Below are 1,003,741 nucleotides of genomic sequence, written 5' to 3' on the forward strand. Positions count from 1 at the left end.
AAACACATTATGTCAATAAACCAAGTGCTGCCAGCTTCCTACTCTTGGCCTAAACTATTGTTCAAAAGAATGAGTGAAAGTTAACCAGGTGAAAGTCTGCGCATGCGGGTGGGTGTGGGGGTGTGTGTGTGTGTTGGGAGTGGGTGGTAGGTGCTTCAGTGGAAAGAGTGTTCCAGGTAAAAAGAACAGCATGAGTGGATACCCAAAACAAAGTCCGGGTCTGACGGGTTGAGATATTTAGTGTAGCTGAAGAATAGAATATGAGAGAGACATGGCAGTAGATGAGGCTACTCTGGCAAGAACGGAGAGATGATAAAGGGTCTCATAGGCCGGGTGTGGTGGGCACTGCTGATTGCCTTACCAGCCACCCTTCTTTGCTACTGGAATCTCTACATTGTTTAGCTAGCAGGCAGCATGTGACTGAGAGTAGGGAAAGCCCCTCCCCAGACCAGGGTCTCAGCCAATGATGGTAATTCCATTACCTTTCCGGGAATTGGTGTAGCTTTGGCAAGAATACAATACTTGCCGTGGGGGAGTAGTGCTCATTAAAGGAGTCACATAGAAGCAAACACATCACCTCCTTTTTTTCCCTTGTGGATATATCCTAACTGCCATCTGGGGATCAAAAGAAAAACCAACCCCAGAAGACAATCAATATGCTGGTCGGGCAGAGCAGCCAGATGGAGAGACCCTGCCTTCATGATGAGGTCGTGGGCTGATGAATTAACCAGGTCTAAAGCCTCTCTTCCTGGGACTTCTTGTTATGTGAGGTAGTACGTTTTCTCATCGTTGGCCCATGATGAGTTATATTGTTTAATAATTACTGCAGGAAGTGTATGAAGTGAATCACCAAGTCAGGGAGTTTGAACACTATTCTGAGGGTGCTGGGAAGTCACAGAAAAGTTTTCAGGAGAGAAGGGTCGTATTCAGATCTAAGTTTTAGAAGGATCGCTTTGGCTGCAGTGAAGATAAATGATTGGAGTTGGGGAGAAACATGTATGTTTCATTTTGTCCAGGAAACCCTAGATTCTTTGAGGGTAGGAATTGTGTTTCATTAGTCTGTTACAATGCTTTTCATATGGTGGGCACTCAGTGTTTGTTCAGGGAATGAGGTCAGTTGCTGAGTGGTCAAATCCTTTCCTTTACTGGAGAACAGCTGGAGGTCAGCCTCCAGCTGTGTCACATATAAAATACCTGTAGGTTTCTTGCCAAGAATTTAGCTTCTTTGTGTTTGCTTTCTTTCTTTCTTTTTTTTTTTCTTTTAAGGCATGCAATATTCTTGTAGCCAGAACTAGCTACATAATTTACAGAGCCCAGTGCAAAAAGAATATTGTAGTGCCCTTTGTCCAAAACAAAGGGAAAAATATCATTAAAGGTACAAACATATACAGGTTTTTTTCCTTTCTTACATGTATCTCCTCTGCTTCTGTGTATGTGCCATTAGACTTCACTTATAAAATACAGATTCAAAGAATTATTAAGAATTTAAAGATGGTGAGAGCAAAGCATTAAATCCCAAGCCTGGGACTTATTTGAGAGCGGGGCTCTGTGAGACTGCACAGGTCTCGTGCCCAGGAGGCTTTCGGGTATACAGTGAGATAAAGCTAATGGGGAGGGGCCCACAGGGGTGGTCTCAAGGGTGCTAACTACCTTCTAGTCAGTGACTTACGTGGCTTTATAACAGTTTACTGGAAGTTGATGTTTTTATGCACTTCTATTTATCTATATGTATTATATTTTCCAATTGTAAAAATTTAAGTGAATGATAAAGAAGAATTCATTGTGAGTCTAACAAATTTTCTAAATTTCCCTCTCCTGGGATCTTTCTCATTGTTTCCATGATCATTTTGGGTGTTTCTACCTTCTTGTTCATTCCCTTCTAACTTTCCAGGAGTAATTCAGACTCATGGGTCCCAGGTTGCACACTTCTTTATGATCCTGCCCCACAGTAAGTAAACCCAGAATAGAGGTTAGGGATGATTTAAAGGGTTAACCTTTCCCCAAAGTGTTGACAGACCAAGGAAGAACTGCATCCCACGTGAGAGAGCACAACCAAACCTCTTCAGTGCATAAGCAATGTCCGTTCTGCCGCCTCACGGCCAAGAGAGATCCTCAGTGTTTGTTCCATACAGGCCTTGTTTTTCCATGAAGGCCCAGAAAGACCTCCCTTTCCCAGAGTGATAGGATCAGGATCTGCAATCTTCTTAACAGAAGGTTGTGCATCTCCACCCATATCCCACTGTTGTGAACCCAGGGCACCTCCTCCAACTGTAGGGACCCTACAATTATTCCTGCCCTTGTGGGTCCAGGATGAAAAGGGCTCTAGTCTCATTTGATGCGGTGGACTGTGTACTGCTTGTCCACCTAACTGAGTTATTAAATGGTAATTTCAAAATGAGGGGGCTGGACTACAGCAGAGTGTTCATATCGAGTTATCTATGTACAAAACATCACCCTTACCTATCACACTTCATCAATACATGTCCTCATTTCAGTTACGTATTATTTTCTAAATTTTATTTTAACCTTTCTGGAATTAAGATATGCCTTGCAATCAATGACATCTTACATTCTTTGTCAACGGTCATGACATAGTTGCCATTGCCTGGGCAGGCATTGAGATTGAAAACACCAGAGTCAAAACTTGCAGAATGGGGATCAATGGCCTGAAGGAAAATCCCGAGATCACAGGGCTGCATTGCACTCCTGGGAACCAAGCAGTTGCTTGGACATGGTGGCGGAGGTAGCGAACCAAGCTATTTAGCAACATTCTCAAAGCAAAAGTCGCAAGTAGGCTGACTCTACAGAAAAGCAACATTAGTTGAGGATCCCAGCACCAGTTGTTTTTAGGGCATCTTTAAAAAATGCTGCATCACCAATGAGATTGACGGTCCTATAGCACAGTGCGTGGCAGTGGGCGGGAGAACATCATCTTCTCTGAGTCGCATAGTGACTCAGGAAAGTCAGGCTGAATGTGAAGATGTTTTAGGAACATCTGAAACTATTGACCACTTACATTTTCCTTTTTATGGATGCACAAGGGTGATATGTGATAAAAATCTATGTCTAATTAGGATGGCTATTATTAAAAAAAAGAAAATAACAAGTGTTGATGAAGATGTAGAGAAATTGCAACATTGTGCATTGCTGGTGGGAATGTAAAATGGTGCAGCCACTGTGAACAATACGGCAGTTTCTCAAAAAATTTAACATAGAATCACCATATTATCCAGTAATTCCACTTCTGGGTATACACCCAAAAGGGTTGAAAGCAGGGACTTGAACAGATAATTGTATACCCATGTTCAGAGCATCATTAATCACAATAGCCAAAAGATTGAAGCAACCAAAATGTCCTTCGACAGATGAATGGATAAACAAAAGGTGGTGTATACAGTCAGCCCTCCATATCCGTAGGTTCCACATCCAGAGATTCAATCAACCGCACACCAAAAGGCCTATGCTGGTTGCATCTGTATTGAATACGTACAAACTTTTTTTCTTGTCATTATTCCCTAAATAATACAGCATAACTATTTACATTGTATTAGGTATTATAAGTAATCTAGAGATTATTTAAAGTATATGGGAGGATATGCATGAGTTATATGCAAATACTACACAGTTTTATATAAGGGACTTGATCATCCTTGGATTTTGGGATCTGAGGGGGGTTCTTGAACCAATCCCCCGCAGGTACTGAGGGACCACTGTACATACAATGGACTATTATTCAGCCCTAAAAAGTACTGAAATTTGACACATGCTACAATATGGATGGACTTTGAAGACATTATGCTAAGTGAAATAAGTCAGTCACAAAAGAACAAATACTGTATGATTCCATTTATATGGGGTACTGGAGAAGTCAAAATCATACAGACAAAAAGATGAATAGTAGTTACCAGGGGCTGTGGTAAGGGGGAATGGAGAGTTAGTTTAATAGGTACAGAGTTTCAGATTGGGAAGATGAAAAAGTTCTAGAGGTGGGTAGTGGTGGTGGTTACACAACAGTGTAAATGTACATTATGCTCTTGAACTGGACACTTCAAAATAGTTAAAATGGTAACTTTTATGTTTTGTGTATTTACCATAATAAAAATATCTGTCTTATTAAGGCTATACAAACTCTATTAATAAGTATAAAATAATTTCAAATGATAAAAAAGCATTTTGCCAAAGTTAATTGACAGCACTTTTCCTTTTCCTTTTTAGTGGTATATAAAATAGTGGTACATCTTTCAGTCATTGATGTCCTAGATTTGTGAAACATGACCCTATGCCTTCTTTCACCTCCTCCCTCCGTATAAAAAGGCCCATTTAGAAGGTTCAGCTTTGAAGAGAAAAAGTTGTGCCCAGCACCTCCACCTCAGATCAATTGTTAGGATTTACTCCATACCCAGCACTTTTCTAGGAGCTGGGATTAGTGACCTAATTCTTGAACTCAGTGTGTAGCGTCTTGGTCAGGTGAAAACAATGCAAGATACTCAGAGTGGTAAGCTCTGGAGCAGGAATTTGAAGAGCAGGGTTCTTGTCTACACTCTGCACCAGGCAAGTCACTTTGCTTGTTGGGGCCTCATCTGTAAAATGAGATGTTTGAATTAAACCCCTAACATCCCTTATTATTTTCCTTTGTCCATGGAAATCATTAACAAAATATAATCAAGGTGAGGCATCAATGTAGCAGAGCCAGTGCTTGTGTGCCCACCAAATGGATCCCTTTTCCTCCTGGGCAGGTAGCTCAACCACGTCTCCCAGTGTCCCTGGCAGATAAGTAGGGCCAGGGGACTGATTTCTAGCCAAGGGAACATGGTCAGAAATGATGCATGGTCAGAAATTAGGTGTGCCTCTCCCGGGCCCGGCCCCAGAAGCATCCCAGTGAGATGCTCCACTGTCCTTGCCCTTCTGTGGTGCCCTTGGAGGCCCGAGGTAGAAGACGGAAGGTGCTTCGTTCCTGGGCCATCATCTGGAAAGGCACTGCCCAACCTACGTGGACTGTGACATGAGCAAGAATCACATCGCCATCGTTTTAAGCTACTCAGATTTTGTTTTGTTTAGTTTATTTGAATAATTAGCCTACCCTGAATAAATCAAAAGGCAAAATATGGGTTCAATAACAATTCCTCAGATGTAGGAAAGATCAGAGGGGGCCCTGAAGACACAAAGAGGAAAGGGAAGACAGTCCAGCCCTGGCAGGAGCACAAGGATTCAGAATTTGGAGATTTGGATGTGGTCTGTTCTGAGAGCTGGAGATGAATATTTAATGTAATAATCCACCTCCACGTCCCTCCCTCCCACACACACTCCTCAAGATCTCCATCATCGAATAGCATCACCAGGAAATATGCAGATGACTCTGAATGGATCGGGTAATGTGGAAACAAAACATGCATTACCCATTACCGTAAAGAAGCCCAGGCAAATTGCAGTCTGAGTGTATTACCTGTGCTGGTGCTCACAGCGCTCACCTGAGATCAGTCTTCAGTAATACAAATCAACAATCCCAGACGGAGAAGAAGAGGCAAAGCAGGGACTAGACAGGGTGGATGAAATCCCAAGGATGCATCTTGCCAGGGTTCTCCCAGGAAGGAGGCAGGGACGAACTCTGCGACCTCCACTGTGCAGTGAACTGGCCACATTAGCACAGGGGAGGAGAAGCCACATCCACCAAGCCCTGCCAGGGGGACCCACCACTCGAAAGCTGGGTTCATCCCAGGGCACTAGGTAGGGTGTGGACGGGAGATAGAGAGCAGAGGAGGAAGGGAGGGAGGAAAGTTAGTCCAGAAGAATTGACTTGACTTGGTAGAAGGAAGCTTGTTAAGAATCCTAAAGAAGGGGCAAAACCTCCCTAAATGGTTCAGGAAAAAATGTCCAAAAGATCAGTTGGCCCCTTCTCCAGGACCAGTTGATCTCCTTTCATTGGTAAAAGAGTCAACATTTAGCCAGAAAGCAAAACAAAGAGTTGTTTCTCTTAATCTACATACGAGCTCTGAATTCCTGCAGCTTCTGGGAGGAATTTCAGCCATCTAAACAAGACTTTTCAAGCACTTTATTGTAACCTCAGACCCAGAGATGATGGTGAGAATTAACAGCACTTGTACAGGTGAGCAATGATTGCACAGTGATTGGCCTTGGCCAAGAGTGGAGAGGGCTGGGACAGTAGATTGGGACCAGGCTGGGGGGCAGGGATGGCACATAGATCCCTGGCAGCCTCCCACCTCAGGGCCTTTGCACTTGCCTTTCCCTCTGCCTAGAAGAATTTTCCCCATGGTTGTGTGCAGGGCTGGCTCCCTCAGTTCTTTCAGTCCTCTACTCTCTGACCGCCCTTAGCAAAATAGTACCCCAGGAGACTCCATCTGCTTACCTTGCTTTAATTTTCCTCTATTACATTATTTTCCCTATCTGACATTAAATTATATATGTATTTGTCTGTCTTCTATGAGGCATGGCCTTTGTCGTGTTTTTTGCTGTGTCCTCAGGGCCTAGAAGAGGTCTGTGGAACATAACAGTGTTCAACAAATGCTTGCTGAGCAATCCTGCTTGCTAACTCACATCAGTAGCTAGTGGCCGTTTGGAGGGCTGTGCTGAGAAAGATCTGGAGCATCAGCATGTGGTAATCTACAACTGATATCTTGCCCAGCCATGGGGAGGCAGAGCCAGAGGGCAGTTGGCAACACTGCTGCCTAGTACTGGCGTTGAAAATGGTGCTGAGTTTGGATTTTCCTTATGTACTCACCAGTAAGTGAACATTCTGGTTTCTGGGTGGGAGAAGTGTGATAATGAAATGTGGCAGGGGAAGAGATTCCAGTTGGCAAGGCACACAGGTCAGGGCAGGAGGGGGCTGTCGTGGGAATTGGCGTGTGCTAGGAGGCTGCTGTGGGAAGGTAGGCCAGGTGGGGAGTGGTGAGACCCCCTGCGGAGAGAACGTTGGAGGCTGCACAGGGAGGAGTGGCTTGGCTGAGGTCTTGCCCAGGTTTAGGGAGGGAGGATTGAGACGAGGAGGGACCACTCTATCCACTGCCATATCCTGGCCTCCACTGCATCCTCAGTCTCCCAGAGCCATTCCACTATCTTGCCGGTTCAGGGCCGCTCTGTGAAGAGTTCATGAAAGAGGAAAAAGCAGGGAATAAATAAGCCCACAAGTGAATATGTCACTGGCCAATATCCTTTAAACATTCCTTACTTTTGGACGTGTGGCATGATTTCTCTTGGTCCATTAAGCAAAACTTGACAGAAAGGAAACTTCCCTCTCCTTTTCAGTTGGCGAGTCTGCCAGGCCAGGCAGTGCCAGGATTCTTTTTCATCATATTTTTAACGATCAATTAATTGTGAACTCTTAAGTGATTGTCCTCAGTGTCCTGCCAGGGTACACCACAATAGTGCTGGCTTCTCAGGGCTGAGCTGCCTTCTCTCTCTCTTTTCAAAGCAAATAAATGAACATCACTCAGCATCTTGGAACCGCATCACCCAGTTCCTGGGATAGGACACAGAATCGATGGGCACATCTTTATTTCTCCCTACAATATATATTCTTGTGTAATAATCTTATTCCCATTTCCTAGAGTCTTCCAGCCAAACGATCACAAACATATTACAAACACCACTTGCAGAAGAGATGGCCTTTTATTAGTTCTTAGAAAAGCCTGTGTTTCCTTCCAGACTCATCTTTATAACTGGGAACAAGCTGATGGTTGGGAGTGAAGCAAATAGATCGGAACAGTCAACACCGGGTTTGGAAATATGGTTCTGCTTCTAATGGTAAAATAATTATAAGCAGGGACCTTAAAACAAGCTTTAGTTTACCCCTAGGAAGAATTGTACTTTTATGGTTTTATGCTAGATTAAGATTGGAGTTTTAAATGATTTAATTGTGTCTCTCTTGAAGTGGTGCCACTTTATCTCTAGAGATAGGGAGAAAATAATATTTGGTTTCATATTTATAATATTTTTTTCCTGAGGAGCTGTTCGGATTTCAGAGCTGATTTCTCATGCAGAGGAGATGTGGAAACATCAGGAACTTATGCCCAGTTCCGTCTAGTGATCACGTCTCGGGATGGTTTAGTCAGCTACAATGACCAGAGTTTCTGGTAAAGAACGTCAAGTTCTTTTTATGCAAAAAGAATTGTACACAAATGATCTAAAATCCCAGGTTATTCATTTCTCAATTGTTTATCATTCACTTTTAAGCAAGAATTGAGTTCAAAAGCATCCTAGTGATAGACTGTACATAAAATTCGTGCCACCTGCATACCCCTTCTCTGCCCCAGTGACTTTGTTGATGCCACTTGAAATTAGCAGCCATTAGGGTTTATTTCTGCAAATCTACGTGCCTCAGCCCAGATAGTGCAGATCATTAGCAGGCACAAATTGAGGCTTAGGAAATGAACACCCTCCAGCACTTGTCACTTCGCTCTGACTGTTGACTGGTCTGATAAAATGGAACAAGCCAGCAAGTGGGGCTTTTCCCTTGGCTGGGACATTGAACTTGCATAAAATGAGACAGTGCACTGGGCTGAGGCAGTAAGACGTCACCAGAGAGACTGGCATAAATGTGCATCTCCCCAGTCACTCAAGAAAAAGATTCCTGTGGATGGCGGGAGGCCAAGTGACAAAGAAAGCTAAAGTCACAATGGGAAAGATCCTCGGAGGCCGCGCCGTGAAGAGGTGAGAGACACTGACGATGGACCAATTACTACAAAGAAATCAAAGGTGTTGGCTGTGCACCTGGCACTGAGTTTTCGACTGACTTGCAGAATGGAAGGGCTAGTCCAGAGTGCATTGCCTAATGGATGCAGGTGGTGCACGTGGGCATCTGCTTGGCCTTTACTGATCTGTCCTCTCCCAGGCCTGCACTGCGAGAGCCACAGGGAGAGTTCCTGCAAGACCAGAGAGGTTGGACCTCCTGGAAGATGTCCGCGATCCCTGGAGGCCTTTCCCATCCCATCCCTGGAGGCCTTTCTGCATCCACCCAGCTGTGCCTGCATTCTCCCACCTGTGGTGGGTTAGAGAGCCTAGGCATCCCCTCGCCCACTCTCCTCCACTCAGCAACAGAGCAAAACCATCCCAGAATGCCTGGGAAGAAAGCCACTGCTTAATGAAAAACGAATGAAGGCCATTATACCTAAATAATAGTTATTAACTGATGCCAGAGTCAATATGTAGAAATTACCCTGGTGACGTTTTTGTTGCCAAAACAAAGTAAACTGGTACAAATCCATAGAGGTAAATTTATTCCTTTTAAATAGCATAACTTTTAGGATGACCAGCCATCCTGGTTTTCCCAGGATGTTCCCAGTGCTAGCTCCTGGGCAAACCGGGACGGTTGCTCACCTTACTTTTAGTTAACATCAGAGTAGCTGGTTTAGGATGGTGTAAGGCAAACGATTAAGTTTTTTCAGAGCCGGATAACAAAAATCTAACAGGTGATTCACTCCCTTAGCTTTATCTACGGAAATAAATTTATTGAGAAAAGCCTCAGTGAATCAACTTAGCCAGCAGCCCCTAATGACTCTGAAGTCAGGCTTGAATCCTGGCTCCACCACCCACTGGCTGTGTGAACTTTGGCAACTTATCATTCAGTGCCTCTGGGCCTCAGTTTCTTTCTCCTTAAAGTGGAGATGATAGTAGGGCATATCTCAGAGGGTTGTTATCTGAGTTAAATGAGCTCATACATGTAAGATGCTTAGAACAGCACCTGGCACACAGAGTAAGTGCTTTAGACAACTTTTCATCATCAATCATTATTATCCTTTTTTTCATAAGCCCTGAATTACCACCAAGCACAGCAAGGGTTAAAATAAACAACTCCTAAGTATATATTAAGCCTTCATGTCATTACTTAACTGTTGTAATCCCTATGTCATTAAACATTGTCTTCTTTGAGACCTAAAAATGTGATTTTTTTTTTTCTGGACTGTACTGGTCTGAAACCTTCCCATATCCTCTGGCCGCGACTGCTTCATCCTGCTCAGAGAAAGGCATCAATGAGTTTCTACAGCTCCTCTGCCAAAGCTGTCTCCTGATCCTGTAGTTCAAACATCTTTAGCCTGCTCTCTTCCATCTCTACTCTAGGGACCTAGCTGCCTCTCCCACACACATACACACCCCACATACACACTCATAAATATACATGTACACACACACACCACATACACACACATGTGCATCACACACCACATACATATACATGCACACATACATACAAACACACATGCACACATATACATATAAACACACATGCACAGACATATATACAAGCACAAATGCATGCATGCACACATATATAAACATACATGCATGCACATATACACACATAACATATCACATGCACACATATGCATGCGTACACACACACACTATGTTGTACACCACATTCCTAGTGAGCTGTGAACTCCAGTTCATTCCCAGAGAGCATGGCAGAATATTTCCATCATTTCCACATGGATTTAAAGATGGGCCTTTTCCTAATGAACCTTTAGGAAAGAAAAATTGACACTTATAAAAGGAAATTATATGTGGTTTTCTTCACTGTCACTTTACAAATATCAACTATGTAAAAGACTATTTCAAATATTAAAACTTTTGTGTACATGCTGGCCATTTAATTAATTCAACAAATAATCACAATTGCGTTGTCTGTCTCTAGGACTCGATAGTTTATGAGATGCTTCCTGGCATGTCATTTCAATTAATGAGGAACTTCTATGTGTAAGGCACTGCATTTGATGCTGTGAAACTGGCCTTAGAGCAAGTGTGTGTCTGCTTGGGGGGCAGCTCAAATGTGAAATATTTGGGGCTAGGCAGAGGCCAAGAAATATCGACTGGAAGTAGAGGGAATAGAGGCTGAACTGGCTCAAAAGGTACAGTTGTGGTCAGGCATTGTGGTGGACTGGGTACAGTGGTTCTAATTTTAGAAATGATTAGCTCTAAGTGACCAATCAGGCAGCTGAGGGAAAACAGAGGGAGATGAGTCCTGGCTCCGGGAGATATGCCTATGGCGGAAGTGCTTCGGGTAAGGAAGGTAAATCTCTCCCTAGGGCTACAAATCACCGCCCCCCCTTCATGATGTAAGTGGTTTAATGTAATCAAGTTGCCACCAAGTGGATGGCTGATCCACCAAGAGAATGGTGCCATATCAGGGCCTTAGCTCTGGCTCTGCAATTGACAGGTTGGGCACTCAGCAGTGACAACAGCCAGATCAACCTTGGTAACGGGAGGCACGTTTTGCTGCTACAGCTAGGCACAGCCTCCATCCCTGATGCCATGGCTGCTTTGTAAATGGGCCCACTAAGAGAGGACCAAGAGGCTGAATGGCATCTCCAGATGGGTCTTGTCTACTCAATTATTGAGAGCCTCCTCTCAATGGGTGCCCATTGGGGCATGGATATATTCCAAGAGGTTCATTGCCTTTCCCTCAGACCTCCTTGTTACTGATCTTCCCACCCTGTGTTTTTCAAACTCCCTAACCAAGCAGCCAAACCAATAGCCACTGCGCTGAAATAAATGTAGATGCAGTTTTCAGGTTCTGTCTCTTTCCACATGAGTGGACGACCAGATGTACTGCCAAAGTTTTGCCCAGTGGGAGGATTCACTTCACCATTGTCTTTCAGGTCCACTCTATGTGCGATTGTACTGCAGCAGCCATCTACTTCATGCTTTCCTAGCCACCCCCATTTTGTTGATCATAAGGAACTCCCCATGAGGCCACAGGTTGAGGGAGAAGGGAGAAGCAGGAGGAGCTGGAGGAGGTACCATGGGGATCTGATCCATTGGCTTGGGCAGTGTATTCATGCCTTTCAAACCCGTCTGGATCAACTTTATATTTAACATTTTGCGTTTTACAATGAGGCGCTATTATGTATGTGCTCTTTCATGATTTGATAGATCAAATAACACCTTGTCCGCGATAGCCAGTTCAGATTGCACAGTCACTTGGTGTCTGTAGTGGATTACAAATGGCTGCAAGTCTTTGTCACTGTCGCCCATCAACAGGTGAAGTTTATTTCCCCTCCCCTTGAAACTAGACTGATTGGCCACGATAATGTGGTAGAAGTGCCTCTGTGCTGCTGTATGTTCTAGGCCTGAACGTTAAAAGGACTGGGAGCATTCATTTCCTCCTTCCCTTCCTCCCTGAAAGTCAACTACCATACTGTCAAAAGCCCAAACCTCACAGAGAGGCCACACATAGGTGCTCTGGTCAACCTCCCCAGCCAAACTCCTAGTCAACAGCCAACATCTTGGACCTGGTGAGCAATTGGACTTCCTAGGTCAATTGAGTCCCCAGATGATGCAACCCAAGCTGACATCATGTGGAGCATAAAAACTGCCCAACTAAGCCCAGTCAACCCACAGAATCATGAAAGATAATAAATGGTTGTTGTTTTAAACCACTAACTTAACTTATGCAGCAATAGATAACCACAACCATGTCCCAAGGGCAGGTGTTCGGTCTCCATCAGGACTCAGTAGCATGCCAGGAGCTGCTTCTCAAGTGGAGATTTGTCAACAGATGAAGACATTTTCTCCAAACCCTAGGGGTCTGCACCGTGCTCTTCTATTGGAGCTTGCCATACAATATCTCTGTCTGCTAGAGATATTTCCAGTACCTCAGATTTGCTAGATCAAAGGCTCAAGAAGCAAAGGCAGCCTGCTGTGGAGACCTTTCTTATTCCAGGCTCCACTCAAATTGGCAGCCTCATGATATGAAACCTAGTATGTCAGTCAGAACAGCATACCTAAATGTGGCATACGTTGCCTCCAAAATCCAAGGATGCCCCATAGCGTTGTGCCTATTTCTTCATAATGGATAAAGCGAGGTATGGAATTTAGCTTTACTTTAGAAGGGAGAGCCTGATATGCTCCCGTAATGGGACCCCTAGAAACTTCACCAATATGGCAGGGCCATGAACTTTCATAAGGTTTATCTCCCACTCTCCAGCATGCATGTGACTTACTAAGGCATTGAAGAAGGCTTGCTACTTCCTTCTCACCTAGTCAAATTATCATAACATCATCAATGTTGTGGATCAGCATGATTTTATGTGAGATAACAAGAAAATCAAGTTCCCTCTGGACTGTATTTAGATGGGATGTGGGAGACATGACATAGCCCTAAGGCAGGACAGTGATGTGCCTATTCTGTACATGCAAGCTGATTCTGATTATTTTTGTTGATATGGATGGGAAAAGAAGGATATGCTAGGGCTATAGCTACATACCAGATACAGGGATCATGTTGATTTGCTTTGGTAGTTATACCACAACCAGAACCGCAACTGTGATCATCATCACCATCTGGTTAAGTTTGTGATCATCTCAGTTATTCTCCAGGAGCTATCTAGTTGTTTCAACAGGTGATTTAAATAGAGATATGGCTGAGTCTCCACCCCTGCATATATCAAATCTTTGATAGCAGCATTAATTTCTGCAATTCCCAGGGACATGGCATTCCTTTAGTTTACTTTATTAATGATAGAGTTGGGGACAATTTCAGGGACTTCTATTTGGCTCTTCCTATCATAAGAAGGACTCCATAGGTCAGGGAACCAATGTCAAGTTTTGGCCAGTTACTGAGTATATCTCGTCCCACTCTGATTCTGATAGTGGAGAAATTAACCACAACATGGATTCATAGTCTCACTAGACCCACTGTGATACAGACTAGAGTAAAGACTTCATCTATCATTTACCTCAAAAAATGTCCCCGCTGTGGGTTTTTGGTTCTCCAGGGATTAGTACCAGTTCAATATCTAGTACCAGAGTCAATACCTAATAACTCCTGGAAAGTCTGGTTATCTCAGGGCACAGTCATGGAAAATGGCCTTTAGGGAAGTCTTGCAAGAAAATTCACAATTTGCTGTATCTCTGTGTACATATTGCTAGATCCTTCTCCAAAGGAATCCAGTCAACCTCTTAATTGAGAAGTTCTTGATCTATGGACTGGCTTTTATCAAAGAACTGCATAAGAGACCTTGAATTCCCACTATGGCAACTCAAGTTAGGTTTCTATCCATCAGACCTAGATTTTTTTCACCTATATATGTCAAGTAGCACCCTAGAAGGCTGCCTATCTATTTCATTCCCAGGGATCCTAGGGACCCACCTCTTGTCATATGAAGGTCCAAATATTCTGATAACCACTCTGTCTCTGTTGCTTATTGTGATCATTGTACCTACCTTGTCTCTGAAGGTTGAGTACCACCACTCCTAAACAATACCACTTCTAAAACTTCAAGTTCTCCTTGAGATCAGAAAACCCAATAAATTGCCACACCTACCAATATCTCCCACCTTCAGAAGACAGCCACCTCAGTGCTTTTCAAGGATTCCAGCGCCCTTCTCACCAATGCACCTCTTATGGGCTTGGGGAAGGGAGGGTCCTCCCATAGTTTAGAGTTATGGAGGTCTGCACACATTGCACTTTAGTAGATCCATCTCATCACTCCTATCACCCTTAATCTTCAGCTACCTTTTGAATGCTACTCAAAGTCCATCTTTATCATAGGCATCACCTGGAAGCTTGTTAGAAATGCAGATTTTCAGGTCCTAACCCAGACCTAATTAATGTAAATCTCTGGGGGTGAGGCCCAGGAAACTGTGTTTTAATAAGCTCACCAAAGTTTGCAAAGCATTACCAGGAGAGTTCAGTCTCATTGACTATAGGCCACCATTTGAGTCAAGCCTTCAATTAATCCTACAAACAATTATGTCACTCTCAGGTGCAAAAGTCAACACTTTAAATCTCAAATCCTGAGTGAGTACGCCTATATTAATTAATTTGGCCCAATTATGTTTTATGTTTCTTCTTCCTTAGCTTTACATCATCAGAATTCACTTCCACATGTGCTTCTGCCACTCTCTTGGGAGTACAGGATATTGCCTTCCAGAGCAGATCTCGTACATCCTTCTTTATCAGGGCTACATTGCCATGGAACTCTCTTTAGAGTCTAGAGGCAATGAGGGGTGGTGGCAGCAGCTCTTGTGATACAACTGTCCCACTGAATTATTGAAAGTCTGCAGGAAAGCTGTTTGGGAAGGAGTGAGGGTCTTATTTGCACTATCAAAAGATTAAGAGGAATTTGATAGTTCAAAACTCGCAACCTCTTCATGTCTGCCCAAATGTCTCCAGCCCTTTTCTTATGGTTCATATTATTCTTTACAGTGTTCTGCCACAGTGACATAAAAAATCTTAGCATAAGAGACTGGATGGGGTTGGGCACTTAATGGAAGCAGCAACGCTAGTTGTTACAATCAGACCCTAGCCTTGGTGTTCAGTTCTGCTTGCCCTACAGCTGAATAGGATAAGGGATCCTTCAGTGCTGCCGTAGAGACATTCTGACTTTTGAGTGTTCTGGGTTTTCTTTCAATTTTGTCTTTTCCCTACATATACTCCTTAGAGCTATCAAAAGCAGTCATCTGAGCCCATATCATTTGTAATCGCTATTGTTGCCTGCACTGGGTTGAGTAGTGTCCACCCCAGAAATTCATGTTCAACTGGAACCTGTGAATGTAAACTCATTCGAGAATAGAGTCTTTGTAGATATGATCAAGTTAAGAAGGCAGACATACCAGATTAGTGTGGGATTCAAACCAATATGACTGGTGTCCTTATAAGAAGAGGGAGATTTGGACACAGACACACAGGGGAGACGCCGTATGAAGATGAATGCAGAGACTGGAGTGATGCATATATAAGCCAAGGAATGCCAAGAATTTCTGGCAACCACCAGAAGCTAGAAGAGGCAAAGAAGCATTTTTCCTCAGAGCCTTTGGAAGGAGCATGGCCTGCCAACATCTTGATTTTGGACTCCTAGCTTCCAGAACACTGAGAGAATAAATTTTTATTGTTTTAGGCTGTCCAGTTTATGATACTTTGTTATGGCAGCCCTAAGAAACTAATACATTGCCGTGCCACCCATATCATAATACTCAGCCCCCAGCCACACTTCAACCCACGCGGCCACAGGAAATCACCGAGTGGTGCTGCCCCTTGCCTCCTGCCCCGGACCTAATTCTACTCAGGGACTAGAATCTGCTTTGTCATTGGCCCCACCCACCCATTTGACTTTTATGCACACTGAAGTTTGAGAATTATTATCTTAAACCTTAAGGTGCTTAGGTAGGAATTCTTTGTCTCCAAGCTTAATGGAATGAGTGTTCAGTGAGAGATTTAGACAGAAGGGCAGTCAGAAAGGAGTATGTTTTGGAAAAGACGTCCTAAGAACCCCATCAATTTGGTGATTTATAGAAGATAATTTTTTTGGAATCTGAAGACCTAAAATCCCAACTATACCACTGCTGGTTGAGTAGCCTCAGGCCAATCATACAATATCCCTACGTCTCAGTTTCCTTGGAACTCCCACATGTTATTATTCTTATTTCTTCCTTTTCTGCGTCCAGAGTTCTTCCATGTATAGGCATAGTGTAAGAAAGTGTAGGGACAGGCTCAGATCATTTGGTCAAGGAGGGGTAATTCTTTCCTTGGGAGGTGAGTGTGAAGTATCACCAACAGCTGAGTTATCCTCACCTCTTGCTGATTGGTAGGCAAGGAGGCTAATGTAGGTCAAGGTGGACCAGCCCTGTACCTTTCCTGGACGCTCTTTCATGCTTTTACCTTCTTTCTGTCCTTTCACTTCTCTGTTTTACTCTCTATTTCTGTCTCCCCATATCCAACTTGCATTTTCTCTTCTTCCTATTCTTACCTACCCACACACTTCTGATACCCTGACACTTCTCTCTATTCTCAGAGCTTTAAATATTTTCCTACCCTTCTTGGAGGCAGAAGCGCCTCGGTGCTATGCTCTCACTTAATACCCCACAGTTATTCCCTTTCTTCTCTTCAAGCCTCATTTTTTCCCTAAGAAACCTAACCTTATTGCATATCCAGCTCAACTACAAATAGAAAGGAAATACATATTACTTTTTCAACCCAGAGTTGAGACACAGCAGCATTTCCCAGCAGCGGATAACTTTTACCACTATTGTATTTCTGCTCATGTCCAGACCCTGGGACTTGCCCTCCATCCATCCCCACCCCGGTGGAATGCACTAGGCACGAGAATACCACACTCAGAGGAATCACCTTCTTGTCTTGGTCATGATCTCAGAGTTTCCCCAAGCCACTGAGAGAATGAAGTAACTTGGCTCTGTTGAAGCCTGGAAATAAAAACGTCCTTGAGAAGCATTTACGAAATCTCTATTACTGGAATGTGGATTAAAAAGGCTTGCTGGAGTGAGCTGCTAAATCTTTACAAATGTTTAGGATAAAGCACAAATGAGAAAAACATGTTCAACTAGGCTTTTTGATTTTGGCTCAACTGTGTTCTTAATTCTCTTCTACTGAAGTGTAAGTGTTATGATCAGGAAGAACGACCACAGGCCAGATGGCGAAACCATTGTCCTGCTGTACTTGGGGTGACTTCTCCTCAAGGTGCTAAGCTCTCTGTTTCTCTCGATTCTGTCTCGCTTTCTCTTTTTCCTCCTCCCCCACTCATGACAAAGAAAGTCAATATTTTGGGTACTCTTATTTAATAACATTACAGTGACTATGTCTCAGAAACAAAATCTGGGCCACTGGCAAACTGTTTAGATGGAGGTAGAAACTTAGGTGGGCTAAGGTTTTTACTAATTAGAACAGCTGAAAAGAAACTGGTACGCAATAGTAATGAGAAGAAAGTAATTAAATTTGGGGGGAAAAAACTGGACTTCTATAATTTTTCAGTATTTAGAAATTTTTTTTGAATTATTTTTGAAGCATAATATGCATAGAGAAAACTATACCAATCGTAAGTGTATAACTCAATGAATTTTCACCAGATGAATAGTGTAACCACCACCCAGATCAAGAAACAATGACGCCGGACCCTCAGAAGCCTGTTTGTGCCCCCTTTCATTACTACTATTAACCTCAAAGGTAACCACTATCAAGACTTCTATCATCAATTAGTTTGCCTACAATTATGAGGATGCACTCCTTCGTGAATGGGTTCTCTCATGCAAAATTATGTTTGTGGAATTCATTCATGTTATTGCATGTAGCAGTAACACATTCATTGCTATTGGTCTGGAGCAGGGACTGGCAGACTACAGCCCACCACAGTCTGTTTTTGTACGGCCCACCAGCTAAGAATGGCTTTTACATTCGTGAAGGGCTGTAAAAGATAACAAAGTAAAGGGGCCGGCCTGGTGGCATAGGGTAAAATGCATGCGCTCCGCTGCAGCTTCGGGCATTCGGACCCAGGGCACAAACTGACGCAACGCTTATCAAGCCATGCTGTGGCGGTGTCCCATGTAAAGTAGAGGAGGATGGGCACAGATGTTAGCTCAGAGCCAATCTTCCTCAACAAAAAGAGGAGGAATGGCAACAGATGTTAGCTCAGGGCTAATCTTCCTTACAAAAAAAATAAATAAATAAAATAACAAAGAAGATGCAATAGAGACAATATGTGGCCTGTGAAACCTAAAATATTTACTCTCTGACCCTTGACAGGAGAAGTTTGCTGATCCTGCTATAGAGTATTGTGTTGTGTGAATATACCGCAATTTATTGATTCGTTCTACTGCCAAGGTATATTTGGGTTTTCAGTTTTTAGCTTTCATGAGGAGTGCTGCTATAAACCTTCTTGCACACGCATTTTGATGTTCACGTGTACATATTTCTGGCGGGGATATACCCGGAGGTGGAACTATTGGAGCATAAGGTATGAAGATAGTCAGTGTTAGTAAGTACTTACTGCCATACACTTGTACAAATTTACACCTCACCAGCACTGATTGAGAATTCTAGTTGCCCCACATCCTTGCCAGTGCTTGGTATTGTCTGTCTTTTTAATTTTAATCATTTTGCTATATGTGTAGTGGTATCTCCTTGTGGTTTTGGTTTGTATTTACCCGATGCCTGTGATGTAGGCACTTTTTCATATGTTTATTGAAATCTTGCATACTCCTTTTGTCATGTAGCATGTTTTGTCCAAGGTCTGTCTATATTTTCATTATTGATTGGTAAGAGTATCAAAGTCTTGGTGAGATATGAATTGCAAATACCTCGTTCTACTCAGTGATTTGTATCTTTACTCCCTAATGGTATCCTTTGATGAACAGAAATTCTTAATTTTAACGTAAGTCTAATTTACCAGTTTTCCTTTGTGGTCAGTGCTTTTTGTATCCTTTAAGAAGTCTTCGCCTATCCTGTGTTACAAAGATATTCTCCAGTGTTTTCTTCTAGAAGTATCATGGTTTACTTTTCACATTTAGATCTACAATTCATCTAGAATAGATTTCTTGGTATGGTGTAAGAGAGATATCAAGATTAATTTTTGTCTTCTATGGTTTCCAATTGGTCCAGCATTGCTTTTGGAAAAACTGATGATTTCTCCACTCGACCACAGTGTCCACTTTGTCATCAGTCGGTTATGGTGTATGTGCAGGTCCAGGCCTGGACTCACTAATGTGTTCCATAGCAATTCGTCTATGGTTGAGTAAGAACTTCAGCTTTTTTATTCAAAATTGTCTTGACTCTTCTAGGCCCTTTATGTTCTCATATAAATTCATTGAATTGAAGAGGAAAAATTAGATTTTTATAGTACAAAAAGTGGATATGATATATCCTTTCATTTATTTAGATCTTTAATTTCTCTATATGCTATTGTAATTTTTGATGCAGAGGAATTATATAAATTTCACTAAATTTATTTTTAGTTATATGGTGTTTGTTGATGCTATTTTAAATGGTATTTTCTTGAAATTTTATTTTGTGACTGTTCCTGATATATATAAGTATAATTGATTATTTTATGTTGATCCTATATTCAGTGGTCTTGGTAAATTCATTATTAATTCTAAGAGTTTGTAGAGTTTTGTGGCTTTTCTACATACACAACTATATTGCTGTGAATAATAACAGCTGTATTATTTCCTTTCCAATTCTTGTAACTTTTTTTCTTACCTTGTTGTACTGACCATACTATACAGTTTAATACTGAATAGAAGCAGTGATATTGAGCGACTTCTTAAAAATTTCTGCTCACAAGGGGAAAGCTTGCACTATTTCACTATTAAGTATGTTTGTTACAGAATTTTTGTAAATACTCTGTCATATTAAGAAAGTTCCTTTTTATTTCTAGCTCGCTGAGTTTTTTTGTTTTTGTTTTTTTGTGAGGAAGATTGGCTCTGAGCTAACATCTGTTGCCAATCCTCCTCTTTTTGCTGAGGAAGATTGGCCTTGGGCTAACATCCGTGCCCATCTTCCTCTAGTTTATATGGGACGCCACCACAGCATGGCTTCATAAGCGGTGCATTGGTCCGCGCCTGGGATCCGAACCTGCGAACCCCAGGCCGCCAAAGCAGAGTATGCAAACTTAACTGCTACACCACTGGGCCAGCCCCTAGCTCACTCTTTTTTAAAGAAAATAAATAGATGTTGAATTTGGTTAAATGCTTTTTATAAATCTATTCAAATAATAATACAATTTTTCAAATCCATTCTGATAATTAGTGAATTACATCGAATGAGTTGTCAAAATCATTACTGGAATAAACCCAACTTCTTTGTGAGATGTTACACTTTTTATAAATTGCAGGATGCAATTTGCTAAAAATTTTTTAGGGTTTTGCATCATAAGAGAGGTTGGCTGGAAATTTTTCTTTTTTTGTATTGTCTTGTCTGATTTGGGTATCAGGGGTATGCTGGCCTCATGGAACAAGTTGGGAAGTATTTCCTTTTTCTCTAGAAGAGTTTGTATAAGATAGGTTTGTATTCACCAGCGAATACATCTAGGCCTGAAGATTTCTTTATAGGAAAACTTTTTATTTAAATTTTGAAACAGTTTTTTTGAGGTGTAATTGACAGACAAGAAACTACACGTACTTAAAGTCAATAATACAATGTTTGACTATATGTGCACACCCATGAAACTGTCACCAGTCACCACAATCAAGATAATGGAAATATCCATTATTTCTAAAATATTTCTCAAACTCCTTTGTATTACCTCCCTTCCACTCCTTTCTATCTCCCAGCAACTACGAATCAGCTTTATATCACTTAAGATTATTTGCATTTTCTCAAATTTTATAGAAGTAAATCATACGGTCTCTTCTCTTTTTTGGCAGTCTTCTTCCACTCGGCATACTTATTTTGAGATTCATCCATGTTGTGCCATGCATTAATTCTGTTTTTTGTTTTTAAGCTGAGCAATATTCCATCGTGTGGACATACCACAATTCATTTAACCAGTCACCTATTGATGTACATTTAGGTTGTTTCCAATTTGGGGCTATTACAAATAAAGCTGGTGTTAATATTTGTGTAGAAGTCTTGGTGTGGATATATGCTTTCTTTCCTTTTCTGTCTAGCAGTGGAACGGCTAGGCCATATGGTAGGTATACGTTAACTTTTTAAAAATCTGCCAAACTGTTTTCCAAAGTAGTTGTGCCATTTCACATCCCCACCAGCAATGTATGAGAATCACAGTTGCTCCCCATCCTCTCCAACACTTGGTATGGTCAGACATTTTAATTTTAGACATCCTAACCTGTTTATAGTGGTATCTCATTGTGGTTTTAAGTGCATTTCCCTAATGATTAATAATGTTGCGCATCTTTCATGTGCTTATTTGCCATCTTCGGTGGAGTGTCTGTTTAAATCTTTTGCCCATTTTATATTGGGTTGTTTGTTTTCTTATTATTGAGTTCTAAGAGTTCTTTACATATTCTGGATCCAAGTCCTTAATCAGATATGGGATTTGCAAATATTTTTCTCCCAGTCTGTGATTTATATTTTCATTCTCTTAAAAGTGTATTTTGAAAAGTAAAATTTCTCAATTTTGATGAGGTACAATTTCTCGATATCTTCTTTTAATGCATCTTGCTTTTGAAGTTGTATCTAAAAACATTGCCTAACCGAAGGTCACAAACATCTTCTCTATGTTTTCCTCTAGAAATGTATAGTCTTAGGTTTTGCATTTAGGTATATGATCCATTTTGTGTTAATTTTTTTGGTATATGACAGTATGGCTGTTTCTTGTAGAACTAAACACGCACCTAATATTATGGCCCAGCAATTGCACCAGAGAAATAAAAACTTACGTCCACACAAAAACCTATACATGAATATTTGTTGCAACTTTATTCACAATAGCTGAAAACTGTAAAGAGCCCATGTATCCTTCAATGGGTAAGTATTTTAACAAACAGAGGTACGTCCATTCCATAGAATACTACTCAGTAACAAGTAAGAATGAACTATTAATATGTGCAACAACTTGGATGGGTCTCCAGGGAATTATGCCAAGTGAAAAAAGCTAATCACTGTCTCATTCCCTTTATATAACTTTGTTGAAATGACAAAATTATAGAGTAGAAGAGAATAGTTGTTGCCAAGGTTTAGAGATGGAGCAAAGGATGATAGCAAGGGGGAGGTGGCTATGGCTATTATATACTGTTCTGTATCTTGATTGTGGTGGCAGTCACAGAAATCCACCCACGTGGTGAAAATGCATAGAACTAAATACCACACACACACACACACAGATGAGTGCATGTAAAACTTAAGAAATCTGAAAAGGTCAGCAGATTGTATCAGTGTCAATCGCTCAGCTGTGATTTTTAAAAATGTTAGCTAAGCTGTTTTAATAAAGGTATTGAGAGCTTGGACAAGAATGAGGAAAGTGGGGTGAGAAAAGAAGCAATGCATTTAACACACATACAATAAAGGATAATGACCTGGAAAAATGTTTGGTAAAAGTCACAGTGATTTGTTTATTTCTACTTTTAGTTCTGTCAAGTTTTGTTTTATATATTTTGTAACTATGTGATTAAGTGCATACAAATTTATAATCTTTGTATATTTCTTGAAACCTGACCCTTTTATTATTATGAAAGTCTCTCCTCATTTCCAGTGATGTTACTTGCCTTGAAATCTACCTTGTCAGTTGACTAGTAGTTGATAGATTAGTACAGCTATACCAGCTTTCTTCTGCTTTGTGCATGTATGGTACATTTTTATTTATCCTTTAATTTTCAACCTTTTTGTTCTGTCCGTATATTAAAATGTGTCTGTTGCATATAGTTGGGTTTTGTGTTGTTTTGAAATCCAGTCTAACATTCTTTGTATTTTAATTGGAACAATTTTTTCCATTAACACTTAATGTGATTTCTAATTTGCTTGGGTAGCTGCCGTCCTACCTGTTTTGTAGACCTTTTACTTCCTCCTGCCTTTTTTTTTTTTTTACTTTTTTTAGATAATTAAAAATATTTTATTATTCCTCAATTTTTATCCTGCTGTTAGTTACGTATACCTGTATATTCTTTAATTGGCTAGTCTAGGGACTACAGTCTGTGCTGTTTACTTCAATACAAATTAGTACTTTCAGTACTTCTCACACTAGGACTTTTAACTCTATTTACTCACTCTCTGCTTTTGTGACATGGTTGTCATGAACTTTAATTGTATGTACATTTTAAATCATGTGAGTTGTTGTTAACGTATTATTCATTTGTGCATATGCCCTCTGTTCTTCATTCCTTTCTGTATTTCAGTCTGGAATCATGTTCCTTCTGCCTGAAAAGCCCAGGTTAGTTTTTCTTCTGTGGGGACTCCTGGCGATAAAGTCTCTGTTTTTGTCCAAAAATATCTTTATTTTTCCTTAATTTTTAAAGAATATATTTTTGAGTATAAAATTCTAGTTTAGAAATTGCTTCTTTTTAATACCTAAAGATATCTTTCCGTTGTTTTCAGGCTTCTGAAGTTTCGGTTGAGAAGTCAGACATTAGCCTTATTGCTCATTGCCCATTTGAAAGCACTGTCTCTTTCTCCTTGGGCTGCTTTTCATATTTTCCTTTTGTCTTTAAGTTTCTTTGTTTTTCCATGATGTATAGAGGTATTTGGGGTTTTATTTCCTTTAGTTTACTTATACTGTTTGAAGGTCAGAGTAATCCCTGAATCTGTAGCATGATGTCTTTTGTAAGTTTTGGAAAACTGTCAGACATTATCTCTTTAAATTTTGCTTCTGCCTCAATCTCTCTATCTTCTCCTTCTGAAATTCCTGGTACACGTGTTTGTGACCTTTTCATTCTAATTGTTATGGTCTCAACACTTAGTTTTTGGTATTTTCTCTCCATTTTTCCTCTTTGTGTCAATGTGTATGTTTTTCTATTGATCTATCTTCAAATATAACCTCTCCTTGGTTGTTTTCAATCTGCTGTTAAACCTATTTATGGAGTTCGTCCTTAATTTCAGTTATATTTTTAATTTATAGAACTTCTAATATATTAATAATAGAGTTTCTCATTGAAATTCTTCATCTTATCATCTTCTTTCACAAACATATTAAGCAGGTATGTGAATGTGTATAATAACTGAAATATCTTGATCCCCCTTGTGTCTGTTTTTATTGCCTATTTTTTTCTTGACCCTATTTCATATATACTTGATATTTTTTATTAAATGTCAAACATTATGTATGAAAAATTGAACAGGCTGAGTATAATTTTTTCTCCCTTCAGAGAGTATTAATGCTATCCTCTGCCAGACAGATCAAATATGGGCAGTTAACCTTAATCTTTGGTTCAAAGCTGGGTTACAGCCTTTATACGACTGAGTCTATCTCTGATTAAATCTACACTTAGTATATATTCCAGACTCTCAACTGAGAGCTTGGGTGTTTACTAGAGCTTGGAGTGTACTGAACTCCAATTTTTATCTCCCAGATATACAAGACCACCAAAACCTCTGCGATATTTTCCAGCTGTTTTTTCAGAGGTTTCTGAGCCTTTTGTATTATGCAAATTAACAATCAGTCAATGCCTCGAGGGAAAAACTGCTATGGAGTGTCAGGGTCGCTTTGCTGAACTTCTCTTCACTTTTTGTACTTGGCTCCTCAAGTCTTGGCTGCCTTGGCAACCCCAAACTCCTGTTCTGTCCCTCCATCCCTGTGAGATTCTCCAGAGCTGTTCTGGCTTATCTGATTCCTGGTAGCCTTCTTCTGCCCGGTTCAACCTTACTCTCTCTGTTTCAGGAATCAGCAAATGTCCTAAGAGGAAGAGTGGAATGAAAATGGTTGAGTTCCCCTCAGTGACCTTCCCTTTTCTCTAGGACTTTGGCCCCTCAAGTCCTGGCACCTGCTCCAGCATCTCTCCAATGTCCTCAAACAAATTTACTTTGTATTTACTTTCCTTCTTGTTTTCAGCTGAAGCATTAGTTTACTACAAGTCATTCCGTCATAGCCTGAAGGGAAATACTCTATAGGATTTTAATAAAAATAAGTTTGAATTGTGAGCATGCAGAGGCCAATCATTGTATATTACTTTTTATTTGACTATAATTGATCATACTTAGTAGTACTAGTGTTCATGAGTGTTATCATGGTATTTTCTGTTGTGCTCACAGTAAAGAAATAACTAATGGTGGTGATGGTGATAACAGTGGTAGATTCTAGAGAAGGATAAAGTTTTGGGATATTAAACCTGCCAATATTTCCACGTTTTGGTTTATGCATTTATATGGGTGGTTTGCTCTGTGTCCATTGTCCCATGGGAGAATATGATAGAGAACCAAAGAGGCCTATGAATTTCTGGCTTTGGGGTTCCCAAAGCCTAGGCCTCTAGGACAACTTAGAGAATGTGAGGCATCAGCAAAATTCTTGAGAGATGTAGGTGGAGAGGGTAGAGGTCTCCCCACTCCAAGACAAGAAAATAATTCCCCTGGGTTGGTGGTGATAGAAAGAGAGAGAGAGATGGAAAAGAGTGTCATGGATAGCAGATGCTGTTGGTGCCCTCCCCATCCCCTGGCCCTAACCAACTACCTTAGAATATGTCAATCTGACTTCCAACAGCCAATACCTGCTCTTCTATGCCTGAGAGTTTTCTCTGGCCTCCAAAACCCACTTTGCCCTCATCTGTGGCGGACTAGAAGTGCCGGCGAACTAGCGCCTCACGTAAGTAGCCTTCAACCAATGACAGAAAGGAGTCAGTATATAAATACTCCAGCCCTCAACCCCTGAGTCGTTCCCCTACACTGGTTCCCAGGTCATTTCCCCAGAAGTTGAGTTCCAGTTGGCCACAGTGGCTTGATAATACCCTCTTTGGGCTGCTTTCCTTTCTCTGTCTCTCTCCCCAACTCCCCTACTGGCATTTTCTTTACCTCCCAAAGAAACGATTTGCACTAGAATCCTTGTCTCAGAGTCTGCTTCTGGGGGAACTGAAATTAAGACATGGCTTAGTCTAATGCAGATGCGCCAGGACCTGGCTCCCAGGGAACAACCAAAGAGATAACAAGACTCCAGAGATGAAAGGCTGAGGATGCATGAGGGCTTTGGGCTGTGGGCCACAGTCAGCCTCCCAGGATGTTTGTTGAAAGAGTATTAAATTTAAAGGAATCTTTTACACTAGTGAGTGGTCTGTTTCCTAGTTGAGTGGGTAGTGATAAGTTACATCTTGAAAATAAGTGAATGACTCACCAGCTAAAAACAAGTGCTTTTCTTTGCAAGTGTGGCCTGGACGAAGCTTTTATCAGGATGACGTGGGCTGTTCCTTTTGCCCCTATTTATTCCGTTTTAACCCTCAGAATGTTCAAAAACAGGGAAATTATCCTGAATGTATAGAAGCAAATAGATTTTAAGGATTATTCTAGATGACATTCATGGCAGATCTTCTGAAAGACTTCAAAAAGGAGCCAGAAGTAACTTCGTTTTTTAAAAATTTTTCGTAAGCCATCGAAAGTATGATGCAAAATGGTGTGATTTCCAACTTAATTCCTTTCTGAAACTTTCATTTTGCTCATTAAACCTTGTAAATCAGGTGAGGTTATGAAACTGGTGGTTAAGTTAAGGCTCTTGGCTTCAAAATGCCAGAAAGCATTTTCTAGCAATTGAAATGTCCATTATTGCTAGCTGACTCAATAAATTCACTCATGCTACGCAGGTGACATTTTTCTGTGTGTGTATATGTATACACAAATATGTCCCCAACACAAACACATGTTCAATTTACTCCTTATTCCTTTTCTTCTCTCTTCAAAGTAGAAGGGAAACTTCTGCATTCCTTTAGAAGGAAAACTGCAGATCTCATTAAGCCAGTATTCATCATCCAAATTGCTCCAGTTGTGATATAATGTAGCAAAGACAAGTTATAAAACTAGAAGATCCATAGGTGCTAGAATTGAGCACCTATAAAGTGTGTTCTCATTCAAACATCTCTCTCTACTTAACATCAGAATCGAAGTAAACAAATGAACATGTTTTTGGTCAGTATAATAGATATTTTTATTTGTCCCTCTAGATCCAATTTCTCCCCTTCCTCTCTGTGTCCTGAGAGGCTGAACTCTATAAATATAATCAACGGGCTTTTTGGATTCCTTTTGGCTTGGGCCAATGGGTGTCACTGGCAGGAGACCAGAAGACAGTGGAAGAGTGATGTCAGGATAATTACTCTCCCAGCTCCCTCTCAGCTGGGTTACTGCAAATGGCCTGTGTCCCTCTACCTAAATCACAGTTCCTTTGTGGCAGCCTTCCCCTCCAGCTATGGCTATGCTCTTTGGGTCATAAGTGGGGGTTTGAGGAATTAGAGTGGCTGGTAATGGCTTCCTGCTGTTGCTAACCCAGATATCCTTCAGCATCCTCTACTGGTTTCCCCTAACCCTGCCCAACAACATTTTTAAAGATGTCTTTATTAAACTCTCCTCAATTACACAGTCTGAGTGAGTATGCCATCTATATCCCGCAGGGACCAAGACTGGTACAGTTTGCCCCTCCCCATTTGTCAGGCATAAGCAGGACAAGATGATGCAATACAATAGATATGCAATGTAAGTCAATTGCAGAGTGAAATTACACATTCTGTTAAAGAAGGTGCGATGTCATGAAGCAGATGCAAGTGGTGTTGGAGAACCGTTTGAATCACATGTAAAACTATTATCTAATGTGGTTTAGCAGAGTTTCTCCAGTTAAAAATTGAATAGAAAATCAATACTTAGGCACTTCAAAAGAGAGTGATTTTAATGTCAGAGGATTAAGAGTGGCATTAAGCAAATCTATGAATCCTTTGCTTTTTTTTTTTAATAAAAGAGACACATTTTTTATGTGTGTGCAATAAAACTATGTGAAGTGAAGGATGTCCTCATATGCTACCCTACTCTGTCAGGAATACTGCACCCAAATGCCACCCAAATACTACTCAGTTTATTTCTTGTTTGTCTTAAGAATTAGCACATAATTTCAATTATAACCTACATTTTAATAATTGTAAGATATACTTACTTTAATAATTTTTCACTTTATTTTTGAAGATTAAGTCACAAGCAAACTTCTTATTTCTCTATTGAGTATCAAATTTTGGTCCCTACTTTAAGTGGATTCACTCTAAGTGGCTTTTTCCGAGGACCAATTATCTTTGGCTAGGAGAAGCCTCTGAACATCTTTGGAGGAGCTGCAGAAGGCCGTAGGGGAGAAGAGGACGTCCATTCCTTACAAGATTTCTGAGAGCGTCCCTTTGGGTTTGGGGTTGGCCTCTGGAATCACACAGCCTGGGGTTCAGATCCAGCTCCATCCTATGCTACCCTTTGGCCTTGCCAGGCCCTCAGCCTTGGGGACCCCATTGCTGAGTCACATCTTTGAGGCATTTAGCCCAGCTTTCTGGCACATGGTAAACACTCAAACACTCAGTTAATGTCACTCCTACCAGAATTACTAAAATTATTGTGCCATTGGTAGTTCTATTTAATATGCTGTTCTGTTAAACATTGTATCAGGCTTACTAAAATTAAAACAGTAAATAGTGCTTATGTTTTTGCCAGTTTCAAAATGACTAGACAAACAATAAAAGACTATGTGGAATTAAAACAGGATCTCTACCTTTCAAAGAAAGTAATGTATAATTCATAAAGAAAAATTAAAACAAGAGAAGTGGCAATAAATATAAAAAAGGAGAAGCCTGAAAAATAACGAAAGAAGAGGCAAGTAAATTCATTAAGACTATAAGAGTAAATGAGGGAAAAATCTTTTTCTAAAGGGCAAATACCAGGTGAAGCATAAACTTGAATTAAGCTCCTAGGCTCCTAATATATACGTCAAAATGACAAAGAAATATTAGAAGAATAAATAAAGACTCAGAAAAATGCTAAACAGAAAGGAGGCAGGGATATAATATTTCTATTCATACCAAGTCAAATTCAATGTAAAATGCATTGTAATTATAATAACAAATGGAATCATCTTGTAAATTGATATAAGGTATAATCAATAACAAAATTAAAGCAGGCAGGAACATTTATGTGCCAAAAACATAGCATCACAATACAGAAAACACAAATTTTAAGTCAATCAAAGAATAATTAACAAACCCCAAATGCAGGGATACAGTAACACACGGGTATCAGCCAATGGTACATTGAGTATGAAAATAATAACCAACTCTTGGCTTCCAAACTTTACAACAGAGTTTCCCAACCAATAAGCACTCTTGTGCCATAGGACCTCTTGAGCCCTTAAGTCATCTCTGGATCTTAGGGATGCTGACAACTTCAGGTTGGCTGCCTCCAGCCTGGAGAGCTTTTTCTGGTACTCCTCAGAGAACCGCTTGAGTGTGGCCCGCAGTCTCTGAGACCAGAGAGAGAACACAGTGAGCTACATCTGGCTCTCTCCACTTCACCGCAATACACTGGGCATGGGCAAGGAAGTGTCTGCCCCCTGGGCATCTGACTCCACAGCCACCAGCAGAAAGCTCTGCAGCTGCGTGTCCTGGAGTAGGTAAGTTCAGGGAGGGAGCCCAAGGAGCAAGTTGCACAGCAAGGACGTGGCTGGGAGTTAGGGAGGAAAAGTAGGGGTGTGACCTGGCCTCAGCCCTAAATCTCTGTCATGTGTGTGGGATATTTCTGTCCCTTTGTGGTGGATGTGTTTTCAATGCTAGCAGCAGAGTACTCTTCCAACAATGTATGCACAAACCTAAAATGAGAGTTTCATCACTATTTTAAAATATTGATATGGAATTTAATTTGATACAAAATCCATTCACATTCCACAATTTACTTCAACAGTGCATCTTTCAAGAAAAACAAAGGAAGATTGTTAGATTCCCTAAATATCATTTTAACTGTTGTAGAAGTTTGAATGGTTATTTGTAATGTTTAAATTTTTCTTACCTATTCCCATAAACAAAGTTTGTGTCAATGGTAACGATGAAGTATTTGAAGAAATTATTCTTAAAAAGTCTTGTCTAGGAATTGTATGCAGTACACAACAAGAGAACAAAAAATAATGTTCAAGAAAGTTAAAAAAAAGAATGATTACATTTAATCTGTGGGAGAACTAATAATTTAGTACTTATGTAAAAATATCAGTTCCTAAAATAATACTTCAAATACATAAGTCCAAGCCAGAAAAATAATGAAACAGATACAAACAAAATATCAGTTACCATTCTGAATTGAAAGCTGCGTACCTGTCTTAAAGCTCAGGACACCATTTAAAACGTATTTTGGTAATGTAATATAGTTAGACCTACATGGTACCAACTTAATGATTTCTTTCCCCACTGACATGCTTTAATAACACGTATGAGGTCTTATCACTGTCCTGTTCCCATGCTTTCAGCATCTCATTTGTATGCAAATTCTCTTGTATGCAACTTATTCTCTGGTAAATGCTGCCAGCGGATTGAATGTCTCTGTAATTACGTTCCATCCCTGTCTACCCGATTTGTTTCTTATTATATCAGCTGCAGCAGTGCCTGCTTCGTGTTCCAGTCGTGAATTACAGAGTGGCTCCGGCAGCAATTTTTCTTGGGAGTGATGGGCTGCCCTACCCCCCTCCCCCTAACATCACCCACCTACGAGCACTCTCTAAACCGAGCACGTGAGACTTGTTCCTTCCTCCTTCTGATTGTTTCCTTCTGTTATTTATTGATTTTTTAACTACAAGTCTTTTGGTTCTAACACAGATAAGTTGTTCAGCTAACTAACTTGGCCCCTTCCCACTCCCTCCTTCAGTTTGATTTATGCGATATGGAAATATGAGGTAAAATTGTTAGATACATGTGTATATTTGGGGTTGCTCAGTAAGCCTGAGAAAGCTAATGAAAATTTCACGTGGGACGGTCATGCCAGGAATAAATATTATGCATACAGATTTACATATAAATGTAAACACAATGGTATACCTGTCTTCACACATACATACAAGTATATGTGAACAAAGTGTGTGTGGGTGTGTGTCGAGAGAGACTATATGGGCTCTGGAACAGCAACACCTGTGTTTGAACTCCAGCTCTATCATTACTCATCTGGGTGACCTTGGGCAATTTCTTCAACTTCTGTACTTTTTCCTCCTCAGTAAAATGAGGATAAAAATAGGTTTTTGAGAGGATTAAATAAATTAATACATACAAAGTATTTCTCAGTGTACCGTAAACATTCAATAAATGTTGGCTATATTTATTATCACATAAGATAAACAATAGATATAGATATACACATAACAGACATTGGTTAGTTTAGATCCCCCTAGTCACTCAACCAAGATTCATAGCACCTGCTGAGTGCCAGGTGTCTTGCTAGCACGCTCAGAGGGATGTGAAGATGGAGTGTCTCTGTCTTCAGATGTGCATCCGTGATCCTGCACAGTCCTGCCCAGTGAGGACCCAGTGGGCCTCCTCCCTCAGTACCCATCCTCCGGACCTAACCTGGCACCTGGGCAGAACAGGCTGCCCACACCCACTCTGGTTGGGAATTATGAGAAAGGCCCCAGTCAGCACTAATCAGTCCTTCCTCGCCCACTACCACCTGAGCAGTTCCATTTGCCCGACGGGGAAATGCAGGATTCTCAAACACACTTCTCCATCCCAGCTTCATGGAGAGACCCACTCACGCGGCCCCTCAGTGTCCAGCAAGTGCAGCCGGTGTGGACTTGTTTCCAGATCCTGGCAGACAGGACAGGCGTGTTTCCTGCGCTCTCATTCCCTATCACAGGGCATGAAACGGGTGTGAGACGCACCACTTCCCTCCAGAGAGCCCTCGAGAACTTTGCATAGTAAACAGGAATGGGCTCAGAGGAACAGCAGCCCCGCAAACACAGCCCTTCCTGGGCTCAGAGATGAAGCCCCGACTCTGTCACGCTGGAGAACCAGGGCGTGTTTGGAGTAGAGCCTTCTGCCGCTAACCTGCTTAGGCACAGAGCATTTGCCCACGTCGCTTCTGCCATCCTCTATCACTTCTTCTCGCTCCCAGCTCCAAATCCACCCAGCGGCATCACTCTTGTAAACGGCTTTGCGGTTTACGACCTGCTTTGGTAACCGCCCTGGTCCTCTGGGAAGATGTGTATTGTGCTTCCCATCTTATAGACGAGGAAACTGAAGCTCTGAGACGTAACTTGCTAAAACTCACACAACACAACAAGGGTAATATACGACAGAACTTGGACTCAAAATTGGTTTGACCCAGCTGCAGTGTGTTAATGTTTTGTTCATGTACTCACTCAACAAATATTTATCATGGGCCTACTATGTGCAACAGGTCATGCAGAGACAGGCATGGACGGGGCTGGCACTAACTCTACCTTGCAGAGCCTCCAGTCTCCTGGAGATGATGCACGACTAGGTAATTGATTGTAATTAAATGTGGTGTGTGTTGTGGCAGAGGAAGTACATTTATTAAACGTTGTGCCAGATATTTTGCCAGAGGCTGGAAATAAATTTAAATGAATGCATCTGCAACCAGCCCAGCCTCCAGGGACCTGTTGCTGCTCACATTTCACGTCTGCCTTCTCGTCTGTCCAGCCATTCACCCAGGGCAGGGCCATCTGTATGGGGCACACAGGGATGCTCACTGAGAGGAGCATGGCTCCTCTGAGTGCTCCCTGCCAGCTCTAGGACAGCAAACAGCTCATCCAAAAGCACAGGGGCAAGACGCAGCCCAGAGTGGTCAGCAACCTGCCAGTGGCAGGTTATTGCTGGGTGAGCAGTGGGAGGTGAATGGAGGGGGAAAGGGGGAGGCGTGGCTGGGGACGTTTGCAGAGCTCCGCACATAAACGGCTGATGGAAAATACATTCTTTGATCTTTTGTTACAAATATACACTAAAGAATTAACCTTGTTTTTTTTTTTTTTTAAATGAAGCCAGAAGCGTTATTGGGAGTAGCTCTCCTTGGTATGAAATGTATGAATTTTACAAGGAGTTTTCAGAATGGTAAGGCAAACAAACAAAAGAGCTATAATGATATTCCCCACTACTTACTGAATGCTTATTATATCCTGTACATACGTGGTATTGTTTAGTTTACACAATCACTCTGTGAGGTGGGTATTGTGTAGACAAGGAAGCTGAAGTTAAGTAGTGTACCCAAGGTACCACAGCTAGTATATGGTAGAGGGAGGCTTCAAACCTGAGTCTTTCTGACATCACAGCCCATCCTCTTAACCTCCAAATCGCCCATCATGCCATCCAATGTGGAGGCAAATGGCTTCAGTGGCGGCTCACACATAATGAATTCTGCCTGAGAGAGGAGTAATAAGGAAGGGTTTTTAGCATCCATGGGGATTTGCCAGATAGCCAACGGAAGTCAAGGCATCCCCCAAAAAGGAAATAGCATGGGATAAGACAGAGTGACCTAAAGTAGCCTGGATGTTCAGAAAGTCACCAGTGGTGTGGTATTGTTGGGTGGTGAGGAGGAACATAGGTAGTGAGCACGACAAGAGACGATGTTGGAGGGAGCAGAGGCTACTGCAGCAAGCACCAAGTATACTCAGTGACAGAACTTTGTGATTTTCCTGTAGGTGATGGGGAGGGTAAGGACTGGGATTGGGGTGAGGGGAGGGTAATGTTATCATTTTTGCAGTCTATTACAAAGAAAATTTGGAGGCGGTTTGAAAAATACTCTGGAGGCTGTCACCTGGGAGATAAGTTTGGAGACCATCTGTCCACATTTCTAATCGTGCACCCTCCTCAGTTAAGAAGTCTTCACAACCTACTCCCAGTAGATGTATGATTATTCACAAGTGATAACAATACAACTGTATTCCTACATTACATGCATTAAAATGTACACAAAAAGTAAACACTAAAAATATGACATAAAAATAAATGTGAGTCTTGGGACTAGGTGGAGGAGGTCATTGTATGATGTTGTGAATATATTCAATGCCACTGGAATGTACATTCTAAAGTGGTTAATGGTTAATTTTATGTTGTGTGAACATTGCTTCAATAAAAATAAACACACAGGTAAGCATGAGTAGATAATCAAGTCTTTTCTTCCCACACCTCAGTGAATTTTCTTGTGGGCCTTGGGTGCACATGCCCCTTTAGGGACTAGGGCAATGATGACAAGGCCTGGAGTAAGGAAGGGCCTGGCTGTGGGAAAGGAGAAGACAGAAGGGGTTTGAGGCGTGGTTTAAGAGGTAGAATTGACAAGATTTGGTGATTAAAGGTTGAGGAGTATGCAAGAAAGAGAAGAAGGCAGAAAGACTCTCCATTTCTGGTTTGGATATAAGAGAAAGAAAGATTTTCCCCTTGCCAGGGGCCTGATGTGGCCAATAGCTGGATAATTTCCCCGTGGTTGGCATAGGATTGGGTGGGACAGTTTCTAGATACGTCCAGAAGTGAATCCAGCCTGAGGATACGGAAGGATGGCCTTGTTTGGATGAGGACAACTGAGGGTCAACCCTGAAGAAGCCATATTAGCCAAGGGCAAAGCACAAGGCTACATGGAGGCAAACTCAGGAGTGGGAAAGAAAGAGCAAGTTGGGAACAAGGCAGGAAGGATTTCATAGGCCACATGGAAGTGACGCGATAGGGGAGTCATAGACCAGGGTTTCATTTTGACCAGTAGACCTGAGTGCCTGGGGGATGTCCTGGGAGAGCAGCAGAGACTTGTGAATATGTGGATACAGGCTTGGGAAGTGGAATCTAGAGAGCGGGAGAGGCCACCCATGTAGAACAGAAACCACTAGACTGAGAATGGAGCCCTGGGGAAGGATAAAAATTAAGACCTTGGCAGAGGAACGGAAGCCTGACAATGAGAGAGATCACCTGACCAAAACCAGGAGAATGTGGAGTCAGGGGGGCCCAGGCAGACATTCCAGAAGGAAAGAAGTGCTCACTGGTGTCAAACACTGGAGGGAGACAAATAAGACAGGAACTGAAAAAGTGTCCATTGGTAAGCTCCCTGGTGACATTAGTGAAAGTAATTCCAGAGATGAGTGGGGTGGAAGGGAAGGGTGTGGGGAAAGAAGCCCTACTGCTGTTGGTTGATTAGTGAATGGAGAGGAGGAGGTAAAAACCCTTTAGGTGGAGCAGCCTTGGGTCCCCTAATTCCTTGACCTAGTGCTCTTTCTCCTCTCCCGGTGCATCTCTGTCCTAGAAACTTCTAGAAGACTTACAGTCTGGAGGCAGGATAAGGCTTTTGATTCTGGTCTCTTGGATATCTAGGCAGTTTGGAGAAATAGCAGAGTTTCAGACAAATTAAGTAGCCCATTGAAGTCAGCATACCCAATGATAAGAATATATTTAAGGAATTTCAAAATGTTCCTGGGATTCTTTTAAGGAGTTTGCAGAGAGGTAGGGAGAGGCAGAGCAATAGAGAACTTCTCCCTTGGCCTCCACAACCACGTTCTTCTGGTTTGTGTCAGGTGGTCCCCCAGAGTGGGACCCAGGCTCCTGCCTCCGGCCTTCTGGTAGACCTTGCCCTGCAGTGGGTGAGAGGAGGCCGGTTGGGCGTCTGGTGGGGAAGTGCCATTGGCTGGTTTAGTCGCTCGCCTCCACGCTTTCACATCCTCTATCGACACCTGCACACTTCAGTCGTGACCACACACACTCTTCCTGTTTATACAGAAAGTGCCATTCAGAAAGCTTGCCAGCGAGAAGGGAGCCGCACACTCAGCCTCAGAAGAAAGAAGTTGAACGCCTTGTTTGAGAGAGAAGGAAGAGGAGGGAGCCTGTGAGCTGAGGTAAGATCAAGCCAGAGAGGGCCTGGGTCCTCTGGGCTGCCTTAGGTAGAAAAGAAGTGGCCCTTAGTTGGTACCCTTCGGGGGAGACTTGGAGTAGCCTGACTCACACTCCTCAGGGCTGGGCAGCAGGGAACCCTCTCCATCTGCCTGATAATTCAGCCTCGGATGAGCAGCTGGACAGATTGAGGAGGCAGACTTGGAATGTGATCAAAATAAGTCAAAGAATTCATATGGGTGTAGCATGTAAAGAACACACAACCTAGGTGTGAACATGTTCACACACATTTATGATGGTAGCTGGGCCTATAGGCCTTATGAAAGGTGTTTCTGAACCTCATTTAGGCCATTAGCTACACCTCAAACAAAGAAGCCGTGATATGGTAGCAGATTGGACCCCAGTGCATGGCCCCAGGGAGTGAGCTCACAGAGGCCTGGGCACAGGATGCCACTGCTCTTGCAGAAATAACTCAGGACCTCCTCACCATCAGGGGCTGACAGCGCTATTCGTGTTCCTTGAACGGCGCATTATGTATGCATGTGTGTGTATGTATGTATGCACATATGCACACACACGGCACATTATATGTATACACAAACATGCACACATACATATATGCGTGTAAACACACATATCATATGGTACAAAATAGCAACAGTGACCACAGTTTTGAAACCAGAGAATTAATGGTGTGACAAAGGATTTTTTTCCTAATATGTGAATTCTTGGCAATTCAAGTCTTACAAATATAAAAGGGAAATCATGTTTAGATATGCATTTCATGATTCCTTTTATTCAAAGGGGTGAAAATCCCATGAGATGGGGACTGTCCAGGTAGTCTGGGACCGGATATTGCAACAAGCATCGCTAGAGGCCAAATGTTAACTGATATCCACACCAGTAAAGAAACGGCGGTAAACTCATCCTTTGAGTCTTGAATGTACACGCTAAATAATCAGTTTTTAAAAAAATTATGGTCTCTGCTTTTGTCAAAAGCATTTGGCCCTTGGTGCAAAATTGAGGCAGAGCACCTTCCTTTCCTGAGGGCTGTCGAGGTTTCCCCTGCTGAAGTTGATGATTACAGTGAAAGTAACACAAACGCTGAGAATTCTAAGCTTTGGGTTTTGTTTCTGTCAGCTGCTGTTCCCTTACTCTGGGCATCGCCTGCATTTGGTGTTGAGTTGTGTCATGCAGATTTTTATTTGTTTTGCATTTAGAAAATGGGAAAAAATATACATTTCATTGGCTAGACTTCCCGATTCAAATCCCAACTCTAACACTCTCTGTGACTTTGGGCAAATCACTACACTTCTCATCATCAGGGTTCTGGCATCTCTAAAATGGGTACAATAATAGTCTCTGCCTCTTTACTGAGGGTTAGATGGGCTAATACATGTAAAGGGCTTAGAAGAGTGCCTGGCACATTGAAAGGGCTCAATAAATGTTAGTGGCCATTATTATTATTGTTATTATTATCACCAGCTTTTATGCAATTAAGCTGTCAGACTTAAAAAATCAGTTTTAAAAAAAATTATGGTCTCTGCTTTTGTCATTTCCTTGACATTTCCTTGAAGGAAAATGGTAGGAGGGTGGGAAAGATTGAAGGTGGGAAGGGGGGTATGTGAGTGAGTGCAGAAGGAGACTCATAAGAGGTCAGAGCCACGACACCAACACAAGCAGTCCTCACCCTGCAGAGGTGTAGTGAGCAGGAGGCTGGGAAAGGAACACAGGAGCATCTCCCCACGATTCCCGCTCATGAGAGGAGCAGGCACAGGAGCTCAGTGGACTTCATTGCATGAGCTTGTACACATTTTGTATGTCCATGTGCACAGCAACCTATAAAGTAGATACACGTAACCGTGGCATCCAAATCATAGTGAACAGAGTGTGTGCAGTGCCTCTCACGTGTGAAGCATGTGCTCACATGTTATACATCTTCTATCATGTTATTGCATCAGATCCCTTGTGATTGTGCCTGTTTTAGAAGATAGCTGATAGTTGGCCTAAGAGTACAGAGCTAGGAGATGGCAGAAGTGGGATCCAGCCCCTTCTCACTGCCTCTACAATATAAATTAAGTGGTAATGAAATGTGACTGATGGAGAAAGCCGAGTCCGAGAGAATTAAGAAACAACTTCAAGGTCACGCTGAGAGTTAAAGTTATGGCGAGGAGCTGGTTACTGGTCTCCGATTTCTAGACCCTTTATTTTACATAACAGTTCAGAGGAAGAACCCTGGGGCTTACCTCCTGCCTCCTGAGGTTGACAGCTATGGGACTCCTTCAATAAATCACTTTATCTTTCATGTCTCAGTTTCTTTATCTGTAATGTGGGCATACTAACCTGTCCCACATAGTTCACAGGGTTTTAGGAGATTCCAGTGAGGGTACATATGTAAAATACTATTGTATTTATTTCTTATTCATATAAGAAAAAAATGTTCAAAGTGACTTTCAGTAAAGGCAAGTTAAAAGAAAAGGAAAAGTACAAATGATGTTAGTTCTTAATGACAGGTCATTAAGTATGATTTAACTTATTCTTTCAAATGGCTATTTTGCACTCTCTGGTACTGATATTCCATAATTTGTTTAATTATTCTCCTATATGGAAAATTAATTTATTTCCAATTTTTTAAAATATTGTAATCAAACTGCAGTGACTGTTCCACAAATTTTGGAGTGCAATCATTCTATCAGTTCTTTTAATTTTTGCAAATCTGACAAGCAAATGGCGTTTTCATTTTTCTTTTTGTTTGCTTTTCTTGGATTGTAAGTGTGTTGATTCCCAATGTTTTAAAACACAACCTTGTAAAAACACTAAAAATGTTATCCCTCATCCAGAAAACAGCCAAAATACATGTTCATTTTAAAGTTAAGTAGCACCATTTCTTTCATGATTAAAATACAAGCAGGTATTTGTGTACAAATGTAAACCTATTAAAGAGCACCTTGCACAAATATTCCTCTCTATAGCTTTTATCGCTGCTAAAAATGGGAGGTTATAATGAATACAAGACAACTAGACTCCTGCAATAACGAATAAACATGACAATTTGATTTATTGCTGTTCCTCTGCTGTAGCCTGTTGACAGATTTTTCTTTATGGAAAAATTACCATGGTTTAAATCTCTATCATATGGCACTTAATTCAATCGACAATATGTTACCAATTAGATCCTGCTTAAACTACCATCAGCCAGCAGACCACGGAACATGTTAAGGAGGATGACAATCAGATAACTAGTAAAACGCTTTGTGGCGGTTTTCTCATGGCCAAGGAGCAATGCTGAGACAACGGATAATGAAGTGAGAAAGGGCAAATAGAGCTTTTACTTTTCCCCATCCTGAAAAAAGAAATTGTTTCAAGTTCTCCTAAAAGCACGCAGAGTTTGTGTTTGAGTCGGTAATTGTACAAGTTGATATTCGCTACCTCTCTTGGATTCCTCCATCCTCTTGCCCCTTTTGATGATAAATTTGCAAACCGAAAGGCATTCTATTCCAAAGTCCTCTCTACTGTGATGATGCATAACTTCAACTCAGCCATCATGTCCCATTTAGTGATGTGTTTAAGATTTCACCTTTCTCCCAAGCCGTGGACGTTGACCACGGTAAGAGAGAATTCTTGTTAAGTGGGACAAGCCTCCTTTTCTTATTTTCTTCTCGGAATCTGGCTATATCAGACAGTACTCGTGTTGCAAGAGAGAGAAGCGAACTTGGGCTGTGTTGGATTAAAAGGCAATGTTTTGGAACAATATTGGGGACTGACCAGGCTTAAAGTTGAGCAGCAAGGTTCTGAAGGCCAGGCAGCCACAAGCAGTAAGAACATTATTCAGAACATCAGTGATAGAAATGTGGGCAGTCTAGGCCACATAATATGGCCACCACTGTCACAGATATGACATCATTGTCCCCACATTGGGGCATCACTTATGTAAAATACAGAATCCTGGAAAGAAGGGAGAGAGGGATGAGCTGCGTCTAGGTCACGTGCCTGCCCCCAGGGAAAGGTCAGATCCATCCATTTGACCTCAGCTGCTACTTCCCAAAGCTATGCACAGTGCGGCATCCCCAAAAGGCAGACTGGAGTGAAAATAGGAAGTGGATGGTTGGAAGGTGACAGCAAAAATGACAAAGATCTGTTCATTGCACAGCCATTTCTGAGCGAAGGCTGGTTTGTGATAAATGGGAGAGATAGCCATTGGTGGTTTGTTCGTATAGATAAGTGTACAAAAGAGAGAATTAGGACACTGAGAGCCCGCTGCTTCCTGCATTCTCACTGTGGTTGCTTTGCTTCTACAGCTGGGAGTGGAGTATATGACCAAGGAATTTTCTTAAGGACCTGAGCAATAATATGGAACCTCCTTCTAAATCATGCTAATAGGTACTGTCTCCCCCGCTCCTACCTATGTGAGCATTTTACAGTCATTTTCTGACTAACAGCCCTGCAATGCAGATATTATACACTCCTTTTACACACAGAGAACAGAGGCCCTAATAGGCTAAGTGAACTGCGTGAGTGCACACAGTTAGATGTGGGGTTCAAACCCAGGCTGCCCGGCTCTAAAACTTTCCACACCAGCCAGCCTTAGGGTGATCCTGAGACCAGGCTGCACAGCAGCAGCACATGTGGCATTATTTGAAAGAAGTCCCTTTCCTCCGGGACACCTCTGTGTGTGTGTGTGTGTGCGTGCGTGTGTGTGCTCCAGGCACACATTACCAAGAAGAATGCTGAGAGCAAAGTTAGGGGCTCCGAGGAAAACATCCCATATGTTATAACTTTGTCTGGGCTGTCCCTGTTTCTAAATACCATGACAATATTTTTTGAAGCAAAGATCAAAGGACGTATGGTTTGACTCATGGGTTAACAAAGGGAAAAATATTTGAAATTGGGACTATCTGGGACAATTTGAGATGTGTGGCTGCAATCATTCCCAGAGCACCTGCAAATTATGGAGTTCTTTGGGAAACATTAGGAAATACTGGCATATTAAATCCCATTCTCCAAACTAGGAATGATTTTATCAGCAGAAGTTAGGACAGCCTTATACATTGGCTAACGATTCTATAGCTGTCAGGCCTCAAGCCCATGAAAATAACAAAGGAGTTGAAATCTATTTGCATCACTTGTAAAAGAATTTGAAATAATAAGCAAATTCATTATACAAAAATAAACAGATTTTGAAAAGCAAAAATAGCCATAATTCACAGAAGCCCTTGAAATTTAAATACCTAGAAAAGAACTTTAGAGAAAACACTCGAAACTTATATGAAAAAAAATCTACTTAGGGATGTAAAACTTATAAGTGGAAATACATACCATGTGGTGACTAGATAAGCAGACTCAATGTTAACGCTCACCAAAATAATTTGTAAGCAAAAAATATATAAAATAAAATTTCCAAAGCACTTGGGGAGGAAGAGGACTTGATAAAATTCCAATCTAAAATTCCGATGAATTTTAGATCAGAATGATTTTAGACGAAAGTAAAAATATTTGAAAAAAAGAAGAAAAGGTGGAGGTGTTCAAGTATGAAAATTTCAGTGGTCATGTAGTTCCAGATGGATAAACAGATCAGTGGGAGAGAAGAGAAAGGACGCACCCACACACATTCGCACATATGCAAATGACGTATACGATAAAAACACGCTTTCGAAACAGTAATATCAAGAATGGTCAGTCTTCATCTGACTTGATTGTTCGGCATTTTTGACACAGTTATTCACTCCTTCCTTATTGAAACACCTTCTTCCCCTGCCTCCTCTTTCTCTTCCTCTCTCACTCTCCACTCCTTCTCAGTCTCCTTTTCAGGTTCCTTCTCCAATGTTCCCCATCTCCAGATGGTGGAGTGCCCAGGGCTCAGTCCTCCAACCTCTCCGCTCTGTCTACATTCACTCCCCGGATGACCTGATCCAACATGACCAGCCAAACACCAATGATGCCCAAACTTACATCTCCCAGCCCTGAGCTCTTTTCTGACTAGACACCCAGCTGTCCCACAACACTCAGTGTCCCCACGTGAATGTGAGTTCAGCCTCACAATCTTAACATTTCCAAAACAGAATTCCTGATCTCCCTAACTCCAGCCCTGCTCCTCCTGTGGTTTACTCACATGTCAGTAAAAGCCCCCTTCATTCTTCCAGTGTCAGCCCAGCACCTTGAAGCCATCCTTCGCTCCTTTCTTTCACATTCCACCTCTAATCCATCAGCAAATCCCATCCATGTGACCTTTGAAATATATCCAGAATTGAATCACTTCTCACCCCTTCTGCCTCTACCTCCCTGGTCTCTTACCTGCTCTCCAAACTGGTCTCCTTTCCACACCCTGTCTTCTTCGCCCCGTTCTCAACACAGACCCTGAGAAATTCTTGTCAAACTTAAGTCAACTCATGATTGCTCAAAACCCTCCAATGGCCTCCTACCTCACTGTTCCAGTTATCTAGTGCTGCATAACCGACTACCCCAAAACACGGCGGCTTAAAACAACCATTCCATTTTGCTCAAGATACCATGAGTCAGGAATTTGGGCAGTTTGGTGTCGGCTGGGCCGAGGATCCCCTTCCAAGATGGCTTCTCCACTCACAGGCCTGGCCCCTGGGGGCTTCTTGGCTTCTCTCTCTCACCACGTGGCATCTCATCCTCCAGGGCTCTCCACGTGGCTTGGGCTTCTCACAGAATGGCAGTCTTGGCGTATTTGCACTTTTTCCATTGTGATTATCTTTAAGAGGCAGCAAGAAGAAACTGCCAGGCTAATTAACGGCTACTCCCCAAACTAGCACAGCATCCTTTCTGCCATATTTTATTGGCCAAAACAGTCACCAGCCCCGTCCAGATTCAAAGAGGTAGAGAGAGGGACTCCACCTTCTGGTGAGGGTGTGGCAATGTCACATTGCAAAAGAGCACCTGGGATATTGCTATGGGCATCTCTGGGAAATGCAATCCACTGCACTCACCCAGTGCCAAAATCCTAAGTCCTTACCACGACCTATCAGGTCCTCCCCAATCTGACTCCTGCCGCCCCCTGATTTCTAGTAGCCTCTCCCCTAATCTGTGGTACAGCTTCAGCTAGAATGGCCTCTTCACCATTCTTTGAACACACTCAGCATAACCCCATCTCACGCCTCAGCGCCTGCTGTTCCCTCCGCCTGAAAGGCCCTTCCCTGGGTGCAGGGTCACCTTTCACTTCCTTCAGGTCTCTATCCACATGTCACCATTTCAGAGAGACCTTCCCTGACCTCCTTGTGTCAAATAGCCATTCCAGCCCTCCTTGTCCATTGCATTTAGCAGCACCTCATATGATATATGGTATATGGTAACTTGCCCTTGTCTGCCTCTTCCCATTAGAATGTAATATATCCCCAGGACCTAGGAAAATGCCTCCTCATTGTAGGTTCTGGATAAATATTTGTTGAACAAATGAATGACTGGATGAATAACTTTTCAGTAAATGATATTGGGATACTTTCTAACTGTTGGGGGTACCTCATACGTTAAGCCAAATTAAGTTCTAGAAAGATTTTAATGTATTATAATAAAACTTGAAAATTACTAGAGAAAATTTAGGTAAAGATAAAATAGTCTTGGGATGAGAAAGGTTTTTGTAAGCCTGATACTAAATAAATGAAGTATGAATGAAAATAAGGATAGATTTGACTTTATCAAAAACATCACAAAAAAACAATGAAAACATAAACAGCAAACTTGGAAAAATATTTCAATATATAATGAGCACATACTATCCTTAATATATAAAGAGCTCTGTCAAATAAATTCAGAAAAGAAAAAAATACAGATGCCTAATAAGCATTCGGGAAGAAAAATTCCACCAGCTGTGTCATGGCAGGAAAGCTACTCAGTTTTGTAAAAGGGGATGCCAGGTGGATTGAATGAGTAAATATATGTAGCTTTCTTAGAACAGTGTCTGGCATATAACAGGTGTTTAAGAATCATTGGCTTTTAATTGTATTATTATCTCCTAAGGCCGTGCATGACATACAACTGGAACTTGTAAATGTTCATTCATTACTTCATTCCTTCCTTCCTTCATTCCCTGGGGTGCGAGCGTTGCTCCACTTCAGAAGCAGCATTCTGCTTTCTTCTCCCATTGACTCATAAATATGAAGACGAGGGGCTACAGGAGCTCTAATTCTTGAGAAATCTATTTTAAAAGGCAGCCTCTCCCAGGAAAACTGCATTTATGTCATATTAATAATACTAGCCTGAAAATCATACTCATTTGAGTAGTTTAAGAGCTGAGAAAGCATCCTGTGACACACTGAACCAACACTTCCTCAGTTTGGTGAGAAAAATAATAAAGTATGTCCGCGGGGTCTGAGTTTCACAGGAGCACTAGGCTGCCCTGTTCTTAAAGGCACAGGGATGTTGGGAACTGAGATGTCGAGTCCATCATTTTGTTTTTCAAACAGCATGTTTACAATCTGCGGTCAGAGAAACTCTGGGCTGAAAATGTGGCTGTGGAATTTCTGGCCATTAATTTTATGAGTCTATTATTCAATCTTTATTGGTGCCTGGCCTGCAATTATGTTTTTGTACTTTAGGAGATGCTCAACCATCTTTGTTTTGTTTAGAAATAAAGAGTGAGTGGTTAACCTTCTCAACTGGCAAACACCCTTCTGCCATCTCACCTGAGATGTTTGTGGCATGATGGTGCCTCCATTGGATTGTCCCGTGAGGAAGCACATGCTCAAGGAAGCTGCAAGGCAGGCCAGTGACCTCATCACCCTGCACTGCATCAGATGGTTTTGCTCACAAACCTCCTAAAAGAACTCCAGAAAACTTTGTGCTCCGAGGCTTTCTGGAAGCCAGTATTTGAAACCGTCCCTTTGGTACATGGGCTTTATTTCTGGGGCAGTGCACATCCTAAGCAGTGTAGTAAGATTTGTGCAGACAGTGACCTGTACAGGGGCACACTGCTGAGTGTGTGAGTCGGGACTAACACCCAGCCCACACTCCATTTGCCTGGAGGAAGGAACGCCTTTCCTCTAATTCTCAGGCACCAGAATCTCACCAAGCCCTGTGCCCCAAAGTCTGCACCCTTCAGAGCAAGTGTCTCTTATGCATGTGCACAGGACAGGCCTGGGTGAGAAGAGTGTATGGTGCAGCAGAAATCTGTGGTGCAGGGGAGGTGGGAATGGACAGCCAGTATAGAGCCTTGCCCAGAGAGCAGGCTTGGGCACACCGATTTTAGGAAGGATGACATCTGCACACTGAGAATCTAGCCATAGATTTCATTAACCCTGAACGTATCAGTGAGCTTCTAGAAACTTCTTTGTGCACCCTACCCAAGTTTGGAGACTACTATCTTAATCATTCTGTTTTACCTGCTACATGCTCTTAACTAATAGGGAGCAATTGGAAGTGTGACATACACAATATGCCTCCCTTAAGATAAGGATTCCTGCCAGTGACACTTGGCCATGACACACCTCCTTCTCATGCACAGTGCAAGTTGTATGAGGCAGAACCACATGGAAGCCAAGTAGAAAGGCTTTGATGAGTGCTAGACCTTGACTCAAATCTCAGCTGTGCCTCCTCGTATGAAAGAATATTAACGATCACTCATCCAGCACATTCTATGCACCAGGCACTAGAAGCTATATTACCGTGGGCAAATTACTTTTCTCTCTGAATCTCAGTTTACTCTTCAGTTAAAATAGGGGTAATAATACATCTGGGTTGTCATGAGGATTTAATGATTGCGTGTAGTGTGTTCAGAGTGCCTGAAACCTACTCAACACTTAGTAAAAAGTAGCTATTTTTTATTATTTAGACACTGGAACCGCATCAACTTTAACATGCCTATTACTTGAAGAACAAGTAAGTTAGACATGTTAGGAAGAGGGTTAATTTCTCAGGTTGGTGGAGCATTTTGTGAATAACTATAGTAATTTTCTAAATGGCTCTGAGTAACCTGGAAAAGAGCAGGCGTGGAGCACAGGCCCTGTTGGTTTCCTGGAGAGTAAATCGCCCATTGGAATGGCCTGACCATTACTTGCTCATAATGTGGACTGTTTTATACATGTATATACACTTAGTTATAGCACATTTGCCAGGAAAACTGCTAGGCTGATTTTGCCTAAAGAACCCATCTTTTTTGTCTTTAATAAAGTGTCAAATACATGATTTAGATTTTATGTTTAGCAGATTGTTGACATCAGAAAGCATCAATCCAGATAATTGGCAAGTGGGTACACATTGAAATGATATGATGATATCCCTGCCACATTTTCCTGTGATTCTAAGAGGAAAAAATCATTAGGGATTCTTGTTTCAGATTCTCAGCAAAATAGATTCTTTGGTTTAGTCAAGTGGTTGCTGCTGCTAAGTTTGTCAATGGTAATAATGTAGCTGAAGTCAGGGGGTCTCAGACCCATTAGCTATGGATTCTGTCTCCCGGGCCACAGCTGCACACTCCTGGCTGGACTTAGTGAACCAGCAGCTTGGGTTAGCAAAGGCGACAGATGGACTGAAGGTGCCTACCATTGACCCTGAACTCTGACCTCTGATCCAATTCCTTCTCTCTGTACTCCAGAAACATGTCCATAGAAAGGATAAACAAATTAAATGTCTCAGCGTTGAGACCTTAGAGGTCATCTATTTTAACCATACTCTCCTTTTCCAATACACTTTGATTAAGTGGTCATCGATTCTGTTTAACTACTTTTGGCAACGAAACCTCACGGCCCTTGATATGGCCATTCCTTTTCCAAAGAGTTTCAATTACTTGAAAGTCCTTCATTGCAAGGCAAATCAACCTCTTTGTAATTTTGACCCTTGATTCCAATTTTGCCTTCAGGTGTCGCAGTGAATAAATATAAGAATATGAGACTGACTTGGGCAAACAGATCACAATACTCTGTATTCAAAGCATCCTCTGGGCCAAATAACAATAACAACACTTATTAATCTCCAGTGGCATGGGTTGGAAGAGGCAGGCTCTGAAAACTCATTGCTTGAACTCTGAAATTAACCTTCCTTGAGTGGGTCATTCTGGTCATTCTTAACCAACCACTAAAAGCATCAGAAGCCTCTTGAGAGTTTTCCCATGAGAATGGGTTTGGGGAGGAGGGAGAGAGAGAGAACTAGGGAAGGTATTGGTCATCCCTGTTATAAAGGAGCCTCCAGCTGAGAAAAGGAGCTAGCAAGAGAGGGTCAGCGATCTACCTGCTCCATGATTAATTGTTTTCTAACTAACGCCAACTCCTGTGTGAGTTGTAAGCCATCCTGAGTTTTCCATGCCTCTGGGTAACTCATCGGCATCTAGTTGGGAGCAGGAACCTCCTTGGGGCTGCTCTTCTCAGGCCTTCTTTATTCAGACCTTCAGAGCGTTTGTGCAGCAGGGGTGTGGAAGAATGGCTCAAGCTCAGAGGTCAGGCAAAGTAGGCCTGGGATCAGGGAGTCAGCAAGAACTGCCCCCTAGGAATCAAAAGACCCCCAGTCTGGCTCTGGCTGCACCACCAGGCAGCTGTGTGACCCTGGGCAAGTGTCTTCAACCTTTCTGAACCTGGTGTTCCTTACCTATGAAAGGGAAATAACCACTCCCACCACCCTACACATGTCACAGCAACCATGTTAGAGTCAGATGAGACAATGAAAGTAAATGACAAGAGCCTAGCTGAAGGGACAGAGGGAGGGAGCAGGACTGAACATTCTGATTAAAATGTGACAAATGCGGGTCACTGATCCTGGATTTTCTAAACAGCTGAGTCAGGGGCACTAAACACCTGGATGCATCATTTACTTTTTCTCTGACTGGATGAACTGTGATTGCAGACTTACCTCCTAGAGATGCTGGGATGACACACTGCTGTGCCACCACCCAGGATCGCCAACAATATTCCTGTAACCTCGCAGAGCAACCTGACAGCTCATCGAAGCAAATTTATATGCATCAACACTGTTTTCATCTTACACTTTAAACAACTTTAATTAATAATACCCTCCTTTCTCAGTGTGTCAACACAACTCCACCGTTTCATTTTGAAAGAACTTAAATAAATATAGAAATAAAATATTCAATTATTAGAACCAGAAATGAGAAAATATAATTGATTTGAAAGGCTTTTGCTACAAAAATTCCCTGGGGCCACTGACTACATTTTATTAAAAAATATCACACGCTTATATTTCTACATTTCTTATGTGACAATTTTGAGTTTCTCAGGGGGAAAATAGTATTATTGAAGGAAAAATAATTATGACAAGTGCTAAAGATTAGTGAGCCGGATTCCCCTGGTGTGCAGCCAACATCCTGGGAGTGAGTTAAGTGCCTTGGAAAGCGACATGAACTCTCGTCATTGAGTAAATTACCACTTCGATGCACTAACAAGGACTCTAGTGGGTTGGAAGAGTTCATTCAGCTTCCCAGAGCACCAAGCCTAATCCCTGGGCAGCATTTGTGCTCTGTGAGAATCTGGATCTGTGTTCATCCACAACTATTTCTGTCTTCTAAGAATAGGCACTTCTTCAGGGTAGAGCCCATATCTTTACAATTACCATTGGCATCTGGCCCGGCCCCTGCTCCTGAGAGCCCAGTAAACACTCCTCTGGCTTCTTGAATAGAACATGCTTTGCCACTGATCGATGCCTCAATTGCCCTGATGATGTTTCTCTGCCTCCCTGTGAAAACACTATCACAACTTCCTGACAAGCACCAAGACCTGGGTGATGAGGAAATCCAGCCATTTCCCCCACGTTCTCAGCACATCTCATTCAACTCACGCAATAAGCACACACTGTCTGCAATAAGTTGACCACATTCTACTCGATTATCTATGAGGTAGCATTTTCTTCATCTTTGGTAGCTCAAAGTTATTAGATACTAAAAATCATGACCAAAAGTCCAGTCCATTACTTATAGGCCAAGAACAGAGCAATTTGGAAGTTCCGGTCCCAAGTGCATGCACTGAGCTGGGAGTACCCAGCCTCACTGGTGATAATGAAATACAGACAAGTCATAGGCTTCACGTCGCATTTCTTGAGTAATTCGCCAGCATCCTTAAGGTGGCCTGAGAAGCCCTATTAGACTTTCCCTACCTACTTCCCCAGGTTCTCACGGAGCTTTCCTCCCACAGCCTACTCTGCCCCAGTCACCCGGATCTTCTTTCTACCTGAAGTCTTCACATGCGTTTCCTCAGCCTGGAACACTCTCTTCCCTCTCCTGGCTTATTCCTGCTCTAGGTCTCATTTTACCTGTCACTTCCCAAGGAAACCACCACTATTCATAGCATGCTCCATTCTTCTGTGTACTTTCACAACTATATTTTTTTTCACCAAAATAATACCTTCGTCTGGTAACCATTCAATGTTGGGAAGACACAGCCCTAGCCCTTCCCCTCCCTACTCCCAGCACCATTTCCCAGAGTCAACTTCTTTTCATTCGCCATTTACCAAGCAGGTGTGCCAGGCACCATTCCAGGCACTAGAGATACAATGCCGAAAAAATGAGACAGACGAGGTCCCCATTCTAAGAGATTGTTTCCATTTTCAATTCTTCTGCTCTTGCCTCCACATAGACAAAATGCTTATAACTTTTTTTTTAATTATCTATAAAAGACATTATTTACAGACTCCTCAAGATGAAAACTGAGGATTTAGCCCAGAACTCCCATCCTCTCCTCCCAGAATCCTGGACATTCCTAGTGTCTGACTTTTATATTGTTATTTTTGTTCTTCTTGTGTTTATATTTGTAGTTTAAAGTATTATATTAAATCTATATTTCTCATTTCATTAACTTTTTTGTGTGTGCGTGTGAGGAAGATCGGCACTGAGCTAACATCTGCCAATCCTCCTCTTTTTGCTGAGGAAGACTGGCCCTGGGCTAACATCCATGCCCATCTTCCTCCACTTTATATGGGACGCCGCCACAGCACGGCTTGCCAAGCAGTTCATTGGTGCAAACCGGCAAACTCCAGGCCGCCGCAGCAGAGTGCACACACTTAACCGTTTGCGCCACTAGGCCGGCCCCTCATTAACTTTTGATAATATTGTATCTCATGATTCCTCACTTGAAAAGGTAAAGTTATTGGTGCCTCTGCCCTTTTCTCCACCTTCCATGTCTCACTTTGTCAGATAAACATTTACTTTACATTTTGTCCTGAAGTTGCAACCAAGTCTCCGTGATTCATCCACGGATTCATCAAGACGTGTTAGGAGTATGTTCTCTTTAGTAAGTCTAACATCAGGATCCCTGGGCCAATCAAGATAGAATGTTCTCAGTATCAAGGTTCAATAGGCTTTCTCTCTCTTTGTGTTTATCCTCCAATATTTCCACATTTTAGTTTGCTTCATATATGAATTATACTTTCATTATACGTTCCTCCACCCTACCCCTGATCCCTGGCATTTCCAACTGATGCTATTGTTTTTCTTGCATTATTTTCCCTTGTAATTAATTTTCCCCAAGCCTGTCTTTTCTATTAAGTCCTCCTTTTCTCCTGGAGACCTCCATCCTGATCTCCTCTGCATCTTTCGGCTCCAGAAGGATTGGAGCCTGGTTGCCCTCTAAGCCTGCTGTGCGATTGCCATGTTGCAATTTTTTTTCCACTGCTCTCAGCAGTCTGGATGGGAATCACAGATTCCTAGACTGCACAATCTCCTTCTTATTCTACTCTGTTGCTTTTCTGGATATATCTTCAAATACCTTTAAAAGAAGGGATGTATGGGAGATAAACCTTCTGAGATCTTTCTCTCTGAAAACATCATTCTTCTGCCCTCATATTTCATATCTGCCTGGGTATAGAAGCCTATAGAAGTTTCTCTTTATCCTTGGTACTCTGACACAATACATCAAAGATGTGTTCAGGTATGGCTCTCTTTTCATTAATTGTTCTGGGCACTCAGGAACTCTTTTAATTCTGAAGAATTTTGTCCTTCAGCTTTGGAAATTTTTCTTCGAGTATTTTTTTGATAATGTTTTCATCTCCAACTCTGTGTGTGGACCCTCCTAGACTGATCTTCTATTCTCCAGACTCATCTTCTCTCTCATAGTTTTCAATTTCTTTGTCTTTTTCTCCCTATAATCTAAGAGAATAGAGAGAGTTTTGGAGTTTATTTTCTAGTCCTTCTGTAATTAAAAAATTTTTTCCAGTCAGTACTATTTTTTTAATCTACAAGCATTCTCTTTTATTCTCTAATTTTTTATTTTTATTAGCATTTTGTTCTAATTTTAAGGATATAATATTTTCTCCAAAATACCCCTGGCATATTAATTAGAGTGCTTTTAATGTTATCTTCTGTTCCCTAATTGTCTTTTGTTTTTTCTGGGTCAGTTTTTATTTCTTTCAGTCTTTCTTTTACATGCTGCAGATCTCCTTGTATGCCTATTGATCCTTAGTCGTGCATTTCCATTTAAAGGAGAAGGATTAAGTGACTGTATTTCATGTGTTTATTGTTAGTAGGTCTATTTTCTGGCTGGATCTCTCTCCTTTAGAACTGTGAGTGGGATAGAGTAGGGTGTGTCTGCTAGGAAGCTTTGCTTTAGGGTAGCATGCTGGTGAAGGGCAATCATCTTGAAGATTTCTAAATGCTAAAATGAGGAGGGCTTTATTCTAGTACTCCAAGCTATTAATTCCATTTTACAAAGAGGAAACTGCAGCTCAAAGAAACTAGCCTATTGTTAAATGGCTAGTAGTGATGAAGCCAAAATTTGAACTGCAGTTTGCCTGATGAACACATTTATTCTCATTTCACAAAACCAAATAAATTTCAATGTAAATTGAAAAATATTGTTATATGAATAATTATCTCTAGGGGCCAGCCCGGTGGCGTAGTGGTTAAGTTTGCAGGCTCGGCTTTGGCGGCCCGGGGTTCGCTGGTTCGGATCCTGGGCATAGACCTACACACCACTCATCAAGCCATGCTGAGGCGGCGTCCCACATAGAGCAACTAGAAGGATGTACAGCTATAACATACAACTATCTACTGTGGTTTTGGGGAGAGAAAAGGAATAAAAAAGGAGGAAGATTGGCAACAGATGTTAGCTCAGGGCCAATCTTCCTCAAAAAAAAAAAGTTTAACAATTATCTCTATCTTTTTTTATAAATAAACACTTTCATGTGATATATAGTTCAAGCTTCCACCTCAATGGTCACATCTTCTGCAGCACACCAGGAACTCTACACCTTTCCACCCGTGTAAATAGCCATCTTTTTCTCTTAAGCAATTAAGCTACTCTCTTCTCTTAAAGAAAATGAGATAATTAAATTTCACTCACACTCAGAAGGCATCTAAGCAGAATTAACAGTTTCAGAGGAAGTATGTGCTGTAGAACTAGAGGGAATAATTTATCCCTGGATTGGGCAGGCTATGAGATGGTAGAAATTTCTTTCATTATTTTTAGTAGATGTTAAGAAAGCCACATTCTTCCTAATTCTAAAGTTTTGCCTGATTCTGAAGGTCATGGCTACTTCACTTTTTTTAAATCCATTTTTTTGAAAAAACTGTTGACAACAAATAATGATTTTATTATTAGAAAATCACTTCTAAAAATTCAAAAATAAGCATTTATTGATCACCTAGGATATAGTAGACACTATGAAATTAAACACTGGTTTCTAATTCAATATTTCCCATACCATTTTGGGAGGTAGCAAAAGATGTTCCTTGAAAAATGCATTCCAAGGTCAAATAAGTTTGATCAAATCTGGGTTAAATAAAGTCAGTTATCCTTTGCTGCTGGTCTTCTCAGAGCCTTTCCCTCACTGCTAATATGCATTGTGAATCTCTAAGAGATTCACAATTTGGGAAATGCACATTTTGGGAAATGCTCCATTTAGAAAACATACATTTTGAGAGACATTGACTTAGTTTATTTAAGAGCCATTTTGCTTTCTTCTCTTCAGAGACATGTCCTCAGTTACTCATGCTTGGGTCATGCCTCCCAGCCATGTAGCTTTTCATTCCAGAGTCATATTCAGTTTTTACTACTTTGGGTTGGGTAACCCCACTACCATATTCATCTTCATTCTCCACTTTCCTGCTATGACCATCTCTCAATTTTGCAACCACCCCCTACATCCTTGAACAATGCTGTATTTTAATGTCTTAGTTTCCTCATCCACAAAATGTTGACACACACACACATTAGGCTTTAGAGAGAAATGAAAACGAAAAATGACAGCTTACCTATTACCTGAAGTTGATAAGAAAACACTTGAAATCAAGTTTCTGCTTTTGGAGTGTTCTCTCATGATCATCTTAGGCTTTAGTAAACAATACCCCATTGTGGTAAACAACAAAATTGAAAATATACAAAGACTCAAGCTCTAGGATAGTCACAGAATGTACTAATAAAAAAAAGTTATAGGAAGATTCCAGTTGTGCAAATATGGAGAAGGGTTACTTGAGACAGTAGCACTCATCAAGATGCACCACTGTCTTGAACATGAATTTCCCCAATTTGTGGCAAAATACCATGTGCTTGTTATTAACTTGACTGACACCTCTTCCTTCATCCACGATCTTGTTTAGTTTATGGCACCACTGCCCATCCAGCAGCCTGAGGGAGAACTTCAAAGTCGTTCTCACCCCTCTGCATGTGCTGTCCTCTCTGATTTGAAATAATCCCTTCTCCACTGGCTAAACTCATCCTTTAAGGTCTAGTTCACAGCCTTGACCAGCTCAGGCACCTTCTAAATAAATTAATTCACCTAACATGCGTTCATTGAACACTTAATGTGAGACATTATCCAGGATTACTGACTAGCAGTGTACAGAGCAAATATATGAGAACTTTACTTATATATCTTCACCGTGGGAAGCCACACTATAGAGTGTATGATCACTCCTCCTTCATCAACACCATCTTTGGAAATGGTATTTTACACCATTTCACCTTCATACCTAAACCTTGACATTAGCAATCCCTGAATCTATTTCTATCCATACTTAGACTGGTCAGATTAGTTTAAAAGGCTAAGGTGAACTGAAGGACTCTTCAATCTCATGATGATCTTCTGAAACTACATTTTAATTGTCTCAAGAAGTTAAGGAGAAATTTATCTCCTCCCCTCAGATAAGTGAGGGTAACCAGAACTATTTGTGTAAATGTGGGCCTCACCTTTCAGGCTTCAGGCTTCTGGTTGGATACGTATTCACAGGGAAAAAAATAAAACCAAGAACAAAACGTTGTCTAAATAGGCAAGGCAGTAGAACCACTAAGTAACTGACCAAATTTTGTTCTTATTATAATTTCATTTCACCTCCATAAAAGATCCTCCAGTGCAATGATTTCTGTGGAAGGCCTTGGGTTGGTTTGTTAGAATTCTTAATGGGGGTGAATTCTGTAACATGGTTACCCATTAAATGTGTCTAGTCAGAGATCTCGTGGAAACACATATTCCAGTTGCACCTAGAAGGTTAATTTTTCACAGGCTTACACTTAACGCTTAAAGGAGAGTTACCTTTCATTTTGTGAATTGTAAGCTTCTCTAAAAAGCTTCTTCTCAAGACCTACTAATGTCTCCTCTTATGGATCATTTATTAACCATCATCACTTACATGACCAGATGATATTACTATGCTTCCAGGCTCTTATCATCCTGTTCTGATGAGTTGGTTTTGATGTTTGCTAACCTATTTGTTTTAATTAGGTCCTCAAGCTCTATTCTCATCAGGGTAGTCGTTAAAAGCTTAATCTACCTCATTCTAACAGAGCAGTTCTGTAGAATATCTACAGACCTATTAATTTTCTGGACATCCCTTCAAAACTTCACAACAGCTTCCTCCATGACAAACTGAGAGTCTGAGTGTCTCAATCTAATATTCTACGGGGTGAGCACACAGACTCCAGAAATGGCCGACATGAGCCCTGTTGCTGGTTTGTGGCCTCAGGTTAAATACTTTGTTCCTGTAAACCACGGTTCCTCCCGTGTAAAACAGGGGTAATGACAGTGCCTCCCTCACGTGGTTGTTATGTGACTCAAATGAGAGCATATGTGCCCATTGCCTACTACATTGTAAACACTCAATACTTGTTAGCAACTGTTAAGCCATAATTAACTATTGTTAAACACTTTCATTGTTTTGCAAAGTCTGCCAAAAATAACATAGTATTGTTTGCTACTTTTATTGACTTTTCACAAGGTTTTGACTCTGGGGTCAAGACTAGGTTAGGAATTAAGCAGCATGAGGTCAATGAAGACTCCTAGTTATTGATGTTTAATTGAACCTGCCTTCAAGTGCCCAACAGGCAGAATTGGCAGAAATAGTCTCCGGAAGAGTGGATAATGTCAAGACGTGTAAAACAGGGCTAAGTGGTTTAAAGTAGGGCTATAACAATGGGGCCCTTGAGGGTAATCATAGGGGCTTTTTGCTAGTACACCTTTGGCCTTACCTGTGGGTGAAGAGGGAGCTAGTAAAGACATTAAAACAATTGGGGCAATTGTAGAAACTTAGACACATGACCAGGAGTCTCACATATCTCTGCATGGAGGTATGCTTTAAGGCTACATGTAGGCAAAGCCAGAATTTTCCTTAATTGGAGGTTGTAATTGACCCCAGAAAGCAAGGAAGTATTCCACTGGGTCCCTGAGTTCTACAGCATAAACATTGCTAAGATTTAGCTATGCAAAAATTACAAAGCAAGTATTGCCAGGACCTCAAAGGCATGACTTGAGTTCTTTTCTGAAATACAACACCAGAAAAAAATCTCATAATTATAACCATTTTAAATCTACAATAGTTATCTTTGGCAGATGTTATTAAATATTTAAATAGTTCATATTGAATAGAATAGTTGCCATTTGATGAGTGCTTACACTAGATGCCAACCCTGTATTATATCTTTGCAAAATTATTTTATTTGTCAACAAAGAAGCTATAATCATCATTCACATTTTACCAGTGAGAGAAGTGGGAATCAGAAAGTTTAAGTAAGTTGCCAAAAATCACACTGCTAATAGAAACAAAACAAAGATTTGAACCAGATTTGCTGGCTCCAAATCCTGTGCTCTTAACCAATACACTGGATAGTTTACAGCCATCCTGTGAAGGTCATTGTCAGAGCAAATTACACAAATCAAAATAAAACTTTGTTTTTCATAGCACATATGCATCTATTCAGTTCATCTACAGAAAGTTTTGAATAATTAGGATATAAAGGCATTAGAGATCTAAAAATTAAGTGAAGAATTGCAGAGCCAAGCTCCAGAAGAAGACAGAGATTAAATGAAATGAGTTTGGTGTTTAGGGCCACTTTTCCCTGGAGGCTGATCCCAATTTTGGAGGCAGTGGTCGAGAGGCTAATGCAAGCTGTTGACAGCCTGCTGGGGCTCAGATGATGACAATGAAGTCAGAGTCCACAAAAGAAAAATAGGGCATAGTGAATCCTCATCATTTGGATTGGAATCCTGAAGAGTGTACCCTAAAAGAAATGAGGACTTGAAAATAGATATGCCCCTAAAGGGACTTTAATAAAATTTAAAATCCCCCCAACTTGTGAAATTATATAAAGATAATCCTGAATTGCTAATGCTCCTAAGAACCTGGCAGGAAAGGATATACTTCTCTAGAGAAAGATAACATCACCCTAGCCCTCAAATTATTTCTGCAAATTATTTTGCAAATACAATGTCCACCATATAATAATAAAAAAAACTGGATGTAAGGATGTAAGACAATATGAATGACACGTTGTCAGCAGAAAAAGCATAAAGGAGAAATATACTCATGGGGCTCCAGATAAAGGGGTCATTAGACACAAACTTTAAGATAACTATGCTTACAATGTCTAAATTGAAGAAAGATAAGATTGAGAATTTTAGCAGAAGATGAGAAACTACAAAAAGGAATCAAATGGAAATTCTAGAATCAAAAAACATTTTACTCCAAATTAAGAACACAGTGAGTGAGTTTAACAGCAGATTACATACAGCTCAAGAAAGAATTAGTTAATTGGAAGATATACTAGGAGAAAATATTCAGAAAGAAGCTTTAAAAGGACAAAATAATTAAAATTTCAAAAGACAGTAAAAGATAAAGAAGACAGTGAGAAATTCTAACGTGCATAAAATTGGAGTCTCAGGAAAGGAAGGAGAGAATGAGTCAAAATCCACAACTAAGGAGATAATGGCGGGGCCCAGCCTGGTGGCATAGTGGTTAAGTGCACAGTCTCCGCTTCGGCAGCCCAGGGTTCACAGGTTTGGATTCTGGGCTCACATTGACGCACTGCTTGTCAAGCCATGCTGTGGTGGCATCTCATATAAAGTAGAGGAAGATGGACACAGAAGTTAGCCCAGGGCCAATCTTCCTCAGCAAAAAGAGGAGGATTGGCGACAGATATTAGCTCAGGGCTAATCTTCCTCACCAAAAAAAAAAAAAAGAGAGAGAGCGATAATGGCTAGGAACTTAAAACTGCTGAAAGATATCAAACTCAGATAAGGAGCTCTCTGAACCTCAAGTAGGATAAAGAAAAAGAAATCCACATGCAGGCACATCATAGTAAAACTGTTGAAAGCCAAAAACAAAAAAGCAAATCTTAAAAGCAGCCAGAGGAAAAAGAGGCTTTTCCTTCACAGGAACAAAATGTAATTGACAGCTGACTTCTTAACAGACATGATGGAAGCCAGAAAACAATGATATAATATCTTTAAACTACTGGAAAAAAAACCTGTCAACCTAGAATTTTAAACCTAGCAAAAATATCCATCAATAATAAAGGTAAAATAGAGAAGTTGATCAAGATGGCGACATAGGAGGCTACTCTCCTCCTCCCATGGAAACACCAACTGTACAGCTATACACAGAGAAATGACGTCTGAAAGAAATAGAGAAACTATGTGAGAGGCTCCTACAAATTGGGCAAATGAGAAAACACCTCATCACAAAATGAAGGATACAAATCATATGATCATCTCAATAGATACAAAAGCATTTGACAAAACTCAACATCCTTTCATGATAAAAACTTTCAACTGTTTATAGTGGGAACATACATCAATATAATAAAGGCCATATATGAGATGTCCTGAAAATTTTTCCTCTAAGATCAGAAACAAGACAAAGATGCCCACTCATGACTTTTATTCAACATAGTATTGGAAGTCCTAGCCAGAGCAATTAGTCAAGAAGAAGAAATAAAAGGCATACAAATTGGAAAGTGAGAAATAAAATTGTTTCTTTTTGCAGGTGAAACGATCTTATATAGAGAAAACCCTAAAGATTTCATGAAAAAAATTTTAGAATTAATATCAAATTCAGTAAAGTTGAAGGATACAAAATCCTTCAACAATCAATATACAAAAATCAGTTGTGTTTCTATACACTAAAAACAATTTATCAGAAAGAGAAATTAAGAAAACAATTCCATTTACAATAACATCAAAAGGATAAAATAGCACAGAGTAGGCATTTAATAAATATTTGTTGAATGACTGAAGTATGAAAAATAAATGATGCTAATGTGGAGAAATTACAAGTTAGTCAAGAATTGGTAATTAGCTATCTGTGTATGCTTAAGTGAACTACTAGGAACACCAATATATAGTTTATCATAGAGTTGTTTGGGTTTTCTTCAACTAGTTATTTTATTGTGTTCTATAATCCTTCATTAAATAACCTACTCAGGCATTGTTAGAAATAAAATAAAATACTTAGGAATAAATTTAATCAAGGAGGTGAAAAATCTGTACACTGAAAACTATATAACATTGATGAAAGAAATTGAAGACGACAAAAATAAATGGAAAGATATTCTGTATTCATGGACTAGAAGAATTAATATTGTTAAAATGTCCATACTACTCAAAGCATTCTATACAGTCAATGCAATATCTATAAAAATTCCAATAGCATCTTTCACAGAAATAGAAAAAACAATCCTAAAATTTGTATGTAACCACAAAAGACCCCAAATAGCCAAAGCAATCTTGAGAAAGAAGAACAAAGCTGGAGGCATCACACTTATGATTTCAAACTATATTACAAAGTTATAGTAATCAAAATACAATGCTATTGGCATAAAAACAGACACATAGATCAATAGAATAGAATAGAGCACACCCAGATAAACCCAAGCATATATGGTCAATTAATTTTTGGCAAAAGAGCCAAAAGTAAATAATGGGGAAAAGATAGTCTTTTCAATAAATGGTGTTGGGAAAACTGGATAGCCATTTCAAAAGAATGAAACTGGACCCCTATCTTACATCATACATAGAAATCAACTCAAAATGGATTAAAGACTTGAACATAAGACCTGAAACCATAAAACTAGAAGAAAACATAGAAGGTAAGCTCCTTGATATTGGTCTTGGCAATGATTTTTTGAATTTGACACCAAAAGCAGAGGCAACAAAAACAAAAATAAACAAGTGGGACTAGATGAAACTAAAAAGCTTCTGTTCAGCAAGGAAAACATCAACAAAATGGAAAGGCAACCTTTTAAATGGGAGAGAATATTTGCACTCCTCAAATAGGAAAGGGCTAAATGAACTTAAAATGTTCTAGGATATTTGCATTTTCATGGATGAGGATAAAAGGAACAATAAATATTAGGCTTTTATAAGTCAAGGATGCATGTTTTGCAATCTAGTTCAAGCACTAAGGAATACTAAAAACAATAACAAAAACATATAACTTCCAAGTTAATGGAGAATAAAAATAGAATAATAAAAATATACTCAAATAATCCAAATGCAGATAATAAAAAAAGAGAAAAAGAAACAGAACAATCAGAACAATAGAAAGCCCCTTGCAAGATGGTAGATTTAAACTTAAATATGAATGTAATTATATTAAATGTAAGTGGATTAAATACTCAAATTAAAAAGCAAATTTAAGACTGTGCTAAAAAAAAAACAAAAAACCATAGAGCTACAAGCTGTTTACAGGAAACTCATCTACAACATAAAGATATAGAAAGACTAAAAATACAAGAATGGAAACATATTTTTTCTACAAACACTAACCCAAGGAAAGCAGATGCAGTTATATTTACATCAAAGTAGATTTTAAGGCAAAAATCATCATTAGAGATTAAGAGAGACGTGTCATCCTTTTAACAAGGTCAATTCACCAGGATGATATATCTATTCTAAATTTTTATGCAACTAATAACATGACCTCAAAATGTATAAAGCAAAATTTGAATTATGAGAAAAAATAAATAAATTCTTAATTACAGTGGGAACTGTTAGCATATATCTTCAAAATGATAGAACAATAGACAAAATATCAGAAAAGATAAAGAGCTTTGAAGAAGATTACTAGAAAATATGAACAATAAATATATAAGGAACACCATACCAACAATAGCATAATACACATAGTTTTCTGGCACACATGGAATATTTACAAAATTGACCATATGTGGGAACAGAGAGTAAGTCTCAACAAATTTCAAAAGATCAAAACGATACAGGGTATGTTCTGTGATCACAATACAATTGAGCTACAAGCAAACTTCAAAAAGATAATTAGATAACCCCACATGTTTGGAAATTAAGGAATATGCTTCTAAATGACTAATATATCAAAGAAAGAATCATAATGGAAATTAGAAAATACTTTGAACTAAATTATTATGAAAATTCTATATATCAAACTTATAGAGTGCATCTGAAGTCGTGTTTAGACAAAAATGTATAGCACTAAAAGCATATATTAGAAAAGGGGGAAGGGCAAATATCAAGAAGCCAAGCATCCAGGTCAAGAAATTAGAAAAAGAACAGCAAATCAAAATGAAATAAATTACAATGAAGGAAATGATAAAGATGAGAGCAGAAAAGAATGAAGCAGAAAACAAACACAACAGTAGGGATCAAAAAGGACAAAAGATAGTTCTTTGAAAATAATAATAACATTGATAAAGTGCTGGTGAGATTGATTTGAAAAGAGAGAGGGAGAGAAGCCATAAATATGCAATGTGAGGAGTAAAACGGGGGATAACTACAGATCCTACAGATATTAAGGAGATATTAAGTAAATATCATAACTTATAGCAATAACTTGAAAATTTTCATGACTTGGATACCTTTCTAGAAGAACACAACTTACTAAAATTGACAGAAAATAGACTTAAAACTATTAAAAATTGAATCTGTAATTTAAAATTTTCCTTCAAAGAAAACCCTAAGCTCAGATGACTTTACTAGTGAATGCCACTAAATTCTTAAAGACGAAATCATGCAAATATCACACAAACTCTCCCAGAAAATAAAAAGAGGTAAATTTCCCCCCACCAATTTATTTTCAAGGGCTCTCTTAGCAAAAGCTAACAAGGTCATCTCAAAACAGGAAAATCTGACTCATTTATTCATGATCATTGGTGCAGAAATCCACCTCCCCCCTAAATAGCACATTGAATCTAGCAATAAATATATAACAAGTAATGCATCACCACCGAGTTCTGCTTATTCCATGAATATAAGGCTGGTTTGAATTTTGAAAATTAATCAATGTAATTCACTACATTAATCATTTATACAAAAAAGGAGTCAGGGGCCGGCCGGGTGGCGCAGGCGGTTAAGTGCGCGCGCTCCGCTGCGGCGGCCCGGGGTTCGCTGGTTCGGATCCCGGGCGCGCACCGACGCACTGCTTGGCAAGCCATGCTGTGGCGGCGTCCCATATAAAGTGGAGGAAGATGGGCACAGATGTTAGCCCAGGGCCGTCTTCCTCAGCAAAAAAAGAGGAGGATTGGCGGATGTTAGCACAGGGCTGATCTCCTCACAAAAAAAAAAAAAAAAAAAAAAAAAAAAGGAGTCAAATAGTAGAAGCATCTCAACAGGCCATAGAAAAAATTTTATAAAATTTCGCATCAATTCATGATGTGAATAAAGAAAATAATAAACAGCTATAAGGTTAACAAACTAGGAGTAGGTGAGAAATTGCTTAATGTGATAAGCAGTCTACAAAAAATCCCTACTTTTGAAATCAGGAATAAGACAAAGATGCCCACCATTACTGCTTCTACTCAACATTGCACTTAAAGTTCTAGCTGGTAAGTTAAGACGAGAAAATAAATAAAGGTGTAAGGATTGCAGAGGGGGGAAAACCCAGCCATCATTTACATGATGATATTATTGAATTATTGTATACATAGGAAGTAAAAATAAAACTACAGACAAATTATTAAAAAGAATAGATTGAGAATACCTAGAGAAAAAAACACCTAGAAGAAATACCTAGAGGAAAAAAATCTAACATATGCAAGATCTGTATGCAGAAGAATATGAAATATTATCAATATAAGTAAAGGAAATCTAAATAGAGGGACACAGTATGTTCAGGTATCAGAAAACTCAATATTGTTGGCATCTTAGTTCTCCCCAAACTGATCTATATATTCAAAGCAATTCCTGTCAAACTGCTAACAGGTTTTTGTGTGTGTGTGCACGTGTGAGTGTGTGTGTGTGTGTATGTGTGTAACTTGACAAGCTGATTCTAAAATGATAATGAGAAACAAAGGGCTAGGAATAGAAAATCAGCCTAAAGAAGAACCAGGTGCTGGCTCTACCAGCCATCACAGCTTATTATAAAGCTACAGTAACTCAAAGTGTGGAACTGACCCAAGGCTAGACAAATAGACCAATGGAAATGACAGGGTCACCAAAGCAAAGGACTTAGACCAGGGCCAGAGGCTACACCTTACCCTGGCCACTTGTGTGATGGCTTCCTCAAACTCACTTCACACCAATTAAATCAGTATGTTGGGGTTGGGGAGACCATTGGAATTTTTTTCCCCAGGTAATTCTAATCTGCAGCTAGGTTTGAAAATCACCCCCTCCAACACACACACACACACACACACACACACACACACACACACACACACACACACACACACCTGTCTCCCAAAACTGGCATGAGCAATGCGGTTTTTTATTTAAAGACCATTAGGAGGATGGAGAATGGGATTACATCATATTGCAAAACTTTCTGAAATCCCATTTAGATATTTCTGTCTTCCCCCAAAATTCTACTCCCTTAAGCTGCTGCCCCTTTCCTTCCCTTCCCCCTCTCACCAAGCTCTTCATTTCTTCCCGTACTCTTGTTATTTTTTTTATTTTGTAGAACAGGTTCCCCCTTCCCTCAGTTTCCCTAACCTACATCTCTATCATCACCTTGCTTAGCAAACAAAAGTCTTTTTGAGGACTCACTCTTACAAAAAGGGGAAAGGAAAATGGAAAGTACTAATTTAATGTTTTCCCTTGTCACATAATACTGTGCATGGCTTGAATTGTCTTCCTCTGTGTATATTTTCACTATGATCAGGGAAAAAAGAACCTTTTCATTTTGGAATGAACTCAGGGGCGGGGGACTCGCATGGTGCAGACTGCATGAGCAGAGCGCTGTGCTCTAGAAGTGCTGCTCAACCTGTCCCTGCAACACCAGGCTCTAGGGAGCCAGCAGCCTCTCACCCGTCGGTGAAAAGGTGCTCCATAGCACCAAAATACCTCAGCAGCCCCCGCTTCATGGGCTTGTGACCTATGCGGTCACACAGGGCCCCACACTTAGAAGGCTCCTGTGCTTGGTTTAACGCTCTGCTGTCATCATTTTGAAATTCTTAATAATTTATGCACAAGGAGCTCCACATTTTCGTTTTGCTCTGGGTTCTGCAAATGATGTGGCCAGCCATGTGCTGAGAGAAGGGCTTGCTTGATCATACATCAAAAAAAAAAAGAAAAACCTCTGGGCTGAGTGCTCTGTGAAATACTTTCTCTGGTTTCTCAGAAACCATTTCCTCTTTTCAACTCTAAGTTGTCCCCTTGGGTTTGGCAGCTGGGTATTCACTTGCTGCCTTACTGAATCTCTGATGTTCATTTCCCGCTCATTTAAAATGTTTTCCCAACAGCAAAACAGGGTTCTTCACCATCTGGCCCCAATCTCTTGCCCTGGCCCTGGCTCCTTTTCCCTCTCCCTTCATTCTGCCTCTGTTCTCACCCTCTGAATAGGACCCCCTGACTTCTACAACCTCCCACCTTAAGGCCACATAGAACCTTCTCTGTCACCAGAATGTGACATACTTCTCACCTCTGGGCTCTGTCACGTGCTCTCCCTCTGCCTGGAATAGTTTTCCATCACTACTACCTACCCTTACGTTGGGTTTCATTCTTTTAGACCCAACCCAAATGTCAGCTTCTGTATTAAGAGTGCCTGAGACAGAAGTCATCACCCCCTCTCTCTTGCTCCTGTGGTTTTGAAGACACACTTTTGTCCTAGCAGGTAACACAATATAGCACACAGAGTTTGTTCTTCTCTTCAATCCTCTCCCATCCACCTTATTCTGGATAAGTTAGTTCTTGACTTAGAATACAGGTCAGTCATTCTTTCTAGAAAGATCTCCCCGAGTATGTGCATTCCCCTCATCATAGCACTAATCACATTATAACATAATTGGTACCCTTTCTCAAGACCATGTCTGTTTCACCTAGGGTGGTAACCTGAGTGCCTAGCATAGTTCTGAGCACATAACAGGGTCAATAAATATTTGTTCAATTCAAGAATGAATATGTCAATGAAGATGTATGTGCATTATCCTCTAGACTGTGGGCTTTTTAACTTTTTTTGACCTTTCTCCTTATTTCTTAACCCATTGACTGGCATATACTAGTGCTCAATAATGTTTGTTCAGTAAATAAATATCTGAAATGACTTATGTGATCATTGAGATTATCCTCCTGGGGCCTGAGCCCAAGATCTAGGCTTGGGTAAGTCTCCCCAGAGACTTCATCCTTGACTTAAGGTTTGGATTCTTCAAAAGAGGATGACAAGGATGGCAGCGTGGGAATCTGGGCTGACACTTGAGTCCAAGAGGATGAATTTCCCTTTATGTTGTAATAAACCTCATATTGTTGTCTAGAGAGTGACAGAAAGTAATGCTAAATTCATAAAAATGTAACTGTCTGTGCCAAGTATATAAAATTATAATAAGCATCACAGGAGAGCAGGAGCTGTGGAAAAACACAGGGAACCATCCCTCCAAAGAGCTGCTGTCTCTAAGTGTGGGCCTGACTCTTAGGCTGTAGCTTTAATCAGGACTCCTTTCTGTCCTCACTCTCATCCTCCTCCCATGATCTTGGGCTCCCATTTTCTACCTCCCACTATGCACCTTCTTCCTTGAGAACCAGGAGGGGAGTATCTTTCTTTCGAGGAGCTTCCTGCCTCCCTGTCTTGTGGTGGGCATTTTCCTTCTTGTGGCCAGCTCCAACTTCCTTTTGAAGCTCTTTTCTTTGAAGAAACCAGCTACCAGTTGGAAGAAGTTGGGGTTTCTCTCATTCCCTTGCCCATGCGCTCCTTTTGAGAGACTGGCTCCCCTTCTCTGTACAGTATTCACAGCTAAATAAGGAATTCTCCTTGCCAAGGGTGCCGAGGAATTTACTTGAGCTCACAAATCTTAATATATGAAGGACCAAGAGAAGGAATTCAGTGAAACGGAGCTCTGAGTGCTTACTGTAAGCTAGTGATATGCTAGGAAGTTACAGGGAAATCAATTTGGGATTCATAAATATAATGAAGAATGTTGTTCCAGTCAGAGCTGAGCTCTTTAAAAATGGAATAGGAAGCCTTTTGAGATAGTGAGCTACCTATCATTAGAAACGTTCAGGTGGGGCTGGCCCCGTGGCTTAGCGGTTAAGTGCGTGCGCTCCGCTGCTGGTGGCCCAGGTTCGGATCCCGGGCGCGCACCGACGCACCGCTTCTCTGGCCACGCTGAGGCCGCGTCCCACATACAGCAACTGGAAGGATGTGCAACTATGACATACAACTATCTACTGGGGCTTTGCGGGGAAAAAAAAAAAAAAAAAAAAAAATAGAAACGTTCAGGTGCACGTTGCATATACCAGGCCTGATAGAGAGGGAATTCCTTCATGGGGTAGGAGTCTAGCTAGAAAGAGCTTCTATGGTTTCTCCTGACTTTAAAGCTTCTGTGATTTTATTATAGGGTTCTAACCCTGTAATGCAGTTTATATTTCAAAATACTGTACTTAATTAGTTGTTTTTCTAAACTCCTTCTGAAGTAAATCAGCTTCATACAGTGGTAATTAGTTTATTGGTGGAAACAATGACAGTCTGAAACATGCATATTTTTGTGTATGTGGCAAGGACACAAGAAAGGCTGACTATTATTATTCCTGCAATATTTTTCAGAAATGAGATCTTCTATTATCTCTGTGAGGATATAACAGTAACTTGATCAGGTTAATAAATAACACAAAAATAAAGAAACAATTATTAATATGGAACATGAAAAAAATGCTGGAGCCAGATTAATCAGTCTTCAGACAATAGAACATGGGTTTCTTATTAATTGACTTTCTTACAATTGGAGTGAACCTAGAAGGCAAGAGTTTATTTAAGAAAGCAAACATAGGCTTTTCCAAATCACAGCTGGTCTTCTTGCAGTACTGCCCCTGCTGGGGCACATAGGCTGGGACATCTGGTAGACCTGACTATATGTGGCAGTGTGTGGGGCACCCTGGAGGGACCACGACTTCTCTGTCAGTTAGTTGTAATAATCAAAACATGATTACAATGGCTCAGCCAAAAAGGGTCTTATTTTGTCCCCAAAAGTCCCTAGCTAGGTAGGTTGTTCAAAGATGGTACAACTGTGTGAAGAAACCATCAAGGACATAACCTCCTTTTAACTTTAGATCTGCCAACTTTAGTGTGTGGTTTTTGCCCTCAAGGCCCAAGATGGCGGCTCCACCTCAGGCCTTTGCATTCTGGACAGGAAGAAGAAGGAAGCCACTTAGAGGAAAGGATAGAACCTATTTTACAAAAGCAAAACTTTCCAAGAAATTCCAGCTGACTTAAGCTTAAGTCTCAATGGCCTGAACTGTGTTACATGCTCATTTCTTGCTACAATTGAGACTGGAAAATGTAGTTATTTCAGCTGGGCTCATTACTTCCCTAAACCAAACTTAGGTTTTGTTAGTAAAGAAGAGGGCAGATGGATATTGGGTAGGCAACCAGCAGTGACCGACATAACTTGTTGTCTCAAGCTGCTGATGCGGTAGACTCTGCTTTCTGTTTCTTCTACTTCTAGACTAGAGGACCTCCACTATGGACTTTGAGCTACAGGAGATGCCTCTACCTGAAAGGCCTTGTGAAGATCTTATACTGCTGCCCTTTGCCCATCAATGTTTAATCCATCAAGATATAATTTTGAAATTTCTCTGTCTTCAGGCTGTGAGCCACAGTTGGTCCACTTGTACTTCAGTATCCTCCAGGGGCTTGATGGGGATCATCAGCTCCATGCTTGAATACTCTTTGGTGCCATAGAGAAAAAGAGTTTGACACCCACAGTCACGTTGTGACTTCCTTCCCATATTTCCCCCCAGACCTAAGCTAAGTCTCCTCCTCCTAAACACGTTGGTCTTGTGGCTATCTGTTAACACTTTAACAGAACAGCAAGCACTCCTGTTTGGAACAGATCAACACCTTGAGATTTGTTTAAGCCAAGGAGGAGGTCCTACCTTTAAACAAGAGAAGATTTATGGCTCTCCTGATGTACTCCAGGGATTCCTATCTGGCAGGGCTCAGGAGGAACAACTGAAAACAGAACTCTCACATTTTAGAACTGTCAGAGACAAAAGCTGTCAGAGACAAAAAGTGTCCAACCTAGCCTTCTCACATTGCAAAGGAGGATACTGAGACTTGAGAGAATGAGGGCCTTACTCCAGGTGTGGTGTGGCAGAACTCCAGAGGCAGAGCTCGGGGAAGGAAGATGGCACAGAGAGAGGTAGGCGGCCCTCTCTCACCTTCTGACTAGGTCTGTATTACATTCACTGTTTAAGCACCTGCAGGCATGGAAATGCTCCAATGCTATAGACGATTAAGGCAAAAGTTATGAGAGGTGGTGTGGTATTGTGGCTGCTAGGTCAATTCCTGATCTGCCATGCTTTGGTTTGTGACACTTCTCTGTTCCTTAGTTTACTCACCTGTAAAATAAAAACAATAGTAACATACCTCATGTGGTTTTAGGAGGAATAAATGGAGTTGACAGAACAGTACACAGTACATAGTAATATAGAAATGTTTGCTATCATTATGGTCAGTTATTGCCTATTCTCAACAGGTTCAGAGCCCTTGAATCTTGCAGGATGGCCAATGCACATCTTGACGAAGCAGGACAAAGAGCCACTGGGAATATTAAGTTTTAAGTCAGGGCGATTGGTTCTTGTACCAGCACCAAGGGATCTTCTCATATCACAGACAATGATTATCCCTCAAGTAGGTCAGCGTGGCACAAAATACATGATCTGTGATAGGAAATACTTTTCTGAATAGCCTATGCCTTTTCTGCCTGCATTTTCATTTTCAGTACATGTGTCTGATTTGTTTCTTTTCTTTTCTAAAATGTGGTGAGCTTCACACACTAGGCTTCTGCACCAGCTGTATAAGGAGCCACCACCACCAGAGACCCAGATGCATGAAACTCATACCATATCAACTTTTCTTTAAAAAGAACTCTTTAATTGGACAATACTTTCATTCTCTAAACAGTGTTATGGTAGTTGACCACATTTTGAAATTATCTTTGTCTTGTTTGGAACTCGAATGGCATGAAAAATTTCCCTCTGCTTCCTTACCCTCTCCCAAGGGTCATTTTCCCCGCTCTTTTCTCTGCTCTGCCTGGCCTCTGACCCTGCCCAGCTCTGCTGTTTCCATGGACTTCTGAATCTAATTAATGTCTTAGTGGCTATATAAGTGAATTATGTAGGCAGGAGGATGTTGGAAACTTTGAGGAAGGTACCTTCCTTGGGGAAAACCTGGTTTTGTGCAAAAGCAAAATAAGGAATGCAAATGGAGGGGGTAGAATGTCAGTAAAGCGTAAAACGTCGGTAACACACTTACACGCATTAAATATCTGTTTCCTGATGAGCAGATGCAACCTTAGGAGCATCTCTTTTGAAATCTGGGCAATATCAGCCATTATGGAATCTGGCTGAGGGGACAGAGTCCAAATATGCCGCCATTGCATATCAGCCTCAGCCACACAACTGGGGTATTGGCACACCTCCCTCTCCCCTTTCCAGCCAGTTCACAACCATGTGTGGGCAGTATGCCCTTAGATGATCTCTGAAATGACCCTGGCTTCCAGGGCCACAGAACATTCTCACACTCTCCAGGACGCGGGCAGGCAAGGGGGAGGGGGCCAGAGTGCTGAAGTTCTCCGCCAGAGTATACTGTCAGAGAGCCCAAGGCAGAGATGGTCCCTATGCCCCATGTTTCCATGGAAACATAGAAGGAGTGATGACAGCCAGCACAGCCACACCATCTGCTCGGGACCTGGTGAATGATGAAAAAAATAGAAAAAGAAAGGCATCTTGGATCCTAGGCTAGAACCACTCTGAGATACCAGTGAAGAGGGAAAGGCCTGGAGACACCAGAACTCCTAAGTGGATTAAAATCCAAGCTGTCCTGAGGCTCGACATAGTAGTATGTAATTTGCAAGCAGAAACCCTAGAGGGCTTGTCCTGCAATCCCTAGATACAGTTACAAACACCCATGACGCCTCTGGAAGGAGAAGCAGACTGCATGATGCATCTGCAGCCTTGCTGGAACAGGAGAGACGGCGTAGTGACACACAACGCTGGAGGAGGTGGAGTAGGGGCTCCCATCACCTTCCAGCAAGACCACCTGACCAGTTGGCCTCTGGCCAGGCATACTTTTCTGGGCGAATGGTGGGATTACAAAAGAAAAATTTTCACCTGGTCACAAAAGAGACTTCTGAGTTGCAGCCACGTCTTCAGAACAAGGCATGAATTAATAAAGCCATGCACAGTCTCTCTTCTCTCAATTCGTATCCAAAGGGAGATCTTAGTTGGACGCCTCAGATTTGCTTCTGGGTCTATTCCAGGTTGGCGGAATGTGAGTGGGGCCCTCGCTGAGTGCACTTGTAGGCCTGCCCCAGACTCAGAGGATTCATTTCTTAGTCCCTTTGTGCATAGATTTACCCTAAACAAACAAACCTGACCTAGGAAGCCAAGCAGCTCCTCTCCTTTAGCTGCCCCACTCTCTGTAATATTACCTACATCCATCTGGGGGAAAAGTCCCTCAAGTCTCAAGATCTTTAATATGCACAGAAGCTACATCAGCTTCCTAGGAAACACCGGTTTTTATTTTTATTTTTAATTTAGGTAGTCTCCTACTCCTTTACAAAAAAATCTTCCCTTTTAGTTCTGGCATTCTAATCCCAGGAAGTCCAAGCCCTTTTTTGCTTTGTATTTAGGATTTAAAAATTTGACAACTAGCTTAAGCACTGGTTTTGGTACGTGTACTTCGGGGCTGGAGGATAATGGGAACATCTTAATAGATCAGATAAATAATAATAATAATAAAGATCTCTCTATACAGGTTCCCATTAACTGTTCTACATTTTACTTGTAAATACCATGAATTTAGATTTATTTCCATAACAACTTTGTAAAAATGGTATCTATAATTATTATTTGGGTTTCTTCAAAAGCCCCTATTCTCCAGCTGGACACTATACACAAAAATATACACTAGAAATAAAAGTATTAATGCAACTTCCCCTACGTTAGAGGCCCCAAACAGAAAATAAGAGCTATTCCTGAAGAAAAAAATTTAAGTACCCACAAGTGAAATTGCTTTAGGCTCAAGTACCCTTATTTATTAAGACGAGGCACCGTGTTTAAATTCAAGTATAAATCTACTCATTACTATGTGGTTTTGGGGGAGAAGGCTTCTAGGAGTAAACCACTCCACCAGCTCTATACCCCCAGTGCTTTCTCTCTTTCCTTTTCTGGAACCATCTATTTATCTGCAGCCTCCATGGTGAGGGCAAATCTGTATCTTGAGCTTCAAGCCCGGGATGGGACTCCCAGTAAACACGGTTCTGTTTGTTCTTCAGCCCTCCTTTGTATAAACAGATGTGGTGGGAAGGGAAGGAAAGCCAGACCTCTGTGATAGACGGGAGGCAGCCTTTCTGGAGAAGCTTCCCGGCTGCAGCCACGAGCACAGGGACAGGATGCATTTCTCGCTCAGGCAGTGGAACTGGCAGTTCTTCCAGAGAGGGGCTGTTCCTCTAGCCCTCCTCCACCCTCCACCCCCATCCTTCGTTCCTGGGAATGCTGTCTGGGTGGCTCAGCCATCTCACTTTTGCCAGAGCAAACATTTCCAACGAGGCTCTGCTAGGGAGATATTAGGAAGAGAGATTTTTTTCCTTCTCTCCAAATACACTATAGACTGGGATTGGAGAAGACAGCCCTTCACACCTGTACTTTCTCCTGTATTCACAGTCTCTTTGTTCTTTTGTCACTTTGTTACTACCTTCAATTAATGAGGGAGGTTTTTAGGGGCTGGGAGTTGTAAGCTTGTAAAATAATAATTCTGCTTTCTCAAACTGTGTTGATGCTCACTCTGCCTTAGTTTATTGTTTTACATTTTGCACATTAGTTATGGATGCTAACAAAGGAAGAACTACTTCAGAGCTGAGGAAGAAAGGAAAGCTAAGCTCAACCTTTGTTTTGTAATCCAACTCCGAATAGGAAATAATTCTCATTGGTCTTTTCTTCTACATGTTCTCCAGATTTCGATTGTTAATCCTGGTTCAGAGATCAGGGAGGTGAGGAGGGTGACTCCTAGGCTTGACTCTGGAGGCATCCTGTGACTTCTACCCAAGGGTCTAGATTTCTGGAAGCTTCAGTCAGTGGTTCTTCTTGTCCAGAGTGAACAAAAGAGAGAGTACCAGAAGGGCCTCTCTTATGGCAGGGAACTGCGAGTTGGTGCAAGCTATGGGACATAATGACACTGCTCTGTTCTGCTCTCTCCAGGAATTCTTTGGAACCCTGAGTGAGGCTATGGCCAAGAGGACAGGAGAGTCAGGGGACTGAGGAGGGGTTCCCGGTTTGGGCCAGCTGTGGAGAAACAGCTATGGCCCAAATCTAGACGTGGGCTTCTCAGCACATCTACAAAAGTAAGGGAGGGGAAAACGTTCTTTAAAATCAAGGAAGCAATAACAATACGGACTTGATTTTTAGGAGTCATAATGATACTCTATCATCCTTCCAGCTGACAATATGCCACTCTCCAGACAGGAGATGGGGCGGGAAGTTTGCCGTCTACACCCAGAGGCCTGTCCCCGCTCCCTGTGAGAAATAAAAAAGAAAGGAGGTTGGTTTTCAGGGCCTGGCCAGCTGGAGGATGGTGGGACCCCCACTGTAGGCCAAACTGCAGGTCCTGTCAGAAGAGGTTTCCTCCCTGCCTCCGCTTTATTTTACTTAACTTAGACTCTAGATATTGTAAACGACTCGTTCATGGTGCTGCCGTAAGCTGCACAGTGAACTCTCCCCGCTCCTGGGGCGGCCAGGGAATTTCCCAGCACCCGCTCCAGGTCTGCAGCCTGGACACGGCCTGCGGGAGCGCCGAGAGGGTCCAGGGAATCCTGGGCTCAAAAAGCAGTGCGTGCCGACCGCGGAGGGCCGGGCGAGGGCGAGGCAGAAGATGCGGCGGGCCGGGCCGGCTCAGCCTCCCCCTCCGCTCGGCGCCGCCGCCTCTCCCGTGGCCCTCGCTCCCAGGACAGCCCCGAGCAGCCCGGGCTGCCGAGGGTCAGCGGGCCGCAGAGTCGCGGGGAGTGGCGGCGCGGCCTGCGAGCGCCGCGGGACGCGGGGAGCGGCGCGGGGAGCGCAGGGGCGCGCGGGGCGGGCGCGGCGCGGGGCTCTCGGTGCGCGCGCCTCGGCCTCGCCCGCGCACACGCGCCTCCCCGAGGAGAAAGAGGCGGGCGGGCGGGCGCAGAGCTCCGCGGCGGCGGCTGCAGCGGGCCGGGCCGCCGCGAGGGAGGGGCGGAGGGGCGGGCGCGGGGCGGGGGGGAGCGAGGCGGCGGCGGCGGCGCGGCGAGCTCGCCGCTCTCTCCGGAGTGTGCCTGCGCGCGAGCCGGCGAGCGGGTGAGTGCGCCGGCCGCTGCCGCCCGGCCGGCCCGGAGTCGGGGGCGGGGGGCGCCGGGAGCCCCGACCGGGGGGGGGCGCGGCGGGCGGGCGGGCGGCGGCCGGGATGCACCTTGAGCGGCGCCTTTCGTTGCAGCGCGCGGGCGGCCCGAGCCTCGGCGGCGGCGGCGGCGGCGGCGCTGACACCTCCCACCATGGACAGCTTCGACTTAGCCCTGCTCCAGGAATGGGACCTCGAGTCGCTGTGGTGAGTCCCGGTGCCGGCGTCTGGGCAGGCGGGAGCGGCGAGGGGCGGCCGCGGCGGCCCGCGCGCCCTTACCTGGGCCGGGGGCTCCGGGCGGCCGGCCGCCGTGGGGGTGGGGTGGGTCGGGGGGCCCGCCGCGTTGGCTCCTTCCTGCCTCCCCCGGGTGGATGCAAGGCCGCCTTCCCATCTTCTTGCCCCCCTTTCCTGTCCCCTCCCCCGGTGCTGCCCGCCTCAGCCCAGGGGCCGGTGATCTGGGGAGCCAGGGCCGGAGCGCAACCGTGGAGAGAAAAGAGCCAATTTCTAGAACGTGTCACTAGTGCCCAGGGATCCACCCCTCGACCCCCTAGCCCCTCTCACCTCCCTTCCCTCTATTTGCGCCCCCTCCCTCTTCTCCGAGAGCCTCTGGTTCGCGCCAGCGACCCCCTGGAGTTGGTGCTGCTGCGAAGTGCCCTTAGAGGATGCTCCAGACTCCTGCCTGTCTGCGCCGGGTCTCGGCGGCAGCATCCTTTCTGTCTCCCACTCACTCCCACCCGAGATGGAAAGTGAACGCCCGGGGCAGGGGGCGCGTGTTTCTCCGTGCCGGAATTCCAGAGGCCTTGGCCCGGGGAGACTCATTTCTTCGAGGTTCCCAATTCCTGTGGGCCCTTTCTTCACACCTCACCACAGTTGTACTCCTCCTCCCCACTCCAGCCCACTCCGGCGCCCAGTGTCTCTCTTTATTCCACGCTCACAGCTCGCAGCCTGGCGAGCGGGCGGCCGCGGGAGCACTCCGGGGTCTGAGGCTCCGGGTTCTCACACTGAGGAGCTGCTGTGGGTAAATCGCCGCTAGAAGCAGTTTAATTCTAGTTGCGGGTGTCTTAAAAATCCCATTGGCTGCTTCAACATCCCTCTTATCTCCCCCCCCCCCCGCCCCCAGTGTTTCCAACCAGCCCTATTCAGGTGGTGAAATTATTGCCTGCATATTCCTGGAGCAACTTGTGTTATGTTTAATATTTAGGGGAATGAACATCTGCGGGAACAAGCATATTAACTGCACTCTGTTCTGCCTCTGGTAATCGCTTATGGTAGAGCTGAGGTGGTGTTCTTTTTCTTTTTTTTTTTTTGCTTTAATTCAGTAAAGAGTTCACATGTGTCTAAAACTGCAAGTGGTGTGCGCATGAATATGCAATGTACCATTGTAAAGCTAGCCTGCTTTATGATTTATAGGTCATAGGGACGATATATGTATATTTTCAGTGATTTAGGCTTCTGGTGACTTTTATCTTTCTAAAGCCAGGTGTCACAAACTCTACTGGACACAAAGCTAGCGCATTATTGATCACTTTCTTATAAAAGATCCGATGATGAGTAAGTGCAGCTTGCTCTGCACAATGCTGGCGCCTATAAAATACACAAGGATGGGCCCTAATGTAATAAAACTTTTATATATTACACTGGAAACTTCAAAGAGCCAGTGTAAAAAGAATATGAAACATGTTATTACTCTATAAAAGTTGCTAATTACTGTGTTGTTGCTCCTGGGGTTATTTCAGCCTTTCATTTACAGATACCTATTATTTTACAGGTTTGCATTGAGAAGTGTTGGTTTCTGGCACAAATTCAATAGGTTTCCGGATAGAAACTGCTTTGAAAATGACTGGTGCTTTTAAAAGGCAGTTTTTCGGTCAAAGGGAAGAACTTATTGTTTTGTCATGTTTTTATGCTGCCTGTCTGCTTGCTGATTCAAATTGAAGCCCCCTCATGACTTCGGCAAGTAATTTTTGACATTCTCAGCCGTAATTTGGGGGCTTTTCCAGCCCAGGGCTTTTATTACCCTTTGCATCCTTAGTTCCCAGGTGAGTTACCTGGAGCACAGTTACACAATAAATGTCTGGTGAATCGACTTGAAATTTACATTAGCGACAGAACATTTATTATTTTAAAAATGAAAAAAATTAAGGATTTTTAAAAAGTTGCTGTACATGCAATCAGATTTTAATCAATGCCTCAGTTTCTCTTTGGCTTATGAAACTGTGCAGGCTTTCTTGCTTACAACAGAGAAGGACAGTTTGGCTTGACTGAGGGAGAGTTTTTAGTTTACAGATGCAGAATTTACATTTTCCCAAAGCTGATAAATATCAACCAAACTCTTTGAGTATGCATTTCAAACACAGTCATTTTCTCAGTCATGGATGAATTTTTGGATGGTATTTTCTAACTCAATTTTGTGGTTTACTTTTAAGTTTATACGTTGTTTATGGTTTGCTTTTAAGCTTATAGGTGATCAAAATAACTAACCTTTGAGTACTTTCTGTGTCAAATGTTTTCATATCCATTGTTTTCTTGTTTGGATTTCATAACAATCCTGGAGCTGGTAAGTGGTAGTAGTCCCATTTCGTAGACAGGGAAATAGAGGCTTTGAACTGCAAAATGACTTGACTGAGACTGTAAAACAAATGACAGCAGAATTTTTAAACTAAGATTTACTGAACACTTATCATTTACCAGACACTGTTCTAAGTATACTGCATCTTTTAACTCTGTTCTAAATACATTGCATTTTTTAGGTCATTTAATCCTCACAACCACCTTAGGAAGCAAGTACTGTTATTATTCCCATTTGACAGATTGGGAAATTGAGGGTGGGGAAGATCAGGTACCCTGCCCAAGGCCGCGCCTCTAGAACTGGAGGAGCCATATTCAAACCAAATGTTAATTTCAAAGATCAGTTTTCTGACTTGAAATACCTTACATTTTCTGCAGTACTGCAGATATCTCCCAGTTTATGAGGGCGGCTCAGAAGTTAGTTACAAAATAAAACCTTGATGGACTGCAAGTTAAGGTTCTGTTATAATATCAAAGAAAGAGAAGGTCAGAGCCTTAAATGATATTGATATCAAATTAAAAATGTGAAAACAAAATACCGTGATTTTGGAAATTATGCCTGCCCTATATGAATTAATTTATAAAATATGTATAAATTTAAAATAAAGACCACTAGAAACTTCTTTCTTTAATTCATCTTAGAAAAACACTTTTCCTTGGAGAGGGTGGGGGAAGGTACAGGTTAATGGCAAAAGAGGATGGTATTTTAATCCCTAACAATTTTTTCTAATTGGTGGGCATCCTCTTCCAATAAAACAAATTGCAGTTTGTTAGTTGTGACTGTGGCTTTGAACCTGAGCTAGCTTAGTCTAGTGGTCACAGCAATTGTCCCCAAATGACTGTATAGACAATATGAAGAGTACTGTTGAACATGATCAGTTGATAGATAATCAGTTCATAATTCAGGAACTATCTCCGCCTCCTTGCACACCCTTCCCCCCAACTCAGAAACACTCATACTTATTTTTCAAGGGAGGTCTTTTGAGCCTGAATTGTCCAGGTAGCTGTTTCAGCTTTACTTTTCAGCCACACCTGAAGCTGAGAAGGGTAGCTCTAATTTCCACCTCTAATTCCACTTTCCATTTCTGGTTTGAAGCAAGAGTGGAGGACGTGGAAGGAGGTGAAGGCTCTCGTCCTGCACCCAGCTCCATAGCTTCAGTCAGTAGAGTGGAATCCCTGAAGGGCTGGGGACTCAGTAAGTTTACAGGGGCGGATATCAGAGGAGCAGCACCTCTTCTCACCCTCCCACCTCATTCCCCTCTGCCCTTCTTCCTGTTCTCCACCAGCTTTTGAGCTGCTGGAAATACAAGCCATTTCTCAGGGCCTTTCAAATGATGACCATCCCTTTCAACAGGCTAACCATTGCTTTCATATATTCACTTAACAAAAATTTATTGATCATCTCTTAAGTACAAGACCTTGTGCTGGTTGCTGTAGGGGATACAAAGATGAGTAAACCATGGGTAGTGCACATTATGTCTAGTAGAGGAGTGAGACACACATACAAATAAAAAAGGAAGTTTTCAGCGCTGGTGATTCAGAAGAGAGAAAGACCATACTTGGGACTGGGGTGGGTGGTGGAGGAGGGAAAGAGGAAAAATTGAGTTAAAAAAAAAAAAAAGGCTTCCATGGAAAAGGTGGCCTTTGAACTAAGCCTTGGAAGATGAATGGGATTTTTACAGACGGTGGGGGTGGGGGTATTGAGAGGACATAGAGGCATCTTGGGCAAAGAAAGAACTCGAACAAAGGCTTTCATGGTGTCTCTGAAAGATCCTTTTATGAATCATGGTGGAATTACCTATACCAAGTATTTTGAAGATGCAGAACTTTGTAATCATGAAGTGGTTTCAGTGAATGAGGAAAGTTTTCCAAATGAACTTAGTCAAAACTGTAGTTAATTGTCCTTAAATATAAACACCTTTTAGTTATTGGGGAGAAAGCCTATTGAAATACAATAGAAATATTCAGATCACTCTCTACTAATCCCCCCATCCCCTAATAGCTTCACATAGGCCAGAATCCATTTACTTTTGTTCAGATAGGCATTATACTTTATATTCTTCCAAATTGGAACCTTTGAAGTTGTAATAAATGGATTGTTTCATACTCATCAATTTGTTCAGTTCAATAAGCATTCATAGACTTTGAGGCATTGCTATATGATAGGTACTGTAGAGCAGTGGCTTACAAGTGGTTTTAAGACTATGACTCACAGTAACGAATACGTTTAACATTGCAACCCACTTCATCATTTGTGCACACACATACGCATAACTGAAACAAGTGTCATGAAATAACACCCTTACTATGTGTGATGCACTTTGATATTTTCTATTCTATTTCCATTCTTTTTCTTTTTTTTTTTTAAATTTCCCATTTATTCATAGGTGGAAACTCGCAGTTTAAAAAACGCCCTACTGTAGGGGATGCAGAGAGAAAAGAGAGTGTTTGCTGGGAACTTGTGGGAGAATAAGCCAGACAGTAAATATCTGCAGTACAAAGCTAACACTGCCCGTTTGAGGGGGCCGAGAACACATCCTGTAGAGAGTAGGAGACCTTCACGGTAGAGTTGCATTTGAAATGGATCCTGGAGAGGTAGAATTTCAAAAGGAGAAAATAAAAGGGAGGAGAGTCCACGTGGAGGGAGGACTGTGACTAGGAATAAGGAGGAAATAAAGTGTGGAACTTGTTTGGTGAAGATCAAGTTATTAACTAATGTAGACCGGGGATGGACCGCACTCCTGTAGGGGGAGGAGGGAAGCAGTAGGCCGCTAACAACTTAGTCTCTACAGGGATGCTTCCAAGTAGTGCTTGCTGACTCGCTTTGCTCTCTTCAAATCAACCCCCAGCGGACAGGCGCAGGCCTCCTTAGCCAGGCTTCCCAAGCTCTTCCTAGTGTCAGAAACCTGCCCCAGACCCCTGTCTTGACCCTCAGGTGCCTCGACTCTTTCTTCCAGCCCCAGCAAAGCAAACATTTTAAGGCCTACCCCTGTCCCTTTTGTCACCCTTAGGGGTCAAGGCAGGTCACCAGAACACAAAGACGGGAAGACGTGCGCCCGGGGACCCACCGCATGCGCTCAGCGTGGGCGGAACTCGGGCGTTCTGCAGCTGATTGGTTGAGAGAGCGCAGCCTAGTTGGTCGTGCTCACTCTCATTGGCCAAAAGTGGCTGTGTGGTTGGCTGCGGCGGCTCTCGTTGGCTGAGAGCCCCAGAGCGCGCCAAGGGCATGGCCAAGGCCACAGCAGGTGCGGGGATGAAGATATTTGCAAGAGTGCCTTCCAGGGCTAGGGCCTGGGAGCTGCAGCCATAAAGGGGCTGGTCGCCAGCGTGGACGAGGCAGGGAGGTGTCCATGGGAAGCAGTGAAGTGCTGGGGGCAGGGAGCTGAGTGCTGCATCCACTTGTGAGGAGTGTCAACCTGGCACCATGGGTGGTGTGTTTTGGAGAAGGCGAGGTGGGGAGACTGGTTAATTCAGAGCGCTCAAGTTGAGGATTCAGGCTTGGCTGGGGGCTGCGAGGATGCCAGAGTGGATGTGCACTGGATGTGCAGATGGGTTTCAACCAAATGTCTTTTGATGACGACGAAGGTGTGTATCGTGTGTGGGGAAATGATTCCTTCCTGTGTTCCAGATTCTCTTTTGTGACAATGTAGGAGGGTTATAAAATGCTGAGAATCTATTTTGGGAGAATGTCCCTGTGAACCAGCATGGGTCTAATAATGACACTTTAGATTTAGCAACTTGAACGAGGCCCTTTGGCATAATATTGGTTAAAATAACAGTTAAATTAAGAAAAAATTAATCTCAAAATAGAATGCAAGATTTTTTTGTGTGTAAATGGAATTTTTAACCTGGAATAAGTTTGCCTGTTTAAATTTTCTTTATTTTTGGAATAAAGCCTTGGTGGCAAAATTAAGGCCATTAAAGACAATTCTAATATCGTTTAATAGTAACGTAATGTTTCCTTGTTTTATTTCAAAGTGAAATCCATAAAACTTATTTTCAATGTTGCCTGTTCTCGTTTGTCTAGGAATTTAATTGAGGTTTCTGAATTCAGCTGGCTCCAACCTTGCTTTCTCTTTGGCCCTGGGCAGCTCACAATTTTTCTCATTTCCTATTCTCAGTCTTGGTTTAATCACTTATAAAATGACAGCACTTATGCTGGCCTACCTCATAAGGTTGTGATGTTAAGTAATAAAAGTGTCAATTGCTTTGTGAATGCCAAATGTAGTTCCTTTAATACCCTTCGCTTCCTTATAAACGTCTCTTTATCATAAACAAGGAAGGATACAGAAAGGCCACATTGGGTCAGGTCATCCATCTGGTGTAGAGTTCTGTCCCTGGCAGTGGAACCCAGGGACATTTTTGAGTAGAGGTTGGTAGTTTTTCTTAGTTGTACATCGCAGTCTAGCAGACAAATATGCCCTTACTAGTTGTACTACTAACATATGTAGATATATTAACCATTACATAATCTTTGATGTTTCACTGAGAATGTATTGAATTACCACCGATTACGTCAAATGACTTCATTTGGCACTGTGGGTCTCGTTAAATTATGTCAGGCTAATCATAATTTAGTTTCAATAGAAACAAAATAGACTATTTTGGATCCCACACCATCCAAGAAACTAAATGGGTTTAGTCTATGGAGACTAACACCTGGGGACCTGATAGGAGCCCTGGAGGGTTTGAAGGAGTTTCCTTGGGAAGGGGGAATGGAGTTGTTCTGGGTGCTTATGGGCACAGGTAAGATCAGCAGTAGTGAGAGTAACAGTGATGTGACACAGCTGTCTTAGAGGGTGACAGTTACCCATCTCTGGGAGGCTGTAGACTCCCTGCCAGGTATTTTGTAGAAAGAGGTTCCTGGGTCAGTGGACCAGCAGCAATAAGTTGTCTCTGAGACTCCTTCCAACTTAAAAATTCTGGGATCATTCCCATCAGAGGAGAGCAGGAATCAGAGTGCAGAAGTCAGTGATTGTATCCACTTGTGTGTTTGTCCTGCTTGCAATTTCTCCACTCATATGTGGAGGAAGGCGTAGAGGGTACTTAAACTTCTTCATGTAATTTCTTCCCAGGAGGTTCATTGTTGGCGGATGTAAACACAAATGACTGTAATTGGGAGACCACTCTCACATAGCAACTCAGTGTAGAGTTATGTGCTTAACTTGATGCTGAAAATAGTTTCATTTTTCCTTTTTTATGGACAGGAAATTAGTTTTCAGAAATCCTCTGGAGTGCTGTAATGTGAGTCTGTTAGTCTTAGTTAAATTTTTCTTGTCGTACCTCTACTGTGTACCTGAGTCATGAAGGGACAGAACAAATTTTCTGTCAGTGTTCATTGAAATGTTAATTAGTTACCTGGCAGTTTAGATAGAAAAGGGCTTTCTTATAGTGGATCATCACCAGTTCTGGGAAGTAATCTGTCAGTTTTTGTTTTAAAATTTCAAAATATATTTGTTTTTCTATAAAATGTATCTCGAGGAAGAAAAGACCCAGAGCTTAGAAAACTGTTTTGAGAACATAGGTCAGTGTACTTAACAGTCTCCCAGGACAGTGCTTTTCAAACGTTAATGTGATCCAGATGACTTAAGGATCTTGATAAAATATGGATTCTGATTAACTAGGTCCAGGGTGAGGCTACGAGTCTGTTTCTTTTCTTTTTTTTTTTTAATTTTATTTATTTATTTTTTTCCCCCAAAGCCCCAGTAGATAGTTGTATGTCATAGCTGCACATCCTTTTAGTTGCCGTATGTGGGACGCGGCCTCAGCATGGCTGAAGAAGCAGTGTGTCGGTGCGCGCCCGGGATCCGAACCCGGGCCGCCAGCAGTGGAGCGCACGCACTTAACCGCTAAGTCGCGGGGCCGGCCCCAAGTCTGTGTTTCTAGCCAGTTCCCAGGTAATACTGCTGGTCCGTAGATCAAACTTTGAGTAGCAAGAACTAAAAGGATAAAACTTCTTTTGAAAAGAAGGTCTTTAAAAATACTGCGTTTTCTTTTTATTTTGGGGAGGCTTTTGTATAATAGCATTACAACTCCATAATGCCAGGAGGTTACATTTAGATGCAGCATTTATTTTATTTTTGTGAGTCTTTCTAATACAATTTTGATGAGTGAGGGGATGGTTAATTGTATCCTAGGGGGATATAGTGGGAAATAAACAAAAACCTAAGTAAACAAAGTTTGGAATAAATAGGCTAATCACTTTTTACAGCTTTACGGTTCCTGTCAGTCCTTCAAAGGCTGGGTCCTTCTGGGTCAGGAGCTAATGCTGAGAGGAACTGGATACAAAGTCTCACAAACTCTTCTAGATTTGTCAGGAATCACACAACAGCTCCTGTAGGTGCCCAGGACTCAGACCAAATGTCACCATTCTCTCCCAGCCATTCCCTCTTTGGTAGGGAACTGGGGGGTGGGGGTGGGGAGGGGAAGGGAGGTGGCAGGAGTGGGGGTGGGGGGCAGCTATTTGCAGAATGACTGCACTACCCTATGGCCATGGCTGCAAATTGCAACTTTTCTAGTGTCCTAGGAGAAATCATAACTCAGCTGTAACTGGAACCAGTGGCAAGTCTCAGACACCTCAGATGGGATCCTTCTATCCCGGCACCGCCAGCGACCCTCTCCCTCAGCCCTGAGTCTGTCAGGTGGTCAGACTTAGCTATAGTTTCCATGTCTAGTTTCCAGTCCTATTTTGTTAGAAAAATAAGTGCAAATAGGACTGATTATGTGAGTAAATATAGCACAATTGACTTTGAATGTGCTGTGAGATTGGTGGGAAGTTTATTTATTTTGTCTTCTTAATGAGGGTTTCTGTGTGCACGCAGACACACACACATTTCCATTCTCTGAGATAGGCATAGAAGACTGTTGCTAATAAGAGCAAGCCAGATTGGGTTTAAACCACTGGGACTATTTCAGGTTTGGACAAGAAAGCTGACTTTTCAGGAATAGTAGTTCCAGTTTACATCTTGCAGCCTTGGGACCCATGTGAACCCACAGAGGAGGTGCTCGCGATAGCTTTTAGCGCATTGTTTGGGGCAGTACTTCTCATTTATGCATCCAGTGGTCATGATATTGCTTTATACATCATAATATGTTATGTTATCTGGCTAATTGTGTTCAACCATTTCTATATTCCACTAATTTAACTCTTCCTTCAGATTGGGAGGAGGAGAGAGGGAAACTCTTGCCCTGAAGCGTGGAGATAGGTCAGGCCCCTAATAAGGAAAGCAAGTGTTTGGTTATTGCTTTGGTTTGTACTAGTATCATCAAATTAATGTATTTTCTTTTACATTGGAGAAAACAGTATTTATTGGGTATCAATATATGGTACAAATAACAGAATAGTCAAGTGATTTAGACAACTCTTGGGAAAGAAAAGACTCTCCGAGTCAGCACTTTGCTCTGTTGAGTCCTAAGAAGAAACACCCAAGAGTTCTGTAAGAACAAAAAAGCAACTGATGACGGTCAGCTAAATTCTGAGCTTTGGTTCCATTATTCAGGCTTTGGCCTTGACTGAGAAAATAGGCCGTCAGCGTGGCCCTGCTTGCTCCCTTTCGTGCCAGCTATATTCCCTGCTGTTGTCGTTTCTCAGAACTGGAGGTGGAAAGTGCTGTTGGAGGTTGGGGACTTGACCTCAGGCTGAGAGGCAGGTGTCCTCACTGTCCATGGACTCTGTGGTTCACTGAAATAGAGGCTCAGGATCCGGAATGTTTTGGTCCCTCCACTTTCTGAAATGGCCTGACTGGCCCCTCTCCTGGTCTGTAGTGGTGGTGGAGATGAGGATTCAGCTGATGGGAGTGTATAGCTTTAGAGACCCTCAGAGCAAAGTAGATGAGCTGTCTGTCATCCTGAGGCAGTAGGCTGCAGTGTCAGCTGTCATGGGCAATCATACTGCTCCAACTAATATCCATATGTAATAGCCTTCTCTTTTTGATGTAAAATCAAATGGTTTAATATTTTACTGTGGTATACCAGTTGTACCTCTAGCTGTGTAACTCTCTAGGATGAGGCCTTTGGCCTGGCCTGCATTGTCTGGGTTCAGGCTAGGGGGATGCAGATAAAGTCCGAGCTGTAGACACAGCATGGTCAGCACCACTGATCATCTGCTGCTGAGGGATGTTTGGAGCTCAGGACAGATGTCTCCTGCAGAGCCTGCTGAGTCCTTCTCAGAAGCATGTCCATGTGTAGGAGAGGGCCACTCAGCTGGTGCCACATGGACTCTCCTGTCTGTGTTCCTTTCATTGAAGATAGGTCCTTCCCCAGAACACGGCACGGTGTCTTCTGAGAACTAAATCTTTTAGGTGACTTTCCTTTAGAGTGTTTTTTTTGTTTTGTTTTGTTTTTAATAAATAGAGTTTAATCTTTTAATATGAGTGGAATACCTGAGAAAAGTCTTTTATGGGAAAGCTGGTGAGTTTTATCTACTCCCTAGCCACCCTACCCCCCAACTTGAATTAAAACTCCAAGGCTGAGTTAACAAGTTCTGAGTATGGCAATTAAGTGTTTATAGTCTAAAAAGGAAGTATGGTATTTTAGTTTCCAATGTTTTGGTAGGTAGTTAGTTATGTAAATTAATTTCTACTCTTTTCCTTACTCTTATCCCTCAGCAGGACAAAAGTAATATTTTAAAGTCCTAAAATACTATATGCAATAATGTAACACAGTATGGATGCTTTAAGCTGCTCTTTGTAACTTTCTTCCTCTAGATTTATAGGTTTCTGGGTTGAGATGAACAACCATTTATTGAGCCAGACACAGAGGTGAATTAGATCACTTTTCTAGCCCTTGATATGTTTATACTTTAGCCTGGAACGGATTATTTCAAATAATCTCAGTGGAGTTTTTGTAAGCTCTAATAGAGGATCCTATGGAGTACATAAAAGGATACCATACCCAGTGTGGAGTTTTAGGGAAGATTACCTGGAGAAAGTGACACCTAAGTTGAGTTTTAGAGAATGAATAGGAGTTAGGCTGGGAGCAGGCGGGATGTGGCAGGTGCAATAATTTAAGCACAGGCAAAGAGGTGCAAAATAGCACATTGTGAACAATAGCAATGATAAATGCTGGTAAGTTGCAGGTCTGAAGCATTCAAGGTAGGGTATAGTAGGAGAGGAGTTTGGGGAGTGGAGCCCCAGAGGCCAGACCTTGGAGAGCCTTGCATAGCATTCCAAGGAGCTTGAACATTTTCCAGTAGGTGATGGCCTGCTGTTGAGGGCTTTGAGCAGGGGAGCAGAATGGTCACATTTGCATTTTATTATTATTTCCAGAACGCATTTTACATGGATGAGTCTAGTGGCTGTGAGGGGCCACATCTGGACAATCAGGAGGTCAGGCAGGGAGTGATGGCTGCCTAGCTCAGGCCAGAGGTGATGGAGAGGAGGGGATGGATTAGAGAGGTGTTTAGGGGATTACATTGGCAGAACTTGCTGATTGACTGGCTAGAGGAATGAGGGAGGATGAGGAGCCAAAGATGCTTTTAGAATGTCTAGCTTGTGTGATAAGTTAGGGAATATAGGAGGAGGAACAAGCTGAATGGGGAAAGATGAAGTGTTTGGATTTAAATACGTTGCATTTGAAATGCCTGTGGGCCGTCCAGGTGGAATTGCCTTCAGAAAGTTTGCTGTATGATAATGATGTTTAGGAAGAAGGTTAGGACAGAAATAAAGCTTTGGGAGTTATCAGCATATAGGTGCTGGTGAAAGCCATGAGATTGGACAGGATTATCCAGGCGGAGTGAGGAGAGAATGAGAATTAGGCAGAGGACACAGGGGCAGTGGGAGGGAAAGCAGCCCGTGGAGGTTGAAAAGAAATGATTGGAGAAGTAGGAGACCATGAGAGAGTAGGGTCCATGGTCAACTGCTTGAGAGTAGTCACCTAACAGGAGAAGATTGAGGTGGTTTATGGAGTTGGCAGTGGTGGTGAAAGAATGAGTGGGAGGCGGGAAAGTGGAGACTATGAATTCTCTCCCTCTTGAGGGGAAAGATGGGCAAACTGATGGAGGAAGGTTTCAGAGAAGGAGGTGGGCAGGCCAGGCCCAGAATAAGAGGAGGAGCACGTGGGTGGTTATTGATGTAGATACATTGCAGGTAGAGGAGACCTTTTTTTTTTTTTAAATGTCTGTGAGAAATGGAAGTTTCAGAGGATGGAACTGCAGAGAAGAGGATAGTATCAAATATTAGACTCTAAAATGTAAGCAATAAGTGTTTCGTAGTTTTGAATAAGTGACTAATGAATGGAAAGTCTGCATAAGCCACTTTAGCATAGATCTCTGTCATACCATCTGTGATTTAATTAGAGTGTTTTTAAAAGTAATTTTGATTCAGGAATAATTGGATGAGGCTCCCTAGCCAGGAATAGTTAGTGGACTTTTCTAATTGTGGACTATTTAAAATGGATTTTTTCTTTTTTGGTGAGAAATATTGGCCCCGAGCTAATACCTTTTGCCAATCCTTCTCTTTTTGTTTGAGGAAGATTAGCCCTGAGCTAACATCTGTGCCCATCTCCATTTTGTGTATGGGATGCCACCACAGCATGGCTTGATGAGCGGTGCATAGGTCTGCGCCCGGGATCTGAACCCGCGGACCCCGGGCCGCCAAAGCAGAGCGCATGAACTTAACCAGTACGGCACCAGGCCAGCCCCTAAAATGGATTTTTAAAAATTGTTTTCAAACACACAGGACTGACAGAGTCAGGTGCCCCAGGATGTTGTTCTGACATTTAATGGCAGAATCTCCTTAGGAAGGCACTTAGCCCGTCTGGCTTCAGGGTTTCTTAGTGTTTCTTACATGTAAGGAAGTGTAGTGAGCCCTTTACATCTACCATATCTCGTTTAATCTTTATAACCTGTGAGGTAGGTTCTGTTATTCTCCGTTTTATAGAGAAGAAAACAAAAGCGCAAAGTAACTTGCCCAAAGTCCCATAGCTGCTATGTGCAGAGCTGGGGTTTTGGCTCAGGCAGTCTGGCTCCAGGGTCCTTACGTGTAGCCACCATCCTGTAAGAAGTCTCTCTCAATGACAAAATCATAGGGCATAGGGCATGAGTTCAGAGGTCCCTTCCATCCTTAAAATATTTGTGATTATATATATATATATAGTTTCCAACAGGTACAATGAGGTATATATGGAAAAACATTGAGATTTACTTTGAGCTTTTTAACTCAGAATAAATAATATACTGTGTCCACGTTATGGTGTGTTTTGGACTACTGGAATTCTAATTAAACAGGTTTACTGTGTAAAGATTGTCTAATTCATTGTCAATTTAGGTACTGCTTTTTTGTCAGTATTTAAAATATGTAAAAATACACTGTCTACATATTTTCTCTTAATTATTTGTATACTCATAAAACCACTAATTTGACAAGTTTTATGGATGAAGAAAATGGTAACAACTGTTCACCACAGCTGGTCAAATCTACCAAAACACCTAAGTGTAACTTTATTAATAACAATAAAGATGATGCGGCAATAAAATTAGTAAAACTACCATATGAAAGTAATCTGAAATTGTGTGTAAGGTGATTCTTTTTCATGTAGATTATTTTATAATTTCTTCTTAGTTCCTACATAAAGACAGACTTTCTTCTAGCTCTATGATGGATTCTATAAAAAGTGTTGCTTTGACGACATGGAAAGAGTAAATGGGCTTAATTTATGTCACGAGATATTTGGGTAAAGTAAAATTAATAGATTCTTGGCTTAAGGAATTGTGACATTGAAACAGATGATAAAAATAACTTTAAAAGTCTTCTTTAAAAATCCTTGAGAATAAGGCAAATTAAATTTTAAGTTAGGTTGAAAAACCCACTTGTCTGACAAAATTCCAGAAAGACACCATTTAATAATGAGAAGGTCAAGGAGTTTGGAACCAGCATGCAGTGGGTTCAAGTTCTGACTGTGCCATTTACCGGTTGTGCTGCCCTGAACAAGTGACTTCACCTCTCTGAGCCTCAGATATAAAGCGGAGGTAATAACGCCTGTGCCACTATTTGTTCTGAAGATTAAATGAGATAAGATACATAAATAGCCCGGCACATATTGGGTCCTCAGAAATGGTAACTTAGTTATTAATTTTTCTTTCCCTTCTCATGGTTACTTCATGTTTTGATTAGCAATTATATTCAATGGCTGTATCCATTCTGTTATTTAAAACTTATTTAGAAACATTTACGTGAGTCACTGTCTCAGTTTGTATTTTTTTTTTTTAATTGATATCTTTTTTCCAAGGTCTGGTCTTTCCAAGGTCTGTTTATTTAATGACTACAGCAGACAGGTATAGAAGATAGTCTAATTCTTCTGTTGAGAGCAAAAATTCTTTCTTGTGACTTCACGATCCTCCTCAATGCTAATATAATGAGCTCTATGCATTGTAGGTGCTAAGAAATATCTGTTTTTTAAAAATTATTATATATATTTTAATTAAAATAAAAAAGAATTAAAACACAGAACTTGAAAATTGGTGAAGCAATTATATTAATAAACTGTTTAGTTTAGGTGAACTTAGGAGCAAAGACTTTTGATAGCCCAAATGACAAAATTTCTAGTAATTCTTTTCTGGTAGAAGTCTTTTCTACTATTTCAGATGAATGACCATACCTTGACCTCATATTTCTGCTTTGATCCATACCCATATGCTTGCTCCCTAGTTTTGAACTTAGAATAACCCCAGATTCTCCAGTTGGGTGACAGCCTGTTGTTGTCTGTACAGTGAACCTAAGCCATGTATTCATTGCTTCTATAGACTTCAGATTTGGGTGCTTTCTCTTGTCTTGACTCCCTTCTTCTCTTATCTCTGCATGCTGATGTAGAATATAGGATAGCTTTACGTCGAATTGCTTGATTCTGGCAAATCCACAGATGAGTCATTACATATTTCTTTCATACTGAATTGTGAAATCAACATCTCCTAAAGGTTGTTTATGACTTTAGATCTGTCTTTTTACAGATAAATTAAAATGACAAAGTGGGTTAAACATTAGGATTGTAGTTTATATTAGTCAGCTTTTGTCAGGCGATGCTGTGGTAATAAACAACCCCCAGATTTCAGTGGCTTACAATGTCCTAGTGTAGTTCGTGATTATATTATGTGGCAGTTGAAGGTCAGCTATGCTCTAGTGTCTTTTTCATTCTAGGACCCAGATGACAGAGTGTGCCTTTTTGGAACATGCCATCCTCTTGGTGGAGGGAAAAAAGGAGCTTTTGCTGGATGTGGCATATGTCACATGGCTCCCATTTCATTGGCTTAATCAGTCATAAGGCCAAGCCTGACATCAGTGGGGGAGGCAAATATCCTCCTTTTACAGAGCAGTACTGCCAATCACATGGTGACCAGAGGGATGCATATCCTCTTAAAGGGAGGGCAATGAAAAATTGGAAACAGTGATACATTCTACTACGCAATCAGTACCTTTTTTCCTTTTGTTAATCAGTATTTTTAAATTAAAGGAAAATAGCAAGATTCAAAAAACAGCTTACAGAACTGTCTGGTAGCATATTCTTTTATAGAAGATTTGTGTCTTTTGGCCCATGGTTTTCTTTTTACTGGAATTTATCACCTCTTTTGAATTTTCATTGCAAAAAAGCGGGCTGATGAAAAAAGTCAGTGAAATGTTTTCATCCAAAGAGCCAAAGTTTCCAGGTTTGTAGGCTTATAATATTAGGGAAATTGTTTTTGAAAGCATGTGCTTATTTAATATTTCATCTCTAAAAAGTTGCCTTTGCCATGTAGAGAAGAATACTGTTATTTAGTTATTATGTCCTGATTCTTAAATTAATAACTTGACTTTGCTTGCCACTGACTAATTAGAATCAAATTGTGAATGAACAGTAAAACCCATATACAAATTGGAAGGGAATCAGGCAGTAAACTATCTGATTTACAGAAAAAAAAGTCTCATTAATGTTTTCTCTAACCAAAGCTTTACTTATAACTTGACCCTGGTTTTGATTTTTGAAAACATTTAAACAACAAAAGAAGATATGGGAACCTACAGATACATAGGGAATGATAATTGACCATTGCTCTGAATGAACGAATGTGTGTTTATTGAGGTCCTGAGGTAGAGGGTGTGAAAGGAGTTTCCTGGAACCTGGTAGGACTTCTTGGAGCTTAGATTTCCCGTTGGCCCACTTTATGCCTCATGGATTTTAGAAGAGGCAGGGTGTGTATTCAAATCTTCAGAAAAGAAAGAAATGTAATACTTTTCTGAAACAGAGCAATTTTCCTTTCTATGTCTGTTTGGTTTATGTTACCTAAGAAGCATGTCAATATTATTGGAATAAGATACCACTTCTATGTTAATTCTAATGGAATTGAAGAAGGCAAGGGTCCACACTAATATTGTGAAGTGCCATTAAGGTGTTAAAAATCTCTGGGATACTGGGCCAATGTAAAAATATAAACTAAATAAGGGAAAATGTAGTCATTACTTTCTAGTTTGTATGAGCATCAAGATGCAATGTTTTGAACTGATTGCAACTGCTATAAAGTACTTTGAAGAAAACTCATTAGAAGAGAATGAAAACTTGAACAAACTAGTGTTTTTTAATGGGCCTAGCAAAATTTCTTTTGTTGCTTCAAAATCTTTTCTAATTCTCATCACTTAACCTTCTTGGCTATAGTATCTTTTCTTCCACATTTTCCAGAACTGTGTGTATACTAGGAAACATTTCTCTTAACCAAATATCGTAGATAGTTTAAAAAGCCAAAGTAAATTTTGAATTTTATATTTCTGTATCTCAGCTTGAGATTAATGAAATTAAAAGAGCAAGATTTTTAGTTGCTGATAATTATCTAGTGATGGAAACATGGATCACTGATATTTTTACTTTATTTTTTGTGTATTGATCTTATATCCTGCAACCTTGCTGAATGTATTCATTAGTCCTAATAGGTTTGTGGGTGTGTATTCCTTAGGATTTTATATATAGAAGATGATGTCATAGAGGTATGACATCGTATCTCTATCAAATAGAGATAGTTTTGCTTCTTCCTTTGCAATCTGGATGGCTTATTTCTTTTGCTTGCCTAATTGGCTTGTTATAACCTCCAGTACAGTGTTGAATAGCAGTGATGAGAGTGGACATCCTTGGCTTGTTCCTGATCTTAGGGGGAAAGCATTCAGTCATTCACCATTAAGCATGATATTATCTGTGGGTTTTCATAGATGCCTTTTATCAAGTTGAGGAAGTGCCTTTTTATTCCTAGTTTGTTGAATGTTTTTATCTGAAAGAGTGTTTGATTTTGTCAGAGGTTTTTCCTGCACCTATGGAGATGATCATGTGTCCTTTATTCTATTAATGTGATTTATTATGTTGACTGATTTTTGTATGTTCAGCCAACCTCTCACTCCTGGAATATCTCACTTGGTCATGTTGTATAATCCTTTTGTATGTTGCTGGATTTATTTTGCCAGTATTTTGATGAATGACTTCACTTTTTGAAAACAGACTTCTTCTCAATTTCTTCTTTGATGTTGGAAGCTCATGAACACTGGAGAGAAAAATAAAGCAACATGACTTTCCCAGGACTTCCCTGTGGAGATATGGAAGCTTCATTTCTGCACATGCTCTGAATGACTGTCCTTTAAGTGATAATCAAATTTCAAAATATGACTACCTGAGTACTCAAGTTCAGCGACTTTTACATGATGATTATCTAAAGAACTTTACCTTGGTATATGCTTAAGAAATTCCCACATAATGTTATTTCTTCTATGATATATTCAGATTTTAGGTCCTGATCTTGTGCAAGTCACTCAATTTTTTTTTAGCTTAGTTTCCTAATCAGGATTATGAAGAGAAAATGAAATATGGTATGTGAATGTGCTCATAAGATATTACGTGATGGTAAGATACAATTATTTACATTTGTATGAGTATGTAAATATAATTATTTAGCACCGGGGTCGCAAATTCAAATACTTTCAAGGGCCAAGAAGACCAATCAAATGTTTGAAGCAGTAACATAAATGGATGTGATGGGGCCTGTGACCAATTGGAAGCTCTGCAGTCTTGCTTCAGTATATTCAAATTCAAAGGAAAACAAACAAAATCAAATGAACAAAACACACCCAGATCTCCACTGTCCTGGCCAGGCATCATACATCTGCCTCCTCTGTGGGACCACTGATTTCAGAGTCAGGCACAGAGTGTAAAGCTCAGGGGTCTAGTTCCAGCTCCCCCATTAAGAAAGGTCTTATCCTCTCCAAGGCTTCATTTTCTCGTTTGTGAAATGCAGATAATGTACACTTTGCCTATCTCCAAGGGCTGTTGTGAGAGGCTTAAGTGGCCTAACATGTAAAAATGACTTGAAAACTATCAAGCCTATATAAATGTAAGGAAAATTATTGTTTCTCTGATTCTATAACTCTTAACTTTCCCACAAAGATACTTGTTTTGTTAAGAAGATTCCATAGCCAGACTTTGGAAAACTCCAGAAGGCCAGCTAGAAAAATCCCCTTTCAATAGAATGAGCTTGGTAATAGATGCAAGCCCATTTAATATATTTCCTGGACTTGAATTGTTATCTGGATCATCCCATTGTCATTACAGTAAAAAGTACCATTGTCTTGTTTTTCTCACCAGTACCTTCAATTAGATACTTATGACAGCACAACAATATGCTTCATAATTCTCACAAACCAGATATGTTATTTATAAGGGCTTTTTGTGGTTTCCTTAACAAATAAACCGAAAGTCAGAACTTGTACTTTCTTAGTACACTAGTGTTTGAAAGAGTGGTTTCTACAGTTTTCTGAGTGCAGTGAATCAAGTGCTGACATCCTGAAGCCTCTGTCAGAGGTTCTTGTGGAGTAAGATGTAACCCAGCCTCTGCATAAAATTTGCTAAATAGCCGACCACAGCAGTGTGTGTGGCCCAGCTTACCAGTTCTCCTCTGTTAGCAGGACATAGTCATAGAAACTCAAGATCATAAGTTTATTGGGCTTCTACTGTGCACGAAGCACTATGCTGGCTTGGGAACACAGAAAAATTAATGTGGCCCCTGCTCTGAAGAAGCATGACCTCTAGTTGGAGAGAAACCAGTATCTATGAAATAGCTCTAGAATCTGGGCTCAGAGACTATTAGCTCTGTCTGGAAGGGACCTTGGAGATCATCTATCTAGCCCAGTTACCTCATTTTACAGCAGAGAAAACTGATGCCTATAACTGTTAATATCTGTGGTGTAGTCCAGGGGTTCTCAAATCTAGCTGCTTCCCAGAATCACCTGCGGATCTAGAATTTCTGGAGTGGGGGACCAGGAATTTATATTTGAGTACAAAAGACCCACAGCCCTGGGGGATTCTGGCATAGCCAGTTTGCTTAATGGATTTGGGAATGGTAACAGTCAGGTTGTGAGTGGTTTTGGAGTTTAGGGTATAGGGAGATCATTGAAAGGCCAAGAAAGAGCCTGGTGGAGGACTTGCATGTTGCAATAAAGGGTAGGTAAGATTGAGGTGGACTAGGACCTTCGGGGATAGGGGAGCAATTAGGTGAGGGCATGGAGTTGGTAACTGGCATGGCCAAGGTGATGAGAAAGATGTCTTATATCATGTGACTCTCTTGGATAGCAAGGGGCTCTAGGGGATTTCATACATTTGCTTTGAAAAAGAGCTATGACACGTTCAAGGCATCCTGATAGGCACTTGGACTTTTTGTGTGTGAAGGTTTTAAGAAAGTATTTGATTGCGTTACAGGTAATTCTGCAATCTCCAGTTAATTATATTTGTCTAAGTATTTTTTTTCTCTTTTATCATCAGTATCATTGTTAGTATCTTCATTGCCTTCCCAAAATTGTTTTGAGGCAGACATTGAGAATTTTGTATGCTCAGTTACTGTATTTCTTGGTAATCAAGTAGTTGATATGAAGTATACTAATGAATATGTCTGGATAAAGAAGTGTACTATAGACAACCAGTGAAAACATTAACATTTATAAACTATTCTTTGTTGAAAATAATTTTATTCTTTCAATAAAGTGAGTTATCTTTATGATATTTTAAATATTAAGGTACATGAAATTGGAGACTATCTTCATAATAAATAAGTGTATTTACCCAGTGTGTATGACACCAATTTCCTTTTTGTAAAAAAATCTGTCCATTTTATATTTACATATATTTTATAGTTATGTTCATTTCACTGTCAAAATGTTAATTTTTTTGTCCTATAACAATTCTCCCTAGTGTGTGAGTTGGTTGAAGGCAGTAACCACATAGTAATGATGAAGAGCATGGATTCTGAACCAGATGGTCTGAGTTCTAATCCCCTGCTCTGTTGCTTGCAGCTGTGGATAACTGTCAACGGGGAGCTCTGGAAGAGAATAATACCTATCACAAAGGACTGGTGTCAGGATTAAGTGAGTTAATATGTGTAATGTGCTTTGAGGTTATCTAGGTAATGCCCCTCATTGTACACACTGAGGAATCTGGGGCTTATTCTAAGAACTTGGTCAAGGTCACTAGGAAGTTAGGACCCGGACCACCTGATTCCTGACTAGAAGAGAAGGGAAGAAAGTCACTCTCGCTGAAGCATTTTCTTCAGTGTTCTGTCAGTTGGTCTGACTCTCTCTGTGTCTCTCTTTCTCTCGCACTCTCCTCCTTCGCCTTCTCTCTGTCTATCCCTTGCCCCCCCTCGCCCCCATCTCTCTCATCAATCCCCATTCTTCCTCTCTTAGCAGTGTAAAGAGGGATTCTTAACCTGGAGGTCAGGGAACCCTCTCACATCATAGACACATTTTTTCTTCCTTTTTTTTTTTTTTTGTCTTTTCTTAGAAGAGATCCTGCAGCTTTCATCAGACTCCCAAAGGCATCCATGACCCCACTTCCGTGAGGGTGGAAACGGCTCTGGCAGCAGCCGTTTTCCATTATGAGCAGAAGCTGAAGTGGTGCTTGCAGAAGTGTAAGAACTGTGTTCCTTTGTTAGTGTTTCCAGCTGCAGAGGAGAGAGTGGGCACTAATAGGGATGCTTGGCAAAGCCGTTCTGCCAGGCAAAAGTGATTTTATTGTGAAGACACTGCTGAATCTCTTCTTGACTGTCTGTACAGGTGGAAGGCTTGGAGTTATACCGCCAGAGCATATAGATAATGCAGGCCAAGGTTAGGAAAGGAAGCCAGTAAGAACTCAGCCTATAGGGCTCGCTCTCTCTGTCCTTATGGCACGGAGGGAGTCAGGTGGTTTAGATTTGCCTTAATTGCAACTGAGCTGATAGACATCGACTTTCTCATAGTGAGGCTTAACTGCTAAAAGAAAAATGCCGTTGTTCTGTGTTTAAAATAAAATTAAGGGGACCAATGTTGTGTAGAAGGACTTAGGAATTCAAATGCATTATTATAAGAGTCATTTTATAAGAATGCATATCACACTACATCCCAAAGGCTTATCAGATATTAATTGTAGTTTGAATTATCCTGAAAGTCACTAGTCAATGATAAGATCATGACCAAATAGCTTCACATGTCCCTTTTATAGCTGTAACGAAGGCCTCGATTTTTTCCGCCATTATGCAATATTCAAATTTATTACACAACAGCTTTAACGTAACGGATGGCAATGCACTTTTGTTGCAGTGACAGGATCAAGGACTTTTTAATATAGTCTGGCTAGACAGCAGGAGTACAGAGGTGATCCATTTCTCCCCTGGCAGTTAGGTGGAAGACAGTACCTGTTCGGGGCATTTAGTTAAGGGTGGCCAGACAGGAGGGCTTTATCAGGATAACATTCTTTTGCCAAGTATGTGTGATAAAGCCGAGGTTAGGTTTTGGGAATTTGGACCTGGTCTATATTTAGCATCCAGAAACCGCTATCAGTGGTTAGGAGTTTCCAGTCACATTTCTTGCTAACGTTAGATAGTTTAGGCATGTAGGACAGTGGTGCACTGTCTGTTCTAAAGGTTGTTAGTTGGTTCATTCATTCATTAGTTCATACTTCAACACATCTCAATTTTTCCTGGTTTACTTATAGGACATTTTTAGAAGGATCTGAGTAATTTTTGATGAGAAAAACTATAATGAAAAATTAAAGTTAAGAAAACATTAGAAGGGCTTATGTACTTTGGTTAACTCGCTTAAAAAGCTTTTCAAGGAACCAGGTAATAAAAATTACTAAATTAAGGAAAGAAATGTCAATAGGATTTTCTTTCTTTAAAAGAATTTTTTTAAAAAAGCACATAGAGGGGCTGGCCCGGTGGCGCAAGCGAAGTGTGCACGCTCTGCTGCGGAGGCCCCGGTTCGCCGGTTCGGATCCCAGGTGCACACCAATGCACCGCTTGTCAGGCCATGCTGTGGCGGTGTCCCATATAAAGTGGAGGAAGATGGGCAAGGATGTTAGCCCAGGGCCAGTCTTCCTCAGCAGAAAGAGGAGGATTGGCAGATGTTAGCTCAAGGCCGATCTTTCTCACACACACACACACACACACACACACACACACACACAAAAGCACATATACATGATAGCTTTCTGTTAGATTATATCTCATTTTTCCCCCAATAGACATAATTTCTTTACAGGGGCTGCCTATTGACTGTTATGGGAGAGCTGTAGATCCATGAGATGGCCAAATGTAGGCTTAATTTCTGACCATGCCACTCATTAGAATCTGATTTTTTTAGTTCTGTGTCTGTAAAGTGGGGACGATGATACTGTCCTATCTCCCTCATGGGGTTGTGTGAGAATTAAGTGAGTGGATTCTCACAGTTAACCGAGGACAGTGCCTTACATTCAGTTCTCAGTAAATCATAGCTATTTTTCCCCAATGATTCTGTGCATCAGAAGGAGCTACGGGTGAATCAGAGTCAACTGTACAGGTCCTGTTGTCCTAATCGAAGTTCTCCCCCCTTTGCTTTCTGTGAATCTAGAACGAGGTGGGATATGAGTCAGATGAGAGAGCAGAGTGCAGACCGGTGGAAGTGTGGGAAGGCAGGACAAAGAGTGGAGATTCGACAGCACCCAGCTGTAGGAGGAACTAGGGAAGGAGGTGGTCACGGAAGTGTGGGGATTGTCTTGCTTTTCCGGCTCTGTTTGACCTTCTTTCCTGTGTGCAGATCTGAAGGAAGGGGAGAGAATTACTTTTAGGAAGAATCCACTTGCTGAAGTTTGGAAACCACTTCATGGTTAGAGAGAAAACAGGTCTCTGTATGTATAAGAAAACAGATCTTATGTTTAACCCTAATCGTCCTACTTCCTGGGGATAGTTTGCCTGATTGAAACCAACACATAGTTGGGTTTAAGCCCACTAATGACATTGGACATAGTGCCGTTGTGATACGCCTCTCTGATTTTAAGGCAAAGCAGGCGCTCTCTCTTTCTTTCTCTTTTAAAGAATATGGCAGCTCTCTTAAACTTTTTTTGTGAATTGTGGTTCTTATTCTTGGTCTGTTTGCTGTGTCTTGAGTGCTAGAGGACTGTGGAGGCGGGGCGCAGTATGTTCTACTAGCGTGATACTTAAGTGATAGTGACAAGAGTAACAGTGAAGTGCGCCGTTAGCCAAGAGCAAGGACAAATAAGGCCAGGGTGTTCTGTCTTCATGGCCAGGAGCTGAAGGAACACCAAACTTCAGGGAGGCTGGCTTCTCTTCTTTTCTTACAGTGAGTCTGGTAGCACTCCAGTCGCCCACTTAGACTTACCTTGGACTCAGGTGAAAATAAGCTTTAAACCCATGAGCAAACACTGGTACAGAACCTGGACCACCAGCAAAAGTGTAGATTATATCTGTAGATTATAACAAAAGTGTAGATATATGAAGCTGAGAAACTTAGCCTTCTGCTGAAGGGCTAGAAGAGAGTACAGTTCATAATGTCAGCGTGCTCTGGAGGATCTGCCCATTTCTGAGGGCTAAGCAGGGATGTGCATTCCAGTTGAATTCAATACCTACTGATTGTGCACCCATTGTAAATAAGGGGTGACAGGCAAGAAAGAGAAGTATGTTCAGGCAGTGTCTGCCCTGAGGAGTTTACAACTTAGCAGAGAAACTTGAAATCTGCTAGTTTGCTAGTTTCTAGTTGGCTTTTTTTTTTCTAGGTTAAGTATATACTCTCCTGTACATAATTCCATTTGACATAATACTATTCTTAATTTTATTTTCTTATTCTTTCATTGGGAGGCGTTTGCAAGTCCATTTAACTCAGTTCAGTCTGCAGCTGAATGAGCCCGTTCTCTGCGTCATCATTTCCGCCGCTGATTAAAAGCAAGACTTGATGCCACAGCCAGGAGCAGAGCCCTCTGAGACAAGACCAAGTCATATGTACGTGCTCCTGTAGAGAGAATTCTTTGACTAAATGAAGGTTTGAACTAATGATCTCTAAGTCTCTTCCAGCTCTAAATATATGATTTTGGTTCAAAATAATTAAAAAGCCGTGTAAAGCTGTGAGTTTGAGGCGGTAAAAACTGTCCTCGGTATTTTAGACGGCAATCATGTAACCTACAACTTGATAAACCCGTATATTGATTTATAACAAGTTCTGCCTTGCAGGAGAAGCTGAATTCACCTGGCTTCCAGATGTCAGTCTTGGGCAGCCTACTGCTCCGTCTTAGCCCGTGAACTGACGTCGTGATATGAACTGAAGTTTTTGAACCCGTCTGTGCTACTTCCTAGTTCGAATATGTAAAATATGTACATTTTGCTAATTGAAATATTTATTTCCAAGGAAAATTTGCCAAGAGAAGCAACTTAGAGAGGGAAGGAAGAATGTGTTGCTGAGGGACAGAGTTGTTCACAATACAAATAAGAGACAGGACATTTAGAGAACTGGATTAGAATGTCAGTGAAAGCCACCAGTTGACTCCTTGAACCCCTCTGAGTTCTTATTTTCCTCTTGGATAAAATTAGAGGTTTGGCTTAAATGGCCTCTAGTCTATTAAGAATTCTGCAATGTGGGTAGTCTTCAAATAAAGGAAACTTCACCTGGTTAGTTTCTGTTAATGGAACAGGAAATCGGAAGTTGAAGTAGTAGAGAAATAGAGTTTGGGGATCAGCTAGGTGATTTTTCCTCCTGCTTCCCCAAACTCCTAGATTGGATTAGATCAGGAGGGAGGAAGTAAAATACTGTGTTAGTTTCCTATTGCTGCTGAAGCAAATTACCACAAATTTATTGGCTTAAAACAACGTGCATTCATTATCTTCCAGTTCTGGAGGTCAGAAGTCTGAAATGGGTCTCACTGGGCTAAAATCAAGGTGTTGGCAGGATTGCATTCTTTCTGGAGGATCTAGAGGAGAATCTGTTTCCTTGCTTTTTCCAGCTTCTGGAGGCTTTTCTCATTCTTTGACTCATGGTCTCTTCCTCCATCTTCAAAGCCAGCCAGCAATTGCCTCTCTCTGACCTCTGCTTCTCTGACTCTCCTGCCTTCCTCTTATAAGGACCTTTGTGATTAGATTGGGCCCACTGGGATAATCCAAGATAATCTCCCCAGCTCAAGATCCTTAACTTAATCACGTCTGCAAAGCCCCTTGTGCTATGTAAGGTACCATATTCACAGGTTCCGGGGATTAAGAGGTGGACATCTTTGGGGGGCCATTATTCTACCTACCACACATCCATAATGTTGATAGCATTGCCCTGGCCCAGGAGACCATGCCTCCCTCTCTTGAAAGAAATACTGCTAGCAGATTAAATCATTTTTAGCATTCATGGGGGACCTTCAGTTGCACTGCTCCCGCCTCTTGTGCCTCAGCAGGGAGTTTATTAAAAGAAAAAAGTGGAGAAAATGGAAAAAGAACTACACAGTTGGGAAGCAGTTTTATCAACTCAAATGGAGTCAACAGCAAGGCCTTCAGCAGAGTGTATGACTTACTCTGATTCAGTTGTGCTGAGGAGAAGGCAGACGGATTCCAAAGGCCAGAACCACAGGTATTTTGAGACTTGTCTTTAAGGAAACTTAGTGAGATATTATTAGGTTGTAAGTTCTCTGAGGGTTCAACTGCGATGACCACCTTGCATTCAATGTTGAGGTAACATGTACTTTCTTTCCAGTGGTGAGGCTTTTTCTGAAAGCACTGGGGCGTTATCAAATCCTCTAGAGGAAAGAAATTTCTGCATACAGTCTGAACGTGACACTGACACTGTTTATAGTTCTCTACAGCAGAAGCCATGATGAATCCTTATTCTTAGTGTCTCGGGGTGACATTTTAATTATCACTCCATTAGATAAGAAGTTATCTCAGTTTGTAGTTAGAGTCATAATTGACTAAAGGCAAGGCAGAGCTCGGGACAACAAATCAGTGACACCGAAGTCACGTCTTTTTTGCCATAAACTCCAGCAACTTTGCGTTCATACTCTGATTTGACAGAGATATTCACGTCATCAGAAGAAACTCCTCTAGTTCCCGAAGAAATGTACATTTCTACAGTCCATCTTAACTTTCTTATTTGCTTTGATTAGAAACATGCTCCCTTGCCTCCAAACCAGATTTCATGCTACCTGACAAGTGGCGGAGAAGTGCTGACTGGTGTTGTAAGGAAGAATCTGGACTGCATTTGGGTGTTGGTGTGTCTAGTAGCCAGGTGGTGTGGGGCTCCAGAAGCCGCCCCAAGGCATTCTGACAGCACAGTGCCTTCAAGGCACAGACATCTAACGGAGAAGGGAAACACAGAGAAACAAGCGGTGGAGACAATTGGAATATGTGGAATAAGATATTCTGTTTGCCGTCCTTTGAAACATCATCAGATAAATGCATGCTGGGAATTTGGCTAGAACCTATAACAAAAAGTGAAAGCTGCAAAAATTAAAAAAATACCAGAATTTAAGATTTTCGCTGAGTATAGTGAAATTTCCTTGGTTGTTTTCCTAATTAACAGTCTTTTGCCGCTGTCGTTGCCATGTCTAGAGATAGGATTATTTTGGTCTGACAATTTCTAGGAAATGGAAGTGCTTATTCTGCAAGCTCTCTCTTGTTTGTGCTCCATGGAAGGACGTTTTTAGCCAAGGATCTTCATAGGATGTTCTGAGACAGAGAAGCAAACAGCCTTGACCATCAGTTGTTGCTCTTACTGTGTATTGTTTTCTTCAGTTCTTGGGGCTCTCATATGCAGAAGTACCCCTTCACTAGAGGGGCACAACTGTTGCCCCAGCATGGTTGTTGTGCTTCTTAAGGACTTGTTTATGGAATGAAGGCATTGATCTTGGTGTTTCTTCAGAGGGTTTTAGAAGAGGTAGGTTGGGGAGACAGAGGCATTGGCCATGTTTAACCTGGGAGCCTTGAGAGTTAACCCAGTCCATGGCCAGCTTCTGTGTACCTGCTATTGCCTTGAATGGGTCTTCTCTAAACTCATCACGCCTAAAGAAATGTGAGGAGTTGGCGCAGGTTACTGTGAAAGCGAACGACACTCCCTGGAGCAGAGAGCTCTGTCCTGTTTCCTTTATCCAGGGGTTATGTTTATAGCTCATTGTCATGTAATTAGATGCTCTATTTACTGGCAGGAATTAAGATCCCTATAATGGTCCTTTTGAACATTTAAATTAGGATTTTTTACCTATCCAGGCTTCCTGCTGCCTCTCCTTACCTTCCTCTCTGTCAGCACTCAAGGTGGACTTTAATTTGCCTTTAAGTGGCAGTGACTGATTGCAAAATACTCCTTAATTCTCCAAGGTCAGAGTTTGTGTTATCAGGACTAGCGAGGTCAGTGGGCACTCTGTCTGGCCTTTGTCCTGTTCTTCTTCCCAGTTGTTCAGTCTTAGGAAGGACCTGCATATCTTCATGTTGGCTACTGTTAAAAGCACATTGCCTGTTTTGTACCCCTCTGATTCAGAATTCAGAGACAAATTGGGCTTTACCTTTTCACCAGGTAAAATGAGATAAAACGTCTGCCAAACCAAAGAATACTGTAAACAAGTTGCTAGGGTGTGTTAACCTTCTTGAGGAGACTAATCTGTTAACAAGCCATCTTTCAAGCCATCTTATGTCTTCATGTTGTGTTGATCCTGTTGTGGATCAACTGTAAAAATACTGTTTAGCAAAAGTATAAATATAAGGATATGTAAGTACAAGGTATATTATCATGATTATTAACATAGCTGTTTTCCTAGAGATTGCTGCTTGGGAGGCGAGAAGTTAGGATTGGAGGGACAGGCTTGGAAATGGTGGGCTAGCTCCCTTGGGGAGAGCATGGAGCGTGACGAGAATGAAAGTTGAACCGAGAAGTGCCTTTGACAGGTGGAGAGGCAGGAGGAGAGCCAGGAGGCAGAAAAGTCCGGAAGCCCAGGAAGTGGGAAATTTCAAGGGTGAGGGGTCAACAGAGTAAAATGCAGCAGAGTGTTCCGGTTCAACTAGATCTGGAAAGTTTACATTGGATTGGGTGGCCATGCCTGAGACATTTGACAGAATCACGAGGAAACCAATGCTCAGGATGATTAACGGTCTGATCCAGAGCCGAGCCGTGACAGGGGCCTGGTAGTGGTCTTCCTTCTGGGATAACTACTCATTCTTCTTCTTATTTATGAGAGACTGGATCCTCTGATGTGACTTGTGTACAGTACCCCATTATATAGGCCACATGTTCTCTCATTTTTCATAATTTAAAAATGAATTTCGTTAGTCTCTTTATTAGCTGTACATCATGGATAGAGGCAAATGCTGCTTGTTGTACGCTGAGCTACTTATTTACAATTTTAAACTTTGGGGTAGCACTTAAATTTTAAATGTAAAAAGGAAAACTGATTTCCGTGAAGTAGCCCTCTGAAAGCTCTTGACAGCAACCTTTGAATTGTAGACAGCGATTATTCTTTTAATTTTTAACTTCTGACTATGATACATGAACTTACCTTTATCTGAGAAACATTAGTGTCTCATTTGGCTCGATGTTGCATTTTATTTGACCAAATGACACATTTTGTTGAGCTTGTGGGTAAACAGAGAAAATGCATGGTGTGTGTATTCGTTTGCTACGGCTCTTGTGACAAAGCACCACAGAAGTTTATTTTCTTATATTTCTGGAGATTAGGGCTCTGAGATCAAGGTGTTGGCAGGGTTGGTTCCTTCTGAGGGCTGTGAGGGAGAAATCTGTTCATGCCTCTCTCCTAGCTTCCAGTGGTTTGCTGGCAGTATTTGGTGTTCCTTGGCTTGTAGATGCATCACCCTGATCTCTACCTTTATGTTCACACGAGCCTTCTCCCTATGTGCCAAGTCTCCGCTTTTTATAAGGACATCAGTCATAATGGATTAGGGGCCCACCCTACTGCAGTATGACCTCATCTTAATTGATTACATCTGATTATATCTACAATGCACTATTTCCAAATAAGGTCACATTCTGAGGTCCTGGGGGTTAGGTCTTCAACAAATGAATTTTAGAGGACGTAGTTCAACCCATAACAGACTATAGTATAGTAAGATTCTCCAAGACTGAGGTTAGGGAATCTGTCCTCAACAGTCAGACTTAAAGTGTTGGACTTTATCTTGTACTTCATTGAAAAATAGCGTTTCAGTCATTTAAATTTAAATCTGTAATTTAATTAGCCAAGTCAGCTAATATGGGAACAGAAATAGGGAACAGCAGGACTTAGTTAAGGTAATAGAGATGGCAGAAAAGAGGAAAATGAGGATAAAATTGCAAAGATAAAGAAAACACAAATAAGAGCAAACAGCAGTGATAGTTATTTTGGGAGCATGTTTCAGATGGAATTTTCAGGGTGCATAAAATCTGTGAAGTGTCCCAAACACTTCCAAATAAGATCCAACAGGTCAATATTTGTGATATGGTAAATTCTTAGCATTCGTGGCATTAATCCCACACTTAATAAATAAGAAAAACAAAAGTGCAGCCATCAGTATTACTTTGGAGATGTTTCAGTTTGTTGTTAATAACCCCCCTCTAATCTGAGACTGGCACTTTCCTGGGGGGCAGCCATAACAGGACAAGCCCCTCGCAGTGTGGCCCGGCCAGCAAGCCTGCCCCAGCCCAGCTCAGGACTTGTCTCTCCACGGGTCTTGCCCTCCGCGCCTCCTGCTCTCCACGCCTCCACAGCACGCTCCCTTAAAGGCCAAGGGGTCACTAGGAGGACAGCCTGAGCGCACGGACACAGGGAGGCCAAAATGTCTCATTCTGTAGCTAAAATGGAGGTGAGTTTTATAGCCCTCCCACCTCATAGACTAGAAATCTCCAGTTGTCAGTGACTCTTCTCTTGTTTATATTTAGTAACAGACGTCAGAAGGAGTAAAAATACATGATAAATGCTGTTTAGTTGAGCAAGCTGGATTCACAGACTGTACTACCTGCGGATAACCACATCTGCTGTGCAGTATATGCCTTGAATGTACACTCACTGAGACTCTGAAACAGGGAGAGTGTCTTCACAGCAGAAAGACAGCTGATTCGCGGACAGGAAAAGGAAAAGCAAGCCACAATTATGGTTTCTTAAAGAAAGTGCCAGGCCATTTACTTCATCATTTGGCATTTATCGATGATTCTGCTCAAAGCATTTTTCGGGGTGCTCCTTCCAGTTCCTCCTAATAGCCACGCCAACACCAACTCCTTTAAAGGAAGACCCTAATATTGAGCCACCTCGTTTGTCCGTCTTTAGGCTGGAGCCAAAGCTTGGAGGTTTCTTTCTTGAGACTGGGGGCCTCACAGAATCACACTTCCTCCCTCCAGATAGTTTCGGGGGGAAATAAAGTGTGTGTGTGCTTTATTGCACTGTAGCTGTTTCTTCAAAACTAAGTCCATATTTGCAGAATGTAGTGTTATGGAGTCAAGTCGTTTATAGATGGTGTATGTCTCACAATTCATGTTTTGTACACTATTCACATAAAAACTCAGAATTTGGAGCTTTGAACCCCTCCTCTATCTTTTATACTTTCATTAAAAAACACCTCAGGCTTTTCTCCTGTCAGCCATTTTTGTTTTTGAAAAGGTCGTCTATTTTATATGATGACAGTTCCAGAATTAAAACAAGCTTTTGCACACATTGTTTCTTTTTAGAAACAGGTCATATGGTATTCGACCATTGTTCATAAGAAGAAGTTTATATTATTAAGTTGCAATATGTTTCAAGTCAGATGTTTTAATGTTATAACTTCTAAAATGCAGAGTCCTTTTAAACAAATATTTGAGCACCTCCACTGTGCTGGATAAGAACATAACTATAATTTTATTCTATTATGTAGTACTTTCATATGTTATAAAATGTTCATTCCTATCAGTAACTTTAAAACTGAAAACTAGAAACGATATATTCCATTTTAAGGAAAACTTCACTTATTAAAATTAAAAACACTTATTAAGTTCACCAGAGATGGCGATTTACAATAAAAAAAGGCTATTGAAAACTGTCTTTAGGGATAGATCTTTTAGGTGTTAAAGATAATTACTTCATTCAACAAATCTTGATTGAGCATCTACCATGAGCCAGATACTTGTAATTATGTGACAGAAGTGGGCGTGGAGAAGTGGAAGGGAACAGAGAATCTTAGGAGCTGTGGCCAATTAGAATCACTCAGAAATGAAGATAATGCCTTTCTAAAATTATCATGTATGGAACAACGTGAAAATATAACTGATGAATAAATTCAGCTTACAACTTTTCAAGAACACATCTGTAGGATAATGATGAGCACTGTCTAGTAATTCAGGGAACCAGAGTATGAGCATAGTGAAAGGCAGTGATTCTCTCTCAGTCGTGAACACGAAGGTTGACCCGAAGCATAAAATGGCTGCTCCAAAAAGTGATGGATCTTGTAAAAATGCTCAGATTTCTGCTTATAACAATTACAGCAACAGTGACTTCACATCTGTTAGACGGTTTTAATCTGCACAGGTGAAGTATTTGACAGTTCCTTGTTCTCACATACAGATTAGCTGCGCGGAGTTTCACCTTTCGATGTGCTTAAGCAGCCACGCTTTACAATTTTTTGTATAAAATTACCCAAACAGAAACAGCCTAATAGCTTGTACCTCGGAATGCAGAAATCCGGGAGGCGTCTTTTCACTTGATATAAATTGCTGCTATCACCTCCTTTCTTTCTTTCCGTCTGGGGGTGTTTTAACACTCACCCTAGTGTCTAGAAGCAACTTTGCAATTAAAGAATTGAACCATTTGTGGCGATATAAATGTCAGAACAGGATAATTCTTCCACTTCAATGCCTTGCAGGACGTTAAATGACTGAGTGTGACTGCTTGATAGAGGGACGAAGAGAAATGGGGTCTTTTATCTTTACCTGAGTATGTGGGGATAAATATGAGTTTTCAAGTCATATTTGTAGAGAATTTATATCTTAAGCTTCTAATTGTTATAAAAGAGCAAAAATTCACAGGCTTTCTATAGTACTGCATTCAATTTTGTTTTCTTTTTTTTGGTGAGGAAGACTAGCCCTGAGCTAACATCTGTTGCCAATCCTCCTCTTTTTGCTGAGGAAGATTGGCCCTGGGCCAAAATCCATGCCCATCTTCCTCTACTTTATATGGGACGCCACCACAGCATGGCTTAACAAGCGGTGCGTCGGTGTGCACCCGGGATCCGAACCGGCGAACCCCGGGCCGCCGCAGCGGAACGTGCGCACCTAACCGCTTGCGCCACCGGGCTGGCCCCTGCATTCAATTTTTAAATGCAGCCCTATGATAAATTAATTTTAAGGTAACATTCACATAGATAAGGCATTTTATTCAACTGATTCAAATGATACTGCATCAGATTTTGTCTCTGTTGCCTAAAGAACATAGATGAGAAGACAGACAATAAAATAGGAGATGGCCAAACATTAGCTCTACAGAAGCCATATTGGCCTCCTTTTCAATCAGTGATAGCTCATAAGCTTGACCATGTACTACAGAGAACATGTTTTTTAATGGGCTGTGTTTACTAGATGTAAGCACTATGCTAAGTATTTTAAATAATGTTATATAAATATTTCTATGACTTATTTAGGCAAAAACTATCATTAACTCTTTTACCAACGAAGACGTAGGCTAAAAAAGTTATCAGTGGTCCCCAGACTGGTCTGCCAGCAAGTCATATAAAAACTTTTTAAACATAGAGATTCTTGGACCAACTTCTGGTGAGTAGGATTTAGAAGTTCTAGAGAACAGATCTGAGTGTCTTTATGGTAAGTAGTTTCCCCAGTTGATTCTAGTGAACACCTAGATTTGGAAGCCACGCTTGGTTGGAAGAGCCACCTCATGTCACACAGTTATGAAATGATGGTGCTGAGATTGGGGCTCAGTTCTCTGTCACTCCAGAGCTCATAATCTGGAAGTGACCATCCGGGGAATCTCAGCAGAGACATTTAAAAACCACCATTGAATCCTAGCAGTTGAAAGAATGCTAGCTTTTATTTAGTCTGACGTCTTTCCCAGTGTGGGATTCCCCTCGACATCCCTGACTGTGGGCCTTGGAGCCTCTGCTGGAGGCAGTTCAGAGATGAGTCTCTGATTTTTCCAGGTAACTCTTGCTGTTGCTGAGCAGTTCTGATCATTAGCACGTTCTGCTCTACTTTGGGCACCTGTTTTCCTGCCTGTTACTGGTTTTGCCCTCCAGAGCTATCCAGAATAAATCCAGTCCTTTTCATGGCAGCCTTTGTGCTATTCAAAGAAACCTAGCTTCTTCCTACTGTGGCTTTCCTACTCCAGGCTAATTATGTCAGGTGCTAAGTTCAAATTCCCTCCAAACGGAAACCCCACCACCGCCTCCACACACAGGCATGCTGTCACCCCCAGAATCTTCCCAGTTCATCAGGAAGCCTGCCTGTGCTGTGGCTGTTTCTCCTGAGTATCGTATCATTTCGTTGCCTCCCTAGATCCCCAGTTAGTTCTCCTTTTCTTCTTTATCACTTAGCTCTGTACCAGAATTAGGACACTTGGCCATTGTTTATAACACAAATCTAAATTTTGCCGTCAAAAAAGATCACACGCGTTGCAGGTCAAAGGCACGAAGGATTTAAAAGAACAGGAACTCGGGGCGTTAAGAGAGACGTTAGTTGTGCTGAAGCAGCAGGCGTCTCAGTTCCACGGAGCCTGTGATCTCGGGGCCCTTGGCAGCGCCAGGCGGACCTTTCCAGGAGAACACACTGTTCTGAACAGCTCCTCCACTGTAGTAAAAGCAAACATATTTTTCTCCTATATTGAACCCTTCAGCCCTTTGTGTTTAAACTATTTCCCATCTTGTTTGAACTATTTTTTCTGGAACAAACATTTATTGTAGGCAGTGTAAATAACAGCTGACACTCTGTTTGTGTTGACTTTCTATGACTCTGCTGGGCCGTTATTTAGTTAGCAGAGAGTTTGGAGACCTGAATTCATGTCTCTACCTTGTCACCAATTTATAGCTTAGACAAGTCTTTTAATTTTCTAGGCCAAAGTTCTTTGGTTAAATAGGGTTAATAAGTATTTTTGCCCTAACTTGTGGAGGTTATCTATCTATCTATCTATCTATCTATCGATCTATCGATCTATCATCTATAGTTGTATAAACATATTGGCTACCCAGAGTTTTTTTTTTTTTTGTGAGGAAGATCAGCCTTGTGCTAATATCTGCCAGTCCTCCTCTTTTTTTGCTGAGGAAGACTGGCCCTGGGCTAACATCCATGCCCATCTTCCTCCACTTTTTATGGGACCCCGCCGCAGCATGGCTTGCCAAGCGGTGCATCCGTGCGCTCCCAGGGTCTGAACCGGCGAACCCCAGGCCGCTGCAGCGGAGTGTGCGCACTTAACTGCTTGCGCCACTGGGGGCCGGCCCCCTACCCAGAGACTTGAGATGTTCAGAGAAATGGGTTACATAAAATAATGTAATGCCATTTTGAAAAAATAGGCTAAAATATTTAATTCCCATTATTATTAATGCACTGTTGGCTTATCAATGATATTTAGACTCTTTTTATAGCATGCTATTTAGTTTTTTATTTTGCTGTTGCTGTTAGTTTAGACAGGGTGGAGTCAAAAGTATTTACAAGAAAATTCAGACCAGAAAACTGATCACTCAGAAACAGCTCTCTTAATTGATCTCAGATGAGCTTGGAGAGGGGCGTGTGTATGTGCACACAGGCACACTCGGAGTTGTGTGCTGGCTCCATTTGTTCTCAGGAAGGAAGCAGATAAGAGGCGCTTCCCCCTGCAGATTATCCAGCTCTGTCCTTGGGTGGAGATTGGGCTGAAAGAAGTAAACTTTTTACATCTCTCTGGGGGCAGGGCGGTTAGGGTTATCTGTCTGGCCTTTTGAACAACACGTTTTTTTAGCTAGTGAAGGTACGAACAGATCTTCAAGTTTGCTAGTTGAGGGGGAAATAATTATGAGTCGGATGGTGTAGAGGAAGATACAAGTCAATGAATTGCAATTGCCCACGGTCATGGGTACTGTTTCCTTCAGGGCATAACACTGGAGTTGCAGGTGTGAATAAAAGCGATATCTTCTCCAGGTTCCATTTGTAGAAGCTCTCAGACCGTTGTCAAGTTTTCTGAATATCTGTCCCCTGTTTGCCCCTCTGTACAATGACAGTATTGGACAATATTTCCTCTAGCTTTCCTTGCAGAGATGCTGTGGGGGTTAGTTAAATCACTAGCAACTGCTTTGAGAATCAAAAGTTACTTCAGAAATGATAAACATTGTTTGGTTCTCATTTGGCGCGAGTAGAAAAGAGGTCTCGTTTCTTCAAAGTCATTTAAAGAAGGTGGCAGAGAGAATGTTCCTCCTCTTGGAGTGATACAAACTGCTTTGTTCTGATGCACTACTTAGGTTGTATTATCATGTGCAGTCTTTGTAAGTGAAGAAATCGGTGCGACCTCTCTGGGGCTGCCAGAACCTTCGTACTTAATATTACAAACACATGAAAGTATAATTGGCATCTAGTAGCTGTGTGTCCACAATGTGTCACTCAGAATATTTAACTGTGCAATAAAAGAAGAGTTAATAAAACACATCTAAGAAATGGAAAATAAGATTAGAAGTGGCATTTTGGCCCTTATTCAGGTGGCACAGAGCAGAAGAGGGTGTGGAACCCATGCTCAGTTCACTTCCTGTGTTTACTCACCACTGGCTTATTCATCACTAAATGTCTGTAGGTGTTCGAACATCACCACTGCCCCCCAAATGTTCTGCTCTCAGTTTGATTCAGAACTATTTTATTGTTCAATGACATACGGAAGTTATAGAATTCAACTTCAAAATAAGCAATAAAATGAGTTAAAATTATAATTCATTGATTTCTTGCTGGCTTTTTTTGCTTGTAAGACAAATTGCATAGATTTTCTGCTTTCTTCCCCTCAAAAGTCACTACTCCCCAAAATATCTGGAGGTGGGTTTTTTTTTTTATTTAACCACAAGTGAACTGCTGTTTAGCAACATTGACTACAAATGTGCTGCTTGGGAATTTCATCACTATATAATTGCCTTCTTCATTTCTTTTCTTACTTAACTGGTGTATATAATCACTGATTTATAAGTGTGAGCTGTAATAATGTCAGCTGTCTGCTGGCATGATTGGAGAACGTATTATGAAATGAAGTTAATTTTCTATCCTCTTTTCTTGGAAACTCTTTTATGCTTAATTTTAAGCAGATAAGTGACATAAAAGACCAAGCCACTTGAAGATAATGCATTTAGAAATTGCTGATTGACGAGCTTATGCTTATCTAATTTTGTTTTATAAAGATCCTAATATATCTTTTGAGAGCAGATTTTTGAGTGGAAGAACAAAATTACTCTAGGATAGGTGGATAAGATACCAGGAAGAGTGAAGGGTTCTGACCATAAGATTTTCTCTCTCCAAAAATTATTTTAATATTAATTCTGGAGTTTGTGTTTTAGTCATGGTTATCCGTTGTGGAAAATATTATTTAGCTTAATAGTTTTAATGAAAATAAATGTTTGTGTTTTAAGCAAAACAGTTTATGTTGTAATAGGATAACAGCGACATTTTATGCATCTCTTTGCTGGATTTTCTTTTGGAGATAATGATCTTTTGGGCTGTTTTACATAAATATGCATATCATGCTTGTGTTTCTGTTTAAATGCATCCGTGAGTAAAAAGCACTGAATTTGATTAACTTTATTAACCATAAATAATGAAGTGTACTCTTTTATGTTAACCCCTATTTTATTATGTATCAGCCTTTAGACATTTGCCTATCTGGACAAGCAATCATTTATATCCTTTTAAAAATATTTATTGCTTCTTTGACTAATTGCTTCTTATATGACTTAAAGCCTTTTGCAGCGGTACCATTTGTTAAAACACAGCCAGAAGCAGGCAGAGCAGTGTCATTTTTCAAAAATTTAGTGTCATTTTTATAGACAAATAACACTTGTAAATGATGGATAATAGCTAACAGGATGCTGCATGGTATAAAATGTGCATGAATTATATTTTCTGGGAGTTAGAAGGTTAACTTGTCTATGAACTAATTGAAGAGCTTTATGGTAAATGCAAAATGCTGTGTGCACATTATCAGCAAGACTTAAACCAGCTGAAAAAGGGATTTTCCTTCCCTTGGGTATTATTCATTATCTCATCTTTTCTGGCTAGCTGATGTGTAAGGAGAACATCTCGTCTTACTGCATCTATAGGATTTATAAAAGAGAGCACAGCATAGATGCGTTTCACAACAAGTTGGCAGATTAATATTTTGCACATTAGAAATGGCAGTTGGAGGTGAGTGTGGGCATTGAAATTATCACTGCATAATGATATATTTTTGTATTTGCACAGGTCATGTTTATCAAGCCAACTCTGGTTTCTGGCCCTGAGAAAACAAATGGTGGGCGATAGTCTTGGTTTCTTGTGCAGCTTGCAATATAGAAGTAACAGGAATTTATCATACATTTTTTGTTGAGGAAGGCTAACTCACAGGTCTCTTTTTACACTCTTTTATGCTGGACAGATGTGTTAATTGAAAACCCACTGTCTAAATTTAGTAACAATTGGAATGTTCAGTCAAGTCTACTAATATGTTATTGAAAATTTCATTCATTCAAAGGTAGAACTTTTCCTGCCCATCAGAGGCATGGTTGTAAGCATCTGTCCTGATTACCTGGGAGGAGGTGTGTTTGGTGTCTTTTTTATTTTCCGCCTGCATTCTAACTGCTGTTTCACACTGGGTTTGTGTTGGGGAAGAAAAGAAGTTGACGGGCCCTGCCCCGTGGCTTAGCAGTTAAGTGTGTGCACTCCACTGCTGGTGGCACGGGTTCGGATCCCGGGCGCGCACCGACGCACTGCTTCTCCAGCCATGCTGAGGCCGCGTCCCACATACAGCAACGAGGAGGATGTGCAACTATGACACACAACTATCTACTGGGGCTTTGGGGGAAAATAAATAAATAAATAAATAAAATTATAAAAAAAAAAAAAGAAAAGAAGTTGAGGAAAGGAAGGTAATTGTAAGAAATGAAGCAGATTTCTCACTTGACCAGTCTGGTCATAAGCTGGCTTTGCATTTCCTGGGCTTAGCTGCTGTTTAACGTCTCTTCTTTATATCTTGGGTGCTTTTCAGTTTTACCACAATATGTCTAGGTTGGATTTCTTTTTATTTACCTTGATTAGTATATCCATGGATTCATGTCTTGTCACCCCCGGAAAGTCTCAGTTATTACCTCCTTAAGTATTCCCGTTCCTCCATCCTTCCTATTCATTTCCTCTAGGACTGTGATTAGACATATTTTAGACCTTCTCATTGTATTCTCCATGTAGGTTCACGTCTCTCCTATATTTTTCATCTCTTTGTCTTTTAGACAGTTTCTTCAGCTCTTCTTTGAGCTCATTAATTCTCTTTTCAGCTTTAACTAATATTCTGTATAATCTTTCTAGGGAGTTGTTTTTTTTTTTTTTTTTTTTTTTTTTTTTTTTTTGTGAGGAGATCAGCCCTGAGCTAACATCCGCCAATTCTCCTCTTTTTTTGCTGAGGAAGACTGGCCCTGGGCTAACATCTGTGCCCATCTTCCTCCACTTTATATGGGACGCCGCCACAGCATGGCTTACCAAGCAGTGCGTCGGTGCACGCCCGGGATCCGAACCAGCGAACCCCGGGCCGCCGCAGCGGAGCGCGCGCACTTAACCGCTTGCGCCACCGGGCCGGCCCCGAGTTGTTTTTTTTTTATAATTTTTTTATTTATTTATTTTTTCCCCCAAAGCCCCAGTAGATAGTTGTATGTCATAGCTGCACATCCTTCTAGTTGCTGTACATGGGACATGGCCTCAGCATGGCTGGAGAAGCAATGCGTCGGTGCACACCCGGAATCCGAACCCGGGCCGCCAGTAGCGGAGCGCACGCACTTAACCACTAAGCCACGGGGCCGGCCCTCTAGGGAGTTTTGTATTTCAATAATTATAATTTTTATTTTTAAATGTTTTATTTCTTTTTTCTTAAATCTCCTGGTCATTTTTTTAAAATTGTGGTAAAATATACATAACATAAAATTTACCATCTTAACCATTAAGTGTACGTTTCAGTTAGTGTTAAGTACATTCACATTGTTGTGCAATCAATCTCCACAATTCTTTTCGTTTTGCAAAACTGAAACTGCCTGGTCATTTTTGATAGTCACTTACTGCTTGCTGATTTTTGTGATTCTATCTTTTGCCTCTTTAATATTTCATATGTAGTTATTTTATAGTCTGTATCTGGTAATTGAAACATCTGAAGTCCGTGGTAATCTACATCTGTTGCTTGTTATTTCTTCTGACTCGCATGCATAGTGTTTTGTTTCCACATGTGTTTAGTAAGCCTTGATTGCTAGCTCATATTTGATTGATCTCAATCTATAGAAGAAACCTTGGGACCTAAATCAAGGATGCTTTTCTAGGAGAGTATTTGCTTTTGCTTCTGCGGGTGGCCATGGGGTGCTGCTCTCCTGAGACCGTTTCACCATCTTCCAGGTGCCCCAGTGTAACACAAGAGTTTTACTTTAGTTCTCCCACCCGGCCACAGACTTGAGGCCCTCCCAAAGGCCAACTTGAAAGCAGCAGTGTCCCTCATAGGACCCTCTCCTTATTTGTGCTCATTGCCCAGGGCTTTGTTTGTTGGTTTGCTTTTCCCTTTGTGCCCCTTGGCAATTTTTCTTGCTTCCTCTGAGCCCAAAAAAACAGTAATAATTGTTTTTTATTCGGGATCTGATTGTTTTACTGGTAGACTCCCAGAGTATTTAGTCTACCATACTTCTGAAAGCCTTAGTGGGTTTTCAGGCAACTTTAACATGAGCCCTCTCTATGGCTACTCTGCTGGCCCCTCCAGCTGCAGCTGCCTTCTTAGGGCAGCCTTCTCCTTCAGCTGCGCCCACGCTTCTGATTTTACAGCGATCTCCTCCGTCCAGACCCTGTTGGGGTCACCTCATCCCCTGGGAGAGTCTCTTGGGCAGGATGATGTCTGGCCAGTGTTATCACCATAAATTCTACATCTGAGTCCCCAGATTGAGTCTCCTTTGTTCCACTTTGGAGTGGGTAGTGGGGTGCAGGTGCTTCCTGCTGCAGTTTATCTTGTGGCCCTCTCGGTGTGTGTCAGCTGCTCGTCCAGTGTGCCCCCCCAGTTCTAGGGAAACCACATCCGGTGCTGTGCGTTTCTGCTTTGGAGCCTCTCTCACTAGACTTGGAGTGAGAGTAGGCACCCAAGCCCTCTATGCTATCCCAACCCCATGGTGGTGGTGGTGGTAATCATAATGCAGTTTTCTCCCTCAGAGAAATACAAAATTCTCTCCTGACCTCTTTTTTTTTTTTTTTAACTCAGAGTGGGCAAAAGTCATGAAATCAGTTATGACACAATTAACTTGGAAAAGTTGCTTTGAAAAGCCTGACACACTTTGGAAATTTCTGTTGTTGCTTGGTAGCTCATTTGAAACATCCAATTTAATAACTGATACAAACATATATAGCATGTGTCACCTCCTCTATCACAGGACAAGTTTTCTCCTCCCATGACCTCCTGTTGTTTGTTAAACATCTTCTAGAATGGAATGGATTTCCTACTTTCTCTGTAAGTTGGTTGGTTCACTTTTTTAATACCTTGCAGAAGGTACATCTTACCCCCTGTGATTCTGAGACATAAGAATGATGGAGCAGTGAGCCTTCAGAACCAGTATAGGGTCACTAAAAACAGGGCAGGTCAGTACACTGTCTTTTGGCTTGTTGTTTTATTTTTTTAAATGTCATGCCAAATTAACTCCATTAAAAATAAGGCTATGCGTGGGGCTGGCCCTGTGGCATAGGGTTAAGGTTGGCATGCTCTGCTTCAGCAGCCTGGGGTTCGCGGGTTCAGATCCCGAGTGCGAACCTACACCACTCATAGGCCACGCTGTGGCTGTGACCCATAGACAAAATAGAGGAAGATTGGCACAGATGTTAGCTCAAGGCCACTCTTCCTCAATGAAAAAAGAGGATGATTGGCAACAAATGTTAGCTCAAGTCGAATCTTCCTCACCAAAAAAATTAAAAAAAAAGATTATGTTTATATAGCTCCACACCCCCCAAGAAAGTGGAGCTTAACTCCCCACCCCTAGAGTTTGGGCTGCATTTTGTGACTTACTTCCTAAGAGCAGAGCATGGTGATGAGGAGAAGTTAACTTGGTGGTGGAGAAGCCTGGCAGACACTTCCTCAGCCAGGTGAGCAGGGTCAACACCAACAGTGGTGAGTCATGCTGATAGTATGTGCCCTTGATAAGATGTGAGGAGAAAGGCACTTCACCTCTCTGGTCTTCTCCTAAAAACCCATAATCTCAGTTTAATGATGAGAAAAAAACATAAGTAAAACCCAAATTGAGGGACATTCTACAAAATGCCTGATCAGTACTCCTCGAAACTGTCAAGGTCATCAAAAACAAGGAAAGTTTCACCAACTGTCACAGACCACAAGAGGTGAAGGAGCCATGACTATAAACTGTAATGTGATGGGATCCTGGAACAGATCAAGGACATTAGGAAAAAAAGTTGTGAAATCCAAAGAAAGTGTGGCATTTAGCTAACAGCAGTGTGCCAACCTTGGCTCCTTAGTTGTGACAGATGTACGCAGTAATGTGGGATGTTGACAGTAGGGTAAACTGGGTGATGGAGTATACACGGATTCTCTGTACTATCTTTGCAACTTCCTTGTACATCTAAAACTGCTGTAAAATAAAAAGGTATTTAAATAAGAAATTTTAAATAAATATGATTAAATAAAAATAGATGATTAAATAATTTTCCTAATAGCTCTGGGAAATATTATATCTGTGGTGTTATCTGTACTTCAACAAAACCTTTGACAGTCTTCTAGAAGAGACAAGAAATTGTGCTGGAAAGGTAGACAGTACAGTTAAGTAGATGGTGGGTAGCATGGTGGTAAGGGCATGGCCTTTGGACCCAAACTGACTGGGTTTGAAGCCCAGTTTCATTCCTCCTAGTTGTATGACCTTGGGCAAGTGATCATTCCTATGCCTCAGTATCCTCATCAGTAAAATTACTATCCCACGTTGGGCGGTTGTGAGGACGGGTGAGGTGGCACATAAGGCTCACCTGGTATATCCCATATCCATATTGTAGCACCAGGACTTTCACTCCATTTTTTCCAGTATTTTTACTACCTATTCAAATGACTATAGAGAAGGTCAAATACCATATGATCTCACTCATTAAGTACTAGATAATAACAACAACAAACGAACACATAGAGACAGAGATTGGATTGGTGGTTACCAGAGGGGAAGGGGGGAGGGAGGAGGGTGAAAGGGATAGTTAGGCACATGTGTGTGATGACAGATTGTAATTAGTATTTGGGTGGTGAACATGAGAACATGATGTAATCCATGCAGAAATAGAAGTATAACGAGGTACACCTGAAATTTGTACAATGTTGTAAACCAATGTTACCGCAATAAACAAACAAACGGCTGTTAAGGTGACAAGTTGGTGTATTACATGATGCCAAGCAAGTTAATATGAAATTATCTATTCTCAGAGGCCAGTGTTGAACTGAACAAGGGTGGAGAGTGTGTTTCCCACATTGTTCGGTAATAACGTCATCACTTGTGTATCCTGGATGCTTTGAGTGCTCTCTAATTGTTAATGAATGGATCAGATTAATACATTTAGTCATATGTGTCTGGTGTTTGCGGTTCTGCAGGACTTTATTTATTTATGATCTTAAAGGAATGCATTATATGGCTGGCATCATAAAGCTTGTTCTGTGGATTCTGCCATGTTTCGTGCCAGATAAGCTTTCATTGTCCTCTTTCAAAGGCACTTGCAAGGCCTCAATGCCTGATCCTGTGTCATCTTCATCCAGTCCCAGCATCTGGCTTCTTGGCTGACTCTTTAGCCAGATGGGAGCATTGATGTGGCCTCTGGATCAAACTTAGCCCTTTTTCTTATTGCCCTTTTGTTAACTTGTCTTGGATCACAAGAAACGAGGAAATACAATTTTTTTTTGAATAGCTTTATTGTGATATAATTCACATACCATACAACTCATCCATATAAAGTGTACTGTGTATTCACAGACTTGTGCAACCCTCACCACAATCAATTTTGAAACATCTTCATGACCCTCAAAAGAAACCCTGTACCCTTTAGTTATCACCCCCCTACTCCCCACCACCCCCAGCCCTAGAAAACCACTAATCTACTTCCTATCTCTATAGATTTGCCTATTCTGGACCTTTCGTATAAATGGAATCATATAGTATATGGCCTTTGGTATCTGACTTGTTTTGCTTAGCATAACATTTTTAGAGTTAATTCATGTTGTAGCACATGTCGGTACTTCATTCCTTTTTATTGCTGAATAGTATTCCATCAAATGTATAGACCATACTTTGTGTATCCTTTATCAGTTGATGAACTTTTGAGTTTATGCTTTTTGGCTATTAGAGTAATGCTGCTTTGAACATGTGTATACAGGTTTTCGTGTTTATATGTATTTTCAATTTTCTTGGGTATATACCTAAGAGAGGAATTGCTGGTTCATTTGTTGTAACTCTATGGTTAACTGGTTGATGAACTGCCAGATTGTTTTCCAAAGTCGCTGCGTCATTTTATATTCCTATGAGTAGTATATGAGGGTTCTAATTTCTCCCACGTCCTTGTCAACACTTGTTATTATCTGTCTTTTTGATTATAGGCATTCTAGTGCCTGTGAAGTAGCATGTCATTGTGGTTTTGCTTGGCATTTCCCTAGTGACTAATGATGTGGAGCATCTTTTCCGTGTGCCGATTGGCCTTTGTATATCTTCTTTGTAGAAATGTCTATTCAGATTCTTTTCCCATTTTTAAATAAGTTGATTTTCTTTTCATTATTCAATTGTAAGAATTCTTTGTATATCTAGATGTAAGAATTCTTTGTAATTATAGATATAAGTCCCTTATCAGATATATGATTTGCAAATATTTTCTTCCATTTTTACTTTTTTGGTGATATTTTCTGAAACACAAAAGGTTTTAATGTTGATAAAATCCACTTTATTTTTTGCTTTGTACTTGTGCTTGAGGCTTGTGGACTTCCCCTTGCAGAAACATTGTACACATATTGTTGCATTTTTGTTGCTGGGAGAATTGAGTGCTCTGTGTGATCCCTCAGAGGAGGGAGAGAGCATAGGAAGTCTGCACATGGATTCCTCCAGACTCCCCTGTGTCTTTTCCCCTTATGATCAAGCTTTGTATCCTACTAGGTGGCTGTCATAAATCTTAGTTATGAGTATAACTATATGCCCAGTCTGTGTCCTCCCAGCATATATCTGAACATGGTGGTGGTCCCTGACACAGGGTCCAGTTTCATTTTTTTTCACGTGCATATCCAGTTGTCCTAGCATCATTTGTTGAAAGAGGACATATAGTTTTAAAGAGGAATTGAACTCCTGAAAGCTCAGGGACACCAAATGTCTTATACAAGGTTGTGCATGTAGCAAGTATATGGACTAGGATAGGAACCTGTCGTAGTCAGTTCAGACTGCTATGACAAAAACACCGTAGTCTGGGTGGCTTAAAGAGACATTTAGTCCTCACAGTTCTGAAGTCGGGGAAGTCTAAGATCAGGTGCCAGCTGATTCCTCTTCCTGATTTGCAGACTAATGCCTTCTTGCTATGTCCTCACATGGTAGAGAGAGAAGGCTCTGGTCTCTTCCTCTTCTTATAAGGGCACTAATCCCATCGTTAGGAGCCCCACCCTCATGACCTCATCTAAACCTTATCACCTCCAAATGGCCTACCTTTAAATACCATCACATTGGGGATTAGGGTTTTCAGATATGAATTTTGGGGGACACAAACATTCAGTCCATAACAGAACCCCAACTTCTAGATTCAGGACCAACTCTGGGCCACTTCATTATATTTACTCACTTTCTCTCTGGGACACAGGATGTATCAAAATGGTACCTTTCTTGAGTTTGCTGGGTGTACACTTCATTGTAATTACCTGCTTCAAGCTACTGGCCTTGTGCATATTATGTATGTCTTGTGTAAAAAGCAACCTTGGAAATCTGACTTGCATCATCAAAATTGCTGATTAAAGATCAGCTATCCGCTTAACAAGGTTTATACATTTCTCTAAAAGATATGTAAATCCTCTTTTGCTTTTTTTCTTGGAGGCTTTTTATTTTTTAACTGTGTCTAAAAACAGGCTTGGATTGTCTTCATAAAGAAATAGCATAGGGGCTGGCCCGGTGGTGCAGCAGTGCCCATGCTCTGCCTTGGCAGCCCGGGGTTTGCAGCTTCGGATCCCGCACGTGCACCGACGCACCGTTTGTCAAGCCATGCCGTGGCGGCATCCCATATAAAGTAGAGGAAGATGGGCACGGATGTTAGCCCAGGGCCAATCTTCCTCAGCAAAAAAAAGAGGAGGATTGACATCGGATGTTAGCTCAGGGCTAATCTTGCTCACACGAAAAAAAAAAATAGCATGTTATGTCTGAAAGAGCATGAATTTTGGGTGCAGAAGTCCTGGGGTGAATGCCATTCCTGCCACTTACCAGTTATGCACCTTGGGTGATTGAGTCCAAGTCAGTCTTTCTCAGAAAGTTAATGTAGTCATTTTATTTTCTAGCTAGTGTGATTTACTCTGGCTATTTGAGAGTTGAAATCACCCAAGTTTTGGGGGCACATGACCAAGGGAACCGTGAAGGACAGTGGTTTGTCTTGATTCCAGGACATATAGATGCTGAGGGATTCATGGAATCTGTGTTTGCATTCCTGCCAGAGCAGCTCATGAGTTATGTAGGTTATAAATGCAGGTTGCTTCTTTGGGAGAGGAGAAGCTTCTTTTGAGTATTCCAGCTTTCCATTGAAGATAACGATTTCTGCAACAAGATGGGGGAGATTTTACAAGGTTGTGGGGAGCTAGAATTAAGTTTCAACTAGTAGCAAGAGATTGGTGAGAAAAAGAATGTGACCCACGGAAAAGGAAGGACAAACCGACAGAGAGTTACAAATCCTGTGATGCTGTGGAGGAGTTGAGAGAATTGATAACTTTGAGAATAGTACTAGTAGTATAATAAAAGGTAACATTTATTGAGCATTTACTCTGTGATGTAAGTGCTTTAATCAAGTACTATACACTAAGTGTACTTGTAGTGCACTAAGTGCTTTAATCAAGTATTTAATAGGCACAAAGATTCCATGGGGTCAAATCCAGAGTTCAAGAGATTAAATAACTTATTCTAAGGTCACACAGCTAGTAAATGGCAGATCCAGGAAATGAATCCAGTGCGGCTAGAGACTTCCACAGAGATGTTTTTCTCTTTTTCTTGAGTGTGTGAGAGACCTGAGAACCCATCGAGTCTATGAAATGCTGTCTACCTCCATTTCCTCAGCTTTTCCTTTGGAACCAGCTGTTCAAACTGGATACTTTTCAGAGAGAAAAGGGCTCTGTTAATATTTACCTCAGGGCAAAAGATATATACCAGACTGTCCCAGGCAAACCAGAACGTGTGGTCTCTGTATAAAACCCCTGTGTGGGGGTTTTAAAACAATTATATTTGAAGCCAAAAAAAAAAAAAAAAAAGACGTAGCCTTATTTAGAACAGATGGTGTAGTGTAAACAGATGACATAGAGAAAGCAGAACTGCTTGACTCTTATTTTGATTTTATCGTATTTATCAGGAGAAATGATCTTGACGTTGGAAAGGGTAGATAAACATGGTTAGGGGAAATTAAAGCCCTAGACAGAAGAGATAATGAGAGCTGCTAAAATGCATTTCGGTCTCCTGGGCACTGAAGGAACTTGCAGATGTGACTGTGGAACCACTTTAGATAATATTTTGTGAATCAAGGAGAATAGGATGCCAGAAGATTGTAAATGATTTCAATGAACATGTCCCAGTTTTCAAGGGGGGAAAGCATAGTTTAAAAACTCCAGATGGGTGAACTTAAGTTGGTTTCTGATGAAATTCTAGAAGTAATATTAAACAGATGTTTGTGATTGTATAAAAAGGCAGCAGTGATTACTGGGAGACAGGATTCTCTAAGAAGAAGTTTGTTCCTGTTTGGATGGGATCAGTAGTGTGACACAGGAAGGGAATGCCAGATAGAGAGAGAATATTGTGTCCACAAGCCATTTGTGAGTTTCTCGTGACATGGCAAGATGGAGAAATTTGAGCTGGGTGTTAATATAGTTCCATGAGTTTATATTTGGTGCAACAACCATTTTAAAAGTGGGTGACAAATGGATGAATTGACAAACCATGGTCCATGGGCCAAATACAGCCCACTGCTTGTTTTTGTAAAGTTTTATTGGAACACAGTCAAGCCATTCATTTACATATTATCCCTGGCTGCTTTTATGCTAAATAGAAGAATTGAGCAGTTGTGACACAGACAATATAGCTTGCATAGCCTAAAATATTTGCTATCTGGCTCTTGACGGAAAAAGTTTGCTGACCCCTGGCCTAAATAGAATACTGGTTTTCAGAGCAGCTGCATGTTAGAATCACCTAAGAAGTTCTTATTAATGCCCTAGCTTGTCCTCCTCCACTCCCCAGCTGAATAAGAACCTCCGAGGCTGGGCCTAGCATTTATTTTAAGGATTCCGGGTGATTGTAATGTACAGTCAGGGCTGGAGACTTCTGGCGGGGAGGAAGGGTGCTAATAGAGAGTGCTGCAGGGGGCCAGGAGCCATCTCAGGTTGTCTGCTAGAGCTAATGATATGTCATCCAATCTCTGGATGACAGAGCTGAGAGGAAGAGAGAGTCTTCTAGACGACAGGATAAGAATTGCAAAATTTCTGCCCTAAGCTAACAAAATGATGTTGGTTATGGTAATGAATGCAAAGTCCTGCGCTTGTATAGTAAATGTCCCTTGCAGAAGTATTGAGTGGTGATTTACCTCATTGTAATTCATGTGAAAGTGAGCCAAGGGTTAACTGTAGACTCAATATTAGCCAACATTATGATATAACCAGGAAAACCAAAATGAAGCAACCAACAATAACAGCCAAGGCAGTCTCAGCCTGTGTTAATGTAATTATAATGAAAAGCAAAGACAGAAGTTTCACTGTACTCTGTTCAGGTCAGATCACACCTGTTAGATAGATATCAGCTCCTTATGGCTGAGAATATGGCTGATTCAGCTTTGGATTCTTGCCCAGGGGTGGTACCACTCTCCTTAAAGCAGGATGAGCTGTGGTGGGAGGCAGGGAGGTCTCATCTCTGGGAGGTGTTCAAGCAGAGATTGGATGACCATCTGGCGTGGGTTAGAATTGAAAATTTCCTTGGCGATTGTGTTAGTGGGGTGCTCCAGAGAAACATAACCAATAGGATGTATGTATATAAATATATATAAAGAGATTTATTGTAAAGAATTGGCTCACGTGATTATGGAAGCAGCAAGTCGCAAGATCTGCAGGGTCAGTCAGCAAACTGGAGACCCAGAAGAGCCAATGATGTAAGTTCTAGTCTGAGTCCTAAGGCCTGTGAGCAAGGAGAACCGATGGTATAAATTCTAGTCCAAAGGCCTGCAGGTTCAAGACCCAGGAAGAGTCATTTCGGTTCAAGTCTGAAGGCAGGAAAAAGCTCATGTCCCAGTTTGAAGGTAGTTGAGCAGAAAGAATTCTCTCTTCCTCAGGGGAGGTCAGCCTTTTTGTTCTATTCATTCCTTCATTGGATTGAATGAGGCCTACCCACATTGGGGAGAGCATTCTGCTTTCCTCAGACTACTGATTCAAATGTTAATCCAATCCAGAAACACCCTCACAGACACACCCAGAATAATGTTTGACCAAATGTCTGGCACGCTGTAACCTTGTCAGGTTAACTCATAAAATTAACCATCACAGTGACCATCTAGTGCACTGTCCTCATTTCGTGGATGAGAATACAGTCTCAGAGGATGTGACTTGCCCAAGGTGCCCCAGTGGCCAATATGACTTTAGGATTTGGGTCTCCTCAATCCACAGCCCTGTGCCCTTCCTGCCAGACTTTTCAGTAGATGGAGAGGGCATGCTAATGACCTCTAGGTCCTCTCCAATCCTCAGGATTAGACTGACTCTGCTGAAAGAAATGGAAGAAGTAAGGCCTAGGAATGAGAAACCTTAACCAGGACAAAGACAGCTGCCACTGGAAAGTGTAGGAGCCAGTCCATCAACTAGATACAGAAGTGGTCAATGTAAACCCAAGTGACAGCCATAGGCTTATGTGTTTGGATTTTATATACAAACACCCTTCACACCTCTCCACGGAGCCCCAAATGCTAGTTAATCCTTTAATGCTATCAAGAGGATGAGGAAGAGGGATCTTCAGGCAGGATTTCCTGCTGACATGCATAATTAGGTGAGTGGAAGGCCATCGTTAGAAGCTCCACAGAGGGAGTTCCCTTTGTGTTCTCAGCATATGGCCTCCTCTTGTAGAATCAGCAGATGATTTGGCCAGAAAGATGCCAGACACTCAAAGGGAACCTCTTCCTCTAGGATAGTGCTCCTCACAGCCATCATAATAGGCTAAGCACCTACCCAGTGTCAAAGACTATTCTAAGTGCTTCACATACATTATTTTTCCTATTCTGAAAACAGCTATTGAAGTTACACATTATTATCCCCACTCCACAGATAAGAAAACCGAGCTCCAGTGGCATTTTCTTCATTTTGGATTCGAGTTTCTAATGTAGTGCCCCTGCAAGTTCCCACACTGTTGGCACCGAGTACATCTGTTTTTGGGAACGATAGTACAGTTATTCAGAAGATGGTTCTCCGAGTCAACTCTCAGTTACTGTCAAACAGCAAAACTTGCAATTCCACAGTGGCTAACATGCTGACACCCAGCACAGTTCAGTGTTGTATAAATAGTCAACGGGTTGACTTTTGAGTAAAACGTAATTTTTCCTCTTGCTGCCAAGAGGAAGATAATTGATGATAAAAGGTCAATATAAATGACTTTTTGATTACCTGTTGTTTTAGATTACCTCAGCTTCTCTTCATCAGTACTACAGAGACTTAAAAGCTATGCAAAATGCCTCTTCATAGAAATTTTCCCCTTTCCACTTCCCGTCTTGTCACATTTCCCCTCACCTTTTAACAGAAGCCCTACTCTTGCAGTCAGGAATTAGTTGCTTAACTTTCTAATTGTCACAAGTGTGTTAAACAAATCTCTGATGACAGGCTTGCGTGTTGCAGGTGCCCATGTCTAGGCAAATCCACAAGAAGGCTGCTGGAGGACATGTTAGCAGGCGCCACCTGTCATGCCCCTCCAGGAGACTTAATTTAGGATCATAGTGAATGGGCTTAGAAGAACGCTTTGGGGAGTGTTCTGTCTAGATGTACAAGTGCATTATTTTAAGGCTGTAAACCATATGACTTGGTAAACAGACCCACCAAGTTGAATGACAGTCTCTAAACACAGCTCCTGCACTTGGAGTGAAGTGGGGACAGGGTGTTAACAGGGGGCTCTTATGGATCCATTCTAAGCAAGAAGAGTCCTAGAAGGCAGCTCTGGGTATTCCCCAAACAAACTGGGCGTGACATTCCCATTGCCCTTCCCTGAATTCATTCGGCGAGGAGAGATGGCGGGAAAAGATAGAAGATCTGGAGCTACTTCTGCCATTTTTTGTTATAACTTCACAATTTGTTTGTTTTGTTGATTTCTTAAAACATAAATAGAAATCTTAATCCTATTCTTTCTCCTATCAAATTAGTTTTAATACTGAAATTTAAAAAAGAAACTGAGTGGCATGGCTGCTCATCCCTGGGTTAGGGCTCTTTGGTAAAGTAAATGTAAATCATGGTGAACTATCAAACCAAACAAACATGGAAATAGCACACCAGTGAGGGAAGGAAAGGAAGACTCCATATAGCAACCTTAAAAGTCTGTTTCCTTCTCCCCCACACTCTCCAATCCCTTCCCCATCTGTGATGGAACGTCTTAAGGCCTTTTGAAAATCCATTTGTGTTTTTTGTTGAATGCATCTCAGGCCTTGAAGACTCACAGCCTGGAGAAGTATTGATTGTATTTAAGGGTCCATTACTTAGGTAAACCAAATAATGTAACTGATCTTGGCTCTAATTGATCAAACCTCTCCCACAGTGTTGGAAAGATGGTAATCTGATTACTCAGCTTTCTGGTTCCTAAGGCGAAGGTAGCATTTTGCTGAAATTGACTGGGCTTCAGCAACCTCTCCCTATCCAGGTTTTCCCCCCTTAAAAAACACGTTCACTGTATGTTGTACATATATAAACTCAGAGGTGCAGACACACACAATCTATGCCTGTAGAGCTCTCTGGGTTTTAATGTCTCCTCTTTATGTAAATGGTAGATAAGAAATGTGAGTCACGTTGGTTTTTTCCTTTTAACTTTTTACAGCTTGGTAAAGGGGAGTAGGAAGATGCTACTGCCTCATTAGGTTCACTACTAGCCTCTCTTGTTTCTCCTAACAAGCTCTGCCTCATCCCAATTCTTTCCTTTTCTGGAGAGAGAGACTATTTTCAGTTTCAGAACATTGCAAGTGCAATATGTTTGAGGACTTGTCGTTGAAAGCGGCTGAGCTGCTGATCTATCTGTGTGGATCGGCTACCCCGGTCTTAGCTGGCTCTTTGCTAGTAGTCGTCTGCACCTCCCTGACAGGGGTTACATTGGCTCAGCTTGGGTTTTTCCAGCTCTTTTTCAAAACATCTTTTTAATTCCTTTCTTAGGCCTGGTCTACCCCCAAGTTAAAATCCAGGCCTGGGGTGGGAGTGGGCAGATGCTCAACAAAGAGGCTTGTTCTCTTCTTAACCAGCAGGGTAACCATATTGCAAGAAGACTGCCAGAATGACTGAGTTGGAAGAAAAAGGCCCTGCCGTGGGGAGAAATCAGAAATTTAATTAAAAGATAACTTCCCCAGCATCCCTCAAATTGTCATGGGTTACTGGAAAGCTTGGTGGCAGTCTCAAGGAGTAGCAGAGAGCATGTTGTGCAGTTCTTCTCTCTGGAGGGGGGTCACTGGAGGCGGAGACCCTGGAATGTAGCGGTCTTCTTGTGGGTCCTCCTTTGGTAGGACTGTCCCTCTCTGACTGTTTGTCCTCATTAATCAAAGTGCAGCAGGCACACCCCGGAAGAGATTGTCAGCATCAGCTGTGTATGGGAATTAGTGAGTGTGGTCCAGCCCAACTGCGTTTGCAGGAGCAGCGTGGAAATACTAACCGGGGACGAGTGAGGAAGGCTCTGCCCTTTAGGATTCTTGGGGATTTCTCTTGGGTGAAATCCTACAGGTACTGATGTTTACTTTCCTTTATTAAGAAAGTGTGTTTTTACAAGTGTGGAATACTGTGTCATGGAACTTATAGTATGTATCTTAAACAAAACATACTCTATAAATACATCTTTTCTAACAAAACCAAGTGTTGGACCTCTCCCTGGGCTGCTGGGATGCATGCATGAGCCTTCAGGAGAAATGTCTTGGCTGCTCTGTAGCATGGATTTTTTTCTGGGGTCCAAAAACGTAAGGTGATTAGAATGTGCCTCACGAGCATGTTGTGAGTCAGTATGTTGAGATAACTGTGAAGCTATTTCCAAATGTAATTGCCATTTTAATGGGTTTAATATTCATGCTAAAAAGCTTCAGTTCAGAGTAGTGCAGTAATATTTCTTGAAAGTCTGTATGTAAGAAGTTGTATGAAGGGTATTCCTGATTTGGCCTCCCACTCTACCCATGGGATTACTTATGTTTTCCCAGCCTTTGATTTCAAACTGATAGAAAAGTTGAGAAAATGGTGTGATGAGTATGAAGAATACTCCTTACCCCCATTCACCAGCCATTTTGCTACACTTGCTAAATAGCTCTCACTTTGTTTTCTGAATATTCGAAAGGATGTGGCAGATCATGACAGTTCATCCCTAACCACTTCAGGTGTATCTCCTAAGAATTAGTTTATTCTCTTACACAATCTATTACCATTAAAATGCCAGGAAAATTTAACCTTGATATAATAATGTTATCTAGCATCTAGTCTGCATTCAAATTTCCCCAATTGTCTTAGGAATTTTCCTTATAGCTGTTTTTTTTTTTTTTTGAGGAAGATTAGCCCTGAGCTAACATCTGTTGCCAATCCTCCTCTTTTTTGCTGAGGAAGATTGGCCTTGGGCTAACATCTGTGCCCATCTTCCTCTACTTTATATGGGACGCTGACACAGCATGGCTTGACAAGCGGTGCGTAGGTCTGTGCCCGGGATCCAAACCTGTGAACCCCATGCAGCCGAAGCCGAGTGCGAGAACTTAACCCCTACACTACCAGGCCGGGCCCTGTTTTTTTTTTTTTTTCTAATCCAGGATCCAATTAAGGATCACATATTGTATTTAGTTGTCACATCTCTTTAGCTTCTTGTAAATCTAGAATAGTCGCTCAGCTTTTTCAAAGTCTGTGAGATGGACCGTTTTGAAAAGTCCAGGCTAGTTCTTGTGGAATATCCTGCAGTCTGTATGTGTTCAGTTGTTCCCTCTTATGAGATTCAAGAATGCCACCTAGGAGGGCTGCCTTCCACTGGCAGTGCCTCAGGAAACACCCGAAGTCAGTCTGCCCTGTGAGTGGTGGTGTTGGACTTGGTCACATGGTTAATGTGGTGCCCACCAGATTTCACCACTCTAAAGGCACTTTCTTCCTTCTGTGATGAAGTAGCCTGTGGGGTGATCTTTTGAGACCAGCTGAATATCCTGTTCTCCAACAATCTTTCCCAGGAGTTTTAACATCTGCTAAATGATCATTGCCTGTATTAGTGATTGTGTTGGTGGTTACTGTGCCCCAGTGTTTGGGGAAAAAAGTCAATTGTACTTTGGGTGCCAGAGAAATGACTCTAGGGAGAAAAAAGCCATGTCCTTTTTATTAAAAAGAAGAGGGATTTTTTTATATATTTAAAATAGAGTTTTAAATGAAATTTGTGAGTGTGAATATCAATAAATAAAAGCCTATGTTAATTTTGAATGCAGATTTTTAAATTTCGAGCTGATAAATTGCTCAGTTTTGTACACTATATCTTAAAACTTGCATTAAAAATTTTAGAGTTGAATTCCTGTTATTGGTAATTATTGCAATATTTTCAACAGAAGTGGGAAAATGCTCTGAGTTCATGAGTGAAAGATCTCCGTATAGCTGTGTCACTCTGTAGAAATATCATCTAAGGAATTTGTGAAACTCGAAATGAATCTGTTGTGTTTTTTAAGCAGTACTCATTTGAGAAATTGCTTGTGATAAATAGGTTTCACTAATTAAATCATACACTTCCATAGTACATTACATATAAAACTAGACTAGGAAATAAATATAATTAAAGTAAACATGCCCTTCTCATTAGTAATTGTTTCTGCCATTTTAAGCAAATTTCAGAGTCACAGAGAGCTGCTCCACTAATAAACCTAATAATGAAGCTTGTGATAACAGGTGTAAATTAACACAATGGAAAACATTTACACTGTAACATGCTAAATTAAAAATGACATTAACAAGTCTCATTTTCAAATTCTCTATAATTAACATTTGTTCAACCTGGAGATGAATAAGTTCAGTACAATGGTAGATGTCTGTATTTATAGCTTATGATATTTGTCATGGCTTTATCTTTGTTAAATTGTAAACAACAGAGATGCATTCCTTCTTAAAATATGTCATGTTTATGTAATCTTAGACAGGTCTGACAAAGGGTAAAATGTGATATTTACTGGTGTCATTACAGTGGGTAATATGCAGGTGTGTCACCAGAACAGCTCTGGTTGGGCCTAGAGATAGACATGAAATATGGAGAGTGGGTTGAGTGTGGAGATACGCAAGTACGACGGTAATAATATCCACGACATGATAAAATATTAGAATTCCCTCAAGTGTTTCCCCTCAGTGCACATGTGTGCTTCTAAGTGCTTTGAATCGATGTTTGTTTCTGCAAATAAATATTATCTTAAAGCCTTTCTTTTATGGCACTCGTTAATATAAGCTAGAAACCAGAGAACATAGGAAACAGCTTCGCAGCTTAATTTGTCACAAAGGACATGATGTTTTACTCCTTACAGAGAATTTCATCAGTACACTGATGACTGAATGAAGAACTTAAGCATTATTGCACTGATAAGCGTTGGCTTAGATCTTATAGTTGACTTTTTTTGTAACTCAAGATTTTAATCACTCTATCTGAATTTAAAAAATTGTCAGGAATGGGTACAAGGGATTATTTTTTGAGTTTTTAAAAATTTTCAGTTTATTTTATTTAGGTCGCTTTGGGGTTTATCCTAGAGGTAGAGAGGTTGGAAAGCTTTATAAGGACAGGGTCTGTGTTGTGTCCTTGTTAAGCTTGGCACAAACAGGTGCTCGGTAACACTTGGAGATTCCAAGACTCAGTATCTGGGAAGTTCTGAGCCTTAGAGTCTTCTTGGGGAGATAGAAAAGTCAAGTGTTGATTGCTGTACACCATCCCTCTCCTGGGTCACCAGCTTGCAGAGTCACCCTGCAGATCTTGGGACTTGTCAGCTCCATAACTGCATGAGCCAATTCCTTGTAATAAATCTCTTTACACACACACACACACACACACACACACACACCCTGTTGGTTCTGTTTCTCTGGAGAAACCCTAATACACCAACATAGCAGGCTTGTAGAGTAGGTTAGAAATCATATATATAAGGTGCCCAGGATAATAAATATTTATTTGTACCCTTAAAGGGAAGATTTAAGGCAGTTCTTAGCAGAATACCTGACATAGAACGAGAACTCAATAATGATAGCTGTTCTTATTAAGAAGTAAATTTGTCCACAGTTGCTCGGCTATTTTCTATGCTTCTTAGAGGCAGAACAAGAACACTGGTAAAAAGATGACTGCTGCTGGTGGATAGTAAATGCTGGTGTTTAGCTGCTGCAGAGCTCATCGATTGCTTGCTTTTCTGAGATGATTTCTCCGTCTTCTCTGGCTACCGCTGGCCACTTGATTAGAGCAAATAGCTAATTCCTGCACCTCCTCCCAGTCTCGCTCCCCACCCATTGCCGTGGCTTATTCCTTCCCCTTCTTCTTCCTCTCCTTTTAGACCAGCGCCATTACAGCCCTAAAGTTTGTGAGGATGGCTGGTTAGGCTGGGGAGGTGCTTAGGAGCCTCTGGGCTGAGGCTCTTTCTCCCAAAGCAGATTGCCATCTTGTACTTGTCAGCCCCCACCCTGGCTTGTTCCATCCATCTCTTCAGGTCTGCTTTGCTGCTTAATGCCGTTGACCTGCCAGACAGTGAGACAGCAGTGGAATAGAAGGGGTCAACAGGGCCTCTGAATGGACTGTTTTCTTTTTCCTCTTTGGTCCATCTACAGATTATATTTGAAGGAATATAAACGTATCAACTTCCCCCAAACTAAATCTCAGAGATCAACCAAAACTGAATGCCTTGTCCAACATTGATTGGTCAGTGAACCAGCAAACAGCAGGCTAACCCACAGGAAGAAAAATGAGATAGTATGCATTTCTATTTATTTCTTAGGGAATTTTACTTTTTTAGCTGTTGGCTACGGCATTGGGTCAGGAAAGCAAACTTATGTTGGGCATTAAAAATGAAAAAAATCTTGAAAAGACATTGAGGTTCACTGCACTCTGTAACTCATATAGACAGATGTAAAGGAGGAGAGAGGGTTGTAATTCTGATTAAATTAAACATTTTCATCTAGAAATTTTCTCTTTGCACTGTCCCCAGTGTTTGTCTTAGAGGACAGTGGCAAACGAAAACAAAAAAAGCTATTTCACTCAAAACATGTAAATGTCTTTGAATATATAGATATTGTTACTGCCAAGAAATGAATGTTTATGAGCTGTCTTCCATAGAGAGGATTCTGCTAGGTGCTGAGAGAGGGCAGAAATGGAGGATGCGTTCCTGCCCTCCAGGCACTGACTGTGTAATTGAGAACCAGCCAACTTGAGGCAGAGGAAGGTGGTAAGAAAGGGCAAGACGGGGTTGCTGCCCACAGTCATAGCTCCTAAATATGTTTAATCCTGACCTCGTGGTTGGATGGGAAGGAAACCGCCGCCGTGAGATCTAATTACCAGAGACGAGATGCTCAGGTGTGAGCTGCCTAATTAGGAAAGCCCAGGGCACACACGCTCTCGGGAGGCTGACCCGTGTTAAAGACACTGAAAAAATAATTTGGGCAGCAAATTTAAACTCAGACGAATTCCATGAGGAGCTGCAAATGTAGAAATGGAGTCTAGGCTTTCTTAAAAAATAAAAACACAAAAAACGTCCACAACAACTATGAAAACTCTTTGGATTCGTTATTTCAAGCCAAATCATCCTTCTAGTTGCACAAGTGTGTGTAAAAATGAATGCACATGAATAGGGCCTTTTAAAAGCTCATAATTAAGGCACAAAATCACTCAGTTGATAGTTTGGTAGATGGCAATAGTAAAAACAATTGCTCTTTGTTATATATATTGGTCAGAAAAAGTTTTATTTTCTAGTTTTCTGCATCATGAAATTTTTTGTTTTTTTTTTGTGAGGAGATCAGCCCTGTGCTAACATCTGCCAATCCTCCTCTTTTTTTTGCTGAGGAAGACTGGCCCTGGGCTAACATCCGTGCCCATCTTCCTCTACTTTATATGGGACGCCGCCACCACATGGTTTGCCAAGCAGTGCCTCGGTGCGCGCCCGGGGTCCGAACTGGGGAACCCCGGGCCGCCGCAGCGGAGCGCGCGCACTTAACCGCTTGCGCCACCGGGCCGGCCCATGAAATTTTTTTTAATGCAGATTTTTTTCTTTGTCTATGTTCGATTTTTCTGAAAGTAAAAATCTCAAGTGCAGTGAAGCTATTTTGCATCTTTCCCAATATCACATTCTCCCCATGTAATTGTGTGGAATTCATTTTGCATGGCCCCAGACCAAATCCTTCCGATTCCTGTCCTCATACACAGCAGAGCCATGTGTTTTGCACATGCCTCCAAGGCTGATAGTACGCAGTGTTGTTGTCAGAAGATGCTTGCCGAGGGGACTGGGAACATGCATCACACACCGTGTCATCCCACTTGCCCTTCCCATTTGGGGCTGAGGCCACAGATTTTTTGAAAGCCAAATTGATATTCTTTTGAAAGAAGCATCTGTCTCTTTGGCAGCTCCACAGAAGTTATCTTGGTCGTTTGAGAATTTCTCCTGCATTTATCACATGGTTTAGATATTGAAAGGGTTCCTGGCATTTTAGCGTCCCAGTTTCTAGGCGTGGGGAACATGAAAAAGCTGAAGTCTGTTTGCACTTGCAAAGCCTCTTTGAAATTTGTAGGGCGAAAAAAATAAACCCTCCCTAGTTAAAAAAAAAAAAAATTCTTCCAAGTTATGTCTTACCTGCGTTCGTGGGTGATTTTTCTACTGCCTAATTTTAATATCCACATATCTGATTTTTGTGCTGGAGAGAAACATCAGTAGGGGATTATAGAAAAGTGGTCTTTCAAAATATTCACTGAGAAAACTAAAATAACATTTTAAGTTTTTCTTAGTTTAAATATTTCAAAATGCAGTGATATTTATTGCGCAACTATGATATTCCAGGCATTAGGTGCCATACCGGACACCGTGTGTGTGAGTCAGCTCGGGCTATCACATATATACCATAGATTGGGTGGTTTAAACAGCAGACATTTATTTCTCATGGTTCTGAAGGCTGGAAGTCCAAGATCAAGGTGTCAGCAGATTCAGTGTCTGGTGAGATCCCTCTTTCTGGCTTGCAGAAGGCTGCCTCTGGATGTGTCCTTACATGGCAGAGAGAGAGGGAGCTCTGATCTCTCTTCCTCTTCTTATAGGGACACTAATCCTATCATGGGGGCCCCAGACTTATGACATCGTCTAGATCTAATTATTTTCCAAAGGTCCCACCTCACAGTAGTATCACATTGGAGGTCAGGGCTTCAACATATGAATTTGAGGGAGATACAGATATTCAGTCCATCACTTCATGTTAGAAAGTTCATCAAGTTCCTCATTATCAAACCTCAGAGAGCCTTCTCAGCCCAGGCCACTCACATTTCCATTTGACTTTTGTTTATTTTATTAAGTAATTTATTCATGCTGGATACAGTCAGCTCACTTTGATTGCTTAATCATAATTTAGTGTGCAACTGCTAAATATTTTTTCTTTGTTTCTTGGCTGCTATTTGTCCATTCGTTTCTCAATCATTAGATAGCATCAGGGGTGTGGATTGCCACATCTATCACTTGGTTTATCCATCTACGAGCACAGCGTTCATTTATGTAACAAACACCTCTTGTGGACCTACTGTGTGACAGGCACAGTTCTAGACACTGCAGTGAAAGGCAACAGCTTTCCTCTTGGAGCTTATGTTTTAGTGGGCAGATAATCAACAAACAATAAATTTCAGGTTGAAATATATCTGTACCATAGAGAAAATCAAATGGGAGACAGGGGACATGATAGAGAGTGATTGCAGGTGGAGGGCAGCTCTAATTAGGGTGGCCGGGCAAGCCCCACTGATGAGATGACATTTGACCTGAGATCTGAGAAGTTAACCACGCAAAGGTCTTGGGGAAAAGCTTTTCAAACAAAGGAAACAGCAGGGACAGGGGCATTTCTCCTAGCTCATTCATGGGACAAAGAACAAAGAAAGTAGGCCAGTGTGCCAGGGGTAGAATGAGCAGTGGTGGGGCAGGGCCAAGGGTTGGAAGGTTGTGGGATGGGGTTGGGGTGGTATGAAATTGGCTCAGAGAGGGCGTGGGCTGGAGCTTTGGAGGTGATGGTGAGGAGTGTGGCATTTATTCTAAATGCAGAGGAAAGTCACGGGAGAGTTTAAAGCAGGAGAAAAATAGGATTTTAACAACACTTTGGGTTAATTCAATAAACATCGTGATGATGGTAGTACTGAAAGTCTGTATGTAAGTACATGTAATAATAGCCTGTGTCCTTGCTATGATGTGGACATGCCTTCTGTAAGTTTGGTTGAAAGCTAAAAGATATATTTTATGCAAAATGAATGAGTTACATATCTCTGTGTTTCTAACAGTTTAATATTCATCATTTAGAGAAGATGTATACATTTTTATCCATGTGTGGGCATAAATTGTTCATTCGAGTGGGGCATGCCAATTTTAGCTAAGTTCTTCTCTTAATTTTGATTGTATATCCCTTGTGGCTACATGTCAAAATATGACATATCAGCATAGGCCAACCTGGATTTAATGAATAGGAAACCATGGAATTTATATGATTTTGGGGCACATGGGGGCTTTTCTAATGCCAATTGCGAAGATAAGTGGCATGGAGGTTATTTGATTAATTGGACAAGCATAAACTCTAGCTTCGGCTGCCTGCCTGTCATCTGAACACAAAACATTGGAGATTAGTTGACTTGGCACTCCTGAATAAAATCATGATACTTCTTTTACTGTTAACAGAATATTTTGCTCAGCATTTCACTTTTGGATAAGCATCGACAGTGCCCTACATATATAGTCCTTACTTAGGAGTGAGATATTTTCCAAGGTATATTTGAAACGCTCTACTCCCTGAAGCTCAAGTGTGGTCAAAGCCATCCCTTTGCAGTGAGGCCCATTTCGTAGTTTCTCTATGAACCTATGTGCTACTTTCATGAACTGGAGAATACCATATGCTTAGGAGGCTCTTACTGAACTTCTTTGCTGACGTGTTATTGGTAGAGCCATCAATCACGCATGACTTCTGTCCTCATGAGAGTATGCATTTGCACATAGTTTTAGCTCTGCATTGGCCTTGTGTTGGAAGACCCAGAGACCTTGATTGGCTTAACTTTCGAAGTGATGAAGAGGGAGGCTATAACCCTGATGAGGACTTGACTGGGCTGACTGTGAGCCCAAGTGCCACCCTGACGCACCAGGACAAGGTCCCTTGGCCTGAAGAGCTGGCGTTGATTCTGTCCACTCCTCACCTCCAGGGAGCAAAAGAAATAAAGAGTTTGAGATGTTCCCAACTGGTAATCTAGACCCTTTCACTTCGAATGTGTTTTTAAATTCTGAAAGTTGATGACTTTTTTAGAAGCTCAATAATAAAATTTAGTAGTAGTTGAGACAAATACTCACAGCCCCTGACAGTTTTTGTCCTACAGATTTTCATATTTTGTTAATAGTACCAGTTTTTCTTTCATTGCATAACCTGTATTCTGGTTTTTTACGTGAATAATGTTTTACAGTGCGGGAGCAATTTCTTATTTTGTCTTTTCAAAAATACAGAAAGTATGTGGAGTATCAGCATTATTATGATATGAAGATACCTATAAAGATAAAAGATAATGATAGTTTTCCTGAGGTAGGTATCTGGAACTTACATGAACTGGAACCAGATCCCAGCCCAGACGTGCAGACGTCAAGTGTTGGGCTTCTACCAACGTTCCACACTGCCTTTCAGTTTGCAGGAAGAAATTGCTAAATGTCAAAGTCGATAAAGTTTAATGCTTTCCAGTTTAGAAGGAGGCATAGGATAGTAAATATTAATTTAGAGTGTTTCAGGATTTTTTTGCACTGGTTTATTAGGAAGTTCAAGGTGGTTAAGAAGGTTACAGCTCTCTTCAGGATTAGGAGCTGTTTGTGTTGGGACTGAAGTTTATCTTTTTTAGAATTCATAGACCAGAATTTGATAAGATTTAGTTCTTGCCGTATTCTGTTGAATTGAGAACGCATAGAAAGATGGTTGGATGGGACGGGGTGGTGATAGAGAGAAAGGGTGAAGAGAGATTGAAAATTTTTTTTCTTGTAATCTGTATTTATTATTGTTTACTGAAAACTCTCTCACTTATCTTTTTACTTTGAAAATCCTAATAAAAGGGAAAAAATAATGAGGTTAAGAAACTTGCCACGGTATGTGCCAGGCTACAATTAGAACACAGGTCTGTCTGACGGCAGTCGTAAAGCGTATTCCCCAGCTGGCCGAGGTTCTCACTCTTTAGTCCTGTCACCTTGTTCTCCTTCGAGGGTTCAGCCAAGTGGGGCTCTCTTCTCTCAGGAGGATCTGTCCCATCATTGCTCTGGCTGACTTCCCAGCCAGTCTGACAAAACAACACTTCCCCAAGCCCTGAGACTGTGTTTTCTAACACTGCTTTCACTTGTGATGGTCCATGAGAAAATCCTGCAGAGTAAAAGCCATCCTGTAAGTATCAGAGGAATGAAGCAGGTGCTTCGAAGCCTCAGCTCTGCGTTGCTCTCGCCAGGCAGGTATCTCAGACCTGGCGATGCTGACACCAGTGTTAGCCACTGCCTCAGCATCCTGCTCTCATCAGGGGTTCGTTGTGGTCCTCTGATGTCATTGATAAGGGTATAAAACTAGGACATTTTCTCCTACTGCTAATGACTGGGAAAGGGGTCTGTTCTGTTGTTTTCCCTCTGCCTCTTATTGATAAGAGGGGGGCCTCTAGGAGGAGTTGGAGCTTTTAAAACTCGGCGATATATATTGGCTGAATTAGTAAGATGATTGCATCTCAGCTGGATTGGACTCTTTCTTGGAGCAAAGGAATGCCATAGTCATCCAAGTGGAGCTCTTTCTTTGTGTGGAGTTATGTGTCAGGGAGTCAGGAGAAATGGAATTCCAAAAAATTTGTCACATTTTCCTTCTTTAAAGAGATTACAGTCTAAGAGGGAGGCTGTAAGCAATTACATAGTACTTAGTGATGTTGGACAAATGGTCCAACATCTCTGTATTGGAGATTTATAAGAAATAGAATGGTTAAGAGGAAAACTCAGTGTAACAGACTTTTATTCAGTGCCCCTTTGAGCTAGGCATTGAGCTAGGTTCTGGGGAGAACAAAGATGAGTGCTTGCCCCAGAACTCACGGTCTTGTGGGGGAGAGGAAAATGAAAACTAATCTGTACTAGGTGTGAGGTGGCACATGAAGGAGATGGCAGTCAGTTATGTTAAGGACTGCTTCCTAGAGGAGAGGAGGGACCTTCCAGTAGAGCCAACAGCGAGTGGGGTGTGGGGAGAAGAGACAGAAGAGGAATTTCAAGCTAAGTAAGAAGTTTAACAAAAGCATGTGTGGGAAAAGGAACACGATACATTGGGGAGTAGTCCTGTATATCTAGAATCCGCATGCAGGAGAGTAGCTTGGGTAGAGCTAATGAAGGAGGCAGATAGGTCATGGGGCACAGTGAGTGGGGGGGATAACTTTTATGTCACGCTAATGGTTCTGGGCATCATCCAGTCTGGTAGAAAATACTTGAAGGAGTGTGAATTTTGACAGGATAGCTACTACTACGAGGAAGCCATTGTAGGTTTTTGGGCAGGAAAGTGACATAATGAAGGTGGTATTTCATTTAACTAATAAAAAATTTAAACACTGTTATAATAGTTTTTTTCTCGTTATAAAAGATAGATTAATTTCAGAAAAACCATAAGGAAGAAGATAAACATGTTGCATAATCCCATGACCCATGGATAGAAATTAAATCATTTGAATGCTTTGTTACATCGGGATCTTTTCTGTGCATATATGTGTCCTGGGTAAAATCATGGGAAGATTTTGGATTGGTGCCCGGCCTCTTTCCCCTCAATTGCAAGCCGCGTGATGTCTTTCACTTGCTCTCTCCGATGTTCATAAAATATATGAGAAATAAAGTCAAAGCTGTCTTTGTATTATTAGTCTACAAAATGGTTGAGATTGTTTACTCTTTTCTGTGTCTTTCTGTAAAACGCTTTTTGCTCTGTGCAGCCCTTCTCTTTTTGATATGTACACACTTGTACATTGTTTTGGGGGTTGTCGACATCTCTCAAATTTTTTCAATTTGAGGAAAATTCAAGTCAACTTCCCTGATGCTGGAAGGCGAGAATCCTGGAGAGAATGAGATAAGGGGCCAGGTGGTCTGTTTGGCTGAAATCCATGGGAATAAGACCATATGATGCCCTTAGTTTGGTGGGAAAGCAGGCAGATGTAGATACAGTCACTTAATTGAGGTGTCCATGGGTGCGTCTGCTGTGTCCTGTGTCCTCTGGAGGACCACACGGGGGGCTAGTGATATTTCTATCCTTCTGTCTTGGACTTCTTTGCAGAAGAATGAGTCCTGTATTGTCTTTGCCTTTTCCTTCTTTTTTTCTCTCTTCCTTTAATGGCTTGATGGGGATTCTAGGGGTGAGAAGAAATAAAGCGAAGAGCTTTATAATTTGAAATATTCACTTTGAAAGTCTCTCTCTTACCCATGCCACGTTAGAGTCTACAAAGACCCAAAGTCAAACAATTACAAAACGAAGCAAAAAACACAAAACCACTCAAGTTTGGAGTTGAGAGTACTGTCCTTGACTTTGTCACCGAGTTATATATGTAAAATGTGTATTCCTATTTGCTCTTCACTCCCATATTTAGATCATACCCTTTATAGTTTTAATCTTGCATTTCCACTGATATTGTGAGCATCTATCATTAAATATCATTACGTTTTCCTTGAAAACAGGTTCATAATACTTAATTACCTGAAGGTTTAACCATCCTTCTGTTGGACATTAGATTTTTTTTTTCTTAATATCTTGGCTGTTACATGACCATGTCCTATAGTGAACATTCTTGTGCAGAAGTCATTGCACATATTGCTGATAATCCTTTAGTAAAAATTCTTAAAAATGGAATTTCTGATTGGAGGATGTGAGCTTTCATACAGTTTTTAACATAACTGCCAAATTTCGCTTCAGAAAGATCTGACCTGTTTTGCTACCCGCAGGAGCATGTAAGACCTCCTGCTGCTCTGTACAGTTGTCTGTATTGAGGATTATACTTTTTAGTTCTTTGTCTATTTGGTAGGAAAAGATAGTATTTTTTGTTTTGTTTTGTTTTTTTCTTTTTTCCCTTAAAAAAAAAATTACTGGTGATCTGCTTTGTTTCCCCCACTCCCACCCTGTTTGATTATTTTTATTTCTCTCTCTCTCTCTCACTTTTATTTTTTGTGACTTACTGTTCATGTCCTAACTCACTTTTATCTGATTTTCTTAAAACCATTTTCTTTATTTCTAAGAACTCTTTATATATGTATAAAATAAGACTATTACCCCTTTTCTTATGTGTTTTATATCTTTTCCCTAGTTTATCTTTAATCTTTTAACTTTGTGGTAATTTTGTGATGTATAGAAGTGTATAATTTTTTTTTTTTAATTTTATTTATTTATTTTTTCCCCAAAGCCCCAGTAGATAGTTGTATGTCACAGCTGCACATCCCTCCAGCCGCTGCATGTGGGACATGGCCCCAGCACGGCCAGACAAGCGGTGCGTCGGTGCGCGCCCGGGATCCGAACCCGGGCCGCCAGCAGCGGAGCACGTGCACTCAACCGCTAAGCCACGGGGCCGGCCCAAGAAGTGTATAATTTTTACGTGGTCAAATATGTCAAATTTTTTTTTTTTTGCATTCTCTTTCATTGCTTTAAAGATTAGGAATGCCAGCCTCTTCCAAGATCACATATTTACCTATATTTTTTTCTTCTTGTTTTAGGGATTCATTTTAAAACAATTATTCATCTGTTGGAATTTATTTTTGAATATGTTATGAAGGAGGATAAAAAATTTTTTTTCCCTAAATACTATACCTATTATCCCAGAAGTGGATTTGTAAGGATATAGGGAGTTAGGTTTTTAAAAAGTTAAGACAATAATAGCCTAGGGCAATATGTGGGACGATCCTAGAGTTATTAAATAGAAGGAATTGAATGTGACAGGTAAACTGCAGGCAGTTCAAACTTAGAACATTGTTGAGGATGATGGTGCCATCCATGTTAATGGGGAATTCATGAGGGGAGACCATTGTTGGGAAAGAACTTGAAAAATTTTCTTCAGCAGTTTATTTTTTCAGAGCCTGGCACACACTTTCAATTTTGATTAGAACCATATTAATGGTCTCTCACAGTGGATTGAACATCTTTGCAAGCCAAGAGGTGGATTAAGTGGTTCAAGAGACAGAGGAGAATTCTGGGTTTTAAAGGTCATTTTATTTTTATTCATAATTGTTTCTTGAAGTACGCTCACTGCTGCCACCTCACTGTTGCCCATTCCAAGAATACTTCTTTACTTACAACTTACCTTTCTTACCTTTGTACAACTTACCTTTATGATTAACAGATAACTTTTATATCTGTTAGTTCACTTGGTTCTTACAACATTCCAATGTAGAAGGCATGCATGCATTATTATGTCCTTGTTTTTAAAGATCTAGAAACTTATACCCACAGACATTAGGTGCCTAAGGTCACACAAAGGATGTATGTTCTCTTGTTCTTTCATTGAACAAATACTCATTGAGGGCCCATAGTATGCCACGCACTATTAGGAACTAAGGATACATAGATAGAAGGAATGTTCTTGCTCTTCAAGTGCTTAAGTAAAGGAAAGGGCAGAGCTGGAAAGAAAACCCAAGATCTTATAATTCCAAGTAGTGCTCTTTGCACTACACCGTACTTGCTGGTGTATGTACCCATAAGCTTCTCAGCTGAGACTGGTCAAAAAATGATTAGGTTGCTTCATTTATAAGAACTTGATGGTCATCCTTAGTTGACTGAATAGTCATCATAGTCTGCAGCAGACATTTTTATTCATAATTGTTATGTCTGGTTACTCCTGTTTAGTAAATGTGATTCGTTCATGCTCGGAGGCTCCTTCCGCACCAACAGTATTCCTGGATGGGGAAAGGTTGACTAATTCAGTGAGGATTATGTTAGCATAGCTTGATGTAGGGTGCTGATACTTGAGTGAAATATGCCTCATAAGCATCCTTGTTTTGACAGAGTTGGTATAAAGTAAGGTTGGCTCTTGGCCTGAGCATCCTCAAAGCGTGTTCCACTTTGTGCATGCTTGTGATTCCACAGGTGCCTGAAGACTGGAATTTGAATGGAGGAAGTTGACCATAGCCATAGTGAAGAGAGCCATGGTTGGCACATAGGCGTGTATTGCTCATGACATGGTAGTATGGAGCAGTGCTCTGCCATTTTGGTGGTCTTGAGGATACTCAGATTGGAAGACAATGATCCCCAAGGGAATGGACTTTGGGACAAGGAAGGACCTGACTGCTTTCCTTGATCAGAATTCACTTTTCAGAGCCAGGACCTGGTGCTTGACAATACCCCTCCATTAAAATAAAAGAAAACTCACGTGAGGCAATTAACGTGGGTGACATTTAATACTTCATGCATGGCGAATTTGAGTGACCTTGATGGAATGAGGGAACTGGGTGATAATTAGACCAATGTATTATGTTGCTTTCTACCTTGGTAGTCAATGTATATCTTTTGGGGACTCTCTTTATAGGCACTAGATCAAAAGCCAGACATCTGTATTACTTGGTTCTTTGTTATGGAAAGTGTACTGTAGAGTCACTCAGAATCTTCATTTTAAAGAGAAATGTTTACTTCATTGATACTCCGGTATAAATGTGCCAGCATGATCATCCCTCTAGAAAGTTTAGTGTTTGCAGATAAAACAACTAAAAGGAAAATTAGGTTTCTGTGAACTTTCATCATATTGAGAAAAGCTGATTGTTCTAATGATTTCTCTTTTTTTTTGAATTCTGAACTGAAAAGAGATTGGTGTATTTGAAAACTGAAGATGGGAGTAAGTCTCTTCAACTGATTTTTCCCAGTTTAGTTTTAATTCCTATACTTAATTCTTTTTTTGCATTTGTCTATATTCATATGTATGTTAATTCTATTGTTATATGTGTATATTTTACATGTAATACCATTTTATATTTCCATTTTATCTCACATGATTCTTCAGTATATTTTTATGTGTTCCAATAAAATCATTGTTTTTATATGCGTTTTCTGATTGACAAGTTGAATAAAGAAATCGATTTTCTTTGGTGTAAAACTAAGTATAGAGTCATGCAGGAAAGCCTTTGGAAAACAAATAGAGCTTTGTCAAGGCTAATATTTCAGTTTTTCAAGCTGCTTGCATGACTAGAGTGATAACCAATCTTAGAACAAGAATTTGATATTGATTTGCCAGTCTAAAGCAACATGTGTCTGCTTCACTTCTTATCGAGAATTAAATCAAAATAATCTGCCCTATATAATATGTATCGTGAGAATTCCCTTGCATGATTTATGTGCTGCAGAGTAGCAAGGATAAGTGTTGAAGAATCATATGGCTTTAGATAAAGGTTGTATATTATTACTACATAATTTTATTATATAGTAAATCTTAATTTGATATGCACAAAAAGCTGTTGCAGAGGTTCTTAAGTTTAGGGGCACATTGCATTGTAAGAATTTGCATCTTTTTTTTATTAATCCTGATGAATTCTTAGCCCATATGGCTTTTATTGTCCAATAAAAATCACAAATGGGAAATGCTGATTTGCTTGCAAAACATAGACCTTTTTTGCAAATCAGAATTGATTATCATTCAAAGGTAATATTAGAAATAAAAATTCTATATTGTTTCCTCTCCTCAAAATTAAAACATGAAGTTATAATTAGGTACTCTGTGTTTCATATAAAAGTCAGAGGGTATTTTTTTTTTGCATATTTTAAATTTATTTCCAGAATTTACCATCTGGTAAATGGTTTGAGTTAATTTCAAAGAGATGCAAGTAACTCAGATGTTTCATACAGAATTAATGATTCATGTATCCCACATTTGTGTGTGTATGTATGCAGTAGGATTGTTGTAGCTCAGATATTTAAAATAAATTCACAGTTAATCTTAAATTTTTTCTTCTAACTGCCCCGCCTACCCCAAGGCCATGGAGTTTTTAGGGACGTAGAATATTTTTTTAATAAGGAAGGTTTATTTCTCGCTACATGTTCATACTGTGTCAATGGGAGTAGGGGCTCTTTGTGACATTGACTTCACTCAGGGACCCAGGTGAAGGGAAACTCCGTCGTTAAGCTTTCATATTTGGCAAGGGAGGAAATACAGATATAACATATGCAAGGATATATATACTTGTTCCCAAACTAGCTCCCAACAGTTGTGTTGGAATTATGTGGAAATTGGCAAGCTGATTCTAAAATATGTATGAAAAATACAAAGGGTCAAGAATACCAAGACAATCATGAAAAAGAATGAGGTTGTAGGACTTACTATACTGGATATCAGGACTTTATTATAAAGCTATAGTAAATTAAGACATGTAGTGTTGGCACAGGGACAGGCAAATAGACAAATGGAATTGAAAAGAGAGTCCAGGAATAGAACCCCACACATATGAAGATTTGATTTATGGGAAAACTCTTTTCAACTAATAGTGCTGGGTCATTTGGATCGCCATATGGAAAAAAGTTAAACCTGATCCCTATATTACATCAAAATCAATTTCATGGTTTTTTTTTCCTGAACTGAAATTGGTTTCATGCATAGTGTGAGGTAGGGGTCAAGTTTAATTCATTGAGTTGATCATCAACAGAACATAGATCATTGATCAAATTTAATAGAATATTGCCAGAGTCTCAGAAATCTCTCTTGGGCATCCTTCCAATCGTTGTCTTTCCTTTCTCTCCAGAGGTAGCCATTATCCTGAATTCCAACACTATGTAGTTTATGTTTACTTGTTTTTTCACATCATACAAATAGAATTATATAGTAGATATTCTTCTCCGCATTGCTACTGTCACTCAATATTGTGTTTGTGAGATTTGTCTTGTGTATAGCTGTAGTTCTTTTTTTTTTTCGCTGAGGAAGATTTGCCCTGAGCTAACATCCACTACCAATCCTCCTCTTTTTTTTTTAAATGTGGGCCGCTGCCACAGCATGGCCACTGACAGATGAGTGGTGTAGGTCTGCTCCCAGAAGCTGAACCAGGGCCACCAAAGAGGAGTGTGCTGAACTTAACCAGTAGGCCACTGGGCCTGGCCCTAGCTGTAGCTCTTAAGGAGTGTGGAGTTACACTTCACCTCTCTAAAGGTGGAGGATCTATGTAAATTATTTGGAGTTGTTCTGCATGGGAGATTTATTTATTCTCTCTCATTTATTTATCCAGTCATTTATTTATATCAGTATGGACTTACGGATATTTACTTTATACTTTGGGTTATTAGCCAATACTACTTTATTTTGTTACTCAAATTGCTCCAGCTTTGGCCTTTGGAATCTCTTTCAGTTGGCTCCTGTATCCCTTTGACGTATACCCCTCATTGTGTTGTTGTTGTTATTGTTTTGAGTACTTTCTTGCTTTCTGGCATTACAGGTTGCTTCAGACCTATCATGTATTTTCTGCCCCAGTCCTAGAATCAGCCCTGGTTCCTTTTATTGGAGAATGGTATAAGAAACCAAGATCTGAACTATAGCTGTGCTTGTTGCTGCTGAGTTGTTGATCCTTCTAGGCCCACTCAGCTGACAAAGCAAGGACAGATGTGTATATACTAACCTGTGTATACGTACGTATCTATGAATAGTTCTGTATGTGTCCATCTGTATCTACATTAAGCTAAATATGAGTTCATGCTGATGTCTCCAACTCTAATCCATTATCATATGGATCACATAGATAATTCTAGCTTCCTCCCCTTTATTATGTGAGGATGATTCCAAAGTTTCTTGGCCATTTGGAAGAAAGGAGTTGCATTTGCTGAGATGGAAAAGATGGTGCGGGGGCAAAATTGGGGTGAACTTCTAGAGTACTGTTATTTTACTGTTGATAACTGGTGAGGAAAATTAAATATATAGCATTTTTTAATCTTAAATATTAATAAAATATGCATAACACTTATAATTATGAAATGTTTTTTAACTGAAATCTGCTACTTTATTTCTTTAATGTATTTTATTTTATTTATTTTTTCTTTAATGTATTTTAAATTATAGTAAAAATACACGCAATGTAAAATTTACCATCTTAACCATTTTCAAGTGTGCAATTCAGTAGTGTTAAGTATGTTTACATTGTTGTGCAATCTTCAAAACTATCTTCATCTTGCAAAACTGAAACTATATCCATTAAACAACTCCCTATTTCCCCCTCCCCCAGCCTTTGGCAACCACCCTTTGACTTTCTATCTCTATGAATTTTACTACTCTAGGTACCTCATATAAGTGGAATCAAAGAATTTGTCTTTTTGTGACTGGCTTAGTTCATTTAGCATAATGTCTTCAGGGTCCATCCGTGTTGTATGTATTAGTTTGCTAGGATTACATAGCAAACTACCACAGACTGGGTGGCTTAAACAACAGACATTTATTTTCTCACTGTCTTGGAGGCTGGAATTCCAAGTTCGAGGTGTCTACAGGTTTCGTTTCTTCCGAGGCCTCTCTCCTCAGCTTGCAGATGGTTACCCTCTTACTGCCTTTTTACATGCTCTTTTCTCCTGCACAGGCATCCCTGATGTCTCCTTTGCGTGTCCAAGTTTCCTCTTCTTGTAAGGTCACCAGTCAGATGAGATTGGGACCCAACCTAATACTTCATTTTAAATTAGTCACCTCTTTAAAGGCTCTGTCTCCAAATACAGTCACATTCTGAGGTACTGGGGGTTAGGGATTCAATATATGAGTTTTGGAGGGACGACATAATTCAGCCCATAGCATTGTAGCATGTGTTAGAACTTCCCTCCTTTTAAGACTGAACAATATTCCATTGTATTTATGTCTCACGCTTTGTTTATCCATTCAGTAGTCATTTAGGTTACTTCCAACTTTTGGGTGTTGTGAATAATGCTGCTGTGAACATGAATTTACAAATCTCTCTCTGAGAACTTGCCTTCAGTTCTTTTGGGTATATAACCACAAGTAGGATTGTTGGGTCATATGGTAATTCTATTTTTAATTTTTTGAGGATCCACCATAGTGTTTTTCGTGGCAGGTGCACCCATTTTACATTCTCACCAACAGTGTGCACAGAGTTCCACTTTCTCCACATCCTCTCCAACACTTCTTATTTTCTGTTTTTTTGAGAGGAACCATCCTAATGTGTATGAAGAATATTAAATGTTTAATATGAAGAATCAAACATACCAAGTAAAAACAAAGGAAAAAGAAAACTTTATTTCTTCTATTTCTCAGGAATAACTAGTGTTAAAATCTTGGTATTCTTTTAGATTTTTTTCTATGTATGGATAAACACACACACAAATATACCTTTGTATAATTTTAACAAAATTTTGATAATATTGCTTATATAATTTTTATCCTGCTTTTTACATTTAATGTTACATTATGGGCATTTCCTTTGTCATTAAATATAATTGAAATACGTGAGTTTTAATGGCTACAACATCGATAATGATTTAATTTTTTTTTATTATTACATATTAGGTTGTAATTCCCCACTTATATACAATTCTCTAATGAAAATTCATCTACATAAATCTCTGCATTTCTGACAATTTCCTTTGGATAGATTCCTAGGAGGAGATTATCAAGGTAAAAGATACTTTTTAACAGTTCTGAATATGTATTGCAAAATGCAAAATTATCTCTAGGAAATTTGTTCTGATCTACACTCCCTTCAGCTGTGTGGCCGACACCATTGTCACCTAGCACTTCCCAGGATTGAATATTTTTTCCAATTCGTTTTAAAAAATCTTTTCCAATTGGGTAGGTAAAAATGGTTGATTTGGTTTGCATTTCTTTAATTATTAGTGAGGATGTGCAGTTTTCATATATTTATTATTTCTTTTGTGAATTTAATGTGCCTGATAAAATAATTGACATAGATAGGAAATGGCACATTGAATTTGCAAGATTACCAATATTTTCATAGTATAAGGAGATGCTGTTAGTCACAGCCTTTAAGACTTAAGAAAGTGTAATATTCCTAATATTAATATTAAGAGATGGTATTGTATTTATTAATGATAATTTCCTTGCTCTGTAAGACTTGTAAATACTAGTCAGAGAAAACTACTTAAAATATAAATATTTGAAACAAAGGAAATACAATACACATTATAATCTGAAGAACAATTCATTTTTATCTAAAATTTTAATTTTGTTATTAACTCAAAAAGAAATAATAAATATAATAAATAGTATTTCTCAAACAGCAAATTTTGACTAGATGAGAGATAAGGAGACAGTTTCACACAAAAACTGAAGGGTCCTGGTGAAATTGTACAAGTAGGAGAGATTTAGAGGGAAAGAGGGACAAACGGGGGCTGAGGGGAGTGGGCAGTCAGGAAATCTGTAGCCAGGAGAGTAGAATTCAGAGTTCCCGGAGGGCCCTGGCAGTTCAGTAAACCCATTCTGATGTAAATTGTTATCCCACTGTAAATTGAAGTTCCAGACGTTTCTGTACCCAGGTTCATAGCCTTGAGGTTCTTTATCTCTTGGAAGAAATAGACAAGTTGCGTTCATAAAGAGAGGTTCCCAGACCTGGTATCAGATGACCTGGTGTCTTCTGAGTTGTCTTTTGGAATCCTGTAGATTATTTGTTGAGACCCAGATTATACTGGAGTTGATGCAATTAGATGCTATCCGAATGAATATGGTGATTTTTTTTTTTTGGCGTGTCTATATACAGGAGAATTACTGAGAGATTCAGAAAGTCCTTGATCAATGTGGAGTTTGGTTGGATTGAAGTCTATAGGTTAGGTTTGTGGAGAGATTGGTTTAGTTCATCCTTGGGGAGGGGCATAGGAGAGAAGGGGAGTGGAGAAAATAGGCCTGGCCTGGTGGGGAGAGCCAGGATCCTGGTAGAGTGTAGCACACAATCCTGGGCCATATTTACTAATCGTTGCCTTAATTTTACATTTTGCATGTTTATGGATAGTTTAAAAGGGTAAGAACAAATTAAAACATATGCTGTCAATATTTTAAAAATATAATGCTTTGTATTAAAAAGGTAATATGTGCTTATAAAACATCCAAGTAAGACAGAAAAAAATTAATTTCTTCCCACCCCCCGCCACTCTATCATTCGCCTCAGAGATAACTATTTAAAATTTTCATGTATCTATAAACACACACGTGTTATTTTATGAAAAAGGAATTATATCATCCATGCTCTTCTACAGCTTATTTTTTTTCTCTTAATATATATGTCTTGGATATTTTTCTATATCTATACATTTAGAGCCACTCCATCCAATGGCTACATAGTCTTCCATTTTATGAAGTACCGTAATTTGTTAACCAATCTCCTAAGAATGATGTTTAATTGGTTTTAAATTTGTTTTTGTTTTGCAATTTAAATAATAATGCAGTGAAATCCTAAATATGAATGGCATATTCCTAAATATGAAATCCCTGGGTCAAAGTCAGTATTTAATGACAGCTTGTTTAGGCCACCTCTCTGAGATGGGTAAGGAATGGTATTTCTTTCTGCATTGTAGATATTTTAGTCACCTTCCTCCAGATATTAATAATATTGCACCTTGGCAGAGCACTGTTAACATTTTCAAAGACTTCTGTGTTCATGATCTCGTTTGCTTCTTATAACCACTGATCAACGTATGGATTGATTTTATAACCCTGCTTGTGATGAGCGCCCAAGGCACAGAGTGGCTCCTTGTCTATGGCTAGAATTTACCTGGGTCTGCTCATTCCTGGCCCATTGTTAATATCTTTGAAGGTAGAGAAGGGTCTTTAGAAGTTACGGGCCCAGTGATAGGAAATATTCTTCTTGTTCAATGGAAGGATTTGCTATGTCTTCCCTTTTCTATAATTCCATGCTGACTCAGAATCATCTGCTTCTTATTCAAGAAAGCTTCAAGTTCAGTAATTTTCTAGTATGTCTCCCACTGAGTTATTATAGTCTCTTCTATTAATGCGTGTAGACTTTTAATTGCAAAAGGACAACATGACTCTTCTGTGTCTCTTTGTGCAAATCATTAAAAAAATTGTTTGTTAAAACCTAGCTTTGTCAACGACTTGAGGCTGCTGCTTTCGGAATGTACCTGAAAGGCCTTTATGTATCTTAGAATGTGCTTTGCTGTCCTGAGAAGACCAGACAAATCTACTCACAGTATTGCTTATCCTTACTGCTCTTCGGTGAAAGGACAGGTTGAGTGAAAAAGAACGTTGGTAATTCAACCATCCATCCATTCATCTATTCATTCGACAAATGGTAATCGACTGCCTGCTGTGAGCCAGGCATTGTTTTCAGCTAATTCTGAGAGGTGTGGACTCTGAAGTCCAGTGGAGGGAGAACCCTAATGGCTTGGAAACTGGGAAACCACGATGAAAGCCCACTAACTCAGCTAACTCAGCAGAAGGCTAATTGATTTTGAATTGGCAGAGATCAAAGACGAGGAAAGAAGTGGGATGTCTCTTCTCCTGTCTCTCCCTATGTTATGTGCCGCTAACTGCCCAAAGCTGCTTACTCTAGATTACCTAAGTCTTTTTTCTGTGCACAGCATTTTGATGAATAGCCTTCTTCATAGGCTTTCCTCCCATTAATAATCTTAATATCACAGAGCTGCCTATATTGCCGGTGACGTTGGACTTACTCTGTTGTGTATGGGTGTATATGGGAAACATAAAAAGAGGTAGAAAGAGTAAGGAGTGGAGGAAGAGAGGAAAGGAGGATGGGAGGAGGGGGTGAAGACATTTTAAGATAACATAAAGCAAACATGTTGTCAGAGTAGACTGAGTGAGTGTCCTCTTTGCAATGTTTCTTAAAGAATTGTGATAATTATCATCATGTGTAGGCAGCCCCATAGTATATAAATATAATGTTCCTAATATTCTAGGGATAAAATAAAATATTTTTATGATAGACTAGATGTCTCATTGAAGTTGGGAACTTGCAAGTGATACATCAGCCATAGAAAGACCCCTTGGTTTTCTGACACTGTGTTATATGGATATTTAGAATTAATCATCTTTAATGTCACTAGCACAGAATGAATTATAGAACTGTAGAGTTCAAATAATTCATAATCCTGAACATCTTCCTCTAAGGCAAGCTTAATTGACTATAGAGTTTTCACCATCGGAAGTTGGAGAAACGTCCTCAAGAGTCTCTGTGTTGAGGTGGGGGCATGGATATTTTTTCGTGTCTCACTGGCACTTTGCATATAGTAAATGTCAATTGAATATTTTTTCATAAAATATATATTATTTTAAAAACTTAAATTGTTTTTAACATCCATAACTTCCATGGACCTTAGAATTCTAACAGTTATTGTTTAGGCAAATCATTTAAATTTTCTAAGCCCCACTTTTTCACTGATGAAAGACCTTTATCTGTAAAACAAGCATAAGAATGTTTATAGCACACAGATTTTGTTTTTATATTTACATGTTCATTTGTTAAAATTTTGTGTTTTGCATAAATAAGGGCTATATAACAGGATTATTCAGCGGGATACATAAGATAACAAATAAAACTTTCTTTACAAACTTTCCAGCACCAGACATTGGTCAATATTACTATTATTATGATTCTCATTTTTCATTATATTCTATAACCATAAAGAACATTTTAGGATCCAGGATCTGAATAGATTTTCATTCTACTTGTTTAAATTGTGGTATGTGTATAGACTAGCTTTTGAAAAGGAAGGAGAAAAAAGTTAAACAATTATTTAGGGTGTATTTTTAAAGTATTTTCTTCTGTGCTAGGCAATATTCTGGGTGCTGGGAGTGTAGTTTTGCAGAAAGTAGACATAGGCCCTCTTCTTCTGGAACTAATCGTTTAATGGAGGATTCAGATAATTAACGTAAGAAATGTGATTATGGAGGAGAATGTAGGTTTCTCTGTAGTACATATGGAGGGCACCCCGGTGGAGGACTTGGGTCTGTTGAGGGTGTCGGGGAATGTTTCTGAGAGGGAGGCATCACTAAGCTGACACCTTCAGGATCTGGAGGAGGTGAGCAGGTTGGAGAGCATATGCCTGGGCTCAGAGAGAGACCATGGCATAGAGATTGGGTGGATTGAGGGCTGACACTGGAGAGATAAGCAGAGGGCAGGTCCTGTAGGGCCATGGACGCTGGATTTGGATTGGATTCTGCCCAAGGGCAGTGTGGAGCCAGAGCAGTGATGTGATTGAACTACTATTTTAGAAATACCACTTTACTGTGGAGGCACAATTTGACCAGGGCAGGAAGAACAGCCAGGAGAACCTTTAGGAGGCACTGCAAGGGACTGGGAGGGAGCCAGTGGTGGCCTGGACTGAGAAGGTGGCGGTGGAGAAAGAGAGAATTGGACAAGTTTGAGTGATATTGACAGGACTGGGGGATTGATTGGATATGAGGGGCAGTGGTTTGGGAAATGGTCGAGTCAAGACGATGCCCGTATTTCTTTCTTTTTTTTTTTTTTATAATTTTATTTATTTATTTATTTATTTTTTTCCCCCCAAAGCCCCAGTAGATAGTTGTATGTCATAGCTGCACGTCCTTCTAGTTGCTGTATGTGGGACGCGGCCTCAGCATGGCCGGAGAAGCAGTGAGTCGGTATGCGCCCGGGATCTGAACCCGGGCCGCCAGCAGCGGAGCACGCGGACTTAACTGCTAAGCCACGGGGCCGGCCCGATGCCCGTATTTCTGACCTGAGCAACTAGGTGGTAGTGGTGCCATCCACCAACATAGGCAACAGAAGTGGAGGCAGAGGTTGGGGTCAGGATGTAGTGAGGGGCTAAGTGTAGACTTGCTGGGCTGCATGTCTCTGGGAAACCTGACTTGAGAAGACCAAGTGGAGAGTTGGATAATTGGGTCTGGAGCTGAGAAGAGAGATTTGGGTGAGTCTTGGAGCCTTGCCTGTCATCAACATAAAGATGGCACCTGAAGGCAAGGAATGAATGACATCACCCAGGAAGACTGTCATGGGAGAAGAGGCCAGGCCTAGACACGAAGACTTGCACAGAACCCTGAGTGACAATAGCTTCTAAAGGAGTGGCCTATGAGGAGAAACATGCACAGCAAACTGAAGAGTAGCCCAAGGGGCAGGAGGTAAACCACGAGCATACGGTACCATAGAGCCTAGGGAAGACAGCTTCTCAAAAGGCCATGTTAGCCACGTGGGAGATTGGGGAGTGAAAAGTATCCATCGATCGCCTAGTGAGGAAGTGGTGATCCTGCTGTGAACAGCAGAACCAGATCGCATGGATTTTTTAGGAAAACCAGGAATTGGAGAGAAACAGCAAGTGTAGATGGCTCTGCAGAAAACTGTGGCTGATAAAGAACAACAGTAAGAAGAGGACAGAGGGTCAGAGAGGGCTTATCATTTTCTATGTTTTTTTTAAAGATAGGAGGGCCTCGAATGGGTTTATTTGCTGATGAGAAAAAGCCAGTCAAGACCAAGACAGTGACCAAATAGGAGAAAGTGGCATCTATGGGAAGGTGTACGGTGGGGGGAATAGGCTTCAGACCCCAAGTGGGAGAGTTAGACTTGGGGGAAGGAAGGACTCGCCCTCAGAGAGGAGTAAGGAGGGATGGGGTGTAAAGGCCTGAGGTGGCAGGTGAGGTGGGGAAAGGTTGGAGGACAGGAAGTTGAGGGAGCACCTGCCCGTTGGCTTCTGTTTCTCTGTGACGGAGGAACTAAGCCCGGGGTCTCATACCCCAATCCTGCTTTCCTGGTGACCCTAGAGGCTCCATCCTTTCAGGAGGGTTCTCTGTTCTCTTTCAGATGCTGAAGATTTTTATTTTCTTATTTCCCTCTTCACTGTCTCCTTTACCCACCGAGACTTCTAGCTAAGTTGATAAACTGCCCTGTACCAACACAGGCCATTCTCATCTTCAAAATAGGTGTCTTCCCTCTCAGATAAGTTAGTGTCTGTTATAGTAGTTTCCGTCTGTGTTGTCTACATGGAAGACCGTAATGATTGGTCTGTCGGATAGCTTAGACATCAGAAAGTGTTTGAGGACATGTATATCCCTTTAATTCTACCTTTCTGTAAAGTTAGCTCTATTTGTTTTCATTATTAGCCTCGGGCTAGTTCTGTCCCTCACAGGTAAATTAATTCAGTTCAATAAATAGCTATAGCCCTAGCTGACTCTTACTTCTTTTCAGAAATCCCATTTCAAACAGACAGTGCATATCTCATTAGTGGTTCTGGGAGGAAAAGAAGTTGAGAAGTTGGCTTCAGGAAGAGCATGAGCATTCTTTAATGGCTAACATTTGGGGTCTCAGGGCTTTCTGTGTCCAGGAGCCTGACCCAACTGATGTCAGGAAGTTATATGAGAGGGCTCGGCCACCCTTCTGCCCCCTGACTTAAGGCACCGTGCCATGACCCTGAGTGGCCACGTGGGGGTTGTATGGAAGGACGTCACGGTTAAAACGTAAGCATGCTATGAAATATGACCCTTCTTGCATATGGCTTTAAAATTCCTGGGAGCTGAAGTTTAGAAACTGATGCTGTAAAGTGAAAAGGAAATTTAACTGAGCATTTGGTGGAGGCAAAGTAATTTATTGGCTCTAACATGAAAAGCCCTGGGAGTAAGCATCCTTCTCATCATGGACACATAAGACTGATGCCAGCTCTGTGCTGCTGGCTGGAAGTGAGCTCTTTGAAACAGCGTAGTAGGGACTTTGCAGGTGGGTCTCATTTGGTTAAGTTACTGCTTTTGTGAGGCTCTGCTACGTCTTTATATTCTACCAAGAAGAAGATGGTAAATCAGAGTAATTGCTTCATCCCAGGGCACTTGAATATTGTCAAGGAAAAAGGTCTTGTTAAGAAACTCAAATTAACTTCTGCTGTTTATACTCTATGGAAAGCCTCTTTGAAAGCTGCTTGCCATACAGCCTAGTGGTTTATTTATCACGGAACAATTCCATTAGAACCTGACACTTGTTCTCATGGCACCAAGACTTAGGATCCCTCAGGAAGAGCATTTAACCCTTGGAAATGCAAAGCTGTCATTTATCTGTCATCTCTCTAGAAACTCACTAGAGTGTGTTTACAAGAGAGATTTGGAAGAGTCATCATTTTCACTGAGTTAGGAAAGCAGTTGGGACTCAGTAAATGATCAGTAAAGAACTGGTAAGCGTCCAGTACCATATTGCAGCAGTGGCTTGTCCACGCTAGTTCTGTTATAAAATGCACTTAACTGTGGTATTCCATAGTTCTTAAGGCGTTCACTGTACAGAATTCAGAGACTGGAGTATTAGTTCATTGCTAGTGCTGACTCATTTGAATTGCTTATCCCAGTTATATTTTATAGGTTTTAGAAGAATTCTTAAAGTTAATGTATATCAACCAAGGAGGCTTAGCAGATCTTAGAAGAATGAACTAAAATTGTCATGATCTGAAAATTAACACCCTTCTTCCTGGCATTTACTAATAAAGGTTGGGGGTACCATTTGTCAAAGCTTGTCAGTGAGCAAGTTCCCTGGGGAGCCAGCAGAGCGGAGTGTAAGAATTTGGTCTCTGGTGCCAGACTGCCTGGCTTCAGACCCAAGCATTGTTGCTCGCTGGCTGTGGGACTTGAACAAGTTAGTTAACCTCAGAGCTTCTTGTTTCTTCACTGGTAAATGGGGATAATGTCTCTTGGGATTTTGAAGACTATCTAATGAAATAATGCATGTGAAGTGCTTTGTACAGTGGCTGCATGTAGTAAGAAAGGGTAGTTGTTTTTATTAGCAAAATTTAATATGGGCCTGATGGGTCTGGGAAGATGGCAGAGATCATCCAAAAAGGCTGTTTTTCTTTGGAATATTTGTGTGCTAAAGTTGTCCACGGGTGTTCGTTACTTTGTGACTCCCTTCCACATATTTCCATTTGTACAAAAGCCATGGTAGAGGAGAAGTGATTGTGGCACAAACCACACTCAATTCTGTTCCCATTCTTGTAGAACAGATGGGCAGCTGTAAGGCAGAGGTCTGTAAATGCTCTCAAAGAGAGTTTCAAGGTTGAATTAAGATTGAGATAACCTTTGTGGTCAGGAACAAACAAATACAAGGTTGGACTGACCGTTTTTTGAGGTGTCCATGGTAAAAATCATCCTGGGGGTCACACCTGTAAAGCTGGTGGTGAGCAAACGGCGTAATGCTATTGGGGGAAAGTAGAGTGAACAGGCATGGGAACTGGACTGACTTGACTCAGAAAGAAGGCCTAGTGTAAGTGAGCAGGGGAATAGAAATGTTCAGTCTTTAAGGGGTTGTTATATGCACCGTTGACCAGTTCTCACTCCTCAGCAGATCTTTAACCACCACCAACCTCACTACCACACTTACCACCCACCCTAACACCACCCATCACCACCCCGCCCCCGTCACCACCACCACCCTCACCACCACAGCTACGACTCAGGGCCTTGAAGGACTCCAGTGGGGAGGATTCTTGCCTCTTTACTGAGCTCGGACTCCAGCCCCATCTTCTCTCTCCCTGAATTGCTTTTATGACCTCTTCATTCCTTGGCCACTCGCTGGCACCTTTCTGCCTTTCAGTCCCCCAGCTCTGTCTGTAGACTAAGGAGGGAATTCGCCAGTACACTTCAACACCTTTGCTTTTCTCTGAATTAAGAAAGGATTATTGATCTTTTATTATTTGCTTTATAAATAACAAGATATGTTAATTAGTTTGACTCATTAAATTTAAAGCAATTGTTATCATTTTAGAGTGTTTGATTAAGTTTCTTTAATTACACACAGTTGCTGATGTTGCAGCTCCAGAGAGCAGCAGAGTTTCTGCAAAACTTTCTTCTCCTCTCCACGTAGTGCCTTTTCTTCTCCCTGTTTGCCCCTGTGGCCGCCAGTCCACACCCCAGGGGCAGGTTAGTATGTTGTCCCAGGACTGTAAATGTCCCATGACCGAAAAGATTGTCTCCTCTGTGATGAAGCTGTTCAAGGCCAGCTCTGATGTAAACTGTAAAGAAAGGGAGAGTGTGTCTGGGAGCCCTTTTTTCTTCCCTGCACCTGCCCTTCGTTTTGTCACTCCAAACCAAGCCTGCTTCAGGGGGGGATCAGATAAACCTATTTAGAGTGAGGTAGCAATGACAGGTTCACAGTGGAGCAAACCAAAGAAATGAGACTTTAAATGTGGAATGCCAGCTGGTTAAAGAAGTAAGACAGTTTAGGCCCGTCACGGCCCTAATTGTCGCCCGTGCGTTTAACACAGTGGCGTTTGGGAGGTCTTCAGGAAATGCTTTTGGACTAACGTGAATTGTATTTCTGCTCGTTGAAGAGGATCATATTTTTTAAACATGGAGAATATGATGACTTTCCTCAAAAGATAGGTGAGAGGTTCATTCTCTTCTTCTTGAATTCATTTATTTCTAGACCCCAACCCTGGAGACAGACCAGTAGGTAGGATAATGTTTGGTTTTTGTTGTTGTTGTTGTTTTGTGAGGAAGATTAGCCCTGAGCTAATATTTGTTGCCAATTTTCCTCTTTTTGCTGAGGAAGACTGGCCCTGGGCTAACATTCGTGCCCATCTTCCTCTACTTTATATGTGGGACGCCTGCCACAGCATGGCTTGATAAGTAGTGCATAGGTCCGCGCCTGGGATCTGAACCTGTGAACCCTGGGCCGCTGAAGCGGAGCACGTGAACTTAACCGCTATGCCACCAGGCCAGCCCCTAGGATAATGTTTTTTTAAGAATAAAACACTTTGATGATTCTAGTCAAGGGGTGCAGTAGCTATATATACCCTTGGCTGAAAGCCTCCTCCTTGGGAGGTGCAGTTTGTTGGAGCAAGTGTTCAGATTTGAATGGGCTGCATATGGATCAGTGCAGGAGGGAGGAGAGCAGTCTCCCAGCCAGCTGGGTCTGCTGGATCAAACCAGGGGCCCAATGGGAGGGGCGGCGGCACTAGCTCTGGCACCTTTCCCTCCAGTAGCGCAGCTTGGGGAGATTGGAGCAGGCTGATGAATGGGTAGGATTTGATGAAAAAGGTGATAGCATCAGCTCTAGCTGGCTTACTTTAGAATCTGTCATTTCTTTATTCACTCATCTACTCTACTATTCTATGTTACCTAGATATCCTCTTTGTGTGTTTGCTGTGGAAAGAGACTGATTTTTCTCTTTTGTTCTTTTGGGAATATAAAAAATTATAGCAGCTCAGCCTTTATTGCAGAATTCTGCTTTTAGTTCTCTCTGAATGAGAAAGAGCTTCCCTTTGTTTCACTCGTCCTGTTTTGCTTCAGTGGGGCTTATGTTCGTTACTTATTCACACTGGGCTTGTAGATGTTAGGGTTTAGGAGGTGTGGTCACCTCCTGACACATGGGCAGCTTCTCTCCCCTGGATAGACATGAAGAAAGTACTTTGGACATTGCTGTTCCTTCTATGTGATGTCTTCTTTATGACATCGTTTGAAGATCAAACTCTGGTTCTAAGTTCCTTGATCTTGAAAAAAGTTAATCTAGTAATAATATCTACCATCCCTGTCTTTCTCTAAGGGGCATTGTAAGGATAATTAAGGGACATATGTGTGAAGTGTTTTGAGCTCAGTAGAAGGGAGAGACCATCAGGCTCAAAGGTGTTACTATTATTTACTTTCATGCTGTTACCATATGATCACGAATACATTAATTTTGGAAATGATGATAATTTCACGTTTTGACATCTGTTCCTACTTAACCAGCATAATTGTTTTTGGCCTGAGCCCTACAAGATACCTCAATTTATGGACCAAAAACAAATAAGTGGGAAATTATCAGAAATGTTTTTACTACGTTTTTCATTGGCTTTTTTTTTTAAATTCTAGAAATAAATAAGTCTTTTAAACGGAGCTGATTAAAAAGCTTCATTTTCTGGGAATGTTGTGCATCTGCAATAAATAATAAATAATATTGTAGCAGTTGGCTGCCTCCACTTTCATGCAAAATAAATAAATACATTTGATGACATACATTTGAGGAGTGTGATTCTTATAATTTTTGCAGAAATAAGGAACAACTTTACAGATGATAGAGATTTTACCATCTGCTGTTAACGAAGAAACATAGCTCGTAACACAAGGCTCTTACTAAGTTTAACGTATATATTGGTATGCCAGGAATCGGAATTCTCTGCAACTTTAGTCAACCATCCCCAGGGAAGCTGACCTGACTTGCAGCATGTCGGGTGAAAGGTTCCTTTGCTTGAAAAGCAGATGACATGGTCCACACATTGCTTGAATGGCAGTGGAGGGAAGAGGGCTGAGGTTTAATGGTGAGAGATCAAGAGAAAGGCGCTCTCCAGGATTGTGAGTACCTACACAGATTTTGCCTGTAATTAGTGGAATGGTGGACTCACTGTCGAGAAGAACTGTCTTTTTGAGTGAAAACATTTAGTGTTGGTAGAAGAGATAAAAGTTCAGGTGCTTAGGGAGAGAGGGGGGATAGCAAGTCCAGACTTTCTCTTACAATGACATTTGCTTTAAGCAGGTGACATTTTAGCTTCCTAGGCCTGACATGACACATGGGGGTTGTGGTTCTAGTTAAGGATAAGGAGTGAGTGGGTTACCGTTAAGAAGGGCTGAATGCTCAGTGGAGGCTACAGAGCTGCCTACCGAGGAAAGAGAAGAGAAACCAAAGCAAAGTCATCGAAGAAGTATTGCCTCTCTTTTTGTGTTTCTTTTGCTCTCCTCTGGAGACGGGGGGTTGATTGTCATTTTTGGTCATTCTGGTTTAATCTGATGGGGTGGAGGTTACTGTATGGCACAAGCATCATGGTGGTCCCATAAAAGATGGCCAGTGCATTTCTATTAGTAGATTATGTGTAAGTGGTCTTGAGGGTGTTCAGTCCTTCTTAGTACTAGAAGCCATAGGCAGAGTGTGTGGGCAGAACCTCATTGGAGAACTTTAGCTAGCAATGGTCTGCATCTTGGAGTTTTTTGGGTTATCTTCAAGCTTAAAAGGGTTGGGGAATAAGGCAGGTTTAGTTAAAGGGGAGCAGCATCACCCTCACCTCCAACTTCTCCGTATTCGGAAGTGATCTTTGCTCCCTGACCCTGGAAATGCAGTGAATCTGATATCTGCCTAATTGATTTTGGCTTGTATCCTAACGCCTTTGTTTTAAACATCGAAGCCACATTGCGAAATAGGTAGGGTTTATAAATTTGTTTTCATTGCTATACTCTACATTGCCCTTCCCTTTTTCTTCATGCCTCCTGTTTGGACCCCCTTTGGACCCAGGTGTCCTTGTGCCCTTTCCCCCTGGCCTTTGGGAAGAAAGCTGGCAAACTCATGCACAGTAAGATACTGAAGGCTGATCAGGTTTAAAGTGTTTTCCCTTCTTGTGGTGTCTACATTTCTTACAGGGGTGAAGACATCTTAACCCAGAGGAATGACTCTCTAGTTGTGGAATTTCAGTCATCAGCCAGCAGATGCAGGAGGTATTATTTTGGGCATGGGGGCCTTCTCAGAAGCCCAGAAATCATTCTAAATGCCTGCTCCATGTTACATAAGACCATTTTGTGCGTCACACTCGTCTTGTGTGTTTGGTTGGCTTGACCTGGCTGAGGACAGCAAGCATGTTTGTGGAAGTCTCTGTGCATGGAGTTCCCCACAGTGGGTGCTTCACAGATGGCTGTACGTGCTGCAGAGGGGAAGACGTGCGGTGCATGCAATGCAAGCTTATTTGTCTGACTACAAATGCTGATTTTGGTCCAAAAGTTGCAAATTCCTAGCAAAACTAGAATTCTCCTCTTAGTTAAAGCCCACTTCATGCCCATCCACAGCATGTGTGTCCTCAGAGAAGTCTCCATTTGAAATTCGTGGAATGTTCACAAAAGCTGGGGTTTCACGTTGCAAATGTCCACAAGCAGACAGAACAATCTTACCCTTTCCTTTGAACTTGAAGCCTGGTTCTGTGAATAAGAGTGTCATTTCCATCTCCTACCTTCCTCTGCCGGTCACTGTCACCACGGCCACCCCAGAGGGTTCTCAGTGATTGTGAGTTGTGGAGCTGTGAGTCTCTCAGTTGGTAAGGCTGTGACTGCAGCCTCCCTTTATAGGAAGGTCACTAGTTGGACTCCCAAATCTAGTAACTTTGGGTAATGTACTAAGGATGAATTAAAATGCCAATAGGCTACATGTTCTGGGTGTTTTAACATTCCCTAATCTTAAATTTAAGTGAAATACCTTAGGTGCTCTCGCAGCCTTGCCAGAAGTGTATTTACCATTACCCCTTAGACAGTGAATTTAAAGTATATTCTGGCCACACGGGCGGAGCTAGGAGGATAAGCAATATTTGTTTTATGATCATTTTATTTTGTCCTCTGCAGCTACATGACACGAATATTCTCTTTTACTCAAGAAAGCAATTTAGCTAAAAAAAAAAAAAACTCACTATTTTCATAAGTTTCTTTGAACCCACAGATCCTTTTTATTATTAACAACATTTAATAGCAATACATTGGATTTTTTGGCAGCTAAAAGTATGCCAAAGCCTTTTTATAGATTACTTTCACGTTTAAACCTTATAACAACACCACGAAACATCCCCGTTTTATATGAAGACACTGGGGTGCAGACAGATTGTGTGGATTTTCTGCCATTGTGTTGCTGGTTGTAGGAGAACCACAGTAGGTAGTTGTCCTGGCTCCCAGCTCAGGCGTCTGTCTGCTAGACTGAGTGGGAGCTCTAAGCAAAATGAAGACAAGGTCACTTAAAGTAAATGCTTCTGCTGGAAAATAAAGATCGTGCTCATTTTGAGGGACATGTCAGTTCTTTACAACTGGCAGTCTTAGTTCTGTTGTCTACACTGAGGCAAGATTTCTTTATCTAGGGGGTTGAAAAAACAAGCATATTTCCTTCCATCAGTAAATGGACTTCTTCTTAGTTGAATTAGCCCCTTTATTTTCTCCTTATTAGGAGGAAGGAACACTATTTCTTTCTTAGTCCTTCTAGTTATCTGGTGTCTGGTCACTTCATAATTGTATTTTAGGAGAATGGATATTAATTTTCTTCAACAAAAAGGCTGAGTTCTGTGAAGACACACCATAATTCAATTTCCGTTCTCTCTCTTTGTTGCCTGTGCCCCTTCCTCCTGGCACATTTTTCATAGTTGGGAGGAGTGATAGTGTCAAGTATATCAGAGGGAAGTATTGATGCAGTAGTAGTTTGACGACCTGACTGATTAGCAGAGATCAGAAGGCGGCTCATAACTGTGAACACCAGTGCAGCATAGAATCTGAACAGCTCTTTAGGGAGCTAGTTAATGAAAGAATCACTACAGAAACACAGCCATGCAAAAAAATAAGAAAGAAAAGAATGGAGGCATTCCCATCTAACACTCAGGGACTATGTCATAAGAGGAAATACACTCATGATTTCTATTTACACATCGCTGTAATTACCATCTGCCTTAACATTACTTTCAGTCTTCTCCTGTCCAAGTTGCTTAGATACTTCCTCTTTCACTTTCAGGCAGAGAGGTCTAGTACTGGTTGGAACTTGTCCTAAGGATTCTTTCCCTCCTGAAGAATGTAATTATCAGACACCTGAGCTGGAACTGCTTGATTAGACTGGCTTTGATCTGATTCATCTTCTTGTTATCGTCACCATCTGTCCATGAACCAGACTTCTGTACTCCGGTGAATGTTAGATGGGGCTTTAGCCTTCATTTTTTCGCATGTGGTTGTTCTCTTCTCTTTCTCCTGATGCAGTGTCTATGAACCAGATAGAAATGTGTTACGGAGGAAAGAACGAGAAAGAAGAAATCAGGAAACGCAACAGGATGATGGCACATTTAATTCGAGTTACTCTCTCTTCAGTGAACCTTACAAGGTAGATGGTTTTCAGTTGTTCATTTCCACCCCTCACTTGTACCCTTACCCCCATGATGACAGACTTGACTAGAAGAGTTGACCAACCAAACTTCAGTTAGTTTTCTGCCTGTTCAGCCCAGGAAAGACAACTTGACCACTAAGAATGGGGTCATTCTCCCACAAATCTTGGTGTATTTTAGGAGATTGTCTTTATTGGCTACTTCCTCAGTAAAATGTAACTTTTGCTTAATATTGAGATCTACTTGCTGTGATTTTTATCAATAATATAGACTTCGTCTCTGCACTGATTTTCACAGTCAATGCCATTTGTTACCTTTTCTAAGCTATTAGGAAACAAGAAGAGGTTGGGTTACATATTTGTCACACATGAATCATGTTAGGATCAGGGTACCTTATAGGGCCAATAAGAGAGAAACTGTTGGATTGTTTTTCATTTATACCAAAGGCCAGAAATATAACCTCTCTTCCAAAATGAAATATGTTCCCAGATTTCACTAATATCTTAGGTTGTGTGGAGCTATGGATAGTTCAGGCTGGTAGCTTCTTGCACATTTAGTCCCATGTTCACTTTAAGCTTCTCTCTGACTTCTTCTGCCTGTCACTCTGGGTTTCTGACAAGAATAATTATATATTTAGAAATTGGGAGCAGAACTATTTGAGCCAAATCTGAACTTTGAAGCAAAGCTTCCAATGGAACTACAAAAAAGAAAAGAAAATCCAGTCCCGGCAAACCTTAATCCAGACCATTTTGTGAAGCTGCAGTAGTAAATTTTCTGATTTTCTTAGCGCAGCACAGCACCAAGGATAGAGTCCCTTTTTGTGCACTCTGAGGCCGTTAACAGCTTTCTGGTTCTGGTGCGATGCAGAGTGCTGACAGACGTCTTCAGAGATGACGATTTTGATTTCATCTCTCAGCTCTCGTTCTGAACCCTGGCTCTGCAATCGATAAAGATACCTCTCCATTATTTCTCATATTTCTGTTTTCTCTAACAATTGGGTGGATGTTGTGTTTTTCTTTCTCCAGACTAACAAGGGTGATGAGCTCTCCAACCGGCTCCAGAATACTTTAGGCAATTATGATGAAATGAAAGACTTTTTAACTGATAGATCTAATCAGAGTCATCTCGTTGGTGTTCCCAAACCTGGGGTTCCTCAGGCTCCTGTGAACAAGATTGATGAACATTTTGTTGCAGATTCAAGAGCCCAGACCCAGCCCTCGTCTGTCTGTAGCACTGCATCTTCCACACCAGTAGCTGTCCCCGTGCAGCAGAGTAAGAGGGGCACCATGGGCTGGCAGAAGACTGGGCATCCACCATCTGATGGCCAAGAGAGAGCAAGTAAGCACGGACACAGGTTGCTTGATTTTCACAAATCTGCTAATCCAAAGAACCATAATAAAAACCCTAATTATTGTGTGTCAAGCCCCTCATCCTCATCTTCCTCTTCTTCTTCTTCTTCCAACTCAGCACAACAGGGCTCTCTCAGGACCTTGCTTGGCGATGGTGTCGGCAGACCGCAGTCACGGGCCAAACAAGTGTGCAATGTAGAGGTTGGTCTTCAGACTCAGGAAAGGCCACCTGCTATGGCAGCCAAGCACAGTGGCAGCGGACACTGTGTTCAGAACTTTCCTCCATCCCTGGCTTCAAAACCCAGCGTGGTCCAGCAGAAACCAACTGCATATGTGCGGCCGATGGATGGCCAAGATCAGGCTCCTGATGAATCTCCGAAGCTTAAGTCATCCACAGAAGCCAGCGTGCACTGCACATCATACAGGGGAGTCCCAACCACCAAGCCAGAGTCTGCCAGAGCCAAGGCCAAGCTTTCCAAGTTCAGCATTCCCAAACAAGGAGAGGTGAGTCTGTTCTCAATATTACTTACATGCATCTGAGTAGTTCTCAGTGACCACCTGACAGTTGAAAGTTCAATTCCCATGTTTCTTTATTTCGATGTGTGACTGACTTCATGTGGTAGGATTTGTAGCAATCAATAAAGGAGGATGTACACGTAAATAATGATTTCTTAAAATCTCAAGTTGATTATAATCAAAATTTTTTAAGTATCAAAAAATACAATTGTGTGTCTGTGTTAGTTCGGGAAGGAATGACTCCTTCAATATTGTCCAAGGGATTTTTTTTTTTGTGAAGAAGCCAGTGTTGATGGAGATATAGACTACAAATAAAAGTACTTCAAAGTCTATAATTTTTATTATGTAAAGAGGTTAATTATTATGTAAAAGAGTTCAGAAATTCAACATTTTTGTCAGTTTTGAAATGTTCCAAGACACACTTCACGAAGTACACCTCATAATGATTTTTAAAGTAATTGTTAAATGATTCAATATTGAATATAGTGAATATTCAAATGTATGAGATGTCCCATCCATAGTATAATATTTAAGATCCAGGTTTATTGATGTTCATCAAGTAAGAACTCTCCTTATCCTGTAAAAATGATCTTAGGTTAAATGAAGAGAGTCAAATCTTTTAGTTCAGATTCTTTTGGTTTGCATTTTGATTTTATTCTAAAGTATTTTTTCATTACATTAAAAAATATGTAGATTGGTTGTATGGAATATTGGAATTCAAAACAAGCAAATCACATAGGTAGCAAAGAGGCCATGACTAGTCACTTGAAGAGTAAATCTGGGTAGAAAATGAAGTTTTGTTTTAGAGAAACACATCTCATCCTATAATCCAAATTGAAGACAGTTGTCAAGAACACATGAAGAAGAAATATGACTGCACTTGTTTTTGTTTTGCTGTGATATACTAACTAAAATAAAATTTGCATCCTAGAACATTGTCCTTAGGAACTACTCAGTTTTCTTTTTCTTTTTGATGTATTCTTTTTTAAAGATGGAGTCACAATGTGGCCAGAGTATTTTGTCTTAATTTGATTTAATAACCAAATGAAACAAATGATTTGACATTTCTCATTTCATGTCTGACAAGGCTGAGCATAACCATTTCTGTGTTATCATCTCGGAAAGCACCACGTGTCAGTTGGGAGATCAACATATCATATTACCCTTAGAGAAGACATAATTTTTTACTCTGAGATATTTACAAAGGTTCTAATGAGGAAATTAATTGACATGTATACTGGTAACTTCTTTAGATTATTCATTTATGATGGGTCTCATAAAGTGTTCTTTAGGAATTAATAGATGGAAAATGTAACTTCCTCAAGCATTTGTGTTTTGTTTTGTTTTTTGGCTGAGGAAGATTTGCCCTGAGCTAACATCTGTTGCCGATCTTCCTCTTTTTTTTTTTTTTTTTTTGGCTTGAGAAAGATTAGCCCTGAGCTAACATCTGTGCCAGTCTTCCTCCATTTTGTATGTGGGTCGCCGCCACAGCATGGCTGACGAGTGGTATAGGTCTGCACCCGGAATCCAAACCTGTGAACCCAGGCCACTGAAATAGAGCATGCCAAACTTAACCACTATGCCATGGGGCCAGCCCCAAGCACTTGTGTTTAAAAGTTTGTAGGAAACACACATAGATACCATCTTACAAAACTAAATTCGTCAAGCTTTCTGATATTTTTGTTTTTGTTTTTTATTTTTGGTGAGGAAGATTGGCTCTGAGCTAACATCTGTTGCCAATCCTCCTCTTTTTTGTTGAGGAAGATTAGCCCTGAACTAACGTCTGTGCCCGTCTTCCTCTATTTTTCCTATGTGGGACACCACTACCCATGGCTTGATGATCTGTGTGTATGTCCGTGCCCGGGATTCGAACCTGTGAACCCCATGCCGCTGAAGCCGAACGTGAGAACTTAACCACTATGTCACTGGGCTGAAGCCGAGCACGAGAACGGAACCACTATGTCACTGGGCCGACCCCTCTGATTTTTGTTATCGTTATCAAGTGATCTGTACTGGCAAAGAAAGCATGGCTTATCCTTGAACAGAGGTGACTACAACCACCAGGAATCCCTTTATAATTTTAATCTCAATTGGTTCCTTGTTAAATTGATTTTTATGTACCAAAGAAACTTCAAATTTATTGGGTAAAAATTTATTTATTTACTTTGGAACCCAATGAGTCGATAAAGCTCTGGTTAAAAGCCAGTTTTTGATAGCCAGTACAGCCTTATGTAGATAACTATACAGTTTTCATTTGGGATATGTCATTAATAATGTCGACACTTGCAGGATGTCCTTCCAGGACCCCAGATTGGGAATGCCATGCTGTACTAGTGTTCAGTAATCACAGAAAGAGGGAAATGCCTGAGATAGAGAGTCATACTGAGAGAAAGTAGAGCTTTTATATAGGAAGTATTTCATTTCCCCTACATATCATGACATTGAACCAGTCAGCCTGATCCCTTCCTAACATTCTATACAGAGTACTTCAAAGAAGCCAGTCGTGCATTGATAGAAAAAGGTAAGAAGAAGTGTTGTTTATCGAACAAAGTTATAACAAGGGGTGCGGGATATACAGTCCTTATTTTAGCAAAAGGGTTTGTGTATTCTGGAAAATATGATCATTTGAATCTTGTAACACTTGTATTTTTTACCAGTCCTCTATCATAATAAGAAAATAATTCTTTCCTAGTTGGCAGCAGGGTGGTATTTGTAAGTTGTATTTATTTCCTGTCCTTCAAACTCAAAGGTTTTTTTTTTTGTTTATAGTACTCCAAGAGATTAAGAAATACCCTTTTGCAAGTACATCATTCAATATTTATAGAGCGTTCCTATAAAATCCACAATCATAACATGGAAACTGAAGAATTTTATAACTAATGTTATTTTACTTCTGAGGGAATATTTGCTTTTATTTTTTGGAGGGAATAAGACAATTTAATGTGGCAAACAATTTAAAAAATATTAATGCCTATTTTTTTTTTTTTTACACAAATACCACAGGATTTTGATATTTCCGCAAATAGAAAAAAGTGTCGGGTAAAATGACATAAAACGAGGGAAGTGCAACTAGGGCTGTGTGGCATTGTGTAGGTACAGTCCTCATAAGAAAATCAAATCAATGACTAGGTGTAATATGACGTGAGAAATTAAAAAAATAAATCTAAGATGTGATGTCTGCCTCTAAGAAATTTACATGAATTGAGTAAATGAGACTCCAGCGCTTAGCTTTTTTTTTTTTGATTTTATTTATTTTTTTCCCCCAAAGCCCCAGTAGATAGTTGTATGTCATAGCTGCACATCCTTCTAGTTGCTGTATGTGGGATGCGGCCTCAGCATGGCCGGAGAAGCGGTGCGTCGGTGCGCGCCTGGGATCCCAACCCCGGGCCGCCAGTAGTGGAGTGCGCGCACTTAACCGCTAAGCCACGGGGCCGGCCCTGGCACTTAGCTTTTAATTTGCAATTTCTCTCACTTACAGTCCAAACTAAATTTAAAATTGGCCCTAGGAAAATTCCCTCACCTTCACAATCCATGTCGTAGAAAAATATTCTCTGTTATCTTTAAAAATTGAGAGTCTCTTTTGCCTTATTTTATACTTCATAAATTCTTTATTCTTTCCCTTACAACATCTGCACTCTATTTGCTGCCATGGTGAATGATTTGTTATAATTTTTTAGTCTTCAATAATAGGTAATTAGTGTAAAAAAAAATTCAGTGCAATTTGATGTAAAAGTTAAAGACCTCAAGGGAATTCCTTAACTGATACACCTGCCACTTGGCTGGGTTTTCCCAACTCAGTTTTGTGTTTAATGAAAAACATATTTTTGTTGTTATAGCTGAGTCTTTTATTCTTGATGCCACCCCTCATTAAGTGACCCTTCCCTGGAGTATCACTTGGAAGCGTTACTATGTTAGGTGAGAGACAAGGGACTTAAAGAATGACTGAAGCATGTATTCTAGTACGTTCTAGGGTAGAGCACACTAAATCTTATTTCCAGTTGAAGTGGATTATTTTTTGTTTCACACACATGTACGAAATTAATGTTTTGCCCTTAACATGTAATTGAAGATCCAGACATTGGGGACTGTTAACCTAGACGGGTGGGTAGAGGTTTTGTGGGACCTAAAATTTATACTGTCCTCGGGATCCTCTTTAGGAAAAAAGGAATAGAAAAATACTGTACACTTGAAATTTTTGCAAAAACATGTATTAACACATTGCTAGGGTGCCTCCTGGGGCCTTGGAGGAATCTCTAAGAGGCTCAGAAGCTTATGCGTCATTAGCTTCATGGTGTATCTGTCTTTGGATCATGGAATAATAAGAAATTATTGTTAAAATGATAATTTTAGATTAGAAAATAGGGCTTTATATTAGCATCGAACTTGGTAGAATTTAAAATACATATTTATATGCTAGGTAATATAGGCAAGGCAAAAATGGGACAATGCTATGAAAAAGCCTAATATGCAGTGCCATTGAGACAAAATATGGGTATCACAGGCTGTGAAATCAGTTTGTTTGATAAGTTACAGCCTCAGTAGTGGTATTCTAAAACATGCATATTTTAGTTTCTGTTTGCTGCTAATTTAATAAATAGCAATGATTTGAAACTGCTCTTGCAGAGGGCTCTGATGGCTGGGAATAGAACGCATTTGAAAAGCCAGGGAAGGATGGAAGCCAGTAGCTGCCACCCTTAGCTTAGTCAGTGATAAGGAAAGAGACACCTAAATTTGACTATGAATTAATAGACTGTATATTAGGAGTTTTATTAGTGATTGATAATACATCCACAAGAACAGAGTAACCATTTTTGGTTCATTAGAATTTTATTTGTTAAAATAAGTAATTAAATAGTTTAAGATGTATTGATTAATTATAGCATTTTCATAATGGACATGCTAAAATCACCATTTATACCACGAATAAGAGCAGAAAGATAAAGCACCGTGATTGCACAAAATAGCTTCCTAGAAAGGCAATTAACTGATTTTTTTTTTTAAGTTCACAGAAGATAAATGATGTAGGCTTCCTATTTCCTGTCACTCTTGGTTACCTTTGTATGAAAATGGATTTCTTCCAAATTAAAGTTGGCACCAGCCTGTCAGACGAAAAAGGCATCTGCAAAGCAATGTGTACATTCCATATTCATGCCAGTCTACATTTCTTAATTACGTTTGAGATGTATAATGTTTTCAAATCCAGATGTGCTATCTGATTGCTCATTGATGAAATGAGGGTGTGGCCAGCCTGGAGACTTGGTTTCCCTGTCTGTGCTGGTCTCCTCCTCCCCATCACGATCACCTCCATCTTCCTTCACCCGTTGCAGACAGAGCCCACGTCCTGTGGGACAGTGTGGCTTAGGAACAGCACAGATGCTTACTCTGCCCTTCCTTTTCTTCACATAGTGCATGTCCCTCATTCTCTTAGCGAGGACCTGGGGACCGTGTCCCATGTAGACTTAGAAGAGTGAAGACTCACAACTGTGGTCTCAGATGCTGGGTGAAAGCACTTCCTTTCCATCGTATAGATGGGTTGTTCTGAAGGTCGTAATGAAGGCTGGCAAGTGGAAATGTTTCCATATTTTTTGGTCCTTTATGTTCAGCCAGCTGGGCCCTCAAAGGTAAAGCACTTAATCACTTAAAAATAACTTCAGTTTCTATAACTCTTTATTGAAAAATTTGAAGAAAGCATATTAAAATGTGTCCTGCTGTGCGAAGGTGCTGGTGTCCTTTTCTGTTCCCTTTCCTCTCTGGCCTCCTCTAGATTCATATTATAAAGCCAAGCTTTCTAGCCATAAGGTGGGAAACTATTCCCAAGATGGAGGCCTTGGGGGCAGGACCTGGAGGGAGGCTATTAGCAAACTCCACTTTATTTTTCCCGTGTATTTTCTCAGTTCTCATAAAGCTACCTCCCCTAAAAAGCATCTGGACAGATTAGAGGGCTGTTTTCCCTTAAATTGCAACCTTATGTGTGTTGACTCCAAATCTGGTCTAATCAGAGATGGAGGCCTCTGTGTTTGGAGTCACTTGGAAAGCTGATATGTGAGCTGGTATCTCTTCCACCCTGGAAAAAGTGTCAGTAAATAGTGCAATGAGAAAAGCCTCTTCTTTTTATTTTATCCTTTTTTGGTTGGAAATCGTGTGTAAGCTTTCAGATACACAGGGCAGGTGTAGAACACAGTGGAATGATCGTGGCTCTGCAGACTAGCAAGGACGAGGTTCAAATCCTGGCTCTGCCCCTCGTTAGCCATGTGGCCGGGAGCAAGCAGTTTAACTTTGCCAGGCCTCGGTTTCCTTGTATGTGAAGTGGAGAAAATGATAATATCTATTTGGCAGAGTCATCGGAAGGAGGAATAGATGAGATGAAGTATGTAATGTGCTTAGCACAGTGATAATATAGTAAGCATTTGGTAAACATTGGCTACATTATTCTTATTAGAAGTACCTGTGAAACAACAAAAGCAAACAAGATTTAAAAATGAGGATATTATTGGAAGTGGTTTTGTGTGTGTGTGTGAGAGAGCTGGAGAGAGAGAGGCAGAGAGATGAGGTGGGAGAAAGGAAAATGAAATTCTGAAAGTTCTTTTGTATTTATTTGTTAGAAATAAATGAAATCTTGAAGACTGAGATTTTCCTGGATTAATATTGCAAAGCCCGAGCGGCATGATTCTCCCTTATTTAAGGCTGAGCCCCCTCCTGAGATTTTATTGCCAAGACTGGGATCAAATTTTCTTATTCTGTGTGTTTGGCTTTTCTGAGCGACTGTTATCTGTAGTGAAACATATCACACTTGAGCGTTATTTCCAGTTAAATGATATATAAAATCAGCAAGATTTGGGCTGAGGAAAAATGTTAAAATTTTCTGGTAGTAAGTATTTAGAATGACTCATTGAAATAGATCTCTTTGAAGCCACAAAGTATTAGATAGCATGTTTAATTGGGCTGAGCAGTGGACTCACTTATCCACACGATGAAGAAGCATTGGCGATACTTTTGTAGTAGGTGAAAGTGAGGTCTCCCAGTGCTGTTTATAAATTCCATTCTGTAGCTGCACATGGGGCGAGCAGCCTGGTGACCACCCCTGGACATTGCGTTTTCATATTTTGACCAAAGGTCAGGCCTCAGTACCAACAGACACTTTCAGAAGTGATATTGACTGGGACCCACCTCTGCAGTAATTGGTCCGATTTTAGAGCATCATGGAGTGTAGTCTCTGGAGCTAGGTTGTCTGAGTTTGACTCGCACTCCATTTGCTAGCCAGATGACGTTGTGTCTCAATGGCTTTATCTGTGACAGGGAATCATGATTGTACCTTTGTTGGTTTGCTAGGGCTCCTGTCATAAAGTACCACAAATTGGTTGGCTTAGAACAGCAGAAATTAATTGTCTCATGGTTCTGGAGGCTAGAACCCCAAAATTAAGGTGTCAGCAGGGTTGGTTTCTTCTAAGGGCTATGAGAGAGAATCTATTCCTGGCCTCTTTCCTTGGCTTGTACATGGCTGTCTTCTCCCTGTGTCTTTACATTGTCTTCCCTCTATGTGTGTGTCTGTCCAAATTTCCCCTTTTTGTAAGGACTTCAGTTATATTGGATTAGGACTCACCCTAATGACCTCATTTTAACTTAATTACCTTTGTGAAGACCCTGTCTCCATCTAAAATTTAAAATTCTGAGGGACACAATTCAGTGTAACAGTACCTATTAATAGGATTTTTATGGCTATTTAGTAAGTTAGTACTTGTACAGTGTTTAGAATAGTGGCTGGTACATAGTAAGCACTCAAAAAAATCCATAATAGGAATAACAACTCATAATTATTATTAAAATCATTTATAGTAGTTCTGGTTGCTTCGCATTTACCTTCTAATATGCTCAACCCTAGATGGTTTGAGAGCTCAGAATTGGGAAATTGAGGTAAGCTGGGTGAAATTCACTAGAACATGAATGCCATAAAGGCAAAGATTTTTGTTTTGTTGTTACTACTTTGTTTACTGAAGCATCCCTAACTGTGCCTGGTGCATAGTTTGTGTTTAATAGATATTTGTTGAATTAGTTAATTAATTTAAGGATGTGGGTGAAGGAAGTCACTCAGCTCCAACCACTGACCTCCTCTCGTTGGGGCCTCAGTAATTCCTGCCAAATCTTTTATGGGAAGAGAGGAGCCAAACACTTCCAACATATAGTTTATAGCTCCTGTTACAAAGAGAAATGGGAACCATATTTACTGATGTATGTAAACACAGCCCATGTAAAATAAACCATAGAGCTCTATGCTGGCCTCAGAAACAAAAGCTAAAGCAGGCAGTGGCTCTGCCAGGGATGTTGTGTGCTCTGCCTCTTTTTCCTTGTTCTCTTTTGTTTGGCTTTCATGAACAGAAGCCCTGGCTTGGGGGCAGTGTGTGTGGTGTGCTGTGTGTGTGGTGTGCTGTGTGTGTGGTGCAGGCAGATGCTCCTCTGGCCACATGACGTGAATGTAGCAACAGGACGTGGACTGAGGAGGTGAGGTGAGGAGAGGGACGGGGACAGTAGGGAAGAGCTCGCATTTCCAGCCTTTCTGCCGCATGAATTAAGTTCTAATGGCCTTAAAATAGCCTAGAATAGGGGGCTGTCCTGGTGGCATAGTGGTTAAGTTCCTACGCTCCACTTCGGCAGCCTGGGGTTCGCAGGTTTGGATCTCGGGCGTGGACCTACGCACCGCTTATCAAGCCATGTGGGGCAGGCGTTCCACATGTTAACAACAACAACAAAAAAAGTAGAGGAAGATGGGCACGGATGTTAGCCCAGGGCCAATCTTCCTCAGCAAAAAGAGGAGGATTGGCAACAGATATTAGCTCAGGGCTAATTTTTCTCACACACACACAAAAATAGCCTTGAATACCTGGAGTTCTTAGAGACACCCCTTGATTCCAATGGGTACTGATTCCCAGAATGTCCACTGGTTCTTTTTCTCTGCATGTCATTTTGTGCTTCATTGCTCCTGATTCTGTCACGATTCCTTTTTCGGATACTCAGGGTAATGCATTGTTTCATAATTTATGCAAACATAATCCACATATTTATCCAGAGATCTGTTTATTTGTGGTCTTACAGACATATCCTTTAGAAATAGTCTGGTTACATAGTATTTGGGTCCACATAGCCCTTGGTATGCCTTTAATATTGCAGTGAAAGGTTGACCACCTTATCTGTGTGACAGAAAGATACGGAGTAGAAAATAGAAAAATCTACACATTCAGCTATTTATCAGCTACTCTCCTCCCCCAATTCTTGGATGTGTTGAAAATTTCACAGACAGAGCATCGGTGATGGAAAGTCTCCTTCAAACCCCCTGTGGGATGTTTGACTCCTCTCTGTGACATCCCTCTCAAGTCTCATCTTCTCTGTGCTCAAACTGCACAGCTTCAAGAGGGAACTTATAACCTCACGGGGTAGCCTTCCTGTCTTTGGACTGCTCTCACCCTTCCTTACGTAAGGTCGACCTACAAATCAGCCATTCTACAGCTTATGCTTCTTAGCTTTAGTTGTGCCCACTTGGATGTAGAATTGCTGGCTGTGTCAATTTTGTTTATTCTTCTTCTTAATTCTTGTAGGTTAGGTCCTCACTGTGTCCCTCTGGACAGTAGCTCACGCAGGGTCATGCCACCCTTTTCCAGATAGGCATTAAAGTATGTTTAAGCATGAGTTTTCAGAGTAACCTTCCTTGCTTCATCGTAGCCTGTCTAAATTACTCCTTTCCATTTTGATTTTTAATCTTTTATACTTTATGATAAGTATTATAGGAAAAGGAAAAAGCAGAGCAGAATTAAGGGGACTGGGGATGAACATAGGGTTGGAGGGTAAGGATCAGGTTGCAATATTAAAAGGGGTGGTTAGGGCAGTGCTCATTAAGAAAGTGAGACTTGAGCAAGAAGAAAGTGAGTCAAGGACACAAGGGAGTTTGCCAGGAAGACTCGTGGAGAAAGAAGTGTCGGGTAGATAGAGTGGTTAGCTAGAGCAAAGGCCCAAGTGGGAAGATGCCTCCTCGCCCTGGAATAGCAGGAAGGCGGTATGCTGGTGTGGAGTGTATGAGAAGGGAGGAAATGGGGGAGGAACCCAGATCATGTAAGGCCTTGTAGGCCATAGTAAGGACTTTGGCTTCCCTGTAAGTGAGAAAGGAGAGCCATTGATGGGTTTTGAGCAGAAAGATTCATGATCTGACTTGGGTATTAAAAAGATCAGTCTGGTAGTCGTGTTGAGAATAAACTGTAAGGGGGCCGGGATAGAAGCAAGAGATCAGCTGGCGGATTATTGCACTAATCTAGGGGAGAGATGGTAATGCTTAGGACCACGGTGGTAGCAAAAGTGATGAGAAGGTTGGATTCGGGATATATTTTGAAGGAGAGCCAGTAAGGTTTGCTGACTGCTTGGATGACAGACGGAGAGGAATTGAGGACAGATTTTCGACCTGAGCAACTGAAAGGAAGAAGCTGCTGTCACCTGAGGTGGGGAATGCTATATGTGAGGCGGGTTTCGGAGGGGAAGAGCAAGAGTTCATTGGGGCTTATTGAGTTTGAGGTGTCTGTTGGACATCCGAGTGGAGATGAGTAGGCACACGGATTGAAGCCACATGTCTGGAGTTTGGTAGAGAAAGAAATCTGTATCTGGGCTGGAGATGTCGATTTGGGAGTTGTTGGCATACGGGTGGTATCTAATGCCTTGAGGCTGGATGACGCTGCCCAGGGAGTGAGTGTAGCTAAAGAAGAGGGGTCAGCCTCTTGGATTCCTACATCAAGGGGTTAGTGAAAAGAGAAGGAACTAGCAAGGGAGACAGAGAAGAAGGGGTCAATAGGGAGGAATAAAACAGTGTAGTATCTAGAAGCCACAAGGAAAGAGGATATGGAGAAGGGAAGGGAATTATCACCAGTGTGAATTCTGCTGATCTTGGATTTAGTAACAGGAAAGTCACCAGTTACCTCAAGGAAACTTTTTGGGGCCAAAGACTGTTTGGGTTTAAGAGAGAATCAAGAAGAGGAATTAGAGACATTAAGTATAGACAACTCTTTCCAGAAGTTTTGCTGCAAAGGGCAGCACAGATTTTGAAAGTAATATGTCTTCACTGTAAAAATTTGGATAAAATTAAGAGCATAAAGGATAAAAACAGTCGCCTGTAATCCTGCAATCTGGAAATAATCACAATTAACATTTTGGTATAGATCCCTCAGTTCTTTTTCTATACTTATACCTTCTTTATTGAGTTGGAATGAAGTGATTACATATGGTTGTTTCCCAGTTTATTTTCCTTACACACCATAATCACTTTACCAAGTCACTGAATAGTCTTTGGCAACATTCAGTGTATGACCTTTGTATCTCATTTAGTTGTGAAATTTCAATGGCTTTATCCTATAGAGGTACCATAATTTATTTACATAATACTTTTCTTGAGCATTTAAGCTGTTTTCAGTTTTCTCACTATCGTAAATTATTCTGCAATGAATAGCCTTATAAATAAATTTTGTGTGGATATGATATTTTTCAAGGAAAAATTCTTAGACATCTAATTTATAATTCCAAAATGAACAAAAGCTTATCATGTATAATCTTTTGTGAATTTTCTGTTCATGTTCTTTGCCCATTTTTCTGTTGAGGTGTTTGTATTTTTTCTTACTGAGTTCTTTAAATATTAAGAAAATGGACCTTGCCTAATTATATTGTAAGCAGTTCTCCCGGTTTGTTGATTAATCTTTGTTTATAATGGAGAAATTAAATATTCTATCTCTCTATCTTCCTTTTGATCTCTTCCTTGGTAATTATGGTTAAAAAGGCTATTTCCGTAGATACATTATAGAGTTAAATCTAATGTGTGAAACTATAAAGGGACTAGATGAAAATTTTTCAATCTGGAATTTATTTTGATATAAGGTAAGTCTTTACTTATTTATCTTTTCAAATAGTCAAATTCCAGCATATGGATGGACTGATTAATTAGTCCATCTTTTCTTCATAATTTCAGTAGTAAAAAAGATAAATACTCCATCTTTATGGAATTGTGACATAGCTATAGGTAGGGATCCTATAATACAATTTCTATTGAAACTGGAAATCTTAAATCAGAACGTTCTATCCTTTCTTCAAGACCTAGTGTAAGTCCTGCTGCTTTCACAGTCTACTCCAGCCATCGAAGAGCTTCCTTTCTTCTAAATTCTTGTTGTGTCAGTGTGTTATACTACCATTTATTATTATTTATTTTTTAATTATAATTTTAATTTAATAATAAAAAATTATTATTATTTTCTTTGTGTCTGTTGATCTCACATATATTGTAAGCACCTTGAGGACAGGGTCCCCTTCCTGTCCATCTTTGCACTATCATCTAGAAGGGGGTCCTATTAGATCTAGTACTGAATTATTTGTCCCTGAGGTCTGGACATTGAGTTTCTGCACTTGAAAAATAGAGAGACAAACCTGCTTTGACTGGTTTGAATGATATTAGGTAAATCAATGACAAAAATAAAGAATAAAGACAAAAAATGAAGTTCAAGCATAGCATATAATCTGACGCAGGCTTTATCTCCATCTACTCACCAGACCTCTTGCTATTTCCTAAGCATGTCATTTTCTTGCATACTTTTCTCTCTTGGTTTATGCTTGGAGTATTATCCTTTCCTATTTTGCTGGCCAAATTCTTCCTTCAAGGCCAATTTCTCTTATAAAAAATAATTCTTGGAAGTTAAAAGTCACCACCTAGAATTGATCATTGTTAATATATTGGTATCTTTCCTTTCTATCTTATTCTTGATATTTTTCTGTTTAATTACTCTTTTTTTTTTTTTTGTGAGGAAGATCAGCCCTGAGCTAATATCCGTGCCAATCCTCCTCTTTTTGCTGAGGAAGACCGACTCTGAGCTAACATCTATTGCCAATCCTCCTCCTTTTTTCCCCCCAAAGCCCCAGTAGATAGTTGTATGTCATAGTTGCACATCTTTCTAGTTGCTGTGTGTGGGACGCGGCCTCAGCATGGCCGGAGAAGCGGTGCGTCGGTGCGCACCCGGGATCTGAACCCGGGCTGCCAGTAGCGGAGGGCACGCACTTAACCGCTAAGCCACGGGGCCGGCCCCTACTCATTGTTTTTATTAACAGTTTACACGCTCATTTAAATAATTTAAATAATGAAGAAAAATGAAATGTAAAAATCAGCTCAAATCCCACCATCCAGAAAAAAAAATGACAAACATAAGATGAACTTCATTCCAGATAATATTCTCTCTTTCTTCACCTCTCTTTCTCTTTATAGTTCTTTGGTTTCATCAAATTTGGAGCCTGTTGTGAGCTTTGATATATATATCAAAGAATATATATATTCTTCTAATATGTACATCTTGTTACTACTTGTAGATGGTTTGCTCTTCTGCTTGAATACCCAAAGAACTATTTTTTTAAATTTCTGCAGCTTGACCAAAATATGTCTCAGTACTGAACATTTCCTAAAACATGGAATGCTCTTTTTTTTTTTTTTTTTGGGAGGAAGACCAGCCCTGAGCTAACATCTATAGCCAATCCTCCATTTTTTTTTTTTCCGTTTTTCTCCCCAAAGCCCCAGTAGATAGTTGTACGTCATAGTTGCACATCCTTCTAGTTGCTGTATGTGGGACGCGGCCTCAGCATGGCCAGAGAAGCGGTGCGTTGGTGCGTACCTGGGATCCGAACCTGGACCGCCAGTAGCAGAGCGCATGCACTTAACTGCTAAGCCACGGGGCCGGCCCCGGAGTGCTCTTTCAATCTTAGTTCATTCTTCTAGTTCAGGGAATGTTTTCATCTTAAGTATTTGCCCATGTTTGCACATACTGGTTTTTTTTGTGTGTGTGTGTGAGGAAGATCAGCCCTGAGCTAACATCCATGCCAATCCTCCTCTTTTTGCTGAGGAAGACTGGCTCTGAGCTAACATCTATTGCCAATCCTCCTCCTTTTTTTTTCCCCCAAAGCCCCAGTAGATAGTTGTATGTCATAGTTGCACATCCTTCTAGTTCCTGTATGTGGGACGCGGCCTCAGCATGGCCGGAGAAGTGGTGCGTCGGAGAAGTGGTGCGTCGTGTTTGCCCGGGATCCGAACCCGGGCCGCCAGTAGTGGAGCGTGCGCACTTAACCGCTAAGCCACGAGGCCGGCCCCTGCACATACTGTTTTTGATTTGCCTCTTAAAGGACTTACCCTTATGTTAAATCGTCTTTGTCTTTCTTTCATATCTGTTAGTTCCTTTCTAATGGCTTTGATCTGTATTTTTCCACCTGCCCTCACTATTATTTTCCTAAGCCTTTCCTATAGGTCATTGATTCAGTCTTTGGTGTCTACTTTGTTTCTTACTGTCTCTAATTTTTTTTCATTAGTTCTATTACAGGTCGTAAATTTTGTTAAAAAAATTTTGCCTCTCAATGATGACTTAAGTTATTCTTTACTAAGAATTTACAAAATTTTAATTCTCATTTCTATTTTATTAATTATGAGATTAATTTATTGTCATAACACAGAGTTTTATTTTTCATGAAAAAGTTAGAAATCAAACTTTATTCTACTTATACTATTAAATTTTGGTTCTTCCTTTTGATGAGTGTTTTCCAATACCAAAATCCTCAGAAAAAGAAGCATCTCTATTAGATATTAATTAGAGCATGATGCTGCTTCATGTGATGGATTCCAAAAACAGTGGCTTAAAAACAAGATGAAAGTTTATTTTTCTTTCATTATAAATATGAGATGGTGTGCTGCTTCTGTTCTGTGAGATCCTACCATGGACCTAGGCTCCTTTTTTTCTTTTGTTCTACTACCTATAGGAGTGTTAGGCTTATCCACATGATCCAAGATGGTCCATGTTCCTTTCCAACCCTCAGGAAGAGGGATGGGAAAGGGGAGGGAATACCCTGCCCTTTAAAGCTTCCGCCTGGAAGGAGCACAAACTGCTTTCTCTCATATCCCATTGGCCAAAATTAGTCACCTGGCTATTTTAGCTAAAAAGAAGGCTGGGAAATGTGTCCAGTGTTTATGCTGGGTCACTGTGTGTCCACATAAAATTTTTATCGTTATGGAAGAAGACATGAATAGATATTGGGGAAAAACAAGTAACCTCTGCCCTATAGTAGTTGTTACTTTATATCAGTAGTTGTATGTTTAAGGGTTATTTCTCATGATTTTTGTGAGCCCTTCAAAGGAAGGAATCATTTTCCCCATCCTCATTTCCCCAGTGGCTGAGTCCAACATATAACAGGCGTTGAATGGTTTTTTGTTGAATTGTTGTTTTTGAATTAAAATGACACAGTCTGTGTAATTTTTTGAATTTCAGAAAGAATGGGATGTATAAATTTATAAAGTGTTTTACAACATTCTAGAAATTTTTGACAAAAAGGAAAAGGCTCCCTATTATATTATTCTAGTTTGATAATTGTCCCCTAAATCAATGATAGCTACAAAGTATATAAATTTGGTTGAAGTAAGTATAAATATAGCCAGTAATATAGGCTCTTCTTACTCAATATGAAAATGTCTTTGGATAATAAGTGGATTCCTATCTAAATTCATGAGTTCTCTTATGACATTTGGGTTAAGCCTGAAACGGATTAATCTTTTTCTGATAAAGTTTCATAAGCTGTGATTTCTCTGGTGACCACATTTAATTAGATATTAAACAAACTGCTTATCTTTATACCAACAGGTTTTATGACTGTATTTTTTTCTCAGCTGTATTGCACAGATTAAGTAGCTAGCAGAAGTAAAAAAATAAATTATTTAGTAAACCATAATATCTACAAGTAAAAAAATAAATTGTTTAGTAAACCATAATATCCTTAGATTAGAAATTAAAACATGGCTACTTTTTAAATTAAAAATAAATATTTAAGCTTAAATTTAAAGGATAGAGATAGGTAAGAGAGTCTAAATATATACATTCCAGTGAAAATAAATTCATTTTGCTTTTCCAAGTACTGTTTTTTCCCCTAGAAATTGATTATGCTTCTTGTAAGGAGAAAAATTCCATTTAATCTGCAAAGGCTGAAACATTTTGTGATAAGGTTCTGAAAGTTTTAATTAAACGAGAGTGTTTTTTTTTTTTTTTAATACTATATATCACAGTAAGATTCTCCAACTCCAATATAATGTCATTCTGACTCAGCTTTTTTTTCATCCCCAAGTGTTGGAATGGAGAGGAGCGTCTTGTAGGCCTTGTGAACGTTGAACGCAGAGGTTAATTTAATCTGCTGTTTTAGTGAATGAACACCACAGAGATTGATCTGGAAGCACCAGATGAACTTTTGTACAGATCAGAGCAAGGGAGTTTCTGAGTTGCGTGCAGTACTAAGATCCAAAAGGGAAGGAAGATCAACGTTTGTCAGATTGCCTAAAGGCATAAAGTTTGTAACAGGTTTAATTTTTCTCAATTCTATTTTGTTTCCCTGGAGCACAGCGAATTTTTAGAAGAGGTTCTTTCACCCTCCAGAAGTTTCTTTAGTTCTATCAAATTGGAAGTGAAATGATTTTTACATTTCTCTGTTAATCCCTTCTCCTCCCCAGGTAAACTTCAAGTGAAGAATATGTGGGGATAGATGAGTAGGGTAACCTCTTTGGGAGAAAAAGTGATGGCTCAACTGGTTATCTAAAGGCTGGAGTCAGTTGGGGTTCATCTGAGTTCCTGTTCAAGTTTCTGGCATGTGTCTCAGATTGGGGCATCTTGGGGGGCCTTGGTGGTTAAGCTGCAGTCTCCTTTTTCCAACTGCTTTCTGGGTATCTTCATTTTAATGGTTTAAACTCAGGTTGACCATAGCAACATGTACCATGTTCTCACTGGAACGTGATGTCCTGGGATTATCTTTGATTCTGCTTCTATATCCATACCATATGTTGTTGATTGCTCTTTTCAAAGTCTCCCATATTTTTCCGAATCTTAGTGCTTCCTTCCTGTTTAACCTTTCACTTTCATACTAGCTTTTCCAGCTTTCGAGTGTTCATCTAGTCAACTTCTGTTTAACCCTGAGCAGCGTTATCCAGTTAATCATCCTAAGGGTCCAGTTTCACCAGTTTCTTCCCCAGCTCAAAATATTGCCAAGTTCCCTATCCCTGCAGGATATAAAACAAACATTCTATGGACAATATAAGTTGTTTAAAGATAATTTAATTTCATAACTCCTTTTTAAAAATTTTTAATTGTGGTAAAAAAACACATGGCGTAAAATTTACCATCTTCACCATTTTTAAATGTACAGTCAGTGATGTTAAGTATATTTGTGTTGTTGTGCAACAATATTTCATAATTCTTGATAATTCATAATTCTTCATAATTCATAATCCCCCCTCACAGAAGAGAATTGTAAATCTTGTTACATCTAACACAGGTTTTTAAGTATTTTATACTAAAGTGTTTAAGAACTTCATACTGGTCAACTGAAAGCATTATATGCAATTAAGTGGTGGCTGCTGGAATCTTCCTTGAGCTCAGTTACGCTTGTCTACTCCCTCTTCTTCTACCTGGTGTGTCCTACATGAGAAAGAACTGTGCCTCACGCATGGTAGGCACTTGTAGCTATTTGCTGAGTGGCTATGAGGGATGATAAGACCATTGTTGATGTAGGATATTGCTTTCCTTGACCACCCTTCCAAGAATACAGGCTGATTCCGTGATGTCCCAATGAAACACAATTCGACTACATCAAGGAAAAAATAGCTAATATTGTTAACACTCTGATACCGTAGCAATTAAAATTAAAAAGAGAACCCGTGAAAGCAGCAAAATGCTTTTCTAATATCTGTTAATGATCTTATTCAAGTGAATTATTTGATTTTATTTGCATTCTCAAGTGCCTTGGGAAAAAATTAAAGGAAGGAGAACATCATATTTTGAAATAATTTTCAACCTTCTAATTTCATAGGATTAAAAAATATATAATTTTGATTAAAATCACAGGCTCCTTTCCAGACCTGAGCCCCTAATTCTTTCTTTCTTTTTTATTTTTTAAATCATTATTGGGCTAGTTGCAAACAAGACTAACTGGCTGCAATTGGTTAATTCTCTTAGTTGCTCTGGCCCTCAGGTGTATTAAATTAGACCCTATTCTTTTCCAAACATATTTTGATTCCTTTTTGTGATGTGCCAATGACCAAAGTAAAAATATAAAACATTGTCAGGCTCAGCACTATACTCTGTTCTGTATAATGTAAAAGAGAACCATTTATGTTACAATAAAACCTTAGGGTTACAATAAAATTATAATAAAAAACCTAAAGATTAGAATATAAAAAAATGTTGCACGTCATAAAGCTGATTAATTAATTTTGTGTTTTATACTTTGAAATGTTGGTATTCTGGAATCTCTGCTTTTTTGCCCTACTTCCCTGGGAGACTTTATCCATCCTGATGACTTCATAGACCATCTATGATTACAATATATACCTTTAGTCCTGACCTTCCTTCTAAGCTGAAAAACCATATTTCTAACTGCTTTCTTTGTGTGCCCATATAGATGTTTTTGTAGACACCCCATACTTAAAATGACTAACACTGATCATGCTGCCTTTCTGCAGAGCAGGCTTCTCCTCTGAAATTCTGTGTATTGGTTAAAGGAGGGCCTTCCACTGGGCCTCTAAGCTGGAACCTTAGAAGTCATTCTCATTTGCTGTGCTTCTATCATTCCATCTCTACTCCATCATTAATTCCTTTAAATTGTATCTAAGAAAGTCTCTTGAGTGGGATTCCTCCTCCCTGTGTTTCATCACCTCTTGGCTTCTTGTCAGTCAACTCTTCCAAACTTAGTTCAACACCCACATCTCTACCAGACATGTACTACTAAAAAAATATTTTGCTAATGAAGAGGAAATGAAAACAAAAAAAATAAATCTGATCATGTTACATTCTTGCTCCAACAGCCCCCTTTGTTCCCCACTTTCCTGGAGCAGCTTTCAGTGTCGCCATATGTAGTCTGCAGAACATTACTTTTGAGGGATGTCAATAGTTCTGTGAAAATGATGTTCAAGTTAAACTGGTTTTTATTACCATATTTCTCAGTCCTGTTGATACCAGATGTATATTAGGAATCTCTGAAAGGAGACTCTAGGATGCAGCATTTTCCAAACTTACTTGATCCCAAAACTTTTTTTGCAAAGCAACTCATGGAATTAGTATTCTGAGAAACGTACTTAGAAAATGCTAACCTAGAAGATAAAACATCTAGATACTTGGACCCAGCATACAGAACAATTCACAATCTTACATCAACTCGCCCCTCTAGCTTTAACCTCACGACAGTGAGCCAGGTACGCTACAGTCACTGAGAACTTGACTGCTGTCCCCCCCCAGCATACCACGCACTTTCATGCCTCCATGCTTTTATGGTCAATTTCGCCATACCAGAAATCTTCTGCATCCACTCACCCCCACTCCATCAAGGCAACTGTCATTAAACCTTTATCATTTCCTCTGTGAAACCTCTGCTCCTCATGGAATGAGTTGCTTTCTATGTTCTTCACAGCACTTCTTGCCCCCTTATCTATCAGCCAGCCAGCCAGCCAGCCAGCCAGCCATCCATCCATCCATCCGTCCATCCATCCATCCTCTTGTTTCCATTAGGTTCATATAGCTATCGCTTTTACTAGTCTGTGAGCTCCTAGTCAGCTGGCACCGTGTCTTTTTCATCTTATATCCTTGGCACTGAATACAGTGCTTAACATGCAAGTGCTTCACAAATTAATGTCAAATTAAATTTAAAAAACTTTAAAAAATCACATAACAGTTCTTTTCACAAAGGATTCATAGTGTTTTATAAGCAAGCATTATCCCGGGCTGGAGACTGAGAAAATACTATACTTTATATCTTATATCCTGTGAGGATTCTGGCTGGACATTAAGTTCTTAAATACCAGAGAATTCATTGTTAAAAGGTATGGGTGGTGAAGAGTAAGCTCATGGATAAAACCGTCGTTTGGGGTAGCAGATGATCAGTAGAAAAGTATCCACACTCCAAGAGTGAATAGGAATTTGAAATCATATAATTTCACTAAGGATGCAGTTCTAGTTTCCTTAATTCTGGCTACAAAAGAGTTCTTTAAAATAAATAAACACCCATAGGCTGGTATAAGGACAAGTCCAAGTAACATTGCTTATTCCAGCTAAAGTTGAGAATAAATTAAAATTAAATGAGCCCTGCATTGTCCTGGGTCATCAGCTGGATCTCGGAATGACATTAATGGGAGGGTCTGTGATGTGTCCAAACTAATATTAGCTTAACACGCCAGCTCTGAGTATGCCTCTCTACTTGTGGAATCACTGCACATGAAAGCAAAATCTAATGTTGAGCTATTTCAGTTGACTTCAACAAACACCAATGTGTGGAGAATTTGTTGTGCTAGGTGCAAGTTCTCTAGGGCTTTCACTTATAAATGTGGACCTCAAGTAGATTAATGCAAATACTATGGATGAAGTTTTCCATATCCCTTTTAGGTTTAATGGTTTAACATTAATGACTGTGTAGGATCAAGCTATCAGAAGGGAATTCAGCCGTTGAAATAGATGAACAAACATAAAGAGAAAGGTCAGAGAGACCCTCCTCTTTGGGTAAAGAAAGTCTCTTTATGCCTTTGACCTCTGGTTCATGCAATGATGGTCACCATTTAAGAAGTGCAGCTGGGAAGCCACTTAGAGCGTGTGTGATTATGTTTGTTAGGATCAGCTGTTTAGTTCACCAAAGACCTAACTGGGATGAAGGAGTGTGGAGAGCACCACTCTCCTCATCCCCAACCACAGCTGGTTTGGTAAGTTCACTTCAGGTACTCTAATGCCTTAACGCTTATTTACAGTGTATTTTCAGCTTCGGAAAGTGCGATTCAGAGTGAAAACTCCGCCACTGTTTTAACCTACCCATCAAACATTACTGAACTACACACTGGATATTTTGGTAGTGGTAGTGTTTTAAATCTAATTTTAAATATTCAGAAAATACTGGGTCAACTTGACTAGGCATTCTCTTGCATTTTATACCTTTGTATTAGCTGGTTTACATCTGCAGATTTCTCTAAGGATTATTGTTCCTTAGGTAAAACAGTGTATTAACTCGTTGTTTAAAGACTGCACTTAGGGGCTGGCCCAGTGGCGCAAGCGGTTAAGTGCGCACGCTCCGCTGCGGCGGCCCTGGGTTCGCCGGCTCAGATCCCAGGCGCGCACTGATGCACCGCTTGGCAAGCTATGCTGTGGCGGCGTCCCATATAAAGTGGAGGAAGATGGGCAAGGATGTTAGCCCAGGGCCAGTCTTCCTCAGCAAAAAAAAAAAAAAAGAGGAGGATTGGCAGATGTTAGCACAGGGCTGATCTTCCTCACACACACAAAATAAAGAATGCAGTTAGAACTGCATTTTACTGAAAATTACATGTTTAGAACTGCTTTTTTGCTTTAAATTATAGTAGTGATAGTGAAATGCACAGTAAAAACATATTTAACGTTCACATCTTTTGGGAGGATAATCAGTTTAATGTATTAGACAATAGATTATCCTAGAACATTGTGCTATTAATTTAAGCTTAAACATTTGGCCTATTTAGTCACTCAAAAGTAAAACTTATGATAAAGATTGGTAATAAGGACACTATTGTAACAGTGTCAGGAAGTTTGTGAATTCTGGATGGATTGGGTCGTGTGAAGAGTTGGTGGCTAAAATTGGAGCAGATCCTCATGGTTGACATTGAAAATCATGAAGTTCAGTGCATGCCTAGCCTATCTTTTTTATTTTATTTCACTTTATTTTTTTTACTTCTTGTGAAAGTACAATTGATATATAGAAAAATGATCCTAGTATACAACTTGAAGAATTTTTACAAGTTGAACACATCTGGGTAACCATCACCCAGATTAAGAAATGGAGCATTACCAGACTCCTAGAAGCCCCTGGTGTCCCCTCCCAGTAACTGCCCCACCCACCCAAGGATGACCACTATCCTAACTTCTAACAGCAAAATTACTTTTGTCCACTTTTGTACTTTATATTATTGGCTTCTTTTGTTCAGCCGATATTCTGTTTGTGAGATTCATCTATGTTGTGTGAATCGTAGATTGCTCTTTGTCATTGCGGTGGAGTGGCATTCCGTTAATTTGTCCTTACCTATCCGTTTTTATTATAATTTTATCATTTCATTAATTTTATTTCTCTAATTTAACTGCATGCCGCTTTACCTTTTAAAAGGTCAGTGCTGTTCCTTTTACTGCATGTGCCATGCAATCTTTTAAAACATGGATAAATGAGGCAGCAATAAATTGAGCGAATTTTATGAGTAAAAGAAACTGGTGGCAAATTTTCATTGTTTGAAAGAGGTCGTGTTCATGGCAGTCCATTGCAATTCTGAATATGTAAAAAGAAAGTGAATTTGGTAGAATGCCAAAATGAATTCAGTTGCAAGATGGTAACAGAAACATAGTTATACTTAAGGTTTGAACATTGTTTCATACTTTATCATTGACTGGATGGTATTTTTAAGAGACTATTTTAAAGCAAAAAAGGTAAATTTGGTTTGGTTACCCAGTACAAAATTTCCAGTTTGTGAATGCCTCACATCTGTGTATTTGTTTTGCTGCCGACATAACCAGCAAGAGTTTAGTGCTGAAATCTGTTCTTAATTATGAGAGCAGCTGTTGGAGTGGTAGCCATTTTTTTTTTTCCTCCTGATGTGAAGTTGCCTGATTTACTCATTTTTGCCTGCATTTTTCAGGGTTGCTAGTGCAGAAAAGGGCCCCTTTGTGAGAGGTTGCAATTTGTTTTCTGTGTGAGAGCCAGTGCAAATGGACTAAATCTGCACAGCAGGGTGGTTGTATCTGTCCTCCTCGTGCACTGCAAGCTGTCCTACCTTTGCTCAGCACCAGAGACCTATAAAACCACCCAGCAAATGAGGGGGCTGTTAAGTGTTCTGGCAAGAATCTCAGGCAGCAAGCAGTTCACGTGAATTAACTAGGTCCTTCTGATGGGTGGGGGGTCGCAGAGTTGGATGATACAGAACTAGAACAGATGGTATTAACCCAACTATTTTGTTTTTAGGTTTGTAGATTTATAAACATAGCTCTTTCCATTTCTCTTCAGTTATTTTTACATCCATAGGGCTATAACATATTTATGATCATGTAGGTTACCAAAACAAAGCAAGAACACATTTAGATAATCTTTCAGGTTATTTCTTAAGCAATCTTAGTGCTCGGCCCAGGCCTTCACAGAAGGGGCCTATATTTATTTTCTCTAGATATTTCACAGCATAGTAAAATAAGACTTTGGATGAAACCGGATATGGAAGCTAAGTGAGTGGCTCTTTCATTATTAAAATTTTCTACTCAGGACTGAATTTAAAACCTTCGTAGATTCCTTTCAGATACAGAAATCAATGAATTGCTAGTTGGAAGTGATTGATACCCATATATCAATCTTAGATGCATTGTGCATTTGTTCACTCTCTGTCTTGTTTCAGCCCTAGCCACAGTCGCCTTAACACTTGAAGCTTGACGTTTTAAATATTAAAGGCAACTTATACGACATTGTAAAATTTAAAAATAAAAAACAAAAACAAAAGTGCTGAAACAAAGCTTACTCTAACAAACAGGAAGGAAAGCACTGTGATATTTTGTTTTATTTTATGCAAAAGAGCAAAGAGTTTTTCTTTCTCATGCTTGAAGACCAGGGTTTTATAAGCTTTGTGAAGTGGATCTCTTCTGAAATTAGTGAAATCAAAACCAATGTTGTTTAGATTAATTTTTCTGCTCTGCTAGCACTTTCTAGAGCCATGTAGGACTTTTGCAAAACCTTTGGAGTACTCGATACTCTAAACCTTCTGAAAACTGCTTGCCTGGCACCATTATTCTCTTTCTTGTTTTAATTAAATGCAGACCAATGCAGGACAATTATCTGAGTAATTCAATCTATTAAAGCCTCTTTACACAAAGAATTTAGGGAAAAGTGAGTTTTTGTCATCTGAATTGTCCAGATAATTATGTTTTTGCCTTCTGGCCCTTCTGAAGTCAATACATAGATAAGATGATGCTGGTCCTATTGCTCTCAGCCTCTCCCCTCAGATGGCAAACCCAGATCCTTGAAGGTCAAGTCTCTGCCTGGTTAACAAAGATTTTGTCAAGTATTTGATATTGTTTCAGGATATATTAATAACATTAATATAATAGGGAAAACCAAGACATTTAAAAATAATTCACAAGTGATCCACAAAAAAATGAATTGTATCATCTTGAATTAAGGAAAAAACAGAGAGATGATCAGGATATCTGGGGATCCTCTTTTATATGAATTATTGAAAAGCTGTAAACCATTCAGAGCAGAAGTGAGGAAATGGGCCAGATGAACAGTAGGCTCCATTCCATTCTGCTTTGTCTGCTGTTGGGATAGATGGTGACTGATGGCTTGATGGGGCATCCTGTTCAAAGAAAACTGAACTAATTTCACACTTGTACCACGCTCTTCTGATTAAGCAGAACTTAGATTTCATCTAATATAGTTTAAATCTCTTATGGTTGAATTCTAATTAGCCATAGACATGTGAGTAATTCTTTAAGGGGCTGAGACTTTTGTCTTATTAATGATTTGGGGATTATCCCTTGTATGCCTGGTTATGTACTAGAAGTATGAATTAGTATTTACACATTGTGACAAAGATTATGTCCTATCCCTCAGGGAGATTACCTGTATGTGGCAATTACCTGACTAATTCTAGGCACATGAACCTAACTCATCAAGCCCGGAATGTTCTCGGTTTCTTCCTCTGTTAAACCCTCCCCTGTCTTTAATTAGGAAATATTTTTTTCTGTCCTTTCTGATTTTCTGTATTATTTTTAATCTTAGCTCTCTTCTTGATTGCTTGGTTTTCAGTTTCATTTTGAGTTAAGTGTTCCATGTTTATAGTTTTCTGCAAATTTCCAGTAAATTTAATATCTGGGGTCCACAGTGTGAGGGAAGTTGGAACATCAGACCCGGAGAGTCATAAGGAATATTTCTCGTAGTTAATGTGCCAGAATGAGATTCAGAAATTCAAGTAATCCAGTAAGTGTGGTTGCTCAAACTGGATAGCATTTTTCTGTTATGTTTGTGTTCCTCTGGTTGGGTCACCTTAGAATGCCAAGCTGAATTCCAGAAGATGATAGTTTGGTCCTAGACTGCCTTTGCTTGCTTGTGTAGCTCCTCTGGCTTGAAGACGAGCATTGTGCAAGGATAGTATTTTTGGGGCATTGCCAGGTCCTGACATTTTGAACAGCAAAAAAGCAGTGGAAATTACTGGCATTTTTTGTCTTCTGATATTTGTCAGCAAAAGCTCTCTTTTTCAAAAGGTTCTAGTGGTTTTCTATTTCAGGTAGTTAACAGTCAATGGACAAGTTCAGCACATAAGATGCATCTGATTATTGTGAATAGAGTAGTTTCCAATGACACCTTGAACTTCATATGAAAAATGACACAGATCCAAGTTCCTGTTCATTTGAATTTTTAAAACATGATCCCAGATTTAAAGGCAAATGACAAACTGGGGAAAATTTGTAGTCTGTTGATATCCTTAAGACAGTAAGGACTCTTAGATATCAATTGAAAAAAACCCAATGCTCTGAAAGAAAAATAGGCAAAGATCTTGAGCAGACAGTTCACAAAAATAGATATCCAGCAATCTGGAAAAAAAAAAAGAAAAGGGAAAGTGAACATAAAGATGTGCAAATGAAAATATCAGTATCATGACATGTTACCTATCAAATTGGCAAATTTAAAAACTGAAGGATAAGGAGCAGTTATTCTTGTAGCATCCTTATAGAAGTTTAAATTATGAACTTTCTGAAGAAAAATTTGGAGTATGGGTGAAGAAATTTAAAGTATTATGTACAGGAAAGTGTGTCAGTTTCATTTAACACATCGAGGAATTGGGAAAAAATCTGTATGCCCTATATGACATTAAAATATTATTTTGAAGAGGACTTGATGTCATGAGAAAATTTTCATGATATGTTAGCTGAAAAATAAGTATATAAAAGAGTATATAGAGGATGATCTGAATTTTATAAATACATAGTCTATTACCAGAGATTATTTTGATTGGTGGTATTATGGATGATTAAAATTGTTTTTACTTTTCCAGTTTGAACTTACAATGAACTTGAATTACTTTTACAATCAGAAACAACTTGTGTAACTTAAAAATAACTCTGTGACTTAAAGTTCCCTTAGATTGACTATAAAAGCATGTTATGCCACCAAATATTTTGGTGAAATAAAATACAGTGACTGAAAGACACATTTTTTAATAGACTTGATCTGGATAAAAGAAAATTGATATGGGTAATAGCTGACCAGGGAATACTAAATAGGAAGAAAATACGTGGCCCTGTGCTTAAGGTCAACAAACCTGGCGTTCATGGATTCAGGAGAGAAAAGCAGTTGCCACAAATCAAAGCCTTTCGTCGAGTGTGTCTGTCTGTTGTTCCTTTGAAATCTAAAAATTGCCACATAATGGGAAAGAGAAATCACTGCCTTTCTTCGTGTGCTTTGGTACAGTTGTTTCTGAGAGGAGCCCTGACTCTAATTGCCGCCTCACGTACATTCGTGCCAGAGTGTCGTTACATCTGCAGTTAGAGGAAAGAAAACATTGAACTTGTGTCTGTTAGGCCTTACCTTGTGCCTTCTGTCCTGGCACAAGGGCCACGTGTGCCAGATAGCCCTTGAGGCCGAAATGAGATTGCAGAACAGCAGGGAAAGGCAAACAGCGCCATATTTATTTCCACTACTATGAATATGAAACTCAGAATCCTCTATTAAGTTAAGCAATAGCTGAGGTTGAATAGCATGCTATAACAATAATGGGGCTATAAACCCAAGGACATTGCCGTCAGATTTTACATTATAAAAAAATTGGCTAGAAATTTATATTTAATTAAGGGCACATGATTATGGTAAAAAGTGCAGTTGAAAACCACAGAGAGTGAGCCATATAGACAGTAAGATACTCAGAGCAGTGTTTGCTTAACTACGTTGCTTGTACTTTATGAAATTCAAGTTCTTAGTGATACTTGGAGTTCAAATAGTGGATTTGCAGCAGGAAAGAAAATGTTTTAATATAGAGATAGTAGAACTAGGGAGTGATTTTTTTTTTTATAATTTTATTTATTTTTTCCCCCAAAGCCCCAGTAGATAGTTGTATGTCATAGTTGCACATCCTTCTAGTTGCTGTATGTGGGATGTGGCCTCAGCGTGGCCGGAGAAGCGGTGCGTTGGTGTGGGCCCGGGACCCCAACCCGGGCCGCCAGCAGCGGAGCGTGTGCACTTAACCGCTAAGCCATTTGGCCGGCCCCTGATTTTTTTTTTTTTTTAAGGCAAAGAATAGAATAAAGAAAAAGAAACTTGAAAAAAGAACTTTGTTTTCTTTCTATGGAGTCTGAATGGTCGTTTTTCATGGCTTATTAGACTTCTCCCTGAATCTAAATATCCTCACTCAGCCTTAGATCCGTAGCTGTTATGAGCTTGTGATAGATAGTGATCTTGGTCCTTTTCTACAAAGACTCCTCTCACAGAATGCCTCTTACTCAAGTGAGTTGGTTCTCAGACACTGACGTTCCCCTTGAGAAAAAGCAGTCCAGTGCAGTATAAATGTGTGTGGAACACTTAGTGTATACAAGGTCCTGCAGGGTCTCTGAGTGATATGAAGATAACTTAGTTCCAGTCCTTGTCTCTGAGGAGACCAGTGGGGAAGACAAATGTGTTTATTAATAAAATCTTCCCTGTTTATATCCCTCTAGAGTTTGGACAGACTTAAATCACATTCATTCCCTCTCTGCATTCATCTCTTCCAGTTGAAGAGTCCTTATTTATTGGTCCTTTTACCGCCCATCCTTGATCGTACTAGTTGTTCATGTCTTCTCTGCCGTGTCGTGCATACACACAGCACTGTGGCTTCATCCGGGAGGAGGAGGATGTCCTCATTCTCTTGATGATGTCCAGCATTTCTGTTCGTCATGTTGGCTGCTGGGCCTGTGTTCTCAGAGAGAAGTCAATAATGACTTCCACTTTCATGGAAGTGCTTTAAGTTTTTTTTAAGATGTTTTAAGTTTTTAATTAACCAATAAGTAATTTTGACATTGGCAATATTAATAAAACCATAATGTAAGCATTTTCTAAGTATTTTTTTTCCATATGGAGCTTATTAGCCTCTTTTGGTTTCTGCTGGGTTTTTAGTTTTATGACAGGCACCAACACAAATATACACGTTTACTCGAATTACATTTTCCTGTGAGCAGTCTTCACTTGTAAAGTATATTCAGACATACTTTTCAGATTTTGCTTCTAAAAAGGAGAAATGGTACTAACCTTATAGGACTTCTGCTCCTGAACCTCAGAGGGAATGGGCAGTGCTGTTGTCTTTGACGTTTACTGCCCAGGTGAAGGTCCTCTGCATGTAGGTCTTTGAATGAAGTTTCTTGGACTAGCGTGAAGTGGACATGTACGAACAAGAGGAAGAGACAGATTTCAGTTGAGCCTTCTCTTGTTTAGAGCAGGTCAGCTTTGGGATGGGTTCATTGGAAGTAATGTGTTCTTCCTCCTGGAGAAAGGAATTGGGTGATCACTTGGGAGCTATGACCGAGGGGCACGCGTTGCAGATAAGGGTTGACCAGATGTTTTCCAGGATCCCTGAGCAACTCAGCGTCTCTGAGCTGTGAGGTCTAGACCAATGGGAAGTAGGGGGAGCTGAGCTTCTGGCTCCTTAAGTGTCCCCTGGGGATCTTCCTTAGGATCCACACAGACTTTTGACGCCAATCTGAAGGTGTAAGGCTGTAGACATCTCCTCCATTCTAAGTTGGGGCAGAGCTGCCCAGCGAAAAGGAAAGCAAAGACTGGCCCAATCTTATAGACGGTTGTTTTGGAAACTGAGCTGAGCTATTACCTTTTGTCAAGAGAAGAAAAAAGTGTGCTGCAAAGTTAAATACTAATTAAAAATACTGGCATTCACATCATTTCTACTACCAGACCTGAGATCTACTTTTGTTTTTCTTGAAACCTTAGGATCTTTGAAGGATTGGTGGGGGCTGGGGGTGGAATTAGGGAGCAGAGCTCTCCTCCCTGTTGGTAACCCTTTCCCAGCCTCAGACAGAAGTAGGCCTCAAGTTACATTTGGCAGTGGTGGCCAGGGGAGAGAGGTGAGGCTGTGAGATGTATTGATTGGCTGCTGCCTGCCCTCCTGTTGGAGAGATGACTCTGGATGTCCTGCGCTGGTGTTCAGACTTCTGATATGCCAGTCATGCCCTTAGTGTTTATAGGCCAGGAAGGGACCACTGGTGGTACAATTCATCCTCCTGACTTCAGGCAGGTCCACATCCAAGCCATCTCAGACATTTAAGAATCTGTTCTATTTTTAAAGTCTCCAAAAATGATCCCTTAGTCTCTCAGTTAATGGTATGAACTCTTTATATCAGGAAATTTAGCTTTAGAGCGGACGCAGATTCTTCATACTTTAGTTCAAAGACCATTTCCTTTGGCTGTCATGCTCTCTCTGAGTACCCTTCATGTATTTGAAAACCAATATTAAATTGGCTTTCAGCTTTCTCTTCTCCCCAGGTGGGATAATTTCACTTCCAGTCACTTGCATTCAGAAGAAAAAGCTTGCTAGGAAAATTCAAATCAAGTAAATATAAGCCTGTGTTTAGGGAAAGAAAAATAGGAGAAAGAGAGAGAGAAAAAAAAATGGTTTCTCTGCTGACAACGTCCCGTCTGAAATTGTCTACCTTAAATGAAGTAAAAAGTTTTATATTAAATTTTCATCACTGCAGAATTAACCAGTTGCTGCCCATTCCCCTTCCAGTGAGAGCTGGAGTTGAGTTTTCTTTGTAGGTCTTATGGATTTCCTTTGTGAGTTTAAAAGCAATTATGTGAATTGAAGAGATTTAGGAGCTATTGAGAGAAACAAGATTCTGGAGTAAGGAATCCTCACTTTTGCCAAAACCTCAGCTCTCTCTGGAACAGAAATTATTCGTCTTTGGGGAGAGTCATCTGAAAATCTAATAAAAGCTAAGAACCTTTTCCTAGAAAAATATGTATATGTACATACAAGAACTATTCCATACAATTTCATTGAGTCCCTGGACCTCAGATTCTAATCCAAACCTAAAATAAGCTGCATTTTAATCAGAGGTAAAAATGAATCATTTTGCATAAAACTCTTAATTTATGTTCAGAAAGAAGAAAGTGAATTATTCTTTTTCTAAAAGAATAAAGTAAAACAGATTCCTGTTGAAGCATAGTTCTCTGTGACATAATTGGATATATAATTTCATTTATATTGAAAATGCTTTTTCATTTCTGAAGTATTCCCACCAGAAATCCGTAATATCTAATAGAATTTAATTTTGAATAAGAGTTGGTGTTAACCTCCTCTTTACAATGAGCCATGTGGAGAAACCCTGGGCAGGCACCGGGATAATGGGTTCTTCTCTTGCCTCTGCCATTGGCTGGTTTTGTGGACCGGGGAACATCTGTCACCTTCTTGGCCCTTGTCAGTAAAATGCTGCTTTCAGAATCTGTTTCTTAATTTTGATTGTCTGTATCTTAGTTTTCATCTCCATGGCTATGCTTTCCCAGAATTTAGTGAGATGTTCCTTGCGGCAGCACTGTTATAATCTAGTGGGGCAGCTTGGCAAAAAATGAGTGGAGGGAAGAGTATAATGAGATGTTGACACAAAGGGCTGTGGCCACAATTGCTCATCAAAGCACACATGTCAGTCATCCCATCTCAGCCAACTGAGTTCTAAACATTGTGCAGTAGAATGGAAACTCAAATACCTCCTCACTCCCAGCCCACATACACACTTAAGGATACAGGATATATGAGAATCCAGATTTCCTAAATAAGTTTCTTCATTTCAGTCCCACTAAATTAGCAAAATGCTGTAGTAAATGACTTGATTTACAGATAATTCATTTATGCCTATATTTCCATGATTCACATGTAGAATGTTGGCACCCGTAGATTTGGAATCGGAAGACTTTTCTCCTGTCATTATTAGTATTTCATAAGCAGTATACACTTGCCAGGTAAACTTGTTCAGTTCAGTTGAACTGAACTAGTTGGATAACTTAGATAGATTGTTGAGTTTTTTCTGCTTTGTGTGATACTTAAGAATATCCAATTCTACTCCAATTCAGTGGGGTTAAAATGAGAGATCAATGATTCAGTGGGTCTGGGTAGATTCCAGCTTCAAGTCACACATGTATTGCTCACTAGCCTAATGCCTGTCAAGAGAAAAGACCCAAAGAGCTTGGTGAAACTTGAAGTCAGGTTTACCTTGGAATAAGAATAAGTGCCCATCAAGGGACGAATGGATAAAGAAGCTGTGGTATATATACACAATGGAATACTACTCAGCCATAAGAAACGATGAAATCCAGCCATTTGTGACAACATGGATGGACATTGAGGGTATAATGCAAAGTGAAATAAGTCAGAGGGAGAAAGTCAAATACCGTGTGATTTCCTTCATTAAGTAGTAGATAATAACAACAATAAACAAACACATAGGGACAGAGATTGGATTGGTGGTTACCAGAGGGGAAGGGGGAAGGGAGGAGGGTGAAAGGGATAATTCGGTACATGTGATGGGTTGTAATTAGTATTTTGGTGGTGAACATGATGTAATCTATGCAGATATAGAAGTACAATGATGTACACCTGAAATTTTTACAATGTTATAAACCAATGTTACTGCAATAAACAAAAAATTAAAAAAAAAAAAAAAAAAAAGAATAAGTGAATGTGCTTCCCAGGTTAAGGATGCCTTCCAGTTCATCAGGCTTCTTAGTTGGCTCACATTCTGGTTATTTCAAGTTCCAAATCAAGTGGAAAATTTTCCGTTAGTGGTTGAAGCTATGTATTTCAGGAAGTACATTATTAATTATCACTACCTTGAATTGATGGTATCATCACTAATTGATGATCTGTTTCCTCCTTGTCACCACACTACTGCAGGGCTACATCGTGATACGTTTCCCACACCATCATTGGCCCTGGTAGTTTGTTGTGTGTGTCTCCACTGGTACCAAAGGGTGGATTGGGGAGAAGGCATCCAAACAGATCTCCTTAATTAGCCTTCCATTTCTGCAGCGTGATGACAAATGTCAGCTTTTGCATTTATTTTATACTTAACTGCTGAACTAAATCTCCACGCTTGGAAGAGACCCTTCACTGTTGCAGGAGTGGCAATGAAAAATCATTTCCCTCTTTCATTGGTCTGAGAGACAAAAGGTTGTCAGACTGGGTAGAGACAGGTTTTAGATAAACGCCGAAGTGCCCTGGTAGTAGAGGAGAGCAGGTTAACTTTGGATACCGGTGGTGATTACTCATGCTTTTAGCGGTGTGCCTTTCATCCCTGCAATTAGCTTCTCGTCTGCGAGTGTTTGGATACAAAATCTGTGGTTGTCATGCAGTCAGTGTCAAAATCACTCAACACTGTGTTCACTTTTGTGCTTGAGAACACTTATTGATGAGCACACAGGTGTTAAATGAGATTGGTTTCAATCCATTGTATGAAGTCACCAGGCACCGACTAATCCTCCTCTTGCTAAGGCTTCTGAAGTCTAGGTTACAGGAAAATGAGAAATAATCAATTAGTTTTAATCAAAGAGGAATTATAAAGATTCACTTAATTTGAAAAATTTCTATCGCATTTCACCTAAGGAAAAAATAAAACAAGCTTTGGTAGAAAATAGACATTTAGATAAGAGGTATACATTTTACATGACAGTGCATTTGACTTTCATTTACCTGCATTGTATTAACATAATTTGTACATATTCAACGTCTAAACTCCCTTACTCCCCAGCTCAGAAAATCACAGGTGAGATTGTTATTCAAGAGTTATGTTTAAATGCAAATTAGAAAGGCAGCTTCAGAAACTCATGAGCATTTCTGCTCCTTGGGGCATCTCGGGTGCTCTGGCCCCTGGCTCAGTGCAGGGCTCTTCTTACTGAAATGGCTCATTAATGCCTGCGTTCCAGAACAGGAGCCCTCTGCCCTAGAGCATGCCACAACAAAGGGCCAGCTTACAAGCAGGCAAACTAATTAAAACAATAGCTGCAGAGACAGAATGGAAATAGAGGACCTGTATCTATGGCAGTAATTTTCAGAAGACTCTACCTAGAATAGGCAAAACACTGAGAATTAGAATCAGGCAATTAGGGCTTATGCAGTGCAATTTTGTATACTCAAGTTGAAATGGTGAGAATTATTTCAAGGGACCTGAATTTGTAATTTCAATTCTATGCCGCACAGATTTGGGGGTATCAAACTTAGGAGAAATTTGGGTCCACTTTAAGTGACTTTTGCATCTGTGCATAGAATAGAATAAAATACAACCATCTGTCTTAGGTGTCAGTCTGAGTCTATGGGTAAAAAATATGCGGCAAGTACTCTGAATTGATGTGGGTGGTGGGAAAGCAGAGCCAGCAGAACAACTCACTTATCTGCTTCCATTTTCCACCTTGCTTAAAATGGTTTCAACAGACTAGAAGTGCTGCGGATCCATGTTTTCCCTTCTCATATCAAATCTTAACAAAGAAGCATTTTTTTCTAGTGAGTGAGTGGGCTGCTTTTCAGCTGCATCTGTGCCATGATAACAAAACACGAGACCCAGGTTAGTGAGAGGTAAGTGCTACTGACGAATGCTAAGAAGAACAGCTTTATCTACAGTGACCACTCAGTATAGAGCAGCTAAGGGCCCTGTGAACCTAAGTGTTTGGAAATTATGCAAGATATATCAGGAACAAAAAATAAAGGTATCATGTATTGTTTTAGGGTCCATTTCTGATCAGATCAGGTATGTCAAAAAGTGTACTATTCCACTAAATAAAATCAGCAGAGGAGAAAAGCTCGCACGTCCAAATATACTTAACCACGTATAGGTGTTGAGGCATTGCTTTGTTATGAGGGTGCCAGGCTTAAGAAAGGAGTAAAAAAGCAACACAGTAGTATTTTCATTGAGCAGAAGTGGCGACAGAGCTGTAGCTAAAAGGTGGCTTCCACCTCCAGGAGTTGGGTGAGGAGTGGTGAGAAGGACTTTGGAACATATCCTCGCCTTCTCCTGGTTTTTTCATTGACTGTGCTTGAAGTCCCTGACTACCCTATCCTTTCTAGCCTGTTATAAATTCTCCAGATCACTTATCACCGTCTGCAGTTACCTTATTCATTTTCTGGTTTATTGGCTGCCTCCTCAATATATTAAGGACTGTGTCTGTCTTGTTTACTGCTGTGTCCCAGGCACCTACGGCAGTGCCTAACATACCATAAAGGGCCAATAACTATTTTTTGATAGAATGAAAATACTATCCATTATGATGAGCAAGGTAATATGGATATTCCATGAAACTCTGTGCACTGCTTGTCTTTATCTGACCCGCTCCGCCGCTCCCCCCATGCACCATGATTCTTATAAAATTACAGGAAAGGACATTGCCTGAGGCTTACCTGAATCAAGAGTTAACCAACTATAGCAGCTCTGGACGTAAATAGTTCTCTCGGACATGCTCCTGTCCAGATCTTCTTGCTAAAAGATCTTTTGGGCTCCCTGTGGTGCATAGGATCTGAAGATAGACACGTGGTTGACTGTGAAGCCAGCCTGTGTCTCCTGAGCCTGGCACACACCTTGTGGTTTCTACACTACTCGTTGACTCCAGCTCCAGGGTTTGGGATATATTCTGGGTGACACCCAATAATATAGTCCCATGCTCTCAGTGCCCAGTGGATTTCTTAGAACCACTAGCCTCTGGCAGATCATCAGCTGGCCCTAAGCTGGGAGATTTCTGTGCCACTGGGAAGGATACTGGCTTGATGTGGATGTAATTCAAGTTGTTTCACCTGTTAATAGATTTAGGCTTCTTCTGTCTTTAAAATGCACAGACGTGTCAAATTCTTTTGGTTTCCTGCTCATGATTTAAACAGTGGAAATCAATCCAAATTTTTTTTTTTTTCTTCTATTGTGAAGTTTCGTTAACTGGGCCTCAAGATATGTTTCCAGATCAATCATACTGAGCTGAAACCTCTAACTAATACATTGACTTTTGTTGCTCATTTTTTGGTTTGGCCCTAAGCCTGACTCTCCAATGTAGGGCTAGATGATGAGTTATTATTTAAACCGAAATGGCCCTCAAATTATATTTTATGATCATATTACCCTGCTTAGAGTTTTCAGTACAAGATGGATCAAACACTACATGTTCAGTCAACAGTGGACTACACAGTGTGGATTACACAAAGTAAATTTAAGACTTTTTTTAATATATCGATTTTTTCAAGGAGCTTTCAGCCTTGAGGGGAGACATGACATTTACATTTAGGAGTAGTGGGTTGTGGTTTTGGATTAGTTGGGGATAATTTTGACTGGAGAGTAAAGATTAGATTGTGGAGGGATTGAAAGTCAACCAGAAGAGTTTGGATATTTTCCTGGGTATAGTGGGAATCATAATCAGTTTAGGAAGTGGGAAGAGATGTTGTGGAAGTTAAATCTTAGGAAGATTATCCTAGGGAGAGGAGAATGGATTGAGGAGGGAGAGATGAGAAATGTCTGAATTAGGAAACTGTTGCAGGAAGCAAGCACTAGTAGATGAAGGTCTGGGCTGAAAGAGTGGAGAAGAATGGACAAGAACAGAAGGAAGGAACCTATGAGACATCTCATATAAAAGTTATAGCACCTGGGGATACACCATCTGGCTGAGGTGAAGGGAGAACAAATGAGGAGACTTTGAGGCTGTGACTTGATAATAGAAAGAGCTGTTAAGAGTAATGGGGGTGATAAGAGAGTTGATATGACAATACTTTAGATATTTATAGCATTCTGTAGATGTAAAAACCATTTGTTCATTACAACCACTCTCTGGACCTGGCAGGAATGATATTTTGATTCTCTTATTATCGATATAGATGCTAAGAAAGCTTAGAAAATGCAAAGCACGTGGCTATTAAAAGTGGAGAAGCTGGCGTGGAGCCTAAGTTCAGTGGGATCTGGTCTAGAATGTGATAAGTTCTCATCTGAATATGCTGAATTTGAGTTGATGGTAGAAAATCCAAGGGGAGTGCTGAGGAAATATAAGGTATTGGAGATATAAAGTAGGTGCTTGAGACAGAAGTCCTTGATATGATAATTAAATCAATGAAACAATAATTGAGTCTCTTTGGGAGGGAGATTTAGAGAAAGAAGAATAGGAGACTAAGAACTCTGCCTTGGAGGCCCTGCATCAATGGGGGGGCAATGGAAGACCCCCACAGGGAATAGTTGTAGGAGCAAGAGAAGAAGGATGTGTAGAAACAGGTGCATGTCTGGAAGGAGAGGGGCAAGGGTCAACAGTGTCAAATGCCTTGAGAGGTTATGAAGAAGGCTCATTTCTGTGGCAAAAAGAAGGTCATTGTTGACTTTTATGAGAGTAGTAACAATAGTTTGGTAAGAACCTAACCCAAGTGGTGAGAGATTTCAAAGTGAGTTGGTGGGTGATGATGAGATAGAGATTTTCATTCTAAACCAAGTTTACTAATGAAGAATGAGAGAGGGAGAGACAGAGAGAGAAGGAGGAGGGAGGGAGGGAGATGTTTTCTAGAAAAGCAACAGAATCAATCAGTGGGTATTTCAAGCTGTGGAAATTCTGTGGTGGTTTGAAAGGGGGTGGGAAAGAAGTGTTGGCTGGGGAGAAAGTCAAGATGATGGACAGGAAAGAGAAGGGGTGGTCTCTAGGTCACAGTGGAGGGTTTATCTAGAGAAGACGGAGAAACTTCTTCCATCAGGTCTGTAAGAAGATGACTAGTTTATTGTCAACTATACAGTAAATGCCTCAAAGAAAAACTAAGGAGCACATCTTTTCGTGTCTGTGCCTTTTGCCGTTTTTTTCCTTTTCATCCCTATCAGAAAATTTCTCCCCTACCAGAAAATTTCTCCCTCTCACAGAGATGTACCATTTGTACGCTATTATGTGATATTATGTTTTTTGTCAGTCCAAAGAGCAGTACAAAAACTGAGACTGAGGTAGATGATACCTATAAATGTTTTGTGTTTCTTGGGAGGAAAATGTATACAAATGTATGGTACTATTGTGATAATTCTGTGTTAAATTTCAAAGGTCCTAATTATAGAAGATAAATAGATATTCAGGATTAGAAATACTAAAGTTATTTGGTTTGGTAGGTATTTATTAATTTTTAAGTGTGGATCTAGATGATCTGGTAGAAATGGTACAGATTTTCAGGTTATAAAACATGTTAATAAAACATGTTAATAAACATGATCTGTCTTCATAGACAAGGGAGTTTAAGCTGCCCCTGTATGCAGAGGGAGTTGTGCAAATATGGATCTTTCTGCCAATTAGTACATTTTGTTCAAGGTAGACTGAGGTCACTAGTCATCAAAAGAGAAAATAAATGTCAGCATCATCTCTGGAGGTGTTAAAGGGAATGGAGTGACCCTGTGGCCTGACATCCGTGGGGAGTTTTGAACAAGAGATGCTGCATGCATACCTGAGGAGTGCATCTTAGCCATCACCTCACCTTTGTACCCGAGCACAGAGAACAGAAATCAGAAAACTTCTCCCACACTCCATTCTTTCTTTAGCTCTTAGGAAGACAGCAACAGGTTAGGGTGGAAAGCAGTTTACTCTGTCTAACTCGAGAACCTGTGCTCTTTCTACTGTCACCTCCCTTTTGCTTCATTTTCATCTCATCTCACTTATGACCCTTGAGTCTTTGAACCTCTTCTTTTGCAATGGCACATTGCCAAATTTTGGCATGTAATTAAGAGGCTATTGCTTCAGCTACCTTAGGAGTGGGGAGCAGAGAGGTAGAGGGAAGTAACGTTGAGAAAGGGAGGGCAGTGGGATAATTGTACAAACTCTCCATCTAGTCTGAAGCTATCACGGCTTCCCATAGGTATTTTATGACAAGGCCACTTATCTCCTTGCTGCTCACTTCGTGTTTTACACATTACTCATCTTTGTTGAGGGTACTGCTGCTCCATGTTTCTTGATGTTACTGCATGCGAAATTATTCCAGGGCAGTGGAAACCGTCTCAACTCCAAGTTGTACCAAAGCAGAAATGTCAACTAAATTATCTGTAATGAAATCATTTTCTTTTTTAATCATAGAGTCAACCAAAGGGAAAAAAAAAGATTTGCTTTAATTGCAGGCACTTGGAACATCCAGCCTGAGGTTAAATATCCTTTCATCTTGCGTGATTGTGACAGACAGAGTAGGCATTCTTAACTCTGTAAATGCTTATGGTTTGGGGATAATTAAATTGCGTTGGGGAAGCAAAATGAAGGAAATACATAGTTGAAAGGAAAATAGAATCTCCATCAGTTAAGGGCAAAAGGAGATTTTTAAAACCTGATGGAAATGAAGTTGATTGCTTGCCAAGTTTGGAACACGTGAGACACTGAAGCATAGGGCTAAAAGAACAAATGGTGATGCAAAGAAATGTTGTGTGGGCATAAAGGAAGGAATTGTTAATCTTATTGGGGGGTTCAGGAAAGGCGCTTCTCTGCCAAGCGGGCCTTGAGAGGAGGGTGAGGATAAGGATAGTGGAGGTTAAGGGAACACAAAGGAGAATCACAGAGGGAAATGTGTGGGCACACACTGTTGTGTTCAGGGAACACGGAATGATCCCTGTGTTTTGGACATCAGTCCTTAGAAAATGATGAGATTTTGAAGCAGAATTAAATGTACCAAGCTGTATTGTAAGGAGTAGAATCCTATGGCTATGTGAGGGATAGATTGTGTAATCAAGAAGTCAACAGGACTAGTCAGGAAACGATTGCAATAGTCTAGGCACACACTGGTGATGGCTTGAACCAAAACAGCATCATTGAGTGGAATGCTGAGGAATAACAGAGAGATCCTATTTGCTGATTTCCAGGTGTAGATACTCCCGCCAAAGCTGATTGCAGTCTACCAGGATGGTGTCACTGAAGGTGTGGTTGAGAAGAGACACAATCAGTGCATGGGCTGGGTTGAGCCGGCTCCAGCACACCAATGTGTCTAGTAGATGGTCAGAAAGATACTAGGTCCAGTTTTGAATGATTTGAATTAAATGCTTCAGTGGAAGATTCATGTGGAGAGTCTAGCAGGGATCGGAAACTTAAAGCTGGCACTCAGGAGAAATGACAGGGCAAAGTATGGAGCCTGAAGTCATCAGCATTAAAGTGGGGGAAGAAGGGAGGAGGAGAGGGAAAATGGGAGAAGGAAGGAGAGAGGGAGATAGAATTTCATAGAAGTGGGCATAGAATGGAACCTTGGGGAATACCTATGTATAAGGGGTGAGATGTGGGAAAAAAAAAACCAACAAAAGTAAAAGACTGGGAACGAGAAAGCAGTGGGCAGTGAGAATCGGGAGAAGGCAAGATAGCAGTATCTAAGACAGCAGAGAGTTCAAGCCACAGAATGATGTCATCAGAAGTGTAGGATGTTTTGACTCCCAATTTATGAACATAACATTTTAATCAGAATTGGCTCAGCATGAATTAATTTTCATGAAGTTCCTGAGGGAACATCATTAAGCCAATTTAATTCCTTCCCATAATCAATTTTCCATGGAGTGTTGTTAATCTGTTTCCGATTTTCCCATTTTCTTATTTATCTTAATTTAATTATTTAAATCAGGATCAATTATTTTCCTCATAAATATCATGATAAAGATTTGATTTATCAATAACTTTAAAAAATCTCTATTGAATTTTACTGATTATATCCTTTGCCATTCATTTTCTTTCGAGGCCAGCATTTCTGGGCCTGGTTTCCCCAGGGTCATTTTTTTTTTTTTTGTGAGGAGATCAGCCCTGTACTAACATCTGCCAATCCTCTTCTTTTTTTGCTGAGGAAGACTGGCTCTGGGCTAACATCCGTGCCCATCTTCCTCCACTTTATATGGGACGCCGCCACAGCATGGCTTGCCAAGTGGTGAGTCGGTGCGCGCCCAGGATCCGAACCGGCAAACCCCGGGCTGCTACAGCAGAGCGCGTGCACTTAACCGCTTGCACCACTGGGCCGGCCCCAGGGTCATTTTTTTTTTAACGTTAACCACAGATGATCCTTCAGGAAATATTTCATCAGTATAAATTTTATTCTGTGGCTGTCATAGCCATGTAAGTTTTACTTTGTCTTTAAAAACAAACCCATTAAACTCATCTAAGTTAGTTGCTTTTTCCTGACAGGTCGCCTGAGCACAGGGCATTAAGACACTAGGTGGGAATCCTACCAGAGAAAGATGAAGTGGTTTGGAAAGTTCTTTCTCTAGTCTTCCAGCAGAGTTAATTAATAAAAGTCTTAATCAAGTCTGGTAATGGAATAAATCCCTCTATTGTAATGATAATTTAAAAATCTTGAATTTTCGTAGTGCTTTAAAGTAAACAAAAACATAAAATTATTTTATTTATTAGTCAAAAGAGTAATGAAAATCTCATGTATATTTCTATTTGTCATGTAGCAATTATGGTAACAGAGAACAAAGCACCGTACCTAATTTGGTATTGTTGGCGGAAGAATGACTAGTAGGTTGGAAAAGATCCCGCTGGACCCCCCAAGACAAACAGAGGGAAATGACCATTGCCGTGAGAGTCAGCCTGGCTTCTAAGAGGCTGCTTGTGATTGGTGCCATTTCAGTGGTGAATTTGCCACAGCCCGTAGGCTGGGTCTTGGGCTCAGAAAGCTGATTTTGCTACCAAACTCTTTAAGACTGGACTCACATAAACTAAACTAACAAGACTGAGTGTGAAACTAGAATGTCAATGTATTCATTTAAGTGGGAAAAGACTACAAATTTAGGAAAGAATATATAGCACTGAGGTCTGGCTGGCTTAGAGGATAAAAAGCAAAAGGTAGACATGTAAGCAACAATAGCTTTCAGCTAGTTATCATCAAGTGCGGGTTTACTGTGCATTTCTAAATATTTTGATTTATCTACCATGCATCCCAGGAGGGACAGCAGGACTGGAATATTTGAAGTCCCATAAGTACAAGTCTGCACTTCCAACTCAATGGCGTGAGTGCCTTACTAGCAGAGTATCAGTAATAGATTTGGCCAAGGCTTCTTTTTCCCTGGAAAGGGCTGGGATGGATGCTGTGCTCTCCTCTTTCTTTCTTCTGTGCTGGCATGGTTGCTTCAACAGCCCTTCTGAGCCACATGGCCTTTCTTTAGATAGGTAGTGTCAATCGCATTATAGCCTAGTCTTGTAGGTTTAGCATTCATAGTAATTTTTGAAAATTTATTTTTATATTTCATTTTTCATTCATTTTGTGTCATTCATAAAGTTGAAATCTCAGAGAACAATCTCAAACCCTAGTTTTGGGAGTGTCTAACCCCCAAGAACCCACAACCATAACACTTAGTCTTCTATAACATAAGATCTCTTAAAGATTAATGATTGAGTTGAATTACATTCAGTTCCCACAGATGTTTAATTACACTTTTTATTTTGAGATCACTGTAGATTCACATGCAGTTGTAAGAAATAGTACAGAAAGATCCCATGTACCTTTTATCCATTCCCCCACAATGATAACATCTTGCAATGCTATGGTATAATATCACAGCCAGGGTATTGACGTTGGCATAGTCAAGATACAGAAGAATGCCGTCACCACAAAAATCCTTCCTGTTGCCCTTGCATCCTAGAAATAATCATGGTGCTTTCTATACATTGCTATATTTGATTTGTTAATATTATATTGAGAATTTTTGTATCGAATACTTGAGATCTTTCCTCTTTTCTAATGTAAGCATTTAATACTATAAATTTCCCTTTCAGCACTGCTTTAGCTGTGTGCCACATATATATGTTGTATTTTCGTATTCATTCAGGTCTACGGACTTTTTTATTTCCTTTGAGATTTCTTCTTTGAGTGTTTAGAAATGTGTTATTTCCAAGGGTTTGGAGATTGTCCTTTTGTCTTTCTGTTATTAATTTCTACTATGATCCCATTGTAGTCCATGTATGATTTAAATTCTTTTAAATTTGTTGAAGTTTGTTTTCTTTCCTGTTTTGCACAGGAAATGCTCTTTCTTGATGAGTGTTCCATGAGCACTTGAAAAAAATGTGTATTTTGCTCTCATTGAGTGGAGTTTTCTATATATGCCAATTAGATCATATTGGTTGAATGTGTTGTTCAGTTCTTCTATATCCCTCTTGATTTTCTGTCAAGTAGTTCTAACTATTGATGAAAGTGGGGTGTTTAATCCCCAGCTATAATTGTGTATTCATCTGTTTCTCCTTTTAGCTCTGTCAGTTTTTGTTTCATGCATTTTGAAACATTTTGATGTATACGTCTAGGATTGTTATGCTTTCCCAGTGGATTGATTGTTTTATAACTATGTAATATTCCTAGTTGTCTCTGGTATTTTTCCTTTGTCTTAAGTTGGCTTTATCTGATATTAATATAGCCGTTTTTGACCTTTTTCAAAATCAATGTTTGCATGATATATCTTTTTGCATACTTTTATTTCAGTCTACCTGTGGTGTTGTATATGAAGTAAGTTTCTTGTAGACAGCATATTGTTAACTTGTGTTATTTTATCCATTCTGACAGTCTCTGTCTTCTAATTGATTTATTTGGACCATTTACATTTAAGGTAATTATTGACATGTTTGGGCTTAAGTCTTCTATTTTAATATTTGTTTTTACTGTTTCTTGTTTCTCTGTTTCTCTTATCTTTTCTGTGGGTTATATGAAGAATTTTTTAATGATTATATGTTGATTTATTTATAGGTTTTTTTAGTATATCTCTTTGTATAGTTTTCTTAGTGGTAGCTCTAGGTATTGCAATACACATATGAAACTTATTATAGTCTACTGGTATCAGACTGTAGACTGTTATACCATTTTGATTGAAATGTAGAAACCTTGCTGCCATTTGGGTTTCTTTACCCTTCTCACTCTTTAAAGATAATTGTTTTAAGTGTTTCCTTTATATACATCATGCACCACATCGAGTAGTATAATAATTTTTGCTTCAACCATCAATTTGACCCATTCTGATATTCTTTTTTTCTGAAGTTCCAAACTTTCTTTGGTTGTTTCCTTCTCTATTTAGAGAACTTCCTTTAGCCATTCATTAAGGGTAGGTTTGCTAGCACAAATTGTCTTATTAGTTTTTCTTCATCTGAGAATGTTTTTATTTCTGCTTTCATTTCTGAAGAATATTGTTAGCAGCTATGGAATTCACAGTTGATAGTTCTTTTTCTTTTGGTATTTGATAAATGTTCTGCCATTTCTTCTTGACCACCATGGTTTCAGATGAGAAATCTATTTTCATATGAATTGTTATTCCCTTATAAATAAGGCACCTCTTCCCTCTGGCCACTTTCAAGACTTTGTCTTTAGTTTTCAGAAATTTCATTCTGATGTGTCTTGGTATGGATTTCTTTGATTTTATCCTATTTAGAATTCACTCAGTTTCTTGAATGTATGAGTTATATGTCTTTTACCAAATTTAAGAAATTTTCAGCCGTTACTTTAAAAAAAATTTTTTTTTGAGGAAGATTGGCCTGAGCTAACATGTGGCCAATCTTCCTCCTTTTTTCTCCCCAAAGCACCAGATAGTTGTATGTTATAGTTGTACATCCTTCTTGTTGCTCCATGTGGGATGCTGCCTCAGCATGGCTTGGTGAGCAGTATGTAGGTCCATGCCCAGGATCCAAACTGGCGAACTCTGGGCCGCCGAAGCGGAGTGCGTGAACTTAACTGCTATTCCAGTGGGCTGGCCCCAGCCATTATTTTTTTTTTAATATTATTTCATCCATACTCTCCTCTACCCTTCTGGTACTCTGATGATAAAAAATATTAGATCTTTTGTTACTGTCCTAGAGGTCTCTGAAGGCTCTGTTCATTTTTTTTTTTTTTTTGGTCTGTTTTCTCTCTATTGTTCAGACTGAGTAAATTCTATTGCTGTATCTTCAGGTTCATTGATTCTATCCTCTGTCATCCCCACTTTACTATTGAGTGTATTCAGTGAGTTTATATCTATTATAGTGTTTTTTATTATACAATTTCTGCTTTGTTGGTTGTTATAACTTCTAAATTTTTTTTTTTTTTTAATTTTATTTATTTATTTTTTCCCCCAAAGCCCCAGTAGATAGTTGTATGTCATAGCTGCACATCCTTCTAGTTGCTGTATGTGGGACACGGCCTCAGCATGGCCGGAGAAGCGATGCGTCAGTGCGCGCCCGGGATCCGAACCCAGGCCGCCAGCAGCGGAGCGCGCGCACTTACCCGCTAAGCCACGGGGCCGGCCCTATAACTTCTAAATTTTTTGCTGAGATTCTGTTTTTCATTTGTTTCAAGAGAGTTTATTGATTATTTATAAGATTGTTGAAGCATTTTCATGATAACTACTTTAAAGTCCTTGTCAGATAATTCTAACATCTGATCATCTCAGTGTTGGCATCAGTTGACTGTCTTTTCTCATTCAACTTGTGATTTTCCTGATTCTTGGTATTATGGGTGATATTTAAATTTTATCTTGGACATTCCGGCTGTTGTATTAAGAGTCTCTTTAGGTTTAGCACTCAGGTTACTTTTGTAGGCTGTGGTTACAATGATATTTAATGTTTGGAGCCTTTATAGTGCTGTTTTGATCTGCTTGGTTTATCTTGTGTCTTGGTGCTGCTTGAGGAGAAGGAAGGAGTTTCTGCAGGCTGATTCCCCTGATGCTTTTAGGTCAGGGCAGGGAGCATCTGGCCTCTGGGGAGGACATGGATGAAGAATGTTTCCCTGGTCAGGTGTTTGCTATGGTGGGACCCCCCCTTGCATAGTGTGTTGAATGAGGGAGGGCAATCTCAGGCCTGTCAGGACAGGACAACACTTCTCCTGGCCGTGTTTTGTCAGTGGGGGATCTGATCCTTGCCCTTCTCAGTTCTGCCTCACCTGGTGGTGTTGGCAAGATTCTTACTTAATTTGCTGAAAGAATGAGCCCACCTGGGCTGCCTTCTGTTCCTGCAGGTTTTGGCTTGGGAAATCCCAGGTCTGGGACACCTTCTTCTATTGGTGGGGCAGTCCTAAGATGCCCTGTCACTCTGTAGACTCTGGAGCTAGGGTCCCTAGGCACTTCACCTTACTCTTGCCACCTTTCAGACTTCTCCTTCGGCTGCCCTTTGTGTTATTTCCAGGTTTCAATGTTGTCTTAGCAGGAACAGGGAGAAATGAGTCTACACCACCCTTCTAGGCCTTAATTCCCACAGGTCAGTCCACGAATATTTTTGAGACCCAGTTTGTATAGTCTGTGGAAAATGCAGAGACACTTAATCATCATAACCTTTATGTGTCAAGTGGACAGGCCAGTTGTGAACAAAAAGCTAAAGAAAATGTCAAAAGTGAAACCACAGATCTCAAAGCAAAATGTGGTTAATTGCCAAGTGAGTGATATGGACAAGAAACACTGGAGATGCAGAGGGAGGAAAGATCAATGCATCTCCTAGCGTGACCTGAGCGGTCAGTAACCACAGGTTTTCAATCGTCGTGATGCTCATAGGATATGATCTTCAGATTAAAGAGTCTTCTAGCTGGTGTTATGGAACCGACAGCTAGAAAGTAACATCTTAAAACAAGACACCTTGCCCCAAGTCATCTAGTCCCTGCTTTACCATATACTCGGGGGTGGGAAGCAGGGTGATGGGACACCAGTGGAGATGCGATGGGGAAAACTTTGGGAGAATGGCTTTCAAAATGCCTACACATGGTGATTAAAACCCTAAAGAGAGTGACTAAAAAGGCTAAAAAGGTGGCTGGCTGGCTCAGTGTGATTTCCAGTTTTGAGAAAACAGGTAGAAAGCCCACCACGTGGATGGGCATGTGACTTTGGGGGAGCCAGAAGCCCAAGGCTTGTGAAAGTAGGGCACAGCTTTGGCAGCTCTATCAAGACAGCTCAGAAGGAAACAGCACAGCATAATCGTGACTGGCCGAAGGTGGAGGCCAGATCCTACATTAGCCCATCAGAGTGCTCGGTGGGAGCTGGAAGGCTCACCTCGCCGATGTGTGCTGCTGCTGATACCCACTCTGCATTGAACCCTACAGGCGCCCCTTCCCCAACTGCTCCCAGCACCCGGTCCTGTTTGGAGGGTCCCTGTACTAGGAAGTTTGCAGACATAAAGGAGGGGAGAGAGAGGGAAGGCAGAGATAAAAAATAATGCTACAGAGATGGCAAGCTTGATTTTTTAATGAAATATTTATAATATGAAGCACAGCACTTGATAGAAGGGAAAATGTCTGGGGGTTATTGTAAGGATGGTAGCATTTAGCGTATTACTAGTAAAATGCAACATCTCAGAAGGATGTCTCTGAGTTAGTCCATATGGTGCTAGTAGTTTTTTCAGTAAACGTAAGAAATAATTGTAAATAGTGGTGTTCAATGAAACATCAGGAGGACTACTTTCCTTGTGGTAGTTAAGAAAGTGTGAAATTATACATGACCAGAAATTTCTAGTTGAGTCTAAAAATCACAGCAGAGAAACCTGTATTATTATTATTGTTGTTGTTGTTTTATTTAAATACAGTTAAAAATTTAAAGGTGAGTGCTGGGGAGTGATTGCTCAGATGTTAACAACTCTACTGCCCATCAAAGAAAGAAAGGGTTTATCCTCTTTAAGCAACACTTCACATTTCATTTAGTGAAAAGTCTTGATTGTGCCACTCCGTTAGTATCATGGATAATCTTAAGAAGCAAATAAACAAGCAAACAACAAAATACATAATTTTATTTTGGCTTAAGTTAAAAATCTGTTTACTTTATTCAACAGCAAAATATTTATTGATCACAAACTATGTGCCAGGCACCATTCTAGGCACTGGGAATATAACAGTGATCAAAACACATAAAAATCCCTGCCCTTGTTTATTCTGTCTGGGACACTGTTAAAATGTCTGTGGTCTTTTGCATGGGTGTGGATGTGTTGGGTGTGGATGTGATTGGGTGTGGATGTGTTGGGTGTGGATGTGTTGGGTGTGGATGTGATTGGGTGTGGATGTGATTGGGTGTGGTGGGGAGAAGCCATGAACTATGCAGTGCATCTAGAGGAAGCTAATATGGAGTTTAAAATGAGGCACACATTGTAAGCATACATTGAATGGGAGTGGACTGTGTTTACAAACGGATAGAAAGGGGAGAAATACATAACCGATTTTAGGAGGAAAAATGCTAATAATCTGAGATGTATTTATGCTATACACTATTTTTAAAAATATAAATTCATTTTTCCATCCAGTTCAGCAATCCATTATTGAGTGTTTACAAGGTGCAGGACTAAAAAGTATTACTTGGAACCAAGGGACTGTGAGGAAGAATTTTTGTGCTTCCTTTTCCTAATGCTAAAAGAAGAAAAGTGTAGTCATGGAATAGAAATTCTCTTTAAATACAGATATGCCTTGGAAATATGTATTGGACATACCAATCTTCCATTACTTTCCTCATCATATCATATTTTCCAGGCAAAACTAGACTTTTCCTCCAACCTCATACATTTAATTTTCCGCTGCCAACCCTTTGTTCCTCCTGTTCCTGATAATGTCCTTGTTCCTTACCCTCTCCTCAAAAAATCTCTGGCTCTCAAAACTTTGTGCATCGCTCAGAAATGTCCTCTAGTGAAATGGGGTCTTTTCCTCCTTGAAGTCCCCACAGCACGTGGTGCTTCCTAAGGCCTGCCTGGTGTCAGCGACTTGTTCATATGCATCCTCCCCCTGCCCAAATTAGATTGCAGACTCCCTGAGGACAGGGTTGTTTTTGCTAGTCTTTGCCATCCCTCCAGGGATTGTTCACAAGGATGTTGCCCAGTAAAGATTTATTGAATTGTACTGTATAATGAACCTTCAAATATTTTGAGGATAACTATTTCATTCCACCAATTTTTCCAGGTTGTACGTCTGCAGTTCTCCTTCACACTCAACATTTCCAAAGCCTTTGTGTTTCTGTTTGTTCTTATTTGGACATTGTCCCTTACAATGTGTCTAGAACTGAAAACAGTGTTTTTATAGGGGCCGAGGACAGCACAATGACCCATATCCTCGTTCTAGGGGAAAAACTACCCACCAGCCTCAGAGTCATCTTGTTTTAATTATCGTGGTAAAGTCAAGTGAACCAAGAATTCTTTGAGCACCTAATGAGCGTGAGTCATGCTGCCAGGCCTTGTGGCCCAGCCAGCCATGGTGCCTGCCTCTGAGGTCTTTCTATTCTACCTTTGCAAGACTCACCTGCCTCCCTTGCTTTAGATGCTGAGAATACATCAAACAGAACAGGCACAACCCTTTGTTTCCACATACTGAGTGGACTTGCCTCTGAAAAAGATTTAATGTGCAGACTTTATTTTCCATGAATCTTGCGAGTTTGCTTCTTTTTTGCCGGCTACATTCGGCTTTATCTGAAAGATCTTTCTAACCTGGATGATCCAGCTGGTCCTTTTAACACTTCACACATCTCTGCAGACAGCGTTGCCTTTTGAACACCCTGTTGAGGCCGACAACCAGAAATCTGGTGTTTTTGTGACTCTATGCTGTATCTTTTTCACCAGCTCACTTCTGTTTTCCCCTCTCTCCCTCCTTCCACATCCCACACACATGCATAAATGAATTTTCTGATTTGGCAGGCTGTGGAGGTAAATTTAAGTAAAATATCACACTGGATTATTGTCCTTTGGTTTAATCTATTTCTGCACGCAACCCTAAGGTGTTAAGTGTTACTCCCTTTCCTGTAAAGGAGTGATAAATTTTTAAAAATAACTCTGGAATGCCCCCCCAAAGTTTTGAGGGTCAACGTTTAATGAAGTAAGGTGTCTAAGAGGTCTCTACCTAATGATGTAGGAACACACACACACACACACACACACACACACACACACACACACGGCCTGTGAATGTGAGGGGGCGTTTGCAGTTCATGCAGTATAGACCCTTTTCAGACTTCCCGGGAAGGGAATGCGTGTTATCTCTTTATTCCAGCTCTCTAGCACGGGGCCTGGTATTTACTGGGAAACACTCTCAGCTGTTTCTGCTGTCTTCCATAAATTGTCATTTTTGTGGGTAGGTGCTTATATTATTTTGTTTTATACTTAACCTACTTTTACATGGTGGTTCTTCTGGCGTGGAACTCACATTTCCTCTTCAGTCAAAGGCATCAGTGGTGAATTATCATATAATATTGATGAGTTTCTATTTCATTTCTTGTTCCTCTCTCAGGCACTCTTTGCCAAAATTGCCCATCACAGCACTCCAGGTATAATCTATTGCCTATTGTTCAGTGATGCTGAAATGTTCTGTCATGAATAGAGATGGATGGTGAGCACATGTGCCCCTGAAATTTCTTCAGTGGCATAGTTTTGGGTGGTCAGAATTAGGCATATTTAAGGAGTGTGGCCAAATCATTTCAATTTCTTTTAATGTAAAAACAAGGCATTGCAGGTGAGGAATAACTTTTGTATTCATTCAAAATCAGGTCTTCAAACCATAACTTGCTTGTGAAAGCTAGATGTCAGGCTTTGTGTCAATCAGCTTAAGCTAAGTTATGCTGCAGTGACAAACGCCCCCCAATGTGGTGGCTTTCGGTATAGTGGTTTATGTTACATGTCTATCATAGTTCCATTTCAGTGCTGCTTCAGGAGATATTCATTTCGAGACTCAGGCTTTTTTGTCACATCAGTAAATGAGGGACCTGGTGCTTGCTACAGTGTCTTCCCCCTTTCTTCCCGGTCTCCCACTCTCAGCTCATCTCTCAGTAGGCACCCAGTTGTTGACTCTGTAATTTAATGTCCCTGTAGTGTTATCTTCACTTGTGCTGAGAGTGTCTTGGATCTAAAACAGTGTGTTTTTTAAAAGTATCTTTTGTGGAAAAAATAAAAGTATATGAAGAGGAAAAATTAAATACGATTGGATTTTTGAAGGCTCTTCTACAGACACACACATACACGTACATGCATATAGAATTCTCAAATTTACTGTTTTTATTTTGCCTATTGCCACACCTATGCACACCTATTTTGATGGAAACCATCTTCACTTTTGAGCGGTTACAAAATGTGTCAGTGTAAAAACATTTGAAATCCTAACCACTCCCCCAGGTCCCAGCAACGGTGTCGAGAAGTTTATGTTTACAGTTGTGTGTATGGAGAGAATTCTCTGGACTCTGAATATGCTGTAAAAAGGCCAAAGGAAAGATTTTTATACCCTTTTAAAAACTTAATTCTTCCCGTAAGGACATTGGAATGGTTTTATGGAATGGTGTCAAACTTCCTTAAATGATAAACTGGTATAAAAAATATGGCATGATAATTATTAGTAAAAATATATTCTGCTAGTCTTTCTGCAGAATAGCATTTTTGCATTAAATTAAAATTTTCCTTAATATTAAACCATGCTCAGCCTTGGTTATAAGAGCATTTAGACATTTCTAATGGACGCAGAAGTCTCTCCTGTGGGCACCAGACATATGACAAGTGCAGCAGAGTCCTAACTGTGTTAAAATTCATTTCTATTTGTTTATAACACACGTCTTTGAGTTTATGGCAATGTTTCCTGTTAAGATGTTAAACAATCGTAAGAACTGTTTGGAGGCAATTCTCAGTCAAAATGTCTTGAGCTCACAGTAGTAAAGCGTCACAGAAGAAACTTAACAGTTTTCTATAAATTTAATTACTGCCTTGAAGTAATTACATCTAGAGGACAGAATACTGTATATATTTTATTATCCATCAGGTTCTTTTTTAATAGGAGTGCTGTGCTTTGTACAAGTCAATTATTTTTGATAGTTTCTGTAATTGATGTTTAATTACATTTTATTATCCTCATTTCACTACATCACCTTGGTGATAATCGAAGCATTTCTAAACACTATACCTTCATAGAGTGTTTTGTGAGTGTATACTATTATGTTTCCACAAGGTAACATTTCCACAAAGTTTTAGGATTTATATGTATGTGTATATATATATATATATATATATGTATGTCACCATTTATTGGAAAAATATATCAACTCCATCTTCTCTATACTTGTAAGCCAGAATAGCCCTAAAATGTGACTAAAGACAAAGAAAATAAGCAATGCATTCTATGTATAATTATCAGAATGGCAACTTATTAATTAAGTGGGATTTTTTTTTTGTACCACAGCATTTTAATTTCCCTGCATTCATACAATGCTAAGTGTGTACAAAAAGGCATCACTGATCCTCTGACAGTAGGACTTATTCTTTGCAGATATGGGGTTGTTTGTCTGTCGTAGTGGTAAAGAATCTGTATCATTCCATCACTCCATTCACGCACATTCACACAAGTCCCTGGAATTAGTACATGAGACAAATTAAGCCATGACCTTGGCCAAGCAGTCAGACCCACAAGACACAGGCTCTGTTCTTTCTAAGCCTTTGTTCCATCTCTGCAGTGACTCAGTTGTGTGGGTGAGGGCTGTATCTCTCCCACCATGGACTGTTATCAGAGGAAGTGGAGGATCATGAGAGGAGGAGCTGTGGCGAGGGAAGCCCAGCTCCTCACTTGAGTCCTTCCCACACCATTCTGTCACTGTCTTCCCCAAATTTGCAGCTCACTGTGTTGGGTCTACAATTGTTGCCATCCGTCACTTTGTCTCTCATTTTCACATAATTCTTCTGCCTATTTTTAACAACTGGCATTTTTCCTCCTCGTCTATAAGAAACACAGCCTCAGAAAGGATGTTACAATATAACTTTCTCAGTTCATTGGTTAGCCACTTCAGGACAGGGTGAAATAATGAATTCTGATGAATTTGAGAAGTTACAGCTATTAGTGGTCCTCAATCTTCGAAGGCTTGTAGTTTGGCCATAGAGGGATTTAAAATTAACCAGAAGGCACTTGTATTTAAATGGCACATCCTCTTCTAGGTATTTGCAACTTGAATTTATGGTCATTTTTCTAAAGAAGGAAAGAGAAGTGAACAATTGTGAGTACCTGTGTGAATCTGTTTTAGATGCTTTCTCAAATGTGTCTTATATGTAATCATTCCAAAAACCTTCTGAGTTAGAGAGCGTTGTCTCCAGTTTTTACAGTGGGAGAAAGACATTAGACAGCCAGTCTAGAGTCGTGCAGCTGCCAAGAGGTACGGTGGCATTGAATGTCTGTTCCCGCTTCCCCACTGCAAATCACACAGCCTGTGAATGTGAGGGGGCCTTTCTAGTTCTTGCAGTACAGACCCCTTTTCAGATTTCAGGGCCCGGGGAATGTGTCTTACCTCTATCTCCAGGCTCTAGCACAGGGCTCGGTGTTTATTGAGCACCAGATGGTGCTTGAAGTTCCCAGCAGGGACCAACACTTACTTAGTGCTCTCTGGGTACAGGCATTGTTTTAAGCACTTTACGTATATTGTCTTATTTAATCTTCTTACTGACTCTATGGTGTACAGCACTATTATTACCCCTATTTTACAGTAAGGAAACTGAAGCACAAAGAGGTTGAACAACTCACTTGAGGTCACATAGTAAGTTAGAGAGCCAGGATTTGCACCCAGCTGCCTGCTCTCAACACCCACATTCTAACCACTATGGTGCATCTGCCTTGTGTTAGTGTCACTGGAATAAGGAACAGAGAGCCTTGGTAAAGGGAAGTGTGTCGAATGAGAGGGCTTCTGCACTCGCACCCTTCTCAATCATCAATAGTATAGTTCAGATAAGTTTTTTATGTATTAAGTAGCTATTTTCCTAGTAAAGCTTAGAGATGATAATACACAGGAAAATGATGAAAGGAGGGAAAGTGAGACATTAGAGGGCAGGTCAAGGTGAGCGTTTTCATGGTGGGGGCAATGGGACAGAGGGAACCAAGTGAGGATTTGGATGCTTGGAAAGCAGAGGACTTTTCTGAAGTGGAAGAAGAGAAACTGAACTCATCTGGTGCCTCTTCTTCTCCAAACACGGCAACTTAGCACACGACGACATCTTCCAAACGGTCGTTCTCAGAGGATTCAGTCAGTTCCAGGGTTGCAGAGAAAATCAAGTCATTGTACTATGACATTATTTATTAAGAACTGTCCATTTGTAAAATTAGTCCCTACTCAAATATCTCTCCTTTCCTAACCTTGTATCTGTCCATCCTGTTTGTCTGTCACTAAGAGGTTGTTATAAACATCTGACAATAAATTGCAAATACAATGCAGTTTGGAAGTGTGACATGCAAATCTTACCAAAATATGGGATTTCATGATGTCAATGAAAGTGCTATTGGAGGACCACTGTTTGAAATCACAGGCAGAGCCATTGGCAAATGAGCTTTTAGTAGAGTTAGACAAGTTAATAATTAAAGAGAAAATCAATGAGGATGATGGCATGGTAGGTATTAAATAAAGAAGAGAAATCCTTGGAAGAATCACAGACACTATCAATTATTTTTGCAGAAGTAATCCTCTTTGTGGATCAAAAATCAGAAAGATGTTCTCAAGGGCAATCATATAATTTTTGTCAGAAAAATTATTTTTGAGAATAATTATGACTTGATTCATTCTTTGCTTAAGACTGAGTGTGTAGTTACAGTTAGAACATAAAAAACATTAAGCTATAAAATAAAATTTCTTTCTTAGTTTTTAGATGAACTAAAAGCTTATTTTACTATTTATACTATTTATACTATTTTAGTATGGAACCTTAGCCTCTATTTTTGGTAGCTTCATTTTACCGGGTCCCTTTTTGGCAACAAATCAGATAATAAGGGACACCTGTGCAGACAGACACATGAGTTTGGGTGTAGGCATATGTATTTTTATCATCTAATTTCTTGAGCATTAGTTTTATATGTATAAATTAGATTTTATTTGCTGTCCCGACAGGAAGTGTCTCAAACTTCTCAAGAGTTTGTCACAGTACTGGTAGGGCAAGGAACAAACAAATAATACCCAGTTTGAAGTTAACAGATTGACATGTGAGTCTGATTCTCCTGCTGTAATTATGCGTAGTAGGTGTTTAAGAAATTCTTGCTAAATGGAATGATAAATTCTCCATCTATGATTGTGGAATGGTTATATCTACTCTTCTAATCTTAAGATTGTAAAATAAAATGATTTCATGGATATGGCAGTTCATTGAAAACACACAAAAGAAACCCACTAAATTTCTGTTTGGCCATATTATTTTTATCATTATTAGTAGTAATGAATTACTGTGATCATTCATTCAAAGGACAAACATTTAATTGTCTGCCATGCCCCAGGCACTGGGGTACAGGGTGCAGTGACTTTATAGCTCTTGTCTCAAACAGAATATTCAGATTCAACTCATATTTCCATTCTCCCTCTCCCAGAAACTCTTCCACATATTTACTCACACACTTACTTTCCTTAGCTTGTTTCCCCCTTATTTTTTGACGGGTTAAAAAACAAAAACAAAAACTTAGAAACCTAACCACAAATGCAGAAATGCTTGGTTGGGGAAGGAGTATAGAGATAATCCATTTAATCTTGCTGTTATGTTACATTTAATGTTACTGCACAATTAATCATGTAATTATTTGTCCAAACTGAATTGATGCAGTTGCACATGTAATTAAGATTTAGCTATAAAATCACTTTATTAGTAATGCTTTGTTGTCTGTCTCTTATGAATCAAATTGCTAGTGTTAGAGATTTGATTTTTAAAATTTCTTTGTAATGGCTAGGGAAAATATAAGAAATGGAGTATTTTTTAAAGTACTTGGGAAGAGTGAAAAATATTATTTCATGGTTATTGCTTAAAAAGACATTTTATTCCATTTTTTTGATGTTTGAAACATTATTTTAAGAGCTGTAAAAGACGTGTATAGATGCTGATGAGGGTTTTAGAACACTCATACACCAAATGGAGTTCACATACTTTCCCCAAAGTTTATCTTTTCTCCTGCCTTTAGGGAAACTAAAATGAAACAAATATTTTACTTGGGTTGGAAATAGTTAAGTAAATAAAACAGTTTAGATCCATGAATGTTAGCAGCAAGAAGATATCCTAAATGGATGTGTTAAGTACTTTTATATGCATTATTTAATTTAATTCTTGACAGCTCCGTTAGGTTGGTACTATTATTTTCGCATTTTACGGATGAGAAATCTGAAACCTGAGTAACTTGCTCAAGGTCACTTTGAAAGTGACTTATTTTTCCCAACTAAAATTTTATTTGGAGGAATTAAATTGAGGATATATCCAGAAGTTTTCCACCCGTTTCTTTCCCAGTATTCCTATTGCTCTAGTTGGGAGAATTTGTTATTGTCATGAGCTGATGGTAGGGAAGATACGGTTTGTGTGTGTGTGTGTGTGTGTGTGTGTGTGTGTTTAATGCAGTGGTTTTAATTCTCAGATGTTTTCCTACACAGACTGCTGGTTTAGGATGAGAGGATGCTGCACATGCTGATAACTCTGCCCTGGACTTTCTGGGGCTATGTCTTTAGGCCTTTTGTTCCTTCTCAGAGTTAGGCAGGGAGGTCCACTGGGGATAACAGGAGAAGCTGATTTGGAGGAGGGGGGAGAATGTGTCCTTTCAACAAGGCCCTTGCTGTCCACTGTGCTTAACATCATCCTTCTTCCTTTGAGTTTTTCTGTTCCCAATGAAATGATAGACTAGAACAGCAAAGAAAAATTATACTATTTGCATCTAAAGCCAAGCAAGGCCCTCGGACTGTGCTGCAGAAGCTGAAACGTGTAACAGAGCAGGCAGATGAAACCTCGGGAGACATGGGGAGTTGTCGCAGGATTTGTTAAGTGTAAGATTCTTCAAGACCTGGAGTTCCATAAAGGGATGAGTAATGTAGTGACTGAGCACTGCAGGCAGAAAATAGTCAGGCCCTCTTCAAGGAAGGAGGTGAGCGCAGGCAGTCGCGACCAGTGTCAAACCTCACACAGAGAGCATGGAGCTCCGAGTACCCCCTAGACTGGTGACCTGTATGGGGAAGGCTCATTAATGCAGACCAGTGTTGGGGAGGGAAGTCAGCCAACCTGAATGAGAATCCCCCATGTTACAGAGGACTAGAAAAGTACTTTGGTTTTATTGCTTCTAAATACAAGTATCATAACCTCCTTTGCTTAAGAGTTCAGCCACTCACTCTGTATGGCAAAATCTAGCTGCCTGATCTTGGCTGCAGTATGCTCCATGCTAAGTCCCCATTCTTTCTTTCCAGATTTATCCTCTACCAGCCCCTTCATTTATTTCATGCATTGAAAAAACTGAATGTCTCAGTATTCCCTGTGCACCCCCATGTCATGCTTTCCACCTCTTCTGAGCTAATCTCCAGCCCTCCCGTCCCCACACGCCTCATCATAGATGTTCCCCAAGCTGCTTCTAAGTGCCTCCCTCTTGATCTCCCTGGTCAGATGCAGCCTCCACTTCCTGTGAAATCTCCACACAGTTTGTCTACATATAGCCACTTTTTGACTTTATCTTGCAGGTACTTGCTTAGATGTGTTGTCTATCTTTACATTCTGTTGCAGTACCTAATACAGGGCTTTGCGTGTAATAGGTATTGAATAAATATTTACCTAATGACTGACTAAATCAAATAATACATTGACTTGCATGAGGAGAACAAAATGTTGCCAAATAAAAACCCATAGGTGACATATTTTAATAAGGATCATTTCATCTAGAATGCAGTGCCAGGCCCTTTGGGTGATCCTAAATGAAAAGACATAGTCACTGCCTTAAAGGTTTGAGATTAATTTGTTAGTATTTGTATATAATTGGGGATTAAAGGTGCCTGAGATACTCTAGTCTCCTAAGTAGGTTACGTATGACCCGCCACACACCAACTCTCCGTATTGTTATTTCCTTAAACCATTTTACGTAAGTATCAAAAAAGAAAATGTAAACTTTGGCTTAATTCCTGTTCATCTGTTATTGATTTCTAATTAGGGTGGCTCAGATTAATTTGTTTTTCTCCATTCTTGATAATTATCAGTCTGCAAGAGAAGCTCTATGTCTGAGTTTGGGGCGTGTTATAGAGAAATTATGAAGACAGTGGTGCATCCTGAACACCCATCAGGATAGCAGAGCCTCTTTCTGGACCATCCCGGTCATTGCCTGTGTTGTCTCCCCGACTAGGTCCGCCTCTTCACAGGAGAGGCTGTGTCTATTAGAGCCTGGAGGAGGACTGCCTGAAGGACACGTGTCTTGAATTTAATTTTCTATGAAACATTTAGAAAATCATTAAAATAGGTAACTGAAGAATTAAATATTAATTAATTGTCAAAATTTGGTTAAATGGTCCTATATACTACTCATTCACCAAGTATATTTTGAATGCCATCCAGCCTTCTGCTGCTATGTGGTGGCTCCCTCTGTCACATCCCTCACAGTTTTCCTGAGGAGTGCTGAGTGATTGGTAAGATTTTTGTCAACAGCCTTTGTTGTCTAATCCCAAGCATCTTCCACATGCATGGCTTACTTTCAGAGGGCATGGCTTCTATAACCTTTATTCCCAGAGTTTAGAGCTGAGCCATCCATAAAAATACCCGTAGACTATGTTTTAAAGTCAGCAAGAAGCTATTTGAAGGAATCGTCTTTTGCATAACCCAGCTCTCATATAGTTTCCCCAGTGAGGGTGAGATGTCAGCAAGTTCCTCATTTTTCCTGGCTAGACAGCAGGGAACAGAAATTGAGCAAATGGAAAGGCAGAAACTGTTCTCAAATGCCTTCTTGTTCGTTGTCTTCAGAAGAGGAGAAAGGGCTGAACCCGACCACCCTGTGGTGGGGACCACTGGATTGCCTGGGTAGGCAGTCTGACTTCCTAGGGAAGAAAGTGTGATAGGGGGAACCAAGAAGACTCAGTGAGGCTCTTTGCCATCAGCTCTTCACCCCATCTGTAGAAATGGAGAAGAGGTCCATATTTGCCATGAGTCGTCAACGAAAGCGTAAAAACTTACTTCATAGTTCCATTAAACTAGTGGGTTTGCCTGGTTAAAAAACTGGTTTTTTTGCTGCTTGTTTTGCTTAAACTAGATACTTAGAGACTTTCAGATCTTCTGCATACATATAATAATGTGATTCTGATAGTGTCTGAACGAAGGGAGAAAGAGGCACTGTTGTTTGGAAGAGGAGAAATCCCAAAGTAGTTTTCAATAAAAGTGTACCAGTTCTTAGAAATTACCTAAGAACCAGCTACAGGCCATTCTTTGATGGCTGGTTCCTCCATGCTTGGTTCCTCTCTCTGCATCAGCTCTTATCATTCTGCATTCTGAGTTCTCTCTATATATTCACTCATCTCTGAGGACGAGGTCTCCTCAAGAGCACGGATTATGTCTTGCCTTTGTTACCCCAGCATTAACACAGTGCTTGCTTGTAGTAGGTGTCCAATAACTGTGGAATGCTTAAATGGGTGAATCGCGTTAATGAGTTTATTTCAGAGTTTATTACATTTTAGCCTGAAAAAGAAAGCTCTTTTTGGACATGGGTACTGTGGGCCATTGACTATATGTCACCCCGGCTAGAGGGGAGCTCTTTGGCAGCTCTGTCACTCACTCCTTGTCTTATCCTTCTTTGTACTTCCAGGGCCACGCATGATTCATAGCACATGAGTGCTGGAAAATTTAAAAAACAAAAAGTAGCATCTTGACTCTTCCTTAGAATGTAAACTTCTTGACCTGTAATGAAAGAAGGGCTGGCACTTGCTGTGTTTTGTTTGGTAGAGCCCCTGGCAGGTGGGGTAATTTGATGAAGTTGGGAAGCTTTGACCAACCTCTGCATTTCTGAAGAAGCGGGAGTTCACATACTCTACCAACTTTCATAGTCTGCTTTGCCTTAAGTTGAATTTTTGTCTAATCAATCCCACTCTACTTATGAGGACATTCCTAAATATGGATGTTATTACTGATGAGGAACAGATAATACATTTAAATAGGTTTAATTTTATGGTGATAAATAGTCACACAGTGACAACATGAAAAAAATAATGTCAACTCCAACCCAAGATAATCTACTCCAATCCCAGTTTTGGTCATTAGAACAAAAAGTCAGTATAAGTAGGCTTATTTTTAAACACAGAGAACTCATGGAAAACAGAAGTGGATTAGGTTGAAAGCCCACGTTCAGTCTAATCTAGATGAATATCCAGACGAAAATTGCAAATAGAGGCTTCAGTGGGAAAAATGATCTACTAGGCCCAGTTTGAACTCCTGGAACCACTGAACTACTAATGTGAGAGAAATATAGAAGAGGGAAATCACCAGAAGACTCCACAGAACTGTCATCAGTTCCATTGTTAGATGGGAGACTGTGAATATAGAGGGGTCACAGAAAACCAGTGAGAAATTACTATTCTACATTTGACTTCTTTTTTAACCAAGGAGAACTCATTAGAAATAGATCACCAGGTAGTTGACAATTACTGAGTGCAGTAAATCTAGGAAAGGAGAGAAAGGATCTTCATTAAGATGAAGAAAAACCCTTTCACTTGATAAACTTTCATTTTTTCAGAGGAAATGAAGAAAGGTAATGAGGGGGGTGGGTCATGAAACATGGGTAGGTGAGAATAAGATAGATAGAAAACATAACAAATTGAAATTGCCTCCTGGTGCTAGTTCTAGTTTTGGATTCTAAAAGCAAATTCTCTGGGAAGATAATTTGGAAAACTGGAAAATTCCATCCACTTCACCAGGATATTTTTGTAATTACTTACTTTGAGTAAAATATTTTATAATCACAGAGGAAAGCCCATATAGCAGATGAGATGTGACAGCGTACACATACCCCATGCACACACACACGCAGACATACACAGAAACCCTGACACATCATGGTCTCTTGATTTCAGATGATAGCACGAGTCATTTGTGTGCTACATCAGACCTATAAATTTGGGGGTAAACTTTAGAGAGAAATCCGAGACCTTAGTGTTTGTGGAGGGGTATTTTTTTCCCTAAATTAGCTTTTAGCTCAATACAGTATAACACATCTAATTATAATCTCACTGCTGTTGGCCGCATCAGAACAAGACAGTCAACATTTAGCACAAACCTAAATATAAAGCTTTTATGTACTCTTAACACCTTAGACTTTCCCAATAGGAAACTGACAATAAAGTAATTAGCAAAGTAGTTCTTGTTAATGCCATAAACAGATAATGAAAGAAATACAGATTTCACTTTTTACATTTCACGTGTTTCATTAATCCAGCAGAAGTAATCAGAATATCAAATGTTTCAGGAAGCTTAGTTTTAACAAATAGCTGTATTTATCCCTGTCTGGAGTTGAGATATAAAAAAAAAATGCTAGTTTCTACTTGAATACATCACAGCCTTTCTAAAGCTGCAGGTAGAAGCTGGATTTTTCATCTTGGGTAATTTGTTTCAATTTGTTGCAAGTGTTTATATTACTTAGATACAGTGTCAGTCTAAAGCGGAAAGGAACTATTCTGTAGGAAAGGGGCTTATGTGTTCTTTAACAAAGTGAAGAGGGGGACTACCTGAGGCCTTTTCTCTGTCTATTAAATCAAAGAACTTAGTCATGTTTATGTGATTAGGTGAGTTAAGTGTAAAGACCTTTGCCCCATGGTGTCATCAGGAAGTTTAAATGTTACAACTGTTTAATTAAGATAAACTTAAGTATTTGTTTTCTGATAGAAAGGAAACAACAAGTATGCATTAAGCAAATCCTTCTCTTGACATTCTGCTGGTGTCTCAGGGAACCCAGATCAAACAGGAAGGTCCTTGCAGAAAAAGTTAATCAGGCTGAAATTTTGTTTGTGATATTGATACCTTGCATTTTTCATCTTTCTTGGCCATAAAATAATAATAAAATAATAACATTTGTATTAGGGTCCTCCAGAGAAACAGAACCAATAGGGTGTGTGTGTGTGTGAGAGACAGAGAGAGAGAGAGAGATTTATATTAAGGAATTGGCTCTGTGATTGTGGGGGCAGGCAAGTCTAAAGTCTACAGGGTGGGCCAGCAGGCTGGAGACCCAGAGAAGAGTTGATGTTGCAGTCTGTCTGACTCTGAAGGCAATCTGGAGGCAGAATTCCCTCTTTCTCAGGGACCTCAGTCTTTTTTGTTAAGGCCTTCAACTGATTGGATAGGCCCACCACATTGTGGAGGGTAATCTGCTTTACTCAAAGTTTCTTGATTTAAGTGTTCATCTCCTCTAAAAATACCTTCACAGCAACATACACTGGTGTTTGACCAAATATGTGGGTACCATGGCCTAGCCAGGTTGACATAAAATTAACCATTACACCGTCATCATCATCATCATTATTATTATTTACTGTGTGCCAGATGCTATTTTAAACACTTTACATGTATTAACTCATTGGATGCTCATCACAAGCACATCAGATACATACTTGTACTATACCCATTTTACAGATGACAGAATTGTGGTCAGTGAGGTCAGATAACATACCTGCAGTTCTTAGCTAGTCTAACTTGGTTGTGCACATATCTATCTTGCCTAAAAATTTTCCTTCAAGACCCAGCTGATATTATTCTCTTTTTGTAGGTGCTCAGGAATTGTTTACTGAATGAATGATAATGGTTACTGTTTGTGGAGCAGTTACTGCATGTTAGCACTGGGTTAAGCACTCCAATCTCTAAATTAATCTAAGGGGGTAGGTATCTGAATTGACGGGGAAGCTGAACAAAGTCGTGGAGCCCTGAGTTATGGAGCCAGGATCCTCGTTCAGATCTTTGCAATTCTAAAACATCTATTAAAATTTACCAGTTATTAAAAGGATAAAGCCGGTACTAAAGCATAGATGATTCTAGAAATACATAAAGGACTGCTTTTTTTTTAACCTTTTCCGTATCATACAAGGACCATGTATTCTGGGTATTCTAGGACAGTCTCCCCGATTACGACCACCCTCCCATGAACCCTCATGTTTGTTAGACCACGTGTCACTAGACTTAGGATCCTTAAATAAAACCTATTACTGTTCTCAAATCTTTTCTGTTAAAAGCTCTTCGATTCACTTAAATTATATGGCCCTTCATACATGCAGATGCTTTTTACGCTCCTGTGTATCTTTTTGAATTACTTTTTTCCTTTCTCTCCCAGGCTTTCACACCAGGACATCACTGGTTCTTGTGCCTGTCCGTCATGAAATACATTGTACTTTTCTTCCTCAATATAAATAATCATTTTAGAATGTTATTTTTCGGGACCTGTAAAATAGTCATCGATGTCCTTGGATTATATACCTGGGTGTCTGAGGGCTACACTTAACTGAGGTGTGTTGTGGACAGTGTCTCAGTTAAATCCAGCTGGGGCCAGTGTCTGGACTGAGGGCAGAAGATGCATGTCAGTAACTGTCGAAGGGAGAAACCTTTTCTTAATGAAGGTTGTTAGTATGTTAAAGAGTGTTTGCCTTTCTAACAAGTGTATTTACACTTCGTAAATCCAGTAATTTCTCTCCATGAGCCAGCATCTCCAAACAAAATGAATGCACCTCAGTTCCTTTTTATTCCTTTCGTATTGTGTAACTTCTCCTTGGTGTTCTGAAAAATTAGATGAAGTTACAGGCTATAAACTGCATAAGCACAGTGCCCCAAACAGCATTTCCTCCGGTCTGTGTAGGAATGTATGTGGATTTGACACACAAGAATGCCTTTATCCTGTAATCCTCCTGTAACTTCTTGGACATCTCCCTGGAACTCAGCTGGCTTCCTTGTCCCTTCAGTTCCTGGGTGGTCTGATTAGGGTAAAATGCATCATCAAAGCAGGCCAGGTGCTGACACTCAGCATCTGAAGCTGTCAGGAAATGATCCTCTCGATTTCCTGGGAACTCCTGCCCACACAGCACCACCAGGCCGTGAGGGCTCCCTGTGCCTCAGGTGAGGGATTAGCTGAGCATCGTGTGGCTAGTTCTCACTAATCTTTCCATACCAGCAAACTTAGATCCTCTAATTAATACCCAGCTGACACCCAAATCCATTTCCCCAAAGGCTGTAGTCCCTGAAGGATAGAAAGGAAGAAGCAGAAGTGTTTTGGAAAATATTATCCTCAGTACTTCATTATTTTAAAGAAATTTGAAGAAAATACCTGCTTCCTTCTCCCCATTATAAACTGCTTATTAAATATTTGTACAGTGAATGAATGAATGAGAATAATGACCACAGCTAAGTAGAATAAGAAGGAGTTCTCCAGAAAGTGACACAGCCGATGTCCAGTATGCAAAGGTTGAGATAACAAATGGGTTCTATTTCATGTTGCAATGGCACTTCGTTGGTGGTGGCTGCTGCCATGAACACCGTGTTGACAGAGATTCTGAGGTGTCTCCCTGGCTTGGGAGGAAAGAGTACCATGCATGCTGGAGGTGGCATTTGCCATCCCTGTGCTAATGCTAAACTTTAGATGACCTCCCTTTTTCAGACATGAAGGTGTCAGGGTGTTAGGAGATGTGTAAACACCCACCTTTCTTCCCCTCTTGAATTCAGAACTAATTGACAAATAAGACATAAGTGACAGTCAAATGTAGTTCGATATCTCAGCTAATAAAGAGGATTAGAGAAGGTGGCCTTTGGTCTGTGTTTCTTCTCCCCAGAATTAAACATTCTCATCCCAGCAGTCTTGGGTAATGCTGGACAACCGCGGCTTCTCCTGAGGAGAAAGTCCGGCCGGGCTGAGCTTCCTCTGTGGCAGGAGAGCAGAACAAAATGCACTCTCTTTGTAGAAAGACCTGAAAGGACCAGGCTGAGCCAGGTGCGCTGATCATCTCCCTTAGGCGGTAACAGGATAAGGCCCTCCTGCCAGGGAGGGATCCTGAGGGAGCTGAGTGAGGCTGGAAGTGCTCCTTCCCGGCTGGCCCCTTCTGAGGAATGACTTGCAAGCTTTTTCTCCTCTGGGCCAAATGAGAAGAGCGGAATACTAACTATTAATACTAATACTAACCGGTTATATGTGAACATGTATTCTAATACAAGTTGTCTAGAAAGTCAACCTGGATCTACTCTCTTGTTCTCTTCAGGTCCAATGCAGCCCTCACCTTTGGGTTAAGCCCCATGGCATCCCCTAGGTGGAGGTTTTGCAGGACATTCCTTCTTTGTCCTTCCTCTGCTCCTCTGCTCCCTGAGAGCTGATTGTCCTTAGCTGCCTGCGAGGCACTTAAGGTCACATGCAGCACCTTTGAGGCCCTGTTGGTCCCTCTGTTGTTTTAGGGACTTGCATTTGTAGGTCTTTATATGCTGAGTCACAGAGGAGTCTTCTTGGAAACTTTCTGACGTTCAGCACTTCATGAAAGCTCACATGACACATTCATCTTCTGGACCTGAAAATGCCCAGTCGATAGGTCAGTGTCAAATGTCAAACCAAGGGACTGAAAGAGACCACATGCTTGATCTAGACATCACTATCTCTGTCACTGTCCCCTCCAGTGGTGTGGTGGAGAGAAGCAACAGGAGTCCAGCCCAAGCCCAGCTTCTGATGGGGAGACTTCAGGCAAGGCTTCTGTTCTTCACTCACCATGTTGTGTTGTATATAAGGCCCCTTTCAATTCCCTGTACTGTGATTCTAAACCAGTCTAGAGGAATGGCTGGTTACCCTAGAGATGCTGGTGCTACCTCCCCAATCCTGGAGTGCGTGGTGGGTATTGTGTGGAATTAGTCACAGGACTCAAGAAAGGTCGTGATGCTCAGCTGGGGTTGGCACTAGAGTTGAAGTCTTTTTCCCTCCCAGGACTATCCTGTTCTTAATACCTCCAGCCACCTTTAGTTATCTAAAATATCAGCTCTCAAGTCTCATGTTTAAGAGTCTTTCAAATGCTTAACCTAAAGACCACCACTTCTAGTTTAAGCTCATTGTCTTCTTGATGGGGCCTTAAAGGAACTTTTGCCAAGTCATCCTCAAGCCTTTAATTTTCAGAATATTGCGTTTGTCTGAAAGAGATCTCAGATGAAATACATCACTAGTGGTACAGAGGGCTCAGAATTTCTGTACCACCTTCTTCATTCCATTATGCTCCTTTCTGGAAATATAAATCTATTTTAATTATGAACATATATATTTATTATCTGACAAGCAAATCCAGTTTGCCTTTCTGTGAAATTACTTCACTGCAGTGCAACTTCTAGGAGCATATTTAATATCAATAAAAAAACCCCACAGTATTGAAACTGTACGTTATGATCAGGAATAGAACAAGAAGATCTATGGAAAAGTTAATTGGAAAACATGATTAACTGAGAAGTCCACATGGAAACTGTGTACCTTGCTGCCTCTCTGTGAAGCCTTTTAAACTCTCGAAAATGCGTTCTCTGATCTTAAGAGGATGGAACTGATATTGAAGAGCATTTTGCACGTGCCAGACACAGATGAATTCTAGATGCAGGCCCTACTCTCCTAGTTCTTACGAGTTAGCTGGGCAGACAGAATTTGTAAGGTGCCACGGTGTTCCGGGTACGGTAGTGTCCTGAGCAAAGAAAGTAGCACTGTCTGACTGGTCTCTTGCACAATTTGCTGGTGGTGCTGTGGTGGATGTAGTGTGGGAAGGCCATTAGTGCAGGAGACATCTGTGGAGTAGCACGTGCTCTTTGTGGAGGCTATCGCCCCGAGTAACTGGAAGGTGCTCTGTTTCTAAATCTTGTTTTCTTTAAATGAGGAGAAATATCTTCTAAAATGCTCTTTCTTCTTTTTTTTTTTTTTTTGTGAGGAAGATCAGCCCTGAGCTAACATCTGTTGCCAATCCTCCTCTTTTTGCTGAGGAAGACTGGCCCTGGGCTAACATCCGTGCCCATCTTCCTCTACTTTATATGGGACGCTGCCACAGCATGGCCTGACAAGCAGCCCGCTGGGGATCTGAACCTGCGAACCCTCGGCCGCCGAAGCAGAGCACATGCACTTAACCACTGTGCCACCAGGCCGGCCCCTGAAATGCTCTTTCTTAAAGAGAAAAATGAGCAGAGTGAGCTGTATCGTCTATGTGCTGATTGTAGTGCCCAGTTAGGGAAGATGAATGCCCCTAACCTTTCTGGTTATGAAGACTGCGCAGTTTAACATCTTGTTCTTTGGGCTTCCCATGGACTGAAGAGAGTACATAGCAAACCTTACGGTACAAATTATTTATACTTATGTTTATATATAAAAGTATCACAGTGATTTCCAAACAGCACTGCAAAAATAAGTGTAGTTTTAAGTACTTAATGGAATGAAAAAGGAAAAGAGATCATCAGTGTTCTTCCAGCACCTCAACTAGCTCTCAAAGCTGGGCTCCTTCTGGATTTGTACCCAGGAAGGCCCAGTCTGTTCTTGGCCATGCAGATCAATATCTTTTCTCTCCCTAAAAATGGAATTGTGTACTTTGGCTTCCCTTGGTGGCAAGAGACTGAGAGCCCCGTGAGGGTGGAGTATGTATCTTGCTTTTCCTGACATCCCAGTGAGTGGCAAGAGCTCAGTAACTATTCAGTGACGCTGACTCCTAGGTCCTGACTCATCATGCCCAGGGCATACGCTAACCAAAAATAATGAGACAGGAAGGACACCATTATATTTATTTCATCATTTTGTTGATTTTGTTATAAAACAAACTGATCCTAGGGTCGTGAATAATGCTTATTCAGCGTCTTAAAACTATGAACCATCTACAGGATTGTGAAGTTTAAAGAAACAAAGACTCATTCTGTGACTTTAAACCCTCTTCCATATGAGTTTTAATTCCAAATATTAAACTAGCGGTTGTTGGAACTTTAGTATGTAAAAGCTTAGCTAAGTCACTAAATCGTACCCGGATGTGCTGTGAGAGCCATTAGAAATGCATGCTTAAAAAAAATGCACACCTCACAGGTCTCATTAAAGCCTGATAGAAATGGAACATGTATTTGAGAACCATAGACTGGAAAATACATTTATTTGAGCTTGTGTTTGGAGGCTAATTTCCTGGCTCCCTGTGGTAAACTTAGCCCATTAATGGCTGATGCTTTCAAGAAATACAAAAGCCCTTAGGCTGGCTTTCCCCTCCCCCTCCTTGGATCTGCATAGCAGGTACAAGCATTAATCAACACTTTTGAACCCCAGTTACAGAAGGCCTTTAGTCAGAAGCCTAGTTTGTCCCAGAGTGCAGAAATGTAGGAGTTAGGGGTAAGAGAGACAAAGAGCAGGAAATAAGGAGGGAAAGAAAGACTGAGGGAGGGGGTGGAGGGAGGGAGAGGGGTCTATCTCACCTACCAGAATTTTCTTCTTCTCAAATCAAGTTCCTGGCACATTCGGATGACCACATGGTATCCATGGCTGGGGTCAGGGTCAGGTCAGTCTGGACTCTGAGACTGAGGGGACCAGCCTGCAGGGGCCGCGTTGAAGACACAGCTGACAGTGCAGGCTCAGGATCCACTTGAACTCTGAACCCACATTACTAGGAGCACTGCAGGGCCCTTCTTGGAACCAGCTGTTTGTTCAGCCCTGCTTGTCTGTCATGTTAGCAGATTCCAATCCTTGGAAAAAGAAGTATGAATTTTTGTTTCATTCTTCAGATATGAGCCATCCTTTTACCATTTCTTGGCTGGAAGGCGTAGAGTTTGGGTAAGCTGAGCTTATCCTGTAGACCGCACTGTGCACTGAACGCTCTCTTAGCCCAGAGTCAGCATTTTCTTTAAATTTAAAGAGATGCTAGGTGCAGGTCTGTGGCAGTCTCTATATAATCCTCTAAATAGTTTATCTGTCTTAATATCCTGGATTTTCTGCTTTCCTGAATTTGAAAGATATAAAGAAGTCAAATGCTCATTTAAAGAAAAATAAAAATTCTAAATGTATGGTAGTGCATTGACCCCTGGTTCTCCCCCACATGTCAAACTATCTTTTAGAACGATGCTCATTCTAAGATATGTGTTGGCATTCCAGTCTCTTCAGTTGTGTAGGAATGCTATTTTAAAGCTGTTTTGGTTGTAAAATGTTATACTCAGAATATATTTATTTTAAAAGTTTTGAATTCTTTTTTACTTTCTTGCATTATGAACTTGAATCTAAATCAAGTGAGAGCAATGCCATGTGATGTCAGAAGATGCTTTGTTCTAAGAGGGTATTTTTCTGTAAGAAGATATGCTTTGAATAAGGTGGTTTTTCTAATGAGTAACATGAGAAGTCCTGGGGAATAAGAAACTAGATTCGTTTAAAAAAAATAACTGAGGTGAACGTAAAATTAACATCAAGTTACACTGAAGAAGGCAGGCCATCAGACTTAATGCTAAATTGAAGGAATGTATACTCTCTTCTTCTTGAACTGAGTTGATCTTAATTAATTAATTAAGATCTTAATTTCGATTATGTAACATAATTGGTTGTGATTTTTCTCCTACTTAGCAGAGTTTTTACCTCCATTTACCCATGCCAGTTCTGAAATCATAGCCTGAAATGTATTTAACTGGTCTAAAATATTTTTTGTACTTTTTTAAAAGGTGGCTTTAATAGACGGCATTTAATCCAAGTCATGCAAGTTTGGTTCCTGCGGTGTTTACATGATTTGTATGAAGCGCACCGCTGTGGAGAGTATTTTGTGATCAGGGTTCTTATAGTCAAAGGCTGTTGCAGCTCCAAGAGAGTTGATCTGAACTTACTCTGGACTAATTTGACAGGCCCCTTAGAGTTGGGATGATAAAATTCTTTGTTCAGGTGAACTGAGATTGGGGCCGTTGCAAGCCACAGCAGTGGTGTTACTTTACCCAGCACATCGCCAAGGCCTGCCGGAGGAGCTAGATCTTGTGTTCTGGCTTCTCTCTGTGTTTTTCCTATTGAAGAGTGAGTAGGGCTGGCCTTATTTACCTGAAGTGATATGATAAAAAGAGTAACCTAACTTAGTTTGTGCGGATACAGTTACTGAGCTTTTGAAGGAAGAATCTTTTATCAGTCGTAGCTTTCAGGTTCCATCTGGTACTGGCAAACAAAGTCCAGCTTGTGCTAGTTACATAAATAGAGTTAGGGGAGTATGTTCTGTGAAGATGGCCTATAAACATCAGCCTCCACTTGCAAATATCTGTGAGGACAAAGAGCTTTAGGAAACTCGTATTCAAGGAAGGATCGCTGGCTGCATGTCATTCATATTAAAAAGACGTACATAATGCTATTTAGCATTAGAAACCTTTGGAAAATTGTTTAATTGCTCATCTGCTTCTAGCTTTTGACTTCTCAGCAAGTGTTGGCTTGCACAAGTAGGAGCATGATGAGAAGTAGGGAGATGAAGGGTGCAGTTTTCACGTCTTTTCCTTCAAGGAGGCAGGAGGCCACTCTCTCAAGAGTTCCAGTACCACCTTACGCATCAGCTCACACCCGGAGCCTGTGTGAGGCCACAGGAGCCAGTGGGAGACTCAGTAGAAATTGACCAGGATTGGCATCACCTGGCTACAATGCTTGGGTTAGGTTTTTTGTAGATTGACATTCGTAGGCAAAAATCCTGATTGTGTTTGCCTTCAGAAATTTTATTTTATTTTTTAATTGTTTAATCTATTAATATAATCAGAGGAAAGACATCAGGTTTCTAGAAGGAGGTCAGTGGAATCGTTAAGTGTGTATGGTGTTTTTGAAGCAAGTTGTTTGATAATAAAAGTACAGATCATTCCTAATCCTCCGCAACCCTGCAGGTGCATCAGGCTTGCCCCTTGGTCCAGGTCCTGTGCGTCTGAAGCGCGTTGCACGTCAGTGGAGCCATTAGATTCAAAGTCAGCGTATGAGATGAAAATTGCACTTCATCAAAACTGCCCTTGAGATGCCCTAAATCTCTCATTAAAAATAGCTTATGCCTTTTCTAATGTATCCGGTTCTCTGTAAATGTATGTTTAATTTGTATGTATAAATTAATAATGTGTGAAGTAGGTGGTTTGGGTTTAGGGGCTTTGCTGTATGAAAAGTTTATATCTTTAGATACAGGAATACAGCTCAGTGTGGGGAAACGAGAAGCATAAAAAGCTAGCGCTTGACTCGGGAACAACAGGTCCCCCGCTCCCACTCTGGACATCCTCTGGACTGTATCCATACTTACTGTAGAGGTGGCAGGAGGAGTCAGTAACACTGTTTCAGTTACTTTTGTGCTCTTGCACCCATGTGTTTGCACTTGCCTTTCTCCTTCTTACTAGCTCGCTCTGTTTCTTTTCCAGGCGTATGTATTTGGATTCTGGTAGTGTACTTATTGGTTTATGTTATGACTGTGACCCCATGGCTGCGAGCTCTATGAGGAGTAAGGACTGGGAATTATACATTTTTGTATCCTCAACTCCTCGCTCAGTTGGATTGGGGCTCAGTAAATGTTCAGTAAATGTAGGAATGATGACTTCGTTTTCCTCTAAGCAGCCTTGGCGGATATTTAAAAGGCTGCAAAGGCTGCACAGTTGCCTATAGAGTGAAAGGGACATCGGCTTACTTCCCAGCCTTAGCAGTTCCTGACCCGTAGTCGTGAGACCTTGGCTTATTCCCTGATAATAGAGAAATTCCCTGGGAACGGAAGCTCAGCTTGTGAGCCTTGGAACAATATAAGCCATTTAATTGAACAAACGTTTACTGAGCATCTTCTGTGTGCCGGCCGATGTCAGCGCCTAGGTCTGCAGTCCTGTTCTGTGTGCGCCCTCTACCTATGCTTGACCTCTGAAATGCTCCCTCTGCCAGGACAGCCTCAGAGGTGGCAGGGACTGGACCCCTGGGGAAGCACAGAAAGGCAGCGTAAAGGTGGTGGAAGGCCGAGATTTCAGCATGCTGTCTTTCTTCGTTTTTGAGTCATCGTTTCATCTGCCCAAGACTAATTGCAGGGCATCCATCCATTCCACAAACTTTGATTGAGTGCCTACTATGTGCCAGGTGCTGTGCTGTCTGCTGAGAACACAAGACATTAATATTTGGACCTTGACCTCAAAGAGATCAAAAGCAATAGACATAAATTCCTAGATCATTCTCTGTGGCAATGAGGATCATTCCTTGGAAGGGCTTGCATTCATCTATAATAATAAACATATTTTGTAGGAAAATATCACTATGGAGCTTTAAAAAATAGAGATTGGTCATCCATGCCAAGCCTGAAGTAAATTTTAATGAATCAATATGAGCAAAAGAAAAAAAAGCTGTAATAATAATAATTAGAAAACCTTAGTTATTTGCATTTGATGCTGTAGTTCTAAAATAGAAATTCCCTTTTTGAGTGTGTGGACACAGGAAAATTAAGTTGATGAAATAATATTTTAGGTTTTATGTGTCATTTTAATAGTTTCTAAATCTGAAACATAGCATATGATAGAGTGATCTCATGGTGTTGCTATTTTTGCCAGATCAATGTGGAATTTATTTTGCAATAAGCAAAGGTAAAGTTAAGTTTGAGTTTATATGTAATGTGACAGACCAAAGAATGGTGATCGTAATTAGAAGCAGGATTTTCACTCCTTTACTTCCTGATAATGACAGCCCTCTTGCATATTGCAGACTTACATGAACAGGTTGGGAATTTACCTCTTATTTACTGAGCGCTAACTGCATGCAAGGTTAGCACAGTGCTGTCTAAGCACTGTGGGAAGAATTTAGAGAGGAGTAGAGAGAGACTCAGAGTCTACTACACACACCTTAGATGTATTGTGATGTGAGCAGAAGGTCAGTTTCTCTGGGGACTCGAGGAAAGCAACTCAAAGGAGATCACATACAAGTAGAACCTTGAAGGATATGTGAGATTCGTGTTAGCTGAAGGGGGAGGAAAGGCATTGTTGTCTCTGTGTGTATGTGTGTGTGTGTGTGTGTGTGTGTTTTCTTTCCAAAAGAACTTAAATCTCTGAGGCGAGGACCATGTCTTTTGGGGAAAAAGAAATTCCCTCAATCCCCGGACCAATGTAGGGCACTAAAGGTTGTTCAGTGGTACTTGTTGGAGGAAGGACAGGGCAGGGCAGATCAAGGGGGGCATGTTACAACAACCTTACGGGGAGTAGCTTGAGTTGGATACATGTCTGATGCTTCTTTTGAGAGTCATATCTAGCAGGCTGATTCATAGATAAGCTCACTCCGGATAGACCTGTGTTAAGCCATCTGGTCTATTTCTCTCTCGCCCATTCCATAGTCAGAAAGCAGAGATATTTCTTAAAGTGGGACTTTCCTATCCTTTATATGTAGCTGTTATTGATTTTATTCTTTACCTTGGTTTAATTGTAATTTTAAGAATTGCAACATGGGAAATGAATTCTATGGTGTGACTGTATAGAGGTGATGATCACATTTAATATGTTTAGTTCCTGCTTACTGGGGTAGATCATAGCATGTTCTCTTTCCTTTTTTTTTTTTTTTTGGCTATATAAATGTCAGAAACCAAGGATGCAGAAAATGCCTATTTGGGAAGTATTTTTTCCCAAAGCAAAATTGAATTTTTATTGCAAAAAATATCTGATTCAAATGACTTAGTCAGCATCGTAGATATGCTCATATGCTATTGAACAACTGTTATCACTTTATGCTTTATCTGTTTTGAATGAATTCGTTGGATCTCACTTTCCACTCAGCTAGATTTCAGAATATCCCAGTCCTCTTTAATTGTTCCTTTTGCAGAAATACAAATTAGCCCCTAAGTTTGTAGAACTTGTAATTGTAGCTCTTGAGAATACTTGGGTAGAATGTGAAATAAAGTACTTGCTGATTCTTAAGCCCAAAATATATTTCATTCCAGCTATTCCATATGCTTTTCAGCATTGAAAGCTTATATCTAGAAATTGACAATCTATACTCTGGTAAGCATCACAAATGTGGTTCAGACCAAAGTCCTTATTGGTACTTTGTGCGCACAATCCAGTGACTGTCTAAGGAGCCATTTAACTTTGAGCAACTTGGCATTTGGTTTGCAGAGATGGCAACTGTGAGAAGATCCTGGTGGAACAGGATTCAACTGTACCTTAGTTCTGTCTTAGCTTCCGATTTCCCCCATATTATCATATCTAGAATGGAGCTAGGTTCCTGCCACGCTCCCTGTGTGGTGAGGGAAAGAGTTTGCTTAAAACATAAGTAGTAGATAATAACAACAATAAACAAACACATAGAGACAGAGATTGGATTGGTGGTTACCAGAAGGGAAGTGGGGAGGGAGGAGGGTGAAAGGGATAATTTGGTACATGTGTGTGGTGAGGGGTTGTAATTAGTATTTGGGTGATGAACATGATGTAATCTATGCAGAAATAGAAGTATAATGATGTACACCTGAAATTTATACAATGTTATAAACCAATGTCACTGCAATAAACAAAAAATTAAAAAAAAAAAAAAAGAACAACCTCATTCCCACTGGAAAAAATAAAAAATAATAATAAAAAAAAAACATATTGTATTGGGCACGGTGGTTTAAAACTCTTCTAAAGGTGCGGCGGTGGTGGAAATCTCTGTTCTTTTTAAAAGTTTGTGAAATGTGAAACATTTCTGTGGTTGATGCTGGTGATGGGTGTGTTGGGAATGAATAGCGCATGCGTGAATATACTGTACAACATTTGAGAAGTGTTTCAGAGACATCTGCCAGAGCAGTAGCCTGTCCGAGGGAGAGCTCCAAAAAGGTGGGTAGAAAAATATTCACCACCATTCCATGAGAAGTAGCCAGAGCACTGGAACTGTGAGAAAGGCTATTTCAGCCCCAGAGGTAGGAAGCAGTCTAGGCATAAAGGAAACAGCATGTTCACTTGAGAACTTACAATAGTTCTTAATTCTTAGGAACTGTGTTACCTTTTTCTTAATTGAGATAAAATTTGCATGCAGTGAAATGTTGAATTATTAAGTCTACCTTTCATTCAGTTATGATAAATGCAAAGTCTAAAGGCGTCATCCCCATGCCCCTTTCCAGTCAGTTCCCCCGGCCCCCAGAGGCAAACCCTGATTCGATTTCTATCACCATAGGTTGACTTAACCCACTTTAGAATTTTATAGAAATGAGATCATACGGTATGTACTTTTTATTTCTGGCTTCTTTTTACTCAGCGTAATATTTTTGAGATTCATCCATATTGTTGCCTGCATCAGTACTTCCTTTTTGTTTTTTTTCCATTGCTGAGTGGTAATCTACTCTATGACTGTATCACAGTAGGTTGATCCCTTAATAGAAATCTGGGCTGTTTCTGGGTCTAGGAGTAGAACTGGAATTGTAGAGTAGATGTGTGTTTAACTTTTTAAGAAACTCCCAAAGAGATTTCCAAAGTGATTTGCCATTTTGTACTTAACCAGCAGTGTTGAAGAGTTTTGGTTATTCCGCACCTCTTCAACATTTGGTGGTGTTATTCTTTTCCATTTAATCATTCTAGTGAATGCTTGTTTGTATCTCATTGTGGTTTTAATTTGCATTTCCCCAGGTGGATATGATGTTGAACACTTTTTCATGTGCTTGTTGACCATTTGCTTATCTTCATTTGTGAAGTGCCTCTTCAAGTCTTTTGCCAATCTTTTATTGTGCTGTTATTGTTGTTGTGATTTATTGGGTGTCAGAGTACTTTTTATATACTAGCTACAAGTCACTTTTCAGATATCTGCATTGCAAATATTTTCTCCCATTCAGTGGCTTACCTGTTTATTTTCTGTTTATTTCTTTTTGATGAACAGGTATTTTCAAATGTGATAAAATTCAATTTATTATTTTTTTTTACATTTATTCCTTTCTGTATTCTCTCTAAGAAATCTTGGCCTACTTCAACTTCATGAATATTTCATTCTATACTTTGTTCTGATAGCTTTAAAAAGCCTTTTTATTTTGAAATGATTTAGATTTACGGAAGAGTTGCAAAGAAAGTACCTTGAGTACCTGTGTATTCATCACCAGCTTCCCCAATGTTAACATCTTATGTGACCAATGGTACAATTATCAAAACTAAGAAATTGACATCAGTAAAATATATTGATGTAAACTATAGACTTTCTTAGGATTTCACCAGTTTTCCCCTGATGTCCTTGTATTCCAGGCTCCAATCCAGGATACCACATTGCATTTGCTTGTCGTGATGCCTTAGTCTTCTCCAGGCTGTGATAGTTCCTCAGTCTTTCCTTGTCTTTTATAACCTTGACACTTCTGAAGACTGCTCTGGGAGTTTTGTAGAATAACCCTTAATTTGGGTTTATATCTGAAATTTTTCTCGTGATTAGACTGAGGTTATGGATCACTGGGAAGAATGAATGCTACAAAGGCGATGGACTCTTCTCACCATTTCTAATAGCTTTTTTGTTTTAGCTTTTATTTTTGGGTCTATGATTGTCTCAAATTTTATTTTTGTGCATTTTCTTTTGAGAAAATGCTGCTGGGATTTTGAATGAAGTTGTATTGAATCTTTAGATCAATTTGGGGAGAATTGACATCTTAACAATATTGAATTTTTCAATGCATGCATTCATGGTATATCCATCTATTTATTTAGGTCTTCTTTAGTTTCTCTCAGCAATGTTTTAGAGTTTTTAGTATAAAGATCTTATATGTCTTTTGTTAAGTTTAGCCCCAAATATTTGATATTTTTGATACTTTTGTAAATAGTATTTTTAGCAATTTTTATTGCTAATATAATTGCTTTGTATCCTGTGACATTGCTAAATTTATTTATCAGATCTAGTAGTTTTCTTGTAGATTTATTGAGACTTCTTATGCACACAACATGTCAGCTTTGAATAGAGTTTTTTTCCCTTCCAATCTGTGTGCCTTTGTTTTTCTTGCCTGTCTGATTGCGCTGGCTAGGACCTCCAGTAAAATGTTGAAGAGAGGTGGTAAAAGCAGACGTTGTTGTCTTATTCTCAAACTTAGGAGGAAATATTTAATATTTCACTGTTCAGTGTTAAGTGTTGTTAGCTGTAGATTCTTGTTTTTTGATGTCCATTACAGGCCAAGGAAGTTCTCTTCTATTCCTAGTTTGCTGTAAGTTTTTCACATAAATGGGTGTTGTAAGACAAGTGGGTTATGTATTTAACATAAATGGATGTGTCAGATACTTTCTCTGCATCTACTGAAATGATCGTATGAATTTTCCCCCTTAATCTGTTAATATAGTAAACTACATTAATTGATTTCCAACCTTTAATTCCTAGAACAAACTCTACTTGATTATAGTGTATTATCCTCCTTTTGTGTTTCTAGGTGTTTTGATAATATTTTGTTAAAGGTTGTTTGATGTTCGTGAGGGATTTTAGTCTGTAATTTTCTTTTCTTGTAATGTCTTTGATTTTGGTACCAGGATTATAATGACTTTATAGGATGACGTGGGAAGTATTCTTTCCTTTATTTTCTAAAAGATTGTGTGTGACTGATATTATCTCTTTTATTAATTTTTGGAAGAATTTAACAGTGGAGCCATTTAGTCCTAGAGTTTTCTTTTAGGAAGTTGTTTAATTACCAATTCAGTTTCTTTAACAGATATAGAGTTATTTAGATTTTCTGTTTCTTTTTGTGTCAGTTTTGATAAGTTGTATCTTAAGAAATTTGTCTGTTTCATCCAAGTTGTCAAATTTTTTGGCATAAAGTTGTTTATAATATCCCCTCATTATGCTTTTGATTTTTGTGTAGTCTGTAGTTATGTCCTGTTTTATTCTTAATATTGATAATTTCTGTTTTCTCTCTTTGTCTTTTTTCTTAAATCTTGATCAGTATTGCTAGATGGTTTTCAATTTTATTAATCTTTTTAGAGAACCAGCTTCTGGCTTTGTTGATTTTTTTTCTGTTTGTCAGTTTTCTATTTCATTAATTTGCTCTTATTTTTATTATTTTCTGTCTTTTACTTACTTTGGGTTTAATCTGGTGAACTGTGTTACTTTTAACCATTGCCTTAAAGGAATTACTAGTTAGTAAGGAAAAAAAGAGATTAATTAGTATGAAATATTTTTTAATAAGGAATAATTTTTTTTCCTGAGGAAGATCGGCCCTGGCCTGACATCCATGCCCATCTTCCTCTACTTTATATGGGACACTGCCACAGCAGGCTTTAATAAGCAGCGCGTAGGTCTGCCCCCAGGATCCGAACCTGTGAACCCTGGGCCGCCGAAGCGGAGCGTGCAAACTTAACTGCTATGTCACTGGGCCAGCCCCAGGAATAATTTTTTATAAAAAATATTGTAAGTAAATTGAACTTGATATCCATTTTCTAAATATGAGCAAAGTTCACCTATTAGATCTAAAATCATCTGAACAGGCATGGCTGCTCTGGTCTTGATGGCAGCTGCCTAGAAGATTGCATTATTTCATAGAAGGAATGATCCCATATTCCACAACCCTTTCTAGAATTGGCCAAGTAATGGCTCCTGAAAGATATATACAAGAGGGCATACTACAGATCTTCTGCACACAATTAAATTAATTTGAAACATGAAAATTATACATCTAGTTTTAATTGATGTCTTCAGCCGTGGGCCTTGATGTGAGAAATATGGTAATTACACTTAAGAGATAAACATTAATAGTTTTATGCTCATGGATCATCCATAAAAGAATTAGGTGCCCCAAACATTTTTCATCCATGTCCTTTATGAGGGAGAACATTACAGTGGAGGGAAACGATTCTATACTACTACTGAGAATTAATGATTATTGTCTATATTCATAAAAACCAGACAGTAACCTAAGGTGTACCATAAGGCAATAACAATAACGATTAGGATTAATAGTACCTCCTCTTTTCAAAGCATCATAGGCAGGCATTTTCATGCCCCAGAGGAAAATCACCTTTTCTTTGGGGCCACAGGGGTATATAATGGTTCTATGCAAAAATGATTTTGGGTGACAAAGAAGGGTTTAAGATATCCAAGTTTAGTTTTCATACTAAGCTTTTTCTACTGAATTTAGTACTTTCGTTGCCGCTGTTCTTTTTCATAACAACCTTTGAAAACAAGACTAAAATGTATGTAAGTTTGCCATTGGAGGCTGCTTCTGTTAGGTTTTGGTTTCAAGTAATACTGGTACTTATCCTTCATACTGCACTTAAATAGGACTTTGTAAGGTAGCCTTTGGGTTAGCACTTCCTATGGCAGTCATTTAATGCTTATTTGTGTTACGTCTGCCTATCTGACCTTGTAGATACTTGTTGTCAGAATGAATGAATGCAACGACCCAAAGTTGTTAATGAATTAAAGATTGGAGCAATTAATATTAAAAACATTGACACTGTTAATGGCACCATCTTTGTGGAAGGCAGGAGTGGAGCATTATGTAAGGTGACTTGGTCAGTGATTCTGACTCCCAGAGTGTCTAAAGAACTAGGAATTGGGTAATGGAGATGTTCATTAGTAGATTTTTAAGAACATGAAATGTGATGTAGAAGTGGTCTAATATAAATTATTTCAAATTACTTTAAATGGCCCAAGAATTTCCCAGGATATCTCCAACTTTGATTGATTGCCTTTTCTTCATTGTCTCCAAGGCAAGATGATGGTATTTCAAAAAATTTTTCTTTATGACTTCTCAGTTATTGTGCTCATAATCAAAAGATATACAGCACTGTCAAGGCCAAACCAGGAAAAAAAAAACAAAAACGCTCTATATTTTGTGTTTTTAACTGCAACCAGAATATATTTTTCAAATAATTGGAAAGAATTGCTTGGTCAAAGAAACTGTAAATTATTTATTCCCTTTAGAAAACTACACTAAAAGAGAAAAGCTGGGGTTTTTTCTTTCCCCATTTTTTGTATCAGGATTGTGCAGTAGCATATTACTATTCAGTCCTGTAAGAATTTGTTAGGATTTTTTTTCTCTTCCTAGGGTTTTTATTTCTGTAATATTTTCATATAATGGCCAAGTAACAAATACCCAGCAGAAATTTTTTTGTGCTTTTTGTGGAGCCGATAATGCAGTTTCCTTGTCAAATAGCAAACTACCTTCATCATTTACTTTTCTTACCAGGTGATGTTGTATCTTGTGTAGAAATGTGTATTAGTTGGCACAGAATTCTGGCTACTCCTAGTGAGGTAGATACTCATTGCTATCACGTATAATCAGAGTACTGTAAATTCTGATACTTTTAGGTCATTTTTAATATCAGAAAATCTGACATCCTGTTTAGTAATCTATCACATAATCACAATAATTTGGTGATTATATGATATGATAAATGCTTATATGATAAGCTCTTCAGGGGGTATGGTCCCTTCCCCTGAAGAGCTTGGAGTCTAGCTGAGAGAGACAAGCCTACAGACAGGAAACAAGGGTGGAACCCAAACCAGAGGGGATATCGTTGTGCCCCCCCTGTGGTAAGTGTTTAGAACAGGCAGAGAGAATTGTGAGTGTTCGGAGTTTCTTCTGTTTGCCTCTCTCAGACCCACTCCCCTTCTCCCCGCTGCACAGTGCCTGGGAAGCTCACCCATAAGAACTGCATGAGGCTCTCCTGCCCTCTGACTTTTGGTGGAGCTCAGCCAATGAAGAGATCGGAGAGAGGGAGGAGAGTGAGGTCGCACCTCCTCCCATCCCCCCATGCCCTCTGTTAGCAGCCTCTGGGCTCTAACCCTTCAGGCCAAGGGACGGTCATGACCCTTCTGTTCCTAACCTCAGGCAGAGTGCTGCACTGGCCTGTAGTTCCCTACGCCCTGCAGTGGGGCAGGCAATTAGTCCCTCTATTAAACTGTTATCTACCACGTCCTATCTTACCCAATCTGCCAGCACCCTAACTGTACAGTGGGCTTCAGTAGTTAGGGCAGGTTTTGTTAAGGGAAGCTCAAGTTAGGCCTTGGAGGTCGGGAGTCTAAGAAACAGGGAGCACCACGAGCAACGGCAGAGACACACAGAAGTGCAAATCTTCTAGAGATCTCTGGCAATTCTAGTCTTACCCAGGTGACAGCAGGGAATCCCTGGCCTTAAGTGTCAGGCTCTCACCTTTGCAGATATCTTCCCCACGTGGCCTTGCAAGGATGAGATTCTCTCACAACCTCCCCCTGAAATGAAGATTTGAGATGACCAGAATTGATGACCCAGGGAGGCGGTTGCACCTGAGGAGGTAGCTCAGGATTCTGCTCAGGGAGTGTTGCCAGGATATGTTGCTAAGGGCATGACTGGAGGATGATTTCCAAGGACCAGAGTGTCACTGGCTTCCTCCAGGTCTGTGCATGTGCTCTCTGTGCATCCTCAGGCCCTTGGAACATCTTGCTCTGAGTTTGTTCCAAAAGCGTGGACACTTTTAGGCTTCTCTTTGTCTTTGCAAATCTTTGTCTCTGCCTCTCGTTCTAAGTTCATTTTTTCAACGGACGTTAGACGCCTGTTGTGTGGCCAGTCCTGTTTTAGGTGCCAGGAATATAGCAGGGGACAAGGAATAGAGGGCCCTGACCTCCCAGGGCTTGTGTTCTGATGAAGGAGACTATAATATGCACAACCACATAAGTACACGATAGAACTCCAGAGAGGAGTAAGTGCTGTGATGAAAATAAAACAAGGCAAGGGGTGGAGGGGTGGGCTAGCAAGGACAGGAGGGATTGTAGATGCGGTGGTTAAAGAAGACTTTTGAAGAGGTAATGTTTCAGCAGAGAAGTAAATACAAAGGCTTCAGACAAGGGAGGAGCATCCTAAACAGAGAACTTTTCTTTTAAACTGGGTCAGTTTAGGGCAACCCAACTTTGAATTGCTGAATATTGGGTTGTTATTGTTTTTTTTTTCCAGTTTTATCACCACGGGCTACATTAACATCTTAAGATGAACTTGAGAAAAGATCCTTTTTAACTTGGAAAAAAATATTGAAATACTGAAAAGTATATAGAATAATAACAGTAAACACCTGGGTATGTACTCTCCGTAACATTCATTTTGGTTATTTTTATGAAAGAAAGAAAATGTTACAATACTTTATGGGGCTATACAATTTATGGGACCCAGTACAAAAAGCAAAATGAAATGTAGGGCCCCATGTTAAAAATTGTTAAGAATTTCACTAAATAACTTACAGTAATGTTTCACATGTGTGTTTTAAATTATGTAAATGGTACTGTCCAATCCATAGCATTGTGTGACTTGCCTTTTTCACTCAACATGTTTTCAACATCCCTATTGATACGTGTGGCTCTGTATTTTGTTCATGTTAACTGCTGTTGGAAGTTAATATGTAATATTTTAATTAATCGGTTCATTATTGAGTGATTATTTTTAGTCTTTCCATATCTATATAATTTTAAGACATTTTGAAATAATTTCATATTTAAAAGTTGCAGGAAGAGTCAAAGAATTCCCTTACACTTTTCACTCGGATTCCCCAAACGTAACACTTTGTACCACTTTGCTTTATTCTCTTCCCTTCCCTTCCTTTCCCTTCCCTTCCCTTCCGTTTGTGTGTATCATATAAAATATATGATATTAGCATATGTACATATAATTTTTTTATGAATCACTTGAGGAAAAGTTACAGACATGATGCTCATTTATTCCTGAACACTTCAGTCTGTATTTCCCAAGAAAGCAAGAACACTCTCTTACATAACTACAGTTTATTGTTAGTGCTGTCATGTTGATTCCGACTCCTAGCGACCCTGTGTACGGCAGAGCTGAACCCTGCCTGGTCTTTTTGCACCGTCCTCTCATCTTCCAGCACTCTGTCAGCCAAAAGTGGGTGGCCAGGTCCTTCTTCCTAGTGTGTCTTAGTCTGAAAGCTCCGCTGGAATCTGTGTACCATGGGTGACCCTACTGGTATTTGAAATCCCGGTGACATGGCTTTCAGCATCCCAGCAACATGCAGCCACCACAGTATGACAACTGACAGATGGGTGATGTGGTTCCCTGACCGGGAAGTGAACCTGGGCCAGGGTGGTGAGAGCGCCGAATCTTCACTGGACCACCAGGGCTGACTATAACCTCAGGACAATGATCAAAATTAGGATATTAACATTAATACAATGCCATAATCTACAGACCTTATTTTTATTTCTCAAATTATCCTAATGATGTCTTTTTTCTTTTCCTGGTCCAGGATCCACCTCAAGATCATGCACTGTGTTTAGTTGACATGTCTCTTAAGGTTCCTTTAATATGCATCAGTTCCTCTGGCTTTTTTTTTGTCTTTCATGACCTTAACATTTTTGAAGACCAGAAGTCAGTACTTTATAGACTGTTCCTCAGTTTAGGTTTGTTTAATATTTTCTAATGATTAGATTTAAGTTTTGCATTTTTGGCAAGAATGCCGCAGGAGAGGTGCTGATCCTTCTCAAAGGATCATGTCCAGAGGCCCATGATACCAAGTCCCCTTACGGTGATGTGAACATCATCACTTGGTTAAGGTGGGATCTGTCAGGTTTCTCCGCTGAAGTTATTAATAAGTATTATCAGTCAGTGTCTTTGAGACTGTAGACATCTTATTTCTCATCACGCTTTCATACTTAGTAGTTTTGGCATCCATTGATGGTTCTTCCTTGAATCAGTTATTATGGTGCTTGCCAAATAGTGGTTTTCTAATTGTATAATTACTTCTACATTTATTAATTGGCATTCCTCTGTAAGGAAGAGCTTTCCTTATTTGTTTATTTAATCAGTATAAACTCACGGATTTTTATTTTAATCAATGGGTTATAATTGGTCATTCACATTATTCTAATGCTCAAATTATCCCAGATTTGGTCAGTGGGATTCCTTTCAAGCTGGCTTGTTTCCATTTGACACATCTCCATTGTTCCTCATGATTCCTTTTCCTGGTACAACAAGGTGTTCTAGAATCATTTTGTAATTCTCCAACCCCGGAATTAGAATCAGCCATTTCTCCAGGGAACCCTGGTTCCTTTTATTGTAGAAATGGTATTTCAAAACCAAGATCTGGGTACTATGTGTGCTCGTTGCTACTTGAGTGTCATTGCTTGTAGGCCCTTTCACTGGACAGAGCTACTAGACTATATATATATACACTCACATATATATGTCACACACACGCATATATACATACACATGCACACATCAGTATCTACTTCAGTATCTGTCTAACATCTATCATCCACCCATCTATCCACACATATATCTATTTATCTACCTTTCTATCCAACAAAAATCAGGGTTCATACTGACATCTCTAATTCCAGTCCAGTGCCACAGAGTTCCTGCTAGTCTTTTCTCTTTCAGTATTTCTGACTCCCTTTTCTGACAGTGAGAAACCTCGTTCCCATTATCCACAATACGTTTATTTGCTCAGTATTAGAATACGCGAAAAAATAGGTTCAAAACTGCTACATACAACCGTGAAAAACAAACATACTGTTAAGAATTCATTATTTGTTTAATATAATTATTTATATAAGGTTCCTACTGCATTAAATACCATGGTAGGTATAGCTGAATAAGACACAGGCTTTGTCATTAAATTACTTCAGCTCTTCCTCTGTCTTCTCGTCTCTGAACGGAAGGAGTGAGATGGAAGTGGTTTGCCTCGGTGTTTATCAGAACATAGTAAGGCCCAGAGAGTCCAGGCTCCAATGGTGTGTGGGGTTAGGTGGGACAAAGGGTGGGGAGTGTGGACGGGGGTTGTCTTTCTCTTCCCTGTTTTGGTACTATGTAGTATCTGTCTCTACAAAGAGGACAGCCCCTCACACGCATCTCTGTGCTCTCCTAATGGGGAGATAGGGAGTGTTTGGGTCAGCTATTGCTGCATACCAAACCACCTGAAAACTTAGTGGCTTAAAGTAACCGAATTTATTTTGCTCCTGGATATACAGTTTTGGCAGAGCAAGAATCAATTCCTAATATAGAGACAGTAAGCTAAGAATTTGTTTCCCTGTGTTATCTCATTTGAGGGTGTATGACCCTGTGAGAATTTGCCCGTCATTGAGTTTAGGGTCTCCTGATTGAATATGTAGCCACATGTCTCTTTCATACACTAGTGGTTTCTGATCTTGAGGGATCATTTGGTGAGAAGTACAACTACATTCATTTGGGTTAAAAATATGACCTTTTGAAAGCTCTGTATGGTTGGAAGTTACTCTAATGAAGAAAAGTCTTTATAATCAGTAGTGCAGAGAGATAATTTATTGGGTCTTAATGAGGATATACAGCAGAGTTATAAATATGAGGACATGTTGTAACAGGTTGTGGTATTTGGGAGCATGTATGCTCCCTGTGTGACATTTGGCTAATAATTTTTACCAATGCAGATTACCAACTGACATTTATGGACTGTGTTTGTCATCAAGCATAAAACTTTAGCTAAATGTAGAACTATTGATTGTTAGTTTCCTGGGTAAATATTTTCCCATGGGTCACAGTGGATTTTTGCCCTAAACCTCTAATAACGCTAGGCTCTAATGTTAATAAATAGAGCGATCTTCCTTTTATAGGCTAATCACTTGGAGATATCAGGACTCACTATTCCTTGGGTAACGTGAAGGTAGGCTTGTTCTCTTTTGGGCTAAAGAGCAATATTTTACTCCCATTGATCTCTGAATCGCTTCCTTCTGCCAAGGAATACTGTTTCGGAGGCTTGGTGTCCTGGCTGTAGATGGCTTCTGTTCCTGTCTTTCATTTGGGCTCTTTCCTCTGCCAACTATTATTTTGTGCTTGTAAATTCTGCCACTCTCAACAAGACAGTCCTGATGAATCATCAGAGAAATTAACCTTTACCATCTAGAGCTTTGAAAATGTTAAATTGCTTTCAAGTGCTCGGTTCGTCTTGGGAATTTCACATCACAGCGGTAACAGCACGGGGTTCCTCACCACCCAGCACAGGTGTTGGTTTTCTCTCTCTGGTGCACGTTTCCCAGGTACACATGTCTTCCCTTCCAGCCGCTCAGCTGCCATAACTCGCTTTGCCCATTCACTTACCACTGAGCATCCTTTCAGGTGGATGATGGCAGCTGCTGCTGGGTACAGCAGATTATTTTTTAAAGGAACATTTTGCAATAATACATAACACTTGCATCTACAACCTGTTTTCATATGCAGTTCAAGTGTTGATCATTAAAATTCGGTATGAATCCTGGGGCACAGGAAACCCTTAATGACTGTTCAACCTTCCTGCTTGGACTTTCGCCACATCAGAGGGGTCAGTACTTGCCGTAGCAGCCAGACTCACCTGCCTTGCCCTGCCAGTCTGAGTGAACCGAAAAAGTGCAAATCTTTAAAGGGCACAAACGTTCGACAGCACCAGTTTGATCTATTGAGGCAGCCTGTCTGTAATTTCTAGTCTCTATTGAGTTTTTGAGAGAAATCCTTGTCTTATAAAAAAAATCTTTCTGTACTAAATCTTGGTGTGTTCTCGGTCTTATAAAAAATAACACATAGAAATAATAGATCAAACAATGATTGAAAGAGATTGAGGTGTGATAGCCACACACAAACCACATAGACCCTTGATGCCACAGCTCCTGCAATGTGCAGGCCAATCCACCGTCAAAGACAAAGCATCAGACAGCTGGCAGAATAAATGGACCAGTATGCTCCAACCTAGGAAGCCCACACCCCCGCAGCTCTGGCTCAGACACCGTGCTAGGTTATTGGACTGTGCACACAAATCAAATGCATTTTTTATGCCTGCCTTAACATTTATGTAAAAGAATTCTTTTAAGATTCTTCAGGTAAACTTCACCAGTTGTCACAGTAACCTTGGAGAAGGAGGAAGGAATCATAGAGTCCCTAGTTCAGTATTTGGAGAAATATGTCATGTTAGCTCTAATTAAGTGATTTGTCCAGCCAAACAGCAAAGCCAGTCAGAGCTCCTGAAGTGATCACATTTAACTTAGTCTACCAAACCACAGTGCTACTCACGGTTCTCTTATTCAGAAAAAGATGTAAGATAACTTACCAAAGTTCATACAATGATTACATAGTAGGTAAAAGTAGCCTGTAAATTGGCTCTGAGCTTCCTAGCAGCCAAAGTGAAAAGGGAAACTTGAAGGGCTTCAAGAGTCATGTTGTCTATAAATATAAATATAGCCACTTATGAGATGCAGAGACTTTCCTCATATTGTGGTCCAAGAGACATTACTCCTACATATCCTCATACATGGTGATACAGAAGACAAATATAGTGATCAAATATAGTACAGTGGTGGTGGAGGATGAATACATTGCTATTTTACCTGTCCCCTGTCTAGATCTTTCCTTAATGCTTTATTACAGTATCCAAATACTACTACATAATACAGTATTTTAAATTATTAATCAAGTGTAGTTTTTAAAAATATGCTGGGAAATGAAAAAAATGAACAATAAAAATGTTAACTAACAATATTTAGAGAGTAAATAATGGGGTGATAGTTTTCTATCATTGCCTGAACAGAAGTATATTTATTTCCAAATCAAGCATTAAGCGTGCTTTTCTCCTCCATGGTCGCTTTAATGCAATTAATATTTAGTGAGTACTCTCTGTGGCAGAGGATAGCATTGTAGTTATGCTCCTATCAATCCACATCAGCACATTTTGTATTTCAGAGTTCATCTCAGATTGAACATATTGTTGCATTTACATGAAAAGATAATTTTTAAACATCTTTTAATCAATGACATGAGTGAGGGGTTGAAAATTATGTTCAGTGGCTCGTAGATGACCTATTATTGGTTTAGACCAATAAACAGTCAGTCAAATAGCCAACACAGACTCAAAATTATTATGGGAAGTGGGAGAAAATCGGCACGTATAAGCCATGTGAATAGAAACAAGTGTCAGGTAGACAGTTCTGTTAAAGACATCCGATAAGCTGTAAGCATTGTATGGTCATGAGGCCAGTCCTCATCTATTGGACACAAGATGGAGAGTAAAGAATCAAGATTCCTTCTGCTTGGAAGGAGGAGAATGAGAGGGCGGACTGTAGGGGTCTAAGGATGGGTATAGCGAACCCAAGACTGAATGTGTGGTAAATATTTGTTTCATGTTAAGAACAGCATTCCTCAACAATTCAGAATCTCTGATTGGAAGACTGAATCCAGTGTTAGCTGCTTAGGATGGAAAAAAAGAAAAGAAAAAACTCCACAGGCAAGCAAGAGAAGTAATTGCAAGACTGGGTGCGTGACTCACAGAGAGCCATTGAGGGAGTGTGGGTTATTTAACCTGAAGGGAAGAATAGGCTTTTCTAAACTAGTGTCTAAGGAATAATATTTTGGTAATACTCAAAATACTTTACTTTAATCTTGCACATAGAATGAGTTTTGCATGAACTTGTTAATTATGTAAAATGGTAAAATTGTACACGGTGCAACAGAATTGGGTTAGTGTTAGCTTACACAGATTTTATATCATTTTAACATCTTTTTATCAATGAGTGATAAAAAGTGATAAAAAATAAATACATGAGTGACTTCAAATATATGAGGAGGAGGGGTTGTTTTCCACCTCCGTTAAGGATAAAAGGAGCCCTAATAAATTACGAAAGGAAAAAGAGTTGTGCATATTGTTAGAATTAAATCATGCCCTTAAGGGGTTGGGAGAGGTTGATTTTCAAGAATACGATGCATTCAGTATTTGCCTGGCATGTAGTATATATATAGACTTGCTGTACGTTAACAGATGAGAGTGCCTACCACAGTATTGGCTCACGATAGCTCCTTAATCGTCAATACACTTCTTAGATGGTGTATCAGTCAGGGCTCCAAGAGAGGACCCGAAATAGTAGGAGCTATATGGATATAAATAAACAAAAGATCCATCAATAGGTAGATTGATTGATTGATTGCAATGAGTTGGCTTATACGATTGTGAGGAGTGGGTAGGCAAGTAGAAAATTCTTGGGGCAGGCCATCAGGAAGAGTAGGCTGGAAACTCTTGGGCAGGAGCTGATGATTTGTCCACTGGTGGAATTGGTGGAATTTCTTCTTCTTCAGGGAAACTTTAGTTCTGCTCTTAAGGCCTTTCAGCTGGTTGGATCAGGCCCACCCAGATGATCCAGGATAGTCTCCTTTACATAGTCAACTGATGGTGGATATTAACCACATCCATAAAATACCTTCACAGCAACACCTAGATTAGTGTTTGATTGAATAACTGGGGGCTGTAGCCTAGCCAAGTTGCCACATACAGCTGACCATCCTGGATGGATGGGGTAGGATTATGTAGGTCGTAAAGCATCCGCTTGGTGGCTGGGGGCTCCGGGTGTGAAGCCCAGCTCTGCCGTGTCCTGCTTCTGTGCCCGCCAAGCATGTTCGTGAACTCTTTGCTCCAGTTTCCTCGTATATAAAAGGGAGTTAATAATGCCGATCGTGGGGTTCTTAAGACGATCAAGTGAGTATCTACCATGATAAAAATACACAGTTAAAGGTAGCTACCACGGTTCAGTATGTTTTAAGGGTTAAGATGCAATTTAGAGAGTTTTTGTCTTCACTTGTTTAGAATGTCACCTGGAAGTGTAATGTAAGAATGCCTAAAACTCAGCTGGATGGAGTAGTAGGAAAGAAGTGGGAGTATTTTGGTGTTGAGACTTATAAAAGTTTCCTTCTTCTTATGTCTCTAGCCACACATTAGGCAGGCCTAGTTTTAATATTCTTTTATTGTACAGAGCAAAGATTATCAGCTTATTTATCAAACACGGGGAATAAAAACAACCCAGTGAATGGGAATGATTCTCTGATGGCAGTGGAGGGCATGAGACATGATAACATCTGTAGGAATAGCAAATGGAGTCGTTAGGATCTGTGCTACTGGTGTGAGTACCAGCTGAATCCATAATGAAGGGACTCTTAAAATAACGTATTACTTAGGATGTGAGGAAGTGGAGCGCTTAATTTTTCAGTTGGTTTATTGCAGCTCTTAACAAGTATGGCTGCTGGTAAGTAGACAGTTAAATTAAACTCATGAATATCTGTTATAGTTTTTAAAATATAAAATTGAAACAAAAGCTTAATATGGTCTTGCGCCACATAACGACATTTCGATTAACGATGGACCGCATGTACGACGGTGCTCCCATAAGATTAGTACCATGTAGCCTAGGTGTGTAGTAGGCTATGCCACCTGGGTTTGTGTAAGGACACTCTATGATGTTCACACAAACGTGAAATCACCTGACGACACATTTCTCAGAATATATCCCCATCGTTAAGTGATGCATGACTGTGTTGCTCTCTGTACTAATGCACTGAAATGTACCAAGTACCTCTCTTTGTGTGTCTGAAGCTAAGAATAAATACATGAGAGCAAAGGAACAGTTAACTGGGGCGATTCTTCCTTGGCATTTTACAATAATCAGCATCTAAGATGATAAGAGAAGAAACTATAATTGGTATGATCCTAATTTTTGAGAGAGAGGGAGGGAGGGTGGAGGTGCGGGCAAGAAGCATTTGGACCAAGAATGCGAGGCAGGTGAAGTGATGACTTTCCTTGCCTTTGTGTGTGGAAAGTCCCCAAGACCAGGAGGGCTGTTAGGTAAATTTTCATCAGAAGCTTTTCCCCAAAGCGGCAGAATGATGTTGGCAGGAACTTGAACAGACTTCTTCAGGGCAACTCTTTGAAGACTTAGGTGCCAGCAGGGAGAAAGAGCAGCAGAGCCTCTTGGATGGCACGCCACCATCAGATGTCCCACGAAGTTGTCAGCAGCACGGTTCCATCCCTTGAATGCTGGCCATTGGGTAGCATGGTCTATGGGCCACCGCAGCTTGGAGGCCAAAGTGGTAGAGAGAGTGGGAGGAGGAAATGCAGGAGAGTGACAGCCCAGAGGAGGAGGCCAGGGGGTGTGGAGGGAACCAGAAGAAGCCAGCGGTGGCAGCAGCAAAGGAGAGAGTGCAGGAAAGGGGAGGCAGGATGGTGCGTCAGCAAGCACCTGGGCTTCATCCTGGAGCAGCTGATGGGCACAGCCACAGGGAGGGATGTGGGCTAGAGATGTGGGAAGGGCTGTAACTCTAGACCCTAAAAGGCGCCGAGGAAAGAGGACCGAACAGATTATGTTAGTGTTCCAGACAGTCTTGAAAGAGGCAGGGTTGTAGAACTGGCTGTGCTCGTTTAGGACCTTCTTTCCCTCTCCAAAGGGGAAAGAGGACACCTAGGAGTCTAGGAAGAGGCAAAGGCAACTTCAATTATTGAAGAAACAAAACAACGAACAAGATAGGGAAATATTGCTACCGATATTGCTTGCACTGAAAATGTGTCAATAAAAAGAAAGCCCTCTGTTAATTAAAAACTCTATGAGGCAACTAAATCAGAGCATTAAAGTATTTCAGATTTCATGCTCTGAGATTGCTATATCAACTGGAGTTGCCTCACAAGATACTGAGAGGAAAGGATGTAAAATAAATTAATTCAAAATCAAAGAAAAAGGCTCCAAGCCAGAGTATATTTTTGGATAGGACTTTTTTTCTGCACTCTAAATTTAACCAAGTGGAATTCATTTATAAGTACTGTCGTAGTCAACCTTTAGAAATGAAGGATTTGCCATTTAATGGGAGATGTGCATTTTATTGTAAAGATAGAACACAATGTTCTTGCTTAGTTTTTCTCCAGAGGTCCAGACCCTGTTTTGCATTGTGTACTGAGCACAGAGGCGACACAGTTTTATCCCAGACCTGATAGACCCAGCATTTACCCATGAAGATCAAGTCTTGGGGAAACTGTAGCTTCCGTTCCCAGGAGAGCATCAGATGGCAAAACCATCAGAAATGACATAACCAGTTTCCAGTTTCATACTCACGAGCCCATGAAGGCAGAACAAGTGAGGAAGAAAAGGCAAGTTTTCAGATGAAGGATAAAGTTTGTAAAGAAGATGTATAAAGTGATTGACTAAAACTTTAAAAATTTAAGCAACAAACGAGAAGTTATTGAATTCTTCATTTATGAAAGGGCTCTCTGCTTGGAATAGCTCAAAATGATGTCAGCGAGAAGAGGTAAATATAATAGAGGAAGAACTGTTCATGAAATACATTTAGGAAGAAGGTTTCTCATTGGCAACATCAGCAGGCGGTCAGCTGTTATAAAATCAGGCATTTTTCCATTCATATCGACATGATTCAAGACATAAGCCTAAGGGATGTTTGCTCAGCCACATTCAGATACTCCAGACCTTCGAGATAAGTCTGATATAGTAATGAACTTAAAGTAAAACTCGGAGGAAAATCTATTGCAAACTATGTCAGAATGGCATAGCAAGACAATCATTTTAAAATCTAGTTTAAAAAAAAGAATAATGTCATCCAATTTATATATGATTTTATTTGCATATCTTGAACCTGATAGTTATCTATTTAATGGAAGTTTGTAAAGAAGTTATGATTATTTATATTCTGATTTCCTGAGGTGCAGTTTAAAAGAAGAGACAATTTGACATAGAAAACAACTGCTACTTTTTAAAACTTTTGGTCAGTGCCCAGCATTTTTATAATTTTCCTTTATGCAAGATATTTATTTATATTACTGTGTTTTAAATATTCACTTATTTTTTTATCCACTCAACAAATATTTATAGAGTGTTTACTATTGCTAAGCGCTGTTCCAAATCTGGGGATAAAGCAGAAAAGAGTCTATTACTTTATATCATTGATTTCAATATGTACATTTTCTCACATTTTAACATCTCTGAAATTAGAATGTGTCTTACAATCTATTGTGTGTCATAATTTGGTTGACAGAAGTGTTTCTTTTTAAATGGCACACAACATTGTGGTACATCTCACAATTGACAGCATCTTATAATTATTGAAATAGATATACATATATATGTTGGTATAACTAAGCAACTATTTCACATTTATTTATTAAGAAAATTGATACTATTCTTCTAAGAAACTCATTTTTTTGTGTCTGGAAAAAAAGAATGGCTCCAATATAGAATGCTCTATGTGTCCTTGGTAGTTGTAACTTGAAAGTAAAAAGAAAATTTTTAAATTACTAGTTAAAATGGGATTCAGAAGTTATAAATACTAAACTTTCCTCTATTTCTTCCCTCATTATGTATGAGAGGTTTTTAAGACAGCTTAATCATCTCAGTGTTTGCAGTATGTAGGATATTGGCAATGTGTTTGTACATGCCTTATATTACCGTTTTTTCTTTGTGTTTTATTTTGTGACTAAAATCAATTTAATTACTTTATAATATTGCTATAAGTAAATCCAATTATGAAAGTCTGGATTATTCAAGAAATTTAAATTAGGAGATGATTCTTCCTTTAGAACATGGAATCACCATAGAATTTGCTCAAATGGGACATTTAGAATCAACTTTGATTCACAAAAATTCAGTTTGCGTGCAGTTTTGAAAGCATGCCTGTCATGTAAAATGAGGTACACTGGCATTGGTGAGGCACACCTGCATTGGTGAGGCACACCTGCGTTGGTGAGGTACACATGCATTGATGAGGTACACCTGCATTGATGAGGTACACATGCATTGTTGATGTACACATGCATTGGTGAGCTGAGTCAACAATTGAATTCAGCTGAATATACTCAAACATATAGTCCACTACATATATATAGCTATGTGTCACCCACTGGGAGTTAGAATTTATTGCTCATTGATTTTAAACAAATGTTCAATTTCTCTGACCATAAAAGAGAAATATTTCCTCCATTGTATATGTATAATAAGTCAGTACTAATTGTAGCATGTGACTTCCAGATTTTAAGAATTTATAGGGCTATAAATTATTTGTACCGTTTATTAAAGTTTATACTTTTTGGGGGGGTGAGCTTACAATTTAAACAGTCATGAGCAAATATATTTCCAAATATGTCTAAAATCTGTATTTCATGAACAGTATTGATGACCACCACACATGGGGTTCTGTAGGAGCGCCGAGGAGGGACCTCTCTTTCAGATTCGAGGAGAAAATTACGTCCATACAGAGACTTAAATGATGCACAGAGGCACAGGGAAAAACATTTGCAAAACCTAGAGGTGTAGGTGAGACTGAAAGAGGCTGTAATGGGGAGCTGTGAAGGAAATTAAGAGGTAAATCTGGGCCAGATCATGAAATGCCTTCTTAGCTGTGACAAACAGTTGGCCTTTCCTTCTAAGGCATAGCCATTAAAGTGTCTGAAGCAGGGGAACAACGTGATGAGATCGGTGTTTCAGAAAGATGACAATGGCTGCAGTGTGAGAACCCACTGGAGTCAGGCTGGAGGTGGGGAGATGTGTCCGGAGGTGACTGCAGCAATTAGATAAGAAAGAATGGAGGCATGAGCCAGGCTAGCTACTGCAGAAATGGAGAGGAGTGTCCAGAGAAGAGAGATCTTCAGGAAGGGTTGGTCATGCATTGGATCTGGGGTGAAATGAGGGCAGAGTTGAGGCTGACTCCCTGATTCCCAGCTTGGGCAGCAGGAAGGATGGTGACGCCATTCTCCAAAATAGTGAACACATGAAGAAAAGCAGGTTAAAGGCAGGGGATCAAGATAATGAGTTCACTCCAAGTGGAGATGCCCTACTGGCCATGGGGAGAGAGAGGAGAGCAAGGGTTTAGAAGAGCCAATAGGGTTTGGAAGAACCTACTAGAGGCTGAGAAGAGCTGAATGGAGAAACGTGGATTGCTGCACAGCCCAAGCACCAAGACGAAGCCCCAGTCTGCCATATGTAGATTTTCTCCAGCTGTGCTGTGTAACCCATTTGTAGATGACATTCTGGTAGAGGAGTAGAAGCCTTAAATAATCTGATGTAATGCATTGAGAAGACAAGTCCAGGATACCTCCGAAGGACTGGGGAGAAGAAAAGAGAGAAGAAAGCTCCCATTAGAGAAAACCTTGCCTTATTTCTTTAGTGCCATAATATCAGGGAGACTATGAGATTTCATAATGCGGGGAGACTGCAGTGAATTCATAGCTGGACGGCAGGTGTGCATACGCACATGCGTGCAAGGAGGGGTGCTGCCATTAGAGGGGACGTGCGTTTCTACAAGTCTGTGGCTTGTCCTGCACTTCCAGCTCTGTAGGAGGAGGAAAATGAGTAGCGTTGTACACTCTGTGGCCTCTTTCTAGTGACCTGCCATCACGGGAATGTGCCAGACCTATTTTGTGGAAGTTGTCCAAGCCTGCCTGACAGCCTTTCGTCATGGGCATTTCCCCCTTTGATTGTACCCATGGTTACCACTCTATTCCTGCCCCCGGTAGCTTTAGCAGCTGTTAGATCCACATTGCCAACATCCTGTGACCCTCAGAGAATCCCAGGCCCGGGCTGGCCACCCAGACACTTTTAGTCAGTAAATGCCATTGTATCCAGTGCCCACTGTGTCCTGCTGGGCATTGCACCAGCCCCCAGGAGATATACTCCTTTTAGCTGCCTCACCAAATGCTGAACAGGCTTTCCTCCAGCAGGACCCTGAAAAGCATCTCTGGGCAGGGGTCTTTGAAGGCAGCAATGGTCTGTGTGAAGGAAAGAGGAAAAAGGGGCTGCTGAATGGGCCCTGGGTAGTTAATTCAAGCCCAACCAGGGGTGGGCTTGAATCTAAGAGCTACGTACTCGCATTGGAAAATGTTTTAAGTTTTAGAGCCCTGTCAGAGGTCACTTAAACCGGATTTATAATCTTTTAGCAGTCTCTGCATTCTGAAAGTGTGTCTCCCTGGGATATGGTAATGTAGCCAAAGTCAATCTTGGGCTGAAATTACAGTATCAACTTGTGTACTTTCCTCCTCTTCATCTTGTTTCATCACAAGATGGTAGCGTTGTCTTCACACAACTGCAGTCAAACCTTCTTGCCAGTATAATTTCTCATGGTAAGTTACAGCCTCATCACAGGGCTCCCTCTTTTCCTACACTTGAATTAAAATTCTTTTGGAGCCTTAATATCCTATTACAGCCACGATGTTGTGGGTTCTCCATGGCCTTGCATTGAAATCTTTATGGGATCATTGTGGTGCAGCTAAGTGGTTATTGGTACAGCATAGTTTAACAGTAAAGTTTTAAAAAGCCACTTCAGAGGGCGCCCCATTCTGATTTTTTAAAGTCTAAATAGCTCTGCTCTTTCCAAACATACTTTCCAAATATCCAAAGACGTTTGTCTACATTAGGGGCTCTATTGGTTCTGTTCTGATTTTTTTTTTTAAATAATTTTATTTTATTTATTTTTCCCTCAAAGCCCCAGTAGATAGTTGTATGTCATAGCTGCACATCCTTCTAGCCGCTGCACGTGGGACGCGGCCCCAGCATGGCCAGAGAAGTGGTGCGTCGGTGCGCGCCCAGGACCCGAACCCAGGCCGCCAGCAGCGGAGTGCACGCACTTAACCGCTAAGCCACGGGGCCAGCCCGGTTCTGTTCTGATTAAACAGAAAAAATCTCCATTTCCCTTGCGTTTCTACTTCACAGGGACGTGGCCCCTATTTTTTTTGGCCATGGGGCTCAAAATTTTACTTGGGCCCACATGGCTCATGTAGAGCTGGTGAAAAAGGATGTTCCTATATGGGTAGCGATTATTAAAACTGCTCAAACATTAAGCCAATTGTGTGTCTTTCAGATAGTGGACTTTTCTGTTCTTTTTTCCTTCAAATCCTTATGTCAGCAATATTTCTTTCATGATAACATTTATTTATCAAAGTTTATGCTACTTTGACTTTTTATAAAATACCAGTGAAGATAAATGGATCGATTGACCCCAGGAGCAGTTTATTTATCCCTTTAGTCACACTTCAGTGGCAAAATCAATACCCTTCTGAAATATCTGATATTACAGCGGTTCCAGTAAATAGTGACATTCCTGAGCTATGTGCAAGGGGAACTAAAATTTATTATCAACTTAGATTTTTTAGTACTTATATTGATTTTCCTGGAGATGCTTGTGAATTTTTATTTATCTGTAGCCGAGCAAGTGACCTTTGTTTCAGAAAACGGCGGTTTAAACTTGCCAAGATTAGTGCAGTTGGAAAGACTCGTGTATATTTGTGAATGTGGAGTGAAAGATGGAAAATAAACCATGAAGAGGGTTTTTTTTTTTATTACAGTGGGCTTTTTTGTTTTCATAAATATTCAGCATTTTGCATTCTTTTTTGTGTTGCCAAATGCAGACATTCCAGATCCACAGTACTTATTAAAGACATCCTTGTGCCTAGCGCTGCGAGAAAGATTCTGGAGGAAATGGCGTTTGAACCGGTCTTGGTTTTGAAAATGAATAGAGACGAGAGAAGAGAAGGAGCTGGGCACAGGAAGCAGGAGGGAGACTGGGATGCTGGTGTGGAAGGAGGAGTAAGGGAAGAGAAGAGAGAGGTGTGTCCCTGTTGGGACAGGGGCGGTAACGGGAGATGACGTGGGCCAACGTGAGGGTGCCAGTCAACAGGACCTTGGGTTTTAGGCCTGGAGGCAGTAGGAGCTATTTTAGAATTTTAAGCTGAGATGAAAATATATTATTGAAAAATTGGTCTGGTGGTAGGAGGTGTGCAGAGTGGATGGCTGGGAGTGGCTTCTTGAGGGAATGGAGCTGGATCAGGAGCTGGGTGCAGCCGTGCAGGCTGGAGGCAACACGTGGGGGACCACAGTGCCAGCAGGAGCAAGTCCAGGACTGAGGAAAAGACAAGTGATAGCATGCCTGGGGAGAAGAGGAGATGGGAAAAGAGAGGGCGTCCAAGACGCGGTTGCGTGTAGAAGCGCTCTTCTTGATGATGAGCTGGGTCTTGAGGTTTGAGATGACACTTTCTCCCGTGCAGGGTCGTGGAGTTCTGTGGTCAGAGTCAAGAGCCAGGGCTGAGGAAGCCAACGATGGTGCGAGGATGCCAGCTGTGAACCACCCTCCCTGTGCCTCCACGTGCTCGTAGGAGGGCATGTCCATAGGGCTGGAGTGATGATTAAGTGAGATAATACAGTAGAAGCACGGGGCAGCATGGGGGCACAGTGTAGGGGCGTCAGTAAACGTGAGCAGTTATTATTTTGAGGATCATATAGGGGAAAAGGTTAACTCTCAGGAAAGCCGAAACAAAAGCTAAGGGGCCGAGAGTGCAGGCTTCTCTCATTCTGTGACCACGGTTCTTAATTAACAGGAGGGGAGAGAATCCAGTTTGTCTGTGTTCTGAATGTGCCTTTATAATGTACTCAGTGGATATTGCAGACGGGGTTGGAAATAGAAGTCTTAAGACTTGTTGACCCAGCTTATCACATAAGTTCTCCAGTATTTTTCAAAAGTTAGTCGTTTGAGAGGCTTTGTCTTCTTATCAGTTCACAGTTAATGTGTTTTTATTAAATTGGCAGATCAGAATTCTGCTTTGTGGTTCAGGGGCTTTTAGATGAGTAATATTCATTTGCTGTGCCTATATCATTTTTTTCCAACTAAACATTTCAATTCAATATTGATTGGCATTTGCCAACTGTATATTCATTACCATACTGGGCAAGTAAACAGGTATGAGATGTGTATTTTACTCCTGAAGAGTGTTTTGTCAGAAAGACAGAACTATAAAATGATGACATGAAAAAGTAAGTGAATAGGACTGAAAGAAGTGGTATAGACAGTAAGCACTCCAGAAGTTGAAAGAAGTTAGAAATTGTGCTGAAACAGTCAGAAAAGGCTTCACAGAGGAACATAAGCTCTGAGGAGGCAGCTAAGCGTGGGCAGTGGGAGGTAAGTGTAAGGAGAGATGAAGAACAACAGAAAGGAAGCAGCTCTGGCCTGAGTCTTCATGGAATGATGAGTAGACCCCACCTGGCCAGAGAGGTCCTTTGAATCACTTCCAGGGGGCCTTATTTCCATGGTCCATGGGGACTCTGTTTCATTTCTAAGTTTCTCAAGAGAATCTGTTGGAATGGCTGTTTTTTCAGGGAGTCAGGGGGAGTTGCTTTTTAAGACAAAATAGTTGCACATGACTAAAAATTCAATTAAGTATATATGCTTACAATGTGGTTGCTTTTATATTTGTTGCTGAATAAAAACTTCAGAAATACAGTTTAAATGTTGGGTTCTTTGTTGTCCTAAGATGGTGATCATGCCTATGATAAATTAGTTGAATTCACCTTTTTATTGATTTTATAATAAATATCTGTTTCATGTAACTTTGGCAGATAAAATTACAAACAGTCACTCCATTTTTGAATAAACCTTCACAATACAGTTGAAAAAAGTAAAATAATAAAAAATAACAAAAAATAAAAGTAAATAACTTTTTACCATTTTAACCTTTTTTTTTTTTTTTTTTTTTAATTAGGAAGATCAGCCCTGAGCTAACATCTGTGCTAATCCTCCTCTTTTTGCGGAGGAAGACCGGCTCTGAGCTAACGTCTATTGCCAATCCTCCTCCTTTTTTTTTTTTTCCCCAAAGCCCCAGCAGATAGTTGTATGTCATAGTTGCACATCCTTCTAGTTGCTGTATGTGGGACGCGGCCGCAGCATGGCCGGAGAAGCGGTGCGTCGGTGCGCGCCTGGAATCCGAACCCGGGCCGCCAGTAGCAGAGCGCGCACACTTAACTGCTAAGCCACGGGGCCGGCCCAGTAAATAACTTTTTAAAAATTTATAGGGTGTACTTGTAAAACAGTTCACTTACACCTGAGGTAGAGAACTACTGAATAAGAATGAATTTTTGACAGGGACAAAATGACCAAATGAAACATCTTGACTAGCAATTTAAAGTACTTTGACTTAACGCTGCTTCACTTCAGGTGGAAACTTCTGTCAGGTTCCTGGGTAAAGCTTTGTGTGAAAATCATCAGATACTGACCTGGGAAACTACGTCTAGAACCAGAGATGCCTGCAGAAGTAGCAGGAGTGGCATTGGGGATAGGCGGCCACAGCTTGGATGTAGATAGGGATGGGCTTCTCTGTATTTCTGGAATTTGGGGTAATAGGTGAGTTTAGATGGTGTTGGCGGGAAATTTGGTTCATTCCCTTGTACGCAGTTTCATACAGACTTACAATATCATGTAAATGCTATATTTGTTATACAGCCAACTTAGGCCTCCCTAGTTATTTATTCCAAAACTTAAGGTGAACAGACTTTTCTTAAGTTTTCTATGGCCAGGTGATTTCTCAGTTGAGATTTAGTTTAAAAAAAAAAAGAGGAGGAGGAAGGAGAAAAGAGGGAGAGGGAGAGGTGGAGAGAGAGGAGGAAGAGGAGGGGTAAGAGGAAGAGAAGAAAGAAAAAGACAGACAAAGACAGCCCTTTAGTAGAAGCAGCTACGACGAGTGTACAAATATGTTTTATTACTTTAATCAGTTCACCTTAAATCACTTCCACAAGTCTCTGATGTGCTGGTCTTTCTGTTCCGTCAGCACATGCAGAGTGCACAGCTCAGACATCTGTGGGTTGGCACCAGGGCCATGGCGAGGGGGATCATGCCAGTGTCATAGGTCAGGCTTTACTGGGATGAGGATCCTCTCTGCAGTGAGTGTGTGGCCTCTTTATAAAACCGACATCAAAAGGTTATGTGAATAGATGCAATTAAATAATAATATATAAGTGAAGGCTATCATCCTGTGCTACCAAGAATATCTCTGCGCTTTAGCATATCTGAATTTCAACATGTCATCTTTTTAAAATCAAAGGCATGTTTCTACACTGTGTTATTGAAATGCAGTTAAACCAAAAACTTGTAAATTTTTTTAATTGATTTTTACATTAATTTTCTTCTAAAGTGTGGGGAAATGCTCTGTTGGTGGGACTGTAAACTGGCATTGTCTTTTCAGAGTGCAGTGTGGCAGTTACCTGTGAGCATTTGAAAGTATGAGCCCTTCAGGCTGGCAGTTCCATTTCTAAGAACATTTCCAGCAGAAATACCCACACATGTGCACAAAGAACTTATAAGAGAGAAAAACTGTCGGCAACCCAAATGCCGTCCTATAGGAAAGAAGTTCCATTGTGGTGTAAAGTATTGTGGATTGTCATACATCAGTTACACAAAATGACGCAAATCTGTACGTGCTGCTGTTGAAAGAGCATCGAGAAATATTCAAGGAAAAGTCGCAAATCCCATATATAGTATGATGCTGCCTTGTTTTTAAATAATGACACGCAAAGCTGTTAATAATTGGTTATTTTTGGAGAGAGGTACATACGGTGCAGAAGTAAAGGGACATTTACATTTTTAAATCTATATACTTTTGTTCTGTGTGAAGTTTTTTTTTTTTTTTTTTTGTGAGGAGATCAGCCCTGTGCTAACATCTGTCAATCCTCCTCTTTTTTCTTTTTTGCTGAGGAAGACCGGCCCTGGGCTAACATCCGTGCCCATCTTCCTCTACTTTATATGGGACGCCGCCACAGCATGGCTTGCCAAGCGGTGCGTCGGTGCACGCCCAGGATCTGAACCAGCGAACCCCGGGCCGCTGCAGTGGAGCGCGCGCACTTAACTGCTTGCGCCACTGGGTCGGCCCCCTGTGTGAAGTTTTTGAAAGCGTTTGCTTGTGTATTATGTAATTAAGATTTAAAAAAAATATATTTTCCTGGCATTCTTCAGAAAAAATATCAATCAAATTGCTTACTAAGTACCAGACACCGTCCTTCCTTCCAATTCCTTCTGTCCTTCCTTCTTAAATAAGTAATTTTTCAAATTTAAATAATATAAGAAAACTATACAATGAAATTTCCCTCCCACCCTTGTCCCCATCTATGCTATTTTCTCCCACTCTGTCTCCCCCAACACTCAACCTACCACAGATAGCTATATTTATCTTATGTATCTTTCTAGAGTTTTCTTTAAGCAGATAGAATCACGTAGGAATAGTCTCCTTGTTTTTCCTCTTCATTTTCTCTCTCTCTTTTTGTTTTAAAAAATGTCACCACATCAATGTGTATTATTCTCTTCTTTGTTTTTCTTTTTTTCATTCACCAATTTATCTTGGACATCTCTCTGTCTAGAAGCTTCTCCATCACTTTATGCAACTACGTAGCATTTCATTGTATGAAGGGTCACAACTTTTCTAAGCACTTTATATGGACTGTCTCATTTCATCCTGGTTAGCCCCGTTTTATAGATGAGGAATTTCTGTGGTTCAGAGAAGTGGAGCCTTAAAAATGAGACAGTGGCAAAACACGAAATAAACTCAGATCGTCTGAACCCAGATTTTTTGTTTTGGGTCCCTTAAATACTCATAGATAGAAATTTCAGTCGAAAGCTGAGGGTACTGATAAAGGTATTTGGCAATTTCTGTATCTTTCTGCCTGGTCGCTCTGTCTAAATTGATAAAATGAAATACTGTTAATTGATGCTCTTCCTCAGCCCATAAAACTATCTGCCTTGGTCAGCTCAGGCTGCCATGGCAAAATACCATGGACTGGGTGGCCTAACCAACAGAAATTTGTATTCTCAAGTATCTGGAGGCTGGAAGACCAAGATCAGGGTGCTTGCACGGTTGAGTTTTTTGGTGAGGGCCCTCCCTCCTCCCGGCTTGTAGACAGAGGCCTTCTCACTGTGTCCTCACATGGTGGGGAGAGAGCAAGCAAGCTCTCTGGTGTCTCTTCTTATCACCGATGCTATGATGATGACCCCACCCTCAAGACCTCACCTAATCCTGATTACCTCCCAAAGTCCCCACCTCCAAATGCCATCACATCTGGGGGTTAGGGCTTCAACTTAGGAACTTGTGGAGAGACACAAATGTTCAGTCCATAGCACCATCTAAATAGAGATGGTCGAACTTTCAGTCAGTAACACTTACCAAATACTTGCTTTGTGTAGCACACTAAGTACTTCACATAAATTCATAGGAGAAATTATTTCTGTTGTGGCGGGTGTTGAGAAGGTATGACCATCATCATCTTGAGCAGAAAACATGACCAGTACTAGGGGGCAGGCAGGCCCAGCCATAGGTAACAAAGATGGTTTATTTAGATTTTTAAGAAAAATTGGTGGGGGGCAAAGCTGGTTCACTCTGCAGTGTCTATCCAGGTGGTAAGAGCGGCATTTCTCCTCTTCATGGGTCACAAAAGAGCCTGTATAAGCCTCAGGTTGGTGAGAATTAGGCGACCATGTCCTCTTTCTTGCCCGTGATGGAGCAGCTTCCCTGTGGTCACTCCCATCCGTCACCCCACAAGTCCACATCCTCCTTCTGTGCTGTTCTGGGATGGGACAACCAGGGTTGAATGTTGAGCCCCCCACAGCTAAGATTGGAGATAATCCTACAATTATTCTGCATGGTATTGATCTCATAAGATTCTCTTTTGTGCTCTGGATGTTGATGTGGATGTAAGGACCATACAGCCTTGAGGAAGAATCAGGGAAGGGAAAGGGTCAGGGCGAATGCTTGCTAGCTGAACAAATGAGGGACAGATGATGGCATCTGTGCCTTGTCATCTTATTATTATGACAGCCAAATAATGTTTGATTAGTACCTATGAGTACAGGAGTGTTTTCAAAGAGACCTACATAAATAATATATAATAATATAGAACTTCCTTTTTTACATTCCAAAACAATTTATCTATTTGAGAATATATTTAATAATAGTATCCTAGTTTTAAGTTGTCTAGGCTAATGTATTGTACCCTCAATTTGTGTTAAATTGCCCAGGTAGCCAAGGAGTGGTAGCTCTAGGAGGAGAAGTTGGGTCTTCTGACTCCCAGACCTTGTTGGTGCTTTTGACAGACATTCCAGAAACTCCATTTGGAATCTGCCCTGTATTTGAATATTCTACCTCCTTTATAACAATGGAGTAATATACTATAATATTATAGGTATCAAATGCTGCAGTGAGCATGTGAGGTCTATTAAAATGTTGGTAGTTATACCAGATCCCTAAAGAAATAAGAAATAGATAAGGAATTTAAAATGTGTTAGTGGAGTTACCAAGACATGGCTTTAAAACAGCCTTCTCAGGGAGAAGGCAGCAGCCATTTTTTTGAAGCAGACAATGTTGAGGGGAAATTCCACATAGAGAGGAAAATGGCTTAAGAAAAGTGACCCCAAAGAACCTAAATCATGGAATTAAAAAAATCACTGCATTAAAATCAGTAAGTGTGAGTGTCAGCCTCTAATATTCTTCAGGTAATTCTGTAGATAGAAGGGGAACAATATAAACAGGAGCTGGCTGACTTTTTCTGTAAAGGGCCAGATACTAAATATTTAAGGCTTGGTGGACCATCCAGTCTTCGCTGCAAATACTCATCTGTGCTGTGGTAGAGTAGCGTGAAAGCAACCATAGACAACAGGTAAGTGAATGAATGTGCTTGTGTTCCAATAAAACTTTATTTATAAAAACAGGTGATGGGTCAGATTTGATCCTTGAGTCATAGTATGTGATATAGAAGACCAGTTAAAAGGGTGAAATAATATTATGTTTTTAATTTCTTAGTCTCATAACTATTTAAACTTACCATAGACATCATAATGTGTACAGTAAGGTGAGATTAGTTCCACAGCTGTACATTTATTTTTCTGACTTCTGGTAGGTGATATGACATTGTTCTAAATGAGTACGATTGCATTTTGGAGGCCCTGATTTAGTGCTGAACTTGACCAGGGGGTTTTAAATTTATAGTCATTTGAAATCTAGGAACCAGTACAAATATAGAACCTGCAGATTCCAAGGGTCTTTGGGTTTAAACTTTATTTTGTATCTTTTTTTCAGTGACTTTTACAGGTACAGCCCTTATTGCTGGGGAATTTAACTTATGAAGGTTAATGAGAGATTTTAAAAGTTAAAAACAACATCACCGTTTTCTGAGAGTTTACTATGTGCCAGGCTTTCTTATAAATGTTGAAGTTTGATTGTGGCAGCAACCCACTGTAGTAGGGGCTGTTATCCTCATCTTACATATGAGGAAGCCGAGGTTAAATAAATCACCCAGAAGTCCCAGTTACTGAGATTCAGATCTGGCAGACTGGCTCCAGAGCCTGTTCTCAGTGGCTGCCCTGGATGGTCTCTATTTAAATGGAGCCTATAAATACTATTATTATCTGCTTATGAGACTGCACCGTTCTGATATGAGAATCATGCCCTTTTGCAAAGAGATGTGTGTTTTTAGTATAGAAGAAAAGACTTGAAAGATCAGGGACCTTTCTGTCTGATGTAATTCAAGGCCTAGAATTCATAAATAAAGAAAATAAGGGCCAGCCTAGCACAGGGACTTGTCCAGGTAGACAAGGAGTGGTAGCTCTAAAAGGAGAACTTGGATCTTCTGACTTCCAGACCTTGTTGGTGCTCTTGGCAGACATTCCAGAAACTCCATTTGGAATCTGCCTAGATTTGAATATTCCTACCTCGTTTGTAGTAGTTGATATTATATCCTACAGCATTGAAGGTATCAGATGCTACAGTGAGTGGTGAGCAGAGCCCTTGAGCAGTTCTCACGATGAGCAGGCCATTCCCACAGGGACCTGTGAAGTCACCTTCCATGCCTGGTGTAGTGGGGCCAGAACGTGGGTATAAGGAGCCCAGATTTGGGATCATGCGAACTCAGGCAGGGCCGTTTTAAGACCTCCTAGGCATTAGGCCTGCTTCCTTATGGTGACCCCACCCTTTTTCTAGAGAACATATCAAAATATACCCATACCCCACATTAAATACAACATTTTGTTGTTTTATTTTAATGCTATAACATTTTTGTAATGGCTTTTATAATTTTCCTTTTGAAGTTATTTGACTATAACTAATTCATTTAATTTTCAGTTAGTTTCTCTGTAATCATCAGGCAAACTCAGGAATTCTTGGGAATGGAAAAAAAAATCCAAACCACACATTATTTCTAAGTATAATGGATTTGTAAATGAATACTAAATGTAACAATTAATAAAAATGACTTAATAGGTTTTTTGGACGTTAAACATTTATTAATTTTGACATTATAGCTTTCTCTTTTTATTTTGGAGTCCATATATTTTCCTTCTTCATGTCTTAAGTATTTGTGTGGGACCTTAAAAAGCTGGTGGACTTTAAGCCTAATGCCTAGGAGATAGACTAATCGTGGACCTGGATACAAATCCTGGCTCTGCCACCTACTAACTATGTGACATTGGGAAAGGCGCTTTCAAACTCTCCAAACCTCAGTGTCTTCATCTGTAAAATGGGAGTCATATCGCCTCCCCAGAGAGGTCATGTATGCTTTCTTGGTGTTGGGTGAGACATCCACCTGCAGCTGTCCTCCATTTGTCACAGGGACCGGGGTAGAAGATCCAGTTCCTCCCAGCCCTCACCTGAAGCAGGGGTGAGGGCAGTCTTTCCTCCCCAGCCTGAGCATCTTGAGAGCTGGATGGGAGTCTGGCTGCCTTGGCTGTAGGCCAGGACATTCTTACCTGCCTGTTGCTCTTTCCTTCCTATGTTAATCGTGTCTTTGTATTCTGTATTTTTGATGCTTTGACATCCTGAGGCCTGGCTGACCATGGAGGGACTGCCCCTCCCGGGGCTAGCAGATTCCTAGAGACAATAAATGACTCCCCTGCTGGCACTGCACCTTTCGAATGCAAACCAATCCAGAGCCCGCGCCCCCAACCACCTCCTTTATCAGGCCACTATCTCCCTGCCCTAATCACCCCAGGGACGGGTACCAGACAACTAAGGACAGCCCCTATACTCCAGAGCCTGCTGAAATTATTCAAACTAGCCAATCCTAACCCAGCTTACCCTGCCTCACCTGTTCCTTCTGTCGGAAACCACAGTAAAGGCTCTTGCCCACATTTGCCCTCACCCCCTCTGCCTCCTGACCCACCTGGTGCTTCCCTGTGTGGCCCCGTAGCATGGCGTGCCTCCTTCTCTTGGGATCTGTGAGTAATGAAATATCTTTTCACTGCCAGTCATCTCCTGACCTGTTGTCTCCTGTCACCATACCTGAATAGTAATAAAACCTACATTTTAAAACACCTCCCCACCCCTCAGTTTGGCTATCAGGAAGACACCAGCCCCGGAAAGAGGCCCCAGTGAGCGAGGAGACTACTCCCAGTCCGCTTGGGTCTCCATGGTGGAGGTGGGGGAGATCCAGCTGACAGGCCCTCGATCCTGCACCTGGCAGGCCAGGGGCATGCGGAGGTCAATTCTACCCAGACAGACTCGGAACACCAAAGCCTGTCTCCCACGCCCCTGCTGTTTGAAGGACGGTGGGGTCAGGGAGGGGCAGCTAGCGTGGGGAGTGTGAGAACGTGGTGGTTGGAGAAAGTGCCGCTTTCGCAGAAGTCACGTGCCTCCTCTCCCTCTGGGTCTTCTGCCCGCTCCGACCCGGGGCCAGTTGGCTTGCCCGGTTAGGCATCATGGCTGTCCTAGACGGGGCTTGCTTTGTTTTGGTCTCAATAAGAAACGAGGTACCAATGCATGTATCTTTTTTTTTTTTAAAGCAATTTTTTTTAATTTTATTTATTTATTTATTTTCCCCCAAAGCCCCAGTAGATAGTTGTATGTCATAGCTGCAGGTCCTTCTAGTTGCTGTATGTGGGACGCGGCCTCAGCATGGCCGGAGAAGCGGTGCGTCAGTGCGCTCCCGGGATCCGAACCTGGGCCACCAGCAGCAGAGCGCGCACACCTAACCGCTGAGCCACGGGGCCGGCCCTATGCATGTCTCTTAATCAAGTGTTAAAAGTCTGTGTTGTTTCTTCTGACTTCTGCTTACTCTCCATTCTTGATCACATTTCTGATGAATTTCCCCTTGAAAATTAATACCAAAAATAAATGATTAGGAGCAAAACATGTAAACCTATAAAGCTGGTCATGAAAACCCTGAATGGACACTGAATGGCAATCCTGTCAGTCCCCTAAATTGTGGAAAAATCAGAAAGCACTCCCTCATCTGCCGGGACCTTTCCCTCACTGCTGCCTCGTGGGGTGGGAGTGGCCGCCTGCGGTCTTCCAGGATGCTCACAGAACCGGTGGCTGAGCCGAGGTCCTCGTGCCTTCTCTCTCAGGGCATACTCTGCCACACTATCACAATATCTGGGGGAGGTCAGGGGAGGCAGCTGTGGAAACAACAAGACCGAACAAAAAGCCGAGCTCATGGAGAACTTGCCCGTGTACAGGCCAAATGATACCCGTGTGTTTCGGTGGGTGAGGCGGGGCGGATTTACCATTAAGTTAATCAAGCTTACATTTCAGGGCTCCTGGGTTGTGTGGTCCTCTTACACGGCCCTGTGCCTAATTTTGTATTCATAATTTTGTATTTTTTTTTTTAAAGAGAGCTCAATAGCCTTTAGGGCCCGCAAAACCTGCAACTGCCCCGGGGAGGGGTTATGTGGCTGTTATGTGATGTTTGCACTCCTTTCATATAAATCTGTCGTGATGAGAGCGCGTGTTGAGACGCCGTGTGTCAACATCATTCAAGAACAATGGCACTGGTACTACCGCTAATAAATGTATTTCAGATATAGTATTCATAACATCTTAAAAGACTTGTCTTGAAACCTTTTGCTTTTCTTTACAAGATTCAGATCTGTTAGAAATCTGTTTGGGCTATGAGAGAAGGAAAGAATTGATAAATCAGTGCTTTTATTTCTCGGCAATATGTCTGTCCTCCTTCTAGGTTTTAAACCTAAAAATGAATTTTTAAAGACTTACAGCACACAGTTGCATCATTACTTTTATGACAGTCAAATTAATGCTTTCATCTACCACTTGAAACCAATGGAGATTGATGGTCCTGTTTTCTTACTTTAATGATGTAAATCTCATTGAAAATGAAGATTCTGGAGGATAAAAAATGATGCTGTGAGTGCTATTGATTAACTGTCTTGTTGGCTTCATTGTTCAGCCCTCATTGGCCTCTTGGGCAGAGGGAGGCCCAAGAATAACATTGCTGACATTTCCTTGAAAAGATGCAATGCTTTGACAAAGACAGCTGCATGCTTTAAAAAAGATACAGTTTTGATGTACGTGCTTTAGTCTTTTCAGAAGTATGAGTGATTGATTACAATACACGAAAGAGAAAGACTTCTTCAAGTTACGTTGGGTTAAATGTCCATCTAAAATATTTAAGAATAAAAGTCATAAGATGGTGACTTTAACAACTGCGCTATTCATGCTATTTTTAAAAAGAAATTAACGAAATTGGAAGAAATAAAGGGAAAAATAATATACTTACCTATAGGTCCTAGAGTAATTAAAACATTTAATTTAAATAAACATTTCTAGTCTTGCAGCTGTGAAATCCTGAATGTAGTTTTTAATATGATACAGAAAATGAAATGCTATTTTTAATGGCAAAGTTCAAACATTATATATATGCTAAAACTTCGATTTAATTGACAGTTTTTATTCTGTTGAAATTACATATAATGTTGTCCTAGATAGATGTCTATGCCTTATAGGTGAGATCTCTTTAACTTATACGAGTACTTCTATCATTACTCTTTTCATTTGTTCTCAAAATTACAGTGAAGTTTTACTATAGCTTATTTTTAGAGTTATGCCTTCCCTTCCCAATATTTTATTGGGAATGTACTTTTTCACCCCTTGCTTTGGAATTATCTAAAATATTTCATATTAAGTTCATTACTAAAACATTCGATGCAAAGTTTTGACTATGTATGACAGTGTTTGTGAAGTTATTAATATAACACTTGCCAAATCTGGTTACAGATCATAAGTGCAGAGAGGGAGTCATGTGTGTTCATGGATGTTCAGTACAGCATTTAGTGACCCGCCTGTTTGGAGCTGGACAGATCTGGACTGAAGCCTGTCACCTCCCCATACAGCAGGGCCATCTGGGGCAAGTCACCTCCCTTACCAAGCCTTGTTAACTCATCTGTGATTGGAGGGAAGTAATACCTATCTCATAAGGATGTGGTGAAGGAGTAAATGACATAACATATGGGAAGAGTTCAGCACGGTGCCTTTTACAATAAATACTCAATACTTGATAACTGTCATAATAGCTTACTAATGAGTACAAAAATAATAAAAATATGTTTATTGAATGCTAACCACATTCCAGATACTGTATAATGAACTGGTATTTAAAAAAAAAAAAAAACAGAATAACTCCTAACATTGAAGAGCTTATATTTTCTGGTAAAAGCACATGTATTTAAGAGATAATTATAATATAATGGGATAACAACGTTATTGTTAATACACACGATGATATTGTTTGAGTGGGGATAATGTGTTGCTTAAAAAAATAATCAACTTCATAAACTAAGCAGATGCTAAATTAACAAGCACACTGCTAACAGTATCCTGAATAATTGTTTGTGAAAAAGGCTTCGAGTCCTGGAAGAACTCATTGTCTTTCTTACCTAAAGATGATCCTGGTAACAATAGTTATTTTTCCCTCTAATTTTGTGCTTCCAAAACCAAATTGTGGGGAAACAAACTGTATTTTGACCTCTTCTGGATTCAGAGAGAGGTTCTCTGACTTAGGGCTGCATTTGCTAGGTACTATTTGCCTTAGACCTCTTACATTCTTGAGACTGAGGCTGAATTGCACATGACGAGTCTTGAGACTGAGGCTGAATTGCACATGACGAGAAGGGTCAGGTGAGCAGATGAGCTCAGCTGTCTCCCATCAGCACACCTGCTGCTTTTAGGAGCCCGGCCCGCCAGCGCAGGGAGGCGGCTGCCACCTGTGAGGGCAAACCAGTGTTTCCACCGTTTCTGTTTCAAACACTGACTAGTGATATGCGTTCAGATATATGAGCTAGTTCAGCCATCCCATTAAGGGAAGTTGAGAGATGATAAGTTTTGAAATTTTAAAAATTAGGAGTCACTGGAAATTTGATTAAGAGAAATTCGCTATTTCCTGTAGCATTAGGTACAAGTTGAAGTCAATATATTTTAAGATGGCTTTTCTAAATTGAAGTCTTTTAAAAAACAAAACTGTAAAGAAAATATCCCAAATTAATATGATAAAATTTTTCGTTAATACTGTTGTTGTTTTGCCATTCAAGAAATCTACAAATCAAATGTTATAATGTAATTTCTTCCCCAGCAGTCATTTTGATGTAATATATGTCTGCCTTATTGTCATTAATTTTTTTTTCAGTTTGGCTAATAAAATTTCTTCCATGGAGTGTGGTAGACAGACTCTTTTTAAAGGGCCTTAATCCAATGGACTTGAAGTTAAAATAGTCCAAAAACAATTAAAGATTTTCCTGATGGCAGACTTGCATCCTTTGCATTTTTCTGGCAGGGAGGGGAGGCAGCAGGGAGCTGCAGATGCTTTTAGCTCTGCCCCCAGGCCTGACATCACGGGAATGTGTCCATCCTGCGTTAAGGAGGCTGTCTGACCTTGCATGTCTCTCCTTTGTTCTTGAAAATAGTTTTTTGTTTAATGACTCTAGTGTATTAGTTTTAATTTAGCTGTGGGCGTTTTGGGGCACCCCTGTGTGGGGGTAGGCTAAGGCCAATCTGAAGAAAGGGTTCCCCAGCGAGAGCTGGCTAGAGATAAGATGAGTGTTCTCCTGATTTTGGAATGTGTGGGTGGAAAATAATGATAAGACCTAGCTAGTATGAGGCTGAGCACCCATTTAAACCTTTTTGAAGTGGGAAAGTGATAATAAATCTGAAAGATACAATGTAACTGAACAAAATGTGAACTGGATTGAATATCAGGCAGAGGGTGCATACGAGATATGTTTGAAGGAGATTTTTAAAGGTATTTTGAGGATTTAAGAAAGAACTGCACATCTGGTTCAGGCCTTTTTCCCCCTTCTGCAGATCAATCACTGAGTAAACCGGATCTAGAAGCTTTCACTGTCTGCGTGTTCCCTGTTCCACTATCTCCCAGCACATGTCTAGACAGTAGGGGATAAAATAAAACTAGTTGATAGCAGGTAAGCCCTCCTTGCCTATAACATAGCAGGAGAGGGTATATGGAGAAGCCTTTTCACGTGAAAGATTCCAAAGCTGGCCTTGTAGGTATGATCTGTCCCTGTAGAGAGATCTGCCTCCAAAGGAGCTTGTTCATATGGCCCAAGTGAGTGGTTAAGTTTCTCTCCCAACCATGAGCAAGATACAGCGAATGGACAGATCTACTACAGACAAGTCGGTGATCATTGAAAGGACATCAAGTGGTTCCGTACCTTTAACTACCTCAAACTTACAAGGGGCCAAGGAAGGAATTTTCAGGGATTAAAAGGCCCTTGTAGCCTCATCCCTGAAACCAGCAACCACTGGGCACAAACACAGATTTAGAGGCCTGGAGTATCTCTCTGAGAGTCATGTTTCCTCAAATTGAAGATGGGAGCAGGAAAATAGTTTTAAGATGGTTAAATTTTCATTTAGCCTTTACTGTGGGTAAGGCATTATGTTATATGTAGGCCAGATGTGTGACTGTCTCTCTGCTCTGAGAGACGTGGGTAAGACTTAAACAAGTGAAACATTAAATAGCTCAGTAAGACAGGAAGGAAAAAGTATCAAGCAAGAGGGTGTAGACATTGAGTTTTGGGGAAGAAGATGAGTGAAAGCCTTTGTATGTGAGGTAGGGTTTGAGCAGACCTTCAGAGGAAGAATTTGAATAGGAGGAGAAAGGAGGGGCTGCTGGCAGAAATGCCCAGGCTGTTCAGAAGAAAATGCCCAAATGAGCCAGACAGGAGGGCTTAGTGAAGGGCTGCACTTGGTTCTGTGGACTGTAGATTTGTTGGTGATGGGGAGCCATTAAAGGTTAGTAAGCATGGAAAACTAAATGGTGAGTGCTATGTTTTAACGTTAACCTAGTAGTAGAGGATGGAGTTATTTGGAAGAGTTGGGTGGCAGACAAGCTTTTAGGAAGTCATTTCTGGCTGAAGAACACCAAAATGTGGGAATACAATGGATCGTTCCAGTGAATACCCTGGATAGAGGGAAGGGCTGCGCTTGGAGGATGGTAGAAGCAAATACAGAGAACCCAGCAATCCCTAAACCAGAAGGGGTCTCCCCTGGGAACTTGGCTTATATGGTCTTTACAGTGAAAGTTGGCAGGCAGCATAGATATATTCTGCTTAAAATAAACATCTAACTTTGAAAATCTAGATTAATAAAGAAGCAAATAAAGGAATAATTATTTGCTTTTCAAAATGATTCTCTGCTTAAGAAGGAATTACAGTAAAATTGCTTTATAGACCAAGCCCTCCTAATGTAAAACACGATGTCCATACCTTTAGCATCGCAAACATTGGGTAAAATGAAGCCACGTTTATCCTGACTGCACACAGACTTGATCTCTTCATTTGGCTTGTTAAGTAAATCCACATTATTAATGTTTGGTGGTTATTTTGTAGAATCATCAAGCTGAGTTCTGTGTCTACTTGATAAATGAAGCCCCTGCAATGAAGAATAAAATCCCAACCATTTTTAATTTAGCAAAGTTTTATTGACCACCGTGCTTCCTTTTTCTTGAAATTTGTAATAATTCCATCTAGCCTTTTTTTTATTTTCACACACACCTAAAGCTAAATTCATACCTTCCTTACTCAGCAGATGGTTATCTGTTGATTTTAGATTTAGGATGTTTCCATTGAGAAGGAGAAAGAAGCCATCTTGAGGGTGAGAATGGAGAAATGATAAAAGAGCATGTTATTTTCCTTCTTGCCATGAAATCCTGTTGTGCCAAAAGAAAAAAGACCTTTGTGAAATGCGGTAGTTCTCTTCCAACTGAAATTGAAGGGTCACTCTAGAGATTAATGTTTCTGAGATGTTAATTCAGAAGAGAATTTATTTTAAAGGGCTGAGATTTATTCTGAGCTAGAGGATTCTGAGTTCAGCTGGGGGACTAATGAAGCATGTATTTTATTTCACAGAGTTCCTAGTGGTCCTGTCAGTCATTTAACATGGGGCCTATTTGCAGGAATGTTAGATCTGGTTAAAAGTCTATGCATTCAAACTGTGAGATCCTTCTTCACTGGGAATTTTCTCAGAAAACATTTAAGGGGTAGCTTTTTTTTTAATACTTGAAAGGTTTTATGTTTGAGAGTTCAGTGTTTTTATGAAGGTACCATATTGGTATGAATTTATATTGTTAACATATTGCAAAGGTTAAAAGGCACATTCTTCACAGTAGGGCACCTTCCAGTCCCTAGATTGTACATTGTTTTTCCTGCTTGGAGTCAAAAATAAAACAATTTATTGATATCCTAACCAGTTATCTTTCCAGACTCTAGATGAAGCTTAAATTCCACTTTAAAATATGTCTCTCAATGCACAATGCTTCTTCAGAGTTAAATATCTGTATGGAATAATATGTTGTTTTTCTTTGTCAGGAGTAACTTGCACTTTATCACTCAAAGCACACCCTTTCCCTTGTCTTCTTGTCGCCTTATCAGCAGTACTTCTCGAGGCCCCATGGACACGTGGCGTTAGCTTCTCCCTCACTAAGTAGTGTTGTTCTGAGATCATAAACCAATCAGTGTGCCCACTGAAATGTGCAGTAGGAAATTGATAGGCAGAAATGAAGTGGCCATGGCTTGGGCTCAGACTACAGAGTTTCTTTATGTGGCCAGCTGTCATGTTGACAGTCTTGAGCCTTGCATTGAATTTAGCTCAATTATGTTATAAAGAAAATTCTCCATTAAAAATAACCAAGTAAAGAAACCACAACTGGATGTTTAGTTTAATATGCGGGCTTTAGTGTGAGCTCACATTTGTTATGATATGCTCTTTCATCAGCCAAACCTTCAAAGAGAGGTGTCGCTCACCTGAGGCGGGCCGTCATTGGGCACTGCCACAAGGGGATGGGTGCTTCCCAAATTCGACAATCCCAGTGAACCAGACAGGCTTTGGGGGTTTACCTCAAGCCAGGCCAGTAGTTGGTCTCTAGCCATTGCAAGAACCCAGGGTTCCGTGTAATGCTGCTCACTCGCTCACTTCTTTCGCAGCTGGATGGTTTCAGCCCTCCCTCTGGGATATTTCTCCAACATTTGACCTCATAAAATATAATATCTCTGGAATACTTAGATTGGTTAATGATAATTTATTCTACAGATCGGGGCTGTAGAAACCCCCTTTCACAGATTAATGGCTGTTCCCTGGACATCAGGTAAACCTCAACAGTGCAATTATTTGTGTCTGGATTTTATATACATTCACTCACACAGGCAGAGCGGAGAGCTGGAGAGACATGTGGGTGAGCTGATCTCTCACATGAGCAGGGACAGCCAGAGAAGGCAAAGAATGATTTATACGGTGCAGTAAGAGAGGCTAGGTTGGGGGGTGGGAGAGAGAGACAGAGAGAGGCAAATGAGGACCAATCATGCCAAAATGAGACATGATTTGCTGCTGTTTTCCTTTCTCAGTGTGTTTTTCCTGGATGCCTCCCTTGCAGTGCTGTTCAGTCACTCCTGTTGTGTGTGCTCATGCATAAATTCAGGTCAAGTACAAAACCCTGATTTCTCTATTCATCATAGGAACGGGTAATGTTCTTATCAATACATAACAAGAAATCGCAACTAATTTGGCTCATGACCTTATTCTTTTATCATTAATGGTTGAAATGGTGTTTGGCTAGCCCTTAGTGCATTCGGTTCAGTAAACTAAAGCTGTTTGAAATTTTCACTAATCCTTTCCCATTGAGGGCTTCCCTCAACCAAATCACTTCTGAATAAAACAATAAAGCAAATGCATGCACAGGTTTCTAAGATTTTCTGGATCAAACATAATTTACAGGTTACAGCATTTTAAAATGAGATTTCATTTTTTTGAAATCACAGATCCCAAAGTACTGGAGAATGAATGAACTGTTTACTGAAAATATGAATTGCGTGAACTTAACCCATAAAATGTTCAAGTATTGAGGGCTTTTTTTTCCCCAATGGAAAAATGAACCAATATATAAGAATAAAAGTAGAAAAATGGTTTAACACCTAGCACAAAGATGCTTTTCGAATGAATTCATCTTTGCTATTTAATTTACATTTTGAGGGCTCATTAGGATGATGAATGACGCGGCTGGAGAATAAAACATACTTTCTGAACAAAAGGATCTCTGTAGCCTAATAACATTTTATGTCAGTACTTACATTTGTCAGAAGTGGATGCTATTTATCCTTGTGATTATTTAAAAATCATTTTTATTGTCCTTTGTGCTGTGTCCTCTTGTGGGAATTTTAATTCAGAGTTTGACACCTACTTATTAACTTCGGTGAAGTATGGAGTACAAAGGCCTATACTCTATAAAGAATTCTAAACAGCCATGTTTATATTGCCTGCAGCTGTACACAAATTAGCTCAGTTTGGATTTGTTTCGATCAGAAGTAGAAAGCCTGTTGGAATAGCGTGTAACCTCTGCTTCCTTGGCAAAGCAAGCGCTCTCTCCGCCTGAACCAAGCAGGACTTACGGAGTCGACAGAAGGGGAATTTTCCAAATTATGCTGTGGCCCTAGTGCATAAATACGTTACTTCCATTTCCCTTGCCTCCTCCAACTGCTCCTCCCAAACAGCACTCTGTCATCTGTCGCCACATACTGATGCCCATTCTCTCCTCTCTGGTCTCTTCACCCAGCCTACACTGCGACTCCCACACCCTCACTATTATTCCGCATTGCTTCTTCCTGAGCCATCTGTTTCCCTGGCTGTGTGTTTTCACATCTCCTCCGTGGGCTAGGTTTTTTCCCAGGGTGGGTAGCACCCTTTTGAAATTGAGTGGGAGTCCTATGTACATGATGAGATCCACACCAGGAATCCTAGAGTGAGGGATTCTCCATGTGGTATAGCCATAAAACCCAACCCACACTGCCTGGGAAGCAGCCGGCAGGATCATCGAGACCCATCACGTGGCCTCCTTTCAAGCCTTGATTTCCACCTGCCACCTCAGAATGCCAGCTAATTTTACATGTGACTCATCCCAGAGGTTTTTATAAAGGGCAAGTGTCTAGTCTTTCCCAAGAGGAGAAAAAGCCCTGGTGCTGTGAGTCACAGGCCTCAGAGCACTGCAGCTGGGCTCTCCCAGGGCGCGTGACGTAGACCAGAAGACGTGCGGCTTGGTTCTGTCCGCTTTAATACGATGTACAAATGTTTCATCATAATTTCACTCCTCAATCTAGACTCACGCCTACTGGCTTCAGGTGATCTTACGTTTTTTAGCAGGGTGGAAATAAAGCAACCAGCAACAAAAATTCAAAGATGAATTCTTGCCAAGTAAAATCCTGGCACTCATTTTAAATCTCTTATCAAATGATCTTTGCTGATAATACTTGAAATCAATATTCTACAGGGAATCCAGCTTTGAGTTATTGGTCTAGCTTCATTAGCAATTTAATGAACGTATAACCATTTCACCACTTGCTGTGTTATTTTAAATGATATTAGTAAGTGAAACTATTTCTGTTTGGTCCTTAACTACTTTAATGTTTTAATGAAAGTTACAATGATAATTGATGATAGCTCATACCTGTTAAAAGAGTAACTACTTTATCCGTGCCCATGGACATTAATAATAATTGAAAAGGGCATAAAAATTCAAGAAGAGGTGAAGACATTAAGATCAGGTTTCCATATTTAGGACAAGAACACAGATGTGGCCCTTGGGCACACTGGCAAGACCTGATTGCTTGTGAACCTGGCCACGGGTGAAATGATAACGAATTTCTTTTGCTGCATTTTGAAAAGTACAAGAGATTATAAAGACCAGTTGTTATGGATAGTTGACTCTGAGTAAACTATCCAGAAGCTCAGAATTACCTTCACAGGGAGCCTCTGACTGTTCTCCTACCATGAGGTAACAGAGAAATTTTGCAAAGGTGGCTTGCTGCACCTCAAGGAAGTGGAAGCAAAACTGATACACACCCTGTAGTTTTTATGTAATGTTTCATTAATATTATTAATATTGTTATATAGACATTTATGGAGCTACTAAGAAGTTGATGAGCGCGGCTCAGAAGATATAAACATAGCCCCTTGAATTTAAATAAGCTTGGAGATGGATAGTGTAAACATAAAAATTCAGGTAAAGGAAATGGTTTCAAGAAAGGAATTGCATGAATCTGCAGAACTCGTTATGGACTATGTAGGGAAGTCACTGACTTTTTTCAAAAGCATAAATAATAGGTATCTTTGTTAAAGCATGCAATCTGGAAAACAGTTTTAGAACTGCATGCTCTACATTTCCATCACCGTGACCAACTCTGGGAAATTTTTCAGTCTGATGAGTTATGACTTCATTGCTTCTATCCAGCAGATTCCTGGGCTGCCCATGAGTGTAGACTTCATGCACACAAGGAAAACCTGACATCTTCTCTGAAGTGACCTAATTTTGTGGCCTTCATTTTGTCTAGTTTTCTTTAACTCTGCCCATATTTAATTCAGACATTGGAAAGATAGTCCACAGACGTCAAGAATCAAGGTGTAAAAAAGATTACTGCTTAAATCTATACGAAGTGTATTGACCACGATGTTATTAAATAGGAGTACAAAAACAAGACTTGTTGGCAGGCATCAGGAATCACCCGTTCACCCACTCTCTCACTTCAGAGACTTCATGTTGCCAAATCGAGTTTAGTGATAGCTTAAGTAACTTATTGAAATGTCTTACATGTTCTTAAATTTACACTTCTCATCAAGTATTTTTAGATTGTATCAATTTTCATAGAAGTATAGCCCCAGAGAGCATGAGAATTGGAAGAAATATGTCAGTGCCTACCGACAGAGCAGAAATTTTCTCCTTTGTTTTTACTAAAACCTACTTATTTTAAGTTAACATAGTGAAGGGAGAAATCATCAGACTTTGGATTAATTTGGAAGGCTGTGAGTGTTTAAAAATCCATCATAAATGGGTAAAAAAACTATTAGTGTGCCCCAATAAATGATTATAGGATAGAATTTTCCCTTGACTCTGAAGTACAAAAAGGTAAATAGAAATTGAGATTATGTCTAATCACACAGGGAAGAATGTTCCATGGAAAAAACTATTTCTCCCAAAAGTTATGATTTATCCACGTAAAATTCAACCAAAAGAATTTTGTTTCAAGGTCAAATTACCCTGCCTTGATTTTTCTTCTCAACTCAATCTAAGCTCCTATTAACCTGGAGAATATTGCCCTAGCTCTTATGCAAGTTTCCTCTTTCTGCTTTCTTGTTTTCTCCTACGTATTACTACAAAATTGCATTTGATTGGATGTCTGTTTCAACCTAGAACTTAACTGTTAGGTACTTTCACAATGTTTAATACTAACTAATCAAGGTAGTCTGACTTACAGCATCATGTCTGTGGAATTGGGAAGAACTGTTGAAGGTGTGATATAGTGAAAGTGTAATTGATTTGACTCATTCATTCATTCAACACACATTTTGTAAGTGCCTTCTCTGTGTCTTTCTTAGCACTTTATCTCCAACACTGTGTCTGGCGCACAGTGGGACTCAGTATTTGTTGAATGAATGAAGAGTGTACTCTTTTGTGAATTACATTGTTTTTAAATGGAAGGAAGTTAACAGCTAGTGTCTAGATGATGGTGTCTTGTTTCTCTTTAGCAACGTTTATGCTACTGGCAAACAAAAGTTACAGTTTGCTTCTAAACAAAGTAGTATATTATGCTTGTAAAATAGTTTTTATGTACCACATAATATTTTCATTACGTTCCAAAAATAATCATGCTGGCTTCATGTGTTTTATGAACATGCCATGAATGTGTGGCTATAGAGTAATGGTTTTTAATAAAGTGCCAATGACAATCTCATCATAAAGGAGATTCCCTGTCTATGGTGCCAGCAATTGTAGTGGCTTCCACCGGCCATGAGCTCTCAGTGTCTCTCTCTTCACATTTCTAGTCAGCTCCTTTCCTCATTTCTCACAGTGGTGGTTCCAACCTGCTAGCCCTCTGCAAAGCTTCCATCACAGCAGGTGATGGACATTTCTACCTGAAGTCTCACTGACATCCCGAATGTTTGGGCCCCAAACAGAGGCCATTATCTTCCTCCCATTCTACGTACCAATTGCATCTCCTCTTAAATGCCCCATCTCAATGGCGTGACTGTCATATCCTAGCCATTCCAATTCATCTTCCATTCTTTTGTGGCTGTAAAATCCAAATTTGATTTTAAGCACTTTTCCTGCTCAAAGTCTTTCCATGAAAGCCCATTATAACTGAGGTTCCCATGGGTGATTCAGATGCCAGAAAAAGTGTTCCAGGCTGAGAAACAGCATGTGCAAAGGCCTTAGGATGGGAAGTATCTTTATACTTTAGAGAAACTGAAGGAAGACCAGTGTGCCTAGAGCTTAGTGAGCCAAGGGGAGAGTATTTTGGAATGAGAGTCAAGAGAATAGGAGGAACAAGATCATACAGGACCAGTTAGGCTGTTAAGGGTTTTGGTTTTTATCCTGTACGCCATAGGAGGCCATTGAATGGTTTTAAGCGTGGACATGACATGATGTGATTATTCTTTTACAAAGAATACTCTGGCTCCTGTGTGAAGAATGGAGTTGGGCGAGAAAGGAAGCTAAGACACAAGTTAAAAGAGGTGAGAGGTAATGATACCTTAGGATAAGGTGATGGCATTGGAGATGGATCAGAGTACACGGATGTAAAATATCTCCTGGAGGTGGAATGGACATGACTTACTGCTGAAGTCGATGTGATAGTAAAACAGCAAGTGGGTTTATGGGGTAGACATTCCCTGAGTTGAGAAGGATGGAAGAAGCTTAGTAGAAAAGAGAGTTTTAGATGCTTTGAGGTTTCTGTGAGATATTCAAATGGATGCGCCAACTAGGCAGTTGGATAAATGAGGTGGAATTCAACAATTGATCCCGGCTGGAGATACACTTTTGGAAGTTAACATACAAATGATATTTAAAGCCATAGGAGTGCGTGGCATGGCCTAGGGAATGAGTGTGGTATGAGAAGTGAAGAAGGCATAGAACTGAGTCCTTTGTAACTTCCCAGAATATAAGGTAATTGGGGAGGAGCTGGCAAAAGAAAGTGTGAGTGAGGGAGAAACCGGAAGTCACCAATGCCCTGGAAGCTGAGAGAATAGTCAGTGAAGGAGGAGGGGCCCACTCTGTCAAACGCTGTTTAGAATGACAAGAAAGATAAAGGCTGAAAAAGCCTGTTGGATTTGGCAACATGGACGTCATGAGTGACTCTAGCATGAGCAACTTGTGTGGGATGGTGGGGCGAAAGCCAGACTGAGGTTGTTTGAAGAGTAAATGTCAAAGAGCGTGACTGGCAGACGTTATCCCGCCGAGCTGCATGTGAGTTTCTATATAATTAGTGAGGTCGCTAACCTTCCAGAATCTAGTCCTTTTTAGAGTCAACAACTCTCGAATTTAGTCATTCATTTGCATATTATCATTCAGTCAACGAATATCTATTGAGTACTCAACATGCCCCATGCCCCTAATGGTGGAGGAGTTTGAATGCATCCTGCCAGGTCTTCGGGACATCTGTATATTCATTCAGCTAAGAAATAGTTAGTAAGTGTCTAGACTGTTCCAGGCACTATTTACCAGAAAAGTAGTGACCAAAAATACAAGTTCTCTACCCTCAATGGAGAAGAATTTTATAGGAGGAAGATAGGTAACTGTAAATAAATAAAACAATTTCAGATAGTCATAATTTTATTTAAAAAATAGAGAATGGATGTAGAGAGTGACTTGGGGTGGGAGAGAGGGTGCCCCTTTAAATATGGTGGTCAGACGGGCCTCTGAGGATGTGATGCCTAAGCTGAGAGCTACTGCTGAGGAGCAGTCCTGGGAAGTGTACAGCCGGGGAGAGTGTTTCAGGCCTCGAGGACACGCAGGGGACGGGCCCCAGGCAGGCCAGATCTGCGCCTATTGGAGGGTCAGAGGGGAGGCACTCTGGCTGGAGTTCTCTGAGCAGGACAGGGGCATGGCTCGGGATAAGGCTGAAGAGACAGCATGGAGCAAATTGCCTGTGGGCAGTGTCATTAATAAGTGCTCACAACAAAAGCAAAAACTGTATTATCTTAAAAATTCATGCAACTTTGTGTTTTCCTCCAATATACATCTGTGTCTGCTTTAATTTAAAAAACTCCCATTAATACCATCAGGAAAAAACAAACCCCCAAATCTGTTTCCTATCTTGTTGGGTAAAGGGACAGATGTTTTTGTCTCGAGTCTGTCTGTTTTCGAAAACCACGCTAGACTGTGGAGAGCTGACATCATGCTTCAGGTTCAGGGTCCAGGCAATTTCTCATCTCTCTCAGCATCACAATATTTTGAGAAGCCAGACACACATAAAGCCGTGAATATAAATGTCAGCTTTTTCCCTAGTGCCTTAGTGATTCCCAGGCGACGACGAAGAAGAGATGCTCAGACCCCTATGCAGAAGGGGGGTGGGTAATGTGCTCAGGCCACATCAGGGGAAATGACAGCCGTTAGAGCTTTTTAAAGAGAGGTCTAGTTGTTGTGACATTTGAAGGAGGCTCTGACCAGTTTGTCTTTTTAACAACTTCAGGGAAATACTCAACCAAGAACTTTTTCAGTGCAAGTGACTGATAAATGTTCTCATTTTTCTTAAACCACTGAGATGGTTATTTTTGTCACACCTGAATGAACCAGAGGTCTCAAGTGACCCCTGATTCTTTTTCATCCAGTCTTTACATGACACTTACCACAGGCCACTTTGTTCTTTGGTCTTTACAAGATTTATTCCATGTAGTCCTCACAACAACCCTGTGGGATGTGTACTATGAATTATCTCCATTTTGCAGATAGGAAAACTGAGGCATAGAGAGGTGAAGGAGTCTACCTATAGCAGCAGTTCTCAAAGTGTAGTCTCTGACGGCCCCAAGACCCTTACAATGGTTACACAAGATCAAAACTATCTTCATAATAATACAAAAATGTTACTTGTCTTTTTTCACTGTGTTGACTCAGTTATACTAGGTTTAAAAACAATGGAGGGTAAAACTGTAGATGCCTTAGCTTGAATCAAAGCAGTGCCACCAAACTTAGTCATTGGGTTCTTCCCTGCCATGTACTCACAGTTTAAAAAAAAGACTGCTGGTTTCACTTAGGAATGTCCTTGATGAAGAAGCAAAATTATTAATTCTATTAGATCTCAACAGCTGAGAACATGTCTTTCTAAGACTCTCTAAGTGGGAAACATGTAAGGCACTTCTACTGTCTACCCAACTAGGATGGTTGTCTTGAAGAAAGCCACTTAGTGGCATGAAAGTGAAATGGAATACCATTTCACTTTAAAGAATGGCTGAGAGACAAACTATGGTTCTCAAACTTGCATATTTGGCAGACATTTTCTCAAAAGTGAATGAAGTGAAATTATCACTTCAAGGAAAATAACTGTCAGTGTTTATTCCTAATGATAAAATTTGAGCTCTCAAGCAAAAATCAGAATTTTAGAAAACTTGTGTCTGCCACCAGGAACTTGACAACTGCTTTAGCTTAAACACTTAAAGACTTTTTTGAAGACTCTTTTGACTTAAAGTCAAAATGAGGTGGTGATATAAACAGATGTGATTTTTTGATGTTCTATAATGAAATGTATTAACATATGGAAGAACTGTATAACTCAGTGAACCAATGTTTTCCACATGACCAATGCATAATGTTACATAATTATGCATGTGTAAAAGATTCATTCAAAGTGTCGGATAGACGAATGGATTTTAATGTAACGGAGTTTGAAAAGTTCATTGCTATGATGTCAGAGTTTACCTTACAACTAACCTTTGTCATTGATTTCTCAAAACATTTTTACCATGTATAATAAAAATATCCACAATAATGCCTTCAATTAATTGTTGATTGAGAGTGAGCCTTGAAAAAACATCTGCAAAATAAACCAATTGTATGAGCCTTTCCTTGTTAAGTTGGGCAGTAATTTTATTAAACTTATCCAGGTTTTTTTTTCCATACACAAAAATTAACTCAAAATGGATTAAAGACTTGAATGTAAGACCTGAAACCATATCCAGATTTTTAATCTATTTTCATGATGGGTCACAGAGAATTCATTGAGGTGAGAAATAGAACAAAGCATAGTGTCATGATGTAAACAAACATTTAATAATAACAATAACAATAGCTAATATTTATTGAGAGTGAGTGCCCACTATGTGCCAGGCACTTTGCTCTGCTCCTAATACTTAGAAAATTCCTGTGAGGCAGGTAGTCTTATATTCCTCATTTCATAGGTGAAGAAACTGAGATACAAAGAGGTTAAGTAACTATTAAGGGATAGACTCAGCATTCAGACTCAGGCAGTCTGCTTGCAAAGTCCAAAGTTTTAATTACATTATATGGAATTTAAACCAATTTGAAAGACAGAGTGATTTCTTTGTATAATTGATAATTTTTGAAATACTGCTTCTTTTGGTTACTAATCCTTTTTTTCCCTTACAAAAAGCTTTATTATTTTCGCTTGTCGCACAGTTTGGGAAAGAAGGCTCCAGGGTGGTTAAAAAGCTCCCTGAAAGGCCCAGGAGGCTGCTAGTTATTGAGAACCAGCCTTTCTCAGGGGTCATCGCCTGCCCACCTGGGGACCTGCTAGCCTATGGAGGATGGTCAGATGGTCGCCCATCTCTTTGTCTAGGAAGTAGTTCTCTAGGAAGTCCCAGGGATGAGTCTGTGTGGGCAGATCCAGCAGGACTGGTGCAGATTCTTTGCAAGGCTAGGATGCCCAGGGTGTGACCCCACTCATCTTGGCCAGCTTTGCATATGGTGGGAGAGAGCAGCCACATCCTCCCACTGTGCTCCACCAACTAGGGGGAAATGGCCCATGCCCCGCAAGGCCACACCATCAGGGTGGAAGTCTAGGTCCAGAAGGAAGGAGGGAGGTATAGGAGGTTGATGCAAGTTGACCAGGCAGCTGGCTATGAACTCGCTCTGGAAGGAGTAATTCTGTTGGATCTGGCAGCTCATGGCTGCCGGCAACAGGATGTCAACCACAGACAACCTTGTTGGCTGCTCACAGAGATAGAGGCCAGCCGAGAAGAAGATCCAGAGACTGAGGCTAGGGAGGAGCTTGGAGGGGTTTCGGAGGCAGATCAGCTCTGTTTGGTCCAAACACTGACGTTGAAGTAGGGGACAGACCTGCAGGACCACTGAGCTCACAGTCTAATTCCTTTTCCCAAAACTTTTACTAATGAGGTCCCTGCAGATACACTGAGGAATCATAAGTGCACAGCCCCGGCCCGTGTCGCCTTCGCTAGCTCCTTTGTGCCCAGCTCACTTTGACATGGTGAACTCCATAATGCAGCTTCCCCGTTATCCAACCAATGTCTCAATGAACATAAAGATTCCTAGTTTTCAGGAACAGGGTGAAATTAGCTCACAGAGAAGAGCAGAATTTTGAGTGCATCCACTAGTGAAAAAATTTTAAGAATATGTAACTTTCCCCCTTAGATCTTCCCATAAAAGTGACTCTCTGGACCAAGGCTCTGTTATTATGCTTTGGCTTTGATTGCTGTCTGGCACATCACCGCATACACTGGAGTCCTACCTGAGGTAACCAAGGGTTAGCTGTGTTACCCTGATGTCCCTTGAAAGGACACCCAGTCGTGGCCCTACTGGGCTGGAGATAAACTGACACATTTGAATACTTCTTGTTCAACATTTCTTATTGGTCAGTAAAGTCCTGTGTCAGTCCCAACACTTCCTCAGGACAGATGTCATAATGTCCAAGGTTATATTAGTGACATTTTAAAGTGTGGCATTCTCTGAAGTAGGAGGTCTGTCCTAGTTATATTTAATTCCCTCCTCTCTGCCCACCCCACACCTGACACGTGGGCAGAATAGGTGCTGAGTAAATGTTTATTGAGTGAGTGCCTTCTTTTTATGGAAGGCCCTTGCTGAGATTTAAGAAGTACTAGAATTTTATCAGCCAAGTCATTACAAATTCTGTTCAGTATTTTCTGGGGAGATTGCTAATCTCATCTGTTCCAAATCCTGGGCCTGTGTTAAATTTATATACGACAGCCCTCTCTGTACAGGCGACCAGGGGGCCCACTTTGCTTGGAGTCAGTCTGGTGAGTCTCCTGAGATGGCGGGGGCCAGGTGGGTGTGGCAGGGGCCACTTAGAAGTCCAGAACTAGGAACTTATATTAAAAAAAGAACTGTTGGATCTTGGCATAATTCCTTTTCTTCTTTATACAAAGAGACAACTTCATACAAAGAGAGCACAGTGTCCAACCAGAGAATAGTAACTTGATCCTCTTTGCCTGTTTGATAATGTTCAGAGAATCATAGATGATACTGATTAAAATGCTCAAGAAGCCACAGGGTCTTCCAAGACAGACTCATGGTTCTCAGAACTCTTCCTTCATTGCTCATTGGCTTCCATACTAAAAGTGCCCAACCCCTTCTCTAGAACTTTCATAACAAGATAAAAGACCCCTCCCCCAAGACCCTGCTTCTTCAGGACATATCTACCCTCAGGGCATCACCTGTCAGCCACCACTCTTGCCTGCCCTACTGGCTCCCCTTCTGGCCCGACATAGAATTTCCGTAGGTTGTAGCTAATGTTGTCTATATGTCAGATGCTGTGCCCTCTCTGTGAACTATGAAGACAAGATTAGCAGATACAATTAGCTGCTTTAGGATTAAAAAAAAAATCAAAAGAACTAGATTTTAATTATTGCCCTATTGGTTATTACTACTTGGAATATTGGCTTCTGTAATAGCCTGTTTCTGCAGCAGGAAGAGAGTGGGAAATGGATAGAAATGAGAACACAGGATTTTTTTTTCTTCTTAAGGAAAGAAACCCAGCACATTTTCAAAAGCTGCGAATGCGTCCTCATGATCTGGTAGATCCCATCTGTGCGTCTTTCAATGACATACTCCAAGTACATGAGCTGCAGTCAAAGGACCTAAAAAAAAAAAAAGAGAAACGTGGGTGTTAATGAGAGGCCCCAGCTTGACAGCTGTGCAGGAAGCTAATCTCTCTCTCCATGTGCCCACCTGTCCCAGGGGCACGATTAGCATGCTCACACTTCCTGGAGAAAGTCTGGCATAGTGAAGCATCACCCAGAGCCCAGAATGCCCCAGTGGATGCATCGCGGTGTAACGTGTGAGGTTACCCTGGCTCTCACCCCCAGCACTGTTCTTTGGAAACCACAAGGAAATTGATGGAAGAGATGGTGAGCCCTTCCTCTCTGTTTTCACTACTGTGGGTGGGGGGGCATATGGATGGAAAGAACAAGATGTTATCAAAGAACATTCTGACCAGGAGACATAAGACATCTGCAGTTCTTTCTTATCTGGGGAGGTTATCAAATAATCTTCTCTAGAGGCTTTTAGAGAAAGGGGGCTGCCAGGCCCCTTTTTGAAAATTCAGGCCCTGGGAATGCTGTGTGATGGATTTCTTGACTGCTGCAGGTTTCTTCCAGTCCTGTGATACTATAAAGTTATTCTCGGTCACTGCTGTAGTTAATTAGTTTTTCAAAAGGCTGACTTAAAAATCTCATCTGCCATGGTACAACCCAAAACTCCCTAGTTTCTCCCCTATTATCAATTCAATTCAAATCTACTGTGACAATTTCCAATCACTGTTAAACACATTTGTGAGTGACCATGACTATCAGAATTCTTCCTAAAAAGGGATTCAGAGAAAGCAATACTCCCTGTGATATTAGGGAAGTTATTTTGCCAACTTGAATTTTTCCACCTCTTGGCCTTCTGTTCCCATTATTTGGCTTTGTTAAAGTATCATTGGGAGGAGAATTGCTACAGCTTTCATTGAGTGTTTTTACAGTTTTATTAGTTTTTTGGTACTCTCAGCATCTGAACTCCCTGGGAGAATCCCCTGCCTTATGAGACAGAGCCCACCTGTAGAAGCTGAAAATGCCGTTTCTCCAGCTTCTCCTCAAGCTGGGACTTAGGCAGTGATCCAGGCTCTGCCAGTTCAGTTCATCCGCTCCAGACGTTAAATTGGAGGCTACTGATGCGAGGCTGTAGGGAATGCATGGAATCCATTCCAGTGAGAATGGGGACAACGGAGGCAGTTTTCTGTGGTTTCCAGGCTGCTGTTTTCTTACAACACCATCCAGTGCCCGCTGACAGTGATATGAACCCATCATTCACGGCAGAGGCATCCTCCCCAGACCAGCCCTGCCATGCACGGCGAGGCACCTTTTCTGACTATGAGGTCTTCAAGCCCAGCTTTGCAGGTCTCCCGGAGAGTCTACGAAAAACCCAATATCCTCTTTAATAAATGCCATTTCTACTTACATTCACCAGTGTTGGTTTCTGTTGCTTTCTACTAAAAACCATGTTGAGTTAGTTAGCCTGTTTCTTACAATGCAGAAGAACTGAAAAAGAAAGATACACAGTATAAACTGGTGGATGATCTCGTGATGCTCTGAGGTAGGGAGCTTAAAATTCATCTATTCCATTTCCAACAGTCGAAGACTGAAATGTAGCTTCCACCTTTTGTCTTAATATCTTCAGTGACCCTGTACTCACTGTCTCCAGAAGGCGGCCCAGTTTGTTTCTGGAAAACTCTGACTATTGGGAAAATTCCCCTTATCTTGCAATTCTGCTGCCTAGGACAGTGCCCCATGCATAGTAGCAGCTCAACAGATATTTGTTGAATGAATGATTGAACTGTAATGTCCATCATTGGCTCTAATTTTGCCCATAATAGCCTCATAAAATAACTCCAATCTCTTGGTCTACATCATAACCCTTCAAAAGTGTGAGGGCTTTATGATGTCCTCAAGTTCTCACATCCACTAAGTGAGCATTTTCAGTGACTTCATGGTTTCCTCTTCTTTGGGCACCTTCCTAATGAGTGGCATCTAGAACCTAGCACAGTGCACTACATTTGGTCCATAAATAGGGTTGTCCTCTTCTTTTCCTGGATAATTAATCAAATTAATTTTTTTGGTCAACTTTGCTTCATTGTTGACTGCCAACTATAACTCCTAAGTCGTATACACATGAGGCTGCTGAGTTACAACTCATATGTTCTTGGAGTTCTTATCTTTGGGCCTAAGTATAATACTCATTTATCTCTATTGAATTCCATTTTGTTGGAATGGCCCATCCAGCTTAATAAGATCTTTCTTAATCTAATTATGCCATCAAATATATGAACTATGTGTGGCTAAAATAAGCAGTGTGACAGCCAGGACCTTCCATGCTCATGTAAATAATTCTTTGGTTTACTGTTTAGCTACTCTCTGTTTCCAGAGTCCATTGCTCATGGGCCAAAGCTGCCCGCTTTTTTTCCTTGAAGGCCTCCAAAGAGTCTTCTCAAAAAATCCCTCCCCATTCTACTGACTAGAATGGTCCCCTGTTGCCCTCTCCCCCAACACTTGATGGCTGTGCCACAGCAATCGAAGCTATATCATTGTGCCCTTAGAACATCCATACAACTATGCATCTAGCCATGCAACTTATGTTCACTATCATTCAACATCTCACATAGCTGTGGCTTAACTGTCTGGTTTCCATCCAACCCCAACGTGTTCTCAGCAGCGTCGGCTCAGCAAATATTATTGTATTTTTGCCAGACTGACTCTGTTTAGGAATCTCTTCTTTCTATTAAATGCTGAAGAAGGTTCATAGAGGATACTAATTAAAATGCCTAAGAAGCAACATGTGACATCCATGTCACTGCTAAGTCTCCAACTGCAAAGAAGACATGACTTTTTGCCCTTTTGTTTGATTTGGAGATTTGTGTGGCTTTGATGGTGCTGAACCCTGTCTATAACACTCCAAAGAACACATCAGCTCTCACTTAATATTTCACATTGGATTGTGAAGCAGAATTCAGGCAAAGCTTCCAGCTCTCTTTCCCTGATGAAGCTCTTTGGTTGCTTACAGAATTCCCTGGCATTGGCTCATGTGTTAACCTCAGGCTTCTCATTGCTCATTGTAGGTGCATTCGTAGCAGAGTGATCATAGTGTCTGGAAAGTGGGCTTCATTCAGAGCAGTCGTGAGCAGGCAGCCTTTGAACAGCTGATTGAATGGCTGGTCGTAAGGACTTTTCATGACATTTGTAGCCTCTTAACTTAGAAACTCTCCCAAAGGACTAGATATGTAGTTATACCAGTCTACAGATCTGTGTTTGTGCTTTTTAAAATAACTGTATAAAATAGATTGAACAAAATGGAAGCCGTCATGGCGCTCTGCTTTACTCCAGGCCCAATGGAGACAGTATTTGTTCAGACATTTTTGCCACTTCTGGCCTCATCATCATGGAAAAGACTAGGTAGACTTGTAAAGACGTGTGTAGACTTTCATCAGCAGATAAATTTATCAAGGCCTGAGAGTCCAAGTCCAGCAGCAATATCACATTCTTGGTGAAGGCGACAAGCCCAGAATAGAGATCTTGACCTTCTCCCCTGTCTGTTTTCTGTCTGTTATGCAGCCATCATCAGATTCTTTGTATCATAAATTAGGAAGAAGCTGTATAAACTGTAATTCTTCAAGACCACAGTGGGTGAAATTAGGAAGTAGCTAATCTAGCCAGTTGTTGCCAGTAGTAGTGAACTGTCTTGTCAGGACCACGGCAACCACTGACTTCCTCAGCTTGCCTCAGGGAGGCAATTCTGTGGAATTGAAGTCCCAAGTCAATAGTTGAGGTCCACTCTGCTTTCCTGATGCCTGATGGCTTAGAAGGTCCTTGTAATATCTCTCTTTTGTAAAACACTTCTTTGTCATTTCCAACAAGGAGAGTTTGCTCCACCATTTTGAAAGAAGCGACATCTTTGTGGTATGTGGATTTCAAATGAGAATTGATCGTGAACCTGTCATGTTCTTTCGTACTGTGCTTCATCTCAATCTGCCTCAGAGCCACTCAGTTAGGATGCTGTCAGCTGACTCATACACTCTCACCACACTCGTCCCAGTAACTTCTAGATAACCTTGTTAAAAAAGGATCTGCTCTGTAGATAAGTTTGGTGGTCTAGTGGTTAAGATTCAGTGCTCTCACCAGTGCAGCCTGGGTTCACTTCCCGGTCAGGAAACCACACCACCTATCTGTCAATTGTCATATTGTGGCAGCTGTGTGTTGCTGTGATGCTGAAAGCTGTGCCACCAGGATTTCAAATACCAGCAGGGTCAGCCATGGTGGACAGGTTTCAGCAGAGCTTCCAAACTAGCCAGACCAGGAAGAAGGACCTGGCCACCCACTTCCAAAAACTGGCCATGCAAACCCTATGAACAGCAGTAGATACAGTGCTGGAAGATGAGATGATAGTGTGTACACAGGGTGCTAGGAGTCAGAACCAACTTGAGGGCACTAGCAAAATGTGGATAAATTAGTCTCCATTAAACAATATTTTTGTATCCTGTGGTCAAAGCATAATATATACATTAATAGTTGGTTTTTAAAGTGTTCTCTATAACAGTGCATGTAAAAAACATAAATCAGTAGAGGAATCCAAATATTTTCCCGTGTCTCTAAGTCGTATTTGTTTAAGATACTTTATTTGGTGGCTAAAGGATTAGGGTTGGCGTTATGTGAACTCGTTTCTGAAATTTTTCTTAAAAGTGGAGACAAAATAAATAGAACAGTCTGACTCTGATGTTTGCATGGTTTAAATCAGTCATCATCTGACTTCACAGCCCATGGGAAAGTAGTATATTTACACTGAAACAGTTATCTTCATAGCACAAAAGTGTTACTTTTACTCTGAAATAGTTATCCTCTTAGCACAAGATAAATTTTTACTTTTTTTGTCTGAAATAGGTAATGCAAAAGCTCCTTTTGAATGATAAAAACATCCACCTTTATAAAAGCTTACTTCTTCTCAACCTGTTATTACCTGCTAAAATCAGTGGCCATAGCAAATGAACAGTGGAGTCTTTATTGAGCAAGGTGGATGGATTAATTTTGAAGTTCTGTGGTTCCATTTCCTTTGCAAGAAAAACATCTGTTGAGATATTTTATTGAGTGTTTCCATTTAAAACTATATTTATTTTAATAAAAAATCCTTGTAATATTAGTTTGCCAAAATAGTATCATTAGATGATAGGAAGTGTTTGGAATAGAGACTAGTGTAGAGTGACTGAAGGAGTCTTGTTAATTGCCTTCATAGCTCTTTAAAGGAAGAAGGACTGAAAGAGGAAACCTTTTGGTATCTGGCACTAGATTTTAATTTAGAAGAGAAAACTGAATAAGTTTAGTCACAACCTCATTTAGTTCCTTTTGCAATGCCTTAGCCTTTGGCATATTGACACATCAAATAAGTTTCAAAGATCTCTTTTATGTTTGTAAAATATTCATTGTTTCTTACTCAGCTCCCACCCAGGGTAAAGGGCATAAGGAATGAGATGAGACTGGAAGTTCCCTGCCAGTACTTCAGGCCAGTGTCAGGACCACACTGTGGAGCATTGGGCCAGACTAATGATGCTGGGAATTATCTGTAAACGTGACTGTAAACATTGAAAATTAGATGAAGGAATCTTGCCGAGAGTAGAGGAAGCCTTCAAAAAGTAAGCAGTGAAGAAAAAAATTGACCATTGTAGGGAACAAAACGTCTTTCAAAATCTAGGAAAGTCCCCCAATTGAGGAGAACAGGAGAGCCTAAAACAGATGGCAGGTGGGGAGTGTTAACAAGAAAATAGGTCATAAAAGAATTTATGAGCAACTTACAAAGTTTCTTTAAAAATATTAATAAACAAATAGGTAGTAAAACTATAAAGAAAAGCAAGGGAATGACAAACCAACATTTGGGGTAATGAAGGGAGGGTGATGAGATGAGTGAGGAGAACAATGGGTCTGAAAATGTATTGCTATAATTCTGTATCTTAAGCTGTTTGGGTACACAAATATGTATTTTACTATTATTCTTTAAAATGTACATATACATTATGGACACACTTTTGTATGTATGATATATTTTGAAATAAAACATTTAAGAAAACAGAGGAAGTGGTTAAATACAGAGGAGCCCAACTAAAGATTCATAACAGTGCCAAGAATACAGTCAATGATATCGTAGTAACAACTTGCACATCTTGACTTAGTTCTAATGGACCAAGTACTGTTCAAGCACTTCTAAATGTAATAGCTCATGTAATGCACAGGCTTGTGTAGTACATTGTGTGTCGTCCCCATTTACACAGTGGGGGAAACTGAGACACAGAGTGTGACCAGGGTACAAATCCAGGCACTTTGGTTCCAAAGCCCATGCTCTTGGCCACTTTTCTATACCACCCATATAGTAATATATAAATATAAATCTATATATTAAATAAATTAAATTTTGCATTGGTTCTTACATAGAAAAGATCAAATTGTCTTGTGAATCAGAGAGGTTGAAAGGCACACAGGTGAAACGGAATCAGTGGCAACATTGATTTTGGAACTTTTGACCAAAACCCATTATTTTACTGGCAAATTGCTGAAAACCTGGTCAGCTACCGATTCGACTTCTTTCCATAAGAAATTCAATGAATTAAGATTTGTGAGTCACTTCCGTAGGAGGCCAGCCAGTGAACTCCATTAAAGGGGAGGGTCACTTGACACAAAATGCGAGGGCAACACTTTGAGGGGTGGGAAGTGTGGTTTCTATAGGGAAAATATCTAACCCAAGAACTATATTTTTGAGAGAAGGTATAAATTTGTTAATAGAGAGAAGTCATTGAAGTAACTTATTTAGATTATCAAAAGGCCCTTAAAAATATTCTGTACCAAGGTTACTAAAAAAAAAAAAAGTTTTCATGGGATTAAAAGTAAAGGGAAGAAAAAGTAATGTTTTGTAGTAGGTAGAAAATGAACATACAGAAAACAAAAAGGATAAACAGATATATTTCTGGATGATGATAGATAATCATGTAAATCCTCTAGGACTATGTATTGGCTTGGGATCTGGTTAGTTAACATATTCATAGTATTCAAGTGTTTTGCAAACTTTGTTGTAATGTAAGAATTTCCTAGGGAGCTTGTTAAAAGTGTAAATTCCTGGATCCCACCCCAGAGATTCTGACTCAGTGGGTTTGGAGCTGGCCCAGAAATTGGTAATTTTAGTGAGAGTTCTAGGTGATTGTGCTGCAGATGATTCCTGACCCCTCTGCCAAAAAAAAAAAAAAAAAAAATTCCATACTAAAAATGATGTGATTCTAGAAGACAGGGTGCAGAGTGACATGTTTGCAGATAACTCCAGCTCTTCTGAAGAACAGTGTACCTAAGTGGTAAGGATACATCACAAGAGAATCTTGAAAGACTGAGTGGGCAGAAAAGAGAAACATCAGCTTTAACGTAGGCAAGTGTAAGATAATGCCATAGATGAAAGCAGTCTAAACTCAGTTTAGCACTGTACTTAGGGCATATGAAAAGCAGAGCTTTTTTTTTTTTTTTAGTTGTTATTCCAAAATGTAATTTAACCTAGATAAACTAATAGAGGATGAAACCCCACATTAGTAAGTGTATCAGTCAGCTGTTGTTGAGGAACACACCACCCCAAAACTCAGTGGCTTAAAACAACAGTCATTTATTCTTGCATATATCCAGTTTAGGCTGGAACTGGCTGGACCCAGCTCCATGTTGAAGGTTGGGTTCAGATCTGTTTCACGAGTTAATCCTTAAAGGGCAAGCCCTACTGAGCAAGCCCATTTTAAGCCTCAGATGGCATCATGTCCGCTATATCCCATTGGCCAAAGCAAGTCACTTAGCCACACAAAATCAAAGGATAGGGAAGAATGTTCCACCCACAGTGGGAGGGAAAGGGAAGTGAATATTTTGTGAACAATGATCCAAAATAGCACAGTAGGGATATTTTTCTTTAGTTATATCAGGAAAAAAGCTATCAGTGAGATCTCCATGAGTTCAAAGTCAAGTTGAGGAGAAAGACACAAGTTAGAGGTAGACTGGGAGAACTTTGACTATGGAGGCAGAGGCAAAGTGGGAGAACATAAAAGGGAAGGCTTAATTATTTTTACCACCATCCAGGAAGGTTGAATTGAGTAGGGTATGTAGGGTTTGTAAGATGGATGGGATCTTTCACCATCAGAAACAGAAAGTTGATCTGATCCCAGCTGGGATTTATATGTGTATGTGTTCTAAATTTACATTTCTATATCTTAAGGTTTATTGTACTTAAAAATCACAACATGTATTCACCTTAGTTTGCTTTTCTAATGAGCTCTTGACACAATGACTTGGAAGAACCTCTAAATTCTTAGAAATAAAGCAAACAGTGAAATAAAAAGCCCCCTAGCTCAACATCCAAGAGTGCAATGATTATATTAAACATTTTCTAAATGTTAAGAAAACTAAATAATACAGAATCATTTGATAATCAGCATAATTATTTTGGGATTAAAAATTATTCAGTCTTATTAACAAACTCTGACAATTGTTTGATCACAGTTGTGACAATTAATCACAATTAATGCAAATAATTAGGGTCCTGTATTATGTTCTGATTCACTCAATTGTGCCTGTAAGTGAGTGGCACAATTATAGGAACAGTTTGCAAATGAGCTCCCAAACATAGATACAAATTATGATTATTCATTTATTTAGAGTGAAAGATAATCAGTTTCACAGATTTTTCCCTTTGAGAAAATAAATATTCATTTAGACAATTCTTGAAACCTATGTACCTATGTCCCTCTCCAAATAGTTTAGTAATAAGTAAAGATAAAAGTTAGAATCCTATTTGTCTCCACGGTTCTTTCTAGGAAAAGATTGAAGAATTTAATGAGAGGTAATCTATAAAAGCAGAACTCATTAATTTCTAACAGAATTTCAATGCCAGAGGAAGGGAGGGAGTTTAATAGTTCTCTCCTACACGTCTCGCGTCAGCACAACAGCTGAGTCATTATTTGAGACTTTTCTAAAAGCCTACCCTTCCTCCAGATGTACTATCTCCAGAATCCTTTGAAAGATGTTAATAGCATCAAGACATGCTTATGTATAATTTGATACCAAAGTAATCAAAAATCTCTTGTTCCTAGGCTTAAGATGGGATCTGTCTGGTACCACGTTTTCTGAAATGTTTGGTCATTAACTTAAGAAAGGAGTAGGTGCCGAAAGATTCTTTGTAAGCTGATTGTTTAAAACTTAAAACATAATTTCTCAAAGAAATATTGTTATGAATAGTGGTTTAGTTCTAGACTAGTCCATAAGAATCAATTTATCTCACACTAGAACCAAAAGAATACTAACATAATATTTCAACTATATCAATCTGCTTTTTAAAACTTATTCTTGTTTTGTTCATTTTTTGAGGCATACTTTATATATAAAAAAAGCCACCAATTTTAAATGGAAAATTCGATGAATTTTGATAATTTCAACATCTGGGTCATCTCACCATTGATATCTGTTGTCTTTTCTCATGTGAATTGAGATTTTTCTGGTTCTTCGTACGCTCAGTAATTTTGGCTTGCATCTGGGACATTTTGAATATTATGCAATCAGACTCTAGTTCTTGTTTAAATTGTATGGAGAATCTTTATATTTTTGTTTCAGCAGGCAATCAACCTGGGTGGATTCAGGCTTTAAGTTCTGATGTGCCTTCTGTGGGATTTTAGTTTCGACGTCAGTTCTGTTTTCAAATCATTGGCGTGCTAGTCAGACGAGTTCTGTATGTGTGCCATCCAGTGTCTGATCTGGGACCAGTTTATCCCATAGATCAGATCTCAAAGTCTATGGTATGCTGTTTAGAGTTAGATCCAAGCATGTTCAGCTTGAGGTGAACTCAGGAGATCATAAAAGACTTTATGGGGTTGATTTTTCAATCTTTTCCCTCTCTGTGATCTCCCCAGAACTGCCTGGTTCCCTGAAATTCCTCTTTTTAGACATCCTGCCAGAAATCTGGGATTTTATCTTACTCTGTTACACACTTCCTGCAACCCAACCCAGGGTTTGCCCCACTCTCTTGGAAAGGTTGATCTGATCCAATCTAGGGTGTGTGTATATGTGTGTGTGTGTGTGTGTGTGTGTTCCATTGTTATGTTCGCATAGCTAATATTGATTGAGCATTCCTGTAATCAGAGAAAAAGGTTCTCCTCCATCACAGTCTTAGACTCTTGCTGTTGCTGCCACTGTCAGTGCCATCACCTCCAGTGGATATTTTTGGGGATTGGAGTATGAGAAAATGGAGAAAAGAAAAGAAATGGGGGATTCCCTCCACATTCTCTAAGCATTAGGAGAATATTCTCCCTCCCTTTGACCCATATTAGCAGGCTTTTCCTGGTCTGTTCTCTCTCTCTCCCTCCCTCCCCACAATAATGCCTACTTCTGGGTTTCGAACTTCGTTGACTACAGCCTGAGAGAAAGCAGAGGAAAATGAAAATGGTTCACTGATACTTTGGATTCTCATCGTCTTTGCCAGTCAGCCTGCTGCTGTTTAATTTTCACTCATCTATGCATTCGTTTAGATTCTTTAGCTGCATTTAGTGTGACGGGATAAAGTGGGGTACTCCAACTTACCTGGAACTAGAAGTGAATCTGTTAGTCTATTTAATTGTAACCTTGCTAATGGATTTGTAGCGGTATCTCATTGTGGCTTGTATGTGCATTCGCTTTTAACCAATGATGTTGACCATCTTTTCATCTGCTTATTTATACTCTTTGGCAAAGTGTTTGTCCAAATCTTTGCCCATTTTTTAAAGAAAATAACCTTTGTTTGGGTATAGTTTTGTAGTAACAGAAAAATTGCAGATAATCCTGACAGTTCCTAATACCCTACACCCAGTTTCCCCTACTGTTAATATCTTACATTTGTATAGCACATTCATCACAAGTAATGACCCAATATTGATATGTTATTATTAGCTATTATCATATTTCCTTAGTTTTACCTAATGTCCTTTTGCTGTTCTAGGATCCATTTAGGATACCACGCATTTAGTTGTCAGGTCTCCTTAAGCTTCTCTAAACTGTGACAGTTTCTCCGACTTTCCTTGTTTTTGATGAACTTGACAGTTTTGAGGAGTACTGGTCCAGCATTTGTAGAATACTCCTCAATTAGAGTTTGTCTGATATTTTTCTAGTGATTAGACTGAGTTTATGGCTTTTGGGGAGGAAGACCACACAAGTAAAGTGTCAGTCTTGTCACATCATATCAGGGGTATGTACTGTCAACATGACTTGTAACTGTTGATGTTGACCTTGATCACTTGGCTGAGTTAGTGTTTGCCAAGTTTACCCACTGTAAAATTGTTCTTTTCCTCCCCTTCCATGCTGTATTTTTTGGAAAGAAGTCACTATTTGCAGCCCACACGTAAGAAGTTGTGAGTTATGCCCCACCTCGAGGACAGAATAGTTACATAAATTATTCTAATTCTTGCGCACAGGAGATTTATCTATTCTCCCTCACTTATTTATTTAATCAATTATTTGTTTATTCAATATGGGCTCATGGATATTTGTTTTATACTTTAAGTTATAATCCAGTGCTACTTAATTTTGTTGTTCCAGCTTTGGCCATTAGGAACTCTTTCAGTTGACTCTTGCGTCCCTTTGACGTGCCCCCATCATTGTGTTTTTGCCCATGTTTTATTGAGTTGTAAGAGTTCTTTGTTCTGGTTACAAGTCTTCTATCAGATAAATGTTTTGCAAATATTTTCTCTCCCAGACTCTGTATTCCCTTCTTTTTTTTTTTTGGTATTAGCTTTATTGAGATATAACTCATACACCGTACAATTCATTCATTTAAAGTGTACAATTCAATAGTTTTTAGTATATCCCCAGAGTTATACAACCATAACCACAATCAATTTTTGAATATTTCATCACCCCAAAAAGAAAGTCTGTACCCTTTATCTCTTCATTCTTTAGCGATGTCTTTTGAAGAGGAAACGTTTTTAATTTTAATGAAGTCGAATATATTTTTCTCTCGTAGTTTGTGATTTTTGTGTCTTATTTAAGAAATATTTGCCTAACCCAAAGTCATTAAGATTTTCACCTATGTTCTCTTCTAGAAATTTTATATTTTAGTGCTTATAGTTAGGTCTAGGATCCGTTTTGAGATAATTTAATTATGTGGCGTGAGGCAAAGTTTGAGTTTCATCTGGTTGCATATGGATATCTAATTGTTCTAGCAACCATTTTTGAAAAAATTATCTTTTCCTCATTAAATTACCTTTTGACAAATTACTTTCATCAAAAATAAATTAACCGTTTATGTGCAAATCTATTTCTTAACCTTTAAAATTTTTTGTTAACAGTAGAAAATGCCTAGAAACATACAACCTACCAAGACTGAATCTTGAAGAAATAGAAAATCGAAACAGACCAATTTCTAGTAAGGAGATTGAATTAGTAACCAAAAATCTCCCAACAAAGAGAAGATGGCTTCATTGGTGAACTCTACCAAACATTTAGAGAAGAATTAATACCAATTCTTCTCCAACTCTTCAAATTGAAGAGGGAGGCACACTTCCAAACTCATTTTACAAGGCCAACATTACCCTGATACCAAAGCCAAACAAGGATACTACAAGAAAAGAAAATTACAGGGCAGTATCCCCGATGAACTTAGACGCAAAAGTCCTCAACAAAATATTAGCAAACCAAATTCAACGGCACATTAAAAGGATCAAATACCATGATCAAGTGGGATTTATCCCTGGGATACAGGGATGGTTCAACGTTCACAAATCAACAAACGTGATATACCACATTAACAGAATGGAGGATAAAAATCATATGATCATTTCAATAGATGTAGAAAAAAGCATTTGACAAAATTCAGCATCCTTTCATGATAAAAACTCCCCACAAAGTAGAATGAACGTACCTCAACATAGTGAAGGCCATGTATGACAAGCCCACAGCTAACATCATACTCAATGGTGAAAAGCTGAAAGCCTTTCCTTTAAGATCAGGAACAAGACAAGGGTGCCCACTCTCACCACTTCTATTCAAAATAGTACTGAAAGTTTTAGCCAGAGCAGTTAGGCAAGAAAAAGAAATATATTTCCAATTCTGGCACCTGGAGCCTTAGCATCCTTATTGTAAGGACATCCTGGTGAGTGGAAAAGAAAGAGGTGAAGCTCTATCTATAGGCAACTTTATTCTGCTTATAAATCTTCAACTTTTGCAAAAATAAATACCACTGTAGGCCAGAGATTTACCAAGTGTCCTGAGTTAGGGAACAAAAGGCAAAAGTGATAGGAAATTGTGAGCTGTAACTAACATTTATGTGTTTATGTGGATTTGGTGTAGGATTTTTCTGTAATCAGTTTGTAACTCCACAACTGCTTATCATGCTTACTTGTTTTACCCAAGATATTGTTGTTACTTATTCTCTATATTTTATTTATTATCTTTGACTACATGGGATTTAAAGAGTAGCTAAAGACAGTCAAGATTGCTAATCAGTCAAGAGATAAAATCATTAGTCAAAAGCAACAGACAGATGAATATGAAGTAAAAGTTTTGGGAAAGAGTTATAAGACCACACAACTTTCTGCACCAACCCTGATGTCCATGGCTGTCTATATCAGTAACTCCTTCACTGGCTGATTTATAGACACAACTAAAGAGCAGTGTAGTTTTGCAGGTTTTTGAAAATCACTGACCACATACACATCTATTCCTTGTACAGTTTTTGCGTTTGGTGGGGTTACAGTTATAATTTCATTTATATCTCTACATTTAGAGAACTTAAGTGTTTAGCAGATATTCCTACTGCCTGACTTCCTTTGGGGTCTTCCTAAACTATTCATCAAATTGTTTAAATATGCTTCATTATTTAAAAAAAAAAGTCTATGGTCCAGCTACAAAAACAAGTTTAGCATTTAAAATGTATACACCAGACGCTGACCATTTGAGGTAATACAGTAGTTCCTGCATATCGGTGGGGAATGGGTTCCAAGACCACCCTGCCACCTTCATCCCCCGTGGATATCAAAATTTGCATATGCTCAAGTCTCTTATATAAAATGGCATAGTATTTGCATATAACCTATGCACATCCTCCCATATATTTAAATTATCCCTAGATTACTTATAACACCTAATACAACGTAAATACTGTGTAAATAGTTGTTATACCATATTATTTAGGGAATAATGACAAGAAAATAAGATGTGTACCTGTTCGGTACAGATGCAACCATCGTAGGCCTTTCTGTCTGCAGTTGGTTGAATCCACAAATGCAGAACCCTGGATACGGAGGGCTGACTGTACTGATTTTTACATATGAGCTAATGCAGCTATCCAATAATTGTATATTGGGTTCCCACTGTATCCACAAGAGACTATGTGAAGCTATTAAGTTGAATGAAACTAGTTTTTTAATTCATTTGTAGCCCCAAAGATTTCCATTTTAAATTTGAAATTCTCTAGGCCTTTATAAATTTTGTAATTTTTACCCAATGTTGGAACTGGCTCATGAGATGAGTTATGAACTATAATACGACCAGTTGGCTTCAGGTTGCTTTTGCATCTCACAGGTTGAAATATTTATCACAAACTCTTGGCTTGATTTGACAGACACATGTCTGCAGTGCTGTCAGCCACTGTGTTAGGTGCAATTGGCCTATCTTTGGACAGTTGCTGAAAAGTGTCCTCTAACATAAACTCTGCTTCTATGATTAACATAAATTCGCTTCTCTGGTGGTGGGTGGTTGGGTTATGTCGTAGGGCATATAATCTGTTACTGACAAGGTGAATGATGGCTTTGTAAATGTCGTTTTAAAAGTTAGGCTGAAATGTTTGGTCTCTGACCTATGGGGGGGGGCCAGGATAAGTTTGCTGATCTTAGTTTTCTTTTCACTGCTTTCTCAGAAACCACCCTGGCAGTATTAACTCACTCAGTTTCCTCCATTTGCTCCTGGTTTTCCCAACTCTGTGGCTGTCATTCTGTCTTCTGCCTCTGAAAGAGTTTTCCTTTAGACTACTACTTCTGTTCTTTAGAGTTTCATTAAAGGCACTTCTCCGCGTATCTCTTCTTGATGAGACAAGGGAGCTAATTCTATCCTAAACATCTATTGCTCATTTCTTAACCTTGAAAAGTCACCTCAGGTTTGTCCACACAAACATCTGAACACTGTATTGCATATAATAGCAGGTGAGAATGCCGAATGGCCCACAAAATTGGGTCTGGACTATGACCTTGCCTCTTGCTAGCTGTATGACCTTGAGGAAGTTCCTCTTCTACAAAATGTGGACAATAACAGTATCCACTTGGTAAAATTGTAATTATTGAATGATAGGATGGATGTAAAGCATTAGCACAGTGCCTGGAAAACTATGATACTCAATAAAGTTAGCTATTATTACTGAGACTGAGGTCACTATGGATAAATCAATAGACCTGAAACAAGGTGTGTTCAACAAGTAATATATAGTCACATACATGTGCCTTTTTCTGGGACAGTTGACTCTTAATCTTCCTCATTACATTATCTCCTGCTTCAGAAAGGGTGAGATGAATCTTGTGATTCTAGGTATACTTCAGGAAGCTGTAAACACCAAGGAATTCAACAGAAAAAAAAAAGGTCCTCAAATGAGAAAAAGAAGCGTGTTTTAGAAACCATTGGGTTGAAGTATAAAATGCAAACCGGGCGATTTTTTTTTTTTTAACCTGCTGTAGGGCCATATGGTTGCTGAATGTGTTGATGCTGGTTTTAAGATTCTGGAGTATTTTCAACTTGACATGTTATTTTTTTTAATGATTTCAAACATCATTTCTTTCAGAGCCTTTTCCCAATGTCGCCGTAATATTGAACAGATGGTTCAGCAGCATTTCCATTTGCATTTTGCAATACTGCCGTGTTATTTGCAAAATTTCTTATCAAAAACCTGTGATTCTTTCTCTACCTTTTCAGAATGGCTATGATGAAACTGTAAATAGGCTCTCCCCAGAGTCTTGGGGATGTGGTAGAAATTGGGATTGCATATTGCTGCTTCTTTTCAATTTTATGTTGTTACATTTTTTAGTTTTACACCTACTGTTATTCGTATACGCTCTCATCTTAAACAGGCCCTTTCATCCAAAGGACTAAAAGTCCTCGTTATACCTTTGTGACATGAGTAAAAATGAGATACTAGCGCTGAAGGGAATTTGATGATTGCACCAGCCCTTTCGCGTCAGCCTGTTTACTTTCCTAGTAATCACTTGTCGCTCTCTGAAATTGTCCTGTTTATTCATTTGTTGTCCAACTCTACCGTAAAATGTGATAAGCTCCGTGAGAGCTGGGGCCCCATCCATTTTGTTTTCCATGTTGTCCTCAGTCCCGGCACAGTGTTGGTGCCCATAATCATCTGTGAATGAATGAATGGTGAAGGAAGTAATTAATAAATAACTTTCTAGATACTGGAATTCTTTCACAAGCAGAATACGAGTTACTTGAACGTAATTGCTTTCTCTAATCTTTTTACTTTTATTTTACTCAGGTATGTTTTCAAGAGGGTTTTTCTAGGACTGTTCTCTTCATAGTCTTCACTTCCGTGTTTTTTTTTTTTTTTAATAAAAAATGACTGTGTGGATATAAATAGGCAGTCCCTCAGGAGATTTTTTTTTTCCTTTGGAGGCACAATGGGATTAGTACCAACATAGAGGCGTTTTCTTGCTTAACAGATTGAAAAGACACAGGAAGCAAGAGAGGCTGTATTGATCAGAGCTGACTTTAGGCCATGCCTTTTAAAGGCATGTGATGATGAAAAATAAGCCCACCGATATCTCTATTAAGAGTCTTTGATTTTCTCTTTTTAAATGAGGACTGCTAAGGTGCCTGTGTGGCTCAGAGGGTGGCTAATGCAGCGGGCCATGCTGTGGCTGACTGCTGGCTTACTGGTTCACATTCATTTGAGTTTGCCCTTGATCATTGCTGTTCCCAGCCCGTGACCTGCATTAAATGTTTCTATGACTTCAGGCTGGGAACTAGTCTAAGATTTGTTCAGTCTTAGCCTTGCACATAGAGCAAATAGAGGAAAAGTTAATATTGAAGGTTGCACTATGCTATATCTAGAAAAGGACCATTTGCTCTAATTATCGCAAAGTGTTGGCAGGTTATTTGTCAGCAGAGTAACAAATTCTGTCTGTCAGCTCAGAGGTACAGTGAAAGGTGAAGAAACACTTTTATTGCTATAACCATGTGTCTAGAAAGCATTTTAGCCTTCACCGAGTAGGTCTTTGTAGATATTAGAGTTTGTGAAGAGGGGCAGGAGCTTCATCTCTGCTGAATGAAAAAGACTTTGATTTTTCTAAAGCCAGAATTACAAAAGGATTTGAAAAGTGAGGGTCTTTGTGCTGTGGGTTCATGCTTCCCACTTCGGAGCCGAGATTTCACCACTGGCAAGCCATGAGAAGCCTCCAGCGGTGCTCGGAGGAGGAGATGAAGTGCCATCGAAGGCGAGCTCCAGCCCAAATGCAGGAATGAAAAATTGTTTTTTAATTTTTTTCCTGGCCTTCACAATAAGCAAAATATTTTTTTGTAAAACATTTATGCAGGGACGATATGAGGAACCAGGAAGAGAACGTCAAGTCAGCAGCTGGAGTGTAGCCATGACCAATATGGAAGGTTTAGTTAAGTCCAGGGGAGGTATGGGAGGTATGGAATTTCATGGACTCCCTGGATTTGCCACCTCGCTTTGGAAAATCTTACCGGTCTGAGTGTGAAGCTTTATTTATGATGTATTTTCTAAGGCAAGGCTTTGCATTATAGGGTTAAGTGTATGATAAATACTGCCTAAGTGTAGTGTTGTCCTCAATAATGAGTTTAACTCTTTGCTTGCTGCAACCTGTAGCCATGTCACCTTCCTCTCTGTGAAAATGAATACTAATTATCATTATAAACAGTTCTTCTCATTATGTTCCAATGGATGGCATCTTTTATTGCTTGCTAATTATAAGCACACAGAACTGAATTGCTTGAAGTTAAACAATGTAAACAGGGTTGTAAGAGATTTTCATGTTGAATACTTTTATTGATTAATTGTTAATTAAAATCTCTCAAATCTCTACCCACTTAATCCATTTAATTTATTGGATACTGTAATAACTCTTATTCCTTACTCATGGATTGGTACTTTTAGAATTTTCTTTTTATTCTCTTCAGGGGTTTTCTTCACAAATAACTCATACAGACTTACAGGACTGTACTAAACCAGAAGATAAAGAAATTTACCATTCAACATTTTATTAATCAAAACTTGGTTGGAAATGACCAGAATTATAGTCTTAAAGTTAGAAAGAATCTCACACTTAGAGGCGTGAGTTAATAACTAACTTCCACTCAGATAGTCATTTAATTTCTACTTTAACATGTAATTAATCATGCCCATTCTCTATTTGGATGATTCTAATTGTGAAAAAGAACTGTCAGGAAGCTAAAATGATTCCTCTACTTTCTCCCATTGGTCCAAACTCCCATGTCTGGGGATAATGCAGAATAAGTTTAAATTCTTTTCCATAACATTGCCCTTTAAATATGTAAGGCATCTGGTGTGGCCCATTTCACTCTTCTCCTTCCCATGACAAATTATCTCCACTTTCTTCAACTGTTCCTCAAGTGCTCAGACCCTTCATCAGTCTTGCCATCCTTTTCTAGACTCATGGAGCTTTCAACTCAGCAAGCAAGGTAAATATTAAACACACAATTATTACCAGGATTCATAATACTCTTGTAGTGGAAGGAAAAAATACTACAGGTTTATAGGTAGGGAAGGAGGTAGGGGAGGGGGCTAACCTAGCCCAGGTTTTAAACTCTCTCGGTTGACAAAGATAACATGCCCATCAGATGAACAAATTACAAACCTATTGCCCCATCCCACAATCCCAATCCCTTTGTCCTGGTCTAGTTTTTTCCCCATAACATTTCATCTTCTAGTGTACTGTGTAATTTATTTGTTAATATTTTTACTCTCTCATTTGAATCTAAACAACACGAGGGCAGGAATTTTTGTCTGTTTTATTTGGTTGTGAATCCCTAGCATCTAGATCATGCTAGACACGTAGTAAGCACTCAATAAATATTTGTTGAACAAGACTTACTCAGGTATGGCTATTTAATTAGCCACCAGTCCATCTATCTGTATTAACAACCAATCCATACATTTTCATCTCACCCACTGGGGCATCTTACAAGATGTTGAGAGTTGCCTTGCAGAAATGTGGCTGCATTATATTTAAGACCAGGGGAAATTGTACAGATAACATCACATCTGGTCTTTGTGAACTCATGTTGGTTCTTAGTAATCATTGCTTTGTTTTCTAAGTACTAAAATATTCTTTATGTAATTCTAAAATAAAATAATTGTTCATATTCAGTGATCAGCTGTCATGTGGAAGGCACCCTGCTAAATGCCTTATACACACTTACAAGTGTATTGCCTCATTTAGTCCTCACATTTAGTAGTCCTCATATTTATTATTATTATCGCTATTTTGTGAATGAGAAAGATGAGGTGGACACATGTGACAAATGGCAGAACTGCATTTGCAAAAGCCCATGCTTCTGGCCTCCAGTGTGATTGCTGAACCTGGGGACAAACTGAAGGCTGTAGTTGGGGGATCCTGCCTTAGGAAGAGCTGGAGCATTTGCTTTTCCTCCTGTGGCTGTGGCTTCTTTAAGGTGTGGTTCTGTGACCACATCAGCAAGTTCCTTCTATGCCATTAGTGCATTTTTTCTAGGCCTGCCAGGTAAAGTGGTTAAAAAAGCATTCTCTTGGTATTGCCACCTAACTGGGGCGTGGATTCCCTCTTAATTTGTTCTACTCCTTATAACTTTGAAAATGGTTCTTGCTGTGAAGGCAGAAGCAGGATAGAAGTTGAATTACGTTTTTCTGTCGCCTGTTGATGTTGTGCCATTTCACACTACACTATCTACCCAAGCAGTCGCCAGCTTTTCCTTATTCTTACTGTTTACACTACCTTACAGGTTTTAAAGTCCCCTCTCTGGTTGCTTGTTGCATTAAGTAGTCTGTATCATTTATTTCTTTATGATTATTAAGTTTCTAGGTGTCCTTTTTTTTTATCCTAAAAGAAGAAGTTTCTAAAAGTCATTTATGTTTCCAGTGCTAGAAATCGAGTCTATAATCAAACATTTCACATTATTCATTGGTTTTATGTTAGAAAGGAGAGTTGATAGATAATTGAGTGATTTTTTTTTTTCTGTAGGCCTTTAAGCCATAGTGTTAGACAGAAAATAACCTTGACTAATTTTCATTCACACTTTCTGACTTAATTTGACTGCTCTTGTTGGTACTTATCACAAAATGATCGTGTTTCATTAAATTGTTCCAACATAATCTTGGATGTGTTTTAATTAGATTTTAAGCCTTTTTTTTTTTTTTCCCAGTAAACACAGTCCAAATTTTCTCCATTGGAAAAAGAGATTCTTGGTGCAGAAATTTGCCTTGTGATCAATTCCATACTATAACAGTCTACTGAGAAAAGCCAAAAAAACCAAAAGTGGTGAAGCCAAAAAGTGACCTAAGCAAGTGGTTTTCTTTCCAACTCTTCCCTGTGGGTATATGGAGGATCTTATGTGAGGTGTTAGATAACGTTGAAGACAGAATGTCTGCATTCTGTCCAAATAGAATCTTGCCATAATAATCTCAGCATATTAAAATATGGTATTTATTTCTTATCAAACTTTTTGTTTTGTAAAACTTTTTTTTCTCCCGCTGGATGACAGCTCTAAGGAGTTTTGTGATACTAGCAAGGGTGTGCAGATATAGAGAGATTGTCTTCTGATTGGGCCCCTCACAGAGGCTTTGGAATAGAGATAGGAAACAGTTCTCCTCTGTATGGGAGGGACGTAGGAGCTAATGTGTCTCTTCTCTTCCTGAATTGCCCACCAGCTATCACCAGAGGATGGCTTTATCTGGTCATATTTTACATAGAAATTCAGGGGTCGGCAGGTACTTCCAGGGGCCTTCTGAGGCCTGCCCTGATAGAGGAAAGGGCAAATGTGTGGATTTATATGCAAGTTCAGCTCCAGGTACCCCAAGTTCCACAGAGGAATGAACTCACTCTGCCGTACACTGGGACACACATACAGGTTTTGAAGGAACTGAGCATTTTATGGGAGTGGAAGAGAAAAGATAAAATCTATTGCTACTATGACAGCACCTGTCCCAATAGCCTGCAGATATTTTCCAAGACTAACAGTAAAGCTACTCCAACAGAGTCAAGAATGAAAATGCTGTAAATATGCACAAATTTTAAAGAAGAAAATCTTTAAGTATGACATTGTATTAAAAAATTCTCACCAGCCAATAAAATACATGTTTCCAATGCTACCAGCTCCCACCTCTCAGGTAAGCCTTCTCCCCTGCGCCCTGGCTGATTTCAGCTGGAATTCTTTATTCAGCATCTGTTTATAGCATATCTCCTCAGAGAGCAGACATAGAAACAGTTGATGTCAAGCACAAACAGAACGAACTCTTTTCTAGGGGTCGGACAGACCTGAGACCTTTTTGGAAAGGTGATGTGATAATGGAGAGAAAGACTCATGAATAACATGACATATTAAGGGTTATTTGTGAAGCTGTCTTTTATGTCTTTTAGCAAAATGCTTGAGTAAAATTAATAGAATGTGCCAAATAGAATATTGGCAAATATGTAGCACGACTTTTGCCATTTACAATAGTCATTTCAATTCATGGCTAAAAGAGGAGTGATTATCTGTCTCACTATGGGACACAAATTCGAGCAGTCCTAATAAGTATCTTTCTTGGATAATTTCTTCAGCCACATTGGATTACTCTCTCCATCTTGTAAGCTTGTGTGTTCAGAATTTCATGATTAGAAAAGAAAACATGTTCTCACTATAAATGATAATCAAGTGTGTTTTTCCTGTACATTTCCCTCTATCATTTAAGAAAAAAAAAAGATATGTTATAGGGGAGCCCTATCAGCAAGCCTTCTACTACCCACAGATAACATATTATTTGTTATCAGATTATATAGTGAGCGTGCAGGGTGAGATTCGGGGAAATGTTAAAAAGGAAGTGGTCCATTTTAGAAGTCTCACTGAAGTCTGCCTGTCATGTGAGGGTTACATAGTTTCAGCCCTGTCACTCTCAACGGAGCCTGTATGGCCTTCCTCTTGCTCAAGTAATGACTGCTCAGTTTTAGATGCAAGAACGCAGAGGTCTTGAAGTGTTCTTTTCAGTGTCACATTACAAGTGGGAAGCACGTGTTCATTATTACTGTTCTGTGGTTTCTTTAGCCAGCTTTGACAGGACAGTGTGGAAGATGGCCCCAGTATACACTACTCGGGCGCTTTATCGAGACATGATCCCGTGGAAAAGCACTCAATATCAATTAGTGATCAGGATGTAAAACAACTGTCTCTGGTTCTGATCTCTTTATGCCATTGATAGATTTTGATAAGGTCATTGTGCTAACAGACCACTTAACTTTCTGAAAACCAAATGCGCTTTTAACTGCAAGCTGTGATTGAGATCACTAATTTTCATTATAAAAATAATAAAATAATTGAAAGACCTTGTCCTGTGGCTAAGAATCTGATAGAAAATCAATTATTAACTCTTTAACAATATCGCCTGTTGATAGAAGGCTAATGCTTTTTCTCTAATTTACAGATACCATTGTGGAGATTGGGGAAGTCAAATAACTTCTAATGGCTTCTGTACTGTGGATATAAGCTTAATTTTAATGAAATAAATAAATGTTGATGTTCCAAGAACTTCTCTTTAAGATAACTCTGGTGATTCTTTTTGATAAAGCAAAGACATTCCCTTGTAATGTAGATGAGCAACGATAATTCTTATAAAGTGCAAGACTTTAATTTTTACAAGTCTTTTTTTTTTTTTTTTTTTTAGTATATTGGCCACTTATTTGTTTATTCATTTGACAAACATTATCGAGTGTCTACTATGTTGTACCAAGTACTCTGCCAGGAACTGGTCATAAACACATAAATGAGAGACGCCATATCCACGGTAAAATCTGCTAATGCAAGGAAATGATGCTCATCAACATTTTTCTCATTTGCTTCTTTTAAGTTCAGTATAATATTTGTAAATACAATAAAACCATGTTTAAAAAGTTAATGTGAGGGACAACGGGGAGAAACTGTTTAATGAGTACGTGTTTTCCTTTGGAACAATAGAAATTTTGGGGACTAGATGGAGGTGATTGTGATTCACAATATTGTGAATGTACTAAATGCCACTGAATTATACACTTTAAAATGGTTGATTTTCTGTTATGTGACTTTCATCTCAATTTTTTTTTAAGTTAATGCAGTTTGTGGTTTGTTTCTCTTGATATGTTTATTTGGCTTTGTATTGTATATTAGAGGTGGAAGGTATTTGAGAAGTCTAGCTCAGTCCCTTTCAGGTATTTCTTTTTTGTTTGTCAGTAGAATTCTGAAGATTTTTATGATGGGTCTTGAACATTTCTTGTTAAAGTTATTCCTCATTTATTTTTCTTGATGTTGTGGGTGGCATTTTTAAAATATTTTTAAATAGTTTATTGCTGCTACACAGAAGAGCTATTGAGCTTTGCCTGCTTTATATCCAACTCCTTTTTTACCTCTCTTTTTAATAAGAGTAACAGTGGAGTCTTTTGGATTTTTCTAGGTATGTGATCAAAAATCTGTAAGCTGGGATGATCACAGTTTTACATGTTTTTGCTAGTGTTACAATACTGTAAAAGGGCCCTCATGTGAAATATTAAATCATTTTTGTATTTGTGGGACAAATCCCACTAAATTTTCACTAATTCTTCTAATATTTTTTTTTTTTTTTTGTGAGGAGATCAGCCCTGAGCTAACATCCGCCAATCCTCCTCCTTTTTTTTTTTTTTTTTTTTTTTTTTTTGCTGAGGAAGACGGCCCTGGGCTAACATCGGTGCCTATCTTCCTCCACTTTATATGGGACGCCGCCACAGCATGGCTTACCAAGCAGTGCGTCGGTGCGCGCCCGGGATCCGAACCAGCGAACCCCGGGCCGCCGCAGCGGAGCGCGCGCACTTAACCGCTTGCGCCACCGGGCCGGCCCCAATTCTTCTAATATTTTATTGAATTATATTTACTAATAATCTATCAAGGATTTGACATTTATCTTCATAAGGAATATTGATTTATTCTCTTACGTTAGGTTTTTATACTAATTTATTAAAATAAATCACATTGCTTTCCATTACTTTCTACTCTGGAAGAGAAAATGTATGGGAATTAGTTCTTCCTTGGAAGTTTGAAATACTTCACTCTAAAACTATCTGGCGTGAAGCCTTAATTGAAGATAATTTTTTAATTTAATTGAACCTACATTCTCAGGTTTATAGTCGAATCTCATTTTTCTTTATTTCTTAAATCAAGCTTTTTTCAGAAAGTTGCCAACTTCATCAGAATTTTTCATTTATTAGCACTGTGTTCTATTTTAATGTTAATATCAATATCCTCTTATAATCTCATATTTTATCCCCTTTTTATATCAAATTATGTTTATTATTTGGGCTTTCTTTTTATTGAACAGATTTTTAAGTGACTTTCTATTGTTGTTTTGGGGTAGTATGTTTTGTTTTTGTTTTTAAGAAATTATATTGTGGCTTTATAAATCCTACCTATTTTTTGTTTTATAAATATTTCATTGGTTTTTTCAATTTGTTATTTTCTTCCTTTTATGTGTCCTTTTGATTTTAAACTTTTAATTGAGTGCTTAGCACATAAATTTCCTTTTAAAAAAAATGAAAGATTTTAGTGTATGAATTTGCCCCCCAGAATATTTTTGGCATCATCCTATAATTTTGTTTTGCAGTATTTTAATTTTATTTTTTTGTAAATATAAAGAGTTATTTATAAGTATGTGGTATTTATTTTATTCCAAGAATTCCAGAAGATTTTCATGTCTACACAGTGTTTAATTCATAGCTTACTTGTTTTGATAACCTGTGGTTAAAGAGTCTGGGCTATAAAACAATTACTTTTTGAAATTTTTTGAAGCTCTTTTGTAGCTCACTATATAACCACTTCAGTAACTATCTCATATATATGCTTGAAAAGTTGGGGAGGCATATCATTCTAAGTTCATTATATCTATCAATTTAGCCTTATTTAATTTTATTTTTCAAATTCTCTATCCCTTTGTATAGGTTTGTGTATTCTTTTTGGTATCTTTTGTCTATTAGGAAAAATAGGGGTTGATTAAAGGCTTTCAACCATAGTCATTCTATTTGTCTTCCTTTTTCTTAGCATACCTTATATTGATGTTCTATTAATGCCCTGACTATTTTTTCTTCATTCTATATTGTGCTCTTCAATTCACTTTTTTTTTTTGCTGTGAACTGTCCTTTACTTGATGTTAATATTGCTACCATCTGCTGTCATTTTGTTTGCATTTCTATGATATACCTTTATATACCTTTCTTCTCTTATTATTCTTCCTACTTATTTTTCCTCTCAAAGTATAAATGTCTAGGTGATGGTGGTGACAGTAGGATCAGAGAGGAAGGGATGGATGTAAGTGGCAGAACAAAAGGTGAATGAATCAATGTGCTGAGCAGATTCAGGAGATAAGGAGAGGGCCTGATGAGGTGTGAAGACGGGCTTCTAGCTTGGGTGAATGAAAGCAGAGTGTATGTTGAAAGGAGAGGTGTTAGGTTGGGTGTAAGAGAGGCTGAACTGGGGAGAGAACTGGCTGGCTGCCTCCTTGTCCACAGGTAACCCTGGCCTCAGGTGAGGCTGAGGACATAGTCAGTGGATAGGGCTTCATGTAGAATTATGATGATCCCTGAATTCGAGCTTAGATCCTCACCCACTGCTTTGGTGGCATTGATGGCTCATGTAATTTCTTTGCATCTCAATGTTTCCATAAATCAAGACTAGTAAGACTCATTTAAAAATACTTCTATAGAAGTATTTTAGTGTTTGCATGTGATAAACAATTTCTAAATGCTTGAGGGCTTTTGAGTGCTTGCAGACAAACAGAGGCATTGTGACTTCAAAGTAGTGTTAATGCAAATCAAAACCACAGTGAAGTATCACCTCATACCTTTTACAATGGCTATTATCAAAAAGACAAGAAATACCAAATATTAGCAAGGATGTGGAGAAAAGGGAAGCCTCATACACTGCTGGTGGGAATGTAAATTGGTGCAGCCACTATGGAAAACAGTATGGAATTTTCTCAAAAAAATTGAAAATAGAACTACCATATGATTCAGCTACTCCACTACTGGATATTTATCCAAAGAATATGAAAACACTAATTTGGAAAGATATATGCACCCCCATGTTCATTGCAGCTTTATTTACAATAGCCAAGATATGGAAACAACCTAAGTGAGTCGCTGAGCTGTTGCTTGTATTTACTCTGACTTTGATGAACCCATCCCATTTTCTTATCATTATGTTTTGAAATCTGTCATAAGTCTCACCTCATTGAACCTCTAACTAAACTTCAATTCATCTTTATCCATTCATCGATGGATGAATGGATAAAGAAGATGTGGTATGTATATGCAGTGGAACACTACATAGCCATGAAAAAGAATGAAATCTTGCCATTTGCAACAACATGGATGGACCTTGAGGGTATTATGCTAAGTGAGGTAAGTCAGAAGGAGAAAGACAAATACTGTATGATTTCACTCGTATGTGGAATCTAAACAAAACAAATGAATAAACAAAACAAAACAAAAACAAACACCTAGATACAGAGAACAGATCAGTGATTATAGAGGAGAACAGGGTTGGGGGCTGGGCAAAAGGGGTGAAGGGTTATCAATTGTAGGGTGATGGTAACTAGACTTTCAGGGGTGATCACTTTGTAATGTATGGAGATGTTGAATTATAATGTTGTACACCTGAAATTTATATAATTGAAAAAATAATAAAGTAGTATTATTTTAGAATGAAAGTTCTGCCTTAAACATGTCTGATGAAGAGTTAAACTATTTTTGAAATTAGGACACGTGCAGCATCGTCTCCTCTGCAGTGAAATGCCATTTCCCACTGACTTGATTGAGCCTGTTCTCCTTAAGCCTTGCTTGCTTCTTCCAGTGCTCTGTGCTTGGTGTGGTAATTAGGGACTTCTGCTCTCAGTGACAGGATGCTCCTGGCTGTTTCTTGAACTATACTTACCCACAGCACAGTTCCTTACATTTCCCTGGCAGACTGTGTGGTGTGTATCTTTAAGTGGTAGGATTTGGAGAAAGCCGTTCCATGAAAAAGAAACATGATAGACAAGGCTGTAGAGAAGGAGAACCAGCTGGGGTTGCTAGCTTTTATTTGAAGTTTAGTTGGAGGTTCAATGAGGTGAGACTGTTATGACAGATTTCAAAACGTAATGATAGGAAAATGGGGTGGGTTCATCAAAGTTGGAGTAAATACTAGCAATGGCTCAGCGACTCAGCGCGAAACAACAGCTACAAACCCTCAAAAAATACAGAGTAATTAAAATTTGCATTGTGCGGCCCTCCTTCTCAGTGGGTACCTTTCCAAGGAAAGCAATAACTTTGTTGTGAAAAATATAAACACAAATTTGGAGATGTAAATTACATGCCTGTTTTAATCTTGTTCATAAACACTGAAAGTTTTAAAAATGTAAATATAATCAAAGTACACAACTGCAGCTGAGACCACATTTTAGAAAGATCTCAAGAAGGTGAAAGGCCCTCCAGTCTCCTCCCCACCCCTTCCCCCTGCCCGCCCCAGCCCTACCTGCCTACCCCTTTTTGTGTATTTGGAAAAGAAGAGGTGGAATTTTGTCCTCTAATTTCTGAGGAAATTGTTTCTAATTTGTTGGTGTCACAGAAGGGATGGTAATTTTAACCCTTTCTCTCCTCTGCCTCTCCTGTCTCTAACCCCTTTGGTCTATGCATGTGATGTTGGAGGTTAATGAGTAAGATACAGAGTGACTAAGTGTTGGATAATTTGCAGTGTGGAAAGGAAGAAGGAAATTTACCCAAATACTATCCAGATTCTTTTATTTTCATACCTTAAGCATGACAAAGACCTCAAGTTGAGCCAGTTATAAGGCTTGAGCTTAGAGAGATAGCATAAAATAGCATAAAATTCATGAAACTGATGTTGAAGAAATGTGTGTGTGTTCTACCTTGACTGCCCCTTGCTGCCAAAATGATTTTGCAGAAAGCTCCTCACTTCTCTGGGCCACAGTTTCTCCATCTGTTAAAGTCATTGAGATGGCCTAAAATGAGCTCTAAAATTCCTTCCAATTCAGACTTTCTACAATACTGTGCCTCATGGGTCCACTCCAATCCAAATGGGGTCCTGGAGATTCAGACCCAATGTGGTACCGTCTTGTCCGCAGGTGTCCCCAGGAGTGAGAAATGTTCCAGAGAAGGCCCAAAATTTTCCTCTGCCAAGGACTATCCATACTGTAATTTAAGGCCAGGACGTCCTGAGACTGTTGTTGGGGGTCCTCTATCCTGGCCTCACTACTGGTACCTCCTCAGCTTTACGAGGGGCCCTCCCAGTAGGGAATGAGCTTTGAGCTGCCATCGAGATGACCCAATGTAATAATCTTACATATTCCATCTACAGTGATGAGGGAAGTATTTAACAGGGCATCTATACTGCATCTGTCTCTCAGTACATTCCATTTTCAGAGGAGGGTAGTGGAAATTTATAGGATTATAGGGAGAGATACTCATAAGGGCAACCTGTCATTTATATAAATCACTTCAAGTGAAATTAAAGTGTGGTATTCAGGAGAAGCTTAGCTTTAATGACTCAAACCCAAAGTTTCATTTAAAGAGTCTTTTTGGTATGTTGTATACCTGGGTGAGTCCACCAGGAGAACATGAAATCAAGTTTTCCTTGATTAATTGTTTTAAGGTGAAAATTAGAAGGTACACTGAGAATTTAGCATTTGCTTTGCCAGTAAGTTACATGGTAGGAAAGGATTGGGACTTGAAGTAGGAGAAGAGAAATGGTTGTGGGTTTGAAGATACATTTTCTAATTGAGACCACTCATTCCCGTCACTGAACTCCAAAGGACATCATTCCAAAGGATCATGGAACCCTGGCCTGACTGAGACTTTACCATACAGCCTTTGTGATGGTTGCCTTCGGCTGCCCTGGAAGAAGGCAGGTTTTGGGCAAATTCCAAAAAGAGGTCTCTGGGGGCCGGCCCCATGGCTTAGCGGTTAAGTGCGCGCGCTCTGCTACTGGCGGCCCGGGTTCAGATCCCAGGCGTGCACCGATGCACCGCTTCTCTGGCCATGCTGAGGCAGCGTCCCACATACAGCAACTAGAAGGATGTGCAACTATGACATACAACTATCTACTGGGGCTTTGGGGGAAAAAAAAGGAGGAAGATTGGCAATAGATGTTAGCTCAGAGCCGGTCTTCCTCAGCAAAAAAAAAGAGGAAGATTAGCACGGATGTTAGCTCAGGGCTGATCTTCCTCATAAAAAAAAAAAAAAAAGAGCTCTCTGATCCAATTTGACTGGAGTGTCAGAATGGTGACGTTTCTAGAGCAGTCCTGGGATAAGGTACTGGGGATGCGAGTGAGGGCTTATTAGATGTGTGGCCAAACTGAAACTTTTGGGCAACAGAAAGAGGGAAGAGTGTAGGAAAAGATAATGAAATAGTAGTAAATGCATTTGGGTCTCCTAATCCTGTCATGATATTTAACAGTGTTTTTCTTGATTTATAGGGATAGACATGTATTTTGTGTTCATGCAACTGTTAGCAATATTGGCTGTGCCTTACACATTTTGTTGTTGATCTTTTAATGATGAGACTACAATGAAGTAATGTATACAAAGATAATGTTCCTATTTTAACTAAAACTTACCAAATAATCCATAAGGAAATAAACTTCACCTGAAAGTTCTCCAGCTATTAGATTAAAGACCTAAATATAAAAACTAAAACTGTAAAACTCTTAAAAGAAAACAGGGGTAAATCTTCATAACCTTGGATTTGGCAATGGTTTCTTAGATATGACACCAAAAGCAAAGCAACAAAGAAAAAATTGATAAATTGGACTTCATCAAAATTAAAAATTTGTGCATCCATAAACATTTTCAAGAGAGTGAAAGTACAACTCACAGAATGGAAGAAAATATGTGCAAATCATACATCTGATAAGAGTCTAGTATCCAGAATATGTAAAGAACTCTTACAACAAAACAATAAAAAGACAACCCAATTAAAAAATCAACAAAGGACATTTCTCCAAAGAAGATATGCAAATTACCAACACACACATGAAAAGATGCTCAACATCATTAGTCACTATGAAAATACAGATCAAAACCACAGTGACATACCATTTCACACCCACTAGGATGGTTAGTATCAAAAACAAAATAAAGCCAGAAAATAACAAGTGTTGGTGAGGATCTGAAGAAATAGAACCTTCATATGTTGCTGGTAGGAATGTAAAATGGTATAGCCAGTATGGAAAACAGGTTGGTAGCTCCTCAAAAAGCTAAGCATAGAATTGCTATATGACTCACTAATTCGACTCCTAGTTATATGTTATATATCCAAAAGAACTGAAAACAAGTGTTCAAACAAAAACTTGTACACACATATTTGTAGAAGTGCTATCACAGTAGCCAAAGTGAAAACAACCGAAATGTCCATCAACTGATGAATGGGTATACAGAATGTGGTATATCCTTACAGTGGAATATTATTCAACCATAAAAAGAAATGAAGTACTGATAATGTGCTACAACATGGATGAACCTCAAAAGCATTATCTTAAGTGAAACCAAGCAAACACGAAAGACCACATATTGCATGATTCCATTTATATGAAATATCCAGAATAGAAAAATGCATAGACACAAAAAGTAGATTGGTGGTTACCAGGGGCTGGGGAGATGGAGGAATGGGGAGTTCCTGCTTGATGGGCTTGGAGTCTCCATTCAGGATATCAAAAAAGGTCTAGAACTAGATAGTAGTGACATTGTGAGTGTTTAATGCTAGTAAATTATACACTTTAAAATGGTTAAAATGATAAATTTTTTATGTGTATTTTACCACAATAAAAAAAAAAAAAGTTCCCAAACTATAAAAACCTCATAGTAACCCTGGTAATCACATACGTTTGACAAATAAATGAGTCAGGTTTGCTCAGGGAATGGATATATTTCAAGCACAGACTTTGGGATTGGGGAAGCTTCTAGAAGAGAAAATGTACACGACTGAGGATCAGGAGTCCTGTATTCTGGTCCAGGCTTGCTGTTATGTGGCCTGGGGCAATCATGTAAACTTTCTGGGCCTCAGTTGGGAGACTTGGACCTACCCTCTATTTCTGGGTAGGAGAAAGTCTCAGTCGTGTATGGGACCTTTTTAAGCCTCACATATCTTCGTTCACCCTGGCCCCTTACCCAGCATGAAGGGTAGACTATTTCAAATGGAATGCTCTCCCACCAGGGAAAGCGGGTGGAGGGTTGGGGAGTTCAGAGGTGTGCTCTTTGGTAGAAGCTTTGTAATATTCAAAAGGCCTGGAGCTGATTGTGAAAGGCCTCACATTCCTGAGAACTACAGCAAGTAGACCACTTATTTCTTCATACACTGTCTGCCAGCAGATATTTCCTGCACACACTCAGGACTGCGTGAAGCACAGTGCTAAAAGACACAGAGCCCCTGAAATCGTGGAGTGTGTGTTCTGGAGAGAGGAGCTATCATTAAAGAATTAATTATTGAATTGCAATGGTGGTGAAGAAGTCAACGCTGCTGTGAGTGAGAACTCCAGGGTTAGGGACGGCTGGTCGGAGGAAGTCGTGATTGACCTGCGATCTGAAGGATGACTTGGAATTAACTGGGAAAACCAGGAACGTGCAGATAAGCATTCCTGGGGGAGAGAGAACTGTGAGGAGGAAAGGAGAATGGGCCTGGAGAAGAGATTGTGAAGAAAGCCTCATTCTAGGATGTCATGCTGAGTTGTGGTCAATATCATTGAATTAAAAGGCCAAGAGAAGTATCTCCCTGAGACCACGGTCAGCACTTCTAGCAAATGCTGCTTTCATGTCCCTGCAAAACTACCTCCTGCTTTCCAGGCTACATAACCAGCAGCAACCACACAGCATCTCTGGAACTTAAAATGCTCCCCAGAGTCGGCTGTGACATGAAGCCACCATTCCTCAGAGCCCTTAACATCTCCACAGCACAGGGCAGTGTGGGTTACAGAACACGTGGCTCTGGAGTATGACACCTAGCGTGCCGTGCGAATGTTGAGAGGATGTTTCACCTTTTGATCTTTCAGTTTTCGGGCCGTCAAACCAGTAAATCTAGGCTTTGAGGACAGAGAAACTACCAGACTTTTACTTAAGCTCTAGCAACTGTTTTAATTGGCAGGGCCATTGTATGTATTTGGTGAGTGAACTGGATGCACTTTTGCAGTGGAGGCCCCGTTTTGACACTTTGATGGAGCCCAAGGTAGACAGAGCTCAAACCTGCCTGTTGTGTGCTGTACTAGGAACCTGCTCCACTTAGAGTCGATGTGGTTGGGGGGCTCAGAGCTGAAACTCTGGGGTGTGTGCCGTGCTCTTGGCTGGCCTCTGCAGTGCAGCAGTGGGGCAAGGGGGAGTAGGCGTAACCATGATGGGAGCTATCCCATTAAGGAAAGGAGCTTATCAGTAAGTCCCCGTTTAGACGTTCACCCAGTTTGGGTGCTTATGTGTCATCTTTTCTTTGTAACCATAAATCTATTCTATCGGGCTTAATTTTTTTTTTCTTTGCTTTCAGGAGAGTAGATCTGGAGAAACCAACAGCTGTGTTGAAGAAATAATTCGGGTAAGGATATTCTTTTACATATCTTATCAACTGGTTAGACATAGCTTTCAAATAGCAGGAGGCATGTGGCTCCGTTGTCAAAGGGAACCATTGTTTGTTGTTTGACGTTTACGTTTTCTGAGGGTAATCCCATAAATTGCCTAAGTGACACTTAAAACAGTGCTTCTTTTAGAAATCTGGAAGCTACACCTCAGTCTGGTGCCTTTGCACAGGCTGAGGTGACACTGTATTAAAGTGATCAGCTGGAAGACAGAAGAACAGAGTTGAGATGAAAAATACGGTTGTGCTCACATTTGGATGCCCCCATTAATCATTACACTATTTAAAAGCATCCTTTAATAGTCTGTACTTTCTAGTCAAACAGGGATTGCCTTGCTATTTTTCTCTTAAACTTAATTAGAATCAGCAGCACTTGACGAAGAGGTAGACCTCAGCATCTGAAAATTTATTTCTATATTGTTCTGCGTGTTATTATTTTGCCTGTTATTTACTTATCTACTCTCTGTGAACCTGTCCTTTTCATCATCACCGTCTCTAGTGGATACCCTCTGTGAACCAGTTTCACACCCAGGTTGACTTAGGTTGGGCTGTTCCACCAAATTGGTGTTTCCCTGAGTATCCAAACTTGTAATCAGGATGTCGTCTTCAACTACTATTTTTTCCTCAGTCATCTTTTTTCAGGGGAGTAACCTAATTATTTACAGTTCTCAGAAAGCTGGTATTATACTTGGCAAGACACCAAAACAAATTAAACCAGATGGTATGGCAATTCCCTATAAAGAAAAAAAATTTATTTTAATATGTTTCTAACTTTTGGACATCCTACACACTTTTTCTTGAATTGCTAGTGAACTACAGTAATATAATCATTTGGTTTAAAGTTTTACATTAACCGTCAGATTGTTTTCAGAGGCAAGATTTTTTTTCTCCCTGGAAAGCATTATTTCACAAAAAATATCTTTCAGCTCCCAAGTTGACCAAAATAATTAACTGAAGTTTGATTTGTTGAATTCATTCATAAAGATTTTTGTTTTTCTAGCAGAGATTTATATAGAAAACAGTTGTCAAAGTGGGTAGCTTCATTTCTGGTATTTAAGTGTATGTTAAATAAAATACATATTGTGTTTTATATCTATATTATCTCTATCCTGGGGCTTTGTTTCAGATTAAACAATAGATAGTGTAAAATGCTGATATAATTTTCCTATTTTTCTCTTTCAATGTACTTTGATGTTTGGAGTCCAGATATTTAATGTTTAAGCCATCTTCCTTTGATTGGTTATGGTGTTTATGTCTGCAAAGTGATAATTCCAGAACACACCACTCCCCTCTTTGGTGTCACTATTTTAAAAATCCTACCAGTTATTATCCTTTCTAATCTTTTCTGAGGAGATGGAAGAAATCTGTCGTTTGACCTTTCTTTTCCAAACTCCAAGCGGGACTTGGAGTTTGAATAAGAGCTTGCGTAATTCACACACCAAAAGGATATAGTTTAGTAATGTAAACTTCACTTAAAATAAAACTGAATGCTGCAGTCAAGAGTTTAAAGCACTATTTTTTCTCTTAAGAGAGCTGATGAAAGCCCCATAACCCCTGGCCCCCCTCCTACCTTCCCATGATACTGACCCCTAATACGTCATACCGCTAGTACTGCCACTGTCATGGCCCACCTCGAATCACGCGTGGAACAAAAGGGAAAGCCTGGACCAACCAGATAATTGACTTATATGCATATGGAAGGTTAAGGGTAGTGGAGATGAGGCCTTCATTAGAAGATAGCTGAGCTCTCTCTGAGTTCCACTCTTCCTAGAGCCCAGGAGGAGTGGTCCAGGATAGGAGATAGTGTAGACTTGGAGGAAACAGGGGTGATGGTGGTGCTGGTATTGTCCAAGTGAGCCATTCTCTCTCTCTCTTAACCTATCAGCCTAAGGCATTACTAGTAGTAGTTGGTATGTAGGGAGCTCCTAGAGGGTCGGGTCAGTGTTCCCAGTTTTGCCTGGAAAGCTTTTCTGGCCATCCCCTGCCTCCCTCACAGGAGTCATTCTCCAGAATCATCTTCCTCTCTTGTCCTAAGCATGTCCTCGCCTCCAAACACAAGCACAGGGCTCCTTCTCAGTTACAGCCTATTGTGTTTGTTGTGTATGTGTCACACATCAGTATTGCTCCCACACTGTGGTCCCAATGTCTGGAATTTAGAATTCATGATTTTATTGAACGAATGAATAAATGAGCAAGTGAGTGAAAGAATCCTCTAAAGGAGAATGGTGAACATCATTGTGATGGCTCACAGATTCCATTTGCCAAAATCATGGACAGGGTGTGTGTGCTGGGTTCCCATGGATAGTCTTTGTGGAGCCCAATTTTCCTTATCAGTTTCTCTCCCCTTGTGCTCAGCTCAGGTAAACCTGATGTGGTCAAGGTCAACAGAGGTACTTGTTACGTGCAGCCATTGTGTTCAAGTTATGGCTCTCTCTTGTTGTGGAGGAAGAGCAGGGTCATGAAAAATGCCCTAATATGATGAAATTGAGATATTCATTTCACAAGTGTTAGCATGCCATTTCCATGTGAGAAGTGCTGGAAGAACAGTAGTGGGCCAGACAGACATGACCCCTTGTGCTCTTGGAACCAACAGTGTGCTGGAATAGATAGATGGTAAGTTTTTTTTAATCTCATCAATAAACGTATAATGTTAATTGTGGTGAATACTCAGGGACTTATGAGAGCTTACTTTAGGGTACATGACCCAGTTTTGGGTCAAGAACAGCTTTCCTAAGGAAGCAGCATTTGAACGGATAGTTGGAGGATGAATAGGAAATTGACCTAAGGAGAAGAATGGTGAGGGTTCCAAGCAGAGGAAATGGAAGAGGTCGGCTTGTTAGAGACCCAGAGAGGACAGTGAAGCCAGAGTGGCTCAAGAGTAGGCAGACCAAGCTAGGCAGGAGAGGCGGGAGAAGTCGAATAACGCTATGCCTTCTCAGCCAAGTTCAAGATCCTATAAGCACAGGGGAGCCAGGGAAGGATTTGAGCAGAGAAGGATGTGATCAGATTGGCAATTTAAATGCACCACTCTTGCAGCTTTGGAGGATGGACTGAGGGGAAGAAGAAAGAGGAGTGGGAGGCTATTGCAGATGTCCAGATGAGAGATACTTGGTGGGGCACTCACAGACATGGTAATATCGAGGGAGATGCTGGGCAGGGAGGAAATCAAAAATTAATTTTTAGATAGGCTGAGTTTGAAGTGCCTTTGAGATATTCCAGTAAACATGGAGAACATAGATGAACACACATGGGTCTGGAGCTCAGAACAGAGGTCTGAACTGGAGGCCAATATTTTGGATTAATTAGCATGTTGGTAATAAAACCGTAGAAATGGGCAAAGTTGCCTGGAGAGAGACTAGAGACTGAGAAGCAACGAGAACCTAAATTCCAGCATTTAAAGGCCAGAGAAAGGAAGATCAACTGGCAGATGGAAAGGAGAGGGAGAGACTAGAGAAGCTGAGGGAAGATTGTGGCAGTGAAAGAGAATCCAAAGAAAGAGAATTTCAAGCTCAACAGTGCTCAGAATTTCTGAGAGGACAAGAGAGATGAGAATTGAAAACCACCCAGAGGACTGGACAGCAAAAAAGTCATTGGTGACCTTATTGAGTGCTGTTCCTGCGGAGTAGAGGGGTCAGAATCCAGACTAGAGAAAACTGAGCATATGGAGTCAGTGAGTTGAGAGACCTCTTGTGAGGGAAAGCCATAGTTTCCATTCAGGTCCCTTTTCATTTGCAATAAATCCTATATATAAAAACAACTACCAAATGATGAAGAGCTAAGATTTATTGAACACTTATTATATGTGAGGCATATTCTAAGTTCCTTGACCGTCGTTCAGCCATCACAGCTGCCCCATGAGCTTGACATTGTTAACATCCTCATTTTACAGATGAAGAAACTGAGATGAGGTGAAGTTAAACATAGCTCGCCAAAGGTCACGCGGCTGGTTACTGGTGGAGCTGGGGTTTTAATGAACATCATCTGGCACCAGCACCCTCTCTCTCCTAACTACTATGCTGTCTTATGAAATGAAGAAGCTCCCTAGTGAAACCACTCAGTCGTTTTGCCCTGAAAGGGAGGTTTCCGTTTCCATGTGTTTACGATTTGGAAGTGCCAGATCATACATTTGTGCACTTGAGCTCCAGAGTTTTTATGGCCAACGTTACCAAGCTCATCTTTAAACTTCTTTTTTCCTCTCCTCTCTCTCATTTTTGCTGAGGTAACTGTTTTCAAGTCATTCGAATATTACATTATGTTCTCAAGTATAATTATTTTTTATTCTTACTCAGAGAATTTTAATCCTGGGACCTAATAAATCTGTGTATTACTGAAAAATTCACTTAACCGAGGGAGAAATTATAACTGAGTTCTGTGAAGATGGGTGATAAGGGCTGGAAGCCCTCACGGCTGACATATGTTTGTAACAGACAGTTTTCTAAGTTACACTATATTTCATCCTTAAAGATTCCAGTGCTGTAATACGTAGGTGCTTTTTGTAGCATTACCCATTAACGTAGACTGGCATTAACATTTGTTCAGCAAATAAAATCCGTTTACAACTTAATGGGGTTGTGCAGGGCTGGAATCTAGGATGCACAAATTTTATGCAAGACAGCTTTAGATTGCAGTTGGGTTTTTTGTGTGTGTGTGTGAGGAAGATCAGCCCTGAGCTAACATCCATGCTAATCCTCCTCTTTTTGCTGAGGAAGACTGGCTCTGAGCTAACATCTATTGCCAATCCTCCTACTTTTTTTTTGCCCCCAAAGCCCCAGTAGATAGTTGTATGTCATAGCTGCACATCCTTCTAGTTGCTATATGTGGGACGCGGCCTCAGCATGGCCGGACAAGCAGTGCATCGGTGCGCGCCCGGGATCCGAACCCGGGCCGCCAGTAGCGGAGCGCGCGCACTTAACCGCTAAGCCATGGGCCGGCCCATAGATGGCAGGTGTTGAGGGGCACTCCTTGTAATATGTGAGCCTCTGTAATAAGAGACCAGTGTTTGAGATTCTGGTTTGGACTTCAGGGATGAAATTAGAGACAATTTCAGTGCAACATCCAAGCAAATTACCTTCTTGGCTTTCATGTTTAGTTACTAATTTAATTCTAATTTCCTGTGAAATATTAATAGTGAATATTTACATAGACTTGCATTTCTGTTTATATAAAGGGGATAACTGGTAGTTGTTTAAATTCTGGAGACCCACTAAAATTGAACAGACTTCCAGCAAATGAAGGGCACTCCTTTTCCATGGTTTTCTCGAAACTAAGGAGCCTCCTGGACAATATTTCCAGTTGTGATCTTGGGAGACCTGTGGATGAGGAGACAGTTGAGAGCACTGTCATATGAAATGCACATCATTGTGGCCCCTCACGTGTTCAGACACTGGATGGTGGGACAAGAGAAACCTTGTGCTTCGATGTCTACACGCTCCTTAACCCAAATGAAAATATATTAGCCACTCTGTAGAGAAAAGAGAGAACAAAGACACGACTTGTGCTAAGTGACCTATTTGGGTCATTCGCAGAGCTGGACCCAGGGCAAATTTCTCCCCTGCTTCAGACCAGACAGGCTCTTTCTAGCTCATGCTGTTTCCTTTATAAATTCTTTCATTTGTTTCAAACAGTAAAGGTTTTATTAGTGACAAAATGAAGCCCACAAATGGCAAAATCAATCTGGGTATAACTGTAGAGGAGCCCCATTAACATATCCCATTACTTGGTGTAGTAAAATGAAATCAAGGCAAAAGTGAGCCTGCTGTAGGCCTAGAGAAATTCACCAAGCAAAACCTGCAAGTCTCATCCAAGATAAATCAGTTTCGCTTGGTAGTGTTTTGTTTTGATTTTTCTTTTTGCGTTTGGCCGTCTGAATGGATAGAGACAGAAAAACCACGATTTATATCTTATTTGACATCTGTAGATGCATTTTTAATAGGTGTTATTATGTTAGTCCTTTTGGCTGAAACCAAAAGTCCTTCTTAAATGGCTCTACTTCTGCCTGCCAACGGCGTCCTAGTGCCTGTGAGGAGCATCCAACGGTGCTCCTATGTTTCGGGGCCATTTGGCTAGACCCTGTAGACTTCGCGATGACTCCAGAGGTGTTCGGGTTCTAAAAGAGCTGGGACAAGAGACCAGTCTAGTTCAGAATCTGTTCTGAGTCCAGAGGCTTTGGGGTGATGGCCAAAGAAACCCCAGAGGTCTGGAAGCTCCTGTCGGGAAGGAACAGCTTTGCCTTTGTGTATTTACCTGTCTCATTCTGTTGCACACCATTACAAATCACAAAGGCACATACAGAACCATGGGATGAAGGACCAAGGGAATGTTAGCAGCCCAAGTAGCTAGCGGTCTGCGGGAGTATGCTTTCTGCCCTAGCAGTAGAGGGTGAGTTCTGATATCTCAGTCAATATGTTTTCTTGGGTGTTTGTCAATATTTTACTGTGAAGCGCTGACTGGAAGAAAGGAAGAGGTACACAAATAGTGTCAACAAAAGCTTGATGCCACTGGATGCCACGGAAGCTGACGCCTCCTGCTGCACCCAGGCTGATAAAGGCTAGGAAAGGTACAGAGAGGCGTGTCGGCTAGCCGGAGTGCACGATCTGCTGGGTTTCCGGCAACGTCAAAAACACAGCTTCAGTTTCTCGTGAAGATACTTGGAGAACTCCAGCACGGCTTTAGAGGACTGAGGCATTAAAAATACTTGATTTTTTGAGTTTTCTGTTGCTCTAGCCTTGCAAGGTATGTCAACAGTACAAAGAAACGATGAGATTGGGTATAACTCAAAAAGGAGTAGATTTACTCAGTGCCTAAGAACATCCGCCAGACACACAGGAGGGACCCTGCAGATGCTTATGGGATGAGTGAGTTAGAGAATATGGGAGGGAAAACAAATGTAGATGCACTCCTTTCCATGCCAGTACTCCTTTGAAAGGTAGTTTTCAGAGTCCAGCCCCAGTAACACAAGAGTGCAGAAGGGTGGGACAGAAGCAGAAAGACAGTCACCTTACTGGCACAGTGCATATGTGGCCCAGTGGACTGCACAGTGTCACGGGAACAGTCCACTCAGGTTTTCACAGCATCTTCACAGTGTTTTGCTTCTTTATATTTGAGCGAGTCTTCGTTTTCAGAAAAATAAGGGCTTAAACTTAGATCATATAGAACAAAAAGGGCAAATTCTTATCTTTATCCATGAGTGAGGTTTACCATTGCGCTGTTGTTTTTATTCTACTATATAGAGTTGAAAATATTAATACATATAAAATTATAATATCTGATAATGTATTTCAAATGTATAAATTCCCCCAAGGACATGCTTATTTTTAATCTGGATATCTCTTAAATGCCATTCTCCAACAGCGAAATGCTAGCATTTAGTACTAGCCAACCAACTTGCTTTATGTCCTTTGCTGAATTTATTTGATAGAATCAATGCAATTTTCTTTTTCCTTTTTTTCTTTCTTGTTTCTATACTTAAGTGTAATATGAGCATATGTATTCATCAGACTATGAAAAACTTATTGAGGATCAGAGCTGAAAATTATTTATGGAATTATTATATGTTAAGTCATTTAACAAAGAATATTTTAGAGTGCTAATTAAGCATAAAAACATAAAAATATTTGTGATGTAATATTAATACTTAAAATATGAAGGCAAATAAAATTCTACTTGTTTACAAGAGTGTTTTTAAAGTGTGAGTGTGTATGTGTGTGTGCCTGTGTCAGAAATTTCTAGCATGAAGGGTCCTGTGTGCTTCTTTTCCTCTACCCTACCTTTTTTGGTTCTCTCTCTGAGCTAGAAATTCTGTCAGGCAGCTGGTGCTTGCAAACAGGTCCTTGAGTACAAGTCCCTGAAGGCCTCTCAGTACCATTACTGCCCCGTCACATTCCCTAAGGGCACTGCCATCTTTTTTCCAGAAAGCTTGTCAGTTTCAGCCTGTGGCTGACACAGCCGTGGATGAGGCATTGCCCTCCTCTGAGAAGGGTCCCTCTCTTGACAGTTCCTGCGCTCTCGCTCTCTCTATCAGCAGGGCACCACCGTGCTTGGTCCCTTGTCCACTCTCGGAGTCCACACCACGCCTGAGTCCCTCCAGGACTTCTGGACTAGAGCAGTGAAACCTTCTCTCTAGCAGCCAGTGCTGGGGGCTGCATTATGGACCCCTCCAGGCAGTCAACCAGTTGTGATGCTGGTTTATGGTGAATCCCACTTCCAGGGCAGGATCCTGGTAGCTAGACTGTGCTGTCTCCCTTAAAGAGTGACTTATTCCTGCTAGGGCTCGCTGTCCACGTGGTGTGCACCGGGCATTACTGACTGGAGGGGTCCTCCAGTCATCTCACCTTTGCTGAGTCAGCATTTCTCAACCTTTTTTCATTGACATCCTCCTAAGCAACTTTTCTGACACTTTTTTCCTAATCGCTCCCCCCATGAAATTCTAATAGCACAGATATACTGTATATCTATTTATGTATGGTGTGTATATTTGTATTTATACATAGAGAGTAAGACTGTTAATCCCCAAAAACCAGTTTTATCTGCTTAGTCAAACCCTCCGCCCTTGCAACACACGCTGACACCGGCACCTCCTTCCCACCCTCAGCAAGAGCCTCATCTTCTCAGTCACTGAGGGGACAGATGCTCTTAGTAGGAACCACCTGGCCTGCTCGCTTCATTCAGTCAGTGTGCCAGGCTCTGTTCTAGGCGCTGAGGGTACAACAGTGAACAAAACAGGCATAGACTCCACCTTCCTGGGGCTCCTGTGTTCCAGTCTGCTGACAGACCTAGAAACTTACCTAAATCTCACCCACCCCTCCTTCCTTCTTTCCTAAAATTAAAGAAGCATCCTCCCTCTTACTTTGGGCTAATCCCTCTACTCACGCTTTGGAGCCCCATCCCCCACTGCCAACAACTCAGGAGCTGGCAAGTACCTCCTTCCTCTTAGGTCTCTTCTAAGCTCTCTCTCTCCATAGCTTCTTGTCCTCAGAGTAAACATATATACATTATTTCCATCTTTTAAAAAAAGTTTCTTCGGGGCTGTCTTCCTTGTGGCTCTGTCCTCCTTCCTAGGTAGACTTCCCTGGCCAAAGTCCCTCTGTGCCTTCATTTCCATTTCCCATCAGCCCACTGCTGCATCCATCAGCCCGCTGCTGTCTGGATTCCCCCACCACTTCCTTGAAGCGATTTGACCATGCTTACCACCCCAAGCTGGCGTATCGCTAAGCACAGAGACCATTCCCCGTGGGATCTCTTGGTGGGCATTTGATGTTGCTGACCACAGGTTCCGCTTTCAAGTGCTCAGGCCTTGGTGTCCCTCACACCATACTCTCCTGGGTTTATTCCCAACTTGGTGGTCATTTCTTCTTGGTCTCCTCTGTGAGTTCCTCTTCCTGTAACTCTCCCTTAGATGTTATGTTCTTCAGGCTTCTGTCCCGGCTCTCTTCTCTTCTCACAGGCTGCAGTTTCGCCGGCTTCTGTTTACCTCTGTGCCCTGAAGAATCTCAAGTGTGTAGCTCGAGCCCAGCTCTGTTTCCTCAGTTTCCTGCTCACCTATCCAGCTGCCCCCACATTGCTCCACTTAGATGTGTCATGGACACCTGCACCCTAACGTCACCTCGCACCTCCACTGGCTTTTCCTCCAGCGTGGGTTGTCCTCTTTCACCCGGCTGCCCAAGCCCTTGGTTCTTCTCTCTCGCTCTCGTCACAGTCACCTCCTCACCAAGTCTGTCAGTTCTGTCTCCTGAATCTCACTCTGATGGGTCCACTTCTCTCCATCCCCTGCCACCCTCCTTGTTCAGTCCACCATCCTTTCCCACCTAGATTACCCTGAGGACTTCCTTGCTGGCCTTCTGCCTACTGTCTGCTTCCAGCCAGCCCTCCACAAAGCAGCAGAATTAGTTTTCCAGAGCATAAGTTTGCTTAACCCTGCAAGAGGGGTACCACTGCTCTCTCCTTCACCTCTTAACTGAGGCTTAACTCATGCTCCTCCCTACGCCCAGAACACACTCTGTCTACCTCTGACCTGAGATTGAGCTATTTCCTGCTTATCTTCCAAGCCTCACTTGAGATGTCACTCCCTCTAGGAAGCCTTCCTGGTTCCCAGAGTCTGAGTTAAGTGCTCCCATTCTGTATTCCCCAGGCACCCTTTATTCTTATCACAACACTTATTACACTGAGTCATAATGATCTTTCTTATCTCCCATTAGGCTGTTCCCAGCTATCTCCAGGGGCTAGCAAAATGACTAGCACATAATAGATGTTTAATAAATACTGAATGAATGGATGAAGAATAGTGAATGGATGACTTTGACCTTTTGCTCAATGTCTGTTCTTGCTCTCTACCCTGTTGTCCTTCCAGTCCTGCAATAAAAAAGGTTGAGGTGCTGTCCCCGAGGAATACCAGCTCTCCAAGGACTTCCAAGGCTGTTGTGTTCCCTGGGAGGATTAGCATATATTCTACAGTTAGCACAAATGCAGCAGAGATGAAAACCCACCTACTGACTCCCGCAGGTTGGGAGGGAAAAGGAACCTGGCTGCTATTGCTGGTGTACACTTCAGGAAAGCTCTGACCTTTTGTAGCTGCCACTTGTATTCTGATTATCTTTCATGAGACTGAGTTTTTCATTTTGATAGATAATGAGTGTAATGTAAAAGTCGAAGAAATCAAGATAATAAATTTGCAGGGATAATTTGCTTAATTACCATGTGCTGCTCATGGAATTAAGGGCTGAAAGTCAAAGCTGTTTCCACTGCTAATCTGCTCTGTGAAAGGCAGTTCTTAGAACAATTAAAACACATCTATCCAAAATGACCAACTCAAGACATACATTTTAAAATTGTATTTATTATCATGAAAACCATACACAGTGCTCTCTGTTATTTTTTCAAATTGAGGGTTGTGAAATTACACTGATTTGCTACAAATTACTATTGTACATACACGAGAAAGTTTAAAATAATTTCTAAGATAGAAGATGATCATTTGAGGATTGAGGAGATACAGGCCTTGAAAAATTAGAACATCTATCTAGACATTAATCATATATTTTAACTAAGACATAATTACCTTTAGTTCTTATAATTACTTAGATCATTATAGCTTTTAAAAATCTAAGATTTTAAAACTTAGATTTAAACCTAATTTTTCTTTTGCCCTTTCACTTATGTGTTGTTTTATAAGTTCTCATAAATTTGATTTATAGGTGTCCAATTCTTTTTTTTTTATGGTTGTTGGATGCAGTGAAATGTAAGTATTTTTAAAATGTAGGGGTTGGAACTCAGACATTTTCCATAACTTTTATAACATGCTCCCATATTTGTTTGCATGTTGTTTTGTTCTGATTTTGAAAGCTGTCTACACAGCCCATAATTTCAGAATAGGTAGCCCAGTGTCAATATTCTTTAGCCTCCCAAATTAACTATTTTTGAACATGAGGCATTTCCCATTTTGCCCATAGCTCCATTAGTGGACCCACTGGTACCTCAGAAGTTCTAAAGAAGTGCTACGCTGGGTACCACTGCTCAGCACCTCCACTTTCTGTAAACCATCCCTCTACCAAGTACTGCTTTACTAAACATCTTTACTTTCTGATGATACATCAGGAAATGTGCACCCCTTCCTGTGTCTCCAGATATTAGGTTTGAAAATAATTGTCATATGCTAACACCAGCTGATTTATTTTATTTATTAGAGCTTCCCTCCCTCCCCACTAAAAAGGTGTGCCTATTTGTGCAAATATATATCTTTCTCTCTCTTCTGAATTTCCTAGATGGTTATAGAAGTTATAAATTATGTGCAGTTCACTATTATCACAACTTTTTCATTACGATGTTTTTATTTTAGTGCCTTGTTTTTTTGTGGTTCTGTGGAATTAAAATTACAAAGGATTTTATATTACACTACTCTTTTTAAAGTATTTTTCTGTGAACATTGATTAGGCTTCTGAAGCCTGATTAAAAATCTTAAGATCAGCATGCTTATTATTGACTTTTTATACGTTAATTTAAAACTCTATTCCTCAGCTACTTGTAAATATCTTTTTAATAGTCTTAAATATAGATTTATTTCTCTATATAAAGTACGTATTTTTTAGAAATCACCCTGGGGTTCTATATTAATTAATTTAACATTATTGAAATACTTGTATCTGTATATTTACTTTATGAATCGTTTTAGCTTTCCCTTCTCTGGCAGTAAGTTGTGACCTAACAGAGTATTTTTGGTGAGTTTTTAAACAGGTTTTTAAATTCAGTGTAATAGTGTATATCTGGGGATGGCATGGGGGAGCTAGGGATGATAGGACTTTTAAAATAGAATCTTTAAAGTCAGCTAAAAATGTTAGTAATAGCTTTTAAACAATGACCAACCCCCGAAAACCTGCCAAGGCTGCTTCTCTGGAAACCAGATTACAGATTAGGACCCTAGTGAATCAAAGACTCAGCTTCCAATAGGAAAGCCGTTTGAAAACTCCATTGAGTTAACCAGAGAAAGAGGAAAAGGGAGGAAGAAAACCCAGCCACAATGCAACAGAGAAGATGATACTGCACAGAAAAATGAGGTGCCACAGGCTCTCTCCAGACAGTGAGACAGAACTCCTCCTCCGGTCTGCAAAATAAGCATTCATCATTCTGACTTTGTAACTTCCTATTTCCTTGTGTTTTCACTGAAGTTTCTTACTGCCCCCTCCACACACACCTCAACCCCGGACTCTGGAAAAAGGCAAGAAATGAGCGCTGAGTTCTTCTGGAGGTTCACTATTACTGTTGTGTGAAATGAACAGCCCGCTGTGATGGGAATCAAGACTCAAGAGCAGATTCCTAACATGTTTAAAACAGTGTAGATGGAGGGGGAGGAGGGGTCATTTTAGCTGGAGTCTCCTAGAAAGATCATCAGCAACCTTTGGATAGTTGAAATGATTAATCACTTCAGCACAAAAGAACACAAAAGGAGATTTGTTAAGAATAAGCAGAGGACAGTGTGCTAGCCCCAGGGGTGACATGCTTGTCTGCTTAATAGTGTATTTTTAAAGTGTGTGCCACATCAAAAGCAAAGCATCTGCAAATGGAAGAAAATGAAGAGAAAAGGCAGTGAGCAAAATATTTGGCAAATTAAAACAGATGTTTAGGAAATCAGATCAGCAATCATTTTGGTTTGAGCATTTTTAAAATGCATTCCTTCACCCCACCCCGCCGCCACCTCCAGTGTCTTAGCAGCACTGGGAAAACTCACTGTCCCTCACAGGATGTCTGCGGGACCTTTTATCACTAAAAACAATAAAGAGCTGATCAAATCAATATCACACGATAGCCTCCCTTTCTTTGAGGTGCAGGGATCTGAATAACCTCCTCGGACTACAGCAAACTCCATGCATTAAAGCAACAGGAACAATAATGACAGCAGTGCTTCACATGTATTGATGGCTCACTGTGTCCTTAACGTCTATTATCTCTTTGAATCCTCACAATAGCCCTATATGATGTCTCTCCTATTTTACAGAGGAGGAAACTGAGATGTATGGAGGTAACACAGCAATTCAGAGACATGGTTAGGGTTTAACCTCAGGTCTCCCAGACTCCAGAGCCCAGGTTCATAAACACCATACAGTGTGACGTTTTTAAAAATTGGAATATTTTCAAAACGTATGATGGAGCAAATTCTTGTGGGGATAGTCCAGACTCCTATGCTTGTACCACATCTTTCTCACAGCCTTGAGGAAATGAAGGGATGCATCATAGCTGCAATTGTTGCTTCAGTGGTAAGAAGCTGCAGAGAGTCTGCAAGGAGTTACATTGAGGATTGACGCGTGCCGTGTGGCACGAGGGCTGCACGGTGAGCTTAGAAATCCCTTTGGTAGTTCCTTACAGATTGATCTTGAGTGTGCATTCACATGCAACCTAGTTACTGAGTAATGTATCTTGGAACGCTGGATTGTTTTGCATCAGCCTGTGTTATGCTGCCTTCTATGGAGCTCTATGTTACTGACACCTCTTGCCATATTACCCCTACTAAGGGCAACAACAGCCAACGCTGTCCTCTTCCCCAGGAGAGGGGTGGGTAAAGATGGAGAGTCCAGAGACACCAAGAATTCCAGGTGACAGAAGCCCCAACACCCCTGACTGCAGGGGTGTGAGTTTTCACAGGAACTTGAGCTTTCGAATCAGACGCTCCTGCGTTCAACAGCTCTGCTGCTGACTGGCTGGCTGACACTGAACCGATATAGATTTCAATACAGTACACATTTTGCAAAGAAAAAAGCTATCATTTTCTCTCATTATTTGATATGTAACATCTACTGCTGGATACGTTTGTGAATACACATGTCTTAGTGAGTCAATGTGTCTAACAAAATGTTTTTATTCATTAAATGTAGTCTGGAAGTAAATCAATTTTGTAAATCTGTGATTGAAATAAACATCTTATTTTGGAACTGATGACTGTTTGCTGTCATTCTTGTTGTTAGGATAATCGAGTGTTTTCAAATTCATTAGAGATGAGGTTCACTTAAAGAAATCTCAGTCTATGAAATCTAGTTGTAGAATATTTGTGAGGTTAACTTTATTGCTAGGAAACAATTGCTTTGCTAAAGAATTCCTGGCTATAGGAAAGGATTAATCTAAGATTAACAGCAAACTTTGCTAAAGAATGAAGATATCTGCTTACAGTTTCTTTACAATGTGGCATTAATAGAAAAGAAAGTGTTGGAAATGACTTTGAGTTTGATTGACAAACAATAAAATATAAAGACAAAACTTCCTTGGAATAAAAATGAAAGCCAATGGGACATTATAAATCACTTTACAAAAATATAGTTTTTATACAGCTATTCAAGTGCATACTAAGTAAAATCGCTGCAAAGGGAGTAAATGCAGACGACACCCCCTGGTGGAACATTTGTTTGATAGGTGGTTGATAGCCTTTTATCTCTTTAAGTACAGTTAAAGTGGTTATTTCAATTTCTTTGCCTTCTTAGTTAATTGTAAAACTATGTTCATTTATGTCAACTTATGCCTGTAAGTTGCTTTTGCAAGTATATGGTTATACTAAGTATGCCTAATTATGAATCAGATTACCCAGGCAAAGTAATTTTTATAATATAGGTTCTAGTCTACTATGTTTCTAAAGATTCCTTTTGAGAGCTCACAAAGGATTAAAATCACGCATAACGTCTAACTTATAGCAGTATTTTCACATTGAAATAAACTTGCTAGATTGCTTGGAACAGCTGTCTTGCTTATTGGCAAATGACAGAACCCTCCTACTTAAATATAAATTCTTGGAACATGAAGACTTATCCAACTAAGGAGAGCAATGTAAAACTCAGAAATCTACTTGGATTTGAAAGGACAATGAATTAAAATAGTAGAAATCTTCAAAGGGGTATATTCAGAAAATCCTCAGCTTTGATATAGACCCTTAAAAGAAGACATGGGATTGGAAATGGGTTGACATTCCTATGGCATGTATAAAGGATTGGTTTTTTCAATATTGTATTTTTTGTGGATGTACAGATTTAATTTCAATTAGAATGAGATTGCCTACATTTCTGTATGATTTTGTAGCACCCAGCAATAATCTAAATAAGTACTTGAATGATTTATTGAAAATCTAACTTTATGAAAAAAATGACTCAATATTTAAAGACATTTTACATACTTTCAAGTATGGGACATATTACTTGCTGAATTGTATTCAGTGCCTTGAATACAATTTAAAAATTGTAGTAAATTTTAATTAAAAAATTTATTAATTTTAAAAATTAAAAAATTAGTTAAAATTATTTTATTAGAAAATATTTAAAACCCTTTAAAAAATCTAGTAATTTCTATGGTCCAGAAATGAGTAAGAGCTGGCAATTTATATATAGAAATTTATGTCTTCTTAGGAACTCAAAGGCACCTAAAATTATAAGCTTTGTTTTTAGCTCTGATAAGAATCCACTCTTGAGTGAATTAGGAATTTATAATGATACCTCTGATTACTTGAAAATGAAGAATTGGGTATGCATGTTCGGCATAGTAAATAGTAAGTTGTCTAACAGATTTTCTTCTCAGCCTGTGGCAGCAGTACCATATGCTTGACCCAGGTTGGTTTTGTAGTTCCAAGGAGATTAAGGATTGCACACAGTTTGTAAAGTGCTGTTAAAAACAGCAATGTTTCAGCTCAGAGCTACAGAAGGTAGAAAGCTGGAAGGAGCACTGTTTCCACTCTTACAACAGGAAAAAGCTAGAGAAAGAGGAAATTAACTATGTTTATTAAACCCATGAAAGAACTGAAGTCACAGGGCAAACAAGAACCTGAAATATGAAGAGAGACAGGCACCTTCAGGAAGAAACGAGACCTGAGCATTTGCTTATATGGGACACCACCCAAGGCCATATGAACCATAAGAAGATTCAGCTAGAAATTTGTAATGAATTGTTAAAGGCAAATGTGGGCTCACAGGAGGGCACTACAGAAAGGAGGTATACACTCTCTTTCAGGCTGTTCCTCCACCAGGCATTCATAGAGAGACCTGGGAGCATGCTGAATGTTGGTGGTGGTGGCTAGGGGAGGGGAAAAGTGGCCGCCACTGAACCTCCACCTGGACCCATCTCCTCTGTCTCTCCTACTAATTAGAAGCCTTCATCTGCAGGAAGAAGGGCACAAAACTGCAGTCTGAGAGCACTCGTGGATCTCCACACATCTGGGGGAGAAAAGTGGCAACCAGCACCTAAACTCAACTCAGACCCATCTCCCCTGTCATTCCTAAGAAACAAAAGCCTTAATTTTCAGGGGGAAAGGCAACCAAAATGCATCCTGAGGTCCTGGGGAAGGAGAACAGGAGAAAACAAAAAGCTCTACCCCTGGGGAAGGGGCAGAAATTTGTGCTACCTAATATTACATGACATCTAGAGGAAGGCCATACCACCAAGACTCATGTTCACAGTGCCTACCTAAAACCAAGGTGTAATCAGAACATCAGAGACCATCTTCCCTCCTCAACTTTCTGACTGCCACACTAACAAGCACTGAGTAAAAATAACAACGGGATACAACAGGGGAGCTGTACAAAGAGAAGACCCAAAGCCAAATGGGGGACTCATTGCCAAACTGAGAGAAAACTTCACATCCAGCCCAAACCCTGACTTAGATTAACACAAACCTCCATGCTAAAGACCTCACAGAAGGAAAGGCATTCTTGTCTCGAAGCATAACACATACTTACCTCAGAATCTACTGTTCTATACAACATATTTGGCTTTCAACAAAAACTTATGAGACATATAAAAAAGGCAAGAAAGAAACACAGTCTGAAGGGACAAAGCAGTCATCAGAACCAGGATCAGATGTAACACAGATATTAGAGCTATTAGAAAGGGAACTTAAATGGCTATAATTAATATGTTAATGGTTCTTGAGGAAAAGGCAGACAGCATGCAAGATTATATAAGTAATTTTTCTAGGGAGATAGAAACTGTAAGAGAGAGCCACATGAAGAAATTTGAGAAGTGAAAATACAGAGAAATGAAGAGTGCCTTTAATGGGTTCATCAGTAGACTGGACACAGTCGTGGAAAGAATACATGAGCATGAAGGTGAGTCGATAGAAGTTACTCAAACTGAAAACAAAGAGATAAAAACGTGAGAAGAAAAGAACAGACCAGAACATCCAAGACTTGCGGGATAATATTAAATGGTCAAACGTTTATGTAATTGGAATCCCAGAAGAAGAAAAAAACAGAACAGGGCAGAAGAAATTATGGCCAAGAATTTTCCAAGATTAGTGACAGACAGCAAACCACATATCCCAGAAGCTCAGACTCAGAGGATACTTAGCAAGATAAATACACACACAAACACACACACACACACACACACATCCCAAGGTAGATCAGATTCAAACACTGTAAACCAAAGACAAAGAGAAAATCTTGAAGACAGCCAGAGAAGAAGACACATTACGAACAGAGGAATCAGAATAAGAATGACAGCAGACTTCTCATCGGTAATCAGGCAAGCAGTAAGACAATGGAGTGACGTGTTTAAAGTGCTGAAAGAAAAAAAACTGTCAACCCAGAATTCTCAGCAAAAATATTCTTCAAAAGTTAAAGAGAAATAAAAAGTTTTTCAGACAAACAAAAACTGAGAGAATTCATTCCTAGCAAGCCTAATTTACAAGAAATGTCAAAGGAAGTTTTCTAGGCAGAAGGACTATGATGTAGTCAGAAACTCAGATCTACACACACAAAAATAAGAGTATCAGAAATAGAATAAATAAAAGTAAAACAGCCACAGCAGCATGTAATAAATGCTGAAGCCAGGAGCCAGGCCTTATGCTGAGTTCTTTTATTTATTCATTAAAGTGTAACCATGAGATATTATTTAATGGGTATGGAGTTTCAGTTTGTAAAGATGAAAAATTTTTGTGAATGGATGGTGGTGATGGTTGCCCAACAATGTGAATATACTTACTGCCACTGAACTGTACACTTAAAAAATGTTTAAAATGGTGAATTTTATGTTATGTATATTTTACCACAATAAAAAAAAATGCAACTGTTACAGCCAAGGAGTAGGCTGCAATCGTAAAGCAACTCTGTTTTCCCTCTCATTGTCTCTTGAAACGCTTTTCGTGGGCTCCTTCTTACCCTGCCTCCGAATGAAATCCCAGTAGTTTCCCAGGCTTTTCCAGACACTAGTAGATGACATTAAAGTCCTCCAGTCACTCTTAGTGACAAAAAGTTTCATTTAAATAATTAAAATGCCCAGTCACAGGGCATCGTCAAAGCTCTGAACTTCATTTAAAGATTTTCTTACCCCAACTGGGGCTTCCTTCAGGCTCAAATCCTAGGAGGGAAAGAGGGGCATGGTTGTTCCTTCTCTATTTCACTGGCTTGCTTTTTTGTTTTTTTTCAGTTGGGGTTTCTGGATCCTCCAGGGCTAGAGCTAGGGTGACAAAAGAGTGGTGAGAGGCCAAAGAAGTTGTGCTGGGCTTGTCCTTGTGAGCTGGCATTGGTACTCTTTCAGGTTGTGGTCTCTCTCTTTGGGAAAGAAAGAATATCCTTTCTCTCATGAGATTCTTTAATGGTTCCAAAAAGATTTCCCCCACTGTGAACATCCACCTATAGCTCCTTAGATGAGGATAATGCATCTCTTTCAGTCTTCCATATGACTCTTCTCTCCCTGTCCTTCCCCAACCCAGCTTCTGCATCCAGTGGTATATTTGTCTTTCTGCAGTTGGGAGTGTAGTCCACGTCCACCATAGCCTTCTGTGCTGCCATCCCAGGCCATTCGGTCAGCCACTCCCCTGTTGCTTTTTTCAGGCTTACGTTGGGCATCACCAAGCTTCCAGAGCAAATATAAAGTCCTCTGAGGGTTGTTGGTGTGCATGTGTGCCTGTGTGTGTGTGAGTGTGTGTTTAAAAGCCCTTTCGCTTAGGCTTGAGGTGAGGAAGAGCCACCTCCCTTCTCCTCACCCACTTCAGATGGGAGAGGAAAAATGTCACAGTATTACAGCAACTTTCTCCAAAGAAATTCTCTTTCTGGGCCTCAGATGAGAATTGAGTGAAAGGTCATAAAACTCTTTTGAGCTCCTCTATTGCAAGCTTTGCCTTGCCTAGGTGCACCTCACTTTGATTATTTGGCATCTGTTGTTTGTTCAAAATAAAAAAACAAAGACAGAACAAGTTCCATTTGTACCTCCTGTACTCAGTTTTAGCATGACCCAGAGGTACATGTTTAGCTAGAAGATACACTTCGTAAAAGGTTTACCACTGAGTTCTTTGTTACTGTAGTATCTACCATCGAGGTTACAAATAAAACACCACTGCTGAGGAAGCCTGGGGAAGTTCTTCCTGAGCCCAAGCTGATGTCTCCGGTAGGTACAGGGCTTTAGCCAGGTGGAAAGAAGTATGTTTATTCTCCTTTAATTTCCTCACTTTCTCAGCCTTCTTAATCCTTTCGTATTTTCCCTTTGCCCTGTTTATTTTTCAACAAATTTGGTCTGAGGCAAGGTACACGGACCGTACTGAAATCATGAGCCAACATGTGCGTGAAGGTCGTAGTGGCCAGGCCTCGTTGAATAGTCCAGGTCAGAATCTGGTGTTATAACGTCAGTAGCATCAGCCCGAGGACAACGTTAATCCTTAGGAAGAGCCAGCTCTCTTGTAGTGTAGTAAATGTTTCTTATCCTGTGTTCCCACTACTTAAAGAGCTGCTTTTAAAAGATCGTTCTAGCTTGAATAAAACTAGTCAACAATCTGCTAACACAAATAGTACCTTTGTTTAAAATGAGAACGTCGCAGAGTGATGGACCTGTAGTTGGAGCTGGTGAGGGCTGATCTGTAGAGGTATCTCGGGTAGAGCAACGCACAGCCTCCCTTCCTCGATTCCCTCCAACCTCTGCCAAGAAGGCTGTCACGAGACACAGATTAGCACTGGTACCGAAGGATGTCCTTGAAAAACTTGTTGTTTAGGGCGCCTTATCACATAGCATGAAAATGTTAAAGGAAGCACAGACTTTTAAAAATACGTCAGTATTTCCTGATTACCTCTTTTTTATGAGGTCAAACCCTTCATTTTGACACTTAATGAATGAAATGCCCACGTTGCAAGATATGGGATAATGAATTGTAAAAATACATAATCAGCAATGACTAAACAATTAAGGGAATTGAAATGCAGAGTCGTTTGGGAATGCATTAATAATAACATGATTTGTTCCATATGCTAAAGAATTCTGTTTTTAGAAAATCAGTCATCACATGCTCCATGGCAAAAAGAAAAAAAAAATTCATGTTGACTAATAGGAACTGTAATTAGATGTTCTGCTTTTAAACAGCTGAATAAAAGATGAAATCATATAGAAATTATATTTAGATACAAGTCAGAAAGTAAACTGATTATTATTCATAGTGCTGTTAATAGGAAGTGTAATTTATGCATCTAGTGGGAATTGTATTAGGCAATTAAGAAAGAGAGTCATTCTTGACTTCCCTTTATGCGTTTACATTTATGTATTTTCCTATCTTATACCAGGGACTGTCTTTTTTCTTCTCTTTCACTAACTCATCCATAGAGTCACATCTTGAGGTAGTGCACAGTGAGCGTTTGGGGGTTCTGGGGCTTGGGAGGTCTTACCTCCAGAGGATGCTGCATCAGGAGACTGCTCGGCCAGGGCATCCCATGTGCCTTTGTCAGACATTACTAGCAGGTGATCATGGATTTTCAGCTTCCATTAGTATTTCACCTTCAGAGGTTTCATCAGAGGTTCCTGGGAGGAAAACAGTAATAACTTACTTCTAGACGCCACTGTGGGTGCCTTCAAAGAGAGAGTGGGAGATGGTGACAGGACACAGTTGCTGTAGACTGGCCCTACATGTCTCGCCCAGCCGTCAGGAATGGCCACATTTCACTAATAATCAGCACATCTCTTTGGTGGGACACAAGAATCATTCCCTTTATTTTTTTAAGGTAAGACATTAGAATAAATCTGTGAGATCGTGGTCAGAAGGAAGAAGTTTCGGATCTTGGATTCTCCATTAAAATGATGTACCTTTTTGGAGAATAAAAGAACTTGCAGTGGCAAACAGAAGTGAAAGATTTTAACAAAACTCTTTAGCCTCTCTGGTTATCTGTTTATGTACATAGTTGCCAATGTGCATACAAGGCTAAAGCATCCTACAGCTGCATTCTTTTATTAATAGGAAGAAAGTTGAAACATAAAGCTAGCCATTCCTTTGAACTAGGGGTGTGAAGTGCACACACTGCTCTGCTGTTGCTCAGCCCTGTGGTGACTCTGCCTGTATCAGCAGTCCTTCCTGTCCTCTGGCTCCATTATTGTGTCCCTGTGCACAGCACAGATCAGCGATGAGCGCTGAATTGATGAGGAGAGAAGCTGGTGCCTCTCCTCAGCTCTGCAAGAGGCATACTTTGTGCTCTTTATAAAGTTTCTGGACAACCTCACCTCTGTCTTTCCTTTCACAGAATAGAAACAAGATCTCTTACTGCTTCTTTGGGTAATACGTGTTGATATGCACATACCGCAAGAGTTTTGCAGTGCGTGTAGTAGAAAGAGCACTGGACTAGAGCTCTGCATACCTGGGTTTGAATCTGCTGTTTTTATGGCCTTAAGAAAATCCCTCTGTGCCTCAGTTAACTCATTTTTAAATCAGAGATAATAATATTTTCCTTGTCTTGCAAAGTAGGGTCTAATAAGAAATATGTGTATCAAACTGCATTGAAAACTGTACATCATGTTAATAAATGTCAGGGTTTTTTTTTAATTGTGGTTAATATTTTATGTATGTATTACCTTTCTTAGAACATAAAGTTCGCAAGGCAATAGACAGTCTTACACAGGTCCCTGAGCTGTACTCACAGAATTCATAATCCATCATTGTTCTGGATAGCTAACTAAGTACTCACATATAGACACACACTGTGGTAGGCAGAAAAATGCCCCCCGACAAAGATGTCCATGTCCTAATCCCCAGAACAGATCAATATGTTAGGGTACATGGCAAAAGTTAATTAAGGTTGCAAATGGAATTAAGGTTGCTAATCAGATGACCTTGAGATGAGGAGATTATCTTGGATTGAGTGGGTCCAATGTAATCACGAAGGTCCTTACAAGTGGAAGAGGGATGCAGAAGATAGAGAATCAGAGAGATGGGAATATTGCTAGTTTTGAAGATGAAGGAGGGGGCCACAAGCCAAGGAATGTGGGCACCCTCTAGAAGCTTGAAAGGGCAAGGAACAGATTCTCCACGAGAGCTTCCAGAACAGAACACAGCCCTGCCAACAGCTTGATTTTAACCCTCTCTGGATTTGTAGAAAACCAACCCACACACATTTTGACTAAAATAGGTAGACAAGATAAAAAATCTGAAAAAGATACTAATTTTAAAATACCCCAAAGCCAAGACTGCATATGACCACAATCGCTGGAGATTTAAGAGCCTAATGCTTCTACTTGTGCCTTGTTTGCCCAGGTATTTGGACTAATCCTCTGCTTTGCTTTAGCTTTATTTCCTGGCTTAAACAAGCGATAAGTTTATTGCTTTGTGCCCTGTGGGTATTCCATAAATACTTGTTGACTGCCTGACAGTGTAAGTGTTGCAGTTATTTCCTAGATGAGGAAACAGGTGAGGTTAGAGAAGCTAGGTAAGATGCTCAGCTGCCTTCAAGTAGTCTTCACCTGTGATCGCCTGCCCTTCCCACTAAACAGCACATTCCACTTCAGGTTAGTATCCAGTGATAATGGATCTTTTTACTCTTCTCAGGCTGTTTTACAGGTACCGGTATTGATTCATGCCCCAGAGAATCCTGAGTAAAAATCATTGGTCAATCAGCCTATTAGAAAAACCTTGAAATTCATGAGTGCGTCAAGTTAATCTTATACATATTTATGGAGCAGTTACTGTATTGCAACACAAGTGTTGAAGATAGCACTATGGATAAGACAGACCCATTCCCCAAAGATTTTAAAAACTGAGTGTCCTTTGTCCCACAAGTTGTCCATCAACACTCACTGGAGGTCTCCTGTATAAAATGCTCTATTCAGCAGAAAATCGTTTTTTTTTTTTTTTTTTAAATATGATAGATGACCCTAAACTAAGGAGTTAATGATCCCACATAACAGTGAAAAAGAAACTTGCAAAAATCAGAAAGCATGCAAGTTAACTTAAATATAGTGCAGTGTGATGGGGGGCTTATCAGGAAAGTTTGTTTTTTGTTTAAGTGGCAGCAATCCCAGAACATCCCCCACAGCTGGAAATCATTCACAGCCAACTGAGGCAAAGATGGGCAGTGACTTTGAAGGCAGATCCTGTTTTGAATTCCAGCTTTACCACTTACTAGCTGAGTGATTCTGGGTCAATCACTTAATCTCATTGAGCCTATTTTCTGCTTCTATTAAATTCACTTAACATCACAGGAGGATGAAACGAGATAATGTGTGCAAAGCCCCGGCTCAGGACAGTCCTGCTCCCCTTCCCACCCGCCAGAGCCCCAGCTGCATTAGGAGGGAGGGTCCACTGTGTTGAGAGCTTGCGCATGTGGCCACGAAGAGCTCAGCTCTGTGGTAGCTGCCCCGTGTTCTTTTCTATCAGCGCCTCAGCTAAAGCTCTCTGTTGTCACTTTCCCTTCCTGTCCCACCTTCACTCCCTTATCCAAGGACATGCCTTGGAACCTCAAAGGCTTTCTACCATCCAGAAACCTCTTTCGTATTCCAAAGGAAATTTTTAAAAATCATCAAAAAACAGTAATACTGCACTTTAACTTCACTGTCTGCTTTCCCTTTAAAAGACACACAAGACCACTTCTTGCCCAGTTCTCTCACCTTTGTTATGTGAATTCCAATGTTTTGATTCATTACCTTTGCTATCTATTGAATTCTCCTGCCCAGGGTGAACCTATGAGCTTAAAATGGAAACAGAAAAACTCCTCTCTTTTCTGTAGCTGCTGCTTCACTGAGTAGTCATTAAGTAAATTCAGTGTTTTAATGCACTAACAAAAACACATGATTGTTTAACAGAGTATATTACGGAAAATGGTAGCGTTAATAGTCTCCGTGGAGTTCTAGTTGGGGAAAAGTACATTATAGCATTGCCAAGGCAGGGGCCTGTTTTAGTATGTGAAAATAAGTTACTGACATTGTACATCATTTTTATATCTTGTTGCTAGGCAACATATAAGAATGTGGTTATTGCAAATATGTCTGCTTTCTTTTTTTTTTTTTTAAGTCACTTCTTAATTCTGTTAAATTAGCCCTGTTATTGATTCTGTGGTCTGTCCTGAGTGTATTGATTGAGGTTCATCCATTAGCTCAGGGCGAGGAGGGGGGACAGGTTTGCATTTGTAACTGGAGCACATGCATTAGTACTAACCGTGAGTTCTCTTGTTCATCACTCTTTGTTTTCATACAGAGACAGGTAGAGTTCTGGTACCCTGGGATACGATATCCAAAGAACTAGAGTACGATGTAGACAGAATCCGCTAGTGAATCAAATGAAGAATTACACATATTTTCTAGAATAAGCTTCCAGTCACCAATGGTCCTGAGACCCTAGACTATTTCCTTGTTTTGCTGAAATGTGACTTCAGGAAAGTATATATATTTTGTTTCTGCTTCTGTTCACTTGTTCTTGTTTCCTGCCACTGTGCTTCAGCAGCAGTCACGCCGACAGTCACTTAGGAAGACTCAGGAGTGGTGTCTAGAGGAGGTGGAAAGTGTGAGGGGCTGTGATTCTTAAATTCCCATGAAATAGAGTTCTTCTTGCCTCTTGCACTCACTCTTCCCGGGTTCCTAAGGCCTCCTACTCACAGGCAGCTGCTTTGAATGCCTCCTCTTCACCCTATTGGTGAGGGAGGGGTTCCCACCCTAGAGGAATGGGGATGGCCGAGCACACGACACCTGACACTGGACAGATGAGCTTGACAGCCATTTATTAAACACATGTATTCACAGCCTGGGGGAGGAGGACTCAGGGCCATACAGGGCTGCCCCCAGGAACACAGTGAACCAGCAGGGGCTGTGGGAGGTGGGCTTTGTAGTACCAAGAGGGTGGAGTGCCCCTACTCCCCACAGGGGTGAGATTGGCTTGTTTGAATAATTCAGCGTCCTAGCAGGGAACTAAACCCACTACTCAGGGATGAGCAGGAACTACATCTGGTCCCCTTGATAAGGAGGGTTATCTGGCTCACAGACCTTGTCCATGGGGGCAGAGTGGGTGGGGGTTTGTGGTTAGGCCATGTGAGGGCCTTCCGGTCTCACCAGATGTCAAGGCAGCACATAATATTGAATCTTAATTTCAGGCCTTACACCACAGCAGCAGATGATTAGATTGGTTCGTCTGACTTCAGGGCAACAAACTAGGACCAAGAGTAGAATTGGCAGTTTGGGGCTCAATATCAGGAAGACCTTTTTGCCAGCTGAGATATCAGAGAACCGACGGGTCCCTTTGGGGACGTAACAGCTCCCCATCGTAGGAAGAACAGAAACTGGATGTGTTGGTAGGGATTCATGCATTAGGTTTGTGGCTCATCCAGAGTCCTTCCCAGTCATGAGATTCTGCGTCTTACAGGACTTAAAGAACCAACAGACCAGGTAGCAACCCATACACCAAGCCGTTTTCTCTTACCTGTCCTATGCTCTATCCCCTTCTACCTGGGATCCTAATTCCTCATTTCTGATCTGATTTCAGATCCTAATTCTGACACCAGCTAATCTGATGAACCAAATTTGCATTCATGGGTGACAAGTTTCAATTCATGCATGTGTTAACAGCGGCCTTCTATCAGTATTTGTTGACAGATGCCAGAAATAGCCCTGGTGGTGCCAGTAATACCATACAAACAAAGCAAGGAATGTTTGGGGGTTAGGCTAAGATTTATGCCACCCTTCTCAGTCCTTCTTCAAAAGCCTCAGCTGAGCTTTGAGCCATTAAACATGACTTTTCACAAGAATAATGCTTGTGAATTTTTATCTGGAATGAGGATGGGTATATAGGGAGGGAATGGGACTCCTGAGACTAGTGGATCTGCTACTCCACATTCTGGGACATTGGTGTTCTAAGTTACTTGCTCTATCATACGAAGTCCAACTTGGATTACCCCCATCAAGTCTGGAGTAGTCACCTAGAAGAAAGAAATAGGCAGCTATGTGCAATGCATTGAATTTGTCGAGGAGTACCCGCCCTGCACACTCCATGGGTCTTGGCACACACTTTTGTCACAGAGCTGAGCGCCTGCACTGTTATGTTCACTTATGGGTCTGCTCCATTCCTGGAACATGAACTCCATGAGGGCAGGGGCTATTATTTCCTGCTCTTTGTTGCATCTACCATGCCCAGCACACTGCTTCACATATTGTAGACAGAAGCTCAATAAATATTGATGGGAGTAATTAATTAATGAATTGAACGTTAACCTACTGCGGATGAATTCACAAGATGATCAGTGATGGAGCAATTTGCTGAAACTGGGCTACTCTTGAAACCAGGCTGATCGGATCTGACAGATGCAGACCTTATTTATCACGGCCAGTGTGATGCATCATATAAAGGTTTAGCTGTGGTTTACTATAACTATTCTGCTGATTTTTTTCTGCCATCTCTGTGAGGCATATTCTTTTATTTTGTGCATGTGTTTCCTTTTTTTGTTCAAGAATAAATTGTCATTTGAGAATGTTCTTTATGAATATTTGCAAGTTAAACTGTTGAGTTTTGAAAGATGTGCTGGTTATGTGTGTTGTCAAGAGACACACACATTCTGTTCCCATGAAAAGGGCAGGCAAACGTTCCTTCAGTGTGTGTGTGTGTGTATGTGTGTGTGTGTGTATGTGTATAGAGGACTCTCTGCAGGCATTCGACACATGTAAGAAACTGTTCCCTGCACTGGGTAATTGCCCTCCTGGAACTCACGTTCTACAGACAAAGCAGCCATTTCATAATTATGAGATAATGGGGTAAGCGCTGTATTATTAAGTGTGTACAAAGTGTTATGGGCCTGAAGAGGACTAGGGATTTCTCGTGCACAGAAAGTTATCAACTGTTGTGTTGATTTGGATCGGAAAAATCAATAATGGATTGCTGGTTTAGATGATGAGGATTATTTCCTCAGGCACCAAATTATGACTTATTAAAATAAAAAAAAGTTTTAAAAGCTATTACTGCCCATATTCTCTCTGTGTTTTATTGGCTTACATATCTGTCTGAGCAACATAAGGCCAGAGAACACATCTGATTCCTCTTTTCATCTCCAGCATCTAGCATAGTTGAATTATTATCATCTTACCACTGATATAATACACTTCCGACTTTTTAAAAATTTTTGTTCTTCAAGTTGAAATTAAATGAATAGAGGTGAATTTTTCTTATTATGAAGCAGATATATAATCAATGTTTATTTTTAAAAGTAACATACCTTTGAGACCAAGCCTAGACTTTTTTTGGGCAGAATCAGATATAGTTTCCTGGATTCACCAAAACACCCACTGAGCAATGACTTTTATACTAGTCATCACTACTTATTATTTTCAGTTAATTGCATTCAGGAAACTTGTAATATATCTCTGAGAATAGGTTAATAATGCAGTCAGACCTCATGTACATTAATGAGAGCTACCTTTTTATCTTTCTCCTGAATTCAGATTCTGAACTCTTGAAGGTTTTTCATATTTTAATAAAATAAAAATCCATTAAAAATTTGTGAAGTATTCAACACATCAAATGAAATAACTGGTTATTGGATTTTAAAGTGTGTTTTCAGTTAAAGTGGTTTTCAGAAGCCCTAAATGGTGAACTTTGATAGTTGCCTACTCAGACATGCATTATTCATTTAAAAAAATAATTTCCATAACTTTTTAAACTTGGTAATTACATGTTTTAATTATGTAATTACACATTCTAATTATGCAGTTAAATCTGATTACAGTAATTATGTAATTATATGGTAATTGATACATAATACACATGTAAAAATCTGTACAAGCATGTATTTAACAAAGGAAATAGTTCTGAGGGAGATAGTTATGGGAAGAGTTGCAAAAGGATCGACTTACAGAAGATAAAGGAACCTGGTTAATTAATGGCTTGCAATAATATAGGGGCCCCTCATACAGTTATGAATAAGTACGCATGCTGCAGCGTGTGTGTTCACAATTTCTACTTTTCTGGTCAGAGGTAAATGCATGAACTGAAGCGCTGGAACTCAGGGGGATGAATAAGAATGAGAGGTCCTATAAGTAGATGTTAAGATAGGGACATAGTTGGAGAAAACTTTCCAACAGAGCGGGATCCCCCATCCAGATTTTCCTGAAGGAAGGAAGTACAGGTTCTGTGCTTCCGTGACAGGAACTTGCCACTCCCTGCACGTGAGTCTCCTGCTGGGTCAGTGGCTGCCTTCTTACGGGTCCACTCCTGCCTTTCCAATTAACAGCGCCACTGGCTTCCCTTTCTTAACTGTAAGTATCCATAGTCACCAAAATCTATGACGTTGAAGACCAAGTTAATGAAAACATGACAAAATACCTTGTAGCACATTTGGATGAAGGTTAGAGAAGAACATTAACCTATAAAATTACTGTGACTGAAGTTAAGCCAGCCCTGGTGGTCTAGTGGTTAAGATTCGGCACGCATACCGCCACAGCCCTGGTTCGTTTCTTCCTCAGGGAACCACACCACCCCTCTGTCGGCTGTCATACTGTGGCAGCTGCATGTTGCTGTGATGCTGACAGCCATGCCACCGGGATTTCAAATACTGGCAGAGTCACCCATCGTTGACAGGTTTCAGTGGAGCTTCCAGACTAAGACAGACTCAGAAGAAGGACCTGGCTACCCGCTTCCAAAAAAGTTGACCATGAAAACCCTGTAAATAGCAGTGGAGCGTTGTCCGACAGAGCGCCAGAAGGTGAGAGGATGGCGCAAAAAGGCCAGGCAGGGTCCCGCTCTGCTGTCCACAGGGCTGCTGGGAGTCGGAATCCACTCGACAGCACTAACAACAAATTGAGGTTAACATACTTTGAAATTTTGGAAAAATTTCTCAAAGTTATTTATCTAGTTTTGCTGAGACACTGCTGGAAGCATACAGAAAGGATTACACAAATACCTCACTTTATTGCGCTTCGCAGATAAGGCATTTTTTACAAATTGAAGGTTTGTGGCAACCCTGTGTCGAGCAAGTCTTATCGGTGCTAAATGATGGTTAGCATTTTTTAGCAAGAAAGTATTTTTTAATGAAGGTATATACATTTTTTTAGACATAATGTTATTTGCACACTTTAGACTACAGTATAGTGTAAACATGACTTTTATATGCACTGGGAAACCAAAAAATTTGTGTGACTCACATCATTGCGATATTCACTTTATTGCAGTGGTCTGGAACCAAACCCACAATATCTTTTAAGTATGCCTGTAGGTGTGTGAAGTCTAAATTGCACAGAATCAGGAAGAAATAGGAAATATTAGTTTTGCATTTCTGCATTGAGGTATAATTGACATACAATAAACTGCACATATTTAGAATGACAGCTTGATAAGTTTTCACATAGGTATATACCTGTGCAAATCAAGATAAGGAACATATCGATCACTCCCCAGATTTTTCTGAGACCTCTTTATCATTCATCCCTCTTACCCTTCTCCACATGCCACACCTATCCCCAGACCACCACCGATCTGCTTTCTGTCATTATAGATAGTGCACTTTTTTACAGTTTTATATAAATGGAATCATATAGTGTGTACTCTTTCTTGGTTGGCTTTTTCATTCTGCATAATTATTTTGAGATTCACCCATGTTTTTGCCCGTATCAATAGTTCATTCCTTTTTTATTATTGAGCAGTATTCTGTCACTTTTGAAGGACATTTGAGTTGTTTCCATTTTTTGGCTATTACAAATAAATAAAACATATATATATATATATATAATCACTTGTGCACATGTTTATAACAGACAAAAGTCTTTGGATGGAATTATGCTTTCTTTTCTCTGGACTAAATACCCAGGAGTGGAATGTTTGGATCAAATGGTAGAAGTATTTTTTAAAAATGCACTAAACTGTTCTCCAAAGTGCTTGTATCATTTTTCATTCCCACCCACAGTATATGAGTTTCAGTTCCTCTGCATCCTTGCCAACACTTGGTCTTTTTAATTCTAAACATTCTAATGTGTGTAATGGTATCTCCTTGCGGTTTTAATTTGTGTTGCCATAATGACTAATTATGCTGAGCATCTTTTCATGCACTTCTTTTCCGTCTATATTTCTTCTTTCATTAAGTGTCCAAAATTTTACCCTTTTTTATTGGGTTAGTTTTTTTTCTTATTATTGATTTTTGAATATTGTTTATATGTATTCTATATACAAGTCTTTTATGTACTTTGCAGATGCATAATTTGCAAATGTTTTCTATCAGTGTGGGGCTTATCCTTATATTCTCTTCAACAGTGTCTTTCGAACTTGACACTTAGTTCTTTTTTAAATTAATTTTGATGAAGTCCAATTTATCAGTTTTCTTTCTTTATGTATCATGTTTTTGGGGTCATAGCTACAAAATCTTTCCCTATCCAAGATCACAAAGATTTTTTCCTATGTTTACTTGGAAACGTTTTGAAGTTTTAGGTTTTACATTTGGTTTTAAGATCCACTTTAAAGTATGGCTGCAACTTAATTTTTGCACATGGATATCCAATTGTTCCAGCACCAATTGTTGAAAATACTATCCTTTCTCCATTGAATTGCCTTTGCATTTTTGCTGAAAATCAGTTGTCCATACATATGTGTGGTCTATTTCTGGATTCTCTATTTTGTTTCTATCTGTCAGTCTTTACACCAATATTACGCTCTCTTGATCACTGTAGCTCTAGAATAAGAACTTCTACGAGGTAAGGTTAGTTCTCTAATTTTTTCCTTGTTTTTCAAAGTTGTTTTGGTTATTTTAACACCTTTGCATTTCCATGTGAATTTTAGAATCAACTTGTCAGTTTCTACAAAAAAAAAGTGTCTGCTGGGATTTTTATTGAGGTTGTATTGAATCTATAGATCAATTTGGAGAGAATTGACATCTTAACAATATTGGTTCTTCCAAACCGTGAGCACAGTATATATCTCCATTTATTTAAATCTCCTTTAATTTCTCCCTACAATGTTTTAAAGTTTTTGGTGTACAGAACTTGAACATCTTTTGTCAGATTTATCCCTAAAAGTATTTCATATTTTTGATACGGTACATGGCATTTGTTTTTTAATTTCAATTTCTATTTATTAGTTGATAGCATATAGGTATACAATTGATTTTTGTTTTTTGATCTTATATCCTGCAACACTGTGAAACTAATAATTTCAGTAACTTTTGTATAGATTCCACTGGATTTTCTATGTAGTGTTATTCAAGGCTGCATTCTGATTTTCTTTCTACTTATTCTTTCAATTACTAAGGGAGGGCTATTGAAATCTGGCTATAATTGTGGGTTTGTCTATTTCTCCTCGCCTTTGTATCAATTTTTGCTTCAGACATTTTGAAACTCTGTTATTAGGCGTGTAAACGTTTAGATTGTAATGTCCTCTTGATGGATTGACTCCTTGAACATTCTGATGTAGCCCTCTGTATCCCTCATTGCACTGAGATAGACTTTGATATTAATATAGCCACTCTGGCTTTCTTGTGATTAATGTTAACATGTAATATCTATTTCTATCATTTTGTTTTAATCTATTTGTTTTTTTGTATTTAAAGTGTGTTTCTTATAAGCAACATATAGTTGGGGCTTGATTTCTTAGGCACTGTCACCATTTCTTTTAGTTGGGATTTAAGAATGTTTACATTTAATGTGATTATTGATATGGTTAGAATTAAGTCTATTGTATTGCTGTTTTCTATTCATCCTTTCTTTGTTTTCCCTTTTTTTCTGCCTTCTTTTGTATTAATTATTTCATTATTCCATTTTATCTTATTGTCGTTTTATCAACTATAACTCTTTGTTTTCTTACGTTAGTGGTTGCTGTAGGGTTTTATAGTAGACATCTTTAACTTATCACAGTCTACTTTCCAGTGGTATTATACCACTTCACATATGGTATGAGAACTTTGCAATAGGAGACTTGCATTTCTCCCTGCCAGCCACCTTTGTGCAATTGTTGTCATACGTTTTACTTGGATATGTTATAAACTCCACATAAATTATTATTTTTGTTTAAACAACCAATTATATTTTAAACACATGTAAATAATAAAATATATGTTTACCTCTGTAGTTACTGTTTCCATTTCTCTTTACTCATTTGTATATATTCATATTTCTATCTGTTATCATTTTCCTTCTGCCTACAGGACTTCCTTTAACATTTCTTATTGTGCAGATCAGCTGGTTATGAATTCTTTCAGTTTTGTATATCTGTAAATGTCTTTATTTTACTTTAGCTTTTCACAGATATTTTTGCTGGTTATATATTACTGGGTTGGTATTTATTTTCTTTCCATACTTTAAAGATGTTGCTCCATGTCTTCTCGCTTGCGTTGTTTCCAACAAGAAATCTGTGGTAATCCATATCTTATCTTCATTTCATTTTACTCTGACTGCTTTTAATATTTTCTCTTTATCACTGATTTTGAGCAATTTGATTATACTGTGTCCTCACATAGCTTTCTTCGTGTTTCCCATGCTTAGAGTTCATTGAGTTTTTTGAATCTATGGATTTATAATTTTCATCAAATTTGAATTTTTCTCTTTCACTATTTCTTCAAACATATTTTCTCCCCTCCCCTTTTTCTTCTTTAGGAACTCCAATTTCATGTACATTAGGACACACATGCAGTTATTCTACACTTCATTGATACTTCTTTGATTTTTTTTTTTTTTTTGCTTTTTTTCTCTCTGTGTTTCATTTTGTATGGTTTCTATTGCTATATCTTCATGTTCACTAGGCTTTTCTTTTACAATCCTTATTCTGCCATTAATTGCATTCAGCATATATTTTGATCTTACACATTGTAGTTTTCATCTCTAGAAGTTTGATTTGGGTCTTCTGTATATCTTCTATGTCTCTTCTTAACTTTTTGGATATATAGTTTACAATTATAATGTTTAATATCTTTTTATGCTAATTTTAACATCTGTGCCCGTCCTGAATTGGTTTTGATTGTTGTTCTCTTCACTATAGGTTGCATTTTCTTGCTTCTTTGCAGGTCTGGTACTCTTTGGTTGGTTGTCAGACAGTGAAAGTTTTCTGCCTTTTTGTATTTCTGTAAATCTTTTTGAGCTTTGTTCTGAGGTTAAGTTACTTGGAAACAATTTGATCATTTTGGGTCTTGTTTTTACAATTTGTTAGGCGAGAACAGAGCAGCATTTAGTCTAGAGCTAATTATTGCCCACTACTGAGGCAAGATTCTTTTGAGTGCTGTATTCAATGCCCCATTAATTATGAGATTTTCCACTCTAGCTAGTGAAAACAATGACTGTTTCTGGCTTTGTGTGAGCACCTGGTGTTTTCTTTATAATCCTTTCAGATGATTCTTTCCCCAGCCTAGGGTTGTTTCCTCACACACTTGTGCTACTCGGGACTCCACTGAATACTCAAGGGGGACCTTCTGCAGATCTCCAGGATTCTTTCTGTGCAGCAGTCTCCTCTCTGGCACTCAGTCCTGCAAATTCTAGTCAACTTGTTCTCCCAGACTCTCAGCTCAGGGTGTCCACTGGGCTCTACCTGGGTTCTCTTCTCTGTACCATAGCCTGGAAACTCTTTTAATGCAGTAAGCTGGAGCGAGCACACAGCTCAGCTCTCTGTACCATAGCCTGGAAACTCTCTTAATGCAGTAAGCTGGACTGAGCACACAGCTCTCCTCTCTGTACCATAGCCTGGAAACTCTCTTAATGCAGTAAGCTGGAGCGAGCACACAGCTCACCTCATTTGTTTTCCATCTCCCAGGAATCTGTCATTAGTTGCCTAACGTCCAGTGTCTTGAAAACTTTTATTTTATGTATTTGTCCCAAAAGGAAACTTTTTGAATTAAAATATTTTTTCTTAAAAGGAAAACAAAAAATTATGACACAATGTTAAATTGTAGGGTTTTGTATCAAATAATGTGATTGTGAGCACAATGTGTTCATATATGTCAGTTGCAATGGGTACTACAGTAGGTTATTAAATACAGTTCAGTGGGGAAATTGCAAATATTTTCCCAACATTGAAACTCACCCAACTTTGGCAGGTTTGCTTAGATCATAAAATGCAGGTAACTTCTATACTGAGATTTTCACATTTTAAAATTCTGATTTTCTGAATAGATTTTGACTGTGGTTGAGAGTCTAAGAAGAAGAAGTAGGATGATTTGGTGTTAAGAGGCCTTTGGGCTTCTCTAGCTTTAAAAGTTGATATTAAATAAGACTATAGATATTGAACAATCTCCTAAGTTGCCTCTATCACTTATTCTTTATCCATTTGCTCACAAATATTGCTTCTGGATTGATTTTTCTAAAACATATTTCTTGATTTTGCACTCACTTCCTCAAAAACCTGGTTTATAAGAGGAGGCAACGTGTAAACAAATTAATACAATACCATGACGTACGTGCCAAATGAGTTACAAAGCACTATATAGATGTGGAGGAAGATAACGTTTCAACCACCTGAAGGGAATGAGAGGAATTTACTAGATGGACAAGAGAGGAGACAAGCAAAGGAAAGAGCCATGTAGAGATATTAAAGCTTAAGGAATAAAATTTGGTGGAAAATGATGAGGGGAATGTAATGAGAGCCTAGAAGGTAAGTCAAGATGTATGACAATGGCAGAGGTCCAGCTTTTCCTGTGATCCTCCTGCTTTATGTCTATTATCACAGTTTCCCTTCTAAATAGCATTTTAGCACTTCAGAAATATCGCAATATAGACAATAAATTATATAGTCAGCTTTGAAAGATTTTAAGCTAGAGAGTGACATCAACAGGTTTGTATTTTTTAATGATTACTCTTGACTCTTCTGATGAAGTAATAAATGGCATAGAATTTGTCCTTCTGCCATAAACAAATAGAAAACTGCACAAAATATGTGAAATAACTATTTTCGGACACTGGGAAACAGTCAGTACAGAATTGTGATCTTATAAGAAGGAGAATAAATTAGGTGACTTCCACAGTCACTTCAGATTTATACTCAGAGGTGCTTTCCAGACTGCAGTGCAGAGAGGTAGCTTCAAGCAGAACCTAGAGGTCTCACTGAGAAAAGGGGAAAGAGAACAGTGTTTGGAGACACCTAGGAAGCTGGAATTTGCAAGGCAGAGTACAAAGTGGAGGCATTCAGAGAAAGAGTTCCAGAAATCTGCATAGGGAGCCCCTTGAGCCTTTGGCTGAATACTAATCCTTGCATACGTAATGTGAAACTCCACAAGGCCATGCAAATAAAAATTTCCATGGAGCTATAAACTGAACAATTCCCAGAGCTCACATAGGGCAGAGGTGCATTTGAATTCTCACAAGCCATAATGGAGAAATCTCATTAAAAAACCAGAACATTAAGTAGAGACACAAGAAGACTCATGCCTTAGTAATAAGACTAAAATATCCCCAGAGTAAAGGCCGCTTTGGGCCCACCCTAACAAAGTTTAAAATTGAGACTTGTAAGGGTAAACCTGATCCACAAGTAACAAATTTCATCAATCTTTGAAGAAAGAAAAAAAGTTAAAACAGTTACCAATACACACTTGTTAGAATGGCTATTATTAAAAAAGACAAGAAATAACAAGTGTTGGTGAGGATGTGGAGGACAGGGAACCCTAGTGCACTGTTGGTGGGAATGTAAATTGGTGCAGCCACTATAGGAAACAATACAGATGTTCCTCAAAAAATTAAAAATAGAACTATCATATGATCCAACAATTCCACTTCTGGTTATTTATTCAAAGAAAATGAAAACTATTTTCTTTTAGAAATAGACCAAAATGAAATGGTCTAAATGCTCTAATTAAAAGACCAAGATTGTTAGAGTGGATATAATAAAAGCAAAAATCAGCTACATGCTGTCTACATGCTTTAAATATAAAGAGAAATAGGTAAAGTAAAAGGGTGAAAAATATATACAAGTATTAATCTAAAGAAAGGTTGAGGGGCTATATTAGTACCAGCCAAAGTAGAATTCAGGACAAATAGTATTGCCAGGGATGTAGTGGTATATTTTAAAATGATAAAAATTGTAGAATAAGTAATCAAAAGTGCATAATATTCTTATGTATGTATACATTTAATAAAAAGCATTAGCAAAAATTAGTAGACTTGCCAGGAGAAATTGACACATTCACAATTTTAGTTGGAAATTTCAGCACTCTTTTCTCATTGCTTGATAGAAAAAGTAGATAGAAAATTAGTAGGATTGTAGAAGGACTATAGAAGATTATTTATGGGTTAACCTTATAGAATACTAGACCCAGCAGTTCTACGCCCAATGGTCTTTGTTAACGCACGTGGAGCATTTGGTAAAGTAGGCTGTATAGTAGTTTATAAAACAAATCGCAATAAATTTGGAGGCACTGAATAATGTTCTCTGGCTAAAACAAAATTAATTTAGAAATCAAAAAAAAGGTATCTGGAAAATTCCCAAATGTTACAATATTAAGCAACACATTTCTAAATAACCCATGGATCAAAGAAAAAATCATAAGAGAAATTAGAATGTATGTTGAATCTAATGAAGATGTAACATATAAAAACCTGTGGAATGCAGCTAGAGCAGTGTTAGAGGAAATTTTATAGCTTTCATTCTTTATATTAGAAAAGAAGAAAGGTTGAAAATCAGGTGTGTAAGTTTCCACTTTAAGAATTTAGAGTGCAGAGAGCAAATTAAAACAGAAGGAAGTAGAAGGAAGTGATAAAGATGAGAGCAGAACTCATTTAAATAGGAAATGAACTTAGAGAAAATTTATGAAATCTAAAGCTGCTTCCTTGAAAAGGTCAATAAAATTAATAAAGTTCTACGTGAGCTAATAAGAAAAAGAGAAAACACAAGTTATCAATATCAGCAGTGAAAGATGGGAAATCACCACAGATCTTACAGACATTAAAAGAATAGTAAGAGGCTATGATGAGCCACTTTATGCTGATAGATTTAACAACTCAGATGAGATGTACAAATTTATTTGAAAATAAAAATTACCAAGTCAGACACCAGAATAATTAGAAATCAGCATAGTTCTATCCGTGGTAAAGAAGTTGAATTTATAATTCCCCCAAAGAAAACTCCAGGCTTCACTTACAAATTTTCTTTAAGGAAGAAATAATATTAATCATGTACAATATTATTCAGAAAACAAAAGAGGAGGAAACACTTCCCAAACTTTTGTGAGGCCAGCATGAGCCTGATACCAGAACTAGACAAAGAAAACTGTAGACTAGCATCCTTCATTTATATAGATTCAAAAGTCCTTCACGAAATTTAGCAACTCAAATCCAGAAATATATAAGAAAGGTCTTACCATGACCAAGTAAATTATCCCAGGAATGCAAGAAAGGTTTAACATAGGGAAATCAATTGATGTAATTTTCCATATTAACAGATAAAGGAGAAAACCATATTATTTCAATAGATGCAGAAAAAGCATTGGACAAAATTGAATATATATTAACTCTCAGCAAACTGGGAATTAAGAGAACTTCTTCAGCTTGATAAAGGGCAACCTCAAAAAGCCTGTAGCAGCATTATACTTAATGATAAAGGAACAAATACTTTCCTCCTAAGATAATGGATAAGGCAAGGATGTACCACAGGAGAACCAACCATGTGATTAGAGGGTTGGAACTTCCAGCCCTACCTCCTGACCACCAGGGAGAGGAGAGGGGTTAAAGGTTGAATTAACCTCCAATGGCCAATGATTTAATCAATCATGCCTATGTAATGAAGCCTCCATAAAAACCTGAAAGGATGGGGTTTGGAGAGCTTCCGGGTTGGTGAACAAGAACCCATCTATGTGCTGAGAGAGTAGTGCACCCTAAACTCTAGAGGGACAGAAGCTCCTGTGCTCAGGATCTTCTGGACCTCACCCTATGTATCTCTTCACCTGGCTGTTCATTCGTGTCCATTCATTTGTGGCTCTTAATTGGTGGACGTGTGTTTTCATTTATCTTGGGTAAATACCTAGGAATAGAATTGCTGGGTTGTATGTTCATCAGGATTTCTCAGCCTTGGCACTGTTGACTTTCTGGGCCAGACAATTCTTTGTTGTGGGGGACTTTCCTGTGCATTGTAGGATATTTAGCAGCACCCCTGGCCTCTACCCACTAGATGCCAGTAGCACCCCCTCAATTGTGACAACCAAAAATGTCTCCAGACATGGTCCTTGGTTGAAAAACACTATAGAATTTGGTAGCCACTTAGTGGAGATTGATAGTAAAATTGTAAAAGCAAACAATGCTAAATAAAGGTAATATTTTATCCTCAGATGCATGAATATTTCTCAGAGTTCCTTTATCAGGGAGAAGCAAATCTTAGATCTCTCGTTCATTCACAGAAGTTTCTATTTAGTGCGTTTCATTCAAAAATTCCAAAGCATTAGGCCCATTGTGTCTAGATATTGAAAAGCATGTGGTAGTTTTATTAGTAAATTTTTAGTTGTTTTATTTTGGGTGCTACCTTTAGACATTATAGTTACCACATTTACCTGGTTGTTAGTCCTGTTTCAGGCAGTTGTTGTGGCACTTCATTTACTGTGTAGGCTTTTCAGACAGTTCAAGACTGTGATGTTGCTGTCGTGTTTCTTCCCTGATCTGTGCTGTATACACATTTTTGGACAAGAAACATTAGCTTGCAGTATTTCTAAAGCAGGTTGGTAAATGCTTGAGTAGTCATTTTGTTAGAAGAATTTATCACAGGCAAGAGAGTTTCGCATAGGAACGTATGTATTTTCTGATGAGCAATCACTTTGCATTTATTTTTGCAGGAGCTGCCACCAAGAATCTAATTTTAAGTATCCTCACCAGTGTCCATGCATGTGTAATTTTGACTGGATCTACATTCCTTTCATTGTTGAAATTAGTTGAATGATTCTGTAATTTGCTTTAAAATGCAAAGAAGATCATTTGGTAGCTATATTTTAATTTGCAGAGCTTGTGCTTCTGCCACTGATGTTTATTTTTCCTGACAAGACTTTAAAAAGTGTGGGAAGGACTCAGCAGTGTAACTTTCCCATGGAAGCAGCCTGAGTCCTTGGGCAGTACCCCAGCCAGCTTCTCCTACATGATCTATTCTCAGTGCTCATTTTCAGCCTTTCCAAAATGAAAGTCTCTCCTTGTGCTGGAGGCAAGAAGAGGCATGGCTGCTACCCACTGCATGTTAATTCCAACTGCTATCCAGAGAGGCCTGATGGAAGTGCCGAGAAAGGGCAGCCATATTGTCATTGTGGTCACATTTTCATGATTTCTAGGGTCTCTAGAAAAGAAAATGCCAGTGGTCTTGTCACCGGCACTGGTCAGATCGGTGTGACAGGGTCCCAGGTTCTTGATCCACAGACACAAAGGAATTTGAGAGTGGACATACAACAGAAGTTTTGACAGAGGAGGATTTGTTAGCAAAGCGGAAGTACACCCCCAAGGGGAGGGGCGGGCAGGCTCGAGGTGAGCAACTGCCTCAAAGTTGTGGTGGTCGGTGGCTGTGGAGGATGAGGTCCCAGGGGCAGGTGAGGGTCTTGGAAGGTGGACCAATCGGGACATTGTCTCCACCCACACGTCGGAAGAGGCGGATTTTTTCCTTACATAGGCATCTCCAGAACTGTCATGGCAGTGATCCCCCGCAAGGGGGGTCAAAACCACAACGCAAATGAGGGTATAAGGAAGCTTGGGGCTACTCTCCGTCAGGGTCAGGGGAGTGCTGCATGTCCGAAGAGCCACTGCCCGGTAATTAGGACGCTGCACCTGGTGGAGTGACCTTGCTCCCAGCTCATATCTAGCTTCCTGCCTATCTCAGTCTGAGTCCTCAACAATTATGAGAAGTATCATACCCACTCTAGGAGGCATTTTACAGATGAAAGAACAGACTCAAAGGATGGCTAGCCCTAGATCACAGAGCTGGTACATGACCGAGCAGAGTCAAAGCCAAGCCTTTTGAGTAAAATCTAGGATTTTTGTTTTCTGCCCTGCCAAAACCGTCTCATCAAAATTTGAAACCCAGCCTAATGATCTCTAATCAGAAATGTTTAGACTTTCAGACCAGCAGCCCCTGATCAGAGCTCTCCAGGATATACATCATAGGGAATTTATAATTAGTTGGCTAAATGATGTGTTTCCGAAACAGAAATTTATGACCTGTCTGTGGCAAGGGGTGAGGGGCAGGCAGGAGTTGGTTGGGGGAAGCATGTTGCCTTGAAGCCCTGTAAACCAAAGAGCCAAATTGTGAGGCTTTCTTAGAAAGCAAAGTACACTGCTCCACACTGCATGAGTGCAGGTGCGGTACCCGGTAAGGAGGTTGAAATGTGGGGGTTGCAGCTGTCCTGAGAAGGCAGCCTCCAGAGAATACCTAGATCACCGCTCTTGCTCGTTTCCTGCCTTCTGTGCTTCAGCCTGGTACTCGCTGGCCTCTGATTTAAAGAGTTGAGTTTGCAGGCAGTTTGCTAATTATGACCCAAGGAGGCCCTTCTGGCTTCGGTCAGAGTGAGTGGGTGTGAGCCAGCACACAGCCAAGGCCTCCCATTGCCATCTGTGATTTAGAGCAAAATCTTTGAGAGAAGTATAACTGCCTGAATTACTGCTCTTTTATATGTTTTTAAATGAGAATGTAAAGGCCAAGGGCATTTTTTCCCATTTAACACTATTAAATCCATCATTAAATCTCTCGCTGAACACTGGCTCATTTTAATGATGCCCTCAAGTCCCGATCCTGGTGCTTGACTGTGTTAATATTGTTGTACATATAGATACAATAAATAATGCTTAGCTAAGATGGTATGAGAAGCATTGCTGTGTGTCTCAATAAAAATAGTCGTGCTAATGAGACCAAGTGTCAGGAACAGATGGTGTGGTGGGAATCCAGACATTGGAGCTAAAAGTATGGAAGAGGACAAAACTCCATGGCACATTGAATCTATCACTAAACCAGCCCGAATCCTCTAAATGTTTTATAGTGAGCTGGCGTAAAAGGATTAATTTGAAGTTATCGTTTATAGTTTTACTATCTTACTTTATAGCAGTCTGACATAAAAACCACAAATGATTTCCAGTATTGGTTCTATTTACTGGCTCCTGCACCCCTCACTTGTGGGCAGAGTCAAAGATACCTGCCTGATTTCTCACCACGTTGCTGAGTTACACTCTGTATCATACAAGACTAAGAAACAGAATGTGGGAGATCTTGATTTTATTTCTTAAACATTTGTCATTTTGAAGATGAAACATTATTTTTTATCCGAATATCCAATATTATATCCTTCACTTTATGACTACTTTAATCTTTAATAATGAGTTCAACCTACTTTAATCTTTACTAATAATTTCAATAGCCACAACTACAATTTTTATAATTTATATTTATGTAATACAAGGAGCTAGAGTACTAATGGTGGCTTTATGCTAATATCTCATTTGAGCCTCTCATTGGCCCCGTGAGTCAAGTACTATTGTCAGTCCCCATTTACAGATGAGGAAACTGGACCTGAGGGCAAAGGGCACACTGCAAAAGTGGCAGAGCTAGGATTCAAACTCTACCATTCAGATTATGGAGCCCACACTCTTCACCTTCGTGCATACCACACTAGGCATTGTGCTGGATGAGTATCAAATGACAGAGGAGGCTCAGAGTAGCCACTCAATGGCTATATGTGGAATGGAGTGCAGAGAATATGTAAAGGGGACATATTGCACTAGGTGAACTCAAGTTCTTAAATAACTTAAAAGTTTATCCTGACTCCAACTCCCTGAATTTCTTGAGTATATGGAAAGAGTTGGAAGTTTTCTGAAGAGTTCTGAACTTTTCCACATATTCAGCGGAAGAAGAGACAGCAGAAAAACCTTTCATCTACCACATTTTTGAGAACTTTTATTTTAAATAACTACCAGAAACCTGCAGTGAAATAAAATGTCCCCCTCTTATTTCCCTTATAGAACTTCTGATAAGATTCAGTTGTAAAGAGAGAAAAGGGATAAGGAGAGAGTCAAGTTTTATTCTTTCTAAGCTGGTCTTCCTATCTATAGTAGTTGTAACCTTTACAGGTAATTGTTGGAGGTTCGGATATAATTTTTGGACTGTTGCTGTCCTTTTAAAGGCAGGTGGATTCCACCTCTGTGCCATTATTTTAGATTTAGAAATGGCTGCTTAGTGAGAGTGTGGTACTAAGGTAGTGATATATAATTTCATTACTCATACACTCTATCACTGTAACTCTCTCATCTCTATTTTACTCTCTTCCTCTTACAGAGGTCCACATAGATTAGAACTGGGAATGATTTAGCCAGAGTTTGATTAGGAACAGAAACCAATTCAGGCTGACCTGCAATAACTCGGACTCTTTCCGCTTCGTTCCAGTTCTGTATCCTCTTGGCTGCTGGGACACAAGCAGGAATGTAAATGAGGATAAAGAGAATAAACCTCAGAGGGTCCCAACATCTCCTCAGTGCAGAAATGCTAAACAGGATACAAACAGTTTAAGAAACTGCAGTTAAGATTCCCTCAATAGATAATGTCAGAGCTAAAGTTAAGGAATGAGGAAACACTCAAAAGAGAGTATGGAGAACATACTTATCGAGTTATTCTGAATTTTTAAACTCTAATCACTTAGGATGTACTCATGACTAAAACAGCCTCTAAAGGTAATTGAAAGAGTATGGACTAAATTTTAGGCCAGTATAATTACATTTGGTATATTCTTACTTCAAATCCTGAAATAAAAAGTGGCTAAGAGAATTGAAGTCCACATTATTCAATAAAAGAAAATTGCTCTTGTGTTTAATGCCGTGTAGAGCTTGTTCCCCACATGCTGACAGCCTAAGATTTTAAAGCTGAGAAATAGAATGTCTTAATACTGTACAAAGCTTTGTACTAGTCTATTATACTAACATGTAAGATGTCCTAAAAGAATTTCCTGGTATATGCAGTTTTGTTTGCCAGCCCGTTTGCCTTTGGTTCATCCTTTGCTCCGAGTCTGCTCCTGGCCCCTGTCGGCCTCGCGTCTGTCTTCTCTGTTCTGTGGTGTGTACCCCAGGCCCTTTGTGTGACCACTGCACTCTATCAGATTTGGAGCCTGCAGAGGTTTGACAGGGTGTTACTACACTGACACACACACACACTGAGAAGCCAAGGAATGACCCCAGACCATCCCCAAGGTGTCTGGAGACTGTAGACCTGTGGCAGCTCGCCAAAGTCTTATTTCCAGGCAGGCAAGTATCCAAGAGGACAAAGTCCTGGGAACTCCAAGCTGTGTGGGCCTGGTTCTGATCAACAGATACTGTCTCCAGATTCTCTGGAGCAGATCAGATTCCCTGAGGAGTCTGGGGCTTAAGTAAACCCCTTGCTAATCATTCAGGCCAGAGAGCTGGTGAACAATCCATGCTTCTCAGCAAGGCATCTGTGGAGGTTACCTTGAGGGTTTTCTTTGAGTCTATTGGGGAACACTGGGTGCACCTTCAAAGTAGGTTTTCCTTGGGGCCGGCCCGGTGGCGTGGTGGTGAAGTTCGGCACGCTCTGCTTTGGTGGCCCAGGTTGTCAGGTTTAGATCCCAGGCATGGACCTGCACCACTCGTCAGCCATGCTGTGGCTGTGACCCTCATACAAAATAGAGGAAGATTGGCCACAGATGTTAGTTCACAGCGAATCTTTGTCAAGCAAAAAGAGGAAGATTAACGACAGATGTTAGCTCAGGGGGGATCTTCCTCAGCAAAAAAAAAAGAGATTTTCCATCAGAGTTAATGCAGCTTCCAAAGGTACTTGCAATGAATGACCTATGACTGACAAAGTACGATATCTGTGCTAAGCACATAGTAGGTGCTCAAAAGAGAGTGTTGATTTACTGCCCTGATCAGACATGGAAACCCTCTTGAATTACTTTCGCTTTCCACAAGGGCCCTGTCTTGTACTATCCAAGCAAGAATAGAATGAATATCTTAGAAAAGTGGCAGGTTTTATATCTTCAGGGTAGTCTTTTAACCATTCTTTCCTTTTCTGGAAGTTTCTGCAAATGACAGCCTCCACATTGCAAAGTGTCCCTGGATTCTAGAAAGACAGTCAGGCCAAATGATTTGTTACAGACAGTTTGAGCAAAGAGGTGGTTTGGTTGGGAAAGAACAGGTATTTTGTCAGTGACCAAGCTTAATTTAGTCCTTAGGACAATGTAAGAAATCCTTCTATGTGGTTTAATCCTTTGCTGTCTTTCGTCAGTAGATACCAAGTGCCCTCAAGAGAGAGGCCTGAGTTACCCGTCCTGAGATAGGGTGAGTTCTCTCATGTTGCAGGGCAGCGTGGCTACTGGCACAAAACCGGCTGAGTTTACATTTATACCTTCCCCTTTTGCATTGTCTACCCAGAGTCCCTGGGCACTGACAACACACAGGCCCCTGCAGAGCACATGGGTTTCAGAGAAGGAAGTGGTATGCAACAGCTTTTCAGAATCTCCATGGTTGATGGAGGGAATTTGCATCCCTCAAATTTTGAGGAAGATATTAAAAAATATTAGAGAGGTGGGGGTTGGCAACACATGACAATTATCGAACTTTGAGATGGAGCAGAAGCTTTATTGCCATTTTGAAGTTGGATAAATAGCGACATTTTCTCATTTAAATCTCTGCTCATTTATCTTCCTTCTGTGAGTGATGGATTTTATCCACCACTATCTTCTGCAAAAGAGATAACAATAAAAGAGAAGGCCTACCTGGACTCAAGGTTCCAAGCAGCCATTCACCGTCTTTGCACCCCGTTTAACTCCCTGAAACTCCAGGAACTTGTCTAAAACAGCAAGGCAAAACAGGCTTTTGGATGTTGAAAATGGTTCGTCTGGAAAACATTCAAACTTAAGAAAACAGATCCTCCACACACTCACAGGCCAAAATAAGCGTTTATGTCATTTTTGCTTCTGGATATCTAAATGTCATTAGTTTAAAATATTTTGAGTCTTATTATGGGGCTTCGGAACGCTCACGTTACCTCAAGAAGTCTTGTTTCTGAATTTGCCATGAGCGCTCGGGGATTGGGGGGGGTGGAGGGTATTCGTCCACAAACCTAACGGCCAGTTTGAACGGTCAGGTGTCGGGAGACCGGAGCCTTTGATGCTGCACTCAAGTGAAGCACAGAAGGAACTGAGCAAAGGCTTTCTGGGCCGGATCTCTTGAGAACCAGTGTTGCAGGTCAAGGTTTAAAAAGTTTCAGGAGCAGTTTCAAATGGGTTACTGCGAAAAACCTGTGTAGGGTCAGTGTAGGCCCCTCATCTTACGGCGACAGCAAAGGTCACAGCTCAGGCAGTGTGTCCCCTAAAGGTTCAGTGGGGACCTGGTGCTCTCATAAAATTCTAAGGCTGACCTTTTACTTTTTGGGTTCTATTCCTTCCTCTCTCTCTCTCTCTCTCTCTCGTGCTGACAGAATTAATGCCTTTAAAAAAGATAACATCATAAACCTGGAATCCTGTTTCTTTATTTTATAAATTTCCCCAGCATTTACAGATGTTTGGGCTACAGGGCTTTTGGTAGCGTCAACGTTAAGCCTTTCCAGTGCACTCTGTTTACGGTTATTACGATGTGAGGACTCTGAATCCAAAAGAAGACTGTCTTCATGCCTAAGGGGAAATTGAAAATCAAAACATGGGCCAGAATAATTTAAAGAAGGAAAAGAAAAAAACCTTTCCTTTCAGGTTTCTGAAGCAGTAATTTTTGGTGTACATGTTTATTTGGACTGATGTCTCCCAGATAATAAAGTTCTACATGAGCGTAAATGGCACATAGGCTAGTGGTATTCGTCTCAGCGTTTCTCTCACATCACATCAAAGAAAATACATTCTATTCCGAATATACCAAAAACAGAATTACAAAATATCTTTTATATATATTTGGGTTTCATTAATTTCAAATCACTCTATTTATATTTTGCTGTACTTGGTTAATCTAATAGCAAATGCAAATGCCCTCTTGATATGATATTTCTTAACCCCACTGCTTTGTTTCTTTCTTTTTCCCATTCATTCATTCATTGAACAAGTGTGTTCAGTGCCTCTGCCATATGCCAGCATGGACTTCTGGGCCTCAGAACAGGAGTCAGCAGACTTTTTCCATAAAGGGCCAGGTCTCAATATTTTGGGCTTTGTGAGTCCTACAGTCTCTGTTACAACTGCTTATGTAGCACTAGAGCAGCCAAAGAGAACTATAGTGACTGAATGGGTATAGCCAGGTCCCAATAAAACTTTATTTGCAAGAGTTGACAGGCCACTTTGGTCTGGAGGCCATTGGTTACTGACCCTTGCTCTGCGATAGAGCAATGAACTAAACAGAGAAAGTTCTCTGTTCTCATGAAGTTTACATATTAATGGAGGGAGACAAGAAACAAATAAGCCAATAAATTTATAAATGTCATGAGGTCATAAGTGCTAGGAAGGAAAATAAGGCAGGGTGAGAGGACAGAGTGACTGGGCAAGTGTTATTTAAGAGATAGAGCGGGCAGGGAAGGCCTCTCCCTTGAAGTGACAGTTGAGCAGAGACCTAACAAATGAGGGAGGGAGTGGTATTGCTGTCATGGAGTACAGTGGACAGGCTAAGGGAACAGCAAGTCCAAAGGTCCTGAGGCAGGAGCTTCTTGGGCTTGTATGGAGAAACAGCAAGGAGGCCATTATAGCTAGAGCAGAATAAGCAAGAGAGAGTAATGAGAATTGAGTCATCAAGGGAACCAGAGGCCACAACATATAGGACCTTATAAGCTATTGTAAGGACCTTGGTTTTCATTCTCCATAAGATAGGGAGCCACTGGAAGGTTTTCGGCAGAGGAGTGACGTGATCGGTTGTGTGTTTTTAAAAGCTCACTCTGATCTGTTTCCAGAGTGTAGTGGTTATCATCACTCTGGCTGATGTGTGGAGAAGAGACTTGTCAGGGGACAGGGGTGGAAGCAAGAGACCTTAGTAAAAGTCAAACGAGAAATGACAGTGGCTTGTACCAGGATGGTAGCAGTGGAGGTTACAAGTGATTGGATTCAGGATACCTTTTGAAGGTTGAGCTGACAGGATTTGCTAATAGACTGAATGTTCCGTGTGAGGGAAAGAAGAATCAAGATGACTCTAAGGTTTTGATCTGAACAACTGGAAGAATGAAATTGCCGTTAACCAAGATTGAGAAGACTGGAAAAAGAGGTGGAAATCAAGAGCTTGGTTTCCAGTGTATTAAATGGGAGGTGCTATTCAGATATCTAAGTGGGAGGCAGTTAGCTACACAAGTTTGGAAGTCAGGGGAAAGATGTAGGTTAGCAGGATAAATATGGCTGGGATGAGATCACCTAAAGCTTAAGTATATTTGGAAAAGAGAAGTGGTTGTAGGGCTGAGCCCTGGGTCACACAGTCTTCTTGCAAAGGGAACTGGGAAGGAGAGGTTGTTGAGAAAGAAAGTGAGCTAAGACAAGGTGATTCAGTGGCCAGGTGCAGAGTGATTTGTGAAGGAGAGAATTGTCAACTGAAACGAAGAGTGCTGAGCGGTCCAGTGAGATGGAGACTGAGACTCGGCACCGGGAATGCCAGAGCAATGTCAGCTCCGTGTGACTGGAATTGGGAGACTGAGGAGGGGAAGTTGAGGCAGAGAGTATAGATAGCTGTTCCAAGGAGTTTTGCTATAAAAGGGAGCAGAAAAACGAGACAGTAGCTCAAGTGTGCTTTGAGAGTGTTTGGAGATGGGAGATCAATCCTGCGATTTCTACAGTGAGAGGAATGATTTATAGAAAGGGATTATGAACAGGTGACCATTAACTGCTTCAGTGGTGCTTCAGTTGTTGGGATTCTAGTTTTGAATGAGACATGTTCCTTACCTTTTCTTATAATGATGCGGTGGCTGTCTTTTCAGTATAATTAAAAGAAACTCTCTGTGTATCTGTGGCTGAGTATACGGACTGGAAGTGAGAAGACCTGAGTCCTGGACCCGGCTCCACCATTTGCCAGTGTTGTATCCTTGGGCAAGTTTCTGAGCTCCCATTTCTTCATTTGTAAAATGAAGATTAATAATAATAACTGTGTGGTCACTTTCCCAGGATTTTTTTTTTGTGAAAATTCCATGAAAAATGTGAATCACTACACTGGTATGTGATGCTATAAGCATATTGATCATCTTCCTCGTGTTTTAAGAATTATTTTTTAGGGATTTATCCCAAGAATTCAAAGTTGGTTCAACTGATGAAAATCAAGTAATATAGTACACCATAACTATAGAATTAATGATAAAAACCATGATTATCTCAATAGATACAGAAAAAGTGTTGGACAAAATCCAACACTTTTTCATGATAAAAATGCTCAGTAAACTAGGAATAGAGGTGAACTTTTTCAACCTATAAAAGGCTATCTATGGAAAACCAGCAGCTGGTGAGAGACTGAAAGCTTTCCCCCTAAGATCAGGAACTAGACAAGGATGTCTGCTCTCACTGCTGCTGTTCAACGTTGTACTAGAAGTACTATCTAGGGCAGTTAGGCAAGAAAAAGAAACTAAACGACATCCAGATTGGAAAGGAAGCAGTAAAACTATCTCTTTTCACTGATAACATCATCTTCTATCTGGAAAGCCCTGAAGAACCCACTCCACACACAAAACTATTACAACTAATAAATGAGTCAGCAAAGTTGCAGGAGACAAGATCAGTATACAAAAATAGGTATTTCTGTACACTAACAATGAATAATCTGAAAATGAAGTTAAGAAAAAAATTCCATTTACAATTGCATCAAAAGAATAAAATACTTAGGAATAAAGTTAACCAAGGAAGTGCAATACCTGTACACTGAAAACTACAAAACAACATTGAAAGAAATTCAGGATCTAAATAAATGTAAAGACATCCTGTGTTCATGGATTGGAAGAGTTAATATTGTTCAGATGACAATACTCCCCAAATTGATCCACAGGTTTAGTGCAATCAGAATTCCAACTGCCTTTTTTGAAGAAATGGACAAGCTCATCTTAAAATTCATATGGAAATACAAGAGGCCTCTGAAACCAAAAAAAATCTTGAAAAGAAGAACAAGGTTGAAGGACTCACACTTCCTGATTTCAAAACTTACTACAAAGCAACAGTAATCAGGGAAATGTGGTACTGACATAAGGATAGACATACAGATGGATGGAATAGAATTTGGAGTCCCAAGTTAAACCCATGATTTTGTGGTCAGTTGATCTTCGACAAGGATGCCAAGTCCATTCAGTGAGGAAAGAAGAATCTTTTCAACAATTGATGCTGAGACAGCTGGATTTCTACATGCAAAAGAATGAAGACAGAGGGGCCGGCCCGGTGGTGCAAGCGGTTAAGTGTGCTGCGGCGGCCCGGGGTTCCCCGGCTCAGATCCCGGGCGCACACCGACGCACCGCTTGTCAGGCATGCTGTGGCGGTGTCCTATATAAAGTAGAGGAAGATGGGCATAGATGTTAGCCCGGGGCCAGTCTTCCTCAGCAAAAAGAGAAGGATTGGCAGATGTTAGCTCAGGGCTGATCTTCCTCACAAAATAAATAAATAAATAAATAAAATTAAAAAAAGAATGAAGACAGACCGTTACCTCACACCATATACAAAAATTAACTCTAGATGGATTAAAGACCTAAATTTTAGAACCAAAACTATAAAAATATTAGAAGAAAACATAGTATTAGTCTTTATGACCTTAGGTTAGGCAATTTTTTCTTAAATATGACATGAAAAGCACAAGCAATGAGAAGAAAAATAGCTAAGTTAGACCTCACTGAAATTTAAAACTTTTGTGCTTCAGAGGATACTATCAAGAAGGTGAAACAACAACTCACAGGATGGAAGAAAATATTTGCAAAGCATGTATCTAATAAGGGTCTATCATCCAGAATATATAAAGAATTCTTGCAACTCAACAATAAAAAAAAAAACTCAGCTAAAAAATGGGCAAAGGATTTGAATAGACATTTCTCCAAAGAAGATAAACAATGGCCAATAAGCACATGAAAAAAAGCCTGTCATTAGTCATTAGGAAAATGCAGATTAAAACTACAGTGAGATACTACTTCACACCACTAGGGTGGCTAAAATAAACAAAACAAGTATTGGCAGTGCTGTGTAGAAATTGGAAGCCTCATGTTGCTAGTGGGAATGCAAAATCATGCAGGGGTTATGGAAAGCAGTTGGCAGTTCCTCAAATAGTGAAACATGCATTTACCATATGACCCAACAGTTCCACTCCAAGGTATCTATCCAAGAGAATTAAAACCATGTTCACACAAAAACTTGTACATGAATGTTTGCAGCAGCATTATCCATAATAGCCAAAAAGTTGAAACAACCCAAATGTTTATCAACTGCGGAGTAGATAAATTGTGGTACAACGAAGTATTATTTGTCCATAAATAGAATGAAGTACCGACATTTGCTACAACATGGATTAACCTTGAAAACATTATGCTAATATTAAAGAAGCCAGTCACAAAAGGCCACATATTGTATGATTCCATTTATATGAAGTGTCCAGAATAGGCAAATCCTTAGAGACAGAAAGTAGATAGTGGTTGGCAGGGGTTGGGGGAAGAGCGGAATTGGAAGGTACAAGGTTTGTTTTGGGGATGATAGAAATGTTCTAGAATTAGATATGGATGACGGTGCACAACATTGTGAATAACTAAAACCCACTGAATTGTGCATTTTTGGTTAAAATGGTGAATTTTATATTATGTGAATTTTATCTCAATTTTTTAAAAATTACTTTGTAGTTCCTAGTAAAAATAACACAATAGGGATTTAAGGCTCTGAGGTGCCAGAAAAATACAGCTATAATATTTCCCTTATTGGAAAGTGGCCAAGTTCTCCAGGATGGACCTCTCCTAAATGCTTACACACTCATACACACATTCATACACACAGACCCCAAACATCTTTTCTTTCCTACTATTTTCATTCTTTTAATTGTGAAGGTAGGCAGTTTAGACAAAAAAATAATGAAAAGAGCTTTCAGGGGCCGGCCCCGTGGCTTAGCGGTTAAGTGCACGTGCTCCGCTACTGGCGGTCCGGGTTCGGATCCCAGGCGCGCACCGACGCACCGCTTATCCGGCCATGCTGAGGCGGCGTCCCACATACAGCAACTAGAAGGATGTGCAACTATGATGTACAACTATCTACTGGGGCTTTGGGGAGAAAAAGGGGAAAAAAGGAGGAGGATTGGCAATAGATGTTAGCTCAGGGCCAGTCTTCCTCAGCAAAAAAAAAAAAAAGAGGATTGGCATGGATGTTAGCTCAGGGCTGATCTTCCTCACAAAAAAAGAGCTTTCATGCAGGAAATAAAAGTGAAGTTCTGTGGTAAGTGCCTATTGCCCTAAGCATGTGTGGTCAGTTTAGTCTTGGAGCCTCATTATCATCTTTTTCTTGCCCCAAAGCCTATCTAGATTTCACGTCCTGGGAGTCATGAATCAACATGATTTTCTATAGCAATTAGAATTGAGAATGACTTAAGATTCTTAACATGGTCTCTGCTGGACGTCTGAAGTTAGCCCCAGTAGAGTCTGTAACTCATTTCACCATTTCATCAGTGCGAGTCCAATGAGAATTCTTCCCAGTGCCTCTTTTTCTCATCACTAAATTCAAGACGAACCCTAAGGAGAAGCTAATACTTTTCTAAATGTCACTTTTTCCTGATTATTAAATGTGGTGTGTTCATTTAAAGGTGATACTGAATTTAATATAATTTTTTAGTCATTTCCTTGTCAACAATTCCCAAAAACTACAGGTCCACAAAATGCTGACTTGAGAAAGATATTCTTGTACTGAAATGTTTGAGCAGGAACTGCTTAAATGGAGATGGCTTCTCTATATTCTCTATAGTACACACGGAGATGCCCTCACACAACATTCTTGATAGATAGACGTGGAGGTATATAGATAGATACATAGAAACATAGACAGATGGGCATCTATATGAACCACATTGATATTCACATGAAAGAGAAGACGAAGGTGGGAGTAGGAGAGAGACAGGCTGCCTGTCCTGTCCCAGACAGTTATTGTTGAGAGTTGGGGGGAGTCGGGTTAGAGTATGTGTACATGAGTACGTCTATTGCTTTCTACATCTGCTGTAGGTCCCCTCGGTTCCTCCACCTTCCATCCCAGTCACTGCCTGTCTGAGACACCCGCGGCATCATCTTTTTCTGGGGTCAATGGTACATTCCTTCATTCATTGAACAAATATTTGTCGAGCTTCACTCAGTGCCAGGCGCTGTGTAAGGTGTGGGGAACAGCCATGGACCTGTAGGAGGTGAGAGCTGAGGAGGAGGAGACCAGAGGAAGAGGAAGGGCGTGTGTGCTCCAAGCAGAGGAGGCGCCAGGCAGGCCTGGCAAAGGGCACGAGGCAGGCGCAGTGATCAGTCTGGCTGTGGTGCTTCAGAGACTGCTCTGCCTTCAGCTCTCAGGCCTGGAAGGAACCAACTGAAACCTGTCTTTATGACACAGTCGGACCTGCAGGGCCCAGGCCATGTGGACATTGCAGGCTGCCCATTTGCACTGGCAGTGCTGGAACTAATTTTCCCAGGTTTTTTGTTTTTGTGTTTTTAAAGTAACCCTGGGGCCTGCTTTGGTCTTGCTGTGCAAACTAAGCCTGTGCTGCCAGGCCCAGGCCCGGCAGGACTCAGCTTGAAGGCGTACCTCCTCTGTGCGCCCCAGGAGCTGGGGAAGGTGGCTGACTTGTCTGTGCACGTGAAGGCAGGGCCTGCAGGGTGGAGACCAGCTCTTCAGGGCATTTTCCTGGTTGCAGAAAGGAAAGGACTAGAGTGGAAAGCCTGCCAAATGCTGGAGGTGTCGAGCTGGCAGTCCTCATCTGAGGTCATTTAAGAGAGTTATAGATGAGGAGACTTGTACTTAGATCTGATAGAGAAGCTTACAAGGCCAGGCAGTGGGAATGCTTAACCCAACCATGGCCAAACAAAGGACAGGCATCCAGTGCGGTGTCTTCCCTCCTTGAGGAAAAGCTGGCAGACCGCTCCCCGTGACTCAGCATTCCAGCCCAGGATTCAGCGTGGTCAGTCTGAGGACACCCATGATCTGGAGGCTCACTCTCTGAACAGCCAGCTCTGGGGGTTGCGCCAGCCACTGTCTGTTGTCAGCTGGTTTAAGGCCCGCAGAGAGGAGGCTCAGGTGTTGGGCCTTATCATGGGCCCCTTGCTGTGGGCCAAGGGTGACTTTACGCCCAGGACTCCCCCTTACCATCACACACCCCCTCACCAACAGTCTGTATCTCAGAGTACCTCGTTCTCTGCAAACCCCCATGCTTCTAAAAATGTTCTAGTGGAAAGTAGATTCCCCTGAAAAGTCAAATTCCCCACATTTCAGAGAGTGAGTGGCAAAATAGGGCCTGCGTCCTCTCTGGAAGCATTCACGGTAGAACCTACTCCGCGGCTCTCCAGCTGCGTCCAGGGCTTGGTCAGCAGCGGAACGCGTCTGTCCAGGGCAGTGTGAGCAGTCGCAGCGGCCAGTCTCCCTGGGTGGGAACCGGGCAGTCCCATTCCCCCTAGAGGTGGGCACAGAGACAGGGTGGCTCAGAGGCCTCGCTCCTTCACCTCCTGGCTGTGTGACCCTGGCCACGTTCTCTAACCTCTCAAATCCTCACTTTCCTCATCTTTAAAATGGGCCGATAGTGCTTAGGCCCCTTGCTGTGGGGCCTAAGGATTTTGTTGTTGTTGTTAACCTCAGAATATAACCACAGTTATTCTGAGGATTACATGAGCTAATGTAGAGGAAGCACTTGGTGTGGCTCTTGGCACGCAGTGAGCTTTCAGTTTGAAAATACATTAGATATTCGTGCTCTGATTGTGCAGCCGAGGAAGCTGAACCTTCTAGTCTCACACTTGAATTGTAATTTTATAGGTGAAATTTCCAATTAGAGGTGACTCATAGTTTGTGCTGGTCATTCCCCTTGTTGTGTTTACCCTTCATAGGTCAACTCAGACGTCTTCCCTCTTTCTCAAAGCCCAGCACTGGCTCTGTTTTCAAGTCTTATCTGCGATAAAGGAAGAGCAGGAGTTCTTTATGCAAGGCTGCTCTGCTCGTTTTTAGACTCTGTGCTTTTTTAAATTATTTGGTCATTGATTCTAAATGTCTCTGAACTCCTGTAGCCCCTATGATCAAAAATACCTAATGGGGCCCAAATTATATGCTATTTTGTGGTGCTCACTAACGGACGTGTGTTCATCGGGTCTCCACACTCTAAATGTGAGCCTCCTGAGGAGAAGGACTGCGGTTTTATTTCTTGTGTACAGCTGTAAGCCGGGCAAAGACCATATTAATCCCCTAAATGCAGCAGAATAAATCAAGCAGTTGGTATACATTTGTTGTTGTTGTTGTTTAACTAAGGTGCAAACTGACCAGGCCCACTGCTATCTGCAGTAATGAAAAGGAGAACCCACGAGAGCCCAGGGGAGCTGTCCTGCCCTGGCAGGGCTGGGCTGGGCTCGGGTCTAGGAGTTGGGGTGGGCCTGGTTGCTCCATCACAGTCATCCGTCTGATCCCGGGATCTGGTGTGCTCTTAAAACTGCTCTCAAAGAAACTTCGTCTGAGATCAGAAGATGGCCAAGCAGACTCTCTGTCCCCTAAAAGCAATTGTTCACTCTGATGCTAAAACATCTGATTTTTCCTAGAGCCTGCCAGCTCCTCATTCCTAGCCTATTGTAATTATGTTTCTCATCATTTCTAAAAAGCTTTTTCTTCCAGAAGGCCACCTTCCCTTCCACTGTTCCTCCATCCAAACCATCCAACACACCATTGCCAAGTTGCTCTGCCTAAAACAGCACCTGGCACATGTCACTCTCCACGTTCAAAACCTCAGTGACCTCCCCCTGCCAACCCCCAGCCTCCACGTCTCAATCAGGCATTCAAAGCCCTATGTACAGCCTGCTTGTTTCTCTCCTCAGCTCGCCACTCATCGCCACACCCCTGCTCAGAATGCCCACCAGCCTGTTTTGGGGGTTACCCACGTCTCACCTTCTGTTCCTGGCTTGCTCACTCACCACCTCCTTCACGTGGCCCTGACCACGCCAGCTCACAGTGAGCACTGCTCCCTTGCTCAGTTCCAAGCATCACTGCCCGTCCCCGCATTTGGAATTTGCTACACGTGCCTGAGGGACTGTTTAGCTTCTGCCTACATGTATTTGTAGATTCCTATCTCCCCAACTGACTGTAAGCTTCCTTCCAGCAAAGTCCATGATTCCTATTCTCTGTGCCCCTGACATGCTCAGCCCAGTGCCCCGCACGAGCCAGCTCTCCATTGGCTTCTGTAGACGGTGATCATTGTGGTCTGGTTTCTACCTTAGGCAGGGCTGCTATCAGACGCCTCAGAGCTGAGTCCTCTCAAATTTTGACTGGAGTCTACCATTGAGCCCCACACAGAGGTATTTGTTGGGCAGACAGGAATAATAAAAGGTGGTTTTAGCAGTTCCTCGTGGTTGTACCAACAACCATTCCTCTGAGAGCCCAGAGCCCACTGCTTGAATGGTGGGAATGGCTCGCTTGCTCATGCCGGTTCCCTGTCCATTGTAATTAAGAGGCTGGCTTGTTGAAATATAGTTTCACAGGTGCAGGATTCATCCTCAACAGGTGATTATGTTTTGATTTTTATATCACTTATAAAACAGAATGGGGAAAGAGATTTCAGACCATAAAGCATATTCCACTGCAAATGAGATATTAGTGTTAAAAATTCGTCAATGTTGCTAAATATTTACCCAATACAGGGTTTCTACCTTCTGCCAACCTGAAGCATTTTCTTGGCAAATGTGTCTCATGGAACTTTGAAAGTCTCTGCATTACTCCTCTAACTACATAAATACAACCATCTGTCTGTACTAGGGAAACAGACTGACCTCTAGTCTTCTTATTTTTAACCTTTGTTTTAATTTCTTTAGATTTGCCCAAAATAATTCTGACTCTGCTGCTGGTTCTTTGTTAGGAGCCAAAAAGACACAATTATAAGGAACTCCAGAAACATCTAGTGCATTCCTTTTTTCCCCGGTGTTATTTGAAACCCCTCTGAGAATTGTAATTTAGAAGTTCCCCACACTTTCCTTCTGAGAGGTAATCATGCATTTTTGTGTGTCTCCTACTGTTGTGTTATTTTATTGTTCTACTATAGAAGATTGGTATTTTTAGGACATCATATTTATTTTAAAGTTAATGGTTGCACAGAACCAAACTAGTATTCTACCACAACTATAAGTAAGATTAGGTCAGTGGGTATTGATGTAGTTCCTACTATATGCTTAGTTGCTAGGCTCATTTTTGAAAAAGAAATATTAGTGTTTGGGATATTTTTAGTGCGTTCAAAGGGATCACTCATTGTCCTTCAAAAAGTCATCTTGAGAAGCTAAATACTCATTCTGATGATGTTATCTCTCAAGCATTCCTAGAACTACTTTCTTCTTGAGAGCAAGGAGGACGAGCAAGGAGGAACTAACAGCCTTACTTGGGTTTTGATCCAAAACAGCTCTCCTTACCTTGATCAGCCACTTTATTGAGGTTTGCCTCTGAGTGACTTTTCACTATCTCTGAATTCATATCCACTCCTAATGCTAAGGTTCCCTATCCCACCTCATCTCCCGGGAATTCCAAGGACTCTGATGTAGAACAATTCCCAAAGAGGAATATCAGAAACTTCTTGAGCTAGCCCAGCACTGCTGGAATAAAAGACTCACCTGCCTGAGCACGAGAAAAAATCATATGACTGTATGTTATAGTGTGGTGGTTTAACAAAGTCTCATTGCCTTATCACACCTCATATGTCAAGTAACCATTCATTCATTCTGTAATTCTTTAACGAGAACCTACCATGAGCAAGGTGCTAAGGTAGACACTGGGGATGGAGCAGTGAACAACAGAGGGAGTCTCTGCCCTCAGAAGGCTTAACTGTGCTCTCAGTCTGTGGTTGATTGAGAGCTATAAACTGTTAGTGCTCTAGACATTCAGAGAGAGGAAAGGTTAAGAAAAGGAGGCTGTGAGCAGATGTTTCCTGAACAACATGGGTCTTGAACTAAGATCTGATGAAAGGGTAGAATGTGGACATTGGAAGTGAAGGCAGATGGGCAAACACCTGAGCAAAGCCTGCGGGCGGGATGCACAGAGCCTCCTTCCTGTGAGCAGCAGGGGAAACCCGATTGCCTGAATGGAGACTCCTGGGAGGAGCATGCTGGCCACGTCAGGGTCAGGCAGGGCCTGAGACAAGGCTGAGAAGCTGGACCTAGGCTAATGGGCGACCAGGGACACTCTCAGATTGAGCAGACTCTTAGGGAGGCGGGTGGCATGACAGAAAATGTGTTTGGGGGAGATTAATCTGGCATCAGGAGTAATGACCTTCCCCTTAGCTGCAGTTGCCCTAACTTTCTTGTGCTCAACTCCATTTAACAATCGTTGGTTCTAGAATTACACGTTGGAGACTTGGACATGAACTTCCCCAGGTTGGGGAAGCAATTTGAGAATTAGACTGTGGTTGTTTAACTCTGAAGTGAAAATGCTACTCGGCTTAACCACGTCCTTAAGCCAGTGAAAATAAATGGTTTTTAAAAATTGTCACCATGTCTTCCGGAGGAGGTACAGAAGAAATAACAAGGAAAGGGAAGAGGCAAATGCCAGAGAATCTGAAAACATTAAGACCTTGGCTGTATATCGAGATGAGGTTTCCAGAGTAAACACTTTTCACTTCTATCACTCAGAAGAGCTGAATATAGGTGACTTCTGTGTAAACTTCAGCAAGAATCCTGGTGTGTGTGTACACAATTGTTCTTGAGGTAGGGTGGGATAGGCTCCATCTAGTTAACTCCTTCTTTTGGTAAACTCTTTGAATATTGTGAGAAAAAATGTGATTATCACAGGTGAGAAACCAGAGGCCCAGCAGAGTAAAGCACGCGTCCTGGTCGAGGACAGAGCAAGGTGTCCTCATTCCTGTCGTGCTTGCCCTCGCCTGCCTCTCATGCCCTGCCACCTCACCAGAGTCTGGTCTCTGCTCTTTTCTTCCTCTTCTCTCCTTTCCTCTTTTGTTCCGCTTCTTGTTTTCAGAGAGGGGAGAGGAGTAGGAAAAGAGAGGGGACTAGAGCTGCGTAAGAAATATGAGATAACCAATAATGCTGGAAGAGCCTTTTTTAATATATATATATAATATTAATAATATTAATAATATATCACATTTACACTTAAGAGGAATCCTGCTGAAGCTAATTGTTCTACCTTAAGTAACATATTAGTGAAATAATTTCAAATATTTACTTCTCACCAAACTCCACTTAAATGGTCTCGTCACTATTTTACAAACTGAAGGAATACTGAAGACGCAGAAGCCCCTGTTTCACACTCTGGTTGGGTCACAGAATGACTTGTGGCCTTGGGCAGATAACTTCTCTGGGCCAAGTGCTCTCACTTAAAAATTAGAAACATACCGCTCTAGAGTAGCCCTCACACCCAGATTCCATGGTTCTGTGAGGCTCCAGGACCAGACTCTCTATCTCCTCATTCTGAGTCCAGTGTTTTCTCCACTTCTTTACACAATGTTACTCTTTTGTCTCTCAGGGCTCTCAAATATTGGGAGAAGCATAAAGTTTTAAAATATGAATATTCTGTAAACAAAGTGACATTTAAAAATTTTTAGTTAGAATTTTGCATCTCAAGCAATTTGTTGACACATGTCATTTTGTGCCAATCTTCTTTCCTTTTAGAACCACTCTTATCATGACCCTGGGCTTAGATATCTGCATTTGCTTGCTGTTGGGTCTGAGTTGTTGTGTTTCTTAAAGGCTTCCATAATCTGGGTGCTCGTTAGCTATTCCAGTCTCATCCGTCTATGCCAGAGCACTCACTGCCACCCGCACACCACCCTCCATGCTGCCCTGTCAGGCCAATCTCCTCCCTCCCACTGCCTTCAGGGCCAGACTTATGAGGGTTCTGACTCTTCATCAAAAATCTGCTACTTCTTCTCTGTGGCTCCTTGCCGTAAGTCAAAAGGATCTTTATCGTCTCAGTATCACTGTTCTCCTCATGATCTGCAGAGCATAATTGAGCACTCCCTAGCTCTGCTTTTTTTACAGCTTTATTGAGGCATAGTTTACATAGTGAACAACTAAGTCATTTGAAGTGTGCAATTCAGTGATATGTAGTAAACTTACCTAGTTGTGCAACCATCACCATAATATAGGTTTAGGAGATTTCACCCCAATAAGATACCTCATACTCATTCTGTAGAAAACAGTCACACACACGTATACAAATACGCTCACTCATACGTGGTCTCGTGCATGCACACTCACACATCTAATGGTTCAACTGGAATATTACTTTTTTGGCCTATTTAGGCTTTTATTACAACAAATAGTTTTAGCAATCAGGTTTTAAAATTTAGAAAAGTTTGCTGCTATATGATAAAATTTGCCTGCCATGTACTTTGATGATTATATCAAATACTTTTCAATGATGAGATTTAATTGCTCACCTTTTCTTCTCAAGAGTTGCTTTTTCTTCCAAGTTTTCTTTCAGGAATTTTTTCCATAGAGATGTGATATGGAAACTTTATTTATGTGACACCTAACAGGTAAGACAGAGAGCTAATTTCCTAAATACCCAAAGCACTCTTTAAACAACAATATGAAAAATATATATTCTGATATCAAAGTGGGCAAGGCTATAAATAGGTATTTCAGGAATAGGAAAAGAATATGTCTAATAAATATGCTATGCTAATAATTAGAGATGCAATTAAAGCAAAAGTTCAAGAATTTTTTTCCTATAAAATTGGCAATGAGGTAAAAATATTTTTTTATTGAGGTATAATGGACAAATAAAATCGTAATATATTTAAAGTGTACAACATGGTGATTTGATATACAAATACATTGTTAAGACGATTCCCACTATCAAATTAACATATCAATCACCTCACATATTTACCCTTTTTTTTTTTTTGGTGAGAACACAACTTCTGCTCTCCTAGCAAATTTCAGTTATATAATACAATATTTACAATACACTATTATCAGCTATACATAGATCCTCAGACTTTTTCTTGTAACTGAAAGGTTGTACCTTTTTGCCAAACTCCCCATATTTCCCCCTCCCTCCAGCCACCATTCTACTGTTTCCCTGCATATAGCGATGCCATACACTATTTGTGTTTCTTTATCTGGCATATTTCACTTAGCATAATGCCCTCAAAGGTCCATCCATATTGTCGCAAATGGCAGAATTTTCTTCTTTCTGAAGGCTGAATAATATTTCATTGTGTGTGTGTGTGTGTGTGTGTGTGTGTGTGTGTGTGTGTGTATCTCTCACAGTTTGTTTTTCCATTCATCCATTAATGGACATTTAAGTTGTTTTCATGTCTTGGCTATTGTGAATGAACATGGGAGTACAGATATCTCTTTGAGATAATGATTTCGTTTCCTTTGGATATATACCCAGAAGTAGAAGTGCCGGGTCATGTAGTATTTCTGTTTTTAATTTCTTGAGGAATCTCCATACTCTTGTCCATAGTGGCTGTGCCGGTTTACATTCCCCACAACAGTGCACAAGGGTTCCCTTTTCTCCACATCCTCGCCAGCATTTGTCATCTCTTGTCTTTTTAATAAGAGACGTCCTAACAGGTGTGAGTGATATCTCATTGTGGTTTTGATTTGCATTTCCCTGATGATTAGTGATGTTGAACATCTTTTTGTGTACCTGTTAGCCATTTGTATATCTTCTTTGGAAAAATGTCTATTCAGGTCCTTTGCCCATTTTTCAGTTGGGTTATTTAGTTGGCTTTCTGCTATTGAGTTGTATAAGTTCCTTGTATATTTTGGATATTAACTCTTTATATGTGGTTTGCAAATCTCATATTCCATAAGTTCATTTTGTTGATGTTTACTTTGCTGTGCAGAAGCTTTTTAGTTTGATGTAGTCCCACTTGTTTATTTTTGCTTTTGTTGCCTTTGCTTTTGGTGTCAAATCCAAAAAATCAATGTCAAGACCAATGTCAAGGAGCTTACTCCCTATGTATTCTTCTAGAAGTTTTATAGTATCAGGTCTTACATTCAAGTCTTTATCCATTTTGATTTTATTTTTATGTATGGTGTAAGATAGGGGACCAGTTTCATTCATTTGCATGTGGATATTCAGTTTTCCTGACACCATTTATTGAAGAGACTATTCTTTTCTCATTGTATATTCTTGGCTCCTTTGTAGAAAATTAATTGACCATATATTCATGGGTTTATTTCTAGGCTCTTTATTCTGTTCCAATGATCTGTGTATCTGTTTTTATGCCAATACCATAGTGTTTTGATTATTATAGTTTTGTAATATAGTGTAAAATCAGGAAGTGTGATGCCTCCAGCTTTTTTCTATCTTAGGATTGCTTTGGATATTCGGGGTTGTTTATGGTTCCATACAAATGTTAGGTTTGTTTTTCTATTTCTGTGAAAAATGCCATAGGAATTTTGATAGGGATTGTATTGAATCTGTAAATAGCTTTGGGTAGTATGGACATTTTAACAATATTAATTCTTCCAATCCATGAACACAGGATATCGTTCCATTTATTTGTGTCTTCTTTAATTTCTTTCATCAATGTTTTAAAGCTTTCAGTGTACAGATCTTTCACTTCCTTGGTTGAATTTATTCTGAATATTTTAATCTTTATTATGCCAATGTAAATGGGATTGTTTTCTTAATTTCCCTTTCTAATAGTTTATTATTAGTGTATGGAAACACAACTGATTTTTGTATATTGATTTTGTATCCTTCAACTTTACTGAATTCATTGATTAATTCTAACAGATTTTTCGTGGAGTCTTTAAAGTTTTATATATATATATCATGTCATCTGCAAACAGAGACAATTTTTTCTTTCCAATTTAGATGACTTTTTGTTTATTTTTTTATTTTTATTTTTTTCCTAATTGCTCTGGCTAGGACTTCCAGTACTATGTTGACTAGAAGTGGCTGGAGTAGGCACCCTAGTCTTGTTTATGATCTTAGAGGAAAAGCAGCTTTTCATCGTTGAGTATGTTGTTAGTTGTGGGCTTGTCATATTTGGCCTTTATTGTGTTGAAGCAAGTTCCTTCTATACCCAATTTCTTGAAATTATTGTGAAAGGATGTTGAACTTTGTCAAATGCTTTTTCTGCGTCTATTGAGATGTTCATATGATTTTTATCCTTCGTTTTGTTAATTTAGTGTATCACATTTATTGACTTGTATATGTTGTCCCATCCTGGCACCCCTGGAATAAATCCCACTTGATTATGGTATATGATCCTTTTAATGTGCTGTTGAATTTAGTTTGCTATTATTTGTTGAAGATTTTTACATCTATGTTCCTTAGGGATATTAACCTATAATTTTCTTTCTTGTAGTGTCTGGCTTTGATATCAGGATAATGCTAGCCTCATAAAATGATTTTGGAAATGTATCTTCCTCTTCAGTTTTTGGAGAGTTTGAGAAGGATTGGTATTAATTCTTTAAATGTTTAGTAGAATTCATCAGTGAAGCCAACTTTTCTTTGTTGGAAGATTTTGATCACTGAATTAATCTCTTTACTAGTAATTGGTCTGTTCAGATTTTCTTTTACTTCAGGATTCAGTCTTGGAAGGTTGTATGTTTCTGGGAATGTATCCATTTCTTCTAGGTTATTTAATTTGTTGGTGTATAATTGCTCATAGTAGTCTTTTATGATTCTTTGTATTTCTTTGGTATCAGTTTAATGTCTTCTCTTTCATCTCTAATATTTGAGTCTTCTCTCTTTTTTTTCTTAGTCTAGCTAAAGGTTTATCAATTTTATCTTTTAAAAAAATCAGTTCTTAATTTCATTGATCTTTTCTATTGACTTTCTAGTCTCTATTTCATTTATTTCCAATCCGATCTTTGTTATTTCCTTCATTTTACTGACTTTGGGCTTCATTTGTTCTTCTTTTTCTAGTTCTTTCAGGTGTAAAATTAGATTGTTTGAGATCTTTTTTCTTTCTTAATGTAGATGTTTACCACTATGAACTCCCCTCTTAGAACTGCTTTTGCTGCATCCCATAAGTTTTAATATGTTATGTTTCCATTTTCATTTGTCTCAAGATATATTTTTTTAATTTTTTGTTTATTGCAGTAACATTGGTTTATAACATTGTATAAATTTCAGGTGTACATCATTATACTTCTATTTCTGCATAGATTACATCATGTTCACCACCCAAATACTAATTACAACCCATCACCACACACATGTGCCGAATTATCCCTTTTGCCCTCCTCCCTCCCCCTTTCCCCTCTGGTAACCACCAATCCAATCAAGATATTTTTTGATTTCCTTTTTGATTTCTTCTTTGACCTATTGGTTGTTCAGTTACATGTTTTTTAATCTCCACATATTTATGAATTTTCCAGTTTTCCTCTTGTAGTTGATTTCTAGTTTCATACCATTATGGTTGGAAAAGATGCTTGATATGATTTCAGTCTTTTTAAATTTATTAAAACTTGTTTTGCATATGATCTCTGCTGGGGAATGTTCCATATGCACTTGAGAAGAATGTGTATTTTGCTGCTGTTGGTTGAAATGTTCTGTATATCTCTGTATATGTCTGTTGGTCTGTTGGTATACATATGATCTAATGTGTAGTTTAGGTCCAATGTTTCCTTATTGTTATTCTGTCTAGATGATCTATTTATTATTGAAAGTGAGGGATTGAAGTCCTCTACTGTTATTATATTGCTGTCTATTTCTCCCTTCACATCTGTTAATGTTTGATTTATATATTTGGGTGCTCTGATGAGTGCTCCAATGTTGGGTGCATAAATATTTACAATTGTTATATCCTTTTGATGAATTGACTCCTGCATCGTTATATAATGACCTTCTTTGTCTCTTGTTACCATTTTTGTTTAATGTCTATTTTGTCTGACGTAAGTATAGTTACTCCTGCTTTCTTTTGGTTTTCATCTGCATGGAATATCTTTTTCCATCTCTTCACTTTCAGTCTGTATGTGTCCTTAAGGCTGAAGTGAGTCCCTTATGGGCAGCATATAATTGGGTCTTGTTTTTTTATCCATTCAGCCACTCTGTGTCTTTTGAGTAGAGAATCTAGTCCATTTACATTTTAAATAATTATTGATAGGTATGGACTTACTATACATTTTATCCATTATTTTTAATGGATAATTTTTAATGGATAAATGCAATTTTATCCATTGTTTTCTGGTTGTTTTGTAGTTTCTTTGTTCCTTTTTTCCTCTCTTGTTTTCTTACTTTGTGATTTGATGATTTGCTGTAGTAGTATGCTTTGATTTCTTTATCTTTTGTGTATCTACTATAGGTTTTTGCTTTGTGGTTACCATGAGGCTTACATAAAGTGTCTTATAATTTAAACAGTCTGTTTTAAGCTGATAACAACTTAACTTTGAATGCATACAAAAGCTGTATGTTTTTACACCCCTCCCACATTTTATGTTTTTGATGTCACGATTTATATCTTTTTATGTCAAGTATCCATTAACAAATTATTCTAGTTAGTTATTTTTAACATGTTTGTCTTTTAACCTTTATACTAGAGTTATAAGTAGTTTATCTACCACCATAACATCAAAGTATTCTGAGTTTAACTGTATATTTACCTTTATCAATGAGTTTTATACTTTCTTCTTTTTTTTTTTTTTGGTGAAGAAGATTAGCCCTGAGCTAAGATCTATTGCCAATCCTCTTCTTTTTGCTGAGGAATATTGGCCCTGGGCTAACATCCATGCCCATCTTCCTCTACTTTATATGGGACGCTGCCACAGGATGGCTTACAAGGGGTGCGTCAGTCCGTGCCCAGGATCTGAACCTGCGAACCTTGGGCCGCCAAAGCAGAGCACATGAACTTAACCGCTACGCCATCAGGCCGGCCCTTACTTTCATATGTTTTTATGTTGCTAATAAGTGTCCTTTCATTTCAGTTTGAAGAACTCCCTTCAGCATTTCTTGTAAGGCCAGTCTAGTGTGATGAACTCCTTCAGCTTTTGTTTGTCTGGAAAACTTCTTATCTCTCCTTCAATTCTGAAGGACAGCTTTTCCAGTGGAGTATTCTTGGGGGGCAATTTTCTTTTCTTTCAGCCCTTTGAATATATCATCCCACTCCCTTCTGACCTGCAAGGTTTCTGCTGAAAAATCTGCTGATAGTCTTATAGGGATTACTTTGCATGTAACAAGTTGTTTTTCTCTTGCTGCTTTTAAGATTTTCTCTTTGTCTTTAACTTTTGACAATTTAATTATAATATGTCTTGATATGAGTCTCTTTGGATTCATCTTATTTGGTACTTTCTGGATTCTTGGTTCTGGATGTCTGTTTCTTTCCCCAGATTAGGGAAGTTTTCAGCCATTATTTCTTTGAATACTCTTTCTGTCCCTTTCTCTCTTTATTCTCCTTCTAGGACCCCCATAGTGCATAGATTTGTCTGCTTGATGGTGTCCCATAAGTCTCTTAAGCTATCTTCACTCTTTATCAATGTTTTTTCCTTTTTGCTCCTCTTATTGGATGAATTCTAGGAGCAGCTTGGAAAGTATACAGTCAAACCCCTTCCAGGGAGAAAGTGCGAGATCTGTGTTATTGTCTGCTCTGTCTGCACTGAGCCTAGGTGTATGGGCATGGGAGTGCTCCTCTGCCCCTTAACAACTGCTTCTTTGTTTGCTGTAGACGTGTGGGACTCATGAGTGTAAGCCCCGTTAGCTATCAGAGCTGGGTGATTTGGGGACCCATTCCTCAGGTGGCAGCCTTAAAAGTTGGAGCAGTAGATGTGTGGTCCTAACCATTCACTGCTCAAGGAGCAGCTGGGAGTTGGGGGTTCCCTCCAGATTATATGGTGCTGTGCCAAGGGTGAGGTTTATGGTGAGAGTGTGTCTCAGCCTTTCCTACCTGTTTCAATGAGGGTGTTTTCTCTGTCACCCTGTGTGTAGGAGTCACTCATATAGTTTCTGGGTTTCTCTCAGAGGGAATTGCTCCAAGTGTAGGTGTGTATTCAGTGTGTCTGTGGGAGAGGGAAATTCAGGAGCCTCCTTATGTCACCGTCTTGGTCCTGAAGCCATCTCAAATACGATTTTTAAAAAGAATATTAGTAAAGGTGTTTAGAAATAGAGACTTTCATATACTGTTGGAGGAGATCTAAATTGATAGACCATTTTTGGTGAACAATTTGGGAATATATTAAAATTTAAAATATTTATGCCATTTGACCTAGAAATTCTATACCAGGAATTAATCCTATGGAAGAAATACAGAACCATGAAAAATCAGTGTACAAGGATTTTTGCAAAAACATGGTTTGTAGTGATAAAAAATGGCAACAAGGGGCCGGCCCAGTGGCTCAAGCAGTTAAGTGCGTGCGCTCTGCTGCAGCAGCCCGGGGTTCACCAGTTCGGATCCCAGGCGTGCACCAGCGCACTGCTTGTTAAGCCATGCTGTGGCGGCGTCCCATATAGAGTAGAGGAAGATGGGCACGGATGTCAGCCCAGGGCCAGTCTTCCTCAGCAAAAAGGAGGAGGATTGGCATTGGATGTTAGCTCAGGGCTGGTCCTCCTCACAAAACAAAACAAAACAATGGCAACAACTTAACTCTCCATCATTTGATAAATAAACTACGGTACTTCCTGACAGTGGGATGGCCTGTGCAGCCTTTAAAAAGAAGATACATTTGTATTTTTTTTTTTTTTGGAAAAGAAGAAATGAAAAATGAAAAGAAAGTCACCAAACAGTGTGACCTCATTAAAAATATATATATAATCCCCATGTTGGTATATGCATAGAAAAATTGGATGAGTACCCATCTGTAGGTGTTAGGATCCTGGGTGGCTTTAACTTTCCTGCATTTTGTATTTTTGCAATGTTTAACTTTTTAACAAGAAGCATTTATTTTTTATGAAAGCAGAAAAATGCAATGAAGATACTTTTTCAATTAAATTAAAAATTAAAGTGAAATCATGTATCCCCAGCCTACCAGAGATCACACATGCAGTCAAGAACTTCACTGAGTCAGAAATAGAGACAGAGAGGGTAGAAGTTGCCGCAAGCCCCCCATGTGGCCCCACCAAAATCAGAAGGAAGCAGGTACTCCAAATTTGGGGTTCCTAGAGACCTCCCATTCTGCTTATGAGCCTGAACACTTCCAAGATAGCAACTCACCATTTTAAGATATGGCCAGTTTACTGTTGGATAGTTTTAATGGTTATTATGTTATATTGTATTACATTACAGTAAGTTACACTCCATTGTGTTATATTATATCATGTTACGTAATACTGACATGTTTCCTGTCTGTCTCATTTATGCCAGAATGTAGCCTCCATGAGGCTACATTGTCCCCAGCACCTAAAACAGTAATTAGCGCAAAGCACCTGTGGAATATTTAGTGACAGAAATTGTTAGAAAGTTTATAAAAACTGAACTCTTCCCTGTGGCTTTAATCCATTGACTCTAATTGTGCTTCATATCTCCATAAGCCACACGTAATGTCTTTCCACAAGGCATCCCCTCAGATGTCTGATACAGCAACCATGCCCCCTCTCATGCTTCTTTTTTCCAAAACACTAATTAGACACATCAGACCAATGCAGCAACCATGAGGCATATGGATCTGTTGTATTTATATTTCTTTGTTCATTGTTTATCACTTGTCTCCCCCACTGGTACTCACACTTCCTGAGAGTAGGGCCATGTCTGTTGTATTGTGTGTTGTATCCCCAGGACCTAGACTAGCACCTGGCGCATAATGGGTGCTCAGATATGTGTTCAGTTGAAAGCACATCTGGATGCACTGGTAGAAACTGAGCTGATTGGCTTTACTAAGTCATAAACTATTCAGCGTGATTGTAGACCTCTACTCAAGACAGGGAACTGTGTGTTGTTAGTGAGGATCAAAGAACAGAAACATCTGTCTGAACTTTGTAGATTGTCCATTTGCGCTTGTGTACTCTGAACCTTTCTTCTCACTTTCTTCCCATGGAGACTTCTGCAAGATCATCTTTGCTTCCTAATTTCCTAAAGTTCTTTTCTTCCTTTCCACATTTAAAGACACACTTAGCAGCTGAGTTTAAGATCTTATTTTCTTTAGACATCATTAATTTGGTGCCCTCCTCTTTTATCTTTATTTCTTTTTTCTCACAGAATATCTTTTCCCAAGATTTAAGCTCTTTATCAGGCTATACTAACTCAGTCTTTTTTGTTGCCTTTTCTTCTAATAAAAGTTATTTCGTCCTGTTTTTATTTTGGCCCTAACTTCTCTTTTCTTGCAGACCTATGAACTTTTGCGGGAAACATTTTAATCTTTTGCTTCTCCTTTTCAAGGATATTTTAACCCTATATTTGAAAAAATATTTTCTTTAAAAATAATTTTTAAAAAAAAGGTTGTTTCTCCAGGGCTAACCAGCTTTCCTCCAGCCTCTGGGTTTGGCTGTCCATATCTGGAGGACTTCAGTTGACATTTCCTGTCTCCTTAAAGTCATCCTGCCTTGCACGTTCATCCTTAAGGAGACACCCCTGCTGGACCAGGGCAACGCCATTCAGTGATTTATAAATCACCTCTCAAACTGAGAAGAAAGATTTGGGTAAAGTTAACAGACAGAAGCCTGTGTGTTTAGAAGGAACTTAGGTGGGAGAGGGCTTGAACAGGAGAAAGATGTGTGCCTTCAGCAGGATTGGGCTCACAGCAAAACAGCAGCTGAGACCTGCCTTCCCTCTGCTGAACCAGAAATCCTGCCATACTGGGGACTTTTATGTCAGCCCCTGTGGCTTTCAGGGTCTGTCTTGTCCAGGCTGCCCTGCCTGGCTCTGTGTCCAGCCTAGATGCTCACTCCTGCCACCACAGAACAGTAGCTATCCACCTCTACATTCGCATTCCCCCGTTGCCTCCCCCAGGTCGTCTGAGAAGAGCTCTCAGTCTAGTATCCCAGCTACACTGCCCTAACTGTTGCTCCCCCTGGGGGGAGTCTGTAGACACAGAGGCAAAGCATCTAAACTCTTTAGAACCCACAACCAGCTTTTGGAAAAAGGATGCATCCTGCTGACTAGTAATTGTCCCATTTAGGAAAAACACCAGACGCTAAGATAGCATCCCCCCCTTCCCTTTGTGTGCAGGGTGCGAAGGGAGTTAGGGAAGCAAATTATTGTTTAATAAGCACACTTTCATTATGCCTTCTATTTGACTATGAATAATTAACCAGTTAAATATTAAATAATTAACTGAGTGAAATAGATTAAAAAACAAACTCATAAATGTCTTCTCCTGTATGCATCCCCTCCCTTCACAAGGTCCACGCCAAAAGCTGCCAGCCCTAATGATAAAGGTAGCAATGCACCAATAATTACCTTCTGTGGAGCACCTACTCTGTGCTAGGTGCTTTGTATATTTATCACTAACCCTTTCAGTAATCCTGCAAGATAGGGTTATTAGCACTAATTTACAGATGAGGGCACCAATAATCAGGAAAGTAAACTTGCCCAAGGTCATTCTGCTGGTTCATGGCAGGGCCAGTATTAAACAAGGTTTCTCAGATGCCAACTCCAAGCCTGTTCTGTTCCAGCATTCTGCTTCTCCGTAACTGAGACTCGGGTTTTGTTGAATGTATATTTCCAGATTATCTGTCAGTGGAAAGGGGTTCGGGAACATGTTAAGTGGAAAACATGGCCAAGAATGTAATTATCACCCTCCTCTCCTTCTAGCCTCCACAGTCTTCCTGTCTGTCCCAAATAATACCATCTTTACCCTTAGATGCCTCTGAATGAGCATCTAAGGGTTTGATTATTGCAAACCACAGCTAGTTCAAAGATTAATTATAATGTAGATGTCTTTACAAGGGCTACTTTCTAGGTGTTTATACTACCACTAAAAGGTGTTATATAGATCAGAAATAAGGTGACAGTGGCACCATTAATAAGATGACCTTTCTCACAGGCTGGTCAGAAATTTGGCTCACTTTTTATAAACCTAGACTTGATATATTCTCAGAAACGACACAGGAAAGTACCAGCCCCTGATTCAGAATTTGGGAAATCTTCTTATGCCCCCAAAATGCTTTAATCTTTTTTTTTAAAAAGCATCTTTTAAAAATTAAAATTAGATCAGTGAGTGCTTCTCTTCAGGAGCACAGGTCCGTAAGTGCAGGAACCTGGCAGGTGTCTGTGTGTTGCAGCAGGCACTCAGGGGTGAAGTCGTCACCTGGGTTTAACAAGCGTCATTAAGTTCCTACAGCTGTTCACTCAACCTCAAAATCATCTTCCTTAAATTCTGAGAACCCAATGTAGGTTTTACGACTTTTAAAATTTTAACACAATGTGCAGTTTTAGAAACAATCCTCAAATTAAAGAATGGGAATTATAGTATGTTTTAAACACAGAGATAAAATGAACATTGGAAGCCAGGTGAATCTAAAAATGAATTTTAGAAATGTGTGCTTTTTATTGTTCCAAAAAGTCCCAAGTAAATAGATAGAACAGGGAATGCACTTAATGTAGAAGGACAAGAGAATAAGACAGGTCATGTCCGTCTTCCTGCCCCAGAGGAAAACTGGAAAACAACAAACTTGCATCTAGAACAAGAAATCTTCAAAAAGTCTAGAATGAAGGGATCTAGCAGGAAATAATTTTTTTAAGAGTGGCAGTTGTATCATGACTTCAGTCGATGCTCTTATCCTTTCCACGGAGAGTCCAGAGTTAGCAGGAACAGCTGAAGTCGGGGCAGTGGGAGGTGGATCTCCAGTGCACCGGATGGATTTCCTTACAATGAATAACACTCTTTACGATGTGAAGGAAATAATAAAAGGCCAAACGCCATGTAGTCTCAGCTTTTTGAGAACTGGAAATGTCATGGACCAAGGAGCAAGTGTGATGCACGGGTCCAAGGCGCCCTCGGAGTTTCCAGCCTGAAGGCTTACATTCGTATTTGTCAGCCCCGGTACTTGCCTTCTTGCCCTAAGTCCATGGGATCACATTGTTACCTAACGCCTGTGTTCTCCTTGTCTTTCTCAGTCGTGAAACCCGAATTGAAAGCTGCTTCCCGAATTGATTCCATTAATCTTTACCTACATGGTGCACCCTCCGTTTTATCCGTTGGGGATTAACCTCATTGAGAGCAAGGGATAGCGATAAGTTAAAAAGCTCTGTCATTGAAATAAATGAGATTAGTCGGTGTTCCAGTCTGAGATTCTCCCATCCAGGGAGTATGTATGAGACCAGAAAATACATATACAGCTCCTGGGAATCCCTGTCTCAGACCAATTTTAGTTCAAATTGGACATATTCCTGGGTTTTCAGTTTAAAGAAACAAGATATCACTATGATTTTTGGTAATCTTGTTATTACAGATTTTTATTGGTTATTCCCTTATTTTTAATTTTAGCAGCCTAAGCTATACTGTGAAAAGTAGATTTTAAAAAATCTTAGTTGGGAATTTAGTTTTATTTTTCAGCAGCTACTGTTTTTTCAAAAGCTTCCCATGAGTAGTGTTTCCATCAAAATAATGATTATTATTATCAATGGACGTGAATGCATTAAATTTACTGTTATTTTTCAAACTATAGGTCCTCCTACTGTAGTAATAGAATGAGGATGTTCTTGGATTTTTATTGATTTGGGGGCCAACTTAGACATCCTTGTTCTGAGCCAAAATCTGCCCAGCCTTTGTCTGACCCTGGGGTCTGTGACTAAGGTCCGAGGATGGATTGACAATTAGAATGTCCTCTCTAGTCCCATTAGGGAGGGAATAATGTGCTTCTCCCCCTCTATTTTACTGAAGGGCTGGTGCTCTGCCTCCAGGTACAGGCCTGCAGAATGTTTTCCCTTTCACCAGATACAGTGCTCCCGTTAGCTACCGGCATTTAAAGGATATACAGTGTAATAAAAATTACCATGTTCTGTCGGCGGCGGCACTTATCTGATGAGAGTGTCATAACATGAATAATATGTGTGAAAGAACTGAAAAGCTGAGTGATTATTCTGATATGGAAACTGAAAACAAAATAATGCTTTGATCTGCAGCAGCCACTGCCACACATAAAAATCAACTTCGGCACTTTACTTTTTTACTCCCAAGTGACAGAATTAATCCAGTGTTTTATTTTGAAAAGAGTGAGTTTCTGAACACAAAGAATTCTGGAGTTCACTGTGGTCACTTGGCAGGCTTGTGGAGACAGATATCCCTTTCCAGCAGACCTCTGAGTTGGCAGCGGATGTTGAGACGTTGCTGAAAGAGAAAGAAGTAATTGAATCCCTCTCGATTCTGGCAACAGCCGTATGTGTTTGGTAGGACAGTATAATTTATTGTTGCCATCATTTTACAGACAAATAAAGAGAATCCAAGAGAGATTAAATGAATTCCTATTATTATGCACTGTCCTAGGCCTTCGGGGAATACAAGAGAGTTCTTAGACGTGATCCTTTCCCTCAAAGAGGTTATAATCTGGTAGGGGTTACAAAATTTATAATCTGATAGTGGTAACACATAAAAGGAAAACCCACAGCCCCAGGTGGCATGTAAATGGTAAATAAGTGACACAAATCATGTGTAATGGAGAGTGGAGTGTGTAGCCCTTGCTGAGGATAGCACTGGTCATTGACCTTCATAGAGAGGCCAGGATAAGAAAGAATGAAGAGGTAAATGAAGTTGGAATAATATGAAAGGAAAACAAAAAATGTCGGGACAGGAAAACCTAGAGCAGGACAGGAAGTAAACCCATCCGGCTTGGGGGAGGACTGTATAGAAAAGTAACAGACAGTAATATGCAGCGTTCCTTGATGGCACCTTGTGACAGGGCATCTTGAAAGCTTGGACCAGGGTCATTGGAAGCTTTTGAGCAAGTGCAGCACAGTAACTATTTCAGATAAAACCCTTCTGTGACAGTGACCAAGATAGATTGTGGTGGGGAGACAGTAGACAGGGAGAAAGACCAGGGAAAGTGTTTCTCTATTTGCTGATTTTAATAGGCAAGTTAAAATATTGTTTAAAATTTTTCTAGTTTAATTTATTTGCAAACTAAATATACTTTGCAGATCTTCTGATAGTGGTAACGTAACTGTGCGTTTGGAACCCTAAAATTAGATTTCAGGCTAAAATTCAATTTTTGTTTCTTCTTTCCTTTAATAACAAAGAGCTATGCTGCTCAGTGAGTGGATGCCCTAAGCCTCTGACCATTTGTCCTAAGAGAGGCTGATGCAGGTGACATCAGAGAAAGTGGGTAGCTAGATGTATGGAGAGAAGGGTTGTGGAAAATGAGCACATTAAAGTCTACCCACCTTGAAGCTATGGATTCTTGGGATTCGTGGTCAATCTTGCTGTACAGTAGACATGAAAAGGGAAACTGGCCCATGTGCCCAAGGCCTTCTAAAAATCGCTATAGAGGAGAGAGAAAAAGTTGAACAGTTAATGAAATGCACTATTCTATACCCTTATCATTTAACCATCTGTTCTTTCATTTAGGAGAAAAGTGAGTATATTTGCTGTACAGAAACTTGGCATTTTAAGCCTGTCTAAGAATGAAGAAGTCACTCTGAAATATGTCCCTTGGGTAACTAGACATCTGCTTCAGGAGATGGGACTGGTGAGGCTGTGTTAAGACAGATATGTTGATTCTTAATCCCATGAATTGGAATGTCTTAAACGCTAAGGACTGAGCTCAAAACTGAGGACCCCTCGGTACTGGGGAGTGGGGTGGGACCTCATTCCTAAGTGACAGGAAAATCAAAAAGGAAAGAAGGCAGACAGATCAAAGAAGGGGCAGGGGAGTTTATAAGATTAGAAGGTAGCTACCTAGACTTTGGAGTAGTTGCCGTTAAACGTTATATTTCCCTTCCTGCCTTACCTGTGCTCCAGGAAGTGGTTAAAGGACAGCCAAGTGGGGGAAATAGAAGCAAAGCGGTGATGATGGGTGGCTGAGGCCAGGGAAGTCAGGAGCACAGGCGGGGGTGGGGAACAGTGGATTCAGTGGTGTGGGATTGATGGCCTTGCAATGAAATAGCGTGCTTTCCTATGAAGAAAATAATGTAAGGCAAACTAAGTGAAATTTTAGCAGAAATGAAAAATTTTACTTTTGCTTACGTTTTAAATCACTACCAGAAATAAGGTACAAATTAAACACTTTTTTATCAAATCTTATTATCTCACTGACTGCTATTATTATAGATCTGTTCCCATGAGAAAACTTAGGGACATTTTCTCCAATGTAAAGTATAAATCATACTTAGTAATCATAATAATCTCTTTAAATAACTTTCTGTTTTAGTAATACATAGTTTGTGTTAATAATTACTAGCTTAATTACAGATCACTTTTGCAGAATACTTTATTCTTTTATAAAAACACTTTCCCATATACTCTCTCTGCAGACTTGCAACATCTAAAGCTCAGAGAGAAATTATATTTCTCATTTTAGAGACAAGAATTCTGAAACTCAGCTTGATATTAATCAGTGCTGTCTTATATTGAATGATTAAACATAAGGGAACCATGCTATGCTCTTTATATGTATTATCTCATTTAATCCTCATGACTAAACCATGAGATAGTTAATATCTCCATTTCCTCTGGTTCTAGGATACCACAAGCTGAGAAATGATTGATTCCAAAGTCTGCAGTTTAAAATCACTACAATTTACTGAGAAAGTGACTAACCTAAGTTCACTGAGCCACTAAGTGACCGAAGAGGAAATGGAAATAGTCAATTTGACCTTAATTTTCCCATGCATCTCCAGTGGAAAATTTTAATATAATGGATAATCAGTGTTAAAAAGCCACTGCACCTTCACTAAAAGCAAATATATCTAAATAGTCCAGATAAATAATTCTTATTTAAAATAAATTCTTATTTAGAAGAAAAATTCTCTTTGGATTATCTAATCCAAAAATTAGACTTTTTGGAAATTCTAATATATTTGAATATAAAACAACCCTATTGTCTTTGCTATTCCTTTGTATATTTAGCATGGCTCATTAGATGGCAAAATCACATGGAAATACTTAGCTAGAATTAATGTTAGTGAGCAATTTTCCATTGAAATATGGGCATTTAGTTCAAGTCAACAAATTAATTTTAAGCACTTAGTGTATAAGGTGCTTTAGTCTACACAAAGATTAGTAGACAGTATCCCTCTCTGACGAAATTTTCAGTTTTTCTTTAGAGGATTATGTTTAATAGATCTGAGTATTCTTGAAAGAGATTATTAGGATTCCTTAGTATGATTTTTATTCTACATTGGGAAAGGGTATCAGAAGAGGGAGAAATGGTTGAGGGCACATTGAGGTGTATACTTACAAGAATATAACACATAGAAGAATCTAAGAGTTTCTATGAGAGAGAGAAAAACTAAGTGCTTTGGAGGAGCATGAGAAGGGAACTATCATGTCATATTGGAATAGAAGGAGAATCAGCAAAGGCCCCAAGATACAGAAGATGTTTAGGATGAGCCTTATTGGATGGCTAGAAATCCAAAAAGCACATGAGAGTGGCGCATTCACACGCAAAGAGGATACTGTAAGTAAAAGCAGAGACTGTAATTTTTCTTATACGTAGTGCATGTGTAGATTAATAAAAAGGCACAAGGCTGAAAACTGGGACCTTGTTGTGAAGGTTTTGAATACTAGGGTGAGATCTTTGAGGGCAGATGCAGTAGAGTGAAAACCAAATGCTGGACTGGGGGTAGGAGATAGTGTGCAAATTTCAGTGGTGGCATGTTGGAACTGAGTGATCTGGGCAACTCAGTTAATCTCTTTGAGCTTTAACTTCCTCACCTGCAATGTGGAGATGTGATTACTTTAAAGGACGGCTGTAACCGAGAAAACTTACGTGCAAGTCCTCTGAGAAGTGTAAAACTCAACAGGAGGCATGGCTGCCGTCATTGTTATTGTCACGTATGTCATGGTCTGTGAAGATTTTGCAGCAATGAAGCTTTGCAGTTGAATCTGCACTTTAGGAAAATTAAGGTGGCAAGAGTGTGGAGAATGGACTGATAATAGCAGGAGAAAGAGAACCAATCAGGAAGCTATTAAGGTAATTCAGGTTAAAAATGAGGAAGGTGTGACAAGGATGGTAGTTCAGGTAACAGGAAAGAAAGGTAGAGGCAATGCAGAGATACTGTTCAATTTGGCGTTCACTCAAAAATGTGCTGAGCATTCACTCTGTTCCAGGCTCTGCCTTAGTCGCTGGGGCCAACAGACAAATTGTGCAAATTCTCAGCCCTTCAGGGACTCCCCACAGGCTAAGGGAGGCACCGATATGTGAACAATAACTGCAACAGAGGGGACAAGTGTCCATATAGGGAAACTGTGGCACAAAGGAGGGTCAAATCAACAGTGGCTTGGTTTGGCCAAAGAAGGCTTGAGAGAAAAGGAGGAAATGGAACTGAATTTTGACAGATGAGTAAACGTCCCAGCAAATAAGAGGAGGTTGGGGGAGGCTACCAGCACTTGCAAAGCATGGTATATTCAAGGGATCTCAGCTTGGGATAGCAGTGAGGCTCGAGTTAGGTCTTGTCTAGAACATGGAAGGTCTTGTGTCCACCTAGAGGCAACCCAGGATATGGCGAATCCAACTGCTGGGTGAAATTTAGCAAATCACTTAACCTCTTAGTGACTCAGTTTGCTCATCTATAAAATGAGGAAATAATAAATCTTACCTTTTAGGATTGTTATGAAAATTGTGTTAAATAAATCATATAAAGCATTTAAAACAATGTTTGACATATTTTAAGTACTTAATAATTGTGAGTTACTATTATTATTGTGAGAGATGGGGGATGAAAGCAAGGGAGTCTAGAATGATTCCAAGTACTCTGACTTGAAGAGTTAATAGATGTTGGTGCTGTTGACCACGATATGAAATACAAGGAGAAGAAAAGGTTTTGTTGAGAGTGGAAGTTCAGTTTTAAACATGGTGAGTTTGAATTGACTGTAGAACACCCAGGTTGAGAGATTCAGCAGACACCTAGAGTGGGAAGTTAAGAGCTGGGTATACATTTGGACATCCTCAGCATACTAGGTGGTTTTTAAGGCCACAGTAATAGACAGGACCACCCAGGGAAGGGAGAGGTAGTGAGAAAAAGGCTGAATACAAAACCTTCAAGGGACAGCAGAAAAAGAAGGTTCAGAAAAAAGAATGAGGAAGAAAGCTCAGAGAGTGGAGGTGAGCCAGGAGGATATGGTATCATGGGAGCCTGGGTGGAAGAGAGTTTCAAGAAGAAATGAGCATTCCACAGATCCAATGAACTTGACAATCAGAAGGACCTTTGTCAGATCTGGTTCTGTTGAAAAGTGGATGATAAGGCATTGGTAATGTGAAGAGGAGAACAGTGGGATATTGATGGAACTAGATCCCCAAGGACAGGGGAAGAAACAAGATTGAGGGCACAGGTGGGGATCTGCCTGGGACAGGGTGAAGCACACCTTTTCCATTCCAGAGGGAAAAGTGGGGTTGGGCACGAATACATATTTGTCCCTAGGGAACATTTAAACCTAATAGCTTTTGTGTTTGTTTTATTTTGGTGAAGAAGATTGGCCCTGAGCTAACATCCATTGCCAATCTTCCTCTTTTTGCTTGAGGAAGATTATCCCTGAGCTAAAATCTGTGCCAATCTTCCTCTATTTTTGATGTGGGTCACCATCACAGCATGGCGTGATGAGTGCACCTGGGATCCGAACCCGCGAACCCTGGCCCCTGAAGCAGAGTGCACAAACTTAACCACTACACCGCTGGGCCAGCCTTTGTTTTTTTCTTTTTTTTTTTTGTGAGGAAGATCAGCCCTGAGCTAACATCCATGCCAGTCCTCCTCTTTTTGCTGAGGAAGACTGGCCCTGGGCTAACATCTGTGCCCACCTTCCTCCACTTTGTGTGGGACGCCGCCACAGCACGGCTTGACAAACGGTGCCTTGGTGCGTGCCGGGGATCCGAACCCGGGCCGCCAGCAGTGGAGCGTGTGCACTTAACCGCTATGCCACGGGGCTGGCCCCCAGCCTTTGTTTTTTCAATGACATAGGAGGCGAGATCACCTGTTGTGAGAGAGTGAGAACCAAAGTGAGGCTGAGAGAGAGTGACAGAATGGGAGAATAACATCTGAGGAATCTGGAAAAGAAAACAGACTAGGGACAAGTGCAAGGACTGCCCAAGCCACACGGGGGCCCAAACTTAGGGAAGGCAGTGTCCTAATTCTATATTGCCACCAGTGTGCACAGATGCTTTTTCCTAAACAGCCTGAAGGTAGGCGCAGAGAAACCAGAATGAAGGCTTGATCCAAAATTATATACCTTAGGGGGATTTTTAGTGGACCTAAGAGTGTCTGATTGTCACCGTGTTGGGGGGTCTTGGATAAGCCAACTAAAATGTCTGGTAGGTAGTTACCGTTGGGTTGGATTTCAAGGGCAATTTAGTGCACAAGTTTTTATCTGAGGAGAAATAAGGCTGGGGATCCCAAGGGGTGAGCCAGCTTAGAGTAGACTTTTTTTTGGCAGAGCCAGTATTCTAATTCTTCAACAGAAAAGTCCAAAGATCAAAGTTAAAGTCAAGGTTGTGAAGCCAAAAATTTAAGGTGGAACAGAGGTGTGCTCAGAAGAAGAACAAGTCAAGAAGGTGAAATGAAATGCTTGAAGGTATCCACAAGTTTGCCCTTAAAAGCAATAGAGTAATGAGGGAGGGGGTAGATTCAGAAGGGAGCCATTAGGCTGGTTTAAAGGGAAGAGGTGGACAGAGAGAAAGATGCAGCTCATCTTTAATGAGGTAAGGAAAGGAGCTGAGGGTCCAAAACCACATGGCAAAAGCCTCAAAAGAGAAGGGGTATTTGAATGCGGACAGCGAACTAAGAGAATGTGGCATCTGCCTTCTGTGCACTTGTTTGTGAGGGTGAGTGGATGTAGGCTTGCTGGCTGGATGGCTGGGTGGTTGGGTTGCAGAGAATGAAGGAAGAAAGAAAGAAATGGAAAGATTGTAAGCATTGGGTGCCTAGCTGGGATTAGAGAAGAGAGATTGACAGTGGACACAGCCAGAGCTGTTACTTTAACTTTCAATTCAGCAGATACTCAAGTGAGCACCTAGTGTGGATAAGGCACAATCACAGGGCCTGGCCCACGGTGAGTCTTGAGTAAATGTTTGTGCACAGAATGAGTGGGTGCTCAGGGATGGACCCTGCATAAGATACCAAGATTAGGAGGACACAGTATTTAAGGATCACAGCCTAGTGGTCTCTGAAAACTTCTTTGCCATTTCACTCTTGGATAAACTGTACATTAAACATGTTTTAACCTGAAAGTGACATTTAAGAGAAAGAGTTGATCTAAGAAGTGTTTTTTGACAGTACTGTTGTTTATATTTTATATTCGTTTGTTCTTGAGTAGTTGTAAGACACTCAGAAATAGTAGCTCGTCTTTTGGGGGTTTTTTTGATAGCAGTCAGGCACAAAGTGCACATATATAAGGCATTCTTATATGCAGATGGAATCATAGAATAATTTATGCAACATCAACATTGACATATTAGGCTTGTTTATGCAAGTGTGATGTCTAAATCTGAGTAATTAGTTTGTGCTTATCAATTTGGCCCCTAAGCATCATACAGTCTAAGTTGTATGAGCCAAAGAATGATTGCAAAGGAAGCTACTGAGTGGGTGATTATTCGTGGGGTGGACTCAGGGACACATCAGATGGTCAACAAAGCAGGAAAGGAACAATCAGTTCACTTGTTTTATAATTGACAACTAACTTCCTCCTCTAAAAGATTTGAGGCCACTTGCAGTAAAAACACATGTGTCCTAGCCAGTAAGTTAAAGAGAAAAGTCAGAAACCCTGTAGAGGAAAGAAGGCTCTATGGGAAAGCCAAGTTGTGGAAAAGAATGGGGTTAGGAAACTGAAGACAAACTGTCTGTGGATCTTCATAGCTTAATTGAGTAGCAACAATCTAAGTAAGATCTGACCAGTTCCTAGGCAAGGCGGCCCAACTCTGAGAAGGAGGAGTGGTAGCTTGGACCCATAGACAAAGACAGATACCACTCGACACACAAGCTTGGCAGTGCTGCTTAACAACCTCCTCAAAAGACACAACGGGGATAGGATAAGTACAGAGTAGAACGGGCGGATACTTGGGGAGCAGAGGTGGGAGGAGGGGGAAACGTAAAGGGTCACTGGATCTTCCTTTGCTTTCCATTGGAGAAACCTTGGTAACAGCAGAATAGAGAAAGGGATGTGTCGAATGCATATGAGCTTAACCCCCCTATGGCGCATGTGTCACAGTGGGCAAGAGATGATACGGGGTCAGTAAATCTGTCCAGGGTGGGTTTGAACACGCTCACGTGTGGGTCTGCACCAAGGAAAGAAGCCAAGACCACCCTCAAGAAACGCTTTCACTTCAAAAACCTAGCAGAATCCCTTTTCAACACCCACCCACCCCCACCAAGGGAGGTGAGAAAATGTCTTCACCTGAAGAGAGAATTTCTCACTTTTCTTAAAATGGCCCCACTGCTGCTTGTATATGCTTGCTTAGGTTTGGAAAGGGAAGAAAATCAAGACACAGGTTATAGAACCTATTTGTAAACTCCAAGTCAGTTTCTTGGTAATCAGAAATTGATTCAATGTAATTCCATAGTCATTTAGTGAATGCAAATATCTTCCAGAACATGGAACTGAAGAGGAATACTGGAAATGAATAAAACAACCCCTCCCTCTCTCTCTCACAGCTTAGTGAGAGTGTATGTCAAAAAGCATATGACAGATGAGTGCGTGTTGAGCTCAAGTTGTCTTAATACTGTGTTATAGAAACGACACCACTCTCTCTGTTTCGTACATGTGATTCGTTTTGTCACTTTTCCGTGAATGATATTTTTATGAAGAGCAAAGTGATGTGTGGGGCTTATTGGAAAGTCATACTAATATGAGTTTCTAATAAAATAAATAACTCCTCTAATAGTGACCCCTAAAGTTAAAAGTACTGTGTGCATTTCTTCAGAAACACCCTGTGAATTTCGTGGGGACAAATCCAAGAGAAGCAACCCCTTGTGCACGGCATTTTCCATAGAACTTTTGCTACTGGGTTGTACCTTTACTCAGGTTAAAAGAAGTGAAAATAGGACAGCCTTGTAGATCTTTTTAAGATATAAAGGGGCCATGGGGATAGCCATGGAACCAAGAATTGGTAAAGTTAAGAAATCATAAAAGTAGGTTTCCCATCCTTTAAAAAAAAAAATTTCTTTCATTCCTTATCATCTCCTGTTCATTTCTTGTCCCTTCCATGTCTTGTTAAGGCATCCCTGTATAGCTGCTTTATATGCTACTGACTTTAAATACGCTTTGTATTACAATATTGATTGCTTTTCCCTCCCTTTAGGAGATGACCTGGCTTCCACCACTTTCTGCTATTCAAACACCTGGCAAAGTAGAACCAAGCAAATTTCCATTTCCCAATAAGGTGAGTGAGATCTTGCATCCCTCAGGAGGAATACGCTCTACTCACACAGAGATTTTAGTGGACAGTGGGTTTTCCCTTGATTGTCTTTTCCTCTGTAAATATTCCTGCCAGAGGCATATGGATCTGATTTTCAAGAATTTGCAAGCATATATTTATTCATCAAAGGGAGAAAAACAAGCTTGCGTACTTTCTGCACAAATATGATGCATCTTATAATTGTCATTTGACCTAAAAAATTTGTGAAGTTGAAATGCACTTTACAATCATTTTATATATTCAATGTAATTGTCTGTCCTGTTTTTTCCTGAAAAGCCGTTATTAATGATGTATTTTAAAATCAATGTCTTAGAATTGAGGACATGTAGTATTTAATTCCTCTTGGATATCTTTTATAAAGCTCAAAATATTTTCTAGAACTTTAAATGAAAAGATTTCCATAAATTTTCTAAGGACAAGCACACATACAAAAATCAGCCGCAAAATATATTTAAATTATACATGAGTCTAATAGGTTTTATTTTTTTAACCATACAACTAACACATAACTACATATTCATTATAAAGGTGAATTATGCAAATAGAAAGAAGAATGTGAAAGTCCCTGGCATCTTTGTCCAGATTTTATTTCTCTACCCAGAGATTACTATCAAGAGTTTGGTGTATACCATTTCAGTCCTTTTCCCTGTGCATTATATACGTATTTGTGCATATGTAGTTTTTAAACTCTTAAATGGTATAGTACTAAAAGCATTTTTTCTGCGTTGATTTTTTTTCCAGTTAGACACAATACATAAATATCGTTGCTAAATATTAACATCACAACTTTCTAAAGTGAATTATTGAAATATTTGTTCATTATACTTATCACAATTCCATTCTAAGAGATGATTTTTATTTCCTTTAGCAAAGTATATTTGGAGATCTTTCCAAATGAATATGTAGCGATTTTCTTTATTCTTCTTAATTGCAGCAAAATATTTCATAGTATGCATTTGCTATAATTTATTTAGTCAAGCTGCTTTTGATGGACATTGAGATTGTTTATGGTTTGTTGTTATCACAAACATTGTTACAACAAACACTTTTGTTAATACCTCTTTGTATTCCTGTTGTAGAAAGTCTCTAGTATGGATTCCTAGAATAGGAACTGTGGTGCTGGAGGCGTCAGAAGCCGTATTTACCCTTGACTGTGTTTCAAGAATACTTTTTAATGCATCTGCACAAATGTTTAATATTATCTGATTTTTTATCATCATTTCTGTATGATGGGTGAAAATTTGATATCTCATTGTTTCAATTTGCATTTCTCCAATTACTTCTGAGTCTGAGTGTCGGCTGTTTTTCCTTTGCAACTTACCCATTCATATCCATTGCCACTTTTTAGAAAATGATTTTTAGAAACTCCTTATATTTTATTCATTTGTCTATTATATATGATGTAGCTATTTTCTTATAACTTTAATTTTTATGTCAGATAAAAAATATCTCCCATGTCCCAACATTCTAACCATGTTCTCTATTTTATTCTAATTCTTTTATAGATTTGTTTTTAGGTTTAAAAAAAATTTTTTGTGGATGGTGTAACATAAGATTCTAGCTTTATTTTTTCAATGGTTAGTAAATTATTATAATACTATTAATGAATTAACCCATTTTCCCCCACTGGTTTGAAATGTCACCTGTGTCAACAATTAAATTTCTCACAGATACAGGGATTTGTTTCAGGACTTTCTATTCTGCTTTTTCAGTATATTTATCTAATTCTTTCCCAGTAACTGATTGTTTAAATCAGATTAAACTGATTGAAACAAATTGTTTAAAATCAACAAACTTTGTCTGTAAAGGATCAGAGAGTAAATAGTTTAGGCTTTGCAGACAATACCTAGATGAATGAATGTGACTATACTCAAAATTTTATTTACAGGAACAGGTGGTGGCACAATATATAAAGACCTCGTACAACTCACTGATATAAAGATAACTCATTTTAAGAATAGGCAAAAGATTTAAATAGACATTTCTCCAAAGAAGATCTACAAATGGCTAATAAGCATATGAAAAAACACTATCACTATTACTAATCATTAGGAAAATGCAAATCAAAACCACAATGAGATAATGCTTCATACCTACTTAAATGGCTAAAATCAAGGACAAACAATAATAAGTGTTAGCAAGAGTGTAGGGGGGCTGGCCCCGTGGCTTAGCGGTTAAGCGCGCGCGCTCCGCTGCGGGCGACCTGGGTTTGGATCCCGGGCGCCCACCGACGCACCGCTTCTCCGGCCATGCTGAGGCTGTGTCCCACATGCAGCAACTGGAAGGATGTGCAGCTATGACATACAACTATCTACTGGGGCTTTGGGGGAAAATAAATAAATAAATAAAATCTTTAAAAAAAAGAGTGTGGGAAATTGGAACCCTGATGTCAGTTGCTGGTAGGATCATAAAATAGTACAGCCTCTTTGAAAAATATTTCAGCATTAACTCAAAAGGTTAAACATTGCATTACCACATGACCCAGCAGTTCCACTCCTGGGTATATACCCAAAAGAATTGAAAACATGTCTACAATAAAACTTGTACACACATGTTCACAGCAGCATTATTCATAACAGCTGAAAAGTGGAAATGACATAAATGTCCCTCAACTGTTGGATGGATACACAAAATGTGATATATCCTTACAATGGAATATTATTTAGGCATAAAGAGGAATGAAGTGCTGACACAGGCTACAACATGGATGAACCTTGAAAACATTATGCTAAGTGAAAGTGAAAGAAACCAGTCACAAAAGACCACATATTATGTGATTTCATATATTTGAGTTGTCCAGAATAGGCAAATATAAAGACAGAAAATAGATTAGTGGTGCTTACAGCTTGGGGGTGGGGAGTTGAGGTTGGGTGACAGCTAAGTGTAAAGGATTTCTTGTTGAGGTGATGACAGTGTTCTAAAATTCATTATGGTGATCAACTCTGAATATGCTAAAAACCATTAAATTGTTTAAAAAAACAAAACAGAGGGTGGGCTGTATTTGGCCTATGGGCTGTGGTTGGCTAACTCCTGGTTTAAATTATTGGTGAGTTTTTGGCGTATTTATAGTATGTGGTCGGGCAAATCCTCTTCTTTGTTATTTTCCCAAAGTCCTGCCTATTGTACATTTTTCTCTTCCAAGTCAATTTAAGAATCATCTTGATGACCTGTTGCTCCTTAAAAAATTTCTCTTAGAATTTTGTTTGGAATTTAATTGTGTTTCTGACTTAATTTAAGGAAGTATATCCATCTGACAATGTTGTCTTCCTGTCTAGGAATTTGGAATATCGCTTCACTATTTTTTATGTTTTCTTTTGTGTCCTTTAGTAAACATACTTTTTTCATGTGTCTTTCATATTGCTTCTTGGTTTATTCTTAGATATTTAAAGATATTTGCTTATTTTTCTATTTGCATGAGCTTTTTTTAGTTTTTATGTTTTCTAATTAGTCATTGATGGTGTGAAGGAAATTTACTGGGTCTTGTGTATCTGCTTACTGAACTCCTTTTGGTTCTGGTAGATTTTTTTGGTGGGCTTATATTTTTCAAGTGAGGGAAACCAGAATGAATAGCAGTAAAATACATAATGTGTTAGATGATAATATACGCTGAAGAAAAATAAATCAGGAAAGGAGATTAATGAATTCTGATGGTGAATGGAAAAAGATGAATGTTAAACAGAGAGCTTAAGAAAGACCTTCCTGAGGAGGTGACATTTGAGCAACTCCCTGAAGGAAATGAGGGAGCAGGTCATGCAGACAACTAGAGAAAGAGAATTCCAAGTGGATGGAAGGAAAGTGAAAGCTCCCTGAGGCAGGAGCATGCCTAGATGCTAGAGGAACAGCAAGGCCAGGGGGGCCAAGGCCGAGTGAACCGGCCAATGACACAAGAGGAAAATGCAGACTCACATTATGCAGGAACTGTAGGGCCACTGAAAGGACTTGGGGTTTTTACTCTGAGGGTTTTTACTTGCCCCGAGTGAATTGAGAAGCCATTAAAGAGTTTTACAAATAGCAAGTTTGTTCCACTTTATTCTTATTGTGTCATCTAAAACCTATACATCTTTGCCTTATTCATGGCATTAATGAGGATGATTCCAAAGTGTTATCAGTGAGTATAATAATTGCTTGTCCTATGTCCAGCTGAGGTAGCTTTCTTTTATTCCTAGCTTTCTGAACATTTCAAGGGTTTAAATTTTCTTTTCATTTTTAAAAATTAAAGTATAATTTGCAAACAGTAAGATTTACCCTTTTTAGTATCCTGCAAGTTTTGACAAATACAAAAGCTCCTGAGACCACCACAGTCAAGATATAAAAGCATTCCATCACCACCCAAAATTCCCCCTTGACCCTTTATGGGCAACCCTTTCCCATACCCACAGTCCCTGGGAATCGCTGATCTATTTTCCAGAGTAACATATAAATGGAACAGGTTTGCATTTAGTTAAATAGTTTATTCAGCATTTATTGAGATGTTCATGGGTTTTTTTTAATCTGTTAATGCATAAAGTTACATTAATAAATTGGTTTTTTAGCCATTTATACATCCCTGTGATTAATTTCCTTAATTATGGTATATTGCTCATTTAATACACCTTTGGACTTAATATGCCAGTATTCAATTTAGGAATTTTACCATTATGTTATTAAGTGAACTTGAGCTGGTTATCTTCTTGTTTTGTTTTTTTTTTGTGAGGAAGCTCAGCCCTGAGCTAACATCTGCCAATCCTTCCTCTTTTTGCTGAGGAAGACTGGCCCTGGGCTAACATCCGTGCCCATCTTCCTCCACCCTACATGGGACGCTGCCACATGGCTTGACAAGCGGTGCGTCGGTGCGCGCCCGGGATCTGAACCGGCGAGCCCCGGGCTGCCGCAGCGGAGTGCGCACAGCTAACTGCTTGCGCCACCGAGCCAGCCCCGAGCTGGTTATCTTTTTATGTATGCTTGTTCAGTTTCAATATCAGGAATATAATAGCCTCTTATAATGAATTCATTAGCTTTCTACCTTTTTCTGTGTTCTAGGACAGTTTATATAACATACTCATTTTCCCTTCCTTAACAATAAGATGTAACTCATCCATAAAACTTCTGTACATGGAGTTTTCTTTTAAGAGTAAATCTTTTACTGTATTTTCATTTTCTTCTATGCTATTGGCTTATTCAGATTTTCTACCTCTTCTTAATTTAATTTTGGTCATTACTGTTTTCTTTGAAAATCTTCCACTTAGCTATATTTTCAAATATAATGGTATTATATGTATATAATAAAATCTTATTTTTTAATCCCTTCCTTTCTCCTACTTAATGTTGTTTAATTGTATCTTCTCCTTTTTTCTGTGATTATATGTGCTAAAAGTCTTGTTGGTGTTAAAAAAAAAACAATATTATTGATCAAATCCACTATTCTTTTGGCTTTCATTTTTATTAATTTTTGCTTTTCTATTTGTTATTTTTCCTTTGCTTTTATTTCTATTTATTTCTAGTTGTTAGTCTAGAAAAAGAATTTATTTTCAGTTTTCCTTGTTTCCGTGAGATATACTAAAGGCATCTTGTTAGTGGAATCTACACCAGAACCCATCTGGACCTCCCGGGCTTCTACAGGGCAAAGCTGAGAAGGTGTAAAATGGTACTGAGTTGCCAAAAGATAATCTGGCACCTTGGGTTCTTACATTTTACCCAGTCTAAGAGTCTCTATCATTTGGGGAATTTAACTGATTTGCCTTGGTTGGGATTACAGATATATTTGGGCCTGTTCCTGCCATTTGATGTTGTGCGTTTTTTTAGCCATAATGTTCCTTTTGTTACTTTCCATCCTTATGTTGGGTTAATTCACCTTTCTTTCTTCCTTTTTTTACCCTTTAGAATTTTCAAACATATATGTAATATTCTGTTTTGTCTTTAATCCTTTCACTTCTCTCTCTGTTTCTTCACTCCTTAGGTGATCTCATCTAGGCCTGTTGCTGTAAATGCTCTGCGTGCTGAGCCAAAGACTCCTAAATTTGTATCTCTAGCACCTTTTCCCTCCCCTAGACACCATACTTGTATTTCTGCTTACTTATTTCAACATCTCCACTTGGATATCTAGTAAACGGCTCAAGCTCGACATATCACATGCCCCACAAACCTCCCATCCTAATATTTCTCAGTAAGCGGCTCCTCATTTTTGCAGTTGGCTCAGGCCAAAAGCCGTGGAGTCCTCTGTATTCGTTTTTTAGGGCAGCGATAACAAAGTACGCAAACCTGGTGACTGAAAATCAAAGGAGTTTATTCTTTCACATTTCTGGTGGCTACAAGTCTGAAATCCAGGTGTCAGCAGGTCCGTGCTCCCTCTGAAGGCTCTAGGGAAGAATCCTTCCTGGCCTCTTCCTAGCTTCTGATGACTGTCAGCTGCCTGTCACATTCCTTGGCTTGTAGTTGCATCACTCCAGTTTCTGCCTCTGCATTCACATGGCCATCTTCCCTCTCTGTGTCTCTATGTCTAAATCTCCCTCCTCTTATAAAGACAGCAGTCATTGGATTTGGGGCCCACCCTAATCTGTTCATCTTAACTTTGTTTTACCTGCAAAGACCTTATATTCATATAAGGTCAAATTCACAGATTCTGAGTGGACATGAGCTTTTGGGGGACACTATTCAACCCAGTACCCATCCTTGACTCTTCTCTTTCTCTCATACCACATATCCAGCCCATCATTAAATTGTATCTACCCTACTTTCAGAATATATCCTGAATCCAAGTGCTCCCCCCTCACCATCTCAGCTACCACCTTGGTCAAAACCACCGTCACCTCTTGCATTAATTATTGCAGTGGCTTCCTAACTGGTCTCCGTGTTTCTACACCTGCTCCACCTCCCACTCTATTCCAAGCCATCATCACATCGAGCTTGGACTGTTACGGTTCTCCACCTTTCACTCTAGCCTCTACTACACAGTGTGTTCTTCACACAGTAGCCTCAATAATACTTTTAAAACAAATCACATCTTGTCACTCTTGTATTCAAAACCATCCAATGGCATCCTGCCACACAAAATACAGTGCAGAATCCTTACAATTTTTGCACATAATCTGGCCAAAATTAAGGTTTGACCAGAATATAATCAAATAAGCATTTTTGTTATATAAACATATCCAAGGTATAAGTATAATTTCTGGTATAATTGAGCACACATACCGAGGCATATTTATTTGGTTGTGACTTTTCCCAAAAGGATTGTACAGATTTGTTTTGTTGAATGTAAATAGTTAAGTTTAAGCAATAACTTAACTCCTGAAGTGAAATTGAGACCTCAGATCATTAGTACAAAAAAATTCATTTTTTCAAGGCAGAAAGAAAGTTACAAGTATCTTGTTTTCCACCCAAAAGGATACATTATTAGCTATCATATAGGGCACAGAATTTCAGACTTAAATGAAAAAATATGTCTTATTTAGGACTACTATAGGATTTGTATGGAGCTATTTTACCACTAGATGTTTTTGCCCATGCCAGAGAAAGAAAGAATAAGTGATTTTACAAAGTGTAGGAACATTGCATGATTTTTATAACACTTTTCTTTCAAAAAGCTCACAAGAAGTACTATTAATTTGTCTTATACAAATGAAATAAGACTAGTTTAGTGTCCTATTTCTGCTGTAACAAATTACCACAAACTTAGTGACTTAAGACAACACAAATATGTTATCTTGCAACTCTGGAAGTCAGAAGTCTGAAATCAGTCTCTCTGAGCTAGAATCAAGGTGCTGGCAGGGCTGCACTCCTTGTGAAGGCTCTAGGGGAGACTTCTTTTTCTTGCCTTTCTCAGCTCCTTCTATTAAGAAGCTGCCCTTCTTAATAGGGTCGTGGACCTCCTCACTCTGACTCCCTTGTCACTTCTCCTCCTTGACTCTCCTGCCTCCTTTCCCTTATAAGGACCTTTGTGATTATGTTGGGCCTACCTGGATAATCCAGGATAATCTTCCTTCTCAAAATCATTAACTTAATCACATCTGCAAAGTCCCTTTTGCCGTGAGAGGTACCATATTCACAAGGTCCGGGAATTGGGATACAGACATCTTTGGGGGAGCCCTTATGCTGCCTACTTCTAAGACTGTCATTAATTTTCCCACATAGTATACCTCTTTTAACCTGTATCTCAACTAGTCTTCTGACAGCTGGAGGCTTGCAGTTCATTAATTAGATTATTAATGTTTGAGATTATCACTGTTCCTAGTGTATAGGAGCTAGAATTGTTTATGGAGCTTGAGGGGACAAAATCTCCAAAATGACTAATAAACAAATGCAATTAATCTCATTTTTAAGATTAAAGGGGCAATTTGACCTCACAAGGAAAGTCGATTCCTTCTGAGTTACCACTACCACTAAATTAATTAACTAAATACTTCCGAGAATTTCCTTAATTTGTCTGGGTATTGAAGGACATAATATATAGTAAAGTCAATTGATACTGAACTTGGATTTTTTTTCTGTTCTCTGAAGACTTAATTTGGAGTTACAGTTCCCTAGACAAACACTACCAGACGTGTCTGCCTCATTCTTCAAATCTCAAAAGTAATTGAATTTGGTAAAGAAAAGAATGCATGCCATTATCAGTATTTCAACCAAGAAAAAAAAAAAGAGTTTGCTTTGCCCTTTTCTCTTCATTTCTATAGCAGTCTCATAAGTTTTGAAATGCAAATAAAGAACTCAAAATTGTAGGACTTTTTCCATCCTCAGAGGGCGTATGTGCAAACATATGGCATTTCACCAACATTTCATGTGGCAATGGATGCTGAATCTGGGGGGATCAGACTTGATTTGGAACTATTCTTGCTGATCAGTTTTTAAAGCATTATCTAGAAGAATTCTAGCATCGTTACAGAAATGAGACTCCTATTGCCTTTCTCTTTATACGCTAGAAGGAGAATGAAAGCCAGCAAGTGTGAAGGAAAGTGCGTTGCAGTTGGAAAGTTCATTATACATATCCATTTTTGGGTTCCTAGCATGCTTCAAAAACTACCACAAAATGTTTGGACTAAACCTCTATGTTTAGCATTACCTCAAAATAAACATTTCAATTAATTGTAAATTAGATTATTTCAACCGTTTCAAGCTTTATAGAAAGGACTGAGAAGAAGGTGATTTGTGGGGGTGAAGGGAGACCAAACCAAATCAGGTAGTTCTTTTTCTTATAGTAATTAGCTTTATGTGGGGGGTCTGGGAATAAGAGATGACGCATTTCCGTTTCTTGCCTGCTGTAATTCCAATGATGGATTCATAGACAAGCAAGGAGAGATATGAGTGGAACAGTCCTCAAGTGGTTCCAAAAGGCCATTTTTAAGTAATGCCCTCACGGTATAAGTACCGTCCTCCGTTAGCAGCATGGCTTAAGAACTGCTGTATTTTATTGACCTAAGATGCGTATTTTTTCACATTTTAAGTTCCCTAAAATCAGGATTTGTTTGACAGTTGATGACATCTTACAATTAATTGGCAGCAATTTTCTTTTGTAGTAGTACATGAGATAATGCAGCCTCATGCAATTTTGGTGGCGTGCTACATTTGATGAAATATAATATTATCATTTTCTTCGAAGGGCTTTCTCAGATACCAGTGTGCTTGGTTATTTCTGTCTTCAGCAAAATGATTTGTACAAACTTTACTTCCCTGCTAAATACCACATTTAAAGAAGTTTTAGCATTCCCATGTACCAAACAATAGTTTAGGTGTTGGAAATTCGGGATTTAAAGTTGGAGAAGAATAAATTCCCACCTGTAGATATTTGTCTAAGTAACCAGAAGTGATTCTCCCCTTTGTGTACGTGACTGTCAAAATGACACACACTTGATGAATGACACTGGCAAACCAAAAGCAGTAGATTAACCTTAGAAATGCCCTGTTGTAGGATTACAGGCAACTTTTTTTTTATACTTTCTTGTTTTTCTGAATTTTCTTTAATGAATAGATATTGCTTTGTTTGTTTAAATAGTAAATGCTGCTTAATAAGATGGAGCTGTCCTTGGGTCAAAACAATAATAATAGTAGCATTCTTTTTATGATATTTATTTTCAAATTGTATACTTTAAATATGTGCAGTTTATGTTATATTATTTTTACTTCAATAAAGCTATTTAAAAAAAAATAGTCATAGTTGAAAAGATAATTCCTGTAATGGAAGTATGACACAGTACAGTGAAAACAAAGAAAACAAATAAGTTCTTCTGAGATTCAGAAAGATTTCAAAGAGCAGGTAACCCTTGAGCTTCTTTGTGCCGAACCTTAAAGGAAGAATGAAGTTTGTCAGGCAGAAAACAGAAAATGGCAGGACAGTCATTCCAAGGAGAGAGGATAAGGAAAGGATACAGAGGCTTGAAGCTCTCTTGCGTAGCAGTCATGACATCCCTCTCAGCCTTGGGTTACAATAATCTGCACACACGTCATCTCCACTACCAACTCGCTGGTCTCCCAGGTCCTGTAGGCAGGGATTTTGTACACTCACTTCTGTAACCCACAAGGAGGCTAACAGAGAACCTTGCAGGCCTGGTAGAGTGCTCCCAGAAGAGGCTAAAATGAAAATGCGCGGATGGGGTTAGTGACTCCCCGGTTAGTCTACTTATGGAAAACATTCGCAAGGGGAGAGAAGGCCTTTGAGACAAAAACTAAAGGTGTCTGGGTGTCCGGGTGTCTAGATATCTGGATGGGGTGACAACAGACACAAAAATGGGAATGACTTCAATGCCTGGGCTCTTTGGAGCAAGGAACGTTTGTCTCCCTCTGCTCTGAACCCAGCTGGCGATGGCTCAGTGAAGGATGAAGGCTCTGCACACTCTCTGGAGGCCACAGAGTTTGCAGCTGGCTGAGTAGGGCAGTCCTCCTTCACGAAGCAGCAGCCACAGGCCCTGTCGCTGGCCAACAGAGACCTAATCGGAATGAGGACAGTGCCCTGTGTACCTAAACTCTAGAGGAGCCTCCTAAGGTGACTCACGCCCTCCACCAGCCAACTGGTTACACGCTGGCCAATGTCAGTAAGAATGACAATGGGACATCATTCTTACCCACGGAGTGGCACGGTCTGCAAACACTGGGGTCAGAGTCAATATTTTTGAGCTAACATTTGTTGGTTCATGCACCACCCAGAAGACATCGGCTAGAAACATGAGATTACATATTAGGAACAAAGTCTTTACTTTATTTTTGTCTCTCCTACAGCAGAATTCTATGGTGATTTTTTTAATCAGTGCTTTAACCATTTTCTGCCTCTCTTCACTCCTCACACAAAATAGAAAATAATTGTCATTACACAGATGTTTAGTTAAAATTTGAAGTTTTCTATCTAAAAAATACACGATCTTGCAGTGTGTGTTTATAATTCAGGTTATCTCTAAGCTCATTTTTGGTTCTCTACTCAAGAGTCTATGGTCAATAGTCATCACTGGGGTTTTAGGATGTCTAAACTGCATGGAGAAATAAAATATTTTATTTCCCAGTAGTATCAGAAACAATCATACAAAATTTCTACTGTTTTTTTTGTTGTTGTTGTTAAATGCTGAAAACTATTTCTATTACCATTCTTGTCCATTTGATGATGAGTGGAATCCTCACCTCTCTAGTACAGGACACCTCCAAAAAGCCAAAATCTACAGATGGCTCAGAGGAGTCAACTAAATTGGGCTCAAAGTATTTTTCACCTATCAAAGCTCACACTAATTTATGTTCAGATATAAACTCTAAATTTATTAGAAATAATCGGAAACATACCAATTCATGTGGGGGATTTTTAACTGTGGATATCTTCTTAGTAACAACAACTATCCAAAATCGACCAAAATCATTTTATTTATTTATTTATTTTTATTGAAGTATAATTGACATATAACATTATATTAGTTTTAGGTGTACAACGTAATGATTTGATATTTGTATATATTGCACAAAATCATTTTTGAGGATTATGTTTTAGCTCATCATTTCAGGGACAATATTTCATCTTAATACACTGTTTCTAAAAACTGAATCTCAGGTTGGAAGTTGATCTTGTTCTTGACCTTCAGATGAATAGCTCATTATTACCAATATTAACAGTCAGGGCATTTGTGTATGACTCAGTCTGCTGAATAGAGTGGGAATCCCTTCCCTTCCCACCAACCCTTACCCACCAGTCTGGGTTGTTTCATACTGTCCCAGTGGAATTCCTTTTAAAACATACATTATTCCATGGATTTGAATATGCAACAAGCCATGTTAAATGAGACCCTCTGCCCCATAACAACTGTATTCATGGAGCAAAATTCTGGTAAAAACGTTAAGCCGTGTAATAGAAGTTAATTCCATTATGCTGGATTTTTGTTCCACACACTAAAATTATAAAGGAGTTTCACTGGATTTTATGTGCTGCTACTTATTTTTTTTCCTTCCTTCCATCTCAATTAATTCATTCTTTCTAACTCTCCCTTATATTTCATATTAAATAGAAATTTTGCAAGGAAAGAGAATGTGAATTCTCAAAACAAAATTTAGCATTTCACTTGAAGGCAAATAAAATCAGGTTCAATCGCTATTTACCTGAGCAGTAACTAAACTCAAAATACTGTGTAGTACTAGCTTTCTACCATTTCAGACAAGCAGAAATCTGTAATAATCTTTCCATCCACCAATGTGTGATTGACAGCACTTGTTCAATAGAGTGTCCCTGGTCGGATGGTTGCCAACCTTATTGCAGAAAGGTGGTGAGAATAAAGGTATATTCAAAAGGAAGTAGGTTAGATTAAAAGTCAATAATACAATAGATCCTAAATATAAGGACTAAAACCATAATCTTCATAGAAGAAAACAGAGAGATAAATCTTCATGACCTTGGATTTGGCAACAAATTCTCAGATATGACACCAAAAGCATGAGCAACAAAAGAAAAATTAGATAAATTGGACTTCATCAAAATTAAAAACTTTTGTGCATTAAAGAATATCATCAATAAAGTGAAAAGACAGAATGGGAGGAAATATTTGCAAATCATGTATCTGATAAGGTTATTAGTATCCAGAATATATAAAGAACTCTTTTGGAGCTGGCCCAATGGCATAGTGATTAAGTTTAGTGCACTCCACTTCGGCAGCCCAGGTTTGTGGGTTCAGATCCCAGGTGCAGACCTATACCACTTGTCAGCCATGCTGAGACAGTGACCCACACACAAAATAGAGGAAGAATGGCACAGATGTTAGCTCAGAGTGAATCTTCCTCACCAAAAAAAAAAAAAAAAAGTACTCTTTCAACTTGACAACAAAAAGGCAAATAAGCCAATTAAAAAATGGGCAAAAGACTTGAATAGATATTTCTCCAAAGAAGATAGACAAATGGCCAACAAACACATGAAAAGATGCTCAACGTCATTAGTCATTAGGGAAACACAAATAAAACCACAATGAGAAACCACTTCGCACCCACTGGGTTGGCTATTATAAAATTTTTAAAAATTAAAACACAGAAAATAACAAGTGTTGGATAGGATGTAGAGAAATTGGAATCCTCATACATTGCTGGTAGGAATGCAAAATGGTTCAGCCACTGTGGAAAACAGTTTGGCAGTTCTTCAAAAAGTTTAACGTAGAATTCCCGTATGACCCCACAATTCCACTTTTACATATATACCCAAAAGGATTGAAAACAGAACTCAGGCAAGTACACGTGCATGTGTGTTCATAGCAGCACTATTCACAATGGCCAAAAGGTGGAAATAGCCCTAATGTCCATTAACAGGTGAATAGGTATATTGTTGCATTGCTTAACAATGGGATATGGTCTGAGAAATGCATCGTTAGGTGATTTTGACATTGTGCAAACATCACAGAGTATACTTACACAAACCTAGATGTTGTAGCCTACTACACACCTAGGCTGTGTGGTACTAATCTTATGGTACCACCATCATATGTGCGGTCTGTCATTGACCGAAACATTATGTGGCACATGACTGTACATACAATGGAATATTATTCGACCATAAAAAGGAATGAAGTACTGACACATGCTGTGACATGGACGAACCTGAAACACATTATGCTAAGTGACAGAAGCCAAACAAAAAAGGTTACATATTGTATGATGCCACTTATATGAAATATCTAGAATAGATAAATTCATAGAGACAGAGTGCAGACTAGTGGCTGCCAGGGACTGAGGAGGGGGGCAATGGGGAGACACTGCTTAATGGGTACGGAGTTTTACTTTGGAGTGATGGAAATATTTTGCAACTAGATAGAGGTCATTGTACATTTTCAATGTACTAAATGTCACTGAATTGTTTAAAGTGATTAATTTTAAGTTATGTGAATTTCACCTCAATAAACAAAAGAAAAAGTCCATAATACAAATGAGAAGTGATTGTGAACTATTTTACCAGGCTGTTTAAGAAGCACATTCATATAAATGTTTCTCATCACAGTAACTGGTAGAGATTATGATCAGTGATTAGGTTCTGAGTGACCAATAATGTATCTCATATTCAACTTAGATTTTGAAAGTCAAAGTAAGAAAATTAATTGATGTTTCTTGTTTTTTTAGGACTCTCAACTTGTTTCCTCTGGACACAATAATCCAAGTAAGAAAGTCTCTCTGCAGTTTCATATGAGCGGGTGGGAGGTGGAGGGCGTGAGGAGGGGAGATTCGTGCAATAGACAGTAGGTTTAAAAGAATTTCACTGAAAAATGAAATCAAGTGGGAAAAAGAGGGCCAATTGTTCAAGTATTGCCCAAATGGGTAAGATTCATGGTGACCTTGAGTGTTCCTCTATCTTTAATCAAGGGAAAGAGGGACCAAACATAAAATGGTGAATTTCAAAGCAATCCTAGGAGAAGGGAACATCATGCTTTATTATAGTTGGTCCCTACTATTTGAAGGGGAAAAAATTGTAAAGACAACCAATGAATTATCCAAATTGAAAGAAAGCAAGTAAGCAAAGAGATCCAGTGAGAAGACCTCAAGAAAAATGGCCTTATAATCCATGAAGAAACCATGTTCTAGAAACAGACAGACTATAGTGTCTAGGAAGGAGTTTTCTAATTGAATCCATTGTCTAATAAAACATGTGGGCTTTGTCCTCAAAGAGAGGATGCCATCATTCCATGAAGAAGTGTTTTAATTCTCTTCTTTGGCACTGCTAATTAGTATTAATGTTTTCTTGAGCATTAAAAATGCATAAGCCATTTCATTCATGTCATGAAAGCACACCCACAAAGACTGGGCTTCGTTAGTCTCATGACCAATCAGTCAGCTGAGAGCATCCCTTGCCAATTACAAAGCTATGTTTGAACATGAAAATCACTCTGAGCTAGTAGATGTGTCTTTGGAACGGAGGCTCACCCACTGAGCATCTGTAAGGGCAGAAGGGTTGGAGAGAAAAGACATCCCGACAAATGTGTTAGGAAGCCCCAGACTTTTAATGTACAGCTAGGGAAAGGTCAGGGTGGGAGGATGGTGTCATAATGATGCATAGGCAATATCACTTAACTCTCCCACCCTCTGTTGGGATATGCTGTGAGCACAGGCACCAGTGAAGAGGTGAGATGCCAAGGGACTTGAAATCTAAAGAAAATAATAAATTCAACGGTAAGAAAAGGAATCAGAAGAAATGCATGGTTAAGTCCATGAGGTGTGCAGGCGTCAGCATCATATGCCAAAGACCGGAGCATACTGAAGAATGGCCATTACTTTCCTCACCATTTCTTTCCATTTGAATTTAAACAGTTCAGGGTAAAGGAGGGGTATAATAGATGAATAAATGTACGTTCTCTCAGCTTGGAGGTTTTGACATAAAGAACAAAGGAAATAGCTGTTGAGTCTTCCATGTGCCAGCACCTTGAAGTATGTTATTTCAGTTGATCCTAACAATAGTTGTATAAGGTAGGCATTATCATCCCCTTTTTGCAATGATGAAAATGAGATTCTGAGGTTAATAACTAGCCCAAAGTCACATGGCTAAAAAAATGACAGCTAGGATTTGAATTCAAAGATCTCTGCCCCAAAGGCAACAGAATTTCTTTCCATCCCATTACCTTGACCTCAGGAAGGTTGCTCCTATCACTTCAGTGTGAGATTAAATTCTTGTCCAAGAAATATATACTGTGATTTTTGTATGCATCTGGCACGTTTTTGCGACATGCCATAACATTCACATGCTAACGCCGCAGTTTAGATTATGTAAAAGCAGACCCATCTTCTATGGGATGTGAGATGGCACCTGCCTTGTGTGATATAAAACCTGGCATTTCCTTGTCTAAGGAAATTTGTGATTGGCTTTCTCTTTTCTGAGGGTAGAGGGATTATTTTGTTGTATTTTTCAAATAAATCTTCCCCCCAAAGCCAAGAACATCTATAAAAAGGTAATATCACTATGTAAAAATCTGAGCATTCTCTGTAGGTTATAGCACCTTTGAAACTCTAGGAGGTCTGGTTCCACCAGCATTTCCCATGCTGTTTCTTGTATTTGGTTTGGAATCATTACAGTTTTTGGAATCATGACTCCAGTAAATATGTAGAAAACAGAAAAAACTGAACTTCAGAGAAACCAAACACAAAATGTGTATGTGTGGATTGATGTACTAACCTTCACCACTTTTAGGTTAGTGCTTTTTTTCTTTTTGACATTAGTGAAACTAAGTTATGTAGATACTAAGAGAAAAGAGTGGTTAAATTAAACAAAATTATTTTTAATCCATATCTTTTGAAAGGTAAATACTTTGGTCAGTTTGCTGAATTACTGATTAATTTAACTTAATATTATAAAATAGAAGCTTGCTAAGCGTTGAGAAACTTAAATATTAAAATCGGTTTCTTTTAAAGTTATGAGAGTGTCCTGTTCAAGTGGCAGATTGAACATAAGCAATTCTTCCCCTCCCCTCAGAATTCCCATTTAAATAATCATAAAGCTATAGTAATGGAAATAAATCCATAATAACACTGAAAACAGAAAAGAATGCCATCATCAAACCAGAAATTCAGTTGAGTTTTTGGAAAACAGAGAGCAGATAGGACTCTCTGTTAAATAATCCTGGGCAGGGAAGGTCATGACCCAGAAAAAGAAAAAAGGAAAATAATGAAACAAACAGGAACAAGCTCTAGTGATGGTGAGAACTGTCCTAGGGAGCTCCAAGAGAGACTCCAGATTTCCACTCAAGCCTAACAGAGAATAGGCATGGATTGTGGGCAGTGGTGGGAACACCTGGGCCATTCTTTCACAGAGCTGTCAGTCTGGTTTTCCTCCCCCAAAAGACAAAATACCAAAAAACATAGTATTTGCCAAGAAAATGAACAGTTGACTAGAACTCCTAGTTGGGAGCTGACACCTAAAAGAGAAGCAGAATAGATTCTGAGATAATACCGGACCTTAAAAGTAGACATAAATGAGTGCTGGATGGAGAGTCAACTTTTCTCAAGAAGGAAATAAACAAAAAATGCCACACCCTCAGAGTAAAGTGCTTCCTATTTTTGTTGGGAGGTAGGGGGAGGGTCAGGGCTCCCAGCTTGCCTTGAGGCCTCTCTTCTCCTGAACCCTAAATGAAGCCTTCCAGTTAACATACCCTGTCCACTTACAGAGAGCTCTAAATCAGCCCTTCCCTACAAGGGAGAGGTGTGTTAGGAAAATAGAACAATATACTAATACAGGAAATCCCCAACAATTAACTTTTGTTAACCAACCTGTTGTCATTCAAAGATGTGAATACATAACCAATGAGCACCAAAGAGAAGAACTGACCCAAAAGAAATCTAATTCAAGAAACAGAAGAAAAAAATTTCAAGTGTAATTACAGTCTTATTTACAGAAATTATTTATAAATTTATTACAAGGGGCTAGCCCCATGGCTTAGTGGTTAGGTGTGCGCGCTCCACTACTGGCAGCCCAGGTTCGGATCCCAGGCACTCACTGATGCACTGCTTGTCCAGCCATGCCGTGGCAGTGTCCCACATACAGCAGCTAGAAGGATGTTCCACTATGACATACAACTATCTCCTGGGGCTTTTGGGAGAAAAGGGAGGAGGATTGGCAGTAGATGTTAGCTCAGGGCAGGTCTTCCTCAGCAAAAAGAGGAGGATTGGCATGGATGTTAGCTCAGGGCTGATCTTCCTCACACACAAAAAAAATTGTTACAGAAACTTACTACAGAAATTATTTATATTAAATAAAAAGAGAAAACAGATTGGTATGAAAAAGAAGCAGTTACAGAACAAATGAGTGCTTGAGAATTAAAAATATGATTGATGAAATAGAAATGGTGGGTAATAGGTAAAGTCTGGAATCTGGAATATAAGTTTGAAAACATTTTTTTCTGACTATAAAGCAAAAGACAGATGCAAAATATGAAAAGAAGTTTTGATACATGGAAGATCAGTCAGGGTGGAAAGGTCAAAATCCAGCTAAGAGAAATACCTGAAAAAGAAAACAAAGAAAATGGAAAAGAATAAATAATAATAGAGAATTCCAAGGGAAATGAGCAGTTCACTTTCAAAAACACTTATATTCAAGGAAACAAGAGCCCATGAACAAGAGCAGGGAAAAACAACAGACAGCAAATTAGATAGACCTATAAAGACTTCAGATATTGGAATTACCAAACCCAGAATATAAAATGGGAGTGCTTTCTTTAATTTCCAGAAATGAGAGGATTGAAAATGTGGTAAAGAACAAGAAGATTTGAAGAAGCACTACTGAGAACGTCTAGAAATGAGAAAAATAATAACAGAAATTAAAATGTTCTTCATCAGGTTTAACAGCTAATTAGACATATCTGAAGAAAAAATTAATGAATTGGGAAATTGAACTTAGGAAATTATCTAGAATGCAGCCTAGAGAGACAGAAATGGAAAATATGAAGTTGAAGTTAAGAAACATAGGGGATAAAGTAAAAAAGTCTAACATATGTTTAACTAGAATTCCAGAAAGAGATAAGGGTACAGAGGAAATATTAATGGAAGTAGTGGCTGAAAATTTTCCAGAATTGAAAGACACTAACCCACAGATTCAAGAAACCCAATGAATATTAAGCATGGTAAATAAAAAGAAGTCCACACTAGACACATTATAGTTAAACTGCAAATCACATAGATAAAGACAAAGTCTTAAAATATCCTTTAATACCTTCAAAGAAGCAACAATTAGACTTCCAGCTGACTTCTCAACAGCAGCAGTGGGAGCCAGCAGACAGTGAATTCGTAGCTTCACTTTTGTGTGGAAATTGTGTGAGGAAATCCTCACACACTTGTGTGAGGAAATTGACAAGATGATTTTCAAACTTATTTGATAGAACAAAAGGCCAAAAATAGCTCAGAGACTTTTGAAGACGAACAAAGTTGGAGTCTTGCCTTACCAATATTAAAAATAAATAAATAAATATGTTTAGCCAAGTAGTGAAAATAGTAATAGATGGATTGAGCAATGAGACAGAAGAGAGGACCCAGAAACAGATTCACAGATATGTGAAGACTGGATTCATGACAGAGCTGATGATGTAAACCAATGGGGAAAGAATGGGCTTCTTAATAGATAGTACTGGAATAATTGGTTATCTACAGGGAGAAAAATCAAATTAACTTCTACCTCACATTGTATACAAAAACTATTCCAGGTATTTGTAAAAGACCTAAATGTGAACAGTAAAATGATATACTTTTAGAAGACAATATGGAACATCTTTCGGATGTATTTCTTAAATAAAACACAAAAAAGGGTCAAATAAAGGAAAATATTGATAAATTCAAGTATATTCAGGTTGAGAACTTAGAATCATCACTGATACCAGAAAAAGAGTAAAAAGACTCACACTGGGAAGTTATCTAATGTGTATGTGTGTTTACCTATACGTATCTGACATATGTATATGTGACACATTATTTGTTACAAGACAATAAAATGCTTCTATGAATTAAAAAAGGTCCAATGTCACAAAAATACTTTTTAAGAAATGAACAGGAATGTCAGACAAGAGCAAGCACAAAATCTCTACCTCATTGGTACTCAGAGACATGCAAACACCACTATGAAACTGCATTTTACATTGTTAAATTAGAAAAAAAATGAAAATTTTCACCATAGGTTCATTTGGAAACCATTTTAGGATCCCCTGGTGAAGTTGGACGTAGGTAAGCCCTACTGCCCAGAACTCCTCACATGAGCACAAGGAAGGATGTTCATGAATGCTCGTAATTGCATCATTCGTAATGGAAACACCTAAATGTCCACCAGCAGTAGAAGAAATAAGAAAATCACGGTAGATTTTTATAAGGGGATGCTGCTCAGCTATGAGGATGAACAGACCGAAGCTACACGCATCACAATGGCTGATCTAAAAATCATAGCAGTGAGGGACAGAAGTCAGTCTCAGAAGAATGCATAGTATGATTCCATTTATATAAGATTTAAAATCAGGAAAAACGAAAGAGTATTTTATTTACTAATATATACATGGGTGGTGAAAACTATCAAGAAAAGAAAGGGAATGATTAACACAAAATTCCATTACTCGGTAGCTGGCGGGGAGGGCAGGAAGAAGATGCAAACTCAGCAGGCTTCTGGGCTATTTCTCGGCGATGCCCATTTCCTGGCCTGGAAGGTGTTTTCACAGTTAACTCATTGTAATGTTTTAAAACTGTGTATATAGCTTTCATATACGTATACATTTTTTGTGTGTGTGAGGAAGATCAGCCCTGAGCTAACATCCAATGCCAATCCTCCTTTTTTTTTTTTTTGTGCTGAGGAAGATTGGCCCTGGGCTAACATCCAAACCTATGTTCCTCTACTTTATAGGGAATGCTGCCATAGCTTGGCTTGACAGGCGGTGTGTCAGTGCGTGCCCAGGATCTGAACCGGCAAACCCTGGGCCACCGAAGCAGAGCGCGCACTTAATTGCTGCGCCACCGGGACGGCCCCATGTATACATTTTTATACACATTAAATGCATGCTCTATTTAACATTTGTTTTAGGAAAAGCATAGCCTTTACTTGAGACAGATTAACCTGTGACGTGGTGAAATATAAGAATGAGAATCCATTTGACGTAAATGCCAGGAACACTTGCCTTTGTTCAAGTTTAGTAACATTCCCTTCTGACCAGGTCCAGTCCCACTACTGTGTTCTTTAGTGACTAATATTTATATTGCTGTAATATTGTAAATCCTGTTATTGGTTTATAATTTTTCTAATTGGCCTATAGGCAATTCCAAAAGTTAAATTATTAATTAAATTAATGTTAATGAGGATGACTCATTAATAATTACTGAACAGAATATAAATATTTTAAATCTTGTCTACGTAGAAGGAAAGGCATAGCTGTGCAGAATTGCGTGTGATAGAGGGAGGGGAAGGTGAGAGGGAAGGACAGATGGGGGAGTTTCCTCATTTCACATAGTAGAGAAGAAAAGATACTGTCAGAAGTTGATTAATGAAGAAATAGAAGATTAAATTTATTTAAAGTTATAAATACCCACTAGAGGCACTAGAGATAATAATAGAACTAATAAAAATTGTAAGGAGAGGGGAGGTGGTAGGATAAGTATATTAATACCTTATCTCTCATCTTTCGTATCAGAAATCATTACCTACTGTCTAAAGTTGATACATCTAGAAGTAAGTATATTTCTTAGCGTAATGGTTGAAGGGCTAACAGAACTAAAAACTAAAGCAAGCAAAGTCGTTACCTTTTCTCTACTGTTCAAATATTTTTACTGTGAACATGGGTTACTTTCATTATAAAGAAAAATTGTAGTATAGCAAAACTTTCCTCTGCAGCAGAATACAGCCTCACGCAGGTCTATTTTGATTCCCTTTTCAAAAATCTTCTTTAGTGCATATCATAGTACTGTTGGTGGAGAGTGCAGTACTCCAGCACTGCAGGCATTTTAAGTGTTGAGAGGGCATGAATTAGGTATTATTTATCTTTCTGCTTACCAGAGTACCCGACATATAAGTCCTCAGTGCATTTATTGGATGAAAAATGTAGCTTTTGCAATTTTTTTTAAGTGGCCTATTGGAGCCATCAAGCTGTTTCACACCTCGAATTGTATATCCGTCTCAATAGTGAGTGTACCTTACTCCTCTTCTCCCACTGTAGCGTGGGATTCTGTATTAACGACAGGTCATCAGACAGAAGACATATACCGAGCATGTAGTGTATGTCAGGTACCGTGGAAGGCTCAGGGAGACAAATATGGAGTGTCAAATTGAAAGTACGCATATAATAAACACGTGTACATACATATGCATTTACATATGTGTGTGTGTGTGTGTGTGTATAGAAATATATTGTTTCTATGACTCATTTTTTTCCCTCTTCCTCTTTGTAATTGTATTTCCACGTGCAAAATGACCACACTGCACCTGAGCCAGTCTCTCATGTCTGGTTTCTTAATGATCAGTGCAGTTCCCTCCCAAAGAGACCAGTGTGGTATCTGTCATGGAAACAACTGAAATAAGCAGGATGATCTCGAAACTCCTCTTTGATGGCTCCTGAGCACCCAACTAAAAAATCTCTTGCTGAGAGTTTTCTAGCTTACCTTCATCATTTTCCCTTGGGTCCTGATAGAGAGACTATGATTCGTAATGGCTTATGCATTTGAACATTCCAAGTTACCTTCAGAGATTGCATCACCTAAAATTTCAAGACGTGGAGAGAATTTTGTGTTTTATTCTTTCTGAAGGACAAACATCGTTGTAATCCCTGTCTCCATCCTGAGCTTACTTTTCCCTAGAAGCATTATCAACACTGAAGTTGCTGAGGACACACACTCTCAGACTGTTCGTAAAGGCCCTGTTTGGCCCCATTGTATCCTTCCTGTGTGCCAGAACCTATTCTGTTTTCCCTGTTGCCACAACACAAATGCTGCTAAGAGCAGAGATAATCAGCCACAGCTTTGTCCCTGCGCTGATCCAGCCCACAATTCCCGCAGCCCCCAGATCCCACGTGCAATAAGACCTGTATCCTCTCAACCTGTGGGTCATTTGCCAGCATTGTTGGTCAAGGTAAAACATATGTATTCAAACATCCAAACAATGTCTTCGTTTATATTATTGATTTCCTGTGTTTTTGACATAAGTTGTTTGGAAACGTTTACTAACGCTGCTGCTGCTGAGTCTGCCGTTGCACGTTCTTGATTATGGTTGTATGTGGAGTGACTACGGCGGCTATACGCCAGGGAAAGTAACGAATTTCTCCAAGTTAAAGGGAAAAAAAAAAGATCAATATGTTTGAGAAAAATTAAACCTTCGTTTAGTTTTGTCTTATATAATGCAGGTGTTACAACTCTCTATTTGGGATTCTGGCAGGAATTATGGTTACTCAGTGGAAAAATGATTCTGGAAAGTACTGAATTAGGTTATTTTCCAGCACTCAAGCCAGTTGATGAGGCCTTACCTGTCTCCTAAGTGAGTACACCACAGACTGGCCTAGAAGACAAAAGTATAATGTAAAAGTATGAGCTTTAAAGCAAGTTTATTAATTTGCTGCCTCTACGTTTACTTCAACATGGTTTCCTACGTATTGGGGCTCTGTCTGATCAGTGTTTGTTATCAAGGCTGTTAAAGAGATTTTGTGGCTTTATAACAAAGTGGCTATCCCCCATGGTTGTTCTGGCACTGTGTAGACACGTTAGCACAGAGTTATAGCTCAGATAGAAATGTGAACTATGTATAACTGTGCCTTCTTTTTCTCACAACTGTTTAATTTCCTATAAGAACAAGAGAAGAGATTGTAAAGTTAACTTTGAGTCCAGTGTGGGTGATATCTTCAGAATGTGCTCCTCATACAATTTAGGGGTCATTCCTGAAACTAGGTGACCACAAGCTCATGTTGACAGCTGACAAAAGGGGCTTGCACGGTGGCTAGTCCTGAGGCCCTAAACAGTGGACCGGGCTTCAATGAAATATCCAGGCCTGACTTGAGAGAGCAAAGCAAAGCAAGTTGCCACCATCAGGCCCATTTCTTACAACCCACAATCTTCTGTAGGGTTTATTCAACTATTAACATTGCACAACCGTCATAACCACAGCTGACTCACACTAGCAGTCATGACCCTTCTCCTTCCGTCCCCTAGCCTCAAGGAAATAGAAGCGCCTTACAAAATGAGTACGCATGGTCCAAACCATCAATGGTCGAGGATCTGAGAATTACATTATATCTCTTGCTAGAGGAATTTGCCCTTTAAAACAACAAAAAGTGAACTGGTTCCAGGCTCCCTTAATTAAAACCCATTAAATCCTCGATGACCACAGACCGCAGAAACCTTTCTTTAACTAGACTTTCAGATGTTCAGGAAGGATTTCTGGCTTACGTCTTATTCTGCATTAATTCAGGGGCCCAAAATCCTGCTGCCAGGGCTCTCAGTGGGGTCTAATTCTTGGGGATCTTGTAATCTATCGTGTAACCTCGGTGTTCTGTAAAATTCTCTCCTGTGAGTTCTGATGCAGCCTGACCTGGTTTGGCTTATATTAGCAGAAGGGATCGAAGTTCAAAATGCCTTGCATGCAGAATGCTAATGGGGTTTATTTCCTTAAATTTTCTGTAAAATGAAGTGGAGGGAAACAGGTTCCATCTGTAAGATATTCATCTTTTGGCAAGGTCTCCACTCTGAGCCTCTGGTTGTTTACAAACAGCTCCTCAGTACCTACTCACAGATCCGTGCCTGGGCAATTGTGTTACATAGAAGAAATTATTTTGCAAATCCGGTTCTCAGACAATAAAAAAAATGTTTTAAAAGCCTCCTGCTGCACATTTTAAAGATTGTTAATAGGAGCATGGAATTATATTGAATATCTCTTCAATCTTAAGGACTATAACACTCACATGTTGGTCTTTTTTTCTGCTTCCTTTTTAAGAGAAAGGTGATGATGAGCCAGAGAGTCCAGACAATGGCACATCAACTACATCGTAAGTCTCTTTCCTGTTTCTATCCAAGATGACTGTTCTTAACTATGCCTATAATATGAAACAGTGCAAATATCTTATAATAGTAATAACAATAATAATAATAGAAGGGAGCTTGCAGTTCTCTTTCCCATGATGATGTCTTTTTAAATGCTTTTGGGTGCAGATGCCTTTTGAGGTCTTTCTCGTGCTTTAGCACAGTAAGAGTAATCTGAAAAATGCAAGTGCTCCTCTTTATAAAATAGAAATGTAATGAGATTTGTGGGTGTGTATTGTGGGGAAGAAGGAAGGCAAACTCTTTACTTTCAGCACTGTCAGAAATAATTGCAGAACTTTTCACACATATTGGGAGATATTCTGTCCTACACACCTGTGAAGCACCAATGTCATTTTAAAAGCTTGCCATCTGCAACCTCACCTCCGAATTATGTGAGAAATACAATTATAGATGTCTCTGGAATCTCACAAGTTTGTTATATGTTTGAATTAACAAACTCAATTTTAAAAAGATAACGCACTTATAAAACACGTGTCCTTACTCTCTATTTTATCTTCTTCCTCTCAAGGGAAGACTTTTCCTATTCAAAGAATCCAAATATGTTTTTAAGGATTAATTTGATACCAAGTTTATATACTAAAATTTAAATAAAATAATTCACGAGCTGACAAATTATTTTAGCTCCACAGGAATCAGTAACTGGTTTGCTCCTTAAAATCTTTATTTTCATCACTCTGAAGGGTGAGATATGTTTTCTTATTATGACAGCTTTGTGAATTTATCTATATGTGGACCAGCACTCTTATTACTAAGCATTTAAAATGCTATTCATTAGAAATCACAATTTGTGATATAGTATTATTGAGTGTTTTATTTTGTCCAAGATCTATTTCTCAGTCTAGGAACATCCTTTGGCTTGCCTAGGATGGCTATATATTTCATAAAGGACATGATTACATGTTAATCTTTCTTAAGATATTACCCTAAAAGTTCTAAATAGTTCCATTATTATGATTTCTGATGATATAATAAATGTGACTAGTTTAAAATGGTTAAAATGTTACTAATTTTTTAATTTTTGAGCTGCAAAATATAATGGGAAAAGAGTTTTAATGCCATCTGGAGGCATTCTAGAGAACTGAAAAGGATAGAATCATTTAAAAATTTGGTTCTTTTGAGTAACATTTGAGACTGGGTAAGAATTTATGCAATTAGAATGTAAGCTATTTGGGAGTACCAGTTATTTTAGAAACAACAATTTTCAAATGCTCATTAATGAAATCATTTTAAAAACTGACAAAGGAATGTACAAAATACGTTGGAAAACTGCTAACATCCTACATTTAATTTTACGAATCTTAAAATTGTATTCAGTAGACACCAATTTTGTTAATGCAGTTTGATGTGCCATGAAAGTTCTCCTTCCGTTATTTGTAAAAAGGCCATTCTCCAAATGAATTGGTTTCTATACCTCAGTATCTTATAAAAGTAAATATGTTGTCTGAGGAATTACTTTTAAACTCTCTAGAGATTTGACAATGGTAAAAGCTTGAAGCATCACCCCACATTCCTATCTCTTTAAGCAAAGCAATTCCTTAGTCATCTGCCTCACATCCTGCCTCTTGAACTAGAAATAAAGAAATAAAGCCTGAGGTTGCAGGGATCTCTCTTAAAAGTGGAGAATTCTGAACTTGAGCCTCTTAAAGAGCCCTGTAGCAGTGGTTCTGTTATAATCAGGCAAGAGGAGCAGCCTGCTATGAATAAAGAACAAGGACTCAGGATACCTGAGATTTGTATTGCATTTTACATTCTCTGTGCAGTACCTTATTCGAGCTTTATTTAGGTAGACAGGTAAGGAGGGGACAATATCCTTATTTTATATATAAGGAATCTAAGAATCAGAAAAGTCATTCAACTTAAGTGAAAAAATTAGGGTACAAATCTTCAGATATTTTGCTTTTTTGCCCATTTACCATATTGAAGAGTCAGTGGATCTTAGGGGACAAAGCAAAGCCATGAGTCAGAATCAAGTAGAACAACTGGGATCAGATTGTTTGTTAAGTGGTGAGTGTATTAGTGTGCTAGGGCTGCCATAACAAAGTACCACAAACTGGGTGCCTTAAACACAAAAATTCGTTATCTCATAGTTTTGGAAGCTAGAAGTCTAATATCAGTCGGTAGGGTTGGTTTCTTCTGTGAAGGAAGAATCTATTCCAGACCTTGTTCCTTGTTTTGTACGTGGCCATCTTCTCCCTGTGTTTCTTCACATCATCTTCCTACTATGCATGTCTCTGTGTCCAAATTTCCCCCTTTGATAAAAATACCAGTTATATTGGATTAGGGCCCTCTCTAATGGCCTCATTTTAACTTGATTACCCCTGTAAAGACCCTACCTCCAAAAAAGGTCACATTCTGAGGTACTGGATGTTGGGACTTCAGCATATGAATTTTGAGCGGGAAACAGTTCAACCCGTAACAATAAGGGTCAGAGCAATCAGAAAGATTCAGAAGCTAGGCCAGCAGAACCAGGAATATACAGATGCCAGAAGATGGAACAAGGTGAGAGAACCCAAATAAAATACACCAAAAATGATGAGCTCCATGGGAGCTGAAGGGGTGAAGCAGAGCAAAGAAAACTGTGGATAACATACATACAAGGCATTCATGGTTTGGTGGGACAGACTCAGCTTCAGTGATGCCTGTATATCCCTGTGTCTGTATAGTTCCATGACACTGTGAGCCATTGAAAGCTATTACATGGGTTTAAATTGTAGTATAAAATTGGAAGTCTCCAGACAGAGAGCTCATTTCCTGAAGAAGCATCTTTCCTCACAGGCCTCTTTTAAAAGCAAGAGATTAGCATTATTTACAATGGCCAACATATGGAAAAAACTTAAGTGCCCATCAATGGATGAGTGGATAAAGAAAGTGTGGTACACATATACAATGGAATATTATTCAGCCATAAAAAAGAATGAAATCTTGCCATTTGTGCAACATGGATGGACCTTGAGGACATTATACTAAGTGAAATAATTCAGACAGAGAGAGACAGATACCATATGATCTCTTTTATATGTGGAATCTTAAAAAACAAAAACAGATTCATAGATACAGAGAACAAATTGGTGGTTGCCAGAGACAGGGGTGGGGGGGTCGGCAAAATGGGTGAAGGTAGTCAAAAGGTACAAACTTCTAGTTATAAAACAAGTAAGTCCTGAGGATATAATAATATACAGCATGGTGATTATAGTTAATAATACTGTATTGTATATTTGAAAGTTGCCAGGAGAGTAGATCTTAAAAGTTCTCATCACAAGAAAAAAATGTAACTATGTCTGGTGATGGATGTTAACTAGACTTATTGTGGTGATCATTTCACAATATGTAGAAATTTCAAATCATTCTATGGTATACCTGAAACTAATAAGTAAATAAATAAAAGCAGGAGACCAATCAGGATAAGTTTTAGACAGTCATTGCCTAGTAGAACAGAATAATCTTAATAACACCTGAGGATCCTTTCAGGATATGTTATTTAATGATTCTATGAGTGTTCATAAAGATGCAAGATGCAATTTATTCTTAACACACACACAAAAAACCAATAAATTAAAATTTCTGTGATAGAGTTCCAGTTATATCAATGATGAAAGAGTTTACATTAGATTAACTCTCCTACAGATAAGTATCATCATCTCTGGACAAAAAACTATTTGAAGGCATTAGAGGCTGACTAAAAGAAGGCAGAGAATATTGGGAATTTGATCCTTGAAAAAAGGAAATTGCACTGGGTGAGATCTACATTTATACAGCTTCTCCCCTGAAGGCACTTTCCAATTCACAAATAGCAACTAGAATTCATGGAATAATCCACAATCGTATTTGCTTTACGTATCAGAGAATGGAGTTCAGGGTGCCAGAGTGGCTGGAATTTAAGGAAGGAAATTCCAGAAAGGAGGGAGTCATAGAGAAGAGAGCTCCAATTTTGTGTATAAATTCCCCTCAATCCTTGGATAACCCCCAAACTGCATATGTGTGTGGGAGATGCCAATAAGCCCAGTAGAAAACAATAGCTAGAAAGCTGATAAACTGAGTGGAGATTTTAACTGCTGCCTACTGCCTACAGCTATTGCCTATAGAGTTTGGAATTTGAATTCCACCCAACTTATAAGAGCTTGGTAAACACCTTGGGTTTTCTTTTGAAACCTCAGAAGGACCATGCCTTAAGGATAAAGGATTCATCCCAAAACTAAGGACAAAACCAAAACAGATCATAACAAAGTGTAAACTAAGCATCCACAAGTTCAAGGTGATCAGTTAGTAATTGTCTGATAGAACAATAACAAAAAATATCAACATTGTTTAAAGGAAGAAAACAGAATCTAGAGTCTCTATAACATATCATTCACAATATTCATTATCTAATCAAAAAAATTGAAGGATTTGTGAAGAAATAGGAAAATGTGATCCATAATGAAGAGAAAAAGTAGGGGCCAGCCCTGTGGCCTAGTGGTTAAGTTCTGCATACTCTGCTTCAGTGGCCCGGGTTCAGTTCCTGGGCACAGACCTACACCACTCATCAATGGCCATGCTGTGGTGGTGACCCATGTACAAAATAGATGAAGATTGGCACAGTTGTTAGCTCAGGACAAATCTTCCTCAAGCAAAAAGAGGAAGATTGGCAACAGGTGTTACCTTAGGGCGAATCTTCCTCAGCAAAAAAAAGAGAGAGAAAAAGTAGTCACTATAATAGATCTTGAGGTGACCTAGATGTTGGAATTTTCAGACGAGAACTTTAAAGCAGCTATTATAATATGTTCAAGGATATAAAGGAAAACATGGTCATAATGATTGAAAAAGGGGAATCTTAGCAGGGAAATGAAAACTATTAAGAAGAGCCAAGTGAAAATTCTGAAACTGAAAAGTACAATATTTGAAATGAAAATTTCACTGGATAGCCAATAAGAATTATCCAATATAAAGAACAGTGAGAAAAAGGATTTAAAAACAATGAACAGACTCTCAGTGAATTATGAGACAATATCAAGTAGTCTAATATACATGTAATTGGAGTCTCAGAAAGAGAGGACAGAGAAAATATATCAGAAAAAAATATTTAAAGAAATAATAGCTGAAAGCTTACCAAATTAGGTGAAAACGTTAACTTACACAGACAAGAAACTCAGCTAACCCTAAGCAGTATAAATACAAATAAAACCACACCTTGAAACAGTATAGTAGGATAGCTAAAAACTAAAGATAAAGACAAAATCTGGAAAGTTACCAGAGAAAAATGACATATTCAGGGGAACAGTGATACAATTAACTGAAGGATTTCCATCACAAACTACAGAAGCTAGAATACAATGTTAAGACATCTTTAAAAGACTGAAGATCAAAAAACGATAAAGAAAGAAATGTCAAGCCAGAATTCTGAATCTAGCAAAAATATCCTCCAAAACAGAAGGTAAAATAAAGATTTTTTTTGGATACACAAAATCTGAGAGAATTCATTCAGTAGACCTGCACTACAATAAATGAAAAAGGAAATCTGTCAGGCTGAAGGTAATAATATCAGATGAAAGCTCAGAGCTACAAGAAGGAAATATTTACAGGAAATAATGTGTTTAAATATAAAAGATTGTTTAGATAAAGAAGATGTGGTATATATACACAATGGAATACTACTCAGCCATAAGAAACGATGAAATCCAGGCATTTGTGACAACATGGATGGACATTGAGGGTATAATGCAAAGTGAAATAAGTCAGAGGGAGAAGGTCAAATACCGTATGATTTCCTTCATTAAGTAGTAGATAATAACAACAATAAACAAACACATAGGGACAGAGATTGGATTGGTGGTTACCAGAGGGGAAGCGGGGAGGGAGGAGGGTGAAAGGGATAATTTGCTACATGTGTGTGGTGATGGGTTGTAATTAGTGTTTTGGTGGTGAACATGATGTAGTCCATGCAGAAATAGAAGTACAATGATGTACACCTGAAATTTTTACAATGTTATAAACCAAAAAAAAAATAAATAAAAAAAAAAGATTGTTTAGTGTAAAAAATAAAATATTGTTTGTGGGATTTGTGATGTATATAGATATAAAATATAAGACAAAAATAGCACAAAGGATAAGAGAGGGCAAATGGAATTGCACAACTATGAAGTTCTTACATTTTATGTGAAGTGGCATAGTATTAAATCTAAGTAGACTGGTGATAAGTTAAGGATGCATAGTATAATAGTTAGAAAAACCACTAAAAACAAATACAAAAAAAAAGCATAGCTAAAAAGTCTGTGGAGGAATTAAAATGAAATACCAAAAAATTAGATTCATACAAAGAATCACAGGAAAGAAAGAAGAGAAACAAAAAATAGGAGGTATTGATAGAAAAATAGTAAATCTAAACCCCGCCATATCAATAATTGCATTAAATGTAAATGGACTAAAAACTCCAATTAAAAGGCAAAGACTATCAGACTGGCTATAAAATCAAGACTGTCTGCTGTCCACAAGATACACAACTTAAATATAAAGACACAAATATGTTGAAGCCAGAAGATAGAAAAGATAGACTGTGTAAACAGTAAGCATAAGAAAGCTGGTGTGACCCTATTAACATTGCCAAATAGACTTCTAGACAAAGAGTATTACAAGACATAAAAAGGACATTTTATCATGCTAACAAGGTCAGTTAATAAGGAAGACATAACAATTGTAAATGTGTATGTATTTACTAACAGATCTTCAAAATACATGAAGCAAAAACTGAAGGACTACAATAATAGTTAGAGTTTTTTGGGGTTTTTCTTGAGGAAGATTGGCCCTGAGCTAACATCTGTTGCCAATCTTACTCTTTTTCTTTTTTCTCCTCAAAGCCCCAGTACATAGTTGTATATGCTAGTTGTAGGCCCTTCTAGTGCTTCTGTGTGGGACGCCACCTCAGCATGGCTTGATGAGCAGTGAGTAGGTCCACACCCAGGATCTGAACTGGTGAACCTCGGGCTGCCAAAGCGGAATGCGTGAACTTAACCACTACGCCATCAGGCCAGCCCCATAGTTAGAGATTTTTAACATCCCCTTTTTCAGCAATTAGTGGAAAAATTAAAATATTAGGAAGTATATAGAATATTTGAACAACGTTATCAACCACTTTGACCTAATTGACATTTACAGAACACTATCCCAAACAAGTGCAAGATACAGAATCTTATCAAGTAGACATGAAGCATTCACCAAGATAAACCTTATTGTGAGCAATAAAAGAAGTATCAATAAATTTCACAGGATTAAAATCTTACAGAGTCTGTTTTATGATCACAGAATGATTACAAGTCAATAGCAATGAAATATCTAGAAAATCTCTAATATTTGAGAGTTAAATAACATTTCTAAATAGTCTTTCAGTTAAGGAATAAATTACATGGGAAATTAGAAAGTGATTTTTAACTGAATGAAAATGAAAGTACAATTTATGAAAATGTATATGATTCACTAAAACAATAAGCATAGCAAAAAGTAAATGCACAGCTTTACATGCTTATATTAGAAAAGAACAAAGTTGAACATCAGTAACATGTTTCCATTTTAAGAAGCTAGAAAAAGAAGAATAAATTAAACCCAAGATAATTAGGAAAAAGTACATAATAAAGATAGGAATAGAGATTAACAAACAATAGAGACAATTAATGAGGCCAAAATTTGATTTTTTTTAAAAGATTATTAAAATTAAAAAACACTGACAAGACTAATCACCAAAAAAAAAAAAAAAGGAGGGAAAATGCAAATGACCAACATCAGCAATGAAAGGACATCACCACATATCCAGTTATTATTGTTTAAATTTCTGTAGGATATTATGAACTACTTCCTGCCAAGTAATTTGACAACTTAGATGAAATAGTCAGTTTCCTTGTAAAATGCAATTTACCTTAACTGCCACAAGAAGAAATAGAAAAGCTGAATGACCCTTTTGCAATGAAAGAAATTGTATTTGTAGTCAAAACTTTTCCACAAAGAAAATTCCTCCAGGGCCACATGGTTTCACTGGTAAATTCTATCAAACATTTAAATAAGAAATGTTTATACCAATGAAATACCAACAAATGAACTACCAGTCTTACACAAACTCTTCAGAAAATAGAAGAGGAAGAAAAACTACCCAGTTCATTGTATAAGACCAGTATAACTCTGATACCAAAATCTGACGTAACCCTTATAAGAAAAGAAAATTATAATCCAATATCCCTCATAAACATTGCAAAATTCCTTAACAAAATATTAGCATATATAATCCAGTGATATATGAAAAGGATATAATTTACTATGACTAAGGGGGAGGAGTTGTTATCACAGGAATGTGTGGCTGGTTTAACATTAGAAAAATTAGTTAATGTAATCCACCATATTAATAGAATAAGGGAGCAAAACCATAAGATCCTCTAAATAGATGAAGGAAAAGGATTTGGCATACATCGACACCCATTACAAGAGGGGAACTTATTCAGTCTGACAAAGTATGTCTACCAAAAAACATACTGCTAACATGGTGAAACATCCAACACTGTCCTCCTAAGATCAGGAACATAGCAATGATGTCTACACTTATCACCTCTGTTCAACATTGTACTGGAGGCTCTAGTCAGTGCAATAAGATAAGAAAAGAAGATAATAGACATAAAGATTAAAAAGAATGATTGTTTATAGAGAAAATCCTGAGAAATCTAATAAACAACTACTAGAATCAGTAAATGAATTTAGCAAGCTCAATATACAAAAATCAATTGTGTTTCTGTTTATTGGCAATAAGCAATTAGAAAATGAAATTTAAAAAGCACTTCCATTTACAGTAACATAAAATACTTAATAAATTTAGCAAAACATATGTAAGACCTGTATGTACACTGAAAACTATAAAACTTTGATGGGAGAAATTTAAGACCTAAATAAATGGAGAGATGTTCATGAATTGGAGGACTTGATGATGTTAATATGACAGCTCTTCTCATATTGTTCTATAGATTCAATAGAATCTTGATCAAAAGGCCAGGAGGACACTTTTGCAGACAATGACAAGTTAATTCTAAAATTTTTATAGAAAAGCAAAGAACCTAGGTAGCCAAAACAGTCTTGAAGAAGAACGAACTTGGAGCCCTTGAGGTTCCTAATTTCAAGACTTATTATAAAGCTAAAGTCATTTAAGATAGTGTCCCATTGACATAAACACAGACAGATAAATCAATGGAACAATATAGAGTCTAGAAATAGACCCACATGCGTGTGGTCAACTGATTGCTCACAAAGGCACCAGGAAGTTCAGTGGGGAAAGCCAAGTCTTTTCAACAAATGATGCTGGAGCAGTCACTAGGGAAAAATATGAATCTCAAACCACACACAATTGAGATGGATTATAGACCTCAAAATAAAGGCCAAAACTATAAAGCTTCTAAAGGAAAATGTAGGACAATATCTTCACAGCCTGGGGTTGGCAAAGATTTCTTACAGAAGTCACAAAAACACACAACATAATAGAAAATCCTCATGAATTGGACTTCATTCAAAACATCTTCTCATCAGAATGACAAGGCAAGACACAAACTGGGAGAATATATTTGCAATACATATATCTGACAAATAATTTGTATCCACAATATATAAGGAACTCTGACAATTCAATAACAATGATAAAGAAACAAATTTTCTTAAATAGGCAAAAGCCTCAAACAGACAAAAGAAGATATACAAATGGCCAGTAAGCAGTTGACAAGATGCATTTCACTAATAACATTTATCTTCAGGGAAATACAACTTAAAGCCACAATGATACCACTACACACCGACTAGAATGGCTAAAATTTGAAAAGACTGACAACACCAAATAGTGGCAAGGATATAAAGCAGTTGGAACTCTCTTGCGTTGCTGGTGGCAGTATAAAATGGCATAACCGTTTTTGATAACCGTTTGTTTCTTATACACACACTTATTGCATGACCCATCAATTCTATTTGTAGGCATTAGTGTGGGAAAAATGAAAAACATATGTCCTTTAAAAGATTTGTACAAGAATATTTGTAGCAGCTTTATACATGATAGTAAATAACTGGAAACAACCCCATTATCTATCAACTGGTGAATGAATAAACAATTGTGGTATACTCACACAATAGAATACTTCTAATAAAAACCAACAAACTTCCCAACTTGATCTATAGATTCAGTGCAATCCCAATCAAAATTCCAGCAAGTTATTTAGTGGATATCAACAATCTGATTCTAAAGTTTATATGGAGAAGAAAAAGACCTAGAATAGTCAACACAATACTGAAAGTTGGAGAACTGACACTACCCAACTCCAAGACTTACTATAAAGCTAGAGTAATTGAGACAGTGTGGTATTAGCACAAGAAAAGAGAAATAGATCAATGGAACAGAATAGAGAGCCCAGGAATATATACCCACATAAATATAGTCAACCAATCTTCGACAAAGGAGCAAAGACAATACAATGGAGCAAAGATAGTCTTTTTAGCAAATGATGCTGGAACAACTGTACATCCACTTACAAAAAAATATCTAGACACAGACCTTACACCCCTCACATAAATTAACTCAGAATGGATCACAGACCTAAATGTAAAACACAAAACTATAAAACTCCCAGAAGAAAACATAGGAGAAAACCTAGATGACCTTGAGTATGGTGATTACTTTTTAGATACAACACCAAAGCCATAATTCATGAAAGAAATTATTGATAAGCTGGACTTCATTAAAATTAAAAACTTCTGCTCTGTGAAAGACAATGTTAAGAGGATGAGAAGACTGGGAGAAAATATTTGTAAAAGATACCTCGGATAAAGGACTGGTATCCAAAATATACAAAGAATTCTTAAAAGTCAATAATAAGAAAACATTAAAACCAAATTAAAAAATGGGCCTAAGGCCTTTACAATGTCTCACCAAAGACAATATTCAGATGGCAAATAATCAGATGAAAAGATGCTCCGCATCATATGTCATCAGGGAAATGCAAATTAAAACAATGAGATGCCACTATTAGAATGGCCAAAACCCAGAACACTGACAGCATCAAATGCTGACGAGAATGTGGAGCAAGAGGAACTCTCCTTCATTGCTGGTGGGAATGCAAAATAAACAGCCACTGGAAAACAGCTTGGTGGTTTCTTACAAAACTAAACATACTCTTACCATATGATCCAGCAGTCGTGCTCCTTGGTATATATCCAAAGGAGCTGAAAACTTATATCACACAAAAACCTTCACACGGATGTTTATAGTGGTTTATTCATAATTGCCAAAACTTGGAAGCAAACAAAATATCCTTCAGTGGGTGAATGGGTAAATAAACTGTGGTATATCCAAACAATGGAATATTATTTAGTGCTGAAATGAAATAAGCTATCAAGCCATGAAAAGACATGGAGGAAACTTAAATGCATATCACTAAGTGAAAGAAGATGATGATTCCAACTATATGACATTCTGGAAAAGGCAAAACTATGGAGACAATAAAAAGATCAGTGGTTGCCAGGCGTTGAGAGATGGGGGAGGGATGAATAAGCAGAGCACAAAGGATTTTTAGGGCCGTGAAAATACTTTATGATTCTGTAATGGTGGGTACATGTCATCAGACATTTGTCCCAACACATACAATGTACAACACCAACCAAGAGTGAACTGTAAGGTAAACTATGGACTTTGGGTAATTACGGTGTGTCAGTGTAGGTTCATCAGCTGTAACAAACGTACCATTCTGGTGGGGGCTGTTGATAATGGGAGAGGTTACACATGTGTTTAGGCAAGGGGTATATTGGAAAGCTCTATACCTTCCCCTCAATTTCGCTATAAACTCAAAACTGCTCTAAAAAGATAGTCTTAATTTTTTAAAAAAAGCAACGAACTTCTCACACACTCAACAACATGGATGAATCACAGAAGCATTATGTTAAACAAACGTGTATATACTGTAAAATTTAATTTACATGAAATTCAAGAAACAGGCAAAACTAATCTATGGAGATAGAATTTGGAACAATGGTTGCTATGAGGGGCGGGGGCTTGACTAGAAGAGGGCATGATGCTATTTTGGGGGTGGTAGAAGAGTTCTATGTCTTAATTTGGGCTATGTAACAAGGATATATACATTTATCAAAACTCACTGAATTTTACACTTAAGTTTCATGCATTTCACTGTATGTAAATTTTACCTCAATTAAAAAAATAAGAAATAAAAAACAGAAAGGATAAATATTTATATGACAGCTTTTCTACCTGATGATAATAATAAATAACCTGTTTTGAGCCCTTATTTTGACCAGGTACTAGTCTTAACACTTGACATGTTTTATCGCCTCTAATTCTTACAAAAATCCAGTAATACTCTATTTTATAGGTAAAAATGAGGCTTATTAAGGTCTCTGCTTTATATAGCATGAAGTGGCAGAGCCAGGATTTGAACCCAAGATTCAGCTCTTAACGATTGTCCTGTTCTGCTGCTACCTCAGAGCTCTTGTGTAGTTTTTCTAGAGGCAATACCATACAGGAAGAAGAAATAATTATGGTAATGCCTGCAGAAGAAGAGTAAACTGAGATCCTGCTAGATTGTCATCTGTACTAGAAAACTTCTAGGAATAATAAGCAAGTGTAAATTTCCAGGATACTATGACGACCACAGTTTGGCCGGGTCACTTAATCCAGATTTACCCACTGCCGACAAATCCACTCTGGATTTGTCAGAGGTTAATGGTATAGGCTTGTAGAAAAATCCTAAGGGAAGACCCTCCTGCATTTGTTCCTCAATTCAATAAGGTAACTATAACTTTGAAGAATAAACAAAGATTTGAAATGATCTGTATAAATTAAAGAAATGGGATTAAACACAAAGTATTCAACTCCTAGGAGAAAAAAGTAAACAAAATGAGGCAGAAGGAAAATGGTCCATCAGGTATGCACATTGTACAGTAAAAGACTTGGAAATTATTATAAGCTCAGACTGAATTAGAGTGATCCGTGAAATGTTCCTTCTCCAAAGTTAATACAGTAGTTGGAATTAATATATGGAAAGTGCCCATTACCTCATAGGCACTCAGTAAATAGTTATTATTGCTATCTTAACAGGATTCATGACTTATAAAAGATAGAAAACAACCCTGTCTTAACAGTTGGTAATGATCAGAGCTTAATTAGAATTTTAATTTCTCCTTAAAAATATAAAGTAGAAAACTTAGAAAGGGTTAAGGGTGATAAAAATAAAAATTCTTCTAGTGATGCTGGAGCTGTGAAGAAGAAAGGCTGAGTGGTGAGTCTACCCCAGAGATGGCAACCAGAATGAGTTCCTCTCCAAGCCTTCAGATGATAGGACCGTAGGCAAAGAGTGCATGGCTTGACCTCTCCCCGGTGAAGAATGCATGGTCTGGAGGAGGCTGAAGAATTCACCTCCACTGACTTCTATTTTTAAATGTCTTGGAAGATTGGACATCATTGATTGGTGGAACAGAGTGGGTCTAGAGGATGCCCAAAGCTCCTTTCCAAGGGTATAATGTGCAACTCTGTGAGTCATTTATAAAAATGAAAGGCAAAACATGTTCATATCAATGAAAAGTATATCTTTGTCAGTTCAGGCTGCTATAACAAACTACCATAGACTGGGTAGCTTATAAACAACAGGAATTTATTTCTCACAGTTCTGGAGGCTGGAAAGTCTGAAATCAAGGTGCCAGCAGATCCAGTGTCTGGTGAGGGCTGGCTTCCTGGTTTGCAGATGGCTGTCTCCTTGCCATGTCCTCACATGGTGGAGAGCGGAGAGAGAAAAAGCAAGCTCTCTCGTGCCTCTGCTTATAAAGGCGTTAATCCCATTCATGAGAGTTCCACTCTCATGACCTAATTACCTCCCAAAGGCCCTACCTCCAAATACCATCACCTTGGGGGTTAGAATTTCCACATATGAATTTTGAGGAGACACAAACATTCAGTCCATAACAGTATTCAGTAAAAATATCTTATGCCCATTATAGAGCTGTCTTAGAAAATGTTAAATATGGAGGAAAAAAATATGCAGAGGAACAATTATGTGCTAAACATATAAAGAAATCTATCCTTTATGCATGTGCATTTAGTAATGAGGTTGCACAAACTGATCATATAATAGGTTCTGGAAGTTGAGAGATCAAAGTTGATTTGAGAACTGTTACCGAAAGACATTCTTTTTTTTCAGAGAAATTTGAAACCTTCCTGATATTTATTTTGGCCAGAGCGATCTGTGTCTAGAATGATGAACTGTGGCTGTGCTTTTAGTCTACGAGGTCTCTGTCCCCAGAGACTTCTTTTCCGTATCTGTTTAAGTAATTTGCCAGGATTCTGTCTGCTAAGAAAATGAGAAACGGAGTGTACAATCTTTGCTTAGAAAAAATTTGGCCACATCCTGTTTCTCTAACTCTTAGGCACCAAGAATAAAAATAAAATAGGAAGGGCCTTTAGGGCTCCTTGGACCCCCTCTTTATGTTAGATGAACAAACTAGACTGAAGGCCTTCGAGGAGTGTGGCTTATCCAGTGGATAAGGGAAGAAGACCCAGCATTCAGGCACCACCGAGTCCAGGTGGGGCTGGGCAGTTTTGCTGAAGGAGAAGAGATGTGAGGAAGCTCTGTCAGTTTTACCTGAGAGGGAAATTAGATGTTGCTGTTGTATTGGTTATACTCTGAGATTAGAACACTAAACGAACCCAAGAATGTAGATTGGAAATTATGCCATCACTGAACAAGGCTACAAACTTATCTTCTGTGTTCTGACACCAGACTGGATGGCCCATGGTCTCAGAGGTCATAAATAAAGAATTCTTCAACAAAACTAGGGGGTCTGTCCCCTGACCCCTGTTGGCTCCCCGGAGGCTCATGCTTTTTCTTGACACACACGCTCCGTCCAAATGTCCCTCTTCTCAGGGTTTCTCAAAATCTTTTTTTTTTTTTTTTTTTTTTTTGTGAGGAGATCAGCCCTGAGCTAACATCCGCCAATCCTCCTCTTTTTTTGCTGAGGAAGACGGCCCTGGGCTAACATCGGTGCCCATCTTCCTCCACTTTATATGGGACGCCACAGCATGGCTTACCAAGCACTACTTCGGTGCGCGCCCGGGATCCGAACCAGCGAACCCCGGGCCGCCGCAGCGGAGCGCGCGCACTTAACCGCTTGCGCCACCGGGCCGGCCCCTCAAAATCTTTTTTTAATTTAATTTTTTTTAAATTTTAATTGTGATCAAATACACATAACATGAAATTCACCATCTTAATTATTTTTAAGTGTACAGTTCAGTAGCATTAAGTACATTCATATTGTTGTGCTACCATGACCACTGTCTATCCCCAGAACTCTTTTTATCTTTTCAAACTAAAACTCTGTACCCATTAATATGCCAAATTAGTAAATTGTGATGGCCAATAACTCCCCATTTCTTCCTTGCCTGGCCTCCTGGCAGCCAGCATTCTACTTTCTGTCTCTGTGAATTTGATTACTCTAGGTACCTCACATAAGTGGAATCATACAGTATTTGTCCTTTTGTGACTGGCTTATTCAATTAGCACAATGTCTTTAAGGTTCATCCATGTTATAGCTATATCAGAATTTCCCTCCTTTTTAAAAAGGTATTTCCTTTCTTTTTAAGGCTGAATAATATTCCATTGTGTTTATATAGCACACTTTGTTTATCCATTCATCCATCAGTTGATGGACACTTGGGTTGCTTCTACCTTTTGGCTATTGTGAATAATGCTGCTTATGAACATGAGTGTTCAAATCTTTCTTCAAGTCCCTGCTTTCAATTCTTTGGGGTAAATACCCATCTCAAACTTTTTGAACATAACCCACACAGTCAGAAATACATTTTACATCATATCCTATGAGAGTGTATGTACTGAAACAAAAGTGTCACAAAACATTACCTACCATGACTTTGACATTTTCTATTCTTATTTAATATTTTTAAATGCAAGTCAAACCACACAAATTCACTTTTGTCAGCCAATGTTCACAAAATACCATAAAAGTTAGTGACCAACTAACAATATAGTCTGTACCAAAGGAGTGAGGAAGGAGAAGAAAGTACTGTGTTTTGGGCTCTGCCATGTTTCCAGCCCTGGCTTAGACACCTTATGTAAATAATCTCTTCAGTCCCCCTAATCACCTTGAAAGCGATTCTTCCTTCCCCTTTTACATGAGGAAACGAGGGCTGAAACAGTTTAAGAAGCTTGTCCATGGGCCAGCCCCCTGGCTTAGTGGTTAAGTGCACGCGCTCCGCTACTGGCGGCCTCACTTCGTATCCCGGGCGCGCACTGACACACCGCTTCTCCGGCCATGCTGAGGTCGCGTCCCACATACAGCAACTAGAAGGATGTGCAACTATGACATACAACTATCTACTGGGGCTTTGGGGCAAAAAAGGAGGAAGACTGGCAATAGATGTTAGCTCAGGGCTGATCTTCCTCACAAAAAAAAAAAAAAGAAGAAGAAGCTTGTCCAAAGATTTGCATCCAGTGAGTCTTTTTCCTCTCGACCTGCCACGGGCCCTCTCTCAGGCCCACACTGCCAGAACGGACTAGTTTACACAGCGCCCTGCCGCCCTCCTCTCAGAGAACCCGTGAGCATTCTAATAGGGCCAAGGAAAGCTTTTTCTCAAAGACTGACAACTCAGCAAATTTTAGGCCCCATCACGGCCTGAAGAAGGAGGTATTTGGGGTGTATGCTGTGTGAGAAGGGAAGGGTTTTCAGCGACCCCTAATTAGACCACATGAGTAGCTGCTCCTTTCACTTAATGATCAAGGTAGACACAGTCTCTAGAAGTGATTTTGGTACTTTTGCAATGAGCTCTTCCAGTCCGCAGAGATATTAATTAATAAACTTTGGCTACTCTGTATTCACTGTTGCTTTAGCAGATGGCAGTGTTTTTCTGAGGAGTCACTCAAGCCATGGGAGAGTGTGGTAAATCAATAAATATTACCATGTTTATTGATTGCAGTGGGTAATCAATAAATATTGCCTGACAGTAACAGACTGATTATGCTTCCTCCAGATGTTTTCTTTCATAAAGCTTCTTCATACTCTTGTGTTGAAGCCTTGCCCAGCATTTAGAACATAATACTCATTCAGTAAAAAATTATTAGTATGAATAAATGAATGAATGTGGAATAACACACAAAGGATGGCTGGAATACATTTGGTATGCATTTTATGTATATCTTCTTTCAGAAATACCATTACCTAGATTCGTTCTTTCTTTTCTACAGATTTCAATTAAGGTGTAAACCTCCAAAATGCAGAGCTTTGTATATTTACAAACCGAATTCTTCCCCTTCGCCCCCAGATCACAGATCCTCTCTGCACCCCATGCCTCTAATGCTGGTCCCTTCCCAGTCGGCCTGGGGCCGTACTGAAACTTCCATGCAGTCACTGCCTGTTTGGTGCCAGGCACTCTACTGGACACGTCGTCTTATTTCATTCGCACAACAGTCTGATGAGATGTATTATTACGTTATTACATCTCATATTACAGAACAGAAAATTGAAGTCTCAGAGACGTGAGTTGGCTCGCAGAGGCTTCACAGTTGGCAGTGGCAGAGCCGAGATTCTGGCTGGGTCAGCTGGCTCCAGAGCCGCTTGGAGGCACCGCTTTAGGTCTGTGGCCTGGTGCGGAGGGCACATGAAGTGACAGAGATATTAAGGAAAAAATCCTGTTTCTGATCAAAGGGCTGGTATTTTCCTCGAAGCCCTTAATATCTGCCCTCCCTCCATATTGTCAAGAGAATTGCCTCCCAAAGAGCCTGTGAGGAGGCTTGGGGGAGGAGGCAGGAGGAAGCCTGGCTGCAGAGGGTGAGTACAGGTGGTATTTCCCACACAGTGATGGAGGTCTTGGAAATAGCATAAGCTGGAGTCTGGAATTCATCTGACAATCTAAGTACCTGGCAGAAGTACAGGGCAGCTTCCCAGCCCTGGCCCACCTGCTCACCTCAGAGGGCCGTCTGCTGTTGGCCGAGTGTATTTTGGTAAAGCAGTGCTCACGTGATCCCACCAAAGCATGTAAAATATTTAAGCCTCTGCCCTCAAGGTTCTACCACAGAGAATTCCACCTCCGCTTTTAGCTTCTTAAGTGACTGAAATATACAAAGAGACAGGGAATGTAGGGATAATGGACAGGTGACCAAACTTGCACACACTCACCTTTCTATGTAAAAAGGGCCGTTCCTGCTTTAAGAGGACTCCTTGGGATTTAAGACATTTCTTTAGAATAGTACAGGTGTTGGTATATCGTGATTGAGAGGTAACATACCGAATACTAACTGTATACCAGACTGTGTACTAAATGCTTTATATATATATAAATATAGAGAGAGGAATTATTATTATATATAGGATTTATATGCAAGGGCAACAGTTGTGAACTGAAACCCAGGATCACCTTGTAGATGAATCAACTCTTTGAATCCTCATAGCAACTCAAAAAAGTAGACAGCATTAGAATCTCCCTTTTTATAGATAAAGAACCCGAGGGTCAGAGGGCTGGCACAGGGAGTGTGGCCAAGCCAGGATACCAGCCCAGAGGTGTCTGACTGGAAAGCACCCTTCCCCCAACACTGCCTCAGACCACAGACACCTGAGCTGTGCCCTCGTGTAGATCTACTCTGCTGGACTCCATTGCTGGTTCAAAGTACAAACAAAGGAAGTTTGAAGTGGCCAGATGGCAGAAAACCCACTGACTGGGGACTATGTCATTTGAAAATTTGTTTAACACTAGAGCCAGAGGATTGAGTTAGATTAATTAGCTTTTAGTGATGGGAGAGAGTGTGTTCTTCATTTGCTTTTGGAGTTTTGAAGAGTAAAATAAGCAAAACGAGACAAGAAAAACAACCGAAAGTTGGGTAGACCTGTTAACCATATAGCTTCACTTATTGAAACGGTATGTTGCTAATTTCACACAACCCCAGAAGTTGTATATTCTGGAAACAAAGAGGATTTTTAATGGATAAATCCATAGAATATTATTTATAATTTTGAAAAATATATAGTATTCATTTGACCACAGAAGAAAATCTTTTCTTTCATGGGCCAGTTGTGCAAATAGAGACATTCTCTGATTTTGTGTATTGTTTTCCTATTAGCAGTTTGGGCTAGGTCATATAACCCTTAACCCCCAAATTTACTGAGCATTTACTGTGTGCTGGGTGCTATTCTAAGCATTTTACTCATTTCTCACAGCTCTCTGAGATGGTTATCGCCGGTTACAGATAAGGGAAATGATGCACAGAGAGGGTAAGTAACTTGCCCAGAGTCACACAGCTAGTGTGTGACAGAGCTGGGATTTGAACTCGATTTGACTCCTGAGCGCATGCTTTTGACCACGCTTCTATACAGGCTCGATATCCACTATTAGACTTCAAACTGTTTCCAAAATACTGAATATTAATGTGTCTCTGAACAAAAGAACAGCATTTCTGAATTATGTGTCACCCCTGGGTATACTTAGATGTTGGAAAATACACTTGAATTAATAATTAATGTAATTAAGATCTTTATCTTATCTTTAAATATCTGGAGCATATCAGTGTTTTTATCCTCCCTTTCAAAATGTCCAAAGTCATCATTTTATTACATTTTGAAGTACATTTGAATTCTACTGTTTTTTCTAATCATTACTGTTACTAATTGTGCTAAATTACCCCGAGCGAGAACTGTGGAGAGAAAACTCTCGCAGTGCCTTTGAAAATACTAAATTTAATGTTCAGATTTTGAAGAAAAATGATCAATTAAAATGAGCATTTGTAAGGTTTTGTGGCTGGATTGAGATCCCATGTTGCCTGGGGGACTGACTTTGCAAGTTCTGGACTCAGGTGGTGCTGGGTGAGACCTGAAACCCGGGGCGGACTTCGGTGTCAGGATGTGGTGTGCTCCGTGGAGCTGTTAGTGAAATTCGATGGGTCAAAAAATAAACTAAAGTAAAGCCATGGAGCATGTTGTACTTAGACAAAAAGCATTCAGAAGGGTAGGAATGGAAATTTCTCTTCTTCCAGGAGTTGTAAATGGATGTCTTTGTTGTTTTTTTCATCCCTCTGTTTAACCTCCAAACTAGGATTGCCAGATAAAATACAAGACACCCAGTTAAATTTGAATTTCAGATTAACAAGGAATAATTTTTTAGTGTGTATGTCCCATGAAATGTTTGGGAATAATTTTTTAGTGTAAGTATGTTCTATGCCATATTTGGGACATACTTTTACTAAAAAAATTGTTTTGTACCTGAAATTCACCTTTAACTGGGCATCCTGTATTTTTCTTTGCTAATGCTAGCAACCCTACCAAACACCACATAGACTGTAGGTCCCACCGGACTTTAATTTTAAATCCATAATTTATCAAAGAAGAGAAGGTAGACAAGGTGAAGAAGGGAGAAAAAAGAGAAGAGAGAAGAGATAAAGTAATAGAAGGAGAAAGAGAGAAAGTAAGAATTAATTCTGGCAATCTGCCAAGTAAAATAACTCACATTTTGCAAGAAAGAAATCCTAAAACTGAGGTCATAGGATGGAAAAAGTCTGTTTCACAGACTCTTTAGCCTGAACATTGGCCAAAACAAAAAAAAAAAGCAGGCATCCTGTTAACATCTGAATACCAAAGCTCATCCAGGAATGGAAAGATTTGGAATTTGGAGATTCTTAGCTTCCAGCTTTGTTAGAATACCACAGTTCTTTATTAATTGCAGGGAGGATTTTGTTTTTTCGGTGAGATGCTTTGGTAATTCGATATCAAAGAAAGCCAACTAACTTCAGTTTATGTTACTAAGATGCATTTGAAACTTCGTGGATAAACTTTTGTTTGCTTGTCTTGTTCTGAAATGCAAAAAAAACTATCAGATACCTGATATGGAGAAGAATTGACCTCTGCTAAAAAATCACAGTTCTGCTGTGAAGCATGAAGATAGCTTTTTTTTTTTTTAAGTTAAAATATATTAACTGACAGCTTCAAGACATTTTTTTCTTTAATCTCGAACCAGACAAATTACTATAAGCAAGAAACCTCTCGCCTTAATCCTGGACACGTCACAGATGTGACACTGTTCTGTAGGAAATGGCTTTTTAACTGTGGATAGGGGAAAATAAGCTTTGGAATTTTTAGGATGTTATTGCAAGCAAGTTTACTAGTTTTTGACTTACTAAGCCACAGCTGGAGCCAGCCTTCATCAGGGTAAGAATATTTTCATGTTACTATTTTATCTTTCGTATTTCAAGAGCAGGATTATTACGTTTGGGGGAATATGGCCTTTGAGGCTTGTACTGTCTGTTGAATATGCAAATGTGATTGTCCTATAAAAGAGAGGAACTGACAGTTTCCGTCTGTGCCGTAAACTTAAAGAGTCCAACAGATGACACGTTGGAGCTGCTGGAGCGGGAATTGGATCACATCATCATTTGGGATAAAAAAAAATTTTGTATTTCTTTGAGAGGCGTTTGAAGGGCTGGGCTTATGGCTTCCCTCAAAACCAAACAATGATGTGCCGTACTCACATTTCTGTGCTTCTTGTTGTATTGTTGCTGCTGCTTTAAAATAAATCGACCTAATGGTGCAAGGAATTTTCTGACCAAATTAATTATGAATCTACCTGATAATATTTTCTTTCGAATTAGTGAAATGTAAACCATCATTGCTTTTTCTATCATCTCTCCTTCATTCCACATCTTGTTTCTTTTATAAGGTACATTGCGTGGTTAGTTCAGGGAAAGAATAATGTTATTCTGTATGCTTTCCCTTAAAGAGACTTCAAAAAATTCCAAAGCCAGTCTCTCTCCAAAGAGCCCAAGGTGGCATCACCACCAGCCTGGCTGCCTGTGCAAGTGCACTGAGGAGCTGCGGGGAACCACCTGTCCCAGCCAGGTAGCATGTGCCATTTTGATGGGAGAGATGTCGAAAGGAAATTGTCAGGTGACATAAATAACAGAGAACCAATCACTATAGTGAACTCAAGTATCCTATACAACTAGTTTATTTTTTCAATCCAATCTCCTCACCGTGGTTCTTAACAGGGGTGCACGTCAACTCACCTGGGAGCTTTTAAAAATATGAATACTCGTGCTCTACAGAGTCTCGGTCAAACAGTGCCTCCCCTGTGATTCTGAGATGCATCCTTGGTTGAAAACCATACTCGGGAGGTTCCAAACCCAGCTAACCATCAGAATCACGGAGGAGGCTTTAAAATGCAGATTCCTGGGCCCCCTCCACCAGAGATTCTGATTCATTGGGGCTGGGTTTGGGCTTAAGAATCTGCATTTTTTTTTAAAGTTTCCCAATTAATTTTGATGATTAGTCAGATTTGGAAACCATCTTTGCCCTAACTGAATGATGTTAACTTCAGCAAAAAAAAAAAGGGGGGATTTTGATTAAAAAGAAAAATATCCTAGTCATGTGTACAGTGCCTTTGGAGCAACATCCTACATTTCCATTGTTTTCACTTTAAACATTTTCCTAACTTCATCCCTGCCTACTTCTCTCCTATCCCAGAGGAAGAAGTGCCTGATCCTTCTCTCCTCTGGTGCCCCTGACCTCATCTCTTTCTTCCTTCTCCAGGCCCCTCTTGCTCTTTTCGTAGGTACTCTTCCTATGAGGGCCTATAACATGCTCATATTTTCCCAAACAAAGCAAAAAGAGCCATCCACCCTTGAAGCTACTGAGCTCTCTCTCTCTTCCAGTCCTGTAACCTCTCGTGGGCCCTCCTTCCTGACTACCTGTCCACTACAGCCGGTCTCTCTCATCTCAAGTCTGTGGGCCAACATGGCCTGTTTCTCACTGTACCAAACCAGTGGCCTTTTCTGAGTCCTTGACTTCCTTGGTGTCTTTGCAGCCTGTGACCTGTCCTGTTGATCGTGCCATCTTTGAACCATCTATTCCTTGTCTGCCATGCTACTGCATTCTCTTGGTTTTCTTCCCAGGATTCAGCCTTTGGTTTGTATCTTTTCTTTTTCTCTACATCCTTCTCCTGGTGATCTCATCCATTCCCATAGCTTTAACGTTCATTTCTGTCCAGATGCCTCCCAAATCAAGATCCCCAACTCTGATGACTTCATTGAGCTCCTAACCGGTCTTTCCAGCCATTCGCTAAGATTCAAACCCTACATATTCTGAATCTCACGTTCTTCTCCATTCCATCACCCCCCTACACACACACACACGCTCTTTCTCTTATATCGCCTACTTTGGCTAATGATGCCACCTAGGGTCAAAACCATGGACGCTCTCCCCTTCCTTGGCTCCAAAATTCAATCACTTGCTATATCCTATCAAGTTCTATTTCCACAGCTTCTCCCACATAATTCTGCAATAGTCCCCTTTGCTTTCCACGGTTTCACTTACCTGCGGTCAACCACAGTCTGAAAATATTAAATGGAAAATTCCAGGAATAAACAATTCATAAGTTTTAAATTGTGCGCCATTCTGAGTAGCATGATGAAATCTCACAACTTCCTGCCCTGTCCTGCCTGGGATGTGAATCATCTCTTTGTCCAGTGTATTCACGCTGTACACACGCTACCCACCCGTTAGTCACTTAGTAGCCATCTCTGTTATCAGATCAACTGTCACAGTATCACAGTGCTTGTGTTCAAGTAACCCTTATTTAATAATGGCCCCAAAGTGAAAGAGTAGTGATGCTAGCAATTTGGATATGCCAAAGAGAAGTCATGAAGTGCTTTCTTTGAGTGAAAAGGTTAAAGTTCTCAACTTAATAAGGAAGGAAAAAAAATCGTATGCTGATGTTGCTAAGATCTACAGTAACTTTTATTGCAGTATATTGTTATAATTGTTCTATTTTATTATTATTTATTGTTGTTAATCTCTTACTGTACCTAATTTATAAATTAAGCTTTGTCATAGGTATATATGTATAGGGAAAAACATGGTGTATGCAGGGTTCAATACTCTGCAGTTTCAGGCATCCGCTGGAGGTCTTAGAACATATCCCGCAAGGATAAGGGAGGACTGATGTATTTCTCTGTTTCCATGGCCACACCTTAGTTTAGGCCTTCCCTGCTTCATTTCCTGCCTTCTATAGAAGCCTGATCTCCCTGCCCCAGTTTCTTCACTCCATCTATATGATTCTGCAAGATTAATTTATCTAAAATACAGTTCTGATCATGCCACTTCTCTGCTCTGAAATGTTCTATAATGATGATAAATATGTCTTTGTTTATGCCATTCTCTCTGCTCAGAGTGCTTTCTCCTAATTCTCCTATGAGAGTCTCTCTTGGTCCTCACATGAGATCTTCTCCTACAGCTCCTATGAGAATGCTCCTCAGGTTTCTAGGTCTAGCTCAGTTTCTACCTCTGCCATTATACCAAACATAGTGAATTCCTGATTTTGTTCCTAATATATTTCCTTATAATGTAAGGAATATATTAGTTATAAATATATGGCAGGTGTATCAAATCACTACAAAATGGAAATTCACCTTAGCTATTGCCTGAACATTTTGAAATGTGGGTTAGCCACGTATTAGGACACTGACCTAGGAACATAATACATCTCATGATCCAGAACTGTGTACTTTAATCCACTAACTGGATGACCCCCGGGCTAGAAAAGTAAATAAAGGGCAAGAAACATGATTAGTTGCTTTGTTGGTTTTAATTTCCAGAATCCAGAGATAGTATAGGAACCAAATCCTGAAAGTAGAGTGGCTCTCCATGGTGTAATCTGCACCTTCTGATACCCAGTACTTCATTTTACCCAGTTACAGCCACAGATATGATACTATATATTGATACTGACCTTCTGCCTAAGCCAAAGATGCATTTATCTTACATCTGAGGTCTAAGCCATAGTGGATGGTTATATTCTTATGTATCTTTAAGGTATATCCATGGGCATAAAGGAGGGTGTGCTACATGAGGTACCTACAGGCCAGGTGCCTATATCAATAAGATATTACTGGATACAGGAATGGCTCTGAGACCTCAACTTCACACCAGAAGTTCAGGGACCACAGAATTTGCATATTTCCTACCTAAACATCTAAAACTCTATTCTGATCCCAGGTGGAGCTGTCAAAGGTGGTTTTTACAGTAGAAGGGATAAAGAGACTTAAATGGAGGTAAAGTTTCTATACTTCACTCAAAGTGAATACCAGTAGGCTATGATAAGTTATCTATGTATATGGCAATACTTAGAACAACTCCTAAGGAGACTATACAAAGCAATATACTAAAAAACAGTATAAATAAAATGGAACTCTAAAAAATGTCCAAATAACCCACATGAAGGGAAGAAAAACAGACAGAAATGAGAAACAAAAGGTAAAAACAGTGAACAATGAATAATATGGCAGACTTAAATCCTAGCATATCAGTAATTACATTCAACATAAATGGTCTAAATACACCCATTAAAAGACAGACATTGGCAGATGGATTCCAACTGTTTACTGTCTACAAGAAACTCAAACATAATGGCATAGGTAGGTTAAAAGTAAAAATATCGGAAAGATACATCATGCAAAAATTAAAAACTTAGGAGTGGCTATATTAATATTTTTTAAAAGTAGATTTCAGAGCAAAGAAAATGACTGGGAACAAAGGGAAATTACGTAATGATAAAGGATCAATCTACCAAGAAGATATACCAATCTGAAATGCGTGTACAGAAACAACAGCATTTCAAGATATATGAAGCAAAAACTGATAGAGATGAAAAGATAAGTAGAAAAATCCACAGTTATAGTTAGGGACTTCAAAACCCCACTCTCAGCAATTAATACACTACATGTAGACAGAAAATCAGCAAGGATATAGATGAACTGAACAATACCACCAAACAACAGGATCTAATTGGCATTAATAGAACACTTCACCCAACAACAGTAGAAGACACATTCTTTTCAAGCACCCATGGAACACCAAGCACACCAAGATAAGCCTTATTCTCGATCATAAAACAAACCTTAACAAATTTAAAAGAATTGAAATCATATACAGTATGTTCTCTGACCATAACAGAATCAAACTAAAAATCAATAACAGAAAGACAACAGGAAAATCTCCAAACATTTAGAAATTAAACAGCATGCTTCTAAATAATGCATCGGTCAAAGAGGAAATTTCAAAGGAACTTTAAATATACATAGAAATGAATGAAAATGAAAACACAACATATCAAAATGTATGGGATACAGCTAAAGCAGTGCCAAGATGGAAATTTACAGCATTAAATGTTTACATGAGAAATGAGAAAAGATCTCAAATCAATTATCTAAGTCCTACCTCAAGAAACTAGAAAAAAAAGAACAAAATAAACCCAAAGCAAGCAGAAAAAAGGAAAGAATAAAGAACAGAAATCAATGAAATTGAAAGCAATAGAGAAAATTAATAAACAAAAAGCTGGTTCTTTGAAGAAATTAATAAAATTCTAGCCAGATCAAAGATAATCGGAGAGAAAACACAAATAACCAATATCAGAAATGAAACATGGGATATCACTGCAGACCTTGCAGGTGTTAAAAGGATAAAGTAATCCTATGAACAACTTTACACATATAAATTTGACAACTTACATAAAATGGACTAATTCCTTGAAAACCACAGATTATCAAAACTCAGCCTCATTGAAATACTTAACGTGAATAGCCCCAAAACTATTAAAGAAATTTACTTTGTAATTTAAAAGCTCCCCCAAAAAAGAAATCTCTAGGCACCGATGATTTCACTGGAGAATTTTATCATATATTTAAAGAACAATTAATATTAATTGTATACAATCTCTTCAAGAGAAATAAAGGAGGGAACACTTCCCAAATCATATAAGGTCAGTATTACCCAGATGCGAAAACCAAAGACAAAACAAAAGAAAATTACAGACCAATATCTCTCATGAACTTAGACCTAAAAAAAATTTTTAAGAAAATTTTAGTAAGTCAAATCCAACAATGTATAAAAAGAATAACACACCATGACCACATGGGATTTATTTCAGGTTTGCAAGGCTGGTTCAATGTTTGAAAATCAACCAATGTAATCTATATCAACAGGCTAAAAAAGAAAAGGCATATGATCATATCAATTGATGCAGAAAAAGCATTTGACAAAATTCACCACCCTTTCATTATAAAAACTTGGGCTTTTCATTATAAAAACTCGCATACACGAGGAATGTAAGGGAACTTCCTCAACCTCATAAAGAACATTTACAGAATACTTACAGCTAACATCATGGTGAAAGAGTGCTTTCCCTCTAAGATGGAGAGCAAGGTAAGGATGTTCACTGTCACCACTCTTATTTGATGTAGTACTGGAAGTTCTAGCCACTGCAGTATGGCAAGAAAAAGAAATAGAAGGCATACATATTGGAAAAGAAGAAATAAAACTGACTCTATTTGGAGACAACGTGCTCGTCTATATAGAAAATCCCAAAGAACCTACCAAATAGAACAAATAAATGAGTTCTGTAAGATTATAAAATATAAGATCAACACAAAAAAATAAATTGCATTTTTCTGTGTACTGACAGCAAGTAGAAACCAAAATAAAAGATACCATACCATTTGCAATTGCTTCAAAGAAAATAAAATACTTAGGTGAAAATCTAACAAAATATGTATAGCGTCTCTGTGAAGAAAATTATGAAATGCTGATGCTTAAATGCCTAAAATGTTCTCCCTTGGTGTCTATAATATGTGTCTATCTGCACTGTAGAGCAGTCTTTCCTTGCAGAAGAGTGCTAACTCTGATCTATGACAAGCCTTGGAAATTACTGGGTAAATATGTACAAGATCAAGTGCTTAAATGGATAAAAATTATTGGCAGCACCAATACTGATATAAAAGTTTTCCACTGTCTCAATATCTAAAGCCCAAGAAGCCAGATTCCTGAATTGAGTCAGAGTACTTGGATTGTTTTGCGTGAGTGTAGTTAGCCAGGATCAACACCCTTGGAGATAAACTTAAGGTAGAATTTCCAAATCCTCAAACATTATGGTGACAGCCACCCAGCACCCCAATGCTGGATTGTCCAAGGCATGAGTCACAGCAGACTCTTGGACAGTTAGCACACTAAAAGGTGCCCAGCTTGGCCCCAGCACTCCATCGTTAGTGGTGTCAGAAGACATGTAGCTGTCCTGGGGGCAGGAAAATAAGCTTTAAAAAATACAAATAAGCTGCTAAAACGGTAGTCCAAAGGCAAGGATTAGAGATGCCTGGCTAGAGATTGTTATTGCATAGATTAGATTAGAGCTTTCAAACTGGGAAGTTTAGAGATGGTCTGGTTCCTGGAACTTTGGGTTAGGTCCAGGAACAACATAGCACTCCGCCATTGTCCATTCCTACAGATGATGCACACTTGGAATTCAATTTTGAACAGCCTGGGAGGATACAGAGAAGTTTTAAAGAAAAAAAAATAGACGTCATAGAAGATGGGCACGGATGTTAGCCCAGGGCCAGTCTTCCTCAGCAAAAAGAGGAGGATTGGCATGGATGTTAGCTCAGGGCTGATCTTCCTCACAAAAAAAAAAAAAAATAGACCTCATAGAACATCATAGATGATGTGATACAGGCAGTAGGTATATTGGCAGCATGCAAATTCACAAAGTCAAGTATTTGTTTACTACCTTATTTATGTTCATAAAACAATGTTTTTTGAAAGCATTGTCAATTCTATCACGTTACGTGGTCTGTAACAACAACCTGTGAAGAAGGCGGAGTCGGTCTTATTGTTCCCGTTATAAGGAAACCACAAGGAAATTTATGGCTAAGTAGTTAACATCAGAACCAGGAGGAGAACTCAGATCTGCAGATTCTCAGCTCTGAATACCTGGCAAAGCTGTCAGAGCCTGAAAGGAGTTATCAGGACCTATTTTTCTCTGTTCTGATCCCAAGGGCCTTTCTATATGAGCAGAATGCCTTATTTAAAACAAGAATTAGCTTTTATAATAGACGTACGTACAGAAACCTAACTCATCGTCTTACTAATTGCTCTTTCTTACTACGTTTGCTCTATAAACCTGAAACTTGCATTTTGTTTTCTTTCTCTGAAAAAACTCTGGGCTCTTAGCAGTTAGTCTTTGCATTGGAAAGTCTTTTTCAAGGTCGGATGTCTGCAATCTCAAGCACACACCACTCCCCACACCCAGAGCAGGGATGGGCAGAAGGCCATCTCATTCCACCTGGAGTGTCACCAGCTGAGTAGGTAGCAGGACCCCATGTGGCATTGAGAATTCTCAAATCTGCAGGAAACTAGTCCGAACTCTTGTGAAATGCCCCCTCGCCAGCTTTCTCCTACTTCTGCTAGTCTTTGCTTCTGAAGACCCAGGTTGACTTTTTTTCCTTGGGGCAGGGAGAAAAGTTGGGAGAAGAGACCTAATACCTTCAGATCTTCAAGGCATGGCAAGACCCTCCCCTGCTCAGAAGGAATAGACGGTAGAAGAGGAGAGCAAAGGGCACAGCAAGGCTGGCCGGCTCCTGCTCCATAGCCATCAGGAGTTCCACCGGTGCATAGAAAGCGCACACTGTGCTGTAAGATGTGCAGAGCTTTCGTCAGTCCAAGTTCTGGGCTTCCAGAGACCACATGTCTAGAGTGGAAGGAAGAAAGAGCAATATAGTATAATAAGAAGTATAATTTGATTCTCTTCCTTTCATAGAAAATTTAACTGGGTGCAGATATAACTGTGTAGATTGCTGATGCACACCCTAGATTAGACCTTGAATGTTAATGACAACGCAAATTTAAATAATAGAAGCATAGGATAAACCAGCTGAAAATTGCATACTATTCGGCTGAGATGCAGTGATTGTAGCTTCCTGTGTATAAACCACTTGAGCCTTGATGGTGTAACTTGGTTTGAGGCTATGGAGGAAAAGGAAGTTATATTAATGAAACTTATTACAATTCTTCCAAGCAGCCAAGATTTTATGTGATAATATGGCAAATTGATTTCTCAGGCAATTCGTTTGAAAATTTTATCTGCACCCCTCACCAAAAAAATAATCGATTTTGTTTGAATGGGTTTGGACAGCTAACTGCTGTGTGAGGCCATCAGGCTGTGAAGAGTGACGCCCTCCATGGGAAGGTGATGACTAATGGTTAGTGCATGCTGTATTGGAGTGGTTTGGAGTGTTCCCCCACACAAGTAATCTTTTCACAGATCCTGGAGAGTTCTTTGGCTAGGGAAAACGACTCTGTGATGGATCATCTTTATTTTTACAGATGCTTTATTTCAGCTTCTGCGTCAGTTCTCTTATTTTCTGGTGTTAAAGTGCATATAAGAGCCCATGAGGTCTCAGAATTATTCATTACAAATGAAATCCCATCTCTTACCAGACACATCCAGACCTGAAGGTTTCAGATAGGGATTGTGGACTCAAAGCAGTTTTTCCCTCCCTTAAAATCTTGCTTCCCTCACCCAGTCTTCCATCGAGTCTGCCTTAAAGATCATCTTTCTGAAAGATAGGTCTAATCAGATCATTGTCCTGCTTTCAATCCTTTTAAGGATTCCTACAGCCTCCAGGATGGGGTCCAGCTCCTTAGCAGGTGTCCAGGCCCCTCATCAGCAGATATTTATCACCTGCTACGAGCTTGGCTCTTGGGGACTCAAAAGACACTTGAAATATGGTCTCGGACCTCAAAGAGGGGGAGAGGAAACACCAGGAACCACAGTGAACAATAGAAGGATTAAGTGCAAAGGTGAATGAAATTGGCCACAAGTGCAGGCAGAATGAGAGAAGCGAGAGAGCAGAGCAGCGTGGGCTTTAGTCCCAGGCGTGCTGAGGAGGCAGGCAGGGCTGGAGGGGCAGGATGAGGGTGAGGGGGGAGGAGAAGGAGGGAAAGAGGGGTGCAGTTTCCTGCTCCTCACCTGGATATCTGTCTTCTCCAGTTAGTTAATGAGGGTTGGCCTGTTGCCTGCCTTTCCAGTGGGACCAAAGGGCGCCTGAAGGATATTGCCTTCTAGAATAAAATGTGATCCCTGTGTTTTGTCATTTGAACTGATTCCTTAGAGTCACAGAACCAGATGTTGAAGTTCATTGTTTTCATCCCCATGTCAGTTAGTAAAGCTGATTGGAGCCTCCTGAGCCCAAATTTGATCTGCCAACTCTATTTCCTACTCTCTCTCGCCCTAGACTACATGTCAAGTTGCCAGAAGAATGAGTGGTAGTTATCTGGTAGCCCTTCAATTCAGTTCCCATTTATTAAGGTCCTACTGTATACAATGCTCTGAGCCTATGCTGTTATAATCTCTCATATTTATTCTGTGCTTTAGAATTTGGAGAATACTTTTGTCTAAGTAATTTTATTCTATTCTCTCATAATCTTTTAAAATTGAAGAGATGGGTATTATTCATTCTCAATTTATATTCAGAAGTAGAGGCCAAAAAAGTCTAAATCGTTTACTCAGGGCCATAGAGCAGGTAACTGACAAAGCTAGAAGTCAAAAATTAACTCAAAATCCAGCACTTTTCTAATACAGGGGTCAGCTACATCCTATGCTATACTGTAACCTGAGGGATGACAAGCTTTGTTTTAAGTAGACGTGTTAGATACTTGACGGTCAGTGCGGAGGTATGGATGCATGCCTACTACTGGTCCAGAAATGTAACTTTTCTTGCTGGTCACCAGAGCAATGTTGACAACATTCAGATGCTTTCTGGAATAATCTTCACAGTTACGCTAAAAATCTAAACGATACCTCAAACTTGTGAAGGAAAGGTTGACCCAGCCATGTGAAATGGCAGAATGGAACATGGAGGCAGCAAAATAATTTATGAGTATCAGTGGCAAAAACAACCCAGGTGCTGCATCAGTTAAAAGAGCTGTACTTTTGTGGGTATATGAAAGGGAGAGGCAAGGCTTTAATAAATAAATTCCATAGTTATGAAATTGCAGTGTCATATAACCAAATGGCAACTTTTGATTACGTTTTATTCCTGGGAGTACCAAAGCCTTTGTACACATGTTGTTTTTCAAATACAACAGTTCTGAGAGGGTATTTTTTCTCCTTTATAAAGTAGGAAATTGACAGTCAGTATTACCACCAGGTCACCACGCAAGTAAAGAACAGTAGGAAGTAAAGCCAGGACCTCACTCACGCACGCTCAGAGCACCTAACTTCCCCTGGCTGCCGGTATCGCCAACTGCATATGGCTCCCACCAACGGCGCCCCCATCTTTACACCTGCCGCCTGATTAGTGGGGCAAGAGTGACCAAATGGGTCTTCCTTCTGTCAGAATTTGACCTTGAGTCTATAAAAGCCTTTGAAAGTCTAAAGCACCCATCTCTAATTTCTTGGCTGGAGAGTTCTGAAAAGCATTGAGGAGTGAAATATGTATTTACACGGTGAAAAGGCTGGATTTTATATAGGATACCTTAACATTAGAAATAAGGATGCAGTGGGAAATGAAAGAGATGTTTTGAGTACTTCTCTTATTTACCAACTTGAGTATAAATAAGTTACCAAAAATCACTGGCTTTCATGTTCATTCTTTAAAAAAAATTAACGACTCTATTTTTCAGTGGTAAGGGAAAGATAGAAAGAAATACTTGGTATCACAGGATAAAAAAAGTCATGTCTGGGAGCATGCAATAGCCGTTTCCCTGTTATCAAGAAACCAGTGAGCGATAACCTAAGACTTACAAATTGCAGGATCCAAGAGTCAATGCCATCTCTGTAATACCCACCAACTCTTTGATTTTTATTTGGTTGAAATCGCCTTCACTTCTAAAAAAGTATGTTTTCCTTTAATGGAAAAATTAAGGATTACTGTAAACAATGATACTAGATAAGAAATCCTAATGGTATGTAAACTATTTCCATATGAAAATTAGATTGGGCACATCCAGTTTTTGCAATATCTGGGGGTAGAAAGAAGGTTTATTTCCAAGAATCTGACTGAAACATACACAGAGAAAAACAACATTTTTCTTGCAGAATCACATTTAAAGTGATCCATTTTGGGTAATAATGTTAATGTTGCTATCAGTTAATACTGACTTGAGTTGCAGTTAATAGTGGAATTCTCATCTCTGCTTTTTTTTATCCCCCTTCTCCTCTTATTCCATCACCCAGCTCTTTTCTCTGTAACCTCACAGCAGTCTGTTAATTTCCACTTGATTCAGTTGGGAATCTCTTAATGTGTTAAGTTCTTGCTCTGTCTGGAACCTATGCTCAGCACTGCAAATAACAAAATGAATATGGGAATGTGGTATGGCCCCTGCTCGAAAGACATTTACCCTGCAGGGGGTGAGGCTGGCGTTTAAAGAGGGCATTTCGATATAAGGTGACAGGAACTGTGATAGAGGTGTGCATCCAGACGGGCTCAGAGCCCCCTACAGCCATCTGGCACAAGAGAGCAGCAACTCCAGCCTCAAGGAGTGAGGCAGCTCAAAACTTGCACACTGAGGATCCTCCCACTGCATTTAACCCGGTACCTGATAACCTGACTCTCCAAAGGGCACGGAAGGAGTTTCATCATCATCTCCGTCCTTCAGAAGTCTAGAGGAGGGAGGAGACCTTCTAGCGCCCAGCCGAGACAACAGATCCTTGATGGCGTTCAGGGAAGAGGGGAGATCAGGAAAGGTGGATTGTCTGGCGGACTTCCTAGAGGAGTGGTTCTTGGGATGGACCCTCAAAGGTGTGTAGGGTTCAAATTGCAGGGGAAGGAGGCCAGGCAGTTCGGGTGATGACACAGGAGCAGCACTGCAGGCTTCGGCTCCTGCTGCCTCCTCTCCTCTCCTAGAAGTCTCCTCCAGGCCCTTAATCGACAGGACCTCCTGCCACTCGCATATCCCAGGAGCAGCCCCTACCTCTGACCTCCGTAACCTGGTAACCTTTGGCTGCTATTAATAAGATAGAAAAGCGAGAATAAAGAACAGTGCAGCTCAAGAAGGGGCCAAGAACCAGGGCCAAGCGGAGTTCACTGTCCTGTCTCCCACCCACGGCAATGGGAAACCTCAGCAAGGGCCAGCACTGGAGTTAGCCCCTGGGGCTTTTCTGTGCCTTGAGACCCAGTCCTGCAGGATAAAGCGTTAACAGTGCTCTGGATTTGGCAGGAGGAGGGCTCAGCCCAGAGAGGAGGGTGTGGGCTAGGGCAGCAGCCGCCACACCCTGCCTGTGCTTCAGCAAATCTGTCCTGACCCTGCCACTCCGGCCAGAGGCTGACGACCCATCAGTGCTTCCGAAAGCTTCCACTAAGAAGACAAGACGAGAAGGCTGTTCAGCCTTCCATATTTTAGATCATATTAGTTAATTATATGAGCTTAGTCCTTCCCTGGGCCCTAATCACTAATTAAATATCCCCCTGAAAGAAGACCTCCCTCAGAATGAACTTCTACCCAACAGCCCTCCTGTTAGGGGAGCTTTTCCCTAAATCCATGTTTCTCCTAATCCAATCACACGATCGAGGCTCTGCAGGGCTTGTGCCACTGTCCAGTGTCCTCTTACTGACAGCAGGGTGACCATGTGCATTGTCATGGTGCTGATTCTTTACAGGAGGGATAAGTGGCTGGTGAGACTTATTTGAGGTTCCTGCCCTCCTGCACAGGTTTTCCTTTGAAGAAAGGGTTGGGGTGCCAACAACAGAAGTTTATAAACCACCGGTCTCAATTATCACCAAAGCTTTTCACCTCTAACATCTCTTTTAAGAGGATTTTCCTGGTGTAAAAGCTCATTCCTGGTCTAAGTCCTTTCACTGTGGCTTTGAATGAAGGATGCCTTTGGGGATGGCAGCTCAGAGAAAGCAGGAACCGCTCCACTGAGGGTGGGGTGGGGGTGGGGGGCGGATGGGGGAGTGCGGCACAAGAGCATCAGCAACATTGGATGCCCCAAAATGACACTCTGTCAGAGCTGCAGAAGCTCAGCGTGTACATGCATTTGGTGCAGAGCTTTATTATGGTGCCAGTGTTTTTCATGAAAATCATTTGGGCACAGCTATATTGAAAGATCTTATATGGAGCTCTCGGTACACAAATGAAACCCCTAATTTCCCCCTGCTTGGACGGGAAGAGTGAGCAGGGACTGGGCACAGCAAGCTTGGAGACCAGCCTTGGTAATCCAGAGCCTGAGATCTTTCTGGAGCAGGGAGTGCGTTGCCGGTGGGAGGTGAGGAATTCTGGGTAAGATTGCTTCAGTGAGGACGAAGAAAGGGCAGTGAGGGAGCCTCTGACAGGGCTAGAAATGACTTGCTTGGCTTCCTTTCCTCTAGGCCCCAAACAAAGTGAGGGTACGTCTCTTGAACACACATTCCTTAAGTACCTTTGTCACAGCCTGCTGTGCCCCACAACCTGGACATTCAGATGGAAACACACCCAGTTTGCCTGACGCTGCGCAGCACGCTGCCGTCCTCGTCCTTCCCCACGTCACTCCTCCAGGTCCCCCTGATCCCGCCTCCTCCACCAAGAAAACCGGAAGAAAGAAACTGCACTGTGCCTGCTTAGAAAGTCTTCAAAGCAAATTAAATTTTCTTTTTTTAAAAAAATATATTACATTGTATTAGGATATGTTTAACCAAAGTATATTTGTCAAAAGCCACATTTTTACTTGGAAAAGATCTGGATAAAAAGTAACATGCAATATCCAGTCATTTCCTACTGGAATTCTAACAGCAGCACATGTCCATGCAGTCTTGAGACTTGTACTTCATAAACAGCTGCACAGTCAATTGAGGCCCTGGGATTCCCAGCAGTTTCTGTTTGAGCCCTTCCCATTTTTGGTCTGATTCTATAATAGATAAACTTGCCTAACTGTTTTTTGTTTTTGAAGTTAATAGACAATGAGCTTTAAAAAGTGTAGTTATTATTAATTCAAGGTTTTTTTAAAATAAGCTTTTATAACTTATTTTGAGCTTATTATTTTTTAGCTCACTCAAGGGATATTTAAATGTATTCCATTCCATTTGGAGTCATGGATCAAGTTTTTCTGTGCAGTGTTAGAGTCTTGTCTCCCATTATGAAGGGGTATGTGCTTATGTTTTTTCCAATTAAATAAATACCTGTCACCCTCAGGCACTGGGGACACAGAAAGGAGTGAGGCCAGACACTGCCCTCAAGGAGCCCATGAGTCAGGTAGATAAGACAGACGTGAAGACAAGTAATTACAGTATAGGGTGGCAGTGCACTAATAGACATGTGTACAGAAGAGGGTAATTAATTAAGGTCACTGAGCATCAAGAAGATGTGCCCTTTGGGGTGACATTTGAAGAGTGAGTAGTAGATGAGAACGGGGAGCAGGAAGAAGGGTGTTTCAGGCAGGAAGCGTAGCCCAGGCTGAGATTCAGAGAAGTGGGGCTGTACATAGTTTGCATTGTTCCAGTATTGAGTTCAAAGGCTAGCACAGGGTGGCAACTGCAGTGAGCTGAGGCCAGGCCATGAAGAGCCGTGTGTGTGTTAAGGAGCAGCAGGTACTGTGAATTTGGATTTTAGAAGGACTGCAGCAAGATGGGGACTAGAACCTGGAGGCAGGACTGGAGGGAGAGGTTAGTAAGCTATTCAGTGAGAACTGAAAGTGTGAACTAAAGCAGTATGACATGAGGATGAAGAAAGAGATGGGTTCAAAAGAAAGCTTAAGAAATAGGACGGAGACATCTAGGAGTTTCATTGTCTGTAAGAAGGAGAGAGAGAAGTCAAAAACCATGTGCAGATGACCAGGTAGGCGGCAGTGCCAGTGACCTGGATACAGAATTCAGCAGTGAACGTTGGATTTCAGGTGCAGAGGTAATAAGTTCTGGTTTTGGGCAAATCAAGGTGGAGGCACTTCCAAGTGGAGATTAATTTATTCGCTCAACAAACACTTATTGTGTGGTTTTTCTATGCCTGGCACTTTGCTAGATACTGATGATGGCCAGTGAGGTAAAATACGGGCTCTAGCTTGCAGGAAGCCACAGTGCAGAGATGCCCAGGGTGCAGTGGGCCCTGTGGAGCTGGCACTTGGCGGACAAGGTCGTGGATGTCATCCTCAGGAGTAGATACAGAGATGAGAAGGTGCCAAAGAGAAGAGAACCAAGGGCAGGATCCTGGAATAACCTCAATTTGTAAAGAGCAGCCAGAAGGGGTAGATTCATCAAAGGAAAAGGGAAGTCCAAGATGAAGAGAACCTTGAGAACCAGAAAAGCCGTGCAAGGAGCATTTCAAGGAAGGACTGTCACATAAATGTCACATAAATTAGAGTGACCAAGCAAGACAAAGAAACAAAGGTGTCCATTTGATTTGGCAGGTGAATGTCCCTGATACTCTAAGTGTATGTGTATGCATATGCAGATATCTCTCATTTGGAAAAAATTCTGCTCTTGCTGGTCAAGAATCTGAATGCCTTGTTGGGACTTAAAATGTCTGTTTGGCCAGAATTTAACCACTTGGCACAGGTAATGACAAGCCTCTGATTTGTGCCTATAGCTGCCATTGACAGCACGTTGCGGCTCCGCCCCTTGGCTCTGTCTGCCAAGTGCCAGGACACCTACATGGTCTAGTACTTTTTATGTGATTAAGAAACACTTGAGGGGCCGGCCCGGTGGCGCAAGCGGTTAAGTGCGCGCGCTCCGCTGCGGCGGCCCGGGGTTCGCTGGTTCGGATCCCGGGCGCGCACCAACGCACTGCTTGGTAAGCCATGCTGTGGCGGCGTCCCATATAAAGTGGAGGAAGATGGGCACAGATGTTAGCCCAGGGCCGTCTTCCTCAGCAAAAAAAGAGGAGGATTGGCGGATGTTAGCTCAGGGCTGATCTCCTCACAAAAAAAAAAAGAAAGAAAGAAACAGTTGACTAGTACTGGATTATAACCCCATGTAGAAAGTAAATATACAAGAGGCCATACTGATGCAAATAAATGATTGATTAAATAAATAAATGGGGGCATAGGCAAATCTCTCATGCAGAAGAATTCCAAATAATTTATGTACAAACTGCCCCCTCAAAGAGGTGGAACATAACTCCCCACCCCTTAAGTGTGGGTTGTGCTTAGTGACTTCCATGTGCAGTCTGGAAAGGGGCAAAAAAGAGTAACCTGACAGTGGAGAAACCTGACAAACACAACCTCAGCCAGGTAATGTGTTATTAACACGCACCCTTGATATGATGGAATGAGAAGGGCACTTAACTTCTCGAGTCTTCCTCTCCAAAACCCATAACTTCAATCTCATCAGGAGAAAAACATCAAACATCAAAAACATCAAACATCAAACAGCACACCCAAATTGAGGAACATTCTACAAAATAAATTGCCAACACTCCTCAAAACAGTCAAGCTCTTCAAAAGCAAGGCAAGCCTGAGAAACCATCATAGCCAAGAAAAGGAACCTAAGGATACATGAGAGCTGAATCTCGCATTCTATCTATCCTGACTGGGATCCTGCAACAGAAAAAGAACGCTGGATAAAAACTAAAGAAATCGGAATGAAGTATAGACTTTAGTTAATAATAATGTATCAATATCAGTTTATTAGTTGTGACAAATGTATCATAGTAACGTAAGGTCTTAACAACCCCGGAAATGGCACTGAGCTTCTGAGAACTCTCTGTGTTATCTTGGTAACATGTCTGTAAATCTAAAACTATTGTAATATAAGAGTTTATGTAAAAATAACAACAGTTGACTAGTTACCGGCCTGAGTTTTCCCTTGAAGCCCTGTGCTTTCATGCACTGTCGGCTGGGCCTCGCTCAGGAAGGACCTGCCACCTCTCCACTCTGCAGGCCAGTAGAGCTGGCCCTTCCTGGGGTTCCCCCGCAGTTCTGAGAGCTCGGCCTCGTGGCTTGAAGTTTGTCCTCACTGAATTCATAGAACACTCCCTCTGTTCTTCTTGACTTGAAGTTACCACACCTCCCCCATTCCCCACCTAGTTAATCTCATGAAACCGCTTCTACCACAGTCAGCCCCTTGCTGTTCTGGAGCACTTCTTTTCTAGTCTGGCGTCACAGGAGCGTTTCCCTGGCCTGAGACCAGCCAAATCAAGTCAGTAAATACCCTCAAAGTACCTACTTTGGTAAACTTAGCTATTTCCTATTAAAAATGGCTACATGAGTCACAGTGATGAAAACGCTGCCAAAGCTGAGGGCGAATTCCTGGTAGGAAACACATCTCTTGGCCATATAGAAAGGTGCATTCCTAGAACCTTCTGTTTGCTCTGAGTTTCATGTCACACACTTACGGCACTCTGGGCCATCTAGGAGTACTCTTTGAAAGATCCTGGGGCAGTTTGTTGTCTGGGTGAGAAAATTCAGTAAGCCTGATCTCCTTTACCAGCCTGGAGCTCCGTGAGAGCAGGGACCATTTCTTATTCATCATTGACTCCCCATTGGCTAGTACAGTGCCTGACACAATAGACAATCAGTGAAATATTACTTAACTAATCAATATCACTGCAGATGATCAAAGCTGCTGCTGTGCTGTTATTCCAGGAAGAGCGGGCTCCCAGTTGTAGGGGGCACATTAGAGGCAGTGCTCCCGAGGGTAGGTTAGACAGTGTCTCATCTCTGTGATTCCGCCAGGCCCTTACCAGGGCTCTTGGTGCCTGCTGCTGTCTACATTTACCATGCAGTAAGTCTGGACAAAGGCAGAATGATCCACCCGAGGGCCTGCCACTGCACCTATGAACTTCTACTGTTAATGTCACCCCTTCAAGATCTTTTTTTATTGTTGTTATTATTTAGGGGGTTTCGTTTGTTTTCTGTTTTTAAGAAACACATTCGTTTTAACTGTGAGAAGTCATGACAGATTGCAGGTGCTTGGGAACCTGTTAGAAGTGGTCAAGTCTGACCAACCTTCCTTTCACCATACAATGTGTCTGGCTCACAACCAGTCCCAAGGGTGTGGGGCACCGAGGAGAATCATTTTATCAGGAAAAGGCAGTAAAGGAGACCCATTCCAGACCATGGAGAAGAGCCCCAGTTGCTACATAAGGAAAGAATAGTCTGGATGGAGGCATGAGCCCTGGAGTGGAAGGGGGCACACCTAAATGGTAGGGGCTTTCAAGTGTTAGTCCCAAGATCAATTGCTTTTTTACCATTTTTGTTAAAAACTATGGACCAGGATGCTTGACCCATCGAAAATTAGAAAATCAGAAAGTCTGCATTGCACTGGGATCCTGTCTCTTTTCATCCCTACCCTCCTGCCCTCCATCAAGGAATAGACCCACTTAGGCAGGATTTACACCATGACATCTAGAAGAGTAACTAAATTGATCATGATTATTACTGATTGTTTTCTTAAGCAGTAAGTAGAGGAAGCACTATTCTACAGTCAGATTCTATTTCAAAAATATGGGCTCCCACTTAAAATTTTTCACATCAATTATTTTCTTTGTACTTGAGATTCCTTTCTGCCACCTGAAAATCAAATAGATGAATACATAAAATGTTAGGCAGCGAACAACTTGATTCTGCAATTTTTACTCTTCTTTACTTAAACCCAAAATATACCTGATCTAAAACCATGAGGAAATGCTGAAGCTTTCTTGAGGAGTGACCTTGACTGATGCTGGTGACCCTGTTTCCAATCCAGTAAATGGAACCCTGCTCTGCAGTAGGTATGGCAGGGTTTCATATGCATGGATTGTTTGATACATTCTGTATCACCATGAGCAGAACAACTCCCGAAAGATGTTAATTGCTAGATAGAGATGCATGTTGACTGAGTAATCATGTTTCCCCTTGCCAAAGCCGGTTGTATGTACCTGAAAAATGAGTTCAGAACATTTCATATACTTAGCCTAATTTTCAACTCGGTTCATTTAAAAAAAAAAAGTGGTGAATTAGTCCTGGTGTATATGAGATTTTTTAAAAATTGAGGTTATCTGATTTATATATTCAGACCACCTGGATTAGTTTTATAATGAAAAATTCTAGAAGTGTTGGAGATAATATGCAAAGTAGTATAAAAGTGGTAGCATTAAAGCTGAATTCATGGAAATGCCTTAGTGTGAGGATCAAAAAGCAGTCCAATGAATAGCTAATAGGATGCTTTTTCTTTATTATGAAACATAGGTGTCTTTTTCTCCTCTTTACGTTTAAACGATCAGTTTATTATGTTTGTGGCAGAGAGGGTTAGTGGATTAATATAAAAGCCTACATCTACTCACAGGCAGCTGGAAGTCCTGAGGGCATATGTTCCAGGGACTGGACAGCTTGGGGGTGGAAGGCTGGCTGAATCTCTGCAGAATCCAGTTCCGGCCTGGTCCGCACCACAATCAGAAGCTAGAATGGTCATCATGGGCCACAGAGCATAGGGCAAGATTGTTAAACTTCTGTGATGAGTGTCAAATGACCTATGGATGTCCTGAGCAAAGAGGCAGATGGCTTTTTTCCTCAAGATTTGGTCGGGGATGGAGCAACTACATGAACTTAGGTGGAGAAAGCTTCAATTTGTGAAACTTAGGAACTACTGACTTCCAACATAAAACAGAGTCTTCTCCCACTCCAGTTAACACCGATGCAGCCTATATAGGACTGTGTCCCTCATATGACTGTACACTTTGGGAATGACATTGGAGAACTTGTAGTAGACATGGGAGAGAACTACAGAGGCGTTTCAAAGACTGGAGAATAAAACCTATGAGGAAAGAAAAAAGGGGCCGGGATTATCTGACAAGGAAAGAAGATGGTGATCTATGCTCCCACTTGTGAGCACTTCACTGGGTTACCTTTCTGCCTGTCCTTCCACTAAGCAGTAAGCCATTTGAAGGCAAAGACTTTTTCAACTTTATATCTCTAGCACCTAGAATGTACCTGGCTCATTGGCAGTGGTCAATAAATTAAGAAGTTTATGTTCTCTGTTAGAAAATGTGAAATGGACTTAAATTATAGCATGGTGATTGTTACAAATGGAATGGGTAATAAAATGCCAATGATAATACTGAATATTTATTGAGTAATTCCTATGCATCAGACACTGTATAAAATGTTTTATGCATTTTCCGCATATAATTCCCACAACATTCCTAGGAGGTAAACATTCTTATTTGTCCATTTTAAAGATAGGGAAACAGACAGAGCAACTTTGAGTTCTTTGTACAAGGCCACACAGCTAGTATGTGGCAGAGCTTGGATATGAATCAACAAATCAGAGCTCATGCTCTTAATTATTATGCACATCAGTCAGAGTTTGATCTGGAAAAGAGAAACCACTCTAGGTATTTCAAGTAGAAAGGCACTTAACGTAGGGCGTGAGTGGCTTCTGAATCCGTCAGGACGGCTAGGGAAGCTAAAGTCAGGAGGCCACCAGGAAGTCAGTGATCACTTCAGGAAATCAGTAAATGCCAGAATTGCAGAAAACTGCTAACAATAATCTCGGATGTCTGTGGCACCTCCAGGTGTTATTCACAGAACGATGCCTGGAAGCCATTGGCAGAACCTCACATCTGCCATCTGCTGAAGCTTATGCACTTGCTTTCACTGCCCCAGAGCAATAATGGCTTCTGTTACTCTTCGACTTTCCAAACTCTATTCAAGTTCCTCTCTGGTGACATCTAACCAAAAATGCTGCAGGCAGGAATTCCAGGAAATGTAATTCCCAGCCCTCTACCCCTGGGATCCAGGGCAGTGCTTCAAGAGGGGGAATGGTGCTGAGATGTCAGTAGACAGATGACCCAGCATACGATGCTGTTCTGTCTAAGGAAAGTCTAAGAACTTCTCTAGAGAGCTTGAAAGGCAGGATAACTCATGTAATCTTCTGTATTTCCTCCCAGAGGGTGAAGAATAGGCCAGAAAAGGACCTCAGATGCCCCAGCACTGCCCATGATTTCTGAAAACAACCATTGAAGAATTCTAAAACGCATAATGATAATTCCTTAACTTATTAGTAATGGTGGGTGTGTGCCTTACCCTGGGCATTGAGGAAACACACCCCTCCCCTTGAAGCATTCTTATTCAAATGGAAGGTGGAGGAAAGGTGGAGCCAGATGAGTTGATAGACAATCCTAATACAATGCACTCGTTCTGTATAAAGTTAGATAAGACTTGAAGAATTCTGTCGTGTGGATTGGAGATGGCTTTAATGAGAAGGTGATAGTTCACTTGGAATTAAGGCAGTGGTTTTCAACCCTGGTTGAATAGTAGATTCATCTGGGATGCTTGTTATAAATATTGATGCCTGAGCCCAATCCAAGACAAATTAAATCAGAATCTCTGGGGCTGAGGCCCATGAATCAGGATTTTAGCACCCCAGGTAATGCTAACCTCATTGTTGAGAAACCCCTATGAGGCTTTACAATTTACCAGTGTGCTTTCGCCTTTATTGTCTCATTTGAGTCTCAGCTATCATCCCATTTTATTAATTGGACAAACTAAAACTCAGAATTTGGGACTTTATCCAGGGTCCAGAGCTATTCAAGACATTCAGCTCTTCAGACTCTGTCCAGTTCTCTCTGTGTTATATAGTGGTTCCCAAACTTTGCTGTAAATCAGAAGCACCTAGGGAGCTTTTAAAAATCTGGATGCCCAGATCACACCCGAAACCTCTTATATCAGAATATGGGGGTGGGGTGGGAGCCAGGCATCAGCATTGTTTAAAGATCCCAAGTGATTCCAATGTGCAGTCAAGTTTAGAAACCACTGTGGTATGCCATACTCAGGCAACATAGCGGGTTGGTGTAGCTTAAAGTGTGTGCGTGCATTTGCTAATTAGGAGATTGTGCTTGGTTCTCTTTTCTAACCCTAACAATTTATCTCTTCAAATAAGTCTCTTAATTACAGGCTGTCTTAGCAATCAACTTGTCAATAATAATAACCACAAAAATGCAGAAACTGCTATTGCGAACCAAAGAACAAATCTTAACCTACTGTATGTGTGACCTTTCTAAATTCGATGCATTCTTACTGTCAAAAGTTATCAATTAAATAAGCAAATCATTAGTTAGCAAAGAAAAGAGGCAATCAGCTTACTAATTACTGACAATTAATATTCAACATCATAGGCTTGAGCCAAATAATTACATATCTCATTTTCCCTCTGGTTAGTACAAATTCCTCTTCAAAGAGTTTTATGTGAAGAAATGCCCATCATCGAATCTGTGTAGCCAAGAGAACTTTATGTTCTGAGTCGGGGTCCTCTGATCTCTCTTCTGGTGTCTGCCCGGAAAAGGATCATGGTCTTTTACACACTGTACTTGAATTTATTAAGCCTTAGAAACTGAATCCTCTAATACTGAGAACATCAAGTTCAGAAACTAATTTTCTAGAAGTCCTTGTAACGAACAAGAACAGAAATTTTAAAACCACCTTTGAGGAGAAAGCAGTCCCTATTAAAGCACTATTTCTAAAGCCTCAGCTGTTTTTTGGTAGAAATGATAGAGTACCTATGGCCCTCTTCCCCTGTAATTCTTTCAGGAGGAAGCAATTTTAAAGTCTAATATGTTCAGAGAATGCTACTTTATAACCATGGCCTACATTGCCCTAAATGGAAAAGATGGAGCGTTTTCAGATTTTCACAATCACACCAACTGTGTCTGGCACTTACATCTCTCTGGGAGGGAAGAGTCGTGGGATGTTCAAGGAAAGTGGGCCCAGCACTCCATTTCGCCTAGACAAAGAGTTCCCTCTGGGCTGCTCAGATCCCGTAGCTAGATGCAATTCCAAGTAACGAGCACACTTTAAAAAATACACAACTGAAAAAAAAGGAAAAACTAGGATATTTCAAATAACTTTAGTGAGATATGTCTTTACTACATCCAAGAGAAGTAGGAATGAGATAAATCAGACCAACAAGTGTACAGACCTCCCTTGCCACGTGGTCAGTGTTTTACAAGGTGTGTTTGCAAGGCTGCCCACTTTTCTGGTTTCCTAGGCCATGGTTCCTAAACACGTTGCCTTGCACATGCCTCTCCTGTGGGCCTCCTGCAACTGTGTGCTAGTTTCTGCCTTTTAGCTCTTCTATGAAGCCGGAAGCTTACAGTACATTGTAGAGTGCCATGCCACAAGTAAATAGCATCATCAGAATTAGGAGCAAGATGGGTCATTAACACATCTGACTGGCACAAAAGGACCTTTGGGATCCCAGTCTCCACCGAGAATAGTCAGTGGGAGTATGCGTTTGCATCGATTCTGACCAGAACCTTCCCTTTCTCCTCCCTCAGCGCCTCCACACTCTAAATTACCAGGATCTTTGCTTTCACAGGTTTGTTCAGTGCACTCCGTGAGGCAGGAAGTGTAGAGAAGATTGACATCTGAAGGAGGCAAAAGGGGGCTGAGGGCTGAGTGGGGTGGAAAAAACAGAAAACCTGGAGATTTGAACCCCCGCCTTCTACAAGAGGTATGAGCCTGCATTCTCCAATACAGGAGCCACTAGCTTTTGAGCGCTGAAATATCTATATCATCATGTTGAAATGATATGTTGGCTAGAATAAAATATATTATTAAAATTAATCTTACCTGCTCCTTTTTACTTTTTTTAATGTGGCTAGTAGAAAATTTTAATTACCTGTTACCATTACGCTTCTGCTGGTCAGTTTGAATGATGGCTCCTAATGCTTTATCCCAAGCAATTGAGAGTGGTCTTGAAAAGAGACACACTAAATATTTAATACCATCCACCAGCATATCAATTACTTATTGGTGCCTAAGAAAGTACCCCAAAACTTAGTGGCTTAAGACAGCGTTTATGATCATACAGTTTCTGTGGGTCAGGAATCTGAGTGCGGCTTCGCTGGATCCTCTGGCCAGGGGTCTCTCATGAGACTGCAATCAAGGTGTCTGCTGGGGCTGCAGTCACCTCAAGGCTTGCCTGGGGAAAGACCCGCTTCCAAGCTCACTCGTGTGCTTGTTGGCAGATCCATTTCCTTGCAGGTCGTTGGGCTGAGAGCTTCACTTCCTCCTTGGCTATTGGCCAGAGGCCCCCCTCAGTTCCTTGCCACGGGGATTTCTCCATAGTACAGCTCACAACATGGCAGCTTTTTTCATCTGAGCAAACCAACAAGAAGAGCAAAAGAGTGTGCATGCCAGCAGGTGGAGGCCACCTAATCTCACAAGTGACATCCCATCATTTTTGTCCTACTCTCATCACTAGAAGCAAGTCACTAGGTCCAGCCACACTCAGGGAGGGGAGTCTACAAGGGCGTGAATACCAGCAGGCGGGACCATTGGGTGCATCGTAGAAGCTGCCCGCCACAGCCAGATAATGAGGGTCCAGTAAATATTATATTTGTCCACTACATGGTTGCTCTTTAATGTCATGTACTCTAATGGGTCTGCTGTGCTACATTCATATTTGCGTGTTAATGCACAAAGAAACTGAAATAATACATAAGAAACTACAGGCAGTGGTGACTGGGGAACAAGAGGAGGAAGTGAGCGGGTAGGGACAAGGATGGGAGGGAGACATTTCACTAGATACCTTTTTCTATTTGGGGAGTTTTGAACCATGTGTATGTGTTGCTTTTCAAAAAAGAAAAGAATCTCATAGAAGTGAGGGAAATAAACTACCTCCATTTCCCGGGCACTCCCTGCTGGGCTGTCGTCCTTCCTCTGTAGGGCAGGACTCCTTCTCTGACTTCGTCTGACTCCTCTAGACCTTGAAGCCAGCTCAGGCACTCCCTCCTCTAGTGCTCTGCTCTGGTGCTCATCTCACCATAAAAAAATCACTGGATTACTTGTCTCTGTCCCTACTAACCCAGTGCTCTTTGGGGGCAGGTACACGGCCTTTTTGGAACTGGTGTTCCAGTGAGTCAGGCTCAGTTGATTGAATGAATGAGCAACACTTCTCCTTAACAGATATGGGGCTGGGAGGAGGGGCCCTGATTCTCTGTGTGATCCTACCCTGTGGGCCCAGGATACACATGAGGGGGCGTGTCTGAGTGCCAGGGCCCCAGGCGCCCAACAGACTACAAGCCCCAATATGCCCTCAGAGGCAGGTTGTGGGACCATCTCACAGGCTCCCTGCTTTTAGTGGCTGACTCCAGATATAAGAAACCTGGGTGGGCAGGAGGTTATGGCCTAGCCCAGTGGTTCTCAAAGTGTGGCCACTGGGCCAGGAGCCTCCGCATCACCTGGGGACTTAGTAGAAATGCAAATTTGGGAAGCCCCACCCCAGAACCACTGAATCAGAAACCCTGGGGGTGGGCCCAGCAGTCTGTGTTTTCACAAGCCCTCCAGGTGGTTCTGATGCAGGCCAAGTCGGAGAACTACTGGCCTAGCTCTCACTCCTGGTGCTCTGTGGAGCATCATGCTTACCTCAGCAGCTGGAGGTTAGAGCAGGTCATCTCCTAAGGGTGTGTTCCTTTGTAAACATTTTCCCATAGCACCCTGAGTCTTACTAACCCAGAGGACTGAGCTGATGAGGAGCTTATCAGTACACTCAGCCCCAGACTATTGTTGCAATTATCTTGAAGAGTATTTTGTGACTTCGTGCTTTTCTAAATGTGTCTTCATGGTGGACTTCAGGAACAAGTTGTTCCTGTTGAAAGAATGAAGGGTCACATAGACAGAGAATGTTTGAGAGGACATATACTTCTGGTGATAAGTGGAACAGAGCCCAGAGAACTTGGAAAAAGCTACTTGGGGGCCTCGGCAAATTACTCTATTAGTCTGTTCACCATTTTCTTATATGTTATCTGATTTTATTTGTAGATCCTCTAAGGAGAAAAGAAAAAGACGAATATAGTTTTTTAAACTACCCAAAAGCTATTAGATGTGTGTTTGGGGTCACGTTTCACTGTATTAATAAGGAAGATCTAGAGAATACGTAAAGCCATTTGGTTGGTTTATAACGGACAAGTTCCTCAGTCTCAAGCCCAGCTGGGGAACTGGCAGCATCTCCCGATTCAGTCCTCGTAGCCACCTGGGACAGGAGCACTGGGGTACAGTCTGGTTATTGTCTTTGTTTCTGGTCTCCGGGAAGCCTCTTGAGCGTTACAAATTTACGGTGCTGGTGCCTGAGGGTGAGGCTCTGTCCTACAAACCATATTACATGGGAAACTTTTCCAGAAATAGTCAAATACCCTATACTTATATAGCACTCTCCCATCTAAAAGCACTGCCACATCTATTTCTTATTTACTATTTAGAACAGCCATTTGAAATGTCTCACCTGACGTAGAAGGAAATGAGCGCTTAAAGAAGTAACAGGACTTCATCCCTGGCTTCCGGCTCCCACTGTTGGATCTTGGGCCATTTACTCAAATTCCAGCCTGTTAGTTTTACTCTGACTAAGTCACATCAGCTCATCTCCAATGTCCCTTCTAATTCTCCAACAGTCTTCCTGGACTTCCCACCTATTGGTAAAGGCACAGAGCCATGGAATTCAGAGCAACGAGTGCTGGAGAGGTCATTTTATCCAAGCTTCATTTTGGACTTGTGGAAACAATGTCCAGAGAGATTAAATGATTAAGTTCACAGAGCTAGTTAGGGACAGAACTCAGATTAAAATGCTGGCCAGCCTACCAGCTGCCATTTCAGAACTCATCCACCACTCCACACTCTAGTACCTCTGACTGTGTCCTTTTATTAGTGTGGATTTTCATTTTCCTTTGATTTCCATTTATTCTACGTTAATATACTAGATATGGGTACTATCAGGAAAGGCAATTACTTGACTGAGATTTTGAAGACACACGCTCATCCCATATCTCACCAGGGTTTGGCAGGTTTCCTAAATGAGGCTGTCTTTTGCCAGGGTCTTAAATGGTAGGAAATGAGATTCTGTCCCCCAGAGAAGACGGGCCTCTGTAGAAGGTGGCAGGAGGAGTCAGCGTGTAAGTGAAAGAAAAGGACCGTTGCAATTTATTGTCCTTAAGAAAAAATAAGGTCATAAACAGAAGAGATACAGCACACCTTTGCCCCGGGATGCATGTGGCAGAATCATTTGTGATTCCATTGCCACCCAGAACAGATCCTAGAAAGGCGGAGTCCAGGAAGGAGCTATGTGTTAGCAAACACCGTCTCCCTATGAACTAACGTTGCTTCAAAAGAAGTAGGTATGAAACTCTGGATGGGAAAACATCCGAGCTGGAAACTCTTCGGTCATCTAGACTACTCCTTTGTCTTGTTCCTGATGTCTCCATTTGCTTCCAGACTAAGTTACTTCACTTGTGCCTTGGACACTCTAAGTCACCAACCCCGAGGTGAGCCTATCCTAGCCTTCCTGGTTCCCAGTTACCAAGAATGGCATGAGCTAAATTCTTCTGAACAAACGCAGAGAGGAAAGTGGTCACCTGTTCATGACAATAAGCCCAGGCAGATGGTAGCACTGACCCTGACAGAGCAGTGGACTTCAGAAAGAGTGAAATGAGTTTATAACTTTCCCTCCCATGTTCCAAGCAGTGGAGATAATGGCTTGGGGAATACCTGCAGAGGGGTGCACTTGCATAACAAATAGGCTCTCATGCACTGCTAATTGTTAGAATAGATATTCGCATATATGAATATGTTTAATGAGGAGTCATAAACATTTGTCTTTGACTTTAAATCTCAAATAGGGGGAGATAGTAGTAGTACCCGCTATAGGAACAAATCTGAGAATCAAACAACCCAATTAAAACTCAGATTTTTTAAAAGCCATTAAGATATAGCAGAATGAAATGAACTTTAAAGGACTAAAGGATTCAGATCTGTTAAGGGGCCCAAATGACAAGTAATTCCAGGGAAATCCTATTAATTAATAACCACTGCTCTGTGAAATGACTGCCATTACATTTGCAGGTAGTTAATGTGCCCATTTGCAATACCTGTGTAAGACATAGATGAGCATTTGAAGCAGTTGGCCATCTGTTAAGGGTAGGCTACTATTTCTGCTTCCTGAGAAATTTTGGACCTCAAAAATGTAAGTACTAGCTACAACATAAATTTGTCTATTGCTCAATTAAAAAATAATACACATGGGAAGTTACCATAATCAAATGTGAAAGTTTCAAGGGTTGTGTTGAATTCCTCCCTTTCTGAGAGCTGCTGAAGATACCTTCAGATGAGGCTATTGGATTCTGTTAGTTATGTATGCCAGAGCTTCATGATTTTAAGGCACTTAAAATGACTAAAATGGCAACGCTGACTTAAATGTAATGTGTGAGGGGAACTGGCCCTGGGAGACTGTGTGCTCTCCACCGATAGGCGCCCGCCCCTCAATGAACACATGAGTAAATGAATGAGTACATGATTGGGAGTTTGGATGCCAGTTCTACCGTTGATGGTGAGGCAGTGTTTCCACTCATCTTTCACTTGCAGAGAGAGGTCCACCTGAGGTACTACTTGGCAAACTGCAAGGGGACATGTTTATACTTGGTTCGCTCTTCAGTTCTCCAAGGCAAATTCCCATCACACCCTTTCCTCTATGCAGTTCGTCAAGGCCCCCTTTCCCTGCATGAAAGCATAAGACTGTTCAGCTCGTGGCTCAAAACCTTTTGACCCTTTGCATCATATGTTCGGGGGGCATTTTATAACGTTCCTGGGACAATAATTTTAAGAAACTATTGTCTAACACAGTTCCCCAGGGAAAAATGGACAGAATCTCAGTCATCTAATTGCATGTTAAAAAACAATCCTGCTTGAGTCCCTTAAGTGTCTGGGTTCTCAGTTCTCTGGTTCAGACTCCACTGTGCCATCACAGTTAGGCGCTCACCGGAGGGCTCCCGACAGCAGTTTCACAGCTCCTCAGGTGCTCGGGGTGTCAAGTCCAGGTTTCTCTGCACCTCTGCTCTTTGGCCTTACTTCACAAAGTTTGGTCTCATTGTCTATTTTATTTCAACGTCCCTATTGTCATCGGGCAGTAGGTCCATGTGGCTGACCACCCGCTCCCAGGGCAGCTCTCCTGGTGCACGCAGGCTGACGGGCGTGTTTTCTGTCCTCTGTAGTATAAAGTCATCAATCAACCATGGCAGCAGTTATAATCTAAAATACGTTCCCCCTCCACAGCCTCTAGAGAACATCATCTTTTCTTTTCAAAATGGCCTGAAAGCAGAGCAATGGCTTAGTTTTAAGACTTTATTATAGAAACATCTCCGTCTCCCAAATTGTTTGCCCATGCAAGTTTCTTAAATGCTCCAAGGCACTACCCTCAAAGGTAAAAGAGGAATATTAATAAAAGCAAGCATTTATTGAATGCCAGGTTCTGTGCTAAGCACTTTTCGAGGATTGTGTAATGACTTCTCTGGAAAACACTTGGAGGCAGGTATCAGGTCACTCGGCTAGTTGAGTGGCAGGGCTAGGGACTCCAGAGTCCGTGCTCTGATCACCATGGCCTGCTGCCCCAGCAGTGCCCACCTTGGAGGAGTTGCTGTAGGGATTGAGTGAGATGGTGTCTAGAAAGTGCTTAGCAGGCCTGGTATGAACATCCATTTGACGTTGAGAGCTGCTACTATTTGACAGGAATTCAGTCCCTAGGAGGGCTCTGAGGAGATGTGAAGGGGACGGGCTAAGGGCACACGAAAGGAGAGTGGCTCTGGATGGATAGACATCATCAGCTGGAGGTCGGAGGTGTTCAGCTCTGGGGGTATAGGCTGTGGCAGCGTGCCCATGCGAGCCAGCATGATGCCCAAGCACAGGCCCTGCACTTATGTGCAGATGCCCCATCCCAAGCTCTCCTCAGCCCTTCAGAGCATCAGTCTTTGCCTGCCTTTTTCAAAAACAGAGTCAGAAATCCCCCACCCCTCCCCGTGGCCTAGCCAACACTTCATTTGCATTTTCTTTTACTATTGGCTTACAACTTTTATTTGTTTGTTGTTCGTTCTTGTTTAATATACCTATGCCAACCCAATTCCTTTTGGAAATGGGCAAATGATAAAAATATTGTCAAGTGGGTGGGATTAGAATTGGGGGCACAGCTGCCACAACAGTGCCATTTGTGTATTTAGATGGAGGCAGCCACAGCCTGCACACGCCAAAAACTGACAGTTCTTAGGATCTTGAGAGTGTCACAGGTTTTCTCTTTTCTTCTATAACTGTGTTTCGTTGTTCAGCTGTAACCTCAAATACACTTCAGCTCCTCCTCAGGCTCCCTAAGAGGCCACTGTGATATTTCCAGCATTGACAGTGGGGTGTTTTTTGAATGTTAAACCAGACTTGAAGAGTGCAGGGGATGCGGACAAGCACTGCACTCTGGAAGTTGAGTCACGGGGATTCTGCTGTGACCATCAGAATGAGGCAGAAGGGCCAGGCTGTGTTCTTGGATGGCCTTGAGCCTCGGTCACCTCAGCATGTGTCTGTTGGGGCACAGGTGGCGGTGACCATCTATTCCACGTCTGTGCTTGCGTGTTTTGGTCCTACCAGCATCCCAGGATTGCTGTGGGGTGTGAATGAGCTGTTTGACTTAGTGTTTCCATTGCCATTTGCTCATATTCTGAGATATTCTCAAGTTTAATTGGATTCTAACTTCTCTTGAATACAGGGTATTTTTACATTTGATCCTTTTTTTTAGATCTCAGCCAGAAACACAATAAATTTGGTTTTTTTAATAGAAGAGAGGCAAATTCCTTGATAGAGTAATTACTATTCACAAAGGAAGGTGGGTCTCGGACTGCTTTTCTTCAGGAAATGATGACAAGGTAGAAATGACGAATGTAGAAATGACAAAGCCATGGCCCAGAGGTGCGACTTGCCCAGGATCAGGGGATGTGAGAGGCAGCATGAGATGCAAACAGACACGTGTTTATGTGTTTACGCATTGAGCACGTGCTTAAAATAAACAAAAACAAGCTGTACTTTCTACCTTAAAAGAGAACCTCACACACTGTTGTTACTGTTGTGGTCACTTTCGACAGTGCCAGCCTCATGTGGTGACTAAGTCACACAGCTGGTTCACAGCCAAGCTAAGGTCCTTTGCTTTGGGGCATGTCTGGGTTTCTTGCTCTGGTTGACAGTGGCCTTCAGATCTGTGCGCGCTGTTGCCCGTATAAAGATGAAACTTCTCAGCCACCTTTGACGTGACTTCCATCTGTCAACAAGGAGGCTGTTAATAGTGATTGTGTGTGTCCTTCCCCTTCCCTCTTACCACCCACCAACAGGACCACCCACACTTAGAACACCCGGCTTGCAGGGCAGTCCTTGAGATTAAACCAAATCGCGGTTGGCAGTTTACCCCAGAAGAGGGGTGAGGGATGGAGGCAAGAAACTGTGCTGCTTCTCTGGTCTTTTTTCATCAGAAAAGCATTTGTGCCTTTTGGTAGGAAAATAGTCTTGGGGAAGGTGCCCCAGCCCAGCCAACAAACTGGTATTGTACTCTCTGCCATCACTGTGCTAGTCAATGGGGACTCAAGGACAAAGGAAACACAGTCCCCTTCCTAGGTTCTTCCAAAACGATGGTCTAATAAATCACCACAATGTCTCTTCTCTTTGAAGCCGAGCGTCGGAGTTCGTTAGGTCAAGGGAAATGAACGACATGCCAGACGGACGTAAAGAGCAGTTGGGGATGCAGCTCTGCAGTCTGCTGATGTTTTGTGTGTTTGCTTGTGGTTTCAATAATAAAAGAAGGATACTTCTCACTGCTGGTAGAATAGCCACAGCCTGTGAGGAAACAGATTTGATATCCTAATGGTCATCACTTAAATGGTACACCAAAAATAGCTTAGAAATTTCTCAGTTGTGCTCACTAGAACAAATACAAGAGTTTTTCCACTGTACAAAATAGGGGGCAAATTTATTTCCTAGACTCGTGGAATCTAAAGTAGGATTGGACCTTAGGGATTGCCCAGCCTAACCCTTCATTTTACAGAGAGGGAAATGGGACCAGGGCGGGGGAGTTAAGTGACTTGCCCCCAACACACAGCCAGTTGGGAAAGAACTGGGTCTACGCCCAGCCGTCGCAGATCTTTACCCCAAGTTCACCCCAAAAGTCACTGAAATTACTTATAAGAATATTCAGAGCAATATACTGATGATAGGCCTACAATTGGCTTTTAAAGAAAACTAGGCACATTTTAGGGGACAGTCTTTGGAAGGTGACTTCAAGGAGGACAATGAGGCCTTTTGAGCACATGGGCTCAGTGGCCTTCAGACTGATCCCTGAAGCCCCAGGATCCATCAGAAATGGACTCTCCCCTCCCCTGACAGAACAGCTCTGCATTCACTCACGTTATAGAGTACGCTTCTGAGTAAGAATTCTTTTGCAATAAATTAATCTGAAAACTACTATTCTACAAAGAAACAATTCAGCAATGCTGATAAGAATATAGTTTTATCATCATCAGAAATAATAGAGTTTGAAGTTTTGTTCCTTTTTTTTTTTTTACTTTTAACTTTTATGGACTCAAAAGTACGCTTCCCCACTGCCTCTGTCGTGATGAGTCTGAGGGACTCAGGGCGCGCTGGAGAGTTGCCTTCACTGAATCTTTCCAGAAAATTCCCTCCTATTTAGTTTTCCACATCTAGTAAGATCTCCAAGCGGATGTCTTCTCCAGATCTTTGACTGGTGGAAGACCTGAGCAACTGTTGCTCACAACTCAAGTTCATTGTTTCGTAGCTCTTGGCACAGTTCTCCTGGCTCTCTCATTCTGTTTACCATGAATGGAAAGGGAGACATCACACAGCTCCTGTCACATGGAAAGCACTGAACCATAATTGTGGAATGAAAACTTCACAAGGAAAAGCCCCTATTTGATTCTGTTTGTTTAAAACCTCATGTTCTTGAAGCAGCCCATCTTTTCCCATGACTATTGTGAGAGCTCATTTTCACGAGGGGGCAGTTTAACTGTTATTTCCTAAGTGCATCAGAGGAAAAAGTAAGTTTAAAAGGAAAATTTTTTTTAATTGAGAAATCAAAGACTTATTACTGAAACATTGCTCTAGTAAAGATATTTTGGTGTTAAATCATTTTGAATTTGCTAACTACGTGTACCTTTGTTCCTTCTTTCAGAATGCTAGAAGATGACCTTAAGCTAAGTAGTGATGAAGAAGAGAACGAACAGGTAAGATTTTCTTTTATGTTACCATTCTTTGAATGTGACACAATGATGCTGACCTGGTGGAATGTCCTAAGTATTAACTGAGACATACAGATGCTGAATCATGGTGCCCTAGGATGCTGGGTGTCCTCTGCTAATTACAAGATTCTGTGCCATTGGGCCAATCTATTAAAATATCTTGGCCTTAATTTACCTTAAAACTGTAATTCTGTGATTTTTATTGCAGTGAAACAACAACAACTATTTATAATAAAGCTGACTGAGTTCAGGCTTCAATGTCAAATAGAGCCTTTTTTTTTTTTTTGGAAAATTAACTGGTCTGGAGATCAAACGTGTGATCTTAACCTCATCAGCATGCAACAGGAAAGCTGTAGTATTAAATATTGAGAAGTCTTATACAGCTATTATTAACATTGAGAAGAGGCAAACATAGAGGTGAGCAAAAATGATGAATAAAAAATAATCATGCTCAGAATAGGCTGTTTGTCTTAAATGATAAATGTGCTTGAAATGTTCTCTCCTGATGTTGATTTATCAGCTCGAGACATCAGTCAGGGTTTATAAATACTCTTCTGATGAGTCACTTAAGGTGAAAAAATATCCACTTACCATTCATCACTTTCACTTCTGCATTTCAGGAAATGTTTGCATTTTAAAGCAAGTTTGAAAACACTCAAGACAGATTTTTCCTACACTTCTATTTCCTTTTTCTCATTACGTGTATTGTATTTTGTCAAGTTTGGATAACTGTGATAGATATAAAGATAAATCAGAGAGGTTTTTTAATGTCATTTTTACATGCAATACAAGACACTTGTACTATTCAGTTGGTCTTGAAATAGTGAATTTTATATGAAGGTGTTGTGGAATGCTGTGCAGGTGATGCTGTCTAGACATGCAAATGCAAATAATGTACGAGGGAATGTGCAGAGGTGAAATAAAAGTCAAAGGAAATTTCCAGGAAGAGCGTCTGAGCAGAATGTGGCTGTGAGGTCACAGAAGAGTTTGCTCACCTTGTGAGAAAAGGTGAGGCACCCAAGAAGGGACTGGGCATGAGGGAGAACTCGACAAATCTGGAAACTAGATTGGCAAGTGGAGAATACCCCAAGTGAAGGAAGGTTACCTGCTCTAGGAGGGCCACTCAGGCTTCGGGTTTTTAAAAGACTGATGAATTTGTTTCTAGGCGTACACACAGGGCAATCAGGTATCCATAACCCAGCAATCTTGGCAGAACTTGAGAACAACTTCACTCCTAATTTTGGTTCCTTGTCTATGTGACTATAAGCAAATAATTTCATCTCTGGTGTTTTTTCCCAATGAGAGGTTCAGATAGTAATGTTGTGGATTAAGTCACATCAAACATGTAAATTGTGTATACTTTCTATTAGAAAAGGGATTCACAGACTGTTTCATTCAGCAAGCCTTTCTTAATTTGAAAAGAATTTTCCTCAGTTATTTCCACTGAAAACTCAATTTAAAGAAATTAGTTATCAAGGATGTGCTAGACACGTTCTCTAAGGCATTGAGAACTTTTGGTTGTCATTTTGCTTGATCAGCTACTTCTTTGCAGTCTATAGGCATTGATAATGCTGTATTGTGAATATACAGGTCAGATCCTTTATTCTTGCATTTGGTCCCTATGTGCGTACACCTTCCTGTCTTTTGCAATGAAAGCAACTGACAGAATGAATGATTTTTATACAGGAGTCCTCTCTTTTAATTAAGACTCCAGACAGTGGTTTTGTATGTGGCAGTTTGAACGATTGCTCTAACACTAATTGTATTAAGTTATCCTGCTTTGGCCTATAATTATACCCTGGCCTAATCACAAAATCGTAATTCCCATTTTTTGTGTGTGTGTGTGAGGAAGATCAGCCCTGAGCTAACATCTGTACCCATCTTCCTCTACTTTATATGGGACACCGCCACAGCATGGCTTGACAAGCGGTGCGTCAGTGCGCGCCCAGGATCCGAACCTGCAAACCCTGGGCTGCCAAAGCAGAGAGCGTGCACGTAACTGCTTGCACCACCAGGCCAGTCCCCCCATGTTTTTAAAAAAGACTGATGATATAGTATTTTTTTTCTCGCCAAGATCAAAATATGATTGTGCCCCAAAAGAGTGGAGCATGTGCACACATGCAACACGCATACACTACATTTCTCTGGCATTGGAGATAATTAAGCTTTTAACATAAATGATTTTTTCAGATATAATTAGAGTTTGCCCCTTAACTCAAAATCTTTCAAAAATCTATTATACATTTGCCTGCCCTGATAAACACAGTATACTAAAATCCTTAACCTTTTCTCACATGACAACTGGTTGTCTTTGTGAATATGGGTCACTAGCCTGTATAGCCACTGTAATGAATGGATGTCCGTATGAGCTTCAAGTTGCTACGCCTGTTTGTGCTTCCTAAAGTAGCCTCAAACTCTCATGGGTTTGAATATTCCTGTCTAATGTTTCCTTTATCCTCTTTGCTTTTGTGCGCTCAAGGGTGAAGAGATGGGCTAGTTTAGTGAGTAAGCACAGGCTCAGCTTCAACGCAGGGGGTTCAAATCCCTGCTCTACTACCCATAGCTTTGCAGCCTTGGTCCAGTCCCTGAACTACTCTCTGCTCCAGTGTCGCCATTTGTAAAACTGGAGTTAGTGTTAGATCCCCAAAGCCTGACACTTCCTCAGAACTTGTGTTCACCCATTGGCATCAAGTCACCAGATCCAATAGGCTTTTTTTTTTTTTTGGCTTTCTTAGTCAACTTATAATTGAATACACCATGCATAGAGAAAAGTACATAAGTTAGAATACAACCTGATGAATATAAACTGCACACACCCATGTAACGGGCATCCAGATCAAGATACAGACATGACCAGGCTCTCAGTTCTCCCACATCTCCTTCCAGTCACCACCCTCCAGGAGAATAATCACTCCTGTTTTCTAACACCATAATCTTGCTTGTTTTTGAACTTGATATCAATGGACTCGTACAGCGTGTACTCTATTGTTTCTGGCTTCTTTCACTCAGCACTGTGTTTGTGAGATTCATCCATGTTGTTGCAGGTAATTGAAGTTTGTTCATTTTCGTTGCTGGATCATATTTCATGATGTGCATATACCATAATTTTCTTACGCATTCTACTGCTGATGGGCACAAGGGTGTTTGGGACTGTTAGCATAGTGGTGTTGTCAACATTCTCATGCAGGTCTTTAGGTGAGGCTGTGGGAACATTTCTGTTGGGTCTCTGCCCAAGACTAGAAATGCTGGGCCGTTGGGTATGTGCATGTTCAACTTGAGTAGATTATCCCAAATCATTTTCCAGAATGGTTGTACCACTTGACACTCCCACAAGCAAAGGAAGAGAATTCCTGTTGCTCCACATCCTCACCGCATGCTTATCTTTTTATCTTTATGAGGGATATTGTTCTGAAGGTTTCTTTTTTTGTATTGCCTTTGTCTAGTTTTGATATAAGGGCAATACTGGCTTATAAAATGAATTGAGAAGTGTTCCCCACTCTTCTCTTTTTTTGAAAAGATTGTACAAAATTAATGGTAACACTTCTTTAAATGTTTGTCGGAATTCTGCAGTGAAACCATGTGGGCCTGGAGATTTTAAAAACTGACAAATTCTATTTTCTTAATAGTTAAAGGGCTATTCAGATTATTTTGATAGGCTACATTGTAGGTTGTGGTAGTATGTTTTCTTCAAGTAATTAGTCCATCGTGTCATTTAAGTTGTCATATTTATGTGTGTAGACTTGTATTCCTTTATTGTCCTTTTGATGTCTGGGTCTATACTAATATCTCCTGTTTCATTTTTTTTTTTTTTTTTACCTTTTTTTGTTTATTGAGGTCATATTGGTTTATACCATTGTGTAATTTCAGGTGTACATGATTATATATCAGATTCTGTATAGACTGCATCGTGCTCACCACCAATAGTCTAGTTTTTATCCGTCACCATACATATGTGCCCCTTTACCCCTTTTGCCTCACCCTCACCTCCTTCCCCTCTGGTAACAACTAATCTGTTCTCCTTATCTATGTCTTTATCTTCCACATATGAATGAAATAGTACAGTGTTTGTCTTTTTCTGTCTGACTTAGTTTGCTTAACATAATACCCTCAAGGTCCATCCGTATTCTTGCAAATGGGATGATTTAGTCTCTTTTTATGGCAGAGTAGTATTCCACTGTATATATATATACCACGTCGTCTTTATCCATTTATCAGTTGATGGGCACTCAGGTTGCTTTCACATCTTGGCTATTGTGAATAATGCTGCAATGGACATGGGGATGCATAAATCTCTTTGTATTGTTGATTTCATGTTCTTTGGATAAATACCCAGTAATAGGATAGTTGGATCATATGGTATTTCTATTTTTAATTTTTTGAGAAATCTCTGTACTATTTTCCATAATGGCTGCACCAGTTTGCACTCCCACCAGCAGTGTATGCGAGTTCCCTTTTCTCCACATCCTCTCCAACATTTGTTATTTTTTGTCTTGTTAATTATAACCATTCTGATGGTTGTAAGGTGATAACTCATTCCGGTTTCGATTTGCTTTTCCCTAATAATTAGTGATGTTGAACAACTTTTCATGTGCCTGTTGGCCATCTGTATATCTTCTTTGGAAAAATGTCTGTTCATATTCTCTGCCCACTTTTTAATCAGATTTTTTGTTGTTGTTGCATTATGTAAGTTCTTTATGTATTTTGGGAATTAACCCCTTGTCAGATATATGATTTGCAAATATCTTCTCCCAGTTGGCGGGTTGTCTTTTTGTTTTGTTCATGGTTTCCTTTGCCTTGCAGAAGCTTTTTAGTCTGATGTAGTCTTATTTGTTTCTTTTTTCTTTTGTTTCCCTTGCCTGAGTATACATGGTATCTGAAAAGATGCTGCTAACACCAATGTCAAAGAGTGTACTGCCTACATTTTCTTCTAGGAGTTTTATGGTTTCAGGTCTTACATTCAAGTCTTTAATCTATTTCGAGTTAATTTTTGTGTGTGGTGTAAGATAATGGTCTACTTTCATTCTTTTGCATGTGGCTGTCCAGTTTTCTCAACACAATTTATTTAAGAGACTTTTGTTTCTCCATTGTATCTTCTTGGCTCCTTTGTCAAAAATTAACTGTCCATAGAAGTGTGGTTTTATTTCTGGGCTTTCAATCCTGTTCCACTTATCTGAGTGTCTGTCTTTGTGCCAGTACCATGCTGTTTTGATTACTATAGCTTTGTAGTATATTTTGAAGTCAGGAATTGTGATAACTCAAGCTTTGTTCTTTTCTCAGGGTTGTTTTGGCTATTCGGAGTCTTTTGTTGTTCTATATAAATTTTAGGATTCTTTCTTCTATTTCCATGCAGAATGTCATTGGAATTCTGATTGTGAGTGCATTGAATCTGTAGATTGCTTTAGGTAACATGGACATTTTATGTTTATTCTTCCAATCCATGAGCATGGAATATCTTTCCGTTTCTTTATGTCTTCTATTTCTTTCAATAATGTCTTATAGTTTTCAATATATAGGTCTTTCACCTCCTTGGTTAAATTTATTCCTAGGTATTTTATTCTTTTTGTTGCCATTGTAAATGGGATTGTATTCTTGACTTCTCTTTCTGCTGGTTTGTTGTTAGTGTATAGAAATGCACCTCATTTTCTTAGGTTCATTTTGTACCCTGCAACTTCGCTGTAGTTGTTGATTATTTCTAATAGTTTTCTGGTGGATTCTTTTGGGTTTTCTATTTGTAGAATCATGTTGTCCACAAACAGTGAGAGTTTTATTTCTTCCTTTCCAATTTGGATACCTTTTATTTCTGTTTCTTGCCTAATTGCTCTGGCCATAACCTCCAGTATTATGTTGAATAAGAGTGGCGAGAGGGGGCACCCTTATCTTGTTGCTGTTCTCAGAGGGATGGCTTTCAGTTTTTCCCTGTTGAGTATGATGTTGATTGTGGTTTTGTCATATGGCCTTTATTATGTCGAGGTACTTTCCTTCTATACCCATTTTATTGAGAGTTCTTATCATAAAGGGATGTTGGATCTTGTCAAATGCTTTCTGTGCATCTATTGAGAAGATCATGTAATTTTTATTCCTCATTTTACTAATGTGGTGTATCACATTGATTGATTTGCGGATTTTGAACCATCCCTGCATCCCTGGTATAAATCCTGCTTGGTCATGGTGTATGATCCTTTTAATGTATTGCTGTATTCGATTTGCCGATATTTTGTTGAGGATTTTTGCATCTATGTTCATCAGCAATATTGGCCTATAATTTTCCTTCTTTGTATTGTCCTTGTCTGGTTTTGGTAGAAGGGTAATGTTGGCCTCATAGAATGACTTAGGAAGTGTTCCATCTTCTTCAATTTTGGGGAATAGTTTGAGAAGGATAGATATTAACTCTTCTTTGAATGTTTGGTAGAATTCTCCAGAGAAGCCATCTGATCCTGGACTTTTATTTTTTGGGAGGTTTTTGATTACTGTTTCAATGTCTTTCCCTGTGATTGGTCTATTCAGATTCTCTATTCCTTCTTGATTCAGTTTTGGGCAGTTGTATGAGTCTTAAGAATTTATCCATTTCTTCTAGGTTATCCAATTTGTTGGCATATAGTTTTTCATAGTATTCTCTCATAATCCTTTGTATTTCTGTAGTATCCGTTGTAATTTCTCCTTTTTCATTTCTAATTTTATTTATTTGCACCTTCTCTCTAGTGAGTCTGGCTAAGTGTTTGTCAATTTTGTTTATCTTCTCAAAGAACCAGCTCTTAGTTTCCTTGATCCTTTCTGTTGTTTTTTTAGCCTGTATTTCATTTATTTCTGCTCTAATTTGTGTTATTATTTCCCTCCTTTTGCTGACTTTGGGCTTTGTTTGTTCTTCTTTTTCTGGTTCTGTTAGGTGTAGTTTAAGATTACTTATTTGAGATTTTTCTTGTTTGTTGAGGTAGACCTCTATTGCTATAAATTTCCCTCTTGGTACCACTTTTGCTGCATCCCATAAGAGTTGGTATGTTGTGTTTTCATTTTCCTTTGTCTCCAGGTATTTTTTGATTTCTCCTTTAATTTCTTCAATGATCCAATGGTTGTTCAGCAGCATGTTCTTTAGTCTCCACATATTTGTGCCTTTCCCAGCTTTTTTCTTTTAGTTGATTTCTAGTTTCATAGCATTGTGGTTGGAAAAGATGCTTGATATGATTTCAGTCTTCTTAAATTTATTGAGGCTTGCCTTCTTTTTCAACATATGGTCTATCTTTGAGAATGTTCCATGTGCACTTGAGAAGAATGTGTATTCTGCTGTTTTGGGATGGAATGTTCTATATATATCTATTAAGTCTATCTGGTCTAGTGTTTCATTTAAGGCCACTGTTTCCTTGTTGACTTTCTGTCTGGATGATCTATCCATTGATGTAAGTGGGGTGTTGAGGTCCCCTACTATTATTGTGTTGCTGTCAATTTCTCCCTTTAGGTCTGTTAATAGTTGCTTTGTATACTTTGGTGCTCCTCTGTTAGGTGCATATATATTCATAAGTGTTATGTCCTCTTGGTGGAATGTCCCTTTTATCATTATATACTGCCCCTCTTTGTCTCTTATTGTCTTTTTTATCTTAAAGTCTGCTTTGTCTGATATAAGTATGGCAACACCTGCTTTCTTTTGCTTGCCATTTGCTTGGAGTATCATCTTCCATCCTTCCACTGTGAGCCTATGTTTGTCTTTAGAGCTGAGATGCGTTTCCTGGAGGCAGCATATTGTTGGGTCTTATTTTTTAATCCATCTAGCCACTCTGTCTTTTGATTGGAGAATTCAGTCCATTTATATTTAGAGTGATTATTGATATATGAGGGCTTAATACTGCCATTTTATGTCTTTTTTCTGGTTGTTCTATGTTTCCATTGTTTGTTTTCCCTTGTATTTCTGACTGCCATTTCAGTTTGGTGGTTTTCTGTGATGGTTTTCTCAGCTTTCTCTTTATTTATGATTTGTGGCTCTGCTCTGATTTTTTGTTTAGTGGTTACCATGAGGTTTGTATAAAATCTCATAGATGAAATAGTCCATTTTCTGATAGTATCTTATCTCCACTAGCCTAAGCAGGTTCTATCCCTCTCCTCTTCCCTTTCTGAGTTATTGTTGTCACAAACTATCCTTTTTTGTGTTGTTTGTGACTAAATTGAAGTGTTTATAGTTATTTTTGATGCTTCCCTTCCCTTTATCTTTCATATTATAATTAAGTGTTTGCTAACCTGTTCTGATAGAGACCTGCAGTTTTCTGATTTTCTCTGTCTATTTATCTCCTTGCTCAAAGCTCTGTAAACCTTTGCCTTTTTGTTTCAGGTAGGAGGGCTTTCTTTATCATTTCTTGGAAGGCAGGTCTAGTGGCAATGAACTCCCTCAGCTTTTATTTATCTGGGAAAGCTTTTATTTCACCATCATATCTGAAGGATAGTTTTGCTGAATAGAGTATTCTTGGCTGAAAGTTTTTGTCTTTCAGTATTTTGAATATATCATTCCATTCTTTCCTAGCCTATAAGGTTTCTGTGGAGAAATCCAGTGAAAGCCCGATACAGGCTCCTTTGTAGGTTATTTTCCTCTGCCTTACTGCCCTTAATATTTTTTCTTTGTCATTGACTTTTGCCAGTTTTACTATTATATGCCTTGGAGAAGGTCTTTTTACGTTGATGTAGTTAGGAGTTTTATTGGCTTCATGTACTTGTAAGTCCAGTTCCTTCCCCAGGTTTGGGAAGTTCTCAGCGTTATTTCTCTGAACAAGCTCTCTGCTCCTTTCTCCCTTTGTTCTCCCTCTGGAATACCTATAATCCTTATGTTGCTTTTCCTAATTGACTTGGATATTTCTCAAAGAATTTCATTTTTTAAAAAATCTTAGTTCTCTCTCTTCCTCCACCTGAAGCTTTCTTTCTTTTTTTTTTTTGTGAGGAAGATCAAGCCTGAGCTAACATCCATGCCAACCCTCCTCTTTTTTTTGTTGAGGAAGAACGGCCCTGAGCTAACATCTATTGCCAATCCTCCTCCTTTTTTTCCCTTTTTTCTCCCCAAAGCCCCTGTAGATAGTTGCATGTCACAGTTGCACATCCTTCTAGTTGCTGTATGTGGGACACCACCTCAGCGTGGCTGGACAAGTGGTGTGTAAGTGCGTGCCTGGGATCCGAACCCGGGCCGCCAGTAGCAGAGTGCACGCACTTAACTGCTAAGCCACGGGGCTGGCCCCCATCTGAAGCTTTCTTTATTTCTCTCCTCTAATTCACTAATTCTTTCCTCCATAACATCAGCTCTATTTTTTATGGTTTTTAAATTATTTTTTTATCTCATTAATTGTGTTCTTCATATCCAGAATTTGTTTGGTTTTTTCTTTTAGAGTTTCAATCTCTTTGGTAAGATATTCATTCTGCTCATTAATTTTATTCCTGAGCTCATTGAACTGTCTTTCTGAGTTTTCTTGTAACTCGTTGAGTTTCTTTATGACAACTATTTTGAATTCTCTGTCATTTAGGTTGTAAACTGCTGTGACTTCAGATTGGTTTCTGGACACTTATCATTTTCCTTCTCCTCTGAAATGTTATTGTAGTTCTTCATGGAGTTTGATGAATTAATCCGGCACATTCATGGTAGTATCAGGTCACACGATTCCACCTGCCACTGCTGGGAGTGGGGACGAGAGCTGTGTTTTCTGATCCCTCCCCATCTGCATTTGCATGGGCTGGCCACAGCCATTCGGCAGGTTGTGCTTATGTGGGCAGGGCCTCTGCACTCAGCAGGCAGGTTGCGTATCGCAGGCAGGGCCTCTGTGCTTTGCAGGTGGGTCACTCTTGTGTAGGTGGGGCCAGCTGCACTTGGTAGGAGACGAACTGAGCTACTGTGCTAGGTAGGAGCAGCACTTTGTTTCACACAGGCTGGTGCTGCACTGATGCTCACAGGTGGTTCAGCTGAGCTGCAGCACTAGGCAGGAGGGGAGCCTATGTAGAGGCTCCCTACCGCCACTCAGTAAGGAGTGTTCCCACGGATGAGGCCACTGCAGCATGTTGGGCACCCCCACAGGCCAGGCTACCACTCTGAAAGCATTTGTACATGGCTAGGCTGCCCTCGCCTCCACCTACAGTCTCACTGGGCTGCTGTCTGAGGATCCAAGACCTGGATTGCTGCTGCCAGGGAGGGGGAGGGGTGCACTCACCTAGTTCCACTGCTTCCCAGGGATCCAGTCCACCCATATTCAGATGCACCACTGTGTAGATCTCTCAGGCATCCTGTTGTCCTGTATAGGGAATCCTTTGTTGGTTAATGAATGTCCATTTAGTTGTAACTTAGAGGGGAGAGACAAAGGGAACAACTTACTGCACCATGATGCTGAGTCACTCTCCTCCCCTATTTCATTCTTAATACCAATCTTCTTTATTTTTGTCTTTGTCACTCTTGCTAGAGGTTTAACAATTTTATTGATCTTTTGAAATAACTAGCTTTTTGTTTCGTTGGTATTCTCTATCAGTTTTTCTGTTTTTAATTTCATTGATTTCTTATCTTTATTGTTTCCCTCCTTCTGCTTGCTTTGGGTTCACTTTATTCTTCTTTTTCTAGTTTTCTTGAGGGAGCTTAGATTATTGATTTGAGACTTGTCCTCTTTTGTAATATAAGCAGTTAGTGCTATACATCTCACTCTCAGCACTGCTGCAGATGCATCCCACAAATTTCAATACATTGTATTTTCATTATCATTCAGTTCTGTGAGACTTCATCTTTGACACATGGATTATTTAGAAGTGTGTTGTTTCATTTCCAAGTATTTGGATATTTCCTGTAATCTTACTTTTATTGATTTCTAGTTTGGTTCCATTGTGGTCAAAGAACACATTTTGTATAATTTCAATTCTTGTAAATTTGTTGAGTATTTTTTATGGCCTAAGACATGTTCTATATTGATATATGTTTTATGGGCACTTGAAAGAATGTGTATTCTGCTGATGCTGGGTGGAGTGTTTCATAAATGTTAATTAGATCCTGTTGGTTGATATTGTTGTTGAGTTATCTGTATCCTTGCTGACTTTCTTTCTAGTTGTTCTATCAGCTGTTGGGAGAGGAGTGTTGGAGTCTCTGACTATGTTTTTGGGTTTGTCTATTTCTCCTTTCCATTTTATCAGTTTTTGCTTCACATATTTTATAGCTCTGTTATTTGGTGCACAACCTTTAGGACTGCTATGTCTTCTTGGTAGACTGACCCTTTTATCATTATGTAATGTTCCACTCTATCTCTGGTAATTTTCTTTGCTCTGAAGTCTACTTTATCTGATATCAATATAGCCACTGCTGCATTATTTTGATTAATGTTTGCATAATGTAACTTTTTCCATTCTTTTACTTTCTTCCTACCTATATTGTTATCTTTGAAGTGAGTTTCTTATAAACAGCATATAGTTGTCATATCTTTTGTCCACTTTGCCGATTTCTTTCTTTTAATTGATATATTTAGACCATTTGTGTTTAGTGTAATTATTGATACATTAGAGCTTAAGTCTGCCACTTTATTTGTTGTGTTCTGTTTGTTCTCTTTTTCATTTTTCTGTTTTCTTTTTCCTGACTTCCTGTAGATCCTTGAACATTTTATAGAATTCCATTTTTATTTATTTATAGTATTTTGAGTGTATCTCTTTTTATAGCTTTGTAGTGGCTGTTCTAGGTATTATGTTGTTTATACATAACTTATAACAGTTCACTGGTGATGGCATTTTACAAGTTTTCTCCCTTAGTATCCTATAATTACCTCCATCACAGAATTGATAATATATGGATAATATGGGATTTCATTTTCTGTCTTTCTGCCTTCTTGAGTGAATAATCTGAATCTTATTCTATAGCTTATTCATCTTTATTTCCCTAGTGCATACCATGGCTGACTGGCATCTAACAGGAAAGCCTCATCTTCCCATAACCAGATCCACCCAACTACCTTTATCTTCATCCATCCTCTCCCTCTCCTTCTATTACAAAAGAACACTGCTGTTTTTTTTTTTCCCAAAAGTGTGTCCTATTTCCTCTCAGTTACTTGGGAACTTGTTCCTTTGACTCTTTTCTGCGCCCCCTGTCCACCAGAACTACTCGTTGGGTCACCAATGACCTCCACAGAGCCAAATGTACTGGGCTTTTTTCAGTCTCTCATCTTATCAGAAGACTTACAGCATTGATAACTATTGATCACCCCACTTTTCTTGAGGTGTCGAACGCCACACTCTCCTGGTTTGTTTCCTGCCCCTCTGGCTGTTTCTTCTCAGGCTCTTTTGCTGACTGCTCCTCCTCTACCCAATCTTAAATGTTGGAATCTTTTGGCATTTATTCCTGATTCCTCCTCTCCACTTCCTTTCTCTCTTTCTCTCTCTCTCTGGGTGAGCTCATCCATTCCCATGACCTTCAATTTTTATATGCTTACAATTTCTAAAGTTATGTCTTCAGCTCAGAACTTTCTTCTGAACTGCAGACCTACTTGACTTTTCTTCTTGAATGTCTCATGAGAATTTCAAATTCAATTTGTGCCAAACTGGACTTCTGGTCTTTGCCACCCCTTACCCACCCACACACAAATATGTTCCTCTTATGATTGTTTCCATTTCTAACAGTGGCACTGCCAGACACCCAGTTGTTCAAGCCTAGAACATAAGGCTCCTCCTTGATGATTCCCTGTTCCTCACTTACAAGTTAATTTTATCTCTAAGTCTTACAAATTCAACCTCTAAAATTAAATGTTAGTCCATCCACCTCTTTCCATCGTTCTAGTCTAAACCAGTCTAGTAGACACTAGCATATTTCTATTCTTCCCCTTCTATAATACAAACTCCTCACAGTGATCCTTTTAAAATGTAAATCAGATCAAGTCATTCTTTGGTCTAAAATCTTAAATAGGTTTCCCTTTCCACTTGGGATAAAATCCAGAGCCCGTAGCATGACTAACACTACCCTACACAGTCTGACTTCACCCACTTCTTCCTCTTCACTTCACATTGAGCACTTTCATGGCACTTCAGCCACGTGGGCCTTCTTTCAGCTCCTCCAACAAGCCAAGCTCAGCTGCCTCAGGGCCTCCATAGGCCTCTATTCCCTCGTTTTTTGCCCAACTAACACCTACTCATCTTGGAAGTGCAGTGTAACTTTCACTTCCTCAGGAAGCCTCCCCCTATCTAAGTTAGATCCCCCCCATTAGTCCTTCTCACAATAACCTTAATCTTTCTTCTTAAGCCTGATCATAATTTTAGTTATGTGTTATGCTCATTTTTTAAAATATCTGTCCCTACCAATTAGACTGGAAGTTTCCTGAGGGCAGGGACTGTGTCTGGCTCAGCAGAGGTGCTAACTACTTGCTGAATGGATGCATGAATCAGTGCATAATGTTGAGTTGAATGGAGAGTATTTCCTACTGTCCATTGTCCAGTATCAAAGATGAATTTGATATTCTACCTTTATTTATTTTATTGAACATGATAATTTTTCAAATTAGTCCTATCCAAAGATCAAAGGTGTTGATAGAAAAGACAGAAACATAAGACCCAAGATCATAAATTGGCTATAGATTAATACACAGTTAATCTACCTATTTAGGATAAAAGCATCTATCTAATCTCCATGAAAATGTCTATAGCTACTTCTTAAATATGCTTAATGACAAGCTGTATTGAAGTTATAAATTTTCAGAAGTTATCTCGAACAGAAGCCTCCAAAACTGAGAGAATGAGTTTCTCCACAGTCTTCCCTTTCAAGAATAGGAGAATTTTGACTGTAACCTCTAGAGCCGTGATTGTGACACAGTTTACCTAGAAAGCTTGGCGATATAATTGAAATGGAAGCATATTCTCGTGTTTGCTCCTATAATTTTCAGACTTGATGAGGTTCAAACTGGAAATAGGACAAACGATATGAGAATCAGTGTTCTTGTTTGTCTAGGTAGATGAAGGATACATGATACATATAGCAATTTGTTTGATCTTCTTTTCTGTGACTCTTCATTTTAACAATTCCAAAGACCAATGTTTCCATGGAAGAATGTGAAGAAATTAGAAGATTTAAGACAAAATTATTCCTGAAGTATTAAGTACTAAAGGAATTTTTTAAATGGATTTGGAGGAGAGAGATGAATTATATAGCATGTCTTCCCATTTGATAAAAAGAAGAACTCTGCCTCTCAAGTCAGGATAAGCTTGGGAGATTGGACACAGCGTATACCTCGATGAAATTATTATGGCGAAGGCATGAGGAAAGGGACACATGATTAAGACTTTCAGCAAGGAGCAGCCAAGATAGTGTCAACTGCAGACAGTGTTTCAGAGATGACAAATATATAAGCTCAGGGAAAGTAAGGGAGCAGGGATCCAAATTGAATGGCTACGTGTGTGCCTGCAGCTTCCAGTAATTACATTATCCACACATATTAGGCAGTCTTTTCATTTTAATTATATAACTGCATTTTTCTCTTTAAATAAGCATGGTTTATCCACTTAAACTGACAATTTTAATTTTATAGGCAGTGATCATTGGGTATAATCTGTAGAGGGAAATTTTCCTACTGGCATAATTTACTTCTCACAATGAAAAAAAGTTACCTTTTAATCTCCAATCAATATTTGGAGAGCACACAATTAATTTAATAGATATCTAGGTAGTTAACATAAATCTTCACGTTAAAGAGCCAATTCTTTTCTTCTTTTTAATGCATGGAGTACTAGTCTTGTCTCTCAAAAAGAATCTTAGTCCTCAGAATGAATCTAAAGCCTCGCTGCATCAAGATGTCAAGATTATAGGTGAGATTGCTCTGAGCGCTGAATTGAAGTTCTTATTGCTTTTTATTACCTTTGGTTTCTTAGCGAAAGGCACACGAAATGTGCCCATCTCAATTCTCTGCTCTTTACTGTAGTGGTCACTGGATAACTAACAGCAGTTTGGGGTGTAATATTAAAAGCAGATTGCCAATTGTAATGGGTGCTGTTCATTTTTTCCCCTCTTCCTTTTTAATATGACAATTGCATAACAGAGAGCAGAGCTTTTACAAAGAACCTCTGAAGCCATTGGCAGTGCGTGTCAATCAGTGACCAAATGAATTAGCTGAATGATATGCAGACGTAGAATAAAAACATAGGCGGTTTTGCAGCCCAACTCCACTTCCCTGGGTGCATTTTTCTTCTCAGGATCAGCTTGGTTGATGGTAAAGTTCTTGGCCTGTGAAAATTTATTACCCACAGAGTCAATCTGCATTCAGGCGGCCAAGTCTGAATAAATAGAGTCATTGTGCTTGTCTGGGATTTGTGGCCAGAGTTCATCCAGTCAGCTTGACATTCACATCCCAGGAGATTCATAAAAGCCAACACCCTGGTATGTGCTCTTGAATCCTGCCAAAATTGTGTAGAATTATATAAACAGGAGTTGAAGCAGTAATCAGGACCAGGTTTGAGGGGCAGGGCTCCAAAATCAAGTTTCTCCTACATTAGAAGTCAACTGTATTGTAGATGTTATTTGTCACCAAAAAAGAGCCAAAAAAGTCATTCTGAGAATAATCTTGAATGCCTACTAAGCGCCAAACATCGTGCAAGATGCTGGCTTGTTGGTCTTGATGAATTACACATTAATAATATTCGTTATGATAATTTAACCTCAAAAAATTTTAAGTAAATTTTAAATGCCAGGAAATGCCCTGCCCCCAATGACTGTACGAAAGAAGTATATGTTACATACATTAAACCTAATAGCAAAAAGAAAAAAAAAGAAGTTTATGTTGGTTTTTATTTTTAGTCTTACATTAATGTTGTACCTAAGCTAAATATCCAATTTATTCATACTGACAAATTGGTTTCTTTTTACTATGGAAACAGAACAATAACTCTGCTTGAAAACCACCGCATCCCAGATCTTTGTTGTCTGTATGTGAAGGAATCATATATTCGAACCTTCTGTCGTAACCACTGAAACTCAGTGCTCAGCAGGAGGCTTTTTGTTTGTTGGTTTTTTAACAGTCCTAAAATTTAGTGAAGTAATCATATTTTGTAAGTAAAATATGACTGTCACCAGAAGCAAATGCAAAATTCTTTTAAGATGACCAATTTTATTATATCTTGCCACTCTTCGTAAACGTTTGTGAAAAGCACAAGCATAGGTAGAGATAACCAAAAATGTAATTGCCTTTTTTCATTTTAATGAACTGTAATTTCCCAAAATTGAAATGGTCAGGCAACTTAAATACCACTGAGCACAGAAGTACAAAGGCCCACAACCCCGTTTCCTAAAATATTTTCTCATACCCGCTCTGGGAACCCGATTGAGGTTTGTGTAGGTTTAGTTGTATCCAACTAGCCTGGACCATAGGATGTGACTAATTTCAGTCTGAGGACCCTGAATGGAAATCTGGAAAATGAGAAAATTATATAAAAATTAAAAGATGATCCATTAAATTTGGGCAAACATACAATTAACACAAAATTGGAGAATCATTGCTTTGTTAAGTTGAAGAAGTCATAGAGGGAGCTACATTTTTTAAAGCAAGCCAAGTTTTTGTTAATAGTGGGTATCAGTTCCACCAAAATAGACTCTCCATTTGGAGAACAGAGAAGAGCCAGGCATCATTAGTTGATAGGCATGCTTTTCTCAAACACAACTGCCAGCAGGGCTGCTGGTTGGCAGAGGATGTGGAATTCTCCCTCCGGAGGACATTGCCATTTAACTCAGAGAAATAGCCCTTTATCCTGTGACTTTAATGGGTTTTTCCTTCAATAGCTTTTTCAGAAGTGTAACCATTCAAGAGTGGATGCTCCTTGGAGTATATGGTATCACTCATATCCAGGCTCGGGTGGTTTCACATAGTAGAGGATTTACCTACAGTTCTCCAGGTGTTTGGTCCAGATATGCACTCAGAAAGTTTTGTTTTTGTTTGTGGTTTTCCGAATCTTCTCCAAGTGGGACTGGTTATCTCATAAGCACAGGTTTCCTCAGGAGACTCTCTTAGCCTGTTGTTTCTAGGTGGAGCATAATCATTTGTGATAATTCAGTGCCCCTTGGCACTTCCCAGTTCCATCCTGACAAGATCCACAGCCAGCAGGTTGTGCTGAGTGAAACAAGACCATCTTTAAGAAGCAGACCAGACAGCTTCTGAAATGTCAGCCCACCAGACAGGTCCTCTCTGCGCTAGAAAAGTGCGAGAGTGCGAGTTAGCCAGAATCTCTCTCTGGGAGGTCTGACTCAACAACGTGTCTCTGGGTACCTCTCCTTTCAACCTGGACTTCATTCTTAAAAGTCCAAGGCACTTCAAGGACGTGATTACAACGTATTATATGTGAGAACACTTTCACATATAAACTGTAAAGCAGTGGTCCCTTAAGAGGTGAAAATCCTAATACCAATAATAACACAATCGAATTGGTTCAGCTTTCTCTTCTGTTATATCATTGGTTTGCAAAGGGAAATTATGAGAATCTTTCCTAACCATGACAAACCTATTTTTACCTTTAAATATTGCTATTTTGTTTGAGTAAAAATGATGTCTAAGTGAAACATAAAGCCAGACTTGGATTTTGCCTCTTCAAACGAAGGTTGCATTTTTAACAAAACTATCACAACATTTATGTTACTTCCATCTTGTCTTGATACAAGAACAAAGTAACATTTGTAGTCCACAACTTAGGCCCCGTTGCATTCATAATAATCAACCACCTACCAAGGCCCTGAAAAGTGAATGGGATGCCACCTAAGCATCATATTGAGGTAGCATAAGGATTTTGTTAAAAGCTCCAAAAGGCATTTGGCAAACCCAACAAAGTGAGATGTGCCTAAACCTAGCATCCACCTGCTGTGCCAAAGATGAGAGTTATCCACGGGCTTTCACCATCTTGGCTGTGCTCGCCGTCTGGCCTGCACTGAAATTGTCCTGTGAGATGAGTCCCAGGAGCGTGCGGATGACCAAAGCCCTGATGAGCAGGCCACAAAGCCATGGTAGAACCTACAGGACCTAGACTGCATCACCCGCCACCCTCCAAATTTAACCTTCCACTCCCAAGAACCAGGAATTTAATCTACATACTACCTACAGAGGATCTCTAAGCAGCTCAGCCATCACTATCTATGCTAGTTATTCTTGTTTGTTTGCTTTCACTTTGAAATTGTTGGTGCTAGACAAGTGTGCACGCACACACATGCACACACACAAACTCACATGGAAGGCACTGTTGTCTTGCCAATGCTCTATCCCAGAATCCAAATGTTTCTGCCACTCTCACAATTCTGAGATTGACAGCCGAGCTTGGATTTGCCCCATTTGCCTGAGGAATCCTCAGTGATCTTTGTAGCTACCCAGACCTGACCCAGGCAAGCACTTCCTTTATATGTGTAGTCCTGTCGTGGTGAGCGCTGGAGGTAAAAAGAATTCTTCCCTAGGAGTCTCTGGCAAGCTCTGAGATAAACAATACGATTCTACCTGTAAACCTCCTGAAGAAAAGAGATTAGTCTCAGAAACCTAAAACCCTCCCATCTCCTTTGCAAACACCTGTTTTAGAGATGACTCCTCTTCACTAGCATCGCAGAGACAGCTTGCCCCTGTGTCTGTTGGCATCCACTCAGTGTCCCACCGGTCCTCTTTGCACTGAGACTGGCAGAATTCAAAATTCATTTGGTCCCCTGCCCTTCACCCCAGTGAGGCCAGGGCAGGACTGGGTTGTTCTATGGTGCCTTGCTGGCCTGGTTCCATTACTTACTGGTTTTGTGACCATGAGCAAGCCAACTTTACTGAACTTCTGTTTCAATATCTTAATGTAACTGGAAAAAATACTAAGATAGGTTAATGGAAAATATTTTATATTATTGTAAATATATATTATATGAGTGTATATTCGTGTAAAGCTATTAAAGTATACATTTTAACATCCTCCCCCCTCCCTCCTGCTCTTCCCCTTACTTTGTCCTCTAGAATGTTCTTTTTTTGCATTACTGGAACTTTTTTTTTTAAGCTTGTTTAGGTACTAGAAGGAGAGGAGTACAGAAAGAAGCCAAGAAAATTGATTTATATAAGAAAAGGCAAGGAGCTAATTATAGAAGAATAGATCTGGAAGGTGGGAGGAGGAGGTGAGAATGGTGGGCTGGAGTTTTATGGGAGAGTCAGGAGGAGGGAAGAGGCAGAGAGAGAAGGAGAAGAGAGACAGAGCAACTGCCACAAGGTGTGGGACTTAGAAAAGATGGCTAAGAAGATTCTGAGGGGGTTTTACAGGGTGTTACAGTCTATCCTCCTTGACCCTTTCTTGTCAAGAGTCTTTGATACTTACCATATTTTTCAAGACTTTCATAGCATTTTTGTGTTTCTTTCTGATGCATCACCATGCTCAGACTTGCCCCAAGACAGCCCTGATTTATTTGGCTTACATGTAAAATAGGGACAGATTCACACCAAACTGCTATTGGTAGCTGGCACCCTAGTGGTGAGATAGAGTTGTTCCTTGTTTGAGTTTATTGGTTTTTGTTTTTTACTTTTTATACGTACTAATTTTTTTCTACAATGACCACATACCATTTGGACAATTGAAAATTATAATAAAAATTGGGGGCCTAGAATTTAAATTTACACCCTGGTTATGTAACACATGCGTACAATGAAGATGAAGTTGGAAATCTGACAGTTTTTGGCTAGATGTTACATATTGTTATTTGCGTAACTCTAACATCTCTGTCCCAAAGCAATCTAAACATTTTGAGAACATAGGTAACAAGAGAACCAAGCCCATAATTAATGGGGATTGAGTTTTGTGAACATATTCTTAAGGAGGACAAAATATTTGTGTTTGGAACAGTAGGTTAGAGACTGGTAGCTTACCACCTGTCCAGCAGGGGTCACAAATAGTCCTTTATTTAGTACCTGATAGAAGCTTTTACTGAAAAACACCACAAGGAAAAAACTAAATTTCTTATAAGGAAAGCAGTGTCATAGAGAGTGCCATTCTGGTTTTTAACAAAATAATAGTTCAGCAAAGATTTGTCAGATCCCTTTACCTAAAAGAGTCATTGATAATTATGCCTGTTTAAAAACAAAATACTGTCTTGTTCATTCCTTAAAAAAAGGAATACTTGGTTTGTAATTGTACTAACCAAAGCTAGAGTAAACTTTAGAATCTATGTTAAAGGCTAAAGCCCAGTTGCCAATTTTGTGTTCTCTAATACAAAACATTTTTGGAATGAGATCAAATTGAATGAGTGAATGAGATACAGGCTAACCCATCATCCCTCAGGGGCTCAGAGGAGGCACCATAATGGCTTGGTCGTCTGGTGACATTATATTTGTCAAGTATTTGTGTGCCCTGTGCTGCTGGTTAGACCTTGTACTAAGGGTTCAATGATGTAACTGGTATCCACTTCCTGAAGGAGCTGGTATCGAGCCTCCTTAAGTCTGGCCCTTTATGGGTAAGTGTCCAGCTTCCCAGGTCAAAGTAGCTACTTGCCATGGGACAGCGATGCCACATCTCTTGAAGCAGGAGTTGCTCCCTACAACCTGGCCTGGAGCTGGATGTCACCTGGCTTGCTTCTACTCCCTCCGCCCACATTGTGGTGAACACTAGTAGCCTCTTGTATGGCCATGGGTCTTCCCACCATCCTCCTCCCATTCAAACTGACCTCTCACCACTCCCACACCAGCCTCCCTGCCCCACAGGCCTCCTGCAGGGATCCTCTAGGACCCTCTGCCCCATCATGTTGCCCTCATGTCAGTCAGTATGGCCTACCGTCCAGGGTACCTTATATCTTCCAAGCCCTCGGTGGAGCCCTGGCCCCTCTGGAATGAGTCTGATATCAGTCACTATGGACAGGGATAGCCCTCATGGCGTGTGCTCACATTGTCCCCGGACCTTTTTCTTCCTTTTCCTAACTCCTAGTGGCTGCTCTAAGTTTTCATTTGTGATAGCAAAAGCCTCCAGGCCTGGAAGCAGTGGGGCCCCCGGCAGATGTCACAAATGGTTCATAGTGTGTCTCTAGTGAGTCAAGTCAAGCCTGGAAAGGCTCAGTGAAAACAAGTGTGCCTCTCTTAATCTTTCTCAGAAGATCTGAATTGCCAAATTAGGACTGTCACTGACAATTTGGCCTCAAATAAGGCCCCCAAATCAGTCAGTTTGTAACAGGATCCAAATTATGAGTTAATGTTATCCAGGCAGACTTCATCTGGTATCGTTGGCCCTAATCAGCATTTTCCATAGGATGTAATAGGTGCTCAATAGATGTTTGTTATTGTCTTTATCAAATTTCTGGTAGGCATAAACAAATCTAATCAATCCAGTGTGGAAAAAAAAAACTAGTCAAACTCTCTCCAAAGAGGAAAGTGTACCCTTGTCTCAAAGAAAGTAAACTAGAGAAAAAAGATACAGCTAAGAAAAAAAGGGTATTTCAACAAACCTCTTAGATTGGAGCCATGGCAAATAGTAGTAATTTGTCATCCCCAGAAGTGACCTACTCACACCCTACCTATGAATCACACTACAGGTGTGGTCAGCCATCAGGAAGCTCCTTCTGGTGGAGGGAGGATGGGCTAGGATCTCTACCGTCAATGATCTTCTAGGAACTAGAGGAGCCAAGACTAAAATTCTCCTGAAGTAGATGGCAAACTCCTCAAGGAAGAAAAGAACCCAGTGCTAACCCATGTTCTAGACTAGGAGTTCAGAGAGAGGAAGGTCAACAGAAACTTGAGTGGTCAAGGAACACTTATAAAAAGGACGAGTTGGACGTCAGATTATGGGCAGAATCTAAACCGAGGGAGGAACATCTGGAAAGAGAACAGGCAAATGACATAAAGAGACACCAAGGATGGGAGCCATTTGTCTGCTGCTGACCCCATTCAGCTGTTTGCTTTCTTTATTGACAACTTCCTCAGCCCCTGAAATTCTGTCTTCTCATCCTGATCTTGTTTATCTTTGTGCTGAATCATCTTTATTAGAGTAGCCATACAGCCCAGTGTGCCCAGAAAAGCAAAGTTTTCTCTTGTTGTCCCTGGCTGCCATCTGGTTAGCATCTCAAAAATTTTCTTCCTCGGATGATACATTATATTGTGATCCCTGACTCTGCCTGACCTCTGTAGAGAAGATGATAAGGCACAAGTCTACAGAACAAAATGCTTTCTGGACAGCATTTCTAGGAATCTGAAAATGCAAAGTACTCATTACTACAGAGGAAAAAATACAGAAGAGAGTAAGAGTCTTTCCTTTGTCTTGCGAATATTACTAGATGGGTTGAAATACACCAAATGGAAGCTCACAACATAAAAAGTTAAGAGACTCATCAACCAGGACCAAAATGAAAAGCAACAGCATAAAAGTTAAGTTAATGAAACATAAAATGTGTTGCTAGATGTAGGAGGAAATTAAACAGTGAAATAAATTAATGAATCCCAGTGTCAACTTGAAGAAGAACGGCAGGAAAAAAGTAAGGGCTTACCAACCATAATTCCTATAGAGATATGTGATTCAATGTAAATTTCATAGCATGCTTCAGGAACAGCAAAATAGGAATGAGCTAAGATAAGCTATGATGGCATTTATTCACACGGTTGAATGCGGACACATTGTCCTAACACAGGTGAGGCAAAATGATTGAAACCTCTGCTGCAGAGGTGCCTCCTTTATTTTCAGTGTATTAAACCTGATACTGTTAATAGCAAAGGTGGAGGTAACTCACATGTGGGAGAAACAAAGAAAGCAGTCTAACCAGCTGAATCCTAAATCTCTTTCTCTTAGAACGATAGCAAAATTTAGATCCAGAAAATTAAGCCTAAATCTCCTTTTTATGACTGTTATTTGCCAAAAATATATTGGTGTTTTGTACTTAATTGGCATGTAACAGCTTCAGTCTCATCCGGCTGTCTGCTCAACATCTCCACTTGAACATCCCAGAAGTGACTTGAACTTCACACACCCCAGAGTAAACTCTACCTTTGCCCCTGCTCGTGCATCAGTCTTACCCATGCCTATCAGTGACTCTGCATCCTCACCAGGTGCTCAAGCCAGAAACCTGGGACTCATTCCTGACGCCTCCCTTGGCCTGCCACATCCAGTCAATCACCAATTTCCTCAATTCTACTTCCAAAATGTAGCATGGACTCTCTCCATCTTCAGTGTTACCATGCACTTCTCTTGACCGGGAGACTGCAGCAACCTCGTACTCTGTCCCCTCCTGCCCAAATCCATTCACCACACAGAAGCCAGAGTGACATTTGAAAAATGTAAATCATGTTCCCTTACTGTCTATTCTTTTTTTTTTTTAAATTATAGATTCACTGGAAGATGCAAAGAATGTACAGGCAGGTCCCAAACATCCTTCACCCAACTTCCCCTAATGTGAATCTTTCCATGACTTCTTATTGCCCTCGGGATAATATCCAAAATCTTCACTTGACCTCCAAAGCCCTTGGGATCTGCCACTGTCCGCACTGCTCACTGAGCTCCCCCACAGTGACCTTCTTATAGTTCTTCAACTGAGCAAGGATCTAGCCCCTTCAGGCCTTTGCCTCCAAACTGTTTTCCCTGCCTGGAGCCCTTTCTTCCCGGCGTTCTTCCTCCCTTTCTTCCCCACCCACTCCCATTTCTCTGATTCAATAACTCTTCTTTGTCCTTCAGGCATCAGCTTTGTTATCTCTTGCTTAGCAAGCCTTCCTTGACCACTCATTCCAAATGAGAGCCCCTTCGTATTCTGTTGCATAGCGCTGTAGCCTCTTCAGTCATAGCCCTTGTAATCTAGAATGTTTGTGTAAGTTTAACTTTTCTGACTCACCTCTAGACCCTAAGTACATTATGGCGAGGGCTTTGTCTATTTTGACTGTCACCCAGGCCGAGCCCAGTACCTGCACATAATAGGTGCTTCAGATTGAATTACAGAGCTGTCCACGTGTTAGTTCTGTTTCTATCGAGTAAGAAAGAAATTGGATCATCCTGGGACCCCTCTGAATTTCAGCCTCTTCCCTTTGTTCCTCCCCACTCCAATATCCATGAACTTATTCTGTGCTCAACCCAATTACAATAAGGGCACTTAATTTCCTCTTTGATTTCCCTTCAATAACAGATTGTGACTGGTAATTCATTTAGCATACATTGAAACCTGAATGTCTACTGATTATGTTCCCCAGCACCAAGCTTGTTATAATAAAGACAGAGAAAAGATGTCATCTCTTGAAGAGAACCTGGAAAATGATTATTTCTGGCAGAAAACTTGTTTTGTCTCATAGACTTGCATTTCAGAGTCACTCATGAATGAGTAATGAACTCAGGAAAGATCAATGAAGCATTCTCTTAACCCTCTCAACCTATTTTTCTGAGAACTAAATAAGAGGAAAGTTACGAGAGGAGATGATTTAGGAAGAGAAAAATATGGTTGCTGTAATGTACAACTCTTGAAAGAAGGAAATTGGGCAATTCATCTGTTTACTATGAGTAGTTTTTCAGGCTTCAATCATGAGTCACCTAAGTAATTTTTTTCTCTGCTATTTAATTCCAGTGTTTATTATTTTATTATTTTCTAACAGTAAAATAAAATAGTGTGCAAAAGCCAAAGTATTTTTAAGAGAGGAGGCAGTAAAAAAAAAATTTGGTGATCTTTGCTTTGGTATATGACATACAATTTTAATTTAATGACATAAAGCTTTTTCTTCTCAAGGAATTATTTAAAATATTTAACGTATTCTTATCTCCTTTCTTGATGGATGATGAGTCGTCCTCTGTAAAGTTTTTAGTGATGTAGAATAACTACAAATTAAATAGCACAATCAAAATCAGACATTAAAAATAGTGGTGCAGGACCAGCCCGGTGGCATAGTGGCTAAGTTTGCACACTCTGCTTCAGCAGCCTGGGGTTCGCAAGCTCGGATCCCCGGCGCGGACCTGCACACTGCTCATCAAGCCGTGCTGTGGCGGCATCTTGCATACAAAATAGAGGAAGGTGGGCACAGATGTTAGCTCAGCAACAATCCTCCTCAAGCAAAAAGAGGAAGGTTGGCAACAAATGTAAGAACAGGGCCAATCTTCCTCACCAAAAATAAAAAAAAAATAGTGGTGCCTGCAGTTGACGGTGCTCAGTACCACGCTGTTAAGTGTGAGGTGACATACTCCATGTGGACAGATTGAGGAGTGAGGATCACAGAAAGATGTTTCTTAGTGACTGGTGGGATGCCCGATGTCTAAGCCCAAAGGGACGCTTTGGTCCCAGCATCACATCCATCTACTAAAGGCAAGCAGCCCCTGCTCCAGGCTTCCAGCTCAGCTTATATTAGAGGACTTGGCCCACATCAGTCCTGTGAAGTTCTTCTCAACAGGTGCCACCACCTGGGTGCATCACTCCAGTGACGGTCGAGCAGCTGAGTTTCTTGTTTTTTGGTTGCTTTGTTTTGCTTTTGCTTTTTAAATCATTTTCTTGTGGGCTGCACATCAACAAGCACTGTATTTTCTTATCACAAAAGTCAGCAGGAAATATTTGGAGGCAGGAGAGAAAAGAGTCACTAGACTTTTTAAATATTGATATCCACAACTAGGAGAAGATTCAGATGCCGTGTTGAACTTTTAGTCACATCTTCTATGATTTTTGTTATTCCAGAAGAGTCAGTCTCCAATGCCTCCTGCTGAGATGATGTTAAGAGACTGTACTAATAACATGCCATCTTTCCTTTGGGGAGTTCAAAATGCTTCTTGTATATTTAGCCCAACTGAGTCAGGAGTAGAGAGTGAAGTTCTTTTCAAGTATAGCTACCAAAAATGAAAGCCATCTTGCTGAGTGATAAGAGAACCCTTAGGAGACACACCTGGGAACAATGATGGCTTCCCCATCACCTGCTGGGTGCTTTTTGTGAACATGCTCCTGGGCCAGCTCTCCAGGGTAGCACAGAGAAACGAGTGAGAAGAGAGAGAAGGAAGTACCGGTCCTCTGATGTATCAGAATGGGCCTCCAGGTCTCCCTCAGGCTTCTTACCTTTTCCCCTGCCTCGTTCTGCTCCCTCAGGTGTCCTCATCAAGAGAAAGCTCTGTAGATATTCTTCGTTCTTCTCTTGAACTAATTATGTGACACTGCAACACCAGGACATTTGGGCCTTAATTCACTGGAATCCAGGGAAAAAGGAGGGGGCAGTGACCGCTTAGACTGTCCACAGTAGCCTGGACATTGAGTGACCGGCTCCCTCTTCATCCCATTCAGAGAAGGAAATGGTGGTTTGGAAACTGAGTTGTAGGTCAAGGGCCAGACTCAAGGTCCATAATATAAACGAATGGCAAAACTGCTCCCAGAATGTAGGACTCTCGATTCCCAGTTGAACAGATCTTATGTCTTTTCCTGAATCAGTGTGGTTATGTCACTTGTGGAAGTCATCTAATTTCCTCTTACTAATTTATTTTCAGTTCCTTTTGCCAGGCCCAGAAGCTAACGTTCCCTGTGTCATATCTTTCAGATCTGCCTTTCGTTCCTACTTTGCTGCAGTGTTTCTCCAGAGACACTCTTGTCATTTTAAGGGGACACTTCTTCATTGTACAAGGGACCTTCCTGATCTTTGAAAGGCTGTAGCATCCCAGGCACTAAATGCCAGTAGTGATCCCCCTCATGAATGTAACGTGTGGAAACATCCCTACTCAATTCCAGACACCCATAGGGTTGAGTGTAAGGGGTGCCCCAGTTGAGAACCACTTGCTAGAGTGGATAGGCGCTTGGACAGGGGCCTAGGTCCCAGTTGAGAACCCTTGCTGGCTTGGACAAACCCTTGCTCCACCTTCTAGTACAGTGCAACCAATGCCTCTTCTCCCCTGACCACATCCCTCCTTGTCTTTACAGTTTTGCTCAAATTTCAGTGGGAAGGATCCTCTAATGGAGTCATTCATTCAACGTTTCCTCAGCAGATATTTGCTGAGCGCCTGCTCACAGTTGCATGCACTGTTCAAGAGCTGCTGATCCACCAACCATTAGTTATCACTCATATCTACACCTTCCTAACACTGTGCTACCTTCGTCTTTTCATTTAGCATGTTGTTTCAAAAGTGTCCTCAAGTCATCCCTGGACCTCTATTCTGATGTCCTACTTAGGGATTGAGCTTCTCCAAAACAATGACTACTTCTTCTGCTTTTGTTTTTCTCTCTCCTGGAGCCCAGTGCAATCGTCTTCACATAGTAGAAACTCAGTAAGTGTTAGGCTGACTGACTGACTGATCCAAGGACATGCAGCTGTCGCAAGGGTATATTTCATTTCTGTAATAGGGATCATGGCTCTGATGTGTCATTTGTCTAATCTGAAGATTCTGTCTATTTTGTCTGCTATCTAAATGTGATGAAGAATAGCGTGGGAAACATTTTGGTGTCCCTGGGGAACAGTCAACTTGACATGTGCAGTGTTCCAGATGAGAATGGACATATGCTCTCCTTATTTCCTGGTCACCCTGAGTAAGCCTCGGTCCTAGAGGCCATGCTTTGATCCCCTCCCAATTGTGACTTCTGAGACAGAGAATAGAGTGTGCCCTCTGCTTCCCAAAGTGTCAGAGTGCTCAGCAATAGAAGGCGTATGGACAAAAAATAGAATAGGCAGACAAGTGGAAAGTGAGTGGGAACCTGGGAGAATCTGATGGAGAAATGGAGGGCTTTTTCTTTTCGTTTTTGCATTATGGAAAATTTCAAACACATACAAAAGTGTCCAGGATAATATAATAATCCCCCATTGTGCTCATCACCGAGCTTCAACAGTTATCAACCCAAGGCCATCTTGTTTCATTTATATGCCCACCCACTCTCCCTTCCCTCCAACTGTATTATTTTAAAACAAATCTCAAAGTCATATAATTGTATTCATAAATATCTCAATATGAATCTCTGACTCTTTAAAAATTGCCACTATATCATTACTATGCCTAAAATAAGTCAATAATCTCATAATATCGTCAAATTTCCAGTCAGTGTTCCAATTTCCAATTGTGGTGACTTTTGCAATAAACCTGAAAACCGGGTCAAAAATTACACCTTCGTTGGGAAAGAAACTGCCAAGGAATCAAAACAGATCTTTTTTCTTACAGGAAAGTAGAATAAAGCAATGGTAAAAAGTGATTTCAGGAATTAAAAATGAAATGGCTCTGATCTTTGCCGGGTCTCCTGAGACCCTCACCTGTAGAGTACCTCGCACACTCGGCCCCTGGTGGCAGGTGCGCACTCCAGCGACTTCAGTTAACTCTTCAGGAACGTTCCTGTCATAACATGGCACGGCTCTCTACCATGTTGCTGGTAGTTTAATACTTGGCCACATGGCAAAAATGTATATGACACAGGTTTTTTAAAAAGTGTTGATTGAGCACATAATTTAAAAGTCAGAATATTAAATAAACATCTCTGTCCTTTCTTCCTGCAGGCAACCCAGAGAACTGCTCTCCACGCTCTGTCTGACAGGTACATTTTGTCATTTTTATGAACTATAAATTGCTTTATGAAACATTGAGCCCTATTTATTGTGGCGTATAATTCATAATCGGATTTTGTCCCTAAAGTATCTGTGAACTGGGATGTTAAACATTTTGCACGCTTGGATTTGTCATGCATGTGTGGAGTTTATTACTGCAAAAATTGCCGTGTTGTATTTCATAGAAAGTATGAAGAATCTCTTCTTGTGCAATGAAACAAGAGACAAGAAACTTAGAGGGAAAGGCCTGAATGGCACAGTAAATTCTGAACTTTGGAATTGGTTGAGACCTAAGCTCATTTTTCAGCAATAAGTACTTCATTTATTTTGAGATGTTTTCTTCTGACTTTCTCCATATCATTTCACTGGGAGCTATCTGTCTTTTGATGAGATTCTCTTAAAATACCTTATGCGTGTAACCCAATTTGTGGTCCTGAGTGCCTAACTTTTTACTCCTTGCTTTGGCTTGTTTTTTCTGACTTGTGTTATTGAATGAGCTGTATGAACCTAACCTAGAAACACACTCAAGCTGTATTTCACATCCTGCTTTGCCTAAAAGGCTGTATGGAGATAGTTGAACAAGGATATATAATGTTACTTTCTAGAACAGACCAGACGTTTTGGTTTGGTTTTGATTTTTCGCATACTAAGGTTGGTGTGTGGTGTGTGTGTGTGTGTGTGTGTGTGTGTGTGTATTTTAAAGAACTGTCAGGAAGTAAAGTTGAAGCCCCATTCCTCTCCACAAGCAAGGTTCCTACAGTGTTAGAAACAGCTAGAGATGTTCCCCTCAGCTGGCTGGCGGGCCCGTCAGCATTGTCTAGCCAACCTTCACCACCATCCCTTCTTACCCAGTTCTTTTATGTGAAATGAGCAATAATCGACTGTGTAAACTAGCTCAGTTCAGTGCTTCTCCAAGGTAAAACTTGTCACTTAGGCAAATTATCTGTGCGCATGGATGAAAAGCTTTTTCTCTATGGTGGCAGGCTGAGCCTGAGTATTTTTATTTCAGTTGGAAAGCCTTCCCCATGACAGCCACACAAGCCTATGTGCTCTAAGAGCCGCTGCCACGTGATCTTCTGGAATTGCCTCTGGGATTTTCACAAAAGCTGATAACTGTACTCCTTCTGAGTCTGTTAGTAGAAAGAGGAGAAACTGGGTCAAAATACATTTAAAATCTGACACATTAATTTCTTTCCTATACATATTTCTTTTTTCCCTTTAACTTCTCAAGTAAGTGATTCCTTCAACAAAATGCATTGAGAAGCAAGGGAAAGCCCTCGGTTTACAATATTTTGTCATTGCCAGCAGTTATAAGGTTTCTTTTTGGGGTGATGAAAACATTGTAAAATTAGATTATGGTGATAGTTTCACAACCCAGTAAATATGCTAAATACCATTGAGTTGCACACTTTAAATGGGTGAACTTTATGGCATATAAATTATATTTCTATAAAGCTGTATATAGAGAGAAAAAAATGTCTTGATAAACTTTGGTAGAATGAATCAAAACCTATTTTAGGAAAATATGAACTCCCTTTGAAAACATGGTTGCAAATACAAAGACAATCCATCAAAAACTAGGACTGGTACATTCTAAGTCTTCTTCCCAAGAGATACATGACTCTGTCCTGGGTAGAAATGTACATGGATTTTAATGATGAGCAATGCTATTCCCTTTGACTTTCTTCTGATATTCTCTCTAAAATCCCTCGTCAAGCCCAACAGTTGCTTGACTAGTAAGCTAGCATCTTAGCCCCTGTTGATTATATAACTGCTAAGTGCAGAATACTGTGAGAAAAAAAGTCCATTCTCAAGAAACAGAGGTTCCCATTAGCAGTGCTTTTATGAATTTCTCTATCTTCAAATGTAATAGAGCATTTCCCCCTTAAATCTAAGTATTCTGTTCAAAATTGGGGGAACTTGGCTCATTTCAAAGTAATGAGTTGCCTTTGCCCGTTAGACTAGCGATGCAGTTGTGAAAAGCTACCTTCTCTGTGCTTTTTCCATTCTATGTTTTCTCCTAATTTGGGGCCACATGAGTAATTTCCATAAGTCAGAAGCATCTGTAATCACTTGGAAATATAATTTAAAACCCTTCTTCAAAATAAGGACTTAAACCCCTACTGAATTAATTGGATTCATATTTTCTAGTTTCTTGTATTAGAGAATGCCAACTTGTGAAGTGATGTCATTTTCTATCACATTACTTACTCTGTTGAATAAACCAGTATTTTCTAGAAAATGATCAGAATGACTCTGGGTCAGACCACTGCATGACTTGTCTAATATTCTGTCTGTCAGAGGAACCACTGCAGGGTGGGAATGGAATTGAGTAAAAATTCCCCCCGGGTCATGACCTTCCAAGGTGGAGACCTAACCCCAGTATCTCTGGCTACTTATAGCCTGCTATTCATCTATTATACATTCATTTACACAAACTGTTCTGGTTTCCTAAACTATTTTTTTTTCAGCCTGTTATCACCGCCTGATGTAAAATTCTATAACACTTAGGCAGCACTTTCATTTTTGTCCTAGAAAAAGAAAAAGGGCTTTTCAGATCTTAAGAGGTGTTTCCGAGTCTTGCAATTCTGGAGTTGGACAGACAAGCCCATGTTGGCTCAAGCCATGCCACCATCGGCTCCTTGTATCATCACAGTCCTACTGGTTTGCTCATCTGTGGGCCCATTTCGTTTCCAGTTAGCCTCATAACTGCCTTGAGGACCCAGTGAATACAAGGATGTTTGATACAGGAGTAGAGCTGTTTTGTTTCAAGATCTACAACTTGATGAAATAGGCTTTCGTTGTCTTGGGGTTATTGGAGGGAAGTGAGTTTACACTGTAGAAAGCCAGTTGTTGCTCTCTGTTTCCACGCAAGAAAGCCTGCCTTCAAGGCTTTGAGACTTGACCTAATGAGACTAGTTATAAGGAAAAGGGTGGCATTTCCCTTTCCTTTCTAAGGTCAGATAGAAATCTTGTCCCTGTGGGATATCAGAGGTAAGAGAATATCCAGATGTCTTCTGAAGGCCAATCTTGTCTATCTTTTCATTTCTCCAGTTTCCTGGTTTAAATAAGCATTCTAGCAGAAATCCAATATCTACAGTTAAGACTATATGCTTTCAAGTTCGGTGAGTCCTCAGGAATCAATACATAACCTTGATAAATTAAAACTATTGTATTTCCATTACGTAAATTTAAAAGTCATCTGTTGTCACCTCCAAAGAAAATCTTTTGCCTTGTTTGGTTTTACCTGAGCAATGGGCTTAATTTATGGTTCAGCCAAAATAACCAAAGTGTACCACAGGTCAAAACTAGGTCACATGGAAGGCAAATTGGGGCTTCAGCCCAACTAACTCATGCCGCCCTGCAGTGTCGGGGAGAGTTGTGTGAGAGTCGGATGGCGCATTTTTTGTTCTTTTCTACTGCTGACTGTAGAATTTTTCATCTATTTTGTGCCATTGAGAGTCAGCTGGCCTACCAGAGGCCCACTGAAGCCCCAAGTAATGAAAACAGCAAGAGACCAGGGCAGGAAGAGGCAGCAAAAGTCGCAACAAGGTAAACAAGCCAATTACGAGAAAACCTCAGTTTGCAAAGAGACCCTCTCCTTCTTACGTATTCACTCCTTGTAGTGTGCCTCTCCAGTGTTTTTTCTTCTTATGGATTATTGTGCTGATGGGGTAGTGAGGCAGAGGAGAAGAGGGGTAAATAGGCATGAGGTTCATGTACAAAGGTGTGTCTTTGGTGTGGACGCTGCACTGTGCAAGCTTCCCCGTCACCAGTGATGTGGAAAATATGCAAACTGCTGTCAGGAGAAGGCAGGATATGTGTACAGCATATGAAGTGCCTCTGAATACGATTAACTTCCCTTCCTAAGTAGTAAATAGTAGATAACTGTGATCAAAAAAAGATTCATGTGATTTATCAAGCTGAGCAACTGTGCATTTGCAGAGAAGCTGGAGGTCAATCTTGAAATCTAGGGCAAGAGGAGCACCAGGAAATTGCCAGGACTAAGAAGTTAATCATACCCTTGGACTGCTTCCATCTGTCTCCGAGCGACAGGGCTGCTGCAGGCGAGCAGGCATGCTTTATAGCAGCCGATCAGGAATTAATATTTTCTGTGAAACCTCAAGCATCATTTGCAGTAACTTGGGTTTTATAAAAATGGAGCATAATTTCATATGAATAAATCATATTCAGCTAGAAATATGAGAAGCCGGGAAAAAAATTGTGCTTGACTTAAAAAAAAAGGTGGGGGGATGAGCAAGAAAGCCAACGTCAAAACAGTTGTTGAAGCCATGGCACTTGGAGGGCACGAATGGCCGTGTGGTTAAATTGTGCATATAATCGTCGTCTGAAATGTCAGCCTGCAACTCCAGAAACAACTACATTTTTATAGCCTTGGAGATGCATCACCAGACTGTAACCTGTCTGCCCATCTGGCACTATCTCAGGTCCAAGATCCATTTATATTGAAATCCAAACAACTGCCATTGATTTATTCATTATGCCACAAGTATTTATTGAGTGCATCCTGTGTGCTCAGCCGGGCGCCGTGCTGGTGCAGGGGTGGGCAGAAGCGGCCATGCACCTACGCTCATGGCTTCACCATCCAGAGGGGTGCTGGCTTTGCAAAGAGAAAGGCCTCTTTAGCCTCGTGCATTTGCTACTCTCAATTTTGCCCTTTCTCAAATAAATCTCACCCGTCAAGTCTCCTCTTCCCATTAGAGAGAATATAATGAAATTAAGTAAGTGAGGAATAGCCTAAAACGAAGGGGTTCTCCCTCCGTGTGAGTCTGATCTTTGTCTGAAAGCAGGACTGGAAATGGCCCCATAGCAAGGAGGGGAGGGCAGGGCAGGTATCCAACTGCAGCGTGGGAGTTTGCATTCCGCTTCATCTTCCTGACGCATTGTCAAGTGGACCACCTTCAGCTGAGCAAGGGGAGTGTGTGGGAGTGGCCACCCGCACAGAACTGTGACCTTCTGGGTAACATTTTACACGATGTCCCTGACGTCCTGAGAGGAAATTCACAGTTGTCATGCACTACTAGTAGTTAGTCTCTTCTTTAAGGGTCCAGAAAAGGGGGCATGGGAGACTTTTAAGAAAGTTTTAAATTTCCAGCTGTGACGATGTCAAGGTGGCACACAGGAGGGTATGTGTCAGCCCTGCCCTCGAGACCCGCAGCAGTCTCTAGTCTCTCCAATGCAAGGGACTCCTTACAATGAAGTGCTTTTGGTATACGGTGTAAATAAAAACTTTTTAAAAGAGCTTTAGAGTTTAGAAGTCCTATCACATTGTCTGATTTTACGATCTTCCCAACAACACTGTGAGATAGGAAGGACCCATTCTACTCATAGGAAAACTGAGCCTGAGACAGGTGATGTGACTCACCCAAGGTCATAAGGTAGCAGTGAGCAGAGCAAGGACTAGACCCCAGGTCCTCTGACTCCCAGTGAGTATGCTTCTCTCATCCTCCATCACACGGCCGCAAAGCAAGCTTGGAGGGGATCAGAGACAGGTGGCTCATATGCCATGTTTTACATTCTAATAAATAGTTTGCTCAGTCTGTACTAATACTTTATTTACTAATAACTGTAATAATTATACTAATAATTTTAAGAATCCTAACATTTCTGGCTTAGTTATCTTTTTATCCCCAGCACAGTTCCTAGCAATTAGGAGACACGATAAGTGATTTGATGAATGAAAGAAAGCAATGAACAAATGAATGAATGAACCAGGACCAATGTTTTATGATTAAATAATGGCAACACTGGGCTTAAAATAGAAAATACTTTTCTGAAACTGTGGCTATCCGCCACTACAGCAGACCACCTCTGGGGGCAGTTGGCGGTCAGGGGCTCATCACTAAGGGGTTCCAGCAGGTGTCCATGCCTATAAGATGCTGTGGAATTGAGAAACACTATTAACTGCCACACAAGTAGAGAGGGGAAAACAATGGAATGATTAAAAAAAAAAAATCAGTCCAACGGTAGGCAAGAAAGTCTCAAAAAAAACTTCAAAAGATTGAAATTACTCAGTGCAATTAAATTAGAGTGGAATTAAATTAGAAATCAGTAACCAGAAGAGAACTGTCTGATGCCGTAGAGAGGTTTCCTTTCCTGCAGGGAGAGGGGTCAGGCCAGGTGGCCTCTGGCTCCTCCCTCTCTCTCCCTCCCTTCTCCTCATTGCTGTGCTTCATTCTGTGGACACAACTTAAAATGCTCTCCTGTGTTATCTCTACCAGTTCTTCCTGCTTCTTTTTTTCCTTCATTCATTTGATGCAGATTTACAGTACTGAGCTCCTGCGATGGGTAAGACATTGTGCTGGTCTCTGTGGAAGACAGAAAAATTCATTGCCCATGGATCCCACTCTCGAGGAGTTTACATTGTGGTAGAGGAAACTTAGGTATACCCATAACTACTGTGTATGTTAAATGTTGACATATGCATAACTGCTGTGTATGTTGAATGTTGACATATGCATAACTACTGTGTATATTAAACGTCGACATGTGCAAAACTACTGTGTATATTAGATGTCGACACACATATAACTACTGTGTATATTAGATGTCAACACACATATAACTACTGTGTATATTAAATGTCGACATGCGTAAACTACTGTGTATATTAAATGTTGACACGTGCATACGTAGTCGTAGGTCTTCGTGTAGGTACTACAACAAGCGTTTCACGTACATTACTTCATTTAATCCTCACAACATCCCTCTCCACTAGAAAGGAGGACTTCAACATGAGGACCTTAAAGAGATGACGTTTTCAATGAAGTTTTATTACATTTCATTTTCCAAATACTCTCCCTAAAATCCCAGTGAATCTAGTTTTCCAGAGACACATAACTTACTCAAGGTCTTATAGCCGTAAAGCCTCAGAGTGGTCCCTCTGACTCTAGCTGAAGCTCTTAGCCACTTCAGTAACACCCCACCCCACCCTCCACCCCCGCATTAGATTATGAAGAAATAAATGTCACTGGAGGGGTGCGGGTAAAACACTGAAGCACTCTCAGAGCACAGAGGAAGGGGAGTGGGGAGGGGGCATTTGAAGTAGCATGTGAAGGATGGGTAGCATCAGGTGACCCGAGAATGGAGAAGGGAAGGACCAACCTTCTCTGCAGAAAGAACAGCCTGAGCAAGGCAAGACTGTGGGGATGAACAGGGAGCAGCAGGCCCTTCATTCTTCTGGAATGTGGGCATCTGAAGGGAAAGGTGTCGGGGAGCCCGCTCTAGACAGCTACCAGTGCAAGGGGGTGCGGTGGGGACAGGAGTCAGTCTTTTGCTACGCGTTGCTTCCTTCGAATGTGGGATCCAGCCTCTTCTTCCATGGAAACCTTAAATAACCAACTCCCCAACTCCCACAGCTCCTAATTCATCAGCACCTCATATAATTGTTGACATAGGCCTGCTTCTGTGCTCTGCTTACTTTATGTATTTATGTCTGGTCTCAACAACTGACTGGAGAACAGGAACCACATCTTGAATATTAGGTAGTACTTTATACGAAGTAACTGCTCAGTAATGACTTACTAAATGCCTTTCAAACCAGAAAGACCAAGAATTCAAATTGTGCTGCTCATCTCTACTCTGGTGATAAGGAGGTGGGAAAAAAAACCCCAAACCTCTGGCCCAGCTCTCCCCAATCTCCTCTTTTTACACGACCTCCTGAAGAAAGCCTGGGATTTTGAATCCTTGAACTTGGGCTGGAATTTACTTTGGACAAAGAAAGCACTTACCCATCTGAGTCTGAGCTTTCTCAATTGTGTAAACAGGATGATAATAACGTCCTCCTAGTTAGGTTTATATACAGATTAAATGAGGTGATAAACAGAAAAAGTGCTTTGTTAATCTATGCACGTGATCGTAATTACTCTATTACACCACTAAGAAAAGCCACTCATCAAGATACCATGAGATACTGTGATTTAAGCCTTACCAAGCAACTTAAAACCCAAGAGAGGAAAATATTACAGTATACATTTAATATATGAAGCCATGAATGACTAACAGTATGGGGCATTTTTTTACACTGGCATTATAGAAAAATAAATATCAAAAAATTGCAACAAATATCCTTTACTATTGCTCAGACCATCCCTACCTTGTAATATGTTCTAATCTAGCCTGTTCTCCCCAAAACCCAGATTGGGGGTCTTTGGGTCCTCGGTGAGGTTCACGGATGCCTCCGAGGAGGCCGCAGCCTCTCTCTCCTGCATCATCTTCCTACTTCACTCACGGAGAAGAGTCATCCTGGGTCATTTCCTGACACCTTTTCCAGCTGATCTGCAAAGAATTGGATTTATTAGTTCAAAGTAAATAATCTTGATTTCAAAAGCAAACAGTGGTTCTCAGATCGCATGAGGCATCCCTGGTAGCGATCTGTTTGGGGCCGTGTGAAGAGAGAACAATGCTGTGTTGGGGGGCAGCACTCTCCTCTCTAACAGGGCCAGCGATACCCATCGATATTCACAAAAGGGGACACCCTCAACCTTACTGCTTCTTCTAGGGAGGCCACGTAAGTGTCCCCCACCACCCTTTGATGACCGTTAGCTCAACTGACTGCGTTAACATTGTGAGCAAACGCAGGCTGTCGGGTCTAAATATCAGCGTTTAGCAAGCCCCCGTAGTACTAATTTCCACAATAAAACTGAATGGCTCCAGAGAAGCCATTGAGTTCTATCAGGTAAATACCACACACTTTAAAAGGTCCCAAACATGTATTTTACGCAATAGAACAGAGCAGCCTGGAAGAAACTGTTACAGTCTTTTGAGTAAATAAATAAATTGTATGTAGCCACTAATTGCCCTTTGAGATGGTTTAGTGGGTTTGGAGTGCCTGAGGGTTAATGTGGACGGGCTGCCTGATGTCTGGGCAAGGAGGGCACAGCAGGAGGGGCCTCTGGGTAAAAGTACGTTTTAACCCTTTTTCTCCAAGTCCGAGATTGCCACGTGCCTACAGGAACAGATGGGGTGACTTAGAAGGGTTGGACCTCTTTACAAAAGAACGACAGTAGTAATGGCTGCACAACAATGTGAATGTCCTTAATAACACTGAATTGTTCATTTGAAAATGGTAGATTTTATGTTATAAACATTTACCACGATAAAATATTTTAAAAAGAAAAAAATGAATGTACATCTCTGCACAAACTAATATTCCAAGCTTTTCAGGATGGTCCCCTCTCTCTTATGGTCTAGAGTGGGAAGTGGTTCTCTCTCTCCCGGGTTTGAGGTGCTGGAGATTCCTTCCTTCCCTCTCTGCCAGTGGAGAAGGCCTCTCACAGGTGACCCTGGTCTCCTGTGGTGGGGAGACCCGCTGTCGCTCCCCTGCCCCAGTAGCCAAGGGTCTGTGACCATGAAGAGCAGAGCTAGTCTTCCATACCACCTGAGTTAACCAGCCTCGGGAAAGGGACCAGAGGGAGCCAGACACCTCATAGATGGAGTGACATAACAATTAGGACCATACTTCACATGAGCAGCTTTGACCCGTTATCATCCACACTGTGTTCCCTCTCTTCTGGCCTCATTCTTTCAGACTAAGTTGATCAAGTCACTGGAGGTAAAACACTTAAATAACAGAACCTAAGTTTTTTTTATTGAAAGTCACTATATTGTACTCCTTTTGAACACCATGTTGTTGTCCCTCCTAGACCAAGGACAGCAGTACACTGTGTGTCTGACATTTGTTGTTCAATGAATCCAAAAAAAGTTTTTTAATGTATCCAATACACGAAACATCTCAAAGTTGGAATTAAGAGAAATAAAACTATTGTGTAGTTAGCATAGTTTCAATATTTGTCACTGCTGTCTACTCCTTTTCAACAATACGTATTTCTGAAGTAGAATTACACCTATACCTTCTTAAATAACTACTTAGATTAAATTAAGCACTTGCTGTCTGCACTGAATGTGTTGATGACGGGTTAGTTAGCAGTCAGGTCTATTAAAATATTTAAACTGATTACACGTGAAGGTACAATCTATAGTCACCACACACACACTTTTTAAATTTTGCATATGTGGTCACCATTCTCACTGACCCAGATCTGGAAACTGAACTCAACATAAAAGAAACCCAAGGACAACAAATAATATATTTTACAGGGGAAAAAAAGAAGATTCAGGGGCTGGCCCCGCGGCGCAGCAGTTTAGTGCTCGTGCTCTGCTTGGCGGCCCAGGGTTCACAGGTTCAGATCCCGGGCACACACTGATGCACCGCTTGGTAAGCCATGCTGTGGCGGCGTCCCATATAAAGTAGAGGAGGATGGGCATGGATGGTAGCCCAGGGCCAATCTTCCACAGCAAAAAAAGAGGAGGATTGGCAACGGATGTTAGCTCAGGGCTGATCTTTCTCACAAAAAAAAGATTCAAAAAAGATGCATTTTTAATACACATGTATATTTCTTAACAAACTGATGGCACTGTCTTTGGATATATCACTCGTGTCTGTGCCTTTAGTAAGTGGAGGGCCAGCTGGAGAAACATTTGTGGTGGGCGGGAAGTTTTAAAACCAATAGATAGATTAGAGTGTTTTTGTTTTGTTTTGCTTTGTTTAAAACCAAACTACTTAGCTGCTTTTGATGGAAGTTTAAATTGTGACACCACAACTGTTTTTTGTTTTGTTTTTTTAAATCTCCTTTTAGTGGAGAAAACTAGCCAAAGCCCTGGAGCCTGCTTTCTCTGCTGTAAGAGCCTTTCAGGCCAGCAGCTCCCGCCCACTCCCATCTTCTCCATTCCACCCCCCACTGTAAATTCCCTCCCGGACTGCCCCACCTGGGCATTTCACTCTTTGGACTCATAGAGCCAGCTGGAGCAAGCTGCCTCTCCAGCTGCTAACTCTGGGCACGGGGCCTGCCCCTCCTCCTCTCTCCTCCGCTCCCCAGTCGGCTTCCCCGTGACCCACTCCTCAACCGCCCTCCCAGAGACAGCCTTGGGCCAGCATTGGCCGTGCTGGCCGGCTGGCCTTTAATGACTGTGTTTGGAGCCTGGTGAGCTCCCCTGCTGCTGTTGAAAGGTTAATGTGCTCCCTGTCAACTAGAGCAGCCTGACCTTTCCCGACTCATCCAACTCCTTTCCCTGTGCTGGCTCCCAGGCAAGTGACTTGGCGGGCCAGCTGCCACCCCATATCCTCCCGATGGCCTGCAGAATGCAGTGCCCACCTCTGCCCTTGCCAGCCAGCGTCAGAGCCCGGCCATCTGCGTCCCTGTTATTTGGGAACAACCATCAGAGCTGCCGAATTCTGAGCAGATCCCTCAGCCTTGCCTCCTGTCTCTGTAATTCTCCATGGCCTTGGGTTTGAGTTTTCTGCTGCCTCTACCCATTGTTCCTCTCCTCCTGAGAGGGAGCCTTCAGTATGTCAATGCTTATTAATTAATTACAGGTCAATTAGGTTAAAATGTTGAAACCAAACCAACCAGTTGTGAAGGGAAAGTCTATGGCCCCTTTTGCCATTTCACAGACCAGTCGGCCTGCTTGCTGGCCTCAATCTGGCTAATTGGATGGGGCCTCCGTGAAGCCCAGGCCAAGAGTCTGAAGGCCTGGCAGCTCCCCACTTGCCTCCTCGTGGCCCCATTTGCCCTGTCCACGGCCAGTGAGTCAGAGAGCTGCTTTAGGCCGCGGTTCCTCATCTTAAAATGGAGACAGTAACCCCTATTCAGCCAGCTGAAGCCTGGTGCTGGGAGGAGAGAGAATAATGTGTGAGAAGGCACTGTCAGCCACAAATGCTATGTAAGCACAGAATTAAGGTATTTATTAGTTTTCTGAGGGAACATGTGAAGGAGTCCCTGTTTTCTTTGAGTCATTGCCCCAGCCACTGAGCTACTGAATGTAGTTCTAAAAGGACAGCAGGCATGGGCCTTTGCTATTGTTGGAAGATGAACACAAGGCTGAACGATACCCACCCCTCCCTGACAAAGGCGGGGATCTTCAGGGCCTTACGTTCCCGCTGGCCCCTTGGCGCAGCGTGTCTGCTGCACCAGGCCCTGTGCTGGGCCCTGATGTTGTTATCCCATTTCATCCCCGTGACAGGCCTCTGGGTAGGTGCCATTGTCCCCATTTCACACGTGGAAACACTGAAGCCTAGAGCGATGGAATCACTTGCCCAAGGTTGATGAAGGAGTAGAGCTGGCTGGAGCCCAGGTTTTCAAGAGCTAGTGTTGCCTTAGGCATTGATGGCCTGGCAGATGGAGCTGGTGGCAAGGCCATGCTGCTTGTCACCTGGTGGCCCCAGGGCCTCATCCTTGCTTCACCCCACCGAATCCCCTTAAAACAGCACAGAATCCAGCATTCACAGCACAGGCTGAGGGCTGCCCCAGGGCCAGGGCTGCTCTTGCCCTCGCCCGTATGGCAGAGCGTCAGAGCACAGTCACGTTTAATCAGAGGGAGCCCCTGTTCACTCCACATTTGACATCCTACAGGAATGAACGTGCACCCACGAAGGATTCTGCTGGGCTGGCTTGGCAGAAACATGCCTCGTCTAGTTCTCTTCTCTCCAAAAAAGGAGTTCTAGGGATTTCGACCCTCCTCCTGTGTCTGCACTTAAAATAGAAGAGGACAAAAAACTCGGAAAGTGCAATGGTCATGCTTGGGCAGATTTCTATGATGAGGAAGGGACAGCCAAGCCAACCTTCCTTCCGAAGACTTATATTTCTTGAAGGTTTTTTTTCCCCCTTCCAACTGGCTGGGGAAATATTAGCTATTCACTAACATTTCAAAATTAAGGCCAAAGTTTGCTCCCATCTCTACAGCAATTCTGTACCCCATGGGTCTTCAAAACATGCACCCTCCCCATCCCTGGTTCCTTTGGGCACCAGTCATCAGTCATCCTGATTTCCTCACCTCAGTGAGTGCAGTGAAGCTCCTGGTAGTGGAGAGCACACAGACCCTCTCTGGATGTCAGAGGCCTATAACAGTAGGGGCTCAAAAAGCAAGACTTCTCCAGTCCCTTGAAGCCCTGGCTCTCTCACACTTGTTTTGTGACTCCAGGCACAGAAGCTTTAGTTCTCCCACACCTGCACACATGCTGTTTCTTGTGCCTGGAACAGTTTTCTTTCCCCCCTTCTTCTCCTCCCCTCCAACCTGCCTGGCCCACTCCTACTCACACTTCAGGTCACACCTTAAACATCTTGTCCCCCATTAGGCCTTCCTGCCTTTGCTGTCTGTTGCCCTAGCACCCTCTGCTTGCCTCTGGGTGACACACGTCACTGTTGTAATGAGCTGCTTCCTTTCCTGCCTCCCCGTGGAAGACAAGCTCCCTCTTGTGTCCGTCAAATCTTGGCGCCCAGTGAGTGCGGTGCCCGATGCGTGGCCTTAACACGCACTGACCTCCTTGATCTCTCCGAGTCTTTTTCTCTCATCTGTTGAGTGGAGCTAGTAATCCTCGTTCTCTCCACCTTGAAACATTTGGCAGGCCTTAGCAGATTCTTTTGATAACAGATCGTACATGTTTTTAAGTAGTACAGTTGCTACAAAAAAAAAAAAAAGCAACTTGAATGGCTGTTACCCTTGAAGTATAATAAGGGATAAAGTCAAAGTACCCCGCTCTCTCCTTTACCCCAAACCCTTTACCCCCAACCTAGGGACGGCTGATCACTTTTCTCCAACAGTAATTAATGAGGTAAGTTTCACAATGGCAGTGGTAGTAAATATTATAATAAAAAAGCAATTACTAACATGGCAATTTTAATTCAAAATTATTTTAATTGCATAGGACTCCAACTCATTTAAAATCCTATCTCCACAGAGCCTCCTTGAGTTTCCAAAACTGTCACCACCTTGGTTACCTGGAGATAGTCTGTGAAATTTTCTTCCACCATTACAGTAGTGAGCACCTCAGGAATGCAAGCAGACGGGTAGCTGGGTAGATTACAGGCAGGAACTGGGCTCTCAGAAGACGTTGTGCTACTCTTCAACAAAGCCTTGCACTCTGGGCTTCTGTGCCCCAGCCCTGGTAGAGTGGAGGCCACCTAGCAGCATTCCTCCTGTGATTCCCCAAGCTGCTTACAGCTGCAGTCACTGTGCACCCCAGTGTCTGCCCATGCCCCAGGGTAATTATGGGCAGTGCCTCGGTCACTCTCAAAAGTGTCCTGGTTTAAACCACAATGAGATATCACCTCACACCAGTTAGGATGGCTATTACAAAAAAAACTGAAAATAACAAGTGTTGGTGAGGACGTGGAGAACTTGGAACCTTGATGCACTGTTTGTGGGAAGGTAAAATGGTGTAGCCACTATGGAAAAAAATATGACAGTTCCTCAAAAAAATTAAAAATAGAATTACCATATTATCCTGCAAAACTTTTGGATATATACCCCACAGAACTGAAAGCAGGGTAGGGAGCAGCATTATTAACAGTAGCGCCAAAAGATAGAAGCAACCCAAGTGTGCATCGGTGGATGAATAGGTAAACAAAATGTGGTACATACATACAATAGGATATTATTCAACCTTGAAAAGGAAGAAAATTCTGACATGTGCTACACAATGTACTTTGAGGATATTATGCTAAGTGAAATAAGCCAGTTCCAAAAAGAAAACTACTGTATAATTTCACTTGTATGAAGTATCTAGAGTAGTCAGATTCAGACAGAAAGTAGAATGGTGGTTGCCAGGAGTTGCGGGGAGGGGAGAATGAGGAGTTAGTGCTTAATGGGTACAGACTTTCCAGTTTTGTAAAATGAAAAGAGTTTTGGAGATGGATGGTGGTGATGGTAGCAAAATAATGTGAATATCTTTAATGCTACTGAACTATAGACTCAAAAATGATTGCGATGGTGAATTTATTTATATTTTACCACAATTTTTTTAAAAAAGCAAAGTGTCCTGGTTTAGACTATAAATTATATGGCCACCCTAATTATAACTAATTTTGAATTCATGTCAGTCAGTGTGACTCAAGGAGACATTTTCAACATAAGCCTTTTATTTCTAACTGTGGAATACAAAGCTGTTCCTCGTAGGAAGGAATCTGACCTCTCAGCAGGCAGATGGGGAGAAGTTTAAAGGACATTTTTGTTTGAGTTGGGTGGCATGGTAGATAGCAGCTTACACAGGAATCAGGCCACCAGTGAGGGGAAATCCAACTTAATCCTTTCCTGGCCTTGGGGCTGGGGTTCTTTGGGAAAGAAAGGCTCACTGCAGTTTCTAGAGTGCTAGTCCCAGGACTTAGGAGGGCCGAGGGAGAGGCTCCCGTGTCCAGGCCACTCCCAGGAGCTGGGACCCTCCCTGAGGCTTCGCAACTGGACTGAGCCCTCTTCCATGTCCTGCTCAGACCGGCTTTCCTGCAGCAGCAGGACTTCTGTCTTCAAGACTCAGCTCGTCGCTGCGTCATTCGGAGAGGCCCTCCTCCGTCTGGCTCCGCTGAGAACCCATGTTCTCTAAAAGGTCAGCTCCTCCACGAGGTGAGCCCAAGACACACCAGGCTTCTCTCTTTTCTCCATGGTACAGGCCCCTGAGCTGTATCACAACTGTGTGAAAGCGCCCCTATTACCCACTGTCGATTCTCCCCAGACTGTAATGCTTCCTCTGCTGGCCTGATCGCCTTTATCAACTGATAAACTACTTCAGGGATGTGTGAAGACGGAGTCATAAAGTGTTCTCTTCATTTCTCTGAGAGGCGTTCGATAGCTACTGTGGACTATTTTCTGTTTTCTAACGCCATTGCCATTACTTTAGTTAGTATTTAATGTGTCTATGTGTTAACCTTCCCCATGTTCAAGCTTTGTGCGATGCATCCTCATCACGCCTCCGGTGTTATTTTTATCTCTGAGCTTTCTGATGATCAGCCTTTGGAAGTCGTAATGCTAAACCCCTGGCAGCTGCAGAGCTGCAGGTCTTCAGAGCTCTCCCCTCTGTGATGGTCGCGTTTCTGAGGGGTAGGGTCACTTGCCCCGGTGAGCAGCCCCCAGAGAGTTGTCTAGAGTGAAACTGGGTGCGAGTGGTCAACCTCATCCATCTCTCCCTCCCACCTGCCTGTTCTACGAAGGGTGAGCTGCATCCAGTGCAGTAGGAAGGTCTAAATAGTAGGGTCTAAAGGAGAAGAATTGCTTTCCAGAGGAATATTCTACCTTCCATGTATTATGAGAAAAAAAAACTGGCAACAAGAACAAACATGAGCTTGCGAAATGGACTGTAGGTTTGCAGATTCCACTTTCTTTCAGTGAAACACCGCAAGGAGGGCGTGTCCTTATTAACTCCAACATTGTTACCCAGACTGTCCTGTTGAATGAAATAACATCTTGCAATATTCTGTCGTCCAAATGTAACAGAATGCAGCTTTGGACGGGTGGAGCTCGGCTACTTTGGATGCACTAAAGATCCCCAGCATCGGCTTTCTCTACACCTGCACTGCAAGGCAATTCTGCACATTTCTTTTTATAGAAATTCTAATCTCTTCATATGGCCCCTTTAGGATTCTCAATTAGCTGGAGGGTGTTACAGTCATGGAGATACAAACAAGTTTGTTTCACTGGGAAAGTGGTTACGTAAGGCTCGCTTTTCATCCCTTTCAACTCATTCAAAAGCTTTTAAAAGGCAATATTTTCACCCTGAGTTTTGTGACTTTGCGATAGACTCAGACCATATTATATTACCCCTTTAAGTTTATCTTCTGACTGTTCTTCCATCACAGGGTCTGTTGTATTACATTGCTCTTAAAATATAGCTTTGGCAACCTGAAATATGAATTCCCAGGTCCCCAAACTTCCTGATCTGTGATTCATTGTAATTAATCCTCTCACGTGTGATTCCATCTAGGATCCTGTCAAATAACCCAGAAGACACTTTGCAAAATTTCAAGCAGGAAATCCCTACATGTTATTGAATGGTGATGCTGTTTGCCAGGTGCCATTCACCTTCCTTAGGTCATCCCAAACATTCCAGGAGCATCATCTCCTCAATGCCTGGCACCATATGTTTTTATGTTGGATGGATAAGAAAGATCACAAACCTAAGATTGCCAGGCTTAGCAAATAAAAATACAGGAACAATAAATAATTCTTTTTGTGTGTGTGTGTGAGGAAGATCAGCCCAGAGCTAACATCCGTTGCCACTCCTCCTCTTTTTGCTGAGATAGATTGGCCCTGGGCTAACATCCGTGCCCATCTTTCTCTACTTTATATGGGACACTGCCACAGCATGGCTTGACAAGCAGTGCATTGGTGCACGCCCAGGATCCGAACCTACAAACCCCGGGCCGCCGAAGCCGAGCATGCACGCACTTAACCACTTGCGCCACCGGGCCGGCCCCCAATAAATAATTCTTTAGTATAAATGTGTCCCCAATACTGCATGTTATTCATTATTCATCTGAAATTCAAACTTCACTGGGTGCCCTGTATTTTATCTGGAAACCCTACAGAAACCATATTTTGATTGAAAGATCATTAAGAAAAAAATGTTCTGTAAAAGTATTTCCTCTTTGTTGGAAATTACATAATAAAATGCCAAGATCTTGGAGGGCTATCTGTATACAAACTGTGGAGGCAGCTTAAATGGAAATTCTGTCTCTTCTCACTCTCTCTTCAAGAGAGCTTCGTTGGAAACTAATTTTCTCTTTTCCGTAGAATAAGCATCTCACTTTCGGTGCATAACGGTTCCTCTTGATTTTCCATACAAGTGTGTGTCTTTGTATGTGTGGAGGGTGTGTCATACTTGCTGCAAGTATTAGTCCTGTCTGGAAACCCAGGTGGGGGGGTGGTACCATTTGCAGGTCAGAGGCACCTGGCTGAACTGCTGCTCCCCACCCACCATACATGTCCTGCTGGAAAACATCAGACTTCCACTTTCCATGAGGCGTGGGCTGCTGCTCCAGCACCGTGCTGACCTTCTGGTGCCATTTCTAATCTCTATTCTGCTGAGTTATTTGTGCCAAGGACTGTCTGTTTTGATAAAGTGGAAGCTTTTTCTTGCTGCCACTGAGGAGAATTCCTGACCTATTTCCACGTCAGCGATGAGGCCAAAGAGATTTTTCTGTTGACCTCTATGAACAGCAGGTGATGGGCTGAGAGCATCCCCTCCTCACATGTGGCTGTCAGGCTGAGAGGCTCTCATAACAGGACTGCGTATGGGTGACACCTTCTTTCAAGCTCTGTTTCTTCAGCACTGTGACTCCCTTGGTTATCACATCGTATTAATTATTCATTGCCTAACTTTTTTGCAAATGTAATTAATGAGATAAGTTACACAATGGTAATGGTAGTAAATATTATAATGTAAAAGCAATTACCGAAGTGGCAATTTTAATTCAAAATTATTTTAATTACATAGGACTCCAACTCATTTAAAATCCTGTCTCCACAGAGCCTCCTTGAGCTTCCAAAACTGTCACCACATTGGTTACCTGGAGTTAGTCTGCGAAATTTCTCCCACCCTTACATTAGTGAGCGCCTCAGGGAATGCAAGCAGACAGGTAGCTGGGTAGATTACAGGCAGGGACTGGGACCCCTCAGAAGACTATGATCCCAGGAGCCTGGAAGACAGCCCGTGCACTGGGCATTTTGTTCTAGAGGAGGACACAGCTAGGAGAAACCTGTGGCTCCAGGCAGGACCAGCTTCCCAGGCCAGCATCCTGTGCAGGCTCATAGGGCCCCATACTCAGACAGTCTGCGCTCGATTTAATACTGTGCGATTGCCCTCTTAATAATTTGATCTTAGAATTTCATAAATGAAATTTATGCTTCATAAACGAAGTCTGGGGGGCAATGGAGCATGCTGCAGCTGCTTGGAGCCTTGGCTCCCATGTGGTCCTGCCTCCCAAGGATGGGTTCTCAGCAGCCTGCTCCTCTGCCCGCGGCGTTCCCCTCTCCACCCTGGGCAGCAGCTCCTGCCATCCTGGACCCCCAACGGGCGTGGGCGCACTAGGCGTCAGGGTAGGGCACAGACCTAGGACACCACAGCAGCCCTTTCCACCCCAAGCAGGCAGCGCCAGGGCCCATTCAATGGGCAACTCTTCCAAGGCGAGCCTCTCCCCTACCCTGATCCAGGTGCCTAGTGCTTCCTGGTGCAAAGGTCACAGTACCCTTGGGGATCACCCTTCACCCGCGTTGGTTGGGGTGGCGGGCCGTAGGAAGGGAGATGCCTGGCTTGACCTCACTGTCCCAGCCAGGGAACCACATGACAAGTTCCCCAGATGCCTGTGAGGGTCTGTACTCTCCCCACAAGTATCCTAGTGCCCAGGGAGCATGACATGAAATAGCAAAAAAAAAGCCATAACAGATTGAGAGACCATGGAAGAAAGGAGGACGCTTTATATTTTAATGCTTGTAATGATGCCTGTTTTCCTGATTTTTGAACAAAGGCCTCACATACTCATTTTGCAACGAGCCCTGCAAATCACGTGGCAGGTGCTGGCTCCAGGGCTTAGGGAAACTGCATCACTGCCTTTATTTAGCATCAGGAAAGGCCTATCTTTTAAGGTTTTTAAGATCCTGATGGCGTGTTTTCTCTCATGTGAAACTCTGAAGTCTCAAGTGCATTTTGCTCCTTGGAATTAACTGAGGCACACACCGCCAGGCACGCTCTGATGTCTGACTACATACCTTCCTCCTGTCCTCTCTTCCTCCTACCACCAAAATTCTCCTGTGAACTCCCTAACTCATTGTTTCTTCATTGGAAAAAAGTGAGACTACCTTTAAAGCCGAGTGATTCTGATCAAAGAAACAGGCCAAAGCTTCAACTGGGAGCTCCCTTTTGGCAGGGACTTGTCTCCAGCACGTGTTTCAGAACGCCTGCCCTTTCCCCAGAGCCCAGTTGGAGCCTGACTGCATTTCCCAGCTCCTCGACACCGTGGTGTGTTCATAAATACCATGTGAAAGAAAAGGGCTGCAGCGCTACAGGCCTGGCTTGTCTCCGGCCCTGATGCATGGGACCATTCAGACCCTGCTGAATGGTCCTCAAATCAGGCCGGGCCTGAGCTGAGAGTTTTCTTGACCTGTGGTATGGTGCTTGGTGATGCATCTCCTTTTAGTGGGAAGCTCATTTCTGGGAGCAGGCTTGCTCATATTCTTATGATGGTGGAGCTGCGGAGTCACAGAACTCAGACTTATTGGCACCATACTCAGGAATAATAAAGAAAATAAAATTATATTGACCACATTCTCATTTATTTCATTCCCCCTTCTTTTTCTTAGCATCCCCTCTCTTCCTCTCTCCGTCTTTGCTCAGCCTGCCCATAAAACAACCTTTTTATTGTCAGCAAACCTTAAAGAAACAGAGAGGCCAGCTTCTAACATTCCTTTCTTGAGTAAAATGGCGTGGTTGTGATCTCCTTCTCACAGGTTCAGCTCATCCTCAGCTTCTGCACGTGGGTGTCGCTCTCATCACGAGCATTTCCCCGAGTGTTCTCTTGAGGGCACAGCCTCTGCAGAGTGTGTTGGGAAGGGGCCACAGTGGTTGGAGGAGAACCCACCTCCCTGACTCGTTTGCCCTCCACTCCAGCAGCAGCCGCACCGATGTGGGGCCGGAGACCCCCGACCCAGCGTTTTTCCCAAGAGCGTCCCACTCAGAATAGTCTTACTATTTTAAATCACGTATATTTGCTTATAGAATTTCCGCTTCACAGAGTACAGGAAATCAGTCAATCCCAATCTATTTTTTCCGCTCTTCTCATCATTACTCATGTATCTAAGCAGAAGGGCTCCTTGGTGCTGGACTCTGTAAACTCGAAGGAAGGATACGTGGTTCCACCCCCTGGTCTGAGCCTATTTTGACTTCACTTTGCCCACCCACCCTCTGTGAATCTCGTCTCCTGGTTATCCTCTGGCTTCCCACCCATTATTCCACACCTTTGCCTAAGGCTTTCTTCTCTATTCTGCTAGCTAAATCCTACCTTATGCTTAGGGCCCTGCTCAGGTCCCACTTCTTCCAGGGAGTCCTACCTGAGAACTCTAGGCCTCATTGTTCCCCCCGCTCTCTAAACTCTGAGGACTAAGAATTTTATCACAGAATTTCGCACTTGCTGTACACTGTCTTCTTTCGAACATTATTCTAAGTCCTCCAACTTTGAGGACATGGATTAACATGGTGCTTCTTGCTCCCACCACACTCAGACCAGTGCCAGGCAGGGAGTGAGCGCAAAGCAACAGTGCAACGCAACGCACACTATAAATTCTTAATGGCAGAAAAACCCTCATTGACCTAGAGCTAAAATCAAAAGTGTTCTGGATGTGGCTGGCTTCAGGCAGATAATGCCTTTGGCTCATCCTTGAAGTCTCTTTACACACAGCAAGATAAGAAATCTCCAGCCCCCAACACGGCGCCTGGCATATCTGAGGCTCAGTACATGTTGTCAAGGGAGTGTTTGTGATTACCTAGACTCCTGGAGGTAGCAAAGCTAGGAATTTGGCATATGCTCATTATACAGTAATCCTACGTGCACATCCAGGAAGAAAACACAGGATACCATGTCGCAGGCAACTCAGGACTAACTGCCAAGAGCGAATCACCTATGACTTCTCGCTCCAGCGTTCTCTGTTTTTTTCTTGGCCTACCCACTGCTCATTATCCTGATTGGGGGGAAAAGAAAAGAAGTAACATAGAAATTAACAGAGCTTCTAGTTAGAAATCCTGATATTAGGTGTTTCTAGAGATAAATAACTAAAATGAGGGCCACCAAGTTTTGTTTTTAATTAACTATAGATTTATCAAAGGATATTGGAAGTGAGAGGAACTTGAGACATCATCTAGTCCAAGCCCATCTCTTAATAGCTGAGGAGGTAGAGACCCACAGGGAAGTTATTAGCATAGCTGTGACTAGAACGCAGGTGTGCGTCAAGGAGAGGCCGCACGGCTCTCTCCTTGACTCTTAGCTGGGATGACTTATCAAGCTAACTTCGTTGGTCATGTAGCAGGTATCTGGCTAGTTGAGTTTATTGCGTATGTCCAGGATCTCATTAATGGGGCAGGCTTTCTGTGTGAGAAAGACACCATCAATTGCCTGTCCAACAGCCACCCTCCACTTCCTTACAAAGAGAACAGCAATTGGATTCACCCTACACTGAGGGGCAGTTTCTTCAGAGGAGGTTGGTTAGTCTACAGTCATAAGAGGTGGCTATTTGTTGGTCTTACCCAATGTAAGTGGTCTTACCCTTGCTATGGCTCTGGTTTAGTCTTGGGCATGTGAGGAAATTCAAGCCAGTGAGGCACAAGGGGTGGTCTGCTTACCAAGAGAAATCAGACAGGATTCTCCCTTCCTCTGAGCATCTGTGTGTGGTGACTGTAGCAGCCATCTTAGGGCAGTGAAGAGAATTAGCCTGAAGACTGACCAAGGATGGCAGTGAGGAAAGATGGAAACACAGCATGTCTTTACCGTGTTTTGCTTATTGTAGTTGTGATCCCTATTCCCTGTCACCAGGCACAGTCTATCAGCTATGCTCTATTACATAGTCTTTGAAAAGGCCCTTATGAACAGCACTTCCCGCAGAAACACCTGAATAATATTTTACACATTTGCCCTGAGAGTCCTTATCCAAGGAACAAATCCAGCTTGGTTCATGACAGCTAACAAGATCACAGCTTGAACTGAGACGGCCACAAGTCTTTGTCTCAGATGCTATAATTTGGTTTCCATAAAAATCCCTTTTGCTCATCATCCTTAAATCTTGTATTCCTTGGTGAGATGCAAATTAAACACCACACGCTGCTGACATTCAGACACTCACCGTATTTGCTTTAAACACAGGAGAGAAACGCAATTGGTTTATTCAGATAGAGATTGGGTTAGAAGGAGGGTTTTCAGGGGCCAAACATGATTACAGACTAAGATCAGGGTGCTGCCATCTCTCTGGGCTGCTCCAGCTTCCCTTGGGAGCTTCCTTTGACCTTGTTCAAGATCATGGCTGTCTGGAGCTTTGCACAAAAACAGCCAGGTTTATGGAAATAGAAGAGGAGACTTCTAAGAAGTAGTGTTGGGCAGCTCATTTGCTGTGTAATTTTGGACACACTGTGCTACAGCTCTTTTCTGGGAGTCAGACTAGCTGATCTCCCAGGTTACTTCCCAATCAAACATTTTATAATCCTGAAATGAGCAGACAGGTAATGTGAGTTAAGAATGCAGGTAACCTTGAGGAATTCCTACTTATTTAGGCTACCATGTTGGAAGAAGTATTACAGTTATCAAAAATTAAAGAACAATGTTAACCTATGTTTATTGAGCACTTGTTATATGCTAGGCTCTGTGCTAAGAACATCACATGTGTTTTCTTCTTTAGTCCACCTAACAAGCCTGTGAGGTCACTACTGTTATTACCCCTTTAATACCAATGAGGCAGCTGAGGCTCAGAGAGGTTAAGGAACTTCCCCAAGGTCCCACAGCCAGCAAGCAGAGGAGGTAAAATGCCCATCTAGGTCTGTCTAATTCTAAAGCCTACGCATCATCCTACCTCACGTGGCAAAAGTATCTAAATGTGCCCGACTGAGACCAGAAAGGCTGATAATTTATCCCACTTGCTAGGAAAATTTGGGTCCCCCGAAAGCATAGGTTAGCATTAGGAGCCCAAGGCCTGGGTTCCAGCTTCTCTCCTCTGCTAACTAGGAGTGCAACCTTGAGTAGGCAATTTAACCTCTCTATTCCTTCTGTAAAGTGGATGTAATGATACCTGACTTTCCTATTTTATAGGTTTATTGTGAGGTTCAGAGGAGGGACTTGAAAAGAAAATACTTGGAAAAATTTTAAAGAATCATATAAGTTCAAGTGTCTGTTACTTTTAAAAGAAGTCAAGTAAGGACAAGTGACAAAAGAAAAAATAAATTAATTGGACTACATCAAAATTATAAATATTTTTGCTACAAATGATGCCATCAAGAAAGTGAAAAGACAACTCACAGGCAGGGAGGAAATATTTGCACATTGTATATCTGATAAGGGATTTGATCCAGAATATATAAAGAACTATTTCAGCTCCATAATAAAATTTTTAAAAGGGCAAAGGATTTGAACAGGCATTCTCCAAAGAAGATACACACATGGCCGCTCAGGACATGAAAAGATACTCAGCATCATTAGTCACTAGGGAAATGCCAATCAAAGCTAAAAGGAGCTCCCCCATCACACCCACCACTATCGGGAGAACCAAAGAGATAGACAATAACAAGCGTTGGCAAACACGAGCAGAAGTTAGAACCTTCATACACTGCTGGTGGGAATGCAAAATGGTGCAACTGCTTTGGAAAACAGTCTGTCAGTTTCTCAGAAGATTAAACAGAGAGTCATCATAGGACTCAGCAATTCCACTCCTAGGTATCTACCCAGGAGAAATGACAATGTATGTCCACACAAAACTTGTACACAAATGTTCATCTCTTTATTCGTAATAACCCCAAAGTGGAAACAACCCAATATGCACCAACCGATGAATGGATGAACAAAATGTGGTATACACGTACGATGGAATATTGTTCAACCACAATATTATACTAATACATGCTACAATAGGAATGATCCTTGAAAACATTATGCCAAGTGAAAGAAACTGGTCACAAAAGACCACATACTGTATGCTTTCATTTATATGAAATGTCCAGAATAGGCAAACTCATATCAACAGAAAATGGATTAGTGGTTGCTTAGGGCTGGGGCAAGGGGACCCTGGGGTGGGAGAAAGGGCGATTGACTGCTAATGGGTACAGAGTTTCTTTTAAGCGGGACAAAAGTATTCTCAAATTAGGTTGTGATGATGGTTGCACAGCCCCGTGAATATACTAAAACACATTGAATTATACACTTTAAATGGGTGAATTCTGTGGTACGTACATTATATCTCAAGCTGTTTTTTTTTAAAAAAAAGTAGTCAGGGAACTCAGGTAAATTTTTATCGCCACATGGCTTATAGAGTTCCCACGAGGGCAGCAGTGTGGGGCTGCACTGTGTACAGGCCTCCTTGAACTGAAAATATTTATAAGTAATTTAAGAACCATATAAGTAAGTACATGGGTGGCTGGATCTCTAATGGACTATTGCTTTAAAATACTCAGATGGCTTGAAGGCACAAGAGGTGCTCTTCACATAGAACTTCTGTCTTCCAGGACTGTCATACTGAAGCATGGAACTCAATAGAGTGCAACGGGGCTTGCATGTCCCCACAACGTGATTTCATCTCTGGAAGCAGTCCCTGGGCAACCTACCCCTGAGGACGGGGTGAGAGAAAAACTCGGGGTAGCATTACATTATGATAGCCCAGAATTTGTTAGCATGCCATTGTAGACCAGGTGGCTGAAAAGCAATCAAGTGGGCAGGTTCCCTACCCACATCCAGCAGTGACAGAGTCAGGAAAAATAGCTGAGCAGGTCAGAGAGCCGCATTTGTCCTGTGAGCAGGTCAAATGAAACCCTGCTCAGGTCGTTCATCTGGGTGGCCAGCTCACTCTCAGCAGCTGGAGCGTGAACACTCGCACCCAGCAGCACTCCCCCGCCAACAGCCAGCTAGCTCAGCCTCACAGAGGCCAGCGCCCTTCCGTTTCAACACTCAGTCTCCGCACACTCCCACCCAGATGGCCTTCACCTAATCCGTGTTTCAGCTCCTTCTGCCAGGGGAGTAGTTGTGCTAGCTTTCTGGCAGTGGGGCCCAGGACCTCCAGAGCTGTTGCCACATTGAAGCTCCCATCCCAACTGTCAAAAGGAAGATATTGAATTCCCTGCTTTGAGATGCTCTCTGGGCCAGGAAGGGCTTTTCAACTCAGTGTCACTGGTGACCACCTACCTGACTGTAAGGGAAGCAAGTTTGTGTCACCAGAGGCAGCTCCTTGTGGGCACAGTCTCTCAAACAGGGCCCAAGGACAGGATGGAAATGCAGCTGCAAACTGGTCTTGCTTAGCTGTGTGGTGCAGAGGTGGCCCAGGTGAACCAATGCAAGGCTTTCAGAGAAGCATTCCACATGGGGCAAGCCCAACCTCCCCCAGGACCCTCACCCATCAGGACTCCCAGCTTAAATCTTGTCCATTACACAGACAAGACGTGTAGATGTTTCTCTGCTTCCCAATGACATTTACAGATGCCCCGAGAACACTTCACCTGAAGAAGGGACCAGAGGGCAGCACCCCATTCCAAGCCTTCAGTCCAGAGAAGATAGCTGAGTGGAGAATGTTCTCTTAGGGGCCTTTTTTTTTTAAATAAATAACATATTATTTTAGAAACAGACAAAAACTATCAACAAGTCCAGGAATATTTGGGAACCAAATATTTGTAAATTATTGTATTTTTGCTTTATTTGTGAAATGTCTTTCTCCTTGGTTGGGTCACACGTGGGTCTTGATTCAACTGAAAGGAAAACTTTGTTCCAAATATGACCCAGAGCTCCAAGCCATAGCTTTTTTTGTCTTGTTCCATCTAGAAGAGAACATTCTTCACCCATCCTAAAAAGAAAATCTGATAAATCCAAAAGTAGGACTGACCCCAGAACCAAAGAATTTATATTCCTTAGCAAATATCATTAGGTAGTAATGCTGTAAACTCAGGAATCCTCAATTCAAGGGTGTTCTGGTGCTATTCAAGCAGATTCCCCAAGCCATGCACCCATGTAAGCTAGGGAAGCAGAGCAAAGTCTAGACAGCTGTGTCTAGAATCGGTAGCTTGGGGCCAGCCTGGTGGCGCAGCGGTTAAGTGCACGCGCTCCGCTGCGGCAGCCCAGGGTTCGGATCCCAGGCGCGCACCAACGCACTGCTTGTCGAGCCATGCTGTGGCGGCATCCCATATAAAGTGCAGGAAGATGGGCACGGATGTTAGCCCAGGGCCGATCTTCCTCAGCAAAAAGAGGAGGATTGGCAGATGCTAGCTCGGCACTGATCTTCCTCACACACACAAAAAAGAATCAGTGGCTTATTGTCATCTAGGACATTTGATGTCAGAAAGGATGGAAATCCAGGAAATGACAAGGGCCCCATGAGGTGACATCTATGCTCTCTGTTGTCTAAAATTGATGACCAAGCCTTGTGTCCCAAAGCTTTTCATAAAATTGGAATTTTGGCATTAGTTTCTCATTCCCTGATAGGACTATGCAAACGGCCCGATTGGCTGATCAGGATTTCTGGATTCTTTGGTTCGTAACAGAAAGAATTTCATATACTACAACACCATCAGCAGTGAATTATGGGGCATAGTTTATGTCCAAGTTTATAGACCTCCTATATTACTGAATTTCTCTCCTGCTACATGTATCCAGTTGTGTTGGCTTTTATCCTTCCCTGAGGCCAGCAGAAGGTTTCGGGGACCTTTGGGATGTGCACAGTGCAGTATGAGTCTTCTTTATGGCCTTAACCCCTTCCCCAGGCCATTCCCTGTTCCCATCCCATCCAGGTTCACAGTAAATGAGCTGTACTGCCTGCCCTTCCTGCTCACCTTCACCAGGTGTCTTACCTGAGCCCTAAGATTCCCCCTGGTGGCTGAAGCCACCATCCTGCTGGAAGTTTTCACATGTATTAAGCTACATTCACCATGTTTAGTTTTTGGACCTAAATGTAACATTTATCCTTTTTAAAAGTCATCTTGTTTTGAAAAACAATCTTCTAAATAACTATTTGATCAAAGGAGGATTTAAAACTACTACAATAATCTATTTAGAAAGTAAAGAAAATAAAAACGCAGGATTATGAGGGTGATCGCCTACAACTGTAAATATACTCAGAGGCAAAATGATGGTCCCAAATGCTTTCATTATTAAGAAAGAATAAAAGAACTGAAATAAGCTTCCAACTCAAAAAGTTTGTAAAAATTTTATAAAATAATCCTGAAAAAATAATAATAATAGGAGCCAGCCCCGTGGCATAGCGGTTAAGTGCGTGCGCTCTGCTGCTGGCGGCCTGGGTTCGGATCCCAGGCACGCACTGATACACCACTTATCAGGCCATGCTGTGGCGGCATCCCGTATAAAGTGGAGGAAGATGGGCATAGATGTTAGCCCAGGGCCAGTCTTCCTCAGCAAAAAGAGGAGGATTGGCATGGATGTTAGCTCGGGGCTGACCTCCCTCACAAAAAATAATAATAATAATAATAGTCCTAAAAAATGTAGAAGGAAGCAAAGTCAGAAAATATTAGAATTATTATGTAGGTGAAGAGAGATTTGAAAATAAAATAGACAAACTTTGGGCAGACATAATGAAGAAAAAGGGAAGAGAAAACAAAATTTGGGGTGAGGTGATATAATAGATACAATGTTTTTTATTTTAAGAGAATATTATATAAATTTTTCGAAAATAGAAATTAAGTTTTATTTGGAAAGAATAAATTAACAAAATTGACAAAAAAGAAATGGACAATAACCAAGGAATAAATTGTAAAAGATATCAAAGAACTGCCATTATAAAAGGCTCTAGAACTAGATGATTTTACTGGTGGTAAGTTCTTTTAAACTCTCAAGGAACAGATAATTCTCATACTATTTAAACTTTTCCAGAATATTATAAAAAGGTAAAACACTATCCAATTTATTTTTTAAGCTAAAATAACCATGATACAAAACCTGCCAAAATTCACCCCCAAAATATAAAATAGATAAATATAAATGTATATCAAGTTCACCACGGGGCTGGCCTGGTCGCGCAAGCGGTTGGGTGCACACGCTCCTCCTCGGTGGCCCGGAGTTCACAGGTTCGGATCCCGGGTGCGGACTGACACACTGCTTGTCAGGCCATGCTGTGGCGGCGTCCCATGTAAAGTAGAGGAAGATGGGCATGGATGTTAGCTCAGGGCAGATCTTCCACACACAAAAATAAATAAATTAATTAATTAAATAAAACAGTTTTTAAGTTCACCTGTAAATATAGATCCTCCCAAAATCCTAAATAAAATACTAACAAGCTAAATTCAATAATACATTAATAGAATAATTTCCACAAACAAATAGACTTGAAAAGGGTAGCATAGGTTCTATTAGTGAAAAAATAAAAGATTGGAAAATATAGGAAAGTTAAAAATATATTTAATCTTCATAATTCTACCACCCAAAAATATCCACAGTTAATATTTGAGTAAATATCCTTCCACTGTTTTTTTCTTTGTATTTATATTTTTATATAATTATAATCATGCTGCTTGGTAGCCATCAGACTGTCACGGAAAGACCACACACATATACCCTGTGGGGTTAGATTAGGTCTTCAATTTATTTGGCAAAGGATACAGAAACACAGCTGAGGCAAAGGTGCCCCACAGAGCTGGAACAGGTGCACTGTACACCAGCACAGATCCCCAGGTACCCGTAGAGCTGCTAACACGGTGCTCACATCTCAGTCCTTGTATGCTTGGGCCTCACATAACTAGTCAAGAAGACTTAGACAATCTGTGTGCTCAGTACTCCCATGTAAGAGCCTGTATATAGACAGTGGGACCCTCTGATTCTTAAGCAAAACCCAAAGTCAGCAAAACCTGATCCTCTCCCAGGGAAAAAGCAGAGGCAACATTTAAGTATTCCTGATCAGTTTCTCTGCCTCCAGATGGCTACCGTATTGAAAGCCCATTTCCTCACAAATATAGTGTGAGAATTTTTCATGACAGTAAATCTTTTGTTCTAATATGTTTGTAATGACTAGATAGTCCTGAAAAGTATTCCCTCATAAGGGTATATCATTATTTATTTAATTAATCCCCTATTGTTGGTCATTTGGGTTGTTTATAAATCCTTTCCTATTACAAATAACCTAAGAGCATATATCCTTGTAGGTAAATGTTTTTGAACATCCCTGATTATTTTCATAGGGTACATTTCTGGATGTAGAATCTCAGCTCTGTCTCTTATTAGGGACCTTATTGTCCTCACCTATTAAGAGGCAGAATAATACCTCACCTACAAGGAGGAGACAACGGCATAAAGTAACAAAAAAATTCCTGGGGGTCTGGGGTCTTGAGGGAGGCGTGTCCGTTGTTCTGAGCCCCTATTTGGTGTTGGGATATGACTATTTCCCTCCTCTTGGGTACCGGCTGCTCTGTTACGACTTATTTGTAGAGCTTTTCTTTATTTGATTTTCTAGATTAATGAAAAATGTGCAGTTTCTGTATTGTCAACAAATGGTATTATAACTTGCTCTACAGTTTTCATAGCTGATTTCATCTACTTTTTATGATTCTATACTGTTTTTGACAGTTACGCTATTTTTCTTGGAGAAGCCGGGAGCAGCTGACTCCTCCTCTGATTCAGCTCTGTGCATAGCTGAATGTCCATTAACTCCCTCCTCCCCAAACACACCCCCTCCCCCAACACACATACCTGCTGTGGCTCTGATGTACCTGGCACAAAGTGGATTCTCAAGAACCATCACACCATGTCATCCCTTAGCCTGTGTCATTTATTCTGAACATAACTTCTAAAGTACTCATCTTTTTATCATTAGCTTTTTTACAACCTCATTTCATTTGACTCCTTAGTGACATGTCCTGTCTAGCTTTGGTATGCATATTTTTAAAATCTGAGCTTGATTTCCACAGTAAGTGGTTTTTAAATAAATGAATTAATGCCTAATTTGGCTGGTTAAATAAAATGAGCAGGGACTGTAGAAGACCTAGTGGTTGTTTCATTCATCAGCTTTTGATACAATTAACCAGAGCTGAAGGTTGGAAGTATTGAGAGAGGGTTCATTTCCACTTGATAAATATCCAGTGATGGTTCCTGTTCTGGGACAAGATACTGATATACATCTCCCTATTCCTCCTGCTAAGTACAGCTAAAATCCTTAGACATTGTATATAAAACAAACATAAGAAGATGGAAAGATGAAGAGAATGCATATCAGCTAGGGACTTCAGACCTGAGAAAAGACAAAGTGGTGAATTCCCTGGGTTTTCTTTTTTCCTAATAAAGCCCAGAGTGAATGCTGGGGAAGCTGGCAACCTAGAAATGCCAACAGGCATAGATTTTTTTTAGAAGAGCTCCAGGAAAGCCAACTCTCTCTAGTCAAACGACCAGGAAATGGGTATCCTAGCAAAAAGAAAACTTTTAGACAATAACTGCTCTATTCCAGCCAAATACCATGGGGAAAAAAGGTGACCGCACCACCACCCTCATCAGCAAAGGCCAAGTGGGAAGCCTAGACTTTCTTCCACCCTTGCCCATCTCTAAAGAGATGCCCTGTTGTTGGTGTGGTGTTAGTGGAAGAGTGCTAAAACAAGCAAGGTTTTTGTTTTTGTTTTTGTTTTTTGTGAGGAAGATCAGCCCTGAACTAACATTCATGCCAGTCCTTCTCTTCTTGCTGATGAAGACTGGCCCTGAGCTAACATCTGTGCCCATCTTTCTCTACTTTATATGGGATGCCGCCACAGCATGGCCTAACAAGCGGTGCATCAGTGCGCACCCAGGATCCAAACCCCGGCCGCCAGCAGCAGAGCACACACACTTAACCGCTACACCACGGGGCCGGCCCCCAAGCAGTTTTGTTTTTTTTTTAAGTTCAAAGTCTTATAATATGAAAAATGTTTAGGATACAATAAGAAATCACTAATTATATGAAGAACCTAGAAAAATCTCAATTTGAATGAGAAAAGACTATCAATAGATGCCAATACTGAAATGACATAAATATTAGAATTATCTGACAAAAATTTTAAAGGAGCCATTATAAAATGCTTCAACAAGCAGTTAAGAACACACATGAAAAAAATGAAAAAATAGAGTCTCAGCAAGAAATAGAAGAAATAAAGAAGAACCAAATGGAAATTTTAGAACTGAAAATTACAATAACTGAAATTTAAAAATTTAATGGATGAGCTTAACAGTAGAATAAAGAGAAAAGAGGTAAGAATTTGTAAACCTGAAGATAGAATAATAGGTATTGCCACTATGAACAACAGAGCAGAGAAAAATAGACTAAGAAGAAAAAGGACAGAGCCTCAGGGACCAAGTTTTGCAGAAGACATCAACCTACAGATTGAAGAAGCTGAGCACACCCCAACCAGATAAACCCAAATAAATTCATGCTGAGACACATCACAGTCAAACTTCTGAAAACAAGACAAAAAAAAAACCTTGAAAGCACTGATAAATAAACAACACCTTACCTCTAGGGTTAAAACAATAAAAACAATTTGAATGACGCTGGATTCAGAAACCACAGAGGCCAGAAGGAAGTAGCACATCATTGTTTAAGTGTTGAAAGAAAAGAACTGTCAACCCAAAATCCTACATCCATTGAAAATTTCCTTTAGGAATGAAGGACAAATGGAGACATTCTGAGATGAACGAAAACTAAGAACATTTGTTGCCAGCAGAACTCCCCAAAAAGAACAGCCAGAGCGAGTTCGTGAAACAGAAAGGAAATGATTAAAGAAGGAACTTTGATAAAATAAATGATATCAAGAAGGAAAGAACAATGGAAAGAGTAAAAGTAGGGTAAATACAATAAATTTTTTTTCTCCTCTTGGGTTTTCTAAATTGTGTTTGACATTTGAAGCAAAATTTGAAACATTGTTTTATGTAGTTCTCAATATATTTAGAGGAAATATTTGAGACAGTTAAGGAGGCAGGTTTTCTGTGCTTCACTCAAACTGGTAAAATGACAATACCAGTAGATTGTGAGACGTTATTTATAATGTAGCATCTAGAAAAATGATTTAGAAATTTGTACAAAGAGATAAATTCAAAAACACTGTAAGTAAATCAAAATATAATTCTAAAACATGTTTTAAGGAACAGGAAGGCAGGAGAAAGAAAACAGTGGGATCAAACAGAAAACAAAAATTAAATGACAAATTTAAGCTCCAACCATATCAATAATTGTATTAAATGTAAAAGGCCTAAATTCACCAATTAAAGGACAAAGATTGTCAAAGAGGATAAAAAAACATAACCCAGCTATATGCTGTCTACAAGAAACTCAATTCAAATATAACAATAGGTTGAAAGAAAAGGGATGGAAAAGATATACCATGAAAACGTTAATCAAAGGAAAACCGGAGTGGCTATATTCCTATCCAATAAAGTAGACTTCAGAGCAAGGAAAATTACCAGGGACATAGTGGAACATTACGTAATGGTAAAAGAGTCAAGCCACCAAGAAGACATAGCATTCTTAAATATGTATGCATCAAACAACAGAGCTGAAAAATATGTGAACCAAAAACTGATAAAATAAATCTCATTTAAGAAAGGACTCACTATGTGATTCCATTTATATAACATTTTTTAAATGACAGAATTTTAGAGCTGCAAAACAGATTAGTGATTCCCAGAGGTTAGGAATGGTGAGGGGCTTTAGAGGCAGGTGTGACTGTAAAGGAATAGCATGAGGGAGATCCTTGTGGTGATGAAACAGTTCTGTATCTTGATGGTGGTGGTGGTGGTTACATGAATCTACTCGTGTGATAAAATGACATAAAACTGTATATACATGGTACAATTGTCAGTTTTCTGGTTTTGATATTATAGTATACTTACATAAGATATAGTCATGGGAGTAACGGGGTAAGGGGTATATGGGACATCTCTACTATTTTTGTTACCTCTGGTGAATTAGTAATTGTTTCAGAATTTTAAAATTTTTAAATAAATAGGCTGAGAGAGTAAGTGTATTTGATTAACCTCTTGTTTGTCCCTGCTAATCTAAATCTCTGAGAGACATAAAACTCCTGGTTGTGGGTCTCTTTGTGTCTATTTCTTTTAAATGGGACCATCTGAGGATTTCAGAATGTGTAATAATAGGACATGGGTCTCAGACTGGTGCTTCACAGGCCTCATCTGACCTACAGATGTGTATCATTGCTAAAATACAATGAACCTTTTCATTGTCAAAACTTTACAAATTAGTTACTAGCATTTTGAAATTACGAGATTTGATATAAACATCAGGGTTTGGGGCTTCCTCTGAAAAAAACTGAAGGATTTGGTAACACTGGGCTCTCATTCCCACATGGCAGAGAAGTGCTGGGAAGGGGGAGCAGCGTTAAACCAGACAAGACTCTGGTTTGACACCTTTCCCACTGGGGAGCCAATGGTCCACTGTCATTTATCATCACGTTAGGCATTTGTTTTTCTTATACCTGGACACTTCACTCATTTGTGTTACCTGCCTGGCCTCTGTAGGTTTTCAATTTTCAACCTATAATATAGATGGTAGCTTTCTAAAGTTATCAGTTTTATGAAATCCTCAGCAGCCCCAAAGCAAGAGAAAGAAATACATATGTCTATTTATGAACATCTCATGGGCTACTTCACAGTATAACAAAATATATTCTTACACACTGTATCAAAGATCATTTTTCTTTTATTCATTCAATCAATATTTGTTGAGAATCTGTTTATGCTAGACCCTCTGCTAGCTCTGGGGATACATGGACAAATTAGATAATTCCTATCCTTAATATGGTAAGGGCTACAATAGAGAAATGGGCAATGTGCTAAAGGGGCTCAGAGGAGGAAACATCCATCATGCCTGGGAAATTGGGAAAAACTTTACAGAATAGGGTAACATTGCAACTCAGTCCTGGAGAGTGAGTAGGAGGTAACAGAAGAAGAAAGGAAGAAAGGACGTTCTGGCACAGAAGATAGCATGTGCAAAGGCCCTAGCTGTAAGCAGATGCAGACTGTCAAAATGAGAAATTTATTATGGCTGAGGTTTAGGGATGGACCCATTGAAGTGAAGCGGGAGATCTGATTGAGGCGAGACCATGAAGAGCTTCAAAAGCCACGTGTAACAGAAGAATTGTGCCTGATGGTATTGCAGAGCAAACAAAAAAATTTTAGTATAGGACTGACAGTCTTATCAGTTTTGTTTTTTGGAAGATAATTCCAGCAACGGTGAACTTCCTTATGCCAGCTTTTATCATTTTCACTTCTCATAATGTGGTTATAGTTATAAATTAATTAATATCAATAAAGATGCTATCAATCAAGAAATACTGTTGCCAGGGCACTGATTACAGTTTGGAAATCAAGCATTTGTTGAGTTCCTACAGAGTGTTGAGTGAGAAGCTGCTGTAGCCTCTTCTAAAATATCATCAGGCAGCTAATACCAATGGATGCCCACAGGGTGCAAGGCACTGTGCTGGGTGTCTCAGCTATTCACACAGTGCCAACCAGGCAGAGAGTCTGCCTCCAAGTTACTTGTCAGTTGAAAGCTTGTGGACAGCTTTGGATATTTATCCCGACCCTACGATACGCTTGGCAGGCGGGAGCACCCTTGGCTGTGAGATTCGGGATTTGTCATTTAGGTTCCAGATCTTTTCTTTTACTTTCTGTATTCGGACTTAGCCCAGGCCAGATTTGTGAAAGGAATGTGTCACTGTAGCCAAAGGAAGGGACACAGCAAGAGCTCATGTAGAATAAAGCTGGGACTCTCTCAAAGGCGTATTTGGTCTTGACCACTCACGAAACTAGCAAAACATTCCATGTAATCAAAATACAAAAGGTACATAAACCATCCAAGAGGGAACTGTACTTAAACTATAGCAGGTGGAATTTAGAGTGCGTGTAAAGAAATATTCTCTGACAGGAAGAAGTGTTAAACTTGGAGGAGCACAAGAAGTGCTGAAATCCCCTTAAATAATTTTTTTATTGGAAAAGAGAGATTGTAACCTTTTTGAAAAGTTAAATCCTTTTTTTAACTCATTAACCCAATGATGTATTTTTTCCTGTTGATTTTTTCATTCGGTAATCGCATGTGAATGCCTATTATGTCCCAGGCACTGTGCTAAGTTTGGTGACACAAAGACTTTTATTCCATGATCCCAGTAATACTTTCATGTCTGCAGACTCGATGGCACCATGTTCCTGAAATGGCATAGGGTCCACGAACGCCCCTAAAAATTGCCCAAGGCTGTGTCATCATGTCAATCAATCTATGTTATCATTTCAGGAGAAAGTTAATTTTTAATTAAGTTAATTTCTTTAAAACATCTTTGGTATGGAAAACTGACAACTAGCTGGCACACTAAAATTTTCAGTTGGCAATTTTAAATACATAAAGCCTAAAGTCTTCTTTCAGGAAGGTCTTTCTGATATGTCTTTTTAATCTTCTTGATTCCGTGAATCCAAAGAGCCCTCCTGGCTTAGCTGAGCCCATCCTTTCATTAGTGCTAGTCTGCAGCAGTGACCATCCCCGGTTTCCTCGACTTTATTCTGCCACCCCCCCTGCTGTGGCTGCTCCGACAGACAAAAGGCAGATGCATGTACTCATGGCAAGGGCAGTCGCCATGCTGAGGCCCCAACGACCAGTTGCCCCCAAGGACCCACACAAAGACTAGTTAGTGGGGCAGCCTTCGTGGAGGTAGGGATAGTTATCTCAGTCCCACAGCTGGAGCCACCAGAGCCCTTCCAGGCTCCCATCCTTGACATGGATTGTTTCTAGTGACATATTCTCTACCAGGACCATTGAAACACGAATATTTTCGATCCTGACCCCAGAGGCATCATAAGCCTCACAGCCCTTCCAAGAAAAGCATGAAGAAAAACCTAAAATTCTTGGCTTTCTCAGCTGTTTTAAAAACAAATAATAGTTATGCCAGTAAAACTGTCATTTTAAGTGAATTTCCTAATTTAAGGAAGGAAAACATAAAAGGAGAAGGCTTTTCTGTCAATCTAGTTCAGATCAGAGATTCTGTCCCCTTGGGCTCGTGTGTCTCCTTACTGTAGGACAGCAGTCATGAAAAGGAGGCAGCACTGTAACTGTGTAATGGACATTTTCCCAGAAATTAAAGTGCCGCTTTTCAAAAGACAGTCAGTCACTTTGTGGTACAAGCCCCAGGGAACGCCACACACATTGCTGCTTATGCTGCGCACACAACGCCCAGGTACACACACACCAGCATCACAGGTTCTTTGTTGTTTGAATTAGAGCAGGAAGAATGTACTGCTCAGTGATCAAAGCCTTTGACTGTCATAGAAAACCAATCAAAATGCTCCTCATTCATCTTAATTTCCCAGGCTTCAGCAAGTGTCATTCCAAAGTGTGGCGGGGAGGTATATCTTTTTCCTCCATCATGTGTTGCTTTGCTTTTTGGGGTTTTGGGGTTTGAGTTTTTGGGGGTTTTTTTTTGAGGAGTGGGTTGTTTGTTTTTTGGAGGTTTTTTCCACAGTATTTTGGGGGCCTCCTGACAAACTATAACATGGATCCCAGATGTTCATGTTTGGTCAGAATCTAATAGTCTTTTTTTTTTTTTTATGACTCCGTTGAGAGTAGCCATCTTGACTCAGCCAACAGGAAAGATGGATTTTAGTGCATAAGGGAAGCAAGAAATATTACAGCCCTTTGATCACTAACCTTCCCTCCCCCACCTCTGTCGAAAGATCCAGGATTCCTCACTCAACACCAGACACAAATGATAGGCTGGAAAAGAAATCGCCGCAGCTCAGGCGAGGCATGAACGTGCAGGTGGTGTCTGAGGTTGAAGAATTTTGTCCGACAGTGGGTATGGACCGTGACATTGGTGGAAGAAATAGAAACCACTAGGGAAGGTTATGTTCAAACCCCATTTTTCCCTAACCCTGCAGTTCAAAAAGGTGTCTGTATGTTCAGATATATCCTCCAAGATAGTTTCTTGTCTGCTCATTCTTCTAGGAGAAGCAGGGCTCCAATGAGTATTAACTCTCGTCCCTGCCCCCACACCCAGGATTTATGAGAATCTGTCCTTGGGCAAAGCATTTGTCACAGATTTAAGGGGCGGGTATAAAGGGTCCTTTACCTTGTTCAAGCTTCTTTGCACTTGAGACCATAAACTCTGGCAAGCTCACCTGGACCCTGGCCTTCCCTAAAGGTGGTCCTGTTGGAGCAGTGGTCACAATTGGAAGGGGCAAGCAGATATTTGCTGACTCAGCACAAAAAAGGGAGCACTGCATTTTCTGGGTTTAGAATTTAACCTCCAGAGATCAGATTCAGGTGTGTTTCAATGCAATTAATAAAGGACTTTGAAGATGTTGAATATTATGTGAGTACCAAAACTTTCTTTTTAGTTCAAACACTCTTTGGGTGGATGTGTGCTACTTGAATTTTTGTGGCTAATTAATTACCATTAGAAAGTGTCAGTTTTTCCTGTTTTCTTTGAGTATATGAGTATATAACTTCCTGGCAAATTTCAGCATGGATATGAACATCAAGTATAATTTGAAATGCTATTGCTATAAGCCACTGTACAGGCGTGGAATTTTAAAGTCTGGAATATATAAAAATGTGTAAGTGATGGATCTTCAGTTCTTTAATAAAGGGCTTAAAGGAAAATTATTATTTAGACAGCAAGCCAGCTCCTGTAAAGACTACAACACTCGTCTCTATGAGCAGGAAGAAGTGGGAAGCAAGACTGTAACTTTGACAGTCCCCAAATCTCCGGAACCTTCCAGCAGCCATGAAAGCACAGAGCAGAACACTGTGCCCTTCCTGACAGCCCACTTCTGAAAATAAAGCAAACAGACATTTTCATTCTTTATAAAATATTTCAAGCATTTTGGATTTCCTTGCATTTTTGAAGATGATTGGATTTGGGGATGCATTTGAAAAGCTATTCCCCAAAACAGCAGCAAAATGGAAACAGTTATTCTGAGATTACACCACCTTCCCTTCTAAAATGGCCACACAAATAACTAGTGCCAGCTACCAAGGGGCACCAACTTTCATTGCCAATTTTATTTATATATATAATTTTTTTTAACCATTAAGATGTCTTTGACCTTGATGATTGCCCTTCAAGTTCCAAGTGATGGTTGACAGATGTGTGGACTGTGTGCCTCTTCTCTCTGGTTGAACGACAGCTTGCTCGGTGGTGTTTTCGTGTTTGCTCACTTGGCTTTCCTTCCCTTTCCTTCCCGGGGGGCCTCGTGGGCTGGCAGCACCGTGGTCCAGCAGACCAACTGCAGAGCCTCTGTGCCTTCCAGCAAGGGCAGCAGCAGCGGCAGCAGCAGCAGCGGCAGCAGTTCCTCCAGTGACTCGGAGAGCAGCTCTGGATCCGACTCGGAGACCGAGAGCAGTTCTAGCGAGAGTGAGGGCAGCAAGCCTCCCCACTACTCCAGTCCCGAGGTAAGACCCACGCTTGACCCGGAGCCCCCACCTGCGTGCTTCTCTCCCTCTGAAGACAGTAAACCCGAGGAGTCCTGGTTCTCACACCTCACCACCTCCCCCCACCTCCGTGCTGTGACAGGAGGACCGGCCTGCCAGCCATGACCCCTGTAGGCCACCACCCCTTGGCAGTCTGTCTGGGCTTGTTTGGGCTCATCATTTTCCCCACTCTGTCCCCTCCTCGCAGTTCTCCTAATTACAGAGCTTCCTTTGAAGTACAGAAACTTGATCTTTCATTGTTCAAAAGTCTCTATCCTGACTTCCAGAAGTTTCCAAGTATGCCGTAAACATCACTGACTGGAAATAACCTATGGATCAGGTCTCCCTAAGGGTCAGCAGAGGCAGTAAGCAGACAGGGCAGTTCACCGCCCAGGAAGTGGGGCCACCCGTAAATCACAGGAGTTTTGTAGATTAGACATGGTTAGAATCTTACCTTTCTGCAGTTTGTCACGGATTAGAAGAACAAGGGCTGTAAATATTAATAAAACCTTCCTAACTGTGTTTTCTTTGTGAAAATATAAAAAGAAAAATTAGCATCAACCTACAAATAATAATGAAAACTTTTATAGCTATAATGAGTATCTATATGGAAGATTTAGGTGCCTCATGTAAAAACATTATAAGGTACCAATAAAAACCATTGCTTTTTCTACTTTAAACGGGAAATTAAATAGTAATTCAGAGGGTGGAGATTCTTGGGAGAGGATTGAGAGCAAACTTCTCAAGTCTGTGGATCTGTAAGGGTAGGCTTTGATTTCTAAAGAAGGAATAAATTGGTTTCTTCTTAAGTGTATAAACATTTGACGTTACCATGGATCATAGGATTTAATTTTTTACCTACAACGCTCTGTACCACTATGGGGCCCTGAATAGGCTCTGAAATGATCCTGCAAACCATGGCGGTGAGAGGGGAGCACGTTAAGAGCCGGCACAACTCACCTTTCCAGCTTTTGTACCTGTGCCTTAGGACATTATCTCACCTGAAAGCAGCTGTGTTTTTATCTCAAGTTCACAGAGTGGCTCTTAAATTCCCGCAGGATTTTCCCTTTCACTCTCCTCTCAGGAGGCTGAGGCTCTTTGCAGGAGCACTGAGAAACCAGGGAGGTTGTCTTTCCGCACATTTCTTCTTCAGCACCTTTCTGCTCTGCACTGAGAGCTCTCCATTCATCCTCCTGAAATAAGCCCTCTCCATCTCTCTCGCGTTTTTGTCTCCTTTCCATGAGGCTCACTCCCCCCACCATCTCTCTCTCTCTCTCTTTCTATCGCTATCTACCTGTATAAGGGGAAGGCCCTTAGCAACATTAACCTGTAAAAGCCGTAGGTTGATATAACCCTGACTTTTCCCAGAAACTAAATTATTATTCCTTCTTCATAATTTCATTCATTCACTCATTCAGCATTCATTCAACAAATAGTTACTTGAGCATCTGCCACAGACACGGTGCTTGGCTCTGAGATACGCCAATTATCTGACGGAAAAGGGCCCAGTCTTCATAGACCTGACATACTAATGGGAATATGTGAAACAAAAAAAATACAGGAGTTAAAGAAAATAAAGGAGTTAAACAGGCTTCTTCAAAGCCAGCTTTATGCTATAATTTGTTGAGAAACTCCAGCATATTTAGTCATAAGAAATAACTGGGTTCCAGGGACATTGCATAGAGCAAGGGGCGCAGGGGAGGTGGACAAAACGTGTTAGTGTCTGTGAAGACCACTCCCCCATCCAGGCTCTTCTTTGTGACTTTGAAGGTTAAATTCATGAATGTTAGTCTAATTTGCATGCTGAAATGTGAATCCTAGAGCTCCTGAATGAGGCTGAAACCCAGCCTAAGAGAAGTACAGTTATAAAGTGCTTTAAGCAAATTCTTTCTAAATGTCACTGAGATAATTACAAAGACTTGAACTCCTTGGTGATGAAAGGAAGCTCTCATCATTTCTTCCAGCAGCTATCAGAGGCCCCTGGCTAAGGAGCGAGCATGAGCCTACTAAAGCAGGCCTGAAAGTTTAAGTTGCCTGAGGCCAATTAGTTTTCAATTCCCTGCTTCTCTACGCAGAGAGAATGAGAAGTAGCAAGGGATGTGTGTGCCACATTGCGTGTTACTTCTTTCTATTGGAAAGAAATGTATTCGTTGGAATGCAAGTAAGTCTTCTTTTAACATTTTTCCCAAGATTAATACAGACACGCGCCCTTTAGAAATAAAATGAGTTTGCAGAATGAAAATCGCAGACGGAAAGTAGCATTATCCAGCTGACCCTGCTCAGGGTCACCGTTTCACTCCGACTCAGCTGGCCCAGGTCACCTTATAGAGAGCAGTGAGACTCTTTTCCCTGAACCCCACAAGACAGTGAGGCTCTGTATAGCCAAACACTTCACATTCCACTGTGAACAGACCGGTTTATGCTGCTTTGAGGCAAAGCATTTCTGGCCCTCACTTCCCCTCCTGGGAACATCCTAATGTGGGAGGAGAAGGAGGCACTCCTGATGGTCCAAGGCACCTGCATTCTCTCCCTCCACGTGCCAGTGCGGGAAACCCACTCGGCTCAGCTGAGTTTCATCTGAGCTGTTCTTGATGGCTGTGGTGGGAGAAAGCCACTGCATTTTACATGAATCACCATAGCAGAACGCCGTATCTGCCAGCTAGCATGAAAGAGCTGCTGTAAACAATGTTCCCATCACTGCAGATCCCCTCTCTATGGCCTGATGTTTGCTTAGTTGTTCTCAGCCTAAGTTTTCTCACTTGAGTTTCATCTTCTTTCCTGGCATGGTACGTCCTTTCATGTCAGCTTTACAGGGGGAAAGTGCCCTCTCCCTCAGCTGGCACGTTTACACCAGCACACGGAGCCTCCAACACCAGTGTTGTCCAGGTAATAGGTACCACATGGGAGAAAAAGAGCCTGGTCGCATGATTTTGAGGAGTGCCAGGATAAAGTAGGTGTAACCCATCTCTTTACTCTAGGGCATCGCCCAGCCCATAGTATTGCTCATGTAAGCTGTGTTTCCCCATTGCGGCATTTCCCAAATTTACCTGACCATGGAAACCTTTCTTCATGGAATATATGAACTAAAAGCACATTTTGGAAAATGCTGCCCTAGATCGTTCTTGAAAGTCAGCAGAAATGTGATGCAAGTTACTCATTGATTCAACAAGCTTCTCCTTAATTAGGAGTCTATGGGGTACCTGACAAGGAGCGCTATGAAGGATGCAGGTGAAGCAGGAACCAAGGCACACGGTGGAGAGCTTGTGCATGAATCAGAGGGAAGATTAATCAGGGAGGAGAGTCGTGGCTGCAAATATAACGCAGCGAGCGAGCAGACAAACAGAAACACTGGGCAGAATCCTGGGTGGACAGCTCAGGAAGTGGACCAGAGCCAGCAGCATGCCAGTGGACGCGAGTCCCAAGCCCTGAGTTTTCCCTCCTCCACTGCCACTTAACTCTTAACCATGTAAGCTTCCTTGGCCACAATTGCCTCATCCCCAAAATGGCAGATATTCCTGTCCTGCCTAATCTATGAGGTCATTCTAAGGAATAAATTTGAGTGACAGCCCATTGTGAGTTGTTCTTATTAGGAGCAGAGTCATAGCAATCTGCCTCCCTAACCTATTATAGATGCTACAAGGAATACAAAGAAACAGAGACCTGGCCCCTGCCTGAAAAAGGTATTTGGCTTTATTGAAAACACAAGACATATACACAGGAAACAAATATGAACATCAAAAGACTATGCCCTTGAGGATAACAGAGGGCAACAGGTATTGTTTGGAGAGTTAGTGCTGTTCTCCCAAAATCAGATCTAATTCTATCATTTTAGGTTGAAGGCCAACACTTCTCAAAGGAATGAGGCCCTCCTTTCACCAGGCTCTGCCAGAGCGTCATGGGAGATTAGGCAAAGCAGCGGGGAGGGAATCTGGTCTTTAAACCTAGACAAACATGGGTCTAGTCTTGGTGGTGCCTGGTAGCACTGCAGCTTTGGACATTGTCACCTAACCTCTCTGAGCCTCATCTACAGATTAGGGGTGATAATATTTCCTATCTGTGTGGATTAAGTTAGATGATATTTGTAAAGTGGGAGGCACACTGTATCTGTTCTGGCAGTGAAAGATGACTGTAAGATGATGGATGCCCTTGAACGCCAGCCTGAGGAATTTAGACGTCATTTGAGAGACAATAGGAGGTCATTGTAGATCCTTGAGAAAGGGAGCATGATTTAGCGGTGTGTTGAAAATGGTACCTCAGACTGATTTCTTCAGCTGTGAAGTACAGAAAAAATGACCCTAACGCACATCAGGCAATGGGCCTGTACTAAATTTATTAAATTTTCCCTTTCACTGTTAATGGTCCCATCAGGAAGTTTTAGTGCAAATCTCCCCATGTGCAACTGAGTTTGGCTACACGTAGAACCCTGCGTTCTCTCACAAGAGCTATGAGCTGTGGAAGGCTCAGGACTGCGGGCATGAGGGAGAGCTAGTGTTAAACAGGATGGTAGGGCCAGGGTGAGTGGTGTGCTCTGCCACAAGTGTGTGCACCCTCTCCCAAGATGAGTACCCTTTCTGCAAGAGACCCCTTCAGTATCCGTTCATATTTCTATGCCCCGTTCGTCTAGGGAAGCTAAGACACAAAAGTCACTGACCTGTCAGTGGTCATAGTGAGAGAAATGGGGGCGGGGAGGAGACAATATCAGAAGTCACAAGTTGTTTGCCACCAAAGTAGCTTTCAGCCACACTCAGTTAATCTCAGAGAAGGTGAAAGCTTCCCCTTAGCAAAGAAGCTGTTCTGTGTCCTGCTGTCCTGCTGTTGCTATGGCATGCATCTGCTACTGCAGTATGTGCTGGGTGCTCTGCAGGTTTCCTGCGTTCCCTTTCCCTGGACAAGCCAAAATAAAGCAAGGTCAGAATTTACATATAACAACTCAGAGGCTCAAAAAAGATATATCTTTTTGTTCTTTGCATCTTGCTCTGGAGCCCTGGTCCTTTTGATGCATGAAAACAAGCAAAAAGTCAAGTCAAAGACTCGACTCCCTAGCAAGGCCATGAGGGTTTCTCCTCCTACACCTGTGTCCCAGAATGAGGCCTCTCCATCCTCACGGCCACAGGGAAGGGCCTCGGATCCTCATGCCGGCCTCCACCGAAATGTTGCTTGTCCTTCCCAGTCACTGGACTCCCTGTGCTGGTGTTCCCTGAAGTGCAGTCAGTCTCAGCTGTTTTGGGGGAATCAGCAGGATGTCCATGGTCCCTGCCATAGATCTAGTATCTGGTCCCCACATTCTGTGTCCTCTTCATCTAGGTCCCAAGCCACTCTGGCCCACTAGAGACTTCCCGTCTCCCTAAGCTAGGCCCCAGGGGACCCCTGCAGACTCAGCCAGGACCCCTGTGCATAAGATGCTGCCCTCTCTTCACTCCCCTCAGCTCCTTGCTGCATGTGATTTTTCCCAAGCTCTGCCCTGATGTGGATCTCACTATTGAAAAACAAATCCTGACACTTAAAAGCAAGCTTTTGGAAATTATTATGTTAAAAAAATGTTTTTCTCCTACAAGGGAGCCTGACTTGCTCTGGACTTGAACCAATCAAGTTTGAAATGCAAAGCTAAGCCATGTCATCTTTATTCTAGGCTGGGATCTAGTCTCCCCCTGAAACAACAGATGCCACGAATTGAGAGGGTGGGAGGCCATACGGAAGGAAAAATGTCACCTTAATCACTAAAATATATTCTACACTTATCAATACACCTCTTTTCTATTAATAATCATGGATGCTGGGTAAATTGACTTTTATTAGAAATCAGCAGCATTTGCTCTTTGTAACATCATTAGTTCTTAACCTTTTTATGAGACATAGATCCCTAGAGACTTGAATGAGAACTATGGACCTCTCCCAGAAAAATGCATCTACACGACATTTCACATGCTGTTTCAGGGCATTCATTGACCCCCTGGAACCCTATGGGGCAGAGTTTAAAACCTGTAATAGCCATGATTTGGTCTAAGTTAGCAAAACAGCTTACAGGAAGGTTTCCATCATCACCTCCATGTCTGAAACATTTCTGGCAAAATGGGATGGAAGTAGGTTGAGGATGGACTAACAAGTCAACTGCCAAAGCATATAGGGCACACACCCGTGCCCTTGAAATAGGATTTCTAGACCACTGAACAAGCCGCTTCCCCAAAGTTATTGCTTCTACTATGAAATAACTATGCCCCACTTGCCTTCACCACATAATTTTTTGTTAACTCTTTGGGATTATAGGTTCCACTTAGCTCCCTGTTCTAATATCCCCCAAATTTTAAGTCTTACAAAAAATGAGTGCTGTAACACTCACGGCCTCCAAACTCTTCCCCAGTTAACTTTTGTGGAATCTCAAGTTTATGTAGGTATAATGATAAAATATATACATTGCTTAACACTCAGAAGTGCTGGACATGGGTTCTAATGAAGCACAGTGCTATCCCCTTATTTTTCCAAAGGCCTCAAACTGTTGCACTGACACTAAGTGCCCTAGGACAGGGGAGGGGGGCCATCCCCGCATCCTGTACACCAGGTGAGCGCCACACACACCTATGGTTTCCATTTTCCTTTTGCTTCCAGCCGATTCGTTTCTGCTCATACGCCTAGAGGAGTAAGTGAAGATAAAAAAGGCCAGGCCCCTTTCAAGTGAGTCTGTAATAAAAGATGTTTTGTTGTCGCTGGTTGTCTGCTTTTAGGCTGAACCAGCGTCCTCTAACAAGTGGCAGCTGGATAAATGGCTCAACAAAGTTAATCCTCACAAGCCGCCTATTCTGATCCAAAATGAAAGCCACGGGCCCGAGAGCAGTCAATACTACACCCCGGTGAAAGACGACGTGCCGGACTGTGGGAAGCTTCCCGACGTCTGCCCACCCGGGCCGCGGGAGAAGGACGTCAAGAGCGCCTGCAAGGAGGAGCAGAGGCCGAGGACAGCGAACAAGGCCCCGGGCAGCAAGGGCGTGAAGCAGAAGTCCCCGCCCGCGGCCGTGGCCGTGCCCGGGACGGCAGCCGCCCCGCCGCCCGCGGTGCCCGGCGCGCCCCCCGAGAGCGCGCCTGCGCCCGCCCGGAGGGCCGCGGGCAAGAAGCCCACCAGGCGCGCCGAGAGGACCTCCGCCGGCGACGGCGCCAGCTGCCACCGGCCCGAGGAGCCCGCGGACGCCCCGGGCGCGAGCGTGGTGACCCCGCCGGAGCCCGCCAAAGCCAGGCCCTGCGCCACCAGCAGAACCGGCCACCGCAAGGAGCTGCGCTCCTCCGTGACCTGCGAGAAGCGCCGCACGCGGGGGCTGAGCAGGCTCGCCCCCAAATCCAAGGAGTTCATTGAGACAGAGTCGTCCTCCTCGTCCTCCTCGTCGGACTCGGACCTGGAGTCGGAGCAGGACGAGTACCCTCTGTCCAAAGCGCAGGCCGTGGCCGCCGCCGCCGCCGCCGCCGGGAGTGACCCGAGGCTGAAGGAGGCTGCCAACAGCACCAGCAGTGGCGGCGGCCCCCGGGCCCCCGTAGGCTCCATCAACGCCAGGACCACCAGCGACATCGCCAAGGAGCTGGACGAGCAGTTCTACACGCTGGTCCCCTTCGGCCGGAACGAGCTTCTCTCCCCGCTGAAGGACAGTGATGAGGTCAGGTCTCTCTGGGTCAAAATTGACCTGACCCTCCTGTCCAGGATCCCAGAACACCTGCCCCAGGAGCCGGGGGTCTTGAGCGCCCCTGCCACCAAGGACGCTGAGAGCGCACCGCCGAGCCACACATCCGACGCCCCTGCCGAGAAGGCTTTGCCAAAATCCAAGAGGAAACGCAAGGTAGGCCTGGGGCTGAGGGCGTGGCCAGAAGGGAGGGCTTTCCTCGACCCTGTGGGCGGGTGGTGGAGCACAAGCAGACTGCTGTCTGGAATGTTCGCAGGAGTTACAGGTGCCCTTACTCGACAGACGTTCACAGAGTACTTGATACATGCCAGATACCGTTGTAAGTACTTGACATACGTTGACTCAGTTGAATCCTTAGAACCTCCCAATGAGGGGGGTACTGTTGCTATTCCCATTGCATAGTTACAGAAAATGAAGGGCTGTCCTGCTGCATGTTGAAGTAGGTATGCGGGAAATCTTTATCAAGAGCGTGCGGAGGCCAGCGGGCCGTGGGCCTGTAGAAAAGCTAAACACGGGGTGCACCCCATTCTATGCTGGAAAAGATGGGAGTGATGTTGATAGTGGGATCATTCATTGATCTAAAAGGCAAGCCTCAGAGTTTAAGGCTGTGGCCCGGCTGAAGCATGAATATGCAAGTGCCTGATGCCAGGTAGTGGCGGAGGGGGTCCTGGGAGAGAAACACCAGCCTGCAGCATCAGAGGCCGCAGCTGTTGATCGGGGAGAAGTTTGTGGTGGAGAGGGCCTGAGAACAGCACCCTGAGGAGAAGGGACATTTGAGTAATCAGAGAGGCAGAGATGAGGAGGCACCAAAAGGGAACAGGGTGAACGAGAGGCGTGAGAATGAGACAGGCAGCTCAGGTACCTGGGAGCTGGGGACGCATCTGGAAACAGACCCAAATGCTCAGCAGTCTGTGAAGATTTGAGCATGGGAATAACTTAATCATAAATTAAAGCCCATTTTGAGGATTTTTATCCCCTTCAAAAGTAACTTAGACTACAGTGGAAAACACAGTGGGTGACAAACCAAAGATTGCAGTAATCATGGATGGTTCCAAATTTAGGACGAAATCATTAACAACAGTTAACACATATATAATGTCCCCATGAGGGATGCTGTTCTAAGCACTTCATACATATTAAATCATTTAGTCCTTACGGCTTTAAGAGGCAAATATTATTGTCATGCCCATTTTACAGATGAGGAAACTGAGGCTCAGAGAGCCTAAGGCATCTTGTCTCCAGTTCACGTAGGTGGTAAGGGGCAGAGCCAGGAATGAACCCAGGCTGTCTGGCTCCAGGGTCTCTCAATAAGAAGTCAGGCTGAGGCTCACGTAATACATACCCCACAGGGCGCCTGCTTGGAGTTTAGCGCTTGTGGTTACCATCTTGAAATTCTTCATTTTATCTTTGCATTTGTGTTTTATAAGTGAAACGTGATGGGACAATAGAGCATGCGCCAGGCAGGTGGACCTTTGACTCACCTGTGTTCCCAGCTCCTATCTGTTTCCCCAGGACAGGTTCTGCCTGCCCTTTGGCCCCTTTGCACTCCTGGCCCTGTGCCACCTCCCCCTCCCCATCTCCTTCCCTGCACTGGTGCTGCTGCCCTTGGCTCCCGGGAGCCAAGGACAGGTCCCAGGGCACTTGCGAGAGTCTACACACGCCCCCCCCCCCCCGACCCCGTGCGTCCCCATGCCTCAGGTAGCACAATATGAAAGAGCAAATAAACACCACCATCACAGGGCAAAAGAGAGACTTTAATGGACAGGAAAATGTTTTCTACTTTAGTACTTTATAACATTACTCTTTTTCTGCTTTTTTTTTTTAATTTTTATTTTTGAAGTATAATTGATATAACATTCTATTAGTTTCAAGTGCACAAGGTAATGATTCAATATTTGTATATATTGCAGAATGATCACCACAGTAAGTCCAGTTAACATCCATCACTGTACATAGTTACAAATTTTTTTTTCTCATGATGAGAACTTGAAAGATCCACTTTCCTGGCTACTTTCAAAGATGCAATACAGTGTTATTAACTAGAGTCACCATGCTGTACGTCACATCCCTGTGACTTATTTATCTTATAACTGGAAATTTGTACTTTTTGACCCCTTTGCCCACCATCTACCCCCCCACCTCAGGCAACCACCTATCTGTTCTCTATGTACATAAATTCAGAGGTTTTTTTCATTTGTTTTTAGATTACACATATAAGTGAGATCATACAGTATTTATCTTTTTCTGTCTGACTTATTTCACTTAGTGTAATGCCCTCAAGGTCCATCCATGTTGTCGTAAATTGCAAGATTTCGTTCTTGTTTATGGCTGCATAATATTCCATAGTGTATATGTATCGCATTTTCTTTATCCATTCATCCATCGATGGACCTTTAGGTTGTTTTCATATCTTGTCTATTGTAAATAATGCTGCAGTGAGCATGAAGGGTGCATACATCTTTTCAAATTAGTGTTTTGGTTTTCTTTGAATACATACCCAGAAGTGGAAGTGCTGTATCATATGGTAGTTCTATTTTTAAGTTTTTGAGGAACCTCCATTCTATTTTTCATAGTCACCATGCCAATATTCTTTCCCACCAATAGTGCAAGAGTTCCCTTTCTCCATATCCCTGTCAGCACTTCTCTCTTGTCTGTTTGATAATAGCCATTCTGCCAGGCGTGAGGTGATACCTCATTGTGGTTTTGATTTGCATTTCCCTGATACGTAGTGATGCTGAGCACCTTTCCATGTACCCGTTGGCCAACTGTGTGTCTTCTTTGGAAAAATGTCTATTCAGATCCTCTGCCCAATTTTTAATTGGATTGTTTGGTTTTTTGCTATTGAGTTATATGAGTTCTTTATATATTTTGGATATTAACCCCTTATCCGATATAGAGTTTGGAAATATTTTCTCCCATTTAATAGGTTGCCTTTTCATTTTGTTGATGTTTTCTTTGCTGTGCAAAAGCTTTTTAGTTTGATTTATTTTTTATAATAAAATGTTTATTATAAAATAATAAACTTGTTTATTATTGCTTTTGTTGCCTTTGCTTTTGGTGTCAGATCCAAAAAATCATCACCAAGACTGATGTCAAGGATCTTTTCTTGCTTTTTGAACAAGGGGCCCAGCATTTTTATCTTGCACTGAACCTTGCAAATTAGGTGGTCAGCCCTAGCCTCCTGGGTGACCTGAATCAGGTGACCTTACCTTCTCTGTACTTCAGTCTCTTCATTTGTAAAATGGTGACATCTCTGCAGGTTGTGTTGTCAGGTTCAGACAATGGAATTCAGTTACAGGTTAGCACACTACTTCCCTCCCCCTCTTCCCTCCTGTTTTTCTCTACACACCCTGCCCTCCTCATGACGTGTTGGATTGATGGGTAAATGGATTGGATGATGGAAAGACAGAGATACATAGGCATATAAGAAATATACAGAGATAGAAATTGACAAACATATAGATTGGAAATACATATAGCTATATAAGCATACATAGATGTAGAGAGAGACGTGCAGGAAGTCATACATGTAAACTCCATAATATTCTGTATTTAAGTAATTTTATTATTCATGGCCTTTTTTATTTTACCTTATGAAGCTTCATTTATGCTAAGCCTGGCACCCAGCTCTCCTCATAAAATCTAATGAATCATCATTAAACAGACACAGAGAAGTGAAAGTTTGTAGCACTCTCCACTCAGCATCTGGGGAGTTAAGACCCTAGTACTGGTGCTGCCGGTGGGACACCATAGACCTGGCTGCCCAAAGTGTAGAGTCCAGCCCTGCGGGAGCCCTGGAGCTGAGGGCTGGGGATTCAGAGCTTTGGTTTTGGCCCTCCTCGGGGGCACTACTTCTGTATGAGCATCTGGGATTCTTGAGACAGAGGCTCTGTGACAATCCTAGCTAGAGAGAGAAGGTTCAAGTCTACCTGTCTTTGGTGCCCACGCTTGTCTCCTGGAAAACAGTGCTGAGAGCTCTGAATATACCATTACTGCATTCCTGCTTTCTCACCAAAAATGGAACTCTGTTGAGTGTATTTGCATTGTGCCCTAAAACATGTCTAATGTTAAACACAGTCATGGAAACAAGAATCCAAAGTACTGTTTTATAGAGAGATACTTTAAGGCTTCTAAGATGTCATGGGATAGTAATTGTTAACTAGAATTAAGGCACCAAGAAGTAACAACCTTTGCTTGAAATTCATAAAAGCCATGAATTTCAAAAGAAAGGTCCAAGCTTGTCACTGCCCTTATGGCATTCAGCCCAGAATAGGTTGTTATACCTTTTTCGGATACCAAGAAATGCCAAAATGAGAGATGCTGAAGCTACATGTGAATTCAGAACAGGTCTTCTTTGGAGGGCTGTATCAGGTCTCTGTTGAAGGCAGAGCAGTTTTCATCGTCCACAATGTTCCCTCCCGAATTATTGCTTTTCCTCGCAATAAACTGTCAATAGTAAAACTGACAGGTTTCATCCTTGTTCGTTGAGGAGCTGACTGGGGACCTAGGCCAGGGGCAAGAATGCTGTGACCACATTGCTGCTCAGGATGCTTTCCAGAGAAGCCGGCAAGCTGGGCTCCAGGAAGCCTTGCTCTGTGGAAATTGGTGGTGGAGCTCATCATGATCCCTTGAAATCCAAAGCTGATTGGTTTTTGCTTATTTCCGTGCAGTGTGACAGTGAAGACGACTATCGGGAGATCAAAAAGGCCCAGGGGGAGAAAGAGAGCTCTTCACGACTGACCGCCTCAGCCAATAACACCTTGTCTGCGAACCACTGCAACATGAGCATCAACAGGTATGTGCATTCCCTCGAAGATGGAGGTGAGCTGGAGGGATCGCTAGGTCTGCAAGTCACATGCCTTATTGGAGGAGAGTGAGATTTTTAATGACTGCTCTGGTCTGGGTCTCCAGACTTCCCGTGATTTACCCTAAGGCTAATAATTACGCCTGGACGTGTGCCTCATGTCACAGCTCAGGTGAGGTGTAAGTATTCCTTTGTAATAAAAGACCAGTTACTAGTTTCACACAGTTCTGTACTCCCAAAGACACACCCTTCCCTCTGAAAACTTAATAAGTGAATTTTCAAACCATTATTTTAATAGCCGCTAAACCCATAAGAACACTTAGCTTATTACATGGATGAAGAAAGATAAACTGTGAGCAGAATCTCCATAGGACGCACCTAAAGCTCTTGGATGTAGACTAAAATTGTGGTGTTAGACAGGATCTGTGTCTTCAAGGTTAAATGGCCACCCAGTCATCCTCTAAAGGGATTCCAGATGGACCCACATTGCACTGAGTCCCTGTGGTGACAAATGGCTTTCTAGCAAGGCAAGGCCCCAGATATTTATTATAAGCAAGTAGCTTATCATCAGTCATAGAAGCTCTTTCTGTTTAGAAATACCACAGCTCGGAAACCACTTTTCCTCTGCTAAGACACTCCTCACTCTCCCTGACTGTGTACATAGAATTTTTAAGGGGAGATTAATGTTTCAGCACAACACATAAAAATGTAAACTGAAAGGTTAGGAAAAGATGCAGAGCAGTACTAAAACTCGGAGAGGAAATTGGAGAGCAAGGGCATGCAAGCGCAGGCCTGCTGCTTTGTTAAAATCACCTTGAGAAGGAGGGCAAGGCTCTGGAAGGTCTCAGCAGGAGGGCCGGCCACACGTGCAAGTTGGTCTGGTCCACAGTCCTTTGTGTCCCAAAATATTGGGAAAATGTGCACGAGGAAAACACAGACCCAAAATATCTTTAAACGTGTGATATGGTTATATGTGTACTCCTTTGTTGGCGCATTAAATAAGCTTTCTGACAGATCTAGTAACTGCCATAATTTCTAAGCAGCGATGACTGTAGACAGTATTTCAGAATGTCTGCAATAACTGTAATATGACATGAAAATATCTGTGATTTCTACTGGTGACACAATCATAGGTATTTCTAATACTACCCCTGCTAAATTCCAAGAAACTTTGGTTTCTTGCCTTCATTCATAATTGAAGGAAATGTTCAATTTCAATGAGAGGTTAAGGAAGATGATGTACCTTTTTTCCATCCAAGTTCATGGACTCCAGGATAAATGCTCTTGCTTTAGAGCCTTGGCCTGGCAGAGCCTGCTAGCTCTGACAGTTTTGTTTATGTTAAGTAATGACACAATGCATATGAAAGTGCTCAGAGTTCTTTCTAGGAAAGGTGGTCTGTGTACCTCTGGAATTGGGATTACTGCTGTCAAGTTTTACCAGCGTGATAAGACAACCCCATAGATAAGGTGATCACCCATCCCAAAGAGAAGATCCAGAGAAGGTTCCTTTGGTCAACTTGAATGCATAAATTTATAATGAGGAAGAAGAAATAATCATATGTCCATGACAATATTTAATAATTTAGTTTTCCATGAACATCTAAAATCACATAGTATATAAGATAATAGACTTAGAAATGACTTTTTTCACTCACATGTCAAGAAACACTTACATTCAGACTGTTCACCTCCATCTTCAACATCAGTCTTCATCATCACTAGCTGAGCCACTTTGGCTTTGCCAAGGCAGTCTTCCAGAACACATGTTCTCAATTCTAAGTTGTGAGACACACAGTGCTTTTTGAACCAGAAACCTGTCACCAGAAATTCTATCGCTACATGTATCTATTTGCATAACTTTAAGAACCTTGCCTTTGTCATTTGTTGTAGAGGCCTGTGTTTGTAATTTTTGCACCGTGAACACCAACTAAGGAAACTGCTTTTTGAAGTGACTTTAATGGCTTGTTTGCAGTGATAGCCAACACATGCGATTAAGAAGCCATAACTGCAGGAATAACGACTAAATCTTTGTTAAATGGATTTAGTTTTTTTAACTGACTCTATCAGGTGACTTCTGTAAGCACCCCAAATTAGCACTGATTGAGTTTATTTCAGGCTAACGTGTCTTCTCCCAATTTTGTTTTTCCAAATAAAGGAATGGAGAGAGGCCTATGAATATAATATATATCGCAAAGCCTCGAATATAAGTGACTCCCTTCTCTGATGGTGAATTTTGATGGGAGTTATATTCAGGAATAGACAGTAGTTTTGAAGGTAAAATAAGGAGCCAAGAATCCGAAAATGTAACTTCTAAGACAGTTTTCTGTTCTGTGTTTATTCTGATCAATGCCTAGTTAGCTCAGAAACCTAACAATTGAAAGTTGGCTTCATGCTTTGTAGGTTATTCTGTGATTCTGTTATTCTCCATATAATAATTAGTACAACTCGGGTATTAGCAAAAGTCCTTTTAGAAGTGGAGAACTCGTATATCATTTGATTGACTTTCCCATTACTTTCTGGTTACGCTTGTTAGGAAAATGGTTAAGTTGTGGTGTATTTTTTGAGGTCCTTGGATGAAAGAGTCGGAAAATGAAAGTCATGTTATTCTCAGTCATTTAACTCCAGAATTACGATTCATCCTGATAGCTTGAGTAAAGAAAAAATGAGTGAAATTTGCTTATTGATTCTTATGGTCCTGATGCCATAAAATTGTTTCCTGGTATAATAATTCCCCATAAACGTCTTCCTACCAGCAGGTTTTAAATGGGAGGTTTGGGTCATATATAAAACATTTACCTTTCCCTGTGCGGACTGTGTGACATTCCATTACTGTGATTTCCTTTTTCAGCTTGGCAATACCAATAAATAAAAATGAAAAAATGCTCCGGTCGCCCATCTCGCCCCTCTCCGATGTATCCAAACACAAACACTTGAGCGAGGACTTCACTTCTTCCAGCAGATCCAACAGCAATGGTTTGTTGTCTTCCGCCTCCTCCAACAAAAAGCATAAGGCTGAGAACCAGCTGCAGTCTCATGCCGGAGACCTCACGGTACGTTGATGCTCTTCTTTTCCCAATTAAATAGACATGAAATTGAACACACCCCTCTACTGTATCTGTCCCTAGCCCAGCACAGTCTAAGCACATGCCAGAGGTCCCACAAAGAATCTCTAAATGCTGCTCTGGGAAGACCTGGCAAAGGAGGGCGCCCCTTCACCTCACCCCACAGAGAGCTGCAGAAGAAGAAAGCCAAGGAGGCATCTTAAGACTCTTCTGCTTAGGAAGCCTCTTGGTAGGATTTCACTTCCCATTCTGAAAAGAAATAGCCCCAAAGTAATACTATCGCAAGAGAAAGTAAATTGGGATACTTCGTTTGAAAAGATTCCTTGCCCCTTTAAAGATTCCTTTAAATCTGGGATTGAAACCCCAGGCCCAAATTGCAGGTCTCCCACTCCGCCCTTGGTGACCAGTGTAGTGGCCGCAGGGTGGGGCCCCTGCCACCACCCCTCTTCCAGAGACCTTCTCAGTGGTGATTCCAGTGCCCCGCACTCCCCTGGGGAAGGGCAGGGGACTTGGGTCCACAGTCCATGTAGCCTCATATCTTAGTCGCCATGTGGCCTTGGGCCTCTTGCTTAATCTCTCTGAGCCTGTTTCATTTGCAAAACGGTGGTGATTAAGATTTAATGAGGGCCGGCCCCGTGGCTTAGCGGTTAAGTGCGCGCACTCCGCCTCTGGCAGCCCGGGTTCGGATCCCGGGCGCACACCAACGCACCGCTTCTCGGGCCATGTTGAGGCCGTGTCCCACATACAGCAACTAGAAGGGTGTGCAGCTATGACATACAACTACCTACTGGGGCTTTGGGGGAAAAATAAATAAAATTATAAAAAAAAAATATTTAAATGAGACGATATCATCTAAAGAATCCAACACCTGTGGACACCTATGCAACCAGCACTACATGTTAGTTCCTCTTTACCACCACGCCCTGTCTGACAGCTGGTGGCCTGGACCTTGCATTGTCTGGGATACATTATTTAATTTTAAACTCTCCCCACTGAGTTCTTTCAGGTCACTTTGCCTATCAAAACCAGCTGGGCTTTGTGAGGCAGGGAGAGAGGAGACGTGAGAATAGGACTCTGCAAAGAAAGATAGGGACCAGTATTTAATGCTCTATTTCATGAATTAAAGAGGTGAAAAAATTGACAGAAGGTCCTGCAAGACCTGAAGCTTATTGTATCATCAGGAAATTAACCCACTTATGCATCCTCATTTGGGAACAATTACCTTTAATTCTAGGCTGAAAGAATCTGAGAAGACCATATTAGAAAAACCTGAAATAAAAAGGTACCAATTCCAATTGAAAAACAAACAAAACTTTTCTTTGCCTCTAGATCCTTATAGCACAAGCAGCTATGATGTGCAGAGAATTGTAAACCAGTGACAGACTTTATTTAGTCATGCTTTCACTGAACAGGTGTTTATTGAGCAAGTACTCACTGTGTGCCCGTCCCTGTGCTAAGCACAGAGATACGATGATGATCTAACAGATTCAGTCTATGCCGCGTGAAGCTTACAGGCTAGCTGGGGAGAGTGACTTAGACAAGGGATCGCACACATCCCATAACTAATTCCCATGTGCCGAAAAGGAAATATACAGAGTCCTACGAGCTCTTATAACAAGGGGGCTTGATCTACACGTAAAATCAGTTTATATTTAAAGAAGCATTTATATACACTCAATTTTAATCACCTCAGAGGAATCAATTTGATTTCATAACCAGACAGTTGTTTTATGATCCATGTGTTTAGCACACAACAGGTGCTCTGTAATATTTGTATCCCCAGGAAATATGATTTTTTAATTTTTTCGCGGATCAAATGTTCCATTTAAAAACGCATTTTAAATAATTTCTAGTAATTCCCCTTGGCTTCTCCTATTCTTCACAGACAGCTAACGAGAACCAGTCAGTTTGTGACCCAAATGACTTCTCTTTTGCGAGGGATGTTGATAGCTCAGTGTTTCTGAAAGCGTGGTTCCCAGATCAGCATCCCCTGGAACTGTTAGAAATGCATGTTCTCAGGCCCTGCCCCAGACCTACTGAATCAAAGACTCTAGAGGTGGGGCCCAGCTGTCTGTATGTTAACAAGCCCCCCGATGACTCTGATGCAGAGTCAACTTGGAGAACCACTGGTCTAGCCGACTGGGGGAAGTTAGGAGTCTGAGTTCTAAGCTTGAACCTCCACCCACAATAGCTGTATGAGCTTGGACAAGTGACTTCACCTCACCAAGACTCAGTTTCTGGATCTGTGAGAATGGGCATACTAAAACTTCCCATTTGATACTGTTGTGAGAATGGCGTTTGACAACATATGTAAAAGCCCTCAGCTTGAGACCTGAAATGCACGGATTCTTCTTTATTTAAACAAAACACCATCAATTCTAACCTGCAACACAGAAGACAAGATACTCTGTTTAATGGGTTGCTCTTTCAGCCAAGTGGCCAGTTTCTCAAAGACCGGTGTGTTGTTTGTTGTTTAGAAAGCCGCTCACAACGGTTCCGAAAACGTTCTCCACAAGTCACGGCCACAGACTGAGCCGTGGTCTCCGGGATCCAGTGGCCACAGGGACTGCAAGAGGCAGAAACTTGTCTTCGATGATATGTAAGTGTGGACTCTGTTGATATGGGGAGGGGCAAGGTAAATGGGAACTCCACAGGTAGATGGGTTATGTGCATCTAATTTACAGTGTGGCCATTTCTGTCGCGTGACTTGGTCAGTTAAATGTTGCCCTCTCAAAGGGATTTGGAGGTTAATTTTGAATGCACCCCTGAGTCCTGGTGGAGTTTTTGAACAGATAGAACAACTAGTACTAATGGAGTTGCATCTAAAATGTCGGAAAGCTAAGGCAAATGGCAGTAACGAGTCTTACAGCCCCTATATTTAGGACTGTTGGCAGTTGTACGCCACCAGAAAGAGAAGCATTTTTGTTTTTGTAAATTATAACAGGCAAAGAATAATAGTAATTCACTCCTGAAAGCTTTTGTCCTCTAACAAGAGAAGAAGATGAATAAAAATAACATCCTGGAATGCTCTTGAGCTGCTGAAAATGACAAGTGAGAAATGATAAAAGGATATTGAAAATTATTTAGATTCTTAGGGAAAAAATGTGTGTCAAGGACAAGGCTAGAAAGCAGAAGATAGGGTTTCAAGAGTTCAGTTTATGTCTGTTTTCAACTTTAGCTGTTCAACGAGCATCCAATACATACATGTCTGTGTGAGGCACTGCGTTAGATCCTAGGGTGGAGCAGTGCGCAACAGTGAGAGATCCTGCCCTCTGATTGCTTATTGTCTGCCTGAGGGGACAGACTATAAACCACTAACCCCCCCACAGTCGGATCATTAAAGAGTGCTAAATGTCTCCGAGTCTCAGATTCTTTATCAGAAAAAATGATAGTTATGACCGTGTCTCCCGGGGGCTCTCCTAAGATCCAGTGTGATGGTGTCTCCTCTGGATGGTCATCTGGAGAATTGAAAGCACTGGGCGGGAGGGATGAGTCTTCCATCCTCGTCTCCCTCCCATCCTCTTCTCCCATCCTTACTTCACCCGGAGTATAGACAAGATCCATTTATTCACCTCTGTGGGACTTCTCTGAGAAGTGATAATACTAAGTTGTAGTCCTCAAGTATCATTTGGACTTCCTTAGGCTAATTAGGGCACAGAATTTTGAGGCTGAAAGCCAAATCCACATTTTTGATTTGTTTCATTTACTGAACACGTTCCAAGGTAATTGGATTTACAAAAGTTTAAGAGTGGCCCAGGAGGACGTGTGTTTTTCTCCCCTTCCCACTCTCTCCTTCTGGCCCTCAACACCTCACCTTCCTCTCCTCTTCTCCACTGTCTGGCTAAGCAGCAAGGGAGGTGGTAATTAATCCCCAGGGGAACAGGGGTGGGTGTAATGGAAGTATAATCAGTTGGTCAACTACATATGTAATTAGGGTTTGGTGGTATAAATTGTTCACATGTACTTTAACAAAACATTTGTAAAAACAGAATCATGTTTAAGGACAATATGGAAATTTGCATTCAGAAGTCATAACCTAACAACGTGATCAAACAGAATGTGCATTAGACACTAAGGTGCTCAAAACATCAAACATTTCCAGCAGGCAATGTTATGGGCTTGGTGTTTCAACACACACACATATGGAAAATTAAAATGTAAGGAATTTTCAAATGTACGGACCGGGAAGCTAAGTCAAAAACGGCAATAACTAAATGGTAGTACTTCGATCTGCAGTTTCTTGGACTACTTACAACAGGAAATGTTTCTCAATCTGCTGGGGCTGCAGCTAATATAATTGTGTCACTATGTGTATCAGTGAAGAAGCTGTTATCATTCCTTCTTCCCATTAGCAATATGTATAATTTTTCTGGCTGACAGCTACAATAAAACTGTTTCTCCTCTTATGGATATAGATATAATAGAATTAAAAAACACTCTTACATATCCATCATATGGAGGGATGGATGTCGTGTTCCAGTTGCCATGTGTCTCGATTGATTTGAAATCTATAACAGTAAAATGAACGTGCAACTCAAACAGCCACTCAACCACTGAACTAAGCAAGTCCTGGGAAGATTCTTCAAGCTTGAAGAGCAAAAATAGGCATTGTCTCTTCCTTTAAACAATAAAAATAACTGTCCCTTAAGAGATCAGTAGGGGGGCTGGCCCCGTGGCCTAGTGGGTAAGTTTGGGGTGCTTCACTTCAGCGGCCCGAGTTTGGTTCTCAGGCGTGGGTCTACACTGCTGGTCAGCGGCCATGCTGTGGCGGCGACCCACATACGAAATAGGGGAAGATGGGCACAGATGTGAGTTCAGGGTGAATCTTCCTCAAGCAAAAAAAAAAAAAAGATCAGTGGGCTAGGAAGTCACCTAAAATTGTGTAAAATGTCTCTCAGGTTTGGTTGTGCTGAGTACTTACTAAGCACCAGATACAGTGGCAGGAGCTGGGATGTACGATTAATTAATTCTCAGTTATTAATTCAGGGGAGCGGGAGGCACGTGGGTGGCCTCCCCAGGACGGTTCCCTGGGACCACACAACTTCAACCACCTCGTGCTGCCACTCAATTCAGCGTCCCCACCAGCAGCCTGGTTGACAAACGAGGACCTGGCTCCTGTCACTTTCCTTGACTTCTCCTCGCTGAAGGCATCAGCAAGCAGTGAAATAAACAAAGAGAGGCCACCAGTAGAAAAAAAGAAAGAACTAGAGAATTAGCCCCAGAGTAATTTAGAGTTGATGGAAACCCAGTTACAGTGATCCAAAAAGTAACAGATGCCATACTGTCGTTTAATTTTTAAAGCCGCATCATGTAAGCTTTTTTAAAAAAGTAAACTCATCCTTTTGTATTATAAATACTCATTAATGGTTGAATAAACATGCAATTCAGACAACAGCTGAATCCAGTGGGCGTTCAGTAACAAGTGTTGAATGAACCCAGCTGAATTAGAATAACATTCCCAGGGGGTAATGCCTGCATTTTTTTCTTTCTTTTTCCATGAGTGTAAGAAAGCTACATGCAGATAAATTTAAATTCATGGGCTTCCAAGCCCCTTTTCCGATGTTACTTACCAATTAAACAGGCACCACTTTGTGCCTTCGGGAAGCAGACAGAACTGAACAGAATAACACTTATCTTAAAATGTGATCCAGGTCAGCTTGTCCTGCGTGAGTTGAGCGTCAGATCCGTGGCAGTGTGACCGTACTTCCTCCCCTGACATTTAGCCATGCACAACCTTCACTACTTGACAGCCACAGTTTTAAGGTGACACTGGTGTGATTCCCAAACTTTTGTTTAAAAAAATAAATCGGTAAGAATTTATGTCAATGAGTGACAGCACTTGATTCAACTCCAAGTCTCGAAACCGATCTTATTAGTGCAAAGCCATGAGCTGTGAATTACTTGGTGTCATAATTAGTGACGGGGAATTATTGGCCAGGGAGAATCAGGAGAGGACAACTGTGTCGTGAAGGCCTCAGTACAGAAGTCCTGAGCGGAGCTAAGTGGTGAAATGCTTGGCTGGGAAACCAAGACTCGCTTCCCACCAGCCATATTGCTGTGTTGGGAAGCCAGCGAAGCCTGAGCGCCAGAACTGCCTGCTGCTTCCAGAAGGAGGTACTGTCTCTTGCCCATATTTCACGAAGAAGAGTCAGTCACAATCATCACATTCAGCCAAGCCACCCAGCATCCCATCTGTCCCCGTGGCACCGATAACTGGAGCCCAGCTACTTAAACCTCCTGACATTGAGAGAAGACTCCCTCAGCCACGCGGCGCCCACGGCCGCGGCATGTGAAATGTGGCTGGGGGGCAGGAAGAGGGGTTTGGCATTTATCATGTAATTACGCTCAGCAGTCTCATAGCTAAAAGGGTTTTAATTTTATCGAGGATGGGAAGATTCCTGTACGTAAAAGGTCGGATCTCTCACAGCGTGATTTAGTCAAAGGACGCCAGTTGAAATCCTTGAGTGGGTGATATTACAGCAAGGCAAGGTGGTGGGCTTGCCGTGGGCGCTGTTCTCCTGAGGGTCTCCCCTTCCCGGGCTCTTCAAAGATGGACCCCACCTTTTTGTTTTACTCATAAACCATTAGTATGCCTTTATGTTCTTCATATGGAAATTTTGTTCTACCCAAAACAAAGAGAAAGATAAAAAGGACTAGGCTTCAGGGGGACAGGGAGTCAAAGCCTTTCAGGTCTCCCTGGTTGAAATCTCAGCTCTCTGATCATTTTTAAGAGTTTTATAAAATCATTTTATTTTAAATGTTGCACCCGGAGAAGAACAACAAATTGATGAGTTTCCATTTCAACAGAAAGTTGCCTTTGATTAAGTGATGAACACCTGCCACACTTAGCCCGTGCATCCTGGAAAGCACACGCTGTTTTCTGTGCATGGCCAAGCGAGAGAGCCTTCTGCAGGAGCCTCTAGCCTGTAAGAGACATGGTGAACGATGGCTCGTGCTTCTGAAAAGCCGAGCTCCGGGGACTCCGGGGTCCCGGCCAACATCAAGGTGATGGAAACAAAAGCTGCATCTGAATCCTTGCTGCCCAAATGCAGTCGACCTGCTTCCCTCAGGAAGCCTCATAAAACCACACCAGCACCCCAAAAGTGCCCTCATCAATGGCATTCACTTACCCAGTGCATTAAAAATAATTACTTAACTTCTTACATGTTCTTTTTTGTGAAGAAAGTACCTCAAAGCTTGGGACACAGTGACACCTCTGGGGCTTATCAGATGACAAGCTGACAGGGTGTCAGATGGTGAATTCATTTGGTATGCAGTTGCCTAGTTGTCTGATTTGGATTTCAACTTCCCTAAGAAAATTATCCAGACCTCTGCTGTGCCAAGGAACCTGTTTGTTCAAACACGCGGAGCTCTCATCCCTGCCAGCGTTCACAAAACAGGCTGGCTCTGCTGAGGGGAGGCGTTGCACAGAGGTAGGAATTACAGAAAGAAGTCTGCCAGCCTCTCCGTGGGAGACCATTCAACTCAAGATCAGCCACAAAGGAGAACAAAAAGCAAGGTTGCTTTAATGCTCCTGTGCCAGAAGAAGTATTGGGGTAGCTCAGCCCCCACTGCTGCTCAGAACCAAGGCTGTGTGTTTGCAGTGGGGGGGGGGGAGCGGGTGAGGAGAACAAAACAAAACATTCTATTTGGATCAAGTGCTCAGATCGTTCCTGTTGCAGAGAGCTCTTATAACAAAGATACACGTGGCTAAGCTTTGGCTTTTAGATCACGCAAACCCCATTTCTGAAGAGCCCAGGATACACAGTTGATTACATGTGTGATGTTTAATTGAACTTTTATTAGGCTTGCTCATGTATCATCATAAATACCGTCACTGTGAGAAACAATGTGAAGAATGAAATGAAATGAAAAACAAAAACTTGGGGTTTTCCGTGTAAAAAAATAGAAAACTAGATGAAAAATCTATTTGAACACTGAGATAATTAGATTTTATTGTAGTACCTTTGCCATGTTATATTCTGAAACAGCCACAATGAGGACAACGATTTACTTTCTTGCTGACTTGTGCATTGCTGTCAGAGTGATGCCTCCATGACAGCATGTATCCACCGCGCTGCTGGACAATCTTGGTGACGTCCCGTTGGTCCCAGTGCCTTTATACTGTTCTGATCTAGGAGTGTGGCCCTGGAAATCACCTGAAATGAGAAAATGGGCCAATCATCCGGCAATCTTCCGTGACTTGGTATAGTGAGCCCTCCGTTATGCAAAGATGAGAATTCTAACTAATGTGTTTGCAAATGGCCCCTGATAGTACATTTTTTTCGGCCTCTCAGGTTGCTATTGCAGCTGCTGTGATATAGTCAGAAAATAGATGTTACTGATCCACATATACTATTGTGAGAGTTTGTGACTCAGCCTCCATATCAGGTTTAAAAAATACATTCATATGCTGCAAATAAAAACAACATTGATTAAGGAACCCATATTAGGCATTAGGAGCCACTGCCGTCCCTAATGGTAACTTAGAAGACTAGTAAAAACTAAGATGCCGTAGCTTATTACCAAGAAAAGCCTTTCATGAAAACAAAATGCATTTGAAATGATGATCTGTTAGTGACAAGGTCTACAAAACAGGGCAAGAAAAAAATGACCAAACTCATAGACTAGAGTGTGGAGCAGATAATGGTGTGAAGAATTTCAAGTTGCCATGGAGATGCTCTCTGGCTCATTGGCTGAGATGCTGCACCCCATCAGAAGCCACCACTCTCTTCTAAGCTCAAAATGAATTCAAGGGGGATTCGTTTACCTTCTACCATGTGCCTAAGACTACAGGGTGGGGAAGATCAAAGAGGTCTACAGTATGGTCCCAGCTGAAAATATACCAGCTTCAAAGTTGCCCACATGCAATGACTGTAGCCCGGACAGCTCAGAAGGTAATTAAATTCCCAGAAGTGTGGTGTAAACAAGAAATGGTATTTGAGATCAGGAGAGACAGAGATGAGCATGGACCGAAGCTACCAGGAAGGCCTCATGGCGTAAGAATTTGAGAGACGGGTAACATTCGGCTCACAGTAGACACTCAGTGAATGAGCGCATAATGAATGAGCAAAGAGAGTGTTCCAGGGAGGAGGAAAAGGATGAGCAGGACTTCTAAGACAGGGATGGCATGTTAACAAGACAGTGAGGAAACCACCCTGGCTGTGGTTGAGGGCCCTGGTGAGTAAGTGATATAGGGGGGTTAGGTGAGATTAGGGGGGACCTGAACTGAGATTTGATCTCATAGGCCCTAGAGATTGACTTTGGTCAAACATTGGTCAAGTGTTAAAGCTGAGGATAGATTGGAAGGGAGTGAAACTAGAGGCCAAGAGAGGTGATACAAGCCTAGACTTGGGTGGTAGATGTGGTCATTGAGAAAAGAAACGAAGCATTCATAGCATTTGATAGTGGGGAGAGAAATGGAAAGAGATACCTGAACTCCTCTCATGAACAAATAGTCTCTGGGACCCCACCTGAAGCTCAGGAGTCAGATCTGGGTTTGGGCTAGAGGAAGGGTCTGGTCTGCCACTTTGGGGCATGCAGCAAAAGGACAAAGAAAAGTAATGCAGAGGGCGCCGGCCCAGTGGCGCAGGCGGTTAAGTGCACGCGCTCCGCTGCGGCGGCCCGGGGTTCGCAGGTTCAGATCCTGGGCGCGCACCAACGCACCGCTTGGTAAGCCATGCTGTGGCGGCGTCCCATATAAAGTAGAGGAAGATGGGCAGGGATGTCAGCTCAAGGCCACTTTTCCTCAAGAAAAAAGGGGAGGATTGGCATCTGATGTTAGCTCAGGGCTAGTCCCCCTCAAAAAAAAAAAAATAATGCAGAGCATTTTTAGGAGAGTGAAACTATTCTGAAAGATATTATAATGATGGATACATGTCATTATACATTTGTCAAAATCCATAGAGTGAACCCTAATGTAAACTGTGGACTCTGGGTGATAATGATGTGTCAGTATAGGTTCATCAGTTGTAACAAATGTGCCACTCTGGTGGAGGATACTGATAGTGAGGGGGGCTCTGCGTGTGTGGAGGCAGGAGGTATATGGGAACTCTCTGTACTTTCTGCTCAATTTTGCTGTGAATCTAAAACTGCTCCAAAAAATAAAATAAGTCCATTAAAAAACAAAAACAACAACAACAAAAATAACGTAAATTGCCAGAGTTGGAATTAAAGACCAGACAGTCAATATGTGTTCAAAGGTCAATCTGTGGACAAAGAAGGAAAAACCACCATGTAAAGGCAACTGAAAAACCATTCAAATGGAAGAAATGTGAACCTCCACGAGATGAACTAGCAAAAGAAGAGCCAGGAGCAGGACCTTCCTGTGAAGGAAACCTCAGGCCTCACCTGCCAATGAGGACCCACCAAGATGAATGGAAGGTCAGGCCTGAGTGGCAGGAAGAACAGAAAGGGATGATGAGCTAAAGACAGGAAGTTTAATTAATTATACACATTAAGGAAATCCAGCAACTGGTCCTCAGTTCTTCGTTGGAAAAGTTAAATATTCCCAGCATGTTACCACAGTACTGACAATATTTTATGGGGAAGTAAGAGACAGAAAACCAAGGTCCTTTACTTGCTTCAGTGATTTGTGACCTGAAACTAATTATTTGCTTTGATCCTGGTTTGTTTATTTGTTTGACTGATTGATTAAAACCATTAAAATGAGGATAATGGTTTTGGATTGCAATGTCATTGACAGGGTATGTGTGGTTTTTCCAAGCATTTTTAGTTCTTTGGATGAAAGGATGCACTGACTACCTAATATTGCAGTAAGGAAAAAGACCCATTAGAATCTGAAGGAAGGCAGTTTAAAATAAGCTTGGAACAATAGGTTAAACAGTCCATGATTAATATCACTACTTACATGTTATCTCCCATTCAGGGAGTCCCAGCTTATACTGGATGTTCATGAATAGGTCAAGTTTATTGATTACATAAAGACCCATACTACAAGAAAAGTTTATGCTGATGGCATCTAAAATATGTAGATTTTTAAAAATCTATCAGACTAAGCATTTAAAGGTACTGTCTGATGAGTAGCGTAGTGTAACTTGGGGTCACTACGCACGCTCGGATCGGTCTCTGGATGAATGATCTTCATCTCCCAGCAGAGTCAATGCTGGCCAGGGTTATTGCTTTAATAATGCACATGTCTGCTGTTAATGTTTACCAGCTAGCTAATCAGAACTCTAGAGAATACAGGCCACGTTTGCATTGTTACAAGGTAGACATCATTTTACAGTTAACTTCATTACAACTGGAATGGAATCATACGGCATTACCTCTTCATTTTTTATTGGGAAGCTTTAAAATAATTATATATATATAGATACATACAACTCTAGGAACCATTTATGCATATAAATGACACAGTCTCATGAGGATACATAAATATACTCACCTGTACATATCCATACAATTATTATGAGGTATATTTGCAATCTTTACATTAAAAAGGGATTGTTTTGTGTAAATATCGTGTGATATAAGATTTTTCACTTGTTTTCTTTAAACATGCGATAGAAAATCTGATTCACAAATTAGGCACTGGGGAACGATGTTAAAATCACTGTAAAATCACTATCTACATATATTGAGTGTCTTTTGAATTGCTAACTTAAGGGAAATATAATCGTGGTATTTTACATATAAGCAGTAGTTTGGAAATGCAAAAAATACTTGATTCCATATTAAGCAGATTTTTAAAATTATGCTTGAAGTTTGAGCAAAAGGAAGGAATATTTTCAAAAGATCTTGCACTTACACAATAATGACATTTAAAACCATTCTCTCCTTGTAGGCCACGCAGTGCAGATTATTTTATGCAAGAAGCTAAACGAATGAAGCATAAAGCAGATGCAATGGTAAGACCTTTCTCTTTCCAGATACATTCTCCCAAATTATGTTTGTACTGCAGCTTCATCATTGGGGCAATATAGCTGGGGTAATTATAAAATCTATTACAAGGATGGCTGGGTCTGTTAAATGGAGAAATGTTTATATAATCAAGTGCTCATAGCCCAATAAATTATGACTTCAACCAATAATGTCTCATTTGGAGAAAGCCCTAGATAAATGAATATTTCAGTTTAGTCCTAAGGTTTGAATAGTAACTAGAGGCAGTGGAGTCAGTCGGTGGTAGAATTTTTTTCCTTAAAAAAAAAAAATCTATGTTTTCATTTTTCTCTCGTTAGCTTGGCCAACCCTTGGCTTGGTCCCAGGATCAAATCCCTTTTCAAAAAGACTCTAATACTTCTTCTGAAACTGTACAACACAGAAACTATTATACTGCGCATAAGACCTGAAAGTGACCGTGATCTGATGTTTTCAAAGAATAACTTTTCTTGCTTGGATAATCTCCTATTTTAGAAAGCTTGAAGCTTTCAGGCAAGAGATAGACAACTTCTGTTTTTTCCTAAAAGAGATCATACAGGTGTTCCATCTTAAGGTCTCATCTAAGGGGACTCCTTCCTACCTAGTAAGTCCAGTTCTGTTTCCCTCCAGTGTTCATACCTGAGATCAGGGTGCTGGAGATGAATAAGCCATTTCAAACGCCCCTGAGAGTGTTATTCTGGTGTTGAAAATGCTAAAACCGTAACAGTACCGCTCTCCCACTGCTACTGATTTTGCCCATCAAGCATTTATTTGTATGAAGATCACTGCCTAGGTACCCTGGTGTACGGGAGAAATAACCACTGAGTATCAGAAAATAGAGAAAGGAAATAGGAGATGCAGTTCTTATCCTCACAATCCCACAGTCTGATGGAGACTTCTGGTCCCCTGAGGAAGCGGATGCATGGTCACTATTGGAGAAGGGCACTGAATTTTAAAGCAGAATGAAATTTTCTGCCTGAATCATCCAAGGTTTACCAGGATTATTCGTTCAGTGTCATCTTGCCCAAATGACCTTTCCTAGCGACACTCTGCTACAGCCCAGCTTGGCCCCTACCACCTCTAAGCACACCTCGCTCATGCCAACCAGTGGGCCTTTGCACCTACAGAGCCTCACACTCACACTCACAGCTACTCCCACATACTCGCTCACACACTCTCCTTCTCGTGCACACTCACACCTTTAGCTTCCTCCCCAAATCCAGCCAAATCAGACGCCATTTCTTCCCACTGTCATTTCAAGTCTCTTCCCTGGGGCCTCCCCAGCCTCTCTGTAGCCCCGTCACTTGCTCCTTTCCTGTCATCTCTTTTGCATTGGACTCCTTGCTTTGCATTTTGTTAACCACAGACTACCTTGCACTTTGAACTATCTTGTGGGTGCACATTTTTTCTCTCCAAATGTATTATATGTTCCTGGAAGGAGCTTTTGTGTGTCAAGTGCACATAGCACAGAATTGGGTGCTTTAGAAAATACTTGTTGAATGAAATGACTTCCTTAATCTGAAAGTGTCGTCAAGAAATATTGCTCTATAGCCTATTAGGGTTATAAGCTGTTTAAAAATTTGGTGTGCTAATGAGGGAGAGTTTTCTCTACGTTTCTGTTTTCTAAGGTATTATTACTAATGAGAATTTTTTTTTAGAGGCAAGGGTTAGATTAGAAGTTAGCGTGTTTGTGTAACTCTATTTTGATTGATGAATGATTACTTGAAAACTGGGAGATTATGCAATTTAAACTTGGAATATGTAATTATCCACAGAGAATAACAATGTATGAAACAGGGAACCTGATGGGTAAGTTTAGATTTATGAGAACTTAAGAATGCAGGCTGATTCTTGGTTATCCTTGCCGAGATGGAGAAAGATTAACATAAATTTAGACAACCTCAGATGATCCAAATCATTTTTTATCAACGTTCGACTTAGTGTCCCATTTTAGCTAAGCTGAAATAATGTCTTGAGTTTTATTTTCTCTCCTTTCCCCTCCTCACTCTCCCCGTAAGTGAGGTTATAACTATTAACAGAATAACTAAAAAACACATGATAGGGGGCCAGCCTAGGGGCGTAGTGGTTAAGTTCACATGCTCCGCTTTGGCGGCCCTGGGTTTGCAGGTTCGGATCCCGGGTGTAGACCTACGCACCGCTTATCAAGCCGTGCTGTGGCAGGCATCCCACATATAAAATACAGGAAGATGGGCACAGATGTTAGGGCCAATCTTCCTGAGCACAGAGAGGAGGATTGGCAGCAGATGTTAGCTCAGGGCTAATCTTCCTCACCAAAAAAAAAACAAAAAAAAACACACATGATAAAAGGAAGGCATGAACATGTAAATGTCACAAATAATGTGAAAGATAATAACCAAGGCCTTAAACCATCAAAGTTGGAGTATACAAAAAAAATATGAAAACTCTTATATGGAATCAGATTTACCGACTTCGATGTATATTTAGCATAGCGTGGACGAACAAGGAGTGAAGTTTGCCAAACTATTAGGGGTTAGAAAAAGGGAAACAGGAATTAGAGCACCCGTGAAGTCCAGAGCAATTCTGATTGGCACTTGTTATGTGGATTTGGTACAATTCTGTATGTAACCATTCGCTCACTTACCCTAAACCAGTAGCAATTTGTGAAAATAGCTAGAGAAGGAAATATCCTATTTCTTTCTTCCCTCAGCTCCATTCACAGGAATTTGAAACTGAAAAATCGAGTTTCTCAAATAAATTGTATAGACTATGTGACAATGCCATTTAAAAAACTGTACTTAAGGAAGACACTGTATTGACTCTGTTGATCAGGTGGAAAAGTTTGGAAAGGCTCTGAACTACGCTGAAGCAGCCCTGTCATTTATTGAGTGTGGAAATGCAATGGAACAAGGCCCAATGGAATCCAAATCTCCTTACACAATGTATTCAGAAACAGTAGAGCTCATCAGGTAAGCACGGTGTTTTCTTGTTGGGGAGCCGGGGGCTGGTGAGGAATATATGTAAGTACTATGACTACAGGAAAAGAACATCAGCCCACACTATCAGCTACCAAGAACCGATGTTCATCCGTCAGAATAAGAATGTCAGATTCTGCACGGCCCTTTCGCACACCTGCCCCCTTCACTCTCTTTGTGAGCGAGGCAGGGCAGCCCCTATAACCCCTGATGGCCGCAGAAGGCAAGCTGACTCTGAGTGAGATGTGACGTTCCTGCTTCAGCCAGCCAGGAAGGGGCAGATTTTGAACTCAGTTCGCCCCTATGCTGCTTTTCTTTAAATCTGATTCAGGTTAGTATAATCTAAATTCTGACTCCATCTGCAAATGATTCGGGAGTATTTAATGAAAGGAAAGAAGATTAAGGGCATTTCAGGAAAGGAAATCCACCCTGTGCTGTACTGTCTCAGAGGGTACTCGCCTTAGACTTGGACATGAGCAGCATCCCTCAACCTGAGTTAATAAGACTTGTAATGTGAGCAGAAGCAGGGTTAACTAATAGGGGCACATCAAGGGGTTGGGTGGGAGACTCTTGTCTTCCGTGATGGAGACCTGGAAAGGCACATCCTTAACGTCTCTTTAATGAACCATTAAGGGAATTTCATCCATTAACAGTACTGAGAACCTTCGTCATATGGTTTGTGTTTTTAGCCGGTTCAACTGCTTGGGATAATGTCTAATACCCATTACGTGAAATAAGTCTTCCCAAAACGAACTTGAAGAGACTTTTCTAATTCTGGAATTCTGTGCAACCTAAGATTAGATATTTTTGACCATCTCCCACCATTCCAGATGCAAGATTTCTAATCATCCCAGGTTTACCCTCTTTGGTCTGCCTTGGCCCAAGGACGCAACATGGTATTTTACACCGCTGTCCTTCAGAAAATTGTTTCCAGCCATTGAAGCTGTCAGCCCAGCATCATCTTCAAAAAGCACTTCTCGAGAATGTTTTGAAAGTCAACACTGTCCAGCCATTTTTCTTATTAAAATATTTCTACTACACCAATGTGTTAGTGATTCCTTCACACTGTTTTCTTACATGGTACAGTATTTTTGGCAGAGAAGAAGAGAAATCACCAGAGTAAAAAACTTAAAATTACTCTAAGAGATCCTAGATTCTCACATTTCTTCCTCAGAATAAGGCACGGACTCAGATACCCACAGGCAGGCAGGGAAGAAAATGGGTGAAACCAGATGGGCGCAGAGCAGTAAGATGTCCTAGAATGTGAGGGTGTTGAACCAGGGATTTTTTTGTCTTTTGTCTGATTGGTCCATTGATGTATCCCTAGTCCCTGAACAGTTCCCAGAACATGTGCTCAATAAATATTTGAGGAATGAACAAATAAGCAAGCCCCAGGGCCTGTGTTCAACTGAGGTATGCATGGCCCAATTAAAGGCATTCAGATTTTAAAAAACAAGCAAATCCAAGCAACAGTAACAGCCTGATGCCAGTCAGATACCCTGGAGGTGCCGATATGCCACACCTGTGCCACCCCAGAGTGGGCACTCTGCTGTGCACACTGGTGCAGGCACCTCCCCTGGGAGGAGAACACAATCCATTTTCTAGATAATTCAGACTGAATAGAATCGTTATGCTACTCAGAAAACTGTCACAAAAGGAGGTTTTCTTACCTGAGTTAGAAAATAGCATTAGGGCCGGTCCCGTGGCTTAGCGGTGAAGTGCGCGTGCTCCGCTACTGGCGGCCCAGGTTCGGATCCCGGGCGTGCACCGACGCACCGCTTCTCCGGCCATGCTGAGGCCGCGTCCCACATACAGCAACTAGAAGGATGTGCAACTATGACGTACAACTATCTACTAGGGCTTTGGGGGGAAAAAAAAAGGGAGGAGGATTGGCAATAGATGTTAGCTCAGAGCTGGTCTTCCTCAGCAAAAAGAGGGGGATTGGCATGGTTGTTAGCTCAGGGCTGATCTTCCTCACAAAAAAAAAAAAAAAAAAAAAAGAAAATAGCATTAATTTACCACTTAAATCTGCATGTTGCCCACCAGGCTTGAGACTTCCCTCTCCCACTGAGAGACACTGTGGGGTGGGAGCACTGGTGAGGGTGATCTCGCCACAAGTGTCCAGCCCAGGGTGCACTCTGTGTCCCCAAAGGCAAGAGAATTCCTTTCTCTACCCATGAATACCAAGTGACTGGCAAGTGGCCAGTGGAACTGGCAAGTGGAACCCTGCCACCACAAATCAAAATTGCACCACAAAAGCTCTGAAAATTAAATTGTAATTGGAACCATAGCCCACAAAAGTAGGTCAGGATCTGCCTGCTAAACCTAAACAGAGTGACTTCCTTTTAAAAGAAAAAGTTTAAATAGGACCCAGAGTCTCCTAACATAATAGCCAAAATGTCCAAAATACAATAGAAACTCACTTGTCATACCAAGAAACAAGAAAATCACGATTGGAATGAGAAAAGACAGTCAGTTGACACCAATAACCAAGATGAATCAGGTGTTGGAATTCTCTGACAAGGATTTTAAAGCAGCCGTCATAAAATGCTTCAATACACAATTACGTGTCCAGTAGTTTCGCTGCAAGCATCTCTGCCGCAGACATCTTTGCCACAAGCATTTTCACTGCATAACTGATAGGCCGTAAGCCAATTTTGCCATAAAAGATAAAATCACAAAAAATAAAAGAGGGACATTAATTAAAAAGGACATAATGAAACATGAAAAAATCAATAGCCAAAATTAAAAAGACTTTATTGCAAAATACAAAAATATTTGAATACATTTAAAATGTGTGTTTGTAGATTCATGGCAATACTGCACTAAGAACTGATTTGTGTGTGTGTGTGTGTGTGTGTGTGTGTGTGTGTGTGTGTAATGTACCTAGGCACTTGTCTTTGTTCTATGGGATGTATGGATTTAACTCTGCACCCTCAAAGAAGAGGCCCTCAGCCCTCTTTTTCTCCTCCAATGTAGTGTGTTTCAAAATAGGAAACCAACTCTTGGGGCAAATCATCGTCATCTGTCAGCTCAATAAAACCATCAATAAAACATCACTAACTGGAAGAAATGCTAACTATTTTAAGACCACCACCACCACCACATCTACTCGTTACTGTATAGACCATCATGAGCGCTAGCTAAGATTTATATCATATAAAAATGGGAGCAACTGCAAGAACTTTGTCAATGGAGCAATGAAACCAAACTAACAACAAGAACAACAACAAACTGTCAACCAGTTATTTTTTTATTTTTTACAGCACAGTTGCCTTACAGCCAATTAGTTATAAGATGAAAATGCTTGCAGCAAAGATGCTTGCAGTGAAGCTATTGGACATGTAATTGTTTGCTGAAGCATTTTTATGATGGCTGCTTGAAAATCCTTGTGGCAAAACTACCTAGAACCAAAAAATTACAAATTCTCTTGAAACAAACAAAAAATAAAAAAAAATCTCAGCCAAGAAATAAAAGTTACTAAAAAAAGAACCAAATGGTAAGTATAGAACTGGAAAATATAACAGAAATAGAAATCTCACTGGATGGGCTCAGTAGCAGAGTGGAGATGATGGAGGATAGAATGATTAAACTTGAGAACAGAAAATAGAATTTACCTAATCTGAGCAACAGAGAGAAAATAGGATGGAAAAAAAATGGATAGAGCCTCCAGCACAATGACAAAAGATCCAACATACGTATCATTGGAGTCCCAGAAGGAGAGGAAGAGAGTGAGACTGAAAAGTATTTGAAGAAGTAATGGCTAAAACTCGCCAAATTTGGCAAAAGACATAAACCTACAGGTTTAAGAAGCTGAGACATACCCAAGTAGGATAAACCCAAAGAATTGCACACCAAGACATATCATAACTACATTTCTGAAAACTATAGACAAAGAAAAAAGTTCTGAAAGCACCCAGAGAGAAAGGACACCTCATCTTTAGGGGAGCACCAATTCCAATGTCAGCAGACTTCTCATCTGAAACAATGGCGGCCGGGAGGGAGTGGCACAACGTTTTCCAAATGCTGAAAGAAAAAAAAGCTGTCGAACTGTGAATTCTAGATTCAGTGAAACTTGATTCTTCAGGAATGAAGGGAAATAAAAATATTCTCAGATGAAGGAAAACTAAAAGCTTTTATCTCTAGCAGACCCACCCTTAAAGATTGGCTAAAGGAAGTTCCTCAAACAGAAAGGAAAAGACAAAAGAAGGGATCTTGGAGCGTCAGGAAGAAAGAACAATGGGAGAGCAGAAATATGGATACATGCAATAAACTATGCTCATGAGTTTTATCAATCATATTTGATGATGGAAACAAAAATTATACTACCATCTGATACTCAAGACAGTGTTATTTAAAAATGGGGAAAGTAGGGGCTGGCCCGGTGGCGCAGGTGGTTAAGTGTGCGCGCTCCGCTGGGGTGGCCCGGGGTTCGCCGGTTCAGATCCCGGGCGAGCACCGACGCACTGCTTGGCAAGCCATGCTGTGGTGGTGTCCCATATAAAGTGGAGGAAGATGGGCACGGATGTTAGCCCAGGGCCAGTCTTCCACAGCAAAAAGAGGAGGATTGGCAGATGTTAGCACAGGGCTGATCTCCTCACAAAAACAAAGGGGGAAAGTAAAGGGAACTAATGGAAGTAAGGTTTCCACAATTCGCTCAAAGTGGTAACATGTTGATACCAGCAAATTGTGATAACTCACATATACCCAGAGCAACCACTATGAAAACTATACAAAGAGATCCACTCAAAAACGCTACAAATCTGCATGTTGTGGAGATAGTACAATAACAGTATCATTTTTTGAGCCATTTACAATGAGCCGGTCTGCTATGCCAAGAGCTTTACAAATACTCTCTTGGTTAATCCTTACAATGACGCTATGTGATCAGCAATATTAGTCTTATATTTTATAAATAAGGGAATGGAGGCTTAAAGACATCACTACATTTGTCTAAGCTCTCACAGCTAATAAGTGGCTGAGCTGGGATTTGAACCCAGGACTCCCTCACCATTACGCATACTGCCTCATCTCTCTCAAAGATCCTGCAAGTAACTTGGTGTATTATTGGGAGAAAGGACTGGCCACAGTCGCCCTGGGTCAGAGAAATAAGTGGAGTTAATTAAAGTTCATAAAAGCTACTAGTTATGCACCCGAGACACTTACACTACTGTCAAAGTAAAAGTTCTGTAACAATGACAAAGGGGTAAATCCAAGCTTTCATTTGAGTACGAGGAATGAAAATTCTTCTGGAGATAAGCCTGGAAGGGTTGAACTTTGCCTCCATCTTATCAGCCGCTCAGCCATAAATCAGAATTTGTGAAAATGGGTGTCACCATATACGTGGATGATGCTTGAACTGGTATCACTCTCGACCATCCATAGCATTTGAACTTGTGTTGTTAAAGAGCAGAAAGTAGCTAGATGGTCATAAAAGTCGTTTGTTCTAGTCATCACAATCATGTAGTGCTTAGGGAAAATGGGGCAGCATCAGCTAGCTTTCAAGAAACAATTATCATCAAACTAAAAAGCTTCTGCACAGCAAAGGAAACCATCAACAAAACGAAAAGACAACCTAACAATTGGGAGAAGATATTTGCAAACTATACATCTGATAAGGGCTTAATCTCCAAAATATATAAAGAACTCATGCATCTCAACAACAAAAAAACTAACAACCCAATTAAAAAATGGGCAAAAGACCTGAACAGACATTTCTCCAAAGAAGATATACAGATGGCCAACAGACACATGAAAAGATGTTCAAAATCACTAACTATCAGGGAAATGCAAATCAAAACTACAATGAGATATCACCTCACGCCCGTCAGAATGGCTATAATTAACAAGACAGGAAACAACATGTGTTGGAGAGGATGTGGAGAGAAGGGAACTCTCATACACTGCTGGTGGGAGTGCAAACTGGTGCAGCCACTATGGAAAACAGTATGGAGATTCCTCAAAAAATCAAGGATAGAACTACCATATGATCCAGCTATTCTACTGCTGGGTATTTATCCAAAGAACTTGAAAACACCAATTGGTAAAGGTACATGCACCTCTGTGTTCATTGCAGCGTTATTCACAATAGCCAAGACTTGGAAGCAACCTAAGTGCCCATCAAGGGACGAATGGATAAAGAAGGTGTGGTATATATACACAATGGAATACTACTCAGCCATAAGAAACGATGAAATCCAGCCATTTGTGACAACGTGGATGGACATTGAGGGTATAATGCAAAGTGAAATAAGTCAGAGGGAGAAGATCAAATACCATATGATTTCCTTCATTAAGTAGTAGATAATAACAGCAATAAACAAACACATAGGGACAGAGATTGGATTGGTGGTTACCAGAGGGGAAGAGGGGAGGGAGGAGGGTGAAAGGGATAATTCGGTGCATGTGTGTGGTGATGGGTTGTAATTAGTATTTGGGTGGTGAACATGATGTAATCTATGCAGAAATAGAAGTACAATGATGTACACCTGAAATTTCTACAATGTCATAAACCAATGTTACTGCAATAAACAAAAAATTAAAAAAATAAAATAAAAAATAAATAAAATGGGAAAAAAAAAAGAAACCATTATCAGCAACCACTATGAAAAACTAAGTGTTACGCAGAGAGAACTTCCATCATAGCAAATGTTCTATTGTTAATAAGAAAGCTTTTTTAAAAAGTTTCTCTGGGGGCTGGCCCTGTGGCGTAGCGGTTAAGTGCGCGAGCTCGGCTGCTGGCGGCCTGGGTTCAGATACTGGTCGCGCACTGATGCAACGCTTGTCAGGCCATGCTGTGGTGGCGTCCCATATAAAGTAGAAGAAGGTGGGCACAGATGTTAGCCCCGGGCCAGTCTCCCTCAGCAAAAAAGAGGAGGATTGGCATGGATGTTAGCTCACAGCTGATCTTCCTCACACACACAAAAATAAAAAAATTAAAAATAAATAAATAAATAAAAGTTTCCTTGGTTTTTCTTTCTTTTCTTTGTTTTCCAGGTATGCTATGAGACTAAAAACCCACTCAGGCCCCAATGCCACACCAGAGGATAAACAATTGGCTGCATTATGGTGAGTACATCATATCAGCTTAAAATAGCCTTCCCAGCCTCACGTATCTTCATTGGCAAACCAGGTGCTGAAATGCATCCCCTTTCCCTAGTGTCCTCTAACATGCAAAACCATATGCAGCTCTAATGGTGGCTAGGGAGAGCCCACATTACTTCTTGCTGCTATACCATGCATGATGTGAACTCACAGTGGGTGAGAATCGACAGGTGCATTACACAAGGATAATTTTTTTCTATGTGTATGTCTTTTAAAATCAGGTAGGTCTGTGTTTTAATAATTTGAATGTGAATTGTGCCAAGTGTCATTTCTCTGTGTTTAACATTTTAGATGCAATCAAAATAATTCATCTCTTTACACGCAGGATCAGTATTACTGAATCAAGATGATGCATTAAAGTTCTCAACACATTAAACTGAGGAGCAGTTCGTTACACTTGATAATAAAAACACTTTTAAAATATTAACCATGGGGCCAGCCCAGTGGCATAGTGGTTAAAGTTCGCATGCTCTGCCTCGGCAGCCCAGGGTTCGCAGGTTCGAATCCCGGGCACAGACCGATGCACCACTCATCAAGCCATGCTGTGCCAGCATCCCACAAACAAAATAGAGGAAGACTGGCATGGATGTTAGCTCAGGGCCAATCTTCCTCTCCAAAAAATAAATAAATAAATAAAATATTAACCAACATGTAATCATTTTTTTCTATATCTAAAGTGATTATAATGATATAATAAAAATAATTTTCCCCACTGCATATCTTCAGGACACCTCACCCGACTCCCCAAAATCACAGGCACCTCTCTACTGGTTCCTCCTGTGATAGGGAGTCAAAATTTTTTGCTCTTCAGAGGTTCATACTCCACTCTAGAATCTGATCTGCAGGTTAGAGAATTGAGTCTCAAAAAAAATAACAGCAACAGACACAAAAGAATCTCAGGTCGTTTCGCATCCTCTCATCACCTGGAGTTTGGTGTGCCAAGAAGGGACTGTTAGGTTGTCCTTGGACGTTGCGGTCATATCTGTATGTGTGTGTTTGGTGTGGTGTCATGTCAGCACCAGATCTGAGTTAGCAAATGATTGTGAGTGAAAAGCACCAAGGAAACAAGGTGTGTCTCAGAAAACGCTTTCTGTGCCCTTTTCACACTTTTAAGTTCCACATTAGGATTAATAAATTAATGATGATTAACAAATAGTCTTATATAAGATAGACTACAAATGTGTAAAGATTTAATCAATATATAAAATAATAACTACTCTCATCACAGTATTTATTCTTTATAAAACACATTCAGATCTGTTACTTTATTTGAACTAATTATACTACAGTCAAGTAATTTAAAAGTGAAAGCAATAAAAACAGGTGGAAGGCGTATTCTTTCAGCAGGGCCGATGCGGCGGGAAGGGCAGGATGTCCAGGGAAATGAGAGTACAGTGGCTCTGCCCTGAAACTCACCCGGTGGACAGTGACAGCTGGGTGTCAGAGCTTCCTCACTCCTCTCGTAGAGAGAGACTGCCCTCTAGTGGTGGAAGAAGAAAAGGGTCAGGCCCTCGGCCCCAACAAAGAAACAAAGCTAATACAAAATGATCTAGTGATGAATATATTTATGAAGCAACTCCTTGAAATTTTGAATTATATCTTATGAAAGAAAGGAAAGTCAGATACATACATATATGTATGTATAGAAATATTTTATATATATAATCAAGATGTAAATATCGAGTGCCTTGGAACAAGAAATTTTTAGTCTTGTTTTCAAAAGACACACTCATGCTCTCAGGGCCCATTTCTCTTTTTCTGCTGCAGTTACCGATGCCTGGCTCTCCTTTACTGGCGGATGTTTCGACTCAAAAGGGACCATGCTGTAAAGTACTCAAAAGCACTTATCGACTATTTCAAGGTACTGTCTGGCTAATGGGCAACAGTGTTCCTTGTATTCAGTTGTCTCCCTGTCAAGGACATTTCCTAAGTCAGAGGGAGAAGGTCAAATACCGTATGATTTCCCTCATTAAGTAGTAGATAATAACAACAACAAACAAACACATAGAGACAGAGATTGGATTGGTGGTTACCAGAGGGGAAGGGGGGAGGGAGGAGGGCAAAAGGGATAATTCGGCACAAGTGTGTGGTGATGGGTTGTAGTTAGTATTTGGGTGGTGAACATGATGTAATCTATGCAGAAATAGAAGTATAATGATGTACACCTGAAACTTATACAATGTTATAAACCTATGTTACTGCAATAAACAAAAAATTTAAAAAAATTAAAAAAGGACATTTCCAAGGAGCCTGGTGGAGTCTGTTCCCTTGGGGATAATACAGGAGCCCTCTGATCTCCACGCTCACCCCATTTATGACACACTCGTGGTGTTCAGGGCTCAGAGAATGGCCTTCAGAGCCCATCTAATTTATCCCCCTGCCTTGTGTCCAGGTATTTTCATGGCCTCAAGAGAATGAAGATCCAGTTACTCAGTCCAGTGTCCTAGGAAACTCACCTTTATAGCTAACATAAGTTCCTCATGTTCGCTTAGAGCTTCTTCCTCTTAGAAGTAACCACTTAGAACTTCCTCTTAGCTATCTCCAGTAGCTAATTTAATTTTTAATAAAGATATTATTTTAAATGATAAGAAATGGCTTGTTAGAACTCAGAGGCACTAGGACAATAACAATGTGTAAATATAAGCATAGAATTGGAAACCATGCTAGCTTCTACCTGTCTCAGGGAATGAAATCATTTTCACTAAGAGAATAAACAAAGAAAAAGAAGAATACCTTCTGTGATGTACTGTGGTACAGTGGACCTGAAGTAGTAATTCATTTGAGATTTCTGGGCCTCTCTGCTATCTGTTTGTCTATAGAAAGAAGAAATTACACCCTCTCCACCTCCAACCCTTTGTCAGAGACGCAACCATCATTTTAGATCCTTTAATGCCCAAACTCCACTTCTTAGGGATTGTCTCTGATGACTGGGCTATGTTGGGGGTTCCATGGACTGTGTCCAGCATGCCACCTCCTTCCTGGTCATGCATTAGAGTAACCAGGTGCTAAGCCAAGGAGATTACTGTCTTGGCCCATTGACCATCATGTGTCATAATGACGGGAACTGATGCTAAGCCTTTCCCTTTACTTTGGTCAAGATAAGTAGTTTTCAGAAATATAGAATCTAAGAGCTAATACTAAAGAGAGTTATTACAGTCAAGAAAAAGGCTTGACTAAAGAAGGAATCTGAGCTCTGTAAGCCACAGGGGTTACAATAGAACTTTTAAGGGATACAAGCAGTTCTTAATGCATGTATGCAGTCCATGAATGTGTACAGAATGGATAGGGAACACAGCTTAAAAATCAGAGTTTCCCCTCCAGGAGTTACTGGTAGTTACCCTTAACCAAAGGCTATTTAAATGCTACTTAAAGTTCAGAGATGACGAAACCTTTGGGTAACAATGATAATTTGTCCATGAAGAATGTGTTTTATCAGTACAGAGCTGTCTTTGAAAAGAGGACTTTGTCCCCACGTGTTTTTTACAGTCATGGGGCTTAGTGGTAACGGAAGAGGCCTGAAGACAGTTGCAAAATTTGCCACATATAAGGCCATTTCTTACCACTTTGATAACACCTCCACTGAAAACTAAAAAGCAGTCACCACTTCGTAAAGTTCTTTTTAACCAAAAGAAACACTTTTTCTCTGGAGAACCAGGCTGAGGCTATTTTCTTGTCTCTGGAAGGGAAAATTCACATCAGCATCATAAAGACCATTTTTTCCTTAACATTCCCGTAGACTTATGTCCAAGAAGGCATTATTAGGCTCTCAGAGAGGAAATCTATCTGTACATTTAGCAACTTTTCTTGCCAAAGGCAAAACTTCTTTTAAATACCTGATGCAAACAACTGGCTCCTGCAACATAACATCCTAAATCAGAATATTCAGATGAATCAGAATTTTTAAATTGCCTATCTGTTAAGGAAATATATTTTAATTTGTTCTTTACAGCTATTCAAGAGCAACTTCCTTTAAGAGAAATATTTTTGAGCTTTATAAGTTAAAACAATAGAATTTGGTGTCTCAAATTTTCAGGCATTTAAATGTATGTCAATGGTTTCTGCAAATTAAATATAAGCTGTTCTGTGTGTGTGTGTGTGTGTGTCTGTGTGTCTGTGTGTCTGTGTGAGTGTGAGGGGGTTGCTGCTCTTTTTTCCTTTGCAGAAAAATTAAGCTAGTTTAAGATGAAAAAATTAGTCTGGTTTAGGATTCAACAGACCCTCAGGATTATGGTTTAATTTGGTACATAGAATTTGGTTGGTACCCAGGCTGTGGGGTGAGCTCTTCGTTTTAGCCCTCTGTGGAACCTAGCAGGCCATGCAGCTAACCCTCACCAGCTTTCAGAGAGGAAACCAATAGCCTAGTAATTCTAACTTCCCAGATCCAGTTTCTATGCATCTTCCTTTTATTTGCAATGTCTGCCATTGCTACTCTCACTGGTCACCTGAGAATATATTATCGTTGGCTGTTTAAACTTAAGCAGATGGTACTCACTGTCAGTATTTTTATTTTCCTGCAGAATTCATCGAAAGCTGCCCAAGCCCCATCTCCATGGGGGGCCAGTGGAAAGTAAGTACATTTTTCCAAACTAAAGGCAATAAATGAGATGCTGCATGACGCTGGGCAATGTGCTGCTTGCTTACGGTGCCCTGAGGGGCTGCCCTACCTCACCTGGTACCAACCTCTCCATTCTTGTTTTTCTACCCTCTCCCCTTCCAGGAGCACTGGAACCCCATCCCCCATGTCTCCCAACCCCTCTCCCACCAGCTCCGTGGGGTCTCAGGGGAGCCTCTCCAATGCCAACGCCCTGTCCCCTTCCACCATCGTCAGCATCCCACAGCGCATCCACCAGATGGCAGCCAACCACGTCAGCATCACCAATAGCATTCTCCACAGCTACGACTACTGGGAGATGGCGGACAACCTGGCCAAGGAAAACAGAGGTGTGTGAGCGTCATGGGGAGCGTGTGCATGGTTCCACCACAGCTCAGGGAGACAGCCGGACCCTGGGGCAAGTTTCATCATTTACAGAAGAAGAAATAGTAGAAGCTGTCACCTACTGTGTGAGACTTTTCCTGACCTCTCCCCCTCACTCAGGGCCTCCTATGCCTTTACCCACCTTTATCTTTACTGTGGAAGATTAGAGATAGAGATAGAGATGATCTAGACATAGATGATATAGATAGATATAGGTATACACACATGTGTATTTCCCTTTAGACAATGAGCTCCTTGAAAGTAGTGATTATGTTTTAAGTCTTCAAACTTCAAAGTCTTCAACTTTGTGTTCCTAAGACCTGCACAGTGCCTAGAACACAGTTGGGGATCTGAAACATTGAATTAATTAATTAATTAATGAGTATGAATGCTACTAGCTATTTAAGTGATAGCTGCTTACAACTGAAAAGAGAGTGTTTTATATGTAGCAGTAAGCTATATTTCTTTTTAAATAACATTTTTTTTTACTGGTTATAAAAAGAATGCATGTTTACTGTGGCTACATTTGTAAAGTACAGAAAATTATAGAGAAAAAAAATTTTTAAATAATCAGTAATTTTACCACCAAGAAATAATTACTATTAACATTCAACTGAAGTTTCTTCTAGTCTGCTCGACATATGCGTGATTTTTACCGAAATGAGATCATAGTATATATACAGTTTTATATCCTGTCTTTTTAAATTTAACATTATATCAGGCATTTTCTCATGTCAATAACTAGTTCAAAAACACCCCTTATGATGGTTCTATAATACTGTCATAATAGTAGTTAGGTAATGTATCATGATTGCTCAAAGTATTCCCCTGTTGTTGGACATTTAGGTTACTTCCAATTTCTTTCCCACTATTACATGTAATGTTATGAGAAATATCCTTATATAAATCACTGTCTATATTTCTGGTTATCATCTTAGGAGGGAGTTGTAGAAGTAGAATTTTAGGGTTAACAGGTATAGATTTTTTTAAGATTATAACTTCTATCCCAAAAGGCTGTACCAATTTACTACTCTCCCTCCAGCAACTGGTGAGAGTACAAATCTGATCTCACTTTCAAGCCATTAAATGCAGATTTTGTTCCCATGATAGCATTAGCCTCTGAGGACAAGACCAGGCTGTCCACAATGAGATGAGGAATTTATGGCACACGTAGGCAGATGGGTCCTGAGTACATGAAATTGATAATAAAACCAGATAGTACATAACATGCAGCCCAGAGGTGGTGTACTTGGAAAATCCAATGGGAATGCCAGGGAGGTCAATGCCAGGGAGCTGAGACTACCAGGAGAGGCTCGCTGGAGGAGCTGGCATGGAACACGGTTTTGAAAAGCAGATAGGAGTTGAGAAGCTGAGATGGAGTGAGGTGGGTGTCACAGGTGGACAGAAAAACAGAAGGGACAAATGTATAAAAATTTTCATGGTCAGTTTGGGAGACCCTGAGCAGGCCAGGCTCCAGATGGCACTACCAGCTGCCCACTAGATGTCTCCTACGAGGGCTCGGTGCCACATGTCCAGTGCAAAGTCAGCATTGTTTCCCCGACCTGCTCCTCCTCCCCTGTTCTGCTCCCGATTTCCTGCCATGGCTCTCCTCCCAGCTACCTGGAACTTGGAGTCTTCTCTGACCCCTCCCTTACCTTCCCCAGCAGGACTTCATTCAGTGTGTATGTGAGCACCTTTGGAAAACTTCTCCCAGGCACTTTCAAGGGGTGTTGTTCAATGATCCAGTTATGACGGCATAGCAGCCATATAAATTTGTCTCTATTAGCCACTAAACTGTGATCTCTGAGAGAGCAGAGCCTACACATTACTCATCTTGGTACACTCTTCTACCTCTGCCATCCCGCACCTAGCATACTCTCCTTGGCACATAATAAATGTTTAAGAAAAAGACAGCCCAGAGTATGTCCAAGGATGAGAAGGTGACTTCAGTAGAGATGTTTCAGAACCCATCTCTGCTTTGCCCCCAGGATCCTGAAGCCTCCTCCCTTGGACTCACTCCAAGAGCTTGGCCTGCCACAGTTGAGTACAGTAAGAGAGATGACAGAGCCACAGCCCACGTTTGGGGTGGGAAGCATTACTCCACAAGGAGAATGTAGTCTGAGGAAGTAAATTTTCTTTGCTCTTTGTCTAAATAAATGTTATTCATTTGGATTAGAAATGGCCAATAGAGTGATTCTTTGGATATAGGATGAGTTCTCCACCTTTGGGTTTTATTTTGTTCAGGTGAATGCTCAAGTCACATGATGGAACAGAATGCTTGATTTATGTAGAGACCATGAATGGAATTTTTTCTTAAGTCACTCAGGGTAGCACACTTAGTGTGTGTGGCACTCTAACGACTCTCTCTGTCCCCTAGAATTCTTCAACGACCTGGACCTGCTCATGGGGCCTGTTACCCTGCACAGCAGCATGGAGCATCTGGTCCAGTATTCCCAGCAGGGCCTGCACTGGCTACGGAACAGTGCCCACCTGTCATAGGGACCTCGCCCTTGAGCTGGATTGTGCTCTCTTCTCCATGGACAGCTCAATGTTTCTGGACACTGTGCTACTGAAATTCCCAGCCACAGCATTTTTCAAACTGCAGTGAATATTTTCTCAGCATCCCAATGGTCTTTTCCCAGGGCATGTGTGTTTGTATGTGTGGGTGTATAAGAAGCTGCCTGTGTATGTGTGTAACATACACACCTCTTTAGAACACATTTTCTTTGTCTAGTTTCCATAGTCCCAGGCTAGGCAAAGTGATCAAAGGTTTCTGATTATGGAAAATACACTTACACACACACACACACACAATCACACACACACACTTTCTATTTCAAAGCTAAACCATGACTTCTTAGAACATTCAACCAAAATCTCATGGGTTAGTTAACCAGGTGCAATACAGCACACCAAAAGCTCGACTGCCAGTTAAGATGAACCTAGTTCTTATACTATTGATTACTTTCAGTATTAATATACTATCCCCCAATTATTTTTTGATTGTGTATATTAATGGGTAATTTAATAATGAAAATGTCAGTTATTTTTGTGCTGGACGTTTACTAGATGGTGTGTTACCAAAAACTCTGACGTTTACCTAATACCCGCCCCCTCCGTCCAATTTTATTATCAACAAAACGCATTATAAGCAAATGAATCAACTCCCACAGGCCTGCCCTGCCCTCAAAATAGTGTGAAAATGGCACTGAGATTTGGTAAAAACTCAGTGCCTCTGAAAGTTAACCCACACACATTAAAGCAGCGACAACTATGATTTGGAGCTCAGTTAGGAATTGAAATGTTCTGCCCATGCAACAACAAGCCCGTCCAGCACGTGTTTCTTCTTCCTGCCACTGTGACACGGCAGCTGTAGAGCCTCGTGGCTTTTGTCGGCCGATGTTTTTCAAATCTTTTTTTTTCCGAAATAGCTTTCTTACAAATTTTCTTGGCCAAATTAGGCCATTACCTAGAATGTCCCTTCACTAGGAGTCTGTATCTGTTGCTTATCAGGCTGAGAACTATTTGCTTATCGTGATACTGTCTAATCCTCTCACTCTTCATGCAGAATGTGCCTCTGCAGGCCTTTAATGCATTTTGATCTGGGGGATGTGTTTCAGGCTTTGATTAGCAAGCCGCTTACTGTGCAGGGTAAGTTATTCCTGCAATGATTGCAACTCTGTTTGGGGTAGCAATAGCCAGAACACCATGCTTCCATCCTGTGCGTCTGATATATTTACGTCCTGCCCTTGATTCTTTTCTTTTCTTTTTTTTTTAATTAAGTTTACATTTTAGTTTTTTGACGTCTTGTTTACAGGTTTTGTCTGAAACTTATTTCTATTATAGTCTCTTGCCATGCCCTAGACTTAGTCTTCTTATTAAATCTATTTGGATATAAAAATATTGGTAAAAAGAAAAACTCTTGAAAACGAGGATAAACCTTGCCACACTTGAAGAACAAAAATAATGTCCTTGAGGCCTCCCACTTGACAAAATTGCACCAGGACAGTCTGAGAAAGACAGGTGATGCGATATGTGGAACGATCCATTTTTCAAGGTGATGGTGGCACAAAACACTTTTAATAGATACTGATATATGCTTTTGCTGATGGTCTTACCGGTTTGATTGCAATGTTAACATTTTTGTCAGCCTGATCTGTAGGTGGGGAAAAAACATTGCTGTAATTCCCTAGCTGTAAGCACTGATTCAAAACTGTGCAAATGATTGAACAACTTTGGTGATTTGAAATTAATTTGAAATGAGCAAATGCAGGGTTTGTGAAATTTGCATTTGGCTTTGGCCTTAAGCATCTGGAACTATTAACGGTATTTCTATGTTACATTTATCTAGCTGAGGTGCTTCTTATATCCCTTTCAATAATTGTAGGTGGAGTTCACAATCCCATCCTGTTGGGAATTTGAATCTAACTTAAGAAATTTGGAATTTTTTTTTGTTTTTTCAGAGGACTGAGGTTTGGTTCTACTTGCTCTTGCTGAATTCTGATGAAATGTTCAAACTCTCACATAAAGGGATGACCTTCAGGGTCCATCGGGCAGCCCCGGGGTGCTTTTCTGGTTTTGCCCATCTTTAAAGTTGCAGGCCTTGTTGTCTGGTACCCATGTGATGGGCTTGCCCATGAAACTCCACTTAAACACACAGGTAACCTCTGGCTGATTGTGCCAACAGCACTTTATCAGCACTTTGGTGACCCATGTTTTTCAAAAAAAACTTGAAACTGGTCATTTTGGGGATGGTCAGAGCATGCCGTTCCTCTCTCTGTCTTGCATTTCATCGGTAGAGCGTGTCGGGGCAACGGTTCTTGTTTGCTTTGCCGTAGATGATTTTGGTAAGGAGCCATCTTCTGATTGTTGTTTGTGAAAGTCATTCAGAACTTTTTCCTTTTATTTAGTTTTGTTCAAAGTAGAAATATCTTTCTTGTGTTCTCTGATTATAAAAGTAATACATGCTCATTGTAAAAATTCAAACAATACAGAAATGTATAGAGTAGAAAGTAGTAAGTCCCATCCTCTGGAGACAACCACTGCTCACCATTTCATGTATATCTTTCTAGAGATTCTCTCATTTAAACATATAATGTCTATTATCATTTTTTTATATTTGAAGGGATATTATTTCCTCAGAAGTTCAACACAAGTTCAACTGACCTTATCCTTCCATGACCTGAATGGATGCCATCCTTTATCACAATGTTAGCATTCTCTTTGAGAGTAACCCAAATATATTCTTGATCAAAATTTGGGATTTGTAACTACTCTACACAGATCAGACTTATGTGCAGAATTGTGCCTGGAAAGAGAGGTTTGGTTAAAAGAGATATTTCTGGAAACTTTTAAACTACAAATGGAAACTCAGACCCACTATCTAAAGAGGAATGTACTGGAAAAATAATCTGAAGAGTTGACAAATTGTGTACTAGATTGAACACATGGAATGCAATGCAATGAGATTTTCTGCACTAAAACTTATTCTAGTATGTACAACAATGATGTGTGTATTATATAACAGTGATGTGTACATTTCTGACATCCCATACCTAATATACACACTTTGTATAAATGCATACATTTAAAAATATATATGTACAATACAGCTAACATAAAACTGTAGTACGCCTGAAGGATATTACTAGTGCCTAATATTGAGTATGTCACTGCGTGTTCAAATCACCTTGGAAGTGCAGTAATTGTTATAAAATTAATCAGTGCAGCCAACCTTATTTATGAATCACATCTTTGAAACTGTGCAGTAGTATATACATATATATTTTTAAATAACATTTTTCACAGTTTTCCAGAGTTACTGTTGAAATCTGTATCACCAAAAAAAAAAGAAAGCAAGATTTTTTTAATGAGGTAGACACTCTTCAGACCCAGTAATCTGTGTGTGATTTTCTGTTTGTAGATAACCAAGAGACTTTAGCAGTCACCAGCCTTAATGCATGTACAGGATATTATTGTGACTTAATTTATCTGCGATTTTTAATCCATGTGAAATTGGAATTTATAAACTGACTTGGATTAAATATGTCTGCCTTTCTAAGGTTGCAAATGTTACATTAAATGATTTATGTTGTAAATGAGAGAAATCGAGTTGTATGTAAAAAATGTCCACCAATTTCTGTGAATATTTTTACAAGGAAACTTCAGAATCAAAATACGTTTAAATAAGTATTCTGATCCCCAGTTCATAATCTCTTGAGAAGCGATTTTGTTGTTACATGAATTTTTAAGTGTAGCTTCCACGGATTATTATTACTAAGTCTGATATTTTTCACTGGGAAAAAAAAAGTATGTTTTTCTTCATTATAACTATAGTTTACTATTTGTCTTTCCCGTTTCCCAGCACATGTACACACAAGCATGCGTGCGTGAGAACACACTCCAACGTCCCAGAAAGCGCTGAATAGGAAGCTTGAGTTCATATTGATGCCTGTGCAACCAGTAGTTCTGGGACACTTGTACTCAACCGTCCTTAATGATACACGTTAGTTCCGGCTTGTGTGTGCTGGGTTTTTCCAACTCAAACCAACGTGGTGAAATAATGTTGGCAATATTTGGTTGAGTAAAATAAGAGAATTTTGAACTAATGAAGATGGATATATTAGACCAGTGGCTTGCCATGATCTATTCCCTTGTGTGGAAGAGGTTTTTGTTAACCTCATTTTTGTTCTTCTCTCCCCCCTTTTTCATTCCCCTCCTCCCCAAACTAAACTAAACAAAGAAGCAGAAACAGCAACAAAAACAAAACGATTACTTCACCTTACCTAGCCCATATCCTTAGATTCAGATACACCTTGTCATGAAGCAGAACCCTAGCTCCGGGTCACCATGGAGACCGCCTCATCCCAAAGATGGCCAGGAGGGGCACTTGGCTTTGCTTGCTCCGGGGACCACGGAGCTTGGTACTCTCTCCGGGATGGTTTGAGCTAAGAAACACCCAACAGTCCTTCAAGAACTGCCTTTCTCTTAGGCAATTTTGCCTGCTACTCAGCTGAAGTCTGTTCCTATCAGAATCGTATTTTTAAGAAGTAACACATTTTTGGTGAAATCTGGATCAACTGGAGTCTTGAACGACATTTTTTTTTTAAGTGAAAAAAAAAACAGCATAAACTGCATTTCCAACAATTTGGACTCAGAGTTTATTTCCTCCTTTTCCCATTCCTAGAAGAGCACAGTTTTTCCATATTATAACTTCCTGACAAATAGCACAAGAAATGTTCAGATTTGAGATTTGTGTTCTCTTTGTCCAAACTGAATTATTCTGTATGTGTCATCAAGGGGTCAATTTGTTTGCTTGGCATGGGGAATATTATAAAACTCTGCTCTCAAACTAATTACATCTGACCACGGTTTTGGTTTTTATTATTTAATTGGCACTCGGAGGCAGCAGGGGGTAAATTTTGGGCAGGCTGCAAGGGGATTTAGCTTCACAGCTCCTACTCACAGTAATGGGAATCAGGGGATTAAATCCCTATGCGTTACTTTGAAAATCCACCTGTTACAGCCAATTTTAAACACATTGATCTGAGGGATGAATTCAAGGTGCTAATTGCAAGTCAACACAAGGATCAGTATTTGTCTTTAAGCATCAGGAAGTAGTGATGAAGCCTGAACAGCTGAATCAAGGACTTGTTTTCTACTTGTTTCTAACATAGGAAAAGCTCATCAGAAAATATTTACATCCAAATAGGATGTAAAATAGTGCCAACGTTTAGGATTTTCAAACAGTGCTGTTTGGTTATAAAAATACACTATTCTAGTTTCTGTATTGTTCTTCAACCCTTTTTCAGTTTTTCATAAAACAAAGCTGATTTTTCTCCCCAGTATTTATCATCTCTTTATTTCTAGATGCCCAAATGAGCAAAGAGAAAATACTTAACACTGAGGAATGTGCATTACTTGACTGAACAGCGTTCCACTCACAGCAGCCAAAGGTATCCGACTTTTTAAAGAACATTCTTTGAGTCTCGTCTGTTATCTTCATCTGACAGCGTGAGTGATCCCGAAGCCTCAAGTGTGGCCCTGTAGTTGAGATGTCAAGAATTCTATACATATAACATGCTAATCTTGAGTGATAGGCACTTGCATAGCATCACCAGCTATCTCTGGGGCCTATTTGTGTGGTGGAATAGCAATATTAACACTTTCCTTTGAGTAATTTGCAAACTGATTGTTAATCCCCTGAAGTTCCCAGAGCTGCCAACTCAATTCAAAATGTCCTTCTCTGTGAGCTGGGTTGATTTTTTTTTTTGTTCCTTTGGGGTTTTTTCCTTCCAGGTTCTATAAGTCACATTTAGTATCTTGACTTTTTAGAAGAACAGTTATTAGAGGCAGTGGGGGCTTTAAGGAAACAAACTGGAACTCATTGACATTGGGGATGAGAAGCCAGGAAAATATCTGAGTGTGCCTCAACACTCTCCCCCTTTGCCTGCTACACCTGATCCTCCCCATGCTCCAGTTTCTTCTGTGTGAAATGTAACTCCAAACATCACCTACCTCACCAAGAGAGTGTGAGGACTGACAGATTTGGGCAAGCGTTTTGAGATCCCCAGTTGTCACACTCAGCCAGAGTTAAGCGTTACTGTCAGAACAGAGGCAATGGAAATACACTGTATCTGTAGGCATCAGTGTGTGATGTGGGAGATGGTACTTTGTCCCAGCCCTAAGTTCTAGAGGACCGAGAGGACCACAGCAGGGTAGCCACAGACCCCTCCATGGGACTCCTCAGCCTTTGTCGATACCACTTTGAGTCCATCCTGCCAATGGCTGGGAGGGAGTCCCGTCCTTGCCAGGAGCAGCAGGGCTGCGAAGTCCCTGCAGGTGGTAATACAGTCCCACTCTCCTCTTTCTCGTCTGGTCCTGGCCTTAAGAAATCAAGGAGTGTCCATGATGGGAAGGGGAAGAAAGGACATTGGGTTCCTTCCAATGTGTGCATCTTTCATGAGAAAATAACTTGCCTGCTGAACACCATGCGTGAAACATCCTCATAGAGCCAGATGCCCACAGCACAGTCTCATTTCTTGCCCTCCTTTGGTTTCTTCCTTGAATGCCTAGGAGGCTGAGTTCTCTTCATGTGAAACTTGTGCCTCTGATGGTAGTTTTTGTTTGTTTGGGGCTGAGGGATGGAGGACAGCTGCTCTGGGAGATTTGTCTCTGAGAGAGGAGATCTGTCATAAGGGACTTGGGTATGTCATGAGCTTCAGGAAAGGGGAAACCTCTCTTGAGAAAGTGGTTGGATTTTTTTCTCTAGTGGGTTAGGTGGTTGCCTCAACATGATTGCTTAGTTGTAGGGTAAACCTTAGTCAGTGTGCTAGGAGAGAGAAAAATCAACATAAGAACTTAGTGATTTTATTATGTCCAGATAGAGACTGAACATTCTAGTCTGAAACATCAGGGCAAAGACTGGAAATCCGACCAACAATCCGAATGTTTCATACCGCTGAGGTCAAGGCCCTAAAATGTTTGACTGAAGTTTTTAGCTTTTATCTAATATTTATATTATTTAGACACAAGGAAGCTTTGTGTCCCTAAATCAGGGTTTTGAGCTTAACCAAAGTAATCATGAAATCCTCATTCTTGTCATACTCACTGGAACTCCCTTCCCTAGCCTTTCTCCAGTACGGAAGAGAAACGGCTGAAGGTCCTAAAAAATCCAGGCTGACTTAAACCCAAGTTGATACTAACACCCTTTCCACAGGAGCACAACACTTTATCCAGTGTGAATTCTGGGTATTTAGGTAAAAAATTCTGGAGTGGCAACATGAGATTGTTAGCATAAGGAGGTGTAGATACACTAGCTACCCACTTGATTTCACCTCTTCTCAGGCAGGATGTTAGGGAACAAATACTCCTACTACAGCATAAAGACTGATTACTTCCATGGTTCTGTGGAATCCTGTTTAAAGTCACTCTCATGTCGTTTACTTCCGTCAGAGCAGGAATTTAAAATTCTACCATTTTCCTTATGCTATGTCATCTTGGATGTTTATTCATGGAGCTGGCAACTCTAATTCAATATTCCGATATCAAAGACCTGGTGTGTCACATCAAACACCATTTCAAATTCTGCATCTCGGTCTTGGGAAAGCTGTCAGCAACTTAAGAACCTGCTTATCTCCCGTGAGACTTTTCCAGTGATCAGTTTGAGCAGCCACAAAACCAAATTATAGGGCCTCCATCTTCTCCTCTTACAGGAATTAGTCTTAGGTTTGAAGAGGATTTTAAATAGGATAATTCTGTACAGTAATTTATGCTGTAAAAATGTACATATTGTAGCATTGATTAAAGTGCTGTATTTATAAGGTCCAATACCATTTTCATTTTTGTCTAGTTATTCAATATTAAAATAGCTGAAGTTCATTTTTGTTTTGTGATATTCATTTGGGGCTTCTTGTTAGAGCATTTGGATATGCTTATGGAGAAAGTCCAGAATGTGTGTTGATAGTCACTATTTTAACCCAAGTAGTCATAATGGTCTGTTAAGCATCAACATTAACAAACACTACTACTGATGAAATCGTGTGCTCTGATCTGTGTCTTTAAGTATGCGATAAAAATCTTAACCCAAGCAATTAATGAGGACCAGTGGCTTTAGTAAGGATCACTTCCTCCAGCTTTTCTACTCAAAGTTCATGACCGCTTTTTCCAAGGAAATTCCAGTGGATCCTTATGCTCAGTACCCCAGATCTCTTGCTCTTGTCGAGGGGTCTCATCTCCCAGGCTGCTTCTAAGACGTCTGCGTGCCTAGAGCCTAGGTGCTTCCCTTTGGCGGTTGCTCATATCTGGATAAGGAAGTGCAAATGTTAAATTCCCTTTCTCTGTCTCCCTCTTGTATAAGAAAAAAGTTGAGTTGCCTCCACGCAGCTGTATTTATCATGTTGCAAATAAACAAAACTCCACATTCAAATCATGAATAATTCAATAGTGAATTATTTTGGCAAGATATTAGGAAGGAGTGGAGATTACATCTAATATTAAGGATTTGTCTGGAGGGATCTTATATTTTGTCTGAGTTTAAATTTACATGTACAAAGATGAGGGAATCATAGACCATTTATTTTACTGTTTGAAGATTCTGCTGTGTCTCTAAGTCACATGAAACTCATGCAGCACCGTTTCTGGAATGGGGAAACATCTTACTGTACTGTCACAGAATGAGCCTTAAGGATTTGTAAGAATAAGCACTTTTATATTTGAAGGTAAATATTAATGCATCAGTGAAATTACTTTTTTAAAGTCTTAATAAACCTTGAAATCATCATCACTCTGTCTCAAAAACATCCTGTCTCTTCCTAGAACTTCTTTTGAGTAAAATGTCCTTTCTCATGTGTTATAGTATTTTGTTTTCAATATAATCAACTAGTCACAAACTATCTTTTCCCCTACAAAAGTATGAATTCCCCTGAACTACTAAAATGGACGACAGCATTTTAAAGAATGGAGCACCAACCTAAGAATGGTCTTGACAGGAAATGTTAAGTGTCGCTTTAGAGTGAAAAAGAAATAAAACAACCTATGATAGGGCCGGCCCCGTGGCTTAGCGGTTAAGTGCGCACGCTCTGCTACTGGCGGCCCGGGTTTGCATCCCGGGCGCGCACTGACACACTGCTTCTCCGGCCATGCTGAGGCCGCGTCCCACATACAGCAACTAGAAGGATATGCAGCTATGACATACAACTATCTACTGGGGCTTTGGGGGAAAAATAAATAAATAAAAATTAAAACAAAAAACAAAAAACAACCTATGATAGAGCCTGGAATATTCTTGCTAAAAGAGTTTTATTTTTGTTAGTTTGTTTACAGGTCAAAGCTTTGTTTACTATAGAGCAATGCACAAATGGAAGCTGTCACATTGTGACATAGTTTGAACACAAACAGTAGACAAATGTTGAAAATATTCAATGCTAAGGCTGACTTAAGCCATTTTGAGTTCACCACATTTCTCATCTCCTTTTCTTTTTTGAAATTTATTTTCAATCAAACGATACAAGAATACAGTCTTGTTGTTTAAAAAATGTACTCACTACAAATAGACAAGTTCCCGTTGATTCCCATGTGGTTCCACCCAAAAGGAGCCACTCCTGTCAGGTGGGTGTAGCTATCCACATTCATTTTATTTGTGTGTGTGTATTTACACAAAGAGGACCTGTTGTTCATGCTGTTGTGTGTTCTGAAACTTACTCTCATTTAATAGTAAGTCTTGGGCATCCTTCAATATCAGTATATAAAGATCTACCCCATTGTTTGGAAACTCTGCACAATATGTGTATAGTATGGTCTACCAGAGTTGAACATCTCCTATTTATGGGTATTTAGGTTGACTCATTATATTGTTTAAATTGAGATTTAACTCTCATACTGTAAAATTCACCCTTTAAAAGTGTAGAGTTCATTTGTTTTTATTATAGTCACGAGGTTGTGTAACCATCACCATTATCTAATTATAGCACATTTTCATCATCCCGAAAAGAAACCCCATATTTATTCGCAGTCACTCCCCATTTCCCCTTGTCCCAGCTCCTGGTAACCACTAGTCTACTTGCTTCTCTATAGATTTGCCTATTCTGGACATTTCGTATAAATGGAATCATGTAACAGGTGGCCTTTTGTGTTTGGCTTCTTTCACTTAGCATAATGTTTTCAAGGTTCATCCACATTGTAGCTGTATCAGTGCTTCATTCTTTTCATGCCTGAATAATATTCCATTGTATGGACATACCACATTTTGTTTATCTATTCATCAGCTGATGGACACTGGGTTGTTTTCACCTTTTGGTTATTATGAATAATGCTGCTATGAACATTTATAGCACAAGTTTTTGTGTGAAGATGTGTTTCCAGTTCTCTTCAGTATATACCTAGGTGTGGAATTGCTGGGTCATAGGGCAACTCTATGTTTAACTTTTTGAGGAATTGCCAACTCTTCTCCACAGGAGCAGCACCATTATACATTCCCACCAGCAAAGGATGAGATTTCCAATTTCTCCACATCCTCATCAATGCTTGTTATTGCCCATATTTTTTTTCTTATAGCCATTCTACTGAGTGTGAGTGGTACCGCATTGTGGATTTCAATCGCATTTCCCTAAATGACTAATGATATTGAGCATCCTCTTAGGTGCTTATTGGCCATTTTTAAATCTTCTTTGGAGAAATGTCTATTCAAATCCTTTATCTATTTTTAAGTTAGGTTATTTGTCTTTTGCCTGTTGAGTTGTAAGTGTCCTTTATGTGTTCTGGATACTAGTCCCTTATCAGATACATGATTTGCAAATATTTTCTCCCATTCTTTTGTCATTTTTTCACTTTCTTGATAGTGTCCTTTGTTGTACAAAAGTTTTTAATTTTGATGAGCTCCAATTTACCTATTTGAAATGTTGTCTCTTGTGCTTTCATGTCATATGTAAGAAGGCTTTGCCTAACCCAATGTCCTGAGGATTTACTCCTGTATTTTCTTCAAATAGTTTTAAAATTTTAGCTCTAAAATCTAGATGTATGATCCATTTTAAGATGATTTTTGTGTATGGTGTGAGAAAGGGGTCCAACTTCATTCTTTTATTTATTTATTTATTTATTTATTTATTTATTTTGTGAGGAAGATTAGCCCTGAGCTAACATTCGTTGCCAATCCTCCTCCTTTTGCTGAGGAAGACTGGCCCTGAGCTGACATCTGTGACCATCTTTCTCTACTTTATATGTGGGACGCCTGCCACAGCATGGCTTGATAAGTGGTGCATAGGTCCATGCCCAGGATCCAAACCTGCGAACCCCAGGCTGCCAAAGCAGAGCACACCAACTTAACCACTATGCCACCAGCCCGGCCTCTCCAACTTCATTCTTTTGCATGTAGATATCCAGTTGTCTCAGCACTCTTTGTTTAAAAGACTATTCTTACCCCCAGTGAATTATCTTGTCACCCCTGTCCAAAATCATGTGACCATACACATGAGGGCTTATTTCTGGACTCTCAATTCCATTCCAATGATCTCTATGTCTGTCCTATGGCAGCACCACACTGTCTTGATTACTGTAACTTTGTAGTAATTTTTGAAATTAGAAAATGTGAATCCTCCAACTTTGTTCTTCTTTTGCAAGTTGTTTTGGGCTAAAAGTGGTTTTTATTTATTTATTTTTGTGTGTGAGGAAGATTGGCCCTGAGCTAACATCTGTTGCCAGTCTTCCTCTTTTTGCTTGAGGAAGATTGTCCCTGAGCTAACATCTGTGCCAGTCTTCCTCTATTTTTTTCTTTCTGTATGTGGGATGCCACCTCAGCATGGCTTGATGAGCAGTGTGTAGGTCCACACCCAGGATCTGAACTCATGAACCCCAGGCCCCCGAAGCAAAGCATGAGAACTTAACCACTATGCCACCGGGCCAGCCCTAAAAGTGGTTTATAAATTAACCATCAATTATGTATTAAATTTCCTATAAATGAACTTGTTTCAAGCAGGTGACATCTAGCCCAATCTAAAAAATGTGGCCTTAATAGCATGGCTGAAAGAATTGTATGAAAGTACAGAATGGGTTCATGAGCTTTTCACTGCCAGTCGAGTCCCTGCCCATTCTCAGTCCCTTTCTCCAAGAGACAAGGCCCAGACCAGGGCTGTTGGGCTGGTGTTTGGGTGTCCCTAACCAAGCTGGAGCATTTTATAATGGGTTTCTGAGGGCACAATGGAAGTACAAAGATGTGCCAGTAATTCTGTGGCTCCAGACTCCAGCAACTCCCCTCTGCCCTCCTGCCCCTGCCCCAGTGCTCCCTGTTCAGATACCCCCGCACCCAGCATGGACCTGGTGCCTTGGCCACTCTGGCCCACTCGATGGCACCGCCTGGGTCAGTCAGACTGAGGTCGCCAGATTTCCCGGTGCTTGATCAGAAGGCTTGACCCCACACCTCTTTGGGACTTTTGCCTCATGTATGTTTTATGTCTTTCTGGCCACTTTTCCAGATCTTTCTGGAGTCTAACAGATTCTCCTGTGATTATCAAGGATGTGGATTTTGCCTCATTGCTAGAATTGGGAACATGGAACAGACAGAATGAATTAATCCATACGGAAAAGTCAGAAAACTACCTTGTACTTCCTACCTCCAGCACCCACCCACCATTGACCATTCAAATCTCCTCTAGAGAGTCAGTTCTTCTGAGACCCTTGGATGAAATCTAGGACTGATCCCATAACTTTGCCAGGCACCCTCAGATAATAAAAAGTCTTCTGGTCATGTAATCACAAGAGCTATCTCATTTTAGTCATTAAAGGGCCCCGCCTATGTATTAGTCAGGCTCCATTTGAAGTTAAAGCTTTTCCCTACCCAGCTTCCAGTGGAAAGTGGGCAGTTGGCAATGGCATATGGTCGGCCTCTTCACTGTTTCCTTGCCTGTTGTTCCTTCCATGATTTCCAACTTGTCAAGCCTGAAGCAGAGGGAAGAAGGCTCTTCTTCCACTGGCTTGGATGTTCCTGGTGCTGTTTTCCTTACATGGTGCTGACTCCTCTGTCTCGGGGTGTCCTTGAGGGGTCTTTGGAAGGAAACTCCTCTCCTCCTTCTGCTCCCTCGCTCCCATTATGGGATCTCTCATCAACCAACCCTGCTGGCACTTTGATGTTGGACTTCCAGCCTCCAGAACCATAAGAAAATAAGTTTCTGTGGTATTTTGTTATGGTAGCCCTCGAAAACTAACACACAGCCCTTCCTCATGTATGGGCATCTGGTGGGACCCCCTAGCCTTTGACCCAAACGTCTTTGACCTTTGACAGAGGTTACCTACCAAACATGGCTGCTTCTCAGCTGCCATGGGCAGCCTTGATCCTCCCAACACCTGCAAGTGTGAGAAATCATTGTGATCCCCAAACTGCAGGCACACAGGTTAAGCTTTGTACATGGCCCCTCTCATTAGATTTGAGGTGATGGAGAAATGCCCTGGAATAGGGGTGGGACTCACAGCACACTAACTCTTTCTCTCCTTAATTTCCAGCCCCTCCAGTGGCCTCTCCAACTTCTTTTATAGGCCTGAGGTGGGTAATCAGCTCAGGGGCTGAACATGGTTCTCTGATGTCTCTGCTGCAAGCCCTGCTTAGTGGGTCTCACCTGACTTTGGGATGTGGGAGTACTTGGCATCTATTGTCTTGGGGACTCCTTGGAAAAGAGAGAAAAGGAGTCCTATTTTAACATCATGTTAAACTAAAATTAAGACCTGGGTGGTTTGGATCAGGGCCTAATGAAACCATGGGGTTTGCCTCCCTCCTCAGCTCCCAGCAAGGAGGCCACCGCTCAGGCAGAGAGCAGGGCCAGTGCACAGAGGTACTCACAGGGCTGGCAGCCCATGAACTCCCTTTTGTCACCCCCCTTCAGGAGGACCGAGCTACCACACAGTGGGGGAGTGCCTTTCCCCTGTGGGTCTCTGCAGGCTAAGGGCATGAGGTGGAAATAGGACATGTGTTCTTTTTAACTTCCCAGGGGTGGCTTCACTTTCCAGCTCCTGAGCCTGAGTCCCTGCCTGTCACCCCTATGCCCTCCCATGTGGAACCCCTGCTTCTGAGCCCAGGATTATGTGGCTGGGTCTTGACTAGGCACTTCTGGGCCTTCTGCAGCCTGGACCTGTGCCCACTGCCCACTTCCTCGCCATACCTCTGGGTACTGCCCATGCCCAGCCTTCTGGGCCTCACAACTAACAGAGGACTGGTTATGATAAGCGTATTGCGACTGAGAGGGCACCAGGAGCCTCTTCTGAACCCAAACACCTGTGGGGACAACCAACTTGCTTACGTCAGAATGAGATCCCAGTGGCGATGGCATGGGCCATGTACCTCTAATACTTTCTTATCTGAAGCATGCAGGCAGGGGTCCAGGGAGGGCTAGCAGTGGGCAGACCCATAGGCAAAGGGATCTGGAGGAGGTGCTAAGCATGGGGTTCAGGAGGAGGAATCCTTTTGCCGGAACTACTCTTCTGCCAGCAAATACTCCTAGAGCACTGTCTCCGTTGAGGGAACTCCCGCTTGGTATTGTCTGTTTGGTTTTTCAATCTCAGAGGTGTATGAAAACCTCCCCCACGCTTCTGTATTGGTTAATTGTCTCTTTGTTTTTTTACATTTTGCTCTTACATATTTCAAAGCTATATTTTAGATGTTTGAACATTCATGGCTTTTATAGCTTCTTGACAGTTCATGCTTCTTATCTGTATGAAATATCATTCATTGCCCTCTTAAGCTTTTGCCTCAAATTCTATTTTGTCCCATGTTATATTGCTATCGCTGCTTTCTTTATGTTAATTGGCCTGTATCTTTTTCCATCTAAGGATCTTTTATTTTCCTATGTGGTTTTCTGTTAGATTTGTCTCTTACATATGGTTACAACCAGCATATAATTGGACTTAGGATTTTACCCACTATGAGTAGCTCCATATTTTTAACAGATGAATTCAATAGAGCCACATTTATTGTGATGGATGATATGTTTGGATTTTCCTGCCATCTGACCATGTGTTTATTTGCCCCACTTTCTTATAGTTTCTTTCTCTTCTCTTCTCTCTCTTTTGTTGAGTAGATCAAGATTTTTTTTATTCCACTTTCCTCTAATGGGTTTCTTCTTAGATTTTAACACATAAACATATTCTGTCAATGCCTAGAATTAATCAATATCTATATTCCCCAACAAAAAAAGACCTTAGCTGACTGGATTACCCCACCTCAGTCTCTCATATAGATATTATTTGAGAATTTTTAGTTCCAGATTGGACTCTTTAAAAATAATCAACATTTCAACAAATGGTGCCAGGGCAAGTAGCTATCCACAAGCAAAAGACTGAATGTGAATGGACCCCTATCTCACAACATACACAAAAATTAACTCGAAAGGGGATCAAAGATCTAAACGTAAAAGCTCAAACTATAAAACTCTTAGAAGAAAACAGAGTTGTAAATCTTTGTGACTTTGGATTAAGCACTGGTTTCTTAGATATGACAACTAAAGCACAGGCAACCAAAGAAAGAGATAGATAAATTGAACATCACCAAGATTAAAAGCCTTTGTACTTCAAAGGACACCATCTAGGAAGTGAAAAGACAACCCAGAGAAAATATTTACAAGTCTTATATCTAATAAGGGTCTGGTGTCCAGAATATATAAACAACTCTTACAACTCAACAATAAAAAGGCAAATGACCCAGTTTAAAAATGAACAAAGCATTTGAATAGACATATAAATTGTTGATAAGCACATGAAATGCTCAACATTATTCGCCATTAGGGAAATGCATATCAAAACCCCAATGAGCTCCTAATTCACTTTCAGTAGAATGGCTATAATCAAAAAGACAGACAATAACAAGTGTCGATGAGGATGTAGAGAAATTGGAACCCTCACATATTGCTGTTGAGGATACAAAATGGTGGCAGCCACTATGGAAAACAGTTTAGCAATTCCTCAAAAGTTAAACACAGTGCTACTAGATGACCCAGAAATTCCACTCCTAGGTATATACCCAAGAGAGTTGAAAACATATATTCACACAAAAATTTGTACGCAAATGTTCATAGCAGCATTATTCATAACAGCCAAAAAGTGGAAACAATTCAAAAGTCCATCAACTGATAAACTGATAAAATGGGTATACTCATATACTGGAATAAAAACGGAATACTGATAGATGCTATAATATAGACGAACCTTGAAAAAGTTACGCTAAGTGAAAGAAGCCAAATACAAAAGGCCACTTGTTGTATGATTCCATTTATATGAAATGTCTAGAATAGGCAAATCCATAGAGACAGAAAGTGGATTGGTGGTTGCCAGCGGCTGAGGGGAGGGGAGAACAAGGAGTGACTGCTGATGGGCATAGGATTTCTTTTGGGAGTGATGAAAATATTCTAGAATTAGATAGTGGTGATGGTTGCACATTGTGAATATACTAAAATACACTGGATTCTACACATTAGAAGGATGAATTTTGTGGTATGTGTATCATATCTCAATTTTCAATGTAGTCAATACTTCTTTAGACTGAAGATTAAAGGTCCCAGTTGTTTTCTTGCTTCTTGTGTCGTACTCCTTGAGCTCATTCTTCTTTCAGATGAGATCTGAGATGTAAAATTTTTGAATCTTTGCATGTCTGAAAATATCTCACCTTGGGCCCTCACGCTTGTGTCCTAGTTTCACTTGTTGTGGAATGCTAATTCTAAAGGACTTTCCTTCCTCAGAAGTTCGAAGATATTGCTCCAGTGCCTTCGTGTAGCCAGTGTTATTTTTGTAGTAAGATAGTCGCTCCTCTCCCCATCCCTCGTCTCCCAGAACATTTCGGGTTTTCTCTTTATCTTTGATGTCAGGAATTGGACTGTGACATTGCATGATAGGAGTCTTTTCTTCTGTCTCACTTGCACTGGATTCTACTCAGCTGTCCAGGGCACTTTCGCTCTGGGGCCCATAGCTGTCCTCTCTCGGACACCATCTTCCACTACTGCCTGAGTCCACTCTCTCCTCCATGCTCTGTTCTTCCCTTCTGAAGATCTGTCAGATGAAGGTTGGGAACTTTGGGGTTTATCTTCCAATTCTCTTGACCGTTTTGTATGCTTTCTGTCTCCTTGTCCATTTTTGGTATTCTGAGAGAATCCCTTGGCTCAGCCTTTCAACTTACTCTCTTATCAGCTTCAATGCTTCTGCTCATTTACTGAGAATTTTATTTCAATCATCAAATTTTTCATTTCCAAGATCTCTAAAACATTCCCTTTTATGGGTGCAATATCATTTTATTTCTCTCTGAGGATTCTAATTATATATGTGCCAAATTCTTGTTCTGTTTGCTCTATTAACTCTGCTTCTTTGGATGTAAACTTTTCTGTTTGTTGGGGTTGGTACTTCTCTTTTATAGCTTTTTTCAAATGTTTTGGGGTTATTAGCTGTGTGCTCAACTTCACATTTGACTTTTCAGCCTTTCCACCAATGCTCCTATTTACTGCATCTAGTCTCCTGCACGTAGAGAGCACCCCATCTCTCCTGGGTGTTGCCAAGGCCCCAGCTAGCCTCTCCATCACAACCATATGAACCCACTGCTCCATACTAGGGGATGGACACCTCTGTTGTCTGCTTCTCGGCCTGAGAGCGAAGAGTGGCTGCTCCTATATGTTATCCCAAGTGATTAACATCTCCCCCCCTAGGGATCCTCCCAATATTCTTGACCTCCAAGCTCATTGCATCCCGGAGCAGCCCTCTATCTTTTTAGTTCTACACAACCTCAGGACTGTGCTTTCCTTCTTCATGATGATCCTAGGCTTCTTCCATCCTTCAGAGATGCCTCAAAGTTCCTGAACCTTGTAAGGCAATGCTTCTAGATTTTTTAATGCAGTCGTGGATTTATTATTATTATTATTATCATATTTCTTTGGCCACCTTGAGCCTCTCTCTCTTTTAATAAAATCAAGTCCTGATGTTTGCCAGTGGCAGGAGAATTTCCATATAGGGATCAGGCTTCGTTGTGGGATGTTCTGCATGTTGGTGGTCTGCATTCCTTCTCATTCCATCTAACTTGCTTTCTGCAATTGCCTTGGACTTCTGGACTCCATGTTACTGGGAGCTTCACTGAGGCTGCAACCCCACTGGCTGCCCCCTTGGCTAACCAGCTCTGGTTATCCTGGTCTTTCTGGTTCAGTTGCTGCTCAGCCCCTTAAAGAACTACTTTGCTGTTCATTCCTGCTGCTGCTTCACCATGCCTCTGGTCAGTATATCCAGCGTGATCCCTGGGAGGTCTCTCCTCCCTGCTGGCTGTTTGTAGCCTTTGCTACCTCTGCCACAAAGCTAAATCCAACAGAAGGTGGATTTTTGACATCTACCCCTAATTTAGCCTTAAAAACAACATCTGGAGGCAGAAATGTCTTCTCCATCACAGACCATGTTGAGACCATTTCTACCCTGGCCCTCAAAGAACCGCGCCAGGTTAGGTGGTTCCAGCCCACTGCTGGTCAACACAGCACATCCTACCCTGGGTGTAAACCAAGGACCTGTCCCAGGAACAATGGCAGAAATTAGTTATTAGTGCTGGGACACAAAAGCTGGACCAGCAACAGGGGACTTGACTGTAATTGCCTAGACACTGAGATGTGGCTCCTGACTTGGGATAGCTCAGAGTCCTGAGCCTGGGGCAAGTGGCCTGCAGGTCACATGGCCTCAGCAATGAGAAGGGAATGGCTGAGGGGTAGAGAGCAATAAAGGGGGTCAATCCTTTCCAGCAGACCGATTCTAACTGAGCCTTCTGACCCAGAGGGCAGTTCTACATTCAGCTGCTGTGCCCCTAAGGGAGCCACCATTTAGCCCAGAACATTTGAAATGGAGGACTAGGGGATGTCTCAGTTGGCAGCTGATGTCATTTCAAAGCAAGTAAGCAAGGTAAGTAACACAAGACCCATGGAAAGTGTCCAGGTGTTGAACATATGGTGACACATGAGGTGGACACATGAGCCTTGCCATAGGACCACAGGACCAACCCCTTGGGGAGATGGAGATGGGCAACAGCCAGGTAGTGTGACTCATGGAATGCTAGGAAGACAGCTCTACCTCCCTCCATGACTGAAAACTCCTGGAAGTCTACCTCCAGGCTCTTCTTTGTAAAATGCCCATACTCCTGTGAGGCATCTCCCAGGCAGTCCCTGACACATCCATGACATCTTCTCTCACTGTTTCCCCCCGATTAGCAGGAGGAGACTGTGGAGAGGTGGGGGTGCCGGGGAGGGCCAGAGAGGCTGAAGAAAAGAGGGGAGAGGCCCAGTAGCAGAGGAGGGCCCACAGTCAAACCTGACCACTGCTGCAGGACTTGCTTCTTAACAAGTCATTTACCTAAGGTCATTTGCCTTTAACACTCCTGATCTGTCCTCCCCACACGGGCAGCGCTGGAATCAAGTGGAAACTTTCCAATGGGTGAGTATTGCAGCCCTCCTATGAGAGCGCAACTTGTTTATCTTGGGCTTGAGGTTGTAATTATGATTTAGTGGAATGCCACTTCAGAATGTCTTCCCCTTCGTTTCATGTAAATTAAGTTGCTGGTGCGTGTGGGAATGCGTATGTCTGTATTCCTAAGGGGAGTTAGAGAATTCATTAGTTATTGTCTAGGAAGTGCTCTGTAGATAAAAAGCTCTCCAGAAATTTGAAGTATTATTATTAGGTGCCTTTGATTTGTAAATCCTCTTAAATGAGTTGTTTTGTTATATTCTGTTTTGTTTTTGGTATGAAAATGATAGCTTCAGACCCTGAGTCCAGCAATAGTCGATACACATGCCAAAGAACACGTGCAAGGCGTCCATACAAGTTTTTCAATCGTGTTGATTTATTCACTCCAAGGGTTTGGGAGGCACTAAGAATTCCAGCCAAGGAATCTGACATCCGGAGGATGAGGCCAGGAATCATACTACCTGTGACCTTGAAAAAGTGCATTAATTTCTCTGGGCCGCAGGCACATCTGGAAGGTCGACCAGTTAGACTAGACAATCCCTATGCTTTGGCATTTCATGTAATGCAGCCATGCGCACATGCCTGTCATTTATGAGCCCTCACAACATGTGGGACACAGGGCTAAGGGCTCCATACCTTGTCTGAAATGGGCCGTGCTCTCAGCCACTCTCCTCCACTCTGCTCACAGTGCTTCCAAAAAACACAAAAAACACAACAAAGCGCTGAGTAAAGCAGTTATGGCTTCTCCTCATCCTCCTTGCCCCTCTATAGACACATAATCTACGTAACTGGGCAGGAAATATGAGGACTGTTGGAGATTTTCGTCAATTCTATTGCTGTTTTCGCCTCTTTGTGGTCCCAGCCTCTTTCCCTACTACTCAGGGTAATAGGAGAGACCGGCTACTGTCATACACACCTGATTCCTGGAGGGAGGAAAAGGGAGAGGAGGGAGGGAGGGAAGGAGGGAGGGAGAAAAAGAGATACACAGTTGAATAAAGTTTGTAGATCTAATTTCTTGTAATTCATATGGGTTCATTAAGATTGGGGGGAGGGGGCCATGGGTAATGCTAAGATGAGTGTGTGTCAGAGGTCAGGAAAACTGCTTCCCCCTTTCAAGGAAGCCCCTCCCATCGGGTTAGACTAGCCCGACAGTCTGACAGAGTCTGACAGGGAGGAGGGTTTGTATCTTTGCCCATCAATCCTTTCCCGCTAGATTGACACTTCATATCTATCTTTATATGAGAGACTCATTCTGAAAGTGTACAGATTTGATCTGAGAAGCTCCAAATAGTTGCTGTGGATTGGAAATTCTGCATCTGAGGTCAACAATTGGGAAGTATAAGGGGTAATATCTGTACACCCAGGGTGTGCATAAAGTAAGATGCAGGGAGGGCTCTGAACAGGAAGAGGATTCACAGGAACACGAACTCACAGATGTGGGCTTTTACATGAGGAAAAGTGATCCAGGATCCTCTCAGACTTTGGGAAGTCCTATGAACTGTCCTGACCTCCAAAACCAGTGTGAAGCGCTGTGGTGAGCTGTGCAGGTGGTCCACAAAGTGTGCAGCGAGTCTGGCTTTCATTGTTGAGTGAATGAATGAATTTGTAGATAATTCCTACCCTCCTCATTCTTAATATCTAGAAAAATACTATTTATTTCTTACTGTGATGAGCTGTTCTAGGTTTGTTGATTCACGGACCCAGCACAAAGAAATGAGACTTTGGAAAAGACTGTGTTTGCTCCAAACATTAAAAGGGGGAAATTTACATAAATCAAACAAAAACACAAATAATTGGGTATTGGTATACTCATAGTCAAAGAAAACCCTGATCAGTGTATGTTAGGTCAAAAGCCATCTTTCGTCTGGACCTTGCAAATTAAGTGGCCGGCCCTGCGGAGCTGTCCTGTGCATTGTAGCATGTTTAGTGGTATCCTCGACCTCTACCCACTAGATGCCAAGAACACTCCTCTCCAAGTTGTGACAATGAAAATTATCTCCAACCGTTGCCAAGTGTCTCCTGAGGGGCAAATTCTCCCCACATTGCGAACCACTGCTTTAGAAGAAAATCCAACCGCTTTGATACATAAGACCCTCAGTGACCTGACCTTGCCTCTTTGATCTCAGCCCACTCACTTCTCCCTACAGAGGGCTCCAATCACACTGAGCCCACTTGAGGTCTTGAACTAAGCCACACTTTCATGCCTCCATGCCTTCACTCACCTTCTTCCCACTTCCTAGACCACCTTTCTCCAGCTAATTCCTTATTAGCCTTCAAAACTCACGCAGGCATCATCCGGCCCACCCACTCCCAAATCCAGCCTTCCTTTACTTCTATTCCTCTCACCATCTGGGTGAGGGGCCCACCTTTGGACTCCCGAAGCTCCTTGCTCAGAGCTCCATCTCGCCCCTTCCTGCACTACCCGGTAGTCACCTGTGCGCAAAACCATTACGGCACCAGACTGTGAACTAGACTGTGAGGCTGGGGTGGGAATCTATCTTTTCTCTCTTTCTCTGCAGCACAATGTCTGGCACATAGTAGATGCTGAGTAAATGAGTGTGAGAGGAAGGAGGGAGGGCGAGATGAAGGGAAGCAGGGAAGAAGGGAGAAAGGCTGTAAGATATTTTTCTTTTTTTTTTTTGTCTTTTTTTAATTTATTTATTATTTTGTTGTTGTTGTTTATTGCAGTAACATTGGTTCATAACATTGTATAAGTTTCAGGTGTACATCATTATACTTCTATTTCTGCATAGATTACATCATGTTCATCACCCAAATACTAACTACAACCCATCACCACACACATGTGCCGAATTATCCCTTTTGCCCTCCTCCCTCCCCCCTTCCCCTCTGGTAACCACCAATCCAATCTCTGTCTCTATGTGTTTGTTTATTGTTGTTATTATCTACTACTTAATGAAGGAAATCATATGGTATTTGACCTTCTCCCTCTGACTTATTTCACTTTGCATAATACCCTCAATGTCCATCCATGCTGTCACAAAGGGCTGGATTTCATCGTTTCTTATGGCTGAGTAGTATTCCATTGTGTATATGTACCACATCTTCTTTATACATTTGTCCCTTGATGGGCACTTAGGTTGCTTCCAAGTCTTGGCTATTGTGAATAACGCTGCAATGAACACAGGGGTGCATGTATCTTTACCAATTGGTGTTTTCAAGTTTTTGGATAAATACCGAGCAGTGGAATATCTGGATCATATGATAGTTCTATCCTTGATTTTTTGAGGAATCTCCATACTGTTTTCCATAGTGGCTGCACCAGTTTGCACTCCCACCAGCAGTGTATGAGAGTTCCCTTCTCTCCACATCCTCTCCAACACATGTTGTTTCCTGTCTTGTTAATTATAGCCATTCTGACGGGCGTGAAGTGATATCTCATTGTAGTTTTGATTTGCATTTTCCTGATAGTTAATGATTTTGAACATCTTTTCATGTGTCTGTTGGCCATCTGTATATCTTCTTTGGAGAAATGTCTGTTCAGGTCTTTTGCCCATTTTTTAATTGGGTTGTTAGTTTTTTTATTGTTGAGATGCATGAGTTCTTTATATATTTTGGAGATTAAGCCCTTATCAGATGTATGGTTTGCAAATATCTTCTCCCAATTGTGGGGGTTGTCTTTTTGTTTTGTTGATGGTTTCCTTTGCTGTGCAGAAGCTTTTTAGTCTGATGTAGTCCCATTTGTTTATTTTTTCTATTGTTTCTCTTGCCCGGTCAGACATGGTGCTTGAAAATATGTTGTTAAGACCGATGTCGAAGAGCGTACCGCCTATGTTTTCTTCTAGAAGTTTCATAGTTTCAGGTCTTACATTCAAGTCTTTAATCCATTTGGAGTTAATTTTTGTGTATGGTGTAAGGTAAGGGTCTACTTTCATTTTTTTGCATGTGGCTATCCAGTTTTCCCAACACCATTTGTTGAAGAGACTTTCTTTTCTCCATTGTATGTTCTTGGCTCCTTTGTCAAAGATTAGCTGTCCACAGATGTGTGGCTTTATTTCTGGGCTTTCGATTCTATTCCATTGATCCGTGTGTCTGTTTTTGTGCCAGTACCATGCTGTTTTGGTTACTATAGCTTTGTAGTATATTTTGAAATCAGGGAGTGTGATACCTCCAGCTTTGTTCTTTTTTCTCAGGATTCCTTTAGCTATTCGGGGTCTTTTGTTGTTCCATATAAATTTTAGGATTCTTTGTTCTATTTCTGTGAAAAATGTTGTTGGAACTTTGATAGGGATTGCATTGAATCTATAGATGGCTTTAGGAAGTATGGACATCTTAACTATGTTAATTCTTCCAATCCAAGAGCACAGAATATCTTTCCATTTCTTTGTGTCTCCTTCAATTTCTTTCAGCAATGTTTTATAGTTTTCCATGTACAGCTCTTTCACCTCTTTGGTTAAGTTTATTCCTAGGTATTTTATTCTTTTTGTTGCAGTTGTAAATGGGATGATATTCTTAATTTCTCTTTCTGCTACTTCATTGTTAGTGTATAGAAATGCAACTGATTTTTGTATGTTGATTTTGTATCCTGCAACTTTACCATATTCGTTTATTACTTCTAAAAGTTTTCTGGTGGATTCTTTAGGGTTTTCTATATATAAAATCACGTCATCTGCAAATAGTGAGAGTTTCACTTCTTCCTTTCCAATTTGGATCCCTTTTCTTTCTTTCTCTTGCCTGATTGCTCTGGCTAGGACTTCCAATACTATGTTAAATAGGAGTGGTGACAGTGGGCATCCTTGTCTGGTTCCTGTTCTTAGAGGGATAGGTTTCAGTTTTTCACCATTGAGGATGATATTAGCTGTGGGTTTCTCATATATGGTCTTTATTATGTTGAGGAACTTTCCTTCTATACCCATTTTATTCAGAGTTTTTATCATAAATGGATGCTGTATCTTGTCAAATGCTTTCTCTGCATCTATGGAGATGATCATGTGATTTTTATTCTTCATTTTATTAATGTGGTGTATCACGTTGATTGATTTGTGAATGTTAAACCATCCCTGCATACCTGGAATAAATCCCACTTGATCATGGTGTATAACCTTTTTAACGTATCGTTGTATGTGATTTGCTAGTATTTTGTTGAGGATTTTCGATGTCATCGATGTTCATCAGTGATATTGGCCTGTAATTTTCTTTTTTCGTTGTCCTTGTCTGGTTTTGGTATCAGGGTAATGTTGGCTTCGTAGAATGAGTTAGGGAGCTTACTCCCCTCCTCAATTTTTTGGAAGAGTTTGAGAAGGATAGGTATTAAGTCTTCTTTGAATGTTTGGTAGAATTCACCAGGGAAGCCGTCTGGTCCTGGACTTTTATTTTGGGGCAGGTTTTTGATTACTGTTTCGATCTCCTTACTGGTGATTGGTCTATTCAAATTCTCTACATCTTCTTGATCTAGTTTTGGAAGGTTGTATGATTTTAAGAATTTATCCATTTCTTCCAGATTGTCGAATTGGTTGGCACATAGCTTTTCATAGTAGTCTCTTATAATCTTTTGTATTTCTGAGGTGTCTGTTGTAATTTCTCCTCTTTCATTTCTGATTTTACTTATTTGTGCCTTCTCTCTTTTTTTCTTGGTGAGTCTAGCTAAAGGTTTGTCAATTTTGTTTATCTTTTCAAAGAACCAGCTCTTGGTTTTATTAATTTTTTCTATTGTTTTTTTTTGGTCTCTATTTCATTTATTTCTGCTCTGATTTTTATTATTTCCCTTCATCTACTGATTTTTGGCTTTGTTTATTCTTCTTTTTCCAGTTCCTTTAGGTGCATTGTTAGATTGTTTATTTGAGATCTTTCTTGTTTGTTGAGATAGGCCTGTATTGCTATAAACTTCCCTCTTAGAACCGCTTTTGCTGTATCCCATAAATTCTGGCATGTCGTATTTTCATTTTCATTTGTCTCCAGGTATTTTTTGATTTCTTCGTTGACCCAGTCGTTGTTCAATAGCATTTTGTTTAATCTCCATGTATTTGTGGCTTTTCTGATTTTCTTCCTATAGTTGATTTTTAGTTTTATACCATTGTGGTCAGAAAAGATGCTTGGTATTATTTCAGTCTTCTTACATTTATGGAGACTTGTTTTGTGGCCTAATATGTTGTCAATCCTGGAGAATGTTCCATGTGCATTTGAAAAGAACGTGTATTGTTCGCTTTTTGGATGGAATGCTCTGTATATATCTACTAGGTCCATCTGTTGTAGTGTGTCGTTTAAGGCCAATGTTTCCTTATTGATCTTCTGTTTGGATGATCTATCCGTTGGTGTAAGTGGAGTGTTAAAGTCCCCTACTATTATTGTGTTACTGTCTATTTCTGTTTTTATGTCTGTTAATAATTGCTTTATATATTTAGGTGCACCTACATTGGGTGCGTAGATATTTACAAGTGTTACATCCTCTTGTTGGATTGTTCCCTTGATCATTATGTAATGCCCTTCTTTGTCTCTTTTTACAGTTTTTGTTTTAAAGTCTATTTTGTCTAAGTATTGCTACCCCAGCTTTCTTTTCATTGCCATTTGCATGGAGTATCTTTTTCCATCCCTTCACTTTCAGTTTGTGAGTGTCTTTAGGTCTGAAGTGTGTCTCTTGTATGCAGCATATATATGGGTCTTGTTGTTTTATCCAATCAGCCACCCTATGCCTTTTAATTGGAGCATTTAGTCCATTGATGTTTAAAGTACCTATTGATAAGTATGTACTTACTGCCATTTTTTAACTTTTTTTTTCTGTGTTTTAGTAGCCGTTCTCTGTTCCTTTCTTCTTCTATACGGAATTGATGGTCTCTTCAGTTTGACTCCTGTCTGAAAGCTCTACTCTTTAACTCTGCTCCTCCCTCCTTTTATGTTTTTGATATCATACCTAACCTCTTTTTTGTGCATTTGTATCCATTACCCTCTTCTCATGGAAATAGATAATTTTTCCTATTTGTGGTCTTCTCTTTTCCCCTTAAATCAGTCCCTTTAACATTTCTTGTAGCACTAGTTTCTTGGTGACAAACTCCTTTAATTTTTGCTTGTCTGGGAAATTTTTGATCTCTCCTTCCATTTTGAATGATAACCTTGCTGGGCAGAGTATTCTTGGCTGTAAGTTTTTTCCTTTTAGCACTTTAAATATATCATGCCATTCTCTTCTAGCCTGTAAGGTTTCTGCTGAGAAGTCAGCTGATAGCCTTATGGAGTTTCCTTTGTATGTAACTTGACTTTCTCTTGCGGCTTTTAGGATTCTCTCTTTATCTTTAATTCTGGACATTTTGATTATGATGTGTCTTGGTGTGGGCCTCTTTGGGTTTACCTTGTTTGGGGCTCTCTGTGATTCCTGTACCTGGATGTCTGTTTCCTTCCCTAGGTTAGGGATGTTTTCATCTATTATTTCTCGAAATAGATTCTCTGCCCCTTTGTCTCGCTCGTCTCCTTCCCGGGACACCTATAACATGGATGTTAGTGCGCTTGATGTTGTCCCAGAGGTCCCTTAGACTGTCCTCACTCTTTTTAATTCTTTTCTTTTTTACCTGTTCAGCTTGGGTAATTTCTTCTAGTCTTTCGTCCAGCTCACGGATCCGTTCTTCTGTATCCTCTACTCTGCTTTTGAGTCCCTCTAGTGAATTTTTCATTTCCAGTATCGTATTCTTCATTTCTGATTGGTTCTTTTTTATATCTTCCATTTCTTTGTTGACATTCTCACTGAGTTCATCTATTCTTCTCCCCACATCAGTGAGCATCCTTAACACTCTTAGTTTGAACTCTCTGTCAGGTAGGTTGCTCATTTCTGTTTCACTTAGTTCCTTTTCTGGGGTTTTGTCCTGTTCCCTTACTTGGAGTGTATTCCTTTGCCTCCTCATTTTGCCTCTTTCCCTGTGCTTGTGTCTACGTATTAGGTAGGTCAGCTACGTCTCCTGCTCTTGGATAGGTGACCTTATGTAAGTGATGGCTTAGGAGGCCTGCAGTGTGCTTCCCTCAGTTCTCAATATTCCAGGGGCGACCCCTATGTGGGCTACGTGTGTCCTTCTGTTGTGGCCTGTTTGCTCTCCCTGCAGGTACCCAGGGAGGCCGAGTTATGCTCCTGGCCAGCTGTTGTAATGCTCAGCTGCTTGTAGTTGTTGTGGGCCCTTCAGTCTCTTTATCAGGTGTGGGGAGCCCCAGCACAGTTGGCTGCAAGTTCTAATACCACATTTGTGTTGCAGTATTTCTTTTAAGTGAGTAGGCCCCCAGCGTAGCAGGTTGTTAGGCTCAGGGGCTTACAATTGCTATAAGCCTCCAGCCTTTAGGTCTCTTGTCAGCTCTCTGAGGATTGCAGCTGGGGGGCTGGCCTCAGGCATGGGGGCACCCAATTGTTTCAGGCTTTGGAAGGTGGGGCAAACCCCCTATGTGGGTCTTTGAGAAGCACAAGTCTTCTGCAGCTGACAAGCCCTGCCGCCCACAGGTCCACACACACAGTCAACACAGTCCTGCCCCGTGTGCGCGCCCCGAACTCCCGAAGCGGACCCAGTCTCTCCACAGCAGGAGCCCCACACACTCCACCACCGCCCTACACTCTCCACCCACTCCTTGTGCACGCCCTGCCCCACTGAAGTCGGCTCAGTTGCCAGGCTGCAGAGAATCCAGTCACCAATCTATGCAGGCCCACAAGTTGCCTGAGGGCTTGTTGTTGGGTGGGGCCAGTCTCTAGGGTGGGCTGCCTGCCCTGGCTGAGTTGGATTAAATCTGGGCTCTAGCGGGTGGAGGAGACCCTGGGCCAGCAGGCCTCAGGGAGAACTCCAATGGCGTCTGTGTCAGCACGCCCACACCAGGCCACAACAATGGCTGCCGCCACTGTCCCAGTCCCTGGAGAGGTCTCACCTCTCACCAAGATGCACACAGGGCCTATTAGGTGAGTCTCTTTTGGCCAAAGCACTGTGTACCTTTCTTTCTGGTGATTTTAGGTTGCTTTCTGAAATGGGTGAGTTTGCGTGTGGCCCTTTAAGAGCCGGTTTTAATTTCTTTGTGAAGCAGCTTTTCTGGGGGTGCTCCCCAATGCTTTAGTAGCAGGCAAAGTCAGATATTATGCCACTCGCCTCGATTGAGCTGGGTCCACAAAATGCCCACAGCGGGGGCGCTCCTGGCTCGGGGCCCCACGCCTCCAGGGAGGCTGTGTACCTGTGGGCTGCTCCCGGCGGCCATGAAGCTGGCAGCTTGTGAAGGCGGCATTTTTCCTCTCCAGAAGGGAGTTTCTGCTTCTTCTAACTCAGTTAGGATTGTCCGTTGTTGCAGGAGTTCCTCTCATCCAGTTTTCAGTTCTGTCTCAGGGGTAATTTTTCCACGAGTAGTTGTAAATTGGCTGTGTCCGCGGAGGAGGTGAGTTCCGAGTCTGCCTACGCCGCCATCTTGACTTCCTCCCTCTCTGTAAGATATTTTTCTAATGTTATACGTGAGTAGTAAATGTGGCTCTCTATATTCAATTTTTACTTCTACAAGTCCATTACCTCAGCCATAAAAATAAATGCTGGTCCCTCATAAAAACAATATATGTCAATAAAGTGAGGCCCTTAGTACTTACATCAATTGCTGGGCTTTTTTTTTCTTTTTGATCCCAGGCAAAGTACTTTACCCTTTCTCTGATGATTACTGCTTCTTCCAGATGGTCCTTGTTCAAACACTGGCCTTTCCCAGGTGTCCCTCCTCGCCTAATGCGCTCTCGGCAGTGATTGCCTCATGGCTGAGAGGGGCTGGGACCCATTAGTGCCCGGCTATAACCATCAAGGCCCCTGGACCAGCTTCCTGCGTGGAGCATGCGCTGCCCCCAGATTCACTCTTTCTGCTCAAACTATTCTGTTTATTCACTCCTTTCTGAGCTGCACTAGTCATTGCTGACTCCGTCGATTAAGTGATCGAATCCCTTTGAATGCTGCAACAGAGTTCGTCTTCCTCCATCCTGCCCACCAGATCCTGAAGCAAGAACTGCGGAGGAGGCTCCTAGAAGCAGAAGAATTGATGCATTTCTGAGCAGAAAATAGGCACTTAATCCCCTAGCTTCCCTGAAGCTGGGGGTCATCTTCCTACTGGAAGTGAAGTAGTACAAAGCAATATGAAAATAACTTCAGGCCCTGAACTTGGGATGGAAAAGTCACCATGAATAAGCCAAAAAAAAAAAAAAAAAGGAGCTATGCAGAATATACAGAAAATCAGCAGAGGACCTAAAATGAATGAACTATTTCCTCTTCTGCTGGAATAATACTTTTGGAGGTATATGCCAGTTGTTTTCTCACTTTCTTTTTAATTTATCACCTGGCACACCTTAGAATTCAAGCATTCCAGGCTATTCTGTGCTCACTGTCTCAAGGGAAGGATTCGTCAGGCAAAAGATGGGGTAGGGGTGGGGTGCTGAGCACTTAAAATGTGCTAGTCTCCAGTAAAACATCCCCACCAGACTTTGAAAACTTAGTATGAAAAAAGAAGGAAATTATACCATTAACCATTTTTTATTGATTACATGTTGAAATGATATTTTTGCTATAGCAGGTTAACATGTTATTTAAAATAATTTCATCTGCTACTCTTTTTTAATGTGGCTTCTAGAAAAATACAAATTACATACGCAGCTTGGATTATATTCCACTGGAAAGTGCTATCCTAGAGAAAAGGATAAAGACAAGGACCTGCAGACCTTCAGCAAACAGCAGTGTCCTCCTTTATCTGCATATCTCCATATTCCTCTCTTAAGCTCAGAACCAAGATTTTTGATGTATGAGTGATCACACAAAGTCTTTTATTACTTCTTTATTATTTATGTAATACATTTAAGGTTTTATTTCATGCATTCAGGAGCAGTGCAAATGAATAAAATTTTGGATGATGGGAGTCTGGAACATATCTAGTTATTTCATATTAATTCTTAATGGAAATAATTCCATCTTTCCAATCTTTTTGACTGAAAGTTGCATTTTCTTGTAATGTAATATGTATACTGTGGATCCCCTAGTTTAACTCTCTAATTCTCTTTAAGTTAGAATAGAGTCTTTCAGTTTGGACAAGATAGACTATAGACTCATAGTCTCTTGCTTTGTAAGAGACTCATCTCTCCTTCCTCCTCCATCTAAGTACAATTATAAACCCTGAAAACAATGGAATAGGCAACCAAAGGAGAGGTCTGAAAGGTGGAAAGAGGAAGGAGAATTTGTTAGGGACCTAGGACTGGAGGACAGACATAGTAGCAGAGCACCTCCCAAATGACCACCTGACAGAAGAAGGCAACCCAGGCCTGGTTCTCCTGGCTCTGAACCCAGCAACAGAAGGTGATCCAAGTAGGCTCATTCCTCCCTGAGGGAACAGCAGTCCCTCCACCAACACCAAGTAAACCCTACAACAGTGGCAAGGGGAGTCCTTCCACAGGTGCCTAGCCTGGAGGTGCTGTCCTTCCCCGCTGGTCCTGAGACTCCTTTCCCCCACCAAAGACAGGACACCACCACATATGGGTCTGCACCACCAAAAAAATCCTACCACAGGAAGCACCCAGCCTGGGAAACCTCTTTGTCTTCCCAAGGCTAAGGCTCATTCAGAGACACCTGTGGCCTGGATGGCAGCATAGGGGAGAATCCCCCTACAGGAAGGCCTCTTGGACAACCTCACTATAGGGAAGAACATACTATGTTCATGGACTGGAAGACTCAACATAGTAAAGATGACAATTCTCCCCCAAACTGATCAATATAGGTTCAATGTAATTCCAAAAAAAAATTTCAGCAAAGATTTTTGTATACATAGACAAGTTATTACCTAAAATGTATATGAAAAGGCACAGACTATAGAATAGCTAAAATAATCTTGCCAAAGAAGAATACAGTGGGAGGGATCACTCTATCTAATATTAAGGCTTGCTATACAGCTATGGTAATCAACACAGTCTGGTACTAGCAGAGGGAGAAATATATAGGACAATGGAACAAAATTGAGAACCCAGAAATAGACCCATACAAATATGCACAACTGATTTTTGACAAAGCTGCAAAAGCAATTCAATATAAGAAGGACAGTCTTTTCAACAAACAGTACTGGAACAATTGGGTATCCACAGGCAAAAAAAAAAGAAAGTAAACCTCAACCTAAACCTTACTCTTTATACAAAAATTAACTCAAAATGGGTTACGGACTTAATGTAAAATGAAACACTAGAAGTCTTTCAGAAGCAAAAATTGGAGAAAATCTTGGAGATCTACGGCTTTGTGAAGAGTTCTTATATTTGACACCAAAAGCACAATCTATAGGAGGAAAAATTGATATATTAGACCTCATCAAAATTAAAAACTTTTGCTCTGCAAAGGACTCTGCAAAAGACTGGGAGAAAATATTTGCAAACTACACATCTGACAATGGTAGTACTTAGAATATATAAAGATCGCAAAACTTAACAGTGAAAAAATCAAATAATCCAATCAAAAAATGGGCAAAAGACGTGAACAGACATTTCACTGAAGTGAAATGCATAGCAAATAAGAACATGAAAAGAACTTCAACATCATTAGCCATCAAGAATACGCAAATTAAAATCACAATGATATACCACTACACACTTATCAGAATGGCTAAAATAGCACCCAACACAGGAGCACCTAAATAATGACAACACCAAATGTGGGCAAAAATGTGGAGAAACTGGATCACTCAAGCATTGCTGGTGGGAACAGCCACTCTGGAAAATGGTACGGCCACTCTGGAAAACAGTTTGGCAGTTTCTTATAAAACTACATATGCAACTACCATATGACTCAGCAATTGCACTCTTGGGCGCTTTTATTCCAGATAAATGATTACTTATGTTTATAATAGCCCCAAACTGGAAACAGCCTAGATGTCCTTCAATGGGTGAATGGGTAAAAATGACATACTAATCAGCAATAAAAATTAACAAATTATTGATACATGCTACAATTGAATGAATCTCCAGAGAATTATGTTGAGTGAAAAAAAATCAATCTCAAAAGGTTGTATGATTTCATTTGTATAAAATTTAGGTAACATTGTTAAATAACATAATTTAGAAATGGAGGACAGATTATTGGATGCCAGGGGTTAGGGGCCCGGGGGAAAGGAATGGGAGGGAGGTGGATGTGGTTATTAATGGACAACAGGAGGGGCTGTTGCAATGATGGGACTATTCTGTATCTTGACTGTGCTGGTGAATACACGAACCTATACATAATATAAAATTGTATAGAACCAAGTGCACACATCCACACAAATGAGTACAAGTAACACTGGGATATCTGAACAACTTGGTGGATTGCTTCACTGTCAATATCCTTGTGAAATCATACCTCAGTCTGCAAGGTGTTACCATTGGGGGAAACTAGGTAAAGGATACACAGGATCTTTCTGTATTACCTTGTACAAGTGCATGTGAATCTACACCTTTCTCAATAAGACATCTTAATAGAAATAATGGAATGCATTTTACTCAACAGCACACCTTAAAGTGTAGCAAATTGGTGAGAGCATTTTGGAAACTATAACACAAGACTTTCTTGCTAAAAAAAAAAAACTGGGCCTTGATTCAGTCTTTCAAATAGCAAAAGAATGAATCCAAAGAGTCTTCATCAACAGACTAATCAGCACATTTAGACAGTATTCTGGTTTGGCTCCTGATATCATTTCTAATGCCCTTTGCCACCTTTCTTTGTTGTGATTTAAGGCAGAAATCGTAGATACGGTACATAAGAAATTGGTTTGCATATTACATCATTCCATGAGCTTCAACATTTGGCTAAACATTTTGAAGAGGCTTTAGATACCCCAAAGAAAAACAAACTAATAAACAAAGCACATCATGTTACTATTAAAACAATTAAATCTATCTTCCCCTCCCGAAAGAGACAATAAAAACTTTCCCTTTGACGAAGACACCTGCCAACACTGAAAAAAAAAAAAAAAAAGGGAGAAGAGAAACCAGAAAAATAACTACCCCATCTTAATTAAAATGAAGCAGAACTGCACTGCCTCTTTGTTATTCCAAAGAGGAATAATGAAGGGACTCTGAGGGATATTGTGGTGCCCAATTTCCAATGATTCCTTTAAATCGATAAGTAGAATTATCTTTTTTTTTTTAATAATTTTATTTATTTATTTTTCTCCCCCAAAGCCCCAGTAGATAGTTGCATGTCACAGCTGCACGTCCTTCTAGTTGCTGTATGTGGGACTCAGCCTCAGCATGGCCGGAGAAGCAGTGCGTCAGTGTGCACCCGGATCCAAACCTGGGCCACCAGCAGTGGAGCACGCGCACTTAACCGCTAAGCCATGGGGCCGGCCCTGGAATTATCTTTAATAACGGAAAAACAAAAGCAAACCTTTCTGATAGATACGAGTGCTACTCTGTCAATCGTAAATTCTACCACAATTTCCACCCATCTTCCTCAGAATCATCAAACTATCCAGGAATTTCAAACAGTGCTCAAACTCTTCCCTCACACTCAAGCTGTGACTGTAACTCTCAGGCGCCTCACTAGTCAACATGCATTTCTTCTCTTTGACACCATACTAGTAAATTTTATTGGGAAGGATATTTTATGTAAATGAAACTACCAACTCACGTGTTCCTCAGATGAACTATTTCTAGATACACCTGAAGACTCTCCCACGCACAATTCTGTAACAGTGCAATTTAGATGACACTTTGCCTGTCTCTAAAAATTTAACTCAATCTCAATTTGAGCAATTATGTGAGGTCCCTAATTCTCTCTGGGACATTCTGAAGAATTCTAGACACCAAACCCATCAAAATAGAAATTGGCTTTTCTAAACTCTTACCTGTTCTTGCTCAATATCCTATAAAACCTGAGGCTAAGGAAGGACTGAGACTCATTATAGATGATTTTATAAAGCAAGGATTCATTATTCCTTGCATGACCCCTTGTAATACTCCAAGGTTGCCTGGTAAAAAGCCTCATGGGTGTAGATATTGATTTATGCAAGACTGTAGGACCATAAATAAGATCATGATTCCTGTCTTCTCAATGGTCCTTAAACAAAATTCTATTTTGTTTTCAATACTGCTGGAAGCCACCCACTTCGCTGTGATGAACTGATGTTCTTGAGCATCCCGTTAGATCCAGGCAGTCAATAGTCATTCCCCTTCTCATGGGAAAATCAACAATATACCTGGACTATTTTACCTCAGGGATTTACTGAAGCTCTCCTCTTATTTCACTCAGATTCTTAATTGAGACCTTTCAGATTTGAGATTTCCTTGTGATTCTGTCCTAATATAATATGTAGATGATTTTTTACTACATTCAAAAAATGAGCAAAACTTTTAGATTGATTCCATGTATTATTAAAGACCTTAGTTCAGAAGAGACATAAAACCTTCAAAGAGAAATTACAATTCTGCGATGACAACCACAACAAAAAGCTCATTATTTAGGGCATACAATATCACAAGAAGGCAAATCTCTCACTACATAAAAATTACAAACTATTCAAAATTTTCCAAGACCAACTATTAAAATACAAATTTGAGGATTCTTTGAAAGACTGTATCTTACAGGCATTGGGTGCCAAACTTGTCTAACGCTGAATCCCCTTTCCATGAACTAAATCCTCAGTCCCTGAACCTCTACCTAGAAGATAAATAAGCCTTGTGAAACCTAAGAAAAGCTCTGTAACAACTCCCAAACCTGGAGTTGCCTAATTATCATAAACCCCTTTCCCTTTTTGTTCATGGAAGGTCGGAACACTAGGAATACTGACTCAGTTACCTGGGAGCCGTCAGAGGCCCGTTGATCAGATCCAGTAGCTAAGACATAGTTACCTCGTCTAAGAACTAGCACAGCAGCATCAAAGCTACAGAAGCCTCAACGGCTTAGTTTGAAGGTCTCCATTAAATGTAATGGTTCTCCGTGTTGTACAGACTCTTTCATTGATGGAAAATATTCAGCATTTCTCAGCTAGTTGCCTGACATCCAATGAAACATTATTCTTTCTCTTTCAAATATCACCACCTATTGCTGCAACACACAAAACCTAGCCACTCCCCTTCGTTTACCTGAAGAAGAAGAACTTCATGATTGTCTTATAGAATTACCCATGTCGGGGCCAGCCTGATGGCGCAAGCGGTTAAGTGCGTGTACTCCGATGCCGCTGCCCGGGATTCGCCGGTTCGCATCCTGGGCGAGCACGATGCGCTGCTTGGCAAGCCATGCTGTGGCGGCGTCCCATATAAAGTGGAGGAAGATGGGCACGGATGTCAGCCCAGGGCCAGTCTTCCTCAGGAAAAAAAAAGAGGAGGATTGGCAGATGTTAGCACAGGGCTGATCGCCTCATAAAAAAAAAAAAAATTATCCATGCCTCACACAGATTTGTTAGAGATTCCCTGGATAATACTGACCTAATTTTATTTGTGGATGATTCCTATTTAAAAACAGATACTTGAAATTATCAAGCAGGTTATGCTATCACAAACTTGAATTCACTGTTAGAATATAAACCACTCCCATAAATCTAATCAGCTCAGATGGCTGAATTAGTTGTCCTCACCCTGGTCTACCGATTGGAAAAGAATAAAAGATCAAATATTTATACTGAGAGTGGATATATTTTTGGAGTAGTAGACGACTTCAGAATGCTTCAGAAACAAGGAGATTTTCTTACATTGACAAGATCCCCTATAAAAACTGGACTACAAATTAAAGAACTTTTAATGCTTTGCTTTACTTAAGGAAATAGATATAAAAGTGGAAGGTCATTCAAAACGCAAAGACCTTGAATCTCACAGTAAAGCTTTAGCTGACCACTATGCCAAAAAAGGCAACATTAACCAAGATAATCGCTCCTGTAATCACACAGAAAAGAGAAGCCTTGCAGGAATTCCAAGAGGCTATTATTAACTATCAGAGATAAGCCCCTGACTCAGAAAAAAGCAAATGGTAAAAATTAGGATGCTCATTGCATATAGATAATATTTGGCACTCTCAGGATGGTCAACTAGTAGTGCCAAAAATATTGAAAATCGAGTTTATCAAAAATGCTTCATGATATTACACATAATAGCAGAAATCAATCGGCAACAGTGTTAGGCTAACATTAGCGGGGTAATTTTAGAGGTGTGCGGAGGATGTTTCCAAAATCCATCCTACCAGCCAGTGACACAATCTTGGCACAACTGTGAAGACCAGATGTGGACAGGATCAGAAACCTCAAGGACCCTTCGAACACTCCGTATGGACTTTCTATAAATGCCTCCTGCACTGGGTTATGAGCATGTTCTGGTTATTGCCTATTTATTCTCAGAGCAGGTTGAATCTTCTTGCCAAAGAGCTACTGCTCACACCATGTCAAAAAAAAAAATTCTTCTTTTGTTTTTCCAACTCGGGGAATTTCTTTATTTCTCTAATGAGAGGGATGTTCATTTTACTACTACTGTCATTAAAGAACTCTCTAAAGTTTTAACTTTTACTCTAAAACTAATCATCCACAATCCTCAGAAAAAATAGAACTAGTGGAATTCTAAAACAAAATTAGCAAAGTTCTCAGAAACCCTTAACTCCCACAGCCTAAAGTATTACCGTTAGCTCTAACGTCTATAAGATGAAACCCACAAATTATCTCTTTGTGAATATCAGCTTGCCCCATGTGTAGGAATTTCACCCCCAATCAGAGATTCCACCTGTTGTTGGTTGAATTGTGTCTGCTGAAAAGATTATCTTCAAGTCCTAACCCCCGATACCTGTGAATGTGACCTTATTTGGAAAAACGGTCTTTGCAGATACAATCAAATTAAGATGAGGTCATATACTGACATACGGTGGGCTCCAATCCAAAGACAGATGTCCTTATAAGAAGAAGGAGATTTGGACAGAGAGACACACACAGGGAGGAGGCCATATGATAATGGAGGCAGAGACTGGAGTGATGCTTCTGCAAGCTAAGGAACACCAAGGATTGTTGGCAACCACCAGAAGCTAGGAAGAGGCAAGGAAGAATTCTTCCCTAGAGCCTTCAGAGGGAGCATGGCTCTATGGACACCTTGATTTCATGCTTCTAGCCTCCAGAACTTCTGAGAATAAATTTCTGTTGTTTTAAGCCACACAGTTTGTGGTACTTTGTCATGGCAGCCCTAGGAAACTAATATACTACCTTCTTACAAGCAGATACGAATAATTACTGAAAGGGACTCATAGATACTTCCTGATTTAACATCACCAAGGTAAGAACTGCATTTCCAAAACACCCTCCTAAACAGCCTCTGCAAGATCAGCAACCTAGAGATTCAGTCTTCTGGAAAAGACATCACAGAAAAATTGCCCTTGAGCCTCAATGGAAAGAACCTTACCAGTTACCGTTAACAAATAACAGAGCAGTAAAACACCAAGGTATTGGCCCTCGGATTCATGTTTCCCAGCTCAAAAGATATATGTCACTTCCTCTTGACTACTAGACATCCACTCCATCTAGGACCTTAAACTGAAGATTCTTGGGAATCCTCCAGAAGTTGCCAACTTCAGAGATGGACAGCGTCCACCCAAGGTGATGGAAGAAACAGTGAAACTCAGAAGTGGACCACTTCCTCTCAAGATGATGGAACAAGATGAATTTTCAGAGTCTTCAACAATTTTCTGATTTCCCTTCACTCTACTACACAGTGTTGTCTACTATTCTACTTTAACACCTTCCCAACATTAATATAATCCCTCTTATCTTCATCCTCTTATTTCTTACCCCCTGTGGTCTCCTCCTATCCCTTAAGGAACAGCAAAACTCTCATATATATTTTTCCCAGACCATAGCTGCTGCTCTGAATCCAATGGATTGCTGGGTCTGTAACCCCTTAACTGACCCTGCTGACAAAAATTTAATAGCTGTTCCTTTATATACTTCAGAATGAAAAATCCCTTTAACAGATCCCTTCTGGTACTTGAGTTTCCCTCACATCATTAATTCCAACCTCCAGGCTTGCAAAAATTGGACTTTGACCTTCCATCAATGAAACGCTTCTTTGAGATCATTATAATCCTATCAGCAAAGCCTAGTCAATCGGGAATAGGCACTAGCATTGGGGCTATCCTGACCATGATAGTTTGTTCTCTTCAGAGAATCTTCAGCCTGCTTTGCAGGAAATATTTAATTCCACTCAAGGAATTTGTTCATCTTGAGGGACACATTGTGGCTCACTCCTAGTATAATAAGTGATACTTACACTCCCAATTCAATCTGTGTTCCACTTGAATACTACTTCTTATATAAACATCAGGCTTTTACCTCTCTACCACCACTCACTGATCCTGTGTATTCAGAGCAATTGGTAGAGATTTCCAGATATTTAAAACACCATCCATCCATGGATCCTATTTCCTTAGAAGGATACCCAGAGCCTCCAAAATGAGGCAAGCACAAATTATTTGGGAATACTTCCAGAGGGATTCCCACAAGGGGGATAATACAATCAGAAAAATGGTTTGAAACTTGCCTCTGATTTTAGCAAAAGTCATGAATAATGCTACTTCTGCTCTAGAAACCCAAAGAGCTAGTCTAAACTCATTAGCTAGAGTTGTCATGGACAATCGTACAGCTCTTGATTTCCTCTTAGCCAGACAAGAGGAAGTTTGTGCCATAGCAAGTACTTCGGTTGTACTATATAAATGCTACAGGACAAATAGAACAGTCTATGGCTAAGCTAAAAGAAAAAGCCATCTGGCTATCTTAAATAGACTCAGGTGGATTATGGGACACAATTTCATTGCCTGGGTTTCATCATCTAAGCCATTGGCTTCAAGCCCTATTACAAAGACTAATAGTCATTTTGCTTCTGATAATTGCCTGTGTTGCAGTTGGCTGATGTATCCTGTCCAGGTCTTAAGTGCTTCTGTGAAGCCATTGTCACATCAGAATTTCAACAACTCACCCTACAACAGAAGGAAAGGGAAAGATTAACTCTGGATCAACCACAGACTACATTCACTTTTCTGATCTTAATCAACAAAATTTTAGCAATGCTGAAAATCTGGATATCAGGATTAATGTCTGTGGCCTGACTTTATCTGCTGTTGGCCAAAAAGGAAGAAAGAGAAAACAGAAAAGAGCAGCCCCTAACATTCAGAAGCTGGTCTGACTCTCACAGCTAAGCATATTTCTGTGAGAAACAATCTCACAGAATCCCATTCTCAGACAAGTTCGTTCTGAGACTATGACAAAATGAAACAAAGCAAGCCCACTTCATAATTTTGCCTAAGCATGGAAAAAACAAGGTCACTCTGCCACTCAAAAAGTACCCAACACCCCCTTTCTCAGCCAAATGAGTCAAGCGAAATCAAGGAAAAGCACAAAGTTTGGTTGCAGGGTGGTGAGCAAAGGGGGAAAATGCAGCAAAGCAACGTCAGTGAGGAGGCAGGGCCAGATACAGGGTCTTGCACCCCAAGCTAAGAATTTTCCTTAAGGAGGAAGGAACCAAATTGCACAGATGCTGTGCCCCTCAGAGGCCCCTTTCTTTGCTATTTTCCCCTTTCCTGCTGCCCTTCCCAAGTTTCCCTCTTGGGATCTGGGCTTTCTAAGCAGCGGTGTCCTAGTCCCAGGGTCATTGATGGGCCACCTTCTTAAGTCTTCCTGGCTTTTTAAATGGGGCAACTTCCTAGCCTCTGACTCAGCATTTGAAATTAATTTCCCATGTCGGAATTTTCAAATAATTCTTACTGAAAACCAATGTGTGCAGAACAGCCCAGCCACCAGCTTTCCTTCATCATTACAGCAATAAGCTCCAGAAATGCCCAAAGTTTGGTGAAGTACGACTTAATCTAAAAATGAGACCAAATGGTGCTTTTAAAAAATCCAGTTACTTTCCCATAGCTTTCTTGTTGGCCATTGCTTTTTCTTTTTCTTTCCTTTTTTTTTTTTTTTTTGCTGAGGAAGATTTGCCCTGAGGTAACACCCAGTGCCAATCTTCCTCTTTTTGTATGTGAGCCACCATCACAGCATGGCCACCGACAGACAAGTGACGTACATCCGCGCCTGTGAGCTGAACCAGGGCCTCCAAAGCAGAACACGCCAAACTTAACTGCTGGGCCACCGGGGCTGGCCCTCTTGTTGGCCATTTTCCCACAATAGATTTTTTATTTGCCAGAACTGTTGTATATTCCGATTTAGGCTTTCAGTTTTGGTTTGCTTGTGGTTTTTTGGTTTTTTCCCCTTCAAGATAATTGTGCTTCTTTCTACTTTGGAATCCTTCTTCACATTGGTGGGTTTTTTTCCATAATTTTTGTCAAGTTTCATCTATATCTCTGCTTATTTGCTGAACACTTTTGAGGCAATAATATCTGAGCTTGTTGCTTTGCTTAGCTGAAATGCATCCTGCCTGTTAATATCATTTCCACTCTTGCTGCCATTTCTCTCAGTCTCCTGAATATCAGCTGTTGTTCCTAGATATAAGGCTCTTCATTTTGGCAATTCTCCACTCTCTCCCTCTGTGAGTAATGAAATTGTCTTTTCAAAACCTAGTCTTTCTTTATTCTTTTTGTACTAGAAACCCTTTTTTCTCCCCTGTGTGAAAATATTTGATGTCTTAGGTATGTGGTTTAAAAGCCTATGATTGTGAATGCTGCTTGCAATATTGAGCCTCTTGATTTTTCAAATCTTTCCCTGATTAAACTCATATAATGATTAATTCTGCTTGTCTTGTTAAATTCCCTTATCTTTATTCTGGCTTCTTCATATTAAAAAAAAAAAAAAAAGGCCAGGAACAAAGGCCCTTTCTATTGTTCTTTTTATCTTTAATTGATATATTTATTAACCACTTTAGCTTTTTAAAATTGTATTAAATGAATTGTTTTATTTTGAATATTTCAGTACTGCATGATACAACCATCATTCCAATTCATTTTATTTAGTTTTTAAATCTTTAAAATTAAGATTTTCATAGAATTTTAGAACTAGGGAAAACATTCTTTACTACAACCCTTTCATTTTACAGACCAAGACTTTTTCAGGTCCAGACAAGTTAAACTATTTGTCCCAAATTAAACAGCTCATTAGTGCCGGAATTAGAACCAGAACCCCGGTTCTTGTCTTCCTGTCCAATGCTGTTTCTACAGCAGAACCGCATGTCCATTTAAAGTGTTGTTTATGTTTGAATGTCAGCAGTGTAAGCCGTCATTTTCACAACATGTGTATTAATCTTTTTCTCCTTCAGTATTTGTACTCGGAACACCCACAAAAGGGAAATTTTCCAATAAATTCCAGAAACAGACACCATCCTTCAAGGTCCCTGCAGGTCCCTGGAGTCGTTATTGATAGAGTGGACAGTAAAAGTCTCTGGGCTTTATTTTCTGTTCTCCCGCTCTTCGGTATATAACTTTGGGAATATTTTCCCATTGGGTTTTCCTAATGTGTTGGATTCTAGTTATAGGCAGACCCTATGAAAAGCCTTGACTAAGACAGTCCAAAAACAAAATATACACATCATTTAGGACATTAAATTTGGGGTAGTGCACTTGCTTTTAATCCAGAAATGTGATCCTCATGTCTCTCATGCTAGTTAAGGTACATTTCTAATCCTCCTCCTCTAATCCCAAGATTCAGGGCAATTTAGAATGTTCCTTAGGTTTGCTTGCTATTCTATTGAAGGCAGACAGGGAAGTGCTGATAAACGAGGCTTATGCCCTTCTGCAGCTTTCTCCTTATGGCGGGACATGGCTATGCCCTGAGATCAAGTTCTGCTATAGCCCCACGAATGGTCCAAGGTCATGGGAATTTGCTGCCCCCCAGGAAAGTTGAGTTGAGAGCTGTTGGTCCTAAGCCCTGGCCCTGGTCCTTTTTGATGTCAGGAGGGAGAGAGAGACTGCTTTAAGTCTCCTTGGAAAGTTTGATCAACCTGTGTTTCCAGTGAAACACAGGCTTTAATCTTAGTAAGTACCCCTTGGCTGCCAGTCACTGAAACCAACTGGAGTCAGCTCAAGCTAGAAAGAGAAATTCACTCCAAGGACACAGGCCTATGTCACAGAACTCAGGGCAGAGACGGGGCTGGGCTAAGAAGGCAAAGCAGCCAGGGCCTGGAAAATCCCTGAGAGGAAGCCCAGGAGAGTTCTCTCTACCTGTGGCTGCTTTGCTCCAGGAATCCGCTGCGAGAATCTGCAAGAAGAGGCTTCCTGACCCCCAGCCTATAAGTTCACTCAGAGCTGCCGAGGATGCATGCCACACGGAGATACCTTTTATCTATTCCAATTCCCAATTCCCTGGGCATAAGCACTAAGGAATAAGCCATATCATTTACTTGCTGATTGATTACTTTCCCCCTCTAGAGAGGAAGCGCCACAAGCCCAGAGAATTCACCCAGTTTGCTGACTACTGCATGTCTCCCACACCTAGAACAGACCTAGAACAAATCTGTAAAAAAGCAGTTAATCCCTTTAAACGGCCTCATCGCCTGTTCACCCAGATGATGCCCATTCCTTGACTCGAGCATAAGAGTAGAAGTTTGCTCTTGGAGAAGCTCTGGGTTCAAGGATGCAAGGCAAGATTCAGGTGGGGATGCCTGGACGAAAACCAGGAGCTGAATGAACTTGCACGCACTAGAGGTTGAGATGCCCAGGTTCCCACCTACGCCCCTTCCTGCTCCGTAGTGCCAGCAGCCAAGCTTGGTCTCCCTCAGCAGGACTGGAGGAGCTTCCTTTAGAGAAAATGAACCAACCTTCCTAAAAGAGCAATAGTTACTGATATTTAGGCATCCCCAACCAAGCAGCCAGCTGACCCCTGATTACCTGGTAATGAAACCCATCACTCAACAGGCCCTTCCATACCACATAGTCCTTTTAGGGCCTCATGCTTAAATATGATCAGAGAGAAAAGGTTATCAACGTTTGAGGAAGGTGTCTGTTATGGACTGAATTGTGTCTCCCTCAAATTCATATGGTGGAGCCCTAACTCCCAATGCGACTGTATTTGGAGACAGGGCTTTTAAGCAGGTAATTAAGGTTAAACAAAGTTATAAGGGGGGTCCCTAATCCAATAGGATTGGTATCCTTATTAGAAGAAGAGATACCAGGAACACCCATGCATGGAGAAAAGGTTGTGTGAAGACACAGTGAGAAGGTGGTTGTCTGAAAGCCAAGGAGAGAGGCCTCACCAGAAACCAGCCCTGTCAGCCCCTTGATCTTGGACTTCCAGTCTCTAGAACTGTGAGAAAATAAGTTTCTGTTGTTGAAGCCACTCTGTCTGTGGTATTTTGTTATGTTGGCCCACGCTGACGAATGCAGTGTCTAATGTGAAAGATAAGAACCAAACCAAACAAACAGTGATGAGAAGAAATAGAGACATATAGGAACAGAAGAAAACTTCTGAAATAATTAATATCATTAATATCCATAGAGAGATAAGATGTCTGCAGTAGGAACAGAATGGTATTTTTAAACAAATAAGGAACCTTCACAGTACAAAAAAGAGCTCTTTGAAGTGTAAAATATGATAGTAGGAAGTTTTAAAGTTAATTGAATATTTAGAAGATAAAATTCAGGAAATCTCCCAGAAACTAGAACAAATAGACAGAAGAGGAGAGAGAAAATTTTTCCAACTTTATTGAGGTATAATTGGCAAAGTTGTATATATTTAAAAGTGTATAACGTGATGATTTGATATATGTTTACTTTGTGAAATTATTACCATCATCAGGTTAATTAACACATCCGTCACCTCACATAGTTTCCATTTTGTGTGGGTGCGTGTGTGTGCGGTAAGAATGATTAAGATTTACTCTTTTAGATCTGTATTCATCAGGGATACTGGCCTGTAATTTTCTTTTCTTACAGTCTTGTCTGACTTTGATATCAGGGTAATGCTGGCTTCATAAAATGAGTTTGAAAGTGCTCCCTTCTCTTCAAGTTTTTGGAAGAGTTTGAGAAGAACTGGTATTAATTCTTTTTTCAGTGTTTTGTGGAATTCATCAGTAAAGCCAACAGGTCCTGGGCTTTTCTTTGTAGGGAAGTTTTTGATTACACATTATTGGCTTGTTCGGATTTTCTATTTCTTCATGATTTACTTTCGGTAGGTTATATGTTTCTAGGAATTTATTCATTTCTTCTAGGTTATCCAATTTGTTGGTATATAATTGTTCATACTAGTCTCTTATGATCATTTGTGTTTCTGTGGTATCTACTGTAATGCCTCCTCTTTCATTTCTGATTTTATTTATTTGAGATTTCTCTGTTTTTTTCTCAGTCTAGCTAAAGGTTTGTCAATTTTGTTTATCTTCAAAAAACCAACTCTTAGTTTTGTGATCTTTTCTCTTGTTTTTCTGGTCTCTATTCCATTTATTTCTGTTCTGATCTTCATTATTTCCTTCCTTCTGCTAACTTTGAGCTTAGTCTGTTCTTCTTTTTCTAGTTCCTTGAGGTGTAAGAGAAAAAATTTAAAGAAAAATTATGAAAGAAATAGTACAAGAAAAAATTTCAAAATAGAGGAACATGAGCTTCTAGACTAAAAGAGTGCATGAAATACCCAACATAATGAGTAGAAAAAGAGCCACACCACAGTATATAATTGTGAAATTTCAGAACACAAGAAATAAATAGAATATCTAGAGATAAAAACAAATGACATCACAGGACTAATCCTAAAATGGAAAAATTAGCAAGCAAGGAGAGCTAAGAAAACCCTGAAGAAGAAGAAGAATGGTGGTAGCCTTACTAGATTAAAACAAAAACAAAAACAAAAACTTTAAACAACTAACAGGAACATGTGAAAGGACATAGGTGCCACGCTTGAAGGGGCTACCACTGGCCAAATCTAGGACAATTTGCACATCAAAACAATGAGTATAATCGATTGCAAGATCGCAATAAATAAAAAAAAAATTATGAGTGCATTAGAATTTTCAAGAAAAGGGAGGAAAAACAAAGAGAGAAAAGAAAAGTTCATTTACCACCATTGGAGGTAACTATTAGAAAACACTTCTCTAATGAAAATTAGTAATTATAAGGAAAGAATTAAGCATTTGCACTGCATTTTAAGGAGAAATGATAGTTTATCCTGGCTGATAAGGGACAGTTCTTTGAAGAAAAATGCCAGCTAATAAATGTGGAAGGAAAGATAGAATTAGAAAATCACTCCTTTGCAACCCAGTAAAATAACTGATTCAGTCCAGGATCATTAATGGATCCTGAAACCACTAATTGGAAAGATAGTTGAAGAGAAGATTCACTTGGTAAAAAGTACCACTCCACAGCTTGCATAGGGGAAAATGTAGTTTTACGATGGAAAGAGCTAGCTGCCACCACCTAGCCAAGTGATTCAGCTAAGTGTCACTAGTGGCGGGACAACCCACACCTCCTATCGTAATGGAATATGAAGTACATAGCAATATGTATAAAATGTTCTTGCCAATGTGGAATGGGAAATGAGGGCAGCAGTATCCAACCTGATCCACAGTTTGAGAAGTTTTACATTGCCCAATGAGCATATAGGTCCCATTAGTAAGTAATGATGGTTATTTAAGAATGAACTTAAAATCTTATTTTTGCTTTTGCTTTATGTGTATTATTTTTTTCAAATTGCTACTAAGTTGTTAGGTCACAAATACTTATTAAGTTGTTTGGCCCTACCTACTTAATAAACAAAACTGTGAGGTATTTCTTTTGGCCTAGGGATGCTGTGAAAAAAATTACTGAGACTCTAAGGATGCCATGAACAGAGAATGTTTGGGAACTGCCTCCTAGGACCATCACTCTCTTGGAATTGAGCATATTGGATGACATTCATTCTTCTGACCTGGAGTCATCAAAACTGTGTTCTGACTCACTGTCCCTTTCTCCAACACTACTCCCGTCCTAATTCTTGATGATTTCAGTATGTATGTAGGCGATTCTTCTCTCACGCTGTCTTTGAACTTCTCTTCAGATGAACTTGTCCTCTATCCCAACTCAACCACTAATTCTCTCTGCCACCTTGTTATTACCAATGCCTCTAGTGCCTAACTCCAAAAATCCTTTGAAACCCCGCTGCCCACTTTCCCTTCCATAGACACCATCTTTTCACTGACCCCCCACCTACCCTTGGCATGTTTTCTTTCCCTCCTTCTCAGTTTAAGTTCCATGATCAATCAGTATAATCCCTCCCTTGCATATATCCTCAGTTTCTTTGCCCTTTACTCCTTTCATTATACTTTCATTATACCCCTACCCTGGTCAAATCCAATCCCCTGCCTCCTCTGGGCCTGCACCCGGGCACCTGGACTATGACAAGACCTCCTAACTGCCTCCCAAACCTATTTTCCATTCAGCAGCCAGAATGACTTTCCAGAGTCACTTTATCCCTTAAAATCCTTCAGTGGTTCATTACCCTTAGGGAGTCAAAACATATTCATATACTTTATGGGGCCCTTCATGCTCTGACCCCTACTTGCCTCTCCAACCTCCTTTTTCAGCATGTACCCCAACCCCCAGCCCATGCTGCTCTGTGCTTCACATTTTGCGGTTTCTGGAATGTTCCTTGTTCTTCCTCCCTTCTCTGCCTTTGCACACGTTGCTCCCTCTGTGAGGAGTGGTATTCCCCTAGCTAACTCGACTAGTCTCTCAGTCCTTACTGAGATGTCACTGTTTCTAGGAAGTCTCCCTGACACTTTTCCTATGTGCCCCATAACACCCTCCCGTAGCAGCCCTCAACCTGTACTGCAGGTGCCTGTTTACTGATCTGCCTCCCTCACTGCACTGGAAACTTTTTGAGGGCAGGAAATGCATTTTGTTCACTGTTGACCCAACAATGACTGACATTCAGAAGGCACATCATAGCGAATTGTTGAATCATCCTGAATTTTGTGACTATGTTATTTAAAAATAGATTGACACACCTGTCCATGGTGTTTTTTTTTACTCTGTAAAAACAGGCAATATGGGGCCGGCCCCGTGGCTTAGCGGTTTCAGTGTGCGCGCTCCGCTGCTGGCAGCCTGGGTTCGATCCCGGGCGCGCACCGACGCACTGCTTCTCCGGCCATGCTGAGGCCGCGTCCCACATACAGCAACTAGAAGGATGTGCAGCTTTGACCTACAACTATCTGCCGGGGCTTTGGGGGGAAAAAAAGAAATAAATAAAACTATAAAAACAAAAAAAAAAACAAAAAAAAACCAGGCAATATGTTTAGAAGAATTGTCTTGGTAAATCAATTCTGGTTCCAACTTCCTTTTGAAGTGTCTGTGGGCTTGTGCTCATTCTTCCTTGTTATTATTTCATCTTTCAGCATAATGTGCTGAATGCCTTATAACAATCAGCACCATCGCTCTTTCTTATGAGTAAATCACGAGTTACTGTGTATATATCACCCAAGGGACCCGAGTACCAAACTTCTCTTCTTTAATGGTTTCATGTTCTTATTTTCTGTTTTTGGTATTTGAGAGACTAGATGTGGGTTTCCAAGCAAAGTTTACTGTGGGATACAGGGGTTAAAGGATAGCAGGGGCATGACCTTACCCATGGCTGTCTCTACAAGAGTCATGAGTCTGCACTTTCGTAGGCCCCTTGAGATGTCAGTAATCATAGAAATTTCAAAAATGAATTTTAATGAAGCTCAAAAAAGAGGAATAAGGTACAGTACACCAAAGCACTCCCCCAACTGTGGGAGTCAGAGTGGCCATCTCAGTTGCTCTACCCAAAGACTGGGAAAGTCCTCATGAGAATAAATGGAAGTAAATAAATGAATGAGTGAATGTAGGTGACTGGATAAAATTGAAATAAAAGGCTCTTCAGACATTGTGTAATATATTATGGGTTAGCATAACAGAATATTCTAGAATGGGCAAAAAATAAAAGAAAACTTTGGCAAAATTGTTTGCACCAAGGATTCTAGAGTTTGTACATTTTTTTTAATGTACTCTTCATCACTCTTTTTATCCTATTTTATCTAGAGTGCAATGTGATTTTCTTTCTCCTTATTAACTAGTAGGCAGTAGGAGGCTGTCTACTAGTTTGCACTAAAATGCAGTTAATACCATCTTACTATATTCTATAAAGGTGTTGCCAAGGTCACTTAGCTCAATGTTTGTGTTTTTTTCTTGAGAAAATACATAAAAAAATAAGACCTTTGGAAAAGAAGAAAGTGGAAAGAAAATTGAAATTGAAATGCAATGGTACATTTCCTGTAGAGTTCACAGGTTATTTTTCAATTTGAAAATTGAGTTTTGCCATTTCTTGTTAATGGAATACTGCCATTTAGAGATATACATTTAAAAGTAAACATAATTAATAAGGGGTTGCCACTGTTTTTCTGTGGCATCTCAGCTGATGACACCCTGATGTTGCAGTCACAAACTGGTTGCGTGCCTGTTAAAATTATGGGATTTGTATTAAATTATGACGCCTCAGAACAGCACACGACCTGATTTTGCTGGGTTAGAGACAAGAATACTGATTGAAGTGCATTTATAAAAGTCTATAAAATGGCAAAAATGAAAGGGCTCGAAAAAAGAAACAGGTTATTTGAATATTCTCTGAATTACTGGTAAACAAGTCCCAGCTCTGCAAAGTCAGTTTTCAAGAGAGTACTGATTGTTTCCTAAGTACTGTACTTGTAAACTCTTCAAGTACCTTAGGTAAGGGAATAAGGAAAAAAAGTGTGGAGTCTTTGCACGGAGGTTCGCTTCATGTTTGTGCATTACAACAATAAAGACTATTATCTCCGGGATCTCTTGGCAAACCGACACTTCCAAGAGGGGGAAAATGGTCCTTATGGAACCATTGTCTGTTGCCGGGAGCCCCTCAATTAAAATTGTATTTAAGCATACACAATGTACGATATTGGTTTTTTTTTTACCTTAGCAGGAAATTGCTTTCTCGTGTAACCCCAGTGCTGCATGTGGGATGGGATACCTGCTGTAGGTTTACAAATATCCAGATGCAATCCAGGGTGGATTGGGTGGGCACTCCGAGCACGGGAAATGAATGGTGTTTGCGGCAATGAATCACTTAAACCCACGATGCGGTGTTCATTCCCGCTAACCTTCGTGGGCCAGGATTCTCGGTTGCTCCCTGACATAGGAAGGCGTCAGTTCATGTGTGTCCCTTTCTCCACTAGATGTCACTGTCAATCAATCGTTTGTGGAGGGGACCCGCGTGTTTTACGTTATCTTCAGACAGTACCAGCGCTTCAAGCATGGTCAGTCCTTGAACTTGTGTCCTCCCAGACTGGGGTATCCAGCCCGGGAGGATACCAGGGCGAGGCAGGGGCGGCGGGGACTCGCTAAAGCGAGGGCGGCGCTCCGTCCAAAGCGACCAACGCGCGGCGACCGGAGCGGGAGCCGGGCATGTCCCGGGGTACAGGGCGGTCAGCGCGCTGCGGAAGGCGGGCCCGCGCCGGCTCCTCTCCCCGCCGCGAGCGAGACGGTCACGTGCCGCGGAGACGCGGCGCGCTGCGGGCGGCGGCGGGAGGGGCGGGCGGGGCCGGGGAGGGGCGGGCTGGCAGGCGCGGAGCTTCGAGGCGCCGCGCTGGTCGTTCGGGGTCGCCCCGGGCAGGGCGCGAGCCGAGCGCGTGCGCCGCGCGGGGGTGAGTGCGAGCCGGGGCGGGGACAGCCGCACGCCGGCAGCGCGCGCAGGGCAGGCGCCGCCGGCGGGGAGGGGCGGGGGAGGAGCGGGGGAGGAGCCAGGGAGCGCGCCGGCCGCCGGGGGGGCGGGGCGGAGCTGCGGCGCGCGCGCCCGCCGGACGGGGAGGGGCGGCGCGCGCAGGGCCGGCCGCCGCGGGCGTGGGGCGAGCGTGGACCGCGGCGCGGCGCGGCGGTGCGGCTTCCTCCCCCGGCCCTTCTCCCCGGCCCCGGGCGAAGGCACTGTGCGGCAGCGGCCGCGGCGCCGGGACCCGCGAGGCCGGAGGAGGCGGCCGTGCCCGGGCATGCTGGTCTGGGGCAACGCGGAAGGTGAGCGACCCCCGGACCGGCGGCGGGGGTGGGGGAGGGGCGGGACCGGACGCGCGTCTCCTGAGGCGCCGCAGACCCGCCCGGCGGCGGCCCGGGCGCGGACGGCCTGAGGCGGGGCGGGCGAGGAGGGCGCGCCGGCCCGGGCACGGCGGGCCGCCCTCTCGCGGCCTGGGCGGCCCGCGGCGCCCCGAGCGCGGCAGCTGCCGGGTTATGTAACGCGTGACCTCTCCTTCTCCCTCCGCCATGGCGCCGCCGCCCCGGCCGCCCGCCCCCCGGCGGCCGCGGCCCTTCCCTCGGCGCTCCCCGCGGCCGCCGGCCCCCGCCGCCCCGGCCCCGCTCCGAGCGCGCCGCAAACTCCTTCCTCCTGCGCCGGCGCCTCGCCGGCCATTCAGCCCCGGGCCATTCATTCAGGCGCGCGTCCCGTCGCTGCTTCCTCGAGCGTCGCAGGCTGTCCACTGGGCCGGGCGCCGGTGTGCTCGGCCCGCCTCCCGCCGCGACCCCCCTCCCCCCGCCCCCTTGGCTCCCGGAATCGGGGAGGAATATCGGAAGGCAGTGTTTATTCACTTGTTTTTCCTTGTCACTTATCTGTTGCCTTAATACGCAGGGCACCTGTCCCCGACTGTCCTTACAAGTGCCCCTTGCACACTTCACTCGCTGTTAAAATGAGTCAGTCCCCGTGTAGACGGAAAGGGGCATTTCCGTGTATATTTCACCGCTGTTAACTACCTAAGCCCAGTTTGCAAAGAAATACCTTAACCTCACTCCGCCTTGTTAAAGAGAGAAAATTGCAGATGGTGTAAGTCTACTGTGTCTGTATTCCACGTCTTCTCGGGTCATGTACAGAGTAGAAATGATATCGTTTAAGTGAAAATAATGTCGACTAGCAGCATACCATAAAAGGGCTTGTAACGAACTGCTAAGGACTTTATGTAACAATTGTTAATTGTGTGTGTCTGTCTGGTCTCTCTCGATTCTCCACTTTAGTCTTCGAGAGTTAGCCGTTTCCTCTTGAGGTAGGGTAGGACGTACTGTAACCTTGGTTCTTCCTGTGGAGTACGCAGTAACCCGTGTTGGGCGGGGCGGAGGTACCGTCTACCTGCTTCCCAAACTTCTGATCTCTGCTGTCCCACATAGTCTTGTCTTAGCCAGTGCAAATTTGCTAGCATGTCGTTCCCTCCCTGTCTTTCCTATGTCTTTCCTTTCTTCTCTGAAGCTAACCTAAAGTCCCTCTTCTAGGAATCCTTCTCAGGACTAACAAGATCTCTTCCATTCAACCGAACTATTGTCATGGAACTTTACTCCTATTTTGTAGTAGACAATGCATATTTAAGATTTTTCTTCTGGAAAGGTGGTAATCACTCCTTTGGGATTAACTTTTATGAAGTCTCAAGTAGAAAATAATTTTTCAAAATGTGTGAAGATGTAAGATGACTCCATTTTCCCCACCCCCAACCTCAAAACTCAAATTCTACATAAGAAAAAGAAACCCTGTCCTCACCAGCAACAAGCTAGTCATTAATAATAAGTTAGGAAGACTACATATATGTATTTGATAGTCCTTTCTTTGATAGCTGCTGTAATAGAAAGACAGGAACTTCAGAGTTAGGGCTGGCCCCGTGGCTTAGCGGTTAAGTGCGCGCACTCCGCTACTGGCGGCCCCGGTTCGGATCCCGGGCGCGCACCTATGCACTGCTTCTCTGGCCATGCTGAGGCCGTGCCCCACATACAGCAACTGAAAGGATGTGCAACTATGACATACAACTGCCTACTGGGGCTTTGGGGAGGATAAAAAGGAGGAGGATTGGCAATAGATGTTAGCTCAGAGCTGGTCTTCCTCAGCAAAAAGAGGAGGATTGGCATGGATGTTAGCTCAGGGCTGGTATTCCTCACACACACACACACACACAAAAAGAACTTCAGAGTTAGATATAGATTTAAATTCTGGCTCTGCCCATTATTAGCTGTGTGGTCTTGGACAATTTTAAGTTACTAATATCTCTTATTTTTTCCTCATTTGTAGAATGAAGACATCATTTCCTACCTTGGGTAGCTGAGGATTAAATGAGTTCTTAAATGTAAGGCAACTAGCGAGTCCCTGGAACACAGTGATGTCCAGTAAATACATATTCCCTTTGGTATACCTCCTTATTGCAATTCACAATCTAGAATGAGCCAGGATGTGCTGGAGACAAAGCATGAGAAGAAAGCTAATCAGAAGAGGTGATGGGTACCTTTTCTTGTCTCCAAATAAATGAATGAGTCCTAAACTAAAGAGCAGTAAAGCTCTTTCTGCTTCTCAAGAATGCGTGAGTGTTGGGCCAGCCCGTGGCTTGGCGGTTAAGTGCGCGCTCCGCTACTGGCGGCCCGGGTTCGGATCCCGGGCGCGCACTGATGCACCGCTTCTCCGGCCATGCTGAGGCCGTGTCCCACATACAGCAACTAGAAGGATGTGCAACTATGACATACAACTATCTACTGGGGCTTTGGGGGGAAAAAAGGAGGAGGATTGGCAATAGATGTTAGCTCAGAGCCGGTCTTCCTCAGCAAAAAGAGGAGGATTAGCACGGATGTTAGCTCAGGGCTGATCTTCCTCACAAAAAAAAAAAAAAGAATGTGTGAGTGTATGTGGCATATTATAAATCATAGAGTATATTAAACACAACATTTATAAATGAAGGAAATACCTTTTAATCTTTGTTTCCCTCCTATAATAGCACCAAATGAAGCATTAACATGGATATTAAAAAAAGAATCTGATTTTTTTCAAAGTCAAGTCAGGAATGGGGGATGAAGGGAGGAGGAATATAAAAAAGTCTTTGTTAGAGACAGTTAGGTTGCGTGCTCTTCTCTTAGTATCTCATCTACTTATAAGCAGTACATGAATCCTGCTCTGAGTTCCAGCTCTTCCTTAGACTTGTTAACGGTGCTCTCCCTGCTGTCCCTCTTTCTCTTGCTCTCTTCCTGTCTGATCCCCACATAATAATCACTGTGATCTTATTAAAGACGTAAAGCATATTGTCACTCCTCGAAATCCTCCAAAAGCTTCCTGCCCCTAGAATTGAATCAGAACTCCTTACCGCAGTCCATCAGAGCGTTACAGGGCTTGGCGGCTGCCAGTTCTGACTTTGCCCTTTACCATATGACTCCTCATCACTGCCCCAGTCCTGTGGTCCTTTTGCCATTTCTGGAACAAAGCAAATGGTTCCTACCTTAGGGATGTTGTACTTGCTATCCTGTTAGCTGGACCACCCCTTCCTCCTGGTGATTATCTTGCCTTTATGTTTTCTGTTTGCTGCTAAAATGTCATCACCTCAGAGAGGCCTTCTCTGACCCGTAAAATGGAAGCCAGCCCCTCCCTTTGTCACTTTTGATTCCTTCATTTTGCTTTATTTTTCTCCATAGCATTTACTACTAGGTGAGGATACACTATTCACTTATTTATCGGTTTCCCCCATTAGCCTTGTTTGCTCCCAGACCTCTTCCCCACCAGAGGGCAGAGGGCTTGTCTGACTTGTTCACAGCTCTGTTCCCAGTGCTTAGTGTTGTGCTTGGCACAGAGGAGGCTCTCAGTAAAACTTGTTGAGTGAATGAATGGTGTAGTTGATTTAAACATTGCCTCTGGATTTGGACAGCCTAAATCAGAATCCTGGCTCCTACTGTTTCCTGATTGTGTGGCCTTGGGCAAGTTAATATCTTGTGGTCCTTCAGTTTGCTTATCTGTAAGGTGGGGACAAGAATAATACCTCATAGGATTATGGTGAGTAATAATTGAGTTAATATATATGTAGAGTGCTTAGAACAGGGTTATTTTATAGTTTTTAAAAACAATATTTGAAATTAACTTGGAGTATTCACTTAAGATTTTGTGTTTTTGCATGATGTTACTGCACCAGGTCCGTTTTTGCCCGCCGCCCAGAAAGCCAATCAGAAAGCCAATCACCGAGACGACGAGATTGCAGCAAGAGAGGGTTTAATCACAAGGCAGCCAAGTGAGGAAAACAGGAGAACAAGTCTCAGATCTGCCTCCCCGAAAATAGGGACTCAGGGGTGTTTATGGGGAAGGGGGCAAGGTGGTCTGAAATGATTGGAGGTGAGGAGAGATGAGGTAACTGATGATCTGAGCACGCTGTGGTCAGCCTTCATGCCTCTTTGTAGGAAGTTCACCGAATGGCGGCATTAGCATGCCCTGAGGGTGGAGTTCCAACCTCTTGCCGTCAAAAGGGCCCAGTTGATGGGTTGGTGGTCTCAATCTGGCCTGAAGTGGACAAGGGGTTCAGTTCTTGAAAAAAATAGCTCAAACACCCATTACCATGGTAACCCAGGCTCCAGGGAGATGTCATCTATAGGAACCTGGTGGGAGTCAGATAGCATATTGCCCAAAGAGCACAGTTAACAATGAGTAGGTTTATCATGCAGATTTAAGTCCTCACCTTCCGTTCTGATAAGTTTCTGGGTAAGGCCATTCCTGCTTCTTCCTGGTTCAGGGAAGAAGATAACTTTACAGATGGAGATTTTCTTTTCAAATGTAAATGTCTCTCATAAAGAGTAACCAGAACTTAGAATGGGTTTAGCACGACCCACCCAGACGCTGGAGATGTCTATGGTGATGGCCTATTATGGGGTAGGCCTCCCGTCCCAAACCCCTTTGGTTAGTTAGTGGGGATGGGGGCCAAAATGTCATTCAGGCAGAGACATGTTTTAAGTTTGCAAATTCCAATCCCCCATAGTTACTAGCTGCTTAATCATCAATGGCTGTTTGCTGGTTACAATGAAAACAAGGAATCATTGAATTTTATATTTATTTTGCTGAATTTTTTTGGCTACCCAAGTTATATTACGAAACTTCTTTTTAAAATAAATACGTTTTGTGGATGTGTAGAACAGATTAAAAAATAAACTGCTAAGAATGGTGACCGGTATTTGGTCTTAATGTGTAAGTCAGCTTTTTTATTCTTCGAGTCTGTGGAAGATGCTAAGAGTGATTATCTCAACAGCTGCCCACCAGAATGGCTTTTATATGTTTCCCTTTGAAGTTCAGCTGCAGGTGTGATTGTGGTGATGAAAGGACTTGCTGTAGGCTGAAGACTGGAAAATCCTTGAAGACCCAGTCTTGTAGTATTTGGGAAAGGAGAGATATTTTATCATCTTTAGTGTGTTCACTTTCTGCCTGCTTTCATTATGGGTTTTTCCCCCTAAATTGTATTTGGTTCTTAATTAGAGCTTATAGTAACCCGTCTATACTTCATATCTTCTTTCTCCTTTCTGTTCTTATCATAGTGTGATTTTGTTTTTTCTTTAGCATTTACAGACATAGGAAAGAATTGATGGGGACAGTCACTTTGTAATAATAGACACTTTGAGCTATTGCAGCTTGAATTATTCTTAGAAGCTAAGATTCTGCCTGTGGTCATTGCATTTGCATAATACCAGTTATTTTTACTTACTCCACTTGTCTTTACTAAAATGCCTGTCTGTAGGAACATTATGTTTTATTTTATTTTTCAATCTGAACTTTAACCCATAGGATCCTAAACTTTGGGCCTTAAACTTAAATACTGTTTCACTGTGTAACATTTTTCCAAAATTTAATAAGAATTGCTAAATTATTAAATGTTTGCTGTGTGTCAGGCTTTTTGCTAAGGGCAGTCTCATTTAATATTCACAACCACTGTATAAGGTAGGCACAGTTATAAAGAGACAGACTTTAGGGGCCGGCCCGGTGGCGCAAGCGGTTAAGTGCGCGCGCTCCGCTGCGGCGGCCCGGGGTTCGCTGGTTCGGATCCCGGGCGCGCACCGACGCACTGCTTGGTAAGCCATGCTGTGGCGGCGTCCCATATAAAGTGGAGGAAGATAGGCACCGATGTTAGCCCAGGGCCGTCTTCCTCAGCAAAAAACGGAGGAGGAGGATTGGCGGATGTTAGCTCAGGGCTGATCTCCTCACAAAAAAAAAAAAAAAAAAAAAAAGAGACAGACTTTAGAGAGATGATGTTACTTGGGCATGTCAGACAGGTAAGAAAGGAGCCAGGGTTTCAGTCTACTTCCGTCTGGTTCCATAACCCAAGGTCATAACCAGTTTGCTGTGTGGCACATAAAAACAAAGTTTCTGTGTGGAAACTCGCCTTATGTTTTATCACGTTGTTTGTATGTGTTATTCCCCTTAACTACTGGCCGTTTCATCGTCTTTTGTGGCTAAGTTTTTTTTTGGATTTAACTACTACCGTACTTAAATGCCTGTATAGTCTATAATTGTGAAACATTTTAATAGGTTGATGATATGCAAAATCATTTATTTTTTTTCTCATTCTTATTAAGAAGTCATTAAAAATAAGTCAAGCATCATGTGTGTCCTGGTAAGTCAGCTTTGTAAATAGTTTGAGAAGGTTTTGCATATAATAGATGTGATGCATCAGATTTAAGAAAACATGAATGTCTTTAAATTTGCTTAAGGCTAAAGTCAATTTAAGGTACAAGTAAATACTTAAAAGTTAATGATGTGTTTCTGCTGATTGTGGAGCAAATCTTGGTTATCTTTGTTTTTAATGAGTAAGGAGGAACATGTTGGTGGAACGTTTTTTACACCATGGTAAGCTTTAGTTTTTTGACATCTACTTGCAAGACTTTTAAAACTTGAAGAATATCTGAATTATGTTGTTCATTTCTCAACAGTTAAGTAGATTCAGAATGTCAGTGCTAGAATGAATCTTATAGATTCTACAGGCCATACCCTTATACTTTCTTGGAGGAAAATGAGACCCAGACAGTCGTTTGACTGATAAAAGAGGATAAACAGAACTAGAACCTGAGGATTTTTTTTTGGACTTGAAGGCCATTTTTTTCTGCTACACTAAACTGTCCCCTTCATCACCCAGGGAGAGACCAACGTATACTTTTAGTATCTTGCTTTCAAGAGGGTAGAGAATTGAGGGATATAGTCTTATAAATTTGTGATTTAAAATCTTGAGGGGTTTTTTTTTTATTCATTGGCTTTAAAGTTATGGAAAAAATTCTTATCCTCTATAATGCAGTTAGAAATTATGCTTTCTCATGTATACAGGTAGCTGCCTTGTGCACATAGGATAGTTTGAGAAATCTTTTCAAGACCAGTCTGGTCTTGTGGCTTTGTGCTTGATTTAAAAGATACGGTAGGGATAGGCCAAAAAAGTTGGTTGTGATGTGAATAGTGTTTTTTTAACTTGAACCCAGTGTCTGAGTAACCAAAATGTTGCGTATTGGCATCAGTCATTGCTGATCATAACCAAGGCTAAAATGAGCTTTTTACAGGTTTAGTCAGAAGATAGTAGATGAATCTTATGTTTTCTAAACTCCATCATTTCTACACTTGAGATTAGTAAGAATGGACTTATCATTTAGGCACTAGTCTTAATTATGTAATTGAAATTATGATTCAGATTCCTTGGTTTTTAAAATGCTTTTCATCAAAGTTCTGAATTTTATTTTATAAGCTCTATTTCTGGATGACTTATTGGCTCTTTATTTTCAGCCTTTTAAAAAATTTAAGGCGGCGTCCCATATAAAGTGGAGGAAGGTGGGCACGGATGTTAGCCCAGGGCCAAACTTCCTCAGCAAAAAAAGAGGAGGATTGGCAGATGTTAGCACAGGGCTGATCTCCTCACAAAAAAAAAAAAAAAAAAAAAAAAATTTAAGCTGGACGATCCTGAATTTTAAAAATATCTCACCAGTTTCTTCTTTATATTTTTGAGAGCATAACCAAAAAAGTCTTTTACTTTTTGTAATGCTTTATGCCTTAAAAAGTGCTTTCACTTGACTTTTTCTCATTCAGTTCTCATAAGAGCCCTGAGAAGATAGGTAGGGCAGTATATCCTATTTTATAGCTGCAGTGTGATTCTGGCACTGACTACCCAGAGTGAGGGCAGACGTCACAGGTTGAGGGCACAGTCCACAAAATTCCCCTCACTTCAAATGCCAGCTGCAAGCTCCAGGGCTTCCAGGCCACCTGCACTTCTGACCAACTGGCTACAAATTTGGGAGTTCCCGCTATCCCCTTAGATGTGATAATTTGCTAGAATGAGTCACAGAACTCAGAAAAGTACTATATTTGCAGTAACAGTTTTATTATAAGAGATGCAAATGAGGACCAGCCAAATGAAGAGATACCTAGAGAGATGTCTGGGAGGGTCCCAAACATGAAGCTTCTGTGTCCTCAGGACATGTCATCCTCCTGCCACATCGATATATGATTACCAACCAGGGAAGCTCACCCAAGCCTCAGTGTTCAGAGTTTTTATTGGAATTTTATTATGTAGGCATGATGGAATCATTGGCCACACTGTTGAATTCAGTCTTCAGCCCCCCTCATCTTCCAGGAGGTCAGGCTAATATCAAATGTGGCTCAAAGCCCCAACCCTCTAATCACATGATTGGCCTTTGCAGCGTGGCCAGACCCATCCTCCACTGGGAGTCACCTGTTAATTTAAAAGATGTGGTCCTAGGTAGCCACCATAGGTAACAAAGACGCTCCTAACAGTTGTGAAATTCCAGGAGTTGAGGGTCTTCCTCCTGGGAACCAAGGACAAAGGCTGAATTCTTTATTGTACAACAGAAGCAGAAGAAGGGAGAACAGACACTTGTCCAGTGTGTGGCAGTTCAAACTAGAACACATCTCTAGAGTAGTAGTCCAGTGATCTCTATTATACTAAAAATTGTAATAGGTTGCATTTGAATATATTTCTGTATGTAGAAGGATTGCCTTCTGTTGAAAATTATAATATTTTATTGATGACAATATTTAAAACCTGGGTTGATGTTCATTTGAGTCAAATATTTATTTAAATTGTGTTGTAGGTAGTGTTATAAACGACATAACTTGCTGATGTTTTAAAAGCTCAATAATTTTGGCTGTAAAAAGTTTGATTTTTGGTGGTTCCTTTTGAATTTATAATTTTAGACTTAGGTTATTACTACTGTTAAGTGAAAGGAAATCTAAACCTATGAAGAGATTTTTGTTAGTGAGGTGGAGGCGTTTATACCGTATTTATTAGAGTTGTAAAATGTTTTAGTAACTTAATTGCCATTTTGAATTTTAGCTCTTTAGCTGAAGTTACTAGCTGTTCAAATTTACAGTGTTAAAGGTTAATAATGTTCTTTTGCATATTGTTTATGTCCAGTAGAAATCTTATATCTGATTATCACTTAAAGGTTATATTACGTTATCTGGAACTCGCTGAATGTTTCTCAGAAATAGAATCCATTCAAGTATAGAGTGCCAAATAAGCTGTTACAGTGAAAAAGACTGCTAGTGTCTTTTGAAGAATGTAGCATCTCCTTAGAATGTCATATCATCTTAAAAAGTAGTAGGGGTTTTGTTGTTATTTTTAACATATGATAGGAAGTTGTTGGCATGAAGCAAGGGAGAAAGAGGCCAGAAGATAAAAAGCAGTGGCAATTTCTTAAACATTCTGCTCCCTTTATTTTCACTTGCAATTATACTTAATATAAGGATTTGAGAGAACACCATATTTTTGAATTGCAGTTACTCAGATTTGTTTTCAGTTGTATGTCATTATGTATACCAGTTTACTTTGTGAGTTTGCAGATGTAATGCCGTGTATGGATAGAATACACAAGGTGAGGGCTTCTGCTAAGACAGATTTGTAGATCTTGGTGTAGATTAGGCTCAGGAGCCAGAACCTCTGCCTGTCTGTGTGCAGCCATCCTTATCCGCCATCATTTACGTGCACAAATTTACACTTCCTTTCCTAACTTTTACAAAGTAAGCTTCAAATTTCTTAGTATGATATTCAGGGTCTTCTGTTATGTTTCCTCAACTACCTTATTCGCCTGTGACTACCTCTGTCCATGTGTCAGTCTCAGAATGTTGTCTTAAACATCTTTCTTTTTTCTTTTGTCTTTGCTCATGAATTCCTTCTTCCTGAAATCCCCTTCTCATCTCCTTCTGCCTGTTAAAATCCGACTCTTTGTTCTCAGCTCAGATCCACCTCTTCAGTGAAGCCTTAGTGGGTCTCTTCTTCAACAAGAGATATATTGCTGTTTTCTCTGCATTTATTGCTTTTTGTCAGTGCCTCTAATGTAGGCTCTTGTATGTAGTTATATGCAAATCTTTTTTCTCTAATAGATAACTTTGGATTGTGGTTTATGCTTACTTTACTCACCTTGATAGCTGCAAATTCTAGTAAATGTTCGGTGAATATGGAGTAAACTATTAAATCAGACCTGGAATTTGGGGGGAGATGAAGTGGGAGGCAGAGGACAGGAGAGATCTTGTTACCTGTAATTTAATCAAAACTTTCAGCTAGTGAGTGCATTTACAGTAGTCCCCCCTTATTCATGGTTTTGCTTTCCACAGTTTCAGTTACCTGTGGTCAACAGCGGTCCAAAAATATTAAATGGAAAATTCCAGAAATAATTGGTAAGTTTTAAATTTCGAGCCGGTCTGAGTAGTGATGAAATCTTACCCTGTCCCACCTGGAATGTGAATCATCCCTTTGTCCAGCATGTCTACGTTGTATACGCTATCTGCCTATTAGTCACTTAATAGCCATCTTGGTTATCAGATCAAATGTATCACAGTGTTTGTGTTCAAGTAACCCTTATTTTACCTAATGGCTCCAAACTGCAAGAGTAGAGATGCCAGCAATTCGGATATGCCAGAAAGAAGCTGTAAAGTGCTTCCTTTAAGTGAAAAGGTAAAAGTTCTTGACTTAATAAGGAAAGGAAAAAAATTGTATACTGAGGTTGTTAAGATCTATGGTAACTTTTATTACAGTATATTGTTGTAATTGTTCTATTTTATTGTTATTGTTGCAGTTAATCTGTTATTCTGCCTAATTTGTAAGTTCAGCTTTATCATAGGTATGTATGTATAGGAAAAAACATAGTAGATATAGGATTTGGTACTATTTGCCATTTCAGGCATCCACTGGGGGTCTTGGAACCTATCCCCCGCAGATAAGGGGGACTACTGTACTCATGTTGTGAAATTCTTTCCACTTAGTGCACTTTGTAGCAACATTCTTTCTGCTCAGTATACTCTCATTACCTCTGAACTTCTGTACTTGTCTCTCTTCTCAATTACCGCTCTAGATACACTACAGGCAAAATGAGTGGTTCTCAAAGTATGTGCCTCAGACCCACCACATCAGCATTACCTGGGAGCTTTTTAGAAACGCAGATTCCCGGCCCCACTTCAGACCTACTGAAAGAGAAACTTTGGAGTTGGGGCCCAGCAGTCTGTTTTAACAGGCCCTCTGGGTGCTTCTGATGCACGCTCAAGTATGAGAACCACAGCTCAAGATACAATCTCTTCTTCTTTGGTATTTCTCTTTCTTCTCCAGCTAAGTTCTGTCCCTGTTGCTAAACTTTTACTTGGCTTTTGGAATCCTTGATTTACTGCAACCTTGAACTTTTCTACAGATAATCATTTGGCTTTCCTGTGAGAATATGCCACTTGTTATTAGTGAAGATCACTGGTTTTTACTCCTCCTTCTAGATTCTTTTTTTTTTTTATCATGTCATCTCCAGAACATTCTTTTCGTCTTCCTTTGTAGCTTGATCCCTTTTGGACATGCAGACTTTGAGATACATGTGCGATATCCTAGCGGAGACGTTTAATAAGCAATTGGCCCACATAGTTTGGAGTTCAGGAAGTCAGGAAAAGGGGAGGGTGTTTGGAAACCATTTAATTTCACTGCATTCTGGAAAGCCAGAGAAGGTGGTTCTTTGTACTTATTATTAAAACAGTGTCTTGGGGGCCGGCCTGGTGGTGTAGTGGTTGAGTTTGCTCACTCCACTTCAGCGGCCTGGGTTGGCAGGTTCAGATCCCGGTCATGGAACTACACTCCACTTATCAAGCCATGCTGTGGCAAGTGTCCCACATATATAGTAGGGGAAGATGGGTACAGATGTTAGCCCACTGCCAATCTTCCTCAGCAAAAAGAGGAGGATTGGCAGCAGATGTTAGTTCAGGGCTAATCTTCCTCACAAAAAATAAAAAAATAAAACAGTGTCTTCATTTCTTTACTCTCCTTTCTATGGAAATTTGTAATTATGGGGAAGACAGTTATTAGTAATTCTTCTGGAATGCCTCCTTTAGCTTGTATTCAGATGACTGATTTGTTAAATCAATCATCTTTTTATATTTTTGTTGTTATGAATAACCAAGAAGATAAGAGAGAGAAAATTTTTATTATAGTGAATTGTTTGGGATAGAAACTTTTCTTTTAGTAAAATCAACCTCAAACTGGGACATTACAAATGTTTGTTATGCATTTTTGGTTTTAATATATCCAAATATTTTTCTTGTACATCTTATTGTCTCTCTTTTTATCTTCGTGTATTTTATTTAAATATTGACTCTCAATCGTAATATTAAAATGCTGAAATGTACTTACATTTGTTAGGGTACAGGCTAAGCTGCTGTAACAGAGACTTCAGAACACAATGATGCAAACAACAATGAAGTTTTTCTCTCTCCTGTAATAGTAGATAGGCAAGCCTCTGCTTTTTTTTAGGTCATTCAGGGTCCCGGGTTCCTTCTGTTTGCTTAGCCATCCCTTGGGTATTGTCCTTTCTTATGGTTGAAGCCAACCTACCTCACAGCTGCATCCAAGAAAAAGAAGTAAACAACTTCCTTTAAGAATATGGCACAGACTTTTGTAGATGTTACTCTGCTCATATTCCATTGGCCCGAACTTGGTCACATGGCCACTCCTGATTTTAAAGGACCCTCAGAAATATAGTCTCTAGTTGGCACCCCTGCTCCCCACTAAGAGGGGTAGGAGAGGTGTTCTTATTACTAAAAGAGAAAAAGGGAGAATGAATACTGGAGGACAGTTGTCATTCTGCCACTCCAGAGTTTGGGTGTTCCAAGACCACCCTCACTTCTGATAACCACTGCAAGTTTGGGGATCCCCAAGACCCCACCCTTGAGTTCAGTAATTCACTAGACGGACTCAGAACTCTTGAAAGTTGTTGTACTCGTGGTTAAGATTTATTCCAGTGAAAAGATACAGATTAAAACCAGCCAAGGGAAAAGGTGCTTGGGGCACATAGGAGAGTTCCATGCGTGGGACTTCCAGTTGTCCTCTCTCTCTGGAGTCTGGGACAGCGCTAACTTCTGGCAACGATGAGTGACAATACAAAGTATTGCCAACCAGGGAAGCTCACCCAAGCCTTAGTGTCCAGAGTTTTTATTGGAGTTTGGTCATATACATATGGTTGACTGCCCACATGGTTGACCTTTAGTCTCCAGCCTCTTGGGAGGTTGATAGTGCGTCGCCCGAAGCCTCCACCATAAATCACATTGTTAGACTATCTGGAGTGGCTCATAGGTAGAGGATTCTGTTAGGTACTCAAAGACATTTATCAGGCAGGACATTCCAAGGGCTTAGAGATCACCTCCTGGGAACCAGGAAGAGCAAAGGCTAGACCTCTCTTTGAGTAAGGTTAATTCTTTAGTATATAGCCACATCTGTGGATAGGCACATTTTGTTTTTTGGAAGTATAGACAAAGTTGTATAATACATATGCTTTTATCTTAAGAGCCATTTTTTTTTAATAGATAGATGTATAGAATCATATATATTTTAAAAACTGCAAGATACTAGAAGTTGTCAGTTCCCTCTCTATCCACAAATGAAAAAACTAAGATATGACTGCTTGTGACTTGCTTAAGGTCAGAGAACCAGTTAACAAAGTTGGTACTGTCTCTGGATCTGTACTTATGAATTTGGACTACTTTCAGTTGGAGTTTACGTGGAACCTATTTTGAATTTGGACTACTTTCAGTTGGAGTTTAGATGGAACCTATTTGTAGGACCTATTTTCCTCCTTAGTCCTCTGTCACATAGATGGCAGCTACTGTGTCTGACCCAGACAGGTGCTAGATTCGAAGCATCTGTTTTGTTGAATTAGGTTAGGCTAGTTCACTTCAAGAGTAGTAGGCTAGTTCTTACTTTTCAGAAGTTTGTTAATTTCTCCATTGAAGATTTGGAGACATAGTTTTGTGCAAGATAAATGTGGTTTTGTACCACAAACCAGCAGCACAGCCTTATGGAACATTTTATTAGCCTTTCTACCCTAGAAGGCAACTATGTGCAAAATAACTAGTACTTGGCCTACCTACTCCATAGATGTGTTGTAAAGATGAATAGTAGATGTAAATACCCCTTTGAAAAATAAATGCACTATGGACTTGTAAGATATTACTAGTGGTGTGTTTCATAATTTTAATTTTATTTATTTATTTTTCCCCCAAAGCCCCAGTAGATAGTTGTATGTCATAGCTGCACATCCTTCTAGTTGCTGTATGTGGGACGCGGCCTCAGCATGGCCGGAGAAGCGGTGCGTCGGTGCGTGTCCAGGATCCGAACCCGGGCCGCCAGCAGCGGAGCTTGCGCACCCAACCGCTAAGCCACAGGGCTGGCCCATAGTGGTGTGTTTCAATTTAAAGAATTTAGTTTAAATGTTAAAAATTTAAGGAATACAGTCATATGCCGCATAATGACGTTTTGGTCAATGATGGACTGCACATACGACAGTGTCCTATAAGATTATTAGGATACAGCCCAAGTGTGTAGTACGCTGTTAACACCTGCATTTGTGTAAGGATACTCTGTGATGTTCGCACAGTAACAAAATCACCTAATGATGCATTTCTCAGAGTATGCCCCCATCGTTAAGTGACACATGACAACTGAAAGGAAGGAAATATAAAGTGTCAGTTAACAGTGTCTTTTAACTTTTTAGAAGATGGTGGAATAGGGGTAATTTTCTCCTCTCTTTTTCTATTTCTTGTATTTTCTCAGTTTTCTGCAGTAAACGTGTAGTGCTTTTATAAATAGAGCAGGAAAAACTATTTCTGAAAAGGAACTCCTAGCAAGACTGAATACTGGCAGCATGACCAAGCAGTGTATAAACACAAGCCACGAACTGGGAGGATAATAGAGAATATCTCAAGAAAAGATGGAAAGGTCAGACTCACTTCTGGAAAAGTCTTATGTACCCAAGCCTATAATTTGTTGTGTAGAGAGTGCTGTGTGTATTGTAGCCACTGTTATTTGATGGATTGATGGATTAAAGTTCTTTGAATTCTGTGTTTATATTGGTGTTAATCAGGATGGTATCTCATACAGTACAGGAATTGTTTCATTGCAGCAGGAAAAAATTGGTATTTGGAAAATGTTTTGGTATACTGAAGGTGAAGAAACCAGGTAAAAAGTTTTAGAAAGGGGTTCTGTTAGGTTAGGAGTAATATCTGGTCTAAATATCTTTTTTTTTTTTTTTTAAGATTTTATTTATTTATTTTTTTCCCCCCAAAGCCCCAGTAGATAGTTGTATGTCATAGCTGCACATCCTTCTAGTTGCTGTATGTGGGATGCAGCCTCAGCATGGCCGGAGAAGCGGTGCGTCGGTGCGCGCCCGGGATCCGAACCCGGGATCCGAACCCGGGCTGCCAGCAGCGGAGCGCGTGCACTTAACTGCTAAGCCACGGGGCCGGCCCTGGTCTAAATATCTTGATATTTTATTTTTATATATAATTTTCAAAGGTATCTTAAATTCATGAAATACACACAGTATTATTCTTAGGGTGTAAACTGTCAGCTTGTTTTAGAATCCCTAAAAGCGAGGATATGGTAAAGACTAGAGCCAGTAGTTGTACTTCTTGGAAATTGTTACAAGGGCATAATGCCCTTCATCTAGGTGTCTGATTTTTGTTTTTAATGGCTTGGTGAGAGTCTCTTCGAAGTCAAAACCTGACTAGTTGGTGGGATGAGTCTAGAAGAAGGTTCTACGTTCCTGGGCTATGACATTCAAGAGTCTCTGTTGTGCTCTTATGACTTGAGCAATCTGAGAACTATAGCCTTAGACAATGATGGTCTCTATGGTTGAATCAAAACAAAACCTCAAAACAGCTGTATTTTCCTAAGTGTTACGTAAAAAGCTGTTTATCTGGTGTTACAGCCTTTACCGTTTAAGGGGAAATAAGAGCCCATTGGAGCAGGCGTTATCAGACCTTGTTGGTGACTCTGTTACTGCACTGCGTTTAGTCACTTATAAGGGCAATACTTAGTCCTAGTAAATTAGTTCTGCAGACGGCCTCCCACTGCCCTCTCCTCCAAGAAAAAAAAATCCCAGATACTGCCGTACAGATTTCTTGGAGAAGTAGCCTCTTTCCCAGCTTTGTACTCCAACTGAACATCCTAGTTATACCCTTCCCTGTAGCTTACCAGTTTCTGTGATCCCAGCTGCCGATGGAGTGTTTCCAGTGTCAGAAGTCTTTTTTTTTTTTTAAAAACTTTCTTTGCTTATTTTTGAAAATTTATTTAATTTTCAATTCTGGTAAAATACATATAACATAAAATTTACGATGTTAACTTTTTTTTTTTTTTGTGAGGAAGATCAGCCCTGAGCTAACATCCAATGCTAATCCTCCTCTTTTTTGCTAAGGAAGACTGGCCCTGGGCTAACATCAGTGCCCATCTTCCTCTACTTTTATATGGGATGCCACCACAGCATGGCTTGACACCGACATGCGTTGGTGCATGCCTGGGATCCGAACCTGTGAACCCTCAGGCCGCAGAGGCAGAGTGTGCACACTTAGCCGCTGCGCTACCAGGCCAGTTCCCGTCTTAACCATTTTTAAGTGTACAATTCAGTGGCATTAAGTATATTCACATTATTGTGCAACCATCAGCACCATCCATCTCCAGAATGCTTTTCGCCTTGTGTAACTGAAAACTCTGTACCTATTAAACAATAGGTCTGCATTCCTCCCCCTCCCTGCCTGTGGCAACCACCATTCTACTTTCTATCTCTGTGAATTTGACAACCCTAGATACCTCATATAGGGGAATCATACAGTGTTTGTCTTTTTGTGACTGGCTTATTTCACTTAGCATAATGTCCTCAAAGTTCATCCGTGTTGCAGCATTTGTCAGAATTTCCTTCCTTTTTAAGGCTGAGTAATATTCCATTGGATGTATATACTATATTTTGTTTACCCATTCATCCATCGATGGACACTTGGGTTGCTTTCACCTTTTGGCTGTTGTGGATAATGCTGCTGTGAACCTCGGTTTACAAATATCTCTTCAAGACCCCACTTTTAGTTGTTTTGGGTATATACCCAGAAGTGGAATTGCTGGATCATATGGTAAAGCACCATGCTATTTTCCATAATGGCTATACCATTATACATTCCCACTAAAGGTTCCAATTTCTTCACTTCCTTGCCAACACTTATTTTCTGTTTTTTTGATAGTACCCATCCTAATGGGGATGAGGTAGTATCTCAGTGTGGTTTTGATTTGCATTTCACCAATGATTAGTTATATTCAGCGTATTTTCATGTACTTATTGGCCATTTGAATATTTTCTTTAGAGAAATGTCTATTCAAATCTTTTGCCCATTTTTTTAATCAGTTTATTTTATTTATTTATTTCTTTTGGTGAGGAAGATTAGCCCTGAGCTAATATCCGTTGCCAATCCTCCTTCTCTTGTTGAGGAAGATTGGCCTTTGGCTAACATCTGTGCCCATCTTCGTCTACTTTATATGTGGGACACCTGCCATAGCATGGCTTGATAAGCAGTGTGTAGGTCCGTGCCGGGGATCTGAACCCACGAACCCTGGGCTGCCAAAGCAGAGTGCATGACCTTAAATACTACGCCACTGGACCAGCCCCTAGGTGGTTTGTTTTTTATTGGTAAGATGTAGGAGCTCTTTGTATATTCTGGGCATTAATCCCTTATTAGATGATTTTTAAGTATTTTCTCCCATTCTGTGGGTTGCCTTTTTACTCAGTTGATTGTGTCCTTTTGATGCACAGTTTTTAATTTTGGTATAGCAGTCCATATTTATCTATGTTTTCTTTTGTTGCCTGTGCTTTTGATGTCGTATCCAAGAAATCATTGCTAAATCCAATGTCATGAAGCTTTTCTCATATGTTTTCTTCTAAGAGTTTTATAATTTTGGATCTTACATTTAGATCTTTGATTCATTTTGAGTTAGTTTTTGTATATTGTGTAAGATAAGGGTCCAACTCTATTCTTTTGCCTGTGGATATCCAGTTTTCCCAGCTTCATTTGTCCAAAAGACTGTGCCTTCCCCCATTAAATGGTCATGGAGAAGTTCTTTTAAATACACATGTCCCTGGGATGTATTGTCCCTTAAGCTAGTTATTAATCAGTTCCTTAATTGTTAGCAGAAAGGGAATTGACAGCTAACTAAAGTAAAGAAACAGGCCCTGAAGAAGAAAAGAGAGGTGTTGAGTAGCGATATGGGAGGGAGCCAAAGGTAAACTTGTTTTATTTCAGCCTTGCCTAGTCTGGGAGGCCACAGGCTGCTGTCTTTGCATTTGTGTCATATTCATGAATTATTATACTACTGTAAAATGCACATTCATTCATCCATTGCATATTCATTTGTATATTCCAGTTCTTTCAGCAACTGTCCCTGTCCCATCCACACCCCACCCCACCCCGCTGAGGAAGATTGGCCCTGAGCTAACATCTGTTGCCAATCTTCCTCTTTTTTTTTTTTTCCTTTTTTTTGTGAGGAAGATCGGCTCTGAACTAACATTTGCCAATTCTCCTTTTTTTTGCTGAGGAAGACTGACCCTGGGCTAACATCCACGCCCATCTTCCTCCACTTTATATGGGACACCGCCACAGCATGGCTTGCCAGGCGGTGCGTCGGTGCATGCCCCGGGTCTGAACCGGCGAACCCCGGGCCGCTGCAGCGGGGCATGTGCACTTAACCGCTTGCGCCTCCGGGCCGTCCCCCAATCTTCCTCTTTTTGCTTAAGGAAGATTGTCCTTCAGCTAACACCTGTGCCAATGTTCCTCTATTTTGTACGTGGGACCCCTCCCCAGCATAGCTTGACAAGCAGTGTGTAGGTCCTCACCCAGGATCCAAACCCGCGGAGCATGGGACCTTAACCACTACACCACTGGGCCGGCCCCCTCAGCAACTATTTCTTTAATAACTATTAAATGATGATAAGATAAACCTGTACATGTACATATGACTAGAATAATGAGACTGAATAAAAGCTACTCAAAGGCAGTTTCATTACTTAACAGTCAGTATACTTTAGAGTTACAAATATGTAACCAACAGGTTAACACTAGTGAATATGTATTTGGACATTTTCTGGATATGTAGGAATTTTGCTAGTGTGTGAACTGTTTAGAACCTTATAATGTTAATATTTCCTTAGGAAATAGATGAAATACCACTTTTGCATGAAAATGATTGCCCCTGGTGATGAACATCATTCCGTGGGTAGGTATTAAAATCCACCAATAATCATAGTAAAGAAGACAGAATGAAGTTCTTTTTTTTTTTTTAATAATTTTATTTATTTATTTCCCCAAAGCCCCGGTAGATAGTTGTCCGTCATAGTTGCACATCCTTCTAGTTGCTGTATGTGGGACGCGGCCTCAGCATGGCCAGAGAAGCGGTGCGTTGGTGCGCGCCCGGGATCCGAACCCAGGCCGCCACTAGCAGAGCGCGCGCACTCAACCGCCAAGCCACGGGGCCAGCCCAAGAATGAAGTTCTTTTTAGTGGGATTTGAGTAACCTTTTAAAATGCACATTGGAATTCTAGAGTTAACTGATGGCAGCGTTCAGCAGAAGATGAAGTAAAGTTGGGGAAAAGTATACGTAAGTGATTTTGATATATTTTTAATAAGCAGGTCCTTCATGAGATTCTTCATAGAGTTTTGAATGTCCCTATTAAGAGACTGGAAGAATCAGGCGATGTTGCATTGTAGGCATTCAGGGTCCCTGAGCTCATTAAGGGTACAACTGCTCTCTCATTTGCCTTAAACTTGCCTCACTTGGCTAGCTGTTATTATATGTTGACACTGGGGGCTGGGCATGACTGCACTGACAGCCTCTAATTTGGTTGGTCTTCATAATTTCATTACTTGAGGGCTAATAGGTAAGTTTTAGCTTATGAATATTTCAAGGGTTGAGACATTTCCAGCCCCTTTTATAGAGTCACATGTGGGAGCACAGACCCAAAAGTCTTTAGATTTAGTTTTCAGTTCATTAGTTTTAAAGTCTTTTTTCAATTTGAGCTTTTTTTCCCCAAAATAATCCTATTCAGATCTCAAGTAATCTAAAACTTAAAAAAGCAGGGCTGCTAAAATTGAAGTAGGTTTAGCAAGTGAAACATTACTTCCTTGATATTTTTACCCCCAACTCTGTTTCCACCCAGCCACATCCACCCTACATCCAGTTTATGGTCCCACAGGGATTCTCCTGAGTGCTCATCAGTCTTTGTTTTATAGGTGAAGAGAAGTGAGGCTGTTGGCCTCACCCCAAATTGTGTAGCTAGGCAGTGGTAGAACTGGGATTAGAGCCCAGATCTTTTGTCAGTAAATCTTGTTGCTCTTTCCCTTATGCTGTACACCGTGGATGGCTTATTTAAAATAATCGTGTTGCGTACTTTATAATCTTCAAAGGTTTCCACATGTGTTCTCATTTGATTTTTCACTCTAAGATCTGGCGGGGTAGATTACTATAATGGTAGCTGATGTTTATTGAGAGCATACCCTAAATGCTAGGGAAAGAGTACTTTTGCATATATGCATTCATTCTTTACCCATTTTTTAACTAATTTTTAAAAACCCAGTAATTGGCTTCTGCTTTAATGCTACTAGATAAGGAAAAGTTGGTAGGTTATTTTAGGTTGTGCATTATAGTTTCAGAAACGTTTATCACTTTCTTCGGGGTCATCAAGCACGGTGGAACTAGATTGAGAACCCAGTCTGCAAGAGTTTCGTCTGAAAAATGAGGCAATTTTTATTTACATGTCTGGCTTCATAATTGGATGGCTAGTCAATAAAGGGCATTGTCTTAGTGAGCACCATTATTCAAGAGGACACATTGTAGTTCAGAAGGTTGCTTGGAACAGAGAGGATGAGAACAGAAGGAGTGATATTTCTGAGGGCTGTTTCTGTCCAGCTGTGGTATCCTGATTATTGCCCTCCTCCATTCTAGGAAAAGTCCTATTTGAAGAAGCAAATCAGTCATCTAGAGTGGAGAACTTTTGCCCTGGGTATAGCTTCAGAGGCATAGGGAGAGCCTCTTTTTCAAAGATCCTTACTGGTTACAGAAACATAAGCCTTGACTTCATGGCATACCAGTTTCCAAGGATAGGGTTTTAGTTAGCTGCTCGCTGATTTCACACTACAAAGGAAGCACTGTAGTTCTTAGAATCCTCTAAGTGACTTATATTTTATCTCGATGCCTGCTATGTGGTTCTTGTTAGCATCAAAAGTATATATCATTTGCTAATCCTGTCTGTGTACTGCTTTTTTGGGGGTAAGGAGTGTATCATATTGCTATCAAACAGCACAGAATTTGTGAATCTTTGGAAAGATATTTTAAAATAAGAGAAATAGTGGCCGGCCCCATGGCTTAGCGGTTGGGTGCGTGCACTCCACTACTGGCGGCCCGGGTTCGGTTCCTGGGCGCGCACCAATGCCCCGCTTGTCCGGCCATGCTGTGGCGGCGTCCCACATACAGCACCTAAAAGGATGTGCAACTATGACATACAACTATCTCCTGGGGCCTTGGGGAGAAAAGGGGAAAGAAAGGAGGAGGATTGGCAATGGACCTTGGCTCAGGGCTGGTCTTCCTCAGCAAAAAAAAGGAGGATTGGCATGAATGTTAGCTCAGGGCTGATCTTCCTCACAAAAAAAAAAAAAAATTGGAGAAATAAAAAATAGGATTAAATATGCAGGGTACAGTTTCAAATATTAATATATTGGGGTACACTATACTTGGGACATACTACTATTGCTACCATGCTTTATCTCTTACGTATAAATTAATTTTCTTTATTCAACAAGAATTTATTATATATAGTATATTTGTATTTTCATTCTATAATGTTTTGAGTATCAGGAGATGAATATGGGTCTGACTGAAATGAGTGTGGTATAAATAGTCCTTGATGCTATTTACATGTCAACAGAAGGGTGATAAACCTACTTATTGTTTGCCTCCTGTCACCTGAGTCTCCCTTTTATTTGGCCTTGCAGTTTAGGTTGTCAGGTAGCTTTGCTGCATGCAAGGTTGGTCTGTCACTGCTCTTTGCCAGCATTATAGATCTGGATCATGTAGTTTGCTTTATGGTCCAGGGTTTGTTTGTTTTCTCCCCCTACTCTTCCTGCCTAATATCTTTCCCTTAAGTTCATTTGTAGAGCTAGTATTTCCTTCATTGGTGCTCATTTCTTTTTAGGTTGTAAAATTTTAGAAGTCACACGAAAATGCGTATAGTTCATTTGTCTCAGTAGTATAGTATGGTGCTTTACACACTGCAGTATTCCTTTAGCTTTGATATGTAGGTACTTGAGTGTGGTGTCTTATACATGGCCTCTGAATTATTTCTTAGATCTCATAATTATCTATGCCATGAAATGTAATCTATAGCTATATACTAAGCTATCTAGCATCTATTGTATGACAAAAGAGTTATTCAATTGATGTCATTCAGCAGTGACAGGGCTGATAAATTGCCACTCCTAGTATTCAGCAAAGACCAGATTTACAGTTAGGTTTTTACCCCTAATCCACTGTCATAGGCTATCTTAATTTATACATAGATTATTTAAATGAATTTAATAGGACAAGTTGCCTTAAATCTTTTCTGGCATAAGTAAAGGAAGTCTGCTTAAATAAATAAAACAAACAAATGTAGAGCATCAAAATTGTTACATAATCCAATCTTATGTTGCTAGAGTACATAATCCAATCTTATGTTGCTAGAGTATATGGATACAGTAGTTTTAATTTTTTATATTTAGTTTCTGAAAATAGTTCTTCAGTGCCTCTTATGTAGAGCACCAAAGAGAACTGAGAAAGGATTTCAATCTAGAATGAAACTGGAGGATATGAAATGGAGAATCTCATGCATATGCCCTGGAAAGAATGGAATTTAAGAACTGAGAGACTGATTTCCCTAGATGTCTGATTTACAGAAAACCAAGGCTTATCTCCTGACTGATGAACATCCACCAAGGATCTCTCCCCATTCTCAAGCCAGTGAACTTACTGCTTGGACTGTGGCTGGACTTCCCCCTCTTTGCACTCCTTGCCCATAAGTACCACCTACCCCAAACCCTCAGCCGACTCCCCTGTAGCTTGCTATATACGGCTTGTGTTTCTTAAATTGCAGTTCCTCTGCTATTCCTGAATAAACTCAATTTCTGGTAATTTGAGCTTTCCTCAGTTTACTTCTTTATTTGGGTTGACAGAACTCTAATAGTCAACTACCCAAACCTCTTACAGCTATTGTAAGAGACCCAGATAATATAGTAATTGAAATCCAGAGAGGTGGAGATTTACCGGAGATCAATGAAGTTGATTAGTGGCAGAGCCTAGACTAGAAACACTTGCCCTTACCCCTAGTCTTTTATTCATAATCTTTTGATTCATTTATGCTATATGTTCTACAAACAATAACAGATTAATTGTTGTAATTGTAGTTTTAGTCAGTCAGTATTTAACATTGATTTATCCAGATATTTACTGTTCTCCTTGCTGCATTTTTTTCTGTATATTTGACCTTCCATCTAAGAATTTTTCTTCCACCTGAGAGATGATCTTCCTTTAAGATTTCCTTTAGTGCAAGTTTGCTGGTGGCATTAACTTCTGTTTTTATTTGCCTGAAATGCCTTTATTTCATCTTTCTTGACTGAATTTTTCTCTGGATATAGACTTCTAAGTAATTATTTTCTTTCAGCACTGTTGTCTTCTGGCTCTGTTGTTTGTTGAAAAGACAGCTGTCTGTTTAATTGCTGGTCCTTTGAGTATTTTGAATGGAATCTCTGTTTTCCGTACCCACGGCAGCTTTTGAGATTTTTTTCTGTCTATAATTTTACTGTTATATGTTAGATATAGATTTCTTTCTATTTTTTTCCTGCTTGGCACTCGTTGGGCTTCTTTAATTTGTGGCTTGATATCCTTAATCAGTTTTAGAATGTTGTAGCCATTATTTCTTCAAATGTAATTTCTGTTTTTTGCCTTTTTTCCCCCAAATTTAAGTTAGGCCTTCTCAACTGGAGTCTGTATCCGCCCCCCCCCCCCCATCCTTTTGTGCCGCTGACCTTTATCTGGGTATTTTCTCCTGACTTCTTTTCAGCTATTCTTTATTTGCTCTTATCTGTGTATTAAGCGCTTAATTTCTAATATTGTATCTTTCGATTCTAGAGTTACCATAAGTTATTTCTTTTTCTTTTCAAGAAGATGCTGTTGTCTCCATCCAGAACCATCATGTCTTTTTTTTGCAGGGAAAGATTGGCCCTGAGCTAACATCTGTTGGCAGTCTTCCTCTTTTTTCCCCCTCCCCAAAGCCCCAGTGCATGGCTGTATATCCTAGTTGTAAGTCCTCCTAGTTCTTCTGTGTGAGCCACCGCCACAGCATGGCCACTGACAGACAGGTGGTGTGGTTCCACAACGGGGATTTGAACCCAGGCAGCCGAAGCGGTGAAATAACCGAACTTTAACCAGTAGGCCATCAGGGCTGGCTCATCAGTTATTTCTTATATTTTCCATTTCTTTACCAGTATTTTGAAACTTGTCTTTTATCTCCTTAAATATGGTAAGCATAGTTATTTTAAAGTCTGTGTTAAATTCAGTGTCTGGAGTCTCTATAGTTCTGTTTATTTTGTTGCTTCTGTAGGTTCTCCTTCATGTGTTGTTACTTCTTTGTGTGCCTGGTTATTTTTATTTGTGTGCCAGACGTTATATTTGCAAAGCTGTTGGTAGAAATATGTGAAGTTTAGGATGCTGTCATCGTCTTCCATAGAGGATTTACATTTGCTTCTCCCAGATGCTTTGGGGAACTAGCAGTACAGGATCACCTTAAGTTACTTTCAGAGATTGAAGTAATCTAAGGCAGAAGACATTTTCTGCAAAGTTTGGTCTGCCTACTTCCAGTTTACTCTTACTCCTAGGGTCCTGATCCCAAGTGTGGAGATTAATGTCCTGGGAAGACCCTTCAGCTCCAACTTTTTTGCCTTTAGCACTGTGTCTGTCAAAAACATTGCCCTGTCTCTCAGCCACTCTTGTAGAATTGCCAAATGCCCTCAGAGGGAAAAGCTCTCCCTGTTTGGGGAGAGAGGCAAGATGGCAGGTCTCCTTTGTCATCTTCTAAATCTTGGCCCAGTAATTTTTCATTTTTCATCATTTGCTAGGCCTTCTATGCCTTGAGGCAATTTTGTGTGTGTGTGTGTGTGTGTGTGTGTGTGTGAGGAAGATAAGCCCTGAGCTAACATCTGTTGCCAGTACTCCTCTTTTTGCTGAGAAGATTGACCCTGGGCTGACATCCGTGCCCATCTTCCTCTACTTTATATGTGGGACACACGCCACAGCATGGCTTGATAAGTGGTGTGTAGGTCCGCACCTGGGATCTGAACCTGCAAACCCTGGGCCACTGAAGCGGAGCACGCAAACTTAACCTCTACACCACCAGGCTGGCCCCTTGAGGCAATTTTTTAAAAACAATGTTTTTTGTCAAGTTCTCTTTTCTTCCTCAGTAGATGGTTGGTCCAAATTATCTAGTTTGCTATTCGTTATGGGGTTTTCTCAAAAGTAGAATTTGAATGTATAAAATGAAATACGCTACTTGTTTCCTTTTCCCTGTTTTGGTTTTGTTATTTGAATTCTGGACCAATAAGAGTTTACTGCATGCGGGTCAAATTAGTGGAAATGAAATTAAAATTTTCAGTCCTTCATTGTTTTTAAGTTTTAAACATTTGTCTGGGGTAGCTTTATTGCCTTGGAATGGAGGAAAAACGTATAAATTTGTTTTTTGTTTATTACAACTTTGTTTCATACTTGTCTACTACCCTCATTAAACCATCAATAAGGATTTTCATATTGACCTTTTGCAGTAGATAGCCAATAGATCTTAAATAAATGAGGCTCTTGAATAAATAATTGGACAAATGAATTAAACTTTTAAAATTAATTTTATTCTTTATTTTACCTTCATTCAGTAGATTAGTTGTTGCATTTAATTTTTGTGAGTATGCATCCTTAACATATAATGGTCAGAACTCCCAAACTCTTTACTTGTAAGAGCAGATATATGGATTCAGAGTTTATATGAAGTCAAGAACTATGTGTTAACACATTTCCTGGACTCCTTTAAGATAAGGGGAGAAGTCTTGAGGGACTCGACAAAGTGAGCCCCTTGAAAACAGAAGTATTTAGCAGAGCTGATATGGCACTGCTGGCACTCATGCTGAACACATTGGGTAGCCATGCCCCTACCTTTGTCAAACTTAAAAACAAAAACAAAAACTCCTCTCTCCTCCAGCATCCACAACACCCAATTAGGATTAATTGCTTTGCCTCCTGTTCTCAGAGCTCTTTGCGCATGCCCCTTGTCTCTCTATTGGACTTAACTCTGAGACTATCTCTGCATATCTTTTAGGCACCTTTTAAGAGTAGACAGTAAAAATTCATAATATAAATGTCAGCAAGGAGAAACTATAAATCCCACAATATATCAAGAATAGAAATGTTTGAAAGAAGATATTTGCTGGCATGTGTGGTGTTAAGGTGTTGTTGAGTAACAAATTCTTAGTAAATCATATCAGAGCTGATTTGACTTGGATAAATGTATAAGGCTTCTCCAGTGATATATGGTAACCATTTGATATTAATGTGTATAGTTACTAGAAGCAACATACCTAAATAGAGATCATGTTAATTTTGTGAAGGATAATGCAGTCATGTGCCAAGATGTAGACGGTTGGGTCAGAAAAATTTGACTTTACAAGGAGTTTGGTTTAGTGACTGCTTTGACTTATGAATCCTTTTATACCTTGCTAGTCAGCTAGCCAGCTGACACTTGATATGAGCCATCTTTTGGTCATTTGGGTGGTTTTATAATATAGTGGGTCAAGTATTGCCTTAAGGAGAATGCCAGATTTACTAGTTTATTATCAGTGATAATCTTTCTGCATCATGTCCTCTAGTGTGTTGTTTTAATTGACTTCTTTTAGGGCTCTTTGCATAATAAATGAATTACACTATGAATGCACTCTTAAGTGTCCAGTATGTAATAACGAAGAGTTTAAGAACCATATGATAGGGCAATTCATGAAGGAAAATGTTTTCTTAGATTCTGTTAACACTAATTAATGGTAACACATAAGTGCAGGCATGTTAGTTGGATTTGGTGATGTTTTATGTAACGATTGGTGCTCAGGAGTGCATAAAAGTCTTTCCTGTTAAAATTTAAATTTAAAGTAGTTATAATTGAAACCTGATACTTACCTGTTTTTAGTAACAAATTTCACTTGTGAAGTAGGAGAATGATGTGCTTTGGAAAATGTTTCCTCAGTGTTATGGTTTTAACTTTTATGAAGTGAACATGTGAATTTATTTTAATTTCTCATTTTTCTTGATATTGAAATAAAATATCAATTGTGCATTATGTTATAAAATTGACATTTTTTTTTTCCCCCTAATACAGAAGCTCCACCATGAGACGAGGTGGATGGAGAAGGCGTGCTGAAAATGATGGCTGGGAAAAATGGGTGTGTTTTAAAAGAATAAAAATAATTATATTGAACTGTCTAGGTATTTTTCGTTCTTCTTTTAGTTTATAATGTGGTTTAAGGCATTTTCTAAGTTGTAAGTTACTTTAGACACCAACTTTTTGAGTTTTCACAATGTATTGAAAGCTAAACTTTAACCCCTAAACTTTATTCTCAGAAATTTTATCCTGAGGAAATAAACGTCCTAGTGCACAAAATTTATTGTATGATAATTTTATTGTAGCATTGCTAATAATACTGAAAAACAGGAAAACATAGATATCCAATAATAGGGGATTGGTTGAATAAATTCTATAGTGGAACACTGTGCAACCATTATTTAGCTTTATATTTCTTAACCTTGCAAGATGGCCTTGACTAAAAGGCTGTGTTATAAAGGAATATTATATATGATCCTATTTTTGTAAAACCTCTATGCTCTAAGGCATAGAAGTAAACTTTGAAAATAAGATCCCCAAATGTTAACAATGAATGGAATCATAGCTAATTAAAATTTTCTTCTTTATATTTTCCTATGTTTTCTGAAAGAAATTTTTTTGACAGTGATAATCTAATATTTGAATAATCAAAAACAATGAAGTCATTTCCATTTTGGGAAAAATGTGTACACTTCTAGACACCTACAGCTTTATTTTAAAGACTTAATGGACTGGCCCAGTGGCTTAGCGGTTAAGTTCTTGCGCTCCGCTATTGGCGGCCCGGGTTCGCATCCGGGCGTGCACCGAGGCACCGCTTGTCAGGCCATGCTGAGGCGGCGTCCCACGTACAGCAACTAGAAGGATGTGCAACTATGACATACAACTGTCTACTGGGGCTTTGGGGAGAAAAAGCGGGGAAAAAAGAGGAGGAGGATTGGCAATAGCTGTTAGCTCAGGACTGGTCTTCCTCAGCAAAAAAAAGAGGAGAGTTGGCATGGATATTAGCTCAGGGCTGATCTTCCTCACAAAAAAAAACACAAAAAAACCCCAAAAACAAGACTTAATTGATTCAAATCAATTAAGCTTAATTATTTTAATGTTCAGGAAAGGATAGCTGAATTCATAGATTTGTAAAGGTCTTTAGCAAAAATAATAATGTTTTTATATTCTTTTTAAGGTTGATGTCATCTAATGAAAATTAGTACTTCTATCAAGTAGATTGATTAGATCAAAATTTAGCCACTGAATCATGTGTTGTATTCTTATCTACATGTAATGGAGGACTGTACTGGTTTGTCAAACTGCTTCACTTGTATTAATTTGAAGCTTCCTGTACACAGAATATAGTGGAAGCCCATGTAAAATACATGCTTATTAACCAATTGTCAAATTTTTAATTGGTTTAAACTTTGGTGTAACTTTTGCTTGATTTTGTAGATAAGAACAATATTTTGTGGCATTAAACTTATTATTTTTGACTTACTATTTTCCTTTTTAAAGTAACTCTTACCATTATAAGAATGTGATAAAGTTATTAAAAATTGAATTAACAGAGGGAAAAGTAAAAGTCTCCCCTGATTTGCCTGTTTTATTGCCTTGTCTTATAGTTCATGTTTATAATTATACCTTAAGTCATCATCACACCTTGGTCACTAGCACAGAATAAGGTCCTTTTATTTGTTTATTTTTTAAATATAAGTTTCTTTTAAAAAAAAGGAAGAAAATAGAACTTTTGTGATTAGTTTATCTTTTCTTTAATTCTAGGGTGGGTATATGGCTGCCAAGGTCCAGAAATTGGAGGAACAGTTTCGATCAGATGCTACTATGCAGAAGGACGGAACTTCATCTAAAATTTTTAGTGGAGTTGCCATCTATGTTAATGGATATACAGGTTGAGTACTTCTTACTTTTTAGGTACCCTATTTGACACATATTCTTATTAGGATTGAGAGAGGTTTGTTGTAAATACTGTTTTTAATTATCTTGTATATAAAAATGATAAAAATAGAATTCTCTGCTTCAATACCCCTTCACTTTTCCTTTCCATCCCACCTGTACCTGCCATTGTCTTTTTTATTTTAATTTTTATCAAAGTACATAGTTTTAACAAGTCAAATGAGGTTTAAAATGAGACACAGTAGTCCGCTTGCTTAAACAGCTGGTTGGAAGCTCATCACACATGTGGGGCTTGTAAACTGTGAGCTTCAAAATAGGAGGATCTGGTAGGGCCACTTCTTTGGTGAGTCTCCAGCTGTAATTATCCATAGGTCTTTTTGGGCTGGTTCAGGAGGAGGGTGTGTGTGTCAGATTTCCCAGAATCTTGCTTAGACAAGGGTATAAACCTAGCTGCCAGCATTTTGATAGCCGGGGAGGGGAAGGAGAGGGCTGGAATTATTGCAGTTTAGAAGGAATTTCATTTAATCTCCCTGTTTTTTTTTCTCATCCCCTACATCTTCTTCTGCCCTACTGCTAGGCCTGTTGTCATTGAGTCCAGTATCTAGAAGGGACAGGATAGTCTTTCTTTGTGGGTGGGAGAGGAGATCTAGAAATCTAATTTGTCTCACACAGAATTTCAACCGTGAACTACTATTTCGACCTATCCACACTCTCACTTTTGGGAGGTGCCCAGTGCCTCTATTGCATGAGTTTCTCTTGGTTTTGCTGGCACCAAGCAGCCTCTTGTAGGCTTCCACATAGCCAGCTTAGGTTTTATCTTTCTCTGATCTGCAAAGTCAGTTACCACTTCACTTGTCTATCGTCTATCAGATTTGACTGCTAAAGTTTTCTCTTCATTCTCTTGAGGATTCTTCTCCTCTTAAGGTCATTTTATTGTATTTTTTGAAGTGAATGGCTGTAAATATTTGAATCAGTCTGTAGTATTTTTCCCTTTTCACTTCTCAACCAGCTGATACCTGCTTATCTTTAAGGTCTCTGTTTATCACTTCCTTTTAGTTGTCCGATTGTCTTCCTACTGGTGTGTGCAGCTTCTCATGCTCCTATGGGGCTGTGGCTCCTTGTGTTTGTACACATTTTAGCATCTATTAGATCTTATTGTAGTTGCCTGTTCACTAGAGAAGAGCCAGAGCTACATTCTCATGCTTTCATTACTGTTGTCTCCTCGGTGCTTCTACAGTGACTGGGCATAACCACTCAGGAAATATTTGTTGAATTAAAGTTGTGTTAATTAACTGATATGTTTGCCTGGTTGTGTTTTATCAGACATAGTTGATGATGAATTTAGTCTAAGAACGTTATCTCAGAATGAATGCTGGTGCAGCCTCGGGAAAGTTTTCTTGCAGTTTTTCTACTTAGGTATCCAGGAATGTTCAAGCTCCACAGACTTTCCTGAGATGCGTTATAAAATATTAAAAATTTTAATAAAAAGAAATAAACATTGCTTGTTACATTAGCCAGTTATGGAAGTCCCCAATTCACAGGGGCACCCTTCTTCACATAAGAGGAAGAAAAAGAGAGTCTTTGTGTGAGGGAGAAAAAAAGAATATTGTAGTAATCACTACCTTGGTTGAGAATCTGGAATTCTGATTCTGTTTTTGTCACTAATTTTTGTGTGACCATAAGCCGTTTTCTCTTTGGACCCATTTTATTTGGACCCATTAATATCCCTATCTTTTCCTTTAGCATAGGGATAATATTAATTTTTACTCTTGTTATTGTTAGGATTACGTTACCATTCTACAAGTAAAGTTTCATTATGTTGAATTTCTTAGGGACATGCAAATAGTGGTGATACAATTTTTTAAGAAAAATTTTCAGTTTTAGTGAATACTTCGCAGCTTTATAGATAAAACAGAATCAACAATCTCTGTGTAATGAATTAGCAAGTAAAGACTAGTGCTTTAGGTGCAGTAAGATGAGTAGGGAATGCTGTTTTATTGTTGATTCTTTTTTTTTTTTTTTTAAGATTTATTTATTTATTTTTGTGAGGAAGATCAGCCCTGAGCTAACATCTATGCTAATCCTCCTCTTTTTGCTGAGGAAGACCGGCTCTGAGCTATCATCTATTGCCAATCCTCCTCCTTTTTTTTTTTTCCCCAAAGCCCCAGTAGATAGTTGTATGTCATAGTTGCACATCCTTCTAGTTCCTGTATGTGGGACGTGGCCTCAGCATGGCCGGAGAAGCGGTGCGTTGGTGCGCGCCTGGGATCCGAACCTGGGCCGCCAGTAGCGGAGTGCGTGCACTTAACCGCTAAGCCACGGGGCCGGCCCTTATTGTTGATTCTTAATCACGCTCCCTCCAGACTTTACGTAATACTCCAAGTTTTCTTGATTCCTTTAAAGCTCCCAGTTCTGCCATCTGATCTTTTCTTTGATAACTCCCATCCCTTCCAACCCAGTTAGCATTGAACTTGAGCTTAGAGCTAAGATCCCCCATCTTTTAGATACTCTGCCTCTGTTGACCCGTTCTCTCTTCTGTTTTTTTCCTTAAAAAAGCATCTTTTCCCTGCTAAGTTTAACTTCTTTGCCTTCCATCCCACTTTTTTAATTAAAAATGTTTTTGAGATAATTGTAGATTCACATGCACTTGTAAGAAATAATACAGAGAGATACCATGAACCCTTTACCTAGTGTCTCCCAATGGTAACATCTTATAAGCCATAGTACAGTATCAACCAGGAAATTGATATAGATACAGTCAAGATACAGAATGTTTCCACACCACAGGGATCTTTCATGCTGCCCTTTTATAGCCACACCTACTTCTCTTCTTCTCTCAGCCCCTTAACCCTTGGCAACTTCTAATCTGGTCTCCATTTCTATACTTTTTTCCTTTTCAAGAATGTTACATAAATAGAACATATAGTATGTAACCTTTTGGGATTGTTTTTTTTTTTACTTAGCATAGTCCTCTGGAGATTCATCCAAGTTGTGTGTATCAGTAGTTTTTCCTTTTTATTGCTGAGTTGTATTCCACTGTATGGATGTTCCACAGTTTGTTAACCATTCACCTGTTTAAGAACATCTGGGTTGTTTCCTGATTTTGCCTGTGAACATTCGTGTACAGGCTTGTGTGTGAACATAAGAGTGTAGTTGCTGGGCTATATGGTAGTCGTCTGTTGAGTTTTTTAGGAAACTGCCACACGTTCTCCCAGGTGGCTGATTCCCACTAGCAGTTTATGAGTGATCCAGTTTCTCTGCATCCTTGTCAGCAGTTAGTGTTTTTTATTTTAAATATTATAGGTGTGTAGTGATATCTCATTGTGGTTTTAATTTGTTTTCCTATTCCTCTGCATCCTCACCAGCATTTGGTAAGGATTTTTTTTTTTAATTAATTTAGATATTCTAATAGATTCGTAGTGGTATCTCATTGTGGTTTTTATTTGCATTTGCCTGATGGCTAATGATGTTGAACTTGTTTCATGTGTTTATTTGCCACCTCAGTGAAACGTCTGTACATGTCTTTTGCCCATTTTCTAATTGGACTGTTTGGTTTTTTACTGTTGGTTTTGAGAGTTCTCTCTGTACTCTAGATACTACTCCTTTGTCAGATATGTGGTTTGCAGATATTTTCTCCCAGTCTGTAGTTTGTCTTTCACCTTCTTCACATGGTCTTTTGCAGAGCAAAAGGTTTTAATTTTGAGAGGTCCAATTTATCTATCTTCCCTTTTATGGGTTGTGCTTTCAAGCCAAAAGTCTTTGCTTAGGACTAGATCCCAAAGATTTTCTTCTGTTTTTTTTCCTAAAAATTTTATAGTTTTATGTTTTAATTTAAGGTCATGATCCATTTTGAGTTAATTTTATTTTTTTTTTGGTGGCCTATGGATATCCAGTAGCTCTAGTGCTGTTCGTTGAAAAAGCTATCCTTCCTCCATTGGATTACTTTTGCACTTTCGTCAAAAATCAGTTGGGCATATTTGGATGGGTCTGTTTCTGGCTTCTCCATTCTGTTCTATTGATGTGTGTGTCTCTTTCTTCACCCATACCACACAGTCTTGATTACCGTACCTATATAGTAAGCCTTAATATCAGGTAGAGTGATTATTTCCATTTTATTCTTTTTTGTCAGGATTGTTTTAGCTATTCTAGGTCCTGTGCCTTTCCATATAAATTTTAGAATAAGCTTATCCGGGGACTACAAAATAAATACCTTGCTAGGATTCTGATAGGAATTTCATTAACCTGTGGATCAATTTAGGGAGAATTGACATCTTTACTATGTTGAGTTTTCCAATCTATGGACCTTCCATCCCATTTTACTGTACTTTAGTTGATTGCACAAATGTATTTTTTATGCTGCTTGTATGTTAGGAACTGTGTTTGAACAGAGATGGGGGTTGATGGAGAATGTGGATTTTGTGAAGAATAAGTAATCTCTTGGAGTTAGACATCAACAGAGGGAAGTGGGTGCCAACACAGAAGAGAAGTAATTGCCTTTGAGAGTTAGAGTGAGTCCTTCATAGAGGAATTGACTTTTTTCCCTGGGTCTTGGATAAATAGGCATTTTCTAGATAAAAATGGATAAAGGCATTCTTGTCCTAATCCTAACCTACATTTTCACCTTTACATTTTCTAATTTTGATTAACAGGCTTATTCTGATATTTTAGTTTTTTTCTTGGTACTTTCTTGTTTCTGTGCTTCTGTTGGTGCTTTTGCCTCTGATGAAAGGCTCCTTCCCTCACTTCTTGAATTGGAATTGTATTCATCCATTGAGACCCAGCTTAAATTAGATTTGCCTCTTTCTCTAAGACAGTCCATAGTGCTTAAATTTCATAGCATTATTGCTAGAAACATCTGTTTTCACACCTGAGTTTTGTCTTGTAGTGTCAGGTCTTATTTATGTAGTAAGTGTTTTGGGTCAGAAAGCCCGTTTTGTATAGTAGTCCCTAGCCAAACCTGGGTCAGTGATAACACCTTAAATTTGCCATTCCTCCTGCTTTCCCCAGGTCTTCGTCATTTAGGTTTCTGCTTAAATGTTCTCTCCTCCAAGACACTTTCCCTGACCACCATAGCTAAAACAGGTGTGCTTTTCCCTCCGATTGCTTTCTCATCCCTTATCCGGCTTTGTTTCTCTCCATAGAATTTATTTTTATCCAAACTGGTATTATTTGAGTTATTCTGTCTGCCCAGTGAAATAGAAGTACCATGGAGCACAGATGTGAGTCTTGTTCATTGCTCTGTCCAAGGGCCTAGAACCTTGCCTGGCACATGTAAGATGCTCAATAAATATTAGCTGGCTGAATGAATGACTAACAGGGTTTTGTACTTATATGTCAGAATGTTAAAATAATTTCACTCTTGCTAAGTCAACTCAGTCTTCTTAAATCTATAGTTTTTAGTTAAGAAATGGGCCACATTCTAGGCTTACTGAATTGTGATCTCTGGAAGATAGGCTCCGTGCATGTTTATTTTGGTGAAAGCTCCCCAGGTGAGTTAGAGCTAAAATCTGGTGAACTATAATTGCTCTCTTCTGTGGAGTGGGATCAGGACAGTTAATATGGAAAGAGGTGTTCTGGTTATTTTCTACTTTTTTCAATAGGTGGATAAAAGACCAGGTCCAGTGATGTTGGACCTGAAGTTGGACAAACTGCTGAAGTTTGTGAAATAGCAGGTGGGCAGGCAAATAATCTGACAGTATTTCCAAAATAAAACAAGGGAATATGCAAGTATAATAGACCTACATTTCAAGTGATCGGGATTTCTTTGAAAACTTAACCTTACATTGATGTTTTCTGAGCATCTGAATGTGGTGATTTTGGAAAAGAGTTCATTTAATGCTGACAAATCTCACTTTTTGGAAATAAATGCTTTTCAGGAATTATTTTCTATGGATATATACATATCTCCTTCCGTCGTGTGAGACACTGATTTTGTAAAACAGGGACGTAGGAATTTAACCTCCAATATGGGACAGACTCACTGTATTAATTTATGCCACCCACTGTAATTTTGCCAGTGTCTGATAGGTATTTGTACCTGGTAGGTACTTGTTATGAGAGGTTCGGGGATTCGATCGGAGATGTAAAAGACACTTTCCACTCCAAACAAATGGACTGAAGGTATATTTTATTATATAGAGGATAGTAAAGGCGATAGTCCACAAACAGATCCGAATAGGTCAAATAATAAGAGGGAAAAAACACCAGCTCGACTGGAAAGGGAAAACATCCACATCGGCTGAGAGAGCAGCAGATCCAAATAGGTCATATAATAAGAGGGAAAAACATCAGATCAATCGGAAAGGGAAACACCAGATCGACTGAAGGGAAATGACACAAATCAACCGGAAAGAGAAACACCAGGTTGACCGAAAAGAGAACACATCAAATCAGTTACTTCACAGTAAATCAATTACTCACATCAAATCAGTTACTCACAATATCCACGCCCCACTGCCGGGAGAGCCCTGTCAATCGACGCGTCTGGGCAAGGATCACACGTCCTGGGCAAGGTGTCCCTTCCACAGGTGGAACTCTCACCGGGTCTCAGTCTCCAGCAGTTTATATAAGCAGTTACAGAGTTTACAGAGCAGGCATCTAGTGTTCCCATGCACAAATGGTTATCAGTGGCGTACGTGCACTGGGCCCCTTGGCTAACGTCCCAGCCCAGTAGTTGTGTACGTGCATTGTTTTCTTTGGTTATCGTCTTAGCCCGGCACAGATGGCCAGTCCGTCCCGTGCTACGACGCTCCAAGAGCCTTGAACTGTTACAACTTGCAACTCCCTCCGTGGGAGAAAGGCCAGTTCCCACCACGCAGAAAGCAGCTTTCTATTTCTTTGTGTGCTGGTGGCTGTAGGTCAGTGGAGCGGCCAAACATGGCTGTACTCATGTCAAGACAGTACTCAAAAACGTGTTCTCTAGGCTTTTGAAATTTTCCTTCAGTTTCGTTTGGTTGGATGTATGTGGCTTTTAGTTGAATGTGGTAAGTCTGAGGTAGTTAGGGAGGAAGAGTAAAGACAGTATGCATGGCTACTGGAGAAAGAGTAATGGATGAGAGCCAGAAGACAAAGGGTCTACACAATAGTTGTGTGATGATGGACACGTCAGCTAAGTTTTTTCTATTTCTTCATCAGAAACTATGCTCAATTAATTATCTTTTTTAACTTAATAGGATTGTGAGATTCAAATGAAGTAATGAAGGGTATTACTACTGTAGGACCAAGGAGATAGAAGCAGCCATTTGGCTTGCTTCTTTCTACTATGTATGTAGCATAACCAGCATTTAATCAAGTTCTTGGATATGCATAATGAAATGATGCACATGATAAATATTTCTCACTAGAGATCTATCAAGGAAAGCTTTTGTACAAGATTTAAAAATTGTTTATAGAATTTGTTTTAACCAGATGAGCAAAACTCTTTTTACAAGCTGTTCCTACAGACATGAAAATGGTCTTGATGTGGCTGTGTTGGTGTGATGTAATGGCATTTGTTGTGGTGGAATTTCACTTGCAGAGCTTTAGGCCTAGATTGTGGTACTGTGTTTGACACATGCCTTTTACTTTTACTGTACTTAATTGTCTGTTACTTACTATGATTGGTTTTAGTTAATGCTGAAATTTAGTTGCATATAGAATATTCTCAAAGAATGTTCTGTAAAATTAACAGTAATGGTATTGTGGAATATAATTTTAAACTTTGATTCAGAACATTTGACATTAGGAACACCCAGTATTATTGTACATAAGAAATCCTACTAAATAGTTTGAATTTTCAGAATGCCAGAAATTCTTTTATTGCAGTAGTGATGGTTCTTCAAACCCAACACTTTTATCCTTGTTAGTACCATTTCCTACTAGCCAACCTCTACAGAAAATTATCTGATTTACATTTTGTTTTTCCTCCAATAGTCTACCTTAAAAGTCTGGTGGGACTAGCTAAGACAATGATGAAAAAAAAAAAACAATGAGAAGAACTAGCTCTGACATCTCCAAACCTGTTGTAGAAGGCTATATAAGCAATTACAACTGTATGTAACTGGTATAAGAATAGGCAGATACATGGTTTGGAGTAGCTTAGAAATAAATTCTCTGTATATAAATTTGATATGTAAATTAGATATCTATATACATATATGTGTATTTGTTATAAATTTAAATGAGTTAATATTTATAAAACACTTAGAACAGCCTAGCACTTCAGCATCACATTAAATATTTTAAGTTATAAAGGAGTTTTCCGCAGATCAGTGGGGGAAAGGGTAGGATTATTCAGTATAATTTGTTGCAACAAATTTGACGACTGGAAAAAAGCTTATACGTCAAAATAATAGGAAATAAAACACTAAGATCCCAGTAGATTAAAAGACAGATTTCAGAAACAGTCTATTTCAGGAAACACACCTGGGTAACAAACAGGGAAATAGGGTCACCTTCACTATTAAAGAAATGCATAATGAAACAAGATAGTTTTTTTGCAAAGTTTATTTATTTTTAAAAATTGTTATGTGATTATACCTAATATAGGCATGGATGGATGAAATACCCACTCTGTTCATTGCTGGAGAGAGAGAATGAGTTGATACACTTGCTTTGGAAAGTGGCAGTATATGAAAATATGAAGAGGCTTTAATATGCTTATAACCTTTGACTCAATAATTCTTCTAAGAGTCTGTTCTAAGGCAATAAACCTGATTGGTCCTCCAGTATAAGGTTTATCAAAGATAATCTTATCACGTTGTTTTGTTTAAAAGCAAAACATTGTATGATAATAGAAATTTAGTTATAAATTATACCATCTAAAGGTGACTTAAAACAATTAAAAAGATAACTGGATAATTTGTAATAATATAGAAAAAGTTTTGGTAAATGAGGAAGGATAGGATGTAAAATGAAAACTTCGGGGATTTGAACTGTGAAAAAAGAAGAGCACAGGGAAAAAACGCTAGAAGCAAATACATAGTAATGCTGACTTTCTTTGGGCATGGAACTGTGAGTGATGCATTTTCTTCCATTTATTTTCGAAGTTTTTTATTCTAGACATGTTTTTACTAGAATAGAGAATAACTTAGATAATTCTGAGCTTTAATATTATGTCTTGGGAAACATGAAATTACGTTAGAAACTTTGATTTTTTTTTTTTTTGCTTTGAGGCTCAAGACATTGGTGTAGAAATATGCTACTGATAAGATAGGTTGTAGAACTAAGGAAAACAAAATTACTTATGTAAATTTTTCCAAATACACTATGTGGTGGATTATATTTTTGTTCACCAAAATCTGCTTCCCCTCCCTGGGAGAGGATTATATTTCCAACTCACAAAATTTGAGCAGAAATGGTATTTATCACTTTGGCAATAAAGCTTTAAAAAAGCCAGTTTGTGCTTCATTACACCCTCTTTTTCTTTTGCCGCCGTGACAGGCAATGTTCCAGATAGAGGTTGCTCCATCAGCCGCACCCCAGGGTAAAGATGACATGGGGGCCACGGCTCCATAGACATGTTGGAGCAGAGGATGCGCATGTTGCATGAGTGAAAAATAAACCTTTGTTGTAAGTCACTGAGATTTTGAGGTCATATGTTAACTGCAGCATAACCTGCCCTGTCCTCTCTGAGCAGTATCTGAAATGGTGGATAGGAGAAATATTTAAAACAAATATTATATTTTGTTTAGGTTTCCTAAAGTGGTAATCTTGGGCTGTCTTTCAGATCAGGGCTTGGCAAACTTTTTTGATGAAGGGCCAGAGTTTTGTGGGCCATGTAATGTTCAGCAGTTATTCAGCTCTGCTATTGTAGCCCCAAAGCAGGCATAGACAGTGTGTAAATGAAGGAGAGTGGCTGTGTTCCAATAAAACCTTGTTTACAAAAACAGGTGGGCCAGATTTGGCCCATTAGTTTGCTGACCTTTGTTTTAGATCACCGACTCATAGAGTCTTGGGTTTGGAAGAAATTTTAAATCTTCAGGTTAATCTTTGATTATATGAGAGAATTCCTTCTTCAGTATCGTTGATGAATAGACGAGCCCCAACTCAGCCTCTTGAAATGACTCCAGAGATGGTATACTGTCTCGGGAGGCAAGCCAGTTCATTTTCAAACAGGTCTGATTGTTTTACTGAGCTAAAATCTGCATTCTTGCAACTTCTATCCACGGGTCCTAGTTCTTTCTCTAAGGACTCCAGAGCATAAATTCAAACCCTGTCGTCTGCTCTCAGTGTGATCTTCATGCTAGTTCACACCACCGCTCTCCAAAACTAGATTATTCCCAGTTCTTTGAAAATGTGCTTTCAACCCTATGGCCACACCTGCCCCAGCCCCCTAACAGCTTTGTTCCTCGTCTTTCCTCAGTTTATCTGAATGTAAAAATCCTACTTAGTTTTCAGGTTCAGCTCAATCAAATGTTTCTCAGCTCTCTGTTCCCACAGAACTTTTTTTCTGATATATAATATTATTTATTTTGTGTTAAAAAAGCATTTGTGGAATTCTTTCTAAATTCTAAGTGGGATATTTGAAAATATAGGTACTGGGGATATACTCATGATTAAATAAGGTTCCTATCTCCAAATATTATAAGTAATAAGTGCTATTGGATGCCTAATTAAAGCTGCTGGTTGTTTTGAATTGGTTATCAACTTGAGTTCCAAAATGCCCTAAAGGTTTCACAGTCTTAAAATTATATATGTTTTTAAATATACTAAAAACAGGTAAAATAAATACTCAAATATGTTATTTACTAGGAATGTTTTCCTTTTGCTGTCAGGTTAAGTAGTGTGAACACAAACTTTGGACTATAACTTCTTTTAAACAGTGGCAGATATTAATAGTTCTAATGTGTGAATCAGGATTTTCTCAATACTATACTGAAATGCAAGATGGTAATAAGTATATGTTACAAATTGAACTTTCAAAATAATGTGTCTTATATAATGCTACTTTTATTTTGATATTTTGGGGATTTCCGCTAAGAGTTTATTTGAAACAAGGGTTCTGCTGTTAAAAATCACTGGTTTAAATGTCTCCATCTGTCTTCTTTATGAAGGCAAAGCTGTTTCTTAATTTATTTCTTTTGGAGTTTTGTCCATGACTGAAACATCAGTAAATGCTTATTAGCCAGTAGGACTTGGTTTTGAATCCTGTTGAGGATGTATCCTGGTCGATTTTTACTGTACTTCTGTAATGAAGTAGGTCAGGGTCTAGCGTATATTGGACCATAAATGGAACCAGATCCCCTGGGTGTATAGTCTGACCTATGTGAAGTGAGGTGGGGCTGTCCCCACCCCTCTCCTGCTCTCTCTATTGGTTGAGCTGGCTATTTTGAGGGAGAGGAGGTAGAGCTGAAGGAAAAAAAGGAAGAGACGTTTATTTAGCTTAGTCATTGAGACGACTTTTCGCCATGTTGCCATTGTACCAGTTCTCCTGCATCCTAAACTAGTGCATTTGTTTTAAAATACAACGTGGAGCCTTAATTTTCACTCTTAGATATTTGTCATTGAGGTGTTTTTTGACCAAGATTACTTTGTCTCTTGCATAAGTTAACTTTCCACTTTCTATCACCCAGAAATGTAACCACCTGTGTTCTTAATCACTTCCTGAATTGAAGTACTCTGCAGAATAAAGTGAGAACCAAGTCCTGCAGCACTCACCAGCCTCCTTCTAGGTGGACATTGCCTCTTTTTTTTTTTTTTTTTTTTTGGTGAGGAAGATCAGCCCTGAGTTAACATCCATGCCAATCCTCTGCTTTTTCCTGAGGGAGACTGGCCCTGAGCTAACATCCGTGCCCATCTTCCTCCACTTTATGTGGGACGCCGCCACAGCATGGCCTGACAAGCGGTGTGTCTGTGCCCCGAGGATCTGAACCCAGGCTGCCAGCAGCAGAGCGCATGCACTTACCTGCTACGCCAGGGGTCAGGCCTCTGGACATTGCCTCTTGAGTCAGTACTCTTGGGTACTTACTGTACTTGCTGAGTTACCACCATTGTCCTTAGGAGAATATATTGTTATAGGTTTGCAAAGCTTTCTTTCATTTATAAGTTCCTTAAATTGTACAGTCCTATTCAGTGAGAAATATAGTACAGGTGAAAAGTATTTTCCTGTTGATCAGTTGTTTGATCTTGTGTTTTGTCAAGAAAGGATACATGTTATAAGTGCGTGTAGAAAAGAAAGTAAATGTTCAAACTATAAGATAAGTTTTAGAACCTGTTTTTAGATTTATTAAAACTTGAAAATGTTGCTGTATTACTGTGCTCTTTTATTTGAGATCGATCTGCTTTATAAAACCTCATTCAGGATGCTGAAGGAGCTAAGGATTTTGCCTTAAAAGGGTGTAATGAGAAACCCTCATGGTTTCATTGTTGGTGAAATATTTCTAGTAAGTTTTCATGTAGCAAATTCCAGTTCTCCAATTAGAGTATCAGAAGTTTTAAAAAGTTTGGAAAAGTTGATTGAATGTGTGTTGATCTAGGATTAATATGGAAGTTTTTATTCTGCAAGTTGGCTCCATTTATTTTTTTTGAACTTTTTCCTAAAACTTTTTTCTAAAGTGTAGAGTATAGATTTTCTTATTAACTGTGAGAGTAAGTTGGAGAGTAAGCATGGGATCAGGAGTCAAGGCTTGCATTTTACTTTAATTCCATGTCTTTTTCACTTAATAGCTAATGCCATCTCTTCCTATAGCTGTGAGATTTTAACCTATTTAATGTCCACAAGCATCTCTAAAATGGTAGTAGTAGTAATGTTTTATCAAGCTCTTAACGATTATGGGTTTTGCAGAATTGAAAATCAAATGTGGATAAAATTACAAACAATAAAATTCAAGTTAATATTAACATGTGAGTGATATGTTTTCCTGAAACTAAATTGCTGCTCACAATGTAGATGTGGTACTAACTGGTTGGTACATTGCATATTCTTTTGTGTTTGGCATGGCTGTCCAAATGTTGTTTTGCTTTTTGTTTTAATTATGGCAAATTACACGTAACATAAAATTTACCAACCATTTTTAAGTGTATAGTTTGGTGGTGGTAAGTATATTCACCTTCTTCTGCAACCAATCCGCAGAGCTTTTTCATCTTGCAAAACTGAACCTCTGTACCCATTAAATAACTCCCCATTTCCCCCTCCCCCAGCCCCCGGCAACCACCCTTCTACTTTCTGTTTCTATGAATTTGACTACTCTAGATACTTTAGAGAAGTAGAATCATACAGTATTTGTCTTGTTGTGATCAGCTTATTTTACCTAGCATAATGTGTTCAAGGTTCATCCAGGTTGTAGCATTTATTAGAATTTGCTTCCTTTTTAAGGCTGAATAATATACCATTGTATATATACACCACATCAGTACATGACGTTTAAAGACGTCCATGGCAATAACACCAGCATCTTTATAGCAAAACCTTGGCACTGAAATCATGTGGCAGTGCGTAGTTAGGAAATGATTATCTAAATGATCCAAGAAATGCTTGTTTTTTGGTAAGAATAGTATTGAAATGAAATTAATAACCTCACAGAGAACTTGTGATGTTGAGTCTATACTGTTGAATTCCAATATTGGAATCACTAGTGGTGAGGATTAAGTGAGATAAAGTTTGGGAAGTAGCTGACTGGAATAGGTGCTAAATTAATGTTAACTTTCTTTCCTTAGTTCTTTTTACCTGCTTATGGTTATAATGCAGTTAATGACAGTTTTATTTTGTTCTACAAAGAGGTGGATGTTTTTAAATAAAATTGACATATATTGGTGCTACTGGAATGGACACACGTTAAGTGTCTACTGGCTATAGGAAAGAAATATTTTCAAGTTTTATCCTGTGTAAAATTTATTCTTGTTATTTTTTGTTAGTAAACATATATTGAGAGCACTTACCCTATACTCGGAGTATCATGTAGCTCTTTAAAAACATATTGGGGCTGGCCCCGTGGCATAGCGGTTAAGTGTGAGCACTCTGCTGCTGGCGGCCAGGGTTCGGATCCCGGGCGCGTGCCGACGCACCGCTTGTCAAGCCATGCTGTGGCGGCGTCCCATATAAAGTAGAGGAAGATGACCACGGATGTTAGCCCAGGGCCAGTCTTCCTCAGCAAAAAGAGGAGGATTGGCAGATGTTAGCTCAGGGCTGATCTTCCTCTCACACACACAAAATATTTGGTTTAACAGAATGGCTTAGGGAAACTGGCAACTAATCTTGAATTTCTACATCAGATATTTAGGATTATTGCTAGTAAAAATGACTGCCAAATTGCTTTGTCATATAGGAAATTTTCTGAGCATATTGCTGACATATCATGTTTCAAACCACCACTGCCTAGTCTCGGTAGTAAAGCTGCAAATGAAAAGAATAGGTTAGTTACACTTTTCCTTCAAATATCTTAGATCTTCTATGCTAGTATCTTTTTTTTTTTTTTTTTTGCAAGGAAGTTCAGCCCTGAGCTGACATCCGACGCCAGTCCTCCTCTTTTTGCTGAGGAAGACTGGCACTGGGCTAACATCCACGTCCATCTTCCTCTACTTTATATGGGACGCCACCACAGCATGGCTTAACAAACGGTGCACCAGTGCATGCCCGGGATCCGAACCGGCGAACCCTGGACTGCCGAAGTGGAGCGCGTGTACTTAACTGCTGAGCCACCGGGCCAGCCCCCTGTGCTGATATTTTAATGGACAGATTAGGAGTTGATGTAGGCAGTTTGAGATGTGTGATGATACACACATATTAATATACATAAATAGATAATGCATATGAATATCTAAATGATAATGTTGATAATATTGCTTGTTGAGGGAATAATAGAAGTGAAGACCCCTTAAATCTTCACCTTCTACTCACAAATATTGTTAGCATATAATAATGTTAGTTATAGAAGTTTCATTATAGAGGATAAAGAAATTGAGCAGGGAGTCTGGTAAAACACACATCATAAAAGATGGTTTATTTTATTTATTTATTTATTTTTAAATTTTTATTTATTTTTTCCCCCAAAGCCCCAGTAGATAGTTCTATGTCATAGCTGCACATCCTTCTAGTTGCTGTATGTGGGACGCAGCCTCAGCATGGCCGGACAAGCCGTGCATCGGTGCGCACCCAGGATCCAAACCCGGGCCGCCAGCAGCGGAGCGCATGCACTTAACCGCTAAGCTACTGGGCCGGCCCAAGATGGTTTATTTTAATCAGGTCATCAAAGCACTGTTACTGACTTTTTGAAGGGTTGTAGAGTTGGTTTTGTAATACTGATTTTGTTTTCTGTGATGGTATTGGATGTGATGGAACCTACTTGTAATGGAATATGAGGCAGTGATAAATAGAGAATTTGTCTGGAAGCTAAATAGATTCATAATAGTTTAGATCTGAAAGGAACCTTAGAGGTCGTTTGCTCCAGTCATCCCTTTTGACCTCTGACGCTTTAAAGCACAAACGTAGTAGAAAACTTGTTAATGTTACCCAGCGAATTATGGCATCGCCAAACTGAACTCAGGACTTTGGATCTGCAGTTCACTGTGTTTTCCCTTATACTGTGTGTTTTATATTGGCCTTAGTAGAGACAGTATTTGCTTTTAAGTACTTTCTGTTACTTGACTTTAAACTTCTTGAATTTTGTACTTCTTATATGTACAAGACATGGTAGTTTATTAGGTAATCAAGATATGTGAGTTATTGACCTACCTTTTCCAATGTCTTACTAATTTATACATTTATGTATTTTTTTGTCATTTACATTTTTCTTCCTTAGTTCCTTTAGCCGTAAAATTCTATGTGATATGACCTGCTTTTCTTTCCCTCACAAACTTGTGAAATAGTCTTCAAATTTTGTTTGCTGCGGATAATGGTTTTAGTGCATAGAATTGTACAGTAGCTTTATAAGGGATCTTAAGTAGCATCTAGTCTAGCCTCTCATTTTGTAAATGAGGAAATTGAGGCTGAGATGAGTCAGTTCCCCAAGATGTCATGACTTTTCAGTGTTAACCTGCAAGTGAAAACCGGGCCTCTCCAGAGTTGCAGTATGTTAAGTTTGATCAGGTGTAGTTTTTGGAGACAAACCTGGACCTGAATTGCACTATCCCACCAACTGTGTGTGACTTTGGAAAGTTATCTTAATCTCTCCAATCTTTGATTTGTTTTTCTATAAATTAATCTGCCTAAAATTGTTGCTATTTAAGAAACTTTATTAAGTGCATTAATGAGTAATAATTTGCTTGTTTAAAAATTTAGGAGAAGTTTAAGGAAATAATTGGTGCATATCCTTAAAAAAATCTTTCGTTAGAACCAATGCTATTTTCTTTATACTGGTGAAGTCATCTTTGGGAGCTGCTGAGCCTCAGAGACACTCTGTTTTATTTAAAGGATCTTCACCAAAATGTCAGTGGTAATGTGTGGTGATGATTTTTGTTGGTGATTAAGTTGCCTTTTTTATACTCGAATGTATTTTAAAATAATATGTACAATGAGAATGTATAATGGAGGTTGAGGGATGTTAATTTTATGTACAGTTTGAATTGGTCCAGTCAGTTTAACTTGGTTAAGCATTTCTATACCAGTGTGGGAAATGAAATGGTTATTAGATCTCTAAAAGCTCTTTTAGTTCTGACATTCTCTAGAGTATAACATCAACCGTAAAGATTTGGAGGATAGAATTTTCCTGAATGTACTTTTGTTTTGTTTGATTTTTCATTTTCTTTTCTTGTTCTTACTAGTACGTAAAGGACACTCTTGAAGGAAAAGGTACTGAAGGGTGGGCAATAGGAGGAAGGATTTGTAGGTGGGATTATGGATTGAAAAAATTAATAATTTATAGGTAGAGAGCAACCTCAGCCCTGGAATTCCTTCCTTCTTCCTGCTTTGGGATAAGAGATGGTAATAATAATAATAATACTGGTAGTAGCTGACACATAATTCTTACTATGTGCACTGCACTTTTCTTAGTAATTTATAAGTTTTAGCTCTTTGAATCCCACAGCAGCCCTTTGTGGCACTATTATTATCCCCAGTTTACATATGAGGAAATTGATGAGGCCCTAGGAAGTTAAATAACTTGCCTGAGGTAGGGTATTTGAACCCAGTCAGTCTTGCTTTGGAGTCTGTGCTATGTGGCCTAATTTGTGAGTGGTGGAATAAATATTTTGAGAATTGAGGTATTAATACTACTTGCACTCCATTTTTGCTAGAACTCCAGGCAAGGAGTTGGTGATTTGTTGGGGATATCAATTAATTCAACACATATTTACTCAGCGCCTGCTTTGTACCAGACACGGACGTGAATAAAACAGACCAGGTTCCTGCCCTCAAAAAGCACATGTTCTTGGGGGAAATCTGACAGTAAACAAGTAAACAAACAAACAGGGTACTTCAGATTGTTATAAGTACTATAAAGAAAATTAACTGGTGTAGTAGATTGCAGGGATGGGGTCCTTTGTGTGTGTTACACAAAGCTTAGCATCATATAGATTTCATGGTGTTGGATACTGTCTCCCAAACATTTTTCTCTAATTAGCCCACATCTGCTGAATTAAAGAAGAGTGTTAAATACAAAAGTAAATTTATTATGCAAAACTTCAGGGCTATTGTTTATATTCTTGTGAACTTGTAATGTGGAAGTATGTTCTGCTGAAGAAATAGAGCTAGAGAGAAATACTATTTTTAAAATTTCGAAAAACAATCAAAATGAGGGCAGCCAGCAGCCACCACGCATGCCAGGCAGATTGGGCTGATGGAGGGGTTCCTGGCTGCTGTCCACAGTGCGCCGTTGGCAGTTCTGTTTTTGTTTGAAAGTTAGGGCAACGTGTGTCAGCATATGTATTGTCTTTGTCCACCATTTTTTGTAGAGTCTAGGGCAGGAGCCTAAAGTCATATACATTACTTGAAGGGAGTTCTGATGTCATCATAGTTTATAGTGATAACAGTTTTTGTATTGAGCACTTTGTGTGTGCCAGACTTATTTCTTCATTATGGCCTTATTTGTTTATTTGTAAAGAGGAGAAAGCTTAAAGGAGTTAAATACTTGTCCAAAGTCACACAATAAAGAATATCCAAGCCAAGATTAAACCCAGGTCAGCCTGACACCGTAGTGTATCTTAGCTTTTAACTAGATAGGTTTTCATGGTCCACTTCACACTGAAGAATATGTGAGAATTTTCAGAATTGAACTTCAAGGAGCCCTCTTGACTTCATCCAGTAGAAGGACAATAAACTCTCCAGGTTTTCCAGTGCCAAATTTCCACAGTAATTGGATTTTAAAGAGCAACTTAGTAGAAGGGAAAGTGTATGTATGCAAAGGTAATGTGTTCCTGACAGCCTGCTATTTTCTATTTAAATCATTTAATACAATTAGAATTGGTTAGGAAAGTTGTAGATTAACTTGTAAAAGATTCTTTACATTTCCCTTCTATTTACTGGATTTGGTGTTTGTCCATATTATTGCATTGTATCGGTCCTTCACTTTGGTACTTCCGTTGTTATTTTATAAGGTCAGCCAAGTTCTTTAATCTTAGGAAAAGAAAGTAAGTTGTAGATTCCTGACTGGCTATCTGTTTTAATTTCCACTATTTTACATTAAATCATTGTGATCCTCTAATTTAGTTTTTGTGATCCGTAACCCCTGAAAACCTTCCCTTATGAATTTTGAATTAATTTTATTTAAAAGTTGTTTTCATTTCTCTTTCTTGTGCGCTATTCACTTTGGTCGCCGCTAGCCACGTGTGTTAAGCACTTGAAATGTGGCTTGTCTAAGTGGAGATGTGTTGTAAATGTAAAATACACACTGGAGTCTGGAGACGTATGAAACAAAGAATATGAGATATCCCAGTTTTTTATATTGATTACATGTTGAAATGATAATATTTTGGATCCATTGGATTAAATAAATATATTATTAAAATTAATTTCACCTTTTTACTGTTTTTAATGAGGTTACTAGAAAATTTTAAATTATATACGTGGCTTGCATTTGTGGTTCACATTATTTTTCTTTTGGGCAGTGCCAGTATGTGCAATGAGTAACATCAAATGAATTCTACACTATAAGAATTTACCAAGAATTAGTCAAACCTGGCATATCTGTATGTGCTTTGTTAGGTTTTCTTCTTCGAAAGACTAAAACTCACCTAATTAGATAGTTATCATAATAAAAGTGTTTATTTAAATACTTGGGCCTGTATTGCTTGGGCTTAAGGAAAAGCTGTTGCTTGAATAACAAAGTAGATACATAAGTCTCCTGTGACACACCTCCCCCCACCCAGGGTGCAGCTGTTGCTAGGGGAGGTGTGATTTAGAGCTTTCATTAGGATAATAGGTGAAAGAAATAGAAAAGCTATTGAAAATAATTAGTTTAATGTGATACTGGTAATGCTGATCATAACATAACTTTAATGAGTCAGACATTTCTTTTTATGGGAAAGCATAAACCACATTGATTTTTTGTTTAAAATATTTTGATAGTTTTATTAAGAGAAAAATAATTTGAAACCAAATTGGAAAAACGGGTGTTTCTTGGTCTGTGACGTTTCTTTTTGTTATTGGTGAACTTTATTTTTTGTCTTGGTGCAAGTTCCTGTTAGGAAACTGCATAAGATTACTTTAACTTTCTCATGTTTTCTTAAATAAAAAGTAAAATTAAGCTTCATAGAAGTAACGTCTATTAATAAGCCCTACAGTAAGTCTGCTCATAGTAAGTGTGAGCAGTTTATCTATCTGGCTAAATATTGTATTACTCTAAAGGAGCTGTAGGATTAATTGGAGTCTCTGTAAACTGATCAATAAACAAGTTTATAATTGTTAATTTTTTATAACATGAGATACCCATATCAAGGTCATATATCTAAATGTGGTTGAAGTTTGAAAATATTTGCTCTGTTATTAGTATTTGATTCATTACTTGAGGTCTGTTTGCTCTTCTAGGCATCTCTTAGCAGTAGATATTTTTGTGTTGGTTGGCTGTCTCTAGCAGCCAGGGGAGGGGGGTATGCTAAGACAAACAGCTTTATCATTTTGTGATTTACCTCCCAACTTAGTTTACCAACAACAAAGCCACGGAGAAAGTGAACCAGTGATATGTTCTTTAAATTGGCCTGTTTAAGGGACTATTCAGCTAGGGCTCTACTTTTTTATATATAAAACCCTTAATATATTTTAATATTAATTTTACAGATCCTTCTGCTGAAGAATTGAGAAAGCTAATGATGTTGCATGGAGGCCAATATCATGTGTATTATTCCAGATCCAAAACAACACACATTATTGCCACAAATCTTCCTAATGTGAAAATTAAAGAATTAAAGGGGGAAAAGGTAATTCGACCAGAATGGATTGTGGAAAGGTAAGTTTTATTTTTAATTAAATTAATAAGTTTTAAAAATCGAAATACTTCTCTCTATTATAAACACTTATCTAGCTTACATTGCCTGTTAACTTAAGGGTGAAAAGTAATTAATGTCCTAAACAACACTACTGTTTAACCTCACATTATAATTCAGGTAGCCTAGGATTTGACTTCCTATTAAAAGTAGTACACTAGTGTTCTTGCAACCTCCTACCAGGAATTAGGGGAGATGACTCAAGCTGCAGGAAGCAGTGATGGGAGTGGGTTGACTAAACCCGTTATTCGTTCAGCAAATATTTATGCCCCTATTATGGGCTGGGCAGTGTTCTGTGTGCTTGGAAAATATCAATGAACAAAAGAAAGATCCCTCCCGTACCCCTTAGAACTTGCATTCTATTGGGGGAAACAGATACTAAACGGTACACTTAATATGTGAGTAAATTGTGAAAAGTTAATACATGCTAAGGGAAGAAAGAAGATCAGGGTAAGGTGGACCTGGAGTGCTGGGAGTGAGGACCAGGAGGAGGAGCAGTTTACAGTAATATTAATATTTCCTTTTTAGTTTATATTACGGTTCTTCTGTTGTTGGTTTGGAATTGATATATTGTGAATCAATGGTGGCCATTCTGTCAACTTCCTAAGTTTAAATATGTCATCTGGAACCTTGGTGATAAGCCATAACTTAAGTGACTTATATTTTGAAATGGTATATAATATGTATGAGTGAGTGCTAGATTTATGAAAGAGTGAAAATATTAAAATGATGATTTTATGTATGAATAAATTGTAAGGAGTGTATGAGAGAATATTCGGGTAGTATAATGGGGTGCTAATGAAATAGACTTAGAAATGATTTTTTAGTCAATTGCCAAGCTTTTTTTTCAAATCCTAAATTTCACTAATTCTGACACCTTCTATTAATTCATTCATCAGAGTTAGTATTGCCCAGTTCCTTTGTATAGCAGATATAGCATCATAGATTCAGTGAGAGGCACCATATAGTTTTAGGAAAGGCTGTGCTTGGGCTCTGGAGACATACCTGGGGTCACATCCAAACTGGAGAATTCAGTGTCCCTCTAGTCTTGTGTACCTTTGGGAACAGTTATGCAGTAGTTCTGAACCTCGATTCCTCATTTGTAAAAGAAGGCTAGTATCTTCCTATGGTTATATGAGAACTAGAAGTAATTTGCGCAATGACCTAGCACAATGGCACATTGTAGAGCCATAATATTTTAGAAGTTAATGTCGTTATTTAATTTTTATTCTATAAACATTAGTAAGTATTAGAAAATAAATTCCAAAGGGTCAAAAGTGCATTTAAAAAAAAACTGCATTTGGCTTCCAGAAAGTCAAATATATCTTATAGATTAAGGGTTTTTTAAACCTTGGGATAATCGATTAAGTTGAAGACTTGTCCCTAGAACATCTCACTGATTCCTTGCGCTGTGTTAGCATGACCTACCCACTATTCATTCATTATATAGGATCAATGAATTCGGCTTTTAGCTGTATCTCTCCTTAAAAAGGAATTGTGAAGTTTTCAGTATAAGAAGTTAGTATCATTCCAGACTTCAGCTGTGTGTTGTCACTTACAGACAGTTCTATCATTGTGTTAGGGCTAGGATTTTGATTTGTGGACATTAGTTAGGCTTTGGAGGGAATGGATACTAGGAAAGTGGGGGTGGAAAGGGCTCTTGCTCGGTGCGACTTGATTTGTTTAGGGTGCGACTTGATTTGTTTAGAAAAGGGTGATTTTCATTACAGCTGTTTTCTTTACACCTGCCCTTCCTTCTTGCCCTGCATGCAAATAGAGAGATAATACAATAGAAAAAGCAGCTGAGGCAGTTATAAGTTTTAAAACTCACCTTAATGGATTTTATTTTAGTTTGAAGTCAGGTTTAATCATCTGTTTTTAAATAAATAAAGTAACTTTGGACATGATGATTATATGACCTATTTGCTTCATTTTATGTATGAAAACGCAGGCCCAATAAGGTTAATTGATTTTCCCAGAAACAACAGGATTCAGAATCCAGATTTTCTGACTCCTATTTGAATCTGTTCTTTGACATTTCTTTCTTTCTTTCTTTCTTTCTTTTTTGTGAGGGAGATCAGCTCTGAGCTGACATCCATGCCAATCCTCCTCTTTTTTAGCTGAGGAATACTGGCCCTGAGCTAACATCTGTACCCATCTTCCCCCACTTTATTTGGGACGCTGCCACAGCATGGCCTGACAAGCAGTGCATCGGTGCGCGCCCGGGATCCGAACCCGGGCCAACAGCAGCGGAGCGCGTGCACTTAACTGCTATGCCACAGGGTCGGCCTCTCTTTGCCATTTCTTTAAGCTTGCTATAGATGAATTGGCCCATGTGGAAATGGATCAGTCCGGGCATTTATTTTAACATATAAGCATATATATAATAAATATATATATTTTTTAATATATAAATACTTTATGCGTTAAAATAAATGCCCGGTGTCTACTATTTCATAGCATGGAATCCTCTTGGTTAAATCATAGTACTGTTTTCTTTCACACTCTAATCCTGATCATGTTAATCTCTTCTTCTCAGCAGTGTTTTAATGAGATTTTGTTACATTTAAAATTTTAAACATTATATTAGCTATTTAATGGATGATACATGATATTCTCTTCTATAATTAGTTTTCCTGTTTTAGTTTGAGCAGTTTTAAAAGCAACTGTCACTTCTAAGTATGTGGGATGATTACTTTGCTTTGATTAGAATTCCCTGGTGTCTGTGTATGTGCCATTAAACCTGAGTTAATGTAGGCATGATTATAGGGCCATGACTTCTGAGAGGCAGGGGAGTCTTTTAATGAGAAGCCTGTGTACATTAGTTTAAGGTATGAAATTATTTTACTGAAACCTTTAACTTGTAAATCGTACACTTGCATATAGTATATTACAAGTTATTGATTTTCCAGTTTTTGCCATAATCCTTTTCTTTTTTTTATTTTTATTTATTTATTTTTTTTGTGAGGGAGATCAGCCCTGAGCTAACATCCGTGCCAATCCTCCTCTTTTTGCTGAGGAAGACTGGCCCTGGGCTAACATCTGTGCTCATCTTCCTCCACTTTATATGAGATGCTGCCACAGCATGGCCTGACAAGCGGTGCATCAGTGTGCACCTGGGATCCAAACCCAGGCCGCCAGCAGTGGAGCACGTGCACTTAACCGCTATGCCATGAGGCCGGCCCCCAGTTATTTCTTACGTGGTTGTTATTTTTTTTAAAAAGTTATATGGAGCACCCTTTGAGAAAATAAAAATGTCAAACATCTTGGATTTATTTGACAGTAATAAAAGTATTTTTAGTCTGTTATTTATTAATTTTTTTCCTAAATAATTAAAGAATGACTTCCTTAGTATATATTTTAGGTTTAAAGCCGGAGATGTATTTAGAAATATTTCCTGATACTTAAGGAGTCTTTTTTTTTTAAATTTGGATGGTAGCGTAAGTATGTTGGTTGGCTTTTTTTTTTTTTTTTTTTTTTGCGAGGGAAGATTTGCCCGGAGTTAACATCTGTTGCCAATCTTCCTCTTTTTTTTTTTTCATGTGAGCTGCTACCACAGCATGGCACTGACAGACGAGGGGTGTGGTTCCACACCTGGGAACTGAACCTGGGCTGCCAAAGCGGAGTGCACCAAACTTTAGCCACTAGGCCATCGGGGCTGGCCCTGGCTATTTATAAATTTAAATTGAAAGTGATATTTTTAAAGATACAGTTAACCATGTATAACTCAATTCATTAGAAAGCAAAAATCGTTTTAAGACAACTTAAATTAGTTTTAGTTCTGAAGTACAAAAGGAAGAAATAGGTATTTGAGAATGTCACCTGGTTTTTATGTGGTGAACATTTGTATGTGGTGAACATTTGTAAGAGGATATATATGATAGCTTCTGCCCTCTTAGAGTTGAGATCCTCAAGTAGCCTTGTGTCTGTCGCCCTTACACATAAAGATAGTATAAATTATTTGTTTCTCTTAAAGTTGAGATTCTTTATTTTGTCCTATTTTTTTAATTTTACAATTTTTCACATTTAATAAAGCTAACATGAATTGTGGGAATTAAGAATCCTCATCTGGTTTACTTGTTCTGGAAAAACTTAATATTCGAGATGGGATTTGAGGAAGTCTTGATGATTCCATGTGAATTGTTTGAGGGGGGAATTGTGAATTCTGAAGTCATGAGGATTAAAATAGTGACTAGTCCAACTCTGTGCTTGCACTGTTTCTCATCCTACTCTAGTGTTTTTTTTTTCTCATGTAAGATTTTTGGCCACTAATTTTTGAATTTCAGACGTGTGTCTTTTCATGGGTGGAATGGCTTATTATTTAGTTTTTAAGTAAGATTATATTGTATTAGGGTCACTAAAACGGAGAGAAGGAATGAACTAGGAAAACAAGTGGCTTATTGTTGATGAAATACTCTCGTTGTTAAGAACATTGAATTTTTTGTGAAACTTATTTTCCCCAAGTATTGAACTCTTAAATTGGTGTTACTTTTCTGTTTCAGCATCAAAGCTGGACGGCTCCTGTCCTACATTCCATATCAGCTGTATGGCAAGCAGTCCAGTGTGCAGAAAGGTCTCAACTTTAATCCTGTGTGCCAACCTGAGGATCCTGTGCCAGGTCCAAGCAATATCGCCAGACAGCTCAATGACAGGGTGTAAGTTTGTCTAGATTGGGAACACTACAAAGCTGGTTTTTAACAGTGGGTGTGGCCCGTGCTCTGCCAAAGATAGAGATATAAAATCAGGTCATTCCTCATATTAAACATGTTGAAATATGTGTGTGGGTGTCTTGCCTAAAAATTATTTTTATCATGAAAGTTTCATGAATAAAGTGTAAACAAGGAAGCATTTCCAATGATTTTTAATCCCATGTTAAAGTAATGGATCTTAAGTTGTTACAAGTAAAAATGTCCATGGATATTTCTGAAAGTAATTATTTCTACACAAGCAATTTGCCGTAGAATGTTGCTTTCTCAAAACCTGAACTATACAGCCAGCTATGCTTTTGTTGTGTGCTATGCATAGAAAGACAGGTAATGAAAATGTTAACATTTCTAGGTTATTTTTGAAAAATACCAAGTTTATGACAGTTCTAAATATGTAAATATTTTATGTCAATGAAAATGTAGTTGATGACCCTCAATGTTTTAGAGTTAGAGGTAAATCTAGACTTTATTCCATATGGCTGATTTAAAAAAAAAAATATTGATTTAAGCTTTAATTGTGATATTCCTAGGTAACTTGGTTTCACAATTAATTGGTGTGTTGCCTTAACTTGTATGTTCAGGTGGTTCATTATCATTAGCTTTCTCGTTATTTATTAAATTGCTGGCTTTGGGAGTTGGATATATTTTTTCCAAAAGACCAGGCGTCTAATTAACCTGGGAGGATTTGATATCACTACCTTCTGTAGTTTTTGTTGTTGTCATTTGTTCTTTAACTTGTATCCACTTAGAATCGTAGTAGTTAAATGTTTTTCATGTTACCTAAAACTTGTAATTTTTTTAGTACTGCAAAGGTATATGACAAGTAATGTCAGAAAACCTTTTTGAATACACAATTTCATATTTTTTTCTTATCCACACTAATAAAAATAGAAAATAGACATGTGTTTTTTGAAATTCTTCTTTGTGTCAATTTTAGGAAGAATTTTATCTATCAGATTTTACTTCTTAATACATTTACACTATTGCCAAATAAATGTGTATCTCCCAGTGTTATATTTCCAGCACAGCTGCTTTGTAAATATTCATTTGTCTAGGCTGAAAAACTATAGTACAGAAAGAATTTATATTAGTAATGTTTTCTTGCCAATGTATGTATGCGTTTCTGTTGCATACGTTGCTAGTATACATGTAAAGAATCATATTTCTGACACAGAAATCTAGACGTAAGACTTTTTCTGACTTCACTTGTTGCTTTCTGTGACTTTATTTTTTGGTATGATCAATACACTTTATAAATTTCCTTGAAATTCTCTTTTGTGACTTTTTCCTCACTTGCTTTCTCTTTATCTCAAGAGCGAGACTTTTCTGACGTGTAACAGATTAGGTTTTCTTTCCTTCCTCTTTTAATCATTTCCAGTTGGTCTTCTTTTTCCCTTTCACTGGTGTGATCATCTGTGAGAACTGGACCTGCTCAGAGTTGGCTGTCATATTCCATGAGGTGGTCAGCCAGGGCCAACCCAGAAATGGGTGGTAATGTTTTGCATCTGACTCATGTGTGACTTTTCTGTGTATTCAGACTGTCATTACTAATATACTTCGTTGATTCTAGGATGAGAGACTTTCGGTTAAATCTGGTAATACTGTGGTAATCTCACGTGTGCCTTCGTACTATGTATGACACCCTCATCTGGAGGCTGAACTGTAGTTGGATTAATGTTGTGGACATTTCTAAGTAGAATGAATTACTGCTCCATAATTCAGGATTTTTGTTTTCGTTACTCAGGTGGTTCTTGTGAATGCAAATGAATTTGTCTTTATTACAGAGTGTTACCAAGCAGACATCTAGAGGAGCCAAGGTTGTGAATTTAGCATAACATTTGTCATAGGTCTTGCATTTATAAACCTGTCATCAGGAAACTTGGTCCGGTTGCCTTGGACCTCCCTTGCATCTGAATATGCTTTTCTTAGAAATGAAGTGCCATTTCCTTTGTAAATAGGGCAATTGTCGTCATTTTTCTAGGTATAAATTTTACTAAATTACCCATACACATTGACCTGGTTCTTACTTTTTATCTACTTGTGCGACAGTTGGCCCTGTGAATGGATTAACGAATGTAGTCTGTTAGTCTTTTCCTGAGTGACACTAACTGGCCTCAGGATCGTAGCAGTATTGGATTTAATGTGTTGAAGAATGCCTTAGAGAAAACTAAAATTAGAACTGGGAATAAGAATTCAAATAAAGTTTTTTACCCGTTTTTATGGAAGTTATTCATATTAATTCAGCAAATGCTTATTGACTACCTAATAAATGCCAGACATTGTGCTACAAACTGGATATTTAGAGCTTACAGATTCCAATTAATTTTTAGTGGGAGAAGTAATTGAACATAGTTTTTTGGATTTTTTTTCAATCTCAAAAGGTTCCATTCTGTTTCTTCTTTTGGAGTGTCTGAAGTTAAAAAAAAAAAAAAAAAAACCCAAGACTGTTAATATTGTAGAATTTTCTAGTTACCTTGCTACTTTGGTTTAGCAAAGAATTACCTTTTTTTTTTAAATTTTTTATTTTTGGTGAGGAAGATTAGCCCTGAGCTAACATCTGTTGCCAATCCTCCTCTTTTTGTTGAGGAAGATTGGCCCTGGGCTAACATCCATGCCCATCTTCCTCTACTTTATATGCAGGATGTGTGCCACAGCATGGCTTGATAAGCGGTGCATGGGTCCGTGCCTGGCATCCGAACCCACGAACCCTGGGCTGTGGAGTGGAGCTTATGAACTTAACCACTGGGCTGGCCCCAAGAATTAACGTTTTGTTGGAAGAGAAAGAATATAAAATTTGGGGGCTTAATTTTTCTGTTTTTAGGGGGGAATATCGAAGTGTGTATCACTAATACACTATTTAAGAAAAATTATCTTAGCCTGTAAGTCAGACATTATTAACTTAAGTAAAATTTTTTTCTTGTTTTAGAAATCACATAATTAAGAAGATTGAGACAGAAAATGAAGTCAAAGTCAATGGAGTGAACAGCTGGAATGAAGAAGATGCAAATAATGATTTTAGTTTTCTGGAGCTGGAGCACATCTTTCCAGAAAGGAAACAAAACGGAATTCCGCATCACAGAGACAGCTCTGCCATTTTTAATGGACACACTCATAGCTCTAATGGTGCCTTAAAGACACAGGATTGCTTGGTGCCCATGGGCAACAGTGTTGCCAGCAGGCTTTCTCCAGACCCTGCCCAGGAGGAGAAGGCTGAGAAGAGCAGCATTGACTTCAGAGACTGCGTTGTGCAGCAGTTGCAACAAAGCACTAAAAACACAGATGCTTTGCGGAATCCACACAGAACTAACTCCTCCTCATTATCGTCTTTGCACGGTAACACTAAAATAAATGGTGCTCACCACTCCACTGTTCAGGGGCCTTCAAGCACAAAAAGCACTTCTTCAGTTCCTGCTGTTAGCAAAGCAGCACCTTCAGTGCCATCCAAACCCTCAGACTGCAATTTTATTTCAGACTTCTATTCTCATTCAAGACTGCATCACATATCAATGTGGAAGTGTGAATTGACTGAGTTTGTCAGTACCCTACAAAGACAAAGTAGTGGTGTCTTTCCAGGAAGGGAAAAGTTAAAAAAGATAAAAACAGGCAGGTCTGCACTTGTAACTGACACAGGTAGATACTAAAATTGTTTTCTTAAGAAACAGTCATGCTTGACCATTTTGTTCTTAAGCTGTTATTGGTATTGTGATCAATACTAAGCTCTCATAATACAGGTTTATATAAGTTACAGTAAGTATAACATTATAGAAAGCTTTCTTTGCTTGAGGAAGATTAGCCCTGAGCTAACATCTGCCAGTCTTCCTCTACTTTATATGTGGGACACTGCCACAGTATGGCTGGTGAGTGGAGTAGGTCTGCGCCCGCGATCCAAACCTGTGAACCTGCGGCGCTGAAGTGGAGCGCGTGGAACTTGAATCACTCAGCCACGGGCCTGGGCCCTAGAAAGCTTTCTTATTTATTAAAATATGTTTTACAAAATTAGATTTAAGTGTGGCTAACACGAGAGTTTTTAGGGAATTTAGACAGTAACAAGGTTGGGATTCTGAGCATTCGTTCTTCATGTAGACCTTATCAGTTGTTGAAGTTTTGAACTGTGTAAAATATAATATGTATTACATTCAGTGCTTAAATTCCTGTAAGAATGAATTGGTTTAGTAAGAGTAACTGTTAATTTCTAGAAGCTTGCATTGTAATGATTTTTAAATTAAATAACTTTGACATAATAGCTATTGTAATTATAGTGGTAAACAGTTAGTAAGATTAAGTATTTTCACGTGTAAGTAGATTGGTTAATTGTATTTTGTTTTGTTTTTTGTTTTTTGTTTTTTTGTGTGTATGAGGAAGATTAGCCCTGAGCTAACATCCATGCCAATCCTCCTCTTTTTTCCTTGAGGAAGATTGGCCCTGGGCTAACATCCATGCTCACTTCCTCTACTTTATATGGGATGCTGCCGCAGCATGGCTTGACAAGCGGTGCGTCGGTGCGTGCCCGGGATCCAAATCTGTGAACCCTGGGCCATCTAAGTGGAACGCACGCATTTAACCGCTATGCCACCGGGCTGGCCCCTGTATTTTGTTTTTTTTAATACTTTCCTTGTCATCAGAAATGAGCAAACCCAACAATAATAAGTTATATTTATGTGCCAGTCATTAGAAATTAGTATCTGTTTTGAGGTTTTTGGTAGTTGCTTTTTGTACATTATACCGAGTTTTTTTAGGGAGAGGGATCTCAGAGATTATCTAATATTACTCTTTAATTTATACCTGTGGAAACTGAGGTACAGAGAGAAGCTCATGGTTCTGTCCTAGCAAGTGATAGAGCCTCTCCCTGTGGGTTTTTTCTATTATGTTTTGCTGTGTTTGATGTATTCCTAAATGCTTTTTGTTATTTATGAGATATTGCAGAATAATGTTATAGGTATTAGTTGGTATCTTCACAATTGATTTAAAATTGTTTGGAAACTAAATTTATGTCTCTGAATTACTTTTAGAGCCAAAGAAACTAAAATTTGACTTCTCTTAAGGTGATAGAAGTGATCTGTAATAGATTCTTTTTTTTAGACTTCATTCTACTTCAAAGCATTTAAAAATATAATTTCTAAAATTAACTAGACTTGATTTTTTATGTTAAAAATTAGTTTGGGGTTTGAACATTCTCTTTTTCCTTCTAGGAAATATGTCAGTATTGAGTTCACCCAGACATCAGAGCTGTATAATGCATGTTGATATGGATTGCTTCTTTGTATCAGTGGGTATACGAAATAGACCAGATCTCAAAGGTCTGTATTCTCGTTCATGTTTTAAGAAAATTAATATATTGTTATATATTCTAAGGGATCACAAAATCTCCTTTAAGAAAATCAATTTCTGTTTCCAGATTTTCTGGACTCCATTATCAAGAAGGGTGTAGGGAAATTAGAAATTTTTTTCTTCCCTATGGAGATCAGGTCTTTAGGGAAGAAGACTCACCTTCAGCTGAAGGATCTGTCATCTAAGACTAATGTAGGCGGGGACCTGCATTGGGCATTTTCTATATTTTCATCCTATATGTATATATATATATTTTTTGTGAGGAAGATCAGCCTTGAGCTAAGATCCATGCTAATCCTCCTATTTTTGCTGAGAAAGACAGGCTCTGAGCTAACATCTATTGCCAATCCTCCTCCTTTTTTCCCCCAAAGCCCCAGTAGATAGTGGTGTGTCATAGTTGCACATCCTTCTAGTTGCTGTATGTGGGACGTGGCCTCAGCATGGCCGGACAAGCGGTGCATCGGTGCACGCCCGGGATCCAAACCCGAGCCGCCAGTAGCAGAACGCACTCACTTAACCGCTAAGCCACGAGGCCGGCCCCTCATCCTATATTTTTATCTATATTTACCATTACTTTGTTAATCAACAGAAGTTTTGTGGTAGCATATGTCTGTGACTTGGGTCACTATGCTTTCTCTTGAATAAATAACTTGATTAACTGTCCTGATGCTAGTGAACATTCCAACTTTTTGGTTGTAGAATAATTTTTGTATTATTGAGTACTGCTAAAATATATTGTCATCTGTGCAGTCTTTTGTTTTAATGGAATTTCAGATATTTGTGAGCTAGTCAGTACTTTTATTCTGGATTTTTCAGTAGTTCTCTCTGTCTGAAAGATTTAACTATTAGCATTTTCTTCTGAGTCAGTTCTTTCCTTAAGGAAGGCACAGAAGCTGCTGGGTTGAATAGCAGGGCTTAATTTTTGTCATGAGTAGTTGCTGCTTCAGCTCTGAGAGGAGTGTTTAGAACGTTAAAGAGTTGATTTTGGCTGGAGTGACTTTCTGATGCATTGTTTATTTCTTTTGTCCTCACAACAAATGCATTCAGTAAATTATATGTGAATTATCCATGCTGTTGCTTTGCGCAGTTATCTTGTAAGTGATCTTGTAACTTATAGAAGGAAATGATACATGAAAGATTTTATAACTAAACCAAAAACGGAGGGACTGTATACTCATGTTAGATTATCTGGTAGGTCAGATTATGATTCCTCTGCATATATGTTTAATTTGTTTCTCTTGCCATAAAATTAAAATATTAGTGTAGATGTTACCCTGCTTTTCTGATACGAGAAGTATAAAAACATCTACATACATTTAGTTTTTCTTTCTCTCCCCACCCCTCCAGTCTGAATATAGGATCTGAGTTGCCTCTTTTCTACTAAGAAACCAGTCAAAAACTGTGAAAGCCTAAGTATTAGTGTTGCTTTCAGGTTGAGTAAATGTATCAAAATTGTCATAAATAGTTTACCTTTTTGGGAGTGCTCAGAAACTTAGATGGCTTTTGCATGGTGATTGATCATCTTTAAAGATATGAGCTCCTTTATGAATTAACGCCTAAATGAAGCTAAAGAAAAAATGTCATATTGTAAAATCTTTTGAAAAGTGGTCCGTTAACATTCCTATACTTAGATTTAAAAGTAATTTTATTCTTTTCCTCACAGGAAAACCCGTGGCTGTTACGAGTAACAGAGGCACAGGAAGGGCACCTTTACGTCCTGGCGCTAACCCGCAGTTGGAGTGGCAGTATTACCAGAATAAAGTCCTGAAAGGCAAAGCAGGTACAGATAACGAGCTCTTTTTGAAGTCACAGTGCTCCTGTTGAAGACTCCTGGATTTTGCTGTTGGTATTGTCATTATAGAAATGAAAGCAGAGTTGAAATAATTATAGCTTTTTCATCCAAGAGTTTTAAGGGTGTCGGTGACCTCTTAAAGCAAAATCTGAATGTAATACCAACTACTGGTTTATAGTTATGCTTTGTTGAATTAGATGATGGTTTTCCTGGGACAGAGAGTGAAGAATGTTTTAAAAGATGTGATTAGTTTGCTTTGTATGTATTTAGATTGGGGGTGAAAATCATGGACATCATTTTATGGAAGCCTCTAGACTTGAGAGTTAATTACTAATATTTTGGTCCCTGATCATGGTAAGGACGCTGAAGTTCGTGTTGCTAAAGATTTATATGAGGCGGTGGACTAAGAAACAGAAGGAATAAGAAAGTTTAAATTAAAGTTTAATTTACTGGAATAAGAAGATAAATACCAGCAATAATTCCCCATATCTTTGTTGAACCTATTTCTTGTGAAAAACAACATTTTCTTGCCTCTCTGGCTTTTAGGTTTTGGCTGTTAATAAATAAAAATCGTAAATTATACTAATCACAATACTATTAATATTTTCATATATATTTTTCCCCCCTGAGTAAATTACCTGAGAAATGTTTGCTTAGAAATTAAATTCTTTGACATTGATCAGTTTCCTGATGGATGTCTGCAAAGCCAAAAAAATTTTTTTCATTAGTTTTTTGGAAAAATATTAATCAGAAAGTAGTCAGAAATTAGATATACAGTGGAATGGAAGGCATGCAGTTAAATTTCATCCCAATTATTTCAGGTGCCTAATTTTCAGTTATAAAACCTTGGGCTTATTTTAGAAATGATCGCATTGAAGTAAAGGCAAAAGGAAAGCCAGTAGACATCTCTGAGGACTTTTTTTGGGATTACAGTCTTTTCGTTAGTTGTGATCATCTGTTTACAAAGTATAAGTACAAAAGAAAATAATTGTAGGTGCATCTTTATGCTTCATATGTACGTGTGCATTTTCCAGATTTCCTAAAGTTTTTCTTGGTTTTTACATCTTTTAAGAGATTTTTGCGATTCTAGCATTTTGTGTGTCATGAGTAGATCTTGGGGTAGCTAATGCTGAGCTTGTTGAGATTTTAATTGTTTTGTGATATTTGACAGGATGAGTAGTTTCTTAAGTATTGATAGTGTAGTTTTGTGGTAGGGTGGTTTTTCTTTTTATGTTTTCTGTGTGGATTATTAAAAAGATGGAATCTTAAGTTCTAGAAAACAAATAAGTAGCCTAAGAAAATGCACAATACTTGTCACATATTGGGCAAAAACAAGTAAAAACTTAAATGTTGAAAGAAGGAAAAAATACCATGTGCATACTGTTCAGTAACATCTCTCAGTTACTCAGTGTTCCAAGTTTCTCCAATGGGTAGAATCTTGTGTTTGCTGCACACATCCTAATTTCAGCAGTCCACATCTAGAATTTTGGCCTTGGCAAGCACACATTCCTTAGGAGTAGCAGAGAGCTAGTCCTCTTATGTCTTTTCTTCCATCACAAATGATCTGACCATAAACAGTTTATTAACACAGAATACTGTTGTTAGTTACTTAATTGTCTTCATCAGTTTAGCTGCTGGATTTTCACAACATGTTGATGATCTTTTATAATTCACATCTCCTCCACCTTCTGGTGGTAAACCAGAAAAGGTAAATATTAGGAGAAATATTGAAATTTTCACTTGCCATTGAAAACTGTCAAAAATAGATTTTCCTGTCGCTAGAGAAGGTGAATATGATAGTTTGTATTTCATATTCTTTCTTTGACTTGATGTCATTCACTTTTATGTCCTAAGCCTTTTGACCCATGAGGAGCTTACCAGAATATTTACTACATATAAAGTGAATAGATTGCCTTTTATTATAAAGTTTGGTTGCAGCTAAGCTTGTACTTAGGATTTGTTTTTTCAGTGCCTTTGTTCCTCTTTCCTTGTTATTCCCTGATCTTTTTTTCTCTGGGTCCTTGTTAGACATGACACCAAATTTAAAAATATTGAGGATCAATTTAGAAATTAGAATCTTCGGCTTCTACACACTAGCTTTTTAAAAAAATTCAGTTCTAATGTTTTGGCTTGTTATGTCTAGGCAAAGTATTAGAACACATATCATCTTTAGCCCTTTATAGAAACCTTGGTTTCTTATTCGTCATATTCAGAAACTCTTTGTCTAGTCAGACCAGCATAACCAGGGGCTCTCCATCCGCGACTTCCTTTGGAAGCTGCTTCCTGAGCAGGACTCAGCAGTGACGCTTCTCATTGATGATCTCATTATGTGGAATCCATTTATACTCAAGATTTCCTGGTTGGGGCCTTTTATCCCTTCCTGGGTTCCCGGATGCAGATGTTTGCTATCCCTTCAACAACTTCAATGTTCATTCTATAGATCAACAGTTTTTAAAATCATATTAGTCATAGATTTATTCTCAGCGATTTCTTTTTCACAGACTTGGGTCCTGGCCTCTGATTTCTCCAACCGTTCCTCCACATTCTCCATGTGCCCGTCTAGTTTGTCAAGTTTTGATGAGCAGTTCTCTACTTTGCCCTCCAGTGAGGACAGTGTGTCCCCGCATTTCCCTGAATCTCCCTTGAAGCAACTCACTCCGCTGGTGGAGGGATCCACGCACTCTGCTGCACTGTGGAAAAGGTCAGCCAGCCCAGTGAAGAGAAACACGAGGTGCTGCCTCTCGGCATTGGGAGCGCAGGGACCACAGACACTGTTCTCACCTCAAGCATGACTTTTTGTAATTTTCAAGACAACTATCCTAGATTATTTAAGTAGCCCTTCAAACATGTCACCTAACTCCCCAACTTTTAAAGCATAACTCATGGTTATACCTTTGAAAGGCAGCTGGTTGTGGCTGTTCAAGCTTCAATTCTTTATTTTTTTTGGTTTAATAGCAGCCTCTGTTGAACTGTGATACTGAGAATCCTGAAATTCTTGTAGATTTTCAGCTTAGAATAATGGACTATTGAAGCAAATATTGTCTTCTAACACCCTTCAGAAACACTGGGTAACCTGCTCTGCATTCTGTCTTTAATTTGTCATAGTACAACATATGTTAGTCACGATATATCATAGCTCACATTACATACTCTGCTCTTTTTATTTTTGATACAAGTGGGATTTAACCCCCATTAAGATGCCAATCCTCAGAGTGTGATTTACATTTATGCTTTGTGTATATGGGTGCCGGAATCCAGAAATGCTTGTATAGGTTGCATAGTTTGGTGAAAGATGTTGGTTACTGGAGTCAAATGAGAAGGAGCTGTTGTGGCCCACAAAGCCAGACTTTTTGCCATATTTTTCTGGTGGTACTTTAACTTGGCTGATTTTTCATGGAACATTATGTCTCTGAAATAAACAGAAGAGAAATACTGGATTTGTTAGTTATATATTGTTACAGTGTATTCAAAATAGGTTTGTCTAGAATTAGCTGAAGTGGTACATCTTGGCTCGTTTTACTAATTAATGGTATTTTTGTTCATAATAGAACTATGGCTGAGATTGTGTTTTTAGAATATTAAAGCATATTTTTCTTGGAACTTAATAGTAGTATCCCAAGAGACCTATAATGGAAGTTGTGTTTTAATCTATTTCTCAATTACTAGTGAAGCCAAAGGTGGTAAAGAAAGTAGAATGGTGTGCAGTCAGTAGGCCCTGCAGACCACGTGCTTTTCTATTCTTGTGTAAGGCTAGACATGTGGTTTGGATATTAAGAGATATTGGTGAGCTGTACTATTTAGACTAGCATTGTATTCTATAAAGCAATTGGTATTCTCACCATACTTGAATGTTTTTAATTGAACATGTGTTGTTAAACCAAAAGTAGAATTTCCTGAAAGGGGGGATAATGTTTGTGAAGCTCTTTTACCTGATGTGTGTTCAAAAGAAAAATCTTAAATTTAGGATGAAACCTTTTATGGTTTGTGGCCTACTAAATTATTGTTTGATCGATGACTTGTAGGAATTTGATGTTTGTTGAACATGTTGTTAATTGGCTTTTAAGTTTTTGCAGATAGTTCTTTTAGGAAATAGCAGAGAACATTCAGAGAAATTTATATTTTCCATTAACTGTTTCCCATTATAGAGAGCTGTATAATCCTTTTATGGCTGTGGGAGAGGCTTCATCTTTCTGATCACCTTTCATCCTTGTCCATCTCAAGAGACTGTGTTAAAGAGATACTTTATATTTACCTTTTGATATATTTAAAAAAATAACTTGTATTAAAGCGGAACTTTCTACTTAGAAGTTTTTGTCTTACTGCTGATGAAGAATATAATGGAAGCAAACCATTTTAGAGTTACAGATTTTCTTTTATTGAGATAAATACCGATGGAGATAACTATATTTGGAATTTATTAAAAATTTCATATTCATTTGTATATAAAAGGAATGGAAAATGCATTTCTTGAATGAAAGTTAAAGAAAATCAATTTTTAACATATAATCATTACGTTTTATTATTTTTAAAGCAGAAATACCAGAGTCATCAATGTGGGAGAATCAAGATTCTGCACAAACAAATGGAATTGATTCTGTTTTGTCAAAGGCTGAAATTGCATCTTGTAGTTATGAAGCCAGGTATGTAGAAATTAAGTATGTTGTAATACTTATGAATAATTTACTTAATAATTTTTATCTAATCTTTTACAGTGGATTCAGACATGCTAGTCAGGCTCTTATGACTTAAATATGTTCCAGACGTGTTATGAAAAGAAATGTTTCTAGCCTCACTCCCTTTCAATTCCTTTTTTTTTCACCTTCACAAATGCTAGAAAACTTTAAATAAATACCTTAGTTTCTTGATGAACCAGTAAGTTCTGCATTGGAAGCCAAAAGAAATTGGACAGTGTCTCTCTTTTTTTTTTAATGAGAGAGGATCTTAATGTTCACCTATCCTAATCGTGCCTTTTCATAGCTAAGAAAAATCCCTTGCAGTTTAAACCTTCTAAAACTCAGTGTTTTTTTTAACTATGTTAAAACTTGATTGCCTATTAAATTACAAGTAAATAATTCCGTACTGGCGTACCTAATAATCTCGTCACTTAAACCTGCTGAGTGTTGTCAATTTGTTAGCACCAACTTTGTGTATAGATCTTTATCTTACGGTAATCTTAAACCCTCATTATGATTAGCTGTTTCAGTACAGGAAGAAACAGGCATATGTGTCTTACTCATACTTAAAAAAAAAAATCAATCATTTAAAAAATAATCAATTATAATAGTTGTAAAAACAGAGGGAGTAATAATGAATTTATTAATTAAAAAGAGCAGTCTTTATTTTTCTGATAACCGAACACAGACATTTTTACCTTTATAACACAGTAAGTATTTATATGTTGTTGGCAAGTGTTAAAGTATTAAACAGAGTTTTATACCAGTTACATTTTTGTCTTTTTTTTTTTTTTTTGAGAGAGGTTAGGTAGTACCTTTATTTATGGCTTTGTCATTCATACTTTTTTTAATTGAGATATAATTGACATATAACATTATATTAGCTTCAGGTGTACAACATAGTGATTTGATACATGTAACCTTTTTCAGTCTTGGTTAAAAGTTGAGGTTATTCAAGCAAGTCTAATCTGAACAAAAAATATTTCAGCTCAATATCATCTAACCAGAATAGTTTGTTTAAAATCTTGCCAATTATTGTATAAAAAAGATATTTAAGAAAAAAGCATTATATTCAAACATCCATAATTATAAAGTATTTGAATTATTTTCTATTTGTCACATGTCAGACTTTTACTCCCAGACTAACTTTGCCTTTCTCATTAACAGAATTACGTTTTAATCTTTTTCATTGTTGACAGTATAGCCAAGAAGCTGAAACTTGCTTTAATAAAAGGATAATTAAGTTAAATACAAGTGCATTTTGGATTATTATATTTCTATTGGCACAGGCGGTTTAGAGCTGATTTTATGTTAGGCTCAATAGGCTAGTCTTTTTTCCCTCCACTAAGTTATTGAATGGTGACTTGTGCTTCTGATGGCTGGACAGTTGTCTTCCATGTCAGGAGGGCATGGTGAAGCCCAGAAATACTCTGTCAGTCTTTGGATTTTACTGGTTGATGAAATGAAAGCTCCACCCTTCTGTGCTGCCTCTGCAGGCTCTCTCTTCTCACTCACACCCCCAGGCTTAATGCTGGATGGGGGGCAGGGCGGGCTAAGGCTGCCTCAAGCGTAGAAGCGTTACCAGCTCCTGATGGGTTTGGACTCTGCTAGCTACAGTTGTGTCCAGGCTTGAGGCTTTTGTTGGTATTTGGATGGTGCATTTGTGTTGTATCACAGGTGGCGATTGTCAAGCTGAACGTATTACAAAACAGTTGGGGTGGTGATATATGAGGGCCAAATACTATGTAGCAAGCCATATAAATGCCACTTAAATGGCAAATGTTTATTTTAAAGAGATGCATAAAGTGACGGAAATGAATTTGAGTTTAAGTTGGATAAAAACGCCACAAAACGCACGGCAATGAGGTTTTTGTCCTTTCTTGGTAATTTTCCATTTTCTAGGCTATTGCTAATGAAGGTCTCTAGAAAACAATTCTTGGATACCTTTTTTTTTGTGGCTATCCAATAGTTATATTCCCTGCAAGATTTTTGTTAATAAGTGTATTCACAGTTGCATCAGAGAAATGTTTCTGGGATTGGAGTGGGGACTATGATTGTGGGGATGGTATACCTGTTTTATGCATTGGTGAGTTTTCAGTAGACGTAGACTAACAATGGGGTCAGCAAAGGATGGAATGTGAACTTGAGATGGTAGAAGTCCTAGAAAGGTAGGAGGTGTATATGTGGGTCAGAATATGCATTACTGTTGGTAGTTTTACCCGTACTTACCATAAAGAACAAGCTTTATACGTAATAAGTGAGAACGTAGATATGTGGATGAATAGGTAATGATATACAAATATCCTAGAGTCATAGATATTTAAGATCAAATCATTTTTAAACCTCTGTTTCATGTGCTTTTGTAAGCACTATTACTAATTAGTGGTTCTTAATTTTTACTATTCTATTCTTAATTTTTACTATTCTTTAATATTTTGAATGGACAATGACAGTGATTTAATGATTAACGTTTTTATATTGTCTAATTGAACAGCAGACACAATCATCTGAGCATAGCATATTGCAAGAAAGAGTATGCTCTATGCAAACCCTATGTAAACCTGGGAAAAAAATATTTCTGCAGCATACATTTAGGAAGTATAGGTAGTTTATCCTGCGTGGGATTTTAGTTGGGAGGAATAGATAAGTCGCTAATGAAGAGTCAATTCAGACTGTTTTGTAATTGTCTTTACTCATTTATTGTGTATGAAACAAATCTAGTTTCCCAATCACCAACTCAAGGTATTTTGCTTCCCTTAGTTATGGGAAACCTCTAAGGTTTTCCTTTTTGTTTTTAACTTCCTTACAGCGTCTAGTGGCTCCTAAACATTTCTCTCCAGGATGTGTGTATGCATGAGTACATAAGTAGATGTATTATATTTTTCTAAGTGATATGCCCCTGAAAATTTTTGTGTAAGTGAAAGTTTTAAAAATGAAATTATTGTAAATATAAGAATACGACATTTGTCGGAATTTACCTAACACATTCCTTTAAAAATGAATAATTATCTTCAATTTGTAAGTTTAGCTTTTACATACTGAATCTATATATCTAGCATTGTTGAAAATGCCTTAAACTATTTATGTATTTCTATATAGACTTCTAAACTATTATATATATACTTCCCTACCTTACTCAACAAGATTCATTGACTCTAATCCCTCCTTTGCTGGGTGGGTGCAGGGTTATGAACATCATGAGGTCTGTTTTGTTCACCATCTTTTACCCACCACCTCGCAAAATGCCTGAGACATAAATTTTTGTTGAATGAATGAAAGAATTTTCTTTACCATGCTGTTTGTCAGTCATCACTTGCTTTGCTGTCATTTTTCCTTCCTATTAGATATCCCTCACGTAATAGGGGCTTTGCAGTCAGATAATTTATTACTGTTTTTATGTACATGAGAAATGCATATGATTTTGCATTTACCTCTGAGTAACTTGGAGGATTCTTTTCCTTCTTGGCTCTCACTGGTGGTCTGAGATGGGGAGGGTGCCAGAGGCCTCTGAGTAATTGAAGACTGCTTGTATATGTTTCTTAAAACAGGACACACCTCCATACTAAGTAAGCACTTAGTAAGTATTTATCGAACGAATGGATAGAATAACCATTTGATGTATTTACATAGGAGTATGTATTCTGTTGAAACACTGCTTATTATTATTTTGCTATGTTTTTACTTTAATATTTTTTCTTGATTCATTGCAGAGTGGTAAAATGGAATTTTACTAATTATGTATAATTCCATAATTATAGTTTTGTGCTGAATGCTCCAAGTATCAAAGGTAATGTGGGGCATTGAGACACACAAAAGATTTAAAATTTACCATTTTCAATTAGGTCCCTCAAAGTTCTGGAACCCTGGTTCCTGCCCAGAGTGATGTCCTACCATATACAATGCTGTTGGCATCTCAACCACTGTGGAGCCACTTCAGGAGCATGGAATTGGTCAATTGGGAATTGGGTGGTAATAGGATGAGTACATTCTGTGTTTGTCGCATAGCACTGTTTTGTGTAGTTCTTTTGTTTATATTCTTTGTCTTTGGGGGATGAACCCTGGGCAAACTGTGCCATGTGTTAGGGAAAGAAAACCTCTTTTTGACAGCACATTCCTGCTCTGTGGTGGTTGTGATATCACCAGCATATGGCATGCTGGCATCTCGGCAAAGGGGCCAGAGGTCTGAGTCTCAGGAGAAGTCTTCAGATAAAGAGCCAAACCTGGTCTTTTAATAACATATTTTGGCACATCTGTGCATGTCATTTACCCTAATCTGACAATTGTGTAATTTGCCTTTGGGGGGAAAACAGACCTGTAAATTTTCTTAATGCCTGTTTTTTACCCCTAATGAAAATGGTGTTAAATGAAAATTGTATGTTAGTGCCATGGGGAGATATTATCAACACATTCGATATTTGGTTTTGCATTTAAAAATTCCTAGTATAACCTCTGTTGTGTTTTATTCTTTCTCTAGACAAGTTGGCATTAAGAATGGAATGTTTTTTGGGCACGCGAAACAACTTTGTCCTAATCTTCAAGCTGTTCCATATGATTTTCATGCATATAAGGAAGTTGCACGCACGATGTATGAAACGTTGGCAAGGTACAGTGTGTAATATAGTCACTTGCATGTCTGTGTTGTTTCACTTCTTTTATCTGATATTAAAGGTAGTCTGGTTGTCTTTAGGATTGTCAGGGTCACATTGGCTAGACTTTTATCTCTTTCAGGAACCCTTTCCTCAGCATCCCAGTGTGTCGTCCTCTCTCCTTTCTTTGAGCAGCTCCAGTAGTCAGTAGCTCGATCTTAAGGGACATTTTTGCACTGTTAGAATTGTTCAGGTGCTCCCTGGTGATGCTGTGAAATCGGATTCTTTCTCTACATGACTTTAAGTCAGTGGTTCTGGTTTTCTTGCCACTGAACCAGATAGATGCAGGATTGGAATTTTTTAACCTGGTTATTCTCTTTTATTACTTTTGAATTATAGTTTTATTTATAATTAGAACTGATGGGTTAACAAGTAGAGACTCTTTAAAACCTTTTATCTTCTGAAATCATTAGGGGGCCGGCCCCGTGGCTTAGCGGTTAAGTGCGCGCGTTCCACTGCTGGCGGCCCGGGTTCAGATCCCGGACGCACACTGATGCACCGCTTCTCCGGCCATGCTGAGGTCGCGTCCCACATACAGCAACTAGAAGGGTGTGCAACTATGACATGCAACTATGTACTGGGGCTTTGGGGAAAAAAAGGAGGAGGATTGGCAATAGATGTTAGCTCAGAGCCGGTCTTCCTCAGCAAAAAGTGGAGGATTAGCCTGGATGTTAGCTCAGGGCTGATCTTCCTCACACACACAAAAAAAACATTAGGTATGTCAGAAGTTAGTTTTTGTAAAATTTAGATTTTATTAATAGTTTCAAGATGGTTGATTAGATGGCTTGAGAAAAGATTAATTTTTAAAATATTTGCAGTATAGATATATTGAATATTAATTCAAAACTCAAAATTAAAAACAAGTATGTGGCAGGCCATGTATGCTGTAAAGCAGAAGTCAGCATGTTTTCTCCATAACGGGCCAGGTAAGGTCTCTGTTCCAGCTCCTTGACTCTGCTGTGTATAAAGTGAAAGTAGCTACAGACAATATATTAATGAATGGGCATGGCTGTGTGCCTTGAAATCTTTATTTACCAAAACAGGCATCCAAGGTTTGTCCACCCTTGGGCTGTATTGGTGTTCTAAGAGATACACTTCTTGCCTCTATCTTCACCTCTTCCTCTGCTTTCCTATGCATTACTTTGAATACCTATTTACTGAATATCTATTAAGTAAAAGCAACTGTTGTTGCTGCTAGTCCTCCAGTGAGGAATAAGATCCAATCTCTACTTAGCAGGAGAGAGAAAATAAAAAGGGACAGATGAAGTTATCTGGCATCAGTATATAGGATTGAGTGCTGAATGATAAGCCAGTTAAAATCACAGTTGTCCTTAAGACCCCAAATATGGGAATGTTGGTGTTACCAAGTAGAAAGTGTGCTTTTTAAAATCCTTTTCTAAAAAAAGCTAAGGTAGTAGTATCTGAATGAGGTCTGGGAATGGGTGACTGACCTAAGGAGTGGTCCTACTGTGTCCTGGGTATCAAGACCCTTGAGCAAACCACCAGCCTAAACTGCTGATGGAGGAGGATTTGAGGGAGAGCCATGACACATACTAGTCCTGATACAATTTTAGTCTTTGGAGACATTTTCAGTGGCATGTGACCGTTCTTTGGGGAAAAAATTTACAGTGCTATTCTCCTATCACCCTTTGGAAATCCTGCCTGAGCTTCATGCTCTCCATGCCTCAGGGCAGCTTGTACTCTGAAGCAGAATTCCTCATGTCAGGTATGCCCTTCTGCTCTTGCAAATTTCACCCTTAAACAAAACACTCATTTCTTAAATGAATATAGATATTAATCTGATGTATAACCTACAGTAAGGTGTATGAGAGATGAGGCCTGGCCCTCCTGGTGTACATTACCAACTGGATTATTAAAGATACATTTTTGATCCTGAGGCCCTTCTGGTTGCCTCCCATTTATGGTCCACATATTTAATTAGCATCAGAGCCACAAGGCAGTTCTTCTCTTCCTTTTTCTCCTCTCTAGCTATTAAAAGAAGTCCTTTGTATAGGCAGATCATGACCAAAAAACAAAACCCAAGGTATTTCCACATGCAGGGAGTATAGTTGATGTCCTTTTAAGCATTTGGGATGATAGGCCGTTATATCCTGTATCCTAGGCCTGCTACAGTGAATAGTATTTAATTGTATTTTTGTTTAGGAGAGCATCAATTACTTATGTGACTGGTTTGTGTGATTTTTCTATTTCTTAAGGATTCTGGTAAACCACATTTGAAAATTGATTCGATTAAATGTTATGACGGTTATAATTCATCCACTGCTGTTCAACTACTCAGAGGTTTACAAAGGTATTCTCAGTATAGAGAAACTGAAATGAAAATTTCTGCTGTATTTTTGGTAGTTAATATGGAAAAAAGAAAATACTAACTTTGCAGTTAAAAATTAGGTGACTGTATAATGCCACTTGGGCCCATTTAGTTAAAATGCTAATGTATTTTAGCATTCTAAGTCTTGTTAAGGAAGTGTTGAAGAAAGATACACTAGGAAGACTGTATTTTGCAACATTCGTGTCTGCCAGACGGCAGGCTGTGGCTGTGACTCACTGCCTTTGCTTTGTGTTGATAGCTATACACATAACATCGAAGCTGTCAGTTGTGATGAAGCACTAGTAGACATCACTGAAATCCTTGCAGAGACCAGACTAACTCCTGATGAATTTGCAAATGCTGTCCGCATGGAAATCAAAAACCAGACTAAATGTGCTGCTTCTGTTGGAATTGGTTAGTATCCTGCTTATCTCCTACTTTTCATTTTACGCAGGGCATTGCTTTGGGATCATTGAATATCACTTAATTAGTTAATTTTTTTGTGAGGAGATCAGCCCTGTGCTAACATCTGCCAATCCCCCTCTTTTTTTTGCCGAGGAAGACTGGCCCTGGGCTAACATCTGTGCCCATCTTCCTCCACTTTATATGGGACGCCACCGCAGCATGGCTTGCCAAACAGCATGTCGGTACGCGCCCAGCATCCGAACTGGTGAACCCTGGGCTGCTGCAGCAGAGCACGAGCACTTAACCACTTGCGCCACTGGGCTGGCCCCTAATATCGCTTAATTTTTAGGAGTGATTTTTAGATTTGTTTTATTACCTTATTACCTTTTATTACCTCTATGCAGTAGCATAGACTTGTGACTTCTTTTTTTTTTTTTTTTTATAATTTTATTTATTTATTTTTTCCCCCAAAGCCCCAGTAGATAGTTGTATGTCAGAGCTGCACATCCTTCTAGTTGCTGTATGTGGGACGCGGCCTCAGCATGGCCAGAGAAGTGGTGTGTCAGTGCGCGGCGGGATCCGAACCCGGGCTGCCAGCAGCGGAGCGCGCGCACTTAACCACTAAGCCACGGGGCTGGCCCCAACCTGTGACTTCTAAAGCAGTTCTTAGCATTGCTGACAGTTGTGCAGTACCTCTGGTAAAAGTGTTGGAAATGCAAGTGGTTGATAATATCTTTGAAATAAACAAGTTGGAATATTTCTTCTTCTTCCTCAAAAATGCAGAGAATTGGGGCCCGGCCCCGTGGCCAAGTGGTTAAAATTCTGCACGCTCCACTTCAGTGGCCTGCGTTCACTGGATGGATCCCAGACGCGGACCCACACCACTTGTCAAGCCATGCTGTGGTGACGTCCCATGTACAAAATAAAGGAGGAATTGGAGCAGATGTTAGCTCAGGGCTAATCTTCCTCAAGCAAAAAAAGAGGAGGATTGGCAACGGATGTTAGCTCAGGGCGAATCTTCCTCAGCAAAAAAAAGAAAAATGGGGAGAATTGAATTCAATATTTGTAAACAGTATTTTTTTTTAAAAGTGAACGGAAGCCATATTTAGAGCAGTGTGGTGGGGGGAATTTTGAGTTAAGTGTTGTTAAGTATGAGTCTTCTTGGAATTCATTTACTTTCTGAACTCGAGCATCCTGGATCTCAACCAGTCCTGTCTTCACTCAGTTCCAGAAGTCACTCTTATGGACAAATGCCCTCACTGGTCATCCTGACTCTCCTCACCCCTTAACTCTTTCATCTTTAAGCCTTGCTCTGTATTTCCTCAGCTACTCCCATCATTTGTCCTTCTTTTCTTCACTCTTCCAGCTGTGACCTCTGGAACTCTCTCTGTCGCACCTAAGCTTCCCTGCGCCACCTCCTCCTCTCTGAACGTACTCAGTCCTTCTTGCCAAGATGCCTCTTTTCTTGCCATTCTCTCAAGTGGATCCAGTTTGTCCCTGCCATGCTCTGAACGCCATGCTCTGTACGCCATGCTCTGTATGCCACCGGCTTGGGAGGTGGAGAGAACTTTCTCTTAGCTTGCCTTTGTCACTTCCAGTCATTTCTCTTCCGTTCTCATTCAAAAACCCTCCTTCTTATGAAGTTCCCTGTCTCATTTGTACTTTTGGGATTTTAATTTATAGAGATAACTGAGTGAGGACACAGTCCAATGCTATTGAAAGAAGATTTTTATTACTTACACTTCCCAGGAGGAGGAGGGGGGCATGCCGTACCCCATGGAGAAGCACCAGGCTGTGGTCAGGAGGCAGAAGCAGGAGTGAGGGGAGATCCTAGGCCAGGGCCTTTATTCAGGTTTCTCCGGAAAAGGTCAGAGAGGGCCGAGTAAACAGCTTCGGATTGGCTGCTTTGGGTAATTCCCGTGATCTTAGGGCTGTATGCGTGGTCTCTAGTTGCCTGGCACCTGGCCTTGGGATGCTGTAGAGCAGGAGAAATACTGGCTTGATATGCGTAAGTTTGGTAAGGAGATGGTTTGAGGTGGCTGGCTTACATATGAGAGGCTGTTCCCAAGGAAGTTACTGTCTCTAGGAATTAGCTAGTTTTAGGAGGGCAGGCGTTCCCTGCCAGCAAGACTTTTAGCTGTGAAAACATCATCAGATACAGAAAATGAAAACATGATTAATACGTTCATAACGTCCCTTGAGTTACTAGCTAGCCTACGTTTTTGCTCCCTGGTGTTTGGCCCGCAGATCCTCCTCAGTATTCGTTCAGGACCTACGTTCTCTATTCCCTTATCAGGCATGTGTTTAGTGTTTTGTTTGTTTCTAGTTGTACTTATTTTTAATTGACACGTTTGATGACGTGAATGCATTCTTTTAACTTCAAGCACGTAATTAAACTGAGAATCCCATAGGACATTTCCACTCGTCAGCCCCTTTTCTCCTCGAAAACTCAGCCACCTTTGTCATTGTGGTGTGACTCGCCAGAACTGCTTCTCTTCGTGGGTGTCTTTATGTTTACCATAGGAAAGCACACAGTTTTACATAAGTCTCCCATACAATCAAGGCATTTTCTTTCTATGTCTTCCGTAATTTCCAGAGATTTTATTATTTACATAAAGGTTCACCTAGCGTCCTGGTTTCTCAGAGCCCCAGTACCTTCTCAGTTCCCAGGAGCCTTTTCGTCTGCTCTGCTTTAGTCATCCATGTCCCTGCCTGCACCTCGGACCTTGTGTCAGGGTCCGTCTTTGTTCTTAAGAGTCTTATAGCCTCAGTTTCTGCTGCACATGTTCTGATCATGTAGGGAGACTTCTGGTTCTTTGGGCTTGCTTTTTTTCCCCAATCTGATAGCATTCCTTTGGCCTTACTTCTCTACCTAGCCTGGATCTGTTGGCTGGTAAAATCAACTAATTTTGGATCATTGTTGTCAATTCCTATAAACCCCCAATCTTACAGTTAGGACTGCTGTCTCCGTTCCTTTACCTGCGTAGGAGATGTTGAAATGGCACTTATTTTGGAAGAAGGAGAACTGTACTGGTTATAGTCTGCAATACTTAACAAAATTCTGCCAGTTTTGTACCATATTTGAAATGATCAAAATTGCAAATTATTTATTGTCATTCTTTTTAGAAATTTGATAAGTAAGCTGTCTGTAGATGTCTTTGTTAAGAAATTTAAAAAATAATTGTGGTGACTATTTCTTGAGCAACTTTTTTTTATTTTTTAACTTTATAGGTTCTAATATTCTCCTGGCTAGAATGGCAACTAGAAAAGCAAAACCAGATGGCCAGTACCACTTAAAACCAGAAGAAGTAGATGATTTTATCAGAGGGCAGCTAGTTACTAATCTACCAGGTAAATACAAATCTTTTCCTTTTAACTCTTTTTTATTGGAAACATTTATTAGTCCTTTTCATAGTTCTATAATATATCTCTTTTCCAAAACATGAATTAAAATTTTTTTTTATCTATTATTGCATGTCATGAGAAACACAGTTTGGAATTCCACAACGAGTGCCCCCTCAGTTGATTTACCAGGGCCTTATGTTACGTTTTAGTTTTGCTTCTCAAGTGTTTTACTTTAAGTATTTCTCAAGTAGCAAGATCAAGGAATTCTAAGAACTCATTTTAAAGGGAATGTGATGAAATTGACTTTTAGTCCTTTAAATAAATCCTAATTAAGATATTGTACTTCTAGGCCAAAGATAAAGTTTTGAGAATTGATTCCTCTATTTACAAAATTATCCTGCCAGACTAATGATAGTTTTCTGAGTTTAGTAAGCAAATAGTTGTAAAAGTAGAAAATATATGAACCATATTAGGAAGAATAAAACCTAAAGACGAAGTATTGTATTTTGTTAATGCAAAAGTTGAAGTAAAACTTTCATCTACACCTTTCTCGCCTAAAGGGGAGGATGTTTAATTATTTTATATTTTTATGTAGTTACTGTGTGGCTAACTAACCAGCATGCACAAGTCTTTCCACAGAGAAATGATCAAATACAATTAATTGTAACTGGAAAATGTTGCCCTTTTGAGGCTTTGAATAGACGTAGTTTTTTTGTGTAGGACAATTCATTTCACAACTATTAAATATTTAGACTTGCTTTCTATGGTAGATACCTCTTTCTAAGAAATTTCTCTAAACCTTATAGTAATCCTTGTTACTATTTCAGATAGTCCTCTCCTATTTGTTATAAAGCAGCCTGTGTTAGCTTCATAAAGCCCCCGTATAGTGTGGTGGGGAAAGTTCAAGAGAGTACATTTTTGATGGAAGTTTTTTTACGTCATTTGTTAAAAGTGGATTCAGTGGTATTTTTAGATGCATATTCTTAAGCCTAATAGAAGTATATTGGAACTAACTTAGAAATTTCTGTTATAGGCCATTAAATATTAACTGACCCAAATGCCATTTTATGGTGGGTTAGTTTTAAAGATTCCTGACCCTTATTAGACAATACAATTTAAACAGTTTTAATAACACATCTTATTGCAGTTTTATCTAAGAAAGAATCAAGAGTATTTAAGGCTGCATGTGAAATTTGAGTTCCGGTTTATTGTACTTGCCATCTCTACTAGTTTACTAAGGCTGCCATAACAAAATACCACAGACTGGGTGGCTTAAACAACAGAAATTTATTTTGTCAAGATTTCGGGGGCTAGAAGTCCATGACTGAGTTGTCGGCAGGGCTGGTTTCTCCTGAGGCCTCTCTCCTTGGCTTGTAGATGCCGCCTCCTCCCTGTGTCTCCACATGGTCTTTTCTCTGTGTGCATCTGTGTCCTAATCTCTTCTTACAGGGGCACCGGGCATATTGGGGCAGGCCCACTCATATGACCTCATTTTACCTTAATTACCTTTTCTACGGCCCTCTCCTATAGTCACATTCTGAGGTACTAGAATTAGGCTTTCAATATTTGAATTTTTTTTTTTTTTGGTGAGGAAGATTGGCCCTGAGCTAACATCTGTTGCCAGTCTTCCTCTCTTTGCTTGAGGAAGATGGTCGCTGAGCTAACATCTGTTCCAGTCTTCCTCTACTTTGTATATGGGACGCCGCCATAGCATGGGTTGATGAGTGTTGCATAGGTCCGTGCTGGGGTTCTGAACCTATGAACCCCAGGCCGCCGAAGTGGAGCACGTGAACTTAACCACTATGCTACCAGGCAGGCCTCCTCAACATACCAATTTGGGGAAACATAATTTAGTTTGTAATACCATCTTTAAACTGAATCATTTTTGTGGGTTTTGTTTGTTTGTTTGGTTTTGGGTTTTTTTAAACAGAAATAGAGAAATTTTAGTTCCTTGGCCTAGTAGTCTTACCTTGAACCTTCATTTGCTTCCTGGCTGGAGGGACTTTATTTCTTTTTTTTTTTTTTTTTTTGGTGAGGAGATCAGCCCTGAGCTAACATCCGCCAATCCTCCTCTTTTTTTGCTGAGGAAGACGGCCCTGGGCTAACATCTGTGCCTATCTTCCTCCACTTTATATGGGACGCCGCCACAGCATGGCTTACCAAGCAGTGCGTCGGTGCGCGCCCGGGATCCGAACCGGCGAACCCCGGGCCGCCGCAGCGGAGCGCGCGCACTTAACCGCTTGCGCCACCGGGCCGGCCCCCGGGACTTTATTTCTTGAAGGGCAAGTGTGAGGTTACATGTCCTGGTTTTTAGGCACAGCCTTGAATTTCCTGAGGGACGTCTGAAAGATAGGGGGGCAGCAAGATTGGCTTCCTCTGGCATGCTTCCTCTGCCTTCTCCTCATGCGGCCTTCTTTATCCTTCAAAACCCGGTTATATCCACCCAAAATTATTCAGGTGATTTTAATGTGTTTAAACTATTGACTTGTATAAAATCCCTAAAGTCTTAATCAGACAGATTTAGAACATTTAAGGTATGCAGAATGTCAGCCTTCTCTGTTGTTGGCCCTGTCCTGAAGATGGCATTATAATCCATCTTTACCCAAAGTGTCTTCTACAGAATACAAGCTGTTCCTTTAAAAAAGGATTTCACATACAGTAAAATTTCTGAGAATTCTTACAATAAAGAAACCTATTTATCTTTGTTAAAAACTAATAGTTTCCCAAAGATATTTGAAGATGAATATATAGTACCTATTAACATCTTATGGAACATGCTTTGAGGACATTTTGCTCTCTAACCAGTGACCAGAAGACATTCAGTGTTAACACACTGCACCCCTTGTCCTCCACGAGCTCCCTGTGGCCCTCTCTGCCCATAAATGTTTATGGAGCACATAGTGTGCCTAGCACAATATACATAATTATTGTAGCTATATAAAAGGAAAGTACACTCATAAGTTTATGTTTTAGGGGACTCCACAGAATAATAATTATATGTTATGCTAACAAATTACGTAGTGAGTTCTGTTTAATGAAAAGAAGGATTGACGCCAACAACTATTACAGTAGCCATTTCTACGTGTTCTTTGGATCTTTGTAAGGCTTTTCACCCTATGCATTTGCCCCTAATTTAAGGCCCTTTGGCACCTTGTTCAGCCTACACTGGGTTTGTGCACCCAATCTGTGGTTTCTACCTATTCGTCCCATTCTCAGAGAAACCCCATGAATGTGTAGGTGTGCATAAAGATTTATACTGTCCCGGTATGGTAGCCACTAGCCAAGTGAAGTTAGTGAAATTTAAAGTTAAATAAAATTAAAATTGCGTTCCTCAGTTCACTAGCCACATTTCAGTGCTCAGTAGCCACATGGGGCAAGTGCTCATTGAATTGGACAGCACAGATGTAGAACATTTCCACCATCACAGAAGGTTCTGGTGGACAGCGCTGATTTAGGTGGTGGAAACTTTATTCTTTGAAACGTTACTGTTCTGTGTCTCTGTTGGACTGTCAAGTTCTGGATACTATGGAGGAGACATTGCTGGCCATTTCTAACCTAAAGTAATAGTCCCACTTTAAGGACAGATACCCAGTCTTTGTCCCAGTGGCTGACAGGAGCTTCCATCTTGGTTTTTCTTCTCTCCTTCTTGGAGACTTGGTTCTAAGGTACCATATTTTCCTTCACTTTTTTGTTGCTAGGTGGCTGCACTCAATTGGAGCCTCAAGACGTTAGTTTCTCCTTAGAGGCGCTTCCTTTCCTTATAAACACTTAGATGATGCAGTCAGTTAAATTAGCAAGGCTCTCAGGGTTTCAGTGCTGATTCTAAGCTTAATTTTTCCACCCCATTCAACATAACAGGAGTTAGAGGTAGACCACCCCCAGGCCTCCCTCCTCACTCGACTTCAGGCCCATGCCCTTTTGTTAGATGAGCTTGCAATGGAAAGGATCTTTTTCTTCTTCCCTAGAAGGACAGTTCAGTTATATTAGGGTGATTGTGGTTAGTTTAGGGATGTTTAATATAATAGCCTTTTTTCTGTTCCACTATACTCAAGATACTCTCAAAAACTATAGGTTTCCCCCCGTCCCACCCCAACACATACACATATACAATTAACCAAAATCGCTGATTTTGGAAGTCAGTGAGAACAGTTGGCTCCCAAGATCTGTAGGGAAAGATCATGGTCACGTTTTGAGAGTGGGGAGCGGGGCAATGATGGGAGGGAATAAAACAGAGACCAAAAGCTTCCCCTTCCTTTACACGAATAGCTGTGTGAAGTGACTGTCTGACTTGGGCCAAACTAGTATTTGATTTGTCCATTCCATTGGGTTTCTCCTCCCCTTCTTGAAAAATACTCAGATAGTTTCACTTAGAATTTCACCTTTCTGTGAATGGTGCTCTGGAGGATTGTGCTGTTGGTGTTAACTCAGGCCCTGGCACCCTTACTTCCCTTTGTTCTGACTTGAACTTGAAAATGGCACAAGTGGGTGGCAGCCCCCTCAACACCTTTCATCTCACTCCCACTAGCGAGTAACTTACCTCGGTTCAAACTTGTCCTGCCCACCTCCATGCCGTAGGTGTTAGTGAGGCTGACAGCCTCCTGAACTTTCTCATACATAACTGCTTCAAGAGGTTCTCCTGGCAGAATGTGGACTAGACTGGTTGTTCCTTCTACTGAAGACACTCAGAGAGTAGGAGCCAGATGTGACAATGACAGTGGTGGGCAGAAGATACCAGACTTCACTCTGAGCTCTCTGATAAGATCCTAGAGAAGACCAGAAACGGTCTTTTCCTCACTGAGGGGAAGTACTGATTTGATGGTGTGGAGACCATTTTGATAAGAATTTTACTTTCCCTAGGTTACTTTTAAATATCTTACTAGAAATGCATACCTTTGTTAAGCCTTTGGGCAAATTGAAAGCAGCAGAACTCATCAGCATCTTTTGGGTGAGGCCCAAACCTTGCATCTTTTAGGACTATGACATAGGGACTGCTGCATGCGGACTCGGCTGTGTGGGAGGGTTAATACCTTTTCAGGGAGATAATCTTTGTTGAGGTTGTCGTGTCCCGTGTCCATCCCCCCCGCCCGCCCCCCACTTTGTTTACTTAGGAACCGTCATCCCTCGGTCACCGGTACTACTTTGTCCAGTGTGACAGCAAGTAACATCTTTGGGTTCTTAAGTTCTTGTTCCCATTCAAAGAAAATGTGGCTGACACTGTTGTGAAGTTTGTTCATCCCTGAAATCATAGTAGGATTCCTGACATTCTGTGAATTTCCTAGTAGGTCTCTAAGTTGTACTATAGACTTGTTTAAACAAGTCTATTACTTAACTAGTTGATTTTGTCAGTGAGATCGAAAACTTGGTATTACTCAGTAATAAATAAATATTACATTCATTTGAGAACTTATTTATATGTATTTGAGAAGTTCTGGTTGACCTGTATGTGGAGTTCAAATTGAGTAGATTCTAGCATAATTTGCACTAAAAAATTGTTTAATCTGTAAGATGCTTCAGTTATGTTGCTTAAAAATTTTAAGGAAGTTTTTTTTTTTTTTTTAATAATTTTACTTATTTATTTTTCCCCCAAAGCCCCAGTGGATAGTTGTATGTCATAGTTGCACATCCTTCTAGTTGCTGTATGTGAGACGCGGCCTCAGCATGGCCAGAGAAGTGGTGCGTCAGTGCGCGCCCAGGATCCGAACACGGGCCACCAGTAGCGGAGCGCGCACACTCAGCCGCTAAGCCGCGGGGCCGGCCCAAAGGAAGATTATTTTAAATTAGTTTTGTGCATGAATGATAGTTGTATTGCTACATTGTTTTTAATAGTTTATGTGCAGAGTTAAAGAACTATACGTATCCCCTTTCCTAGGAGTTGGGCCTTCGATGGAATCCAAGTTGGCATCTTTGGGAATTAAAACTTGTGGAGACTTGCAGTATATGACCATGGCAAAACTCCAAAAAGAATTTGGTCCCAAAACAGGTCAGATGCTTTATAGGTTCTGCCGTGGTTTGGATGATAGACCAGTTCGAACTGAAAAGGAAAGAAAATCGGTGTCAGCGGAGATCAACTATGGAATCAGGTTTACCCAGGTACTGGTCTCTGACCGGGTGTTACCTTGTGTTGTTCTGTATATTTTCACATAGTCCTGTCTTCAACTAGACCTTAGACTCTTGATCTTGAAATGAAGTCTTAAAACTCTTGATCTTTCCAGAGCTTGAGTTTAGACACTTAGCAGGATAGTCAGTAATATACGTTTAATATTGAAAGTTAAAATATTTGAGAAGAATTGTTAGGTATATAGGAAAATAATATGGCAGTTTTTCTACATTTGTCTTTCCATAGCCAAAAGAAGCAGAAGCTTTTCTTCTGAATCTTTCAGAAGAAATTCAACGACGACTTGAAGCTGCTGGTGTGAAGGGTAAACGCCTGACTCTCAAAATCCTGGTACGAAAGCCGGGGGCCCCTGTGGAAACTGCCAAATTTGGAGGCCATGGAATTTGTGATAGCTTCACTAGGTAAGCTTATCTTGAAAAGGATATCGGATGTTGATATTTCAGTGTAGGTTATTACAATTGTTAGAAAATGAAGAAAACCAAGCAAGAGTATGAAGAAAGATCTGTGAACTGTGATGTTAATTTGGTATTCTGTAGAGCCAGGCCTCAGTCCGAGGCCATTTGACTTACGTTAATGTGCTCAGGTTCAGCCAGTCACGGGAACCTGTAGCAGTGAGTCTGCCTGTCAGAGTGTTCCTGACCTTCGGCAGCCTGTCCAGGGGTCTTCAGGGTGTTGACTTCAGTGCTTGGACAGAAGGAAAGGGAAGGGCTAAGACCTGCCACCACGAGGATGGATGCTTGTGGGCTTGGTGAGAGGGTCCCGGAGGGAAATTTCAGGATAGTAATGCAAAAAATGATTTGAATGAGACATTTGCTTAATTTAGGGAGGTATAATTTCTGTTTGTGAAAAGATTAATCATTGTAATCTCTGAAAACTGGTAGAAAGCATTTAAAAACCCTATTTTTTTATGTGAGGGCCACTAATGTAAAACTTATGTAGGATTTGGGACCAATGTGAAAATACTTAATTTTGCATGCTATTTTATACTACACAGTACACTGTATTTTTTGTGTCAATCAACCAAAGCTTTGAGACTGTTGACCCTGAAAGCCACATGTAAGGAATTCTAAAATATAGTTTAATTAAGGGTTAGCTCTTGCCAACCATATATATTGGATTCATGTACATAGTGATATTAAATGTACTAGGACTAATGCGATGACTGATCTCAAACACAGAAAACTTCTAGCTTTATCATTAATGCGTTTGTTCACCATGAAAACAGGGATTATGTTGTTGTACATTAAACAACATAATTTATAAAATACATTTTTATGCAGTTGGTAGTCTTGAACTGTTATATTTACCTATTTTAATAAACATTCTGATGTACTCATATTTCAAATGGTAGTTAAATACAGTGTTAGTGTTCATTTCTGTAATAAGTTGAGTATTAGGCCCTTACTCAGGAATATAATTATCTTTTTAAAGATGGTTTCTATGACAAAATCAGATCCAGTTTTTAGTACCTTTTCTGGGAACGTAACCTGGAACTTTATTCAAGATACAGGGAAAGGATCATCCAAAAATTAAATAGTTTTCCTTTGGAAAGAGAACTGGTAGTAGTTCCTCTTGCCATGTATGCACTTTTAAATATCTTAGAGTTACTTAGCATTGTGTATTTCGGTGCCTTCAGCAGTACCTAGCGGCTCACTCTGTCTAATCTTAATAAGAAAATCAGCCTTCGTTTAATCCTTTTTGGAAAATCCAGGTACTCCAAAAATCTAATTACAGTGTTTAAAAATCTAGATTAATTATACTTTATTCCCCCCAATTCAAGGGTAATATTCATTTAGCTTTTTTGTAAAGCACATATCTGCTTGCTGTTGGTATTTGTTCCATTTTTGTCCCAAACTTAAAAAAGTTTTATTATGAAAATTTTAAACATATGCATACAAAGTAGAAAGAATAGTATAATGAACCCCTATGCACTCATCACCTGATTTCAACAATTACTGTTAGCTACCCCTGTACCATTCTTCCTCCCCTTCCCCCCCAGTTATTTTGAAGCCAATATCGGATACCATATCATTTTCTTCCACAAATATTTCAGTGTTTATCTCTAACGAGTTAAGGACTTTTTGTTTAGTAAACACAGGACAGTTCAAAATCTGCTGCACATTGCTGGTAATAAAGTATACATTTTGCTGTGCCCCTAAAATATTAACATTGAATGAGACATGACAGTGCAAAAAGAGCACATGATTAATTGAAACAAGTGTAATTTTATAAATGTTACCAACATGTAGATCAACTATAAGCCATTGCCGTTAACTTAAACCTTAAATTCTGGTGGTATTATAACTGCATAAGAAATGCTTTAGGTGAAGGATTATGAAATATTATCATACTGACCCTATATTTCCTCTAATTCAGGGGTTAACAAACTGCTTCCTGTGGGCCGAATCCAGCCTGTTGTCTGTTTTTATATGATTTGTGTGAGCTAAGAATGATTTTTATATAAAAAGTTGTAAAAAATGGAGAATATGTGAGAGAGACCACAAAGCACTAGCTATTTTACTGTCTGGCTCTTTACAGAACAAGTTTGTGGACCCCTGCCGTAGTCTAACTGAAGTACTGTTCAACTGAGTAGACTAAGAAGTGGTATTCCACATTCTGTAATTTTATAACCTCTTCTAATTGGCCTTAATCAAAAGCTGCATGGCCATCATGTGACTCTCAGATTCTGCTACATTGGAATACTGTAATAGAAATGACAGGCTTTACGTTGCATATCAAAGAGCCACATGTAGATGGAGATCTGTGGCTTGAGTATCATTTAGGAAAATTTTTCTTATAACAGTGTATTTTTTGGGAAAAGAATTTTTCCCCCCTTGGAGTTCTTTTGTGTATATGTTTTTAATTTAAATTGTGTGTGGTGTGTGGTGTGTGTGTGTGTGTGTGTGTGTGTGTGTGTGTGTGTGTATATTTTTTTTTTTTTAAAAATCAAAGTAGTACATGTAATTGAAAAGGACAAATACAATGCTTGCAGTCCTTTGCACTACCCCTCCCCAGCTCTGAGTGACATGCTTGTCAACTTTTTAGTGGTTTCTTCTGGTATTTACACCCATATTTCTACATATATCCTTAAACTGCTATTTCTAGCTTATTTCAGTTTTGCAGAATGTTTTCTGACTTTCTACTATAGATGAGGGTTTATTCTCTTCTCTCTTCATTGTCTGTTGCTGTTTGCCCTGTATGCATATTTCCTTTGCCCTCAATAAAGTCATCGTTTTTTGTTTGATCACTATGTAGTGTTACATTATTATGACCATGTACATACTGTACATAGCTGGTCCTTATAGTCCACTGTGATCACATTTCCTTTCCTGTTGAACTTGTTTTCCCTGGAATTACTAAGTATCTTGTTTTGTTTGCTTTTTTGTGAATTTGCCACTCAGTTCATCCCCAGACCCCCTTCCAGTATGTTTCAATACATCAGCAATCTATTGCTTTGATCTTTCTTAGGTCCCTCCAGCCTGCTACTCCATTCTGGATCTGTTTATTTTAAGACCTACTGCAGAGTTGGAGTCCTGGGATGTCCCTTCTCTGTGATCTGTGTCGCGTCCCTGTTTTCCTGGATCCCTGGTCTCCTTCTAATATCTTATTGAGAAGGAATGCATGGGTGTCAGTTTTTTTTAATCTATCTATCATGTTCAATAGTTTTGCTGACCTAAAGTTTATAAATACAACTTAGAAATCATTTTTTCCTCAGACATTTACAGGCTCCCTTGTCATCTTTTTTTCAGGATTACTATTGAGAAGTTCAGTGCTCTTCTGATTGCTTGTTCTGTATAGGAGATCTGTTCTTTCTGGAGCTTCCAGGATCTTCTCTTTATCTCAGGGGTTCTGGAATTTTATTGTTTGGTCTTTGTTTTTGTGCCAGGTACTTTGTCAGTATTTAATTTTTTATTTTTACTAGCATTTTAGATTTTTGAGGTTTTTTTTTTTTTTTAATCTCTGGACATTTAAATATTTATAGTATCTCTTATTTCACAGATGCAGTATTATCTCTTATCTCTTAAATACTCTTCTAGTCCCACTGTCAGTCTGTTTCTCTGAGTTCCTGTTTTCCTATTTTGGTTGCTGTCTTTCATAAGAGGTTTCCTTCAGGTACCATAGTTCTTGGCTGGCCGTCTGTACGTGAACAACTAAAATGTTGTGTGGAACCTCTGGATTCTTAGTGGGACATGTAGACCAGTGGGCTTGCCCATAGCATGTGGCTGGAGCTTTGGGTACCACGTCAGTTGACAGTATCTGCAGTTTTGTCTGTTAGGCTTGTCAGTTTCCCCAGAATGAAATCCTCCAATCTCCTGCCCAGAGGGCAGGTGAGAAGATGTCAAGATGGCAGCTAGCATTCTGGTTATTCAGTAGGAAGAGGGGTTTGGGTGGGAAAAGAAGGATGTATGTTTCATTTGAGAGTGAGGTGCCTCACTCTTCCTTAGCTGCGTGTGATACCGCATAGCTTCTCTGTGTCAGCATTCCCATATGTAGTGAGTCTTCCCCAAAGGAGAGAGGGGATCTCTGAGAGTCTACTTCTCATGTGCGTTCTCAGCCCCATTGTCTCCCCTCTCCTTTCACAGGTACCTGACACCTCTAATTACTGAGCTTTTCTGAGTTCTGTAGCATAAATTGGCTTCTCTCAAGTTGGTGCCTTGCTTAAGGCATTTAGCAGGCGTTTGGTAATTTAGTATTTACTGGCTTGCTTTCAATATTCTAAATTATAAACATTTTCCCACTACTCTTGTCACCTCTCCCATTTCTATCTTTTAAGAGTTCATACCTTTTAAAAATAATTTCAAGTCAGTTTAGTAGTGCTTTGGAAAGAAATGTAGATAAACCACCATGGTCCACTGAACCGTCTGGCTTTTAAGTTATTCTGTATTTATCGCTGTGAAATAAGTTTAAGGTAGTTATTAAGTAACAAATCAATGGAAATATTTTGCAAATGATTTCCTTAAAGAAACAGGTACTTTTCATAGATGAATACATATATGTCCTCATGGTACTGAAAAAATAAATACAATAAATGTAACTTTTGGCACCTAATAATGGTGGCAGATTCGCTAGTCCTCCTTCAAGAGTTCTTAAAGATCTAAGATCAAGATCTGTTTTCTTGTCTCTCTGGGTTTTAGACAGGGTACCACCATATTTCCTTTGTCATAGCTGTCCACACATTTTTTTATCCATTTATAGAGCCTCTGAGAGAAAGTAAAGTTGTAATGAACGTATTCACGTGTTGAAATTATTCAGTAGCCTTACTTCAAACATAATGAAAATAGAGTCAAGAACCAAAATACAGGGGATTCATCTTTCTTTTGTGAATAGTAACCATACCTCAACATAGATATTCTTGGAACCTGAAGCTTCTCTTGGAATCTAAAACGTTGTACTTAAACATTCATACTTTAGTTGCAACATAATGTGCCTATATTTGTATATGCATTAACTAAAATACATCTTTAAAAAAAAAATTCCAACTTATTTTTAGTTGACAGGTCTCCAATAGTTTTTATCTTTAAGTTCCAATGTTCTATATGATTTTTCTTTTCCCCCTTGCTGCCGGTGTAATTATTTGGTATTACTGGCTTCCTTGAACGAAGACTATCTCATTCATTTTTAAGAATTATAATTAGTACTTAATTATTTAAACTTTTTTATAACTTTCTTTACAACTTTTCTATAACTCTTTAAACAGTTCCATGCTACTGAGCTCCTAGTGAATACATATAGAATGTAGCTTTTGTTCCTTTAAAAAAGTTGATTCTATCATTTACAGGACCGTAACTCTTGACCAGGCAACAGATAGTGCAAAAATAATTGGAAAGGCTACACTAAACATGTTTCATACGATGAAACTAAATATATCGGATATGAGAGGGGTAAGTATGTAACATTTTTAAATTCTGACTTTCTGTAATGTTTTTCTCATTTGAGGCTTATCTGAGATTGGTCCTGGTGAAGTGTAGGGGGTTTATATGCAGGTTTTCAACTTCTTTGATGGTAATACAAGGAGAACAGAAACGGAAGAGCTCCTTTCTCATCTGACCTCGTTTCCTTATTTTTCAGAGAAGAGTCAAATTTGTTCTGAAAGCTTTGTTTTCTGCCTACAATAATAATTTTGTATCTTGAATTTTTATAGTGCCTATCTTTTACTAGAACTTATCTTACATGCATTATCTTGCTTCCTGTTCTTGTGCCCCTAGAAGTAGATGGGATGGTGAGGATTGGGAATCTACAAATAATTCTTGTACCTTTAAGGTCCTTTTTAATTAGAAATTTATTCTGATGCCTGATGAATGATGATTTAGGAGGGAGAGTTTACCACAGGCACATAAAGATGCCTTTGGAACAAATAAGTGAGAGGGCATTAAAAATGTAAAAACGGGGGCCGGCCAGGTGGCGCAAGCGGTTAAGTGCGCGCGCTCCACTGCGGCGGCCTGGGGTTCGCCGGTCTGGATCCTGGGCGCACACCGACGCACTGCTTGGCAAGCCATGCTGTGGCGGTGTCCCATATATAAAGTGGAGGAAGATGGGCACGGATGTTAGCCCAGGGCCAGTCTTCCTCAGGGAAAAAATAAAAAAACAAAAGAGGTGGATTGGCAGATGTTAGCACAGGGCTGATCTCCTCACCAAAAAAAAAAAAAAAAAAAAAGTAAAAACCCTAATTTTCTGTTCTTGAAGATTAACCTTCGAAGGTTCAGTTGCGTGAGTGCACACATGTGAGGAAAGGATCGTTTGTTATTGGCTTGGTGTGGGTTTTGTGGAAGGATTAAAAAGTTGCTAAGCCAGCCATGATTAAAACTTCTCCCTGAAATACTGTTGTAAGGTTTATGGAGGGGTGTGTGTGTCGGGGGTGGTTATCTGTACAGATACCTGTAGTGTACACACTGCCCATCCCATCCCCCCAAACCCACTTTTTATTTGAAAAGTACTTCATTTTTAAAAGAAAAATGATAAAGTAAGGTTGCAAGTAGATTGTCCCCATTTGGATTTTTTAAAAATCTTATTATTTTTTTTAAAGATTTTATTTATTTTTTTTACCCCCAAAGCCCCAGTAGATAGTTGTGTCATCGCTGCACATCCTTCTAGTTGCTGTACGTGGGGCGCGGCCTCAGCATGGCCGGAGAAGTGGTGCGTTGGTGCACACCCGGGATCCGAACCTGGGCCGCCAGCAGCGGAGCGCACTCACTTAACCGCTAAGCCACGGGACCGGCCCTGAAAATCTTATTTTTAAAAACTTAGTTGACTAGAACTTTAGTGGGATATAGTATTCCACGTTTTTGGATTTTCTGATTTTGAAGAGATTGCAGTATATTTGGGTAGAATAGGATACTCTAAGATTGAGGTGAATAACTACTTACTAGCTAGTATAGAAGTAGTTTTTGTAATAAATGATATAGAAGGCTGTTTGAATACTTTCATTTAAGCTTTTATTCTAGAAACAGGATCTAGAAGATAGTAAAGGATTAGCTGAGAATTTTGCTAGTTGAATTCATATTTTCACTTTAGTTTTGCTAGAAACATATTTATTATTCTGATTCTAGGTTGGGATTCACGTGAATCAGCTGATTCCGACTAATCCAAACCCTTCTGCATGTCCCAGTCGCCCATCTGTTCAGTCAAGCCACTTTCCTGGTGGGTCACACTCTGTCCTTGATCTCTTCCAAATTCAAAAAGCTAAGAAATCTTCAGAAGAGGAGCACAAGGAAGGTCAGTGGTCATCATTGTGGTTCTCCTTTGGGTGCTGCTTATGTCCGTAGGAAGGCTAAGTTAATTTAAAACTTGTCTGGCATGGTTCTATGTAACTTTTTAAGGAACAGTTGACATCCTGAATTCTGATGAATCAGTAATCAAGTTTGTTTTATTTGCAGTGGATTAAAGCCCCCCCACCCCATGATCTTAAGGAGCTGTTTCATGTGTATTGTCTATACTTTCAGTATTTCTGGCTGCTGTGGATCTGGAAATATCATCTGCCTCTAGAACTTGTACTTTCTTGCCATCTTTTTCTACACATCTGACATCAAGTATCAGTCCTGTTATTAGCAAAGCAGAGTCTTCAGGGAAATGGAATGGTCTACATTCTCCCATCAGTTTAAAATCAAGACTTAACCTGAGTATAGAGGTCCCATCACCTTCCCAGGTATATTTTTACACTTCTAAATATGATGTAAGTGCAAAAGTAGTTTTACAGTAGGAATGACATTTAACTTCTTGATCAGTATAGCCAAGAAAGGGAGAAAAGGCTACTTGTTAGGGTGGATCATGATGTGACCGTATTCCAAATGAGAAACATCAGGTTAGGTGAAGGATTGTGCTTTTGCAAAGATTTGCAGCTCTTGCAGGTTGTAAAACATGGATGAGAGCCAGGTCTGTAAACTGCCCCTCTTAGTAGCCACTTTCCCTCTTTGTGACATTGGTAATCACATGGACCGCTCTATTCAACAATACAGCTTTGGTGATCATTAGTAGAGGCTTATGTCAGAGATTTTTCTTGCAGCATTTGCCAGCAGTTCTCTCTGTAGAGTGAATGATTTTCCTAACATAAGCTATTCATTCAGTTGGTATGAACTGTACGTGTGGTATACTGTTGGAATTTTTGCTCCTTGACAGCTTAAGATAGCACTTGAGACTGTACTGGGAAGCAGTTTCTCTGCTTCCTTAAGTAGTAGGAGGCTGAAGGAGATGTCCATGCTAACTATAAGAGGGAAGGGGACAATTGTGACATGCTTGCATTGGGTCCCAGTTGCTGGTGTTATCCAGAAACAGTTGCTCCCAGCAAGGTAAGATTGGCCTGCTCAGCTTATGAGGTTGCATGTTCCTAAAGGGATGTGCATGGATGGGCAGAAGGTTCTGGTGTGTAGGCTGGAGAAAGTTAGCTTCTAGAATCCCTCTATTCTAGCTTGCTGTTTTCAGACTAGAACTATTTCTGTTTTGGGGCAGACAGTCTCCTGTCTGAAGGGTGAACTTGTGATTCAGGACTCTCTTACCCCATCCAGGAAATCTGACATATGCCACATCTGGCATAAGATTTGACCTTGACAAAGGCTCTACCTGTCTCTCTACTGCTGTTCCAGGAGATGCAGTGAGTCTGTTTGGACTTGGCTGATTGCGTGGTGCTGACCACTAGTGTATACTTGTCATCTGCAGACTCCACCCATTATACTCAGGCAAAAGGCCAAGATAGTCCAAAAATATGCTGTCTTGGAGGGGAGCTTTCCTAGCCTAGTTATCTGCACCTTATGTTCATTATCCAGGATGTTCAAATTGAAATTAAAGTGATACATTAACTCTCCAAACATGTCATCTCCAAGCGTGTTTTACCCTCAGACTCGTATGTGCTGTGTTATAGCTCGACCAGTCCGTTTTAGAAGCACTTCCCCCTGATCTCCGGGAACAAGTAGAGCAAGTTTGTGCTGCTCAGCAAGGAGAGCCACATGGCGACAGAAAGAAAGAACCAGTAAATGGCTGTAATACAGGAATTTTGCCACAACCAGTTGGGACAGTTTTGTTACAAATACCAGAACCTCAAGAATCTAACAGTGACACCGGAATTAATGTAATAGCCCTTCCAGCATTTTCACAGGTAAGGTCAATTTAGGCACCTTCTACCGTAGTTTAAATATTCTCACCCATCCTACTCCAGCTCAGGGCATGTCCCATTTCCTTTTTGCCTTTGCACCCTAAACTCTCGGTAGCTGACACCATGTCCACTGGGGGAGGAGGGTCGGCCCTTCTCCACATCACCTGCAGGACGCTGGCAGAGCCGCCTCTCCTGAAGCAGCACAGTGTGGCACCAGAGGGCGGGAAGAGGGAGGCTGTGCCTTGTGGGTGCTTAAAGCCTCTACCCGGAAAGAGAGGTTCTCCTGTTTCACTGGCAGGAGATTACTGGGCCACACGGGTAAGAGGGTGGAGGTGTATAATCATACACTACGGACACGGACACAAGCTGAGTTTGATGTTTAAAAAAAACATTACATAGGAGCCCGTTGTCTTGTCTTTTGCTTCTCATTTTCTACTAGTGCTTCTTGTCGTGGTTGTTCTGCAGTGGTTTTTTTTTTTTAAGTCAATTCATAGTCAAAACTTTATTCCTATTCTCACCCTAAAACCTTGAGAATTTAATGAGCTTTGATATTGAGGACCTATTAAGAATTCATACAGATTAGAAAAGTATGATTTGAAAACAATCAGTTTTGTGGAAAGTATAAACCAGCTGCCATATAGGATCAGCTCAGGTTTGAATTTGAACCTTCTCTTTTCCGCTAGTTGGATCCTGAGGTGTTTGCTGCCCTTCCTGCTGAGCTTCAGAAGGAGCTGAGAACAGCATACGATCAAAGACAAAGGCAGGGAGAGAACACTCACCAGCAGCCAGCCAGCACGTCTGGTAAGCCTTGGAAGTGACATGTAACAAAAATGAAGATGAGAGAAATGAAATCATTGTTGTATATTATTATTGTAGTAGATAATGGCCAAAGTCTAAGCTGTCAGTCACGTTGAGAGCTCTTCATATTGGAGAGTAGAACAAGTATACAGTACCAGTAAGTTTGTCATCATCCTAGTTGGATTTGTATCTCTAGCTTCTTGACTTAAAAACACCATTCTTAAAAAAAAAATGTCTGGGGGCCAGCCCGGTGGCATAGGGGTTAAGTGTGCGCGCTGCGGTGGCCCGGGGTTCGCAGGTTTGGGTCCCGGGCATGGACCTACGCACAGCTTGTCAGGCCATGCTGTGGCGGCGTCCTGTATAAAGTAGAGGAAGATGGGCATGGATGTTAGCCCAGGGCCAGTCTTCCTCAGCAAAAAAGAGGATTGGCAGCGGATGTTAGCTCAGGGCTAATGTCCCTCACCAAAAAAAAAAAAAGTCTGAATAAGATACTACCAGAAATCTTTTGAATGACTGATACATCAAAGGATGTAGGTTTAAAACACAAAATCTGAAGGTTTTTGAACGTGTCACAAACACTACATTTACTGTAAAAACAGAATAGCGCCTGCTGAACTAGTGTATTTCACCTGTTGAGTTTTCATTTGATCCTTAGGAGCACCCACCATAGATAAGCGGTGTTCTGAAGGTCAGATTAGTAAGTGGCCGAGCAGAGAGGCTAGGAATTGTCGAGCCTGCACTTGCAGCAGTTTTCAGTAACTACCCCCCCACAGTCTTGGCGAGGGGCCTGTGCACGTGTGGAAGAGGGTGTGTGCACGTGCTCAGGGTTGTATCAGGGAGATGGGAAGAGAACCTGTGGTACTAGCCAGACATACTTTGTTGAGAATCTTATATCCATATTGTTTTAGTGCCAAAGAATCCGTTACTTCAGCTAAAACCAGCAGCAGTGAAAGAAAAGAAAAGAAGCAAGAAAAAAAATCCCATCAGTTCCCCCAAAAAGATTCAGAGTCCTTTGAAAAACAAGCTGCTTAACTGTCCTGCAAAAACGCTGCCCGGGGCCTGTGGGAGTCCCCAGAAGCTCATGGATGGGTTTTTAAAATATGAAGGCCCTGCTTCTGAGAAACCTCTGGTAATATTTTTTTATATTTTTTAAACTTTCACCTTTTATCAGATCTTAATGTACTTGATATTACGTAAATACAGCACTTTTTATCATTTGTTTTCTTAACAGGGAGAACTCGCTGCTTCCACTTCAGGTGTGCCAGGCCTTCCTGATTTGCAGCCTGACCCCTCTGGCTGTGTTAGGCCCCCAGCACCCAACTTAGCGGGAGCTGTGGAATTCAGTGACGTGAAGACCTTGCTCAAAGAATGGATAACTACCATTTCAGGTTGGCTTGGCTGGTGTTGAGATTGCTGAAGGCTGAAATGTAACAGTCCTATGATTTCAGAACATCAACGGACTCCACTATATAGATGGAACTCATTTTCCTAAATCGAATAAGTTTAAACAAGCTACTCCCTAACCTTTTAAACTCTGGTGCTGGCTTTGAAAAGTTCCTTACCATAGACTGTTCGTTTGATAGCTACAGGCAGTGGTATAGTTGTAGAAATGCAGTTTTCCTTTATCCCTGTAGAGCACTGCCTTTCTCCTTCAAAAAGATAGTTTGGTCCTCATTTGAGGTTTTTCCCCTCTCTAGATCCAATGGAAGAAGACATTCTGCAAGTTGTGAAATACTGTACTGATCTAATAGAGGAAAAAGATTTGGAAAAACTGGACCTAGTTATAAAATACATGAAAAGGTAACTATTCAGTACTTTAGTTGTTTATCAAAAGGAAAAAATTGGCATGTCACAATGACTAATTGAGGGAGGCGAGGGGCTGAGCAACTGTTACACTTTCTGACCATCAGTTGTGTTCCCTTTTTTATTAACCCTAGAGAGTAAAGTTATGTCCTTTATTTTGAAACCCAGAGAAAGAAATGCCATAATGTTGACTGGGTAGTAAATAAGATCAAAATGAGATTGTTCCCCTCAGGGGTTATATAGTTTAAAACCATATTAAGTACTTTTGAGTGTTTTTTTTGCTAAAATTGGTTCTTAGGTAAAAATGTTAAAACCCTCAAACCCTAAAGATATGTTAAACTAATCCTTGAAGAAGAAATCCGTCTTTCCTGATGTTTCTTCTTTCCCCGCCTTTAGGTTGATGCAGCAGTCGGTGGAATCGGTTTGGAACATGGCATTTGACTTTATTCTTGACAACGTTCAGGTGGTTTTACAACAGACTTATGGAAGCACACTAAAAGTGACATAAATATTCCTGGGGAGCCTGGTGCGTGCCACTAACTGTGCCATAAGTGCTTGTGAGGTATTTGCAAAGTGCATGATAGTAATGCTCTGAGTTTTTATAATTTTAAATTTCTTTTTAAACAAGTGTTTTGTACATTTCTTTTCAATAAGTGCCAAATTTGTCAGTATTGCATGTAAATAATTGTGTTAATTCTTTTACTGTAGTATAGATTCTATTTACAAAATGTTTGTTTATAAAGTTTTATGGATTTTTACAGTGAAGTGTTTACAGTTGTTTAATAAAGAACTGTATGTATATTTTGTACAGGCTCCTTTTTGTGAATCCTTTAGGAAGCAAATCCTGAACTGTTTATTATCCTTAAAGGCTGACTATTATCCTTAAAGGCTGACAAACCTCAAGCCAGACTCTTACAGGTTCCATGCTAAGCTGTGAAATTCCTGAGGTCCCAGACTGGGATTCTACTACTTCCAAGCAAGGGTAACGCTTCTAAACAATTGTAGCATTCTTGTCCCCAAGCATGAACACAGGAGCACGTTAGGAAAATCTTCTTTACTTCTTCCAAGCAGAGGAATTTACATTATTTTGAATTAGAACACACACACACAATTGAGTTTTTTCCTGGGAAAATTATGTCCCACAGATGGTTCAGAGGTGGTGGTGTCTTTGCCTCTACTGGCCGTTGAGAAACTTCAATAATGAAGAATGGTACAGATATTCAAATGTATATAAAGTATTTTTCTATGCTATATGTTATACCATGACACTTTAAAAATATAGATTATAATTAATTCTATGCCCGTGAATACTTGGGAACATTTTCTTCCAACACCCCATACTGACTTCATTCAACACTGTGCTATAAATAGGTAGGTAGTCAGATATTCGAGATCTGTTATAAAATCGCACGCTAAGAGATTTCTTACATTGGGGAAAGAAGTATATACTCACGTGGACCCACATTCTTCAGGAAAACCATAAAACTAGCTGCAATCAGATTACTAATACAAATAAATCATTATGATGTCTCTGCAACAACTTAGAAAGAAGCACTAAGCCCAAAGAGTTATTCTATTCCCTACTGATTGTCTCCTCAGAACATGTGTGCATAATAGAATTTTTCTAGGATAAAACAGACCAAGATTGATGTATAAAAATTCCTAATGTTAACATGTGCTAGTACACAAGATATGATAGTTAACAAAACAGTTCTTGTCCCTAAAAGAACGAGCTGAACTGAGGATGATGACTCACGAGAGGGAAGCTACGCTAACATGGAAGCCTAACAGAGCTCACTCGTCCATGTCTGTTTTCTTTATTGGTAGTTCAGAATTGTGCTGATTACAGTGGACTCGCATGACTATACAAGCAGCAAAGAGCAGCCAGCTATGCTTCACACCATGGTTTCACACAAAGCAGATAAAGAAGCATCAGAATGCCTAATTTTCTATTTTAAAAAATTTCTAAGGGCTTATGGCAGAAGAATGCTGGAAAAAATCACTGTGGGAAGGATATGCATAAATAAAGAAGTATTTCTTACATCAAAAAAGTCCCAAGAATCACAAAATCTGCAGAAGCTTGGTTAATCAAATACTGCAGTACTGATTTAATCAGTATAAAATCGAAAGAGCTTTAGATCTGTAATAAAAATCCAAATTTAGGGAAGGGCAAACTTTAAAACAGCAGCCAGTAGAGGAGGGTTGGGCAAGTGAACAGGCACGTTGGAACCGTGGGGACGTGTAATCGACCACTGTCAAACCAGTGTAAGTTTCTTGGTTTCTCATGGAAAACATTTTATACACCTATTTTTTTCCTTCCATACTTAAGTTCATCAGTGTTCAGATACATCCATTCCATTTTTTGTCTTGTTTTTCTTGGTGTTATTACAACATAATATTGCATTTTCTCCAATCCCTGTCCCATGTGGAAAAATTAGATGATTTCAAATACTTTCTTCAGCTCCACAATAAGCTGCCAGTCACTCTTCTGCATTTCATCTCTGAACCAGTCTTTGAGGGCATCGATGGACTGCCGGCTGATCTGCAATTTCCAAGGCATAAAGAGGTAAACAAAAGAATGTAACAAACAAGTGCCAAAGAAAAGCATGTGGCCCCATAGTCTGTCACCAGATGGTGCTCATTACAAAGAAAGCTTAGGCAGAAATAACAAAGGCAGTGCTTGCCTGCCTTTTAGGGGAGCAGAATCCCAGCACCACATCTGTTAGGTGAGTCAGGCAGAAGGGGATCTAGGAGTCCTGGTGGGCACTCTGTTAGGAGGCACTTTCCTCAGCAAAGACAAGGCCATACTACAGATCAAACCCTAGTGAAGAATCCAGTCCCATCAGATTCTAAAAGTTCAAACTTCAGCCCTCAGAGCTACCAAGTAAAGGTAATGAGAGAAAAGGTGACCTCCCCCCTTTCCTAAAATAGGCCACTTGCACTGAGATACTTGCCTTACTGACAATAATGTCTGTAGCTTCAAAATGTCTTCCGTACATTTTGGGAGATTCACCAGGGATAGGTTCTATTTTGACACAGACTTCTTGTCCTTTTTTTGCAACATCCACTTGTTTGTGGTTTATTTCAATACTTGTTACTATTCCAATGTCAACAAACTGTAAAATAAGAACAGAAAGGACACAATAAAGCAGAGGAGTCATGCCAGTCACAGGCACCATGACTGGACAGCTGAAAAAACTTCAGCAAAGGCTCCAGTTGAAAAGCCTTGGCTCTGTGACCCTCCTTCATCACTTCAGTGTCCACAGTGTAACTTTCTCACTGGTAAACCAGGGATGACAATGCCCCACCCCCTCTGCCCTTCACAAGATGCTGTGAGGACAGAGGGACAGATCATTCATGTGCTTTGGGAAACCCACAAAGTGCTCTGTTAATCCAATGTAGTTTTCTATTTCTGCTTTACCCATTCATAGGACAGGTGCCATATTAAGAGGGAACAGCAGGCACAAGAATTCTGAATCAGGAATGAGGCAGGAGTGGTCGGTGTGGTGAACAAGGGGGTGAGGAGCAAGAGGCTGGAGTCAGAGGCAGCCAGGGACACCTCATGCAGGGCCCCGTAGGCCACAGTAAGAACTTGGCATTTCATGCTGAGGATGAGTTGTGAGCCACCTCATCTCACTTAGTTTTGGGGGAAAAACCCCACTCTGCTGCCTGCCTTATGAAGAGATACAGGGGAGTAAGAGTGAAAACAGTTCAGTTTGGCAAAAGCCATACAGGAAATAATTAACTGAACATGTCCTAACTCAGCCTACTGTTGAAACGGTACAGAAGCAATGACTCCTAAGTGCCATTTCCCGCTAAAGGGACCAGGTGTGGGGCAGGAAAAGTACTAGGTGAGCCTGGAGCATCTTGCTACACCAGAAACGCAGAAAATGTTCCAAGTGCTATGTGGCGAGGCCATAGTAGCTAGCTTGAATGGGGTCCTCCTGACCAAACTGGATAATTTGTATCAAAAGTATTGGTAATGTGGGCTGGCCTGGTAGCGTAGTGTTTTAAGTTTGCCTGCCCTGCTTTGGCAGCCTGGGGTCGCAGGTTCGGATCCCGAGCACAGAGCTACATGCCGCTTATCAAGCCATGCTGTGGCAGTGTCCCATATAAAGTGGAGGAAGATGGGCACGGTTGTTAGCCCAGGGCCTGTCTTCCTCAGCAAAAAGAGGAAGATTGGCAATGGATCTTAGCTCAGGGCTAGTCTTCCTCACCAAAAAAAAAAAATTGGTAATGGATTATAACAAAATGTTTTTGAAAACTAATCAAGTGTATACGATACTTAATAAAAAGGTCAGGGGAGGAAGGTTCATTACAGAGTGTGGGGCAAAAAAATCACAATTTCACAACCATTTATGTAATTGACTTAGGCAAGGCTTGCCAATGGTTACTAAAGCTATTAGGATAAAGGCTGTTGAGAAACAGGATATTCACAGGGACTCGGAAATACCCCAGAGATTACTTAGTAATAGCAAAGGGGGAAAGATTTGTCTCTAATGGAGATGCTGAGCCAACAGCACCTTCTCCAATAGTAATGTTAGCATCGCCAACAGTGAGACAACCTGTGTGTGTGCACGAGACAGCGCTTATGCACATAGTATCCTTTCCAATAATTTTAACTTGTACCTAGTCATGAGGAAACAATCAGACAAATCTATGTTGAGAGATAATCTGTGAAACAAGTGGTCTGGACTCCTCAAAAAGAATGGGTGGACTGTTCCTGATTGAGACTAAAACACATAATAACCAAATGCAATGCACCTTGAAGGGATCCTGGACCAGGCCAGCAGGTGGAATTATTAAAGACATTTTTGGAACAATTGGTAAAATGTGAATGAGGACTGTAAATTACAAAATATTATAGAATTAATGTTAATTTTCCTTAGTTATGATGCTAATCTAGAGGAAAGGAAGATGGGTGTTCATTATTCTATTCTTGAAACTTTTCCCTAGGCTTGAAACTTCAAAATTTTTTTACAAAGCAGCAATAATTCAAAGTACCTTGCCACTTTCACTAACTGAAGCACCGACATCAGCTGCTAAGAATCAGTACTGATTAAGGAAAACTGATATTTAGTGATGTAGAGGTACAAATTACAAAAGGTGACAAGTTCTGCTTGGTTTAAGTTTGTTTGTCACCACCCTTAGACTCTCATTTCCTGCTTTAAGAGATGACACATTTTTTTCTTTTTTGTGTGTGATTTGTTTTTTTTTTGGTGAGGAAGACTGGCCCTGAGCTAAAACATCTGTGCCCACCCACCTCCACTCTGTATGTGGGACCCTGCCATAGCATGGCTTGATGAGTAGTGTAGGTCTGTGCCCAGGATCCAAACCTGCAAACCCCAGGCTGCCAAAGCAGAGCGCACTGAACGTAACCACTGCGCCACCGTGCGGGTCCACAAGAGATGACATATTTTCTTTTAAGTACAATTGTAACTTACATTTTTGCTAGGGACGCACATGGGTGTCCCTTGTTTCACCTGACCTGCTTCCACAGTCACTCCCATCACTATTGGATCTCGAGAATTGAAAATATACTGAGGGAGGATTTTCATCTTGCAGGGAAATACTGCTATGTGCCTAAAAGGAAAAAAGAAAACCCGGTAATTTTTAAGCTTACAAAATCCCTTAAATATTAAACATACAGGGGACAGTGAGGCTTCTTCCATCAGATAAAAGCAGCTTTCCTCAGCAGTCCCAGGAGAGCAGCAGCAGGACGCTGCAGCTGGCCCTCAGTGTGGCTGCCGCAGTCCACGGCTGCCTTCTCGTGCTTCATTCTCGCTTCACCCTCTCCGCCTCCCTCTTTCCATTGTGTTGCTCCCCGAGTCTTAAAGAAGCTGTGTCACAGAAGCACGTTGTGCCCAGACTAAAAGGCTGAGCCCTGCCCCTAAAGGCAGAGATCAGAATCTCAAAAGAACCTACGGTCATGTGTGTCCTGTGGCAGGTGCATAGCCTATTCTGGGGGCCACATAGGCATCAAATCATATCCTGCTTTTCTCCACCATGTTCCCAAATCAGTTGACCCATAAGGCCACTATTTCCCTGCTTATCAAGCATATGCTTAAAGTACTTTAATAGTTTCTAGCAGTGTTCTTAATCAAATTGAATTCTTTTCACTTCAGGTTTCATGATCTAAAGAGAGCATATCCCAATCTAAATCCAGTATTTACCAGTCAGTTCTACTTCAAAAATGGACCCCAGATTGAGCCATCACTGCCCACGGTCACTCGGGTCTGAGCCACCGTTATGTTCTGCCTGGACTATGGGAGCCTCCTTACAGGCTCTTATCACCAACTCCCTGAAATCCTTCCCACAGCCTACAGTGTAGGTCCCACTCCACACGAGTCCTGCCACCTTCTCGGACCTCATGTCCTACCACTCCCTGAGGTTCACTGTGGCTGCCTCCACTTCTGAACCCAATCCTGCCTGCCAGTGCTGTCCTTCCGCCTGCAGACTCCTCACGTGTCTGGGTGGCTCACTTCATTCCCTTCAGATCCCTACTTGAATAAGAGACCAACAGAGATGAGCCACTCCCCCAACCACACTATCAATCACAGCTCTCAGTCTGCTTATCTGGGCCCTGCCCTACTTTGTTTTGCTTTTTAGCACTTATCCCCACTTCTCATGTGTTCACTGCTTGTCTTGCCCCTGAGCTCCAGGAGGAGGGGACCTGCTCAGGGTCACTGCTGACTCCTCCAGCACCTGAGGCGGTGCCACCTACACTGGGCACTCCGTGAGGTCTGCTGGAGGAATGAGCTTCTCTCCCATGGAATGCCTTGCCTCGTTTGATTTCCTAATTTTCCACACTTTAATTTTGTCACTTCCATCCCATGCAATCCCAGATAAGAAACTCCAGCAAGATAAAGTTCCCAAACGTAGGAACTATTCACTCGGTAATGAGACCTAGGTCTGCCAAATTGAAAATTAAAAAATAAACAGGCTACAGAGGATTTGTTCACGCACTGCTGGAATGTCTCAGGTGGGCAGAATTTGTGGTTTATAACGTACCACTTCAGGATGCAGTGTCTGGTAGATGAGCGAATGCCATGCTTCTGTTGTCTACACACCTTTCTGGTCTTTGGTAATTCTCAAATAATCAACTTCATTACCAAAGATCCAAAATAAGTAAAGTCACGAACTTACTTAAATTCTTCTTGTTTCTGTTTCTTGTAGTCTTGTCTATATTTCGTAAAGGCATCAAATAAGTGATAAATAATTTCTGCACTAAAAATTCTAACTCCTAAACTGTCAGCCATTTCTTGTGCATCTCGTTCGATTCTCACATCAAAGGCCAAAATTACTGCATACCTAAAAGGTTAAAACATAAAACACATCAAAGATCATTCAATGAAAAACAGAGTATGTCATAAGGACAGTTTGAAGAAAATAGGTAGGTAATATGAAAGCCTTCAGAGCAGAAGGGAATTTACTTACTGAGGATCATGTTCCAACATCACTGAAGCCTTCATAACATCTTTTTTATGGACTGGGCCAATGTTAATTCCTGCATACTGTAAAAAGGGAGTTTCCGAGTTTACCTGCCTGTCAGGTAACACGAGCACAAACCAGTGACTCTTGTGGGGTTGGGTGTGATTACTTACGGGCACTTCTGATGTTTTCAGAAATTCAAGCAGAGCTTCCAGAGATCCTAGTGTAGATGCCTGAACATAGACTCCTTTTTCTTCTAATTTGATAGCATTTAGTGTCTGTTTTAACTCATGGATCAATTCATCCTTGAAAAGAAATTAGATTCGACAAGGTTGTAAATACATCTCTATCATCAGCAGCCTAGAATTAAACTGTTTCTCTTTTTGATTAAGTATTCACCTGAAAATATGAAACCAAGGCTTAGAAAGAGCACAGCGGAGCAGAGCCTGTGCTGGAACGGAGGAGGTGTTTTGGGGGCTATATCTGAGCTGCATCCCACTTCACCTCTGTCTGTAGATTCACGAATGTTGAAATATATGTAACCTCTGCTTTATTTGGCAAATAAGATAGATGGGTGAGTGGAACGAAAAAATAAATAATCTTTTGAAAGTTAAAAGTACTACATAAAAGTAATGTGTTATGGTCTCTCAAACGCTTTGCTTGACTATCTTAATTAGAAATACCCTAATCTCAGCAGCCCTTTCCTCTGTCACTGCTCCTCTGCAGATGAGCTTTTGACCTGAAATAGGTAAAACCACCTTATGTTGATGCCACTAAAAACACAGAAGTCTATGCCATACTTGGGAGTTGGGGAAGAGGGAAGCATGCTGTTCTCACTGGCCCTAAGGTGGCTGATTCCCTGATGGCAGTGACCTGATGCTGCCTAAAGAATAATAGTGGTCCCAGCACACTAGATGAGCCGTGTGCCAGGAACAGTATCTTCTCTTTGGCAAGCGAATAAATACACTACAGCTCAAAGTGTGCTTCTGTGAAACTATGCTGGACTCGTGTGGGCCATCTGCTCCTACAAACGGGCAGAAAGGCTTTCAAATGACTCCTAGTACCTAATAAGATTTTCTTTAGTTCTGTCTACACACTGCAGTATCTAAAATAAAACATGAATAAACAACTTCCAGCTTATGATTCATTTTTTAAATAAAATGTATATTTTAGAATTCTAGTGTACATAAATATTATTTATGCCAATTCATATGGTAGTACAAACTGAAGTAATTTAAAAGCATCAACTATTTGCTAAAAGGCCACCAGAGAAGGCTTCACAAAGACAAAGGTACGCATTTCATTCAGCATTCCTAGCATGTGCCCCACTGACACAGGGCAGAACTCAGACAGCTTTGGAAGGAAAAAAAGTTAAAATAACTTACTTTCAGAACTGGGATTTCATCTTCTTTATAAGCCACCAGGAGGGGTAAACCAGCCAATGTTTTCTCCAGGTCTTTTCCAAGAATCTTTACCCCTTGAGCTGCTTCCACTTCTTTATGCTTTTCATACTGGTTCTGCAGAGATCAAAACATTTGTTACCAAATTTATCTGAAAAGTGATTAGCATAAGGAGATGATGTAAGAAGCAATTATTTTCATGACCTTGGGGTAGGGAAAGATTTCTTAAACTAGACACAAAAAAATCAATAAAAAGACTGATACATTCTACATTAAAATTAAGTATTTCTGTTTCTCAAGATACCACAGAAAAAGTAAAAAAGTCACAGAGTAGGAGAAGATACTGCAGTATATATAAACCAATAACAGACTAGTGTCCTGACTGTATAAACAACTCCTATAAATCTGTAATAAAGATAGACAATGCCTGAGCACAATGGGCATTTCACAGAGGAGGAAATTTAAATGGCTAATCAAGATATAAAATGATGACCAACCATATTTCAATCAGGCAAGTGTCAACTGAAATAGCAATGAGATACATACCCACCAGAATGGGAAAAATTTAAAAATCTGACAACAAAGAGCTGATGAAAATGTGAACTAATGAAAACTCTAAAATTCTGCTATTTAAAGTATAACTTGTTACACTCACTGTGGACAACAGTGTGCCCTTATTTAGTAAAAGTGGAGCTAACCATAAGTACTAACTCAGCAATTAATTCCTAGGTACATATCCTGGAGAAACTTGCACAACTGCACCAGGAGATAATACAAGAATGTTTGTAGCAAGAGCGTTGTTAGTAATAAGAAAAATTTTTAAACTGGAGATAGCCTACTCTTTCCATCAACAGGAGAAGAGATAAATAAACCACGATACATTCATGCAATGGAAAACTAGACAACAATGAAAACAAACATAGCTATAGGCAGCAACACGGATAAATCTTAAAATTATTTTCTGAAAGAAGCCAGATACAAAGGAACACACTAAGAATAACTCCATTTATATGATGTCAATACATATTTTTTAGGGGTGCATTCTCGGGTATTAAAATTATTAAAAAGGAAAAAAAAAAAGAAGGACATTCGTTACTACCATAAACATGAAAAGCATGGTTAACTTTTAGAGCGACGGAGGGAGCTACGGTCAGGAAGAGGTACACCAAAGGCTTCCGGGCTGTCAGAAACGTTCTATTTCTTGATCTGGCCGTCTGCTTCCTAAATTTTTTCTTCCTAAAAGTTTGTTACACTTTTCTTCTATGTTTTGTGTACTTTTCTCTGTGAATGTTTTATTTCATGAAAAAAAGGTAATGAAAAACTAGTTAGCAATGAAGAACTAAAACAATGTACTTTAATTTTTATGAAAAGCTTAGTTGAGAAATAAGAACTTTCACACCTCTCCACTCTGAGTGATGGTCCCTCCCAGATGAAGACATCTAAAATAAAACGAGGAGTGGGGGTATGTGTTGTGTATTAAGCCAAACAGCTCTCACAGTGAGGAAGTGACCTCAGCAGAACTTCTAAACACTGTACACTCCCCATGTGTCAACGCTTACCTTCACTCGTAATTCCTTCATAGGAGGAGGTAACAGGAGGCCTCGAATCTGTGTTACAATGGGCCCTTCTACACCAGGAACAATAATTGTATCTCCTTCTTTCAAACGCCCATTGATCAATATTACATCTATAGTGGTGCCCATTCCTGGAAGAGCCTTAACCTAAGAGACATTATTGCAAAGGGAGTGAAATACATGCTATGATAACAACACTGTTGATTAAATCTAAAAGTAGTAACCATCCCCGCCCAAGAACTCTGTTTAAAAAAAAAAGGGGGCAGTAAACGGAAAAGCTGACCATTACCTCCATCACCTGGGCTCTCAGCTCTTCACAGTGTGCAAGTCTCTTGCTCAACATGGTCTGAGTTAACTCAACAAGAAGGTAGATCAGACTTCCCATGCCATCACCAGTATGTGCAGAGGTAGGTACCAAGGACACAAAAGTGCGGGGATCTTTATTCTCATAAAACAAAGCTGCATTCAAACCCTAGAGACATAAAAAGCAAAATCACTCCCAAAGGCCAAGCTGTGAAAGGAGGTATCCAGAACAGGAACAACTAACTAGAAGCTAGATGAACAAATGGCTAATCATTCTGAAACTCCTCAAAAACACTCAAGAAAAGGGGCTGGCCCAGTGGTGTAGCAGTTAAGTTCGCATGCTCTGCTTCGGTGGCCCAGGGTTCGCCTGTTCGGATCCTGGGCTCGGACTTACGTACCGCTCATCAAGCCATGCAGAGGCGAGTCCCACATAGAGCAACTAGAAGGATATACAACTATGACATACAACTACCTACAGCGGCTTCGGGGAGAAAAAAGGAAAAAAGGAGGGAGATTGGCAACAGATATTAGCTCAGGGCCAATCTTCCTCAAAACAAAACAAAACAAAACAAAACCACTCAGGAAAGATCATGCATATCCAGCAGGTATTAATTACATTATAGAAAAGTAGTTTCTTTCAAGGTACACTTGGTTTCTAAAATTTAAACATTCAGACTACAAAGAAAGATCTCTGAAATATCAGCTTTCTGATTTAAAAAGGAAAACGGAGAAGAGAAAAGAATGAAAAACACTAATTGCCATTAATAGGGGAACAGAAGCAGTATTAATGAAAATGCTGACTTTATTATAAAGACAATGTAATCAAAGAAAAAATATTCTACGATATGGGCTCTTCATGAAGGGAAAGCGTTCTTACCTGCTGTGCAAATTCCACAATAATAGCCTTTGCTCGCTCCTCAAATTCATCTTTTGTATTCTTTTTCTGCTTCTTTAAAGTAGCAGCCACATCAGAGTCAGGGCTCTTTTTCCAATCATACAACCTATCAATCTGGAAAAAAAAAAAAAATTTTTTTCCATAAGAAACATCTCTAAAATGTTCAGAACACTAAGGAATTTAATTAAGGTTAAAAGCTCCAGAAAATTCCTAATGTATATTATATATATCCAGAAGACTGAATTATTCAGATATTTTATCATATCAAAGCCCCTTACAGCCGGCTTATTACCTGCATCCCCTCTTAAATTAGAAGCTGCTGAGGTAACATGCTGCCCACCAGCCCTCCAACCAGTTCATGAGAGGCTGCCATTTGTTTGCAAAAGATGAGATCCTAGAATTACCCTAGGACTATTAACATATGTTGTCAGAATTCTAAAACGGTTTTAAGTAGTAGACAGGAACAAGGATTAATTACAACAAGTACCATTACCAGAAAAATTATATATGAGAAAACAGAAAAAATAAATAATTATTTCCTATCTCAGAGAATAACCCTTTTTAATTGTTTTATTGCTCAAATTAGGATTTAATATGTTTAATCAAATAATCTATATTTCCTCACATTCCAAAAGAGTGATAAATTGGTATAGAGAGGAAATTATTAATAGTAAAAACAAACAAACAAAAAGCATAATCTGTTGGCTCAGCCTAGAGTGATAATATAAAGATTACCAACCTGAATGCTACTGAGGAGAAAAATCAGAAAGTAGAAATAGACCCAGAAACCAACCAAGATGATGAAACTAACATACCAGGTCCTTAAAATAGTTTTTATGAATATACACAATGACTTTAAAGGAAAAACACAAAACTTGTAAAGCTAAAAAATATATGAAATCTGAAATGAAGAATTCACTGGATGAACTTAACAGCAAATTGCATATTGCAAAAGAAAAGATTAGTGACCTTTAAGATATAGCAATAAAAACTATCCCAACTGAAGCATATAGATAAAAAAGGATGGAAGAAAGAAAGAAAAAAAAAAAAAAAACTTCACTTACTTATGGGACAACATTAAGAGAATTAAGTTCTAGAAAAGTCCTAGAATTCTATCAAACACTTAATGAAAGAGGATGTGAGAAAAGAGAGCATAAAAATATCTGACTAACAACCAAGAATTTTAAAAAACTGGTGAAGAGTATAAATACATATATCTAAGAAAATCAAACCCAAGTAAGATAAACATAAGTAAAACTATTATATAATCTTATTGATGAAACCCTTAAAAGAAAACAGTCTTAAAAGCTGCCAAAGAAAAAAAGAGACATTACATACAGGGGAACAAAGAATGACTACAGATAAAAGCCAGAAAGCGGGGCCGGCCGGGTGGCGCAAGCGGTTAAGTGCGCGCGCTCCGCTGCGGCGGCCCGGGGTTCGCTGGTTCGGATCCCGGGCGCGCACCGACCCACTGCTTGGCAAGCCATGCTGTGGCGGCGTCCCATATAAAGTGGAGGAAGATGGGCACAGATGTTAGCCCAGGGCCGTCTTCCTCAGCAAAAAAAAAGAGGAGGATTGGCGGATGTTAGCACAGGGCTGATCTCCTCACAAAAAAAAAAAAAAAAAAAAAAAAAAAAAGCCAGAAAGCAATGATGATAAAAGAAAAAAATATTTTTTAAACCTAGAATTCTATATCAGGTAAAAACATTAAGAAAATACTTTGAACTAAATGATAATAAAAACACAACATGCCTAAGCAGTGCTTTTAACAGTGATAAGCAGACTTCTAAATGCTTATATTAGAAAAGAAAAAATATCTGAAATGAACAATCTAGGCTTCTATCTTAAGAAATCAGAAAAAGAAGAGCAAATGAAAACAAAAGTAGAAAGAAGGAAATGATGAAAATTAACACTGAAAATCAATAAAATATAAAATAAACAATGGAGAACATCAATAAAACTAAAAGCTGCTTCTTTGAAAGACACAAACTTCTATACTGACAAAAGAAAAATAAAAAAACTAAGTAACCTACACCCACTAAAGAAATTCCACGCTGATGTTGCTTTACTGGTGAATTCTATCAAACACTTAAAGAAAAAATATTTCCACACAAACTCCTTCAGAAAATAAAGCAGAAAATACTTCTCAACTCATTGTATGAGGCCAACATTACTCTGATATCAAAACCAGACAAAAGACATTATAAGAAAACTATATACCAAAATCACTCATGAATACAGACACAAAAATCTCCAACAAAAAAATTAGCAAATCAATATATGAAAAATCTAATACATCATGACCAAATGGGGTTTATTCCAGTAATGCAAGGTTGGTTTAACATTTAAAAAACTGAACGGGACATTCACATGTTAAAAACTGATTCTAGAAACAGATGTTACACCCTTCACAAATATTAACTCAGAATGGATCACAGACCTAAATGTAAAATACAAAAGTCTAAAACTCCTAGAAGATAACACAGGAGAAAACCTAGATGACCTCAGCTATGATACTGACTGTTTAGATAAAACAGCAAAGGCACAAACTATGAAAGAATGAATTGATAAGGTGGACTTCACTAAAATTAGAAACTTTTGGATACAGTGTCAACATGGTGGTGTAGATGGACTCTGAACTCACCTCCTCCCATGGACACAACAAATTTAGAACTACTCTTGAACAATTACCCCGGAGAGGGAACTGAAAACTAGATAAAAACAACCCCCACAACAAGGGACAGGGCTGACTGAGGTGGAAGAGGCAGAAATTCCTTTCTGGAGAGCAAAAAGCGACCTTTTAGCCACAGTGCCTCATAGCCAGACAAGAGCAACCTTAAGGTACGAAGCCATCCCAGGAGCAGTGAGGGATCTAAGTGGGAGAGGATTACAAAATAAGCAACTTCTGGACTCAGCACAACCGAGACAAGTGTCATAATATCTGGCTTTCTTGGTTATTAAGTACAGTGGGGAATACTCCAAGAAAAGCTATCAGACATAAGGAAAAAAAGCCTGCTCTTAAATGCACAAATTCACCCACTTTGGGAAGCAATGTAAACTCGCCAGAAAGAAAGGTGCACAGTCCTTTGGTGAAAAGAGACTCACTTGACAGGCTCTGGGTTCATCTTGGTGAGAGGTGAGACCTCCCCAGAGACTGAGACATTGGTGGCAGCCCTTACTGTGACCTACTACAGGCCTGCTGACACAGATGCTGGCAGATGCGATTGGAGTTCTTCCCCAGGCCTGTTAGCGCAGGTATCTGCCCCATCCACTAGAGCACCGATTTAATCCAGCTCAGCCCGGGCAGGCAGCCCATCCTAGGGACTGGCCACACGCAACAGAAATCCCCCGGGGAAACTGCGGACCCACGTAGGCAGGGTGCCTGGAACCTCTGCAGCCAGGCAAGTGGGTCCACTTCTGCAGGGCAGGGCGTGTGCGAGGGGCAGGTCTCCGTTGGTGGAGTGTGTGGGGCCTCTGCAGTGGGGCGACTGTGTCCACTTCAGTGGGTTGGGGCGCGCTCATGGGGCAGGACTGTGTTGAGGGTGTGTGTGGCCCTGTGGGTGGTGGGGCTTGTCAGCTGCAGCAGACTTGTGCTTCTCAAACAGCCACAGAGGGGACTGGCCCCACCTTCCAAAGGCTGAAACAACTGGGTGCTCCCATGGCTGGGGCACTCACTGCAATCCACTCACCTACAACCCTGAGAGAACTGACAATAGCCTTGCAGGCTGAAGGCCTAAAGCAACTGTAAGACCCTGAGTTTAGCAACCAGCCATGCTGGGGGCCTACTCACTTAACAGAAAAACTGCAACAGGAATGTGCTATTAGACCTTGCAGCCAACTGCACTGGGGCTCCCCATGCCCGATAATGTGACTGAAGGGTCCACAGCAGCCACACACAGCTGAGCATTACAACCAGCCGGGCAGGGGGACAGCCGAGCCTGCAGCAAGAGCAACCCTGCTACAACAGGAGGACACATGTAGCCCACGTAGGGGACGCTCCTGGAACATCTGGAACTGGTGATGAGACGGAAGCACACTGCTGTGCCTCATAAGGCATCTCTTACATGAGGCCACCTCTCCAAGATCAGGAGATATAGCTGACCTATCTAAAATACACATATAAGCACAGAGAAAGAGGCAAAATTAGGAGACAAAGGAATACATTCCAAGTAAGGGAACAGGACAAAACCCCAGAAAAAGAACTAAATGAAACAGAGATAAACAACCTACCTGACAAAGAGTTCAAACTAAGAGTCATAAGGATGCTCACTGATCTTGGGAGAAGAACGGATGAACTCAGTGAGAACTTCAACCAAGAATTGGGAAATATAAAAAAGAACCAATCAGAAATGAAGAATACAACACAGGAAATGAAAAATTCACTAGAGAGACTCAATAGCAGAGCAGAATGATACAGCAGAATGATACAGAAGAACGGATCAGCAAGCTGGACGAAAGACTAAAGGAAATCACCCAAGAAGCTTCAGAACAGGTAAAAGAGAAAAGAATTAAAAAGAACAAGGACAGTCTAAGGGACCTCTGGGACAACATCAACCACACTATCATCCATATTATAGGTGTCCCAGAAGAGAGAGAGAAAGGGGCAGAGAACCTATCTGAAGAAATAATAGCAGAAAACTTTCCTAACCTAAGGAAGAAAACAGACCTTTAGGTACAGGAAGCACAGAGAGCACCAAACAAGATAAACCCACAGGCCTGCACCAAGACATATTATAATTAAAATGTCCAGAACTAAAGATAAAGAGAGACCTCTAAAAGCTGCAAGAGAGGGGCCGACCCCATGGCTTAGTGGTTAAGTGCGCGCGCTCCGCTGCTGGCAGCCCAGGTTCGGATCCCAGGCGCGCACCGACACGCTGCTTCTCCGACCACGCTGAGGCCGCGTCCCACGTACAGCAACTAGAAGGATGTGCAGCTATGACATACCACTATCTACTGGGGCTTTGGGGGAAAATAAATAAATAAAATTATAAAAAAAATAAAAATAAAAATTAAAAATAAAAGCTGCAAGAGAAAGGCAACAAGTTACATACAAAGAAACCTCATAAGCCTATCAGCTGACTTCTCAGCAAACACCTTACAGGATAGAAGGGAGTGGCATGATATATTTAAAGTGCTGAAAGGAAAAAACCTACAGCCAAGAATATCCCACCCGACAAGGTTATTATTCAGAATGGAAGGAGAGATAAAGAGTTTGCCAGACAAACAAAAACTAAAGGAATTTATCACCAAGAAACCAGCTGTCCAAGAAACGCTAAATGGATTTATTTAAGTGGAAAAGAGAAGACTACAAATAGGAATAAGAAAATTAATCCCCCCCCAAAAGCAATAAAATCACTGGTAAAGGCAAATATACAGGAAATGTAGCAGATCGACCACCTATGAAGCCAATATGAAGGTCAAAAGACAAAAGTACTAAAATTATCTATTTCCATAACAAGAGGGTAATGGACACACATGCACAAAAAAAGAGGTTAGATATGATATCAAAAAGATAACATGGGAAGAGGGGAGTAAAGGAGTAGAGCTTTTAGAAAGAGGTCAAACTAAGGAGACCATCAATTCAATATAGGTTGCTATATACGTAGGTTATTATATGTTAACTTCATGGTAATCACAAACCAGAAACCTGTAATAAATATACAAAACATTAAGACAAAGGAATCCAAACATAATACTAAAGAAAGCCATCAAACCACAAGGGAAGAGAGCAAGAGAAGAAGAAAGGAACAGAGAACTACTAAAACACCCAGAAAAAGAAGTAACAAAATGGCAATAAGTACATTCTTATCAATAGCTACTTCAAATGTCCATGGACTAAATGCTCCTATCAAAAAGCACAGGGTGGCCAACTAGATAAAAAAACAAGACCCCAAAACATTCTGCATACAAGAGACACACTTCAGACCTAAAAACACAAACTGAAAGTGAAGGGACGGAAAAAGATACTCCATGCAAATGGCAATGAAAGGAAAGCTGGGCTAGCAATACTTATATCAGACAAAGCAGACTTTAAAACAAAAGCTGTAACAAGAGACAAAGACGGGCACTACGTAATGATCAAGGGGACAATCCAACAAGAGGTATAACACTTGTAAATATCTACACACCCAACACAGGAGCACCTAAATATATAAAGCAATTATTAACAGACATAAAAGGAGAAATAGACAGTAACACAATAATAGTAGGGGACTTGAACACTCCATTTACACCAAAGGATAGATCATCCAAACAGACGATCAATAAGAAAACATTGTCCTTAAACGACACATTAGACCAGATGGACTTAGTAGATATATACAGAGCATTCCATCCAAAAACTGCAGAATATACATTCTTTTCAAATGCACACGGAACATTCTCCAGGATGGATCACATAGTAGGCCACAAAACAAGTCTCCATAAATTTAAGAAGACTGAAATAATACCAAGCATCTGTTCTTACCACGACAGTATAAAAATGGAAATCAACCGCAGGAAGAAAATCAGAAAAGCCACAAATATGTGGAGATTAAACAAAATGTTACTGAACAACAACTGGGTCAATGACGAAATCAAAGGAGATATCAAAAAATACCTAGAGACAAATGAAAATGAAAATATGACATGCCAAAATTTATGGGATACAGCAGAAGCAGATCTAAGAGGGAAGTTTATAAGAATACAGGCTTACCTCAACAAACAAGAAAAATTTCAAATAAACAATCTAACAGGGCACCTAAAGGAACTGGAAAAAGAAGAACAAAGACCAAAATCAGTAGAAGGAAGGAAATAATAAAAATCAAGGCAGACATAAATGAAATAGAGACTAAAAAAAAAAAGAGAAAAAAAATCGATGAAACTAAGAGCTGGTTCTTCGAAAAGATAAACACCATTGACAAGCCTCTAGCAAAACTCACCAAGAAAAAAGAGAGACAGCTCAAATAAATAAAATCAGAAATGAAATAGGAGAAATTACAATGGAGACCTCAGAAATACAAAAGATTTTAAGGGAATACTACGAAAAGCTATACACCAACAAATTGGAAAATCTAGAAGAAACACAGAATTTGAACAGACCAATCACCAGTAAGGAGATCAAAACAGTAATCAAAAACCTTCCAGGGGCCGGCCTGGTAGCAGAGCGGTTAAGTTAGCACATTCTGCTTTGGTGGCCCGAGGTTCACCAGTTCAGATCCTAGGCATGGACCTACTCATTACTCATCAAGCCATGCTGAGGTGGTGTCCCACAGAGAAGAACTAGAAGGACCTACAACTAGCATCTACAACACTGTACTGGGGCTTTTGGGAGAAAAAAGAAAAAGATGAGGACTGGCAACAGATGTTAGTTCAGGGCCAATCTTCCTCAAAATAAATAAATAAATAAATAAATAACCTTTCAAAAAATAAAAGTCCAGGACAAGACAGCTTCCCTAGTGAATTCTACCAAACATTCAAAGAAGACTTAATACCTATCTTTCTCAAACTCTTCCAAAAAATTGAAGAGGAAGGGAAGCTTCCTAACTGATTCTACAAAGAGAACATTACCCTAATACCAAAACCAGACAAGGACAACACCAAAAAAAAAAAAAAAATTATAGGCCAACATCACGGATGAACATCAATGCAAAAATCCTCAACAAGATACTGGCAAATCAAATACAACAATACATTAAAAAGATCATGCACCATGATCAAAGTGGGATTTATTCCAGGGATGCAAGGATGGTTCAACATTCACAAATGAATCAATGTGATACACCACATTAACAAAATGAAGAATAAAAATCACATGATCATCTCAATAGATGCAGAGAAAGCATTTGACAAGAAACAGCATCCATTTATGATAAAAACTCTGAATAAAATGGGTATAGAAGGAAAGTACCTCACCATAAAAAGGCCATATATGACAAACTCACAGAGATATCATTATCAATGGAGAAAAACTGAAAGCTATCCCTCTAAGAACAGGAACCAGAAAAGGATGCCCACTTTCACTACTCTTATTTAACATGGAAGTCCCAGCCAGAGCAATCAGATAAGAAAAAGAAATAAAAGGGATCCAAATTGGAAAGGAAGAAGTGAAACTCACCATTTGCAGATGATATGATTTTATATATGGAAAACCCTAAAGAATCCACCAAAAAACTTTTAGATTTAATAAACGAATATGGTAAAGTTGCAGGATACAAAATCAACATACAAAAATTAGTTGCATTTCTATACAGTAACAACGAAGTAGCAGACAGAGAAATTAAGAATACCATCCCATTTACAATTGCAACAAAAAGAATAAAACGCCTAGGAATAGATTTAACAAAAGAGGTGAAAGGCCTGTTAACTGAAAACTATAAAACATTGTTGAAAGAAATTGAAAAAGACACAAAGAAATGGAAAGACGTTTTGTGCTCTTGGATTGGAAAAATTAGCATAGTTAAAATGTCCATACTTTCTAAAGCAATCTACAGATCCAATGCAATCCCTATCAAAGTTCCAACATTTTTCACCGAAATAGAACAAAGAATCCTAAAATTTATATGGAACAAGAGACCCCAAACAGCCAAAGGAATCCTGAGAAAAAAGAACAAAGCTGGAGGTATCACACTCCTTGATCTCAAAATATACTACCAAAGCCATAGTAATCAAAATAGCACGGCACTGGCACAAAAACAGACACACAGACCCATGGAACAGAATCAAAAGCCCAGAAATAAAACCACACATTTACGGACAGCTAATTTTCGACAAGGGAGTCAAGAACATACAATGGACAAAGGAAAGTCTCTTCAATAAATGGTGTTGGGAAAACTGGTCAGCCACATGCCAAAGAATGAAAGTAGAGCATTATCTTACACCATACACAAAAATTAACTCACAGTGGATTAAGGACTTGAATGTAAGACCTGAAACCATGAAAATTCTAGAAGAAAACATAGGCAGTACACTCTTCAGCATCAGTCCTAGCAGCATATTTTCAAGCACCATGTCTGACCGGGCAAGGGAAACAACAGAAAAAAATAAACAAATGGGACTACATCAAACTAAAAAGCTTCTGCACAGCAAAAGAAACCACCAACAAAACGAAAAGACAACCTAACAATTGGGAGAAGATACTTGCAAACCATACATCTGATAAGAGGTTAATATCCAAACCATATAAAGAACTCATACATCTCAACAACAAAAAAACTAACAACCCAATAAAAAAATGAGCAAAAGATCTGAACAGACATTTCTCCAAAGAAGATATACAGATGGCCAACAGGCACATGAAAAGATGTTCAACATCATTAACTATCAGGGAAATGCAAATCAAAACTACAATGAGATATCACCTTACAGCCGTCAGAATGGCTATAATTAATAAGACAGGAAATAACAAGGGTTGGAGAGGATGTAGAGAGAAGGGAACTCTCATACACTGCTGGCAGGAGTGCAAACTGGCGCAGGCACTAGGGAAAAGAGTATGGAGATTTCTCAAAAAGTTAAGAATAGAACTACCACACAATCCAGCTACTCCACTGCTGGGTATTTATCCAAAGAACATGAAAACACAAATGCATAAAGATATATGCACCCCTATGTTCATTGTGGCATTATTCACAATAGCCAAGACTTGGACGCAATCTACGTGCCCACCAAGGGACGAATGGATAAAGAAGATGGTGTATATATACACAATGGAATACTACTTAGCCATAAAAAGGATGAAATCTGGCCATCTGTGACAACATGGATGGATCTTTCGGCTATTAGGCTAAGCGAAATAAGTGAGAGGGAGAAAGTCAAATACCGTATGATCTCACTCATAAATAGATGATAAAAACAACAAACAAACACACAGAGACAGAGATTGGATTGGTGGTTACCAGAGGGGAAAGGGGGAAGAGAAGAGGACAAAAGGGGTTATTAGGCACATGTGTATGGTGATGTACGGTAATTAGTCTTTGGGTGGTGAACATGATGTAATCTACACAGAAATCAAAATATAATGATGTATACCCAAAATGTATATAATGTTATAAACCAATGTTACCACAATAAGAACAAACAAACAAAACTTCTGCTGTGCTAAACAGAGAGACGACAAGCCACAGACTGAGAGAAAACAACTGCAAAGACACATCTGATAAAGGAATGGTATCCAAAATGTACAAAGAACTCTTAAAACTCAACAATAAGAAAACAAAGAATCCAATTGAAAAACAGGCCAAAGAGCTTAACAGACACTTCACCAAAGAAAATATACAGGCGGCAAATAAGAACATGAAAAATATTCCACATCTTATGTCACCAGGCAAACACAAATTAAAATGATACATCACTGCACACCTATTAGAATGGCCAAAATCCAAAACACTTATAATACTAAATGCTGGTGAGGATGTGGAGCAACAGGAACTCTCATTCATTGCTGGTGGGAATGCAAAATGGTACAGCCACTTTGGAAGACTGGCAGTTTCTTACAACTAAACATACCCTTAGCATACGATCCAGTCATCATGCTCCTTGGAATTCATCCAGAGGAGCTGAAAACTTACGTCCACACAAAAACCTACACACGGATGTTTATAGCAGCTTTATTCATAACTGCCAAAACCTGGAAGCAACCAAGATGTCCTTCAGCAGGTGAATGGATAAATAAACTGGTACATTCAGACAACGGTACATTATTCAGCATTAAAAAAAATGAGCTATCAAGCCATGGAAGAAACTTTAATGCGTATTACTAAGTGAAAGAAGCCAATCTAGAAGGGTTACATACTGTAGGATTCCAATTATATAATATTCTGGAAAAGGCAAAACTATGGAGACACTAAAAAGATCAGTGGTTGCCGGGGGCGGGGGGGGGGGGTGGAGGGATGAATAGGCAGAGCACAGAGAGTTTTTAGTGAAAATACTCCATATGATACCATAATGATGGACATATGTCATCATACACTTGTCCAAACCCACAGACTATACAATTCCAAGAGTGACCCCTAATGTAAACTATGGACTTTGGGCGATAATGATGTGTCAGCATAGGTTCATCAATTGTTAACAAACGTACCACTCTGGAAGGGGGTGTTGAAAACGGGAGTGGTGTGCATGCGTGGAAGCATGGGCATATGGGAAAGCTATGTATTTTCCCCTCAATTTTGCTGTGAACCTCAAACTGTTTGAAAAAAAAATAGTATTAATAACAAATAAAGCCCCCCAAAAATATCAACAGTAATTCATGTTATTACAGAATAAAGGAGAAAAGCCATGTGAACATCTCAAGACATGCAGAATAAGCACCTGACAAAAAACAAGAACAATTCACGACTTTAAAAAAAAACAAAAACACTCTAAGCATCCTAGGAATAGAAGGGAACTTTCTCAACTTAATAAAGTGCATTTACAAAAAAACCTACAGCTGATATCATACTCAATGGTGAAAGACTAAGCACTTTATACCCCTAAGATCAGGAAGAAAGCAAGGATGTCTGTCATCACTTCTATTCAACATTGTTCTAGAAAGTCTAGTTAGTGCAGTAAAGCAGAAAAAAATTTACAAATGATACAGATAAGGTAAAAAGTTTAATAGCCTTTATTTACAGATAACAATCATATGTATAGAAAATCCCACATGATCTACAACAGAAGCTACTAGGTGTAATCAGTGAACTTAACAAGGTCACAAGATAAAAAGTCAATATATAAAAATCAACTGTATTTCTTCTACATAAAAGTGACAATTAGAAACCCCAATTTTTAAAATGCTATTTACAACAGCATCAAAACCATGAAATACTAGGGATAAATTTAGAAAAATACATCCAACACATGGACAATGAAACTATAAAATATTGCCAAGAGAAAGTAAAGAAGACCTAAGTAAACGTAGAGAGAGATCATGTTCAATGATAAGACTCAATTTTTTTAAAAACATGAATTCTAGAACTTATCTACAGATTAAATACAATCCCAATCAAAATCCTGGAAGGCTTTTTGTAGAAACTAAGAAGCGTTTTTTTTTTTTTTGTGAGGAAGATCAGCCCTGAGCTAACATCCATGCTAATCCTCCTCTTTTTTTTTTTTTGCTGAGGAAGACCGGCTCTGAGCTAACATCTATTGCCAATCCTCCTCCTTTTTTTTTTTTTTTCCCCAAAGCCCCAGTAGATAGTTGTATGTCATAGTTGCACATCCTTCCAGTTGCTGTATGTGGGACTCGGCCTCAGCATGGCCGGAGAAGCAGTGCGTTGGTGCGCGCCCAGGATCCGAACCCAGGCCGCCAGCAGCGGAGTGCGAGCACTTAACTGCTAAGCCACAGGGCCGGCCCCCTAAGAAGCTGATTCTAAACTTTATATGGAAATTCAAGGACCCTAAAATAACCAAAACAATTTTGAGAAAAAGTTGAAGAACTTACTACTATCTGTTTTCAAGACATTACTACGAAACTACAGTAATCAAGACAGCATAGTAGCGGCATAACAATGGACATATAGGTCAATGGAAGAGAAGATAAACACTGAGAACAGACATACATACATGGCCAATTAATTTTCAAGAAAGATTCCAAAATAACTCAATGGGTAAAGTATAATCTTTTCACCAAAGGGTTTTCAACCAGATATTCATATGGAAAAGATTAATCTTGACTCTTAACTCACACCATGCACAAAAATTAACTAAAAACATCACAGATCTAAAAGTTAAATATCTAGAAACAAAGAAGAAAATTTTCATGAACTTGTGGTGGGAAAAGATTACTTATATAGAACACAAGAAACATAAATTATAAAATATTTCTCATAAATTGATTTCAACAAAATTAGAAATTTCTGCTCTTCAAAACAGATCATTAAGAAAATGAAAAACCAAGTCCTTGACTACAAGAATGTATCTACAATACACATAACTGACAAGGGACTTATGTCTACAATATATAAAGAAGTCTTACAATTCAGCAATAAGACAACAATCTAATAAAAAATGAGCAAAGGATTTTAAACAGATACTTCACAAAGAGATGGCAAATAAGTACACGAAAAGATGTTTGACGCCATTAGTCATCACGGAAATGTAAATTAAACCACAATAATTGAGCACTTCACACTTAATTAGAATGGCTACAGGTGGGGCAAGTGTTGGCAAGAAAGTGCAGAAACTGGGACTCTTACATATTGCTGGTTAAAATGTAAAAAGGTACAATCTCTGGGAGAATGTGTCATTTTCTCATAAAGTTGAACATATACATACCACATGACCCAGCAATTCTATTCCTAAATATTTACTCACAAATGTCTACACAAAGACTTGCGTAGAAACGTTCATAGCTGCTTCATTAATAACCTAAAATTGGAATCAATCCAAATGTCTTTCAATAGGTAAATGGATAATGTGTGGTACTACTTAGATAATGAAATATTACTCAACAATAAAAAGGAACAACCTATGATACATGCAACAGGAATAAATTTATAACATGAGTAGTGAAAAATACCAGTCTCAAAAAATTACATACTGTATAATTCCATTAATATGAAATTACAGAACAAGCAAAACTCGTCTATAGTGACAAAAAGACGATCAGTGGTTCTTTGAGGTTGAAGAAGGGGACAGACTGAGAATATGGAGATGGTCTATATTCTGAATGGTGGTGGTTATGGATGTGTATAAATTTATCAAAATACACTGAACTTAGCATGAGTACATTTTCTTATATGAAAGTTATACTATGATATATTTTTTAATCACAAAAAATTAAGAAGCATGTTTTCACAATTTAATTTTTCAGAAGAAGAGCTTACCTTATTGAGCGCAACAATAAAGGGACATTTTTTGGATTTCAGAAGGTTGATAGATTCAATTGTCTGGGGCTCCAAACCATGCATAATATCAACAACTAAAATGGCAATATCACAAAGAGAGCTTCCTCTGTTTCTCAGATTACTGTTGAAAAGAGGGAAAAAAATGCATAAATAGAAATCTTGAAATTAATACTTCTACTTAGTAAAGAAACTTAAAATTTTAATTTCTTTATAAAACCTACACAAAAAGAACAAAATCAAGTACATGCATTAAATTCAAGTGCCATTAGCCCTTAACTTGCCAAATGCTTATCTGACAGACAGTGAACTGACATCAGTTGGAATGAGTTAGTTCCAGAAGTTACTCCAATATTTCTGCCAATTTTACTGACCAAGTTTTTTGCGCTAAGGAATATGGCCAAGAGGCAACAGGATGAAATTCCACCTATAATGGGTTTCACAGGAGATAGACCAGGTACGTATTAGGATTTGCTCTTTCAAAATAGAAAAGACGAGTGACGTCAGCATCATGGCGGAGTGAGCTTTCCCGTGAATTCTTCCCCCACAAGATACAACAAAAGTAACAGCCACAGACCAACAACGGAATCCCAGACAGTGAAAAGCTAGAGCGGAGGGATCCACACTGCCGCACATCTGAGAGCGGAACGTGCTGGGCCCCCGGAGGAAGTGGGGAGAGGTAAGGAGAACTCCGCTCCCTCCCCATCAGATCAGCGATCCGGTCCGCGCGGCTCCCAGAGAGGGGGGAGGGGCGGCCCTCGGCGGGAAACTGCAGCTCTTCGGGCGCTCTCAACCAGTGGGAAACTCCCGCACAGAGGGCTCAGAGGAGCCACAGGGCTACCATCAACATCTGAGCAACCCAGAGAGCGGATAAAGAGGGGCAAACGAGAAGCCTCCCACGTCAGGGACCCAGAGGGCAAAAGAGAGAGCTCCCCCCTCCCCACAACCCGGAGTCTGCAGCTCGACCAGATCTAGCGGTCCGAGGCAGACCTGAATAAATTGGACTGGACCCGTGGATCGCAGTGGGGAAAAGAAACAAAACAAAACAAAACAAAACTGCGGATCGCAGCAGAAAAACTGGGGCAGAGCGCAGGGGGCTTAGACTACACAGCCCTTCACCACCACACAGTGGCGGCAGGTGGAAAGTGCAACCAGAGACTTCCAGGATGAGGAAAACCAAAACCAACACAGGAACCACAATGCAAAAATATATGAAATCACCAGACCAGAAACAAAATGACAAGCAACCAGAAATCAACCCCGAAGACACAGAAATCCATAAACTAAATGACAGAGATTTCAAAATAGCTATCATAAAAACACTCAACGAAATACGAGACAACACAGACAAACAATTCAATGAGATTAGGAGTTTCTTCACAAAAGAGATTGAAATCATAAAGAAAAACCTATCAGGGCTGATGGAGATGAAGAACACAATGGAGGAGATAAAGGAGAATCTGGAATCTTTAAAGAACAGAGCTGACAATATGGAGGAAAGAATTAGTACTTTAGAGGATAGGAATACAGATATACTCCAGATGGAAGAAGAGAGAGAACTAAGACTAAAAAGAAATGAAGAAAGACTCCGAGAAATATCGGACTCTATTAGAAAATGTAACATAAGAATTATAGGTATTCCTGAGGGAGAGGAGAGGGAAAGAGGAACAGAGAGCCTATTCAAGGAAATAATAGCTGAAAATTTCCCAAATCTGGGGAAGGAGCAGGAAATACCAGTAAGCGAAGCCAACAGGACTCCTATATATATTAACAGACAAAGGCCTTCACCACGACACCTAGTGGTAAGGCTAGCCAGGGTCAACGACAAAGAAACAATATTAAGGGCAGCTAGACAAAAACAAAAAATAACGTACAAAGGAACTCCCATCAGGCTCTCAGCGGATTTCTCAACAGAAACTTTTCAGGCTAGAAGAGACTGGAATGATATATTCAAAATACTAAAAGACAAAAACTTTCAGCCAAGAATACTCTATCCAGCAAAAATATCCTTCAAATATGATGGAGAAATAGTAACTCTCCCAGATAAACAAAAGCTAAGGGAGTTCATGGCCACGAGACCGCCACTACAAGAAATACTCAAGAAGGCCCTCAGGCCCGAAAACAAGAAGAGAAAGGGAACACAAAGCTTGGAGTAAGGAGAAAAGTAGGCAGACAAAATCAGAGAAATAGTAGATCTTTACCGGAATAGGTTAGCAACCACTTAAATACTAAACTCAAAGATCAAAGGAAGAAATTCACCAAAAATAAATTTAACCTCATCACTGTAAACACACAGCCACAACACAAGATAGAATAAGGTATAACAAGAGCAACTTAGAAGGGGAAGAGGAAAGTGACTGAATTGACTTAGTATAAGGAAATTTGGCAGTCCAAAACAAATGGGACAAGAAACAAAGGAAATGCAAAAGAACCAGAAAATAAGTGACAAAACAGCAACATTCAACCCTCATATTTCAATAATTACCCTAAATGTAAATGGATTGAACTCTCCAATCAAAAGATACAGAGTGGCAGGATGGATTAAAAAGCAAGACCCAACAATATGCTGCCTTCAGGAAACACATCTTAGCACTAAAGACAAGCACAGGCTCAGAGTGAAAGGATGGAAGACAATACTCCAAGCTAATGGCAAACAAAAGAAAGCAGGTGTTGCCATACTCATATCAGACAAAGTAGACTTCAAGATAAAACAGGTTAAGAAAGACAAAGAAGGGAAATATATAATGATAAAAGGGACACTCCATCAAGAAGACATATCACTTATAAATATATATGCACCCAACATAGGAGCACCAATGTACATAAAACAACTATTAACAAACCTAAAAGGAGAAATCAACAACAACACAATAATAGTAGGGGATCTTAACACCCCACTTACAGCAATGGATAGATCATCCAGACAAAAAGTTAATAAAGAAATATTAGACTTAAATGAAAAACTGGACGAGATGGACCTAGTAGACATATACAGAGCACTCCACCCAAAAACAGCTGACTACACATTCTTCTCAAGCGCGCATGGAACATTCTCTAGGATAGACCATATGTTGGGAAACAAAGCAAGCCTCAATAAATTTAAGAGGATTGAAATCATAACAAGCATCTTTTCAGACCATAAGGCTATGAAACTGGAAATGAACCAGGAAAAAAAAACTGGGAAAGTGACAAAAATGTGGAGATTAAACAACATGCTACTGAACAACCAATGGATCATTGATGAAATTAAAGGAGAAATCAAAAACTATCTGGAAACAAACGAAAATGATAACATGCCATATCAAACCATATGGGACGCAGCAAAAGCGGTCCTGAGAGGGAAACTCATAGCGATACAAGCCCACCTTAACAAACAAGAAAAAGCCCTAATAGGCAACCTTAAATTACACCTAACAGAACTAGAAAAAGAAGAACAAACAAAGCCCAAAGCCAGCAGAAGGAGAGAAATAATAAAAATCAGAGCAGAAATAAATGATATTGAGACCAAAAAAACAGTAGAAAGGATTAATGAAACAAAGAGTTGGTTCTTCGAGAAGATAAACAAAATAGACAAACCCTTAGCCAGGCTAACTAAGAAAAAAAGAGAAAAGGCTCAAGTAAATAAAATTAGAAATGAAAGAGGAGAAATTACAACGGATACCATGGAAATACAGAGGATTATAAGAGAATACTATGAGAAATTATATGCCAACAAATTGGACAATCTAGAAGAAATGGATAAATTCTTAGACTTATACAACCTCCCAAAATTGAACCAAGAAGAAATGGAGAATCTGAATAGACCAATCACAAGTAAAGAGATTGAAATAGTAATCAAAAACCTCCCCAAAAATAAAAGTCCAGGACCAGATGGCTTCTCCAGTGAATTTTACCAAACATTCAAAGAAGATTTAATACCCATCCTCCTCAAACTATTCCAAAAAATAGAGGAAGATGGAACACTTCCTGAATCATTCTACGAGGCCAACATCACCCTGATACCGAAACCAGACAAAGACAATACAAAGAAAGAAAATTACAGGCCAATATCGCTGATGAACATTGATGCAAAAATCCTCAACAAAATATTGGCAAACCGAATACAACAATATATTAAAAAGATCATACACCATGATCAAGTGGGATTTATACCAGAGACGCAGGGATGGTTCAACATCCGCAAATCAATCAACGTGATACATCACATCAACAAAACAAAGAATAAAAACCACATGATCATCTCAATAGACGCAGAGAAGGCATTTGACAAGATACAACATCCATTTATGATAAAAACTCTCAATAAATTGGGAATAGAAGGAAAGTACCTCAACATAATAAAGGCCATATATGACAAACCCACAGCTAACATCATACTCAACGGGGAAAGACTGAAAGCCATTCCTCTGAGAACAGGAACGAGGCAGGGCTGCCCACTCTCACCACTCCTGTTCAACATAGTACTGGAGGTTTTGGCCAGAGCAATTAGGCAAGAAAAAGGAATAAAAGGAATCCAAATAGGTAACGAAGAAGTGAAACTCTCACTATTTGCAGATGACATGATTGTATATATAGAAAACCCTAAAGAATCTGTTGGAAAACTGTTAGAAACAATCAACAACTACAGCAAAGTTGCAGGGTACAAAATCAATCTGCAAAAATCAGTTGCATTTCTATATGCTAATAATGAACTAACAGAAAGAGAGCTCAAAAAGATAATACCATTTACAATTGCATCAAAAAGAATAAAATACCTAGGAATAAATCTTACCAAGGAGGTGAAGGACCTATACAATGAGAACTACAAGACATTATTGAGGGAAATCAACGATGACATAAAGAAATGGAAAGATATCCCATGCACGTGGATTGGAAGAATAAACATAGTTAAAATGTCTATATTACCTAAAGCAATCTACAGATTCAATGCAATCCCAATCAGAATCCCAATGACATTCTTCACAGAAATAGAAAAAAGAATACTAAAATTTATATGGGGCAACAAAAGACCCCGAATAGCTAAAGAAATCCTAAAGAAAAAGAACAAAGCAGGAGGCATCACAATTCCTGACTTCAAAACATACTACAAAGCAATAGTAATCAAAACAGCATGGTACTGGTACAAAAACAGACACACAGATCAATGGAACAGAATTGAAAGCCCAGAAATAAAACCACACATATACGGACAGCTAATTTTCGACAAAGGTGCTAAGGACATGCAATGGAGAAAGGAAAGTCTCTTCAATAAATGGTGTTGGGAAAACTGGACATCCACATGCAAAAGAATGAAAGTGGACCATGTGCTATCGCCATACACAAAAATTAACTCAAAATGGATCAAAGACCTGAAGGTGAGACCTGAAACTATAAAACTCATAGAAGAAAATATAGGCAACACACTATTTGACATTGGGTTTAAAGGAATCTTTTCGGATGACATGCCTACCCAGACTAGGGAAACTAAAGAAAAAATAAACAAGTGGGACTTTATCAGACTAAAGAGCTTTTATAAGACGAATGAAATCAGAATCAAGATGAACAAACAACCAACCAGCTGGGAGAGAATATTTGCAAAACATACATCTGACAAGGGGTTGATCTCCATAATATATAAAGAACTCACACAATTGAACAACAAAAAAACAAACAACCCGATCAAAAAATGGGCAGAGGAAATGAACAGACACTTCTCCAAGGAAGATATACAGATGGCCAATAGGCACATGAAAAGATGCTCAACATCACTAATCATCAGGGAAATGCAAATCAAAACAACACTAAGATACCACCTCACGCCCGTTAGAATGGCTATAATCACCAAGACAAAAAACAACAAATGTTGGAGAGGATGTGGAGAAACAGGAACCCTCATACACAGCTGCTGGGAATGCAAATTGGTGCAGCCTCTATGGAAAACGGTATGGAGATTCCTCAAAGAATTAAAAATAGAGATGCCCTATGATCCAGCCATCCCACTACTGGGAATCTATCCAACGCACCTGAAATCAACAATCCAAAGAGGCTTATGCACCCCTATGTTCATTGCAGCATTATTCACCATAGCCAAGAAGTGGAAGCAACCTAAGTGTCCCTCGACTGACGATTGGATTAAGAAAATGTGGTATATATATACAATGGAATACTACTCAGCCATAAAAAAAGACAAAATCGTCCCATTTGCAACAACATGGATGGGCCTGGAGCGTATTATGTTAAGTGAAATAAGCCAGAAAGAGAAAGACAAACACTGTATGATCTCACTCATATGTGGAATATAAACAAACACATGGACAGAGAAAACTGGACTGTGGTTACCCGGGAAGTGGGGGTGGGGGGTGGGGGGTGGGGGGTGGGCACAAGGGGTGAAGGGAGTCATATATGGGGTGAAGGACAAACAAAAATGTACAACCCAAAATCTCACAATGTTAGAAACCATTAAAATATCAATAAAAATGTAAAAAAAAAAAAAAAAAAAAAAAATAGAAAAGACTTCTCTCTATAAAAAACAAGTATCCAAATAAACTACTACTAAATCAGTAAGGCACAGATGAGGATTGGTAGTTAGAGGGACCACATTTCTCAAAATACTACCCAAAGATAATGACTAATCAGACCTTCTCATTGAACTTTTAGACTTAATGGTTTCAAGCAGTTTGCTTGATGACAAAAGACTAAAATCGCTCTTACCTGAAAGACTCATGTCCAGGAGTATCAATAATCAGCATTCCTGGAATCCGTACGTTCTCTCTATCAAACTAGAAAAGGTGGGGAAAAGTGGAGAGCTTAAGAAAACCAAAACAATGAATGCTTCTTTACAAAGCAATTATTCTGCCATGAAAACTTAAAAATAGCAACATTTCCTTTTCTAAATGAACTGTTTCAAAAGTCAGTGAGTCAACCAGCAAAACATAATAGTTAATATTTTCATTAATATCAAAAGAAGTTTTCCAGAAAAAAACTGAAAAGAGAAAGTATTCCCCTTGTTCAGGTTACCAAACTACAGTGCAGTCTAAATTTGAGCAGAGTATTAGTAAGTAACAAATGACAGAGCAGTCACCTGAGAGTGATTATTTACAAAAAGCTAACACACAAGAGGTTCTTAGTATTTGGAAAATTCATCTGGTCCAATTTTAAAGCAACTCTAAACTCTAAAAAATATCCCAAAGTATGTTTTAAATAAAACTTACCACAATGACCTAAAACATTAAAGAATAAATTCATATCCTGCTTTATTCAAATAACATCATAAACACTTGATTTTCTTGATACAAGTACATAAATGAATGGAAACAACATCACAACAGGACTGATATGGACTTTCTCAAAGAGTAGCACTGACCAACAGATCTCTCTCTCACACACACAAAATTTTTTTTTATTTTGCTTATCTATGCTTTTTGTCAATCTTCAACTGATTTTTCAAAATCTTATCTCCTGATCTAGGTCAAAATGATTCAAATGTAAAATATTTCAAATCTGTATTCTGGTGGGCTTAAAGCAACATTCACTGAGCACCATAATTATTTCCACTTCAGTGTCTGGAATACAAACAACATAATTACAAATGGCATATAAAGGTCATCCTGAGAACTTTACTACATGCCTAATAAAAATCACGCTTTTTAACTATGTTCTAAAATAATGCCAGATTTCAAATTCTGGCAACTAGTGGAATAAGTAATGTTATGAATTCCCCAATGACTAACAGATAGAGAAATACCAGATAAAATACAACCAAAATAAATTTTAAATTATAAATCTGAAAAACTGTAATTCAAGAAAACTGTCCAAAAATAAAGATTTTAAACTACATACTGAAATGGAACACCACGTAACTGGAAAATTGACCCAGAACAACCAACACCAAGATGTAAAAGAACCACATTACTTATAAGAGGATGAAAACCAGCTCGTGATCAAACTTGAAAGGCAATACTGTATGTGAGAAGAAATTGGAGTAACATTTAATATTACTTAAGGAAAAAAAAATGTGAACCAAGGATTTTATATGTAGCCAACTGACTTTCCAAGATGAAGGCCACAAAGTTCAATATTCAACAAACTCAAGGAATATTGAGTTTTATATTCAAAAAACTCAAGGAATCTTACTCTTTATTCTTTCCTTAGGAATCTACCAGAAAACAAGTTCATAAAACAATCTCAAACAAACAAAACAAAAACTGGAGAGACAAGCTCATAGACCCTTTCTATATGCAGAACTAAGACTAAATAATGAATAAAGGGAGAGATTAGCATGTAATAATATATGCTCTGTATGTCAGTTATCAATTTATTGCTTCGCAGTTCCAAATTTACCACTTTCACCTGCTCTGTGATAATGAACCAGGAGAATTATTTACAAGGCCCAATTCCAGGTCTGAAGCACGTTATATGTAAGATGAGCCTAGAACATCCTGCTATACCAGACAGCATAGATGCAACCAAAGACTGGTAAGACCACTAGAATTGTATCCAAAAGACTCAAGAGCCAACTCCTGGGCAAAGATGGGACTATCTCAGCACAATAATAACTGAAATGGATTAAAACACAGTAAATATCTTTAAATCCATGAGTTTATAATAATTGAAAACCAAACCAAATTGGTCACTCTTTATTTTAAAAGCTGGTAAAATAAAGGTAAAGGATAAGGTGTTTATTCTGCCTTTCCTAAACATACTATCACCGAGTAACCAAATAGATATGGGTAGAATTTCTCTATAGAAGTAATCCAGTAAATACAGATGGATGATGGGCTTGGAATATCAAGATTTTGCAACCCCTAACACATTAAAAGGTAGATATTATTTTAAAAGTTACTCCTGGGTGGAAGGAGGTTTTGATTGGGAAGGGGCATACAAGGTTCTATCTCCTAACATGGGTGACACAAAGGGTGTTTGCATTCTAATAATTCATTAAGCTTTAATCTCATTAATTTTCTGTATCATGTTATATTTAGCATAAATAAACTGAATATCTCCAAAGTAGAGAAAATGAGACGAAGAAAATACAATCAATTTGATAGAAGGAAACAAGAGTGGAGGAGGGAACGGAAGTTTTAAGCGTTGAGATCTATGGGCAAGTGTTAAAGCATGGAGGCGAATGACATACTTTAACTTCAGAATAGCGATTGCCTCTTGGAGCAAGAGGGAAGGAAATGGCATGTAAAAGCTCCTACAATACTTTTTGTTTTATTTCTTTAAAAAAAAATCTGAAGCAAAATAGGGCAAAATGGCATACATGTTAAGTATAATTGGTGAGCATATGAGTTTGTTGTACTATTTTTCCGTTTGAAATAGTTTATACTTTAATTTTTGTTAGAGGTGAAAACACACGAAGTATAGTGTACTTACGTTTTTAATCATCTTAGTCTGTTCATTAATAGCTTCAAGGGGAACATTGGTGGCTCCAATCTGCTGCGTGATACCACCTGCTTCACCATCCTGTACGTGTGTGTGACGGAGCTGGGATAAGACAGCACGTTCAGATTTGTATTTCAAAATGCAAAAATCAGGCAAAAGCAACAAGAAAGTAGCAACTTATTTACTGTAAACACTATCGCCTATACGTGCTATGATTTCTATTAGCTTTTTATAAGGTATCATTCATTTAAAAAGTTATATCAATGCATAACAAGACTTTCTTACTTTATCTAGAATTTTCGTCTTCCCTGTGTCCACATGTCCAAGCACACAAATAATAGGGGCTCGTAGCTTTTCTGTATTTACGTTTTTACTATGTTCAAGTCGCCGTTTCTAGGAATGAAAAAAAAAATCACAAAATTAAATATTATTTCAAACTCATACTATCATTATCTTCCTTTAAATTATTTTGCCTTGACAAGAGAATGACACAACTTTCACCCAAGTTATTCGTTGATTTAACTACATGTAAATTGCATTTTACAATGTGAACTTTACAATCTAATTCCCATCACAATACCTTTGGACAAGGAAAAACCCGTTTAGAATAGATTTCAGAATAGAACTGTTAAATACAAATAAGCATGGTGTAAAGTGTTGGCTTCAACTTTCTGAACACTTTTGCACATGGCTAATTTAATGGAATATAATGAATAGAAAAGAATTGGCCTTTCTTTCATTACCATACAGTACAACCTCTAACATATGTGACGGTTTATATAAAAAGAGATATACTCTTGTATTCAAAAAATTTCATTAAAACTTAAGAACTGTTAAAAATGTTAAAGCAATTTATTTCAAAACTTTATTGTACAAATGCTATAAAACCTTTCAATTAGGAGAGAGTTTATTTTAAGCCTCAGCCTAAGACGTTCAATGACATTTTTTACCTTTTTAAGGTACCACTAATTTAGGCACGATAGAAGGAAAAAGATTCAAGCTGGTCCTTGAACCACAATGTGTTTCTCTGTAGCATTTACCTAAATACTTAGCTTTCCGAGAACCAAACAAAAACACATCCCAGCAGTTCTTTGGAATGAGAACCTTTCGAGTACAGTAAAGCTGGCATTCAAAAGACATAAGACTTTCATCAAAACTCTGAAGTAATGCCATTTACAAAACTATTTTCCATCTAAAAATCATTTTTGTAAGAATCCTTTACTTTCTACCATCAGACACTGGATCTTTCTGTGGAAACTGTCATGAAACAATGTTTTGGAAGGTCAAAAGTGACATATGAGTTATTTACTAGCAAAGAGTAGTACACAACAGCTTCACAGTATGTACAACTCAAACGTGAATATCATGACCTTAGTTAGGATTGGATATGATTGAAAATGAAGTGTTAAATTTAGAGGGCAATGTAGTACAGACTTTAACTCTGAAATTCTACCTCTAAGTATTTGTCCTAAGACAATGACAGGACAAGTATACAAGGATGCATGTGTACCAATAGTGTTTGTTCACTGTAGTACTGTTTATAGTAGCAAAAATTAGTAACCACTTAATTTCTTTAGTGAGGGATTTCTTAACAAGTGTTTCCTAAACCCCAGGGCTGATACCTATCTGGTTGCATAGAATCACGTAGGTAGAGACCCCTATCCACAACGGAGGTTCTTACTCAGGAAGTCTGGGGTGAATTTCAGAAAACTATAATATGTAGCAAGGTTTTAGAACTATCAAGTTTGTTATGAACTGAACTGTCTCTCTCCCAAATTCATACACTGAAGCCCTACCCCCAATGTGACTATTTGGAGACAGGGCCTTTAAGTAGGTAATTCAAGTTAAATGAGGTCATAAGAGTCAGGCCCTAATCTGACAGGACTGGTATCCTTATAAGGGGAGGAGAAATCAAAAATCTCTGAGCACACATAGGGGAAAGGCCACATGAGGATTCAGGGAGAAGGCAGCCATCTGTAAGTGAGGAAGGGAGCCCTCACCAGAAAATAACCCTGCTGGCTCTTCAATCTGGAACTTCTAGCCTCAAGAACTGTCAGAAAATAAATTTCTGTTGCTTAAGCCACCCAGTCTGTGGTATTTTGTTATGGCAGCCCAGAAGACTAATACAAAGTCAAATTAGGATCCTTCTATAAAATGGAATACCATATGTAGCTATTAAAGGTACTGAGGCAGGACTTCTTGAATGATGGAATGAGGAGCTCAGCAAATCCCTTCCCCGAATAGAAAAGATAAAATTGGACAAAACAATCAAAACAACCACTTAAAGATTCTAGAAATTGGCGAAAGGCATATAACAAATTGAAAGACATTTAATTCAAGAAAATCTACTAACTGTCAGTAAAAGCAATGGAAGCCTGTGGAGTTTTAGACTGGAGTTGCTCCATCACACTCCTTTCATTCTGACAGCAACATGGGGTAAAAGTGCTATGAGACAGACGGACAGGGGGTTTCATGCCTCAGAGCACTGTCAAAAACAGTAGTGACCTCAACGGCAAACAAACAGATAGGCTAAAATCACAACTAGACTAGTGTCTCAATACTGGTGGGTCAAGAGATAACCTGGAAGATCAGTCAGAAATTTAACAGGGAGGTCTACAGAACAAGACAGCCATAGTAGTCATTGATAAGATCCTACTTATCTCTGATAGTCTGCAAGGCTGTGCTCCTGTGGAAAGCTGTCAGAAGAGACCAGAGAGATCCTTAGTGAGTTACTTATTCCTGGCTCAATAAGAGGCCTTGCAAATGCATTAAGTAAAAACCAGAGTGGACTAGTAAACTGCCAGATCCATTGGCAAATGGTGGAAGCCGTAGTGGTTCAAGATGTTTAAGCACAACTACTGACAAATCATTTCACTGACCAATAAGATAGGCTGACTCAGGCACAAGTCCGAGGAAGCTAGGCTTAAAAATAAAAACAAGAATTTAAAAAAAAAACTGAGAAGAGACAGCAGCAGCTGCATACTACAGAAGCAAAAGACTCCACAGAATTAGTCCATATGATTCACCAAGCAAATAAACAATAATAGCCGAGACCACCACCTTTGTGGGGAGCCAAAGGACTTCAGATTTGCTACAATATATTCTCTGAAATGTCTACTTGTTAACAAAAAATTACCAGACATACAAAGAAACAGGATAATGTGACCTATAACACAGTGGGGAAAAGTGGTCAATAGAAACTAAGAGGCCAAGATCTTGAACTTATTAGCAGACAGACTGAAAGCAGCTATTATAAATTATGTTCAAAGAACTAAAGGGAACCATGTTTAAAGAAATAAAGGGTAGTGTGATGATGACTCATCAAAAGAAGATATCTATAAATAGAAACAAATTATTATTTAAAAAAACACATTCTGCTTTTAAAAATCTCAATAACAGGGGCCGGCCTGCTGGTGCAAGCGGTTAAGTGGGCGCACTCTGCTGTGGCGGCCCGGGGTTCGCCAGTTCGGATCCCGGGCACACACCGACGCACCGCTTGTCAAGCCATGCTGTGGCGGTGTCCCATATAAAGTAGAGGATGATGGGCATGGATGTTAGCCCAGGGCCAGTCTTCCTCAGCAGAAAAAGAGGAGGATTGGCACATGTTAGCTCAGGGCTGATCTTCCTCACCAAAAAAAAAAAAAAAAAAACAAAAAAAAAACCTCAATAACAAATTTAAAAATTCACTAGCCGGGCTCAACAGTAGATGTAAACTGGCAGAAGAAAGAATCAGACAACTTAAAGATGGATTAATAGGTTATATAGTCTGAACAGTGGAAAGAAAAAAGAATGAAGAAAAATAAAGTCTCAAGAAACCTCTGGGACACCCTCAAATACATCAATGTGCATATAATGGAAGTCCCAGAAGGAAAGGAGACAGAGAAATAGGCAGAAAGAATACTTGAAGAAATAATGGCAGAAAACTTCCAAAATTTGATGAAAAACATTAACCTACATATCTAAAAAGCTCAATAAACTCCAAGTAGAAGATATTCACACCAAGACACATTACAAATTGTTAAAAGCCAAGGTCAAACAGGAAATCTTGACAGCAAGAGAAAAATCACTCGTTCTGTATAAGGGAACCCAAATAAGAGGAACAGCTTAATTTTCATCAGAAACAACGGAGGCCAGAAAGCAATGGGATGACATATTCAAAGGGATGAAGAGGAAAAAAACAAACTGACAAGCAAGAATTCTGCATACAGCAATATTATCCTTAAAAAATGAAGGTGAAATAAATAATTCCTAGATTTAAAAAGACAGAGAATTCACTGCTAGAAGATCAGCATGAAGAGAAATACCACAGGAAGTTCATCAAGCTGAAATGAAGCAACACCAGATGGTAACTCAAAGCCACACGAATAAAAAAAGGAGCAACAGTAAAGATCATTATACAGTAAATATAAAAGACAGTTAAAACGTCTTTTCTGTTTTCTTAAAAGATTTAAAAGATAACTTCACAAAACAATAATTCTAAAATTGTATTGGTTGAACTTTTAATATATAAAGATGTAATAAATATTACATAAGAGCACAAAGGCAAGATGAGGGAGGGACTAGAGCTATACTGTAGCAAGGAAATGACACCAGACAGAAACTCAAATCCATAGGAAGAAATGAGAATACCAGAAATGTTAATGTTTAGGTTAATAGTAAAGACTATAAATATATTTTTCTCCTTTCTTTTCTTAATTTCTTTAAAAGATATAATATCAAGGGCCGGCCCGGTGGCGCAAGCGGTTAAGTGCGCGCGCTCCGCTGCGGCGGCCCGGGGTTCGCTGGTTCGGATCCCGGGCGCGCACCGACGCACTGCTTGGTAAGCCATGCTGTGGCGGCGTCCCATATAAAGTGGAGGAAGATGGGCACCGACGTTAGCCCAGGGCCGTCTTCCTCAGCGAAAAAAGAGGAGGATTGGCGGATGTTAGCTCAGGGCTGATCTCCTCACAAAAAAAAAAAAAAAAAAAAAAAAAAAAAAAAAAAAAAAGATATAATATCAAGACATTAATACCACCCGTTTTAGTGGTTTTATAACTTATAAACATATGTAACATGTGACAATATAAACGTATGTAGCAATAATAGCACAAAGGAAGGAGGAAGGAATGGATCTGTTATTGGAACAAAGTCTCTGTATTTTACTAGAATTAAGCTACTAATAATCTACAGTAGATAATGACAAGATGCATATTGTAATGCCTAGAGCAACCATGAAGAAAATAACTTTAAAAAAAAGAAAACACAAAAAGACATGCAATATACAGAAAGCAAATGGCAAAAGAGAAGAAAATCCAAACATATTCATAATAACTTTAAATGTGAACCAATTAAACACTCCTAAAGGCAAACTGTGTGACTGGATAAAACAGCAGGATTCAACTACATGCTGTCAAAAAGAGACACTAGATTCAAAGACATACATAGATTGAAAGTAATTAGACTGAAAAAGATATACCATGCAAATGGTGACTATAAGAGAGCTAGAGTGGCTATATTAATATCAGACAAAGAATGTTATTAGAGACAAGAGAGAGATATCTATATCCTCAGGAAGATATAACATAGACATATACGTTCTTAACAGAGTCCCAAAATACATAAAAGAAGAAATTGACAGCATTGAGAGGGGAAACATACAATTCAACAATAAATGTGGAAACTTCAATAACCCACTTTCAATAATGGATAGAAAAACTACATATAAAATGAGCAAGGATACAGAAAATCTGAACAACACTATCAACCTAATTGACCTGAATGAATGCCAGATCCACCAATGGCAGAATCGACATTCTTCCTAAGGGCACAAGAAACATTCACCATAACAGACCATATGCTAGGGGATAAAACAAGTTTTAATTATTTAAAATGATACAAACTATACAAAATATGTTCTCTGACCATGACTGTCAGAATTTAGAATTAACAACAGAAAGAGAATAAGGAAATCCACAAATACTTGTAAATTATGACAATGTACTTCTAAATAATGCATGAGTCAATGAAGAGATAGTAAGGGAAATTAGAAAATATTCTGAGCAGGGGCAGGCCAGGTGGACTAGTGGTAACTTCGCGTGCTCCGCTTCGTGGCCCGGGGTTTGTGGGTTCAGATCTCGGGTGCGAACCTACATACCACTCGTCAAGCCATGTTGTGGCGGCATCCCACATATAAACAACAGAGGAAGATTGGGACAGATGTTAGCTCAGGGACAATCAAGCAAAAAAAGAAAATATTCTGAGCAGAATGAAAACAAAAACACAACATTTCAATCTTTGTGGGATGCAGCTAAAGCAGTACTTGGAAATTGTAATTGTAAACGCATATATGATATCAGACAAGAAGAAAGATCTCAAATCAATAATCTAAGTTGTCACCTTAAGAAAGTAGCTAAAGAAAAGGAAACTAAACTCAAACTAAACAAAAGAAAATAATAAAGAACAATAAAAATCAATTAAAGAGAAAACAGAAAAATAGAGGAAAAAAAATATTAATGAATCCAAAAGTTGGGTCTTTGAGAAGATCAAAAAGATGGAAAACCTTAGCTAGACAGACCAAGAAAAAAAATGGAGACACAGACCCCCAAAATCAGAATCAAAAGAGACAGCACTGACTTTACAGAAACTTAAAGGACTGTAAAAGAATACTATGAACAACTTTATGCTCACAATTTGAATGAAACACAATAATTATTAGAAAGACAAAAATTACTGAGAATGACTCAAGATGAAAAAAAAAAACATGACACGGGCCAGCCCCAGTGGCCTAGTGCTTAAGTTCAGTGCGCTCTGCTTCAGCGGCCGGGTTTGGTTCCCAGGTGCAAACCTATACCACTCATGTGCCAGTGGCCATGCTGTGGTGGCGGCTCACATACAAAAAAGAGGAAGACTGGCAGCAGATGTTAGTTCAGGGCGAATCTTTCTCAGCAAAAAAAAAAAGAAAAGAAAAGAAAAAAAGGATAAATCACACACATCATCAGAAAAGAAAGCTACTGATCAATATCCCTAATGGGTACAGATCACAAAATCCTCAACAAAATATTACAAACCAAATCCAGTAACATATAAAGAGGATTATATACCATGACCAAGTGGGATTTATTCTAGGAATGCAAGGTTGGTTTACCATTTGAATACCAATTAATGTAATATATCATACATTAACACAAAAAAGAAAAAAATCTTAATTGACATATAGAAAGCATCTAACATACATTCATGACAGAATATCAACAACCTAAGAAAAAGAAGGGAATTTCCTCTAAATTGAAAAAAAGGCATCCAAGAAAAACCTATCGCTAACATCATAGTTAACGATGAAAATCTGAATTCTTTCTCCCAAAGATTGCAAACAAGGCAAATATGTCTGCTCTTACCACTTCTATTCAACAATGTATTGTTCTAGCCAGGGAAATCAGGCAAGAAAAAAAGAAAAAGCAGTAATGAGATCTGAATGGAAGAATTAAAATTGTCTTTGACAGACAACATGACATTTCTAAGGAATCCATGAAAAATTAGAATAAAAAAATTTCAGTACAGTTGCAGGATACAAGATCAATCTGCAAAAATGGATTGCATTTCTTTATACTAACAATGAAAAATTTAAAAAATGTGATTCTATTCACAATAGCATCAAACACAATAAACCACTTAGTAACAAATTTAACAAAAGAATTATAAATCTTATACTCTGAAAACTACAAAATATTGATGGAAGAAATTTTAAAAGATCTGAATAAATGGAGAGAGAGCTTATTTCCACGGATTGGAAGATTCAATATTATTAAGATAGTAATTCTCCCTGAAGTTGATTTACAGATTCAACACAATCTCTATCAAGATCTGAGCAGGCTTTTTGCAGAAACTGACAAGCTGACCCTAAAATTCATATGAAAAAGCAAGTGACACAATCGTGAAAAGGAAAAACAATGTTGGAAGACTTACATTTCCCAACTTCAAAACTTACTATAAAACTATAGTAATCAAGACAATTTGGTACTGGCATAAGAAGAGAAATATAGATGAATGAAACAGAACTGAAAGTCCAAAAATAAACCCTGATATTTTCTCATCAATTGATTTGTGAAAGATGCCAAGGCAATTCAATGAAGAAAGGATAGACTTTTCAACCAATGGTGCTGGTTAAATTCATAAAAAATGAATTTACTCCCTGATCCCACATCATATATAAAAATTATCTCAAAATAGATTATAGAGCTCGAGATATAAGGAACTAAAGGTACAAATTTTTTAGCAGAAAACATAGGACAAAATATTCATGATCTTGGGTGAGGCAAAGATTTCTTCAATACAACACCAGGAGCATGCTCTATAAAAGAAAAATTTGATAAACTGAACGTTATCAAAAGTAAAAATTTATTCGCTTCAAAAGAAACTATTAAAAAAATGAAAAGAACTCTTACAATTCAATTATAATAATACAAATTACAAAATTTAAAAATGGACAAAAATTTGAATAGATGTTTCACCAATGAAGAAACAGAAATGGCCAACAAGCACATGTAGAAATGCTCAACATCATGGAAATGCAAATTAAAACCACAATAAGATATACTACTTCACATACACTAGAATGGCGATAATTGGAAAAACATACAATAACAAGTATTATAGAGGATGTAGAGAAACGAGAACCCTCAACTGGTGGGAATCTATAATTGTGCAGTTACTTTGGAAAATAGTCGATGAGCTTCTGAAAAAGTTAAACACAAATTTACCATACAATCCAGCAGTTTCACTCCTAAAATTATTTCCAAAGGAAATGGAAACATATTTGCATGCAAAGACTCACATGAGAATGTTTATAACAGTACTATTCATAATTGCCAAAAAGTGAAAACAACTCAAATGTCTTCTAACTGCTAAATGAATAATAATAAAATATGGTATTATTTATACAACAAAACACTATTTGGCAATAAAAAGGAACAAAGTTCTGATAAAGCTACCACATAGATGAACATGGTAAATGAAATAAGCCAGACACAAAGGACCATATAATCAGTATTATACGACTGAATTTATAAGAAATTTCCAGAGAAAACAACTTATAGAGACAGAAAGTAGATTGGTGGTTGCTTGGTGCTAGGAATGGGAATGACTACAAACTGGCACACATAATATTTTGGGGGTGATAAAAATATTCTAAAGTTGAATTGTGGTGATGGTTACACAACTCTGTCAACTTAAAAATGCCATTGAATTATACACTTAAAACGGTTCAATTTTATGGTATGTAAACCATATCTCAACAAAACTGCTTAAAAAATTGTTGAGCTAAGAGGTCCACAGCATATTGTTATGTGAAAAGAAGAATATGCATCAACAAAATTTATTATCTAACTTACTTTTAATTAAACATTTTTAAAAACTTGAAGCTCACACACAGAACTATGAACAAGTCTGGGAAGCGAGATAATGGGGAACTTTTACTTTCTGCTTTATACCCATTTTGTTTGTTTGTTTCGTTAGGAAAATTTGCTCTGAGCTAACTTCTGTTGCCTATCTTCCTCTTTTTTTTGCTTGAGGAAGATTAGCCCTGAGCTAACACCTGTGCCAATCTTCCTCTATTTTGTATGTGGTTTGCCACTACAGCATGGCTTGACGAGTGGTGTAGGTCCACGCCCAGGATCCAAACCCATGGAGCCGGGCCACTCAAGCGGAGTGTGCCAGACTTAACCACTATGTCACAGGGCCAGCCTCTTGTTTGTTTGTTTTTAAATCATCACACACAGTACAAACCGTCTCTCACCTATGAGTACAGAGCAAGGGAGTTGGCTTGAGTAGGTGCTGTGGGAAGAAGCAGAGTTACAACCGAGGGAAGGGAGGGGAAAGTTACTGGTATCTAGTGGGGGGAGGCCAGGGATACTGTTCAACATCCCAAAACGAAGAGGACAGTCCCCCACAACAAAGAATTATTTGGCCCAAAAACGTCAATAGTGCCTGGGTTGAGAAATCCCAATTTACAACAATAGATCTTCTTAGTCCTTTAGAAATGCAGAGGGCCGGCCCCGTGGCTTAGTGGTTAAGTGTGCGCACTCCGCTGCTGGTGGCCCGGGTTGGGATCCCAGGCGCGCACTGACGCGCCAGTTCTCCGGCCATGCTGACACCACGTCCCAAATACAGCAACTATAAGGATGTGCAACTATGTCATACAACTATCTACTGGGGCTTTGGGGGAAAAATAAATAAAATTATTTAAAAAAAAAAAAAAAGAAATGCAAAAAATTTATCCTTATCTAGACTTTACAGAAGGAAAAGGAAAACACTGATATATAGATTATTAAAACAAAAAATTGTGAAATTAGAATTATACATGAAAAGATGAGGACAAGAAAAGCTAAAATAGTTTTAAAGTTTAAAACGGTTTTTAGTTTTAAAATAGTTTAGCACCCTCAAGCAAACTAAGTAGTTTTTAGTGTATTCTTTATGCCAAGCTGACATAATTAAAGAAAACTTTCTCTTGAAGTCTATTGAAGTCTACTGTATTAAGTAGGAAAAATATAGTAAGCCTGTTAGGTATGTGGACTTTACTAAATAGAAGCCTGATTAACCCATCAGATTTAAACAACTAAAGTGATCAAATGCCTCACAGTGACTAACCAAATTTTGCAAGGAAGACAATTAACGTTTGTAACCAGAGAGCATATGCTCCAAACACCTTTGCATATCTATATACCATCACTCAAAAAGTACAGAAAAATCTGGAGAAAACAAACAAATATTCTGACTTAGGTAAGAGAGTGAGATCCTTGGGTTAGACCAGTGTCAAAGATCTATTGTGTCTCAATATTACAAAAACTGGACAAGACACCTCTCTGAGACTATATTTTTATGAGTGCTGCTCAATAAAAGCCTTTAAATGTAGAGTGCAGTTCTAATGATCACAGAGGAGGAGTGGGGAGGAAAGCAATAAAGGAAAGAGAAAAAGAAATACCTCAATCCTCCGTTTTGCTTTGTCATAAGCTCTTTCTTCTTTAGTTCGATCATCATCAGAGTCATATTCAGATTCTGAGCTCATTTCTTTACTTGATTTTTTGTCTAATGTTTTCCCTGCATCTTTCTCATCTGACACCTTTTCATCTTCTTCATCACCTTCACTGCCTTCACTTTCTCCTTCTTCTTCCTCTTCCTCTTCACTCTCCTCTTCTTCTTCTTCATCATCTTCCTCCTCCTCTTCCTCTTCAGGGTTTTCTTTTACTTCTATATGCACCGTGTTTCCTTCTTTCAGGAAAGGAAAGATTTTAAAATAAATGAAAGTTAAAAATGAGAGATTTCTATCAAGATAATTGAGAACGTAAAGGGAAAATAATACTGAAAATGTACTAAGGCAGTAACATTATAATACATCATTAATTTCAGATTAACGTTTTCATGCATCATCAATACAAGGTGTTTGTCTACAGGCTACAGTGAAGACTGCCATTTAACAGTAAAAACTTAATGCATTAATCCATACTTAAGCTAATAAAAAAGAAAAGAATTACTAAACCAGGATACAACAGAGGACAGAAACCCAGGGAGGTAAACACAACGCTTAGTATTTCTTTCCCCTTGGGGTCATCTGCTGATTCTGGAGGAGGCAGCTGAAAGGCTAAGCAGTGCTTTTAATAGCCCCTCAGTGCTTAGGGGTCCGGGCATTGGCTAACGCCCTTACTGTGGGGTGAAATCCTGAAGAACTGAACCTTAGCAGTATGGATGCACAGGAAGTACACAGGACATCCCCATTACACCTTCAGATTCTCTCAATTCTAAATCTGGAATAAGATGATTCCATATTGCTAGTTCACTTAGACTCCTGGTGGATGTACATATAAATTCTCTCTAGAGAAAGAAAACACCATCCTTGACCTCAAATTATTTCTACAGTTTTACAAGTATAATATCCAGCACAATATGCAAAAAAAATAACTAGCCACATGAAAAACCAATTCACATGAGGAAAACCAGCATATAGACACACACAGGGCATTCATATATTGAGGTTATAAAACCAAAATTTAAAAATGACTATGCTCCTAACATCCAAGGAGCAAATGATAAGATTAAGAATTTTAGAAAATAAAAATCTCTAAAAAATAAATGGAAACTCTAAAACTGGAAAATACATGAGACAAAATTAAGAAATCAAGAGATGTGTTTGAAACAGCTGAGGAGAAAATTAACGAACCAGAAGACAGATCAGAAGAAACAATCTAGAATGAACCATGAAGACTCAATAAGGTGAAAAATACAGAAAAGAGGAAAAGATAGAATGATACATTGATAAAGCTCTACAGGCAGAAAAAATAAAAAGAAATCGACCCTGGCCACATCATAACAAAACTACTGAAACCCAGGGGCCAGCCCCATAGCATAGTGGTTAAGTTCGGCACGTTCCACTTCGGCGGTCAAGGTTTGCAGGTTTGGATCCCAGGAATGGACCTACACCACTCGTCAGCCATGCTATGGTGGCAACCCACATATAAAAATAGAGGAAGACTGGCATAGATGTTAGCTCAGGCTAATCTTCCTCAAGCCAAAAAAGAGGAAGATTGGCAAGACATGCTGACTCAGGGCAAATCTTCCTCAGCAAAAAAAACTCCTGAAACCAAAGACACATGAGAAATTTAGGCTGATACCTGACTTCTCAACAGAAACAATGAAAGCCAAGACAAGGAAATAATATCTTCAAAGTATGAAATGAACAGAATTTCAGCAAAGAATTCCTCATTCAGTGAATATACCTTTAAGAATGAAGATGGGATAAAGATATTTTCAGAAAAGCAAAAATGGAATGTCTCACTAAGAGATTCATACTAAAGGAAATTTTAAAAGGTCTTCTTTAGGTAAGGAAGAAATGATCCCAAATGGAAGGTCACAGATGCAGGAAGAAATGAAGCGTGACAAAAAGCTAAGAATCTGAGTAAAGTTAAATAAATATTGACTGTAAAAAATAATAATAAGCTATTATGGGGTTTAAAAAAGAGAACTAAAATAAATAAGAACAATGATATATTAACTGATAATTGAATAAATGTTGTTCATGTATTCTATTTTTGCATTGTCTGGAAAGATGGTAACATTAGACATTGATAATTCAAAGATCTATGTTACAAGTCTTTCGAGTAACCACTAAAAGTAAGTGGAAAAGTACACAAGTTCATGGAAGGAGAAAAAAAATGGAATTAAAAAAAAAAACTCAAAGAATCCAAAACATGGTTAGGAAGGAGAGAAAAAGAAACAGAACAAATACGAAGGACTTAGTAAGATGATAAATATAAAACCAATATACTTCATTAATTACATCACATGTTAGATGTAGTGGGCTAAGTGCTCTAGGTAAAATAGAGAGACTGACAAATTGAATTTAAAAATCTCAACTATAAACTGTTTAAGGATACAGAAAGAGTGATAAAGATAGAAAAAGATCATGTAAATCAAAGCTAGTGTAGCTATATTAATACCAAAGAAAGTATATTTTAAGGGAAAAGGCACTGCTAGAAATGAATAAGTAAAATATAAATAAAATAAATAAATCAATGATAAGAGAGTCAATTCATCAGAAAGATATAAGTTTGTATTCACCTAATAAAATAGTACCAAAATATATAAAGCAAAAATTAACAACTCAGGGAGAAACAATCTACAATCATGGTGGGAGATTTTAACACACCACCCAGTAACAGAGAGAAAAAACACACCAGAGAAAAACCTCAGAACAATATAAAAGACTTGAATAAAATGAAAGCAAACTTGACTAAATAGAGAGAACAAAACACCCAACTACTGCAGAATAAAAACTCTTTCCAACCACATATTAAACTTTTACAATAATCAACTATTTTCCAGGTTGTAAATCAAGTCTCAACATATTTCAAAGGATAGAACCATGTATGCTCTCTATTCACAACGAAGTAACAAAAAGATAACTAGAAAATCCTCATGTTTGTAAACTAACAAATACACTTCTAAACAAATCATTGGTAACAGTTAATGTGAGAAAATGAAGATTAAAAAATATCAACCTATCAAGGGCCAGCCTGGTGGCACAAGCGGTTAAGAGCGCGCGCTGCGCTTCAGCGGCCTGGGGTTTGCTGGTTTGGATCCCAGGCGCGCACCGATGCACCGCTTGCCAAGCCATGCTGTGGCGGCGTCCTATATAAAGTGGACGAAGATGGGCACGGATGTTAGCCCAGGGCTGATCTTCCTCAGCAAAAAAAGAGGAGGATTGGCATTGGATATTAGCTCAGGGCTGATCTTCCTCAAAAAATAAATAAGTAAATAAATAAATTTAAAAAGAAAAACAACCTAAAAAAATTAAAAAAAAAAAAAAAATCAACCTATCAGAACTTGTGGAATTTGGGTAAAACTATGCCTAAAAAAAATTTACGGTTTTAAAAACATTAGGGGAAAAAAGACTAAAAAACCAAAAAGCCAAATATCCACCTCAAGAAGTTAGGAAAAAAGCCAGCAAATTAAACCTGAAGAAAGTAATAGTAATCTTTATACTCTGTATGAGGAATACTTTAGTAATAAAGGACAGAAAGTAATGACAAAGAAAAATACTTTTATTCATAGTGATTACAAACTATACTATTTATTTGTCTTATCTTTGTATTATCTTTTAAATTAAAAGAGGCTTTTTGTAGGCTAGCTTTAATAACCTAACCCCATTTATAACATTATCACTCTGAAAAAATGTATTCTAAATCCTAGGCAGCTATCTTACAAATGACCTGAAAAACCATTTATTCATAAAATGGTGATTCACACGAGGATTTAGGAACCATGGCATTGGAGAGAGCAAGACTGGTCCCTATCCCCAGGAAGGTTCATATGGCTTTCATAACCAGTAGCCTATTCTTTTAAATATATACACCTCTAATAACCACTAGATGTATCAAGGTGTGCTTATGCGTATTCACCTTTTTCTCTCTCCTCATCACTGGCCATAGCTTCCCAATCATCCAATCCAGCATCTTCAGGTTCTTCTTCCTCTTCTGTAAATAAAAGTTTTCATTAAAGCCATAGGAATTATCTAGAAATATGAGATTGCTTTTAGAAAAAAGTGGAAAATTACACTAACATAAAAAAGAAATGTTTTAATTATGCATATACATATACAATTTACAAATACATATACAAATACACATACAATTTCATTATCTTTGGAACTGTTTTTTTCAATACAACTAGCAGGTTGTAATTTACATTACTAAATCCTTCACAATTTCCTAGTATTTTTAATATACCAAATTAAACAACTCAGATTTCTTATTTGAGGTAATTACAATACAATATTAGAAACTCAGACATTTAAATGTTCCTTTAGATCTTGAAAAGAGTATACGATCACACTCAGTTCTTGAGGACAAATGAAATTTCACATAAATCTCCTTTTTGATCTTTCAACTTATACTTCATACATAAGAATTTATCTTTTTTTTTTTTTGCTTTAATCTCTATAGATACATACAAATACTACTTAAGTCACTTAGCTGAAAGTACAAAGCTATACCTCTACTACAGTTGAAAATAAGAATTGAATGTTGTGCTTACAACCCAGAAATAACCAGAAAGTTATAATTTTGAATATCAAAGACTTAATACTCTCCTTAACAATAATGACTCTATTTTTACTGATATCCATTCAAACAAAACTATTCTCAAATAAAAGGAAGATGAAGATTGAACATGTAGTATTTTCTCCCTGTAATGATTATTATTTTCCAGCAAGTTTGGGTAAGTCATTTTGAGGAGGAAGAAATGAGTCAGGTACATGTACCCCAAATATCCTTCTAAAGCAGCAATTCTTTCTACTGCTACAAACATCATCTAAAATAGTGAACTGCTATTAAGCATATGAACCTGAATTTCTTTAATTTCATCATGCTAAGCTGAGAGGAGTCCAAGTAAACAATCCTTATTATACTGACAATAGGAGGGGGAAAAAGAAAAAAAGGAACTGATAATATCTGTCACCAGTGTAGGTCAGTCTTGATATTCTCTAAAGCTGTTCCCACTCCCACTCCTATCTTTAAACTCTGGAGATTCTCTTGATTTCATTACCAAACGCAGATTTAGCTAGCCTCTGGCTCTACTATCAATATCTAGTCTCATGAAATAGAACAACGTCTGTCTTAAAAAAAAAAAAAAAAAAAGTCAGAGAGTCCTCCAACCTCAAAACACACACACGCACACAGATAATTTATGAATAAACTGAATCCTCTTATTGATTAGTAAACAGAAGCTGACCTCTAAGAAGGTTTAAAATGCCAATTTTTATGACTCTTAAAAAGTTTTAATTAAAAATGCTTTCAATTTGCTTCCAATGGATTAAATAAAGAACTTCATGTCTTCTTGGCACCACCTAAGATTTCTGACCCATAAATAAAAACATCAGAGAAAATCCAAAAACCTCTATCCTCTCTACAAAACATTTTACTGCCACTACTGAAAAGAACAAAATTGATTCAAGTCTCACTTCTGTACTTTTTCAAAGTGGAAATAAAAAGAAATGGGTTAAAGAAAGGAAGTAAGAAGAAAGAAGGCCATCCTGCCAGATATTTGGTTTCCTCAAACTAATGATAACTAAGACAACTTCTGACACATCAGTGCTACTTAACAGGGATTCATTAGTCAATGCTACTGGCCTGGTTCAGCAGGAGGCGGCGTCTCTTCTGTTTCTGGTACTCCCTGTTCCACAAGTTCTACAGCGGTGCTTAGTTCTATTGGTTCAGATACTGAAAAAAGGGCAGAAACCAAGTTAATAATACTTTTTCAAGTGCATAATTCCTGTTAGGATACTCTGTTAAGTATTGAATAAAAACCAGTACTGCAAAACTAAATTCTTTAGCAAGTTTAGAAAACATTTAAATACCAGCCTTATATTTTACAGGAAACAGTTTTTCTTTCTGCTCAAGGAATAGAATGTAAAATTACAGAAGGTTGAGAAGGAAACAAAAAATAAGAATGAAGCTGTGCTTTTCAGAGTTTAATTTAGTTCTTCATAGGGTAGAATCCAGATTTTTCAAAGTACTTTTCCATTAACCTGTCATTTGAATCAGTTGAGAATTATAACAATAAGAAACAAGGTATATGAAGTTAAGTTTCAACACGTAATTCTGATTTGTTGACTTCTTTTTAAAAGACATTCTGTTTTGAAGGTTGTGGGGGGAAAAGCAAACAAAATTGTTTCTAAATCACAGGCTATCTGCTATACAAACCTTCTTTATTTTCTAGCTGCTGTGGTGTTTTTTTCTTCTTTTTATCTTCATAAATTGGTCTTTTCTTTGGCAAAGAGTCTTTCGATGGCACTTCAACACCTGAGGGATAAAACGGAAAACTTCAGGTTTATATTACTTGCATGTCACCTAAAAAATATACCTAAAAAGATAACATTTCATTCACCCTAGAGATATATACCCTAAAATACAAAAGAACCATTCATGGACAAATCTCTTTTTTATATAAGGTATTTTAAAATTTACACACAGTCGAATTCCATGTTTTTGGCATCCAGTTCTGACTTTTGATAAATGCATCGAGTATGCAACCACCGTCACAATGAAGATGGAGAACAATTTCATCACCCTGTGCTGTTCTGTGTAAGCAAGCCCCACTCACATCCTTCGCCCCTGGCAACCACTGACCTGTTCTCCATTCCAAAAAAACTGATTTTTCCAAAATGTCACAGAAATGAAACCTGAGCATCTGGCTGTTGTCATCATAATGGAATTAAGAGTCATCCTCATTGCTGTATGTACCAATACTTCGTTTCTTTTTATTGCTGAATAGCATTCCTGGTACATACGTAACAGTTCCTTTATTCATTAGACAGCTGAAGGACACTTGAGTTTTCTAGGTTTTGACATTTACAAATAAAGCTATGAACGTTTATATGCAGGTTTTTGTGTGAACATTTCTCGAGGGTAAATATTTTGGAGTGGGAATAATGGGACATTAGGCAAATATGAATTTAATTTTGTAAGAAACTGCCACGTGTTTTCCAAAATGGCTTTACAAGTTTGCACCCCCATCGGTAATGCATGCGAGTTCCAATTGTTCTGCATGCTTGCCGGCATTTGGTAAAGACAGGTGTTTTTGGTTTTTTGTTTTTAATTTATTTATTCCAATAAAAGTGTAGTGATATCTCATTGTGGTCTTCATTTGAATTTCCCTAATGACTAATGATGTTGAGCATTCTTTTCACATGCTTATAGTTCCTTGGCAAAGTGTCTGTTCAAATCATTTGCTCATTTTTAAATAGGGTTGTTGGTTTTCTTATTGCTGAATTTTTACTTCTCTTTATATATTCTGCATATTAATCCATTGGCAGATATGTGATTTTCACGTATCTGAATTCTCCCAATGGTGTCTTTTGCAGAGCAAAAGCTTTTAACTGGACTTTACTTATCATTTTTTCCTTTTATGGATTATGCTTTTGAAATAACTAAGCACTCCTTGCCTAACACAAAGTCACAAAGATTTTCTCCCATGTTTTCCTCTAATAGTTCTATATTTTACATTTAAAACTTTGTATTTAAAAGTTGCATATTTTATATTTAGATGTACAATCCATTTTGAGTTAATTTTTATATAATGAGTGAGATTTAGGACTAGTTTTTTTGTTTGTTTGCATATAGATGTCTAATTGTTCCAGTATGACTTGTTGCAAACACTGTTATTTTATTTACTGAATTGCCTTTTACCTAGGACAGAAAAAACAAAACCATATATAGACTCCGTATTCTGTTCTATTGATCTATTTGTCCATCCTTTTGCCAATATCACACTATACTTATCACAGTCCTCCCTTAGTATTCTCAGGGGGATGGTTCCAGGACCATCCCTCCTCCCAGGATACCAGAATCTGCAGATGCTCAAGTCTCTTACATAAAATGGCACAGTATTTGCATATAACCTATGCACATATTTTAAATCATCTCTAGATTACTTATAATACCTAATACAATGTAAATACTATGTAAACAACTGTTATACTGTATTGGTTAGGTAATAATGACAAGGAAAAAAAAAAGTCCGTCCACATTCAGTACAAACACAACCATTGACTGTGTTTTGATCCATCTTTTGATCCACCACTGGTTGAATCTACAGATGTGGAATCCGCAGATATAGAGGGCCAACTGTACTGTGGCTTTATCATAAATTCTGAAATCAGATATTGTGAGTCCTCCAAGTTTGTTCTTTTTCAAAACTATTCTGGCCATTCTAATTTATTTTTTATATACATTTTAGAAATAGCTTATAGATATCTACAAAATATCCTGCTGCAATTTTGACTGGGATTGCATTAAATCTACAGATCAGTTTGGGAGAACTGATATCTTAACAATATCAAGTCTTCAAATCCGTGAACAAAACATCTCTCAATTTACATAGGTCTTTGATTACTTTCATCAGTGTTTTAAAGTTTTCAGCAGAGATCCCATAGATACTAGAATTTTAAGTCTTTCAGTATCTTTTTCTTTTTGGGGGCCTGCTACTGTAACAGACACTGTTGTGAAATTTTTGATTTTCAGTTGTTAACTGCTAGCATTCAGAAATACAACTGCTTTTTGCATACTAGCCTTATCTACAACCTTGTTAATCTCACTTATTAGCTGTAGGGTTTTGTGTTTTTTCAGGGGTAGATTCCATGGTATTTTCTATGCAAACAATTATCATCTGTGAATAGAGTTTTATATCTTCCTTTCAATCTATATGCCTTTTATTTATTTATTTTTTTGTCTAACTGCCCAAGCTAGGACATTCCAGTGCAACGTGAAGTAATTGTGGTAAGAGTGAACATCCTTGCCTTAATCACAATATTAGGGTTTAGCATTCAATCATTCATCATTAAGTATAATAGTTGTATGTTTTTTGTAGATACCCTTTATCAGAGTAAGGAAGCTCCCATTAACGCCCAGTTTGTGAATTTTTATCATATATATATGTTGAATTCTGTCAAATGATTTTTCTGCATCTATTGAGATGATCATGTAGCTTTTCTTTAGTCTGTTAATATGGTGAAATACACTTATAGATTTTGAATACTGAACCAGCTTTGCATTCCCAGGATAAAACCCACTTGGTCATGACAGATTATCCTTATACATAAATATATATAAATACACACAAATATACATATATGCATTACTGGAATCAAATTGCTAATATTTGAGAATTTTTGCATCTTTGTTCATGAGGGACACTGGTCTATAGTTTTCTTTTCTTGCAATGTCTTTGTCTCACTATGGTATAAGGGTAATGCTGTCCTCATAAAATAAATTGGGTAGTTCTGGAAGATAATGTTGATAACTGGCAATATTATTTCCTTAAATATTTGTTGGAATTTCCCAATGAAATCATAGGGGCCTGGAGTTTTCTTTGTTGGAAATTTTTTAGCTTAGATAAAATATAAATATAGAAGTATATTTTAAAAACAGATATAGGACTACCCAGATTATGTATTTCTTTGTGAGTTTTGGTGGTTTGTGCCTTTCCAGAAAAGGCTCTATTTTATCTAATCTTTTGAATTTATGAGTATAGAGTTGTTCATAGTACTTGCCTAATCATCATTTTAATAACTACAGAATCTGTAATGCTATCCCTCTGTACCCTTTCACTCCTGATATCAGTAATTTGTCTTCTCTCTTTTTTTCTTAGTCTAGAAGTTTATCAATTTTATTATCTTTTCAAAGAACTGGCTTTCAGCTTCATTGATTCTCTATTATTTTTCTGGTTATTATTATCTGCACTTTATTTCCTTCTGCTTACTTCACTCTTCTATTTTTTAGTTTCTTAAGATAGGAAGCTTAGACTATTGATTGGAGACCTTTCTTCTTTTTCTAAAACAAGTATTTAATACTATAAATTTCTCTCTAAACACTGCGTTTCCTGCATCCCACAAATTTTCATATGCTATATATTTTTTTCAATTCAAGATACTTTATAATTTTCAATGAGACTTCCTCTTAGACTCACGGGTTAATAAAAAATACGTTGTTTAGGGGTTGGCCTGGTGGCATAGTGGTTAAGTTTTTGCGCTCTGCTTCGGCGGCCTGGGATTCACAGGTTTGGATCCCAGGCATGGACCTATGCACAGCTCATCAAGCTATGTTGTGGAGGCATTCCATATACAAAATAGAGGAGGATTGGCACAGATGTTAGCTCAGGGACAATCTTCCTCAAGCAAAAAGAGGAAGACTGGCAACAGATGTTAGCTCAAGGCCAATCTTCCTCACCAAAAAAAAAAAAAAAAAGTGGGTTAATTTCCAAATACTTATGGATGTTTCTCTATACTTATAGAAAAAATATATACATATATATATTTCTATTAGTCATTTCTAGTTTAATTCTGTTTTGGTCCAAAAAAACCCATATTGTATGATTTTAATTCTTTTAAATGTTTTAAAGTTTGTTTTATGGCCCAAAAAATGGTCTATCTTGGTGAATGTTTGATACGAACTTGTGGTTAGGTGCATATACATATAAGATGGCTATATCTTTTTCATAAATTCACTTATCATTATGTAACATATCTCTTTATTTTCGGTAATTTTACTTGTTCTGAAGTGTACTTCAGATTAATATAACAACTCCAGCTTTCTTCGGATATCTGTTTTTATCCTTCTAATATATCTGCATCAGCATATTTAAAGTAGATAGCTTGTAGACAGTACATAGCTGACTCTTGTTTTTCCAATCTCTTTCTTTTAATTGATATGTTTAGACTATTCATATTTAACTCAATTATTAATATGATTAGTTTTAGGCCTATCATTTTATTATTTGATTTCTGTTTCCCATTCCCTTTTTCCTCCTTTCTTTTGGATTATCTGAATATCTTTTAGATTTCCACTTTAACTTATCTACTGACTTTTGGGCTTAATCTTATTTAGTGGCTGCTGTGGGAATGAGAATATTTATAGCTGACTTTCCACAGTATACTTAGAATGAATATTTTACCTGGCACATGAGCTATTCAGAGGTCAATCGGGGTCTTGGGCAGTGGTTTATACCCTGGTTCAGTTCTTGAAGTTTTGGCTATGCTTCCTTGAGTCTGTTCCAAGCACACACAGCTCCAGAGTGAGCCCAGGACTTACGTCAGTTCATAAACAGAATTACAGGATCCTCTTTCTCCAGCTCTCTTCTTTCTACAATTTCCCCTACACTCTCCGCCTCACAGGAGGCCCTTTTTCTGATTGCTCTGGCCAAAAAGACGAGGTCCTCTCAGAATTTTACTCTTTATGTTATGAAGTTCCACACACTGGAACTGCCACCTGGCCACAAGAGCAAGAGGAATAGGAAAAAAGTAATGGGGAGTCCCCTCAAACTCTTCAGATATCACAGACCCCTTTCCCTGGCTCCTCTGGCCAAAGAGAAGCAAAAAAATGAGTGCCCCACTCTAATGTTATAAAAAATTATTACTCAACAATGTATTCAATTCAAAGTGAACAAAACAAAAATTTTTGCCCCACACTCACCCAAAGGTCCACAAAAACCTCCACTATCATTACTTATCCCATTAATTTTGGACTATAAACAACTGAAATAGAAAACAAAAAAGTAGAAAATCCAAAATGAGGCCACCGTTGAAAGAATGTAAATTCTACCTTTATCCTATCCTTCTCCTTTCAGAATAAGTGTCTCTAGCAATCTGACAGGAATAGCAGAAAAATAAAAGTAGGTCCTAATTTAACACCTACTCTTCCAAACACTTATTTAGTAGTAATGCAAAGTTTGCCACCATTTAAATATCTTCTGATCATAATTATGATTAATCTGCTATGTTTGCCTTGAACTCTCAAATTTAAGGACTAAAATGACAAGTCAAGGCAAATAAATAGCATCAGGGAACTTGCTGCACATTTCAGAGTAATATGCTCACTGCTCTCTATTTAATAAGAGATTTTGGTCTTTGAAAGATACAGTGAAACATGACATAGATAAAATGTTTAATTTGTAATGAACTCACAAAAAAATGAAAACAGGTTTAAAGTGTGTGGTAAGTAGAATAATGGCCCCCCAAGATATCCATGTCCTAATGCCCAGAATAAGTGAATATGTTACCTAACATGGCAAAAGGACCTTGAGATGGGAGAGAGTATCCTAGATTATCCAGGTGAGCCCAATCTAATCACACGAGTTCCTAAAAGTGAAGAACCTTTCACTGAGGTACAGGCTGAGATCAGAGGAAGATGTGACTGTGGAAGAATGGTCAGAGTGATGCAACATTGGTGGCTGTGAAGATGGAGGAAGGGGGTCAAGAGCCAAGGAATGTCAATAGCCTCTAAAAGAAGACAAAGGAACGGAGTTTCCCCTAGAAACTCCAGAAACAAACGTAGCCCTGCAGACACCTTAGCCCAGTGACATCCATGTCAGATTTTTTTTTTGGTGAGGAAGATTGGCCATGAGCTAACATCTGTTGCCAACCTTCCTCTTTGTTTGCTGAGGAATACTGGCCCTGAGCTAACATCTGTGCCCATCTTCCTCTATTTTGTATGTGGGATGCTGCCACAGCATGGCCAGATGAGCGATATGTAGGTCCGCACCTGGGATCTGAACCTGTGAACCCTGGGCTGCTGAAGCAGTGCGCACAAACCCAACCACTACACTGAGACAGCCCTCTATGTCAGACTTCTGATCTACAGAACTATAAGATAATAAACTTGTGATGTTTTAAGCCACTAAATTTGTGGTAATTTGTTACAGCAAAAACAGAAAACATACTAAGTATAACAGAAATTTTCATTGCTATTACAAAACGAAGTTAATAAGTCCACTTTTTTTTGATATGGCCAGCTTGATAGCTGGTTAAAAGCAAATAAAAGTAAGATTCAATTAAAAAGTGACTTATCCAAAATGAAAAAGTTAGTATCAGGTCAGTAATTTGTTTTTGTTTTAATTCACAGTTATTATCAGTTTTGAACATCTGCTCTAATATTTTCTCCTAAATAGAGCAAATAAATAAATTTTGTCAAATTAAGACATGGCAGAGCAAAGCAATGTCAAATTTGATTTGCAAGCAACATTATCAAGTCTGAGAATACATCTTCACCAGTCAACAGTTAATGGTGAAATCCCAGAAGAGAGAGCCAGCTACAAGTGGAATGGTTCTCTATTGTAATCCTTCCTCTCCCTTCCTATAACAAACTTATAAGATAGGTTCCTCACCACCTCTGTTGGGTTATTGACATGGTCTTGCACTAAGGGCAGAAATTTTATAAGACAACAGTAAAAACTGTTTACTGCGGGGTTTTGAATGAAGTCTTTTTTTTTTTTTTTTTTTGTGAGGAGATGAGCCCTGTGCTAACATTTGCCAATCCTCCTCTTTTTTTTTTTTTTTTTTTGCTGAGGAAGACTGGCCCTGGGCTAACATCCGTGCCCATCTTCCTCCACTTTATATGGATCACCGCCACAGCATGGCTTGCCAAGCAATGCATCAGTGCGCGCCTGGGATCCAAACTGGCGAACCCCGGGCCGCCGCAGCGGAACGTGCGCACTTAACCGCTTGCGCCACTGGGCCAGCCCCTTGAATGAAGTCTTTAAAAAAGGAAAATTAATTAAAATGTTCTTAAAAAGTACGAATGTATGTATGTATCTAAGTGTTGAAATTGGTTAGAATTGTAAAACCAGAACTATCACTTTGATAAGACAAATATATTAAAACAAAGTAAAATGATAAAGCTGGCTGAGAATATGGAGATAATCAGCCTGACCAGAGTTTTCCCTCTGCAGTATCCTATACCTCGTAAATCAAAGCATGGACCTGGGGAAACCTGTTAGCTGGATGACCTGAAGGGTAGTCCCAACAACATCCTAGACCTGAAATCAACTGACTATTCCTCTCATGAGGGATTATTTAATAAACTGTTGTATTTGTAATCAGCATCAATACTTACGTGTGTTCAGACATTCCATTCACCTTGCAAACTGAGACATTACAATCAAGTTCTTACAGATGCTCTTTGCCCAAAGTGAGTTAATTCCAAATTATTTACAAAGTACTTGCTATACGCTTAGTAGTTACAGGCTAAGGGCTACAGAGCAGGTTGAAAACGTAACCTGCTACACATTTCAGAGTAATTATCTAAAAACATCTATAGATACTTACATTCTCTAAGAACATATTTTGGGCTCAACAAGTTTTATATTATTCTAGGTAATGAATGTGGTAACTGATCTTTACCTAAGCAGGTAGCTTTGAAAGATACGGTAAAACATAACACTGTAGCATCTTTTCATGAGATGTCTCAATGAGTGGACTGTGGAGGGCTTTTAATGTCAAGCTAAGAAGTTGAGACTTTTTTATGAATAGACAATAGGGAACCAATAAGAGGGCAAATATTGGGCAAACTATGAATAAGAAGAAGAGAGTAGGGCCAGAGATGCCACTTGAGACCATCTCTTCCAAGCCTGTCCTAAAGATTGATGCTAAATTCAGCATTTTAAATCATAATTCTCATTTAATCTCATAAGTACAAGCCACACTGCTCCATAAAATAGCATTTCCGAGACTAGCAAATTACTCCCTGCTTGGTCTCATCCCAAGTTCATCGTAAGTGCTTTCAGTCTTTCGCATAGCCATCCTCCTCTCATATCTGATATTTTGGTGCTAGTTGTACTCAGATTTGTTCCCTAACTTCATTTTTTAAAAATCTAAATCCCCAATTAAGAATAAAACTTTCTTAAATCTAAGTACTGTGTTTCTCTAAATTTACTGCTCCCAGCTGAACATCTAATGCATAATAAAGAGGTAGTCACACAGATCAGTTTAAATCGCAGCTCTAGGACCCTCAGCAACCTGTTTAAGCTCTCTGAGTCTCTGTTTCCTCATCTATGTGACGGAAATGAAAATAGCTATATGAGGAAACAGACAATGTCAAAGGTTTATTATAGTATCAGTTACATACCAAATACATAACAAATAGTAGATATTACTGTAATTACAGCATAAGCACCAAAATCACTGTAATACGAAAATCTGTGGAATGTAGGGACAGGAAATGAAGGGAGGTCCCAATATATTCTTCTCAAAGAAGCAATTTTATTTTAAACTATTTTAAACCATCTTACCTGTCAAAAATATAATTATATGTTCAGATTGTGGTCTCTAAAATAAAAGGAACCAAGGCTCCTTGAGTAAACAGCTGATTCCAGGTTTAGGGCAAAAAATGTGCAAGATGAACCTGAGATATCTTGTGTTAGAGAGCTAGGAAGAAGTCAAAGAATACTGTGGAGATGTGAAAAAATCACAGGGACCAACGTGAACGGGCTCCCACTGGCCAAAGAAGGTATAATTAGAGTATTAAAAACATAAATGACGTCATGAGATAAAAACATATCAATTATATAAAACTCTATTAAAATGATATACATCCAAAAAAACAAAATTAAACTCATTGGTCACCGTTGGAGGCTGAAAGGACGCCAATTAATTATTCTGAAAATTAATCAAGAAAAGGAAAGAATTAAGCGTTTATCCTGGCTTTCCTGCATGAACTGTATTTCAGGACACGTTTTCTTTAGAGAACAATTCTAGCTAATAAATGCAGAAGGAATAATAAGACTACCACAATTCTGCAGTTCCCAATGAAATACTAGATACAAGCAATGATTACCAATTGGACATTAAGATTATTAGGTGAAAAATCAATGGAGAACTTTTATAATGGACGAGGTTGCCAATACATAAATCCACTGATCTCTCTTGACATCACTTGAAGTGAGACAACCAGATCACATGTCTCCTGACGTGAGGCAATAGGAAATTCATTGCACCACTAGGAAGTAGCCAAGCTGCTAGATCTAAGAAATTACAAGGGATAGAGAAGTATATTAGCCAACACCAGGAGAATACAATTAGACAAATTCAGAATATGAGAAATTTCTAGAGAATCATCCAGTATCTCCAACAAATAAATGACATGCCAAAAACAGAAGTGGTAGTACTACCAGTGACAGACAGACATAACCCAAATGCAATGTGTGGATCTAATCTGGATTCCGATTTGAACAAATCGATTATAAAGGACATTTTGGAGACAAGTGGAAAAAATTAAACATGGGCAGAAAATCAGAGGATATGAAGGAATTAATTTTGTTAGATATAATAATATGTACTCTACTTATGATAAAAAATAAAATATTCTTATCTGTTACAGATACATAAAAAATAAAAGTAAAATAATATGGTGTCTGGAATTCCTTTTAAAATACTCCAGGAAAAATAAAATGGGTGGAGGGGGACAAAACAAGTATGGTAAATGTTGATAACTGTTGAAACTGAGTGATGGGTACATGGAGACTCATTTTACTATATTCTCTATTTTTGTTTATTTTGGGGGACAAAAAAAAACTTATTTATAGACACACTATCATTTACACATTTTTATCATAGTACAGAAGTCATCTCTCTAAATAATAAAATTATTTCACCTAGTCTTTACATTTTTATTGGAATTTTCCACAGCATTTTCATAGGAATTCTTCTTCTGATTCAATTTAATTCTTCTTTTGACATACAGAGATATAACTGCATGACAGAAGCTTCCAGCCTGTTCAGTTAATTAAGAATACTACTCACCCTGAGCTTGTAGAAGTTTAAGGGTAGCTTCGGCTCTGGCTCTGGCTTCTCTCTGGGATTTAGTCAAAAGTTTCCCTTCTTTTTTCAAGCGTTCTTTTCTTTCTTTTTCTTTTTGCTTTTTCCTTTCTCTTTTTTCTTGTTCCAATCTTTCCTATAAAAGAGTACATATCAGACAAAAAGTATGTTAATGAATTATAAAATTTAAATGTAAAAAACCCAAACTTCAAACAAAGCTGTTGTGATACATGCCAAGTATTATGTTAGGAGACTCTTAATGAAAATATTTTAAATGTTGTACATAATGATTATTAATTAATATCACATGGGAGTAGACTATGTGTTGGCAATGATATATAAACAACTTCTGTCTGTACCTGAGGAAATAAAGGTAGGATTTTCTGTACCTTTTCATCTTATTATTTATATCAGAACAATAATGTAACTGAATCACCATACAACTATGAAATTTTGAGAATTAGAAGGTTAGAGAGATTTTATAGAGAAGAGATTTTAAGTTAAACACAATGTCGATGTCACCAACTTCACGAAAACATACCTCTTCTTTACGCTTAGCTTCTAATTCTTCAAGCCGTTTTATACGTTCTTCTTCTTCTCTCTTCTGTCTTTCTTCTTCTTCTTTAAGCTTAGCCAGAGCTTCCTGCATAGCTTTAACTGTGGCTTTGCTAGGTCCTTTTTTCTTCTCTTTCTCTTTTTCTTCCTTTTCTCCTTTCTTTTTCTTCTTATCTTTTTTCTTTTTGTCTCCTTCATTGTCATCTACCAAAAAAACAGAGGCAGTTTAAAAAAAAAAAAAAAAGTCGTTTCCTAAGACAATGATCAACAAACCCCAGAATTCAAGGAACATAATGGGCTAAGGCTAATGCCACCAGCAGGCTAGGGTCTCATCAAGACATCCTGAGCACTTGGCTACTTGAGTACCCAGAACAGCTCAGAAATACCCAGCCTCCTTAAAAGTCTAAAATGCTGGTGCAGCAGGGAGAAGATATACTCCATCTCTTAATTCATAGTGTTTAAATTCCTGCCTAAATTCCATAGCCAGTTTTGCTTCTATAAGATGGGGATGATAAGAATGATGCCTACCTTAAGTGGATATCAGGAAGATAAAATAAGAAAATGGAGACAGTTATATTCCAAGAACTCTACAGCATTATGCTAAAGAATTACAGATTATGAAGCTACTTTCACGGTGTTTCTCCTCAAAGATGTCCAGGTAATAAAAATTCAAGTAGTTAAAAAACCTATGACAATTTTCCCATTAAAAGTTTTCTAGTCTAAAGAAAAACTATGTGAACCATTTGCTCTCTAACTATTTTCATTCTGAATGAGAGAGGGAAATTGAGCTAGAAAGCTTATTTTTCATTAGTTCCTCCTGGTACAAAACCATGGCTCACTAACGCTTAAAAGATTTTAACCTATTTTACGATATTTTTACTTCCTATTTCATAGATTGAACTGGATTTTTAAAAATAGGACAGAATTCAGATATTATCTGACACTGAGTTATCAAAAGGAAGAATAAATTTTTCATTGGGCAACTTCCAGTCTTTATTGACTGCAAAAAATTGTTTTTGACAGTGATATTCTATACAAATCCTAGTCTGTGTGCAAACCATTTGAAAGATATTTTATACGACACACATAAATGTTTGACAATGAAAATCAATTCAAAGAATTCTTAGATGTAATTTTTTGAAGGATTCTTACAATTAAGTACCTTTATAACCAAAGGACAAATAAAATGATTTTTGGGCATAATGATCAAAACTGAGACTAAATATGAATCCAAGCCTTTTGGCCTTTCTTCGATAATATTACCAACCTTCGGCAGCTATGGGAGTCTCTCCTTTCTCTTCAGAGACAAGGGTTGCTCCAGTATCAAGAGTCACTTTGGATTTTACAGCTTCCTCTTCAGATTTCTTTTGAGAGTCTTTTTGTTTACTCTGATCCTTTTTACCAGTTTCTAACTCTTCTTTTTCTTTCAGCTTCCGCAGTTTTGCCTTTTCTTCATCTCGCTTCTTTCTCTCACGCTCTTTCTTTTCTGCCTTCTTTTGGGCCACTGTCTTAATTTTGAAGGAAGAGTCGTCATCTTCATTTCCGCTCTCTACATTAGGGCCAGGCTTATTTTTTTGATTTTTTTTCTGTCCTTTTCTAGACTGCAAAAATTCATCTGATTCATCACCACTTTCACCTGAGGAATTGACTCTGGAACGCTCTTTAATTCTTTTACTGTTATCCTCATCCTCTTCTGACCCATCCCACTTCTTATTTGATTTCTGAGCTTTCCCTTTAGCTTTTTTAGAAAGTTTATTGAAATCATCATCATCATCATCACTCCCAGAGTACGTTTCCACTTTTGGTTTTGCAGTCTTTTTTGATTTTGAGTCTTTATCTTCCAACTCTTCACTATCATTATCATCAAAACTTTGTTTTTTGCCTTTCTGTCCTTTCTTTTTTTTATCTTGTTTTGAGATGGATTCTTCTTCATTATTTTCTGTTGGCTAAAAAATTTCCATTGTTAGAAATATTAACAAAGTTATGTTTTAGTTTTTAAAATAACTGAGACTCCTCAGAGTCATGTACTTTATTAAGTACACATAGTAAAAATTCTCAAATTAATTTCAAAATAAGGTCCTTTTTATAAGAATATAAAATTCAACCAAGTACCAAAACCTAGCCAACGCCTCAGGCACATCTCACATTCACCGTATATTTCAGAATCCAGGTGCTCTGAAGCACGCACTAACCACCAGTCCAGATTTACTACCTTCTTCAGATGACATACAAAGCCTAAGGAGGAAATTAAAAGAAGAAAAAATATCTACTGCTTTTCCATTACTTTGAGGCTTACCCAAATTCAAAGAATGCCACAGAAATACTATGGAAAATTGGAGGTGAAGATGGGAAATATTATTTCTCCAAATGTACCAATTTTATGATAGGCGACATACCACAAAATACCTTTAGATTCCCAAATAAAACACGTTTATATCTGTGGGAGGTTTTAAAATACATTATTTCTTTCCGAAAAATTGTTTTCCCTCTTTGGCATTAGAATTTACAGAAACTTTTAACTAACATACACATTGCTCAAAGTTTCCAAAAGCAGCTCCCCACAACTGGCACTAGAAAGCACGAATGGTAAACCCATCTGTCTTTCACCTTTACTGCAGCAGCTTCTCTGTCAGCTTTGATGCCTTGAGCTTCCCAAGACAATTCTTCCAGTTCTTTCAGGATATCATCTTCACTAGAAAAGGGTTAAAATACATTTTGAGGCATTGGATTAGTTTAATAAGTGAATCTAGTACCAAAGCGAATAAAAATAAAATATATTTAAAATATACTTACTCAAAGTCTTGCCTCTTTTTTTCCTTTTTCTTTTTCCCCTTTGACTTTTGAGGTTCCTGTTCCTTGGCAGCACCAGCTCCTTCTATTTCTGCAGCCAAGGCATCAAGGTCAACGTCATCTTTGGCACTTAAATGAAAACAAAGAAGATCTAAATGTTACTCAAAAGCAAAATAATCTATCACATTTACTTACAGATAATTTTTTTTTTTTTTTTACCATTTTAGCCTTTTCCATGCATTAGCAGCCCACTGAGAAAAATCATTTGGCTAATTCTTTCATGATAACACGAGTTATATCTACTTATCAGCTTCCCTGCACCTGCCTCAATCAAGTTTCTGAGTTACACTCAAATCAGAAGAGCTATAATGAAGAGCTCCAGGAAAAAAATCCAGGTAATCAAGAAAAGGAAATTAACTTTTGTTGATACCAAAGTTTTTTGTGTGTTTGTCTAAATGGAGTTATTTACAAAATGAAGAGAACTTAAAAGATAAAACAAGTCTTAGTACTTGATTATTAATAACAATATCTAAGTATTTGGATACCTATGCATTCTTACTTGGAAGAGCAGAAATTTTAGAGCTGGTCTATTTTGGACCTAGTCTATTATCTCATTATACCAATGGGAAAACTAAGCTGCACAAAGTTCAAATGCCTTGAGCAATATATGACCACACATACAAACCTAAATGAATTAGGAATGAGTCACTAAAAATACATAAAACACCCAAAAATCCAGAACCAAATCTGCTCACAATCTTTTACATTCCTGATTTTACTTCTGGTTCCAGCCCACAACGTCCTCACCTACCAATATTACTTGGAGTAAACAAAACTAAGTTCCAGTTAAAACCTACAGAAAACCATGACATCAGTCAGTCTGAGATGTGCAAGCAGAAAAGGTGGATGAATCCAAATAAATGACAAAACGAGAAAGCAAAGACCTCATGCAAAACAACCCCACTGATGGATACCTTGGATACCTTGTTATAAAGATGCTTCATTTCAGTAAAGAGACTTTGTAAAGACAATAACTTTTAACTATATGATAAATATAATTCTAAGATTATGTAACAAGACATTGAGGATATAGGATTTATCCTCAAGAAGCTTAGTAGAAGAGACAGCAAACCAGTAAACTAGGAATTGCAAAATGGTAAGTGCCACAAAGTAAAGGAATCTAATGCTTTTATAAATAGTTGGCCAGAACTGAAATACGTTCCCTTTTGTCCTATGTCTTAGACAGTGTATTTGAGAAGGATCACAGAACACGGAACTGCTGCACTGGTGGTGACTTCCTAAAGCACCAAATCCAAAATGAGAAAGTCAGACACTTCCTGGCAGAGGAGAAGCCTGGAACCAAGTACTGAAGGAGGAGGAACAGGAGTTAGCCAGGCAAAGGGAGTGCACAAAAACCCACAGGCAATAAAGTCCTGAAGAGGACTCATAAAAGAGTATCTGAACCAACAGAGAAGGTTTTTGTAAGTTATGGATTTCCTAACCCCACCCAAGATCTAGGGAACCAGAAACTGGTGGGGGCAGCTACGTAGCGTATTTCTAGCAATCCTTTTAGGTAACTGTGGGTCAGAGTTGAACAGCTATTATTTTCTTTGTAAATGAAGAAACTAAGGCACAGAGAATTTGCCCAGGATCACACAAGGCAGAGCTGGGATTTGAACCCAGTAAGTTATATTCCATAGTCAGAGCTCTTAACCTTGCTGACAATCAAATTCTCATTTTAGAAAGCTACCTGTGGTATAAGTGGCAGGGCAAAATCCCAACTGGTTAGGAAGCAGGAAGACCAACCAGTTAGGGAGCTTGTTTAGTTAATTGTGATGAGAAACGATGAACACCTGACTTGCAGCATTGGCAGGAAAAGATGAAGATATGAGTCAGATAAATAATAAGGGGATCAATCAGCAACACTTAAGTGACTAACTGAACGTATACACAAAGGAGGAGTGAAGATTCAAGGATGATTCTCAGGTCTCATCAAGTAACAGAAACCTAAATCTGGCCCAGCATCAGCCAGCAATATCTCCAAGGGCATCTGTGCCAATATTTTCCACTACAGCAGCTTCTGAGAACAGAGATAGGAAGGTGGTTAATGATTGAAGCTTGGCATATCACTTCCAAAAATTTGCCAGCCCTCATCTAAACTATATTGATCTCATCAAAATAGCATGTGATTGGCTATAGTTCCAGAATATTCATTAACAAACATCCCTAGAATAATAGTATATAGGACTACATTTGTATGCTGTTGAGTCTGAAAGGCTTCTTCTGGCTAGTAATAAAAGATTATCAGTTTTTGAGTGCTTGCTGTTTATCAGGCATTGTACTGACCAACCACTAGACATAATATATATCTGTCATTTAATCCTCATAACAACTCTATGAAGTTAAACTTAAAGATGATAATTTACAAAAGGCCACCCAGCTAGAAAGTAGCATACCAGGAACTCAAGCCCCAATCTGACATGAGAACTGTACTGCTCTTCTAGAAAATGCGAAATAAGCAAGTTTCTGAAAATTGTTTGAAAAATTCAAACATAGCTACAAAACATATCAATGATACACAACATGACTTATAGAAATAAAAGGCAATTTTCTACTATACTCAACTCAGTGTTTTCATAGGTCACATTCCTCCACCATCAGGATAGAAAAAATGTTATAACTTAATGGCCTTAAAAAATGAAGCTATTAAAAATAGTGTGTGTAGTTTAAGAAACAAACTATTTTCTAAAGTGACTTTACAGTTTAATATTCACACCAGTAATGTATGGAGACATCTATTTTTTTCCACATCCTGGCAAGTATTTGGTATTAGGCTCCTGTTCCTTTAAGGTGTCCTCACAGATGTGTGGTGGTATTCTCATCATAGTCTTCATTTGCATTTCCTTAAAGACCAGTAGACACTTTTCCTTGTGTTTATTTGGCATTTATATATACTATTCACTGAAATGTCTCTTCAAATCTTTTCCCCATTTTCTAACTGGATTGATTTAATGCTGAGTCTTGAGAACTCTTTATATGTTCTCTATATGAGTCATCAGTCAGATATGTGGTTTACATATATTTTCTTCCAGTCTGTAGCTTGTCTTTGCATCCACTTAACAGGGTTATCAAAGCAAGAATTTTGAATTTCCATGAGATGTTATTTGTCAAGCTTTTTCTTTATGGACCATGCTTTTGGTGTCATGACTAAGAACTTTTCACTAAGCCCTAGGTCCTGAAGACTTTTCCCTATGTTATCTTCTAAAAGTTGTGTACTTGAACGTTTTATATTTAAATTTATGATCCATTTTGATATTTTTTTGCCTATGGGTACCCAACTTTAGACTAAAGCAACACTTTAGACTATCCATCCTATATTGAATTGCTTTTGCACCTTTGTTAACAATCACTCAGCTGTGCTTGTATAGGGCTATTTCTGAGTTCTCTATTCTGCTCTACTGATCTATGTATCTTTCTCTCTGACACTAACACGCTGTCATGATTAATGTAGCTATATATTAAGTCTTGAAATCAGGTGGCGTGATTCCTTCTCTCCTTTATTCTTATCAGAATTGTTTTATCTATTCTTAACTCCCTTGACTTTCAAATAAATTTTAGAATAATCTTGTGTACATCTACCAAAAAAAAATCTTGCTGTAATTTTAATAGAAGTTGTGTTAACTTCATGTGAATTTGAAGAGAACTGACATATTTATTATATTGAGTCTTCCAATCCATGAACACAGCATGTTTCTTCACTTATTTAGATCTTCTTTGATTTCTTTTATCAGTGTTCTGTAATTTTCACAAAACTAGTATTTAAGTAATTGAAAGTGGTATTTCAAATTTCAGTATCTACATGCTCATTACTAATATATAAAAATGTGACTGAATCTTTTTATGTTGATCCAGCGGTATACTGCAACCTTGCTGAACTCACTTATCTAAGATTTTATAATAGATTCAAGATTTTTCTAGACATATCATGTCATTTGCATGTAAGAACAGTTTTATTTGTTCCTCTCTGATCTGTATGCCTTTTATTTCTTTCCTTATTGTAATGGCTAGAACAAGTGCTATGTTGAACAGCAGTGGTGAAAGTGGACATCCTTGCCTTGTTCCCAGTGTCTGGGGAAAGCAACTAAACATGTCAGCTGTAGATTTTCTTGTAGATATTCTTTGTCAAGTTTAAGACATTTCCCTCTATTCCTAGTTTTCTGAGTTTTTATCATGAATGGGTGAGAACTGTCAAAAGCTTTCTGCATCAATTGGTGTAATCATGTAATTTTTCTTCTTTAACCTGTTAATATAATGGATTACATTGATTGATTTCTGAATATTGAACATGTCTTGCACTCCCTAAATTCATCCTACTTGGTGATGGTGTATATTTCTTTTTATCTAATGCTAAGATGTACTGGTACTTAATAATATTAGCTAATATTTTCGTTAGCAACTTCTGCCCTCTATTCATGAGAATATCAGTTTATAGTTTTCTTTTTTTGTATACTATCTTTGACTGGCTTTGATATCAGGATAATACCAGTTTCATAACAAGACTGAGAAAGGTCTCCTAGTTTCTGGAAATGATTATACAGAACTGGTGTTAATTCTTCTTTAAACATTTTGTAGAACTCTTATTTTTCAAGACATTTAAAGTTATGAACTCAATTTCCTTAACAGGTGTAAGGCTATTCAAATTGTCTATTTCATCTTGGTGAGTTTTGATCATTTGTACTCTGAAAAATTAGTCCATTTCACCAAAGTTATCAAATTTACATATATAGAGTTGTTCACAGTATCTCTTTTTATCCTTTTGATATACATCTATAATGATATCCTCTATTTCATTCCTGAAAAGGCCTGTATCTAGTAAATAAATTGAATTCACTAATTAACAACCTTCCAAAAAAACAAAGCACGAGGCCCAGGTAATTTTACTGGTGAATTACAGCAAAAATTTAAGGAAGACAGGATACCATTTCTGCACAATCTCTAGAAAACAGAAGCAGTGTCTTCTTAATTCATTCTATAAGGCCAGCATTACCCCAATACCAAACCAAAACCATACCCAAACACAGCATAAAAAGGGAAAACTACATATATCTCTCATGAACACAGATGCAAAAATCCTCAACAAAATATTAGCAAGTTAAATCCAACAATGCATAAAATGAATTGTACACCATGACCAAATGGGATTTATTCTAGATATGCAAGGTTTGAATAGGAAATACTGTGAAAAACTGTATGACAACAAATTAGATAACTTAGACGAAACGGACAAATTCCTAGCAAGACAAACTACTAAAAGTGATTCAAGAAAAAGTAGAAATTCTGAATATACCTGTAAGTTAAACGATTATTAATTTAAAACCTTCCCACTAAGAAAAGCCCAGGCCCGGATGACTTCACTAGTAAATTCTACAAAACATGTAAAGAATTAAAATCAATCCTTCACAAATTCTTCCAAAAAGAGAGAGAGAAGGGAACACTGAGGCCAATACTATTCAGATAACAAAGCTAGACAGAGACATCACAAGAAAAGTACAGATGAATATTTGTATGTATATGCAAATATTCTGAACAAAATACTATCAAACCAAATCTAGCCACATATAAAAAATATTATACACCAAGACCAAGTGGAATTTATTCAAGGAATGCAAAGCCGGGTTCAACATATGAAAAAGCAATGTCATCAACCACAGCAACAGGCTAAAGAAAAAAAAAAAAAATCATATGATCATATCAATTCATACAGAAAATGCATTTTACAAAATCCAACACTTGTTCATATAAAAACACCCAGCAAACAAGAAAGAGCAAGATCTAAACAAAGAGAAAAATGCCCCACGTTCATGGAAGACTTAATTTTGTCAAGATATCGATTCTTTCCACCTTGATCTACGGATTCAATGCGCTCCCAATCAAAGCCACAGCAAACCATTTTGTAGATAGACAAACTGATTCTACAATTTAAATGGAAAAGTAAGACACTTAAAATAGTCAACATAATACTGAAGAACAACAAAGGTGGAGGATTCATTACCCCACTTCAAAACTTACTACAAAGCTACTATCAAGACAGTGAAGTATTGGTGAAAGAACAGACGTGGATTATTGCAACAGAACAGACAGCTCAGAAATAGATCCACACAAATACTGTTATTTGATCCAAAAGAAAGGAGAAAAAGCAATTCAATGGAGAAAGGATAGTCATTTCAACATCTAGTGCTGGAAGAATTGGTTGTCCACACACACACACACACACACACACACACACACACACACACACCACACACACAAAAAGAACCAAGATGCAATATTGTAGACCTTGGGTTTGGCAATGAGACTTAAGATAAAAAAGCAAAAAACAAAAAAAAAACAAAGGCAGAACCCATGAAAGAAAAAATAATTCAGACTTTATTAAAATTAAAAACTGCTCTGAAAAGGATACTGATAAGAAAATGAAAACACGAACTACACACTAGCAGAAAATATTTGCAAAACACTAGTGGCTAAAGGACTTGTATCCAAAATATACAAAAAAACCTCCTAGAACACAAATATAGGAAAAGAATCCAATTAAAATATGGGTAAACATCTTAACAGTCACCTGACAAAAAGACCAAAAATGGCCAAAAAAAAGAAAGTTCAACATCATTTGTCATAGGAAAATGCAAATTAAAACAAGGAGACAGCACTACATACCTATCAGAATGGCTAAAATCCAAAAAACTGACAGTATCAATTGCTGGTGAGAATACAAAATGGCTGATTCCAGGATGGGGGCAAGATATATACAACATAAGCCTGGAGCATCTTTTAATGCCAGAAAGTAAAGGAGTGATTAACCTCTCTCCCCCCCGGCCACCCTCCCCCCCAACACACACACACACACACACACACACACACACACACACACACACACGAGTGTATAACCAAGGGAATGTAGGAGCCAAATGAAACAGCTCTCAATGGCCAATGGGAGCAACAAATTAATTTGTTAATTAATTAGAAAAATAAATGAACACAGTAATAGATTATAAACCAAAGTATAAAATATTATTCACAAGTCCATATTGATACAGCCAAAAGATTAAATAAATAAATGAGCATGAGACAAATCTCCCACACAGAAGAATTCTAAATAAATTATGCAGACACTCAACCCTCAGGGAGGTGCATCATAATTTCCCATTCGCTTCTTAAGCGTGGGCTGCACAGAGTGATTCTTCCAAAGAGTACAGTATGGAAAAAGGGAGAAAAGAGTAATTTTTCCATTGTAAAAGCCTGACAAATACTTCCTCAGCCAGGTCATCAAAGTCAACATCAGTGATATGTTAAAGTCAGAGAAACAACTGCAGATGAGAAGTCTAAGGAGAAATGACTACTAAATGTAATGTGGTGTCTTGTATAGGATCACATATAGAACATTAGGTAAAAAATAAGGAAATCTACACAATATATGTACTCTAGCTAGTGACATATTGTCTCCTTAAGTATAATATATGTACTATGCTAATATAAGATGTTAGTAAAGGAAAACTCGGTGTGAGATATAATGGGACTCTGTACTTTCTTCACAATTTTTATGTAAATCTAAAACTTCTAAAAGATAGTTTATTTTAAAAGCCTGAGGGGGGAAAATCCTACCATAAAATTTAAAATCACTCCCAAGAAAATAAAATACTTTGGTATAAATCTAACAAAACATGTTATAGGACTTCCAGGCTGAAAATTACAAAATGCTGATGAAAGAAATCCAAAATAACCTAAATAAAATGGAGAGATACACCATGTTCATGGACCAGAAGATTCAACACAGTAAAAACGTCAATTCTCCCCAAAAAGGACATTCAGGTTTAAGGCAATTCCAATCAAAATTCCAGCAAGTTTTCTGGGACACAGCCAATATAGACAAGACCACAATTTATATGCAAAGCCAAAAGAACCAGAATAGTTAAAACAATTTTGAAAAAACAATAAAATAAGGGAAATCACTTGACCAGATTTCAAGGTTAAATATATAGCTACAATAACCAAAACTGTGTGGTACAGACAGAGGGACAGATACAGAGTTCACAGAACAGAAGAGAGAACCTCAAAATAGCACCCATACAAGTACAGCCAACTAATTTTTGACAAAGATGTGAAAGCAATTCAAGGGAGGAAAGACAGCCTTTTTAACAAATGATACTGGAGCAAATGGACATCCATACATATAAAAAAATGAACTCCAACCTCACTACTACTACAACAATGAACTCAGGATACATGACAGACCTAAATGAAAAACATAAAAGTATAAACCTTTTAGAAAAAAAAAAATAGAAAATCTTTGGGATCTAGCACTAAGCAAAGAGTTTTTAAGACTTGAAATTAAAAGATCCAAAAAAAATTGGACATCAAAATTAAAAACTTTTGCTGTGCAAAAGACCATGTGAAGGCAATGAAAAAACAAGCCAGTGGGAGAAAATACTTGCAAACCACATATATGTAAAACGACTAGTATGTAAAATATATAAAAACACTCAAAATTCAATAGTAAAAATCCAAACAATCCAATTAGAAAATGGACAAAAGGCATGAAAAGTAATTTTGCTGAAGAGCATTTACAGATGGCAAATAAAGGATGTTGCACATCATCAGCCATTTGGGAAATGCAAATTAAAATCATAATGGGATATCATTATATACCATACAGAATGCCCCTCCCCCCCCAAAAGCAGTGGTAATAACCAATGTTGGTGAGGATGTAGAGAATCTGGATCACTCATACGTTGCTGGTGGAAATGTAAACTAGAAATAGCTACTCTGGAAAACAGTCCATCATTTTCTTATAAAACTAAAAATGTACTTACCATATGACCCAGCAATTGCACTCTTGTGCATTTATCCCTGAGTAATTTATAAAAACTATTTATCTCATGCAGAAACTTGTAGACAAATGTTGGTAGCAGTTTCACGTACAACAGCCAAAAACTAGAAATAACCCACATGTCCTTTAATGGGTGAATGGTTAAATAAACCTGTGGTTCATCCCCACTCCCTGGAATACTATCCAGCAATAAAATGGAATGAACTGTTGATACATGCAACAACTTGGATAGATCTCAAGAGAATTAGGCGCAATGGAAAGAAACCAATCCCCAAACATACAAGATGCCATTTAAATAACAATTTGAAAAGAAAAAACTTGAGAAATGTAGAACAGATTCATGGTTACCAGAGGTTAAGGACGGGTGGGGAAGAGGAGGTGCAGAGGAAGGAGATGGGTATGGTTATAAATGGACAACATAAGGCATCCTTACAACGATATTCTGTATTTTGCCTGTGGTAGTGAAGATACAAATCCACACATGTGCTAATAGTGTATAGCACTAAACACAAACACATACACCCACACCAGTACAAGTGAAACTGGGCAAATCTGAAAATGATCAGTGAATTGTATCAATGTCAATATCCAGGTTCCAACTGTATAGTACTGTAAGATGTTACCAATGGGGGAAACTGGGTAAAAGGCACAGGGATCTCTCTATATTATTTCTTACAACTGCATGTGAATCTACAATTATCTTAAAGGTTTAATTAAAAAAGCAAACACTGGGGGCTGGCCCGGTGGCGAAGCACTTTCCCGTTCGGAGGCCTGGGGTTCGCTGGTTCAGATCCTGGGTGTGGACCTACTCACTGCTCATCAAGCCATGCTGAGGCAGCGTCCCACATAGAAGAACTAGAAGGACCTACACTAGGATATACAACTATGTACTGGGGCTTTGGGGAGAAAAAAGAGGAAGACTGGCAACAGATGTTAGCTCAGAGCCAATCTTCCTCAAAACAAAACAAAACAAAACAAAACAAAACCAGCAAACGCTGTTAAAATGAAAAGCCAAGCCATAGATTGAGGAAAAAAACCTTTTGCAATCCATATATCTGATGAAGGATTTATCTATAACATATAAATAACTCTTACAATCCAATATTAACACAATTTTTTTTCTTTTTTTTAACTGATGTCATAATAGTTTATAACATTGTGAGATTTCAGTTGTACATTATTATTTGTCAGTCACCATATTAAATGTGCCCCTTCACCCCTTTAACACAATTTTTTAAATGGGCAAACGATTTGAACAGACACTTAACTAAATGAGATACAGGAATGGCAAATAAACACATGACAAGATGGTCAATATCACTAACTAATAAGGAAAAGTAAATTAAAACTACAATGAGATGCCACTGCACAGTCACCAGAACTATGGACTGGTAACACTAAGTGTTGAGGGAGGATGTGGAAAACTGGAACACGTCCCTAGAGGGAATGCAAAAATGGCATAGCCACTTCGGAAGAGACAGTTTGGCAGTTTCTTAAAGTTAAATATACACACTTACCATATGACCCAGCAATCCCACTCCTAGGTATTTACCTAAGAGAAATGAAAACATATGTCCACACAAAGACTTGTACTCAGTTGTTCATAGCAGCTTTATTCATAATCTAAATTAAGAAGCTGGAAACAACCCAAATATCCATCTACCAGATAATTTATAAACAAACTGTCATCTAGCCACACCATGGGACACTACTCAATGATAAAAGGATTAATGTTACACATATCAACATGAAAGAATCTTAAAAGTACTATGTTAGGTGAACCCCAGCCAGCCAATAAAGGCTACACACTCTATGATTCTATTTATATGAATTTTTAGAAAAAGGGAAAACTATGGTGACCAAAAAAACAGGGAAAAACTACAGTGATTTCTGGCCAAAAGCCAGTTGTAGGGAGAGAGGATTGCCTACAAAGGGTCATGAGGAAACTTTTTGGGTTAATGGAAATACTCTATAACATGATCGTGAAGGATGTACAATTGTATACATTTATCAAAACTCACTGCACACTTAAAATTTGTGTACTTTATTTTATGTCAATTACACTTCAAAAAAAAATAAACATGTTGGGGCCAGCCTAGTGGCGAAGTGATTAAGTTCGGGGCGCTCCAATTCGGTGGCCTGGGTTCACAGGTTCCATCCCGGATGCAGACCGACACCACTCATCAAGCCATGCTGTGGCAGCAAAATAGAGGAAGACTGGCAAAAATGTTAGCTCAAGGCCAATCTTCCTCACCAAAAATAAATAAATAAATAAAGTAAATAAGTAAATAAATAAATGTGTTAACTTGAATTTCTAAGAATACCATAAAAACAACTGAGAAGTTACAGAATGCATTTATCAGTTTACTGAAAACAGTGAAGGTTAAAATTATGTAAACCTAAGATAAATCATTTACCCATTTTTATAAATACGAATAAATCTATAATATTTTTCTAATACCTTAATTTCTATTACACAGTGTAATGTGTAACTAAAATGAAGTTACTACAATGGAATCTTTTAAAAACAATATTTCTTAATAATCGTGTGTGCAAGCATGTACTCAACTTTGGTATTGGCTTTTTGGAACAATTAAATAAAAATAAAAAATAAGACAAACTTCATTTTGAGGTCACTTAAAGCCCTTTAAAGACATGTGCAAATGCCCTCTCAATTCCAAACTCAGCAAATTTCATTTAATGACAGGCATCTTCCAATGAAAAGTTGTCTAATTAATGTAAAGTTAGATAACAACACAGGAAACCCAACTCCACAAATTATCCCACAATTCAAAATCTCCAAGCTTCCTAAGACTCTCTCCCACCAACTCCTCTTCTCCATGCCTGTGGAGGGTATACAACCTGGCTCAAAATTTCTCTGACACTGTGAGAGGTGGGGGTCTATGTCTCCTCCCCTTTAATGTGGGGTTGCGTGACTGAGTAACAGAATATGGGAGAAATGATGCTACAGTTTCTGGGCCCAGGCCTTAATCTGGCACTTGATATATTCACTGCCAAGCTAATGTAGATATCCAGACCACATAAGAGAGGTCAAATATAGGTGTTCCAGCTGAGGTTCCAAGCAAAAGCCACCATCAACCACCAGCAGTGAGGGAGGTAACCTTTAAGATGACTCCATCACAGCCACCATTTATCTGCAACCACATGAGGCAAGCGAGACCCAGTCAACCCTCAGAACCAAGAGAAATGATTTTTATTGTTTTAAGCCACTAAGTTTGAGATAATTTGTTATGATACAGTAACTGGAGCACCCAGATATTTCTTCCTATTCCTAATCAATACCAAGGCCTATAAAAATGCAAAGCACATGTATGGAAGGAGGTAAAATCCAAACCATACCACTCCTTCCTCTCTCCTCACCCCCAAGTTGACAAACAAATTGTCTGTAATCTTGAAGCACTGAGGGAAGTGCTGAGGGAAGGAACAGTCATGGCTAACCCTGTTGCTACCCCTTTTCACTTTACTTTGGTTTCTGCTCCTTCCCCGAAACTCTTATCAACAATAGCAAATGAGGAAAAGCATAGGGAGGAAGTCCATTCTTTACACCTAACTCTATCCCAGTAGTCCCAGTAACAATAAGGGAAACAGGGAAATCCAGCACTGCCTTCTCCATAGGATGTTTTGCATCTCATTTCCTCCAACCTCTGTCTCTTCTTACCCAGCACTCCTTGATCATCAACAATTACATATGCAAAGAGGAAATACAAGACAAAAGAAGGAAAAGTCAAATAGTCATTGCTCCATACTAGCTCCCACCACTTGCACAACCACGGACCCCAACAGTTCTCACTTCCCACTCCCTCAATGGAGTTCTATTTTAAGTACTACAACCCATTAATAAATTCAGAGCTACCTATTCAGGTCTCAAAAAAAGAGACCTCCCACCTTACAATTTCCTTACGAATTAAGACGTGACACCTTTAAAAGGGATATGAAACCATACTGCTACTTACATTGTACAATGCAATGGGAACAGGACGCATCCTATTACCTTCCACAAAATTCAGCCTAATTCTCCACCGTCTGAATATCTGACGCCTTAAAGTGACAAGGATACAAGAGCGAGCACAAGCATCATCTTACAGATCTCCAAACGTATATAATCTAAGTTCACACATTTTATAAATTCCAATACATCTAACTATAAAATCAGTCTCGGGCAACTTTTTCAAGTTGGAGTGAGTATCCTCAATGACGGTGGGGAGGGAGGGAGGGAGAGGGAAATGCAGAGTTGTGCTTGATTTCAGAAGCCTGAAAATTCTCCCCACTAACTTCTGTTTTATCTGTTTGTTTGTAATTTTAATTTGATAATAAAGATTTAAGAAGAACACGTCATGAACCATACGGATGGCCACCTTATCACAGTGTACTGTCAAAGAACATCAACCCAAGCTTTTGTTTACAAACCTCCACTAACTTTTTTCACGTTGATGAAAAAGATGAGAAGCAGAATTATAAGTAAATTAAACATTTTTGCCAAGACAAGGTACTATAAAACAAAGTTCAAAATCATTAGTTCAAACTGAAAAAGGTATTAGAAAAATTGAGCCCTTGCTAGTATAGGCATGCTGAACTCAAAGAAATCCATTATAGGAAACAATACATTCACAATAAAATGCTCATTTAGATCCTGCTACTCAAAGAATAATTCCAGGATAAGCAGCATCAATATCACCTTGCTAGAAATGCATAATCTCAGGTCCCACCCCAGACTTAGTGAATCAAAATCTCCATTTTAATAAGATCCACAGTTGAGTCACATACACATCAAAGTTTGAGAAGCACTGACTTAGGATCAACAAAACAGTATCATCCTTCACATCAATACTGCAAGTCTGCACTTTAAAATATTCTGTATTGGTTACTTTTTGATATGATTATTTGGGGTTTCAAAATTGCATAAGAGATACAAGTTTCTACCTAGTATTACACCTGTAGAAATATGTAGGCAATATTGATCATTTAGATAACCATTCTCAATTAACACCTTAACAAAGGACACTACATTCTAAACTAGTTGATCAAATTGAGCACTTTCAGCACTCACTGAAAGTGAACTCACTTGTAGTCTTTGTATTCTGTAGTAGTAACTCTGGTCCTTAATCATTGTTAGAGGATTATTCCCACCTCATTTACTTTGTATAGTGCCTGGCATAACCAAATAAATATTAATAAAATTTTGATGCAGGTAACTACTCTCAGGAGAGGGTACTTCTCAATAACCAACTTGCTGAACAACGGCATCATCACAGTGGTCTGGCTGCACCTCTGTACAGAATTATTAGGCAACAGAGAAGCAACTGAAGATCTCAGATACTCTTTATTGACAACCTTTGGTACTCAAGAGATAAAAACAGCACAGTCTTGTTCCTTCCAATCTGGCCTGCTCTCCTCTAACGGCAGATTTAATTAGAAAGGGATTGGAGGGCCGGCTCCGTGGCTTAGCGGTATGGCTTAGCGGTAAGTGCTGGAGCTCCGCTACTGGCGGCCCGGGTTCAGATCCCGGGCATGCACCGACGCACTGCCTCTCCGGCCATGCTGAGGCCGCATCCCACATACAGCAACTAGAAGGATGTGCAACTATCTACTGGGCCTTTGGGGGGAAAATAAATAAATAAAAATTTTAAAAAATTTAAAAAAAAGCTTTCTTTAAAAAAAAAAAGGGATTGGAAAGACACATATATATATCATAACTTCAGGAGACAAATTTGAAATCTCAAGGGTGGTGTTCCCATCCTTAACCTAAACTCCACTTTCTCCCTTCATCTGCTCACTGTATTATCTTTGTGTATGTCTGTCTGCTATATGCATTAAAACACAGGATCCTTTAAGAACAGAAAACTCCTTTTTGTATGCCCAATTCATCTCCCTACCTTCTACAACTAACGACCAGCAGGAAATGTAACACATTCCTAATAGGCTCTATTAAAGAAAAAACCCTATTCTGGAATGGCAAGCACAACTTTCATACAATAAGCAAGGCTCACCAGTTTCATCACAGAAGCTTAATAAAAACCATGTCTACCACTCTAACAATTACTGTACTTTTGATCATAGTAAAACTTCCAAATTGAATTTTCTGAAACAAATTCAAACACCAGTTTAAAAATCTCGCTAAGAAAAGTACAATGACATTTCATTTACCAAACAGACAAGCATTCTACTGTATGTGAATTTTCCAAATGAATGAAAATGCACCACTCTTTAAAATTTATATTTAAGATGTAAATCTTTCTTATAATTGATTACGTAACCTCCTAAAATATTTACAAATGTCTGGGGTTGTTTCAAAATAATGGGGAAAGGGAGGAAGAGAGTGGGTAGGATATAGGTAAAACAAGGTCATCCATGAATCGATAACATTTGAGGCTAGGTGATGGACACGTGTGTTCATTAAACTATTCTACTTTCATATGTATTTGAGACTTTTCATTGAAGAAAATTTACACTACAGTAATCAAAACAATGTGGTACTGGTATAAAGACAAACATAAAGACTATAGGAATAAAACTGAAAGTCCAGAAATAAATCCATTCATCTATGGTCAATTGATTTGACAAGAGTGCCAACACCAATCATTAGGGAAAGAAATAGTCTCTTCAACAAATGGTGCTGGGGGGGGCGGCCCCACGGCGCAGCGGTTAAGTGCACGTGCTCCGCTGCTGGCAGCCTGGGTTCGGATCTCAGGCGCGCACAGTCATGCTGTGGCGGTGTCCCACATAAAGTGGAGGAAGATGGGCATAGATGTTAGTCAGGGCCAATCTTCCTCAGCAAAAAAGAGGAGGATTGGCATGGATGTTAGCTCAAGGCTGATCTTCCTCACACACACACACACACACACACACACACACACACACACAAAATGGTGCTGGGACAAGAACCCCCATATGAAAGAATGAAGTTGGACTCCTACCTCATACCATATACAAAAATTAACTCAAAATGAGTTAAACACCTAAATGTAAGCAGTAAAACAATAAAACTCTTAAGAAAACACAGACATGAATCTTCATGATCTTAGACTTGGCAATAGATTCTTAGCTACAATACCAAAAGTACAAGCAACAACAACAAAAATAAATCAGATTTCATCAAAATTAAAAATTTTTGTAAAAAATTGGAGGAAAATAATTACAAAACATATATCTGATAAAGGTCAAGTGTTTAGAATATATAAACAACTCTTACAACTCAACAAAAAGAGAAACAAACCAATTTAAAAATGAGAAAAGGACTTGCAAAGACATTTATCCAAAGAAGATATACAAATGGCCAGCAAATACATAAAAAGATGTTCAAAATCATTTGTAATCAGGGAAATGCCAACTGAAACCACAATGAGACTCTACTTCCAATCACTAGGATGGTTATTAAAAAAAAAAAAAGGAACAAAAGCATTGCAAAGATATGAAGAAACTGGAACTCTTGTACATTGCTGGTGGGAATGTAAAATGGTGCAGCCACTGTACAAAAGTTTGGTGGTTCCTCAGTTAAACACAGAATTACCAAATGACCTGCCAATTCCACTCCTAGGTATATCCTCAACAGACTTGAAAACAAGGATTAAACAAATACTTGTACACAAATGTTCATAGCAGCATCATTCACAAGAGGCAAAAAGTAGAAACAATTAAAATGTCCATCACTGGATAAATGGATAATCATTATGTGGTGGTATATGTATATATATATATGCATATGTATATATATACATATATACACATACATACAATGGAATATTACTCAGCCATAAAAACAAAATGAAGTACTGATGCATTCTACAACATGGATGAACCTTGAAAACATTATGCTAAGTACAAGAACCCAGACACAAAAAAGTCATACATGATATGATTCCATTTATATGAAATATCCAGGATAGGGAACTCAAAAGACATGAAGTAGATTAGAGGTTGCCAGGGGCTCAGAAAGGGGGAAGTAGGAAGTGACTCCTTAATGGGTACAGGTTTCTGCTCTGGGTGTGCTGAAACTGTTTTGGAACTAGATAGAGGAGATGGCATAACATTGTGAATGTACTAAACACCACAGAATTGGACATTTAAAATGGTTAATTTTATGTTATGTGAATTTCACTTCAAAAAAATTGCACAAAATTGATTACATATTTCATACCAACTCAAATTATATTAATTTGCTCAATTAATTTAACACTTTATTCATCATTCAGGAGTGAAAGAGGATTTTGTCCTTAAACTAAACAGTAGTACAGAATGAGTTGCCACTTATAAGTCTCTCTAATAATTTCCCTCCATTCTAATTACTAATAGACTGAGATAACCAAGTTTTGAGAGTTCTAAATAAGTTCAGAAAGAAAGCATGACAAGATTTACACAGGAAAAAACCAATAAATTTAGCTAGATACCTATAACGAAAGCATGACTTTTAAAAATTGCGAGCTACACCACAATGAAATGCAATGTGAACCTTGTTTGCAATCTGGTTTGAACAAACCTACTGTGAAAAGCCATTGTGGAGCTGGAAATTTGAAATATAGACTGGATATTAAATATTAGAGAATTTATGTTAACTGCACTAGGTGGGATAAGGATGTTGTGGTTACATAAGTAAACATTTAGAGAGAAAATGTCAAGATGTCTATAAAATAAAACACATAGCAAAAACGGGGGCAAAATGCTAGTAATGATCAAATCTGGGTGATAAACATATGGAGGTTCGTTATACTATTCCCTCAACTTTTCAGTGTACTTGAAATTTTTATAATAAAAAGTTAAAATTTTAAATTTTAAAACAATTATAAAGTTTATATAAACAAAAAGTAAACTTTGGTCTGAATCAGGGACCTACTACTTTGACTCATAATTTCAAGTCTGGGAAGGTAATACCTTCCCAACATTTCATTTCTTTAAGACTTCTGTTAGCTATTAACGTGTCTAAAAGAGGAAATCATTTTTTATAATCGTTTTGACCTTAGAGCAAATTAAATTCTTAAGAAAACAATGGAAAACTCACTAAGGACATGCCTTTTTCTCCTAGGGTTCAGTCCTGAGAAGTAATGCCTTTAAGGAAAGTAACATCCAACCTTAAGTAAAAGGTCACTGACCTGTAGTGGGGGATTATAAAATAAAACTAAAATACTAGACGATAGCACTACTGTCCTTGTACTGTTTTACAGCACATTAAATATTGACTTTGTATATACGAGGTAAAATTTCAAGTCTAACCACTTAAAAAAATAAAAATTGCATGTATAAATTTTAACCCAGGATAAGAAGAAAAAAATTTTTTTAAATAGAAATAAAGTGTGGCAGAATTGGCACAAATAAAACACAAAATAGGATGGCTGAAACACGGTCAAATATATCATTAACCAGAAGCAAAGTGACTTTAAACTCTTAAAGATATGTTGCCAAAGTGTTTTTATAAAAATTTAATTTTATGCTGTTTACCAAAAGATAGACCTAAAACAAGTACACAGAAAGGTTAAAAGTAAAAAAATGGAATTTTCAACAAAATATGAGCAAACCAAATCCAAGAGCACATAAAAGGGATTACACACCATGACCAAGTGGGATCTATCCCAGGACTGCAAAATTGACTCAACATATGAAGATCATCTAATGTAATCCACCATATATAAATAGGATAAAAGACAAAAACCACATGATCATCTCAATAGATGACGAAACAGCATCCGACACAATCCAACACCTTTTCATGGTAAAAACACTCCACAACCTAGGAATAGAAGGGAAACTCCTCAACCTGATAAAGGGTATCTATGAAAGACACAGCCAACATCATACTTAAGGGGGAAAAACTGAAAGCCTTTTTCCCCTTAAGATTAGAAACAAGACAAGGATGTCCACTCTCCCCATTTCCAGCCAATACTGTACTGCAGGATCTAGTCAAAGCTTTAGGCCAGAGAAAGAAATAAAAGGCATTTTGACTGGAAAACAGGGAGGAAATACTGTGAATTTGCAAGCGACAAGACCATGTACATAGAAAATCCCAAGGAATCAACAAGACAAAAAACCATTACTAATAAATGAGTTCAGTAACACTGCAGGATAGAAGATTGATATACAAAAATCAACTTTATTTCTATGCACCAGCAACAAACACTCTGAAAATGAAACTAATAATTCCATTCACAATAGCATAAAAAAAGAACTAAAAGCTTAGGAATAATTTTTAAAGAGTTGCAAATCCTATACTCTGAAAACTATGAAAAGTCACTGAAAGAAACCAAAGACGTAAATAAGCAGAAAGACATCCCATGTTCATAGAGTCGAAGGCATAATATTGGCAATACTCCAAAAACTGATCTACAAATGAAATGTGATCCCAATCAAAATCCCAGCTGCCTTTTTTTAGAAGGAATTTTGAAGCTGATCCTAAAATCATTATGGAAATGCAAGGGACCCAGAACAGCCAAAACAATCTCAAAAAAGAACAGAGAAATCACACTTTCCAATTTCAACTTACTACAAAGCTATAGTAATCAAGAACAGTGAGGTAAAGCAGTAAGGACTGACACAACATATAAATCAATGGAACAGAATTGAGAATCCAGAAATAAACCCCTACACACATGGTCGATTGATTTTGACAAGGAATTAGAGAAAGAATTGCCACCAATATATTTCTAGCACCTAGAACAATATCTGGCACTTAAGTGCTTAAGCAGACACTCAATACATTTCTTGAAAGGGATGATTCAATACCATAAAGACATCAAGTGTACCAAATAATCTAAAAACTTAATGGGACTCCCAATTAAAATCAATTCCAACAGATTATTAATAGAGCTTAATAAATTCACCTATTACATAAAAAAAGAAAAGATCATCATAAGTGAGAAAAATATCAAGAGCATTAACAGACGTCTTATGTCGTCCTTGAGTAATTTGCAAGCATTCTAAGCACCTGTAGGACAAACATAAATGATGATCAAACAGCTTGCAAAATGTCTCAGAAATGCCTAAATCTAGTTTAGGAATCCCTAAATCAGCAGTCCTCAAAGAAGTCTCCAAAGCATTCTCAGAGGTCTAAACTAACTCGGAGGTCAAAACTATTGTCAAAATAATACTAAGAGGCTATTAGCCTTTTTCATTCTCATTTTCTCACAACTGTACAGTGAAGTTTTCCAGAGGCCACACGATGTGTGATATTGCTACAGACTGAACGCACAAACAGATAAGAATCAAGCTATCTTGGGGCCAGCCCGGTGGCACAAGTGGTTAAGTGTGGGTGCTCCACTGTGGCGGCCCAGGGTTCACCGGCCCAGATCCCGGGCGCGCACTGACGCACTGCTCGTCAAGCCATGCTGTGGCGGCCTCCCACAGGAAGTGGAGGAAGATGGGCATGGATGTTAACCCAGGGCCAGTCTTCCTCAGCAAAAAAGAGGAGGATTGGCAGATGTTAGCTCAGGGCCGATCTTCCTCACAAAAAAAAAAAGAAAAAAGAATCAAGCGATCTTCAACTAATTCAGACAGTAGAGAGGTTTGCGAAAATGTTTTAACAATGCCACTCTTCTCCTTATTTTTTGAAAATGATTAATGTTATTTGTTAATATGTAATGTGTTTTTATTTTTAAATGAATAAATATTTTAAGAACTTTTCAGTGTTTTGTTTTGTTTTGTGAAGAGGACCAGCCCTGAGCTAAGATCCGTGCCCATCTTCCTCTACTTTATATGGGATGCCGCCACAGCATGGCTTAACAAGCGGTGCGTCAGTGCGTGCCCGGGATCCGAACCGGCAAACCCCGGGCCGCCAGCAGCAGAGCGCGCACACTTAACCGCTTGCGCCACCAGGCCGTCCCCAGAACTTTTCAGTGTTAATTTGAAATACAGCAAGTGTCACTAGACATAATGCACATAAACAGAAACCTTTTGGGTTCCTTAGCAATTTAAGAATGTAATGGAGGCCTGGGACCGAAAAGTTTGAGAGCTGCTGTTCTAACCACTGATTCCCCACTCCTCAGTTCAACAATGCTTTCCCCACCTTACAGATCAATTGCCAGACTGGAATAAACTCAGAAGGATAAGTGAAGCACAGCTATTGAGCAAGTAACATCGAAAGCGGCTGCACCCACTTCCCACAGAGATCACCCACAGAGACGGCTGAAGAGGTGACTGCAAGTAACCAACAGAAGTTTATCATCTGCTTTCTTATTCATTTATGTCAGACCAGGATTTCTCCTCCTCCTCCCACTTATCAACTTCCTAAAGTATCAGTGTGGGAACAAGCTAAACCAAGAGAACTCTACAGATTATGCGTCTTTTTTCTTTTTTGATGTAATGTATGCAGATAGAGATTTTTATTAGTTCAAATACATGCAAATGAGAAATTCCTTTGTTGAACTAGACTATTTGGACTATTTTGCCTCTTGGATCTGCTATACTCACAGCTCCTTCTGGACAGGTTCCTTAAGTAGATCACTATGTTTTCTACAAGGGAGGGACCCTGCTACCTTGATCATAACCTGACTGGCTAGGATGAATGTCTGACACTAACGCAATCATATAAGGTTAGGCAGCTGTCTCAGAGACAGCCAGAACTTCCCAAAAAGCACAGTTTGCCAGTAATGACAGGAGCATTATCTATAGCTAAAAGCAAAGAATAGTGGAGTCACTATACAGGCTCACCACCAGTGTAGGTAACCACAGCAACAAATAATCTGATGCTGAAGATATCCCAGAACTGTGTTGAATCCTGAAGGGCCTTCTAGTTCCTGAATGACATCCCCACCTTCATGATATCTGACTGTGAGATAGGTGAAATAATTATCTTCCTTCCTTCCATATCTTGGGGGGGTGGTGGGGTGGGTGGGTATTAATCCCATCAAGGTAACACACCAGACTGCCGACTCCTCATAACCTGAAATATAACTACCACACTTGGCAGATTCAAAAGAAAAAAAAAAAAGGACCAGAATGAAGAACTGGAGGCTGTGAAAAACTAAATAATCCAGATCCCTTTTGTCCTCTGCACACATCATAAGAGAACATCCACTGTATTGCGTAAACGGAACACAAGTTTCCCATAAGGTCCCTGGGAACTGATGACTGGGAAGGTTATAGGAAGGAATGAAAATATTGTCTTATATTTTGTATGATCTGTAGATAGTGAATCCTATCCCTTGTCAGAGTTTCCCCAGTCAACTGAAAAAAGGCAGGAAAACTTGCTGAACATCCTATCAAAATCTCATTCTCAGAATTACACAAGCTGGAACAAAATTCTACAACTTGGTCTTTAAACAAAACTATATGTTAAAAAAAAACCTATAGTCTGATATAACAAAACATATGCTATCTGAATAAAATGAGAAATTCAGATTAAACAATAAAATCTAATTTTAAAGGAACAATGGTTAAGAAATTACAATAAGGACTGATTAAACATAAGGATTAAAACAGTCAAGTATTTTACGTTCTTTCCAAGAACTAAAAAGTGGCTCAATGCCTCATCTTGATAACTAACAAGGAGCTGCTCATTTCTCACCCAGTTCTACCTGTCCAGAAACATGCCTGACTTAAGACAGCTTGGCAAGTGAGATGAACGTAAAATCTTTAAAGTAGGGATCCTCACACAAGACAGTAAAACGAGATGAATATCTCCTTTTACGCAAACAAGAATATTAATTCTATGATAGGACTTTCTCCATCTAGACTTTCTTCCCAGCCTGTGTTTGTGTTCCTTTCACAAATATTCAAAATATCCTTGAAGAAAGTAGTAATATACAACATTAAGTTAAAATATCCCAACTTCTGGTCACTTTTTACTGAACTTCCTCTTCCACAAGTAGCTTGTTTGGATTTTGTTATTTTTTTGGTGACCAGTGGCCACATTATATTTTCTGTAAATTATTTTTTTAGGAAAGCAATTTATTGTTCTAAGGCATAGTTCGTTAAGTTTAACACAGAAGGGACTTGAAAATCTAGTAAGAGAGGAAAGCTGGAGGATACAAGATGACAGCTGAAATAATAAAATTTAATCATTAACCAACGGAACGAAGCACTTATGGGAGCCACCAAGGGACAAAATGGTGGCTTAGCTGATCCTTTGGGGAGTGAATATTTTTGTTCTCTAGGCCTTTAAAATTTAATTGGAAATAAATTTATTTTGCACCTCAATAAATATATAAACAAACAAACAACTGTCAAAGCAAACTCACAAGGCAGTGGAACTTCCTTGTCCCTCTCTCCCTCCTCCAAAATATCTTGTATGGAATGCCAAAGTAAAATGGCTAGGCAGTTCTGGTCAAAGAGAGCCCTCTGCAAAACCCTAGGATTTCTTAGATACAATTTGAAAGGCACTCAAGCGAAGGAGTCCCTGAAGTATTAAAAAAACAACAACGAAATACCTTGATATTGGTATATGAAAAAATAAATCATGGTTATCAATTATGTTGCCACCACTTTCCCTTCATCATGAGCCAAAAAGTAGAGACTACAGATTAGTGGGGGGGGGGGGGGGGGCCTGTGGACCCAGTAACATTCCTTTTACACTACCAAACCAATCATTTAACAACAGGCTCCACTGTTTGCAATTTAAATTTTACATAATCCATGAAAATCTTTATGAATTAATAAGAGATGCTCACTTTTCTCTAGAAATACACAGACAAGAATAAACACCTCCTCTGTGAATAGCTTTGTTCCATTGTCAAAGAGCCTGGAAAGTAAAAATTGTAAGTAAAAGACATAACATATATATGTATTTTTTCAATCTAAAGAATGGACTTATGTAATCCTGAACCAAGCAAACTGTAAACAGCAAAAAATTTTTTTAATAAGACAATCAGCGAAATTAGAAAACTGACTGGATACTTGATAATATTTAAGAAATCACTGTTAATATTCCTTAGGCTTGATAATGACATTGTGGTTGTTTTTTCCCTCTTCATCTTTCAGATACACTTAAAGGATTTACACATGAAAGGATTCTGAGATTTGCTTTAAAATATCCAGCAAGTGGACAAAACAGGATTGGTCATGGGTAACAAGGATTGAAACTGGGTAACTGGTACATGAAGCTTTATTATCTATTTTTTGTATACGGTTAGGGGAAAAAAAACTATCCTATGCATCAAAAAATACAGTCAAAAGTAGAGAACTTTTGCCCCACTAAATCACCCAGAATTCTGCTTATTTGTTCTTATTTATCTGGCTTAATTAACAAGTTCTATTCTTCAAACCAATTAACTTCCTCCAATAGACCTGTAACTGAAATACAAGATTCACCTTTGTGTCTTTTAATTCCAGGTGAGCGCCAGGTGAGGAAATGATCCAAGATTCCAACCTATAATTAGTAATCTTATTTAAACTTCAGACCACATAGCCGTTTTGAGTCAGCATGAGGAACTATCACAGATTGTTGCTTTTGTTTTTTTTCAATTTACCTTACTCTCTCTAGTACTTGAACTAAGTTTGATAAGTAATATACAAAAGTGACAAGTAACAGATGTTGTTCACTCCCAGAAAGTAAAACTCTTTGAAAGAGAAGGGTAAAAGAACTCAATCGAATGTGACACACAGAAATGTTCTAAAAATCTCAGAGTACATAACTCGACATTCACCCTTACACTCCCTCCCCTCAAAACCCTTTTAAGGGGTTAGAAAGGAGCAACCCTGGTTGGTTTGTTTCGTCTCCTCCTCCTTTCTTAGGGGAGGTGCTAGAGAGCGCAAAAACGACCAAAAGACAGGCCGGAAGAAGGAAAGCGAAAAGCATGGAGTCTGGACAATCAGCCCTTAAATAACTGAGAACTGTATCCAAATTATATCAAGTTAAGTGGGAGTTTGCTATTAATCACCTCCCCGTAACTCCGACGTACTTGAGCGGCTCAGAGAGAGAAAAACCCGGCTACAGGTACCTCCCATGCGAACTCCCCTCTCTCTCCCAGTATTCATATGTACAAAGGCACAAAAACCACCCTTTCTGACCCTCGCCGGCAGTAGCGCCGCAAAAACAACACCCACCCACCCAGCTGCGGCCCGGCGGAGTCGCCAGAGCCCCTCCCCGCGGGGCCAGGAACCCCAAAGCAACCGCCCCGCTCCTCAGGCCGGACACCCCTCTTTTTCCAGGCCGGGCGAGGGGTGGGAGTGGGACTGTCTCGGCTGGGAAAACTCGCCCGCCGCCGAGGCCCTTCGCGCCCGCCCGGAACTGGGGTCTTGGACCCCGCCGCCCACTCTGGGCCCAGGCCCAGAGCCCCGCGGGGCCAGTCTCGCGCCTCGAGCCCGGTCCACCCCGCGCCGGCGGGACCCACGCGACCCACTGAGCCGCGCCGGCCGCCGCCGTGCGGACCCAGCCACTGCTACCTGTCTTCGCTCTTGTTTTTCTGCTTCTTCCCCATCGCGTGACAGCGGCGCTCGTGGCCCCAGCCCCTCTACTCGGTCTCTCACAGACCCGCTGTCCCCCGGCCGACTTCTGTCTGCGGTCGGCTCCGCTCCCCCAGCGCTGCCGCCTCTCGCACCCGGCTCTCCACAGACCCGCGCACTGGGACAGGGCACATATGGTGTGGACACTCAGTGCGCAAGCGCATCGCCCCGCCGCCTCGGCGTGGGGACGCAGGGCGTGGCTCATCGAGAGCTGCGCTTCGTGTAGAGCGTCTCCAGTTGACCCGCCCGCCAGGCGGGAGCCCGAGCGCCCCCTTCCCGCAAGCGTCTGCTGCGCACGGTCGCCAGCGCGGTTTCCAGGTTCTAGAAGGCGGAGGTGGACAATGAGGCTGAAGGTACCCCACGTCAGCCCCTCCCTAGGGGAGGACGCAGACCTGGGGGCTTGGAGCTCGGTTCAGAAGTAGACCTTCCACCTTTCAGCCTCTGTATTTGGTATTAGCTGCAGGAAGTTCAGTAAAGAGCCCCAATGAACCAAGGACGAGCGCTCTGGGTGCTCCCAAGGGAGATGAATCCAGAACAAAATTAGAACTCTCAGTAACGTCCATGAATTATGAAGTATGTACAGTCGCACACACAAAAAAACCCATAAAACAAGAACACACCCGTTAATTCCCCAAAATAGATCTTAATCTTTGCACTCAGAGAGTAAGTTCCAAAAATTTTGTCTTAGGGAAGTAACGAGGGAACCTGCTAGGGGAGTGAAAACGTTCTACATCTGGATCTGGACGGTGACATTACGGGTGTTAACTACGTAAAAACTAGCCATGCTGTATAAGTTATACTTCAACTTTTCAAAAAAAGGGAAATGTTCAATAAACAGAGTGGAAACGAAGTTGACGCGTCACTCGCGAGCAATATCTTGGCGGTCTCATTTCTGACATAACATTACGTGTACTGACACTCACAGCCTAGGGACGTCTACCAACTCCGGGCTGAGCACTAAGAAACTACAACTTCCAGCATACTTTCCTCGTTCGCCGGCTCCGTAGTTTACCGGGCGGGAGAAAAGGATCGGAAACCTCGGGTTCCGGACGGCAGGGTACGGGGAAGGCGCAGGCGCAGAAGCGCTCGCGGCATGCCGGCGCCCCACCCCGCCCACTTGCTCGGGAGTCCCAGGTTGTATCGCGTGAGGGCCGCAGCCAATAGAGAGGCGGAAGTGACGGTCCGCTTCGCCGCCACCGGCAGCTGCTACGAGGCTGAAGCCAGTTTGGGCTGCTCTTCTGGAGGTGCTGGTTCTTCACTTCTAAGGTATCACCGAGAGCTCAGGTGAGGCAGACGGTGGTGTGAAAAAACCGGCCACCGCTTCGGTGCTAGTGGACACACCTCCGCTCAGCGTCCGGCCGGGGCGGGGGAGGGGCGCGGCCCAGAAGCGGGTGTCCGTGCCGCGGAGGAGGCTTTGGCGCATGCGCCCCGGGAGGTGATGGAGCAGGGCTGCCTGAGCTCAGCCCTCATCTGTCTCCGGGGGCTCGGGGAGTGGCGAGGATACTTTTGGGAAGATGCAGTTAAGGATGGGGCTCCCTGGTTGTTTTGGCGGGTGCACGTGGGGGATCAAGGAAATGGTTAGGTAATTTAGGGACAAGTCCCTTCCCACCATTCCAGTTGAATTGAAGAAAGGAAGAATCAGAGGCTTGTGGTTTGAAGAATAAAAAGTTATCAGGATCGCTACACCATCTTTCTCCCTTTCTGAATGAGGTGAACACCACCACCTGCCCCCAGAACAGCTCTCGTTAATCGCTTCTGCTCCTAGTTGTCCCAGAATTAAATTCTGAGCTCATCCTGTAAAACTCCAGGGATAAGCATCCGCTATGTCCCTAGTAAGAACAGAGTCTGACGTGGAAGTCATTGTTCCATATCCACTTTTCTGCTTCATCCGGCACCAAAACTGAGGGTAACGGTCCTACTGACGTTTTTCTTGCGAGGTAGAGTGTGAAATTCTTACCATATTTGAAATACAGCTTCTTTAAAATTTTATAGCATTTAAGAGCAGCTTACAATTTGCTTTTTTAAACTCAGAAATCCTTTTGAAACTTAAAGTTTTGAAACAAAATTTTTGAAACTTAAGCTTGTTAGGCACGTGTTCATTCAACGTTAACAATTTTTTTTTTTTTTGGTGAGGAAGACTGGCCCTGAGCAAACGTCTGTGCCAATCTTCCTCTATTTTGTATGTGGGACGCTGCCACAGCATGGCTTGTTGAGCTGTGTGTAGGTCCGTGCCCGGGATCTGAACCCGGGAACCACCAGGCCACCAAAGCAGAGCACAGGAACTTAACCACTATGCCACTGGGCAAGCCCCAACGAATATTTTTTGAGCACCTGCTGTGTTCAAGCACTGCTAGCTCTGTGGATAAAAGGTGAAATCAAGTGTGCTTTTGCTGTGAAGAAAAAGAAATCAGAAGTGAAGTTTGCAAGAAGACTATTTCTCTGCAGTTCAACGTTTATAGAGGGTCTGCGTGGGCCAGACTGTGTGTCAGAAGCTGGGTGAATGAGTTCACAGTTTATTGAGATTTTTTCAAGTGCTTCAGTAGTATTTGTAAATGTATTATAGTTAATTGAGATGCAGCAGCCTTCTGCTTTGATAGGCAAATTATATTAATATTTCTGTGGTAATAACCCAAGGATACACATACAATTGCCGTCTGATTATTGGTGGTAGAAAATAATACATTTCTTTTGAAATATATAGTTGAGATCGATCTTCTTTTCTAATCTGAATTAGATTCTGTTTTTAAAGTCCTATCTTACATAGACGAGTGATGAAAAAGTCAATATTCTTTTTAATATTTGGAGTGTTATATTGTTTTACAGCAAAGTTAAGAACACTGAGTGTCAGTAAGTCAATGCCAATATCAATCTTTGTGGCCTCGTAGATTTTGTTAGGTAATGGGAGAAGAGGAATGGAAACTAAAGCTTGGGGAACACCAGGTACTGTTTTTTTACCTAAGTTGTAATAAGCTCTCAGGAGTTAAGGAAATGAAAATCATTTAGGCAGAGACCATGAAAATATATCTTTTGCTCAGCTCTGCTCTATATTGAAGCCAAGTTGGGTATGTATATGTATGTATATGTAAAATCTCATTGCAGTTAAACTTGGCCCTTGTTCACAGTCATTTGTGCTTTACTTCCCTTTGGTAAAGAATACTGATAGTCAGTATATATCAGTAGGTATAACTGCAACTACTCATTTCTCTCTGGTCTGGTGATGGTCTTAAAGACTTGTGTTTGCTTTAATGCAGTAAAACACAAGCTAAATCAGAAGCACATGAACTTTAAGTAGTTTTTGAATGGTGTGACTATAACCTATTGAAAATTAAATTTAAAAACACTTAAATAAAAATTCTTAAGCCTAACATGAAGTGGTTGGTTGTCAGCAGAACACTTTGTGGACTAAAAATTATACTTGCTAGAATTTTTGAAAATAAGAGAGAAAACTTTACTTATTGTTTGCACTTTGTTTCTTCCTAACTTTGTAAACTTTCTCCCCAGTACCAAGGCTGAACTGTACCATTTAGAAGAATGGAAGCTAATCCATCTGTTGACATGTTTTCAAAAGTCCTGGAGAATCAGTTGCTTCAGACTACCAAACTAGTGGAAGAACATTTGGATTCTGAAATTCAGAAACTGGATCAGATGGACGAGGATGAACTGGAACGCCTCAAAGAAAAGAGACTTGAGGCGCTAAGGAAAGCTCAACAGCAGAAACAAGTAACCTCTCTGCCCTGCTTTCTGAAATTGCTATAACAGTATGCTCCTAACAACTTATATATACATGTGCTGCAGTGGTTACATTTCAGCCCTCATTTTTAGGGTTTTTTGACCTCAAAGTATCTATCACTGTTAAAAATTTGCCCAGAAAAAGATTAGTTCCGAAGACATTTAAAATTAGCCTAATCAGTATATTAATCCACCATCAAGTAAAAGAAACACGTGCCCGAGATCATTTTCTGAGCTCAGATTTGTGTGGTTGAGGCGAGAGTTGAGCAGGAAGAACACTGGGAGCCAATAGGAGTCTGTGGTTTCCCTTTCAGGTAGCAGTAGAGCCTGTCACAATTTAGCTGTGCCCAAAGCAAACAAGAAAAGAGCTGTAAGGCAATTTACGTTAAAGAAATTATTTCCGACACTTCCAATGTAATGTTTAATTGTATGGCTTATTTATTCAGAAGAATGCATGCTGCGTCACAAAGAAAGGTGGCCACAGCTCCGGCTTCTTAGAGTGTGAGCGTGTAACAGACTTGTAGTTGTGGACTCTGATCAAAACCAATTGGGTTAGATTCTGCAACTTGAGTTTTGATTGAAAAGCGTTTCCATTGGTTTAAGTTACATTGAAATACATTATCACCAACTCTGGTTCCTCTTCAGTTGGCTGTGACTAAAACATGAGTTTTAACTTTTCTGAAGAAACAGGGAGTTTTGTTTGTGCTGCTATAGCATCTCTTTGATAATGTTTATACCCTCACTGTTTAGAAGAATTGCAACAAAAAGGAAAGAATCTTTTATAATATGACTGAGTTCTAATTTTTATATCTTGAGTTGTCTGAAATATGGTATCTATATATATAGTTTTGAAACCGGGCTACTTTTCTCAATATAGTGCTAATAATTATTTAAGGTAATATATGATGAGATTCTGCTACAAACTCATATCTCATGATCACAGTTAAGTACCCTACTAATCATTAATGCTCAACTGAAAAAAAACTTGTCATAACTAGGATATTTTTGTAGAAAGACTTTGAATCTACCTGATTTGCAGTGAGGAACATATATGTCTTAAATGAAGTTGTCAGCAGTTAAAAACAGTAGTCTGAATAGTTATAATTAGAAACCAACTTAGGTAGGCAGACTTCAGAGCTTTTATTAATATACAAATCAATTTAAAATGAATTTGTCATGAAGTAACTCGGGGTTTTGTTTTAGAGCTTTCATTGCATTTTAATAGATCATTTTTATTAAAATGTTTTCTGGGGAAGTGGCCCTGTGGCATAGTGGTTATTTATTTTTTTGTGTGTGTGAGGAAGATCAGCCCGGAGCTAACATCCATGCTAATCCTCCTCTTTTTGCTGAGGGAGACCGGCTCTGAGCTAACATCTATTGCCAATCCTCCTCCTCCTTTTTTTTCCCCAAAGCCCCAGTAGATAGTTGTATGTCATATAGTTGTATGTCATAGCTGCACATCCTTCTAGTTGGGTATGTGGGACGTGGCCTCAGCATGGCCGGAGAAGCGGTGCATCGGTGCACGCCAGGGATCCGAACCCGGGCCGCCAGTAGCGGAGCGCCCGCGCTTAACCGCTAAGCCACGACGAGGCTGGCCCTGGCATAGTGGTTAAAGTTCTGCACACTCCAGCAGCCCAGGTTCGTGGGTTCAGATCCTGGGCATGGACCTACACCACTAGTCAGCCATGCTGTGGTGGCAACCCATATACAAAATAGAGGAAGATGGGCACAGATGTTAGCTCAGGGCTAATCTTCCTCTGCGGGGGAAAAAAAAAAAAAAAGTTTTCTGAGGAAGTAAGCAAGAAGTGTTAATGGTTTTTATAGATACTCTTTTTGAAAGAGTAGTGTAGATTGTATAGTAACTGTGATTTTCTGATCCATGGGGGTAGATTTTCTGATCCATGGGGGTATTGGAGAAATGAGTGTATGCGGTGATATAAGCATTTAATTAGCCCATGGTAATCGATATTCCTCAGTCACCCAAGCACCCACCTGCTGTTACAGCAGCTAGAGACATAGGACCTAATCAGGGAACAGAAGAACAAGGTGAGAAATAGGAAGTGCCCATCAGAGGGTTGGATGAGAGCCGGGTGCCGCCCAGCTGTCAGGCCTCAGGTAGGCTCAGGCTGCGCTATGGTCTGTGCCCATCCTGCTTGGTTCCATTCAGCAGATACCCATGGAGCACATGCTCTTGAAAGGAACTGTCCTGCGAGTGCAGGGGGTTTGGTGTCTTGGGAAGGAACCTTTGCATTGGTGGAGGTTCAGAGTGGGCTTGTCTCCCTCTAAGGAACCTGAACAGGTTCAGGTCTTCAGCCTGTTGGTTAAACACGTAAGAATAAATAATTAAAAGAAATAGCAGGTGTTTAAAAAACAAAGAAATACTGTTTTTTAAGGGCACGTGTCATTGGTGAGCCAAGGAAGGAGTCATGAAATGTCACATGTCATTAAGGAATCGTATTTGAGAGTTTAAACTGTTTATAGAAGCTTTACCGAGGAAATGTCACATAAGGAGAATACATCAGGGCCTCTCGTATCAGCTCAGTGTAAGCCAATGTGAAACAGATACTGAGACTGTGAATGCAGCCTGGGCTGTGTTAGCTTAAGTCCGGAGGAGGAAAGGAGACGGCACTTCTGCCCCTTTCTAGTTGGACCACTTCCGGAGGGCTGCATTCAGACTAATGCCACATTTTAAGGGGATGTGGAGGAATTAGCCTGGGTTTAGAGGAGGACAACCAGAAGAATAAGAAGTCTAGAAATGGTTGCATATGAGAAATGGTCAAAAGGCTATGGGAATGTTCAGTGGTTCAGTGTGGGGAAGGGAGGACGTAGGCGAGACAAGAAATTTGAAGGACAGATGTGTGAAAGAGAGATTAGAACTTTCTTCTCTAATCTTAGGTCCAAGCTGGGATCCACAGACCAAAGTTACAGATATATTGCAGTTCAGTGTGAGAAGACATTTCTAAAAATTAGAGAATACGTGCACAAACGCTTTTTAAGCACATGTGCAACACACTGTTATAGTTATTTTCATGTTGATTTTCTTATTTTCACAACAACTCAATGAGATAGTTGCTTTATCATCTCTCCTTTACCAAAGAGGAAATTGAGACTTAGAAAGGTTATTAGAATTCACAGCCTAGTAAGTGGTAGAAGGCACTCAAGCCCATGCCGTCCGTCTGCAAGCCCAATGCTCCTTTTTATTAAAACCAGCTGCCTGAAAAAGGAAACAAGCTTCCAGTTGAGGTGATAAGCTTCCTGCCACAGGAAAGGTTCAAGAAGCTGAAAGGTCTGTCAGGCGTGGTTGATAAGGGTTGGTATATTGGTTTGGGAAGTTGGATTAGATAACCTGTGAGATCTTTATTGTTTCTGGATACCTTGTTAGTAGACAACTTTTTCTTCTTAGGACACTACCCATAGGTGGCCAGTGTAGGAGAGGTTCCTGCCTCTCTGCGGTAATCATCAAAAGCAAAGAGGGCTCCTGAGCTTCAGAGCCGCAGTAACCCCTCTCCCCAACGTCCTTACCCCCAAAGACTGACTTTATCTCATGAGCATTATTTTTAAAAACTGTAGTAACTTGGATCGAATGCTTCTTATTTTAGTAGTTTGAGTGCCAAGAAATTAAATGGATGTTTACATTCTAAGTCTCTTGAGTCTAAATTTTTATTTTCGAAGTCCTAAGAAAACATATATGTTTTCAGTTATCGAGACGGTTAATTGTCTTAAATATGAGCCATGCTATGGAGATAATCACTGCCCCCAGACTATTTTTACATTGACACTAGAAACAGGAAAGCAAATCACTAAAAGGAATTCATTTCTCTAGAAAATAAAATCAACTTCATTATAGAATATTATGATGATTTGGACACACAATGTAAAGTGGTGCTGAAAGAGATATTTCAAATGCGTAATATTTCCCTTTTCTCCACATTAGGAATGGCTTTCAAAAGGACATGGAGAATACAGAGAAATCCCTAGTGAGAGAGACTTTTTTCAAGAAGTTAAGGAGAGTAAAAAAGTGGTTTGCCATTTCTACAGAGACTCCACATTCAGGTAACTTTGTTCCCATCAGTGACTGTTTTTAAAAGATGGTGAGATCTTTGAATAGAGATATAATGACTTAATAGGGAAATTAAGAAAAATAAAAGGAACTACTTCTCAAGTTGTTTCTTTGTACTAGAAGTCTGTACATTAAAGTTAAGCAATTGTTATTTTAAAGATTAACTTAAAAACCAGTGACATACAAAAGTATACATGAACATTATTGAAAATCAAGAATATTTCCATAGAAATGGCTATTTTCTGAATTATATTTTCACTAGCTAACCTTAAAAACATCTTAGAAATATACACTTAAGAATTATTTCTACTTTCTTTCCTTAAACAAGAATTATTTCTACTTTTTTTCCTGCAATTATGATATAGCCACAGTGTGGGGAATGGGGGTCAACACCTTGAACACCAGCTTTGAGTTCAGTCACTCCTTCTCAGCTGGCAACCTGTGGGGAGACAGTGGCTTACGCCTTTTGCCAGAAGCATAGTTGAGACTGCCAGGCTTGTCTGGAAGGAGAAGAAAGTGATTTCTCTTAGACCAACCCACGTCTGCAAACCTCTCTGTGGAGGCAGATCCCTTGTAAAAGGAAACTACCCCCAGAAAAGGTTATATCTTAAACCAGAGGGCTCAAGCCTTTTCTTTTTAGCCCCAAAATTTGATGACTTGCCAACATTTAAAAATTGAGATAGCTCATTTAAAAAAAAATTCAAGTTTTAGAATTTTTTTTAAAAACCAGAAAACTTGATAATAACAGACGTAGAACTCAGTATGAAAGCAGTTTGCTGATGCTGAGTAACAGCTGCCTCCCTTAGACAGACACACACTCCAGTGTACAGTCTCCATCCTTCAGTATCGTCTCAGCCCTGCCCGCTTCTCCCATTTCCATAGCCTTCCTGGCCCTTGTCTTACCCTCACTGTCCAACAACTTGGTTATTAGTTAACAGTTTTCAGGGATTGAAAGGAATTGCCTGGGATTTATTGATTAAGAAAATAAAAAGGGGGGCCGGCCCTGTGGCATAGCGGTTAAATGCGTGTGCTCCACTGCTGGCGGCCCGGGTTTGGATCCCGGTTGCACCGAAGCACTGCTTGTCAGGCCATGCTGTGGCAGCGTCCCATATAAAGTGGAGGAAGATGGGCACAGATGTTAGCCCAGGGCCAGTCTTCCTCAGCAGAAAGAGGAGGATTGGCATGGATGTTGGCTCAGGGCTGATCTTCCTCACAAAAAAAAAAAAAAAAGAAAAGAAAAAGGACAGAAAATATTGAGATGGTGAAATGTCCTGTAAAGGAAAGTGGGGGAAGGGATTATGAAGGTAAAAGAGTATCAAAGAAACCCTCTGCCGTTGTGGTACACTGTCATCTCCCATCGGCACACATTCTTTAACTTGCCAACCTCTGACATATATGATGAGGTGATATGTTGGTACTGTATCAGTCTATAAGATTGATACTATTCATTCACTTGTTTATTAGATGTCTTTGCCCACTAGATTGTTAGTTTTGTGAAGGTAGAGAGTTTTTCTGTATTGTGGCCTACTGTGGTCCGGGTTCCTAGCCATGCAGCAGCAATGGCTGACATGTAGTAGGTGCTCAGTAAATATATTTGATGAATGTATAAACAGTGCAGCACCAACAGTATTTACCTTCAAGCAAAACTGAAAAAATCAAAATTTATACCATCAGTTAATTTCTCTCTATATATATGTGTCAAAGTTCCTAGCACATAGTAGGCTGGATATTTTCATGTATAAAATCCAGGAACATTCACCATGACCCTTTGAGGTAAGTAGGTATAATTCCTATGCTTCATGTGTGCAGAGCAAGACTTGGAGAGATTAAGTGACTCACCTAATGTCACTCAGCTACTAAATGATAGAAGAGGATTTGAACCCAGGTTTTAAGCCTAATGCTATTTTAACTACACCATGACTGCTGCTTCTGGATTTTAAAAAATGGATTTATTGACAAATGGCACATAGACTTATTTAAAATAGATTTCGTATTACTCCAGTAAAACTATGGAGTTGATTTATGTACAAATTTTCAAAAACATAGTTCTCATATATCAGTTCTTTTATCATTTGTTTTGAGCTTCATTCAAAAGCCATTTATTAATTTCTTCTCTCACCATTTTTCGATAAAATCTCATTGCTGCACTACGTAGGTGATACATGAAAAGATACATTCAGAGGGAAAGTGATGAGGCGTCAAGGTTATAAGAAACTCACTGGATGCAAACCTAATTCAGGAAAAACTACACCAAGAAGTACCGGAAAAACCTACTAGTGAAAACAACTATGAAGCATTTGGTGTCTTAGTGATCTAAAGCAGTAATTCTCAAACTTGATCAGGCATGAGAGGCACCTGCATGTTTCCCAGCTCCACTCCTGAGAATGTCAATTCATTTGTATATTTTAAAATTTGATTGTAACGAACACCTACATTTAAGAACTACTGAAAAAGATCATTAGTCTGTTTCAGAAACACTAAAGGATTGACCAGTTTAAAATACATTTTAATTTAAAGAAAATGTCACTTCCGTTTTCTTCTTCAATGGGTGGCTTAAAAGTTACTGGTGATATTTTTCATTTCTTTAGAAACATATTGACCGCAGTTATAGCCCTTAACCTTAATATGCTTCTCCCTGACAGAGCTGCACAGTTAGAAGTGTTCTTCTCGGTGACACTATTCAGTCTTAATGACTTCCAAATATGGTACCATATGTACATTTCTAATTCTGAAAAGTCTCTTCTGAGTTGTGTCAAGTTCAGATTTGTCACCCCTCAAGCTGCCTCTATGAGATACGGGGAAACATGCATACAGAAATGACAATTTATTTTTTTATTAATTTTTTTTGCTGAGAAAGATTGGCCCTGAGCTAACATCTGTGCCAGTCTTCCTCTACTTTATATGTGGGACTACCACCACAGCATAGCTGGTGAGCTATGTGTAGCTATGTATAGTAGGTCCGCGCCCGGGATCCGAACCTGCAAACCAGGGCCACCAAAGTGGAGTGTGCAGAACTTGAACCACTCTGCCACTGTGCCAGGCTCAGAAATGACAGTTTTGGGCTGGCCCCGTGGCTTAGCGGTTAAGTGCGCGCACTCTGCTGCTGGCGGCCCGGGTTCAGATCCCGGGAGCGCACCTACGCACCGCTTCTCTGGCCATGCTGAGGCCGCGTCCCACATACAGCAAGTAGAGGAATGTGCAGCTATGACATACAACTACCTACTGGGGCTTTGGGGGGAAAAAAATAAATAAAATTCTTTAAAAAAAAAAAAAGAAATGACAGTTTTTTTGTTCTTACCATGAACATGACAACTTCCTGAACCACTTATAACTTAAGGCATGTATTGAATATTTTTTTTTTTTTGTAAATACAATTAGGGCAAATCTGACTTTCTAGAATACTAGATTGTTTTTGTACCACTCATAATCAGGCAGCTAACCTATGAAATGGAAATGAGGTCATCTGACACAAGCCTAGGTTGGCTGCCAAATTATGAGACTCAGGCAAAAAAACTATAAAGTTAGATGTCCCAGGGCCGGCTTGGTGGCAAAGCGGTTAAGTGTGCATGCTCCACTGCGGCAGCCCAGGGTTCAGATCCCAGGCACGCCAATGCACTGCTTGTCAAGCCATGCTGTGGCAGTGTCCCGTATAAAGTGGAGGAAGATGGGCACAGATGTTAGCCCAGGGCCAGTCTTCCTCAGCAAAGAGAGGAGGATTGGCAGATGTTAGCTCAGGACTGATCTTCCTCACAAAAAATAGATAAATAAATAAAGTTAGATGTACCATAAATGTTAATGTTAAAGATTTATTTTAAACAAGAAATCTGTTTTTCTAGCTTTTGATTCTCTATATGTTGTTATTTACAGGTGTAAAATACTGGACAGACATTTGGTGATACTGTCCAAGAAACATCTTGAGACCAAATTTTTGAAGCTGAATGTGGAAAAAGCACCTTTCCTTTGTGAGAGACTGCGTATCAAAGTCATTCCTACACTAGCACTGGTAAAAGATGGAAAAACACAAGATTATGTTGTTGGATTTACTGACTTAGGAAATACAGATGACTTCACCACAGAAACTTTAGAATGGAGGCTCGGTTGTTCTGATATTCTTAATTACAGGTAACTTGTAGCAAAACAGTAGATTTATTTTAATTCACATACTCAATTGATATTTTTAGAGACGATTTTTTATATTAACGTTTATTTTATGGAACTAAGATCTTTTGACTGAGATGTAGAAAGACTTTCACAAAGGAAAAGCACATTTCTTAAAATGTACATTATTATTAGCATGATCTCACAACAAAATCAGAGTTATAGATAAAATTGAGTCTTGGAGTACACCTAGCTATAAAAGTTTTCAACCTAACAGAACCTATTGAATCTAATTCTGTATTAATCTGGAAACCCGAAATGACACTCCAGAATTGACTCTTCCCTGATTTAAACCAGATTACTCAAGTTGGTAATGACTCGTTTTTACACATTAGATTTTTACTGTGGATATTCTTGCCTCACTTGTAGAATCTGATAAAATATATAGAATCTCATTTCTATGCTTAGCTTAAATTACTAACTATGGAGAACAGTCTGTTTGAAAACAGTTTAAAATCCAACTTCCGTTTTTCATTCATCTCCTTGTCCACTTCTCTGGAAAGATGATTTATCAGCATATCATCTTGTCTTTTGTGCCTGTTCTTGATTTGCAAGAATAACAGGTAAAATTGTGCAATAATTGTGGAATTATCAGTCCACAGTCATAGTGCCTTTCAATAAGTAGCAAGTTCTCTCATCTTTTCACCCTCTCCTTTTTCTTTTCTTTTTTATTTATTTGTGTGTGTGTGTGTGTGTGTGTGTGTGTGTGTGTGAGGAAGACTAGCCCTGAGCTAACATCCAATGCCAATCCTCCTCTTTTTGCTGAGGAAGATTGGGCCTGGGCTATCATCCATGCCCATCTTCCTCTGCTTTATATGGGATGCCACCACAGCATGGCTTGACAAGCAATGTGTCACTGCGTGCCCAGGATCTGAACCTGCGAACCCCAGGCCCCTGAAGCAGAGCATGCACACTTAACCGCCGCACCACCAGGCCGGCCCCTCCCCTTTTTTCTTTAAATCTCTCCTACACATGCCTAAATCATTCCTACGTTGTCGAAATTGATTCTGGAGTTTGTTGTATTTTCTTAATATTAAATAAAATAATAGTAAATAAAATTATTTTGAAATGATTTCAAACTTTAAACAAGTTGGAAACTAGTACAAAGAATTCTTATATGCCCTTCACCCATATTCTCTAATTTTAAACATTTTATATTTGCTTTATCATTCTCTTTCTAGATACATGTAAATTTTTCTCAAAACCATTTGAGTAGGAGTGGTAGGTATATTGTCCCTTTACTCCTAAATATTTCCATGTGTATTTCCTAAGAACAGGAACATTTTCTTATATAATCACAGTACAATTACTACAACAGGAAATATTATATAATTTACAGACCTTATTTAAATTCTACCATTGTCCCAATAACATTCTCCATACCAAAAAAATGTGTCATGGGCTGGCCCAGTACCATAGTGATTAAGTTCTGCCCTCTGCTTTGGCGGTTCTGGGTTCACAGGTTCAGATCCCGGGCATGGACCTGCACACTGCTCATCGAGTCATGCTGTGGCAGCATCCCACTTACAAAGTGGAGGAAGATTGGCACAGATGTTAGCTCAGCGACAGTCTTCCTCAAGCAAAAAGAGGAAGATTGGCAACAAATGTTAGCTCAGGGCCAATCTTCCTCACCAAAAGAAAAAATGTGTCATATGTAGTTACTGTGTGTTTTTAGTTTCCATTAACCTGTAACAACTTGATATCCTTCCTTTGTTTTTCAGTACTTTGACATTTTTGAAGAGTGCAAGCTAGTTATTTTACAGAGCATCCCTCGATTTGGGTTTGTCTAATGTTTTAAGGTTAGATTCAGATTATGCATTTTTTCACAGGTATATTATGTGAGTAATATTGTATTCTTCCTTCTCAGTGCACCATATCAGGAGGCATATGATGGTTCGTCTCATTTCTAGTGGTGATAACTGAGTACTGGTTAACCAGTTGTCTACCAAGCCAAATGGTGATTTAGGGAAGAACTTTTCCATATCCCACAGTAATTTACTTTTTCGTTTATTATATTAGCATGGGCTATGGATATTTTATTCTGTGAGTTATAGTTTGTTACTATTATTGTTCACCTCGAAGCTCAAATTGCCCCCGATTTGGCCAGTGAGAGCCTCTTTCGTGCTGGCTTCTGTGTCCTCTTGACGTGTCCCCATAAGTGTTTTGAGCACTTTCTTTCTGGTGCAAATAAGATGTTTTAGGGGGCCTCATGTTGTACTCTCCTTAGAATTGGCTATTTCTTCAAGGACCCATGGTTCCTTTCAAAATCAAGATCTAGGTGCTGGGAATGTTCCCAGATATTTTCGAAAGAAGAAATTATCTCATTTCATTTATTTCTCCAGCATCATGGAAAAGAGTTTCTTACCAATTCCAGGTTAATGATAATGAATTCCATGAGTTTTGTTGATGTCTGTAGAGATCTAAACATTAAAAGAAGTTTAACAGGCATAACAGCGTATCAAAAATAGAGCGCCATTTTCCTGTGTCATTCTCACAGTGAAAGGAATCGAATACAGGTTCAGCATATCCAAAACAGTTGGAAAAAACTCTTTGATTTCCCTCTATGCTTTTCAGTCAGAAATTCTGTTAGTGCCTCCTGTGAAATTTAATGAGTAATTAGTAATGAGAAAATAAAACGTTGATCTAAAACATTTAGTAGTACAAAGTGAGGTTTAAAACTATTAACCATTGGTATGAATAATAGACCTCTTCCTTGACACCAGCATTTTAAAGAAAATTTTACTCTATTCCATATGTTACAGAGAGGAAGAAAAGATAGATTTTTGTGCAGTTTAGTATACCAACTTTACTAAATCATATAAATAAATGTTTTTCAAATTTGCTTTATTTTTAGTGGAAATTTAATGGAGCCACCATTTCAGAGCCAAAAGAAATTTGCAACAAACTTCACAAAGCTGGAAAAGAAAACTATCCGAGGAAAGAAATATGATTCAGACTCGGATGATGATTAGAGATCAGTTATAATTCTTTGTTAATTGTCTTCTTATTTCTCCTTATTTCAGAATTTGATGTGTTTTCTAAATTCTGTTGATTTTGATACATTGGTCATCTAATGGTCACATTCTAGAGTTTTATACTGTTGTAGCACATTGAAAGACATCTTTAATACTTTCTGTGTGGAGCTCCTGTTTAAGTTGAGGAAAACATCTGAATTCTTAAATTATCTGGGAAGGATCTGGATTCTCTATTTTTGAGATTGATTTTATCACAATATGATTCTTACGTCTTTATACCATTCACAATTGTGTTTTTAATCTACTGAATTGGAAATAGAAATTCAGCAAACTATTCCAGGACTAATTCTTACGCAGCATTATTTACTTTATACACCAGCTGTAACCAACTGCACTTGTAAATGAATTATAAACACTCTTCACCTCTGAAATATATTTAAATAGCTATTAAAGAACTGCTTATTTATTCTGTATGCTGCCTGTTGATATTGAATCAACTGATGGTAGCAGAAAGCTCTTTCAGATTGTGAACATATTGCTTTATTTAAAGGGTCTTGATTGATTGTATTTTAAGACATGCATTAAAAAATAATTGGAAAGTACTTTTGGATAACAACACAAGGAGATCTACAGAGTCCTCAGTTAAACAACCATAACTGGTAAATATTATTTAAAAAACAAATTAGGGGCTGGCCTGGTAGCATAGTGGTTAAGTTTGCATGCTCCACTTTGACAGCCTGGGTTCACAGGTTCATATCCCAGGCACAGACCTATACACTGCTCATAGAGACATGCTGTGGTGGAATCTCACATACAGAATAGAGGCAGATTGGCACAGATGGTAGCTCAGGGACAATCTTCCTCAAGCAATGAAAAGGAAGATGGGCAATGGATGTTAGCTCAGGGCCAATCTCCCTCACCAAAAAGAAAAAAAAATTGAAGCCTCTGGAAATTCTCATAAGAACATACAGCAAACAAAAACATTTATTCCAGAAAATACTAAATCTTGGTACGAATAGTCTCTGTGGTATTTGAGCCACGACTCTGCATCCTTCCTCCCTCCAGCTCTCAACCTTAGCCTAAATTTCCCCCTAAGAGGAGCGGACTACTAGCATTTCTCATCCCTGCCCCAAGGTCTGTGTTGCAGAACCTCTGCAGTAGCAAAGAGGTCTGGAGCTTTCTTCCTCCACCCAGTCCCCACTTGTAGCACAGAAGATCTACCCCAGGAATGGCAGACCAATAATGCTGTTCCCTAATCGGTATTGCCTCAGCTTACTCCTAAGACTTGTAGACCACAGGTATCATTCTTAGAAAAGCAGGCTAGTCTCCCCACCCACAGCTCTGGGGAGTAGCATGGAGGTTCTGTCCAGTGGGAGAAGCAACCTGTAAGAACAGGTTCCATAGCATTCCCCAAAGGGACTGACTGACCTTAGAACAGTGAGAGAGGAGGTCAAGCCTAAGGGTGTTGCTGTAGACAAAGGAGATTTGGGCTGTGTGTGTTGGGGCATGGGGAGGGACAAGAGGAGACTGGTAGCTTCATGATAGCAACAGTGAGAAGTTTAACAGAATTAATTAAATTTAATTAGATGAAACTGTGCAACAATTTATGCCCCAGGCATTGTCAAAAACAATAGAGAGGTCCACTAGCAATTGGTGGATGTTAATAGCAGGGTGTGATAACAGTAGAGGCGGACCAACTAGAACCCTTACAGGAAGGTCAGGGAAAGAAACAGTAAAAGAGAGCCCTACTGAAGCTACTGCCCTTGGGGTTGGAGAGGGGAGTCAGGGTGACTGCACATGTCCAGGCTGTACACTCTGGGGAGGAACATCAGAGGCTCTACAATACAGGGTAGATGGACTTAACTGAAATAGTGCAGCTAAGTCACTACACAAACAAGCCCTAGAGGAGAGGGGAGGATGCGTCTTCAGAGCTGCTGTATTATCTAAAATAGCCCGTTTTCAACAACAAATTATAAGATCTGCAAAGAAACAAAGTGTGACCCATACATGGGAGGAAAAAGCAATCAAAACAAACTGCCTTTAACTGGGCTCAGATGTTGGAAGCAGACAAAAACTTCAAAAGAGCTATTTTTTAAAAAAACTGACAGGGGCCGGCCCTATGGCTTAGTGGATAGGTGCACGTGCTCCACTACTGGCGGCCCGGGTTCGGATCCCGGGCGCGCACCAACGCACCGCTTCTCCAGCCATGCTGAGGTGGCATCCCACATACAGCAACTAGAAGGATGTGCAGTTATGACACACCCCTATCTACTGGGGCTTTGGGGGGAAAAAAGGAGGAGGATTGGCAATAGATGTTAGCTTAGAGCCGGTCTTCCTCAGCAAAAAGAGGAGGATTGGCATGGATGTTAGCTCAGGGCTGATCTTCTTCACCAAAAAAAAAAAAACAGAAACCATGCTGGAGGTAAAGGAAGGTATGATAATATTCCATCAAATAGAGAATATTAGTAAAGAGAGAGAAATTATTTTAAAAGAACCAAATGGAAATCTCTGGACTTGTCCAATAACTACAATGAAAAATTGGTTAGAGTGACTCAGCAGATCTGAGCTCGCAGTAGAAAGAATCATCAAATGTGAGGATTGGTGAATACAGATAATGCGATCCAAAGAAGAGGAGAAAAAAGAATGCAGGAAAAGAAGCAGCCTCAGAGAAACGTGGAACATCAACATGTGTAAGGGGAGTCCCAGAAGGAGAGGAGAAAGAAAACTAGCAGAAAAATTATTAGAAGAAATAATCCCTAACAACTCCAAATTTGATGAAAAACATTCATCCTAGAAGACCAGCAAATTCTTAAAGTAGAATGATCCACACCCAAACATGTCAGAATAAAAATATTGAAAGACAGGAATCTTGAAAACAGGGAAAAAGCACTCACGTACAAGAAAACTTCTTTAGGATTAACAATTGACTTAGACGCAATGGAGGCCTGAAGGCAGTGGGATGACATGCAAAGTGCTGAGAGGGAAAACTCAACCAAGAATCTTATATCTACCAAAACTATCTTTCAGAAATGAAGGCAAAATGACACTCTCAGATTTTAAGAATTCATTCCTAGGAAACTCACCTTACAACAAATGCTAAAGGAAGTTTTTCAAGCTGAAAGGAAGTGAGATCACACAGTAGTTCAAATCCTCGTGAAAAATGGAATGCCAATAAAGGAAATTATGTAGGAAATTATAAAAGACATTGTAATGACCTATTCTTCTTTCTTCTCTCAGCTGATTTAAAAAGCAATTCTATAGAATATATGTGTTTAATTGTGGTGTTGCACCTATAACATAGAAATGCGACAATAACAACATGAAGTGGGTGGGAGCAAAGCTGTATTTCAATAATGAATCCACAGAAAGAAATGAAGAGAACAAGAAATGGTAAGTAAAAAGGTTAATTTAAGAAATTGTAAATATATACTTGTTTTTTAAACTATTTTAAAACACATAAAATTATAAAAAGTATTACAGCAATATATTGAAACATTTTTAACATAGGGATGGTAGTATGTATAACAAAAAGGGGAAGAAGGAATAGAGCTTTCTAGGAGTAACATTTCTATATTTCACTGGAATTAAATTACTATAAAGCCCAAGTAGGATCTGACAAGATGTATAGTGTAAGGCCTAAAGTAACCACTAAGAAAATAATTCAAAAAATATACAGAAAAAGATTATTAAAGGAATCAAAATATTACACTAGAAAATATTCACTTAGGAAAAGAAACTAGAAAAAAAGGAACAAAGGAACAAGAAAGATATGACATACATAGGAAACAAAATATAAAATGATATACCTAAATCCAACCATATAAATAGTAGCACTACATGTGAGTGGATTAAATAATCTTTAGGCAAATATTGTCAGACTGGATTACAAAAACAAGATTTAACTATATACTGTCCACAGGAGACACACTTTAGAATCAAAGGTGCAAGGAAAAAGCTATAGCATGCAAAGAGCAATCATCAGAGAGCTGGATTGGCTAAACTAACAGACAAAATAGACTGGAAAATTAAAGCTATCACTACAGATAAAAGGGGTCATTTTTTAAAAGAGAACCCATCAAGAAGCTATATCAATGGTAAATATCTCTGCACCTCACAACAGAGCCCATAAATTCTTCACAATTCTGTATTTTGCTGTCAGAATTCTGAAGTGAAACTTGACAGAATTGAGGGGAAAATAGACAATTCAGCAATAACAGAGACTTGACCCCACTTTCAGTAATGAATAAAAAAGCTAGGCAGAAGATCCAGAAGGAAATAGGAAATTTGAATAGCACAATGTATCGGTACACTATATAGAGTATACTATCTATACACTATACAACTATACCTAACATCTATAGAGCATTCACACAGGAACAGCACAATTCTTCTCAAGATCACATGGAACATTCTCTAAGATAGACCATATGCCAGAACATAAAATCAGCCTCAGTAAATTCAAAAGTATTGAAATCATAAAAGGTATGTTCTCTGATCACAGTGGAATGAAATTACAAAGAGGTACCAGAAACCTGGGGAATTCAAAAATACACAGAAATTACTGCACTGCTGAATAACCAGTGGGTCAAAGAAAAGTCACAAGATAAATTAGTAAATCCTTTGGGATCTATGAAGATGAAAATGCAATATACCAAAGATTATGGAATGCCACTAAAGCAGTGCTTACAGGGAAATTTTTAGCAGTACACACCTATATTAAAGATACAAAGATCTCAATAATCTTGCACCTTAACGTTGGTTAACAGGCTAACTAAATAACAAACTAAAAACAGGCAGGAAAAAATTTTTTTAAACTTAGAACAAAGCTACAGTAATCAAGACTGTGGTACGGGCATAAAGATAAACATATAGATCAATTGAATAGAATTGAAAGTCCAGAGATAAACTCTTAAATTTGTGGTGAATTGATGTTTGGCAAAGGTGCCAAGACAATTCAAGGGGGAAAAATAATCTCTTCAATAAATGGTGTTGGGACAACTAGATTTCCACAGGTAAAAGAATGAAGTTGGACCCCTATCTCACACAAAACACAGAACTCAAAATGGATCATCATCAAAGACCCAAATCTAAGAGTTAAAAATATAGAACTCTTAGAAGAAAATCTGAGAGTAAATCTGCATGACCTTGGATTAGGGAAAGCCTTCTTAGGCACAGCACCAAAAGCCCAGGGGCAAAAACAAAATAGATGAGTTGGACTTCATCAAATTAAAAACTTGTTTGCTGCAAATGATCTGATCAAACTGCACTCACAGAATGGGAGAAAATATTTGCAAATCATATATCTGACAAAAGACGTGTCTAGAATCTGTAAAGGATTCTTAGAGCACAAGGAAAACACAAATATCTGAATTTAAAAATAAGTAAAGGCTCTAAATAGACTTTGCTCAAAGGAAACGTTCAAATGGCCAATAAGCACATGAAAAGATCCTCAAATCATTAACCATCAGGAAAATGCAAAAGAAAACCACGACGACATCCCATTTACACCCACTAGGATGATTATAATTAAAAAAACACCCAGATAATAGCAAGTGTTGACAAGGATGTGTAGAAATTGGAACCTTCATGCATTGCTGTTGGGATTGTAAAATGACACAGCCACTTTAAAAAACAGTTTGGCAGTCCTTCAAAAAGTTATCCATAGAGTTACCATATGACCCAACAATTTTGCTCTTAAGTATAACTAAAAATGTATATTCACACAAGAACTTGTATATGAATGTTTATATCAGCATTATTCATAATAACTAAACAGTAGAAACAGCCCCAATGTCAATGCATAAATAAAATGTGTATATCCTAATGGAATATTGTTTGGCAATAAAAAGGAATAGGGTACTGATATGTGCTACAATATCGGTGGACCTTGAAAACATCATGCTAAGTTAAAGAAGCCAGTCACAAAAGACCACATATTATATGATCCCATTTATATATGTCCATAAAACTCAGATCTGTAGGAACAGAAAGTAAATTAGTGGTTGAGTAAGAGTGAAGGGTTGTCAGAGGATGGGGAGTGACAGATGTTGGGTATGGAGTTTCTTTTGGGATGATGAAAATATTCTAAAATTGATGTGGTAGTTGCAGAACTATGAATATACTAAATTGTACACTTTAAAAAGGTGAATTGGGGGCCAGCCCTGTGGCTTAGCAGTTAAGTGTGCGCGTTCCGCTACTCGTGGCCCAGGTTCGGATCCCAGGTGTGCACCAACGCACTGCTTGTCCAGCCATGCTGAGGCAGCATCCCACATACAGCAACTAGAAGGATGTGCAACTATGACGTACAACTATCTACTGGGGCTTTGGGGTGAAAAAGGGAAAAAAAAAGGAGGAGGATTGGCAATAGATATTAGCTCAGGGCCGGTCTTCCTCAGCAAAAAGAGGAGGATTGGCATGGATGTTAGCTCAAGGCTGATCTTCCTCACAAAAAAAAAAAAAAGGTGAATTGTATGTTTCATGAATTACATCTCAATAAAGCATTTAAAAATGATAGAAACTATAAAGAAGCAACATAAATGAAAATTAGAAAAATCGTAAATAACAAGAAAACAGGAGGATATGAAAAAGAGCTGACAGAGCTCAGGATAGCATTGAAAATAAAAATAAAAGACATTTCACGAATAAAGATTAAACTAGAAGCAATACAGTTTGTATTGCTTGGAGGAGATAACAGAAAGAGATAAAAGGACTCTTTAGAAAGTGTACAATATGGAAGCCAGGCAAAGAAGATCCACCATAATTATAATAAGAGTCTATGAAGAAGAAAACCAAAGAAATTGAATAGGAAAAAATTCCCAAAATGATAATTCAACAAAACTTTACTGAAATAAAAGATTTGAACTTAAATATTGGAAAGGCATCCTAAGTACTTGGTAAAATTGGTCCAGAATGGAGAACACAGAAATATTCACAAAAACTACTGGCTTTTAAAGGAGAAGAAGAAAGTAAGGTTCTGGTCATTCAGGTAAAAAAACACTAGGTCATTTATATGGGAAAGAAAATTTGGTTAGCATTGGAATTTTATCCATCACACTTTATGCCAAAAGACAATGGAATGGTATATTTAATATACTTATAGGGGGGAAAATATGAACCAAAGATTTTATATTCATTCAACTGAACTTTAAAAAGGCCATATATAAAATTATGATTATGTAAGAAATTAAGGAATATTATAATTAGTAATCTACCAAACAGCAAGCTTCAGACAACCAGGAAATGATTGGAGAAATTCCAGTATGAGGCTTTTGGAAGTATTTAATATATTTACCTGTAAAACTAAGTCCAATTTTGATCATCAAAAATGGTAGAGTAGGCAGCTCGAAGGGCCCATTCCACCCCACCCCCCACCCCCAATTGGAAAATCAAGCAAAAACTGTCAGAATCAACTTTATCATAATTATGGAAAATAGTCAAAAGTTTACAACAACCAAGGAAATTCTGAATCAAGAAAAAGACAACTTAAAAACAGTAGGAAATCTTTGTGCCATTTTTATTGCTCTCGCCTCACCCTTTCTCTAAATTTGTAGTGGTCTTGAAGACAGTACCCTCTGTTCCCAGTGTGGGATCCTAGTTTCTGATGCTGCAGAGAGCAAAATAGACCTTATTCACAAAGAATTGTTTGTTCTAACCTGTCTGGTGGCTACTTGAAGGAATGACACAGGGAATTTGTCTCTGTTTTGCCTAACTGGAAACCCAAGGAAGAAAAGCAGCAGGCATTCCTTAAAAATTTTGTAAGGTAAACGAGCAACCTGCAGCCACCTGGGGCAAAAGAGTACAGCTGAGGCATACAATAGAGCACCAAAGCTTGGGAGGAAAAGCTGGGGAGAGAGTCTCTTTGGGAAAATTAGGACCTTCAAAGCTGTAATTTTACACTGAAGAATTTCAAAAGTCATGTGCATGCCCAAGGCAGGATGCATGGTCCAAAAGGACCTGAGAAGACTCTACGCTTTCACCTCTGGCTGATGCCTATGTTCAGTGAATGAAAGAGCTGTAGATAGCCTGAGCAAGCATTGTACAAATACCCCAGCACAGAGGCCATCTGAAGAGTGACAGAGGCTTTAATTTCTGCCTTTTTTCCTCCTCGCTCTCTCTGTTTTGATGTTCAAGGAAATGTCTATAAAAACACTAGCTGAACACAAGCTAAATAAGGTACAGAAGCTTCAGAGACCACACATAACAAGAAAATACAGACTTGACAAAAATTGTTCAGAAAAGTCACTAAACAGCTACACCTACAACATGCAACGCAAACTGTGGGGAGGGTGAAGAAGCTGGTTTTCTGAGTCGTCACATTGTAATATTAAAAATGCCCAGTTTTCAACAAAAAATTATGAAGCATGTAAAGAAACAATAAACTATTACCCACTCACAGAGGAAATTAGCAGAAACTGTCCACGAGGATTGGACTAGCTAGGCTAACTTTAAATCAACTGTTCTAAATGTGCTAAAACACTTTAAGGAAAACATGGACAAAGAGCTAAAGGAAACCAGAAAAATATATAAACAAACAATATCAGTTAAAAGATATAAAAAGGAATTATAAAGAAATTCTGGAGCTGAAAAGTACAATAGCTGAAATGGAAAACTCACTAGAGGGTTTCCAAAGAAGATTTTAGCAAGCAGAAGACAGAATTGGTGGATTTAAAGATAGGTCAATTGAAGTTATCTAATCTGAGTAACAGAAAGAAAAAACAATGAAGAAAAATGAACAGAGCCTACAAGACCTGTGGCACATGATCAACCATACCAACATATGCATAATGGAAATCCGAAAGAAATGTAGAAAGAATATTTAAAGAAATAGTGGCTGAAAACTTCTAGAATTTGATAAAAGACACAAATTCTGCACATTTAAGAAGCTCAACAACTTCAAGAAGGATAAACACACAGAGATCTACACTAAGACACATTATAATCAAGTTGTTGAAAACCAAGGACAAAGAACCTTGAAAGCAGCAAAACAGTCAACTCATCGTGTACAAGGAATCCTCAAGAATATTAACAGCAAATTTCTCATCAAAAACCAGGGAGACCAGAACAAAGTGGGATGACATATATAAAGTACTGAGAGAAAAAATGTCAACAAGAAATTCTATATTTGGCAAAATTATGCTTCAGAAATGAAGGAGAAATTAAGACATTACCAGATAAATGCTGAGATAGTTTATTGCTAATAGACCCACTCTACAATTAATGCTAAAGGGAGTCTTCAGGTTGAAATGAAAGGATATTAGATAACAACTCAAAGCCATAGAAAAAAATAACAAAAACTCCATTAAAGGTAACTACATAGGTAAATATAAAAGCCAGTATTATTGTATTTTTGGTTTGTAACTCTTTTTAAATTTCCTACATTATTTAAAAGACAAATGCATAAAACAATAATTATAAAACTATGTTAGTGAGAATGCAAAGTATAAAGATATAATTTATGATAACATAAACAGGATAGGAGATAGAGCTGTACAGAAGTTGAGTTTCGTATACTATTTAAGCAAAGTTGGTATCAATTCAAACTAAATTTTTATATATTTAGAATTTTTTTGTAATCCCAACAGTACTTACTAAGAAAATATCGAAAATAATACACAAAAGGAAACGAGAAAGGAATCAAAATGGTACACTATCAAAGAAAATAAAGTAAGCACAAAAGAAGACAGTAATGGAGGAAATGAGGAACAAAAAAAGATAAGACTAAAAAAATAGCAAATGATAAAGTAAGTTCTTCCTTATCAGTAATCATTTTAATGTAAATGGATTAAACTCACCAAACAAAACCAGAGATTGGCAGTATGGATAAAAATAAAACAAAAACTCATGATCAAACTATATGCTATTTACAAGAGACTTACCTTTGATTTAAAGACTAAAATAGGTTGAAGGTGAAAGCATGAAGAAAAGATATTCCATGCAAATAGTAATTAAAAGAGAAATGAGGTGTTTATACCAATAACAGACAAAATAGTTGTAAGTCAAAAACTGTTACAAGAGACCAAAGAGGACATATAGTCTTTAAGGATCAGTTCATCAAGAAGATATAACAGGGTCCAGCCCCATGGCGTAGCAGTTAAGTGCGTGCACTATGCTGCTGGAGGCCTGGGTTTGGATGCCGGGCACACACCGATGCACTGCTTGTCAGGCAATGCTGTGGCGGCATCCCATGTAAAGTGGAGGAAGATAGGCACAGATGTTAGCCCAGGGCCAGTCTTCCTCAGCAAAAAAAGGAGGATTGGCGTGGATGTTAGCTCAGGGCCAATCTTCCTCACACACACACAAAAAAAAGATATAACAATTATAAACATATGCCCCAAACAACAGAGCCTCAAATAATGGAGCAAACTTTGACAGAAATGGAGAAATGGACACTTCTACAATAATAGTTGGAGACTTTAATAATGGATACAACAATTAGAAAAGAAACAGAAGATTTTAACAATACTATAACCCAACTAGACCTAACAGACATTTATAGGATATTCCACCCAACAAGAGCAGAACACACATTCTTCTCAAGTACGCATGAAATGTTCTCCAGGGTAGCCCATGTTTCAGACCACAAAACGATTTTCAATAAATTTTAAAAGACTGAAATCATACCAAGTATCTTCTGTACCCAAATAAAATGAAGCTAGAAATCAATAACAAAAGGAAAATTGGAAAATTCACAAATATGTAGCAATTAAACAACACACTCTTAACCTCTTAACAAAGAGGAAAACCCAAGGGAATTTTGAAAATATTTAGAGGTGAATGGAAACAAAAACACAACATACCAAAACTTATAGGAGGCAGTGAAAGCAGAGGTCAATGGGAAATTTATAGCAGTAAACACATTATAAAAAGAGGGAGAATTCCAGTTTCTGGTCTGGCATGTAAGAAGCTTGGAAGTCGCCACTTCATCCTAACAACAGTAAAAAGCTGAACAAACTGAAAAATCAACAACTCTTCTTACATCCATAAGAGAAATTAGGTCACAGTGCAAACCACTGCCCCCAAAACTAGAGACCCCACAGGCAATATAGAGAATCACAACTTACTGGAGTAGCAATCTCCTTGGGAACTAGTACCAGGGTAGGGAAAACTGAACTGTAATTGACGAATTTCTGGAGACTACGCGTGAACAACTCTGAGAGTTAAAAACTCCAGAGAGACCCATTCATTGGGGAAGGACCCCAAACTTTTGTGAGTTTTACCTCCTGGATCTCTATCAGGTTCTCAAAAGGAATATCAGAGAAAAATCCCTTCACAGTTCTGGCAGAGAGAGGGGAAAAGGAACCATTTCGAAATATGTCAGAGCATTCTGTTCTTAATAAGGTCTGCCCTCAGGAGAAACTATTTAACCAAAGCCTAATGTGCTGGGTTTTTTATCAGATGCTAAATGCCCTGGGAAAGGAAAATACCCAACTGCAGCCCCTGCTTGCCATCCTGCCCCACCTAAGTGGTGGGGAGGAAGGGAGATGTGACACAAGCTTGTGTGAAGTTCGTAGTCCAGAAGTACAGGCTCATTAAAAGATTGAGACATAATAGTAGGACTAAAACACTTTCCCTCCTCCCACAACTTACCACAACATTACTAAAAGCCTATTTACAGCAGTTCCTTTTACCTGGTACACCAGGGTCAGCTATCAAGGAAAAATTACAAGACATACTAAAAGACAAAAAACACAATTGTAAGAGAGAGAAGAAGCATCAGAACCAGACTCAGATAGAGCAGGAATGTTGGAATTATCAATTGGGAATTTAAAACAACCATGATTACTGTAATGGATAAAGTAGACAGGATGTAAGAACAGACGGGCAATGTAAACAGAGATACAGAAATTCTAGGAAAGAACAAAATAGAAATGCTAGAGATCAAAAACACTGTAACAGAGAAAAAGAATATCTTTGATGGGCTTATTAGTAGACTGCGCATGGCTGAGGAAAGATATCTGAGCTTAATGATATTGCAATAGAAACCCCCAAAACTGAAAAACAAAGAGAAAAAAGACTAGGGGGAAAAAAAAAACAGAATATCTAAGAACTGTGAGGGCCGGCCCTGTGGCTTAGCGGTTAAGTGTGCGCACTCTGCTACTGGCGGCCCGGGTTCAGATCCCGGGCGCGCACCGATGCACCACTTCTCCGGCCATGCTGAGGCTGCGTCCCACCTACAGCAACTAGAAGGATGTGCAACTATGACATAAAACTATCTACTGGGGCTTTGGGGGCAAAAAAAGGAGGAGGATTGGCAATAGATGTTAGCTCAGAGCTGGTCTTCCTCAGCAAAAAGAGGAGGATTAGCACGGATGTTAGCTCAAGGCTGATCTTCCTCACAAAAAAAAAAAAAAAAGAACTGTGAGACAACTATAAAAGGAGTAACATATGCATAACAAGAATACTAGAAGGAGATGAGAGAAAGGAACAGAAGAAATATTTGACTGAGAATTTCCCAAAATTAATATCAGATACCAAACTACAGATCCAGGAAGCTCAGAGAACACCAAGCTGGATAAATGCAAACAAAACAAAACACACACACAAAAACAAAAACAAAGAAAACCACACCTAGGCATATCATTTTCAAACTGCAGAAAATCAAAGATAAAGAAAAAATCCCGAAAGAAGCCAGAAAGAAAAAACAACTTACCTATAGAGGAGCAAAGCTAAGAATTACATCAGACTTCTCCACAGAAACCATGTGAGCAAGAAGAGAATGCAGTGAAATATTTAAAGTGTTGAGAGAGAAAACACACCAACCTAAAATGCTATACCCTGTAAAATTATCCTTCAAAAATAAAAGAGAAATAAAGACTTTTTGGACAAACAAAAATTGGGGAAATTTGTTGACATGCCTTGCAAGAAATGTTAAAAGAAGTTCTTCTTTAGAGAGAAGGAAAATAATATAGAACAGAAAATTGGATCCACTTAAAGAAAGGAAGGGCATTAAAGAAGGAATAGGTTAAGGTAAAATAAAAACTTTTATTTCTTTTCTTAATTGATCTAATAGAAAATGCTGTATTTAAAATAATAAGAGCAACACTGTATGTATGCTTAAGTGTATGTGTGTGTGTGTATACAAATATGCTTGTGTATGCTTATGTATAAGTGAAATGAATGACAGCAATGATACAAGGGATGGGAGGGAGGAATTAGGATTGTTTTGTTATTGTACGAGTCACAGTACCTGTGAAGCAGTGCAGTGTAATAGTACACTGTTATTTGAAATTGGACTTGGATTGGTTGTAAATGTATGTAGCAAACTCTACAGCAACCTCTAAAATAAGGAAAAATAAGTATAACATGCTAAGAAAGAAGAGAAAATGGAAGCATAGAAAATGGTCAATTAAAACCACAAAAGGTAGAAAAAGTTTTGACAAAAATAGAAACAAATAACCAGGAGAAAGAATAGAAAACAAACAAATATGGTAGCTGTTAATCCAACTATATCAATAATCACCCTCAAGATCAGTGGTCTACATACACCAGTTAAAAGACAGAGATTGTTAGAGTGAATCAAAAAACAAGACCCAACTATATGTTGTCTACAAGAAACCTACTTTAAATATACAGACACATGGGAGCTGGCCCAGTAGCAGTTAAGTTCATGTGTTCTGCTTCAGCGGCCTGGGGTTCACCGGTTCAGATCCTAGGCATGGACCTACTTACCGCTCATCAAGCCATGCTGAAACGGCATCCCATATAGAAAACCTACAACTCTACAACTATGATACACAGCTATGTACTGGGGCTTTGGGGAGAAAAAAAAAAAAGAGGAAGATTAAGCAACAGATGTTAGTGCAGAACCAATCTTCCTCGAAAAAATATATACATATACATATACAGACACATAGAGATTAAAAGTAAAGGGATGGAGAAAGATATACCATGTTAACACTAATCAAAAGAAAGTGATAATTGCTGTATTAATTGCAGACAGAGCAGATTTCAGAACAAGGAAAATTGCCAAGGATAAAAAGGGAGATTACATAATCCAAGAAGACATGACAATCCTTAATCTGTATGCACCTTAAAACAAAGCTTCAAAGTATGTGAGGCAAAATCAGAACTGTGAAAAAAAAAATGAATCCACTATTATAGTTGGAGACTTTAATATCCCTCTATCAGAAATGGAAAGGTCCATCAGGTAGAAAATCAGTAACGACACAGTTGAACTCGACAGCACCATTGATCAACTAAGTATAATTGACATCTATAGACTACTTGATCGAACGACAGCAGATTACACATTCTTCTCAAGCTACATGGAAGATTCACCAAGATAGACCACATTCTGGGCCATAAAATACACCTTAACAAATTTAAATAATAGAAATCTTGCAACATCTGCTCTCAGACCACAGTGGAATGGTTTAATTTCTAGTTTAGAAATTAATTTCTAGTTTATAGTTTAAGAAATCAGTATCAAAAAGATAGCTCAAAAATCCCTAAATACTAGGAGATTAAACAATGTACTTCTTAATAACACATGGGTCAAAGAAGAAGTCTCAAGAGAAAATTTTAATATTTTAACTAAATGAAAATACAACTTATCAAAATTTAAGAGATGCAGAATAAGCAGTGCTTAGAGAGAAATTTGTAGCATTGAATGCATATATTAGAATAGAAAAAAGATCTGAATCAATTATCTTAGCTTCCACCTCGGGAAACTAGAAAAAGAGAAAATTAAACCCAAAGTAAGCAGAAAAAAGTAATAATAATAATTAGAGCAGAAATCAATGAAATTGGAAATAGGAAATCAATAGAGAAAATCAAAGCAAAAGCTGGTTCTTAGAAAAGATCAATAAAATTGATAAGCCTCTAGCCAGGTTAAGAAAAAAAGAGAGAGGACACAAACTACTAATATCAGAAATGAAAAAGGAGACATCACTACAGATCATGGACATTAAAAGGATAATAAAGAAATACTATGGGGCCAGCCCCATGGCTTAGTGGTTAAGTGTGCGCGCTCCACTTCTGGCAGCCCGGGTTCGGATCCCGGGCGCGCACAGACGCACCACTTCTCCGGCCATGCTGAGGCCGTGTCCCACATACAGCAACTAGAAGGATGTGCAGCTATGACATACAACTATCTACTGAGGCTTTGGGGGGAAAATAAATAAATAAATAAAATCTTAAAATGAATAGAAATAAATTTGGTTTGAAAAAAAAAAAAGAAATACTATGAACAAATCTATGCTCACAAATTTGGTAACCTAGGTGAAATGGACCAACTCCTTGAAAGACACAATCTGCCAAAACTCACACAAGAAGAAATAGGCTATTTGAATAGGCCTATATCTATTATAGAATCAACAATTGCTAACCTTCCAAAACAGAAATCACTGGGCCCAGATGGGTTCACTGGTGAATTCTACCAAACATTTAAGGAAGAAGTTATACTAATTCTCTACAATCTTTTTCAGAAGATAGAAGCAAACGGAATACTTTCTAACTCATTCTATGAGGCCAGAATTACCCTAATGCCAAACCATACAAAAACATCACAAGAAAAGAAAACTACAGACCAATATTTCTCATGAACATACATGTAAAAGTCCTCAAGGCAAAATATTAGCAAATCAAATTCAACAATGTATAAAAAGAATTATGCACCACAAATGGGATTTATCCCAGGTATGCAAGGCTGTTTCAAGATTTGAAAATCAATTAATATAATCACAGTCTAAAGAATTAAAATCACATAATCATATCAAAACAAAATATGTACAAGATTTATATGAGGAAAACTATAAATCTCATATGAAAGATATCACAGAAGAACTAAATAAATGGATCTATAGATTCAATGTAATCCCAATCAAAATCCCAGCAAGTTACTTTGTGGATATCAACAAACTGATTCTCAAGTTTATACCGAGAGGAAAAAGACCCAGAATAGCCAACATGAATATTGAAGGAGAAGAACAAAGTTGGAAGAATGACACTACCCAACTTCAAAACTTAACAATAAAGCTGTAGTAATCAAGAAACTGTGGTGTTGGCAAAAGAATAGTCAAATAGATCAATGCAACAGAATAGAGAGCCCAGAAACAGATCCATATAAATATAGCCAACCAATCTTTGACAAAAGAGCAAAGGCAATATAACGGAGCAAAGACAGCATCCTCAACAAATGGTGCTGGAAAAATTGGACATCCACATGCAAAAAAAAAAAAAAAAAAAGTGAATCTAGACACAGACCTTGCACTCTTCACAAAATTAACTCAAAATGGATCACAGAACTAAAGGTAAAACACAAAACTATAAAACTTCTACAAGATAACATAGAAGAAAACCTAGATGACCTTGGGTATGGTAATAACTTTTTAGATGTGACACCAAAGGCACAATCCATGAAAGAAAGAGTTGATAAGCAGGACTTCATTAAAATTAACAACTTGTGTTCTGTGAAAACAAATGTCAAGAGATTGAGGAGGCAAGCCACAGTATTTGCAAAATATTTGCAAAAGGCACATTGATAAAGGACTGTTATCCAAAATATACAAAGAACACTCAAAGCTCAACAATAAGAAAATAACCCAATTAAAAGATGAGCCAAAGACTTGAACAGACACCTCACCAAAGAAGATATACAGATGGTAAATAAACACATGAAAAGATGTTCCATATCACATGTCAACAGGGAAATGCAAATTAAAACAACAATTGCATGCCACTATGTACCTATTAGAATGGCCAAAGTCCAAAACACAACACCAAATGCTGCTAAGGATGTGGAGCAACGAGAACTCTCGTTCATTGCTGGTAAGAATGCAAGATTTCGAAGATAGTTTGGCAGTTTCTTACAAAACTAAACTTACTCTTACCATACGATCCAGACATTGCACTCATTGGGATGAGTTGAATATCTTGAATAGTTGAAAACTATTTCCACACAAAAACCTATATATGAATGTTTACAGCAGCTTTATTTGTAATTGCTAAAACTTGGAAGCAACCAAGATGTCTTCAGTAGGTGAAGGGATAAGTAAACTGTGGTATATCCAGACAATGAAATAGTATTCAGTGCGAAAAATAAATGTTGTTAAGCCATGAAAAGACATGGAGGAAACTTAAATGCTTATTACAAAATGAAGGAAATCAATCTGAAAAAGCTACACACTGTGTGGTTTCAACTACATGGCATTCTGGAAAAGGCAATATGATGGAGATAGTAAAAAGATGAGTGGTTGCCAGAGGTTAGGGGGAGGGAGGCATGACAAGGTGGAGCACAGAGGGTTTTCAGGGCAGTGAAACTACTTTCTATGCTACTATAATAGTGGATACATGTCACCATACATTTGTCCAAACCCATAGAAGGGTCAATACCAAGAATAAATCCTAATGTAAACTATGGACTTTGCATGATAATGATGTGCCAATGTAGGTCATCAATTGTAACAAATATACTACTCTTGTAGGGAATGTTGATAATGGGGGAGGCTATGCATGAATGGGAGCATGGAGGATATGGGAAATCTCTGTACTTTCCACTCAATTTTCCTGTGAACCTAAAACTGCTCTAAAAAACAAGATCTATTTTTTTTTTAAAAAAGAGCAAAAATCTCAAATTTATAGGCTAACATTACATCTTAAGGAAGTCAGAAAGGAAAATCAAACTAAACCCAAATCTAGCAGAAGGAAATGATAAAGATTAAAGCAGAGATAAATTAAATAGAAATACAAAAACAATACAATTGATGAAACCAAAAGTGGTTCTTTGAGATCAACAAAATTTGCAAACTCTTAGCTAGACCAATAGAGAAAAGATGCAAATAACTAATATCAGAAATGAAGGTGGGGACGTTGCTACTGACTTCACAGAGTTAAAAAGGATTATAAGAGAATATTATAAACAATTATACACCAACAAATTAGATAACCCAGATGAAATGGACAAATTCCTAAAAAATATACAACTTACTAAAACTGACTCAAGAAGACCTAGCAAATCTGAACAGACTATGTTGAGTAAAGAGATTGAATTAGTAATCAAAAACCTTCCAGCAAAAAAAGACCCCAAGACCATATGGCTTCACTGGAGAATTCTACCAAACATTTAAAGAAGAATTAAAATTAATCCTTCACAAACTCTTCCAAAAAAAACAGAAGAGGAGGAAGCCATTTCTAATGTATTCTATGAGGCCATATTACCCTGATACCAAAGCCAGAGAGAAACACCTAAAGAACAAAAAACTAAAGACGAGTATCTCTCATAAATATAAATGCAAAAATGCTCAACAAAATACTAGCACATGGAATCCAACAGCATATTAAAAGTATTATACACCATTACCAAATAGGATTTATTCCAGGATGCAAGGATGGTTCAACATAAGAAAATTAATCAATGTCATACATCACAGTAATAGAACAAAGTAAAAAAAAATCCACATGATCATTTCAACTGATGCAGAAAAAGCTTTTGAAAATATCTAACACCCTTGAATGATAATAACACTCAGAAAACTAGGAATAGAAGTGAACTTTCTCATCACGACTATGGAAAACCCCAAAGCTAACCTCATATTCAATGGTGAAAGACTGAAAGTTTTCCCCTAAGATCAGGAACAAGACAAGGATGCCTGCTTTCACCACTGCTGTTCAATATTGTACTGAAAGTTCTTGCCAGAGCAATTAGACAAGAAAAAGAAAAGAAATTGGAAAGAAGAATCAGTCTATCTCTATTTGCAGATGACATGATCCTTTAAATGGAAAATCCCAAAGAATAAAAAAAAAGACCAACCCCACCCCCCAAAAAAACTGCTACTAGAACTAATAAATGAATTCAGCAAAGTTGTAGCGTACAAGATGAACACACAAAAATCAGTTGTGTGTTGACAATACACTAGCAATGAACAATCAGAAAAGGAAATTAAGAAAGTAATTCCATTTACAATGGCATCCAAAGAAGAAAATACCCAGGAATAAATTTAACCAAGGAGATGGAATGCTTGTACACTGAAAACTACACAACATCACTGAGGTAAATTAAAGAAGACCAAAAAATTGAAATATATCTCATGTTCATGAATTGGAAGATATAATATTGGTAGGATGTCAATATTATCAAAAGTGGTCCCCAGACTCAATACAATCCCTATCAAAATTCCAATGGCCTTTTTTTGCAAAAATGGAAAAGCTGATCCACAAATTTATATGGAATTACAATAACAACAAAAGACAAACAACTCAATTTAAAAATGGGCAAAGGGCTTGAATAGATATTTCCTCAAAGAAGATATACAAATAGCCGACAAGCACATGAGAGATGCTTAACATTAATAGTCATTAGGGGGAAAAGCAAATACAAATTGCATTGGGATACCACTTCATACCCACTAAAATGGCTATAATTAAAAATAAAGAAAAGAACAAGTGTTGGTATGGGTGTGAACTGGAATACTTGTACATCACTAGTGAAATGTAAAGTGGTGCAGCTGCAGTGGAAAACAGTTTGATGGTTTCTCAGAGAGTTAAACATGGGATTACCATATGACTCAGCAATTGAATTCCTGGGTATATCCCCAAAATAATTGAAAACAGCTACTCAAACAAGTGTGTGTACATAGTGCACATAATGCATAGCAACATTATTCATGATAGCCAAAAGGCGGAAACAACCCAAATGTCCATCAGCAGATAAATGGATAAACAAATTGTGATATATGCACACAATGCAATATTATTCAGCCCTGAAAAAGAATGAAGTATTAATACATGCTACAACATGGATGAACCTCAAAAGCATTATTCTAAGTGAAAGAAGACAGACACAAGTGTCACATATTGTATGATTCCATTTACGTGAAAAGTATCCAGAATAGGTAAATCCATAGAGCAGATTGGTGGTTGCAAGGGGCTGAGGTAAGAGAGAATGGTTAGCAACTGCTTAATAGGTATGGGGTTTCATTCTGGAGTGTTGAAAATGTTATGGAACTAGATAGAGGTGTCGGTTTTACAACATTTTGAATGTACTCGATATTACTGAATTATACACTTTAAAATGGTTAATTTATGTTATGTGAATTTCACTTCAATTAAAAAAAACCCTAAGTTTAAATTTTGGAAATAAGGGTTACAGAATAGTGTGTAATCATTATGTGCTCTGACAAGATAGATATAATACACTTTTTGAAATAATGAGAGGATAGAGAGTATACAGAATAAACTCACTAATTGTTTTATAGGGGGGCATTAGTTCACATTAGAAACTTGGGAGAAGGAAGGATGGGAAAAAAATATTACTGGCTAACTTCAATGTTGTTCAAAGTAGGGAACCAACAGCCGCTAAAAGAGAAGAATATAGGCTTTTAGTGTGTGAGGAAGATCAGCCCTGAGCTAACATCTGTTGCCAATCCTCCTCTTTTTGCTGAGGAAGACCGGCCCTGGGCTAACATCCGTGCCCATCTTCCTCTTCTTTATATGTGATGCCGCCACAGCATGGCCTGACAAGCAGTGCATAGGTCTGCACTTGGGATCCGAACCTGTGAAGCCGAGGCCACTGGAGTGCGTGAACTTAACGGCTACACCACCGGGCCAGCCCCTCTCTGTAATCCTTTTTAACTTTGTTTACTTTTGTTTAATATGCTCCTCTTCCTCAATTTTGTCCTACAGAGCTCTCACCAATGTTTCAGAATCTCTCTCTTTTTCTAATTTCCAATATGCCATTTGTGGCGGATTAAATATGGCTACAACGTCTTTGATATCCCTCCCATTAAGAGGCAGAGGTCTAAGTCTCCTCATCTTGAATCTGGGTGAGCTCTGTAACTACTTTGACCAACAGAAGATGATAGAAGTGACCCTACAAGTTTCGGAGCCTAGCCTTAAGAGACCGACAGCTTCCCCTTTCTGACTCTGAAACAGTTGTTTTTAGAACCCAGCTACCATGTTGTACAGACATCTGCAGCCCATAGGTCCAAACAGCCCTGTGGGGAGGCCCATGTGGAGAGGAGCCAACACTCCTGGCCCAGAACCCTGGCTTAGTTTTCAGCCACCAGCTAGTACCAACTCTCCAGCCACATGAGTGAGTGAGCCATTTTGGAAGTGGATTCTCCAATTCAGTTGAACTGCCAGAGCTGATGTCTCATAGAGAAGAGAAAAGCCATCTCTGTTGAGCCCAGGCAAAATTACAGATTCACGAGCATATTTTGTTGTGGTTTTAAGCCTCTAAGATTTGGGATGATTTGTTACATATTAATAGATAACCAAAACACCCTTTTATTTCACTCTTCAAAGTGTTACCTCGTTTCTGAAAGATACTTCATTCCCTTTTTTTTTAACCTTTATTTTCCTGAGCCTTTTTCTGTTCTGATGAATTGCTTACAAGTAGTAACTTGTAACCAAGTTTAGATAACTTACTAAGGAATTTAGATATGTAATGATTATACTAAATTTTTATGTGTTTTCGGTGACATTTTTTTCTGGTGAGAGATTATCTGCCATTTGTTTTTCCTGTTTTTTTCTTTTATTATCCTTTTTGAAACTCTGTGTTGAATCCTTTTTGACTAACAATTACCTTTAAATGAAATGAGTTCTTCCTGAAACTATTCTTTGTAGTTTTGGAAGAGGCCAGTACTAGGTTCCAGACTAGCAGGCGGTCCCTTATGACACAGGATTGTCTATGTTAGTGACGTTTTTTAGCTTTTCCTTCTCCCAATCAAAAGAGATTAGCATATCCCATGCGGCTCACAATGCAGAATCTCTGTTTTCCAAGTGGCTTTGCCTATAGATGGCTTCCTGCACACAGGGCTTGTCAGTGTGCCGTTTAGCCCTGCCTGTTCCATGTCTTTCTGGTAATAGACTAAGTCAGGGGAAGCCCATGGTACCTGGGTGATTGGGTTTCCCCATCAGGGGCTGCTTTACCTGCCTACTGGGCATTTTCCTGCACTCCTATTTCAACAATTCTGAACTATCATTCCCTTATCATAATAGAATTTGAGGTATTACCTGGTTTTATCAAAGATGGAGTTTCTCTTTCTGCTTCTGGGATTCAGGTCATTCCCAGAAGAAGTTGCTGTACAACCTTTATTCCTTGGACATTCATTTTATATTAACAGTAAAAAAAAAATGCATGTTAAATTTTCTTTAAAATGTTTGAATCATCTGTATTTATTAGTACTCATTTACAATGTAATGTCCTATGTGCACTATACATGAAGGAAGCCAAACTGAAATAAATTGGTTTTGTTCTTGGTTCAAACTTACAAAAAAAACAGTAATCACATTAGGTAGATTGGCTGGAGCACTCAGCTGAGGAACGATGAGTGGGATTCCTTTAAGTACTTACACTTTGATAAGAGCTAAAGTCCCTTCTCCACCCTTTCCCGTGGTATAACCTAAATGGCGACCAGGCTGAATTCTAATGCCAAGAGTACCAGGCCTTCCACAGGCAGTGAAGAGCTTAGTGAAGAGTGCTACCCAGGAGTAGGCCTGACTTTTTTTTGTTGTTGATGTCATAATAATTTATAACATTGTGAGATTCCAGTTGTACATTATTATCTGTCAGTTACCACATAAATGCACCCCTTCACCCCTGTACCCACTCCTCATCTCCCTTCCCCCGGTAACCACCAAACTGTTCTCTCTGTCTGTGTGTTAGTTTATATTCCACATACGAGTGAAGTCATACAGTGTTTGTCTTTCTCTGTCTGGTTTATTTCACTTAACATAATAGCCTCCAGGTCCACCCATATTGTTGCAAATGGGATGATTTTGTCTCTTTTTTATGGCTGAGTAGTATTCCGTTGTGTATATATATATATATATATATATATATATATATATATATACACACACACATACATGTATGTATATATAGATACCACCATATCTTCTTTATCCAATCATCTGTCAATGGACACTTGGGTTGCTTCTACTTATTGGCTATAGTGAATAATGCTGCAATGAACATAGGGGTGCATAAGTCTCTTTGGATTGCTGATTTCAAGTTCTTTGGATAAGTACCCAGAAGTGGGATAGCTGGATCATAAGGTATTTCTATTTTTAATTTTTTGAGGAATATCCATACTGTTTTCCATAGAGGCTGCACCAGTTTGCACTCCCAACAGCAGTGAATGAGGGTTTCCTTGTCTCCACATCCTTTCCAACATTTGTTATTTTTTGTCTTAGTGATTATAGCCATTCTCACAAGTGTAAGGTGATATCTTAGTGTAGTTTTGATTTGCATTTCCCTGGTGATCAGTGATGTTGAACATCTTTTCGTATGCCTGTTGGCCATCTGTATATCTTCCTTGGAAAAATGTCTGTTCATATCCTCTGCCCATTTTTTGATTGGGTTATTTGTTTTTTTGTTGTTCAGTTGTGTGAGCTCTTTGTATATTATGAAGATTAAACCCTTATTGGATATACGATTTGCAAATATCTTCTCTCAGCTGGTGGGTTGTCTTTTCATTTTGATCCTCGTTTCCTTTTAGGCCTGAGTTTTTAACACAGACCATTATTCCAGACTTTTACTTGATCTCAGCTGAAAAAATTAAGTAATTTTAATGCTAATACCAAGTCCTTTTTGATTTTTAAGCTCTGTTTTCCCTTTACAGGTGTAGTTCTCAACCTCTACATACCTGAGGGATATGCCACATCTGTCAATGCATTTGCTAACCATTACAGTGATTCTTAATCCCAAGTGCACTGTTTTTCAAAGTGTGTCCCACTGATATGCACATGCATCAGCATCTTAGACAATCGTTAGGGCAATATTGTTATCAAATGGTTAAAAGACTTAGGGCCTCACCTCAGATCTGCTGAATCGACCTTCAGGGTTGAGACCAGAGAATCAGCCCCTTAAACAAAATCCCTAGGTGTTTCTTCATGCTCGAGTTTGAGAACCATTGCCTAAGAGGTTGTATCAGTCTGAGAAATTTAGACTGGAAAACCTATGGGAGGTGATTCTTGTCTTCACCACCATGTCTACCTCTCTCTGCTGAGAATCACTTCTCAGAGCAAGAACTTGCCTCTCTGTTAGTTGCTCCCTGTCTGTCATCTAGGAAAATCTCCGTCAGTGTTTGCATTTCCCCACTTCATCTGGTGCTCAGCAGAGTGTTACCTTGTAAGTTAGTGTGTAAGTTAAATGTGCAGCTGAAGTGTGACTTTCTGAAGAACAACTAATCAGTGTCTGATCCCTAAGGTGCAAACTTGAGATTTTTAATTAATTCCAAGAACAGAGTCCTCTGCTTTCCTGAAAGTCATAATGTTAATTCATAATGTAGCTAACCACTTACTTATTAACTAATGAAAAGTAAACTGAACTTGAAAAAGACAAATTGCTTAATTACAGAAAATTTTGTCTTTTATAAAGGGCCTATGGTGACTTCAGAAAAACGTATTTGTTCAGAAGTTTAACACAACTCAAAGAAAAAAGCTATGCAGAAACTATCTAAAAATTCAGAAACCTAACAGGCAACAAATTAAAAATGATAATAAGTCTCCTGTTTCCTTGCAGCATTTAAAGGCCATGCTTCAGATTTGCTGCACCTCAGTTTGTTCCATTTTAAACTTCTTAGTCTGTTTTTCCTTCTTAGAAATGGACTCGTTTGCTTTTGTTACAGGTTTTTGCTCTATGTGGATAAATATTATTTCCATTCTGTTCCCTGGTAATTGCACTCAAAGAATATGATATCATTGAATGCTATTTTATTTTATTTTCATTTTTATTTTTGCTGAGGAAGATTTGCCCTGAGCTAACATCTGTGGCCAGTCTTCCTCTGTTTTGTACGTGAGCCACCGCCACAGCATGGCCACTGATGAGTGGCGAAGGTCCGCACCCGGGAACTGAACCCGGGCCCCTGAAGCAGAGCATGCCGAACTTAACCCCTAGGCCACACGGGCTGGCCCTGAATGCTACTTTAGATTTGGAGCTACGTTAATGGGAGATTTGCCGTTGCCCTGGCTCTCTGATTTTGTCACGTGATTTAAGCCAGTGCTGCTACTTGGTGTGACAGTCAGTATCAGCATCACTTGGGAGCTTGTTGCAAATGCAAGTTCTCAAGCCCCACCACAGAACTGCTGAATCAGAACTTCAGGGATCTGTGTTTTGACAAGGACTGTAGGAGCTTCTTTTACACATGACTTAAGCAATTATGGAAGGATTTAGCCTTTTGCTAAGACAAATAATACCTACACTTTCAAGGTGATGGTTCATATATTTAAAACAAACAAACAAACATACTGGGACTAACCAATAGACTTCCACTTGATTGCCAACTCCCTTTTTATTTGACAGCTTTTTTTTTTGTTTGCTGTTCAAGGCACTTTATTTTTTTCCCAGTGATCAGAAATCGAGAGCTTTATTGAGATATAATTCACACACCATACAATCCACCTATTTAGAGTGCATAGTTCAATAGTTTTTAGTGTATTCACAGATATGTGCACATGTGGATATGCAACTGTGGGGGATCAGAATTAGCCACCCCAAAATGTGTCTCTGTGGCTTGATTATTTTTAAGGACAAAAGACTCTTTGACTCTTTGAAAGAAACTTCAACCTTCCCCTCTGTCTAAAAGAATTTAAGATAGAAGGAGCTATCACCACAGATAATTCTAGGTGTGGTAGACAGGAAGGCATCTAGCAAGGGCCATTTTATCAAAAGATCTCTTCTGGGTCCCCTTGTCTATAGATGGCCCAGCAAACACTTGTTTATTAAACATTTGCTTTTCTATCTCCATGTAAGTTGCCTTCCTCCCGTGTGAAGACCCAAACCAGCACCTCCAACATCCTCCTTTGTCTTTAGCTGAAGATGGTATTTAAGGTGGTGGCTTCAGCCATTCTGGGGAGTTACTCAGTTTTCCTGGGTTTCTCCCATGTATACATGTTATTAAACTTTGTTTGATTTTCTCCTCTTATTCTATCTCATGTCAATTTAATTCTTAGACCAGCCAGAAGGACCTACAGGGTAGAGGAATTGTCTTCCTCCCCTACACAACCATTTCCACAGCCAACTCGCTTTAATTAGTAGGTAGTAGCTGGCTAGCACATCATATTAAGAAAGATTCAGAGGTCCTATCCAATCTTGGCCAGAAAGAGTATCATGATTGATTAGCCATGTCTGCTAAGGTTATGGGATTGAAGAGTTGTGGCATTTGAGACATTTATTTGCCACAACTACACACAACTCTTATCTTGAATGCATTTAGGGAGGCAGAATTTGGTTGAATAGAAAAAAAAAAACAACAACTGTGGCTTCAAGCTACAAGAGGAGGCCAGCCCTAATGTTGAAGATTCTTGAGGCAATCATAAATGTGACTGTGCTGACCCAGAACATGTGTTCAATGCTTATGCTAACTAAAGCTCTGATCTGCTGTGTTCATTTACACGCTTGATATTATTTGGCTTGAGGAAGACAGATCCTGAACACAGAGAATGACACTGAATGAAGTTTAAGATCCCAGTTTTTATTTGGAGTCTGTGTAAACTCCTCCAAATGCCTGTAGATTTATTGGGACAATTGTCCTACACCAGAACCTATTTGTTGAACACATAGGAAATGTGCCTGCTTGGTGATTTCTTTCCTCTCCTGACATGTATATGCTCTAAGAATTAGGGAGAATATGACTTTAGTCAAAAATAGTGACTTGGCACTACTTTTATGTATGCCATCAATGCAAGGGGAAATTGCCTGAAGGAAATGAAGCCAGGTACCAGAGGGTTACTGTAAATATTCTATAAGATTACCTTTCAACCTTGTTATGAAAAGAAGTTAATCTTGTCAGTTTGCTATTTTCCTGTTTAACGTGCGGAATAACTCAAGGGTCAAAAGGATTTACGAGCTTGTCTTACAGAATAAAGAGAATGCCTTTAAGGATCACCAGATAACCAGCCCCCAGCTGCCATTGATGCTCAGAAGTCAGATTGCACAAGGTCTTATCTGGAGCAAAAGAAACACAGATTACCCCTTTGTTTCTCTGAAACTGTTCCTGCCAAGCCTCTTAGCTCTATAAAACCCTCTGCTTTCTTCTCTTGTTAAGGTTGATTTAAGAGAACTGATGCTCCTACCTTCTTGTCTTGGCCAATTCAAATAAACCTTTCTCCATCTCCAAGCACCAATGTCTCAGTGTTTGGCTTACTGCACATCAGGCACACGAACTTGAGATTAACAGGTTTGGTATCAAAAATATTCCCTCATATTGCACAAAACAAGAAATATTAATACTGAAAAGTCTAACTATTCTGAGAATGAACTGATCCATTTATTTAGTTTTTGGATTCTTATTTTCAACTACTTCAGGAGTTGATGAATAGACTTTATACCAAAATTATACTGAACATAATCCAATGTTTGCATTTATAATTCTGAGAATAGGATCTTTGCTCCACTTGTCATTATTATGAACATCGATTATCTCTGCATATCATTAAAAAAAGACAATTTTACTAATGTAATTCCTTGAACTTTCTGCTCATTTCAGATTGTGCAGATAAAGGCTATACTCATATTTAAGATTATTATGATAAAATAAATGTTCTACAACCATAAAGATAATTTTTTTACTCAAGTGTATATTTTGAATAAAATGAGTTAGTTACCTTATATTGTATCATCTTGACTGTGAACACATGAGGGTGGGGACTAAATTTTCCTCATGTTTTTTATTTCCTCCTTACTGTGTAGACCAATATTTAGAGTAAACAAGAGCTCAATAAATATGTATTGAATTAGAGTAAAAAAAAAACAAAAACAAAAACAAAAAACAGAAAACCTACGCCAACAGTGATTTTCATCTTGGCTTGGTATATAGCTGTGTGATCATGGTCAGTAACAAGCCCCACATATCTGTAGACATCTTTGTATTTTACACAAAGTGCTTTCATATAAGTTTTCCCATGTGGGCCTCAAAAAGTGTGTTAGTTAATTGGGGCAAAATTTATCACCCCCTCTTTGCAAATGAGGAAACTGAAATGCCAAGAAGTTAAATCATTTACCCAGGAAAGTATCTATTTTTGGCCCCCGGTTTGCTCATCTCTAAACAGGTCAGTGTAGGGGTGGGAGTTATATGGTCTATAAGCTTCTTTCCTTTAAATATGTTAAGATTTAGTTATTACGTTCCAATTTTCAAAGCTGCCCTGAGGGGAGCCGGCCCCGTGGCGTAGCGATTAAGTGCATGCACTCTGCTGCTGGCTGCCCAGGTTCGGATCCCGGGTGCGCACCAGTGCACCGCTTGTCGGACTATGCTGAGGCGGCGTTCCATAAAAAGTGGAGGAAGATTGGCACAGATGTTAGCTCAGAGCTGGTCTTCCTCAGCAAAAAGAGGAGGATTGGCACGGACGTTAGCTCAGGGCTAATGTTCCTCACACACACACAAAAAAGCTGCCTTGTGGAAAAAATTTTACTTGATGCCAGAGCAACTTTAGCCAAAGTCTTCAAACATAGTTTTAGATAAAGTTACACTAATTAAACTAGTAAAAGGAAAAAGTTTAAATCTGGGTTTTTCAACCTCAGCACCATTGACATTTTGGACTGGATAATTCTTTGTTGTAGAGGGGCTGCCCTGTGTTTTGTAGGATGTAGGTGCATTGCAGGGTATAGACCTGATTTCCTACCTGCCTCAAGACCAGATCAACAAATAGTGTGGCTAAATAAAAGAAAGTAACATGCTGAGAATGCAGACAACTGACCAGTGAACCTTTCACAGACCAGATGAGGAAATGCTCATGTTGTTCCCCCACCTGAGCCCCTACCCCAGTCGTTTTATAGTCAGTGTGTTGTCTGGGTTATGTTGATAGAAACAGTTTAACAATGTCTGCCACAATTGTGGGGGCAACGTGTATTGCTATCTAAAATACTACCTTCCAAATATGTTTCTTAAGAGTATCATCTAATTCTCAGGAAACAGACAATTAAAGGAATTTATTCTCAATCCAAACCAAGCCCATAGGACGGTTCTAATAATGACCTCACCCTAACTTGTTCAGTCATATCCACCGAGACAAAAGAATACCCCAGCCACGAGTCAGTCCAGTTAACACCCTGGAAAGCCTGGCTGCTGTAGGGTTCTGGAACTGGCTCTTGGGAAACTTGTTTTCTTATATTCCTTCCTGCCTAAGCCAGTTCTGCCAGTTGACCTTGGTCTTGACTCTATATGATTGTCAAGATTGGAAAACTCACCTGTCTACTGGATTATTGTTTTCCTACTTACTCTGTTCAGCTTCTGGATGAGAGGTACCTCATTCTCTGAGTGTGGTTAAATAACTGCTCTGCCTTATTGAATGAAAACTCTTCTAGGGAAGACACAGTTTTGGACTGTGATCAAAGAGAGACTGGAGGCAAAGCAGCAAGGGATGTGGGTCTGAGCCAGGGCAGTGTCAGAGGAGATGGAAGAAAACAAAGACAGTTGTGGGAGATATTTGGAAATAGGGTAGGATGTAGGGATTGGGTATGGTGCTCAGGTTGGCGGTGGGAAGGAGTGGTGAAGGGAGTAGTTGAAAATAACTCGCCTGGATAGCTCTTTTTAACCGAACTAGGAGATCCAAGGAAAGAAGTGGTAGCAAGGTGGGGAGAGAAGAGAATGCATTCTGATGGAGACAGACTAAGGGGGACTAAGAGGAAAAAAATTAAGCATTTACAGAGGAAGGAGAACGTAGTTTATGAAAACTAAGGGAGGAAATTTGAAAAAGGAAGACTTGATTAGCAATTTCAAATGCTGTAGAGGAGTTAAGTTGAAAGACTAAGAAGAGGCAAGGTGAAGGTCACCAGCAATCATCAAGAGAACAAATTCCATAATGCAAGGAGTACAAAAACCATATCTGCATGACCAAGAATTGAAAAACATGGTCCGATGATGGGTTTTGATTGATTTATGAACTTATTCACATGAAGTCTTTCAGTGGTCCAAAAGTAAATCACATTTATTTAATGAATCATCATTATTGAAAAAAATATATAGTAAAAAGGGACTACACTGGAAAACCCATAATGCATTTTCACCATCATGATTGGGACAGAAGCCAGTATTAGGGGATTTCAGCAATGAAATGAGACAAAAGAAGGGAAAAAGTAAGGTTTATGCATAATTTTAGAGAAATTTAAAAAGGACAAGAGAAGCCATTCCTCAGGTAGTTGGGGCAGGCTGGAACTGTTCTTGCTGATGAGGATCTGAGGTACCCTGCAGAGGTCAGGGTGGCCTCTAACTTTACATGGACTTATTCACTGAATATGCTGGTAACAAATGACCCGCATGCATTTCATCAGGTTAACAACGATTTTGAGGGCTGATCTGCTGAGAGAAGATGGTTTTGAATACAGACATTTGTAGGTAACATTGACAATGATTGAGCTTTATGACCCAGTTACTATATTCTAAATGTCTATGAAAAGTAGGGAAAAAAGACTTGATGGGCAGTTTTTACCGTTAGTTATTTTTCTGGCTACAAAAGTAACAAGGTAAACAAAAGTCCATCATTATAGAAATATGAAACATGACAAGTACAAATGTCCTATAATCTTATCTTTCACTGATAACCTCTTTCAAGATTTGGTGCTTTTCCGCCCAAATTTTTGTTTTCTAAACATACACTAACATTGGTTTTTATAAAAATGGGATAATTCAGTACATTCTATTCTACAACTTGCTTTCCCCCAGTGTAGCTATACAGCTTGAACGTTTTCTCATATCACTACATATAGAGCTACCTGTATGTCTTCAACTCCACAAGAAATAAAATGCAGACTGCTCTGGGCTGGCAACCTTGGCAACATTCTTTTTTCTCTTTCACAAAACAAGAGGAAGCCAAACCTCTAAATGAGACTCTGGGTAAAAATAAACAGTCTTGACCAAAGTACCAGATTTTGCGTGTTCATAAACTGTAAAGCACATATTACACATTATGAAATAACCTTAAGAGATATCTTAACTTCAATTGTATGATAAAAAAAATTACTGAATATACCATTCCCACTGAGATGTCTGAGGCTGGGAGTGAAAATTCTCCAGTACTTACAGTTAAAGTGTCATGTTCCAAGTAAAATGTTTGGTTGGGAAAGCATCCCACAGAGTAAGGGGTGTGGATCTGTTTGGTGGGAAGGAATTGGTGAGGTGGGAGAGGTCATGTGGCCTCTCGCTATTTCTTTGACAGGACCGGTCTCTTTAGGTATCCTCTCTTCCCTCAGAGATCGCTCTCAGAGTCCTTCCTCTCTACTTTCTGCCCCTTCTCTGAGTGGTCCCAGACTCAGTCTCCTCCTTGTCCCAGGTCCATCCAAGCAAACAAGTTAATACGTGCCCCCTTCATGAAACTATCTTATATGTTTCTCGTCTTTCTTCCATTAAATTTATGGGGGGGGGGCTTTGCCCTTTTTTTCCTTATACAGGATATAAATTCTTAACTCATTTCATGTATGTTTTTAAATTAATTAATTAATTAATTTTTTTGGTGAGGAAGATTGTCCCTGAGCTAACATCTGTGCCAGTTTTCCTCTATTTTGTATGTGGGATGCTGCCATAGCATGGCTTGATGAGCGATGCATATGTCTGCAACCGGGATCCGAACCCGTGAACCCCTGGCCGCTGAAGTGGAACGTGTGACCTTAACCACACAGGTCGGCCCCTCATTTCATGTATTTTTAAACCAACTCACAAATAATTTTGTACTAGTCATTAGCATCCTTGTGAAGAAACCCGTTTTATTATATAAAACTATGTTTTATTGTTTTAAATGGCACAGGAAAAATAAAAGTTTGATCCTTTATAAAGACAAAAATAAAACGAAAGCAACTGAGTCTCATAAGTAAAGGGAAATCTCCTGATCAAGAAAGCTGGAAATGGGGAGTGACGTCAGCATTATAGTGGTATCAGATGTCTTTCCTTTTTGTCCCCCCCTTTTTAACAACGAATTAGGCATCTATCCACAAACAAAAGTGCCTTTGTGGGAGTTGTGGGATCCAGCACCACATGCCAAGGGACCTGGGAGTTGGATGTCTCGCCCACCTGAGCATCTGGGAATAGGCAGACAGACCTTGATACAGGCTATGGAACCAGGCTGGTGAGCCTGCCCCAACCCATCTCAGCCACAGTTGGATAAAACCTGGAGAGTGCTGACATGGGGAGACACCCACGGGTGAGAGAGACTTTGTAGAGGTCCAGCCTTCCTGAAGGGAGATTCCAACACATTGTTGGAGGAAAAAAATTACAGATTTGGATGCATTGGAGGGAGTAAGAGGAACTTTGCCTGTGCTGCCCCTCCGAAGGCAACACAGCATGAGGCTGAACTAGCCAGTGGTGACCTCTCCCACAGGGGGAAAATGAGAGTGGTGAGTGAGTTCCTGGCTACCCCAGCTGTGCAGGACACTGCTGGAGAAACTCATTTCTCTCCAGCAGCACCCAGAGTACTGAGGCAGGACCTCTATGACTAGGGGGAAGGAGGAGATCAGGAAAGAGGCAGATAAGAACATCAAAAGGTATTAAAGGGACATAGTTCCCATGGACCGTGCTCAGGAATTTAGCAGGAAGTCTGCCCATGAGCATCTGAGAGAACCTCACTGAGGATCTCCTCACTGGGCCCATAGGCACCCCCTAACGCTGAGTGCTAAACCCACACTTCTCTCACTCTGCAGCCAGCTTCTTGTGTGTGCTCCTGAGTGCGGTGGGCAGAGTGAGCGCCAGTAAGTGGAGTGCTCTTGGAAAATCAGACCAGGGTCTGTGGACAACGGAGAAACCACAAACTTGAGCAGTAGTGCCACCCTCTGGCAAACAAAAGAGATTTCCAGCAGCCAACCTGGTGAGTTGTAGGAACGAGAAGACAAGAAAACTTAAGAATTTTGCCACCAGAGGGAGCAAGAAGTGTGGAGCAGGTGTATCCATACAAGGTCGGAGAAAGCCCCGGATACAACAGCACCAAAGAACAGTGTACCCCACCTGAAGGCAACTAGTAAAGATTTGACGAGGTGTCTGCTGCTTCAATGCAGAAGCACCAGTGTAAAACTCCAAGGAAAATGAAGAATCAAGGAAACATGTTATCACCAAAAGATAACAATAATCTTCCAATAACTGAACTCAATGACGCGGAATTTTGCGGTCTAACTGATGAAGAATTCAAAATCGCTGTTTCGAGGAAACTCAACAAGCCACCACAAAACACAGTAAGACAACTCAATGAAATCGCGAAAACAATACATGAACAAAGTAAGAAGTTTAACAAAGAGATACAAATCATAAAAATGGACCAAACAGAAATTCTGGAGCTGAAGAATTAAATGAATGAAATAAAAAAATGCAATAGAGAACATATGCAGCAAAGTAGACCAAATGGAAGATAGAATAAGTGAGCTAGAGGATAGGGACTTTGAAATATCCTGATCAGAGAGAACAAAGAAAAAAGAATGAAAAAAAAAGTGAAGAAAGCCTGCAAGGTCTGTGGGAATCCATCAAATGTATAAATATTAGAATAATTGGTGTTCCAGAAGGAGAAGCAAGGGAGAAAAGGGCAAAAAGTTTATTTAAAGAAATAATAGCTGAAAAATTCCCAAACTTGGGAGAGACTTGGATATCAAAGTTCATGGAGCTAATAGATCATCCTATTATCTCAATGCAAAAAAACCTTCTCTGAGACACATTATAATGAAAATCAAAGATAAAGAGAGAATCCTAAAAGCAGCCAGAGGAAAAAGATTTTAACCTATGAAGGAATCCCATTAGACTACCAGCCTAATGGAAGAGATTTCTCAGCAGAAACCTTATAGACCAGGAGAGAGTGGAATAATGTATTCAAAGTGTTGAAAGAAAAAAGTTGCCAACCAAGAATAATCTAAACAGCAAAGTTGTCCTTTAGATATGAAGGAAAAATACAGGCTTCCTCAGACAAACAAAAACCAAGGGAGTTCACCACCACTAGACCTGCCTTGCAAGAAATTCTGAAAGGAGTTCTTCAAGCTGAAATGAAAAGAGGCTAATTAGTGACATGAAAACATATGAATGTATACAACACACTGGTAAAGGTAAATATACAGTCAGATTTAGAAAACTCTAATTCTGTAATAAGATAGTGTGTTAACCAGTTACCTATAGTATAAAGGTTAAAGAAAAAGGGTATAGTTATTTTTTAATACCCTTTTTCTTTAACCTTTATACTATAGGTAACTGGTTAACACCAGAGGGGAAGGGAGGAGGGAGGAGGGTGAAAGGGATAATTCGGTACATGTGTGTGGTGATGGGTTGTAATTAGTATTTTGGTGGTGAACATGATGTAATCTATGCAGAAATAGAAGTACAATGATGTACACCTGAAATTTTTACAATGTTATAAACCAATGTTACTGCAATAAACAATAAATAAATAAATAAATAAATAACTATAGGGGCCGGCCCAGTGGCGTAGTGGTTAAGTTCACGCACTCTGCTTTGGCAGCCCGGGGTTCACAAGTTTGGAGCCCGGGCACGGACCTACACACCACTCATCAACCCATGCTGTGGCGGTGTCCCATATACAGAAAGATAGAGGAGGATCGGCATAGATGTTAGCTCAAAGCTAATCTTCCTCAGCAAAAAAACCCTAAAAAACTATAGCTACTACAATTTGTTAACAAATACACAATATAAAAAGAGGTAAATTGTGACATCAAAAATGTAAAGGGTGAGGCCAGCCCAGTGGTGTAACAGTTAAGTTCGTGCATTCCTTTTTGGTGGCCCGGGGCTTGCTGGTTCGGATCTTGGGCATGGACTTACTCACTTCTCATCAAGCCATGCTGAGGTGGCATCTCATATAGAAGAGCTACAACTCTATGACTATGATACACAACTATGTACTGGGGCTTTGGGAAGAAAAAAGGAAAAAGAGGAAGATTGGCAACAGATGTTAGCGCAGGGCCAATCTTCCTCGAAAAAAAATAGGGGCTGGCCCAGTGGCGTAGTGGTTAAGTTCGTGCGCTCCACTTTGGTGTCTCAGAGTTCAAGGGTTCGGATCCTGGGCGTGGACCTACACACCACTCATCAAGCTATGCTGTGGCGGCATCCCACATACAAAAAGTAGAGGAGAATTGGCACAGATGTTAGCTCAGGAACCATCTTCCTCAAGCAAAAAAAAAGAAGATTGGCAACAGATATTAGCTCAGGGCCAATCTGCCTCACCAATAATAATAATAATAAATAAAAAATAAAAGGCAAAAAAAAAAATAAAGGGGGAATAAAAGGGTGGAGCTTTGTATGTGACTGAAGTTAAGGTGCTATCAGCTTAAAATGTACTGTTTTATCTATAAGATGTTTTATGTAAGCCTCATGGGAAATACAAAACAAAAACCTAGAGTAGATTTACAAAACATAAAGAAAGAGGAATCAGGGAATAACACCACGGAATCACCAGTTTACAAAAGTAGGTAGAAACAAGAAAAAAAGATACAATGGAGCTACAAAACAGCTAGAAATCAATTAATTAGACAGCATTAGTAAGTCCTTACATATCAATAATTACTCTAAATGTAAATGGATTGAATTCACCAATCAAAAGGTACAGAGTGGCTGGATGAATAGAAAAACAAGACCCAACTATATGCTGCCTACAAGTGACTCACTTCAGATTTAAGGACACACAGCAGGCTCAAAATGAAGGGATGGAAAAAGAAATTCCATGCAAGTGGAAACCAAAAGAAAGCAGGGGTAGCTATACTTATATAAAAGAAAATAGACCATAAGCCAAAATAAATAACAAGAGATAATGAAGCCGGTTATATAATGATAAAAGGATCAATTCATCAAGAAGATCATAAATATATACACATTCAACATTGGAGCACCTAAATATATTAAGCAAGCACCAACATACCTGAAGGGAGAAATGGACAACAATACAATAACAGTATGAGACTTCAATATTCCACTTTCAGCAATGGTAGATCATCCAGACAGAAAAATCACCAAGAAAATGGTAGACTGGAACCATACATTGGACCAAATGGACCTACAGGAATTTACAGAACATTCCATCCGACACCAAATAAAAAGCACTGATGCCTGGGCCCTACTCCCACAGATTCTGATGTAATTGGCCTAGAATGTGGCATGGGCATCCAGATGTTTTTCAATTTCCCCAGGTGGTTCTAATGAGCAGCTATTGAAAACCACTGCACTAAAGAAAGAGCATATACATATATCAAGCACTTCTCTAGATGTTTTTATTATTTATATACCATTTAACCTTCCCAAAACCTACTTTTACTTAACAGCTGTTAAAGTAACCGGATTAGGCCCCAGATGGAGTTGCTCATGCTAAGCCCAACAGCAGCAATCCAAAACTTAACTAAATTTCTATGCTCAGCTCTCTCGGGAAAGGAAGGGCTGGGTCAACCAGTCAGTGCTTTCCTGCTCAGCACAAGTTACCTAACCCGGCTCCAAGACTGCTCTTTGCTCCATATAAGGGAATAACCCTGCTTTAACCAGTCAGCAAATGCCCAGTATAACTTCCTTGTTCCTCCTCACTTTGGTCTATAAAAATCTCTCGCCTTGTACAGCGCTTTGGGGCTCCCTTCTCTCTGCTAGATTGGATGCTGCCTGATTCACGAATTGCTGAATAAAGCCAATTAGATCTTTTCAAAATTTATGGTTGTTGGATTGTTCCTTTAACACAACTAACATTTATATGCCAGGCACTCTGATAGGTTAATTGCGCTAATATTGTGCTGACATTTTACAAAGATTTTTTCTCAAGTAATCCCCACAACAACCCTATGAAATAGGCACTGTTTTTATTCCCACTTTACAGGTGAGGAAACAGACTCAGAACTTTGCCCGAGGTCTTGTGGTGGTAAGCAGCAGAGCAAGGATTGGATTCCAGTTCTGTCTGACTCGTAACTTCTACATCACACTGCCTCTGGATAGTAGAGCCATAAGAGCATTTAGTTTAGACTCAGAAGCAAAAAGATGTTAATTAGGTATTTAATGTCTAAATTCCATATGAACTATGATGAGTGCTAGAAGCTGTAGATATGGCCTGAGGATTCCTGAAACAGAGTCTATATTTAGAGAAGTAGCAATAATTTCATAAACAGGTACCTTAAAGTGGTCTTTACTATGGATGAGAAAGGTACCATTTTATGATTTATAAGCCAATATTGAAGTTAACTAATTTTTTGTGCATTTAAAATAAAATATATATATATATGTGTGTGTATATATATATATATATATATATATTTTTTTTTTTTTACTCCTTTAAAAAACAGAGCATCCCCGATTTTTGTTAGGGATCCATGTCATAAAATCAGCCAAACTGTAGCTTAATTTCCCAGGAAAGCACTACTCATCAGCTTTGGCAATTGTCTTCTAAGGGATCTAGAAGATTCTCTAGGTCTTACTGGGAAGCCCAAACCCCTTCTAAGTGACTTCTAAACACCTCAGTGACCACATTCATGGTTTACTGCCAATTTTTATTTAACACTGCAGGCACCCGAGTTTCCCCAGATCTCCATCTTTGAAAGTAGAAGGGGAATGAGTGACCATACAAACACCACCAACAGGGATTGTGCTGTGTGGTTACGGATCATCTCTAGAGGGCACACGGTGTGAGGGCTGAGCAAGGTGGCTGGTTACCTGGACCTCACAGCCTTATACTGACAGTACAGGGCAGTTACCACAAGTCTGTCGCTGGAAATCATCCAGGCCTTCAAAGCAACTGTACACAATATGGATGGGTCCTAGCAATATAATAGTAAGTGAGAAAATAAGCGAAAAAGTACCTTTGGGGAAATGATGTCATTGTGAAAACAATTTTCTTTCAAAATCAAGGAAATGGAGGACTTTGCTCCAGGAGAGATGGAGTAGACATACTTCTTCATCTTCTCCCCTCTAAGTACAACTAAAAATCTTGGATTTTATATATCGAAAAAAAAAAAAAAAGACTCTGAAAGGTGGAGAGAAGAAGGCAGACTGGCTCAGGACTTAAAGAGTGACATGGCAGTGAGCTCCCTGAGTTTTTTGTCTTTTTGCTTCATATATCCCAGACTTGAAGCTGAAGAAGCCAGCAACCTGAAAACACCTATGGGCCCAGACAACCCTACTCAAAAAAAAAAAAAACTCAACAAAAGCCTGCTCTGAGTTGCCCAAGTTCCGAGAAAGGGACAGCCTAGCAAGACAGAAAACCTTTTGACAATAACTGCTCTACTTTAGCCAAACACCATAGAAAAAACTCTGGCCTCATCTCCGCCCCCACCAGCAAAGGCTAAGTGGGGAGCATAGACTTCCACCCTTGCCAGGCTGTAACAAGGTGCCCCAATTCCTCCCCTGGGGTGATGTCAGAGAGGGAGCTGGGACTTTCACCCTAGTGGGGGTAATGAGTTTCCTACTCCCACCATGGTGTCATTGGGGACCAAGTGAGGAACCTAGACTTCCACTACCACCTATCAGTAATGAGCACCCTTCCCCAAATAGGGGTGATACAGAGGAGGTCTAGTGGAGAGTCAGGACTTTAACCACCACCCAGCAGTAACGATGCCACCCCCACCTCAACGTCAGGGGAGCAGCAACAGGGCTCTCTTACCCTTCCCAGGCAGGGAGAGTCAGTGGAGGCCTTGTTGAGAATTGACCTCCCACCCTTGCACAGCAGTAATGAGGAGCTCCTCCCGACTGTGTGTCAAGACACCTCGTGGGGAGCCTGGACTTCTATCCTCACCTGGCAGTAACAACATGGCACCTTCCCCTTCCTCTGTTGGAGCAGTGTCAGAGGAAGCCAGCTAAAACAGAAGGCTTGAATAAGATCCAGAGTCTCATAACATAATACCCCAAATGTCCAGGTTTCAACTGAAAATCACTCATCATACCAAGAACCGGTAAGATCTCCAACTGAATGAAAGAAGGCAATCAATAGATGTCACTATTGAGGTGACAGAGATGTTAGATTTATCTTGCAAAGATTTCTAAATGCTTCAACAAACAACTACAAGCGCACTTGAAACAAATGAAAAAACAGTCTCAGCAAATAAACAGAAAGCCAAAAAAAAAAAAAAAAAAAGACATAAAGAAAAACCAAATAGAAATTTTAGATTTGAACAATACAATTACACACCTATGTCCACAAGTCTAGTGGATCTGGTAATAAATTATTAATTTGGGGATCAGAATATAAGAGTCAATTGGTGTATCTTGGCATAAGTTAAAGTTAACTCAGAGTCGATGGATAGGAAGCCTTAGTGAGCCTTGAGTAGGCTCCTTTTGACGTAGATACTAGGCAGTTACTTCTCAAGGGAGTATCCACAAACTATAGGGCTTCCTTATTCCCTTTGATTAGTCAAGTGGCCACTATTAAAGAGGTCCTATATGGCTTGGAATTATTGGCTACTAATGAGGAGCACTCGAGACTCAGGTCTTTGCTTCCCAAGGCAACAAATCCTACCACAGAGGTAAGCCCCCATTTCAGAATTTCCAGGGTCATCCTCAAGCAGGTAGAAGCCTTGTGAAAAGACCTGGTATTGGTGACTCTGACCCGAGCTTCCCCCATGATCTGATTTCAGGTAATAAACCCCAGGAGCTCTATGATCTTCTACAGAGGCTAAACAGAGCATCCAATTTCCATCTCTTCCAAATGTGAATTTCCAAGGTATGGGACCCACTGCTCCATTCCCTGACCTGAAGCAATGGCAGTATCCCCTGCCTTATTAGTGACAACACATCATACCCCTGGGCACCTGAGGACAATCGCCTCTATACAACTATGGTGGGCCAGTGTTACCCACATAATAAGCAACCTTCTGTGGCCTTGATTGATGCTGGTTCCCAAATCATGGTACTCCCCAGAGATCCCACTAAATTTAAGGGAGTTCTCTGGGGAGTTACAGGATATAAAATCAAAGGCAAACAAGTCTACCTTACCTGACCACTGGCCCCTTGCTGATTTGGTTACTTGGATAAGTCATTTCATTATTGAGTATCAATTTCCTCATCTGTAAAATATGGGTAATGATTGTGCCCACCCTATATGTCATAGAGGTATTACAATATCACACGTGAGAGTACTTTATACCCTGGGAAGTAATCCACATCTGTGAGGTATGACTGAGTGATCTCTTGGGCAGGTTCCCACAATGGGGATATTTCAGACAAACTGCATGAGTCACAGCATCTAAGAGTTTTATTGGTTCCTGGATGAGACAGTTTTTTTGGTCTCACACTTCCATGCCTTGGACAATAAAGAACTGTACTTAGCGTTACCTCATCAGTTTGTTGCTGGCTGGCTGATGAATTCCTGGGAGTTGTATGATTGTACATGAAAAGTTTGACATTGGGTCCAGGGGGAGCTAGCAATTTAGTCCCTTAGCTCAGCAGAAAACAGAAAAATATCAGTAAAAACCCATTCACTACCAAGCAGTGAGCTTCTTGAGGTTAGAGGCTGTGTCTTATTCATTTTTATTCCTGACGTATAGCCTAGTGGTTGCCACATTGTGGGTACTAAATAAATATTTATTTAGTGGATGGATAGAAATATTTTGGAAAGAATAAGGTTGTTACTTACTTTCTGGAATTTCCTATCTTCATAGCCAACCTAGGCATTTATTATTTGCCTTGCTTTTCTATTGTATTTTTTTTTTGTCACATGGGGTCAATATTTTAGTTCACACTTGTTGGAGAAAAGGCATCATATGTATATAAATTGAAAATACACAAAAGTGCCAATATCAGGTTCATAATTCAAATGCCCAATCATTCCTTTTCTTCATGTAAACTAGAGAAAATCTGAAACAAATTAAAGAGCCAGCCTTCATTTATACACATTCTCCTCAATGCTTTCAGGCAAAAGTAGTTTCGGGTCCATGTAATTTAAGTTTTCTGACAATTAAAAGTATTTCTCTTGTAGAGTTTATTAGGTGTAAGAGGAAAGGCAATAAAAAATGTGCATTTACAAGTCTAAATTTATATAAGTACTCACATATTTATAAATTGGTTTTAAATCATTGCTCTTAACACACATGAGAATTTCACAATTTAGGAATGTGCCAAGCCAAAGATGAAAAATAGAAATGCAAAGTAGAGGATTTTCTTCCCAGAAAAGAACATACAAACATGGTAGAACCTCTCAATGAACTGGGGTTTTACTATTAAGAAAAGTCAACCCTCTCTGAACCCCAGAGCTGGCAGGAGGCTTCTCCTGAGCAAGAATGATCAATCTACTTTTTCCAGCAATCACTCACAAGAAAAGTAGCAAGATTTTGCATTGTCTTTGTAGCAACCAGCAGTATATTCAGACCTTGCACCTTTTTCCGTCTGACAGCTTTAGGTAGTCAAACTTTTCATAGGCTGAAAATTCAATCACAACTTTCCTTTATTAATGAAAACTGTGACCTTAATGAAAAGATGCGGTCTTTTGCAATGAGAATGCTTGACAACGTGTAAAATTTTGTTTCTGAGGATGGCATCATACAGTGTGAAAAGAAATAGAAAAAATAATCCATAGATTCTGTGATCAATGTATGGAAAGGAATTTCATAGATTTTATTATTCCTGATGTTTCAAATAATCTATGATGAAGAGCAATGATAAAGTATATATGACTGTAGGGTCTCTTCAAATGAACATAACTTCTATAGGAGCACATCAGAACGCATCAGTTTCTTCCTTTGCTCTCAGAAAAACACTAACAAGATCTTTCCAGGATATGAAAACAGGAAAGCCCTCTAGAGCCTGCCCACCAAGTGAGTGTACGCCACAGCCCCATGTACTGGGTACGTGCTGTGAGACTGTACCCCAAAATTGTGTCTAGGACCAGCCTCAGGGGAGGGTAAGAAGAGCTGCCAAGTTTTTTCCTAGGAAATGTTAGCAAGCACACCACAGCATCTGCTCCATCCAGTCACCTCTCATAAAATGCCACCAGGAACATCTTGGACTCCAAAATGTACAATAGTACAGAACTCAAAGGACCGGCACAGCTGAAGTTCCTACTGAACAAGGTCAACAGCATTTCTCAAGGGGGCACTGAATGCCAGGAGCACAGGCCAGAATTGGAACAACTCAAAAAATACCTCCCCATATTTCCAAATGCTCCTAGTTGAAAACAATTTAGCCCATTCCAGTAAGCTAAGTAGGATTTTGTTTCATTCGCTTTGTCTTGTTTTATGGTTGTTTCCTAGTTTCACCAAAAGAAAAAAATAAGTATGCAAGAAGTTCCATGATTTCCACAATAACATATAGCAAGTCAGTGGTGTCCAAAGCCAGCACCAATGGCTCTTTCTCAGTTCCCTTTTTCTAATTTCTTTCCTTCTGCTGGCCTCCTGGCATCTGTGACCAAAACTGCCCATGGCCAAATAAAGCTGTCAAAAATTTTTGAGGAATAATGACATCTTGGTCCTTCCTTTACCTGGGAAGAGGACGCTGCTGACAGCATTCCATTCTGGGCAGCCAATATCCTTCGGTAGGACTTGTTTAATTGGTACCTTGAAAAGTTCCACAACGACTTTATTGAAAACTCTTTGCTAAGGAACTTGGAGTCTATTAAATTTATATCAGTTTTTTCTTCCTCTTCTCTCTTCCCTCTCCCTTTCTTTTAGGGTGTTACCAGTCCAGATATTTGTCACTGCCTAAAATGAGTTGGTAGGGTTGATTGGAGTTGGAAGGGGGAAGGTCTAAAGAAAGCTAAAAATACCATTGAGTCATTTACAAGCATTATCTCATTTAATCCTTAAAACCTCCCTGTGAGGTAGGAGCATTATCCTCATTTTAACAGCCAAGGTAGAGGCTCAAGACATCAACTTGCCCTAGATTACCCAGAGCCCTGAGATTTCTGTCTGTACTCTCAGTCACTCTGCTTCCATTTCCCAGCAAAAGCCAACCCCTCACATGAACTCAGGACCCCACTCTCAATCATCTTCGAGGAGACTTTGCTCCATTTCTTATTCCCACAATGAATTTTCAAGCTCTTCCTCTCCTATATCCCTCCTATTAATGTTCAGAGATGTTCTAGTAGCTCCTCTTGTAAAAATAAACAATAACTCCCCCCCTTTGACTCTACATCTCCATCCAGTTAACGCCTTATCTCTCTACTCCTCTTCACAGACAAACTTCTCGAAAGAGTTGTCTCCATGTGCTGTCTCCTCTACTATACCTCCCATTCACTGTTGAATCTTCTCCCATCTGGTTCCTGCCCCTTTGTTGTGTTCATTGTGGTTGCCTCCCTGACATCCATTCCACTTCTCTTTGCAACTAACCTGATTTCCATTGGGTATCTATAGCTCCTGACACAGTTTAGGTGCTTTAGAGGGATCTGACTCCACCTAAGACTCTAGCTTGTTGAGGCTCTAAACACAGGACTTAGCTAATCATAATATCACATTCTTTACTTATGGTTATATTGTTTCAGGGATGGACACCTGACTCAACTGGAGCCAATAAGACATGAGGAAAGGTTTGCTGGTGCTTTGGGGGAAAGAAGCTTTCTCACTTTTCTGAGATAGTTGATAAAGTGATCCTCTCTCTCCTCTATATTTGAATGAGAAAGTATGAACCCTGGGAGTTGTTGGAAGCCATCTTGGGTAGTGGATGGGGGGAGGGGAAGGCTTAGGATGAGGCTGACACTGAACAGAGCAGAGTGGAGGGACAAAAGGATTCTAGGTGTCTGATGACATTGTTGAACTGTTTTCAAACCATCCCTGAAACTCATCCTACCTTGAGCTTCTTGTTATGTGAGTTAATGAATCTTTACGGTTTAAGTCAGTTTGAGTCAAGTTTTCAGTTACTTACAACAAAATGAATCCTGGTACACATGTATCAAAATTGTTCTTGCCTGGTATTTAGTGACCTCTATGTAGCTAAGTGCAACGTTCTCTTTTCAGTCTCATCTTGTCTTCTCAACAGCATTTGAAAAAGACACCGCTTACTCCTTGAGACAATCTTGTAGTTTGGCTTCTATGATATCATACTCTACTGCTTTTCCCCTCCTCTACGGTCTCTCTTATTCTGTCTCCTTTACTGGTTCTTTTTCCTCTACTCAACCCCTAAATATTGGGGTTCCTAAGGGACTGGTCATGGGCATACTTCAATTCTCACTTGACACTTTCTCCCTTAGCAATGCCTTATATTTCCCTGCCTTTAAATCCCTCTATAGGAGATTTTGGAAGATGACAGCACAGGAGGATCCTGAACTTGCCTCCTCCTACGGACACAACAAATCTACAACTACCTGTGGAACAATTTCCTCTGAGAGAGATCTGGAAACTGGATGAAAAGAACCTCCACAACAAGGGACAACATAGAGAGGGGTGGAAGAGGCAGAGATATAGTCCTGCTTAGGAAAAAAACCACACCCTAGCTGTGGTGCTTCACAGTTGAGAATGATCTCAAAGGTATGGAGCTTTACCCAGAGGAGTAGGGGATTTGAGCTCCATATTAGGCACCCCAGACTTTAGGTCCAGCACAAGAGATATGAGACCCCAAAACACCTGGCTTTGAAAACCAACAGTGAATAAATATAACCAGCAGAACAGAACTTCAGGAAAAGGAAAACCTGATCTTAAATGGCCTATACACAGACTCACTTGACCCAGAAACCAGCACAAAAAAAGTGCATAGTCCATTGGTAAAAGAGACTCACTTACTAAGCTTGGAGCAAATCCTGGAGAGGCAGGAGGTGGCTTGCCCCGCCCTCCCCAGGGACTGAGACACTGGCAGCTGGCTTTTTTTGTGGGCTAATTCAGCCATGCTGACACAGATGCTGGCAGGTGCCATTTGGAGTCTTCTCTCTAGCCTGCTAGTGCAGGGGCCTGCCCCACCCACCAGCACATCTGAGGCAGTTGCATGCCTCTGGGCCACACAGCTAGCCCACTAGTGCCCCCATTCACTAGTGTGCCCAGGGAGTTGTGCACCACCTGGTTGCATAGCCAGCCTGGCCCTGAGACCACTCAAGAGCAAACTAGCAACAGCCATGCTGCCAGGCCACAAACCCAGCTGCACTGTAGGCCAGCCCAGCTTACCTGCACACTTGCAGCAATAGCAGCCCCACCACAACAGAAGGGCACATGCAGGCCACACAGGGGACAACCATGGGGCATTTGGCATGGGCTACAAGAGGAGAGCACATTGCTGGGCCCCATAAGACATCTCCTACATAAGACCACATTTCCAAGATTGGGAGATGTAGCTGATATACCTAACACATAGAAATAAGCACAGAGAAGTAGGTAAAATGAGGAGACAAAGGAATAGGTTCCAAATAAAAGAACAGGACAAATCCTCAGAAAAAGAACTGAACAAAACAAAGATAAACTATCTACCTATAAAGAGTACAAACTAATGGTCATAAGAATGCTCACTGAACTTGGGAGAAGAATAGATGAACACAGTGAGAACTTCAACAAAGAATTAGAAAATGTAAAGAACAACCAATCAGAGCTGAAAAATACAATAATTGAAATGAAAAACTCACTAGAGGGAACCAAGAGTGGAGTAGAGGACACAGAAGAACGGATCAGTGATTAGGAAGACAGAGTAAAGGAAATCACCCAAGCTGAACAGAAAAAAGAAAAAAGAATGAGGACAGTGTAAGGGACCTCTGGGACAACATCAAGCATACTAACTTTCACATTATAGGTGTCCCAGAAGGAGAAAAGAGAGTAACAAAGGGGCAGAGAACTTATTTGAAGAAATAATAGCTGAAAACTTAACTTAGGGAGAAACAGATATCCAGGTACTCCTGGACAGAGAGTAGCAAACAAGATGAACCCAAAGAGGCCCACATCAAGACATATTATAATTAAAATGTCAAGAATTAAAGATAAAGAGAGGATCCTAAAAGCTGCAAGAGAAAAGCAACAAGTTACATACAAGGGAAAATCCATAAGACTATCAGGTGACTTTTCACTAGAAACCTTACAGGCTTGAAGTGAGTGGCATGATATATTTAAAGTGCTGAAATGCAAAAACCTGCAACCAAGAATACTCTACCTGGCATGGTTACCATTCAGAATGAAAGGAGAGATAAAGAGTTTTCCAGACAAGCAAAAACTAAAGGAGTTCATCACCACTAAACCAAGCTTACAAGAAATAGTAAAGGGACTTCTTTAAGTGGAAAAGAAAAGGCCACAAATAGAAATAAGAAAATTGTCAAAGAAAAAAATATCACTGGTAAATGCAAATATATAGTAAAGGTAGTGAATCAACCGCCTTAAAGTTAGTATGAATGTCAAAAGACAAAAGTACTGAAGTCATCTAATGTACAATAAGAGGGTAAAAGATACACAAAATCAAAAGAGGTAAAATATGATGTCAAAAACATAAAGTGTGTGTGGGTAATAATGTAAGGCTTTTAGTATGAGGACAAACTTAAGAGATCATCAACCTAATATAGATTGCTATATACATAAGTTATTATATATAAGCCTCATAGAAACCACAAAAGAAAAAATCTATAATAAATACACAAAAAATAAAGAGAAAGGAATCCAAACATAACGCTAAATAAAGTCATCAAATCACAAGGGAAGAGAGCAAGAGAAGAAGAAAAGAAAGAGAAGAACTACAAAAACATCCAGAAAAAAGTAACAAAATGGCAATAAGTACATACCTATCAATAATTACTTTAAGTGAAATGGACTAAATACTCCAATTGAAAGACATAGGGTGACTGAATGGATAAAAAGACAAGACCCATATATATACTGCATACAAGAGACACATTTCAGATCTAAGGACCCTCACAGACTGAAAGTGAGGAAATGGAAACAATTCAACAAGCGGATATAACACTTGTAAATATCTATGTGATCAACATAGGAGCCCCTAAATACATAAAGAAAATATTAATAGACATAAAGGGAGAAATTAACAAAAACACAATAATAGTAGGGGCCTTTAACACCCCACTTACATCAATGGATAGATCACCCAGACAGATGATCAATAGGAAAGACTGGCCTTAACTGACACATTAGACCAGATGGACTTAATAGATATATACAGAACATTCCGTCCAAAACCTGCAGAATACACATTCTTTTCAAATGCACATCAAACATTCTCCAGAATAGATCACGTATTAGGCCACAAAACAAGTCTCAATAAATTTAAGAAGATTGAAGTAATATCAAGCATCTTTTCCAACCATAACAGTATGAAACTAGAAATCAACTATAAAAAGAAAACCGGAAAAGTCACAAATATGTGGAGGTTAAACAAAATGCTACTGAACAACTACTGGGTCAACAAAGAAATCAAAGGAGGAATAAAAAAATACCTGGACACAAATGAAAATGAAAATACAACATGCAAAAATTAATGAGATACAGCAAAAGCAATACTGAGAGGGGTATAGGCCTACTTCAAAAAACAAGAAAACTCTCAAATAAACAATCTAACATTACATCTAAATGAACTAGAAAAAGGAGAACAAATGACACCCAAAATCAGTAGAAGGAAGGAAATAATAAAAATCAGAGCAGAAATAAATGAAATATAGACTAAAAAGACACTAGAAAAAATCAATGAAACTAAAAACCAGTTCTTTGAAAAGATAAACAAAATTGGCAAACTTTTAGCTAGACTCACTAAGAAAAAAGAGAGAAGGTTCAAATAAATAATATCAGAAATGAAAGAAGAGAAATTATAATGCAAACCTCAGAAATACAAAGAATTAAAGAGATTATGAAAAGCTATTCAACAACAAAAAGGATAACCTATAAGAAATGGATAAATTATTAGAATTATAGAACCTTCCAAAACTGAATCAAGAAGAAATAGAGAATCTGAATAGACCGATCACTGGTGAGGAGATCAAAACAGTAATCAAAAACCTTGCAAAAAACAAAAGTCCAGGACCAGACGGCTTCCCTGGTGAATTCTACCAAACATTAAAAGAAGATTTAATACTTGTCCTTCTCAAACTCTTCCAAAAAGTTGAAGAGGAGGAAGGCTTTCTAACTGATTTTACAAGGCCAATATTACCTTGATACCAAAACCAGACAAGGACAACACAAAAAAGGAAAATTACAGGCCAATATCACTGACGAACACAGACGCAAAAATCCTCAATAAAATATTAGCAAATTGAATATAACAATACATTAAAAGGATCATAAATCACGATCAAGTGGGATTTATCCCATGGATGGAAGGATGGTTCACCATCAGCAAATCCATCAATGTGATACACCACATTAATAAAATGAAGAATAAAGATCACTTGATGGGGGCCGGCCCCATGGCTTGGTGGTTAAGTGCGCGCGCTCCGCTGCTGGTGGCCCGGGTTCGGATCCCGGGCACGCACCGACACACCATTTCTCCGGCCATGCTGACGCCGCGTCCCACATACAGCAACTAGAAGGATGTGCAGCTATGGCATACAACTATCTACTGGGGCTTTGGGGGAAAAAAATAAATAAATAAATATTTAAAAAAAAAAAGATCACTTGATCATCTCAATAGATGCAGCGAAGCATTTAATGAGATTCAGCACTTATTTATGATAAAAACTCTTAATAAAATGGATATAGAAGGAAAGTACCTCAACATAATAAGGGTTCTATGTGATAACCATAGCTAACATCATACTCAGCGGTGAAAAACTGAAAGCTATCCCTCTAAGGACAAGAATAAGACAAGGATGCCCACTTTCACCACTTTTATTCAACATAGTATTGTATGTCCTAGCAAGAGCAATTAGGCAAGAAAGAGAAATAAAAGGCATCCAAATTGGAAAGTAAGACGTAAAACGTCGCTATTTGCAGATGACATAATTTTATATATAGAAAACCCTAAAGAATCCATGAAACAAACTATTAGAAATAATAAATCAGGGGGCTGGCCCAGTGGCATAGTGGTTAAGTTCATGCACTACACTTCAGCAGCCTGGGTTCAGCAGGTTCGGATCCTGGGTGTGGACCTACACATCGCTTATCAAACCATGCTGTGGCAGGCATCCCACATATAAAGTAGAGGAAGACGGGCAAGGATGTTAGCCCAAGGCCAATCTTCCTCAGCAAAAAGAGGAGGATTGGCAACAGATGTTAGTTCAGGGCTAATCTTCCTCACCCCCCCAAGAAGAAATAACAAATTAATACAGTAAAGTTGCAGGGTATAAAATCAACATACAAAAATCAGTTGCGTTTCTGTACACCAACAACAAAATAGTAGAAAGAGAAATCAAGAATATAATCTCATTTACAATCGCAACAAAAACAATAAAATACCTAGGAATAAATTTAACAAAAGAGAGGAAAGACCTGTACACTGAAAACTATAAAACATTATTGAAAACAAAGAAGACACAAATAAATGGAAAGATATTCTGTGCTCATGGATTGGAAGAATTAACACGTTAAAATGTCCATACTACCTAAAGCAATTTCTAGATTCAATGCAATCCCTATCAAAGTCCCAACAACATTTTTCATGGAAATAGAACAAAGAATCCTAAAATTTATATGGAAAAACAAAAGACTTCAGATAGCCAAAGCCATCTTGAGCAAAAAAGAACAAAGCTGGAGGTATCATACTCTCTGATTTCAGAGTATACTACAATGCTGTAGTAATCAAAACAGTATGGTTCTGGCAGAAAAACAGACACAGAGATCAACGGAACAGAATTGAGAGCCCAGAAATAAACCCACACATTTATGGACAGCTAATTTTTGACAAAGGAGTCAAGAACATATACAACAGAGAAAGGAAATCTCTTCAATAAACTGTTTTGGGAAAACTGGACACCCACTTGCAAAAGAATGAAAGTAGACCACTGTCTTATACCATACACAAAAATTAACTCAAATGGGATTAAAGACTTGAAGGAAGACCTGAAACTATAAAATTACTAGAAGAAAACATAAAAAAGAAGATATGCTTTTTGACATAGGTCTTAGCAGCCTCTTTTTGAATATGTCTCCCCAGGCAAGGGAAACAAAAGAAAAAATATCAAATGGGACTACGTCAAAATAAAAAGCTTCTGCATGGCAAAAGAAACCATGAACAAAACAAAAAGACAACCTACCAATTGGGAGAAGATATTTGCAAATCATATATCTGATAAGAGGTTAATGTCCAAAACATATAAAGAACTTACACAACTCAACAACAAAAAAACAAACTGCCCCATTGAAAAATGGCAGAGGACTGAATATTTTTCCAAAGAAGATATACAGATGGCCAACAGGCACATGAAAAGATCTTCAACATCACTAATTATTAGGGAAAGGCAAATCAAAACTAAAATGAGATATTACCTAATGCTGGCCAGAATGGGTATTATTAAAAAGACAAGAAATTACAAGCATTGTAGAGGGTGTGGAGAAAAGTGAATCCTTGTACACTGTTGGAAGGAATGTAAACTGATGCAGCCACTATGGAAAAAAGTATGGAAATTCCTCGAAAAATTAAAAATAGAACTACCATATGATCCAGCTATTCCACTTCTGGGTATTTATCCAAAGAACATGAAAACACTAATTCAAAAATATATATGCACCCCTATGTTCACTGCAGCATTCTTCGCAACAGCCAAGATTTGGAAGCAACGTTAAGTGCCCATCAATGGATGAATGGATAAAGAAGATATGGTGTATATACATATACATATATATATATGTATATATACAATGGAATAGTAGGGAGTCATAAAAAAAATAGGAAGTCTTTCCATTTGTGACAAGGATGGACCTTGAGGGTATTATGCTAAGTAAAATACATCAGACAAAGAAAGCCAAATACCATATGGTTTCACTCATATGTGGAAGATAAACAACAAAAACCAACAAGCACATAGACACAGAGAATAGATTGGTGGTTACCAGGTGGGAAGGGGGATGGAGGAGGGCAAAAGGGGTAAGGGGCACATTTGTATGGCGACGATGACAACTAGACTTTTGGTGGGGAATACGATGTAGTCTACACAGAAGTCTAAATATAATGATGTACACCTGAAATTGGCATGGGGTTAGATCAGCCCTAATGAGGTGCTTTTCCACATGGGGCCAGGGCCTTCCCAAATTTCCTCACACCGTAGTAGATTTTAGTTGTCATTGGTGTGTGCTAGACTTTGGTAGACAAAATAAAGAGAAAGCGTTCCTCTTTTTGGTAGGGATATGGTTTTTAATGGTGTACATTATTTCTCTGCTTCTTATCCCAACTCTGCCAACAACAGAGAGGAGACCAGCCTTCTCACACCATGCTTCCCAAATTTAAATTTCAGGAACTCCCTGAGTCTCCAGGTCTGGATCCTAGTTCACAGTGCCCTGCCTTCTTATGGTCTCACCATCCCAGCCATGGATAGAGAATAACAAAATCCCAATCCCCAAAGTCTGAGCTGCAGATGCTGAGTCAGTGACTTCCCCAAAATCGTAAATATCCTTTTTTTCATTTATTCATTCCACAATTATTGAATACCTCTTATGTGCCATTTAGAGGATACAAGAAAAAGATCCAATCCTTGCTCTCAAGTTGTTTTCAGACTGACAATAAATAAATAAAGTGTCACAGATGCTGTGATAGAAATACCCACAGGGCAGCATGGAACACGAGGAACGGGAGCCTACCCTGGGACCCAGCGCTGGGGACCCAATCTGAATCTTGCTGGGTGAGGTTGTAGGAATTCTTCATGCATTGACTGATTTGACATATATTTACCAAAAATCCACAATATGCCAGACTCTGATCTGGGTTCTGAGGACTTAGTCATAACTGAAGCAGCCAAGTTGACTGCTCAGAGCTTACCTTCTAGTTGTGGCAGAGAAGGCAGTGGGGAGAAGGCAGAGGAGGCAGAGGAGACAGGTTATAAACAAGTTAGGCAATGAGCAAGTCATTTATTCCACAGGTTTTATTGAGTGTCTCATGTGTGTCAGGCAGGGTGTTAGGTGCTGGGGTTATAAAGACTAAAAGGAGACACGGTCCCCGTCCCTAAGGGCATTTCAGCTAGAGGGAAAAGCCTGTAGGAAGGCCTAGAGCAAACAATGGGGCTATGTCTGGGGAAAACAAGTCTCAGCAGAGCATAGGGTGTGGTGATAGAGAGGGCTCCCTCTTTTAGTTATAAAACTCATCACTTGGGCAATCTGGGGCAAAGAGCCCTTCCTGGAAACTTCATAGAAATCCCCTTGAAGTATTTATGGAGGTAGACATTTAGGGATAAACTGTAGGTACTGGATGTATATAAAAGAGCATCATCAAGCCTGTCTAAGGTGTGGCTCTGCTGGCCTGAAATACAGACCCAGAATAAGAGTTTCTGACACTCCAAATTCGAATTACTTTCCTTCTTATTTCCTTTCTTCCTTCCTTCCTGAAACTGGGGGCCAACTTGCTTGAAGTATACTCAGTTAGGTGTCTGTTTGCAAACGTAGTTAGATAATGCATTACTAAAGCCCACCCTATAGATAACGTCCCTGACTCTTGGGTCACCATGGTAATGGGTGCTTAAGTTGTTTTTCAGGAACTGAGAATTGACTCCTTGTCCAGTTCAGGCCGGTTAAGACCACCAAGCCATCAACTGGGCCTGAGTGAATGCCAGAAAGGTGACCCTTTGATGTCAGGAGGCCAAAAACTCCACCCCCAGATCACGCTAACACCACCATTTTGTGAACATGTACCACACCTGTGAAGAGACATGAAACTTGACTACACTTGTGCAGATTGTCAATTATCTCATTTCTCCTTACCTCCAATCATCTATTTGCACATTTCAGACCATGCTGCCCCTCTATCCCATAAATATCCCTAATCCACATTTTCAGGGAGGCAGATTTGAGACTTGTTATCCCATCTCCTCGCTTGGCTGCCTTTCTCTACTGCAAAATTGTCTTCTTGGTGATTGGCATACTGTGCCGTGGGCAAAACGAGCCTGGTTCAGTAACACTCCTTCCTCCCTTCCCTCCTTCCTTCCTCCCTCCCTCCTTCCCTCCCTCCCTCCTTTCCTTCCTCCCTTCCTCCCTCCCTCCCTATCTCTCTCCTTTCCTTTCTTCCCTCCTTCCCTCTCTCCCTCCCTTCCTTCCTTCCTTCCTTCCTTTCTTCCTTCCTTCCTCTCTTTCTTCCTCCCTCCCTCTCTCTTTCCTTCTTCCCTCCTCTCCTTCTTCCTTCCTTTCTTCCTTTCTTTCTTACCTGGCCCTAGTCCCAGAAACTGGTGCAAATAAAAGCAAACGCTGGACCTAAAAGTGTCAAAGTGAACCTACAATTAGGATTTGTCCTCTGGGGTGTGATAGGGAACTAATTGGTTACTGTTTGCAAAATACCAGGACATTCTTGAATAAAAGCCCCTATATAAGTTCAAAGTCTTGGTAATTATTATGATTATTACTATAATTTGTAAAACTTAGCCATAAATTTCTTCATAAAAAGATGAAGTCAATACTTTTAAAAAGAGGAAGCATGACGAGGACTCTATATAAAGTGTTGTGGGCTGACTGCCTCAAAGGACAACAGCTAACTGAAGGCAGGTGAGTGTGGAAGAGTGGTGGAACTTATGCTCAAGCTTATTTAGGATGAAAAATCTGATCTATAGTGATTGATTGAGAGTAATTGTGTCTCTGCTGCTGAGTAAATAAGAAAAGTTGGAGTCAGATAAAACTGAAGGACCTTGCAAGGAAAACTCAAGTTATGAAATTAAAAGATTATGTGGATGATAGAATGATTTTTTTCCTGTTTTACAATACTTATAAAAAATTTACATTTTTTTAAGGCAAGTATATAGTTACTTTTGGATTTGTGAGCATGTGCAAAACAAAGAATGGAAAAACAGAAATATGTGTGCATTTAACAGAAGCTGTAATAGGCCAAATGGGATGTCTGTTTTGTGAATTCAAAGCCAAAGGACTGAGGTGTTCGTATTTTGCCGGATGGTAATCTCTCCCCTACCCTCATGCTCACTCTTGCCCATGTTAAATTATCCCCAAACACCTTAAGTGATGGTTCTGTAATAGAGTCCTATTTTCTCTGGAAGGTATGAAAGAACAAGGCCAACATTTCTAACAGCTTAAGCTTGACAGAGTCAAAGGATAGACAAGCTGCAAGAGTCTTGGGTGAAACAGAGAGGCCCTGGTCTCTTTGATTTGATCTTTATTCAGAATGGGACAGTTCCCAGCAGCAGGAGAGGAGCCTTCCTGGAGTTTGCAACTCTGGGAATACCAAATGGGCAAAGTGAGCTAAGGAACTCCCTCCCAGGTCTCTCTACAAAGAAAGGATTTGCCTGCAGCGAGTGAAGAGAAGCCATCAAACCTCTGAGCTCTTCCGGGCTGGAAATCATTGCTCATAATCCAAATTCGGTAAAAATACATTTTCACAGGCCACGGGAAAATGCAACTCTGCAAAAAGTGAATTTAAAAGGAGCTTTATATTTTAAACATTAGGTTTTTCTCAAGAAAACATGATGCAAGTGGCAGAAACATTTTATATTTGTGACTGTCATTGCTATTATTTTAATTTAAGGCCTGTTGGTACATAGCAGTCTATCCTAAGGACCTGGGATGCCTATGGTTCAAGGTTTATGGTGAAAATCTGGGAGAGCATTCATGGAAAAGGAAGGGGAGTTCTATGGTGAGAGAACTATAAAGACCAAAGACCTGTATTTCCACCTTTTCCAGAAAAATTGTTTAACTGGGAAAGAAACAGTCCATTATGCCTTTCAAATGTAAACAATGCTTGAGAATTACAAAGGACTTGGTGGAGGGAAGGCAGGTGGAGGCCACTAGGACCTTGAACTGGCCCAGAGGGAGGCTCAGGTTGCCAGTTTCCAGTGTGCCTGGCAGGCCTGCTGCTCCCACTGTTTTTCTCTCCAGGAAGGGAGAAGAAGGATGCCGTGGTGGGTTTTGTGCTTGGCATCATGAGCACTGTGCTGGCTTGCCCTGACACTTTAATAATGGTTTCAAGCGCAGGGAGCACAGCGGTATAAACAGATTAGTCATAGGTACCCAAAGGACGCTCCCTGAGCACACTCCAGCAACGCCTCAACAGTCCCTTCTAAACATAGAATACCTTTTGTCACCTGTAAGGTTGGGGCACAAAGTTTGGGTTGCTTCCGTGTGCTGTGCTTACGTCCATTGTCACTTCTTGTGCTTTCCTAATGTAATTGAAAAACAATGACAGAAAGTAACTCCATGTTCCTAAGTAGTTGGCACGTGTATTTACACAGACTCTTTTCGTTCAAGTACTTGCTCAACACAGATATTTAGTTCCATGCTTGGAAAATGAGGTAGCTTCACGTTGTAATAAAAGCTAAGTCCTTCCACTTGGGTTTCCAAGAGGAAGTATTTTTGTTCTCCTGAAAAGCAGCAGCAAGAGTAAAATACCCTGGGTTTAGCATCTGGAGGCAAGCAGTGCTTTTTTCTCAGGGTCTTTTCCATAAGGCCAGTGAGAATCCTCTGTAAAGGGAGACTTCCATGAGACTACGGGCTTTTCCTGTACCTAAGTGGCTCTTTCTCCCTTCTTTTTCCTGGGACGGTCTGTCCTCTCTCATTCCGTGCCGAGGGCTCAGTGGGTACTGAATAAATGGATCCTGTTGGGTGATTGAATCCGAGAGTTCCTGCAGACCCAGCTAAAACTCCAAGTTCCTATGACTTTCTGGTGTCAGGACTGAGCATGACATTTTCTGCTCAACTAAGGGAAATCAGGTAGACCATCTCAATGTCGTAGGGAAGAAAAACAAAAGGCATGGCTGTGTCTGAGGGGCACACAACCCCTTTGTTTAAGAAGACAATTCAAATGACTTCATTCATACCTCTTCTTCCTATAGAGATGTAATCTCTTCCTGTGTGTTTGGAAGGAACGGCCCATAAGAATCATCTTAAGACAAAAAAGATGAGAAAAGCATTATGAAAATGCCGAGTGCCATATTTATATGCACACTCCTACTTATAATGATGGTAGTAACTCAAAATGATAGGTAGCCAGGCTCAGGCTCAGCTGACCAGGGGAGATGATGGGAATAGCCTGCAGTGAGGGGTCAGTGGGAGGTGGACGTTTTGGGGGCAGGCAGCCAACTCTCCTGGCATTCCCTGGGGTCAACTGCAAACTATTCTGGGTGGCATTTCCGTATTTGTTTGGTAGCTGGTGGGGGAACTAGGACCCTGTACAGGTGGAAGGTGACTGAAAGAATGAGTGGGATGAGAAAGAGAGAAAGTATAAGAGAGCAGGCTCAAGAGCAAGTGTTTGATGGTGACTAGTTGTCAGTTCTCCCATATGGTGAGTACCTTGAGTTCAATCCTGGACCCCCGCCTATGAGCTGACTTCATGCGGATTTGACTTTGCTGGTGGCAGCCCTGTGTCTCCATCTTCCCAGGCTCTGGCCCAGGTTTTTTCCTGCCCAGGAGTTTTACAGAAGGAGCCTGGGGAACATGGCTCAAGGTGACCAAGGGGGTCTGAGATTCCCACGCTGGGGGCTCAGAGCAGTGTGAAATGTCTCCAACTCCTTCCTCAAACCAAAGCAAAGAATATGTTCCAAAGCACTGAGGAAAGTGTAACCTTTCCTCTAACCTGAAGGAAAAAGACCCCAAATTAAGAGAAACACTAATACAAAGTTCTCCATTTCATATTATCTTTTGATAATGAAAAAGCTATTGACATAAAGCACATGCATCACAAATTTGCTTTGCAAGATCTGGAGTCAGGTCATTATGTGTCTCAATGTTGAGAATCAAAGCATCTTGGCTTCTTGAAATAATTAGTATCCAGTAACTCGATGGTACGGTGAGTCCCTGTGGGCCGAGTGAGGGTCTTGTCATTTTTAAGGTAATTGAGAGGATGGAATGGAGCACGTGTCCTACTTTTGCTTTTTTCATTGTGATTCAGATTATTAATTTTCTCAGTTCAGACATGGAGAAACTTGTTCTTTTCTTTTTTTCACACCTTTCCATAGAAACATTACATATTGTCATGATGACTATTGATATTTTCACATCTTTGAGCTAATTTCTATTTTAAAATCCTTTTAGGAGCCGTAGAGCCACACGATCAATATGTTTGTGCTGTGGCTGCTTCTGGGTCTCCTTGCTCTTACTGGTGAGTACGTTTCATCTATCCCAAACGACCCTGGAGATGAGAAGGATAAGCATAGGAACATAACGGTACTGCTGATACTTCAAACTGCAATGGAAAATGTTATTTTTTTCTAAGCTGTTCAACAAATCCTGGAGTTAGTGACAGCCACTGAAAGGCAGCCTCTTCCCGGACGCCCCACAAAAGGGAGGAGTTCTCCAGGACGTAGGGTGGGCTTGAAACAGCTCTGCTTAAGGCCAGACTTTAAATATATACTATTGATAACTCCTCATTGTTCCTCTATAAAAACTCCATCAGCCAAAGTATGTATTGAATTTATTAATAGACCATATATTTCCATAGAAGGATTGAGGTGGCTTACCATAGTAAGACGAATGTAATTCAGTAGGAAACTAGCAACAAGGGGTTCAAGGAGCTGTGACTAAGCTAACCACTGAGGTTGACATAGTTGCCATGCTTGATTTTCAGATTCTGTCCTGAGGTTCCTTGCAGCTGGAGCAAAAAGGGAAAGTACATGTTTTTTGATAAATAAAAGGAGGAAGCATAGCTCCTCAAGAGAAGCAATTTTTTTTCCTGGCTCTAAATGCTAAAAATTTCTAGACCTTACATGGGGTCAGTTATTTATTTGTTGACCCATTCATTCAACAAATATTTAAAAATTCCTACAAGGAATTTTGGGAATATAAGGAACTTTGAGGAGCATATAATGTGGTTAGGGAAAGGCTATAAGGCAGAGAGCAATGAGTGACACAACCAACCACTATTAAGGGTATTTGTCACCAATTATAAAGATAAAAGTGTGCTGATTAAAAAATAAAAAAGGGTACGTTGGCTTGTTTAATTCTTAGTGTACTCATAAGAGACCAAGTCATTTCATTTTCTCTTTTCTGTTACTCATCAAAGTTTTTAAAGTAGAAGTATTTACTCCAAAATACTAGTATTTTCAGATGTCAACCCCACGAGGCTCTTGGTAAGAAAACAGAACCTTAAAATGCGTTTACGTAAACATGCAGTACACATATGATGATGTGCAATAGATATATTTCCAAAGATCTACAAATCATCAAAATTTGATGACATAATCTACTTTATTCAAAGAATAAAATAAATCAAAAAGAGTAATCTAATGAGAAGTTCTTACAGGCTTATAATGGTGAGACAATTCTCATAAGGGGCAGTTTCCTGCCCTTTGTAGATATCTTGCTACTGGCTCATGCGCCCTCCTTCTGGTGTGAATTATGCATACTAGGAGATGTTCTTCCCTTCAGTGGCTTTTGTGGGAATCCCAATAGTGTGTGAAACCACTCCTCTGCTCCAGTGACTAGAATGACAGCGGTGGTTAAGGAGAGACAGATGGAAAGGGCAAAGAGGGAAGTGGAAAGAGGGAGCCCCCACACTGAGGCGTGGTCCCGTCCTCACTACGTGTCCTCCCTGCCGTCTTAGGCACCCACCTAGAAGTGCACCCGAGAGCAGGGGAAGCCAGCTCCACATCCCAGTTTACCAGCAGTGTCTTTACTTTGGGTCTGGGTTGAAACCCCAGGAAGCCCCAGGTTTTCCACTGCTTCTCCAGAGCAAACATAAATCTCTCTCCAGACCAACAAGTGAGGAGTATTTGAGGGAGAAGTGCTGAGAGTTCACACAAGCTATACGATGAGGACTGGTTTACAGGGAATAGGTAATCTCTGATTTGATTCCAAGACACCCACCCAACAGCCCTGGACAGCCCCGGAGGTTTGCAAGGAGTATAACTGCTCCAACAGTTCCTCAGGTCTGCAGCATAGCAGGTGAGAACTTAGTATCGAGGTTTCTGTGATAATTTCTTGGTCACTCTACTGTAAATTCCAAAAGTGTTTCCATTGCAGACTGAATTTCTTGTTGTTATTGATTTTCGTATGGTAATTTTTACTAATGTTACTTCACTCATGGACAGAAGGATGATCAGAACTATTCTAGTTCAACACCTTAGGTGGAATTTTCTCAATTTGTAGACTCATCTGAAGGCAGCAGTTGGGGATGCTATGGAGACATCCAAACTCTCGACACCCCTGGGGCATCCTGCAGGATTGGAAGACTTCGAGGCCTGAGCTACTGTGGTAGTTATAACCTCATTGTCCACCTTGCTCTCCTCCTCCTCTTCCTCTTTCTGTCAGAAGGTGACTCCTTTTGGCAAAGGTGGCTTCAACAAGATTTTGTCCCTTCCCTTGATTCTCCACATCCATGTCTCCCTGTCCTTCCCCACAAGTTTTGATCCTCTCAACATATCCTTTTGGTTCCCACTGCTTCCCACAGCCCCACGCTATCGAGTGGTGGAAAGAGCACTGGACGTGGAGTTCAAAGATCTTGTCCGAGTGTTGGCTCTGGTTCTTCAACAGGTCACTTAGCTCCCCTGAGCCTCCACTGAAAGGGGGATAATAGTATTTACTTTACAGCGTTGATATAAACTCTGGTCAATATAATGTGTGGATGAAGGTGGTTTTGAAATCATAAAAATGCTCAGAAGGCAAGTAAGCTATCCAGGTAAATCAGTATTGATTTTCATTTTGCCCAGCATTCTTGTTATTTCCTAAAAGTTCAAGCTCCCATGATTTCTGGGTGTCACTTTAGGGTGGAGAGGAGGGCAAGAGTGAGCAAACCTGTCAGGAAAACTTTTTGAAGGGGTTGGGAGAATTTCTATTTCACATCCCGTGCCCGTTGTAGCTGATGGAGAGTCATATTTTACTAGTTAACTCTGGGATGCTTAAGTTAGGGCCAATGGTGCCCGTACCCATGGAATGGTCCTGCGTGTGCCAGAGCAGCCCCTGAGAGCCCACCCAAGGGGTGCTGGCAGCCACAGACGATGCCTCAGGGGAATGCTGATTCAAGCTCAAAGGAGGAGAATCATAATCTCAGATCTAGGAATGGCCCCTAGGGATTTCAGACATAGGCATCTTAGTCCTAGACCCCTGTCCAGATCCTCAGAGTGTATTTTCTCTCTCCTCTTGGGCTCCCATTTCAGCATAAGTCACACCAAGCCACAACCTTCCTTCTGTGTTTGCTTTAGGAGTTCGTGCTTCTGAAAGGCTGGCTGAAATAGACAAGCCATACCTACTGAGATATCAACACATTATGCGTACTGTTGGCCAAAAGTACTGTGTGGACCCTGCAGTGATTGCTGGTGTCTTGTCCAGGGAGTCTCATGGTGGCAACGTTCAGGTCAACGTGGACAATGCAGGCGATGGAATCAGGGTGGTGCAGGTAACCTTCCCTCAGTTATGACATGTGGCCGCCGCACTGCATGGCACAGCTCCAAGAGAACGCCTTCACATTTGCCTTTGTTGTTGGTGATGGCACCCCTGGAGCACGGCTCCATAGAACACAGAGTGAAAAGTGCTCCCTGCAGTCGTGAGAGCCACAGCTCTGCCTGAACAACATGAGCAGCAACATTTCTGTTTCATTTGGGGCCACAATTTCTTCTCAAAGTAAATTATGCTGTGTTTCCAGGATATCATCCACGATACCCTATTCTGTATTTCCAGTAAGGCGGTAGTGCAGGAGAAGGATCACAGATTGAATCCTTGCTCTGTTATTTTGTAACTGTGTGACCTCGGATACATCATTTAATCTCCCTAGACCTCGGTTTCCTCACCTGTAAAATGCCATCCTCATAGAATTGTTATGAAGATTCAACGAGGTAATGTGAAAAAGTACTCAGCAGCTGGTAGATTCTCAACAAATATTGCGTTCCTTTTCTCTTATCTTCTTTCTGCATGATTCTTAGTTCTAAAGATCAAGTTTTATTTTTGCATTAATCCTGCCTGCTTTCACTTTTTGTCTGATAGAGACTTCTAAGGAACTGGTCATTAACTAACCCCTCTGCTGAATTAACTCTGTGCTGGGGGAATCAGTGATGACATAAAAGAAAATAGGCCACGATTTTTTCTACTGCGTTTCACATTGTTGTTGTAGTTGTTGAGAAACCTGTAAGTATTGCAGTTATTTTTTAAGCTTTTAGGAAAATGTATTCCTCGATGAACTTCAAATTGGCTTCCCATCAGTATTTTGTACGACACTCTACAATTTAAAAGTACTTTCAAATATATTTGTCTTATTTTGAATTGGAGACCTATTCAGGAATCTGATGAGATGGAGGGGAGGGGCATGTAATCCATCCTTTACAAGTGAGGAAGTGATTTACAAGGAGAGTCATTGCTGCAAAGTCACCTGGCAGCTGGAAAATGCAGAACTGAGACCAAGGACAACATTGGTGATGTTAGGGTCAGCATCATTTCCACTGCTCTGTTCTGCCTCCTTTGTAAAATCTCATTCTTGGGAAAAGGATGAGTCCATCTCCTTTGGAGATGAAGAAAGAACTCCCTAGAGTCAGATATTTCTCCTAAATATGGTGAACCCTACATGGAATGGTACAAAGGTGTGTAAAAAAAGTTAGAAGTACCTTTAGACATTCAGATTATCTGGAAGGGGAATTACAAGTACAGAGAGAAAAATCCCATTCTGCCCTGTTTGGAGGGTTTGCGCTTACAGCATTGGAAGAAGGCATCAGACTGTAACTACGCTACTTCTGTCACCTTTGGCTTCCAACTCTGCCTCCCGCCATTACACTGAAGCAGCAGTGACGTGTCTGCTCAACCCTTCCTTTGCCCAAATCTGTAGCTTTACTACTTATTCCCAGGGAGATTGAAGGTGGCATTGGTTCCACCAAAGGAGGAGGAGACAAAAAGAAGGGTAATGAAAACTCAGCACTGATCCTATGAAGCCGTCACCCTCTCACCTGACTTACCTGGCTTTTCCTCTGCCTCCCTCCCTCCAGGACCCTGGCCTTTATGCTCCCACATCCCAGATCAGCGAATTCCAGGTTTCCCGGATGATTGAGGTCCTCGTTGTTAGAATCAAAGAAATCCAGAGGAGGTTTCCAACCTGGACCCCCGACCAGTACCTGAGAGGTACGTGTAACATGTGGGTCAGTGGTTTCACAGCCTGGAGTTAATAGGGACAAATGTAGTCCATTGTACCAGATTCCCCAAAACCTCGGTTGCCTCCTGAGATGCAATTAGGAAAGAGAATCTAAGTTAACTGCTGAGGACTCTGAGGCAATAGGGGGCTGTGGGGTCAGCATTAACCTGTCTCACAAATTCCAGGTGGACTCTGTGCCTACACTGGAGGTGCAGGCTATGTCAGAAGCCGCCAGGACCTGAGCTGTGACTTCTGCAATGATGTCCTTGCACGAGCCAAATACTTCAAGAGACATGGCTTCTAATGCTTCAGACCAAACCCAAGATCATTATCACACATGAGGCCTCAACTGTTATACAGATAAAACTAGCCAATGGGGCTTGAAACTGTGAATCTGAGTTTGTCCTGAAGGTCGTCAAAATAACATGAACTACATTAAAGGAAGAATTGTTATCTGCGGTTTGTGGTCGGGTGTGTGTGTGTAAATTAAGGGCTGTGTCTCTTTAAAGGTATTTCCATAGAGGTTAGCTGTAATGTGGATTTCTGTGACATGAATCTTATACCTCATTGACTAGCCAGAGTTAGCAAATAAAAATACAGGAAGCCCAGTTAAATTGGAATTCTAGATAAATAATGAATAATTTTTTTGGTATAAATCCCGTGCAATATTTGGAACATATTTATACTAAAAAATCATTTGTTATTTATGTGAAATTCAAATTTAACTGGGCATGTGGTATTTTATCTGGCAACTCTATCATTGATTTCTTTGATACAAACATAGTTTCAAATTTTAATTGAAACTTTTGAGGAGAAAAAGGGTAAGACGGTGGCCAGCCCATCAGCTGAGTGGAACAGTCTCAGAAGAGTCACTTGTTAACTTTGCAGCATTATCTTAACCCTGGGACAGTCTCTCAGTCGTCTAAGTTTACCTCCTCCTTTCCTTTCCTGGACCACAGAACCTTCTCGTTTGCCCAACCTCTCTCAACTCAGCAAACATATTCCCCTGTTTGGGGCAATTAAGACTAATATAGCCAGGCCACGGGATAGTGATTCATCAGTTGGAGCTGCCCTCAAGGACATGGGCCATACACTATACTGAGATATTATTTAATTCTAGGGATTGTAGTCTATAAAGTAATTAACCTCCTATTCTATCAATACTTTACAGAAAGTCATTCTAGAACAATTGTCATCATATCAAGTAGAATTTTTTTTGAAGCAACTACTATGTGCTCAGCACTATATCAGAGTCTCTGCCTTCAGGAACTGTTAAATTGTAGCTTCTAGTTGGGGACAGCTGCCAACCACACCTGTGCACATGGTGCAGACACAGGCCCGCACCACGACAGTGTGAGGCCTTCACCTTCTGTGTCAGGGGCTTGTGGAACCTGCTCACAACCATGCGTGCCCTTGACTTCCTCCAGGGCCACTTCCTTTGTAGTCTGCTCACCCTCTGCCTTCCAAGACCTACTCTCGAGGCTGAATCCAGTTAAGAGATTCTCATCAAGGAGACAATGACTGAGAAGACCTCAGAATACACTCTCTCTGGAGATTCATATTTCACTGGCCCAAGGAAAACAGACCGTGAGGCACCAGTTATGAGACCACAGGGGAAATATTTCAGGAAACATAAAGTTGTCCTGAAATCATATCACTAGGGCAGCCTCATGCCGCTCCCACCATGGACACGTATGGCCAGGAAGGGGGTTAACTTGTGTACGTGCTGGTGATGTCCCTTATTCTGAGAAAATATCCAGCCAAGGAAAGGTGACAAGGGGCACCATGACATCATAATGGGAGCCCTGGAGAAGGTGCAACTGACTTAGAGCTTGGTAAAAATATTAGAATATTAGTTATACAGCTATTAACAAATCCTTATGAACACCTTCTACCTGCCAGACACTGTCTTAGGAACTGTAATGGCATAGTCCTTGCTCACAAAGGCTCCTTTTCCAGTTGGGATAAAGATACAGTAACACTTGGGACACAATAAACTAATTTTTCTAAAGAAGAGATAAGTGAAAATTGGCATGGCGACTTCGGTGAAGAACTGAGGCCTGAGTTCACACAAAAGGTGAGGTCATTTATTAGGTGCTGACTTCTCACATCAGCCCTGAGAGGAGTCATCACTTTTAGTCCACTGAACGGACAAAAGAACTGCCAGTCAGAGCTATCAAGGCATTTGCTTTAGTCACAGAACTGGTAAGGGACAGAATCAGGATCCAAACCCAGATTTCTTCCATTTTAAAGCCTATCTTTTTATTTTAAGTTTTTGTTTTTCCCTGAGTGGCACATGCACATAATTGGATGATTATTAAAGTGTGTGTGTGTGTGTGTGTGTGTGTGTGTGTGTGTGTGTGTGTTGGAGTGTTAGGGTGACCAACCATCCTAGTTTGCCTGGAACTGATTAGTTTTCTGGGAAGCTGGACTTTCAGCGCTAAAAACAAGAACGTTAAAGGAGAAAAGTCCCGGGCAAATCCAGATGAGTTGGTCACCCTAGCTTGGTGTTATCCCTTCCAGGAGGTATTTGAAAATATTTGAGGGCAGTTTTCTTCTCTCCCTCCTTCCTCCTCACTCTATTTCCTTTGTTATTGCCACAATGCTTGGGGTGGGGGGTGGGAGGTGAGGTTGGAAATTACACGTATTTTGTGGTGGGGCAAAATACCAAACATTTTGTAATTTGTGCTGAGCAGGATGGTCCCACTCAGTGAAAAACATATATATATGCACACTTTTTAAACCTCCTTCTGTTAGCCTTTCGTCAGCTTTACAACCCAGAAAAATTTTTTTCCATCCCTTTGAAATGCAAACCTCTAGGAAGACAGTGCCCCTATGTCCCTGTCACTGTGGGAATTTAGCCTCTAGGCATCTGCTTGTCATAGAAATAAGAAAATTTTTATTATTCCTTCTGATAAAGGTGAATTTAGGCTAAGATATGAAGAATGTACAGCAAATGGTGCTCTTAAGTCTTCTCACAGGAGGACAGGTTACTGTTCATCTTGCAAATATACGTATTTAATGCCAAAAAAAGAGCAGTATAAAAGCATTGTAACCTCCTGGCTGTATCAATAGGGTAGAATTTCTTTCCATCTTTGAAATGTCTTTGCAGATATCAACCACGCCATGGTACTCTGGTTTATGCTCATTCAACAATAAAACTGCTTTCTTTCTTTTTGATGCTTTGTGGAGATTTTTAATTCCCCAACAATACAAAAATGAAAGAATATTTGGTTAGAGACCACTAAGCTCCGGGCTGACAGTCAGCCGGCTGTGTAGGGAACTGGTGTCCCAGAATAAGCCTTAATCACATCAAAGGTTTTTGCTTTTTTTCTTTTTAAAGTATGAGTTTTTCATCAGGATGCTAGAGATTTCTTCCTAGAGATTGTGAATTACATCACACAAAATGGTTCTGCCCAAGAGCAGACACTATGCAAACACAGTTCACCGCCGAGCTGTGTGGTTAGCTAAGATTACTTTATTTTCTTGAATAAGTTTTTGTTTTCCACAGGGCTAATAATCTCCCTTTGTTTGTTTGCTGCCTTAGTTTTCTCTGTACTAACCACTAACTCAGCTCTAAGTCTCCTCCCGGGGAGTCTTTTCTGAAGCCTTCTGACCTGCTCCTATCTGAGGTGAGTCAGAAGGCTCTGAGAGCATCCTGGGATCCTCTTCGCCATCACTCCTTTGCAGCTCTCCTATGTTGCTCCTTCCATTTTTCGCATCCTTCTTTTTAGTTTGTTCCTTTCTTTTGATGGAGCACATCCTCCAGCAGCTTCCTGAGAAAAGTGATTGGGAAGTAAATTTTTATGAGCAATTTCATGTCCAAAGTATCATCTTTTCTACTCTCACATGAGTTGGTGATTTGTCCTGATACAAAATTCTAGTTTGGAAATAATTTTCCTTCAAAATTTTGAAGGCATTGCTTCCTTGGTCTTCTGGCTTCTAGGGTTATTCTTGAGAAACCTGGGGTCATTTTGATTTCAATCCTTTGTATATAACGTATCACCTCCTCTCCTCTAGAAGATTGCAGAATCTTTGTCACATGATTGATATTTCACAATGATGTGCTTTAGTAGGATTCTGGTTTTATCTGTTACACTGGGCACTTAGTCCTGGAAACTCTAAAAAATTATTTTGCTGGGGGCCGGCCCCGTGGCGTAGTGGTTAAGTGCTGGTGCTCCGCTGTTGGCAGCCCGGGTTCAGATCCCGGGTGCACACTGAGGCACCACTTGTCAGGCCATGCTGTGGCAATGTCCCATATAAAGTGGAGGAAGATAGGCACAGATGTTAGCCCGGGGCCAGTCTTCCTCAGCAAAAACAGGAGGATTGGCATAGATGTTAGCTCAGGGCTGTTTTTCCTCACAAAAAGAAAAAAAATTATTTTGCTGATAATTTCCTTCCCTCCATATTTCTCTGTCCCTTCTTCTATTATTCAGAGTGGACCTCTTGGACTGGTCCTCGAAATTTCTGATTTTTTTCCTCTCCTATTTTTCCCTTCTGTTCTTTTATTGTATTTTCTAGAAAATTTCTTTATCTTCTAAATTTTCTAATAAGTTTTTCATTTCTGCTATTGTGTTTTTATTTTCCAAGAGTTTTTTGTTGTTCTCTGAATGTTCCTTTTCATAGCGTCTTGCTTTGGTTTCAGGAATGCAGCATTTTTTCTTATTTCTCTGTGTGTATTATTGAGACACCTCCCCACTGCCCTCAATTTTCTTCTTGCATAATCTCTGTTTCTTTCTAGGTGCCTTTTCCTGTTTGTTCTGATCTCTATATTTCTTGTTGGAGGCTCTCTTCAAATGTCAGGAATTACTTGGTTATCTGGTGGTATTTAAAAGTGGGGGAACTAGAAAGCTTATCAGAAACTCTGAGCTCATGGGTGGGGCTTATCGGCTGGGAGCATTCCTGTAAAGTGATCTTGCTGGGCTATTTGTTGGGAAATCCTCTATGTCTATATCCTTAGATATTTTCTCTTGCGCTGGTCATATTATCAAGAGAAAACTCATCCAGTCTCTAGACTTGTCTAGAGAGTAAAGACCTGGCTGCCAGTGGTCTGGAGTCCAAGTGGAGGTAGCAGGCTGAGGAACTCAGCATTCAATATGTGTTTCACTCATTCTTCCTATTTTCTGTACAAAACCTCCCTCCCCAAAGGAGCCAGATGCTTTCCTGCCCAGAGACCCTCTGCATTACCTTCTCAGGGACAAAAATCTCTGCTGGTATCAGGGACAGGATCCAGGGTTTCAGCTGCTTTTGAATCGTCTTTCAACTTTAAACATTCTATTTTACCCTCTTTTTCCCTCACTTCCAGAGGTGGCCAGTGCTGTGGCCAATCTGAGTCTTTTGAAGATTTTGCAGCCGGAATCACGTTGGTTCTTTGCTTCACCACCGCCGAGGCAAGATTTCACTTTCTTATGCTTGTCTCATCCGTGACCACTTGTCCATTTGTTTTCCAGCTTTCACAATTTTTGTTACTTTTATTTATAGGAGTCTAGGAATTTTTCCAAAGACTGAGAGTTTTCAACCGGAATGTCTGCTCCTTCTCTGTATCGTACCTAGAGCAAGGTTGGTAGATTCCTTGTCCTGCGGATTTATGCCTTTTTAATATAAATTCCTTAACTGCAGAATTGATACCAGCTCAAGACAAAGTTGACATAATGGAAGCCATATTGTAAAAAAGAAACCATATTGTAACTTTGAATGACCTGATTAACTAACCTACCTGTATATGCACCCTCCAGAAAATATAGATGCTCTGTAGATTTTATGGCTTCTCCCAGCTGCAATAAGTCAATAACTGTGTTCTTTTGAGTTCCTTAGGAATGTGATGACCCTGGGGCAGAGAGTCTATGCTGATAGCCATCATCAATGACAACTGAAAGATCTGGGTATAGGGCGTTGCTCCGGTCTCTGATGCACATCTGGTAAAACAAAAGATTATTAGGAACTAAGACAAGATGTCTGCCCCCAACCTAGAGACCAGCCTCCTATATAACCGGCCTGTAGTCTTTGTTCTGTAAGATGGTTCTTTCGGACATTAGTCGGCCATCTCCCCCTTTGCTAGTAAGCTGTAATAAAGTCCTTTCTCTCCTATCACTTTGCCTCTTGACTATTGGCATGTCCTGTGGCAGGCAGACGAGCCCCACCTCCCTCCCCTTGGGCAGTAACAGCTTTAGTGGAGTTTTGGAGGGAACAAAATTATATGCACGTGTTCAATCCACCACCTTTACCTGGAAGCCTGGCTCTTGACCACCACCACATCATGACATTTTAGCTAAAATTTGAAGAATGGATAGGAGTTTGCCAGGGATAAGCATTTTAGGCATTAGGGAAAACATTAAGCATATAACTTGAAAAGTATGTGCTTCTTGGAGAAATGCAAGTGACTGCATATTGCTGGAGACTGAAATGTGAAAAAACAGAGGCAATTCTGGCAGATGGGAACAGATAGTTGGGCAGGAGCCAGATGATAAACCAGCCCTCTAGGCTATGCCAAGGACCCTAGAACTTGTCCCAAAGGTAAAAAGGAATCATTGAAGGGTTTGGAGCCTAGGATATGATCAGATCTGCAGGCTGGAAAAAATCAAGGGCAGATGGCAGAGACACAGGCTGGAGGCATGAAGATGGGTGAGGAGGCTGCTGTTTACAGGGCTTAAAGCAGGAAGTGGCAGAGGGAAAGGAAAGGAGGATAGGAGTTTGAAAGAGACTTAGAAGATAGCATTGACATATTGGTGATTGACTGGGTGACACGGCTTAAAAGTGCCCCATCTGATTACCTACAGAAACAGCTGATCTTGGGAAAAAAAATTTTTTTAGCTTCAGTCAAGGGACTTTTCTTTCTATTGGTGTGAAATTTAAAAAGGCTAAACAGTCTATTGAGAATCTAGAGTTTTCTCTGTGGACGAAGAATTTTCAACCAGAATTCCTGGTTTCTGCTGTTTATATGACACCTAGAACATGGTTGGTAGATTGGAGAAAATCTCTGTGGCAGACAGACTCTAAGGTGCTCTCTATGATCCTCTCCTGGTATTCATGCTCTTGTGTAATTCCCTTCCCCTGAGTGTGGGTGGGAACTGTGACTTGCTTCTAAGCAACAGAACACAGCAAAGATGATGGGATGTCGCTTCTGTGATTACGTTACACTAGACTATGATTTCCATCTTGCTGGCAAACTCTCTCCCTTGCTGGCTTTGATGAAGCAGTTTACCATGTTAGGGAAGGCCATGTGGCGAAGAACTGAGGGTGGCTTCTGGCCAAGAGTCAGCTAGGAACTGAGGCCCTCAGCCCAGCAACCCAAAAGGAACTGAATCCTACCAACAAACACATAAGTGAGCTTTGAAGCAGATCCTTCCATAGTCGAGCTTTCAGATGAGACTCCAGCCCTGGTTGACATTTTGATTGCAGCCTCATGAAAGACATTGAAGTAGAGGATCAAGCTAGGCTGTGCCTGGATTCCTGACCCACAGAAACCGTGAGATAATAAATATGTTTGCTTTAAGCCCCTAAATTTATGGCAATTTGTTATGCAGCAATAGTTAACTAATACCATCACTATCAAAATAATGGCCAGTGTGTCCCATCTCCAAACAAAACCTGGTTATATTTTGGAAGGTAAATCAGTCTGCAGTAGGTTCAAGTAGATTACCTAATTAGATAAATATCAGGGAAATGTAATTGCTTCCCCCTCAAAAAGTCAATTATTCTTCATTTTGAAAACTTTCTGTAATCTTCCCTTTTTATTTTTATTTTTATCAAAGTAATATAAACACATAGAAAGAAAACAGAATTGTGTGAAAAAGCAGAAGCCTCCCCACTCTATCCCCCCTCACCCATCCTTGAGGCAACAAAATTCTTTTTTATGTTTGCACTAAATTTGATTCTATTATGTGGATGTACATTACTTAATGAATTTCCTAATGGAAGATTGGGTCATTGACATTCTTCCTCACCCCTACATTTTATTATAGACATTTTCAAACGTACAGGAAAGTTGAAAGCATTTACAGTGAACACCGTATACCCACTACCTAGATTCTACCCTTAAATTTTACTATACTTGCTTTATCACATATCTATTCAACTATCCGTCTTCTATCCACCCATCAGTCCATCTATTATTTTGGAAGCATTTCCGACTACTTTGCAGACATCATTACACTTCCTCCCAAATACTTGAGCCTGTATATCCCTTACAGGAGTTCAACTTTTGTTCATGGTTCTTTTTGTTGTTGTTCTTTTGAGGTAAGATTTACACATGGTGAAATGCATAAATATTAGGTACACCATTTGATGTGTTCCAGCAAATGCCTACTCCTGTACAACTTAAATCCTGGTCAAGGTACAGAACATTGCCATCACTCCAAAAAGTTCTCTCATGCTGTTTTCTGATCTATTTCCTCCCGCCAAAGCAAGTACTGCTTAGATTCTTCATACCATAGATTAATTTTTGCTGTTCTAGAATTTCATTTAAATGGAACAAACAGCATACATTCTTTTTGTAAAAGGCTTCTTTCACTTAGCAAAATGTTTTTGAAATTCATCTACGTTGTTGCATTTATCAGTAATCGGTAACTTTTTCTTGTTGGCTAGTATTGTCTTGTGTGAATATACCACCATTAGTTTATGCATTCTTCTATTGATGGTCACCTGGACTATTTCTAGTTTTGGGCTACTATGGATAAGGTTGCTATGAACGTTTTTGTACAACTCTTTTTATGGAAATATTTTTTTCACACCTCTTGGGTAAATACCTAGGAGTTGAATTTTAGGGTCAAAGCAACTACTCTTAATTCTTTCCTTTGTAGTCTTCTGATGGTGAACTCCTTAATGCTAAATAGTATGCTTTTCCTATTATTACTTTTATATTGAAAATTTTTCCCAAACTTCAGGAATCAGAATTGTATTAATTCATAAGTCTTGAATCATGACACTCTCTCATCAAATTGTCCAAATATGACCTGCTTTTATTGTTATAGTTATGAAACAGGCAAACAGTTAGCCATTGATGATTAAGCAGCTAGTAACTATGGGGGATCAGAATTGGCCACCTCAAAATATGTCTCTGCCTGAAAGACACTTTGGGCCCCACCCCCACTAACTGACCAGAGGAGTTTGGGATGGGAGGCCTGCCCCCAGGACAGGCCATTGCCATAGACATCTCCAGGTATCTGGGAGGGTCCTTGCTAAGCCCATTCTTAGAGACATTTACATTTGTAAAGTAAATCTCCATTTGTAAAGGTATCTTCTTCCTTGTACCAGGAAGAAGGGAGGGATGGCCTTACCTAGAAACTCATCAGAACGGAAGGTGAGGATTTAAATCTGCATGATAAACTTACCCATTGTTAACTGTTCTGTTTAGGCAATATGCTGTCTGACTCCCACTAGGTTCCTATAGGTAACATCCTCCTGGAGCCAGGGTCACCATGGTAATGGGTGTTTGAGCTATTTTTTTCAGGGATTGAACCCCTTGTCCACCTCAGGCCAGTTGAGACCACCAACCCATCAACTGGGCCCATGCAGACATGTGTCCGATAAGCAACCTTTTGACACCAAGAGGTGGAACTCCACCCTCAGGGCATACAAACTCCGCCATTCTGTGAACGTGCCTCCTACAAAGATCCATGAAGCCTGACTACACTTGCACAGATCATCAATTACCTCATCTCTCCTCTCCTCCAATCATTTCAGATCACCTTGCCCCCTTCCCCATAAATATCCCTGAGTCCCTGTTTTCAGGGAAGCAGATTTGAGATTCATTCTCCCATTTCCCCACTTGGCTGCCTTGTGATTAATAAACCTCTCTCTCTCTGCTATCTCGTCATCTCAGTGTTTGGCTTTCTGTGTGGCGGGCCAAAACAGACCTAGTGTGGTAACAGTTACATATAGTTATATATAGTTAATTATATAGTTAGGTATTTTTATCAGTTTAATAATCACACAGGCTCACCCCTCACCCCCAAATAAAAACTAGGACTTTGACAATAAACAACCTACATCTAAATACATTATTCCCTGTCCTCCACTATTCTATCTCCCTGTAGCTTCTCCACCGAGGGTAACTATCAGCATGAATTCTGTGTTCATCATTCCCTGTTTTCCTTTATATATAGCTTCTCATTCTCATTTTAGTATTTAGCTTTATAAAAAGGGTATGGGGGGAGACCTCATGATCTCCTCAATTGGTGCAAAAAAACACTTGATAAAATTCAACACCCTTTCATGAAAAAAACACTCAGCAAACTAGGAACAAAAGAAAACTACCTCAACATAATAAAAGCCATATATGAAAACCCCACAGCTAAGAACATATTCAATGGTGAAAAACTGAAAACTTTTCCTCTAAGATCAGGAACAAGACAGGGATGACTGCTTTTGCCATGTCTATTCAACATAGTATTACAAGTTCTAGCCAGACCAATTAGGCAAGAAAAAGAAATAAAAGGCATGCAAATTGTAAAGGAAGAAGTAAAATTATCTCTGCAGATGATATGATCTTATATACAGAAAACTCTAAAGATTCCACAAAAAAACTGTTAGGACTAATAACTGAATTCAGTAAAGTTGCAAGGTACAAAATCAACTCATGAAAATCAGTTGCATTTCTATGCACTAACAATGAACAGTTCAAAAAGGAAATTAAGAAAACAATTCCATTTATGATAGCATCAAAAAGAATAAAATACTAAGGAATAAACTTAACCAAGGAGGTCTAAAGACCTGTACACTGAAAACTACAAAACCCTGCTGAAAGAAATTAAAGAGGACACAAGTAAATGAAAAGACATCCCATGTTCATGGATTGGAAAACTTAATAATACTACCCAAAGTGATCTACAGATTCAATGCAATCCTTATCAAAATCCCAATGACTTTTTTTTTTTTTGCAGAAATAAAAAAAAAATCCATCCTAAAAATTAAATGGAACCTCAAGGGATCCTGAATAGCCAAAACAATGTTGAGAAAGAAGAACAAAGTTGAAGGTCTTACACTTCCTGATTTCAAAACTTACTACAAAGCTACAGTAATCAAATCAGTATAGTACTGGCATAAAGACAGACATATAGACCAATGGAATAGAATAGATAGCTCAGAAATAAACCTTTGCATATATGGTAAAATAATTTTTGACAAGGGTGCCAAGACATTCAATGGGAGAAAGGACAGTCTTTTCAACAAATTATGCTGGGAAAACTGAAAATCCACATGCAAAAAAAGAAAAAAAAAAAAAGAAGCTGGACCCTTACCTTGCTCCATATGTAAATATTAACTGAAAATGTATCAAAAACCTAAATATAAGAGCTAAAACTGTAAAACTCTTAGAAGGAAAGATAGGGAAAAATCTTCATGATATTGAAGGACAATGATTGAAGGACAATCCTTTGGCAATGATTTCTTGGACACGACACCAAAAGCACAGGCAACAAAGAAAAATAGATAAATTGGACTTTATCATAATTAAAAATTTTGTGCATCAAAAGATGCTATCAACAGAGTAAAAAGACAATCCACAGAATTGGAGAAAATACTTGAAAATTACATATCTGATAAGGGATCAACATCCTGAATATATAGAGGACTGCTAAAACTCAGCAACAACAAAAACCAACCAACCAAACAACCAATCCAATTACAAAATGGACAACAGACTTGTACAGACATTTCTCCAAAGAAGATACACAGATGGCTAATAAACACATGAAAAGATGCTCAATATCACTAATCATGAGGGAAACGCAAATCAAAATCACAGTGAGATCCCACTGTACACCCATTAGGGCGACTGTTATCAAAAAGACAGAAAATAATGAGTGTGGATGAAGGTATGGAGAAATTGAAAACTTCATGCATTGCTGGTGGGAATGTAAAATGGTGCAATTGCCATGGAAAAAGTATGATGGTTCCTTGAAAAATGTTCCTTGAAAAATTAAAAATAGAATTACCATATGATACAGTAATTCTACTACAGGGTATACATGACAAAAAATTGAAAACAGGGACTCAAACAGATATTTGTACACCAATGTTCATAGCAGCATTATTCACAATAGCCTAAAGATGGAAACAACCTAAATGTCCATCAATGGGTGAATGGACAAACAAAATGTGGTATATACATACAATGGAATATTATTCAGCCTCAAAAAGTATGAAATTCTGACACATGCTACAACAAGGATGAAGCTTGAAGACACAAAAGGACAAGGACAAGTCCTTGCCCACTTATATGAGGTATTTAAAATAGTCAAATTTATAGAAACAGAAAACAGAATGATGATTGCCAAGTGTTGAGGAGAGGGGGGAAATGTGGAGTTATTGTTTAGTGGGTACCAAATTTCAGTTTGGGAAGATGAAAAAATTCTGGAGATGGATGGTGGTGATGGTTGCACAATGTGAATGCACTTAGTGCCATTGAACTGTATGACTAAAAATGATTGAAATGGTACTTTTTATGTTATGTATATTTTATCAGAATAAAAAAGTATAACTCCTTATGTAATCTTTTGGGACTTTTTTCACTAAAAAAATTTATTGTTAAAGATTTATCCATATTGTTACACATTACTGAATTTCATTTATTTTGACTGCTATAAAATAATATGCTGTGTCATATATTATTATTCCACTCTCCTATTAATAGGCGTTATATTTATTTGGGTCATTTCCAAGTTTTGCTGTTGTAAATAGTGCTACTATGAATGTTCTTGAACATGTCTCCTGTCGTGCATGTACAAGAGTTTCTCCTGTGTACATACCTAAGCATATTAGGCCAAGTTTGTTAATTGGGTTGTTCAGATCTCTTATATCTTTGCTGATTTTTTTGTCTGCTTATCAATAACCAAGGGAAGAAAGTTGAAATATGTCTACTACCATGGTAGACATATCAATCTCTCTCTGTAGTTCTATCCAATTTCACTTAATGTATTTTGAGGCTATTTTATTAGGTGCCTACATGTTTAACATTGCTATATCTTCTTAAGGAATTGAATCTTTGTCATTCATGTAGTGTTTCCATCTCTAATATTGTGTTTTTAAGGTCTATTTTAACTGATATAATATAGCCACACCAGTTTTATGTTAGCTAATATTTGCCATAAATGTTGTTTCCATCCCTTTGTCTTCAATCTTTGCATGTCTTTAGATTTTAGGTATATCTCTTGTAAATAGGATATATTTGGATTTTTTAAAAAGTCTAATTTGTCAACAAAGTCAATGAATGGTGGGTTTATTCTATTTACATTTATTATAATTAGTCATAAATTTGGATCTACTTTTACCATCATAATTTATTATTTTGGTTTGCCTACTCATTTTATGTTTCTTTTAATTCTTTGTTAAGAATTTTATCTCTAAATAAGATAAAAAATCAGCATACTCTCTCTATTGCATTGGTCTCTCTCTATTGCAATCCTATAAAGTTGATATTTTCTAGATTTTCAGTTCTGAGTTACTATGGATTTATTTTTACATCTTTTTTTTAAGGCAACAACCAACTTTACTAAAGTGTTTTATTACCTTTCCTTCACTTATTTGTTGTAGTCTCTCCTGGATATATTGTTCTTCTTCTTCTTTTTTTTTTTTTTGTGAGGAAGATCAGCCCTGAGCTAACATCCGAAACCAATCCTCTTTTTTTTGCTGAGGAAGATTGGCTCTGAGCTAACATCCTTGCCCATCTTCCTCTACTTTATATGGGACGCCGCCACAGCATGGCTTAACAAGCAGTGCGTCGGTGCACGCCAGGGATCTGAACCTGCAAACCCCAGGCTGCCGAAGCAGAGTGCATGCCCTTAACCGCTTGCACCGCTGGGCCGGTCCCTGCTCTTCTTTTTTTTAAAGTACTTCATCCAAAACTTTCTAGTGTGGGTCCTTGTAAGGCATATCTTCTGAGGCCATGTCTGCATGATTTTTTTTTTTAATCATGCCCCCGTATTTGGCTGGATATGAAAGTATATGTCCTAAGTTATTTTCTATCAATATTCTTTAACATTAAGTTTAATGTTAATATTCTTAAATTACCCTATAAGGCATCTAAGTGTGGATTTGTCCTTATCTTTCCTCTTTGCACTCTCTGGGCCCTTTCAATCTAAGGCTTGCCACCTTTCTAAATTCTAGGATATTAATATCCAGCATTCCTTCAAATAAGTCACTACTTCATTTTTTTCTCTCTTTCTGGGACACTTGCTAGATAGATTAATATCTGGATAATACTTTTGTTTCTATCCATCGTATCTCTTCACTTTTTCTTAAATTTAAAATTAAGCTAATTTGAAATTGTTGATCTCTGCTAATCTTTTTGCTTTTAATAGTGTCTATATGTTGTTTTCCTTTTGAAATACTTCTGCTCCTCAAACGTCTAGAAAGTTTAGCCTGTGAATCCATTTGCCCTGGGGCATTGTCTCTGCAGGCCGCTGAGATCTATCAGTATCGCCCCCAGTGAGTGTGGAGGCTGGGGGAAGGATGAGGGCGTGCCCTGGGGCAAAGGGTCCTGAGCACCAGGCAATCATTTGTTCCAGGAGGGAGAGCATGGGGAAGGTTAGCTGGTCCCCACTTGCTTCTCTTCCTCCAAAGCCTGGGGTCTCTATGCCAGCTTGATTTGATGCCTGGGGACATCTGGACCAGGCTGCAGGTGTAGGCAGGCACTATTTGTTCCAAGGTAATGCAGAATGGTGGTGAAGCAAGATTAAACTTCAACAGTTCCCTCCTGTTTTACTTCCTGCAATCAGCCTGGCTGCCTCCTGCACAGGCCCCATCTAAACTCACACTGGTTAAAAACAGCCCCCACCCCACCCCAGGGGTATCTCACAGTTTCCACACTTTTATTTCCCTCTATAGATCTTCAGAGTTTGACCTTGGGGGAGGAGCCATCACTCCAGCTACACCAGCATCTCTGTCTTGTTTTTTGTAGCTCTATTTTTTTTTTATTTTAAATCAAAGTAATACATGCATGTGTTTAAAAAAATAGACTCCATCCCACCCCTGTCACAGTCACACTTTCTTGGAGCAAACTCTTTAATCCTTTCTTTTTGTAGCTTTTCTGATGAATATCCCTTTAACTTTAAAAAGCTGTGTTAATCCTGCCCAGAAATAAACCCAGGCACATATAGTCAATTAATTTATGACAAAGGAGCCAAGAATATACAATGGGGAAAGGACAGTCTCTTCAACAAACTGTGCTGGGAAAACTGGACAGACACATGCAAAAGAATGAAACTAGACCACTATCTTACACCATACATAAAAATTATCTCAAAATGGATTAAAGACTTGAATGTAAGACCTATAACTATAAAAATCCTAGAAGAAAACATAGGCAGTAAGCTCCTAGAACTCAATCTTGGCGATGATTTTTTGCATTTGACACCAAAAGCAAAAATAAACAAATAGGACTTTATCAAACTAAAAGGATTCTGCACAGGAAAGAAAATCATCAACAAAATGAAAAGACAACCTACTGAATGGGAGAAAATATTCACAAATCATATATCTGATAAGGGATTAATCTTCAAAATATATAAAGGACGTATACAACTCAATAGCAAAAACCCCAACAATCCCATTAAAAAATGGGCAGAGGATCTGAATAGACATTTTTCTAACGACGACATGCAGATGGCCCACAGGTACATGAAAAGATGTTCAACAGCGCTAATTGTCAAGAAAATGCAAACCAAAACCACAGTAAGATAATTGCCTCATGCCTGTTTCTTGGCTAAAAAGACAAGAAATAACAAGTGTTGGCAAGGATGTGGAGAAAACAGAACACTTGTGCACTGTTGGTGGGAATGCAAAGTGGTTCAGCCACTATGGAAAACAGAATGGAGATTCCTCAAAAAATTAAAACTAGAATTACTATATGATCCAGCAATTCCACTTCTGGGTATTTATCTGAAGAAAACAAAAACACTAACTCAAAAAGATATGTGTACCCCCATGTTTCTTGTAGTATTGTTTACAATAGCCAAGATATGGAAACACTCTAATCAATGGATGAATGGATAAAGAAGATGTGGTATATACATATAATATAATATTATTCAACAATAAAAAAGAACAAAATCTTGCCATTTGCAACAACATGGACGGACCTTGAGGGCATTATGCTAAGTGAAATAAGTCACACAGAGGAAGACAAATACCATATGATCTCACTTATGTGTGGAATCTAAAAAAAATAATAATCATGAGCTCATAGATACAGAAAACAGATTGGTGGTTGCCAGAGGCGGGGGTGTCGGAGGTGGGCAAAATGGATGGAGGGGTTCAAAAGGTACAAACTTCCAGTTATAAAATAAATAAGTCCTGGGGATGTAATGTACAGCATGGTGACTATAGTTAATGCTGTATTCCATATTTTATTTTATTTTATTTTATTTTATTTTATTTTATTTTATTTTATTTTATTTATTTATTTTTTTGGTGAGGGAGATCAGCCCTGAGCTAACATCCGTGCTAATCCTCCTCTTTTTGCTGAGGAAGACTGGCTCTGAGCTAACATCTATTGCCAATCCTCCTCTTTTTTCTTCCCCAAAGCCCCAGTAGATAGTTGTATGTCATAGTTGCACACCCTTCTAGTTGCTGTATGTGGGACGCGGCCTCAGCATGGCTGGAGAAGCAGTGCGTTGGTGCGTGCCCGGGACCCAACCCAGGCCGCCAGTAGCGGAGCATGCGCACTTAACCACTAAGCCACGGGGCCGGCCCTATTCCATATTTTAAAGTTGCTAAGAGAGTAAATCTTAAAAGTTCTCCTCACAAGGAATAAAATTTTGTACCTATGTGTGGTGATGGATGTTAACTAGAATTATTGTGGTGATCATCTTGCAATATGTACAAATATAGAATCATTATGCTGTACATCTGAAACTAATATAATATTGTATGTCAATCATGCCTCAATAAAAAAACAGAACAGGGGCTGGCCCGGTGGCGCAAGCGGTTAAGAACGCGCGCTCCGCTGCGGCGGCCCGGGGTTCGCTGGTTCGGATCCCGGGCGCGCACCGACGCACTGCTTGGCAAGCCATGCTGTGGCGGCGTCCCATATAAAGTGGAGGAAGATGGGCACAGATGTTAGCCCAGGGCCGTCTTCCTCAGCAAAAAAAGAGGAGGATTGGCGGATGTTAGCTCAGGGCTGATCTCCTCACAAAAAAAAAAAAAAAAAAAAAAAAAAAAATTAAAAAACAAAACAAAACAAAAACTACATTAATCCTGTTATTTCTCCGCTTCCTCATTATTTTTAGAATAGTTAATATAGTCACACAGTTCAAAATTGAAAGAAAAATTTTAAAATATGTAGAAAAGTCTTCTCCCTGTTCCCCATTTTACACACACACACACACACACACACACACACACACCCCTTATGGTATATTATATAAAATAATTTATTTATCTGCTCCTCTATTGATGGATGTTTAGGTTGTTTGCCATCTTCTGCTATTACAAATGATGCTTTCATGAATAACTTCATGCATGTGCCATTTTACATATGTGCAAATAGGATAAATTTTCAGAATGGAATTGTATCGATTTTTAAAAAGCTCATTCAAGTACCGTGCAATTCATCCATTGAAACTGTACAATTCAACGGCTTTTAGCGTGGAAATAAATATCAAGCAAATGAGAATAAGCAAAGGCTGTTTATTCAGAGCTGGCTATAGCAAGGAGTCACCCACCATCACTTGCATTTTGGCAGAGAGCAAAGGCAGGTAGAAGAGTGGGCAAGATTTATAGTGGAAAGAATGGAAGGCTCCAGCTGTGTCTTGATTGAAGGCTGTTGGCATGGGGGATCTGGAGATGAGCTAACTAGAAGCGGGCCATCCTATATGATTGGTTAAGAGTGCACGTGTGACTTTCTCTGATTGGTCCTAAGCTGGAAGCAGAGACAAAAATTACAGAAGCTGTCAGTTATTAACCAAGTTCTGGCTGTTTAGGACCAATTGTTAATGGATTTTTGTTTGGCTTCCTGGACCAATCGTTAGAGATCGTGGTCTGACTTTTTACAAGTCTGACCTGTAGACAGGAGGCTGGCTTCCTGGGCTGGTTACTGTAGACAATGGGTTGGTTTTCTGGGCTGATTGCAGGTCAGAGTTCTATTTTTATATATGATCTGGTCACTGTGCATTTGTATATTCAGTCTCTCATTAGTATGTTCACAAAGTTTTGCAACGATCACCACTATCTAAATTTTGAGTATTTGCATCACCGCAAAAGAAACCGTGTGCCCATAGAAGTCACTCCCTATTTTCCTCCAATCCCTCAACCTTAGGCAACCACTAATCTACTTTCTGTCTCTACAGATTTGCCTATTCTGGACATTTCACACAAATGAAACCATACAATGTGGCCTTTTGTGACTGGCTTCTTTCACTTAACATGATGTTTTCAAGTTTCATCCATATTAAAGTGTGTATCAGTACTTCATTACTTTTTATTGCTCAATACTCTTTATTGTATAGCTCATGTTTTTATAATTTTGAAAGATATTGACAAATTGTTCTCTATAACGATTGTATTAATTTCATTCTTACCAACAATGTATAAGAGTATTTATTTTCCCACAGACTCTTTTCTAATTTTTTCAACAATGTGATATTAGTGGAAAGTAGTATCCCAGTTTAGTTGTAATTTTTTTCCTTGTTATGAATGAGGTTGAACATCGTTTCATATGTTTAAAAGCCATTTGCATTTCTTTTCTGGAAACTTTATATTCTTTGTCCATTTTTCCTATTTATTTAACAATTTGTAGAAGCTTTTTATACATTCCGTAGCTTAGCCCTCTGTAATATGAGTTTTGAATATTTTATCCTGATTTTTATTTGTCTCTGTTAAATATTTTAAAAAAAGTTTTTTACCATGTAGAAATTATTCTTTTTGTTCCATTTCTTACATTTAAAATTTTGATCTACTTAGAATTTATCCTAGTTACAGTGTAAGATATTGGTCCAACTTCATTTTTCCCGGATGGCTACCTGGTTGTCCCAACACCATTTATAAAATAGACCACATTTTCCCCATTGATTTGAAATGTCACATTATCACAATCTAAATTCCCATATTTCTGGTCTGTTTCTGGACTGCTCATTGTTTCCCATTAGCTATCTATTCACACATGTGCCAGTACCATCTTGTTTGAACTATTGAGTCTTTATACTATATTTTATTTTCTTGCACTCTGGTTCTTCCTCCTTGCTCCTACTTTTCAGAGGTTTCCTGCCATTGGCCACTGGAGAGGAACTTGATATGTTCTCAATGACTGAAAATAAAGCCAGCTATTTCAAATCAATTTACAGAGTAATCATTAAAAAGTGCTGGCAATCTTCTCTGGGAAGACCCTGGGACTCAGGTCTTTTAGGGCTGGGAGTAAGGCAAGCTGAGTGAGCAGGAGGGGGAGAATCTAGAGAAGCCATAGACGAGGCTGAAGGAGCCCCGGAGACTCCTCCAACTACCGCTGTTCCTTCTTCACATTAAGAACGTCCCTGTCTCCCCTCAGACCCGAGTTCTCCACTCTGGCTACACAAGGGACCACCTGGAAAACTTTCAAACTGCTAGCATCCCAGTACCAGAGAGTCTGATGTGATTAGTCTGGGTATGGGGATTTTTTTTTTTTTCTTCTTTTTTTTTTTTGTGAGGAGATCAGCCCTGTGCTAACATCCGCCAATCCTCCTCTTTTTTTGCTGAGGAAGACGGCCCTGGGCTAACATCTGTGCCCATCTTCCTCCACTTTATATGGGACGCCGCCACAGCATGGCTTGCCAAGCAGTGGGTCGGTGCGCGCCCGGGATCCGAACCAGCGAACCCCGGGCCGCCGCAGCGGAGCGCGCGCACTTAACCGCTTGCGCCACCGGGCCGGCTGGGTATGGGGATTTTTTAAACCCCAGTTCCCACTCCCAGGTGACTCTAATGTGTAGGCAAGGTTGAAAATTATTGCCTTACAAATTCTCCAGGATCACCTGGAAGAACAGAATGTTTACAGGTGGTTTTGTACGGCTATCTGAAGCATTCTAAAGCTTCCTGTCACTTTTCAGGACTATTTGAAATCCAGAGCCAGCCTGAAGGCCTAGTGGTTGAAGTTCGGCGGTCTCACTGCTTCGGCGGCCCAGGTTCGCTTTCCAGTTTCAGAACCACACCAGTCGTCTGTCAGTTGCCATGCTGTGGTGGCGGCTCACGTAGAAGAACTAGAAGGACTTACAGCTAGGATATACGACCATGCACTTTGGGGAGGCAAAAAACAACAAAAAATCCAGATTCCTCAGTGATGTGTGCAGTGTTTCTGGCTTAGCTGAGCAGATGGGACCAGGGTAACTTTTGACTTGCTGAGTCATCCTATCCAGCCAGTATGACTCCATCCCACTTCCTCCTCTGTCAGCCTCTCCTGCAGCCTTCTCCAATCCCATCCCCATGCTGCCTTAGAATAGCCTCATGGTTTCTTAAAATAGATACTGAGGCAGTGCCAGATGAAAGTGACTCAATTTCCCTCATGGACAACTTTCCTATGTGACCTGAATCTATTTTTCTAGCACAGACATAGTAGACATTTTATACTTCCAGTAATATATTTATATTTCTTGTGGTGGGGAGATTAAAAGGGGAATTCTTAAGACCCTGAGTAAAAACTTTTTGAGAAGGCAGTAAGAATCAGGCCCGTCAAATATTTTCCTCCAGAGTGTGAGATCGTAAACAAGCAAAACTCCAAGCGTCACCGCATCGTCAGGTCATGTAGAGTAGAATGAACCTTGGTCTGAACACACCGGGCGCTAATGACCCAGCTTGTCACGTGGGCACCGCAAAGAACAAGGCTTGTTCCTCCATTAATTTCCATTCTCCCAGAAAACGCGGAGACTTCTGCAATTAATAAAAGGAACTCGGTTAATGGCTTCACCTCATGCGTTTGGGACCATAATCATGCACCATCCCGTGTCATTTCTCCCCAAGGCCCAGAAGCTCTACGTAACTCAAAAGAAGGATTTGTTCTTACTTCTGGAAAAAAAAAAAACCCAAAAACCAAAAAACTAGAACATACTCATAGGCACAGAAGGGAATTACGTTTATGTTGGAAACACAAAAGAAACTTCTGAGAATAAAATCAGGTGGGGATGGGTTGTGACTTTCTCAGATCGTGAAAGCAGAAGATGGCATTTCATTCTCCCCTCATGTTCCAAGGGGAGCAGAGAACCAGTTCACAAGAGCAAAGTCATTGAAACAGTCAACTGTCAGGTGAGGGGCTAATCAGTCAGGACATGCCAGGGACATGCCAAGAGTACTGGGGCTTCTCCTATGTCCCTGCTCCTCACACAGCATATATTTGTCCCTCAACACTGCCTTCTCCTTCCTTCCGGCTGTTGCCTGTCATTGTAAGTGCTTTCTCAGCACATCTATGTAACACGTCGGTGGTGGTGACCAGATTCTTTTTATTTGGTGGGGGTCTCAATATAAATTTTTGTGTACATATATACAGAGGTGGAACGTAACAGGAATTTAAGACGAGGATATCTTACAAAGCAAGGACAATGTACAGACTTGCTATTTATTCTGCGCCCGGGTCTTAACTTTTAAAGGTGACTGAGTGACGACAGGGAGAGGTCAATGCCATTGTAAGAAAAGTTAATGTTACTCATAGTTCCCCTAGATACAAGAGGCATGCCACTCAGGGCCACAGGAGGAACACCAGGTTTTGGTGAGGAGGCAGAAGACAGGAGCAAGGGGAAAGCCTGAGCTGAGCTTCTACTGGGGTTTCCGTGGGAAAGGCGGCAAGGCAGGGCTGAATACACAGTTTAGGGCTGGCCAGTTTGAATAGTTCTGGTGGGCTTTGGGCTATAAGGGTGTTGCCTGGTGCCTGGCCCTAGGATGATTTAGGGCAGGGGAAATGTTGGCTTGTGTGAGAGTTAGAAAAAGGAGGTGGTTGAGGAATAAGAGCTCGAATTGTTTGGTTTGCATATGAAAGGCATGCTCCCCGCCAAGTCCTTTGCTCCCTCTAAGAATTGACTAGCCCTGGGAGGGGCAGTAAGTAAAAAGCTTACTGACCAGGGAAAGACTTTTTAAAATGTCAAAGCATCATAAAATACGGAAAATAAAAAACACGATTAATACGCTGTTCAAAACATAGTCCAATTCAGACCAGCCCATCAGCATCCCCCCCTGGGGAGCTTGGTAGAAATACAGAATCTTGACCCCACCCCAGCCCTACTGAATCAGAGCTGCATTGATTGTAACACAATCCCCAGGTGATTTGTACATTACTCTACACTCTTAGGTGTTTGAAAAAGAGGTAAACAAAGACATTATTTATACTCAGAGAAGATAATAATAATTTGTCCAAAGTTACAAAGCTAATGAGTGGCAGAGCTGGGATTCAAACTACGGTCTGTTTGACTTCAGATCTCATTTTTAAAAATGATGACATGAAACTGTCTCCTCTTATTTATGTATGTGAATGTAGAAATGTGTATATGTTTATTTTTAGCAAATGTCTATGTGTGTATATGTCTATTTTTAGCATATGTCATATAGTAAGTATGGAAACATTATCATATTAATATTCAGGTAAAATGGCTGAAAGTTTTCAGAGTGTTTTAAAATTGTGTTGTGGTGAGAACTGCTTTCAATTCTCCTAAGTAAGAGCCTTGTCTGAATTCCATAGAATGAGAATACGTTTTATTTCTTCAAATTTTTTTTCATTTAGTTATTGAGCCAGGCACTGAGGCTGATGCTGGAAATTCAAAGATAAGTAAGTGATAATCCTCGCCATTAACTCAAAGTTTTGCAAGGGAGGTGGATTAGTTATCTATAGCTGTATGACAAATTCACCAAATTATTATATCTCACAGTTTCTGAAGGTCAGAAATTCTGACAGGGTGCAGTAGGGATGTCCTGTCTCTGTTTCATAGTGTCTGGGGCCTCTGTTGGATGTTCTGAAGGCTGGACACAGAAGTCATCTGAAGCCTTGTCCACTCACATGTCTGGTGGGTGATGCTGGCTGTTGGCTCTAGGCTACGGGCCTAGCTGGGGCTGGCCCCTGACACGCCTACGTGTGGCCTCTCCTTGTGGCCTGAGCTTCCTCACAACATGGTGGCTGGGTTCCAAGAATAAGCATCTTAAGAGATGAGCTGGAAGGAAACTAGTATATTCACGACCTAGCCTTGAAAGCCACACAATATCATTTCTGCTGCATTCTATTGGTTGAGGCAGTTACAGGGGTCTACCCAGCTTGGGGGTAGAAAACATAAACTTGACTTCTCGATGTGAGAGTGTCAATGTCACCAAAGATGAAGAGCACTTGGGATGGGACACACAATGGTGTGGCCATCTTCAGGAAATACAGTCTGCTGCAGGAGGGGAACTTGAAAAGTAATTACCATACAACGTGATAATAGTGATATCAAAGAGATTTTACTGCTGCCACTGCCAAAAATAGTAACAGTGGTATTAGGCTCCAACTTGTACCAGGTATTTTATGTTTCTTTTTTTTTTTAACAGCTTTATTGAAATATATTTCCAAGAGGATAAAATTCTCCCATTTAAAGTGTACGATTCAGTGGTTTTTTAGTATGCTCGTAGAGTTATGTAACCAATACCACCATCTAATTTCAGATCATATCCAACACCCCAAAAAGAAACTCAGTAAACATTAGTAGTCACTCCCAATTACCTCATTCCTCTAGCCCTGGCAACCACTGGTCTATTTTCTACCTCTATTCCAGACATTCCATATAAATGGAATCATACAATATGTGGTCTTTTGTGACTGGCTTCTTTTTACTTAGCAGTAGTGTTTTCAAGGCTCATCCGTGTTATACGTTATTTCTTAATCCTCAAAACAATCTAAGTTGATGACTCCGTCTAATTTCTATGAGAAAATAGAAACAATCAGAAGAGAATTTCCCAAAGCTCTTTCCTGCAACTATGCCCAAGTTTATTTTACCTTTTATGACGGATGAACGGTGACCAGCACATAATAAGCATGCAATAGGTACTTGTGAATGAATAAGCCTGTAGTAGTGGTTCCCGAAGTGTAGTCCTCCGACCTACAGCATCACAATACCCTGACTCCCTTATTTAAATGCAGTTTCTGGGCCCTAAATCCTGGCCTATTAAGTCAGAATTTCCATGGATGGGGCACAAGAAGTTGAATTACAGAAATTGATTGATTGATTGATTGATTGGGTAATTTATTCATGAGCTTCACAATTCAAAAGATACAAGAGAGTATACCATGAAAATTTTCTTCTCATTCCTGGTCTCTAGCTAGTTAGTTCCTCTCTCCAGAGGCAACTCATTTTATTGATTCTTTGGTATTTTTTCAGAGATGTGTTCTACATATGAATATTCATATAATATTCTTGTGCTTGAATCATTCCCCCACAACCAGAGGCATACTATGCATACTTTTATGTAAATTGATTATATTTAAATACAATTTACGTAAAATGTATATGTACAGTTTAAAGAATAATAAAATGAATACCCATACACCCATCTCTTAGGTTAAGAACTAGAACTTCTCTGCTACCAGAGAAATTCTCAAGAGGCTGCTTCTCCATCACCACCTGGGGGAACCTGGACTGAGTTTTTGTATTAACCATTCTTTTGCTTTGCTTTTGACTTTTACCAACTACATATGTATTCCCAGATGATACGTCATTTTGTTGGGCCTACTTTTGAGCTTTATATCAATGAAGTCATTTTGTATATGTTTTTCAGTAAGTTGTTCCTTTGACTCAATATTGCTTTTGAGAAACACACTGGTGGATGCCCATAGCTGTAATGTATTTCACTGCTGTCTGGGATTCCATTTTGTGTGAATGTGACACAGTTTATTTATCAACTCCACTGATGATGGACATTTGGATTGTTACAGATTCTGCTACTGTGAACAGTGCTGTTATGGACATTGTCGTACAAGCCTCTTGTTACACGTGTCGAGTTTCTGGAGTGTGCTGCCAGTACACTAGCCACTAGCCATATGTGGCAACTGAGTACCTAAAACATATCGAGTTCAAGTGCTGCAAGTCTAGAACACTCACTGGATTTTGAAGACTTAGTATGAAACCAAAAAAGAATGTAAATCATCTCACTAATAACATTTTTATATTTATTACATGTTGGAAATGATAAAATTTTGTATATATTGGGTTAAATTAAAATATTATTAAAATTAATTTCAACTGATTCTTTTTACTTTTTAAATGAGCTATTAGAAAATTTAAAATTACATATGTGGCACACGTTCCACTTCTATAGGACAGTGCTGTTCGAGAGGGCGTTTATGTTGTTGCGGAATTGCTGGATTTTGTATTTGGTGATGCCAAAGTGTTTAGCAAAGTGGCTATAACCATTACACTTCCACCAGCAATGTGTGAATGCTCCTCTTGCCATGTCCTCCAGCATTGGCAGGATTTTAAATTTTTGCCAGTCTGGTGGGTGTGAAATGTTATTGCATTGTGGCTTAAACCTGTATTTTCCTGATTGCTAAAGACGTTGAGCATTTGTCATATGTTCATTTAGGGGTTTTTTTTGTGTCTCTTTCATGGCTCTATCTCATTTTCTATTTCAGAGCATCTCTTTTTCTTTTTGATTGATAGAAATTATTTATCTATTTGGGTAATAATCCTTTATCATTTTTGTGTCACACAAATATCTTTTTTCAGTTTATAACTTATTTTTTCACTCTTTTTGATGTAAACTTTTGATTTTGAAGCAATCTCAAATTTACAGAAAAGTTGCAAAAATACTGCAAATTAACTCATTTTTCCCTAAACTATTTGAGAGTAAATTGCCAATATGATGTCCCATTATCTTTGAGTGCTGTAGTGAATGGTTTTGAGGAACAAGGACATTCTCCTACACAGCCACAATACAACCATTGAAATGGTTATTAAGGAAAGGAAATTAACTTTGGTATATTACCACAATCTAATCCTCAGACCCCATTCAAATTTTGCCAGTGGTCTCAATAATGTCCTTTATAGCAAAAGGATCAAGTCCAGATTCATGCAGTGCATTTAATTGTCTCTTTATTCTTTTTTAATTTGGAACTACTCTTAGTCTCTTCTTGACTTTAATGATTGATGCTTTTGATGACTATAGGTCATTTATTTTGTAGACTGTTGCTCAATTTGGATTTGTCTGATGTTTCATCATAGATCCAAGGCTATCTAACTTTGGCAGGAATATCACAGAAATAATGCTACGTTCTTCTCATTGCATTCTATCAGGTGGCACATTCCTGGAGATGTTAACTCTGAGCACTTGATTAATATAGTGTCTGTCAGGATTTTCCAGTATAAAATTACTCTTTTTCGCTTTGCAAATAAGAATATTTAGTGGGGAGGCACTTTGGGAGTATGTAAATATCCTGTTTCTTATCAAACTTTCCATTTATTCACTTTATATTTATATCCCTTTTTATATTTATATCACTTTTTATTTATATCCTTTGAACTTGTGCGTTTCTATTTTATTCAGTGGGTTATGATCTGTTAGTATCATTACTTATTTTGATGCACAGATATTTCCAGATTTAGCCAGAGGGAGCCTCTTTAAGATGGTTTCTGAGTCCTTTTGACATGACCCATTGTTTTTTGAGAACTTTCTTACTTTCTAGTATAACAAGATGGCTCACCTTGTACCTTCCATACTCAGCCTGGAATCAGCAATTTCTCCAAAGACCCCTGTGTGAGTTGGTTCTTCTGGGAAGTGTGCTGAGATGGAGTTAGGAGTGCAAGAGGTTTGTTGGAAGGTAACACTTGTGAAAGATGGAGAGGGGAGAAAGCAGGATTAGACAGGGAAAGCCTTCAGACTGTGATGCAGAACCGATACCTGTGCAAGGACAGCAGGATTGGACAAAGAGAGCCTCAGTCAGTGACAAAGATCTGACAAAGTTGTGGCCGACCAACAGGGAGCAAATTTTGCCCGTTAGAGGCATAGTCCATTGGGCAGAAATGGCGAGCGCCATTTAGAAATGGCCACTATGCTCAGTCACTGGCTGAGGGCTTGGGAGAGTGTGGCCTGGGCTCCAAACCTGGATCCTGATGACGTCAACAGCTGGAAGCTGTCAGCTCATTGCTCTCCTTCAAGCTGAAAGGTAAGTTCTTTCTTGGAGGAAGAGCCAAGCAGCACACTTCTGTGGCTGCCATAAGCTCTGGTTCCTTTCATTGGAGGATGGTACTGGAAATCAAGATCTGGGTGCTAGGTTCCCTCACTGTTATTGGGTATCACTGTTCCAAGGCCCTCTCGGTGGACAGAGAGAGGGAATATATAGCATTAATTCTGGTTTCCTCTCTTTCCAAATTTCCATGTTGTAATTCCCTTTCCCAACAGTGAGAAACCTGGCTCCTGTTACCTTAATACATGTCCTTATTTGATTAATTCCCCTGAACATCACTAATTTCCCATTTGCTGGCACTGTCACCACTACCACCACCACCACCACCCTCCCTGCATGGAAGACATCCTCATTTCACTTGAGACACTTTACAGTGGGTCACTGCTGCCACCTCCCTGCATTGGCATCCTGCTCACCTATTCAGGATCCAAAACCCTGTGCCAGGACACCCCCTGTGCAGAAACCCTCTTCACCCGGCTTGGGCTCCAGCACCCTCCATTGTGTACTGGGCTGCCCTCTTCATCGGAAGCCTTTGTCACCCTCTTGGGTGTCCAAATCCTGCACTTGGCTGCCACTGCCCTCTCACAATGCTTTCCTCCTCATGTCACTTGGGCTTCAATATCTTACGCATATACCACTCATGGATTCTGCTGAGACTGGGACAGTGGTTTAAATCTTTGGTCAGTTTTCAAAGTCTTTGCTCTGCTCCTCTGGGTCCATCCTTTCCATGTGCAGCTCAGAGGGGAGCCTGGGACTTTTGTGGGTTCATACACAGAATTAGGGGACCCCCTTCTCCAGCTGTCTCCTCTCTGGGTTTTCCCCCACACTCTGGTTCATGGAGGTCTCTTGCTGGTTCCTCTAGCCAGAAGGACAGGTTACTTTATATTTTAGTTGTCTCCACTGCTTCTACCGCATAGTTCCACAACTGTGGTTTGCTCTTGGGGAGAAGGGAGTAGTGGGGGAGGAGGAAAAACAAGAAACTCACCCCTGTATTGGTCACTTCTCCAACTTTTGACTCTTTTGACACTCCATAATTCACCTGCCCTCATATACTTTTCAGAATCCTCAGGTGGTTACCTTCTGCATTTTTTCCAGTTTTTCATTGTAATTCATGGGAAAAAGAGGCTGTAGCAGTGGGTTTACGCCATCTGAGTAAGAATAGTTGTTCAAAGGCCTGGAAGCTCCGAAGGTCATGAGTCAGCTGTGCAGGAGGATGTGGGAGGTAACTAAAAGATGATTTGGATCAGATTATGAAAGCCTTGGTGAAAGATACTTAGTATTTGGGACTGTATTTTGCGAGAGAGAGGGAATTATTGATCATTTTTCTATGTTTAGATGTTGATGTGTCAAGAGATATTTCCTTCAGTAGATCTTAAGTTTTCAAAGGTCAGGGCTGCTTCTTGGATTGTCAGCTGCAGTAACTGTCACAGCTTGTTGTAGTAGAGACTATAAGCTGACCCCTTGTCAATATCTATTTTCCTTTTCTAGCATAGTAATCAAATTCTGAATTAACCGAATTTGTTCCATAGTAACAATTCCAAACATTTATCCGGAACGTGAACATTGTGGAGATGAGCCAACTTGGACCATGAGGAAGAGGGCAACACGTAGGGATGTCAGAGCAGTACAACAGAAGGAGCAGGAGTGTGATTCACGAGAGAGAAATAAGCTTCTATTTCATTGAAGCTTTCATGTCGCTGTTGTTTTGGGTCTTTGTTACATCAGCTAAACCCATATCGTAACAAAGAGTATTCTTTAACTCATTTTTTGGCAATAAATCATTATGTCCTACAGCCAATGGTATATTTTTCCTTTTCCAATGCCTTCACATCCACTATTTGACTTTGTTTCCATAGAAGCTCTGTTACATAGGGAGAATCATGTTATTCCCATTTTACAGAACAGAAACCTGAGACCCAGAAAGCTCAATGACTGACATAGCATCGCACAACTTGTGGACAACACAGCAGGAATGAATTCTTAGCACCAAGGCTTCCTGCCTCCTATCAGGCCTGAGTGCTTTCCACTGGGGCTGGGAAGGAGAAGGAAGTGTCTTTTGTCTGAAAGGAAGAAGGTGGATGGTCACCTTTGGTCAGGAGTCTAGACTCGGCTTCTATTTATTGTGTCAACTTGTACAGTAACTTAACCTTTCTGAGCCTCAGTTTCCTTATCTGTAAATTAAGGAGTTGGACTGGTTGATGCTCTGAATTTTCTACCAGGTCTCAATTTCTTTTCATATAATTATAGTGCTTCTAGGTAGTTGTATTTATAGTCTGTTTTGACTCCCTACTATGCTAAAGATTTGCTCATATGGCATATCCAATTCAGCTAAAGATACATTCATTGAGAAATTCTAAGAACACTGGAGGCGAGTTAAACAAAGGTAACTGCCCTCAAGGAGTGAGAGAGATGTGGGTTCAAATGTGACCTTTTGGAAGTTACTCCATCTCTGCTTGAATTTTTTCTTCTGTAGAATGAGAATTAAATGAAATAATGTGTATAAGGAGCTGATTACAGCCCCTGATATATGGTAGGAACCTAACAAATGACAAAAATAAGATTATAATTTGTAAAAGATGTGCATTCTATTAACCCCCTGGTAACAAGAGGTCAAGATTGCATGTGACGAAGCTCGCATGTACTCACAGAGAAGCCCTGTAGGAGGAAGCCAGAGCCGGGCTCTTGGGGGAAATAGGATATTCTTAGGCTCTCCTTTTAATGAGATCAGTAGGAATTCCTGAGGCTGCAATGATTGACTGTGGCACTAGGACCCCAGACAAAGCTTCCTTAGCCTGGATTGAATGATGTCACACAAACATCACTACCCAGAAAGAAACTAAAAAGAGGGGTTTGGAGTGTCACTGTTTTCTGATGTAAGAGCTTAGAGAAAAAAAAGAAATCAATACGGAAAAATAAAGACAATTGTTCTTGCTGACACTGGTATGATTTTACTTCCGTGTTCTGAGAGGGAATAAAACTCCTAACGTTGTGTGTGTCAAAGAGCAAAAAGCTGGTCCTGTCCTAGAAAAGCCTGTTTTGCAGGGAGATCTCTGAGCTTTCAGTCCTACATTAGTACTCGGACCCACAGCAGTGGCTTCGTTTTCTTGGGGAAGAGGGGTGAGCCATCTGTGGGTCCAGAAGGGAAGCCCTTTCATTGCTCTCAGATGAAACACTGCCTCTACCATTTTTTTTTCCTGCTTCACTCATTGGCACATGACTTCATCTCTTGTTAATTCATCTGCCTCAAACCACAGACGTCCAGGACTCTGGAATTATGCAATCTAATACACCAAAAAGCACAGCGTTTACTTGGTCTCAGAGTCTGCTGCCGCCTTTTTTGACGAAGCTGCATTGGGATCTTATGTGAAACATCCCAGGAGAGAAAACCGTTATAACTTTCCTTAGAGCTTGCTGTAGCAACACTGATTACAGCATGCCAGGTAAACAGAACTCTGCTAAGAGTTGTTTCTATAATATGACTTTCTAAACTCAGCAGAGTGAAAATGCAAATGCTGAAAATATTTAAACATTTAAATTAAATCATTTTTAAAAAGGCTTTTGTTACTCTGATTTTCTCCTTGACTTCTGTGGGAAACAGTTTACAGTCCGTGGTTTTTATTTATTCTTAAGCAAAACTGGGTAGCTCTCCTCAAGCCTTGTTTCCCTGTGGGTGACCCCTTGCCCTGATGCCCCCACCCAAGGACCCACTAGCCCCCTAACAGTTTCTCCCACCAACACCCACCTTGCTCCATTAAAATGTACCTCTGTTGCCTGTCTTCTCTGAGTCTTGCTCTCTGCTTTCCAAGTAACTTAAGAGAGAGGGAAAGATAGTGAGACAGATGGAGAAAGGGGGAGAGAGAGAAAGAGGAAGCTTTAAACCCTCCAATGTGCTAACACAAGTTGCGGTTTCCTCATCTATAAAGCAAAAATACGACTACCTAGAAGCAGTCAAATTGAATTAAGATAAATTTAGGCCTGCAGTTGAGGAAAATGCTCAGGTTACCTCAGATCATGGTGATCTGCTGTAAAGATTCATAAGGGAAGTAAATGAGAAAACACAGGAAGCTGTCTCAGCAGAAGGTGAGGAGGTGGCATGAAGAACTAGAATGTTCTTCAGGAGACCACAGCCCTGTAGTGGCCCAGGAGCAGCTCTTGGGGTCTGTTCTTGTGACTCAGGAACCCTCCATCTCTAGTATTGACAACTACTTCTAATAGCCAAGTGGTTTTTCTGGTTAAGCTCTGGTCTCCTGTCTGCTTACTCATAGCTTCTCCTGCCTTGTGGCATCTGCCTACTGCCTTCTCTCTGTGGGTCTTTCTGCCTCTGGCTATTCTACTATTTTCTCCTCTCTCTGTGTCTTACATCAAAACTCTCCAATCAGAGTTGCATGGATTGCTTTCCAGTACAATCAAGCACAGAATTTTCCAAACTTGCCTTTTTCCCTGGCAATAGTTCTTAGAGATTTAGCAGAAGTAGAACGACACCCTTATATGTTTATCAGACTTGGTTTTCCCCATGTGCTTTCTCATTTCATTTCCAGTCCACAAACATTTATAGAGCACCTGTGGTATGCAAAGTACTATGCCAAGTACTGGGGATATCAAGATGAATATGACAGAAGATGAATCAACAGACTATGGGAGAGACCACCCAGAAAAGGAACAATTGAAATTCAGTGGTGTATTAGTTTTCTAGAGCTGCCATAACAAATTACCACAAACTGGGTGGCTTAAAATAACAGAAATTAATCTGTCACAGTTCTGGAGGCTAAAAGTCTGAAATCAAGGTGTCAGTAGGGCCATCCTCCCTCTGAAGACTCTCAGGAAGAATCCTTCCTTGCCTCTTCTAGCTTCTGGTGGTTGCCTGTAACTGTTGGTGTTCCTTGGTTTGTAGACATATCACTCCAATTTCTGCCTCCATCCTCACGTGGTGTACTCCCTATGTCCCCCTGTGTCCTCACATGGACTTCCTTGAAGGACAACAGTCATTGGATTCAGGACCTACCCTAATCCAGTATGATCTCACCTTAACTTGACTACATCTGTAAAAATCCTATCTCCAAATAAGGTCACATTCATTCACTGATTCCTGGTAGACATGAATTTGGGGATGACCGTATTCAATGTAGCGTGGGTGGTAAGGGGTATGCGGACGGGTGGAGTATAGAATGTTCCAAGGAGGACACTTCCTCTCCTCCCCCCTGAATGATGGCTGCCTACTGGCCTGATCTGGTCACAGAAAGTCCAGCATGACTGAGCAGCATAGGAGGAGCAATAATGGTAACCAAGAGTTACTGTTTGTTGGATGATTGCTGGGTATGACAGGCACTATGATAGGTGCTTTATATAGAATATTAAATTTAATTCTCAGGAAAACACCATAAGTAGTAATAGTATTCTGGTGACGTTAGTTAAGTAGGGAGGTTAAGTTAGTTGCTCAAGGTCAAATGGCCAGTTAATGGCACAGCAGGGTTTGAATTAAGGTCTAAGATGTCAGTGTCGGGGGAAGAGAGAGAATCTCCCTCTGCCCTTTTTCTTAAGGTTCTTATGGCTGGCCAAATAATTAACAAGACAGGTTAGCAGGAGAAAATAATACCAAGTTTAATAACATGTATACATGGAAGAAACTCAGAAATGAGCAACTCCTCGCAGGGCCATCCAGAGAATGTGGCCAGAGAGACAGAATTTCCAATAAGATGGGCTTGTTGGTGCCTTTCCTATTGTAACATTTATCCTACATTATCTTTACAGCCATCATGATAGATCTGTTCCAGGAAGGAGCCACCATGTCAAATTCTTTAGGCAGTTAGTGGGGGAGGTCAAATGTCCCTCAGAGAAAACAATCAAGATAAAGAGATATATTTTAGGATGGTCAAATCTTGATCTCCCACAGTCCTGCCTTTGAAACTAGAAGATTCACAGTCTTTTTGAAACTTAAAGAAGTTTCATAGTCCAGAAGCTGAGTTGGTAGGCTGTTTCATCTCACTGAACACATTTTTTAGTCCTGATAATAGATCAGTTTAATTAAGTTCTTTTTGGAAGGTGGTGATGCAGGTGGGCTCTCAAGGTTACGCCTATATTGTGGAAGCAAGCAATCAAGTATTTAATAGAAGCATTTCTATGTAAACAAAAGAAAAACAAGGTTAATGGTTGGAGCAAGTTGTAAACCAGTTTCTGAGTTCAGAGGACAGCCAGTGAAGAAGAATTTTAGATGTCAGCGTCAAAGCATCTTTTGCAGTTTAAAATGTCTCTGATGATGTCATCGGGTAATCTCTTAAGTTTGTATCAAGTCCATCAGCTTCAGTTTGTAAGGCTTCAGGTAAAAGGGCAGGTTCAGTTTTTAGTGATTCTAAATGAAAATGATGGAAAAAATAAAAAACGTTAGTTTGGATATCTGTAGCCAGATATTTCAGGAGACTAGAAGAAATCAGGATCCAGTCTAGTCAACAGATGTAAAACAAAAACCTCAAAAGACAACAAAACTAGGATCTAATATCCGCAAATGTATACTATAGTTTTTATTGAAATATAATTTTTTTTCTAAAATCACCCTCATTTTCATTAAGATAGCCAAATTAAAACTAACTAGTTTGCAAAATAAGTCTAGTTCCAATAGAGTTGGCCCAATTATTTACATAAGTATAGTAAGAATAGCAATTAATCATATAAGCTCTTTTAAATCTGCTTTGCTGGAACTTTTTAGAAGGAATCTCACATTGAACTTTAAAGGCCTCTTGAGGCCAGGAAAGCCAAGCCAAGGATTTTGTCATCAGACTTTGCCTGCAATACCTACAGATTTGGGTGAATTTCTCTCTTCCGAGGTTCCCCCAAAATATTTTGAGGTTCCTTGTACCTGCCAGATAAGTGACATTTTTTACTTATTCTGGTAAGTGCTGCTTGGAACATAAGGTACCAGGCCAATTTTTCTACGTGGCGTTATTCTATAACGTCTAATCTTGATTCCTCAAAAGCTGTATGGTTATATTGCAAATATGATGTTCCAGTCACAACTTTGGTAATATAACCAGTGTTTACAATTGTGTCCTGTTTTAAGGAGAACAGATTCTTATTGAACTTATGTAAATAACTATATTGCCATGAAAACAACAATACTCACTTACTAAGAGTTTCTAAATTCGAGGGATCAGATAGAGAGAAAAAGATAAATATTTCAATTTTACTTACAAAAGTATCATTTACCAAATTGCTATAAGTCATAGCTAGCTCAGGAGAAAAGAAAAAAAGTTTTCTTTAAATCTGAAAAAAACAAAACATTAAAAATTCAGCAATACTTTAAATGAAAAATCATAAAGATTATAATCATCCTTATCAGTTCATTCAGTCTTGCGTAATCTATTTTTGATCTCGATCTTTTTGTTGGCAGCTTCATGAAGTCATCAGTCTCTCCATCAGATTTCTGTAATTTCTTACCAAGTTCAGTTTTATGATCAGAAAGTTTGTCAGAAACCTGTACTCCAGTGTAAATGTCAGAGTCTTTTTTATGAATTTTTGTGAAGTTGAAACATATTTTGTAAAAGCATTAGAGCAAAGAAATAAGTCTATAAACAACAAGACCTCAAAATGGCAATTGACAGAGAAATTTGGTTAATTTTGTGACATACAACACTTTAAAATAATAATAACCAGAATTACGACTGATAACCAGGACAGATCAGAATTTCAGTAATGTTATACAATTTTAAAACACCTATATCAATAACGTTTACCCACAAAATACCACCTAAGCAGGCTTATCATCACTTGTCTGACAATGTTTTTCATGTAATTTAACATACTGTATCAGCCTAGTAAGTTTAGTATCTTTCTCCTTATAGGAAGAGAGCACATTTCTTTGAGAAGTTCCAGGGCCCTTTGAAAATTCTCAAAGAAAAAAAGTAAAAGAAAGACTTTTATATGAATTTTGGGGAGCTTGTAAAAAATATAAAAAGTCAAGGCAAACAGAGCACTAACAGTCCAAAAAGCCTTAATAGAGAGACCTCAGTCTTTTGAACGTAGGAAATTATTTTAACAAGTTTTTTTTTTTTTTGGTAGACTTACTCAAAGGTAAAGAAAAATCTTTTATAACCTCTTTATCAAGTTCAAGAAATTATCCCTTTAAGAGAAATAAGACCAAATTATAATTTTGTATCAGCTTACTTCTGATATTAAAACTCATTTACTTAATTAAATTTATTTTAATCTTAGCCAACTTGACCATGCATAAACTCCTTTTCTAGAATTTCTCTTCCATAAACCTATAACTTTCTTTTTACATTTAGAATTTGTCCCATGTCTTTCTTTTCCCTCTTAGTACTTGAGGACAAATTTATCTTTTTTAATCAATCAAACAAAATATTTTCCTTCTTTGTACCTTTTTTATACATCTTACTTTCTTTGTACACAGATGTGTTTTTCTTAATTTTTAGTAGCTTCCATCCCATATACTAATTAGAAATTTTAACCCTTAGAAACCTTAATTTGTAAGTAAAAACTAAGTAAACAGTTATAAACTTTCTTTTACATTAGTATCTTGTGGCTTGGAAAATTTATAAACTCTATAATTTTTAGAAATGTTACTTTATAGTACAATCTTTTAATAAAACACATGTTTACCAATAGACCCAAAACACCTTTTAGTTTTCCTGTAATGAAAAGCCAAAAGTAGACAAATGTACATTTAGCAATCAATGTCTAATATCTTATGTTATTTGGAAATGATCTACTCAACTGAATTTTTATCATAAAATTTAGCAAAACTCTAAAGTTTTAAGTCACCAAAAAGAGTTTGGAAGCTGTAACCACCATAACACATAATTATTGTTTAAAGTTCATCCAACATTCATCTTTTTCACAACTATTTAGTTACTTATTTCCAATAATTATTTAGATTGCCTACAAGACTTCATAAGACTTCAGATAAAATTAGCCATCATTTAAATTACTATTTTTGTTAACCAGTTCTGTAATAGAAATAACATCAGTTTTTTTCTACAAAATTTCATGTAAATTTTATCACCTCTTATACCTTTAAACATAGTTATCTTTAAGATTTTTATCAATAGGTCTTGGTCTTCTAATTTTGGACAAGGGAAGCATTCCCAGTCAGACATTTTAAAACATACTCAGGCAAAGTTGATGTAACCTCTTTATATAAAATTAGCTCAAACCTTCCAATCTTTATAATCTTATCAACGTTTACACTTTTACATGTTCTCAATTTAATTGTAACCTGAGTCAAGGTCTTAAGGCTATTCAAATTTTTCCCTTCTTTTTTCTGGCCTTTTCTTAGGTACCAAATAAATAATTATGTGAGAGCTCTCAAAATATTTTTTTTTCCCCCAATTTAGAAGTTTTCCCAATTCAAAGGATCCGTCGTCTGGCCATTGACGAGTAGGATCTTCATTTGTATATTTATTCCAATAGTGACTCGATCCAATAAGCCTTTTTAAGGAAAGACCCGGAGGTAACTTTCCACGCTTAGAATAAATCTTTGCCATGGACGCAAGAGGCATCCCTGGTGAGGGCGCAGATGATGTAGCCCCGATGATCCACAGAATTCACTCCCAAAGATATTCAGAGAAAGTAAAGACCTTTGTTGCACAGGCGGTAAGGATGGTGTCTCCGGTCTCCCACAATAGTGTGGGACGCCTCCAGTCACAGACCCGCTAATCTGTGACACTGGGCAGGTGATACTGGAATGGGATTTTTCCAGCACTAACAAGCAACAAAGGTTAGGATGACAAAAGCCCTTATGGACTGGGCCTGTTATGACAAACTCCCCTGAGAGCCTGGCACAGCTGGACAAAGAGACAGTTCGGAACCCCAGTCTACTCGACTGGCCACCAAGGTGCACTCCGGTAAATGCACCTTCCGTATGGTGGAGACCAAGGAGAATATTCTCACTGGTCACAAAGCCAAGTTTTCAGGACACAGAACAAGACAGAGACTACTCTGGGAGAAAAAGGGATCAAGATCAAAACCAAGAGTACTCTACCAAATTTAAACCAAGAGTCACTAAAAGCACAAGAAACTAGTTTCCCAAATATTTTCTCCTGCCAATCTAAATTTAGAAAGAGAAAAAAATTCTCACCACTTCCTTCCGCCGGACCCCGCAGATAGATTCCGGGAGGCTGACATGGTAAGAAGTCTTACCTTTTTGCCGGCTTTTGTCAGGCGTTCCCGTATCTCATCATCTGCAGTAGTCCAGGGAGAAGGCAGGTCTTCCAGCCAGAGAAGGCAACTTGCCAGCCAGTGTGGCTCCTGGCGACTACGCCAAAACTGTCGGGGGAAGAGAGAGAATCTCCCTCTGCCCTTTCTCTTAAGGTTCTTATGGCTGGCCAAATAATTAACAAGACAGGTTAGCAGGAGAAAATAATACCAAGTTTAATAACATGTATACATGGGAGAAACTCAGAAATGAGCAACTCCTCGCAGGGCCATCCAGAGAATGTGGCCAGAGAGACAGAACTTCCGATAAGATGGGCTTGTTGGTGCCTTTCCTATTGTAACATTTATCCTACATTATCTTTACAGCCATCATGATAGATCTGTTCCAGGAAGGAGCCACTACGTCAAATTCTTTAGGCAGTTAGTGGGGGAGGTCAAATGTCCCTCAGAGAAAACAATCAAAGTAAAGAGATATATTTTAAGATGGTCAAATCTTGATCTCCCACATCAGCATTATAAAATTCAAGGAGCCTTGAGCTGACAGGACCTGGTATAGTGCAATTTGAAATATCCAAAAATGTCTCCTTCATATATTTGAAAAATCCTACATTAGGCCACTCCTTTGCCTTCGGGCATGAAAGGATCATGTTAACAGTTATTGTTTAGAACTGTGCTGTCCAATATGATACCAGCCACATGTGGCTATGGAACACTTGAAATGTGGCTAGTGTGAACTGAGCTGTGCTGTAATTCTAAAAGACACAGTCTTAGTACAAAAAGATTATAAAATATCTCAATTTTTATATTGATTACACATTGAAATAATATTTTGGATGTATTGGGCTAAATAAAATATATTATTAAAATTAATCTCACCTTTTTCTTTTTACCTTTTCCAACGTGGCTAGTAGAAAATGTAAAATCAAATTTGTGACTCAGATTAAATTTTTTTTTTTAATTTTTTAATTTTTTTTTCATTTATTTATTTTCCCTCAAAGCCCCAGTAGATAGTTGTATGTCATAGACGCACATCCTTCTAGTTGCTGTACGTGGGACGTTGCCTCAGCATGGCCGGAGAAGCAGTGTGTCGGTGCGTGCCCAGGATCTGAACCCGGGCCGCAAGTAGCAGAGCGTGTGCACTTAACCGCTAAGCCACGGTGCTGGCCCCTCAGATTAAATTTCTATTGGACAGCACTAGTCTAGAAAGCCTCTGAACATAGAACTCCAAACAGGGTATTTTTTCCAATGGGACTGGGAGGGAGCGTATTGGAGATGGTGGACAGGTGCTGGGTAGTGTCGATATTAAGGTGGGCCTAGGTGGCCCTGAAGAGGGGCCTTTGTGCAGCCAGGTGGTGCCCGGCTGCTGGAAATGAGAAAATAAATCATTGAATTTTGGAATTTCAGGATTAAACAATGCCTTGCAGGTCTTCTGGTCCCATAAATGGTGGGAAGGACTCTCCTGGACTCATCATCCGAATGTTTGAGTTCTAGTCTCAGCTTTACCATGTATTAGCTGGGAAGCCTTGGGCAAATCATTTCATCTCTCTTCTTATATGTATAACAGGGGGGAAAAAATCTGCTTGATCTTTCTCAGAGGATTATTTCAAGTATTTTAACTTATTCAAAAGCTCACTGAAAATTCTGAAGCATTGTACAAATATAAGATATTAAGAAGACATTGCCTACATTACCATCTTAGCTCAATCCAGCTCTACAGAGTTGTTGATACTCTTCAAAGTGGATAATTACTTTATAGATAATTTGGCATTAAACATATTAGTGCATTTGTGCTTATGCCTATACATAGAAGCAGAAGGAGGGAAAATTAAAGAAAGTCTGTAGCTCCCATTTTCTTCTTCTATTTTTTTTTTTTTCCTGTCACAGTTACAACTCCCTAAGGGAACTTCAGATGAAAGTTCTGGAACCTGGCAAAATTAAGTAAATCAGGATGAGATGAATAAAATAGAACAAAAGTTGCTGTAGAATGATGTTTTGGGCTGAGCTGCTCACTCTACCCAAGCTGGCACCTTCCTTAGTTGGCTCTTTTCAGAGGCAGAAGCGGTCCAGAGGAATAGTCAGTTCTCTAGCCTGAGTTGTCACGAGTTCCTACAGGCGGGCCGGCTGGCGCAAGTGGTTAAGTGCGCGCGCTCCGCTGCGGCGGCCCTGGGTTCGCCCATCTGGATCCTGGGCACCCACCGACGCACCGCTTGGCAAGCCATGCTGTGGTGGTGTCCCATATAAAGTGGAGGAAGATGGGCACGGATGTTAGCCCAAGGCCAGTCTTCCTCAGCAAAAAGAGTTTGGCAGATGTCAGTTCAGGGCCGATCTTCCTCACACACAGAAAAAAGAGTTCCTACAAAGGAGCCAGGAGACGGTGGAGCATGCCTGAAGCATTCTCACCCCTGTGCCAGCCTCGAGAAAACCCACTGAGGTAGGGTTGACTTGGAGGGTGATTGCTGACAGCTATGACTCCTGAGACATCTTTTCTACATTGCCTGTCACTGGACTGGACCCTCAGGGAGACCAACATTTTCTGGGCCTCTCTGTTGCTCTGCACATCTGGAACTGAAACTCAGAGTCTATCCCCTCAACCCTCAATTTGACCCGAAGAAAGGTGGACAATTGGAAATGGCCCCTGACTGCCCCACTTTCCCAGTTACCTTTTGAGATGAGGCCTAAGGGTCTGGAATTTTGGAAGATGCTCTTGCAGTTTTCCCAAAACCTTGGGGGCCCAGGGCCATCTAAAGGGAAGCCCTACACAGCACTCATCTATGGGATCAGACTTCACTGCACTTGAGAGAACAAATAGGATTCTTTAAAATCCTAAAGAATTTTAAAATATCATTTCTTTCTGATAACTAAATTAACACATTCCTTGTAGAATACATACTTGAAAATTACTGAAAGGTATTGTGATTATACCCCTATTAATTATTTAATATTTTGTTTTATGCTGTACAATTCCTTTCTTTATTTTTTTCATGTAATTAACAAAAGACTAGGACCCAGACTACAGTGTGTTAAGGATTCCCATTTTTAAAAATGAGAAAAAGGCAAATGATCCAGTGAAAAATGATCAAAAGATATAAGCAGGTAGTTCAGAGAAGGTGAATGCCATACAAGCACAGATGAAAATACAACCAACCTCAACTGGGGAAATGAGTTTTCCCACCCAATTTAAAAGTCTGATCATAGCAAAGGTTGGTGGAGATGTGGAGCATCAGGAACACTCATACTCTGCTTTAGAGAGTAAATGCAGTGTAGCTGCTTTGAAGAACAGTTTTACAACATCTGGTACAGTTGAAGATGCAATTCAACTTATTTTCCACGGCTGTAAAAACACACACTTAAAACAGAATTGGAACCATTCATTAATACCATTTAACAACCTGCTTAAGGAAAGAGCTTAACACTATATCATGAACACTTCTCTGTTGCTAAACAAGAAAACTTATTATTAAGAGGCCTCCAGCTGAGGCTCCTAACCCAAGCTTATTCTCTCTGCACTTGGAGGGGCCTAGCATTTCAGTACCTCTACACTCTTATAGACTCCAACCTCAACTAGTCGATATCTGGACTCCACTAATCTTTTTGGCTCTCTTGTCAGTTCTTTCTCTAATACTCCAGACTGGCTTTTCTCCATTTCCTTAAGCCTCTAATTCCACACAATTTTCAGTCTTAGCTTGTGATTTGACCTCCTCTTTCACAGAAGAATTAGGACTCTTTAGAGAATTCTCTCAATTTTCTCCCATCAACTCTACAAATTGAACTGTATTGCTATCTAATTTTTCCCTCTTTTCTTCCTGTTACAATGAAAGAGGCGTTCCCATTCCTGCCTCAGGCCAATCTCTACTCCTATTCTTTTGAACTCATGCCTCTAACCTTACCTGATCACATAACGCTTCCATTTCCAATACCCTCAATATCTTCTACAGCATTTAAATACTTCAAGTCACTCCCAGCATAACCCATAACAAACTAGCCTTTATCCAAGACTTTCTCCAGATACTACCCTAACTCTTCTCTCCATCACAGGTGTAGTGAAGAACTACAGCAACTTTTAAAAAAATTCAGACTTCTCCTTTCTCCTTTTCAAACCAGAAGGAGTCTCCTTTTCAAACAAATCTATTCCTAGACATAATTTAATAGTCCAGAGGTGGGCACCTGACCCAACCTAGGTTAATTGGAGTTCTTCCCAGATTTGTTTGTTTGTTAATCTGGAGATTATTCCACTATATGGCTATATCACAATTGTTAATTCATTCCCCTGCTGATGAATTTTTGGAGTGTTTCTGGTATTGGGCTATTATGAATAAGGCTACTACGAACATTCTTGTACAAGTCTTTTGGGAGATATTTGTTTTCATTTCTCTTGGATAAAAACCTAGGAATAGAATTGCTGGGTCACAGGGTAGATATATGTTTAACTTTATAGGAAACTGCTAAACGGTTCTCCAAAGTGGTTATACTATTTCACATTCCAACCAGGAATGTACGAGAGTTCTATTTGCTTCATAGTCTCACCAACGTTTGATATAGCCAGTCTTTGATTTTAGCCTTTTCAGAGAGTGTGAAATGCTATCTCATCGTGGTTTTAATTTGTATTTCCCTGACATCTAATGATGCTTAACACCTTGTCACGAGCGTTTTGACCATTTGTATATCTTCTTTTCTGAAATGTTGGTCAAATATTTGATGCTGGAAGAACATATAAGTGGTGTCTTCAGCAGGGTGTGACATTTTACCCACCATGTAGTAGATGAAACCCAAGACAAGAAAAGCACTCAGCAGTCCAAGCCAGGCATTGAAATATCTTGAGGTTAAATGGAACTTTTTAGTAAAATTTTGTGGAAGGGTTTCTCTTCTGCCTTCCCACCAGCCATGGTCACCAAATTGTCTTTGCTGTCATAGGGGCTTGGGCAGCCCCTTCCTTCTATAGGTTTCTAGGCCGTGCAGTTGATGTTTGGGCTCTGTGTGGCTATTTCTGATATTGTCCTTCCTTTGGTCCCACCAGGCAGGCTGCAAAGTCCCAGCCATAGTCCCTGTTTGACCTACGTGTCCATCCTGGCCGAAGTAGAGCTTCATTTATTACTTCCTATCTAATAAATCAACTCTTCATTATTTTTCCTGGAGCCCCAGAGATAAATAAATAAACAGACAAATAAATCAACAAGAAGCTATGCTGTCAGGATCTGAGTGCAACCCCATCATAACAACTGGCATCTGTATGAAGCATTGCAGTTTGTAACATGTTTTCACATACACAATTTATTTTTATCTTCAAAACAAAGTCAGGGGCATTATTATCATCTCCATTTTACAAATGAGGCAAACTAAGGCTCAGAAAGGTTAAACAAATTGCCCATGGTAATCATCCTTGGCTGTTCTTCTTTAAAAAAAAATTTTTTTATTGAGGTCACATTTGTTTATAACAATATATAAATTTCAGGTATACATCATTATATTTCAACTTCTATATAGACTGCATTGTGTTCACCACCAAAAGTCTAGTTGCCATTCATCACTTGCAAATGTGCCCCTTTACTCCTTTCAGCCTCCCCCCACCCCCTTCTCCTCTGGTAACCACCCATCTATTCTCCGTATCTATGTGTTTGTTTGTTTGTTTATCTTCCACATGAGTGAAATCATATGGTAATTGTCTTTCTCTGTCTGACTTATTTCGCTTAGCATACCCTCAAAGTCCATCCGTGTTGTCACAAATGGAGAATTTCATCTCTTTTTATGGCTGAATAGTATTCTGTTGTATATATATATACCACATCTTCTCTATCCACTCATCTGTTGATGGGCACTTAGGTTGCTTCCAAAGTCTTGGCTATTGTGAATAATGCTGCAATGAACATAGAAATGTACATATCTTTTTGAATTAATGTTTTCATGTTCTTTGGATAAATACCCAGAAGTGAAATAGCTGGATCATATGATATTTCTATTTTTAATTTTTTGAGGAATTTCTATACTGTTTTCCATAGTGGCTGCACCAATTACATTCCCACCACCAGTGTACAAGGGTTCCTCTTTCTCCACATCCTCTCCAACATTTGCTATTTCTTGTCTTTTTAATAATAGCCATTCTCATGGGCATGAGGTGATATCTCATTGTAGTTTTGATTTGCATTTCCCTAATAATTAATGATGTTGAACATCTTTTCATGTGCCTATTGGCTATCTGTATATCTTCTTTGGAAGAATGTCTGTTCATATCTTCTGCCCATATATTTTTTTAATTGGTCATAATAGTTTATAACATTGTGAGATTCCAGTTGTACATTATTATTTGTCAGTCACCATATAAATGTGTCCCTTCACCCCTTGTGTCCACCCCCCCCCCCCAACGCCCTTCTCCCTGGTAACCACCAAACTGTTTTCTCTGTCCATGTGTTAGTTTATATTCCACATACAAGAGAGGTCATACAGTGTTTGTCTTTCTCTGCCTGGCTTATTTCACTTAACATAATACCCTCCAGGTCCACCCATGTTGCAAATGGGTCGATTTTGTCTTTTTTTATGGCTGAGTAGTACTCCATTGTATATCTATATACCACATCTTCTTTATCCAATCACCTGTTGATCTTCTGCCCTTTTTTTTTTTTTTTTTTTTTTTTTTGTGAGATCAGCCCTGAGCTAACATCCGCCAATCCTTCTCTTTTTTTGCTGACGAAGACGGCCCTGGGCTAACATCTGTGCCTATCTTCCTCCACTTTATATGGGACGCCGCCACAGCATGGCTTACCAAGCAGTGCGTCGGTGCGCGCCCGGGATCCGAACCAGCGAACCCTGGGCCGCCGCAGCGGAGCGCGCGCACTTAATCGCTTGCGCCACCGGGCCGGCCCCCTTCTGCCCATTTTTTGATTGGGTTGTTTGTTTTTTTTGTTGTTGAGTTGAATGAGTTCTTACATATTTTTGGATATTAACTCCTTATCAGATATAGGATTTGCAAATATCTTCTTTCAATTGGTAGGTTGTTTTTTCATTTTGTTATGGTTTCCTTGGCTGTTCTTCTTGAGTGACAAAAAGCCACTGAGGATTCAATTGACTCATATTAATTTGTATTTAAAAATCACAACAGCATCTACAATCACTTGAATGACTGGTAAATATCTGTGACTGGAATAATTTATTCAGACCACAGACAATGTTTTGTGTGCAAATTCATTGATTTGAACCTGTTACAATAATTACTTTACAGGGCCATCGGTCCATAGTGCTAGTACCTCAGACATGCAAGAGTATGGATTTAGGAATCTTACAGACTTGCGTTCAAATCCCACCTTTGCCAGGTCCTGACTGTTCCATCTCTGGCAAGTTGCTTACCTTTTCAGGGTCTCAGTTTCCTCACGTCTAAAATAAGGTTTAATACCTACCTCGCAGGGTTGTTGGAGGATTGAATGATATAATGTCTATAGGAATCTGATGTATGATGGGTGTCAAAAAAATGTTCATTTGTATTCTCACAATTTGAGCAAAGCTTAATAATCCACATGAGTTTGAAAATAATTATCTAAATTGCAGAGGGCCTGGACATTAAGGCTTCATACCTAGAAGGACTTGTAACCTCACTGTCTGAAAACAAGGAGAGGAATAAAGTATGCTTCACATTCAACAGTACTTTCAATGTTTTATTATTACTTTAGTTCTCTAGGAGCATCTAGGGACAGCTTCAGCCTCTACCTAGTATCTTTCACCTGACTTTTAATTCTTCCTCCACTCCGTCTTCTCCTCTCTTTCTTCTTTCTTCCACCTCACGTTGTGCTGTGAATGGCCATGAGCACGACGTCAACGTGATGTTGCCACTGTCACTGGTGATAGCCCATGTGTTCCTGAGAGCTACCTTGGAGCAGCTGGACCCATGCAAAACCCCTCATTAAGGAGTGGCCCTGACTGCAGCATCGATGGTGGTGGTGGAGCAGGCCTCTCATGAGTCATTTTCCTGATAGTCAAGACAGGAATCATCATTGGTTCAGAACATCCCCGCCCTTCTTCCCTGGAATGAAAGGCCAGAGGCCACTTAAAGGGCAGTCTGTTCTACAAACAGGAAGTCAGGCAGGGCGGAAGTGAATGCAATTAGGTAGTGCATAGATCAACTGTGTGAAGGCACGTTCTCTGAGGAGTTGCGGTTTATTCGTTGCCAGGGAACCTGGAAAGTTGTTTGACTCAGGGCCTTTGTCTTCTCTGTCTCCTACTCTGTCCCCCTCACACCTCTCTTCACTTGATGGATGTGTGGAAGGATTGTGTGCAGTCTCAGAAACTTCTCACGCTTGTGCAAGGACTCATGCCAGACTCCTTCCTCTCCTTTCGGAAATGTGCTTTGCCTATTTCAAGAACATCCACTTCCTGTTCCTGAGGCTGCACAATGTTCTTCATCACTTCCTTTGGACATAAGTGTGAAGAAAGATACTCCAACCCTGAAGAACTTTTCATCCCCGGCAAAATCCTTTTTTCCCATTTCCTCGGACAGTTTGGGAAACCAGCACCCACGTTGCTGCTCCCTGGCTTTGTGCTGATCTCCCAGAGCAGGTAGCCACTCTAGGGTTTGTTTGTTAGAGGTAGAATTAGAGCAAGGAGCCATGTGACATATTGGTATGGGGATCGTGGCACAACTGAATGAGGAACAAAATGCAGGAGGCTCAGCATGTCAGGCAAACAACCAATCCAGGAACGAAAGCCGCTAGTATTTCCCGTTTATCTTGTTTAGGCTAATTATCTGTTTCTTGTTCTCAAACTTAGAAGCTGTTTGCCTAGCACAACTTTAGATACCCAGAAACAATTCACCAAATATATGCCTCCAGTAGAACCTGGGGGTTCATTAGATTAATTAATTGATAGTGGTTAATAAACGCTTTGAAATCCTTTTATTAAAAGGGCCACCTAAGTCCAAAGTACTATTATAATCAGGCCTAATGAGGTCAGTGGTTTAAAGAGAGGGGTTTAAATCCTATATAAAGCTCTTCCTGCAATTAGTGGTACAGAAGGAAGGTAAGAAGAGGCAGGTGAGTCTCCATGCTGGCATTTAGAACCTCCTCCACAGTGGTCCAGCCACACTGAAGTCTGCTCGGATTGAAGCCAGGTGCTCAGAGATCTACTGACTAATGGATTCTCAAATTGTTAGACCTATGTTATAGGACAAAGGCCACCACTTTGTAAAATCCTGACGTGCAGGTTGCTGCTGATTACAGAATACCTTCTCAAACAGAGAAAGGAGATTTTCTCTGCAAGGTCACAAACCAGGTTAGTGCTAGCCTTCTTGTATCTTGTAAAACACAGAAGTTGCCTTTTGAATGAAACCAAGAATAGAGTTTATAAAGGAAGATATGAAGCACAGCAAAGCTCTTCTGAGTCATGATCTCTAATGCTCCTCTTAGTAGTTTCTTTTAATTTTCTAAGGAGACTGTAGTTCGAGAATGGGAACAAAATTATGATACGACCAAGCTTGGAGATGGGATAGGAGTGCGTGTGTGGGTAACACATGTAAGATGTTCACAGGCTCATGTCAATGTGAAATCGGATTAAAATGAGTTGGAGTTTATGCTTAGGAAAGAGAGTGATCCAATGAACCACAATGCTGATCTTATGGGAATAATATCTTAGGACTGGAAACAGCCTATTGAATCGGAAGTGACTCTAAACTTTTTTTTTAAATCAAAGCAAGCTTCCATTAGGAAACTTTCAAGTTTTAAAATTAACCAGTTTATCTTTCAAACCATAACAGGTGCTGTAGGATAAGATCCACCACGATGCTCTCCTCTATTCTGTTTTTGGGACTTATTGCCCTTATCGGTAAGTCATTAATTGACATTTAGCATTGTTCGCGGGGTGTCCACAAAAAAGTCCAGCACATCATGAATCAGAAAGAGCAAAAATTACATGCAATGGAGGAGTGGGCTCTTCTTCTATCAGCCTGGCCATTAATCACCTCCTGATTTCTATAATGAAGAGAGTATTCTGCTTGCCAAGCAGGTAAAGGTGCTGTCAGTGGGAATTTATGAAACAATGCCTTGGAAGGCAAGACATATAAAAATAAAATTATCAATACGAGACAGTAAATAAGAGTTAAGTATAGCTAGAAAAACACCCTAGTCTGAGAGGAGTTTAGGAGGGAGAGTTCACATCCAGTCGGGATGTGGAAACCAAAAAGGCTTTTTGAGGGGACGTGACAGTTGAAGAATGCTTGTTGTTTTAACAAGAGAAGAGAACAGTCTGCTGGATGGGAAGACAGACTTCAGGAAAGGCACAGAGGCAGACATGCGTGATAAGTGTTTGGGATACAGTAAGCAGGTCAGCGTGACTGGAAGAGAAGAGGGGATATATATCTGAGGGAAGGCTAGACAGACAGGCAGGCAGTTGAGATGGTTAGGGACCTTGAATAAGAAGAGATTCAAACTTCTGCCTAAAAATATCAAAAGCCATTGTAAACAATGTTCACATTGTTCTTATTAATAGAGTGAAGATTGAGATAAGTGTTTCTAGAATGCTTAATTCTAAATTTGGAAAAGTGATGCTACTGAAAAGTGATAATTTCTGTTTACTTATGGTCAAAGGCAGGGGAACATAGTTTTAATTTTTACTCCTTTAATTGCCAGCTGGAGCAGAGTTATATAGCCAGTAGACTAGTTATGATCTACCATAGTAGCTGTGTTTAACTGAAAGGTGACTATAATTAAGAAAGGCCTGTGTGTTTATGATGTCAACACAAGTAGTGTAAGGTCCATAGTCATATTCCAATCCCCTTAAAGCAGTAGTTTCCAAACTTCAGTATGCGTAAGAGTCTCTGGGAATGCTGGCTAAAGTGCAGATTCTTTGGCCTTATCTCTAAAGATTCTGATTCAATAGACCTAGTATGAGGAGGCAAGAAATATGCATTTTTAATAGGCATCCTAGAGCTCTTTGGTGTCTGTGGTCTGCGGGCCACATTTTGAGTCTAGCAAACGTTGGATAAAAGGATATTGAAACCTGTTGATATATGGACCCTTGATCCAGATAATTTAGATAATTCCTTTCCTTCTCATTCATTCATCCATCCATTCATTTATCCATTCCTCAAATATTTATTGAGTGTCTATTTTGTGCCAAGCATTGTTCAAAGTGCTGAGGAGGAGGATACAGCAGAGAAAAAAATGTTCTAATGAGAGGAGCAGGCAGAAAGAAAGAGAGGAAGAAAGAAAGGAAGGAAAAAAGGTCAGGTGGTGACAAGTGATATAAATAAAATAATGTAAGGTAATGGGAGACAAGGAATGAGCACGAGTGTGTTGCCTTTTTAATGTAAGTAGACAAGAAAGGCTCTCTAATAAAATAACTTTAAAAACAACCTTTGTTATGGAAAGTTTTAAACATACAAAATGGGGAAAGAATAGTATAATAAAATCCCAGGTACACATCATCCAGCTTCTATGGTTTTCCACATTTTGCCATTCTTATTTAATCTATTCCTCAACCCTGCATTTGGGGCGGGGGTGGGGTGTTGGAATATTTTAAAGCAATCCAAAACATCAAAACACTTCACCTATAGATTTTTTTAGTACGTGTCTATAACATATAAGAACCAGCTCTGGCACAAGAAGATGTCCCTGGCTCACCTGGAACATTTTGTGCCTCAGACCAGGAATGAGCGATTTTCCTGAGGAGCGTTGGTTCCTCTTGGCAGGAAATGGCCTTTAGAGACCACAGTTGGGGGGGTTGGGGTGTTCCATTGCTATGCGGTTGTCATTCCAGGTCTTTTCACTGGTGAGAATTAGAAAATAAATATTTTTTTAAAAGACAAAAATAATTATGCATTCATATAGATATTTCATTTTCATATTTAAGAATACAAGGGTTTTACATTGGTTTTATATTTGTACCTCTGCTGTCTTAACACTAAAAATCCTGATTCCTAATGACATTAACATTAACATGATTAGTTATTTGTATAATAGTTTCAAAATAACTATGACGGCATTACCAACATGCAATGAAACTGAATATAATTTAAGGTTTTCTTATAATTCTTTATGTTCATAGGATGTGTTCCACAAGTGGTGTATACTTACATTGACATGTTTTAAAGTCCCTTGAAATAATTCTCCTCTATCTGTTAATTAAGTTTTCAATTCGATAGATTTGTTTTTCATTTTTTTAGGGTGTCTTTTTTTTCTATTTGATTTAATTTTTGTAATTATGGAAACATTTACATGGCTCCAAAATAAAGACTATAAAAAAGGTATTTTTAGAGAAGTCTAGCCTTTATCCTTGTCCCCTTTACCCTCTTCTTACCCTGTCCCATAACTAACAATTTTTTTAATTTTTGGTTCATCTTTGTATTGTTTCTTTTGAAAATATAAGCAAATTACATGCACCCACACACAGTCATATTTTCTCCCCTTTCTAAACAAAGAGTACAATTCTATAAATACTGTTCTGTGCCTGGAGATAATTTTATAGGAGTATATAGAGTTCTTCCTCTTTCCTTTTTATAGCTGCATAGTACTCCATTGTGTGGAGGTAGCTCAGCTTATTCAATCAGTCCCTATATTAATAACATGTGCATTGTTTCCAGTCATTTGCTGTTATAAACAGTGCTGAAACAACAGCCTATTGCAAAAGCCTCCTCCACAGAAATGTATGAGACAGCCTCTTCCCCCACAGCCTCACTCATAGAGTACATGGTCAAACTTTTGGATTCTTGTGAATTAAACAGGTAAAAAAATAGTGTCTCAGTGATGTTTTAATATGGAATTCTCTTCTTTTGAGTGTGATTGTTTTATATATGTTTAAGGATCATTTTCTTTTTTGTCTATGAACTGTCTGTCCATATTTTTTGCTGATAAGGTGATATTTAAACAGATACCTGAAGGCAGTAGGCAGCAAATCAGGTAGATATCTGGAATAGAATTCTAGGCAAAAGGAACTACAAATACAAAGGCTCTGAAGCAGGAACCTGCCTGGCATGTTGCAGGATAAGCAAGGAGAAGGATGTGATTGGAGAAGAGTTAGGGAAGGGAAGGAGAAGTTGGAAACTGAGCAGAGGGCCAGATCAGGTAGAGCTCAGAGGCCACAATACAGACTTGGCCATTCCTCTGAATGATGGGAAAGCCACTGGAAGGTTAAGAGAGAAGACTGATATGACCCCATGCATGTGTCCACAGGATCGCTCTGGCTGCTGGGTGGAGAACAGACTGTGAGAGTGAGCGGGGAGATCAGTTAGGAGGCTGTTACAGTAATCCAGATGAGCAACGATGGTGGTTTGGACCACGGGGGTAGCAGAGGTGGTGAGAAATGGTCAGATGCTGGATATATGTTTTCAGTCTGCACTGTCACTCTGAACACTCATGCCTCAATTTTACATGTGATCTGTGTCATAGGAATCCATCCATTCATTTACTCCCATATATTTCCCACACACATTGCAGGCACAGGATACTACAGTGAGGCCATGGAGAGTGCCAGTGTGATGGTTCCTGCTCTTTGCATCACATGGGAATCCACGCTGCTTATAGAAGCTTAATGGTTTCTGCTGCTTTTATTATCTAGATAGTCTTTCTTAGTATCCTGAGTTTACTTGACAGTTTCCCTGTCTGACTTCTTGGCCCATTTAAAATTCCCTTTTTGCCTGCTCGAAGGTGGAAGAGAGCAGATCGTGCTTGTATTTTTATTTGTTTTGACGAGTTTTACTTTTTGAAAAATTACATAGTTTTAAAAAGTTAATATTTAGAGTTGTTTTGTTTTCCTTTTAAAATAAATATTTATAAGGAAGAGCTCCATCGGTTGTGTGCCTAATTCTAAGAGTCTCTTTATACTGTCAAGTTAATCAGAACTAGACCTAAGGTGGTTGGGTAAAATCCACCTCTATATTTAAAAAATGCCATTTACAACACTAAGTGAAACAACGTAGGTTTTTACGTCAAACATTTTAACAAATACAATTTCTTACAAAAAATATTTGTAGTCTTAAGGTACAAGTCAACAATCCTAGCAATTATTAGAAGAAACTTTTCAACTTACAGAAAAGCTCTATATCTCCTTTAGTAAATAGACTTGGACAGAAACTCACTTCATAATGACAAAATAAAAAATAAGAATAGATTTAGCTTAAATTTTTGTGGTAAGTTAAATTTTATTTCCAATTTTTATTAATTAGACTTAGAAACTCAGCTTCACAGCAACATGATATAAAATGAATACCTTAAGTTAATCCTAACCTTCTTTCTTATCTTAAGTTGTAATGGAACCCTTCTTTCTTATCTTCCTAAACAAAGGCAATTGTTAACCCAGATGTTTACATCCCCACAAGTATTTGTATCAGAAGTGTCTTAAAATTTCTCTCAAAGTTCCTGCTTAAACCTCTAGTGGCAATTTTAATTCTGATCAAGATTACAGCAAATGTGTTTGGGACCTATAAGAACTGATTTTCATAATACTTTGCACAATGTTTAGAATTAAGTGCTGGATTAGAATTTTTTTAAGATTGGAATAGAGTGGGAAGCGGGAATCTTCTGATCTGTCTGATGGTCATTCTAGGGGTCTTGGGAGGGACATGAGAAGGACTTGTCTATGGCTTCGCCTTCAGCTTAGTAATGTTGATTATAGCAACTCGAGCAATATTTTTTCACAGGCTCCATATGAATTATCATTCTGTCCCCCAGGCACTTCCAGGGGCTTGTACCCTTTCACTCAGTCAATGAACCCTCACCTGCATCCCCGCCTGTACCATGGCTGCTATGGCAACATCATGATCATGAAGACCTCCGGCGCTGCCTGTGATATAACCAAGTTGATTAACTGCGGTAAGTGAAAAGCAAAGCAAACATTTGGTTTTCCCCTTTCGTCATTTTCAGAGTCTTTCTTAGAATCCTTTCAGATTCTTTCTTTCTTAGATTCTTTTCTACTTTCTTAGAAAGTAGCTTAATTTTGAAAAGATATAATCATTATTATAGCAGTAATATCAAAATTAAAAATTTGAAGAAAACAGAATCCTGAATAACCTAACAAACTGCTTCTTTTCATTTTCTCCCATTCTTTCCAAATCTTGTCCAGATGTGTTTATTTCTATGTACTGAAATTATTGCTTAAATAAAATATTGAATTTTGGCTTTGTTGTTTGTTTGTTGTTGCATTTACTTCAATGCTCTTGGTCTTTGTACATCCCCTCTTTTGTAATCTGGTTCCAAAGTCTTCTTCATGTTATCCCAATATTAGAGCGTCAGAGCTGGAAGCAACTACAAGATCAATCTAATCCTACTTCCCCAATTTACAGATCAGAAAACTGAGGCTCAGCAAGGAGGAGAGACTTCCCAAGGGCCCAGAGCTAGACAGTGCCAGAGCCAGACTCAAACTTAGGTTGGCTGACTTCTAGTCCAAGAGTCGTCTCAATGCACCAATGTGGCAGAAAACAGACGAATGAGAAAGAGAGCACAAGTGGTATCTGTCTGGGGCTGTGCAACTTTCTAGGTTTATGCAATCAGAGATCAAAAAATGTCCTAGAATGGTTGTCTCAGGCTGTGAGCTGTGGTCAGGGGCTGTGGCTAACTCATTAAACTTTGAAAAAGGGTTCTTTTCTGGAGCAGAGGAAACGGTTTATTTTCTATTGACTTAGGGATCCGTGGTTCTGAAATGTTTGCTGAGATGGATTTGAGGGCCTTAAAGCCTTACCAGATTCTGATCAAAGAAGTTGGGCTGAGACACTGCATGGACCCTGCTCTCATTGCAGCCATCATCTCCAGAGAAAGCCATGGCGGAACCGTCCTGAAAGATGGCTGGGACCACAAGGGACTTAAATTTGGCTTGATGCAGGTACCTAGCCAGAAGCTTTGAATCAGCCCCACTTCATCCTTCCTTACAGAAGCTCAGTCCAAATTGGAAATCTACTTGTAGTACTTCCAGGTTTCAAAATACTCTGGTACTTCAGCATAATTTGTCCTGAGATTTCCGTATCGCATCTTTGATATTTCATTCAAGATTTATCAGTTATTGAATAGCTTCAGAAAAAGTTTTATGAGTTTCATAACTACTATTTGCGATTAATAATGTGCAATGTAGTTCAATTGAGAAACTCTTATAAAGGGCACTATTACAGGTGTCCTCTAGGGGTTCATGAAGTAGAAAATTTCATCCAAGTAGATCAAAACACTATAATTAAGCCCTACTTGAATGCACTTGATCTTTAGGCAAACTGGAGAAAGGGGACCCAAATTATCTGGATATTGGCTTTGCAGGCTTTATTTTAAATTGTCTACAGAAACCCAGACTTCTAGCCTTTCCAGTTTTAAATAAATTTTTATTTTGACTGCAAATGTCTAGACTTTGGGTGCTAATTATTTGTTTTGAAACAACTTTTTCATTTATTTATTTATATTTGCAAGCTTAGCTAAAACTGTGCCACGCCCACTTCTCCTCAATCTTGCTTTGTTTGTCTGACTCTCTTTTCTGTGAAAGAAAAGACTGTAGAATTGACTCTGTGGAGATAAAGGAAGGGTGCCAAGGCCAACTTCTATGAACTTGAACACAAGGAGGAGAAATTAGGAACAGCAGAAAAATGTGTTGCTTTATCCATATACTAACATTATTATCTGTATTTTCCAGCTTGATAAAAAAATTCATCACCCTGTTGGTACCTGGGACAGCAAAGAACACCTTTTGCAGGCTGTTGGGATTCTAACAGAGAGAATTAAGGCAATCCAGAAAAAATTCCCCACGTGGAGTGTGGCTGAACACCTCAGAGGTAGGCTATATTTGTGGTGCTTTGTTTAAAAGAGCAGTGAGTGAGTGTTTTTAAAAGAGCAGAGCCCTGGAGGCCAGCCATGCCTTGCGCCTCCCTGGGAGTGCTCCCATTGGGTCAACTGTGGGTCTGGGAAGAGCTGTTGAAAGGCTACACTAGTGCTCTTGGATCCACTGACTTCCTTTCAGTGGTCTTCCTTCCCAACTTCCATGTCCCCTCCTGCCAGATGTTGGGGTTCTTATTACATCTCTTGTTGGTTATTGAGCCATTGAGTGATGCCTTGAGAGTTAATGCAATAGTTAAAAGAACATGCTTGCCTTCCTTTGATAGATTTTTTCCTGATGGAAGAAACTTAACCACTTTCTAAACTGTTTGAACAAATTTTTACGCTGTGAACCTTCTCAGTGACGTCAGGGCTTTAGGTACCATGATAAGTCCAAGTGGAGATCTCTGCTTAGTTGATCACAGACCTCCTCAAGTTTAGTACCTCCTAGACTGAATTAAGTCACTAGCCTCCTTCTATAATTTGCTCTTTCTTCTGCATTTTCTATCTCTGTGAAAGGCGCCATAATATATCTAGTCATCCCAGCCAGAAAACCAGATTGTTTTCTTAGGCTATCTGGTTCTTCTCTCTTTACATTCAACCACACAAATTCTTGTTAAGTCTACCTCCTATAGACCCATGGTATATATAGACCTCTCTCTTTCCACACTTTAATGGCCTTAATTTAGAATAAACAGTTTCTATTTTTTATTTCAAGGCCCTTCAAGGCAGGGATCAGGACTAGGAGCCTTTTTCTCTAGATGTCAGAGTAGAGCACAATTATGTTAAACACATAAATAACTTTTGAAGATTAAAATTCTAGGGTAAAATATACATATGTACAAACATGCATATGCAAACATACCCCTACAAAGAAATGGTTATGTTATGTCTTGGGTACCAGTGTGAACCCTGCACTCAGTATGGTACCCATCTGGCATATAGTAGGTGCTTAAAATCATTTATTGAATGAATGAATGAGTGAGTGAGTAAATGAATGAATTATTGAATTACCGAGAAAATGTTACAAGCATTCCCAGATTGAAGATTTGCTGGGGATCTAGTTTCTCCTAAGCCTAGGCTACATAAGAAACAAATATGACTTTTGCAGTAAGAAAAACAAAAGTCTTCAAAAAAGAGAGAGAGAAGAAAAGCAATCTGGAATTTTCCCAGCGATTCTTGGGGTAGTAGATCCTTTCAGAAGGGAAGGAAGCGGGAAGAAGGATCTGGGACTGCCTGCTTTGGAAGGTCTGCCTGGAGGGCTGACCTCCTGGGAATGCTCATATGTTATTTCTGCTGAAAGTTAATATTTAAATCTAAACCTCTGTATTTCATTTCAGGTGGTCTCTCGGCCTTTAAGTCAGGAATTGATGCCATTGCCACCCCCGAGGACATAGACAATGACTTGGTCAGTGATATTATTGCCCGAGCTAAATACTATAAAAGACATGGCTACTAGGCAAAGCTCTGCTGGTGGATCAGGTTGGTAGGTGCTCAGGTGGCCCCTCTTTGAGAGTGTGATATGGATGCATTGTACCCAACACTGGCAAAGGAATGGTTGCCAATTATGACATAAAACTCATTTCCCAATTTGCTTAATGCGAATAAACATAAAAAGAAGAAAAGAAAGTCCACCTGGTTCACAATATGGTTACCATGAAACGTGCATAGACAAATGCATATTTATTTTGTAGTAAATGTGAATACCATGGTAAGTAACATCTACATATTCCAGTGAGGCCTCATTTTAGCCCATGATTTCAATGTCAACCTACTCCCTGTTTTAGCAGAATTGCTAACAAGAGGAGAGCCTGACCCAAGCCTTTGTCCTTTTTCCAGTATCTACCCAAGTCACTAGGGCTTTGCTTGTGAGAAATGCCAGACTCATAAGCTGGTGGAACAATGGAGAAGGTAGGGATGACATTCTAGCTCCATGAGTAGCTGAGAGCTGACTGTGGTAAAGCTGATTTTCCTTAAGTGACGTATACCACATCCCTCAGGCCCACACCAACCTCCTGTGTCTTCTTCCTCTTATTTGATGAAGATGGAGGGACTGGCTTCTTTTCTTCCATCTTCAGTAGTTGCTGCCACACATCCTTTCAAGGGGTCCATCCCCCACAAAACATGGCTGAAGATAAGCATATAGGACCTGAATTAGTTACAGTTCTTTGGTTGCAAGCAAAAGTAACCAATTCTGGAAAACTTAAGCAATAAAAGGAAATTACTGGAAGGCTATCAAAAGGCCCACAGAACAAATGAGAAGGTCAAGGACATGAAGAGAAACCAGCCAACTCTGGAGTCTGGGTAGCAGGAACCAGTTGACCATACTTTATAGCAGCCCCACTGCGTGAATGAATTAGCACTCTCACTGCGTAAATGAACTCCAAAGACTTTTTCTCTCATCCTTTCATAATTCTGCTTCACTTTCATACTCCCAGGAGAGAGACTCTGATGGACTTATCTTGGGTCACATACACACCTACACCTTGGCTACTTTGCTCTTTGGTCTTGCCCAGACTACCTACAGTGGAGAAGAGACAATTGTCTAGAAGGAAACCTGATGCAGTTTGTGGCTTTCAATTCCATACTAAGGAGAGGACATAAATAATAATATGTTGGAGTGTAAAGCTCTCAAAGTCGCTGCCAATATGGCCCCTGCTGGGCCTTTAGCTCCCTTTGGAAATGTCCGATAAATATTTCTACCCATCACTTCTCTTTCTGAAGAGGAATCAAAATCATACCTACCTACCTGTGAGTTCCCTTGGAGAAAGCCAAGTAAACCATTCTCTGCCCAACAACCTCTCAACCTAGCCTAAAGATTTGACCCAGGCAGAACTGGGACCCCAGTGTTTCACTGGTCAGAGCCAATGGTCAGCCAATGTAGCAGCCCTGCAGCATACAGGCCAGCGTCTTTTATGATGGTGAAGGACCATGCTGTACTAGTTGTTAAATATTTTGATTATCATCTCTGCATGTGGGCAATCCAAGACTTTCTTTAGATGTTCACTTTGCTTAAGAATGATTTTTTCTGGGCTTTCCTTCACAAGCATGTACTCCATATAACTGCCAGGCCCTTCAATGTCACTACTAAAGTGATAAAGTACATCCAGGTGAGATAATTTCCAAGTAATTTGAAAAACAAGAAATAGTATGCTGACTTATACTCTGAATCTGTTTCCCCGATGTTTTCTTTATGACTGGGGTACCAAGAGATGTTCTATAGGAGAGTCCATATTTAAGGTGTCTTAGTTTGATTCCCACAGAAGCCAACCATGAGACAAAGATTCAGGTGCAGAAAACACTGGTATGAAGTGGCTCGGTGACACCGGGAAGGGAAGACAGCCAATAAAACGCGTGTCATGAAGCCAGCTACCACAGTGGGCACTGGAGCTCAATCCTCCAAGCAAACGTTGAGGTGCAAAACACACACCTCAGAATTATTCTCCCCAACAGACAAGGAACTGGGGTATTTTTACATCAACTTCAAAGAGCCATTGATTGAGGGATCTGCCTGTTGCGGAGAGGGCATGTTAATTTGTTGCTTCTCTGGTCTGCCATGCAAGGAGGCAGCACACTTTCCTACAGTTCTAAGGAAAAGACGCTGTAGGCAGAGAGATGCAGATACTGGCGGCTGGTAATCAACCGAGAACCCTGAAATGTCTAGAGATATGGGAAGGACACTGACAGCATCTGCTTCACAAGGGTCAGATATACCTGGAGTTTAGGAATATCCTTTCAACATTGCTTGCTTTCCTTCATGATCTAACAACATTGCAGAACAATCTGGAAATAACACACAAGCCTCATTATGCCTCATGATTTCCATGCCAAGCTTCTCCATTATCTATTAGAATAACTAATTAGATATAATAGAACTGTCCAAGTCTATTGAACCAGTTGATCCCCAGAGACTTACTGAGAACAATACTAAAGATGTTAGACTCAAATGTGGCTCCATTAAAGATTCTTTCAGTCATCCTTAATTTTCTTTATGTTTGTTTTGCCTTTGCCCTCTTCAGAGATAATGAATTGCTATGTTTACATCCCACTGTATAAAATATCACTACTTTTAGTTGTCTAAAAACTAAGCTCTCACTGGAAGATGAAGAAAGATTGTCTTATAGATAGTTTTTAAAGCAAAAAAAAAAAAATCTAAAAATTATTTCCCTGGCTGGACTTATTCACAATTACATTCTCATCCTTTCTCTTTCTTGGCCGTCAATACCTCTCTGGACTTGAAGTATCAGTGCTAAGAACATTATTAGAGGTACAGATATGGGAGCTGAGACTTCCCTTATTTCCTCTGCCTAATGGTAAGAGAACATATCTGAAAAATGGGCTTAACAGTAAAACCTATCTCAGGGGTGTTGTGACGACTAAAGGAGACAGTATGGGAGAAATCACTAAGCAATCATTGGTGGTGTGGTGGTGGTGGCATCATCAGAGTGAGAGGCTTTGCAAGCCAGGAGGTCACAAGGACACAGGACTCATGGGAGAGAGAGACCTCTGAAAGTTAAAAACTCTCAAGATAAAGTGACTGACTGCAATATTCCCCCTTGCCAGCCCAATTGGGTTTTAGCCTGTGAGGCAGCCCTTAGTTTCCCTGCCTGCCGAGTACAGAAGGGAGTGGAATTATCAGTCACTTCTTTATGGTTGCCATTTCAATATTTGTTTGTATTGAATTTAAAATCCTCTCTCTCTCTCTTTCTTTTTTTTGTTTTTTTGCTGAGGAAGATTGGCCCTGAGCTGACGTCTGTTGCAAATCTTCCTCTATTTTGTTTGTGGGCTGCCGCCACAGTATGGCCACTGACCAGCGTGTAGGTCCATGCCTGGGAACTGAACTGAGGCCGCTGAAGCAGAGCATGCTGAACTTAACCACTAGGCCACTGGGGCTGGCCTGAAAAAATCCCCTCTTTAAAAAAAACTTTATTGTGAAATAATACACGTACAGAAAAGTACATGTATTAAAACTGTTTAGCAAAATAAACTATTAATGGTGTCAAAAGACTCACCAAAGAACAGGAGAAGATATTTGCAACAAATAAGTAAATATTTTGTTTTAGTCATGCACTCATCTATTCCCTTATTCTTTTTTTTGACCCAAAGTGATATTTTATTTAGTTTTTATGAAGTTTCATTAATATTTTACTCCAAGACTCATGAAGAAAAAAAACCCCACTGAACATTCATGGAACACTAACAGGCATTGTTAAATCATGCATTCATTGTGTTGCTTCATATTTTTTCCTTGATGTTTTTCAGTTTTTTAATTATGGTAAAATACACATAACATAAAATTTACCATCATAACCATTTTTAAGTGTACAGTTCAGTGGTATTAAATACATTCATAATGTTGTGCAACCACTACCACCATCCATCTTTACAACTCTTTTCATCTTGTAAAATCTACACTCATTAAATAATAACCCTCATTTCCTCCCTCCCCTCAGAACCTGGCAACCACCATTCTACTTTCTGTCTCCATGATTTTGGCTACTCTAAGTACCTTACATAAATATTACCTTATTCTTAATGTTTCTTGTAAAAATATGAAGAAATATTTTCCATCCTCAGATTACAAAGATATTCTCCTACATTGCTTCTAAATGCTGTGTTGTTTTGTATCTCACATGTAGGTTTAGGACGCACTGGATTGTTGATATGGTGTGACTTAGAGATCCAATTTAAACGTTTTCCATATGGATATCCAAAATTGTCTCAAAAACATTTACTGAAAAGATCATCTTCCTTCACTGCCCTACACTTTCACCTCTATATCTGGACTCTCTATTCGGCTCATCCGTTTTCTTATCTCTCTCTACCAAGACCAAACCATCCGAGTTAGCATAGCTTTGTTGTAAGTCTTGACTTCTGGTAAAGCAAGTCCTCCCACCTTGTTCTTTTCCTTGCATTTTTATGTAAAGTTTATGATTAGCTTGTCGAGTTCCATAAAAATAACTGTTAGGGTTTTTTTTTTTTAATTAACAAACTTTATTTTTTAGAGAAATTTTAGATTCACAACAAAATTGAGCAGAAAGGACAGAGAGTTCCCATATACTCCCCTGTTCCCACACATGCACAACCTCCCTCAATACTGACATCCCACACCGCAGTGGTATATCTGTTATAATCAATGAACCTACATTGATACATCATTACCCAAAATCCATAGTTTACATTAGGAGTCATTCTTGGTGTTGTATATGTATGGGTTTTGGTAATGTATAATGACGTGTATCCACCATTATAATATCATACAGAGTAGTTTAACTGTCCTAAAAATCCTCTGTGCTTTTCCTAGTCATCCTTCCTTCCCCCCTATTCCCTGGCAGTCACTGATCATTTTACTATCTTGACAGTTTTGCCTTTTCCAAAATATCATATACTTAGAATTATACAGTGTGTAGTCTTTTCAGATTCGCTTCTTTCACTTAGTAATAATATGCATTTAACTTTCCTCCATGTCTTTTCATGGCTTGACAGCTCATTTCTTTTTAGTGCTGAATAATATTGCCTTATCTGGATGTACCACAGTTTATTTATTCATTGATCTATTGAAGACATCTTGATGGCTTCAAAATTTTGGCAATTATGAATAAAGCTGCTATAAACATCTATGTGTGGATTTTTGGGTGGACATAGTTTTCAATTCATTTGGGTAAATACCAGGAACATAATTGCTGGATCATATGGTAAAAGTATGTTAAGTTTTGTAAGAAACTGCCAAGCTATCTTCCAAAGTGGCTGTACCATTTTTTTTTTTTTTTCTAATCAGCAGTGAATGAGTTCCTGTAGCTCTATATCTTCCCCAGCATTTAGTGTCATCAGTGTTCTGGATTTTGGCCATTCTAATAGATGTGTAGAGATATCTTGTTTTAATTTGCAATTCCCTAATAACATATGATGCTGAACACCTTTTTAGATGTTTACTTGCCATTGTATATCTTCTTTGGTGAGGTGCCTTTTAAGGCCCATCTGTTAATCAGGTTGTTCATTTTCCTGTTGTCGAATTTTAAGGGTTCTTTGCATATTTTGGATGAGTCCTTTATCAGATGTGTCTTTTGCAAATATTTTCTCCCAGTCTGTGGTTTGTCTTCTCATTCTCTTGACATTGTCTTTCACAGAGCAGAAGTTTCAAATTTTAATGAAGTCCACCTTATCAATTCTTTCTTTCATGGATTGTGCCTTTGGTGTTATATCTAAAAATTCATCACCATACCTAAGGTCATCTAGGTTTTCTCTTATGTTACCTTCTAGGAGTTTTGTAGTTTTGTATTTAGGTCTATTATTCACTTGGAACTAATTTTTGTGAAAGGTGTAAGGTCTGTGTCTAGATTTATTTCTTTGCATGTGGATGTCCAGTTGTTCTAGCACCATTTATTGAAGAGACTATCTTTTCTCCATTCTACTGCCTTTGCTACTTTGTCAAAGATCAATTGACTGTATTTATGTGGGTCTATTTCTGTGCTCTCTATTCTGTTCCCCTGATCTATTTGTCTATTCTTTCCCAAATACTACACTGTCTTGATTACTATAGCTTTATAGTAAGTCTTGAAGTTCAGTAGTGTTAGTCCCTCCAACTTTGTTGTTTACTATTGATATGGCTATTCTGGGTCTTTTGCTTCTCCACATAAACTTTAGAATCAGTTTATTGGAATCTAAATAACTTGCTGGGATTTTGATTGAGATGGCATTGAATTTATAGATCAAGTTGGAAAGAGCAGATAGCTTGACAATATTGAGTCTTCCTATCCATGAACATGGAATATTTTGCTTATTTAGTTCCTCTTTGATTTCTTTCACCAGTGTTTTGTAGTTTTCCTCATATAGATCTTATACTTATTTTGTTAGATTTACACCTAAGTATTTCATTTTTTGTGGGTGCTAATGTAAATAGTAATGTGTTTTTAATTTCAAATTATACTTGCTCATTGCTGGTATATAGGAAAGCAATTGACTTTTCTATATTAATTTTTTATCCTGCAAACTTGCTATAATTACTCATTAGTTCCAGGAGAGTTTTTTTGTTGATTCTTTTGGATTTTCTATATGGACAATGTGTCATCTGAGACAAAGACAGTTTTATTTCTTTATTTACATTCTGTATACCTTTTATTTCCTTTTCTTGTCTTAGTGCATTAGCTAAGACTTCCAGTACAATGTTGAAAAGCAATGGTGAGAGGAGACATCCTTGTCTTGCTCCTGAGCTTGGTGGGAAAGCTTTGAGTTTTTCACCACTAACAGTTTTTGCAGATGTTCTTTATCAAATTGAGGAAAGTTCCCCCATACTCCTAGTTTTTTAACATGAGGGGTGTTGGATTTTGTCTTATGCTTTTTCTGCATTTATTAATGTGATCATGTGATTTTTCTTCTTTAACTTGTGGATATGATGGATTACATTAATTTATTTTCAAATGTTGAACCAGCCTTGCATACCTGGATATATCCTACTTGGTCATGGTATACAATTCGTTTTATGCATTGTTGGATTTGACTTGCTAATATTTTGTTGAGGTATTTTGCATCTATGTTTGTGAGAGATATTGGTGCATAGTTTTCTTTTGCTCTAATGTCTTTGTCTGGTTTTGGCATTAGGCTGATGCTGGCCTCATAGAATGAGTTAGGAAATATTCTCTCTGCTTTGATCTTCTGAAAGAAATTGTAGAGAATTGGTATAATTTCTCCCTTCAATGTTTGGTAGAATTTACCAGTGAACTCATCTGGGCCTGATGCTTTCCAGTTTGGAAGGTTATTAATTATTGATTTAATTACCTTAATAGATATAGGCCTATTCAGATTGTTTATGTCTTTTTGTGTGAGTTTTGGCAGATTGTGTCTTTCAAGAATTGGTCCATTTCACTGAGGTTATCAAATTTGTGGGCAAAGACTTGTTCATAATATTCCTTTATTATATTTTTAATAGCCCTAGGATCTGTAATGATGTCTTTTTTTTATTTCTCATGTTAGTAATTTGTCTCTTTTTTTCTTAGTTAGACTGCCTAGAGACTTGTCATTTTTATTGATGTTTTCAAAGAAATAGTTTTAGGTTTTGTTGATTTTTCTGTACTGATTTCCTGTTTTTAATTTCATTGATTTATGTTCTAATTTTAATTATTTCTTTTTTTCTGCTTATTTTGGATTTAATTTGGTCATCTTTTTCTAGTTTCCTAAGGTAAAAGCTAAGAACATTGATTTAGGTCTTTCTTCTTTTCTTTTTGTTTTTAATTTATTTTTTTATTGCAGCAACATTGGTTTATAACATTGTATAAATTTCAGGCATACGTCATTATACTTCTATTTCTGCGTTGATTACATCATGCTCACCACCCAAAGACTAATTACAATCCATCACCATACACATGTGCCTAATCATCCCTTTCACCCTCCTCCCTCTCCTTTTCCCCTCTGGTAACCACCAATCCAATCTCTGTCTCTACGTGTTTGTTTGTTTGTTGTTGTTTTTATCTTCTACTTATGAGTGAGATCATATTGTATTTGACCTTCTCCCTCTGACTTATTTAGTTTAGCATAATACCCTCGATGTCCATCCATGTTGTCACAAATGGCTGGATTTCATCATTTCTTATGGCTGAGTAGTATTCCATTGTGTATATATACCACATCTTCTTCATCCATTCATCCTTTGATGGGCACTTAGGTTGCTTTCAAGTCTTGGCTATTGTGAATAATGCTGCAATGAACACAGGGGTGCATGTATCTTCACGCATTGGTGTTTTCACATTCTTTGGATAAATACCCAGTAGTGGAATAGCTGGATCGTATGGTAGTTCTATCCTTAATTTTTTGAGGAATCTCCATACTGTTTTCCATAGTGGCTGCACCAGTTTGCACTCCCACCAGCAGTGTATGAGAGTTCCCTTCTCTCCACATCCTCGCCAACACTTGTTTCCTGTCTTGTTAATTATAGCCGTTCTGACGGGAGTGAGGTGATATCTCATTGTAGTTTTGATTTGCATTTCCCTGATAGTTAATGATGTTGAACATCTTTTCATGTGCCTGTTGGCCATCTGTATATCTTCTTTGGAGAAATGTCTGTTCACATCTTTTGCCCATGTTTTAATTGGGTTGTTAGTTTTTTTGTTGTTGACATGCATGAGTTCTTTATATATGTTGGAGATTAACCCCATATCAGATATATGGTTAGCAAATATTTTCTCCCAATTGTTAGGCTGTCTTTTCGTTTTGTTGATGGTTTCATTTGCAGTGCAGAAGCTTTTTAGTTTGATGTAGTCCCATTTGTTTATTTTTTCTATTGTTTCTCTTGCCCTGTCAGACATGGTGCTTGAAAATATGTTGCTAAGACTGATTTTGAAGAGCTTACTGCCTATGTTTTCTTCTAGAAGTTTCAGGGTTTCAGGTCTTACATTCAAGTCTTTAATCCATTTTGAGTTAATTTTTGTGTATGCTGTAAGATAATGGTCTACTTTCATTTTTCAGCATGTGGCTGTCCAGTTTTCCCAATACCATTTGTTGAAGAGACTTTCTTTTCTCCATTATATGTTCTTGGCTCCTTTGTTGAAAATTAGCTATCGATGGATGTGGGAGTTTATTTCTGGGCTCTTGATTCTATTCCATTGATCTATGTGCCTGTTTTTGTGCCAGTAGCATTCTGTTTTGGTTACTATAGCTTTGTAGTATATTTTGAAATCAGGGAGTGTGATACCTCCAGCTTTGTTCTTTTTCCTCAGGATTCCTTTGGCTATTCAGGGTCTTTTGTTGTTCCATATAAATTTTAGGATTCTTTGTTCTATTTCTGTGAAAAATGTTGTTGGGAACTTTGATAGGAATTGCATTGAATCTATACATTGCTTTAGAAAGCATAGACATCTTAACTATGTTAATTCTTCCAATCCAAGTGCATGGAATATCTTTCGATTTCTTTGTGTTCTCTTCAATTTCTTTTAGCAATGTTTTATAGTTTTTGGTGTACAGATCTTTCACCTCTTTGGTTAAGTTTATTCCTAGGTATTTTATTCTTTTTGTTGCAACTGTAAATGGGATTGTATTCTTAATTTCTCTTTCTGCTGCTTCGTTCTTAGTGTATAGAAATGCAACTAATTTTTGTGTTGATTTTACATCCTGCAACTTTACCATATTCATTCATTAATTCTAAAAGTCTTTTGGTGGATTCTTTAGGGTTTTCTATATATAAAATCATGTCATCTGCAAATAGTGACAGTTTCACTTCTTCCTTTCCAATTTGGATCCCTTTTATTTCCTTTTCTTGCCTGATTACTCTGGCTAGGATTTCCAACTCTATGTTAAACAAGAGTGGTGACAGTGGGTATCTTTGTCTCGTTCCTGTTTTTAGAAGGATAGCTTTCAGTTTTTCACCATTGAGGATAATATTAGCTGTGGGTTTATCATATATGGCCTGTATTATGTTGAGGTACTTTCCTTCTATACCCATTTTATTCAGAGTTTTTATCATAAATGGATGCTGTTTCTTGTCAAATGTTTTCTCTGCATCTCTTGAGATGATCATGTGATTTTTATTCTTCATTTTATTAATGTGGTGTATCATGTTGATGGCTTTGCGGATGTTGAACCATCTCTGCATCCCTGGAATAAATCCCACCTGATCATGGTGTATAATCTTTTTAATGTATTGTTGCATGCGATTTGCTAGTATTTTGTTGAGGATTTTTGCATCGATGTTGATCAGTGATATTGGCCTGTAATTTTCTTTTGTTGTGTTGTCCTTGTCTGCTTTTGGTATCAGGGTAATGTTGGCATAGTAGAATGAGTTAGGGATCTTCCCTTTCTCTTCAATTTTTGGAAGAGTTTGAGAAGGATAGGTATTAAGTCTTCTTTGAATGTTTGGTAGAATTCACCAGGGAAGCCGTCTGGTCCTGGACTTCTATTTTTGGGGAGGTTTTTGATTACTGTTTCAATCTCCTTACTGGTGATTGGTCTATTCAAATTCTCTATTTCTTCTTGATTCAGTTTTGGAAGGTTGTATGATTCTAAGAATTTGACCATTCCTTCTAGATTGTCCAATTTGTTGGTATATAGCTTTTCATAGTATTCTCTTATAATCATTTGTATTTCTGAGATGTCCATTGTAATTTCTCCTCTTTCATTTCTGATTTTACTTATTTGAGCCTTCTCTCTTTTTTTCTTGGTGAGTCTCGCTAAAGGTTTGTCAATTTTGTTTATCTTTTCAAAGAACCAGCTCTTGGTTTTATTAATTTTTTTCTATTTTTTTTTAGTCTCTATTCCATTTATTTCTGTTCTGATTTTTATTATTTTCCTTCGTCTACTGATTTGGGGTTTTGTTTGTTCTTTTTTTTCCAGTTCCTTTAGGTGTGTTGTTAGATTGTTTATTTGAGTTTTTCTTGTTTGTTGAGATAGGCCTGCATTGCTATAAACTTCCCTCTTAGAACCGCTTTTGCTGTATCCCATAAATTCTGGCATGTCATATTTTCATTTGTCTCCAGGTATTTTTTGATTTCTCCTTTGATTTCTTTGTTGACCCAATCGTTGTCTAGTAGCATTTTGTCTAATCTCCAGATACTTGAGGCTTTTCTGTTTTTCTTCCTATAGTTGGTTTCTAGTTTCATACCATTGTGTTCAGAAAAGATGCTTGGTATTATTTCAATCTTCTTAAATTTATGGAGACTTGTTTTGTGGCCTAATATGTGATTAATCCCAGAGAATGTTCCATGTGCATTTGAAAAGAATGTGTATTCTTTGGTTTTTGGATGGAATGTTCTGTATATATCTACTGGGTCCATCTGTTCTAGTGTGTCATTTAAGGCCAATGTTACCATATTGATCTTCTGTTTGGATGATCTGTCCATTGGTGTAAGTGGAGTGTTAAAATCTCCTACTATTATTGTGTTACTGTCTATTTCTCCTTTTATGTCTGTTAATAATTGCTTTATATATTTAGGTGCTTACATTGGGTGCATAGTATTTACAAGTGTTATATCCTCTTGTTGGATTGTTCCCTTGATCATTATGTAGTGCCCTTCTTTGTCTCTTGTTACAGTTTTTGTTTTAAGGTCTATTTTGTCTGATATGAGTATTGCTACCTCAGCTTTCTTTTCATTGCCATTTGCATGGAGTATCTTTTTCCATCCTTTCACTTTCAGTTTGTGAGTGTCTTTAGGTCTGAAGTGGGTCTCTTGTATGCATCATATATATGGGTCTTGTTTTTTTATCCAATCAGCCACCCTATGCCTTTTAATTGGAGCATTTAGTCCATTGATGTTTAAAGTAGCTATTGATAAGTATGTACTCACTGCTATTTTTTAACTTTTTTTTTTCCTCAGTGTTTTAGTAGTTCTTTTCTGTTCCTTTCTTCTTCGCTTGCTCTCTTCCCTTGTGGTTTGATGGCTTTCTTTAGTATTATGTTTGGGTTCCTTTCTCACAGTTTTTTGTGTATTTATTATAGGTTTCTAGTTTGTGATTACCATGGGGTTCATATACAGTAGCCTACCTGTATAGCAGTCTACATTAAGTTGATGATCTCTTTAGTTTAACCTCTATAAGAAAGCTCTACTCTTTAACTCTTCTCCTTCCACATTTTGTGTTTTTGATATCATATCTAACCTCTTTTTTGTGCATTTGTATCTGTCATCCTCTTAGCATGGAAATAGATAATTTTTCCTATTTGTGGTCTTCTCTTTCCCCCTTAGATAAGTCACTTTAGTGTTTCTTGTAGAACTGGTTTCTGTGACAAACTCCTTTAGTTTTTGCTTGTCTGAGAAACTTTTTATCTCTCCTTCCATTTTGAATTATAACCTTGCCAGCTAGAGTATTCTTGGCTGTAGGTTTTTAAAATATATCATGCCACTCTCTTCTAGCCTGTAAGGTTTCTGCTGAGAAGTCAGATGATAGTCTTATGGGGTTTCCTTTGTATGTAACTTGTCTTTCTCTTGCAGCTTTTAGGATTCTCTCTTTATCTTCAATTCTGGACATTTTAATTATGATGTGTCTTGGTTGGGGCCTCTTTGAGTTTATCTTGTTTGGTGCTCTCTGTGCTTCCTGTACCTGGATATCTGTTTCCTTCCTTAGGTCAGGAAAGTTTTCATCTATTATTTCTTCAAATAGATTCTCTGCCCGTTTGTCTCGCTCTTCTCCTTCTGGGACACCTATGACATGGATGTTAGTGTGCTTGATGTTGTCCTAGAGGTCCCTCAGACTGTCCTCACTCTTTTTAATTCTTTTTTATTTTATCTGTTTAGCTTGGGTGATTTCTTCTAGTCTTTCATCCAGCTCGCTGATCCGTTCTCCTGTATCCTCTACTCTGCTTTTGAGTCCCTCTAGTGAATTTTTCATTTCCAGCATGGTATTCTTCATTTCTGATTGGCTCTTTTTTATATCTTCCATTTCTTTCTTGACATTCGCACTGAGTTCATCCATTCTTCTCCCAAGATCCGTGAGCATCCTTAACACTCTTTGTTTGAACTCTCTGTAGGGTAGGTTGCTCATTTCTGTCTCATTTAGTTCCTTTTCTGGGGTTTTGTGCTGTTCCCTTACTTGGAACATATTCTTTTGCCTTCTCATTTTGTCTCTTTCCCCATGCTTGTGTCTAAGTATTAGGTAGGTCAGCTACATCTCCTGCTGTTGGAGAGGTGACCTTATTAAGCGATGCCTTATGAGGCCCAGCAGTGTGCTTCCCTCTCACCACCAGTTCCAAATGTTCCAGGAGTGACCCTTGTGTGGGCTATGTGTGTCCTTCTGTTGTGGGGGGGTTGCTCTTTTCGTAGGTGCCCAGGGAGGCTGAGCTGTCCCCCTGTCCAGCTGGTTGTAATGCTCAGCTCCGTGTAGTTGTTGTGGGCCCTTCAGTCTCTTTATCTGGTGTGGGGAGCCCCAGCACAGTTGGCTGCAAAGTCTAATAGCACATTCCTGTTCCAGTTTTTCTATTAAGTGAGTAGGGCTCCAGTGTGGCTGGTTGTTAGGCTCAGGGGCTTACAATTGCTATAAGCCTCCAGCCTATAAGGCTCTTGTCAGCTCTTTGAGGATTACAGCTGGGTGGGGCTGGCCTCAGGCATGGGAGCACCCAATTGTTTCAGCCTTTGGAAGGTAGAACCAATCCCCCATGTGAGTCTTTGAGAAGCACAAGTCTTCTGCAGCTGACAAGCCCCACCACCCACAAGTCCACACACACAGTCAACACAGTCCTGCTCCATGTGTGCGCCCTGACCCTTGAAGTGGACCCAATCTCTCCAAGGCAGGAGTCCCATGTACTCCACCAATGCCCCACACTCTCCACCTGCCCCTCGCACACACCCTGCCCCACAGAGGTGGACCCAGTTACCAGGCTGTGGAGAATCCAGTCACCAATCTATGCAGGTCCACAAGTTGCCCAAGGGCTTGTTGTTGGGTGGGGCCAGTCCCTAGGGTGGGCTGCCTGCTCTGGCTGAACTGGATTAAATCAGCGCTCTAGTGGGTGGGGCAGACCCTGGGCTAGCAGACTCCAGGGGGAACTCCAATGGCGTCTCCCAGCATCTGTGTCAGCACACACACACCGGGCCACAAAAATGGCTGCCACCAATGTCCCAGTCCCTGGAGAGGTCTCACCTCTCACTGAGATGCACTCAGAGCATATCAGGTGAGTGTCTTTTCACCAAAGGACTGTGCATCTTTCTTTCTGGTGATGCACCGTCCGAGGTTGCTTTCCGAGGTGGATGAATTTGTGTGTGGGCCCTTTAAGAGCCAGCTTTAATTTCTTTGTGAACCAGATTTTCTGCAGGTATTCCCCAATGTTTTTAGTAGCAAGCAAAGTCAGATATTTTGCCTCTTGGCTCAGTTGTGCTGGGTCCAAAAAAATGCCTATAGCAGGAGCGCTGCCTGGCTCAGGTCCCCCACTCCTCCAGGGAAGGCTGCGTACCTTTTGGTTGCTCCTGGGCGGCCGTGAGGTGCTGCAGCTTGTGAAGGTGGCATTTTTTCTCTCCAGAAGGGAATTTCTGCTTCTTTCACCTCAATTAGGATTGTCATTTGTTGCAGGGGTTCCTCTTATCCAGTTTTCAGTTCTCTCTCAGGGGTAATTTTTCCAAGAGTAGTTGTAAATTGGCTGTGTCCGTGGGAGGAGGTGAGTTCAGAATCTGCCTACACCGCCATCTTGACTTCTCCACCTCTTCTTTTCTAATATATGCATTCAACGCTATATATTTCCCTGTAAGCACTACTTTGACTGCATACCACAAATTTTGATAAGTTGTATTTTCATTTTCATTTAGTTTAAATATTTTAATATTTCTCTTAAGATTTCTTCTTTGACCCATGTGTTATTAAGAAGTATGTTGTTTAACCTCCAGGTATTTGGGGATTTTTCAGCTATCTTTCTGTTTTTGATTTCTAGGTTAATTCCATTGTGTTCTGAGAGCAGTCATTGTATAATTTCTACTCTTTTAAATTTGTTAAGGTGTGTTTTATGGCTCAGAGTGTGGTCTTTCTTAGTGAATGTTCCATGTGAGCTTGAGAAGAATATGTAATTTGCTTTTGTTGGACCAAGTAGTCTATAGATGTCAATTATATTCAGTTGATAAGTGGTGCTGTTGAGTTCAACTGTGACCTTACTAATTTTCTGCCTGCTGGATTTTTCCATTTCTGATAGAGGAGTGTTAAAGTCTCCAACTATGATATCTATTTCTCATTGTAGTTCTATCAGTTATTGCCTCATGTATTTTGACACTCTATTGTCAGGCACATGCATATTAAAGATTATTATGTCTTCTTGGAGTATTAACCCACTTATTATTATGTAATGCTCCTCTATCCCTGATAACTTTCCTTGCTCTGAAGCTGGCTCTGTCTAAATAATATAGCTACTCCTGCTTTCTTTCAATAAGTGTCAGCATGGTACATCTTTCTCCATCCCTTTACTTTTCCTTTTTTTTTTTTCCTTTTACTCCATTTCCCTTACTTACTCCATCCATATGTGTCTTTTTTTTAATAATTTTATGTATTTATTTTCCCCCAAAGCCCCAGTAGATAGTTGTATGTCATAGCTGCAATCCTTCTAGTTGCTGTATGTGGGACACGGCCTCAGCATGGCCAGAGAAGCGGTGCGTTGGTGCGCGCCCGGGATCCGAACCCGGGCCGCCAGCAGCGGAGCGCGTGCACTTAACCGCTAAGCCACGGGGCCGGCCCCTATATGTGTCTTTATATTTAAAGTGGATTTCTTGTAGACAACATATGGTTGGGTCTTGTTTTTTGATGCACTCTGACAATATCTGTCTTTTAATTGATGTATTTTGACCATTGACATTCAAAATGATTATTAATATAGTTGGATTAATATCTACTGTATTTGTTTCTGTTTTTTATTTGTTACTCTTGTTCTTTGTTCCTATTTTTGTCTTCCATACTTTTTCTGCCTTTTGTAATTTTAATTGAATATTTTATATGATTCCATTTTCCCTCCTTTCATAGCATATCAGTTATACAGGCACACCTCATTTTATTGTGCTTTGCTTTATTGCACTTCGCAGATACTGCGTTTTTTACAAATTGAAAGTTTGTGAGATCCCTGCATGGAGCAAGTCTATTGACGCCATTTTTCCAACACCATTTGCTGACTTCCTGTCTCTGTGTCACATTTCAGTAATTCTCGCAATATTTCAAAATTTTTCATTATTGTTATATGTGTTATGGTGATCTGTGATCAATGATCTTTGATGTTACTACTGTAATTGTTTTGGGGCACCATGAACCGCACCTGTATAAGATGGCAAACTTAACTGATAAATGTTGTGTGTGTTCTGACTGCTCTGTCAACCAGCCGTCCTCCCATCTCTCTCCCTCTCCATGAGCCTCCCTCTTCCCTGAGACACAACAATATTGAAATTAGGCCAATTAATAACCCTACAATGGCCTCTAAATGTTCAAGTAAAAGGAAGAGTTTCATGTCTCTCACTTTAAGTGAAAAGCTGGAAATGATTAAGCTTAATGAGGAAGGCATGTTGAAAGCTGAGATAGGCCAAAAGCTAGGCCTCTTGTGCCAAACAGCCAAGTTGTGAATGCAAAGAAAAAATTCTTGAAGGAAATTAAAAGTGCTACTCCAGTGAACACATGAATGAAAGGACAGCAAAACAGCCTTATTGCTGATATAGAGAAAGTTTTAGTGGTCTAGATAGAAAATCAAACCAGCCACAACATTCTATTAAGCTAAAGCCCAATCCAGAGCAAGGCCCTAACTCTCTTCAATTCTATGAAGGCTGAGAGAGGTGAGGGAGCTGCAGAAGAAAAGTTTGAAGCTAGCAGAGGTTGGTTCACGAGGTTTATGGAATAAAGCCATCTCCACAGCATAAAAGTGCAAGGTGAAGCAGCAAGTGCTGATGTAGAAGCTGCAGCAAGTTATCCAGAAGATCCAGCTAGGATAATTAATGAAGGTGGGTACACTAGACAACAAATTTTCAATGTAGATTAAACATACTTATATTGGAAGGACATCTAGGACTTTCATAACCTGAGAGGAGAAGTCAGTGCCTGGCTTCAAAGCTACAAAGGACAGACTGACTCTCTTGTTGGGGGCTAATGCAGCTGGTGACTTTAAGTTGAAGCCAATGCTCATTTACCATTCTGAAAATCCTAGGGCCCTTAAGAATTATGCTAAATCTACTCTGCCTCTGCTCTATAAATGGAACAACAAAGCGTGGATAACAGCACATCTGTTTACAACCTGGTTTGCTGAATATTTTAAGCCCACTGTTGAAACCTACTGCTCAGAAAAAAAGATTTCTTTCAAAATATTGCTGTTCATTGACAAGGCACCTGGTCACCCAAAAGCTCTGATGGAGGTGTACAATGAGATTAACGTTGTTTTCATGCCTGCTAATGCAACATCCATTCTGCAGCCCATGGATCAAGGAGTAATTTTAACTTTCAAGTCATATTATTTAAGAAATACATCTAGTTGTCATAGATAGTGATTCCTCTGCTGGATCTGGGCAAAGTAAATTGAATACCTTCTGGAAAGGATTCACCATTCTAGATGCCATTAAGAACATTAGTGATTCATGGGAAGAGGTCAAAATATCAACACTAATAGGAGTTTGGAAGAAGTTGATTCCAACCCTCATGGATGACTTTGAGGGGTTCAAGACTTCAGTGGAGGAAGTAACTGCAGGTGTGGTGGAAACAGCAAGAGAACTAGAATTAGACGTGAAGCCTGAAGATGTGACTGAATTGCTGCAATCTCATGATCAAACTTTAACGGATGAAGAGTTTCTTCTTACGGATGAGCAAAGAAAGTGGTTTCTTGAGATGGAATCTACTCCTGATGAAGATGCTATGAAGATTGTTGAAATGATAACAAATGATTTAGAATATTACATAAACTTAGTTGCTATAGCAGCAGCAGGGCTTGAGAGGACTGACTCCAATTTGGAAAGAAGGTCTACTGTGAGTAGAATGGTATCAAACAGCATTGCGTGGTACAGAGAAATGGTTCATGAAAGAAAGAGTCAATCAGTGTGGCAGAATCAATCAGCGTGGCAAACTTCAATATTGCTTTAAGAAATTGCCACAGCCACCCCAGCCTTCAGCAACCACTATCCTGATTAGTCAGCAGCCATCAACATCAAACCAAGACCCTCCAGGGGTCCAGCCCCGTGGCGTAGCGGTTAAGTATGCGCGCTCCGCTGCTGGCGGCCTGGGTTCCAATCCCGGGCGCGCACCGCGGCACCACTTGTCAAGCCATGCTGTGGCTGCATCCCACATAAAGTGGAGGAAGAGTGGCACGGATGTTAGCCCAGAGCCAGTCTTCCTCAGCAAAAAGAGGATTGGCATGGATGTTAGCTCAGGGCTTATCTTCCCCACCAAAAAAAACCAAAAAGACCCTCCACCAGGAAAAAGATTACAACTTGCTGAAGGCTCAGATGATGGTTAGCATTTTTTAGCAATAAAGTCTTTTTAAATTAAAGTATGTACATTGTATTTTTAGACATAATGCTATTGCACACTTAATAGTCTACAGTATAGCATAAATATAACTTTTATATGCACTGGGAAATCAAAAAATTGGTGCAACTCACTTTATTGTGATATTTGCTTTATTGTGGTGGTCTGGAACTGAACCCCACAATATCTCTAATGTATATCTGTACTTCTTTTTTTAATGGTTTCTATACAGTTTGCAATATACTAATCCAAGTCCACTTTCAAATAACACAATACTGCTTCACAGGTAGTGCATCTTATGGTAGCAAAATATTCCTAATTCCTCCTTTCCATCCTTTGTATCACTGCTGTCATTCATTTCACTTATATATAAGCATATATACAAGTATATATATAATATGTAAATGTATATATAAACATACATACTCAAATACATTGTTGCTGTTATTATTTTGAACAAACTGTTATTTGTTAGATCAATTAAGAATAAGAAAAATAAAAGTTTTCATTTTACTTTCACTTTTTCCTTCTCTTCCTTTCTTTATGTAGATTCAAGTTTCTGACCTATATCATTTTTCTTCTTTTGGAAGAACTTCTTTTAACATTTCTTATAAGGCAGGTATACTGGCAACAAATTCTCTTAATTTTTGTTTTTTGTCTGAAAAAATCTTTATTTCTCCTTCACTTTTGAAGAATAATTTTGCAAAAGACAAAATTCTAGGTTCTTGGGGTTTTTTTCTCAAAGCCTTAAATGTTTCACTCCAGTCTTACTGCTGCATGGTTTCTGAGAAGTCAGATGTTACTCTTATCTTTACTCCTCAATCGGTTAGGTGTTTTTCCCCTCTGGTTTCTTTTTTATTTATATTTGACTTATCAAGATTTTTTTCTTTATCTTTGACTTTCTAAGGTTTGAATATGATATACCTAGGTGCAGTTTTTTGAGTATCCCACTTGGTATTCTCTGAACACCCTGGATCTGTGGTTGTGTGTCTGACATTAATTTGGGAAAATTCTTAGTCATTATTGCTTCAAATATTGCTTTTGTTCCTTTCTCTCTCTCTCCGCCTTCTAGTGTTCCCATTACGTGTATGTTACACCTTTTGCAGTTGTCCACAGTTCTTAGATATTCTGTTTCATTTTGTTTTCCAGTCTTATTTCTCTTTGCTTTTTAGTTTTGGAAGTTTCTATTGTCATATCCTGAAGCTCAGAGATTATTTTCTACTCTGTCCAGTCTATCAGTGAGCCCATCAAGCATGTTCTTTATTTCTGTTATGGCGTTTTTGATCTCTAGCATTTCTTTTTGATTCTTTTATAGAATTTCCATCTCTCTGCTTATATTATTCATCTGTTCTTGCATGTTGTCTACTTTTTTCATTAAATCTCCTAGCATTTTAATCATAATTTTTTAATCTCTTGGTCTGATAATTCCAACATTCCTGCCACATCTGACTCTGTTTCCAATGATTGTTCAGTCTCTTCAAACCATGTTTTTTGCCTTTTAGTATGCCTTGGATTTTTTTGTTGAAAAGTGGACATTATGTACTGGGTAAAGGGAACTGCGGTAAACAGGCCTTTAGAATACAGTGGTAAGGTGTTGTGGAAGGTGGGAGAAGTGTTCTATACTCTCGTGATCAGGTCTCAGTCTTTTGGTGAGCCTGTGCTTCTGGACTGTGGACTTTACATGTGCTTCTCAGTTTTTGCCCTCTGAGGTGGCACGTGATGGCTAGAGAGGACTGGAATTGGGTATTTCCCTTCCTCCAGGTAGCTTAGGCTCTGGTAAAACCCCAATAGGTTAAGCTCTGGTAAAATAGTTTCTTCTGAGGGCAGGCCTTGTTAAGAATGCTCTGGTGTATTTCAAAATGGTTCCTTTTTTCCTCCTCTGCTGGAAGCATGAGGGGATTTTTCTCGGATATTCACTGTGAGGTCTTAGTAGAGCTCTTGGAGGTAAAACTCACAAAAGTGTGAGAGGCCCCATGACTGGGTCCCTCTGGAGTTTTTGACTCTCACACTGAGGCTCCAGCAATTTGTCAATTACAGTTCAGGTTTTCCTACCCTATAGTGTTTCCCACAGAGGTTTCTGCTTGCGGGGTTTTGCTGCAGTAAGTTGAGATTCTCTGTATCCACCTCTCTGTCTCTCCAAGTTTTGGGGCAGTGGTTTGCCCTGTGACTTCACTTCTTTGATAGATATAAGAGTTGTTTATTTTTCAGTTTGTTCACCTTTTTACTTGCTGTTAGGATGTAGTGGTGACTTTTAAGCTCCTTAGATGCTGGAATGGAAACCAAAAGTCCCTGATGTGATTTTGTTTGAAATTATATTAAATCTCTAGAAAAATTAGGGAGAGTTGATACCTTTACAATATTGAGTCTTCCAATCCATGAATATGGCTTATATTTCCTTTTATTTAACTCTTCTTTAATGCATATCAATAACTTAAAATTTTCTATGTAGAGTTCTTGTTCATCTTTTGTTAGATTTGATATTTTATGATGTAGATTTTTTAAATGAATGGTACAATATGTTTAAATTTCTTTTTCTGACAATTTGTTACTAGAATATAGAATTATAATTGGTCTTTGTGTGTGGGTGTATATATATATGTATATTTAACCCAAGTACCTTGTTAAACTCCTATTAATTACAGTTTACCTATAGATATTTCTGGATTTTCTCCATACTGCATTGTACTAGGTTGAATAGACTCCCTGCAAAATTCATGTCCACTCAGAACCTCAGTTTGCTGCTCTCATTCAAATCAGTGATCCCCTATAAGTAATGCATCATATCTCTCTGATTGCTTTTAAGATTTTTTTCTTTGTCTTTAGTTTTCAGACAAATCTCAGAACTTTAATTATAATGTGCCTTTGTGTGAATTTCTTTGTGTTATCTTAGTTGGGGTCATGCAGCTTCTTGACCTGTAGATTTATATCTTTAACCAAATTTGAGTAGTTTTGAGCCACTATTTTTTGAGTACTTTTTTCAGCCCCATATTCTTTCTCTTCTCTTTCAATGATAGTGATGGTAGGAATGTTAGATATTTTGTATAGTTCCATAGGTTCCTCAGACTTTGCTCTTTTTTTTCAGTCTGTTTTCTCTCTGTTGTAAATTACATTGATATCTTAAGTCCACTAATTATATCTTCTGTCATCTCCACTCTATGTTTAGTCCATCCAGTGTTTTTAAAATTTTTTCTATTATTATTTATTTCAGTTCTATAATTTCCATTTGATTCTTTGTTTATAACTTCTATTTCTTTGCTTAGGTTTTCCATTTTTTCATTTGTGTCAAGGGAATTTGTAATTTCTTACTGAAGCAGTCTTATAGTGGCTGCTTTAAAATCTGTGTCAGATAGTTCCAACATCCAATTCATCTTGGTATTGGCATCAGTTGATTGTCTTTTTCCATTTAAGTTGTAATCTTTCTGGGTTTTGGTAGGAAAAGTGATTTTTTTGTTGTAATCTGGAAATTTTGGATATTATGTTAATAAATCTTGATTCTATTTTAATCTATCTTAGTAGGCAGTTGGCTTGTTTATGTTTAGCATGTAGGTTCTGGTTTACTTTTGTGGGCTGTAGTTTCAGTGACAATTTAATTTTCTGAGCCTTTGCAATGCCATTTTGGTTTGCTTCATTTTTTTCCTCTGAGCTCCCCATGGATCCCTGCTGGTGCTGAATGTAGGGGGTGGAAGGGAGTTTTGTGGGCAACCTGGTGTCACTAGGTAAGTTGTGGGGGATGCTGGACTCACAGGCTAGAGAGTGTTCCCCTTGGCTTGTTCTCTAGCCACCTGATGCCAGTGGGCTTCCCATTCTGTCTCTACCAGTGCCACCATAAGAGGGAAGCAACTACCTGAGTAGCCTTCTGCTTACAAGGTCGAGGGCCAGGAGCCATGTGTCTAGGTGGCTCTTCACTACTAGGTGGAAGGCAGGGAAATTCTAGGTCCGGATTGCCATTTATTATTGGGATGGGCTGGGAGATGCCTGGCTTGGCTCCTCTTCTGCTGTTGAGTGGAGGGCCAGGAGCCACTGAGTCTGGGTGGTTCTCTGCCATTGGATGGAAAATTGGGAGACACCAGATCTGGTTCACCTTCTGCCACTGTTTGTAAAGCCAAAAGACACTGGGCCTGCTGGCACCACCAGTACAGGTGGAGAGATGCTTGGTGTTGTCAAGTGTGGGATAGGGGTTAGGTCAGCCTGCCTGTGTTCCTCTGTTGCTAAAGACAAGTCAGGCCAGCTGTTGCCAGTGGCTGTGGGTTATGATGTGGGTTAGCCTGTCCAGGTCCCCCTGTTGCCCCGATGCAGGTCGATTGGGCAGGCAAGTTGACACCAGTAGGTGTGGGGCGTAGGATGAGTTGGCCCCTGACCTCTCCTGTTACAGCTTCTGTGGGCAGATTGGGCCACTGCTGCCACTGTATATGGGTCTTCCTGCTGAGTATCTGCTGGGTTTTCTCTTTCCTGGTCCATTAATCAAAGAAAACATGCTTTTCTTTTCTTTTTTCTTTTTCTTTTGTTATTTTGTTTATGCCCATTTGTGGTTTTGGAGTTACAGGTCCGGTATCTCTGGCACCCAGTCTGGGATACATGGGAGATAAAAAGAAAACCCACGGATCTCACTGCAATATCTTTCTTGAAGTCCTGAGGTCCCTAGCCAGGCAACATCCTTCTTTCCCCCTTTCAGAGTCCTTTTATGATTGTCTGTTGAATTATTTCCAGAACATTTAATTCTATTTAGAAGGATAAGAGGAAAGTGAGTCTACACCATCTTGACCTGGAACCAAAAGAAATGGTAATTTTTAATTGGATGCTAGGCATTATGAATTTTACTTTGTTGGCTGCTAAATATTTTGGGGTTCCTATAAGTATTCTTGAGCTTAATATTGGGACACAGTTTAATTACTTGAAAGCAGATTGATCGTTTTGGATTTTTTGAGATTTGTTAGATGAGACCAGAGTAGTGTTTAGTCTAACATATTGTTTCCACTTTTGGATAATCATTTCCCACTTCTGGTTACCCTACTCAATATTCATTAAATTATGAGGTTTTGCTGTGTCTCTGGTGGGAATATACATTGTTTTGGGGGCCTCTGTGAGTGTAAAAATGATTTATTACCTCTAATCATCTCCGGTTCTTTCCCTGGCCTTTTTCTTGTGGTTTCCTCATTACATCTGCTAACCAGTGCTCTGCTGAACACTAAGGGAGACCTTCTACAGATCTCTGAAGTTCTCTCTCTGTGCGGCTCTCTCCTCTTTGACACTTTGTCATGTCTTGGTCTTTGCAGACTCTCAACTCTATCTCCTCAACTTAGGAGTCCAATGAGATTTGTTTGGGTTCCCTCACCTTGTGCTGCTGCCTAGGAATTCTGTCAAGGACGCAAGTTGGAGCAATTGCAGGGCTTACCTCATTTGATCTCTTCCCTCAAGGATCACTGTCCTTCGTTGCCTGATGTCCAGTGTTTTGAAAACTGTTATTTCATGTACTTTGGCCAAGTTTTTGGTCTCAAGTGGAAGAATAAATCCAGTCCCTGTTACTCCATCTTGATCAAAAGAAGAATTCCGGTAACTAGTTCTATAGCTTGGAAGGTATGCTTTGGCATCCCTCAGATCTCTGGACCCTACAAACTTTACTGGTGTGTCAGGTCCCTAAAATATTTTTAGGGCTTATCTATCACCTTCAGGCATGCATGTGTCTTACCAAGCATCCAGTGTACTTTCCCCTCCTGTATAAGTCTGACTAAGGCCTTTAGAATGGATCAAGTTGATGTTCTGCAGAATATTCAGACAATAAAGATAACTTTGGACTATTGCATCAGAGAACAGGAAAGTTAACAAAGCCATGGGGAAATATTGTTATATACTTCTATCCATTCCAAGTGAATGTAAAATGCTTCTAATCTTCCTTCTTGTTGGGGATTGAAAAGAAAACATTCTCTAGATAATAGTTACATACCAAGTGTCAAAGTCTGTGTTGATCTGTTCTAGTAACAGAAGCTGCAATAATGGCTACCACTTGTTAGGTGAATAGTAGTCCATGATCTCTTGTCTTCCACTGGTCAAGGATTGCTTTGCAGTTTCCCAGGTGTGTATGCGTCAGATTCAGAGGGACTTTAGGGGAAGGAAGCAAGAGTTGTTCATTGCCGACATGAGGCAAGGCACTGTCAGGTTGGGAAACTGGTGGAAGCTACATAGAACAGCTCCCCAGAACAGTGGCTGGAATGAGAGGTAAGGCCATAAGAATTTAAGATGATGCACATGGGTGTCTCTTGTAATACTTAAAATATCTAAAGCATATGCCAGTGATAGCCAACACACTGCTCATAGACTTGTTTTGTTTAGACTCCTGTAATAGCTTCCTTTAAGTTTAAATTAAGTTGCCGGAATTTTGAAATCAGGAAAGTATACAGAAAATTGAGGATTTCTAGCTTCTCTATAAAATTCAGGTCGTATATTCTCACTAGGACTACCTTCTAATTGGCTGGAGGTCAAAAGGCCTAGCTTCTCAGTACACACTGCTCTGTGTTTGAGCTCAGGTACCCAGTTAAGCAGGGACACATTATGCCAATCTTACCTATCTCTGCACTTGACCAGAATGGCATTCGTAGGCATTTGAGTAAGCAAACCCTTGTTTTAAAGAATGTCTAATGTTTCCTGTTAATGCATTTACAAGTTGCCCCATATTTCCCTCCTTAAGAAATTTTTACTGTTACAACATTTACTATAAAGTACACAAATCTGTAAAAGGTACATCTGGATGACTTTTTCACATGTATATTGACTCATGTAACCACCATCCAGATCTAGATCTGGGACATTTTCAGTACCACTTCTGGTAATAGCTGAGTAGCTTCTATCAAGCCAATTCTCCCTCAGTTAACCAAATAAATTTTTAACAAACTATGAAACCCTGGAGAAGAAATAAATGCAGGTAGGCTCTTGATCCATTTCAATTCTTGGATGAAAGGAAAGACACTCAGTGAGTTTCCCATTTTCACAACTTTTAACATGAGGGTAGACTCCAGCCAGTGTCATATGGGGCAGCTAAAACTCGAGGTCTTATTGGCTTGAAGAACCAGAGGAAAGAGTCCAGGAAAACTATAGCAGCTAGAAAGTGATAGGGAAATTCCAAGATAGGAGAGAGCCAGAGAGCTCCAAAGTCTGGGTGTAACTCTGCCCAAGATATAGCTGAGCCATGAGTCACACATGCACAGGCAGACTCCAAGCAGCCCAGATACTACTGAACTGAAAATTCAGTTGCTGCCCATCATCCAGGGAGTCATGATATCCTGTGGTTTAAGTCCACCTACTTAGTTCATCTTTGAAATTGTCTTAGGTATTCTATGTCCTTTAAAATTATATAAAAATTTTAGAATAAGCTTGTCAATTTCCACCAAATCCCTAGATTTTTACTGAGATTGTGTTGAATCTATAGATCAATTTGGGAGGAATTTCCATACTGACAACATCAAGTCTTCTGATTCATGAATATGGTATACCAGTATATTTATTTAGAGTCTCTTTTAAATTCTCTGAGCAATGTTTTGTAGTTTTGAGTATAGAAGTCTTGCATAACTTTATTTAGATGTATTCCTACATCTAGATATTTTTTATCCTATTGTAAAGTTAATTATGTTTTCAATTTCCAATTATTTGTGACTCATATATAGAAATGCAACTGATTTTTATATTTACAATGTGTCCAGAGACCTTGCTAAATTTACTTATTATTACTAATTAAGCTTATATTATTTTGTATTTTCTGCATGCACAATTATGTCATCTATAAATAACTATAGTTTTACTTCTTCGTTTCCAATATTTATAGATTTTCTTTCTTTCTTTTTTATTTTATTTTTTTGCTATATTGCACTAACTAGAGCTTCTAGTACAATGTTGAGTTTGAAGTAGTAATAGAAAGTATCATTGTTTCATTCTTGATCTTAGGGAGAAAGTGGGAAATATTTCACTAAGTAGCATGTTAGTTATAGGATTTTTTGTGATTATCATCTATCAGATAAACAAGTTTCTTTCTATTCCTACTTTACTAAAAAGTTTTTAAAAATCATAATTATGTATTGAATTTAATTGAATGCTTCTTCATCTATGGAGATGATCATGTGGTTTTTCTTCTTTATTATACTGATATAATGAATTAAATGGATTGTTTTTTTAGAATGTTAGGCAAAATTTATATTCCTGATATATTACCCTTTTTATACATTGTAGGCTTTTATTTGCTTTTTTAAAGGATTTTATGTCCACATTCATGAGAGATATTGGCTTGTAATTTTCCCTTTCTGGCATATTCTTATTAGATTTGAGTAATAAGGATTATGCTCACATCATTTAAGGATTTGGAAAATGTTTCCTCTTTCTCCATTATCTGAAAAAGATTATACGAAGCCAATACTATTTCTTTAAATGTTCAGTAGAATTCACAAGTGAAACCACCTGGGCCTGAGATTTGGTTTTGTTTTTGATTTGGTGTTTTTAATTACAGATGCAATGTCTTTAGTGGACATAGGACTTAGCAGATTTTCTACATCTTTCTGTATCAATTTTGATAAGTGATGTTTTAGAAGCAATTTGTCTATTACATCTAAGTTATTAAATTTATTGTCATAAAGTTTTTCAAAACATCTTATCATGTTTTTAATTTCTGAAGGCTCTATAGCACTGCTCTCTATTTCATTCTTAATATTGGTAATTTGTACTTTTCACATTTTGTTAATCACCAGAGGCTAGGAGAGAGGCATGGAACAGATTTTCCTTCAGAGCCCCAGAAGAAACAACCCAGCCAACACCTTGATTTTGGATTTCTACCCTATAGAAATGTGAGAGAACACATTGTCCTGTTGTTTTAAGCCACCCTGTTCGTGGTACTTTGTTATAGCAGTCCTAGGAAACTAATCCATTCCTCTATTCATGATAAACCTGTGTCTGCTCTAGATATATCTGCGATCATCATTTTATTTGATGTATATCCCAGATAAAGATCTTAACACGATATCTGATATTTTATGAGCTAAAAATTTCACTGATATAGGAAAAACAATTGGAGCAGAACCTATTCAAGTTCAGATAGTTCAAACAAAACTTTTTCCAAACCTTGCCAACATTCCTTGAAGCCAGAAGAAAAGGAAGTACCTGAACCCATAGTTGAAGGCTATATATCCAAATACCTTCTTATACACTTAAAACACTCCTGTCCTGCCTATAAAGAAACAAAATGGATATAGATTTGTTCAAGACCTCAAGATATATGTAAGCCTCATGGTAACCACAAAGCAAAAACTACTAGACACCAAAAAAAAAAAAAAGATAAAGAAAGAGGAAACAGAGATACTAACACAGAAAATCACCAATTTAAAATGGCAGGCAGAAACAGAAAGAAAAAGAAACAATGGAAACACAAAACAACCAGAAAACAATTAATAAGATGGCATTAGTAAGTCCTTACATATCAATGATAACTCTAAATGTAAATGGATTGGAGTCACCAGTCAAAAGGCACAGAGTGGATGGATAGATAAAAACACAAGACCCAACTCTATGCTGGCCTACACAAGACCCAACTCTATGCTGGCCTACAAGAGACTCACTTCAGCTTTAAGAACACACATAGGCTCAAAATGAATGGATGGAAAAAGATATTCCATGCAAGTGGAAACCAAAAGAAAATAGAGAGCTATGCTTATATCAGACAAAATAGACTTTAAGCCATATTAGTAACAAGAGACAAAGAGGTCATTATATAATGATAAAGGAGTGAATTAATCAAGAAGATATAACTCTCATGAATAAATACACACTCAACATTAGAGTACCTAAATATATTAAGCAAATACTAACAGATATGTAGGGAGAAATAGACAACAATACAATAATAGTAGGTGACTTCAATACCCCACTTTCAGCAATAGGTCGATCATCCAGACAGAATATCAACAAGGAAACACTGGACTTGAGCCATACATTAGACCAAATAGACCTAACTGATATTTATAGAACATTCCATCCAACAGAAGTAGAATACACATTTTCTCAAGTGCACACGGAACATTCTCCAGGATAGACTATATGATAAGACACAAAACAAATCTTAGCAAATTTAAGAAGGTTGAAATAATACCAAGTATCTTTCCCAACCACAATGTTAAGAAACTAGAAATCAACAGCAAGAAAGCTGGAAAATCTACAAATATGTGGAAATTAAACAACACACTTTTGAACAATCAATGGGTGAAAGAAGAAATCAAGTGAAATAAAAAAAGTCTCAAAACAAATGAAAATGGAAACACAGCACATCAAAACCTACAGGATGCTGCAAAAGCAGTTCTGAGGGAATTTTATAGTGATAAATGCATATATTAAGAAAGTAGAAAGATCTTAAATAAACAACCTAACTTTACACCTCAAGTAACTAAGAAAAGAAGAACAACTAAGCCCAAAATTAGCAGAAGGAAGGAAATAAAAGCAATCAGAGTGGAAATAAATGAACCAGAGACCAGAAAAACAATAGAAAAAATCAACAAAACTAAGAGCTGGTTTTTTGAAAAGATAAACAAAATTGACAAACCTTTAGCTAGACTAATTAAGAAAAAAAGAGAAGACTCAAATAAATAAAATCAGAAATGAAGGAGGAGACATCACAACTGCTACTACAGAAGTACATAGGATCATAAGACTACTATGAACAATTATATGCAAACAAATTGGATAACCTAGAAGAAATGGATAAATTCCTAGAAACATAAGGCCTACCAAGACTGAATCAGAAAGAAATAAAAAATCTAAATAGACAAATTACTAATAAGGAAATTGAATCAGTAATCAAAAACCCACCAACAAACAAACATCCAGGACCAGAAGCTTCACTGTGTAATTCTACCAAACATTCAAAGAATAATTAATATCAATCCTTCCCAAACTCTTACAAAAAAGAGAAGAGGAGAGAACTCTTCTAAACTCATTTTAGGCCAGCATTACCCTGATACTGAAGCCAGATAAGGACACTACAAGAAAAGAAAATTAGGGCCGGCCCCATGGCTTAGCGGTTAAGTGCGCACGCTCCACTACCTGGCGGCCCGGGTTCGATCCCGGGCGCGCACCGACGCACTGCTTCTCTGGCCATACTGAGGCCGCGTCCCACATACAGCAACTAGAAGGATGTGCAACTGACATACAACTATCTACTGGGGCTTTGGGGGAAAAAATAAATAAATAAAATTATAAAAATTATAAAAAAAAAAAGAAAAGATAATTATAGGCCGGTATCTCTGATGAATATAGATGCAAAAATTCTCAACAAAATATGAGCAAACCAAATTCAACAATACATTAAAAGGATTATACACCATAACCAAGTGGGATTTATCCCTGGGATGCAAGGAGGGTTCAACATACTCAAATCAATCAATGTGATACACTATATTAATAGAATGAGAGATAAAAATCATATGACCATCTCAATAAACGCATAAAAAGCATTTGACAAAATGCAAAATCCTTTCATGATTAAAACCCTCAACAAATGGGGTTTAGCATAACATATCTCAATATAATAAAGGCCATATATGACAAAGCCACAGCTAACATTATACTCAACAGTGAAGAACTGAAATCTTTTACCCTAAGATTAGGGACAAGACGAGGGTGCTCACTCTCACCACTCTTATTCACATAGTCCTGGAAGTCCTAGTAGAGCAATTAAGCCAAAGAAATAAAAGGCATCCAAATCTGAAAGGAGGAAGTAAAACTGTCTTTGTCTGCCGATGATATGATCTTATATATAGAAAATCTTAAAGACTCAACCAAGAAATTGTTGAAACTAATCGGCAAATTCAGCCAAGTTGCAGGATACAAAATAAACGTACAGAAATCAGTGGCATTTTTATACACTAACAATGAAACATCTGAAAAAGAAATTAAGAAAACTATCCTGACAGATAAATGGATAAAGACAATGTGGTATGTATATATATATATATATATATATACACACACACACCATGGAATATTATTCAGCCATAAAAAAGAAGGAAATTCTTCCATTTGTGACAACATAGATGGACATTGAGGGCATTATGTGAAGTGAAATAAGTCAGACAGAAAAAGACAAATACTATATATCACTTATCTGTGGAATCTAAACCAAACTCATAGATACAGAAAACAGATTGATGTTGCCAGGGTGGGGAGCGGGAGGTGAGTGAAACGGGTGAAGGTGGTCAAAAGGTACAAACTTCCAGTTATAAGATAAATCCTGGAGATGTAATGTACAGCGTAGTGAGTATAGTTAACAATATCGTGTATTTGAAAGTTGCTAAGAGAGTAAATCTTAAAAGTTCTCATCACAAGGAAAAAGAATTGTAATTGTGTGTGGTGATGGATGTTAACTAAACTTGTGGTAATCATTGTGCCATATATATGTATATAAAATCATTATTTGTAAACCTAAAACTAATACAATGTCAATTATATCTCAATTGAATGAAAGAGAGAAAGAAAAAAGAGAGAGAGAGACAAAGGAAGGAAAGAAGGAAGGAGGAAAGAAAGAAAACTATTCCATTCACACCAACATCAAAAAAAATAAAATAATTAGGAATAAATTTAACCAAGGAAAAGAAAAATCTGTACAACAAAAACTATAAGCCCTTGATGAAAGAAATTGAAGATGACAAAAATGGAAAGATATCCTGTGTTCATAGATCAGAAGAATTAATATTGTTAAAATGTCCATATTACCCAAAGCCATCTATAGATTCAATGCAATCCCTATCAAAATTCTAATGGCATTTTTCACAAAAATACAAAAAGCAATTCTAAAATTTGTATAGAACTACGAAAGACCACAAATAGCCAAAGCAATCATGAGAAAGAAGAACAAAGCTAGAGTTATCAAACTTCCTGAGTTCAAACTATACTACAAAGCTATAGTAAATAAAATGGGATGGGGCATCATGGTGGAGTGAGTTTTCCTCAGAGACTCTCCTCCCCAAGGTACAACAAAAAGGACATTCATACACCAACAGAGGACATTCACACAACACAAAAGACATCTGCGAGACCCACGCAGCCTCACATCTGAAGGTGGAGGTGCTGGAACCCCCAAAGGAAGCAGAAGGAGGTAAGGAGATCTCCTCTCCATCCCCAACAGCAGCGACTCTGGGTCTGCGCAGCTCTCAGTGGGGGGAGGGAGGGACGGCCCTCTGTGGGAAAACTGTCACTCTCCAAGTTCTCTCACAGCCTGTGGGAAACTCCCATATGGAGGGGAATGAACTGTTGCAGGGGTGTCTTCATCAAGCTAGCACGCCAGGGGAGCAGATAGTGGGGGAAGAGCGAGAAGCCCCCGGGGTCAGGCAGGTGGAAGCGCCCCTCCCCCCGCCCAGTGCTCCAGCACAGCCAGTTGGCCAGAGTGCCCACAGATCACAGCAGGCTCAGAATGCACAGCTCTTCACCCCAACCCAGTGGCAGCAGGTGGAAGCTGCAAGCAGATATTTTCAGCACGAGGAAAAAAAACTGATGCCCTCAAACAGTATGCAAAAATATCTTAAGCCTCCAGACCAGAAGGAAAATGACAAGCACCCAGAAATCAATCCTGAAGGCACAGAAATTTATATCCTAAACAACAGATTTCAAAATTGCTATCATAAAAAAGCTCAACGAACTACAAGAAATACAGATAGACAATTCAATGAAATCAGGAAGTTCTTCACAAAAGAGATTGAAACTGTAAAGAACAACCAATCGGAAATGTTAGAGATGAAAAACGCAATGGAGGAGATAAAGAAAAATCTGCAATCTTTAAAGAACAGAGCTGACAATATGTAGGAAAGAATTAGCAATATAGAGGATAGGAATGCAGAAATGCTCCAGGTGGAGGAGGAGAACTAAGAATAAAAAGAAATGAAGAAATGATCCAAGAAATATCTGACTCAATGAGGAAATGCAACTTAAGGATTATAGGTATTTCAGTGGGGGGGGGGGCGAGCAGAGAGCTTGTTCAAAGAAATTATACCTGTGAACTTCCCACACCTGAGGAAGGAGGTGGAAATACAAGTGAATGAAGTCAACAGATCTCCTAAATATATCAACATAAAAAGTCCCTCTCCAAGGCGTATAGTAGTAAAGCTGGCAAAAGCCAATGACAAGGAAAAAATATTAAGGGCAATAAGACAAAAAGAAAAATAACATACAAAGGAATTGCTATCAGGCTCTCAGCAGATTTCTCGGCAGAAACTTTACAGGGTAGGAGAGACTGGAATGATATATTCAAAATTCTGAAAGACAAAAACTTTCAGCCAAGAATACTCTATCCAACAAAAATATCCTTCAGATATGATGGAGAAATAATAACTATCCCAGATAAACAAAAGCTAAGGGAGTTCATTGCCACAAGACCCCCACTACAAGAAGTGTTCAAGAAGGCCCTGAAAAAAAAAAGAGAAAGAGGATACAAAGCTTTAAGCAAGGAGGAAAATAGATAGCAAAAATCAGAAAAATTGCAGCTCTCTACCAGAATAGGTTAGCAAACACTTAATTATAACATCAAAGATTAAGGGAAGGAAAACACCAAAAATAAATATAACCTCATCACTTGAACCACAAACTCACAACACAAGATGGAATAAGTTGTGACAATAATAACTTAGAAGGGGAAGAGGAAAGGGATTGAATAGACTTAGTCTAAGGAAATAAGAGGCCATCAGAAAATGGACTAGCGCCAGCCCTGTGGCGTAGCAGTTAAGTGCGCACACTCCACTGCTGGCAGCCTGGGTTCAGATCCCGGGCACACACTGATGCACCACTTGTCAGGCCATGCTGTGGTGGTGTCCCACATAAAGTGGAGGAAGATCGGCATGGATGTTAGCTCAGGGCCAGTCTTCCTTGGCAAAAAGAGGAGGATTGGCATGGATGTTAGCTCAGAGCTGATCTTCCTCGCAAAAAAAAAAAAAAAAAAAAAGAAAATGGACTATCTCATCTATGAGATTTTGATACAAACCTCGTGGTAACCACTAAACAAATAATCAGAACAGGAGACACATATGATAAATAAAGAGAAAACTAAGAAAACCATCACACAGAACTACCAAAGTGAATTGGTAGTCTGAAACACATGGGATGAGAAACAAAGGAATGCAGAAGAATCGGAAAATGAGCAATAAAATAGCAACATTAAGCCCTCATATATCAATAATCACTCTAAATGTAAATGGATTGAATTCTCCAATCAAAAGACACAGAATGGCAGGATGGATTAAAAAACAAGATCCAACAATATGCTGCCTCCAGGAAACACATCTCAGCTCTCAAGACAAACACAGGCTCAGAGTGAAAGAATGGGAGACAACACTCTAAGCTAATGGCAAACAAAAGAAAGCAGGTGTTGCCATACCTATGTCAAAGTAGACTTCAAGATAAAACAGGTAATGAGAGACAAAGAGGGGCAATACATAATGCTAAAAGGGACAGTCCACCAAGAAGACATATGACTTATAAATATATATGCATCCAACACAGGAGCACCAAAGTAAACAAAGCAACTATTAACAAACCTAAAAGGAGATATTAACAACAACACAATCATAGTAGGGGATCTTAACACCCCACTTACATCAATGGATAGATCATCCAGACAAAGTCAATAAGGAAATAGTGGACGTATGAAAAACTAGATGAGATAAACTTAATAGATATATATAGGGCACTCCATCCAAACACAGCAGATTATACGTTCTTCTCAAGTGTGCATGGAACATTCTCAAGGATAGACCACATGTTGGGAAACAAGGCAAGCCTCTATAAATTTAAGAAGATTGAAATCATAACAAGCATCTTCTCCAACCATAATGCTATGACACTAGAAATCAACTACAAGAAAAAAACTGGAAAAGTGACAAAGATGTGGAGACTAAACAACACACTACTGAACAACCAATGGATCATTGAAGAAATTAAGAAATATCTGGAGACAAATAAAAATGAAAATACACCATACCAACTCATATGAGATGTAGCAAAAGCGGTCCTGAGAGGAAAACTCATAGCAACACAGGCCCACCTTAACAAACAAGAAAAGTCCCAAATAAGAAATCTTAAACTACACCTAACAGAACTAGAAAAAGAAGAACAAACAAAGCCCAAAGTCAGCAGGAGGTAAATAATAAAAATTAGAGCAGAAATAAATGAAATTGAAACAACAACAACAAAAAAAATAGAAAGTATCAATGAAACAAAGAGCTGGTTCTTTGAGGAGATAAACAAAATTGACAAACCCTTAGCTAGATTCACTAAGAAAAAAGAAAGAAGGCTCAAATAAATAAAATTAGAAAGAGGAGAAATTACAAAGGATACCACAGAAATACAAAGGATTATAACAGAATACTATTAAAAACTATATGCCAACAAATTGGACAATCTAGAAGAAATGGATAAATTCTTAAACTCATACAACTTCCCAAAACTGAATCAAGAAGAAATAGAGAATCTGAATAGACCAATCATAAGTAAAGAGATTGAAAGAGTAATCAAAAACCTCCCAAAAAATAAAAGTCCAGGACCAGATGGCTTCTCTGGAGAATTTTACCAAACATTCAAAGAAGATTTAATACTTATCCTTCTCAAACTATTCCAAAAAATAGAGGAAGATGGAACACTGCCTAACACATTCTACAGGCCAACATCACCCTGATACCAAAGCCAGAGAAGGACAATACAAAGAAGGAAAACTACAGGCCAGTATTGCTGATGAACACAGATGCAAAAATCATCAACAAAATATTGGCAAACTCCATACAGCAATACATTAAAAAGATCATACACCATGCTCAAGTGGGATTTATACCAGGGACACAGGGATGGTTCAACATTCGCAAATCAATCAATGTGATACATGACATTAACAAAACGAGGAATAAAAACCACATGATCATCACAATAGATACAGAGAAAGCATTTGATAAGATCCAACATCCATTTGTGATAAAAACTCTCGATAAAATGGGTATAGAAGGAAAGTACCTCAATATAATAAAGGCCATATATGACAAACCCACAGCCAACGTCATACTCAACAGGGAAAAACTGAAAGCCATTCCTCTGAGAACAGGAACAAGACAAGGTTGCCCACTCTCACCACTCTTATTCAACATAACACTGGAGGCTTTGGCCAGAGCAAACAGGCAAGGAAAAGGAATAAAAGGAATCCAACTAGGCAATGAAGAAGTGAAACTCTTGCTGTTTGCAGATGATTTTATATAGAGAAAACCCTAAAGAATCCATTGGAAAACTATTAGAAATGATCAACAGCTACAGCAAAGTTGCAGGGTACAAAATTAACTTAAAAAAATCAGTTGCATTGCTTTACTCTAACAACAAACTAACATAAGGAGAACCCAAGAATATAATGCCATTTACATTCGCAACAAAAAGAATAAAATATCTAGGAATAAATTTAACCAAGGAGGTGAAAGACCTATACAATGAAAACTATAAGACATTATTGAAAGAAATCGATGATGACACAAATAAATGGAATGATATCCCATGCATATGGATTGGAAGAATAAATTTTATTAGAATTTCCATACTTCCTAAAGCAATCTACAGATTCAATGCAATCCCAATCAGAGTCCCAATGACATTCTTCATGGAAATAGAGCAAAGACTACTAAAATTCATATGGGGCAACAAAAGACTTTGAATAGCTAAAGCAATCCTGAGAAAAAAGAACAAAGCTGGAGGCATCACAATCCCTGACTTCAAAATATACTGCAATGCTATAATAATTAAAAGAGCATGGTACTGGTACAAAAACAGACACACAGATCAATAGAACAGAATTGAAAGCCCAGAAATAAAACCACACATCTATGGACAGCTAATCTTTGACAAAGGAGCTAAGAACATCCAATGGAGAAAGTAAAGTCTCTTCAATAAACAGTGCTGGGAAAACTGGACAGCCATATTCAAAAGAATGAAAGTAGATAATTTTCTTTCACCATACACAAAAATTAATTCAAAATGGATCAAAGATTTGAAGGTAAGATCTGAAAGTATAAAACTCCTGGAAGAAAATACAGGAAGTACACTCTTTGACATTGGTCATAGAGGGATCTTTTTGAATTCCGTGTCTAGTTGGACAAGGGAAACAAAAGAAAAAATAAACAAGTGGGACTTCATCAGACTAAAGAGCTTCTGCAAGGCAAAGGAAACCAGGATCAAAATGAAAAGACAGCCCAGCAGCTGGGAGAAAATATTTGCAAATCACATATCCAACAAGGGGTTAATCTCCATAATATATAAAGAGCTCACACAACTGAACAACAACAACAAAAAACAACCCAATCAAAAAATGGGCAGAGGATATGAACAGACAGGTTTCCAAGGAAGATATACAGATGGCCAATAGGCACAGGAAAAGATGTTCAACATCACTAATCATCAGGGAAATGCAAATCGAAACTACACTAAGATATCACCTTACACTCCTTAGGATGGCTATAATCATCAAGACAAAAAGTAACAAATGTTGGAGAGGTTGTGGAGAAAAGGGAATCCTCATGCACTGCTGGTGGGAATGCAAACTGGTGCAGCCTCTATGGAAAACAGTATGGAGATTCCTCAAAAAATTAAAAATAGAAATACCTTATGATCCAGCTATCCCACTACTCAGTATTTATCCAAAGAACCTGAAATCGAAATCCAAAGAGGCTTATGCACCCCTATGTTCATTGCAGCATTATTCACTATAGCCAAGAAGTGGAAGCAACTCAAGAGTCCCTCAACTGATTATTGAATAAAGAAGATATGGTATATATAACCATGGAATACTACTCAGCCATAAAAAGAGACAAAATCGTCCCATTTGCAACAACATGGATGGACCTGGAGGGTATTATGTTAAGTAAAATAAGCCAGTCAGAGAAAGATAAAATGGGATGGTACCGGTATAAATATAGACACAGATCAGTGGAACAGAATAGAGAGCCCAGAAGTAAACCCCTACGTATACAGTCAACTAATATTTGATAAGGGAGCTAAGGATACTCAATGGGGTAAGGATAGTCTCCTTAACAAATGGTGGTGGAAAAACTGGATAATCACATGCAGAAAAATGAAATTGGACCCCTATCTTACACTACTCACAAAAATTAACTCGAAATAGCATAAAGACTTAAATGTAAGACCTGAAACCATAAAACTCCTGGAAGAAAACATAGGAGGTAAGCTCCATGACTTGCAATGATTTTGATTTGACACCAAAAGCAAAGCCAACAAAAGCAAAAATAAATAACTGGGACTACATTAAATTATAAAGCTTCTGCACAGCAAAGGAAACCATCAACAAATAAAAAGGCAACCTACAGAGTGGGAGAAAATATTTGCAAATCATATATCTGATAAGGGGTTAATATCCCAAATATACGAAGGACTCATACAACTCAATAGGAAAAAACAAAAACAAAAACAATCTGATTAAAAAGTGGGCAGAGGATCTAAATAGACATTTTTCCAAAGAAGACATACAGATGGCCAACAGGTACATGAAAAGAGGCTCAACATCACTAATCAACAAGGAAATGCAAATCAAAACCATGAGATATCACATTACATCGTTAGAATGGCTACCATCAAAATGACAAGAGATAAGTGTTAGCGAGGATGTAGAAAAAAGGGAACCCTTTTGCTCTATTGATGGAAATATTAGTTAGTGTAGTTACTATGGAGAACAGTATGGAGGTTCCTCAAAAAATTAAAAATAGAACTACCATATGATCCATAAATCCCAGTTCTGGGTATACATCCAAATGAATGGAAAGCAGAATACCGAAAAAATATATCCACTCCACCTTTATTGTAGCGTTATTTACAATAGCCAAGATATGGAAACAACCTAAGTGTCCATTAACAGATGAATGGATAAAGAAGCTGTGGTATACATATAATGGAATATTATTCAGTCATGAGACAAAAAGGAAATCCTGCCATTTGTGACAACATGGATGGACCCTAAGGGCACTCTGCTAAGTCAGACGGAGAAAGACAAATACTGTATGATACGAGTTACAGGTGGAATCTAAAAAAGCCAAATTTGTAAAAACAGAGAGTAAAACGGTGGTTGCCAGAGACTTGGGGGGTGGAGGAATTGGGGATACATTGTATAAGCATACAAACTGGGAACTAGTAGATAAATAAGTCCTGGAGAACTAATGCACAGCACAATGATTATAGTCAACAATACTGTATTATAAACCTCAACAACCTGCTCTTTGACTAGATCTTAACTGTTCCCACCACAGAAAAGAAATGATAATTATGTGACATGACAGAGGTGTTAGCTAGCACTAAGGTGGTCATCAGGTGGCAATATATTCAATGTATCAAATCAACACATTGTACACCTTAAACTTACACAATGTTATATGTCAATTATACTTCAGTAAAAAAGTTAAAAAATAAAAAAAAGACCTCAAGACAATCAACAAAATTTTTATCCCTTACTTCCCAGTGGTACCTGATCCAAATATCCTGTCACCACTTCTGCCTGAAGCCTCTTGCTTTACCATAGTGGATCTTCGCTCCACATTTTTCAACGTGCCTCTAGACAAGAACGGTCAATACCTTCTTGCCTTGACCTGGGGAGGTCAACAATATACCTGAACAGTCATGTCCCAGGGGTTCACTGAAGACTCTTTTACTTTGTTCAGAGAACAAGGAAGCCTGTAAAAAGGATTCCATTTACTTCCTCTCAGAATTAACAGAAAAGGGACATAAACTTGCAAAAGATAACTTACAGTGTTGCCAAAACACAGTCAATGTGTAGAGCATGACCTATTTAAAGAGGGAAAAACATTCTCTCTTGATACTAAAGACTATCTAAATGTATCCTAGACCACTCATAAAATGACAATTGAAAAGATTTCTAGGTTTAACTGGTATTGCAGACAATAGATGCCAAATTTTTCTTATTTTGTGACGCTTCTAGGAACCCAAACATGAACAGGTCTTCTATAACCTGTTCTTCTATAACAGGTCTTCAACAGCCTCCTTCCCTAACTATCCCTGACTACGAAAAGCTCTTTTGTCTACATGTGCTTGAGTTATCTGAACAAACCTATAGGGTTTTAATTCAATTTCAAAACTATCAAAAAACTCATCTCTTACTACAGCCTCACTCTTTACCTGGTTGCAAAGGCTTAGAATCGTTATCTTAGAGTGATAACGATCACTGCAAAACTAGATGCTTCTGCTGAATGAATTCTAGCCTCCCTGCTTGAGCTCATGGTTCCTCTTGCAGTACAGACATCACTTCTGATTGAGAACACACACACTTTCCAGCCAGCTCAACCTCTTATTAGATTCTGTTACTCTCTCCCTCTCACATTACTATTTACCACTGCAAAACTCTGAATCCTGCCACTCTCTTGCCCCTATCAGAAGGAGGTGAATCTCATGATTGTCTTACCCCAGTTAGGGAACTTTCTGTATCTCACTCCCATTAAGAACCTTGACTTAAGGGCTGGCCCAGTGGCGCAGCGGTTAAGTGCGTGCGCTCCGCTGTGGCGGCCTGGGGTTCACAGGTTGGAATCACGGCGCGCACCAACGCACAACTTGTCAAGCCATGCTGTGGC

At 39.8% G+C, this 1,003,741-nt stretch overlaps 6 protein-coding genes across 14 annotated transcripts; 5 read left to right on the forward strand and 1 right to left on the reverse strand.

The window, feature by feature from the left end:
* Window positions 1-72,951: 72,951 nt before the first annotated feature.
* On the forward strand, window positions 72,952-599,902 carry AFF3 (ALF transcription elongation factor 3). 2 transcript variants are annotated; one of them, XM_058534464.1, is made up of 23 exons: window positions 72,952-73,036; window positions 161,016-161,136; window positions 162,163-162,475; window positions 162,605-162,990; window positions 320,857-320,904; window positions 402,852-402,932; window positions 417,501-417,537; window positions 427,798-427,849; window positions 447,114-447,167; window positions 482,624-482,675; window positions 511,022-511,059; window positions 549,811-549,997; window positions 556,735-557,832; window positions 562,347-562,471; window positions 565,329-565,530; window positions 568,020-568,141; window positions 577,349-577,412; window positions 580,234-580,370; window positions 587,373-587,444; window positions 589,248-589,341; window positions 591,998-592,047; window positions 592,198-592,421; window positions 594,833-599,902. In XM_058534464.1, exons 1-23 carry the CDS (start codon window positions 72,984-72,986, stop codon window positions 594,952-594,954), a joined length of 3,732 nt encoding a protein of 1,243 aa, XP_058390447.1. In that variant the 5' UTR covers window positions 72,952-72,983; the 3' UTR covers window positions 594,955-599,902. The 2 variants fall into 2 exon arrangements, with proteins under 2 accessions (XP_058390447.1, XP_058390448.1); XM_058534465.1 differs by lacking the exon at window positions 447,114-447,167.
* Window positions 599,903-645,110: 45,208 nt separating this feature from the next.
* Window positions 645,111-741,310, forward strand: REV1 (REV1 DNA directed polymerase). 7 transcript variants are annotated; one of them, XM_058534466.1, is made up of 23 exons: window positions 647,331-647,468; window positions 672,750-672,813; window positions 674,517-674,643; window positions 694,774-694,942; window positions 699,482-699,634; window positions 702,612-703,315; window positions 704,875-704,982; window positions 706,677-706,793; window positions 711,337-711,445; window positions 715,953-716,081; window positions 718,713-718,867; window positions 722,090-722,209; window positions 728,073-728,293; window positions 728,547-728,719; window positions 734,098-734,200; window positions 735,866-736,031; window positions 736,259-736,461; window positions 737,671-737,904; window positions 738,585-738,702; window positions 739,608-739,828; window positions 739,931-740,087; window positions 740,397-740,499; window positions 740,899-741,310. In XM_058534466.1, exons 1-23 carry the CDS (start codon window positions 647,416-647,418, stop codon window positions 741,008-741,010), a joined length of 3,819 nt encoding a protein of 1,272 aa, XP_058390449.1. In that variant the 5' UTR covers window positions 647,331-647,415; the 3' UTR covers window positions 741,011-741,310. The 7 variants fall into 7 exon arrangements, with proteins under 7 accessions (XP_058390451.1, XP_058390449.1, XP_058390450.1 ...); XM_058534467.1 differs by having other exon boundaries at window positions 711,340-711,445; XM_058534468.1 differs by lacking the exons at window positions 647,331-647,468; window positions 672,750-672,813; window positions 674,517-674,643 and adding an exon at window positions 645,111-645,248.
* Window positions 741,311-741,537: 227 nt separating this feature from the next.
* Window positions 741,538-831,611, reverse strand: EIF5B (eukaryotic translation initiation factor 5B). The gene is made up of 24 exons (XM_058534473.1): window positions 831,427-831,611; window positions 806,223-806,348; window positions 806,037-806,121; window positions 804,697-805,375; window positions 803,416-803,633; window positions 802,860-803,010; window positions 792,493-792,591; window positions 791,920-792,009; window positions 790,192-790,266; window positions 786,222-786,508; window positions 775,553-775,660; window positions 775,259-775,369; window positions 772,595-772,662; window positions 765,887-766,028; window positions 752,088-752,219; window positions 751,197-751,379; window positions 750,893-751,054; window positions 749,319-749,450; window positions 748,107-748,238; window positions 747,940-748,016; window positions 747,649-747,813; window positions 745,947-746,085; window positions 743,457-743,618; window positions 741,538-743,044 (listed from the first exon to the last, which is right to left on the reverse strand). Exons 1-24 carry the CDS (start codon window positions 831,459-831,461, stop codon window positions 742,937-742,939), a joined length of 3,666 nt encoding a protein of 1,221 aa, XP_058390456.1. The 5' UTR covers window positions 831,462-831,611; the 3' UTR covers window positions 741,538-742,936.
* Window positions 831,612-832,662: 1,051 nt separating this feature from the next.
* Window positions 832,663-846,881, forward strand: TXNDC9 (thioredoxin domain containing 9). Of its 2 annotated transcripts, none has more exons than XM_058534474.1 (5): window positions 832,663-832,770; window positions 834,988-835,206; window positions 839,150-839,268; window positions 843,143-843,397; window positions 846,288-846,881. In XM_058534474.1, the coding sequence occupies exons 2-5, from the start codon at window positions 835,018-835,020 to the stop codon at window positions 846,403-846,405; spliced, it is 681 nt and encodes a 226-aa protein (XP_058390457.1). In that variant the 5' UTR covers window positions 832,663-832,770; window positions 834,988-835,017; the 3' UTR covers window positions 846,406-846,881. The 2 variants fall into 2 exon arrangements, with proteins under 2 accessions (XP_058390457.1, XP_058390458.1); XM_058534475.1 differs by having other exon boundaries at window positions 832,681-832,752.
* Window positions 846,882-903,220: 56,339 nt separating this feature from the next.
* LYG1 (lysozyme g1) lies at window positions 903,221-908,673 on the forward strand. The gene is made up of 5 exons (XM_058534661.1): window positions 903,221-903,287; window positions 905,273-905,377; window positions 906,325-906,518; window positions 908,092-908,224; window positions 908,420-908,673. Exons 1-5 carry the CDS (start codon window positions 903,245-903,247, stop codon window positions 908,536-908,538), a joined length of 594 nt encoding a protein of 197 aa, XP_058390644.1. The 5' UTR covers window positions 903,221-903,244; the 3' UTR covers window positions 908,539-908,673.
* A 46,568-nt stretch (window positions 908,674-955,241) lies between these two features.
* LYG2 (lysozyme g2) lies at window positions 955,242-963,720 on the forward strand. Its single transcript, XM_058534662.1, has 5 exons — window positions 955,242-955,284; window positions 960,126-960,266; window positions 961,076-961,272; window positions 962,062-962,200; window positions 963,581-963,720. Exons 1-5 carry the CDS (start codon window positions 955,242-955,244, stop codon window positions 963,697-963,699), a joined length of 639 nt encoding a protein of 212 aa, XP_058390645.1. The 3' UTR covers window positions 963,700-963,720.
* Window positions 963,721-1,003,741: the final 40,021 nt, after the last annotated feature.

The sequence above is a fragment of the Diceros bicornis genome, chromosome 40 (assembly GCF_020826845.1).
Source record: "Diceros bicornis minor isolate mBicDic1 chromosome 40, mDicBic1.mat.cur, whole genome shotgun sequence".
NCBI lineage: Eukaryota > Metazoa > Chordata > Mammalia > Perissodactyla > Rhinocerotidae > Diceros > Diceros bicornis.

What these genes read in the sequence shown, in the direction of transcription:
- AFF3 (XM_058534464.1), top strand. Translation starts at nt 72,984, where the DNA reads ATGGACAGCTTCGACTTAGCCCTGCTCCAGGAATGGGACCTCGAGTCG. An exon ending in GTGTTGAAGAAATAATTCGG is followed by an intron (nt 320,905 to 402,851) that starts GTAAGGATATTC and finishes CCCTCCCTTTAG; the next exon opens with GAGATGACCTGGCTTCCACC. An exon ending in CCCACTACTCCAGTCCCGAG is followed by an intron (nt 549,998 to 556,734) that starts GTAAGACCCACG and finishes GTCTGCTTTTAG; the next exon opens with GCTGAACCAGCGTCCTCTAA.
- REV1 (XM_058534466.1), top strand. Translation starts at nt 647,416, where the DNA reads ATGAGCCAGGATGTGCTGGAGACAAAGCATGAGAAGAAAGCTAATCAG. An exon ending in TGCACTTGTAACTGACACAG is followed by an intron (nt 703,316 to 704,874) that starts GTAGATACTAAA and finishes TTTTCCTTCTAG; the next exon opens with GAAATATGTCAGTATTGAGT. An exon ending in TGCTGCTTCTGTTGGAATTG is followed by an intron (nt 718,868 to 722,089) that starts GTTAGTATCCTG and finishes TTAACTTTATAG; the next exon opens with GTTCTAATATTCTCCTGGCT.
- EIF5B (XM_058534473.1), bottom strand. Translation starts at nt 831,461, where the DNA reads ATGGGGAAGAAGCAGAAAAACAAGAGCGAAGACAG. An exon ending in AGACGAAAATTCTAGATAAA is followed by an intron (nt 775,370 to 775,552) that starts GTAAGAAAGTCT and finishes GTCTTATCCCAG; the next exon opens with CTCCGTCACACACACGTACA. An exon ending in CCTGGACATGAGTCTTTCAG is followed by an intron (nt 766,029 to 772,594) that starts GTAAGAGCGATT and finishes TCTTTTCAACAG; the next exon opens with TAATCTGAGAAACAGAGGAA.
- TXNDC9 (XM_058534474.1), top strand. Translation starts at nt 835,018, where the DNA reads ATGGAAGCTAATCCATCTGTTGACATGTTTTCAAAAGTCCTGGAGAAT. An exon ending in AAGCTCAACAGCAGAAACAA is followed by an intron (nt 835,207 to 839,149) that starts GTAACCTCTCTG and finishes TCTCCACATTAG; the next exon opens with GAATGGCTTTCAAAAGGACA. An exon ending in TACAGAGACTCCACATTCAG is followed by an intron (nt 839,269 to 843,142) that starts GTAACTTTGTTC and finishes TGTTATTTACAG; the next exon opens with GTGTAAAATACTGGACAGAC.
- LYG1 (XM_058534661.1), top strand. Translation starts at nt 903,245, where the DNA reads ATGTTTGTGCTGTGGCTGCTTCTGGGTCTCCTTGCTCTTACTG. An exon ending in GGGTCTCCTTGCTCTTACTG is followed by an intron (nt 903,288 to 905,272) that starts GTGAGTACGTTT and finishes CTCAATTTGTAG; the next exon opens with ACTCATCTGAAGGCAGCAGT. An exon ending in CCCCGACCAGTACCTGAGAG is followed by an intron (nt 908,225 to 908,419) that starts GTACGTGTAACA and finishes CACAAATTCCAG; the next exon opens with GTGGACTCTGTGCCTACACT.
- LYG2 (XM_058534662.1), top strand. Translation starts at nt 955,242, where the DNA reads ATGCTCTCCTCTATTCTGTTTTTGGGACTTATTGCCCTTATCG. An exon ending in TTAAATTTGGCTTGATGCAG is followed by an intron (nt 961,273 to 962,061) that starts GTACCTAGCCAG and finishes TGTATTTTCCAG; the next exon opens with CTTGATAAAAAAATTCATCA. An exon ending in TGTGGCTGAACACCTCAGAG is followed by an intron (nt 962,201 to 963,580) that starts GTAGGCTATATT and finishes ATTTCATTTCAG; the next exon opens with GTGGTCTCTCGGCCTTTAAG.